General features: G+C 45.2%; 12 protein-coding genes, 1 long non-coding RNA gene, 3 other non-coding genes and 2 pseudogenes across 61 annotated transcripts; 12 read left to right on the top strand and 6 right to left on the bottom strand.

Annotated features, from left to right (window-relative positions):
* The first annotated feature begins 11,826 nt into the window (after window positions 1-11,826).
* Window positions 11,827-147,704, top strand: PTK2B (protein tyrosine kinase 2 beta). Of its 4 annotated transcripts, XM_050802426.1 has the most exons (33): window positions 11,827-11,909; window positions 12,041-12,159; window positions 84,139-84,379; window positions 106,353-106,531; window positions 107,112-107,199; window positions 108,753-108,832; window positions 116,520-116,582; window positions 116,792-116,846; window positions 117,298-117,438; window positions 117,816-117,890; window positions 118,710-118,811; window positions 120,107-120,224; window positions 120,775-120,814; window positions 121,192-121,238; window positions 122,433-122,483; window positions 122,936-123,033; window positions 123,828-123,912; window positions 124,099-124,199; window positions 124,482-124,597; window positions 126,626-126,726; window positions 126,905-126,994; window positions 127,831-128,035; window positions 130,980-131,088; window positions 132,319-132,384; window positions 133,917-134,042; window positions 138,974-139,120; window positions 139,268-139,303; window positions 139,705-139,729; window positions 141,349-141,395; window positions 142,386-142,523; window positions 142,761-142,841; window positions 146,609-146,788; window positions 147,227-147,704. In XM_050802426.1, the coding sequence occupies exons 3-33, from the start codon at window positions 84,176-84,178 to the stop codon at window positions 147,287-147,289; spliced, it is 3,057 nt and encodes a 1,018-aa protein (XP_050658383.1). In that variant the 5' UTR covers window positions 11,827-11,909; window positions 12,041-12,159; window positions 84,139-84,175; the 3' UTR covers window positions 147,290-147,704. The 4 variants fall into 4 exon arrangements, with proteins under 4 accessions (XP_050658383.1, XP_050658385.1, XP_050658384.1 ...); XM_050802428.1 differs by lacking the exons at window positions 11,827-11,909; window positions 133,917-134,042 and having other exon boundaries at window positions 11,958-12,159; XM_050802427.1 differs by lacking the exon at window positions 11,827-11,909 and having other exon boundaries at window positions 11,958-12,159; window positions 146,609-147,704.
* EPHX2 (epoxide hydrolase 2) lies at window positions 73,239-237,159 on the top strand. 3 transcript variants are annotated; one of them, XM_050802489.1, is made up of 20 exons: window positions 73,239-73,242; window positions 179,822-179,965; window positions 193,033-193,117; window positions 195,697-195,856; window positions 197,018-197,208; window positions 198,905-199,027; window positions 203,730-203,804; window positions 207,759-207,854; window positions 208,370-208,448; window positions 210,054-210,088; window positions 212,796-212,822; window positions 214,311-214,396; window positions 217,194-217,305; window positions 228,889-228,960; window positions 230,745-230,778; window positions 232,789-232,891; window positions 233,704-233,773; window positions 235,986-236,066; window positions 236,426-236,484; window positions 236,681-237,159. In XM_050802489.1, exons 2-20 carry the CDS (start codon window positions 179,865-179,867, stop codon window positions 236,757-236,759), a joined length of 1,668 nt encoding a protein of 555 aa, XP_050658446.1. In that variant the 5' UTR covers window positions 73,239-73,242; window positions 179,822-179,864; the 3' UTR covers window positions 236,760-237,159. The 3 variants fall into 3 exon arrangements, with proteins under 3 accessions (XP_050658446.1, XP_050658445.1, XP_050658447.1); XM_050802488.1 differs by lacking the exon at window positions 73,239-73,242 and having other exon boundaries at window positions 179,449-179,965; XM_050802490.1 differs by lacking the exons at window positions 73,239-73,242; window positions 193,033-193,117 and having other exon boundaries at window positions 179,887-179,965.
* On the bottom strand, window positions 149,528-167,877 carry CHRNA2 (cholinergic receptor nicotinic alpha 2 subunit). Of its 4 annotated transcripts, none has more exons than XM_050802492.1 (9): window positions 167,407-167,877; window positions 163,793-163,852; window positions 163,387-163,504; window positions 159,357-159,544; window positions 158,127-158,350; window positions 157,681-157,725; window positions 155,583-155,692; window positions 151,361-152,375; window positions 149,528-150,041 (listed from the first exon to the last, which is right to left on the bottom strand). In XM_050802492.1, the coding sequence occupies exons 4-9, from the start codon at window positions 159,427-159,429 to the stop codon at window positions 149,916-149,918; spliced, it is 1,593 nt and encodes a 530-aa protein (XP_050658449.1). In that variant the 5' UTR covers window positions 159,430-159,544; window positions 163,387-163,504; window positions 163,793-163,852; window positions 167,407-167,877; the 3' UTR covers window positions 149,528-149,915. The 4 variants fall into 4 exon arrangements, with proteins under 4 accessions (XP_050658449.1, XP_050658450.1, XP_050658451.1 ...); XM_050802493.1 differs by having other exon boundaries at window positions 149,531-150,041; window positions 163,346-163,504; XM_050802494.1 differs by lacking the exons at window positions 157,681-157,725; window positions 158,127-158,350; window positions 159,357-159,544; ... (1 more) ...; window positions 163,793-163,852; window positions 167,407-167,877 and having other exon boundaries at window positions 149,532-150,041; window positions 151,361-152,370; window positions 155,583-155,663.
* A 45,442-nt stretch (window positions 237,160-282,601) lies between the features above and the next one.
* Window positions 282,602-677,586, bottom strand: LOC126961761 (lymphokine-activated killer T-cell-originated protein kinase). Of its 20 annotated transcripts, XM_050802430.1 has the most exons (18): window positions 677,123-677,586; window positions 672,386-672,512; window positions 651,455-651,583; window positions 606,623-607,297; window positions 594,025-594,105; window positions 591,429-591,527; window positions 588,959-589,015; window positions 564,114-564,311; window positions 556,690-556,773; window positions 299,786-299,833; window positions 295,454-295,579; window positions 293,900-294,048; window positions 290,997-291,167; window positions 289,560-289,971; window positions 288,927-289,031; window positions 284,435-284,664; window positions 283,075-283,250; window positions 282,602-282,855 (listed from the first exon to the last, which is right to left on the bottom strand). In XM_050802430.1, the coding sequence occupies exons 2-18, from the start codon at window positions 672,498-672,500 to the stop codon at window positions 282,846-282,848; spliced, it is 2,865 nt and encodes a 954-aa protein (XP_050658387.1). In that variant the 5' UTR covers window positions 672,501-672,512; window positions 677,123-677,586; the 3' UTR covers window positions 282,602-282,845. The 20 variants fall into 20 exon arrangements, with proteins under 20 accessions (XP_050658387.1, XP_050658388.1, XP_050658390.1 ...); XM_050802431.1 differs by lacking the exons at window positions 556,690-556,773; window positions 564,114-564,311; window positions 588,959-589,015; ... (4 more) ...; window positions 672,386-672,512; window positions 677,123-677,586 and adding an exon at window positions 556,480-556,564; XM_050802433.1 differs by lacking the exons at window positions 556,690-556,773; window positions 564,114-564,311; window positions 588,959-589,015; ... (4 more) ...; window positions 672,386-672,512; window positions 677,123-677,586 and adding an exon at window positions 555,643-555,721.
* On the top strand, window positions 318,267-355,024 carry SCARA3 (scavenger receptor class A member 3). The gene is made up of 6 exons (XM_050802483.1): window positions 318,267-318,747; window positions 334,081-334,179; window positions 335,887-336,006; window positions 341,406-341,504; window positions 342,487-343,530; window positions 354,326-355,024. The coding sequence occupies exons 1-6, from the start codon at window positions 318,741-318,743 to the stop codon at window positions 354,775-354,777; spliced, it is 1,821 nt and encodes a 606-aa protein (XP_050658440.1). The 5' UTR covers window positions 318,267-318,740; the 3' UTR covers window positions 354,778-355,024.
* On the top strand, window positions 364,411-364,514 carry LOC126961892 (U6 spliceosomal RNA). The gene has a single exon (XR_007728476.1). It is a non-coding gene; the product is annotated as a U6 spliceosomal RNA (small nuclear RNA).
* CCDC25 (coiled-coil domain containing 25) lies at window positions 421,740-1,035,763 on the bottom strand. Of its 3 annotated transcripts, XM_050802555.1 has the most exons (10): window positions 1,035,760-1,035,763; window positions 460,789-460,928; window positions 453,190-453,237; window positions 448,819-448,858; window positions 443,081-443,132; window positions 438,917-438,992; window positions 434,905-435,008; window positions 434,488-434,690; window positions 426,589-426,634; window positions 421,740-422,428 (listed from the first exon to the last, which is right to left on the bottom strand). In XM_050802555.1, the coding sequence occupies exons 2-10, from the start codon at window positions 460,814-460,816 to the stop codon at window positions 422,399-422,401; spliced, it is 627 nt and encodes a 208-aa protein (XP_050658512.1). In that variant the 5' UTR covers window positions 460,817-460,928; window positions 1,035,760-1,035,763; the 3' UTR covers window positions 421,740-422,398. The 3 variants fall into 3 exon arrangements, with proteins under 3 accessions (XP_050658512.1, XP_050658513.1, XP_050658514.1); XM_050802557.1 differs by lacking the exons at window positions 426,589-426,634; window positions 1,035,760-1,035,763 and having other exon boundaries at window positions 421,767-422,428; XM_050802556.1 differs by lacking the exons at window positions 426,589-426,634; window positions 443,081-443,132; window positions 453,190-453,237; window positions 1,035,760-1,035,763 and having other exon boundaries at window positions 421,741-422,428; window positions 460,789-460,808.
* Window positions 441,401-441,491, bottom strand: LOC126961953 (uncharacterized; annotated as a pseudogene).
* LOC126961871 (U6 spliceosomal RNA) lies at window positions 461,918-462,019 on the top strand. Its single transcript, XR_007728457.1, has one exon. It is a non-coding gene; the product is annotated as a U6 spliceosomal RNA (small nuclear RNA).
* On the top strand, window positions 462,660-493,322 carry ESCO2 (establishment of sister chromatid cohesion N-acetyltransferase 2). 3 transcript variants are annotated; one of them, XM_050802487.1, is made up of 12 exons: window positions 462,660-462,874; window positions 463,761-463,825; window positions 464,620-465,424; window positions 468,418-468,511; window positions 472,232-472,289; window positions 476,063-476,180; window positions 477,329-477,460; window positions 480,448-480,537; window positions 481,147-481,290; window positions 487,965-488,140; window positions 490,097-490,143; window positions 491,723-491,970. In XM_050802487.1, exons 2-12 carry the CDS (start codon window positions 463,773-463,775, stop codon window positions 491,764-491,766), a joined length of 1,761 nt encoding a protein of 586 aa, XP_050658444.1. In that variant the 5' UTR covers window positions 462,660-462,874; window positions 463,761-463,772; the 3' UTR covers window positions 491,767-491,970. The 3 variants fall into 3 exon arrangements, with proteins under 3 accessions (XP_050658444.1, XP_050658443.1, XP_050658441.1); XM_050802486.1 differs by lacking the exon at window positions 490,097-490,143 and having other exon boundaries at window positions 468,418-468,496; window positions 491,723-493,322; XM_050802484.1 differs by lacking the exon at window positions 490,097-490,143 and having other exon boundaries at window positions 491,723-493,322.
* LOC126961807 (NADH dehydrogenase [ubiquinone] 1 alpha subcomplex assembly factor 4) lies at window positions 513,577-514,280 on the top strand. The gene has a single exon (XM_050802581.1). The coding sequence runs from the start codon at window positions 513,661-513,663 to the stop codon at window positions 514,186-514,188; it is 528 nt and encodes a 175-aa protein (XP_050658538.1). The 5' UTR covers window positions 513,577-513,660; the 3' UTR covers window positions 514,189-514,280.
* On the top strand, window positions 586,651-594,653 carry LOC126961823 (uncharacterized). The gene is made up of 4 exons (XR_007728432.1): window positions 586,651-587,099; window positions 588,656-588,824; window positions 593,352-593,420; window positions 594,533-594,653. It is a non-coding gene; the product is annotated as an uncharacterized LOC126961823 (long non-coding RNA).
* NUGGC (nuclear GTPase, germinal center associated) lies at window positions 714,606-779,303 on the bottom strand. Of its 4 annotated transcripts, none has more exons than XM_050802475.1 (19): window positions 779,251-779,303; window positions 763,672-763,760; window positions 759,443-759,547; window positions 758,732-758,840; window positions 757,360-757,582; window positions 756,617-756,847; window positions 753,945-754,154; window positions 749,842-750,017; window positions 747,682-747,700; window positions 745,813-745,902; window positions 740,134-740,239; window positions 737,887-738,020; window positions 733,398-733,562; window positions 725,866-726,023; window positions 723,877-724,015; window positions 722,949-723,057; window positions 721,877-722,013; window positions 719,583-719,673; window positions 714,606-716,100 (listed from the first exon to the last, which is right to left on the bottom strand). In XM_050802475.1, the coding sequence occupies exons 2-19, from the start codon at window positions 763,712-763,714 to the stop codon at window positions 715,955-715,957; spliced, it is 2,391 nt and encodes a 796-aa protein (XP_050658432.1). In that variant the 5' UTR covers window positions 763,715-763,760; window positions 779,251-779,303; the 3' UTR covers window positions 714,606-715,954. The 4 variants fall into 4 exon arrangements, with proteins under 4 accessions (XP_050658432.1, XP_050658431.1, XP_050658430.1 ...); XM_050802474.1 differs by lacking the exon at window positions 779,251-779,303 and adding an exon at window positions 778,939-779,041; XM_050802473.1 differs by lacking the exon at window positions 779,251-779,303 and adding an exon at window positions 773,411-773,715.
* ELP3 (elongator acetyltransferase complex subunit 3) lies at window positions 779,085-883,909 on the top strand. The gene is made up of 15 exons (XM_050802491.1): window positions 779,085-779,481; window positions 783,420-783,519; window positions 785,760-785,898; window positions 792,631-792,701; window positions 793,833-793,896; window positions 796,255-796,323; window positions 799,176-799,330; window positions 815,579-815,740; window positions 818,320-818,446; window positions 823,737-823,930; window positions 848,408-848,498; window positions 851,044-851,109; window positions 852,711-852,938; window positions 854,466-854,547; window positions 882,453-883,909. Exons 1-15 carry the CDS (start codon window positions 779,463-779,465, stop codon window positions 882,527-882,529), a joined length of 1,644 nt encoding a protein of 547 aa, XP_050658448.1. The 5' UTR covers window positions 779,085-779,462; the 3' UTR covers window positions 882,530-883,909.
* LOC126961813 (60S ribosomal protein L5-like) lies at window positions 992,517-993,265 on the top strand (annotated as a pseudogene).
* PNOC (prepronociceptin) lies at window positions 1,009,727-1,036,173 on the top strand. Of its 3 annotated transcripts, XM_050802567.1 has the most exons (4): window positions 1,009,727-1,009,997; window positions 1,021,764-1,021,912; window positions 1,031,842-1,032,235; window positions 1,035,766-1,036,173. In XM_050802567.1, the coding sequence occupies exons 2-4, from the start codon at window positions 1,021,787-1,021,789 to the stop codon at window positions 1,035,849-1,035,851; spliced, it is 606 nt and encodes a 201-aa protein (XP_050658524.1). In that variant the 5' UTR covers window positions 1,009,727-1,009,997; window positions 1,021,764-1,021,786; the 3' UTR covers window positions 1,035,852-1,036,173. The 3 variants fall into 3 exon arrangements, with proteins under 3 accessions (XP_050658524.1, XP_050658525.1, XP_050658526.1); XM_050802568.1 differs by lacking the exon at window positions 1,035,766-1,036,173 and having other exon boundaries at window positions 1,009,880-1,009,997; window positions 1,031,842-1,032,284; XM_050802569.1 differs by lacking the exons at window positions 1,009,727-1,009,997; window positions 1,021,764-1,021,912; window positions 1,035,766-1,036,173 and adding an exon at window positions 1,031,441-1,031,593 and having other exon boundaries at window positions 1,031,842-1,032,246.
* A 2,220-nt stretch (window positions 1,036,174-1,038,393) lies between these two features.
* ZNF395 (zinc finger protein 395) lies at window positions 1,038,394-1,080,070 on the bottom strand. 10 transcript variants are annotated; one of them, XM_050802496.1, is made up of 12 exons: window positions 1,079,819-1,080,070; window positions 1,068,502-1,068,622; window positions 1,058,316-1,059,249; window positions 1,053,636-1,053,893; window positions 1,052,339-1,052,571; window positions 1,049,414-1,049,523; window positions 1,045,943-1,046,178; window positions 1,045,344-1,045,444; window positions 1,044,271-1,044,580; window positions 1,042,843-1,042,935; window positions 1,041,906-1,042,009; window positions 1,038,394-1,041,611 (listed from the first exon to the last, which is right to left on the bottom strand). In XM_050802496.1, the coding sequence occupies exons 3-12, from the start codon at window positions 1,058,331-1,058,333 to the stop codon at window positions 1,041,500-1,041,502; spliced, it is 1,575 nt and encodes a 524-aa protein (XP_050658453.1). In that variant the 5' UTR covers window positions 1,058,334-1,059,249; window positions 1,068,502-1,068,622; window positions 1,079,819-1,080,070; the 3' UTR covers window positions 1,038,394-1,041,499. The 10 variants fall into 10 exon arrangements, with proteins under 10 accessions (XP_050658453.1, XP_050658454.1, XP_050658455.1 ...); XM_050802497.1 differs by lacking the exon at window positions 1,079,819-1,080,070 and adding an exon at window positions 1,079,639-1,079,656; XM_050802498.1 differs by lacking the exon at window positions 1,079,819-1,080,070 and having other exon boundaries at window positions 1,058,316-1,058,462; window positions 1,059,181-1,059,249; window positions 1,068,502-1,078,693.
* A 30,435-nt stretch (window positions 1,080,071-1,110,505) lies between these two features.
* LOC126961874 (U6 spliceosomal RNA) lies at window positions 1,110,506-1,110,609 on the top strand. Its single transcript, XR_007728460.1, has one exon. It is a non-coding gene; the product is annotated as a U6 spliceosomal RNA (small nuclear RNA).
* Window positions 1,110,610-1,111,869: the final 1,260 nt, after the last annotated feature.

The raw sequence follows: 1,111,869 nt of genomic DNA, 5'->3' as shown, positions 1-1,111,869 counted from the left end.
GTACACTTGGAAGAGACCCAAGCAGGCAACTTGAGGGACAAGTGTGGCATTTAACCCTGATCCTGGGACTTCATATGCTGGCCCACTTCTGGGGTCTTGCTGCCCTCTCCCTTCATTCTTCCCTCAGCATGAGCTGCCCGAATGCACAGTGCCCTCCTTAGGCTTGGGAGCTGAGCATGCACCGTGTGCTTTGGAATTTGTACACATGTCCATCTGAGGTTTTCTTCCCTTTTCCAGTGGAATGCCCCCTGAAAGTCATACTCCACTATTTTGTCTCTTAATGTGCATGCCCAAGCTCACTCACCCAATTTCTGAAATTGTATTGGAAGCTGATTACCAATCTCAAGTGTTTTTATCTGTTTGGGAATTGCCTATGTCTGGCACCTGCATTAATATCAATTAATATCAATTAACACTTTAGTGTGACAGCTGTGGACCATCAGGGAATTGTCTGTCTCTGGTCCAGCTGCCAAATTATCCATTTTAGAAAGGCAGTGTGATAACTGCAGAACCATCACCTGGCATTCTTGCTTGAGGGGTTTGGGGCGGGCAGAGCCCTCTCCTGCCCTGCTCATGCCTGTCTAACTACATGTAACATACCCGGAAGGAAGAAATGCATGTTCGTAGAGGCCAAGAAAAATCTAGACAGACAGGCCTAGGTTCCCCACTCAGTTTATTAACATTAGCTCATACTCTTTTGTCCAATCATATTTCTACACAGCTACTCATACTTTGTTGAACCTAAGCATGAAAATGAGCCATTTCCCCTGTATCTTTCGATCTTCATTCTGAAGGCTCCGATGTCACATAAAACTATGATCAGACCAGGCCAGGTGCCGGTGGTGGCTTATACCTGTAACCCCAGCACTTTGGGAGGTCGAAGCAGGCCTTGAGCTCACAAGTTCAAAAGCAGCCTGGGTAACGTAGCAAAACCCCATCTCTACAAAAAATACAACAAGCCAGGTGTGGTGGTGTACACCTATAGTCTGAGGCAGGAAAATAGGGTCTGGAGGCAGGGAACATAAGGGCAATTCACACTTCAGCTGCAACAGGAAATACCCTCTCCATTTACATAGGGCGTACCCCAAGTAACCAATGGAGTCCTCTAGAGGGTATTTAAACTCCCGAAAGTTCTCTAATGGGGCCTTTGAGCCCCTATTCTCAGGCCGGCTCCCACACTGTGCAGTGTACTTTCATTTTCTATAAAACCCTTCATGCCTTCCCTGCTTAGTTTGTGTGTTTTTTCCAATTCTTTGTTCAAGATGCCAAGAACCTGGACACCCTCCACCATTAACAGTCCCAGCTACTCTGGAGGCTGAGGTAGGAGAATCGCTTGAATCCGGGAGGTGGCAGTGAGTCGAGATCGTGCCACTGCACTCCAGCCTGGGTGACAGAGCCAGACCCTGTCTCAAAAATAAATAAATAAATAAATTTCTATCCCTTTCCTCTTCTTAACCTTTTTGTCAGTGATTTGCCATGAAACTTCAAGGGGCGAGGAGACGTTTTCCCTTGGCCCACACATTAGCTTGCAAGTAGGGTAAAATCTCAGACCTTTAAAGTTCTTAACAGTTTCCTTCCACACTTTTCCTCAGAATAGTCCTTTCCTCACAATGACAAGGGATGAATACCACTAATTCTGAATGCCTTCAGTGTTTCTTAACTGTGGTTCATAGTTCTTCTGCAATTACCTGGGGAGTTTTCTAAAAGCAGTTTCCTCGGCCCACTTTAATCTACTCATCTTTGTTGTGGAAAGTGAGGCCCAGGAATCTTCATTTTCACATGCACGCTAGGTGATTCTCAGGTGCAAAAAAGTTTGAGAGCAATTATCCTAGATCTATTCACCCAATAAGTTGTTGGATCTCCAGCTATGGTTAGTGGTTCAAAAATTAACCTTAGAGGCAATATCCAAAAAAGCCACAAGATGGGGCTAACAACGCTACACTCCAGATAGCCCTTTCACCTCCCCCAGCAGAGAATCTTATCTTGTCTCATTCTCTTTCGTTGTGTTCTTATCTATGTGTCCCAGTTGCTATGTGAATTGATATGTGTTGCTGTCTATGTGTTTCATTCTGTTCTTACCTGATCTTCCTTATTTTGTTGGGGTTTTTTCCTCATATTCTGAATGGAGCCACAAATCAAAAACAAGAAGGAAGAGTAGAAACTGTATCTTTTAAACTACAATACAAAGGTTAACATTAAACCAATAAGACTCTTCAGTCATTCTGGAAATCCAGACAGGACTTAGTTCTAGTCCAAGCTCCACCACTACCCAGGGGCAGGACCTGAGGCATATTATTTCACTTTTCTAACTTGCTTTTCCTCCACTGTAAAAGAAAAGATGAAACTAATTGCTCCAAGTTCTTACCAACTCAGATGCTCTGAAATTGTTTTATTCTTTGCATATGGGGGTGGGGGGCAGGGGCAGGGGCGGGGTGGGTGGGTAAGGGTGACTAAGACTTAGCCAGAGACCAGGAAAGAGAAATCTTGGTGACTAGAACCAATCTGTCACCAATTTATGTTTCTCCTTTCAGTAGAAAAGACCTTATTCAAAGGTCCTTATTGATGTTCAAGTCCTGTGTATACTAGCTAATCTTCTGCAAGAGCTTACTCAAAAGTTCTCATAATCTCAAAGTCCTGCATCCCACATCCCAAATGCCCTGCCAAGCACTACCAGATTTCCAAACCCTTTGCCATCACCATGTAAATTTATGTAAGGAATAACTTTTTAAATTGTTAAGAAAATAAATTCCCAGGTACAGAGAGTAAAGGAGAAAATTGTCTTGTTTTTTTTTCTTTTTGAAACAGTGAACTAGAAAGTAGCTACTGCAAATAAAGGCAGAGATTGTTAGATTACATAAAAAGGCAAGACTCAGCTATATGCTGGCTACAAGGAACTTACTTTAAATGTAAGCATACAGATTGAACTAACAGGATGGAAAAAGATATACCACGCTAATGCTAATAAAAAGAAAATTGGTATGGCTATGTTAATATCAGACAAAGCAGATTTCAGATAACAAAATATTGGGATAAGGACAACAGTTGCTAAATAAAGTCAGCCACAGGGCTGGCAGCAGCATCTTCAGAAACAGGCATCCTGGCACTGCAGACATAATAGACCTTGTTCATCAGAGTTACCAAGTAAATCTTTGAGGAAATCACTATAGTCCGATATACCTTTCCTGAGGCCTAAACTACAGAAACAAGGAGGGTGGGAGCTCTCAGTTGATCTGAATAATGCAGGGAGAACTTCTGTGAGAAATAGTGTTCCCAAGTAACTAGGGAAACACTGAGGGTAGCAAACTGCCTACCTCTGGGTCATATTTGACTGCAAACATCTTTTATTTGACCTTTACTTTTTTTCATCTGTATCATTTATGATCTTTTAAGCTACATGTAGATAAAATGTAACAAAAAATGATTTAAGCCATAAGGGGGTGAATTATCTCACATACCAGGAAATCTGGAGGCAAAAGGCATCCACTGGTGGTTATGTCAGTGACTTCAGATTCATCCTCTCTCTCTGGTCAGCCCTATGGCTTCCTTTTGGTTGGAAAATGACTGCAGCAACTCCAGCATCTTATCCTGATGTGAACCAGTGTCTAGAAATGAAATAAGGCCATTTCTCCCTGTGTGTCTCATTTTTAGAGCTAAGAAACCTTTCCTAAAACCTTCCAGAATACTCCCTCGCATCTTATTGGCCAGAACTGGGTCACATGTTCACTTCGAAATTCATCACTGGCAAGGGGAATAAGACCATCATGATTGACTTGAGCTAATCAGAATTTACCTGAATCATGTGATGAAGGTGATTACCTGAGATACATTAGTGGCTCTGCTATTTATTATAAAAGAGGAAAAATTTTTCATTCGATAGGCAGTGACCTAGGCAATATTATGTCTTCCAGTCCATGAACACAGGATGTCTTTTCCATTTCCTTATGCCTTCTATTATTTCTTTCAGCAATATTTTGTAGTTTTCATCATGCAAGACTTTTGCCTCCTTGGTTAAGTTTATTTCCAAGTATCTTATTTTTGATGTCATTGTAAATGGAATTGTTTTTTCTAACTTCCTTTGCAGATAGTTCACTGTCTGCCTTTGCGTTTTGAAAAAAGGAGGATCTGGCTTCATTAAGCTTACTTTTCTGCATGGCAATAGACTTTTGAGCTGAATAGCAGCTGCTCGCTGTAGGAGGGACATTTGTTCTCCCATTTGCCACAGTTCCTATCCAGCCAGCTTCCCTCACATTCCCTGCTTGGCCCCTGTAGGCATTTCAGCTTTCGACCTCTTGTTTAGATCATCCACATGAAGTTACACATTGCTGCAATTCATTATAAAGACACTGGAGTGGTACAGGAATAGACAGTCAACTTGGCAACTGAACACAACACAAAGCTGATTTTCCATGTTCCTGAAATTTATATTGAAGCACTCGATTATTTTATTGGAAACACTTCAGATGGGAATATTTCAGAAATATATCTTGTGGTTTTTTTTTTCTCTAAAGCATGCAGAATATAATATAAATCATACCTCATGATGTACCAAAATAGACAATAATACTCTACTGTGCTGGCTAATAAAGTAATAGGAGTTAATGAAGTATGCAGGGTTGTTTGCCTCTGTCCTGTAAATGGCCACAGATGCCTGTGTTTTGAGGGCTCTTGCACATGCTAGGCATTTTTTTCCTATCTAGAAGTTCTTCTTGCTGCTAACAATGCATTTGCCTGCAGCAACCTGCTTTCACTTCCTAGTTGATGTTTCCTGCACACGGCGGGCTGGGACCAGATCACCATGCTTGTTAGAATTATGGAATTCAACACTGGCAAGCAAGGTTTGGGCAGTCACTCAATGCTTCAGAGCTTATCCATGGGATGTGGGGGACCAGCAGAGCCCACTCACAGATGGGGGTTAGGGGTTCAGAGCCAAGAAGACCAAAGTCACAGAGCTGACTCAGAGTCGGCAGGGCATCAGGGCAGTCTCCTCTTCCAGGCAGCCACTCTTTCTAGGAGTACCCTGCAGGCCAGCCCTGCAGCGACCTGGGGAGTTACGGAAGTCCAGAAGCGTGCCCAATAGCTGCAGAAACCATGTGTCCTCTATGGCGACCAGGTGTCCTCTGTGGCAATGAGGCTTTCTCTGCATGGTTTTTGTTTGTTTTTGAGACAGTATTGTTCTCCAGCCCAGGCTGGAGTATAGTGGCATGACCTCGGCTCACTGCAACCTCTGCTTCCAGGGTTCAAGCAATTCTTCTGCCTCAGCCTCCAGAGTAGCTGGAATTACAGGTATGCACCACTATGCCCGGCTAATTTTTGTATTTTTAGTAGACACGGGGCTTCACCATGTTGGCCAGGCTGGTCTCAAACTCCTGACCTCAAGTGATCTTCCTGCCTCAGCCTCCCAAAGTGCTGGGATTACAGGCATGAACCACTGTGCCTGGCCTTGTGTGTTGTTCTTTAATGGAAGAATTAAAAATGCTCTTCTGTGTTTTCCATCCTTCCCTCCCTCTTTGGGACCGAAATCAATTTTTCAATGGTTTAACTATGTCTTTATTTTTCCCAAAGAGATTCACATTGGATTATTTCCAGGGGCCCTTTTTTTTCTTCTGTGGAAAGATCTTATTTTGTTCATTTATTTTAACTTTTTCATTATGTGCATTTTCAAATACACTCAATATTTTAGAGAGAACAGTATAATTAACCCCCACATACACATCATTCAGCTTGCATTATTATCAACTTTCCTTTTTTCGTTTTATCTCTCCCCTCCACAGATTTTTTTTTTTTTTTGATGGGGGAGGTGGAATATTTTAAAGCAACCTTTTTTTTTTTTTTTTTTTTTTTTCTCTCCAAGAACCCATTTTAAAAAGTTACAACAGGGCCGGGCACGGTGGCTCATGCCTGTAATCCCAGCACTTTGGGAGGCCATGGCGGGTGGATCACGAGGTCAGGAGATCAAGACTGTCCGGGCTAACAGGGTGAAACCCAGTCTCTACTAAAAATACAAAGAAATTATCTGGGCGTGCTGGTGGGCGCCTGTAGTCCCAGCTACTCCAGAGGCTGAGGCAGGAGAATGGCATGAACCCAGGAGGTGGAGCTTGCAGTGAGCCGAGATTGCGCCACTGCACTCTAGCCTGGGTGACAGAGCAAGACTATAAAAAAAAAAAAAAAAGTTACAACAGGACATAATATCCATTAATGGTCAGTTATGAGCTATAGCAATAGCGAGGAAATGCACATGAATTTCTAGTTTCTCTAACAATCGCATAAGGTAAATTAATCCCATTTTATAGATGAGGAAATTGAGGTTCTGCCTTAATTTGTATCTAAAAGACAATAGGCTAAATGGTGGTGTATTAGCTAGGATGCTCTGAAGAAAAGAAAAGCACTGCTTATTTCTCTGTATTCTCATGTACCACTCAACAGTCATGTCTGATGCTGGATGCACAGGAGTCTCTCCCCACCAACAGCTGATTCGCCAGTGAACACCAGCTGGTGAGACAACCAGGTGGGAAGGGTCCCTAGAGAAACTCCAGTCAGCCTGTGTGCTGGGAGGAGTGCACTGGGGTGGAGCCACAGAAGTTTCTGCTGTTTGCAGTGGGGAGGAGCCTGGGCCCTCCTTTTCCTGGGTGGTACCTGTGATTCAAACCATGAGGTAGGAAGCACATAGGGACTCTGGCTTTGTGAAGGGTCTCTGTTGCCATTTTTTTCCCTTTTCACCCAATAAAACCCTGCCTTACTCACCGTTCAAATTGTCTGTGAGCCTAATCTTTCATGGCCATGAGACAAGGACCCCGTCTTTAGCTAACCTAAGGAAAAGTCCCACAACACTGAGGCTCAATTCAGACAACATCTACCTGGAGATAGCATCAGATAACACAGGTTACGGGCTCAGTCCCACAAGACTGCCCCAACTCCCCCACCCTGCCACCGCGCTCCAGCTTCAGATACCAGTAGCAAGTCCCGGGTTGTGGCCTGTGCTTCCGCCTGACTGGCTATACATCAGGGTTCCCATGACCCCCTCTAAGGAGGTTTGATTAATCTGCTAGAGTGGCTCACAAAGCTCAGAGAAACACTTTTCTTTCTTTTGTCCTTTATTAAAAAGGATATTGTGAAGGATACAGATGAGCAGCCAAAGGGAAGAGATGCACAGGGTGAGGTCTGTGGGAAGGGGCGTGGAGCTTCATGCCTTCCCTTAAAGTGCCACCCTTTGAGAACCTCTGCAAGTTCAGCTCTGAACCCTGCTCTTTTGGGTTTTTAGGGAGGCTTCTTTATGTAGGCATGACCGATTACAGTATTGGCCATGGGTGATCAACTCAACCTTCAGCCCCTTTCCTTCCCCGAGTTTTGGGGGTAGGGCTGAAAGTTCAGCCTTCTCATCATGCCTCAGTCTTTCTGATGACCAGCCCTCATCCTGAAGCTATCTAAGGGATCTAAGATATCTAAGCCACCAGGCATCTCATTGGCACACAAAAGGCACTTTTTTTTTGAGAGAGAGGGTGTTGCTCTGTTGCCCAGGCTAAATTCATCCAGTGGTGCAATCATAGCTCATTGCATCCTCAATCTGCTGGGCTCAAGCAATCCTCTTGCCTCAGCCTCCCAAGTAGCTAAAACAACAGGTGCATACTACCATGCCCAGCTAATTTTTGTATTTTTTTGTACAGATGAAGTCTTGCCACGTTGGCCAGGCTGGTCTCGAACTCCTGACCTCAAGCAGTCCTCCCGCCTCAGCCTCCCAAAGTGTTTGGATTACAGGCATGAGCCACCATGCCTGGCCTCAAAAAAACATTCTTAACACCCCAGAAATTCCAAGGGTTTTAGAAGTTGTGTGCAGGGTCAGAGACCAAATATATATTTCTTATTATGTCATATATCAGTGATGCAGTTCAGGCTGTGGTAACAAAGGCCAAAATGAAGTAACCCAAGCACCTTAAATTTCTTTCTCATGTAAAAGTTAAACTAGGTTCAGACTATGTCCAGGGTAAGCATGGTGGCTGGATGGCATTAGGTACCCAGATTCTTAACATCATAGACTGGATGGCTGCTCCAGGTTTCATTGTCAGATGGAGGTGGAAAAGATAGAGTGGAAAATATCGGAGGATGTGCTCATTCCCTTAAAGGGCATGATTCTGGAGTTTTGTGCATAGCTTCTACTCTTCAACCATTGCTGAGAACTTAATCACAGGGTCGTACCTGGTCACAGCTGCAAGGGAGACTGGGAAATGTAGTCTTTATTTTGGGCAGCCTGTGACCATCCAAAAGTCAGGGACTCCATTATTAAGGAAAGAAAAGAGAAGGTTCTTTTTAAGTTGAGGGCATGATTTTGAGTTCCATTCAAGCCATACTCTCAACTTATTTTGGCCTCAACTGTGGCCCACTTGTTAAACATAGTAATGTCTGGTTAAATGAGAGGTAGACATCCCTTGGTGATGAAGTACTTTTTCTAGTACTTGTACCCATAAGTTTTTCTTTGTCCTTTTTTTTTTTTTTTTTTTAAATGGAATCTCACTCTGTCACCCAGGCTGGAGTGCAGTGGCACGATTACAGCTCACTGTAACCTCCGCCTCCTGGGTTCCAGTGATTCTCCTGTCTCAGCCCCACCAAGGAGCTGGGACTCCTGGCATATGCCACTATGCCCAGCTAGTTTTTGTATTTGTCCATTTTTTTTGTTGGACTACTTATAACCATACTATTCTTTTAAAATAAAATGTATTCTACATAATAGTAAATTTACATGATGTAATTTAAATTCCATCATTTACAATGGAGAGATGTCAATTACGTAATATCGCAGCCCTGCCAATGATGGGTTTTGATTCAGTCCTGCTACCACTTGTGAGGCTGTGACTAATTTATTTACCTTCTCCAAGCTTCCTTTTCCTTTCCTCAACCAGGAATAGGACTAGCTACATCATAGATGGTTGTGAAGACAAGCTAGACGACAGATGAAAGTTCTTGGCACAGAGTGAACACTTGATAAATTATATGGCAGATATGTATGTACTATCTACCCATGAAGCTTACTTTAATTGCTATCATTTCTAAAAATTAAAGCCATAGAATTTTTCATAGCATTTGTACACCTATCACTTAATTTGGGCTTCACAATACCCTGGGAAACAGGTAGAGCCGATAATACTTATTTTTCTGTTTTTCTACATTACGAAATACAAGCTCAGAAAGATGGATTCGCATGTCTGAAGTCACAACATCTTCCCTCTTGCCTGGACTCCTCCTATGAGCATTGAAACCTGCTCTACTGGCTACCATCCTGAATGACAAATCAGTCCTCTTTCAACCCACGAGACCCTCCAATACTCCCTGGTCTCAATTGTCCTTGGTAGCCAAGCTTTCCAGGACTCATCAGCACGTGCTGCCTCCGTGTTTACTTTCAGTTTACTTATCAGCCCACCCCACTTGACCTGTGGCTCTTCATTCATTTGCTCCTGGTAAGAGCTTGACTTGAAGTCCTCTGCTGTCTCTGACTCTTGCCTTAGACAAGCTTATCCATTCTCGTGGTTTCAAATGCCATCCCAAAAGTTAATCACCAGCTTAACCACCTTTGTGATCTGCAGTTAGTGAAAAGATAAGAGAGAGAACCTGAACCGGGGTGGGTCAATAGGACAGGAAAGAAAACAAGGAATAGGAAAAATGTTTGTGGGGACTCCCAGGACTTAGAGATTGGAGACTGTATGGCTGCGGGGTAAGGTGGGAGAGGGAGCGTCAAAGGTGACTCCTCTTTTGTTGACATTCACGGGGAGGGCTGGAACAGGGCTTGTTTGAAGAGCAAGATGAATCAGGGTTATAGACCTGAGTTTGGGGTAAGAGTGGAACATCCAAATGGAAAAAAGCAGCTGAAAGGACATTTGTTCAAAGGCCTTTTTCATCACAGTTTTCTCCTTCTGCTGATCCAGGTACACATCCTCCTGACACCCCCGCAATTAGGGCCTCCCACATGACACTTGGTCAGCCTGAGATACAGAAGTAGAAGGGAAGTACTTTTCTTTTCTAACTGGGGTGGATCATTATTGCAACCTATGCCATATGGACAGCATCACCATGGATAGCGTTTTTTAGGGATTTCAGTGGAATCTGAGGGCTCCTGAGGCATTTCCAATGGGTTTTTTAAAAGGTGATAACAGGCAGAAATGCATGATGCTGTCACCTGGGTTGCTTGTACATGACACTGGACAGAACCTAGGGAGACCTAATCGTGGAGTTGGTCACCCCGGAGAGTTTCTCAATGTCTTTTTCATTTAAAAACCTATGGTTTTATGATTCTATGAGGTAGATTTGGGAGATTTTTTGTAAAGTGCTGAAGAATTCAACCTCTGAAAACTTACCTTTCCCGGAATTTGTCCCATCAAGATAAGATTGTAGTTCATTTATGTGGCCACACAGGGGCAGCACACACAAACTCACGTTTTCTTGAACAGGTCTTGATTGTCTTTGCTTTTAGTTCCCACTGCCACCTCCTAGTACAGACTCTTAACAGCTCACCCAGGTATCTAACTTTCGTGCCACTTGGCCTTCATCACTTCATTTCCAAGGGCAAGAATACAGAAGGGACACCGACTGCCGGATGCCCTCTGACCATGTCCTTGCCATGTTGTCAATTGCCTGCCGCCTCATCCCCACACCTTCCCTGCTAACTTCAGTTTCTCCCATCCGTGGCCAAGTTCTCCCACCTGGCCACCTTCTGACGTGCTGACCACTGTGTAGTCACCAAGATTACCTCCAAGACACTGAGTGCTGGGAATGTGGCAAATCTGTGAATAGCATGAATGGGAAAGGGTTGGGGGCTCCAGCTGTCAAGGCTGGCAGTGACCATCAATAGGTTGTGAGCGCTGTGCTGGGCAGGTGGGCCTCAGCTGCAGAGAGTCTGATCTTCAGTGGACCCAGAGTGGCATCCAGCCAATAGCTATAGGTAGTCCACCAATTACACTTTGTGAAACATTGACTTCCTAGCTTCATTAATTAATCTAAGTCTCCAGCTTCTTTTCAGAAATGGGAAGGAGTCAGTGCATTCTTGGAAACTGCTTCCTCAGCACAACTCCAGGGGGCGCCATTCTCGGAAAGTACATTGTGAATAGCATCCTCTAGAATTGTGCAAGAGAGCAGCCCTGGGAATCAGATTCCAGTCCTGCACAGGACACAGAATAAAGAAGCTTGGGACAGGGGCTCTGGAGAGGACATTGTAGGATGAGGGTGATGCTGAGTACCCTCCACTTTTTTGACCTTATGCCAAGTCCAGGTAACTTCTTCCTCCTACTCAAGAGCAAGTCTGGAGTTTTTCTAGGGATAGGGAAGAAGTGTTGCTAAGTGCCCTTGAGTGCCTGCTCACATCTCACTGACCCGAAGGAAGAGGGGACCAGCCTCTGGGCAGCCAGGTGGACTGATGTGGAGACAGGGCCCTGGAAGGGGCTGTCCAGATTCTCTAACTATTTTTGTGCTGTCCTCAGACCCTACTTGGTCACAGCTCAGGGACCTGGTCTTCGGTGTTCAGGGACCTGGACCAGTTCTGCCCAAATCCCTGGTGATATTTATGATTTTTCATGCCTGCAAAGGGACTGGGGCCACTTTAGGACATGGAGAGATTAGGACACAGGTGCTCAGAGTACCATGTAGGTAACATCTCCCACTGCGGGGGAATTGGGGGAGAATCAGCCTGAGAAGTTGGTTTCCCCTACCCGCCCTGCCCCCACCTCCCTACACACACCTTTTGGCCTCCAAAAGGCTGCAGGTGGAGTGGGCAGAGGATGGAGGGGTGTTAGGAATTGGGGAATCAGCTGCTCACAAGGGGCACATAACATCTGAGGATCCCATTTGCGGCCGGGGGGATGGCAGAGATCGCCCCTCCGGTCTGCCTGGCGCTCAGGGAATTGGTGGCAGCTTCTATTTCAGAGTTTATGGTAAGAGGCTGTAGCCGGCACACACAGACAACACACCCCACCCTTTAAGGAAGTGGGGAGGAGAGCAGCAGGGGTGTGGTTAACAACTCAGAGGAGGAGGGGGAATCTAACCTGTCAGCCCTTTTACTCAGCCACAGCCTCCGGAGCCGCTGCACACCTACCTGCCCGGCCGACTTACCTGTACCTGCCGCCGTCCCGGCTCACCTGGCGGGGCCAGAGGGAGCAATCGCCGGAGTCCGCGCCTCCCTGGGTGAGTCCCTCCCGCGAGCCAGGGCTGAGCGCTGTGCCCGGCAGAAGTTGGAGGCTTGACCGAATGGCAGGGGTTGGGGACGACAATTCCGGGATCCTGGGCACCTGAGCTGGGAGTTCCCGGAAAAACAGCCAGACCCAGGAAATCGGAACCGTGGGTGCTGTGCACACTCCCGGAGCTCGCCAGCCTTCCGCGGGGAAGAGGGGTTCTATTTTAGGAGTAAATTTGACACTATAGGGTGTTTCTCCCTCTTTGTCCTCTCAACATATTCAGACAGGGGAGGCTGGGGGACGCTAGGGGTGACAGTGTGAGGGCACAGGCAGGCTGCTGCCTCTAAAGGTCAGGTTAGGGAGCCACGGGGTTTCAGATCCTGCCTCAGACCTCTGCCTGCTCCCGCCCCGCTCCCCGCTCCTCCTGGGCCCTTCTGCAGCCCCTGGGGTCATAGTCTCACCCACAGCCCACCCCAACTCTCCTGCAGCCACTCCTTGCCCCTGAGAGGTCATCTTCTGAATCAAGCCCTGGCTGGAGGAAGCAGGGGTGTTCTGGGGGGCAGGGGAGCTCTTGTGTGTGTGTGTGTGTGTGTGTATGTGTGTGTGTAGTCAACACTGGCCACTCTGGTTCCTTGAGAAGCCGCCTCCTGAGTGCCACTCAAGGGTTAAGTTTGGAGCTGCCTCTGCCTGCTGTCAGGCTGAGCGTGGGCACCGCTTTGGGTGGGTGAGCGTGGAGCGGCATATGGGTGATGTTCTGCAAGCCCTGCCACCTGCCCTAAGCCTCGACCACATGATACCGGCATCTCCCTATACCCCAAACTGGGAGCAAAACCCAAGTCCGCTCATTTAAGGGCCCAGCGGGAGGACAAGAGCAGAAAGTTGTGCCTAGAGGTGGCGTTAGCCAAGAGGGACTCGGAAGCTGCGCTGTGGTTGGGTCTGAGCCCACTGGGGCCGTGCACCTGGTGTGACCCGGTGGTGGGTGCTGGGAGGCCCCTCCACGTAGGATGCTCTCTGTTCACCCCTAGTGCTGTTACTGACGGCCCTGTCTTTCACAACCACTCTAGGGGAGGGGGAGGAGGACACTGATGAAAAAGTGACTAAAGACAGAAGGGAGGAAGGAAGTAGTCACACTGGAGAGCCCCAGCATTGGCGAGACAGTCTGCAGTCATTCATTCAGGAGGCACTCACTGGCTTCCCGCCTGTGGCCCGGTGCAGGTGCAAGGTGTGGGGACAAGGTGAGTGTGGCATGGCCTCTGCTCACCAGGGCAGTGTGGGATAGGGGGTGGTTGAGGGAGGCTGCCAGGGGAAGGTACAGGGTACTATCCAACCGTGCACTAGAGGGCTGTGGGGGGAGCCAATCAGCAATGGCCAGGTGGGTTTCCTGGCAGAAGTGACTCCAAGTTGAGAGCTGAAGGATGACTAGAAATTAGCCAGGCAAGAGAAGAGGGGAAAGAACAGCAAGTGCAGAGACCAGAGGCTAAAAGCAGCAGGAGGCTGGAAGCAGCGGGAGGCATCCAGGAAAATGAAAGTAGCTGGACTTGTTGGGAGCCTAGAACATGCAGGGGCGAGGGGAAGCTGCAGGGGTGAGTGGAGACCGCTCTAGAAGGCTTTGGAAGGCCTGCCAGGCTGCCATGGCAACTTCTGTTGGAGCAACACTTGGGACCTGGAGCCAGGCAGGAGACTTCCCAGCAGAAAGGGGTTGCCAGATTTAGCCAATAAAAGCACAGGACACTCAGATTTGAATTTCAGATAAGCACTCAAGGTTTTTTTTTTCCAATACAAATATGTCTCATGAACTATGTGGAACATACTTATACTCAAACATTATTCACTGTTTCTCTGAAATTCACATGTAACTGGGTGTCCTGTATTTGGCAACCCTACTCTAGGAGAAGCTAAGGTTGGCGCAATGCTGGGAAGTAAGGGCTGGAAACTGCCCAGGCACTCTGAGAACAGTCTCAGGTTTATCTTGTAACCATTCCTCCTGGATTTTATTTTTGAGCTCATTCACTGATTGATGCTATTATTTAAAAGACAAAAAAGATCAATTCCTTGGTCAGTTTACTCATCTATACAGGTGAAAGGAGTATGGTACCTCAGAAAGAAACAGCATTAAATCCAGACAGATCTGGGTTCAAATCCGTGTAGACTGGTGAGCTTCTCTGACCTTCAGAATCCTCTTTTCTGAAACGAGGGCAGGAATATCTGTGCAGGTGGTTGGGAGGATCCCTGATAATGTATGTAAATTGCCTAGTGAGTACTAAAGGAAACACGGTGCATATTGAATTTTGCAACACCTTCACAGGGGTGAGCAAAACAACAGCCACAGAGTGTTTGGGTTCATTTACTTCCACAAGTGAGCACTTGGAGGTCTCAGGCAAAATACAGGGTAGGGTTTCTGCGTCCAGTGAGAACACCTGGGGTTAGCCCTTGGGTTGGGGGCAGAGTCTACATTATGTTTTTAGCTTTGCTACTCGCTTCCCATATGACCTGCTTCAAGGGGTGGAGATATAACGCTCTTCTTGAGGGATGGTGGGTGGGCAGAGAGTGACTCAAAGTAGAATTAACTGAAGGGAAATGTGAATGAATTAAAGTAGAGAATCCACATAAAATATTCAGTGCAGACAAATGGGCCATGAAATTTGGCTGTCATGAGTCCCAGTTTTAGGATGAGTTCCTTATTAGAAAAGTAGTGCTAAGAGATAGAGCAAGCGAGGGTGCCTTGTGAACTGGATTTTGACTTTAATGGGAGCATTTGTAACAACAAATTAGGGCCCTCCTAAAAGGGAACCTAGAGGAAGTTAGAATTCGTTAGGAGAAAGAGGAAATGGAAAGTGTGTTTCCTTTGCGGGAACGGCTAGGTTAAAAATGGTCCTTCTTTCCAGTGGCTGAACCTCCCCATCCCCCTGTGATAAACATTTTGTCCCCAGGTCCTTAGATGGTTTGCCCAGGTGGTGTTGAGAGAGATCCTATGGCGTGAGATGGATAGAGGTGTTCCACTGAATACCTATGTTCTATGAAAGATCCTATGGTGTGAGATGGATAGAGGTGTTCCACTGAATACCTAACGTTTCTATGAAACGTTCAAATGAGCCTGCACTTGGACTTGTGTCTTGAATATTTGCAAGGTTATGATCAGTCCTGCATAAAAAGACACATGTCATTCCCTAAGTATGGCTATAGAGCCCATGCAGATTCTCAGGGAAACAGCACTCCACGTTGAGTGAACCTTGATTGATGTGAGCGCAGTTTGGGGACCAAGCAGGTCTTTCAGAAGACATAGCCCTTCTCATAACGCTAGCCAGGATGGACCTAATTCATTCTAGACTAGGCAGTGTCCAACTTAGAGAAGATCTTCAAGGAAGGAGCCCTTGTGTGCAACCTTTTTTTTTTTTTTTTTTTTTTTTTTGAGGTGGAGTCTCACTCTCTTGCCCAGGCTGGAGTGCAGTGGTGCAATCTCAGCTCACTGCAACCTCCGCCTCTTGGGTTCAAGTGATTCTCCTGCCTCAGCCTCCCAAGTAGCTGGGACTACAGGCATGCACCACCACGTTCCACTAATTTTTGTATTTTTAGTAGAGACAGGGTTTCACTGTGTTGGCCAGGAGAGTCTCAATCTCTTGACCTCGTGATCCACCCGCCTCAGCCTCCCAAAGTGCTGGGATTACAGGCCTGAGCCACCGCGTCTGGCTATATGCAACCTTTCTAGCATCATGCATCCTTCAGAGACACAAACTCCCACCTGTGTCAGCCTCAGTCTTCCCTTTGCAGCTCTGGCCATGTTTTATCATGCAGAGGACTCTGGAGAAAGTCCAAGTCCCTTGGCACTTAGCTCTGCATAGTGATGACAGTAGCTCCATGTGCCCCAAATACTGCTAGGACAAAGGAAACTGATGGTGAGGCTAGGGAGGGGAGGGAGGCTACCCTGGGGCTACCCTGCATGGTAGATCACTCAGTCTCTAGTTTCCCCTGCCTGGGACCCATATGTCTCAGGACCACGTGACTCTGGCCTCCCAGGTAGATGGCCACATCGGGGGATGGAGTAGAGGTGCAGAGCTGCGACGTGCCTGGGGCTGAAAGTGTGGTAATGAAGATAAGTTTCACTGGCTTGAGGATGAAGAGTTTCTTGTAGAGTATAGGTCAGTTCCAGGGTCGAGGAGAAAGAGCAGGGATAGTGGTGACTCTGCAACACTGATATGCCTTATCTGTCCAAGCAGTCAGATGTTCAAGAGCTCGGGCTCAGAGTCAGTCTGCCTGGGTTCCAGCCCAGGTCTGGGACCCCGTGAGTAGCCTTAGGTAGGTGAGTTAGCCCTAGCTTCCTATCTGCAAGATGGAGACAACAACAGGGCTTCGGGTGAGGGTGGCATGAGGTAGTATACGTTAGAGAGATATTCAAAATACAGCTACTAACGCCTGAGTATAGATCAAACAGAACAGACACCACCTTTACCCTGAGCAGCATCAGAGAAGCCCCCTTCCATGCCAGGCTTACCCCGTCAGTGCATCTTGGGGAGTCTGGGGGTGGAAGAAACAGGCCTTTGGGGGACTGTAGCATGGACATTTCCAACGAGGATGGACTATTTTGATATTTCAACAACCCAGATGCACCCGCTTAATAATAGCGTCTTATGCACCCACTTAATAATAATAGAGTCAAAGTACAATAAAACATTCAGTCCCGTAATTAGGCAGATGATACACATCCAATAAGTGTGAGCTCTCCGGTGTCTTTACACGTATGGCCATATCTGAGCTGGTGGGTCAGCACCATTTATTTTTCCAGAGGTTATAGGGCCTCTTCTGCGAGTCATCAGGCAGTTTCCCCTGAGCACTGTCTCACAAGCATACATCAGGTATTCAATGAGGTTTATTTCTGCCTAGCGCCACTCTCAGTTCACTGTGTTTGGGGAACAGCCAGCCCTAATTAACTCTTTAGACAGCAAAGAGACTGTCTACGAATGCCCATCCAGCACTGAAGTCCAGATGGTCATTTAGTGTTCAGAGAGCTGACAGGCAGGAGGAAATGGTGGCTTCACTTTCTAGGCCTCCTAATACTGTGTACAAAGCTGGGAGCTGTGCGAGGGGGCGGCAGAGGGGGAGGGGACAGCTTTTTGAGTCACTCTGCTGTTTCTCAAGGAATAATTATTACTCATAGTGACAGTTTATTAAGAGAGCAGACTTGAAGCTGCATGTTCCAATGCACTTTTCACCTAGATGCAATGGGCAGGTTGGTGTGAATGCGGAGTTTAATTTTCGGGAGACCCTCCAGGTAGGCTATAGGCAGGCTGCAGGACTGGACACTGCTCTGAGTTTTGTGGTCTTCGTGGACTCTTACCTTTTCCCAGCGCTCAGGTGGTTGCTGCTTTTATGAGGCAGCCAGTCAGTGTGACTAGAACCAAGATCAGCAATGGCCAATACCTGCGGGAGGCAAGCCTTCCTGTTTCCTAGCTTGGCTCTGTTCACTAACATCTTCCCCCTCTCCAGTTCTCTCTCTTCCTTTTATGTTCTGAAATCCACCCACACAGAATCTGGCAAGATCACTCACTAGAGACAGGGGCGCTCAAAGAATCCACCTCGCCTAGGGTTTAGAGCTCGGTACCGGGTTTAATTCGCATCTCCTGCATTTGTCTTCCTTTAAATTCGGCCAATTCTCCCAGTAATTGTGGGGGCAGACCCCCTTTTAATGTGCTTCCTTTCTTGAGGGCCTTGCACCTGATTCTGTGAGAACCTGCCCCCCCACAAGCCATAGCAGTCCCACTGGTGTATATGGGGGTGATTGATGGGGGGTGGTCTACTGGGAATTCTGACCTGAGTTTGGGTTTTGCTTTTCTGGGGGTTCCCTTCTCTCCTGAGACAGAATGGCCCCTGTGGTGGTTCTGGCCACTTGGAGCACCATCATTTTCTGCTTTCTTTCTTTCTTTCTTTGTTTTTTTTTTAGATGAAATCTCACTTGGGCGCAGGGACATGAGCCAAGACTACAGGCACATGCCACCACACCTGGCTTATTTTCTTTCTACAACCTCCACCTCCCGGGTTCAAGAGGTTCTTCTGCCTCAGCCTCCCGAGTAGCTGAGATTACAGGCACCCACCACCATCCCTGGCTAATTCTTTTATTTTTAGTAGAAACGGGGTTTCACCATATTGGCCAGGCTAGTCTCAAACTCCTGACCTCAGGTGATCCACTCCCCTCAGCCTCTCAAAGTGCTAGGATTACTGGCATGAGCCACCACACCCAGCCCATTTTCTGATTTCTCAATTAATGTACTATGTCCATCCCACTGCTCTGGGAACCTCAAGTGCTTTTCTGTGTTCTCTGGGAGCATTTGCAGTCAAAACCCAACCCCTCTCACCCAGCTTGGGTGTACACAGTCCCCGCCCCCAGGTCCCGCCCCAGGTAGGTTATGAGAGATCTGATGCTGCTGCACTTTGCACCTCTGCAGAGGCTCTCGGCAGCATCCGATCACATCCCCTCTGCTATTTAGGCAGATGTTTGGCACCGGCAGACAGCAGTGCCAACTGAGATAGCTGCAAGTGACTCACAGCAAGCTTGAATCCCAGCCCCCAGCTCATTACAGGCAGAAGCTCAGGCAGTTTTTCAGCCTGGGCGAGAGGCAAGAGAGAGGGCAGGAGGCGTGGGCTTTGGTGTAGATCCTCTCACCTGTTAACTGGGGGACATTGGCTAAATCTCTTTCCTCTTCAAGCCTCCCTTTTCTCATTTGAAGGTGAGGAATTAGTACTGCCTCCCTAGTAGGGTCATGGAGAGAAATACTTGACTGTGTGAAAATCCCCCATGAAACATCACAGGCATTGTCCCAGGAAAAGTAATGAATTTGGGATCAGAACGTGGTGGGTTTGACTCTCGACTCTGTCACACTCTGCCTGTCTGACATCGCCAAGTGATAGAACCTCTCTGAGCCTTACTTTGCTCATTTGTAATTTGTTCTAGGCACTTGCTGAATGTTTCTCCCCATCACCCCCTTTACTCTCAAGGTATAGTTTTTCTTCCCCCAATTTTTTAAATCTTATTTTGAGACAGAATCTCACTCTGTTGCTCAGGCTGGAGTACAGTGGTGCAATCACGCCTCACTGCAACCTTGACCTTTCGGACTCAAGCAATCCTCCAGCCTCAGCCTCCTGAGTAGCTGGGACCACAGGCATACACCACTGCACCTGGCTAATTTTTAAAATTTTTTAGAGACGATGTCTTGCTATGTTGCCCAGGCTGGTGTTAACCACCTGGGCTCAAGCAGTTCTGCTTCGGCCTCCCAGAGTGTTGGGATTACAGGCATGAACCACCACTTCTTCCCCAAAATTTGAGGAATTATATCTGTCCTCACAAACTTTATAGTATGGTAGGGGAGGCAATACATGAAGATAAAGAACTGTATGGTATTTATTTAACTCTAAGTTATTTAAAGGTAAATAATGTTGTGCCATAAAAGAGGCATGAAGTGCTATGAGATTGCAGGACAGAGATTCCTTCTGGCTATGGACTCTGGGAATGCTTCCTGGAGGAGACGGCATTTGGCAAAACTCTGAAAGGATAGACAGGATACACTGTGGGAACTTGAGGTGGTGGCTGTAGTCAAAGAAGAGTATAAATAACAGCAGAGAGATGGAGAGGTGTGGTTTGAGTGATTCATTTTGGGTGGAGTCAAGAGTGGCAAAAGGGAATCAGAGATGGGAGTGGAAAGGAAGATAAGGCTTGGACAGGGAGGCCAATGTGTTTGAGAGTTATTCTGGAAGTCCCAGGCAGCTGTGGGGCTTTATTCTGAAGGCAGTAGGGAGCTGTTGACCACACTGACTTGGATGGAGGTGCCAGGGTCAGATTCCGGATTGTAGAGTGGATGAGAGTGAGGAGAGCTCAAACTCCCAGGGGAGCAGATAAGAGAGTGTTGTAATGGTTCAGGCCTCACACATCTGAATAAATTGCATAACTCAGATGCTTTGCGGTCCCATGGAGCATCCAGGCAGCCCCTGGAGGCTTCTTTCTCTGAGTTGAAATTGGTTCTTTGATGAATTTGAGAGATACAGGACTTATGAGAACATCCGTGAGGAACCCACCATTCTTCACCTCTGTCTTCCATATTCTTGATTCTCAGCCCAGCCGCTTCCCCCTGGGCCTCCCCTCTGCTAGGAGTGTGTTAAATGCCAGCCTGTCCCAACCTCTGTCTGGCAGCCCCTTGAAGTATCAAGTCAGGAATATGCACTTAGATCCACAGGCCCCTTCTCCATCATGTCTCCAGTGACCACCCAGATGTGATGATTCCCAGGACCCTCCCTCCCTCCCTTAGGCCTCGCTTCTAAGAGTCTGTAAGATATTCCCACTTGAAGAGCTTGTTTTCTTAAATGCTGTATCTCAGAAATTAAACTCCTCCTTTTCTCACGCCAAACCATCTCTTCCTCCTGGCTTCTTTCCTCTTCATGGGGTTGTTCCTCTCCCACACGCTCAGGTCAGAAACCTTGCTATTGCCTCCCCTTTTTCCACGCCTCCACTTTTCTCTGCTCGTATCTTGCCCATCACTCAATCCTGCAGATTCTTTCTTCATGCCTTTCATTCCTTCCTTCCCATTTCTGTGGCCCCTACTCCGACCCAAATCATATTACCTAATATTGCTTCATATTTTTACCCAAGAGCCTCGTCCTATCCCTGGTTCCTTTGGAAACTCTCCAATGCCCCCAAGCAAATCCAGCCCCCTTAAATTTACCATTCAGTGCTTCCCGTAATCCAACCTTGATCTGCTCTTCTAACTGAACTTTCCCCATACCTTCCAAATGAAGCCCCAGCCAGCCTGGTGTGCGCCCCAGTCTCTGGTAAGCCTCTACTCAAGTCCTGTGTCCTGTTTGGAATGCCAGCCCCATGCACTTCACCAGTCCTACTTACTCCTTTAAGGTTCAGTTGGTGACCCACCCTTTTGGAGGACATCTGAGCTCCCCATGGCAACTTCTGGGCTTCTTTGCATCCTGGGATCTCCCAGAATCTATTTCTCAACCTGATGCTACATTCCTCCAGAGCAGGGAGATGCCTTTTATTTTGTTCTTCTTCCTTATACCCTCAAATTCCAAGGATAGAAAATTGTATTTCCCTGGGCCTGTGAAAAGGGATCCCTCCTTCCCTGTACACTCACGCCTGGCTCACAGGCAGTGAGCCAGACAGCGCTTCCTCATTCCCCACAGTGGGTGTCGCAACAGCCAGTTGCAACTAGAATAGGGGCCACATCCCAAGCCTCTTGAATTCTTGCCCTGTGGTTAGCATGCCCTTCTTGCCTGTCCTGAAGGTGGAGATTTCCTACAGCCCAGAAAGAGGGAGTCAGCAATGTAGGGCAGGAGCTCCATCATTTCTTTACTAAACCACTCCTAACTCTCTCTAATCTCTACGAGTCTTACCTTTCCCTTGTCTCTCCTCCTCCTGCTGTTGAGTCTAACTAGGTAGGCCAGGCTGAATGAGAGGAGAAAGAAGGGGAGGAGGAAAGAAGTTAGGCATCCTCGGCAGAGGGTACAATGCTCTGGGAAAATGGGAAAGATTTACAAGGCACAGATTGACAGTTTTTAGTAACTTGGACTTTGACCTCCAGTGTACACAAACATAGCACCTGCCATGGCTGCTGGACTTTGAGCTTTCTGGCCCTGGGAAGCTCAAGATTTGCAAACACTTGGTCGACAATCACCTCATTTATCTGCATTATCACCAGTGTAGCCTCTGAGCCCTCTCCCCCTCTTTACTTGACCCTGTATAGAAAAACGCTTTCTGGGCCAAGCGTGGTGGCTCACGCCTATAATCCCAGTGCTTTGGGAGGCCAAGGTGGGCAGATCACTTGAGGTTGGGAGTTTGAGACCAGCCTGACCAACATGGAGAAACCCCGTCTCTACTAAAAATGCAAAATTAGCCAGGCGTGGTGGTGCATGCCTGTATTCCCAGCTACCCAGGAAGCTGAGGCAGGAGAATCGCTTGAACCTGGAAGGCAGAGGTTGCAGTGAGCCAAGATCATGCCATTGCACTCCAGCCTGGCTGGGCAAAACAGCAAAACACTGTCTCAAAAAAAAAAAAAAAAAAAAAAAAAAAAAAAGAGAAAAGAAAAATGCTTTCTGCACCCAACACTGAACACTCAGTCCCCGCCTGTATTCATGCCCTCGGGGACCCCAGAAGAGGGCACAGGAGCTGCCTTGAGCCTAGGAGCCCTGGGCTAGTCACTGCCTCCTTCATATCCCATCACATGCTATGGGGTGAGTCCCCTGGGTAAGCCTGTTCAAGCCTCCTGTTTTTTTATTTGTATGTGCAATCAGGGGGTGTGGGGACTTTTTAGCAAGTGGAAAGCTTTCTTCAAAGCAGATCTTAGGTAAGTGCCCGATATAAACCAGGGAGAAATATTCCTGTCCAAGGTTGGAGTGAGAAGGCGAGGTACCTACCAGGCCCAGATCCCTTCCATGGACCTCCTGGGGTGCAGGTCATCTGGAATTCTTTCCGGGTTTCAGGCTCTTGAGGTGCTCATTGTGTATGTGTCATGGGAGCTGGAGAATGGCTGTAGGTGCAAATGGATTTGGAAAAGAACAATCTCAAAGTTGGAAGTCCAGCCTGGGGCATGGCAGGTTTATGTATGTGTGAGTGGCAGGAGGGGCTGTAGACTTGAACCCTCTGAAAGATGTGTAATTCTCACCACGGAGCAAATGCGTATGTTTATGAAAGAAAGTTCATTGCTATCATCTGACTCTCCAAGGCACCTGTGACCCCAAAAGATTAAGAACATCTCTTGTAAGATATTATCATCCATTCTACAAACCTTTCATAAAAATGACCTCAAACTTGAGCTCCTTTTTAATTCAGACAAACTAGGCCATAAGCCCTGTTGAGGAAAGAACCATATCTGTGTGGAGAGTCACTGTTATATCCCAAGGACACAGCCTGGTGCCTGACACACAACTGGCATTGGGTACATATTATGTGTGCCTGACATAAGGCGGCTCTGTTCTCCCAATAAGGAGGGTTGCTAAAAAAAAAAATTAAAAAGCTGATTTTCATATGTAAACTTTGTAGGATAATGTTGAAAAATTATTTTAGCGATACATTTTCAATCACACGCTAATAACATAATACATTAACTTAAATACTGCTTTTCCCCAACTCTCCCAGTTTAGGAAACATTGTAACTGTTCACTCCCGTCTCTGACATCAGTGTCCTCCTTGTCACCAGAACACTTTTTGCATCAGCTCTTCATGTTCTGCATTCATCATAGTCCCTATGGTCTGAAGAGAGTTGGCTGTTTCATATTGATGCAAAAGGAGTTTATTTACCTCTTTCTTTCTTTCTTTCTTTTTCATTTTTGAGATAGAGTCTTACTCTGTCACCCAGGCTGGAGTGCAGTGGCACAATCTCAGCTTGCTGCATCCTCTGCCTCCTGGATTCAAGTGATTCTCCTGCCTCAGCCCAGCTCCCCCTCCCCCAGTTTATTTTTTAATAATCGCTAATTGATTTTTACTGATGAGTAATATTTTTTGAGATACAATTCACATACCATAAAATTCACCTTTTTAAAACGTGCAGTTCAACAGTTTTTAGTACATTCACAGAGCTGTGCAACCATCACTGCTTCTTTTTTTTTTAAGACAGTCTTGTTCTGTTGCCCAGGCTGAAGTGAATGGCACGATATCTGCTCACTGCAACCTCTCCCTCCTGGTTCAAGCGATTCTCCTGCCTCAGCCTCCCAAGTAGCTGGGATTACAGGTACCTGCCATTATGCCCGGCTAGTTTTTGTATTTTTTAGTAGAGACAGGGTTTCACCATGTTGGCCAGGCTGGTCTTGAACTCCTAGCTCAAGTGATCCGCCCGCTTTGGGCTCCTAAAGTGCTGAGATTACAGGCGTGAGCCACCGCGCCTGGCCCTCCGTCACTGCTATCTAATTGCAGAACATTCTCGTCACTCCAAAAAGAAACCCCCGTACCATCAACAGTCACACCCTGTTCTCCACTCCCCCGTACCCTGGCAAGACTATCTACTTTCTATTTTTATGGATCTGCCTTTTCTGGTCATTCCATATAAATGGAATCATACAACACTGTGGCCTTTCGTGACTGGCTGCTTTCACTTAGCACAGTGTTTTGAAACTTCATCCATGTTGTAACATCTATTAGTGCTTCGTTTCATTTTGATTGATATTTATTGATGAGTAATATTTTGTTGTATGGATATGCCATATTTTGTTTATCTCTTCATTAGTTAATAAACATTTGGGTTGTTTCCACTTTTTGACCATTGTAAATAATGCTGCTATACGCATTCACGTACAAGTTTTTTTGTGGACATATGTTTTCATTTCTCTGAGCTACAAACTTAAGAGTGGAGTTGCTAGGTCCTGTGATAACTCTGTTTAACATTTTGAGGAACTGCTGAATGGTTTTTCACAGCAACTGCCTCATTTTTTATTCCCATCAGCAGTACTTGTTGGTTCTAACACCTCCATGTTCTTGCCAACACTTGTTGTTGTCTGTAATTTTGATGTTAGCCATTCCAGTGGGGATTAAGTAGTATCTTACTATGGTTTTTGGTTGCATTTCCCTGATAATTAATGATGGTGAACATCTTTTCATGTTCTTATTGGCCATTTGTATGTCTTCTTGGGAAAAAATGTCTGTTCAAATCCTTTATAAAGTATTTATTTTTTATGTCAACAGTATAACGACTCAGTACACTGCTTTTTAGACAATGATCTTTTAAAGGTTTGTTTACAACATTTAGCACTTGAAATTTTGAGGTTATGCCCTCAAGAAAAATTGCTGAGGGAGCTAAGCTATGAGGATGCAAAGGCATAAGAATTATACAATGAACTTTGGGGAATCAAGGGGAAGCGTGGGAGGGGGGTGAGGGATAAAAGACAAATTGGATACAGTATATACTGCTCCAGTGGCATAAGTCCATCAAAATCTCAGAAATCACCACTAAAGAACTTATTTATGTAACCAAACACCACCTGTTCCCCAAAAACCTATGGAAAGAAAGAAAAAAATTTTAAAAAGCAAAATTGCTGAATCTATATTATAGTATGGTGGGTTTTTTTTTTTTCATAAAAACCAATTCTTTTAAGTAACCTTCGTAAGCATCCCAAACTAGCCTTGATTGGAGTGCTAATACTTTTCCCAAACAGTATATTGTTGTTCAAAATAAGATAATTGAGAAAGCAACCCATAATATGAAAGATTCTGTAAGGGCTTGGATATAAACTTTCTCTTTTCTGGCAGATAATTTGGGAAGGTAGAGAGCTTTACCTCCTATTCAAGCAAACGTGATATTTAAAAATAAGTGGATGGATGGATGGACAGTGGACTCATGAATGAATGAACAAAAGAAGAAATGCAAGCAAGTAAACCAATCAAGCAACCAGACCAATCTTTCCCTCTTTGTTTAGGATTTTCTAATCCCCACTTAGTAAATCAGCCTTGGTCTTTAATTTACATTTTATGGAACCATATATAAAATTGTTTAAAGAACAAGTTTGCAGTTACAGATTGGAAACAAGACACTATTTTCTGTCGCCTGGAGTATCTTTATCATCTTCCTTAAAAATGGGAAGGAACTAAGGCTGCGCAGGGTCCTGGAGGCAGCCGAGAAACTCAGACATCAAGTGATGTGATTGTAGGCCTTGGTCCAGAGTTGTAAGTCACCAGAGTGGGACCTGTGGGCACGTGACCTGATAACAAGGGTTTTCTTGGGTGGGCCCACCAGCTCTTCATTGCTCTTTCCATCAGCACAAAGGCTTCTGGGTTGCTGGTGTTGTGTGTGGTGGCTCTGGAGGTCTCTCCTTCTACCTTCTCTGCGATGAAACAGTCTGATCCATCTCAGAAGCCACACTCACCACAATTCGCCACCAACTGCAGAGAGTAACAGCCCCCTCCCCATCCTTTACCATTGGTCCTTTCTTAAGAAAATGTGTGAGCTGGCAAATGGTACTCTAGAGTTTGGGGTAAGAGAGAGAAAGAGGAAGAATATTGGGCAAGAAGATAAGAAAGGAAGCTGTGGCCTGACATGGGCACGGAGACATGGGCAAAAGCTTGAGAGATGACCTTTAAAGGCTCAGACCCTGGAAAGGGAAGAAGTTGGGACAATGGAAAGACCAGCAGGGTGGTAACATAGCGGGCAGGCTCCGGCGTAGTTGACTCTGGAGTGTATGTGGTTGGAGTTGGGGATCAGGGGACCAGGGACAGTACATAGCAGTGTGGACATATATGGCCTGGACTCCTTTCCTTTACTGATGGTGGTTGGCAGGTTCAGAATTAGGAGTTCAGGTCACTGTCTATCAGAGAAGCATCCAGATCCCTTCCATAGAATTTTAGTCCATTCCTGGGCAGGATCCCAGTGTTCCCAGTGACAGCGACACCTAGTCCTTTCTTCTGTGCCTGTTGGTCAGGACGGAGTCTCACCTGTCCTAGCAGGTGGCTGTTTTCCTTTCAGCTTTAAACATCTGCAAGGAACGAGTCTATGTGCCTCCTTGAAGCCATATTTCCTATTTTTGAGAATGTAGAATTGGTGGCTTTGACATGGTGAATCTAAAGCCTAGCTCCACATCACTTAGCACCTGCTATGGACCAGGTACCATGCAAGGCATTAGTGGTTTCGGAGGTGAACAAGGAGTGTTATTCTCAAGATGAAAAGTAATGCAGGCAGCCACAGTGAGAACAGATGTTCTGCATGACAGTAGAACAGATGCCATGGAGGCAGGAAGGCCAGAGCTACCAACTTTACCAAGGGGAGGCCCAAAAGGCTTCATAGTTAGGTGGTGCTGGGAAGGGTTTTGAAGAATAGATAGGAGTGTGCCAGACAGAAAAAGGGTGGTGAGGTGAGGTGCTTTACCGGGTGAGAGCACAACATATGCAAAGATAAGAAGGCACTGAATAAATGGGGCCTGTTTGGGAAGCTGGGAACATCTGAGGGTGGCTGGGTCTAGCAGGAGCACAGTGGAGATAAGGCGGGAATGCTATAGAGACCCTTGATCCTGGTGGCTTAGCGTTGGACATCATTCTCCAGTGACAGGAAGCAATAGGATAGATGGGATAGGATAGACAGTTGCAGGAATTTTTAAGCAGGGAAGAGAGGCAGATTTTTGTTTAAAGAGGACTTTGGCCCCAGGCTGCAGGAGCTCTTGCACCAAGCATGGAGAAGCCTTGGCTGGGCATGGGCAGACAGGCATGTCTGGGGAGTGGCCAGGGCTGCTGGCAGGGCTGAGCTGGTGCAGCAAGCGGGAGGTGCCAGCCCTCTAGGGGCATGGCCCAGGCTGCTGACTGCTGCTCAGGCATTGAAGCTGCCACACTGGCCGCTGGCCAGCAGGGCTGGTGAAGGAAGAACCCACTTCCTGCCTCTTGCTGCTGGTTGCATATGTGCAGTGGGGAGGGGGGCAGACAGAGCAGACAGGGCTTGGCCAGATGGGTAAGAACCAGCCAGCTGTCAGCAAGAGGTGCAGAGGGAGAGACAGATGAAGGGGATACCTACCTGGAGAGCAAGGGGATGGCCTGGCAGCTATTTTTGCCCCAACAGTTGGGCTCAGCTATTCCATCGGGATGATGGCACATAGAGGATGTTCAGGACTAGAAGGCACTGTGGTGGAGGGAAGGGCGTCCTCACGTTCTACCTCCCCCAGTGCCCCTCCTCCCAGAGCTCTTGGCTGTACCATCCGTTTATGCCTGGCACATGTTTTCTTGAGATAAAATTATTTTTCACAAGTACATGTGTTGCTAAATGGGATGAAGGAAAGACGGGCCCCCGTCTTGTGCCCCTTTGTCTCCCAATCATAATCTAGCAAATGTCAGGATATGGAGCTCACACTGTGGAAACATTTGTTCAGATGCGGAGAACTTTTAGGGGAAAGATTCGAGGAAAAAGTGCTTGTTTTGGGATGATCTCTGATACCTGTGGAAATGAGGGGCATCAGAGAGATTCAGACAAGAACAAGACCCACAAAAGCTCATCTACTCCCAAAAGAGCTGAGTGAGTGGAGGACTCCCTGGCCCCAGGATGTGGCCACCTCAGTGGAGAATGTTCCAAGGGGAGGTGTGTGTCATGACCAAGGCGGACAGTCCTTGGACTCACTGCAGTCCTTCAGCACAGCATGGAGTCAGTGGCATCAGAATCACTTGCGGTGCTGTGGGGGTGTTTTGTGCGTTTTTCGTTTGTTTTTCACAGGGTCTTGTTCTGTTGCCCAGCCTCCAGTACAATGGTGCAGTCATACCTCAATGCAGCTTCTACCTCCCAGGCTCAAGCAATCTCCTCCACCTCAGCCTCCCTAGTAGCTGGGACTACAGGCACCCACCATCACACTCAGCTAATTTTTTTGTACAGATAGTCTTGCTCTGTTGCCAGGTCTTGAACCCCTGGGGTCAAGTGATCCTCCTGTCTTAGCCTCCCAAAGTGCTGGGATTACACAGGTATGATCCACCCCACCTGGCTGCACTGCTTTTAAACTGGGCTTCAACTCCATAGTTTCTGCCACAGCGCATCTGGGGAGAGCAAGAATTGTACTTCCCACAGGATTGCAAGTGATGTGGACACTGCTAGCCTGGGGACCCCACTTTGAGAACCACTGCAGTGGAGGTTCCCCCACAGGGACGTACCCTCAAGCACCTTTGCAATTCTGTTCCTTAGGGGTGTGTATCAGAACCCCCTACCTCACAGGTGAGATTTTAAGACACTTCTGTGCCTGTCTGCTGTTGTGCCCAGGCAGTCATTTCTTATTCTCTTTGGTTTTGCTTTACTTTGTTCTTTTCCGCACCCCCCCCCGCCGAACCCCTTGAGACAGGGTCTCACTCTGTTGCCCATGCTGGAGTGCAGCAGTGTAATTACAGCTCACTGCAGTCTCAACCTCCCGGCTCAAGTGATCCTCCCACCTCAGCCTCCTGAGAAGCCACTGAGCCCAGCCTGCTTTGTTCTTAATGCTTCAAAAATAGTTTTGGTGCCCACCCTGGTTGAAACAACGACTATGTTTCCTTTCCTGCCCACGGCGCCCTGATGACTTGGTTGGCTTCCCCAGATTTTTGTCCTCGTTCCCGGTGTTCTCAAAGGCAAGACTGCCTCTCCCAGGCTTTCTAAATTCCCACCTCTCAGATTCCTTCAAACCCTCCCCCTGTGCCACCTCTGCTGTGCCCTTCTCCCAGCGCCCCGGGTTCATCCCATCTGTGCTCCTCTGATCTCACACTCTTCTTCCTGACTCAGTTAGGACTTTCCTTCTGCCTTATTTTAGCTTTCATTGGACGTGTGCCTTCCCCATTTAGACTATAGTCCTGAGGATGGAGTCCTGGCACCTGTGTCCCCCCTCAGTGGGTCACATAGAAGACGTGTTCCATCCATGTCTGCTGAATTGCAGTGAGAAGGGCCTGAAAAACAAGAGACCTGTTTACATTGGCCCTTGCTGGCCACCAGCTCTCGAAACACACCTACCAAGGCCTGGGTAGCAGAGAAGAGGAGGCGTTTGTGAAGCCACCCCTGAGCTGATGTCGCTGAGTGCCAGGGTCCAATGTGCTCATCAGCCTTGAAAATAATTTGATTACTAATCAGCATCGCTCAGGGAACTACCACCCCCAGAGCTGCATTAAGAATGTTTTCCTCAGGCAAAAAAATGTGCAGACTTTGACATCCAAGTCAGCCTCAGGAATTTCATTTTATGATTGATCCTTCTTTGTTTGTTTGTTTGTTTGTTTGTTTTTTGCTTGTTCTTGTACATCTTCCAGATCCACCTTCTTCTTTTGGATCTCTCAGCTGACATACAGCCAAGCCCTCCCATTGCTCCCTTCCCCTCTCAAGTCACTTCCAAACGTGGTTCCTCTCCCTCAAGCCTGGCTCAAGGTCTTGCTCTTTTACTTTGTTGTGAAAATCACAAATGACTTTGAAATGAAGCCACTGGTGTTTTCCAGGCACATGGAGTCCCCTGACCTGGGGACCCCATGTAGTCCCCAAAGCCCTGGAGTGTTCCAGATACCTGTCTGGGAATGACTGCCCTTTGTTGCTTTTTTACATCTGTCTAATGACCCGTCACCCCGGAAGGGATGCCCAGCTCACAGAATGCACATTCAGCCAGTCTCAGCCCAATGCCACAGAAGTGCTCTTGACAACCCCATTCAACCTTTACCTTATTCATTCACTGTTACCATGTCGCCTGCCTTCTGTCCTTTCTCCTTTAAAAAAATTTTTTTCGCCAGACGTGGTGGCTCACGCCTGTAATCCCAGCACTTTGGGAGCTGAGGCGGGCGGATCATGAAGTCAGGAGATTGAGAGCATCCTGGCTAACATGGTGAAACCCTGTCTCTACTAAAAATACAAAAAAATTAGCCGGGCGTGGTGGTGGCGCCTGTAGTCCCAGCTACTTGGGAGGCTGAGGCAGGAGAATGGCGTGAACCCAGGAGGCGGAGCTTGCAGTGAGCCGAGATTGCGCCACTGCACTCCAGCCTGGGTGACAGAGTGAGACTCTGTCTCAAAAAAATAAATAAATAAAAAATAAAAAAATTTTTTTCATCAGTGCTGTAACTAGAGGAAAATGCACTAAGTTTGGAGAAAGGACTCCTAGACTCAGTTCCTGCCCGTATTTTACTCTTCAGGGAAATGGCACACACCTCAGCCCATGTATTTGTGCGCCCTCTCCCACTTCTCTCTCCCCAAGACCTCCCCTCCCCAGCATGAGGTTGGAACTGATATTATTGCTCTTTTAAATTTGGAGCAATATGTCTCCCTGTGGAGAAGGACAAACATCCGGTTTGCACACAATTTACACTCTGTCAGCAAGGCAGGTCCCAAGGGTTAGGAGCGAGGGCTTCTCAAGGTGTGGCCCCTCTACTTCCCAGCCACGTGACCTCAGCACGTTCTGACCCCTCCCATCCTCAGCTTTCCTGCATGCTGAAGGGTGACAACCCCGGTGTTTTCCTTAAGGGATATTACAAAGGTTAAAAGGGGATCATACACATACCTATATAAAGCACTTAGCATTCATTGGTGTGCTACATGTAATAAGTATTCAATCCATGTAGCTGTTACTTGTATTGATGGCGTATATTACTAGAAGACAGAAATACAGATAACTAAGGTCACCCAGGGCCCCATCCCTCATCCATTCTATGGAACTTGGCAGAAACTTCAGTCCCTCAGCCCAGGGTTCCCTTGGTCTGTCTAAGCGTCTGTCCAGGTGTAAACTCACTTCCTCATGCTTCTGCCACCTCTGTACTGTTGCATCTTGTTTAGCCACGTCACTCCAGGACACACACCTCAGCCCCTTCACCAATGACCCCAAGAAGTCTCAGACCATACATAACACTTACGATTTTTCCTGGAGGAAGGAAGGAGGGAGGAAGAGTATTAGGGAAAGAGGCCAGGCGCAGTGGCTCATACCTGTAATCCTAGCACTTTGGGAGGCCAAGAGAGGCGGATCACTTAAGGTCAGGAGTTTATGGCCAGTATGGCAAAACCTCGTCTCTACTAAAGATATAAAAATTAGCCAGCCATGGTGGTGGGCACCTGTAATCCCAGTTACTCGGGAGGCTGAGGCAGGAGAATCACTTGAACCTAGGAGCTGGATGTTGCACTAAGCCAAGATGGCACCACTGCACTGCAGCCTGGGAGACAGTGAGACTGTGTCTCAAAAAGTGTTATGGAGAGGGTCAGATCATGGGGTGTTCCCATTCCACTACTACTTTGGCCACCTCTTTGCTTTTATTTCTCCCTCTTTTCCCACAGCAATGAACGAATTATACTACCCCAGCTTCCTCGGGCCTCATCTTCTAACTGCAATGATTTAGCAGGTGCATGTTTCTAAATGGTTTTCTTCTTAGGAGGACTTCTGCTACCATCTCCTCTTCATCTTTTATATGTGTTTAAACACATGCCACATCCTTGGGGCCGAGCTTCCCATGTTGACATCTGGGCCACAGTGAGGACCTGCCTGTCCCTGGGGAATGGTGGGGCTGCTTTGAGTGAGGGGCTTAGTGGCCTGGAGAACAGCCTTTATTGGAGAATCCTCCTGATTCCCCTGCAAAGGAGTGGGGTGTGGATGATTCTGACTGTGAATGAATTCTGGGAAGTATTTGCTTTCCCCAGCCTGCAGATGTGACATTTTGATGATGGGACCCAGCAACCTATCTGTGCAGAACTTCTATGCTGACTTTCTGATCAAAGGAGGAAATGAGAGGCAGGCAGCTTCTATGACATATGGGTGATTCCAGGCATGGAAAACACATAAAACCTATGACATTAATGGGAAGGCAAGTCAGGTAAAAATGTGTATACAAGCCCCAGATCCAGCAGCCACATGGAAACCGGGACCTCGTGATCCTGGAGGCCACAGTGAGGGGTTGGGGCCATGGTGAGGAACTTAGAGGAGCAGGAGATGCTCACACCACTGGCTACAAAGTGACTGAGCCTGTCTGAGACACCAGATCACAGGTGTCTAAACTCCTTGTTCCCCAAAGAAGATTCATGTCTCACCCCTCTGCCAGAAGAGCTGTTTCTCCTACCCCAATGTTCCTCATTCCCTCTTGCAATTTTGAAGTTGAAGTTAAGACTTCAACTACAAGTCTGGTTGCTCAGGACTATGGCATATGTTACAGGTAGTTTGCCCTCTTTGAGCTAGTTTTCTGTTTGCAGATGGGGAAGAGCTCATAAAAGAGGTTATGTGGATCTGTGTTTTCACTCTGTTTTCTTAAAGGTATTTGCTTTCTTTGTGGGGTGCTGTGGCTCTTGCCTGTAATGCTAGCACTTGGGAGACTGAGGTAGGCAGATCGTTTGAACCAGGAGTTCAAGACTAGCCTGGGCAACATGACGAGACCCTGTCTCCACACAAAAAAAGTACAAAACACAAAAATTAGCCTGGTCTGGTGGCACACGCCTGTAGTCCCAACTACTCAGGGGGCTGAGGTGGGAAGATTTCTTGAGCCCAGGAGGTTGAGGCTACAGTGAGCCATGATTGTGCCACTACCCTCCAGCCTGGGCAACAGAGCCAGACACTGTCTCAGAAGGGGAAAAAAAAAAAAAAGGTTGCTTTCTGCTCTTCATGCTGCTGAGAGCGATGGAGAAAGTGACGAGCAGTCTCCTTTCATCAGAGAAAAACGGAACATCGTGAAGGACCAGAAATATCCCCATTGAACAACAAATTATTTGGGGGGAAAGTGGGGATAGACCACTAAAAGTCATCCAGCCCAAACTCCTCCTCATGGAGAGAGGTCGTCTTTTCCTTGAGCACCTGTTGAGAATGTTTCATCCCAACACCTCATTCCAGTTGTTGGATAATGCATGGCTGAAAGGTTCTTTCTTTCACTGAGCCAAACTTTCTGAAACTCATGCTCCTTTGGTGCTGAACTGCACTTGGCAATAGCCCAGAATGATGACTGTTTTGCAATTTGACAGCCCTCAATGATAGGGAGCTACCCACCCCATTATCCCCTGCTCTAGGCTTAACATCAAGAGTTACTTCCCCTCTTCTTTGCATGAGATGGGTTTTCGGATGTCGTGCCTTTCTGGCTCTCCACTTCTAGATCAGTTATTCTGTTGCCATCTTAAAACGTCATGGCTGAGCTGGACACTGTGGCTCATGCCTGTAATCCAAGCACTTTGGGAGGCTGAAGCGGGTGAATCACTTGAGGTCAGGAATTCGAGACCAGCCTGGCCAACGTGGTGAAACCCCGTCTTTACTAAAAATAAAAAATTAGCTGAGCATGGTGGCATGCACCTGTAATCCCAGCTACTTGGGAGGCTGAAGGAGGAGAATCACTTGAATCCCAGAGGCAGAGGTTGCAGTGAGCCGAGATCCACCCACCTCGGCCTCCCAAAATGTTGGGATTACAGGCATGAGCTACCATGTGCCCAGCCATTCTTATGTTAGTTTGTTCAACTGTCATCAGAAAGTACCATGGACTGGGCAGCTTCAACAACAGAAATTTATTTTCTCCCAGTTCTGGAGGCTGGAAGTCCAACATCAAGGTGTCAGCATGGCTGGTTTCTTCTGAGGCCTCTCTTTGGCTTGCAAATGCCGTCTGTTGCCTGTGTCCTCACATGATCATCCCTCTGTGTGTGTGTCTTAATCTCCTCCTTTTATAAAGACACCAGCCATACTGGATTAGGGCCAATCCTAATGGTCCCATTATAATCACCACTTTAAAGACCCATCTCTAAATACAGTCCCATTGTGAAGTACTGTGAGTTAGGACCTCAACATAGGAATTTTGGGGGACACAATTCAGCCAGAACATTCTGCCTTGCCATCATCTAGTCAGCTGACTTTACCTAGTCTCTGCAATCACTGTATCTCTACCTCTCATGCATTTGGCCCCACTACCTCTTGCCTTCCTCCCCTGCTTCTCTTTCAAAGCTGCTCTTCCAAGAAGCTCTCATGCCAAGCGGGTGTCCAGTCTGTTTAAACACCCACAGAGATGGGGAGCTCCTTCTCTCTGCAGCAGCCCATTCTTCTGGCTTCAACAGCATCACACCCTAGCAATGTGGACCTGGAGAGGTCTCACATTTCACAAACCCAAGGTGCTTTTCAATTCAGATAAAACAATCTCCAGATAAATAAAACGACCTCTAGATAAAATGAGAACCGAGTAGCATATGGGAAAAAACAGAAATATCCCCAAAGTTGAAAGCCAGTGAAACTGGATGTCTAAAGTCTGTCTACTCTGAGAGACTCTTCCTGGGGAGCAGCTTCAAGCCAGATCTGGCCCTTTTCCTATGTTACGAATATTCAGATGTTTCTTTGCTTGTTTCCAGCCGTGCGGGAGTAGCGTGATCTCTGCCCTGTTTCCTCTGCATGGCAGGACTCTCCTAAATTTCGCTTGCCGAGACCCCTCAGTCAAAGCAAAATCAATAGAACCCCCTTTTCTTCCCACTCCACTTTCCAGCTCTTCCTGGCGTGCACACACTCCAGCACACACACCTCCTGGAACTCCAGCCTTGTGCATCATCTTGATGCCGTCGCCTAGTAACGATATGCTTAGCAACCAGTAAGAGAAGTGCGATCGCACCTCCCAGCACTGTATGTGAAGCACTGCAGACAATACAAACAGTTCCCTGGTTCTCTTTGCAGCTAGAGGAAAGTAATTGTCAGAGGTGGCCAGCATTATGCTCCAGAGATAGTGGCTCATCATCCGGGGGCCCAAATTGGTTGTTGCTTGGCTTCTACTTGGCATTGGGCAATATCTTTGTGGGGGTGGCTGGGTAGGTGGTTCTTGAAGGGCCGGATCTCTCTGCTTGCACTTGTTCTCAGGATGCCAGTGATGCAGGCTGGGCAGCTTGCAGAATCCTCTCTGCTCCCACGCAGCCCTGCCCTGTACCAAGCCACATCCCCCCACATCCCAAGCCATTCACCACTGCCTCTTCCATTTGGAGGCTGTTCTTCCATGCCCTGACACTGTATGGACCTCCACCTTGCAGCTAACCTGTCCTCCCAGTACCTATGCCTCTGTCTTTCCAACACCCCATCAGGCATGTTTCTCCCTCATTACTATTTCTCATGTTCCTGTGCATCCCAGCCTCAGACAACTGGGTCTGATGCCAAACAGAGGGGACTGAGGCCTGCCTCCTGCTCTCTTCTGGTGTCCTTATTAGAAATTGGATCATTGTGACTTAACTGAAGTTTCCAGGGTGTCATGTTGCACCCAGAAAACAACAGAGAAGGCCAGAGAGTCTAGAGTCTAAAAGTGTATTTCCAATCCCAGATCCCTTTTTCTGTTTGTTTTTTGGTCTTAATTGTATGACTTAGGTCAAGTTTCTTTAACCTCTTTAAGTCTTAATTTTCGAGAGGGGTTGGAATATTTGCCTCACAGGGCAAAGATGGCAATTACATAAAGTACAAATAGAACTCTGTAATAAACCACATGGCATACAGTCAGAGAACCCGTTAAATATCCTCTTCCTGTCCTTCCATCTCTGCCTCTTTGTTCTTCCTTTCAAACCTCAAGCTAAAGCCAGTTTTGGAGTTGGATTCTTAGAAGGCAGCACAGTGCATTGGCAGGAACGCGGGGCAGGGTTGAAGACCTCAGCTCTGATCCTGGGCCCCACACCCAACAGCCCCGAGATTCCTTTCATTCCCCTGTAAAATGGAGCGAAGAGCACCTGGCATGTCTCATGCAGAGTTGCTAAAAAGCTCAAAGGAAATAATATGCATCGATATCCTGTACACATTTCAAGATGTTTTACAAATTTTAGAATAATTTTCTCGGACAAACCTGGTCCCATTTTTGTACCTGTAAAATGAAATGAGATTCCAAAATGTCTAAAACCCCCTTAAATCCTAATATTGTGACAAACTGAGAGGTGATGGTTGCTTGCCCATCAAGGGCCACCCTAGACAGAACAGACTCCTTCATCACAGGCAGTCTTTGTCCTAAAGTTGTCAGGATAGATTGCAGCAATACTTCTACTCTCTGTTCACAGTGGCCCCTTGACCGAGGTGGCTGGTTATCACCCAGTCAAGACCTCAGCCCAGTAACATTCTGCAGTCTTCTCATCCTAGCACGGAAATGTATATAACTCTGTTCTTTCAGTAAGGAAAACAAATGAGTCAGAGCATACTCAAAGCATGATAAAGGTACAGGGAAGCAATCGCTGGTGTAGGTGTTTGAAGTTTATGTCATGGTTACTTCCATGGTGGCTGTGTGTTTGGTAGCAGCCTAAAAGACAGTAGAATTTGCAAATGGAGGATACATTAAGCAATACATTGAAAAATGCATAACGTCAGTCACAGTAAGTCAAATAGCAGAGGGATGAACAAATAGAATTCGCATGTTATTGAGACCTTGTAGATTGGGAGTCTGGCCAAGGATGAGCAAACATTCAGAGACATTTGCATTCTCTTCTGAGAGACTTCCCCCAGGCAATGATAGGGTCTCCAAATAACAGCATCTCAGCAGATAAGATAGGAGACTCAGAGCTCTCAAAGCTCTGGATGTGTCTGGAAGATCCATTTCAATGCCCTTTGGGGAGAGGGGTGCAACCCCACTCAGGGACCTTGCTGTTACACATTCTCCAGTCCCGTGACTTCAGGGCAAAGATCAGTAGAGCCTCCTGTTAATAAGCGGGGGAACTCCTGCTTCATAATAAAGTTGCAAGAGGTCAGACATAACACAAGTGCGAACTATTAACCCCAGTTGTAACTAACTTTTAAAAAATATAAGTATTTGGGGCTGGGCAAGGTGGCTCGTGCCTGTAATCCCAGCACTTTGGGAGGCCAAGGCAGGTGGATCACCTGAGGTTAAGAGTTCGAGACCACTCTGGCCAACATGGTGAAACCCCGTCTCTACTAAAAATACAAAAATTAGGGTGTTGGTGGCACATGCCTATAATCCCAGCCACTCGAGAGGCTGAGGCAGGAGAATTGCTTGAACCGGGAGGCAGAGGTTGCAGTGAGCCGAGATCACACCAGTGCATTCCAGCCTGGGGGAGAGAGAAAGGCTCCGTCTCAAAAAAAAAAAAAAAATATATATACACACACACACACACACACACACACACGTACATACTTGGAGCAGGCACAGTGATGCACACCTGTAGTCTGTAGTCCCAGCTACTCAGGATGCTAAGGTAGAAGGATCACTTGAGCCCAGAAGTTCCAGGCAGCAATGAGCTATAATTATTGCACTCAGTCTGGGTGGCAGAGCAAGACCGTGTGTCTAAAAATGATATAGATAGATAGATAGATAGATAGATAGATAGATAGATAGATAGATATTTCACAAGGAGCAGTGGGATTTAATCTATGTTCTTCCTGGACCCATAGAATAGAAAGTCATGGAATCAAAGAATATTAAGCCGATAGGAACCATAATAATCACCTGGTCCAACCCCTTTAATCACGGGTGAGAAAATGGTCTCCAAGATGTTAGAAGTGATTAATTTGGGATTGTAGAAATGTTTCATTTACCTTTAAAATAAAAATACAAAAATAAGAATGCATAAAAGTGACTTGCCTAAGGTTCCACAGCCACACAGACAAAGAATTTGTCTAGACCCTGAATCTGTTGACTTCTATCCCTCTACTGGTCCCAGTGGATTCCATCTGAGGCTAGAACTGAGTTTCCAAACATATCCTTTGCCAAAAAAAAAAAAAAAAAAAAAAAAAAAAAAGTGTACTAATGCCTCCAACTAGTCTTTGCAATGTAAAACTTTCCATTTTCAACATTTCATAATCTCCAGGATAATTTCATCAACATTATCTTTTGAATAAAACATAGACTTATCTATGGGGAAACGTTACACCTAAAATGTCAGCAGTCAGCAAATCTCTCAAAACACACCTGGTTATGTAGGGTTAAAACCGCCCATTGAAGGGCAATGTGAAAATGGAACCTCTGTTTGATATTTGTAACCCACTTCCCACGTAGCCCATCCACTCAAGGGAAAGAGAAACTGCTAATGGGATGGTAAAAGCAGTTTGAATGCCATCCCCCGCAGAAGCTCCTGTCTACAGCTTTTGTTCTCGTAGTCTCTTCAATAAATATGACTCAGTCTGCTGTTTGGGCTTCACTTCCTCTGGGCTGGGAGCTGACAGCAGCGGCTCTGCTGTGCGCATCATGGTTGACTCAGGGGCCCCACGGAAGGGGGGGCTGCCTGTCCTCTCCCCAGCCAACCAACACCCTTCTGCTCTTCCAAGCACTGCTGTCCCTGACTCTCTCAGCTTTCAAAGTTCTCACCAATTCATAAGGCTGGTGGCTCCCCCTCACCCCATTACTTTTTCTAAAGCAGTGCTGTGCACGTATCTTGATAAGCTGCCAAAGTGCTTTTTTACCCACCTACTCACCTATAGAATTCATAGTCTCCAGTGTAGGCATGACGCATGGAAGGCCAAGGAAAGGCCAACATGTGTTCCTGCAAAAAACAAAAGCAAAAGACAGGAAAAGCCTCCCAACCATCTCACCTCTTCTAAATGCTTGTTGGAGCAAGACCACGATCTATTTAATGTCTTCAGGGTTGGAGGGGAGTGGTCATCTGGGCCAGCCCACGGTTGTAAACTTCTTTTTGCTATAGAATCAGCTATGAAAGGAGCTTTTACTTATTTGGATGCACATTATTTGATATGGTTTGGCTGTGTCCCCACCCAAATCTCATCTTGAATTCTCACGTGATGTGGGAGGGACCCAGTGGGAGGTAATTGAATCATGGGGGTAGGTCTTTCCCACACTGTTCTGATGATGGTGGATATGTCTCATGAGATCTGATGGTTTTGAAAAACGGAAGTCTCCCTGCACAAGCTCTTTTTGCCTGCTGCCATCCATGTAAGATGTGACTTGCTCCTCCTTGCCTGCTGCCATAATTGTGAGGCTTCCCTAGCCACGTGGAACTTTAAGTTCAATTAAACCCCTTTCTTTTGTAAATTGCCCAGTCTCAGTTATGTCTTTATCAGCAGTGTGAAAACGGACTAATACATTATTATTCTGAACTCAAGGGGATGGATTCTAGAAGAAGTACCATAGCATTTTGCATAACAAGAACAGTTACAAAGGATTGACTAAGAAGTATGGGGGTCTCCTTCACCTAAGCCAGCCCAGGCTACAGTCACCTAAAGGATACAGAGAAGTGGAGAGCCACATTTTCACAGGACTGCTCATCTAGTCTTGGGATTAAAGGGGATTAATTGCAAAAATATTTAGTTAGCAATCCAAAAATATTTATTTAGCATCCACTCCAGAAGGGACCCGGAAGATTTATGGTGTAAGTTTGCCATGAGCTACATATCAGTTGGGCTGTTAATGTTGGGGGCTGTGTTTTTCTCCAATACTCAAGGGCAGTAGGGGGTGGATAGGGAGATACTACATCAGGCTAGTCCATCACCCTCGGCTTTGGGGATGGCACTCCTTGTCCAAGAAAGTGCTGGTTTTTGCTAGGACATCTCAGATGCAGGGTATGTTGCTTACCAATCTGTTGTGGAATTTTCTTCTCCTTGTCCTTTCTTCATATGGGATAGGAAAGGCCCAGCTTGGCCTAACTGCCCTCACATGCTGATCTGTGAGTATGAGTAAACACAGCTCCTAACTCATTCACTTATGCGTGCTCACTCTCTCTTTAACACACACACACACACACACACACACACATTGATCCTGTGGTCACCATAACACAGCCCTATATCTACCTAGTAATGGCAGACCAAGACAGCACTTGAACAGATGAGGCAACTAGGGTAGGGCTGTTCCCAGGGGAGGCTGCTCAGGAGGCACAATTTCCACTGCTCAGCTGCATGAAGTTAATAGCCTGGAGCGCCAACTCCATAAACCTTATCAGTCACTTAGATCTGACTACGGGTGGCTTTGTAAGATGTTTCCCAAGAGCAGAGGAAAAAGAGCATCAGCAGAAATGGGCCTGCTATTGAAGATGAAGCAGGGAAAGGCAGGCCTCACACCCCTGTTTATTGCCCCAGCACTCTCTTAGTTGCAGATGACAGAAACCCAAAAGAGAGGATTCACCTTGGCTCACATACTCAAATTAAGTGAAGATCCAGGAAGCAGCTGAACTCAGGCATGGTGGGAACCAGGACCTCATTCCAGAACCTCAGGCATCTCTGGGTCTGCCCCTCTGCCTCTGCTTCTGTCTCTCACATCTCTGACTGTCATGACATGTTGGCTTAATTCTTTCAGAACAACTTGTGCCAAAAGCAAGGAACTTGGTGGCTAATGGTGTCTGAGCTCCCAGCCATAGCCCCATCACCCAGAGAAAAGCCCTTTTCCCCAAGCTAAAGTTTAAAAAATGCCAAAGAAGAACTCTGATTAGTTTGGCTAAGATCATGTGTCCATTTCTGGACTAACCTCCACAGCCAAAAGGGTGGGGTATTGTGTTTACTTCCTCTTGATTAATGTGCCCCATCCTGTGGTCCAGGCCAGGACGGGGAGGAAAAGGAGATGGTGCTCTGTGATGAGCCATCTCCACTAGCAGCAGAAGGATGGCCTGGGAGGAGGAATAGTCTCACACAGAAAGCCAGTGAAATTCTTCCAAGCAGGGAAAGAACGTTGCAGACAGATGAAACAATTGAAGTCCCCTGCAATCTATGTGCAAGCAGTTTGTGATTTGTGGCCAGCAGGTACGTTGACTGTTGGGAGGACTGATAAACTTGGAAAACAGAGGAAAACAGTGACATCCGAAGTGCTTGAAAATTGGCAGTGTGTAATTATGTTATTGCTGGGAACAAAATAAAACTTTGCAGAAAGAACAGGTAGTGAGGGTGTGAAGTATACGTCAATAAATCATTTACATACCGCTGGGCTTTTTGACGATTGTTATTCTATGAAGGTAACTGAACTTGCCTTCCTTGTCTTGTTGGCCTGCTTGTAGGATCTCACCAACCAATTTGTGTGTTTGCTTCTTGTTCTGTCTCTCCGGGGCTGGAACCCAATGTCAGTATTAGGGGATGGTCTTTCCACAGAATCATCCCTGATTTTCAAGAATGATATTTTTATTATACTGCTTATGTCTATAGCTGAAAACCACCTTGCACTTCAGTCTTGAGGGAATGATGTTCTTACAGTAAGCAGCAATTTTTGATTCTGCCTCTGAACTCCCTAGACTATACTTTGTTCTCGTTCAAAAGGAGCATTAGCTCTAATATTCTGCTACAGGCTGTCTAATAACAGCCTCCCAAAGATGTCTGCATCCTAATCCCAGAACTTGTGTGTGTGCTACCTTACATGCCAAAGAGACTTTGCAGATGCAATTAAGTTAAGGATAGTGGGATGGGGAGATTATCTTGGATTATCCGGTTGGATTTAATGTTATCACAAGGGTCCTTTTAAGAGAAAGGCAGGAAGGTCAGAGTAAGAGAAGGCAGTGCAACTACAGAAGCAGAAGTCAGAAAGAGAGAGGAAAGAAGAGAGAAAAGAGAGAGATCGGAAGGACTATGCTGCTGGTTTTGAAGATGGAGGAAGGAACGGCGAGCCAAGTAATGTTGTAGCCTCTAGGAGCTGGAAAAGACAAGAAGGATTCTCCCCTAGCACCCCAGAAAGAAGTCAACCCTGCTAGCACCTTGGTTTTAGGACTTCTGACCACCAGAATGGTAAGATAAATTAGTGTTATTTTAAGCCACTAAATCGGTGGTAATTTGTTACAGCAATAGTAGGCAACCAATACAGCTACCTTTCTGGAGAGCAACTTGGCAGCATGTACTAAGAAATATAAGAGCGTATTCCTTCTGACTGAGCAATTCTAGCTCTAGGCTTCTCTCCTAGCGAAATAATCAGATCTGTAGAAATACACTTATATATTAAGAAGTTTGAGGCCGCGCATGGTGGCTCATGCCTGTAATCCCAGCACTTTGGGAGGCCAAGGCTGGCGAATCACGAGATCAGGAGTTTGAGACCAGCCTGGCCAACATAGTGAAACCCTGTCTCTACTAAAAATACAAACAATTAGCTGGGCATGGTGGCAGGCACCTGTAATCTCAGCTACTTGGGAGGCTGAGGCAGGAGAATCACTTGAACCCAGGAGGCAGAGGTTGCAGTGAGCCGAGATCACACCATTGCACTCCAGCCTGGGTGACAGTGCAAGACTGTCTCAAAAAAAAACAACAAAAAAAAAAGTTCCAGTATTATATAGAATAGTAACACCTTGGAACCATCTGAAAGTCCTACTGGTGGCCCTATCTATATTGTAATTATAACATTGTTCAAGTAAGAAAACGTGGCCCCCTTAGTGATGACAGTCCCTCTCTATGTGGCTTCCAGCAATGTGTTATGATCACAGGTGGGGGTGGCCTGTATTAGGAAAAGACTGTGATGACAGCTTTGCTGTTGATCTCTTGATTCAACAAATGCTCACTGACCGTGTTGGGCCCTGGGCCAGAGCTGAGGGCAAAGAGTAAAGGACATCTATGGGATTATAAGGAAGCTGCAAGAGTCTGGCCACGGAGATGGTTATCAACGCAAAGACGTCGCAGAAAAGTTGATGTTTTACTTAAAACTTGAAGGATTGATAAGAATGAACTGCAGCTGAAAAGCCAATGAATTCATGGAATGCAGTATAGATCCTCACTGCTCACCAGGAATTCTGAAGGCTCTGCAACCTGAAGCAGGACTGACCCTTTTGTCAAAGAGCTGCAGTCAATAGTGGAAAAATGTAAACAATACAAATGTCCTTCAATGGGGGACTGGTATATTCATACCATGAAATAATACTCAGCAATGAAAGTGAAACTATTGACATGGGCAACAACCTGGATAGATCTCAAGGGTATTATGCTGAATGAAGAAAATGTTCATCTCAAAAAGTCACTTGCTGTATGATTCCATTGACATCACATCCTTTAAGAGATAAAACTGTAGAGATGGAGAACAAACTAGGGGTTGTGGAGATGGATGGCAGCATGAGTGTGTCTAAAAGGGGTAACCCAAGGAAGTCTTTTCAGGGTGATGAAACAGTTCTGTATCTTGATTGTGGTGATGGTCTCATGAGTGTGTTCACAGGATGAAATTGCATAGAGCTACATATATACCACGCACAACCACACATACAAATGAATCCATGTAAAAAAATAGTGAAAGTGGGATCAGGTCTGTAGTTCAGTCAAGTATTATACAAATGTCAGTTTCCTGGTGTTGGTATTAATATTATTCTACAAGGTGTTCCCATTAGGGGAAGATGAGTCAAGGGTACTCAGGACTCTGTGTGCTATTTGTACAACTTCCTATGAGTCTATAATTATTTCAAAATAAAAAGTACAAAAAAATAGTGACAAATTAAAATTCCTCTGGCACTTCTTCTGTCTCCAAGAATTTTCTCACCACTTGTATGGTTCCAGAGCCACTTCAGTTGGTGTTTAAATATTAATCTGTTATGGTCCTCACATCATTTCCAGGGGTCTTCTCATGATCTTGTAGGATAGGGAGGTAACCAGCAACCGACAGCAGAGGAGAATGGGAAATTCTTTTTCTTGCAAATGTCCAGTGCAGGGGGCCACCCCTTGCCTGCTGTCTCCCTTAACCGCTATCAGGAGCATCATTTGCCAACCACCAGCTTTGAAGGAAATTGGGTCTGTTGTTGTTAAACTGGGCTTTCTTCTCTCTCCTTTATCAACTCTGAATGAGAGAGGGGAAATGGGTCAGGCTAGAGCGAGGAGATGCCTTTTTTGAAGAGGAGATCTGAGTGAGATAAAGATATAGATAGCCAAGAGTAAGTGAGATAACAGAGTCGGTGCTCTGGCATAATAGAAAATGCACAGGCTTGGAATTACAGCTGCATTCATCCATTCATCTGATATTTATCAAGTGCCTGATCTGTGCCAGGCATAGTTTTACATACTAGGGATATGGAGTGAAAATATGGTCCCTGGCCTCATGGAGATTATGTCAGATGACTACAATGTAAACTCTATTGTTCCCCAGTCATGTGACCTCTGAAAGGTTACTTAATGTCTTTGAAACTGGGTTTCTACTCTGTAAATTGGGGTTACTAGTAGTAACTGGGGTAACCAATCCAACCTCACTGGATTTCTGTGAGGTTGAATAAGAAGGTTTACTTAGTTCTTAGCATAATATCTTAAGCATAGTAGATGTTCCCTTTTTCTCATTAGTTATCTCACTCTTTGCTCCTCTTCTCCTTGGTAGATTTGTTAGAACCATCTAAATTCCCCTAGGGCAGCACAGGGCTGTGGACATAGCTCTGCTGTAGGTTTAGCTGAGTTAAGCCATCCTCAGTTGAGTTGACTGCTACACAGTTTTGTAGCACTCAGGCCAAATGAAACCATGAAGAAGAAAAGAAGCAATTCTTTTTGCATTTCTATCCATTTTTGCTTTATATTTTTAATTCTTTGTGTTTTGGTGCATATAAGCTTATGATTGTAACTTCTTGGCAAATTTTTCCTTTTTAACATGATTCCTCATAATCATATTTTTAATGTTTTTCTTCAAATCTTATTTGCTATTTTATATATCAATATCAACTTTCACTTAGTAACTGGTTTATATTTTTCTGTCTCTTTATTTTTAACTTTTGATATCTTAATGTTTTTAGGTTTGCTTCTTGTAAACTACAGATAGCCGGCTTTTTAAAAAATTAAGTCTAAGCATCTTTGTCTTTTAACAGGCAATTTAAGCTTCTTTATTTATTAAGATTTCTAATATATTTAGTATATGTATACTACATTATTTTGTTTGCCATGCTTCATCTTTGCCTTTTCTCACCTCTTGCCTTTCACTGTATCGATTATGTGCTTATTATTTTCTCGTCTTGTAGCCTATTGGTTTAGAAGTTATATATTAGGTTTCTATTATTTTAATGGAAATAATTGGTTAAAAATAAAACCTAATAATGGGTTTCTATTATTTTAATTTTTTAACACATACTTGAATTTAAGGTCTAAGATTAATCAATATCATTATCCTCCTCACCAGATTGGAAGGATTTTATGACATTTTGACTCTGATCTTTCTCTTCTCATGTCCTAAACTGTTGTCCATTGGGATTATAGCGTTATCTTCTTTTCAACATCTCCCCTCCCCATTTTAGCCATTAGGATTATCATCTTGGACTTTGCATACCTTTTTTTTTCTATTTAGATATTGCAAATATATATATTTTTGAAATATAGTCTTGCTCTGTCACCCAGGCTGTAGTGCAGTGGCGTGATCTCAGCTCACTGAAACCTCCACCTCCCAGGTCCAAGTGATTCTCCTGCGACAGCCTCCCAAGTAGCTGGGACTACAGGCATGGCGCCACAATGCCTGGTTAACTTTTTTGTATTTTTAGTAGAGAAAGGGTTTCAGCATGTTGGCCAGGCTGGTCTCAAACTCCTGACCTCAAGCAATCTGCCCGCCTCTGCCTCCCAAAGTGCTGGGATTACAGGTGTGAGCCACTGCTCCTGGCCTCGCAAATATACTTTTAATTGTCCTAAGTTATTTCACGTACTTCAGTTCTTGATTTTCTGATCTACAATGTACATCTGCTGCCACTTTCTCAAGGTGGGTTGTTTGGTTGTATGGATCGTGACTGTGGACTGGGGCAGGAGGAGCAGGGTATTTATGTGCTTTTGCTTTATGGAAATGCCCTCCAGAGTTCTGCTTTTTCCTCTGCTTTAATCACTTGTCACCATCTCTGGATTTGTTTTTATTTTAATTACTTGGATTAGAATTCCCACTGCATGTAAGTAGAATGACACAGGTTTTGGGTTTTACTTTCTCTCTCTCTCTCTCTCTCTCTCTCTTTCTTTCTTTCGTAGGACCCAGACAGAGATCAAGCTTCTTCATGCCCAGGGCTGGCGAACAGTGTTTCTAGTGCCCACCTCGTAGTCAGGATGGTATTTGCTGTGTTAATCCCTGCCTCACAAGGGTCTGGAGCCTGAAGAAATCACCCTGCATGAACGTTAAACCCCCGGCCCCAGCTCCTGGGCCAACATCCTCTGATACCTGGGTGGCCTCCATAGCTTTAGTGCCCACACACTGCTTTAGATTTTTCCGGATATTTCTGACACCTGAGAATTTCTTCTTTACCACTCGGATGTGATTAAGGTGTCTTTGTTATGGTTTATTCAGCATACCATGCATGGGAAGGGGGAAGGGCCCAGTCAACATTAGGTCTGTCTATTACAGCGACTGAAAAATCATACATCTGCATGCTCTCACATTGGCAAAAGCTCACTTTCATTTATTCAGTCAACAAATGTCACTGAGCCAACTAGAAATCTAGGGCTAGGGTGACATATAAAGAGACACAGTCCTCCCTGACCTCCCAGAACTTAACATCCAGAATGGGAGATGGGCTGGCATCAGACAACCCAAGGAATCCATGTGTGATGCTGGCAAGCGCCGCAGAGAAGGAAGGGCATGCTGATGGGAGACGGCTGATGCTCACAGGAGGCCTGGCCCGGGCAGGGATCAGGGAGGGATAGAGACAGGGAGCTGTCACAGAGGCCAGAGGACAGCCCAAGAACAGTCAGTGTTTCTGGTGCCCTGCCTCCTTCCAGGTCCCTCCCTTCTTCCAGCCCCGTTCCTTCACCGTGGAAGCCAGTGTGACCTGTGAGCTAGCTGACATCTGATCCCGTGGCAGAACCCCATGGCGATGCAATCACAAAGGGGTGGCCGTAGGTGAGAGGGTAGGATGTCCCTGGGTACGATGCCCCAAAACACTGTGAACTATCAAATGACACGTATATTCTGTGAACTTTCAGAAAAGGATGTGAAAGAGTTCTGTGCAAATGTTGCACCTGGGATCTTTTCACTTGCAAGATGGGGAGAAAGACCCAAAACTGCATTTCTCTGGCCCTCTAGGTCTACATGTGGAGATTTCTTCTCCTTCCAGATGACAGCCAGGAAGGGCCCCCAATTATTCTCTAAATAAAATGTGTTGGTCTTTCAAATGGTCAGTGGGGTGATGTAGGGAAGGGTGGGTAGGATTTGTGCTTTTTGTTGGTATAAAGTTAAGGGGTACAAGTGAGTGTGATTTTGTTACATGGATACATTGCATAGTGGTAAAGTCTGGGCTTGTAGTGCAGCCATCACCCGAATACTGTATATTGTACCCATTAAGTAATTTCTTATTCCTCACCCTCTTCCCACCCTCCTGAGTCTCCAGTGTCTATTATTCCACACTCTATGTCCATATGTGCAAATTATTTAGCTCCGGATTTAGCTTTTTATTTCTTTTTTGTTTCCTTTTTGTTTGTTTATTTGATATAGGGTCTTGCTCTGTTGCCCAGGCTGGAATTCAGTGGTACAATCATAGCTCACTACAGCCTCAAACTCCTGGGCTCAGGTGATCCTCCCATCTTAGCCTCCCGAGTAGCTGGGACCACAGGCACGTACCACCATGCCTGGCTAATTTTTTATTTTACTTTTTGTACAGATAGGGGTCTCCCTTTTGTTGCTCCAGCTGTTCTTGAACTCCTGGCCTCAAGCGATGCTCCCACTTTCGCCTCCCAAAGTGCTGGGATTACAGGCATGAGCCACCGCACCTGGCCCGGATTTGGCTTTTTAAAGGAAAGAGCGAGCCCTGGACTGGGCAGGGTGGGAAAATGGCCCAGCTCTCCCTCTGACTTCAGGGAGGGACCTTGGGTAGGGGGCTCATGGACTCCAGGCACCTTCTCTGTAAAATTAGGTCATACTAAGGGAGCTGGAGGGCCCTTCTGTCTCTGGTATCCAAGGTGGTCTCCCCAGGGGTGTGGGTGTGGCTGAGGCCCACTGCCTGCTTTTCTGGTGCTCTCAATGAAGTACGGTCCTGGGGTCCTCTGTATGTGGATGGACTGGGCTGTGGAGTCTATCAGCCCTCCTGCTCCCCTCCACACCCACACACTGCTCTTCACTGATAATCCCAATGATGCAGACGGCGTCCCTCAGGAATTTTTCTCATCCTCCTATTCATCATTGCAGTCAGCCCTGCCCCGTGTGCCAGGCAAGCACACTCTATGTGTTTGGAGGTGACGCGCTGAGCGTGCCCTGTCTGATGTTTACTAACCAACCTGACTGGGTCTGTGGGTGAGAAGGGCAGGCCTCGTTTCCCTTGGATCTTCCTTTTATGGACACAAATCGCTGACCTGTCTGGGCAGGCCTGTCCTAATCCAGGTCTGGCCCTGAACCTCCTGTCATTTTGCTGACCCAGTTTGTCATCCTGGAGGCAGGGCTTGAGTTGAAAAGTTAGAGCCTCCGGGCAGCACCAGGAGCCTGCACTTTCCGGGGCCTCCCCTTCTCCCTCCCCTAGGCTGACCTGTCCTCCCCTCTCCACTTCCTGGGCGTGACTCACAGGCAGGCCCTATCAGCATGGCAGGTATGTGTCATTTCCTTATGCTGGTGAGACCCAGACTTGCAGTGGTAGCACCCCCCACACTGTGGCTCTTCTAGCCCGATGGAGAAGGGCTAAGGGTTTCCAAAGTTGTTGACCTAGGGATTTAGTGTTAGGATGAATTTCTCATGGCCGGGGGGAGGTGTTCTGTTTTTGCTGAGAGATGACCGTGGGGAGCAGGGTTCTCTGTTCCTCTGAGAACTACTCATCTTCCTTCCCAACACCTGTGGGCCTTTGGCAAAGCAACACCCCACCCCCACCCTCACCCTGACCCCAGCAGTGTTTTGTTTCCCCCCCACCAAGTCTTCCTTGGGACCCTCTGGCCTTGCCAAACCCCCTGTGTAGCAGCCTCCCCTTCCAGCAGAGACAGGAGGGACCCAGCCTCGGGAGCCTGTCTCTGAGACAGAGACAGGGGCAGGCAAAGAGCTGTTACCATGCAAAATCTAGAACTGTTCCCACGTGAAATCTAGAACTTCTACCACGCAAAATCTAGAACTGCTCCCATGCAAAATCTAGAACTGCTCCCATGCGAAATCTAGCATTGCTCCCACACGAAATCTAGAACTGCTCCCACGCAGAATCTAGAACTGCTCCCACGCAAAATCTAGCACTGCTCCCACATGAAATCTAGAACTGCTGGATGGAAATGAGGTTCAGTAGGTGTGGCAGTGTCACCTCTCTGGAGCATCTTCCCAAGTCTTTATGACGAACAGGGATACCCTCATGGCCAGAGACAGCTGGGAATTTTTGTGGAAGCAGCTCGTTGGATAGCATCCCTCCTGTTCTCGTCATGGTGGAAAATGAGTAAAAACTCAAGCTATCCCACTGGCCCTGGGCAAATTCCCTCATTGAAGTAGGGACTAGGACAAGGGGCAGCCCATCCCGTCAGGCCAGGGCACTTCTGTGGTCTTCAGCCCAGTTCTGAGGGCCCCTCTTGAACCAGCTTTTGCGAAGCTTTGAGGGAGAGAGGGGAGTCAGAGATGACATCTTGTGAGAAGTGTTTGGAGGAACTGAGGCAGGTCAGACTGGAGAAGGCCTGGGAGAGCAGAGGAGCTGATTTCCACTAGTGAAAGGTCACGAGGTGGAAGTGAGATGGGTTTTGCTCTGTGCATCTCCACAAGCAGGCCCAGGAAGTTACAGAAAAGTAGATTTGGGATGAATATAAAGGAAGGCTTTTTAATAATTAGAGCTCTGAGCAATGGGACAGGTTGCAGAAATGTTGAGGTAGTGAGTTCCTTATCACTAGAAGAAATCAAGCAAGAAGTGGCCAAGAGGGAGTGCCCGCATGGTCTGGGATGCAGTGCATGGGTTCTGACTGCTCTTGCTGCTCTGAGCCTCTGTGATTCTGATTTGGGTCTAACCCTGCCCTTCTTGCAAGTCTTTCTTTTTTTCATCATGGACCTCCTCCTCTGAGCCAGGCAGAGACTCAGGGGCTCACCCATGTCCTGTCTGGGTAGCTGCATGATGACTATTGACTGGCTGAAGCCCCAGAAATACCTGCCATGTGCTGGGCTGTGACAGTCACTTGGCGTTCCGGGGATATGTTCATGTGAATTCTCACCGGCGGCTTCACCCACCCCCAGTCCTGTGGGCCACGATTACCCTCCCATGCGCTGGAGATGAGGAAGTGAGGAAATACCCAGGGCGCTGCAGGGCTAAGATTAGACCAGGGCCCGGCCTCCTGTCTTGACACATGCGCACAAGCAGCTCCCCCCAGTTAAGATCCTGTGTACCAGCTGAGTCCCAGGGCCCGGGGCTCTCCACACATTCTACATACAAACACCTGGCAAGGAGTCCTCACCACAGTGCTGAAACAGCTGCATCAGCATCCCCGTTTTACAGAGGAAGAAGCCAGGGCTCAGGATAGTTGGAAATAAGTCTGTGCATGACTAGCAAGGGATAGAGCTGTGGCTTGTGCTCAGCTCTGCCCTCTGTGCCACTGACTGCCACCAGAGGCTTTAAGGTGCCTTCCATGCGATGCACCCCAGGCAGCTCAGAGAATGCACCTCAGGGGCTTCAGCCAGGGCAGTTCGGTTCCATACTCCTGGGTGAATGATGGAGGCGTGAATTCCAGGGCCTATGCTAAATACAACTGGGAAAACAGTGCTTAACACACTATTGCCAGCTTACCAGAAACCTGGAGCCCCAAAGGGTAAACATAGCACATTTACAGTAACCAAGATGTGCTGAAAAGGGAAAAGCAGCCATGAAGAAAAGCTTTCAGAAGGTGAAATTTGACGTGGGCTTTACCAAGAGGAGCCTTAGACAGGCAGAGATATGGAGATGTGGGGCAGGGAGACATTAGGCTCAGCACCGCAGGGACTGAACAGAATTTTACCATGAATTCTTGAGCTACAGTTAAGCAAGCATTATTGACCTTCCCACTTTGACTACCTGCATATGGATGATCCCAGAACCTTCCAACCCCATCTTCTCATCCTGACTTGATGAGTGGCCTCACCAACGTCCCATTGACAGGAGAAGACTGTAGGCAATATTTGCTGTTCTTCTAACTGGCTATCGATTCCTGTGGATTCCACCTTGGGACATCTTCCTTCATCTACTTCTTTTTCCTCATTATCGCCCCCATCCTGAGTAAGACACTACTTCTTCTTGCCAAAATCAATGCATTGGTCACTCGATTGCTGCCCCAGGGTTTCTTCCTGCAAATCTGTCCTATGCATAGCTGTGGGTAGTCACCTCTGTAAACCTTGACACTTCTGATGACATCTTCAGCAAGCCTCAGGCTTTCCTGCAATTTTGCCCATATGCATTCTAAGTTTTGCTAACAGCTTTCAACCCACCTCTTCTTGTTTACAAACCTAGCCAGCCTAGAAGGTCCAACTCATATCCTGCCTTTCCCATGAGGTGAAATTAACTTCCTTCACCCGTGCTACTCCCCAGACAAAATTTCATGTCCCCTTCTCTTACACTGACCACACTGTGCTGTGTGGTATTATTTGGTGGCGATATCTTTCTCTCCAACTTGGCTGTCAGTCCCTGGATCACTAATTTCTCCTTTTGTACTCTCTCTCGTCTGCCCACTGGGTCGGTACTCAAAGGTGTTTGTTGAATTGATTGTAGTCACAATTCCCGCAGTTCATCCCTAGCCCGAGAGAAGGCAGTAGACCCATGACACCTTAACCTTGGCCTCTTTCTTCGGAAAAAGAAAGAATTTAGCAAGACAGGGACCTGCCTAAGCCTTGGTTCCTTTACTCTGCAATATGGCAAAGTCCCGTATGTTTCCTTGAGGGACAGTGTGGTATACTGGTTAAGGAAATAGGGAACAGATCTGCCATTTCTTACCTCTGTGCCACTGAGAGAGTTCCTTTAATCTCCTATGCCTCAGTTTCCCCATATGTAACATGGTAGGAGAATGACAATACCAACTTCTTTGTTTTGAGGATTAAATGAGTAAACATTTGTCACCGCTCATTAAAAATACCCCAAAGATATTTATTATTTTAAAGTTATTATGAGTAGTAGCCTGTGTTCCCTCCTAGAAGGCAAAATGCACACACCTTAAAGCTAGGAGGGCCTGAGATGACCCTGGTGATGGGGACTGTTCCAGCCAGACATTGCTGGTAATTTACCTTCCTTTCAAAGGCTGTAAAACTGCTCCTCAGTATGAAATAAAGCAATGAAGGACTTCGGACTTAGCCAGTCCTGACAGAAGCATTTCAAACAAAACCACTAATTATACCTGATGTTTTTACTGTTTTCTGTTGACACTGCCCCAGAAACAGGAGGCCTCTGGCAGCCAGCCCTGGCACACCTGCCTCATCTCTTCTTGACATCACCTTTCAAAGAAGCTTCCATGTCAAATAGGAGAAGGACCCACCTGCGCTACTTCCTGTGATTGACAGGAAATTCTGAAACCCAAAGAAGCAAATCATGGCTCTTGGGTCTTGGGGTGGCACAAGTCACTAGAAAATCTCACTTCAGTGCTGATCCTAGAATTAGTTCAGCCTCCCTGAGGACAGATCCACCCCAGTACCTCCCACCCCTTCCATTTCTCTATCCCCCAGGGGGCGGCTGTCTACTTCTTTTAGGGCTTTGGACTAATGCCCCCAGTTCCCATCTTCTGAGGTTTTGTGCTAATCTTGTTTGTCTCCTATGTGTACAAAGCAATCACCAGGCAACATCCAGCTTCTAGATGTGGATGCCCAGGGTTCTTGTGGTGCTGTGTTGTCCTTTGCCTAATTAATTTAGGAAGTCTTTCCACCAGCCAGACCATTATCTGCCCAAAATCCTATGGAGTCAGTTCTAGGCAGAAGCTGAGCAGGCATCTGGGCATGGCAACAACTTCTAGCCTCTTCCTCTCACCATCTGGCCTCTTGCTCCCAGGAAGGTATTTCCTGAGCCAGGGTTCCTGTGCAGGTCAGTCTTTACAGTATGCAAATTTCTTGTGACCCAGCCCATTTCCCCCCGGAGGCAGGAAGTCCCTTTTGAAATTTCTGAGCACACACAATAGAGGCTGGGAGAGGACCAGCTCTGAGGCTCCCACTCAAGCATGTCAAGGGGTGTTTGTGGCTGAGTGGCTGTGTGTGGAGAGCAAAGGGCAATGCTGGGCTGGGGCAGGAGAGGGTGCAGAGGAGAGGGTGCAGGGGGAGGGAGGAGCTGCAGCCTGACACAGAATTGGACTGAGAAAAGAGGATGCGGCAGAGGAGGAGGCCGAGTGTGGTGGCTCAGCTGGCACTGGAATGCTCAATGTGAGGAGGTAGAAGGTGCCTGAGACCAGGGTCACTAGAGTTCTAGAAAAGCCTGGGCCTCTTCCATGTTTGGAGTCTCTCTGGATTAAGAAAGAAGAAGGAGAGAGAGAAATAGCCAAATAGGGCAGCAAACATTATGATGTCATTTAAATGTTTACTTTCACCAATTAATAGTTTTAAACACACATGCACACATGCCACACACACACTGACTACGTGAATGGACTCATTTGGAAATAATGTCAAGGGTTCTTTGTCCTGTGAGGCCTGAGCCAAGTGGCCATCCTGGTTTTTGGGGCAGCCCAGCCCTGCCGGAGAGACCCTCCAGTGGGCACAGTGGCAGCTGGAGGGTATTCCGGGCTGTTGAACAAAAAGTCCAGAAAGTCCATGTGGATTGGGTCCATTTGGTCCTGCTGAGGATAGTGAGGGACTGAACAGCCCAGGTGCGGGGTCTGGGCTTGCCCACCTGTCCATGTTTAGCCAAGTGTCCATTTCAATAGGGAGGAAGGTGACAGGCCCCCAGGACGATGGCCTCTCTTCTCAGTCACCCCAGGTTAGTCCCCGGCAAATGCAGTGGGGCCTTGTGGGGAAAGTCCTTTCAGGGTTTGTATCAGTTTGTTGGCATTGTTGTAACAGAATATCCGGGCTGGGTGATTCATAAAGAAAAGAGGCTTGATCAACTCATGGTTCTGCAGGCTGAACAAGCATGGCACCAACATCAGTTTGGCTTCTGGTGAGGCCTCAGGAAGCTTCCAATCATGGCGGAAGGGAAGAGGAGCTGTGTCTCACATGGCAAGAGAGAAGCAGGGGAGGTGCCAGCCTCCTTTTTAAACAACAGATCTCGCATGAACTCATTAAACTCATTACGTGGGGAAGGCACCATGCCATTCATAAAGGATCCACCACATGACACAAACACCTCCCACAAGGCCCCACCTCCAACACTGGGAATCACATTTCAACATAAAATTGGAGGGGATAAACATCTAAACTGTATCAGGGTCTCTTTGATTCCATAAGAGCCAGGGGACAAAGCAGGCCCCACGGAATAGGGGGCTGTGCGGTCAGGCCCAGGCTGGCCTGCTTTGGGGATGGGATGGGCCTCTATGGGCCCAAACTCACGCTGCCCTTGTTAGCAGATGCCAGATGGCCTAGGACCATCCTTTCTCTCTGCCATGGAGTGAGTACGTGACGGATGGGTGGCTCCTATTAGAACTGATGTTCACATGGGTGAGGGAGGGGAACAGCTATGTCCCTAAATATCCTGTTCTCTTTGCTTTCCTTCCCTTCCTTGACTGAACTTTAGGCAGGCTCTTCTGAGCCCTCTTTTTGGCTCCCCAGCCCTGCTCCTTGGCCTGCTAAGCGCCAGAAAGTCCAGCAAGAACCACCCCCTGACCCCCTACCCCGCCACCATCGCTACCTAACCAAATTCCCCTTAGTATTCGTCCCTCCACTGACTCCCTCACCCTGCCCACTGGCTGTGAATCGCCAGCTGTTCCCCTAGTGGTCGGAAGTGAGTTCAGTCTGCCTCCCCTATTGCAATAGTCTTGGCCCTATTGCAATAACCTGGAAACAAGGCTTCCTGCCTGATTAACTTCACCTGGTGTGATTTTGCTCCTGCTTACATGTGCAAGCACACACAAGCTCTTAACACAGACACTTAGCAAACCCGCTGGTTCCATCCCATTGTCTCATTATCTCTCCTGCTCCCAGCAACATTGCTTGAAAAGGATATTCGGGTCCAGGGAGAAGGAAGCCATCTGTGCCACTTGGCCATGGAGCTTCTGTCCAGGAACACTGACCACTCTTGCTGGGGCCTGGAGTGACGGCAGGGCCGCACTCTGCTCTGTCATGTGCCAGCCCTGGGTCCTGGAGATCCTGGAAAGAAGAGCTAGGGCTGCCTTGGGCTAGGAAGGAGGAAGCAGGGGCAGGCGGGGCAGAAGTGGAAAGAGATCCAGGAATGTGTCCCCTCTCGGGGCCTTTCTCACTCCAGCCCTTGCGAAGGGCTGTTCTAACCTTGTTCCCTCAGCAGCAGTCTCTGTCATCAGAGGCGTTTCTCGGCATCACTATTTTGGAGCTGCAGCTGGTTGCTTCTCAGAATAAACAGAGCTGTGATATTGTGTTGAAAGCAGAATGGAATAACATCTCTTCCTTATGCCCTCCCTCTTCCCCATGTTTTCCAACCTCCGCTTCCCTCTTCTTAAAGGCCTTGCCCTAAGACCTCGACCTCCACACCCGCTGCCCTACAGCTTACCTTCTACCCTCTTAGAATCACAGGATCCCTTCACTGGCACATAGGGGGACCTGAGATGACCGGGCCCTGTGCTGGGCTTGGGGGCTCCAGGGGCTTCTATCTGCAAAGAACCCAATGCCAAGTGACACAGGAGTTCATGTATTAAGAACTTAAGGCTGAGTGTGGTGACTCACGCCTGTAATTCCATCACTTTGGGAGGCCGAGGCGGGTGGATCACCTGAGGTCAGGAGTTCGAGACCAGCCTGGCCAACATGGCAAAACCCCATCTCTACTAAAAATACAAAAATTAGCCTGGTGTGGTGGTGGATGCCTGTTGTCCCAGCTACTGGGGAGGCTGAGGCAGGAGAATTGCTTGAATCAGGAGGCAGAGGCTGTGGTGAGCCGAGATCATGCCACTGTACTTCAGCCTGGGTGACAGAATGAGACTCCATCTCAAAAACAAAAGAACTGAAGTCAAGGCTGAGTGTGGTAGCTCATGCCTGAAATCCCAGCACTTTGAGAGACCAAGGATCACCTGAGGGCAGGAGTTTGAGACCAGCCTGGCCAACATGGTAAAACCCCCTCTCTACTAAAAATATAGAAAAACTAGCCAAAAATGGTGGTATGTGCCTGTAATCCCAACTACTTGGGAGGCTGAGGCAGGAGAATAGCTTGAGCTTGGGAGGCGGAGGTTGCAGTGAGCCGAGATCATGCCACTGCACTTCAGCCTGGGTGACAGAGTGAGACTCCATCTCAAAAAAGAAAGAAAGAACTTAAGTCAGAGATTATCAGAGCTGGTCCAGCATTCTGCTTCAGTGAGGCAACAGAGGTCTCCATTGAGGATGTGTTGGGCTCAGGGTCTCAGAGCTCCTGGGAGTTCAGGCAGGAGCCATAACATTCTATGCAGTTTTCCTCGTACCTGGCTATATCATTATCAGAACAGCTGTGTTGTATTGAAATCAGTGAAAGGGAGCTCGATGCTGCAAGAGAGAGAAATCAGACCATTGTTTGTCTTGGACAAAGCAGATGTGCACTACCCGGTGGATTTATGGACTGAGATGGCTTTTAGGAAGAACAGGGCAATCAGGGATGCTTTCCAGATACCAGTGGGTGGGAAGGTTTAATCACTAAGGAGCAAATGAAGAGACTTGTATATATGGCCACATTCAAGGCCAAGTGATTAGCTTACTGTTTTGTAAACCAGTAAGTCTGACAGTGTGCGAAGGCCCATGCATATCACTCACCTCCTCTGTGGTCTATCCAGCGCCCTTCCATTACGGCCTTCATCCTTTCCCTCTCTTGTCCCTTACCTGTGGTTGGTATGATTTCCCTTTTGTGAAATGTGCCTAACTCCACTCACCACCCATCCTCTCTCTGCCGATCTGCTGTGTGGCTTCACCCACATGAGGCTCAAGAGCAATGCAGAATGCAAGGACAGGGAGTTCCTGGAAACTGGATATGTTGCCTCACGACCTTCCTCTACCCAGGTCAAAGTGTGGTCAGCCTCATCTTGCTCTGTGGTCTCACGTCTCAGCCTGTGCATCAGACCTTTTCCCCGTGTTACCTGAAAGCAACTCTATGAAAAGAGGATGATCTGAGACTTCAGTGGGTTTCCTCTCTTGATTTTCTCCTATTTTTAAAGAGAAAACTGTGGTGAGACTCTCGAGTTAGTCTTTTTAGTTTATTTTTGTTTTTTGTTTTTTGTTTTTTGTTTTTTGAGGCAGAGTTGCCCAGGCTGGAGGGCAGTAGTGCAGTCTTGGCTTACTGCAGCCTCTGCCTCCCGGGTTCAAATGATCCTTCCACCTCAGCCTCCCAAGCAGATGGGGCTACAGGTGCTCACCACCACACCCAGCTATTTTTTATATTTTTAGTAGAGACCGGGTTTTGCTATGTTGGCCACACTGTTCTCAAAGTCCTGGCCTCAAGTGATCCACCTGCCTCAGCCTCCCAAATGCTGGGATTACAAGCATGAGCCACCACACCTGGCCCCAGGTTAGTCTTTATAAGCCCTGGTGGACTGTCCAGGAGTAAAACTGTCAGCCTGGGGGTAGCTCGGGCTTGCTGAGCATTGAGGGAGCTACACAGAGGGCATTCTTGCCGACTGAGAGAGTTGTAGTTGTGAATGCCAAGGTCGGGGGCTGGAGGCGGACCTGGTTCTTCCATGCACACTGGGAGTGGGCATAGGGTGAAGAATGTGAGTTTTGAACTCAAGGGACTTGGAGGTATGTCTCAGCTCTACCATTTCTTAGCTCTATTACCTTGGGCTGGTTATTTATTGTCCTTGAGATTCCATTTTCTCATCTGTAATATGGGAATATAAACAGAATCTCTTTTTATTTTTTATATATATATATATTTTTTTTTTGAGACAGAGTCTCACTCTGACATCCAGGCTGGAGTGCAGTGGCACAATCTTGGCTCACTGCAACCTCCGCCTCCTGAGTTCAAGCAATTCTCCTGCCTCAGCATCCCGAGTAGCTGGAATTACAGGCATGCACCACCATGCCTGGCTAATTTTTGTATTTTTAGTAGAGATGGGATTTCACCATGTTGGCCATGCTGGTCTCGAACTCCTGACCTCAGGTGATCTGCCCACCTTGGCCCTTCAAAGTGCTGAGATTACAGGCATGAGCCACTGTGCCCGGCCAACAGAATCTTTTTTAAAGAAGAGTTCATTTCTTGATTTCAGGAATAATCTACTGAGCACCTCGTCTGTGCCAGGCACCGATCTAGGCAGAGGCGCGTGTCCTGGGAAGGACCAATATGATGCTTGAGCTAGGGATACTCATATGTTCTGCAAGGGGAACAGGGTATTATGTGGATTGCATAAGAAAGCACATATGCATTGCTTGACCCCATGCCTGATACATACAAAGCACTCGATAAATAGTAGTTGCTATTGTTGTTATATTCTACGCTAGAAATATGATATAAATGTGGTCAGTGAGCCAGAAGAGGAACTTTCGTTTGATAAAATGTTCAGTTTCTTCCTCAAAGATGTAACTATCTTTTGATTAAAGTGAGTGTATTAGTCCAAGTTCCCCTGAGAAACAGAATAAACAAGATGTAGAGATGTCTATAAAGAGATTTATTATAAGGAATTGGCACATAGGAGTATGGAGACTGGCTAGTCCCAAGATCTACAGTCGGTAGGCTCAAGACCCAGGAAGAGTTAATGTTTCAGTTTGATTCTGAAGGCAAGAAAAAGCTGGTGTCCCAGTTGGAGGGCCCTGAGGCAGCAGGAATTCCCTCTTACTCAGCAGGGGGGTCAGCCTTTTGTTCTATTTAGGCCTTCAACTGATTGAATGAGGCCCATTCTTGTTAGGGAGGTCGATCCACTTTACTCAGTTTACCAACTCAAAAGCTAATCTCATGCAAAAGCCCCCTCACAGACTCACTCAGAATAATGTTCGACCAAATATCTGGGTACTCCATAGCCCAGTCAAGTTGACACAGAAAATTAACCACCACAGGGAGCAATGGCCAGAGGACATCATAGCTGAGACAGCCTAGAGGAGAGCTGAGGACACCTGGGCTGTGCTGGCAACCACCCTGTTCTGGAGGGGAGGGTAACCCCAGCTGAGGTTGGGACAGAGGATGCAAACTAGTGGTCCTGGAACTTGATCCAATCCAAAGATGTGTTTTTGTTAGCTTATACTGTTTTGTAAATCTGCATTATCATTTAAAGATTAGAGAGTTTATATACAAAGTCTAAATTTCCAGCTTCTCTTGAAAGACTAGAAGTGGCCCCATAGAGATCAAGCATCCATTCTCACAAGGCAAGCATCAGCTGAACCAAAGCCACAGTTGCCCCCTTAGCCCAGATACCCACTGTCGTATTGGCTTAGGCTCCACCAGCCACGCCTGATGGGCTTCACTCATGCACGTTACCACTGCTGCTGCTTTAGGAGAAAAGACACCCAGGCCCAAACATCAGGGCCCTGCCCCTGCCACAGTGGGGAGCCCATGGCAGCAGCATGCTGTGTTGTCTCTGTGGGAGCACAGCAGGGAGGCAGCATGATCCTGTGTTCAAAGCACATATCAGACATCTTACTCCCTAGTCCCCGCACAGACTTCTCCAACAAGCTGCTGTCTAAAGTGTTCTCTGTGACCAGAGTCTTCGCATAGTTCTTTGCCTGGGGAGGGGACTTGGGCAGTGGTGGGAAAACTCTGTCCCCTCCAACTAGAAAGTAGCTAAACAACTGGAGAGAATTGGCCTTGGGCAAGCAGCTGGGAGAGGACCCGTTGCTCCTCCCTGCCTCTATATTGTGTAAGTTTATCCCAACATTTCAAACATAGAGCTGGGTGTGGTGGCACACACCTATAGCTCTAGCTACTTGGGAGGCTGAGGCAGGAGAATCACTTGAGGCCAGAAGTTGGAGGTTACAATGAGCTATGATCACACTACTGCACTCTAGCCTGGGTGACACAGCGAGACTCTGTCTCTAAAATAATTTTTTTTTAAATTGGAGATTTCACATTAAAACTCTCATGAAAAACCAGCAGTGATCATATGGAGGTCAGGCATCTTTTCAGGGCAGGGTGTCTTCTCCTTCTGGTTTAAAGCAGGAGAGGCCCTGAGAGAAGAGCCTTGGTATGGGATCTTCGAGAGCCACAGAATAGTGAAAAATATGCCTCTTGAACAAGAGGTGTTTAGGTGGGAGAAGAAAAGCCTCTAGGGAACCTAGAGCTGCTGCTTATAAAAAGCTGAGGAGACATCACAAGGAGGAGGTATTGAACCAACCCTGCATGACCCCAGAGGGCAGAAGTCCAAGCAGGGACCAACAGCAGTGAGAAAGCAGGCTTGCGGTGAGTATAATGCAGGCTTTTCCACCAAAGAGAGCTCCTTGGAAGTGGGAACGCCCATACATAGGGGGTAAATCGCCAGGCTGAGGGGCAGCAGGGGCTGCACATTGGGGCTTCTAAGCCTTTTGCATTTGCAGTGCACATAGACAATAGAAGTGTTTGCAGGGCACACAAAAAGTAGACTGGCAGGGATTGGAAACCCTAAAGGGGACTGCATTTAAGCCTAAAGGTTCCAACCATGGACCTAACAGGTCCAACCATGGCTGGCCTGTTTTGAGTATACTTGGGATTTGTTTTAATCCAGTATGGTAAGACATGCAGATGCAGAGATGACTGTCATGAAGGAAGAAGTTCACATTCACAGACCCCTCACAACAGGAGTCCCAGCACACCATACAGGGCCCCGTGGGGCAGTACAGGTAGGTCAGGAGGCAGAGAGAGTGAGAAAAAATGTAAGCAAGAGCATTTATTGTGATTTCCATGGGAAGGAACATGAAACAGCATAGCAGGTTTAGGATTGGCTCATCTGAATAATTTCAGCAGGCTCTGGGCTCTCGCATAGACACTGTCCCCAGTTACCTGGTACCTACCCTGGGGTGATTAGGACAGATGGATAGTGACCTCCAGTGTGAGTGTGACAAGAGGCGGTTGCAAGTGTGGGCTGTGGATGGGTTGGTTTACATATATATGAAAGGCAGCTGTCAGAAACTGGCTGACCCTGGGAGAAGCAGTCCCTCCAGGGTCAGTGGGGCCCCACGTCAAAGCATCAAATGTAGAAACCAGAAAGCGTGGTTATTACAAAGCCTGGCCCACATGCCCTTGAGGGCTGAGGGGATGATTTTGTCCAGGTGCGCCAGACATGAAGCACTGCACTACGTGATGTCTGCGATTCCTTTCAGCCCTGAGACACTGTAAATCTAATAGCACAGTGAGCTGGAAATGACTTGAGAGTCCAGCCTTATCTCCTCTTTGAACAGAGGGGACCTGAGTCCAAAGAGCTGAATCAACTTGATTAGTCTCATGATGGATTATAAAATGGGGACTGGAACTCAAGGTTTTCCCACCATCCTGTGAGGCTGGAAGGGGCTGATGGGTGTGGCACGACATCTTCATCCATGTGATCTCACAATCACGAGGGGGACATGGGCTCAGGAGTGCCCAGGCTGCAGCATAGGGCATTTCTGGGGCAGAAGGAAGATGTGGGCAGTAGCACAGTCCCTGCCAGACCAGTGAGGCCCTCTCGAGTCCCCTTACCCTGTCCTGGACATGTAGGGAACTCAGAGCCTAAGGTCTTAGAGCCAGGATGTAGCCTGGGATGAGGAGACTACAATCTGGTCTCAGCTTTGCCCTGAACCAAGTGTCTGACTTGGGCAGTTGAGTTTTCCTCTCTGGTGTCACCCTTCCCAATGGTCATCCAGTCATTTCCAAAGCATGCCATCATCATTTCTGTTCAAATAAAGATCCCTTTGCCCCACCCCCTAGTTCTGACCTGTAGGTCCAGGGCAGAACACATGTGTTTCTAATGATTTCCCTTGAGGAGCATCCAGGTCCTAGAATCCACTGGACCCTTCCAGTGTTAAATCCTACAATGCTCTGATTGACTGCCTCCCGGTCATAAGCTACTAGGTAGTGAAGGGCTGGGAACCAGACCCCACATTTCCTGCCTCCAGGGGGCTGTGTTCTTTCCTGTCCCATGTGCCTCTCCCCAGCGGGCACCTCCCTCCTCCCCAGTTATGCACGGGTGCACCCAGCTATATAGAAGTGTGTCGTGTCCACTCATGTCTGGTTTAGTATTCTGCCTGTACGACCTGTTTGTTCTCAGAAGGGTCGTGGGCTGCACTGGTGAGCAGGGTACCCTGTGTTCTGGAGCCTTCATTCCCCTCACCAGGCTCACGGCCATGCAATTAGGCACTTGACACATGATGCCAATGTTGACAGCCAAGAATAGAACCCAAGAGTGGGAGGTTAGTCTGCTCAGCAGTGCTGTGGGACGAAGAGGTTTGTGGTTGCCACCTCAGCTCGAGGCTGAGCAGAGACCAGAGCTCAGAATGTACCAAGCATCAGACAGGAGCCCCAGGTGTGGGCTGCAAAGCCGTGGGAGAGAGTCCAGGGGTGTGTTACCTTCAAAGCCCATTCAGGTCTAAAGTCCTCAGAACCCAAGACCTAGACCCAGATAGCAGGGAGCTGCAGAGTGGGTTCAGGCCAGGCCAATCTGGGCAGAAGCAATAGGCTTGGCTGCCCCCACCCCAACTAGTGCCATTGGCCCTTCTCAGAGGGAGCAGTCTTTGGAGACTTCTGGTGATCATTACTGGTGTCAGCAGATCTTGTCCAAATTGATTCCTGTGGGCTTCTCGAGGTTGGGACTGAAATGTGTCTGAGCAGCAGGTGGACCTGGACTGGGAATGATCTTGAACCATGCAAACCCTCATGTTTCTTTTTGTCAGAGGCATGTGAACCAGAGCAACTCCATCTTAAAGGAGCTAGGTAAAATGAGGCTGAGACCTATTGTGTTGCATTCCCAGACGGTTAAGGCATTCTAAGTCACAGGGTGAGATAGGAAGTCAGCACACGATACAGGTCATAAAGACCTTGCTGATAAAACAGGTTGCAGTAAAAAGTCAGCCAAAACCCACCAAAACCAAGATGGCGACAAGAATGTCCTCTGGTCATCCTCACTGCTACACTCCCACCAGTGCCATGACAGTTTACAAATGCCATGGAAATGTCAGGAAATTACCCTGGTCTAAAATTTCTGGTCTAAAAAGGGGAGGCATGAATAATCCACCCTTTGTTTAGCAAATATTCAAGAAATAACTATAAAAATGGGTAAACAGCAGCCTTCAGGACTGCTCTGTCTATGGAGTAGCCATTCTCTTATTCCTTTACTTTCTTAATAAAGTTGCTTTCACTTTATGGACTCGCCTTGAATTCTTTCTTGCGTGAGATCCAAGAAACCTCTCTTGGGGTCTGAATCGGGACCCCTTTCCTATAACATTTTCACTTCTGTGTTTAGAACCAGAGACTTGCTGTTGTAAAGTGGGAGGGAGAAGGGTGCAACTCATGTCTCACAGCTCCAGAGGCAGAGCTGACCCCTGCGGGTAAAAAGTGTAGAAAAACTCCTTTAACATATCCTCGGAAAGACCTCTCTGGTACTGAAAACCATCCAGAAATGGAATAGATAGGTTGTTTTTGCCAAAAGGGGCCCCTGTCACTGAAATATGCAGATGCTTGAAGGAACCAGAGGAACTCAGGTGATCTGTGATTACGGCCAACACTCAGAGTTGGGGATGTGTAGTTTACCACGTACATTACAGATATTATTTTCATTAATGTTCACAACAGTTCTGGGAAAGATAGTGCTAACATGCCCAACTTTTATGGGTGAGTACACTGAGGTTCAGGGAGGTAATGGGATTTGTCCCAGATGATTTGACTGGGCCAGGACAGAGCTCCAAAAATGTGCTTGTTTCATGCCAGTGTGATAAGAACTTTGCGCACCTGGCATCCTTCTTTGGCTGCCATGGGGAGGTCTTAGTTCTGGGCCTGATTCTGTCTCCAGCTGAGTGTGGTCTTAACCCTTTCTGAGCCAATGTCTCCTTCCTGTAAAGGGGCCAGGACCACCTCTGGAGGGAGGAGAGAAGACAGAGAGCTAGTGCTCTGTGAGCTCTCTGTCACATGCACTGCCTGTGTCACAGGAGGGTATTTTTACTGAAGGGTGCCATTACATTAAAATGGAGACTCCATTTCTAAACAGGTGGGCACATTAGCTCTAGCTGGAAAGATTCTCTCCCATTACACAGTTCACAGGTAAAGATCAGGAGGTGTTGGGTGCAAGAGGAGAAGGTTCTGGAAAATGTAAACCTTCTCCTCTACTTAATACTATTCCTGGCGTCACCTGCGTAGTCAGTCCTCGAGGGATTACTTGAAAGCTAGCACCCCCGAGGGCATTTACTTTGGGGAAGGTAACATCCCTACCTTCAGTTCCCTCACTTGTAAAACCAAGGGAAGTAAAAACAAATTATCTGACATACCCTTTAGCTCTGGTTCCTACCATTGGTGAGTTTACAATCTTAGTTGTTACTTTTCTCTTTTATCAATATCTCCTCCTATCTTTTTCTTTCTTTTCTGCTTTTCTCTCCCTCACCTTTTTTTCCCTCCACTGTTTCATATCTCCCTCAACAACCAAGGTCTCTCCTTGTAGCTAATGAGTTTAGCTCCCAGAATTACAGACCAAGACAACGATCCTGGAAGCATCAAGTCTAGTCCAGGGGCTTTAGCCCAGACTTTAAGGAATCCAGGGCTACGGTGAGGGATTCAAGGGGGTTCTGCAATTATGGAAGTATTTTCAGCCAAACAATGAAGAAATAAACCACTTCAGGAGCTGAACGATCACTTTAAACGGTACGAAATATTCATATGTGCAACACTTTGTTGGAAGAACATCCCTCTCACCTAATCCCCTCACTTTTTAGATGAGAAAAGCTGAGTTCAGATATATAAGGTGATGGATCCAAGTTACCCGAGTGTCGCTCTGGGGTTTAAGTTGCATGTGATTCAAAAGAGTGTAAAATCTTACAGCTTATCCGTGTGTGTGTGTGTGTGTGTGTGTACACAAGGCAATCAGAACATTCTGTCAATAGAAGCAGAAAAGTAGAAGTTGGTTCCTTCTGGGGCTCCTGAAAACTGGGGTGTAGACATAACCCGCACACTCCCCTCCTACCGGCTTCGTCTTGCTCCCTTTCCCCTGGAGGAGCTGGGGGAGAGCAGCACACAGTTCCCCTCCTCACTGGCTGTCTTCTCTTCTCCCTGCTGCTTCTGTCTGCGGTGAGGCTGTGGAGAAGTGGGTTGCTGTTCTTTTTTCTGACTTCCTGTGTGCTTCAGAAACCTCAATGAACAAAGAGCTAAAGGAAGAAAGGGCCCCGGAACCGTTATGCCAAACATAGACTCACATCCGACATGGGGGAGCTGGATGCCTGATTTTTATAGAGATGAAACCCAGGATTCAGGATTCCGACTGCCCTGTTCCCAACGTGGCTGCATGGGGTATGTCAGTGCTTGGGAGCTGGAAGTAGGTCGCAGGTTTCTCATTCTTTTCAGGCTTAGGTCTAATGTATTTAAAGAGGTAGCCGAAGTGAGTCTTTAGAGTATGTATCATTGAAATCAAACCAACATTAAAAGGAAACACTTAATTTCCTGTCTACAACCACCGTTTTTTGTTTGGTTTTGCAGACAGGGTCTCATTCTGTCGCCCAGGCTGGAGTGCAATGGCACGGTCATAGCTCACTGAGCTTTGAACTCCTGGGCCACCTCACCTACCTGGGTAGCTGGGACTACAGGCACATGCCACCATGCTGGGGTCTTTTTAAAAAATTTTTGTAGAGATAGGAGTCTTGCCTGTGGCCCAGGCTGGTCTCAAACTTCTGGGCTCAAGTGATCCACCCACCTCGGCCTCCCGAAGTGCTGGGATTACAGGCGTGAGCCACCACACCCGGCCTACCACAACTGTTTTAATTTCTCTGTTTTCCCTCAGTGTACAACTCAGCTGTAACCATAGGAGCATATTTCCATAGATAATTTGCATATAATCTTTGAAGTTTTCATAATCCCTTAATTGAATTTACCTAAGTAGTCTCCTTATTACTTACCTTTTAGCACACACAAGTTAATTTACGAGTGAGTCTCTGCATCCAGGTGAGAACAGCATCGGAGGGAAAACCTGTGCCCTTTTTTTTTTTTTTTTTTTGAGATGGAGTCTAAAAAAACTGGACTGCAATGGCACGATCTTGGCTCACTGCAATCTCCGCCTCCTGGGCTCAAGTGATTCTCCCCCCTCAGCCTCTCGAGCTGGGATTACAGGCACATGTCACCATGCCCGGCTAATTTTTTTGTATTTTAATAGAGACAGGGTTTCGCCACGTTGTCCAGGGTGGTTTCAAACTCCTGAGCTCAGGCAATCCACCTGCCTCGGCCTCCCAAAGTGCTGGTATTACAGGTGTAAGCCACCACACCTGGCCCTGTGCTTTTTTGATGTTGTTTTTGTTTTTGTTGTTTGTTGTTGTTTCGACGGCACATTGCTGAGCTTTCTGTCTATAAGCTCCTGTTCTCAGGGCCTTGCTACTCATATTATGATCCACAGGAGACTCTCAGGGTCAGGTCTTTCTCTGCCCAGCCCTGGCTTCCTGGTGCTGTGTTCATGTCTGATTTTGGATCCCTGAGACCTTTTTCTCCTACCGTTCTTCTAAAAGGGTAACAGTCATTTTGGGACCTTGCTCAGGAAATTTTCAGCTGGGTTTTCCCTTTGTATTTTATTGGATGCTTTTAACCAGGCAGGAAAACTCCTGCTACCATGTGAGTTGTGCTGGGGAGACTTGCCAGAGAAGAGCTGCCCACAGGGGGATTTCTCGCTACCGCATTCAGGGTTTCCCTACTTTGGAGGCCTCGTGGCTGGAGTTTTAAAGGCCAAAGTTCCCCTGAATTTTCTGAACTCTGAATGATTGAAACCACCTATTTTATTTTTTTCTCTTTTTACCCAAGCGCCCATTTCCCAATAAAGGGCTTGGGTAATGACAAGAAACTAAAACTGAAACCACAACTCTGCTCTAAAATAAGAGACTCTGAGACACCCAGGAAGGGCCTGCCTTTAAGACTTGTCACTCCCTGAGATCCATCGCGGCACCAAATGTTTGCTGAGCTCCATCCTGGGAGGGAGGCCTGCAGCCTGGGAACTGGGAGACCTGTGTCCCAGTGGAGAGACCTCACCATGTCATGAGTCTCTCTTGATTCAGTTCTCACAGTGAGTTGAGGGCCAAGCCAGCGATTCTTCAACCTCACCACGTGGGTACCAGGATCACCTGAGATGTTAGGAGGGTGGGGAAAGAGGGAGGTGTTGGTCAAAGGGGACAAAGTTTTATTTATGTAGAATGAATAAGTCCCAGAGATCTAATGTACAGCATGGTGACTGTACCTAAGCATGCTGAATTACATACTTCAGATTGGCTAAGAGAGTCGATTTTTTAAATTTTAGTAATTTTTTAAATTGATGCATAATAACTGTACGTATTATGGGGTACAGAGTGATATTTGAATACATGTATACTCTGTGTAATAATCAAATCAGAGTAATTACTATATTCATCATGGAAAACATTTTATTTCTTTGTGTTGGGGACATCCAAAATTCTCTGTTCTATTTTAAAATATACAATAAATTATTGACTCTAGTCACCCTACAGGGCTACAGAACATTAGCACTTATTCCTCCTGTCTAGCTTTAATTTGGTATCCATTAACCAACCTCTCTCCATCTACGTTCCACCCTGCCCTTCCCAGCCTCTAATAACCACAATTCTCTCTACTTCTGTGAACTCAACTTTTTTAGCTCCTACCTATGGGTGAGAAAATATAGTATTTCTCTTTCTGTGCTTGACTTATTTCACTTAACATAACGTCCTCCAGGTTCATCTATGTTGTTGTGAATGACAATATTTCGTTCTTTGTCATGGCTAAATAGCACTCCGTCCGTTGATGGGCACTTCAGTTGATTTCCCATTTTGGCTATTGTGAGTAGTGCTGCAATCAATATGGACGTACAGATATCTCTTCAACACATTGATTTTAATTTCCTTTGGAAAAATCCCTAGTAGTGGGATTGCTAGATCATATGGTAGTTCTATTTGTAGTTTTTTGAGGAATCTCCATACGGTTCTTCATAATGGTTATACTAATTTACATTCCCACCAACAGTGTTTAGGAGTTCTCTTTTCTCAACATCCTCACCAGCATTTGTTATTTTTTGTCTTTTTGATAATAGCCATTCTAACTGGGTGAGATGCTATCTCATTGTAGTTTTGATTCATATTTCTCTTATGATTAGTGATATTGAACATATTTTCATTTATCTGTTGGTCATTTCTATGTCTTTGTTTTTCTGAGATGGAGTCTCGCTCTGTTGCCCAGGCTGGAGTGCAGTGGTGCGATCTCAGCTCACTGAAACCTTTGCCTTCCGGGTTCCAACGATTCTCGTGCCTCAGCCATTGGAGTAGCTGGGATTACGGGTGTGCCACCACGCCCAGCTAATTTTTGAATTTTTAGTAGAGAGGGGCTTTCCCCATGTTGACCAGGCTGGTCTCAAACTCCTGACCTCAAGTGATCCATCCACCTTGACCTTCCAAAGTGCTGGGATTACAGGTGTGAACCATCACGCCTGGTTGTATGTCTTCTTTTGAGAAATGTCCTTTCAGATACTTTGCTCATTAAAAAAAAAATTATTTTTTTTTTTTTTTACCATTGAGTTGTTTGAGTTCCTCATGTATCCTAGATATCAGTCCCTTGTTGGATAAACAGTGTGCCCATATTTTCTCCCGTTCTACAGGTTGCCTGGTCCACTCTGTCAATTGTTTCCTTTGCTGTGCAGAAGCTTTTAGCTTGATAAAATCCGATTTGTCATTGGGAGGTCAAGACAAGAGAATTGCTTGAGGCCAGGAGTTTGAGATAAGCCTGGGCAACATAGTGAGACGCTGTCTCTGTTTTTTTTTTTTAAATCCCATTTGCCTAGTTTTACTTTTGTTACCTGCAAAATTTTTTGTTTTCCCTGCAAAATCTTTGCCCAGAACAATGTCCTGAAGGATTTACCCTGCTTTCTTCTAGTGGTTTTATAGTTTTGAATCTCACATTTTCGTCCTTATTCTGAGTTGATTTCGTGTACAGTGACAGATAGGGATCTAGTTTCATTCTTCTGCATATGGTTATTCAGATTTTTCAGCACCATTTATTGAAAACGCTGTCTTTTTCCCAATGTATGTTCTTGGCATCTTTGTTGAAAATCAGTTAGCTATAAATATGTGGATTTATTTCTGGGTTCTTTATTCTGTTTCATTTGTCTATGTGTCTGTTTTTATATCAGTACCATGCTATTTTGGTTACTTTAGCTTTGTAGTATTTTTGAAGTCAGGTAGTGTGATGCCTCCAGCTTTGCTCTTTTTGCTCAGAATTGCTTTGGCTATTTGGGGTCTTTTGTGATTCTACATGAACTTTAAGATTGTGTTTTCTATTATATTTCTGTGAAGAATGTCATTGGTCTTTTGATGGGGGTTGCATGGAATTTGTAGAGCGCTTTGGGTAGTATGGTTATTTTAACAATATTAATTCTTCCAATCCATGAACATGGAACATTTTTCATTTTGTGTGTGTGTCCTCTTCTAATTCTTCCCCCCTACCCCCCACCCAAGATGGAGTCTTGTTCTGTCACCCAGGCTGGAATGCTGTGGTGCCATCTTAGCTCACTGCAACTTCCACCTCCTGGGTTCAAGCAATTCTCCTGCCTCAGCCTCCCGAGTAGTAGGGATTACGGGCGCATGCCACCACGCCTGGATAATTTTTGTATTTTTAGTAGAGATGGGGTGTCACCATGTTGGCCAGGCTGGTCTCAAAATGGCTGGTCTCGAGCTCCTGACCTCGTGATCTGCCCAACTCGACCTCCCAAAGTGCTGGGATTACAGGCGTGAGCCTCCACGCCCAGCCTCTTCTATTTCTTTCATCAGTGTTTTATAGTTTTCATCATAAAGGTCTTTCTTGGTTAAAAACTATCCTGTCTTATTAAATTTATTCCTATTTTATTACGATTTTTGTAGCTATTATAAATGAGATTGTTTAGTTTTGTTTTAGATAAAGTCTTATGCTATTGCCTGGGCTGGAGTACATTGGCACCATCATAGCTCACTGCAGCCTTGACCTCCTGGGCTCAACTGATCCTCCCACCTCAACCTCCTGAGTAGCTGGGGCCACAGGTGCGCATCACCACACCTGGCTAATTTTTTTTTTTTTTTTTTTTTTTTTTTGAGATGGAGTTTCACTCTTGTTGCCCAGGCTGGAGTGCAATGGTATGATCTCGACTCACCGCGACCTTCGCCTCCCAGGTTCAAGTGATTCTCCTGCCTCTGCCTCCCGAGTAGCTGGGATTACAGGCATGAGCCACCATGCCCAGCTAGTTTTTTGTATTTTTAGTAGAGACGGGATTTCTCACGTTGGTCAGGCTGATCTTAAACTCCGGACCTCAGGTGATCTGCCTGCCTCGGCCTCCCAAAGTGCTGGGATTACAGGTGTGAGCCACCGCGCCTGGCCGAACACCTGGCTAATTTTTAAATGTTTTGTAGAAACAGGGTCTCCCTATTTGTCCAGGCTGGTCTCAAACTCCTGGACTCAAGCAATCCTCCTGCCTCAGCCTCCCAAAATGTTGGGATGACAGGCATGAGCCACTGTGCCAAGCCAAGATTACTTTTTCTGTTTCTTTTTTAGCTAGTTGGTTATAGGTATACAGAAACACTACTGGTTTTTATATGTTGATTTTATACCCTGCAACTTTACCGAATTTGTTTATTAGCTCTAACCATTTTTGGTGGAGTATTTAGGTGTTTATATAAAATCATGTCATCTGCAAAGAGGAACAATTTGACTTCCTCTTTTCCAACTTGAATGCCTTTCATTTCTTTCTCTTGCCTAATTACACTGATCAGTACTTCCTAGAGAATAGATCTTAAGTGTTTTCAGTACACACACAAGAAAAGGTAACTGTGGAGATGAATATGCTAATTAGCTTGACTGTAATAATCAACTTGCTATACAACTCAAATATATACAATTTCAGTTAAAAATATTTTTATAAAGAATCACCTGAGATGTTATTGAGAAATACAGATGGCTAGGCCCCAACCCCCAAGGTCTCCATGCACTAGGTCAGGTTAAGTCTTAGAGATATTTACACTATATATTCCAGCAATGCCGACATGCAGGTAGACAGGGTGAAGAACGCAGGGACCAAGTGCTGTCTGAGGTTGTTGCTCATCTAACAGCAACGTTTTACCATTAGAATCCAGAGCCCCAGAGGACCTTACTGTGGGAGTGTCTATGGAATGAGGCCTCCTTCTTGGGTAGGTCTGTACTGTGAATTATAACCAGAGTCTTCATCACTGCAGGATGCAGTGAGAAAGAGCCCACACCTGCAGCCCCTTCTGACTCCACTCAAATCACAGTTCTGCTCTCTACTTGCTGGTGGCCTTTGGGAAGTTACTTTGCTCAGCCTCAGAGACTTCATCCATGAGATGGGGGATAACGGTACCTACCTTTTGGGTTTTTCTTAGAATGCACTGGGCTCATTGTGCATGGAAAGTGCTAGCCCAGGGTTGGGCTGGAGAAGCACTCTGTTACCTCTGCTGTTTCTCAGAAATGAGCCCTTTGGCGGTCATGGAGAGCTGGAGGAATAAGACGTGTGCTCAAGGTCTCAGGGCTGAAGAGGAAATCAAGATTGTGGGGTGGCAAAGAACCTCAAGGCACTGCCAGACACTCTGGGCTCTTGGAGAACTGTTCAGAGTTGGAGATAACTTTCTGTAATCCTAGGCATCTCTTCTCTTGTCATTTCATTGAGATATCTGTCTATCCTATTTAATCCAAGCCTAATTTTGGATAGGATCCAGAAATCTAGGTGAATTTCAGGGACCTATTTGCTTCCTTATCTAGCTTGGTGGGGAGAAGATCAGCCCCTCTGTGTGGGCCACGTGGAGTACAGAAAATAAAACTGTATCACGACCGGGCACAGTGGCTTACACCTGTAATCCCAGCACTTTGAGAGGCTGAGGTGGGCTGATCACTTGAGGCCAGGAGTTCAAGATCAGCCTGGTCAACATGGTGAAACCCCCTCTCTACTAAAAATACAAAAATTAGCTGCGTATGGGGGCGGGCGCCTGTAATCCCAGCTACTCAGGAGGCTGAGGCATGAGAATCACTTGAACCCAGGAGGAGAGGTTGCAGTGAGCCAAGATCATGTCACTGTACTCTAGCCTGGGCAACAAAGTGAGATTCCATCACACACACACACACACACACAAAAAAAACTGTGTCTGAGGAGGAGCTAGAGATTGATGCATAGGAGAGAGGTCCAGTTTTTATCCTTGTGCAACAGACTTTACACATTTCTAAAATATATTTAACCAAAATAACAATATTATAACCGATGTAACTTAAGATCTCTAACTGCATGCAGTTCTAAATGTGGACTGTGTTTTTATGTAGTTCTAATCAGTATGTAAATTTCATTCTCTGTCACTTAACATTTTTATATAAATCTTTTCATGCACTACTCATATTTTTATCATAGTTTATCATTATTGCTAGCGCTCAAACTTCCCCCTGAGCATTTTGTTTTGATTCTCATTATTTCACTACTATAAATAGTACAGCTAGGAACATCTTTGTGCAAATGCTTCACACCCCTCGCCTTGGATAGATGCGGTATGTTTCCCAACGTTGGGTAGCAAGATCAACACATGTGAGTTATTTTGTATTTAACTTCCTTGCTTCAGAAAGCCAATTCTGAGTAATTGGCAATTGTACTAGTTCATTTCAAGTCAATGAACATAAGTTTTTCTTTTTTTTCCCTAGGTAACTTGGCTTGTTTAGTAGGTTTATGGTGGTTCCTTAAAGTTGTTTTTATTAGCATTTTCAACTGCTGAGGGCTTTTCCATCTATTTTTAATTTTCTCAAGTCTTTTTCACACACAGGTGGCATCCTGTTTGCTTGAAGGGGCATTAAAATTGCTGTTTTATCCAATTCGCATTAAAATGAAAGCTGAATACGTCTACAGGTGGGGGCTTGGTCATGTTTAATGGTTTTGAGATCTGTTTACATAAAGCAAATGTTTGGTGTATACTAGGTTTGCAGATAGTGGCAGACTAGGGGGTTGGCAGGTGGAGAAGATTGTTCAAGAGGATGGTTTTGTTGCTTTTAAGGTGGTGAGAGACAGGGGTGCTACATCTGTACAGTTAGACTTGGGTTTATACTTTCTAGTTAAAAAAAAAGTACCTGAGTTTTTTTTTTTTAATCACCAACTTTTTTTTTTCTGTTTATTACATGTATCATAAAACATACCTTAGTCAAGTCCTACGTAGCCATGACTATATACATATTAACATGTCAAAAGTCTGCATTCGTTTCCATGCATGTATGAGGAATTTGTGTTTGAGCAGAATTCTGGGGGCTACCTCAGAAAAGCAGGTTCATCTGGACTGTACTCTTTGACGCAGAAATAAGCTTGAGGTGTGGAGACCAAGCTCAGAGCAGGGGCGGAGGGAAGGTTGGGGGGCACTTAGTGCTGGGATGTAGGCCGTGGACTGTGTTTGTTGGGGTACAGTGGGAAATCTGAGCTCTGGTCTTATCTCTGCTACTGAAGAAAGGGGACCCCAGGAAAGCTGCTCAGTCAGTCACTTTTCCTCGTCCTCAAAATGGGAGAGCAGCCTGCCTTGGGAGGTATCAGTGAGGTAGCAAGGGTGCAAACGCTATGAAGGGAGATTCAGCGAGTGATATGCAAATGTGAAGCTCCTCTTCCTCTGGCTGTTACATTTCTTCTTAACGTTGACTTGGAGGAAGGAGTCAGATCCATCTTTCACTGGGCAGTCCTACAACTGTTCAAAACCAGCAATCCATCCTGCATTCCCATGACTCTCTCTTTGGTTTTAGGGGTCTGCACCAGGTGATAGGGCTTTGTTGAATGCCCTTGCGCTAGCAGACGGCCTGTAGACGGCCTGTCAAACCCCAGGCCCTCAGCTTGCACCGCTGAGGTGGGATCGTGTGTGCAGAGCCCGGAGGGAAATCACCGTCGTTTCTTAGGGGTTTTCTGGTAATCCCAACACTACATTAACTTTTCTTGGCAGCCACATCGTAGTGACTAACAGTGAATTTACAGTTAGCCTAAATCCTATTTTTTAATCCATCGCTGCTAAACCGCTTCTTTCTCATCCTAGACTGGGGAAGACTTTTTTTCTTTTTTTTTTTTTTAATCTACATGAAGAATGGCTCATTTATCCCACTTCACAAGTTGCATTTTGTTAAACTTGGCATGACTTACCAGCCTGCGAGGATTTCAGGAACTTTTTTTGATCCTATGTTAAAGCCATAATCTCTCCCAATCCTGTGCTCAACTTGATGCTTCTTGTTTAATAACCACAAGCTCCTTCATACCCAATTAAAAGGTGTGAACAGAAGCAATTAAAGTAACAGTCTTCCATCCAGGTTAATGTAGACATTTGATTAGCAGTCTTTAGAAAAAACCATTTGACCAGCTAGGAATTCACCTGCTATCATCTGACCTCCTTATTAACTTCTCAAGAAAATGGGGAAGAACTCAGACAAACTGAAGCATTGATTTGTCATGGTACCAAATTTCCTTGCTCAGCAGCCAACTTTGTAACCCACCTGGAGAGGGACATGAGATTTGCAGGAGTTGGAGGTTGAGAGGGAAGGAAAAAGCTGAGATCATGATTTGAAGAGGAGAAGTTGTTGGATAACTTAGTCTGGGATTAAAGATGACAAATCTTAAGAGGAGAAGTTGTTGGATAACTTAGTTTGAGATTAAAGATGACAAAGAGTGTGGTTTTGAAAATAACAACTTTCAGAGGACTGGAGAGTAAGAGAAAAGAAGCTCTTGGGAGGAAGGGGTACATGGTAAGATGTTATGCCTCCATGCACCTTGTACATTGTTATCTTGAAGTGCTGGGTGGTGCAACCACTACAGGCAACAAGTGGGACATCAAGGGTCAGAGGTGGCTTGAGGCCAGGGACCCTGAGATCTGCCCTCTTTGCCTAGAGTCTGTCACTGTTCAGGCAGTGGTGTGCTGGAACCAACTCTCACAAGCCAATGGCATCCATTTCTCCCCAACTCCCCTTTCAGTACCATCATGCTGGTGGCTTGGAATCAACCACAATGGAAGTATTTACACCAGAGAAATTGGCAAGTGCTACAAATCAAGGCATCCTTCTCTTGGATTGCCAGTGGCCAAACACACACCAGGCACTTATTCTCGCTGCCCCTGCAGCCTCCCAGCTCACACCTGTGCTGTATCCTTGTGCCATGTTTATATTTTTAAAATGAAAATCTGCTTTTCCATGGATGATATTCAAAAATTTCTTAGCAGATTGCCACCTTCTGGTCTCATTTCCCAATGACCCCTCGCCCACCCTCTTCACCAGCCCTATAGGCAGCATGTCATGGGGTGTCCTGATCTTTCTGGGTCACTTTTTCCTAAGATCCTGAGGCCCAGTAGGCAGGTTCTCTTCTGTGATCCTCTGGTCACATGCTTAGATTTCTATTAGAGACCGTAGCAGGCTGTGGCTGTTTTTGTGTGTTTTGTTCTGTTTTACCTTTTTTCTTTTTACTGGATTATGATCTAATAGATGGGGACCTTCTTCCCTCTTCTGTTTATCTTCATAGCTACAGGTCCGTTATAGCTCCTGAAACATAGGAAGGCAGAGAGAGGAGGGAAGGAAGGAAAGAAGAAAGGAGGGAGGGAGGGAAGGAAAGAAGGAAGACAGGAGGGAAGACAGGAAGACACTCCACCAAAAGGCATTCATGACCTGGCCAATAAGGAGCAAGATGAGTGTGATTTTTGAAGAACTGAGAGAAGAGTGGAGCCCGGAAGTCAAATAGGAGATAAGAAAAATCTGGCTAGCTGCAGGGATCAAAGGCTTTGAGGGGAGAAGAGGTTCCCTTAGCAAGAAAGCATAGGGTAATGCATCCCTGTTGCTCCCCTCCTGCCCTGCAAGACCCCCCAGGTCAGCTGGCCTCTGGGCTGGCAGGAGCTGGCAACAGAGGGACTCCCGGTGGGTAATGGGTGCGGGGGTGGGGAGCTGAAAATGTGGTAAAGTTTTAACAAATGCTTTTTGAATTACATTCAATTATAGCTGGCAATAATCACAACCTTTCTGGTTCTCTCTTTCACAAGGTAATAGGAGAAAGGCTTGGAGAGGAGGGAGGTGATTTAGCAAATGCTGGACTGGAGGGCCCTGGAGCAGGCAGAATGCTGGCCCTGCGGGAACTGAGGGCTGAGAGGGCTCCAGCTGCGGAGGGGGCGCTGTGAGGAGCCAGCAGGACCCAGCCTTGCCCAGAAACCTAGGACCAGTTCCCTGAGACTGCAAGGTCGTTGCAATTAGTTAAGTGCCTGCACTCAGCAGGCCTTTGGGATAGGAAAGGGCTGTGTTCTCCATCTTGTTGATGTGGAAACAGCAAAGGGAAGTGACTCAGAGGTGGAGTGGAAAGGCGGAGTGTGTCTCGTGACATTCTGACTTCTACTAGATCCAAAGGGCTGTGCTTGACTGTCTCCTGGGAGGCTTCCTTCCATGGCCAGGCGCCTGTGGTGCTCTGAGGACAGGCAATGGGGCTGTGCAGGAGCAGAGGAAAGGGAAGTGTGATCTGTGGAGGTGGGGCAGGTGCATGGAGGGAGGCGGGGCTCGGTGAAAAGGCAGCCTTGGTGCACCGAGCACTGGAGGTAGAAGGGGCTGCCACAGTCACCTGATCCTGCACTTAGGAGGTCAGTTTAGACTTTTTTAAAGTAAGGTTTAAAGGCCAGGCATGGTGGCTCATACCTGTAATCCCAGCACTTTGGGAGGTTGAGGAGGAAGGATCACTTGAGGCCAGGAGTTCAAGACCAGCCTAGGCAACACAGAGAAACCCTATCTCTATCCAAAATAAAAATAAAAAATTGAACTAGGCATGGTGGCAGGTACCTGTAGTCCCAGCTACTTGGGAGGCCGAGGCAGGAGGATCACCTGAGTCCAGGAGTTTGAGGCTGTAGTGAGCTATGATCACATCCCTGCACTCCAGCCTGAACAACAGAGCAAGCCCCTATCTCTAAAAAATAATAATAATTAAAATTAAATTTCAAAATTAAAAGGTGGGTCTTAGTATTATATTTCCAATTCTTTCTTCTGCCAAGTCACAGACACTTAAAAAATGAATGTGCCAAGGAGTTTACAGAAGTAACCTCTGATCCTCCAGAAAATTCTGCAGGATAAGTAATAGTAACCTCATGCCCCAGTGAAGGAAACTGAGGCCTGCAGAGATTGTCTTGTCCAAATCACACAACAGGTCCATGGCAGAGACTTAAGGCTGCCATGTTGCCACACTCGAGTAATGGCCCAGTTGTGTGGTTTGCCAGCCCCGAAGAAAGTGGTTTAAATCCAGGTTTGAATGAGTTAGATGTATGCGCCTTCTCCCTGAGATCATACACCCTTTCTGACTAATGGTCCCCTTTCCACACTCTCTCAAATCAGGAATATAACTGTTTTTTTTTCCTTCTTGAGGTGGAGTTTCACTCTTTTCCCCCAGGCTAGAGTACAACGGTGCAGTCTCGGCTCACTGCAACCTCCATCTCCTGGGTTCAAGGGATTCTTTTGTCTCAGCCTCCCAAGTAGCTGGGATTACAGGCACGCGTCACCACACGCAGCTAATTTTTGTACTTTTAGGAGAGATGGGGTTTCACCATGTCGGTCAGACTGGTCTTGAACTCCTGACTTCAAGTGATCTGCCTGCCTCAACCTCCCACAGTGCTAGGATTACAGTCATGAGCCACCACACCTGGCCAGGAACAGAACTTTCAGTCCTCAAGACCATGCATTTTACATTTGGGACTCCCAGCATCCCCTTTGGTGTCTGCCTCCCCAAGAGGCTAAGCTATTTATTGAACACAACGTGTGTAACATTACCCTACGATGTCTTCAAGGGCCAGAGTTAAGTTTTCCTGTGATATTTATTCCTGTAACCCTAGCATCTCCCCTGTGCCAGAAGCACAGTCCTAGGTACAGTTACAGCCTGGTGCATCTGGAAGGGACTGAAATGCTGCTTCAGTTCCCCCTCCTGCAGGCAGGTCAATGTCTTGCCATTCAGGAAGAGCATAATTTATTTTCTTCCTGAAGATCTTAAGAACTCAGAGACTGTCCATCCTCCTATAGTACCCTTTGCAGATTTTGGCCAAGAAGTTCTTACAGCCAATCAGAACTTTTCCTGTTTTAATTTGAGCCCATTTCCTTGTGTTTGTTATTCTTTGACTTTGACTGTGGCAGATTTGGGGGCCAGGAGGCAAACCGAAGCCCAGAATGGCTCAGAGCCAGGGTTTTCACTAGTGCCATGGGATGTAGTCTCCTCTGACTCTGCTCTGAGGGTCTGGGGCAGACCAGGAAGCAGGGAGGATGGAATGCCAGGGCTTGGAGAGCCAGGAAGGAGGTCTGGAGAAAGGGGCAGTTTTTGGCTCATGAGTTGAACATCAGAGGATTTTGTGATCGTTAAAGGCCAGAGATACGCTATTGACGAGTAGTTCAAATAATCAGACAATATTTAGAGGCGTGAACAAGTTCTGTCATCAAGAAGAGGAGGTGGAGTCAGCAGATTGTTGTCATCTCTTCCTAACTCAGCATTCAGCAGTGATGTGCGTTGGTACCTGAAGGTCAGTCACAGTGGGAATTTTTACACTACAGAAATTGGCAAGGTCTGCAAAGTAGAGCTTTTTTTTTTTTTTTTTTTTTTTTTTTTTTTTTTTTTTTCCTGGAGCACTACTGACAGGAGGAGCAAGATACAGGGAATACAGGTCATCAGACAAGATTTTGGAAAAAAGACAAGTGAAAATAGTCATGATGATAGAGCCTTTCACTGGTGTCCCGCTTTATTGTTTACGATGAACTCTCACTTCTGTTTTCTCACTTCATCCTCACCACCCTTCTATGAGGAAAACAGGGTAGGCAGCATTACCCTACTTTATAGGGGAGGAAAATGAGGCCAGGAGAGGTAAAGTTACTTGCACAAGATTTTAGAGCCAGTCAGAAAATGAGCTGGGAGCAGAACACAGGCAGGGTGAGCATGAGGGAAGATGGCATGGAATTGAGAGCTATGTTCTCCCAAGACCCTGAAGAGGGGTGGCGGATGCCTTCCTTTCATGGAACCGTTCATTTGCTTTGCTTCAAATAGTTCTGAGTGTTCATTACAGATCTGTGTCTACAGATCAGAGTTTTGTGTGCACTTGGGGAAGTTGCCATGTGTCAATAGAGACATGGGCACCACCTACCTGGGCCTGAGGCTTTTGATCAAACCTGTGTTCTAGTGTTGAGTCCATCTAGGACCTCTCAAGACAAAGTCCTGGCACAAGAAGGGTGATTATCTCTAAGCCAGGAGGGGTTCAGGATTCTTCACTGACCAGGGATATTCGATGCTAATTGTCACTTTTATCTTTCATGGAGTTTGTGCTGCCTTTAGGGGATTCCACCTTCCTCCAGGGCAGCTGAGGAAGTGGGACAAATTGGAATTCAAACCTGTTTTTGGGATCTAAGTTTGCTACTTAGCAGGCATGAATCCTTGACCAAATTGGCTTAGACCTTTTTGAGTGTGTTACCATCTGTAAAATGATCATCTTCACTTCTGCCCACCTCCCAGGATTGTTGCACAAAGCACTTGTGTTTCTTTATAGGTTTTTAAATTGCAATTACTTTTGGAATGAGCATCCACATCAGAAGTTTCTGCTGCAGAGGGCTAAAGGGAGAACTGAGGAACTTGCATCAGGCTGAAGGTAGAGGTAGATTCTGGGTGACAGAAATGACTTTGCTGAAATATTTCTCCTTGAGCTATGTTGGTGACTGCAGTTGGTGGCTCTTGAACCAGGGGCCAAGGGAGTCTGATGAAGATAAGACACCAGGGTCCTCCAAGCACGCTGATAATGGTGTCTGGGTGGGCTGCACTGTGTCTGATGTACGGTGTGACTCTTTCTCTTTGGTTGAGACTGATATGGGAGTTGGCTCCTGAGTGGGCTAGACCCTGCCTAGCCAGGCTGGGGGATGGAAGGACAACTATCAGGCTGTGGTTTCTCATTGCTACATTGTTTTCTTAATAGACTTTCTTTTTAGAGAAGTTTTTGGTTTACAGCAAAATTGAGTCGAAAGTGCAGAGAGTTCCCACATGCACCCTGCCCTGACACAGGCACCGCTTCCCCTACTATCAACATCCCACACCCCCCAGAGTGGAGCATTTGTCACAGTCCATGAACCTGTGTGGACACATCATGATCACCAAAGATGTCCAGGGTCCTCAGGGCCATAGGCTCACTAGATACAGTAGATCCTGAAGCTGGGACCTGCTGCATGTGTGGTGCCTCCATAGCTGCATGTGCAGTCACCTGTCACTTAAGGATGAGGATACATTCTCAGAAATGCATCATTAGGCAGTTGTGTGAATATCAGAGTGCTTACAGAAACCTAGATGCTACAGCCTACTACGTACCTGGACTATATAGTATCACCTATTGCTCCTACAGACCTGTACAGCAGATTACTGTACCGAATACTGCAGGTAACTGTAACACAATGGAGGGTATAAATACCCCAGATCCCTCACTCTCTGGGTGGGGTACATTCTGTCCTGGCTCCTAGAGTTCCCAGCAGGGTTAAATGGCAGTTAACCAAGTGATCACTTACTTGATCACTCTTTTTGACTGTTTTCCCTTCCCTATCATCATTTCTCTGGTTTACTTACGCAAACCTAGATGGTACGGCCTAGACTATATGGTATAGTGCATGGCTCCTACAACCCTGTGCAGCAAGTTACTGTACTGAATGCTGTAGGCAATTGTAACACAATGGTAGGTATTTATGTATCTAAACATAGAAAAGGTACAGTAAAAATACAGTGTAAAAGATAAAAAATGGTTCACCTGTCTAGGGTACTTACAATGAATGGAGCTTGCAGGATTGAAAGTTGCTCTTGGAATCTGCGAGTGAGTGTGAGTGAATGTGAAGGCCCAGGACGTTGCTATACACTACCATAGACTTTATAAACATGGTGTACTTAGGCTACACTAAATTTATTTTTTTAAATTGTATTTCTTCAGTAATAGAATAACCTTAGCTTACTGTAATGTTTTTACTTTATAAACTTTTTTTAAAGCTTGTTGGCTTTTTTGTAAAAATACTTAGCTTAAAACACATGTGCATTGTACAACTGTACAGAAATATTTTTTCTTTATATCTTTATTCTATAAGCTTTCCATTTCTAAAGTTTTAAATTTTTTATTTTTTTACTTTTTAAACTTTTTTGTTAAAAATGAAGACACAAGCGCACACATTAACATAACCCTACACAAGATCAGGACCATCAATATCACTGTCTTCCACCTCTGCATCTCGTCTCACTGGAAGCTCTTCAGGGGCAGTAACAGGCATGGAGCTGTCATTGCCTGTGAGAGTAATGTCTTCTTCTGGATACCTCCTGAAGGACCTGGCTGAGGCTGTTTTACAGTTAACTTTTTCTTATAAGTAGAAGGAGTAGACTCTAAAATAATGATAAAAAGTATAGTAGAGTAAGTACATAAACCAGTCACATAATCTTTATTATCATTATCAAGTATTATGTACCACCCATAATTGTGTGTGCTAGACTTCTCTATTCCTGGCAGTGTAGTGGGTTTGTTTATGCCAGCGTCACCATAAACACATGAGTCATGCATTGCGCTGTGACCTTACCACAGTTATGATGTCACTAGGTGAGAGAAATTTTTCAGCTCCGTTCCACTCTTCGGGGACCACCATCGTATATGCGGTCCACCATTGCCTGAAACATTATTAGATATGCCGTATTGTGCTATGTGAGTGTATTTGCCTGTTGTCTCTCTGACTAGAGTGTGTGCTCTTTAGGGAAAGACCTGCTTCTCTCATCTTCATACCCTGTAACAGGGCTGGCACTGTTCCCTCCTGTGTCCCCTGCGCCCTGCCATTTCAGTACAATCCTCTCTTCTACCCGCCTGCCACCAGCTCTGCACCTCTGTGCCTGAGGACTTTCTCAGCAGAACTGACTGGATGTGCTAGAACAATGACTGTAAGAGTGGTGTATAAATACCCCAGATCCCTCCCTCTCTGGGTGGGGTACATTCTGTCCTGGCTCCTAGAGTTCCCAGCAGGATTAAACTGTGGTTGTCCAAGTGATAACTCACTTGATCACTCTTTTTAGCTGTTTTCCCCTCCCTGTCATTTCTCTGATGTTTCCTGGGGTTACCTCTCAAACGACTTCCCCCTGGATTCCTTGTTGAAGGTCAGGGGATCTGGGATACATCTTCACTACATAACAGAGTATTGGCATGCAGGACATGTCCAGCAGATGTTTGTTGGAAAATGGTATGGATACCTCTAGAATAGACAGTTACTTCTAGAACATACATATCTTTTAGATAAGAATATATATATATATATCTTAAAGCAGATTGCATATTCTTCTCTCCATAGGTCTCATGCCATGTTTTGCTGCCCTTGTGGACTCTGAGCTTGGTGCTGCGTGTTGTCTGCCTGCCCCTGACCTGAAGGACATGCCCAGCTCCTTCTCTCATCCTTGCCTCTCTTTTGCATCTTCATAATACACATTCACTTTTTAAAAAAGGAATGGCTTTTTGAAGCTAATGGCCATCTAAATCTTTCTTTTCTATTGTCCAGCACAGTGTGAATAAATAAATATAGGCTATGATTCCACTTTTCAAATATATGACTCCACATTGGTGTTTTAACTTTGCCAACTCCATCATTTTACCCCCAACTCCTGGTCAAGGAATTTCCGTCCCTCTAAAATCACAGTCTCTTCTTAGAAAGGAGATATTTTTCTTTAAGAAGGGGTTTCAGGATAAGAGCTAAGCTCATTGTAGAACAGTGGTTTCCAACCCAGGCCAAACGTTAGAAAAATCCTAGGGAATGAGTATGTCAATGCTCAGCCCAGACCAGTTTGACAGCAGTCTCTGAGGATAGGGCTTGGTTTAGGGTTCTGAAAGCATCCCAAGTGATGATGTGGAGCCAAGGCTGATGCCATCCATCTAGAACCCATCCACTTCTTCCTTTGGGCATTCCCTGCTTTAGATCAGTGGGAGATAAACCCTACTCTACTGAGTCGTGTTGGATCCAGAGGCCGGGACCAATGTTGCTGAGATTCAAGGTGAACTGCAGATTCCTAGGATTCTTATCGTCTACATCTGTTTCAACCCAGGCTGTCAGCAGAACTGGGCTGGGTTTTCTAGGGTCCCAGCTCAGCTCCCTCCCACGTGCAGAATGCTCTTCCCTGTGGGGCTGCTGGGCAGAGCACTGTTCCTCTTGAATCCTCCTGCGTGTGATGAGTGATGTCTATGTGATGAGCTCCTGTCGGACGGAGGCCTTCCCACCCTGAAAGTTTTTGCTGGCAGCTGAGGATGGGGACAGACAGCATCAGTTGACAGCCTGGCCCTCCACCTGGGCCCTTTCCTGCCTTCTCCATTCCTGTTCCCTTGGGGCCACTTGTTCTCCAGTTCTCTTTCTTCTCAGATTTTCCCTCTGGTCCCTGTTCCTCTCCTGCTATTTTCTACTGTCTCGCTCTTTGCTTTTTCTGTTCAGCTGTGCCTTGGAACCAAGCTGTGACCGCCTCCTCTCACAGCTGCCTTTGCTAAGGGTGGGCCCCTTGCCTGGGTGCCAGGGTGGAGGGAGGAATGGGTCGGAGAGAGGGGCTTCCAGGAGACAGAGCTCATACCCCTGGGAGCCCCAAGTCTGGATTTCATACCTGAAGCTTTCCCAGTCAAGAGAGCCAGGTGCCTTGCAGGGGAGCTTTTGGGAATGGGAGAATATATAGCATTTGTGTCTGTCTTGGAGCTTGGTGGGTGCTGTCCCTGGGGCATGAGGTGTGTGGGCCTGTGTGGGGCTCTTTCAGGGCTGACCCTCTGCTGTCTCTGCAGGACTGCGATGTGCTGGTCTTAGCTGCTGTTTGAGAGGATGTCTGGGGTGTCCGAGCCCCTGAGCCGAGTAAAGGTGGGCACATTACGCCGGCCTGAAGGCCCCACAGAGCCCATGGTGGTGGTACCAGTAGATGTGGAAAAGGAAGACGTGCGTATCCTGAAGGTCTGCTTCTATAGCAACAGCTTCAATCCTGGGAAGAACTTCAAACTGGTCAAATGCACTGTCCAGACGGAGATCCGGGTAAGTGTGAAGGCATCTGCTCTGTCCATCTGTCTGTCCCTCTGTCTTCTTCCTGGGCAGCTGAGCAGCTCTCCTGCAGCCTTGCAGCTCTCCCTGGGTGGAACAGGTGAGGTGGCATCAGAGACATGTGCTCAGCCTGCATCACCAGGCCTTCTCTCCAGGTGTGCACATACTACTTCTCTAGGAGCCTGGGAAACACATGTTGTAGACTTTGCTTGAACCCCAGATCATTTGTTTGGCCTCTGATTCAATTCATTTCAACTTATTAAGTATTTATGATACTTGAAGCTCTGCAAGGGACTTAAAATCTCCTATCCTCAAAGAGTTCACACTCTGATGAAATAGGAATTAGAGATACACAAGTGATTGCATTAAAAATAGAACAAAACTGGTATGACTTGTGTGCTGTGCATGTAGAGGAAGGCGCTGGTGGGGCACTTAGAGGATGATAATGAAGTAGAGGTGCTTTGGGCCAGGTGGAGGGTTAACAGGCCCTACCTGGCAACACATCCTTTTGCTCACTCCTACCCAGAATCACAACATCTGTTTTGCAGGTCCAGGTATCCACCTTCATCAGGGCACCTGGACACCAGTATGCCAGTTCACCTTAACCAAATGTATATGAGATTGTCATCATAAGCAGAGTTCCAACATGCTGAACTAATTTCAGTCACCTACATTTATTGAACAATTGCTATGTGGAGCCTGGGCCAATCCCTCTATACACATTATTCCATTAAATCTTCCCAGCATTCCCATGAGTAGATACACTGAGGACATACCTTTCCGCTGCCCAGAGCACCCCTTTCTGATGATGGGAGGGAAAGCCAGATTGGTTCTGGGAAGGTTGCTTAGTGGGTAATTTGAACAATGGAAGCAGGAACTTTTGGGAAAGCTAATCAGGTCTGAGGACATGGGATGAGCCAACTCCAGCTCATAGCCAACCCTTCCCATGTCCTGAAAGCCAGTGTCCCTAAACTCCATGAATGTTTCCTTTGGTTAGTGCTGCTGTGCCCTGGCCACATCATCCTGGCTGCCTTCCGTCTGCTATAGCACACGCTGTGCTTCCACATACCAGAGCACAGTGTAATTGATTACGTCACTGTCATGGCCAGTTATCACCATTGATTACGGTTTGATTGGCTCTCTCTGTTTCCTGTAACTGATTCGATTAGGGCCTTGTTTGCTCATCTTATGGTTTCTGATATAGAGGCACAATTGTGTCCTGAGAGTAAGCCCTGGTCATCTTCCTCCAGGAGGATGTTTTCCTATCTCTTTATCCACTTCGTGAGTCTTCCTTTGGGTATATCATTTTTGCAAAGAGCTGATGCCATCCACTGTGAATTTTACTAGTTTAATTTTCAGAAGTTAACCTGATTTCCAAGTTTAGGGAGGAGCACCTCATTGTTATTTTGTGCTGAAAAACAGAGAGCAGCTGGTTAGTTCAGATTAGGACAGGTTCCATGGAGTCAGCAGTGAAAAGGTCCTGAAAAAGAGGCAGGATTTAAAGCAGTGACACTGGGGACAGGAAGAGACTTTCCAAGAGGATAGAACAGCATGTCAAAAGGCAGGGAGGCCTCTGAACAGTAAGTAGTTCAGTTTGACTGGAGTATGGATTATATTTAGAAAAGTATCTAAAGTCAAGATCAAAAAGGAAAGTTGACAGCAGAGAATGAAGGGCCTAGAATATCAGGCAGAGAAATCTGGAAATGGACAGGCATTAGGGAAGAACACATATTTTTAAGCAGGGGCAAGATGTTCCTGGAGTTGTATGATATACCCTGCTGGGTGTTTAACGGATGAAAGTACACAATGGGCCTATGGAGAAGGCAGTGAGACCCAGGCTTAAGAAGAATGGCTTGAGGCATTATCTGGGGTTGGTGGGGAACAGAGGTGGAGAACAGAAGTGACTGACTTCTAGGAATATGTCCAAGCCTTCTGATTTTTCCTGCTTCCAGTGTCTCCTGCAGGCAAAATGTCACCTGCTTATTGCAAACAGCTGAGGCTTTAAAGCCATACCTAGACTTCTAGCCAAGTCCTGCTCCATGCTTACTGGTTGTGTGGCCTGGTACCTAATGATTAACTGATCTAGGCTTCAGTCTCCTCACCCGGGGATCATGCTGTAAAGACTGGAGATGATGGAGGAGAAGCACAAAGCACATAGCAGTGTCCATAACTGGAGGCTATTGATTGTGTGGGTATTAGGTTATTACCGAGCTGAGGAATCTCCAAAGGCCTCTAATTGCCCAGAGAAGAAAGTGCAAATTGTCTTCCTTTGGTGTCTATCCAGGTGTCTGTCTTATGTTCAAATAAAGAAATAATATGATCAAATTTGTGTTTTAAAACAGCAACATGGTGTTCTGCAAGATGTTAAGAAGTGTGCCCTCAGGAAGTGAATGTGTGTCAAAAAGATTGGGAAATGTTTGGTTAAACAATTCTGAACAGATTCTTTTGCAGTAAGACTTCTCAGAACCTTAAATAGGCTGATATACCTGATAAATCACTAAGAACGGCCACAGAGGTGATATTTTCTTAAATAAACAATTTCTTATTTGCCTAAAAAAAAAACCCTTCTTTTAAACCACTAGATCTCTGGACAATCATTTAGGGAACTTTTCCCCCTAAACTCTGACAGCAGAGAGAAGAGGACTGTATTAAAAAAAAAAAAAAAAAAAAAAAAAAAAAAAAAAGACTGGTGAATGGGAGATGGGTTAGGAGGCTGTGGTCATACTGCAAAAGCAAAATGATGAGGACCTGGACTAAGGGAATGGCATTAGGAATAGAGATAAATCAACATAATTGAGTATATCTAAGGAGGCAGAGTCAATAGAATTTGATGATTAACTAGATATAGGGAGGGAAAGAAAGGAAGGAGAGAAGGATGACTCAAGTTTTTGCTTGGGCGACTGAATGGGTGTTGGTACCATTCATTGAAATCCAAACAGAGAAAGGGAGGGCGTTCTGAGATTTCAACTTTACATGTGTTGTGTTTAAAGTGTTTATGAAACACCCCCATGAAGGAACGTGGGTCTGGAGCTCAGGAGGGAGAAAGAATCTAGAGACAAATTTGGGTGTCATTATGCAATTGATGTCACGCAAATGGGTAGGATCACCCACAAGGAATGAGTGTAACAGAAGAAAAACAGATCCAGCACGAGGTCAGGCATTCAAGACCAGCCTGGCCAACATGGTGAAACCCCATCTCTACTAAAAATACAAAAAATTAGCTGGGTGTGGTGGCATGGACCTGGAATCCCAGCTACTCTACTCAGGAGGCCGAGGCAAGACAATCACTTGAACCTGGGAGGCGGAGGTTGCAGTGAACCAAGATTGCGCCACTGCACTCCAGCCCAGGCGACAATGTGAGACTCCATCTCAAAAAATAAAGAGATCCAGGTGGGAAACCTGGGAAAATCAACTTCTAAAAGGCTGATAAAGAGCAGCAAATGAAGGAAAAACAAGAATCAGTCAAAGAAGGAGCAAGAGAACCAGGAGGACAGAATCTGAGGAGCCCGAGGCAGAGGGGGCTTTAAGGAAATAGTGACTGGTAGTGTCAGATGCTCAGAAAGGACAGCAGATAAGGTTAGAAATAAGTGCATGGCTTTAGCAGCAGGTGCCAGGAATCATCTTTGTTTGGGCAATTTTAGTGGAGAGATGGAGGCAGAACACATTGTACAATGAATTATAGTGGAGACAGTGAGTATAAGTAACATGTAAGAGAGGTTTTGACCAAGAAGAAAAAGAAAGAAGGGAAGGCTAAAGGAACAGTGTTCACTGCAGAGGGAACAGCATGTGTAAAGGTCCTGAAGTGGGAAGGCACATAGCAGGTTTGAGACTAAGGATTGCTTAAGTTTGGCTATTTAAACCATGTTAACCATTTTGGTTTTTATTCCATTTCTTGTGGGAAGCCACTGATATAATTTATACCTATGGGTGACATGAAATTGTGCTTTTTAAAGACCACTTGGGTTACATAATGGAAAATGCCTTGGAGGAAGGCAGGAATGGATGTGGGGAAATGTTATGTGGCTATTACAGTGAATCAAATGAGAGATGACAGTAGCTTAAGTTAAGATTATAGCCATGGAGATAGTGATGGTGATGGTGGTGATGATGATGATGATGATGGTAACAGTAGTGGTGATGTTAGTGATGATGATGGCAGTAGTGGTGATGGCAGCTAGCACTTTGGAAAGCAATAATATGCACCATCATATTGACTTCTCAAAAGAACCCAGTAAAGAACAAACTATGATTATTTCCACTTCATATATAAGGAAACTAAGCACAGAGGATTTAAGCAAATTGACAGTAAGGGGTGAAGCCTATTTTTAAACCTAAACGATGCACTTCCAAAGCCTGCACTCTTAACCACTGTCATCAATGGAGAGAAGTGATTATAATCCACAGAATTGAGGAGATGAAAGGCTTTTGTGATGACAGGAGATTCACAAATGAGGAAGAGGGAGGTGTGAAGAATGGCAGCCCTGGTCTGGGTGGCCAGGGTCCCGTTCCCTAAGATGAAAAACACTGGAGGAGAAATCCACTGGAGAGTGAGGAGTTCACATGCCCAGTTTTGGCCCTGTGGAGTACAATTGAGACACATTAACATCTTCACATGGAAATGCTAAGTAGATCCTTGGATACGTAATTCTGGAGGAGGGAACCAGGTTGGTCATAGACATTTGAGTGAGGTCAATCCAACCATCTGGTGGTTGAAGCATGGCTGTGAATGAGATCATTCGGGAAAGGGTTCTGAATTACTCCATCGTCCACTCCACAAATGTTTGTTGGATCCTCCCATGTGCCTGGCACTATGCTGGTATGACCTAGGGTATTAGCATATCCCAAAACACATTGCTCTCCCTGCTTTCATAGGGCTTCCTGGCCAAGAGTGAGACTGACATGGACTCACACTAATGAATGAACCTTCTCAATCTGAAGCACATGGTCCTACAGGAAACCATAGGTCTTGTGAGAACAGGTCACCATCATCATCTCCATGGCTACAACCTTAATTTAAGCTACTGTCATCTCTCATTTGATTCACTGTAATAGCCACGTAACATCTCCCCACATCCATTCTTGCCTTTCTCCAGTGTATTTTCCATTATGTATCCCAAGTTATCTTTAAGAAGCACAATCTTATGTCACTCATAGGTTGTGAGAGTGGGACTGGATTTATATGCAGAGGAATAGCTTTGCTGTGCAGTGCCTGTTTGGGATGCAGTGTCCAGGTGGGAGTCCAAGCCCAACTTCCTTGTCTGGGACTCTCCTGGAGCAGCCCTTCTCTCTGCTTCCTGACTTCTTTTTGCGGTCTCCTTTCCTAGCTTGGCTTTATCCTTTGATGGATTTTTCTACTTCCATCCTTGTATCTTCCTCTCCTCATTTTCCCAGTACTCAGAATGCTGCCAGCCCTTTCAAATTTGCCAAGCACATGTCCTTCCCCAAGAACGCTCCTGAGATCCTGACACCCCCACATAGCAGTGTCTGATCAAATGGAAGCAGTCGCAAATCGCCCTGACACAATCCACATGGCAACACATTTCCAAAACATAGTTACTCCATGCATATTTGCTGATTTCATGTTTTGGTCTTTATTCTCTACCTTTTTTTTTTTTTTCCTTCAGATGTAGTAGCTTCATGGTGATTTCTCCATGTTATAAAAAGATTTGTGAATAAGCGCTGGCCCCTGTGCCTAGGACCTAAAAGAAATTAGGCAGGTGTTGCAGAGAACAATGAGAAATTGATTTTGCTCTTCTGGATTTTCTATTTCCTTTTTGTTTGATATTTATAGGAAATTGTGTTTGTTTAGGAACTCTGAATTTCTGGAGCAAACAGAGGCTCATATCATTATATTTTTCTCTAACGTGCTAATTTGCTTGTCTGGGAAAAGGGGTAAGATGACACTCTGAAAAGAACTGGCAGAGCGGCACCCAGACGTGCCCACACAGGGCGGCTCTCTGGCTCTCACTGCTGCTGCTGCTGCTGCTCCTCCTCCTTCTCTTTTTCTTCTTTCTTCTTTGTTCTTCTTTCTTCTCTCTTTCTTTTTTCTTCTTTCTCCCTTCTTTCTTTCTTCCTTTTCTTCTTCTTGTCCTCGTCCTCTTTTTCCTTCTCCTTCTCTCTCCTCTTCCTCCTATGTCTCTTCCTCCTCTCTCTCTCTCTGTCTCTCCTTCCTTTCCCTCTGCTCTCTCTTCTTCTCAAGTCATATGTCCTGATTTGTCTCAGCCCCAGTTTCCTTACATTGTCCAGGGATGACTATCTTCAGTGCCCCTGCCAGTCTCAAATGTATCATGATATGGGTGACAATGACATGATAATGACATGGCTCTGCTCTCTCCTCTCCCTGCCTGGCACACTGACCGGCTGGCTCGTGGTGTTTTCTCCCTCCAGCTTCCTCTAGTTGACCCACTCTCTTCATGTGCTCATCTCTTCCTGTCACGAGACCATCTTTTCTCACCCAGGAAGGCATTAAGCAGAAGAAGAGGTATTCATCTGGGGTATGGTGTTGTTCAGAGGTGCCGATGGGGTCCTACATCCAAAACCTTCTCCCTCAGCCAGTTTCTACCAAGCTGGAAACCTGGGTTCAAGATTCATCCTTGTTTTGTCCTGAAGTATCACCCCACTCAGAATTCACATTCACATCCCCAGGAAGGGCAGAGGCTGCAGCTATCCTGTGCCCTTCCCACCCAGTCTGGATGCATCCCTCCTGCCCGCAGCAGGGATTCCAGGTTGCAGGGGTGTCCTTGGGCATTGCATGAGGAGAGCTGTCCAGTTCCAAATGCAGCCTGGTCTACACGTGCCTGTCCTCACCACCACCCGCGTGCATTCAGTGATCATACATTCCTTTCCAGAAATCCCCAGAGGCAGACTGCAGATGTCAGAACCCATTGACTTTGCCCTTCGCTCCCTACACCCATCACACACTTATCCCAGTTAGCTTTGAGTTTAATCAATTGTTACTCAACCAGACACAGGGTGCACAGGGTGTTATGGACTGGATGTTTAGGTCCCCTCACCCCCAAATCCATATGTTGATGCCCTAACCCCCAATGTAATGGTATTTGAAGGTAGGGGTATTGGAAGGTAATTGGGCTTAGGTGAGGTCATGAGAGTGGGGGCCCTATAATGGGATTAGTGTCCTTAAAAGAGAGGAAGAGGCTAGGTTCCTCTCTCTCTCTCTCTCTCTCTCTCTCTCTCTCTGTGTGTGTGTGTGTGTGTGTGTGTGTGTGTGTGTGTGTCTGTCTGTCTGTCTGTCTCTCAGCCACGTGAGGACACAAGGAGAGGGCTTTCCTCTGTAAATGAGGAAGCTCGCACCAGGAACCAAATCTGCTGTACCTAGATCTTAGACTCCCAGCTCCAGAGCTATTTAGACATAAATGCTTGTTGTTTAAGGCACCCAGTCAGGGTGATTTGTTAGAGCAGCTCAAGATGACCGGGACATAGGCCGGCAGTTCCCTGTGCCTGGAAGAGCAGTCTCTGGCCCACAGTCCATTGGCTCAGGTTCTCTGTATCTGGAACAATATCTGTCACCCTCCTTCAGATGCTGCTAGAGTAGGGCCCAAGGTCTCAGTGCAAGAGGTAGGGAGGAGGAGGTTACTTGTCCTGCTAAGTTGCCATTTTTGAAACAAAGACTACCCTAGAGAGAATAAATGGAAGCACACAAGGCTAGTCTCCCATGCATGAAAACAGTCCCTGAAAAAGAGGAAAGAGTTCAACCAGGAAACCACAACCCAGTGCCACGATATTTAAAAAGGTATATTCACAAGGACCTCCTGCTTCTGCACCCCCTCCCTGTTTCCTGTGTGTGCTCTGCAGTCCGGCCCACCCCCACACAGACACCTACAGAGGCCAGCACAAGGCAGACACGCAGGTTCTGGGCCTCTGTGGATCTCCACGCTCACATTCATTGCATCCACAAATTGGTAGTCAGGTGCCTGGGCTTTCGTTTCTATTTTTAATCTGGTAGTTGCATTGCTGAATGTCCTTGTTAGAGACTTTTATCATCTCAAAATGAATGCTTTCAGGGTGTTAAGTTATGCTCACTTGTATTATTTTGTTCTTCAATCACTTTTTTTAGAATGATCCCTTACATGTGTTGCGAACTCAGAATGTATATAACCAGTGTATCGGTTTTCTATGGCTGCCTTTGCAAATTATCACAAACCTGGTGGCTTACAATAGAAATGATTCTCTCACAGTTCTGGAGGCCAGAAGTCCCCAAATCAAGGTGTCAGCAGGGACTCAGTTCTCCTGAAGGCTCTAGGGGAGGATCTCTCCCTGCCTCTCCCTGCTTTTGGTGGCTCTAGGCTTTTGGTGGCTCTAGGCTTTGCAAATGCCCCCCATTTTTTTTCCAGATGAGATCACATTCACAGATTCTGGGGTTAGGACCTGGACATATCTTTTGGGGGCCACCATTCGACCCATTATGACCATCAGTTCAGATCATAGTATCTGTTGCTGGTACCCCCATTCAGGCACACACAGACCAGTGTACCCAGATGTATAGCAATGAGTGGACCCTTTGTCCCTTTAAAAGCTTTTATTATGTCATTAGGGGGTATGTGCAGAAGAAAATAGAGGCTCACTGAATATGTGAGTCAGCACTTCTCCCTGGGAACCGTTCCACACCTCCTGGAAGTCAGCGTTGGGAAATGTGTAGGGCCCATTATAGTTGGCACATTGTCATGATTCTCACAATGATTGGGGCTGGGGCTTGGGATTTGGTGGGTGGGCTCTTGCCGTGGGTGAACGGTCCCATACAACAAAGAATCCTCCTGCCCCAAGTGCCAGTGGGACCCTGCTGAAATTCACTGATGTGAATTAGGAAGCATTACGGTACAACGAATGCTCTGAACCCAGACCCCACGCGAAAAATAAAACTTTACTTGTCATGTTGGAGTGACACCTGCCCCTCCTGCTCTGAGGCAAACACTGCAGGTCACCCGAAAGAACTGTATAGTAACTGCTTTAAAAGATATTTTAGTAGGGGGCTTTGAGGGGGAAAAAATCTACGAAAGCCACCTGGTATTCTCCCAACTGATCTTTATTGTTTTTCATCCCTCCTCAATCTCAGCGTGGCGTCAAGAGCCCTTTCTACAGTTTATGGGTAAATCAGAATTTTTGACCGAATGGTCTCATTTTTAACAGAACATTTTTATTTTTCAGAGACACTTATATTCTGCTCAAGTTGATTAAAGAAAAGGCCATTTGTTACCTTTTCAGCCTTTTTTCTACCTTCTCAGAGCTCTACTTCCCGTCTTCACACATAGCAGAAGGTGCAAGGGAAGAGCCTGCTATCTAGCTCTTGCCCTGGGAACATAAAATCCTTCATGATTCTCTTGCTCCAAGCAGAAGGAAGTTGTTTTTCTTTGCATTGTTCACCCCGGGTCACTGGCATGGCCGGATCGGGCGTGGTCATGACCTGATCGTCCTATGAGGCTCCTTGATTGCACTTCACCCACCGGCTGCTGGTGCTGGTTCCAGCTCACAAAGGGCCTCAGATCCCTTTCTTCAGGGATTTCTTCCTTCAACTGCCTGTACCCCTCTACAGGGCTCAGCCTTTGGAAGCCTTTAGAGCCACTACTGTACAGTTGCTCCCAGGAGGTGGGTCTTCCCAGGCGTCAGTTCCCACCCAGTCAAGGGAGGTGCCTCTGGCCCAAGGACCCCAGGCTCCATTTCCGGCTCCCATCTTCATGTCTTAATTCTAGACTTCTTGGGTTAATCATCTCCTCAGGTTGACTTGACCCTTGAGCCGTGTTCATCCTTCCCCCTTTGCCCATCACAGTGCTAGCTACCATTTTTTGAGCACCTGCTCTGCACCTACCATTGTGCTAGGCTCTTATGTGTCTGTAACCCACATAAAGGCAGTCAGTTGTTCTGACCTTGAAGCCAGTCTCAGTATAGCATCACATTCCAACATATATTAGTCTGTCCTCTAAAAATAACTGGAAATCCATTTAAATCTTTACTATAATCTCTTTGAGGAGAGAGAACTGTTGGGGCTCAGAAAACAATACCCCCAAATGAAGGCCTCAGCAGCAAAAGCTTTTCTGTTACTTTCTCCTGCCCCCTGTCTCTCAGCCCCACTCTGCCCCGAGGCGCCATAGAAACTAGGATTGACTAGGATTGTCTTCCCGAGGTGGGTCACAGAAACCAGAACCTCTTTTCCCTAACAGAAAGCCAGCCATAAAACCTAAAAATATTCTGTGTAGAAACAGGCCATAAAGAAATTATCTGACCTACATTGTTTGACTATAGGTCATAAGACCTTGATTCCAGAGAGGGCCTGCCCTGCACCCAGCAGGAAGGAACACTGCTCAGAGAGGCCAAGAAGAATCTAGACAGACAGGCCTGTCTGGGTTTCCCCACTCAGCCTGTTAACATTAGATCAGACCCTTCTCCTCCGATCATATTTCTACATGACTATCCATTGTTTGCTAAACCTAAGCATAAAAATGGACAGTTTCTCCTCTGTTTTTGGGTCTTCATTCTGAAGGGACCTGTGTATGCATATTGAGTAAATTTGTATGCCTTTTCTCCTTTTAATCAATCTGCCTCATTTCAGTGATTTTTCAGTGAACCTTTAGGAAGCCAAAAGCCTGGGCCCCCACAGGGGATATCATTGGGGAATCGCTGTCCAGATAGGTAGTAAAATTTATTAAAATTCTCATAACCATATACCAGTTAAAAGTAAAACAGCTGTCTGTGTCTGTCTACCCCAAGGTCAGACATGGAGAGTTGTTTTAGCTCTAATTGGTCCATGTCTGTATTGGTCTCCTAGGGCTGCTGCAACAAAGCACCACAAACAGAGTGATGTGAAACCACAGAAAGGTATTGTCTCACAGTTCTGGAGGCTAGAAATTCAAGATCAAGGTGTTAGCAGGACCGTGCTCCCTCTGAAGCCCATAGGGGAACCCGTCCTTGCCCTTCCCTGGCTGGGGATTCGCCAGTGGTCTTTGACACTCCTTGGCCTGCAGCTGCATCACTCAAATCTTACATCATCTCCCTGTGTGCACGTCTCTGTCTGCATTCACACTTCCCCCTTTTTATAAGGACACCAGTCATTTTAGATTACAGCCCACTCAAATGACCTCATTTTAACTTGATGAGTCTGTAAAGACCCTATAAAGTCCCGTGCTAAGGCACTAGAGGTTAAGACTTCAACATATCTTTTTTGGGGAGCCACAGTTCAACCCATAATGGTATCTTACTAGATAGGCGTGTAAAGTTTTTGGAATCCAGGGGAAGAAACAAAAACCTTATCACGGGGAGTCAGGGAAGGCTTCCCAGGGGCCATCATAGTGCTCACTGGGCCTGAAAGGATAACTGGGAGTTCACCAGGAGGAGAGGACAAGGGGGAGAGGGAAGCCAGGGGTCCCCCAGGCAGGAAGAATTGAATGTGTTCGGCACAGAGGAAAGCAAGAGCATGCTGTGTTGGGGGAAGAAAGAGAGCAACTTTGGAGACCAGGCACGGAGCACACTGTGGGTTCAGAGGGGATGGGACTGGAAAGAACGTGTGGGAAAAAAACCCCAAAGGGAGGTTTATGCCTCGTGTTCATTAATTTGGGTCTTATCTGATTGTACAGAAAATGAGGAACCAATGAGGGACTTTCCACCAGAATCACCTGCATTGATTTTGTCCTCAACCTCAGAGTGACACCTTCTTAAATAAAATTTAAGCAAGACTTGTTTTTATTTTTAATACAGAGTTTTGCTCTTGTGGCCCAGGCTGAAGTGCAGTGGTGCGATCTTGGCTCACTGCAACGTCCACCTCCCGGGTTCAAGTGGTTCTCCTTCCTCAGCCTCCTAAGTGGCTGGAATTATAGGCATGCACCACCATGCCAGGCTAATTTTTGTATTTTTAGTAGAGGCAGGTTTTCACCATGTTGGCCAGGCCAGTCTCGAACTCCTGACCTCAGGTGATCCTCCTGCCTCAGCCTCCCAAAGGGCTGGAATTACAAGGGTGAGCCACCACTCCTGGCCTAAGACATTTTTCAACAAAAGCTTAAGTGTAGTTTATTTATTAAAATGTTAAGTATAGTCATCTTACTAAAACAAACAAACAAACAAAAAAGAATACTTTGGAAAGAGTAAGGAGGGTGAATTGAATTAAGCCTGGGAAGCAGTTTGCAGGCCACTGTCCCAGGTCGGGTTCCTGGGAAGCAGACCTGGGTGGGAGGCTTGCATGAAGGAAGCATGTTGATGGGAGCTCCCAAGGCACATAGCTAGTAGGCGGGAAGAAAGCAGGACAGGGCAGAGGGAAAAGTTGGGCTGGGATGCAGCCAGAGCAAAGGCCTCAGCCCATTCCACATGGAGCCCTGGAGCCCAGAAGAGCTATCCCAAATCAGGATGAAAGGACATAGGTATTATGACCTTGAGTTGACCAGTCACTGGATATGGACGGCCCCCAGGAAGGGTGTGACCTTAGGCAAGGGCCACTCTTTGAGTGAGAGCAATCCTGGTGGAGGACAGTAAGGGACCCAGCTGTCATATTGTTTCCAAAAACCCAGCCACTGACATCAAACATGTTTAATAAGCTTATTAAGAAAAAAGCCAAAAAGGCGAGTTATTTTATTAGAAATAGGTGAGCCTGAGAAAATAGTGAGACAATAGAGATCACTGAAGAAAGTTATAAATGGATGAGCACTGACAAAAGAGAAGGAAAGTGAGTTGAGTAATTAATTCCTTCAACCATCTTTTCCTTTTTGGAAGTAGATTATCCAGAGTGCAGAGACAAGACATCCGGTCTCATTGCTTCTTTGTTTCTGACCTACAGGAAGAAAGGCCAGAGAATAGGGAGAGAGACAAAGGTAGTTTGAAGTCTTTACACTATTTGATAAAGCAACTAAATCAGTGTTAGCCAAGCAGGAGGAAAAGCTATAGACATTTTAATGTTTGCCAGAAAGCATTCAAAGACTCTTAATAACCAGGCTGTGAGCCATGGGCAGTCGGAGAGCCTGGAAGCCCTCCTGTGGGAAGAAGCAAAGGTCTTCCTGTAGCAAAAAGAGTCCTGGGCTTACCTAAATAGCAACTGATAAAATTAAGACAGTTTTTAAAAATCATGGCATATATGGCAATCTAGTGAGTAATCATTGTATACTGTCATTTTTTTAAAGTGATCTATTAATAGAGAAAGCATTGACTCAGTGGTAGCAGTTGAGGAGCTCTGGGTAGAGTGCTGATCTTGCTGCCCCCACTGTTTGCTGAGAAGCTGTGTACATATTAGAATAATAGAGAAGAGGATTCAGGCTGAGGAAGGCAGTGCTTGTGCAAGAGCCAGTGCAGGTGAGAACATTTCAAATCTCAGCACTGACCCTTCTGTTACCCCAATCTGGCCACCCCCACTGCATTTACACCATACCTTTCCTCCTACCTACAAAATGTAAGAAGCTCCTTGGGGCAAGGGTCTATGTGTGTGCACGAGAGCCCCTAGCTCTGTTTTGTGTAGTGAGTGTGTCATAGACAGTTGCTGATGTTTTAAATGAAGAAGCCATTCTGCAGCTTGGCATGATAAGGCTGGAGGGCTGCAGGGAGGGGACTGTGGCTCAGGGAGCTTGTCATCCTGTTGGAAGTACGTGTCAAAGTTGGGTTCTCACCCTCATTTGTATGACTCCAAAGTTAGAGCTCTTTCTGTGTCACTCATGGTCAAACACCTTGTTTCCCCTCGCCTCTGTGTGCCTAAAGGATTGGCACACTTTGCAATGCAGTCCTGCCACAATGCACTTCTGGAGTTAGCTCAGACTTCACAGGCTGAGGGTGCATCCTCCACAAGACCCCCTCCCCTCACACCCCAGTTGGAAGCTCCAGGATTCCCAGGCCATTCACACTTCTGATCAACTGGCTACAAATTTGGGGGTTTCCACTATCCCAGCAGTTTCAATGGTTTCCTAAAAGAGCTCACAGAATGCAGGAAAGTGCTATCCTTACAGTTTTATCATATAAATTAGAGCCAGCCAAATGAAGAAACAGAGAGGACAGGTCTGAGGGACCCCCACCAGGAAGGTTTCATATCCTCAGAAGGCTTTGCCCTCCAGACAAACCAACAAGATGTTCATCACCAACCAGGAAGCTCACCTGAGCTTTGGTATCTGGGAATTTATTAGGCCTTATTTTACAGGCATGGTTGATTGATTGGTTGGTTGATTGAATCATTGGCCACATCATTGAACTCAATATCCAGCTCCCCTTCCCTCTCTGGAGGTCAGGCTAAACCATGTGGCTCAGAGCTTCAACTCTCTAATTACCCAGTTGGTCTTTCCAGCACTGCAGTCCCCATCCTGAGGCTAGCAGGGATGCACCATGAATCACCTCATTAGTGTAGATCCAGGTGTGGTCTGAGGAACCTACAGTGAAATACAAAGGCCATCCTAACTCTTAGGAAATTCCAAGGGTTTAAACACCTCCTCTGCAGAACCAAGGACAAAGACTCATCAGATTCTTTATGATACACCATCAGTAACCAGCAGTGGTGACATTGGTGGCAGGTGCAAGTGCCATCTGATAAAGCTCCCTCTCTCCCAAGAACTTCGGGTTCCCCCCCCCCAGGAAAGAATGCACCACTGATAAGAATCTGCCCAGCACCAGGCACCTCCCAAATAGTGCATTTCATGCTTAGAAAGCTCCCAAGGTCTTCCTTACCTGAAGCTGAAATCTGTCTTCCTATGAGGATACATTGGGTAAAGAGTCTCTTAATGAATTTCAACCCCAAGGACCTCGATTTAAACTTTTCTCCACCATGTCTACAACAGAAATTGGTTGCTTCTTAGAAGGAAATCTGAAAAAAAAATTGTGCAAGCAGTGTCCTGGAGAATTTCATCACTAGAACCATTAGCTGGATTCAGTCTGACACCTCTTAGAAACTATGGGTGGGAGAGAAGCTGCAAGGCCATGTCTGGCCTGATACAAGTCTTATTCAACCCCTTGATATGGTGCCTTTACTTCTCATGTGGCTGGGAATCTCCCTCACCAGAGTCTCTTCTCTCTTTTTGATTTGAAATTATTTCAAACTTTTTAAGAAGTTGGAAAAAAACAGGGCTAAGGACTCCCATATTGCTTTCTCCCAGAATCCTCAATGGTTTAAATTTATCATTTTCTGTATTACCAGCTGTATCTCTTCATAAGCAGACATACATGCATACACATACACAAATATGCCCATTATTGTTATTCTTTTTTCTGAACTATTTGAGAGCAACTTGGAGCAGTGCTGCCCCATCACCAGAATGCTCCAGGGTTTATCTCCCCAAACAGGGACATGCTCCTACAGAAGATATGCTGCATGCATCTAAATCAGGAAGTCAGCATTGCTATAACACTACCATCTACACCATAGATGCCATCCAGATTTTACCAACTGTCCCAGCAGTGTCTGTTTTTCCTGTCTGATCCAGGAGCGCACATTGCACTCAGCTGTCATATCCCTTTAGTCTCCTCCAATCTGGGAGAGTTTCTCAATCCAAAAGAGTACAGTCCTTTTGTTCTATAGGTCCCCGAGGAGGCTCCTCATCCTGGGTCTCTGGTCTCATGACGAGATCAGGCCACAGACTCATGGCAGGAAGATCTAAGCAACCTTGCTGCTCTCTTCTTGGTGCATCGAGGCAGGAAGCCCACTGTGCTTACCTGTTCCACCACTCGGGATGTAAACCGTGATGATCTGGTTGTTTGTGTCTGCCAGGTTTTTTATGTGTGTGTGCATTTGATTAGTACATTCTGTGACTGAAAGCACTGAGACCATGTCAATGTCCTATTCATCATCAAACCTCCACCCTCCAGCTTCATCACCCATTGATGAATCCTGCCTGAATCAACCAACACTAAGTTTGTGGCCAAATGGTGACTTTCTATTTCCATCCTTCTTCTACATTTATTACTTGGCATTCTACACATGGAAGAGTATTTTCTTCTTCCCCAATTATTTATCTGTCTTAGATTCTATTTTTTTTTTGGCAGGATGTAACTCATTCCTATCATATATTTTAATACTTAAGTTATCCTAGATGTGCCCCATGTGAGTTCCTTCAGGCTAATCCTGATTTGTTGTTATGAGTCCCCAATTTTCCCTAAACACTTTGTTTTCATATGACACAAAATAACATTCTCATCTTGTCCTTTTGCCCCTGGCCCTGGAATCAGCCATTTCTACAAGGAGCTTTGGATTCTTTAAAAGGAGAAGGATATTTGAAAACTGCAACTTGGTGCTGGGTGTGCAATCACTATGGGCTGTCACTGCTTCTAAGTCCTTTCTATAAATGAAGCTCAGTCTCTCTCTCTCTCTCTCTCTCTTTCTCTCTCTCTCTCTCTCTCTCTCTCTGTGTGTGTGTGTGTGTGTGTGTATCTCTTTCTATCTATAAAACCATGAGTCACACCAGTACTTCCAATTCCAATCCCTCACCTCCAAAGATTTCAAAAGTGATGAGATAGGTTGGCTAGACTCTCTAGGCTCCCCATCTCCTTAAGAGTCTTCCATTATCCTCAATACATTTACTTCTTTGCTCACTCCCCCTGTTTGGTTACTTCTTTGCTCCCTCCCCCTGTTTGGTTCTTTGCTTACTCCCCCTGTTTGCTTACAATCTCCTAATCACTCCAATCATCTCTCTTGGCCTTTGACCCCCAATCCTGCCACCACCTCCAAAGGAAGGAAAAAGAGGATAGAAAGGTAGAGAGAGAGAAAAATAGGATGAATTTTGCTTTGTTTTCCCAGTCTGGTTTACAGAGCACCAGCCTGTGTAGGAGATTGCTGTGTCAAAATAAGGCTAATATTTTGTCGTTTGGGGGGCTATTTTTTGTTTGTTTGTTTGTTTTTTGAGTATTTACCTTGGCCCAAGCACCGTTCTATAGAGTTTTATCTAATTTAATCCTCACAAAAGCATTCCAAATTGGTACTATTATTTTGTCCATATTCTAGATGAGAAAACCAAATCCAGAGAACTTTAATATATATCCAAGCATATCCAGCTGGGTGATGGTGGTGGGTAGATGGGGCACTGCTGCAGCCTGGCACCAGGGCTTGTGCTCCTGGCTATTGCTAGTCTGCATTTCAGTTATCCATGACTTAAAAGGAGCTCTCTGATCCCCAACCCTCTCCCATTTGCAGAGAACACAGATTTGTTAATAAAATAGCACAAAGATTTCAAAAATGATGGGATAGCTTGGCTAAACTCATCTTTCTCCAGATAACAATGAGGAAATCTGGACGAAATATAAAAGTGAACTCTCTGCAGGCATTGGTGAGTGCCCATAGCAAGCATAAACTAAAAGGAAACCTACTCTTGAGAGCTAAACTGTGATGAATGAGATCTGCAAGTTTATTGCTTTTTGCCTGAGAGAGCTTTCCAGTCTGGAAGAGGGCTCCAGGGACAAAAATCTGCAGCCTTACTAGCTTAAAGGGTCAGAGGATACAATTTGGGATTGGCAGAGCAGCAAGAAGATTAGCAGAAAATCATGGAGACAGTAAGCCCCAAAATAAAACATTAATTTTTAAAAATAATTTATAGAAGCAAATTTCTAAAATTTATAAATTTGAAATTTACAAACTACTTAGAAATGAATTTAACAAAAGACCTGCACAATATATATGTGTTGAAAACAATAAAACATTACTAAAAGAAAATAAAGAAGACCTAAATAAATAGGGAGATATACCATGTTCATGTATTATGGGCATCAATGCTGTTAAGATGCCAATTCTGGCCAGGTGCAGTGGCTCATGCCTATAATCCCAACACTTTGCGAAGCCAAGGTGGGAGGATCACTTGAGGTGCAAGAGTTCAAGTCCAGCCTGGTCAACATAGCATGACCCAAACTCTATAAAAATTTCAACATTAAAAGAAATGCCAATTCTCTCCCATTAAGCTATAGATTTAACACAGTCCCACTCATAATGCAGCAGACTTTTTAAAAAGAAAGTGGCCAGCTGATTCTAACATTTATGTAGACATGCAAAGACCTAGCCCAATAATCTGGGGGATGGAGAACAGCAGAAGATTTAACCCTATTTGACTTCAAGATCTCATGTAAAGCTACAGTAATGCAGACAGTGTGGTTGATATTGGTACAGTATAGACAAAGATCAATAGAAAAGAAATGAGAGTTCAGAAATAAACCTAGATGGCCAAATGATTTTTGACAAAAGCAATTCATTTGGGAAAGGAAAGTCAACAACCAGTGCTGAACAACCATAGATCTATATTTTTGAAAATGAATACCATATACAAAAATTCACGATAGATCACAAAACTAAAAATTAAAACTATGAAGCTTATAAAAGAAAACATAGAATATCTTCATGGCCTGGAGGCAGGCAAAGATTTCTTAGGATACAGAAAGCACTAACCATGAAAGAAAATTTTGACAAGTTAGATGCTGTCAGAAGACATAGATTAGGCAATGCAGAATAAGCACACTACAGACCTGGAAAAAATATTCATAAAATACATCATACAAAATACTTCTATCTAGAATGTATAAAAGTCTCCTACAACTCTCCTACAAATGAAAACACAACAGAAAAAATGGGGAAAAGATTCAAACAACCACTTTCCAAAGGAAGGTATATGAATGGCCTATAAACACAAGAAAATATGTTCAGTATCATTAGTCATCAGAGAGATGCAAATTAAAAACACAATGAGACACCACGCACCCACTGAGATGGCTAATATTAAAAAGACTGACAACACCAAATGTTAGTGAAGATGTGGTGTAACAGAAGTCTCATGACACAGGAGAAATATAAAATGGAATAATCCTGACAGCTGCTTATCAAGTCAGACATACATCTATCTTTGATCCAGTAATTCCTCTTCTCAGCATTTATCCACAGGAAATGACAATGTGTATTCACAAAAATACTTGTACATTAATGTTCATAGTAGTTTAATTCACAATAGCCAAAAATTAGAAATAGTCCAGGTGTCCAGAAGCAGAGGACTGAATCAACATATTGTGATTCATTTACAGAGCAGAATATTACCAATCAATAAATAGGAAAGAATTTCTGATATATGCAACAACATGATGGATCTCAGACATTATGCTGAGTGGAAAAAGACACAAAAAAATTGTATGCTAAATGATTTCATGTATATGATGTTCTAGAACAGGTGAAACCAATTGAAAGTGGTGGGGCTAGGGTAAGGTTGCCTGGAGAGGTGGGAGGGAGTGGGCCATGAGGGTGGACTGCGAAGGGATATAGGGGAGTTTTCTGGGGATCTGGAAAGTTCTATACCTTAATTGGTATGTGGGTTACACAGTTGTATTCATGTGTCAAAATTTTATAGCTACAATTTATGCATTTTAATATATATAAATTTTACATTTAAATAAGAACTGGAAACAAGTAATAATTGAGTCACAGTTGGGGAGTGAGTGGTGATATCGATGAAGCAAGAAGGCAGAAGGTTGGTAATTGTTGAGGCTGGGTGATGCGTACATGGGGGTTTATTATACTCTTCTGTTTACTTTGTATATGTTTGAGATTTTTGATCATCAACAGCACAGGGGTTCTAGCCCTGAGGAAATTAGATATTAGCCAAGTAGGTTTCAGCTGGAGCAGGAGAGGACTATAAGTTCAAAAGCACCAGAGGTGGGGGCTCCAGGAGGGACTTGGGAGTGACGTGGGGGCTCTTAGTAATGCATTATTCAGGATGACAGTGGACAGAGCAGGGCAGAAGGTCAGGGACAGGAGAAATGGGTAGAGAGGATGACAAAATGGTTGACTTCACAGGCTGGCACTCCTCCCCCAACCAGATGCCTCTCACTGTAGGAGTGCCACTGATCCCAGTCTTCTTCCCCTCCAGGGCCTCAATTCTGATTCCTGCACTGGTTAGTTACAACTGTTCACAAGTGCATTCTGTGCCTCCGTTTCCCCATCTATCTCACAGAGCAGTCATCACCCTCTGTGACGGGCATTTTCTTTCCTAAAGGGGAAGGGATTTTTCAGGCTGAGGGTCTTCTAGTTTCACAACTCCCTGGAGTCCAGAAGGGCTAGCAAGAGGCAGCTGGCCCGAAACACATGGGTGTCCAGCCAAGCAAATAACTGGACATTCCTTCAAACCAGGATTATCTAAATATTAGCATGACATTTTCCTAGTGGAGAGAGAAATAAATTTATTTCCTTCTGAGAAATATAATATGCCTCCTTTTCATTCCAATTAAGGAACTGATTATAGTTGATTTACCAAATTAGAAACTGTCTTGGGAGGCATGTTAAGAAAATGTAAAATCTAATCAAGTGTTCCTCCTCTTTTTGGTCTGACAGCAACCTATTATGCATTATTCAGTCTTTAGGCTGATGTAGGCTTGGTGGCATGCACATTGCAGACATATCCAACAGAGATAGGTCAGTACTTCAGGTTTTTAAATTTATATCCCATAGGACTCTCAGCTCTGTCAGGAGTGAGTTCAATTCACCAACAATATGTGGAACTATGTGAGAAACTTGAGTTAAAATGGCACCAAAGTCCAGGCGCGGTGGCTCATGCCTGGAATCCCAGCACTTTGGGAGGCCGAGGTGGGCAGATCACTTGAGGTCAGAAGTTTGAGACCAGCCTGACCAACATGATAAAACCTCATCTCTACTAAAAATACAAAAATTATCGGCCAGGCGCAGTGGCTCAAGGGCCGGGCGCGGTGGCTCAAGCCTGTAATTCCAGCACTTTGGGAGGCTGAGACGGGTGGATCACAAGGTCAGGAGATCGAGACCATCCTGGCTAACACGGTGAAACCCCGTCTCTACTAAAAAATACAAAAAACTAGCCGGGCGAGGTGGCGGGCGCCTGTAGTCCCAGCTACTCGGGAGGCTGAGGCAGGAGAATGGCGTGAACCCGGGAGGCGGAGCTTGCAGTGAGCTGAGATCCAACCACTGCACTCCAGCCTGGGCAACAGAGCAAGACTCTGTCTCAAAAAAAAAAAAAAATTATCCAGGCGTGGTGGTGCATACCTGTAGTCCCAGCTACTCAGGAGGATGAGGCAGGAGAATGGCTTGAACCTGGGAGGCGGAGGTTGCAGTGAGCCGAGATCGCATCACTGCACTCCAGCCTGGGTGACAGAGCGAGACTCCATCTCAAGAAAAAAAAAAATGGCACCAAAGTGATTTCAGAACTAGGCAGGGCCTTACAGATGGACTTCCAGGCAGCTGCCCAGTTGGCCCACCTGTTAATCCATATCTGGCTCTAGGCCAGGAAGCTGTGGCATCAGGCTGGGAGACAGGCAGTCTATTAACCTCTGGTTAACAAGAAAGCAGGAACAAGAGGGCACCGGTTTCTTGCCAGCACTCATTTCTTGTGTCCCTGCTCATGTGGGGATTGTGGCACTTAATCCTTCCAAGTGAATCTTGTCCTTATCTTGTCCAGCCTCACCACTCCATGAATCAGCTTGGCCTAGAAGAAATCCTCAGATTCTAGTGTCCCAGGATTCCAAATCCTAGTTTAATTCCGTGGATTGTGGGACCTATATTAGTTTCTCCATCAGCCACACGGGGATGGTAACACCTGCTGCCCTGTGTTGTGTGGATTCAATGAAATCATGTCTACAAAGGGCCTAGCAGTGCCTGGTATAGGAACTCAGTGATGCTGGCTGAATTGCAAGCCACTCAGAAGATGCTGTTCACATGGTGGATGCTATTATTAATTGGTAATTGGTAATTTTGGTAATTACTAATTGGTAATTATTAATTGGTTAGATTGTAATGAGGTGCAGAAGCAAATTTCTGGTATTCGTTGCCTCTCTGCATTTTCTCCTTCACTTCTGCTCTCTCAGTTCGTCTATCTCTGCCTCATTTCACCCATTTGTCAATTTATCAGCTAGAGCCCATTGTGTACAAATCTTCCCCTAAGTGCTAGAGAATGAGAGACAAATTGAACATGAAGACAGAATCCCACCCTAGAGAATCACGCTTTTCAGGTCTGTGTGAGAATTGTGGGAGCCCAAAGGAGGGCACCCCTGAGTCGAGCCTCTCTCTTCTCTTCTGCAGGAGATTATCACCTCCATCCTGCTGAGCGGACGGATTGGGCCCAACATCCAGCTGGCTGAGTGCTATGGGCTGAGGTTGAAGCACATGAAGTCCGATGAGATCCACTGGCTGCACCCGCAGATGACGGTGGGTGAGGTGCAGGACAAGTATGAGTGTCTGCACGTGGAAGCCGAGTGGAGGTAGGAGTGGACTCCTGGGCTCGAAAGTGGGGAGGAGAGGAATTTAGGGTGGGGAGGCCCTGGGAGTTCCTCCCTTAAAGCACTCCCCTGCCTCAGAAACTTCTAGCAAAACCTGAGTGGCATTCTAGGCTTAGTCTTCCTCCAGTATCAAATGCGTGTATTTTCCAAGACCTAACCTGGGCTTCAAAGACTATCCCCATCCCAGAGCAGACACCTAAAGATAACCCTAAACAGGATGCTGACAGTGCTAGGGTAGAAGAGAGACAGAAGGGTGGGGCAGATGGAAAGCCCAGGTCCAGGGCTAGCCTATGCACCTAAGAGAAACAGCTGCCATGAAGGAGAAAGGTGGAGAGTCAGGGCTAGCTCTGACCACCTGCCAGTCACCTCCCCGTTTATGGTCCCCTGCCCAACCACGGAGGAGGGAAAGAGCAAAACCAGCCCTGAATGGGTGGCCACGAGACCCATAGGCAGCCCTTCCTTTTGCACTGGGGGATGGACTTGCTTCTGCCCTTGGGGTCTTACTCCTTTCTTCAGACACCAGCTTCTCTGTGTCAACCAGAGCCTGAATGTCCTGTTGCAGGTATGACCTTCAAATCCGCTACTTGCCGGAAGACTTCATGGAGAGTCTGAAGGAGGACAGGACCACGCTGCTTTATTTTTACCAACAGGTAAAAAGTACTTTATCTTCTTGCCCTGAGGCTCCCATTGCACCTTAAATGCCAAGCATGAACCATTCTGTCCTAGGGAGATGGAAAGACAAAGCCCAGATTATGGAGGGCCCAGGCTAGGAAGCTTCTCTTAAAGAAGGTCCTTGGTCTATGGTCAGCGGCTCCAACCCCGCTTCTCTCTCAGTATTTAAGCACTGGCTAAACTGCCCCGTGTGCTCCCAACTCCTCTTGGACTTTTCTGGTGGCCCAGGAGACCTGACTAGTGAAGCAGCAAGAGCAGGTCCAAGGTGAATCCTGCAGTGCTTACTACACAGCTCTGCAGTCTGTTGTCCACTAATCCAGCTCTGCCATTCACTAATTTGATAGCCCTGGGGGACCTCATTTACTTGCATGAAGCTGTTTCCTCTGCTATAAAATTATTATGGGGATCATAATAATAACACCTACTTTATAGGGTTGTTGTAGGTACCAGATGATATCATTGGCTGCTAAATTGACTCTCCAAAGAAAAATTCCGTTATGTGTAGCACTTGCCTATTTATTTGTTTATTTATTTACTTACTTATTTCAATGGGTTTTTGGAGGGAACGGGTGGTGTTGGTTACATGAACAATTTCTTTAGTGGTGATTTCTGAGATGTTGGTGCACCCATCACCCAAGCAGTGTACATTGTACCCAGTGTGTAGTCTTTTATCCCTCACTCCTCTCTCACCCTTTCCCCTGAGTCCCCAAAGTCCGTTGTATCATTCTTATGCCTTTGCATCATCATGGTTAGCTCCCACTTATGAGTGAGAACATACAATGTTGGTTTTCCATTCTGAAGTTACTTCACTTAGAATAATGGTCTCCAACTCCATCCAGGTTGCTGCAAATGCCGTTATTTCATTCATTTTTATGGCACTTGCCAGTTTCTATGGTGTAAATACCACCCACATACTTGGCCTGTTTCAAGCTACCAGTAGGATACCTACTTGCTCACAAAACTTCTGAAAACTTAATAACCGGCTCTCAGGAGCTGTTTTGAGCATCTCAGACTTTCCGGACAGAATGCATATGCAGAGCGAAGCCCAGCACCAGGTGCAGAACAAAGCACAGCATCAACATGAGTGGCCATTGTTGTTTTCTGTCTGGTCCTAGGTCCCTCCAAGATCTCCCTCCTGGTTTGCTAGAGACTGAGCTAGATTTTTCTTGGCCTGTTAATGACATTTATCACTACTTACCAACAGGCCTTTGGATAAATTACTGACTCCTTGCAAAATCTCAGTTTCCTTCTATCCAAAATGGTGGGCAGGGGAGGGAAATCTGAACTTCTTGCCTATGGAGCAGGGAGAGAATGCCTGTAAAAGCATCTCAAAAACCTCACAGCCTCGGCCTGTGGAGGCACAGGCACCTCTTCCCCGTGTGCTCTCCATCCCTGCTCCATGCTTGTTTGTAGTCGGGTGGGTGGCTGTCGCTCAGGGAGGCAGAATGAGGCCCTTCCTCTTCTGAGGCCTCTGTCCTGGGAAGTCGGGGGTGAGGGTGCAAGTCTAATGCTTGACCTTTCTCCCCACCAGCTCCGGAACGACTATATGCAGCGCTACGCCAGCAAGGTCAGCGAGGGCATGGCCCTGCAGCTGGGCTGCCTGGAGCTCAGGTATGTGGCCTTGAGGTCTCTGCTGGGAGGGCACTGTGCTGAGCTCTGGGCCAGCCCGGCCTTTCCCTATGTCCAAGATGGGAAGCAAGACTGAGTGTGTGGGAGCCAGGAAGGGGAGAGGTGGTGACCAGCAGCAGGTGAGGCTCTGAGGGGCTGGGTGTTGGGTCCTCGGGATGGTAGGGGTAGGGGGACCAGCCCCCTCCCTAGTCTCACTCTCCTGGCTTCCGTTGCTACCACTGCTCTTGCCGGCAGGCTGCTGGCTTCTTCCATCTGTCAACCACCTCTCCTGCTGTTCAAGCGATTCAGCAAATGTTTCTTGAGCACCAGACTAGGATTTGGAGGACATTTGAGCCTAGAGATGTCTATCTGTGTTGTCCACTGCTGTATCCCCATCTCCAGTAGGCAGTTAATCAATATGTGTGAAATTAGTACATCATCCAGAGAGGCCCTCACGCTTCCATGTTGGGGAGGTGACAGATGTGTATACAATTAATCACAATACAAGGCAGAACGAGGATGGCACCAACTTCCATGTGGGAGCCATCCATCCTGCCTGAGAGCACCAGCAAGAGGGTATCTGAATTGCTCCTGAAAGGAGGAGAAAGATTTCAATCAGCAGAGAACAAGGGTCAGGGGAGATACACTCCAGGGATCAGTGGAAGGAAAAGCATAGACTGGCAAATCGTGAGTTTGGAGGGGTAAGTTGGGGCTGATGGTGGAAGACACCATCCAGACAATGGCAGTCCAATGTTATCATTAGAATGATATTGTTAGAATGGCACAATTAGAATGACAGTCTAAAAAATTAGGCCTTATTCTTGGCTGCCAGGGGGTCATTGCCATTCGGGACTGAGGAGGGTGATGTGATTGACCTGTGCTCTAGCCCTGTCTTGACCAGGGCAGCGCCATTGAGTTTCACCATCCCCCACCTTTTCACCTTCTCCTTCCCTTCTCTCTACCCCTTCTCTGTCTTAGAGCAGTGGTTTTAACATCTGCTTGCAAATCATAATCACCTGGGAGCTTAATAAACTGGAGGCATCCTGGCCCTACCCTTGGGAGATTTGATTTGGCAGGCCTGGGTGGGACCTTGTCGTAGGCATTTTCGACCAGCCCCCTAGGTGACTTGAATACCATTAGTCATATGGGTTGATGGAAGGACTTTCAGGATGACTGCCAGGGAAATCACTGGCCAAGGATTACTTCCTGTTTTCTAGAACTGCATTTCCGGAGCCTTATCTGTGACCTCATGGTTAATAGAGAGTAGAACTCTGCTGCCACTTCTACAGAACGGGGGTCACTGGGGAGTTCTGGCTCCGTTGTTAGTCTCAGTCAAAGAGAATGCTCTGGGGTCCTCTGGTGGGGGCAGTGGGGTGGCAAAGGGAGAGTCCCACTTTGATTTCAGCATCTGAGGCTGTTGGCATTAGTGACAGAATAGGTCAAGGGCAGCTTCGAGGGCTTCACATTTGGTGACTTTGTCTCAAGAAGCAAGGGAGCATTTGAGTCTTCTGCACAGAGGAGGCCTGCCATCCCTGCAGCTGCTTAGAAGGCATCCTAGCTCGCTGCCATTAATAATAATCTTGGGAGCTCAGTGCTGGCAGACCAGGGACAGTCTGCAAAGTTTATTTTATTATCTATGCCTTTTATCCCTTCTCAGACTTCTTGGCTCCTGTGACCTGCATTACATCCTCCTATACAGTCTCATCTTCCCCTATAAAATTAGAAAAGTCGAAAAAGCTTATCTTTACCTTTTTATTTATGGATCTAGTGTCACTTTGAGACAGGATGCTAGTGTCACTTTGAGACATCTATCACTTGTCACCTGTCAAGCAGTCATCACTTAGTTGTAAAACAGCATCACGAAGACCCATTAACATTCTATCTTACTTTATTATATCCTCCAATCATCCCCAGACTATTACTGGTGGTGGCCTAAGCTCCAGGCACTGCACTGATGTTTTGGAGGACAGGGCGAGGCATCCGACATGACACCTGTAGGTAGTATTGTCAAGAGTGTGACTGCTGATATCTGCTAGAACCAGTGCAGGATGATTCTAAAAGCCATGCTTGTTTTGTGCAAGAGACGTATTGTTTCATATCTCCTGAGTGTGAGGAACAGAGTCGGAGAGATGTTCCTATTCTTACTGGTTGACCATTGAAATGTGGGGTATATGATATTAGGGAGAGAATATGGAAAACACCTATTTTGTAAACCGAATAGAAGATTTGCAGGTCTAATAATTTTTAAAGTTGAATGCAGTTATTTGTTATGATGAGCCATTTTAAAGTCAAGTTAGAACTATTTCTCACCCAGAGAGAATTGGACACATTTCAGAAAATCAGGCCATTAGGCAGAATTTTCTACGGCTGTGGCTCTTGCCTAAAATTGTCCCAGAGTGTGGGGCTACCTACAAATCATGGGCAATAATCCCATGTCCTATTAACATCATTGATTATGCCACCTGCCTATAGATATACAGCATCTCCAGGAAAAAAAAATTGTATTATTTCAGCTTATAAAAGAGGTATGATGTATGCCTGGATACGAGATTAGTGAAATGAATCCTCCATGGAGTCCTGTGTTTCCTGAGTTATTCTGGGCAAGTTGATTACCCTCTTTCTGCCTGGATTCCTTCATCTGTGAAATAGGAATGATAATAGTAACATTATAGTAACATTGTGTTACTATAAAACATGTTATGTTATCATATAACATTTGTTATACTATATAACATAGAACAATGTTATGTTACTATATAACATATATGTGTTGCTATGTAACACATATATGCTACTATATAACATATATGCTACTATATAATATGTATGTTATGTTACTATTGTATAGTATTGCATAGTATACTATAGTATAGTATTGTATAGTATTGCATACTATACAATAGTAACATAACAAACCTGCAAGGTTGTTATGAATAATAAATGAGTTAATGTATTTAAAGTAATTAGAGCAATGGCAGGGACCAAAGTATTCAATAAGTATTTATTTTATTTTAGTTACTTTTTTCTCTTTACCCTTCTTTCATTTATTTATTTTGAATAGGCTTTATTCTTTAGAGAAGTTACAGGTTCACATCAAAATTGAGCAGAAGGTACAGAGTTCCTATATACCCTCTTCCCCACACATGCACAGCCTCCCCTACTATCGACATTCTCCATCAGAGTTCCCCACCAAAGTGGTGCATTTGTTACAATTGATGAGCCTACATTGACACATCATTATTACCTAAAACCTGTAGTTTACATTAGGGTTCACTCTTGGTATTGTATGTTCTATGGGTTGGCTAAATGAATAATGACCTATAGCCACCATTATAGTATTGCACAGAGTAGTTTCACTGCCCTGAAATTTCTCCATACTCCACCTGTCCATCCCTCCTTCCCTCTAACCCTGGCAACCATTGATCATTTTATTGTTGCCATAATTTTGCCTTTTCCAGAATCTCATATAGCGGGAATGATGCCTAGTTAATTTTATTCATTTATTGGAGGTGCTTTATAAATGCCAAATGTTTGATCTAAATAATGCCTCTAAATGAAAGTTTGAAATTCAGGGCCTCTATGCTAGAAATCAGTACCTGCCCAGTTTGAGGAACCAAATAACTTCTCCCCCTTGACCTGAGATACCTAGGACTATTGTCCACCCCCAGCAGAGCCCTAAAACAACAACAACAACAACACAGAGTGAATGTTTAACCCCAGATTAATTAAGTAACTGATAATAAATAAAGATTAGAGAAACAACAGACAGCTTGCTTTGCATCAAAAGGTATCTTGGTTTGTAGTTAATTTCTATTGATGTTTAGAAGAAAAAAAGAAACCAACTGGATTTGATTTGGTTGTTTCCTTATTTTCTGCTGTCCTTACCAGGGTATCAGTCATAGGCCTGTATCTGATTATAGACTCCACCGCTGTCCACCTGTTGTTAGCTACTCAAAATTGCAGTCTTGAGCTGGAAGGACCAGTCAGGCACTAGAGGGCACTCCAGGTAGGCACGGCCTCACTGAGTGATGGCAGTTCAGGCATATTGGGGAGACCTGGGTGCCCCTGGAGAGCAGCTGAGATGGGACTCAGCACAGAAGATTGGGAAGCTACCTTGCTGGGGAGAGCAGCGTCTCCCTTGAGTGATGGTTACTAGTTCTCCCAGACGTTCCCAAGATGTTCAGTTGCTACAAATGTTAGAAACACCCAGATTGTGGCACATCTGAGTGAATGGACACTTTTGTCGATGGTGACTATGTAAATGATCTTCTATGCCTGAGAGAAGGGCCATCTGGGACACAGGGAGTGGGCTAAGCAAGCTGGATTCAGGAGTTTGGGGCGACCTCGATGTGCTAGCTGAGCTTCCTTTATCCTAATAAAACATTTTTCCATTCACTACCACCTTGATCATGCTAAAATGTTGGGGGTTTTTTGTGCCTTAATTGCTCAGTGTTAATTTCAAAATGTGTTTACCCTTTCATTTAGCTAACTCTGTTTTTAAAAATGTAATATTTAAATATCCCAGCCTTCCAAATTCTTTCTTCACAAGTCTCAAAGTTCATTTATTCATTCAACAACAGATCGTAAGCCTGGAGTGGCTTTAGGAAACCACTCTCCTTTGTGGCTGGGAAGCAGATCTCACCCCATGGGTGGGCAATGCATCCCTCCTGCCTGGCACAGTCTTCTCATTTCCCTTTCCAGCCTAGTAAACTCTTCTATCTTCTGGCACCTTTAGAAAATGTACTGAGCCCATGTTACCTGCCTGTCCTCTACATACACAGGAAACCTCAGCGTGAGCCTATGAGGTGTCAATTACAAGCAGTGTGACCATCTGCTCTTCTCATCAAGCCAGCCTAAGGGTCTCTTCATCTTGAAGCCTTTTCTGCCCCATCCTGACCTCCTCCATCCTCCTTTGCAATACCACTGTACTTGCGCAGAGCTCTGTGAGGCAATGACATGTCCCCGTGCACCAGATTGTGAAATTCTGTCAAATCCTTAGAGTCAGAATGGGTGCTGCCTTTGCCTGGCACATAAGAACTCAATACATAGTTGAATAAATGGATAACTCTGAAAGAACTGAAATCTTCTTCCTCAGTGGACCTTTGCCAACATTTATTCTGTTAGAATTAAATAGCTGTGTACAGCAAGCCAATGTGTTCAGTTACCTAGGTGTATATTTTATGGCTCACTCAACCCAGGGGAACTACAGATGACCAAGCTACCTATAATCACCCTGAGGTTTCTTATTACTGTGGAGGTCGAGCAGGTAACACTGGCTTGAAACGTTTTCTAAAGCTGCCATGGTCAATCGTATGGAATTTGGGGATCTTAACTGCAGGCACTCTTCAAGTGGGAGGCAGAAGAGGAGGAGGAGCTTCCATCCAGGGGAGAATCCTGGGTAGGCTTCTCATGTCCTATACCTCAGAGGCCCCCAACCTTTTGGGCACCAGGGACCAGTTTTGTGGAAGACAGTTTTTCCATGGACTGGGGTTGGGGTGGGGGATGGTTTCGGGATGATTCAAGCACATTATATTTATTGTGTACTTTATTTCTGTTATTATTACATTGTAATATATAATAAAATAAATGTACAACTCACCATAATGTAGAATCAGTGCAAGCCCTAAGCTTGTTTTCCTGCAACTAAATGGTCCATCTGGATGTGATAGGAGGCAGTGACAGATCACTGAGCATTAGATTCTCATAAGGAGCGTGAAACCCAGATCCCTTTCATACACAGTTCACAATAGGGTTCACACTCCTATGAGAATCCAATGTCGCCACTGATCTGACAGGAGATGGAACTCAGGCAATATAGCAAGTGATGGGGGACAGCTGTAAATACAGATGAAACGTCGGTCACTCACCCACTGCTCACATCCTGCTCTGCGGCCAGCTTCCTAACAGGCCACGGACCAGTACCGGTCCATGGCCTGGGGGCTGGGGACCTTCGCTACATCTGAATGTCATTCCTATCTGCCAGTTCTTCTGGTTTCCAATTCTGTACATCTGCCCTTAGCAAGAACATCCCATCTCAGGCACCATTGCTTACCTCGCTCTGTCAGATACCCAGTACAGAGAAGTAAGGGTAGGGAAGGACCCATCTTCTTAGTTTTCTAAGGTCTTTTCTTGGATCAAATTCCCAGGGTTTTCTAGCCTCACTACTAGTGACATTTGGGGCTGGATGCTTCTTTGTTAGGGGTGTTGGGGGTTGGCTTCCTGTGCATTGAAGGATGTTTAGCAGTATCCCTGGTCTCTACCCACTTGAGGCTGGTAGCACTACCAGCCCCCTACTCCAACTAGGTATGATAACCAGAACTATCTCCAGACATTGCCCAGTGTCTCAGGCTAGGGCACAGAGTGCAAAATTGGGACCATATTTCTTGGTAACTACTTATTTTGCTTGACAATATATTCAAAGACACCATTTATTAAAAATTGTTAAGGATATAGCATTTTATGTTTTACATTTTTATTGGGTATTTCCTCTATGATTTCATGCCATGAGTGTCTTCTTTTCCATTTTTTTGAGACAGAGTTTCACTCCCATGCTGGAGTGCAATGGCGCAATCTTGGCTCACTGCAACCTCCGCCTCCTGGGTTCAAGTGATTCTCCTGCAGCCTCCCGAGTAGCTAGGACTACAGGCATGCGCCACCACGCCCAGCTAATTTTTGTGTTTTTAGTAGAGACAAGGTTTCACCATGTTGGCCAGGATGGTCTCAATCTCTTGACCTTGTGATCCGCCTGCCTTGGCCTCCTTAAGTGCTGGGATTACAGTTGTGAGCCACCACGCCTGACCTAACCTTACTATTTTCTAAACACAGTGAACTGTCTAAAAGGCATTGCTTTTGAATCATAAGTTACTTCCCTCACTCTGCTTATAGTATTAGTTGCACAAAAGTTTTACCAGATATTTATAAGGATGGCTGAATTAAAGGAACACTGAATGACTTTAATATAAGATCAGGAGTAGGATAATGTCTGCAGCAGTCAATGAAATTACTAGACACAGTGACCCAGACAGGGAAGGGAGGCTGGCACATGTGAGGACATTAGCTATTTGGTCTCAGCTTAAGCCACAATTACATAAAAGTATTTATCAAAGCATACATTTTTAGGGGAAATGAGACTTAAAGAATATGAGTAAAGTATAATAGCTGTCTCCTCTGGTTAGACTATGAATAATTTTATTTTCTTCTTCTATAAGTCCTCAAGTTTGTATATATACAGTGCTACATTTAGCAAGTATCTAAATGAACACACAAACATACACACATATAATATCTCAGAGATAGCAAATAAGTGAAAAGGAAATCACAAGAGTCCCCCAGGACCTGCAGGTGAAGGTCGGTGTTCCTAGGCTGATCATTCAAGCCTTGGCTGCCTTGGGCCTTTGTTCTGAGAGGCCACAGATGGAGCCACCATCTTCCTCCTCAGCCCAGTATCTGCCCATTCCTAGCGTGAGTTTCCTAGGATCCAAGGCTGGAGTCTTTTCTTGGAATGAAATTTGTGGGAGTTTCCTTTTCCTCACAGGTCAAAATACTAAATTTTATGACTTTCCTAACTTCCTTTCTCCTGGTGATTCCCATATATGGCAGGGGAAGGGGGCTTCTAGTGGCCTGAGGTGCCCTGGGTCTGACTCCCTCATTCTCCAGCCTTCAGCCCCCCCTCCACCACCTCTTTCTCCAGGCGGTTCTTCAAGGATATGCCCCACAATGCCCTTGACAAGAAGTCCAACTTCGAGCTCCTAGAGTAAGTTCTGGGGTCGCCCACCTCCCCTCCCTTCCTGTCCTTCCATGCGTACTTTTCCTCCTCACCCTCTCCTCCACCCCTCCCCAGACCAGAGCCCCACAGGGCCCGTCTCCAGGTCCCAAAGCCTTCTCACCTCTTCCTGATTGGCCCGCAGTCCTGGGATGGGGGTCAGGGGGAGTCACATGCTGCCTTTTTCTTCCTTTTTGCAGAAAGGAAGTGGGGCTGGACTTGTTTTTCCCAAAGCAGATGCAGGAGAACTTAAAGGTGAGGAAACCAATGGGCGAGGACCTCTTTGTGCTGATTCCCAAGACTAGAGTGGAAGGGATGAGACTGGGGATACTCAGAGAAGCCAGGGCATCTGCATGGCCTTGGGCATTTGGACACAGGACTATTAAATGCACCCAGGGGTCCTCTCTGGGGCTGGGGATCCAACTGTGACATGCCTGGGCTCCCGCTCCGCATCCAGGCCTGATCAGCTCTCTGGCCCCAGTACTGGGAAGCTACCCCTTGCCCCCTCCACTTCCTTCATAGGGGTATGGGGAGTCTCCCTTGAGACAATGGGTGTGTGTTTTAGGTCATAGATCACAGCTGCTTTGGGGGCAAAGGCGCTGGGGATCATTTTCGAGCAGCGGGCAGTCTCTCAGTGAGACCCTAAGGGAAGGAGTGAGACCTGGGAGGAGCTGGCCTTGCTCACACTGCCCATCCCCTCCCCCAGCCCAAACAGTTCCGGAAGATGATCCAGCAGACCTTCCAGCAGTACGCCTCGCTCAGGGAGGAGGAGTGCGTCATGAAGTTCTTCAACACTCTCGCGGGCTTCGCCAACATCGACCGGGAGACCTACCGCTGTGAACTCATTGTAATGGCAGGCTCTCTTGAGCCTCTCCCTGACCTGGATCCCAGGCCTCTCGGGAAAGGGGGCCAGGAGGGGGCAGGGAGACGCTGCAGTTGCTGCAGATTCTCAGGCAGCAGAGCCTCGCTGACCTGCTGACAGTGGAAGTCACGAACATCCCCTTGCCTGAAGCAGGCACTGAAATTTTGGCCTCCAGCTCTGGGAGGTGGGCAGGACAGGAAAGGTGTCAGGAGGGGAAAATCCATATGGCCAGGGTTTCGGCAGGAAGGAGCTGGAGACCCAGGAAACGGTGGCCTGTGTCTAGCTTAGGGAGCTTTTCTTCAAGTTTCTGAAGAATGGGGAGGGCAGCTCTAGGACAACAGTCCCCTCTCCTTTTATTCCAGCAAGGATGGAACATTACTGTGGACCTGGTCATTGGCCCTAAAGGGATCCGCCAGCTGACCAGTCAGGATGCAAAGGTAGAAAGACTGGGGGCGGCCCCACCCAGCCCCAGGTGGGGAGGCCTTCCTCTCTCTGCTGCCTCCTGCTCTGTCTGCCACTTCAGTTCTTCTTGCCCCCGTTGCTGAGAGCAGAGTCCTTTCTAAGGCCATGCCCTGGTGTGAGCAGCAGTGGAGAGCGTTTGGAGATGGCATCGTGGGGCAGATGGCCCTTTACATCCCCGTGGCTGTCATCTACACAGAGGTGGCGGGGGGGAGACAGGGCCGCTATGATTACTCACAGAGCTCAGCAGTCTTGCCCTTTCAGCAACAATATGAGGCATGATTCCCTTGGAAGCCAGGGGACCTGGGTCCAGTCCTGGCTCCACTGCCAGCTTGGCACATGACCTTGAGCAAGTCCTGGCTTTCTCTAGACCTCATTTTCTCCTTGGCATAGGGAGGGACTTGGTCTAGATCAAGCTTGTGGTCCCAGGACGGCTTTGAATGCAGCCCAACACAAATTTGTAAACTTTCTTAAAACATGATAAGATTTTTTGTGCGATTTTTTTTTTACACTCAAGTAGTGTTAGTGTATTTTATGTGTGGCCCAAGACAATTCTTCTTCCAATGTGACCCAGGGAAGCCAAAAGATTGGACACCTCTGAACTAGAGGATCCGTCTAGCCTTAATAGTCTTTGATTCCTCACCCCAGCTCCCCCATACTGACCAGTCTTTGATTCTCTCTTCATCTCCCAGAGAAACTCCCAGTTCCTCCTCACCCCAGCTCCCCCATACTGACCAATCTGCATGGCCCAGTCCTGGTAGTGGGATGGTCTGAAGCTCCCCCTTCTTTTCCCGCAGCCCACCTGCCTGGCCGAGTTCAAGCAGATCAGGTCCATCAGGTGCCTGCCACTGGAGGAGGGCCAGGCGGTACTGCAGCTGGGCATTGAAGGTGCCCCCCAGGTGAGTGTCTCTGGGCACCTGGCAGCTCTGCAGGGGATATAATGGCAAGTTGGGAGCTCTTGCTCAGAGCAAAAGTCCATGGCACGCAGGAGGCCAGGAGCTTCCTGGCTTTGGGGATCGTGTTAAGAAAACTGCACCAAGTTGTTAGACAAAAGGTACCAGGATGATGATAAATTGTAGGAAAATTCGGGAAACAATTTGTTTAATGTCAGGAAAGAAATTGGGAAGGTTTTCAGGTAGAGGAATGTTCAAGGTGAGCAGAAGTCAGGTATAAATCACAGGCCTAAGTTTTACGAAGAGAACAATGATGTGGACATCAAGACCTCAAAAACATGGGGTTTTTTTGTTTGTTTTGTTTTGTTTTGCTTTGTTTTGTTTTGTTTTGTGGTAAAACACCCAGAGAGACCTCAGGCTGCAGAGTGTTCATCTCTCTCTCCTTTCACCCATCTGTGCCCTGCCCCATTGCCTCCCCTTCTTCCTTCCTTCCTTCCTTCCTTTCCTCTCCTTTCCTTTCCTTTTCTTTCCTTTCTTGACAAAGTCTTACTCTGTCGCCCAGGCCAGAGCGCAGTGGTACTGAACTTCTCTCCCCCTCTGTTTGAACTGCTGGCTCTCCTCTCCTCCCTCTCACTGCTGACCTATCCCTCCCTCTCTCTGCTCCCCTGCTCTCTTGCTCCTCTCCCTCTGGAATTCTCCTCTTCTTCCTCCCCTGCTTGCTGACTCCCTCATGACCTGCTTCTTTGACTGCTGAACAATCTCAACTCACTGTAACCGCCGCCTCCTGAGTTCAACAGATTCTCCTGCCTCAGCCTCCTGAATAGCTAGGACTGCAGATGCATGCCACAAGACCCAACTAATTTTTTTACTTTTAGTAGACACAGGGTTTCACCATGTTGGCCAGGCTGGTCTCAAGCTCCTGACCTCAGGTGATCTGCCTGCCTCAGCCTTCTAAAGTGCTGGGATTATAGGTGTGAGCCACTGCGCCCAGCCCCCTCTTCCATTTTCTCAGTTTCTGCTTCTATTTATTGAGCACCGACTAGATACCAGGCATTGTGCTGTGTGCTCAGAGGCCAAAATAAGTGAGGCCTGGGACTGGCCTTTGGAGAGCATGGACGTACAGGTGAAAGGGGTGACAGAATGCAGTCTGGACTCCAGGGTAGGGCCCCAGGACAGGTGCAGACAACATTGGCATCCAGGCAAGGGTTGTGGCAGGGGTCCTGCCATCTGTTCGCCAGCCCTGGGGGTGGTCTCTAGCTAACGCTCTGGGGTTTCACCCTTGGCTGGTCTCTGCTCCTCAGGCCTTGTCCATCAAAACCTCATCCCTGGCAGAGGCTGAGAACATGGCTGACCTCATAGATGGCTACTGCCGGCTGCAGGGGGAGCACCAAGGCTCTCTCATCGTCCATCCTAGGAAAGGTGGGTTCCATTTAAAGGTAAAGTGGCTGGACCACGGGTGGCAGCACACCCAAGTCCCCAGAGGCAGAGTGGCAGAAGCTAAGTGGCTGATGGATAAGTGAATGAGGAGGCTTCCCCCACAGCCCAGCGGGAAGCTTCCAGTGGGCCCATCTTGGGCTTTAAGCCCTGGCTGGTCCACCTACCCACAGCCCTGCTAGTCAACGTCCACAGAGAGGCACCTTCTGGAGGAGAAGCGTTTTAGCCCCAGCAAGCTCAAAGCCATCGCTAGAACAAGGCTGGTCCCGCCTGTGTGTGTCTCCATCTTGGGTCTTGGGTCTTCCTTAATCAGGAAGCAGGGGTCCCAGCTGGAGCAGGCGAAATCTGGCCTGAGGCAGCCTCCAAGGAGATTCCAGTTCTGGCCCAAGGCCTCCCTCGCTCCCAGGCTGGAAGAGAATGGAATCAGGGGCTGGGGTGGGAGGAGAGTCCCTTTTAGGAATAGTGAGGAGGTCAGTCACCCACTTAGGCCCCTGTGTCCCCAGCTCCAACCTCCTCCTTCTTCCTCTCTTCCTAGATGGCGAGAAGCGGAACAGCCTGCCCCAGATCCCCATGCTGTGAGTACAGTGGGGTACAGAGGACAGGGCCCTGAGCTTAGCCTGTGCTACTAAGAGGAAGAAGAAACTGGGAGTCCCCACCTCCATAGTTTCTGGTTTTCAGGCCCAGGAGAACCCTGAAAAAAGATGATCTTTCCCTCCCAGTAAATACCTGCAGGAATATTTCTTTGCCTTCAGGCCACCTGGTGTTGTGCTGGGGGGTTGCTGCTGTCCCCCAACTCCAGCCCCTGGCAGCCTTGGCTGTGCTCCCAGGTCATTGCTAATCTGGACAGACTACTTCTCCCCAGGGGGCAGGAGGAGAGGGCGGGCTGAGGCTACCCAGGGGAGCATTACTGGACTCTGAGCTCACCTGGCTTCTGCCCTCTCACCTCCTACAGAAACCTGGAGGCCCGGCGGTCCCACTTCTCAGAGAGCTGCAGCATAGGTGAGCTGCCTGCTGCATCCTCCACCTGCTCCAGTTGCCTCCCGTCTGCTTGCTCCCCGCTGCCTGCTCTCATGACATTGCCGAGGGTGTCCTCCAAGTTACAGGAAAACGATCCTCCCCCGTAACTTCTCAATGATGGCTTTAAAATATCATGAATTGTGGCTGGGTGCAGTGGCTCACGCCTGTAATCCCAGCACTTTGGGAGGCCAAGGTGGGTGGAGCATGATGTCAAAAAATCGAGACCATCCTGACCAACATGGTGACACCCCATCTCTACTAAATATACAAAAATTGTATGGGCATGGTGGCATGTGCCTGTAGTCCCAGCTACTTGGGCGACTGAGACAGGAAAATAGCTTGAACCTAGGAGGCAGAGGTTACAGTGAGCTGAGATCGCACCACTGCACTCCAGCGTGTCAACCCAGCAAGATTACATCTCAAAAAAAAAATTCATGAATAGTAATCACTAGTGTGTACTGAGTACTTAGTACATGGCACCATGTTTATCTTAGGCAGCTTGGCCTGCCGTAACAAAATACCGTAGACTGTGTGGCTTAAAACCAGATACTTTATTGCTCACAGTTCTAGAGGCTGGAAGTCCAAGATCAAGGTGCTGGCTGAGTCTGCATCTGGTGAGGGCTTTAATCCTCATTTGCAGATAACTGTCCTTTCACTGTGGGCTCACGTGATGAAGAGAGAGTTCTGGCCTCTCTTCTTCTGCTTATAAGGGCACGGATCCCATTATGCGGGCCTCACACTCAGGACTGCACCGCCTCCCAAAGGCCCCACCTCCTAATCCCATCGCATTGGGAGTTAGGGCTTCAACAAAGGAGTTTGAGAGGTACACAAACATCTAGTCCTTAGTGGTATTAAACATGCAACAGGTATTATTTGATTCAATCTTTACAGCATCCCCCAGTATTCATTTCATAGAAGGGGAAACTGAGATTAAGGGAGATTAACCAACTTGCCCTAAACAATGCAAGTTGGGAAGCAGAGAGCAGGGAGTTCAGCCAAGGTGCCCTCGGCTCTGTGGCCACTCTAAAACCTGGGTTGGGAGCCCGGGACCTGCCTGGCTTTTCCTCCTATCCCCTTGGTCTCCACTGGTCTCCACCGGGGAGCCTCACACCTGATTCCTGGCAGTGCCCACCAAGGGCATCTTGTCCACGTCTGCGCTTCTTCCTGTCATTCCAGAGTCAGACATCTACGCAGAGATTCCCGACGAAACCCTGCGAAGGCCTGGAGGTAGGTTGTCAACCCCGCCACAGCGACTGCAGTCAAGGCCCTGTGAAATGACACGGCAAGGACTCTGGTGACACCACAGGGAATGTTCTTTTCCTCCTTTATCCTCCCTTCGTGCTAGGCTTAGACAGTGGCAAACCTGAGATGCCGTGGATTTGAAAGCTGAGATGTTTTTTTTTTCTCCCTATACTGATTGCCCTTTTGTGTGCCCATGGAGCTGCGTGGGGATTCTAATAACTTGGATCTGGGACCCAGCCTTCAGAGGGAGCAGCGGGATGGCTCTTCCCTGAGACAGTGGAACACTCTAGACCCCCATTTCCCCAGCCCAGCCCCTGGATCTTGGCTGAGGTGTTACAGATCTGGTGACGCCTGCCTTTGGAGCCTGCAGACACTCAGGTTCCCTGCGGGGCACCACCGATCTCTGTGATCTGCGACTGTTTTCTCCATCTGTGCAGGTTCACAGTATGGCATTGCCCGTGAAGATGTGGTCCTGAATCGTATTCTTGGGGAAGGCTTTTTTGGGGAGGTCTATGAAGGTGTCTACACAAATCACGTGAGTTCCAGGATCTTCCCTGACACTCCTTTTCCATGTGTCGGTAGGGTGAGACAGAGCTTGAATCTGAGCAGGTTGGAGTTGGCACAGCCTTCATCCACTTGGGGCCCCTTGTCTCTAAGGGCCCCTTGTCCACTGGGCACGATGGTATTTATTAAATACTCAAAGAATGATGGAGTCAAGAGTCATTTTCAAGAAGGGTAGCAAAATACCAGGGATGGAGATACAGGGAGAACCTGGAGAAGGGTCACTGATTCTTGGTGGGAGAATACAAAGGGGGCGGCAGGATAAAGACAGTTCTGAGAAAAGGCGAGGCAGGATCTGGAGTTAGTGTCAAGGCCAGTGACGGGGGAGGGCAAGGCTGACCACTGTGGTCACGATTCTAGCAGGCCCAGGGGAAAAAAGAAAGAGGCAGCAAGAATGTAAAATCCAACGATAAAGAGAGAGAAAGAAAACGGCCCAGCCTCCACGCCTGATAATTGCCTGCAGGTGCTTCTGGCTTTGGGTAGGTCACACAGCCCCTCAGTCTCAGTGTCCTCATCTGGATGGATGAGTCAAGAGCGGCTTGACTCATCTGACCACTAAAGCCCTTTTCAGTTCTAACAGACCCTGATCAAGAAGAAGGGGAGTGGGGAAGGAGAGGAGAGGAAGACAAAGGGGAGAAGAAGAGAGACGTAGGAGAAAAGGACCTTGGCTGGTGGCAAAGTCTGCAGGAGGCCATGGGGAGGCCAGGAGGGAACATTCTGCTGAGCGCTGGGCTGGACCAAGGGGTCCTGAACACACTCTTGTTACAGAAAGGGGAGAAAATCAACGTAGCTGTCAAGACCTGCAAGAAAGACTGCACTCTGGACAACAAGGAGAAGTTCATGAGCGAGGCAGGTAGGGACCCCTGAGACCAACCAGGCCTCCAAGATGGGAGGGGCTTGGACCTGGGAAGGGAGGGGTGAGCAGTGCAGGGACCATGTTGGAGGAGGGGTCCCCGTTCCCCTTGCTGGAAGAGCAAAGGCCTTTTCTGAATTGGACCTCTGAGCCGCCCCGCCCGTCCGTCTTGCCCCCCGACTGCAGTGATCATGAAGAACCTCGACCACCCGCACATCGTGAGGCTGATCGGCATCATTGAAGAGGAGCCCACCTGGATCATCATGGAATTGTATCCCTACGGGGAGGTGAGCTGGAGGTGGTAGAAGAGGGACTCTGCGGTGACCCCTGAGCTGCAGCATTGGGGGGCATTCAGAGCACAGCCCATGCCTCCCAGCTTCCTGGCTTCTGTATTCAGCTGGAACAAGCCAGAGGCCCTGTTTGTCAAGGAAATTGCTGGAACATTTTGCCAGCTTTGGGTTTGTCTCCTGCCACCCCCAGGGAAGGGTCAGGAGCTGCCAGCACCCTGGCCCCCTGGCTCCGTGCCGGGACCAACCAGGGGTCTTGATGGCACCTCCCCATTCCCGCAGCTGGGCCACTACCTGGAGCGGAACAAGAATTCCCTGAAGGTGCTCACCCTCGTGCTATACTCGCTGCAGATTTGCAAAGCCATGGCCTACCTGGAGAGCATCAACTGCGTGCACAGGTAGGGGTGGAGGGGGTGGCCAGCGGTGTGGAAGCCAGGCCTTCACCGGATCCTCAAGGCATCTGGGTAGAAGCAGGGTTTGTGGGTGACACAGAGCAGTGTTGGAATCCCAGCATTGGCCCTGCCTGTGCCAGCAGCTTCGAGCACTTGAGCAACCTCTCTGACTCTGTCTCCTAATCTGTAAAGTTGCAGGTACTGTATGTACCTCATGGGGTTGTTAGGAGTAACTCTGAAGTCTGAGGTGTCTGTCTATAGCTCAAGACCTTCTAGCCCCTCCCCTGGGAGTGCCAGGAAATGGCCCCCAACCTTCCTTAGAGCTCACTCACCTCCAGCTCACCGGCTTGGTGGCACGTGGCCCAGGAAGAAGGGACTGGGCTGGAGCAGGGCCAGAAAAATCCTGAGGTCCTGACCTGAACACCATCCTGGTTCCTGGCACCCCTGGCCTGCCGAGTCCAAGCCTCCCTGTGGCTGTGGCAGAGTTGGCCCCTGTTTTTTTTTTTTTTTTTTTTTTTTGAGACGGAGTCTTGCTCTGTCGCCCGGGCTGGAGTGCAGTGGCCGGATCTCAGCTCACTGCATTACGCCATTCTCCTGCCTCAGCGTCCCATGTAGCTGGGACTACAGGTGCCCGCCACCTCGCCCGGCTAATTTTCTTGTATTTTTAGTAGAGATGGGGTTTCACCATGTTAGCCAGGATGGTCTCGATCTCCTGACCTCGTGATCCGCCCGTCTCGGCCTCCCAAAGTGCTGGGATTACAGGCTTGAGCCACCGCGCCCAGGAGTTGGCCGCTGTTCTACCTGGCTTTGTTCCCATTCCCTGCCATGAGAGCCTGACCCCCGAGAGAGTTAGTGGTTGGACATTACCAACCATTGACATTGGCTCTGTGGCCTTGTGCCTGATTCTATGGAAAGCCACATCAGGGGATAAAAACGTGCATTCATTCATTTGTTCGTTCGTTTGTTCATTCATTTATCCGTCCAACAAGCACTATGGAACACCTCTCAGTGCCAGGCACTGACCTAGGCTCTGGGACAAAGTCGCATTGAAAACAAGCAAAACTCCTTTTCCTTGTGAAGCTTACCTTCTAGCATGAGGGTCAAACTAGAGAAATCAATTGTCAGGACAAAGGTGGTGGGAGGATAGATTCGTTTCTTTGGTTTGTTCATTTGAAGTTGCCGTGCTTTTAAGTCATCATTTCAACTATAAAACAAACACTAGAAAGTGGAGCCTGCCTGTGAGAAGCAAGCAGGCAAACTAGTTTGGGGTTGGGAGTGATGGCAAGAACACAGGGTAAACTGAGTCAGTGGTGCGTCTCCTGGGAGGAGAGAGAGCTCAGCTCTGGAGTAGCCTACCTGGGCAACACCCTTTTCCACCGGTGACCTGCTTGGGCAAGTTCCTTCAGCTCCCTGGGTCCGGTCTCCTCCCCTGCACCAGGGGGGTCTGAGGGTCTCTATGTCATGACTCATGGTGTGTGAAGCTCTCGTGCGATCCTAGTATCCTAAGTGCCCCATCAGAGTTAGCTGTGCCGCCGCTGCCACTCCTGCTATACCAAAGGCCTAACCCGTACTGTGGAAACGCAGATGAGAGAGAATACCTGTGTTCAGGGAAGTGGTTGGAGTTTATCCTTAAAGAATCACCAGGTGACAGCCTCCCTGGCATGGGGGACAGTGTAGGCAACAGCACAGAAGTGGAGTATAGCTGATGCCAGGAATCTGAGCCAGGCTTCAAGCTGGAGATGCATGAAGGGGTGATGGGAGACAGAACCCGACAGCAAGAGGGAAGGAGATGGCAAAGCACCTGTGCATGTTGGGGTGCAGAGGGGCCAGCTGGGCTCGTACCTGAGCTGTGCTATAGCAAGACCACTCGGGGGAGACAGTGACCCACAGAAGCTGCCCAGTTCTGCTCTGGAGGCTGAGTCCCTGGCTTACACTCTTGGTCTCTTTTTCAATCTGTCTGTCCGTCTCTCTGAGTGTTCCTGCTCCCATGGGGGTGGGCAGTGACTCATCCTGGTTTTGATGCCCTATTTCCAGGGACATTGCTGTCCGGAACATCCTGGTGGCCTCCCCTGAGTGTGTGAAGCTGGGGGACTTTGGTCTTTCCCGGTACATTGAGGATGAGGACTATTACAAAGGTGAGGAGGACTTCCCAGCCTCTGCTTTGGCCTTGGAGGGGTCGCTGAAGCCAAAAATTCTAGAAGAAGGAAGTCTACAGTTGGACAGCCCAGCCTAAGGGTCTTCAGAAAGTAGGATGTATTTCTGGATAATTCTGATCTTTCTTCCCTAAAAATTAACCTCTTTGCCCACCCAAAGCCTCTGTGACTCGTCTCCCCATCAAATGGATGTCCCCAGAGTCCATTAACTTCCGACGCTTCACGACAGCCAGTGATGTCTGGATGTTTGGTGAGTGCTGATTTGGGAGGGTATGAAAAAGAGTTCAGATTCTCACCTCTGAACCAAGCTAAGGGGGTGGGTGCAGGGAGCAGGGTCTGACCTCCACCTCCCGTTCCCAGGGTTCAATTTTGCTGTGGCCCCTGAGAAGTCTCAGAGTGAGGGAGGCCAGTAGGGGTAGGAAGGGGGGTGACCCAGGCTAAGGACTGGCCTGGGCTGTGCAGGCTCATCCTCCTGGAAGAGGTTCTTGTGACGTGTGTGCTCCACCTACCAGCCCCAGAAACTAAGATGGAACTCTGTGACTGGTTCTGAGAGAGGTGCAGGAAGGGGAGAGAGCAAAGGCAGGTGTAGAGAGACAGCTCCTTAGGGAACACCTCCTGCCGACCATCTCACTTAGTTCTCCCGCAGTCAGCCCTGTAGAATATTATTATTACTCTCATTTTCCGGTTAAGAAAACTGAGGTTCAGGTGAGTCAGGAGCCTGCCCACAATCACACAGGCACCAAGCGTTGGTGCGAGGCTTCCAATTCCAGCTTTACTAAGCAGTGGCTCCCCTCCCTCCTAAGAGAAGACACTTGTGGTCCCAATGACATGCCATGACTGCCACCTGTTGATCCTGCAGTACCCTGACAGGGGTCTAGGGAGCAAAGTCTTAGGTCATTTACTGCAGATGTAGGTCACTTGTCCCTCCAGCGGACCACCATGGTGGGCAGGACCCCACGGTGCTGGAGGGGGAGGAAGGACCACAGGAGCTGCTTCTGGTCAAGACCGAGCACTAATGGTGACAGTGCTCCTGGGTGGGAGGGACTGGTCTCCCCACCCGGGACCTGACGCTCCCTTCCACCCCAGCCGTGTGCATGTGGGAGATCCTGAGCTTTGGGAAGCAGCCGTTCTTCTGGCTGGAGAACAAGGATGTCATCGGGGTGCTGGAGAAAGGGGACCGGCTGCCCAAGCCCGACCTCTGTCCACCAGTCCTTTATACCCTCATGACCCGCTGCTGGGACTACGACCCCAGTGACCGGCCCCGCTTCACCGAGCTAGTGTGCAGCCTCAGGTAAGCATGGAGTGTGGGCTGGGGGCTGGGGGCTGGGGGCCCACCCGGCTGCACCAGGGAGCAAGACCAGCAGACAGAGACATTTGCACGACATCTCCCTAAATGAGACAGGCCAGGGTCAAGGACGGGAGGCTGAAGCCAGGTTCACTGTCAGATATGAGCTTAGAGATAAGGCGGCCCTGGGGAAGCCTGGCTTATCTGGGCATCTGTCAACACAGAGCACAGAGCCTTGTTCATAGGATGTGCTCAGAAAATATTTTCTAGGTTAGACTTAGAAGCCTGAGCCAGACTCTCATTGAAGTGCCTGTGCTCTTTGTGGTATTGAGGCATCCCACCTGCTTTCCTCTCGCCTCGTCTCTCCACTTTGATCTTTCCTCCCAGATAGCAAGGAAGGGAGTGATCTTTGACCTGTTATTCAAGACTATGACCCAGGGGCCACCTCTCCCTTCTGAATGGGGGATAAGGGACCTGACGACCCGTCGGTGCCTAGGAGCCATGATTCCCTAGGTCTGGGGAGGTCACTGGGGAAGAAGGTCATCTGTTTCGGAGGTTCAGGGTCCTCCAGTTTTCTTGGTGGCAAGCCTGCCATTAGCCCTCCTGCGGGAGATCTGACTTCTTTTGGCTTCCTCTGGGGTAGGAGTCAGTAAGCATTTTCTATAAAGGGCCAAATAGTAAATATTTGGGGCTTTGCAGTTTATGCAAGTCTCTGCCAGAACTGCTAACTCTCTTAACTATGGCTGCTCAAAAACAGCCATAGACAATACATCAATGAATGAGTGTAGCTGAGCTCCAGTGAAATGTCATTTCGGATGCTGAAATTTGAATTTCAAATAATTTTCATGTGTCATAAAATATTTTTTGTCTTTTAGTTTTTTCAGTCATTGAAACCATGTGAAAATCATTCTTCATTTGGGGTCATACAAAAATGGATGAGAGGCCAGATTTGCCCTCTGGGCTCATTTGCTGAACCCAACTTTAGGGAGTCTGGAACTCAATTGACTTGAGATATTGTGATTTTTAAATACTGTAGTCAACATGTTGTCTTGTTCAATTTTAGGGCAAGAAAACAGCCCCTGAAAACTGCCTGGTGGGGAGGCACCCCAGGGGATGCCAGCAATGCCCAGGCCAGGGGCACTGGGGGTGACCCTGCATGTTTTCTGTAGGGCAGGGCCTTCAACATCATCTGCAAAACCTCTGGCTTAAAAGGCCTCTCTGTTCCTGTCTATCCCTTCAGTGAGCCTCCCAGTTAATTCTAGACTCCTCTGTTGGTCCCTTGTATGGGAGGTTTGAGAAGCCAAAGGGCTGCAGGATAAAAGTATTTGAAAGATGTAATTTGGGAGGGTAAAAGCCCTGGGGGGATGGAGCTGGGGGTTCTGATTCACTCTGAGGCCTTGAGAGCCACAGGGAGCTGTGCAGGCGCCTCTCCTGGGCTGAGAGGTGTTCCCATCATCCCCTGGGCTGAGAGGGGTTCCCTTCATCCCCTGGGCTGAGAGGGGTTCCCGTCATCCCCTGGGCTGAGAGGGGTTCCCGTCATCCCCTGGGCTGAGAGGTGTTCCCTTCATCCCCTGGGCTGAGAGGTGTTCCCTTCATCCCCTGGGCTGAGAGGTGTTCCCGTCATCCCCTGGGCTGAGAGGTGTTCCCGTCATCCCCTGGGCTGAGAGGTGTTCCCGTCATCCCCTGGGCTGAGAGGTGTTCCCGTCATCCCCTGGGCTGAGAGGTGTTCCCGTCATCCCCTGGGCTGAGAGGTGTTCCCGTCATCCCCTGGGCTGAGAGGTGTTCCCGTCATCCCCTGGGCTGAGAGGTGTTCCCGTCATCCCCTGGGCTGAGAGGTGTTCCCGTCATCCCCTGGGCTGAGAGGTGTTCCCGTCATCCCCTGGGCTGAGAGGTGTTCCCGTCATCCCCTGGGCTGAGAGGTGTTCCCGTCATCCCCTGGGCTGAGAGGTGTTCCCGTCATCTCCTGAACTGAGAGGTGTTCCCATGATCTCCTGGGCTGAGAGATGTTCCCATCAAAGGCACCGGCCAGGCCCCCGCCACAAGTGGAGGTGGGAGCTGGTTTCTGGTGTGGTCTGGAAAACACCAAAAAACTCAGAAGACCCCAGGTTGCTTCCTCAGGCCACCACCTGACACTTCCTCCTTAGAGTTCAGAAGGGATTTGATCAGTGTTTGCTAATCGTTCCAGGGAGGAAAGACCCTTCTAATTCAAATTTTGAGTGTCTCTGTGTAACAATAATTATATTTTTAAAATCTTTTGCTGAACAAAATATAGTGGGCTATATAATGTACTTTAAAATACATACACACTTGAAAATATAGTATTAAGTGTCACACATTCAGTAGTATATAATACTTGCTACCCATATGAACATGTGGATTCATGGGCAGTAATAATTCCAGAGTCCTCTGGGGTCTGTGATTCCAGGTTAGGAACACTGGATTGGGTAAGAAAGGTTAGAGGCATGCACATGGCTAGCCTGGGAGTGAACCCACATGCCTCATTAGCACACACCAGGGATGCGTTGGAGGATGTTTCATGAGAAACAGGAGATGTAGATTCTAGGCCAGGGCCATGAAGTTGGCTGGGACTTTGGAAATCTACATAAGGGTTTGGTGCCAATCACAAGCCCAGGAGGGCACAAGGCCTGGGGAATGGGGCTGCAGTCAGGCTCCTACTGCATGTTTGGACTGGGACTGGCTCAACAAGGATGCTTTTCCACCTTGGATCTATTCCTGTGATCCTCCCAACTTCAGTGTGGCCTCAGGGCCCATATCCAAGCCTGTCTCAGGGGGCTCTCCCCAGGCCACTCTGCAGTGGAGATGGAAACAGAAATGGGACCTAGCAGCCTTGCCCAGGCCTCTCTGGGCTTCCACGGAGTACAAAGAGGAGCCCCAAGGAGCGTCTCACTTTGACCTTGTTTCTCTCCTTATCTGACCTGACTCACTGCAGTGACATTTATCAGATGGAGAAGGACATTGCCATGGAGCAAGAGAGGAATGCTCGCTACCGAACCCCTAAAATCTTGGAGCCCACAGCCTTCCAGGAACCCCCACCCAAGGTAAGCCAAGCCGTGGCCTCATTGATCCTGTGAGTCAAAGCAGACCCAGGTCCCTGGCTGATCCTTGCCCCCCTTACTGCACAGGCAGAATGCCCCCTACAGCCCTCTCTCAGTCCTTCACCCGGCATCCACCATCACTATCAGTGTGTCACATCAGTGCTCTGGCAGGTGGACTTAGAGATAGCAGCCACCTTGTGGGTCAAGAATCATTCCTCAAAAGTGTTCCCTGAGAGGCTGGGCTTGTCTTCTAGGTGTTTTCTTAGGAACAAATGAGATCCCCATGAGGACACATGGATGGGAAGTATCCTGGGTCTTTTAGGTCCAGTCCCTACATCTATATCCCCCATGGCCACCCTGAGCTCAGGAACCAGGGCCCTGCTGCCATTAGGTGGGTAAGTCTGAGAGGCCATGCCTGTCCTAGTCAACTGGAGCTGCTGCAACAAAAGGACCACAGACCAAGTGGCTTAAACAACAGATGTTTATCTCTCACAGTTCTGGAGGCTGGGAAGTCCAAGATCAAGGCGTTGGTTTCTTGTGAGGGCTCTCTGCCTGGCTTACAGACAACCACCTTCTCACTATGTTTTCACCTGGCAGACACAGAGTCATCTTTCTTTTTCTTCTTATGAGGGCACTAATCCTATCATGGGCTCCATCATCATAACCTCATCGAACCCTAATTACCTCCAAAAACCTGCACTTCCTTAATGCTATCACATTGGGGGTTCAGGCTTCAACATGCAGATCGAAAAGGAGGACAAATATTCAGTCCATAACAATGTCTGATCCCATCTAAGGCCTTTTCTCACTTGTCCCTCTTACCTGGCGTGTCCCACCCCTCCCCTCAGGCCTGGCTCAGTGTTCATCTCCTCCATGTGGCTTCTGTGAGTGCCCAAGCCCCTGGTGAGCTCCTACCTCTGCATGCCTGTGCTCTGGAGCTCTGACTTGGCGGGTGCTCCCACATATAGGGAGGCAACAATGTACCGATCATTAACCCTCCAATTAGCCATAGCCCCAGGAGGGCAGCGAGGTGGCTTCTTTGTACCCTCCACCACTCAGTAGATAATCAGTGCTCAATAAATGGATGCAAAAGGAGTTTTATGACAGCTTTGTCCCTCAACTTTCCTTCCTTCAGAACAAGTCTGAGGTGTCTTTGACCTGATGTTCCCCTTAGTGAGTTGTGTTCACTCAAGGAGAGGGACAGAGACTGACCCATCTGTGTTCTCTCTCCAGCCCAGCCGACCTAAGTACAGACTCCCTCAGCAAACCAACCTCCTGGCTCCGAAGCTGCAGTTCCAGGTAAAGATAGAACCAGATGATGGGAACTTCAGGTCTGCCTCTCATCCAGGTCCTTCCTGAAACTCCATTCTTGTGCCTTAGAGGAGCAGCTGTCACTCACTTGGGTGATGGAGATTGCCTAGGTTTACTTTTCTTTGGCATCCAGAACAGAATGCAGACTCAGATCACAAGAATTAAAATACTGGTCTCCCAGGCTGTGCTCAGCTGAGACCTGCCTTAAGCCCCATCCCTCTGTCTACAGCGTCTGCTGCTTTGTGTGCCTGCCTGCTGCTCTCTCCCCACATATAAGGCCTCCCAGGCCTCCTTCCCAAAAGGAATCCCCGGGAATATTCCCCAGCAAATGGAGTGGCTCCATGGGTCTCCCCAAAGAGGCCCCATCCAGAACCTGGGTGGCCACTGAAGAGACAGCAGGGTTTTACCTGAGCTTTCTCCCAGCTCCATTATCCCCAACCATGACTCTTTCCCAGGCTATGGGTCCCTGACCCTGAACGTCTCTGTTCTGTGTCTCTCTTGCCTCTAGGAGAGAGGGAGTACAGTCTCCTCTTATTTCTTCTCTTGCATCCCCCAGCTGAGAGTCACTGCTCAAAAACCAATCCCCTCAACCACTAGAAATAATGTCCATTTAGTTGGTGCCCTTTATAGAAAGGTGGTGTCCCATGGTCCTGTATCTGTTCTCAAGGAAATGCCTGAGTGCCGAAACAAGACCATCTAAGGACTAATAGATAAATCCTCTTCATGTGAAGAGAAAGCTTGATTCAGAAGATGGAAACATGTTCTGGAAAAAAAAAAAAAAAAGAAATATACCCATATGTGATATTTAAAACAGAGAGTTAGGTGGGGTGGCACACACCTGTAGTCCTGGCTACTAAGGAGGGTGAGATGGGAGGATTGATTGAGCTCAGGAGTTTGGGACCAGCCTGGGCAATATAGTGAGACCCCATCTCTAAAAGCAAAGAATAATAAAATTGTGATATAATTATTTTTTAATTAAAAAAAAATTCAAGGCAGCCATGGTGGCATGCATCTGTAGTCCCAGCTATGTGGGAGGCTGAGGCAGGAGGATCGCTTGAGGCCAAGAGTTTAAGGCTGCAGTGAGCTATGATCATACCACCGTATCCCAGCCTGAGCAACAGAGCAAGAGCCTGTCTGAATTTTTTAAAAATAATTCATACATATCTCTATAAATCGGTGTGTTAACCACATCAGTCAGTTTGTCATGCAACTGAAACATAACTGTTTTTGAAAGAGTCCTGAGGGAGGAACCCTGGTCTCAGTGGGTCAGTAACCAGCGTGGACCCCACTGTGTGCAGAGCATCATAGGGGAATGTTGGATGAATGAGAGGCCACGCTGCTCCACCATCTCTCTCGGAGCAATGGAAGGCCCACGTCATGTTCTTTATTAACTCCTGGAGAGCAAGCCCTATCCCCCATGGTGCTCATGTGTGGTTTCTTTGTGCTCATGTTTGTAGCAGCTAATTGTCCACCTTCTCGCTTTGTCCCGTGCCTTGTGCTTCTTTGCTTTTCCTGAATAGGTCCCTGAGGGTCTGTGTGCCAGCTCTCCTACGCTCACCAGCCCTATGGAGTATCCATCTCCCGTTAACTCACTGCACACCCCACCTCTCCACCGGCACAATGTCTTCAAACGCCACAGCATGCGGGTAAGAGGGCTCTGCATGCTGGTCCCTGCCCGGACTGAGGAGGCTGCTGGAGGGAGGTGGCCGGGGACACTGGAAACCCCACGTCCTCAGCTCAGGAGGGCCCTCCCTGCTCCCCTGCACCAGTCAGGCCACCAAGCAGGAACTCTCTGACTTCCTTCCTTTTGCAAACACATCAGAGGCTGGCGGCCACACCAGGCCCTGCTCTGGAGGACACCAGCTGGACCTAACCTGCCCTTGGCCATGCTGGTGCTATGGCTAGAGATATACAAATCTCTCCCTCTCCTGAGCCCCAGGGGTAGGGAGATCCGTGGCAGCATGGAGGCTCCTAGGCAGGGCACAGCACAGCTTAGTGGTGCTTGAGTAAAGGATCCTTCCTACCTGATGGCTTTGGGTATGAAATCTCTCCTCAGTCAAAGGAAAGGCTTCCTTGTGGCTTTTTTCCCTTCTGCTTTCGTTCAGGTTGCTGCTGGGTGAGGAGTTTAGGGTTAGTGGGAATACAGGCTCATTAACTGGCTAAAGCAGGGGCCTAAGCCACCTCTCTTGTTAGCTCTTTGTCACTGGGTGTTGTTAACTGCTGGTGAAGCCCCGAGTGCTTCATGGCTGGCTTCTGATTGTCAAGTCTTGTGTGAAAAAGACACTTTTGCTTATAACCAGATGCCCACTGGTCACCAACCACCTTCTTCCATACAAATGGCCCCTGGTGGTCAGTTGTCATGAACACTTAATCTATGTTACTAAACCAACTAAAACACTTATTTTAGCTCTAACTCTGCATACATGCATAGTATTTCAGGCTCACTGAACATGACTAAACTTTTTTTTTGAAAAAATTAGACGTTTATCATAACATATTTGGAAGATACAGGCAAGTATGCTGATATTACTTTCGTGCCATTATGCTTAATTTAGTAGAATTTTGAAATGAGCATGATAACTTAGAATTCCAGGCACTAAGATTTTTTGTGAAATAAATTTTCCTCTGACCTACCTCGTGTTTCTCTTTTATATTAACTTAACCAATTTCTGTCTTTGCATGTGCTTAACAATAATAAAACTGCATTTTTAAGCATGTGCTATAATTTAGGCCGTGTTCAGTTCCTCCACCCGCCTGCCTTTGACTCTCTATTCATAATTGATTGTTTTAGTAAGTTTTGCTTTAAATTGTGTTATTTTAGAATGAAGCTATTTGCACATTTGATGGGTAGCATTGCCTTTATCCAATTTCTGCTTCTCCACAAGGACCTTGTTCAGTTCCATAAAGAGATTATGTAGTAGGAAAAAAGACCTTTTGTATCAGGGCTTTAGAAGTAATTGCCATAAGGAAAATCTGCCGAAAAGAACATAATGAGCATGTCTTTAAATAAACAAACCCAAAAAAGTTAAAAATATAAGCTCCATTTTATGACACAGATGAGAAACACTGAGAAAGTCTCTTCCAGGTAGAATGCTGAGAAGGTATAATAGGCTCCTCACAAAGCATTTGGAAGCATTTAACAAAAATTCAGAGGTGGTTTTCCCAGAAAAACAACTTTTCTACTGAGTGGCTCTATAGCCTGACTCATCAGGGAGTCTGTGGGATGCCATACCAGCATTGGGATGGCAGCAGTCTCTCTCTTGAAGACCTCACAAAAATTATACAATTCAAGGCTGGGCACGGTGGCTCATGCCTGTAATCCCAGCATTTTGGGAGGCCAAGGTGGGTGGATCACTTGATGTCGGGAGTTTGAGGCCAGCCTGACCATCATGGTGAAACCCCGTCTCTACTAAAAATACAAAAAATTAGTCAGGTGTGGTAGTGTGCACCTGTAATCCTAGCTACTCGGGAGACTGAGGCAGGAGAACACTTGAACCCGGGAGGCAGAGGTTGCAGTGAGCTGAGATCACACCACTGCACTCCAGCCTGGGCAACAGAGCAAAACTCTGTCTCAAAAAAATAAATAAAATAAAATAAAAATAAAAATAAAAATAATACAATTCAATAAACAGTACGGCTTGCTGTGACTGGTGGACGCTGTCCTCGGTGCTGAAGGAGGGAGGCTCTGCTTTCAAAGCGCTTACAGTCGACCAGAAGGATCAGGCCAGGTACACACTTACCTGTGATGCAAGCCAGAAGGTCGTGGGTATCACAAAGTGGGAGTTCAGAGAGGAGGATAACCCTTTCCAGCTTCTATTTAAAAGCTGGGCCTTGAAAGATGGGAAAGATGTGGACAGGAGGAAACTGAGATTCAGGAAATAGAAGAGGCAGAGGCTTCAGTAGGAGCCAAGACTGAGTGGTGGGAAACCACAGGACAAGTGCAAGAACTGTTGGACTACAACAGGAAGGGTACTTGTGGATGTTGAAATAAGGCCAACAGATGGGTCATAGCCAAATTATGGAAGGTGTCACGACTTACAAGAGTCATTTTAAAACACCATGAGTACCCAATTCCTTTTAGGAATAGAATGTAATTAGCAATGTAAGTATCCATTATCTAATAAGAATATTGGAGACGCATTTCGGCAAAACCAGCCTCAAAGAGATTCCATTTTTTAAGTGTTCATTTTTCTCCTTGAGTTTTATTATGAAATTGGAAGGCATCAGGATGTCTCCTAATCTGTGTTTGTTAAAATACATGGTATGATCAGGCCTGGGGCATGCTAGGCATTTTAGTGGTGGAATCTTCTCTCAACACTTATAAACTTACAAATACTTATAAATGCTTGTAGAATTTTCTTGATTCTAGTAACGCATCCCACTGGTACTTAACCAGTATATTAAGTACCATACTGATATGAAGAGTACTGGTACCATATTCTTCCTTAACCCATACATTTTTCTCACATCCAGAAATCCCTAGCTCTATATTTGGAACTTTTGACACTGAGTTCCTGTTTGTCACTATTTGTCAACAGCCTGGGGCAGCCATGCCATTGTGTCTGCAGGTGTTGACATTTAACTGGGGATTTTTATGGCCTTAAAATGTCCTCATTTTGGAGTATCAGCCTCTGATCAACAAAACCTATTTCATTTTTATCAATTCCATGATTATAAAATACTCTTAAATGCTGGAATCTGTTTTCCTAAAATAAAGTCTAGCTCAGTGGTTCTCAGCTAAGTTGTTTTCCCTCTCAGAGGACATTTGACAATGTCTGGAGGCATTTTTGTTACAACTGGGGAGGTGCTATAGGCATATATTGTGGGGAGACCAGAGATGCTGCTCAGCATCCTACAATGTACAGGAAATTGTCCTGGAAATAAAGACTTGTCTGGTTCCAAATGTCAACAGTGCTTACGTTGAGGAGCCCTGGTCTTACTAGTATTTACTTAACCTCATGAGAACAAGAATATTGCACAGTTTAAAATCACTGTCCTCCCAGCACCCAGCCCTGCCACATAGTAGTTGCTTAATAAATAATTGTTGAATAGATTAATGAATAAAGAATATTTCAGCAAGGAACCTAACTTGTGGGGAAACGTGTGATTAGAAATTGAGGTTAGTAATTGAGGCTCAGTGTGCACTAAGTAAAACATCCCAATATAACCACTTTTAAACCATATTGTAATATTCAAGTGTGTTTTGTAGAGCTTAGTGAGGAAAGTCTTTTAAGAGGCTTGGTAGGGATTATTGCTTGCTAAAAGTAGATAGAGATCATTGTTAGCATCTTCTGCAAGTGACTTGTATGCAAATGGCCACTTCAAAGGCAAGGAACTGAGAGACCTGCCAGCTTAGATGTCACAGAAAAATCCTGCCCTAGCAAAGGCAACTCCTGGGTTTTGTGCAATGAAAAGGATGCCAATAATATTCCTCCTCCATCTGTCCAGGAGGTCAGGGTCACCATGTGCTGCACAACAAGAGAAAAATAGTTTAGAGGCACTGAGCAGATATTTATACAAATGAACCATGGGGGAAGATTGAAGGAAAATAGGAAGACATGGAATACTTTCTATTTAGGAACTAGCAGCTAAAACTATGAATAGGTCCAATGCCCTAGAGGTAAGTTAAGGCAAGAGTTAGATTACTAGATCTAGGGAGAGGAAACATTTATCTTATCTCTATCAAACTATATTTCTTTGAATTTTGTTTTTCATGTTATCTATTAGTTCATGCATTTCTTCTAATCATTGGTTAAATAACTCAAGCTATGATTGCATTTATCTTATCTCTGTAGTGCTGTATTTCATGAAATTTTGTTCCTATTTTATCCCTTAGCTCATGCATTTCTCCTAACATTTAGTTAAATAACCCAAGCTATTATCTTAATAAAGAGTATGTCTTAATAGGAAGGCATGATTGGTGGGTGCATGCTGTTGCTTGTTCTCTCAGGCTCTGCTCATTCATGGACACACGTGGGACTGAACACCGTGAGGCTAGAGGCAGCACCCCTGTCTCTCAAAGCTTCCAGACCTGCCACCTTGGTCCTTAGGTGGAGATAGCATCAGAACGGTGTGATGCTCTCCAACTAAGCAAAGCCAGCCCCTTGGAAACCCTTTGGATGCTTTTAGTAGATTTTAAAGTAGATTTTAATAGACTTTAATAGGTTTTCTTTTTTAAATCTATTAAATGACAACAACCATCACAAACATTGAGATAATAGTTTTCTTTTTTAAATCTATTAAATGAGAGCAACCATCACAAATACTGAGATAATGGTAGAGCAGTCACTTGATAAAATATCATGAGCAGATCATGTAATCATTTGAATACAGCGCACGTTGAGCAATATGGGTTCTTGGGTTTGGTATCACATTGCAACACAGGCGTATGCTTCGGGTTGATACCCGGTAACCATCTGCACATATAGCTCTGGGTTTAAGAACAAACTTATGAGAAAAAAGCAGCTGGCCGGGCCAAGGCTTGCTGCTGCCATGAGGTTCTTCAGAGGACTGTCCCTGCCTGAGTCTGAGAGCAGGGCTCATTGCATCCTTTCCCTTCTCTCTGTCGTCCTCCTAGGAGGAGGACTTCATCCGACCCAGCAGCCGAGAAGAGGCCCAGCAGCTGTGGGAGGCCGAGAAGATCAAGATGCGACAAATCCTGGACAAGCAGCAGAAGCAGATGGTGGAGGACTACCAGTGGCTCAGGCAGGAGGAGAAGTCCCTGGTGAGCACCCCAGGAAGGATGTCGGTGCCCTGCACCCATCTGTGTCCTCTTCCACCTCCCCAGGTGGCTGGGGCAAGGGTCCCCTGCATTCTTGGTGCTTTCAGCTCCAGAATTCTAAGTCCTTTGCTCTTGTTTCTTCCTCTGCAGGACCCCATGGTTTATATGAATGATAAGTCCCCGTTGGTGAGTCACCAGTAGAGGCCTCTTCCTTCATGCCAAGGCCTGGGAAGGCCTCGTCCACCATAGGACCCCACCCTTGCTCCTACCCCCGGGCCTGCCCAGCTCCTCCTCAGTGGCTTCCCGTGTTGGGAGGGTGTCTTTTCCTTTTCCGCCAACCCCTACGTGGCCCTTTTCCTGAAGTCTCCTGTGATTGCACCCTTAATGCTGTCTGTGGCCCTCCCCAAGGCCCCTCGGCCTCCCAGAATGGTAGCTTTGGGTCACAAGCTGCTCCCAGAAGCACCCCTGACCCCACGGCTGTAATCTCTAAACACACAGTGGAGGGACTGGGGAATGGGTAACGGGGGAGGGGGTTGTCTCCAGAGCCGCATGAGTGACGTTCACGCTCTCTTTCCTCCTTCCTCCAGACGCCAGAGAAGGAGGTCGGCTACAGTGAGTGTTCCCGCCCTTCTTCGGGGGTTTCCGCTTGGCACCTTGCTCAGAACCGCCATCCTTGCCCACCGCCCAGGGCAGGGAGCAGAAGAGTCTGTCTGCGTTTCCTGTAGCATCAGCTGTGATTTAATTCAGAGCACGTGGGGCGGGCCAGCTTCTCCTCCGCTCCCTCCACCCCATTCCTCTCCCTGTCCAGCGCCCTGCCCATCTCTCTCTCAGCGGCCACATCCTCAGGCCCCTCCTCAAGTCATCCCCCTCCTGCATTAGTTTTGAGGAGTTGGGAATTCTCTCTTCCTTATTTCCTGCTCTGTCAGAGGCTCCTGCGGGGAAAGTTAAGCAGTGCCACCTGCCTCTCCCAGTTCAGATTCATCTTCTGTAGGCCTGAGGGACAGAGGAGAGAAAGTGGGAGGGGCAGCTGAGCCCTCAGGCTCTCTCCGGAAGACCCTGTTGAAGGCAGGGAGGGAAGAGCCAGCAGTAAGCCCGGGGCCTGGAGGGGTGGCACTGAGGAGGAGCAGGATGACAGCAGTCACAGAACTGGACACAAGTCAGACATGGGCCTGGGACCATTTATTATCTTCTGAGGTACAAGGTGGTTAAGTAACTTGTCCAAAGTCACACAGTTAATAGTTAGCAAAGCTCAGATTTGAACCCAAGTCTTCTGACTTTAGGGTCCCTTCTGAGCTCACTCTCTTATCTTACAAATGAAAATTAAGGCCCTGGGAGTGTGAGCTGCCTGGGGTGGTCGCAGAGCTCTTTGGTGGCAGAGGTGAGAATAGAAGGCCAGGTGTGATGGCTCACACCTGTAATCCCAGCACTTTGGGAGGCTGAGGTGGGAGGATCACTTGAGCACAGGAGTTTGAGATGGCTTGGGCAACATAGCAAGACCTCATCTCTACAAAAGATTAAGAATATTAGGCATGGTGATGCATGCCTGCAAGCCCAGCTGCTCAGGAGGCTGAGGCAGGAGGATTGCCTGAGCCTAGAAGGTTGAGGCTACAGTGAGCTGTGATCACGCCACTGTGCTCCAGCCGCGATGACAGAGCAAGCCCTGTCTCAAAAAAAAAAAAAAAAAAAAAAAAAAAATGGAACAAAGTGTGCTGAGTGGACTTGTGTATGTCTTTGCTCTTCAAAGTGGGAGTGAATAGCATGCTTCTGCTGCAATTTTGCTTCCTTCAGCCCCAAACACTCCGGGAAAACCATTAGAGAATCCACACAAATTTACTCCATGAGCTGCTGTCTCCCCAGGACGGGGGCACCACAGGCACCTGCTGGCTTCAGAGAGAGGTTTCTTCCCTTCAGATTACCCAGCACTGTCCCTCAGGCCTTGTGTCCATCAGGCAGGAACCCCAAGCCAGAGCTGGGGCACCACTGCAATCCCCCCATCTTGCTGGGACTTTGCCTTTTTCTTCCTATAAAAGGGACAACAGTGCTGTCCCTGACGACTGTGAAACCAGAGAGACCAGGAGGTTCTTTCTCCTTCCTGCTTCCTGGATTCAGAGTTAATTTCCCTGAGGTCTCCTGGTGGTAGAGGGGAGGGGGTTCATTTGATGTCAGCAGGTACGAAGGGAAGGGTTGGAGTGCTGAGAACTGCCCCCCACTTGCTGTTCTTTTTGTTGCAGTGGAGTTCACAGGGCCCCCACAGAAGCCCCCAAGGCTGGGCGCGCAGGTATGTGTTGGCTCCGCTGAAACTGATAAGAAATGAGAGTGAGAGTTGCACAAGACTGAAGACCATGGACTATGAAAGCTTCACAGTTCTCAGAATGCAGTGCAGTGTCCTCATTATACAGATGAAGCCCGGGGCAGGGGGAGTGGGGTGGGGTGCCTTGCCTAAGGCCACACAGCTAATTCATGAAAAAGCAAGAGGAAGAACCAATCTCCCACCCTTCATCCCCCTACCAGACTTGGAGTAGAACTCCCTGGTCCAGCCTCAGGGAAAGGGATGTGGGTTCCCTCCCTCTTCTGAGCTTCCTCACTTGGTTTCCAGCATCCATTTTTCTTACATCCATCTGGGGTGGTGCTGGCTTTCTTTCCTCTGGAACAGTGATTCTCAGCCTTGGCTGTCCATTACAATCACCCAAGGAACTTTGAAACCCTCTGCACAGGCCAGGTGCAGTGGCTCATACCTTTAATCCCAGCACTCTGGGAGGCCATGGCAGGAGGATTGCTTGAGCCCAGGAATTCAAGACCAGCCTGGGCAATATAGCAAGAACCCGTCTTTACTAAAAATTGTTTTTAAAAATTAACTGGACTTGGTGGCATGCCTGCTACTCAGGAGACTGAGGCGGGAGGATTGCTTGAGCCCAGAAGATCAAGGCAGCAGTGAGCTATGACTGTGCCATTATACTCCAGGCTGGGCAACAGAGTGAGACCCTGTCTCTTCAAAGAAAAAAAGCCTACCTGCACCCTATGTCCAGGCGGTGGTTCTATTAGTCTGTTGTGAGGCTACCACTAGTATTTTGTTAAGGTTCCTTGGCTGGAAACTGCCCCAGAAGTGGACAGGGGCATTGCATCATGGGACAGGGCATGATTGTTCTAGAGAATAGTCCTTTCAAATCGGGCTGGTGGTGGAGGTGGCCGCAGTAGTGCCTGCCCAGGAGAGAATGGTGCCACGCTCTGGCTCTCCTCCACTCACTGGCCACCTGTGTTTTCCCCTTAGTCCATCCAGCCCACAGCTAACCTGGACCGGACCGATGACCTGGTGTACCTCAATGTCATGGAGCTGGTGCGGGCTGTGCTGGAGCTCAAGAATGAGCTCTGTCAGCTGCCTCCCGAGGGCTATGTGGTGGTGGTGAAGGTGAGAGCAGGGCCGGGTCGGGGAGGTGGAGGCAGCTCAACTCTGCCCTGAAGGAAGGAGAACTGCGCTTCCTGTTGGCTGGCCCAGCAGATCCTGTTAGAGCAAGCTGGGCCAGGGGAATTGAGTCCCAGGCCACTCATGGGGCCAAGCACCACCCCAGGAGAGCTCTCCCCAGGGGAAACCTGGCTGTCTCCAAAAGCCACGAGTGGCAGCCATCCTGCCCCTTTCTCTCCTCAGAACGTGGGGCTTACCCTGCGGAAGCTCATCGGGAGCGTGGACGATCTCCTGCCTTCCTTGCCGTCGTCTTCACGGACAGAGGTGAGTGTCCTATCCCAGACAGCGCCAAAGGCTGTTGCTTTGCTCCTGCACCCCCACCTGTTCCTGCTTATGCTTCCATCAGAGGCTCACAAGGGCTGCCTGGGCAACGTCATGTCTGTCCACGGAGTCCCCACCAGGTGGGTTCTGTGTGGCTCATCCCATCAGCTACCACCAGAGGGCTAAGAGGGCACCCAGGGACCTGGCCAGATGCTAGCGGGGATTTCCTAGTTCAGGTCTCCAGATGTGGCAGTGAATTCTTACTGAGGTTATGCTAAAGGGGACACACCTTCCTTTCCCCCCTCCTATTATCATTTGTCTGGTTGCCTTGCCGTCTGTGTTAAGATTAACATGGATGAGTCATAGAAATAGCACTTAAGGTTTCTTTAATTATTTAATCTGATTTTCTTTATTTAAATGAGAAACAATCACTGAAAATCAAAACAAGAGTCTTGGTGCTCCAAGAGATGGTACCTGCGGTAGGGAGAGTAAAGGCCCCCAAAGATGTCCACATCCTAAGCCCTGGCACCTGGAAACATGCCCCCTTCCATGGCAAAAGAGACTTTGCAAATGTGATAAAGTTAAGAACCTTGAGATTAGGAGATTGTGCTCAGTTATCAGACTGGGCCCAGTGTTGTCACAGAGATCCCGGGGTCAGGGGTCCTGATCTTACCGGGATCTCTGTGACAACACTGGCTGGGTGTGGCAACTCACATCTAGAATGCCAACCCTTTGGGAAGCCAAGGCAAGTGAATTGCTTGAGCTCAGGAGTTTGAGACCAGCCTGGTCATCATGGCAAAACCATACAAAAATTAGCTGGATGTGGTGGCCTGTGCCTGTAGTCCCAGCTGCTCAGAAGGCTGAGGTGGGAGGATAGACTGAGCCTAGGAGGTGGAGGCTGCAGTGAGCCATGGTCACACCACTGCACTCCAGCCTGGGCAGCAGCGACACCCTATCTCAAAACAATAAATAAATAAAACAAGAGGGAGGCAGTGTGTGACAAGAGACACACGGTCAGAGTGACAGATGTGATGGATGAAGGAGGTCGCAGGCCAAGGAAGGCTGCAGCCTCTTGGAGCTGGAGAAGGCAAGGAACAGGTTCTCCTCTGGAGCCTCCAGGGAGAACCAGCCCTGTGGCCACTTTGACTTTAGCCCAGTTGGACCCACTTCAGACTTCTGCCCTTCAGAACTATAAGACAATAAATCTGTGTTGTTTTGCGCCACTAAATTTCTGGTAATTAGTTGCCAAAGCCATAGGCACACAATACAGTGCCATGGGACGTTTGTTGGTTGTCCGCCTGGAGCCCTTTGATCCCCTGCTTCCCAGCGGCCAGCCCTGCGGCACAGATGACTACCACATCCCGCCACTGTCCCTACTGTCAGTGGCTGCCCAAGGCAGGAGAAGGCAGGAGAGTTTGGGCCAATTCCTGGCCTCTCTCTCAGGGGCAGTGACAACCCATGCAGGAGCCCTAGGTGGGGCTGTGGGGCTGTCTTATCTCAGTTAAGAGCTCCTTACCCTTGGGATGCCAACCCATTCATTCATTCATCTACTTCATTTGTAAATACCTCTTGGGCACCAGCTACAAACAGGCACACCTCATTTTATTGCACTTTGCTTTCATTGCACTTCCCAGATATCTCATTTTTCACAAATTGAACATCTGTGGCAACCGTACAATGAGCAAGCATATTGGTGCCATTTTTCCAACAGCACGTGCTCACTTTGTGTCTCTTCACATTTTGGTAATTCTCACAATATTTCAAACGTTTTCAGTATGATTATAACTGTTATGGTTGGTGACTGGTGATCGGTGATCAGCGATGTTAGTATTGTAATCATTTTGAGGGGCCATCATAAACTGTGCCCACAGAAGACTTATCAATAAATGTTGTGTGTGTTCTGACTGCTCCTCCGACCATCCATTCCCCTATCCTCTCCTTGGGCCTCCCTTTTCCCTGGGACACAACAATATTGAAATTAGGCCAGTTAATAACCCTACAGTGGTCTCTGCATGTTCTAGTAAAAGGAAGAGTCGCCCACCTCTCACTTTAAATCAAAAACTAGAAATGATTAAGCTGCGTGAGGAAGGCATGTTGAAAACCAAGATAGGCCAAAAAACAGGCCTCTTGTCCCAGTTAGCCATGTTGTGAATGCAAAGGAAAAGTTAGCTACTCCAGTGAACACATGAATGATAAGAAAGTGAAACAACCTTATTGCTGATATGGAGAAAGTTGGAGTGGTCTGGATAGAAGATCAAGCCAGCCACAACATCCCCTTTTCCCAAAGCCTAATCCAGAGCAAGGCCTTCAATTCTATGAAGGCTGAGAGAGGTTCAGGGAGTTGCAGAAGAAAAGTTGGAAGCTAGCAGAGGTTGGTTCATGAGGTTTAAGGAAATAAACCACCTCTGTAATATAAAAGTGCAAGGTGAGGCAGCCAGTGCTGATGGAGAAGCCGCAGCAAGTTCTCCAGAAGATCTAGCTAAGATCATTGATGAAGATGGCTCCACTAAACCACAGATTTTTCAGTGTAGATGAACGACTTTCTATTGGAAGCAGATGCCATCTAGGACTTTCATAGCTAGAAGAGAAGTCAATGCCTGGCTTCAAAGCTTCAAAGGACAGGCTGACTCTCTTGTTAGGGGCTAATGCCGATTGAAGCCAGCGCTCATTGGCCATTCTGAAAACCTTAGGGCCCTTAAGAATTAACCTAAATCTACTTTTCTTATGCTCTATAAATGGAACAATGAACCCTCGATGACCACACATCTGTTTACAGCATGTTTTACTGAATATCATAAGCCCACTGTTGAGGATTAATGCTCAGAAAAAAAAAAAAGAGATTATCTTCAAGTATTACTACTCATTGACAATGCCTCTACTCAAGAGCTCAGATGGAGATATAGAAGAAGATTAATGTTTTCACTGCATCCATTCTGCAGCCCATGGATCAAGGAGTAATTTCTACTTTCAACTTCTATTATTTAAGAAATACATTTCTAAGGCCATGGCTGCCATAGATAGTGATTTCTCTTATGGATCTGACTAAAGTTCATTGAAAATATTTTGGAAAGGATTTACCATTCTAGATAATATTAGGAACATTTGTGATTCATGGGAAGAGGTCAAAATATCATTAACCATTTGGAAGAAGTTGATTCCAACCCTCATGGATGATTTTGAGAGGTTCAAGGCTTCAGTGGATGGCTGAGCAGTGCCTCACGCCTATAATCTCAGCATTATGGGAGGCCGAGGTGGGAGGATCAGCTGAGGTCAGGAGTTTGAGACCAGCCTGGCCAACATGGTGAAACCCCATCTCTACTAAAAATACAAAAATTAGCCAGGCATAGTGGCAAGTGCCTGTAATCCCAGCTACTCAGGAGACTGAGGCAGGAGAATTGTTTGAACCCAGGAGGCGGACGTTGCAGTGAGTTGAAATTGCACCACTGCACTCCAGCCTGGGCGACAGGAGCAAAACTCAGTCTCAAAAAAAAGATCAGATTCGCATTTTAGAAAGCATGAGAGGATGTTTCCATGAAGGGATGGTCAGGCTGGGCCTACACAGGGTCGGCTGGGGTCTGAGATGTCAGTCCTTGTAGACCTGACTCCACCCTGCACCAGGTGTTGCATTCAGCCCACTCCTAAGTCTGATTTGCTTCCAGGGAACTTCTGATTGCCTTGGCCAGCACGCAGGTGGACACCTCTGTGGCTTCCCTATCCTCCAGGCATAGATTTTGTGGCCCCTCAACCTGTCCTGTGTGATCTTCCTACAGATCGAGGGCACCCAGAAACTGCTCAACAAAGACCTGGCAGAGCTCATCAACAAGATGCGGCTGGCCCAGCAGAACGCCGTGACCTCCCTGAGTGAGGAGTGCAAGAGGCAGATGCTGACGGCTTCACACACCCTGGCCGTGGACGCCAAGAACCTGCTCGACGCTGTGGACCAGGCCAAGGTTCTGGCCAATCTGGCCCACCCGCCTGCAGAGTGACGGAGGGTGGGGGCCACCTGCCTGCATCTTCCGCCCCTGCCTGCCATGTACCTCCCCTGCCTTGCTGTTGGTCATGTGGGTCTTCCAGGGGGAAGGCCGAGGGGAGTCACCTTCCCTTGCCACTTTGCACGACCCCCTCTCCCCACCCCTACCCCAGGCTGTACTGCTCAGGCTGCAGCTGGACAGAGGGGACTCTGGGCTATGGACACAGGGTGAGGGTGACAAAGATGGCTCGGAGGGGGCACTGCTGCTGCCTGGCCACTCCTCCCTACGCCAGCCTGGTCCATGCAGAGGGCTCCTGGGGGTGGGGGAGTGTCACGCGGTGCCCCTAGCTTTATATATGGACATGGCAGGCCGATTTGGGAACCAAGCTATTCCTTTTCCTTCCTCTTCGGCCCTCAGATGTCCCCTGATGCACAGAGAAGCTGGGGAGAAGCTTTGTTTTGGGGGTCAAGCAGCCAGTGAGATGAGGGATGGGCCTGGCATTCTTGTACAGTGTATATTGGAATTTATTTAATGTGAGTTTGGTCTGGACTGACAGCATGTGCCCTCCTGAGGGAGGACCTGGGGCATAGTCCAGGAACAACCTAATTGGGAGTCCAGGCACAGGACGCTGTGTTGTCAGCAAACCAAGCATCAGAGGGAAGAAGCAGAGAGATGCGGCCAAGATAGGACCTTGGACCAAATCTACTCTCTTCCTGCCCCTCTTTCTCTCTCTTCCTTTACTTTCCCTTTCTTCTTTTCCCTCTTTTCTTACTCCTCCTTTTTCTCCCCCCGAGCCCCGTTCTCATCTGCACCCCATTTTCTCGCGTGTTTGCATAAACATTCTTTTAACTTCTTTCTATTTGACTTGTGGTTGAATTAAAATTGTCCCATTTGCTTTGCGGTTTGTTTTGTTTGTTTGACCCGCCCTTTGTGGGAGAATGGGGACTGTAAGCCAAGCCTTGGAAGAAACCGATTGTGTTCATGTTGGACGGAGATCAAGGGCCGTCCAGTGCTGGGCATCGGCCAAGGAGGGACAAACGGCGATGCCCGGCAGTGGGTCAGGGGTGTGCGCTGGCCTCTTTGCCCTTGCAGGGGCCGTGGGGGGCGACTTTCCAGGAGGGACCCAGAGCAGTCCCCTCCATGGCCACATGAGGAATGCCATGTCATTTCTCTCCCAGTGGGCCCCCAAACCACCCAGGTTCCGGAGGGGCTTGGGTGACACTGGTGATGTTGAAGTGTGGCTGGCAGGGAGGGGGCCACACAGTTGAGTGAGCAGTAGGTGCAGCTTTATTTAATCTCTTTATTCACATGCAAGACGGATGGGAGATGTGGACAACAGGAGTGAACATCACTGTCTCAGGAGAGTGGGTCTGGGAGCCTGAGGCCTCCGGAGAGCAAGCGGGAGGAGAGGGGAGGCTGGGGGCTGCATGCATAGGAGTAGACAGGAGACAGAAACCAGATGGGCCATGAGCAGGGGATAGTGGGAGAGGAATGAGGCGTGGCAGGGCGTGGGCCAGGGTGTCACAGGCAGGCTGGGAGTGTCAGGGAGAGATATTTCGGGGTTTGGAAGGAGGGGACCCCTAGGACCAAAAGGAAACTGGAAGCTCGCCCTGGTCGGCTTCCTGCCTGGAGCCTCCACACTGTCCCAAGAAGCCAGTGCCCACATCTGTTAGCTACCAAGGTCCCACCCTCTGGTCTGGACAGAGCTGGGGAGAGGTTTGCTGCCCGATCCCAGGAGCAGCAGCTAGGCCTGGGATCCCGGGTGCAGCCTCAGGCTTTGGGGTGGTGCCTTCCAAAGTGCACACACAGGCGGCTCTGAGGGGTTCAGAGCAGGTCAACACACCCTGGGGCTCTGGGAGAGACGGGCCAGGCTGATAAGGGATGGGATCACAGCTTTGCCATCTACATAGCAGTCCTGGGGCCCAAACAATCCAGCTTGCTCCCCTCAGCCACTCAGAACAAACGCCTTAAGTGCTGACCCACTCACCCGGTGCTGTGCTAGGTGCTGGGGATGGGAAAAATAACAGGCAGAGGTCCTGCCCTTGAGAAGTTCAGAATCAAAGGAACTAAAGGCAAAGATCTTCAACTCCCAAGTGAGGCCTCATGCTGATGGAGCCAGGCACAGGGAACAGGGTTCCTGGGGAGGAAGGAGGGCGGAGGGAGGGAGGGAGGACAGGCCGAACGAGATGAGTTTGAGTTGGGTCAGGAGCAGCTCAGGATGGGCTTTCACGTTTGCCCGCTGCGCGTGTACAGACATATGGAGGCCCTGCAGGCCATGGCTCAGCTCTGCCAGACCTCCTGGGGGCCGGCTGGTGCAGAGCCATTTTGCAGCAAGGAAGGGAGAGGAATGACATCAAGGAGAAGCCTGGAGGCTCAAATGTGCTTCCAGATGGATGGAATAGCCCAGCCACCTGTATCCAACAATCCGTCCCTCCCCAGTAGGGAAGATCTGCCCTGCACCTCCACCTCAGGTGCAGGCCCTGCCTCCCACTTCCTCCCCTTCCGGAAGAGCCCTTATTACTCCCCTGCTGGATCGTACAGCTCAGCACCCTGCAACTCGGACAGACTCCGAACTTCATCCCCAGCCTGGCTGAGAGAGACCCCACCTGGCTCTCCAACCTCCTACCTCACCTGGCTGTTCTCCCTGGCACTTCGGGCTCATTCCCAAGTCTAAACATTGTTCAGAGCCCTTCCACCCCCAAGGAACCCTCCCCTTTGCCCCCATGGCCCCTCCTTTGAGGTCTGCATTCCCTTCCTTGTCACCCTGGCCCCACTGTCCCCCTGGTTGACCCTTCTGTCACTTAGGGTCTGCACTGCTCCTCCAGGAGAATCTTACTCTGCCCCACTTGGTCACCACACTATTGTGACCTTCTGCAGAGCTTCCCTAGCTCCTCAGTATCCAAAACAGGAGTCTGCACCCAGCAGGCTCTCAGCCCTGGTACAATAATGTTAAGCTGGATGGAAGCCTGCAATGCCTGGGTCAGTGTCCAGACTCCGCAGAGAGACACCTGCTCACCCCAAAGAGGACACTAGAAGCAGCTGCAGCAGAGATGGTCAAAAGATGGCCAGCGGGGGTGCCCTGGGAGCCAACTTGAGGGAGGTGCAGTCAGATCATTCCAGCTAAGAATGGAGGCAGAAAGAGGCCGATGGTCCCCAGGAAGCAGACGATGATAAACAGCCAGAGGAAGATCCTGTCAATGACCATGGCGACGTACTTCCAGTCCTCCTTCACCTGTGGGGAAGACAGCACACAGTGACGGGGGCCAGGCCCAGGAAAAGGGATGGGTTCCCCCCATGCACAGCCCCTGCACAGATGGCCACTGGGGGCAGCAGTAACTGCCCCACAGAGACCTTGGGGAGCAAAGGTCAGCGCACGGAGCAGGGTGGGTGGAGGGGAGGGACGGGCAGTTTCAAGGCTCCCCCTCCCATCCCAGCCCCTCCACATGTCCATGTTTTGCTCCCAGACTATAGGTAAAGGAGGCTAGAGGGACGCAAGGAGGCGGCAGGACCACCCAGGGGCATGGGCCCTTCTAGGGAGTCTGCAGTGACTTCAATGCAACACCGGACTTTGCTGCCCACAGGTTGCCTCCTCACCCACTTGCTGGAGCTGGGGAGAGGGAAACAGGCGAAGGTGGCTGGGACCCCTGGCAGGCTGGGGGTGGAGCAGGGGCTTTGTAGAACTTGGGCTCACAACCCAGACAATGGAGCCTGGATTCTTCACTGCTCCTGGATGACATCATGATTAATTTCCTTATCTATTCACCAAGGCCACTCATAATAACCTCCCAGCCTTTCATCCTTCCCTAGGCTGATAAGAGTAGTGGTAGAGTAGTGGCCCTGACCCAACTCAAACTCATCTGGTTCAGCCTGTCCTCCCTCCCTCCCTCCCTCCGCCCTCCTTCCTCCCCAGGAACCCTGTTCCCTGTGCCTGTCTCCATCAGGAGGAGGCCTGTGCTACAGTAGTGGCCTGCTCATGTAACAATGGCAGACAGGGGCTGGGGCAGGGGTTAGGGTGTGGCCAATGCCATGGCAGGGGCGGGGGAGTGGAGTCCACCTGGCACAACCAAGAATCTGCAGGGTTTGTGGTTGAAGAGTGAAGTTTGCAAGATCCTCAAGAGTCCATAAACAAGAAAGCAGAGGAAGAGACCATCCAAGACAAAAGACAAAGGCTGACGCTGCAGCAGCTGACTTTCTAGGTCTCTCCTGAAATGCTCCCCCTGCTTCCCGCCACCTCCAAGGCAATGGTGGGAGGAAGGCATGGGGTTCAGCAGCAGGGTCCTCCCTCTCTGGCTCTCAGGCTCCCTATTAGGCTGAGCTGCTCATGCCTGACCCCATGGTGTGTAAACTGCCACCTGCCAATAAATGTCCTCAGAGGGGCCAGCTACATGTGCTCTCTCACTATTTATTCCATACTTCTAAGGACCATGACTGAGGGAAGTGGGTCCTCACGGGAGGGGCCTGGGCTGCCCAAGCTCACACTCTGTGGTAAGGTGGTTCCCCGCTAAGTTGGTGGGGTCACCTAGGCTGGCCCCTCTCCCAACCCCAACGCACCGAAGAGTCGGCATCCTCAGACCGCAGGTGGTCGGCAATGTAGTGCACGCCTTCCAGTGCCTTCTGCATGCGGGGTGACAGCAGCAGCTCACCCTCCTGCAGCACAGCCTCAGCCTTGGGACCTGAGGCTCCGGAGTGCAGGTGGCCGTGGCTGCAGAGGGTGCCCACAGAGGGGGCCACGTGACCTGCACATGCCCATCTGTCCTCCTCCTCCACCACCACCTCCCTCTCCTCAGCATCCACGTTGGTCTCCAGCCAGTGATAAGAGGGGCTGAGTTTCAGGCCTGGGGGGTGGCAGAGCTCCAAGGGTGGCGGGGGCCGGTTCATCAGAAGCCACCTGGGCACACAGCCCAGAAGGGCCCCCCGCACCCAGCGGGGCATGGTGTGGGTGCTGGGGGAGCGGTGGTGCACATTGAGCACGAAGACGGTGATGACGATGGACAGCGTGACGAAGATCATGGTGAACAGCAGGTACTCGCCGATGAGCGGGATGACCAGCGAGGTGGACGGGATGATCTCGGTGATGAGCAGCAGGAAGACGGTGAGCGACAGCAGCACCGAGATGCACAGCGTGATCTTCTCGCCGCAGTCGGAGGGCAGGTAGAAGACCAGCACGGTGAGGCAGGAGATGAGCAGACAGGGGATGATGAGATTGATGGTGTAGAAGAGTGGCAGCCGCCGGATGACAAAGGCGTAGGTGACATCAGGGTAGATCTCGGCACAGCAATCGTACTTCTTGCTGTTGTAGGTGCCCGTGGCATTGACAATGGCCCACTCGCCGCTCTCCCAGTAGTCCTTCAGGTCCACCGTCTGCTCCATCTGCTCCAGGTCGATCTTGGCCTTGTCATAAGTCCAGGAGCCGAACTTCATCTTGCAGTTCTGCTGGTCGAAGGGGAAGAAGGTGACGTCGATGCTGCAGGAGCTCTTGTAGATGGCCGGGGGCACCCAGTGCACAGTGCCCGTGGAGAAGAGGTGGGCCTTGGTCATGTGGGTCACTGCAAACTCCCCATCTGCACTGGGGAGAGGAGAGGAGCTGGGGAGACCCCTGCACACCCACCTGCCTGAGCCAAGCTACTCAGAGAGCTGGCAACAGGGGAACCCCAAGAACCAAGTCAGACCCGGCCACCCTGGTGGGGTTTATTTATACAAGTGTGTAAGTCTCCCCCGGCACACACATTTATAGCCACTGAGCTGTCTTGTCAATTACTACCTTCTTAAATACAAAAGGAGGAATTGTGAGGAATAGAGTGAAGTACCAAGAATTCTAAAAACAACCACTAATAACATTTTGATGATAAATATGTGTATATAAAATGTAAAACGATTATATATACATTATCAATATATGACAATCATATATATTTGTGATCATGGGGTATATGCCATTTGATTGCCTATTTTTAGTCATTTAATATTTTATTTCATTTGCAGTAAGGAAAGAGTTGAATAGACACAAGGCCAGCCACACCACAGGGGAGATGGAGATAGCGTTCAAAGCATCTCTTCCAAACTTCACAGGTTAGGGGTTTTTCAAAGGCAGTTTTGGGGAAGGGGGGGTGTGGCCAGGTGCTTGCTGCTGATTGGCTGGGCGGAGATGATATCGCAGTGGGTCAAAGCTGTCCTCCTGTGCGCTGAACATTTAATATTTTAGAGTGATATCTATGAGTCTAGCAGATGATGAGTCAGCCCCTCAGGAGGGCGATCCCTTTCCACCTGGGATCATCCTTGCTCAGAAGAGACCTAACATCTTTGCGGGTGAAGATACTCCCTTGAATGTATCCATTTAACATGCGTTTTTGAGCCCCTCATCCACTAGGGCCGGTACCAGAGCTGTGCAGAAGAGGAATATGAGAAAGGTCCCTGCCCTTAAGGAGCCATGAGGAGATGAGACGTCTCCAGGAACCACTGCAACATCAGGGAGGCAGCTGGCAACACTAGGAGGGCGGACTGGGTGCTCCTCGGGCCCTTTGGGGGAAATCTGGGAGGTGAGCAGGGTCATCGAGAACCCTGCCATTTGGAAAAGGCCTTGACTGATGGCAGCATTTGGCTGAGACATGGGCAGAGAGCTTTCCGGTAGAGGCTCGCACAGGGACAGAGAGTGTGAATCAGGGGTATCGTGGGACTAGGCATTCAAGGGCCCACAAGGAGTCTGGGGACACTGGAATAGTGGTGACCAGTCAGGCAGCACTTCCTGGAAGCCTCAGTCCCTGATTCCACCAGGAGGTGGCTCAGTGGACTCCTGCTCTAGTCTTTAACCATCCTCCCTCCCCCTCTAATTCCCACAGCCAATTCTAAAATCCAAGAAATCAGAAGAGTGCTTGGGAACAGGGGGCCTTAATCCCCCATGGAGTAGTTCCATGGTAGAGATATAGGCAGGCTGGAAATAGGAACTTTGTAAGAGAGTAACAAATACCTTGAGACAAAAGTTTTAAAAAAAAAAATTCTTTTTTGAGGCGGAGTCTCACTCTGTCATCAGGTTGGAGTGCAGGAGTGTGATCTCGGCTCACGGCAACCTCCATCTCTCGGGTTCAAGCGATTCTCCTGCCTCAGCCTCCCGAGTAGCTGGGACTACAGGCACACACCACCATGCCCGGCTAATTTTTGTATTTTTAGTAGAGGCGGGGTTTCACCATGTTAGCCAGGATGGTCTCAGTCTCTTGACCTCGTAATCCGCCCGCCTCGGCCTCGAAAGTACTGGGATTAGTACTGGGTGAGCCACCGCGCCCAGGCAAAAACAAAATTGTTTTAAAGCATTGTGTCACACACAATGACCACTAGATGGCAACATGTGCTCATTTGGGGGAAGGAACCTGGCAAACTCTTTGACGCCTTCCTGTTAACCTTGAGTGGGGTATCTGGGTGGAGGGGAGCCTTTTCTAAATGTCAGCAGGACTTTGGCTTGGAATTTTGTACCCCCCCAAAAAAATTTCTTGTAATTAATCAAGTAACACTAGCTGAAGTCTTATTGGGTAATCCTCAAACTCAAAGTCATAGTTGATGTAGGACTTTGCTCCTGACCTCTGCCACCCCTAAAGAAAACAGAAACCAGAGGATCCTGGGTGCCAGCTATGGGGCACAGAGATATGACAGGGTGGGGAGTTCGTGAGTCCCGCAGCAGCTGCAAACACTAGGCACCTGAGATGTGAGAGCTGCCAGTGTGAGAACTCAGGATGAACACGTGTTCACCAAAGTGACTTAGGTGAAAGGGCTTAGTTCTGACCAGAACTGGACAGTGTAAAAAAACCATCTGACCCGTCTGAAGACAAACAATCCAGAAATGGGTCATTTTTCCTTTTATTTCTTTCTTTAAAAATAGCATTTCCAAAGTAGGATCAAATGAATTGGGAAATGCTGGGCTGGGTGGATGTCTTTGCTGCAGGACTTCTAATAACATTTTTAAAACGCTATTGTGCTCTGCCATTTTCCAAAAGACTTGGGTGGGGATGGGGGTGGGTGTTACATGCAATGTTATCCAAAATTACTTGACCACAGAACCCTTTTTCATACCTATTTATAACTCAAAGAAGCCATGCTCTATAGCCACACCTTAGAAAACATTTTTAGATGAACGTAACACCAAACATCTTTTCATTTTAACTTCTTAACTTCTAAGGGAAGAATTGCCTGATACCAAATACAGAAATGAAATTATAGATGTCTATTTATTCCATCAAAATATTTTTTGTTGATTTTTCTTTTGTCCACTGGGGCTCTCTTTAGACTCCTCTGCCTTCAATTAACTTCTTGACATTGCAGTCAAAGATTACTCCTTTTTAGTCTTGAAGACAACTACAAAATAACGTGATTGGGAAAAAGGAAACTGCACACCAAGGAAGTGCATGGCCTTTGAAGGTGTTGGCCGATGCTGCCTGCCTGTCTGACCAACACTGCCACCCCTCACAACTTCAACCCCAAGGCATTGTTTTTAGAGCCTGCACCACATTTCTCAAAGAATACTCCGTATTGACAAATCTCTGTTCCTCTAGCACAGTGCCAGGCATCGATACCTAACAGGTGCTCATCTGCCATTCATTTTGGTGTAGAGTGAGAACAAAAGAAAAGAAATGAAAGAATAAAGAGAGAGGTGGGGGAGACATGCTCAGCAAAGCAGTTGAGAAGGAGGCGAGGAAGCTGACACCAGGGGTGCCCCTCCCAAGGCCATGGACCCGGCCCCTGCCAGTTGGCCTCCCCTCATCCCCCCAGGACCCCAATGGCTTCCTACTTGTTGTAGAGGACAATGTCGGGGATCCAGATCATCTCAGAAGGGACCCGGAGAGATGTGATATTGCCGAAATCGGCGGGGTTCCAGCGCAGTTTGTAGTCGCTCCACTCCTGTGCGTGGGGAGGAAGTTGTGTCAACCTCGCTTTCAGGGAGCAGCCTAGGGCAAAGCTAGCACACCCCAGGGATGCCCAGAATTGGGCCAAGCAGCCCCCTTGGAGCAGCCAGGGCTCCCCACCCAGCCCAGAATAGTGGAGGGAGCTGCGGTGCTGGGAACGGGCTCTTAGCAAGTAACCAACCTTCTCGCTTTGCCTGGACTTTAGTAGTCAAGGTCCTGGGCACATGAAGTTCACCCTTGTCCTGCCTCTAGTCCTCGTTCTGCCAATCCCTGGCTGGATGACCTTGGTGGGCCACCTCACTCATCTCTAGTGAAGTCTCTCATTTTTAGTGCATCACAGTTTATGGTTTGTTTTATACTCTCCATCTAGCAAAAGCCTCCATGGGACAGCTAAGCAGGGAATGCAGAGCAAGTGAAAGCATCTCCCCCATTTAGCAGATGAGCAAACTGAGGACCAGAGACAGGAAAATCAACCTGCCAGAGGCATACAGTGAGGCAGGGGAGTTACCCTGGGACCTTCCAACTGCACTCCCAAGTGCCCCACAGGAGTTCCACCAGAGATGGGATCGGAGCCCTGCCTCCAAGGCCTCCACCAAGGCAGGTCCAAGTCAGTCCCCCTGCCTCCATCAGGTTTGTATTCTCTCTGTATTCCATCTGTCAAGTTTTCAGGTCCAACCAACATTTTGAGGCACCCACACCAAATTGGGGTACATTAATCCTCCCAGGCATGTGGTAGTAGACTGCGTTATCCTCATTTTGCAGATGAGGAAACTGAGGCTCTGAGGGGTTACGTAGCTCACCCAGTATCACAAGCTAATCAGAGGCATTGCTGACTGGCCTGACTCATACTCCAGTACTCCTTCCTTGCCCTGCCACCCCAACCCTGAAGCCCAGGTGACCAGCCCATGGGGACAATTGGGTCAACCCAAGTTCTAGTCTTGCCTCCCTGCACACACACACACCACATGACTGGGTAGCTTCCAAGTTCCTGCTTCCCTCTGGCCCTCAGTTGTCACATCCGTAAAGATGAGCCAAGTGACCCCTAACAGCTCCTGGATTATGGCATCAGAGGGAGGGAAGATTCTGACCTGAGCGGGATTTGTGCGTCCTTTCCTGAGTCTAACTGGGTTCTATGACTGTCTTGACCAGTAGTATACAACAAGATCAATGCTGGCCCAGTTTCTTTTACTCCCTGTCTCTTGGGACCCTCACTCTGGATTCCCTGAACCACTAGGCAAGAAATCTGACTCCCCTGCTGGAGAGACCCTGAGGGTGCCTGAAGGGGACGAGGGGCCCATCTGAGTCCAGCCTTCCAGCACCTTCCAGAGCCTTCCGGACATCCCCGCTAAGGGACATATGTGTCAATTAAGCTGTCTTAGACCCTCCAGACCAGATGAACCCTCACTCAAATACCACCAAGTAACCCTAGTGGTCACCATGTGAAGCAGAAGAAACCACCCAAACTCCTGGCCATAAAGCCATAAGATACAGTGAGCTAGGAGCTGCTGTGAGCCTGTAAGTTTGGGGGTATTTGGGTGGCAGCATAGACATTAAGCACTCAGCGTTCTCTCGTAGGAGCCTGGGGCTCGGAGTCAGGCACTGCTGGGCCCCCTTTTCCAGGCCAGCTGCTCTCTGCTTCCTGCTCTCCTGAGCTGTAAAATGGACAGAATGAACCCCTCCTCGGGCTTTGGGGAGGATTCCGAAGTAGCAGGGATGAATGGATGCTTGCTCCCAGGAGAGCACCACGTGGCTTTCTAGTGCCTGAGGCAACCTTCTCAGGCACTAGACTCAAGTCTAGCCACCAAGAACACAGGCCCTGTGGAAAAAGTCAGCTTTGGGAACATCCCATGTGGCATCTGCTTGGTAAACTAAGTTCAGGGTCTTGCTGTTCCTTGGTCTTTCACTAGCGAAGAAGTCCTAGGGGGGTCTGGGGTCCATGGATTCCCAGTAGGCTCCTGCCTGGACGGGAGGAGGGGCCCTCACCTGTTTTAGCCAGACGTTGGTGGTCATCATTTGGTTCTTCTCATCCTGGCCCAGAGATAGACAGGAGCAATTAGAGGGGTTGGCCCAGTCCCAGAAGACAGGGTGGAGTGGGATGGGCTGTTTCAGACCCTCTGATAGGACACCCCAAGCCCATCCCGCCCACCATCCGCTCTGAAACCCCACCCTGACTCAGATTCTCCAGGATCGCACAGGCACTGCTGCCAATCAATGCCCTCCTAGGAGGGAGCTCCAGAGCTGGGAGAGGGAAGGGTGTAGCAGCCCCGGGAAGAGCCGTCCCCGCCGCCACCCCAGGTCACTGCTGTGCGTGAGGGCTGGGCCGGGGTAGAGGAAGGGGGAGGGGGGCGGGAAGCGGTTGGGGGTGGCGGGAAGTGGTGGGTGGTCTGGGATCTCCTTCCCCGGGGCCAGGGGTGGGAGGACAGGCGCACCACGTCGATGAGCTGAGCGATGGACAGTCCGAAGCGCACAATCACCACATCTGAAGTGTTGGGCACCGGGCGCGCCCAGCGGTTGTAGCCCCGGAAGAGGTGTTTGAAGAGCCGGTCCTCAGCCTGGGTATGGGATCCTCCCTGCGGCAACGCCGTGGGACTGGGAGAGGAGAGGGGGTCTCCAGGAGCCCTGGGAGGTGGGCGCTTGGCTTCCTCTCCACCTGCTATCAAATCAGAGCCACTCAGCCTCATTGAGCCTCAGTTTGCTCATCTGTAAAATGGGGATACTTATCCAGAACCTATCTCAAAACACCGTTGAAGATGGCAGATGATAATGTCTATCAGAGCTGAGCACAGCATGAGTAGGCTGTGGGGTCGTGGGAGCTCAGGAAAGGTCAACTGCTTTGTGATGTTAGAGAAGAAAGGAGTGGGAACTAGTGCTGCAGGGGTCGAGGGGAAGGGGCAGAGGCAGGGAAGTAGGGAAACCTGAATCTACAGACAAGATTCAGCCCCATATGGAGGAGCCCCTGCGGGGACAGGGAAGTGAAAGAGATGCCTGGTCTAAGTCGGGGGCTGCAGGGAGAAGGGCTCCGGCATTGCAGTGAGCCTGGCCAGGGTCAGCGGTCTCCCGTTCCCACCCGCTTGTTGGATGAACCATTAATGCTAACAGGGAAATAGACCGCTTTGGGATCCTCCCCAATTTTTTCTTAAACCATGGGCATGTGCCACTTCCTATCAGATAAACAAAGCTTTTCAAAATGTTTCTATGACATCACTCATGTCAGTTTTCACTGTGTTCAGCAAACAGCTTCACCCCTTCAGGGCTCTGCTGTCCAAGCAAGTCGAGAACTACAGCTCCAAATCCCAGAAAAACGTGTCAGCACCATCTGGGACAGAAAGCGCTGCATCCCGGGTGCCTCCTGTATCCCGGATTCTGGTCACAAACTTTCGTTTAATCCTCACAATAGGCCTGGGAGGTACACAATACTATTTGCATTTTGCAGCTGAGGACATTGAAGCTTGGGGACATTTAAGGTGACACAGATGCTAACGTCAGAGCTGTGACCGCCCCTCCACCTCTCCCAGTGGAACCAGCCACCCGGCTGATGGCCTCTGAAGTCCCCTGCAGCTTTGACGGTTGCAACGAGTCCACCTGCAGACTCCTTCCTACAGTTTGTGAGCCAACAGGCGTGAGATGAAGTCTTACAATGACAGGTGACAAGCACTCACCTGCTGGGGTCAGAAGGAGCCACCACAGACTGAGCTTTGTGAAGGACAGGAACGCAGGACGGGAGGGGCCCATGGCTTCCCCTGAGCATCAGGAGGTCAGGTCAGGGCTTCACTGTGGGTTGCACCTCAGACCATGTCTCCAGCAGAGCTGCTGCTGGATTCTGCGAGGCTTCCTCTCACCACCAAACCTGAGCAAGCCCAAGAAAGGGCTCTTAGGGTCGTGTATCCTTGACACAGGCATATTTCTGTTTCTCACGTTCTACACAGGCATGAAATGTGAGCAAAAGGCCCTCAGCAGGCTTCTCAGCAGTTAAGCGCTCCTGGGCTCTCCCTGGCTTATTGAGGAATCAGCCTCTTCCTCTTTCTCCAGTCAGCCAGCGACTCTGCCCTAAGACCAGCCCTGACCTGCTGGACAAAGGAGGGCACAAGATGGGACCGAGGTCCCCATTGCTTTGCCTCAGTGGTCATCTGTAAAATGGGGATAATCATACTGCAAAGAGTGATCGATAAAAGAATCAGGGTACTATTCACAAGATCCAAAGGGCGGAAACAGCCTTTTGTCCAAACAAATGTCCATTAGCTGATGAATGGATGGACAAAAGGCAGTAAATCCTTACAACGGAACATGATTCCACCATAAAAAGGACTGAGGTGCTGACACTTGCTACACCATGGAGGAACCTAGAAAGCATTCTGCAAAGTACCAGAAGCCAGTGGTAAAAAGCCACGTACTGAAGATGATATGTAAAATATGTATTTGGTCTTCAATCCTATTTCCTGGAATACAACTCCTAAGATACTTGGAATCTGCAAAATGATGACTTTTTGCATGACCGGTGGCTGGCAGCCCCTAGGCAGCTGCAAGATGGGGCTGGTCACAGGAAGACAAAGGCAGGCTTTATAGGGTTAGGACTTTCAGCCCCGCCCCTCAAACCTCCAGGGACAGGAGAGGAGCTAAAGGTTAAGTTGATCGCCAATGACCACTGGATTAATCAATCATGCTGCATGATGAAGCCTCCATAGAAACCTGAAAGAACAGGTTTTAAAGAGTTTCTAAGTAGCAGAACATTGGAGGTTCCTGAGGGGTGATGAGCCCAGGGAGGGTATGGAAGCTCTGTGCCCCTTGCCAAACCTTGCTGTATGCATCTTGTCACCTGTATCTTACACTATCTCTTATAAGCTAGTAAACCAGTGTTTCCCTGAGTTCTGTGAGCCATTCTAGCAAGTTAGTCGAACCCAAGGAGGGGGTCATGGGAACCCCAATTTATAGCCAGTGGGTTGGAAGCACAGGTAAAACAACCCAGGACTTGTGATCGGCATTGACATTGGGGGGCAGTGTTGGGAACTGAGCCCTCGACGTGTGGGATCTGAGCTGTCTCCAGGTGGATGGTGTCTGAATTGAATTAGAAGGCACCCAGCTGATCTCTGCTGCAGAACTGACTGCTTGCTTGTGGGTGGGGAGAAGTCACAGAAGTTTTCCGTGTTGATTGTTGTGGAGTGAGAGCAGAGAAAAACAGTTTGTGGTTTTTCCTACACAATGTATGATCCCATTGATATGGAATATGTAGAACAGGCAAATCTATAGAGACAGACGTAGATTAGTGGTTGTGGGGTGGCAGGAGGGAGGGATGGGAAGTGACTGCTTAATGATCACTGAGTTTCCCTTAGAGGGGATAAGAGAGCTCTGGAACTAGATGGTGTGGTATTGCACAGATGTGTGAATATACTAAAATTCACCAAATTGCACACTTTAAATGGGTGAATTTTATGGTATTTTAATTATATCTCAAAAAAACTTATTAAAAAATAAACAAACACCTCGTGGATTAAGAAGCAGCAGCTAGGCCGGCGCGCAGTGGCTCACGCCTGTAATCGCAGCACTTTGGGAGACCGAGGCGGGTGGATCACGAGGTCAGGAGATCGAGACCATCCTGGTTAACATGGTGAAACCCTGTCTCTACTAAAAATACAAAAAAATAGCCGGCGTAATGGCGGGCGCCTGTAGTCCCAGCTACTTGGCAGGCTGAGGCAGGAAAACGGCATGAACCCGGGAGCGGAGCTTGCAGTGAACCGAGACCGTGCCACTGCACTCCAGCCTGGGTGACAGAGCAATACTCCATCTCAAAAAAAAAAAAAAAAAAAAAAAAAAAAAAAGCAGCAGCAGCTACCTCTCTTGACTGTGGTGACAATGATATTTGCCAAACATGAAGAATCAATACACAAAGGGTTCTGGTGACCAGAAGGACACGGATGTCAAAGATCGGGGTAAACATAATGTTTCATGTGAAATGAATGTTTCATAATTGGGAAAGTCGGGAAAAGCAGTATTTTAAAATATTATTTTATATAGTGTGTGATTTAAATCATATATATATATCACTAAAATAACATTATTGCCTTACAAGCTTACACATTCAAATTAGCATTTTTTGAAACAGCCCCCCATGGGGAGAAGAGCGAGGCCTTGTGTTCAGGGACACATCGTGTGTGCGGTCTAGGGAGATAACAATGGCTCTTGGTACAACTAGTGAGTGCAGGATTTCCTTTGGGAGGGTGAGAATGTTCTGGAACTAGATAGTGCTGATGGCTGCACACTGTTCCAATTGTACTGAATGCCAATAATGATCAATTTTATGTTATGTGTACTGAATCACAACTTTAAAAAAAGAATAAGGGTAAAAGTGGCTTTAAAAATATAAACCAAGGACTGGGCACAGTAGCTCATGCCTGTAATTCCAGCTCTTTTGGAGCAAGACAGAAGGAGTGTTTGAGCTCAGCAGTTCAAAACCAGCCTGGGCAACATAGTGAGATCCCCTGTCTCTGCAAAAAAAATTAAAAATTAGCTGGGCATAGTGGCGTGTGTCTATGACCTCAGCTACTGGGGAGGCTAAGAAGGGAGGGTCGCGTGAGCCTGGGAAAATCAAGGCTGCAATGAGCTATGATCATGCCACTGCACTCCAGCCTGGGCAACAGAGCAAAATCTCATCTCAAAAAGAAAGTAAAAATCAAAGTAAACCACCAGGTATGAGAGAATCAGAATTATTATTCATGGAGTTGTGAAACCACTTTTATCTGGTCATTCTCATCCTCCCACCCACCCTGACCCAGCCTCTCAACAGTGTTTCTGGCGTCACTAATCCTCCATCTCTTCCAGGGCCTCTTGCACCAACCCATCCTACCCTCCTGGCAGGAGATGAGAGCAGGGCTGGTGCTGGCAAACGTGGCTTCGAGTCCTGGCCCCACCACTGGCTGGTGGTGATCTGTGAAAGGTCACTCAATCCCCCTGGGATTTTGTCTTAAGATAAAGATCGAACACTTTCTGCCCTGTGGGAGGAGTGACGGGAGCAAACGGGGTCATTTGTGTCCATGAAAGTCCCTGGGGAACTGCAGAGGGCTGATCAGGGAACAGGTTGCTCTTGTGGTTGTCAGGGCCCATGATCCAGTGGCATCGCACAATGACAGTTTGTGTCAAGTAGGAGAAGAGGAATGTGGGAAGGATTTCATGTGTTGGAATTGCTGTCGTATACTGACTATAGCACAGACACCAGAGTGTTTGGGGGGAAAAGGGCCCTCCTGCATCAATTTCCCCAGAAGGTTTCAATTCAAAGACTTGTTGGAAATAGAGGATTACATTTTTCTTCTGTTCCCTTGGGAGAATATTGCCCCTGTCCACCCGCTGCCCTTATCTTCCATGCCACCCTACACCCCACCCTGCCCTGGGATTCCTCACTTTGTCTCAGTCTTAGAGGTTCCTGGTTCCTACCTGGCTCTGAAAATCCCCAGCTGGCAAGTGGAAAAGGCTGGTGGTTCCCAGCATATGGAATAAGCTGCCCGAGAGAGCCTCCCAAAGCTCTCCCAGAACGGTGCCTCCGTGGGGAAGAAGCAGGGAGTCCTGGCAGTGGGAAGTTTCTCCACAGATAGGCCTGATATACACAGCCCCACAAGAGCTCTCATTCAGGAGTGCAGCTTTATATAATGTTTAAACTCACATCGCCCTGCAAATTATGCAGAATGCTTGTACAGCACCCACCCCAGCCTGGGCATCAGCAGCTTCTGTGGCTCGAGTGAACCGCAGTGGCAGGGTCTGGGATCTCTGGCCCTCGAAGGTGCAGGGGCTTGTCCCCAAGGGACTTCCCCCAAGCAGACCACTGCAAAGGAAACAGCACAGCTACCTGATTACCAGAGAGGGCTAGCATTACCATCTTGCTCTTTTCTCTTTTAATCTCTTTTCTACATATAAATAGATCACCTGTGTTATCTCTGGGCACAGGAATTAGAGGCGAATATTATTCTTTTTGACAGTTTTCTGCATTTTCCAAATTTCCCACTATCAGCAGGTATCGGTTACTTAATATCAGAATAATTTTCAAGTGGACAGCAATACCTGTGGTGTGTTTTACGCACCCTCCCCTCATCTCACAGCAGCAGGAGCTCACCGAAACTGTGTAGATTTGACTCCACTCTTCCGTCGGAATGCAGTGCAGTTCATCAATCAGCTGTGTAAAAAGTGGAAGCAACTCCGGTATCCAGCGACAGATGAATGGTTAAACAAATGTGGTCTATCCATACAATGGAATATTATTTATCCTCAAAAAGGACAGAAATTCTGATCCATGCTACAACACGGATGAACCTTGAGGACATTATGCTAAGTAAAATAAGCCAGTTACAAAAAGACAAAGACATTGTGATTCCGTTTATAGGAGGTTCCTAGAATAGTCAAATTCATAGAGACAGAAAGTAGCATGGGGGGGTGCCAGGAGCTAGGGCGAGGGGAGTGAGGGGCTGTTGTTCAATGGGTGCAGAATTTCAGTTTGGGATGATGAAAAAATCTGCAGATGGGCAGTGGTGATGTCTGCACAACAATGTGAATGTTCTTAACACGAGGAACTATATACACTTAATAATGGTTACACTGGTAAATTGTGTTATGTATATTTTACCACAATAATAATTTTTTTAAAAGTCAGCTGTGTTCATCTGGAATCACCTCAGGGCTGAGGCCCGGGAAATGGGATCGCCACATTGATCTCAAAGGTCAAATGGGGGCTTTCAGAGAAAAGTGGAACTTCCTGTCGTGAGGTCGCTCCTTAAGGGTGACCACTGTATCTTATTCACCTCTTCCCTCCAGCCCCAAGCAAAGCCCCAGCCCACTTTGTGGGTTCCACGTATTCAGAGCCACCTGCAAAAGGTACCCAGGGCGGGAGGAGAGCTCCGAGAGCCTGAAGAAGGAGACCAAGGCTTGTCACTTAATTTGGGGAGCAGCACGGCTTCAAACATTTGCACTCATAGTGTGATTGTTGACTTTTCTTTGTTTATCTTTCCACTATCTCATTCATTTTGTGTTGTTGTTGTTTCACGCTTGGACTGTAAGAGAATGTACTGCCTCATTCTTCATCAGGGCCAACAGTGTGCCAGGCACCAGGGACAGGGAACTGAGTGAACTTGAATAGAGAAGAACCAAAAGGAAGGAAAATGCTAGAGTCTCATCCACTCATCCACCCCTAATGTGGGGCATGATTTTATTCATTTAGCCCCATTGCTTCCAAAGCCATCCAGGGAGGTCCCAAGTTCCCCAAGGCATCCTTTCCAGGCTTTTTACAACTCTCCACATTGGGAAGCTCTTCCCGGAGTCTGAATCTGCATAAGCGTCTGAGAGATGCTTGAGTTGGGTTGACTTGAGTTTAGAGACCCTAATGTTGTCATCAAAGATTAAATTTCATTAATACCCAGGGGAAACTGCAGAGGAGGTGAGGTTTTTTCTCTGCTCTCCACAATCATTCAAACACCTGATAATCACAAAGCTGCCATTCTGGTTCCTTGTCTCTTGTCTCTTTCATCCTTTCTACCCTGGAGGATTTAAGATCCTCAAAGATCTCATGCCCATTTACATGTGACTCAGTGCCATCTAGAAGTTTCATTTGCTAGTTAAAATAAAGAAGAGTTGTGAAATTCCATGGCTTATGTCTACTTTCATACAGGCATAAAGTTTTTGCTAGATATTAGAACACAGGGCTGATTTGGTGCAGGGAATGAGGATTTCAGAATCCCCCCTGATGTTAATTCCTAAAAGGTCTTCCTAAGAACACCATGCATTTATGTTTTTTTCAGATTTACAAAGTACTTTTGCAGCTTTGACCTATTTGGCCCTCACATGACCCCTAGGAGGGTGTGGGGAAGAGATATTATTATCTCTTTCATGTAAGTTAAAAAGAAAAAAACTGATATTCAGAGAAGTTGACCAAAGCCACATAGATAAAAAGTGATGAAGCTGAGATTCAAGCTAAGATCTTTAGCTTCGAAACTAGAATGTGATAAATTATAATGTGGTGTTAACTAGGGGGGCAATTTCATATAAGCAACTCAGCCAGTACTCACCTGTGTTCTGTAGACCCTAGCACTGTGTCTGTCATTGTTAAGCCACCATCAGGACTGAGGTCTGTTGAGGACAAGTGAGGAGAGGGAACAGGCACCTCACCCCAAAGCTAGGTCCACCTGGATCCCAGATTCTAGGAGGTTCCTCTAGTGCAGATTCACTTTCTTATCCAGCCAATCAATATCGTTGCAAATTCCAAAGCTATCATGTGTTTCACCTTTTAACCAAGTGCATTTTTTAAAAAGGAGATTTTTTTTCTCCATTAGTGAGGATAGGAATCCAGGCATACTAAAATTGCATCATGTAGAGATCCAAGGAGAGCCACCCTGGACCCCCCAGAAGAATGTGCAAATAAGATGCGGTGACTCTAGAGGATGTATTCCCAGCAAGATGCCTCAAATCTGCACCCCCTGTGATGAGCCCACTATATCATTTCATTTAACTTATCACTGGAAACCAAAGGAGGAATTGTTCCAGGTGATTGACAGTAATTAGAGGGAACTTCCACCTCTGGTTAGGAAGATGTCAAAAGAAAAAGAGCTGCACACTTTGACCCTCTAAGTGGCTGGATTGGCAGATTTGGGGAAGAGGAGAGAATGGAATGAGGTCCCTGGTTGTAAAGTGGGTCTAGGTGAATGGGGTGTACAGAGAAGCCTATGTAAAAGAGATTGCATATGTAAAGTGCTCGGACATCAGTGTCCCCATTGGGCTTGTGTCGCTGCTCATGTACACCAGTGCCAGCCACCCCCACCCCACCCCCACACTCACTGCAGCATCTCTAGCCTGCTTGAATCCTGGTTCTATGGAAGTCAAGGTGATTTGAGCTCACTTCCCTGCCCATGGTTCTACTACTGCTGTTTTCAACTTCCCACCCACCAGCCCACATTCTCCTCTTTTTACTAATACTTCCTTCTCCCGAAAAGGCTGCTTCCATCCCATCTGGTTCCTTTCTACCGTCCAGAACCTCCCCAAGCATACGGGTCTCAGCTTTTTCACAACTGGCAACACTACACTCCCAAAGAAGCCCCTCCATTAGAGAAACTGGTACTGTTTCTTCTTCCCAATAAATTCACTAGAGGTGCTTAGGGGCTAGAGGGTATATTTCTAGCTTTTATATCTGCTTTGCTCAATCACAGAAGTTTAACATCTCAAGGTTGGGTGGGATCTGGAAGGTCATCTGAACTACCACACCAGCTGATGGAGGAATCCACTTCACAAACGCCAGCCTTGGAACAAGCCCAGCTGTAAAGAACTTGAAGAACCTTGGAAGGTATTTGCCTTCTAAGTGAGTAAATAGCATTGGTGTCTTTTAGCCCTTTTAAAGCACATAGACAATTTACTGAATGAATAAATAAATGAACAAAAGAACAGACAGCAGTAATAAAGACATAGGAGCAGATACAGTATAATAAAGCCACTATTCCTGAGACTGGGCTAGCCATCCTAGCCAGGAGGTGTTCATCGTCACCTGGCTGTGGACAGCCTCAGCAGGGACAACCAGGAGACTAAAATATTTCTAGGAGCAGGTGACATCCAGCATTCCGACATAAGTACCCAGAAACTGCTAGTATTTCTCCTGAGTACCCAGAAACTGCTAGTATTTCTTTGACCCCACATCCACAATCTCTCCACATGCATGCCACCCGCAACATAAGCCTTGGGCACCTTTCTTACCTGTGGTTACAGAAGAAGACAGGTCATTCAAAGGATGCAGAGAACCAGCCTGGCTTGGACATTCTGGGCAGCTGACAAAGTCACCCCAGAAATAGAGTGGCAGGTACAGAATAGAGCTCAGTCACTTCATTTCATGGTCAAACAGAGGCTGAAGAGTGAGGGTTTAGAGACACCCCGTCGAGCGGAGGACTTACGTGAGAGGCAGCTGGCTTCCCAGGGACGGCTGGGCAAGCTCTGCAGAGAGGTGGGTTTTCCTGGGGCTGTCCAGCTCTGGCAGCCAGAGCAGCTTCATGCAGGCACCACTGACAGCCCAGGCAGCCCAGCACAAGCGATTCAGCAGGTGAAACGCAAGCCTGGCCCCAGGAGGGGATGAGGGCTCAGCACTCAGCACACAAGCACACAGGCTCACACCGCTCTCTCTGTCACACACACACACACACACACATACACACACACACACACACACACAGCCTCTCTGGAGGGGAAGGAGGAGGAGCCTGTGACTTTCCAGCCTGTGTCTGGTGGGGACAGTGGCAGCTCTGCCCTCCCTCTGTCCAGTCACCACGACGCTCCCTTCCCTGCTCTCTGGACCCCTAGAGACAGCCTGCTAAGGAAGAGAGGAGCAGCTGGGCCAAAGGCTGCTGATAGATCAGGTGCCACGAGGACTTCCATTGTCCTGTGGATTTAGCCATGTAGAGTTTTTTGGGGGATGTTGGCAAGACGACTTTCAGCAAGGAGTAAAGACAAAAGTATGATTTCAATGAGTTCAGGGGCGAATGGGCCAAGAAGGCTAAGTGATAAAAAGTAGAAACAATTCTCTCACAGACTTTCCCTTTAAAAGAGAGAAATATGAGGGTAACTGGAGGGAAATGTGGGCTCAATATGTTATTGAGTCAGGATCACTGCCTGGGGCCCCTGAATGCAAACACAGGTTCTGGGTCCTGGGTCCTGGGTCTGTCTGTCAATATAGCAGTAGAGTTTTGAAATGAGGAATCCACTTCACAAATTCCAGCCTTGGAACAAGCCCAGCTGTAAAGAACTTGAAGAACCTTGGAAAGTATTTACCTGCTAAGTCAGTAAATAGCATCGGAAAAATTGGAGTAAGGACAGAGCTGCTGGCCAGTCAGCCCACGGTTCTCTCCTTGCCCTCCTCCCCTGTGAGACCCCTCCCCCCACCACCCTAGAGGACCACCAGTCACTCGCGTGGCCACCCAGTGTGGCTGCTTCCCTCTCACCCCCTCAGCCTCCTTGCAGGTGACCTTGCCTTTGATTTTCCAGAGAAGTCTCCTTTTCTCCAGCATCAGATCGGGACTCCCGTCTCCTCCCGTGCATGGCGAATCCTGGCCCGCTGTGATCTTGACATCACCCCATCTATTAACAGCCCGGGTTTTCTCAGACCCTCCCTCTCCTCCCCACTTGTTCGTTCCCTTCAGCGCCTAACTAAGCTTATCCCCAATCCTAAAAACGCTATTTGGTTTCGGCCTTTCCCTCAAGCTACTTGCTAGCTCTTCTCCCTTATTTTGTTAAAAGCAAAGGCCCTGGACCTGCCCCGGCCACGAACTGCTGAGATTGAATTTCTAGCTCTGCTCTTAAACAGCTGCATAATCCTGGACAGGCCTCTTCAGCCTCCTATGCCTCAGTTTCCTCAGATGTAAAAAGAAGATGTGAACAATGGCTCCCGCCTCATAGGTTCACTATGAGGAGTCAATTAGCACAAATAAACACAAACACACACATGCATTGTGTGTACACATGTGCATGCGATTGTTAGCATCATCTTTTGAGACAATTAAAAGACGTAAAATACCAAAAAAACATAAACACTCATATTTCCACTATTCGTAATTAATAAATGTTAATATTTCACCATATTTACATATATAAAGTTAGATGTATACATTTTCCATCTGGAGACTGGAAGAATGAAGGAGGGAAAGAAAGGAAGCAAGGAAGGAAGGAAGGAAGGAAGGAAGGAGGGAGGGAGGGAGGGAGGAAGGGAGGGAGGGAGGAAGGGAGGGAGGGGGAGGGAAGGGAGGAAGAAAGGAGGGAAGGGAGGGAGGGAAGAAAAGAAAAGAAAAAAGAAAAGAAAAGAAAATCACAGATCGTATCCATCAGGATTCTTGGTTGCAAGCAATAAAACCTACCAATTACTTTAAGTGGAGAATGGGTTTTATTGAGGGAAAACGGGTGGTCCACAGAAGCACCTAGAAAGCTGGAGGGGCTGCTTGGAGAGCAGGAAGAAGAGGGAAGCCTTTGCCCCCCGGCCAGCGTGGTGGGTCCTGCTGCTACAGAGCTGCATGAGAACCTGGCACCATCACGGGTGCCGTTGTCACCGCTGTCCCTGGAAGCAGCCGTCCCTGCTGCTGCCGCTGCTGCCACAGTTAATTCTCCTCCAGCCCTGCTCCTTTGTGTCACTAGCTCTGCATACAAAAGTCGAAACAGATGCATCTGATTAAAGCATGTGCTCCCAAACCAGATGCCAGGAAGGCCAAGGAAGCAGGAATCTGGGGTTTTGAGCTTCTATGTGGAAGGTGGGCTCTGCCCACTTCAAGAGGGGGGACATTCCTGAAATATTTGAAAGTTGTTTCAATGCTGGAAAGCCCCCCTCCCCGACACCCGAAATCTAGCTCTTTGGCTCCTAATATCAGTGCACACTCAACTTTCCATCATCACACCTTGAAAAAAATTGTTTAATCAGGTATGGTAAGATTTGCAGACACATAAGTGACTGTCATAAAGGAAGGAGTTTATACTCACAGATCCCTAGAAACAGGAGGAGTGGCACATCCCCACAGGGCCACACAGAGCAGCACCAGGGAGTGTCAGGAGGTGGAGGGCACAATGCGGGAAGCCTGGCCCCGAGCCTTCGTGAGGTTTCCCGGGAAAGCCAGGGCAGTGCAAGGAAGCAGCTTGCGATGAGATAGTTTGAATAATCTTGGTGGGCTCTGGGCTATAGGGGTGGTCTGTGATTGCCCATTACCTGGCTCTGAGGTGATTTGGGGTAGGAGGAATATTGGCTCAGTGTGTGAGAGTTAGACAAACGGGGTTGTTGGTGATACTGAGTCAAGATTAGGCAGAGGGCCTGTACTCTAACTTTAGTGCACCTGCAAAAGCTGGTTGCAGGGGAGATATAAACAATGCTGGCTGTTAGTTTGGCTCTGCACATAGTGGATGCCAAATAGACAAATACAGAACCTAACAGAATGTAACCATTCCTCATACAAGCAAAAAGGCTCCCCCTAACCCCATCCTAATTCCACAGGGATAGAATCCCAGGTCTCACCAGTGACCATCCAGCTCCAAGTCCAGCCTCCTGCTCTAATTCTATTCTTGCTCTAGTCCTGACACTGGAGCCATCTTGAAATTTTGTTTTCTGTGGAGTAAATGATAACGTTCACCCAACACACACACATAGAAAGTAATGGGGTGGGCAGAAAATGAAATAAATTAGCAAAGTCAGTAAGAAAATACAGACAGGTACAGTGCTCATTGTAGTAATAGGTCATGAGGTTAGGGTCGGGATGTATTGCTTTCCTCTCCAGCCATTCTCCAGAATAAGCATCTATGGTATTCCATAAAAGCCAGATTGCTGCCTTCTCAAGCATGTAAGGCATTCACTACAATCAGCTTGCCACCAAGTGAATAATTTGAACCTCTAGGCTCTGCCAGCACATCTAGAAACCAGGGTTTGCCACTGCTGCTGGGAAAATGAGCATTCGGGCCACATTGGGAACAGCTTCTGTAATCGGAATCACTTAAGTTTACAATGAACCACTGACGGTCTGAGACCCATCTACCTAAGGTAGCATTTGGTGATCATCAAAATTACCACTTCTGCATCCTTAAGGTGTTTGCTGGTGGCCCTAATTCTTGGGATTCCTCTGGAGACATTGTATTAATTGCATTTATGGTTTTGTCAGGTAGGAGGCACTACACAGCTTCCTCTTGTTTCCTCCTTCAGCAGATGGATGATAGACGTGTGCCATTGATAGGTTTGGATTTGTGTTGTCACCCAAATCTCATGTCAAATTGTAATGTTGGAGGTTGGGCGTGGTGGGAGGTGATTGGATCATGAGGGTGGATTTCTCCCTTGCTGTTCTCATGATAGTGAATGAGTTCTCACAAGATCTGGTGTTTAAAAGAGTGTTTAATCTCCCCCTTCTCTCTTCCTCCTTCTGCTCTAGCAATGTGAAGACGTGCCTGCTTTCCCTTTGCTTTCTGCCATAACTGTAAGTTTCCTGAGGCCTCCCCAGCCACGCTTCCTGTACAGTCTGCAAACTGTGAGCCAATTAAGCCTCCTTTCTTTATAAATTACCCAGTCTCAGGTATTCACAGCAGTGTGAGGAGGGACTAATACAGCCATGTACTGAGAAGTTTCCCTAACTCTAAGCTTGGGACCGAAGGTCCAAACCACTTCCTGCACTTTCCAGTAATTGAGATGATGGTTCTTCCTCACCAATGTACCTCTCATGGTCTTGGAAAAAGAAGTCTCTGATGAGTCCTTCCATATCAGGAGGAAGGCGAGCAGATCATATATTAAGCAATCCATTCCAATATTCCTGTTCCTCCAAGTCTTCCATTACATTGAACTAATTTCTGGTATCTCATCTTCACTTTGCATGGACTATCAGTTGAGCAAACTGTGAGTACTTCCTTCAGCTGTTCGACTTTACAGACTAAACCCAAATCTTAAGAAAGCACACCCCTGTTAGCCAAACTCTACTTCAACTTTCTGTCCTTGGTCTAGGACCTCAAGAGTCCATTCCTGTGTATGTTCATCAGATTGTGACCACAAACAAGCAGCATCTTTCAGACTTGGGGTGTGTTTTATGTTTCTTCTGAGGTTTTCCCATGCCCCACCTGCCAGGACATGTGGGGATCTGACTCTAGTTCAAGTCCAGAGGCAGGGAGGGGTGGACCGTGAAGAAAATGGGTTTACCTGGGGTGTGTGGTGTATCCTTCAGGCAAGGATGTGACAGGATTTTCAGCTTAGGCAGGAACGGGCTCATGAGGCAGAGAAAGAGAAACATTTTTCATTGATAAGGAAGGCTCCATGGCTTTTATCATGGAAACCTTCCCAATTCTTTTGTTGTTGTTGTTGTTGCTGCTGCTATTGAGACGGAGTTTCGCTCTTGTTGCCCAGGCTGGAGTGCCATGGTGCGATCTCGGCTCAGCACAACCTCCACCTCCCGAGTTCAAGTGATTCTCCTGCCTCAGCCTCCCGAGTAGCTGGGATTACAGGCATGCGCCACAATGTCCGGCTAATTTTGTATTTTTAGTAGAGATGGGATTTCTCCATGTTGGTCAGGCTGTCCCCTTTCTGAGGCCCTCTTGACATGGAAACCAGAGACCCACGTGATCTGCCTGCAGTTGACTGTGGCCAGAGGACACGCATGAGGAAGACTACAAAAGAACTCATTTAGGAAGAAGAGACTGGCCAAGATCACCAAAAGGGTGACTGTAGATAAGAAGAGGAAGAGATCCAAGGATGAACTTTTTATTTAGAGATCGGTACAATGACGAGCCTGCAAAAGAAATCAGGCAGGAGCAGCCCGGGGGAGAGGAGGAAAGGATCTCAGAAGCAGGAAAGACAGCCTGCTAAGGAAGAGAAAGGAGCAGCTGGGCCAAAGGCTGCTGATAGGCCAGGTGCCATGAGGACTTCCATTGTCCTGTGGATTTAGCCATGTAGAGGTTTTTTTGGGACATTGGCAAGATGACTTTCAGCTAGGAGTAAAGACAAAAGCATGATTTCCATGAGTTCAGGGGCGAATGGGCCAAGAAGGCTAAGTGATAAAAAGCAGAAACAATTCTCTCACAGACTTTCCCTTTAAAAGAGAGAAATACGATGGTAACTGGAGGGAAGTGTGGGCTCAATATGTTATTTTTGTTGGTATGAGAATGAGATGATCCCGTAGAGGAGATAACCAACAATGTGGGAGATGGGGATTGTCCTCTTGCCTACAGGCACACCAAATCTACTGCCTCAGTAGAAAGCTGGCCTCGGCTAAGACTGGTGGGGCCTGGACATTGTGGCAGCAGGGAATCTGCCTAGGTGCAGGTAGGTGGGTTGACAGGGGGCTGCGATACAGTGGGTTTTCTGATTGTTCCAATTTTCTCAAAGAAATAGGAAGAAAAGGTATTGGCTGAGAGTAAGGATAAGGGAGAGAGTATTGGAGATGCAAGCAGAGAAGGGAGCTTACATAGTCTTCTAGGAGATTAGGAGAGAAAACAGATTAGAGAAGAATAGTAGAATTAGTGGGTCTTCAGGGACAATTCAGGAGCTGTGATGAGGGCCAAGAAGCATAGCTTCCTGTCCTTGCCCAGTGGCACAGGGGAGGAGAGGAGAGAACACTGAGCATTTGCAAAGACTGCTGTGGGGGCCAGGTGTGCCGTGGGGGTCAGGCATGGTGGTTCACACCTGTCATCCCAACACTTTAGGAAGCCGAGGCAGGAGCTTGAAGCCAGGAGTTTGAAACCAGCCTGAGCAACACAACAAGACCCCATCTCTACAAAAAATTTAAAAATTAGCCAAGCACAATGGCTAATGCTTGTAGTCTGAGCTATTCAGGAGGCTACAGTGGGAGGATCGCTTAAGTTCAGGAGTTTGAGGTTACAGTGATGTAGGATTTTTCTTCTTGATCACTTTGCAAGCTGGGGACTTCCTGCCAGTGACACCCCACCCAGGCCCCGCTGGCTAAGCTGGCGTGCCCCAGCTTGCCTGTGTTATAGCTTGTACCCATGTTTGGTGGTTCCCAAGCTCTTGTACTGCACCCAAAAAGAATGAGGATATGCTGGACATTGAGGGGTGAGAAGGGTGGAGAAGAATCTTATTGAGTGATGAAACAGCTTTCAGGAGAGAGGGGACACAGGGGTGGTCCCCCTACCCAAAGGTGGGAAAGTCCCTCGTGTGGCTGGGTCTGGGGCCTTTTATGGACTCAGAATGGGGAGTGCATGCTGATTGGTTTGTGAGTATACAAAAAAGGGTAAAGTGAAGACACCACTCAAAGGTGGGCATGACAGTGTAGAAAACAAATTAGGAAAGGGTAGGTATATGTCTAATAGATGCAGGGTGGGAACAGTCAGAGGAAGGTGTGCCTAACAGGAAGACAAATCCGGTCTGGGGATTTAACTTGTAGTTTGGTGCTGAGGCTTTAAACTGTCTTCGGCTTGGAGTTGGGGCTTCACCAGGGACCCGCTCCTATCTGCCCAGGCGTTTGGCTGCCTCCTGCTGCTCTCTACAGTGAGCTAGGATCATGCCAGTGCACTCCAGCCTGGGTAACACACTGATACTCCATCTCAAAAAAAAAAAAAAAAAGACAAGTGGAAGCAGGTTCCTCAGGGCAGAGCCAGATTTCAGGTACAGCAGGAGGGGAAGAGAATGTAAAAGAAGTTGAGGAAATGGTGAATTTTGCTGATGATATTCCCAAGTTCCAGAAAGTTCCAGATGGCACAGTAGAAGAGTTTTTGGAGTTGGCGAAGAGTGAGAAGTGTCTACTCTGACTGATGTAAGCACAGCATCTAAGGACAGGATATCGGTGAGGGCCCTTGGGAGCTTGGAGAACTAAGCCTGGAAAACAAGAGCAAGGCCATTGCCAAATTCATAGCACAGAAATGGACTTGTGAAGACACCACTGCTGTAGCTGGGTGCTGAGGACCTCAGGGCCTGCACCATCCCTGCCAGCCGGGGACCCTGGCCGCTGCTGCTGCTGCCCTTCAAACCGCCGACCAACACCCTTCTCACCCGCTCCCACTGTAAAAGGCTGGGCTGGTGCGCCTGAGTTGCTGAGTCGAACTCACAGGCCTTCATCCTCACTTCCAAGCAGGCTGGGGAGTGGGCACACGGCATTTCCAAATTCTACAGTGCATGCAGTTCTTCCTTCTACCAACATTCATGAGACGGGCATGCGTTATCGGGTTTTTATTACAACCACAGAGCTTCCTCTGGGTCATATAAGCAGAAAGGGGCTTATTATAGGACATTAACAGCTCACAGAATCTCAGGGAGGACAAGAGATGCAGTTTTGGAAACTATATAGCCAAGAACAGCACAGTGACCGCAGGCCACCCTTAGTGCAATTTTAAGAAAGCTACCGCTGTGCCCCAGCGCGGGCACCAAGTACACTCAGGACCAGAGTGGAGAAGCTCCATCACAGCCTCCCCAGAAAAACTAGAGGCTGCTGCTTCTGCCTTTGCTGAAAGTTCCCGCGCACACAGCTGTGGCTTTGGGCTGCCCATCTCCATCTCCAAATCCCTGGCGACTGTGTGCCCCAATTGGCAGAGCCCGAGCACCTGGCCAGCATTCAGGGTGCCTGGACAACATGTTGTTTGTGGATTCTACTGTGAGAGGGTAGAACTCAAAACAGTAGTAGCTCTCAAACACTGAGAACTATCAAAATAGAAGATGTTCAAAGGATGTTGTGTATCTCTGAAGCAGAACTTCATCACTGCCAGGTGGAATTTTCTCTTTTCTCTTCCTTCCTTCCTTCCTTCCTTCCTTCCTTCCTTCCTTCCTTCCTTCCCTCCTTCCTTCCTTCCTTCCCTCCTTCCTTTCTTTTTCTTTCTTTCTCTCTCTCTCTTTCTCTCTTTCTCTTCTCTCTTCTCTTCTTTTCTTTTGTTTTCTTTTCTTTTCTGAGACAGAATCTTGCTCTGTTTCCCAGGCTGGAGTGTAGTGGCATGATCTTGGCTCACTGCAACCTCTGCCTCCTGGGTTCAAGCAATTCTCCTGCCTCAGTCTCCCAAGTAGCTGGGATTACAGGTGTGTGCCACCATGCCCAGATAATTTTTGTGTTTTTAGTAGGGATGGGGTTTCCCCATGTTGGCCAGGCTGGTCTCCAACTCTTGACCTTGGGTGACCCATCCGCCTCAGTCTCCCAAAGTGCTGGGATTACAGGCGTGAGCCACCATGCCCAGGTGGAATTTTCTGTATGTAAGAAAATGTTATAGATGTTGGGAAGCTGGAAAATGACAAATAAGAAAAATGACAAGTAGCCGCCACCACTATTCCCAATCTCATTCTTTTCACTGCCCCAGAAGCCACGAGCCACTACTATTTGAATTCATTATTCCACTAAAATGGAAGATCCTTGACGGCCCCTATATTTGTCTGATCTATTTAACAATTGATTCCAAGTGCCTAGAACAGTGCCTGGCACATAGAATGTGCTTGATACATATTTGTTGATGGAATTAAAGACACTCGTTCATTTACTGCATTGAAAAAAGGACAAAATTTCAAGTGCTTTGTAGTTTTAGAAAACTGCCAGAGGTAGCTTTACTTTGAATTTGATTAAAGTATCTACAGTAGAGAGAAGCAGCAGTGTAAATTCTTCCCTCTCAAACCCTAGTGGTTAAATAGATTTTACAAAACAGGGTTGGACAATCAAGGACTAGCAGGAAGCGAGGGAAGGCATAGGAATGGCAGGAAACCCAAAATAAACCTTAACGAGGTCACTGTACGTTCATTATGAATTTAGTGATTGAAATCAGGTGCAATTTATAATTTTTCACTACTACATTAGCTATCTTTTATGATTCATGCTATCACCTAAAACATATTTCATAAATATTAAAATTAGAAGACACAGGGGTTAGGATTTACATTTCAAAAAGCCACCCAGTTCCCATAGCCCTGCTGGGTAAGCACTTATCTCTCTACCTTAGTAGCAGAAAACACAGGAAAAGCACGACCCATGAAAAAGGGCAAAGGGCAGTGAAATGCAATCAAAACCTTTAATCTTTGCCTAAGCAATTCATCCAGAAAGTTCTATAACTCACAAGGCATTATAAAACATTCCACACTAGAGCTATTTACAGGTTAATCGCTCCTGAATAAATAAAAGTTCATGTGATAGCTTCATGGCTTTCTCTTAACCAAAGAGGGAAGTAAAACTCATATTTCTACGTTTTTAAATTTTTTGTCTCAAAGGGGGGCTTTATGAAATCTAGTTCCGTAGGTATGTTGTTCCTCTACACTTTATTGCTTGTATAAATATACTTATGTATTCATAAGCAATACTGTGCTAGATGCAGAATTCAGATGCAGGCTACAGAAATCACTGTAGCTATTTTAAACAGAAAGAGAAGAAAGGGATTTAAGATGAGAGACTACAAACCTACAAAATCTTTGAACAGAATGGAGGAGTGAGCTCCAGACTGGGCCTTTAGGAAGGACTCCCAGAAAACATCACCATAGAACCATATCTCTGCCTCAATCAGCGGCCCACCACTAGAAACACGAACATATGGTTTGGCTGGGAGCCAGGGATCTGGAAGCAACTCTGTGGTCTCGGGACTGAGCCACTGAGTCAATGGGGATGCCAGTTTGTAAGATAGGGAGTACACTAGGAGGAACAGACGTGGGAAGTAGAAATGGAGCAAGAGTTCCGTTTTAGCCATGATAAATTTGAGATGCCTGTTAGACACTCAAGAGAAGATACTGAGTAAGAAGTTGGATTGACGTTGAGTAAGATGTTGAGTAAGAAATTGGCAAGTCTGGAGCCCAAAGGAAACTCCAAGCTGGAGATTTAATTTTTTTTTCTCTTTTTTGGAGGTAGAGTCTTGCTCTGTCACTCAGGCTGGAGTGCAGTGGCACAGTCATGGCTCACTGCAGCCTCCACTTTCTGGGCTAAAGTGATCTTCCCACCTCAGCCTCCTGAATAGCAGAGACTACTGGCATTCATCACCATGCGTAGCTAATATTTTATTTTTATTTTTTATAGAAAGGAGGTCTTGTCTTGTTGCCCAGGCTTGTCTCTAACTCCTGGCCTCAAGCAATTCTCCCACCTCAGCCTCCCAAAGTGCTGGGATTACAGGTGTGTGCCACCATGCCCAATCTGGAGATTTAAGAGTTTTCATACTATATAGGTCAGGCTGCAATTTGCTTTCTATTTTTTAAATTCAATTATACCTTTGAGATCAACTAACTTCATGAGAACTAGCTTACTGTATTCCATTCTCTGCCAATCTTTCAGTCTTCAAATCCAGAGTAATCTAGCTCCTACCACAAAGGGCCCACAAAAATTGTTCTGAAACATCCAGTGTCATCCAAATTCAAAATTGGACAGTTTTTTTTTTTTCAGTTCTTCCTGTAACATTTGGCAGTGTTGGCCACTCTCTGCTTCTTTGACAAGAATCTCAGAACACACTAATAACTGCTCCAGGCAGGAGCCTAGAAGAGGTTACCAAGCTAGAGAAGGAAGCAACAGCATAGCTTGCCAAGAGCAAACAGCCCAGAGGAAACCCACGGCTCTGGTCAATCCTGTTGTTGATTGCTAGATCCAGAGACTGTTGTAGACCTCCCAGTTACAGTGACGTATCTGACAACCTCTCACGAGGTTCTTGAAGCTCCGTGGTAGAGGGTATGTTGGATAAATCCACAGAGACACATTCAAGAGTAAATTCTCCGCTGTTGGAGACCTCACTCACTCTGTTTGGTCTTCACCAAAGACATGGTTTTTAATTCATGGAGCTGCACTACAACAGCTCAAGGACTCCCAGCCAAAGTTCTAGTTTTTCTAGGAATATAAATGAGCCAGTAGTGTGGAAATCGGTGATTAAAAACAAACCTCGCACATTTTTAGACAGAATTATTACAAGTAGCATGTACAAAAGGAAAATAATAGCATACAGTTAGTCCTTCTAAGCCTCATTCCACAAGAGGTTGAAATCGAAGTATTCTGGCCTGGCACACCATAGCTGGAACATCACATTTTATTCTAGAAACACATTTGCCTTGGCAAAGAAGAGCGTGCCTAGAGGAGTGGTCAGGATAGTGAGGGATCTGTGATCCTTTGTTCTGAATCTAGGAAAGTCACTGGATATGCCCCCTCCCTGCCACCCCAACAGGGTCTTATGTTTTGAATCTGGAAGTCACTGGATATGCCGACACACACACACATACACACACACACGGTCTTATGTTCTGACACACACACACACACACACACACACACACGGTCTGTGGCCTCTTTTCCAGGCCACACACACACACACACACACACACACACACACACACGGTCTGTGGCCTCTTTTCCAGGCATTCCAAGTCTGGCAACTTCGCAGGGAGATGTCAGCCCGTCCAGGAAGGCCCGGGCCTGGGTTTGCCTCTTCAAGCAGTTACTGCAGGGGCGTGGGGAGGGGGCATATGAGACTTTGGACTTTCCTTTGGGACAGTAGAAGGTATTACAACCGGAGGCGAGATTCTAGCCTGGGGTCCCCGCCTTCCTGGTCTCCTCTACCTCTCCCTCTGACTCCCTTTCCCATGCCCCTCCCCCTGCCTCTTTCTCGGCCGGACAGAATCCAGCCTTAACCCGGGCAGGGGGCGGAGCCAGGTTAAGGCGGCTTGGGGAGGAGACGGGGCCAGGGCAGGGGCGGGGCAGAGCCGGGCCAAGTTGGGCGGGTCCTGCGCTCCGGACCCGGGTGAGCTGCGTGTCCGGGTGCGAGGCTGCGTACCCGCCGCCATGGCGCTGCGCGCGGCGGTGTTCGACCTTGACGGGGTGCTGGCGCTGCCAGCGGTCTTCGGCGTCCTCGGCCGAACGGAGGAGGCCCTGGCGCTGCCCAGGTAAGGGGGCCCAGCGCCACCGCCGCAATGGGTCGGGGCCTCAGGAGGCAGGCCGGGCTGGGCTTGCAGCCCTGCTTTCAGATGGCTCCTGTACCGGAGCCCTGCGATTCATGCGAATCATGAAACTGAAGACCTGGCCCTGAAGTCCCAGTGCGGATGAGGCGATCCGTTGTCTTTCTAAACGTTCATAATTAAACCTTGCTAAGGACTCCAAAATTGCTCTCTGTGAACTTTTCCAAAAGGGAGAGGAGTTACGGAGCTTTCTGCTGCTGCTGCGTCCTGTCTAATGGTGAGGCGCTTAAACATGCGCGCTGAGATTCAGGAGAGAAGAAAGTTCTCTCCCCAGGTGTGGGTTGCAGGTTTACTTGTGTAATAGCAAACTGCAGCAACTGCCCAAAGCCACATCACTGGGAAATGGTAGATGGGGTGTGCAGAGTGAGAGTTCAGGGACTTGGGAAAATACTTGTTCTACTACATGAAAAAAGCCCACCAGAATCTGAAGCTGTTTATACAATATGGTTTCAACTATGGAAAAAAGGTACATGCAGAAAAATGCGTGGAAGAAGTAGGCCAAAGTACATCAAATGGGATGAGGAATAATGTAATGATTTTCTTTCTCTCTCTCTTTTTTTTTTTGTAGTTTCCAACTTTTAAATTAACAAACAATGTATTATTCCTACATTCAGAAAGAAGTACACTTATTTATAAAGTGAAAAAAGAAGACCAGGCATGGAAGCCATTGTTCATATCCTCCTTTTACATATGAGGAAACTGAGGCACAGAAAGAAACCAGCTTTCCAGATCGCATAGCTGTTAAAGAGCAGAGCCAGAAATCCAACCTCAGCAGTCCGTGTCTGGAGCCTTTGCTTTTAATATAGTAAGGAAGATGAGATGGCAAGTAGCTTGAGGGAAAGGCCTGTAATCTCTGTGCTTTGGGAGGCTAAGGCAGGAGGATCACTTGAGGCTGAGAGTTCAAGACCAGCCTGGGCAAAATAGCAAGACCATGTCTTTCCAAAAATAAAAATAAAATTAGCTAGACATTAGTGCATGCATGTAGCCCCAGCTACTTGGGAGGCTAAGGCAGGAGGATTGCTTGAGCCCAGGAGTTCGAGGCTGTAGTTGTGTCCAGAGTTAGTTCCTACCGGTGGGTTCGTGGTCTCGCTGACTTCAGGAATGGAGCCATGGACCTTCGTGGTGAGTGTTACAGCTTTTAAAGATGGCACGGATCCAAAGAGTGAGTGGTAGCAAGGTTTATTGTGAAGAGGGAAAGGACAAAGCTTCCACAGCATGGAAGGGGACCTGAGCAGGCTGCCTCTACTGGCTGGGGTGGCCAGCTTTTATTCCCTTATTCTCCCCGCCCATGTTCCATTTGTGTCCTATCAGAGTGCCCTTTTTTCAATCCTCCCTGTGATTAGCTACTTTTAGAATCCTGCTGATTGGTGCGTTTTACAGAGCACTGATTGGTGCATTTTACAGAGCACTGATTGGTGCATTTTATAATCCTCTTGTAAGACAGGAAATTTCCCCAAGTCCCCACTCAACCAAGGAAGTCCAGCTGGCCTCACCTCTCAATCCCCCCTCCTTACAGGACACGCCACCTGCTATTGGGAACTGGGTGACTGCTCTAACTACTTCCTGCTGAATAGGGGCAAAGAAGGGGCCCTGCAGTTGTAGTGTCCTGCAGAGGGGAATTCTCTAGGCCAGCCAAAGGGCCAGTGGGTTGGTCCAGGGTCCTTGGTAAAAGTTGTGAGTTGAGCTCATTTGGGATTCCGTTTGTAAGACCATCTGTAGCTTGATGGTCTCGATCCTGGAAGAAACAAATTTGACAAGGAGGTTAAAAATGCAGGGACTGAAGGCGAGTAATAGCAAGATGGCTGTCACGGGACCTAGAAAGGGAAGAAGCCATGTCACCCAACTCCAGAAGTTGGTATAAGAGTTTGAAAGGCCTTGTCTGATTTCAGAAGCCTTTTCCTGTAAATGCCAAGGGGTGTCTTCTACTATCCCTGACTGGTTAGTGTGAAAACAACACTCTTCCCCTAAGAAGGTGCAAAGTCCTACTTTCTCAGCAGTGAGGAGGTCTAGGCCTCCGTGGTTTTGGAGAGTCACTGCTGCCAAAGAGTCTATTTGGGATTGTAGAGTAAGGATAGATTTATTTCTTGCAAACTGCCTGAGGAATCCTTTCAGAGTGTGTGGTATTAGGATAATGAAATAAACTGGCTATACTGGTTCCTGTAGCAGTGGCCATTCCTAGCCCTATAAGTAGGGGTATTAGTTGTATGGCCCTGTGCTGACAGACTTGAGCTTTGAGGGGTACTGATAGGGTCTGATTTCCTGGGGCAATGTCAGTGTTGGGACTTAGGAAGACTAAGGTGCAGGTGCCTGTCCAGTTGGTGGGGAGGCAGATATAGGTTGAAGTTCCACATAAGAATATGCCTTGGCTGGGTAGACACTGGTTGTGTATGTTAAAAAGGTAGGTGAGTTTGTTGTTTTCGTTTTCCTACACTCCTAGAGTACTTGCCAAGGTAGCTCCCCGTGAGCGGCTAGAAAGGGGTGTTGGGAGCAAACTGAGTGGCTCCCTGTGTTCTGTTTTCCCATTGGAGAAAAAAACGTTTTGTGTCTACTAGGAACCATTCAAGAGAGTATTTGAAAGAGGGATACGAAGGCATTCACTAGTGGTGGGGGCGCTGCTGCAGGGGGTCCAGGGGTGAATGGTCATGCAGGGAGTATGTTTGCCATTACAAAACCTGGACTGTTTGTTAAGCAGGGAGGAGGTGATGATTTTTGGGGGCCCTGAGAAGCAGACAAGCCATCTGAATGGAGCTGTTTGGGTGACTCGGGAGTTGGTATGATCAGTTGGGGCTTGAAGTTATAGGGTGTAATTACACTGATGGGATAGTAGGTGCCCCAGGGGCAGGCCTGGTAACAGGTTGCATTGGATGCATAAAGGGGCTTGGAAAGTTAAGATGGTATTCATGGTGACAGGGTCTTGTGTGGGCTTTTCCTGAAGATTGTGGCCTCCTGGCACAGTGAAGGTGATATTGTCTCCCTAGCACCCTGGAAATTCCCTGAGTTACCGTGGCTTTAAAAGCCGGACCATTGTCGCTTTGTAAGCTTTGGGGAAGCCCAAATCTAGGAATTATTTCATGAATTAGGACTTTAACTACTTCTTGAGCCTTCTCTGTCTTTCAGGGGAAGGCTTCTATCCAATTTGTAAAGGTATCAACACAGACCAACAAGTATTGAAATCCCCTTGACTTAGGCATATGGGTGAAGTCTAACTGCTAGTCCTCGAGGGGCCTTATGATGGACCAAGGGATTATTCCTTTGGCACACCTCACAGGTTTTGACTACTTGTTGGACAGTCTGGAGGAGATTTGGCCCTGTAAATAGGGATTTGACCTTTTGATGAGTGTTCTCAATACCCATATGAAAAGTTTGATGGAGGTTCATAAGTATTTTCCACTGGCTGGCTTCGGGTATGAGTACCTTTCCCTCTTCTGTCGTTAACCACCTAGAGGGGAGAAAACTATGCCCCCGTGAAAGTCCTCATTCTGTTTTGGTTGGGGAATAATGGGGCTTAATCTTTTGGAGAGCCTTGTTCCATACCAAGGGTCCTTCCTAGGTATTTCTAATGGGAGGTTCCACCTGGCAGCAGTTTTGGCCTCAGTGTCTGCCTGTTTCCTTCTGCCTTTTCTCCTTCACCTTTTTGATGGCTTTGGCAGTGTAAGACTGCCACCTCCTTGGGTTTTTGCACTACATGCAATAACTCCATGATTTCCTTGTGGTATTTAATGGGGGTTCCCCCAGAGGTTAGGAACTCCCTTTCTTTCCATATTGCAGCATGGGCATGTAGGATTAGATAAGCATACTTGCTATCTGTATACACATTTATTTTTTTTTCTTTCCCAGTTCTAAGGCTCGGGTAAGTGCCATGAGTTCTGCTAACTGGGCACTGGTCCCTGGGGGAAGAGGCTTACTTTCAAGTACTGTTACATCACTAACTATGGCATAACCTGCCCTTCGTATCTCATTCTCCACAAATGGACTTCCATCAGTATATAGGTTAAGGTCAGGATTAGCTAAGGGGACTTCTAAGAGATCCTCTTCGCTGGCATAAGTCTGGGCTACAATTTGTTGGCAGTCATGCTTGATTGGTTCCCCATCCTCTGGGAGAAAAGTAGCAGGGTTCAGGGTCACACACGTGCATATTTGAAGCACCAGTCCCTCAAGGAGTAGCGCCTGGTATCTAAGCAGGCAGTTGTCTGATAGCGATAAATTTCCTTTGGCACCTAGTATGCCATTTACATCATGAGTAGTCCAGACGGTGAGATCCTTTCTTTGTATTATTTTGATAGCTTCTGATACTAAGATGGCCACTGCCACAACTACCCATAAACAGTGAGGCCAGCCTTTTGCCACTACATCAATTTCCTTACTTACGTATGCCACTGGTTGTGGAGTTGTCCCATGAGTCTGAGTAAGGACTCTAAGAGCTATTCCCACTCTCTCTGTGATATATAAAGAGAAGTCTTGTCCTTTGGGAAGGCTTAAATCTGGAGCTTGTGACTAGGGCCTGTTTTAAGGTTTTGAAGGCTGTTTCTGCTTCTGGTTCCCATTCTACTAGATGAGTACTTGCCCTCTGGGTCTCCTTGATTAAAGAGTGACCTGGCCATCTCGCTGTATCCAGGAATCCATAGTCGGCACAAGGTGGTGATCCCAAGGAACCCCCGCAACTGTTTTAATGTCTTAGGGCAAGGACAAGGCAGTATAGGCTGTATTCGCTCTTTGCTGAGAGCACTGGTTCCTCTGGCTAAGATTAGGCCTAGATATTTGATTTGTTGTAGGCAGAGCTGGGCCTTCAATTTAGATGCCATGTACCCTTGATTAGCTAGAAAGTTCAAGAGATCTAGAGTAGCCTGCTGGCATGAGGCTTCCAAACTGGTAACCGTAAGTAAATCATCCACATACTGAAGGACCAGAGTGCCTCAACTTGAGAAGTGGCCTAGATCTTGGGCCAGTGCCTGACCAAACAGATGAGGACTGTCCCTAAACCCTTGAGGCAAGACTGCCCATGTAAGTTGGGATGTGTGGTCTGTGGGATCTTCAAAGGCAAAGAGAAACTGGGAGTCAGAGTGCAGGGGAATACAGAAGAAGGCATCCTTGAGGTCCAGAACAATGAACCATTCTGCTTCCTCTGGTATTTAAGAGAGCAGGGTATAGGGGTTGGGTACAGCTGGATATAGAGGAATTACTGCCTCATTGATGAGTCTAAGATCTTGTACTAGTCTCCACTGAACATTTGGTTTTTGTACTCCTAGAATTGGCGTGTTGCAGGGACTGCGGCATTTTCTTACTAAGCCTTGAACTTTTAAATGTCTAAAAACATCCTGTAATCCTTTATGAGCTTCATGCCTTAAGGGATATTGCCTTTGATAAGGAAAAGCGATGGGGTCTTTTAGTCTGATTTGAACTGGGCGGGCATTTTCTGCCCTTCCAAATTGTCCTTCCAATGCCCAGACTTCAGGGTTGATTCCCTCCTCATGCAGGGGACAACAAATGGGTAACTTGTTCCCCATATTTATATAGATAATACATCTAGCTTTGGTTAATATGTCCCTCCCTAATAAGGGTGTGGGACTTTCAGGCATAATAAGAAAGGCGTGTGAAAAGAGAAAAGTCTCCCAATTACAACTGAGAAGGTGGGAGAAATACTTGGTTACAGGCTGTGCCATGATTCCTTGGATGGTAAAGGACCTTGAGGACAGCCATCTGGGGCAGGAGATTAACACTGAGAAGGCTGCACCTGTGTCCAGGAGGAAGTCAATTTCCTGGCCCTCAATGGTTAAACTTACCCGGGACTCAGTGAGGGTGATGACATGAGCTGGTGCTTGCCCCAGGCACCCTCAGTCCTGTTGTTGGATCATCTGGTTGGGGGCTTCTGGCCCTGAGAACCTTTGTCCTCTGGGGCAGTGTGCCTTCCAGTGATTGCCTTGGCATAGTGGACGTGGGTGAGGGAGCAGCTTGTTTCTTGTTGGACAATATTTTTTAAAGTGTCCTTGCAAACCACACTGATAACAAGCCCTACTGGGTGATTGGCCTGCTCCATTTTCTGTCTTCTCTGAACCACCAAGGTTTGTGTGTCTGAGGGCCATGACTAAGGCTGCAGCCTTTCTCTCATCTCACTTTTCCTTTTCGGCCTGTTCCTCTTGGTCCCTATTATAGAACACTGGGGGTGCCAGTTTAATAATGCCTCCAAATTTTGTTCAGGGCCCAAGGGTAGCTTTTGGAGCTTTCTCCTGATATCTGCGGCTGAGTGGGCAATAAACTTATCTTTTAGGATCAATTGACCCTCAAGGGGGTCGGGTGACAGGGGAGTATATTTTCTTAAGGCCTCCCCTAGCTGCTCAAGGAAGGTAGGATTTGCTTCCTTTCCCTGAGTTATGGTGGACATCATTTAATAATTCATAGGCTTTTTCCTAATTCTCCTTAGTCCTCTTAGAACACAGGTTAACAGATGTTTGCAACTCCAGTCCCCATGATCTGAGTCTAGGACCCAGTGGGGATCCATACTGGGGACGGCTTACTGACCGGTAGGGAATTTGTCCCTTTCTTCAGCTGTCATTCTGTCATTTACTTGACTAAGATATCAGGTATCTTCAAACTCTCAGGCTGCAGCTAAAACTGCATTCTTTTCATTAAAGGGCAGGGTTTGATCTAACAATAGCATGACATCTCTCCAAGTGAGGTCAAAGGTTTGCCCTAGTCCCTGTAGGACATCTGTATACCTATCAGGATCATCTGAAAACTTCCCCAGGTCTACCTTGATCTGCTTTAAATCAGAGAGGGAGAAGGGGACATGTACCCAGGTTGGGCCAAATTCCCCTCCCCCTACAGCTTGAAGAGGACATAACCGATAGCCCGGCGGTTTTATGGTCCCTTGGAGATTTCTTTGCTTGTTTCCTTCTGGGTGGGGGAGATTAGAGGAGGCTTATCATTAACAGGAAGAGGAGCTGTAGGGAGGCTAGGATATGGAGGTAAGCTGAGAGCTCCTCCTGTGGAATGTAAATTGCAAGTTTTGCGTAGTTGTGGATTATCCTTTAATGAAAAGAAAGCCTGGACATAAGGTATTTAACTCCATTTGCCTTCCTCTTACAGAAAAGGTCAAGCCCCAGGATAGTATTGTAATTTATACTTCCCTCAGGTGAACAATTTTCCCCATCAGAGAGAGAATATTGGGGCCAGGCCATAGTGCAGAAAAAAAATAAGCTGCTTCTTTTTCAGAGTTTGCAGGTCAAATTAGTCCCAATGGCTTAGGATGTATTTCAAGGGTGAGCTTGTTGATGCCTGAGTGTTTCTCATCTGAAAGTAAAATACCGCCTGCAGTTTTGGTCTGCTCCCCATGCCCACCCCACCCAAGAACCTGCAATGGTCCCTGAGCCCTGCTCTTCCAAATAGTTGCACTCACCGAAGCAGCAGCAGAAGCACTTGTTTTCCTTCCAGACCACAAAGAGGACCGAGGAAGGTCGGATTTAGTGAAAGTCAGATTTAGTGGCCCTCACCAATGCATTCTCGAAAACCTGCACCCTTGCCTTTCCCAGAAAGCCTGTCACCCATGTCTTTAGTCTGACAGCCACGCTGCTTGCTTTTAACTGGATGACAGGTGCCTGGTGTTTAGCCCCTGAATTCTAAGGAAAAATAGGACAGAATAGCAAGCAAAAGAGGTCTGATGGTACTTACTGCATGGTGATATCCTAGACGAGCCACCAAGATACGTCGGGAGTTGGTTCCTGCTGGTGGGTTCGTGATCTTGCTGACTTCAAGAATGAAGCCGCGGACATTTGCGGTGAGTGTTACCACTCTTAAAGATGGCACAAACCCAAAGAGTGAGCGGTAGCAAGGTTTATTGTGAAGAGCAAAAGGACAAAACTTCCACAGTGTAGAAGGGGACCCAAGCAGGTTGCCACTGTTGGCTGGGGTTGCCAGCTTTTATTCTCTTATTGTCCCCTCCCATGTCCGTTTCTGTCCTATCAGAGTGCCCTTTTTTCAATCTTCCCCGCTACTTTTAGAATCCTGCTGATTGGTGCATTGTACAGAGCACTGATTGGTGCGTTTTACAGAGCACTGATTGGTGCATTTTACAGAGTGCTGATTGGTACATTTTACAATCCTCTTGTAAGACAGGAAAGTTCCCCGTGTCCCCAGAAGTCCAGCTGGCCTCAGGTCTCACAATGAATGATTTGCGAGTTGGGCAGCCGCCAGAATTACAGCAGATTCACAGAGACTTCCACGCAGCCAGGTGGTAGAAGAAGATTTACAGACAAAAAACGGGAATGACCTACGGAAACTGGAAGTGAGGTACAGAATAGCTGGATTAGTTACAGCTCAGCATTTGCCTTATTTGAATACAGTTTGAACACTCAGCAGTGTATGAATGGTTGACGTACAGCCACTCGGATTGGCCAAGATTCAGCTGTTGTTACAGGTGCTACTCCTAAGTTAGGGTTTCAGTCTTGTCTACCTATTAAGTTAGGTTGCAGTTCGTCTACAAGGATTCAAATATAGAAGTACAGAGTCCTTCTCAGGCCATATTTAGTTTGCTTTACACAGCTCACTCTCTGCCTTTAGCTAATTACTTCTTGAAGTCATTGGCTAGGTAGGCTGTAGACTAACTGAAGCCAAGTAGCCATAAAATGCCATACACTGGACACCATAACTCACACCCTATAATTCAACAGTGTGTCAAAGTCAAAATAGAGATGTAGAGATTAACCTCTAAATTTAATGTTTTATTTGGGAAGAAAGAGTTGCAATATGGGGCACACATGCAGATCCGGTGGTCTTTGCTATGTCCCAAGAACAAAGACAAAGTTAGAGGTTTTATGAAAAAGGAGAAATGGTGTGAATTGCTCTTTGAGAAAGTTCATTGGCACTCTAAGAGTTTGGGGAGCTGCCAAGCTCTGATTGGTGAGCAACAGCCATGGGAAAAATTGGTCCTAGAGTTGTAGCAAATTATCTGAGAAGCTAGAGTTAAAACTGGTTTCCAGTTAGAACAAGCAGTTCTAGTAGTTGGGCTTGCAGAGAATTGTTACAGTCTCACCAGTGCATCACAATGTAGCGATCTTCTTGTTAGCTGAGGTGGTACCCTGAGTCCTTTGTCTGACAACCAAAGTTAAGGAATATGGACACCAAGGATGAGGTTAGAGCCAAAGTTTAACAAAGGAAAGAAGTTTAGTAAGTGAAAGAAGAAAGCTGTCTGCCACAGAGAGGGGTCCTGGAAAAATGGGTTGCTGATTCACAGTTTGGATAGAGAGGTTTTTGTAAGAAATCCACATGGGGCTGGGCGTCTCATTTGCATAAGGTGTGCATTTCTGGTAGTTCCACCCCATCCTCCTAGTACAGCTGCGGGCTCTGAGTTACTCCATTTTGCTTTGTTGCCTTTACTGTGCATGTGTCAGGGGATGGAATTTTCCATTGCGGGGATATCTGGCCAAGTCACCTGTATAACCTTTCTTATCTGCGCGGCTGTGGGTATGTCTTAGGCAAGTTCCGTTATCTGTGCTTACAACTTTATTTCACTGGCTGCACTTTTGTTTGAAATAATTTAACGGAGGACTCACCCTAACTGTCTGCCTGACTGGTTTCTTCCTTTCTCTTTTTCTCAGAATTACATTCTTGGAACAATGTTTTGAACCTTGGATGTTTTTTCCCCTTGGCTTCTCCACTCTGTTTTAGTTGAGTATAGAATCAATTCAGATGATCAACTTCCACAAATGTGTAGCTGTTCCTGAACAGAATGAGGTCCAGCTGCTTGTTCCCATTGTCCAATAACAAGATGCAGACAAGACTGGGAAAGAAGGGAGTTTATTTCTGCAACCTGTTATGGGAGAAGGTTGGAGTAACTCACCAGGCTCAAAGTTGCAAGTTTTTTTCTAGTGCTTATATACATTTTAAGCTCCATGCTATGTGTGGGATTGTACCTACAAGCAGGAGTGTTTCATTCAATCGCTATCTAATTTTTAGGATGTAGGGTCTGGAAAGCTTTCCCGAGAGTCTTGGACAGTTTCTTAATCTTAGTGGACCCTGATAGGAGGTGTATGTGTAAGAATGCTATTATTATTCAGTCAGACTTTGGGGTCTGAAAAAATCCTGGCGGGATCTTTATGGGTTTCTTTTCACAACCTACCCCTCATACTCAGGCACTAGTTTCTCCAATTCTTTGTTTAACTTATGCATTCATCAAAATTATAGTAAAGGGTTCAAGGAAACTGACTGTTCTGGTTGCTAATGGAAACGTGGCCTGCCACCTAGCCAATCACTAACCAATATTGTTTCTGTAAACCAGCGAGAATTCCTGTCAGATAACTTTCCATCCACCCCTTCCTAGTTCCCTTTTTTTTAAAGCCTGCTTGTAACAAAGGCCAAAGAGAGCATTCCTTGTCCTTTGATTCAACAATTTCATTTTCTATGAAAGCCATTTTACTGTTCACTGCCTTCATTAAGCATCCTTAAAATTGGGAATTTATGTTTTCCAATACCAAGAATGTTCTTGTTGTATCAGGTTGCTTTTTTTTTAATGACCACCTGCCCTTGTTTTATAGATTCAGTGGTATCGTCTTGCTTGTAGTTATATTCTTTCCTTAGTTCCTCTTCTTTTATCATCTGCCATTCTACAGGAAGAAGGAATAATTTTCCCCTTCTTTTCCCACTCACCTAGTGTGTTGTAGTTATTTGTTTATACTTTGCCTCCCTTGTTCTTCTGTGAGCTTCCTATGAATAGCATCATATTTTTCCACTTTTGCATCACAGCACGTAGTACAATGCCTCGCATACCTAAGATGCTCAATAGGATTGTTAAGTTGACTATTTCATTGCTTCTTAATACTGAGGAGCAGATACTGAAAGGGACCAGGAGTCTTTTGGAGAAGGTGGAAATGTTCTAAAATTGGAATGTGGTGATGCTTACACAACTGTAAATTTACTGCAAATCATTGAATCATCATAATATATAAATTTAATGCTATGTAATTGTCTTAGTCCATTTTCTGTTGCTTACAACACGATATCTGAAACTGGGTAATTTATAAAGAAAAGGAATTTATTTCTTACAGTTATGGAGGCTGAGAATTCCAAGGTTGAGGGGTTGCATCTAGTGAGGGCATTCTTGCTGGTAGGGACTCTCTGCAGAGTCTCAAGGTAGCACAGGGCATCATATGGTGAGGGGGCTCACTGTGCTAGCTCAGGCCTTACTTCCACTTCTTGTGAAGCCACTAGTCCCAATCCCATGATAACCCATTAACTCATTAACCCATTATCCCATGGATGAATTAATCCATCCATGAACGTGGAGCCCTCATGACCCAGTCACTTCTTAAAGGCCCACCTCTCAATATTGCCACATTGGGGATTAAATTTCAACATGAGCTTCAGAGGAGACAAATGTTCAAACCATAGCAGTAATTATACCTTAAGAAAGCTGTTTTAAAAAACCAAAAACTGTTGGCAAAGGTATGGGCAAACCATTGCTGACATTGAAAAGTTGAGCAAGGCCACAGATATTAGGTATACGTCTCCTTATAGTTGGTCCAGAGCTGACCACTGTTAGCTGCAAGAGGCTGTCTGATAAAGGGTATACTTGACTATTATCAAAAATAAAGCTCCCGGGATGGGGATATTTGTTCTGTTACTCAGGGCTGGTAATTTTAACTGGCTTGCCAATTCAACTGGAATTCATCTGGAATTGGCAAGCCAGTTAAAATTACTTTCCAGACATGAGTAACAGAACAAATGCATTTGTACACATAAATACATTTGTTCTGTTACTCAGTGTATTTATTTACGGGAGCTGCTATAACAGCAAACATAGACTGCATGGCAACAATAGAAATGTTTTCTCTCACAGCTCTAGAGGCTGGAAGTCCAAGATCAAGATGTCAGCAGGGTTGGTTCCTTCTGAGGCCTCTCTCCTTGGCTTGTTAACAGTGTTCTTCTCCCTGTGTCCTCACATGGTTGACCCTCTGTGTGTGTCTGTGTCCTAATCTTCTTATAAGGGCACCAGTCCTGTTGTTGGATTAGAGCCCACCTGTATGATCTTATTTAACTTAAATTACCCCTTAAAGACCCACTCTTCAAATACAGTCACATCCTGAGGTATTGGAAGTTAGAACTTCAATGTATGTATTTGGGATGGGGGCACACAACTTAACACATTGATATGGTTTGAATTTGTGTCCCCACGCCAATCTCATGTCCAGCTGTAATCCCTAATGTTGGAGGAGGGAGTTGGTGGGAGGTGATTGGATCATGGGGGTGGATTTCCTCCTTGCTGTTCTCATGATGGTGAGTTCTCATGAGATCTAGTTTATAAAAGCGTGTAGCACTTCTCCCCTCTCTCTCTTCCTCCTGCTCCAAGCATGTAAGACGTGCCTTGCTTCCCCTTCACCTTCCACCATGATTGTGAGTTCCCTGAGGCCTCCCCAGCCATGCTTCCTCTACAGCCTTCAGAACCATGAACCAATTAAATCTCTTTTCTTTATAAATTACCTGATCTGAGGTACTTCTTTATAGCAGTGTGAGAACAGACTAATACAGGAAACTTTTTAAAGGTTAGAAGATGAGATTAAGATAAAATAGAAACTAGACAGGCAGAATCAAAACCAGAAAAAAACATATTCCATTCTTTTTGAAGAAGGTGAACTCATGAAAAAGTTCTTCCAGACCATGCCTGGTGCACACGAGGACAGTAATGGCCATGTGCCCACTCTTGGTTCTGACCCTTAAATGGTAAAGTAGGAAGCACCTCTGGTTGAAGCTGCTATCAGGTGGTTTCCCATGAGCAGCTTCTCCGTGGAACACATTGTGATTTACTGTATGGTCTCATATCCTCAGCTGATTGGGTCCTTGTGGACAAAGATCCCAATTTGAACTGCGTTTGCATTTTCCGGTTCCTGGCAGTATGCCTTTCTAGTGGCCCAGCCTATATTTTCTCAATGAATATGAACAGCGTCTGTTTCCATGTGCTGCCATGACGAAATCCACAGAACGTTCCTGATGTTCTTTGTGTTTTCCAGAGGCCTTCTGAATGATGCTTTCCATAAAGGGGGCCCGGAGGGTGCCACTACCCGGCTCATGAGAGGAGAGATCACACTTTCCCAGGTGAGGGGACATCACCACACAGAGCCCTTTGGATGGACATTCTCTGCCTATGTGCCTATCTCCCCGAACTTAGGGCCCACCATAATAGCAAACACCCACCTTTTCTGTGAAGGTAAATGTTGTATTAATGGTATTAATGGGAATATTGCAGTCACCTTAAAACATACGTGATAATATATTGTGGCAACCGGTGAATGAAAACTGTGATGAAACTATTGGGAAGAACATTATTGAATTATTGACTTTATTTAATCCATAAAAAAACCTCAGTAATATTGTTGGAAGGTAAGAAAGAGGGAAATGCTATATATTTTCTTCTCCTTCTTTCTTCTTTTTCTGAGACAGGGTCTTACTCTATTGCCTAGGCTGCAGTGGAGTAGCACAATCATGGCTCACTGCAGCCTTTACCTCCTGGGCTCAGATGATCCTCCCACCTCAGCCTCCCAAGTAGCTGGGACTACAGGCACACATCACCATGCCCAGCTCTGTTTTGTATTATTATTATTATTGCTAGAAATGGGATTTCACCATGTTACCCAGACTGGTCTTGAACTCCTGGTTTCAAACAATCCGCTCACCTTGGTGTTCCAAAATGCTAGGATTACAGGTATGAACCACCATGCCCGGCCTATATTTTCAATGAATATACAGAATTTAGAGTGAATTTCTAGTAATTGCTATGAAAATCCTGTGTTTCATTTAGACTCCTTTAGTGGTTTCTGATAGTCTGTGTGTAACTTCTAGGAAACCGGCATGGCTAGAGGGAAGAAGCCTGGAAGACTAAATTATATCATGCTAAAGTCTATTTACACTTGACTTGTCTTAAAAAAAAAAGTCTTATCTTGGGAATGAATGTCATCTTTTAACTTTTCATGTATATACATATACATGTATATACTATACAGACAGAAAAGTATATACTATACAGACAGAAAAGTACACATAGCGTATAGCTTGATGACTTTCCACACATTGAGTATACCGCTGTCACCAGCACCCAGATCAAGAAACAAAACATTCTCAGTGCTGTAGGCAACACATATCCCCGCTCTGGACACCATCCCTCCAAGAGTAGTACCTTTCTGACTTCTATCCCAACAGAACATTTTACCTGTTTTGGACTTTATGTAAATGGCATGGTGCAGATCAGCCCTTTTGTGTCTGTCATCTTTTGCTCAACATTGTGTGAGTGAGACTCATAGTTGTTGCATGCTGCCATTGATCATTTTATTCTCATTGCTGCATGGCATTCCATCACTTTGATATACCCCAATCTATCCATTCTTCTATTGATGGGGGCCTGGGTAGTTTTCAGTTTGGGACTATTACAAATAGTGCTGCTATGATGATGTATAGATATCACAATCCATTCTGCTATTAGTGAGCGTATTAGTTTGCTAATACGATTGTATTTGTGTCTTATATAGCACCTTCAGCTGCCACCTACAGCAAACATGCCATAGACTGTGTGGCTTAAACAACAAACGTGTATAGCTCACAGTTCTGGAGGCTGGGAGGTCCAAGATGAAGGCACTGGCAGGTTCAGTGTCTGGTGAGGGCTCTGTTCTTGGTTTGCAGATGGCCACCTTCTTACTGTATCCTCACATGGTAGAAAGCAGAGAAAGAGGGGAAAAAAGCAAGTTCTTGGCTATCTTCTCCCTGTGTCCTCACATGGTCATCCCTCTGTGTGTGTCTATGTCCTCATCTCCTCTTCTTATGTGGGCACCAGTCATACTGGGTTAAGATTCATCGTAATGACTTCATTTTACCTTAAATACCTCTTTAAAGGTCTGGTTTCAAAATATAGTCACATCATGAGGCTCTGGGGGTTAGGACTTCAACACAGGAATTTTTAGACGACACAGTTTAGCCCATAACAGTGTACATTTGGGTAGTTTCCAGTTTGGGGCTTGCTATGGTCCAAGTGTTTGTGTCCCCCCCAAAATCCCTATGTTGAAATCCTAAAACCCAAGGTGATGTAATTAAGAGGTGGGGCCTTCAGGATGTAATTGGGTCATGAGGGTGGAACCCTCAGGAGTGAGATCGGTGCACTTTTAAAAGAGATCCCAGAGAGCTATCGAGCCCCTTCTGCCATGTGAAGACAGCAAGAAGGTGCCATCTGTGAAAGAGAAGGCAGGCCCTAACCAGACACCAAATCTGCTGGAGCCTTGATCTTGGACTTCCCAGCCTTCAGAACTGTGAGAAATAAATTTCTGCTGTTTATGAGCCACCCAGACTCTGGTCTTTTGTTATAGCGGCTGAGATGGGCTAAGAGTATAGCAGCTGAGATGGGCTCTTAGGGATAGCACTGCTATGACTGTGGGTGAATATAATACAGTCTATCCATTCGGTTGTTAGTGGGCGTTTGGGTGGTTTCTGGTTTGGGACTCCTAGGAAGAGTACAGCTATGAACATTTTTGGCCATGTCTCTTGGAGAATATATGTTGGCATTTCCAGTGGGTATGTGTCCAGGAATGGAATTGCTTGGTCACAGGGAATGCATATGTTTAGATATAGTAGATCCTGCCAGAGCTTATCTGAATGGCTGTACAAATTGTCCCCTCACTTCACTTTGACAGTGGATACCACTCATGGAAGAAAACTGCAGGAAGTGCTCCGAGACCTCTGAAGTCAGCCTCCCCAAGAATTTCTCTGTAAATGAAATCTTTGGCAAGGCGATTTCAGCCAGAAAGATCAACCGCCCCATGCTCCAGGCAGCTCTCATGCTCAGGAAGAAAGGTAAGGATCTGATACTGGCCATTCTCAGACCTGACCACACAGAACCCTTGGGAGCATTAGGTCAGAATCCATAGAAGTGAGTTTTAAGATCACAGATCTTCTGAGCTATGATGGAAAGCCTCTTTAAACATGGCCCCAGAGCAAGTTTTATCCAATGGCAAAAGCAGCACCATTAGAATAGCTGGAAAAATGGCAGAATTTTATTTAATAAAGCAACTGATGCCCATGACTGCCTCGTGAGCATCATTCTCCCCTTCAATGGCACTTTAGTAATGACCCAAATGACACGATCTTTTGTTACAGTGATTAAAAAACAAGGCCTTTTTAGCAACTGTGATTTTCTCAGCCTCTGGGTATCAGACTGCCCGAGCTGTGAGTTCGCTGACATGGGCTCAGATTATGTCACATAGTCTAAGACATGAGGTCAGGTTCATCCGTAGGCGTTGACTTGGTGTGAGCACCTGACTCTTGTCATAGGCATACTTGAAACCATTCCACCCCCTTATCAGTAGACTTACCTGGTTGTGGCTGAGCCATCCTGTGTCTGCAATTCCTCCCTCCTATTGCGTCTTCTTTCCAGCATTGCCTAGTTCTCACCCTCGCTGGTTAGGCACATAAAGCCAGAGGATAATCCTATCTCTACGTACAGTTCTCTAGTTTTGAAATAGGAACCTAGTCCCTGATTGCCAAGGCAGGTATTCTGGAATTTAGTCAAGCAGAGTTTTCGGTAGCATGGACTAGAAAGAACGCTGGACCTTCGCCGTGTGGCTCTGGGCGGCTCCTAACTTGCCTGAGCTTGTTTGCTGATCTGTGAATCTGGGAGGGGAAGATCGGCCCTGTCCACCCCTGAGGTGGTAGAGATCAAACGAGCTGATGAATGTAAGAGTGCTGCTCCACTGTTGTCAAGGAGGAAGGAGGGTAGTGTCTCCATCTGGGCTTCTGAAGGCCTTGAATGAATGCAGCTCATGCTTGTGTCTGGGTCAGAGGTGTTCATGGGTCAAAATGATTATTTTCCAATTTGTCGGTTGAAAGCTGGGCATAAGAGATTGATAAAAGTGAGCACAACCTGCTTGGCCCATCATTGGGGTCCCCTGGGGGCATCTGGAGCATCTCAGGGCAAAGGTCTATAGCTGGTCCATCTACTGGTGGCTTTTTGCTCAGGATTCACAACTGCCATCCTCACCAACACCTGGCTGGATGACCGTGCTGAGAGAGATGGCCTGGCCCAACTGATGTGTGAGCTGAAGACGCACTTTGACTTCCTGATAGAGTCGTGTCAGGTGGGAATGGTCAAACCTGAACCTCAGATCTACAGGTTTCTACTGGACACCCTGAAGGCCAGCCCCAGTGAGGTATGGAGACACTTCCTTACAGTGGAGAAGGGTGTTCAGAGATATTGCAACCAGAGAAAAACTGAGGAGTGAGCAGGTGGGATACATCTCGGGCCTGGCAGGACAGCTCTGAGTCCACTTCTCCCAGACCATGGCTTCTCCTAAAAGACTGTTACCCATTCTTTGATCTAGAAAGTTCTCCCAGAGGTGGGCATTTGGCTCCACTGTATAGCTCTTACAGAACTTTGGTCAAAATAGGCATCAGTAAAAGCTGTTTTAGCCCAGTTGCCTCAGTTTACTTACAAAGAAATGGAGATCCTAGGAGACTTGCAAGGCCACAAGACTAGTAGTAGGTTCATCCCCACAAAGGGTGAGTGGGGATGGGCTCTGGTATAGCCACGGTCTGCCACCAGACACCCTGTGCCCTGAGCCTGTCTCCAGAGATCACCTATCCTAAAGCTCTCTTCTCTTTGGGTGTCCCTACTTTAATCTGCAAAAGGTGATTGGATGGAGATTAAGTTCTTTTCCCTCACATTTCCAACCCTCCACCTCCCCACAAGCTGATCAGAGCAAACCTTGGAGTCCTCGTCATGCTCCATCCTGGGACCTCCCCTTTCTCCTCCTGGACTTTGCTTCTGCTCTTCTCAGTGCCTGCAGTCAGCCTCAGAGCAGGGCTATGAATCTATGCCTGCACAGGAATATATCAGTCTTCCTATCGATGGCTTCCAGGTTGGATGAGCTGCTTGGAATTCTAGACTTCCCTTGTCCAAGATGGTAAATGCATGCATCCATGCTTTCTATGACTTCCAGGATTTTCCTCTCTTTTTATTGATTAACTAATTAATTTATTTTTTCCTAGAGACGGAGTCTTACTCTGTCACCTAGGCTGGAGTGCAGTGGTGCGATCATAGCTCACTGCAGCCGCAAACTCCTGAGCTCAAGTGATCCTCCTGCCTCAGCCTCCCAAGTGGCTGTGACCACAGGTTCATGCCACCATGCATGGCTAATTTTTTACTTTTTGTTGTAACGAGGGGTCTCACTATATTGTCTATGCTAGTCTTGAACTCCTGGTTTCAACCAATCCTTCCAGTCTCCTAAAGTGCTGGGATTACAGGTGTGAGCCACCAAGCCTAGCACTTTCTTACTACATACAAATTTTTGATTCATTAAAAATCTATCTGGGGGTAAGATGTAAAGTAGGGATCTACTTTATTCCCCTGAACAGTTAACCAGTCATACCAAGGCCATTAAACAATCTTCCTTACCAATTGGACATGACACTTTTCTTAGAAACTAAATTCTTATGTGTATTTGAGTCTATTTCATACGTATGTCTGTTTCTTTTCTAGTGCCAAATTTCTACCTTTTGTAACTTCATCAATTGTTTGACTCTAAGCCCTCACTACAGTTCTTTTCCAGACACATTTTTTGGTCTACTGATGCCTGTTCATTTTCCCAGATGAATTTTAATGTCACCTTGATAAGTGTGTATCCTCTCCTAATCCTCTTGCAATTTCAGAAGTGGCTGAAGCCAGTAGGTCTGTGTGGGGTCGTATGTACCTGTGTTTTCATGCGTATGTGATGTCATTAAATGCTTTCCATTTTTGCAGTAGATGGTTACAAAAGAAAAAGAGTTTTTAATCTCATCATAAAATAGCCCCTGTTTGCATTCTGGTGAGTTTCTTTCTGGGATTCTTCCATGCTGTTTTGGGCTTAGGTTGTCTTCTTGGATGACGTGGGGTCTAATCTGAAGCCAGCCCGTGACTTGGGAATGGTCACCATCCTGGTCCAGGACACTGACACAGCCCTGAGGGAACTGGAAAAAGTAACTGGAATCCAGGTAATTTGACTTCCGAGCGAGCCAAGCTTCCTGCAATTGTCTGTGGTTTCTGGACTCAGGAGAAAACCACGAGCAGGGAAACTGCTGTCCATGGAGTCCATGTATGACTCTCGGGTGCTGCTAGTTGGAAGTCCGTCACTCGCCGTGCAGTCAGCATGATGTCCCTAAGGAGCATCTTGTCTCTTTCTCTGCAGTCAGTGAACAGGGAGACAAGAATTTATACTAGTGCTAGTGCCAGGGCCAGATAACTGGCAGCAAGAGTGGGATGTTCAAGGCCATCCTGACTTCACTTTTGAGAGTAAGTGTGGAGAACGTTTACCCTAAGCTTCAGGGCCCCTACCTGGCATGCCCGAGTGTGCTGCTGGCACTCAGGTGCAGCCCTTTAGTTCCACCCAGCTCAGAACGAAGCCTCTTAAGAAAAGCCTGTCCCTCCCTGAGGTGGATGGGACAGCCGTCATGATGTCCCTGGGGTTGCCTGGGTATTAGCCTGCTCCTCCAGGTCTGAGGCACCTTTCTTTGTTTGGGTTGACCTAAAATCGCTGATCTCACCTAGTCCACAGCCTCCTGCAGAAGTACAGCACCCTCGTCCTGTGAGCACAGGGAGGAAGAGGCAGGAGAGAGCTGGCACTCAGCTGAGCCTGCCACACGTCCAAGGATGCACAGCCATTGCCTCAAAGGAAACTGAGTTAGTTTGCTCAGGCTGCCATAACAAAGTACTACAGACTGTGTGGCTTCAACAATAGACACGTATTTGCTCACTGTTCTGGAGGCTGGAAGTCCAAGATCAAGGTGCCAGCAGGGTTGGTTTCTCCTGAGGCCTCTCTCCTTGGTTTGCAGATGACCGCCTTCTCCCTGTGTCCTCACTTTGTTTTTCCCTGTGTCTTTCTGCTTCCGAACTTCCTCTGTTTATGAGGATACCAGTCTGATTGCACTAGGGCCCACCCTAATGACCTCCTTTAACCTTAGTTACTTCTGTAAAGGCCTCATCTCCAAATACAGTCGCATTCTAAAGTATTGGGGGCTAAGGCTGGGTGCAGTGGCTCACTCCTGTAATCACAGCACTTTGGGAGGCCGAGGTGGGCAGATCAGTTGATGTCCGGAGTTCGAGACCAACCTGGCCAACATGGCTACACCCCGTCTCTACTAAAAATATAAAAATTTAGCCAAGCATAGTGGTGGGCACCTGTAATCCCAGCTACTCTGGAGTCTGAGGCACAAGAATAGCTTGAACCCAGGAGGTGGAGGTTGCAATGATTCAAGATTGTGCCACTGCACTCCGACCTGGATAACAAGAGCGAGACTCTGTCTCCAAAAACAAACAAACAAAAAAGTATTGGACACTAAGACTTTAACATGTGAATTTTGAGAGTGATACAGTTCAGCCCATGATAAGATTGATTTTTTTGTCTTTAATGAATAAATTAAAATGTACACCCAATGACTCCATAACCTTAAAGTATCTTGCCCAAGCTTTGTTCATTTCTCCTTCTATAAACCTACAAGTCTCAGGCAACAGAGAAGAAAGCGCATCAGACTTGGGGTCAGGGAACCCATGTGCCTGTGTCACTTGCTAGGTCTGTCCCTTCAGCATACCTGAGCCACAGATACCTGTCTTGTGAAACTGGGAAAGTAAATCATATCTCACTTCTCTTTGTCTCAGGGTAGGAGGAAGAGGAAGATAGAAGGAAAAATGAACATCATCCCCCTTCTATTTTTTTCATTGTGGAAAAATACATATAATATAAAATTTACCACCTGTGTGTGTGTGTGTGTGTGTGTGTGGACAGTTCAGTGATGTTAAGAATATGCACATTGTTGTGCAGTCATCACCACCTTTCACCTCCAGAACTTTTTCATCTTCCCCACATGAAACTCTGCACCATCAAACACGAACTCTCCATTCCCCCTGCCCCGGCCCCTGGCACCTGCCATCCTGCTTTTTTCTTCTGTGAATTGGATTCCTGTAGGGACCTAATGTAAGTAGAATCACAATATCTGTCTTTTTGTAACCAGCTTACTTCATTTAGCATAATGTCTCCAAGGTTGACCCATGTCCTGGCATGGGTCTGAATTTCCTTTTTAGGATAGAATACTAACTACTCCACTGTATTGATAGACCACATTGGGTTTATCCCCTCAGCTATTCAAGGACGCCTGACTTGCTTTTGCCTCTTGGCTATTGAGAATAGCGCTGCTATGAACGTGGGTGTGCATGTCTCTCTTTGAGGCCCTGTTTTCAATGCTTCTGGGTGTATACCTAGGATTGGAATTGCTGGATCATATGGAAATTCTATTTTTCTTTTATTTATTATTATCATTTCTTTTTTCAGATGGAGTCTTGCTCTGTTGGCCAGGCTGGAGTGTAGTGGCACAATATTGGCTCACTGCAACCTCCGCCTCCCGGGATCAAGTGATTTCTGGCTAATTTCTGTATTTTTAATAGACACAGGGTTTCCCCATGTTGGTCAGGCTGGTCTTGAACTCCTGACCTCATGTGATCCACCCACCTCAGCCTCCCAAAGCATGAAGATTACAGGCGTGAGCCACTGTGCCTGGCCAAAATTCTATTTTTGAATTTTTGAGGAAATGCTGTGCTGTTTTTCACAGCAGCTATACCCTTTTATATCCCCACAGAAAAATCACCCCTTTTTAAACAGGGGAGACTATGTCTCTCTCTCAGAGGAAGGCAGTGGGCATCAGTCATGAACAGGCTTTGTAAATTGCACAAACATACAAGAGGATCATTAAAGTAGGAATCCCCCACTTTTCCCACCCCCAAAAGCAGAGGTATCCCCTGGTGTGTGATCTAGCTAACTGAGGACACATGGCAGGAGGGGCCCTAAGGGGCACCAGCCCTGCTCACGGGCCTTGGCTCCCCCTGACTATGGACTCATGACCATCAGGGGACACCAGGATGCCCTCCCCCATCACGCTGAGTACCTCCCTGCCCCCAGGTCTTCTCCAGATGCCACAGAGGTGGGGAGACTCATCTCCTGTGTCCCCCTCTGCAGACACCCAGGCAGAGTCTCCTATGGTTATACAGAAGGTAGGTTTCTTAGCTTATGTCCCCATTTTAGAGGTAACAAAACCGAGTCACTGAGGAGAATGAATTTTTTCTTGGGTTATACCTTTAGGACTAAAAGTGACCATTCCAGCAATAGGATTGACAGCGTGTCTGGCAGCAGAGTTCACATGTAAGGTGATATTCACACACGTGTGCTCAGTAGCAGGCTCCTTGTTATTTCTGCCTCAGGGAAACTGATTCCAGTAAGGTACAAAAGCTACCATAAGGACTGCTTGTTCAGGAATTTCCTATTTACTGAGACGGGTTAGTCTAAGCCCTCAAGGACTCCTGAGAACAGGCCTGGGACCTGCTGGTGGAAAGCTATTAGGGGCTAGACTGTGTCCCCCAAAATTAATACAGTGAATTCCTAACCGCTAATACCTCAGGATGTGACTGGGTCTGAAAAAAGGGCATTCAAGGAGGTAATGAAGTTAAAATGAGGTCACAAGGCTGAGCCCTAATCTCATCTGACTGGTCTCTTTAGAAATAGCAGAGATTAAGGACAGGAGCTGTGGCTCACTCCTGCATTCCCAGCACTTGAGGCCAGGAGTTCAAGGCCAACCTGGGCGTCATAGTAAGATCCTGTCTTTAAAAAAAAATAAATAAATAACTGGCCATAGTGGTGCACACCTATAGTTCCAGATACTTAGGAGGCTGAGGTGGGAGGATCCCTTGAGCCAAGCAGGTCAAGGCTGCAGTGAGCTGTGATCACATCAGTGCATGCCAGCCTGGATGACAGAGCAGAGACTCCCAAAAAAGGGATAAGAGGCAGAGATTAGGACACACACAGAGAGGTGCCAGGAGCATGAGGACACAAGGGAAAGTCCATGTGAAGACACAAGGAGAAGACGGCTGTCTGCCAGCCAAGGAGAGAGGCCTCAGGAGAAACCAGCCCCGCCAGCACCTTGATCTTGGACTTCCAGCCTCCAGAACTGTGAGGAAATAAATATTTGTTCTTGAAACCACATACACTGGTATTTAGTCATGGCAGCCGGAGCAAACTAATACAAAGGCCCAGAAAGTTTGATTTTGGCCAACTTGAAGGAGAGACCTTTCGACAGAGGGGAGCGGTCATGGAGTGACTGCTCTGTGAGCTTTGCATGGTGTCCCACATGAGCCTGGGCGACCATCTGAGGAGCTGCCACAGAAGCGAATAATATTAATTAAAGTCCAAACTCTCTGGCTTAGAGCAAGTGATTTTTGCTTCTTGCTTATATGAAGTTCAGTGGGCAGTGGCCAGGGGCTTTGCCTCACACAGTCATTTGGGGATCAGGGTGATGGAGGATGCACTGTCTTCTACGTGTGGTTTTCGAGGTCACACTGGACACCTGGCCGGAAGATGGGGAGTTAGGAATGTAGAGAATTGTGTGGGGGTTTTAATGTGCCAGGCTGCACTCTTCCATCTGCGTCCATTGGCCAGGACTCAGTCCTGGGGCTCCACTTAACCCGAAGGCAGGAGGGATAATGGAGTCTGGCTGTGCTGGCAGGAGAGGGAGATGGGCTGGTCAGTCGCCAGCTGGGCTCAGGATGGAGCGGCAAAGGTGATCTCTGAGGCCTCCCCTGGCACCAGTACTCGGGAGAGCCTCTCATGGAAGGAGGCTGCGGCAGTCTCTCTCACTGTACCTTTCCTGCTTACAGCTTCTCAATACCCCGGCCCCTCTGCCGACCTGTTGCAATCCAAGTGACATGAGCCATGGGTACGTGACAATAAAGGTGAGTCAGTTTTGTCTTTCAGTCAGCTGAGTGCTGTCCCACCAGGTCACCTAAAGCAACCAGCAGAGACACCCAGGAGACTGAGCTGGGAAGATCACCGGAACCTAAGCCTGGGAGGTGGAGGTTGCAGTGAGCCATGATCACACCACTGTATTCCAGCCTGGGTGATGGAGTGAGACCCTGTCTCAAGAAAAAAAAAAAGAAAAAGTGACCAGCAGTGACATTTGTTAAATATCGAGGGTGGTTGAACATCCGCTATTTATAAGGAGATGATATTTCCTGCAAATCTCATTCCTCAGATATCAACGAAAGACAGACCCTGCCTCAGATTCTGTAAAGCAGTGTGACTGATGTGGCCAAACCCCCGCAGAACAGCAGGCTAGGGGGCTTGGGCAGCCTGGGGGGCTAAAGCACACACACAGCTGGCCTGTGTTGGGGGAGAACATGTTTTCATTCAACAGGCATTTATCAAGCACTTCCTTTGTGTCAGGCACAGGCGGGATACAAGGGATGCAGTGATGATCAAGACAGACCTGTCCTCAAGGAGCCCACATTGAGGGCAAAGAGAGGGAAAGGGTCATTAAAATGTTCTTTTTGTTTTAAAGGGTTATTGTAAGGCCAAGGCCACACACAGAGGGTCCTGGCTTATGACCTGGCTGGGAGATCTAACTTGGCTTTCTGACACAGAGCAGGGGTTTAGTATATCCTCATGGATTCACTTTGGGATTTTTCCTCATTTGTCATTGGCCTCATTTAAATGTGAAAGGACCTAAATCTGTGGGTCCAACTCATCAGCAAAAAAGGCCAGACAGCTACTGTGCAGCCAGGTAGACCCAGCTGGAATCTACGTTTTGCCATTTAACTGAGATTGCAGCCTTGGACAAACGTCTTATCCCTCTGAGCATCAGTATCCACACCTTTATAATGAAATGACAATATCTCTCCATGCTGTTTCTGTGAAAATTAAATGAAATGTTATATGCAGACCACAGGGCATAGTATCCAACAGCCATGTGCTCCATAAACTGCAGCTGACAAACAGGAGAGCTGGAGGCTATGGCTGTGCTGGCCTTGGAGACCTTGGGGACCTTTGCTGTCCTGGAGGAGAACCTCAGAGAGAAATTCTGAGATGAATGGAGGATCTTCCGTGGCCCTAGGGATTTTACATTCACAGCCTCCGTGGTTTGGTTACAGCAAGGATGAGGTGTCTGCTCAGCATGGGATCTGTGCTCAGAATGGGTTCTGCAAGGGTGGAGGCAGCCACCATAAACGTAAAGTGGGCATCCAAGCATGAGTGGGTTTGCATAGTAAGAAAAGGCTTTTCTGGGACTTAAAGCTACTGCTCAGCATCACTGACGTCCCTTCTATAATTCTGGGTTCTCCTGAAGGGGTGAATGTTTAATCAGGGTCTTCAGGTCTCATCTCTCTGGTGCTAAAAAGGAGTGAGGGGCTTTTCGCCCAGAGTTGGGGGCTGGGTTGTAACCGTGGACAGGGTTATTCTTGTAATTCCCTTAGGGTTTGCATATCCAGCCAGTTTCAAGAGATTATTTGACCTTGAAGGAGTGTGATCAGAATCGCTTTACCCCGCCTTGTCTTTCCCCCACCCCATATTTAAGAGCAGGCAGTGAATTTCTGGGGAGTCCCAGCTGCGCCAGGCTCTCAGGGGGCTGGTACATTGATAGCCACTGAATCCTAAACTGGGTTGATAATAGATGTTTTTGTGTTCTGGCTTTATGGACATTTTTCTTAACACAGAAAAAAAATGAGATGAGAAAGGACATGTGTTTGCTGGGCTCCTCGGCTGAGTCAGTATGAAGCTGTGAGCCTCAGTATCCACAGCTTCCTAATGAGATGATAAAGCTCAAGAGTGAGCTGTTTAGCTGGGATCTGTGCTAGAACACAGGCGAACTAGGATCGTTTGATCCTAGAACGTGAAACATTTCTCAGTGTAAGGTAGATCAAATTTAAAGTCAACTTTTGCCAAGTGCTGAAGGAAAGACTATGGAACCAACTCTGATAAACACTCTAGTTTGTGAGAGGGACTGCCAGATGCCCACCTAATGTTTTCTTGGGCAAAATAGCTTGTTGGGAATTATGAATGAAACGTCGTGTGGGGCCAGGTGTGATGGCTCATACCTGTAATCCCAGCACTTTGGAAGGCCAGGGCAGGAGGATCACTTAATGCCAGGAGTTTGAGACCAGCCTGGGCAACATAGTGAGACCCCCCCATCTCTACAAAAAAATGTAAAAATTAGCTGGGGTGGTGGTGCGCATCTGTGGTCTCAGCTACTTGGGAGACTGAGGTGGGAGGATCGCTAGAGCCCAGGAGTTTGAGGCTGCAGTGAGCTATGATCATGCCCCTGCCTTCCAGCCTGGGCCACAAAGTGAGACCATGTCCCTGCACTGTCCAAAAAAGAAACTTCCAGTGTAGGGCACAGCTTGGAGTCATCTGAGATACAGCCAAGTGAAATTGTTCCCCGTGAATTTCTACAATGTGGCTCTGATTGTTCTCCTGCGTTTCCTTTAGGATAGTGGAGATATGTAATTGGGGTAAGAACAGGGCACTTTGATTATTTGGTTCATTTGGCTGGCTCCCACCATACTAGTCAGGGCTGGTTAGTGGCTGTTCAAACACCCTGTCCCTTTCAGTGGCTTCACACCAAGTGTGTTTCTGGCCTACAGCACAGTGCAGTGCGGTGGGCTCTGTCCATGCAGCCATTCAAATCACCAGGCTCCTTCTCTCTGCTGCCTCCACCTTCCTCAAGGCCCATGTCATTCAGGCGAAGGGAGAGAGGCCACGCACAGGAGGTTCCTGTGAGCCCTGGATGCAGCACCTTCTGGATCAAACCTCCTGGATGCAGGGTGTTTGTTACAGCCACTAACCAGCCTTGACTATTATGGTGGGATCCAGCCAAATGAACCAAATAATCAAAGTGCCCTGTTCTTACCCCAATTACATATCTCCACTATCCTAAAGGAAATGCAGGAGAACAATCAGAGTCACATTTCCTCTGGGAGACACTGGCCGGAGCTCAGTTGTATGGCCACAGCGACTGTAGGAGGGGGAGGTGCTCTGCAAGATGCTACCATGTGCCTGAAAGAAGAGGGAACACAGACCTTTTCAAGCCCTCGCAGTCTCTGCCACACCCATAGCCCCCAAAAAGACTGTGGGTGTGGCAAAGCTTGAACAGATTTCATATTTAAGAAGTAAACAGCTCTTAATGAAACACTCATGGTATTGAGATAGCCAGGTGGGAGGGGGTCCCCAGAGAAACTCCAAACAGCCTGCGCACTGGGGTGGAGCCTCAGGAAGTTCTTGCCCTTTGCAGCAGGGAGGAGCCTGGCCCCTCCTCTTCCTGTGTGGAAACTGGGATTCCAACAGTGAGGCGGGAAGTGCTCTGGCAGGGAACTCTGGCTTTGCAGAGTCCCTGTTCCCCCTTTTTCACCTTTTCACCCAATAAAACCCTGCTGTTGACTCACGCTTCAAATTGTCTGCAAGCCTATATTTTCATGACCGTGGGACAAGGACCCCGTCTTTAGCTGAACTAAGGAAAAGTCTTGCAATGGTATTCTGCACATGACCATGAATATTATGCTCTGCACAATATCAGCCCCCTGTTTAATATACTGAAAACGCATCACAACAGCACCAGAAATTCTGAGAGTATGGGGGCTTGTAGAGAGGAAAGGGAAGTGTGTTGTTTTGTTTTCCAACATCATAATCTTTGCAGAGTTCTTAGGTTGTAGTGAGAGCCACCTGTTTTTATTGAGTAGGTTGACCAGGGCCTCTTCTCAGCCATTTTCATCTAACACTGGGGTCCTTCACTGAGAAATCTGGGTCATACGCGATCCAGCAATGGACTGAAATGGCCCTGGCATTCTGTAGACGCTGTGGGGCCTGGGTCCACTGGGCCTGGTGCTTCGTCACTGCCCGCTCCTCTTTCCCTTCCACAGCCTGGGGTCCGTCTGCATTTTGTGGAGCTGGGCTCCGGCCCTGCTGTGTGCCTCTGCCATGGATTTCCCGAGAGCTGGTATTCTTGGAGGTACCAGGTGAGGAAAGCTGGGGGAAGGTGCAGCCGGTCACGGTGAGATGGAGGGGGTCTAGATGGTGTGGCCTGATGTGGACTGTCGTGAGGAAGCTGAAACCTTACAGTGGAGCATTGTCTCCAAAGTGTGACCAGGTCGGGGCAGGAGGGTGACTCCAGACCTCAGGGCTGTGCTAGGCCACGAGGCACCTTTGCAGATTAGAAAAGGGCAGACTTCTTTAAGACATTCCATGCCCCCTGCTGGCAACTCTCTGTAATGAGTATAGAAAGCTGCAAGAGCTTTGCCAGGAAAGATGCTCTCTTAGATGTGGCATTTCTCCGGTGCACAAGCCCCGCCACCACCCACAGTAGCCCTGTATAAATGGGCTCATTGCAGCCCCATGGCAAATATACTAGGTAGTGCCTTGTGGCTCTTTCGTTTGAGCCATTTACAGGAAGAAGGGGATGGAGGGAAGCAAAGAGGGAGTATCCGCCTAGAACTAATGGGACTGTGCTGGAGTGTGCCTGTTTGTTTTCTAGATCCCTGCTCTGGCCCAGGCAGGTTACCGGGTCATAGCTATGGACATGAAAGGCTATGGAGAGTCGTCTGCTCCTCCTGGTGGGTGCGCTGTCTTGCAGCTGTCTTGTGCTGGTCTTGCCTTCTACCTGCCTGAGCGCTCCACGCCTCAGTGCTTTCCCTGGTCCCAGATCAGAGTAGCCTTCCCCTTAAGGGAGTCTGACTTCACCTCTTTCCTCTCCTACAGTGCCCTGTGTCTCTGCACTTTGGGCCTCAGATGCCCCTGCCCCCACACTCTGAATGAATACAGCAGCCCCAAAGACCCACGCTCCAAGGGATCTCCCACTGATCATGGAGGATGGCGGACATAGAATGTACCATCCATCTCCAGAACATTCTTCATCTTGCAAAACTGAAAGGCTATATTCAGTCCTCAGTTCTCCCTCTTTCCAGCCCCTGGCAACCCCTTTCTACTTTTTGTCTCTATGAATCTAACTCCTCTAAAGACCTCATATAAGTGGAATCATACAGTATTTCTGCTCTTGTGCCCGGCTTCTTTCACTTAGCGTAATGTCCTGAAGTTTCCTCCATGTTACAGATGGCACCACAATTTCCTTTCTTTTTTTTTTTTTTTTGAGACGGAGTCTCACTCTGTCACCCAGGCCGGAGTGCAATGGCGTGATCTTGGCTCACTGCAACCTCTGCCTCCCAGGTTCAAGTGATTCTCCTGCCTCAGCCTCCCAAGTAGCTGGGATAACACATGTGTGCCACCACACCCAGCTAATTTTTGGATTTTTAGTAGAGACCTACTTTGCTGGGTACATTTATCTTTCAGTTCTTGTAACTTTTCATGAATTAGTTCTTTGATATTTTTTTCTCTTGGATTTTCTCTATTTTTGTTCTTTTTCTTTTTGCTTTCTGGAATTGCTATTGTTAAAATACTGTTATTGTTAAAATTGCTATTATTTAAAAATCATACTACCCATTGATTTGGGTACTCATATGACCCAAAGCAATCTACAGATGCAATGCAATTCCTGTCAAAATCTCAATGGCATTTTTTACAAAGATAGAGACAGCAATTCTACAGTTCTTATGGACCCACGAAAGACCGCAAATAGACAAAGCAACCTTTAGAAAGAATAAAAAAGCTGGAGGCATTTGAAGCACACTTCCTGATTTCAAACTATATTACAAGTCTATAGTATGATACAAACAGTGCGATACAAACATAAAGACAGACGTAGTTCAGTGGAACAGAATGGAAAGCCCAGCAGTCGATCCACATATATGTGGTCAACTGATCTTTGATAAAGGTACGAAGAATACACAGTGGAGAAAGGACACTCTCTTCAAACGAATGGTGGTGGGGAAACATGAAAAAGAATGAAATTGGACCTTTATCTTACACCACACACAAAAGTCAACTCAAAATGGATGAAAGGCTTAGATGTATGACCTGAAACTGTACAGCTTCTAGAAGAAAACACAGGGGGAAAGCTTGACATTGGTCTTGGCAGTGATTTCACGGAGGGATATGACATCAAAAGCAAAAATAAACACTAAGGCTTTAGTAAGTTTTTGTGGGTTTTTTGTTGTTGTTGTTGTTGTTTGGTTTTTGGTTTTCTTTGCAAAACGGCCCTTTTGATGTGTTGATATATTTTAAGTAATGTGAATTAAATATGTTTCTTTTATTTTTAATTGCAGAAATAGAAGAATATTGCATGGAAGTGTTATGTAAGGTAAGAAGGATCTTGGGTAACATCTTCCCCATCCTGCTTTTTTTTGTTGCTATAAACCCAAAGCTGGGGTATCCATTCAAATTTTAGGGAAGCATCATTTCACAGCCTCTGGGTAAAAATTCCTACTGAAAGTAGAACAGTATTTCCGATTGAGAGCCAATATGTATGCAGCATTGACTGTGTGCCAGGTCTTCCTTCAAGCAATTGACAGAAGAGAAAACTGAGTCAGGGGAAGTTAAAGGTAGTTGCCTGAGGTCAACAGCCAGTAGAGCCATTTTGGAAGCCTGCAGTACTGCATTCGATTGCCTCACCATCTAGAGCATTGAAAAAAGTCACTTTATTCTGGTAAACACGTTGTTGGCCAGACCTAGGCCAGACCTCTGCAGACTGGTGACCAGCATGGAGTTCCTGCTCTAAGACGGGTGTAAGCACCATCCTGTAGAGGGGCCCCTCACTTCAGTACTGGCAGGGAGGCCAAGGCTAAGGCCAAGGTGAGGAGAGACTGGGTCCCAAACCTCCATGCAGCTCAGGAGCAAAAGCAAAGGCTGGGGGAGCCCAGGGGAGGAAACAGTCCCCAGGTTGGCTGGGGAACTAGTAATGCTTCTGGTGACACGGGGATTACAAAAGCCTCCATCTCTGAGTCACAGCCCTGGGGGGGGGCTCCTCCCCCTCATGTGTGTCCCCCAGCTTCATGTGCTGGCTTTGGCATCTCAGAAGCAATCATGAGTAAAAGTTCCGTTTCCAGGCAGGGCTGCTCCTCCTTCCTCAGTTTCCCAGTCTTTGCCTCTTGCACTCTGCTGCTCCTGATCCCAAGTGTCTCCCCCAAAGTCCTACCAAGGTCTCACCAGTGACCCCAGGAGCCCCTATCCTGCTGTTGTCCTCTAACCTGGACCTTGCTTATTTCCATCAAAATCCATTCTTGAGACAGGCACATTGGGTCACTTAGGAGAACTAGTCTCTTGAAGAAAGTCCTTTTACCAAAAACAAACAAGATGGTGCTCCCATCCTCCTGTTCCAACTTTGAAAAATCATGAGTACATCCACAGCTAGGTATTTACCCAAGAAAATCGATGATATATGTCCACAAAAAAAACCCCAGATACAAATGTTCACAGCAGCATTATTCCCAACAGCCAGAAATGGAGACAACCCACATGTCCATCAGCTGATGAATGGATAAATAAAATGTGGCCTATCCCTACAGTGGGACACTCTTCAGTTGGGTACAGAGGAATGATGTGCTGGTGCAAGCTTCAGCAGGAATGAACCCTCAAAAGATGATGCTCAACAAAAGAAGCCAGTTTCTGTGTCAGGACCGTGGGTGGTGGGGGCAGGAATGTGTTGTCCCCGGGATGGAACAAGCCTCTCACTGCTCCCCTGCAGCAGCACGGGCGCAAGCTCTACAGGGCAGCTGTCTTCCATCCCCCTCCAGGGAAGAGCCCAGGCTTGCTGTCTTACAGTGGTGATGGGATAGTTAGGGATATGTATTGGTGTACACTGAATAATTCACTGTGCATGTTTGGAGTCAGCTTGGTTCCTGAGAGGATGCTAGGAAGGAAGGGAAGGGTGATGTCATGAAGGCTGCTGAATGATGGATGGCTGCACTACTCAGCCTGGCTGCTATAACAAAGTGTCACAGACCAGGCAGCTTCAAAAATAGATGTTTGTTTTCTCACAGTTTTGGAGGCTGGAAGTCCAAAATCAAGGTGTCAGCAGGGTTGGTTCTCCTGAGGCCTCTCCTGGACTTGTAGATGCTGCCTTCTTCCTGTGTCTTCATATGCTCGTCCCTTCGTGGGTGTCTGTGTCCTAATCTCCTCCTCTTCTCTTTTCATTTCTTTTTTTCTTTCTTTTTTTTTTTTAAATATGAGACAGGGTCTCCCTGTATTTCCCAGGCTGGTCTCCAACTTCTGGGCTCAAGGGATCCTCCTGCCTCGGCCTTCCAAAGTGCTAGGATTATAGGTGTGAGCCACTGCGCCCAGCCTAATCTCTTCCTCTTCTTCTTTTTTTTTTTTGAGACAGAGTCTTGATCTATCACCCAGGTTAGAGTATGGTGGCATGATCTTGGCTCACTGCAACCTCCTCCTCCTGGGTTCAAGTGATTCTTCTGCCTCAGCCTCCTGAGGAGCTGGGATTACAGGCGCCTGCCACCGTGCCTGGCTAATTTTTGGGTTTTTGTTTGTTTGTTTGTTTGTTTGTTTTTTGAGATGGAGTATCACTCTGTCGCCAGGCTGGTGCGATCTCGGCTCACTGCAACCTCCGCCTCCCAGGTTCAAGTGATTCTCCTGCCTCAGCGTCCCGAGTATCTGGGACTATAGGCATGCACCACCACACCCAGCTAATTTTTGTATTTTTAGTAGAGGTGAGGTTTCACCATGTTGGCCAGGATGGTCTCGATCTCTTGACCTTGTGATCCGCCCACCTCGGCCTCCCGAAGTGCTGGGATTACAGCCTTGAGCCACTGTGCCCGGCCTAATCTCCTCTTCTTATAAGGACTCCAGACACGTTGGATTAGGGCCCACCCATATAATCTCATTTTACCTTAATCACCCCTTTAAAGGCTGTATCTTCAAAAACAATCCCATTCTGAGGCCCTGGGGCTTAGGACTTCAACACAGCAGTTTTGGGGAGGACACAGTTCAGCCCATCATAAAGGCTGAGGCAGGCGGGTGCGGTTGCTGATTTTGCCTATGTGTGTCTTCTTTCTTAGGAGATGGTAACCTTCCTGGATAAATTGGTAAGTCATTATTTTGAACTGATATCTTTGGAGAATTCCTTTGGGACCTGGGTATTTAAAGAAAAGGCATCAGCCTCAAGCAGAGGTGCACGGGCAGGGAGGGCACATTTGGGGGCAGTCGAGGGCAGAGTGGACATGGGCAGAGAAAATCACAGAAACAGATGGCAAAGAGCAAGGAGGAGATTAGCTTGTTTCTTTGTCCTTTAATGAAGGGCAGGTTCCAGGGAATGGGACCAGGGAGGACAGCCTTGAGTATCAGGTAGAGAAGTTTGGAAAATACCCCATAGGCTAATATTTCCCATCTCTTTAAACTTTCATCCCTTCTGAAACTCCTAGAACCTACTGCTTGCATTTGACATTGTCGGGAATGTCAAACTCAATGATACCAAATGAAAGCAAATCAGCAGTAGTGAGCTGAGAATGTGCTTTTGCTGAGTACACTTCCCACTCCCAAGACTGCATGGTATAACAGCCTCCCCTTCCCCAAGTGAGGTCAGCGGGGCGGAATGGACGGAGGGGTCAGGCTCAGCCAGGACAGCAGCAGTGGAGGACAGGGAAGGACTGTGGAGCTGTGGGACTTAGGGCCTCTTAATTGGATGTGGGAGTCAGAGAGGATCTAGGACGCTGACCTCTGGTTCACCAGCGGGGCGCTGTGCCTGACACAGCAGGGAAGAGACTGTGAGGATATCATGGTCCCTGCCCTCTGCGGATTCTCAGTTTCCTGGGATTAGGTTTGGAACTCTTGTGTGTGATGGGGACAGGGAACAGGGCATGGCCCAGAGTGGCCATCCAGTCCTGACTCTGTACAGTCTTCTGTCTAGAAGGGTGCCCCTTATTGTTAAGAGAGTGACTCTGTGGTTGCTGCCGGCGGAGTCAGTGTGGAGGGAGGTGTGGATAGGCTCTGCTAGCTAGGTTTTGCTCTGTGACGAAAGCACCTGACACATTTCTGAGAATGTGTCTCCCTTGTTAAGCGACACGTGGCTATAGCTGCTCCATGAAGAGGCGTTGACATTGTCATTGTCAGTACTTGCAGCAGAAAAAGAGAGATTAAAGATGCTTTGGGACTTTTAATGGTTGTTTAAGGGAGGAGAGCTTCCAAAAAAAGTAGAGTTTTGGGGGGTAGAAGCATAATCATTTGATAAAAGATGTACTTGGAACATGAAGAGGTAAGTTATAGTTCTTTTAAGATAGAAGAGACGAAAAAGGAGAAAAGAGCGAAGGAAAATTTGATTTGAGAGAAGGTAGAGAGGGAGAAGGAACCCATGGCCTGTGGCCTCGGTCTCCTAAGCAGATGTAAAAGGCTGGCTATTTGTGTTGAGGGTCTGCGGCTGGTGGAGGGAGGAGAGGTTTGAAGGGTGGGCATTTGGAGAGCTGCTGTGGGTCGGGGGAGGAGGCCCTGGTGTCAAGGGGCTGGCTGAGGGCTGAACCTCTCAGTACCCCATTCCAGAAACCTCCTCACATTCGCCTCCCTTCTTTTTCCTTCTCTAGGGCCTCTCTCAAGCAGTGTTCATTGGCCATGACTGGGGAGGTGTGCTGGTGTGGTACATGGCTCTCTTCTACCCCGAGAGAGTGAGGTAATTGGGCCTCGGGCAATAAGGATTTGGGGGAGGCTGGACTTGGGCTCCTGTGAGAATTGTTCCTCAGATCTTTAACCCCAGAAAACTTCTCAAAAACAAGTAGGTAATCTGGGAAGGTGATGTCTTCACTCTTTAGTATCTGGTGACACATTGAAAAGAGGGCCTAGCCAGGCGTGGTGGCTCATGCCTGTAATCCCAGCACTTTGGGAAGCTGAGGTGGGTGGATCACCTGAGGTCAGGAGTTCGAGACCAACCTGGTCAACATGGTGAAACCCCGTCTCTACTAAAAATACAAAAAGTAGCCAGTCATGGTGGTGGGTGCCTGTAATCCCAGCTACTCTGGAGGCTGAGACAGGAGAATCGCTTGAACCCAGGAGGTGGAGGTTGCAGTGAGCCGAGATCGTGCCATTGCACTCCAGCCTGGGCGACAAGAGTGAAACTCTGTTTCAAAAAAAAAAAAAGGGGCCTAATGAGCTAATGTGTTAGGAAGCAGCACCTGTTCCACTTACAGGCCATGGGACAGATAATTCAGGGCCCGAGTGGCCAGTGGGAATGCAGGAGGATAATAGCTGAGCTTGAGGGGTGCAACAGGTGTGCCTTCAGTCCCGGACTGAGAATCAGTAAGTGTGGCCTTCAATCTGCCCTGATTGGCTGTGTGACACGTCACTGCGCTTCTTAGGCTTGGGCTTTCTCAACCACAAAGTGGTAATGGTAACTCCTGCCTGACTCCACAACCAGAAAATGCTGTGCAAATGTCCAGTGAGCCCAGCATGTCATGGTCCCCACCATTTCATTCATAATCATTCTTAGACCAGCATTTCATGGCTTGAGTGAGAGCTATCAGATGGCAGGTTTTGGGCCCAGAGACTCTGTAGTCTCTTTGGCCGTTTGAGCTGGTGAGCTGCAGTTAAACCTGACTTCCCATTTCAGCCTCTGATCTTAGCAAGTTAAAGAAACATCATCCTCAGCTGCCATCTGAATTTCTCTAACTAACCCAGTTATTTTGTATTTGTCTAAGTTTCTGAGATTGGAACTACCAGGAAACTTTGTTCTGCTTCTCTCCTGGCTCAAATGATAGGATTATATCAAAGAATAAAAAGAATCAAATGTTTCCTAAAATATTGTTAAAGTTTTCATGTTGTTGTTATGTTCATCTCTCCAGCTTTTTAAATGTTTTTAAAAAATTTCTTGTGGGTACATGGCATATTCTAGCTTCTCCCTCTCTCTTTCTCTGTCCCCTCTCTCATTCAAAGTGGAAATAAGAGCTTGATTCTTAAGAATTGGGTTCACTAAAAAGTTACCCTACAGACTGCACGACATACTGGTTAAAGTGAACAAAAGGAAAGATAGCAATGAGCTGTGTTTGCCCCTCAAATTCACCCCCTTTTCTATTCCTTTTTTTTTTTTTTTTTTTTTTTTTGGGACAGAGTCTCACTCTATTGCCCAGGCTAGAGTGTAGCTGCAAGCTCTGCCTCCTGGGTTCAAGTGATTCTCCTGCCTCAGCCTCCCGAGTAGCTGGGACCACAGGCGTGCACCAACATGCCTGGCTAAATTTTGTATTTTTAGTAGAGATAAGGCTTCATCACGTTGGCCAGGCTGGTCTAGAACTCCTGGCCTCAAGCGATCCACCCAAAGTGCTGGGATTACAGGCATGAGACAACTACGCCCGTCCATGTTTTCTTTTCCTTTTGTTAGCATTCTATTCCATCTTCGGGTGATAAGTCAGTGGTCTACTGGCTAGATTCCTGGCTTCTGGCCTCTCTGTGTGCATCCATATGGTCTATCAGTGCTTGATTAATCTTCCTGACTGCTCCCTCTGTGTCCACGTTGTCTCTAAGGGCTGGATTAATCATCCTGACTGCAACTCGAATCCACCCTCCCTTCTTCTGAGAAGCCCTCATGGTTTTCTTGGTTCTTACAGCATCAAATTCAGACTCAGGGCCCTTCATGTCTAGGCTCCCTACTGCCTTTCTGTTGTTATTTTCCAACATATCCCATTCCACGCTTGGCTTCTAACCATTCTGACTCTGCTCCATTGAACACAGCTGCAAGCTTTGCCCCCTTCTAGAATTTGCTTAGGCTACCTCATGTTGTTCCCCTCCCAGGCCTTGTTCCCCTCCCCAACTCTCCCCATTCTGAAAAGCCAAGTTCAAATGCTCCCTTTTCCACAGGGTCCTCCATGGCGCCCAGTTCAGGAATTTCTTATCTCCTTCCAACTCCCATGCTATTTTGTGCTGTTCTATGGCTCATGTCACAGTCATTTCATAAGGTCATTGTGTGTTTTTCTATTTCTCCTTATTAAATTATAATGAGCTCCTTGAGGATAGAAACGATATTTTTATTCATTTTACATTTTCTCTCCTCTAGTATATACCATAGAATTATGCTCAATCCAGAGGAGACACAATGAGTGAATAAAGGGAGGAAAAAAATGAATGCATATTTTAAAACTAGAGAGAGATTCATGTCTCCATATTCTATTCAGGGTTGCTACAGTATGTGTAGTGGGTGGGTGTGTGTGTGGGTGTGTGTGTGTGTGCATGTTCCTATGTGTCTAAGGCAAGTTGGTGAGAAATACTACAGTTTAGTGGGGGGAAAAAAAAGCACTGAACTAGGAATCGAAAATCCTGAGTTCTGATGTTCTGATCCCATTCTCCCATTCACTGCTAGTGTGTGACCTTGTGCATAGAATGTTCCCACTCTGAGCTTCAGTTTTGAACTTCAAAGTCCTTTCTGGCTTTTGTAAGACTGTCTTCTTACAGGGGCTATATCTTGCTGCCTCTTATTTCTGTAGGGCGGTGGCCAGTTTGAATACTCCCTTCATACCGGCAAATCCCAACGTGCCCCCTTTGGAGAGTATCAAAGCCAACCCGGTATTCGATTACCAGCTCTACTTCCAAGAACCAGTAAGTGTGGCACCAAGGGCAACAACGGGAGCATTCGTGTTTGCCTTTCCCCTGCCTATCTCCTTCGCGTTTGCTTTATCTCTGTCCCCTTCAATTTTATGTGGCATTAGTCAGAAACAATTTTACAAATGGGCTCAGGTGAAACTGGCTGCCGTGCCCAGCTGGTCCTTCCCAGGCAATGGCACATTTCCGTGTGTGTTTGGGTGGTGAAGGGCCGGGGGATGTTGTACCCTGGGGGGATGGCTTCTCCGGTGTCTCTGCAATTGCAGAGTTTGGGGGCTCAGTGCTCAGGTAGAGCCACCGCTCCTGGTTCTCTGGCTGAAAGGCTGGTGATGATGGCACCAGGGTCAAAGAGTCCTGCAGCAGGCCCCACGTGTGCTCTGAAGAATCTGAGAAGTTTCTTGGTATTAATATATGTGCCACGAAGATGCCTTTCAGAGATGCCCCTGGACGTGGCTGATATGTGTATTGGGGCATCCCTGCCACCGTTAACTGGAATTCACTGAGAGCAGCATCAGGAGTCAACGTCACCTGGCCTGGTGCCCCCGCTGCAGCTGCCCTCTTCTGTGGTCATCCACTTGCGGGAATTATCCAGAGAGAATAAAAGATGTTTCCTGCACACTCCAGAGAGAGAGGAATGGAAGTAATTAATTAATCAGTTCCTCTCCCAGCCTCCACCTCTTATCCTCTTAGAAGGGACCATTTCCAGCAAGACCACAACCATCCCAGTTGTGATTCAATGAGTAACTCTTCTCCAACAATTATTTTCATTAATGAGACAGCATCTGTGTGAAAGGAGCTTTGCGATTCAGGCAATAACTGAACTCATTCACCAAAAGCTCCCAGCAGCATTTTGAAGAGACCTCAACATATGGCATCCCACATGGCCGCATCCTGCGGGGAGGCCTGGGCCCTGATGTGCCACAGCCTGGGGTGTGGGAATCCACGAGCTTCCTTTGGCCTGAATGAAAGCACCATGTCCTTCATTAGTGTAAGACAGTCTCGATGGTGAGACTATGGGTATGGTGTGTGGTGTAGAGGGCATATTACTTTACTGGGGCTGCCATAACAAAGGCTAGGTAGCTCAACAGACTGGGCAGCTTCAACAACAGAAATTCATAGTCTTCAGTTTTAGAGGCTAGAAGTTCAAGGTCAGGGTATTTGTAGAGTTGGTTTCTCTTGAGGCCTCTCTCCTTGGTTTGTGGGTAGTCCTTGTGTCCTCGTACAGTATTTAGCCATTAAAAAAAATTTTTTTTTTTTTTTTGAGACAGGGTCTCGCTGTGTCACTCAGGCTGGAGTGCAGTGGTGTGATCATAGCTCACTGCAGCCTCGACCTCTCCAGGCCCAGATGGTCCTCCTGTATCAGCCTACTGAGTAGCTGAGACTACGGGTGCATGCCACCATACCTGGCTAACTTTTTGTGTGTGTATTTTTTATTTTTATTTTATTTTATATTTTATTTTATTTGAGACGGAGTCTCCCTCTGTTGCCCAGGCTGAAGTACAGTGGCGCAATCTCGGTTCACTGCAACCTCCACCTCCTAGGTTCAAGCGATTCTCCTGCCTCAGCCTCCCAAGTAGCTGGGACTAAGGTGCATGCCACCACGCCTGACTAGTTTTTTGTTTTTGGTTGTTGTTTGTTTATTTATTTATTTATTTATTTATTTATTTATTTTCAGTAGAGACAGGGTTTCACCATATTGGCCAGACTGGTCTCGAACTCCTGACCTTGTGATCTGCCCGCCTCGGCCTCCCAAAGTGCTGGGATTACAGGCGTAAATATATAGAGATGGGGTTTCACCATGTTAACCAGGCTGGTTTCAAACACCTGGGTTCGGGTGATCCACATGCCTTGGCCTCCCAAAGTGGTGGGATTACAGGTGTGAGCTACTGCACATGGCCTAAAATACTTTTAATTGTGGTAAAATACATGTAATGTAAAACTGACCATGTTACCTATTTGTAAGTGTGCAGTTCTGTGGCATTAAGCACATGTACGTTGTTGTGCAGCCATCACCACATCCACCTCCAGAACTTTTTCATCTTCCCAACTGAAGCTCTTCACCCATTAAACACTAACTCCTCATCTCCCCTCCTCCCAGCCCTGGCAGCCACCATTCTACTTTCTGTCTGTATGATTTTGACTCCTCTAGGAACCTCGTATAAGTGGAAGCATGCCGTATTTGTCCTTTTGTGACTAGTTTCTTTCGCTTAGCATCATGCCTTCAAGGTTCACCCATGTTGTAGCAGGGGCCAGAACTGCCTTCCTTTTTAAGGCTGAATACTATTCCATGGTGTGTAGAGACCACCTTCTCTTAATCCAGTCATCTGTCAGTGGGTTACAGCTACAGCTGGTTTTGAGCTCTCATATGCCACATGGTTCTCATCTTCACAGAAACACAAAGAATCCTCTCCTATCTTCTCAGCCAAGCAAACAGAGGCTCAGAGGGCTTAACTCCAACTGGCCCAAGACCAGGTGCATAACTGGGTCGGGATATCGACCTAGGCTTGTTTGACTCCCAAGCCCATGCCTCCAACTAAGCCGTGCTGGCGGGGAGCTTGGGCTTTGTTCTGTGTGCTCTGGGGAGTCAAGCAGAGAGAGGAGGGATAAATCGGGATAAGCTCAAAATCCTGATGGCAAAAGTGACCTTAGGAGAAAGATGCTTAGTAATTACAGCCTTCGTCAAGGCACAGTTTTTTGTTTCAAAGGTTGTTAACAGTTATTGTGGAAAAATCAGTACCTCTATTCTGTTGTAGCAGCTGGGTTTAAAATCTGCAGTGAGAGTTTCGGGGACAGTTTTGTTCTTAAGAACAAAGCGCCTTGGCAGGGAAATGTTAGATATTCAAATTGTGATCTGGCCACAGAAAGACACCCAGCAACCAGGTTGGGCTGCATCCAGCCACTGGAACCACTCAACAGGCACAGAACTGGGACTGGAGGAGAAATCACTCTCAGGGGTTCCTGCCAGCCTGCCTGGTACCTACTCCCTAAGGAATGACTAGGCAAAGGTACTTCCCATCTCTGACCCTCAGTTTCCTCATCTGCAAAAGGTTGGTTTTGGGTGGTTTTCAAACAAGTAATAGCTTCAAACTTAAGCTGACTCCAGCAAATAAAGCCGATAACGTGGAGAACAGCTCTTGGATGCATAGTGGGTGCTGGGAGTTACTCCTTCCTGCTACCTCCTAACCCACTCCCTCCCTGGCCAGAAGGAGGCATTTCTGACATCTCCTTCTCCCTAGGAGCACTGAGGCTGCTCCAGACCCAGGCAGCCTAAGGAAGACTCCTTCTGTGCCGTGGGTACACCCGTCTCCCCCACTTATTTTTTTATTATTATTATTTTTTGAGACCGAGTCTCACTGTATCACCCAGGCTGGAGTGCAGTGGCACGATCTCAGCTCGCTGCAACCTCCAACTCCCGGGTTCAAGCGATTCTCCTGCCTCAGCCTCCCAAGTAGCTGGGATTACAGGTACCCACCACCATGCCTGGCTAATTTTTGCATTTTTAATAGAGACAGGGTTTCACCATGTTGGCCAGGCTGGTCTTGAACTCCTGACCTCAGGTGATCCGCCCACCTCAGCTTCCCAAAGTGCTGGGTGAGCCACTGCATCCAGCCCTGTCTTCCCCACTTCTGGCTCAACTCTGCTGAGCACTGCAGGGTGAGGCTTAGATTAACTCCCAAGTTTAGAGTCAGCTCCAATATAGCTCTTTGAACCCTTAGCCAATGTGCTGAGTCTTGGCCTGGGAATCTGCCAAGTCTGCTGGAAACAAAGAAGGCGTGTTTTTCTTTCCTTCTCAGAGAAGAGGTGACAGCTTTCCATGTGTATAGTGAGAAAGCATGAAGACCAGGCAGCTCTGACAGCGAAGGCCAGTGGAATCGGCTGGGTCATTTCAGCTGAGTTGTTCCATGTTTTAATTCTAAGGATTCCCAAAGTCCTCACTTGGCCTGGGGGATACTTACGCCCCCTCAGCCCCCCATACCAGAATGTGCCTAGGATATCCTGTGAACCCTGCTCTCTCCCTCCTGAAACCGCACGTGTGTATTTGTATTTCTTTGAGGAAGACTGGGTGGCAGGCACCTATGTATGTGTCTGGAACCATATAGCAAGCTAGAGGCAGATTTCAGGCAAAAGAAATGCCCTTTTGGGCTGGGCGTGGTGACTCACATCTGTAATCTCAGCAGGCAGACGGATCACCTGAGGTCAGGAATTCAAGACCAGCCTGGCCGACAAGGTGAAACCCCGTCTCTACTAAAAATACGAAAGTTAGCTGGGCGTGGTGGTGCGTGCCTGTAATCCCAGTTGCTCGGGAGGCTGAGGCAGGAGAATCTCTTGAACCTGGGAGACGGAGGTTGCAGTGAGCCGAGATCGCGCTACTGCACTCCAACCTGAGCAAAAAAAAAAAAAAAAAGGAAGAAAAAAACCCAGCCCTTTTGTTTAAGTATTTAACCAGATGAGAAACTAAGGATCAGAGAGAAAATGTGGGAAAAGAAAAATTACAGGCAGAAAGTTTTACCTGGCTGAAAATCATCCACAAATGATTTTGTTTCCCCTCAAAACATTGAGTCTCTCTCTCTCTCTTTTTTTTTTTTTTTCTGCTGTGTTGCCCAGGCTGGTCTCCAAGTCCTGGTGTCAACTGATCCTCCCACCTCAGCCTCCCAAACTGCTGAGATTACAGGTGTGACAGCCGCCATGCCAGCCTAATTGTTGAGTCTTTCTTAATCTCTAGAACACAGTAGCTCCTTCAGGCCATGGGGACAGCTGGTGATTAATTACAGAGTTTAATTTTTAGGTTTTGTTTTTGTTTTGAAATTATGAAGTAATTCATGCTTGCTATTAAAAAAAAAGTCCTGAGTTGTGTAAAGGAAAAAGCTGAATCCCCCTTTGCCCACCGACAACCTACTAGTAGCTACTACTAATAGTCTGGTATTTCCCAGACATTTTTTGAAATATTTTAAAACTATTTTTGAATATTTTTAAGCAAATACATGTGTGTATGAGCGCACACACACATATGATTTTTCATATAAATGGAATCATGCTGCTTTTTCCTTTAGTACATATTGCACAGATTTTTTTTTTGTCAGCACATATAGATTTATCTCATTCTTTTTAATGACTGCATGGGGTTTTGTAACAGGTAGACTATGGATTATGTAATCCTCTGTTAAGGGACATTATTGTGATTTTTTTTTTTTACAGCCAAATAATTATAGTTTAAAAGAAAGTGCCACTGTTTGCTACCTTACACACCAAGCTTTAATTATTGTTATTTTAACTTTTTTTTTTTTTTTTGAGATGGAGTTTCGCTCTTGTTGCCCAGGCTGGAGTGCAATGGCATGATCTCAGAGCTCACCACAACCTCCACCTCCTGGGTTCAAGTGATTCTCCTGTCTCAGCCTCCCAAGTAGCTGGGATTACAGAGATGCACCACCACGCCCAGCTAGTTTTGTATTTTTAGTAGAGACAGGATTTCTCCATGTTGGTCAGGCTGGTCTCGAACTCCCAACCTCAGGTGATTTGCCCGCCTCGGCCTCCGAAAGCGCTGGGATTACAGGCATGAGCCATCATGCCTGGCCATTATTTTAATTTTTATGCCCTTTATGGAGGAAACCCTTGGCAGGGTTATTTTCATTGTCTTAAATCGGCAGTGTTGTGTTAGGTTGTGGTGAAAAGAACCAAGTATGGAGGGGTTTGGAGTCCGATGTTCTCATTTATAATCTGTCTGACCTTCAACGAGGCACTTAAGGCCCCTGAGCTGAGCGTCTTCCTCTGTGAAATGGGCTGCCCAGCTCAGTGCTGTTATGGACAGAAAGAGCTGGCACCATCAGCACGTGGCAGGCGGCCCCCAGTGCCCTGGGTCCCTGTAGAGCCCCCCAAGTCTTTACTGTACACCTCTCTCTCATCTGGCCAGCCACACCGCAGAGAGTCAAAGGTCCACCGTTTGCTGTCTGCCCAGATTTCGGATGCTTCCAGCCACTGGCGTTTTTGACCTCAGGGACAACCACCCCACTGTTTCTCCTGGCCTGTCTTGGAGAACACTGGCGCAGACTTCCAGAGGAACTGGAGTCATTTTTGGCAAGGTAGACGGAGCATGAAACAGAATCACTGGCCCAGCCCGCTGACCAGCGGAGGGTTCACCTCCCCTCCTGGATGGCGTCCTTTGACATTAATTATAAAGGGCAGGAGGGCTGAGCGGGGGCTTCGTGGACCTGCAGTTTGGCTTCAACAGCTGCCTCCGTTGTCTCACCCACGAAACAATAGCCACAATTAAGTGCAGTCTCTCAGCAGACCTGTTCTCTACCTTGGAAAGGACACAAGAGAAGATTAAAGAGGAGAAACTCCTGGGATGGTGGAGGGGAGCGCTCCCTGTTAGGAGGGCTGAGCACAGGAGGCAATCCTGTGCCCCCCACCGATGTGGGGGCACCTCCCTAGCAAATTAGGTGACTGACAGCGCCGCCCCTACCAGCGCTGAGTGGAAAGTCTAGACAAAGCTCCATCTTCTTGGTGGCGCCCTGCATTTCTGGGGGCTCCTCTGACAGCGAGCTGCATACGCACATGGAAAGTAAATTGAGGGGATGAGGAAGTCCAGGGCATCTTGGATCCTGGGACCCTCCAGACCCCACCCTGTGGTTGGCACACCTGCTGCCTGTTGCTGCTGGGGACAGTGCCTGGCCCCTCTGAGCCCAGGGTAATGAAGACCCTGGCCCCTTTCCCTCCTCACCCTCTCCCCTCAGCCCCCACATCAAGATACTCCCTGGAGACATGCTTTAGTGTAAGCTGGGGGCCAGGAATGGGAGGAAAATAACAGAAGATAACATTTGTCCTCTGCTTACGTGCTTAGCTGAGACCTTCTGACTCTTTTTAATTTACAAAAGGTAAGACCATATCTTTAAATCCTACAGACCAATGACAAATTTCCTGTGTGCTCTGGATAGGGGCTCCTCCTTTTGTGTTCCCACTCCCGAGGCTGCCATAACAAAGTACCACAAGCTGGGTGAGTTAGAACCACAGAAGTGAATTCTCGACAGTTCTTGAGGCTAGATGTCCAAACTCAGGGTCTTGGCAGGGTTGGTCCCTTCTAGGGGCTCCTGAGAGAGAGTCCGTTTCATGCCTGTCTCCCAGCCCCTGGCAGTTGCTGGCAATTCCTGGTGTTCCTCAGCTTGTAGACGCATCCCTCCCGTCCCTGCCTCCGTCTTTGTGTGGCATCCTCCTTTCTGTGTCTCTGTATGTCTCAGTTTCCCTCTTTCTCTCATAAGGACACGGGTCATTAGATCTAGGGCCCAATCTAAAGCCAAGATGATATCATTTAAAGAGCCCTAATTAGATATTAATTTAAAATTTTTAAAAATCAGCTAGGTGCAGTGACTCACGCCTATAATTCCAGCATTTTGGGAGGCCAAGGTGGGAGGATGACTTGGCCAGGAGTTTGAGACCAGCCTGGGCAACATAGCCAGACCCCATCTCTACAAAAATTTTTTAAAAGTTACCCAGGCATGGTGGTACGCACATGTAATCCCAGCTCCTCAGCATACTGAAGCAGGAGTGTCACTTGAGTCCAGGAGTTTGAGGTTGCACTCCAGCCTGGGCAACAGAGCAAGACCCTGTCTCTAAACAAATAATAATAATAATGGAGGTAGTGATATTAATATTTATTGGCATGCCTCCTGCGTGTCAGGCATTGTAAGATATGGGCATTATCTCATTTAATCCTTACAAAATCCCCATTTTACAGATGAGGAAACTGAGGCTCTAGGGAAAGAAATTCCCCAGCTCGTAACTATCAGTACTCGGGCTTGAAACCGTGTTTATTGGATTCTAAAGTCCATCCTTTAACTTCTGTGCACAGGAACATAAAAGAGGAGCCCCTATCCAGGGCAGACAGGAAATTTGTCATTGGTCTGTAGGATTTAAAGATATAGTCTTACCTTTGTAGATTAAAGAGAGTCGGAAGGTCTCAGCTAAGTTCATAAGCAGAGGACAAACGTTATCTTCTGTCATCTTCTCTCCTTTCTGGCTCCCAGCTTCATCTTATTCTTTCCATTGCTCTGCTGCACTTTCATGTGAGTGAACAGATTTATTTACCTTTTTTCTCTCTGACTATTTTTAAGAGACAGGGTCTCATTCTGTTGCCCAGGTTGAAGTGCAGTGGCACAATCATAGCTCACTGTGTTCTTGACTTCCTGGGCTGAATCAGTCCTCCTGCCTCACTCTCACCAGTAGCTGGGACTACAGTCATGCACCACCATGCCCAGCTGATTTTTGAAATTTTTCTTGTAGAGACAGGGTCTCTATTGTTGCTCAGGCTGGTCTCGAACTCCTGGCCTCAAGCAGTCCTCCTGCCTGGACCTCCCAAAGTGCTGGGATTACAGGCTCGTGCCACCCCACCCAGCCTCTCTTTGATTTTCTTTACTGACTTTTTGACATCGTTTGCCCTTTTAAGGGTCATTTGAGGCAAAGCCCTCTCTAGGCTTCCATGGGTTCCTTCAAACACTGAAATGCACCCCTGAGCTCATGAACAGCAGCTGTTTCTGTGATGAGGACTGCTCTCAGTAAATAGGAATGATGACCGACAGCCACACACACAGAGCTGACCTGGGCTTCCATCCATCACTTAAATGTGCTTCTTCCCATGGCTATTTCTCACTGTGGCATTCATCATCATGTTGCAGAAGGCCGCCATTGACACCATTATAATTGAATCTGACAAAACGGAGGGAACTGTCATTAACAGGCAGACATGGCTTTCATCAGAAAATCTCCAACCCTAGATCCAGCACCGCCAGATGATCAATGTCTCCGTTTCTTCTGTGCTGCCACTGTACAGATCCAGAGCTCTCGTGAGAAGTAATGAGCAGAACAAAAAAGAGTAATGTCTCACCGGGCGTGGTGGCTCACACTTGTAATACCAGCACTTTGGGAGGCCAAGGCAGGCGGATCACTTGAGGTCAGAAGTTCGAGACTAGCCTGACCAGCACAGGTGAAACCCTGTCTCTACTAAAAATACAAAAAAATTAACTGGGCATGGTAGCGGGCCCCTGTAATCCCAGCTACTTGGGAGGCTGAGGCAAGAGAATCTCTTGAACCCATCTTGGCAGTGAGCTGAGATTGCGCCACTGCACTCCAACCTGGGCAACAGAGCAAGACTCCATCTAAAAAAAAAAAAAAACTAAAAAAAGTAACCTCTCGGCCGGGCGCGGTGGCTCATGCCTGTAATCCCAGCACTTTGGGAGGCCGAGGCAGGCGGATCACAAGGTCAGGAGATCGAGACCATGGTGAAACCCCGTCTCTACTAAAAATACAAAAAATTAGCCGGGCATGGTGGCGGGCACCTATAGTCCCAGCTACTCAGGAGGCTGAGGCAGGAGAATGGCGTGAACCCGGGAGGCGGAGCTTGCAGTGAGCCAAGGTCGCGCCACTGCACTCCAGCCTGGCAACAGAGCGAGACTCCGTCTCAAAAAAAAAAAAAAAAAAAAAGTAACCTCTCAACATGTGCAAGCACTGAGGACTGCAGGTCGCTGGAACGAATGCTTCGTGTATGTGGCCTTAGGATCTTCCTCTCCTCTGACTCTATCTCAAGGGTAGCCACAGATGCTGCTGAGAACAGGATGAGTCCCTGCCCCTAAGGGGATCCCAGGAGAGCACACTCAAGGCTCTGCAGGATCCAAGAAAAGCAGAGTTACCCCTTGGTGGTGGGAAAGGTGGAACCTCATGGAGAAGGCAGCGTTTGGGTCTGGTGTCGAAGGCCAAACTGATAGAAGTCCATGCTGTTGGTGAAGGTCACAATGTGTTAAACCAGGGAGGCCAGCAAGTAGGAAGCCTGCCCAGAAAACACCTGCAGACCAGTTCAGCTGGTGTTTGGGTGCGTGCAGGTGGGTGGTTAGAAGGAAGGAGAGGAGAGTCAGTTGGCATTACCACACTTAACTCAGTTCCCTCCTGTAGCACTAGTCCCTCAGCAGCAGCTGTGTTGCAGAAATTAGTTTAGTTTAGTTTAGTTTAGTTTTTTGAGATGGAGTTTTGCTCTTTTTGCCCAGGCTGGAGTGCAATGGTGAGATCTTGGCTTACTGTGACCTCTGCCTCCTGGGTTCAAGTGATTCTCCTGCCTCAGCCTTTGAGTAGCTGGGATTACAGGCGTGCACCACCATGCCTGACCAGTTTTGTTTTTTTGGTAGAGATGGGGTTTTACCGTATCGGCCAGGCCAGTCTCGAACTCCTGACCTCAGGTGATCTGCCTGTCGCGGCCTCCCAAAGTGCTGGGATTACAGCGTGAACCACTGCGCCCGGCCAAGATTTTTATTATTTCTGAATGGTTGCCCCTAGTGGATCTCTGCCTCCAGGAAAGCTGTTTTCTCCTAAAGTGCATCTGGAATAGCTTTCAGGTTCACCGTCTTTCAACTTCCGGAAAAGACAGATTGAATTAACATTGTCCTCTTATGCTCTATGAACCAGGCTACCCCTACTAGGAGAGTAGGATCCATGGATGGAGCTCTCATCACCTTCCAGCCATGCCCCTGTTCTTGGTGTCTGCTTTGCTGAAGTGTTCCTGGAGGGGGTTGGGGTAGGAAGGAGAGGGGAAGCAGGAGAGGAAGACTCCACACCCTGAGTCTCCAGTAGGAATCTCCTCTCTAGCCCTCAGCACATGACATTCAGTGACCTGGACACTTCACTTTAGTCCTCATCCAAGCCCCTCCCCCATCCTCTGGTCCACCAAGAAGGTTCTGAAGCGTATTTTGTACATTGGCATCTCTTGGTCCAGTTTGCCAGAGAAGGAGCTCAGTGTCTGTGGAACTGATGAAGCAAGTTCAGGTCAGAGAACTCCCCCCATGCACAAACCAGAGACCTGGAAACAGCCAGAGAACTGTGTGTCGACTGGGTAATTCAATGCCATACCGCTCCCAAGAACTGGAAGAACCTGGTCATTTGTCACCAGAAAGGCTACGTGTCCCAGCTCTTTAACAGTGGAAACCTCGCTGTCCTGTTTGTGGAATATAATCCATCGGCAATCTAATGGTCTGTAACAATTAAGACCCAAATCAAAGGAGTTGGTTTTGAAGTTTCTAGAGCAGAAAAAAATTCTTTAAATTTCTTTGTAAAGATGGGGTTTCCCTATGTTTCCCAGGCTGGTCTTAAACTCCTGGCCTCAATATAGCGAAATTTAGATGCCTGGATGGAAGAGCATTTGGCTTATAGTTTTTGGCTTTTCCCCTTGGTTTCTCAGAATCCTTGGAGCCCCGCTCTTCTTCTTACCACCAGTCAGCCTCCAACCCGTTCCTCTACCAGCCCCCTCCCAATTCCTTTTGAGAGATTATTATAAGTAGTACCTTCTCATTATAGGAATATTGAAAAACACAAAGAAAGCAGCATCTATGAATCTGCCTCCCATGGGAAACTACAGTTAGCATCTTGTATTTTATGTTAACCTTTTAAAAAATGTTTTAAGATGAAAATTCAAATGGATGCTATTCTGATGAGACTTGGGCTAGATGGGGCACAAGTAGGGGCTTCTTGCTTTCAGTCAGATGAAGGAGGGGAACAGTTTCCACAATTTCTAGAGGGTCCTTCATTTTGCTTTCTTGATTGTTTTAGGGAGTGGCTGAGGCTGAACTGGAACAGAACCTGAGTCGGACTTTCAAAAGCCTCTTCAGAGCAAGCGATGAGGTGAGGGGTGGGGACGGGGGCAGAAAAACAGGAGGGGGCAGTTGTGAAGGAAGTAGGGTACCTAGTGTGTGGCAGGGACCAGGAGTAGCAATCTGGCCTCCTTTTCTTTCGTTTCTGTAGTCAGGGTAATTGAGGTCCCCACTCTCCTGGTCCGTCCTTAGTGGGAAAATTTATATCCCCACTGACACACAAGGTCAGAGAATGATTATAATAATGATAGCTTAGAAATTATGCTATTACCATTACCATTTTAACATGCATAATTGGTTTATCCAAGTCCAAAATTAATTGCTGTCCCCAACTCTCTTCTTGAAGCAGAGGAGTTTAAAAACCTTTAACTCTGTAACCTGCACCCTCCTGTCTTACGTGTTAGGAGTCATCATCATTATTGTTGTTTTATATACAGTCAATTCCTGCTCCCTGTCCCATATTTTCCACTTTCTTTACTGATTACTTCTTGCATCTCACTCATTTGCATTGAGTTCAGTTTCTTTCTTCCTGAAGCATCCCCTTTAGTAGTTCTCTCAATAAGAGTCTGTTGGTAGTAAATTCAGATTGTGGTGCCTGAAGACATCTTAATTTTAATCTTAAAGAATCATTTATCTGAGTATAGAATTTTAGGGTGTTTTCTTTTAGAAAATTCTGTCTTTGCTTGTGAGTCAGCCTCGGGTCTAACCCCCTGTATGTTATTTGTCTAAGCCAATTAATTATCCTGGACACTGCAGGTCTGATCTGCAGTTTAACCCATCTTTGAAGTATTAATTTCAATAAATAGTTTTTTTTAATTTGTGAAAGTTTTATTTGGTTCTTTTTCAAATCATTCTGATCTCTTTTGATAGAGTCTTGTATTCTTATTTTTCAGTTCCTTTTATGTCTTCAATTATTTGAAGTATATTCATTTCTAATTCTTTTTTTTCTCTCTCTCTCTCTGTCTCTCTCTCCCTCTTGCAAGCTCTATTATTTGATGTTTTTGGAGAGTCATATTTCACTGTTTGCTCCTTTTGCTGCCTTTTGCTGTGGGGCCTTGTTATGTGAGTGTGGGTTTTGTAAATTTGGTTTATAAACTCATCTTCAGCAGTACTTAATCTGTACCTGTCTGCTTCAGTTGGGCTTGAGGAAATGACTCCTTGAGTGGTTAAGGATTTCTTCTGCCAAGCATCCTGGGAGCATTACCAGCCTAGGCTCACTTTGTTGTTGTTGTTGTTGTTGTTCTTGTTTACTTCACACCTTGGGGGTTTCCAGATCATGCAGAGAATGCAAACTCAAATCCAAGCAGTTGGGAAGGCAGGCCTAGAGCTATGAATTCCCAAGGGGGTGTCTTTTGGTTTCCTCTTAGTACCAAGCTGAAACAGACGAATTCCTTTAACATCTTTATCATCATGAGGGGATTTTTTTTCTCATCAATTTTTTCACTGAAGGTATAGCATGTCAGAGACCCCAGATTTACTGGCTTTACCATGGAGTGGCATGGAATATCACATCTCCGACTTCTCATCATAGGCCTAAGGTCTCTTTTCTTGTTCCTATTGGTTGATAAACCTAGGTCTTCACATTACCAAGGTCTGCAAGGGCCCTGGGGCAGTCTCAGCCCAGAGCTTTGGTTGTGAGCTCCCTCTTTACTTGACTCCTGTGAGGGGGTCCCTGGCTCTCTTGGGAGTTCCATGTGTTTGTTACAGTCTGCATGGTACTTAGAGGTCATTTGTCGTAACAGGGTTTTCAGATGAGCATATTTCCTTTGCATCACCCATGACGTCATTTGTAACTCTTCTCTTTTCTTCCTACAGAGTGTTTTATCCATGCATAAAGTCTGTGAAATGGGTAAGAAACATGCTTGGGAGAGCCACATTGGGAACCAGCTGAATGTTAAATGGATGTTTCTGCCTGTAACTGCTATGGGCAGAAGCCCTGAGCCCTCCAGCTCTGAACTTAAAGTTGCCCAACCAGGGTCTCCTTGGCCTGCATAGGGCTGACTCTAACCCCAGGCCTGAGCACACAGCCTGGAGTTCCTACTCTTGAGGGAGCTGTGGCTTCAAGATCTTAAACAGTAAGAGCTTGGAGGAGTCTTAGAGCTTGTCCAGGGCAAAATCCACCCTCTGCTGATAAGGACCCCATGATTGAGATCTTACCTCTACGGGGGTCACCCGGTGTATGCAGGTGGAGTGGGTGGGTCCCATGCCCAGGTCTCCTCCATTGCAGTCCACTGGCCCCTCTCCATCCAGGTGCCACGTTTCCAGTTCCCCCACATGGAGCCCATCCTTGTCTCCCTCCTGGGTTGGGTATGAGTGAAGGGTCAGAGTTGAGATTTGACTGGAGCTCATCCCCATGGCCCCTAGATCCAGCACTCTTCCCACAAGACCTTATTTTTGCTGCAGCACTGTGGCCTTGACATCATTCACTTGTATTTTTGTGAATAATGATGACCACTGTCACTTGTCTGGGCACGTGCTGACCATCTGTATAAAACTCTGGACTAACCCCCTTTAGATAAATTATTTATGATCCTCAAAGCTTTCCGAAAAGTGCTACTATTTTTAATTTCCAAAGAGGAAAACAGGTCTCAGAGGGTTAAGTAACTTGTCCAAAGTGGCTGGGCTGGGATTAAACTCCTCTGACCCTGCAGGCCATGCTCTTGTCACTGCTCAAAGAACATCTCCCTTCCCTCCCCCACACCCACATTCCTTTATTCCTTCACCCTGTCTGTCACTCATTCATTCACCCATTCATTCATTCCTCAAATGCTGTGAGCACACGCTGGGTATGAGGCCAGGGCTGCATGCTCAGACACCCAGACACATGAAGCAGCGTGGCCACCCTGGGTGAGCCCACTGTCTCATGGGAGGCAGAGCAGCTGGGATGCACGCAGAGGGGCCCTGAGGTACAGTGAGCCTGGGGCACCCGCCTAGTGGGGAGGCTTAGGGTGGTTTCATCACAGGGTGACACACTGGTCACATACCCCTTTGATATGTCTCACAAAAGCCTGGAATGGCCAGCTGCTCTGCCTCTGGGTCTTCGTGAATCTGAAAATGCCGACTGGCCCTGTTCAGGCACCAGCACTGAGGCTGTGCCCTGTGAAATTGCAGTGGTCCCTGGGCTGCCAAGGGTCATCACAGGCCATCCTCTGGGGGGACTGTGCAGCACCTTGAAGACAAGATAGGGGTCCACAGTGGGATACCATAGAGGGTCTGTGCAGCGCGCGGGAGGCCACAGGATCCAGCCTCCTGGCCTGGGTTCTCTTCCTGCCTAAGAGGAAACACAGAGCAAGCCCGTAGGAAAATTCCAAGAATCTCTGGCAATATCTCCGAAGGGTCACAGTTAAGCTGGCTGGGAAAGGTTTAGACGGGGGGAGAGCAGGATCTGGGGGCTGGCAGGGTCTGGGATATAGCTGCTGTGTGCCTGAAAAAGCCGGCGACTGTGGTTGGTCCAGGAGCTGTGATAATAGCCGGTGATGTCATGGCTAGGTGGGAGGGAACATCAGCCTGCAGTGTGACCGTGAGATCACAGCTTGGAGCTTTCGAGGAGGTGGGCTCACTCTGGCAAAGGATAAGGGAACAAAAGATGGAGGCGCTCACAAGGCCTTGCGCAAGTTCAGATGGTCTGTGAGAGGCAGTGAGGTACCCAGCCTCCGTTAGAGGCCTTAAAACGCAGAACCCTGGCCCGGGGACGGGAGAGTCAACAGGTGGCTTTTTTTTTTTTTTTTTGAGACGGAGTCTCGCTCTGTCGCCCAGGCTGGAGTGCAGTGGCCGGATCTCGGCTCACTGCAAGCTCCGCCTCCCGGGTTTATGCCATTCTCCTGCCTCAGCCTCCCCATTCAGGTGGCTTTTTTTGCAGGAGGACTTTTTGTAAGGACCCCAGAAGAGCCCAGCCTCAGCAGGATGGTCACCGAGGAGGAAATCCAGTTCTATGTGCAGCAGTTCAAGAAGTCTGGTTTCAGGTAAAGAGAGCGCAGGGCCCAGACACAGATGAAAGACGATCGACAGAGAGTGATCTTCAGCCCTCAGGGTGGAGGGTGAGGCCCAGTTCTCCTCCACCACAGCCCTCATGGGTGCCAGGCTGGCCTCTGCTTGAATGCCTCCAGTGTCAGGAGGCTCACTACTTTATGGCGCTCAGCCTGCTCTAGTTTGGGACACTCAGCTTGTTCTTCCTTATGCTTGCGGAGCCCCCATAGGGCAGAGGTTTTCAACTACTTTTCAGTCATGGCTCTCACAGAATCAGATGGCAACTTGGCTCTTTCTTCAGAAAAACATAAAAATCCACATAAACTCAAAAAGTGCATACATTTTGGTGCATTTGCCCTACTTCCCGATGTCATATTAGGAGGGGGCATCTTTGCTCCACCTCCCTGTGTCCCTCTCAAGTGGGCTCCCTGGGGCAGGCGAGCGGCCTCTGGATGGTGAGGCTGCTCAACCAAGGTCCCCAGCATCAGCAACCTCCCCAGCCTCCAAGGCGACACGATGACATTCCCTGGACAGTCCTGTAGGGCCGGCTTCTGTGTGTCCCAGAAGACCACCCAGAGGCTGCCAGTTCACTCAGTGGAGTCCTGTGTCCTTGCATAAGGCCTCGCTGCTAGAGCCTGGCAACTGCGCCTGACAGCACGGCGTGGGTCCTGGGCTCTATTCTCTTGCCCCTGCAGGAGGCTTTGCTCTTCCCAGGATGACTGGCCGTGCAGAGCAGGTTTCTGTTGGTGTGTGTAGCAGAGCCGTCTACTTACCGCCTCCCTCTTTTTACTTTCTGATCTCTCCCCAGAGGTCCTCTAAACTGGTACCGAAACATGGAAAGGAACTGGAAGTGGGCCTGCAAAAGCTTGGGGCGGAAGGTGAGTGCCAGGTTCAGTGTGGTCTCCTCTGCACCCCAGAACCCACCCATGGGGCTTCCCATTGGCCTGAGCTGATATGACCTGGGCCACAGCTGGTCATGGACAGAACTGCTGGCTACCTCCTTTCCCTTTGGGGTTTGGGAAGTGACTCCCTTCAGGGGTTTCCCATTAGGATCTTTCTTGCTGGTATTTCCCTTGGGATGGTAGAGGGTGACGTTGGGTATGGAGGTGGGGTGTGTCCAGGTTACTGCAGCATCCATCCGGAATCCCCAGGTCCCCTGGTGATACCCCAAGCCAGGGCTGCAGATGGCCCAGGGCGCCTCCCAGAAGCGACGTGGATACTGGAGCTCCCAGCCCCAGAGGAGCATTAGGCGCTCTCAGAGATGTGACTTTAGCCTCTGGTTGAGTCACCTTGCACAAGCGAATCTCTGAGTCTCAGTTTCCTCATTTGTCAAGCAGAAGATGGGTTTCCAATCTCTGGGTCTGCAGAAGGAGTAATAGAGGTCCCCAGTTTACATTCAAAATGTTTAAAAATCTAAGGGAAATCAAATTATTCCCCAGTGTGATTGCGCAGGTCACCAGGCCTTCATCAGCTCACTCAGTAACCCTGGTTACCTTGTTGGTTCACTCTGTAAGTGAACACACTGCTACGTGCCAGGCTTCCTGCGAGACCCTGGGATACCATGGTGTGTAAACAGACCAGGTCTTGACCTCCCGAAGTTAGGTCTTGAGGCACTAGAGTAGATAACATCGTGGTTAAGAGCAGGCTGGGAAGCACATGGGCTGAGTCTAATCCCTGTGTGACCCTGGGAAAGGTACTTAACCCCTCTGATCCACTGTTGCTTCTTCTGCAATATGGAAGTGGCAAGAACAGTGCCTCCCTCATAGAGCTGTGTAAGGATGAAATGGGTGAAGGCACATGACCTGTTACAAGCAGTACTGGGAACCTAGTAGCTCCATTAGTGTTCCTTGTCATTGTCATCATATGACTGACGAAAATGACCAAACTGCAGTTGGACAGACAAAATCTCTCAAAGCGTGGAGGAAAATATTGACAAAGGCACTGGGAAGGTGAATGCCAATGGTGCTAAGGTCAGAAACCCTCCTCTTCCGCAATTTCTTTTTTTCTAGAAACAGTCTTGCTCAGTTGCCCAGGCTAGAGTGCAGTGGCGTGATCTCGGCTCACTGCAACCTCTGACCCTGGGTTCAAGCAGTTCTCCTGCCTCAGCCTCCCAAGCAGCTGGAATTACAGGAGTGTACCACCACAACCTGCTAATTTTCTGTGTTTCAGTAGAGACAGGGTTTCACCATGTTGGGCAGGGTGGTCTCAAACTCCTGAGCTCAGGTGATCCACCCACCTCGGCCTTCCAAAGTGCTGGGATGACAGGCCTGAGCCACTGCGCCCAGCCTCTCTTCCGCAGTTTCCGGTCGGATCTTCCTCTCTCCTCCCCCACCTCCTCCCATCCCGCCCCCCTGCCACCCCCTACCCAGTTCACATTTTAGCTTGGAACATTCTAGAGTTTACAAACCTCATAGAAGCCTCAGTATTCATTGTAGCCACAAAATCATTTTTGATCTTCTCCTGGCTCCTGGTTATGGGAGGAGGGAGGGGTGCGGAGAGACGCCCATCAGTCCATGTGTAAATGAAAATAGTGCAAGTTCCTCAACCAGGGATGGGTCAAAGGTGCTTGGAAACTAGGGTAATGGTGGAGCGAGAACAAATAAAAAAACACAGAGGTTTCCTGGCCTTCCTGTGCCTGCCTCCCTGCGTTCAACTCATTTGCCTGCAGTTAAAAGGGAAGTCATTTTGCTGCTGTTCATGTCACATTGATAACTATTGTGACTGCCCCCATTCTCTCTGGAACCTTGGCCGCCCCTTTTAAGCGTCTGTTTAATTCAGAGAAGAGGAATCTTGATCTTCATTCAAGGGTGTCTTCCCTCTTGGTGCGGTCGATTCAGTTCTCCCAGTTACACGCAGCTCTGCACACGTTCTCACTCACATACGTCTGCACACACCAGACCCATGTTGGCCTCTGCACTGCTGAAGCTGTCATTTTAAAGATCTCCAGTAATAACCACGAGTCTGTTGTGCAAAGTTTGGCAGATACAATGTCAGGACCACAGCAGGGCGGTGGGCAGGGGTCTTTCAGGGGAGAAGGGAGGGCTTCCCTTGTGGAGTGCCAGCCACTCCTGTTTCCTGTTCTCTCCCCAGATCCTGATTCCGGCCCTGATGGTCACGGCGGAGAAGGACTTCGTGCTCGTTCCTCAGATGTCCAAGCACATGGAGGACTGGGTGAGGGAATGGCCCTGCACAGGGGTCATCAGTGCCTCCCGGGAGAGGGCACGGGCAAGGGTGCTCAGAGGGAAGATGGCAGCAGAGGATACACCTTGTCATGTGGATGGGACCGCAGTTGAAGCACTTCAGTAACATCACTGTCCCCCGCTTGCAAGCAGCAACCGTGACTGTGCCTTCCTTTCCCCTGCATGGATGTGGGGTTTCGTTCACTCATTATTCCCTTCCTAAGTCATGCAGGGTTCGGGCAGGGTGGCCTGCGGGGAGCAGAGAGAAGGCGTCCATTTCCCGTTGCTCTAACCTGAGACACACCCATCTGCATTCTTCCATTTACCTTCCTGCATGGGGTTTCCTTTCAGATTCCCCACCTGAAAAGGGGACACATTGAGGACTGTGGGCACTGGACACAGATGGACAAGTAAGGAGGTTGGGGGCTCCTGGGGTCAGGGAGAGCAGGGCCCCCTGTTCACCTTCCATAAAAGCTTTCCTGGTTTCATTGTGGTGGCTTTGGCCTGGCTTAGCCACTCATATCACTTACCTCTGCCTTCGAGTTGCGTGGGTAGGCACAGACAAGTGTGAATGGCTTTGTTTTTTTTCTTCTCCCTTTCCTCCAGGCCCGCCGAGGTGAATCAGATCCTCATTAAGTGGCTGGAGTCTGATGCCCGGAACCCACCGGTGGTCTCAAAGATGTAGCACGCAGCGTGCATCCACGCTCAGCAGGTGTGCCGTCCTTCCGCCTGCTGGGGCATCATTCTTAGTATACAGAGGTGGCCTTACACACATCTCTCATGGATGGCAGCATTGCTTTGAAGGGGTTTGCAAAAAAAAAGATTTTCATTACCTAAAGTGAATCAAATTTGACATTATTTTAGATCCCAGAGAAATCAGGTGTGATTAGTTCTCCAAGCATGAATGCATCGTCCCTTTATCTCTAAGAACCCTTAGTGTCCTGTTGGGGGACAGAATGGGGTGGCGAGGTGGTGATTTCTCTTTAACTGACCAATCCATAGTTTTGCAGAAAAATCAGCCATTCACTGAGAAGAATCTTAGTAGAGATTGGGATGCGTTACTCAATAAAGCTAAGATGACTATGCTGCTGGTCGCTGTTCTTGGAGAGGTGGAGTGACTGTTCAAGGAGAATGCATGGCGTTGGGATGAGCCCTTTCTCTCTGCTTTTGAGCCCTGTTCTGGGCTCCGAGGTGCTGCATGATCTAGGCCTTGCTGGCCAGGAGACACTTCTACGGGGATGGCAGTGTCTCTTGTGCTCTGTCCCCTAAAGCAGCCACTGGCTACAGGTAGCCACCTGCCTTTCTCCCAGCTTCCCTAGCAGATTTTGCTCAGGCACAAATGCGCACCTTGAGCATGCGAAATGTGCTAGTGAGGCTGAGGAAGCGCACTTGAGCCGTTTCAAGACAAACAGGGAAGCCAGCACCCTTGCGGAAGACCGAGCGCGAACACAGGCGAATTTTAAATTCCATTGAATTTTAATCAGTTTAAAGTTAAATAGCAGCAGCTGCCATGAGGCTCAGGCAGATCCAGCCCGTCTTCCCCTCTGCCCTCTCCTCCCTCCTGTCACATCCAGTTAGGTGCCTGTCTCACTGATGTGTCTCCTGCAGTGGTCTCTCCCCTGCCCTGCTTCTGGCCCCAGAGTGCTGGAGCAGCAGCCTCTTCATGGGTCTTGCCGCCCACGTGGTTGGATCCTGAACCTTGCAGGGCCTCCCCCACTGCCCCTGCCCACCCCAAGCCCGGCCCCATCACCCTCCAATTCCTAACTGCCCTCCAGCAGCACACTCGCAGGTGCTGGTCCTCCTTAACCCTCTGCCCGACTTACTCATTCTTTGCCTGGAATGTTCCTCCTGCCACCTCCTCCAAGCCCATAAGCTGGGTCCCGAGCCCTTTCTCCCTGCCCGCCTTGCATGGTTATCGGGCTCACAGATGCACACACAATGGCCTCGCTGCACTTGCGAGGGGAAGCTTGCTGAAGAAATGGCCCCTCCAAGCTGAATTCGGCATGCTGACGGGCATAAGTTGGCCAGGCCACAAGGGCCTGAGTGTCTGTGTATGGGGAGAAAGCCAGGGGAGGTTTGAAATGGAGACTGCTGGCGTTTCTTCACTGCCCTAGCACACCTGGAGTCTTCCATGCACCACCTCCGATCCTTCCAGAGAGTCCTTCCCATTTAACAGAAAGGGAAACTGAGGTTCAGATAACTTGCCCAGGACTACTTGGCTACATGGAGGCAGAGCCTGGATTCAGAAGCAGGCTCTCTGGCTCCTAAGGCTGAGCTTTCTTTACGAAAAAAAAGTTATCCTTTCTAAATCTGGAGGCAGACCACCTAGGTTAGGTCTCTGGTCTGCTGCATACTCACTGTGTGACCTTGAAAAAGGAGGTCTGTGCCCCAGTTCCCTCATCTATAAAAAAGGGGATGTTAATAGGACCTAATTCATGGGTGGTTGTATCGAGTATGTTAATATACACAGAGTTCTAGAACAGTGCTTGGCATGGAGGAAGTGCTATAGAAGTATCAGCTGTAAGATTTCCAGCTTCTCTTAGGACAAGACCTATAAGGGCTTTCCATTTCGAGCCAAGCCACCACCATCTCAGTCTTTTGCATCTGAGAATTTAAAGGCAAGCATGGGGCCTGGGGGAAAGGCTTACACCAGATCACATGATTTTCCTAACTGGGTGTATTCAAGCTCATTTGTAAGGGAGCAGTTGGGGGAAAGGAAATAATCAAAACCTAAGAGTGTCCTTTACTAGAAGGAGCACAAACAGCAAACCTGTCTTCCCAAAAGTCTCGCTTTTAATGTTCTATCCAGTCATCTCCATCAGCCATCAAAAAAGCCTCAGAAATTCTGCTCCTTTAGCAGATAAGAGTTGAATAACTCCAGTCCATAGCATTGTCACAAAAATATAACTAGTTATACCAGATTGAGGGCTGTATCAGTCTGTTCTCCCATTGCCATAACGAACTACCAGAGACTGGCTACTTTATAAAGAAAGGAGATTTAATTGGCTCACGGTTCTGCAGGCTTTACAGAAAGCATGGCTGGGGAGGCTCCAGGAAACACAATCATGGCAGACGGTGAAGGGGAAGCAGGCACATCCTACGTGTCTAGAACAGGAGGAAGAGAGAGAAGGGGAAGGTGCTACACACTTTTATAAACAGCCAGATCTCGTGGGAACTCACCATCATGAGAACAGCAAGGGGGAAATCCGCCCCCACCATCCAGTCACCGCCCACCAGGCCCCTCTTCCAACATCGTGGATTACAATTTGAGTGGGGACACAAATCCAAACCATATCAAGGGCCATAAAGGACACTGGACTGGAAGAGGAGGTCTTTAGGTTTTTCAAGAAGATACTGGAATGTCCAGGGCTATGTTTCCTGGTCTGCTTTGAGGACCTTTGGGCCACACATCACCTGCAGCAGTGGTGGTATCGGGGCATTCCCTGGAACAAGCAGGGAAGATTTTCAGATGCCATTTTAAGTACAAATGGCAAGGAGTGTGTTCAAAATGATTTAATTATAAAATGCTATATTTTGGGATTGAATTTAAATTTTTAATTAACATACTAGTTGCACATATTCATGGAGTACATAGTGATGTTTTGATACACATAATATGTAGCAATCAGATCAGGGTAATTACACCTGTCATCTCAAATGTTTATCATTTTTGTGTTGACATTTAATAACCTCCTTCTGGCTATTTGAAACGATGTATCATTGTTGACTGTAGTCATTGCTCAGTGCTATACAACGCTAGGATTTACTCCTCCCACCGAGCTGGAATTGACATTCCTTAACAAATCCCTCCCTATCCCCCACCTCTTCCCCCAGCCCTTCCCAGCCTCCTGTCCTCTGTTCCACTTTTTACTTCTAGGAAATGAACTTTTTTTTAGCTTCTGCATATGTGTGAGAACATGTGGTGTTTCACTTTCTGTTCCTGGCTTATTTCACTTAACAGAATGCTCTCCATTTCCATCCATGTTGCTGCGAGAGACAAGATTTCATTCTTTTTTTGTGGCTGAATAGTAAAAAACATGTTATTTTTATGTCATGATTACAAAGGGAATAGATTACAAGTATATTCACCTCTGCTAAAAGAAATCGGCGCTTTAAAAAGAGGTCCAACAGTCTTCATATTCTCTCTCACACCCTCCATCAGTGGGTTGTGCTGCTCCCAGGAGGCTGAGATCACTCATATAGTCTGTCAAGGAAGGACCACTTAGTGGCTGTCAATTAGCAACATCTAAGGTTTCCAGGAGACCCGTTTTCTAAAAAGTGAGTCTATTAGACTAGGCAGGACAAAAAGCTATTTCCATCTCTCTTGGGGTATAGGGAATCCATGGTTTTAGGCCTCGACATGACTGTCCGCCAGTTTCCATATCGTTCACAGCCACATTACCATCAACACAAATTAAAAGCAAACAATGGTTAAAATATCTAGGTCAGAGGCTCAAAGGGTTTTTTCCAACAGGAATTGGGTGACAAATACTATGCCTCACTGTTCAGAGGAATCCATCTGGCCACAAATGATAAAATACTTTCTTGCCTGAGAAATTGTGGAGTATCAACTCCTGCACCCAAATGTGTAACTGTCTGTCTCCCTGTTAGACTGTGAGGGCCCTGAGATCGGAGGCTGCCTGTCTTAAGTAATTCGTCTTTGAACCCAACTCAGCACTGGCCTGGCATATTGAAAATGCTCATTAGACATTTGCTGAATAAATTGGAGAGTAAATGCATAAATGGATGAATGGACAAATGCATTAGTTTCAAGTTAAAATAATTAAAATTTGGTCAGCCATGGTGGCTCACACCTGTAATCCCAGCACCTTGGGAGGCCGAGGCGGGCAGATCACCTGAGGTCAGGGGTTCGAGATCAGCCCAGCTAATATGGCAAAACCCCATCTCTACTAAAAATACAAAAATCAGCTAGGTGTGGTGGCGGGCGCCTGTAATCCCTGCTACTTGGGAGGCTGAGGCAGGAGAATCACTTGAACCCAGAGGCGGAAGTTGCAGTGAACCAAGATCATGCCATTGCACTCCAGCCTGGGTGACAAGAGGGAAATTCCATCTCTATAAATAGCCTGATGTCCTCAAGGTTCATTCATGTTGTCACATGTGCATGTGTGGGAATTTTCTTTCTTTTTAAGGCCAAATAATATTACATTGTATGTATAGACCACATTGTGTTTATCTACTCATTGGCAGGAGAAGGTCCAATAGCCCATGCTCTAAGGCCCTTCCAATGTGACGGGCTTATGTCAGAGTTTCAAAGACAGAAACAATTTTTTTTTTTTTTTTGAGATGGAGTCTCACTCGGTTGCCCAGGCTGGAGTGCAGTGGCATGATCTCGGCTTACTGCAACCTTCACCTCCCGAGCAATTCTCCTGCCTCAGCCGCCCGAGTAGCTGGGATTACAGGTGTCCACCACCATGCCCAGCTAATTTTTGTATTTTTAGTAGAGACAGGATTTCACCATGTTAGCCAGGCTGGTCTCGAACTCCTGACCTCAGGTGATGTACCCGCCTCGGCCTCCCAAAGTGTTGGGATTACAGGCGTGAGCCACCACGCCCAGCCCAACAGAAACAACTTTTTATTTATGCAACTCAAAGTAAGAGAATTCCTGAGAAAGCCCCAAGCAGTGATAATCATTTTCATTTGAATGTATTAAAGGATAAATATGTATTTATCATCTTTATCAATTATCTTGGACTCAGATGGAAAAAGAAGTCCGAAGTACTTTAGGCAGCCTCGTCTACTTTGTCTCATGTGCTGAAGGAATGTTATGCCCTACGTTGTATTTTAAAGAGAACATGCTGCTGGAATGAGGCAGGGAAGGGAGACCTGCAGACCAGAAATGGTTAAACACCCTTCATGATGTCCACAGTAAGGACACGGGTGTTCACAGAAATATGTTAGGTTCCCAGGTACAAATGGTGTATTAAGGAGGCATTCTCAATGATTAACAAGTCTGGCAGGGGAAAAGATCTAAAAACAAGCCCTTCGGTGACCACTAAGGCAGTAACATTCATTTTCCTTGCCAAGAAATGTTTGTAAAAGTTAAGACTCAGCAAGCCCAGAACAGGCTGAGTCCTTTAGACGAGAAATAAATAACCCCTCAACCACAATCATGGGAGGGTGGCAACACAGATCCAATGAACTGATTCACGCTATTTTTGCTGAGTTTCATATTCTCATGTAATTTTATTTTTTTCAATAAAGGCAGTTTATAAAATTGATGTGCTTGGCTTAGGGTGGGGGTAGAAGCGTTCCATCCAAGGGCAGTAATGCCGGGGGAAGAAAGGAAACCTGCGTGGATCCAGGCTCTGGAAGTTTCAGGGGAGGTGGGCAGGGAGTCCACAAGGGTCCCAGGGCTGTGGAATAGACCAGGCCCACCCACACCCCCAAGCACTAGGCTCAAAATGTAGTCACAAAAAGAGGAGCGCTTTGACTGGACTACAGCTGAAAGCAGAATTTGTGGGTGGAGAGGAGGATGTACTTGCCTTGAAATTATGAGGACAGGGTTTGAGAAGGAAGAGGGGAGTTAGAAAAGAAAAGAACTTTTATCTGAGGAACACAATCCTTTTAATGACCAGGCCCAAAGACGCATTAAAACGATACAGCAATCATGCCCTCCTCCCGGCTTTGAGCTCTGTCTCCATCTCTTGAAGCTGCTTGCTTCTGCCACAGGTACCTATAAATTAACCTAACAGTGCCATCCTGGACACTCGGACCCATACCCTATAGCTTAACAATGTCTAGCTGTTAGCGAACTCATCAATGTTATTTCTGTAAAGCAATGAGAAATGCTGACAAACAATTTTGTATCAGTCCACTCCCTGTCCCCCTTTTTTGCCTTTAAAAGTCCATGTGTAACTGCTGCTAATCAGAGCGTCTATTCAGGGCAACTTGAATCTATGCTCCCAGGTTGCAATCTGCAAGCTTGACCCAAATAAACCCTCTACTCAGGTTAATTTCGCTGCAGCTTCTTTCCTTTAGGGTCTGCAGAAGCAAGTTCTTGGTTTGGGGTGATACCAGGCTACACCTCTAACATGCCCTCCCCCCTTACCAGGCGCCTCTCTGTCCCCAGGACTTGATGCCAGTCAGTCCTTGTGTTGGCCACAGCCCCTGGGCCCCTTGCAGAACTTTGGAACAGTGAGTGTGGAGAAGGGACAGCTGCCAACCTAACAACTGCTTTCTCCAGTCTCAGCCCCAAGGCCTCTGCACCCCAAGTCCTGCCTTTTCCAGCGGGGAGTCTGCGGTCTACCCCTGGGCCGTGGAGCTGGCAGTTCTGGGGCCCCGCAAGCCCTGCCCCTCCCTCAGGGATAGCCCCAAGTGTGCATATGCAAAGGGAAGAGGCCCGGCCTTGCCCTTTTCTCTCCTGAGGCCCTGACCCCAGGCTCTCTGGCATGCAGACACGATCTGCTACGGCTGCCATAACAAAGGCCGGGCGCGGTGGCTCAAGCCTGTAATCCCAGCACTTTGGGAGGCCGAGACGGGCGGATCACGAGGTCAGGAGATCGAGACCATCCTGGCTAACACAGTGAAACCCTGTCTCTACTAAAAAATACAAAAAACTAGCCCGGCGCGGTGGCGGGTGCCTATAGTCCCAGCTACTCGGGAGGCTGAGGCAGGAGAATGGCGTGAACCCGGGAGGCGGAGCTTGCAGTGAGCCGAGATCCGGCCACTGCACACCAGCCTGGGTGGCAGAGCGAGACTCCGTCTCAAAAAAAAAAAAAAAAAAAAAAAAAACAAAGTCCCCCAGATCAGGTAACAAACAGAGACATTTGTGTTCTCACAGTTCTGGAGGTTGGAAGGCTGGGATCAAGGTGTCGGCAGGGCTGGTTCCTTCTGAGGCCTCTCTCCTTGGTTTGTAGGCAGCCACCTTCTCCCTGAGTCTTTTTCTCATGGTCTTCCTCCGTGTGTGTGTCCTAAGCTCTTCTTATGAGGAGACCAGTCATGTTGGACGAGGGCCCTACCTCCACATATTGGCGCTACAGCCACCAATATCCTGTCCTGTCTCCCTAACAGTGGGGGGTGCTGGCCTTGGTCACCCCCCGGGTCTGGCAAGGGAATGAACACACGCAGGGACCCAGGTTTCAGCTGCACAGGCCTGCGCCCTCCTCCAGCCCAGGGTGCCTTGGCAGCCCCACATCAAGACCCCCCAGCAGCCCCAACATCACAGCCTCCCCTGATCTGTGGTGTTAAGCACCTAGTTAGAGGCTGGGGGTGTCCTTTGGCTCCAGAATCCCTAGGGTTGGGGTCAGAGTTCAGAGAGCTAAACCCTGCCCTCCCACCTTCCCTCAGAGAGGGAGCCCAGGGCGGGGGTCAGGCCTGAGCAGCTGTTTGTTTATGGCCTTCATCCTGCCTAAGTGGAGCCTGTCTCAATGCTGCTCACCTGCCTCTCCTGCCAGAGACCCCTCCCCGCTTCTCAGGAGCAAGAGCAGTGAGCAAGGCCCAAAAAACAGACTCACATTGACAGATGCAGAAAGGCACAAAGTGGCATTTAGCTGGCTTTACAGATGAGGAACTAAGGATCAAAGAGGGTGAGCGATTTGCCTGGGGTCACAGAGCCAATCAGCAGTAGGGCTGGGCACAGACTCAGGACTGATGCCAGCTCTGTGCTCAGTTACTGTCCATGCAATTGAACCAGTACCTGGTGAGTGCCCCCAGGTGCCTGCCAGCGTGTCAGCGTGCCGAGCAGGGGTGCTGCATGTTAGGGCTCCCGTTCTCACCTGCTGGGGCCAGCTCCCCTCAGCTGTAATTTTTGCCAGATAATCTCCCCTTCTCCTATGCCTGCCAGCAAGGCTCTGGGATTCTCTCTGCTATTTCCTTATTTGCTCAGGCTGATGGTCTCTAACTTGTAGAAAACGTCCCGGCCGAGACATCAGTCATGGTGGCAATGAACTCTGATTGCTCATTAGTGAGAATTGGGCTCCAGCAATCGATTTCACTAAGCTCTGTGACCCGGGTCCGTGGAATGCGCTGGTGCTTTAGAGTAAGACAGATGTGCCTTCTTATCTCAGTTCCACCACTGATGTTTGTGTGACCTTGGGCAAGTGACTTCAAGTCCCAGACCTCAGTCCCCTCCCTGTAAAGTGAAGAGACCATTCCCACAGCCCAGGGCTGCCATGGGGATCTCATGACATAGTACCCTAGTCCACATGGCAGGCACCAAACAGACATTACGTCTCCTCCTCTCCCTTCCAGCTCTTAGTCTTTGCCTAGGTCCTCACACCTCCCAGGGTGAGAATAAGTGGAGAATTTGAAGTCCATCTAGCAAAGTCAACACCCTCCAGGAGTATGCCCTCTTTGGTTGGTGACTGTGCAACTACACAAAGCAATCCTGGCTTCCCAGTCTGAGTGGTGGTGGGAGCACAGGGGTGGAGGAATGCTAGACCCAGCTCAGCCCAGTGAACTTGGGCCAATCTCTCCTCCACCCGGTGCCTCATCTTCACCTTCGAACAGAACGCATTACCCAGAATATTCCTAAAGCTCCAGCATTCTCAGACTCCCACAGAGGACGTGGCTCAAGCTGACCCCAGGCTGGGACAGACCCACTTATGCTCCCAAGAAGCCTGGCAGCAGGAGTGAGGGCTGGGCAACCACCTGGCTCTTCCCGGCCTGCACTGGTCTCTTACAGGTGGATGAGGAGAAGCAGGTGACCATGGAGGCTGGCATCCTCCTGGCCAACCTGCACCCACAGCTGGATGAGCATGGCCTGGCCCTGTCCAGGTAAGAGCCCGTGCTCCCATTCCTGGGTGGGCCAACACAGCCTGCCCATCCCCCACCCTGGCCTGGCTGGACACTCAAGGATCTGGCAGGAGCCACAGAGGAGTGCCTCCCAATGTGCACCCCTTTCTCTAGGCTCCTGTTCTTCCCCCTTGGGGTGCCTGTCTTCCCATCCCCTATGGGTTCAGGGGCTGTTGTGTTGGGAATAGAAAGAAATGGGCCAGAAATTAGATGAGCATTAAATAACAGTCTCAGAGATGGGACAACCCTGGATTAAGTCATTCTGAAAACTTGCAACAAACAACTCCAGGGATCCAAACACAAGAAAATGCAAATAAACTCTCAGAGGAACAGAAGACCCTGATGACTGAGCCACAGGGTTTCCTGGCATGCCTATCCATGGCTTCACTTGTCCCTCCATCCAAACATGGTATCAGTGATGGCTCAGGTTTAATATCAGGGGATTTCCTTTGAAATAGGAGCCAAACACAGCCAAAGGAGTGAATCTCTAACTGTGGAATTTCTACCATTAAAAACAGGGTGACAGGTGTTTGGAACAGTGGTGTAAGCATTGTCTTTGCAGCTGGAAATCATAGCCATGGAAACCTGTGGTTGGTTTTCACGTGGGGGTGGTCTGCACACCTTAGCTTTCTTATCACAGGGCCTGGGGCATCATGATTCCTCTGCACTCTGGAAACCCTCTGTTCTGGCTTCTCTAAGGGCCATGGCAATGCAAACATTTATAGAATATCTGCCTGTTCAGGCCTTGGAGAGGCAAAGATGAACAAATCCCAGACCCCACAAGCAAGGAGCTCCCAGCAAGGGGCCACATAGACGAGGAACTGGCAGGCATCACACAGAGCAATAGGTTCGATGTCAGTGGAGCATTCAGGGCAGCCTGGGGCCCAAGTTCAGCTTTGGCAGGCAGGGGAATGTGTGAGACGGTGAGCATAGGAACAGGATCCCTTCGGGGGGACCCCCGGGTTGAGGCCCAAAAGATGATTAGGTATTAACCAGCAAGAGGAGAGGAGGGAGGAATCCCAGGCAGAGGAAGCCACAGTAGCAAAGCCCAGGAGAGGGACAGAGTGTGAGGTGTGCGGAGCCTGGAAGCAGACAGTGGAAACAGCCCGTGACCAATGACTAACAGGAGGAAATGTGTTCTTCTTAATTACAGACATCAGCTTCTGGGCCCTGAAGCATCCTTGCCTGTCTATGATGTGTCCCTGTCCTCCCCTAGGGGCCCCGTCCTCCTCAAGTGGCTCCTGGGATGGGGCCCATCTGCTTCTCCAAAGGCAGCTGGGGTGTCCCATCCTGTATGTCCTAGGGGGCTGCCTGGGACTGTAGTTCCAAGGATGCTGGGGCGCTGTCAGGAAGAGGAAGGCTGCATGTGGAGTCTGGATGCCCTCTTTGGTTTCACTGTCACACCAGCCTTGTAGGGAAAGCATGAGAGTCTCACTTACAGACACAGAAGCCAGAGTCTTACCCAAAGATGTTATAGGAAAGGGGTCCTGATCCAGACCCCAAGAGAGGGTTCCTGGATCTCGCACAAGAAAGAATTCAGGGTGAGTCCATAGAATAAAGCAAAAACAAGTTTATTAGGAAAATAAAGCAATAAAAGAATGGGTACTCCACAGACGGAGCAGCCCCGAGGGCTGCTGGTTGCCTATGTTTATGGTTATTTCTTGATGATATGCTAAACAAGGGGTGGATGATTCATGCCTCCCCTTTTTAGACCATATAGGGTAATTTCCTGACATTGTCATGGCATTTGTAACTTTTGTGGCACTGGTGGGATGTAGCAGTGAGGACGACCAGAGGTCACTCTCGTGGCCATCTTGGTTTTGGTGGGATTTAGCTGGCTTCTTTACTGCAAACTGTTTTATCAACAAGGTCTTTATGACCTGTATCTTGTGCCAACCTCCCATCTCATTCTGTGATTTAGAATGCCTTAACTCCCTGGGAAGGCAACCCAGTAGGTTTCAGCCTCATTTTACCTAGCTCCTATTCAAAATGGAGTCGTTCTGGTTCACATGCCTCTGACAAAGTCATGCAGCTGGAAGGCTCTGAGACTCCGTGTGTTTGGTGCCAGGTGGGGCAGGGCAGCATGATGGTGAAGCCCAGCTCTGGGAGCAGTCTGCCTGGGCGCGAGCCTGCCTCTACCTTGCACCAGCTGTTAGGCAAGTGCTTGTGCGTCGGGGCCACAGAGTCCTGCCTTAGAAAACAGGTCTCTAAAATAGGGGTATTCGGAGGGCTGGTTGAGTTAGAGATGCCCCTCGTAGTATGGTTCGGTAAACGTTAGCCTCCTTCATTCTGGTTCTGTCAAGGCCTCAATCCGGGGACTCCGGACATGGGCTTTCTTCTCCCACTGTTATCTCCACCCTCTCAGGGACCGAAGTCCAATTTTCCTTCCAATTGACCCCTTTTTGCTGAAAGCCTCGCTTTTATCTCTGTCTTTTAACAGGGTCCTAAGCATCTTCCCTCTTCCTTTTTAGTCTTCATACACTTCATGGAGAAGAGAAGCTCCCACTGTCCCTTCGTTGGCATTTGGGTCACTCTCATTCTTCACTGTTATAAACAATGCTGTGAGGGACATCCTCACATGTGTGCCCGCCATGTACTGGAGTATTTTCCTAGGGCAGAATTTCTAGGGTCCTCTTCTATTTAATCATTGTTTAAAATTTGGATTCAGGAGCACATGTGCTTGTTTTGTTACATAAGTATATTGTGTAATGGTGGGGATTGGGCTTCTTGTGTACCCATCACCCAAATACTGAACATTGGACCCAGTAGATCATTTTTCAACTCTCCCCCTTCCCCATCCCTCCCCATTTTTGGAGTTCCAGGTGTCTATTATCTTCATCCTTATGTCCATGTGTACCCACTGTTTAGCTTCTACTTATAAGCAAGAATATGCAATGTTTGATTTTCTGCTTCTGAGTTAGTTCACTTAGGATAGTGGCCTCCAGCTGCATCCATGTTGCTGCAAAGGACATGATTTTATTCTTTTTTATAGCTGCATAGTATTCCATAGTATATATGTACCACATTTACTTTATCCAATCAACCATTGATAGACACTTAGCTTGGTTCCATGACTTTGCAATTGTGAATTGTGCTGCAACAAGTATACAAGTGCAGGTGTCTTTTTAATATACTGACTTTACCCTTAGGTAATCCCCAGTAGTGGGATTGCTGGGTGGAATGGTAGTTCTATTTTCAGTTCTTGGAGAACTCCCCATACTGCGTTCCATAGAGGTTATGCTAATTTACGTTCCTACCAGTATTGCATAAGCATTCTCTTTTCTCTGCATCATTGTCAACATCTACTGTTTGGGACTTTTTATTTTTATTTTATTTTTATTTATTTATTTATTTGAGACAGTCTTGCTCTGTCACCCAGGCTGGAGTGCAGTGGTGTGATCTCGGCTCACTGCAACCTCCTTCTCCTGGGCTCAAGCGATTCTCTTGCCTCAGCCTCCTGAGTAGTTGGGACTACATATGTGCACCACCACACCTGGCTAATTTTTTTATTTTTAGTGTAGACAGGTTTTTGCCATGTTGGCCAGGCTAGTCTCAGACTCCTGACCCCCTGATCCGCCTGCCTCGGCCTCCCAAAGTGCTGAAATTACAGGTGTGAGCCACTGCACCCAGCCAGGACTTTTAAGTAATAGCCATTCCAACTGGGGTGAAATGATATCTCACTGTGGCTTTGATTTGCATTTCTCTGATAATTAGTGATGTTGAGCATTTTTTGTATATTTGTTGGCCGTGTGTGTCTTCTTTTCAGAAATATCTGAGATCTTCTTTTCACATTCTGCCATTTTCAGAAGAGGCATTATCACCCACTAACCCCACCAATATGGACGAAGAGATGAGAGTAGCCAGGAGGGTGAGCGGGTGGGTGAGGGAAGGCTAGAAGAGGCTTGTGTGTCTTTCACCCTCTCCTCATTCAGCCAGGGCAGCCCCAGGTCTCATCTTCTCTCTCTGGGAAGGCATGAGGTGATATTTCCTAATCACTGTCATGTTGGGTTGAAAGTGGGAGATGTGGAGCCTCTGGTGTCCTCCAGCCTCCCTCAAGGGGCCTTGGTCTGCACTGGAGGAACCTGCCACATCCCTGCCCTCCCATCTTTTACCTGTAGAGCACTGTGTGTGAGCTGAGGACAGCTGGGCTCTCGAGAAGCTGTCTCCCAGCTTGTGAAGCTCCAGGTGCCTGAGCCCTTGGAGGTCTTCAGAAAATACCTGTTTCCTTCTCCTTTAAGTTAGGGCTGAGGTGACTCAGAAAGTTCCTGGGAAGTAAGATTTTTTAAACTCTGGATCCGCTCTTCATCCTTGACCTTAAGATTGGCAGCTCTTTCTAATTCCCGCCCCCGTGGTGCATGCCTCCTAAGGGGTACTGTGATCCTTTCATGATCTCATCCTCCTGTGCACATGGAAGCCTCCCGTTATTCCTTCTAGGGCCTGGAACGCCAGGCTGAGGCATGAGGCCTTTCTCCTGGAGCCCCTGAAGGTTTCTGAGCAGGAGAGGTGACAGGACCTCCTCCTCCTTTCTTATCTCCCCAAACCTTTCCGTGTTATTTATTTGTGAGATTTGAACCAGGTTGGTTCCATGAGGATGTTGCAGGCCTTGGTAGGCTGGGTACCTAAGAGAAGCCTCAGCAGGAGCATTTTGGCCTTTGGTTGGTGGAGAGCGTATTTATTGTTGGCAGATGGAGGTTGGAGGAAAGGAAGAAAGGGGTGTTGTGGGCTGCAGAGACCCCCAAAGCCAGGCAGGCAGGCCTCCCCTCAGCCCTGAACCATGTCGCCACTGGCTCATCTAACAAGCCACTTAGATGAAGAAACTGAGACCCTGAGAGAAGACGGGCAGGCCACGTCACACAAGCTAAGTTGTGGCAGATCTGGGATGAGAACCCAGACAGGCGCCGAATAAACTTCTCTGCCCTAAGGGGCCTCGCACCTCAATCTGATGGGCCTGGGAGTGTGCCTGCTGTCCTGGAAAGCCTAACTGGTCTCTTGTGTCCTTTTTGCTGCTTCTTGCTGAGCCCAGCCTGGGCATGGTGTTAGACGTGACGGCAGCTGGCGTCGTTGGGTCTGGAATGCAAAACACGGGAATCAGGCCTGGCACCCTGGCCACCCACGTGAGTCCACCTGCTTCCCCTGCAGTGCTGGCCCAGCTCTGTGGGGGCCTCACACCCAGTCCGTCTGGCCCCCTTTGGCAGAGATGAGACAGGTGCCCTCCAGGTGCATCACTGCCTTCTCCGGCTGACAGTCACGATGAGGAAGGGGCCCTCCTGCATGTCGGTGCTCTGCCAGTTGCACAGTGCCCTCCCACCTTCGCTTCTTAGGATCCTCACAGCCACCCTGTGGGAAGGGATGGGCAGGGATGGGGTGCAGGGAAGGGGTGCCGTCTCCACTGAAGATCTGAGCCAGAGCTGCACAGGGGATGGGGCTGTCCAGGTTACCAGGTGCAGGGAGGGGTCAGGATAGGAGTCCGGTGCTTGTGGACCTGGAACCCCTGCCGTATAGTCATTGAAAAGCATTTCTTACACTTCACAAGAGACCATTTGGGGAACTGGTTAAGAGCACAAGTCTGAGACTCAGCCCTGGGTTCAAAGCCTGGCTCCACCACCCACTGGGTGTGGAATGCACATTTGGTTGCTTAGCTTCTCTGGACATCTCTGTAAAAAAGAATCACCCCCAATGGGGAGAGTAATCCTCAGCTCTTCGAAGAGGAACTGAGATAGCACATGTTACACGTGTGGCCGACCAGAGGACACTTCAGAGGATGCCTGTGTCAGGAGCCACCTTTGGAGGGCAATCACCTTGAGCTTTGAATGTTAGGTGGGGCTTCCTCTCTGCCAGGCTGGGCCTCCCTGGAGCAGGGTGCTGGGGTGCTTGCAGAGGCTGGCTGCTCATTCATCGGGGATGTGCGAGACACTCCTGTGCCGGTGCAGCGGTGCACACACTCAGCTGTGCTTTCTTTCTCCTGCGTGAGCGCATTTGCACTAGGGGCTGTGTGTCTCTGGCCCCTGGAGCATCATGGCTAAGCACTGGGGCTCCACCACTATTGTCTATGTGACCTGGGGCAGGTCTCTTTGCCTCTGGCTACCTCAGTTTGCTTACCTGGAAAATGGGAATGCTTAGGATAGCCATGCATGTGAGGGACTTAGAAGAGTGTATACTGTTAGTGCCCAATAAATGTTTGTGACGGTTTTGCTTGTAAGACAAGGCCTTTTCCAGAGCCCACACTCGGTGCTGTCTTAGAAGCTTCAGCATTGCCAGGGATTAGACCACATGGGTCATCTAAGTTTTCTCTCGACTACACAAATTTCCTCTTGACTCTGCATATGTTTCCTCCCAACCAAGCACACCCTGCCTTGTGCAGGGGTTCTGATGAAGGCAAGTAGCCAAGCAAGCACTGTTTGACTGACTTCTAGGAGTCTGACTCAGGTAGTCCAGGCTCAGAGCAGCACTGAGACCAAAAGCAAACAGCCCAAGGCTGGGCGTGGTGGCTCATGCATGTAATCCCAGGACTTTGGGAGGCCAAGGTGGGCAGATCACTTGAGCCCAGGAGTTCGAGATCAGTCTGGCCAATATGGCAAAACCCCATCTCTACAAAAAAACAATTTAAAAATTAGCCAGGTGTGATGGCGCATGCCTGTAGTCCCAGTGTAGTCCCAGCTACTTGGGAGGCTGAGGTGGGAGGATCACTTGAGCCCAGGAGAGTGAGTGCAATGAGATGAGATCATGCCACTACACTCCTGGGCGACGGAATGAGACCCTGTCTCTAGTAAATAAATAAAAACAGCCCAAAAGCAATTTCTAGGGGACGCACTTTGTTTTTATTTATATTTCTTGAATTCTGTGAAGGGAAACCTAATTCCCAGTGACTGCTCCTTAAAACTCACTCTGCTTTCTCTTGGGCCTCGCATACACACCCTGGTTGCTCCTTGCCCTTCTCCTCCTCCCTCTTTCACCACAAAGTCCTCAAAAAATCACCAGGCAGAAGGGGAGCATCTGAGGGGATGGGGCTGGGGAAGGGGAAGGACCGAGGCCATTCACATCCATCATTCTTGCGCCCTCCCAGGTAAGAGGCTTTGCAGCAAAGCATAGAGGGATGCGTAGGTCCTGATTCGCCAGAGTCCGGCATGGACATTCTCATTTCCTCGTCAAAGCTGGGTTCACTGCCCAAGGGAGCCCAGTGGTAGCTGAGGGTGAAGGATGACATGAGAGCCACCCCCTTCCTCAAGATTTGGCCCCAGTCCTAGTCCACTATCCAGGACTTATGTCAAACCGGTTGCCTCAGTTTCTACAAATGATCAGCAAAGTATGAACGTCACTGAGGCCAGGCGCAGTGGCTCACCTGTAATCCCAGCACTTTGGGAGGCCGAGGCGGGCGATCACCTGCAGTTAGAAGTTTGAAGCCAGTCTGGCCAACATGGTGAAACCCAGACTCTACTAAAAATACAAAAAAAATTAGCTGGGTGTGGTGGCGGGCACCTGTAATCCTAGCTACTTGGGAGCCTGAGGCACGAGACTTGCTTGAACCTGGGAGATGGTGGTTGCAGTGAGCCGAGATCTTACCACTGCACCCTAGCCTGGGCAACAAGAGCAAAACTCTGTCTCAAAAAATAAAATAAAAATAAAAATAAAAAAGAAAAAGAAAGTCATTGAGTGGCCGCAGATCGAAATGCACACAAGAGTTACTGGCTTTTCTTAGGCGCCCAGCTGAGCAGGCCTGGAAGCCAGTGGAAGGGGCTGCTGTTTTCTTTCACACTTTATCCTGATATTCCCTCATTTTATCCTTACCTCAGTAGTTATAACTGTTATCTCCATTTTACAAACAAGGAAACAGAGGGGCTGAGTAACACACCCGAGGTCATACAGCTAGCAAAGACAGTCCCTGCTGTGGATTGGTTCCTGGATCTTATGGAAGTGTTTTGCAGGCCAGCTCTCATTCGCTTCTCTGCATCTTAGACAAAAGCTAGCTTTTGTAAAACTCATTCTGATGCCCTCACCCCGCTCCCCAGGTGGCCACCATGCCCCATTTCTGCCAATTTCCCATCTCTGGTCTTTGCTCACTGTTAATGAGAATTAGTTCAGCTTTATCTATTCTCTCGCCCCAAGCTCCTGGCCACCAACTGCACATGTCAAAAGCAATTTCCATCCAAATTAGCAGGTAGCGGACTGTGAAGTGTTTAAACAGCATCAAGAGAGGTTTTCTCTGGAGATGCCAGGGGAAGGTGTGGAAGTCAGTCATTAGATTTCTACTGGGCACCCTGGTCTTTGCAGAAACCCAAAGGCATCTGGCTGGGTGTGGCTGAGTGGGAGGATCTAGTTCCCCAGGTGGATGGGTCCGTGGATGAGGGGAGGGACAGCTTGGCCAACACGTTGCCCAGGAAGAGCAATAGGCAGAGAAGTGCCTGGGACCCTGGCTCCTGGGCTGGCCTGACGCCAGATGCACACACATTCCAGTTTGTCTTCCCAAGGCCCTTCCCCCAGGAACCCATGGCTCCTTGAAGCCTAGTCTCCTCTTAGAGCTGCCCTGGGCAGAGGAGGCCTCGCTGCATCCTGACTGTGAGGCCCACAGGATGTGTGGGCAGCAGTTCTGGGAGGACAATCCAGGTCCCCTCATGCAGTGTTGGGCCCACCCCCTGCAGGGGACTGATGCCCACTTAAACACAGCCTCCCTTTCCCCATCTCCACTCCTCTTTCTCATGACAATAAGACCCCTCGGGATGTGACAGTAGACCCTGGCTCTTCAGGTCCCCTGAATTGGGGCAAAGGAGATGACCTCACCACCCCTTCTTTGGCCCTAGGGACACTGTGGCCAGGACTCTTCTGAGCAACTCAGTGAACCTGGAGGAACTGCAGGAGGTGGCAGAGGTATGGGCAGGAAAAGGGGTTGAGTAGAGACTTGCCACAGGAGACATGGGGCTGGTGTGAGCTGCCGCTCCTGGGAGGGCATTAACCGTCAGCTGCACTGAGCCCCAGAGGATATGCCTGGGATTCCCTTTATAATGGTTTCTTCGCAGCAAGATGGGTGGAGTCACTTTCAGGCTTATTTGGCTGCTTAAGGTTACATGCAGGGTATTTGGATCTGGATAATGGGGGGCTTGTAATTTATAGCAGTGCTTTTTGAATGAATGAAAAACAGTGTTGTATGGACAAATGGATGGATGGCTACATGGATGGATGGATGGATGAAGGACTAGATGGGTGGAGAGATAGATAAAGGGATGGATGAAGGGAAGGATAGATGGATTGATGGATGGATGATTGAATGGATGAAGGGATGGATGGATGGATGGATGGATGGGTGTTTGGTTGGAGGGATGGATGATGGGATGGATGGATGAATGTATGGATGGATGGATCAATGGAGGGATGGATGAATGGATGGACAGATGGATGGATGGTTGGATGGATGGATGAAGGGATGGATGGATGGATGGTTGGTTGGAGGGATGGGCGAAGGGATGGATGGATTAATAGATGGATGGATGAAGGGATGGATGGATGAATGGATAGCTGGATGGATGGATGGTTGGATGGATAAAGGGGTGGATGGATAACTGGATAGCTGGATGGTTGGATGAAGGGATGGATGGATGATGGATGTATCATTGGATGGATGAAGGGATGGATGGATGGAAGGATGGTTGGTTGGAGGGATGGATGAAGGGATGGATGGATGGATGGATGGTTGGTTGGAGGGATGGATGAAGGGATAGATGGATGGATGGATGGATGGATGGATAGCTGGATGGATGGATAAGGGGAAGGATGGATGATGGATGGATGGATGAATGCATGAATGGATGGATGGATGGATAGATGAAGAGATGAATGGATGGGTGGGTGGTATGCAGCATACCTGAAGTGCCTGGAATCTTAGATCCATTCTTCATATTCACTAAGCTATAGGATTCGAATCTATGATTTCAAGTTCCTTGAAGTTTGGGCTCTTCTCTAATCACCTTGTTCAATATGAGCCGATCCTCTGTGCAGATGGAGTTGGCAATAATGTAAGCAGTACTGACTCAACATGATGAAGATCATGGGCTTTGAAATCAAATGAACCCAATCTTGAATGCTGGCTCTGCAACTTCTAAGCTGTGAGCATGTGCCAGTCATTTAATCCTGCTGAGCCTTAGTTTCCTCATCTATGGAGACTGTTAATAATCTCTACCTTAAAGTATTAAATCTGAGGATTAAGCCAGATAATACATGTAAAGCATCTAGTTTAGTGTTAAAACATGCCCCCCATGGCACTCAGTAGGTGATAAATAGAAACTTGTTTTCTGGCCCCCAATCTAAAATCCTTCCCACTGGAATTTCTAATACTTTAAGACTTGGGGCAAATACCTTCACTCCAGAAGCCCCCTCCTCAGATGCATGACTTTGGGGAAAATCTTTACCCAGAACTCCCAACTGGTGGCTGAAAAAGTGATTCCACAATTCCCGGGGTACAGCATGGATCCCTGAGGTGCCAATGCAAAGCCTGCAGAAATCGTTTAGCAAATGAGATGCCTGATGTCTTAGCCCAAGAGAGTGGGGCAAGTTCAGGACAAGAGCATTCCATAGAACTGTTGGGCTGTGAAAAGGCATGCCTGAGTCACGGAGCCCTGTGAGGAAAGGGGCAGGGAGGAGGACACTGGAATGAGGAAGGGAGGCTGGATGTTCACTGGCCCACATGGCTCTACCTGGAGCCATCCCAGACTCTGAGCATCAGTCAATGCTGCAGGGAATCAGGGACCTGCACCCGGAGCTGATTATTCGCAGCTATTGCTGACCTTTCTCTGCGAGAACAGCTGGAGTGGGGCACTGGGCAGGGTGAGGGGTGAATGACCATCACAAGCCAGGAAAAGACGGGTGGCAGAACCTCTTTCAACCAGAAAGGTGCCAAAACCCTGCCTAGTTATAGAATCAATTTTCCTACCTCACACTCAGATCAGAATGTATTAATCTTTAAGCTAAATGTTTTGACTCAGAGATAAAGGGATGTTTCTTTTTGCCAGAGGATTGGCTTTGGCCCCCACTCTCCCGCTAGGATATTAGAAGTGGGTGGAAGATGGACTGTCTCCTGGTACCTGCCCACCCTCTCTCCACCCTCTCTTTGACCTGGCTGAGATGGGCTGACTGATTACAGCCAAATCCTGTATCTATCAGAGCCTAAGCTTCGGCTGCCATGCATACACACACACACACACACGTGCGTGTGCACACACACACCCACACACCTGCACGCATGCATGCACACACGCACATACACCACACACACGCACACACACCACACATGCACACGTGCACACGCACACACAGGCACTCACACACGCACGCACACACACGCACACACCACACACGCACACTCTGCACACACACACCACACAGGCACACATGCACACGAGCATACATGCACACACTACCCACGTACACACGCATGCATGCACATGCATGCACACACCACACACGCACACACACACACATGCACGCACACACGCGCGCACACACACACATGCATGCACACACCACAGGGCACACACACACCACACACACGCAGACACGTGCACACACGCACACACGCACATGCGCACGTGCACACATGCACACACACCACGCACACACGCACACATGCATGCACACGCACATGCACACGCACACACAGCACACACGTACACACGTGTGCACACACACGCGCGCACACACGCACACACACGTGCGCACACACACGCACACACACAACTGACCTTTCTGTCTGTTCAGAGCTCAAGATTGTGCCCTCCAGGTCACCTCGACATGGAGGCTTCTCAAACATGACATCCTTGAAAACTCAAAGTGACTCTTAGGCAATAGATTGCCTTTTCAAAATTACCAATTTCTTTAACTTTAGAAGGCTGTGATGCATGAGAAATAGCAATTATAATCTCCTCCCCTAAAAGACAAAATACACACTTGCATGCATGTGTGCACCCACACACAATTGCACAAGCAAAAACTCTCAGCAAGGTGCGACAGCAGGGACTCTGGGAAGGGAGGCAGGTCCCCAAGCCCTGCTGTGCCGCTGACTCTGTGTGACCTTGATCAAGTTCCTCCAATTTTGGGGCACTCGGTTTCTGTGTCTTTTAACAGTGAAGTTGGATTGGATAATCCCTAAGGTCACTTTCAGCTCTGACATTCTGTAAACCAGCACAGCGCAAGGATGCAAAACTATCCCCCCAACCTTATTGCTCCACCCTGGAGACGAGGCCATCTCTTGCATTACTGTTTCTCTTCCTTAGAAGATCTGGTGAAAGTTCTTGGGCTATCCTTGAGGAGGACGTGAACCCTGTTGGGAATGTCCCTGCAGTCCCCACTGCTGACCTCAGCTCATCCCAAAGGGCTTATGGAGCAGGACATTGCTCTCCTGCTCACTCATCTGTGCTCACTCATCCATCCACTCTGGATGGATTCTCTTCCCTGCACCTGAAGTGGCAGCTGCTGCCGTACCCTGCTTTGCAGACCCAGCACTAGTCTTAGAAGCCATCCTTAGTTTCTGTCACTCCCCCCTGCCCTCCCCACCTCCACTGGCAGGCCATAAACAAGGACTGCCACGGAGGGTGGGTGGCAATTTCAGCCCTGTGACTCACTGCAAGGGGTGTGTGCAATAAATAGCTCTGTAGTTAATTGCCTTTTGCTTGCCACTCAGAGCAGCCTGTAAAGGGCATCTGCGAGAAGCTAAGAGTGCTTGGGATGCACCAGGGAGGGGGCGGGGTGGGAGGGGGGAGAGCTAAGCTGAAGATGGGCAAACACAGCACAGGCCTTGCTCCTACAAAGGAAACAACCCCATAGAGGAGAGGGAAGGATAGATTTCTAAGTCAGGAATCAGAAAATTCCCATGTGGGCTCTATCTAGGTAGCTGTATGCTACCACGGGAAGCATACAGCTCCCCAGCCCCAGGTCCTCTCTTTAGCATAGAGCTGCTGTCTTGACAGCCAAGCTCTCCGGGCAGGCGGGTTCTGAGTCACGGGAGGAAGTTGTGAGGGGCACAGACGCCTGGACAGGGAGGCATGATGATTGCTTCCTGCTCATGTAGTTAGGGTTGAAGATTCAGCTCTGCAGCCATTTCTTCTTCCCTTATATTCCCTTCCTTTCCTTTTCCATTTCCTTCCTTCCATCTAACACATGTCTATGGAATCACTACAGTGGATCTTCTGCCCCAAGTTCTGGAAGAGCCCCAGGAGACCCATCAGGAGGGGTCTCTCCCTCAGTGTAGCAGTCGAGGCAGGGGGAGGATCGCATCTCCAGAGTCAGGCCATCTGGTCCCCACCAACCTGCTGTCACTCTGCACAAGTCCACCAGCCTCTCTGGGGCCTGGATTCCTCACCCACGTGGTGAATGAGAGCTCCGCTGTCCTCCTGGGACTCTGGTCAGGCTGAGAGCGAGGACGGCACAGGGATCCGCTGTCTTGCTGCCCTTTACAGACAGCCTCAGAGAGAGAAACCCGCAATTCTACCTCTGACTTTTTCGGGAGATAATGCCGGACACCTGGCCCAGGCTCTGTGGGGTTGTGTGGATTCTAGGATCAGAGTCAATGCTGGACTTTCCTGGCTGGATGTGCTGGTCGTGTCCATTTTGCTCAAGAACGTTGTCACCTCCTCCTGGCATTTGTTCCTCCGTCTTCCTGCTGGATGGTCAGTTTCTGGGGGGCGGAAGTCTTCTCTGAGGCAGTTTTAACTCCTCAGGATCCACTAAGTACTCTCAATCTAAGAAGACTCAATGGTCAGTTGATCAATAATTGAGTAAAAATCCATGGTTTTCTGGGACAGTCCCCATGTACTCCCACCCATGCTGTCTGTGGTCCACGTTCCCCTGTACTGAGTCTATTAAACGCATCTCAGTATGACTGTGAGTGCTACTCAAAGCCCTGTTAAGGAAAAGGATCATTCTCAGACCCCAGAGAGAGCTGGGATTCATGCTTCAAGATGTAGGGCAGTGGGGTGAAGACAGACGTCTAGTTCAGTTTTGTGAAGGTGGTGCTGAGATCGAGGCTGCCTTGTGGCTTTTTGTGACAGATTCTCAGCATTACCAATTCTTGGTGGTCTGGTCAGTATGGAATCACAGCTGGAAGATGGGGATTTTAGAAATCGTTGTCAACCTTTATGCCACCCAAACCATGACATGATGCAGCGAGTGTAGCTGGCTGCCTGCATCACCCCGGCCCCCCCACCCCAGAAGTAGGATTGGAGCTGGGGACACGCCAGCTTTGTTGGTTCATTCCTCTAGGAATCTCCCTTGATTGTGTCCCCAGGAGATACAAGTCAGATCCAGGGAACTCCATGAGCCCAGGGAATGCCCTTCCCCAGACAAGACAGTTTGCGAACCCCGATGAGAGGGGGTTAAATTCACAATGGGATGGGCCTTAGCAACCATTCGGTGCTAAGTCAGGGGCCGTGGAGGGCACTGTGCCTAATCTAGCTCTAAGTGCTTATCACATAGTAGAACTACCCAAGTACGAAGCTGAACTGCAGCTGAGAAGGGGGCGCCCCTACGGTTACTGCTGGGATCCTAGACTTGATTCTAGGAGTTATTCCAAGAACAGTGCTCTTCTCCAACCCCACAGCTGCCTGACAAACCCTAAATCTATACTTGGGCTCCACACTCATCCTGTAACAGATTGCTGGGCTTCAGGGAGGCATGATTTGCTTTGTGATATTACGTGGATGTGTGCAGTGATTAGCTCTAACACAGCAAGACTCTCCTGTTCATTTTATTAAGGACTCACTATCGGTCAGGGGATACGAGATGATGATGACAACAACTTAAGAGGGATAGGACTAGAGAACTGGGTACGGTGGCTCACACCAGCAGTCCTAGCATTTGGGGTGGCAGAGGTGGGAGGCTCACTTGAGCCCAGGAGTTTGAGACCAACCTGGGCAGCATAGCAAGACCCCATCTCTACAAAATAAAAATAAGAATAGTTGGGCATGGTACTGTGCACCTATAGTTCCAGCTACTCAGAAGGCTGGAGCAGGAGGATTGCTTGAGACCTGAAGGAGCCCAGGAGTTTGAAGCTGCAGTGAGCTATGATTGCGCCACTGCACTCCAGCCTGGGTGACAGAGCAAGACAGCCCTTTCAAAGAAAAAGAATAATAGCACTGGAAGCAGTAGCTGATGCCTATATATTGCTTACCATGTGCCTGACCATTTTAAACACCTTCTAGGCATTAGCTCATTTACTCTCCATAACAATCCTGAAATGGGTACTGTTATTAACCCCATTTTACAGATGAGGCACTTGAGGCCCAGAGACATTAGATAACTTGCCCAGACTCATACAGCTAGTACTTGCTCAAGCCAGGACAAAGAAGAAATCACTTCTGTCCTCTAAGCTACTCGGGAAAGTCCTCATGTAAGTGGACCATTTGAATGCCCAGCATCTTATAAGACTCATTCCATGCTATTTGCAATGTTATGACATCTTTAAGTATTTCCTTTTGATGAAGAGAAACTGAGGCACACCCAGGCCCTGGCTGCCATTACTCCCACCACCTTCCTATGGCCAATGCAGGCTCTCCCTTTTCCTCCTGCTGAGGTCAGGTCCTCCATAGCCTGGACAGCATTGGAAGAAATCTGAGGGCTCCCACACAGCGAGAACGTCAGTGCCATCCACCAGGACCACACCAGCAAGGTAGCTGCAGAGCCTGCCTGCACCTGTTTGTATTCTAGTATTATGAATCCCCAAATAACAAATGTGTTGGCTTGGCTTTGTGAGTGAGTTTTATCCATGTTGCTGAGAGGGAAGACTGCATGGTTCTAATTATTTATTTTTCACTGTAAATATTTACCATGGCGTATTTGTGATGGACAGTGGGGATGCTTCAGGATTTTTTTTCTTTTTGCCATTGTATATAATGTCACTGTGAGCATTCTTGGGAACTGTATGGCACGTTCTCTGTCTCAAGGACATATTCAGAGGGCATCCCTGGGCCCTCTGAATATGAATCAGGAGCATCTTCAGTTTTATCAGAAACCAAATTGTTTTCCAAAGTGTTTACAACAAATTGACCCCCAACACTACAAGCTTCCCACACTTGTCAAAATTGGAGTTGTCAGACTTTCAGATTTTCATCTGATGAATTTTAAACAATATCTCATTCTGGTTTTTCACTCTTTTTTTTTTTTTTTGAGACGGAGTCTCGCTCTGTCGCCGGGGCTGGAGCGCAGTGGCCGGATCTCAGCTCACTGCAAGCTCCGCCTCCCGGGTTTACGCCATTCTCCTGCCTCAGCCTCCTGTGTAGCTGGGACTACAGGCGCCCGCCGCCACCTCGCCCGGCTAGTTTTTTGTATTTTTTTAGTAGAGACGGGGTTTCACCGTGTTCGCCAGGATGGTCTCGATCTCCTGACCTCGTGATCCGCCCGTCTCGGCCTCCCAAAGTGCTGGGATTACAGGCTTGAGCCACCGCGCCCGGCTGGTTTTTCACTCTTATCTCCCTGGTGATGAACAAGGTATCATATCTTTTCAGTTTATTGATCATTCAAGTTTCCTCTCCCGTGCAGTGTCTATTTATGTATTTTGCCCTGTTAAAATTTGGGTTGTTTTTCTCGTTCTTACTGTTTTACAGGGTTTTATTTACATATATTTTGAACACTAGTTGTTTGTTGGTTGTAGGTATTACAGCATCTTCTTTCTGTTTGTGTTTCGCCTTTCATCTTTATGGTGTCTTTTGGTGTGCAGATGTATTTTATTTTAATACAGTTCAAATCTACCCATCTAATATGTTATCTTTGGAAATTTGGGGTCTTATTGAGAAATTCTTCTCTAACCTAAGGTCATAAAATATTGTATTTCTCCCTAAAGTTTTAATTGTGCCTTTTCATGTAAGTCTCCTGGAGTTGGTGTATGCCTATAGTTTAAAGTAGCAAAGCAATTTCAGTTTTTCCAAGTGGCTAACCTATTGTCCTGACACTGTCTATTTAACAGTTAATTTTTTTTTTTTTTTTTTTTTTTGAGACGGAGTCTTTCTCTGTCGCCCAGGCTGGAGTGCTGTGGCACGGTCTCAGCTCACTGCCAGCCCCGCCTCCTGGGTTCACACCATTCTCCTGCCTCAGCCTCCCGAGTAGCTGGGACTACAGGTGCCCACCACCACGCCCAGTGATTTTTTTGTATTTTTAGTAGAGGCGGGGTTTCACTGTGTTTGCCAGGATGGTCTCAATCTCCTGACCTCGTGATCCACCCGCCTCGGCCTCCTAAAGTGCTGGAACTACAGGCGTGAGTCACTGCGCCTGGCCAACACTTAATTTTTACATGAGTGAACTGCCATCCCTCCTGTCACATACAACATGTCTTTGTATATGTCAGATGGTTACTGGGCTCTCTATCTCTGTCTTTAGTTTGTTCTCTCCTTCTCTCTCTCTCCCAACACCACACTGTCATCATCACTACAGTAATCCCTCAATATCCATGTAGATTGGTTCTAGGACCAATACCCACAAATACCAAAATCTATGGATGCTCAAGTCCCTGATATAGAATAAGTAGTATTTGCATATAAGTTACACATATCCTCCCATATGCTTTTTGTTGTTGTTGTTGTTGAGATGGAGTCTCACTCTTATTGTTGCCCAGGCTGGAGTGCAATGGTGCAATCTTGGCTCACTGCAACCTCCGCCTCCCGGGTTCAAGTGATTCTCCTGCCTCAGCCTCCTGAGTAGCTGGGATTACAGGTGCGTGCCATCACGCTTGGCTATTTTATGTATTTTTAGTAGAGACAGGGTTTTACCATGTTGGTCAGACTAGTCTCAAATTCCTGACCTCATGATCCGCCCCTCTTGGCCTTCCAAAGTGCTGGGATTACAGGTGTGAGCCACTGTGCCTGGCCCTCCCATATACTTTAAATCATCTCTAGATGACTCAGGGTGCCTAACACAATACTTACACATCACTTCATGTGCGTGGCTTCAATGTAGGAGTTGGTGCATGGTGAATTCAAGCTCTGCTTTTTGGACATTTGTGGAATTTTTTTCTGAATATTTTCTATCTGTGGTTGGTTGAACCCATGGATTCAGAACCTGCAGATACAGAAGGCAGACTAAATGTATAAGAAGGCTTAAAATCTGCTAGAACAAGTCCCCCACCTTGTTGACTTTCAGAAGCATCTTGGTTGCTCTTAACCCATTGCTGGAACTTTACCTTGAGTTTACATCCCTGCCTGGCCCTCACCTCTCAGTTTCCAGCAAATTCTCCAAGCATCACAGTTAAGTCCTTTCTGGCAGGTGTTTGCTGCAGCTCTGGGAACTACTGTGTGGGTCCTTGTGTTGTAAGAGAAGATCCACCTCTGAGGGCTGAGCCTACATTCTCCCACCGTGGGCATCTCAGAACCTTCCGCCATGGAGAGCCAAGTCCTAACCCCACTCTGACCTCTCTCATTCCCAGCACCTTTCCAGCCAGTCCAACTCACTGGCTTCAGGTTCCTGCTCTACCACCTGGGAGGACTGGGGCAAGCTGTATAATCTCTCCATGCCTAAGTTTCCTCCTCTGTGAAACAAATCATAAGATTATCAGCCTGATAGGGTTGCAAGGACTCAGTGACATCAGATGGAGCTCTTAGCACAGCACCTGGTGCATGGAGGGTATCATCTATGCTTTGCCACAAGTGTAGCCATTTGCATTTCTTCCATTTCTCTCAGCTCTTGCCTCCCCTGTGTCTCCTTTGCTAGAGGAAAGCTCTCGTAGGACCCTGCAGAGCCAGGTCAGCTGTGCAGGAGGACACCTGCAATTGAATGGTTCTCAAGTCAGATCCAGCCCATCTGCCACGTGGATCTGAAATGCATGCATTTCTCATCTCTGCTGCACACTGGCTATGTTCTCTTTTGGCTCCCTGTGGCCTCCCACAGGGAGGCTCCTTCCCCGCCTCCCACCTCCACTCCTGCACTCTCCACGGAGCAGCCAAGGTAATCATTCCGAAAGACAGATCAGATCATGTCATCTCCTGACTAAAGACAAACAGATGCTTTATTAAGGTATAATTTACATACCTTATGTTCACCCTTGTAAATATACAATTCAGTGGTTCTTCTTATATTCACAGTGTTGTACAACCATTTCTGCAATCTAATTTTAGAGCGTTTACATCACTCCAAAAAGAAAGCCCTAGCCCATTAGCAATCATTCCCCATCCTCCTACCCTAGCCCCTGGCAACTGCTAATCTGGTTTCTGTCTCTATGGATTTGTCTGTTCTGTACATTTCATAAAAATAGAATTAGGCAATATGTTGTCTTTTGTGACTGGTTTCTTTTGCTTTGCATAACGTCTTCAAGATTCATCATGTTGTAGCTTGCGTGAGTATTTCATGCCTTTTAATGGCTGAATAGTATTCCATTATATGGATAGATCACATTTTGTTTATTCATTCAGCAATTGATGGGCATTTGGGTTGCTTCTACTTTTTGGCAATACTGAATAATGCTGCTGTGAACATTCACAAATAAGTTTGTATATGGGCATGTTTTCAATTCTTTGGGTATATACCTAGAAGTGGAATTGCTAAGTCACACGGTAACTATGCTTAACATTTTGAGAAACTGTCAGACAGTTTTCTAAAGGGGCTATACCACTTTACAACCCCACTAGCAATGTATGAGGGTTCCAATTTCTCCACAACTTCACAACACTTATTGCTCTTTTTTTGTTTTGTTTTGAAGCCATCCTAATGAGTGTGAATTGTGGTTTTGATTAGAATTCTGCTAATGACTAATGACGTTGAGCACTTCTTCATGAGCTTATTGGCCATTTGTCAGTCTCTTTGGGGGAAAAAATGTCCATTCAGTTTTTTTGCCATTTAAAATATTGGGTTGTCTTTTTATTACTGAGTTGTAAGAGTTATTTATACATTCTGGATACCAATCCCTTATCAGAGATAGGAGTTGCAAATATTTTCTCCCATTCTGTGAGCTGGCTTTTCACTTTCTTGATGGTGTCCTTTGAAGCACAATGAAATTTAATTTTGATGAAGTCTTATTCTCTTTTTCTTTTGTCTCTCGTGCTTTGGGTATCAGTTCTCAGAAACCATTGCCCAGCCTGAGATCATGAAGATTTGCACTTGTGTTTTCTTCTAAGAGATTAATAGTTTTAGCTCTTACATTGTTTTTATTGTACATGGTGTGAGGTAGGGATCCCACTTCATTCTTTTGCATGTGAATATCCAGTTGTCCTAGCACCTTTGTTGAAAAGACTTCTTTCCTCATTTATTTGTCTTGCTACCCTTGTCAAAAATCAACTGCCACAAATGTAAGGGTGTATTTCTGGGCTCCTAATTTCATTCCATTGACCTATATGTAAGTCTTTAGCACACTACCCCGCCATCTTGATTCCTGTAGCTTTGCAGTAAGTTTTTACATCAGGGAGTGAGTCAATCTGAGCCCACACTCTCTCCATCCGTTTCCCCTCTTGCTCTGCGAGCCTTGGGACAAAATCAACATTTACTGCTGTGTTTCCTTCTGCCTGGAAGGCCTTCCATTCTTGACCTGATGAATTCTCAGTTATCCCAAAATGCCCAGCTAAAACTTCCCAACTTCTTGGAGCCTCTCAAGTCATATGGTTATCCCTCTTCTGTGTTTCCCACCTTTGTAGTAAACCACAAAGCCACCCACTGCACCAAAGTTGTAGGCCTTTCCTTCCTGCTCCTTAAGGTCAGTGAGGTAGCCTACTTCATCTTGGTATTGCCAGCACCCAGCACAAGGCCTGGCACCAAAGGACCACTCAGAGAAATGGAAGCATAAACAGGTGAAATATCTGGGACCCATGGAAGAAATGGATGTGCAATGGGGAAGACTCCAGGGGGACTCAACTTAGGAGGAACTTCCAGATTTCACCAAATAGTCAGTGTCAGCTCAACAGGTTGAATCTTAGCTCTGGAATTTAGAATGATGATTAGAAAAATATACAGACAACCACTTCTTTGTGGCATTGTCACAAGTGCCACCCTGTGAATTTAGAAAGCCAGGGTGTGACAAAACAAGAGAAGGTTCTGTTGGGGGTGGCAGGCAATGGTATGCAGTTGTGTCATCTTCAGAGACACCACAGCCCTGCTTTGAGAGGCCTCTGCCTTCAGGTTCAGTCCCAGATGCTACTTGGCCAACATGAATTTAACCCGAAGGTCCTCCCAATGTTTTTTTTTGCATAAATCCAACAGATGACAATGGACCTGCACCCTTGTGGTGAAACAGAGCTAGTACACCCTCCCCCAGGGGCCTGGTCTACTCCATGATACTGTGCTTCTTCATGTTGCTACAGCCTCAAAGAAATGTGGAATCGAAGGGGATAAGCCAAAGGCCAAGGTCTGGGCTCTGATCTAGGAATTCTCCAGCCAGAGTAGAGCCAGAGTAGAGCCCCTTTTCCTTTCTCCTTTACTGAGACCCAGACACTGCCAACCATTGCTTCCCTGAAGCAGAAGCCCAGTCCAGCCCTGAGGCACTGAGCCTGGTGGAGAAGAACGCACATTGTAGTTTCCTTTTCACAAGATCAACTGAGGCTGCAAACATCTATTAACGCCTGTTCTTGTCCCCGCCCCTGTCCCCCACACTCTACCAGTGGGCAGCAGCCATCAGCAGCAGTAAAGAGTTTCTTGTTTTCTTTTTATGTTGTTATTTTTAAAGACAGGGTCTCACTCTGTCACCCAGGCTGCAGTGTAGTGGTGCAATCACAGCTCACTGCAGCCTTGAACTCCTGGGCTCGAGCGATCCTTCCACCTTGGCCTCCCCTGGGTAGCTGGGACCACAGGCACATGCCACCATGCCTGGCTAATTTTTTTTATTATTTATTTATTTATGTATTTATTTTCTTAGTAGAGACAAGGTCTGTGTTGCCCAGGCTGATCTTGAACTCCTGGCTTCAAGCAATCCTCCCGCCTCGGCCTCCCAGAGTGCTGGGATTCCAGGTGTGAGCTACTGCACCCAGCCAGCAGCTAAGGGTTTACATGTACCGAGTGTTCTTTGTATGCCAGGCCTGCACTGGGTGTTTCACTCCTTTTAATTTTTGCAGCATCCCTAGAAAGTGGCACATTGCCCTTGCTTTACAGATGAGGAAACTGAGGCTCACAGAGGTATCACCAGAGGGTCCTTGATGAGCAGCCAGGATGAGACCACGGGCCTCGCTGGCTCCAGCTGAGCCCTGGGCTGGGCTGTAGTGTTTTCTCCCAAGCCAGGCAGCCTGACAGAGTCTGCACCAACAGCAGAACCTCGGGGACCTGCTGGAAGTTCATGGCATTTCTGGGTGTGGCTGAAATTGTTTCGCTTTAGGTCTGAACCAGGAATCAAGGGACAAGTCAGCCTCTTTCCTTCAGAGGATCGGCCTCTCCCCAAGGGAGGGGGACAACAGGTGGCACCAGAGGGACCCCCCACTAAACAAACCACGAGAAAGACTAACTGCCTGAAAGGTGTTGGGAAGTGAAACAGAAGAAGCCACATAACGGATCCGGGCAGGGAAGGGCCAAAGAGCAGCGAGGGAGACCAGCCCAAAGGCCCTTGCTCTGTCTGGGTTACAGATTTGGGGTGAGAATGGAAAGTGCCCCGCAGGCTTTCTCTCTGCAGCCTCAGCTCCGTCACAGCAGCTGACAGATTTATGTGCCTGTGTCTGTGGAGCCGGAGCTGAGCCAGGGAGCGTCCCAATAAATTAAACTCTAAATCACAGCTGCCACCTTCCGGCGAACAGCCAGAAGCTCCCAGAGAGCTCCAGGGCATCTGAGCTCAGCCCACATGGCTCCGGCCTAGCAGCTTCAGCGAATTGTCTCTGGGAAGTGAGCCAAGGCCACAGACACACTCAGCGCCTGTGGTTAGAATAACCCTGTGCCGTGGGGCCTGTGGAAGCTCTGCCATGGCCAAGCTTGTCCCCAGGACACCAGAGAGCGTCTGCCTAGAGAGAGACAAGTGCCCTTCCCCAGCATGTACTCTGCATCTACCCAGACCTGATGCCTGGAATCTCCGGCCCCTTGGGACAGTGGAAGATGCCCAGGCTGTGGATTCAAGTGGACCTAACCTATGATCCTCGCCCCTCACTTACCTGCTGTGTGACTCTGGGTAAATCACTCTGCCTCTCTGAGCTGTGGTTTGCCCATATGTAAAGTAGAGCTGGTAGCAACAATTGAGGTTGGGAGGATTCAGTGTCCAGTTCTCATGAAGGGTGCTCACCAGATGTGCCCTCCCTTCTCACGATGGCAAACAAAGATTCCTCATTCCCCACACAAGACTCCCACCTCTGGTGTCATCCGAAACCCCACAGGAGGTGCCCTGGGCATCTGGTTTATGGCACACAGTGAGATGGCAGGGATGAGACAGCGGGACAGGCCTGTGGGGTGGGAGGTGATGAACGACCTCGCCAGTGAATCCAGAGGAGGGGTTGGACACTGGCAATGCAGGCCCAGATGAGGCAGCAACGCATTCACATATTAACCAAGCCACGGAGGCCACCAGCTCCAGTCCCAGTCCTATTGCACAAGGTCGTCAGTGGCTCCAGGAGAGGCAGGAGCCACGATGGGAGGGGATTAGCCCCAGCTCCACTCAGCAGGCCTGAGCTGGCCTTTGTCCCTCTGGACTTCCCCAGGGCCGAGTGGACAGGAGCTGAGTTCATGAATGGGATGGCTGGATGGGCCTCCTATCAGTTGTCCCTTCACCCAAACATCCCCACAACAAGCCACTGGACTTTGTCCCCTCTGTCCCCTGACCCTAGAGTTCCTGGCTGCAAATCTGAGGCTGACCTTCTCTGAGGCTGCCTTTTAGCCTCTCTGTTCACAGCCTCAGCTCTCCGCCCTTAATATGCAGAAGACGTTACATTTTCAAGGACACAGCTGTGAATTGCTCACTTCCCTGGATGATCCTTACCATGTTTCCCATGTCGCTGTTCCCCGAGTGCATGTACAATAGTGTGAGAGCCTGGACTTCTGGGTGTCAGGCAGACCTGGCTGGGATCGATGCCCTAGTTACTCCATCCATCAAAAATGCAGATACAAATGCTAGGTCTGACATTGCACTGGCATTGAGAATGTTGACTTTGTGGTCTTGGCTTTTCAAAATATCTATAATGAACATTTAGTTCTTTTATTAAGGGGGTAGTGGGAGGAGAGCTTCAGTGTGTGTGTGTAGGTGTAGATTTGGATGGTCGTGCCTTGGTAGGTGAGTTTCTTCCTGGCCCAAGAAGCATGGAGCCCTCCCTTTGCAATTACTGGGGCAGTTCTGCCATCATTTCTAAGGATAAGAATCTGTGACCACAGACCCCAACCCAGAACTCTGGTCCCCATTGGCCGCTCAACCCTTAAAACAATCAAGGCTTCCCAAGATGTAGAAGGAGATGCATTAGCACTGTCTGTAAGGAAATTAATCTGGCAAGAACCTGCTGAAGTTAAAACTCCACTTTCCCTTTGCCCCAACAATCTGGAGAGGCTTTGGGATTAAGACATTTGCTATAGTGTGGCGTGTGGTGGCGCGACACTGAAAACATCCCGCATAAACACCGAGAGGAAAACGGTGGAATAGCCTGTGGGCCTTCCCCAGCCTGGACTTCCACGCAGCCACTGAAAGAATGACCTCCAGCAATGTCTGCATGGCCCGGAGGGACTCCCAAGCTACAGGGAAGCCACAAAGGCGAGCTAAGGGGCACAGCCTGCTGAGAATGAGGCCCTGGTTTGTAAAGAACTCTGCTCAGAGCCTGCACTCAATCAATGTCAGGTATCAAGATGACTGTGTCCCCCACCCCCACCCTGCCTGGCCCCACACCCTCCTCCACCCTGTCCCCTGCAGCATCTTCTTGCAGTGCCTCGTGGGCTGGATCAATGGCTTTTCGTTTCTGACTCCTGTTTGCCTGCCAGGAGAACAGCAACCTCAATCCCAAGATCTTCACCCACATGTGGCGCTTCAAGCAGCACGTCTAGCACTGGCTCATCCCCAGGGGTGCTCTGCCCTGAGGCTGGACTGCAGGGAGTCAGAACCTGATGCCTTAACCATCCCTCCCTGTGGACCCACTTTACGGGGTCAGTTTGGGCGGTCCCCAATGTGGCCCTAGCAGGCAGAACACCAGGTCTCATTTGCAAACCCGGCTCCAAGTCCTGCCCACTCTTTGTGGGTGACCAGGGGCCCTGAGTCCTCTCGCAGAGCTCCTGGGACCACACCTCTTGGCATCATGAGGAAAATAGACACAGAACCCATCCCTCTCCCCACCCTGCGTGCTGGGGACCGGGTACTCTGTGTTGGGAGGGACTCCCCAGCAAAGACTTAAGGATAGGCTCAGAGCCTGGTTCCCTGTGGCTTTCTCTCTCAATTCTCCTCTCCTTGTCTCTTTCTCCGTGGGAGGAGAGGGTGGTGCCTGGGACTCTCAGGGGAATGCCTCTGTCACTGTGTTCAAGGATGAGGCCCTCCAGATCTTCAGGTGGGAATATTAGGAAGAAGGAGGATTAGAACAGAGGGACTCTCCTCTGAAGAGGAGGATGCCTAGTGATAGGAGACAACTGTGGCCAGAGATCCGAAGGGAGCCCCGGATTCCATGGGGCCCCGGGGGCCAGATGAGCAACAGGTAGATCTTCAGGGAGACACCCCCACAGGCTCTGCTGCTATGAGGAAGGGGCCTCGGAAGAGCTGGGAGCCCCTGTCACAGCCACGTCCAAGGGCGGCTGAGGCCTTCCGAAGCTGGGAACCTGCGCAGAGTCTTGAGGGAAGGCTCCCAGAGATCCCTTCCCACCCTGAGTTCTGGATTCTGTCCCCTTGGGCTGAATGCAGAAAGAAGACCACAGGGGCCCTGCTGGAGATGAAGGCCATGCTGGAGGCCCACCCTGAGGTGGTGTCCCACTAACTGGTGGGGGTGCGCTTCACCCAAGGGATGACATCATACTGAGCCCCTGCTTCCAGCAGGACAGCTGCTACCTGAACATCAACCTGTACAGGTGACAGCTCACTGGGAAGTGGAGATAGGCCTGGGAGTCAGCCCTCAGAGTTGAACGGACCCCTCTCCTTCTCCAATTTTTCTGTATCACTTCTTTTTCTCTTTTGAGACAGTCTTGCTTTGTCACCCAGGCTGAAGTGCAGTGGTGCGATCTCGGCTCACTGCAACCTCTGCCTCCTGGGTTCAAGCAACTCTCCTGCCTCAGCCTCCCTAGTAGCTGAGATTACAGGAGTGCACCACCCCACCTGGCTAACGTTTTGTATTTTTAGCAGAGGTGGGTTTTCGCCATGTTGCCCAGGCTGGTTTCGAACTCCTAAGCTCAGGCAATTCACCCACCTCGGCCTCCCAAAGTGCTGGGATTACAGGCATGAACCACTGCGCCTGGCCTCAATGTCACTTCTAATGTCACCTTCTCTAGGGGAACTTCCCTGATCCTGGCAGCTGGGAACAGTCTCTCTCTCTTCTGAGTTTCTATAGCTCTTCTGCTCCATAGACCTTTCCTTCACATACCATTTCCAGACTGTATTGTGTTAATATAAAAATCGTATGAATTCATAGATAATAGGAATAGCTACCATTTATGAAGCTGATATGCTGGAATGACAAATGTACTCTATCTCATGTACCTCCTCTAGTCAGTGATCCTGACAGCCTGGAATGCTGTGTTGAGAAGGATTCTGGGGCCAGATTGAAGTTCAGCAGAAGAGACCATCACATTCAATGCCAGGTGCCCATCACGGACTCATTTGCCCATCAGCCAGCCCTGCCTGCACCTGTGCTATGCCCATGCCCTTGACTGTGTTCTTTTCCCAGTTGTTTAGGCAGTGTTCTCCCAGATGAGGCTTATGTGCCCGGGTCATTTAAGAAGTTGATCTTGGCTGGGCACCGTGGCTCACACCTATGATCCCAGCACCTTGGGAGGTAAAGGCAGAAGTATTGCTTGAGCCCAGGAGTTCGAGACCAGCCTGGGCAACATAGTAAGACCCTGTCTCTAGCTAGGCACAGTGACTTGCACCTGTAGTCCCAGCTACTAAGGAGGCTGACGTGGATCGCTTGAGCCCAGGAGGTCAAGGCTGCAGTGAGCCATGATTGTGCCAGTGCACTCCAGTCTGGGAGAAAGAGCAAGACCCTTTTTCAAAAAAAGAAGTTGATCATGAAAAAGGCAGGGTTAAGGGGCCAGCCCCACTGCACCCAGGTAGGACTGCAGGTGAGAGCCTCGCGGAGCAGCGGGGCAGCTGCGGTGCACCATGCACTGCCATGTCCAGCAGAGGGCACTGCTCTTCTCTGAGCCTCTGCCTTACCCACTACCTGGGAGATACGGGGCTGAGCCCCAGCTACCCATCTCCCCTCTCTTGCGTTCTTGTTCCAACAGCGCAGTGACTGCGATGCACTCAGAGTTTTCAGAGAAATTTCTCATCTTTCAGTCTATTTGATTCTCATAGAAACCCAATGAGCAGGATAAGGCATCATGAGCCCATTGAACAGATAGGAAAGTGAAGGTCTCTCAGAGGGGACAGGACTTATGTATTAATTAGCAGTGGAACTGGGGCCAGAACCTCCGCCACTATGTATCACACTGCTGGTTACAATGGAAATAGGGAGGTCAATACTGCATTTTAACATCCCCCTTCTTTACTGTCAAAAATGCTCCTCCGTTCTATTGGGATCTCTACATTGTGTGTGCGTGTGGTGCACACATGTTTGTCTCAGGGTACTAGTGTCGCACATGGAGGGTCCTGGACGCATACGTGCCTGGCTTGCAGCCCTGCTGACATGCCAGCCCTGGGACCAGGCCCGTTGCACCTGGTTGCTTCTACAGGTGCCACACTGTACCCCAAACAACTCTGAGAAAATGCATCCTGCCTTCCCAAAGTTCTGTGCCATCTGAGAAAAGCTAGACCCCACTGGGATGTTCCTTAATTTGCATCTGGATAAGGTGTTCTACTGAAGTCAGAGCAGAAAACAAGCCACCCCCACGCCTCTCCCCAGGCCCCCCTTGATGAGGCTGGAGCCCCAGCGTACCATTGGCCCAATGATGGGGGAACAGATGTCCCGTCCCAACCCCACAGTGATGAACTAGGTCCTGGATAGGGGCCCCCTTCATCCTCCCAATCCCCGCAGCTGGAGGTGGCCTGGCACCCACATCCCTGTTTACATCTTCAACAGGCACCCCATTCTGCAGTCACCTGCAATCGCCACATCCTCCTGTTTTCCCAGGAGAAAGAGGAGCCCTGATGTGTTATGTTTGACTAGGAGGTCAGGGGTTCAGTCACTCACAGATTCCACCCGGGTGTGGAAGTAAAATTCGCAGGGTCTGTAGCCTTGGGGGTTCCCTCTCCAGCCCTCTTTGGAAGGAGGCTTCTTGGCAAATGTTGGGGCACAGGGGTGGTGTGCACCCTGCTCTGATTTCTCTCACCCTTGAGGGTCTCTCAGGTGCTCAGGTGAAAGTCCACCTACCCGGGGCTGCCCTCTGCCAGCGGGGTCTGCCTGGACATCAGCTCTCCCATAGCCTGACCAGCAGCATGTCTATTTCAGGGGTGTTTGGGGAATGGGACTTTTCTCACCTTCTTCTTAATAAAGACCAAGAATTGATTCCCTTCCTGTCTCCTCCTCTGCACCTCCAAGGTCATTCTTTGGAAGCAGGAGGCTCACTGATTACCCCAGGAGGTTTCCCTCCTAGGGTAACCAGTCTTGGACTTGCCTAGAAAATGCTTTGCATATCCCTTTTTTTCAAACCTCATTTCAATTTGCCTCTGATCTACCATGCCTTGCAGACTTCATGGAGCGCATTCCTTGATCACAGGCCATGCAGCAAGTGCTTGAGGGGAATAAAAAGAACCTTAAGGTAGGCTCCTACCCTCAAGCAATGCATATTCTAATCATTTATCTCATGAGAGATTAATATCCAAAATAAATTGAGAATTCCAATTCACCAGTGAAAATACAAATGATCCAATCAAAAAAAAGTGGGGAAAAGATTCAAAATAGACATTTCTCCAAAGAAGATAAACAAATAATATTTAAAAAGCACATGAAAAGATGCTCAACATCATTGAGCATCTTAGGGAAATGCAAATAAAACTACAATGAGAGACCACACTCCTTAGAATAAAAAAAAAAAAAAAAAAAAAAAAAAAAAAAAAAAACCAGAAAATAACAAGTGTCTGGTGAGGATATGGAGAAACTGGAACTCTTCTGCCTTGGGGGTTCCCTCAAAGCACAAATGTAGCAGAAATGTAAAATGGGGCAGCCACTGTAGAAAATGGCACAGTGGTTTCTCAAAAAATTAAACAGAATTCCCATATGATCCAGAAATTCTACTTCTGGATATATATTCAAAATAACTCAAAGCAGGATCTCAAAGAGGTGTTTGTACCCCCATCTTTATAACAGCATTATTTACAACAGTCAAATGTCTATCAACAGACAAATGGAGGAACAACATGAGGTATATTCATACAATAGTATTATTCAGGCTTTAGAAGGAGGGAAATTCTGACACATGCAACAACAAAATGAACTTTGAGGACATTGTGCAGACTGAAATAAACAAGACACAAAAAGATAAATACTGTGTGATTCCATTTATACGGGGTATCTAGAAGAGTCCAATTCAGAAGCAAAGTAAACAGTGGTTCCCACAGGCTGGGGGTGTTGGGGAAAGAGCCGTTAGTGTTTAATGGGTACAGAGCTTCAGTTAGGGAAGATGAAAACGTTTTCTGGAGAGGGATGGGGGTGATGGTTGTGCAATAGTTCTAAGGAACTTAAAGTCCTTGAACTGTACACTTAGAGTGCTCACAATGGTAAAATTTAGGTTCTCTGTATTTCTATATATTTCTCTATTTCTATCGGGGCAGTAGGACCGGCTACATAATTTGCAGGCCTACCCAGTGCAAAATGAAAATGGAGGAGCCCTTGTTCCAAAATGTTTAAGAATTTCAAGAGGGTGACAGCAGTGCATTAAACTGAGTGCAGGGTCCTTTGGAGCACTACCCAGGTCATCCCCCATGAAACCGAGCGCAGGGTCCTTTGGAGCATCCCCCATGAGCACAGGGTCCTTTGGAGCACTCCCCAGGCCATCCCCCATGAGACCGAGTACAGGGTCCTTTGGAGCACTTACCCAGGTCATCCCTCATGAAGCCAGCCTGGCTGGGAGGTTTGTAACAGTTAGTTTTCTGTGTCAACTTACCAGGCTACAGTACCAAGTTATTTAATCAAACACACATCTCCGTGTTGCTGTGAAGATATTTTGTAGATGTGGTTAACAATCAGTTGACTTTAAGTAAAATAAATTACCCTTGATACTGTGAGTGGATCCCATGAAATCAGTTAAAAGGCCTTAAAAGCAAAAATCTAGGTTTTCAGGAGAAGATGAAATTCTGCCTCAAGACCAGAGCACTAACTCAGCCTGAGTTTCCAGTCTTTGGGGCTGCCCTACGGATTTCAGGCTTGCAAGATTATGCGAGCTAATTCCCTGAAATAACTCTCTTAATAGAAATATATATAGGTTCCATTTCTCTGAAGAACCCTGACTGATACATAAGAAAAGAAAGAAAAATGGATTGGTGAAGTTAATTAAAACAAAAGCACAGCAGGTTTTGAAAATCATCAAGTCCAAATCACCCGGATATTCTGCATATGAGGAAACCAAGGTTCAGAGAAGTGATGAAACTTGTCCAGTGTCACACAGCAAGTTAGGAAAGGCAGTGTCTTCACACTTCTCCACCAAAGAGTGTCTGGTAGCCGTGTGTTTTCTATAGCTTATATTTTAATTTCTAAACGTCTATGAATTTTGCATTCTATTCCATTATATTATTGCGTTTTCCATTTTTAAGTAGTGTTTTATTTTCCAAATCGTTTTCCCTAACATTTCTGCTCTAGGAAGGAGTGCCACACCTGTTCCGCGGCCTTCTGACCCCGCACGCCAACCCGATGGAAGTAGTGAAGACAGCAGGGACGCACAGCACAGTGGCTTAAGCCTGAAACCCTGAGGCTCAGTAAAACTTCAATTCCTAGAAGCCTAAGGCAATCGAATGTTCTGGAAATAGACTTTCCAGAACCAATGCACTTTCGGTTCAGCTTTTAGAGGCATATAAGACACTCTTTCTTTGATGTGGGATTTTTTTGGTGCTTGAGATCGTCTTTCCAGAGAGTTCTCCTTGCAGAGATCTTTTGATATAGAGCGGCGTGAATAGAGACCCTAAGTTGGGCGCTGAGGGGCATAGCTGATTCGATCCACCTGCCTCCCCGTCCTCAGGCCGCTTCCTTTCCGGGTTTCCAGGCCCTCGCTTCTCCCAGCGCTGCTGTCCCCATCTAAGCCCAAGGCGCCGTGAGCCCGTGCTGCCCCCTTGTGGCCAAAGCCCTTCCCAGTTCAGGAAACGGGAACGCGTGGCGGCCAGGCTGGGAGGGGGTCCGTGCGCATAACCCGGCTTCTGCGGGTAGCATCCAAGAAGTTGCAATCGCTTGGAAGGATGGGGAACGGCGCCTCCCTGGCTAGCGTGGAACTCAACCACAGCACAGCATTGAGACTGTTGGCCGTGAGCGGCTCTCAAAGCTGAATTTGAGGTGAGAGGTCGCCTGCCAACAGGACATGCGCAAATCTCACCATGTAGAGTGAGTGGCCTCTCCCCTCCAGGCGGCCACCTGGCCCCGCACTCCTCAGGTGCAGGGCAGAGAAAGGGAGGGGTCCAGGTGAGCTCTGAGCGTCCCGGGGTATACAGCACCTGACCACCACTCAGAAAGCCCCCCCACGAAAATACAAAGACTGGGAATTGGAGACAGACGCCACCTCACTTCGCTAGTGGGGGTTGGGTGGGGATAGCCGGACTTCGGCAGAGCCAACCTGGCCACCTGCATGGGAGGGGCCCCGGGGTAAGATGAGGCTTTGTGACCTAAGGAAGGCGGGTAGGTCGGGCTGACGGGGGAGAGGGGCCAGTGAAGCCCCCATCCCTAGGGTCACCGCTCAGCTGAAGGAATCTCACTCTGGGCCTTCACAGGGGTAGCATCCTGTTGGCCCCTGCCCGGGGGGATTCAGGTGGCCCCTGGTGGCAGCTGCCTGAACCCAGGCGAGGCACACAGGAGGACACCAAGCCCCGGCCTCCGACCTCAACCCTGCACAGCCTGCTAGCCCCACGCTAAAGTGATTGAGGAATGGCACAGAGACGGGAGCGGACCCCCAGGCAGGCACCAGGGGAATTGCCGAAAAGGAAGAGTTCGCTACAGGACAGTTGGTTTCAAACTGGAAGGGATGTCTCCGAGTCCCCTGCGAGAAAGGTCTTATCCTTAGGTCTGCGGTTACTATTTTATTTAGTTTAGTTTAGTTTTTTGAGACCAAGTCTCGCTCTGTCGCCCAGGCTGGAGTGCAATGGCGCGATCTCGGCTCGCTGCAACCTCCGCCTCCTGGATTCAAGCGATTTTCCTGCCTCAGCCTCCCAAGCAGCCGGGATCACAGGCTCCCGCCACCATGCTCAGTTAATTTTTGTATTTTTAGTACAGACAGGGTTTCACATGTTGGTCAGGTTGGTCTCGAATTCCTGACTTCAAGTGATCCACCCGCCTCAGCCTCCCAAAGTGCTGGGATTACAGTCGTGAGCCCCCGTGCCCGGCCAGGTCTGCGGTTACTAGAATGAGGCCAAAGTTGGGAGCTATTCCCAAAATGGAAGAATGGAAGACAGAAGAATAGCTGAGTACCCTCACCACAAAGTCCAGGGTGGGGCCTTGAGTCAGTAAAAAGGAAGAACTTCAAGGCAGTATCTCAGCAAAGACGCAATAAATATCTGAGCCTGGTGGTGTATCTTAGTTTCCACCCTGGTTTTCTTCCCCATGTGGCAGGGGTTTTCAGAGATTAAGAGAAGTCCAGACATTTCCAGAAAATTCTAAAACAGACTTACTGACATTTTGGTTGAAAATTTCTGACGCACACAGAGTGAGATGATTTTGTGCTGTGCTCGAGGTAATTGCAATTACAGTTTTAAAAACCAGTACCACCAGGCGTGGTGGTGTGCACCTGTAGTCCCAGCTACTAGGGAGGCCGAGGCAGGAGGATCACTTGAGCTCAGGAGTTGGAGGCTGCAGTGAGCTATGATTCCACCACAGCACTCCAGCCTAGACAACAGGGCAAGAACTCATCTCTATTTAAAAACAAACAAACAAAAATACCTCGTGTTCTCTAAGCATGTGGGCTAGTGAAGGGCACAGGTTTCAATGTGGAAAACAAATGCCTTCCTTTGACGGTGTCAGTGCATCTCTGTGGTTTTATACTCATGAAGTCATTTGTAAATACGTCAATGTCTTCTTATGAATGTGAGGCTGGAGTAAGTGTCCCCCTGCCACCCCCTCCTCATGATTAACCTGAAGGATGGGGGCTAGTCGTTATAGTATTGGGCATCTGAGTAGGACTAGGGGTGAAGGTGGGGTTCTGGGAGAATGTCTGGTACCAGTTCAAGGCCATGGTCTTTGTTCCTCTGGGTGTTGATGGCAACAAATGAGGACAGGCAGGTAGTATTGCTATACCTCTCCCTGTCCCCTGTCCTACCCTGAGGAGGTCCCCACCCTGCCTTGGGCTGGACCAGAGCTAGCTAGTGGCAGCTGTTGGAGCCCCAGTGAGCTAGCCCTCAGCGTGGCATGGTGGGGGCCGGGGCAGGAGGAGCTGTCCACACTGCGACGTGGCCCCAGCCAACACTGAGAGATGCTGTCATCTAGGAGGATTAGAACCAAGGAGCTGGGATTACAGATTAACCAGATCAGCATAGGAGAAGAGCAAACAAAGCGTTCATTATTAACCTTGTAAATGTGTCCCCAGGCTTGGCCTTCGTTGCTATCACATCGGCTGACTTAGTAATCATTGGTTCTTTAATAAACCCTGGAGACCCAAGCCCTCTGCATTGTCTCTAGAACTACTGTGTACTTCCTGGGTTTGCCACTATCCTATTTTCTAATGAGGCCCTGTGACCTCAGAGTCAGACCTGGGTTCATTACTAGCTTCAGCACTTACCAGTGGCACAACTGCAAAAACGTGGTCCCTGTTATTCCCACAGCCCAGCCTCTCTCACAGTGACCTCGCCCTGTGATGCGTCATGTCTCAGCCTCATGTTTCATTGTGGATAACAGCTCCTGGAACCGGTTTATTGTGGAGGCTCAGCTCATTTGAAGACACAAATGTGAACCTTTTATTCACTTTAAACAGTGTTCCATCACCTGGTAACATCTCAAGCAGACTCTATGACTTCCAGATAACTCCACAGTTAACAGAACAAGCCGTTTACTTGAGACTGTCAGGCATTTCCACATCAAAGCGCTTTGCCTCCCACTCTGCTGCCTCCGATTCTACACCAGAGCTCTGCTCTGCACACCTGGGTGGCTTCCCGGCTCTCACCCCTTTCCTACTCTGGGCCACTTCACAGTGAGGGGCGGGCAACCCCAAAGTCCCTTCAGCAGCCTTTGTGGGCCACAGAGGCTTGGGGTGGCACTCCCACATTCTGGCCTTACTAGCCACAAGACACTTATCTGATGCAGGTTATTCTGGGAAGCCTTTGTAATGTGGGAAAAATAACCCCTGCCTTGGAGAGAATTATGGGAACCTAGTGAAATTACGTGAAGTAATTGGCCCAGGGCCACTGTTACAGTTGTGCACACCGTGCACTGCACAAGTCCAGCGCCGTTTCACCTTGTATCCATGCGAGATTGTATCTTATTACGATTTTCTGGCAGATGACAGTCAAGTGTCAACATAGGGGCTCAGCAGGGTTGGTGCTGCTTCCCTTTCCAGACAGATGTCAGATCCCTCTCTTCTCAGCACATCAAGCCCTGCTCCCGCTTTGCCACAAGAGTCCTAGAAGCCAGACACTGAGGGCTCAGAGTCCGCAGTCCCCCAGCCAGAATGAGCCTCATCTCATCCCCACACCTTGGTGAAGTCATGTCGTGACTCAGTCTTCCCAGTGCCTCAGGTTGGAACGTCTGTCAGGGACGGAGAGACATCTAAGGACCCCCAAGCCCAGGTCACTGTGCAGAGGGAGGAGGTGCAGAGAAGGGGTCTCAGGAAGCCTCAGAACCAGCTCTAGGATCTTTCAGGGTGCTAGTATATAAGAGTGTAAAACAAACAAACAAACAAAATCCAAAACACTGGATATAAAAGCTGGGCATGGTGGCTGATGCCTATAATCCCAGCACTTTGGGAGGCCGAGGCGGGTGGATCACTTGAGGTCAGGAGATCGAGGCCAGTCTGGCCAACATGGTGAAACCCCGTCTCTACTAAAAATACAAAAATTAGCTGGGTGTGGTGTTATGTGCCTGTAATCCCAGCTACTCAGGAGGCTGAGGCAGGAGAACTGCTTGAACCTTGGAGTTGGAGGTTGTAGTGAGCCAAGATCACATGCTGCACTCCAACCTGGGCAACAGAGTGAGATTCCGTCTCGAAAAAAAAAAAAAAAAAAAAAAAAGCAGCAACCAAAACCCCACTGAATATAGTGACTGCCAGAGTCTAGTAACATAAAAATGGAAGAGAGAAAGTAACTTTTGAACCAGTGTGACATTAATGTGACATATACTTTACAATTATGATCACTTAAACAAATACTTCTGACCCCATAATCCTAATTAACGTATATCAATAAGTGAATCACACTGACTTTACTCTGAATTTCCTCAACAGCCATACTAAAATACTTACCTTGGACATAAGCTAAGCTTTAAGTTTGTTGTTTATAACTTCAAAGAGAGACAAGGGACAGTGACTTAAGAATATTCTAAGCTATAAATTTACATGTGGACTTTGCTACACACCTGGGATGCAGACAGATGAGTTTTGTTCCATTGCAGTACGTCTGATGACCAGAATTCTATAGAGAACATTAATGAACGAAAAGCCTGAGCTTTAAGACTGAGATTGGTACCATGAGTAGTCATGGCCTCATGGCCACCTGCTGGCAGCATAGGGTGCTGCAGCCCAGCTATGGTTCAGACTAAAAGCAGAGAAACTGCTGTGGTCCAGGGAAAGATAGGAAGACCATATAAACTGGCAGTGGACAGGAAATGCCAGTCAAGAAGGTGCCCCTGGGATGCTGAGCTCTTACAACTCGCAGTCAACAGCTCTTATAAATAAAACTGCTGCAGAAGTAACAGCTCTTACAAATAAAACTGGTCATTTGGACTTCTGGGCACCAAATGTTTTCACAAGGAAAACATCAATTTTGCATTATAATACCAAGTATACCTTACTGTTACTGCTTCTTCGCCTTAACTTTCAGCATATTCCTTTAGGAGATTGCCACGCCTTGGTCAGAATACATCGACAGTTTTTTTTTTTTTTTTTTTTTTTTGAGACGGAGTCTTGCTCTGTCACCCGGGCAGGAGTGCAGTAGCTGGATCTCAGCTCACTGCAAGCTCCGCCTCCCAGGTTTACGCCATTCTCCTGCCTCAGCCTCCCGTGTAGCTAGGACTACAGGCGCCTGCCACCTCGCCCAGCTAGTTTTTTGTATTTTTTAGTAGAGATGGGGTTTCACCGTATTACCCAGGATGGTCTCGATCTCCTGACCTCATGATCCGCCCGTCTCGGCCTCCCAAAGTGCTGGGGTTACAGGCTTGAGCCACCGCGCCCGGCCGACAGTTTTATAATAGAACAGAAAAGCTTCAGTTTTCAGGAATATATTTTAGTCGGCTTGTTGAAACACATCTCTCTTCCTGAAAGCAAGCAATTCTTGAAGTGGATCAACCTTGTCATCATATCCCTTTTATTCTCCACCGTATGACAGTCCCTGTAGCATCTTAGCCACTGCTTTTTTGTTTTTACTTATTTTCCACCCCAACCCCCCCACCCCACCGCCCACCCCCAGTAGCAAAATGAAGGCATGCCGGGAAGCAGCAACTCAACATAAAAAGAGGACCCTCCATGCACTCAGCTCACAAGACAGTTTTATTGAATTAGTTGCATGCAGGAGCAGTTCTGTTCTTCCCATGAGCAGCAGATTCGAGTGTTATCGTGCAGGATCCAGAGCGGGGAGTGGCTGGGCGAAGTTGGGGGCCTGGAGGCTGGGGCCTGGTCACTTGGTGACATGCAGAGCTCTCTCTGGGGGGCTGCAGCTCATCTCGGGGGAGGTGGACTCAGATGCCCCCGTAGGTCCAAAAGCAACATTTACATCTCACTTCTCCCTGAAATAAAAAAGAGTTATCCACCAAATAAAACATCCTCCAAAGGAAAAATAAAATTCCCAGTAACTTCCTGGCTTTGTTCTTGGGCTCTGGCTCCAGGTGGAGTCATTCCCACCAGGCTATGGAGTCTGCACTTCGTCTGGTTTTTTGTTTTTGTTTTTTTGGCTCCCAGAGACTCACTGGGCCCTGCAGGCTGGCAGGAAAGGCCCGCCTGCTCACCTTTGCTTTTTGCGGTATTCCTGCAGCGCTTTCTCCACCACAGTCTCCATAAATTTAGGGTTCTTCCTGGAGACCTCTACAGGGACCGTCACAGTGATGGGATCAGAGTCAAAGAGCTTCACGACCACCTCAGTGACACCGGAAGGAACACCTGAGTCAGAAGTGTGGGAAGCCACCTAAATTGAACAAAAGAAAAGAGCTGAAACACTGTGGTCAAAATGTGTGCATTTTGCAACAGAAGTCAGGCTTCTGATAGGAAAGTCCTCCCGCTCCTCTGAGAAAACCCAGAGCGCTGACCCCAGTGCTTCTTACGCATCTAGACATCACTACAGCTCAGTGGACAAGTGAGCTGGTTCCCAGACACTCATGTGTTGGGGCAAATGCCATCTGCAAATGACCAGCCCAGGGAGCACCCCAAAGAATAAAAGTGGTTTCCAAACATTTGCTCTGGGCAGCCATTGACTAGAGTAGATGTCTACTCTAGAGTAGGTCAGACTAGAGTAGAAAAGGAATCCAGGGGACCTGGAGGGAAGAAAGAAAAGAAAAAGAAGGGTGCCCAGTACTAGAAATAAGTGTTTTTTATTTGATTTTTTTATTTTATATTTTATTTTGGTTTTTTCTTTTGGTTTGTTTGTTTGTTTTAAGAGACAGAGTCTCACTCTTCACCCAGGCTGGAGTGCCATGGTGTGATCACAGCTCACCGCAGCCTCCACCTCTGGGCTCAGGCAATCCTCCCACCTCAGCCTCCTGAATAGCTGGGACTACAAGTGTGTGCCACCACACCTGGCTGATTTTTGTATTTTTTGTAGAGAGGGAATCTTGCTATGTTGCCCAGACTGGTCTCAAATTCCTAGCCTCAAGTAATCCTCTTGCCTCGGCCTCCCAAAGTGCTGGGATTGCAGGCATGAGCCACCATATCTGGCCGAGAGAGAAGTTTTTATCACTGGCAGAGAATGATGTACTAATTCACAAGCCATTTTACATGCCAGAGGGCAGCCATGTAGCTTTGAGGAAAGAACAGAGGCTTCTGGTTTATTCATAGGTCTGTGCACCAAAACAAAAACAACAACAAAATACAGGCTTGGCAGTCAGGCAGTCAGGTTCGAACACCCACCCAAGTCACCCATCAGCTATCACACCTTGGACCTGGGCCAAGCTGTGGAACCTCTCTTAATTTGCTCCTCTGTAAAATAGAGTTATATTTTCCCTGAGTGGGTGATGAGGCTTCAAGGCAACAAGGGCACCTAACGTTTTCTATTTCCTGCCGTGTGAGAAATGCTTGGTCAAAAGCACACGTGCCCCTGCTCCCGATCACAGCTCAGGGTCCCCAACCACAGCATGTGGCTGGGACACAGCTCACCGTGGTGACCCGCAGATAGTACTGGTCTTCGCCTTGCGTGAGGTTTGCCAGCTGGGACACCCAGTTAAACTGCTCGTTCAGCTGCTCCAGCAAGGAGGAGGTGTTGAGCATCTTCCACTGGTAGGACTGCAGCAGCTCGTTGTATTTCCTGGTCAACCTCTCAGCGACCTGGAGGGACTCACTGAGCTCCCGCCGCAGCTGAGCCTGGGCGGGGTTGTTGGCCGAACAGTCTGCCCAGAGATGGAAGAAATGAAAGGCAGAGGTGTGAAGGAAAGGCTACAAAGGGATAGAAGCATGAATGAATGGAAGTCAGGACATGCAGCCGGGAACAAAAGCAGTGCTTCCCTAAGGGAAGGGCCACAAACTGGAATTGTCCACAACAAAATAAAGGTTTTGCCTCAGACTATGAATCTAGATGCTGCTTCCATCATCCAGAAAGTCTTTTGGGTTTTTTGTTTTTGTTTTTGTTTTTTTGAGACAGAGTTTTGCTCTGTTGCCTAGGCTGGAGTACAGTGGCGAGATCTTGGCTCACTGCAGCCTCGACTTCCCACACTCAGGCTATCCTCCAACCTCAGCCTCCTGAGTAGCTGGGGCTATAGGCACATGCCACCATGCCCAGTTAATTTTTGCATTTTTTGTAGAGATGGGGTTTCTCTATGTTTCCCAGGCTGGTCTCAAACTCCTGGGCTCAACCAATCTGCCGAAAGTGCTGGGATTACAGGTGTGAGCCACCACGCCCAGCCTGAGAAGCCTTGCTCTGGAAAAATATGTCAACTGACCTAAACAGTGTGCTTCATGACATCATTGATTTATCTTTGGGTGCCAGACCTTTATCTCTTTGGTGACAAACTGTGTTGACCACACTTCCAAAAGCACTGATCTCAAGTTCTCCATGTTCTCAGATCTGGAGTGGCTCTCACTGCCCTAGTCCCTCCCAGGAATCATTTCCAAAGAGGAGGAATATTACTCACAGCTGCCATTTGTGTGGTACCACCTGTGTCCCAGACACCACAGAAAGTTCTCTCTGGATATCCTTTTTCCCTAAGAATTGGATCTGTTCTGACTTAAGGATTAGCACTCCTATTTGACCAATAATGAAACTGAGGCCCACAGAAGTAGTAATAAGTAGCTTACCTACAGCCATAGAAGAAATGATCTCTGGGCCCAGGATCGAACCAGGGTCTTCAGCTCCAAAGCCTGGGCTCTTCCTACCCTGGGTCTGTGGTTCTGGACAATCCTCTAAGCTTGTCTTTTTTTTTTTTTTTTTTTTTTTTTTTTTTTTTGAGATAGTTTCACTCTTGTTGCCCAGGCTGGAGTGCAATGGCATGACCTGGCTCACTGCAACCTCCACCTCCCGGGTTCAAGCAATTCTCCTGCCTCAGCCTCCAGAGTAGCTGGGATTACAGGTGCCTGCCACCACCCCCGGGTGATTTTTTTGTATTTTTAGGAGAGACGAGGTTTCACCATGTTGGCTAGGCTGGTCTCAAACTCCTGACCTCAGGGGACCCGCCCACCTCGGCCTCTCAAAGCGCTGGGATTACAGGCATGAGCCAATGCACCCAGTCCAAGTTTGTCTTTTGAGCATGTCTGCAGAGGTGGCAGTTCCGGTGCCAAGAGTTCATGCAGCTGACACACTGGCACCTGGTGGCCAGGGGTCCTTGCCCGCCCACCTGCCCGCCCATGGCTGGTCACTGAGTTCATCAAGAGGGCAGGGAAAAGAGAATTCATTCCTCTTGGCCCTGAGCTGCAGGTTGCCAGATTCATTAAGAGCTGGAAACTGCCCACTAGCTCTTAAAACTACTATTTTTCTCCCCCGAAGTTATTTCAAAAATATCCAGAGGCAGGTATATCAGATGTGAGTTAGGGGAAGGGAGATTGTGCCTATGCTTTAGGATGATGACTGCAATTATTTATAGTAAAATAAAATGTTAGGTGGGGAAAGAAACAGAATTACTAACAAGATGCCAGGTTGAAAATAAACATGTAATGAATAATCTTCACTATTTTACCAAAAAATAATTTAAAAATAAAAAAAAATCAGCCAGGCGTGGTGGCTCACACCTGTAATCCCAGCACTTTGGGAGGCTGAGGCAGGCTGATCACTTGAGGTCACGAGTTTGAGACCAGCCTGGCCAATATGGTGAAACCCTGTCTCTATTAAAAATACAAAAATTAGCCAGGCGTGGTGGCGCACACCTGTAATCCCAGCTACTCAGGAGGCTGGGGCAGGAGAATCGCTTGAACCCAGGAAGCAGAGGTTGCAGTGAGTGAAGACTGTGCTGCCGCATTCCAGCCTGGGTGATAGAGTGAGACTCTGTCTTAAAAATAAATAAATAAATAAAATAAAATAAGAAAAATCCTTGAGAGCCGAGGATTAGTCTAGAATAGAGGTTCTCTACTGGGGTGACGCTGTCGCCCAGGGAGATTTAGTAAGTTCTGAAGTTAGTTGTCACAACGAAGGGAAGGGAGCTGCTGCCCTCTAGTGGGTAGAGGCCAGGAGTGCTGCCAAACACCCGTGACTGCTCAGGACAGGCCCCCACGACAAAGAATGACCTGGCCCAAAATGTGGGCACTGCTCACACCTGTAATCCCAGCACTCTGGGAGGCCGAGGTAGGAGGCTCACTTGAGCCCAGGAGTTGGAGACCAGCTTGGGCAACATAGCAAGACCCCATCTCTACTAAAAATAAAAAAATTAGCCAAGCATGGTGGCGCACCCGTGTAGTCTGTTACTCAGGAGGCTGAGGCAGGTGGATCAGGCTGCAGCCACTGGGTGATAGAGAGACACCCTGTCTCAAAAAAAAAAAAAAAAAAAAAAAAAAAATCAATAGCACTGAAATTGAGAAATCCTGATCTAGAGGTCCCAGGCAGTACATGCTTATATGGTTGCAAGCACCTTAAATAACAGTAGGCAGTCCTCTTCAGTATGGACTATTTAGCTCAGCTTACAGAATTACTCTTACCAATAATCCTCTAAGAATCTATCTCAGGCCAGGCACGGTGGCTCACACCTGTAATCCCAGAACTTTGGGAGGCTGAGGCGGGCAGATTACTTGAGGTCAGGAATTCAAGACCAGCCTGGCCAGCAAAGTGAAACCCTGTCTCTACTAAAAATACAAAAATTAGCTAGGTGTGGTGGTGCACACCTGCACTCCCAGCTACTGGGGAGGCTGAGGCAGGAGAATCACTTGAACCCAGGAGGCAGAGGTTGCAGTGAGCCAAGATAGAACCACTGTACTCCAGCTATAATCAATGACTGGTAAGACTGGCACCAGCTGCACTCTCAGCTGTAATCAATGACGATTAAGATTGGCGCCAGACCTGAGCCCAGCCTGCAACAACAGAGTAAAAATCAGCACAAGAGGTCCAACCTGGGCCCAGGCATCTGGACATCTTTTCTTCAGGCCCTAACGTGACTAACTTTCTTGTGGTGAGGTACCATGTAATTGATGCCACTCTATGATATTTTTATAGAAAAAACCCCAAGGCCTGGTTGTGCACTCATCTGCAGCGACTTACACTTCAGCCTCTTAAAGCACGACTGTTTATTTTGCAGTGGCTTCTAAAATTACAGGAGTGAGGCTAGGAATGTTTAACTAGACCCTGGCGGCCTGCCATGGGAAACTCAAACTAAGCATTAAGTAAGAGCAAAGCCACCAGACCGATGAGCTGTTTACAAGGGGAAACAATTAACTCTTTCTGAGTATGAACTGCTGTGTACTAGGAACTAGTCCGAACACTGTCACAGCTGTTATCTCTAAGTGGAAAGAAGTTAACCCATAAAGAGAGCTGATGAAACGGAGGGAGACAGTTGAAGGGAAATATTCCCTTTGCCTAGGGGACCAACCAGCCAACCAAAGGGACTGTTGCTTGGATTCCCAGGTACTGAGATCTGTGACTTCTGTGGCCAGAGGCTGCGAGGGGCCCTGGGAGAGAACACAGTGCCCTAAGATTGAAGCCCAGCTCACCCATGTCGGGGTCAATCTTGGATAAGTTATTAACCTTTTTACGGCTCAGTTTCCTCAGAGGGTCATTCTGAGGAAATGTATGTCGAGTGTTTAGAACAGTGCCTGGCCTCTGGTCAGTTTTGTTAAACAAAATACATACTGTCTGCAATTTCATAATCTGCAGAGGAAAATGAAGATGCCTACAATGCTTGGCACTTGGGAACAGAATCACTGGGGAGTCCCAGGGGGATGACTTTTTTCGACAAGCTTTTTTCAACACGGGCCCGATGGGGTGGAGGGCACTTTTACATCTCTATCGACGTCTCACCGACTTCAGGGACAGCCTCGCATCATCCTCTCATTCTAAGATGAGGAACCCAAGCCGCGTGAAGCTCAGGACCTGCCCCAGGTCACAGCTCAAAGGCGGCAGAGCTGGAATCCAAACGCTTATCTGTCTGACACCATAAAGGCAGTACCAGTGAGGCCCCAGTGACCCCAGGACAAAAGGTATAGGAAGGGGCAGCTTGTGGTCTGGACCCCGACTCACCCACAGACAAGATCTCCCGGCACTTGTCACACTGGTCCTTCATCCGCAGGCAGCCCGTGGAGTTGTGGCGGATCTCCCGGCACACAGTCCGGTCGTCGTCACCTTCTGGGGACACACGAGGGAAGAAGAGTCAGTCATCCAGCCATGCAGAGATGGAACCCACTGATTCCTATTGTTATTTTTATTTATTTTTTATTTAGAGACAGAGTCTCACTCTGTTGCCCAGGCTGGAGTGCAATGGTGCAATCATAGATCACTGCAGCCTCCAACTTCTAGGCTCAGGTGACTCTCTTGCCCCAGCCTCCCAAGTAGCTGGGACTACAGGTGTGCACTACCACACTCGGTTAATTTTTTTAAGTTTTTATTTTTGTAGAGAGAGGATCTCACTGTCTTGGCCAGGCTGGTCTCAAATTCCTGGCCTCAAGTGATCCTCCCGCCTTGGCCGCCCAAAGTGCTGGCATCACAGGCATGAGCCACCATGCCCAGCTCACTTTTCTTCCTCTTTAAATAAGGATAATATCACCCTTGTGATATTGCTGGGGAAAAATCGAGATGACACCCACTGAGCCCTCGGCATGGTTCTCAGCATCTAACGGGTTACTCAAAAGGCCGTGAGCTTCCACCCCTTCTCACCTCGTATGAATTCCGTGGGCGGGTGCTGGAAGGCCGGGCTGTGGAAGTGGATGTCCATGGCCTGCTGAGCCTCGTGTATCATCTCAAGGAAGGGCTGGAACATGGCATGGAAGTTCAGGGGCTCATAGGGAGAAAAGGGCATCAAGCTGCGGACGATGCGGGACTTGGGAAAGAAGAAGTGAGGCCTCCGGTGGGGCAGGCTGAAGGGCAGGAAGTGGTAGGAGTCCTGGGGCTCCCGGGCGAAGAACCTGTCCTGGAAGAGCTCGTCCATGATGCTGGATGCGCGGCTGAAGCGGTCCTGCATGACATCCATCATGTGTGTCTGCTGCCGGTCGTTCTCCAGCAGGGAGTCTATGCGGTCGCCGTTTATCCAGAAGTAGAAGGGTGAGCTCTGGTTCAGGAACTCCTCGAGCTGGGACAGCCAGCATGGGCACAATTAGGAGAAGCTCACCAAGGCCATGGCCTTCTGGCCTCCCACTCCCTCGGGAGCCAGGCCAGGCCCTGCCCATGGCTGTAACAGTCACACAGCAAGTGACCAACAGCCCAGCGGGACCAGCCCCCAGCACCCCAACTGTCAGGTCCACGCCCTTTCCTTTTACCTCCCTCCATGGGGGACAGTTTTGAGACACCTGGGAGGCCATAAGAGTCACAAGGCCCAACATTTCAGGTTCATCCACGGTCATCTTTGGCCACCAATGATATCCACCCCCTGCTCAGCTAAGGGCCAACTGATGTGACTTCAGGGACTGGAGCAATTCACTGAGTCCCAATCAAAAAAGCCCTGCAGCAGAGGACAGGAGCAATACTAATACACTAAAAAAATCTTACATTGGCTGGGCACAGTGGCACACATCTGTAATCCCAACAATTTGGGAGGCTGAGGTCGGAGGATTACTTGAGCTTAGGAGTTTGAGACCAGCCGGGGCAACTTGGCCAAACCCCATGTTTACAAAAAAAATACAAAACTTAGCTGGGTATGGTGGTGTGTGCCTCTGGTCCCAGCTACTTAGGAGGCTGAGGTGGGAGGATCACCTGAACCCAGGAGGTCAAAGCTGCAGTGAAACATGATCACACCACTGCACCCTAGCCTGGGTGACAGAGTGAGACCCTGTCTCAAAAAAAAAAAAAAAAAAAAAAATTCTTAAATCCTTCCACATAAGTGGACACAGGGCTCTGCCATCCCATAAAGCGGTTATGTCATCCAGCTAAGCACTGCTGCATGAGTTTTCTAAGAGAAGGTAGATACCTGGCCTACATCCTTTTGATGACTCCACTCTCACTACTCATGCCAGACATCACCAATGGAGCATGGCACTCTGGGACCCAATGCAGCCAGCCAATACTAATCAATTGCATCTGGCATGTGGAATGAAGCATATTTCACTAGGCTCCCGTCCTTCCCCACTCAGCCTTGGCCACTGATGTGTCCCTTTTCACCTGGCGGCCAACCAGGCCCGAGCCACTTCTGCAGACACGTGCGTAGAACTTCATGCAGGTCTGTTTCAGGCAGGGCTTACACTCTTCCCAGAGGGCCATCATGGTCTCATTGCACACTCCTGGGAACTCCTTCAGCTTTGTCTCTGATTCCCTGGTCTCATTTAGGGCATCCTACAGGAAGACACGAGGCTGGCTGAGCCACACAGAGACCACAGGCTCACACACTCAAGGAGGTGCTGGGTGCCAGGCCCTCTGCCCAGGGCAGGCCTTCCCACAGGATGGCCACCCAGCATGCAAGTGTGCACCCCTGCTCCAGTTCAGGCTTCCCTTCATTCACCCACCTGGAATCCCCTTCCCACCGGCTTGAAGAATCCACTCACCCTTTAAGATCCAACTGTTCCCTAACTCCTAGAAGCTTCCCAGCTCCTGGAACCCATGTGGACAGCACCTCTCTCTGATTTAGTGCGCTGATCATCTACTCAGTGACTACCCTCTCACTGAAGCCTCATTTTCTATTCTCTGCTTCTGGTATTTAAATTTCATCTTCCAAAGCAGGCTGCAGACTCCCTGAATCTTATCTTTCTATTGCAACCATGCCCCCTGGCATGCAAAGGGAATGGCAGGCTTTCAACACCAAAGCCACACCAGCTGTCAAAATTCTCTGATGGGTCCTTGCCATTTGACCCAATAATTCTCTAAGAATCTATCTCAGGCCAGGTGCAGCGGCTCACACCTGTAATCCCAGCACTTTGGGAGGCCAAGGCGGGCATATTACTTGAGGTCAGAAGTTCGAGACCAGCCTGGCCAACATGGTGAAACCCCGTCTCTACTAAAAATACAAAAATTAGCTGGTGTGGTGGTGCGCACCTGCACTCCCAGCTACTTGGGATGCTGAGGCAGGAGAATCGCTTGAACCCGCAAGGCGGAGGTTGCAGTGAACCGAGATCAAACCACTACACTCCAGCCTGGGTGACAGAGCGAGACTCTATCTCAAAAAACAAAACAAAACGAAACAAAGACTCTATCTCAAAGGAATCCCCTGACAAAGAAAAAGATGCTTAAAAATATTCGGTACAGTATTAACTTATGGCAAAAAAAATAAAATCAGAATCACTCAGATGCTTAAAAGAGACAGGTTAAACAAACTGTGGTTCCTACAAAGAGTAAATGGTACATCATTACAAAGGATGTTTATAGTCCATTTTGAATATTATCATATGTACTGTTTATGTGAAAAATTCATAATTTTGTGCATAGCCACTGTCAAAAAAGCACAGAGGAAAAGAATAGGAAGAAATAGATCAAATGTTAACAGTGACTTGTCCTTGGGCAAAAGGATTATGGAAAAACTTTTCCTCTTCTACTTTTCTATATTAAAGTCTCTATAAATAAGTGTGTTAGTCTTCAAAAAAAAATTAGCCTATCCACACCCCAGAGTTACGTGAGGTCTTTGTCCTGCTCCATCATCCCCTGTTCCCTGCTGGGCAAAGACAGCCCACCTCCCTCTGAGCCAAGACACAAGTGCCACCCATGCTGCCTACTTCCTTTCCTTCTGGCTCACCTACTCCTCAACTAAGAAGTAGCTCTTAGTTGTAGCTCTTTGAGACACGCTCTTTTCTCCAAATGTGATGTGCTTTATTATAAAACCAGAATTGTTGAAGGTCAAACTCCAGTGATAACCACAAAAGTGTGAGCATGAGACATGCTCCTTCCCCAGGAGCTATTTGAGGATTCTCACAGAATGGTGAGAACTGGCCTGTTAATCCCAGCACTGTGGGAGGCCAAGGCAGGCAGACCAAGAGGCCAAAGTTAAGAGTTCGAGACCAGCCTGGCCAATATGGTGAAACCCCACCTCTACTAAAAATACAAAAAATTAGCTGGGTGTGGTGGCGCGTGCCTGTAATCCCAGCTACTCAGGATGCTGAGGCGGGGAATCACTTGAACCCTGGAGGTGGAGGTTGCAGTGAGCTGAGATTGTGCCATTGCACTCCAGCCTGGGCAACAGAGCAAGACTCCATCTCAAAAAAAAAAAAAAAAAAGAACGGTGAGAACTGATACTGAGGCCAAGAAAGGGCATGAAGCTTGAAAAAAAGGTAGAGCTGCATCCAGGCCAGCATTCCCTGAAGTGGCTTCCATGGAGCTGTGCTCAAAGCAGCCAGAAAAAAAAAAAAATGAATTCCCTGGTCAATTTGGAAAACTCTGGGTTTCATGGAGTTACACAGGTTTCTTTACTGCACAACTTCTCAGAGCCTTTGAAATGCTTTTAACATGCATGATGGATCATGAAGCTGGCAGGTAGCTACATCTTAGCATCTGAAGTAGGGCGACCGTGAGAGGAGGTTTGTAGGATACTCTTAAGGAGACTTGATTTCTTAAATAAGTTGTTCATTGAATTATAGTGTTTTAGTTTTGTCGAATCATTAAGCACAGGCTAGACCTGCTATATCCACTACTGGGCTTAAGATGTTTCTTCATGAAGTAGTCCAGAACTCTAGGAAGACGTGGGGTGCAGTGTGCCTGCCTTAACCCTAACCGTATCAACCCGACTAGATAAGCTTCCTGAAGGTTGGACACCACCCCCGTCTGGGCCCCCGCCGCCACCCCATCCAGAGCCTGCTTGGAACTACTACGTGGTCAGGGTTTAGAAGCATCTATTGAAATGAATCTGGGCATTAGGCCCTGGGCCAGGCTTATAACAAAACCTGATCCAAGATCTCACTCCCTGATGCTTTCAAAAGCGAATGAACCTTTCCTACTTCTTAACTACAGCCCCAGCATCAGCTGACACAGCCTGGGAGGACTGCGGGTCACCATGGCAACCCAGCAAGGCACCGTGCAGTGACCCCCTCCCTCCTTTCCAGTGGGATGGTCGAGGCAGGGCGGCGTTCGTGGCTTCTCCTGACCTCTTTCTTCTTCTTGGCTTCCTCTAGGTTGCTGAGCAGTGTCTTGCGCTCTTCATTTGTCTTTTCTATGAGAGTCTTTATCTCTTTCACCCCGTTGACAGCATTTTGAATTTCCTTATTGAGGTACTTACTTCCCTGATCAGACATTTCTGCAAGAGAAGTGCAAGAGGTAGCATGAGGCAAGAGGAAGACGTGGCCTCGGGATGTAACCCTGGAATGAGCTGGAATGGCCAGAAAGGCCCGTTCAGTTCAGGGGCTGTCAAGGCTGGGACCCCCACCCCTGCCGGCAGGCAGCAGCATGGCCCCAGCCTTTCCCTGGCACAGGCTCCCATCACAGGCTCCTTGCTGACTACACCCTACTGCTCAGAAATGCAGACCATGGGAGCTGGCACACCCAGAGCTATGCCCAACCACTGCCATGAGCCCCTGGAGAATGAGCCGGGTGCAGAAGAAACTTGTCAAGGAAAAAAAAAAAAAAAAAAAAAAAAAAAACCCAGAAGTGTCAGCTCTGAAGCATCAAAATATAAAATTTGTCATTTTGGACACAAATCTTTCTAGAGTTCAGTTTAACCAGACATGTGTATTTCTTTGTTCCAATGCAGTGCCAGGTGACAGGAATAAGATGAGTAAATAAGGCGTAGCACTGATAACAAATGCAGTGAAACACTGTGTCACGTAAGTGCTACTTCACTGGTATTTATCCCATGCCAAGCACTGCGCCAAACACTTCATGTGCAGTTTACATAATGCTCCAGCCCCCTACCATGCCCACTTCGCAGAGGGAGACATGGGAAGTGTGATATGATAGGTAGGGTCAAAGTGTCAATCAGGTAGGAGGAGTACATTGTGGAGGTCTAACATACAGGTGGTGCTTATAGTTAATAACACCATATTATAACTGGAAATTTGCTAAGAGAGTAGATTTTAAGTCTTCCCACCATCCCACCATACAAAGTGGTCATCATTTCAATGTATGTGCATTTCAAAACATCATGTCATATACCTTAAATACACACAATTTTTATTTGTTAATTGTATCTCAATAAAACGGGGGGTGGGGGAAGTGTCATGAGATCAAGATAGTGGCCCAAAGTCACCCAGCTGAGAAGAGGTGAAACAGACTCACACCCATGTCTGATCTGGGTTTTTAACAATGATCCTGCAGAAGCAGTCAGCTCACAGGAGGGACAAGCTCTGGGCACTCCAAAGGGGAGAGGGATAAGAGCTCCAGTGGTCCAGACACAGCTTCGTGGAGGAGGCCTGGGAGCTGGGCCAAGGGGCCTGGGAAGGGAACAGCTGAATGAAATGCAGCAGCTGAAAGTGCTTGGGAAATGCCTGCAAATGCCGGCAGTCTAATGCACGCAGAGCCTGAACCAGGGGCCTGGGAGCAGAGGCTCAGAGGGGGCCCAGACACAGGCACCCAGACCCAGTGCAAAAGATAAAAACAGTCTGTAACACTGGGGCCTGATAGAGAGGCACTGAGCGGAGTTGGCTACCCTGCCCTCTGACCTCATCACCCTGTGGCCAGAGGAACGTCACGCTTGGTGTACTCACCCTGGAGCTCATTGTCCGAGACCGTCTGGTCCCCCAGGACCTGCCCACTCTCCCAGGTCAGCAGTAGCCCCACAAACAGCAGCAGAGTCTTCATCGTGCCTCCAATTCTGGAGTCCTCGCACGCCTCTGTTTGCAGAGAACAGGAGACCATCATGGGAACAGCTTAGACAGCCTGCTGGCGTCCCGCCCACCTGCCGCCTGCAGCAGCTCCCCAGGGCCTCACTGCCCTCGGCTGTCCCCACAGCAGGCACTGCTGCACTTTTATTCCTGAGGAAATGGGGGAAAGAACCAGACTTGCCAGGGACACCTCAAAGGAAAGCGAAGGCAGGAGGTGCAGAGAGGGAGGGACTGCGGGACAGCAACGCTGAGTGGCCAAAACAAGAACCCTGGCATGGGAGGAGCCAGGCTCTTGTCCAAGCCACATCCTCCCCCGCAATCAGCGAGGCACACAGGCTTTCTGCATCCTGGCCTCCTTGCCCAGAGTGGTATCGATCATGTCAGACACTGAAAATACCCGCCTTAGGTCACGCATCCGTCCCTCCCCATGCCACCTCCACAGAGGGACTGCATCCCACAGACCAGCCACGTCCTCTGCAGTGTGCATCTAAATCTTCACCCCAGCAGACACTCCCCATCCACCACAGCGCTGCAGCCCCCAGGGGGTCTCAGCACCACCTGAACTTGATTTTCAAGAGCCGGAGGCAGCAGCAGCCATTCCTTCACACCGAATCCATCTGCATCCCTAGTGGGAGGCTTGGACCTGGCTGCCTGTGCTTTCAGGGGTGGAAGTAGTGGAAGCCAGGAAGGACAATTCCCTTCAGAGAGTAGAGCGAGTTCGCAGTGGCCCGAGGAGCAACCTTCCCAGAGAAAAGTCCCTTTGGAAGGATGAGTCCTTTTGCTCTGCCAGGCCCTCCACACGGCCCATCCCCTCTAAGCCCACAGCAGGCTGCCCTGCCAGTGTTCCTGCCACCACTGGGCTGGCTGCCCTGAGCCAGGGGGCACAGGCCACAGCCCCGGTCTTACACAATGGACCCTTTCCCAGAAGCTGAGGCTGTTGCATAAAACAGAAACCCCTCCCCCTGCACCCCGCCCCTACCATCTCCCCTCCTAAGAACTGCTTATCTGAGCTCACCCATTTCCCATAACAAAACCAACAGGAAGGTAGGGTTCCCCTTCCTGCAATGGTTCACATCCAAAGCCCGCTCAACTCAGCAGGCCCATCTGGACACTCAGTAGCACATTAACAAGGAGTGCCTCTCACGAGAAGTAATCAGACACACAGAGCCAGGGAGCAGCGTGGGAGAAGAGATGGGGTCAGCGCCTTCCCCACAGACGGGGTGGGTGGTGGAGACCGGGCTCACCAGGAAGGCTGTGGTCTCACGGGCTCTGCCCCAGCTGCCCACTGAGCCCTGAAATGCCTCCAGCAGGAACAGAGCCTTTGTCATGCCGGAGAGAAAAAGCCAGCCAGAAACATCTCGGCCAGGGGCTCCTGAAAGCAACAACTTCTGGAAAAACCCATTCAGAACTAGGTTCTGACCAGAAGACAGGGTATTGGGCCCTGAAGAATGGGGCAGCCAAAGGCAAGATACAGGAAAGGAATTCCAGACTCAGCAGCGGGCATAGAGAGCCTGGGGTCCCTGGTGAGCCATCCAGCTCAGAGCTGGGAAGGGGGTCGTTCTCTCACCCAACCCCTCCACCTTAGCAGTGAGGCTGAAGCCCAGAGAGGGCATGGGACTCCATAGGGCCCACAGCATGCTCATGGTAACCCCAGGATGAGCTCCCAGCCCTCCCGACCCCTAGTCCAGTGTTCTTTCCTTGATTCCAAGTCACTTAAATATCTAAGCCTCAGTTTCTTCATCTGTAAAATGGATCTAATCCACACCTCAGAGAGGAGAATGTGTTCTGTAAACAAGAGGGTCTTATGTAATCATAGTAAATTCTGACTACTTCAAAATTAGACTGAGGTCTGAGGCTGGGCATTGGCAGTGTCTAATCAACATGTCTGGAGAGGGGCAGGAAAACCGAGACAAGCACACAGAGGCCACCTGTGGTCCCCCGGACTGTGTGGCTCTGCTTTGGTGAAATGATTGACCACTTTTTAACATACTTATGAATCACTGCAGGGCTGGTTATAATGTTGGTTCTGAGTCAGAATTGGCTTTTTCAGCCAGTCTGCAGGTGATGTGGATGCTGCTGATCCGAGGAATGTTCTAGAACCATGACTACAGAGCCGACCTCCTTTCCTTTGCTCAGACTCACCTCCCCCCTCATCTCCTCTGCCTCCTGGGAGCCTGGCTGCCAGCTGCTCTGGGTGGAAGAGCCATGTCAAGGCCAAGGCCCTCGAGTCCCCAGCACTCCCACACAGCCTTATTCCCCCTAAGAAGGCTTAAACCACCTGGCCTTGCTCCTTCTACCAGAAAAGGCCAGTTCTGTGGACAAAGGGGCTGTGCAGGTGAAGAGGAGGAGGAGATGGGGTGGGGAGCAGGCTGACTTTGAGAGCAACTCTGCTCCAGGCACACTCTCCTGGGAGCTTTGAACTGAGCAACTTCCCAAAACATTTCCAAGCAGGGCAGGGCTGGAGGCTTAAGAAAATCAATGACCTGGTGGGGCGCAGTGATTCACGCCTGTCATCCCGGCACTTTGGGAGGCCAAGGCAGGCAGATTACTTAAGGAGTTCGAGACCAGCCTGGCTAAGGTGGTGAAACCCTGTCTCTACTAAAAATACAAAAATAAGCCGGGTGTAGCAGCTTGTGTTTGTAGTCCCAGCTACTCAGAGGCTGAGACACGAGAATTGCTTGAATCTGGATGGCGGAGGTTGCAGTGAGCCGAGATCGTGCTACTGCACTCCAGCCTGGGCAACAGAGTGTGATTTGATCTCAGAAATAATAATGATAATAATAATAATAATAGAAAGAAATGAAGAAAGAAGAAAGAAAGAGAAAGAAAGAAAGAAAAAGAGAGAGAGAAAGAAGGAAAGAAAGAAAGAGAAAGAAAGAAAGAAAGAAAGAAAGAAAGAAAGAAAGAAAGAAAGAAAGAAAGAAAAAGAAAGAAAGGAAGAATGAAAGAAAGAGAAAGAAAGAAAATCAATGACCATGAACAGGGAGCTGTGGGGAGGACGGGAAGACAGCGAAGAGGGCAACGGCTGGTGAGGGTTTTAATCCCAAAGCCCCGGCTCCTATCTGCCTCTTCAAATGGAGAAAACTAAACCAAAAGGAAAATAAGAAAAATAGTCACCTGTAATTCATACCACCCAGAGGCAAATGTTAGCACCGTGGTATATTTCCTTCTGTCTTCCATGCAGTTTATACAATCAGATCCTTCACATTCACCATCTTCAAATATTCTTTAACAACATACTTTTGTGGCTATGTAATACTCCACTTTCTCACGGACCCAAGTTTATTTTACTATTCTCACAAGATTGGCCGTTTCAGTTGTGCCCAATGCCCCACTACTATTATAACTTACATTCTCATGGGCATCTTTTTTTTTTTTTTGTATCTGTACTTACCTTTAAATTCCTAACCTCTCCCTTTAAAAAATAAAAATAAAAATCAGCTTCTTTTTCTTTTTTTTTTTTTTTTTTTTTAACTAGGTCCAGAAATTCTGGAAGGTCAGGAGGCTTTGGCTGTAATCCCAATTCTGATACTTATTTGCTGTTTAGTGTTGGCACCAGTCCTAAACCTCTCCAGGTCTCAGATTATCATCTGTAAAATGAAACCGTGGAATCAGAGGTCTGAGGCCTGGTGGAGCTTGTGTGACTTTTCTCTGATGCACCTCAGATGCATTAGGAGGCAGAAAAAGTAGGATTTCGGTGGTTGCAGCATATACTTAAATCCGCAGGCTCATACTTACAGGCACAGTGTCCAGAGAGCTAGAGAACTTAGAAGAAGACTGGATGACTCATGCATGCAAGCCGAGAGCCACAACTGAGAGATCCGCATCTTCGCAGGGGACATGCTGCAGGAAGGAGCTCCGTGCAGGCCAGCTCCGTCACCTGCTAGCCTGGGTCTCCCGCAACGCGGCAGGTCTCCAAGTCTCAGTTTCCCCATCTTTGCGAAAGGATGATCATTATATCCGCTCTATTTATCCCCCACAGAATTGTGGTTGGAGCTCGTGCGCTCAGGCAGCGGTTGCGCCGGGGCCCCTGGTTCAGCTGCCTGGTGATGGGGCTTCGGCCACCTCCCCTCCCTGGCTTCCTGGGCTCCGTCGAAAGCGCAAGGGTTGTGACTGCGAGCTCTGTCATCCCTCTCTGCCTGGCTACCAAACCCTGCCCGCCCCTCCGTCCCGGTGTAGCTCTGCGCAAGGGTAGGGAAGATGGGGACATCTCACCGGTCAGCGGCACCCGGTGCCCGCGCGCTCCTCCTGGCGACGCCGCGTGGTGAGCACTGGGAGGCGCCGTATTTATAGCGGTCGGCTGGCACACACCCCCTTTGGGGCTGGCTGCAAACCTGCATGACTCACGCCCAAAGAATGCCGCGGAACGCAAGGGGAGCTTTCTGGAAGCCGGGAGGTGGGGGCCGGTGCAGCACCGGGCTAGGGGCGCCGGGGGGCGCATCATCACCGCGAATGGCTGTGCTGGCTCCAGGGGAGACCCTGAGGTGCGGCCGCTTGGTGCTCCCGGGAGGGAAGAGCCTGAACTCGCTTGCCCAGCTGGGCGCCCCTCTCACGCGGTTAGCCCGGCCCTCTGTCCCAGTCCAAAACACAGTCTCACAGTTCCCTGGCCCCACTGAACTTAACCTTCACATTACACACGCGCCACTTGGCCCATTTAAATAGTAAAGAGTCAGACATAAAGAGGGTGGGATGGAGAGGGGCCTTGTGCTGGAGAAGAGGGCACAGGAGGTATTGAAACGCCTTCTCCTGGAAACATCACACTGATGAGGTCCCTGGACTGAGCCGCCAGGCCTGGAAGAAACAGAATTGTGTTTAGGAGTGATCAGAGCAGATACGTGGAGAGCCTGAAGGCCTCTCTGGGCTCCTTGATCCACGGAGCTTAAGCAATCATTGTCCCCATCCTCTTGGAACCCAGCCAAGCAGGGTGGGCTTCATGGGTGTGGGACCCTCGCAGATCCACGTTTGGTTTAAGGGGCTACTGTGACAGTCTTGAAATTCTTCATAGTTTTTGAACCAGTGGCCCTGAATTTTTATTTTGCACTGAGCCTTCCCAATTAAGAAATCAGATCTGTGTCCAGAGGGGTTTGCTGGTCTCCAACTGCTGAAGTTCCTTCTGCTGAGAGCAGGGAGAATCCTGTGGCAGCCACCCCAACCCCTGACAAGGAGGGGGAAATCCAGGAACCCTGGAGGTGCAGCTAATTCTTGGGGAAGAAACTGAGCCGTCCATTTTGGAGCCAGGGATGTTTGAGCCCCAGGAGAGAAGTCAAGGGGCTGACAGTTGGGGCAATGGGTCGACAGGGTGGGCACAGGCAGCCCCACTGGGGGTGGCAGACTTTGAAAACCGTGTGAAACAAAGGGGCTTAAAGGAGAGCTGTGTGGTCAGGGGCTGAGTTTTCCCGTTCAGGATCAGGACTATGGAAGCACAACATGGAGGCCCAGCGCCTTGTTTGCCCAATGTCCTAGGGCCGCTAGGACCCCAGCCCTTTTCAGGAGGCAGCCTGGGGGAATCTTCGAGGTCCATGAAAAAGTGGGAGAACCCGGACCAGGTCCATGAAAGCCTGATTACAGTCCTAGGTGTGCCCCGAGACACTGGGTGACCTTGGACCAATCACTTTGCCCCTGGGCCTTGGTTTCTTCCATCTGGACAATGAAGAATCGGGAATGGATCATCTCCATGGCTCCCTGCAACCTAACCTAGTGCCAAACCAAGTATAAGAACATTAGCCCAGAAGAAAAAAACAATGCCCCAGAAGAAGCTTCACTTTATTTTTCTTTAAAAAAAAAAAAAAGGAAGTCTAATTATCAGTAACAGCTACATTTTCTGTGGACAGCGCCTCCTCCTTATCAATGCCTGAGGTTAGCAGAATTGTTTTTGAGCTCGCTCCTTGTAACTTTTCTGTTCTGTAGCTCCCCCAGCATCCGGAACAGGAGGCATAAATCTAGTTATATTTTTAAAAATTAGACTTTGGAGGTCAGTCAGTGAGATCTGCCTTAGCCATCTGAATTAGGGGAAGGGAGGAGAGGAAGAAAGGATTTGGGAGAACATAGCATGATTCACAGATTCACAGTTGATCCCTTGGGAATAACTACTTGATTATTCCCACTACTAATCAAACAAGGTTCAGAAGATCAAACTTTGAGGGAAAAAAAGGGTGAATTTTGAAAGCGCCATAAATGCATCACCAGATGTTTAATATTCTAAGTAGATCATAGAGATTGATTGGTTCAGGACTTGCACGCTGCCTGATTCCTACTCCATCCCCAACATCTGCACCAGGTGGTCATCCTGCCCGTGTTTGAACACCACCAATAACAGGCAGCTCACTACCTTCCGTGCAATCATTTATCTAGTAAAGCTTTTGATAAAGTTGGGGCCTTTTTTGATTGAGTCACAGTCTGGCTCATGTATGGGCCAATCCCGAGCCCAGTTCTGCCCTCTGGAGCCACAGAGAGAAAATCCAGCTTCTCTCTCCCATAGTGCCCCTTCTGATATTTGAAGGCAACTTAGTCTGCTTTTCCCAGTGACCTCCAGGCTTGCAGCTCCTTGCCTTGCCATGGTTTGCAGACTTTTCCCCAGCCCTTTGGCATTCTGGACCTCATCTCTCTTGAAACTCTTGGCCCAGCCCTGGGCCAGCCAATGTCAGCGGGGAGCCTTGGGCCAGCCAATGCCCGGGGGCCTGAGCACACAAAGCAGAGCAGAATCACTCCTTCCCTTGCCCTAAACACTCCAAATAAGCTTTATCAGATGCTGAGTCACTGGGCTGATTCATACAGAATGCATCATCTTCTTGGCAGGTGCTGCTGCTTTATCCTCTGTCTCCCATCATAGCTTTAGCTTGATTTCCTTTATTGGAGAGTCGGGGCCATGGGGAGGGCCAGGGAGCGACATGTAAAGACCCTTGCATTTATCTGTTTATCTCTTTATGCTTTGTGCGCCATCTCTGGCTGCCTGGATGTCTCTGGGGCTGCTTCGCTACGCAGTGTCCTTATTACACATCCCCAACCAGGCTTTGTCTGGCTCAGCACCACGAGCAGCACAGCTCAGCCAACAGTTTGATACAGCTGGAACAAACTAGGAATGGGCAAGAGCAGTATCCTGTGGCCTGTGATTAAGAATCACTCTCAAATTGGCGTGGTGACTCATGCCTGTAATCCCAGAACTTTGGGAGGCTAAGGTGAGAGGATTGCTTGAGCCCAGGAGTTCAAGACCAGCCAGGGCAACGTCGCGAGACCCCGTTTCTACAAAAAATAAAAATAAAAAATTAGCTAAGCATGGTGGTGCACGCCTGCAATCTCAGCTACTCAGGAAGCTGAGATGGAGGATCGCTTGGGCCCATGAGGTCAAGGCTGCAGTGAGCAATGATCGCACCACTGCACTACAGCCTGGGCAGTAAAGTGAGACCCTGTCTCTGAAAAATAAAATAAAATAAAAAGGGAATCACTCTCTAAGGGGAGTGGGGAGGGAGGATGATGAGAGATTGGTCAACCAGTACACAGTTAAAGTCAGATGGGAGGGATAAGTTCTGGTATTCTGTTGCACAGCAGAGTTGACTATAGTTAACAATAATGTATTGTGTATTTCTTTTTATTTAACTTTTATTTTAGGTTCAGGGGTAAACGTGCAGGTTTGTTATAGAGGTAAACTTGTGTCATGAGGGTTCGTTGTACAGATTATTTCCTCACCCAGCTACTAAGCCTAGTGTCCAAAAGGTATTTCTTCTGATTCTCTCCCTCCTCCCACCCTCCACCTTTATCTAGGCCCCAGTGTCTATTGCTCCCCTCTATGTGTCCATGTGTTCTCATCATTCAGCTCCCACTTATAACTGAGAACATGCGGAATGTTGTTTTCTATTCCTGTGCTACTTCACTTAGAATAACAGCCTCCAGCTCCATCCATGTTCCTGCAGAAGACATGATCTCGTTCTTTTTTATGGCTGCATAGCATTCCATGGTGTATATGTACCACATTTTCCTTATCCATCTGCCACTGATGGGCATTTAGGTTGATTCCATGTCTCTGCTATTGAGAATAGCACTGCAATGAACATATGAGTGCATGTGTCTTTATGGCAGAACAATTTATATTCCTATATATACCCAGTAATGAGATTGCTGGGTCAAATGTTAATTCTGTTTTTAGCTCTTTGAGGAATCGCCACACTGCTTTCCCAAATGGTTGAACTAATTTACATTCCCACCAACAGTGTACATTAGCCTTCCCTTTTATCCACAACCTCACCAGCATCTGTTATTTTTTGAATAATGTATTGTATATTTCAACATAGGTAGAAGAGAGAACTTACAATGTTCTTGCCACAAAGAAACATTTGAGATGGATTTGCTAATTACCCTAATTTGATCATTACACAATGTGTATACGTATCAAAACATCACATTGTACCCCACAAATATGTACCATTCTTGTGTCAATTTTATTTTTTTTTAAGACTTAGTAAAAGGCTGGGCACAGTGGCTCACACCTGTAATCCAAACACTTTAGGAGGCCAACGTGGGGGGATCACGAGGTCAAGAGACCATCCTGGCCAACGTGGTGAAACCCCGTCGCTACTAAAAATACAAAAATTAGCTGGGCATGGTGGCGTGCGCCTGTAGTCCCAGATACTTGGGAGGCTGAGGCAGGAGAATCACTTGAACCCGGGATCTGGAGGTTGCAGTGAGCTGAGATCGCGCCACTGCACTCCAGCCTGGCAACAGAGAGACACTCTGTCTCAAAACAACAACAAAAACAAACAAACAAACAAAAAACCTTAGTAAAAAAGAAACACTTTCCAAGCTGTAATTATTTAATGGGTATATACATTTATTTAATCAATTACAGGCCCATGATAAACTGGTGGCTAATAAAATCATATCCAGTGAAATCAGCCCACAGACGATACAGAGGTATTCTGAGTGATTTTCCCCCGACCTCCATAAAGTCCAGAAACTTTCACTCCATCAGTGGGTGTGTCTCATCTTCCCATTCAGGAGCTTCTTGGGGAAAGTTCTGAGGCCAGCCAATCCTGAACTGCTTAGCATGTGCCTACAAGTAGACAAAGGTTGCTTATGCTACCTTCACTATCCCTCATGCTATTGACTGGCTATGTGGTCTGTATTTCACTCCAGAGTTGCTTTACCGTGACCTTTAGCTCCAATTATTAGGTGAGTGATCCCTTAAAAAAAAAATGGTGCCAGATCTGCCTTAAGTCAAACCTGCTTTTTCCACAACTACCCAGATGTCAATTAATAATTATTTTAGACCAATGGTTCTCAGCTACACAATGGCTATACAATGGAATCACCTGGGAGCTTTAAAAATTATCAGTGCCTGAGTCCCACCTCCAGAGGTTATGAATGAATTAACTGTGGGTGGAGCCAGAGCATCAGGATTTTAAAACTCTCCAAGTCATTTTAATGAGCACCTAAAGTCAAGGACCACTTCTGAATTTAACCCATCTTCTCACTGCACCTCTCTGTCATTATTAGAGCATCTGATATGGTTCTCATTTTACAGAAAATGTAAAGGGGTGCAAAGGAATCTTAGCAGGTTTTGTTTACATAGAGCTGAAGTCTGCCTCTTTATAACTTTTTTTTTTGTTTTTTATTTTGTTTTATTTTGTTTTTTGATATGGAGTCTCACCCTGTTGGCCAGCCTGGAGTGCAGTGGCGTGATCTTGGCTCACTGTGACCTCTGCCTCCTGGGATCAAGCGACTCTTGTGCCTTAGCTTACTGAGTAGCTGGGATTACAGGTGTGCGCCACCACGCCCAGCTAATTTTGTATTTTTAATAAAGACAGTGTTTCACCATGTTGGCCAGGCTTGTCTTGAACTCCTGACCTCAAGTGATCTGCCCCTCTTGGACTCCCAAAGTGCTAGGATTACGGGTGTGAGCCACTGCACCCGGCCACCTCCTTATAACTTCTTTGCCCCATATCTTATTTCTAAGGCAATACATAAGTTGACCCCTCCCCCACAAGAAAGCCCTTCAAACATTTGAAAACCAATATTGTATCTCAACTTAAATGTATTTCCTTATAGCATAAGGTCCCTCAACCTCCTCGCATTGAGTGGAGTTGCCAGATAACCTCACTCTCCTCATCCCTGCCCCCAAGGATGCTGCATTTCTTCATTGTCCCTCTGTGTGGCTTTTACACCAAACACGGGAGAACTGTTTTGACTGGCCAGGGGAGAGAGTGGCAGGACACTTTCTACCTGTGATTTGAGAGGTGTCACTCCCTGTGGTCCCAAGGCACTCTCTGCTTCCTTTTGTATTATCTTATAATACATTGTGCTTCTCAGATTGGCTCAAGCTGACTTCTGGGGAGGCTGTACTGCATGCAGAGACAAGGAGGCCACTGGCTCTGGTATTATTCAGAGATTTCGGGGGGAAAGTCAATGTTTGGTGAGTAAACTTCCCTTTCCCTTCCCTTTCTCCCTCTGGCTCTCCATTCCTTTCTTCCCTCCTTCCTCCCTTCCCTTCTCTTCCCTTCCCTTCCTTCCTTTCTCTCTGCCTTATTTTCAATTCCTCGCTAAATCTCCTGCTTCTAAAGTAAAGTGGTTGTCTATTTATATACATACATATACATATATTTATATTTAGAATATATGTGTGCATGTGTGTATATATGTGTGTATGTATATATCTATCTAGATATTGATATCTACTAAATGGATTTTGCCTTTTTATCTTTTCCAAAAAATAAATACAAAATTATATGATACATATTGCTTGGCTATCTACTCTTTTCCACTTAGTAAAATATTATGAACATCCCTCTGAGCTAATGCACAGACAGATCTAACTCATATTTTTAATAGCTATATAATATTCCATGGTGAGGCTGAGCATATGTTCTTCAGCCATTCCCCTTGTCCAAGTTTTTCCTGTCACTCTGAGCACTACCACAATAAACAGCCTTCTGCATGCATCCTAATTTGTTAGAGCCTTTATGGCTCTATATGAGGTAGAGAGTCCCACTGAGACGCCTGGATGAAAGAGAACATGTATTCCTAATGTTCATATATCTTACCTGATGACTTTCCCCAAAAGCTGCTGTGGCTTCCACCCTGTCTGAGAATGTCCATTACCCTATGTTGATCAGGCTGGTGTTGATCCTTTGAATTTTTGCCAATCTTGTGGGTGAAAAATGACATTTTTACCACCTTAATAATCTCTTTGTATATTTTTTGTTTTCAACTATTTATTTTTAAATAAAATTTCCCCTCTGTCACTTGTCTATCCATATTGTTTGCTCATTTTATCAAGTTATTCATCTTTTTTTCTATCAATTTATAGGTGCTCTTTAAATAAATAGAGAAAGTGACCCTTTGTGCGTTGTCAATGTTTTTCCAACCAGATTACCATTTTTTAATCCTTGATTACCAAGGACTTTTTAAACTTTTTATGCAAGTGATTTTTGTTCATCTTTTTCTTTATAGTTTCTAAATCTCATGTCTTGTTTAAGAATGTCTTCTGCTGGCTAGAAGACAGCTATTCTAATTTTCTTCTAACTTTCTATTGCGTCAATTTCTTATTAGATATGTAATCAAAATGGAATTGATATGTTTATGGTGTATGCGTGTAGGACTGTGTGTATGTGTGTAAGACTGTGTGTATGCATGTGTAAGAGAAGGATGAGGTAGGATCTAACTTCATTTTCTTCCAGATGTATAGCCAATTATGTCAACATAATATATCAAATAAATCACCCTAATCACACTGAGTTGAAATACCATTTTTTCACACATAAATTTTCCCAAATAAACTTGGATCTGTATCAGGACTTTCTAGTTTATTCCTCGGATTCCTCTCTTCTTGCATAATATACTGTTCTAATGACATAGCTTTTAAAAATATTATTTTATTTATTTTTGAGACAGGGTGTCACTCTGTCACCCAGGCTGGAGTGCAGTGTCATGATCACGGCTCACTGCAGCTTCGACCTCCCTAGCTCAAGCAATCCTCCCATCTCAGCCTCCCAAGTAGCTGAGACTATAGGTGCACACCATCAGGCCCAGTTAATTAAAAAAAAATTTTTTTATGAGACAGGATGTCAGCATATTACCCTCCTCAGCCTCCCAAAGTGCTGGGATTACAGGTGTGAGCCGCCACTCCCAGCTGTAACTACCTAGCTTAAAAATAATATTTAATATTGAGAAAGTCATCTTCTTCACTCTTCCTTTTCAAATTTTCTTGACTTTTCTTGGACATTAATTCTTCTATATAAACTTTAAATTAATTTTGCCCCATTGAAAAGACATGGCATTAGGCCTGGTGCATTGGCTCTTGCCTGTAATCACAGCAATTGTGGAGGCTGGGGCAAGAGGATCACTTGAGGCCAGGAGTTCAAGACCAGCCAGGGCAACATAGCGATAATCCCATCTCTACAAAAAATAAATTAAGAAATGAGCAGGGCATGGTGGTGTGTGCCTGTGGTCCTAGCTAGTTAAGAAGCTGAGGCAGGAGGATTTCTTGACCCCAGGAATTTGAGCCTGCAGTAAGCTATGACTGTACCACTACACTCCAGCCTGGGCAACAGAGGGCGACTCTGTCTCTAAAAAGAAAAAAATAATTAAAAGAAAAAACATGGCATTGTAATTATAATTGCATTAAATGTACATATTAGTTTTAGAAGAATTCACGTTTGTATTCTTTCTTCCTGTGTAGGACAATAACATATGTCTAGAGTTAATTCAAACTATTATTTTTATTTGTAAATGCATTTTCATACAATTTAAAAATATCAGCTCCTACCCTCAATTCAGTAAAACCATTATTATTGAATATTAAAAAATATATTTTTTCATTGTGGTATGGCATGTAACTCTTATACAGTTTTTAAAAATAAAATGAAAGACTTCAAAGATATGTTTGCTACTTCTTTTCCATCATTATGGCAATGGAAAAATTAAAGAAATCCTGACTAAGCATTTTATATTGAAATTTATCAGATGATTGTTCACACCTTTTTCTGTCATTCAGCATTCAACTCCTGTCTTAGTCTGTTTTTTGTTGTCTACAATAGAATACAGAAAACTGGGTAATATATAAAGAATGAGAATTTACTTTTTACAATTATGGAAGAGGAGAAGTCCAGGTTGAGGGACTGCATCTGGTGAGGGCCTTCTTGCTGGTTGGGACTCTCTGCAGAGTCCCAAGGCAATGCAGGGCATCACATGATAAGGGGGCTGAGTGTGCCAGTTCAGGTCTCTCTTCCTCTTCTTATAAAGCCATCAGTCCCACTCCCATGATAATTCATTCATCCATTACCCCACTTATCCATTAATCCATGAATGGATTAGTCCATTTATGAGGGCAGAGACCTCATGACCCAATCACCTGGTAAAAGTCCCACCTCTCAACACTGCCACATTGAGGATTAAGTTTCAATGTGGATTCTGGAGGGGATAAATATTCAAACCACAGCAGCTCCCCTTCTTTAAGACACAGTTTAGCATGCAGTAGGTGCTTAATGAATGCTTGTTAAATTACCTGAAATAACTTTTCCATTAGTGCAATCTAAGATCCTATTTATTTTTGATTCATATCAAAGCTATACTATCCATGAGGATAGGAAACGTATCTCTGGTTCATAGTACTTGGCTACACAAGCAAAATATATTAATTTAATAAATGAACAAAAGTCATGCATGACCAAATATCAACTAGATCTTTTGCTCTGAATTACTAAGCTTCATCCTTTACTAGTGAAAATGATGTGATACTAAATGTGGGGTTTTATCTCTCTTGAATTGTATCTTATCAGTGCACTATAGCCCTCTGTCAAGATTGTTCTGAATTTTGTTCTTCCAGTTTTGAGTAAGAAACAAACAGGTAAGCTGGACTTCTGGGTCTCCATCCAGAACACGGATAGAAATGTCCATCATGTCCTTCTTATCATGTTAAAAGCCCAACCTGCTACAGGGCTCCCATGAAGACATTTCTGTGTACCAAATGCTTTGGAGAATACCTTCCCCAAAGCAGTCCCATCTCTCCAGCTCTGATCCTTCTATTTTAATATGTCTAATTCCTCAACACCTGAAGACAGAGATGTTTCCAGTCCTATTTGCAGTAACCTAAATCGTAGGACTTCCTGCAGGGATCCCTTTTCATTGTCCAGTGGATCATTCAATTAAAAGACGCTTCCCATTCCCACATACCCTCAAGCCTCTTTCTTTTTTCATCTACATCCAGCCCCAAATGAAGTCAGCCACTTTCTTGCTGAATTTATAATTGATTCAGATGAAGAACCTAGGTAGTTTGTCTTTGCTGTTATTATATTAATCTGTGAGGGTTAAGCGCTGAAATATCCTTTGTAATTAAGCGACTTTTCTCAGAACTGTATCCTTACAGAGTTCATGAAATAAGGTTCATGAACCTAATTAATGAACCCAATTAATACCTAAGGTTCATAGGTATTAACTTGACCCTATTAAACCCTCTGAAGATTTATCAAGCTACAAGAGGCCATGTTATATAGCATCACCCACTGGTTTGAGAGTGGTATTGCAATACACCTCTTGGCCATTATAATACTCAAAAATTCCAGTACTGGTAAATGTACAGTGAGGCAAGAATCCATAGACATGGGAGATATCATAGGGGAAGTTCTGGGAGGAAGTAAGAAAAGAAAGGAGACTCTTGAATTGTGAAAATATCACATAGTTCAGAGGATGGCCTTTAAAAAGTAAATTTAACACTTAATCTGGACAAGTCTTCAATAGAGTATGTTGATGGACTTTTTTTTTTTTTTCAGGGCATTCTATTTCTTATTGTAAATTGAAGTCAATATTAGAACTAAATTGAAGTTTTCACTTGATAGCCAACTTTGCTAGAACACAGTTATGACATTCCCTTGACTAGTCCTCTGTGTTCTCTCAAAAATATTTCGTTCTTCAACTTCCAAAGGATTGATTTTTGGGGGAGAAACCAAGGCAGCAACACTGCATGAAGCTCCAATTCATGACATTAGAAAGCTCATTAGGGAGAAAAGGTAAAAATTCTGCAGAGGTCTGGGTTGGAGAGGGGTTCGTTAATGAGTTAGGGTTCACCAACATCTTTGTTTCCCTTTTCTTCAGAGAAACAGAGCTAGGGGATTTTTTTCCCAGCCCCCTTAACCTCTAGTTGGAGCCATATGACCGAACTAAGGTCAATGGAACAAACGTGCCTGATAGCAACTGTGTGACTCCTCCAGGCCTATTGCATGATTTTCTACACTGCACACTCCTCCTATCTCTCTCCTTTCTACCAAATCTTAGAGGCTACATATTGAAGATGGCAGCATCGCAAGATGGAAGGACACTGGATCCTTGAGTCAACATTTATAAGACAGACACTGAACTTGCCATGGATTGTGATGTGAATGAGAAGTAAACGATTATTGTGCTGTCACTAAAATCTCACAGTTATTTGTCAGAGCCAGGTATGACCATGTATGGTGCTACTTGCTCTAACAACTCTAGAAATTGATAGCTTGAAATGACATGCTGCTATACTAAAAATGGAAATATGGAAATACTGCATAGCAGGTGAGGACCCTGACATTAGGAGGCTGAAGATGATCCTTGGTGTTATGATAATTGGTAAACTGGGCCTATGATATTGAGGATAGCAGGCCCCATGCTATCTACCATGGAGTCAGCGTGCCTAGGGGCATCTGTTAGAAATAAGCAAAGTAGTGGTGTGTTCTCTGCTATTGCCTGTATTTAACGAAGGAACACAAGGAAGAGAAAAGTGAAATAATTGACTGGTTTGCAAAAGAAGTGAATGGGAACAAAGTTCGGAAAATTTAAGCCTAAAGGGAAGGAAAACACCAACTGCCTGTAGATCCCAGATAACAGAAGTAAATTGCAAAACTTTCCAGTAGCCAAGGCCCTCTTAGACTTAGCCAGGTGGAATGATTAGATTAAGGATGTGGCTTTTCCAATCAACTCTTGTAGCATCAAGGTAGCTGACTGCCCTTAGGGAGAGAGGCCTGGGGTAGAGGAAACAAATGAAAATAGTAGGTTTGGAAACTACAGCTAGGAAAAAACTCTGGGTGTGGTCACCAGCCCATGGAATGGACTAGAAGCAAATAGATGAGATTTTGCTAAGTGTTGAGGGACTATCATTGCCCAAAACCCCTACACGTCCAGACCTTCACCTGTACCTTTGAGGTAGAAAGTGGGACTTGACTCCAGAGATGGGGCTTGAACACCAGACCAAACTGAGGACTAGCTAAAACAGGGGCATGGCAGAAGGAACTTCCCATAAGACATGCCCATCAGGATGCCATGTCAATTTACCACTGTCATGCCAGCACCCAGATGTTACCACCCCTTTCCATGCAACGACCTGCAACCCAGAAGTCACCATCCTTTTCCTAGAAATGTCTGTATAAACCACTCCTTAATTTGCATATAATTAAAAGTGGGTATACATATGACTGCAGAACTGCCTCTGAGCGGCTAATCTGGGCACACTGCCTGTGGGGTGGCCCTGCTCTGCAAGGAGCAGTCCCTCTGTTGCCGATGTGCACTGCCATTTCAATACAAGTTACTGTCTAACACCACCAGCTCTCCCTTGATTCTTTCCCAGGTGAAGCCAACAACCCTCCCAGGCTAAGCCCCAATTTGAGGGCTCACCTGTCCTGCATCATCCTGACTTGTGGAGCTAAAAAACAACCTTGCTCCAAGAAGAAGTGGGCTGTGAGAAGTGAACAGCCCTCAGGAATGACTCATTCCCCAACATCCACTTTAGATGTGCATAAAGAGGGTGATACACCAGGAAGCACCTTCCAGAGGGCACATCTAAGGTGTCATGGACAAGAGAATTCTTCCAGAGATCTGCATCAGGGCCTAAACAAGCAATTTTCCCCACCCCAGGGTTAGAGATCTTTAGAACATCTGAGGGATCTCAACATTTCTGTAGATCAGTAGCAACTCTGTGTCTTTCATTCTTCCATTTTCTAAATGGGCATTTTGATTGTGATTATCAGATCCATATTCCTCCCATTTTTTATGGGAGCTACAGGCTGACCTGATGAATAAGGATTACACAGAGAGCCTGGACTTTGATCTCAATGCAATGACCAGATGGGACTTTGAGTTGCCTCCATGGTGAGGGGTGAATGTGTTGTATATGTGAAAACAAAGGAGTGAACAGGTATTTGGTGACCAGGAAGGTGAACTATGTGGAGAATGCTGGTACCCCCTGATCTGTGTTTCTTCTCTCCTTCCAGGGCATATGGCTGCCTCTGTTTTAAAGCCCTCTTGCTGTTAGGTTGAGCCCAGTTTAGTGGGCTCTGGCCAATGGAATGTGGGTAAAAGTGCTGTATCCCACTTCCAGCCCAGTCCATAAAATTCTCCTATGCATGATCCTCCATTCTCTCTTCCATTTTGTAGCAACCTTAGGGGCCATTTGTTACAGATAATGGTATTACAAGATGGAAGAACCCTGGGTCCCTGAGTCATCATTTGGAAGAGAACTGCCTAACCCATATTGAATTGCAATGTGAGTGAGGAATAAGTTTTCATTGTATTAAAGATAATGGGGTGTGGGGATGGTTGCTACAGCAGCGATTGTTACTTACACTGACTAACATAAGGGTAGGGAATGCCTGTATTTAGAAAATACACCAGCTGGGCATGGTGGCTCATGCCTGTAATCCCAGCACTTTTAAGGTGGGCGGATCACCTGAGGTCAGGAGTTCTAGACCAGCTTGGCCAACATGGTGAAACCCTATCTCTACTACAAATACAAAAATTAGCTGGGCATGGTGGTGCACGCCTGTAGTCCCAGCTGCTCGGGAGGCTGAGGCAGGTGAATCACTTGAACTGGGGGGCAGAGGTTGCAGTGAGCCAAGACTGTGCCACTGTACTCCAGCCTGAGTGACAGAGTGAGACCCTGTCTCAAAAGAAAAGAAAAGGAAAAAGAAAAGAAGGCCAGGTATGGTGGCTCACACCGGTAATCTCAGCACTTTGGGAGGCTGAGGCAGGCTGATCTTGAGGTCAGGAGATTGAGACCATCCTTGCTAACAAGGTGAAACCTGGTCTCTACTAAAAATACAAAAAATTAGCCAGGTGTGGTGGCAGGCACCTGTAGTCCCAGCTATTCAGGAGGCTGAGGCAGGAGAATGGCGTGAACCCAGGAGGCGGAGCTTGCAGTGAGCCGAGATAGCACCACTGCACTCCAGCCTGGGTGACAGAGCAAGACTCCATTCCAAAAAAAAACAAAAAAAACAAAAAACAAAAAACAAAAAAGGAAGGAAGGGAGGGAGGAAAGAGAGGGAGGGAGGGAGGGAGGGAGGATGGAAGGAAGGAAGGAAGGAAGGAAGGAAGGAAGGAAGGAAGGAAGGAAGGAAGGAAGGAAGGAAGGAAGGAGAAAGAAAGAAGGAAAGAAAGAAAGAGAAATAAAAAATATGCCAATAGGAGAAGCTAACAGCGAAAGTCAAAGAAGTTTAGAAGGAGGACCAGAAGTATGTAGGATCAGATAAGCCAGAAAAGCGTCAAGAAGGAGCTGTCAATGGAGTTTGTGATGGGTGATTTTGTGTGTGAACTTAGGCCACAGTTCCCAGATAGCTGGTCAAGCACTATTCTAGATGTTTCTAAGATGAAGGTATTTTTTAGATGAGATTAACATTTACATCAGCAAACTTTGAATAAAGTGAATTACCTTCCATAATGTGATGGGTCTCATCCAATCAGTTGAGGGACTTAAGAGAAAAAAGATGTGGTGCCCTGAGAAAGAGAGAATTCTGCTTCCAGATTGCCATTAAACTTGAGCTGCAACATCACCTCTTTCCTGGGTCTCCAGCCTGTCAGTCTGCCCTGCAAATTTTGGACTTGCCAGCCTCCGTAATTGCATGAGCCAATTTCTTAAAATATTTATTTCTCTCTTTATCTATATAATATTTCTCTATACACCTATGTCTATGGATATGGATATATATATAAAGAGATGCATACATAGCTATATACATATGTCCTATTGGTTCTGTTTCTTTGGAGAACCCTCACTAATGGTGTTAAATGCTACAAAATGGTTGAAGAAGTTGCGGATTTTTGAGAAGGGTATTATATTTGGCAACTACGAGGAAGAGATCCCACCACCACGCCCGGCTAATTTTTTTTTTTTGTATTTTTAGTAGAGACAGGGTTTCACCTTATTAGCCAGGATGGTCTCGATCTCCTGACCTCATGATCCACACCCGCCTCGGCCTCCCAAAGTGCTGGGATTACAGGTGTGAACCATCTCTTTGCTGATGCGTTTGAGTTATCATAGCAACAGCTCAGGATGCCCACACCCTTTAACACCACAGGGGCAGGGTTAGGCCATTTTTCCCACCAACTAAAGAAAGCTTGGATAAAAACCAGGGTCATTTTTTGTTATTTCCTTTTTTTTTTTTTTTTTAATGATGTAAGCTCTAATTTTATTTACTTTTTTTCTTTTTGATATGTCATAGTTGTATATATTTAGGGATACATGTGATATTTTGAGGCGTGTATGCAATGTGTAATGGCCAGACCAGGGTAACTGGGACATCCATCACCTCAAACATTTATCTTTTCTTTGTGTTGGGAACACTCCAATTTTTCTCTTTCAGCTATTTTTGAAATACACAATTGATTGTTGTTAACTCTAATTTCCCTACTGTAGTATCAAATACCTGTTCCTTCTATTTAGCTGTATTTCTGTACCCCTTAACCAACTTCTCTCCCTCTCCCCACCCACCTTCCTTCCCGGCCTCTGGTAACCACCGTTCTATGCTTTACCTCCATGATGTCCGTTTTTGTAGCTCCCTTATGTGAATGAAATCATGCAGCATTTGTCTTTCTATACCTGGCTAATTTCACTTAACATAATGACCTCCAGTTCCATCCATGTTGTTGCAGATGACGGGGTTTCATTCTTCTTTATGGCTGAATAGTATTCCATTGTGTACACATGCCACATTTTCTTTATCCATTCATCTGCTGATGGACACTTAGGTGGATTCCATATCTTGGCTATTCTGAATAGTGCTGCAATAAACATGGCAGTGTGCAGACGTCTCTTGGATATGCTGATTTCCTTTCCTTCGGGTATGTACCCAGCAGTGGTTGCTGGATCATTCAGTAGTCTATTTTTAGTTTTTTGAAGAACCTCCATACTGTTTTCCACAATGGCTGTACTACTTTACATTCCCACACTTTTTGGACTTTTCGTCAACAAATATTTGAGCACCCTCTGAGAGGCAGTGTGGTGGACCATGTCTTAGCATACAGGCATTGGGTTCAGCCTGCCTAGGTTCATATTCCAAAGGTCTCCACTTACTAGCTCCGTGGTGCTAAGGACATTATTTACCCTCTTCATACCTCAGTTTCCTCATCTGAAAAATGAAGGCAATAATACTGCTTACTTCATAGAGCGGACATGAAGATTAAATAAGTTAGCATACAGGTAACCTCCAAGGTAAATAAGTTAGCATACAGGTAACCTCCAAGGTGAGTATCTCCCTGGTGTTTACAAAACACTCTCCTGATCCATGCCCTAGTCCTGGGAGACTCAGATCGTGCGGCAAACTCGGAATCTAGATACAGGTAACAGGAGCACATGACTGTCACCAGGCAGGCAATGCCCTCTCTAAACCTCAGTCTCCTCGTCTGTAAAATGGGCAGCACAGTCCCTGGGATACCTCCCTCAGGTGAGGTGTTGTGAAGTTCTGCTGAGATCATGAAGAGAAGGGACTTTGCAATCTGTAAACTTGCCATGGCAAAATGGAGATTAGAGAAAACACAGCATTACCCTTGCTGATCTGATGGGATCTACAGACAGGGGTGGCTGTCCTTGTCCTCTTCTCTACTCCAGGCTTAGGAGACACTTTCTCTTCCCCTTGGGTCTCACCTACTTCACATCAGCATTAAATAGGGTTTGGGGATGGGGAGGTGGTGCCGACTGTGGCATCAGGAGAGACCAGGCTGGACTGTGCCACTTTGTGGTCCCGTTTCTCCCAGAACTTTTCTTCTTATAACATTCATCCCACTTCTGCACTGCTACTTGTTTCATTATCGGCTTTCCTAACCAGACTGGCCATGTGACATGTTCTGACACTTCCGGAGCTTGGGGCAGAGGCTGGTCCCTTGTAGTGAAACCGATTTGATATGGTCTGGCTGCCCTGTTTGCTTTTGGTTGCTTGCTTTTTGTTTTTTTGGTGTTTTCTTTTTCTTTTCTTTTCTTTTTTTTTCCTTTTTCCATGAAGCTGAAGGCTACACCACTGAACACTGAAACTTAAAACTTAACCTTCATTCGCTACTTGATAGGTAACATTCATAGGTCACCATGGTAATGATCTCTTCAGTTGTTTTTTAGGAAATTGGACCAGCTCCTGCCCATCTCAAACTGGTGAGACCACTGGCCCTTCAACTGGGCAAGTGCCCCAAGAGGTGGCCTTTCAATGTCGGAGAGCCAAAAAACTCCACCCGTGGATCATGCTAACACTGCCATTTTCTGCACACATGTCCTATAAAATACCATGAGCTCAGACTACACTGGCATGGAATGAACCTGTTTCTTCATTTGTCTCCACTGCCAATCGCCTTTCCCCATGGCTTAGACCACTCTACTTCCCTAACCCATAAATATCCTTAAGTCTTACCTTCTGGGAGGTGGATTTCAGAGCTGTTCTCCTACCTCCTCTCTTGGTGCCCTTGCCAATGAGTCTTTTCTCTTTTCTAAAATCCATGTCACCTGATTGATTTCCTGCAGAGGCAGCTTGTGGGGTGGGCAGAGCAGACCTAGACCTGGCCAGCAGCTGGGAGTTCAGTAAATGTTTGTTCAATCAATGAAAAATGACACGTGAGAATCCAGAGGGGCACGTATGACCAGTCTCAATTCCCTGCCTGCAGTCACTTTCCTTGGGTGTCACTGATTACCCCAGAGGCCCCTCCAACAACAAAATCACAGAATTTGATGGCCAGGTGCAGTGGCTCAGGCCTATAGTCCCAGCACTTTGTGAGGCTGAGGTGGGTGGACCACCTGAGGTCAGGAGTTCCAGACCAGCCTGCCCAACATTTTTAGTCTCTACTAAAAATACAAAAAAACAAAAAAAAAAATTAGCCAGGCGGGGTGGTGCATGCCTGTAATCCCAGCTACTCAGGAGGCTGAGGCAGGAGAATCACTTGAACCCGGGAGGGGGAGGTTGCTGTGAGCCGAGATTGAGCCACTGCACTCCAGCCTGGACGGCTAGAGCCTCAAACAAATAAAAATGAAAAATAAATCACAGAATGTGGCACACTCCAGGTCCCGTTCTCTCATGTAGAAAGCGGAAGCTTGGAGATGTGAACTGGATGCCCAAAGTCACTCAGCTAGGCAGGGGCAGAGCCAGGGTGCTCACAGGGTGGCCAACCTTCCACGTCTGCCCTGGACACGCGACTTTCAGCACTAAAATGTGCGGTCCCAGACGTCCTTCTCCCAGGTCCTCTACACCATAGATGGGTGAGGAAAAAACATGCAGGGCTAAAATCTGGGGGGTCCCCACCCCTGCCCCAGCCACGTGGCGGTCCCGATTGTGAAACTGACTAAGATCAAAGAGCTCTCCCAGTAAGTGCCCCATTGCAGCCACAGCGCGGGCAGGGAAGACGCAGCGGGGCCCCGGTTCGAGGCCGGGCTCTGGGGCTGCGGGGGCGCATGGGCGAGGCGGGGCGGGGTGGGGTGCGGGGGGGGGCCGGTGCCCGTGGCTGCACAAAGAGGTCGGCCGCGGCAGTTTTGAAAATACCAAGGAAGTTGATCTGGGCCAGGGCCCAAGAAGTGACGAGGAGGGAGGGAGGCTTGCGAGCGAGGGAGGGAAGGAGGGAGAGGGAGAGGAGCAGGCGGGAGGGAGGAAGGGAGGACGCGCGGGGCGAGGGGCGGCGGCAGACCTCGCCGGGCCCCAGCGGGAAGCGCGGGCGGCGGCGGGATGAGCGCTCTGGGCGGCGGGGCGCGGCGCTAGGCGCCCGGCGGGGCGTCCCCAGGCTGCGACCCCGCGGGACCCTCCACTCCGCCCGCCGCCTCCGCAGCCCGCGCGCCGGAGCATGAGTCCGGGCGGGAGCCCCACGGCCGCGGGCGGCGCCTAGGACGGCGATCCGCGCCCTGGAGAACCCGCTGGCCGCCCGGCTCCACTACAGCTCCAGCCGCCTGCAGCGGGGCCCTCCTGAGGCCCCGAAGGAAGGGACCATGAAAGGTAAGCGCGGCCGTTGGGGGGCAGGTCCGAGGGGGGCCGCCTGCCCCCCGCTCCACCCAGGGCTTGGGGGCGCCTTTTCTGCAGTCGAGGCTGAGAGGAGGGCAGGGCGCCTCTGGCTTTTCCCCTGCCTTTTTGGGCATCCTGCGAGACAGGACGGATCCCTGAAGACCGGAGGAAGCAAAGAGGAGAGGGGGGGATGGGGACACTCACACACGCCCCTTGCAGTCCTGTTCTCATCGGCCGTTGCTCTAACCTCACAAATAATTTTAAAGTCCAGAGAAGTTTCTGATCCCTTTAACCAATAGGCGCAGAAAGGTATCACCAACCCAAATTTCCAGCAGTGTAAATTTCGACCCTGGGGACCCATCAGAGAGGCCCCTGCAGCACCCTCCCGCCCAACGGAGCTTTCAACCGGCGCCGGGCTTAGGATTCTCCCCTAGGACCTCCAGCCCTTCCCCAAAAGAGACCTGCAGTGTCAGAGCCCCTCAGCCCAGGCCCTGCCCTTCCCAACCCCTGAACCTTGCCTGACCCATCCTCTGACCTCCTGGTGAGGAAGCCGCTGGGGAAGCCTCATGGCCCAGGACTGAGCTCTCGCCAGGGTGGTGAGCCAGCACCAGGGTGGCCCTTGCAGCCAGTTCTTGGGATAGAAATAAGAACCAGACATGATCCCAAGTGGCCATTTCCAGGGCCTGGGTGTCTTTAGGCCCCTACTTGGTCTTCGAGGTCATTTTGAGGCTAGAGGAGAAGCAGGCTTTGGAGTCATGAGGCAGGGAACCTTTGAGGTTTTTAAGGCCATTCCGGGTGTCTTTCAGTAATCCTCCTGTAACACCCCTGGCAGATGCTTGTGTTCCTAGCAGTGAGAACCTCACCACCTCATCCACTTACGGAAAGTAGAAACTGAAAAGGGCCTTTGCGATCATCTGCAGGGCTCTCAGCCACACTGTCAGGTGCCACTGACAGGTATGGAGGTGGGGTCAGAGCTCTCAGCCTACTTCAATCAGACCAGCTGTTTGTCTCTTGTATGTAGAACGGCCTGAGGGTTCATTGGAAGAAAGGGCTCCACCGACAAACTTCTGACCAGATGCAGCCTCCACATTGCATAGTTAGGGAAACTGAGGCCCAAGCAGGTAGGGTTGGCTTCATGGATTCCGCAACCAGTGCCATCCTACAAGGTCCCACACTTGGTTTAATGCTCTGCAGGTGCTATCTTGAACTTTTTAAAAATGTATTTTATTTTATTTTATTTTATTTTATTTTAGCAACAGGGACTCACTCTGTTGCCCAGGCTGGAGTGCAGTGGCATGATCATAGCTCACTACAGCCTCAAACTTCTGGGCTTAAGTGATCCTCCCACCTCAGCCTCTCATGTAGCTGGGACTACAGGTGTGCACCACCATGCCTGGATTTTTTTTTTTTTTTTTTTTTTTTTTTTGGTAGAGACGGGGCCTTATTATGTTGCCCAGGTTGGTCTAAAACTTCTGCCCTCAAATGATCCTACCACCTCGGCCTCCTAAAGTGCTGGGATTACAGACTTGATCCACCATGCGGCCTGAAATTCTTACAATTTTTTAACAAGTCATCCCGTCCCACCAACACACAAACACACACACTTGCATTTTACACTGGGCCCCACAAATTATGTAGCTGGTCCTGTGGACAGAAGTGAGTTGTTACGAATCACAGTTAGTCGGGGTGACTAGAGACCAGGACTCCTGACTTCTAGTCTAGAATCCACTCTGCCTCTCTGTGGTTTCCTTCCCTCTGCCTCTGGCACCTTTCTGTGCTTCCCGCTGGCCTCTCCAAGTCCTAGGCTGTGCGGGATGAGCCAAGCAAGTTATAATCAGCCCTAGGGAGCACCTGGCAGGCAGCGAGGGGAGCCTCGCCCCAAGTCCTGCTCCTCACTGAGACACCTTTGCAGCTGAACCCTCTGCAGTCAGCTGGCCCAGGGCAGACCATTACTGGAAGCCTGTAGAAAGGTCTTGGACCACATCTAACAAGGGGCCACACAGCCCTGAACCTTGATGATAGTGGTAAGATGTTTCACATTCTCAGAGTGGCTCCACCCCAATTCCAGACAAGCACTATAAGAGAACCAGCCGGGCATGGTGACAGATACCTGTAATCCCAGCTACTCCGGAGCCTGAGGAGGGAGGATCACTTGAGCCTGGGAGTTTGAAGTATAATGAGCCATGATTGCACCACTGCATTCCAGCCTGGGCAACAGAGTGAGACCCTATCTGTAAAAAAATAAAATTTATTAAAAAAAAAAAAAGAGGCAGGGCCAAAATCCTGTGAAATAGGGAAGAAAAGAGCTGGTGTGAATGAATATTTAAAAGAAGGTGCCTGAGGAGGACCCGCTGACACCACGCTGCCAAGTTCCAGGCTGTCCTTGTGCTGTGGGTTCCTATACAGGAAGCCAAGCCCTACCTCTCTCCTCCTTTCCCTTGGATCCCACAGCCTCTTCATGTGTGGGGCGGGATTCCTGTCTACGGAGGCCCTGAGGGCAGCGCTGGTGTGTTTTTCCTCCAGCCTTCGGAAACCCCTCAGTGGTCTCCCCTAACATCCCAGGGGCTGCCCGGGCTGCAGGACTGGGGACTGACTTCCAGCAATTCCCTCCCTGGCAGCCGGGAAGAGCCGCCGCCTCTACCTGAGATGGAAACGGCAGGGCAGACAGCAAATATTTGTCTTTTGGGATCTGTGGGGTGTAAAGAACCAACATTTTTCCCACCCGAGTGGAAAAAGTAAAGTGCCTGGCAGAGCAGGGCAGGCAGCCCCTTCCAGAGAACCCTTTCCGTGCTCCTCCAAAGGCCACATCAATCTTCGAATTACATCTGTTGGCAAAGGATCATGCCCTGCTCACAATAAACACGTGATGTGATGTGATGTGATGTCGTATGGAGAACAGGTGATGGTGGGGATGGTGATTAAGAAAACACACTCGTTGGGCTGCCCAGCCCAGCAGTGGCTGAGCGCCAGGGCCCACTCTGCCGGCCAAGCCATTTCCACCTCCAGGCCCCTCCTGCCCCATGGCCAGCTGACTGGGCCTCCTAGGCCACCGCCTCTTTTGATCCAAGCTGGCACCTGGCCCTTCTCGCACGTGGCCCTAAGGGGACACTCAGATGCCACCAGCCCCTTGGTGACAGGCCCACCTTGGAGCTTCCCACTGGCTTGTCCAAGCCACTAGCAGCCACCTGTGGAGCTGTTTCCACACCTCCAGTGAGAAGGACCCGCCCCCAAGATGCCCAAGACACAGGCTGGTGCATTGTGAAGACTGATTTAAGAGTCAAAAACATGTCTAGTCCTGGCACCATCATCTGCCCTCTTCAGCCCCGTTGTCCTCCTGGGTGGTCCCTGAGGCCCAAGAGCTCTGCGCCTGAGCACCACTTGGGGAGCGGAAGTGACTCAGTGGTGAGATGGCTGGAAGCGGGCCCACCATGTGGCCCCTTTGCCCCGAGAGACTTGTGCTTGGCTGCGGTGGCCAGGGCAGGGGGCAGCCCTGTGTTCCTCAGGCGTGGGAGGAACAGCCCCTCCCTGCAGAATCAGAGAGCAGTGCCCACTTCATGTGGGCAAAGGGTGGAGGTGGGGAGAGGAGGGGCTGTGAAAATACAGAGAAGCAATCCCGGGAGGAATCCACCCTGCACCGTTCCTCTGGCAGAGAGGAGAGGATCTCCACTCACGAGCGGCCAGGCTGGGGGTCCCAGAAAGCCTGACCTCCTTCCCCAGGGGCACCGGAAGGAGCCAGGGCTAGAAGAAAAGGAACTGATGTGGTGAAGGTGAAAAGAGCCACCAGACGGCCTGACTGAGGGGTCCAGGGAGCCCCGCAGCTCAGATGTTGGAGTTTAGCTCGAAACCCTTAAACATCCGCCCCACCCCCAGCCCCGGCCAAAACAGTCATCTTGCCCTCTAGCTGGGGGTAAGCCTGGTAACTGAAGACTCAGGTCCCAAGGCTCATTTGAGACGAGGAAAAAGCCTTCTGTTTCTCAGTAGGCTAGGTTGATGGATAGTTTGGCAGTTTCCGTGAAGGACAGGCAGCTGTTCTGGGTGTTAGAATTGGTGCACAGTGTGGCCTAGCTGGGCATGCCTCTCATACATGCACTGCCCATGTTTGATCATGTTTAATTTAGTGATATGTGTGTGTGTGTGTGTGTGTGTGTGTGCTCGCTTGTGTAGAGTACTGAGTCCCAGGGTCAGGCCCAGCCCTGTCGCAGGCCAACTTTATCACTGGGATGAAGTCTGTGGTACTCCCTGGGGTCAGTCCCCTCATCCAGGTGGACCAGGTGATCCCACAGGATGGTATCAGAGTGTAAGTTTCATGAGAGTGGGGTCTCTGTCTGTTCCTAGCACTTAGGGGTGTCCACTACATCTGTTCAGTGTGCACATCTATACTGTACCATGGTATCCTCAGAACCTCACACAGGCATTTCGTAAAGATGCAGAAAGATGCCTGTATTCAACAAACATCCATGGGGCGACTGCCAGGTGCCAGGTCTGTATGTCTATATATGTCTAAGGACTGAGGAAGCTACAAAGAGCTCAGATGCTGTCCCTTCTCTCAAGGAGCTTACTCTTTACTAGGACACGTAGGATTTGTGTCCAAGTCACTTAAAAAAACACTAACAGTGATAAGTGTCTTAAGGGAGGTCCCAGCAAGGGAGTTTGGGGGTGGGCTGGGCTCCTTTCCTGGCTTTCCTTCTTTGCTGCTGTTCTTCGAGATGCGTCCTCGGTTTCAGCCACAGACAGGCTCCTGGTTCTTGCTGGCACCTGTTCCCTGAACAATCTCTCCCAGCCTTGAAGATGTGACACGTGGAAGTCGGCAAATCTGACGGCACCAGATTTGCTTCTCTGGGCTTCACAGCCGTATTTCCATCAGTGTCCTCAACGTCTCCAGGTAGAGACCTGCAGGCATCTTCTTCATGGTTCAGATGAGATACCTTCCCTCCACCTGAACCCAAGCTAAAAAATGGGTTATTCTGGGATGTTGCCCCAGCCCACACTTTTCAGTCAGCCGACAAGCATGGAGTTCCTGCTTTCAGGGAGGAAGCACACTAGTTGGAAGGCAACCCTGGGTGCTTTTTGCCCTTCCAGCAGAAACAAGATGTGCACACCTGAGAGGAGAACCGAATCATCCAGGCAGATGCCACAAAAGAACAAATGCATGGCATATACGGGAGATTGGATGAGAATCCTGGGAGAGAAAGGGAGCATTTCAAGTTGGGCAGTTCAGAAAGGCTTCAGAGAGGAGCTGAAGGCTGGGGGAAGACTTGGATGGGGACAGTGAAGAAGGCAGGAAGGAGTGCTGGGAAAAGCTGGATAGCAGGACTGGGGGGAAGAGTGGTGGTGGGGGAGAGAGATGGCCTGCAGTTGAGGGAGCCCTAAGCCAGAGAGCACCTGAGTGCTCCATGAAGGACATGCGGTTGTGTCTGGTTGACATTGGAGAGCCCTGGGAGGGTTTGTCAGGAGAAGGCCTGTTTGCCACTTGCCCCTGGAGATATTCTCTCGGCCTTAGCCCATGTTGGGAAACCTCTACTTTTAGAGAGTGGGAGGAAGAAAATGAGCTTGTAAAGCAGCCAAGAGGAACAGTCAAGGGCACAGGCAGAAAACCATGATGGTAATGTCATGGGAATTGAGAGGAGAGAGTTCCAAGGGGGAGGAAATGAACCCCAGCGTTGACTGCTGATCAGTAGAGTTAGCTCAGGATTTGTGGATCAGAGAAGGCCAGGTTGCAAGGGCCAGAGGGGCAGGGTAGATCAGAAGCAAAGGCGCGGGAGGAGCTATGTCCTTAGAGTGGGAGGCAGGGCCCAGCTCAAAGGGTTTTCAAGGCAAGGATGACCCGTGCTCATTGGAAGGTGGAGGGACAGAAGAGCAGGCATAGGGGGACTTGGAGACAGAGCAGTGGAATTGGGGGAGACTTGCTTTGAGAAGAAAGAATCTCTTTATCGGGAGGCAAGGGAAGGAGAAAAGATGGTTACAGGCAAACTGCATTACTAGCAGCTGCATTTAACCTTTTTATAACACATTTATTATTTTTTTAAAAAACCAAAACATTCTGAAAAGGAGAAACATTCACTCACTTGAACTCCTACCCTTTAGAGATAATAAATGACAAAATGTAGACGAACATTCTTCAGAATTCATTCTGTGTATGTTTGCACAGACTTTTTTCATGTAGATAAGATTATACTATCCATGTTATTTTTGTTTTTATTTTATTTTGTTTTGAGACAGTCTAACTCTGTGCCCAGGCTGGACTGCAATGGTACCATCGTAGCTTACTGCAGCCTTGACCTCCTGGGCTCAAGGATCCTCCCACCTCAGCCTCCCAAGTACCTGGGACTACAAGCAGGTGCCACCATGCCCAGCTAATTTTTGTATTTTTTGTAGAGATGAAGTCTAGCTATGTTGCCCAGGCTGGTCTCAAGTTCCTGACCTCAAGCAATCCTCCCTCCTCAGCCTCCCGATTACTTGGGGTTTTTATTGGTGGTGATGGTTTTTAGTTGTTGCTTGTGTTTTTGTTTGTTTGTTTCTTTGCTTGAGACAGGGTCTTGCTCTGTTGCCCAAGCTGGAGGGTAGTGGCACTATCATTGGCTCACTGCAGCCTCGACCTCTTGGGCTCAAGCAATTGTCCTACCTCAACCTCCCAAGTAACTGGGACTACAGGTGTATGCCACCATGCCCAGCTAATTTTTGTATTTTTTGGAGAGATGAGATTTCACCTTGTTGCCCAGGCTGATCTCAAACTCTTGGGTTCAAGTGATCCTCCTGCCTTAGCCTCCCAAAATGTTGGGATTACAGGCATGAGGCACTGCACCCACCTTGCAGTATTTTTAAAAAATGGTTTCATAACATCCCATAGTAAGACTCTGTGATAATTTATGTAACCAATCTCCTAGAGATGGACACTTTAGCTATTTGCCTTTTCCCCCAGGTGTATCATAGCATGCAGTGATCACCTTTACACGTACACCTTGGCCTAGTCGTATAATTATTCTCTTAACATGAAGTTCCTAGAAGAAAGATTACTGAGTCAAAGGGCACTCGCCCTTGCAGTATTGACAGAGGGTGTCAGACTACTCAGAATACACAAGAAGGCCTCTTTCCCCATCCCTCTCCCAGGCTGAGTTTGAAGTGTAGGCATCTGTACAGAGTTAGTGGATCATAAAGAAAGGAGTTGGAATCTCATGGTCTTGATCCTTTCAGAAAAGGAGGGGATGAGCTCATCTTTAGAGAATGAGGTGGGCTGACCCCCGAGGAACCCAGGAATAGGAAGTGAGGCTCCAGACGGCAGGACTTGGTTGAAGCCAAATGTGTGCCACCCTCTGACACTCTCCTGCAGCTCTGGGCTTCCCTAGTTCAGTGCTAAGAAAGCAGGCTGAGGATGGAAGTGACAGTGCCCAGGAGAGAGAACTATGGGCTCCAGGGGGCAGAAGCCAACCCTGGGGACTGGGCTGGTCTTGGAGCTCAGGGCGAATGAGAGCCTGGAGGAAGGAGAGTGAGGAAAGGCTTAGTGCACTGGGGATAAAGAAGGGAAGGGGCTGGAGATCAAGCAGATGGAACAGCGATAAGCCTTAAGCTCCAGAGGGCAGGCAAGATGTGTAGAGATGAGACAGTAAGTCCCATGTCCAGGAGCCCTGAGTTTCAACAGAAAAGCTGCCTCCATTCAAGCTGATGGCAGGAGACAGAATGAAGAAATGATCCAATCCAGGTGATGTCATTATCCAGAACAGTGTTCCCTAAAGTCAGAGTCCCTCTGCCTCTAAACATAGGTCCCAGAATGAAAAGATATATTTATTTTTCAAGATCTGCAGGAAGTTCCATGGCCAAATAAGTCTGAGAAACATGGAATTAAACACAGATTTAAATGGGCTTATTATTATTTTTCCAGCACTTTTCAAAATGTTTGCTATGTGAATGTGAATCTCTAAGATGGCGATAGAGTATGCCATGTTTTCCACACTTACTTGATCAAATAATCCTTTTTCACAAAGAATAATTTGGGACTAGTGTCCCATAGGATATGTTTTGAAAAACTGATTTCTTGTAAGTTGGAAATTGGTCCTGGGAGTGATAGGGGTTGGGAGATGACCATAAATGAGAGCTTCATTGGAATAGTATAGAAAAATAATCCTAATAAAAGTGACTACTACTATTTATTAAGCATTTACTATGTGCCAGGTACTTTTCATATATATCTCATTGGATTTTCACAGCAGCTCATTGAAGCAGACCATCTCCCCACCATTTACACTTAAGGAACATGAAGCTCAGAGGAGGGAAGTGGGGTGCCCCTGCGAGACAGACTAGGGTTTGCAGGATCAGAGGTGACAAGAGGGATCAAGACAACGGGTGATTCCCAGCCAGGCACGTTGGCTCACGCCTATAATCCCAGCACTTTGGGAGACCCAGGGAGGAGGATCACTTGAGGCCAGGAATTTGAGACCAGCCTGGGCAACATAGTGAGACCTTGTCTCTACAAAAAATAAGCAAGATTAGCTGGGTGTGATGGTGCACACGTGTAGCCTCAGCTACTTGGGAGGCTGAGGTGGGAGGATCATTCGAACCCGGGAGGTCCAGGCAGCACTGAGCCGTGATCACACCACCGCACTCCAGCCTGGCCAACAGAGCAGGACCTTGTCTATAAAAAAAAAAAGAAAAAAGAAAAAAAAAGAAAAGAAAGCCGGTGATTCCCACCCCTCCCATCCCTCTGAATTCATGGGGTTCAGGGGAGTCGGGGGGAGTGCTGTGTACACAGAGGAGACCAATGTGTAAGTAATGGGGGGAGAGTGCCTGTTGTGTTGGGTGAGTAGCCTGGGTTCTTGTCTCAACTAGAGGCAGCACCAGGCTGCGAGCAGGTATTTAGAAATGGGTGGGCATTCGGGGTTGTCACAATGACCAGGGATTGCTACTGGCCTTTAGTGGGCAAGGCCAGGATGCTGAATGTCTGTGCAGAGTGGGCCATGCCCATCTAATGAAGAATTGCACCACCTGGAATAGGGTCCCAGTTAGAGGAGTGGAGGGCAAAAAAGGGGAGGAAAGTTGTTTAGGTTAAAGAGGGTTTAGGATAAAGCAGGGATTTACCCACAACCTCTGTGGTTACCAAGAACAGACTGGGAGGCAGCCGAAGGGATTCAGGTGGAGGTAGCAGGAAGCGAGAGAGAAGCCTGTCTCAGAGCAGCAGATGTGGTTTTAGGGATGCAGAAGCTTGAGGATGGGGACCAACAAAGGGGCAAGTGCTGGAGGAGAGAAACTGGCGGAACCATGGAAGCAGAAAAGGACAACTTGTTGAGCAGGAAGATCTGAAGGGAAAGGACTCGCGTCTTGAGACCTGAGTGGGCAGGCGGATTCCCAACCGATTACAGACAAACCCACAAAGGAAGCCTGTGGAGAGGGGGTAGTGGCGGAAGGGCTCTAATGAAAACAATTTTGCAGCCTTACTTATAGCATTCTCCAACCTTAAACTATAGCTATTCTGCACTTTAAATACAGCATTGGCTCCAGAGAAGACTCTTAAATCTTTATTTTTACTGATCCAATTGGCTGTTTTGAAAACCCACTCTGTGAACCCTGCAGAAGATAATTATCAAAATATGTTCCTTGAAGTGCCCAAAGAAAGACCTTTTATTCAATTCCTCGAATCTCTCCCCCTTGTTGACTCAGATGGAAGAATGCAGTCCCAGAAAGGCGAAAGAGGGAACCAAGGACACATCTGTGGGCACCAAAAGAAAGCTGGCATCGGTGACCACAGTTGAGTTAGCAGTTGGTTAACAGGTCTGGGCTGTTTTCTACCCGCAAAGGGAGAGCTAAACCAAGCTCAACCCCAGTGGAATCAGTGGCCGTGCTTAGCAATGTGCCAAGACATGCACCCTCCATCAAACTTGCTACGTGGCTCTGTGGGAGCAGAGACTTAAAAAAAAATAAAATAAAATAAGGAATTTCTCCTCTTATGGCTGTCCTTCTTTCTGGAGTTTGAGATGGATATTGTGACCTAAGGGGTGACAGGAAGAGAGGCCCTTTCAAATCTCTAGTGGTTGCCACTATTTTATGGGTCTGGGCTTGCAGCCTTGGCCTTGGCCTTCCCAGGCTATTTAACTTTTTTTCTAAGCACCCTGCCTGTGATTCGGATAGTAATCGCTGCAATAAGATTGGGACCTGGCTGTGCCTTTCACTAGGAAATCCATGGGGCTGGCTTCTTTGTGACAGGGACCAGGGCCCTCCCTCACAGCAGCTGTGGTCCCTTGGGGCCTTGGGAACAGGGCAGGCAGAAACTGGCTCACCGAGTCTCAGATGTTCATTCTTCCATGATTCCCATGCTGTCCCAAGTTTGTCCCCAGAGAGGAGTTTCCCCGTAGGTTTTTAGGTCCCAGCATCACCTTGCCTTCTCCAGTGTCCTCTTCCAAGCCCACCCGCTCCTGCTAAAATAACCTTGCTCCTGGAAGATGAAGAAAGGAAGAGGAGAGAGAGAGAGAGAAAGAGAGAAGAGACAGAAGGCAACCAATGCTATTTCTGCCTTCCTACAAATGGAGCCTCTCTCCAGACACCTAGAGCCTATCATAACATGAAGATTTCATTACCCCTTCCAGACACCCAGCATGCTTCACACTCAGGCACTCCTCCATTTGCAGCATGGCAAGAGTCCTCCATTTCTTTATACATGACACAGACAAGAACCAGTGCCTTACTTTGGAGAGTTATAGACATGTTACATACAGGTGGTATTGTAAGGTGATTAACTGGGACCACAATGGAAAAACATGAGCCCCACAAACAAGAGCCCTTGGAGCTTTAGGAGGAGAGTATGATGTCCTTTGTTCTGTTCTGAGAAGGGGAGGAGAAGCAGAGCCAACGTTTTGCTCCTACCCATTCCTCCACCAGCTCATTCTTTTGCAGTTCAAACATCAGCCCTTGGTCTATGAATTTCACCTTCATTGCTTTAAGCCTTGCACCCCAAATGCATCCGTTGTCTCCAGCACTCCCTAGTCATGGAGAATCCTAAGAATAAACCAGATTTCAACCCTATTTTAAGTCATCAATCTTCATTTTTTAAAGACACATGAGCTCCTGATTAAAACAGCAGAGGATAACAGTTAACTGAAGACATAGGCCTTTGCAGAGGGTCAGAAAACCCATCTTTATGAAACATCCACTATGTGATCAACCCGGTGCTGAAAGCAGCTGAGGGGAGCTTTCCTGATTGCAGGGATGTAGCAATTGCTAGGAGTGTGACCTGTCAACTGATATCAGGCTTGTATGGAAAGGCCTTGTGCCAGTTCTGAGATGGGCATGCGCAACTCTGCAGACACTCGAATGCGTGTTTGGATCCTGCCTCAGATTCTTGGATATTTAGGAGCCACTAACCAGCTTCCAGGTCACTTAACGTATCTGAGCCTTTGTAACATGATGGAGGTGAATTTGCAAATTCCCTTCCCACCCTCTCAGGCTGTGGTTCTCTATCCCTGAAACACCTTTGGAGAGCTGGTGCACCTAACACTAAGTCGGTTTGCCCTTGATGGCAGGAGAATAGGCGTAGAAGACGGAGAGGGGAAGGAAATTATTTTGCCATCTCTATTAACTCCGCTTGGCCTAGTTCAAGGAGGGACTACGGATGCCTGCCTAATCAGTCATCCTCTAATCAATCACTACTCTGGGGCCTCAGCCAGGGCTTTTTCATTCTTGATGTCTGTTTCTTCATCCATACATACTCTGATCAGAACAGTCTTGGTATAACGTGAACATAATGAGCTTGTGCTTGCAAAGGGCTCGGCTTATAAGAGCCTCACAAATGCTTTGGATTATGTTCTTATTAAGTGAACGAGGCTACAGTGGTGAGTTACTACAACATTCCAGACATAGATGAGTCAGGGGTCCCCATGGTCCGGGGCTTAGTGCTGGAAGACAGGAAATCCAAGGGATTAGAGAGAGAAGAACTCTTTGTGGATTGGGGAGGGCTGTGAGTTATGGAGCTGAGATGTCAATGGAGGGAAGATGGCCAAACATCCGTGGTCTCCCTCGTCTAGAGAGATCCAAGATCCTGGCTGGAAGCTGCCACTTCCCTTCCCATGGGTCACTTGGTGCAGTACTGGAACGTCTTGTTAGCAATTTCCACTGGCTAACAGTTGCTAATTTGGGGGGCTATCCACTGGGAAAGCTGGTTATAACAAAGCTCTGTGTTTTTTGAGAGGGTGTTTGCTGAAGCCTGGTGTCAGCCTTGCTTGATTTAAGTCATCCCAGATTCCCTGCAAAGGCTATAAACAGTGAAGTGATGAAATTGGCCCTAGAGCCAGAACAGGGAGGAGGCCCAGTCACGGGGGAGGGCAGAGGAGCTCATCAAGGATGGGGAGAGATGAGGAACTGGGCCGAGGAGGCAGCTCTGCTCTAAGGGATGGAAGGAATACTACCCCACGGTAGCTCCGGGGCGGTGGTGAATACATCCCACAGCCCACAGCGTGGTTCTGACTGGGCTCTCCGAAGGTGAGAGGCCATGGCTAGTAGGGGGAGGTTTTGGTCAGACAAACAGAAAGTACCAAGGAATTCCCCTGCCTTGCCCCAGACATTCATTTATGGGAAAGAGATCGTAATCCTGGTGACCGCCCAGGCCAGGCTTCCTTGTAAACTGTTGGCAGATTGATGACGGTACAGCTGCCCAAGGAGAGCTGAAAGTGATGCTTCTTAGGATATGCATGAAAAGGAACTTCTCATGCTTCCTTCCTTCTCCTGCTTTACCCTCCAAAGCGCTTGCCTGCACCCCCGCCGCCCCCACACACGCACGAGTGCCCCAGTAAGCAAATCTACCTGGAATCTCCTATTGTGGAGAGGAAAACCAGGCTTCAGGAAGCTTTGCCACTGCCCAACTCTGTGACTTAAGCCAGGCATTAAAAACCTCACACCACACATACACAGGTACACACACATGCACACTCATGGGCAAAAATGCACGTGCACACATGTGCAAGCACAGCATGCACGTATACTCACACATGCATCACACACACCCTCACACACGTGCCCACATACACAAAATTTACTTTCCTCACCTGTCAAATCAGGAGAAAATGTGCTCACTCTGTCTCTCGGGCTACTTGTAGGGATCAAATGGGGTAATAGATGTGAGAGCGCTTTCAAAGTCCTAAACCCCAGGTCTCCTTTGTCTCTCCAAATTAATTCAATCTCTGGGGGTGGAGCTCTGACTGACATTGGTCCCTTGAAAGCTCCCCAAAGAGCTCCAAGGCAGGCGTAGAATGGCTGGAAAGCGTAATACCAAATCCTTCGTTGGTTTATTTGAAATTGTGTTTGTTGAGCCTTTCTCTGTGCCAACCACTGTGCTTGGGGTGTTGGATAAAGCAGAGAACAAAACAGATGGTCTCTGCCCTTGGAGCTGAAGTGCTGGGGAAGAGAGCCACCGCATGGACAGGAGAGGTGCATTCTTCCACAGGAGAGCACAGAGCATGTGAGGTGTGGGCAACAGGGCCTTACACTAGTCTGGGAGCTCAAGAAAGTCTGCTGGGGAAGTGATGTTTAAGCCATGCATGAAGGCCAAGCAGAGGACGTTCATGGCTGTGATGGTAGCATCCGTAATTTGGGGTCACCCTCAGTCCTCTCCCTACTGAGTCCATTCAGAGCTGCCTTTGCTTACCAATGGCGCCTTGCCGACTGCATCTCAGCTCCTATGTTGATCACAATGGCTGTGGCATGGCATTTGGGCCCCAGGTGCTCACAGGTCTAGGATTCGACTCAAGATGCCCATCAGTCATGGTCAGGAGCCCCCAGGGCTCCGCAGCTCATTCATGTGCCACCCTCTTCTTGTCTACCCGCTGACCTTGCTGTTGCAGGAGCAAGATCTCTTAGCACTTTGTGGAACCTTTGCTCATTACCTCAAGGTGGTTGTAGGTATGATAGAAAAGATTTCCGAGTTCACATCGTGGCTTCACCACTTCTATTCTGTGGGCTGCTAAGCAACATTCTGAACTTCCCTGAACCTCAGTCTTTTTGTCCATAAATGTGATTCTCTGGACTGTAAAGTTTATAAGGTGTTGTGAAGATTGCCTTGAGGCAAAACCCAGCACTTTATTGCATTAAAAACAAAAAGGAAAAAAGCAAAACTTGAAGCTTCTACTTCTAGCATTACCAACTTAAAATATTCTCGGGCTATAAAATGTAGGCATTAAATAAACTACAGACATTCTGCTAAGTGCATAGCTAAAGGTGAAAGAAGCAGGGAATCCTTAAGGACCCCAAAAAACAAGCAAATAAAGAGAGAAAGAGAAAGAGAGAGAGAGGGAAGAGAGAGAGAGAGAGAGACAGAGAGAAAGATAGGAGGGAGGGAGGGATAGAAAGAAAGTGAGGGAGAGGGAAGACAGAAGGAGGGAGGGAGAGAAAGAAAGTGAGAGGGAGGAGAGAGTAAAAGGAAGAGAGGAGGGAGGGAGAGAGAATGAAAGGAAGGAGAAAAGTAGGGAAGGAAGGAAAAAAGGAAAGAAAGGGAAGGAAAGGAAGGAAGAAAGGGAAGCAAAGAAGTAAGGAAAGGAGGGAGGATAGTAGGGAGGGAAGGAAGGAAGGAAGGAAGGAAGGAAGGAAGGAAGGAAGGAAGGAAGGAAGGAAGGAAGGAAGGAAAAGGCCAGGTCTTACTTACAAGGAGTGGGAGGTGAAGGGTGTCTGAGGAACTAGAGGAATCTTCTGAGTGAGGGATACATCATTTAGGTCTTAGTTAGGGACCATATTGTCCCAGGGAATAAGAACCAAATCAGCCTCTGACAGGAGACCTGCTCCGCCCAAGGCCCCTTGACACTTGGTGGGTCCTGGGTGAGATTGTGTGAGGCAGGGATCTGCACCCATCCTGTCTCCTCCTCCCTCTGACTGCCTCCTTCCTCTGGCCTCCTCCTCTTCACAGCCTTCCAGCTATACTGGAGGCAGAGTCTTGGTGGGGACTATGCTGGAGCCAGATTCAGCCTTGTCCTGGAGAAGAGGAATTCTGCTTCGGTGACCAAGTGTTGGGGAATAGAAGGACACTAAGCCGTAGCAAGCAGCCAGCTCTTATTTCTCCTTACTCCACCTCCAGGGGTTTCAACAAGCTGTAGAGAGAGCAGGCGCTGGGCTGGCCCATGTGTCTTTCCCAGCGTTTGGGAAATGGGGAGCTCTCCTTATCCAGAGGGGCAGGACATCCCAGCTCCTCAGCCACCTGATTCCTACATCTACCCCCTTTTTGCGCTTACATCAGGCCACCTGGAGCTCAGTGAGCTGGCTCAGGGGTAGAGGTGGGCACGGGATGTGGGGACTGGTAAATAAAAGGGGCTGCTGGAGAGGGCTGGGATGGCTCTGGATCTGACGGCACTGGTTCCATTATAGTGAGGTCAGCTGGCGGCGATGGAGATGCCTTGTGCGTTACGGAAGAGGACCTGGTGGGTGATGACGAGGACATGCCGAGCTTCCCGTGCACCCAGAAGGGTAAGGACTCTGGGCTGCCCCTGATCTCCACTCCGGGCTGAGAGATCCCTGTCTCCATCCCCAAGCCAGTGAGAGATGTGTCTGTTTAGGTGGTTTCAAAAGCCTGGGTGTCCTTTCCGCACTGCTTCCTGGATGGTTAAAGGGCAGAGTTCATGGCCCTGGGCGTGCAGTACCAATGATGTCAAAGGAGTTTAGAATTTTTTTTCTTAAAGACATGGTTTTGCTGTGTCGCCCAGACTGGTATGAGTGGTACAACCATAGATCACTGCAGCCTCAAATTCCTGGGCTCAAGTGTTCCTCCCATCTCAGCCTCCCAAATAGCTGTGACTATAGGCGCACGCCACCATGCCTGGATGATTTTTTTTATTTTTTGTAGATACAGCGGTCTTGCTATGTTGCCCAGACTGGTCTCAAACTCCTGGTCTCAAGTGATCCACCTGTCTCAGCCTCCCAAATTGCTGGGTTTCCAGGTGTGAGCCACTGCGCTTGGCCTGAAATCAAAGCTTCGCACAAGTGCCACCTGTCTCCTGGGCTCTTCCTGAGACCCATCAGGGATGTCTGCCATCTCCCAGAGCTACATACTCTGTCCCTGGGGCCCATCTTCTAGCTAGCCCAGAGTTGTCTCCTTCATTGTGTCCCATGCTACCTGAACCGCTGTTTGGAGTGGGGCCCGTCAGTGCTTTGGTGCAGGTTAGAGCAGTTGTTCTCAACCTTAGCTCTTCATTACAGTCACCTGTGGATGCATGAGACCAACCCTTGGAAATTCCTATTTGTTTGGCCTGGAGTGGGATCTGGGCTTCAGGATTTTTAAGCATCCTAGTACTCAGAATGTGTGGCTACAGTTGAATTCACCTTAGGAATTTGCAGCTGGGCCATCACTGCATTCCCACTGGGTGATGGCCGCCTGCCTGCATATTCAGGAACATCTGGCTCGCTCCTTCCTCCATACCAGTAACTCCACTGGTGGACTGTGACTATTTGTTTGGTTTCCAGTAGAACTTCTGGTTCCCTGAAAAGTTTGGGGACTGGTAACCAACATTCTGGTTTGCCAGAGACTGAGGGGATTCCCAGGGTTTGGGGCTTTCCATTTTCTTTTTTATTTTTTAAAATAGAGATGGGATCTTGCTATGTTGCCCAGGCTGGCCTCAAACTCCTGGGCTCAAGTGATCCCTCTGTCTCAGCCTCCTAAAGTGCTGGGATTACAGGCATGAGCCATTGCACCCTGAAGACTCAGTTTTAAAACCTAGACAATCTTAGCAAACCAGGATGATTTGCACCATGCTGAGGAGCTCCCGTGACAGGAGACTTTCAGTGCTAAAACCCAGAAGGTCCTGGGCAAGCCCAGACAAGTTGGTCACTCAGTGGGGTCTCAGGCTGGCTGCTCATCTTGTGGGTCATCAGTAGGACCAATGGAGAGGGAAGAGGTGTTGCCCCTCCCCATGGGCCAAATGAAGATGCCATAGAGAGAGGATGATGGTAGTGATGGGAGCTGTTCTTTGAAGTCCTGACTCCGTCTCCTGCATTCCAGAAAGCGCCAGCACCTAGAGAAAGGTGGTAGGACAGGTAGAGAATGAGGGTCGAGAACAGCTCCCCTTCTGAGCCTGGTTTAAATGTGATGAGACAGGCCAGAGCAGGAATATGGAACTGACCCTTCAGCTCCGGCCTGGGCCACTGGCCTAAGCCATTGTCTCCTTGTATGCCCTACAGGTCGGCCAGGGCCCCGCTGCAGCCGCTGCCAGAAGAACCTGTCTTTGCACACATCAGTGAGGATTCTTTACCTCTTCCTGGCCCTGCTCCTGGTGGCTGTGGCTGTGTTGGCCTCTCTGGGTGAGTCCAGGGCTTGCCCACCCCGGGCTGTAGTGGGGTGTCTGGTCAGGGATCCGGCACCAAAAGCTCCCCTGCAAAGACAAACACTTGATATCTGTATCCCAGGGCCCAGAGCCAGCATCTTCCTGGCTAGGGGATCTCTATGCCTAATCCAAACTGCAGATACTGACAACTGATGAGCTCTGTGGCCTTGAGGAAGGCACCCGCCTCCGGGGACCCTTGCTGTCCCCTTGGTGTAATGAGATGATACAACCAGGTCAGTGCTTCTCAGTTTCAGCTCCATGTTACAGCCACCTTGGAGCTTTAAAGAATATCGATGTAAGCCAGGCGCGGTGGCTCACGCCTGTAATCCCAGCACTTTGGGAGGCCAAGACGGGTGAATCACGAGGTCAGGAGATCGAGACTATCCTGGCTAACACGGTGAAACCCCGTCTCTACTAAAAAATACAAAAAACTAGCCAGGCGAGGTGGCGGGCGCCTGTAGTCCCAGCTACTCGGGAGACTGAGGCAGGAGAATGGCGTAAACCCGGGAGGCGGAGCTTGCAGTGAGCTGAGATCCGGCCACTGCACTCCAGCCCGGGCGACAGAGCGAGACTCCGTCTCAAAAAAAAAAAAAAAAAAAAAAAAATGGGCCCCACCCCAGTTGTGGAATTAATTCAGTATCTTTCAACTCTCCCGATGGTTCCGTTGTTCACCCAGGATTGAGATCACTGGATTGAGTGACTTCTAAGCCCCCTTTCATGGTCTATGTGAGTGTTTCTCAAAGTGAGGCTGGATGCCTACCTGCAGCAATTTCACCTCCAGTATTTGTTAAAATGCAAATTCCTGGGTCTCCCTCAGCCAGACCTGCTGAGACCAAGGAATCTGGGGGGTCCTGCAGGTAAGACCCAGGGATCTGAGGTTTGATTCTTCTCATACACATTAGGGTTTGTAGTAGTTGACCTAGGTCACAGCACACAGCCAGAGGTAGGTCACTTCTGCCTTCCAGATGCTGACAGATTGTGGTAAACTGGTTACAACAAATTTGGTGTTTGTAATCCCATTTCACTAAGAGTGCTAGGAGTGCAATCCCATTCCACACTTAGCTTCAAACTTTGAAAACCCACGCTCTGGTAAATGTATTTATTCCAATCTACTAGATTTTAGAAACAAGGCCGGGAGTAGGGAGAGGCAGTCGAGGCTCCGAGGGGGCGCCCCCTGCTCTCATGCAGACCCTGAGCCTGAGCGCATCCCTAAGGAGAGGCGCCTCGTCCTGGCCCTGGCTGGAGATATTCAGTTACCAGCCTTCTTAGCTTGAAGGCAAGAGGCCAGCATACTAATGATTTGAATAGACACAAGTCGTCTTCCAGTAATCCGAAGGCATTCATTAATCCAACACAAGCCGAGCACCTGCTCTGTGCCAGGCACTGGGAACACTGAGTTGTGTCAATTACATTTCACCATCAAGGGGTGTGGTTCTTCCCTCTTGTCAGGGGATATTGGAATCCCTTGGAAAGCATTTAAAAATACTAGTGCCAGTACCCCCATCCCCTCACTCCAGATGAATTAAATCAAAATCTCTGGGTAGGACCCAGGCCTTAGTCATTTATAAATCTCCTCGAGGGTTCCAATGTACAGCTAGATTCAAGGACCAAGGGTTTCAGAACTTCCCAAGCCCCTCACCACCTGTCTCTGCTAAATCAATTTGCAGGGTTTGGCCTTTCAGAAAGTGGCCAAAATCCCAGGCCAGAGGAGGGAAGGAGCCACGGTCTGCCTATCAGAGGCCGCAAACTTGCTGTCAGAGAACTTGTCAAGATTTCTGGCCACCCCTTTTAGGGCCTCAGCTCACAGCACCCAAGGGACCTGGAGCCATTATCAAAGCTCCAAGAACCATAGGATCAGGCCCAGAGAAGAGCGTAGGCACTAAAGAGTTCCCGAGAGGACGACAGAATGTGAGACACTGTTACATGCATAACGTCCATGAGTCAGCCTGGCAGGCTGGAGCGGGAGGCTGGCCCTACTCCTCGAGGGAGGGAACAGTCCTGGGGAGGGGACAGGATTTGCCCCAAGATCCAGAGTGACTGGACAGAGGATCAGAAGAACTGGGGTGAGGAGTGCGTGTTTGTGAACCATGGGAGAACTTTGGGTTTCCTTTTTTGTTTTTGCCTCCAGCTTGAGGATCCCAAGTCCCTAGATCAGTGTTGGCACCATCCTGGCCTAAATGGCAGGTGCCCAATAATATCTGTTGAAAGAATGACTATAGATGGGTAAAGCATGTGTGTGTGTGTGTATGGTGTGTGTGTGAGTGTGTGAATAGACTGGTCAATGCTTTACAACCAGGATTGTGATCAAAGTCCAGAGGGTTGGGAAAATCAGTCAGCAGACATTATAAACCAACTCTGTTCATTTTAATCAAGTATTTTTTTTTTTTTAATCAAGAGCATACAGGGGGCCAAGAACTATATTCTATACTAGGCAGTATACTGCTTAGTAAAACACAGATCCTGCCTTCATGGAGTTTATAATCTAGAGCTGATTATGGCCATATTTTTCTGTAAAAGGCTATATAGTAAATATTTTAGGCTTTTCAGGTTACATACGATCTTTGTCACAACCAGACTCATTGCAAAGCAAAAGCAGCCACAAGCAGTCTAAATGAATAGGGGAGGCAACTCCTGTAAATCAGGCATTGGGCTGGATTTCACCTGCAGGCCGTAATTTGCCATCCCCTGGTTTAGATCACTGATCTCTAAACTTTCTTGACCGTGCATCCCATCAGTAAAAAATTCATTTGAAATGCATCCAAAAATTTACATGGATTGATGAATGGGTGAAAGAGATGGATGAATATAAAATAAATACAGAAACATGCTACTTGTAGAATCTAGGTGATAGGCACATAGGTCTTCACTGTACAAGTCCTTCTATTGTTTGAGAAATTTTTAAATTAAATGTTGGAAAAGAAAAATTTGATAGAGTCACACCTCCAAAATATACCTATTTATTTATAAGTGATACATAAGTACTATTTGCCATATTGTCTGCATTATAAATATAATTTTATAAGGATGAAGAAAATCATGTCTAGAAAGTAAGTAAAATGGCTTATAAAGAAATTTATAATTATTAAGCGTGAAATGCACAATGAAAAAATAAGCAAGGCCAGGTGCAGTGGCTCATGTCTGTAACCCCAGCACCTTGGGAGGCCACGGTGGGAGGATCACTTGAGCTCAGGATTTCGAGGCCAGCCTGGGCAACACAGTGAGACCCCACTCATTTCAATTTAAAAAAAATTGAAAATTGACTGGGCATGGTGGCCTATGCCAGTAGTCCCGACCACTTAGGAGGCTGGGCTGGGATGATCACTTGAGCCCAGGAGATTGAGGCTGCAGTGAGCCCTTTTCACACCACTGCACTCCAGCCTGGGTGACAGAGCAAGACTCCGTCTCACAAAAAAAAAAAAGAAAAAAGAAATGAACAGGTGAATGAATTACACGGAGTGGAGTGAGCCTTGGCTGTTGGCTTGGAAGTAGACTTAATGAAGCATAGGAATAGGAATCAAAGTCACCTAATCTCTCTGTATCTTTGTTCATCTATGCATGAAATCTTAATTGTAGGGAGGCTCAAATGGAATAATAACTACTGTAAACTGTAAAGTGCTTGTCTCATGTAACAGCATGTGCTTATTCCCAAACTCTCTCAACGTGTTGCTGTTACTAATTAAGTAAATCTCCTGACAGCTCTGAGGTGTACAGTATTAACTGGAACCTGGAGATTCCAAATAATTTGAAAGCATAGAATTTTGGCGCTGAGGAGAGCCTCAGCGTCATCAAACTCCACATTTTTGTTTTACGTGTGATTGAGTTGAGCTCAGGAAAGGGTAACTGACTTGACCAAAGTCACCCGACAAATTGTGATGTAAACTAGGACTAGAAGCTGTGTTACTCAGTGCTCTTGGTGGTGCTAATTCTTTCCCCTTGTACTTGATCTTAAGAGGATCTGTGGGAAACATCTTGCTGAACCTCAGAACAACCCATGCCCTTCCTCACTACCAGGCCCATTCAGGCACCCACTGGAAAAAGCCAGGCGTCCTGCTACTGCCAAGATGTGCTCTAACCACCGGCCAACATGGCCCCCTTAGTAGAGTGCAAGGCTGCCCGTGGGCTATAAATTGGTATAACCTTTTCTGGGCAGCAGTTTGGCAGCTTGTATTAAGGACTTCAAAAATGTTAATACCCTTGGGTCCCATAATTCTACTTTAAGCAATTTATCCCAAGAGAATTATCATATACATACAACCATCATATATAAGGATTATTTCTAGAATTAAGTGTTACTTATATTTATATATCAAGTTTTATTTATGAGCTCAGAAGAGGAGGTACTTTAAGTGTCCCCAACAGTAGGGGATTCATACATAATTGCTGTATTATTTATATAGAGTGCCATGCAGATACCAAAAGTAATGATGTTAAAGTGATTTAACCCTGGATGGAAAAATATCCATGACATGATACCGATAAAGCAACATCAAAGAAAGCAGATGAGATGTTCAGAGCATCCCAGTTTTGCTTTTGTTGCCTAAGAAAGTACAACAGTCCCTGCTTATCCACAGTTTCAGTTACCCGAGGTCAATCGGCCACATCACAGCTTGATGATCCCCCTTCTGACATACGGTCAAGGTCAGTAGTAGCCCAACACTAAGTCACGATGCCTATGTCATTCACCTCACTGCATCTCTTCACATAGGCATGGTGTCATCTCATGTCAGCACAAGAACAAGGGTGAATACGGTACAATAAGATATTCTCAGAGACACAGAGACCATATTTACGTAACTTTTATTATAGCATATTGTTCTAATAGTTCTATTTTATTATTAGCTGTTGTTAATCTCTTACTAGGCCTAATATATAAATTAAACTTTATCTGAGGTATGTATGTATAGGAAAACACATAGTATATATAGGGTTCCATACTCTGAGGTTTCGGGCATCCACTGGGGGTCTTGGAATGTATCCCCTGCAGGTAAGGGGAGAACACTGCATATATCTGTGTAGCTGAAGAATGGTTATCAATGTAAACAAAACTAGAATAAATACATGAAGACACTGATGGTAGCAATCTTTGGGTGGTAGGAATAAGAATAATTTTTTAAAAAATTTTTTTTTCTGAATTTCCCCTGTTCCATTCTATGATCAGGTCCTATTTCTAAAATGTGGGGTGTGGGGTGAGTGATTATGTCTCTACAGGGCCTTGTGGCAAACTCTGGCCATAAGAAGTGTCCTCCCTAACCACCATGAAGAAGCCTGAGAGGAGTTTTGGTTGCAGAGGGGCTGATAAAGATGGCTTCTCAAGGAATGACTGCTGTTTCTCTGAGCTTAGACCCTGCCCCAGCTTCTCATCTGTTTTCCCTACAGTTTTTAGAAAAGTGGACTCTCTCTCCGAAGACATCTCCTTGACCCAGTCTATTTATGACAAGAAACTTGTGTTAATGCAGAAAAATCTCCAGGGCCTGGGTAAGTAGATGGACTGATGACTGTGATGCAGTGATCATCAAGGTAGGGCAAGGGTACCCTCCCCACACCACAGTGCCCCAGCACCAAGCAACCTTCATCAGCCTTCTAGGCACAGAGGACATCCCCGGCTCCCTGCTCCCTCCCTAGCTGGTTCTCCATCCCCTGGATGTATTTTTAGTAGAGACGGGGTTTCGCCATGTTAGCCAGGATGGTCTCGATCTCCTGACCTCGTGATCTGCCCTCCTCGGCCTCCCAAAGTGCTGGGATTAGAGGTGTGAGCCACCACGCCCAGGGTCTACATATATTCAATCTTGCTCCCACTTATAAGTGAGAGCATGTGGTCTTTGGTTTTCTGTTCTTCCATTAATTTGCTTAGGTCATGCCACAATTCTTGATGTTGTTTATCCCCTGCTTTAATCTGGAACAATCTAAGAGAGAATGAGACAGAAGGAGCAATGATAGAAGGGTTTACAGGGGTATTCTTCTCTGACTCAAATAGAAGATTCTGGTCTGGCACCAATATACGTGGCTATTTGCCAAGCCACTTCTCTGTGCCTCGTTCCTCTTGAGTCACAAGTCAAAAATCCCTGTGCCACCTTCTCTGCAAATTTATTATTGTAAGAGGATTGAATAAGATAACAGATATACAAATATTGGGAGAAATTTTTAAATCAAGTTTAAGTGGGAAGTTCCTGGTCACCTAAGAAAAATTAAGAAGATATGTTCTTGAGAATTTGGTGGTGAGAAGGAGAAAATGTCCTAAATGCTACATTTCAGATCAGAGTCAAGACAGTTGGTAAACATGAGATTCCATAGAGGTGGCAAGGCTTTTCCAAGAAGGGATTCATAACAGGACTTCAGGAAGGAAGCAGGTTTGGGAAGCTACTTACCAATTCCTTATGCTCTGAAATATTTAATTTAAAGAGGAAGCGTCGTACCGTGGCCCTTCAGCAACTCAAACTGTTGTCCCTTTCCCCTAAAGATCCAAAAGCCCTGAACAACTGCTCTTTCTGCCATGAAGCTGGGCAGCTGGGGCCAGAGGTCCGAAAACTGCAGGAGGAGCTGGAGGGAATTCAGAAGCTGCTTCTGGCTCAGGAGGTGCAGCTGGACCAGACCTTGCAGGCCCAGGAGGTGCTCTCCACCACCAGCAGGCAGATCTCCCAGGAGATGGGCAGTTGCTCCTTCTCCATCCACCAGGTTAACCAGTCTCTGGGGCTCTTCCTGGCCCAGGTGAGAGGCTGGCAGGCCACCACAGCTGGCCTGGACCTCTCTCTGAAGGACCTCACCCAGGAGTGCTACGATGTCAAGGCTGCAATGCACCAGATCAACTTCACCGTGGGGCAGACTTCCGAGTGGATCCATGGGATCCAGCGGAAGACGGACGAGGAGACCCTGACCCTCCAGAAGATTGTCACCGACTGGCAGAACTACACCCGGCTCTTCAGTGGCCTGCGTACCACCTCCACCAAGACCGGAGAGGCAGTCAAGAACATCCAGGCCACCCTGGGGGCCTCCTCACAGCGCATCAGCCAGAACTCCGAGAGCATGCATGACTTGGTACTCCAGGTCATGGGCTTGCAGCTGCAGCTGGATAACATCTCGTCCTTCCTGGACGACCACGAGGAGAACATGCATGATCTTCAGTACCACACCCACTATGCCCAGAACCGCACCGTGGAGAGGTTTGAGTCTCTGGAAGGACGCATGGCTTCTCACGAGATTGAAATTGGCACCATCTTCACCAACATCAATGCCACTGACAGCCACGTGCACAGCATGCTCAAGTACCTGGATGACGTGCGGCTCTCCTGCACGCTGGGCTTCCACACCCATGCCGAGGAGCTCTACTACCTGAACAAGTCTGTCTCCATCATGCTGGGCACCACAGACCTGCTCCGGGAGCGCTTCAGCCTGCTCAGTGCCCGGCTGGACCTCAACGTCCGGAACCTCTCCATGATCGTGGAGGAGATGAAGGCGGTGGACACGCAGCATGGAGAAATCCTTCGCAACGTCACCATCCTACGAGGTAAGAGCTGGGTCCAGGTAGGGCTGCTACAAAGCTTCCACTGAGGCTTGGTGATCTTGCTGGACACAGAAGTACCTGGTTTTAGGCAAAGTACTAGTGGGCTAACACAATCCTATAGCAAATGCCTAGAGCAATAGGCAGCTTTAAGAAATGTACTTGCATTAGCCAGGCATGGTGGTGTGTACCTATACTCCTAGCTGCTTGGGAAGCTGAGGCAGAAGGATCACTTGAGCCCAGGAGGTCAAGGCTACAGTGAGCTATGATTGCACCACTGCAGCCTGGGAGACAGAGTGAGTCCTCGTCTGGAAAAAAAAAAAAAAGAGAAAAGAAAAAAAAAGGAAGAGAACATCCTTGCGAACCTCTTTTGTAAAGGTATTATGGCTTCTAACTTTGCCTATTACACAAATCTGAACTTTTATATTTAGATTTGTTTAACCATGTCCTAATAGAGAAACAAGCAGATCTTGTGTTTTGAAAACTGTCTCCTCTTTTTTTCTCCCTTCCCACCCCCTCATTAATGCTCCCAACCACCCAACCCTCTGCCCGGGAGGCTGTCACTCTGACACACTCTTCTACTCTCATCCACCTCATGTCTTCCGTATTTATCAAGGTTCTCCAGAGAAACAGAATCAATACTGTATGAGAGAGAAAGAGAGAGAGAGAGAGAGATCCACAGAAACAGAATCAATAGTGTAGAGAGAGAGAGATAGACCCAGAGAAACAGAATCAATAGTGTATAGAGATAGATAGATAGATAGATAGATAGATAGATAGATAGATAGATAGATAGATGATAGATAGATAGATCCAGAGAAAGAGAATCAATAGTGTATAGATAGATGGATAGATATATAGATTGATTGATTGATTGATCCAGAGAAACAGAATCAATAGTGTATAGAGATAGATGACAGACAGATATGATAGAGATAGATAGATAGATAGATAGATAGATAGATAGATAGATAGATAGATAGATAGGATAAAGAGATAGACATGAGATAGATAGATAGATAGATAGATAGATAGATAGATAGATAGATAGATGATAGATAGATCCAGAGAAGTAATCAATAGCATATAGAGATAGATGATAGGTAGACAGATCCAGAGAAACAGAATCAATAGTAGAGAGAGAGAGAGAGGTGATAGAAATAGAGATGATAGATAGAGATGAGTTAGATAGATGATAGATATAGATGGGTAGATAGATAGATAGATAGATAGATAGATAGATAGATAGATAGATAGATAATGATAGAGATAGATGGATAGATGGATATTATAAGGAATTGGCTCCTGTAATTAGAAAGGCTGGCAAGTCCAAAATCTGCAGAGCTGATGTTCCAGTTTGAAGACCATGAGGCAGGAAGAATTCCCTCTTACTTGGGGGAGGCTCAGCTCTTTGTTCTATTCAGGCCTTCAGCTGATTAGATGAGCCCGCCTACATGAGGGAGGGCAATCTGCTTGATGCAGGCTACCTATTTAAATGTTAATCTTATCCTAAACACCCTCACAAGGAAGACCCCAGAATTATATTTGACCAAGCATCTGACCTAGTCAAAGTGACACATAAAATTAACCATCACAAGCCCACCCCTTGTCAACTTGGCACCTGTACACATCTCCTTAAACCACACTTAATCTCCAAATAAAGACAACAGTAAGGTCATAATTCCACCTAATGTGATACAACTCTCCTGTGTACAACCAAAAACACACACACACTTTCCCCTGAAGAGGAGTTAAAGTCCTTGAGTGAATTTTATTCTTTTGCTGATACCCTGTAACTTAAATAATATGATGTAAAGTTAACAATATTTAACTATGCTATAAAGTAGATACATGTTATTTTACACAATAAGGGAATAAGAGAAGACAGAAAACAAAATTGTTGGCTATGCACACACATATTTTTTAATATATTCATTAAAAAAATAAGGAGGATTGATTATATTCAGAATGTCCAAATGGAGAAATAAAATAAAATATAAGGAGGACGTACCATAACCATGACAGTCCTTGTTGCTGTCATTGGTCATATGGTTGTAGCTGGTATTCATCACCACCTTCTTCCACTCCCCATTCTGTATTCCCTTTGTCTTCAGCAAGCCCCTCATCTGGTCCTGGCTCTTTATCTGCTGGGGTGATCTAAACCTTCCCCCCTGAAGAGTCTGGGCTATAGTATTTCTTCCTGGGTGGGATTATTGAATACTCCATTCACCTTAATCTCAGGGCTTGGTAATACTATGGGACACCCCGCGGGATCTCCTGTATTCCAGACATCCCCTTCCTTACTTCCATTGTGGAGTAGTAGTCCAATTTCCCCTTGGCAGTCAGGATCCAGTCACCCACACCAGCACAGAAACTCTCTATTTTGCTTGTTGATTCAGAGGCATGAGGAGCCCAAAGTGGCCAGGTGGCAGTCTTAACTTCCTGTTCAATGGAATCATGGTTGTGTCTCCTGGTGGCAGCATTCCTCCGTTTGGAACTAGATCTCTATCTCAGCAGAACATAAGATCATAGGAACAGGAAGCAAAAATTTTCTGGTGGGTCACCAGTATGAGAATAAGAGTGCCACTGCCATTAACTCACCTTGATTTCTGGACCTGTGAGTCTGACTTTGGGAGAAACACCACTACGTATTGGATGCTGATTGAGAGCATATACAGCCTCCTGGAGAACCATTCCTAAGCCCCGCAAGGTACTGCCACCTAGCTGGTGCTGTAACTGAGTCTTCAAAAGGCCATTCCACTGTTTTATCAAGCCAGCTGCCTCAGGATGGTGGGAACATGATAAGACCAGTGCATTCCATGCCACATTGCCACACTTCGTCTGCTGTGAAGTGAGCTCCTCAGTCAGGAGCAATGCTGTGTGAATACCGTGACTGTGGATAAGGCATTCTGTGAGTCTACGGAGGGTAGTTTTGACAGAAGAATTGTGTACAGGGAAGGCAAATCTATATCCAGGGCAAGCATCTATTCTGGTAAAAATATTGCCCTTTCCATGATGGAAATGATCCAGTGTAATCAACCTGCCACCAGGTAGCTGGCAGATTACCCTGGGGAATGGTGCCATGTCAGAGACTCAGTGTTGGTTTCTGCTGCAGCAGAGTGGGCATTAGCAGTGGCTGTAGCTGGGTCAGCCTTGGTGAGTGGAAGTCCATGTTGCTAAGCCCATGGATAACCTCCATCCCTGCCACCATGCACACTTTGTTCATGAGCCCATTGGGCAATGACAGTGGTGGTGGAGAAGGAGGCTGACTGGTATCCACAGAATAGGTCATGCTATCCACCCGATTATTAAATCCTCTCCTGCCGGGGTCACCCTTTGGTGAGGATTCACGTAGGATGCAAATAGCTTCAGTATTTTTGCCTCTTCGGAGAGGCCCGTCCACAGACCTCTTCCGTAAATCTTCTTGTCACCAGTTTTTCAATTGTGTTCCTTCCATGTCCCTGACCATCCAGCCAAACAATTGGCCGCAGCCCATGGATCAGTACATAGTCACACATCTGACCATTTCTCCTTCCAAGTAAAATGAACAATCAGGTTCACAGCCCAAAGATCTACCTACTGGGAGGCTTTCCCTTTCCCACTCTCCTTCAAGGATGTCTCAGGAAGGGGCTGCAGGGCTGCAGTTGTCCATTTTCAGGTGGTACCTACATATCCTGCAGAACCATCTGTAAATCAGGCCTGAATCTTCTCTTCCTCCACCAACTGATCATATAGAACTCCCCATGAGGCCACAGGTGCAGGCTGGGAGAGAAAAGATAGGATAGCAGGAGCGGGACCTCAGGGCATTTGGGCCACTTCTTTATGTAACTTACGTGTGCCTTCAGGGCCTGCTCAGGCCAGATCACATGTATATACCACTTATGATGATAGAGTATTGCTCTGCACACCCAACTTTATGAATTAGTGGATCAGCTACCACCCAGTTTATGATTGGTGACTCAGACCACTGGTCACTTGGTGGCCCATGGTTAAGTGTTTAGTCTCCACCAAGGCCGAGTAGAAGGTCAAGAGCTGTTTCCCAAAAGGAGAGTGGTTATCTGTGGAGAATGGGAGGGCTGCTTCAAAATCCTAAGGGATCGTGCTTTGATTCACCTACAGGGGACTGCCAAGGGCTCCACACAGCATCCTTATCTGCCACTGACTCCTCAAGCACCACTGGATCTGCTGGGTCCTATGGCCCAGGCAGCAAAGCAGCTTGCATGGCAGCCTGGACCTGTGGCAGAGCCTTCCCCTGTTCTGGGCCCCACTCAAACAAGAAGCTTTCCAGGTCACTTGGCAAATGAGTAGAAATACACACTCCAATGATGAATATGTTACCTCCAAAGTCCAAATCAGCCCATTAGGCATTGTGCCTTCTTTTTAGTTTTAGGAGGGGCCTGATGCAACAACTCATCCTTCACCTTAGAAGGGATATCTGTCTCCACATACCCATACCACCCAACCTCTGGAAATTTCACTGAGATGGAAGGCTCTCGAATTCTCGTCAAATTTATTTCCTGTCCCCTGACATGGTAACGGAAATCTTCCCAGAGTATTTCACCTAAAATATGTATGTGCATGACCTCTAGGGCACAATGTTCCAGGGAAGGGCATTAGTAAATAGTTCTTATGGTTCAGCCCCTGGCAGATGTGTGGTTTCATTGAGTTCAACCTAAGAACAAAGGCAATTTAAAGCTTTCCTGATTACAATGTCCATTTACAAGCTTTGTTTTATTTCAGCCTCATGACAACCCTTGCATGGTAAACAAAGCAGATGTTGGTGACTCTATTTATAGAAAAGTAATCTGAGGATAGGGTAGGGAGTTCAAAGGAATAAGCACAGGGTCACTCTGATTTAAAATCCTGACCGCTCCCCAATGCTCTGAAATGGACACAATCCAGTGCCCATCCAGGAAAGGAGATGCCCAGAGCATGAGTTTGTAGATGCCAACAAGACATTTCTGCTCAGGTCCTGCTAAGCTATAGGGTGTTGGGCAGGGAGTGGGGAAGAGGGAGATGGTACCAAAAGTGTTGACAGAGGAACCGTTCTAAGTGTAACCAATAGTACTCTTGGAAATTTACATTTGCTGCTGTCCTAGTCATGCATAGAGTTTTCATGCATGGAGTTGCATGACTAGGAGTCCTAGTCATGCATGGAGAACAAAACGGGGCATCTGTTTGAGCTACACCTGGGTCTTGGTTCGACGTCTGCACATTTGTTTAAATTGTGCAGCCTCTCTCCTGGTTGTTAAAGTCACCACATGTAAAATCTCTCACATCTGAAAGCAAATTTCAGGGACACAATGCACATCCCTTTCTCTGGGGACCTGGTCACTCATTCATTCATCCAGAGACAGGCACAGACAGGCTGGGACACAGGAGCTGGCGATGAGGTCTCTACTGGGCCGGAGCTGAGCGGCTATCTGGAATAAAGGGAGGGATTGCAGTGGCGGGGGCTGTGTGGAAGGTGCCAGGTCCTGATGGAAGAGTTGGAACTCTGAGACTGCACAGGCAAGAAGCCTGGCTTCTGATGTGCTCTGGATCTTTAGGCAGAATCGCTTCATCCCTCCAGGGCTCTGCTTCATTCATTTATAAATGAAGGGGTAAGACCAGCTGATCTCTGAGATTCCAGCTCTAATTAATTCTAAGCCCCCATTTACTCAACAGAAAGACTGTGGTAGTTTCATAGTGTTTGTGCCTCTCATAAAATATTTATCTCCTCCTACTCTGTAGGGTAATTTCAGTGTCTGTGCTAGACAGTGTCCGTGCTAGGACTATCATTTGGGAATTGTAGACTAAAACCATCTTATCCTTATAGAGACAGGATCTCACTTTGTTGCCTAGACTGGTCTCAAACTCTTGGGCTCAAGCAATCCTCCCACCTTTGGCCTCCCAAAGTGCTGGGATTATAGGCATGAGCCATCACACCCAGCCACACTTTGAACTCAGTTTCTTCATCTGCAAATAGAAATATTAATGCCTTTCCTGCCTGTATCCCATAGGGTAATTGTGAGGATCAGTGTTCACAATGGGTGTGAACAAGTTCCTGTAAAATATGAAAGGGTGCCCTGCATAAAGGATTATTATGCTGATAAATTGCTTGGAGACCTGGGCTCCCTGTGTTACTCATCGAGGACCCAGCAGAGTGCTTGGCTCTTGGAAAGTACAAGAAATGTTTGCTTGGTGAACAAATAAGTGAAAGTGTGAACAAAAGGTAGAAGCCCAAGATGGGCAAGACACAAAGGGATTCAATCTGCAAATGTGTTCTATCATCACCACCCTCCATCCTTCTTCCACACTGAAGTGTTCAGGAGTTTACATGTGAAGGAGGAAAAAGCAGACTGTCACATCATTCTGCTGGTCAGGCCCAAGGAGCAACCTGCGGAGGTGACAAAGAAGAGGGCTTGGTGGCCCTGCCCCAGTTTTTGTTCTCTCAGCCCTGTGGTACTGCTGAAAACTCCACTCAGCTTCTCAGCCTAATAGCTGCAGCCTTTTGTTGGTTTCTAAGCCTCTCTGCCCAAACCAATCACAAATCCACAAATGCCTGGAGAGGAAAAGATGTCAGGCTGACTTCAACGAGGCCTCTCTTCTCCGGGACCTTGGCCCTTGGTATCCCTCCAAAGCCTCCAGAAGGATGTTTTGGTCTTTCTCTAACCGCTCTGTTTGTTCTCCGTGGGAGGTTGAATCTGTCATAAACTAGTCCATCGTAAGCTGAAGTAGAAGCCCATGGGCATGTTTTTAACAGCCCTCAGTTGGCAACAAGCAGGTTTGAGAGTCCCTGAGCCAGGCCAGTATTCTCATGGAGCATAGGGGAGCCTGAGCCCAAGCCACCCGCTTTGCTAATATGAGAGCTGGGACTCAAACACTGGGCACCCGATGTCCACGCCAATGTGCCTCCCACAACACCAGGCCAGTCCCTCCAGAGGCACCCCTTTGTTTTATGTTCTTCTGTCCTTGTAAGCCGGCCAGTTGCCTCTGACCATAAGATGTACTGTGGGTTCCTCCTGGGCCATGCACTGCCCCTCCCATGGGTGGGCAGTGCTGATGCCCCGAGACACTGGGCACTCTGCTCAGCCCACCCCCTCCTCCCTATCCCAAGCGCAGACCACAGAGCCAGCCACTCCATGGTCCCAGACGTGAGGTCAGCTGTGGCTGGACCCTAATGAGCCTGGAGAGCCTGATTACAGTCTGTGGCTTCCTGAGTAATCATGGCCGCCCCCCTCCACCGGACTCCAGGGTGCGCCGGTCCCTCTCCTTCCCACGCACCTCAGCCACTGCTGCCCGTCTTCCCTGGTGGCCTGAAGTGCCTTCCCTCAGCTCAGAGCAGCCACTAGCCCTCCTCTAGCCTTTCTCTCCTCTGCCCCTCACCCCTGCCTTGTTACTGGCAAGATCAGTGGCACCCCGGCCTGGAGGGTCCTTGGTCAGTCTCTGTCCACATTCCTTGCCCCCACACTAACTACTAAACTACAGTTGTTGACTTCCTCCCTAGCCAGACCAGGTCACGCCTGCTGTCAGTCCTCTGCCTGCATGACTCATGGCTGGCCTGGAGGGCAGGTGGGGCCCTGCTCACCTAAGGAAGGCAGCCTTCTGAGTCCCCTTCTCAGTCAGTGGGGACCCCGAAGCACTCTTTAGAAAAAGGCTCTGGGGTCCTCTTCCTCCAGGCAGTGCCTAGGATTGCAGCCTCTCCCTCCTCCAGGCAGCACCCAGGCCTGGAGGCCCCGGCAGTGCTGGGAGTGACACAGGAGCCAAGGTAGCAGCATGGGGGAAGGAGCTTGGGTCTCAGAGCCTCTCGGGCCTGGACTAGAATCCTGATCCCAGCGCTGTGGTCTTCAGCACGTGGCCAACTGCTGCACCTGCCCTGTCATCTGTAAAATGGAGCAACAGCCTCCTGCCTGGGACATAGCAGACACTCAGTTGATGAAGTTGGCAAATGTCAGTGCTCTCATGTCCCTCCCTTCTCCACCCTGTGGGAGATTCGAGAAGGCACGGAGCAGGCAGAGAGTGAGCAGGGCTGACTATGGCACACCAGCACCGAGCAGCTCCGTCCACCAGCCGTGACACAGGCGGCAAGGGAGGCTTCTGTCGGCACCACAGGCACCTGTCAGTAGCCCACGCGGAGGCCCACAAGATGTAGACAGGCCCCCAGTAACATCATCCACTCTATCTTCTCACAGCCACTGCCTGGAACACCTCCCACCCACATCTGGGTTCCCAGAGATGGCGTCAGCAGCAGCAGCTGTGGCTTAGGGGTGCATATAGAGAGGGAGGGAACCCTTCTCCCTGCATTCTCCCTCCACTCACGCTAGGCTGCAGCTCCTGGGCAATGAAGGGAATGATATGACTGAGGCTTCTGCACAGACATCCACCAGCAGCATGTGGACGCTTGGGCCTCCACACCTAGGGAAAGACTCCCCAGAGCTTCCCAGGAAAGAGGAGCTGGAGGGGGCTGCTGGGGAGGAGGGAGTGTTTTTTCTCCTTTGCTGCTGGCATAGAATCCCTTAGAAATCACAGATATAGGCCAGGTGGGATGGCTCATGCCTGCAATCCCAAAACTTTGGGAGGCCAAGGCAGAAGAATCACTTGAGCCCAGGAGTTCGAGACCAGCCTGGGCAACATAGTGAAACCCCATCTCTGCCAAAAAAATAAAAAAATCAGTTGGCCTGGTGGCATGTGCCTGTTGGAGGATCATTTGGGCCCAGGAGTTCAAGGGTGCAGTGAGCTGTGATTGTGCCACTGCATTCCAGCCACAACAGAGCAAGACCCTGTCTCTGAAAAAGGAAGAAATCCTCACAGCTGGCTGCTGTGTTCTTAGGGACCAGGGAGGCTAGGTTGTCCACCAAAGATGGTGGCATAGAAAGGAATGGAGTTCCGGAAGAAGGTGAGGGGGCCCCAGCTGTGTGTGGGTGCAGGGCAGGGTGTCCTTGTCCCAACAAGTCTTCTCAGGCTTTTCCTGAGCCAAGGCTGGAGATGGGGATTGTGAACTTGTCCACCCAGAAGGTGAGAGTGGAGAGAGTGGAGTACCAGGGAGCAGGGGACCAGCCCTGGGGGAGAAGTGAGCCCAGGAGGAGTCAGGGCAGAGGGAGGAGGCAAGTGCCCACCCCGACAGAGAGGAGGGAGTGGCAGGAGAAGGGGTCACGGAGCTGCAGGGCCCTTGGAAGCTCAGTGAGCACACGATCTTGTGGATGAAATCTGAGTTTTGGAACAGGACAGTGCTGCCAGTGTTGCCACACCACCGACAGCTTCGGGGGGCCTCTCCGCCTCTGTATGGCTCTCTGCTTTTCCAAACCGCAGCTGGCCCAGGCACCAGGAGCAGAGGTAGGGTGAAGACAGACGCTATGGCTCTGCTGGTTCCCTGCAGGTCCTGCCAGGGTGGGGAGGTGGCTCCTGTGCAGGCATCAGCCTGGGCCCGTGGCACTCTGGCTGCCAAGCTGCCAGGGGCTCCTGCAGGCTAAGGGCAGCTCCTGCAGGCCAAGGGCAGCTCCTGCCTCCTGGCTTCTCTGAGGCCAGGCTGCTGCCACTGCTGCTGGTCACCCTTCATCATTGGCTAACTCAACAATGGAATCTCAGCCTTGCTGCTGGCAGGCCACGTGAGCCATGCAGGGCCACATCCCCATGGTGGGAAGTGGGCAAGGGCAGGTGGTGTCAGGGAACTGACTGGAAGGTTTTATTGGCTCTGGTGGGGCTGGCTCTGTCTGGGCTTTGGTTTCCAGTTTAGGTCATAATAGAGGACGTATTCACTGACTCTGCTCCACTTAGAAACACTCTGGGAAGAAAACGGAGAGGGGCACAGAAGAGGGCTCAGGTAGCATCAGCCAGGATGAAGGGGCCTGTGCCACAGAACTGGATATGGCAATGGAGGGCTCCCAGCTCCCAGCATGCAGAATCCCTTCCCCCGAGAGGCCCACTTTCTGCTTTGTGTCCTCAGGGTTGGCACAGCTCTGAGGGGTGGAGACTCTCAGACCCACACAGCCAGAAGGACGTGAGGTCATCAGACCCCTGTCCTGGGCGCTAGACAGGGCTTTTTAAGGAAGGGCTGTATCTTCATCTTGGCATCTCCCACAGGCTCTCATGCAGAGCCAGGCTCGAAGGAGGGTCCACGGCTGCTTGATGAATCACCCTCTTCAAGCACATACTGAGTTTTCCTGACTGCATGCCAGGCTCTCTGTGTCCAGGGCTGGGATGTGAGCCGTGGCTCCTGCCATCTTCCTGGGGCTGCACAGTCTAGCAGGGCCCGCCAGATAGTATCCAGTGTTCGCTTTCAGTGTGCGGTGACTTCTCTTTCTATGTGTCAATGAAAAGACTCACAACGTAGTAGCCTTAAGAGCTCAGCGAAGAGGCTGGGTGATCAGGGTGGGCTTCCTGGAGGTACTCACCTTTCTCTGGGCTGTCACTGTGCCTGCTTACTCACATTGGGACACACCTATTTCTCATGTCGCACTTTCTTGGTTTTCTCCTCCATGTGACCTGACTCCAACCCTGTTCCCAAATGTCTGAGAAGTCATGGGGGTGGGGTAGGGGTGAATACAGTGGTCAAAGACCATGCGTGAGAAGGAGGTCAGACCGGCCTCAGAGCAGGACAGGCAATCCTGGATAACCTTGGCCCCTTCTTGAAGCTGACCAGCCCCTCGGTCCCTAACCTCATTGTGTGTGTGGAGCTATCGGCAAGCCTTGCAGTGAGAAATGAGTGTCTGCTGGGCTTGTCCAGCCCTCAGGCTGTCGCCGTGCCCGCTCTGCTCGTGGGCGAGCCTCGGGCGGGGAGCCCCTCAAAGACTGACCTCTCCCATCTTCTCTCCAACCTCAGGTGCCCCCGGCCCTCCAGGACCAAGAGGACTCAAAGGAGATATGGGCGTGAAAGGGCCTGTTGGCAGCAGAGGCCCAAAAGGAGACCCCGGCAGCTTGGGCCCCCCGGGATCCCAGGGTCCTCAGGGGCAACCTGGAGAAGCCGGGCCTGTGGGAGAGAGGGGCCCTGTTGGCCCTCGAGGGTTCCCAGGCCTCAAAGGCTCAAAGGGCAGCTTTGGAACAGGAGGGCCAAGAGGACAGCCAGGCCCAAAAGGGGACATAGGGCCCCCAGGGCCAGAAGGGCCCCCAGGGTCTCCAGGGCCCTCAGGGCCTCAGGGAAAACCGGGGATCGCAGGGAAGACAGGCTCACCAGGCCAGCGGGGAGCCATGGGGCCTAAGGGTGAACCAGGGATCCAGGGTCCCCCTGGTCTCCCCGGGCCTCCAGGCCCACCAGGAAGCCAGAGCTTCTACTGAGGAGGGCTGGGGCGGAGACACTGTCACACAGAATGCCGGAGGGGCACAGAGCAGATCCAGGCCCCAGAAAGGCTCACCTACAGACAGTTGTGGTCCTCTGATTCCAACGAGGGGGTTCCCCAGGGCTGACCCTGCAGCTTTGGGCTCCCCCTTAGTAACTGTACCATAGGAAAGCAGCCCCTACTCACACATTCATGCACACATGCACACAAACGCATGCACACACACGCATGCACACATACACACATGCATGCACACATACACACATACACATGCATGCACACGCACACATGCACACAAACGCATGCACACACACATGCACACATACACACACGCATGCACACATACACACATACACATGCATGCACACATACACACATGCATGCACACATACACACATACACATGCATGCACACATACACACATACACACGCATGCACACATACACACATACACATGCATGCACATGCACACATGCAGAACATCCAGGCACACACGCATGCACGCATACACATGCATGCACACACACATGCACACATAAACACACGTGCACAGTACACATGCAGGCACACATGCACACATATGTGTACAGGCACACATGCACACACACACACACATATGCGCACGCACAAACACACATATACATATGCACATACACAGATTTTTCTGCTGGCCAGGTGGGCCAACTGGGTTTCCCTGGCTGGGCAGGAGGAGAGGGCAGAGGAAGACCCCCCTCTCCTGTGACTGAGCCTGCCAGGGAGGCAGCTACCTCGGGAGGAAGATCTCACATCTGTCTCTGGGCACCCGTGCTGACCAGCAGTTTCCCAGGGCTCCCCGGGGTTAAAAAGCCCCAAGGAAACCTTTGCGGGTGGACGTTACTGCCAAAACTCCAGAGGCAAAGTGGACCTGGCAACCCCAGACCCTCCCCACAAGCAAGGGAACAGCATACCCAGGAGCTGTCCCTGTCTGTCACAGCACAGTGGGGCCACGAGGCTGACATTCTCTGGCCTTGCACACAGCGCCCCCTGAGAAGTTCAACATTTATTTCTTTACATGTCCAGAAAATTCCTCAGTTCATCCTTGCCTCTGCCCTTCAGGAGCAGCCCGGAAGGAATCCAAGCAGGAGTTTCATCTGTACGGTGGCACTCTGTAGGCCCTGAAACACTGGGCCTGAGTGGAGATGGGAGACAGAGGCAGGCCAGAAGGTTCTCTCTGCACAGCTGCCTCTTGCTGTCCCTGAGGCTGGCCTGCCCCATTCCCCAAGGAAGTTCCTCTGGAGTGGTGGGGAGGAACAAGCTGCAGAAGGGCCAACCCCTTGCAACAGGGCAGCTCTCACCTCCTGCACCCAGCTCTCCTGATCACAGCTGCATGCCGACATTGTCCCACCAGGACCCACAATGGCCCGAGCCCTCTTTTCATGGGCAGCCAGCTGGGCTAGGAGTGGGAAGGGCCTGGACACCCACAGAGGCCCCCCGTGTCATCACTCCTTGGCACCCACCAACTTCCGGCACACACTGGCAGAGCGGGGCGCTGGGAAGTCACCCCGCAGGGTGGAGGTCTCCTGTTGGCTGCACTTGCTCTAAAGCTGCTTTGCCTTTATGTTCAAACAGATTCAGACCCCCTGTCCCACCCAGGGTGAGGGCATAGAGTTTCTCCTTCCCAACACAGACCCAGAGAACAGCCCTTCCCTGCCCAAAAGCCTTTCTGCACCTTCCTGACTGTCCTGGATGTGCAACTGGTTTGCACCACACACCCCATGGCCATGTAACTCTCCTGTCCACATATGATAATACCATGCTGCATAGTATTACTGACTCAGTAAACAGCTATTTCCAGGAGTGAGGTGTCTTTGAGTCCTTTCTGCCTGACTTGGGGGCATGATGCCTTCAGGGCTGCACTCCAGGTGAGCCTCTGAAGGAGAACCAGTGACAAGGGTCCCCCAGAAATTCGATCTCACTGTGGAGTTGGGTCTAACCTCGTTTTAGAAACACTGAGTTCGGCCAGGGACCAAGAGCGTCTGAGGGAATTACCTGGAGCGAGCAGGAACAGAGCGGGAAATGGTAAGCCCCGTGCATCTTGCAGCTTGGCCCTGGAGCTCTTTGGTTAAAACAAGATTAGAAAACAGGGCAGGCCTGGACATGTGAGTGACACCTCCTGCTTCTGGCTTTTGTCTCCAAGACAAGGAGATAGAACAGGAAAGGAGGCAGAGACCAGGCCAGACCTGCCCCAAGGGGCCTGGCTTGGCAGGGTCTGCGGATTACGGAAGAGGACAGCTGGATCCTCTGTGAGTCGGCACAGCAGCTTCACTTACTGGCAAGACAGATGTGACCTAGTGCAAGCCTGGGGCCCTGTTTTTTGTTTTTGGGGTTTTTTGTTTGTTTGTTTGTTTTTTGGTGGGTTGGTGCTTAGTTGAGGAAGTGAGCAAAAGGGCATGGGAGTGAGGATGGGGCCAAACATGGCTGCCTCACATGGACCTCACCGCTTCCTCTGTAGTGTGTAGCATGAGGTCCCTCCTCCCTACTGACACCTGAGATGTCCGCAGCACCTGACAATATTCAACACACCATAAACGTCAGCCATTGTCACGGTGGTCCTTATTATATGGGTGAAGAGCCTCCTGGGCCACGGTGGGTGTGCTCCGTGCTCCTCTGCAGTTGAGTGGCCAGCACACCAGCCCCTGCAAGTCTCATTTCACACTCCCTGAACTGTGAGAGCTGGGAGGGATCGGGGGCGGGGGGGTCTGAGGCTCAAGTCTTACTTCTCATGGGACAAACCAAGGACTGAGAGCAGTGGAGGGGTTTGCTACACATCTGAGGCTGGAACTCTGGTCTGGTGTCTCTGGCTAGGGGTAGATCCAGTTCTCAGGCTACTTTCCTATTGGTGAGGGTCCTCAGGAGGCCTCTTACCACATATTTCTTGGGAAGTGTTCCTGCCCCAGTGAAGTCTGAACCCACATTGAGTGGTAATAGCCAGTAGAATTTCAGTCCCCAGATTAGAAGTCGAGCCTTCACCATTGGGATGATTTTAATCCCCACCAGACTTGCAAATCCCTGAAGTCACTCCTGGGCCCCCCTTTTTTTTTTTTTTTTGAGATGGAGTCTTGTTGTGTCATCAGGCTGGAGTGCAGTGGTGTGATCTTGGCTCTCTGCCTCCTGGGTTCAAGCGATTCTCCTGCCTCAGCCTCCTGAGTAGCTGAGACTACAGGCATGTGCCACTATGCCCAGCTAATTTTTGTGTTTTTAGTAGAGACAGGGTTTCACCGTGTTGGCCAGGATGGTCTTGATCTCTTGACCTCATGATCCACCCACCTTGGCCTCCTAAAGTACTGGGATTACAGGAGTGAGCCACCACGCCAGGCTGCCTGGGCTCCTTCTAAGGAGAGCAGGGGCTTTTTGGAAACCACAGACCTGGCCCATGTCCTTTGAGTGCCTCTAAAAACCCCAGGTCGGCTCACTCATTTCACCCCGGCGACCTCACTACCTCTCCAACCCAGGCAGGACAAGGGGGCTGGGCAAGCCTTCTGCCCTCCCTCCAACTCGTCCCTAGCCAGGGCTGAACTGACAACTTCTGCTGCGCCAGCCCTGGATACACCTGTCAAAACAGAGCCACGGGAGAGGAGAGCAGAGAGCTGAAAAACATGGTCTGACCACAGCGAACTTTCCAGCAGGGCTGGGCTAGGCTGGGCTGGCAAGCCTTGACTTGTGGGTGGTGTGCTGAGTAGCCTGGCTGGGGATTGTTTGACCTGCAGGAGCACAGGCCCTTTGTTTTGCTTGCTTTCTCCTGTCTTGCCCTTTTGTTTTCTTTTGAACACTTCCAAGTGCAAGACTCTGTACTTGGTGTGGCAGGTGGTATACACAGACTGGTGCAGTGCAAGCAGGCAGGAGTCCCTCAAAATGTAGATTGCCGGGCTGGGTGTGATGGCTCATGCCTGTAATCCCAGGACTTTGCGAGGCCATGGCGGGTGGATCACTTGAGGTCAGGAGTTCAAGACCAGCTTGGCCAACATGGTGAAACCCCATCTCTACTAAAAATACAAAAATTAGCTGGGCAGGGTGGTGTGCACCTGTAATCCCAGCTACTCAGGAGGCTAAGGCAGGAGAATTGCTTGAACCCGGGAAGCAGAGGTTGCAGTAAGCTGAGATTGTACCACTGTACTCCAGCCTGGGCAACACAGTGAGATGCCATCTCTAAATAAATGAATAAATAAATAAATGTAGATTGTGGGCCTCCACCCCAGAAACTCTGATTCAGAATCAGGGATGCAGTGGGATGGGAGGAATGGGGCGGTACGGGGTGTGGGAAGGTTGGGGCAGAACGTTTATTTCACCCAGTTTCCCACGGATTCTGATGCCCCATATAAAACTTGAGAGCCACAGGTGCAGGAGATATAGAAAAATACTGTTTTTTTGATTTATGTATATAATCTCAATTAATCTTCACAAGCAAAGTGTGTTTGCATTTTATAGATCGGAAAACAAGGCTCAGAAAAGCTAACTCATTCACTCAAGGCCACATAGATGTTAAGTGGTTTTGAACCCAGGATTTTTAGAAGCCGCTCTACTGAGCCACTTCTTACAGAAAGATGGGATTGGAAATTAGGTGAGACCTGTGTTTGCATCTGAGATTGCTGAGATCCACAGAATCAACTTGCTGAAGGTCCCAGAGCCAGCCAGTGACAAAGCTGTGACAAGGTTTCACACTGAGGGCTGCTGGGTTTCCCTGTTCCAGCTGCCCTAACACTACCAGTGAGAGCAGTGCAGGAGATGGCAGCAGGAGCGTGTTTCTGGCTGGGAGAGTTGGCAGCTTCTCAAAGGAAGCCAGGTGCTGACCTCAGCCAGGCCCCCTGACTTCCCTAAGGCCTTTTCCCTAAGCCAAAGGTCTCCAACATAGGTGTCCAATGAAATCCCCTAAAGTGAGAAACAAACTATTAAATATTAGAACATCTCAAGGTGTTTCATCTATTCTAAGTCACACTTTGTTTTCACATAATCGGATATGATATAAAGCCAGCCATAAAGCCCAGGATGACCAAGAATATAATTTGAGAATGAATTTGTTTACTATCCTTAATGGTAAGCATCATCTTAAGTGCATATTCTGCCTTGAGACACTAGCCAATTATGATACCTGAAAATAATTTATAAATAAATAAATGTACCTATATCAGGAAGATGATTTAAATTTCTATTTTACTAATGGGGGATGTGATTAAAATATTTGGACACCACTGCTCAAACCCAACTCTGTTGCTTCCAACACTCTGCCTTTTGATAAAACAGAGCTCCCCATAGGAAAAGGGAGAAAGGGAATATCCACATGATTTTACCCAGATGTGTAATATGATGGTTTCTTCTTCTTCTGAACCGCCAGACAAGCTTGTTCCCCAAGTTTACAACTTGGGACTTGCTTGTTCCCCATCATCCATCATCGTCATTATTTCAGCTTCACAGGCTTCCCTTCTTCCAGACGTAGATACATTTAAAACCTTAATAGGCAGTGTGCGGATCCCACTGAATTCCTTCACTCATTCAACAAATAGCTATTGAGTTGTAACTAGCTGCCCCATACTGTACTACCTACAGAAAAGGCTAGTTCCAGATTCACCTTAGCTTCCTGTTCGGGGCCACTTTCCAAACTACCACACAGAGAAGTGGAACCCAAACAGAGCTATGGTCTCATGGGAAGAAGAAACGGTGCCTGCAGTTTGGGGCTGCCAAGGCAGCTGGAATTGGATGGGGTACTGTGCTGTGCACAGAAGGAGCTCAGATATCTGCACAGACTTCCCCTTGAGTGATGTATCAGCTCAAATCTGTGGGGCAAAAATCTGTGAGCTGACTAGAGATGCTGACGGGTATACAGCAGTGGGGAATTGTGGAGGTCTGACCAGCTAGGCCTTACTAAACAGCACCATGCATTCAGTTGAGACACCAGAAAATCCATAGCTTAAAAGTAAAACCACTGTAGTTCTAGAGTAAGAGCTATTCTAGACTACAGTAACAAAGACAAAAAACAGCATCTCTCTCTCAATAACTGATAGAATAAATAAACAGAAAATCAGTAAGGATATAGAAGACATAACTGTCGGCCAATCTGACCTAATAATATGGGAAAAATACTGCACCAGCTGTGGGTGAAGATCATTCTTTCAAGGGCAGATAAAATATTTACCAAGTTAGAACATGATGTGAGTCATGAAACAAGCCTCAACAAATGTAAAAGAATTCAGATCATGGAGAGTATGTTTTATGACCACGTGGCATTTAATTAGAAATAAGCACAGAAAGATACCACTGTTTTCAAATAATTGGAAATGAAATAGCACACTTCTAGTTGCTCATGAGTCAAATAAAAAAACCACAAGTGAAATTAGAAAATATTTTGAACTTCATGAAAATGAAGACATAACATATGAAATTTCTGTGATACAGCTAAAGTAGAATATGGAGGGAAAATTATGACATTAAACATTTGTATTAGAAAACAAGAAAGTTCTCAAATCAATGACCTAAACTTTAACCTTAAAGTTTAATACAAGAAGGACAAATTAAACCCAAAATAAACAGAAGAAAAGATATAATAAAGATAAGAATTTAAAGAAAAAGCAAACAGAAAAATATAGAGAAAAACTCATGAAACCAAATACTGATTCATTGGGATCAACAAATGAGTAAGTCTTTAGTCAGACTAATCAGAAATAAAAGAGGGAAGACAGAGATTATCAAGAGTGAGACCATCACCACAAATCCTAGATATTAAAAGGATAGTAACAGAATATTATGAACAACTTTATGTCAATAAAGTTGACAACTTACATGCAAATGGACAAAGTTCTTAAAGAACACAAACTACCACAGCTCACTCAAGAAGAAATAATGTGGATAGCGCCATTGCTATTAATATAACTACGAAATAAATGAACTTTATAGGTAAAAGCCTTCCCACAAAACAACTCCACACCCAAATAGGCTCACTGATGAATTCTGCCAAACATTTAAGGAACAAATAATACAAATTCTACACAAAGTCTTCCAGAAAATAGAAGAGGAGGAAACACTTCCAAACTTCTTCTGAGTCTAGCATTGCCCTAATAGCAAAACCTGATACAAATTGCAATAAAATAAAGCCATTATAAGAAAAGGAAATTATAAACCAATATCCTTCATAAATATAGAAGTAAAAGCTTTAAACAAAATTTTAGCCAATCAAATGCAGCAATACTTAAGATGGATAATATATCGTAAGTGGGATTTATCTCAGGATAAGCCTTGTAGTTGTTTTAATGCTCAAAAATCAATGTAGGCCGGATGTGGCGGCTCACACCTGTAATCCCAGCACTTTGGGAGGCTGAGGCAGGCAGATCGCCTGAGCTCAGGAGTTCGAGACCACCCTGGGCAACATGGTGAAACCCCGTCTCTACTAAAATACAAAAAATTAGCAGGTGTGGTGGCTCACAGCTATAGTTCCAGCTACTTGGGAGGCTGAGGCATGAGAATCACTTGAGCCCAGGAGGCAGAGATTGCAGTAAGCTGAGATCGTACCACTGCACTCCAGCTTGGGCTACAGAGTGAGACTCTATCTCAAAAAATAAATAAATAAAAATGTAATTCATCACATTAGTAAAAATAAACTAATACAATCATCTCTGTATATACAGAAAAAGCATTTGAAAAAAAATTCAAAATTTATTTACATGAAAGAAAAAACTCACAGAGAAACAAGAATAGGATGAACTTTTCTGATGAAGGGCATCCCCCAAAACTGTTATAGTTAATATTATACTTAATGGTGAAAGACTTAATGTTTTTCCCTAAGATCAGAAAGGAGGTAACATGTATGCTTCTACCACTTTTATTTAACCATGCTTTGGTGATCCTAACCATTGCAATAAAGAAAGTAAAAGAAAAATGGAAGGTATCTAGATTGAAAATGAAGAAAGAAATCGAAGTATCTTTGAAGACAGCTTGATTATCTGTGTAAAAATTCCCCAAAACTTACTAAAAAAGCTACTAGCAGTAATGAGTGAGTAAGCAAGGCTGCAGAACACAAGGTCAATATACAAATATTAATTTCCATATACTAGCAAGGCAGAATTTGAAATTGAAATTAAAAAGCAATAACACAATGGTATAAAAAATGTGGAATGGTAATAAATTTGAAAAAGATGTATAACTTCAAATTTAGAAGACTGAAAATTATAAAACTATTACTATAAGATTTTAGGGAAGATCCAAATAAATGTAGATATATACCGTGTTTATGAACCAAAGACTCAAGATTGTTACAATCTGAATTTTCTCCATAGCAATATATATATATATTCAATGTAATTCTAAGAAAAATTCCATCCAGATTTTTTTTTGTAGAAATTGATTAGCTGATTCTAAAGTTTGTTTGGAAATGCGAAGGACCTAGGAGAGCCAAAACAATTCTTTAAAAGACGAACCAACTTGGAAGACTAACACTACCCAATTTCAAGACTTCTTATAAAGCTGTAATAATCAAGACAGTGTACTGTTATTACAGAGAGATACTTATAGGACAATGAAACAGATTGGAGAATTTAGAAATGGATCTGCATACATATTGTCAATCAGTTTTCAACAAGGGTTCCAAAGTAATTTGATGGGGAAAGGATAATCTTCACAACAAATGGTGCTGGAACAACTGTATAGAAATGATATGAACCTTGATTCTTACCTCACAACATACATAAAATTAACTAAAAATGGATACACCTAAATGTAAAAGGCAACACCATAAAAATTCTAAAATAAACAACAGAAAAAAACCTATTCAGTTAGGCAAATATTTCTTAAATATGACATGGAAAGCACAAAGATGGACTATAAAAGATTTTTATATAGGTAAAAGCTGAGCAAGTTCATCAACAGTAGACCTGCACACACACAGACAATAAAAAGAAGTGCTAAGGGAAGATCTTCAGGCTGAAAGGAAATAGGGAATTATATCGGTTAGAAAGTTGGGTTCTGCACCCCCTTCCCCCATGAAAGATGCCAGAAATGGTAAGTATATGAATATAAAATACTTTTTCTTTCCTCATTAGTGTAGTGGTGAAAATAAAGACACTTTTTTATTTCTTAATTTCTCTAAAACATGTGTTGTTAAAGGGAGAATCATCATTGTGGGGTTTATGACATATGAAGGTAAAATGAGCAGTAACAGTAGCACAATGAAAGGGAAGTGGATAAGTGGAATATCTTGTATCATATTCACTTCTGATAAGTCAAAAATATTAATGCAAGGTAGGCTATGATAAATTAAGAATGTATATTATAGTTTTTAGAGCAACCCTGTATCAACAACAACAACAAAATTTACCCTCTCAGGAAATGATAGGTCAAATAGACTAAAAAAAATCTATTAGATTTGAAAAGATATGATTTAGGTTAACTATGTTAACATTATTGACATTTACAGAACACAATAACCAACAACTCCAGAACATACATTATTTTCAAGGGCACATCAGATATTAACCAAAATAGACCATATGCTGAGCCATAATGTAAGTCTCAATGCATTTCAAAAAGACTTAAATTGCACAGATAATACTCTCTCCACATGGAAATAAATTAGAAATCAGTAAATGAGAGATACATGTAAAATCCACAAGTACTTGTTACAGCAGCACATAGACTAATACTGGAATGATGCAGAGATTAGCCTGACCCTTGTACAAGGATGACATGCAAACTCATGAAGTCTCCCTTTTTTTTTTAATCCACAAGTTCTTAGCAATTAAAAATAAAAACCTCTAAATAACCATAGATCAGAAAGAAAAAATATCACAGAGAAAATTAGAAAATATTTTGAACTGGATAGTATTGCAAACATAACATACCAAAATATGTTGGATGCAGATAAAGCAATGCTTAGGAAATTTAGAGTTTTAAATGAGTAAGAAGAAAATAAAGATTTAAAACTTACTGATATGTGTTTCCACTTTAATAAGATAGAAAGAGAAAAGAAATTTAAACCCAAAATAAATTGAAGGTAGAAAACAATATTAAAGCCAGAATCAATAAAACAGAAAAAAGAAAATAAGGGAAACCAACACGATCAAAAGTTACTTCTTTGAAAAGATAAATAAAATTAAGAAACCCCTAGATAAACTGATCAAGACAAAAAGGGAAGAAATAACAATATTAGTAATGAAAAAGGGAACATCACTATAGAATCAACAGACAGTGAAGGATAACAAAGAAACATTTTGAACAAGGTTATATCATCAAACTCAATAACCTAGATGAGATGGGCAAATTCTTTGAAAGATAAAAATTACAGAAACTAATACAAAAAGAAAAACTCCATTAATATTTAAAAAATTGAATTCGTAGTTTAAAACTTTTTCCTAAAGAAAACTCCAAGTCCAGTTGGTTTTATTACTGATTTATTTCAAACATTTAAGAAATAAATAATGCCAACAGTAAACAAACTCTTTCAAAAGAGTATGAAACCAGTAAGGTACAAGAAAATAAAATCATAGACAAATAATTCTCAGGATTATAAATGCAAAAATTCTTAACAAATTGAATTAGCAGCCACCAAATCAAATTTAGTCATCATAAAAAAGATAATGTACCATGGCTAAGTGGGGCTTACCACAAGAATGCTAGGTTAGTTTAACATTTTGAAAATCAATCAATATAGTTTATCATATGTACAGCGTTAAGGAGAAAAATAATTTTATCATCTCAATAACTACAGAAAAAATAATTGTTAAAATTTAATATTTTATAATTAAAACTCTCAGCAACCTAGGAATCAAAGGAAACTTTAAACTTAGACAAAGCCCTTTTAAAAATCCTTTAATTAACATCACATTTAAAGGTGAAAGACCAAATGCTTTCTCTCCAAAATCAAGAACAAAGCAAGAGTATTGACTCTCACCACTTACAGCCAGCATTGTACTGGAGGCCCTATCCTGTGAAATAAGGCAAGTAAAGTAAAGATAACTTATAAATATTGGAAAAGAAGAAGTAAAATTTTCTCTACTTACAAATAAAGAAATTCCTGAGGAACTTACAAAAAAACTCACTGTTAATAAAATATAAACTTTGATCAAAGCCTACAAGGTCAATATATAACAGTTAATTGTATATATACTAGCTAAAAAAAAAATTTAAAAATTAAATTCAAGAACTGTCACTTACATGATCAGCAAAGAACATAAAATACTTGGTAACAAATTTGACAAAATTTGTTTAATATCTCTACATATGGACTGGGTGCAGTGGCTCAATCCCATAATCCCAAAATTTTGGAAAGCTGAGGCAGGAGGCTCACTTGAGGCCAGGAGTTTACAACCTGCCTGACAACATAGCGAGACTTCATCTCTTAAAAAAAAAAAAAAAGAAAAAATAGCCAGGTGTGGTGGCATGCACCTGTAGCCCCAGCTATTCTGGAGGCTGAGACAAGAGGACTGCTTGAGCCAGAATGTCAAGGCTCCAGTAAGCCAAAATCATGCCACTTCATTCCAGCCTGGACAACAGGCTGAGATCCTGTCTTAAAAAATAAAATAAACAAATCTCTACATATAAACTTGAAAAGCATTGCTGAAAGAAATTTTTAAAAGCCAGACCAAATGGAGAGATATACCATGTTCATGGATGATATATCTCTATACCCAAATTGATCTATAGTCAATGTAATCCCAAACAAAATTCCAGCATGTGTTGTTTTGATTTTTGTTTTTTTGGTAGAAATTGAGAAGCTGATGATAAAATGTACATGAAAATGCAAAGGACATATAATAGTAACAGCAAAATAAAACAAAAATATCTTGAAAAAAAGAACCAATTTGGAGGACTTACATTGCTGGTTACTATAAAGATATTATAATCAAGACAGTGTGGTATTGATGTCAAGATAGGCAGATAGTCAAATGGAACAGAACAGAGTCAGAAATGAATTTAATAATAAATAGTCAATTACATTTTTACAAAGGCACCAGAAGAAATGAATGGAGAAAAAATTCTTAAAAAAAGGTGCTGGAACAATTGGATATCCATATGGGAAAAAATGCATCTTGATGTTTACCTCATCACATACACAAAAATTAATTTGAGGTGGATCACGACCTAAATATAAAAGTTAAAACTATAGAGTCTCTAGATAAAGGAAAATACTATCATGAACTTGGAATGACAAAGATTTCTTAGCTAAAACAAGAAAAGCCTTAACCATAAAAAATTGATAAGTTGTATTTTATCAAAATTAAAATCTGCTTATTAATAGGTCTATTTAAGTAAATGATAAGGAATGTTACACGTTAGGAGAATATATTTGACAAATAATTTATAAATACAATATGTAAATATCTCTTGCATCTCAATAAGAAGAAGATAGTCCACATAAACAGGTGAAAGGTTTAAACAGATACTTCGCAGAAGGATACGTAGCATGTGTAAGGATGGTCAACATTAACACCTATCGGCCGGGCGCCATGGCTCAAGCCTGTAATCCCAGCACTTTGGGAGGCCGAGATGGGCGGATCACAAGGTCAGGAGATCGAGACCACTCTGGCTAACACGGTGAAACCTCGTCTCTACTAAAAAATACAAAAAACTAGCTGGACGAGGTGGCGGGCGCCTGTAGTCCCAGCTACTCGGGAGGCTGAGGCAGGAGAATGGCGTGAACCCGGGAGGCGGAGCTTGCAGTGAGCCGAGATGGCGCCACTGCACTCCAGCCTGGGCGACAGAGCGAGACTCCGTCTCAAAAAAAAAAAAATTAACGCCTATCAAGTGATCAAGGAAATGCAAATTAAAACCACTACACTCATAATAGAAGAGTTAAAATTAAGAAAACCATACCAAGTGTTGGCAAGGATGTAACTCTCATACACTGTTATAGGGAATGTAAAATTATGTAACCACTTTGTTTTTTTCCTTTGGTTTTCCTCTTCCCTTCTTTTCACAGGTATTGATAGATAACCACTTTGAAAAACAGTCTGATCGTCTCTTGAAAAGTTAAACAAACACCTTCATATAGTCTAGCCATTCTACTCCTAGGAATTTACACAAGAGAAATAAAAACGTAGATCCAAAAAATTATTGTACAAGAATATTCATAGATTTGTTTATAATTAGCCAGAAATGAAAAAAAAACAAATGTCGATCATCAGAAGAATGGATAAACAAGTTGTGGCACACCCACAGTCAAAAGGAATAAATAACATTAGACTCAAAAATATGGATGAATCTCAAAAAAAAATTGTGCTGAGAGAAGCCATACAAAAAAAGGGTACAACATGTGTAATTCCATTTATGTAAAATTCTAGAACAGGCAAAACCAAAATAGAGTGGTAGAAATGAGATTGTAACCTGGGGCAGAACTGGGTATAATTGACTGTAAAGAAGCATAAGGAAATCTTCTGAGGTGAGAGAAATGTTCTATATCTTGATTAGGGTGGTGGTTACACACACAGGTGTGTGCATTTGTCAAGACTTGCCAAATTATGCCCAACAATATGTGTGTCTTTTTTGTATGTAAACTATACATTATAAAATCATAAAACTAATTTAAAAACAACTAGAATATATTTTACTCACTAGAATAATTAAAATTAAAGATATAAAATGTCAAATATTAGGATTTTCCTGGTAGGAGTATGAAATGGTAGAACTTCTTTGGAAAACTGTTTGGCTTCTTATGAAGGTAAACACCCATCTACCAGATGACTCAGCATTTCCACTTCTAAGTATTTGCCCAAGAGAAAGAAAAACATAGTCTACAAAAACACTTGTACAAAAACACTCATACCAACTTCACTCGTATTTGCCCCAAACTGGAAACAGCCCATATATCCATCAACAGGAGAATGGGTAAGTAAATTGTGGTATTTTCATGAAATGTGACACTATGAAGAAAGAGGAGGAGGAGAACAAGGAAGAGGAGGAAGAAGAAGAAAAACAGGAAGGAGGAGAATGACAATAAAATATAAGCAACGACATGAAAAAAGCTCAAAAACAATGTAATGAAGAAAAGAACCTAGACGTAAAGAGAATCATATAGTATGATTCCATTTATGTTAAATTTTATAAAAGGCAAAGCTATTCTGTGATGCTAAAAATAAAAATAGTCCTTGCTTCACGTCGTGCAGGGAAAAGAAAGAACTGATAGAAAAAGCATACGTTTTTGCTGTCATGAAAATGGTCTCTATGTTAATAGATGTGTGATTTAGACAGGTATCTACATTTGGTAAAACTTTTCAAACAACACACATGATCTGTGCATTTCACTGAATATAAAGTAAAACTCAACTTTTAAAAAAGTCATAAAAATAGAAATTAACTTCCTAATGCTCATGAGCCAAAAAAAGAAGCAATAAAAATTAGTTTAAATAAATATAGAAAACATTTTCAAACTATTTTATAACGAAAATAAGTACAGGAATGTGACTGAGGCAGCAACTGGAGAGAAAATTAATAACCTTGAACATCTATATTAGAAACAAAAGTCTGGGTACTGTGGCCCATGCCTGTAATCCCAGCACTCTGGAAGGCTAAGGCAGGAGGATCACTTGAGGCCAGAGTTCTAGACCAGCCTGTGCAACATAGGGAGATCCCATCTCTACAAAAAATAATAATAATTAGCTAGGCATGGCGGTACATACCCATAGTCCCAGCTACTTGGGAGGCTGAGGGAGGAGTTCAAGGTTACAGTGGGCTATGATTGTGCCACTGCACTCCAGCCTGGGCAACAGAGCAAGGCTGTGTCTTAAAAAAAAAAAAGTAAAATGAACTAAGTATTCAACTTAAGAAGTTTGGCTGGATGCAATGTCATCTATAGTCCCAGCTACTCAAGAGGTTGAAGCGGGAGGATCTGCTTGAGCCCAGGAATTTGAGGCTGCAGTGAGTTCTGATAGCATCTGTGAATAGTAACTACACCCCAGCCTGGGCAACATAGTGAGACCCTTCTCTAAAAAAAAAAAAATTAATTAATGTAAAGAAAAAAAGTTTAAAGAAGTGTACCAGAACACATACAAAGAAAGTAGAAAGGAAATAATAAAGGGTAGAAATCAGTGAAAAGGAAAGTTTAGAATGGAGAAGACGATGAAAACCAAAAGTTCCACACGCTCTTCTTTAGGAAACAACAACAAACCCTATGCAATATTGATCAAGAAAATGAAAAAATGCGTAAGTACAGAATATTAGCAATGGAAAAGGTGACATTAAAAGGAAATATTATGAAAATTTGATGCCAATAATTTTGAAAACTTAGATGAAACAAACTAATTCATAGGAAAACATAACTCACTGAAACTGACTTAAGAAGTAAAAAACCTGAATAGGTCTGAAACCATTCAAGAAATTGAATCAGTGGCTTTAAATATTCCCACAAGGAAAACACCAGGCCCACATAGTAAGACCTACAAGCAAATTCTACCAAAACACTCAAAGAAGTCAAAATTCCAATCCAACACAAACTCTTCCTGAGAACTGAAAAAACAGAGCTCATCCCCTAACTTAATTTATGAGGACAGAAAATCCTGTTATCCAAAGCGGAAAAGAAAATACCTAAATAGATGCAGAAAGGGCATTTAGTAAATTAAGCATCCATTTACAGTTTTTGAAAAGTCTTATCAAACTAGGAATAAAAGGGAACTTTTAGATCTAATAAATAGTATGTACCCAAAATGCCCACATCTTTCAGAAAGCTGAAGCAGTGGAAGTATTCCATTTAAAAGAACCAGACATGGCCAGGCACGGTGGCTCACGCCTGTAATCCCAGCACTTTGGGAGGCAGAGGCAGGTGGATCACGAGGTCAGGAGATCGAGACCATCCTGGCTAACATGGTGAAACCCTGTCTCTACCAAAAATCAAAAAATTAGCCAGGCGTGGTGGCAAGCGCCTGTAGTCCTAGATACTCGGGAGGCTGAGGCAGCAGAATGGTGTGAACCCAGGAGGCAGAGCTTGCAGTGAGCCGAGATCATGCCACTGTGCTCCAGCCTGGGCAACGGAACGACACTCCGTCTCAAAAAGAAAACAAACAAACCAACAAACAAAAAGAGAACCAGACATGACGTGCCCCCTGATATGATGCAACGGAAAGTACACACCACCACCTATGAAGTTGACTTGTCAAAAAAAGAAAGAAAACAAAAGAAAATTACCCAAAGTGTAATCAAGCCTCTAGAACTATCTTCAGTTTAGAGGCAAGAGCTCCAAAGAAAGAAACATGTTAAACAACTCAATTTTTATGACTGGGGAGGTGCTGCCCAGTCAAACCCTGTAAAATCCAGTTTCTTCAACAAATAAACACATGAGAAATGAGAACAGAGGCTGTTAAAGATTAAAAGAGACTTAAAGTTAATCCTCAAAAGTTTATTGAAAAAAGAGGACTTAAGAGATACATAACCATATGCAATGTGTGAACTGTGTTTAAATCTTAAACAAACCAACTTATAAATAAAAGTGGGGTTTTTTTTGAGAAAATCATAGAAATTTGAATGCAGATTTTATTACTAGATTATGTTAAGAAATTATTGTTGCTGGGTGTGGTGGCTCATGCCTGTAACCCCAGCACTTTGAGAGGCTGAGGTGGGAGGATTCCTTGACCCCAGGAGTTAGAGATTAGCCTGGGCAACATAGGGAGACCCCTTCTCTACAAAAAAGGAAAAAATTAGCCAGGTGTGGAGGCGCACACCTGTACTAGTCCCAGCTACTTAGGAGGCTGAGGTGGGAGGACTGCTTGAGCCTGGGAGGTCGAGGCTGCAGTGAGCTGTGATTGTGCCACTGCACTCCAGCTTGAGCGACAGGTGAGACTCTGTCTCTTAAAAAAAATACATACATACATACACACATATATATGTATACATAGGCAAACTTTAAAGACAAAAAATAATAATAATACAAACAAGTATTTTAGTAAGAAACAAGGAGGACACAAGGCTTCTTTGTTCACTATCATGGGGCCTCCTGGGGGACCAGGCTGCTGGTTCAAACGTCTACACTGCACCTCCCTGGCTTCCACATGTACCATTTATTTTTCCCTTGTTCTTTATTGCTCTGGGCTTAAATCCTGTCCATCCTGCAAACCCAGCTCAGACGCTGCCTATAGCAGGTAGCTGTTGTGTTAGTTTACGAATATCCACACCCTCTTCTTCAGGTAACAACATGCCTATTTTCTGTTTATCTTCAACTTTTATTTTAAGTTCAGGGTACATGTGCAGGATGTACAGGTTTGTTACATAGGGAAACATGTGCCGTGGTGGTTTGCTGCACAGATCAACCCATCACCTAGGTATTAAGCCCAGTATCCATTAGCTGTTCTTCCTGAGGCTCTCCCTCTCCCCACCCACCCCTTGACAGGCCCCAGTGTGAACAACAATCCTATTTTCTTTAGGATAAACACCTTTAATAACTTCATGCGGTTCAAATGGGGCTGACCTCACCAACCACTTTCCCCCAGGAGTGGGCAGGTGACTCAGGTCTGACCAGTGATAATATCACCTTGATCGCAGGAACAGGCTTTTTACCCAGGCTGAACCAATTAGCCAAAGAGTGTTCACTCCCAGAATTTTGCTGGAAGTATTAGAAAAGAGGCACTTTGTCTTCTCTGGGTTGATAATTTAGAAGACTGAAAGCCTGGAGTTGTTGTGGCCATCTGTCTGAATAGGAGAGAAGACCCTACCTCAGAAAGAAGCCACCATAAGAAAAGTAGAGAAACAGAGCCTGATGCCAATATTAGAGTTTCTGAATACAGCCATACTTCCCCTGCGCTAGCCAGTCTCCTTCCTCAATCGTGCAGGATATTCATTAATAAAAGGCCCTGGGTGAAGGGAGAGATAGAAAGAGAGAATAAGAAAGAGAGGGAGGAGAGAGAGAGGAGGAGAGAGAGAGAATGAGAGTAAGAAAGAGAGAAAGGCAGAGAGAAAAACAAGGAAGGCAGGAAGAGAATGCATTGTCTTTAGAATCAAGAACAAGACAAAAGTCTACCTGCATTCACCACTTATTCAATACCGAACTGGAGATCTTATAAATTTCAATAAAGAAACATAAATGGTAAAAGGTTCAGAGGGACTGACTCTATGGTATCTGGCCCCAGAGGGGCAGAGGATGCTTAACTTAGAAAAAGAAAAGTAGGCCAGGCATGGTGGCCAATGCCTGTACTCCTAGCACTTTGGGAGGCCAAGGCAGGTGGATCACCTAAGGTCAGGTGGCTGGCTAACATAGCAAAACCCGTTTCTACTAAAAATACAAAAATTAGCTGGGTGTGGTGGCAGGCACCTGTAATCCCAGCTACTTGGGAGGCTGAGGTGGGAGAATTGCTTGAACCCGAGAGGCGGAGGTTGCAGTGAGCTGAAATCGTGCCACTGCACTCTAGCCCGAGTGACGAGAGTGAAACTCCACCTCAAAAAAGAAAATGAAGGAAGAACTAGGAATCTGATGGCTTCTTTAGTAACCAAGAGGAAGAACATTCTGGACAGGAATAGTAGGAGCTATTCCAAGAAACTTTCAACTATTCAAAAATATTTATTAAATGTCTCCTGTATTTCGAGTATTCTAATGAAAAATGATAAACAGAACTGGATTATGCAACCAGTCTGTCCCTGTAATTAGTGGCCTGTGTATGGTTTGTACTCTACAATTATTTCCATCTTTGGGAAGGAATGATTTGTTGTATTCATGAAAGATGGTCAGTGATGACTTATGATGGGGAAGGAGGGGAAAAGTGAATAGAAAGCAACAGATAAATATAAAGGAAAAAAGCTAGAAGTCCTTGACATTAGCAATAAAAAAAAAAAAAAATCCGCCAGATGCAGTGATTCACACCTGTAATCTCAGCACTTTGGGAGGCTGAGGTAGGAGGATTATTTGGGTGCAGGAGTTCAAGGCTAGCCTGGGCAACACAGTGAGATTCTGTCTCTACAGAAAATCAAAAAGTGAGCTAGGCATGGTGGCGTGTGCCTATAGTCCCAGCTAAAGGCAAAAGGATTACTTGAGTCTGGGAGGTAGAGGTCAGGGGTAGGGAGAGAGCAAAATTTCGGAGCCTCTGAGACCTGGAGAGATAACGCGAACATACAAGATTTAACAGTGAATATGGCTATAGGGGCATTCAGGAAAGAATCCCTTAACCCAGTATTTTTCAGACTTGCTTAGGAAGGGAGCTCTTAGCTGCAACTTTAAACATCTAAAGTAGATTAGGGAGGGCCACACAGGGGGCTTTTAGGGTTCTGACAATATTTTATTTCTTGACCTGGGTGAAAGTTACACAGGTATTGGCTTAATAATTATTTTTCAACTGTACATACATGCGTATGTTTTTGTTATTTTCCAAAAGTATGATATATTTCACAGTGTTTTATAAGAAGGGGCTGGGGAGCTCTGTGTTTAAAGAGGCTCTCTGTAGCAGCCCCCAAGGCACCTACTTAGAACCTGGAATTCCATGGGAAATATCCTGAAAATGTTAGTGACCACAGCAAGTCAATCAGAACAGGTCTGAAAATGCAAAGCGGAGTCTGGGAGGAGTGTGTGTGTCGAGGCAGCCTAAAAGCATCCTGAGAAGTGAGATGTGATAAACCAGTTCCGGAAGTGTCCATAGGAAATGGAGCCACTGTCTGGGTCCAGGGTCTAAGGACCCCCAGTTCCGACGGAAGGGCGGGCTTGTGGAGGCAGTGGGAACTAGTTTTGTTTTTCGAGAACCTGGAACGCTGAGAGCGAAAGGGCTTTATTCCAGGCTGGGGGTGGAAGTTCACACGGAAGAGGAATGAGGAAGGGAAACAGGGGCGGCTGATGAAAAGCGTGATTATCCTGAGCCGGTTCCAAGCTAAGCCAGTGACCCAACGCAATGCTGGGAATGCACTGAGCTGTGACCCACTCATATCTCATAACCTCCCCACAGCACAGAGGGCAGATCTGGGTGGGAGGACAGGATTACCAAGGTCCTGTCTTTGAAAACACAAGTGCTGTTGTGTTTGGATGTGGGTGTGTGAGCATCAAGAAAACACCTAATTGCTCTAGAATCTGGGAACCGCATGTTTGGGCATGGCCCCCCTGGGTCCTCGAAGGGCCCCAGGTCCTCGCAGAATCTAGTGGGATGGGAGACCTGGTGCTCTCTCAGCTGTGCTTACCCTGGGCCGGACCTAGCAGAGGATCCTGGGCCCATCCCAAAGACCAGTGTGGACCAGAGAGGCGGTTTATGTATTTATCATGAGCACAACTTCCTTCTAGGCTGGGCACAGTGGCTCGAGCTGGTAATTAATCTTAGCACTTTCGGAAGCTGACCCAGGAGGACTACCTGAGGCCAGGAATTCAAGACCAGCCTGGACAACATAGCAAGACCTCATTTCTACCAAAATAAATAAATACAATAAAGATTTTTTTAAATGACTTAAACTTCTAGAGACCAAATATCTGTATCTGTTATCCAGAGAGGCTACCTTTTCCAATATTAGAGTGCCCAAGAGACTGATCAGAAGTCACTGTGTTACTTTGGAATTTCTAGCCCCTTCTGATCTTGACACTCTGTGATAAAATACAGGAATTACTCACCTCCATGCCTCACCATGTTGTCGCAAGAACTGAGACAAACAGCATGTATCTTGGTATTTCTGACGGTTTCTTCCCATCAGACAGGGAGTCCACAGGCCAGCTCCACCTAGTCAGCACATGAGTAGCCTGTGTGCATTTAAAGAAGGGGGGCAAACATTGTCCATATCTCAAAACGCTCGTGCCCTTGACTGCATCTTCACGTCTTCTCTCTCTTATTCTCTCCTTCTGTATCTCTCTGTCTCCCTCTTTCTCTCACACACATGACGTGATGTATGTTCAATGATATTTATTGAAGCAGTCTGTAATAGCAAAAGATTGTAAATTAACCTAAATTTCCATTAACAGGAGGCTACCTAAATTATGATACATCTCTCTAAGATGGAAAATTATGTGGCTGTTAAAACGTAATAAGGCGAGCCGGGCGCGGTGGCTCAAGCCTGTAATCCCAGCACTTTGGGAGGCCGAGGCGGGTGGATCACGAGGTCAGGAGATCGAGACCATCCTGGCTAACATGGTGAAACCCCGTCTCTACTAAAAATACAAAAAACTAGCCGGGCGTGGTGGCGGGTGCCTGTAGTCCCAGCTACTAGGAGGCTGAGGCAGGAGAATGGCGTGAACCCGGGAGGCGGAGCTTGCAGTTAGCCGAGATCGCCACTGCACTCCAGCCTGGGCCACACAGCGAGACTCCGTCTCAAAAAAAAAAAAAAAGTAATAAGGCAACTCTTTATGTGCTGATAAGGAATAATTTCAAAAATACATTTAAAAAGTTAAAAAGTTTTAAAAAGCAATGTGCAGAAGAGCTATCATTTGTGTGAAAAGTATAAATATATGCAGTTTAAAAAATTAATGTACAAGCCATGCTCTCGTTCTGTCACCCAGGCTATAGTGCAGTGGCAAGATCATAGCTCACTGCAGCCTCAAATTCCTGGGCTCAAGGGATCCTCCCACCTTCGCCTGGCTATTGGCACACACCACCATGCCTGGCTAATTTTTTAATTTTCCGTGGAGACGAGGTCTCTGTATATTGCTCAGGCTAGTTCCAACCTCCCAGCATCAAGTGATCCTTCCTCCTTGGACTCCCAATGTGCTGGGATTACAGGCATAAGCCACCACGCCAGGCCATATGCATAGATGTTTTTAAATGCTGACACTACCTTTGAAAAGATCCATAGAAGCCTGGTAATAGCAGCTGCCTTCGGAAAAGGGAACTGAAGATCAGATGAAGAAGGGAGAACAACTTTTCCCTGTATACTCTTCTGCCCCTTTTGAATTTTGTGAAATTTAAGCAATCTTTTATATTTTAAAATATAAAAAAGTAAAGAAGGCAGGCTGCTTTCCAAAGCAAGGAGTATTTACATTTAATCCAGTTTGGGGAAAGCCTAGGAATTCATCAGTCCTCATTAGAAAGTACAGCTTTCTAGGGATCATGCATCTGTACCCCACCCCAACTCCAGTCTTACTTCCTTGGCCAGAGCAGCAGAATCTCAGAGAGATTCTTACTTCCTTTTACTTTCTTCTCTTTTTCAAACTGATTCCCTTCTTTTTGTGCTTGTCATGACATCGTGTTCATTTCAATATACTTTCCCAATATGCTAACGTTTCCAGCCTGACTGCTTGTTTCATCCTGATTATAGTTCACGTTGGCAGCCCCTGTGGAGCCAAGGGCAGGCTGGTTGTACCCACTGAACCGCTGTCTCTTTTGGGAAGTCCCTCCCTCTGCTGCTTTAATTCTACCTCTGGTGATTCCTGTAAATTTCAGTGCATAAATAGCCCTTTTGTCATGTAAGGGTTCTGTTCTTCCTGTTGACTTCATCCTCAATCCCTTTTTCTTCTAGACCTTGGGCTCATTTCCTTGTGTGTCCTATGATTCCCTTTCTGCACTTCTTAGTTACTCAAATCTCTGACCCTTTCAGCTAAGTTCTCCCACCCTTATCATTCACCAGTGCCTGATCACAAAGCCTCCCAGATCACTCAGGTTTCAGGTAGGAGGTTATCATAAAAGACCCCTAAGATCCAGCAATTCCAATAAGACAATGCCAGACCATGAGTCTACTTTCCTATGTATCTCCCGTCCTTCATTCTGTAAACCAAAAATAAACTTCCAAACCCCCTAAACAAAGGAATGGACCCCTCCTCTCAGCCAAGGACATTCCAAAATTAACCTGAAAAACGAGTTCAGACATGATGGGAAGGGGGAGTTGGACATACCTCATCATACCCTCCTCTCTTTGAAATTCAAGCACAACCACCAGCATTCACATTAAAACAGAGATCTTAAAACTGATAGAACAGGCCACGTCAGATGGCTCACACCTGTAATCCCAGCACTTTGGGTGGACCACCTGAGGTCAGGAGTTCGAGACCAGCCTGACCAACATGGAGAAACCCCCGTCTCTACTAAAATTACAAAATTAGCCGGGTATGGCGGTGCATGCCTGTAATCCCAGCTACTCGGGAGGCTGAGGCAGGAGAATTGCTTGAACCTGGGACGTGAAGATTGTGCTGAGCTGAGATCATGTCATTGCATTCTAGCTTGGGCAACAAGAGTGAAACTCTGTCTCAAAAAAATAATAAAAAAAAAAAACTGATAGAACAGACTATTTGTAGCAATAAGATACATCATGTGACAGCAGGTTCTGAAAGAAATCAATGTATTTTACGCTAAACATATATATCTGTTATGAATTTTGAAATGGTCCTGCAAAGCTGTCTCTTGTGGGGAAAATCTACATTCTGTAGAGAATCCTCTTTCCTTTCCAGATCTTTCCCTGATCCCGGAGAGAATTAACTAAGTGTCTGGTATCTTTTTAAGTCTGATTAAAAAAAAAAAAATTACAGTGTATTCTCTCTGAAGCCTGCTGCCTGGAAGCTTCATCTACATAATAAGAACGTCAGCCTGCACAATCCCTTATCTTAACCCAGACACTCCTTTCTATTGATTCCAGGTCTTTAGATAATAACTTAACTCTTCCAATCAGAAAACATTAATCTAGGCTGGGTATAGTGGCTCACACCTGTAATCCCAGCACCTTGAGAGGCTTAGGCATGTAGATCACTTGAGGTCAGGAGCTCGAGACCAGCTCAGCCAACATGGCGAAACACTGTCTCTACAAAAAAATACAAAAATTAGCCAAGTGTGGTGGTGTGCACTTGTAGTCCCAGCAACTTGGGAGGCTGAGGCAGAGAATCACTTAAACCCAGGAGGCAGAGGCTGTAGTGAGCCAAGATCACGCCACTGCACTCCAGCTTGGGGAACAGAGAGAGATTCTGTATCAAAAAAAAAAAGAAAAAGAAAGAAAAGAAAATCTTTACCCACCTATGACCTGAAACCCTCCCCAACTTTAGGTTGTCCTGCCTTTCTGGATCAAACCAATGTATACCTTATATGTATTGATTAATGTCTTAAGTCCTCCTAAAATGTATGAAACCAAACTGTAGCCTGACAACATCGGGCACATGTTCTTAGGACCTCTTGAGACTGTGCCTCCGGCCATAATTACTCATATTTGGCTCAGAATAAATATCTTCAAATATTTTACAGAGTTTAAAATTCCAACTTCATGAGTCAGGGAACTACTTACCTTTTGGTCACATTTCTTAACTGACTCTTTCTGGGGAGAGACTGTTATAGAGTGGAAAGAGTTCTGATTTGAGCTGGAGAGATGTTGGTTTTGTAAAAAAATATATATAAAATTCTAAGGCTCCCCGAACTATCTGAATGGATCACTCCTCTCAGCCAAAGGCATTCCAGAATTACATAAAAATCTTGGTCAGGCCATAATGGAAGTGGGGGTTGGACATGCCTCATTATATCCCTCACCATTAATATCAACACAGATCTTAAGTCTGATAAGAAACATTTACAGTAAATTCTGTCTAAAGCCTGCTACTTGAAGGCTTGATCTGCATGATAAAAACCAGATCTCCACAACCCCTTCTTGTAATCCAGACATTCCTTTCTACTGACAATAACTCTTTCAACCAATTGCCAGTCAGAAAGTGTTTAAATCTACCTTTAAGACCTGGAAGCCCCTCCTTCAAGTTGTTCCACCCTTCCAGATAGAACAAATGTATATCTTACAGGTATTGATTGAAGAATTATGTCTCCCTAAAAGGTATAAAAGCCAGCTGTATCCGACTACAAGTGGTCAGGACCTCCTGAGGCTATGTCATGGGTGCATGCTTAACCTTGACAAAATAAACTTTCTAAATTAACTGAGACCTGTCTCAGTTATTTTGGGTTCACAATTTGAATCCTTGCTCTGTTGCTTACCAGGTGTGTGGTCTTGGACATGTTACCTCTGCCTCATTGAACTCCGTTTTCTTTCTGAAAAACGAAAGTAAGAATCCTTACTTCATAGGGGAATAATGAGGATTAAATCAGATTTCTACGTAAAGAGTATATTTTATGCCTGGACTCAGAGTCAATGCTTAGCAAAGGTAGTTCTCTCCCACTGAATATCCTCCAGCCTTATTCTTCCAACTTCATTCTACGGAAAATATGCCACATACAGTCTTACCAGCATATGCAGGAACGCCTGCCATGTGCTCATGTATATACAAACTGATCTACACAGAGATATAGAGATACATATTTATATGGCCCAAGAAACAAGAAATTTAAAAAATAATAATTTTAAAAATACAGTAATGACATATGTTATCCTATTTTAATATCCTAGGAAAAAAGTTAAGGTGAGGAAAACCATGTGTTGAAGAAGAAAGGAATGAGCCGGAGTTGAGGAAATGGACAGTTGAGAAGCAGAATTAGGGGAGTGTATGGGAGTAAGAAGTACACGGAACTCTGATCAGCAAGAAGCTTACCTCCATAATAATTTGGTATGTACAGGTGGTTTATGACCTAATTTGTGAACTTGGCCCATCCAGGATAGCAGAAGACATGGAGGAGGAATGAAAGTTGACCACAGAAAGACAGAGATTTGTGCCTATAGATGGCCTACTAGGAGATGACCCCTTGCTGAGCTGGGGAGTCAAGAATTCAGAGTTTGGGGTAGCTGAAGCAACTGGAATCTGAAGGGCAAGGCATTGTGAAGAAGAGAGAGACGTGTAGGGAAGGGACCCTACAGTTGTAGGTTTGGGTCACCCATGGGGTCTTAGATGAGGGTTTGGCTGCACATGCACAATGTATGACCGTGTAGGATTATCAGAGAGGCTGATAAGGAGTTAGAAATTGAATAGAATATAAGAGATAAAGAAGCCCTGGGGATATTGGAGATCCAGACCAGCCAGAATGGAGAGATGCCATTAACACCTTGTTATATCTCAAGCATCAAACTGAGACATCACAGAAGCTGTGCTTTAGGAGTAAGGACTACACCCTAGAGTATGGCCTATTATAGATCCACCCTAAAAACAAACTAACTAACTAAAGCCAAGCCCTGAAATAAATCTGAGTTTGGAGGTTGAGTGCTATGAAGTCAGAAGGTCTGGGTTTTTCACAGATTTGCCATAACAAAGCATGAAATACAGTCAAGACAAGTTCAGGGGGATCAGCTAGTGACTGAAGTGTATGCAAGACCAAAAATTAATGTTCTTCATGAGTAAATAACAGACTCCATAGTTTCTAAAGCATGTCCTTGACACACTTAGAGAATTGACACACAATAGAAAATAAAAAATTTGTAACTATAGGGAAAAAAACCAGAAAAATGTGACCCATTGTCAAGAAAAAAGTTAGGCAATAGAAATGAATCCAGAGGTGACCTAAATATTAGCAGACAAACACTAAAATATAATATGTTCAAAGAACTAAAGGAAAATGTGGTCATAATGAGTGACAAAATAGGGAATCTCAGCAGAGAATTGGGAGTTATGAAAAAGAACAAATGGAAATTCTAAAATTGAAAATTACAATAAATAAAACATTTACTGAATGAGTTTAATGGCACATTGGAAATGAAAAAAAAAGTCAGTAAACTTGAAGACAAATCAAGAGAATCTATCCACACTAAAGAATGAAGAAAAAATACAGTAGAAAAATAAACAGAACTTCATGGGCATATGGGAAAATATCAAATATTCTAACATACATGAAATTGGACACTCAAACAAAACTTTGAGGAGAAATACAAACAAAAATCACGCTTATGCACCTACTACTCAAAACCAGGAATAAAGATTTTTTTTTAATTGAATTTTTTTTTTTTTTGAGACAAGATTTTGCCCAGGCTGGAGTGCAGTGGCATGATCATAGCTCACTGTGGCCTTGAACTCCTGGGCTCAAGCAATCCTCCTGCCTCAGCCTCCCAAGTAGCTGGGACTAAAGGCACATGCCACTATGCCTGGTTAATTTTAATTTTTTTTGTAGAGACAAGGTTTTGCTGTTTTTGTAGAGACAAGGTTGCTGAGGCTGGTCTTGAGCTCCTGGCCTCAAGCAATCCTCCCACCTTGGCCTCCCAAAATGCTGGGATTACAAGCATGAGCCATCATGCCTGGCCAAGAGAAAATATTTAAAACAGCTAGAAAATGAAAGCACATACAGAGGAACACTGTTATTAAAAACCACTGAATCTCATCAGAAATAGTAGAAATCTTTGAATCAGTATTTTTTGTTTTGTTTTGCTTTGCTTTTAAATTTTTTTGGAGACAGAGTCTCACTCTGTCGCCCAGGCTGGAGTGCTGCAGCAAGGCTCACTGCAGCCTCAAACTTCCGAGCTCAGGCAATCCTCTTGTGTCTGCCTCCCAAGTAGCTAGGACTACAGGTGCCTACCAACACACCTGGCTAATTTTTTTTTTTTTTTTTTCCTGTAGAGACAGGTTCTCACTCTTGCCCAGGCTGGTCTCAAACTGCTGATCTCAAACTATTGGCCTCAAGTGATCCTCCTGCCTCAGCCTCCCAAAGTGCTGAGATTATAGGCCCTTTGAGATTGTAGGTGAACCACTGAGCCCAGCCAGTTTGTTTCTGTTTTACATATATTTTATGATTCTATTTATATGAATTGTCCAGAAAAGGCAAATCTAGAAAGACAGAAAGTAGATTAGTTATTGCCAGGGGTGGGGATGGGAATGGAGAATGACTATCATTGGGCATGAGGTTTCTTTTTGAGGTGATGAAAATGTTCTAAAATGATATTATGGTGATGGTTGCACAGTTGTATAAATGAACTAAAAATCATGGAATTATACACTTAAAATGGGTGAATTTTATGGTATGTAAGTTGTATCCTGAATAAACCTGATTTAAAAAAAGAAAAAAGAAAGAACAACCCTGAGATAACCATCAGAGGATTTCTTCATGGTGGACACTCAGTGTCTATAAAAGGCATCCTTTCTTCCAGTATGTTCTAAGGCAGTTCACTTCCCAGAGCGAATGGAAGATGGTGGATTGGGGCCTCAGCAGATGCAGCTTGCAGCTGCTCAGTGAGAGCATGCATGATGACATCGTTCTCCAGTTTATAGCCCATGTCATCTAAATTCTCCTTATCAAGCATCACTGAGGCCTCTGAGCAGGAATCCCACGCCTGTATTTCCTGAGATGCTCTGTAACTCATGTTGCAGATGTGGTCTGAGGCATCAACACTACTGAGAAGCCTGCAGACTTAGGGGAAATGGAGCTGAACAGTTGCTGTTTTTGTTTCTCTAGTACTTCATTTGGACCCAATTCTAGCAACAGGACTTTCTTGTCATGAAAGTAAATATCATATCCCACTCTGCCCTACTCAGAGCCCCACTAGGCCTGCATTGGGCAGTGCTTCCAGAGAGAACCCTCCTGATATGGTTTGGCTGTGCCTCCACCCAAATCTCATCTTGAATTATAGATCCCATAATTCCTATGTGTTGTGGGAGGGACCCGGTGGGAGATACTTGAATCATGGGTGTGGTTTCCTCATACTGTTCTCCTGGTAGTGAATAAGTCTCACAAGATCTGATGGTTTTACAAGGGGAAACCCCTTTCTCTTGGTTCTCACTCTTTGCCTGCCATCATCCGTGTAAGACGTGCCTTTGCTACTTGTTTGCCTTCCACCATGATTGTGAGGCCTCCCCAGCCATACAGACCTGTGAGTCCATTAAACCTCTTTCCTTTATAAATTACCCAGTCTCGGGTATGTCTCTATTAGCAGTGAGAGAACAGACTAATATACCTCAAACCCCACATCACCTCTGCTATATCCTCAGAACTGGAAATCTGAAATATTTGATATTTTAAAAAGAAAATACTGTTAACAACAAAATTTTATATACAGTGAAAACAGTCTTCAGTAATGAGAGGAAAACAAAGACATTTTCAGATCAATGAAAGCTTACAGAATTCATAGCCAGTATATCTGTGCTATAAAAACTGCTAAAGGGTATTATTTATGTTAAGAGGAAACAGAAACTTGGATCTGCAAGGAGTAGAGAGCAGCAGAAGTGGTAAATTAGCACATAAATATTAAAATGCATGAACTTTTTTCTCTCTGAATTTTCTTGAGAGACAACTGACTACTGTAAGGCAAGATTATTTTAAGACTATTTTAAGATAAGACTGGAGATTGGATTTATAATGTGTCAAGTTGATATGACAACAAGAGCACTAGGGATGGCTAATTGCAAATTTAATGGTGGAAGACTAAATGTTTTCCCTTATAAACCAGAAATAAGGCAAGGATCTCATCTCCTACCACTTTTATTCTATTTGACTGGAGGTCCTCCCCAGTGAAATAAGACAAACAAAGAAATAAATATTGGAAGGAAAAATATAAAGCTGTCTTTATTCCCAGACAGCATAGTTGTTTATATAGAAAATCCTAGGGAATTTACAAGAAAGTAACAATTATTAAAAAGTGAATTTACCAATGTCATAATATAGAAGGCCAATATACAAAAACCCATTGCATCTCTATACACTAGGAGCAAAATTTAGAAAATTAAAATTAAGTAACCATTTAGCAATAGCATAAAAATATAAAATACATAGGAATTAAGTAAAGGATGGGCATGACCTTTATAGTAAAAACTACAGAATATTGCTGAAATTTTTAAAGATCTTTATAAATGTGTATATATACACATCTAGATATAGATGTGTATATATATGTATTTCATTATATATAGATATAGATGTGTATATATATGTATTTCATGTTCATGTATACGAAAACTCACAATAATAAGACGTTCATTTTCCTATATTCTTCTACAGATTCTACATATTTCCAATAAAAATCCCAGTAGCCTTCTTTCTCTTTCTTTCTTTCTTTTTTTTTAAGTGACAAGGTCTTGCTCTGTCACCCAGGTTGGAGTGCAGTGGCGTGATCATAGCCCACTGCAGCCTCGACTTCCTGGGCTCAAGTGACCCTCCCACCTCAGCTTCATGAGTTGTTGGGATAACAGGAGTAAGCCACTGTGCCAGGCCTCAGCAGCCTTCTTTTTAAAGAAACTGACAAAACTGATTCTAAAAATGTATATAAAAGTGCAAAGGATCTAGAAAATCCACAGAATTTTGAAGCTTTCAGTTGGAGGGCCTATACTACATGATATAAGACGTTCTCTAGGTCAGTCATGGAGGCTCACACTTGCAATCCCAGCACTTTAGGAGGCTCAGGCAGGAGGATCACTTGATCCCAAAAGTTCCAGACCAGCCTGGGCAATACAGTGAGACCCCAACTCTACAAAAAATAAAAATTTTAAATTTCAGAAAATAAGAAAAGACTTACTCTAAAGCAGCAGTAATTAAGACAATGAGATAATGGTGTAAGGACAGACATATAGATCAATTTAACCACACTGAGATCCAGAAATAGATTTACACATATAAATCAACTGATTTTCCCCAAAGACACCAATGATTTCAATAAGGAAAGAAAAGTCTTTTCAACAAACGATTTTTATATGCAAAAAACAAACTTTGATACTACCTCATATAATACACAAAAATTCATCTGATATGGACCACAAACCTAAATGTAAAAACTAAATCTATAAAACTTATTAAAAAATACGTAAGATGGCCAGGCGCGGTGGCTCACGTCTGTAATCCCAGTATTTTGGGAGGCCAAGGTGGGCGGATCACGAGGTCAGGAGATCGAGACCATAGTGAAACCCCGTCTCTACTACAAATACAAAAAAAATTAGCCGGGCATGGTGGTAGGAGCCTGTAGTCCCAGCTGCTCAGGAGGCTGAGGCAGGAGTATGGCATGAACCCCGGAGGCGGAGCTTGCAGTGAGCCAAGATCGTGCCACTGCACTCCAGCCTGGGCGACAGAGCGAGACACCGCCTCAAAAAAAAAAAAAAAAAAAGTAAGATAATTTTCATGACTTTATAAAATATGGTCATGAAAGTCACAAGCCATAAGAGAAAAACCTTGATAAACTGGATTGTATCAAAATTAAAACTCTCTGTTCTTCAAAATATTCCTTTAAGAACATGAAAAGAAAAAAAATCCCAGAATAAGAGAAAATATTTGCAATACATATATGAGACAAAGGACTTGCTTTCAGGATACATAAAGAACTCATACACCTCAATAAGAAAAAGACACGCAGCTCAAATTAAAGATGGTCAAAAGTCCCAGCACTTTGGGAGGCCAAGGTGGGCAAATCACTTGAGGCCAGGAGTTCAAGAACAGCCTGGCCAACATGGTGAAACCCTGTCTCTACTAAAATTACAAAAATTAGCTGGGCATGATGGTGGGTGCCTGTAGTCCCAGCTACTCAGAAGGCTGAGGCAGGAGAATCGCTGGGACCTAGGAGGCAGAAGTTGCAGTGAGCTGAGATCGTACCACTGCACTCCAGCCTGAGCAACAGAGCAAAACTCCACCTCAAAAAAAAAAAAAAAAAAAAAAAAAAAAAAGGATGAAAGACATGAACAGACATTTTGCAAAAGAAAGTATATGAATGACCATGTAAGCACATGAAAAAGTGTTCCAGCTTCATTAATCATCAGGGAAATGCAAATGAAACCACTCTGAGATACCACTAGAATGGCTAAAATTTCAAAAACCAACAACACCAAATTTGTGAGGATGTGGAGCAACCAGAACTCTCATGCATTAACGGTGAAATTGTAAAGTGGTACAACCCTTTTGGAAAAGTTAGGTGATTTCCTATAAATCTGAACACATACTTAATCTATGATCCAGCAATTTCACTTGAGTGTTTACCCAAGAGAAATGAAAACATTTATCTATACCAAAATTTGTACATAATATTCATAACAGCCTTGTCCATAATAGCAAAAACTGGAAACAAGTCAAATGTTCATCAATAAGCAAATGCATGGAAAAATTATGATAAATCCATACTAACCAGTTAAAAAAAAAAAAAAGAACAAACTAGTGATATGCAAACGAACTTGGATAAATCTCAAAAGCACGTTGAGCAGAGGAAGTCACACTCAAAAGAGTACAGACTGTATTATTCCATTGAGATAACATTCTAGAACAGCTAAAATGAATCTATAGTTACAGAAATCAGATAAATGGTTACCTGGGATGGGATGGTTAGGATGAGATTGACTACTACAAAAGAGAAACAGGGAAGTTTCTGGGGTGCTATAAATATTTTGATTGATGTTAACAGTTACATGAGTGTATACATTTGTCATTCATCAAAGTCTACATTGAAGTGTATGCATTGTCTTATATGTAAATTATGCCTCAGTACAGTAGAATTTTTAAAATTTTTTCTCATAGCTCCCCATTGAACACAGGTGTCATCATGGCAAGACATTTCCTAGCTGAGAGATGCTTTTTCATTTTTTCATTCAAAAAGTAGCTTTTTCCCTCCTTCCTTCCTTCCTTCCTTCCTTCCTTTCTCTATTTCCTTCCCTTCCTTCCTTTCTTCCCTCTCTCCCTCCTTCCCTCCCTCCTTTCTTTCCTTCCTTGCTTCCTTCCTTCCTTCTTTCCTTCTTTCCTTCTTTCCTTCCTTCCTTCCTTCCTTTCCTTCTTTCTTTCCTTCCTTCCTTTCCTTCCTTCCTTCCTTCCTTCCTTCCTTCCTTCCTTCCTTCCTTTCTTTCTTTCTTTCTTTCTTTCTTTCTTTCTTTCTTTCTTTCTTTCTTTCTTTCTTTCTTTCTTTCTTTCTTTCTTTCTTTCTTTCTTTCTTCCTTCCTTCCTTCCTTCCTTCCTTCCTTCCTTCCTTCCTTCCTTCCTTCCTTCCTTCTTTCTTTCCTTCTTTCATGGCATGGTCTTGCTCTGTCACCCAGGCTGGAGTGCAGTGGTGTGATCATAGCCCATAGAGGGTGCACAGGCATGGGAGCTCAGGTGAGGCAGAGAGCTGAGCTCACCTGAGCTCCCATGCCTGTGCACCCTCTATTACACCACTCATATGTCTACCATTGTTTGCAGATCATGAGCTGCTTGATGACTGATGCTAAGATGACCAGCCAACAAGGGGTTTCCTGGGCTTCCTGAGCTAAAGGATGTTCAGTGCTAAAGCTAGGAGGCCCAGGCAAATGGGGATGATGGTCACCTTATCTGAGACCTTGTGCTACTCATCTCTGAAACCATTCCCAGGCTTAGCCCCCTATCAGGTGGGTGATGTATGCTCAGTAAATGTTTCCTGAAAGCCTAGAATATGTGTGAGTAGGACATTTGAAATTCTCCTTTGGTTTCCCCATGCAAACTGAGGCCTAGAGTGAGAAAGCCAAGTGTAGTGGCAGATCCTGCCCCAGACACCAGGCTCACTTGCGTCCTACCTAGGGCGCCAGCCTCTCTCCCATGCCATTGGGTGTTCCGGAAGGCAGATAAACAACTGACTTCAAGTCCTATTTAAGTTTTATGGAGTAGCCAAGGTCTTCCAGGGCTCCATCTCCAGGAAGCCCCCTCCCTGCTGCCTGGCCGGCTCTTCTTCTGGTGAAGTCATCTGACCCCAAGTGGTCCACAGTTTCCTTTCTCTCCACACCTCCCAAACCCGCTGCCCAGTGCTGGCACTGCCTGGGATTACTGCTGACCTTTCAGGGCTGTTTGCTCAGAAAGTGCCTTTATGTCAACACAAACAGCCTTCAGTTTTGCCAGGACCTGGCTCCTTTTCTCCCTGGGGTCTAGGGTAGAAAAATAATAACCAGTGGGAAGGAGAGTGAGCCACAGGGGAGTGACCCTGCATCCCTGGACCTTGGGTCTCTGTCCTTTCAGGCCTGTCCCTCAGGGCCTCCTTTGTCAGAACTCAGTTCAGTGGGGAGAGGGTACGGGGAGGCAGCGGCTTTAAACAATGCCACAGTGTCTGGCAGGGAGCTGCGTGCTTGACCTGATTAGGCTCAGTGAGCCCGGGGGAGGGAGGGAGTGAAGGCAGGCTTGGGAAAGTGTTTCCATCCCCACCCAACAGACTTTGCTTCCTTGTGTCTCTGCCAAGACCTCTTTTTGGGGAGGAAAGGCCGAATCGCCTCATTTCTGAAGGGGCACTGTGGCCTCACTCCTCTAAGCCTGGGTAAGCTCTTTGACCTGCCTGTCCCCCTCCCTCTTGTCTTTCCTTCCCACCAACCAGCTCCCAAACAGAGAGTGTTTTTCACACTCGCAGCTCTCCCTCCTCAGGCCCTGCCAGGCCCGAAGCTGGGCCCAGAGGCCAGCTGGCACCCACATGAAAGGCCTTCCTGTCGAGAACCGGCATGGAACCCAGAGCCTCAAGGCTGCCCATACCGCAGCCCTGGCCCAGGGTCCTGAGCACAGGGCCACGGAAACTTGGCCACAAGGCTCTGGGGAAAAAAACAGCCTGAGCCGAACAGGAGAGGAGCCTCCCATCCCCGCAGCCTCGCTGGGCACATCAAGGGAGAAAGCGCCCTGCCCAGAATCCTTTGAACATGAAGCCGCAGCACCTGCACCTGGCAGAGGACCCGGGAACCAGGGAATCGTGCTGGGGGCAGCACTTGGGGTTTGTTAGTGCAGATGGAGAAAAAACAGGAGTGTAGCAATTTCCAATCCATCAGCAGAAAAAAGTGAAAGCTGAGAAGTCAGGGTGAGGCTGGAGGGGACAGGAGGGGATGGCTGGGTGGGCCCAGAATCAAGGTCTGATTTGCAAAATGGTGGCAAAAGGCAACAGGCTGGGGCTCCCTTGAGAGAAAAACCTGGTCTCCCAACCTGCAATGGGTGTGGTTATCGAATGCACAGCCAGGCCTGTTCCCAGGATGCAGGTGCAGTCTGGGGAAACTGAGACCAGGGTTGGGGGTGATCTGTTCAAGGTCACACAGCACATTCAAGATGGGGCTTGAACTACAAACCCAGGACTCCTGACCTGGAAAGAATTTCCTAGTAGGTTCTTGAGGGTTCATTCTTGGACAGAAATCTGGGAGAAACTACAGCAAAATGGTAACAATGTGATTGTGGGTAACTTAAAGTTTGTGGTTTTGTGTGTGGTGTTTTGTTTTTTGCTTACCTGTGCTTTCTACTTTTTCTTTTCTTTTTTTTTTTTTACAGTGAGAAAAAAATACCTGTGGAAAAAAAACATATTATAAAGGAAAATAAGAGTTTTGATGAAATGATACACTACACATAAGGTGTTAAGCAGGATGACGGGCTGGCATTTAATAATGGATAAATAAAGGTTAAAAGTAATTAGCTTAAGGGGAGAGAGGGCAAGGAAGAGGAAGCAGAAGGAAGGGAGAAAGGGGAAAGAGGAACATCCAAAGTGAAGAAGAAGTCAAAGCTAAAGGAAAGGAGTGAAAGAGGAAAAGGAGAAAGAATATTAACAAGAAAAGTGAATATTCTTGGCCAGGTGCAGTAGCTTGCATCTGTAATCCCAGTGCTTTGGGAGGCAGAGGCAGGAGGATCACTTGAGCCCAGGAGTTTGAGACCAGTGTGGGCAACACAGCACGACCTTGTCTCTACAAAAAATGAAAAAATTAACCAGGCTTAGTGGCATGCATCTGTAGTCTCAGGTACTTAGGAGGCTTAGGAGGAAGGATTGCTTGAGCCCAGGAGGCTGAGGCTGCAATGAGCTAGGATTATGCCACTGCACTCCAGCCTGGGTGACAGAGCAATACTCCACCTCAAAATGTATAATAATAATTTTAAAGAATAAATTTAATTTTCTTAAAAAGTGAATATTTTCATGGATTCCTGGATCTCAGTGCTGCCTCGCAAAGACAAAATAAGTATCAAAGTATCAGTCATCAAATTAGCACACCCCTCACCTTCCTTCAGGTCCATGTGAAAGACCCTGGGTTGGGCTGGACTAGAGGGAAGCTTCCGGAACTAGCTGTGGTTCCAGATGTGAAGATAGTTAGATGGTTACTAACAGCATTCACAGAGCGTCTGCAATGGAGGTTGTTTCGTATGTCTAGTTTCTAGGATTCCATCACACACACACACAAACCCACACCCAGAAGACACTGGGCACCTCGTTTCGGAAGCGTCGTGGCTCCTGTTTGGAAATGAGTGTTCTACGTATCCTCTCTGGAGGGAGGCTGAGCTGGAGATGGGAGGGCGTCTTTGCTGCCAGCGCCCTGCAGGGTAATCCAACCATCCTTGATGACATCATGTTTTCTGAGTGGATGTTTGCTTCAGAAGCTGCAAAATAACCTCAACTTTCAGCCCCAACTTCTCCCCAGGAGGGCAGCATCCTGTGCATTTGGCCAAAACGGAACTCACACTGCAGCTCATTAAGGGAGCGATCAGCGAGGGCACCAAAATGCTGCCTCCCTCACACTTTCCACCCTGCATCCCCCATCAAAACCCTCACAGCCTGTGTCTCTCTGGGTTTCCGAGGTAGAGAAAATGCATGTTCCAATGGGGTATTGAGGAAGGGAGAGGAGAAAGAGGGGCAGGTCGAAGGAGCCTGGTAGAGAAAGGGGGTGACCCCACCTGACTCCCTCCAGGGCTGGGGTCTCCTATGACAGGCACTGGGCTGATGGAAAGCAGCTGCAAGACCTTGGCAGACCCAAGTGGGGCCAGCTGGAGATAAAAACCACCACTGAGCGTCCTAGGAATTTAATGCCCACTGAGCCAGGGGAGCCAGTGTCAGCATTCTCTGAGCCAGAGGCCAGGGATGAGCAAAGCAAATGCAGCTCAAAAGATGAGGTGCTCCATCACCCGACAGGGGCTCCTTGACTGTGAAGCCAGAAGTAACTTAGTTCAGATCCCGGCTGGGTGATCTTGAGTAATTTACTTGGCCCTTCCAAACCTCACCTTTTGCACCTGACGTGGGGCTCCAGTCATTTCTTTATGTATTCATTTGTTCAATAAGTATTCACTTAGTGCCTACCATGTGCCATGCACCGTGCATACAACAGTAATCAAACTATTGTTCCTATTGTCCCTGCTCCAAAGGAAATTGTAGCTAGCGAAAACAAGTAAAAAGGTTCTTCTAAAACAGAATGAGAGTTGCAACCCTAGCGATATATACCAGGCAGGATAGGAGTATAACTAGTCTTGAGACCAAAAAATCTTTCTGTAAGAAGGAACATCTAAGTCGAGACTTGCAAGATAAGTAGGAGTTCTTGAAAAAAGAAAGAAAAAGCAATGTGTGCACAGAGCTGGTGGTGAGAGAGAGCATGGCTTCATGGAGAACAGAAATAGTTCAGCATGGCTGCAGATGGAATATGTTTGGTGAAAAGGGGCTCAGGGAGGGTGAGGCTGAAGAGGGAAGTGGAGGTCTGACTGTGGAGGCCTTGTATACCATGCTTGAGTTTGTTTGTTTGGTTTTGGTTTTGTTTTGAGACAGTCTTGCTCTGTCACCCAAGCTGGAGTGCAGTGGCATGATCTTGGCTCATTCACTGCAAACTCCGCCTCCCGGGTTCAACAATTGTCCTGCCTCAGCCTCCTGAGTAGCTGGGATTACAGGCATGCACCACCATGCCCGGCTAATTTTGTATTTTTGGTAGAGACAGGTTTTCGCCATGTTGGCCAGACTGGTTTTGAACTCCTGACCTCAAGTGATCTGCCTGCCTCGGCCTCCCAAAGTGCTGGGATTACAGGCATGAGCCACTGTGCCCAGCCTCATGCTTGGGTTTAGATTTCATCCTGAGTCTACACTTGAATGAAGGTTTCCAGTAGGGGAATGAGATAATCAGATTTCTGTGGTTAGAGGTTGCAGAACCGATTGGAGGAGAGAAGGACACAAGATGGGGAAGAGACTATTAGAGGGAAGCTGTTGGAAGGATCCAGGCAAGAGGCAGCAGTGGTCTGAGCTGTGGAGGTGAAGAGAAGGCAGAGAAGACAAAAGCAGGTAAATGTGTGATGTGTTGGAGAGGGAGAATGGATGAAACTTGGGGACTGAGTGGATGTTGCAGTGGAAGAAGAGGAGGCTTGGAGGTGGGAGGAGTAGGGACTATTTTTGGACTGAGGAGGAGAAATGTTCTAGTTAGGAGTGATACCTATGAGAAAAGAATCAGTCACCCCCACAGAGCTCTGAAGTAGCTCAGAACGTGAAGGCACCAGGTAGGGAGGAGGGCAAGGTGAGATATAGGAGGAAAATGAGGGCATAGGATGGAAAGCCACCTATCTTCAGAATGCTAGCAGTCAAATACCTACTCCTTAGGCAAGAGACGGGGTTATTCTTAGGAGAAAAAGAACAGAAGAGGTCATGGACTTGGGGCTCCAAGCACCAAATAGTGAGGGTGAGATTTAGGGCTGAAAAGGAGGTATCAATTGAAAGTCTAACCATGGGGTAGTCAGTTCTCCAGCCCCTTCCTCTTGTCCTACCAGCTGATGGGTATCTTTCCCTCAGGTTGGAAAATATGATTCTTTAGAGAAACTGAAGAGTCTACAAGGTTTTATTCTACAAGGAATAAAACCTCCAGATACTAATTGTTTTGAGTGGGGTTGAAGTCCCCCAAAGGAATGGCAACATCTCTTCCCTGTCACCCCAAAGTGATAAGCTACACGGACCTTCCAATGAACTTTTGTAGTTTCTCGTTCTTAAGTATGAACACGACAACCAGTCTGATATGCTCAGAGAAATATGAGACCATAAAACAAGAACTAGCTGCTATGAAAAAAGGAACAATCATTTAATAAGAGAGAGATTTTGAAAATTGGTAAGTAATAAAAACAAAAACATTCAATAGAAAGGCCAGAATATGTTCTTGAGGACATCTCCCAAAAAGTAGAAGAAAAAAAATGAGGACTAACAGAGAAAAGATAAGAACATTAGGGAATAAAACAAGAAGCTCAATAACTTATTAGCAGAAATTCCAGAAAGAGAGAGAAAATGTAAAGAAATTATCAAATAAATGAGAAAAATTTCCAGAACTAAAAAGTGCATGTCACTGAATTAAAAGAACCTGCCAAGAACCTGCCAGAAAAAATTTTAAAAGGCCTAAAATGTAGGAGTTTGATCTTACAAATTTGAGAACATCGAGCATAAAGAACTGAAAAACTTCCAAAAAAATAAGAAGAATGGCACTGAATGTCTCCAGAGCAAATGCATCTTAAAATGATGGGAGAAAAGTATCTTCAATCTGCATTTCTGTACCCAGTTAATCTATCAGCCAAATGTCAGAGCAGGAGAAATGTTTGCCGGACATGCAAAGATTCAGAAAATTTACTTCCCATCCACACTGTCTTGGGAAACTATAAGAGATTAGGCCAGCAAAGCAAAAGCATCAGCCCAGATGGAAAAAGTCATATATTCCAGGAAATGGGGTTGCAACTCAGAGGCACAGTAAAGAGAAGTCTCAGAGGACACTTTGCACAGACCTAAGGAATAACCATTTCAAACTAGAGAAGAATAGAGGGCTCTGAAAGGGAGATCTTTAGGAATAACATAAATGATATGATAAGTTATACAATGGGCCTTTGAAAAGAAGTATAGAACATCATGCAGGTAAAAATATGGGCAATTAATAACTCAAGGAAAAACAAAAAGCTACAAAGGAAAGATAATGTAATCATAGCAGACTACTTGACTCTGCCACAATGTTTAAAAAGTCTTAATGATGTAAACCCTGATTGCTAACTTAAAATAAAAAGCAGTGATTCAACTATATTGAGAGGATGGGGTGGGGGAGATAATAACGGCTACACAATCTCATAACTCTATCATAACAAGAAATTTGTCTAAATATGTCTATAAATGTCCAAAATGACATATCAAGAAAAATAATAAGCATACTATTTTAATATTATAGAGATAACTACCAAAAGAAAGGGTGAAAGTAATTGTCTTGGTGGTGGGTTGGGGGACAGTTTTGTAATGTGGAGAGATACAAGACAGGTAATAACTTTAAAAAATTTCAATTTTTATTTTACGTTCAGGGGTACACGTGGAGGTTTGTTACATGGGTGTATTGTGTGATGCTGAGGTTTGGGGGATAATAACTTGTTCATTACAGATTTTAAAAACCACATATGGATGTTTCTTTTATACAACTTTTTTAGTTAAAAAAATTAAATGTAAATAAAATAGCAAAAAAGAAATGTGAGTTTCTATTCCCACTTTCCCTCCCTTAGAGTGTGCGGAAATCTCAAGCAGAGTAGCTTTTTTTGGTTTCAAAGTCAAGAAAACGGAGAAAGGCAAGTTGCTGAAACACATCTACAGTCTATGACTGTCTTCTGGGTAGGAAGCACAGAGATGAAGTTGGTAAAGTACCCAGCACAGAATATGTCCTCAAGAAATGTTGACTTTCCTTTTCTCTCCACCTGAAGAAGCACTTCTCATATTTATTTATTTAATTAAATGAACATAGTCTTCAGAGAAAGGCAAGGAATCAGGCAGGAGCATTCTCCAGAAGCCCAAGTTAAAAGAAGATTTAGTGACCATCTTGTCGGGTGCAGGTTTCTAACCTGTGAGTGATCATCAGAATTACCTGAGGGATTTTTACAAGAAAAGATTTCTGGGTCTGACCCAGGTTCTGGGGTAACTTGGGCCCAAGGAGGAGAAGTCGATGACCAGGCCAGGAAGAGGCAAGCCTTCTGCCCACAGCACTATAGCCTCCACGCACTCACCTGGGTTTCCATACCACCCTGGTTTTCTCTTTAACAGATACCATTGGGTTCTGGAGGCTCCAACCATGCACATCTTTGGATAGTAGTGTTGAGACTCAGCACTGAGGCGGGGGAGGGGTTTGGGGGCTGTTTGTGTGCAAGTCCCAGTGGAAGCCAGCTCAGATTCAACTGCTCACCCTCAAATTCCCTAAATCTGGAGGGGCAGTGGTGCTTCTTTGTCCTGCGTACTCAGAGACACGGGATGCTGGCCGGGGCTGGAGCCAGGAAATCCAGCTGTGTCATTTGCCAGGCCCCACCCAGTGCTGATGCCTGGTTCCAGCCAACTGTGATTCACCTACTTCATCACTTGGCCAGATGCCACCCACTATGCCCACTTCCTTTCCCTCCCTCCAGATCACCCTCCCTGCAGGTGGTTGAAGGAGTGGTCCAGGCAGTTCTGCCTTAGGACCCAGGTGTCAGGATCCCCAGGTCAGCAGATTCAGTGGTATTTGATTACAGAAAATCAAAGAGAGACGCTGACGCCTGTAATCTCAGTACTTCGGGAGGCCGAGGCGGGCAGATCATGAGGTCAGGAAATGAAGACCATCCTGGCCAACATGGTGAAATCCCATCTCTACTAAAAATACAGAAAAATTAGTAGGGTGTGACAGTGCACGCCTGTAGTCCCAGCTACTCAGGAGGTTGAGGCAGAAGAATTGCTTGAACCTGGGAGGCAGAGGCTGCAGTTAGCTGAGATGGCGCCACTGCACTCCAGCCTGGGCAACAGAGCAAGATTCCGTCTCAAAAAAAAAAAAAAGAGAGACTTCTCTTATGCTTGAAGAATTCCCCCATGCTCCATTTCCCAATATCTTTATAGTGTGGGACCAAGAAAAATCCTCTTCAGGAGAAGGAATTGAAAATAAAAACAATATTGTCTTACATTCGCATATTATTTTATACATACAGGCTCTTTTGCATACATTACCTCAGATATGTGACCCTCACAACCACTCCTTAAGTTTGTTATTGAAAAAATTTAAAGCATAATGAAAGTAAAGATCAATGAACCATTAGGTACCGATTAAGTACCCGGATCAAAGAAAACCATCAACTCATGGCCGCATGTCTTTCAACTGCGTCATTGCCACTCCACTTTCCAAAACAAATGGATTGGTTTGCAGCAAATCCATAATACCATCAAATATCCAGTGAGTGTTCAAATTTCCCAAATCTACATATCACCTTTACGTGATGTCTCTCAAGTCTCTTTAAATCTGTAGGTTTCCACTCCCTCTTTTTTCTTTTTCCTTGTAAAGATTATTTGTTGAAGAAACCAGGCCATTTTTCCTACAGAGTTTCTCAGATTCGGAGTTGTGCGGATGGTATTTCTAAAACATGTTCTGCTGTTCCAGATCTTTCCTGTAAACTGAGAGTTAGATCTATAGATGTGAGATACGATTTTGAGCAAGAATCCCTCATAGGTGATTTTTTTTTTTTTTTTTTTTTTTTTTTTTTTGAGAGGGAGTTTCCTCTTGTTGCCCAGGCTGGAGTGCGGTGGCACAATCTCGGCTCACTGCAACCTCTGCCTCCCGGGTTCAAGCGATTCTCCTGCCTCAGCCTCCCAAGTAGCTGGGATTACAGGCACGCACCACCACGCCCAACTAATTGTGTATTTTTAGTAGAGATGGGGTTTCTCCATGTTGGTCAGGCTGGTCTCGAATTCCTGACCTCAGGTGATCTGCCCGCCCCAGCCTCCCAAGGTGCTGGGATTACAGGCGTGAGCCACTGCACCCGGCCCTGCGCTCTCTTTTTATGACGTTAGTAGACATTGATGATCATTGTTTAGTGAGCCATTAGCTCATAAGGGTTTGCAAAATGGTGATTCTGCTATTGCATGTTCACTTACTAGCTGAAACTCTTCCAGAGAGAAGCATTTCAATCCATTGCACTTATTTTTCTTATTGTACTCAAATAGTCCCATCTTTGGCCTCCTCAAGTTGGTTCCTGAATTCCTCTGAACCAACCTCAGTAGTCTTCTGTAGTTCCCTGGCTTTCTGGAATGATAAAATCTTCTTGGCCTTTCTTGTATATCTTCTGTCTTACATCTGGAATCCAAAATTCTTTAAAGAACCTTAATTCCTTTTGGTGGAAAATGGTATTTAGAATTTATAATCTAGGTATAGGAAGTACTCATTGCTACTGGTTAGTCATTGTTTCTAAACCTCTTTGATGGACAGAGCTAGGAAATATATATTTTTGTATTTATTAATGTATTTAAAACAGCAATGAAAACATATCATAATTTAAATTATTATATATATTTAAAATAGACTTTTTTTAGAGCAGTTTTAAATTCACAGCAAAATTTAGAGGAAAGTACAGAGTTCCCATATACTCCCTGCCCCCACATATGCACAGCTTCCCCTATTATTAACCTCCCCCACCACAGTGGTGTGTTTGTTATAATTAATAAACCAATACTGACACACATTATTACCCAAAGTCCATAGTTTACAGTAGGGTTCACTCTTGGTGTTGCACAGTCCATAAGTTTGGGCAAACGTATAATGATGGGTATCCACCATTATAGTATCATACAGAGTAGTTTCATTTTCCTAAAAATCCTGTGTTCCACCTCTTCAGCCCTCCCTCCATCCTAACCCCTGGCAACCAGTGATCTTTTAACTGTCTTCATAGTCTTGCCTCTTTCAGAATGTCACATAGTTGGAATCATACAGTATGTATGCTTTTCAGGCTGGCTTCTTTCTGTTAGTAATATGTATTTAAGATTCTTCAATGTCTTTTCATGGCTTGATACCTCTTCCTTTTTAGCACTGAATGGTATTCCATTGTCTGGATGTACCACAGTTTATTTATCCATTCATCTGTGAAGAACATCTTGGTGGCTTCCAAGTTTTGGCACCGATGAATAAAGCTGCTATAAACATCCATGTGCAGGCTTCTGTGTAGACTTAAGTTTTCAGCTCCTTTGGGTAAATACCAAGGAGTATGATTGTTAGGACTTATGGTAAAAATATTAAAATATACATTTTAAAATGCTATTTTTTTTTTTTAGTTTTGGAAAAAAAAAATCTCAAACTCATGAAAAAGTTCCAAGTAAAGTACAAAGTACTGTTTCCCCTAACCATCTGAGTGTAAGTTGTTAATACAATGTCCTATGATTCCCAAATAATTTAATTGTATTTCACCGAACAAGGATATTTTCCTTCAAGCACAATACCACCATCAAAATCAGGAAATTAGCATTGATACTTTTACTAACTTCTAGTAATCATACTCCATTTAGGTTTTGTTGTGATCTCAATAACAGCTTTTATAGCAAAAGATCCAATTCAGAATCCTGGGTTGTATTTTACCATCTTGTTTCCTTTATTAAAGTTTATATCCTTGACATTGTTGAAGATCACAGGGCAGCCACTTTGTGGAATGTCCCACAGTTTGTGTTTGATATTTTCTTATTATGAGATTCAAGTTGTACCTCTAGGGCAAGAATGTCATGGAAGTGATGTGTTCTCATTGCATCTTATTAGGTGACACACGAGTTCATTTGTTAGATTACAAATGATTAAGGTGGTGACCGCCAGGTGTTTCCTTTGTGGAGTAACTCTTTCCTCTTGTAATCAATAAGCATTTTATGGAGAGGTACTTTGAAACTGTGTAAATACTGTATTCCTTGTCAAACTTTCAAGCTGTTCATTTACAGATTTTCATCGGTATGTACTCATGGTTCCCTATTTTATCAAATGGATTATAATCCATTGGGATCCTTATTTGCCTTGATGCTCAGATTATCTTAGATGTGGTCATCAGAGGCCCCTTCAGACCAGGTTCTGTGTCTGTCTGAGTTGTCCCCATTGTTCCTGGACAGTTCCTTACTTTCTGTTGCTACAAAAAGATATTCCAGGCTCATCTTGTACTTTGCCTGCCCCAGCTGTGGAATCAGCCATTTCTCCAAGGAAACCAGTTCCTTTTTGTGAAGAATGGGATTTAGAAACCAAACTCAGGATGTGATAGAGTTTGGATATTTGTCTCCACCCAATTCTTGCGTTGAATTTTAAGCTCCAATGCTGGAGGTAGGGCCTGGTGGGAGGCGTTGGGATCACGGGGGCAGCTCCCCCATGGCTTGGTGCTGTCTTCGCCATCGCGAGCTCTTGTGAGATCCAGTCATTTAAAAGTGTGTGACACTTCCCCTCTTCACTCTCTCTTGCTCTGCTTTTACCATGTGATGTGCCTGCTTCCCCTTTGCCTTCTGCCATGATTAGAAGAAGCTTTCTGAGGCCTCCTCCCCAGAAGGAGATGCCAGTGCCATGCTTCCTGTACAACCTGCAGGACCATGAGCCAATTAAACCTCCTTTCTTTAGAAATTACCCAGTCTCGGGTATTTCTTTTTTCTTTTCTTTTTTCTTTTTTTTTCTTTTTGAGATGGAGTCTTGCTCTGTCTCCTAGGCTGGAGTGCAGTGGTATGATCTTGGCTCACTGCAGCCTCCGCCTCCTGGGTTCAAGCAAGTCTTTGCCTCCACCTCCCGAGTAGCTGGGATTACAGACACCCGCCACCACACCTAGCTAATTTTTGTATTTTTAGTAGAGATGGGGTTTCACCATCTTGGCCAGGCTGGTCTTGAACTCCTGACCTTGTGATCCACCCCCCCCCCCCCTTGGCCTCCCAAAGTGCTGGGATTACAGGCGTCAGCCACCATGCCAGGCCTCAGGTATTTCCTTATAGCCACACAAGAATGGCCTAATAGCATGCCAGCTGGGCTTACGGCTTTATCAAGTGTCTTGGTTCTCAGGCTTTCTCAAAGGACACAGTTAGGGGAGATAAAAACATACACACACACCCATCTATATTTATATTTATTTCAATTTCCATATCTATATCTATTTATAAGAAACCATGAGTTCACTTCCAGTCCAATACCACAGGACCCATTTTGTTTTCTGCCTTTCTGTATTTGTAATACTTTTCTCCAATGCTTGGAGCCAAGAAAAATCCTCTTCAGAAGAAGGAATTGAAAATAAAAACAGTATTGCCTGACATTTACATATCATTTTATACGTACAGGCTCTTTTGTATACGTTACCTCAGATATTTGGCCCTCACAACCACTCTTTAGGTTTCTTTTTCTTTCTTTCTTTCTTTCTTTCAGACAGGATCTTGCTCTGTTGCCCAGGCTGGAGTGCAGTAGCATGATCATGACTCACTGCAGCCTCAAACTCCTGGGCTCAAGCGATCCTCACACCTGAGCCTCCTGAGTAGCTGGGACTATAGACACATGCCACCATGGCTGGCTAATTTTTTTTTTTTAATTTTTGGTACGGATGAGATCTCTCTATGTTGTTCAGGCTGATGTCAAACTCCTGGGCTCAAACGATCCTCCCATCTTGGCCTCCCAGAGTGTTGGGATTACCGGCATGAGCCGCCCTGCTCAGCCCAGGTTTCTTATTGAAGGCTCTAAGTCCAAAAGCCTACAATGCCCGCTTCATTAACTTCATCTTTAAATTACTCTGGCTTTTATTCTCCTTAATATATTTATTCACTGGACCAACTCCCACTCAATCTCCCATAGCTGCTGCCACCTCCCGTCCTATGAGGTTCCCACTACTCACCCTATCGGGGTTCTGATACCCTGCACTGGGCTGCCACCACCAATGCTCCATGTGGATATCCTCCCCGCCCCACCCATGCTCCAGCACTCAGCAGCAGCTACTTCTCCACACAGGCACTCTCCTTACCCTGCTCAGGCTCTGACACCTGTGCCCACCCTTCCCACCTCACACCTAGATAGATAGATAGATAGATAGATAGATAGATAGATAGATAGATACAAATAGACAGAAATAGATAGATAGTGATAGATAGATAGATACATACATACATACAGATAGACAGAGATAGATAGATAGATAGACAGATACAGACAGATAGAGACAGATAGATGATAGATACAGACAGATAGACAGAGATAGACAGATACAGACAGACAGACAGAAATAGATAGATGATAGATAGATATAGATAGATGATAGATAGATACAGACAGATATAGATAGATAGATAGATAGATAGATAGATAGATAGATACAGAGATAGAGATAGATAGATAGATAGATAGATAGATAGATAGATAGATAGATAGACAGATAGATAGATAGAGACACACACAGACCGATAGACACAGACAGACACAGACAGACTGACAGATAGATGATTGATAGACACAGGCCGAAAGATAGGTAGGCAGACACAGACGGACAAACACAGACAGACAGATAGTAGACAGACACTGACAGAGATGAAAGAAAGAAAGAAAGAAAGAAAGAAAGAAAGAAAGAAAGAAAGAAAGAAAGAAAGAAAGAAAGAAAGAAAGAAAGATAGAAAGAAAGAAAGAAAAAAGAAAAGGAAAGAAAAGAAAGAAAGACACATAGAAAAATAGAAATGCAAAGGGGTATATGAGTATATCTCTACTGAGGGGGCCTGAGAGCAGCAACACTGCAGTAGAAATGAACACGCCTGGCCCTGACATCTTGGTCATTTGATATCACTCTCAGGCTGGGTGCAGTGGCTCATGCCTGTAATCCCAAAACTTTGAGAGGCTGAGGCAGGAGGATCACTTGGGACAAGGAGTTCAAGACCAGCCTGAGTAACAGAGTAAGACCCACTCTCTACAAGAAAAAAAAAATGTTTTTAATTAGCTGGGTGTGGTGGTGCATGTCTGTAGTCCTAGTTACTCGGGAGGCTGAGGCAGGAGGATCACTTGAGCCCAGGAAGTCGAGGCTGCAGTGAGCTGTGATTGGCTCCAGCCTGGGTGACAGAGCAAGATCTCTCTATATAAAGATCTCCATATATATATATATATATATATATATATATATATATATATATATGTACACACACACACACACACACACACACACACACACACACACACACAAAGAACAAGGAATCCATGAAGAAATGACTGGTCCCAGAGCTGGGCAGGGGAAGTACAAGAAGAGCCTGGAACTTTTTCTTTTAAACCAGAAAGTAAGGAAATGCTCAAAGAATGATGGGAACATGTCAAAAGGACATAAAAGTTAGCTTCAAGGGCCTCCTGCTACTCAAATCTGGAACAATTTGAGCATCACAAATTCATTGGATGAAATCGGAAATCTACTCTAATCTAAGTAAAGAAACAAGCAAATACATGGAAAAAGTTATTTCTGATAATGAAATGCCAATTAATAAATGAAGACGGAATGGCAAAGTTAGAAGGTCATCACTTTATAGTCATCATAGTATTAATTAATTCAGGCAGAAAAATCAATGGATGCTAAAACTAGTAGGTGAAAGTGGGATAAGAAATAGGATAATAACATAGTCTTAAAGTATCACCATGCCAAATAGCACTTCAGTACAAAATGGGATACAGAAATGTACAGTGGAGAAATCTGGCAGACATCTTAATTGATTAAAACAAACACCACCAGGAATTGAACAAATCCACATCATGTGAAATCTCATAGGGCATGGTAAGAAGAACACGGCATCACCTTTGTGATTTCCCTGCCAAAGAAATGTATAATCTGCGTCTAATCACCAGAAAATAGTGCATGAATCTAAATTGCAGGATCTTCTACAAAAACTGGGCTGTAATCCAAAAAAAAAAAAGCCAAGGGCCTGAAATTCAAGGACTCCCCAAGGACCTGCTCCAGAGTGAAAGAGACTAGAGAAATGGGACAGCTGGGTGTGACATGGAACCTGGCTGGGATTGGGTCCTTTGCTATAATCTCATTTGGACAATTGGTGAAACAGAAACGCAGTCTCTAGGTGAAGTTCTTTGCAAATTTTCTGGAAGATGAAAATTGCTCCGCAATAAAATTTCATAGCTAGATATAGATACAGATGCAGATGCAGGTATAGCTATAGATGTTGATGCTGATATCAATAAACATCAGAATGACACCAACAAACAACATAATACAAGTGGTAACCTACAGCAGCAGAGTGGGAGAATGGAAGGAGTCAGGCGTGGGGCCCAGACTTCTCAATGTATGTCTTATCATGTAATTTTTATTTTGAACTATGTGATTGTATTAACTGTTCAAAAAAGAGGCCAGTCTCGGTGGCCCCCGCCTGTAATCCCAGCACTTTGGGAAGCCGAGGCGAGCAGATCACTTGAGGTCAGGGGTTCAAGACCAACCTGGCCAACATGGTGAAACCCTGTCTCTACTAAAAATACAAAAATTACTCAGGTGTGGTGACACGTGCCTGTAGTCCCAGCGACTCAGGAGGCTGAGGCAGGAGAATTGCTTGAACCCAGGAGGCAGAGGTTACAGTGAGCCAAGATTGCACCACTGCACCACTGCACTCTGGCCTGGGAGACAGAGCGAGACTCCATCTCAAAAAAAAAGAAGAAGAAAAAGAAAGAAACCAATTTTAAGAAGTATAAAACACAGTTCTTACCATGCCCCTCCTCTTCCTAACGTCTTAGCATGGTGTTAAGTAAGTCAGTCAGTCAGTCTGTCTGTCTGAAACCCTCCTTGCTGTTCTCATTCCCAACCATATCCTCTCAGTCCTACCTCCCCAGACTCCCAGGTGGTATAACTACCCCCAAACATTTAGGGACGCTTACTGTTTCTCCACGGTGTGCTGAGCAGCCTGCACATGCATGGCCTTATCTCATTTCATGCTTTTCCAGCCTATGGCCTCTGTTCTCTGCCAGACTCTGCCCAGCATGCTTCTCCACAGCCTGGTGAGTTCTGAGCCATCCTTCAAATCCAGACCAGAAGCTACCTTCTCTGTGGAAAACTCCCTGGCCCAGGCCAGCGAACTGCCCCCTCCTCTGTGCCCGCAAAGCACTCTGTCATCTGGTCACTGGACTACTGTGGATGTATCTGCCTCCAGCGACCTGAGGATGTCTTTGGGGAAAGTTATTAACTGGGTGCTTAGGCAAGGCCTGAAATGGTCAGGTGTCTCATGAACGTTTGCCTAATTTATTTGGATTGAAAAAAACATTCCCAAAACATTAGGCCAGCAGTGAAGACCCTTCCTGGAAAAAGAATGCATTTCAAACGAATTTGGGAGTCCTGTGACTCTCAAAACTTCACAGACTCCCAGCGTTCAGAAATGTGAAGACCTCGCACTCCAGCTCCATGGTTTTCAGAAGGCAAGCTGGACCAATGGAAAAACTGCAGGCTCTTTGGGGATGGGGAAGTATTTATTGGGAAAACTATTTAAAAACAGTGGAATAATTCGTTTGGGCCACAAAAGATGCAATAGCAGATATGGAGATGTAGCTTTACCAGCTGAAGACACAACAGGGGTGAACGCTTTATGTATTTCCATTAGGACTAATCAGAATTTCAAAATACCCAGATGACTGCATAAAAGCAAAACTTGCATGCTTTTATCTTCCCTCCTCTTCTTGGAGGTAATGTATGTGTCTGTATTCTTATAACTAATTTCAGAAACACAGAATATAATTCCTGTGTGCTTCTTTTGAAAGTGAAAAAACAATGATCACTCTCTTTCCCTCTAAATCACTTAAGCTCCAGGAAATCCAACAGTCTCAAGACATAAATTGAGGATATGTTTAGAATGTTAGACCTTAGCAGACATTTCGATGCAAAAACAAGCTACTCCGCCTGCAAGAAGAAATGCAAGTTCTTCTATTTTGGGAGACTTTAAGAACGTGGAGGTTTTAACAAAAGATAAATAGCAGCAAGCTTGGTCCTATTCACACAAGGAGAGAGAAGGTGGCACAATAAAGATTACCCTTTGTCAGAATGAAGGTAAGAATGGAATATTATGCAGCCACAAAAAAAAGAATGAGATTATGTCCTTTGCAGGGACATGGATGGAGCTGGAGGCCATTATCCTTAGCAAACTAACACAGAAGCAGAACACCAAATACTGTATGTTCTCACATGTAAGTGGGAGCTAAATAATGAGAACATGTGGACACATGGAAAGGAACACACACACTGGGGCCTTTCAGAGGGTGAAGTGTGGGAGGAGGGAGAGGATCAGGAAAAATAACTAATGGGTTAATGGCTTAATATCTGGGTGATAAAATAATCTGTACAACAAACCTCCATGACACAAGTTTACCTATGTAACAAACCTATACTTGTACCCCTGAATTCAAAATAAAAGTTAAAAAAAAAAAAAAAAAGAAATGAAGGTAAGGTCTAGGCTGTGTGACCTTGACCAAGCCATCTTAGTTCTCAGGGTCTCTGAGTTCTCATCCATTCAATTCTGACAATAGCAAAGGAGTTGAAAAGACTAAACAACACTGTCTCTGACACAGAAGAGGTGCTTGGTAAACATCCTATTATTTATTCCCCTACACTGTTGATTTTTTTTGCAATTGAAGAAGCAGATGTAGTAACTGGCAAACTAATTGTCTCCCTTCCCAATTGTCTTTAAAGACCCAATCCTCCTCACTTCTTTGAGACCTCTGTCACTAAAATGTCGTGGGGTCTAAAATAGAAAAGATGCAGCTCTAGAGCCCTGGGAATGACTCATTGATTATAATTTACTCTGAGAAGTGCTAATGTAGAGGAATTACAGAGAGCCAAGAAACACAGAGAAAAAGCCCATGACTCACCCTGCAGCTGATCAGGGAGCACTTCCTGAAGATGTTGGAGCTTAGTCTTCAAGGACAAACAGGAGATGGCCAGGTCAGAGGACGGGGAGGGATGAGGGCTTTTCCCCATAAAAGAACTGCAGTTGGAGAGGTTATGGAGATTATAGGAGATGTGGGGTGCTTCAAAGCTGGGTGCTCAAAAGCTGGGTGAGGAAGGATACCTCACCCTCTCTGGCAAGTAAGACACAGGAGGGTGCTGAGCAAGTCAGCAGATGGATGTGTGTATGGGGGGAGGGGGTTGGTAGTGGTGAGGGGAGGCCATTCTGTCTTTGCCCAAGATCAGGTGAATCCTGATTTTGGGAAGCTTGAAGCTAATATACTCTGGCAAGAGTCTTTCTTCAAGAGGACTCTTAGGGAATGTAACATTACAGACATGAAATTAGAGATCAGCCTGGGAACGGGCAGTGTAGGTCAGGTGACCCTACCACTTAAGCTTGATCAGTTTCATAATAAACTCATCTCTGATAACTAAGACCCTTACCCCATCTATTACCCACTATGTGTGTGGGGCTTCAAAAAAAGTACTGGCTTAGGAATCAGGATCCTGGTTCTAGTCGAGTCTCCATCACCACCTGGATGATCAAATTAGGGTATATTTCTGTTCCAGCTGATCTCTAAGGTCCTTTCCATCTCCATCCATCCATCACCCATTCATCCATCCATGCATCCATCCATCCATCTACCTATTTATCCACTCACCCATCCATTCGCCCACCCAGTCATCCAACCATTCATCCAACCACCTGTTTATCCACTCATCCATCTATTCATCCATCCATTCATCTATCCATTCATTCATCCACCTATTTATCCATCCATCTATCCATTCATTCACCTACCCATCCATTCACCCACCTATTCACCCAATCTGCCAATTCATCCATTCATCCACCTATGATCCATCTACTCACCTATTCATCCATCCATCCATCCATCCATCCCTCCTTCCCTTCCTCCCCCCTCCCTCATTTCATGAGTAAGGCCATTTTAAGAACATCCAAGCTTCTTACTTTTTTGGAAGCTCTATTCCACCTCACATCAAATGCAATAAAATTTACTCATACTATGCATTAAATATATATATGTGTATTTGCTGTAAAATTTTGAAGTTTTTAAAAACTTTGCTTTCAAAAATTTTATTTACTCAACCAATATTATTGAGTGCCCACTATGAACCAGGCACTGTTCTAGGCATTGGGGACACAGAAGGAACAAAAATTTCAGGTCTTATGGAACTTATTTGGGGTTGAGTCCAACAAATAAATACAAAATATATACAGTGTGGCAGAAAAATGTCATGGATAAAAATAAAGCAAGAAATACAAAGAACAAAAGATTGAGGCAAGATTGGTTTATTGTCCATGAACAAGGGTTTTTAAATGGTTAGTTCTGGCCTTTAGAGTAATAAAAGACAATTGAGATGCATCCCAATGGCCTCAAGTTTGATGGTGTTGGTAAGACTGAGGTGGAATGGGGGTCTTGCCAGGAACACTCAGGGCCCTGGAACTCGCCCTTAACTCAGGGATAATTCTGAGGTTTGGCTTTGAGCAATTCAGTTTACAAATGACCATGATTCCTCAGTAATCAAAGTGCACTCCTAATTTACAAGTTTAAAATGAAATAAGGTCAGGTGCAGCGGCTCTTGCCTGTAATCCCAGCACCTTGGGAGGCCAAGGCAGGTGGATCACTTGGCCGAGGAGTTTGAGACCAGCCTGGGCAACATAGCGAGACGCCATTGCTACAAAAAAGAAAAAATACAAAAATTAACCAGGAGTGGTGGCATGCACCTGTGGTCCCAGCTACTCAAGAAGTGGAAGTGGGAGGATTGCTTGAGCCTGGGAGGTCGAGGCTGCAGTAAGCTATGACAGTATCACTGTGCTCCAGCCTGGGCAACAGAGTGAGATCCTGTCTCTAAATGAAATGAAATATTTATGAATGCTAAATCTAGACATAAGGATGATATGGTAGCATGACATTTGTAGACATTAATTAAATATGTATTTGATTGTGGTTTCTATTTGAATCTAGAAGCCAGTACACTTTTCCAAGGAAGGTCTCATACACTTTTTGCCTGCTCCTGAAAAGCTTGCAGGTATTGTGCAAATGGACAAACTGTCCTTCTGCACAAACTCCCACACTTGGGACAGGTACTCCTGTAGAACTGAAGATGCATGAAGACACAGGCAGCCCTGCCCACAGAAAGCTCATGGTTCATGTTCATAGCTACTCTGGGCTTCTGCATCTACAAAAAAGAGGTCAGATTCACCCCATCGAAGGGTTGTGAGGCTTCAACAGGATCACCCCTCGCTCTCACACAGACCTCCAAACCCTCATGCCTCCATCCATATTATCCACAGTATGTCTTCTCCAAAAGCCACCCACAGTTCCCTGCTGTGCTCTGTCCCTGGCCATTGGCCTCAGACCCATTCTCTAAAGGCTGATTCTTGAGCTGCTGTCAGAAAGCCCTGCTCTCCCTAGCTTTATCACTGCAAATTTCCATTCATTTTCAAGTCCTTTTCTCCTTAGCCTTTCTCCTTAACCAAAGCAGTCTTCTCCTATCCATCTCCCCTCAGCATAACATTCTATGGCCAAGTAGGAAACCACGCTTTGTTTTCTGCTGCTTCCCCAGACTGTTACCTGCCATCGTCCCCCACTGAAGGTCACAGCATCTGGTCCTGTTACTTTCTCCAACAGGGTATCCCTTTACTCCTACTGACCCTGGCACCAGGTCAACTTGTCCCTGACTTCAGGTGATATGGCTGCCCCACCTGAAGCCATCTCTCCCTCCCACCAGCACACTGGGCTCCCTCTTCAGCAGCAGGTTGCATCGCTTCCCCAGAACACATCCCAGCATCAACCACTCTGCACATCCACTGCTCAGTTTCACACTTGATGGTGCCTTCCCTTTCCTTCCATAATCCACTCATCTCTTGGACAGACCCCCAGTCATGTTACCTGTCCCATTTTCACCTGTCCACACACACACACATATATATGTGATTTCCTTCTGGTGGGGCCTGGAGCCCCTCAGCCCCTCTGATGCTGCCCCACAAATGACCTAAACTCCTTGAAGTTCACCCCTGAGCTGATGCATCCACAGCCCTGGGCTATCCTGTTTTCTTTCTTCTCTCCTTGTTCCTTGGCTCAGAATTGGCAGGTGGAGAAAGTTATCATTCCATGCTAAATGGACCGACTACAAAATTGTTCTAACTCTACCACTTCCTTTTGGCAATCTTCTGATTCATTTCTCGTAAGAGTGTGCTTTTCATCACGCACCGATTGTCTCAACCTTTCCCCTTCATCCTCAGAGTCTTAATCTCATGCCAACTGCTGATTTTCTTACAAATTACTTCACCTACCACGTTCTGGAAGCTGATCATTAAGAGCTTTGTCCAGTCAGTCCATTCTCTGTACTAAAAATACCTCTTGTCCTCTCCAACTCCTAACTTCCTGGACCAGATGACAGACACCCCAGATGCTGAAAAATTGTCAGTGGAGATCTCTCAAGTGTTATTTGTGAACTTTGAGCAATCATGGAAAGCAAGACTAGAGATCAAAAAGTGTAGTTCTTTTTCTTTGTTTGTTTCAGAGACAGGATCTTGCTCTGACACCCAGGCTGGAGTGCAATGGTGCTATCTCAGCTCACTGCAACCTCTGCCTCCCAGGTTCAAATGGTCTCTGACCTCAGCCTTCCAAGTAGCTGGGAGTACAGGTGTGTGCCACTATGCCCAGCTAATTTTTGCATTTTCAGTAGAGACAGGGTTTCACCATGTTGGCCAGGCTGGTCTCGAATGCCTGGCCTCAAGTGATCCACCCGCCTCAGCCTCTCAAAGTGCTGGGATTACAAGCGTGAGGCACCATGCCTGACCTGGAAAGGGTAGTTCTTATTTTCCAGAGGTCAACGGTGAATTCCCACAACTCTCGGCTTGATGACTTGTTGTCAATCACAGACAAAATTATAGAAATCAAAGGGCTGCTTTATGTTATTTAGAAAATAGTACAGCAATCACTAGGAGTCAATACAAGTTCTCTAAACCTATTCCTTTTTTTTTTTTTGACAAGGTTGCTAGACTGGTAGGTCAGGAAGACACCATAAATATATTTTATCTGGCTCTAAAGCAAGGTGTTTTTTGACAACCATGTGAGCAAGTAGGAAAACATAGTCCAGATTAAAGTAAAATCAGGAGGATTAAAACTAGTTAAGTGTGGCCTGGCACAGTGGCTCATGCCTGTAATCCCAGCACTTTGGGATGCCGAGGCAGGCAGATCACAAGGTTGGGAGTTCGAGACCAACCTGGCCAACATGGTGAAATCCTGTCTCTACTAAAAATACAAAAATTAGCTGGGCGTGGTGGCGGGTGCCTGCAATCCCAGCTACTTCGGATGCTGAGGCAGGACAACCGTTTGAACCCGGGAGGTGGAGTTTGCAGTGAGCCAAGATCACACCATTGCACTCCAGCCCAGACGACAGGGCGAGACTCCTTCTCAAAACAAAACAAAACAAAAAACTGGTTAAGTGTGCCCAAAGAGTGCTAAGTAATGGATTAACCTCAGTCAGAAGGGATGTTTTCCCAAAGGCACTATTCTGAGACCTATCCCATTCTTCCAAATTTTGAGGGGTAACAATGTAGAAGGAATATTTACAAACATGTAGATATATTTGTAAAAGGAATTATGTTCGAGGAAATAATGAGAACCATATGTAACTCAATAGGCAGATTCCAACTAGATGTCTTTTAACAGAGAAAATTCACCAAAACGTAATATTGAGTGAAAGCAGCGAGTCATAGAAAAAACATTACAATAAGATTCCATGAATGAGTTTCAAAATAGGAAGAATCGGTGGTGGCTCACACCTGTAAACCTAACACTCCGGGAGGCCAAGGCAGGAGGATCGCTTGAGCCTAGAAGCTCGAGACTGCAGTGAGCTGTGATTGCACCACTGCACTCCGAGAAAGACCCTGTCTCTAAAACAAACAAACAAACAAATGAAAACAGGTCGAACTGAACAGTGTATTGTTTACAGAAATACACATCAGAGATAAAAGATATGAAGAGGAAGCAGATGATTGTCACAAAGTTCAGGAGCGCTGGGGGGAAGCCAGGCATGCGATTAGGAAAGGGTACAAACGGGGCTTTGAGGAAGGATGGGTGAGTACTGTTCTATTTCCTAACCTCAGAAATATAATATAGGATTTATATTAATATTATCCTTGAAAATGAACATATCTTTTCATACACTCTTTTTTATGTTTGTCACATTATATAATAAAAAGAATTTTAAGGAATAAATCTAAAGTCCTATACCATGGTCCAAACCACTGCCTTCTCCAAAAAAAAAAAAGAAAAAAAAACCCTAGAATAATCTAATCAATATAACGTGTGGAAAAGACAGGGGATTTAATGGGTGGTGTAAGTCAGAGTCAGGTGTCTAGGCTACATTTGGAGAATTGTCTCTACCCTATTTCTGTGCAGGCCAGCTGGGATCATGATTGGGTTCATGACTGGAGTCATGGCTGGAGACCATGCACAGCTCAAGAGCTGCTCCTTCCCTGGGAGTCAGGCAAACAGGGAAGAGCTGGGGGTCTTGCCCCATGGGATGTCAGAAGCCATCCTCTGTTCTGAGATGCCTGCTTTTCCTGCTGTGTCTCATTGGATCACAGAGAATGGGATGTTTAGGGACAGTCACAGGTGGCAGCTGACAGCTGTCTTGAAACCTTTTAAACTGTCACATGAAAGAGGAATTCAACTTGTACTGTGTGGCTCCAGAAGACAGAGCGGCAGGTAGAATCGCTGTGAGTCATGAACTCCCATCTCTGGATGCATTCATGCCCCGGCTTAGGTCTTCTTTTAGGGATGTCGCAGAGGTCACAGAAGAGTTAGGTCAGCTAAGATGACCCTTAAAGTCCCTTCCAACCTCGACAGGCTGTGAGTCTATGAAACGTGTGCATGATATGCACAAAGGAAAGAGAGAAGCTGACTACCGGCCAGGCGTGGTAGCTCACGCCTGTAATCCCAGCACTTTGGGAGCCCACGGCAGGAGGATTACTTGAGCCCAGGAGTTTGAGACCAGCCTGGGTAACATAGCAAGACCCTGCATCTATAAAATTTTTAAAAAGTAGCTGGGTGTGGTGGTGTGCACCTGTGGTCACAGCTACTCAGAAGGCTGAGGTGGGAGGATTGTTTGAGCCCAGGAGTTCAAAGCTACAGTGAGCTATGATTGTGCCACTGCACTCCAGCCTGGGCAACAGAGCAAGACAGTGTCTGTTAAAAACAACAACAACCAGGAGCGGTAGCTCCTGCCTGTGATCCCAGCACTTTGGGAGGCCGAGGCGGGTGGATCACGAGGTCAGCAGTTCGAGACCAGCCTGACCAACATGGTGAAACCCCATGTCTACTAAAAATACAAAAAAATTAGCTGGGCGTGGTGGCAGACACCTGTAATCCCAGCGACTCAGGAGGCTGAGGCAGGAGAATTGCTTGAAACTGGAAGGTGGAGGTCACAGTGAGCCGAGATTGTGCCACTGCACTCTAGCCTGGGCAATAAGAGCAAAACTCCGTCTCAAAACAAAACAAAACAAAACAAAAAAAAACAAAAAATGGTTTATTCTGAAACCAAAGAAATTTGATTTTAAATATAAGCATTATGCTTTGACAGTATTTATTTATTTATTTATTTATTTATTTTTTGAGATGCAGTCTCGCTCTGTCACCCAGGCTGGAGTACAGTGGTGTGATCTTGGCTCACTGCAACCTCTGCCTCCCAGGTTCAAGCAATTCTCCTACTTCAGCTTCCTGAGTAGCTGGGATTACAGGTGTGTGCCACAACACCTGGCTAATTTTTGTATTTTTAGTAGAGATGGGGTTTCACCATGTTGGTTAGGCTGGTCTTGAACTCCTGACCTCCAGTGATCTGCACCCACCTCGGCATCCCAAAGTGCTGAGATTACAGGCATTAAGCCACCGCGCCCAGCCAACAGCATTTATTTTAAAATGAAATGGGCTCTCCTTATGTTGCCCAGGCTGGTCTCAAACTCCTGGGCTCAAATGATCCTCTTAAGTAGCTGGGATTACAAGTGTGAGCCACAGCACCTGGCTCAGTTTGCCTCTGAGATCAACACGTAGTATTGGTTTTGAAGAAGATTCAGGCACCTTCCACCCACATTTCTAAGATTTCAAAGGCAAAGAACTTTGAAATCCGCCTGGAAGCACAGCTTTTTGTGAGGTGCAGCACTTCCTGTGTCCAGCCTCCTCAAGGATTGCTGAACCTCCGCGGGATGGGCGCTGAGACCAGGGTTTACTCTCTCCTGCCACCTGCTGGTCCTTTGCTGCATCTCTTCTTTCTCTAGGACACTGGTGGTATCCACACCGGATAATACTCTGTCACCTAGAATTCCTTCCAGTGGCTCATACTAAATCCAGGAAAATCAGAAATTCACAGATGATGAATTCACAGAAAGTCACAGAGAAGACCCAGAGCTCTTTCTAAACTGGACTCAGAGCCAGAGCTCTCCAGAGCCCTTAAAACCTGACAGCTCCTGGGCAATGGACACGCCCACAGACAAACCTTGTTTGGCCCATACAGTATTAAATAATTTTGAGCCAATATATAAAAATTTGGAAACTTTACCTAAAAACTCTAGATTTGTAATGTTATGTTACTGGGTATTCATGAAGTCTCAAAGCAGAGAGCAAGAAGGGATTTTGGTTGAAAGACACACGATGCATGATATACGGAAAGAGAGCCAAACCAATTACCCCAACAGCTCTACAAGAAATGACAATTTAAAGGGCACCGAAGGGAATCCATGGGCCCAGGAAGGGAGAGCTCCACTCTTGCAATCCTACTACCCAAAGCCAAATGAGGAGGCTTCTGGAACTTGCAGATGGGCCGGAGTTGAACAGATCCTTTCTCACCTGGAGAATTCTTAAGGCAGGACACAAGCTAGAGATACCCACAACAGCAGGATGGCGAGACAGTGGTAGCCGCTGGTCAAACTGGACTTGCTTCGTTTAGCAAGTGGTTTCCCTCGATCACAGGAAAGCAATAGGAGAAAGCTGGGTTCCAGGTGAGAGCTACATTGTTGAGACTTCACCGACGAGGGCTGCTGTCCAAGTGGACTCAAGTCTCAGAGGTGGCTGCAGGTGTGCCCTTTGTGACTGGGGAAGGGAGATTGTAAAGAAATGAGATTGTAAAGACAGCTGGGAAGTGCATTCCAGGATCAGACAACTATGGCACTGACAATCCTTACAGTGAGCCTGAAGAACCCACAAATGGGTAGAAAAGAACCAGCACTGGGGCCCCTGCTGCAGTGGGGCCACCAACAGTCAGGTTATAAGAATGCCTGCCATGAAGACTCTCGTCTTTTTCTCTGACTCCTGCCATCTGCCCCTGTCCTGGAGGATCCAGGGGCTAATGCTCCCTAAACCCACCTTCTCCAGCCTCCACCCCCATTCTGGAGGGGCCGTCGCTGGGGAAGAGGGGGACTATGGGGTCATCTTGGAAGAGGCAGGGTGAAGTATCAGACATGAACCAGGAGGTGAGCTGAAGTTCTGAATTATATGTGAGACTGAAGTTCTGATTTAAATGAGAAGAATTTTTCATATCTAAAAGGAAAGTATCATTGTAAAACAGAACAGTTCTTGGCTGGGTGGGATGGCTCATGCCTGTAATCCCAACACTTTGGGAGGCCGAGGTGGGAGGATTACTTGAATCCAGGAGTTTGAGGCCAGCTTGGGCAACATAGAGGGGGACCCACCGTAAACAAAATTAAAAACTTAGCTGGGCGTGCTGTTTAGTTAAGCGGTTACTAAAGGTGGTTTGTAAAGGCGTGGTGGCATGCGCTTTTAGTCCCAGGTATTTGACAGCTTGAAGCAGGAGGATTTTGAGTCTAGAAGGTTGAGGCTACAATGAGCTGTGATTGCACCACTGCACTCCAGCCTAGGCAACAGAGCAAGACCCTGTCTCAAATATATATAACAATTCCCATATTGGAAAGTGATCAGGAAATCATGGAATCTGATCTGTTTGTCCAAGATGGCATCTAAGAGCGGGGAAGAGAATTCAGAGCATTGTTGAAGAAAGTGGGAGAAACAAGTAACTCCTTTTTTCAGTCCTACCAAGTTCAGCTCTTTCACTGCACTTTACTCATTGACTTCCCTTATAAAATTCCATTTCCCCACAACTGAAGCAGCTGCCCTAAAGGAAGAGCTATGTGCTCTCTGGCTCATCGCAGCCCCCACAGCTCACAGGATGTGAGCCACTGGCCTCACCTTCCCACAGGTGTTACCTGCCCCTGCTTTAGCTCTATTCCTCATCTCCCAGTGGGCAAATGGAGGCCCAGGGAGGACAAGTCATGCATCTAAAGTCACATAGAAAAGGAGCAGAGGCCAGGCACGGTGGCTCACGCCTGTAATCCCAGCAGTTTGGGAGGCCGAAGCAGGCGGATTGCCTGAGCCCCGGAGTTCGAGACCAGCCCGGCCAATGTGGTGAAACCCCGTCTCTAATAAAAATTTAAAAATCAGCCGGACGTGGTGGTGGGCGCCTGTAGTCCCAACTATTCAGGAGCCTGAGGCAGGAGAATCGCGTGAACCCGGGAGGCAGAGGTTACAGTGAGCCGAGATCATGCCACAGCTCTCCAGTCCATGACAGAGCAAGACTCCATCTCTAATTAAAAACAAAAAACAAATTTAAAAATTTAAAATATAAGTAAGTAAATAAATAAAAGGAGCAGAGCTGTATCCTAAATGCACACTGCGGAAGGTCTAGGAGTGGAAATGGTGTGTGCCCCCTTTCCTTCAGTAGACAGTGCATTCAATATCCTCACCCACACATGAGCTCTTCTCCCATCCTTTCTGATGGGGTAAGAAGAGGCAGCAGGGCACCGAGAAGCTCTGGCAGGCTGGGCGTGGGGAGATGATCAAAGGGGAGCTGGAGGTGCCTGGGGCCAGTCCTGTTCCCACCCCCTTACACCTGCAGACACTCCCACTTCTGTCCTACCCTCAAGCACCGGGATGAAAGCAAATGGCTTTCTTCTTTGGGTCATTCTACATGGAGCTCAGATTTTAATTGGATCAGAGGAGCTTATTAAGAAACGATTCACCCTGTAACTCTGTGTCCAAATAGAGGCCCACTCAATGGTAGGGACACCAAGGGGCTCCTAATCTTGTTCTTCTTCATTTCTCAACTCATTATCTTCCCCTCAGCCCCATAGTGCGGGAATGTGGTATTCTCTCTCGGATTACGAGCCCCAGGATGCAAAGGCAGAGAGAAGCCCCAGCCCCTTCCCTCTAGCTAAGCCACTGCTTCTGCCAGGCCTAGAAGCAGGCAGAATTCCCAAGTTCAGCTGAATCCAGAACAAGAGCTTCTGCCTTTGATTTTTTTTTTTTTTTTTTTTTTGAAACCGGGTCTCACTCTCGCTCATGCTGGAGTGCACTGGTGAGATAACGGCTCACTGCAGCCTTGATCTCCCAGGCTCAAGCAATCCTCCCACCTCAGCCTCTTGAGTAGGTGAGACTATAAGGCAAGTGCCCACAACCTGGACTTTTTTTATTGTATTTTTTTGTAGAGATGGGGTTTTGCCATGTTGCCCAGGCTGGTCTTGAATTCCTGGACTCAAGTGATCAGCCCCTCTTGGCCTCCCAAAGTGCTGGGATTACAGGCATGAGTCCACTGCGCCTGGCTGCCTTTGATTTTTAAAAAGGTAACACTGATTGTCCCCAAGCAGGGGAACTGGAAACACTTTCACCCTATACCCTTTTATACCTTTTGATTTGCACCCTAAGTACCTATGCTTGTAGATTTTAAAAAATTAATTTTCGGAAAAGAAAAATTCTTCCTGACCTCAAAGCCCAGGAGATCCTTGGGGGCCACTCCTCCAGGACCTCCTGGGCTTAGGGGGCGTTAACAGAGGGCCTGAAGGGAGGTGGCAGCAGCTAAAATGAGGGGAGATTTGTGTGTTTTGTTTACCCGCTTTTATCTTTTTTTTTATTTTTATTTTTTTAAATAGGGACAGGGTCTCCCTGTACCCCAGGCTGGAGTGCAGTGGTGCTATCACAGCTCACTGCAGAATCAAACTCCTGGGCTCAAGCAATCCTCCCACCTTGGCCTCCTGAGTAGCTAGGACTATAGGAATGCCTAGCTAATTTTTATACTATTATTATTTTGTAGATAGAGGGTCTCAACATCTTGCCCAAGCTGGTCTTGAACTCCTGTGTTCAAGTAATCCTTCCGCCTCGGCCTCCCAGTGTTGGGATTACAGGAGTGAGCCACTGCACTCTTCCACCTCAGCTGCTGATGTACTGTTTCCACAGAAGTAAGGGAGACAAAAATTCCAAGTAATTGATGTTATTATTCTGTTTTTGTTTTGTTTTGTTTTTTTAAACTATACCCCATTTCAGCAGTAATTGTTCTATTAACTGAGGTTTTACTATGTTGCAAAGCCCATAGTTTAAAAATGGCTGGTTTTAAACATAGCAGGTAATTCTTTACCTTGGCAGAAAAGGACCCTGTGCCTCCTGCCCCCTTCTTGTTGAAAACACAAAACATTTTCTAAGAATAGGCACCAGTAAAGGTTTTTTGGGGGCTGGGCGCAATGGCTCACGCCTGTAATCCCAGCACTTTTGGGAGGTCGAGGCGGGTGGATCACCTGAGGTCAGGAGTTCGAGACCAGCCTGGCCAACGTGGCAAAACCCTGTCTCCACTAAAAATAAAAAAATTAGCCAGGTGTGATGGTGTGCACTTGTAGTCCCAGCTACTCGGGAGGCTGAGGCGGCAGAATCGCCTGGCGGGCAGAGATTGCAGTGAGCCAAGATCACACCATTGCACTCCAGCCTGGGCGACAGAGCAAGACTCTGTATTTAAAAAAAAAAAAAAGGCCGTTTGGTAACCAGATTTAAGCTTTGTCTATTTCAGACCTTCCAACTGATTCCAAAGACTCTCCTAAAAGCAATTCCAGTTTTGAAATGTTATGTAAGTCTCACGGATGCAGAGTACATAAAATAAAATACAAACTTCAGAGTTTGGAAGGGCTATTACATGAAAATCAGGGCTTCACAGTGGAAGACGATTTTGGCAAGGCTAGGCTGGTTCCAGGGCACTGCACGGTGCCCCAAATATTTTCTCTTTTTCAGTCTGTGGTTTTAATCTGTTGACCCTGCACTGTGTCTTCACCAAGGGTCAAAAAGCTTCAAGTCTGACAGATCAGCCTTCACCACCTGAAAGATCCCAGTTCTCTTCTGAAATCATAAGCAAATGTTAGCCTTGTCTATGGAAAGCAAACTGCTGATGCAGAAACCAAAACACCAGCAGGAGCCCAGGCAGCTAAGGCCTCATTCAGACAGGATGTGAAATGTCAGGCCATTTGTCTAATATTTTCACTGCAGTGGTTACTTGATGTTGGAACAAAGCACAACACTGACTTTGGAGAATTCCTTGGTTTTTTTTTTTTCAGCTTTAAATATTGGCATCCACTCACCAGGCTTGAGAACTAGAAAAGCTACATGGATTTCTAGAGTGAGCAACAATTTCCTCTGGCTGCCATTTCTTGCCAGGTTGGTGCCACTCAGCACACGCCAAGGGCAGAGACCAGCTTCTTATTTCATCTGGCTATGGTGTAGACCTATAGTCACACCACTAAGGTAGAAAGCTCATAGCCCCTCCAATAACTGACACAATAATGAAATCAGAAAGATAAAACTAAACAATCCATTTAAGACAGAAAAAGAGGTATGTATAATCTAACAATAGACCCCGGTTAAAAGATGGCATTAGGTAGGTATTTGTATTGTCACTGCACTGCTAAGTCACCTAGTATATACACACATCTCTAAATTTTTCTGTATAAAAATTCTGGTTTCAAACTACATTCCTTATATAGACTAATTTACTTAAACATTTAAACCCCAGAACGCTAGCAGCTAAGGAAGTTAAAATCAATGGATGCCCTGACTAGAAATGTAAACCAAATGTGCTCTAGTAAACATTTAAGGATTCAAATATGCTTTTACAGCTGGGAGAAAAACTTATATGTTTGTGTGGCTTCTCTGAGCCTAAAACCTCCCTGCAAGCATTCTCACAATAGCGTAAGCTCCATCAAAAAAGAGGTGAAAATCTATCAACAGAACACAATCCACAGCCCTACAGTCATCCATGAAACCGTCCAGGAAGTCTTCACATTTGCAGGCTCGCCTTGGCCAAAATGTCAGGCAGACCCCCCGGAATTTGGGGAGAGCAGAGGGTCAAGCTGTAAACTCCAAGTGCTAGTGTTCAAACACCGAGGTCTTTCAGCTCTTTCAATCCTCTTCCTGGAATTCTTGGGCGACCTTCCCTTTACTATGATTTGCTCCTCTCCTCCTGCTGTGACTGTGTGAAGGGCATCATCACATGGGGAGCAAGTACCTCTGTCTCCCCACTTGCCTGAAATAAGCAGGCACATCCCATCCGTGAGACTGGAACTTGCAGGAGAAAATGAGAAGTGAAATCTTTCACACACACACACAGTTGTACTCAAACTATAAGCTTTTATTATTGTATTTTACAGATCATTCATTCAGGACATGCTGCGTCTGGGGTTGGTATCGTCTCCCTTTTGAACGACAGAATGTGCATAAAAGTCTCTTGCCCACACTGAACTCACACGTGCCTGGCAGGAAGGAGCTCTCACGAAGTGCCAGCTGGATGTGAGCTTGCCCGGGCAGCAGCAGTGCCGTCCTTGTTTCTGAGCTGCCACCTATTCACTGGAGTTAGGTGGGTCAAAGCTGAAATTTAGCTTGGAATTTAAGTTTCTAATTGTATACTTTTGGTTGTAGTCTGATTAGGTTTTAGTCTGCTTTAAAATCAAAAGGTCATCCAGTCACTCTAATATGATCATTTTGAATATGGAAATTTGTTATTCACATGCTGTACCTCAAATCAAAGAAAAAGCAGGCCTCAGTATCACGTGTCAGGAAAAATTAGAAAATTGTTCCTTTTCCATTTTGCCACTCTGCTCCGTTTTCCTCATAAACAGTTCCAGCTTGGAAAACAAGAACTTCCCCCTCTCAGACAGATGCAATAGTGGGAGGAAGGGCTTTGGTCTTAAACTAGAAGCTGCAGCTGAAACTCTCCCCGTCTAATCCTGCCGGCTGTGTGCATGGCTCACACCATCTTTTCTGAGTGGGGAAAACCGCTGGCACTGAACAGCTGAAAGGCTCGCTGCAATCTATGCTTCAAGAACAAGTGAAAGACAATACAACAAAACACATAGACACTGAAGAGATTCAACTAATGTCCATCACCTATTCTGCTAACGTCAGTGCTTTTCGATAAACTTCTCAACATCTGTGTTGGTAAACTTCTTAAGATTTGTTGTAGCCCAACCACGGTGACAAAGTTCCCCTGCCCATAAAGCCTAGACAAAAGTCGATAAGAAATATGAAGTCCAAAGCTATAGAAGACAGCAGTTAGGGAAGTAAACTAAACATGCCCCTCGCCTGCATGCTGATCAGAGTGGTGAAACTGAAGACAGTGTTGGCAAAGTGACTCAGACCCACAGCACAGATTTGATCAAGGGCACAGCTCATAAAAATAGCAACAATTTCGAATTCCCCTATCCAACGTTTAGGAAACAATCCAATAGCAAGAAATGAGAGCGGTTCAATGCCAACGGTTTGACCTGTGGGCGATCAACCTATAAGTCCTCAAAAGAAAACGTCCTTGCTTTCCCTGGGACCAGCAGAGATGGGGAAAAAAATAAAACACAGAGGCTGGGGAGTGGGGGCGTAGGAATCAACATAGATGAGGTTGGACAGTTACGAATTCAACAAGAGAATTCAGCAGAGAGACCTGGACATTTTAAACCAGTGTAAGCTGAGAGTTAGGAAATGTTTAAAATTTGAGCCCCAGGACTTCTCATACTATAGTAAAAATATAGGTATTCTTCAAAGGCGCTATCTACACGTGTTGCAGTGTGAGGTACAGAGGAATTCTGCAGAAGCCGGACTCCTTGGAAGTATGGAAGGAGCACAGCTATGAATTCACAGTCAATCAAGAGTGTATCTGAGAAAGGACATCCCTTTGACCCAGTGAGCAGCTGGAAGAAAGAGGCATTTAGCAGAGGAGGAGAAAGATGATAGCCCCCTACAGAATCTGTCAGACTAAGCCTATGATGAATGAGGTTTTTTACAGTAAGATCACCCTCAAAATCAGCTTGTGGAATGGGGGCTACCCTTTTTATAGCAAATTCTAAGAATACATATATCAATGTCCTTCCAGATAAAAAAAATGATACTTTATTATAACTTTTAAAATTGCAGAACGTCAGACTGAATATCATTAGACACATAAACAAAACCACTCATCTCTGAAGTCATCTTCTACACCCTCTCAAAATTCGGCCAGTGAGTTATGCCTCCGTGAATTTTCCAGTTCAACCCCATTCACCAACGTGAAATAAATGGAAACACTAGCCTTTTGGTTTTGCCCACAGTTCCAAAGTGCTATTACAGGTGGAATATCTGCTGCAGAAGGTCATTCTTGCTGCTGTGGGTGTGAGTAAAATATCCATCTCTTCGCCTCTGGTCCGGCAGGCTTTGTTCTCTTTCTCCTTGTTTTGCCTCCTTCCACAGGGGTTGCCTTACATACTGCAATCAAAAGACATCCTCTGCTCAGAACCACAACAGATAGCGAGTGGTTCACGTGAAAAGTAATGTTACATACTAAGTTACTGAATCTACAATGAGAAATTAACTCTGGGGTTACAACTCAAATATGACTTCAAGGTAAAGAAAATAATTACTTGGCTGGCTAGTGAAACGCTTAGTTCCTTCTAAAATCATAATTGCAATATGGACTTCTGCTTCACGCTGCATCCCAAGGCACAAATCAGGTAGCCTACATCTCCCAAATGATCAACAGAGCACTCCATCCTATTTTACCCTCAATGCTGAGAAATTACTCCTGGGCCCAGAAGTGGTCACATAGGTGGCTTGGGTTACTCGGTGCTCAGGCAACAACTGCCACAGGCCCCACCTTGATGAACACCATCGATTTCTTTAAATATGATGATACTAAGATGGAGGCCCCTGCTCAGAGGAAGCAAGGATATAAAAGCTGGGACAGACTGTTGAGGGTCACTACACTATAGACCCAGATGACACGATGGAACGTGAATACTGAAGCTTACAATCTTCTGAAAAATCTCTTTTTCAAAACCCATACGCCCTTTTTTCTAATCGGGAAATCAGGGACAGGGAAACATTCGCATAATTACCCACCAACATGTTCTTCTTAACAGAAGTGAAGATTATTTTAAGAATATGAAAAGTGTTTCAAGACATCTGTTTTCAGGGATAGACCAGAGCAACAGAAGTACTTTTCAGAGTTGTTTCACTTTAAAGTCTATCTCAAGAACAAGGGCAGCCTGCTTTCACAAGGTACCAAGACATGTTCTGGGAAAAACATTTTCACGTTAGGTTATATGCTGTCAAGTTCAACTATTTTATACATATCTGATCCTTTTCTGTCAGCAAAAAAGGTACAATTTTTTTAAAACTCGAAAATCAATAATTTCTGGGTAGGATGAAGGTAGAATTTTGGTTGTATTTTATACTTCAGAACACAGATGAAACCAAAAGGTCTGCAATTGTCTCTACATTCACATCTTTCAAAGGTCCTTTTCTCCTTTTACATGAATTCATCTGAATCATTGCCATCCTGTAGGAAACAAAAAAATGAGACCATAAAAGCCTTGAAAATAATTCAATATTTAAAATTTACAATTATCTTAATTAGCAAGCTGCCTTCTCATCTCAGTTGCTGAGTTCAGAAAGTAAAATAATTAAATTCACTCATCACTTCTCCATCTTAAGTTGTCAGTTTCCTGAGATAGCTGAATTAACAGCTGTATTCTGTGAGGTGTCATTACATGGCCTGATTACACAGCAATAAGTGACCACTGATTTCTAAATAATGAAGTAAGTCCCACCTGACCTAGTACAGTGCAAAACAAATGTGACTGTAAGAAAACATGACAGGTCCTTCAACAAATGTACCAAGCAAACACTACCTCAATATCCTCATGCCAGCAATTCTGCCAATATGCAAACTATTTCTGGCCTAAGTTCCAGTAATCTGAGCCTCAACATTGTCACAGATTTGGGACTTCACAACATGGCTCTGATTTCTTCTTCTTCGTTAATAGGAAAGGCCATTAGGAAGTCAAACATGGGCTAGTTTACCAAGTTAGCTGGTTTGTGACATTTTTTAATTTAAAAAACCTTTATAACGGTATACAGCACAAAGGGACTGATTGCATTGCGTGGCTTATGAGCAAGTCCTGAAGGCCACACACAAAGGTAGAGCCCTGACTCCTTTTTGGACAACATTCACTAAGAGTGTGCATTCTGATTTGCTTGCCAACGTCACAACCTGAACACTCCACTTGTTTTATCTTCTTTCTCTTTCCCATTGCTTGACACCAGCATTGTTAGAGAAAGGGATCAGACTAAGGCTTATCTAAATGGCCCTTATTAAAGGTGGTAGAGAAATACGATACGGGTAGAAAACATTAGTTCCTGTGAAGTCTGGTTTTAGCTCCAGCTTCACTTAGTGGTTTTCTCTGTGCTTCTCTTCCATTAGCATAATGAACAGAAGCCACGGTAAAAATGTCTTCGATAATTGTACAAAGAGCAGACTAATGACTGTGTTATATCCAGGCGCCAAGAGTATGATTGCCCTAGAGTCTTAATCTGAAATAAAAGCAGTAGCAATGTTTGAAAGAGTCATTTAGTATCTTCAAATGCCAGCTTTAGATCCCAAACACTGAAGATGAACAACTCAGTAAGACAGTCTGGGTTGTTATCAACGAGAGTTTAAGCCATTCCCTGTAAAGGCTGTGGGTTAGATGTGCAGAATTCCCACTTGTCTGGGGCTATGTTTTGGAATTACAGTAATTACTCTTCTTGATGAACCTGTATAAGCTAAATTAAAACTTAAGTCCTCTATTACATAAACACTTGCCTTTAACTGAAAAATCAACTGATCACGTTCTAAATTGGATCATAAAACATCTGTATTGCTTACACTTCTACACTGCTGGTGGGAATGTAAACTAGTACAGCCACTATGGAAAACAGCGTGGAGATTCCTTAAAGAACTAAAGTAGAACTACCATTTGATCCAGCAATCCCACTACTGGGTATCTACCCAGAGGAAAAGAAGTCATTATTCAAAAAAGATACTTGCACACACGTTTATAGTGGCACAATTCACAATTGCAAAATCGTGGAACCAACCCAAATGCCCATCAATGAATGAGTGGATAAAGAAACTGTGGTATATATGTACAAAGGAATACTATGCAGCCATAAAAAGGAATATATTAACAGCATCTGCAGTGACCTGGATGAGACTGGAGACTATTATTGTAAGTGAAGTAACTCAGGAATGGAAAACCAAACATTGTATGTTCTCACTGATATGTGGGAGCTAAGCTATGAGGATGCAAAGGCATAAGAATGATACAATGGACTTCGGGGAAGAGTGGGAGGGGGTAAGGGATAAAAGACTACAAATATGGTACAGTGTATACTGCTCGGGTGATGGATGCACCAAAATCTCACAAATCACCACTAAAGAACTTACTCATGTAGCCAAATACCACCTGTACTCCAATAACTTATGAAAAACAAAACAAAACAAAACAAAACACAAACATCTGTATCCCTTAACAGAAGATGGTTACAAGGAGAATTAGTCTATTCTTTTAAAGTATGGAGAAAAACTATAAAAACATTTTCACTGAAAGAGAGAATAAAAACACCCAGTGCAAAACTTCCTTGGAATCTTGAACCTGATTCATACTTGGAGCTCAGGAGCAGGGGTTGCAAGCAACAGAGGGAGAGTAAGGGTAGAAAGGTTAGCAATCTTTTGGGCTACAAATTCAATTTCCTAGTCTTGGGACTTTTAACATCCATCACTGATCAGATGGTGTTTGTATATGTACGTATGTAGGTGGGTAGGTAGGTATGTATATGTGTGTGTGTATTTATTTCTCAACTCTAGAATGATATACAAACTTTACAAATCCATAATGAGAATGAAATGACTAAGGTCATGAAATAATATGGGGGCTAGATTTCTGGTGGAAAGTAGCCTCTAAAATACAGAAAAGTTCAAAAAGCAAAATAAGCCCAACAATGACATCTGAGCTGTGGTATGTTCAAGACTACTGTTTAGTGATAAAGTGTTCCAATAGTTTCAAGAAATCTGAAATTAGCTTCCAGAAAGGATTAAACACATCTCATCTTTTCATAATGATACTCTGGAAAAATAGCAACCAAAGACTATATGAACAAGGGATTAAAATATGACTATTTACAGAGTAGGTCAAGGAAGACTTTCACATCGATGTGTCTTTGCTTCAATTCTGAAGCAGCCCTGTGGAATAATATGTCTCCAGTTTACTGATGATCAATACTCCCTCAGAGAGTTTAAATGACCCAACCACTGTGACAAAGCTCCCTTGTCCAAGGGATTTTTAATCCCTCACGATTAGCAAATGACAGTTAAGTCTCTAAACTTCAAATTCAAAGCTCTATTTAATTTAATAATGCTATTCTGGAATTTTTCAGGAATAAATTATAAAGAAACGTCTCCGATTCATAAAGGAGCCTCATAAATTTAGTTCTTCATAGATATGGGATTAAGAATGTTGTTCTTACAAATTTTTAGAAGCATATGTAGATATAAACAAGATGTAAAATCCTATTACTTCTAATTCATGCATTAAATCTGGGGTTTGACTAGATGACTTATAAGGGATCTTAAATTCTGTTACAGTTGGCCCTTGATTTCTTTATCTGTGAATTCAACCAACCTCAGCTCAAAAATATTTAGAGGAAAAAAACAATTTAAAAAATACAATTAAAATAATATAAATTTTAAAAATACAGTATAAGAACTATTTACATAGCATTTACACTATTTAGGTATTATAAGTAATCTAGAGATAAAGTATATGGAAGGATGTGCATAGGTTATATGCAAATACTACTCCATTTTACACAAGCGACTCAAGCATCCTAGGATTTTGGTAGCTTCAGGAAGTCCTGGAACCAATCCCCCACAAATACTGAGGGATGACTAAATTTTTTAACTATACTATAAAACATGCAAAATCCCAAATATATCCACCCCGTTTCCATTTTCTGCAGACTGCTCAATAGCAGCTAAATTGTGCTATCTCTAGGTACTTCAAGACAAATTTTGGGAAAGACAGCCTCAAGGACAATAATTCTCTGACACAGTTCCAATCAAATAATTAGATGTGATGTTAAGAAGATCCTTTCAGTACTGTGTCATAGGTCATCATCCGTTTTTATCCCAGGTCCTAAGGAACATGAAAACAACCAATTTTGTCACTTAGGCTTCACTTAGTCACATAAGATCTTAGGGTAAGTACTTTTATTTTAATTGAAGGTGATAATTTTGTTCTCACTCAATTATAATATGGACTCTACAGTCACAGTGATATAGAACACTAATAAATGAAGGCACTTTTGCATGCCTGCAACCAGAAAAGAGGGGAAATTGAATAAAGTCCTGTAAATATAAAATGAATAGACCTGTATTCCACAGTAGACAAGCTCTGACAATCACCTTCCCTGAGATGAGCTACTTAACAACACACATGAGGAAGTCCACAGGGAAGGAGGCGCAATGCCTAACAGACTCCAGCCTGAGTGGTGTCCTCGTTGCCAAATCACAGTCACCTATTTGCAACATGTAAGGCAATAATGGCCAGTAACACAATTATTAAAAACCCTTAGTGAATTATTTCAAGGCAAACATTCATGCAAACCACCTGAACGTACCTGATTTGAAGACATATTTTCAACTTTCATTAGTGATGAATAGCTCCTAGAAGGAAAAAAAAAAACACACACACATACATTTAAAATATGGTGATCCAGTCAACAAATATTTGATGAACATTTCCTGTGTATCCAGCACTGCTCAGGGGCTTTAGAAGAACCGCAAGAGCTATTAGATATAATCTCTGAGCTCAAGGAGATTGTAACGTTCAAAGGATACATATTTATAAACAATAAAAAAGATGTGCACAGCACTTAATAGTTTACAAAGTGCTTTCTCCCACTTGTTTCATGTCACCACCTCCACAATAACTTGGCGAGACAGGTGGCATTATTCCTACTTTTTAGATGGGGAAATTCACCTATGGCCAAGATCTGATATGATTCACTGCTTAGGTATATAGCTCAGACTGTAAATGCTACAGGAATTCAAAGGAGGAAACACATCAGTGTGGGCAGGAGCTGTCAGGGCACCCTTCACAGAAAAGGGAGAACCCAAATCAAGCCAATCAAGTGGGCAGGATGAGTGAGGGGGCATTTCAGATCCAGAGAGTGGGATGAGCAAAGAGACAGAGATGGTATCTATATGACTTGCTGAAGATCCAGCTAACTCGGGCAGGTTCTCAAAGTAAAGTAATGGGAAATCAGGCTGGATGTGGGGTCCAATTATGTTGTCTTGACTGCATGACCGAACACAATGTGTTCAGCAAGAAGCCATAATACACAACTGTGTAAAGCCATAATGAGGTTCGATGGGTATTTATTAAATATCCATGATGCATAAGACCCTGTGCTAAGCCTGGGTGGAGAATCGGATGAGAAGAAAACAGAAAATGATGACTAACACAAAGCCTGGACCCACAGAACTTACTAGGAGGGGAAATAAGACTTATTCATCAATAACTACAGTGAAAAGTACTATTAAAAAATACACGGCTGGGGGCAGTGGCTCACGCCTGTAATCCAGGCACTTTGGGAGGCTGACACGGGAAGATCACGAAGTCAGGAGTTTGAAAGCAGCCTGACCAACATGGTGAAACCCCATCTCTACTAAAAATACAAAAATCAGCCAAGTGTGGTGGCGTGCGCCTGTAATCCCAGCTACTCAGGAGGCTGAGGCAGGAGAATCACTTGAACCCGGAAGGCAGAGGTTGCAGTGAGCTGAGATCGCACCACTGCACTCCAGAATGAGCAATAGAGCAAGACTCCATCTCAAAAACAACAACAACAACAACAAATACACAAAGAGACAAAGGAAAGTGAGACTACATAATACCAATGTTTTGAAAAGAATAGTCTGTAGCAAACAAGAGTAGAGAGAGGAGAGAAGTGGTCAAGGCAAGAAGGTCCATTCAAAATAACAGTATTTACCATTTACTAGGTGTCCTTTATTTGGTAAGAACTGTAGAAAGCGCTTTCTACATAAATTACTGCTAACCTCTACAACCACCTAATAGGTCAAGGAGTATTTTAAGCCCACTGTACAAAATAAGAAAGCAGAGTCAGGGTGGTTAAGTACATTGTCCAAGGTCTTAGAGATAAGAAGATATATGCCAGCTTTTGAACCCAGGTCTGACTCCTAAGCCCACACTCTTACCAGGCCACAGCTTACTGCAATACCCCAATTTGAGGGCATGAATCCCTGGAGTCAACAGCTGTAATGGTAAGAAGGAATACAGAGAAGAAACAACAATGACATCAAGGTTTGTTGCTTGGGTGATTTGAAAAAATTAAGAGAAATGGGAAAATGTTGCAAAGAAGATGTGCCTGGTTTGAGACGCGCTGCATCTGAAGTCACAGTGAGACACCCAAGTAAATATGAACTGTAGAAACTGAAAACTGAAGACCAGTGGGAAGGAGAAATGTCACAGTCAAAGATAATGAGTTGGGAGACACCCGGAGGGAGAGACCAGGAAGACTTTCCCTCTGGAGAGACCTGCAAGCTTGTAAGAGTAAGTGGTATCCCCAAGGAATTAAAAACAAAAAGAAAAACAACAACAACAAAAAAACACCAGACAAGATCAACGGGTTGCATGAGCGGGAGGAGAAAGACATGTTAATGAAACAAAAGTGGTGAGAGCAGAGAATGTCAATCCTGACTGCATCTGAAAATCACTCGTGAAGATTTAAATGGATCCATATGCCCAGTTGTGGGGATCTACCCAGGCTGAAGAATCACTGGGTCAGAATTGCCATCTATGCGATAATGAGGCACAAATTCACTTTTCTTGGGCCAGGAGCGGTGGCTCACGCCTGTAATCCCAGCACTTTGGGAGGCCGAGGCATGCGGATCACTTGAGGTCAGGAGTTCAAGGCCAGCCTGGCCAACATGGTGAAACCCTGTCTTTACTAAAAATATAAAAATTAGCTGGGCATGGTGGTGCATGCCTGTAATCTCAGCTATCCGGGAAACTGGAGCAGGAGAATCACTTGAACCCAGGAGGTGGAGGTTGCAGTGAGCCGAGATGGTGCCACTGCACTCCAGCCTAAGTCACAGAGTGAGACTCAGTCTCAAAAACAAAACAAAACAAAACAAACAAAAAAAACAAACAAAAACAAATTTACCTTTTTTTTAGTTTCCTCTGAGCTCCATTTCCATTAGTCCAACTACCTCCCTGACATCTTTTTGGAGATCTCAAGGGTATTTTCAGATTCCTATGTCCCTATCCAACTCATGGTCTTCCCCCTACCAAACCAGTTTAGTTCTTTTCCAGTGTTCCCCAGCTCAAAGAATGGCATCACTATCCATTTCATTTCCAACTGGAAACCTAGGAGTTCCATTCTTAGCCCCCTTTTCCCTGCCCTTCACCTCAATCCAAACTATCACCAAATCCTAATGTTTTACCTAGAAAATTATCTCTCATTGATCCACTTCTCTCCACCCCAAGTCACCACCATATTCTAAGCTACCATCATCTGTGATGTGGAATGCTCTTAACCTGGTCACACCCACTCCGGTTCCCTTTACAATCAGGTCAGCAAAGTGACCTTCTCAAAACACAAGCTTCATTGTATTAACCCTTGCTTAAAACCTTTTGATGGCTTCACAGTGCTCTTAGGATGAAGACAAACACGGCCAGCAAGGCCTGCGTAGACTGGCCCCTTGATCCAAGTGCCCTCTCATCCCTGCTGCTTTAGACATTTGGGACTTTAGTCCTGCATTTTGCCTTGCTGCTCCCATACAAGGTCTTTGCATAGATAGTTCCCTCTGCTTTAGAGCACTCCTTCCAACTCTTTAGCTATCAGAGTTTTGATCTTAACTTCAAGACCACCATATCAGGGGACAAGTGTGGTGGCTCATGCCTTTAATCCCAGCACTTTGGAAGGCTGAGGCAGGAGGATCACTTGAGCTCAGGAGTTTGAGATCAGCCTGGGCAACATTGCAAGACCCCATCTCTACAAAAAAATAAGGATATTAGCTGGGCATGGTGGTGTGAGCCTGTAGTCCCAGCTACCAAGGAGGCTGAGGTGGGAGGATCACTTGAGCTCAGGAGTTTGAGATCAGCCTGGGCAACATAGCAAGACCCCACCTCTACAAAAAATAAGGATATTAGCTGGGCATGGTGGTGTGAGCCTGTAGTCTCAGCTACTAAGGAGGCTGAGGTAGGAGGATCACTTGAGCCCAGGAATTGGAGGCTGTAGTGAGCTACAATGGCACCCTGGCATTTCAGCCTGGGATACGTTTGGCATGTGTTTAACAGAAAGAGACATACCAATTGTTTCTAGTTTTCTGAATCCATGGAGATTATTAAAAAATACAAGTGATTAGCAACCACTTAGAAAGTGGGACTAATTAAACTTTTGAAGCAAAAATTGTATTCAATGAGACTGAGAATTATTTCCCCTCAGTTAAATACAAATATTTTATATGTTGAGGATGCTATGGAAGAAAGCCCAGAAGATACAAAAACTGTGTTTTGCTTTTTAAGTTTTGTTTAAATACAATTTCTGAAACTCATAAAATCATACGAATGCCCTAAATTTTAGTAGCATGCAGTTTAACATGAATTATGCCATATATAAGTTACTTGGTTTTTATTGAATAAAAATTACTTTAAAATTGAAACATAAAAGGAATCACCATACCAGGGAAGCTAATCTTAGTACATTCACGATGTACGACTAGTCACTCACTGCATAGACAAAGCACTCTGTCACCTGTAAGGGGACGCAAGGATGCACGAATGTTTCCCTGAAGGAGCTCACAGGTAACACGAGGAGGCACAGCACACAGTGTTATTTACAGTAGAAGGCAGTGGCAATGTGTATAAGATAAACAAAAAGAGGTACAAAGAAGTCGGTTCTTCATGAGACTGTCACCCATTTAATTAGTTAATGGTTTCACCATTTCCTCTCCTACATGTTACTTCATTCATCCTGTAAGTCTACCTTTTCCCAATATTCCACAAAACCTATAAAGGCTCTTTATCACTTACAACATGAAATTCTGGACCAAAGGAAACCTTTAAGTCACTCTACAATGTACCGAATTTTTCATTCTTTCACTTGCCTACGTGTGACCTTGACTCTGGCCTTGCCGGTTTGTTCATTCCTTGCCTCAAAGGAAGCATGATACAGACTATCGGCTTCAGGATTAGACTTGAGTTTGGATTCCTGCTTTGTCAGTTACGGGCTAAAATCTTTCCACATTATCCTCCATGCTGAAGTAAGCTTTGCCTGAAAATCAAGTTCATGTCAATGTTCAAACTGATGATACATTTTCTGACTTACCATTTCACCTGGGTCTTGTACTTCTCTCAATCCAATTACCTGAGCTGTGGGTTCCAATTCTGATCTCCTAGTCTCTATCACAACTTTTTATTTTTATTTTTTGAGACAGAATCTAGCTCTGTCACCCAGGATGGAATGCAGTAAGCTCACTGCAGCTTCAGCCAACAAGTCTCAAGCAATCCTCCCACCTCTGCCTCCAGAGTAGCTGCGACTATAGGCTTGTACCACCACGCCTGGCTAATTATTTTATTTTTTGTAGAGACAGAGTCTAATTTTGTTGCCCAGGCTGATCTCAAACTCCCAGACTCAAGCAATCCTTCTGCGTCAGCCTCCCAAAGTGCTGGGATTATAGGCATAAAACACTTTGCCCGGCCCCATCTGAACTTTTAAATATCCCTCTCTCAGGTAGCCATAGTCCTTACTCTTTGTTTTGACTGCCTCAACCTCTCATCTGTTACTCACCCATCCTCTATTTATGATGTTTCCCTGACTATTGCTTATTTCTTCTGGTTTCGACATCTACATGGGTTGACTTAATTTTGATGTAATAAATGTTTGGTTCAGTAACACAAAAAGCCAAATAAAAGAATGCAAAATTAAAAGACAGTAATAGACATACATTTCTATATCTTGGGTGGAAGATTCAAAGACAGAAATTAAAACGATGCTAGCACTGCAAAATGTAAAAACAGATTACAAAACAAGTCAGAAGCATAGAGCCTATTGCTGGAATTTCACAGATGCTGCAGAACACAGCAAACAGTAGCTCCGGATGTGCCAAGCAAACCCTTGCAATGTCACCGCGTCCCATTCCCGGCACTGCAGCCCTGTGCCACGTTCTTCTATCTTCTGCAGCATGTGACAGAAAGTTGTCTGGGTGGCATATGGTTAATGGAAATAAACATAGCGATTGTTTTCGGTTTTCTGAGATCCATGGAGATTATTAAAAAATACAAATGACTAGTGACAACTTAGAAAGTGGGACTGATTAAATTTTTGAAGCAAAAATCTTATATTCAGTAAGATTGAGTTTTCCCTTCAGTTAAAAGGAGTGTTTTATATGTCGATGACACTATGGAAGAAAACCCAGAAGATCTGAAACTGTGTTTTGGTGGACAAATTTTGTTTAAATGCTTGTAATTTTTGAAACTCATAAAATCACATAAATGTCCTAAATTTTAGTAGCATGCAGTTTAATTTGAATTATGACATCTATAAATTACTTGATTTAAATTGAATAAAAATTACTTTAAAATTGAATAAATTGAACAGAGGGCAGAAGAGTATAGTAAGTAATATGTGTAGGTTTGAGAATCAGACTGAGACTAAGTAGCCACATGAGCTTGTAGCAAGTTTCTTGATTGCTTCTCAGGCTCAGTTTCCTCTTCTATAAGACGCAGATAAAAATCTGCTATGGCTATTGTTGGCATTAAATGAGAGAATGCAGTAAACCACTTCGCAGTGCAGTGTTTGGCAGAGGGAAAACGTTCAGAAGGGTTAGCTATTCTTCCTTATTCAATGTTATAAGTAAATTAGGTGATCTTATGTTCCTAATATGATGTTCCATCATGTTTCTAAACAAAATTATGTTCGATTCATACAAAGGGCACTAAAAGGCATGTTTTCAATTTCCCCCCACTCCAAACTCAAAACAAAAAAGAATTAACTACTCTAAATCCTGCATCACTCAGAATTCCACACATTTTACCTCACTGATGGCGTTAATACCGTTTCTTTCACTTCAAACACAAAGCAGATTCACAATTCTAGGCCATATCAAATATTTAAACATATATGTTAGTTAGCCTCATATTAGCAGATTGTAATTCAGGGTAACGTTTCTGAAGTTCTCCATATGAACACTGTATTTTAAATGAAGCTACTAAGCCTGTTTTAGCAGAACCCCAACCAGAAACACGTGCATGTGAATAATAAATAACAGTATGTGTTCATTATACCTACATTCTGACCCAACAATCTTTCTAAGAATCCAGGGCATTCCAACGAAACTGGGTTAGGACGTGCCTACACAACATGTTTCTGATTCCACACCATTTCCAAAGGCAATATATGTTATCAGTAACCCTTTTTTCTTTTTGGTATATGTCTTGCAAATAAAAAATCATGGAAAAATCTAGGAGTTCTGTGATGAGAATTTGCAGGATTAATTTCGTTTAATTAGAACAACTAGGGGCCCTTCGGGTACAGCACTGTATGGCAGAACATCCACATTCTAGTCTCTAGAACCTATAAATATGTTATCTTCTATGGCAAAGTAGACTTTGCCAATGTCATTAGTTAAGGACCTTAAAATGGAGATATCATCCTGAATTATCTGGATTAACCCAATCTAATCACACTGTTCCTTAAAAGCAGAGAAGGCAGTGGTCAGACAGGGGACTGTGACTATGGAAAGCTTTGGAGAAGGAGCCACAAGCCAAGAAATGTGGGTGCCTCTCAAAGTTGAAAGGAAAGATTCTCCCCTAGTGCCTCCAGACACTTTGATTTTAGCCCAGTGAGAATACTACTGGACTTCCAATCTTCAGACAATAAATCTGTGTTGTTTTAAGCTACTACATTTGTGGCAATTGGTTTCAATGGCAATAGAAGACTAACAATCATTATTGTCATGGCTTCATTAGAATTCATGTCTTCATTAGAATTTCAGGAGCCAAATTGTACTTGAAATATTTAGCTGTTTAAAAAGGTAGTGCTTTGAAACAGGCCTTACCACATTACTTTAAACTTTCAAAACGTAGAAAAAGAGTTTTAAAAACAGCTTTGAGAATTACTAGCATTGGTTTTTAGAGCCAACACAACTTTATTTAAATAGCACAGCTAGTCAATAGTAAACCCCTCCCAAAGCACCTTTTCCTTTCCAGAAGAACTTTACAAACCAAACCAAACTAGGGATAACCTATGAAGGTTTCTCTATGAATAAAATTAGTTATTTTATTTCATCCACTTTCATATCCTGCCGCCATAAACAAGCAATTCTTTTAACCAACACATTAATATAAATGCCTTTTTTAAAAAACTGATTCAAGGTTCTGAGCTTGTTACATGTCCCTCCTTCTACCAATATATCATTTTTAATGGCTAATACATGATTAAAATCATCAGGGAATAATCTTTGAGGCCAGTCTCAATGCCACAGCTCCGACATACCTAAGTTCATCCATTTCCCTCTTCTTCTTCATTTCTTCTTTTTCTCTCCTTTTCATTTCCTGAATTTGGGCTTTTTTCTCATTCCTCTCTTCACGATCTCTGCATTCTTTCTCTGCTGCTAGGTCTGGGAACCGCTCCACTTTGGTCTTTTCTAATCGGTTCAGGATCTCATTTACTTTCTTCTCCACTGTCACAATTTTTACCTTTAAGGGAGATAGGAGAAAAGATATTGCATCTTTTTGTTTTTTTCTCCCAGAAGAGGGGTGAGGCTTTCCAGGGGTTTAGCAACCCAGTTTAATTCCCTTTAGAAAACACACATCATGCTCAGCCCTCAACAACAATGGTGTCAGACAGAAAAGATAGGATACTCCACTCAGTATCAGGGCTCCGCCTCCTTCAGTGGCACAAAACACTTACATCCTTCTGCCTGTGAAAGCCTATCTGCCCCACATCCATGTCAGCTGTTTTCTTCAGGTTAGACCACGGCGTATATACCACATTAACGTTGTTCATCTTGCAGCCTGCCAAGAGAGACTGTCTTCAACATGCAGGCAGGATGAGACTGAGCAATGTGTTCCCTTACCCACTGGCAAACTGCCATAAGCCGACAAGGGAAACGGCTTAGAATGAACAGGCCACCCATTGTTTTAAACCACCAATACTTTTTCAAAACCACCCACAAAAGGCAAATGGTAAAGCTGACAAAATTCAGACGGAAGTATTACTATGGCAAGTAGGGGTCCATGGATTAGCTTCAGGGACTTCTGAGGACTCTCTAACATTGGATGCAAAATGTATCATTGTGGTTTTTTTTGAGAGAAAAGGATTGAATACGTTTCCTCAGATTCTCAAAGGACTCCTTGACTCTGAAGGTTAAGCAGCACTGGAAAGCCATAGCCTGGGACTCGCAAGCCCTGGACTCTAGCCGGGACTACCACGAGCTACCCAAGTCCCTCTGGAGAAGTCCCCTGGCCCTCTGAATCGCATATGAAATGTGAGGAAATTGGACTAGTTGAATAGATTTTTTGCTTATATTTTCTTTCAGCAGTGGAACCCTTTTACTAAAGAAAATACAGAAGTCATCAGAGCAGAGGCGCTCTGGATAGAAGGAGTGCCAGGTGCCCTGTTCACTCCTCCTCCTACCCCTTGCACCACCTCCTCCACCACTCATGCCCTCTACCCCCAATACCCTCCCTGGCAGCTCTGGAAATCGCAGTTTAATCATTAGTCTGATGCTCTCTCTGTCCTTTCAAATTAGATGGCAAGAGATTTCAATGCTTATTAAATCCCCATGTACACTGTAAAAAGCTGGAAGACGACTTTACCCAAGTGTTCAAGGTTAACACCACCAAAAATGGCACAAAATGACATCATGTGCTGCCTGACTATAATGTGCAAAACTTCACTTATGTAATATTCCTGCCCCAAAGTGCATGATGGGATTCTAATCCAGAGGAAGCGTCAGACAAACCCCAACTGTGGGTTAGTAATCCCATTACTACAACTGGTCTGCACTCTTCGAAAAACAAAGCAGCATTTCTGGATTAAAGGAGACTAAATACAGCACAAGTAAATACAGCACATGGCCCTGGATCCAAAAAAAAAAAAAGCTATAAAGAAACAGTAGTGGGACAAGTGGCAAAACTTAAATATGGACTGTATATCAGAACACGGTATTCTATCCATGTTAAACTTCCTGAATTTTACCACTGTAATGCAGTTATTTAAGACAATGTCTGTGTTCTCCAGAGAAACATGTTCAAGGGTCATGATATCTACAATTTCCCTTCAGATGGTTCGGCTAAAAAGGTTAATGAGTATGCTATATATAAAGCAAATAAATATGGAAAAATTTAAAAATTGATGAATCTAAGTGAATGGTATATGGTAGCTGTACTATTCTTGCAACTTTTCTGTATATCTGAAAGTTTTTTCAAAATAAAGTTTCTTTAGAAAATCTCCATGTGCAAGGCACTGTGGGGGATACAAACATGATTAGACAATGACTCCTGCTCTCCACGACTCTAACGGAGCAGGGCAAGCACATAAATAACTTGGATTAAAAGAAGAACTGATCAAATGCTGTTGGAAAGGTAGAGGAAAGTGCTGAGACAGCACAGAGAAAGTGGGGCCACTCACAGCTGAAGAAGGAAAAGCCTTCATCGAGGAGGCTCACAGAGCTCAGGGGTTACGCCAGAAGACTTGAGTCAAATGGGGTGACATCAAATCCAGTCTCTACTGCACTTTAGACCTCTAAGACCTTGAAGAAGTTCCTTAATTCTCTTTAAGATCAGTGTCCTCCTCTATAAAATGAAAATAATATCTAACTCAACAGGGTGGATAATTTGTGAAGTACTTAGCACATGGCCAGGCATGTAATTAACGTTCCATCAATGTTAGCAATTACTACCACCACTATACCTACTATGTGGACCTTAGCTTAAATCTGGACTCTGATGACTGACAAGGACAAACCTGAAGGCAGAAGAAACAATACAAGCCGGGTGCAAGGTCAGAAAACAGCAAATATTGGCTTTGGCTGTAGGGTGAAATACGTGAAGGAAAAGAAGTCCGCAGTCAAATCAGAGATGCTTAAATACCGACTTCAGAAGTCTGGACTGAACAGTTTAGGCCGAGGGGAGTCAAGAAAGTTTCTAAACTTTTAAAAGTTTAATCTGGAAAGATTCATTGGGTGAACAAAGAACAGGCTGACCTAAGATTCTAGATCTATGACCCAGAACAGGCTGATTCTACAGCAACGAACAAGTTTATCCCCAATGTCCTTGGTTCTGATCACTGCAGGTGGTCAACCGGGGGAAAACTTTGTTCCTACAAAGTGCCTACAAGCGGAGTGTCCTCTAGAAATCTCAGAGCAAAGACCGTTTTCTCCACTCCTTGGCACAGTATCTTCTACTGACTCACAAGAGCAAGACCCTTGGGCTTAGCTCCTTATTTGCTAGCTGAGCTATCGTTGCAGAAGGCTGAAGAGGAGAGAAAGAGTAATTCAGGGTCATGACTCTTTGCTCCTCTTTGTTTTCTCTAGAACTAGTAAACTAAGAAGAGATTAAGAAGAAAGCAGCTGGGCCAAGAATAAGGCCTCCAAAGCTCTTTTAACAAAGGCATGTCTGCTAGCCAGGGGCATGGGAAGGCATAAGGACATGTAAGGAAATTGGAACACAGAAGAAAAGAATATAATGACTGTTTCAATTCTTATTATTTCAGTAACTGAAGATCTTCGCTGAAAATCTTAGAAAATTCTGTTCTACTCATAAAATGGAATGTCCCAAAATGTATTACAATTTGTTGACTTATAGAGTTGAAAATCAGTGGCTCTGTAAAGCAAGAGTTCTACCTTCTCTGGCTAGGTGCTGACTCATCATTCAAGTGAAGGTGTGGGAAGCACAGTCTGAGTGATGGGGAAAGGGGAATGCTGCGCTGCTCTTGTCCTGTAATTGCCAACCCCTGGTACCTGTTATCAGCTGTGGGTTTGCCCCATGTTTATCTTCTACCCAAACCATGATTGCGTTCCAACCCTCTGGAGCATCCTTCCACTCCATCTCAAGCCACAATAACCTCTACCTGATCTAGACCTATGTTCTATACCCTAAAATCGGATCTACTGGCTCATCCTTAGCAGAGCACCACCTCCTAGTTTCCCTTCTTAAACCCCACCTCTAACCTAATAATCATCCTTCTTAACCCTTCATGACGAGTAGATGAAATCTTGCAGGGCATAAATAAATACCAGGTAATCACCAAGCACAGTATGCCAGGCCCCACCTAAAACACTTAGGCTAATTGTTCTCAACCCACACTGCACAGGAGAATCACACAGAGGACTTTTAAAAGCAGTGATACTTGGGAATCACCCCAGACCAACTAAATAAGATTCTCTTCAGTGGGGAGGGGAAGTAACAAGATCAACTGACTTGACAACTTCACAATTTAAGAGGGAAAAAGTACGTAAGAGGAGGAGAGAAAGAAAAAGTAGAAAAGCATGATTTGGGGACTTTTCTAGAATCTAATGACAAATAATAGAAATAAAGATATCAAACAACATTAAAAATAAAGCCACAAAACACATTGTTCTTGCTTAGCTATCAACATCACCAAATTTCCCAAAGTCTTTTTATAATAACACTAAGTACAGACAGATCTAGACAACCTTCTATTCAAGGTAAGGAAACAGTAAAAAGAGCTGAGACTCAGATAGGACCATCAAAATGACAGGGGTGGGGAGATCAGTTTTTAGTTATTTGACAGGTAGCAAAATTGCCATCCATCTTAAAGAACAAAACATGGCAAAGGCACAGCACATGTTATTCCTTTGATGGAGGCCAAAGTCAAGAGCATGCTCACTAAAATGTAATCCACTTCAGACACAGAGAAAGTTAATGCTAATTCTAAAAACACCACTAGGAAAACTGACCTTGAATGCTATTGGCCTTCACAAGGTGGGCACAGTCCATCAGCACTTCCTTTGGGATGTCTTCTATATTCTCTCCCTGAAATACAAAAATAAACCAATTGGTCCACTACCTCATTATCCATTGACACCGGAGCACTCAAAGGGCATTTGCTGCCTTATCTACCAGGTATGACTTTATTATAAGCAGAGGTTCTTCAACTGTTACAGAACACTGAAAAGTAAATTTACTATGTGCATTATGAGAATGTTTAAAATAAGAGAACGCTGTAATATGAAAAATACTGACACTTAATAAGTAAAAACAAAACAAAACAGGAAATGAAAAAAACTGCCAGAATATTAATTATAATTATGTCTGAGTAATTTTTATTCTCTTTCTTCTCATTCTGACTTCTAGAAACCTTGTGGGAAAATGGTGCCTATTTTTGACAACTGGATGTCTTCCTGGCCGAGGTCCCTATGACCTTCCTCTCAAAAGAAAATGTGTAGTTTTAGTTCTCAGACAACTGGTAGGTCATCTGTCCTCAGCTTTAATCAGGAAAAAAGTTCTTGTTGTGTAGATCTCAACCATTCATTATAAGGAAGAAATAACAGAAATGACACTGATCCTTTTTCTCTACAGAAATTTGTATCAAAATCAAAGATGAATAAGTGAGGTGATGCCCCTTTTACAGATGCAGAAATAGGCCAGTTAAGTAACTTGCTCAGAGTCACATGGTGAGTAAGCAGCAGAACCAGAATTCAAAGCCAGCAGTCTGCCCCCAGAGTCTGAATGAACCCCTTAGTCTTTCTGCATTTCCAACACTTCCTTCGTACCTACTAAGTACAACGGCTATGTCATTTACTGCAGGAAATTAATCAGGTAAAAGTTCTCAAGGAGCACACACTTTCAAACTGGGCACATTAGGCTGGGTTTAGGGGCTCACGTCGGTAATCCCAGCACTTTGGGAAGCCAAGGCAGAAGGATAGCTTGAGCCCAGGTGTTCGAGACCAGCATGGGCCACACAGTGAGACCCCATATCTACCAAAAAAAAATTAAACTGGGCTCATTATGTGCTTCCAAAAGAAAGTGAAATTGAACTTCAATTCAAACAAGTAATAATTGGTGATAATGTGAACTTGGGACTACCACCAGTATTTTCCATCTTCTGACACAGCAGATTCCCCAAAGAAGACATTAATCTGACCCAAAATGAAACTTGGTAATGCCATAATTTATTTCCTCTAAATCTAATAGTTCCAAAATGGCAAGAAGTTGCCTAAAAGAACTCAGAATTTTGCTCCAGCATAGAGTTTATAATCCTCTTTTCCTTCACCATATAGTCCTCAAAAACATAAATAGTATGAGATGGGGCAAAATGTTTAACCTTGCTAGTAAACTAAAAAGTGAGTATTATCGCCATAATGAAGTAGCATCTTATATTCATCAAAACGGCCAAAAGTTTTTTTTTTTTTTTAAGTTATAAAACCCAAAAAGATTTTGGAAAACTTATAAATAGTAGAGAGCATTTTAAACAAGCACTGTACTTTCAGAGGGCAATCTGGCAACAAAGCAGTTACCAAACTATGTACATCTTTTGACCCAGGAAATCCATTCCTAAGAATTATTCTAAAAGAATAATGAAAAACAAAAAAACAAAACACAGAACCAGAAGGTAGATCATGAAAAGTTATTTCTTGGGATTCATAATGCTGGAAAATTGTAAATAACCTATATTCTGACAAGGGAGTTTCATATTAATTGCAGCATATTATTAACTCAATGCAGTCAGTCAAAATAACAAATATGAAAATTATATAGCAACATAAAAAAGTTCACAAAATGTCACGTTAAAAAGTAATCAACCAAGGGATGTCAAGCTGAAATGTGGACAAAAGAATTTAACTGTATTACAAACACAGGACATCACATCACTGAAAGGGGTGGGAAAAAAAAGTAGCTTACAGCTAACTTTGGAAAATGATGTGTTTTTGTTGTTGTTGTTCTTGAGACAGGGTCTTGCTCTGTTGCCCAGGCTGGAGTGCAGTAGTGTGATCATGGCTTACTGAGCCTCCCGGCCTCAAGTGAGCCTCCTACCTCAGCCTCCCGAGTAACTGGGACCACAGGTGGGTATCCCACAACCAGCTAAATTTTCTTTATTTTTTGTAGAGACAGGGTCTCCCTATGATGCCCAGGCTGGTCTTGAACTCCTTGGGCTCAAGTGATCCTCCTGGCTCAGCCTCCCCAAGTGCTAGCATGGAAAACAATGTTTTGACTGGAAATGCTTTAAGGCAAAAAGCAAAGGATGACAATCAGAGCCATCCCCATGAGCTCATGTTTAGCTTAGTATAAATACAGATGGAGAGATACAGAAACAATTACGGATATGTGCATATGCATGGGTTAGTACACATGTATCTCCTTCTCTGTCACCTCAGAGGGCCGAAAAGCAATGACACTCCAGTAGTAACAGGCACACCCAGAGTCTAGATCTTTTTAAATTTTTTCACATCAGACATGACAAGGTTCAAGGGTGGCACATCTCATACACGCACATGAACAGCCAATCACCACACTCATAAACTACAAAAGGATCTGTCTAGATCTTGATTTCAAAACACCATTACCACTGAAAAGAACCAAGGTTCCTTGGAGAAATGCCTGATTTTGGAGCTGGGACAGGGAAAACACAAGACGAGCCTGGAACTCTCCGTAGTGCCAGAAAGCAAGGATGTGCTCAAAGAACAAAAGGATGGGAGCAAGTCAGAGGACACGGGAGCACACGGAAGCCCACTGAAAGAGTTCCAGCTGAAGCTGCAACGATATCAGAGTAAAATAACCCGGTTCCAGAACATACCTCAAAGGATAAAATAAACACAGGAGTCTAGGCTGATGCAAATAAATGACTGAATACATAAATAGGAGAAAAGAGAAAAATGTTCCTTCCAGAATTCCAAATAATGTATATGACACTCCCATATCCAGGAAGTAGTGCTTAATTCCATCCTCCACCTCCTTGAGTATGGGCTGGACTTAGTGACTTGCTTTCAAATAAGAGTACAGAAAGGGGGAGAAAAGCGACCTTGTAGTAGAGAAACCTCCAAACGCTACACTGGCCAGGCCATCAAGGCTCACGTCATCAATGATAAGTCACGGTAATGCACGCACCCGATACGCTGTGATGAGACAGGCACTTCACTCTGTGATATTCTCTCCCTAAACCCATAACCCATCTAGTCACGAGAAAATATATCAGATAAATGCAAACTGAGCTATAGTCTACAAAATACCTGATCAGTACTTCTCAAACTGTCAAGGTCATAAAAAACAGAGAAAGAATGGAGAAATTGTCAAAGACTAGAGGAGAGTAGGCAGACACAACTAAATGTAATATGGTACTCTAGACTGGCTACTAGAACAAAAAGAGGGCATTAATAGAAAATTGGTGAAATCCAAATAAAGTCCAGAGTTTAGGTGACAGCAACATGCCAAGGTTTGTTTCTCCATCTTGACAAATCTGCCATAGTAATGTCAGATTTGGAAGAAACTAGGTGAAGGGTAGATGAGAACTCTGTATGACTCCTGCCACTTTTCTGTAAATCTAATATTTTTCCAAAGTTAAAAGTTTATCAAAAAGAAAGCAGTACACTCACAAGCATATATACCCTATGATTCAACTATATAAAATATACGAATAGAGACAGATTGGAAAAATAGTGGTATTGCATTACTATGGGCCATTAAATATTTTTTCCTTTATTACTAGCATGTTCTTTTAAACTTCCTAAAGAAGCCCAGGATAGCTGGGAACACAGGCCCTTCACTGAGGCAGGAGAATCACATGAGCCACACATGATATCCACTGGAGGAGACACAAAGTCTGGGAGTGTCAACTGAATCGAAAGAAAAGGAAAGCAGAGATGACAGACAGCACACCAGAAGTGGCAGAATAAGCAGTGCGTCTAGCTGGGAAATATGTACACTACCTCCTTCTACATCTCAAAAATCATCTAGAATGTTACAGAGTGATTTTCTAGGTCAGAGGGAAGACATGTCTTCATTTGTTAACTTCTAGATTTGCATACCGACTTATTACTTTAAGCAATTTAATTGCAAAAGATAAAGAACAAGATATGACGCATCATCAGGAGAAAAGTCATGAATCCATGTTTAAATTCAGTTACCTTATGTAATCGAAGGTATACATGAGCCGAAGAGAGTTTGTCCACATGAAACCTACAAAGAATGAAAACCACTTTTAGCAAGAGGTACAAGACAATTATCTCCTCAGGCCACATGCCATTTAAAGTATTCTGTTCTAAAAAGTGTTCACTCCATGCCTGCCACATGTGAAGCATCATGAGGAGTATACAGCAGAGTCACCACCTCCAAAGGGCTCCCCATCACCATGAAAAGGTACGAGAAACACTGAGTTATGGAGCTGTGAGTAAGTGCCAAGATGAGCAGAGATACTAAATATTAACTTGCTGGGAAGGGTGATTTTTCAAGATATAAAAAGAACTATCAGTGACCAAAGGCTTCATGATTAAAAAGGAGACAGTGAGATTTGCTTGACCCCTGACTGAAGCATAGGACTTAGAGCAAAACCAAAGAAAGGAATTTCAGGTGAAAAGAGTGGGGAATGAAAGAAGTCAGTGAGTCTCCAATGCTGCCAGCCTGGGAGATGAGCAGAACCACAGTGTGGGGCAAACAGACGACAGTTTTGTTTGTGACATCCCAAATTTCAAGTGATAGCAAAACAATCCAAAAGAATGTTGAATAGAGAGCTGGAAGAGTGAGGTGGGGCCTAAAGATGCTAAGCAGAACACATCATTAAATGGGTTACAATTCAATCATGTAACCCAGTAATTCACAAGCCCAGTAGTTCATCCAGCCCTACGTTCTGACAGTGATACTAATATATGTCTCTTGGGTGAGCACTGTCCTTTATTGACATTGTCCTAAAAACATTCAGAATGTCCCCTGCCCCTTAAATTTACCTTTCATTATGACTCTATCATCTATCAATTTTATTAAACCTTTTAAAATCTATGCAACATTCAGGATATGAGATTTTTATGTTTTCAGTTCACCAAATGAACTTGACTTTCTCTTTCCAATACCCGGAAATGCCCCCTCAGAATCCCAGCATCACACAACAAACAAGGTAACGCGACTGTCACTTCGTGATTCTGTTAACTTTAGTTGATATGGTTTGGATTTGCGTCCCCACCAAATCTCATGTCAAATTGTAATCCCCAGTGTTGGAAGTGGGGCCTGGTGGGAGGTGACTGGATCATGGGGGTGGATTCTTCATGGTTTAGCACCATGCCCTTGGTGCTATTCTTGTGACAGAGTTCTCACGAGATCTGTTTAAAAGTGCGTGGCCCCAGCACCCTGCTCCTGCCATGTAAGACGCCTCGCTTCCCCTTTGCCTTCCACCATGATTAAAAGTTCCCTGAGGCCTCCCAGAAACAGACACTGCCATGCTTCCTGTATAGCCTGCCAAACCACGGCCAATTAAACCTCTTTTCTTTACAAATTACCCAGTCTCAGGTACTTCTCTATAGCAGTGTAAGACGGACTAATATATTAGTCATACTGCTTCCTTGGTCCTTACCTTTCCAGACTGAAGAATGTTCAGAAAATCCTAAAGAGGCACCATTACATCCCACTAAGTTTCTCTAGCCATTTTCTTAAGCACTAATAAATGTTTTAGAGGTGAAAATGGTCACCTTCACACCTAGTACAAGATGTAGACTGTAAGATTCTATATAAAAGTGCCCTCTTTAAAGAGGTTAGTCATCCTGCTATTCACTATGAACACAGAAAAATATTAGGCACTTTTGGCACAGAGTCTGTGATGACTCTAGGTTTTACTCTTAATCATTAGTAATAGCCAGAAATGGACATAACATCTTAGTTCACTTATATTTCTCCAAGCGGTTCACTTACTCATTTGCATTCCCATGTGAGAGATTCAAACTAATTATCACCTTCAGCTGGATATTTTCCAGCCAGAAAAACCTGTGTTTTTTGCAAATCTAAAAATTACATATCTCATTACCGTCTTTCAAAATCTTAGGAAAATATCACACTAGTAACCAAGATAACTGAGAAGTAACTTCTCCCATTCCAACTTTTATTTGCCTTAAGCCAGTTCTCTATTTACAACATCTCCTTCCCCATGGGCCTACAGTAGATTACATTCTGATTTTTTTCTTAAAGGTCTCTGATGTAGATTTTGTCAAAAGAAACACCCAAATAATTCAATATATATTTAATGATATTCATACATAAGGAGAGAAAGAACCAAAACATACACAGGAATATCACTGCCAAAATACAGCAACTTTACCAATATACACCAGTTTCAGGTTTGTATATGATAGATACACCTCTACAAAGGGCAGGGGAGAATGGATGAAACTATAAGAGAAAAAAAAAAATCCAGCTCTATAAACAATCTTGAGCAAGTTTCCTTAAAAAAGAAACAAACGATTTCTCAAATCTTTCTAAACATTTACTCAAAGTTTAAATTATAACCATAGTTCCCTCTTATCCTTGTTACCTTCCTCTCCCTGTTACCCTTTTCTGAATGCAGAGACCAGAAACCTCACTAAATGAGCATAAACTGTCTGAGGATACACGTTCAGGGCCCTGGAGCTGGGCTGTCCAACTACTTAAAGCGGAGTCTGTGGAAATACTAATCATTAGGAGGTCTGGACACAGTAAATGCACATTATTTCTATTTTCCTACATTTAAAGATGAATTTAGGGCCAAGCACGGTGGCTCACGCCTGTAATGCCAGCACTTTGGGAGGCCAAGGTGGGCAGATCACTTCAGTTCAGGGGTTGGAGACCAGCTTGGCCAACATGGTGAAATCCCATCTCTACTAAAAATACAAAAAAATTAGCCAGGCATAGTAGTGGGTGCCTATAGTCCCAGCTACTTGGGAGGCTGAAGCAGGAGAATCACTTGAACCCGGGAGGTGGAGGTTGCAGTGAGCTGAGATGGTACCACTGCACTCTAGCATGGGTGACAGAGCGAAACTCTATCTCAAAAAATAAATAAATAAATAAATAAATAAATAAAATAAGCCTGTTGTGGTGGTGCATGCCTGTAATCCCAGCTACTTGGGAGGCTGAGGCAGGAGAATAGCTTGAACCTAGGAGGTGGAGGTTACAGTGAGCCAAGACTGCACCACTGCACTCCAGCCTTGGTGACAGAGCAAGACTCTGTCTCAAAAAAAAAAAAAAAAGAAAAGATGAATTTAGTTCCATTCTCACTGATTCCTAGGAAAACCCTTTGCTTAAAAGAGCCTCAGGAGGTTTTCCGGGATAAATTCAGATGCTGACATTCACAGAGGTAATGAATGATTCAAAAGCTCCACAAAGTGAAGCAGGCAAACACCCCACGCTGGAATGGTGATCAACTCAGGATCATTCTTAGCACTCCCTGGAATATGTCCAAAATTGACAGCTGGAATATGTCCAAAATTGACAGCTGGAATGGGTTTTGAGGTCTACACCTACTCACATCACACCTCAAGTGTAGCTTCTGAAGGTAAAAGCCAATCACATCCAACAAGAGTCATTCATCTCAAGACTATTAAAGGGGGTCAAAATGGGCCTCTCAGTATCTGTAGACCAATTTGGGAAGTACTAACCTTAATGAAATGAAAAACTGAGGTCATAATTTATTGGATGTGGGTTGTAAACTGGAAATTTCTCTTCCATTTATTTAATTAAACAAATGAAAGTCAGGTAGAAGACTGTGGTACACTGATTTTCAGGCTGCATCTGATTATGTAGCCTTCTCTATGCAGGTATTTATGCCTCAAACCTGATAGGTTAAAAATTTCCATCAGCTAACTGCCTAACAGGTGCAGCCATTCTTATTTCCATGAGAGTCTAGAGATAGCTGGTCTTTAAAAACAACTGAAAATCATCCAGCTGCAGGTGGCAGGAGCTCAAAATGAAGATAACTGTGAAGTGGCCATTGTAGGGAAGTGTTCATGGGGACTATTTCTACGCTGGCAGAGAGTCAATTAGGAAATCAACAAATATTTACTGAATACCTACTATGTGCCAGGACCTATGCTCGGTACTGGGAACATAGTAGTTAATGAAATAGGTGGTCATTGTCCTCATACAGCTTACTGTCTCAGGCCCCAGGAAGGCGGGCAGCCCCAGTCTGGCTGTTTTCAGCATTGCACACTGCCCACTTGAGGCAAGAGAGCACCAAGCAGGGTTTAACTTGAGGACATATTTGGATTTAGAAGACAGGCTATTGTGCTGGAATAGGGACCAGATTTTAAAAAGCCTTTAAAATTCCTTTGTTCCAGCCGGGCGTGGTGGCTCATGCCTGTAATCCCAGCACTTTGGGAGGATGAGGCAGGTGGATCATCTGAGGTTAGGAGTTCGAGACCAGCCTGGCCAACACAGTGATACCCCAGTCTCTACTAAAAATACAAAAAAATTAGCCAGGCATGGTGATAGGCACCTGTAGTCCCAGCTACTTGGGAGGCTGAGGCAGGAGACTCTCTTGAACCCAGGAAGCAGAGGTTACAGTGAGCCGAGATCGCGCCATTGCACTCCAGCCTGGGCAACAAGGGCAAAACTCTGTCTCAAAAAAAAAAAAAGAAAATTAAATCAACTCTACTAAAAAGCAGCAGCCTCAGCTCCATCACTAGAGGGAATTAAGTGAGGGGTCTGTGTCCACATTTGGAGAAAAGAGGTCCAGAGAGAGCTGCAGCAACAGCCTGGGAGAAGAAAGGAGTTGAAGCCAAAAGAGTAGCAGTCTGGAGGAGACAGAAGCAGTGACTTAGAACCAGAGCCGGAGCCAGTAGCAGACAGAGCAGACCTGGTCAGTTTCTCTTAACCTTAATTTCCTCATCTGAAAAAATGGGCATAATATTAATATCTATTTCACAGGGTTGTTGTGAAATTAAATGTACTACTGGAGGTAAACACTTAGTAGTATTTGGCATATAGTTAAGTGCTTGATAGATGTTCACTATCATAATAAAGCAAACGGGACCCAGGTGCCTTTATCTTCAGGGATAACATTTGGTAGGAGGTATGAGGAGTCAGGAAGATGATATCTCACTCCATAGGCAGGACTGTGCTCCAGAAGAGAGACAACACTAGGGTCAGAGTCAGTGGTGGAAGCTGAAGATGAAGACAAATAAAGTAAACTGGGTGTGAGAGTGTTATAGGACAGAAGCCCACGTGTTCATAAACGGTCCCAGGTCTGAATGGTAGAAGTCTAAATGGTGTTCTAAGACAGAGAAAAGAATTCAGCTTAAATGAAGTCTTTTTGTTTGTTTGGTATTCTTTTTTTTGGACTGGGTTTTGTGAGCAAAATAAATCATCTCAAAGGGAGACTAAGAAAGTATATGTTATTATTTAAAACAGTTTGCATACATTGTTTTAGAGAGAAGGCGTTGGGATTGGATCAAGACAGAGCTAAACTCATCGGGGAGTTTAGAAAACAAAGGGGAACAAGTGTGCTTCCTTTAAAGTTGGACTGGTCAGAACCTCCATCTATTCCATCTACATGGATGCCTGTATCTATTTTCTTCCTTGCTTCATGTGGAGTCTTCATTTTACCACTCAAGAACAGTGGCCTGAATATTTAAGTGAGGTGTGGTCTCAGTAACTTACTACGGCGTGGAGACAAAAGGAGGAAAAAGAAGGCCTGTGTTCTAGAGGCCTTTGCTCTCAAGCCTGAGATCAAACTCAAAAACATCATTTCCAACTTGCAAGGTAATTAGAAATGAAGGGAACTGGCAGTCAGCTGTTTACCCCTGAAGACCCATAAACCACAGTACAAAGCACGATTCTAGTTTGAATGCTTGGCCAAGTCTAAGAAAGGAAACGATGATCTACAGAGAGCAGAAACGAAATTGTTACTTACCAGATATCTTCAGGCCAGCCATGCTTGATCAGATCTTCATCTGCAATGAGACATGAGAAAACAAAGAAGCAAAAACTGTCAAATGAAGATATGCCAGCGTTTATAAGTTAAGAATGGGAGAAATGTCAGGTCCTCCCACAAATTTCTCTCTCCCTCAATGAAGAAGAGTAATTCAGAGGCCTTGATGCTTGAAAATACAGAAAAAAAAATAATTTTCAAAATTGGACAATATAGACCTATAATTTTTATAAATTTATATAATACTTCTAATCTAAGGCTCAGATATTTCTATATGAAGATAATAAAACTAACACTGACAAAACAATGCAGCCACATTAGATGTTTCAGAAAATCAGCTCACCTAATAATACTTAAACATTAAAATGATCTTGCTGAAACTTTAAAGCACTATTTTACTTAAGAAAAATAACTTGATTATAAAATTATAGAAAATTTAAAACAAAACAAACAATAGAAGTATAAAAAGAAAATAAAAATCACCTAAAATTCTATCACATATGGAAATAAAATACCAGAAGAAATAGCTAACAGAGTGAAAAGTAATTATCTGGGGAGGTACAGGGTGGGGTGGAACATGGGTATTAAGAAGGATTTTTTTTTTTTTTTTTTGAGACGGAGTTTTGCTCAGTCACCCAGGCTGGAGTGCAGTGGCGCGATCTCCGCTCACTGCAAGCTCTGCCTCCTGGGTTCACGCCATTCTTCTGCCTCAGCCTCCCGAGTAGCTGGGACTGTAGGCACCCGCCACCACGCCTAGCTAATTTTTTAATATTTTTAGTAGAGACAGGGTTTCACCATGTTAGCCAGGAAGGTCTCGATCTCCTGACCTTGTGATCCACCCACCTCGGCCTCCCAAAGTGCTGGGATTACAGGAGTGAGCCACCGTGCCCAGCCGGATTTTTTTTTTTTAATTCTAAGCATTCTATTACTACTTAACTTTTTAAACTATGTATTTATTAGATAAAAATAAAAATAAAGTTCTTTGGGAACAATGACCACCTAATTCTCTTATATGAATACACTTTTCTATTGTTGGCCTTTGGGTTGTTTCTAATTATAAATGCTTCAATAAATGTTTTAAATCAAGTTGTCCATATTTCTGATTATTTCCTTAAGGTATATTTCTAAAAGCTAAAGTATTCGCTCAAAGTGAATGCACATTTTTTAAGGCTAATGTATATCACTACATAAAGGTTATATCAATAAATATTTCATATAGCCATAATAATTGGTAATAATTCTGTTTAATACAGAAGTATTTAAGTATTAAATGCCAATTTAAAAATTGTAAACGAGGCTGGGCACAGTGGCTCACGCCTGTAATCCCAGCACTTTGGGAGGCTGAGGTAAGCAGATCACCTAAGGTCAGGAGTTGGAGACCAGCCTGGCCAACACCGCGAAACCCCGTCTCCACTAAAATTACACAAATTAGCCAGGCATGGTTAGCACGTGCCTGTGGCCCCAGCCACTTGGGAGGCTGAGGTGGGAGAATTGTTTGAACCCAGGAGGTGGAGGTTGCAGTGAGCTGAAATCACGCCACTGCACTCCAGCCTGGGTAACAGAGTGAGAGACTGTCTCAAAAAAAAAATTGTGAATGATTCATATGTGATGATTTAAAATGTACCCAAGAAAGTATGGTCTATATAATTTGAATGGGGTATTTACTGTCCAGAAAAGGAAAAGCAAAAGGAAGACTCATCTTGGGTGAAGGCACTCATAACAACTGTAGACACCATCAGTATTCTGAAAGGCTTTCGAATGCTTTAAGTAGGACTGAGCAAATAGCCAAAAGGTAAGCAGAAAAAGGAAAGAGAAATTTAAAAAATCTCTTTCCCTCAGTCAGGCAAAGTTTGGCTCCCTGATGACACCTGCTGGCTGATAAAAAGAACAGACCTGAAAGCTTTTCAGTGAAAGTAAATCATTCCACTTAAATTGATGGTTCTAATGAGTTCTTGGTCTGAAGTCATAAAGACTATTAGAAATAAATGCAATGGGCTAGGAATGCCAGACAATGGGGTGATTTAGAGAAGTAATGTCCATTCTTACAAGGCAGCCTAGGAAAAGTTGATACCTCCAAATGACTCTAAGAGTTCCTAGAGAAAAAGTGTTCCATACATACATACACTATTTCAGACAACAGATTCTCGCTCTGTCACTCAAGCTGGAATGCAGTGGCACGATCACGGCTCACTGCAGCCTACCTCCCAGGCTCAAGCCATCTTCCTGCCTTAGCCTCCTGAGTAGCTAGGACAACAAGTGTGTGTCACTATGCCCAGCTAATATTTTCTTTTATTGTTGTTTTTTGTAGAGACAGGGTCTCCCTATGTTGCCCAGCAGGGCTCGAACTCCTGGGCTCAAGTGATCCTCTCGCCTCCGCCTGTCAAAGTGTTGGGATTACAGGCTCACGTGAGCCACCATGCCTGGCCTCTTAAATTTTTTTCTACATAGGTTTTAATGACAGCAAAATGCCACTCCAGAGAGCTCTAAAAATATCATCTAAATTTATATCTGTGACATAAATTATGTATCTAGATTTGTATCTATATATTCCTACAACAGACATTCAAAGGATTCCACAATCTAGTCCATCCTAACCCACTCCTCCACAAAGCCTTCTCAGCTTTCAATCACATTTACTATCTCTCATCTGTCTACTTCTACAGCATTTACTATTCATGTTACTGCATTTTGTCTATAGTTTTTAAAAAATAGACCTTACTTTTTGGAGTACATTCACAATAAAATTGGGCCATACTTATTTTTGTGTGTAAGTCCACCTGAATGCTGTGAAAGCGCAAACTAAATCTTCCTCTTCGGATACCTGGCACAGGCTGGAACATGGTCCCATAAAGACAAGCCCCCAGCAAACAGTAAATGAACAGAGAAGGACACAAGAGACACAGTGGGAATGTCACTGGCACAGCTGCCTTAGGCTGGCACCACTGCTAGCCCATCCGTGTGAACCAGAATCAAGGCAGCCCTTCACACCCCACCCACTAGGTCGCGCAGTGCAAAACTCGCACAAGCATATGTGGCAACTAACTCTGCTTTAGTGCTTCTCAGTAATCTAAGCCTCAGGTTCCCACTCTTGATATGGTACAAAGAAAAACATATTTGGATTTGTATTCACGATAGATAATCATGATTCCTGCTACTCCGCCTTATTGTTCAACAACATAACATAGGGAGACAGCAGCACCTCCTCAGCTACATAAGAAAAATGCTTTAATAGTCAATGTTACTTGTGATGATTTATGGGTAAGAGAAATATAAAACTCAAGTATTAATATGCTGCAGACTACTTCACCATTAAGTCACACCCAAAGTTAATGTCATAACTTTATTATCATGAAAACCTACTCTTTTTTTAAACTTTAGTTCAAATTTATTAGTGGGCCAAAAAATTTATTTAGCCGATTGAGATTAGCTTTCAAAAATGAAATAGAAATAGTAAAAAGAGGGAATAGCAAGTAGTATGAGTAATTTCTGTAAGTTTTTGTTTTAGCGATATGAACGTGTACATCAAAACATAATGTACTTCATACTAAGAAAAGCGGTCAACGAAGTTTGAAAAATACTAGTATTTCTTAACTCAAAAAGAGCATTTTCAGCCTCAAAAGCCCCAGTAAGTATATTTTCACTAATTTCACTAATTTAACCATTTTAAAATGGTTGTAAAAAATAGATGGGTCAGGCTCAGTGGCTCGCACCTGTAATCCCAGCACTTTGGGAGGCTGAGGCAGGTGGATCACTTGAGGTCAGGAGTTCGAGACCAGCCTGGCCAACATGGTGAAACCCTGTCTCTACTAAAAATTAGCCAGATGTGGTGGCACATGCCTATAGTCCTAGCTACTCGGGAGGCTGAGGTGGAAGAATTGCTTGAACCCAGGAGGCAGAGGTTGCAGTGAGCTGAGATCGTGCCATTGCACTCCAGCCTGGGCAATGGAGCAAAACTCCCTCCCAAAAAAAAAAAAAAAAAAGACAGAAAATGATCTCCAAAGTTCAAACCACAGAGGATTTTTTTTAATTTGAAGTAAACAGCAAAGGTTAATCTGTGATTCATATTACTGTAAGTCAAATAACAACACAATACTTCTTGTAAAGTGTAAGTTTCTAATCAGCAACGGATGGACCAATTAGTTCAAATATTATTTTATACAATTAAATTCTAGGAAAGTTAATCCTTTGGAGTTCCTTATAATGGATGAGCTTGTTTTGTTTCTCATAAGCTAGTTTATCAAAGTAGGTGAAAACTTAGAACCAACAAACCGGGTCGGGGGCATGGAAGGTGGTGAGAGAGACATAACACTTACCTGCTGAAAATTTTAAAATCAAATGCTTTTGAAAACTTACTTTCATATTTATCTTTTCCCATGTAAATAGTGTAGGCAGATGAATTAACTAAGATAAAACAAAAATAAAAAACAATTAGTAACTTCATTACCAACAAAATTGTTCCATGTGAAAAACAAGTGACAATGCTTACATTAGGGGTTGGCAAACCATGGCTCATGACCCAAGTCCAGCCTACCACCTGTTTTTGAACAGCCCTTGAGCTAAGAATGGTTTTTACATTTTCAAAGGGTTGGAAGAAAAAGCAAAACAAAGAAAAATAAGCCACAGAGATTGTAGGTGACTCACAAAGCCTAAAATATTTACTATCTGGCCCCAAAAGAAAAAGTTTACCATCCCTATCAATAGCTATTTTCCTACTTTCTCAGGGTTACAGTTCAATGGTATCACCAGTCCAGTCCTATACTTTTCCCTTCAAGATTAAAAAAAAAGAAAACTAAACCCCACAACTAAGTTCCTATGTTCATGAAAGTTTTATTTTGCATAATTTTTTTAGCCAATATTACCCATCATATTCCAGGTGTGCTGCAAATTCTAACAGGCTCTCTATTGCATTCAGGGAGACCATGATTCTCCAACTTCTAAACCAGTGACTCTGACCCCTGATCTACATTAGAATCATCTAATTATGCCCCAGCTTCACCTCAGATCAACTAAATCCAAATCTACGGTGGGCAAGAGTGATTTGTGTTTTCTAAAAGCCTTCCAAGTAATTCTAATGTAAGGTCAGGGTTAGAAACAACTGTCCTAAATCAAGTAGAATCTTCTGGGTATGACTTATCCTAGAAATGACATTTGCTTTACCAAGGTAGTGTTTTATTGCAGACATCCCTGATCTTGGATTAAAGTTTCCTACTGAAATTATAACTGAGTGCCAGGTTTCAAAGCTAGTCTACCAAAACTTGTTTGATCCAATTAGACTAAACTCCTGAATTTACAGACACTGGGCCCTCAGGCTACAACGCCTGCGATGAAGAAGTACTGAAGCGTAAATACACACTGAAGCAAAGTACGGATAAGTGCAGGGTTGGGCTGGACAGTCTGTTGGCTATGATACCACAGCACAGAACACACACATGTACCTGGAGCCCTGAAGGACAAAGAGCAATGCGCTCTCCTAAATTAAAAAGTCTTGTATCAGAGAGATTTCCTGTACTTTCAGTAATGAAAAGTTTCTTAAGTGATCAATCCTAGTTGCCTTTCTTGGGGGAAAAAAACCTAATTCCTTTGTTTGACATTTATAGTAACTAAGTACAGAAGTAGTTGAGAAAGGTACCTTGAAAGAATGTGTGCATTGCCAAGTTTACAGAAATGCTTGTCTATTACTGACCACTGTAGTACCTTGATCAGGCCTTAGTGTAGCACGTAACAAATGCCAAAAGGGTGGGAATAAAACTAAAAAGCATTTCAGATTCTCTCTGAATGGCCTGGCAATAGTTCAAGTGTATACCCTTTCAATCCTATAATGTCACTACCTATAATGTCACCATAATAGAGTACCAAAATATTCCACCAAGCAATAATCTTTTTACAATCTAAACACCCCTTAATAGAGACTCTTTAGATATATTACAGATTTGAACATCCATAAACAAAATACCATGTACCCATTAAAAAGAAATGGCAGGTGAAGAAATTAAGTACCAGAACAGTATTTTTGTGTATCTATATATAAGAAGATTCAATTTATAAAAAATAAATTATAATGGTATGTGTGTGTGGTATACACACACACGTTTTATTTTTACATAAGCACATACTTATTTATATGTATGGAAGCATAAACATTTTTTAACAACAGTTACCTTGGTTAGCCTGCTATAAAATGTACAGATGGCTTTTGCAATTAGAACAGAATTTTCAAAATAACGATATAGGCCAGGTGCAGTGGCTCACACCTGTAATCCCAGCACTTCAGGAGGCTAGGGTGGGCCAATCACTTGAGGCCAGAAGTTTGAGACCAGCCTGGTCAACATGTTGAAACCCCATCTCTACTAAAAATACAAAAATTACTGTCGGGCGTGGTGGCTCACGCCTGTAATCCCAGCACTTTGGGAGGCTGAGGCAGGTGGATCACAAGGTCAGGAGGTCGAGACCATCCTGGCTAACACGGTGAAACCCTGTCTCTACTAAAAATACAAAAAATTAGCCGGGTGTGGTGGCGGGCGCCTGTAGTCCCAGCTACTCGGGAGACCGAGGCAGGAGAATGGTGTGAACCCGGGAGGGGGAGCTTGCAGTGAGCCGAGATCTCACCACTGCACTCCAGCCTGGGCGACAGAGCAAGACTCCGTCTCAAAAAAAAAAAAAAAAAAAAAAAAAAATTAGGTGTGGTGGCACACGCCAGTGATTCCAGCTATTGGAGAGGCTGAGGCATGAGGATTGCTTGAACCTGGGAGGCAGAGGCTGCAGTGAGCCAAGATTGTACCACTGCACTCCAGCCTGGGCGACAGCAAGACTGTCTCAAGAAAGAAAAAATAACAACTGACATAAAATATTAATAAAGTTATCTCTGCAGGCCAAGCTCTCTAAGCTACAGTCAAAAGAATAACAGAGGAATGTTTTGATGGTTGACTTATTAAATGAGGTGATTAAGAAAATGACCATAAGAAACCTAAAGTGAGGGGCATTCTACAAAGTAATTCAACTAACAATGCCATGAAAGACAAAGACTGAGCAACTGCTCCCAATTAGAGGAGGCTACAGAGTAATGACACCTAAAGAATGCAACAATGATTTGTATGGTATATTTGTTACAAATACATCATTACAACACTAATAGGAACTGGATAAAGCCTGTTCATTAGATAATAGCCATGCTGCAATGTTAATTTCCTAATTTTGATAATGAAAAATGTCTTTTGAGAAGAGAATGCCCTTGATTTTAGAAAAACAAATCTGAAGCATTCAGGGGTTAACTGCAACTTACTAACAAATGGTTCAGGAAAAAGGTGTGTGGGAGAGAAAAAAATACAGAAAAAGAGAAAGGGAAAAAGAAAGACAAGGCGTGTGGTAAAATGCCAGAATTTGTAGTCACAGTGGCTCACGTCTGTAATCCCACCACTTTGGGAGGCTGAGGCAGGCGGATTACTTGGGCCCAGGAGCTCGGGACCAGCCTGGGCAAAATGAGGAAACCCTGTCTCTATAAAAAAAAAAATTAAAAATTAGCTGGCTATGGTGGCTAAAGTGGGAGGATCACTTGAGCCCAAGAAGTTGAGGCTGCAATGAGCTGTGACTGCACCACTACACTTGCCACTATACTTCAGCCTGGGTGACAGAGTGAGACTGTCTCAAAAAAAAAAAAAAAAAAAAAAAAATTGGGAGTACTCTGGGAGAATATACATGAAATCTTTTACTAGTAACTTCTCTGAAAGACTGAAATTATGTCATAATAGAAAATTGGTCTGCCACAGTGGCTTACGCATGTAATCCCAACACTTTAGGAGGCTGAAGCAGGAGGATCACTTGAGGCCAAGAGTTCAAGAACAGCCTGGCCAATATGGCGAAACCGTCCCCACTAAAAATATAAAAATTAGCCAGCCATAGTAGCGCATGCCTGTAATCCCAGCTACTCAGGAGGCTGAGGCAAGAGAATCGCTTGAACCTAGGAGGCAGAGGTTGCAGTGAGTCGAGATCATGCCACTGCACTCCAGCCTGGGCAACAGAGCAAGACTCCATCTCAAAAAAAAAAAAAGAAGATGAAAAATATAAAGGAACATCATTGTTGCGCAACAAGTCTGAATTAAGTTCCTTTCCATGTTAAGAAGGAAAAGTAAACTGAATTATTCTAGTTCATTTGTTATTCTCATCTAAATAATACGGCTGACTAGTACTGGAACTCATTATTTGGAAGATACTTGACTTACGGGTAGCAACCAATCCAACTTCAGAGGTGATCTGATTATTTCACAATTTATAGAACAACCTACTTTTAGGTAGATGACATTAACAGGTATTAAAAGTACAAGTGGACTTTGAGCCAAGTATCTACAATCAGATGGTCTTGAATTTGACATATTAGACTAATGTTCAATTATTCCCTTATGAGACAGCATGAAAGAATGAAAATGGAACACATTTTAGTCAGATATTAATCTTAAAACGTAAAAGAACAACTTCCTATGAAGATTTTCTTCCCATTTTAAAAAAGTTTTTATGCAGTAAAAACCATCAGTTAGTTGAAAACTTGGCAAGCCATACAAATTCATTTCCTGAAGATTCTATATATTAGTTGTTTCTATACTGCCAATGTGTAAAGTTTTATTACTATTTTACTGAGAAAGTTATGATTTTTCCATTAACTTTGCGGTTGTAAAAGATCAGCTGCACAAGTGCAGTTTTATTAGGCTTAGAGGCCAAATATTTTTCTAACAGGAAACAGTTCTGATATTATAATGGAAGTCAATGAAAAAAAACAGGACCCACAAATCTAGTGAAGCATTTTGTTCTATTAAGGGCAGCTGTGTATGTGTGACTAGCACTTAAAGAATTTAGAGTAACTTTAAGGGGAATAGAATAGCATAACATATATTCAGTACCTACACACCCTGCCTGTATATGTTTTTCCGTTGTTGGGTTTATATGGATATCTATGTTGTTGAAGATTCACGAGTGGAGAAGCTATAAAGAGATGCCTGAGTTGCCAAGAATGAAAATGCTTAGAGGCCTATAAGGGTATATGATTTTTCAGGCTGGTTTTGAATTTTGTTTCTAGTAATTTTAATAATATGGGTAAAACAAACCACAGGTACAGAAACAGAGAAATAGCTCACGGCGCACACTGTGGAAACCTAAACTACTGAGAAAAATAAGGAGATGTCAGTGTGATGACGGTGGAAGAGTAGGGTCTGTGAGTTACAAGTTACCTGGGCCTCCATCTTATTTCTAAAGAGAAAGTTATCACCTTATTCAAACCCACACAAACAATGTGGAACTAGTTTCACTTAAATCTTACCTTTTGGCCGAGCGTGGTGATTCACGCCTTTAATTCTAGCACTTTCGAAGTCCGAGGCGGGTGGATCACCTGAGGTAAGGAGTTTGAGACTAGCCTGGCCAACATGGTGAAACCCCATCTCTCCTAACAAAATACAAAACTTAGCCGGGCATGGTGGCGTGTGCCTGTAATCCCAGCTACTTGGGAGACTGAGGCAGGATAATTGCTTGAACCCAGGAGGTGGAGGTTGCAGTAAACTGAGATCACACCACTGTACTCTAGCCTGGGTGACAGAGGGAGAAGTCATCTCAAAAAAACAAAAAACAGAACAAAACAAAAACTCAACCTTTTGTAATTCCAGAACTTTGGGAGGTCGTCGAAGTGGGCAGTTCACTTGAGCTCAGGAGTTCAAGACCAGCTTGGGCAACATGAAATCCCATCTTTACTAAAAATACAAAAATTAGCCAAGCATGTTGGCTGGTGCCTGTAATCCCAGCTGCACCAGAATCACTTGAACCCAGGAGGTGGAGGCTGCAGTGAGCCGAGATCGTGCCACTGCACTCTAGCCTGGGTGACAAAGCAAGACTCTGTCTCAAAAATAAATACATAAAATAAATCTCACCTTTAGGCCAGGCGCAGTGGCTCACGCCCGTAATCCCAGCACTCTGGGAGGCCAAGGTGGGGGGGCGAATCACTTGAGGTCAGGAGTTCGAGACCAGCCTGACCAACATGGAGAAACCCCGTCTGTACTAAAAAAAATATAAAACTAGTCAGGCTTGGTGGCACATTCCTGTAATTCCAGCTACACAGGGGGCTGAGGCAGGAGAATTGCTTGAACCCAGGAGGTGGAGGCTGCAGTGAGCCGAGATCGTGCCATGGCATTCCAGCCTGGGCAACAAGAGCAAACCTCCGTCTCAAAAAAAAAAACAAAAAAACCTCACCTTTAGCATATAGAGTAGCAACAGAATAGACCGTGCTATGAGTAAGAAAAAAATGGCATTCATTTATTCAACAAGCATTTATTGAGAACTACTAGCCAGCCACTAAGTTAGGGAAACAAGTACAGTAGTCCCCCCTTATCTGTGGGGGATGCCTTCCAAGATCTCCAGTAGATGCCTGAAACCGAGGACAATACTGAATTCCATATATAAAAGGGATTTGCCACATAATGATGCTTTGGTCAGCAACAGACCACACATACTATGGTGGTCCCATAACATTATAACGAAGCTGAAAAATTCTGATCACTATTGCCTGATGACCTGGTAGCCATCATAACACCGTGGTGCAACTCACTTTTTCTAAGTTGAACCCCGTTTAAATACACAAATACCATTGTGTTACAATTGCCTACAGCCATTCAGCACAGCAACGTGCTGTACAAGTTTGTAGCCTAGGAGCAACACGGTATACCGTACAGCCCACGTTTGTGGTAGGCTATACCACAGGTTTAAGTATACTGTACCGTGTTACTACAACAATGAAACCGCCTAATGGAGCATTTCTCAGAATGTCTTCTTGTCATTAAGGGAGGCATGGTACTGGTATTCCCTATACATATATACCTATGATAAAGTTAATGTATCAGTTCGGTGGAGTAAGAGATTATCGACAACTAATAATAAAATAGAACAATTATAACAACGTACTGTAATAAAAGTTATGTGACTCTGCTCTCTCTCTCCCTCTCAAAATATCTTATTTTACTGTACTCACTCTTTTTCTTCTTGTGATGATGTGACCACGGAAAGCGAAACACAGGACAAGCAGGGACTACTGTAAAGAGATCCTGTCCACGCCCTCAAGGAGCTTACACTCTAGCTCAAGCAGACACCATTTAATACCACGTGATAAGTGCAATGCCAAAGGCATACTTGGAACGTTAAGTGGGTCCCAGAAAAGGAACAGCTAAGCAATCTTGGGGTGGGAGCTAGGATCAGGAAAGGCATCTTGGAAAAGATGGGCCAAAACTGTCTTAAGGGAATTAGCTGGGGGTTGATTTTAGGAAAGGGGAATAACAGGAACAGAATGAAACCAATTCGGAACATGGCATTTCCTGGGAACGAAAAGCACCCTTTCCTTATCTGTCAAAGATAAGTCAGAGCATTATCACAGGTCACTTCTGAGATCTGGGACATCAACTGCCCAGGGAGTGGCTGGGTGGACATTCCAGGGTCTTTTTATTGTTTTCTGTTGCATCTCAGACCCTACAACCCCTTCCTGAAAGGGTAAAGCGCACTTCCTTAAGAAAAAGTTGTTAGCAGGTGTGTCCTTTCTCACGGGGGATAATTATCAGGGTGCAGCCACAATAAAGGCCGCAGACGGAAGGTGGGAAGAAGACTTGGGATAAGGTGTGTGGAGGAGCCCACAGGCTCTGGCCCAATTCCAGGGAGTGACGGGACGTCTTTCCGATTGGAGGAGAACTCCCCGATACAAATACAGCAGTGGCATCGCCCCTCCGCGCCCCCCACGCCATGACGAGGAGACGCCGGGGGAAACCCTGCAGTTGTGGGAGGGACAGACGTGCTGGGGGAACGAGAGGCCGCGGGAAGAGGCACTCGCATCAAGGAGGCATTTTAGAGCGAGGATCAGGCGCAGCTGCGGACTGGGGGTCCCGGCTTCGGAACCCGCTGTCCAGCAGGGTCCCGGAAGGCGCGGCGCCCACTCACCGCTGCTGCTGGTGAAGTAGAACACCATGATCACGGGAGCGATGCGGTGACTCCACCGCGGAGCAGCAGCGCTCAACTCACGAAGCTCAGGATACCAGACTCTCGGCGGCCGCCTGGTTCTCGGAACTCCTCCGTGCACTTCCGGCGGACGTCGGGGCGCGTCATAACGCCGGCCGTGGGCGCCATCTTTAGTCCTGGCGAGGCGAAGGGTATTGGCAAGGAGTTTGGTTCAATGATTTGTGGGTTAAGGGAAAGAGGCATCTTGGGCACATTAGTTAACCTATCTGTGCTTCACTTTCCTCAGCAGCGAAATGAAGATGATACTAGAGCAGCTAAGTCACAGGATATTTTTTAGGGTTAATTAAGTTAATGGGCGCCAAGGGTTTAGAACATAGCACACAAGCGAGTTGTTTCTGATACTCACCTGGAGAATATGCCTCTTGGGGATTGGACTGTGTTCTGGCTCAAATCGAAGGCCTGCCATCCCAAACCTCTGAACCTCAGAGGTACTCCTGCTGTAAAGTAGGAATAATCATACTCATGTAAGGCTCCTACAGCACTTGGTTTTGCCCTGATTATTTCTCTTTTGAGAAAGCACATTTATCTGAGGAATGTGAGTCCTTTTAAATTACTAGGTCTGGAGAGGCATTAAAATGAGACCCCATCATGTTCTACTATCCCCTTGAGCTATGTATTCATCTCCTGAAACTACCTGCTTCTGCCACAAGTAGCTATCTACTAACCTCACACTGCCACACAAGACACTATGACCCACACCCTACAGCTTAACAATGTCTAGCCAATCACTGATGCATGTAGTTTCTATAAATGAAAATGCTTGACAGTTGTGTATCGGCCCACTTCCTGTCCTCCTTTTTCGTCTTTAAAAACCTGCTTGTAGCAAAGGCCGGACAGAGCTCATATCCAAAGCTACTGGTGGAGGGTGGGCTGTCGGGGGGGGGGGGGGGGGGGAAGGAATCTTCTGGGCAGCTGTCTCCACTTTAACTCAAGCAAACTCTACATTCTTATTTTTTTGCCTCAGCCTTTCCTTTTAAACTGACACTCTTAAATCACTCTCACTGACTTCATTCTATGACATTGAGGGCATCACTTAACGAAATTTATTTATGTGCTCGCTTTGACAGCATGTGTACTAAAATTGGAATGATACAGAGAACATTAACATGGCCCCTGCTCAAGGATGACATGCAAATTTGTGAAAATTAAATTTGAAAAAATAAACATAAAACCCTAAACTTATTTGAAACTAAAAATGTGCCAGAAACACTGTACCAGGAGCTGGTGACACAAAGATAGTAACAATAGCTAACAATAAACGTTTTAGGAACTTTCTGGTTTTCCAAAGTAAGAATTTAACTCTGTTCTGTAAATAGCAATTGTTTTGGGGTTCTCAGTTGTATTATTTGTAAAATGGGAATGGCAATAGATATTAATACCTTATGGATTGTGGTGAGAAGTAAAAGAAACAAAACATGTAAAGCATCTAAGAATGCCTGGCACATAGCAGGTGTTAAGTTTTATATTTTAATTTTAAAAATAAAATAGTGAATAGAAACCTAAAGTTACTGATAAAAATGAAACTAACAAGCTTCAAATGTGAAAAATAAGTGCATTCAGAATCTTGGAGAGGCCTGTATTTATTTATTTATTTTCGAGACGGAGTCTTGCTCTGTCGCCACGTTGGAGAGGCCATTTTACAAAAATTTCTTACCCCAAGTGACCCCAGAATGTACATCGACTTCAACCGGGCCGAGAACTACAATTCCCAGAATGACCTAAACAAGGCCCCGGGAACGCAGCCCGGCGTTGCTGCAGGGAATTGTGGGTGGCGTGGTTTCCCTCAGAGCTTTTCACCTCACCAGGGCGCGAGAATCTTGGACACAGCCACCAGGGTAGGCGGGGTAAGGGCTGGTGCTCCACCAATCACCGAGCCAGCCCCTGGAAGCGTTGAGCCGTGGCCAATCGGAACGCAGCGGCTTCCTCCTAGCCTGGCGCGCGATAATTTGAAGACGCTCACGGAGCGGCTGTCTGGGCTGAGGAGAGCTTGCCGGGTTCTGAGGCGCAGGTAACCTCTGGAGTAGGCCGAGGCAGGGCTGTGGAAGGCTGAGGCGAGCGGGAGACCTTGTGGGACGTGGGGACGAATGTCACGGGAAAAGAGCTTTTGCTTGGCGCTCGGCAGGTCCGCGACCCCGAGACCGAAGAAGCCACTAACCCGTTCTCCGCGCTCACAGGCGCTGGGTTTCCATCTTCCCGACGTCGGCGTTTCCTTGTTTTGGATTTAGGGTTGGTTGGTTTGTTTCCCTGACCGGGTTCAGGGTCGGGACGCTTTCCTCTCCTACCTTTCCTCGCTTAGCCCCAGAGGGGCCATCCCTTAAGCCGCAGCTCGACCTGAATTCCCAGAGACCCTGGCCTTTCAGTTTGTTCATTTATTAATGGCTTTGAAATAACGCTTGTGTGCTGCTTTGGGGGGAATTTTCCTGATGCCACGGAAGGGGAAGGAAATGAACTCTGACGAGCCACATAGCCGCCTGCTCGTGCATTCTTGCATTTGTTTTCAGCAGCTTCACGACTTTAAGGGATTTTTATAAAAAGGGAAGCAAACGGCTTGCTCCAGGCTCCTCAGCTAGGAAAATGGCAGAGGACTGTGCTTCACCCATTTTCTTGCTGGGCTCTGATGAAAAGTTACAGACGGTCTCTGCCTTCATTGAAGGCTGTTGAGATGGGGAAACAAGAAAATGTCTTAAATGGACTATTAGGGAAATACAGGGTGCCATGGAGGCAGAACAAGCGCGTGTAACCCTGGGAGGGGGTGGAAGGAGAGCAGTGTCGAGGAAGGCCTCCCGGAAAATAGGGTTTTAACTTGGTGTGAAATAGACTAATTAAAGGGGGTATAATTTTGATAAAGCGACTTTTAATATTTTGATGAATGTGGTTATTGTCATTTCTTTTAGGAATTCAATAAAATGGCAGCTCTTACTCCAAGGAAGAGGAAACAGGATTCTTTGAACTGTGACAGGTGAATCTCAGCCTACGAATAGAAACTCTTAGAAAAATCCACCTTGTCTCTCTTGTTCTCTCCCATTTTCTAAAATTTTTGTTCTTCCACTAGCCTACTCCTTGTGGCTACAGTGATAACCTGATAACCTATATTTTAATTCTAGCTAGGAAATACATTAAGTTTTCATAACGAATTATTTAGTCCTTTTCAAGGGAATCAAAGAAGGCTGTTTTTTGGTTTTTGGTTTTTTCTTTTGACATAGAAGCAGCCTATTGAAGAAAGCTATTTTCTATGGCTAGGAAATATACCAGATCGGCTATTACCTTGTTCCTTTCTGTTCCCCTACAATATTTTATATAGTGTCTTGCATACAGTAGATGCTTGTCTGGAAACAATTCTAGAAAGTTTGTGTACTCAGATATTAATTACTCTACCCAGGAAAAGCCCCAGGGGGTCAGTTCATTACAGACAATTATTATAGGGGACTTGTAGACAATAGAGCAAAATATATGAGCTATCATTTATATATGGCCAACACATAGAAATAGATTTTAAAACACATGCATATATGTCTAGCAAAGCTTCTTTGTGTATGGTGTTTGTTTTCATGAACATTGGGCTCTTTGGGAAGATATTTGAATGTTTTATTTGATAAAGACAATTTGAGAATCCTACTGTTAAACTAATAGAAAATTGTGTGTATGTTTGGGGGTACATGTATTAATATGACCTATAAGTTGAGCTTATTACTTAGCAGTAGATTTATGTAAATTTTGACACAAAATAATCTTAATGGACTTTTTTTTTTATAGCCTTTTACACTTCACTGAAAATCTGTTTCCATCACCTAATAAAAAGCACTGTTTTAATCAAAACGGTGATAAAAATGAAGAAAACCTGCATTGCTCTCAACAAGGGCATTTTGTTTTAAGTGCACTCAAAACAACTGAAATAAATAGACTGCCATCAGCAAATCAAGGCTCACAATTTAAATCTTCTGTGTCCACTGTATCTTTCTACAACCAAAATAAGTGGTACCTCAATCCACTGGAGAGAAAGCTGATAAAAGAGAGTAGATCTACTTGTCTAAAAACTAATGATGAAGATATATCTTTTCCCATTGTGACAGAAAAAATGCAGGGAAAACCAGTCTGTTCCAAGAAGAACAACAAAAAACCACAGAAGAGTTTAACTGCTAAGTATCAACCAAGGTATAGACACATCAAGCCTGTATCAAGGAATTCTAGAAATCCCAAGCAAAATCGAGTGATCTATAAGCCAATTATGGAGAAAGAAAATAATTGTCACTCAGCTGAAAATAATCCCAGTGCTCCTCGGGTTCTAAGCCAAAAAATAAAACCACAAGTTACGCTCCAGGGTGGAGCAGCATTTTTTGTTAGTAGAAAAAAATCCTCTCTTAGAAAATGGTCCCTGGAAAATGAGCTGTCACGGGGCACCCAAAAGAATAAATCAGCAGTGATTGAAGATTCTGATGTACAGACTGTCAGTGAAAAAAAAGCTTTTGAGACAAGGCAGGTGCCAAAGTGCTTAATCCTAGAAGAGAAATTGAACATTGGACTAAGTGCAAGCAGTAAAAATCAAGAGGAATTAATAAAGGTAAAGCTAAATATATCACTTTAAAAATGGCTATATAATAAAACTTTAGTATGACATAGTTGAATAAAATTTTATTTTCTGGACTGCTTTTATAAAGCCAGATAGCATAGTGTTTAGTTATTGTAAGGAGTTTATTTATTTATTTATTTTGAGATGGGGTCTTTCTTTGTGACCCAGGCTGGAGAGCAGTGGCACAAACACTGCTCACTACAGCCTCAACCTCCTAGACCCAAGCAATCCTACCAAGTAACTGGTACTATAGGTGCACACCACCTCACCTGGCTAATTCTTGCATTTTTTATAGAGGCTGGGATTTCACCATGTTGCCCAGGCTGGTCTCGCACTACTGGGCTACAGTGATCCACCTGCCTCACCCTCCCAAATTGCTGGGATTATGGGTGTGAACCAGTGCACCTGGCCCGGCCACATTTTAAGTTCTCAATAGGTACATGTAGCTGGTGGCTACCATGTTAGACCATGCTGGTGTAGAACTTCTGTTGCTGATCTTCTGTCTATAACCTTCGTCAGAAAAAAAGTTGGGTTTTGTGGGGCAGCTAGGGACAGAAAGCCAATGAAGCAGCCTTAAGAAAGGTTGTCTCCCAGATCAGGGCTTCCATGTCTATGGTGGCTTGTTTATATTCATCACAACCCTTGTAGCTGGAGAAATGGTAGGCGTATGTGATACCCAGTATACTCAGGCTTATAGTCATGTCTTTCCTAACCCACCTCTCATCGTTGCCGTCCTCACTCACTTCTCTCAAATTCAACCCCAGTTCATATCTCTTGTAATCACCTAAATTTCAAACCTCAGTGGCAAAGATTATAAACTGGTGGCCAGTAAACCAAATCTCCCCCATAAATGTTTTGCTTGGCCTACATAATTTTAAAATTGGAGCCAAAATTATTTTTAAGTACAAGAAATTTCTGGTGTCTCATGAAATATTGAAAACTGAGCCTTCATTTCTACATGGCAATAATCAGCTGAATATCAGGCTGAGTATCATACCATTTGACAAGTATGGGCTGGCTCTTCATTTCTCTAAGTCAGTGTATATCTATTTAGATCAGTTTAGTTTTGATAATTTTACTTACTGCTGCCCTTGTAAGGCATTTAAGTTTTTAGTCCTCACTGTAAATATTTTTTTTCCTGTTTATCAAGTATGGCCAAGTAGATTGTTAAATGAGATAGGTTCTTGCTGGCTAAGCCATGACAGTCTAATTTTACTAATTCATTTTCTGTTTATATCAACAAAACACTTCTGTGTCTTGATAGGGATTTTGATTACAAGAGTAAGCTTCGTCAAAATTTATTAAACTGTGCTTTATACCTATACATTTATATGAAAATTAAGTTTTTTGAAATGTTGGGGCATAACTCAAGCTAAAATTGTCTCAATCCAGTAAAACAAAGAAAGAATCTGCAGTTTCCCTATACATCTCCTAATGATGATGATGATCTATTTGGTACAGCCTGGTGGTGTACCAAATGAATGGTGACCTGATGAGTTCTCTGTAAGCAGTGTAACAGAGAATTCTGTAATTCTCTTTTCTGTCTTATTTTCATTTTCTTAGCTTCACTTTATGGGTTTGGTATTGAGTTAGTTTTCAGTAGTTTGGGAGGCTGGGCTTTTGTCATTTTAAATTTGTGGAAAGGGACTATACTTTCTCAGGATATTGCTAAATACCCATGTCTAGAATTCATCTCTGCTAGCTAAGGGCGAATCTGATTTTCTGTTTTTTTATTTTGAGATGGAGTCTCACTCTGTCGCCCAGGCTGGAGTGCAGTGGCGCAATCTCAGCTCACTGCAACCTCCGCCTCCTGAGTTCAAGCAATTCTCTACCTCAGCCTCCCAAGTAGCTGGGATTACAGGCACCCGCCAACATGCCTGTTTAATTTTTGTATTTTTAGTAGGGACGGGGTTTCACCTTCTTGGCCAGGCTGGTCTTGAACTCCTGACTTCGTGATCCACCTGCCTTGGTCTCCCAAAGTGCTGGGATTACAGGTGTGAACCACCACGCCCGGCCGGTGAATCTGATTTTCATGAGGATACCCTTTCCCCAACTCATGGAGCCCTGAAAAGTGTTAAACTGATGGGTTATCCCACCTCTGCTGGGATATTATGGTTTTGAGTAGTAGAAGTTGTATTTTAACCAAGAGGTTTTTCCTTTTTCCCCAAGCCGTATATTCCCTAGTAATTCCCAAATTAGTATGAGGGAAATCTGTCAGAATTTTTTCTACTTTGCTTTTCCCACATTCCTGCTACTCTCCAGTGACTCTAGAAAGTTATTCTTTCCTTAGCTGCTCATTTTAAAAGTTCATGGCAAAAAGTTGTCCCTTTCCAGTTTGGTGGCTGCTGGGGAAATTTTTGCCATTTTTACTGACGTTTTTGTTCATTTCATTATGAAAGTGATGGTCTGCAATCATTCTGCCGTCTCTATCAGGAAGTATAACACATTTTTGAGAGGATGACAGATTACAACATGTGTACTCTGGCTTTTTTTTCTTTTGAGATGGAGTGTTGCTATGTCGCCAGGCTGGAGTGCAGTGACATGATCTTGGCTCATTGCAACCTCCACCTCCTGGGTTCAAGCGATTCTCCTGCCTCAGCCTCCGAAGTAGCTGGGACTACAGGTGTGTGCCACCAAGCCCAGCTAATTTTTGTATTTTTAGTAGAGATGGTTTCACCGTGTTAGCCAGGATGGTCTCAATCCCTTGACCTCGTGATCTACCCACCTCAGTCTCCCAAAGTGCTGGGATTACAGGCATGAGCCACCGCACCCTGCCATACTCTGGCTTTTAAAAGATAATGTACACTTGGTGAATACAGGGGAAGTTTTCCTAAAAATAGTTTGACGATTGAAAATCACATTATGAAATGTAATTCATAATAAACCAAATCCTTTGTTTTAGAAATAGATCTGGGATTCATTCACTAGAAAACAGTTAAAAATTAGATTTGTTCCTTTTTTTTTTTTTTTTAACCTATTTTCAGGATTCATCAGATGACAGAGTTTTGTCAAAGGAACATAAAGTTGATAAAAATGAAGCTTTTCCTTCAGAGGATTCTCTTGGTGAGAATAAGACAAGTAAGAGAAAACTAGCATGAATTTAACTGCTTAATGCTTTATTACATATGTTATATAATAATTCTTATAATAATTTTTGGGTCTTTCTGTTTTCAGTCGTGTGCCTGTAGTTAGTATCTTTGTTTTTATCTCTGTGACACCGTTTTCTGTAGTAAAGCAGTGCATTGCGTTTTGAAAAACAAGAAACAAGAAGATCCTAGGTTAAAATTTTAGACAAAATGGTAGTCTTAATTGGTCTATGGCTGTGGCCAAGTTACTTAAGCTCTCTAGAGTTGAGTGTTCTCATTATAAAATCATATCTACCCTATCTTTCTCCCAAAACAATGTAAGTTAAAACTATTATGTATATTTGTGATCAAAGCCCAGTTGTGAGCAGAACTTACCAAGTCTTATAAATGACACTGAAATGTCAGGAACCATGAGATTTTTGTCTAGGTTTACTGCTAATTAGCTGTATGATCTAGGAAGAGATCTCTAAAGAGTTAAAGTTAATTTTTAAATTTCTGTCACTTCTGAAATCGTATTCCTAATTTATGCTATCAGTGTTAAATAGCTTAATAAATTATGAATACATAAAGCTTTTTTAATGATTCTGAGATATGCTAATAACTAGTATTTACTGAGTGCTGAATATATATATCAGGCAGTGCTAAGTATTTAGTATAAGTTATGTTTTTCATAGATTGTGCTCAAAGCACTGATACAATAGAACATATAACAGAAAAACAATGCCATCTACTTACAATAGTTATAAATTTTTCTTTCAAAATATATTTTAGTACATTGTCTATTTAAAGAAAGATAGTGAATAAAAATAATACAATGGTATAAGGATATGGCAGAAATCATGAAAGTTATTAAAAAGACCAAAATTTTATTACTTAATAACTACAGTGTATCATTTAATTCTCCCAACTACTGTAGGTCCTGATATGCCCATTTATAGATGAGGAAATGGACTTGTGTTAAGTAACTTACCCATAGCAGCTCAGACTCTCACCTGCCTTGGCCTTATTTCTAGAGGATGAGCTCTAATTATTTTTCAGTGCAGAGTTAGTTTGTTTTTTTAGCCCACTCTTAACTTACTATTTTCCTCAAATCAGTCGCTGTTTTAACTTTGGTCTTTTCTTTTAATACTGTTTGTTTTGCCATAATTTTAGATTTACAGAAAAGTTAAAGTACAGAGAATAGCAGTGTATCTCTTACCCTGTTACCTCAATTCTTAACATCTTATGTTATAATACCTTTGTCAAAACTAAGAAACTGGTATTGGTATAGAATTTTTTTTTTTTTTTTTTTGAGATGGAGTTTTGCTGTGTTGCTCAGGCTGGAGTGCAGTGGCACCATCTCGGCTCACTGCAGCCTCTGCCTCCAGGGTTCAAGCATTTCTCCCACCTCAGCCTCCCAAGTAGCTGGGATTATAGAGCGTCCGCCACCATGCCCGGCTAATTTTTGTTAAGATGGGGTTTCACCATGTTGGCCATGCTGGTTTCAAACTCCTGACCTCAAGTAATCCACCCGCCTCAGCCTCCCAGAGGGCTGGGATTACAGGCGTGAGCCACTGTGCCTGGCCATAAACACTAGACTTTATTTGGAGTTTACCAAATATTGGTAGTAGTATATTACTATTAACTAAACTTCATTTGGAATCTTCTATTAATGTTTTCTTTCTGTCCCAGCATCCAATCCAAGGTACTGAATTATGTTTAATTGTAATGTGTCTTTAGTCTTGTCTGTGACATTTCCTGTCTTATTTCTTTGTTTGCATATTGCCAGTTGGACGTTGATATCTCCAACTGTAATCCAGTACTCCAGGATTTATTCTATCCTTTTTTCATCTGCAACTTCCCTCTCAGACAGTGAGAAACTTAGTTCCTACTATTCACTATTCACCTACTTATTTGTTCTGTCCCAGTAAACATGTAAAACATTTCATAATTGTTAATTCATACCCCTGTGAGAAATATATTAACCAATTAGAGTGCAATTTTTTTTTCTCTTTGAGACAGTCTCACTCTGTCACCCAGGCTGTAGTGCAGTGGTGCAATCTCAGCTCACTGCAACCTCTGCCCCCAGGGTTCTAGCGATTCTCCTACCTCAGCCTCCTGAGTACCTGGCATTACAGGTGTCTACCACCATGCCCGGCTAATTTTTTTGTATTTTTAGTAGAGATGGTGTTTCGCCATGTTGGGCAGGCTCATCTCGAACTCCTGACTTCAGGTGATCCACGTGCCTCGGCCTCCCTTACCTTTCATCTCATTGTTCATGTTGAGGTTGAGATGAATCTTATCTAATTCAGTGTCTTTTTCTGTATGTAATTATTGCCGAAGTAAGCTTTTGTGGAATCCTGTATCAACTCATGCCATTCTTTTCTAAATGTGATATATTTTCAATGTTTTCCCTTTGTAGAATTCCATATATAGTTTTATATATATATATTAAATAATATACGTATTTTCTAGGATTATAGGCGTGAGCCACTGCACTCAGCCTAGAGTACAATTTTAAGTAGTGTCTTTTTGTCTTTATCCTTATAACTTCTAGTTAAAACACCATTTGCTGAAGTTACTTAGGCCAGCTTCTCTTTTTCCCCCTACCTCCTTCGGTGTCGTTATGCTGTACAGTTCTAATATAGTTAGGTTCATTTCTCACAGTATGCATTCCATCTTAGGCTACCTCAGTAGCCTGGTTGATATTTATACATATTTTTTTCTCATTTGATGTACATTGAAGTTCATTCTTTGTGATTTTTACAGTTCTGTGGGTTTTATCAAATGTATAGAATTATGTATTAGCCATTACAGTACCACACAGAACAGTTCCTTCACCCTAAAATTTCCCTATGCCTACATTTTGTTGTTACTGTCCTTCCCCGCAGTCCGGTGGCAACCATTCATCTGCCTTTTATTTCTATAGTTTTACCTTTTCCAGGAAAAACATTACACATATGTATCCTTTGGGGTCTGGCTTATTTCACTTAGTAATACATTTAAAGTTCATCCATGATGTTGGATGTATCAGTAGTAATTCTCATTTATCACTGAACTGTCGGCATACCATAAGAATTCTTTATATATTCTGGATACAAGTTTTTGATCAGATACATGATTGCAAATATTTTCTCCCCTCAATCTGTGGCTTGTCTTTTCATTCTCTTTATTTTTTGTAGAGCACAATTTTTAAATTTGATAAAGTCTAAATTAATTTTTTATAAATGTATTATGCTTTTGGTGTTGTGTGTAAAAACTTATTACCCAATCCAAGTTCATGAAGATTATTCCCTAATAGTTTTTCTAGAAGTTTTGTAGTTTTATGTTTTTACCTTATTATTATTTTTTTTGTAGAAACACAGTCTCACTAAGTTGCTCAGACTTGTCTTGAACTCCTGGCCTAGGCAATCCTCCCGTTTTTGGTCTCCTAAAGTGTTGGGATTACAGGCATGAGCCACCATGCCTGATCATAGTTTTACATTTAGATCTGTGATCCATTTGAGTTAAGTTTACATAAGGTTTGAATAGGTGTAATTTTTTTTGCATGTGGACGTTTAATTGGTCCAGCACCATTTGTTGAGGACTGTTTTTCCTCCATGGGATTACCTTTGCCTCTTTGTTAAATCTCGATCTTGAGTAGTATTTTGTCTTAATTAACCTTTGAAATCTTATGAATTAAAGCTTTGATTTTATTTGGTAATACACATTATCACAATTTTTCCCCTACCAGTTTCTCCTAAGTCCACTGTCTATCCAATCTTCAGTGCATCTTCAGTCAATTCAAAAAGGTGAGAATTGTTACTGTTTTAAAGTTCAAGCCTTATAAATTACACAGGTCCTCTGGGTCTCTTTTTCAGTCTCGTGCTACTTAATTTGGGGAGTTTTTTTTCTTCCTCACTAAGGGGAATAGGAGAATAATATTGAGAATAGGGTGATGAAATCAGTCCCTCATGGAAACATAAGAACTTAAGAGTTGAGAGATGGAAAAGATCTTTATATGCTTGAGTAAGAGTAATTGCTAACATATAATACCTTACCTGTAATAAGTAGCTTTTGTATCTATTATCTTAATTTTCACAACAAATTAGAAGGTAGATACTATTATTCTATTTTTAGCCTAAGAAACTGTTAGTAATTTAGCCACAGTTGCACAGCTATTAGGTACTAGGACCAGGACTAGAATCTGTATCTGAACCAAATGCCCATTAAGTTATATTTCCTTCCCTGGGTGATAGTATAGTAGCTACAATTTAATAAGCATTTACAGCTTCATGATGTAGGTACCATTGTTACCCATTTTGTAGATGAGAAAGCTGGCTGGAGGAGTAAGTAACTTGCAGCAGCTTAATGTTATCATAAAGTATAGCTGAAGACTGCATTGGGGGAGGCACGGATGGGTAGAGAGCATGATAGGCAGCAGAGCTCTGAAAAAGTAGTTTCTTATAGTCTAAACATCTTCTTCCTAAGTAGCTTTGATCCTTCTCTCTCCATTTGATTATAAATAACTCCAGATATTAACTAAGGAACTTCCCGGCTACATTTTCCTTACTCTCAGAGCACCTCATCTTAAATTGCCTCAGTGACTAGGTTGAGTGGGCAGCTTTTCCTCTTCAAAGGTTTGTTTCTAGTTTTTCTCACCTTTCCCATTTTTCACCTGTGTTGTCATCTTTCATGACCTTTTATTGAAGATGCGAGCTGTCTTAGTTCATTTTGTGTTGCTATCACAGAATACCATGGACTAAGTAATTTATAATGGACAGAAATTTATTTGGCTCACAGTTCTGGAGGCTGAGAAGTCCAAGATCAAGCAGCCACATCTGGTGGGTGCCTTCTTGCTGCATGATCCCATGGCAGAAGGCAGAACAAGAGAGTGTACATGAGAGAACAAGAGAGCTTGGCTTGCAGCCTCACGTCCTTCAATAATCAACATTAATTCATTCATGAAGGTGGAGCTATCATGAGCTAAACACCTCTTAAGTTTTCACACATGAATTTTGGGGGACATGCTCAAACCATAGCAGAAGCCTACCACAATTAACTGATAAAAGTGTATACTAATTTAGTCTAGTATAAAGAGACAGGCCAGGCTCTGTGGCTCACGCCTGTAATCCCAGCACTTTGGGAGGCCAAGGTGGGTGGATCACCTGAGATCAGGAGTTTGAGACTAGGCCAACATGGTGAAACCCCATCTTTACTAAAAATACAGAAATTAGCTGGGCATGATGGGGCATGCCTATAATCCCAGCTACTCAGGAAGCTGAGACAGGAGACTAGCTTGAACCCAGGAGGTAGAGGTTGCAGTGAGCCAAGATTGCACCACTGCACTCCAGCTTGGGCGACAGAGCAAGACTCTGTCTCAAAAAAAAAAAAAAAAAAAAGACAGTGGGATACTATTTGTTAAATAATATGATATTACTCTTTTTGTAGACTCCAAAATGTCAGTTATCAGCAATTTGAGATTTAATCTGTTACTTCAGATAGATTACAGATTCTCAAAGTGCTTAGTCTCACATTTGTTTTTTGGTTTTTAAAATTCATTCAGTGAACATTTAGAGAGTATCACATGCTATTGAGCTATACTGAGTTCTAGAGATGTGAAGATAATTAACGTGGTCTTGCTATCAAGGTTATGGTTAGAGGAGGGTAGACATTTAAACTAGTATAGTGTTACAATTGCTAAAATGGAAGCAAAGAGATGGCTATCACACATGCAGGGTCAGGGAGAGCTGAGTTAGCAAAGGCTGCATAAGGTGAAAAGGGTCAGTAACTTGGACAAATGTTTTTTCATACTGTAGGTAGCAGCCCATTAGTAGTTCATCAGACCAGTTTAGGGTGTCATATCTAGTGACAGTTACTATGGGACTGAACGAAGGTGGACGAACACAAAAATGAAGACAAAGACAAAAGGATCTTTTTAAAGAAGGGGTTGGGAGCTTCTCGCTTCTAGTGAGCAAGGGCCCTGAGCTTCTACAGCCTTTTGTATTTATTGGGTAGAAACAGCAGAGGGGAGCAGGTAAAGGTCAGCTGCATGATTTATCACAGGTTCACTTGATTGTTAACAAGCTTCAAATGTGCCTGTAGATAATGGCAAGAAACACTGTGCCTGGGCATGACTGCCCTCAGCATTCCTTCTGGGTGGCAGACGCAGTTGGTCAGTTTGCCAGCAACCTGCATTCATGAGAACAGTTTGCTGTTTGCTTATATGGCCTCCAGTGGTATACTGAATTGGTCACAACTCCCATTCTTTTGGCCTCCAACAATAGCATTTATTTTTAGTGGAGTAGTGTATCTCACACAGCAAGTATATTTAGTGAAACTTTGGTTTTATGTCTATACTAGTCATGTGAAATGTATTTCTTAGCATAGATTTGTCAAGTCAATTTGAAAACTACTTTTCAGACAAATGGTAAGAAGACAGCTTGACTTAGCTTAATGCAGTAGAGCTAATGCTCCACTTTCTTCTTTTCTACTCTGTCAGGTTTTTTTTTTTTCCCCCTGTTGTTTGAACCTCTTACTTTGGGCACTGGGCGGGGGGGTTCTTATTTACTTCTACTCTTTAGGGATTTCTACTCCTTTCATTACAAGGCAAGGGTTACAAACTCAGTACCTACAGAGCCAGCAGGCTGGGTGGAAACTAGGGCCAGCTGAAGAATTGTCCACTTAAAAGGGCATGTGCTATTCCAAGTTCGAACTTGTAGATTCTTTGATGGAATAGAGGTTTAGTGATCTTACAGTCTGTTTTAATATTGGAAATACACATTTTTAAGTGAAATCTCTAAATTTTAAAATATTGGAGGCTAATCCAAAGTTTTAAATAACATATGGGTCAACCAAAACATGTCTGCTAGCTAGATTTGGCCTGAGGGGCTCCGGTTTGCAACCTCTGTAAGTCAATCTCAGCATTCTTTCCTAATAGGTAAAGATTGTCTCAACTACATCTGTCCAGCCTAAATTTTTTTTTTTCCTTAAGAATTTCAGAGTAGTGAGATGCTGCTTTTGGTATAAGGAAAGGCAAATTTAATAGCTTCATTGCCCAGGTAAAACGTTGCTGGGTCATAATATGATGGTGACTCTGATTTCCTGTGGATCTGTGGTTCAGTATTATACTTATTTCCTCCAGTACCCCAGGAATTTCTTTATAACTGTATAGGTAAATATTATCCTAAGATTTGATAAAGCAAAAAAATCTTTTTTTAAAGGGTGAAGTCAGTTTCCAAAGTGTGCATCTTTGTGCATCTGATATTGTAGAAAGAAGTCCCTGGGACTTGGAGTCAGAGGACCAGGATTTGAGTGTTAATGCTGCCATTTACTAGTTACTTTACCTTGAGTAAATTACTGACCCTCTCTGAGTGGGCCTCCGATTTCTCATTATTCCTGTCCCTATTATCTCATCAAGTTAATGTCAGAAAGCACTAAAAATTGCAAGGTACTCTGTTAAATGTCTGCTTTCTTTCCCTTGTAATTCCGCAAAAATTACGAATTTATATATTTATCAACTTATAATAAATATCAAATTGTGATATTTATCAAATTTATGTATTTATCAACTTTCTGTGTCAAGATCTTTAGGTGAAGAACAGCTTTCTGTGGGATCTATCAACTTCTTGAAACAGACCAATATCCAGAAAAATACTAATACCAGAGATACAAGTAAAAAAACAAAAGACCAGCTCATCATTGTGAGTAAATGCAAAACAAAGCTTCTCCTATCTAGCCCTTTACAGAAAAACCCCTGTATTAGACAGTTCAGAACTTGGTATTTTCAATGGCATTAAGCAATGTTTTATGTGACAGAATGGGAGTTATAGGTGGTGACACTGAATATTCTTGAATTTATCTGTGCTTTTCCTGAACTTTATTTTTTGTCAATTCTTGTCAAATAATTTCAATATTAAGAATAATTTAATATTCTTAGCCACTTAAGGAAAAATATTGTATAATTAATACAGAAGTCCTAAAATTTTTGCTCTTCTCTTTGAAAGAAGGCTTTTTCAGGTCTTTAAGAGTTTCATTAGGCCGGGTGCGGTGGCTCAAGCCTGTAATTCCAGCACTTTGAGAGGCCGAGACGGGCGGATCACGAGGTCAGGAGATCGAGACCATCCTGGCGAACACGGTGAAACCCCATCTCTACTAAAAAATTACAAAAAAAACCTAGCCGGGCGAGGTGGCGGGCGCCTGTAGTCCCAGCTGCTCGGGAGGCTGAGGCAGGAGAATGGTGTAAACCCGGGAGGCGGAGCTTGCAGTGAGCTGAGATCCGGCCACTGCACTCCAGCCTGGGCGACAGAGCGAGACTCCGTCTCAAAAAAAAAAAAAAAAAAAAAGTTTCATTAAAAAGTTCTGTTGTTCGTTTTAGCTATAATTTCCACAGTTTAGTCTTATTGCTTCTTAGAACCATGGGTCTAGTAAGGAATCTTGTAAAAATAAAAGAATCTTTGGTTTTTACACTGTGCATTCAAATAAACAATTCCCTTCCATCAATTTATTGCATTTTTAGGTCTCTTCTACCCCGCCGCCCCGGCCAAAGAGATGGAGTCTCACCATGTTGCCCAGGCTGGTCACTAACTCCTTGGCTGAAGTGATCCACCCACCTCAGCCTCCCAAAGTGCCGGGATTATAGGCATGAGCCACTGTGCCCGGCATGATCTCATTTCATTTTGTTTTGGGGCAGGGAAGGAGGATATAGTAACCAGACTTTCATTTAGTTTTTCTCTTGTGTCAGCAGAAAAAAAAAAATTAGGTGAAATTTGAATGAATGGTTATAGGTACGTAATTTAGAGCTATTTGTGCTATATTTAAGTGGGCTTCTTTTTATACCCCCCAATTATAGGACGCTGGTCAGAAACATTTTGGGGCTACTGTGTGCAAGTCTTGTGGTATGATATATACTGCTTCCAACCCTGAAGATGAAATGCAGCATGTACAGCATCACCACAGGTTTCTGGAAGGAATCAAATATGTGGTGAGCCAAAAGATAGTCTTTCAGTTTGCTCTAGAAGTAAAACTGCTTTAAAAAAGACATTTCTTTTCCACCATCCAGCCTGAAAAGTTAACTTTTAATGATGATGTTTCAAGATTATCTTCTCAATATAAGATAAATATTTTGTAAACACTGCATTCTGAGCAGAGCTGAACAGTCAAGATATACAAAATTCAAAGACCTGAAGAGATACCCTCTTCCCACTATAGTGTTGTCTTTATGGATAGCCTTAGAAAAAATAGCCTTTCCATGACTTCTACAGGTTTTTTCTGAGAGGTGAGGTCCCACCCATTCATTAAACACCTTTCAAGTCCCAACACATCCTATCATTGGCCCTATCTTTATGATTGTACCTGCTACTCATTCCTTTTCCCCTATTTTTATTGCCATAGTTAATACCTTCACAATGTTTTTAGCCTGTTTATTGAAACAGCTTGCTTTCTGGGTTCCCATAGTGCTACCAGAAATAATGTTTTAAAACATAAGTCTAGGCTGGGCGCGGTGACTCACACCTGTAATCCCAGCATTTTGGGAGGCTGAGGTGGGTGGTTCACCTGAGGTGAGGAGTTTGAGACCAGCCTGCCCAACATGGCGAAACCCCGTTTCTACTAAAAATACAAAAAATTAGCCCGGCGTGGTGGCAGCCGCCTGTAATCCCAGCTACTCAGGAGACTGAGGCAGGAGAATCGCTTGAACCCAGGAGGCGGAGGTTGCCGTGAGCCGAGATTGCGCCATTGCACTCTAGCCTGGGTGACGAGCTAAACTCTATCTCAAAAAAAAAAAAAAAAAAGCCACAAATAAAACATAAGTCTAGTATAATTCTACATACTTCTAGAAAGAAAAAGTTCCCACCAGCAGTTTGGTGCTCTTTAATCTGGCCTTAACCTTTTCTATATATGTGCATATAAAATATATACAAAAGAGAAAGTATATATGTGTATAATTTAAATTCTTGCCCTCTCTGATATCTCTACATCAGCCAGAAAGTTCTAAAACATAGGTTCTGACATTGTCTGCTTCACACTTGGCAGCTTTCTGTTGCACTAGGGAATAAAACCGAGACTCCTTACCTTGGCCAGCAGATCTCTTCAAATCTGGCCCCTGCTCACCTTGTCGCATGATACATTCCCTCTCCAGCTCTAAGCTCCTGCCGCTGGAATAAGCCACATTCTCTGATGAAGCCAGACTATACTATATTGGATTTCTTTCTTTAATTTGTGGAAACATACTGGACATGTTATCCTTTATATATTTTGTATATTATTCCTGTGTTACAAATACATTCTCCCTGTCCCTTTTTTTAAGGTTTGAATTTATATTTTTGATATAGTAATACTTTCACATGATTCGAAATTCACAGAATGCAAAAGTATATCCAGTGAAGTGTTTCTCCATACCCCTTCCAGAAACCTTGTTCCCCTATCTATAGGCATCCAGCATTCACAGGTTCATCTATATATCTTTCAGAGATATTTTCTGCATATACAAGCAAATACCATTACTTGGATTTTCTTTAACCTTTTTATGGTGTATATTGCTACAAAGAAAACAAAATTTTTATTTAGCTAATTTGTGACCTTTGGTTTCTTAAGTCAGGAACATCATCTCAGTCCCAAAATTAGTAAGAAGTTTTTCCTACATTTAAAAAAAATACATAGCTATAAATTTTATATTTAGACCTTTAATCCACTGGAAGTTTTTCAAGACATAGTGTCAGAGATGGATCTTAACTTTGTATTTTTCCTAAAGGACTGCAAAGTGTGCCAGCATTATTGTTTGACTGGTTTATCTTCCACATTGATTAGCAATGCCACCTTTAATGCATACTAAATTCCCACATATAAATGGGCTTGTTATTGGACACTTATGCACCATCCATTATTTCCTGGCCAGTGCCATACTTTTACAAACGTAGCTCCATACTGTATTTGGATGTATAGTTAGGTAAGTTCCCTTTCATCCTTCTCTGTAAAAAATGTCTTGACTTTTTCTGCACATTTACTCTTTCAAATTAAAAAAGGAGCCTATCACATTCCCCCCAAATAAAAAACCTATTCTAATTTTTATTGAAAGTAGTCAAACTAATGCCATTTATTTCTAGGGAAAAAAAATCTTAGTATAACTTAGAAACTTAGTATAGTACATACTATAATATAAACTTAGTATATACTATAATATAAACCTAGTGTATACTTAGAAACTTAGTATACCTCTGATTGATTCATATCTTTGATGTCTTTCAGGAACATTTTATAGTTTTGTCAATGTGGATCTTATTAAATTTATTTCTAATATTTCAACCTCATTTTTTCCAGTCAGTTACACCACATTTTTTTTTGCCATTCTCTACACCTGTGCTTATTCAGTTAGTTGCCTTAGCCTGAAGGCAAGTTAACCACTTTCCCCATTATGCTCATTGACATCTTACCAAGGTTTTTAAACCCTTTTCAAGTACCATAATACTTTAGTATCATTCAAACACTAGGGCCACATGCCAAAGCACTATGCTGGGGATTGAGATTAAAATAGTTATAAGACTGTGCCCTTCCATGGTCTTGTTAAACATAAGGGACAAACATATAAGGACTTTTATTTAGCCTTTTCTTGGAATTTGGCTTATTCTTCTACCCCTCCCCTACCTGCCCGCTCGTCTCAAACTCCTGACCTCGAGTGATCCACCCGCCTCAGCCCTCCCAAAGTGCTAGGATTACAGGTGTGAGCCACCGCACCGTTACCTCTTTACCTTGCTTTATAATCATATACATGTCTCCAGATAGGATATAAGCTTGTTGAGGCCAGGTACCTGTTTTAGGCATCTTTTATGTCTCTTCCCACATTACTTTTAGTTGGATTTCGTCTTTTTTAAATATCTGTTACTGTTTAGCCTTTTGTCTTCTGCACATCAAATTATTTAGTGTTGGTTTTTTTCTCTTCACAAATTAAACTGTGACCTTTTTTTCCTTTGGCAGGGTTGGAAGAAAGAACGTGTAGTAGCAGAGTTTTGGGATGGGAAAATTGTGTTGGTTCTGCCACATGATCCAAGCTTCGCTATCAAAAAGGTATGGAACATTATCTTTTTAACTCGCATTTCCCCACCCCCAAGAAATCAACCTATGTTGAAGTGCACACTGCCTTTGCTGACATAATTCACTTGGGTACCTGCTTAATGATTACTTTCGTAGCAATTTATACAAAACTAAGAATTGTAGGACAAAGGAGTAAAGAAGGCAGATAAGGCTCCACAGCTTATCTTTTATGTTCATCTTTCCCTTGTGAAAGATAAACTAAGCTTTCAGTTTGAGAAATTAATGGCCCCAGGGTCTATTTCTTATATTGGTGTTGCCTGTGTTTCTGAGGTTGGATGTCTAGCCACCGTGAATAATGAATAAAGCTAAAACAAATCTGTTTTAATGCTTTCTATTCCTTATCCCTCCCAGGTGTCTGAATTTCTACTGAAAGTGATCTTTAAAATAGGTTCTTAAAACCTTGTTTCCACAGTAGCAGCTACATGCATCAATACTGAAATAATTTTGGAGGTGTGTCAATTTAAGAAATAGAAATTAAAGACACTAAAGTAACAGTAATCATACATTTTGTGTATATAAATATGTATAGTTTCTATTGTACTTTTTAAAACATTCACCTGTCTTGGTTTTTAAAATCATTAGGTAGAAGATGTCCAAGAACTTGTTGATAATGAATTGGGCTTCCAGCAAGTTGTTCCTAAGTGTCCAAACAAAATAAAAACTTTTCTTTTTATATCTGATGAAAAGAGAGTAGTTGGGTGTTTAATTGCAGAACCCATCAAACAGGTATGGTATATTTATTTTAAATTATTGGCATAATTTGCGGGCAAAATAAAGAGAAAAGTTGGGAGAAGTCTCAGCATTTAAGATTGCTACCATTAATGACATTCTGCTGGAATATCTTGACCTTGTGGATAATTGAAGTTATTTATTTCCATTAATATTTGGAATTTTGCTTTATGTAAACAGGACAGGTAAGCCAGTCTTATGTTCATGTAATCATTTCCACAGCTGGACTATAAAGTATATTGATTTTAAGTAAGCAGATCTATAAACCGAAGTTTTTAAACATGTGGCTTAGTGAAGGTTAATATTTTTGGCAAAATAGTCATTATCCCTTAATTAGAATCTAATTTGGGTACTAATTAGCAATGTTCTAGAAGACATAGTTTCTCCTTGTGTTATTAGAAGTTGGAGAGAAAAGCAGCTTGTTTGTATTTTTGCCAGTATAAGTGATCAGTTTGGCCTTTCCCTTCTCCCTCAGCTTTATTAAGGTATAACTCACAAATAAAAATTGCAAATATTTATAGTGTACAATGTGATATTTTGATATAGGTATACATTGTAAAATGACTAAGTCAAGCTAATATATCTTTCACCTCACATACTTATCAACTTACTGTGATGAAAACATTTAGATCTACTCCCCTTGCAATTTTCATTTTCTTCGTTTTCTTTCTTTCTTTTTTTGAGACGGAGTCTTGCTCTGTTGCGCAGGCTGGAGTGCAGTGGTGCGATCTCGGCTCACCACAACCTCTGCCTCCTAGGTTCAGGCTATTCTCCTGCCTCGGCCTCCCAAGTAGCTGGGACTACAGCTGCGTGCCACCATGCCTGGCTAATTTTTGTATTTTTAGTAGTAACGGGGTTTCCTATGTTGTCCAGGCTGATCTTGAACTCCTGACCTCGTGATCTGCCCGCCTCGGCCTCCCAAATTGCTGGGATTACAGGCATGAGCCACCGTGCCCGGCTTCTAGCAATTTTCAAGTATACATTAGCTATAGTCATGCCGTACAATAGATCTGCAGAATTTATCCTAACTTAAACTTTGTACCCTTTACCAACGTTTCCCCATTTCTCCTATCTCTCACTCCCCCAGCCTCTGGCAACCACCATTCTACTCTGCTTCTATGAAGTCAACTTCTTTAGATTACCTGTGGGAGATGTTGCACTATTTTTCTTTTTTGCTTGGCTGATTTCACTTAACATAATGTCCTCCAGGTTCATTCACGTTGTTGCAAACATCAGGATTGCCTTTTTAAAGGCTGAATAGTATTCCACGTGTATATGTACCACATTTTCTTTATTTATTCATCCATTGATGGACACTTACGTTGATTACATATCTTGGCTACGAATAATGCTGCCTTGAACATGAGAGTACAGATTTCTATTCAACATACTTTTTCAGTTCCTTTGGATATACACTCAGGAGTGGGATTGCTGCATATGGTGATTGTATTTTTATAGTACTCATCCTGACAGGTGTGAGGTGATCTTGTTTTAATTTGCATTTCCTTCATGAATAGTAATGTTGAATGAGCATTTTTCATATGCCTGTTCCTGATTTGTATGTCTTTTGAGAAATATCTATTCTGGTTCTTTGTCCATTTTTTAATCCGAGTATTTGTTTTCTTGCTATAGAGTTATTTATATATTTTGGCTATTATCCACTATTGTATATGCAAAATTTTTTTCCAATCAATCAGTAGGTTGGTTGGTTTGTGTTTATCCACTCTGCTATGCAGAAACTTCAGTTTGATTTTACATTTCTTTCTTTTATTGCCCACACTTTGGGAGTCATAGCCAGAAAATTATTGCCCAGACCTATGTCAAGCTTTTTTCTCATTTTTTTTCTTATAGTTTTACAGCTTCAGGTCCGTCATTTTAAGTCCTCAATCCATTTTGAGTTGATTTTTGTATGTGGTTTGAGATAAGGCTCCAATTTTATTCTTATTTTGTGCATATTCATTTTTCCCAACATCATTTATTGAAGAGACTGTGTCCTTGCCCCATTGTTTGTTCTTGATGTGTTTGTCAGATACCAGTTGACTCTAAATGCCTGGATTTATTTTATCTGTTCTGTTCCTTTAGTTGCTTTGTTTTGTTTTAATGCCAGTAGGAGTGCAGTGCCCCTCAGCTTTACTCTTTGGTCTAGATTGCTTTGGCCGTTTGGAATCGCTTATGGTTCCATAGGATTTTAGGACTTTTTTATATTTTTGTGGCAAATGCCATTGGAATTTTGATAGGGATTGCATTGTATTTGTAGATTGCTTTGGGTAGTATTGACATTTTAACAATATTAATTCTTCCAAGCCATGAACACTGGGTATCCTTCCATTTATGTGAATATTCTTCAGCTTCTTTCATCAGTGTTTTCCGGTGTTCAGTGTATGGATCTTTCACCTCCTCGGTTAAATTTATTCATAAGTGGGTTTTTTTTATGCTATTGTAAATGGATTGTCTTCTTGATTTCTTTTTTAGATAGTTTGTAGTTCATTGTTCCTATATAGAAAAGGTACTTTTGTATGTTGATTCTGTATCCTGCGCCTTTTCTGAATTTAATAGTTTTTTTGGTGGAGTCTTTAGAGTTTTCTGTGCATAAGTTCATATCATGTGCAAACAGATGATTTAACTTCTTCCTTTAAATTTGAATGCCTTTCTTTTTTCTTCCTAATTGCTCTGGTGAGGAATTCTAGAACTATGTAGAATAGAAATGATGAGAGTTAGCATCCTTGTCTTATTCCTGATCTAAGAGGAAAAGCTTTCAATTTTTCATTGCTGAGTATGATGTTAGTTGTGGGCTTGTGATATATGGCCTTTAGTATACTGAGGTACATTCCTTCTGTGTCTAATTTGTTGGGAGTTCTTATCATGAAAGGATGTCAGATGCCTTTTCTGTATTGAGATGATCATATAGTTTTGTTCTTCATTCTGTTAATATGGTGTAACACATTGATGTGCGTGTATTGAGCCATCCTTGCATCCAGGGATAAAGTCCACTGGATCATTGTGTACTATTCTTTTAATGTGTCAGTTTGCATCTGTTTATCAGGAATATTGGCCGGTCTTGTAGTGTCCTTTTCTGGCTTTGGTATCAGGTTAATTCTGGCCTTGTAAAATGACTTTGGGGGTATTCTTCCTCTTCAGTTTTTTGGAAGAGTTTGAGGATTAGTATTCTTTAAATGTCTGGTAGAATTTAGCAGTGACGTCATTACAGATGGGCCTTCTTATGATGCAAGTTGTTGTTTTTTTTTTTTAACTAATTGAATCTCCTTTCTATTGGTTTAGATTTTCTGTTTCTTCATGATTTGGTGTAGGCAGGTTGTATGCCTCTCGGAATTTGTTTCCTATAGGTTACTTGATTTGTTGGTATATAATTATCCATAGTCTCTTACGATCCTTTGTACTTCTGTGATAATCAGTTGTAATAGCTCCTCTTTTTGTTTGTGATTCTGTTTAGTTGAGTCTTCTTTTTTCTTCTTCTAGCTAAAGGTTTGTCAATTTTATTATCTTTCAAAAAACCAATTCTTCATTTTGTTGATCTTTTCTATTTTTCGAGTCCCCATTTAATTTATCTCTACTATCTTTATTTTCTTCCTTCTACTAACTTTGGGCTTTATTCTTTTTCTAATTCTTTGAGGTGTAACGTTAGGTTACTTGAGATCTTTCTTCTTTTTTATGTAGAACTGCTTTTGCTGCATTCCATAGGTTTTGGTATGCTGTGTTTCCATTTTCATTTGTCTCAAGAAATTTGTCAATTTCCCTTTTAATTTCTTTGATCTGTTGGTTGTTCAGGAGCATGTGGTTTAATTTTCACATATTTGTCAGTTTTCCACTTTTCCTCCTGTCATTGATCTATAATTTTATACTGTATGAATGTTCTGTGTGCACTTGAAAAGAATGTGCATTCATTCTGCTGCTATTGGATGGAATACTATGTGTGTTTCTGTTAGGTCCATTAGGTCTGAAGTGTAGTTCAGTGTTTACTGGCTGAACTCAGTGGCTTACAGCTATAATCCCAACACTTTGGGAGGCTGAGGCAGGAGGATAGCTTGAGGCTAGAAGTTCAAGAACAGTCTGGGCAACATAGTGAGACCCTGTCTTTACAAAAATTTGCCAGGCATGGTAGTGCATGCTTATAGTCACAGGTACTTGGGAGGCTGAGGCAGGAAGATCACCTGAGCCCAGGTGTTCAAGGCTGCAGTGTGCTGTGATCGCACCAGTGCACTCCAGTCAGGGCAATAGTGAGACCCTGTCTCTTAAGAAAGAAAAAAAATGTTCAGCATTTCCTTATCTATTTTCTGTCTGGATGATGTATCCATTGTTGAAAGTGGGATCTTGAAGTCCTCTTCAATTTTGTATTCCTATCTATTTCTCCTTTCAGAATCCTAAATATATATTTAGGTGCTCCAATGTTAGGCGCATATATATTTACAACTGTTTTAATGAATTGACCTTTTTATTATATAATTACCTTCTTTGTCTCTTTTGATGGTTTTTGACTTGAAATCTGTTTTTTATGATGTAAGTGTAGGTACTTCCTGTTGTCTTTCGGTTTCCATTTGCATGGAGTATGTTTTTCTGACCCTTCACTTGCCGTCTGTGTGAATCTTTTGTAGGCAATATTTAGTTGAGTCTTGTGTTTTTATCCATTTAGCCACTCTGTGTGTCTTTTGATTGTCAAATGTATTCTATTTACATTTAAAGTAATTATTGATAAATAAGGATTTACTATTGCCATTTTGTTTTGTTTTCTGGTTGTTTTATATATATTCCTTTCTTCCTCTCTTGCTGTCTTCCTTGGGATTTGATGATTTTCTGTAGTGGTATGCTTTGATTTCTTTATCTTTTATGTATCTACTATAGGTTTTCGCTTTTTGGTCATGAGGCTTACATAAAATATCCTTTAATATAGCAGTCTATTTTAAGCTGATAACAATTTATATCACCTACAAAAGCTCTGTACTTTTTCTCCCTTCAACATTACTAATTTTACAGTTTACATCTTTTTATGTTGTGTATTTATTTAAAAGGCCTTTTCCTTCTTTGATCTCAAAGAAGTAGACTCTTATGTCCTGATAATAGGCAAGATGTAGCCAACTATTCTCTTCTACTCTCAGGTCAGAAACAATGTTTTGTTTTTGGTAATTAAAAACTAAATACACACCTGTCAGAAGAGGTAACAGTATGTAAAAAATTGAGACAATACCAAATGCTAGTGAGGATATGGAGAAACTAGATCTCTCACACATTGTCGGTAGGAATGTAAAATATTACAGCCACTCTGGAAAAAGTTTTGAAGTTTCTTTAAAAACTAAACAGGCTGAGCGCAGTGGCTCACACCTGTAATCCTAGCACTTAGGCTGAGGCAGGCGGATCACCTGAGGTCAGGAGTTCGAGATCAGCCTGACCAACATGGCGAAACCCCACCTCTACTAAAAATACAAAAATTAACTGGGTGTGGTGGTGCATGCTTGTAATCCCAGCTATTCGGGAGGCTGAGGCAGGAGAATCACTTGAACCCAGGAGGTGGAGGGTTGCAGTGAGCAAGATTGTGCCACTGCACTCCAGCCTGGGCAACAGTGAGACTTTGTCTCTTTAAAAAATAATAATAATAAAAAAACTAAACATGTATTTACCATATGATCCAGCCAAAACAAAGGAAAACTGATGTACACACAAAAACCTGTACAAGAATGTTAATAGCGGCCTTATTTGTAATAGCCAAAACCTGGTAACAACCAAAGTGTCCTTAAATGCTTTAAGTGAATGATAAGCTATGATACATCCATATGATGGAATACTACTTAGCGATATAAGGAACAAAGAATTGATACCCTTAACAACTTGGATGAGTCTCAGGGGCATTATGCTGAGTGGAAAAAAGCTAATCTTAAAAGGTCATATGGTGTGTGATTTCATTTATATAATATATAACATTCTCATAGCCATGGAGAATAAATTGGTGGTTGTCAGGGATTGAGGTTGGGAGACGGGGTAGTGTGGATGTGACTATAATGAGCAAGAAGATCTTTGTGGTGACTCAATAGTTCTGTATTTGATTGTGATGGTAGTTAAATGAATATACAGGTATGATTAAGTGTCCTGAAACTATACACACACATTTTACCAATGGTAATTTCATAGTTTTGGTATTATACCAGTTATGGAAGATGTAATCATTGGGGAAAACTCAGGAAAGGACACATGGTCCTCTGTAGTGGTTTTTTCAACTTCTCATGAATCTATTTCAAAATAAAAATGTTTTTTAAGAAACTTGCAATGCCAACCAAATTTCATAGTTAATAGATATAAATCTTTAGTGTTACTGGTTTCTTTAGGTGGTCATATATACATTTTAGGATGGAGAGAATGCTAGAGGTTGATATACTTTATTGAAAGGAAGAGTCTAATGTCTACAATTGTTTTAATTAAAGAGGAAAGTTTCATAATGCTATGGGACGCACTAGAATGTGTGAATGTCTCAACACCATTAGTTTTTTTTAAAGCATTGTGTGACTAAATGGATAAGAATTTAAGAAATAGAAAATATTTTTAACATATTTGGTGGAGATATAAGTTAAATTTTTGATACTTGTTTTATTTAAGGAATATTTTTTTAAAAGCAGTGTGAACTCATCTGTGTTGTTAGCTATAGATGCTTCTATATATCATTGCAGGCCTTTCGTGTCCTGTCTGAACCAGCTGGTCCAGGATCCCCAACCTCTACAGAATGTTCTAGGGCTTGGCAATGTTCAGATGTACCAGAATCTGCAGTCTGTGGGATAAGTAGAATCTGGGTTTTCAGACTGAAGAGAAGAAAGCGCATTGCAAGACGACTGGTTGATACCCTCAGGTAAGAAATAAAATGGATCTAGATCCAGAACCTTAGGTTCATAGCTTTCCCAGTACCTCTCGGCTTCTGAGCTAAAGAGAAGGATATTGGTAAGATACTTCTGTATAAATACTATCAAAGTCAGACTAAGGAAGGTATTGGCACTAGAAAAACCATACTAGATGTACTCAGTCTAGGGCACAATATTCCAGGTCTGAAACATACTAGCCCACTGCTTTTCAAACTACCTGTGCTAAAGGACTAGTTTAATTTGTCACAGATCAACACTAATAAAATAAAAATGGATTGCTAGAAAAAAATAGAAAAAACAAAAATACAATCTCAAATTGTTATTAGACTTAGCAGATGTGAAATTATGCTTCAATAAATCTATACAAAGTAAAGGTTTGAAAAATTACAGAAGCTGTACATGTTCATTGACAGTGACTAGATAATGAAGACTTGCTATAACTCATAAGCATAACTTAAAAAGTGGATTTGCGAGACAGGCCATAGAACGAGAGAAAATAGTTGCAAATCATTTGTCTAAGGAGGGTCTAATACCCATAAAATTCTTAGAACACAATAAAAAGACAACCCAATTTAAAAATGGACAAAGAATTTCAGTAGATATTTCTTCAAAGATGAATTGCAAATGGTTAATTCAACATAACAAGATGCTCAACATCTTTATCAGAGAAATCACAAAACCATAGTGAGGTCCCACTTTATACCCAGTAGGATGACTGTAATCAAAAAACAGACAAGTGTCCGTGAGGATGTAGAGGAAACTGAAACTCTTGTACATTGCTGGTAGGAATGTAAACTGGTACAGTTGGTGTGGAATACAATCTGATGGTTTCTCAGAGTTAAACTGTTATGTGACCTAGCAATTTGACTCCTAGGTTATATATTCAAGAAAAGAAAACATGTCCACTCAAAACCTTGTACATGAAGGTTCATAGCAGGATTATTTATAAAGGCCAAAAAAGTATAATCCAATCTGTGATTAATGGATAAATATGGTATATTGATACAATAATAACAATGGGATGTTATTCAGCCATAAAGGAAATTCTGTCACACGCTGCATCATGGAGGAACCTTGAAAACATTATGCTAATTGAAATAAGTCAGTTGCAGAAGATCGCACATTGTGTGATTACATTTATATAAAATGTCCATAAGAGGCAGGCAGATCCAGAGGCAGAAAGTAGATGTGCAGTTTCCAGGGACTGAGGAAAGATGGAGAGCAACTAATGAGTGCTGGGTTTGGGATAATAAAAATGTTCTAGAATTAGATAGTGGTGGTGATTGGACAATATTTGTTAATATACACAAAACCACTCAGTTGTACACTTCTAAAGGGTGAGTCTTACGGTATATGAGTATATATATCTCAACCAAAAAAATTAGTCTCCATTTTTAATTCCCATGTACACACTTTGAACTAACACTATGTATTGCTGTTTAAAGTTTCCAATGTCGCAAAAAAACTTGTTTGCTAATTTACCTAATCTAGCTAGGTTATGTGGATGAATTTCACAACACTTACTCTCTCAATTTCTACACATATTTCATTGTCTAGATAATAGGTTACAAACCAATAAGCACACTTTGACCAAACCAGAGACCACACTTTGGAATACTGTTATTCAAGCCTTTTGCATTCTATGCCACTTTTAAAAAATAAATACCAACACCATTATGGGGACCCAATCTTGGGCCATAAATCCTAGTCAATTACACATACTTACAAAAGGGATCAGTAGGAAAAATTGATATCTTAAAGATTTTTGATTAGTTATGAAATACTTTTCTATGTTTTATATTAGATATATAAATTTGGTATGAGGAATACCAGTATCTAACCTAGTTCTACCATATTATGTATTTAATTATAGTATTTAATATATTAGAAGCTTATGTCTTCTAATTGAATCAAATTCTAATTTTTTATTCTGAAATAATTTCAAGCTTACAAAAGAGCAGCAAGAGTAGTAAGAAGCCTTTGTCAAGACCTAGTAAGTTCAACGTTTACCTCATTTGCTTTACCATTCTATGTTTAGATAAACTTCCTGAATTATTTTGTTACATATATTACGCTCCTTTACCCCTTCATGCATTGGTGTGTTTTTCTTAAGAACAAGAATATTCTCTTATATAACCATGATACAATTATCAAATTTGGGAAATTTAATATTGATACAATGCTTTTATCTGACAGTCCATATTTCACTTTTGTCTGTTGTCTCAAATGTCCTTCATGGCTTTTTTTTTTTTTTTTCTGCCCAGTATCACATACTGCATTTAGTGTCTTTAATCTTCATCTTCCCTAATCTGGAACAGTTTCTCAGTCTTTTGACATTGAAGAATTTGAAGAGTGCAAGCCAGTTATTTTATAGAATATCCCTCAATTTTGATTAATTCTGTTTTTTTCTTTCACAAACAAGTTGTGGGAGATGTTGAATTCTTTTAACCACTTCCTTATTACTTTTAATCCTAAGGTAAGCAAGATCAAGGAGAGTTGTAGTCAAAATGCAGATTAGTTTTTCCCTTCTTAAAGCTCTCAGTGGATGTCTTCGTTGAAAAAAGTATATAGGCTGGGCAGTGGCTAATGCCTGTAATCCCTGCACTTTGGGAGGCCAAGGAGGGCGGATTACCTGAGGTTGGAAGTTCAAGACCATCCTGGCTGACATGGAGAAACCCTGTCTCTACTAAAAAAAAAAAAAAAAAAATTAGCTGAGTGTGGTGACACATGCCTGTAATCCCAGCTACTTGGGAGGCTAAGGCAGGAAAATCACGTTAACCTAGGAGGCGGAGGTTGTAGTGAGCCAAGATCGCACCACTGCACTCCAGCCTGGGTGACAGAGTGAGACTCTGTCTCAAAAAAAAAAAAAAAAAAAAAAAATATATATATATATATATGTGTGTGTGTGTGTGTGTGTGTGTGTGTGTGTATATGGTTACTGCTTAAAATTGGTGATTTTTTTTGTTTGTTCTAATTATCTGTTGCTTTTAATTAGCAATATGATGTGTTGTTTTTTGGTTGAGTTGGAGTCTCACTCTGTTAACCAGGCTGTAGTGCAGTGGCGCAGTCTGGGCTCACTGCAACTTCCGCCTCCCGGGTTCAAGTGATTCTCCTGCCTCAGCTTCCCAAGTAGCTGGGACTACAGGCATGTGCCACCACGCCCGGCTAATTTTTGTATTTTTAGTAGAGACTGGGTTTCACTGTGTTAGCCAGGATAGTCTCAGTCTCCTGACCTCGTGATCCTCCTGCCTCAGCCCCCAAAGTGCTGGGATTACAGGCGTGATCCACTGCACCTGGCCTAGCAGTATGATCTTATATTAGTTGCTCTTTACCGTGGATATACTAGAGTTAGGTGGATGGTTCCCTTTGCCCCTCAGCAGAATTTTTTCTGGATCTTAGTTTTCTCATCTGTGAAATGATATCATTAGACTTCTTTCTCTAAAATATAAGGCATTTTTTCACTTACTAAAAATAAAGTTGATTTAAGTCAAGAATATTTACTTAAGTTGTGCTCATGTTAATTAGAATGTTAAGTTGCTTCCATTACTAAATCATCTTTTCTTCTCTTTTAGGAATTGCTTCATGTTTGGCTGTTTTCTCAGCACTGATGAAATAGCATTTTCTGACCCAACACCAGATGGCAAGTTATTTGCAACCAAGTACTGCAACACTCCTAATTTCCTTGTATATAATTTTAATAGTTAAAGTTGATTTCAGTTATAAAGGAGTTACTGTCTGGATAAGTTGAGAGAGCTCCTTATTATAAAATAGAGACTATTTAATAAATATCAAAATAAAAAAGACCAACACTCTCATACACACACACGTACGTCACAGTTTTTGTTCCTTATGAGTTGAAAAGTCAGGAATAAATTTGTTGAAAATTATCTGGGGATTCAAAGAAAGGAAAAACCTTTGAGTGATTCACTGATTAGCACTCTGAATTTTTAATTATGAAACTTTGTAGCTATAACTGGAAAATTACCTGACTCTTATGTAAGAGTATTGACAAAGTGGTTTTTCTCTAGAAATGTGACCTGGTGTTTTGTAAAGTACATTCTTGGACCAGGATTATCTAATGCCACATCAGAAGCAAAGAGGCAAATTTAAACTTGGGCAAGTAATTTCTATGCCCAATTTGTAAAGGGAATTCCTGAATTTTTTTTTTTTTTTTTTAAATTGAGGCATGGTTCTCACTATATTGTCCAGGCTTCTCTGGAACTTTTGGGCTCAAGCGATCCTCCCAAAGTGCTGGGATTACAGTCATAGCCACTGTGCCCAGCCTAATTCCTGACTTCTCTATAAAAGTCTTCACTTGATAGGCACTCATCTGTTGTAACTCAGTTTGAATATCTTTAGAAAATGTTTAGAATTTCTTACTTGTAACAAGATGGTAAGGAATAAGATTATCCCATATGCATTTCTGTAGAGCAGAATTCTATAGCTTAATGTTTAATCTTTTTGAAAATAAAATTAAATGTTTACCTGTCATCAGATTTAATTAAAATTATACTTGGTAATTGCACTATTATCACTTAGTTAATTTTTGTTGTATGGAAATGTTGGTAGTACTACTTTAGGAACCTGTTACTGACAATTGATGTCATTAACAAAATGCCTAGTTGGATTAGATGTTTCATTTTCTAGTTTTTTGCTTGTTTAAAATGCACCTTACTTGTTCTGAGATACCTGGCAAAAGTCTTTACAAAATGTATGGTAATAGAACCAAGGTTAGTAAATATACATAGGCTGGTGGATCAGAGACCATGGAACTGTGTAAATACACTTAAATGTTCACACATTTTTCTAGTGTAATTCTTGGATACTTTAAAAAGCAAAACATTGTTCAAATTATTTTGATTCTAAAAAATCATTCAACTGCTAACTGGCAGAAGGATTATAGGCAAGTCGTTTTCCAGATTGTAATTATATGTAGAAACTATTCATCTGCATTCACTTTATTTGCCAGTGAGTTAACATGTTTCCAAAATTTAAAAGCCTGGGTTCCCAAAAGAATGTGGAAGTATTAAAATGTATGTAATTATGCAAACATTTTAATGCTTTTTTCTGCACTTGTTTATTTCTTTTAATTTATTTAAAATTTTTAATTAACATTGTTTAATGCTTTTGTGATGAATCAATTAAAATTCTTTAATATTTTATACAACTAAATCTGATTTTAATTATATTTTATTATGAAAATTGTATATGTAACATAAAATTCAGATAATACATAGAGATGACCAAAAGGCTTCCCATAATCCTACTTTTAGTGCCTATTACTTTAGATAAACTAAATACATATGCAGTTATTTTGCATCTTGCTTCAATTCAGTATGTCTTAGATATGTTGTATTTCAAGAACTATTTCTATTTTAAATATTTAGCATGATTTGCTGTTGATACTCTTGGCTTGGTTGGGTGTTTTTTTGTTTTATTTTTAAGTGTAACACAAGAAGCAAGTGCACTGACAAGGTCTCAAAGCAATGATACCCCAGTGGCAATGAGCACACCTACCATCCAAATCTTGGTTGGTTTCTTTCTTTTTTTCCCACCCTGGGCTGAAGTGCAGTGGTACAAACATGCCTCACTGCAGCCTCGACCTCCCAGGTTCAAGTGATCTTCCCGCCTGAGCTCCCTAAGTAACTGGGACTACAGGTGCGTGTCACCATGCCTGTTTAATTTTTGTATTGTATTTTTAGTAGAGACAGAGTTTCACCAACGTGCCCAGCCAGTCCTTAAGCTCCTGAGGCCCTTGAGCTCCTGAGCTCAAGTGATCCTCCCACTTCAGCTTCCCAAAGTGCTGGATTATAGATGTGAGCCACTGCACCCAGCCAGATCTTGCTTACTAATACCTTCCTCCACCAAAGGACCTGGGGCTCTTGGGAGAAATGGCTCATTCTAGGGATAGGGCAATGAACGTACAAGATGAGCCTAGATCACCTCGTACAGCAATCCCCCCTTATCTGTAATCTCGCTTCCCACAGTTTGTTACCAAAAATATTACATGGAAATTTCTAGAAGTAAGGAATTCATAAGTTTTACTTACCCACTATTCAGAGTAGCCACAGTGGGTGATGAGTGCTCAATTAAGATGGAAAAGGCATCAAATTTGTCAGCAGAAGACACACACAGACATATATTCCAATTGGGGGCAATCAGGTTCAGTACTGTCCATGGTTTCAGGCATCCTCCTGGCGGTCTTTGTCATAAATTGTGCCCATATATGTGTATGTCTATTTCTGCCTGTTTATTCTTACTAATCTTATATAGTTTATATTTATGCCAATACCAGACTGTGTTAATTATAATATTAATGTTTGCTATAGTATTAGTACATGGTCCCACCTTTTTTTCTTCAGGAATAGTTTGTCTATTCTTGGTCTTTGCATTTCTGTATACATTTTGGAATCAATTTATTCCACAAAAAGCTACCAACAACAAAAAAGCCTGTTGGGATTTTACTGGAACTGTGTCAGATATATAGATCAATTTGGGAGGATTATTTGATAGTTTTTTTTTTTTTAGACGGAGTTTTGCTCTTTTTGCCCAGGCTGGAGTGCAATGGCGTGATCTCAGCTCACTGCAACGTCCACCTCCCGGGTTCAAGCGATTGTCCTGCCTCAGCCTCCAGTAGCTGGGATTATAGGTGCATGCCACCACGCCCAGCTAATTTTGTATTTTTAGTAGAGACGGGGTTTCACCATGTTGGCCAGGCTGGTCTTGAACTCCTGACCTCCAGTAATCCACCCACTTCGGCCTCCCAAAGTGCTGGGATTATAGGCATGAGCCAGTGTGCCCAGCTGATACTTTTTTTTTAAGCCATTGGGAAAAGTGTTTTAAGTTACATCTTGTTTGCTGATACATAAAATACAAGTTTTCTGTTTTGACTTTGTATTCAGCAATCTTTCTAAACTTATTTAATTCTAATTTATTTTTATCTACATAATGTCTATGAATGAGTTTTATTTCTTTTAGAAACTTACAGCTTTTATTTTTTGTTCTTACAATATTGCATTTCTAAGATCGCCAGTCTAGTACAGTGTTGAATAAAAGCAATGGTAGGGGACATATTTGTTTCATTGCTGATATAGGTAAAGTTTTCAACATTTTACTATTAAATATAAGGTTTACTATAGTTTCTTTGTAGATAAATTTCTAATATTAAGGAAGTTCCTCTGTCTACTCCTAGTTTTCTAAGAGGCTCTCAAACATCTTGAACAGATACTCAGATTTTATAAAAAGTCTTTCTTCTATCTTTGGAGATGATTTTGATTTTTCTTCATTGTTAATATGGCAGTTACATTGTTATTTGAATGTTAAAGTAATCTAGCTTTCCTGAACTAAATAAACCAAACCCAATTTGGTCTTGATGTCTTTCTTTTTTATGTTACTGGCTTCAGTTAACTACTTTTTTTTTTTTGGACTTTTCATGTGTTCATAAATAAGATCGGTATCTGTAGGATCTGTAGTAAAGTTTTTTCACTCATGACATGTCTTTTTTCTCCATAGATTAGTTTTGCCTAGGAGTTTATCAATTTTGTTAGTATTTTTAAAGATTGGCATTGTTGATCCTATCTATCATAGATTTGTTTTCTGTTTCCTATAAGTTTTAATTTTTTTCCCCTCATTGGAAGGGAGGTACTATGGTCTGAATGTGTTCCACCAAAAATCATGTTGAAACCCTAACCCCCAAGATGATGTAATACCATCGTAAGTAGTGCCTTATGAAGGTGAATGGGTCATGATGGTGGAAGGAACCCTTAGGGATTAATGGCCTTATAAAAGAGGGTGGGGGAGCTCCCTTGCCCCATCCACCATGTAAGGACACAGCCAGAAGGTGCCTTCTATGAGGATGCCCTCACCAGATACCATCTTGATCTTGGACTTCCTAGTCTCCAGAACTATGAGAAATTTCTGTGGTTTGAGGCACCTCGTTTATGGTATTTTTGTTATAGTAACCTAAGATGGGAGGCTTGTTTTGTTTTTCCTAAATTTTTAGCTGATATATGCAGCATTTTTTATATATAGTTTTTATGTGTAGCATTTGTTTCATTTAAAATCGTTTCTAATTTTTATTCTAATCAACAGATTGTAGAAGATTAAATAGGTACCAGGAGACATGAAAGAATGATCTTCAACATTTCTCAAGCAGCTGCTGATTATCTCCTTTTATGGAGGTATAACAAGCTCCTGGAGGCCTTCTACAGATTTTAAAGGGAAAGATTTTCTGGGAGGTGAGAAAGCCACTTGAGAGAAGGTTATTTTGATTTACTAATTAATTCAGTGTAAAGGTAGTATTGGGCACGGTGGCTCACGCCTGTAATCCCAGCAGTTTGAGGCCTAGACGGAGGGTTGCTCAGGAGTTCCAGACCAGCCTGAGAAACTTGGTGAAACCCTGTCTCTACAAAAAATACAAAAAAATAATTAGCCAGGTGTGGTGGCATACACCTGTGGTCCCAGCTACTCAGGGTGGGAGGCAGAGGTGCGAGGGTCACTTGAACCTGGGAGGTCAAGACTGCAGTGAGCCATGATTGTCCCACTGTACTCCAGCCTGACAGAGCAAGACCCTGTCTCAAAAAACAAAAACCCTTAGCCAGCCAAGTCACATGTTGCTCTTTTGAGAATGAGACAAATGTCCAAAAAGATAACATCTGAGATTTAAAGAGCAAGTTCTAGAAAAAGAATACAAAAATTTCTCCCAGTTGGTAGCAGATTATCTGCAATCTTGTGTTGAGGATTTCTAGGACCTCACCAGACTCAAGGGGCAGTGCATGCTGGGAGTATTTTATAATGTCTACCATAGATAAGGGCTGTGAATTTGCTGGCCTTGTCCTTGCTATTACTTTATTCCTATTAGATACCCCAACTGTAGGAACTAAAAACAAATTTCTCAAAAGCAATGGCTTATGTGTTAAAGAGCCAATTCAAGAAAGATCCAGTTCCTGCTTTGTCTTATAAGCAGGAACTGCTATTACTGCTAGGAAAAGAATGGCCTGGAGAAGCTGCTCTGTTGGCTTGGCAAAGAAGAGTGACACGTCAGAGTGAGGATAAGAGACCCTATTGAATATCAGGATGCAAAATTATACATATGTTTTTCTACAGATTAAGACAACTTCCAGTTTACTTGTCACATTAATATTTTGATGGAATATATGCAAATTAATGATCTGTGTCCTATTGCTTGGTACAATCTTATACCAAAAGGCCTTCAGTGATTTCTAGGCATTTTTAAAGTTCAGAGTGCAGTTGTTCCTAATGTTTCTAAGAACCCCCTGTGTCGGTAATTTTTAAAATTCTGTCTACACCCAAATCTAGGTATACCACCTACATTGGCAATTCAGTAATTTAGAAAATTCCCAGGGGACTGTGGCTTACAGAAACTACTGATCCAAAACACTTTACAGATTAGCAAAATAAGGCCAAGAGAAGGAAAGAAACCTACTCACATTATTCACTCAACAAGTTTAATGACAACACTCAAATCAAGTATAAAATAATGTTGAGACACCTTATGGTACCCAAAGTGTCCTTTATTCTGTATCATTCTATTTGAGTTTTATTGCTTTTATACAGCTGGGAAATGCTTAAGGTACAAATTAATAAATTTTAAACTCAGTATGGAAAATATATTTAATAAATTAAAGCAAAAAAGATCTGAGGAGATCCAAGAGCTCAAGATAAGCTGTAACCAGAGTCTGAAGTATCCAAGGAGCTATTCTTTTTGAGGCATGTTCTCCTCAGCTTCCAGTTATCATTTGATAAACACATCAGCAAAAGGGTCAGTGTTTTAAACAAATGTAGACTTTATTTTGTACTGTACAAAGTGCTAATTTCAGTAGATCCATTAAAATAGAGAATAAGCAAGATCATTAATAAAAGTAATGGTCGTTAAATTAATGTTAGACACAGTTTACAGCGTTTTACTGCTAGTGTTTTAAGTTACCATGAGCAGTATCAAAGTACTTATGTAGCTAGTTTCTAATACTTTATAGAAAACCCAGTACAATTCCAAGTGCTTATAGCCAACATAAGCATATTTCATATTGGAAATAGTTATCCACATGTTAACAAGAAACTATGGTCCTCAAATATGCCAATTTTAGAGAATCTAACAACTACTGATAGTAACTATATAAATGTTTTGGAATAAGTTATTTACGCAAGCCACACTTCAGCTGAGGTGATCACTAGACATCTGTTTCCAGAGCTCCAACAATGTGTGCAGCAGAAGGACGATCTTTAGGGTCTTCATTAGTGCATACAGAAAAGAGTTCAATTACTTTCTGGTATGATTCATTGAGTTCTTCCATATTAATAGGTGGCCTAGTTCCCAGGGCTGCATAGTATGCTTCATCATCAAAATCACTTTCATCAAAAGTTTTATCTTGAAGGAGTTAGAGATTGAAACAATAAACAAAATCACTTTATGTCATGGAAAAGTTTAATAGTTCACCCTTCTCCTGAAACAAGAATTTATGGTCCAGTATGCTTTCCATTCTGCCATAGACAGAATGGAAATGTCTTCAATTGTCTTGCTATCAAGTAGATTGGCTTTAGTCTTGGATTTATAGGTTATCGACCCCTACTACCACCCTTCCTATGATAGCTTTCCAGTCATTTTCTCAGGTAAGGAGAGTTTTTAAGGCAATTTTTTGCTTCTCTGGATAGCCTCAATTTTTCCCCCTATTCTCAATCTATGTCTCATTTTTGTGAGATTAAACCTTGGTGGTACCAAATCAGTCATCAGTACTAATACATATCTTAGAAATTACACAACTAAAGATCTTATAACTTGCTATTTTAAGTTTTAACAGAAAGATAAAAATTATATAAACCAATCTTTAGTGTGAATGAAGAGACTGGGATTTATGTTAGAAATTGTATTCATACCTTCATCATCATCATCATCATTTGAAAGATTAACGTGTGGAATCGATAAAGTCATCATTTCCCACAGAGTAAGGCCAAAGGCAAATATGTCTGCCTTGTCAGTGATAACACCATTCTCCTCCAAAGCTTCTTTGGGTTTCCATGGCTCTGTGCCAATGTAACAAGCCTCAGGGTCAGTCACTGAAACAAGCAAGATGGTTATGAAGGCAGGCACTACAAATCACAAAAAGGCGAGCAACTCAAAGGAAAATGGGCAAATGATTTGAACCAGTAGTTCACAGGTTAATCAGTATAACCAGTAAATGTGAAAATACACTCAACCTCAATAAGGATTACTTTCTACCTTTCAGGTTGGTAAATATTCAAGAAGCTGGTCAGTTGGCAGGTATGTAGAGAAACAGCAATTCTCTTAGAAATTAGTAGGAATATAGAATGTGGATGTTGAGATTACAGACTCTGGAGCCAGACTGCCTTGCTTGGGTTGGTTCAAAGACATGTGCAAACTGCGTGACCTTGAGCAGATCACTTCTAGACCTGAATTTCTTCAGTTTGTGAACAATATTAGGCTGAGAGAAGTACCATTTCTATGCTTCCATGATTGCTATGTCAAGGAAAAGGGAAGGGGAGAAATCACACACTGGCTCTTTTTTAAAGCCCAAGAAAAATAGGTCCACTCACATTTCCATTTAAATTTTAGTCAACTTGTCAATTTCAATGAAAAAGCCAGCTAGAATTCTCATTAGGATTGGACTGACTCTAGATCAATTTGGTAAGCATTAATATCTTAATAGTATTGAGTCTTCCAAACCACAGTCATATATTTCTCCACTTAGTTATATCTTACTGAATTTTCTCAGTGATACTTTATAATATTCATTACAGAAGACTTAGACTTTTTTGGTTAGATTTATTCTGAAATATTTTGGGTTTTGGTACTTGTAAATAGATTTTAAACAATTCCATTTTCAATTATTATTGCTAATACACAGAAATGTAATCACTAACTTCACTATAGCTGTTTTATAGATTCCTTGAGATTTTCTACCTAAACAACATATCAACTGGAAACAAGGACAGTTTTGTTTCCTTTCCAATTTTGCCTTCTCCATTTTCTTGCCTTATTTTAGTGGCTAGGGCTATAGGACTGTTAAATAACACTGGCAAGAGCAGGCATCCTGGCCTTGTTCCCTACTTCAGTATGACACCTGCAGGTTTTTCTTGTAGACAGCCTTTCTCAAGCTAAGATCCCTTCTATTTCTAGTTAGCTGAGAGGTTAATCTTTTTTTAAATCAAAAATGGATGTTGAGTTTTGCAAACACTTTTTCTGCATCTATTGAGACGATATGTAGTTTTCATATTTGATTAAAGACTTAAATGTTAGACCTAAAACCATAAAAACCCTAGAAGAAAACCTAGGCAATACCATTGAGGACATAGGCATGGGAAAGGACTTAATGACTAAAACACCAAAAGCAATGGCAACAAAAGCCAAAATAGGCAAATGGGATCTAATTAAAGAGCTTCTGTACAGCAAAAGAAACTACCATCAAAGTGAACAGGCAGCCTACAGAATGGGAGAATGTTTTTGCAATCTATGCATCTGACAAAGGGCTAATATCCAGAATCTACAAAGAAACAAATTTACAAGAAAAAAAACCATCAAAAAGGCAAAGGATATGAACAGACACTTCTCAAAAGAAGACATGTATGCAGCCAACAGACACATGAAAAAATGCTCATCACTGGCCATAAGAGAAATGCAAATCAAAACGACAATGAGACACCATCTCACACCAGTTAGAACGGCAATCATTAAAAAGTCAAGAAACAACAGATGCTGGAGAGGATGTGGAGAAATAGGAACGTTTTTACACTGTTGGTGGGAGTGTAAACTAGTTCAACCATTGTGTAAGACAGTGTGGCGATACCTCAAGGATCTAGAACTAGAAATACCATTTGACCCAGCAATCCCATTACTGGGTATATACCCAAAGGATTATAAATCATGCTGTTTATTGTGGCACTATTCACAATAGCAAAGACTTGGAACTAACCCAAATGTCCATCAATGATAGACTGGATTAAGAAAATGTGGCACATATACACCATGGAATACTATACAGCCATAAAAAAGGATGAGTTCATGTCCTTTGCAGGGACATGGATGCAGCTGGAAACCATCATTCTCAGCAAACTATCAGAAGGACAGAAAACCAAACACTGCAAGTTCTCATTCATAGGTGGGAACTGAACAATGAGAACACTTGGACACAGGGCAGGCAACATCACACCCTAGGGCCTGTCATGGGGTGGGGGGCAGGGGGAGGGATAGCATTAGGAGAAATACCTAATGTAAATGACAAGTTAATGGGTGTAGCAAACCAACATGGTACACGTATACTTATGTAACCTGCACATTGTGCACATGTACCCTAGAACTTAAAGTATAATAAAATCTGTTAATATGGTGAATTATATTGACTCCCCCCTCCCAGCTTTGAGGTATAATTAACAAAAATTATATGTTTAAGGTGTACAACTTGATATTTGATATACGTAAACACTGTGACCTGACGGCCACGATCAAGCTAATTAACATATCTATCACCTCATATAGTTACCATTTTCCTTTTTGTGTGTAAGAATATTCAAGATCTACTCTCAGCAAATCTCAAGTATACAGTATTATTAACAAAGGGCACGAGCTTCCATTAGGCAGGATGGGTAAGTTCTGATGACCTAACATACAGCACAGTGAGGACATTCATTCTTGAATGTTACAACTTTTCCTTCCTGGAATAAGTCCTAGTTGGTCAAGATGTAGTGTCTTTATGTAGTATTAGACTGAATTTACTAATATTTTGTTAAGGATTTTGGTATCTATGTTTGTGAAGGATATTGGACTATGAATTTTTTTTTAATGTCAGTTTATGTTTCTGGGTACATAGCAGATGTATATGTTTATGTGTTGAGATATTTTGATACCAGCATGCAGTTCATAATAATCACATCAGGATCAATGGGATGTCCCACAATGTGTCAGGTTTTGATATCAGAGTTATGCTCTGATATCAAAGTAGTTATATGTTCTAAACAGCATTTATTAACCATTTGTTTAACTTCTGTTCATATAAAGAGACACATTTAAGTATTGTTTACTAAATAATATGTTGCAAGCAGAGGCTTTCTCTTGAGGCTGGCTGGCTCTTGTTTCTCACCAAGAACATATCTTAAATTCCCTGCGAAGCCAGTGATCAGTAGTATATATAATAGAGAAGAAAGGGCAAAGAGCCAAAGACCAGCCTTCATTAGCATGCCTCTTTTCTGCTTCATTCCAGTTTCTTCTACCAGTTTCCTAAATCTTGTCACTTTATTGATGCTAAATAAACCGCTTTACACAACCTTACTAAATTTTACTTTCTATTCCCAGATGCTTTCCTGCTTAAAGATCCCAATCCAGTTACAAATCTTTCCCAAAGATAACTCTAGTTAAAATATATACTACTACTACTACAACTACTAATACAGTAATTTATACTGTACATGTGGCAAGGGAGAAGACTGCAGGCTGACTGGGAGAGAGAAAAAAGGGGACTTTTTACCATATACTTTTTAAAAATAGTTTTTGATTTTTGATCCATGTGGACTTACATATTTAAAAATGTAAACACTGTATTAAAAACAAAATTTTAAAACTTGAGTACAACTTACCAGTCATATTTTCATCCAGTGGTAGAGAGACTCCTACATCACAGATTTTAATTGTTTCAAAATCTCCTTTAATTACAACATTTGAAGACTTTATGTCTCCATGAAGCAATTTCTTTTCTTGGTGCAGATACTAAAATAGTAAAATATTTAACACATATGAGCAGAAACACAAACTAATAAAAAAATGTGATAACCTCCAAATATAACTACTTGAGCTCCCTTCCTAAACTCTAGGCTTACATTTGTCCAGCATTTCAACCTTTTTTTTTTTTTTTTTTTTTTTTTTGAGATGGAGTCTCACTCTGTTGCCCAGGCTGGAGTGCAGTGGCACGATCTTGGCTCACTGCAACCTCTGCCTCCCAGGTTCAAGCGATTTTCCTGCCTCAGCCTCCCAAGTAGCTGGGACTACAGGTGGGTGCCACCAAGCCCGGCTAATTTTTGTATTTTATTAAAGACAAGGTTTCACCATGTTGACCAGGCTGGTCTGTCTCGAACTCCTGGCTAAAAGTAATCCACCCGCCTCAGTCTCCCAAAGGGCTGGGATTACAGGTGTGACCCACTGTGCCTGGCCCAGCATTTCAGATTATTTGAAACAAGAGAAGGGAACATACCGTGTTATCTCAGTCTGCCGTACTGACCAGAAGTCTAAAAGTTTCTTTAGAAATAGATACTCCCACTAACCTTTTATACTTATAAAATAAATAATTATAAGTTAACTTTTTTCCCAAGACGACAGAGTCTTGCTCTTGTTGCCCAGGCTGGACTGCAGTGACGTGATCTCGGCTCACTGCAACATCTGCCTCCCAAGTTCAAGTGATTCTCCTACCTCAGCCTCCAGAGTAGCTAGGATTACAGGCGCCCGCCACCATGCCCGGCTCGTTTTTGTATTTTTAGTACAGATGGGGTTTCACTGTGTTGGCCAGGCTGGTCTCGAATTCCTGCCCTCGTGATCTGCCCGACTTGGCCTCCCAAAGTGCTGGGATTACAGGCGTGAGCCACCACGCCCAGCCAAGTTAACTATAAGTATGTATATATACTTATAAGTTTACTTATTAATTAGTTAACTTGGTAAGTTGTATCAGAAGATACAACTGCAGATTTCAAAAGATATCACAATTTTGAGGCTAGTCTAGTAATTTTTAGAAATAATTTTGGAATCTTCAGTGAAGCATACATAAATTGTTGAAACCATGTGGGACAATGAATGACTAGGGCCACATGTACATATAAGGATGTTTTGGTTGATGATGGACAACATATACAACAGTGGTCCCACAAGATTACAATATCTTATTTTGATTTTACCTTTTCTATGTTTTGATATGTTTAGTCACACAGTACTTACCACTGTGTTACAGTTGCCTACAGTATTCAGTAGAGCATCATTCTATACAGGTTTGCTGCCTAGGAGAACTGGGCTATATATACCACATAGCTCAGGTGTGTAACTGGCTCTACCATCTAGGTATATGCAAGTATATTCTATGATGTCCACACACACAGTGATGAAACTGCCAAATGACACATTTCTCAGAACATATTAAGCTACACATGAATGTAATTCGGAAGCAGAAATGTAAGCCTCCATTTTGTACTGACCCCTTTTTGGAACTGACAAGTAACAATATCCATCCACATTCAAAGATGTCCTGCAAAGTGATTATTTGTTCATTTAAAATATGAACAAAAACAAGTCATTTAAAATATAATGGCATAGTTACCTTTAACCCTCTTGCCATATTCAAAGCAACTTTTAAAATTATGGCTGCTGGAAAAGGATCTCGGCTGGCTTTATATCGTTCTTCTATTAAGTCATTTAGAGACTTTTCACCTCCATATTCCATAGCAAGACACAGACTGCCATCACTGGCTTCAGTAAAAGCACGATAACCTTAAAGAAAACATGACATTTCTTCACTAATATAGAGAACAATAATATTTAAGTTCTTTATAGTAATGTGATTGAAAACATGGATCTGGACTAACACAAATATACAATTAAACAGCTACTATATACAAGACTAATTCCGTAGATCTCATTTAAAACGCCTTCAGTGTTTGCCAGTAGTACCACAAATTAAAATACTTTTACTTTCCTTTGCTTCCCTAAATATAATGGTTTCGCCAGCCCTACTTGTATTAAAAATGAAAAAATCCAAGAAATTACCTAAATGGATTTAAATTATCTAAATGACGATCATTTTATATTCCTAAAATCTTCATAGAACTAGCAACACAATTTTATCTATTCCCATGAAGTTTAAATATATACTTAGGCATCAAAAAATATTATATGCAAATTTTTATTTTAGACCAATCACATTAATTTGATTCCCATTAAACATCCAGCCCCTTCCTCTTCATTTCTATTAGTGAGACCAGTTAAGAGAGCATATAACCTTTTTCTGAATAAACAAAATAATATACCAGACACTACTACCAAATTTAAACTTACCAACAATGTTTGGATGATGAAGGCTTTTCAAAATCTTAGCTTCATCCATTAGTCTCTTTTGATACACACTTCGATAATGATCATTACATATAGGATTAATCTTTTTTACAGCCCAAGGAGAATGAGACAAACCTCTTGGAGATCTAAGAAAAAAATTCATTTAAAAAGGATAGAAAACAATACAACCACAATACTTTTTAAAATGACTTCCAAATTTTTGGGAAAAAACTTGAAAGAAATTTGTTTTAAAAAACAGTATTTAAGATGTTTTGGACTATGAACACCTCTGCTACATTTCCATTTCAATTGGGAGATAAGATCTAATAGACAAGTCTTACTATCTATACAGTGGAAGGGAGAGGATAAAAAGAACTTGAAGGGTAAAGATGGAATGTTACAAACTTTAAACCTGAAAATTGTTACTTTCCAATTTTTCCATTTGAGCATGTCGGACTACTACTTATTAAATATTATATGTATCAGAGATGAGTTGTAGGAGGCTAAAGAAAAAAAATTAGAGAATTTAAAGAAGAGATAATCAAGAACATTTTGCCCATATATCATCATCCAAAGAACAGCATGCTGTTCTTGCTTCACTACACACTGACCAATTCACCTTATACCTTTTACCACATATTCAAAGATATGTGCTTAAGGAGATAATGATGAACATACAAATGAGAAAAATTTAAACTTTCTATTTTCTAGGAAGATTCAGCCATTTTAGAAATATCTAAGGTATAAATGTTTTAAGGCCTCAATAAACAGGTAAAATAAAGTCAGGGAAAGATTTACCTGAGGTGGTAGATATTTATGAGTACAGCAAATCACAAAATACTTAAGTATATGCAGCATAACAGCACAAAACCTAGTGAAAGAGCCTCAGAAGTTTAAGACAGAAAGTTTAATGGTAAGAACACAAAACAAGAGATTGAACCAAAGATCTATTTAGCTTTGCACTCTCTCACAGGCATAGCTCTATGACTGCAGAACATTTTTTGTTTAATCAAAAAACCTATACTAAAAGGATCACAAGATTTCTTAATTCATGCACATCTATTATCCGTAAGTTGATCTAAACTATTCTTAAATCTCCAGTTTTAGATAACAGCAGCATTTGAGGATAATGATGAGCATCTACATACCATTTTATTATGAAAAATATATTTTTCAAGTTTTAAGGGTTGAAAGTTTAGCTCTTGAAAGTTTAGAATTTAGTAAACAAGTCAATCTTCACCTTTTCCATAACATATTCTAATCTATAGAATAAGAATAGATTTATGAAATCTGAATACTCGACCATGCAAAAAGCTGGTTCATTAAAAAGACTAATAGAAAAAAAGGCAAATTTCTGATGAGATTACACAAGAAAAAATAAAGACAATATCACAAATAAAAATGGAAACAAAACTACAGATACAAGAAAGAAAATATATAAGTAAATAATAAAAGCTTTATGCAATCATTTAAGACAAAATGGACAAAGACTTAGAGAAATCTAAGAAAACTGATGAATAAATTTAATCACCAGTTTAAAATGTTCCTACTAGAAATACAAAGTATAGATGATTTTACAGGTGAGTTTACTAAGCTTTCAAAGAATTTACCATTCAGTCTTATACAAACTGTTTCCACAGGGAACAGAAAAGGGACTATGAGTCTCATATAACTTCAATTTCAAAAAATAAAAAGGGACAGTAGAAAAAGGGAAACCACAAGCCAACCTCACTTAGATATAAAAATTGAAACAAACTTTAATATTAGCAAACTGAATCCATCAGTTTATTTAAAAATACTACTACATCAAAACTATGTTGGATTTAACCAAGGAATGCAAACTTGATTTAACAAAAAAATATAGACTTCTGGGTTAAAATTGTAGCTTAAACATACACATTGTTTTTATCCTTTCCAAACCCACTAAAATAATAGCAAATGGATATTTTAAGACATACTAGCCAGCAAGAATGGAAATAACAGCAGAGGAGACAACAGCAACAAAATTTCAGAAGCTGGAAAGCAGATGAAAGTAACTGGCTTAGCCCCAATTAACTGCTTGCAAGTTATTTAAAAAGCAAGTAGGGCTGGAAGGGGTAGCACACAACTGTAATCACAACACTTTGGGAGGCCAAGTCAGGAGGATGACTTGAGGCCACGAGTTTGAGACCAGCATAGGCAATACAGTGAGACCCCTTCTCTACAAAAAACTTTTAAAAGCCACATGTGGCGGCCCACACCTGTAGTCCAGCTACTTGGGAGGCTGAGGAAGGAGGATTGCTCAAACCAAGGAGTTTGAGGCTGCAGTGAGCTATAATGGCACCACTGTACTCCAGCCTGGGCAACAAAATGAGACCCTGTCTCTAAATAATAATGGTAAAAAACCAGTGGACTCCTAGATACCCTCCTTAATTCTGCACTAGCTGCCCATCCCCCATCCCCAGCTTCTAAAGATGATAAACTAGCTTTGGAAGGTATAAAACAAGTCTTCAGCCTGAGGTTTACTGTCAGTTGAGAACCTGTAATACAGAAGCAGGGTAATAATTAATCACCATATGCATACTAAGTGCTCAGTGAATTTTTACATGTGCATATACCTGTGTTATCAACACCTAGATACTGAACATTTCTAGCACTCCAAAAGACTAAACATGCTTTTTTTCTAAAAAGGACAATTAATTTAAAACAAGATAAAAACTCAGAAGTGTTGAAAGATAAAGCTGGGGAAATCTCAGAAAACCAAGAAGATAGCAAATAAGAAAACCAAGAGGTAGATGAAGAAATCAGTAAGTTCAAAATTCAAATGATAGGATTCCAGATGGAGAACAGAGAAAAACAGGGTGAAAATCATCAACAAAGTAATTTTTAAAATAATGTCTCAAAAATTGAAGAACAGGAACTATTCAGATTCCAAGAGCCCCATATCCACTAATGTCATTGTGAAATTTCAAAATGCTAGCAACATACAGAAGATCATACCAGGATCCAGGACAGTGGGAGGGACAGATAACATAAAACGGATTACATATGAAGAATCAGCAGTCAAAAAGGCTTCATAATTGTCAACAACAACAATGTAAGCTAAAAAAAAACTGTCAGTGACTGATATTCTCAAAATTCTGGAGGGAAATTGTTTTCAAATGAAAATTGTAACCCAGAAAACCAAAAAGGGCCATTCGAGTATGAGTAAAATGAAAAAATTTTTGGAAATGCAAATTCTCAAAAAGTATATCTTCTGTGCACTAATTCATGGGGAGCTACAAGATGTCCTAAATGAAAACAGGATGTAAATCAAGAAACAGTAAGACACAAGATAGAGAAAAACACAGGATCTAATTCAGCAGAGAAGCGCAGGAAATTTGCAGGTTATGGATAAAAGACATCCCAGGTTGACAGGGCTGAATCATGAGGAGTGGTAGGGTCAGGCAGGCACTGCTGTTCTTCAAGATCAGCTATTTGAAGCTTTTTGACTAAACCACATACAGTGTAACTTTGTTAAAAACACTTTACATTTTAAACGTTTTTTTAAAAAGGGGAAAAAAATGAAACTAGCCATAAATCTATGAGAATTTCTTTCAAAATAGGAGTTAACACTAAAAAACAAATTAGAAAACAAATTAATACCACACATACAAAAAAAGTGTTTAAACTGCAAAAATGCTTCAGGAATACCCATTGTATATAATTACTAAATTAGTCTTAATTAGCCTCTTATTAAAGAAAGCATTTCTATCTGGAAACAATGTAAACCTGGATGAAGCTAAGATACGGAGGGTTGGACTAGTCAGACTGATTCCAAGAATGCATTAAGTAAGGAATATATATTAACTTAGTTTTTTGCCACTTAATAAACATGAAACTAGGTACAGTGTAATGATTAAAAGGAGTAATTTTGGGCTGGGCATGGTGGCTCACACCTGTAATCCCAGCATTTTGGGAGGCCAAGGTGGGCAGATCGCTTGAGGCCAGGTGTTCGAGACCAGCCTGTCCAACATGGCAAAACCCCATCTCTACTAAAAATACAAAAATTAGCTAGGTGTGATAGTGCACACCTGTAATCCCAGCCATTCAGGAGGCTGAGGCAGGAGAATTGCTTGAACCTGGGAGGTCGTGCCACTGCACTCCAGCCTGGGCAACAGAGACTCTGTTTCAAAAAAATATATGAATAATAAAAAAGTAATTAAAAAAAACACTTTATTGACAGCTATATTGGCACCACACTTGTTCAATTATTTCATTTTTCTTTTAACTCAATATTCGTACTTTAAAATCATGTATTTACCCTTCTTAATAACAATGCTATAAACCTTTTACTTCTTTTAGAAGAGAATATCTTAGGAGGGCAATGCTGCAGAAGAGACAGCAGTTACTGACATCACCCAACACTGGCTTCCTCTTTGAGGTTTTGTCATGAAGAATCTGGTTTACCACAAAGGTACCCTTTCCCCTGCCACTTCCTCTTCTTATGGAAGCCAATGAAAAATTAAAAAGTAAATGACTTCCCCTTTAATAACGCATCAGGAGGAAGCTAGGAGAAAAGCAGAGGCAGAGCTACTGGCAAAGTTATGAAAGGGTCTAGGGACTGGAATACAGCCGTCAGCCAGGATCAGGAACAGACACTGAATCTAAATACTGGAATTTTCATACTACTTTTTTGTCTCCAAGTACAGTAGAATTATAGTTACATGTAAAAAGGTTAATCTGAAATCTTATACTTACCTTTTCATAAGGTAAACATTTACCCCAGTACCAAAGCCAAGCTTCTGCATAAATGGAGAGGCAGGGATATTTATAGTTGGAGTTGAATTTAATACTAAATGTCAGAGAAATAAAAAATAAAATTAATAAAAAATAAAAAATAAAATAACAAAACCTCTTAACATTCTCAATATACTACTGCCAAGAGTATTAATTGGCACAGTCTTTTTGGAGAGCAATTTGACAACATATATCCTAATTTTAAATGGGTACCCTTTGACCAAGTCAACTTTTAGAGTTTCATCCTACAGTAACTCTGAAGCAGAGGTTGGGAAATGCCCTGTTTTTGTATGGTCTACAAGCTACGAACTGTTTTCACATTTTTAAAACATTGTTAAAAGATAAAGGGATTGGATGTGGTGGCTCATGCCTATAATCTCAACACTTTTGGAGTCCAGGGTAGGAGGATTACTTGAGTCCAGTAGTTGGAGACCAGCTGGGGCAACATAAAGAGACTCCATCTCTACAAAAAAAAATTTTTTTTAAATTAGCCAGGCATGATGGCATACACCTGTGGTCTCAGCTACTTGGGAGAAACGCTTGCGCGCAGGAGGTTAAGGGTACAGTGAGCTGTGTTCATGCCACTATATTCCAGCCTGGGTGACAGAGCAAGACACAGTCTCAAAAAAAAAAAAAGAAAGATGAAAAGATGGAGTTCTGCTTCTACTCATGAAAAATAATTAAATACCCCCGACAATTAACTGTTCCTAGAGTTACCATCTCGCCATGAACTAGAAAACTAGACAAAATATAATTGTTTTCAGACACGTGACAACAGGCAGAGCAGCGCTGTGATCCCCGAGAGAAGAGAAACAAATGAGGTGAGCCCTATCACTGCCCTAACTTACTGCTTGAAGGCAGTTTCCAGACTGCAGGACAGAGGTTACATAATCCAGCAGTCCTGTCACATTGAGAGAGAGATCAGAGGTCAAGAAGGACTAGGTGGCTAGAATTTGTGGAGCAGAGAACTAAAGAGAGCTCCAAAGAGAGCACTTCAAAGATCTGAACAGTCTCCCTTTGAGTGTTTGGCCAAGTACTTATCCGCACATAACAATGTGTAGATGCCCCAAAGCTGGGAAAGCACCAGAGGAAAGCAATTGGCTCAACAATTACCAGAGATCATACAGGTCTGGGAACACTTCATGTCACCATGAGCCAGAGGATGGTAACCGTGTAACACATAGTAAAGTCCTCTAAAGGGTCACAACTAGATAGTACAGCTAGATTTTAGCCCCAGATAAACATTCATAACAAAGCTTAAAAGCCAGTCTCAAAAGAAACGAGCTAATGTGCAGGTAACTTAACCTCAGACCATAACTAAATCAAACCCTCTTTAAAGAAATAACAAAATCCAGTATTAGACAATGCAGAATATCTACCACCCAATCAAAAAGTACCAGGCGTGAAAGCAGCAAGAAAATATGACCCATACAAGGAGAAAAAGAAATCAATAGAGGCCCAGCATGGTGGCTCACGCCTGTAATCCCAGCACTTTGGGAGGCCGAGGCAGGCAGATCACCAGGTGAGGAGTTTGAGACTAGCCTGGCCAACATGGTGAAACCCCGTCTCTACTAAAGATGCAAAAAATTAGCCAGGAATGGTGGCGGGCACATGTAGTCCCAGCTACTCAGGAGGCTGAGGCAGGAGAATGGCGTGAACCCAGGAGGCAGAGGTTGCAGTGAGCCGAGATCGTGCCATTGCACTCCAGCCTGGGCCACAGGGTAAGATTCCGTCTCAAAAAAAAAAAAATCAATAGAAACATACCGTAAGATAACAGGAGGCCAAGCATGGTGGCTCACACCTGTAATCCCAGCAATTTGGGAGGCCAAGGCAGGCGGATCACTTGAGGCCAGGAGTTCAAGACCAGCCTGGTCAACATGGTAAAACTCTGTCTCTACTAAAAATACAAAAAGTAGCTAGGTGTGGTAGCACATGCCTGTGATCCCAGCTACTCGGGAGGCTGAGGCAGGAGAATCACTTGAACCCAGGAAGTGGAGGTTGCAGTGATCTGAGATTGCACCATTGTACTCCAGCCTGGGCAACAGAGCAAGATTCTATCTCAAGAAAAAAAAAAAATTACAGGGATGGCAAAATTAGTAGATAAGAACCTTAAGACAAATATTAAAAATATGCTCAATGATATAAAGGAAAGTCTGAGCATAACAAGGAAGAAAAAGACAAAATAGAAGCTTAGGAATGAAAAATACAATGGATAAGAATTATATCATCTTAGAGCAGAAGAAAGAATAACTAAATCTTAAGACAGAACAACAAAAACTATCAAAAAATGAAGCAAAGAGAGAAAAAGATTTTAAAAAATCATCAATGAGCTATGGAACAACAGCAAAACAGCAGATTTACATCCAACAATAGACAATTACATTGAGTATAAATGGTCTAAACAGCTGTCCAATACATCATGCTGCTATGTGGAAATGTCTACATCTGTGCTGTCCAGTAAGGTAGTCAGTTGCTACTGAGCACTTAAAATGTGGCTAATACAACTGAGGAACTCAATTTGTAATTTTATTTAATTCTAATTAATGTGTATCCAAATTTAAATAGCCACATGTAGCTAATGGCAAAACAGTCAAATTAAAGGAAATTAAAGTTGTCAGAATGGATAAAAACAACTCAAGACATGCCATTTATAATAAACTCAATTTAAATATAAAGACACAAATAGGGCAAGAGTAAAGGGTTGAAAAACATCATTAAAACACAAAATAAATCTGGAGTGGCTCCATTACTACCACATAAAGTGGACTTCAGAACAAAGAGTACCACTGAGGATTAAGAAGGGTATTTCATAATAGTTAAGGTATAAATTCATCAAAAAGAAATAACCATCCTAGGCCAGACAAGGTAATCCCAACACTTTGGGATCTGACTTATGGTTTATGTATCTTGGTGAACGTTGCATGCACTTGAAAGGGAGGCCAAGGCGGGTGGATCAGTTGGGACCAGGAGTTTGAGACCAGCCTGCCCAACATGGCGAAAACCTGTCTCTACTGAAAATACAAAAATTAGCCAGCCATGGTGGTGCATGCCTGTAATCCCAGCTACTTCAGAGGCCAAGGCACCAGAATCGCTTGAGCCCAGGAGGCAGAGGTTGCAGTGAGCCGAGATCGCACTGTTGCACTCCAGTATGGGTGACAAAGGGTAACTCGGAAAAAAAAAAAAAAAGAAAGAAAAGAAATAACCATCCTAAATGTGTATGTACCTAATAACAAAGCACAAACCTTCAAAATACATGAAGCAACAACTGATAGAAATTGAGGGTGGGGGAAGCAGACAAATCCACATTGTAGTTGGAAACTTCAACTCTCTTCTCTCGTAATTAATATAAAAAGTACACAGAATATCAGTAGGGATATAGAAGACCTGAAGAAAATAACACAGACAGGTCAATCAGCTTGACCTATTGACATTTGTAGAACACCGTGCCCAACAAGAGTAGAAAAAAATGCCCTTTTCAAGTGCATGCAACATTCACCAAGATATATAAACCTCAAGTCATACTGATTAAGGAAAAAAATTAAGAAAATATAAAATACTAGTACCAGATATAAAAAAGGACACTAGAAGGTTAATAAGAGTATATCGACATGTGCGCATCCTCCGGTCGTCCCGGAGGTTTCCTGAGCCGGTGTTCCCACGTGCAGCCTGAACCTGCGGACATAATGCTATGAGGAGATGGGGGCCCTAGTGATTCGCGGTATCAGAAATTTCAACGTAGAGAACCGAGCGGAAAGGGAAATCAGCAAGATAAAGCCCTCTCTCGCTCCCAGGCACCCCTCTACCAGCAACCTCCTGCAAGAGCAGATTAGTCACTATCCAGAAATCAAGGGAGAGATTGCTCGTAAAGATGACAAGCTGCTGTCATTTCTAAAAGATGTGTATGTTGATTCCAAAGATCCTGTGTCTTCCTTGCAGGTAAAAGCTGCTGAAACATGTCAAGAGCCAAAGGAATTCAGATTGCCGAAAGGCCATCAGTTTGATATGATAAATATGAAGAGCATTCCCAAAGGCAAAATTTCCGTTGTAGAAGCATTGACACTTCTCAATAATCATAAACTTTATCCAGAAACCTGGACTGCTGAGAAAATAGTGCAAGAATACCAGTTAGAAAAGAAAGATGTGAATTCTCTTCTTAAGTATTTTGTTACTTTTGAAGTCAAAATCTTCACTCCTGAAGACAAGAAGGCAATACAATCAAAATGAAGAAAATCACAAAAATTTCCTATGTGTACTCCTCATCCCTCATCCTGTATATTTTCTCGTTTTTTGCATATTAAATTATGTTAATTACCAAATAAAAAAAAACAAAAAACAAACAAACAAAAAAAAATAAGAGTATATCAAGAATAAATTTACAGCAGTACATTTGACAGTTTAGAAGTGATGGACAAATTCCTTGAAAAACACTAACAAAATTCACAAAGAAAATAAGAGATCACTTGAATAGCCCTATATCTATTAACTGTGAAATCACAGTTAAAATCTTCCTACTAAGAAAACTCCAGGCCCAGATAGCTTTACTAGTGAATTCCACCAGTTTAAGGAGGAATAATAACAATTCCACATAAAGTTAAACAAAAAGATATTTCTATTAAAAAAATAGAAACATTTCTCACCTTACTTTATGAATACAGAATAACCTAATACTAAAACTAGACAGATATCCCAAAAAGACAACTGCAGTCCAATATCCCTCATGAATATAGACAATATGAGCAAATCAAGCAATACATAAAATATATCGTAACCAAACTGGCTTTACACAAGGAATGGTCAGTTTAACACTTGAAAATTAACACAATTTACCACATTAAGAGATTTTAAAAGGAAATGTAATCGATTCAGAAAAAGCGCTCTACAAAGTTCAATACCCACTCATGATAATAACTAGAAATAGAAGAAAACTTCCTCAAACTAATAAAGGGCATTTGTGAAAAACCTACATCTAACATAATACACTGGGAACAAGGCAAGTATTATCCACTAACGTTTCTATTCAAAAACATACTGAAGGCAGTGCAATTAAAAAAAAGTAAAAGAAACAAAGCCATACAGACTGGGGAACAAAGTAAAACTGTCTTTATTTATCCACAAATGACCAACCATATACAATATCCTAAGCAATCTATTAAAAAGCTAATGGAATAAGTGAGTTTAGGATGGTTGCAGGATACAAGGTCAATATGAAAAATCTGTCACTAGAAATGGACAACAGAATATTTTCTCATGTTATTTTCTAGAAATTTAACTTTAGCTATTTTTTATATAATGGGAGTTAAGGGTCAAGGCTTATTTTTTGCACATGGATATCCAGGTGTTTGTTGAAAAGATTGTCCTTTGTCCATTGAGTTGCCTTGGAAAATATCTTTCCCTCATAAGAGCGATGTATGGATGAGAGGGAGAAAGGTAAAGCAGTTCTTTAATGGGTCAAGCTAAGTTGATTATTGAGCAGGGAGAGCCTCCAAACCTGTTAGATAGTCAATAAAATTAGTCCAGATATGATCAAACCCTGACCTATAAAATGTCTTATTTGTTAATATTAACATCATAAAGGGGATTTACGCTAAAGTTTCTAAGTGACCGATAATAAAGAATCAAACTAAATATTACTAGGACATTTCTAAGAGAAACAACAATAGTAATAGTAAAAAAAAAAAAAAAGTCTTACATCTGCTATCTTACCAGATTTCTTTTTTTCTGATAATTTGCATGGTGTCTTGAAATTACTGATCCCTTCCATTGTGACAACCACTCTCAGTCCTATGATGAAAACAAATTGTAAGTTACACAGCAGATACAAAGAATACAACTCTCATTCATGAAGAAAAATGCCTATAGCTGGGCACAGTGGCTCATGCCTGTAATCCCGGCACTTTGGGAGGCTGAGGTGAGTGGATCATCTGAGGTTGGGAGTTCGAGATCAGCCTGACCAATATGGAGAAACCCTGTCTCTACTAAAAATACAAAATCAGCCAAGCGTGGTGGCGCATGCCTGTAATCCCAGCTGCTCGGGAGGCTGAGGCAGGAGAGAATCGCTTGAACCCGGGAGGCAGGGGTTGCGGTGAGCCGAGTTCGTGCCATTGCATTCCAGCCTGGGCAATAAGAGTGAAACTCTGTCTCACCAAAAAAAAAAAAACACAAACAAAAAAAAAAATGCCTATAACATTATCACTCATTTTATCACAAACAAAATTTGAGAACTAAAAAAGACCTCAACAAACATTTCGTCCAATTTTACTTAAAATGAGGAAACTAAAACCAAAAAGTATAATTACTTACCCCTGTCATAATATTAGTGATTGGGTATTTTTAATTATAAAGTAATATATGCACTTAGCTAAAAAAAAAAAAAAAAATCACCTAGTACAACAAGGTAATCAGTATGTCTCCCTCTCACACTTCCCAGGAGTAGTTGTTAACAGGTCTCTTATATCCTTTAAGGAAACTGTGCAAGCAGCATTTTTCATAACAGTCAAAAGGCAGAAACAACAGAACTCTCCATCAGATGATGAATGGATAAACAAAATATGTGACACAGCTATACAATGGAATATTCAGTCATAAAAAGGAATAAAGTGCCAATATATACAAGAATGAACCTTGAAAACATTATACTAAAGAAGCCAGACACATAAAGGCTACATATATGATGATACCATTTTTTTCTTGAGACCGAGTCTGGCTCTGTCACCCAGACTGTAGTGCAGTGGCGTGATCTAGACTCGCTGCAACCTCTGCCTCCCAGGTTCAAGCGATTCTCCTGCCTCAGCCTCCTGAGTATCTGGGACTACCGGCACCCACCACCACGCCTGGCTAATTTTTATATTTTTGGTAGAGATGGAGTTTCACCATATTGGCCAGGCTGGTCTTGAACTCCTGACCTTGTGATCCACCCACCTGGGCCTCCCAAAGTGCTGGGATTACAGGCATAAGCCACCGTGCCCATCCAATGATCCCATTTTTAGGAAATGTCCAGAACAGGCAAATCATGGAGACCAAAAATAGCTGAATAGTTGCTAGGGGCGGGGAGACAAAGAATGTGGAATGACTGCCAGTGGGTATGGGGATTCTTTCTGGGGTGATGAAAAGGTTCTAAAACCAGATAATGGTTTGATATATTAATCTCTGAGTATACTAGAAACTACTGAATTTTACACTTTCAAAAGATGCATTTTTATGATACATCAATTATCTCAATAAATGGTTATAAAAATTGTCTGTGAAAATAAAATGAGGCCGGGTATGGTGGCTCACACCTGTAATCCCAGCACTTTGGGAGGCCAAGGCAGGCGGATCAGTTGAGGTCAGGAGTTCGAAACCAGCCTAGCCAACATGGCGAAACCTCGTCTCTACTAAAAATACAAAAAAATTAGCCGGGCATGGTGGCCTGTACCTGTCATCCCAGCTACTTGGGAGGCTGAGGCAGGAGAATCGCTTGAACCTGGAAGGTGGAGGTTGCAGTTTGCCAAGATCACGCCACTGCACTCCAGCCTGGGCAACAGAGCGAGATTCCATCTCAAAAAAAAAAAAGAACGAAAGAAAAGAAAATGTACATACCACATATATAAACAAAGCAACTCAATGTGTTTCTTCCTTCTATAACATATTTAAGAATTTTTTTATTTTAAAAATTATATTTCTTTTTAAAAAATCAGGTTTCCTATTAGATTTATTTATTATAAAGCAAAACTGTTCCTACATGTCTATAAGCTCATTTATCTATATAAAAAGTTGGGAAGAAGGGGGATTTGCTTAAATTTTTTATGGAGCCCTTAATAATAGCATCTTTAAAAACTGCGTAGTAAGGGGAAGAAAATCATCTCGAAGGCCTAGCTTTAACTGTCTATTAATGACAAGTTTGTTCATCTTGTTTAAAATGTAGCTACAATCACTATTGTCTTTAGATTTACCTGTACTGAGAACACTGAAGAGCCCCTTTACATGTATTTGTCAAGAATATAATAATTTTATGAAGTGATGCATTTAACTTGAAGGCAGGACAGCAGAATTTCTGAAACCAGTTTCAGAACTTTGGGGAAGGATAAACTATTTAGCAGAGTGGTTGCAGGAGGTATTTCTATTCGGAAATAATTTCCCCATGTCATTCTGACTCCCCTTCTTCCATCTGTGTTATCTTTCCCCACAGGACGCTGTGATGTGGCACCTCAAAGATCTTCTAAGACTTTTTTTTTTTTTTTTTTTTTGGAGACAGTTTCACTCTTGTTGCCCAGGCTGGAGTGAAATGGTGCAATCTCGGCTCACTGCAACCTCTGCCTCCCAGGTTCAAGCAATTCTCCTGCTTTAGCCTCTCAAGTAGCTGGGATTACAGGCATGTACCACCATGCCCAGCTAATTTTTTGTATTTAGTAGAGACGGGGTTTCACCATGTTGATCAGGCTGGTCTCAAACGCCTGACCCTTAGGTGATCCACCTGCCTCAGCCTCCCAAAGTGCTGGGATTATAGGCATGAGCCACCGCACCCAGCTTTCTCTAAGATTTCTATCTACCTGTGTGAAGCTACTCTTCATTCACTCAATCAATATGCACACACTGAGCACATACTATGTGCTCTAACAGTGCACTGTTCTACACTTTGGAAACAGAGCAGCAAACTAGACCCAAACAAGTATGAAGATAAACGTACACTATTTCAGGGGAAATATATATCAGTGAAGGGAGCAGAAGGCCTTGGGAAGGGGCTTAATATTTGAGTTTAAAGTGGTCAAGAAAGGTCTCCTTGAGAAACTCATTTGAAGGAAGTGAGGGAGCAGGGCCAAGCAAATATCTAGTGGAAGTCTTCCAGAAAGAGGACAAGAAATACAAAGACCTGAGGCAGAAATCTTCACGAAGAGGCAAGCTAGCAAGGGGGAGAAAGAGACAAAGTCAGGGAGGCTGGGGGTAGGAAGTGGCAAGTCAAGTAGAGCATTGTAGCCACAGGACTCTGACTTCTACTCAACTGTAGTCACAGTCAAGATTTCAGCTTGTACTGAGAGACAGAAAGCTGTTGGAGAGTTTTGTGGAGAGGAGTCAAATAGGTGGGTGGATACGGGTCTAGAATGCAAGCTGAAGATTTAAGTTTGTGGGATGGCAGCACGCAGACGTTATTAAAGCCAAGAGACTAGGTAAGATCATCTAGGGAGTAAACCGTAGAGAGAAGAGGGGTGAGCCCTAGGGCATCCAAGCATGAGAAAGGAAAAACAAAGCAACCAAGGAGGTGCCAACAAAGTAGGATGCAGAAAACCCGGGCGCATAGTGTCCTGGAAATCTTATAATGAGCCTTATAAGTCTCACTGCCTTTTCCCGCTCAGTCTGCGGAGGATTTGATATTCGGAAGCAGCATGTTTTAAAAAAAGAAAACCTATCTCTAAAAACAACTAGGTTTAAACAGAAGTCTTAACATTTCATTATATTCTCTTAGGACTGAGTCCCACCTTCTACTCCAAGCTATGTGCACCTCAATATACCATGTCCTATCCATTTCACAGTTGTCTGAGGGCCACTTTTTTCCCGACTGCACACTCAGGTTTAGGCATTAACTACTGACAGATGGCTTTTGGCCAGTAGCCCAAACTCTGCCTCAGATTATGTATGTATTGTATATGCATTCTTAACATTAATTGTTAAATAACCATACTAATTCTAAATCACAAGGTTCTCATGAAGATGACAGCTAAAAAAAACAGTGAATATTTAGATGAAGATATATTAGAAATGGCAGCAGGATGACCGTGAGCAGAATCTCATACTCTGTGGATTACTTAAGATATTTTTAACAATCAAGTACTGTTTAAGCAGCAGCATTGGCCGGGCGCGGTGGCTCAAGCCTGTAACCCCAGCACTTTGGGAAGCCGAGACGGGCGGATCACGAGGTCAGGAGATCAAGACCATCCTGGCTAACACGGTGAAACCCCGTCTCTACTAAAAAATACAAAAAACTAGCCGGGCGAGGTGGCGGGCGCCTGTAGTCCCAGCTACTCGGGAGGCTGAGGCAGGAGAATGGCGTAAACCCGGGCGGCGGAGCTTGCAGTGAGCTGAGATCCGGCCACTGCACTCCAGCCTGGGCGACAAAGCGAGACTCCGTCTCAAAAAAGAAACAAAAAAAAAAAGAAGCAGCATTAAGGTGAGCAGCACTCAAGCAAGCTGATCTACAGATCTATCAGGTCAAAACGTCAGTGACCTTTGGGACCTAAGCCTGGGATCCCGGGACTTGACAAAAACCTGGATACTACTGACAAAGCTAAGGCGCGGACGGGCAGCAGAAAACGGAAAAATAAAAGAATGAGAGGAAAAAGTAAAGGAGAAAAGAGAAAGTAGATGTAGAACGTCCAAGGGAAAGCAAAGGGCAAGTGTGGACCGCATGACTCTCAGCTCCTCTGCATCTCACACGCTCAGCAGGGTTCGGGAGTGGAGGTCAGACTGTCTACCCCGATCCAGGGACTCACAAGGGGCTGGCTGCCAAAATCCTTCTTCGGCTATAACCAGATCCTACCCTGTCACGAAAGCCCCAGCAGAGGCCTCGGCTCCGGGCTCGGCCCCCGCCAGGGCTCGCAAAAAATTTCCCCTTACCAGAGTCTCAGCCCCGGGAAGGAAAGGTCGGAGGTGAAGAGAAGTCGTGGCCAAGTACCTCTTCAAAATTGGTCCCGAGAAGCCCCCAGCGAGAGACCCTGTATCTGCCTCTAGCACCAACACGTACGCCCGACAGCGGCAGTGGCCGTTGCGATTCGAGACCTCCTGGCTTTCAAAACGTCGCGCGCTGCGCCAGCGCCAGCGCCAGCAGCCGGAGCTACGGGGCGGCGTGAAGGACATGCCCCGCCGATTCGCCATTCCTACTCCCTCTCCCAAGCCTCCCAATGACCGCAGGCGCCAAAGACAAGGGAAGGAAGGAAAGGCGCGGGGAACACAAACATTTACAGGAACCATCAGCCCTTCCGAGGAGCACGGACCCATGAATAGAACACACGTGCCTGTGCTGAAGGCTGAAGCGCTCTCCAAACGCTCATATCCGTGCTGAGTGTGTCGTGATTATGATGTCAATTTTATTTTAGGTTTATGAGGCCTTGAAACACTATCAGGACAAATGTGTGGCTTAAGAAACAATCATCTTTAGCCGAGAAAAAAAAGTTATTTAGAAATGTTGCTAACTCATGTAATTGCCACATTCAGTTCAATATTCTTTATTCAACGATTATTTAGGAACATCTGCTCCCCAGAAGGGGATGGGCCATGGGGCAGACCAGGGGGCCCAGTGCTCCGGGCAGGGGGTACCCCTTGTGGGGCCGCTCATTTCTGTTTTAAGGTACACCAAGGGTTGGAAAAACCACACCAAGCAAAGAACTTGCATCAAGATCGCGACTGGAATCCATTAATGTAGGTGGCAAAGCCCCACAAGTCTGATCACCGCCTGGTGAGAAGGCTTCTCCCCAGGACACGTGGAAGATGTGCCCTGAGGCATCCACCAAGGATGGCGCAGGTCCTGAGGATCGAGGAGATCAAAGAATATGAGCCAAGAGGTACAAATCACATGTTGGAGTTTACCTTCCCCTATGTGACCACAGTTCTAGATGATGCAAAAATTTATTCAAGCCATGCTAAGAAAGCTACTGATGTGCAATTGCAATGCAGTGTGCGCCGACCAGCTTTTATACCTCTCCACCCCAAGAGATTTTTATTAGATATTGCAAGGCAAAGAAATCAAACCCCTTCACCATTGATCAAGCCCTATTCAAGCCCTAGATTGCCACCCAATAGATATTGCTTAACAGCTCCAAACTATATGTTGCAGGGAAAACCCCAAAACTAGGGTACAGCCACAGAGGCTACCTGACTTGGAGTAGGAAGGAATTGAGAGCAGGCCCTTAGAGTAAAATGAGAGCAAATTTAATTAAGAAAGTAAAGGAATAAAGGGGTGGCTACTCCATAAGCAGAGCAGCCTGGAGTGTTGCAGGTTGGCTATTTTTATGGTTATTTCTTGATTATATGCTAAATAGAGGGTGGATTATTCATGAGTTTTACAAGAAGGCCCTGGGGATTTTCTGGAACTGAGGGTTCCTCCTCCTTTTAGACCAGAGAGGGCAATAACTTCCCGGGTTGCCATAGCATTTGTAAACTGTCATGGCACTCAGGGGAGTGTCTTTCGGCAGCTAAATCATTATAATTATCCTACAATGAGAAGTGAGGATGACCAGAGGTCATCCACTAATGGATTTCCGTTGCAATCTTTATCCAGGTTATTTGCCTGGAGTGGTTTTTCCAACCCTGGTATACCAGGAAAGGAAACGCTGAGTGGCTCCCCATGGGGTGCCCTCTTGGTTTTGGTGGGTTTGGGCCGCCCTCTTTACTGCGTCTGTTTTATCAGTAGGGGTCTTTGTGACCTCTATCTTGTGAAATCAGTCCTGTCAAACTCCTGTCTCATACATACAGGCTTAAGTCTTTAGAGAAAAAGGCATCAACTTCTGAGGGAAGAATAACAGTCCCCATGATATCAGTGGGCCAGGGGAGGTCCTCAAATGCCGGTGGGCCCTGAACCCCGCTCTTGACACCGTCTTGAGAATGAATTCAAAGATGAGTTGGAAAATGGTGAAAGTATGGAGATTTATTGCAAAGGGAAAAAGTACACACTTAAAAACAGGGATTGTGGGTGTACTAAAGAGAATCACACAGTGGGGTTTGCGGTTTCTCTCTATAGAGGTTTCTTTAACCAAGGGGTGGAATATTGATAAAAATTCTTGGAACAAGATGGAGATTTCTTGAACTGTGGTGCCACTCATTTTTACACCAATATGGGTGTTCCCAGAACTGTCACTGCACTGGTGGGTGTGATTTAGTGTGTTAATGAGCATATAATGAGGTCCTAGGTGAAACCTAGGTCAAATCCAGTGCACTGCGTCTAGTTGGTCTTAGCTAGCTTGGTCCACACCCTGTTTTTCAGGGGTTCATCAGCCCATAGCCCCTACTCAAGGGAAACTTCTGTTTGGAGTTTTTATTCTCCTGTGAACACCCTGCATTATTTCTGTCTCACCCAGGTTAAATGTTGGGTCAGTTACTAGCCCACCAGGTGCTCACACACTGGGCATACCACCCCCACAAACCATGTTTGTGGCAAGGACTTGAAACCATGTTTGTGTAAAGACTCAAATGTCCCTCACAAGGCAAAGGTTTACAGTGCAGATGTCTGCTTCACATTGCCCTGTGAAGCATTAATTCCTGTAACACCAGCAATTCAGAATGTTCTGGTTAATCCTCCACGAATGGTCCAGAGACATTCTTATTACACTAATATGGTGTCATCACAAACTACCGCCAATGAAAAGAAAACATGAAGAAGGTGATGATGATGATAATTTGTAATCTAGCTTTGATGTATGTAACATGTATACTTGATTTTGAATTCACTATACTGAAATTAATCATGCATGCTAGATGCTTTCAAGTTGTGTTTTAGACAACTTAATTAATATTTCATGAGTATAGTTACTATATTTTCAACTGAAATATTAGATTTTCTTTAATAGGATAAGTAATGGTTTTTCATCAGCCTTTAAGTGTAGATAATAAAGTTGTCCTTCATCAGTTAAAAAAAACACATTTATAGAGCACGTACTTCTACCCTTCAAAGTCCAATCTTTCAGCATCCCTAAGCTTCCTTCCCATCTCAGGAGGAGGCAGGGGATGGGGGCTAAGGAAACTTAACCAAATCACTCCTCCTCTCCTAAGTCTTTACTTTCACCCCCTCTAATAGTCATTTTTCTTCAACATCAAACAATAACAATAATAGCAAACACGTATTTAGTATTTATTGTATGTCAGGTCTTGTTTCATGCATTAGCTCATTTAATCTTCAGAACTCTATGATGTAGGTTACTATGATTGTAAACTCCATTTTTCAAATGAGGAAACTGAGGCACAGAAAGGTTAATTTGCCTAAAGTCACAGGCTTTAGCAATTGGTAGAACCTCAATTCGAAACCATGTTGCCCTCTTTAAAGACTTCCTCTTTAACAAATGTGCTTAAAATCTCTTCCACATTACACATGTGTGCACACACACATACACCCCTCCACCTCTGGGGCCTTTCCATTTTTGGTCACCCTCTTTCAAGCACAGAAGCATAGTGTCTCAGCTCTCCTTCTCTCAACTCTTATTCTAATTTTCTTGTGCAGGCATTATATTATAGACCTCATCACCTTTTCTTTAAGGATCTGTAGTGTTCTATACTTTTTATGAAGTCCTACATTTTTACAAGCCGATTTTCTACTCTTACTGGCTAATAAAATCCTGCCTAAAGCCAGAGCCTGAAAGCTTCATAATTAACCATTGCTAGTGAAAAGAAACTCCAGGGAGATCGACGCAGATGTAAAATGAGGCCAAAAGCATGCACCAGAGCAAAGGCCCTGGTGTAAAGCCTTACTCATAACCATCCTGTTCCCCATCTTGCAACCATAAAACTACCTCCAGAGATGAGCCGTAGAAACATCTGAACTTCACAAGTGCAGTGTTATCATTTGTGAAATGTAACCATGAACTCAAAATCTTGTATACTAGTCAGTTGTCATGGAAAACAGCTTGCAACCCAGATCATTATTTATTTCAGTGTATAAGTGACCTGGTTTCCTTGGTTTAGCAAAAGAGCCCACAACTCTGACATTTGGCTGCCTGAGCCCAAAGAAACATCGGCACTGTCATCTTTTTACGGCATAAACTCTAACTTCTGGTCCATGCAGGACCTCACCTTTTGATTTTCAAGGGCCTAGTTTGAAAATGAAAAAGAAAGTTAACTTTTTTTTCTCTTTTTTTTTTTTTTTTTTTTTTTTGAGACGGAGTCTGGCTCTGTCGCCCAGGCTGGAGTGCAGTGGCCGGATCTCAGCTCACTGCAAGCTCCGCCTCCCGGGTTTACGCCATTCTCCTGCCTCAGCCTCCCGAGTAGCTGGGACTACAGGCGCCCGCCAAGTCGCCCGGCTAGTTTTTTGTACTTTTTTTTAGTAGAGACAGGGTTTCACTGTGTTAGCCAGGATGGTCTCGATCTCCTGACCTCGTGATCCGCCCCTCTGGGCCTCCCAAAGTGCTGGGATTACAGGCTTGAGCCACCGCGCCCGGCCCTTTTCTCTCTTTTTTACTGCTATTGCATTCTAATTACTTCAAAGCTAAGTAAATTGCTGCCGATTGTGATATAGGAGTTAAGAAGAAATTAGGCAGATAGTGAGGGTAAGGAAGTCCTCAGTAAGGTTTCCTTTTAATGAAAAGCAGCCCGCAAATCATCTTCTCTTCTAACAAAGAGCAGCCTGTAAAATCAATCTGCGGACATAGACATGCAAGCTTCCAGCTGTGAATGCTGTCAGCTGTGCCAGTAGGAAAAGGCTGCCTGGGGCTAGGCATGTTCAACATGGCGGTTCCATCTATCCCTTTCCCTGTCAACCATGTGCACAGTAAGGAGCAGGCAACACACACTGGCCAAGTAGAAACCACATTTGCATAATAAAAGATTAGGGTAGGTGGCCAGCTATGTAAACGTCCCACCTGGTCCAACCAATCTTGGGCCGTATGTAAATCAGACACTGCCTCAAGCCTGTCTATAAAACCCTGTGTGCTCCACCAAGGGACAGAAGTCCCACTGGGTTGCCCCTCTTTCTTGCAGGAGAGAGAGCTGTTCTCCTTTCTCTTTCTTTTGCCTATTAAATCTCTACTCCTAAAGCCACTTCTTGTGTGTCCACATACTCCATTTCCTTGCGTAAAATGAGGAACCTCTGGTATTTACCCCAGACAACGACACTACTTCAATTGGTTAGGTGTGAACTTTTAGGAAAGAAGAGGAAAAATATCGAAACGTTAAGGTTTTGTCTTGTTACATCTGTATATCCAACCAATCAACTTAACACATCCCTAGGGTGCTTCTCAGGTGTCCCAAAGCCATTAGGTCCTCAGATGAGGCCAACGAGCAACAGACTTGGATTAACCTCGAAATGTTCAGCAAAGAAGCTAAATGCAAACGAATACACGATTGCATAATGCTATTCATATGAAGCTCAAAACAGGCAAAACAAAGCCATAGTATTTAGGAGTGCATGCTTAACCGAGAAAAACATTACAAGGTAACACCACCAAAGTGACTACCATCAAAATCAGGTTCATGATCACTTTGGAGGAAGAAAATAGGAAGGATCAGGAGGAGAAAGAGAGGGGCTCCTGGGGTGCTGACATTCTAGCTCCCCACCTGGGTGATGCGACACATCATTTTGATAAATCATTGTGCTGGACATTTTGTTTTGGGTACTTTTCTGCAGTGTTAAGTCCACAGGGGAAGAGCTTTTTAAAAGCAAAGGGACATGTACTCCATAAATATATACACCTACTGTGTACCCCTAAAAAGTTAAAAATTTAAATTTAAAAAAAAAAGCAAAGGGAGAAGAAAAAAAGTGTGATGGAAGGTGAGCCCAGGAAGGTCTGTCACCCACATAGGGACACAGCAAACAGGTTCCGTTTATGAATTTGATCTTGTCAATAAGATGTACCTGGTGCAACCTGGAAGGCAGAAATGAGATGGAATCCCCTGCCTGCCCCTTGCCTGTTTCCCCTGGCAAGTACAGCTCGGTGGGGGCAGAGCGGGGTTGGGGGGGTGGTTTGAGGGTTTCAGCAACCACATTCCAGTATCTAGTCACTTACTTCATGGGTCTTGAAAGACACCTGCAGTGGCAGTGGTGGTCTCCCAATCTGTAGATCACAGCTACAATGGGTGTCCTTGAATCTAACATGAACCCAGCACCCCCAGTCCCAGTCTCCCGCCTGGCAATGGGCAGGTGCATAGTGGAAAAACAGTTTTTCTCTACACTCACACTCAACACTTCTGTGACCAGATGTGCACACTTTTTCCCATGCCAGCCACTTCTCCCACACCAGCTGGGTGTCATACAATTCAATTCAATTCTGACACAGAGCAGAATTACCACAGACCTCACAGGTTAAGGGCTCAGTCCCAAACACTAGCCCCCACTTCAGATGCCAATCACAAGTAGTAAGTCCCCAGGTTACCCACAACTTCTGTCTGATTTGGCTACAAACTGGAGCTTCCCATGAACCCCACCTGGGGTTCAATGGTTTGCTAGAGCAGCAACCAGAACCCAGGAAGACAGTTTACTTACTGTTGTCAATTTATTACTGAGGATATTTCAGTCAGATGAAGAGGTACAGCATAGGGCAAGGTCTAGAAGAGTCCCCCCAGCATAGGTCCTCATAGAGTTAGAGTGTACTACCGTCCTGGCACGTGGATGCATTCACCAACCGAGAATTTCCCTGAACTCTATCTTTTAGGGATGTTAATGGAGGCTTCATCACAAAGGCATGATTGATTATTAACTCAATCGCTAGACCCTCTTCCCTCCCTGGAGAATGAGGGGTAGGGGTGAAAGTTCTAGGCTTCTGATCATGGCTTGGTCGTTCTGGTGACAAGCTCCCATTCAGCAGCCCAGCAAAAGTCACCTACAGATAGTATAACAGATGCTCCTATCACCCAGGTCATTCCAAGGGATGAGGAGCTCCGAGTCCAAACTCTGGCATCTGGGAGAGGTGCAGCTGCAGCTGTGGAGCAAGGTGGGTGCTTGCAGGGAAGAACCCTTTGCACAGTCACCTTGGGAGGGCTGGTCTCCACCAGCTTTGTTCATCCTCAATGGCTAAAGGTTTTCATTTGCAGTTTTCTGACTTTTCCTACCTCCCAATAAGAAGTGAAATTAGCTGGTTCTGGGAACATGGGGCTTGAAAAACAAGAAGTGCTTTGGAAAATGTGCTGGGATCCGAGTCGCCTGTAATTGATGAGTTCCTGCCTCCATTGTGGTCCAGTGAACTGGGAAGATGTGGCAGGGAACTCAAACCCTCCCTAAGGGAAGACGCCTACTTAATGCCTAAGGAAGATGAGTTTTCCATCCTCTGTGATTGTGTAAGATTTCTGGGCTGACCCTGACATCTGGCCACAATCTCAGTACCCAGTCATTGTTTTTGTTCCACAATATTCTTTGCTTTTTAACTCCATCAGAAAAAAAAAAATTGTCTTGATTCTCAACATGTTAGGGTGAATCAATACAGTGATTAATAGGAAATAATTTTTGGTGGTTTATACTTTAAGTACTAAGTACCCACCTAGAATGTAAAGGGGGGCCAGGAACTTAGAGGGAATGTAAATCCTCCTGCACACTGGATGCTGTTTGAAATTATCCTGCCACTAAGGCAACAGCAGCATAAACATACTGGGTGAAGAAAAATAAGCCGGATGTTCTCAGGACATCTGAAAATCATTGGTTCAGACCCTTTCCTCAAGGAAGATAGTTAAATGGAGAAGTTGGTCGCTTTAGAACACATGAAGCTAAGGCATGAGAACAAGCCCAGAGCTTTTTCAGCAACATGACACACTGTTTGTTTGTTTGTTTGTTTTAATTAAAAAAAAAAAAAAATTGGCCAGGCAGAGTGGCTCATGCCTGTAATCCCAGCAGTTTGGGAGGGTGGGTGGGAGGATTACTTGAGGCCAGGAATTAGAGATGAGCCTAGGCAACATAGCCAGATCCTGTCTCTCCAAAAAAAAAAAAAAAAAAAAAAGGAGAAAAATTAGAAAAAGCAATTAGCTGAGCATGGTGACTCATGCTTGCAGTCCCAGAGCCTTGGTAGGCCAAGGCAGGAGGATCGCTTGAGGCCAGGAGTTCAAGATCAGCCTGGGCAACATGGTGAGACCCTGTCTCTACAAAAAAATAAAATAGCCAGGCATGATGGCGTATGCTTGTAGCCCCAGCTGCTTGGAAGGCTGAGGTGGGAGGACTGTTTGAGCCAGGGAGTTTGAGGCTACTGTGAGCTATGACTGTACCATTGCACTTCACCTTGGGTGATAGAATGAGACCCTGTGAAAAACAAAAAAGCAAACCAAAAGAAACCTGTTCCTCAGGCACAACAAAGGGGTAGGTGGATATCAGAAGGGAAAGGCCTCCTAAGGCCTTAATACCTATGCCCCTTCATGCACCTATTAATATTCTCAGCATAAATTTAGCAGCCCTCAATCAGAGAACAGTCCCAAGCTAGGCATATAGCTCATTAAATAGCTGCTATGGTGAATGAGACTTACATGTTTGTTTTTTTAAATTGTAAGCCTGAGCTAGGAGGACTTTGATGAGTCTCTTCCCTGTGTGTGGGAGGAGAGATTGCATTTTAAGGGATGCTCATGAAAACTTCAAAAGTGGGAAAACTCATTCAATTCCCTCCCTCATTCTCTTATTTATTTCTTGAAAAAATGAACCTGAGCCAAGTGTTGAATGTTAAAAAAAAATGAAAAGACTAAGAAAAAATAAAAACAAAACCCTGCTTTCAGGGAGCATTCAGACTACTTAGCAAATAGAGGTAATACAATGTGTCAAAGAGATAATGGATGATAGTGAGCCTGACTGTGCTGGGGGTGTCCTGCAAGATTTCATTGACTTGGGTCTTGAAGAATGACAAGTTTGCATGATGATCCCGATTCGTGGGCACAAGGGTAGGGCAGGGCTCACCAGGCAAGAGGATAGGATGAGTAGAGACATGACAAAAGATGCATAATCTTTGAACAATGAAGAGCAAGGAAGGCTGGGTGTGGTGGCTCACTGCTGTAATCCCAGCCCTTTGAGAAGCTGAAATGGGAGGATCACTTGAGCTCAGAAGTTCAAGATCAGCCTGGGCAACATGGGGAGACCCCATCTCTACAAAAAATATTTAAGAAATTAGGTGGGTATGGGGGCACATACCCTTAGTCCCAGCTACTCCTCAGGAGGCTGAGGTAGGAGGATCACTTGGGCTGAGAAGGTTGAGGCTGCAGAGAGCCGTGACCATGCCACTGCACTCCAGCCTGGGTTGCAGAGCAAGATCCTGTCTCAAGGAAAACAATAATAATAATAAGGCAAGGAAAAGTAATTGGGGAAATAGAAAGAGGCCAGACCGTGGCCTTTTCTGGTGTAGAAATTTGAACTTTGTTTTGTAGGTCTTAGGGAGTCACAGTAGGATTTAAAGCAGGACAGTGATGTGATCAGAATCATGTGTTAGATGGAGAAATCTCCCTGAGATTATTGGAGGGAGCAGGTAATGGGAAATAGTGATAATCCAGGTGACAGATCAAGAAGGATGACACTGGCCAGTCACAGTGGACTGTAAAGAACAAAACCAATTCTACCCCAGCATTTATGGGGTAGAATCAATTGCAGAGCTTGTGAAGTCATTAGAAGCCTCTTGCCAAAACAAAAGTTTGGTCCCTCAAGAAGAGTACTGCAACATGGTCAAAAGAGAAAGGCCAAAAGGGCTTTCCTAGATATTGCTCCTCTGTGTCAGAAATAGGCAGAGAACCAAAAAGAAAGGAAGCTAGGAAGAGTATTTACCAACCTATACCATGCCTCTGAGTTCACATTGTGGTTAGGCTAAAACTCTAAGAGAATAATAGAATATAGTTGAAAATTCCAGGTTGGATCAAGACTTAAGGCATATCCTTTTGCAAAAAAATAGCATTAAAAAATACTATTTTGGGCCGGGTGCAGTGGCTCACGCCTGTAATCCCAGCACTTTGGGAGGCCGAGGCGGGCAGATCATGTGGTCAGGAGATGGAGACCGTCCTGGCTAACTTGGTGAAACCCTATCTCTACTAAAAATACAAAAAATTACCTGGGCGTAGTGGCATGTGCCTGTAGTCCCAGCTACTCGGGAGGCTGAGGCAGGAGAATTGCTTGAACCCGGGAGGCGGAGGTTGCAGTGAGCCGAGATCACGACATTGCACTCCAGCCTGGGCAACAAGAGCAAGACTCCATAAAAAAAAAAAAAAAAAATATATATATATATATATATATATATACTGTTTTGAAAAATGTAATACATTTAATTTGTATTGAGTCAAAATTCACATGCAACGAAATGCATAGATTTTATGTGTATAATTGATAAGTACACACACAATACATTACTGTGTACACTACTCTTTTGTATGTGATTGGAAATAGTTTCTCCCAGTCTGTAGCTTGCCTTTTGATTTTCTTGACATCTTTTGATGAACAGAAGACTTTTTTTTTTTTTTTTTTTTGAGACAGAGTCTCGCTCTGTCACCCAGGCTAGAGTCTGGAGTGCAGTGGCACGATCTCAGCTCACTCCAACCTCCTGGGTTCATGCGATTCTCTTGCCTCAGCCTCCTGAGTAGCCGGGATTATAGGCATGTGCCACCACGCCTGGCTAATTTTTATAATTTTGGTAGAGATGGGGTTTTGCCATGTTGGCTAGGCTGATCTTGAACTCCTGACCTCAGGTGATCCACCTGCCTCGCCCTCCCAAAGCACTGGGCCACTGCGTTAAAAGAATATTTGATTTTAATGAAATCCAATTTAACATTTTTAATGGTTAGTTTCTTTTTTTAACACTTTATTTTCTTAGAGCAGTTTTAAGTTTACAGCAAGATTGAGCAGAAAAGATGGTATTTCCATATACTTTCTGCCCTCCACATGCACAGCCTTCCCCATTATCAACATCCCCCACCAGAGTGGTGCATTTGTTGTAACTGATAAACCTACATTGATATATTAGTATTACCCAAAGTCTATAGTTTACCTTAGGGTTCACTCTTGGTGGTGTACATTGTGTGCATTTGGATAAATGTATAACAGCATGTATTCAACATTATGGTATCACCCAGAGTAGTTTCACTGCCCTAAAAATCCTCTGTGCTCCACCCATTCATCTCTGTCTCCCCAGTGTGCCCTGGCAACTACTGACCTTTTTACTGTCTCCATAGTTTTCCTTTTTCCAGAGTGTCATATAGTTGCAGTCATATAGTATGTAGCCTTTTCAGATTGTCCTTTTTCACTTAGTGCTATATATTTAAGGTTCTTCCATGTCTTTCCAAGGCTCAATAACTAATTTCTTCTTAGCACTGGATAATAGTCCATCGTCTGGATGTAACATTCACCTACTGAAGAACATCTTAGTTGCTTTCAAGTTTTGGTAGTTATGAATGAATAAAGCTGCTATAAACATTCATGTGTAGATTTGTGTGTTGACATAAGTTTTCAACTCTTTCGGGTAAATATCAAGGATCTAAAAGGTTAATGTTATACCCAATGTCATCTAAGTTTTCTCCTGAGTTATCTTCTATGAGTTTCAGTTTTACATCTTACATTTAGGTTTGTGATCCATTTTGAGATAATTTTTGTGAAGGATGTAAGGCCTGTGTCTAGATTCATATTTTTTTGCATATGAGTGTCCAGTTATTCCAGCACCACTTACTGAAAAGACTGTCCTTGCTCCATTGTATCACCTTTGCTCCTTTGGAAAAAATCAGTTGACTATATCTGTGTGGTTCTACATCTGGGTTCTCTATTTTGTTCCATTGATCAATTTATCTATTATTTCACCAGTATCACACTGTCTTGATTATTGTAGCTTTATAATAAGTATCAAAGTTAGGTGGTGTTGGCCAGGCATGCTGGCTCACTCCTGTAATCCCAGCACTTTGGGAGGCTGAGGCAGGCAGATCACCTGAGGTCAGGAGTTCAAGACCAGCCTGGCCAACATGACAAAACCCCCTCTCTACTAAAAATGTAAAAATTAGCTGGGTGTGGTGGCATGTGCCATAATTCCAGCTACTCAGGAGGCTGAGGCAGGAGAATTGCTTGAACCCAGGAGGTGGTGGTTGCAGTGAGCCGAAATTGCGCCACTGCACTCCAGCCTGGGTGACAGAGTGAGACTCTGTCTCAAAAAAAAAAAAAAAAAAAAAAAAAAAGTATTGTCAGTCTTCCAACTTTGTTGTTTTCAGTCTATTGTGTTGACTATTCTGGTCTTTTGCCTCTCCATGTAAATTTTAGAATAAGTTTGTTGAGATCTACAATATAACTTGCTAAAATTGTGATTGAGATTGTACTGATTTATAGTTGGGAAGAACTGACATCTTGACAACATTGAGTCTTCCTTTCCATGAACATGGAATATCTCTCCATTTATTTAGTTCTTTGATTTATTTAATCTGTGTTGTAGTTTTCCCCATATAGATTTTGTATATATTTTTTATACAGAATTTATTTCATTTGGGAGAGTGCTAATGTAAATGATACTGTGTTTTTAAATTCAAATTCCACTTGTTCATTGCTGGTATATATGAAAGCAATTGATTTTTGTATATTAACTTTGTATCTTGCAATCTTGCTTCTGGTTCCAGGAGTTTGGTTTTTTTTTTATTTTTATTTTTTTTTTGAGATGGAGCTTCACTCTTTTTGCCCAGGCTGGAGTGCAATCTCAGCTCACTGCAACCGCCACCTCCCGGGTTCAAGCAATTCTCCTGCCTCAGCCTCCTGAGTAGCTGGGATTACAGGCACCTGCCACCATGCCTGGCTAATTTTGTATTTTTAGTAGAGACAGGGTTTCTCCATGTTGGCCAGGCTGGTCTTGAACTCCTGACCTCAGGCAATCCACCCACCTCAGCCTCCCAAAGTGCTGGGATTACAGGTGTGAGCCACCATGCCCAGCCTTTCTTTTTTTTTTTTTTTTTTTTTTTTAGGATTTTTATAGATTTTCTACATAGACAACTATGTCATCTGTGACCAAAGATAGTTTTATCCTTATTATTTTCTTCCTTCTATTTGTTTTGGATTTAATTTGCTTCCCCTCCTTCTGCCACCAGCTTCTTACAGTGGAGATTTGGAAAATTGATTTAAACCTGTTTTCTTTTATAATATGAGCATTTAAAGCTATAGATTCCTTTGAAGTATTGCTTTAACGGCAGTACACAAATTTTGGCATATTGCATTTTCATCTAGTTCAAATTATTTTCTAACTTCTCTTGTGATTTTTTGATGCAGAGTTACTTATAAACATAATTTTAAAATTAATATTTTAAATTGACATCATAATTGTATATATTTATGGGATACAAAGTGATGTTTTGATATATGTATGTATACAACATGGAATATATTAATAAACATATGCAGCACCTCACTTATCGTTTTTTGTGACGAAACATCTGAAGTTCACTCTTTTAGAGGGTACTATACATTAATATTGACTACAGTCACCCTGCTGTGCATTAGATCTCAAAATGTATTTCTCTTGTCTAACTGAAACTTTATACCTTTTGGCCAACAACTTCCCATTCCTTCTCTCCCACCCCCACCCTCTCAGCCTCTCATAACCATCATTCTACTCTCTACTTCTAGGAGTTCAACTTTTTTAGCTTCAATATGTAAGTGACATCATACAGTATTAGTCTTTTTTCTCCTGGCTTATCTCACTTAGCATAACCTCTTCTAGGTTCATCCATATTGCTGCAAATGACAGGATTTCCTTCTTTTCTATGTCTGAATAGATATTCAGTTGTGTATATATTTCCACCTTTTCTTTATCCATTCATTCATCAGTGGACCCTTAGGTTGATTCCATATCTTGGCTGTTATGAATAATGCTGCAATCAACATTGGAGTGCAGATATCACCTCATTGACTTTAATTCCTTTGGATACATACTCAAAGTAGGTTTGCTAGAACGTAAGTATAATTTTTAATTTCCAAATATTTGAGGGCATTTTTTCAGTATCTTAGAATTAGTGATTTATAATTTAATCTCATTTGGCCAGAGATCATAATATCAGGCTTGGAGTCATGCTTTGTTAGGGCAGGCCTGTTTGGTTCTGAGCATTGCCTCTATTCTTGGTCATTGCTATTTTCCTAAAAATATCTGGAAAATAGAGTTCGGGAAGGGTGCATATGTATATTAGGGTGATAGAGGAAAGTAATAACTCCTTCTCTTCCTTGTGGGAAGTTTCAATAGAAAATACCTAAAACTAAAAAATCAGTATATAACCATAGGAGATGAAATAGATAAGGTACTTGATGTATCTGAATGCTTGAATGAAGATTTAGATAATGGTAAAGCATTTCGGGTTGAATTAAGTAAGTCTGCAGAAAATGAAACAAAATTTGACAACTATTAACTCAATGGTGAGTAAAAGAATGTGCAAGAAATGAAAAGTAATTATACTCACTACATAGTTCACCTGTGAATAGTATTGACATAATAATATAAAGAAGTTGAATGAATATACAGTGAATACTTTTTTAATATATTTCACCTGGATTCATGAACTAAACAATAGATGGTAGTACACTTTTTATCATCAAGGTGTACAGAATGTCTGGTTGTCTGTCTTTTTATATTAGTAGTTATTGATGCTTAAATTCTAGATCCATTAATTTATTGAAGGCTAAAAAATGATATGTTAATTCTGTCAATTCCCTTTTGTTGATTTGTTCCCTTTCTACTACTATTTTGTGACACAGTTATACCATTTATATACTTTTATTTTTTTGAGACAGGGTCTCACTCTGTCACTTAGGCTAGAGTGCAGTGGCATGATCCGGGCTCACTGCACCCTCCATCTCCTGGGTTTAAGCGATCCTCGTGCCTCAGCCTCTGGAGTAGCTGGGATTACAGGCTCCCGCCACCACACTTATCTAACGCTTCAATTTTTTTCCTTGTATTTACTAGTTTTCAAAATAATGAATTAGTTCCAAATCATCCTCTAAAGGAGATCACTTAGGTTTTAAAAACTACATCATTTTGAATATATGGATTTCAATAGATTTACTGGATTTTAATTCATTGCAATTCTTATCCTCACTGACATTCACTGTAACATCTTTGGCCATGGGAACCTTTCCAAGCTGGCCCCTGATCTTGTTCACATGGCCTTCACAGTTTTTCATAGCTTCCTTTTTAACTCATATGACAACATGTTCCAGGCTCATCATGGGTATTTTTCACTGCAGACTTGGTATCAGCCATTTCTTCAAGAAGCCCTCATGTCTTTCTTTTGAAAGTAGAAAACGGTATTTCAAGAACATAATCTGAGTGCTAGGGATAATCATTGCTTCAGATGTGGTCACTGTTTCTAGGCCTGTTTCTTAAATTGAATTTTAACCAATTGCCTAGTTTTAACCACATGTTCACCTCCACTTCCAAAAGTAGCTCCTGCCACTGAGTCCTAAGCTTTTTGGGAATCCTGTGGCCTTCCTGCTTCCTGCTTAACACTCAGCCTTCTCGTGTCTGCTAAGTCATTCACTGTTGTGCGTCAGCTTTCCAGTTTCAAAAATGCTGTTGGGTCGGGCATGGTGGCTCACACCTGTGATCCCAGCACTTTGGGAGGCTGAAGCGAGAAACCCAGTTGAGCCCAGAAGTTTGAGACAAGCCTGGGTAACATAACACAACTCCCTCTCTACAAAAAATTTAAAAATCAGCCAGGACTGGAGGTACATGCCTGTAGTCCCAGCTACTCAAGAGGCTGAGGTGGGAGGATTGCTTGAGTCTGGGAGGTTGAGTTGGCAGTGAGCTATGATCGCACCACTGCACTCCAGCCTGGGCAAGAGAACGAGACCCGGTCTCTAAAAAGAAAAAAAAAGAAGTTTACTTTTACTTATGCTTCTGATAGCCCATTGTTGTAGGTTTATGTCCATAAGAGACAAAATGGTTTTATTCTTGTTTTACTAAGAATGTCTTAGGAGGGAGTGAAAGAAGGTATTTTTGTCCAATCTACCATTTTTAGCTTTAAAAGTCTCTCATTTATCTTTGTATTCCTGGTATCCTTTTTTTTTTTTTTTTTTTTTTTTTTTGAGACGGAGTCTTGCTCTGTCACCCAGGCTGGAGTGCAGTGGCCGGATCTCGGCTCACTGCAAGCTCCGCCTCCCGGGTTCACGCCATTCTCCTGCCTCAGCCTCCCGAGTAGCTGGGACTACAGGCACCCGCCACCTCGCCCGGCTAGTTTTTTTTGTAATTTTTAGTAGAGACAGGGTTTCACCGTGTTAGCCAGGATGGTCTTGATCTCCTGACCTCGTGATCCGCCCGTCTCGGCCTCCCAAAGTGCTGGGATTACAGGCTTGAGCCACCGCGCCCGGCCTCCTGGTATCCTTATAGGTTTTGTTAGTCCATAGTAAATATTTTTGAAATATAAAGAGAGAGTATATCAAGAGAGTTACCCTCTCTTGGCCTTGCTTGTGACAAGATGGATCAGACCAGGAGATGCTGGGATAAGTTGTTCCAAGACACGTTTCTTTTCACTTCTGACTTCGCCTTGCATATTCCCTGGCAATCACTTCGTCACTTAGATCTGAGATCCCAAGGCTATGCTCCCATGAAGATCTCTAGATTCAGCAGATGTCTGGCTGATCTGGGCTTTCTGACTCCGTTCTTGGTTATTAACCTTGCTACGGACTGACTAGTTGCCAAAACTACACCCAGAGTTCTGGTTCCCAGGTGAAGTTACCAGTCAGGTGTCAGCTGCAACTGAAACCCTCACAGCTGATCCAGCTCTGAACGTGCTGACTGCTGAGGCCAGTGGGTCTTCTCAAACAGGAAGAAAATCTTAGGAAATGACTATTTCCATCCGTCTGTGAATATCAGACACAGAATATCAACAACACGGATCTCCTTTTGGCTTGACGGAATCTGACCTCTACTCCTCACTCTAAAGTCCAGGGGAGAAGACTTTGCCAGAATTATAATGTATCAAAACATGTTCTATTCTAAAGGGAAAAGGGACGTTGACAGTATTTGTTTGGAAAACATTTTGCTTTGCATCACTGATTCTTCATATTCCAAATAATTTGTGAGGTGAGTGAGTTACTTGATTTTTCTTGTAAAGGGAGAAAAATAAAAACTCTTACAGTTCTCTAGAGGAGCAGCATAAATAAAAAATGGAAAACGAGGCAGTAGTGATACATTCCATTTACCTTCAGCAAACACTGCACAGGGGACGCCCTGGCTGCAGAATCCGCAATGCCAGAAATCAGTGCCGACTCTTTTTTCAGATGTGACATATTTTCCACAGAACTTGATTCTCATCTTTGCTATGACTGCCTGTGGCCACTCAGTTACTGGAAACCTACCATGCCAGTTCTTTGCTAAGTGGCTTTGGCAAGGTCTTTGCTAGCATTTAATCACAGTGAGAAAACTCCAGAGACTTTATTAGCCGTATAAAGAATTATAGAGATATTAGCTTAAGTTGGATGAAATCCAGAGCAGCTGTACTGCTCTTCAAGTGCCTGAGAATTTCTAAGAGATATATTATGCTAACAGAAAAGTATCCTGGGATTTTAACCCTAAATTATGTTAATACTGAATATAGGTATTCCTTATTTTACAAAGTAGCTATATTCCTGAAAACTGTTGTGTAAATCCGACTTCTAATACCCAATCCTACTTCCTCATTCATATATTTTGAAAGTGCTTAATCTTCATTTATGGCTAAATATCAATGTGTGTATATATATATATACTTTTTTGTTTTTTAATTTTTTTTTAGAGATAATTTCTTGCTCTGTCACCCAGTCTGAAGTGCAGTGGTATGACCGTAGCTCACTGCAGCCTTGAACTCCTGGGCTCAAGCAATCTTCCCACCTCAGCTTCTCAAGTAGCTAGGACTACAAGTATGTACCACCATGCTCAGCTTGCCCAGCTAATTTTTAAATTTTTTTTGTAGAGACAGGGTCTCCCTATGTTGCCCAGGCTGGTCTCAAACTCCCAGGCTCAAGTGATCCTCCCACTTTGACCTCCCAAAGTGCTGGAATTATAGGTGTGAGCCATTGCACCCAACCTCAATGTATGTACTTTTTTTTTTTTAATTTTTGAGACAGGGTCTCTCTCACTTCCCTAAGCTGGAGTGCAGTGGCATGATTACGGCTCACTGCGGCCTTAACCACCCAGGCTCAAACAATTCTTCTTCCTCAGCCTCCAAAGTGGCTGGGGCTTTAGGCACACACTACCATGCCAGGCTTATATATATATGTATATATATATGTTGTAGAGACAGGGTTTCGCCATGTTGCCCAGACTGATCTCAAACTCCTCGGCTCAAGTTATCTGCCCTCGTCAGCCTCCCAAAGTGTTGAGATTACAGGCATGAGCCACCACACCCAGCTGATTCAATGTACATACCTTTACTTCTCCAAGTTTCTTTGACAAGTACTTAAATACAAAAAGAGTAAATATACTAGTATAGCTATCTATTTAAAGGGACGTTTATTAAATATTTTGGTAATGAGTATTTGCTTATTATTTTGATTTTTATATATTAATAGAAATTAAGTCTCAGCTTCATCCAAAATGTGCAGTCTGGCTCACTTAACCTGGCTTAACCTTCCAAAATATATTTGCTTGTAATTCATAGATGCTGCCACTAGGTGGTGGTGGTGCTTTGGCCACTGGATGAGATTCGTATGCTCTTTCAAAATAATATGTAGGGCCTGGAGTGGCGGCTCATGCATGTAATCCCAGCACTTTGGGAGGCCGAGGTGGGTGGATCACCTGAGGTCAGCAGTTCAAGACCAGCCTGACCAACATGGTGAAACCTCGTCTCTATTAAAAATACAAAATTAGCCGGGCGTGGTGGGTGCGTGCCTGTAATCCCAGCTACTCGAGAAGCTGAGGCAGGAGAATTGCTTGAACGTGGGAGGTGGAGGTTGCAGTAAGCCAAGGGTGCCGCTGCACTCCAGCCTGGGTGACAAAAGTGAAAACTCCGTCTAAAAAAAAAAAAAAAAACGCATATCTAAAAATACTTCACTGTTGAAATAAGTGCAATCAGTATATTTTCCATTAATCATTCAATATGATCATTTTAAATTAATTTAATTCTCAACTTATTTCAGTGCTTAATTAGCTTATATCAGTGTTTCTTAAAGTAAATTTTGTGGAGCACTAGTTCCCCACACAATACTTTTCTATGCCACATAAGAAATTACCACAATCTTAGCAGCTTAAAACAACAAACATTTACATTTCCACTTCCAGAATGGCCACATGAGGTGCTCCACAGTCTCCAGAAAAGCCAGCATAACTAGTGAAAAATATATTTCAAACCTCAGTGTTTAAAGTCTCTGGAAATTGTCCTAAGAGTATATAGCAAATAAATAAACATTTATTCAAGAAAATGGAGTAAAATTTGGTGAGAACAGTGAGAGTCCATGGCATTTGAACCATAACTCCTTCCTTACCCAGAGTTGACTGTGGCAGAAACTCCAGTCTAGGCAGGTGAAGCCAAGAACACAAGGCTCCCTCTCCCCTCGGCTCCCACTTTTGGGTATGGTACGTTCCTGGGAGGGGCAAGTCACAGAATTTTTCATCAGCTGTGTGTTGTAAATTCCAGGGCTAAATTCCAGGTGAGTCCAGCCAAGAGGTCTGATGTTCTCGTCTTCCACCCAGCCCCCAATGGCAGGTGAAGGTTCTCCACCAGGCGCATCACACTGAGAACACGGAGGCTGTGCTCATCCTTGTTTGCAGGGTGGAGACTCCACGCTGAGAGGGATGGATGATGCCATCCTTTACTATCACGAAGTGTGGAGTAGGGGATAACAAAATGGGTTAATGTGGGAGGTGAAAAGGTTTTACATTTCTGCTAAAAGGAGGTCAGTTCTAAATTACTTTTATTGCACACTGGTATAATATCCATGAAGCCGACTTCTACAGTAATGATTGCTTACACATGTTGAAAGCTTGGTGCAACAGATAGGGTGCTAGACTAGAGGCTGGATATCTTTTACCTTAATTTTGTCATTTACCAGCTGTGTGACTTGAGAAAATTTACCTAACCTCCTGAATGTCAGTTTTTTCACTACATAATGGGGATAACAATGACTGCCTTAATGATCTCACAGAGCAAATATGCAAACCAAATCAGGTAACTTGTAAAGCTGCCTTAAATTGATTACCCTATATGAATGTAAGTGTTTATTTTTATTGTTGATGATGACAATGTAGATGGTTAATCACTAATTGACTGAAAATAATTGGCTTAAAGAAGCATAGTTATTCAATTAAGTTATCCTTGATTGATTAAACAGGTTTAAACCCAGTTCTTGTGGTTGTTCATTACCATGGACATAGAACGATCAGTTATATACTAGGATGGTTGTTCTTCACCACTTTCAGAGTGTTTTAGAATCATCTAAAGACCTTGTTGAAATGCAGACTTCAGGAACCCCTCCCCACCGTTTCTGATTCAGAAAGTTTGGATTGGGGTCTGAAGTTGTGCATTTCTAACAAGTTCCCAGGAGACACTGATGCTGTTACTCTAGAGACCACAATTTGAGAACTACTGTCTTAGATGGACAGGACATTTTCAGTCTTGTTACAAATTGCTATAAGGGCCCTGAAAAAAAATTCCAGGTAATATGAAAACATTTTTTTAAAAAAGGCACCTGCCCTAGCCTGGGAACTGCTAGAAATCGCAAGAAGGAAAGAACACTGGAGCTGAAATCTGGCAGAAAAGTGGTAGTTAATCAACACAGCAGGGTGGCAGAAGAGAAGAACTGCTAGACCAAAAAAGGAACATGTCAAAGGCTCTGGGGCTGGATGGAGCGTGACACTTGATGCTTCTGAGGAAATGAAAGGCCAGCATGCTAGGGTGAAGATGAGTGCAGTGGAGGCACCGGAGAGGCCAGAGTGAGAAGCAGGAGACAGGCCCTAAAGACTCTGAATTTCATCCTGAGAGCAATGGGAATTTGCTGAAAAGTTTTCAGCAAAAGAATGCAATGACCTAATTTGTGTTTTTAAAAGTCCTCTCTGGCTGCTACATGGAACATTGGCTGAAAGCAGGCAAGGGTAGAAATGATGAGACTAGCTAGGAAGGTACAGAAGTCCAAGAGAACTGCTATCAAGGGCTGGCTGAGAAAGTATAAGTGAGGTGGGGAGCTGCAAATGGGAAGAGTGAGGCACTTCCTGGAGTGGTGAGAGAGGGAGCTGTCACCTCCCAGCTGGGCGAAGTGAGCTGGAGGGTGGAGGACCACAGTGTGATGGTGGGGATGGGTGGAGGGACATCCTGATTTCACTGGGGACTTACTGTATTTTAATTTTTTTAACTCACAGTAGAATTCAGGGTGTTTTTTTGTTTGTTTGTTTGTTTGAGACAGAGTCTTGCTCTATTGCCCAGGCTGGAGTGCAGTGGCGAGATCTCGGCTCACTGCAAGCTCCGCCTCCCGGGTTCATGCCATTCTCCTGCCTCAGCCTCTTGAGTAGCTGGGACTACAGGCGCCCGCCATCACACCCGGCTAATTTTTTGTATTTTTAGTAGAGACAGGGTTTCACCGTGTTAGCCAGGATGGTCTCGATCTCCTGACCTGTGATGCGCCCGCCTTGGCCTCCCAAAGTGCTGGGATTACAGGCGTGAGCCACTGCGCCTGGCGTTTTTTTTCTTTTCTTTTCTTTTCTTTTGAGACAGACTCTTGCTCTATTGCCCAGGCTGGAGTACAGTGGTGTGATCTTGGCTCGCTGCAACCTCTGCCTCCCAGGTGCAAACAATTCTTTTGCCTCAGTGATCCAAGCAGCTAGGAGTACAGGTGTGAGCCTGCCCAGCTAATTTTTGTATTTTCAATAGAGATGAGGTTTTTCTATGCTGGCCAGGCTGGTCTTGAACTCCTGACCTCAGGTGATCCACCCTCCTTGGCCTCCCAAAGTGCTGGGATTACAGGCATTAGCCACTGTGCCCGGCCAGAACTCAGAATTTTTTTTTTTTTTAATTTGGAGAATATACATTTCTAATAATTTTGAACAATACATAGATCCACATCATCACTACTACTATTAGGACACATGATAATTTCATCTTCCAAAAACTTCCCCAGGTTGTCCTTGGTAGTCAGATCTTCTCCTTACTCCTAAAACTTGGCAACACTGGTATCATCTTGGCCTCTATACTCTTACCTTTTCAAGAATGTCCCAATGTGGAATCATACAGTGGGTAATCCTTGGGGCCTGGCTTCTTTCACTTAGCACAGCGTATTTAAGATTCATCTGTGTTCTTGTGTGTGTCAATAGTTCATTTCTTTTTATTCCTAAGCAGTAATATGTTGTTTGGGTGTACCCCTTTGTTGTGGCATTTATGAATAACACTGCTATAAAGTTTCATGGACAGGCTTTTATGTGAACTGAGATTTTCATTCCTCCAGGGTAAATGCCTACAGTTGGGGTGCTGGCTCATATAAGCTTATGTTTAACTATATTTTTTATTTTATCTTATTTATTTATTATTTATTTATTTTATATCTTTTTTAACTTTTTATTTATTTATTTTTTTTGAGACACCCAGGCTGGAGTACAGTGGCTCGATCTCAGCTCACTGCAACCTCTGCCTCCCGGGTTCAAGCAATTCTCATGTCTCAGCCTCCTGAGTAGCTTGGAATATAGGCACACGCCACCACACTTGGCTAATTTTGGTACAGTAGAGATGGGTTTCGCCATGTTAATCAGGCTGGTCTCGAACTCCTGGCCTCAAGTAATTTACCTGCCTCGGCCTCCCAAAATGCTGGAATTACAGGTGTGAGCCACCATGCCAGGCCTATCTTATTTTTTTTAGAGACAGGGTCTCGGTCATTTCACCCAGGTTGGAGTGCGGTGGCTCAGTCATAGCTCACTGCAGCCTTGAACTCCTAGGCTCAAAGGATCCACCCAACTCAGCCTCCCAAGTAGCTGGAGTCCTGGGCACATGCCACCATGCGTGGCTAATTTTTATTCTTATTTTTTTGTAGAGGTAGGGTTTCACTCTGTTGCCCAGTCTGGTCTCAAACTCCTGGCTTCAAGCGATGCTCCTGCCTTGGCCTTCCAAAGTGCTAGGATTGGGATGTGAGCCACCTCACCTGGCCTTTTTATAAAAAACAGCTCAACTATTTTCCAAAATGGCTAAGCCATTTCACATTCCCCCCCAGCAGAGTATAAGAGTTCCAGTTGCTCTGTACCTGCATCATAGTTGGTATTGCCAGGTTTTGTTTTTGTGTGTGTGTGTGGAAATTTTGACCATCCTATTGGGTGTGGTTTGACAGTGTGGAGTATCTTTTCATGCACTTATTTGATATAAGTATATCTCCTTTGCTGAACTGTCTTCGCAAATGCTTTGCCTGGTTTTTCACTGGGTTGTTTGTTTCCTTATGAGTGAGCTGGCCAGATTGCGTTTGAGAGGCCTTTGTGGTATCTGGGGGATAATGGAGGCCTTTGGAGACATGTGCTTGGTGTTCAGAGATGTCTCATCTGGAGATGTTCACTTGCAAGTCAGTGACACATAGATGCATGAAATAGTCCAAGGAGTCCTTATAGAACAGAGCTTTGAGGCATTCCAGCACTTGGTGGCCAGAGAGGAAGGTGAGCCTGTGAAGGATGCTGAGGACGGGCAGTAGCAGAGGTCAGAGGGAAACCTTAAACATGTGGTTTCAGCAAAGCCACAGATGAGGCTTTGCTTTTTTTTTTTTTTTTTTTTTTTTTTTTTTTTAATTGAGATAGAGTTTCACTCTTGTCTCCCAGGCTAGAGTGCAATGGCATGATCCCTGCTCACTGCAACCTCTGCCCCCGGGTTCAAGAGATCCTTCTGCCTCAGCCTCCCGAGTAGCTGGGGTTAGAGGCACCTGCCACCACACCTGGCTAATTTTTTTATTTTTAGTAGAAATGAGGTTTCGCCTTGTTTGGCCAGGCTAGTCTCAAACTCCTGAACTCAGGTGATCTGCCCGCCTTGGCCTCCCAAAGTGCTGGGATTACAGGCGTGAGCTGCTGCGCTTGGCCAAGGCTTTGCCTCTTCTACAAACAGAAGAAGGCAGACAACAGAGTTGAATGCTGATCAGATATGATAAAGGCTACAAAAGACGTGTTTGGTGTACCAAGGAAGATGTCATTGGTAAGCCTAGGACTGTTTCAGTGGCTCTAAATAGGGGGATGGATTGGATCATGCTGAGGAGGGAGTGGAAGTGAGGAAATGGAGTCAGCAGGTCAACTCTTTTCATTTTCTAATTTTTAAAATTAATTTATTTTTTAGAGACAGGGCATTGCTCTATGGCCCATGCTGGAGGGCAGTGGTGTGATCATAGTTCACTGTAGCCTCGAACTCCTGGACTCAAGTGATCCTCCCATCTCAGCCTCCTGAGTAGCTGGGACTGCAGGTGTGCTCCACTATGCTCAGCTAATTTTTTAAATATTTTTTTTTTGTAGAGACGGGGTTGCACTATGTTGCCCAGGCTCAAGTGATGCTCCTGTCTCAGCCTCCGAAAGTGCTGGGATTACAGGCCTGAGCCACAGTGCCTGATCCAGATAATCTCCTTTGAGATGTGGCTTTAAAGAGGAGACAGATAGGCCGGGCGCGGTGGCTCAAGCCTGTAATCCCAGCACTTTGGGAGGCCGAGACGGGCGGATCACGAGGTCAGGAGATCGAGACCATCCTGGCTAACACGGTGAAACCCCATCTCTACTAAAAAATACAAAAAACTAGCCGGGCGAAGTGGCGGGCGCCTGTGGTCCCAGCTACTCGGGAGGCTGAGGCAGGAGAATGGCGTAAACCCGGGAGGTAGAGCTTGCAGTGAGCTGAGATCCGGCCACTGCACTCCAGCCTGGGCGACAGAGCCAGACTCAGTCTCAAAAAAAAAAAAAAAAAAAAAAGAGGAGACAGATAGATTAGTAAATGGAAGTAGGATCAAGGAAATTGCATTCTTAGGCTTTGCCAAAATTTGAGAATTTCTACATTAAGACATGACTCTTTTCATTTACTCATGAACTCAACATTTGAGGTCCCACTATGTGCCAAGTACTATGCTCCTTGCTGAGGAAAAAAAGCTGACTACAATGAAGGCCCCAGATGATAGGCCACTAACTATGTAGACGGCACCCCCATCTATCAACTCGAGCAGAACAGACAGTTCTGTTTATGGCATTAAGATGCAAGAGCGTTCTTACTGGTAACATCTTTCTGTAGAAATTGTGAGTTTTATCTTAGGCTACATAGGTTTTGAGGTTATAAGATATCAGATCTGGGAGGGAACTGAGAGATCATCTAATTCAAAGGTAGGAATTTGAGTCCCAGAGAGGCTAAGCAGCTTGCCCAAGGACGTACATCTCCTAAGTGGCAGATTTAGTGACAGAGCCCTTATCTTCTGCTTCCCAGTTCAGGGAATTTTCCACTACTCCATGCCAGATGATACACATAAGTGTCACTTTCTGCATTTCCAAATTTGTATAGCTTAACCATTCCTTTAAGTGGTAATGTTAATGAATTCCATGAGTTAGTGCTTATTTTCCATATTCTGCCAATTAGTTGTGGGTTGGGGGTGATCCATTCCAAGGCCCTGGATTATTAAGTGCAGTGTCAGCTGTTTTTTGAAGGTAATTCATTCCAAAGCTTGGACCAATTACACCTAACAGAATTGAGAGTTGGTTGAATTTGCCTCTAAATGTCTTTGAATTGAAAATCAATAGTCCTGTCTGCTCCCCCAATAGCATGGCTACAGGGAGCAACTGGGGCATGGGGGACGTGGTGTCTCCACACACTGGGGAGGTGGGTATCCTGAGGGGGCACAGGGGTCAGGCTCAAAGCAACACCCCTCTTACCTGGTGGATAACAGGCTGGAGCGGTCTGTTTTGGGAGTTGGCCTTTTTATGCTATTCCATCTAGAAACAATAGTAAGAAGAATTTATGATTATTTCTAACCTTCCCTCCCTCTGTCATTCTCCCAGCCCTGTGCAATCTGGATTGGACTCCTACCATCTGGGAAATATCAATTTCACTTGGAAACCAGGAGCATCTCCTACCTCATCTAGAACTAGTTACTTCCCCAGCCAGCAGCACGTCAAGGAGAAACAGAAAAAGTGTATATTATCTATCATGCAAAACAGCCATTTTCATGCCCATGGCTTCTGGTGATCACATTAATCTTTGGTGGCCTCTGCCATCAACCTAATCATTTGAGGAGGCAAAGGCTTGTCCTGCACTGATCTGTCTAGCAGTGTGGCTCTGGGCAAGTGATGGCATCATTAAATATTACAGCTGGAAACTGCAGGGGAGGAAAAAATAATTTCCCCTCTCTACTCTTCTAAGTTCTTGGCTGGAACCCCTGTAACAAAAGACAGATTAGTAAGAGAAAAATGAAGAGAAGTTTATTAACACACATTTCTCATATGTGCATGGGAGAAAACTCAGGGAAGGAGTAACTCTCAAAGAGGTAGCTTAGAACTCCTGCTTATATGGCATCTTTAACAAAGAACAATACATTTTTAGAAAAGTGAAAAGGGCCAGGCACGGTGGCTCATGCCTGTAATCCCAGCACTTTGGGAAGCTGATGCAGGCGGATCATCTGAGTCAGGAGTTCAAGACCAACCTGGCCAATATGGTGAAACCCCCGTCTCTACTGAAAATACAAAAATTAGTTGGGTGTGGTGGTGTGTGCCTGTAATCCCAGCTACTTGGGAGGCTGAGGCAGGAGGACTGCTTGAACCCGGGACATGGGGATTGCAGTGAGCTGAGATCCCGCCATCCCACTCCAGCCTGGGTAACAGCGAAACATCATCAAAAAAAAAAAAAAAAAAAAAAAAAAAAAAGTGACAAGACAAAGGAGAAGGATCCTGAGTCTCTAGGGGTGGCAAATTGTGGCAAGTCAAATATAGATGCAGGCTAGTTAATAGAGATTGTTATGTGGATTCCCCTTGTGTGGTCTTCAGGCTGTTAAGAGTCAAAAGTCATCTCCAGGGATCAACTTAGTCTTTCCTGGTTGGAGCAGGGAGGAGGGGCACCTTTGCAAATTTACGTCCTGCTTTTAGGCATAGCAGGGAGGGCAGAGAGCTTTCCTTGTATTTGCTTCCTCTCAATTGCCTTCAGCTCAAAATAATTCTTATGTCAAAGTGGTATATTTTGAAGTGCTATATTCTGCTACCCTTTGAAAGACTTTCCAAGCTCACATATTTAGATATTACCAACAAGGAAACCAGGCTTAGGAAAATGAAATTTCTCATGTTCTATACATTTGTGGTGGTGCCTGCCTGCTCTCTCTGCTCTGTTTCTTCACCTGCAAAAAGGGAGATTGAGCACTTCTAACGCCCTTTCCACCTCTGGCATTCAATGCCCTGAAAGTCCCTTTGAGCCTTCCTACTCAACACATGGGTATGGACAGCAGCCTTGCAGCATCACTGAGAGTTTATTAGGAATGCAGAATCTTGGGCCCCACCCCAGACCTGCTGAATGAGGATCTGCGTTTCAACAATGTGCATATAAGATTTAGAAGACTCATACAAGCACAACTCATATAAGACGGCTTTAGAAATCCAGTTGCCCTTGGCCCTAAACATCCTGCATTTTTTCCCTAAAGCTTACAGTTGTCTTTCTCTCATCAACCTGCAGAGGTCAGGAGAGAGCCGATGGCGGTCTTAATGAAGAGGGAGGGAAGGACACAGCTTTTTTTCCCTCCCGCCCCCGCCACCCCCGACTTAATTTACTGCCTATTCGGCTTAACTTACTCCCTATCCTACCCTCCGGTCTTCAAGTTCCCTTAAGCTCGTTGGCCTGTTACCCAGTAAAATTACAAGGAAATGGACTGTGTGGTGTGTTTTGAAGCTGTCCACGGTACAGATACTCCAGTGTCTGCCCTTCCAGAAAAGAGCTGGACCCAAGGGGTCCTCCTGTCTCACGTGCAGACTCCCAGAGTGGGATTAAAAATGCAAAAATCAGGGCTGGGCGCGGTGGCTCAAGCCTGTAATCCCAGCACTTTGGGAGGCCGAGACGGGCGGATCACGAGGTCAGGAGATCGAGACCATCCTGGCTAACACGGTGAAACCCCGTCTCTACTAAAAAAATACAAAACACTAGCCGGGCAAGGTGGCGGGCGCCTGTAGTCCCAGCTACTCGGGAGGCTGAGGCAGGAGAAGGGCGTGAACCTGGGAGGCGGAGCTTGCAGTGAGCTGAGATCCAGCCACTGCACTCCAGCCTGGGCCACAGAGCGAGACTCTGTCTCAAAAAAAAAAAAAAAAAAAAAAAAAGGCAAAAATCCCATGTTTCCTTGCAAATCCATGTAAATCTGTGGCTGATCTATGTGATGGAATAAAGCATAATTTATTTTGGTTCTATAATGTATTTATTTATCAAGGCATTTGTATTCTATTTTATTGTTGATCAATTCCCTATAATTTAAAATTCTAATGACCACCTCTCCAATAAACCAAAGGCCAATGTATTCCCTGTTGTTATACAAGTAATATTCTTTGTATAATGCTTTAGAATTTGTAAAACACTGTTTCACTTTTTAAAAAATCTTCATAACACAAGATACATTGAATACCTCCATTTATAATGATGATGCTGCAGCCCAAGGTTTATCCAGTAGGTTGTGGAACTAAGACTTGAATCCAGGTCTTCTAATTCTATATTCCATAAATCTTTCTATTTTACTAAACGGCCTCCACTAATTGTAATAAAGTTTCCCCTCAATGAATGACATCAAGGTGTAGTTACCCACTGCTGAGATGTTTTATTTGGGGATTTAACATTTTTATCTGGTAATATTTTTTCCAGCAGTGCAATTTACCAGCAATAACCAATCAGATATTATAATTTCCAAAGAAGATTTCCCTCTATGATTAGAAAGAGGCTACTGGGAAAAAATGAACTTTAAAAGTAATAATTCAAAATACCACAGGATAGGGATATTTCCTCAGAATGCAAAGTCAACACCCCCTTCCCTCTGTCCATCCCTGTAATGCCTAGCCCCCTTCCCACCATATAAATTCTCTTTTCTGTCTCTCTAGTACAGAAAGGAGAGGATGTTTCTTTCTCCTTTTGGATCTTCCTTCTTTTCTCAAACATTAAATACCTAGTGTCTCAGTCGTTTGGGGCTGCCATAACAAGCTACCAGAGAGACTAGGTGGTTTATCAACAATGGAAATTTATTTCTCACAGGTCTGGGGGCTGGGAAGTCCAAGATCAAGGTGCTGGCAGATTCATTGTCTGGTGAGGGCCACTTCCTGGCTCATAAATGGTGCCTGCATACTGTGCCCTCACATGGCAGAAGAGGGGAGGGCAATCTCCTGGATCTCAAGATTTAGATGTTCTATTTATTGAATGTATGCTAGAGCTTACCTTTTAAAGCATCTGATCCTAGTGTTTTCTTTGTGGGAAGATTTTTAATTACAGAGTCTATTTCCTTATGTGTTATTGCACTATTCAAGTTTTTTTTTCTTGATTCTGTTTTGATATTTAAAATATATTTGTAGTTTAAATTTTCCCAACAAATACATTGGCATCAAGTTTTATATATATATATATATATATATATATATATATATATATATATTTTTTTTTTTTTTTTTTTTTTTTTTAGACGGATTTTTACTCTTTTCCCCCAGGCTGGAGTGCAGTGGCATGATCTCAGCTCACTGCAACCTCTGCCTCCTGGGTTCAAGCAATTCTCCTGCCTCAGCCTCCCAAGTAGCTGGGATTACAGACACGCACCACCACACCTGGCTAATTTTTCTAGTTTTAGTAGAGACAGGGTTTCACCATATTGGCCAGGCTGGTCTTGAACTACTGATCTCAAGTGATCTGCCCACCTTGGCCTCCCAAAAAGTTATTTACAATACTATCTTAATTTTCTTTTTCTTCTCTGCAATGCCTCTACTTTGTCCTCATTTATATTCCTACTGCTTTTAATATGTGTCTTCTGTTTTTCTTTTTTGATCAGTTTTGCTTCAGGTCTGTCAATATCATTTGTCTTTTTAAAGTTCCAACTTTTGGCTTTGTTCATCCATGATTCTGCCTGTTGTATGGATATGGCACAATTTGTCTGTTCATTCACCTGCTGGTGAATGTTTACGTTGTCCCATTCTTATTACAGCTTTATCTGAACATCTGTATACAAGTCTTTGTGTGAACACCTGCTTTCATTTCTCTTGGGTGTAAATACCTAGTATTGCAGTGGCTAAGCTGTATGGTAGGTATATGTTTAACTCTTTAAGAAAGTTGCCAAATTGTTTTCCAAAGTAGTTGTATCATTTTACATTCCTACCAGCCATGTATGAGAGTTCCAGTTGCTCCACATCCTTTCCAATACAAGATATTGTTATTACTTCGGCTTGGGCCAATTTATTATTTTTCGAAGAGATTTAAATGCCAAAAAAATATTGGTTCTATTTACCCATGTAGTGACCATTTCCAGTGCTGTTGATCTTGGTGTAGTTCCATATTCCCATCTAGTATCATTATTCTTCTGCATGAAGGATTTCCTTTCATATTTTTTGTAGTGCATCTGAGCTTTGTCAGTGACAAATTAAACAACATATTTCTTGTAGTGCCTGCAGGTGTGCTGGTGATGAATTCTTTCAGCTCTTATACGTCTGAAAAAACTATATTTCACGTTTGTGTTTGAAAGATATATTTACTAGGTTAAGAATTCTAGGTTGACAGTTTTTTTTTCTCTCTCTGTGATTTAAAGATGTTACAACTGTCTTTTAGCTTGTATTTTTTCCCCCAAAGAGACATCTGTTGTTATTGTTATCTTTGCACCCCTCTACATAATGTTTTCCCCAACTCTGGTTTTTAAGTTTTTTTTATCAGTGGTTTCAAGCAGTTTAGTTATAATGTCACTTCACGTAGAATTTCATCATTTTTCTTGTGCTCAGGGTTGAGTTCTGTGGATCTATGGGTCTACGGATTTCACCAAATTTAAGAAAAGTTCAGCCATTACTTAAAATATTTTTTTCTGACCTCCTCTGTTTCATGGGCTCCAATTATACATATACTTGCCACTTGAGGTTTTTCCACAATTCACTGATATTCTACTAAGTTTTTTCCAGTTTTTTTCTGTGTGTTTCATTTTGAACTATTGTTTCTTCAAGCTCCCTAATCCTTTCTTCTGTGGCCTCGAATCTGCTGTTAATACCAACCAATATATTTTTCAACCCAGACATCATAGTTTCACCTTGAGATGTTTGATATAGGTCTTTTTACACCTTTCAAACACTTAACATTATTTTTATTTGATGTAAAACAAGACTTCTGTTTTCTCAAATGAAAAGACCAAAAGAAGAGATATCATGGGATATCACACCTTTCATATGTCTATTTAACATCTTTTCTCTAGTGTCCTTGGATACATTTCACATACCTGTTTCCATGTCCAGGCCATTGCCTTATGATTCTCTTCAACCAGAAAGTACCCACAGGGAAGACTTCAGCTTTTGGCCATGAAAGGGTACTCATTACCAGAATTGCCCTCCTTCTGTCATAATCAGAAAACAGCATGAAATACTTGTAACTGATCATTTCAGACAAGGGATAATGGGTGGCACAGGGAGGGGAGCCCGGAGCCAGGCAATCTTGCTGAGGTGAGGGGACAAGACTGGTGACAGGAGGCCATGGCAGCTAGAATTTGCAGGGCACAGTCCCTGAGAGAAGGAAACTACACAGAGAAAGTTCCAGAAAAGTGCATACATTTCTCTTGAGTCTTTGGTTGAAACCAATCCAAACATGTAGAAACCCTGGGGGCACGAGGACAACTTCTGAGGGAAGAACTATGACCAGAGCTCACACAACCCCTCTCCAGGGAGCCACTCAAGTTCCCTCAGTCAGAGAGGAAAAATTACCCAGGGTACAGAAAGTCCTTCTTCCTGAGGGCTCTTTAGCCTGTTCTAGTTGGGGAAGATGGTGGAGAGGAATAAATAACAAAGCTCCGGTCAGTCAGGAACCCCCTCAGCTCTAAAAAGCTACAGGTTAGGGTAAGGAGAGGAAAGGGGTTAAGGCAAGGCGTGCTCTCCAGAGGGCTAAAGAAGAGCTATTCTAAGAAGACAAGTGACTTACACATTTGACATTTTATAGAAATGTTAGATTAACTGTTGGGCTGGGCGCAGTGGCTCACTCCTGTAATTCCAGCACTTTGGAAGGCCAAGGTGGGTAGGTCACTTGAGGTAAGGCATTCAAGACCAGTGTGGCCAACATGGCAAAACACTGGCTCCACTAAAAATACAAAAATTAGCTGGGCATGGTGGCTCATGCCTATAATCCCAACTATTTGGGAAGCTGAGGCACATGAATTACTTGAACCCAGGAGGTAGAGGTTACAGTGAGCCAAGATCACGCCACTGCACTCTAGCTTGGGAGACAGAGGGAGCCCCTTTCTCAAAAAAAGAAAAAAAAAAAAGCCAGGTGCAGTGGCTCACGCCTGTAATCCCAGCAGTTTGGGAGGCTGAGGCGGGCAGATCACCTGAGGCCAGGAGTTCGAGACTAGCCTGGCCAACATGGTGAAACCCCATCTCTACTAAAAATACAAAAATTAGCCGGGTGTGGTGGCATATGCCTGTAATCCCAAATGCTCAGGAGGCTGAGGCATGTGAATCGCTTGAATTCAGGAAGCGGAGGTTGCAGTGAGCTGAGATTCAGCCACTGCACTTCAACCTGGGCGACAGGTCAAGACTCTGTCTCAAAAAAATAAAATAAAATAAAATAAAATAAAGAATGACTATCATCACACAATGTCACTGAAGAGACTCTAGGGTTCCTACGGGTGACAAAGTGGTATCTCCTTAGAGATGTGTCCAGGGCACAAGAGTGGGTGCATTTAACTATGACACACTTAAGCCCCAAATCAGGCACTCAAGACAGTCAGTCATCGTGTCTTTTAGATATTAAAGAGGGCGGAAAAAGGTATCACTGCTCTTCTCCATGTAACCTGTTTACAGAATGGGAAATGTCAGGCCTCTGAGCCCAAACCAAGCCATCGCATCCCCTGTGACTTGCACGTATCCCAGATGGCCTGAAGTAACTGAAGAATCACAAAAGAAGTGAAAATGCCCTGCCCCTGCCTTAACTGATGACATTCCACCACAAAAGAAGTGAAAATGGCCGGTCCTTGCCTTAAGTGATGACATTACCTTGTGAAATTCCTTTTCCTGGCTCATCCTGGCTCAAAAATCTCCCCCACTGAGCACCTTGTGACCCCTACTCCCGCCCGCCAAAGAACAACCCCCCTTCGACTATAATTTTCCTTTACCTACCCAAATCCTATAAAACGGCTCCACCCTTTCCTCCCTTTGCTGACTCTCTTTTCGGACTCAGCCCGCCTACACCCAGGTGATTAAAAAGCTTTATTGCTCACACAAAGCCTGTTTGGTGGTCTCTTCACACGGACATGCATGACAGGAACCACAAAGATTTGGGAGGGTGGGGGCACCACCAGGACTTTTAGAGGAGAAAGGAAAGGGTATTTCCTTTGTGGAAAGTCAACTTTTCTCTGTTGACTTAGCAAATTATCATGTAGCAATCTCAGCATATTATTCCCAGAGGTGCCACTTTAAGCATGTGACCAGGACTATGCAGTGACCTGGGCCATCCCCACACACTGTTCAGGTCCTGTACCTGGAATTCCTGCCTGTCCTAAGACGATGGGGCCAGTGACTTCACAGACCCAGTATGTAACTCTGGACGATTTTCTGGAACTCCGGAGGGAAGCACACCCCCAACTGAGGACTCTGGAGATGTGAGAAGGAAACAGACAGGTGTTCTTTTCTCTATTGAATGCAAAAGCAGTTTTCTTGTAAGATGGGCCTTGGTGATTGTTCTGTTGCTTGGGACCTACTTCCTTTGGTTACCAAATAAGGCTTGAGCCATCACGTTCCTTGTTGTTCTTGGACAAGACTGTGTTATCATCCAGAAGTATTAGGGTGACTTTTCCTATAAGCTGCCGACACTACCAATCCCCACTGAAAAATGATCACATCATGCAATTTCACCAGCCCTCCCCACACTCACCAGGTTTTCAGGAGAAGGAATGTATGTCATGGAAAGCTTGTTAGTGACATGTTTTTGCTTTATTGAAATTCTTTCTTACAAAAGGTCTGATGTATTTTAGGCTAGGCCTAATTTCCTTTAGTCCCTGAAATGCAGGCCCATGGTCATTTCCATGTTCTCTGAAGTAGGAATGTAAACTAGTAGACTTCCATTTTTAAGGTTCACACAGTTTTTAACATTGTTTTTATTTGATGTAAAACAAGACTTATATTTTCCCTAATGAAAAGACCAAGTAAGAGAGTATGTGCGTCTTCATGGAAGCGATAACTGGATTCTTTGCCAGAACCGGGTTGGGAATTTAGTTTGTTCAGTGTGGCATCTTTTATCTTTAGGTTTTTTTTTTTGTTTAGTTTTTTTGTTTTTAATTTAAATGCAAACCTTGCAATGTGCTGAAATATGTAGTAAAAAGTGCTATGTTTATATATGCATACATATATTGGCTCTGACAAGGGATGCATGACTACATGCGTGTTATGTAAACATAGCAATTGGTCAGAAGGAGAGTTTCTCATCATTAGGACATTTAAGGATTAGCAAGCATATTGGAAGCAAGAATGACCTAGGGCCACATTGACTTAGTTGTCAGCCAGGAGTGTTGCTGATCCTATACCTGGAGGGGCCCAGGTCTCTCCCCAAGCAGGCCGGTGCTCACCTGATATGACAGGTGATCATGTATCTGAGGCCTATAAGTTTGAGATTCCCCCAGGTGCGGTGGGTCTATACTCACTTGCTACCAGGTAGCTCCCCTAGTTCTCGAACACGTGTATGGCCCAGTTCTGCTCCTCATGTAAAAAGCAGAGCATGATCTCCCTATCTCTAGGAGGAGGCTGCAGATTGCAGACTTGTGGAGGCCCAAGACCCCTTATTCCTACTCCCCACCCCCAGAGGTTATAGGGAATCTTCATTTCCTTCCACCCGTAGGGTTTCCATTAGGACTTGTGTTTTCCTGACCACAGATCACACCTGAAGAGGCTTGGAAGATGCAAAATCATCACCTCCAAACAGCTGAGACACACATGACTTGGCTTTAACCGTGACTGCCCAGTGCCGGAGCACTGGACTCAGGTTTAACATGGGCAGCCCCCATGTCACCCTCCACATCAGCTTTCCTCCTACACTGACGGTCGGCCTGGAAGCCAATCATGTTTGACCTTGCATTCACACCCTGGAGGTTCTGAAGTATGCAACTTTCTAGTTACATGCCACACTTTCTAGTTACACAAGCTTTTTGCTCAGGCCAAGTAAAGACCATAAGTTCAGGTGGGAACATGGTCTCAGTCATTCTGTCTTCTGACTTGCAGGCTAGGTGAATGGACCAGTTAAGTGCTACCTGGAGGTAAGGTCGTATCCAGACTCACATGCCCTGGACCAATGCAGCTAAGTGGATACATAAATTTAGCACCCAAGATACTATTTAGCCTGCCATGGTAGTCATTCAATGTTAGTCTCATTCCCTTCTCCAAATCTAGCTGGATTCCTGCAGGTGACTTGCATTTCCCTCTTGCCCCTACAGCTGGCTTCTCCTCTATGTCACTTCCTCAAACTAGCAAATGGGGAGCAGAGGCAGAGTAAAGGGGGGAAATTCATCACTTGACATTGCCTCTTGCTTGGGAGGAAGATGTTGAAACTCTTGGACTAATGGAGGTTTGGGAATTGTCTGAAGAGTAAATGATCTGTACTACCACCCATCCCTGCTGCTGCACTTGTCTCTGACACATTCTCAGCATTCACCTGTAACTAAAAGGCCAAAGGGAACTGGGATATTGAGGCCTGGTGCATGGTATTCAGAGGCTGGGCAAAGTGGTGATCCAGTTGACCAGGGCTCCTCATGCAGGAACCTGGTGGAAGAGAGAGATGGGCAGTAGGTCCCAGAGTTACACTTTGGAGCACACGTTCAAGAGGAAAATGACGACTGGCCCCCACGGTCCTGGGATGTGGGATGCAGGTGTGAGGACTGGGAGTGCTGGATGGGGTGTGGCCGAGGCATGGTCAGGGTGGCCCTGAGCCGTGCCCCACCCCAGGGATGCAGGAAGGATGCTCTGTGCGGGACCCCGAGCTTGGGCTCTGCCCACTTTCAGTGTCTGTTGCATGTCACACTGGCATCTTCAGCATGCCCACAGTTTGTTACCCCCCATTTGGAGAAGCTGCAGCGGAAGATAGTTTCCTCTGTGCCCTTGCAGGCGACGTCATCCATCCAGATCCTCCCAGTGCCTGTGGAGACAGGGAAACACAGCTTCTAAGCAGATACACAGGAGGGCAAGAAGGAGAAGAGAGAGTATGACTGTGTCTGCCCTTGACTTGGCTCTGCTGCACACTCAAATCTAGGGGCTTCCAGCTGCCCTCTCCACCTCCCCACAAGACCTCATACTTATTTTCTGGGATTAGTTTCTTGAGGGCAGAATCACAATAATTGATGGTGATGATGGTAGTAGCTATGAATATCGGCTATGTGTCAGGAGCCAGACAACCTCTCTTTTTTAGTGGAAGTGTTAGGACTGACTATTAAAGTCTTAAACTCTGTCATTCACTCTTGAAGTACATGGGTAAAATCCCTTTACAAAGAATGTCAAGAGAACATTTAAACCACTCCCCTGTTGTTTGGTTATAACACATGAACTAAGTGGCTTGAACATATTTTTGTGATGTAGACATTTTCAGCCCCTGTTGTCAAGGGATTGCCATGCAGTGAATCCAGGGCTGGAGCAGGGAGGAGAGGCCCCTTCCACCACCTCCTTGGATGTTGTCTCTTCTCCAGAGCCTCTTCCTGGCCTGGATAGCTGTGGCTCTTACACAATAAGCCCTTTGAGGCAGAGAATGATTTTCAGATTAAACGTCTCCTGGAAGACACATCGGTTTGCAAATTACCCAGGAAAAGGCTGCAAGCTCCAGGGCTCTGTGGGATTAGTCACACCCAAAGCAAATAAAGACTAACAAATAAAGAACAGTTCCAAGGTGACCCAGCCCAAATGCATATATAGGATCTTGAAACTCTAGCTGGTGTTTCACCAGGGGTTCTGGCTCACGTCCAGTCATGGGAGGACCCATACAATGGGAACAGGGTCATCGAGGGAGGAGCAGTGCGTATCTGCAGTGACATCAACACTGCGGGGGATCATTCCCAGAGGAATTTGCCAGCAAACCCTCTCTGCTCCTCGCACCACCAGGCAGAGGCTAGAACTCCCGTCGGCTCTGGCTACCAATCATTGCTTGAGCTTTAGAACTGATAGCTGATTACTCAAGGTGCAGTCTGAGGACCAGTGCTGTCAACATCACCAGAGAGCTTGTTAGAAAAGCAGACACACAAAATCTTCCCTCAGCTTAATCTCTCCCACTCTAGGTTCCCACACTGCCCCTAACCCCGCTCGAAGCAGCCCTGAGAAACATCGCCCATTATCTTTCCATACCATCTCCCAAAATTTTTGCTGCCCCAACACTTCAACACTATTTTATGTTATTTTTCTTATTAATGTAAGAAGACAGGAATGTCAAGCCTCTGAGCCCGAGCTAAGCCATCATATCCCCTGTGACCTGTACATATACATCCAGATGACCTGAAGTAACTGAAGAATCACAAAAGAAGTGAAAATGGTCTGTTCCTGCCTTAACTGATGACATTACCTTGTGAAATTCCTTCTCCTGGCTCACAAGCTCCCCCACTGAGCACCTTGTGACCCCTGCCCCTGCCCGCCAGAGAACAACCCCCTTTGACTGTAATTTTCCACTACCTACCCAAATCCTATAAAACGGCCCCACCCCATCTCCCTGTGCTGACTCTCTTTTTGGACTTAGCCTGCCTGCACCCAGGTGAAATAAACAGCCTTGTTGCGCGCACGCACACACACACACACACACACACACACACACACACACACACAAAAGCAGACTCTTGGCCAGGTGCCGTGGCTCACGCCTGTAATCCCAGCACTTTGGGAGGCTGAGGAGGACAGATCGTTGAGATCAGGAGTTCAAGACCAGCCTGGTCAACATGACAAAACCCCGTCTCTACTAAAAACACAAAAATTGGGTGGGCGTGGTGGCACATGCCTGCAATCTCCGCTACGCAGGAGGCTGAGGCAGGAGAATCACTTGAACCTGTGAGGCGGAGGTTACAGCGAGCCGAGATCATGCCACTGTACTCCAGCTTGGGTGACAGAGCAAGCCTCAGTTTCAAAGACAAAACAAACAAACAAACAAACAAACAAAAAACCAAATTATTGAGTCCTCTGTGTGCTCAGTACCATTCTGATGAACAGAAAGACAGACAAAACAACAGACGCAAAGGATTTCTGCCTTATGGAGCTAACGTTCGAGCTTCTATGTGTTCATTTATTCATAGTAGGAAAAAGTTACACTGAATCCTACAGGCTTCCATCTGTACCTCACACATAGAAGGCAGGAGGGCTATTTAACAGGTATTTAAGAGAGGGAAACTGAGGCCCCAGAAAGATTGAGTGACATCTCTAAGTATGTAACTATTGAGGGGAAGAGGCCCTGATCTGGCCTCTCATGTTTGGCCAGTGCAGTCTTTTCTCCTCATACAGCCACAGTGCACAGCCCGTAACACTCAGCCAGGGGACGGCAAACCATGAGCCAGGTCTGGCCAATGCCTGCTTTTATAAATAAAGTTGTATTGGAACACAGCCCCACCCATTTGATTGCATATTGGCTAAGGTTGTTTTCCCACTCCAACTGCAGAACTGAGTAGCTGTGACAGAGACTACCTGGCCCACAAAGCTTAAAATATTTGCTATCCAGCACTTTATGGAAAATGTTGGCTGATCCTTGCACTAAAGCTATTTCCCAATATTTGAATCTTATCTTAGATAAAAGGACAAGAGGAGGTAATAATGCTATAATTAGAAGTGAACACTCCTAATTTTGTCTGCCTGTTCCCACCTACAAATCTATCTGATGTGCACCCATCCTTACCTCCTTTTCCATCTGTCTGTCTCCCTGGGAGATGCTCCCAGCTGCGCTAGGTCACACTCCCTTCCGCGGCCTCCCAGGCCTCCCTCCAGTCATCACCCTTCCACCTCTCCATTTGCATCACTCCAACACCTCCTGGACCAATTTAAAATTTAGAACATCTTCAAGGCCCTCCCATTTGGGTCTTTCCTTGGCTTCCCCCATGCAAACAGAAAATCTGATTACTATGCCCTGTCCAGGAGAAATTTTATGGTGCCAGACCCCTGGGAGAACTGTCAGAGCTTGGAGACACGGAGGACTCAGGTTTGGCAGGCACTGGAATTCCTTCCTTCCTTCTATTCTTCCTTCCTGGCTCCCTTCATTCTTCCTTCTTCCCTCCCTCTGTTCCTCCCTGCCTCCCTTCCTTCCTTCACTCCTCCCTCCCTTTCTTCCTACCTTCTCTCCCTCCTTCCTTTCTTCCCTTCCACATTTATCCAGCTCCTCTTATGCCCCAGGTAGTTTTGGGATTTGGAACTATAAAGGTGAAGCCCTCAAGATGTTTCCATATATCGCAGGGATCAGGAGAGTATAAGAAGTGCTGTGATAGAGAAAAATGTGATGGGAGCATAGAGGAGGGTTATTCCCATCTTGGGGGTGAGGGAGCATGGAAGGAGCCAGTGTGGAGAGGTATGGGTTGGGCAGGAGGCGGATGAAGAAGATCCTTGGGTGCTGAGCTAGGGAAACCCAGCTTGATTCTGAGAGCGATAAAAATCCTTTGAGGACCCAGGCAGGGAGTGAGGTGACCAGGCACTCATTTTAGAAAGATCCCTAACAGTTTGAGACCAGCCTGGGCAATATAGCGAGACCCCATTTCTCCAAAATAATAAAATGAAATAATTAGCTTGGCGTAGTGGCATGCGCCCGTGGTCCCAGCTACTCTGAAGGCTGAGGCAGGAGGATTGCTTGAGCCTGGGAGGTCGAGGCTGCAGCAAGCTATGACTGCACCACTGCACTCCAGAGGGTACACTCCATGGGTGACAGAGGGAGACTTCATCTCTTAAAAAGAGAAAAAAAGAAAGAAAGATCCCCAGCATCCACAAGAAGGAAGGTCACAGGAGCTAGCCTGCAGGTGTGGTGGCCGTGAGGAGTGGCTCCTGGAGGATTACAGCCTCTACTGCCCCCATCTCCACCCCACACCTGTAGATAAGTGTGCACAATGGAGCCTGTGCGTGCTAACTGCTTGACATGCAGGAACTCCTTTAGCATTTATAGTAATTCTTCAACAGTGGAAGAACTGAAGCTTAGAGAGGGTACGGAATCTCGTCAAGGTCTCCAGCTACAAGTGGCAGATCCGGGATTCTGACGTGGGTGGTTTGATTCCAGGGCTGGGGTGCCAACCACTGCTCTACCTGCTAATCTCCTAAGGGGAGGACAGCAAGAATGACGAGGTGGGGACAGGTTCAAGGAACTCCAGAGGGGTGAATACTGGTGGGATCTGCAGGACTTTGGGACCAACCTGATGCGGGGAGAGGGAGTGGTGACAGGGAAGAGGTGGCCATGGTTCTGGCTGGGATGGGGTCTGACTGGTAGGATGGCTCTGGTGATGGTGATGAGTGATGCACAGGATCTGGTGGGAAGGAGATGTGTGCAATTGTGACAGCTGCTGTTGGAGGAGCCCATGGGGTTGTGCAGCTGTCAGGAAGGTCACTGGACACTCGGGTCTGGAGCTCCACTGAGCACTATGACAGAGGGAAGAGCTGGGGGTGACTGAAGCTCCAGGTGTGGAGGCAGCCTCCAGAGAGAGTGTGCAGAACCCAAGGACAGTGGAGGTGGGGCGTTGGGGGTGCTGGGGAGAGGAAACTGACAGGAGGGGCGTGAGAAGAAGGCTAGGAGGCAGAGTAAGAGAGACCTGGGAGGCTCCTTCAGGCTCAACAGCGGACGAGCTGGGAGTGGGGTTGGGGCACCAGTGGGTAGGATGCTGGCAGGGTGGCTCTGCCTGCCGCCAGGAGTGACAGCCTTCCCTCCTCTCGGTCCCATGGCTACAACAGCATTAGAACCCTTGGCACTTGGTTTAGAATCCCCCTCTACACTACTCGTGCTGTGGCCAGGGCTGGGCTTGGTCAGCTCTGCCCCTCAGCCCTGTACCTAGCCTGGTCCATGGCAGGTGCCTGGAAACTGCTTGTAGAGAGGAGGAGGAGAACATGGGTGGAGTCTGTGCTGGCAGAAAGCCTCAGTTATGCCAGCGCTCCCCTGCCCAGGCCCCTACGGCCCCCTGTATACCACTAGTGACACCTGGCCTGCAATCAGCCAAGGTCTTGAATAGCACCTGAGACCCATTAGGGCCCCGTGATAGGGAAATAATGGTGCAAAAAATAGGGCATTCGTGAAACCAAGTCCAGCTTCCCATTGACCAGTTTAAAGAATCAAGTGGCAAGCTTAGAGCTTCCCCACATGTGTCAGGAGGAACAGAGATCAGGGGAATGAAAGAAGCCACAAAGTCTACAGGATCGCTGGCCTGGCACTCTAAGCCCACCCACTGCCTTTTCACCAACTGGCAGAGTCAGGCTAACATGACCTGTGATCTTCAAAATACCTATTCTGACTCCTTGAAAATAATTTATAATGTTTTTCCTCAAAAGGTTTTACTGTCACTTATTAGGAAGAAGCCTTCTTTGGAGTTCGAAATGGGAATTTGAGGACTGTTCCTATTCTACCCAACAACAGCGGTGGTTTTCCTTAACCAAAACCAGCCGGAATCCAGCCCCCAGCCTTAGGTGGGAGAACAGTATTCTTTCCTGGTGAGCTGCCCTTCGTGGTACCAGACCCCTTTGAACTCGCCCAGCAAATTCTGGCCCTTAAGACTGCACTCCCTGCCAGCTGGCTTGACAGATTTCACCAAGGGTCACTTTCAGTCAATTACCTATGAGATCTATGGGATGAGATTTGGACCAAGAACTGCAGCAACCCCTGGTGGGGATGAAGAGAAAGGTGGCGGGAAGAATGCAAGCTTCCACCTCCAGTCTGGATATGACCTGGCTCTGAGTCCCCATCTGGAAGGGACATGCCACTTTCTCCCCTCACCCTGTGCCATGGGTCCCTGTAGCCATTTAGCACAGCGGGTTGGACAGCGATGACCTCAGGCAAGACAGCAGGTACGCCGGGCTCCGCTCTGTGGCGTGGGGAGCCCTGCCGTCAGCGGGCTGCCGTCCACGGGTCACCAGGGCGCCTGGTAACTGGGTGTGAGAGGATCAGCCCCAATCCCTCCCCACACCCACCTGGTCTTCTCCACAGGTGAGCAGCAGCATCTTAAATCCCAGGGGGCCCAGGCTGGGAGACCCATCCCAGAGCCTGCAGGCCCTTTGGTTACAGACAGGACACCAAGACCCAGAGTGCAGAAGCGACAGGGCCAGGACACGCCGTTGAGGGACAGCTCACTACTGAATGAGTGTGGGGAGTACCAGGTTTGTGCACGTGGGACCATTGTTTTAGTTGTGCGTCAACACAAGAGTCTCTGATTCTTTCCATCAGGAAACGAATGCAGGGTTCGAATCAGCCATCTACCTAAGAAGGGTCTGTGCCCCTTCCTCAGAGTCTGTTGTGCCATCTGTAGGAAGGTCAATGTGCTTAAGCATGTCAAAAGGAAAGCAACCAAAATGATGAAGGCTTTCCAAATCTTGTCATATGGGGACAAGATGAATACTGGGGATTTTCACCTGGAGAAGAAAAGACTCAGAGAGGCAGAGACAGCTCAGCAGAGTGGTTCAAATACAGACTCCTAAGATACCTGCTTGAGTCTAAATTCTGGGTCTGACATTTGCTAGCTGTGTGACCTTGGGCAAGTCACTCAACCTCTCTGTGTTTTTATTTCCTCATTTGAAAAACTGGGATGGCTGCGCACGGTGGCTCATGCCTGTAATCCCAGCACTTTGGGAGGCGAAGGTGGGTGGACTGCTTGAGCCCAAGAGTTTGAGACCGGTCTGGGCAACATAGTGAGACCTCATCTCTATTAAAAGTAAAAAGTTAGCTGGGGATGGTCAGTAGTCCCAGCTAGTCAGGAGGCTGAGGTAGGAGGATCGCTTGAGCCCGGGTGATCAAGGCTGCAGTGAGCCATGACTGCACCATTGCACTCCAAACTAGATCCTGTTCCCCTCCTCAAAAAAAGAAAGAAAAAAGAAAAACAGCAATGATACCTGTATACTTCATAGTGCTGTAAAGATGAAATGGGTGAATATTTGTTACATGTTGAGAACATAGCCTGGCACAGAGTGAGTATCATATCAGTGTTAATGATAAAAGCATAACAGAGCCATGAGAACAAGTTATAAAGGTCTGAGGAGCTAGCCAGGGGCAGAGAGACCACAGCAGCTGTGCCTGGGACACAGGACTGGGGAAGGCTGGTATGGGACACCACCAGGAGACCGGACTTAGATTCGGGGAAAGGAAGAATGTTCTAATCATCAGAACTGTCTGATGACCACCGGAGGTGGTTGCCTGGGGCAGAGCAGTGAGTTCTCATTGCAGCAAGCATTCAGGGAGAGGCTGGGGACCTTGCAGAATTGCAGTGGAAGGGACTCCAGCTTTGGAGGGGTCCCAGTCCTAGGATGTGCAGGCCCTCTCCCATGTCCTTTACCGTCAGAGTGCCTTACCTTGCCCGAATCGAGCTGTGCGGTACACCTCCTCCACGCCGCGGAAGCCGAGCATGCGGCACACCACATCTCCGTCCTTCTTGTCCCAGCCATCGTCACACACGGTGCCCCAGCGCCGGTCGTGGTACACTTCCACGCGGCCCTCGTGCGGGCCTGAACCGTTCACCAGACGGATCATCATCGGGGCCTCCACGCCACCTGCCAGAGCAGCCGACTGTCACTACCCAGCTCTGGACACACCAGGACCCGCCCCCAGGGGCCTTCTGTGACTCCCCATATCCCCAGGTAGGAGGAAGAGAGGGCTGGGGCCCCGCTATATCAAGACTTCAGCCCCCAAATCTCCCTGTGCCTCGCCTGCCCTTTGCCAGCCTTCTCTCCACCTAAAAAAAAAAAAATAGCTTTTTAACAGTACGGTGCTGATACAAAAACAGACACACAGACCAATGGAACAAAATAGCCCAGAAATAAAGCTACACACCTACAGCCATCTGATCTTCGACAAAGTTGAAAAAATAAGCAGTGGGGAAAGGACTCCCTATTTAATAAATGGCGCTGGGATAGTTGGCTAGCCGTATGCAGAAGAATAAAACTGGACCCTTACCTTTCACCTTATACAAAATTATATAAGTCAAGATGGATTAAAGGTTTAAATTTAAGACCTCAAACTGTAAGGATCCTAGAAGAAAACCTGGGAAACATTATTCTGGACATTGGCCTTGAAAAAGAATTTATGATTAAGTCCTCAAAAGCAAGTGCAACAAAAACCAAAATTGACAAGTGGACAAGTGGGACCTAATTAAACTAAAGAGCTTCTGTACAGGAGGAAAAAAAACCCAAAAAACTATCAACAAAGTGAACAGACAACCTACAGAATGGAAGAAAATACTATCTGCAAACTATGCATCCAACAAAGGTCTAATATCTGGAATCTATAAGGAACTTAATTCAACAAGCAAAAAACAAATAACCCCATCAGAAAATGGGCAAAGGAGGGGCCAGGCTTGGTGGCTTATACTTATAATCCCAGCGCGTTCGGAGACCAAGGCAGGAGGATCACTTGAGGCTAGGGCTTCAAGACTAGCCTCAGACTGGGCAGCATGGGGAAACCCTGTCTCTACAAAATAATAATAAATTAGCCAGGCACAGTGGCCCATGCCTGTGGTCCTAGCTCCTCAGGAGGCTGAGGTGGGAGGATCACTTAAGCCTGGGAGGTTAAGGCTGAGTGAGCCAGGTTTGTGCCACTGCACTCCAGCATGCATGACAAAGGAAGACCCTGTCTCAGGAAAAAAAAAAGAAGTGGGCAGGAGACATGAACAGATATTTCTCAAAAGAAGATATACAAGCAGCCAACAAACATGAAAAAATGCTCATCATCACTAATCATCAGAGAAATGCAACTCAAAACGACGATGAGATACTGTCTCATACCAGTCAGAATGGCTATTATTAAAAAGTCAAAAAACAACAGATGCTGATGAGCCTGTGGAGAAAAGGGAATGCTTATACTGTTGGTGGGAATGTAAATTAGTTCAGCCACTGTGGAAAGCAATTTGGAGATTTCTCAAAGAACTTAGAACTATCATTTGACACAACAATCCCATTACTGGGTATACATCTGAAGGAAAATAAGTCATTCTACCAAAAAGACACATCACTCATAAGTTCATTGCAGAACTATTCACAATAGCAAAGACATGGAATCAAGCTAAGTGCCCATCAGCAGTGGATTGAATAAAGAAAATGTGGTACATATACACCATAGAATACTATGCAGCCATAAAAAAGAACAAAATAATGTCCTATGCAGCAACATGGATGCAGCTGGAGGCTGTTATCCTAAATGAATTAACACAGGAACAGAACACCATACCTCATATTCTCACTTTTAAGTGGGAGCTAAACACAGGGGTGGGGGCAGGAATACAAGATGGGGGAGGGTAGAAGAGGGGTAAGGGTTGAAAAACTAACTACTGGGCACTATGCTCACTACCTGGGTGACAGGATCATCTATACTCCAAGCTTCAGGATCACGCAATATACCCAGGTAACAAACCTGCACAGGAACCCCCTGAATTCAAAATAAAAGTTGGAATAATAAACAATAAAATAAAATAGCCTTTTTTAAAGAGTAGTTTTAGGTTCACAGAAAAATTGATTGAAAGGTACAGAAAATTCCTGTATACACCACCCCTCCCCCTACACACAGCCTCCCCCAGTATCAACATCCCCCGAGAGTGGTGCATTTGTAACACTCAATGAACCTACACTGATGCATCATCATCACCCAGAGTCCACAGTTTACATTTGGGTTCACTCGTGGTGCTGTGCATGTGATGGGTTTGGACAAATGTATAAAAACATGTATTCGCCATTACGATATCATACGGAATCTTTTCACTGCCCTAAAAGTCTCCTGTGCTCTACCTATTCAGTGGGACTATTCATGTCTCCCTCCTCCCTACCTCTGGCAACCACTGATCTTTTTACTGTCTCCATAGTTTTGCCTTTTCCAGAATGTCATAGTTGGAATCATACAGTATGCAGCGTTTTCAGATTGGCATCTTTCACTTAGTGATAAGTAAGTGAACCTTCATGGAAGGTTCCTTCATGTCTTTTCGTGGCTTGATAGCTCCTTTCTTTTTAGAACTGAATGATATTTCATTTTCTATGTGCACCATAGTTTACTCATCTATTTACCTACTGAAAAACATCTTGGTTGCTTCAAAGTTTTTGCCTGGATGAATAAAGCTGCTGTAAATATCCATGTGCAGGTTTTCATGTGGATGTCAGTTTCAGCTCATCTGGGTAAATATCAAGGAGTGTGATTACCAGATTTATCTCCACTGTTTGAGACCCGGTGACCAGCAGCCTTGCCTGCCAGGGAGGAGGGTGTAGGAGAAATAGGAAGCCAAGGATGGTTAAGGCTTTGTGGGCAGGTAGCCTTGCTGTGTCCCGGGAAATGTCTTAGCCCTGATTTGGTCGTTCATGTTCACTTTCCCACTAGGTTGTGAGTGTGAAAGTGCTTTAAGCCAGAGAGAGCCAGTTGTGAATTTTGGTTCTGCCACTTACTATCTGCAACTGTGAGACACATTGGTTCATCAAATCTGAGATGCCACCTGTTGTAACGGGCACCTCACTGTTTTATATGCCACTAAGAAGGAAAAAACTCTGGTGTAGGTGGCAAATTATGTCAAGTGCCGGATGCTTCCTGATTTCACAGATATGCAAATGTGTGTCACAGAATCAATGAAACATGGCAATAGATGTGAAGAGCTCAGAATAGCACCTGGCACATAGTAGGCCCTTTCAACCTGAATGACTTTAAGTTAGCCTCACAACCTCTCTAAGGGCATTTCCCCAACTTGCGACATGGGAACAACATCCACACTGCAGGACTGTCATGCAAACACAACGCAACAAAGTTAAAGGGCTCTGGGCACACTCCTGGCCCATGGAAGCATCAGCAATGCCGGTCTCTTCCCCCTTCTCTGAGGGCTGAGCCCCTGCCACATTGATCTCTAAACTCAGTGCTTAGCACACAGCCTGGCTGGAGGAAATGAAAAATCAAAGTTTGCAGAATGGAGTAGAAAGTCATTTCTGAGCATTACAATGCATTTGTTCTCCAAGGGGAAATGTTGGTGACTCAAAGAACACCAGAGCAACTGAAAGAAGCCTTTGGATCATCACAAAGCCAGGGTTTGGCTGGGAAGTCATGGTCTCAGGGCGATACACATGGTCAGTGCCAGAGCTGGGATCACAGCTTGGGTTTCCTGATGCGTCTTCCCATATCCTTTTCACCATCCTGCCTGCCCCACTACTCTTGGGGGCTATTTCCCCTGCTGGCACCTGACCTGAGCGTCCTCACTTGATAAGATACTGGAGCGGTCAGTGGGTCTTTTCAAGATCATTAGGAACACCAGATTCCACAGCCAATCCAGACCTACTGAAAGAGAATCTTGGTGGCAACAGTGAGGGATCTATGTTTTTCCAAGTGTCCCAAATAATTCAGAGATAATTGGTTCGTGGGCTGTGGATTGGCATTTGGATTAGACGATCCATCAGCAAGGTTCCTTCTAGCTCCAACCCTCAGTAATCCAAGGTCAGAGAAGAAATCAAGGTCATCTCTTTTTAAAGCCAGAAACCACTGGTGTCATGTGGGTGGGGGTGGACATTGTACTGGAACCCAGTGACAAGTGGGTGACACAATGCAGGAAAATGCCTATGTGAACTACCAGAGAAAATAACAAACCTACTCAAGCCCTGCTACCAATAAACGCGGCACTCTTGGACTTTTGTTTTTCCTTTATCTTTTATTTGGCCAAGTGGGCTGGAAGGAACGTCCTTTTAATGACTGTGATTTGGCAAAGACCTTCATAGGTCCTGAAGGAGATGGCAGAATTCACATCTGTGCCCCATGAGAAAGGAGAGAACTCAGAACTGGCCACAGAAAACCCTAGAAAATTCTGCAGAGGCACCAAAGAAGCCACCAGGAAGCGACCCCAGTCCCAGGAAGGATGCTAAAGACTACAGCGAGAGCACCAGGGATGCCTCCTCTCGATATTGGATGTATTTGCTGTGGATCCTGCATCCCTGGCCAGGTGACCGTTCTCTCCATACAGACTGCAAATACAAACTCATGCAGGCTGTCCCCAAACAGGCTGAGGCTGCGCGAGAGAAGAGAGATCCTGGAGAAGAAAAACATGGAGAGGAGCTGGAATTCAGAGGCTGGGTCTGACACCAAGAAACTCCCTGGGAGCGGTAAGGACAGGCTAACCTGTAGCCAGCAGCACCAAGGGGGACCTGGCTGCTGCGTAGGGGCTTGGCCCTGGGTTGGCTGAGGCCAGGCTGTCAGCCCTGGTTTCTCACAGACTTGCCTCACCTCTGGCTGCACCAGGGGGCCTACAACAGAAGCCACAGCATGGAGTCAGCAAGTAGGGCAAGAAGTGGCAGGAGGATGCTGTGAGTCCCAGAGCAGGCCAGGCAGAGGTCATGTGTGGGGTCAAAAAAACAAGAAGAGGCTGGGTGTGACTAGGCAGCCAAGGCAGACGGTTGGAGACTCCCTGACTTAGCCTCTCTGTTCTGGCCAGCCTGAACTCACTTTGTGCACCTACTTGTTTAGCCAAGTAAGTGACTAAGAGTCTATTAGACAGCTATGGATATGCCCATGAACAGAGTCCCTGCCCTCATGGAGCCGACATTCTAGGGAGAGTCTGGCAATACAGCTAGTCAACAAAAACAGAACCATAATCATAGCCAAGCGGTGATAAGAGCATAGATGGGAACAGAAGCACAGGAAGGAAGTACAGAGTGAGGCAGGCACTATTGTGGGCAAATGAACAAAGGAGTGGAGAGTGACGGCAGGTGCCATCTTGGCCGAGTGGAGGAGGTAGGGAATGAGAGAGAGGGCAGGCACCATCTTGGCCGAATGGACAAGGAAGGAAATGAGAGCGAGGGCAGCCACTATCTTGGACAGGTGGACAAGGGAGGGACTGAGAGGGCAAGTACTATCTTGGACAAGTGAACAAGGAAGAGGGTGGAGAGTGAGGAGTGACAGCAGGTGCCATTTTGGACAGGTAGAGAAGGAAGGCCTTGAATGGAGACCTGAATGAACTGAGGAAGGACATGGACTCCCCCACCTCGGAAAACCCCTTTCTATACTCTGGCCTAAGCTTTCCTTGTCTTTTAGATCTCAGCTTAGATGCCTCTTCTCCTTTTCTGGTCCCCACACCCAACAGGGCCCCTGCTAGGTGCATGCTTATAGCTTTGTATCATAATTGCTACTGCTATTTACTTTCTTAGGACACTGTGAGCCTTCTGAGGATCACGTGACCTGGTACAGGGCCCAGTGCACTGAGATGCCCAGCCTGTGCAAAGGGAAGGTGTGCATGAATGGATTAATACATTAATACTCATTAATACAGACCCAGATGGGCAGGTGCTGTGTGGAGGGCATGGCTCCCCAGAGTCCAGGGTTTTGGTGGCAACCTGAATGCAGAATCCACCATCAGGGCCCCAAATCTTCAGCATCCTCTTTATTACATCACAACCCTTCTAATCACACACTTGCTGCCTTCTCTACTTGAGATGGCTCTGGATTCTGGACCTGGAGCTCAGGCTATTACAATGACTGTACATCTCAAGTGAGAGAATGGGGACATGGCTGTCAAATGATCATGGTGGTTGCAAGGGGAAGTCTGGAAAATGTCATTTGGATGCTGAAATACTGAAATTCCCAAGAGGTCTCAATGTATATAGAAGTGATAGAAGAATATTTGGAAATAAGACATCTTCAAAAAATTGAAAACATATGATAACCATAATTATGGGATGCACAGCATCGATTTCAAGGATGCCTCTGGCCCATGGCCTATGCTTACCATGCACCAAGCAAAGTCATGGCCTGCAGGGCTCCTCATGGTCTCCTCAGTAGGGACCACATTGATCTCAGGAACTGAAAAGTGCCCTCAAGGGAGAAAAAGAACTAGAGAGCACCTGGGTGAGGCTGGACAAGGCACCACTCCACCCAGACCCCAGTGTCAGTTCATCAAGCACGGAGGCCTGCTCCTCACCACCTGTCCCCAGACCCCCAGACCCAGGGCTTCCCCCCATGGTGGAGGGCCGCCTGCCCACAGGGTCGACAGATGCTGCCTGCCCCAGCAGGGTCAACACAAATCTGAAAGCCACACCTTCTCCCCTGGACTCACCCAAATCAGAGGTCACATTTTGTTCTAGCTCCACTTCACAGAGCATGGCCCCAAGCTGTGGATTTTGCATCCTTTTCTCCCCACCCACAAAATCTCAACTCTGTGACCACCTCTCTGGGAAACCACAGGCTGGGGTTTGACTTGCTTATGATGTAGGCTGCCCCGATTCAGGAACTTGGAGTCTAAATTCAGAAACTCGTGTCTCTGGCCTCCTTTGTCCCTGAAGAGGTATAGGGGAGGCCGGCAGGCAGCCAGGAGCCTTTCCCAGAGCTGAGCAATGAGGTCACCTCCAGCAACACACTTGGGGAATCACCAATGCCCTCCAGCAGCGACTACCCTCTAGCCTGAGAAGGACGTCATGATTTAAGAGGTTTGGGTTTCTGTGGGCAGAGGGTTTAAACTCTGCTTTTTCCCGGCAGTTTCTGCCCCAGGTCAAAGCTTTCCCATCAAGCAACCAACCGCCACTGGGAAATGCTCTTGCCCCACAATGTGTCAGCCCCCACTTAATCAGACACAGTGACTGACAGACAGCCTCAGCCTGGTCCGTGACTTCCCCAAGACTCTTCCTGTCAGTCCAGGGAGCTTCCTTCTCAGATGCCCCCCAAGAGGGTCCCTGCAGGGGGAACGGGGCTACTGGAGTCAGGGAGAAGCCTCTCTCTGCACATGGCAGTGGAGGAAAATGGGAGACAGGGATTCTTGATTGTGGGAAATTCAGACACTCCTAGGCTCCAAAGAAAGAGCAGATGCTCCAGGTAGAGAGCAAAGGGCAAGAGAGCTGATGATGAGCAATGGAACCCCAGGCTTTTGAGGTTGCAGCCACGTCCCCTAGTAACTGCCCTTCAATGACTACAAGGCCCCTTCACCTCCTCCTTGGCATCACACCGCATTGAGCCCTTGAAAATCCTTCCTGTGCAATGAGGATCAGCACCCCGGAAGAAAACCCTGCCCCATACCACTCCTGTGTGGATATCTGATTTGCACCCCTCAGGTGAGGGCGTTAGGTGCAAGAGGGAAAGAGACTATCATGCTTTTCCTCTTGTTCTGAATCCCTAACCTGCAGACTGGGGTCTGCCCGTCCATGCCTTTGCGGTTTGCAAGTTGAGAGGATGGTACTGGTTACAAGGCTGGTCCTCACCAGCTCTGTGCAGGAATGGCACCGGTACATAGCATCACTTGGCAGGGAAACCCAAGCTTAAGGGAAACACCAAGAGCTGTTCCTTACTAAAAACAAGGGGAGGCTGTTCTTGACAGCTTGTTCCAATCCCCATCCCACAAGGCTTTGGCAGAGCTTTTTCTTGTAATGCCCACCCCTGCCCCCATAGCAGAGACACCCAGATGTCCACAGGGCTCATCTCTGTTCCTCTTTTCCCTGCTGCCCCAGAATTGGGGACCATGAGCCTGAGATGGAGCAGGGACCCCTCTTAGGAGCTGCCAGGCCCCCAAACATGGAAATAAAAGAACATCTTGAGTTTCTTCAAGGGAAATTCTAGGCACCTAGCTAGCCCCAAGAAGTAAATGAGCAACTTGATAAGAAAGAAAGTAATAGTAGCTTAAAATAATAGTCAAAGAAGTTAGAGTCATCAGATGTTTGGCTTTCTGTAGAAACCAAAGAGAACATCTTATCATATGTCCCTGAGGTGCTTTTCAGAAACCCAGCTAGATGTTTTTCAGAAACCTAGAACCAAATGGATTTGCTGGCATGTGGACCTCGAATGAGGAGAAACTGAGGCCTGAACTCTGATTGACGGACTTGTTGTTTTTTTTTGAGACAAGGTCTGGCTCTGTCACCCAGATTGGAGTGCAGTGGTGTGATCTCAGCTCACTACAACCTCCGTCCACCAGGCTCAAGCCATCCTCCCCCGCCTCAGCCTCCCAAGTAGCTGGGACTACAGGGTGCGTGCTGCCATGCCCAGCTAATGACTATGTTCTTTATTCTTTATTCTCCACTGCCATAGAATAAAGGGAAATTCCAGGCACCTAGCTATCTCTGAGGACCTGGAGGAAGTCACGTCCACTGGTCAGACCTTAACATTTCTTTCTGCTGAACCCAAGATTTTAGACAAAATTTCCCTTCCCTAACCGATTGCAAATCAGAAAGTCTTTGAAGCCATGTATGACCTGTAAGCCCTTGCTTCCAGATTTCCCACCTTTTTAGGCCAAACCAATGTATAACATCCATGTATTGATTTACAAATTTGCCTGTAACTTCTGCTTTCCTGAAATTTACCCCTGCCTTTAAACAGCCTTGCTTGTAAGCCATCCAGGAAGTTGAGTCTTAAGCGTGAGCTACCAGATTCTCTTTGCTTGGTGCCCTGCAAATAAACACCATGCTTCCTCCCACTGCACAATTTCAGTACGGATGTTTGGCTTTACCACTCCAGGCAAGAAGATCCCACTTCGGTTTGGTTACAAGCCCCATCAACACCTTGTGACCAAGGTTCTCCCCTTTGATACGGAGAAGCGGAAAGAGAAAAGTGCTGTCACCTCAAAGCCCAGACCAGAGCGTCCCTGCCTGGTTTCACTGTGTAACCCTAGGGGAGGAAAGTGGTTTGAGGGAACATAGGGCAGGAGACTGGCTCCTGGCTGGGTAGCCTCCTTGCTGTCTCCCAGATCAAGGGGCTCATTGTTTCACCCCACAAGTTTTCTGGAGTGTCAGTTCCAGCCTCGGCTTGGAGCTCTCTGCCTCACTGCAGCCCCAGACCACAGCACCTGCCTCCCCATTCCTTGGCCTGTTGTACTGAGCCTGCCCTTCACCCAGGTCACCCCTGGGACCAACCCCATGGTCCTCAGCCACGCTCCTGCTACAGGCCCCAAATCTCTCAAAGCTTGAGCTTGTTCCCCAGTAAAGAGGGTACAGCTGAGGCACAGATGAGGCCAGGTCATGGAGAAGATCAAGGCATGGGTCTGGACAAGGAATCTTAGCATTTTCTCAGGATATCACTAGGAACAACTTCCATTAGCTTAGTTGTCAGCAACAGATGTCCCATTACTTAGTGCTTGGGGCGATTTTTAGGTAATTGTGACACCATCTTTGGGCTTTTCCAATAATCACAAATGATGGTGAAGCATAGCATTTGCCAGCTGGTAGAGATTTGAAGATGACGTCGTCCACACTCTTCGCATGACACACGTGGGAGCAGAGGCCCAGAGAGGTGAAGTGCCTTACCCAAGTCATCCCACAGCTAGCAGAAGAGCCGGGGCCTGAACTTGAGACTTAATCCTCAGGCCAATTCTCCGTCTATACCCTCCTTTCTTTCCCAGAATTGTTTTTTCAGAAAATCCCTGGGCATGATCCATCAATTTGCATCACGACTTTGATGCAAGATGCCTTTTGATGGAGCAGTTATGTGAAGAAAACAATTACTTTAACCCTGGAACTGCAATGCTTCTAACTAGAATTCATAGAAACAGCTTGGTTTCTCCTGAGTCTTATGGGAGAACCCAGAAGGCAGGGTTGCCTTTGTGAAGCACAGTCATGGCTGAGTTTGCATTTGAAAATGAACATGCCAACGATTGCAGGCAGGGTAGGATAAACCAACCTTAGCTTTTGAGGAAAGTGATACTATTCACTGAAGTCCAGGGTGATTCTACTTCCTGTGCCCAGATTTGCGGCACCAAAAATGCGTTATCTGTATTAATTCTTTATGCATATTTTATCAATGTCTATGTTTATTTTTTCAATTGCACATTTCTTTATCCATCCAGTTACAGGTACAGAATTACCAGCACATTCCAGGATTCTGCTAGGCGCTAAGGATGCAAGGAGAAATAAGTGTTGTCTTTGCCCTGGACTCACTCAAATGAACTCACAGTTTAAAAGAGATCAGAAAGGCCACAGAATGTCAAAGCTGGCAGAGAACTCAGGGGCTCCCTAGGCCAAAACCCTCAGTTAGAATTGAGGAAACTGAGGTTGAGAGAGAAGTCACCAGCCATTACTGAGATGCCAGATCCTTCTCTTTTGGGACCACTTCTCTTTCCGATGCTGACTACTTTCAGTAACAAACCATAATACCGAGAGAAGACAGTTTGAGGTTAAACCAGCAGGGCCCAGGGTGGAGCGGGCTGGCACTTCTAGAACCAGGTGACACCGCTCTCCATCTGTGAAGGTTACAAGCACATATACTATTTTCCCTTGGAAATAGAGACCATGTCTTGTTTGTCCATGGCCCCTTAACACTTAACATGACACGTGGCTGGCTGAGGGCCCTGAGTGCTGAATAGATGGCGTGGAGGGCAACGGGTAGATGCGTGCATGACTTTATGAGCAAGCACGATTGGAATCCCCTTCTGAATGCCTCCGGATCCCCGTACCTCCCTGGTTCCAGTCTTAACCTCCGGTGCTTCCGTGTTCAGAATGGGTGCTGTTCTCACCCACAGATCCCACCTGCTCAGGGTGGGAGGGGTGGGAAAAGTGCTGCCCCAGCACAGAGGCCACAGCTCGCTGTGCACACGGTGACTTGGGGCCTGACCCTGGATTGCATTGATTTGTGCTGCCCTTCTGTAGATCATTCTAGATCGCCGCCTTGCTAATTGATCTCTAAACGTGTATCAATCTATCCTTGGGGACGCAGAGGTATTTCACCCTGTCTCTTCTTTGGATGCGAAATGCCCCGAGGAAGTTCCAGGCTGTGCCAGCAGGTGTGGGTCTGAAGCAGGCAGCATGGTGGGTGAGGGGAGCCCAGGGTAGAGACGGGATGGGCAGGGCCAGTCCAGGCATGCTACGAGTGCTCTTGAAAGTCTGAGAGGCATCAGGACACGCTCTTCCTCATTTCCTCACTGTCACATGGGCCTCTCAGGGTTGTTGAGCGGATCAGTGACAAAGGCTCTGTAGCCAGGCTCTCCTGAACCTCAATCTCCCCTCTATAAAGACACGAGACATGTCTATATACATGTGAACAGACACTACTATAGGTTTTTGTTTTTTTTTTTTTTTTAGATGGAGGACTCTTGCTCTGTCATCCAGACTGGAGCGCAGTGGCACAATCTCGCCTCACTGCAACGTTCATGTCCAGAGTTCAAGTGATTCTCCTGCCCCAGCCTCCTGAGTAGCTGGGACTACGGGTGCGCACCACCATGCCTGGCTACTTTTTGTATTTTTAGTAGAGACAGGGTCTCACCATGTTGGCCAGGTTGGTCTCGATCTCTTGACCTCATGATCTGCCCGCCTCAGCCTCCCAAAGTGCTGGGATTACAGGCGTGAGCCACCACGCCCAGCCCACTAATATAGTTTCTAACAGCTCAAGATTCCACCCCTAGGATGATCTGGCCCCCCTTAAAGTGCCTGCCTGAGAAAATGCAAGACTACCAAGAGTTTCCTGTATGTTCCAGCCAACACCTGAAGACGGGGCCCCTGTCCTCCGGCCACTGCGGGAGTGCAGAAGCCTCACTGTGATAAGCCCCAGCTATCAAACTCAGATGGGTTTTACGTGAACTAGCTCCTTTCTGCTTTTTGTAAATTTTCACTTCCCTGACTCTACTGAGTCCTCACTCTTCCCTCTCCCTAATCCCTCCTTTTCCCTTAAAATACCCGTCACCTCTGTACACATCAAGGTTGCATTCAGTTCACGCTGGACTCTTCCCTGCTGCAATAGTTATCACTGATGACAACCTGTTCTTATCGCTGTAACTAGGGTCCAGCTTTGTCCGTCTTAGACATCAGATGTGGTTAGAGCGTGGCTCTCGACAGGCTGGTCGGGTGTGTGCCATGCTCACGGCCTGTGGGCATTGCCTTCCACGTGGGAAAGACCATAAATCATTGGCCCGACTCAGAAGTTCTGTCCAAGCCTCTCTGATGAAGATTAGCAGGGCCACCTCTCCCAGGAGGCCCAACTGGGGAATACGGAGAGAGCCGAGCAGACACAGAGAGACCGCGAGGCGGGGATGGTGGAATCAGTAAGCCGTGTTGGAGAAGAGGCCTCCCAGTGAAAAGCTGAGCCGAAGGGCAGTGGCCCCCAGAACGGCCTTGGATTCCGAGTGACCTTCTCAGGCCAGGATCCACAAGGCCCACCTGAACTATGGGTCCTGGTCATCCCAAATCTCCTTGCATATCCTCATTACTTGAAGTGACCCAGATGAGTCTCTGGTCCTTGGGAATGGAAAAGCTTGAGGAGGGCACCTGCGAATCCCACGCACCCATCTGAGAACTGATCAGCCGCTTGCCGCTGTGGGTCCTGGGGAAATTAGGAATTTGCACAGCGTCAAACACTGTCATGGTGATTCCTGTGGGGAGACAACTCAGGAGGGTGGGAAGAGGCAGGCTGGACTCAGGAGCAGGCTTGGAATCTGGCTCCACCATGGGCCAGAAGTGACCTCTCCACACCTCACCTCCTAAAAATGGGCATCACGGTGGCGGCTGGGAGCAACAGGGCATGTCAAGGACTTGGCACCTAGTGTGAGCTCCCACCCCTGGCCAGCTGGCAGTCCTCCCAGGAGCATGTGGGTCAGCTCCGAGGGTCCCCATGCTTGGGATGGCTTAGACACCCATGGGATGTATCCTTGAAAGACTTTTTGCACCCGTAGGAAGCAGGAACAAAAAGGCTCATCCCCTGAATTGAATGAGTCTCCTCCTAACTTCCTCTGTTCTCCCCAGGGCTCGGTTTCTGGCTTCTTAGCATATTAGAGGAGGCAGGACCAGGCCATCCGTGAGGCAGAAGACCAGCTCCTGCTGTCAGCAACTTTCTGTACATTGATGCAAACTGGATGTTATTCGTTAAGCAAGGCAGCTCTGGAATGGCCCAGGAGTGCAACGCTAGGGCTGCGACCACGCTTGAGCTCCTAGTGCAGACCTTAGGAATCTACTATGCGGGGATTCTCCTCTCAAAACAAACATTTCTTTGCTCTCTTTGCTTTGTAAATGTATATGTCAGACAAGCAGGGTCCCAGGCAAAGCAGGCTGGGTCTCACCCCAGATGCCCCTGAACCCCGGAGCTGGAAGGGGCCTTGGACACTGGCCTTGAACCCCTCCCTTCTACTTCAAACACACAGATCCTCTCCTCTCTGTAGCACGCCAGACAGCTGCTCATCCTGCTTCTGGGAATGGAAGGGAACCCGACAGCATCTCTGGGGAATGCATTACAGGATTTTAAAGCCAGGATCTCGTTTCACTTACTCGCCATGGCATCTCTGGACATCCCAGGGTTTTGCATCCGATTATTCCCACCTTATTTTACACTGTGTGCTTGGGGATTCATGGCTATCACTGGGGTATGAGATGGGGAATAGCCTTTTCCTTCTTTCAGTGCAACTGAGCAAGCAGTTTCATTCCTCCGCCCCCAGCAGGTTTAGGAGGACTATGTAATGGCCAGTGGCTGCCATCTCTCAGAACTGGCTTCCAGGGCTGGGGTAACCTCAGAGCTATCTACTGCCAGCAGGGCTTGGCCACACCTGGCTCAGAGCCATCTCCAAACCCAGCGACAACACAGCCAAGTTCTGGGTACTACCCAGGACGGAGTTCAAGTCGGGCATGAACAGAGGAGAGAATGATTGTCTACTGAGGTCCCACCGTGCACAGGCTGGGCACTGCGCAAAGTTCTTCGTACGTGCATTTGCTCATTTCTTCTTCACAGCAGCTCCACGAGTTAGTTATTGCAGCTCATTTAACAGAAGAGAAAACAGGCTCAGAAAGGTCAAGTAAAAATTTGCTCAGGGTCACACAGCTGCCACACGGCAGCGTCAGAGAGAAGGGCAAAGGCTTGTTATTTTCAATCCACAGAGGCGACTCTCAGGCTGAATACTTAAGACAAATATTTAATAACAGCCCTCTCCAAACATAAAGTGCTTTTCATCCATCTCACAACAGCCCTATGGGGTCTGCCGGATCCACTATTCTCAGGCTTAAGGGAATGAGTCTTAGACTGAAAGCAGTAGCTCTAGTCTTGACTGTATCTAGGAAGCACCTGGGAAGCTCTGAAACCCACCAGTGTGAGGGGCCAGTTTTGAACAATTCGTAGGTGATTTTGGTGCACAGCCAAGGCTGAGTAGCTCTGTGGGAGAGCATGGATCTGGGATCAAGCCCCGGCTACACAACTCCCTAGTTGTGGGGTCTTGTAAGGCAGAGAGACATCACCTCCTCCGGGAAGGCTTCCCTGATTGTGGCCTCAGTATGTGCTCCCCACTAATGAGAAATCCCGCACTGTGATTCCCTCTTCCGTGTCTCTCTGCACTCCCCATGGGAAGGTGCGTGAAGGCAGCCACCGTTCTACATCCTTGTGGTTCCAAATCACATCCCTGCAGCAAACAGAGAGCCTGGCACATTCCAGTGCTCAACAGATGGTGTGGAATGAATGAGCGGGGCAATGAATGGATGAATGGGACTCACAGCATTTGAGGGGCTCTAAGAAAGGAGCTGGTCACTAACAATCCCAGAACCTGCTTGGCTGTGCACCAGAAGGGACCTAAAGTCCAGGGAACTGTGCCTCTACAGAAAAGCAGAGGGAAAGCCCACCCTAAGCCTGGAAGATTGCAGCTCCTTTATGTTTGTTTTTCCTGCCTTCCAGTCCCCCTGCCAGAGCAAAACAAGAGGAAAGAAAGGAGGTCGTGGAGAATAGAAATAAACACATGGGGCTGGGAAAATAGGCTCTGATTTTCTGCAGCTGCAGAGTAGAGCCCTAGGGATAATTCGGACCATCTGCCCATTAAGGAAGTTGAACTTTCATTCTCTTGTAAAGAAAGAACTCCGCGTGCCCCCAGCCGGCCTGCGGCACAGGGGCTCTGCTGAGGCTGAGGTGACACTGCTCGGCAGGAAATGTGATCCATATGGGAAGGACGGGGGCCATCCCAAAAGCAAAAGGACTTTCTGATCAGGCTCTCCTGGAGGACATCGCTTTCAAAACGTGGTCTGGCCTGTGGGTGTGCTTTATACAATGCCATTTCCTAATGGGAATCCGCTCTTAATATGTTCCTTTACGACTCTTCAAAGCACTTTTATTAGCAGGTCTCATGGGGTCTTCGCCATCCTCCCCTAAGGTAGGTGGTGTTAGCCCCATTTTACAGGTGAGAAAGCTGAGACTCAGAGAAGGGGAGTGAGTGACTCTCTCCAGGCCACAGGACAAGGCGGTCACGCCAAGACCACACCTGGGTTTCCAGAGTGCTGTGTCTCCACTTAGGGGTCACACGGAGTACTTGGGACTTTGGGTAGAAGGAGCCCCAGAACTATCTCCCGCGTTGTCACTGCCCTGAGGATGGCACTGGACTTTTAAAAACCGTGGCCTCCCCTCCTTGTCTCCCCAGCTGTGCTTCATATTCTCTGGAAACTGGGAGTTTGCTCTGATTTTGCTATTCCTGGCTACCCGGTGCTCAATAAAAAGTGTGTCTGATCAAATAATAAATGAAGAACTTTTCCTGCCCAGTCCTGAACCGGGAGCTCACCCCATCACAGTGGGAGGATGCCGTTAAGGCCCAGAAGCTCTGCTTAGAGCTGGATTTGTAGGAATTTCCTGGGTGGCGTGGGTGGACAAGTGAGTCCTATTCTTTCTGAAGCTCCTGAACCTCTCACAGGGCAGTGAGAGGTCAGAGTCAACAAGCATTTAAAACCAGAAAGAAATGCTGGAGAGCCAGCAGAAAACAGTGATGCTCTGCGCCTGTTTCATCAGGCCTGCAGCCCTCCTAGCTGCACACCCTGTGGGGAGGTGCTTCACCCTTCTTGAAGGCTCAGGTTCACGTGCCCAGGGCTAGTGGACCTTCCTGGGAGGGTTCTGCCATCCCCTCCCTGCCCTAGTTCCTATCCCGGTTCTCCTCCTCCTCTAGGTTCTAGGTCTGAGTCCCCTTACTGGGATGATTCTCCACCTCTGCACTGTAAATCCTCAAAGGTTGGGACTGCCTTGAGAACCAGGTTTACCCCTCTCTAACTCTAGGACCTTGGGCGAGGAATGTAACCTCTCAGCATGGTTCCCTCCTCAGTTAGATGGGATGACGACATATCCTAGAGTTATTCTGAAACATGCAGGAGCTCAGTGACTGGGTAGTCGCCTCTCAATAGGGTTGAACTCAATACAACCCCTGAAGGTCATCGTGGGGGACCCAGGCACCATGGCAAGTGACTTTTCAAGCCTCTGAGTCAGCGAGAAAGCCAGCCGTATACCCCTCCTGCCACCATGGCCCCAAGACCTCCCAGGGAGGTTTACTATGGCTTCGCCTGTCTCTTTCTTCCATCTGAATTCAATAAACGTCTCCCTAAAGAAAAGAGGCTGAGATCGGGCACAGTGGCTCACGCCGGTAATGCCAGCACTTTCAGAGGCTGAGGCAGGTGGATCATGAGGTCAGGAGTTTGAGACCAGCCTGACCAACATGGTGAAACCCTGTCTCTACTAAAAGTACAAAAATTAGCCGGGCATGGTAGTGTGCACCTGTAATCCCAGCTACTCAGGAAGCTGAGGCAGGAGAATCGCTTGAACCTGGGAGTAGGAGGTTGCAGTGAACTGAGTTCGCACCACTGCACTCCAGCTTGGGTGACAGAGTGAGACTCGGTCTCAAAAAAAAAAAAAGAAAAAAGAAGAGGCTGAAATCCTGCCCCAGGGGAAGTAAGTCCAACTAGATAGCTGGTCCCAAGCACCCTCCAAGGGTGGCTTCCATGTCAAAGGACAGAGGGTACCTAGGGCTGAAGTTCATGTGGTGGCAATGAGAGTTGATCCAGTGACATCAAAGGCTCCCGGGGACCTCCCGGACTCAATCCGCAGAGCCTGCAGCTGCCTTCACTCCCAGCATAACGGGAGCTCGGGGTCATGGAGATTAAGGACAATTCCTAAGTTTGTTTGAAATGTTTTCTAAATAAACAGTCAAACCACTCTTGGTTTTCATGTGCATCTCAACATAAAAACTGTTCTTTGTTCAAAACCCACATCAAAGATCTCAGCGTCATTTCTTTCACTGGTTTTCGTAGATGATTCCGTGTTCACCTTCGTCTGATGTTGGTATTACTAAGACAGTTTTCTTGCAGGGCAAATCCCCAAAACCACTGCATGTCTGCCAGGGGATTGGGGATGCCAGTCCCTAGTGGGGAGGGAAGGGCAGCACCACAGGCTCGGCTGCCTGTGTAAGCAGAGAAGTGGAGACAGAGCAGGCAACGCACATACAAAGGATAGGGATTAGGCAGCAGTCAGACTGGCCACCTCAACTTATGCGTGAAATGCCCCCACTAGATAAGGTGTCACAGCAGCCAAGCCTCCCAAGTCTCATGCACTCACCTGCCTGCTAAATCTGAACATAAACTCCACACTGCCTTGTTTATTTTCTTCCAACTAGCAGTTCTTCCCAGGCTTTGGCCCTGGTTCCTGCCTTCGGTTAGCATATATCCAGAGTACAAATATTAGTGGCCCTGTTAATGACCTCTTAGGATTCCCAGGAGGGGGATTTCATTTCTCCTTGCCTAAGCATTTTTTCCCTGCCAGGGCACGGGCCCAGCTCTCCTCTCTCTCTCTCTGGCCAGGGATGCTGAAAATACCTTTTAAAGAGATGAACCTAATGCAACAAGCTCAGCTGTCCCTGACTCGCAGGCACCTCTGCACATCCTTATTTTACCACCTGACTTCTTAAAGGGGCCAAGCCTTTAATTTTTCCAGGTCCTCTTGAATGTATGTGAAGTCATCAAATCACTCACAGCATGGATGAATCAGAATTGAACTGTTTTCTGCACACAGCAGGGCAGAAGCTCCCATGGAAGGGGTCACTGGGAGCTTTCAGGAAGAGTCACTTGATGTGTTTTTGGAAGGCTTAAGATGGGATCTTGGCAAACCAGAATGCCTGGAAGGCCAGATCTCATCCTCTGCACAGAACAGGGGAAAAAAGAGGAAATTGTGGCTGGAGAGGCTAAGCGACTAGCCTCAGGGCCACATAGCCAGTGAGGTGAAAAAAGGACTTGGATTTAAGGTTTGCTACTGTGACACTGATATAATAAGAAGTATTTGGTCTTCATCTCCAGCTCCCAGCCAGAGCTCCTAGAACTCTTGTAACTTCTTAAGTGATAAGAGTGACATAAGCGTCTCTTGTGACAATCTGCTTTTTGTCCCTACTCCTGAAATAGCTCTGGAGCATCTTTTTAAAATTCATAATAAACCCCTTCCAACCATACCTGAGTTTGGGTGGGATCGAAGGATAGGGGTGCTGGTTGCCAGGGAAATCAACCACGTGACTAGAAGGTTGGCCCATTCAGCCCTACTTGGAAGTGGAGAGGGGCTGAAGATTGAATTCAAGTAACAATGGCCAGTGATTTAATCAGTCATGCTTATGTAATGAAACCCCCATAAAACCCAAAAGGACAGGGTTCAGAGAGGTGCGGTGGGAACACATCGAGGTACCTGGAGGGCGGCATGCCCAGGGAGGGCAGGGAAGCTCTGCGCCCCATCCCCATACCTTGCCCTCTGCATCTCTCCCATCCCTCTGTTCCTGAATTGTGTCCTTTATAATAAACTGATGAACCTAACTTTTCCTGAGTTCTGTGAGTTGGGTTCTAGCAAATAATCAAACCAAAGGAGGGGGTCTAAAGGGAATCTCCGACTTCCAGTCGATTGCTTAGAACTTCTGGAAGCTTGGATGTGAGATTTCATCTGAAGTCAGGGGCAGCCTGTGGGACTGAGCCCTTACCCTGTGGGGGTCTTCGCTAACTCCAGGTAGACTATGTCAGAATGGAATTGAATGGCGGGACACCCAGCTGGGGTTGGGGCATTGGTCAGTGTGCAAAACGCCTGCACAGTTGGGGTCAACCGCTTGGGAGTGAGCAGGGGAAATGAATCTTCCTTTTCGTTGCTCCACACCAGCGCTGCTCCTACAGAACTGCATACAGTTGGGGTCGCATCTCCTCAAGAAATGTTTCTGAAAAACAGGATTTGCTCAAAGTGGAAGCACAGATGAGAAGGAGCAGGAGCAGAAGAGAAACTTGGATTTGGAATGTGGCCTTTCCAGGGAGGAAGGGTCTGTCTACCACGCACCAGGGATTGGTCCCGTGCAAAGGGCCATCAGGGACAGCCGAGGCTCTGCCATTACAATCCTGTGGATGGCTTGCTAGTGCCCAGAAGCTCAAGCCTAAACTCCTGACCACTGCGAGGCCCTTGGTTATCCCCACGTTCCTTTCCAGCCTTATTTTTTTGTCTCTTACATCCCAAACCCTTGCCATGCTGTACTATTCGGGAGGATCAGACAATGCTATGCTGTTTCAAGCATGGTTCTCTTTACCTGGGACACCTTCAACTTCCACATCCACTTGGTGGACAGGAACTTACTCTTTAAGACTTGGGTCAGCTGGGCACGGTGGCTCATGCCTGTAATCCCAGTACTTTGAGAGGCCGAGGCAGGCGGATCGCCTGCAGTCAGGAGTTTAAGACCAGCCTGGCCAACATGGTAAAAACCCATTTCTACTAAAAATACAAAAATTAGCCAGGCGTGGTGGCATGTGCCTGTAATCCCAGCTACTCTGGAGGCTGAGGTAGGAGGGTCGCTTGAACGCAGGAGGCGGAGGTTGCAGTGAGCCGAGATCATGCCACTGCATTCCAGCCTGGGTGACAAACCGAGACTCCATCTAAAAAAAAAAAACCCCAAAAATGAAAAACAAGGTGCAGTCACTGTGCCTCTCCATGCCTGAGATAAGGCGAACTTTTGGTGCTCCCTTGTCCTAAACAGATTCCCCTGGGCACCTGGTACAGCAAACTCTAGGCACAGGGATGGGAGAAGGGACTCCAAGGACTCCAGAGGACTCTTCCTCTTTGATTGTAAAACAGGAACAGAAACATCTCAGCAGCTCTGGTGAAAACTGTTCAGAAACTTCCTCCTCCGATCATTTATTTTGAGTTTACACTGCATGCTGGGGTGCCCACTGCTCCCCTCTTCTCCAAACTCACTTCCCTGAATACTGACAACACGCACAAAGTGTTAAACATTTTTCGAGTGCTCTAAGCCATGAATGATAACCATCAACAAACTCTGGTTTAGAATTCACCCTGGTGTCATCTGCATATTTTGTTTCCATGTGAAACCAAACTGAGAAAGGTTTTTTAAACAATCCGAACTTATATCCTGCTTTAAATTCATGCTGTGGGACTTAAAAAGACTGAATTCTTCACCCACCCCTTAGTTGCGAAAATACTATTTATTTTTCCTGCAAATGGACCATCTACTCGGGTAAAACAAATGTATTTCTCTCTTGAGATGTGTATACGTAGCATTTCTTTCTTTTTTTTTTTTCCTGGCCAAACTCGCAAAAGCCAAACATGTCACGGAATGACTGATATCGTCCTTGACTGAAAAAAACCTTTATCTCTCATCAAGCAGAAATCAGGACATCTGGATTCTAGACCCAATTTGGCCATGACCTAGGCTGGGTGACTTTGGGGATCCCTCCCATCTCTCTGTTGCTGGTCTCTGTTCTGAAAACTGGTGGGGTGGGGTTGGGCGAGAGAGAGGAATGGGTCTGAAACCCATCCAACCCTAAAATCCTATGACTTCAGATCAAAACATGGGTAAACAATGGCAAGATTTTTGTTCTGAAAAATATTTTAATGTGGACTCAGATGGGTCCTGAGAAGCCTTCTGTGTCATGCCGTCTCCCAGGGAAAACCCCCAACTTCCACGTTCCAAGTGAGGGGTGTCTGTCGTGTTTTCTCACCAGTCCCTTTTGCCCTGTCCATCCCCATCTGCTGGAACTTCAGGTCTTTGCTGCTAATGGCATGGGCTTTGGAGGTGTTTGGGAGGGTTTAAAGGCCTGGGGGTTACCAGAGGCCACCCTGGTTAGTGGCTCTTCCCGCAGGATGCTGGCTTGTGGGGGAGGGTAGCTCTCTGGTGCTGCAAACGCCTTTTTCCCACCCCGTAGATCCTACAGTGGGGCTTCCCAGGGTGCAGGGAATGACTAAGAAACCCTCAGACACGGGCACCATGTCCGTCAGAATTTCCACACTTTTCTGAAAGCTGAGCCTTGACTCTCCCCCCCAGAGTCAAGGTCTCAGGGATATGGTTAATGCCTCTGGGACTGGAATTCCCTGGAAACATAAGCAGGAGGCTGAATACAGCTTGATGTTGGTGTGGTCAGAGCAAGCTGGCAGGCGCAGGCTGTGGGAAGACACCCCGCAATGGGACAGGCACAGAGCTCAGCCCCCAATCGCGACGACTGTTCCCCTTCAGCCCCAGGTTCCTTAAATCTGCATCTGGAGCTACCAGTGAAAGAGGGGATTACTTGGGGGTTTAAGGAGCCCGGCCCTACTGCCCAAGACCAGGGGCCGTAGCTCCCATCCCAGGGTCGGGAAGTCAGGGACTGGGGATTGTGTTCAGCCTCGGCCCCGGCCTAAGGACGTTAGGAAGTCCGTCCTTCCCTACAGGCCTCTGAAAATGGAACATGGAGGCTGGCCTGCCAGTGTCTTTGTTCTACGAATCCTCTGGGTCTCCCAGGGTCCTCTGCATGTTGTGTAGAGCTTCCTGTCCACGGAGCTGTCTCTGCTCAGCCCCTTCGCCTCCCAGTTTCACTGTCCCTGGAGACCACTGGGGTTGGGGGTCTTGTCAGAGAGCAGGGAAGAAAAGCTCAGCACTTCGTGCAAGCTTAGGCTCTGGGTTCTGTCTGAGTGCTGGGCGGCAGCGAGGGTGTAGCTCTTCAAGGCAGGAAAGAAAGCCTCAGTCCCTGAGGGGAGGCCGTCCAGAGCTGATGTCACCTCTTGCTGTGCAGTCAAGAGGCTCCAGGGCCAAGTGGATGGAGTGCCCTCCCCCTACACCTCCCCACCCATTGCCAGGGAGCCCTGCACCCCTGTGGCTCTGGCTCTCACCTCCCCGCACCGTGCTCTGACCTCAGGGCCCAATGCCAGTGCAGAGCCCACCAGCCTGGCCCACAGGAGCAAGGTGAATAGAGACCACACATCCTCCACAGCACGGGAACGCCCTGCTGGCTCCACCTCCTCGCTGCTCTCTCAAGTCTGCTGCAAGAAGAGCCGCCAGAGAATTCCTGACAAGAGCCCCTCTGGCATGCGGGCAGCGTTTCTGATCTCAAAGGCCATCTTTCCACACAGTTCCTCCCTTCCTGCCCACCCCCATCAGGAGTTGTTTATTTCTCAGAACTAAATGCCACGATCCTTCTCAGCTACCTTGGCAGCATTCTGTCAGAAACCAGTCAACAAACAGAGCAGGGAAAAACAGCACCCCGAAGATGATATTCAGGACCCAGCCCTTTAGACAAAAGGGATCAGATCGGGTCTACTAGATGGCCCCATTCAGTCAGACACACCCAGTTAAGCAGCCCTTGAAAGGGACTCTAGAGAATGCTAGAAGAACTGTGAAGCTCACAGATGGCCTCATGGACTTTAGCACTTCAGGTGGGGTGAGTGTGGGAGGTCCAGAATCAGCCTGGGCACTCGCTTTACTGCGGGCAAGTCCATCACTTTCGAGGACAAGGTGCTGTCACCTGCCTTGCTCCTATTTGATCCTGAATCATGCCTCAGGGAGGGGAGGGCAGAGAGGAAGCAGGGGCAAGTTTAAGTGTCGGGGGCATTGGGGAGGCCTCTTTTTGGGAGTGAGGTCTCCTTCTGGTCCTGCACAGCTGCGACGAAAGGGCCTGCTGCGCCATACCACCCTGAATGTGCTTGATCTCATCTGAAGGACCTACCGAGGCCAAGGAAGCATGAAAATGACAGACCATTCAGCTGTAGTTTACATCTCAGCTGACAGGAGCAACTGAAGAGACGGCAGTTGAAGTGTCTGATGTGTACTGCATGGCCAGGAATAATCCTGCAATGATCTGGAGGATGAGGCAGGCACCAAGAAGTGAGCCAAAGTTTCATCATATAAAAATGTTAGATGGTGTGGGAAGATCAATGAATGAGTAATTAATAATTTTTATTAGCGGGTGTGTTTTGCGGGTCTTGGCCATTAGTGTTCTTACAGTTGAAGTATAACAATAATTTTTCATGTCATTAGTCATGGTTATAGTCCTTGTGGGAATAATGGCACATGCTATATTTTTATTAAGTGTCCTTTTGGTTGTAGGGTTTGTAGGTTTCTCTTCGAAACCTTCTCCTATTTATGGAGGCCTATGGCTAATGATTAGTGGTGCTGTGGGTTGTGGTGCTGTGGGTTGTGGTGCTGTGGGTTGTGGTATTGTGTTGAATTTCGATGGGGCTTTCGTGGGGCTGACAGTCTTCTTGATTTATTTGGGTGTCATGAGACCCCTTTCTATGCCCAGCTTGTGACTCTGCAGTGGCCCCAGTCCCTGAGTTTCCGGGGGGGAAGCTAGAACACAGAGACTCTTCCCCAGGCCCCATCCTCCCAGAGCCAAGACCGGAGCCCAGATGCCAGAGGCAGTGATACTCTGCTCGCGCCCTCGCATGGGACAGAGCCAACTTACACCACATGCTGGGTTTGGGGATTTTTCTTTTGCTCCTTTTTCAACTTGGCTGGGAGACTGCTCATTCTTCTCTGGCAAGTCTCCAAGATTCTACATGTAGCACTTTGTGGGGAAAAGTAAACCCTAGAAGAGTGGCACAACTAAATAAGCTGATTCCCTTGTCAACATTCTAGCAAGGACTGCATCAGAAAGAACCGGGTGGTCTGCCAGATCGTGAGCTCTCCAGCGTCACTCCTCCATCAGTGGCAAACGGGGAAAACAAAGGCGATGCCACTTTGTCTCTGCACCTTTCCCTGTGTAACACCCAGGGAGGGGAGGCCTTTAACAAGGTCAATAGCTGAATTTGTGCAAGCACCTCCGATGATTTCGGGAAGCGTGTCTGAGTGGGTGTATTACACAGAATAATAATCACAAACAGGTACTGAGTCCTCGTCAGGTGTCCAGCACGATCATAAGCACTGTACACAGATTAACTCATTCAATTCTCACAACGACCTTATGAAGTAAGGACTCCTGTTATCACCATTTTACAGATGAGAACACTGAGGCACAGAGATTATACCCAGCTGGGCTAGTGAGCGGCCAGGGGACGCCTCCAGATCCATGCACACAATCACCAGGTTTATGACACCTCGAGAAATGAGGCCAGTGCCCCTGGGGTCTATCAGCATCTCTTGCTAGACCAACAGAGCCCTAAAAAAGGTAGGGAGCCTCCTTTAACACTTGAACCCCAGCCATGGCTCCAGCCTCTGAACCTCCAAACTCATAGAGCTGCTCGGGAGACAGCTAGCCCTGTGCCAACACCGTATCCCAGGACCCCAACAACATGTCCTTACTGGCATCCCCGGCTCTGTCTCCTTTCTCTCCTTTCTCTCCTTTTGGGCCTCGCTCACCTAAAACAGAGAAGGAAAACTGGCATTAGAAATGGAAACAAATCCTAATTGTGAATAAAATGTTACCTGCAGGAGACTGATGAACTCGAGACCAGAGAAACCCTCAGGCGGGAGCCAGCAGCCACTGGAGAGCCCAGCAGGCAGGAGAAGAGGGCAGCCAATTCTGCCATCTGCCCTGGGTACCCCGAGAAGGACGAGGCACGGGTGAGAAAATCCCGCCCCTTCGTAAAGAACCAAAGAGCAGCCTCTACCAGCACAGCCTCAAAGAGCACATGGAATTTTGCAGGAAGAAGACAAGTCAAAGATACTCCTATTAAACACCCAGGGTTTTAGAAGTCCACATCCAAGTTTGTTCTAATGAGCCCAGGGGAAAACAAGGGAGAGGGGGCTTTAGTTAAATAAGGGGAGAGGCGGGTTCTATGTCAAGCAGGTTTTCTTGTGGGAGACACCATAAAACGTTAAGTGTGAGATACCAGGGAACTGTGGCATTTCCTTCCCAGGATATGGCTAAAGGAGATAGATAAAAGAGGATATGACCTCTTTGGCCAGCTGGCATCTCCCTCTACAAAGAAGTAGAAAATCCTGGCACCACTCGCTGGACATTAAAATGACAAGGGACTTCAATTCCAAGGACCTCCAGAAAGACATCTGCAAATCAAAAGCCCATGGGCATGCTGTCTGGTGAAAAAAGAAAGCCAGCAAATTCCAGGGGAGAATGCCCAGGATGATCTAAGGCTTGGAAAAAAAAAAAAAAAAAAAAAAAAAAAAAAAAAGGCAGCCATATACATATATAGGAATGTGCTCAGAAAACTATCTGGCAGGGTATGCTCCAAAGCATTGACAGTAGTTATTCTAAAGAATAAGGGCTGGGGGAACTGAGGGGTGGAGACTTTTTGCTTTATGAACTTCTGTGTTGTCTAATTTGTTTTGTTTTTTTAATTTTTAATTTATTTATTTTTGAGACAAGGTCTCACTCTGTTACCCAGGCCCAGCCTGGAGTACAGTGGTGCAATCTGAGCTCACTGCAACCTCCACTTCCCGGGTTCAAGTGATTCTCCTGCCTCAGTTTCCCAAGTAGCTGGGATCACAGGTGTGCACCGCCATGCCCAGTTAATTTTTGTATTTTTGGTAGAGACAGGGTTTCGCCATATTGGCCAGGATGGTCTTGAACTCCTGGTCTCAAGTGATCCGCCTGCCTTAGCCTCCCAAAGCGCTGGGATTACAGGCATGAGTCACCTTGCCCAGTCTCTAATTTTATTTTCAACAAGCATGTGCTGCTTTTACAATCTGTTTTAAAATCAACTTTTTAAAATGGGATCATAAAAGAAAGGAAAACCTCAGCCTGTTTCATCACCGACCAGAAAGTAAAATAAAATTTATCAGTGATCCAAGATCAAGAGATCACCCTAGACACGGGGTGGGAATGATTAGTAGTACTTTTTTCTTAGTTTTCATTTTAACAAGTGAGGAGTAGAAAGCCTGGGGAAAGAGCATCAGATGTCCTCATCTTCCGCAGTGATGCTAGGAGGTTTAGACAATCTTGAAGCGAGCATGAAAAGACATGTAAAAGTAGGTTCCCCTAAAAATAAACAAGGGGACTGCCTACAGGAAGAAGGGCAAATCAGAAAGAACATTTTTGGCACTGTAAATCTGAGAACTGAATTAAAGTTGTAAATCCTGGGGGAATAGAAGAGTATAGAGAAGCTCAGGAGTCTGGCAGGACTGGGGGAGGAGGGCTGTCCTGGGCCTGCAGCCCTGGTGTCTGCCCTGCGGGTCACCTTGCTGGCTTTCTTTGATTACATCTCTGGGCTGCAACCTATCATAACACTCCCTTGCATTTCTACAAGGACTTTAGCATTTGCACACATACATGCTTGCTCACTCCTCCTGACAGACCTGTGAAATATAGTACCATGAGGATTTCTAGATTTGTGTGTGTGTTTTGTTTTATTTTGTTTTAGAGATGAGCTCTTGCTCTGTCACCCAGGGTGGTGGCACAGTCATAGCTCACTACAGCCTCCAACTCCTGGACTCAAGAGATCCTTCCCACTCAGCCTCCCAAGTAGCTGGGACTACAGGTACGTGCCACTACACTCAGCTAATTATTTTATATTTTCTAGAGATGGAGTCTTGCTGTGTTGCCCAGGCTGATCTCAAACTCTTGGGCTCAAGCAATCCTCCTGCCTGGTCCTCTCAAAATGCTGGGACTACAGGCATGAGTCACCACGCCTGGCTGAGAGTTTCTAGTTTTTAGAAGAAAAACTAAATGCTTTAACAAAATGAAGTGACTTGCACAAGGTTGCCCCACTGGTCCGTGGCACAGTGAAGATGAGAGTCCTGGTCCTCCATGCCAATGAGCACGTGCTACCTGGGACTGGTGGTGAGGCTCAGGGAAAACTGAGATTGTTATTACCTTTAAACCCACGCATGCCCATTGGTCCTGTGGCCCCCAGCTTCCCATCATCGCCCTTGGGCCCGGGCAATCCTGGGGTACCTCTTTCCCCGGGCAGACCTGGGGAGAAAACAGACAAATGGCAGAGCCTCAGATGCAGAACAGGAAGGATCCTCAGAGGTCATCGTCAGGTTCAAGGCTCAGCCTCCCCCACACATCCTCTCTTAGCCTTTGTGTCTGGTTTTTTTCTGTTAATCTAAAGATGCCGCCACAGCAGAGTCCAACAGGTCCACACGGACCCACCCCACGCACACCCTGTATCCGTCAGGCTCGGGATCCTCCCGCTAGAAAGGTCCAGTGCTGTTGTGAGTGACGGTAGGGGTGCCTATCCCTTTGGGGGTGTTCCTTTGCCCTTCAGCATGCTGGAGATTTAGAATCAGCAACACTTTTTTTTTTTTTTTTTTTTTTTTTTTGAGACAAAATCTCGCTCTGTCACCCAGGCTGGAGTGCAGTGGCACCATCTCAGCTCACTACAACCTTCGCCTCCCAGGTTCAGGCAATCCTCCCACCTCACCCCCCTGAGTAGCTTGGGATTACAGGCGCACGCCAGCATGCCCAGCTAATATTTGTGTTTTTAGTAGAGACAGGGTTTCACCATGTTGGCCAGGCTGGTCTCAAACTCCTGACCTCAAGTGATCTGCCTGCCTTGGCCTCCCAAAGTGTTGGAATTACAGGTGTGAGCCATCGCACCCGGTCTAGAATCAGTAAACACTTTTTTGAGCGCTTTCTGTGTGCCAGGCCCTGCTCTGGATGCTTTTCATAAAGTATCTCATTTAATCATCACAACACTGGGAGGGATTATTCTGCCTGTGTTACAAACGAGCCAATCAGAGCTCAGAGAGAGTAAGTAAACTGCCCAAGGTCACACAGCAGTGTTGGAGGCAGGATCTGAGCCCTGTTCTTGCTGAAATAAAAGTTCATGGTCAGTCAGCATCACTTCATGCTGGATCAACAGGGCTTACAGGTACTTAGGGAGGGGGGGGGGTGGGTGGAAGAAAAAATAGCTTCTCATTTTATTTAAGGAAAAAAAAGAAAAAACACAAAAAGATCCCTTCCCTTGCATACACACAGGGAGGTATAGCAAAAGGGATTGGAGGCGAAGTCAGTAAATGGATGGCCTGCTGCCGATCAAACCCCAGGGCTCTTGGCCATGAGGCCCCTTGGCCACCTCCTGCAGTGACAGCACCATGCAGAGCCAGCATAAACAAGTGCTTGACGGAGTGAGAGCCCTGGCCCCCATGAGGCCTGGCCTAAGGCGCAGTTATCTCTGCAAAGCAGAGCACTCTTAATTAACTGACTAATTGTTCTTTCCTGCTTGGAATGTTAGTTGGTTTGCTTTGGGCGTTTTCTGGGACTTGGAGAAATCTGTCTCCCAGTAATGAATTATTCCTCTAGTCCTAAGGTCCAATGGCTGGAAGAAGACGGGTTTCTCAGAGAGAGCTGATTGGGTTTCCTCCCCTTCCCTCCTAATACAACATATCTGTTCCCAGAGTCCAATAGCAGCTCCACTGCCACAGAATTCTTGATTTAGCACAAGCTATGCCCCTGGCTCCCTATCTTACGATTCCCTAGGGCAGAAAATGCAGTTCCAGAGCCCCATGAGCCCCCGAGCAGCCTCAGTGCTGACTGTAGGGAGGTTCCCTGAGAGGGGAGGGCCAGGAGTGGAGACTGGGCTGGGATCTCTCCTTCCTCCAGGCACTGTCTCCTCTACTGTGTTTGCAACGTCTTAGAGATTTAGGAAGCAGAAGGTTTGGGGGTATAATTCCTAAAATAAATAACCGGGCACCTTTCTCCCGGTTATTTATTTCTCCCGGTTATTTATATTATTTCTCCCGGTTATTTATACTCCAACCTCTCTCTATTTCCTTTTCTTCCATCACTCAGAAGACCACAGTCTCCCAGCAAAATGTTGCCCACAGCACAGGCTGAGGAATGGACGGACTGGAGGGCAAGGTACAATGGAGGAACTCAACAGGAGCTTTGGAGACAGTGAGTCTAAGAAGCACCTTGTCTTTCTAGAAGGCCCAAAGTACCCTCCCCACCAGCCACTGGCTCTTCAGGGCTGTTGCTGTGTGCAGCAGGATGGGGAGGGGGGGATCAAAAGGGGAAGGGATAGGCATTCATGACCCATTCGTAGACCTGGGCAGGGTCGGCAGGAGCCATGGTGGGGCGGGAGGGTGGCAGGTGGATGCTGATCAGGAAACACTGATGGGACAGCATCTTTGAAGGGTTGGTCTGAATCTCAAAACATGTCCAACGCCTTCTGCACGCTCTGCTCACACAGACCCTGACTCCTGGGCTGGGAAGGGGCTTCAGGGAGCTTCGGGCCTGTACTGTACCCTTTTCCTTCAGATTGTGGCACTTGCTAAGAAAAAGTATGTGCTGCATCCCATCGTGACACCAGCAACCTCTTAGTCTCTTGTTGGAACAGAGCGTTTGAGGCGGAGTTGACTGGGTGCTCCCCTGGGCAGCCCTGGCATTTATACCATCAAGAAAGTAGGTAGTAGAGATGGATTGGGGGTCTCTCCCAGATCCCTCCCAGGGGCATGCCCATTACCTCGAAGCCCAGGCAATCCAGGGATGCCAGGCCTGCCTTCCTTTCCTTCATCCCCCTGATCACCTTTGGGTCCCGGTGGCCCTGGAAAGGCAAAAACAGCACTGAGGTTAGGGAGTTGCCTTCTGGAACAGGACCAGGTCATCTGGAGAGGAAACAAAATGCCGTCTCTGAGGAGAGGAAGGGACAGCATTAGCTCTGGAAACTCACAGGGAACCCTCAGCCCAGTCTCAGGGGGCATGAGAAAGGCTTCCTGGAAGAAGTAATATCCAAAGTGAAATCTCAAAGAGAAAGAGGAGTGAGCTAAGTAAATAGAGGGTTGGGAGAGTGTGCTATGGACCGAATATGTGTGTCCCCTCCCAAAACCATATGTTGAATCCCTAATCCCCAATATGACAGTTTTAGGAGGTGGGGTCTTTGGGAGGTGATGAGGTTTTGATGAAGTCACGGGGGTAAGCCCACATGATGGTTTTATAAGAAAAGACACCAGGGAGTTCTCTCTCTCAAATAGACACAGCAAGAAGGCAGCAGTCTGCACACCAGGAGGAGAGTCCTCACCAGAACCCGGCCCTGCCACACCCTGATCCTGGACTTTCAGCCTCCAGAGCTGTGAGAAATAAATGCCTGTTGTTTAAGCAGCTCAGTCTATGGTATTTTGTTGTGGCAGCCTGGGCTGACTAAGAGTAAAAAGGGATAATTCCAGGCAGAGGGAATAATCCCTACAAAGGTTGAAAGTGAAGACAGAGATATGTAAGCCACAGCGGGGTAAGAGGTGGGGGACACACTGGGATGAGAAAGTGGAGCTTTTAGAGACCCGGCCTGAGTGTTGGACTCAGCTTCTCCTGAGGGCACCAGAGGCCACAGAGGGGCCTGAGAGAAGAGCTCAACCAGATTTGCACATGAGGAAGATGACTCAGGCTGCAGTGTGGCAAATGGGTGGGAACACGAGGGAGGCTGAGGCAGAGCTTTCAGTCCAGCCAGGTGGGATGTGAGACCCCTGGATGAGGAGCACGGCCATCAGAGGGTTGTCAGGGACATGAACAAGAGCTGCTTAGGAAGTGGAAGAGACTGACTTTGGTGAAAGTTGGGGAGGAAGAGGCTGGAGTCATGCTCAGATGTCTGGCTTTTGCACTTGGATGGAAGAGAGGTTTCTAATCTTTCCTGAGTGGGGCTGCCCTCCAGGCTGGGGCTCCTGCGTGCCAGGGATTCTGTCATATGTGATTGGATCCAGTCCCCACGACAATGCTGTGTGCTGCAGTTACTCATCTAAGACCACACAGCCGGTGAGTGAGTGAGGCAGCTGTGGTTTCAACCCACATGTGACCTGCCTGTGTCCACTTTGCAATACCCACAGGGCTAGACGTCTCACCAGTTATAGAATCTTCTTGCCAGCCATGGTTGCACCTGCTGTTCCCAAGCCAGTGAGCCCATGAGCCCTCCCTGCCACCCTCCTCCAGTCACTACCAGCTCTCAGGTGACTCACTGCCCCTTCCTCACAAAACCCTCTCTGACCCAGTGTGCTGAAAGTTGGTGTGAGTTGCTTGAATGCGTGTGCTTGGTGCCATTTGACAAGTAATCTCACCCTGCCTTGTCCTCTTGTCATAGTGATTGTGTCCCATCTTTCCTAAGAAAATTGCCAACTCCCCGAGACAGGACCATACCCTTTACATCCCTGTACCTGCTGTGAAGACCCAGACTCCAAGCTCTCACCTCCTGCTGCTTTTCAAGAGAAAATGAGGACCATGGGGCCTGGCATGGTAGTTCATGCCCGTAATCCAGCACTTTGGGAGGCTGAGGAGGGTGGATCACCTGAGGTCAGGAGTTTGAGGCCAGCCTGGCCAACATGGTGAAATCCCATATCTGCTAAAAATACAAAAATTAGCCAGGTGTGATGGTGGATGCCTGTAATCCCAGTTACACTGGAGGCTGAGCAGCAGAATTGCCTGAATCTGGGAGGCAGAGGCTGTAGTGAGCCGAGATCGTGCCATTGCACTCCAGCCTGGGTGACAAGAGTGAAACTCTGTCTCCAAAAAAAAAAAAAAAAGAAGAAGAAGAAAAGAAAAGAAAAAAAGAAAAAAGAAAAAAGAAAAAAAAGAGGGGGACCATGAAAAAAAGCCTTTATAGTGTCTTTACCCCCTTAAATTCATGTCTACCAGGAACCTCAGAATATGACTTTATTTGGAAACAGGGTCTTTGCAGACATAATTAGTTAAGATGAGGTAATACTGGGGTAGGGCAGGCCTCAGTGCAATGGCTGGTGTCCTTGTAAGAAGGGAAAAGAGAGACACAGAGATATGAGAGCACATGTGGCAACAGAGACAGAGATTGGAGTGATGTATTCCCAAGCCAGGAAACACCAAGAATTGCCAGCAAGTACCAGCGGCTAGAAAGGGCCAAGGAAGGGTCCTCCCCCTGAGCTTTCAGAGGGAATGTGGCCCTGTGGACACCTTGATTTCAGACTTTGAGCCTCCAGAACTGTGAGAAAATAAGCTTCTGTTAAACCACCAAGTTTATAATGTTTTGTTATGGCAGCCCCGGGAAACTGAAACACACAGACTCGCAGCCCAGCAGTAACGTCTTGCACAATAAATATTTGATGAATGAGTGAGTATATGAGATCAGAAGGTGTTAATAATACATAGAAAACAACCAGCCAGCCAAGATCGAGATGTACTGATACCTTCCTCACGCTGGCACTGTCCTCAGAACCTAACCAAACTTGACAGCTGTTTAATAATTCCATGGCACGCACGCAGGGAAAAAAGCAGTCAACAATTCTTCAATTCACAAGTAATACAAATGATTTAAGAAGGACTAGGTTTTGTGATCCCAGTTTTCAGACCACAGGACTGAGTCAGAGAACCTGTTGGGAATAGATCAAAGATGGCGCAGAAATTAAGGGCTGAGTCAGGAAGCAAATGTGCTCCACTACCCCTTCCCAGTGATCTCCCCTTAAGGCCAAGGCCAAGGCTGCAGCAAAGGGAACCGGGAGAGGGTGCCTGGATCTCTGCTGCTGGGCTGGATGCCCACCCCTTTCTCTCTTCTCTGCCTCCACCACCCTGGGTGCTCCAGCAACCGAGCTGGTCACAGACGCAAGGGACTGCACCCTCCAATTTCAGCTGTCCCTCAGATGCAGGTGCAACCTGCAGGGGGGTCTTCCAGGCGTCCCTCTTGCCAAGGGAGGATGCTGCCCGAAGACCCTGATTTGGGGCCTCGGGGTGGTAGACATCATCTGAAAGGTGGGCATTGAGTATGGATATCGAGTCTTGGGTTCAAGTCCTGATTCTATTAAATGTGGGTAAAAAAAATTCCTTTCTCGTGCAGTTGTAGTGAGGACTGAGTGGATTCAGTGGCATGATGACTAGAGAAGGGCTTCAAAGCCTTGAGTGAGGGGAGCCATCCCGATCACCTCACTTTGCATAATGCCTCCTCACTGCAAAAAAAATAAAATAAAATAACGCCTCCTCAGAGCCATTATAGGATGACAACTTCCAGGTATTCCTGGTGCACCTGAAATCACCCTGTGGAGTTTGGCTGGCTCATCCAGGGAGAGGCAGGTCTCAAGAACGTGCTACAGAGATTTTTTTGTTTTGTTTTTGAGACAGAGTCTGGCTCTGTTGTCCAGGCTGGAGTACAGTGGTGCAGTCTCGGCTCACTGCAAACTCCGCCTCCCGGGTTCACACCATTCTCCTGCCTCAGCCTCCCGAGTAGCTGGGACTCCAGGCGCCCACCCCCACACCTGGCTAATTTTTGTATTTTTAGTAGAGATGGGGTTTCACCGTGTTAGCCAGGATGGTCTCCATCTCCTGACCTCGTGATCCGCCCGCCTCAGCCTCCCAAAGTGCTAGGATTATAGGCGTGAGCCAATGCGCCCAGTCGGATTTTTTTTAAACATAACTATGTGGTTATCAGGGTCTTTACTAGAGATTAACTGGGAAGAAGGTGGGGTGGGCAGTAAAGGTGGGCACCAATTCCCAGCACCATCCTCAGATGGTACTGGCCTGGCTGACTCAGAAGGGCTGATGATTTGGCCAGAGCCTCGAGGGGCCAACCCGCCAGGTGCTCCGAGGACCAAGTGTGTCTTTAAATTACTGATGCTGCCCATAAGTGAAGCAATCCCGGGATCTGACTTTTTAGTGTGTTTACTGACACTATCCTTTCTTCAGAAACCCAAGCTGGAAATCTTGAGCCTGCTCTGATTCCTCTTTCCTGTCTCCCTTTTGCATCCCTTTCTAGCCACACGCATCTGTGATTTGAGGCTTCTCATAAAGGAGGGTACTTCTCATGTCTCCACCTCCTTCCTCACTGCTTCCACCCTCGTCAGGTCCTTATGGCCTGGCTCTGGCCTTTATAAGAACCTCCCTGTCTTGTTCTCTCTCCAGCCCATGTGAGCCTTGCTGTCTGATCAATCTCTCCGAAAAAACAAAGCAACCAAAGGGACTCAGAGCACGGGGAGGCCCCTCACTGCACCACAGGCGCAGCTTCCCCCGTCAAGGCCCCTGCAGATCACTCATGATCTGACCCTTCTGCTGCAAACTTACAGCTCAGTGCTCATGGTCACCAACTTTCCTCCACCTCTGCATAAATGCTGTACTCATGGTGTCCCTGAACATTAGCCAAATCCTAAGAGTCCAGTCCCTCTTAGTCCTGAGTCTGCCTTCATGCCCACTGACCTGGTTTGGCTGTGTCCCCACCCAAATCTCGTCTTGAATTGTAGCTCCCACAATTCCCATGTGTTGTGGGAGGGACTCAGTGGGTGGCAACTGAATCATGGGGGTGGGTCTTTCCCTTGCTGTTCTCGTGAGAGTGAACAAGTCTCATGAAGTCTGTTGGTTTTATAAAGGGGAGTTCTGCACACATTCTCTTGCTGCTGCCATGTAAGATGTGCCTTTGCTCCTCCTTCACCTCCTGTCATGATTATGAGGACTCCCCAGCCATGTGGACTGTGAGTCCATTAAACCTCTTTTTCTTTATAAATTACCCAATCTCAGGTATGTCTTTATTAACAGTGTGAGAACAGATGAATATACCCACCTTCTGATCTCTTAGTGTTGCACGGGCAGAGCCCCCAAATCTCAGAGCTGGAAGGAGGTGGACAGTGCTCCTGTGGGAGCACCTGGAGCCTGGTCAGGCGGCTGCTGCCCACTCCCTGGGCACTATCCCCCACCTTGAACTGTGGTTCCCAAGGAGGACAGAATCTTCTACAGGGCACTGTCTGTGGCCTATGCCTTGCACACACCTGGCACACAATCGGGATCTGAAGAATGACTAATGCGTAGTAGCAGAAGTGCCATGACATCTGTTGTTCCAAGAGGTACCCAGGAGAGCTTTTTCACTTCTCAACTTTCTATACCATCCCATTTCTCATCTCTTCTGTCACCAGTGCAGACCAGGGCACAGAGGTGGCTGGGACAAGGAGGAGCAGGGTCCTGGGGTCTCTGCTCAGACTCTGCCCACCCATCTAGCCCACTCCCCTCACGCTCCCCCCAGTGCAATTGCTCCCACCAGAAGCATCTTCCCAATGGGACGAAGGATCTGAGGCCAGGCATTCAGGAGAAGCACCAGGGTTTTCCTGGGGATCAGCCAATGGGAGGAAACCCATGCCTTCTCCCTTCCCTGATCCCAGAATACATGATGGGATAGGGGACTTGCATGGGCTGGAATCTGGGAACTGATGTGCCAAGAGCAAATTATGAGGATAGCTGATGAGCCTGGCCTGGAGCCAGCAGTACAGTCAAAACCACCCCCAGAACCACGCCAACCACAGGGCTGCTGACAGGGTGGAGTGGCTCAGCAAACAGCTCCACTTCCAGTACCCTCAAGTCACCAGGGGCTGGATTCTCAGCCCCTATCACCTTTATACTTTTGAGTGTTCTCTCTTTTTCATCACTTAAGGCATCTCTCTGGGACCCTGAGAAGTGGATGAGGCAGGCACTGTTGGTCCCATTTCACAGCCAAGGACACTCAGGCCTAGAAAGGTGCTGGGACTGCCCCTGCTATGGTCCTCAGGGCCCCCAGGGAGGGTGGTGGGTGGGGCTGGGGGCAACTCCACCCCCTTCCCAGCAGAGTCCATGTGGAAGGAGAGATGACAGCTTGGCTCACCACACAATGTCCCAGGGACCTCGGCCCAGGCCATGCTCCCCAGTCCTCAGTAGGGCAGAAAGGCCACTTTACCTGTCACTCCACTCAGAGATGTTCCCCACTTTCAGCAGGTCCCTACTACCCAGAAGCCAGAGTCCCAGTGTTAGCCTGGAATCCAAAGCCCTGCTCTGTTACGCCATCCCTTTATAAATATTTGCTGATCTGGACTCTTTAATAGATTTGTGTTTTTTCTCAAAAAATCAGCCTGCAGATAAATCTACTTTGCAAACTTGTTTTCATGAATCCAGAGATGTATTTTTTCATCCCAGCCGGGTCACTGGATGGTTTTGTGACTTTGGCCAATCATCTCCCCTCTCTGGCCTCAGGATCCTCAAATACAAAACAAAAAGAGTGGACTGGATGATTTCAGATCTATTACCACTCCATCCAAATGCTGTGATTCCAGAAAACCTGCATCCTTGCCAAAGAGAGCCATCTCATGTGACGTTGCTCATGTTTCCCCTCCCGGGCTGCCTCCCCTCTCTGGTTGACTTTCCCCTCCTGGGCTGCCTCCCCTCTCTGGTTACCTTTCCCCTCCTGGGCTGCCTCCCCTCTGTGGTTACCTTTCCTCTCCCGGGCTGCCTCCCCTCTCTGGTTGACTTTCCCCTCCTGGGCTGCCTCCCCTCTCTGGTTACCTTTCCCCTCTTGGGCTGCCTCCCCTCTGTGGTTACCTTTCCTCTCCTGGGCTGCCTCCCCTCTCTGGTTACCTTTCCTCTCTTGGGCTGCCTCCCCTCTGTGGTTACCTTTCCTCTCCTGGGCTGCCTCAACTCTCTGGTTACCTTTTCCCCTCCTGGGCTGCTTCTCCTCTATGATGATCTAAGTTCTCTGCTTCTTTCAAACCCACAGGCAGATTTCAACAGATCTGATTAATGCTAAAAATCCAAAACAGAAAATAGAACCCCCACTGCAGATATTCACAAGAGAGAAACTGGAGACAAAGCTCATCAAAAACTGTATAACAAAGTAAGAGCATAAAAACAATTCGGGTCAAGCTCAGGAATAATGTAAATAAGCTCATATTTGAAAAAATACACATAGTTGAGTATTTGTGACTTCTCAGCCAGGAAAGGGCAAAGTGTGGGAATGCGGTGAGTGTACGTGTATATGTATGTGTATATATGTGTATGTGTATATGTGTTCATATGTATGTATATACACGTGCATGTGTATGTACGTGCATGTCTGTATGTGCATATGTATACGTGTATGTGCAAACAAGGGTACACATGGGTATGTGTGTTTATGTCTATATGTACAGGTATGTGTATATATATGTGTGTGTAGGTTTATGTATGTATGTAGGTGTGGATGTGTGTGTGTGTTTAAAAACCTTAATAGAGGAACTAGACAAAGCTAGGACAGAAAGCCCACTGCAGACAGCAGTACGGGAATGCCTGCAAGATTTTCTAGTGACCTAGCCCTTGTTCAAAAGCCAGGGTAGAGTTGGGTCTTGTTAGGGCTGCATGGTAAATACATTCAGATATACCAGCAGTAATCTTTTAAATAATAACCACCAGGCACCTGGCAACAGAGACAGGGAGGCAGGAAAGACCCTAGATGCAGTGGCGATAATGAGAGCTGGAGGCCCAAGTGCTGTACAACTGTGAAGAGCCAGGAGCTCCAGTGCAGTGATCTGAATGTTTGCACCCCACCCCCAAATTCATAGGTTGCAACCTAATCACCAAGGCGATGGTATCAGGAGGCAGGGCCTTTGAGAAGTGATGAGTCATGAGGATGAGGCCCTTGTGAACGGGATCAGCATCCTTATAAAGAGGACTCCAGGGAGCTGCTCCATCTCTTCCACCAAGTGAGGACACAGCAAGAAGTCGCCATCTATGAACCAGAAAGCAGGCCCCAAACAGGCCCCAAACAGGCCCCAACTCTGCCAGCCCCTGGATTTTGGACTTCCCAGTCCTAGAACTGTGAGCAATAAACATCTGTTGCTTGTAAATGGCCCAGTCTATGGTATTCTGTTATGGCAGCCTCAACAGAGAGATACACCCCACAAGAATCCAAAGCTTAAAGACAAGAAAGCAGGACTGAGATGAAACTTTCAGTTCAAGAGAACTGAGTGTAAAACTTAGTGTGAGGACCAAGGAAAGACTACATGGAGGATCCCACTGGCAGAACCCCGGCAAATGAGTGACCCAGGGCGGTTTCAGTTTGAACCAAGGAGATTGGACTTAGAAACGAAAGAACCCAGATATGAAGTGCCTGGGGAGGCCTGAGAGGGTACATTAGCAGGAGGCATGGTGACATCTCTAGCTTGGAAGAGGAAGGGACTGGAAAGTGCCCCGAATACAGGGAACGTGCTCTCCTCTCTTCACTGCTTACAGCTGGGAAGCAACATGCTTCTGTCCCAACAACCAGGGTTTCTGGGCCAGGCAGAGCCAATTTAGACCTCAGCTTTACCACTCGCCAGCTGTCTAAGAAACAGTGGGAAGGTTATTCAGGCTTCTCATCTATAAAGTGGGCAATAAGACCTTTTTGCAGGATGTGAGGATTTGTGGTCTTGAATGTCTATTTGAGAATTCATGTCGACAAAATGCCTGCCTCATTATAGGTGACAATTCACTGCAATTGCTATTTAATACTATTAGTTAGTTCCTGAACACTAATCCCTGTGAGGGGCAAGGGAGGTCAAGGAAAAAAGAAGACAGGAAAAGCTAAGATCCCAGGGGCACGGATTTGGAAGAAGAAATTCTATCTCCTTCCCTCCTTTGATTTCTAGGATGTGAAGGTCCAAAGAGACCCAGAACCAGGAAACCAAACTGGATAGGGGAAGCCTCTGATTGCCCAGTGTCAAGATTTAATAGTTGCTTTTACAAATATTGAGTCTCAGTTATGTGCATTGCACTCTTAATGCTGGGGGACACAGAGGCACCCAGATCCAGGTGGACTATGGGGTAACAGAATGAGAACCGGGCAATGGGCTTAAATGTCCTGATCATTGAACTGTACACCTAAAATGGGGGAATTTCATGGCACGTAAATTACACCTTATTAAAGCTGGATCATTACCAGCCATGAGGACTTGAGTAAGGCAGGGACTTCCTTCCTGAGCCTCAGTTGTTTTCCTGCCAAAATCCTACCCCGCCCTCTACAACATCTGCCTTAAACGCCCTCATAGATTCTCCTCAGGTCCCATTTTAAAACAAAAGAGGGTACAAAAAAGGGCTATGCAAACTGGAAAGGATGCAGAGGGCCCCATCATTACACTTTTGCTCTGATAAATGCAGAAACTCAAAAGAGGGAGACTCCAGGGAGCTGGAAAGGTTGGGAGGTTCTTGGAGGAGGTGGGTTTGAGTGACATCCTGGAGTATCAGCAGGATTTGGGTGGGCAAGGAGGAGGAAGAAGAGGATAAGGCAGAGGAGGAAGAAGAGGAAAAGGCAGAGGAAGAAGAAGAAAAGGAGGAGAAGAAGAAGGAAGACGAGGAGAAAAGGAAGAAGAGGAGGAGAAGGAGGAGGAAGAGGAGGGGGAGCAGGAGGAGAAAGAGAAGAAGGAAGAGGAGGAAGAGGAGGAGGAGAAAGAGGAGCAGGGAAAGGAAGAGGAGAAGGAGGAGGAGGAAGACAAGGAAGAGAAGGAAGAAAGGGTGGAGGAGAAGGAGGAAGAAGATAAAGAGGAGGAGGAGGGGAAGGAAGAGGATAAGGAAGAAAGGGAAGAGGAGAGGGAAGAAGAAGAAAAGGAAGAGGAAGGGAAGAAAGAGGAGGAGGGGGAGGAGGAGGAAGAGGAGGAGGAGGAGAAAAGGAGGAGGAGGGGAAGGAAGAGGAGGAGGAGGAAGAGAAAAGAAGGAAGAGAAAAGGAGGAGGAGAAAAGGAGGAGGGGAAGGAAGAGGAGGAAAGGGAGGAAGAGAAGAGAATAGAGGAGGAGGAGAGAATGGAAGAGGAGGAGAGAAGGGAGGAGGAAGAGAGAAGGGAGGAGGAAGAGAGAAGGGAGGAGGAGGAGAGAATGGAGGAGGAGGAAAAGGAGGAGAAGAAAGAAGAGGAGGAGAAGGAAGAAGGGGATGGGAAGAGGAAGAAGGGGAAGCGGAGGAGGAGGGAATGGAGAAGGAAGAGGAGGAGGAGGAGGAAGAGAAGGAGGCGAAGGAAGAGGAGGAGGAGGAGGAGGTGAAGGAGGGGGAGGAGGGCACTGCAGGTGGAGGAGCCTCTGGAGCACAGCTGTGACAGTAGGGAAGGTGAGCTGTGCTTCCAGGGCAGTGACGAGATGTGCCTCACTAGTCTGGATGCTTCACCCACGGCAAGACCATGTATGGCCCTTGAGTTAAACAATTAAACATTACCAGAACGTCACATGTTTCTGGTTTCTCTTGAAACACAGGCAGACCTTGCCAACCTGGGCCCACCTTCCAGCCTGGCAAAAATGGGCTAGACCTGTCGTAACCCCTAACACTCCCCTGACATTGCAGTCTCTGCTCCTTGACATTGCTCACTGGCCCCTGAAGCAGTTCTCTCTGTGCCCCCTGGCATGAGCGGCAGTGGAGGAGAAGGCAGGCAGGACAGGATAGGAAAGCAGTGGGAAGTACACTCGCTCTGGGATCAGAAAGGCCGGCGTGTACATGCTGGTCCATCACCTCCTGGCCCTGTGGCTGTGGGCAAGCTATGGAAGCTTCCTAAATCTCAGTGTGCTTGTCAATAAAATAGGGAAAACATCACTCCCTTGGAGAGCCATTGTTTTCAAAAGATGCGCACACGAGATACACCTGGCATAGTAGGTAACACATACTAGGCGCTCACAATGGTATTATTTGTGCTGATGGCAGACTAAGGAATTTCTAAGGAACCCAGTGGGCCTTGGGGAGCCACAGTGGGCTTTGAGCAGGGGGGCGATGTGGGAGAAGTGCATTTCATGAAAGGTGTTTCCGATGGTGCGTGCAGCAAGAAGGAATGGGTGGAGGGAAGGGAACCAGTTTGTCAGGAGTGAAGAAAGGGAGTTGGGTCTCTAGGCTCTATCATTTGTGGGCCCACGGCACGAGTACAATAGAGGCCCATACATTTTTGCATTTTTGCCATTATAGTTAAGATTACAAATGGGCTGGCATGCCATAGTCCCAGCACTTTGGGAAACCAAGACGGGAGGATCACTTGAGGCCAGGAGTTCCAGACCAGCCTAGGCAACATAGCAAGACCTTGTCTCTAAAAAGTAATAATTTTTAAAAACTGGCCAGGTGTGGTGGCTCATGCCTGTAATCCCAGCACTTTGGGAGGCTGAAGCAGGGGGATCATGTGAGGTCAGGCGTTCGAGACCAGCCTGGCCAACATGGCAAGACTCTGTCTTCTACTAAATATACAAAAATTAGCCAGGCATGTTGGTACACACCTGTAATCCCAGCTACTCAGAAGTCTGAGGCAGGAGAATCATTTGAACTTGGGAGGTGGAGGTTGTAGTGAGCCAAGATCATGTCACTGAACTCTAGCCTGACTGACAGAGTGAGACTCCGTCTCAAAAAAACAAAACAAAACAAAACAAAACAAAACAAAACAACAACAACAACAAAAGGTAGCGCAGCATGGCAGCATGCACCTGTAGTCCTAACTACTTGGGAGGCTGAGGCTAGGGGATCACTTAAGCCCAGGAGTTCAAGGCTGCCGTGATCACACCATTGCCCTCCAGCCTGGGCAACAGAGCCAGAGCCCAACTTGAAAACAAAAAAACAAAACAACAACAAAAAAACCAGTTACAGGGCACCTGTAGTCCCACCTACTTCAGAGGCTGAGGCAGGAGAATGGCACGAACCCGGGAGGCGCAGCTTGCAGTGAGCTGAGATTGCGCCACTGCACTCCAGCCTGGGCGACAGAGTGAGACTCCATCTCAAAAAACAAAAATAAAAACAATAACAAAAACAAAAACAAAAACAAAACAAAACAAAAACAAAAAACAGTTACAAATGAAGCCAACAGATCATTCAATGAAATACATTCTTTTGCCTAAATGAGTAAGTCTTTGTAAGAGCCTAGAAGGCCAGGTTCAAGTTTGGAATTCTCCAACTCCAGAACTCCACCATGGGAATGACACTAGAGGAGCCCTTCTCTACTCCCGGCCTGAGCCCCTTGTTCTGCCCCCAGCCTCAAGCTCTTGGAGGCTCCAGCGCAGCTATGCCAGCTCTGACCACCAGGCTCCCATTAGCCACCACTGGGGCAAACTCTCACACCTAGAAGAGTGGCCACTGAGTTTGCTCTCTACCCGAGGGAAGTTTATCTGGGAAGAGATCTGTGCAAGCCCTGGAAGTGAGTACATGCCATCTGGACAGAAAATTCCAGAGTCCTGTAGGGCAAGACTTAAAAGAGACAGTATGCGCTAAAAGAGAGAGTATAGGCTAAAAGAGAGTATGGGCTGGGAATGGCAAGTGCACTTGGGGATGGGGTGGGGGTGGGGTACTCCTGGGTCCTTGGGGAGGGGCATGCAGGAGGAAGACCCCATCAGGAGGGGCCCTGGATGGAGGCAGCAAGGGCCTGGCGGTACCTTTGGCAAGGGAGATGTTCCTCAGCGCGATGGAGTGCTCCCAGTCCTTTAGGCGCAGGTCCTCGGTGACCGCGTTGAGCATGGCCAGCTCCTGTTTCAGCTGCAGCTCCATGCCCACGTGCGCCAGGCGCAGGCGGCGCGTGTCCTCGCTGGCGTTGCTCACCAGCACCCGCAGGTCCTGCAGCCGCGTGCGGTGGAGGGCCACGTCATAGGACAGGCTGTGGTTGAGGCCGCGCAGCACGCCGCCCACGTCAGCCAGCTCCTCGCCCAGTACGCCCACCCTGCGCGCCAGCCCGTCCAGCAGGCCTGCGTGGCGCCGCAGCAGCAGCTGGCTACTGTTGCTCTCCACCTGCAGCTGGTACAGCTCTCCCTGCGCCGCGTCGCTCTGCTGGCCCGTGCGGTCCCGCAGCAGGGCCACTGCCTGCTCTGTCTGCACCGCCTGCGCCTGCAGCCCCCACAGCGCGCCCTCCAGCCTCTGCACTGCGCCCGCCAGCGCCAGCAGCGAGTCCGACTGGTTCTGCAGTGCGTCCTGCACCTTCCACACCTGCTCCGTCAGGTCTGCTTGCAGCGGAGCCTGCAGCAGCCGCAGCTGCAAGTCCCGGAAGCTCTCATTCAGCCGGTTCACATTGCGAGTCAGGGCCTTCAGGTCGTCAGGGGAGCTGCGCGGCCTGGACACTGCGGAGTAGGAGGAGGGGAGACGTGAGCACCGCTGGGGAGGAAGGCCCAGGTGACAAGAGGTGAACCCAGCCAGAGCCTGGCATGCAGTAGGTGCTCAATAAATGATAGATGAATCAAAAGCAGACGTGTTGGCTGAGCGCTTTACTAGATCCCAGGCCTTGTGCTAAACCAGTGGTCCCCAAACCTGCCTGTACATTAGATCACCTGGCTAGGTGTCTCACCTGCAGAAATTGTGATTGCATTGGTGTGGGGTGTGACCTGGGCTTTGGAATTTTTCGAAGATCCAGAAGTAATTCTAAGTTGCAGACAAGTTTGTGAGTTGCTGTTCTAGTGTAACTATCATGGGTTAATTCAGTGGGCCCCTATGAAACTGCCAGTTGTGAATGTTGAAAAGCAGTTGCATATCAGCAGTTTCATGCAGGTCAGCTTAAGATGTTGGGTGGTGTTATCCTCTCAACTTTAGGGGGTGGGTACCTGCTGCAATCTGAATATGCCCCCCAAAATTCGTATGTGGAAACTTAATCACCAAAGTCATAATAAGAGAGGGGGTCTTTAGGAGGTGATTGAGTCACGAGGGCAGAGCCCTTACGTATTAGATTAGCAACTTTATAAAAGACGTTCGAGGGAGCTGTTTGCCCTTCCTGCCATGTGAGGACACACAGAAGGCACCATCCATGAGAAACAGGCCCTTACCAGACATGAATCTGCTGGTGCCTTTATCTTGGACTTCCCAGCCTCCAGAACCATAAGCAATACATTTGTTGTTTATAAATTACCCAGCCTACAGTATTTTGTTACAGCAGCCTGAACAGACAAAGACAGTACCATCTTATCCCTTTTTACAGTTACAGCTATTAGCATTGCCCAGGGTAACAATTCACAGCAAGTAAACTCTAACTAAGATGGCTTGCTCCAGGACTGCCTAAAGGAAGAGCACCCCAGCAGCAGACTCAGCCAGGCTCAAGGCCACCGTGTCTATTTTCTGGCCTGCTGAGTTCAGGGCCCTTTCCCTTCTGCTCATGTGCTGTGCCAACAGCCTGTCTGGGTGTTCTCGGAGTGTTCTCATGACTTCTGATAAGCCATGGTGTCTCTTGGAGCCCCATCATGAGAAGAAACTGACATGAAATTATCAAGCTTTCCATTCTACAACAGCCCTATCTCAATACTTGTCACCCAATCAGAGTCCATGATTGGACAGACACAATCCAATGAAGACTGCTTTTATATTGATATGCTCCTTCTCTGTATCTTCTACTTCTTTGTGTTGTTTGTTTGTTTTGAGACAGAGTCTCACTTTGTCACCAGGCTGGAGTGCAGTGGTTCGATCTTGGCTCACTGCAACCTCCGCCTCCCAGGTTCAAGCAATTCTTCTGCTTCAACCTCCCAAGTAGCTGGGACTACAGGTACATGCTACCACGCCCAACTAATTTTTGTATTTTTAGTAGGGATGGGGTTTCACCATGTTGGCCAGGATGGTCTCGATCTCTTGTCCTTGTGATCTGCCCACCTTGGCCTCCCAAAGTGTTGGGATTACAGGTATGAGCCACTGCACCCAACCCTGCTTCTTCTTCTAGATCCCCTAGTTCCTCTTCAGCAAGAAACCCATCCCAGTGATCCCCTACCCCTTCCTCTTGGAGGGATCCCTTTTCTTGGTTACAAGCAGCTATTGCACAATACTAAGAAGAGTGATGTGTGTCTTCATCATTAGAATCTAGCATCCTTGTATCTCCTGGGAGGTCGTGGACTGTGCTGACTCAGGTATGGTACAAATCCTGAGTAGGGATGTCTAGGGATGCTCGTTGTCTGTTAGCTGTGTCCTGTCCACAGCTGTTCCCCACTCTTCTCTGCATACCAGAGAAAGGGAAATAAGACCTGGTGGTGGGATAGGTAGGAGTTGGGGCAGATGAGGCACAGAACAAATTCCGCCTTGAACATCTTGGAGGTAACCGGGTAACCTGGTACACAGCTTGTTCAAACAATGAGAAAAATCAGATGGAATAAGTTCTCATTCAGAACTTCACATTGAGAATGGGAGATATAGCTTGTGAGGGCTCTCGAGCTATGGAAAGACCAGCTGTTACAATCTTTCAGTGATGCTTCTGGAAGCACATGGCATTTGTGGCCACCCTGGAGGAGATAAGTCATTCCAGCTTAGGCTTAGAGGCTCACAGGGCTGAAGGGGTCTTGGAGCCTTGCCTCGACTTCTCTCCTACCCAGCACTTTAAGAAGGTCACATTGCAAAGGGGTCCTGGCGCCCCTGCTTATACCAGTCTCTCCATCATCAGTTAGTACTGACTGTCAGAATTTTCTGTATTCTGTTTGGACTTAAAATTTGCCTCCCTGTATTCAACTAGGAAAAGAGGAAGTCAAATTGTCCCTGTTTGCAGATGACATGATTGTATATTTAGAAAACCCCATCATCTCAGCCCAAAATCTCCTTAAACTGATAAGCAACTTCAGCAAAGTCTCAGGATACAAAATCAATGTGCAATAATCACAAGCATTCCTATACACCAATAACAGACAAATAGAGAGCCAAATCATGAATGAACTCCTATTCACAATTGCTACAAAGAGAATAAAATACCTAGGAATCCATCTTACAAGGGATGCGAAGGACCTCTTCAAGGAGAACTACAAATCACTGCTCAACAAAATAAAAGAGGACACAAACAAATGGAAGAACATTCCATGCTCATGGATAGGAAGAATCAATATCATGAAAATGGCCACACTGCCCGAGGTAATTTATAGATTTGATGCTATCCCCATCAAGCTACCAATGACTTTCTTCACAGAATTGGAAAAAATAACTTTAAAGTTCATATGGAAACAAAAAAGAGCCTGCATTACCAAGACAATCCTAAGCAAAAAGAACAAAGCTGGAGGCATCACGCTACCTGACTTCAAACTACACTACAAGGCTACAGTAACCAAAACAGCATGGTACTGGTACCAAAACAGATATGTAGACCAATGGAACAGAACAGACACCTCAGAAATAACACTGCACATCTACAACCAACATATCTTTGACAAACCTGACAAAAACAATAAATAGGGAAAGGATTTCCTATTTAATAAATGGTGCTGGGAAAACTGGCTAGCCATATGTGAAAAGCTGAAACTGGATCCCTTCCTTACACCTTATACAAAAATCAATTCAAGATGGATTAAAGACTTAAATGTTACCTAAAATCATAAAAACCCTAGAAGAAAACCTAGGCAATACCATTCAGGACATAGGCATGGGCAAGGACTTCATGACTAAAACACCAAAAGCAATGGTAAAAAAGCCAAAATAGACAAATGGGATCTAATTAAACTAAAGAGCTTCTGCCTGGCAAAAGAAACGACCATCAGAATGAACAGGCAAACTACAGAATGGGAGAAAATTTTTGCAATTTACCCATCTGACAAATGGCTAATATCCAGAATCTACAAAGAACTCAAACAAATTTACAACAAAAAAGCAAACCACCCCATCAAAAAGCAAAGGATATGAACAGACACTTCTCAAAAGAAGACATCTATGAAGCCAACAGACACATGAAAAAATGCCCATCATCACTGGTCATCAGAGAAATGTAAATCAAAACCACAATGAGATACCATCTCACGGCAGTTAGAATGGCTATCATTAAAAAGTCAGGAAACAGCAGATGCTGGAGAGGATGTGGAGAAATAAGAATGCTTTTACACTGTTGGTGGGAGTGTAAATTAGTTCAACCATTGCGTAAGACTGTGGCGATCCCTCAAGGATCTAGAACTAGAAATACCATTTGACCCAGCAATCCCATTACTGGGTATATACCCAAAGGATTATAAATTATGCTACTATAAAGACACATGCACATGTATGTTTATTGCAGCACTATTCACAATAGCAAAGACTTGGAACCAACCCAAATGTCCATCAATGACAGACTGGATTAAGAAAATGTGGCACATATACACCATGGAATACTATGCAGCCATAAAAAAAGGATGAGTTCACATCCTTTGCAAGGAAGAGCTCTGGGGGAAATGAATCCATAACCCAGTCACAGCCCAGGTAACCACAGGAATTGCCCGCTGGAGAAATCATCATCAGCCAGGATCTGATTCTAGAACCAGTGTGTCTGTCCAATCATGGAACCCGATTGGGTGACAAGTATTAAGACAGGGCTGTTGGAGAATAAAAAGCCTGATAATTTCATGTCAGTCTCTTCTCATGATGCCCCTGGAGCTCCAAGAGACACCATGGCTTATCAGAAGTTGTGAGAACACTTTGAGTTTTGGTTCTCAAACTGGGACCTTGAGTTCTGGTTTTCAAACTGGGACCTTGAGTGGCTAAGAGTAACAGTGCAACCTCCCAGATTGAAGCCCCAGGGCTGATTCAAGGCCACATCTGCCCAGGGCCGAGATCCTGAAGTGGACAGTTTTCTTCCTTGCCTCTGTCTTCCCCAGCTCTCCTAGCCCCTCCGTCCCTCTGTGGGGGTCCCTAAGTCCAGCTAGTCCTTTGCACCCTGGGAGGTCCCAAGCCCTGCCCATCAGCTGCCTCCTCACCTACCAGCTCTGGGCCCTGCTCCCTGAGCAGGAAACTGGACTGAAACTTGGTCCATATGGGGACAGCTGACAATCAGCCACCCCTTCCCAGAGAGATCATTTGGGTCTTTTATTGCTGTTCATTGCACAACAAATAGTCACATAAACCTAAACAAGGGAAAATTCCTCCATTGTCCCACAACAGAGCACACTGGTTTCATTTTGTTTTTCTAACTCTGTTCATATGCATGTTCAATCTTTATAATTTCATTTCTGGGTTTTTTCCCCACCCACTATTATTATTATTCTACTGTAATCATTTTATAAGCATTTTTTATCCTCTTTTGTAATTGTGATTTTGATGAATGCCTATGAGTTCCTCAAGGGGACAAATTTAATTTACCCATTCTCTTACTGTTGAATCCTTTTTTTCAATCATGTTGAATAAATGCAGAAAGATTCCTCCCCTTCCCTTTGAAATTTTCCTAATAATACATTTCCAGAAGCTGGATGAGTAGGTCAAAAGGCATGGACATTTTTATGACTCTTAAAAATTCCAGCCAAACTGTTTCTCAAAAAAAGTTACACTAATTTATATTTACATTACAGATTTTAAAATGTGCTGAGTTCAGTGCAATCGCACTGAATTATCACAATTTTCATGTTGTGAATTTCATAGATACAAAATGGTCATGTTATTTTTATGTGAGTCTATTTGTATTTTAGAAGCGGCCTTTTCAAGGTGATGCATCAGCTCATAGGAATAAGATACTTCAGGTACCTGGGATAGTCAGCACAAAAATTATTTGGGGATAAATATTCTTTGGGCATCAACTTGCTTAGGGCAGCCTCCTTTTTTGGGATCATTTGCACATCCCAGAAATGAATTATGTCCTTCCAACAGTCACAGCGTGTTCTCTGCTCACACGCCACCACCATCCAGCCTCTTTCCTCATTTAATTTCTTCCAGATGTTTGCTGTCCTCAACAGGGGATAATTCTCAGTTGAGTGTGACTCTCTTAATTCATGTTGATGCAAACAGTTCATTTATCTCTCTGCCTGGCCTATCTACTTTTAATGTGTTTTAATTATTCTTCAACTTTATACTTTCACAAATGGGAAAGCAAATCATAGAATAGTGTAATACCAAGCAACTTTCTCTGAGTATGTGCCAAGCACTGTTCTAAGTGCTTCCCATATTACTACACTTAATCCTATTATAACCCTATAAGTATTCTTAGGAACCTCATAGTTCAAATGAGGAAACTGAGGCACACAGAGGTTCAGTAACTCACAAGGTCTCATTGACAGTAGATAGTGGTGACTGACCATGGGCTCGGCAGCTTGGTTCCAGAGTCCCCAGCTCTTGCCCCACTTTGCCAAACTGCTGAAAGGGTGGACGTACAGAACACACTTGTCTTTCTCTCTCTTTCTTTTCTTTTTTTCTTTCTTTATTGAGACAGAGTTTTGCTCTGTTGCTCAGGCTGGAATGCAGTGGCACGATCTTGGCTCACCGCAACCTCTACCTCCTGGGTTCAAGCCATTCTCCTACCTCAGCCTCCTGAGTAGTTAGGACTACAGGCACCCACCACCACACCTGGCTAATTTTTGTATTTTTAGTAGGGATGGGGTGTCGTCATGTTGGCCAAGCTGGTCTCAAACTCCTGACCCACCTAGGCCTCCCAAAGTGCTGGGATTATAGGCGTGAGCCACCATGTCTGGCCAAGAACACACTTTTGAATGGTCAGAGACACAATAAGATAAAATAAGCTTTTAAGGGAGTGAGTTCCTCATGATAAACCCAGGCTGGGGTCAGGCTGTGTGTCAGAAACCATGTAGAGATTCAAATTAAGACTCTGACTCAGTATTGATTACTGAATACTAATGAATGTTATTAGCATAGTAGTGTAATCATCTGTGATTAATGTATTAATGTCTGTTGCAGGCCCTGGCCTGAGCTAGGTGGCTTTCTCCTGCACATCCCCTATGACCTTCTCATCTGCACAGCACTGCCTCCCTACCCACAGCCCGCCCCAAGCCTGCTCCCTCTTCTCTAATTGTCCTTTATGTCCATGAAAAAAATGGCATAAGATCAGGATGGTCCATATGTGATCCAACCAGATAGGCTGCCTTCCTTCAATACATCAGGTGTCCCTACAGTGCCAGCTGGGTAGGTGCATGTGTGTGGGAGGGAAGATGGAAGCTAAGGGTCCTATTTGAGGTTTAGTGACCTAAACCTTGGGCACTGGTGTGAATCATAACACTTTATCTTTGCAAAGAATTCTGCATCCATTGCCTCACTTAATTTTCAAGCTGACTAACCTGGCAGGTAGGGGAGCAGGTATGCTGAATCTCATTTAAGAATGAGAAAAGAGAGGCTCAGGAAGTCAGGAGATTGCCTGAAGCATGAAATTGGGGTGAATTTGCGCCATCTGTCCCTTACCCTGTCCTCCAAACCTACTGCTGGGATGGTCAGTCACATGGCAAACTCCAAGCAGGGGGAGCAGGAAAGGAGATGACATTTATTAATCACCTACTGTATGCCAAACTTGGCTATAGTCTCTTACTAGAAGTTGCTTCCTCTACTCTTCCCAGCACACTTAAAATGTAGAAATTGTTATGCCTGTTTTCAGGTGGAGAAACTCAAGAAGGCGGCAGAGCTCAGGCAGGCTCAGACTGCTCCATCTCCAAAAGCCCTGCTGCCCACCACTTTCCTCCCTCACACAAAACAGCATGGAGCTCTTTCTCCCCTCTTTCTCTCTAGGAAGCAATGGCGGAGTGCACATTGCCAAATGCCTTACAATCCCATGGTATGGTCCGCCCAATCCTGCAGGCAGATGGTGTCACCACTTCACAGGTGAAATAACCCAAACCAGAGCAATTCAGTAACTAGCTTGATATGGTTTGCCTGTGTCCCCATCCAAATCTCATCTTGAATTGTATCTCCCACAATTCCCATGTGTTGTGGGAGGGACACAGTGCGAGGTAATTGAATCATGGGGGCAGGTCTTTCTCACGCTATTCTCATGACAGTGAATAAGTCTCACGAGATCTGGTGGTTTTATAAAGGGGAGTTTCCCTGCACAACTTCTCTTGTCTGCCGCCATGTGAGACGTGCCTTTCACCTTCCGCCATGATTGTGAAGCCTCCCCAGCCATGTGGAACTGTGAGTCTATTAAACTTCTTTCTTTTGTAAATTGCCCAGTCTTGGGTATATCTTCATGTGCAGCATGAAAATGGACTAATACATAGCTCAAGGCCACCCTACTAGTAGGAAGCAGCTCCAAGCCCATGTCTCTTCTGTTGCCCCATGCTCAAATCCTTTCTTCTCTTTAGGCTAATGACATGGAAAGAAGGAAGGAAGGCGAGTATCAGACTTCACAGAGCATCACATCTAGGGCAGAGTGTCAGAAAGGATGGGGCGGAATGCCACTGCAGAGCAAGCATATCAATACAAGTGCCAAGAAAAAGGGAGGGGCCTTCTTTCAGGTGGCAGGCAAAACTGGGTTGTATTTACTGAGGTCTGGATTCACGTGACTTTAATGGAAAATTCACTTAAAAGCAGAACATAATATTCATTCAGAATCTGCAAGAAAGAAGTTATCGGTAGAGCTCTAGGACTTCAAGTGATGTGCACAGGAAACAATTAGGGTTTCCCTGACCCCGGGATGCCGGAGAAAACCAGGGCCTGCACTCAGGGTGTGTAACCAGTGCAGTCACACGGGGTCCCCACGCTGGGGGTTTAATTCTCCGCTGTCGCCCTCCTGAAACTGGTGATGAATTTATCTCTGAATTTGTGTTTTCTCAATGAAGTCCTAAGGCACAATGGAGCCTGTGCTGGGGATGTGGACCCCTGGCTTAGGTGCAGTCCCACCTCCCACCGCCCCCTCACCACCCCAGAATGGGGTCCAGCCACCCAGTGCCTCACCCCTCTTCTCTATCCCCAGTGACAACGATCAAGGTCAGGCCTGGTGTGTGTGATGAGTCGTAGGGTAGGGCTCCAGTCACCTATCAGTGTCTTGACTCTGACTCATGAGTGTCCCTATACCTGGGACACAGCAACAGTGACTGGTTGAAAGAGACCATGGCAGCAAGGAAACAGCTTTTTTCCTGCTTTTTGGACAAAGAACCCTGCATTTTTATTTATTTAATTATTTTACACAGAGTCTCGCTCTGTCACCCAGGCAGTGCAATGGTGCAGTCTCGGCTCACTGCAACCTCTGCCTCCCAGGTTCAAGCAATTCTACTGCCTCAGCCTCCCGAGTAGCTGGGACTACAGGCACGTGCCACCACACCTGGCTAATTTTTGTATTTTTAGTAGAGACGGGTTCACCATGCTGGCCAGGCTGGTCTCGAACTTAAGTGATCCACTCGCCTCAGCCTCCCAAAGTGCTGGGATTACAGGCATGAGCCACTGTGCCTCAGTCAAAGAACTCTGCATTTTTAGTTCTTTAAATTTTTTTTTTTTTTTTTTTTTTTTGTGCAATGGACTCTCACTCTGTCACCCAGGCTGGAGTTCAGTGGCATCATCTCGGCTCACTGCAACCTCAGCCTTCCTGGGCTCAAGAGCTCCTCCTACCTCAGACTTCTTAGTAGCTGGGACTACAAGTGTGCACCACCACATCCAGCTAAATTTTGTATTTTGTATTTTGTATTTTGTGTAGAGATGGGGTTTCACCATATTGCTCAGGCTTGTCTTGAACTCCTGGACTCAAGCAATCTGCCCACATTGTCCTCCCAAAGTGCTGAGATTACAGGTATGAGCCACCATGCCAGCCTGAGAACCCTGCATTTTTGCTGTGCATGGAGCCCTGCAAATTACGAAGCTGGTCCTGAACAAAAACTAACTATTGTCGGTCTTCTGTGACTCAGATAGCAACTCTGAATAAGCAAATAAGCAATTCCAGGGGGAGCCTGTATTAGTCCTCTCTGGCTGCTGTAAGAGGATACCACAGACTGGGTGGCTTAAACAACAAACGTTTATTGTTTTGCAGTTACAGAGGCTGAAAGTCTGACATCAAGGTGCCACCAGGCTGGTGTCTCCCGAGGCCTCTCCTCCTGGCTCACAGGACACCTTCTTGCTGTATCCTCCCATAACCTTTCCTCTTGGTGTCCCTTCTGATTCTTTTTTTTTTTTTTTTTTTTTTTAAGAGATGGAGTTTCACTCTTGTTGCCCAGGCTGGAGTGCAGTGGTGCAATCTCAGCTCACTGCAACCTCCGCCTCCTGGGTTCAAGTGATTCTCCTGCCTCAGCCTCCCTAGTAGCTGGGATTATAGGCACCTGCCACCACACTCAGCTAATTTATTTGTATTTTTAGTAGAGACGGGGTTCCACCATATTGGCCAGGCTGGTCTCGAACTCCTGACCTCAGATGATCCGTCCGCCTCGGCCTCCTAAAGTGCTGGGATTACAGGCGTCAGCCACTGCGCTTAGCTGTCCCTTCTGATTCTTATAAGGACACCAGTCCAGTGGGATCGGGGCCCTCCCTTATGACCTAATTTAACCTTAGAAACCTCCTTAAAGGCCCTGCCTCCAAGTACAGTCACATTAGGGGTTAGGGCTTCAACATGTGAATTTTAGTGGGATACCATTCAGCCCATAGCAGGGTCCTTTAACATCCCTGGTTAGCAGGATGGGTTCCTGCTGCCCTGCCGGAGTGCAGGGGTTGATTTTTAGGACTAGCAGATGTAATCTACTCTTTCAAAATATTAGACAGTGACAAGTGGTGAGAACAGGGCAGATATGGCTGGGCACGGTGGCTCATGCCTGTAATCCCAGCACTTTAGGAGGCTGAGGTGGGTGGATCACCTAAGGTCAGGAGTTTGAGACCAGTCTGACTAACATTGTGAAGCCCCACCTCTACAAAAGATACAAAAGACAACAAAAGTTAGCCAGATGTGGTGGTGCACACCTGTGGTCCCAGCTACTCAGGAGGCTGAGGCAGGAGAATTGCTTGAACTTGGGAGGCAGAGGTTGCAGTGAGCCAAGATCATGCCACTGCACTGCAGCCTGGGTGACAGAGCGAGACTCCATCTTTAAAAAAAAAAAAAAAAGAGACAACAGGGCAGATTCATAAGATGCATGTAGTGAGTGCACTGTAGGGCCCATTTTTAAATCTGTAACATAAATATAATAAGTAATTTGGCTGAAATATTTAAGTCATAAAATGTTCATGCTTTTTGACCTAATTCAGGTTGTGGAAGTGTATTATTAGGAAAATTTTCAAAACAGGGGAAACCTTTCTGTGTTTATTACCATGATTGAAAAAAGATTCAGGAATAAGAGAATGGGTAAATTAAATGTGTCCCCTTGAGGGACTCTTAGGCAGTCATTAACATCATAATTATGAAAGACAGGGAGAAGATGGGAAGATGCTTATGAAATAATAAGTAGGGGAAAAAACCCAGAAATCAAATGATAAGAATTGAATATGCATATGGATGGAGCTAGCAGAAGAAAATGAAGAGGAAGCCAGTGCACTCTGTTGTGGGATGGTGGAAGAATTTTCTCGTTTATTTGGATTTATGTGAATATTGGTTGTGTAATAAACAGCAATAAAATGAACTTTCTGGGAAAGGGCAGCTGATTGTGAGCCGTCTCCATATGGAACCAAATTTCGGTCCAGTTTCCTGCACAGGAAGCAGGGCCTAGAGCTGGTAGGTGCTGAGGAGGTGGCTGATGGGCAGGCCTGGGACCTCCCAGGGTGCAGAGGACCAGCTGGGGATAGCTGAGGAAAGGAGGGGCTAGGAGAGCTGGGAAGACAGAGGCAAGGAAAAAATTGCCCACTTCAGGGTCCTGACCCCAGGCAAATGTGGCCTTGAATCATCCCTGGGATTTCGACCTGGGAGGTCACACTGTTTCACTCAAGATCCCAGTTTGAAAACCAGAACTTACAAAACTCTAAGTGTTCTCACATGTGGTAAAAAGCTGTGGTGTCTCTTGGAGCTTCAGGGGCATCATGAGAAGAGACTGACACGAAATTATCAGGCTTTCCATTCCCCAATAGCCCTGTCTCAATACTTGTCACCCAATCGGGGTCCATGATTGGACAGACACACTGGTTCTAGAATCAGATCCTAGCTGATGATGATTTCTTCAGCGGGCAATTCCTGTGGTTACCTGGGCTGTGACTGGGTTATGGATTCATTTCCCCCAGAGCTCTTCCTTGCATTGACCACTCTCCACTTAACCTTCCAGAGTGGAGCAGTGGCATGAACCCCTGAAGGAGGGGGCAGGAGGCATGGCATTAGGCAGGTCACTTATACTCCTCTGGCCTCAGTCTTTTCATCTCTCAAATGGGAGAGATATCCAGTTTACCAAAGACTGCATAGATCCAAGTCAATGGCTAAAGTCTGCAAAGCCTTGATGAAGCTGCCCAGGGCCCAGTTCGGGCCGTCTTACTAGAAGTCTCATGGCCAGCATGAAGGAGATGACCCTTCCATCATATTTTGTCCAGTCTGTTCACACCTTGGAAAACTTCATTTTGATCAAGCACCACCTCTTAAGGGAATGTTGACAACTGGAGTCTCTACTGACAGATTGCCAGCAACCTCCAGAAGCTAGCTGGGACTCAGGAAATCGATTCTCCCGGAGCCTCCAGAAGCAACCAAGGCTGCTGACATCCAAGTTCTGATTTCTAGCATTCTGACCTGGGAGACAGTACAATTCTATTGCTGTAAGCTGTCTCATTGGTGGTCATTTGTTAGGCAGCCTTGGGAAAGTAAAACAGGTATCCACAGCTTGGCAGTTTCTTTTGACTCAAGGAACAGGCCTGGGCAGGAGACCAGTGTCATTAAAGAAGAGGTCACAGCATCGCAACCCAGGCTGCTTAGTGGAGATGGAGAAATGGCCGACGGGGTTTAGCAAGAGAAGAGAATGGGGTCTCAATGAGTGGTTGGAGCACAAGAGTCTGAGCCAGGTAGGTGTCACCCATAAAGACCATCTGTGGAGTGAGAACATCCCAGCCTCTAGTCTGGAGTCCGGGAGCAGGTCTTTACGGTCTAGGCTCTCAGAAAAGAGCTGCTAAGAGCAAGCAGGGTAATAGCACCAAAGCAGAAAAGTCAATCCTGGGGCCAGAGGCACAAAGGAATGGGAAGGCTGAGACCCAGGGAGCGGGAGAGGGCTCAGGATCCCAGCACTGCCCAGCCAGGCCAGAGGACCCGGGAGCACTCCCAGATGCCTGCGCCAACAATGACACGTCTGGATTCTAGAACCAGGCTGTTGGCCCCACCCATTCCCAGCAGATAGGGGGAGAGAAGGGTAAGTGGGTCATTCAAACAAATACTGCCTGCTCTGGGCTGCATGGAGCCATGGGGAAGGGCCAAGGCAGGAGAAATGAAGAGCCAAGAGGGGGAGGTCCTGGGGACATTCATTAGCACCCAGAGAGGAGGGCAGCACATTGGTAATTTTTCAATAAGCCTCCCCCCACCTTTTTTTTTTTTCTATCTAAAGAACCACATGCCCTGGTTTCTAGCTCAGCAGGAAACATAAGATAAATATTTACAGGCTGAAGGCTGACTTCTCCCGGATGCCTATGCCCCACCAGCCCCTGCCCAGAATTAGGAGGAGCCCAGAGCTTTCAGCTGCAGCTTGGAGCAGCAGGAGACCCCTTTGAGAAAGAGCCAGAGACACTTTCACTCTCTGCACAGGTGACCCATGAGGTTCATTGCAGGCGCCATCTGGAGACTCATCTGCTGGGGGCTCTAGGGCAACATGGTTGCCTACATAGCTATGGTACCCTGAATGCCTCCCTGGGCTGGCCCTGGTCACTTCAGAGACCAGTAGGACAAGGAATGTGGCCCATTCTAGGTCTTATAGGCAGGGTCCAACAAACAAAGCAAAGGATGAAGCAGGCAGATCACTTGAGGTCAGGAGTTTGAGACCAGCCTGGTCAACATGGCGAAAACCCATCTCTACTAAAAATACAAAAATTAACCGGGCATGGTGGCACACACCTGTAATTCCAGCTATTCGGGAGGCTGAGGCAGGAGAATCGCTTGAACCCGGAAGGCAGAGGTTGCAGTGAGCTGAGATCACGCCACTGTACTGCAGCTTGGGTGACACAGAGAGACTCTGTCTCCAAAAAAAAAAAAAAAAATGATGGGGATGCTTCACCCACTGGAATGGTGGATTGGCTGCAACCCAGATGCCCATCATCTGCAAATAAACCCTGTCTCTGGCACACCGGTGAGCACAAACTGTGAATCCGTGGAAGCACAGAACACACACTGTGCAGTGGCCAGCTGATGGTCACGGATTTCCATATTAGGATGGCCTGTCAGAACTTCAAAGGAAGAAAAAACCCACCAATGTATTTATTACTGTGCCCAGAGGCGGGGCTGACTACTTTGTGCCCTGGCCCTAGCATTCCCTATCGGTAGTCTAGACACCTTACTGCTGTTTACTGTGCAAATGGGATCCAAGATGAATTCTAAATCAAAAGCCTCCTATTGAGAATATTCCCGGATTCCCATTTTGGAGGCCAGAGTGTCTGAAATCATTACCAGCACTGCCAGAAAACCAAGAGTTTCAATGAAACTCAGTCTTTGTGAATTTATAAGTAGCATTCGAGACTTGCTGTTTTGAGTAACATAGCAGCTAATACAGAACCTTGAACCTGGCAGGTGATCAGTAAATAGTAGTGAAATACTGTAGTAGTATAAAGTGAATGGTTGCAAAGGAAAAACCAGGTTCAAGGAGGTGTAACTCGGTAGCGCTCACCCCAGCTACACCTCCAACCTCCTGCTTTCTGCCCCCAGCACGTGTGGGACTTCTCAGAATCCTGGGACCAACCTGGGACTCACCTATGCATGACCTTCACCCTCTGGGAAGTCCCGACCCCCAGGGAAGGAGTGGGCAGGTGATCACTCTCCCCAGACAACTCAGGCCCCTGCTGCACAGTTCCCGGGTCCTGGGGGGATGAGGCCCCGGTTGCCACAGTGGGGACCAACTCCAGGACACATGCTGGCATTTGCTTTTCCTCCTTCCTGATTTCACTCTCTCCAAGTCCCTGACTCCTGCTGCTCCGGACTCTGTCTCACCAAGAACTTCCAAGGCCATGGCTCTGGCTCTGATTTCCATAGAAATCCCAGGCTGCCATCACAAAATATCACAGACTGGGTGGCTTCCACTGGAGACATTTATGTTCTCACAGTTCTGGAGGCTGGCAGTCCGAGCTCCAGGGGTCGGCAGGGCTGGCTTCTCCCGAGGCCCCTCTCCTTGGCTCGTAGATGGCTGCCTTGTCTCTTGCCCTCCCTCTGTGCAAACACATCCCTGGCATTTTCCTGTGTGTCCTCATCTCCTCTTCCTATAAGGACACTGGTCATATTGGATCAGGGCTCACCCTAATGGCCTCATTTAGAGTTAGTCACCTCTTCAAAGTTCCTATCTCCAAATACAGTCACATGCTGAGGTACGGGGAATAGGGCTTCCACGTGTGAATTTGAAGACGACACAATTCAGTCCATAACTAGCGGTTAGGGAGGGATCTTCCTTTTTTTTTTTTTTTTTTTTTTTTTTTTTTTGAGACGGAGTTTCACTCTGTGGCCCAGGCTGGAGTGCAGTGGTGCGATCTCAGCTCACTGCAAGCTCCACCTCCTGGGTTTACGCCATTCTCCTGCCTCAGCCTCCCGAGTAGCTGGGACTACAGGGGTCCGCCACCCCACCCGGCTAATTTTTTGTATTTTTAGTAGAGACAGGGTTTCAGTGTATTAGCCAGGATGGTCTCGATCTCCTGACCTCGTGATCCACCCACCTTGGCCTCCCAAAGAAGGGAGGGCTCTTCCTAAAGAAGAACTGGAAAGAAGTTGGGGTGGACAGTAACGGCGGATGCCGATTTCCAAGCTGTAGTCATATCATTATACTGTCCCAGCCCACTCAGAAGAGCCTACAATGAGCCCAGGCCATGGGGTTCTTCTAGAACCAAGCACTTCCTCAAATCACTGATGCTACCCTTGGCTAACACATGTGCAGGCACTGATGATTCAATTTAGAAACTTAAAATGTCCCGTGGGGCACAGCAATGTGAATATACTTATCACTTCTGAACAGTGTACTTAAAAATGTTTGAGGGTGAATTTCTTGGTGTGGGATTGTAACTATAAATTTTTTTAAATCTTGTGGGGAATCTTCTCCATACTTTCATGGGGTTTGTTGATGTTTTCTTGCAGTTATTTCTAGAAAGGGGCCCTCAAAGACTCACTAATCGAATATGTCTGTGAAGAAATAAAACCCTGTCTGACAAATTTAGACTCTGTTCTCAAACCTCACATGCCTGTTTAGAGAGAAATGATTTGCCCTGTAGTAGATGTTCACTGACTTTCCCAGATCCCTTTCTTTGCATTTAAGGGAAAATCCTCATTGACAGGCAATGCAGAAAAGTCCCTGCCTACAATGAATCCGTACATGGAGAGGGATGGGTGTGAAGCTGCTCTTCTACAGCCCAAAGTTGACCTTATCTCCAGCAGTTTTTAATCTATGTGAAAATTAAAGGGGAAAAAATTCCAGCTTGCTGGATTTCACTTTGTACACACCCTTTTGTATAAATGTAGCACCCGCCCATCGTAAACCAGTAACTCCTTTCTGGAACCTCATTTCATCACTGAGCCAGCAAACTGGAGATATATATATATATATATATATAAAAAACACAAATAAGTGGTCTAAACTTTATTAAAAAAAAAAAAACCATGAGATCGTTTCAACGCTTCTTGCAGAGATATTCTCTGTTCACGGAATAAGCGGGTCCTGCCTGATTAATGGCAGAGGGGGCTTTCATTCATTCAGCACCTACTGATTGTCAGGCACTATGTTGAACACTTTATGCCATATACAGAATGTCTGATACATGCCTGATTTTTAAATTTTTATAGCAGTCTTCAGAGACAGATGTTGTGGGGAAACTTAGGGTTTTGGATCTGCAGGCAAGATCCTTGCATCAAAGTGAACATTAAATGTATATGACAGGGACTTCTTGTGTTCCACCACCCCAAACACCATGCCCCTTCTCCATGCTCATGAATGTCTGGGCCCTGTGGTTGGGGATATTGGGACATTAACTGGTAGGCTCTAAAGAGATGACCAGTGCAAGTGGCTGGGTCAGAGCTGGGGGCTGCGTTCACATCATGTTGACAACCTGGCTCTCAGTCCAGCATCACGGTTTCAACCTCCAAGTCAATGAGTGAGCTCTGACTTTTGCATGTCCCCCACTGTGGACTCTTGTCCCTGCTCTTCCAGGCCACAGATGTGTACTGCCAGTCTCAGCAGGAATTAGACCAGAGAGTGGCAATGTCAGGCCTGCAAGAGGCCCTGGCAACCACTGTGATGCCCCTCCATATTTTATAGGTGAGGAAACAAGAAGCCTCTTGTCCCGGGTCACGCGGCTGGACAGAGGTACAGATGAGACGACTAACCCAATCGCCCATCCACCTAACTGGATGGAAGAAGAAAGGAAGCTAATATTCGTGGGAGTCTACTCAGTGCCAGGCAATGGGCTGAGGACTGCATGTATTATGTTTCATGGGATCCTCTGAGGTCACTGTTCATATGTCCAGTTTTACAGATGAAGCTGAGAGAGATCGGGTGGCTTATTTAAGACAACACTACTAGTGAATGTTAAATCCAGAATCTGAGCCCCAGACTAGCTGCCTCTTTCTACTCCACCACAATCTGTCCCTCTTGCCCTAGCAAGAGCCTCCCTAGGTTGCGTTAGAGGCCCCTCCTGTATTTTTCTCCAGTCTGCCTCCTGGCCACAGTCCCATGAAGCTGTAATCTGAAATCAGTGAGGGCAGCAAGCATGTTTCTCTGCTTCTATCTTTCTGGACAATTTGTTCCATAAGTGCTTGTTTTCAAACAGCTCACCATCATTCCCCAAGGGGCTCCACACAGCTTTCAGTTGGAGCAGCATACGCTCTCCCCATTGGTGATTTTCTCAGATCCGTCTTTCTTCACTTGTTGAGCCGGTCGTAAAGTATTTTAAGGAGGCTGGAAATTATTCTCACGAGTAAGCATGTAAGGAATCTGAGTCTGACTTGCCAGGAATCTAAGCCTTTATTGGGTTTCCTATCTCAGAACATAAGGTTTAGAGCCCAAGTATCAAATTTCTCATGTCACTGTTCTTCAAGAAGTGGACTCATAGTGCAGTAAGATCGTGGACACTTTGAACTGAAAGTGACCTTAATAATAATTTACTTACCACTCTCAGGTGAGGAAACAAAGGCTGGAAAATGTGATGTGAAATGTCTCAGATCACCTAGATCATTGGTGGCAAAACCAGGGCTAGTACGCATATTTCTCAAAACCCAGTACACATCTTTTTCTACTATACCTACTTCGGTGTAGAGGAAGTCAGAATTAGGTATCCACTCATCCATCCATCCATCCATCCATCCATCCATCCATCCATCCATCCATCCATCCACCCACCCACCCACCCATTCGTCCATCCATCCATTTGTCCACCCACCTGTCTATCTATCCATCCATTCATCTACCCACCTACCTGCCCATCTACCCACCCATCCATCTGTCCACCCATCCACCCACCCACCCATCCATCCATCCATCCATCCATCCATCCATCCATCCATCCAAATCATCACTGACCATAATGCAAAAGGCATTTCACCGAAACAGGGAGGGTTTTCACAATTAAAAACACTAACACTGAAGTAAGAGTAACTTTGAAGGATTAATTGGTCCCTAGAGTATGTTGCATTATTAGGTTGGTTGGATATCTTCAGGACTGCAAAAATATTTAATATTGCAAAAGAGTCATATGAAATTGTGCCAGTGACAATCATCAATCACAATATGATGTTATGGGGATTCAGAGTCTTTTCTACAAAAGAGAAAAATTCTGATGACAACTTTTAAGATCATGTAGTTAAAAAAAAACCCACAATACATCTTATGTTTACCATGTTTCAAAAGCTTGCAGCTTTGTGTGAAGTGTAGATTATACAGAGGAAGCAGATTTTATAATTCAGAATAGATTCTAAATAGAATGGAATCAATTTAGATTTAGAATAGACTCGGAGAATTGGTTGGGTCCTTAGACACAGATTAGAAAGAAAGGAATGTTGACCTTGGAGTCCAGAGGCCTGGGTTTGAGTCCTGACCACTACCTGCTAAGCTGATACATACTCTTGGACACAGGAATTTGTCTGAGTCTCTCACTTTTGACGTTAAAATGGAATTAACAACATCTACCTCATGGGGTTGTGTGAGGACTCAAGAAAAGAATGAGCTCTAATTCAGCACTTACTACACGCCAAGCACTGTGCTTTGTGTTATGCGGATGTTATCTCATTTGAGAAAATCAAATAGATGGGAAGAAAGCCCCACATATACTGCAAAGCCCTATTCAAATTCAAACTCTTGGTGTTGTTATTAACATCTTTTCCATGCACACCCTGCACCTCCCCTTCCTACACTCATTCTCAGATTTGTAGGCATTAATATTTATAGTGGAACTCCAAACAGATGTATAGAGCTTTACATTTCACAAAGCACTGCTGTGGACATCATTTCATTTTGTACTCTTGACCAACATTTAGTCCCCATTGACATTATTATTATTATTGTTTTTTTGAGACAACATCTTACTTTGTCACCCAGGCTGGAGTGCAGTGACGTGATCTTGGCTCACTGCAGCCTCTGCCTCCTGGATTCAAGTGATTCTCCTGGCTCAGCCTCCTGAGTAGCTGGAATTACAGGCGTGCACCATCACACTCTGCTAATTTTTTTGTATTTTTAGTAGAGACAGGTTTTCGCCATGTTGGCCAGGCTGGTCTTGAACTTCTGACCTCAGGTGATCCACTCGCCTTGGCCTCCCAGAGTGCCGGGATTACAGGTGTGAGCCACCGCGCCCAGCCCCCATTCACATGAGATGAAGAACTGAGGCCAGCGAGAAATAGCTTTTCCACCATTAGCCAGTGACAGCCAGGCCTCGGAGACTGAGTCTTGCAGTCCCAAGTCAGAGTATGTTCCACGTGCCTTTATCCCACCTCTTCCCCATGATAGTGACTTTCTGGCTGCCTGAACACACAGCTCTTCACCCTCTTCACGCCGATGGCCCCCACTACTGCCCTCCCTAGAACCAGGTAGTTGCTTGATACCTTCCAAAGAGATCCAGATCACCATTCTCTCACTTTCCAACCACCACCGCCAACTCTGCCAGCTCTCTCACTGTTAGGGAAGCTGCTCATTGCTTCAACTGGCAGGTTGATCCCAGCCCCTTGACCTTCTCCACCTGCCCTCCTCTGGCCATGCCCAGATCACTGCCATACCTGGATTCAGAGCTGCCTTCCGATGCCCTGGCCTCTGGGAGAACTTATCAACTTTTGTATACATCAGTGGTGAACTCTGGGCACCTGTGTCCACCTCCTTCCCCATTTCAACTCTCGGGCTGCACAGTACTGTGGAAGTGTTATGCTGACTTGGCCCTTTCTTGCACTGCTTGAACATCCTGGAGTTGGGCTGCCTTGAGTGGGTTGGTGAGCTGGACAAAAAAAATGGCCTTCACTGCTATCTCAAAGCATCTTCATGCTTCTTAATGCCGAAGACTGCTTTGCCTCTCTCATTCTTGGAAGTAACTGTATCCACTTTACCAAGAACATGAAAGCCATTTGGCAAGAACACCATCTCCTCTGCATCATTTAGCGTGAATGCCACCTCCTCTGCACCTCGCCATTGTTCTGCAAACACACTGCTTCTTTCAGGATGAGAGTAAGAAGCATCCCTCTTCCTGCTCAAGGTGACATGCACCCTCTTGTTCTATTCTGTCCCCTGCTGGCTCCTTGATAGGAAGGCAGTGGTGGGAGAGGTGCAGTCCTGTGATGCCTTGAAGGACCCATGCATCACTGGAGCACCAACAGGGAGGAAGGGTGGGGTGTATTAGGAGGTTGCATCCTAACTAATGAGGGTACCCCAGAAGATAGCCCTTTAAATATTTGAAGATGGGTCCTCTTTCCTTAAGGTTTCCTTTGCCAACATGGCAAAACCCTGTCTCTACTAAAAATACAAAAAGCTTGTATTTTTACAAACCAGGCATGGTGGTGTGAGCCTGTAGTCCCAGCTACTTGGGAGGCTGAGGTGGGAGGATCACCTGAGCCTGGGAAATGGAGGCTGCAGTGAGCACTGCATTCTAGCCTGGGTGACAGGAGTGAGACTCTGACTAAAAATAATTATAAAGTCCCTTTATTGCCAAAGTCATTCTTTCCTGAATGTGTTTTAACTTAAATGCCTCCAGTGGTATGCTGATAAATGTTCAACAACTGGTTCTCCAAGGGGTTGGGGAGAAGCCTAAGCTGTGGCACTTGCCAATGTCTTAAGTGTAAATATCCCACTATGACTGACTTCAGGCTACCAACATGACATCACTGAATACGGAGTTAAGAAAAATGCATGTAATCAGAGCTGACCAGCACACCACTGTCTGCAGCCACCTTACAGTGCAGTGGTGAGAGAGGAAAACAGCAATGAGGAGGGTTAGAAAAGCCACATTTGATGACCACTTTTGTAATAACTGACTCAGGCAAGAATTGTAAGTGGATGCTAAAATCATGGAGTGAAAGATTGCTGGGAATCAGTGTATTTACACAGCCTCAGAGTGTCTCCCCACAGATGACTTCTTAATTAGAGGGCATAAAAGATAGCTTTACAGTAGATAATTCTGACCAAAGTTACCTTAACCAAATTTACCATTACCAATACAGGAACAAATTGACGCAATCTGCCTCCTCAAAGGATTTATCAAGTGTTACTGCCAAGAAGGTTTAACCTACATCAATTGTGGGGAAACAATTAAACAAACCCAAGTTAAAGGACAGGATAGCAAGCAACTGGCCTTCATTCTTTAAAATGTCCATGTCATGAAATACAGTGAAAGGCAAGGAGCCCATCTAGAAAAGACGATGGAGCCATGGAAACCACATGCATGATTCTGGATTGGATCCTACATCAGGAGTTTTAAAAATTGCTCTAAAGGACATTCTTGGAGTAACAGAAGAAAATTAAATATGGATGATATACTGTATTTATAATCAGCATTAGATTTCTTGAATTCAGTAATTGTATAGTGGTGATATAAGACAATGTCCTTGTTCTTGTAAATACACACTAACATATTTAGGGGTGAAGTTTGCCACTCACTGTCAAATGGTTCCACAAAAATTAAAAATAGTAATAACAAACTGGGGCGGGAAGAGAGAGCAGGTACATGCAAATGGCATAAATGTTAACAATGTTAAAATGAAGGGTATATAGCACTCTTTATAGCTTCCAACTTCTCTGTAGGTTTAACACTTTTTAAAAAATAAAAAATTGAGGCCAGGCATGGTGGCTCACACCTGTAATCCTAGCACTTTGGAAGGCCAAGGTGGATGGATCACCTGAGGTCAGGAATTTGAGACCAGCCTGGCCAACATGGTGAAACTCCATTGTGTAAAAAAAAAAAAAAAAAAAAAAAAAGTAGCTGGGCATGGTGACAGCTACTTGGAAGGCTGAGGTGGGAGACTCATTTGAACCTGGGAGGCAGAGGTTTCAGTGAGCTGAGATCGTGTCATTGCACTCCAGCCTGAGTGACAGAGCGAGAGCCTGTCTCAAAATAAATAAATAAATAATTGAGGTCAGGCACCGTGGCTTATGCCTATAATCCCAGTACTTTGGGAAACTGAGGCAGGTGGATGACTTGAGCCCAGGAGTTCAAGACCAGCCTGGGCAACATGGCAAAACCCTGTCTCTACTAAAAATACAAAAAATTAGCCAGGTGTGGTGGTATAAGCCTGTAGTCCCAGCTACTCAGGAGGCTAAGATGGGAGGATCACCTGAGCTCAGGAAGTAGAGGCTGCAGTGAACCGTGATTGTGCCCACTGCACTCCAGCCTGGGTGATGGGAGTGAGAATCTAAAAAAGATAATAAATTGAAAAAAAAAAAAAAAAGAAACACTGAGGAGTTGTCTAATGTGCATGCAGCCAAACAAGACTGGTGCCTCCCTTAGTCTCTACGAACATAACTTTGATCGCAATAGCTTCTGGTGGCAGGCATGCCACATGCAGACTCATAGACCACATCCCGCCAAGTTCAAACCCTCAACCTTGCTTTAAAAACCGATGTCAACCCGTGGCTTCCCCATTTTGTGGGGCACTACTTCATGTGAGTCCATATTAATTGACCATGTCTAAGCTGTCTCTCTGGGTTTCAGCCTCATTTTGGATTCTGATTCTGCATTACTTTGAATTGAGTGCTGATCTCTGTGAACCACAAAGACGACGAACAGGTCATCTGGGATTTAACTACATAAAACAAAGATTTACGAAGCGTACAGGTTGTACAAAGCAGCAGGTTGGGTACAAAGAAATCAACAACAAGTAAGTAAGACGTGAGTGTCAATCATAGCCTTCTGGAAGATAAGAACCAGGTCTTACACTTCCTTGGTCCCCCTATAGCACCCCATGGTAGTGAGTATGTATTAGATACTTTATAAATGCCTGATTTGACCTCACATAGTAACCAGGCAAAAGGCTTAAACAGCCAGTTTCCTTAAGAGACAACACAATTAATAATCAAATGTATGGAAAGCTTGATGAGATTATTAGCTATCAAAGAAATGCAAATTTTAGAAAAGGAAATCTCGAAAAGTAATGGAACAGTGCTACATCATGCTGGCAAGACCGTGGTGAACGCTAGTGTGTTTATACATTGCTGATGACTGTGCAAATATTTTTGGAAGGCAATTTGGCAAAAAGTATCAAGAGCCATAAAAATGTTCACATCCTTTGCAAAATAGTCTCGCTCCTGGGAATTTAAGAAGTAACCCAAAAGAAGCGAATGCTAGAGCAGTGAGAAATTTATCACTCTCTTATTTGTAGCAGTGAAACCCTAGAGAAGTCGTGGATGAGCAATTAGGAACAATTAAATCATGGTACGTTAACCAGATGAACTTTAATGAAGCTCTAAAAATGACAACCATGAAGTCGGTCATGTAACAATGTGGGAAATGCAGACGCTATCACAGGAAGCAAGCACATACACACATAGGATTAAAAGAAAACCAGGATTCGTGAAAACAACTGACTTTAGAGGAGTGGAATTATGAGTGCAGCCTTCTTGGCTGAAGGGGATTGGCTCCAGGACCCCCCACAGAAAATCCTCAGATGCACAGTTCCCTTCATTGGACCTCCTGTATTTGCTGGTTTCACATTCTCAAATTCAATCAACCACCGATAGAGAGAGGCCCCAAAGGAAACCAGCCCTTTCAGCACCTTGATCTTGGACTTGCAGCCTTCCTGAGAGAAAGTAACTACGTCTATTGTTTAAGCCATGCAGGCTGCGGTATTTTGTTATGGCAGCCTCAGCAAACTAATACAAACTATAAGAGACAACCCAGACAGGCAGGGCTAATTTGGCTCTATCTAAGGGTAGGACCAGGACCCCCAGGCACAGTGGATTGTGGGTCATTGTAGGCACCACCAAGTGTGCCCAGGGCCAGAGAGAATCTGACAAGTCCTCCTTTGCCCTCTTCATCCCAGTGAGTTGAATGCCCCCCTGATTTAGGAAGGGGTGGGTCTTGGGAATCTGCATTTCAAATAACAACCCACCCCTCCCCGATTTCTGTTTTAGCAACCTCGTTGAACTGAGATCCTGTAGAATGACTGAATTCATGATCCCCTCAGCTTTTGGGTTTTTTCACAGTTCTCCTTTAGTTTCTTCTGTCTCTCCTAGAAAACAGAGGTCCCAGGTGGTCAGAATATCCTGTTGGGCCTTTTTTTTTTTTTTTGAGAGGGAGTCTCGCTCTGTCACCCAGGCTGGAGTGCAGTGGTACGGCCTTGGCTCACTGCAACCTCTGCTTCCCGGGTTCAAGTGATTCTCCCACCTCAGCCTCCTGAGTAGCTGGGATTACTGGTACGCACTACCACATCCGGCTACTTTTTGTATTTTTAGTAGAGACAAGGTTTTGCCATGTTGGCCAGGCTGGTCTCGAACTCCTGACCTCAGGTGATCCACGTGCCTCAGGCTCCCAAAGTGCTGGGATTACAGGCGTGAGCCACCGCACCCGGCCTCTGTTGGACTTCCAAGGGCAAATTGGCTTAAAAATCCAAAGGGCAAGAGATTGCACTTCTGGGTGCATGCCCAAAAGAACTGAAAGCAAGGGCTTGAACAGATATCTGAACACCCATGTTCATAGCATTATTGTTCACAGCGGCCGAAAGATGGGAGCAACCCAAGTGTCCACTGACGGATGGATGGATAAGGCAAATGTGGTCTAGCCAAGCAATGAAATAGTATTCAGCCCTACAAAGGAAGGAAATTCTGACCCCTGCTTCAACCTGGATGAACCTTGAGAACATTACGCTAAGTGAAACAAACCAGTCATAAACGCTCACGCCTGTAATCCCAGTACTTTGGGAGGCCCAAGTCTGAGACCAGCCTGAACATGGCGAAACTGTGTCTCTACTAAAAAAAAAAAAAAAAAAAAAAAAAAAAAAAAAAAAAAATACAAAAATTAGTCAGGCATGGTGGCGCATGCCTGTGACCCCAGCTACTTGGGAGGCTGAGGCAGAATTGCTTGAACCCGGGAGGCGGAGGTTATAGTGAGCCGAGATCACGCCACTGTACTCCAGTCTAGGTGACAGAGCGAAAAAATAAAATAAATAAATGATAGACACTATCTGATTCCACTGATATGGGGTCCCCAAGAGAAGCCAAATCCATAGAGACAGAAAGTAGAATGGGGGTTGTCAGGGGCTGGGGGAATGAGGAGTTCCTGTCTAGTGGGTGCAGTTTCAGCCTGGAGATATGAAGAGTTCGGCGGGTGGATGGTGGTGATGGTTGCACAGCATTGTAAACATGCTTAATGTCACTGAACCTTACACTTAAAAATGGTTAAAATGATAAATATTATGTTCTGTGTATTTCACCAGAATAAAGAAAATTCTAAAAGGTAACTGAGGAGGGGAGCTGGGTGGGGTCAGGGGTGGAGGACAGATTTGGCCTCGGGCTGGGTCGCAGGCCTCCTCCCCAGGGTGAGGGTGGTGACTTAAGGGAGGGTCTGGCTGCATCCAAGCAGGCGCTCCAGGCAAGCAATTACTCAGACTCAGCCGGTCCCACCCAAGGCCACAAGATAGATGGGCCCGCTGGGAGGGAGGCAGCGAGGCCCCAGCTCAGCTTTCACAAGTGAAGTCTCAGGACCTGGCTGGGAGCCATGAGCTGGAGCCTTCCTTCCCCTTCCCCCATCTTCTCTTCCATCAAATACAAAGGCAGCAGGACCTGGGGCTGGGCCGTTCCACCGGCAGGTCGGGACTGCCAGGCCAGCCTTTCTGTCCACTGGGTGGAAGGGTGTGGCCCAGTTCCATGTGTTTGGGGTTTGAGCAGCTAGGAGCCTGGAGAGCTCTTCAAACTGGCCAGTCCCACATGGCCTGGTGGCTAACATTCCCCAGTCCCTCTCCAAGGAAGAAAAACAAACAGCTGAGCGCAGGCAGCCTAGCTGTGGGACTCGCTCCAAGACCTAAAGGGGAGGAAAAAAATGATTCCAGCCCCAAACGCCTAGTTAAATTGAAAGCAATGGACTACAGACGGGAATGGGCACTTTTCCATAAGCCCCAGCTTTATCAAGGAAATTCAAAAATCCATCCTTGAGAGTTCATGCGTTTTGCTTTGTAATTTGCAATGTGGTATTATGGCCATTTGTGTATATCTGTGTGTACAGTTTATATGGTAAAAGCAGATATTATAAAAACCCACATGGCCAGGCTGAATGAACGAAGCACAAACGGGTGGAGCCCAGAATTGGCTTGGTCCTAGTATTCTTTGCGGGAAGCCATCCTCCTTGTCCCTCACTTCAGGGTGCCTCAGTTTCCCTATCTACTTCTTGCTCAGAGGCTGGTGGTGTGGTGGACAGAATAGTGAGCTTCAGGGGACCTGAGGCCCAGGCCTGTCTTGATCACACATGAGCAGAGCCCACCTGACTCAGAGCTCGGCTTTCCAGCTAATCTGTATTCCCTCGGTGGGAGCCAGGTGGCAATCACAGGGGGACAGCAGGGATGAGTGAGACCGAGCTCTTGACTAGGAAACCAGAGTCAGCCCAGCTTTGACCTTAACCACCAGTGCCCTTTAAATTTAATCAGCACCTATTTATTTTCTCCTATGAGAACTATCAACCTCGTTGGACCTCAGTCTTCTCATCTGTGAATGGGGATAATGCTGTCGTTCCCTCAGAGCAGTGGGTGAGGCTCAAGTAAGCTATTGGATAGGAAATATGATTACTACTGTAATTGAAAGGGTGGCGTTGCGTGAGGCATGGGGGTCTTTAGGACACTATGGATTGAGCAGCTCAGGAATCGGGCCACTGTTGCCGCATAACTCAGCCTGGAAGCAGGACAGGCAGAGTGGAGAGCAGCAGCAGTGCCTGACTCACCTCCCATCCTCCTTCCACCTCGACCGCATCCCAACAAGAGGGTTTTTCCCCACGGAAACTCACGCCCATGGTACCTGAAGCCAGATGGGAAAAGCCCCTGCTTGGCAGAGTCTCAGGTCTGAGTCCTCCCCCACAGCCTGCCCAGGTGCAGAAGGGGCCAGGGATGTGGGTCTGGCTCCTGAAGAGGCCCTGCGGGTTGCAGTGGGGTGGGACCTAAGGGGAGCCACTGCCCACCCACAGAAAGAAGGGCTATTGCAGAAAGTTCTGGAGCTGGACTAAGCTGGCCTTGCTGACGGTGCTCAAGCATGAACAAGCAGGCTGGCCTTGGGCAGGTCCACCAGGGCCTGAGCAGAGACCCAGGGAGGCGCAGTAATGTGGCCAGCCCACCGTGGCTCTTTGTGGTGAGAAAGGGGCTGAGAGCCTGGAAACGCTGGGGGAATGCCACCCACTGGCCGCCCGGGAGTGAGTCCTTGCAGCCAGGGGAGATGCAGAGCCACCAAGGAGGGGAAGCAGTCTAGCACATCCTCTTGCCAACCGCATGCCAGCACCAGGGGCTGAGGCAGGGACACCGACACGCTCTTTACCATTAAACCACCTATGTCTGCGCTTTGACGCGAGCCAGATCTCGGGGTTGGCAGGAATATGCAAGACTACCTGGAACCTGGTCCAGATCCCCGCCTTGTAAGGAGACCCCCACCCCATACACACCCCCAATCCCATCCTCGAGCAGACCCTTACCACACAGGCCTCATGCCCATGCTTGGGGGACATCCTAGCCTGTATGGCCAACTCCAATCCCCACCTAATGCCAGCAAGCAGCCCTACCTTTGTCACCCTCTGGCCAACACCCTGGTTTCCCTTCCTGGGATGGTCCAAAGGCCCTGGAAGAAAGCTGAGGCTTTGGGGAAGGGAATTCAGGTCTCAGGTCCCCAGAGCATGACCCAGAAGGAGGGACATGTGAGCTCCAGGTGACACGTTCTCTTAGCCCTGAGGACATCTCACCTTGTGGGTTGGGAAGCAGCCAGAGGGACAGAGTGGGGCCCTCTAACACATGGGGACCAGGGCAGGTGCCTTGGTCTCAGGGTGACACTGACTGAGACACTTAGCAATGCCTGGGAATCCAGTGCCAGCATTGTCCTTGAGTGTATATTAACATACAGCACCTTTGTACCCATTCAACTGATCAGAACGAGCTCTGTGACAAAACTCCTATTTCAGCACTCAGCTTTATGGAGAAGAAAAAAAAAAAAAGGTGAGTGTGGACTAAGCCATTATGCCATAGACCTCACCAATAACTGCTGTTGCATTCCCAGACACTGGGACTCACCCCTTCCCAAGGGGAACGGTGGGTACTCTATACATCATCTGGTCTAAGGGTTGCCATGTTACTCAGGATGGCCTTAGGATCCCCACTTTACAGATAAGAAAACTGGTGCTTAAAGAGGTTTAGAAATTTGCCCCAAGTCATGGAATTTTTAAAAAGAGCAGAATGGGATTGAAATGCAAGTCTATGTAATTCTAAAATTTAGGCTAGTGAATGATACAGAGGGATTCACATATCTGCCCCCAGAAAGGTCACAGTTTAGTGTGGAGTCAGACACAGAAAACCGGTGTCAATGCCTGAGCAGGACAAGAGTGGAGCAGGAGAGCACTGTGTGAGCTGGAGCCAGAGCCGGAGCCAGAGCCGTGGTTACTCCCGAGGTCCGAGAACTGATCAGTGCCAATGGAGCTCTGAAGGTCCAGCCCAGAAATTCTCAACACAGGTCCGAGAACTGATCAGTGCCAATGGAGCTCTGAAGGTCCAGCCCAGAAATTCTCAACACAGAGCCCCCAACAGAACCTCTAAAGAGCCCCAAAGTAGACATGGGTTTTCTTGGTGACGAGCGAATGACTGGTGACCATTGATGTGTCAAAGTGCTCAGGCCCCTGAGGCTCACAGGGGCAAGGCCTCCTGCTCAAGGTCACACAGCCTCTGGCAGTACCGGGGTCAGGAGACTGAGGGTGGACCTCTGGTGTGGAGATCCTGTCCCGTCCTGCATGGTGCCATCAGTGATTGCCCATGGCCACACAGTAAGGCGGAAGGCAGAGGCCCACCTAAAATTGCAAGCGTGTTCCACGCCAGGGAATGTGCCTCCTGTACCCAGAGGAGGAAGCCAAATCCTTCCTCTTCCTCTTCCTCTTCCTCTTCCTGATGCAAGGGAAGTTCCCTGAGACATGGCTGGAGAAGAGGAGGCCTAGAATGCCTTCTTCCTTCCAACATTTTTCACTGGGAATGACTTCGAGTGAACTCAAATACACCAGGGAATTCCAGTCCCAGGTCCTCAGAGCATGACCCAGAAGGAGGGACATGTGAGCTCCAGGTGACATGCTCTCTTAGCCCTGAGTGCACAGGGCGTTGCTTAGAGCAGGTCACTTTGCAGGATAGTGTCCCCTGCAAACTCATGTCCACCCCGAATCTATTTGGAAATAAACTCTTGGCAGGTGTAATCAAACTAAGATGAGGTTGGATTGGGTTGGGGTGGTCCTAAACCCAGTATGATTAGTGTCCTTAGAAGAAGAGGGACATCTGGACACAGACATATAGGGAATAAGGCTGGGTGTCAGTGGGAGCGTAGATTTTAGCAATGCGCCTGCAAGCCAAGAAACACAGGGGTGGCTGGCACCCTCGGAAGCTGGAAGAGGTGAAGAAGGATCCTTTTCCACAGCCTCCAGAGGGAGTGCAGCCTTTGATCGTGCCTTGATTTTGGACTTCCAGCCTGTGTGAGAAAATAAATTGTTTCTTAAAGCCACCCAGTTTGAGGTATTTTGAGCAGTCCTAGGAGATGGACACAGCTGGGCAGTTGCTTTCTGACCATCTGGCACTTGGAGATCAAGGGTTGGGGTGGAGATCCTAGTCTTTATGGACCAAGTCCTTGCACAGGGAGTGATCGGGGGCTTTCTGCCTTTGCTGCCATCGCCCAGGGGGCACAGGCTGCAGACCCTGCAGAGCTACTTCCCTTAGCCCTATATTCTTCGCTCCTCACAGCCAGCAAGACCTTCCTGGGGGCCTGAGAGTGACAAACCATGCAGAGAGGCAAAATAATGAAAAATCCTGTCATTCCCTGCAAATTGGTGCAGTCTTTCCATTAACCCTTAAACATATACCCAACTTTGACAGCAATACCCCCAGTAGGGACCTATCGTAAGGAAAATCATTGGCCATGTGGACAATGGATTATGTGCGAGCATTATTTATGGTAGTGAAACACTGTGAGACAGAGCAGATTTTTTTCCCACTCTCTCTTCACCCCTTTTCTGGTCATAATACATACCCAGTTCCTTTTGGAACCAAGCACAGGCCAAGCCAGGATAACAGAAGGGAGCCTTTTGTCAAAAGCCACAAAGAGAAAGAGAGACAGGAACTCCTTTTTATCACAAGAGTGCACGGGGTATTGCTTAGAGCAGGTCACTTTTGCAGGATAAATGTCAGATGCATGTGGATGTCAGACCCTGAAGCAGAGCTGGGGAGGGCTGCTCTGCATCCTTGCTCTCTTCCTACAGCCCAATCCAGAGGGAAAGCAGACAGCCCGAAGGCTGACAACCGGGGCTAAAGGCTAAGAGGAAGTCATGGGATGGGAGCACGAGGGAACCCAGGGGGCCAGGACATTGAAGAAACAAGGAAGCTCTCAAAAGATCAGGAAAAGTGGCCTCTTGGGCCTTCTTGAGAGTCCGAAGCCCAGAGGCATGGGTGGGTCTGCTGCGGGAGCCCTTTGCTCTTCCTGCCCACAGAGGATGCGGTGGGCCACTCACTGGGGCCCCAGCTAAGGAGCAGTCCTACATCTCCTGCACTTGCCAGCTGTGGATTTTCATTGACCCACTGCTCTGTCCAGCCCCTCAGTTAGAGAGCTGGTGAGAGTGTCCGACAGTGGAGATTCACTTTAAACAATGATGGTGACTCCATAAAGTGGATCTTATACCTTAGACGGTTATGTTATTAATTGAAGGGAGAAAGAAGGGAGGCTGCGATGAGAGGGGACAGTAAGTTTGGGTTTGGGCCTGTTGAATTGGAAGCCCCCAGTGCCCTTCACATGGAGCTCTCTAGACGGCAGTTGCTGGCACACAAAGAAATCAGGACTCAGAGTTATGAGAACATGCATGAGATGCGTGAAGAAGCCCAAAGGCAGACGCAAGCTGCAAGACTCAGATCAAAACCCTGGGGTGTGCCCCTGACGGGAAGGAGGGTCGGGCCCACTGGGGGAGTCACCTTAGAAAAAACATTGTAAGGGGAAATTTGGAGCATCTGAATAATGAGTTTACACCCAAAGAAGGTTGATGATTTTTCTTTTCTTTCTTTTTTTTTTTAATTGGCAAAGCTAAGCAATAGTCGTCGAGAGCCCAGGGGGGCTCCAGAAAGTCTGGGTCTGCATCTGAGGAGCAGCTGGGACCCCAGAGGAGGGAGGCAGGGATTCCTGGGGAATTGGAGCCTCCGATGCGGGTCCCACTCTGCCACCCTGAGCAGGTCGCTTCCCCTCCCTGGGCCTCCATCCCATTTACAAAGCTGAGGGCAGAACTCATCGTCCCCAGCTCTGACTGTATCGTCACCCTGCCTCTCCTTTGCTTGTGTCCTCGGGGCACTTCCCCAGCTTCTGTCCCTGGCTCTTCCCAGACACCAGGATCCTCTGCTGGCAGGGACCTGAAACCAGGAAAAGACTAGAAGAGGCCGGCTGGCCCCTCCACCAGGGCAATCAACACCATGCTGGGAGCTGTATTCTCGGGGCGACAGAAGATTCCTGTGGCCTTTTAAAAGGGTGGTCTTATGAAGAACCCCCGACAACATTGAGGGAATTGAAAGAATGGGTACCGGTAAGCCTCCCACCCACCCCGCCAGTTTTCATTTCTCCGAATTCCCCTCCATCCTTTGCCCTTTTGTAATATATGCTTGTTTGCATAACAGCATTCACAGTGTATACACACCAAGGGGTGCTCTTTTTTTCCCTTAACGCAATTTCATAAACGCCCTCTCACGTATGTCATAGCTATCATTTGAAATAGCTGCATAATACTCCCTTGTGTTAACTGTCTTTTAGTTAAACAACCCTCTAAGACTGCACACTTGGGTTCTTTCCAGCTTTGAGTGATTATGAAGAATGTGGTTGAGTTTTATACATATGCCATTTTCTTTCTTTGTACTCATTTCCTGGAGACAAATAGAAGAGGATTTCTGAGTGAAAGCATATAAACCACTTTTATAGATCCTGAAAGGTCATTGACTTCCTCAAGGAACTGGCTTGTTTAGATGTGCTAAATGGCCGCAGCCAATGGTCAGGGGACAAGTGTTAATTGGTAAATAAGCAATGCCTTTCTTTCCTTGACTCCTCCCAGAAAGATACCATTTTTCCAAAACTCTGGCAGACAATAGACTGAAAATGTCTCACAGAAGACAGTGGGCCAGACTCTGTTTTTGACAATAAGCAGGAGAAACAAAGTGCTTTGCAGAAGGACTCCATCCAGCGTGACTCAGTATGGTGGGGACTCTGTAGGATCCGCCGCTTCCCACCCTCAGAGGTGGCACCTTGGCGTCCTACAAGTCACTTCTGACATCATTGTCACTGCCCACCCCATGTTCATCCAGGGGTTCCAGAGACCCCCCCAGAGATGGGGATCCCTGTGACGAGTGTCACTGGCACCTCCCCGGCTGACAGCTGAACTCGGATTGGAACTCTTGCCAGACAGAAACACAGCGAGGGACCTTGGGAGAGGTCCTCTCATGCTCCCAGAGCTGGTTCTCTTCCAGGGTTTCCCAGCAGGGCGAGACAGGAACAGAACAAGGGGCCATCCTACCCCCAGTTCCCTGCATCCCTTGGATTGCTCCAAAAAGGGTCTCAGAGAATATGAGGTTCTCTAGAAGGAGCATAGAGAAAGGCAAGCTCCCAGGGATGCTGCCAGCTGCCGGGCCACTCTGGGCTGCACACAGGAAGGCCACATGGGCAAAGGAAGACTTGGGATTTCCGACTCTGAGCTGGAAGCATGGGGTGAAGCTGAACATTATCCTAACAAAACCAAATACACCATCTGTCTGGAGGTTCCAGCGAGGGGCCAGCAGGCTCTGCTAAAACCGGAGACAGACCAGGGACGGCCACTGCCCACCATTCCACCCTCCACCTCCTGAAGACTGGAGACTGGACAGGAATGTGAGAGCCCTTCTGCCGCCCCGTCTTCCCTCCTGGGCACTTACACCAAGTATTTGGTACCTACTTATTCTAGAAAATTACCCATTACTTATCTAAAATTCAAGTTACTGGGCTCCTGTATTTTTATTGGCTAACACTGGCAACTCTACGTGTCGACGACTGGAGGGGTGCAGGTCAGGGTGCTGGGAGCTCATCAGGGCTTCTGATGCATGAACATGGCGGGCAGGTGAAATACAGCTGGCAGCATGCCCTGGTTCCAGGTAGATCATGGTGTCATTTACAGAGATGGAAAGGACTGGAGAAGCAGGTTTGGGAGAGAAAAGTCAAGACTTCTGATTACACATTGGGTTTGAGATGGTGTTTGTTAAATAACCAAGTGGGGAGGCCACAAGAAGGTGGAGTTCAGGTGAAGACAGACGGAATCTGATGGAAGCTGATGGCAGTCACTAGAAAGACAGTTTAGTTAAAGAGAAGAGGAGGAGGGTAAGGGTTGGAAAACTACCTATAGGGTGCAACGTTCAGTACTTGAGTGATGCTATTTGCACTAGAAGTCACATCACACCATTACGGAATATACACATGTAACAAACCTGTACACACATCCTCGAATCTGTAATAATATACATATGCATATATAAAAGGAGAGAAGAGGGACAAGGCCTGAGATTTACAAGTAAAGCAGGTAGAGATGGGCAGCAAAGGACACCTATGATTGCCTCCCTGAATTAAACTGGGACTTCTCAGAAACCTCTGAGATTTACAGGGAAATGGTTATTGAGGCCCTAGTATAAGCCAGGCATTGTACAAAAGCACTTCATGTGTTATCTCACTGAATTTTCATCATACTGATGATTACTCATTACTATCCCCATTTTACTGGTTTTTAAAAATGAGGTCCAGAGAGGCTGAAACAATTTCCCCAGATCACAGCTCGTAAATGATCAAATACTTGACCTCAGGTTTTCCTAGTTCTCAAGCTTCTGATCTGCCCTGTGCTTGATAGCATATTTTATGCATATCTGCTCTGCCAGTCACTATGATCCTCACAGCAGGGGCCTCTCGTTATTTCTCTTCCCATCTCCCTGTGTCTCAATCGGTGCCAGGCTCGTTGTTGGCACCCGGTAAGTGTTTGTTTTTTTGGGATTTGATGGGAGAGGGCCCCAAGCCTTGGGCGAGGTCAGCCAAGACACGACGCCTGCAGGACTGTCACAGAAATTCCCAGAACTTATAACTTCTCTCCAAAAGGGTGGAGGACAGGAGCTCATTAGTTGCTCGGCTTCCATCCCAGACCAAATTCAAAGCCCCCTGGTGAATGGCAAAATCTGCCTGGTAGTTCTGGGCACACCCGGCCAAAGATAGTTCCAGGAAGCAACAGGAGAGGTGGGTTTAGGAGGCACAGAGGCCCAGCCACCAACAGGGAGGTGCAAAGCTGCAGAAGGAAGTGAGGGGTGGACTCAAGACCACTCCCATTCTCTTTTTGCTTAAATAGAAAAGCTCCTTTTCTTAGCAAGGGCTGGTCACTGTATGACGACTCTCAAGTTTCCTCCAATCCTGGCTCCTGGAATAGATATCAAAGCACTTGACACGTTTATCTTGATATTCCTGTACAGCGTGGTGAAACGAAGCTGGATTACTGCGCAATCTGTGGCGCTTACACGCGTTTATAAATCACTTAACAAACACCAATGATACATCCCACCTGCTGAGCGCTGTTCCAGGCGGTTAACACGGATGAATTAATTTCATCCTCACCACAACACTTCAAAGCGGGCAGAGTAATCCCTTCTGCTCTGCTCTACAGATGAGGACATTAAGGATCAGGTAGGTTGAAAAACTTGCCTGAAGTCACATAGCAATTGGCAAAGTCATGGTTTGTACCCTGGCAGTCTGACTCCGGTGCCATGCACTTCACCACTGGGTGGTGAAGCCTGAATTCACGCCATTCCCGGCGGCAGGAGAAGCCCTGAATTCACGCCATTCCCGGCTGCAGTCCAGGTGCCCATTCCCCAGCTATGGGGCCGCGGGCCAGAGCAGGCAATGCGTCTAAGTCTCAGTTTCCTCATTTATAAACTGAGCTATTTTCTGAATTCCTTAGGATTGTTATAAGAATTAGATGACACAATGTATGCAAAAATCTCTGCAAACTGTAACTTGCAATCCAGGGAGGAAGCATGAAAGGGCTAATTAGTGATCAGTGAAGCCTAGCATGGGGTTGGCAAACGGTTTTCTTGTGAAGGGCCAGGTAGTAAATATTGGAGGCTCTGCAGGCACACCGACTACTGAGCCCTGCTATTGCAGCACGAAAGCAGCCAGGCATTACATACATGGATGAGCACGTCTGTGTTCCAGTAAAACTTTATAAAAACAGGTGGTGGCTGGATTTGGCTCTTTGCCTAGAAGGATTGCAGTGGGATGGAGCTGAGAGATGGATGCTCTTCAGTGTCCTGAGTGCTATAGGTAGGGCTTTGGCTAAAGCTCCAGAGAACAGGGAGTACTTGTCAGATTTGCAGGCAGTGTTTCAGCTGTCTGTGCCCCCAACTTCTACCTGGCTCAGGCGTGGTCAGAGGTATCACCCTGGGCAGTGGAATCTTCCATGGGGAACTCAGGGCGTCAACTGGCTCTTGATCCCTTCTCCTACCCCTCCTCTGGGGTCTGAGGTGAGTTAGAGGTGCCGTCTGCAGGAGAAGCTCTGATGGCTAGGGCGGCCCAACAGAGCTGAGGTAGGTGCAGGGAAAGTGCAGTAACCTGCTCAGGTGTGTGTGGTCTGAGTCTAAGGAAGAGGCTGGGGGGACTTCAAATGACCCTGACTCACCTCCCAGGACACAAGGGGTGAAATGCGTGCGTGGGCTGGCCAGCCCTTGGTCATGTCCTCTGGGGAACTGCATGCGTGGCAGCAGGCTACGGAATGGGGACTATAGGGACATAGTTGGGACACTGGCTCCAACATGATTGATGGCACAGGCTGATTGGTAAAAATAAATGACAGATGTCCAAGTCCAGAGCCAAACAGATCCAGCAGACTGCAATACCTGGCAGAAACCAGTGTGCTGACATCTAACTGGGATCACTGACAAGATCTGCCTTTAACTTGAAACAAGACCAACAAAGCCAGTGACACTGACACGCAATGGGGGAGCCCCTACTAGGCAATGGTTTCCTTTGAAAGAGATCTGGGGTTGGGTGAGGAGGAGATCTGACCTGATCGTTGAGGGCTGCATGGTATTCTATCATTTGGATATAGGGTCCTGTATTATGAGTCTCACTAGAAAGTCTCATGAGAGGCTGGGTGCTGTGGGTCATGCCTGCAATCCCAGCACTTTGGGAGGCCGAGGCAGGCGGATCACTTGAAGCCAGGAGTTTAAGACCAGCCTGGCCAACATGGCAAAATCCCATCTCTACTAAAAATACAAAAATTAGCCAGGCTTGGTGGAGTGCACCTGTAATACCAGCTACTCGGGAGGCTGAGTCAGGAGAATCTCTTGAACCTGGGAGGCAGAGGTTGCAGTGAGCCAAGATTGTGCCACTGCACACCAGCCTGGGTGACAGAGTGAGACTCCATCTCAAAAAGAAAAAGAGGCCGGGCGCGGTGGCTCACACCTGTAATCCCAGCATTTTGGGAGGCTGAGGTGGGCAGATCATGAGGTCAGGAGATCGAGCCCATCCTGGCTAACACGGTGAAACCCCGTCTCTACTAAAAATACAAAAAAATTAGCCGGATGTGGTGGTGGGCATCTGTAGTCCCAGCCACTCGGGAGGCTGAGGCAGGAGAATGGTGTGAACCCGGGAGGCAGAGCTTGCAGTGAGCCAAGATCACACCACTGCACTCCAGCCTGGGCAACAGAGCCAGACTCTGTCAAAAAAAAAAAAAAAAGGAAAAGGAAAAGAAAGTCTCGTGAGAATTTAAGCTAAAATCAGCATCCATGGTGACAGGCCGGCACACTCCCCCTTGGCTAGGCCACCCCAGGAGTGGTGTCTAATTCTGTTGACGACTCACACTTGGAGCCTGTCGGGAGGATGGCCATTCTGTTGAGGCATTCAGTTTAGTCCTTCCATTAATTGAGTACCTGCTATAAGCAGCACATGATGGTAGACAGTGGGAGGACAGCGGTGAACAAGGTGCGGTGCCCTATTATGAAAGAGTTCTCCTTGACTAGAAGGAGAGCCGGCACAGAAACCAATCATTGCAATACAGCATGGCGAGTGTGAAGACCAGGGCACAAAGACACAAAGGTGGAGGAACTGGGTTCGCTTTCCTTGGTGTTTCCAACTCGCTGATGAGCAATCGTGAGAATGAGAACACCTTGTTATGATTCATTCCTGAAAGAAGAACTAGAAATTGTGTGGGAAAGTCAAGGTGGACAAGGAAGAGGTTTCTGTGACTCTTGTTTTTTGGGAAAAGCACAACACCATGTCTGTCTGGGAAGTCGGGGGGGAGGTTGTAGGAGACACCCACTGAAGCTAAGCATCTGAGGGCCATGGGTGGGGCCATTGCTGGCTCCATCGCTCCCTCCCCTAAAGAGCTACAATCCTGGAAATGCTGTTCTGTTCCTGTTTCTTGGCTTACTGAGCCCTGTGCTGTCACGGTACCTCAAGGACCTCTCCAACAATGTCTCCAGGCTTCCCTGCGTGTTTATTGGAAACATGTGCATATGGACACGTACTGCACTGAGCCCAGTTCTGTTTATAGACAAAGTTACTGGGTGCTCAGGCTAAACAAGTAGGTCTCTAATCCGTTGCTATTCTGAAAGCAAACTGTCTCTGATTGTGGGAATAATATCATCAAATATTTCTGGAGCACTTTTTTTTTTTTTTTTAAAGACAGGATCTTGCTGTTACCGAGGCTGGAGTGCAATGATGCAATCATGGCTCACTGCAACCTTGAACTCCTGGGCTCAAGTGATCCTCCTCCCTCAGCCTCCTGAGTAGCTGGGACTACAGGTGTATATCGCTATACCTGGCTCATTTTTTAATTATTTGTAGAGAAGAGGTCTCACTATGTTGCCCAAACTCATCTCAAACTTTTAGGCTCAAGCAATCCTCCTGCCTCAGCCTCCCAAGAGCTGCGATGATAGGCATGAGCCACTGTCCCAAGCCTACTGAGTACTTATGTGCCGGGCACTAAGAGAGTTTTAATTTTCATGTATTATTTAATTAAATCCTCACAACAGCCCCCATAGGGTAGGCACCACAATCACCCCATTGTATAGATGAAAAAAACCAAGTCCCTTGGAGGTTAAATTATTTGCCTCAAAATGATAGAGCCATTCCATAGCACAGCCTGGATTTGAACCCAGAAGTCTGGCCTCAAAGTCCATATCCTGAAGAGAATATGGCTACTCCCAGAATGCTTGAAAGACACAGAGAACAATAGAAGTATCATTAAGCCCATTGTTTTTCAGACTACAGCTTTTATCCTATTCATGAATTATGAAATAAATGAATGAGTTGTGATCGTTTAAAAAAAAAACAAATAGAGTAGAAAGGCATTACAAATGTAAGTATTATCTCAGCTATGCTTATATGTGTGTACTGGTTGTGTAGGTCATGGTAAAAAACGTTTGAGACCACCGATCTTGCCCAATTTGCTCACTTTACAAATGGGTAAACTCCCATTCAGACAGCAAAGTGATGTTTCCAAGGTTACAGAGCATTCATAGATAACCTGGGGCTAAACCCCAGGTTATGCTATCAAGGTTAATTGACTGCAAAGAAAACAAAGAAAAAGTAAGAGTGATGATGCTATAATAGTGGTAATACTAGTGCCAGCAGTAACAATAACAATAACTACTACTCCAAATCTCATGTGGAAATCGGATCCCCAATGTTGGAGGTGGGCCTAGTGGGAGGTCTTTGGATCATGGGGGTGGATCCCTCATGAATGTCTTGGCATCCCCCTCATGGTAATGAGTGAGTTTTTGCTCCATTAGTTCATGCGAGAGCTGGTTGTTTAAAGGGGATGGACCTCCCCCTTTCTCTCTCTTGCCACGCGACATGCCTACTCCCCATTTGTCTTCTGCCATGACTGGAAGCTTCCTGAGGCCTTACCAGAGACCAAGGAGATGCTGGTACCGTGCTTGTATGGCCTGCAAAACTGTCAGCCAAATAAACCTCTTTTCTTTATAAGTTATCCCATCTTAGGCATTCCTTTGTAGCAATGCAAAACAGACTAATATAGGGAGTACACTGATTTCCCCCATTTTCAGAGAAGGGAGCTCTTGGCCAAGTGCCTCAGCCAATGTCTCATAGCTGGTGATAGAGAAGCCAGGGTTCAAGCTCAGACAGGCTGGCTCCAAAGTCCCTACTTGTAACCAGCATGAAGTCTACATGGTCCTGCCTGTCTCAATATTCTTCTTAAATGCTATGATGTCAATGCAGTACATAACATGCTAGATATGTGTTAATATAGTTAATCACACACCTGCCACTTCTACTAGCTAAATGTCCCTGGGTAGCAATTCCATATTCATCTCAAATAAGTACTTAGTAAAACTGAAATACTCATCTTTCTTTTTCTACAAATATTTTCTAGATTCCCTGGTCTCTGTCATTCATTCACATATTAAAAACATCACACATTTGAAGAATGAAATAGAAAAGGCGGAAATTTTGTAAAGATAAAACTGTATATAACACCCTTCCTTGTTCCATAAAGAATTAAGGCAATTCACAAGGATACATTAACTACACTAAGATGAAAGTAGATGAGATCCAGGTAAAGAAGATCAAGCAGAGAGACCCCGAATGAAGCCAGGAATAGAGACTAACACAAAAATGCTTTCCTTAAAGTCTCTACACTTGCTGCGGGTGGACCACAATTCTGTCCCCAGGTTTTTGTTTTAATGACCTTCAAATTCACATATCACCATACAAGGGATGACAGCTGACTCTTAAGTTTGTGTTAGTTACCTCCTTGAAAGTAATTTTAAAGACTTTCAGATTGACAGTCTCCATAAGGTGAAAACAAATTCCTCAAGGAACACATAACTCCTTCTGTGACTGAGACAGAAAATAATTGGTGCATGCATCCTCTGAGGACAGCATTGTGTAATGCAAGAAATAACATCCTCAACATCATTTTTACAATAAGCACAAGGGATGAAATTTCACAGGGTTGTTTCTGACAAAGTGTCCCAATAAAGGATGATGGCATTGCGCTCCTATTCCCAAGATGCGTGATAGAATCAGGAAGCTACAGTGTAGATGGACACAGGCTCTGAGCATATTACTCTTTCCTGCAAAGTCCAGGGACAGACTTGCTTGAAACAAGGTGATCCAAAAAAGGGATACTCTGTTCAAAGCCAGGTGGATAACTCTCCCCAGGCCCAGGCCTTCCCCGACCATTCCAGCCCTCAGGGATTGGGCTCTCCTTTGTATAATTTGGCAACAGCAGAAACTACGTCACATTGCCCTACAGTGGGTGTATGTGTTTATGATTTTAAACCCTCCTGTGCAGGGACTACATCTCATGAAATTTTATTCCTAGGGCTTATCCCTTTGCCCTGCACCCACTGAACACTCATGCACAAATTCAATGCTTGTTGAAGATGCTGATGACAATGACCGACTGGTACTGTTAGAAAATAACTAAGTTAAGGTGCAGGAGGAGCCCATATCTCCCCAGGGACTCTCCCTGTAGACCAGTGGTCTTGCTACATTGCTGCGATGCTACAGCCTCACCTCACATTCAAATCCCAGATCTTTTCACTTCCCCTTTCTGCTGTTTCATTTCCACAGTGAGAATTCAGACTTATCTACGGAAATGTCTCAGGAAAGAGAAGAAGAGATCGTTCCTAATGAACACACCCAGTCACCACAGTGACTGCCCAGAAGAGTCATGGATAAGACTGAACTCTCTCCGACTCTTTAATTCCATCGCAAAGGACATCTTGCCTGAAGTGCTGGATTGAGGACCCCCTGGCCACATGACTAGGCAATCTCAATTCTTTAGTTCATAAACTTAAACCTGATTGTATTGTCCAGAAATGAATTGGGAACAGAATGAAAACATAATAGGGAACTGTCAGCCAAGGTAATAATCAAAATATGTTGAAGAGATAGGAAAGCTTAGAGGAACTGGGGGTAGGAGGAGTCTCTTGCCATCTCCTTGGGAGATGATGAAAGGCTGTGAGCTTAGGGAACAGAACCCAGTGACAGCATGGGATTATCGGAGTAAAGCTCCCAGGAGGACACTGGTCAGGTTGGATGGTGGGCAGAATCCAATTGATAGAATAATTTGGGTGGTGGTTGGATTAACCTTCAAACAGGTAAACTTAGATAATGCATAAATGTGAGGTACATGTTTGCCTTTTACTTTCAATATTTGGGCAAGAAGATGAATTGAGAGAAGTCCTATGTGGGGCTTATAAGATTCATATTTGGTGTAGTTTGATTACAAATTTGTCACACTGGGAAACAGTAAGAGTAAGCATTTGCATGCTGAGATGTTGCCAATCCAGTATTCAGATATGGCGCTGGGTTGCAGTGGATAATTTTGTCATCCAGTTGTAGGAGCTATGAGATTTGCATTGACAAGGAGGTTTTAAGAATGGTTTAAATGGATCTCCTGTGCAAGGTGACCTCTCTGGGCACAGACAGTGAGTTCTACCCAAGAAGGAGAAGCCCTCTCCCATGGCAGGTCACCCAACAGAAGGCCAGGCAAGCTCTTTTTTACACTGGACCATGGATCTCCCCACACCCCTGATCTTGGTATCTCTGAGAAGGAGCATCGCTGAGGTCTTCAATCAGGCAATCTAAAGAAATCTCCCTAAGATCAGATAGAGCCTCCTTAAAGAACTTCAGACTTGTCCACCACCTTGCCAAGTCCCCTTCCTATGCCACCCTCACCAAATCTCCCCCAGAGGCCAACATGATTCTCCAGACAAGAATCTGGGGAGGTAACAGCGGCCACACACCCAGGGCCAAGAGATCAGGTATGACACTGTTGCACCAGCTCTGTCCCAATCTACCCCAAATTTTTGTTCAACACAGGCCATGTGGCATCCAGAAACTTCAGGTTCAAAGATAATTATAATGATCAGAAAAATGCTGGAACAATTGAGGTATGGCAACATTTTTATTAGATTGGGAAACCATGTTCCACCCTCCTTTCTGAAGCTTCCAGGACATCATTATAAACCTCATCCAATCTCCAAGCCAGGAGAAAGCCTTTTTTTCATCATACTGGACAGCACTACTTGTTAGCAAACTGTCCTTTATTTTGAATGGAAATTTGTCTCCTAATAACATCCACCCGTTTGTCCTAGCGCTGCCTTCTAGGGTCACATAGAGCATGTCTACCCTTTCCACATGGCAGCCATCCAGACACCAGAAGAGAACCGTCACTCCACTGCAAGTCTTCTCTTCCCCAAGAGATGATGCCCTTCCAGGACCTCCAGAGGCTGGCCCCAGACCCCCCCACCAATCTGGTCCCTCTCCTCCAGACCCCCATCTGTCACCTAAAAGTTCCTGTTCTGCAGAGCTTTTCTGCATCTGTCACCCAAAAGTCCCTGTTCTGGTTTCCTGTTGGGCTGGAATGCTTCCTAAACATTCCAGAATTTTATTATGGTCCTGGCAGCCAAACCCACCAAACCAAGATCCCAAGCTCTCACCAAGCAGCCTGACAACATGTTCAAATCCTCCTCTGGCCCACTTGGCCTGCGAGGGACCCTGCTGGCCCCTGTCCTCTGGTCCCAGGGATGAATCATGAGGTTCTCTCATTGTTGCTGTTGGCCGCCCCTCAGGTTGCTCATTGGTGGGACAGACTCCACCCCAATGTCTTTGCCCTGAGTGTGGAAACCTGAAGGCGCAGGCAGCATTGAACACCCCATTACAACACCCAAGTGACTAGTTCCGCTTGACAGAAAGTGAGTCAAGACCGGGGAGGTCCTGGCCATTTGCCTCGAAATTTCCAGCAAAAGGTCAGGTCATCCATCCGTAAGGGCTGGACCTCCAGATTCCTGCCCTGGGCTTCACCCGAGGTCCCCTCCCTCAGTGCTCCAAGTCAGCTTGGCCTGGCCAGCAGCCTCGCTCCCACCATCCCCACCTGCTCCATGCAGCAGCCGCACCTCCCTATATGTGCCTGCTCTGTCACCATCACATTGGGCTACACCCCATCACAGTGCCCGCTGCATTCTGCCTTGAGGCGGGGCTCTAACTGCATGACCCTGTCTTGGTTCCTGGGTTGGAAGCCCCTTGAGAGAAGCCCCTGGGTCCTATTTAGCTGTGCCCCCAATCTTAGCATGGAGCCTGCTGCAAGGCAGGTACTCACGTGAGACATGTCGGGTGGAAATAAACTGATCCCTCAGCCTTACTTGTGTCCAGTCCTACCTAACTCCATTGAGAAAGGTGGGAACTGAGCAGCCCTTCCTTTGAAAGGGAGTCAGGAGAAGACCACCACAGCCATCTGCTTCACCATCTCTCTTCATAGGGACGACCTATAGATGATGAGCTGGGGTGCTCACAGACTGGGGCCAACAGGCCCCTGTTCCATCCCTTCCTAAGTCCATGAGCTGTCCTTCTCCCTGGCTGAGAAAATGCTAGCCCTAGCCCATCACCTGCCCATCTCAAAAGATAGAAATTGGTAAGGAGAGCCTGGCTGAATTGGGGCAAACCTATTCTGCCTACAGTAACTGCAAAGGGCAGCAGGTTTACCAGGAAGGAAAGTGCCTCGCAACTATTTTCATGGCACCCCAGGACCAGAAGCTAAGACAATGCCCAGCCTTCTCAGTGCAAACCATATCTCAGAGGCCCAGGGAGGCCCAGTGTAATGCACAATGTCCCACAATGATGCAGGAAAAGTCAGAAGCCACTCCCAGCAGCTAGGTCTCTACTGCTAGACTCTTCAATTCCGCAAGCTCACATAGCCCCTGCCGGCTACTCCCACGCAAAATAAGCAATACTACTGAAGAGCTTCTTCCTTCTTCCTCTGTGGTTTGCATGGTGACAAGGGCAGTGTTTGGGCTCATGACAGTGGGAATGAAGAATGGAAACTCCAGGTCTTCCTTCCTCATCCCAAAGACCAGGACAAAAACAAACTGCTCTTACCTGCTAAGATGAAGATGCCCACAAGAATCAGGAAGACCAGCAGGTAGAGCCCCAGGACAGCATGCTTCAGCGCCGACAGGGACCCCAGCTGGGTACAGCAGCTGCTCGCCCGCCGTTTGTGACATGGACCTGGACAATAAGGGTAAGAAAAGGAAGGAAAGAAGACACTTAAAAACCCCATAAGCTCTTTTCTTTTTTGGTCTCATCTCTCCCTGATGCATGCAGATGTTCATGTTGAACTTCTCACATCCCTTTTGCATGTCTAGAATGCAACCACCTGATGGGGAGCCTTCCAGGACCATCACATTCAGCCTCTACCTCTCCTCCCACTCTCTGTGTTCATGACCAAGCCAGATCACATGTCCACAGCTCACATGCTCACACAAACCAACTCTTCTTGAGCTAGTTCAAGCAGCAGAAAGACCTTGGATTAGTCTTGGATATGTGGCCTTTACAAAGTGTCATCGTCCCATGGGATCCAGGGAGCATGAAGAGAAATTAAAACAGAAGTTGCAAACTCCAAACTTCTACAGTGGCTGGGGAGGTATGGGAAAGAGGGAAATGGGCCCAGCGGGACTATGGGGAGGCCAATAGCACGTGCCTGCTCTGGCAGAGGCTACTATGCAGGGATGAGGGGTGGGTGTGGCCAGATACAGAATTTTCTACATCTATTTTTAAGTATTGGCAACTAATTCATCAAACACAAAACACTGGGGAGTGTAAACAAAACACATTTGTAAGCCAGCTCTGACCAGCTTGCAACCTTGCATTTAGATTTGCTGGAGAACACAGTAACCTCATCCTGTGACACTCCTCAAATTCTGCTCAAAATGGAATAGGGAAATATCATTGCTGCAGTGGCCTTTTGGGCCATGTAATTCAACCCCTTTGGTGTACAGATAAAGAATGTCAAATGTTAGCGGCAAATCCGGCCCCAGGACCCACGTTGATCTTTTATCTGAACTTGTCCTTCAAGGCAGCCTTCTCAGACGACCCATGCAGAGGCTTACTGACCTCCACCTGCTCTGTTGACTGAAAGTGGAAAGAAGGGATCCCCTCCCCGATGTCAGCAGGGCATGTAGGAATCACCAGGGTGGGGTGGGGGGGGCATTAAAAAATGCATATCCCTTTAATGCTTGTTCCTTACCCCCTGTGGATGAGACCCCTCTCCAGAAGGACTGTCCCCACTTCAAGAGTGTCACTAACTAAGGCCAGGCGCAGTGGCTCACACCTGTAATCCCAGCACTGTGGGAGGCCAAGGCAGGTGGATCACTTGAGGTCAGGAGTTCAAGACCAGCCTGGCCAATATGGTGAAACCCCATCTCTACTAAAAATACAAAAATTAGCTGTGCGTGGTGTAGTGTGCTTGTAATCCCAGCCACTTGGGAGGCTGAGGCAGGACAATCACTTGAACCTGGGAAGCAGAGGCTGCAGTGACCTGAGATCACACCACTGCACTCCAGCCTGGGCATCACAGTGAGACTGTCAAAGGAAAGGAAAGGAAAAGGAAAGGAAAAAGGAAAGGAATGGAAAGGAGAGGAGTGTCACTAACTGGACTGGGCAGCAAAAGGTTGTTGAGAGGCTAAAATTGATATTTAGAAAACATCTTGAAGGATGGTGCCATGTTTGCAGTTCCTTCGTAGGTTTCCATTTGCAAGGAGGTACCTCAAAGGTTATATATCACCTCCCAGGTATCATTACTACCTCCTTGGCCTCAGGAGGTTTTATGACCACAAGGGAAATGGTGGTGACTATTGGTACCGTAGGATCCACACAGCCCTGGTTCCCCAGAGGTATTGTTATATAAGGAACATTTTCCCACTCATTGACTTCGTTTTATTACAAATACTGCTGTTAAACCAGCTAAACAGAGCTATTACATAATATTTCTATAAGACATTGGGTGCAGTGTCAAGCAAGTTGTCAAGTACAAATCCAATGACCATTCTCATTCGTCCTTACATTAGCAAGTTTTGAAGAGTTGAGCTGATTTTCTGCTAAGACAAAATAGAGCACATCTTTCTAACTCACCCTAAACCTTTCCTGGGATTTTCCATCCCTTACCATACACTAGGCTCTACAAAGGGTTTTGCTCCTAAATATGTAGGCTCCTGGTAGCATTTCTTTTTTTTTCCTTCTGATGAGAGCCACTAGCTGTCTGGTTGCAACTTACCAGAGGAAAGTCTGTTCCTCTCAAGAGTCAGAGTGGGAGGAATAGAAAAATATTATACAAATACTGGTTTCGTTCTCATGGTGGTAGTTTCAGCTCTCCTGCTTTGAGCCCTGCTTCCTCCTTAGCCTCATGACAGAATAGGAGGAGGAAAATCACACAGCCATGAAAACAGTTAACTTGAAGTTTGCCTTTGTCATCTGCATATGTGTTGCTGGTTCACTGTAGGAGTGCGTCAACGTGCAATGATGTCACTCTATTTTTTTTCCCATAAAAAAGAATAGTTCCCTTGCCCTCTACCTGAGGCTATTTAATAGCAAGCACCTGCTTGTGACAGGTGCCTTAGTCAACCAACATGCAGAACACAGACCTTCCTCTGAGACAGCTTAGTTCTTTCAGCAAGACTTTGTTACTTTGTGCGTTAAACCAAGTCTATTTTAAATAGGACATAATGAGGGTTTCAAATAGAGGTTTCCCACGAATGGTTAGACAAGCAGAACATGAATGGTCTGGCAAGACCCTTAGAGAATCTGATTGCAAGGGAAAGACGACAATTTAAGACAAGTCGCAAAGGCTGCTCAAAACACATTTATGGACTTTTTTTTTTTCCAGGTGGCAGAAGCGTGTTAGCTGGGTAAACCCTTCAAATTATTTAAACTTAGCGGAAGGTTACAAACACTCCAAAATGATCCTAACAGCAAAGTCAGGGCAAAAAGTATGTCTACTTTTTTGTTAAAAAAATTTAAAAAATTTACTATCAAGCCATGACAAGACATGGAGGAATCTTAAATGCATAATTAACTCAGTAAAATAAGCCAGCCTAAAAAAGCTACACACTGTATGATTCTAACTATGTGATAGATATTCTGGGAAAAACAAAAGTATGGAGGCGGTAAGAAGATCAGTGGCTGCCAGGGATTGGGAGGGCAGGAGGGATGAGCAGGCAGAGCACAGGGGATTTTCAGGGAAGTGAAACTCCTCTGTATGATACTGCAATGGCAGATGCATGCCATTAGACATTTGGCCAAACCCACAGAATGTTCAACACCAAGAGGGAACCCTAATGTAAACGATGGGCTCTGGGTGATAACGATGTGTCAACATAGGCTCACTGATTGTAACAAATGCACCATGCTGGTGGGGACGTTGACATCGGGGGAGGCTGTGCACGGGGAGGGTGACAGGCAGGATATATGGGAATGTTCTGTACTTTCCATTTGCCTTTGCTATAAACCTGACACTACTATTAAAAAACACAGTCTATTAAAAATAAAAGTAGAGCTTTTGACTTAAGGATTGTAGGGGTAAAAACTTTAACAGGTATTTATGGAACACCCACTGTGGAAAGCCCCACTCTGGTAGCCAGCCTTCAAAATAGACCCCACGATCCCAGCACCTTCTGCAATCAACCCCCTTCCACGTTGTACCAGGGTTGGTCTGTGTGACCAGTAGAATATGGCAGAAGTAATGGTGTGTCACTTCTGAACTGAGACAAAAGACACACAGCTTCCTTCTGGCTCAGTCTTTCTCTCTTGGAATGTTTGTTTGAGGGGAAGCCAGCTGCCATGTCATGAGCGCCCACAGAGAGGGCTTTGGCTGACAGCCATGTAGGTGAGTGAGCCTCTAAGCAGATCCTCCCAGCATGTCAAGCCTTCAGATGATGGCAGCCTGGACAATATCTTTACCGCAACCGAGGCAGGAGGCAAGATTCGACTTTAGAGGCAGAGCTCAGAAACCAGACCAAACTGAGGACTAGCTAAAAAAAAGGAATGGGGCAGGAGCAGCTTTTCATAAGACACACCCACCAAAGTGCCATGTTGTTTACCATTGCCATGGCAACACCCAGATGTTACCACCCCTTTCTACGGCAACATGACAACCCAGAAGTTGCCACCATTTTTCTAGAAGTTTCTGCATAAACTGCCCAAAATTTAACTATAATTAAAAATGGGCATAAATAGGACTGCAGAACTGCCTCTCAGCTGCTGTTCTGGCCACACTGCCTATGGGGTAGCCCTGCTCTGCAGGGAGCAGCACCTCTGCTACTGCCATGCACTGCCCCTTCAATAAAAGTTACTAACACCACTGGCTCACCCTGGAATTCTTTCCTGGGCAAAGCCAAGAACCCTCCAATTTTGGGGCTTGCTCCTCCTGCATCACAACCTCTTGAGAAAGCCTGAGCCAGGGCTACTCTGCTAAATTGCTCCCAGATTCCTCCCAGATTATATCGACATATGTGCATACAACATTTTTAATCTGAAAAAATTAACAAAATTTTGGCTTAAAAAAAAAAAAAAACACCCGTGACTTCCTCAGAAACTGCATGAGGAATACATTTGTTTTATGCTGCTCAGTATTGGGGTAATTTGTTACGCAGCAATAGATAACTAATACACTTCTGATAGGTGCTGGGAAATACAAAGATGACACACTGTGGGAGGGAGAGACTTTGTCAGCGTCATTCACTTCCAACTGCCTAGCTCCCAGGCCAGTGCCTGGCACATAGCAGATGCTCAAGATATTTGTTGAGAGATTAAGATGCGGCCACTGCCTTTCAGACGCAGCCACGGGAGGGGAAGACGACGCGTAAAGGGTAACTGCAACACAGGGAAGAATGAGGTCGGTGCAGAAGGGAGCGGTGACACAAGCAAAGTGCTGCCTGCACAGGTGGCGATGCATTCGGTGCCACAGGTAGTCACAGAATCTGCATGGAGGAGGCCGCAATTCACCAGTGCGTGAAAGACAGCCCTTTCTAGATGGGCTGAATTCTGTTCTCTTTCTCTTCACTTCATAGTGCAATGTACAACACATATAAATTTGAAAACAGTGACTTTAAGGAACAAACAGTCTTCCTCTGTGTGAACCATCTACAGGAAGTACCAGACAAAGCTGTTCATGATTAACAGGTTGTCTGCAGACACAGGCACACACAAGACCAGAGCGCTGGAGAAAATGGTCGACAACCACCACGACAACAGGAAGAAGAAAAACTATCCCAAGCTCAAACAGAATCCCGAGAAAGATTTTTCCATTTTGCAGTGGCCTCCAGAAGTGAGGGTGGCATCTGGAGGTCAGGAAGCCAAGAGGTCTGGAGAGGGCAAGGCCAGTGGCTCTGAGCAAATAAATAGAAACAAACAGTGACTTGCCAGAAGAATCCAGAATGCCAGGCTGGGAGACGTTGTTCATCTCAGTGTGGAGCACGTGGCTGCTTGATGATTGCTAGGAGCAGCAGAGATGGTCTCCTCTCTGTAGGCATCCTCCCCTGCATACAGCCTGCACAATCTTGCCATAGCTGCGTGTCCCTGGGCTATTACTTTCTTAACATCACTCGACTTAAATATATTTAAACTTAAATTTCTTTGGAAGGAAACTTCATCACCATAAGTGGAAAATTAGTAGCTTCCTATTATAAATTAAAATAGATACCTGGCTGGGCCCGGTGGCTCATGCCTGTAATTCTAGCACTTTGGGAGGCCGAGGCAGGTGGATGACCTGAGGCCAGGAGTTCGAAACCAGCCTGTCCAACATGGTGAAACCCCATCTCTACTAAAAATACAAAAATTAGCCAGGCATGGTGGCAGGTACCTGTAACCCCAGCTACCCAGGAGGCCAAAGCAGGAGAATCATTGGAACCTGGGAGGCAGAGGCTGCAGTGAGCCAAGATCCTGCCACTATACTCCAGCCTGAGTGACCAAGTGAGACTGTCTCAAAAAAAAAAAAAAAAAGACACCTAACTATTAAAATAACAGATTCATACCTGTGTATCAAAGGTATCTTGAACACCACTATGCTGTATGTTGCCACATCCTAGGAAACACTGACTTTAATGAAAGTAACTAAGTCACAGTTCAGTGACATGTTACAAGAAGTTGATACACACCAAGGAAATTTCATTTATAGAGAAGCAAAACCAAATTTTAGATGTTCAAGTTTTAAAATGGTCCAGGCCAGGCACACTGGCTCATGACTTAATCCCAGCGCTTCAGGAGGCTGAGGTGGGAGGATTGCTTGAGCTCAGGAATCTAAAACCAGCCTGGGCGGATTAATGAGACTCTCTCTCTACAAATTTTTAATTAGCCAGGGATCGTGGTTTGTGCCTGTATCCCAGCTACTCAAGAGACTGAGGTGGGAGGATCACTTGAGCCCAGGAATTCAAGGTTGTAATGAGCTATGATGTCACCACTGCACTCCAGCCTGGGTGGCAGAGCAAGACCCTGACTCCAAAAAGAGAAAAAAGTTCTAGAAGGTAGTATGTTAAGAATTAAGTACCACTGAAAGAACCATGTCAGAACCTTGCACGCATCTTTCACTCCATCCTCATTAGCATCCATTACCTCTTTACCTCTCTGGTGATCCCACTAGTCTCTAAGGTTCTTTGAGGCGAGGTGTGTCTCCCCATCAGCCAGTGAAGAGCAAAGCAAACACATGTAAACAAGAGTTATTTTTGTGGCAAAGACTGTCTCTTACATTTGTCATATGCAAATAATTGATAAATTCTAATTGGCTAGAAAAACACATTTTTGGAGCAAACTTTTGGTCTGAAAAAATAAAAGCTGGGGCCGGGTGCAGGGCTCATGCCTGTAATCCCAGCACTTTGGGAGGTTGAGGTGGGCAGATCACTTGAGGTCAGGAGTTCGAGACCAGCCTGGCCAACATGACGAAACCCCATCTCTACTAAAAATATAAAAATTAGCCAGGCTTGGTGGTGCAGGCCTGTAATCCCAGCTACCCGGGAGGCTGAGGCAGGAAAATCACCTGAACCAAGGAGGCGGAGGTTGCAGTGAGCCAAGATCGCGCCACTGCACTCCAGCCTGGGCGACAGAGTGAGACTCTGTCTCAAATAAATACACTAATTAATTAAAAGTTGGGCTTTCTTTGCGTACCCAGGGCCTCTGATTGCTTCTTTGTGCCCATGCAGGTAAACTGTAGAAGGTAATCACCGGAACGGAATTGCTACTTTACTTCTGGCTGAGAGTCAAAATCACACGTGGAGCTTCTTAGTCATACCAAGGCCTGAGCCTGCCCCAGATGCTCACTCTCTGATTTAGTGGTGAAATCACAGATCCGTGGCACGGAGGCCGCAGCTCTTCAGCAAGGCATTTGTCATATCAAAAGGGAAGGTGAAGACACATTCTTGGCAAGCAAATGAAAAGTCTTACTAAGAGCTTGACTTTTGGGGAGAAAAAAATTCCTTGATTTCTTTTCAATAGGACACGTTGAAAATGGGGTTGTATCAAATGATTGTATTATTCCTAGAGGTAAACATTGTGAAGAGTTCCTCCTAAAACTGGGAACAAGAATACCCCAAAGAGTTTTTGCTAAAACACTGCATCCTGGGGGTAGGGAGATGTTTGGCAGCGGAGATTAAAGAACAGAGAAGTTTATATAAAAACAACGCAACCTTGGCACGCTGAGCTGAGGATGAGCAGGGAGAGGGTCCCCAATGTCAGGCTACATTGTGGAGAGAACCTTGAACCTCTAGAGCCCCCTTTCCCTGTATTAAGCAGGTAGCATCTCTCACAGCGCTTTGGGGGAACAGCATGGGTTTGGGGCTCTGTGGAGGTCAATGCAAAGCCTGCCTCTGTCATGCATTAACTGTGAGACCATGAGCAAGTATTCCGGCAGTTCCCTTCATCAAAATATCCTTTCCTTGAAAAACTAATATTTCAGTTTCTTAGTCATAATTTTAGAGCATTTTGGAGTTATCCAAATTTATTTCTCCTCTCCCATTTTAAAAGAAACTCACACATTGGATCTGATCAAAATGAGTGTTTATTTCCAAAGAAACTGGCTCTAAACATAAAAAAAAAAAAAAAAAAAGAGGGCAATGATTCCATTGTTACCTACTTGAGTTTTAACAGCAGCAAACAGTTTCTTCTTCTTGTCTTTGGTCCCACAGCTCATAAACAGCAGGTGGAGATAGGGTTTTATTGCTGGGAGGAACCTCAGAGCTCAGCTCATCCAAGGAGCTTCGTGAAACCCACCCAAGTCTGACTTCACGATGGTTACTCATCACTCACATTGCTCACTGTAACAGGCAGCCACAAATAACCTCTGTCTTTGAAGCTGCCACCACTCTCTGGCTTTCATGGGGACTCCATAAGACAGGGAAGGAAAGTATGAAGCAGGGGCACTGCCACCGAGAGCCACCCCCCCGAGTCCTGCCCGAAGTCACAGCGGACCCAGGGAGACAAGTGTCCCTGGAGCCTGGGAGGGTCCTCAACAACCGTGATGTTGTGAAGTCTATATCATCCTAGTCATCACCCTGAATCCTGGCACAAAAAAAAAAAAATCTTCTAAAGCTCTTGGGATTTCCAGAGTCATAAGAGTGATTTTTGTATATTCATGAGCTGAGTGGGTCTGGGGACCCCCTAGATCGCCTCAGGATGGGGACTGGCCCCTGGAACGACCAAGGCAGGATGAGAGAGTTGGGACCTTCAGCCTTACCCCCCCAACCTCCAGGAAAAGAGAGGCTGAAGGTTGAGTTGATTATCCATAGCCAATGATTTAATCAATCATGCCTACATAATGAAGCTTCCATATAAAACCCAAAAGGGCTGGGTTTGGAGAGCTGGACGTGCAGAGGTTCCTGGAGGGCAGAACAGCTGGGGAAGGCATGGAAGGTCTGCACCCCTCCTCCCAGACCCACCCTGCGCACCTCTTCCCTCTGTTGTTCATCTACACATCCTTTGTAATATCCTTTTCAATAAACCTGTAAATGTGAGTAAAGTGTTTCCCCGAGTTCCAGGAACCACTCTAGCAAATTAATCAAACCCAAGGTGGGGGTCCTGGGAACACCGATTTATAGCCAGTCAATCAAAGGAAGTGGGTGCAGGGTGGGAGCAGTCTTGTGGGACTGGGCCTTCAACCTGTGGATCGCAGGCTACCACCAGGTGCATCATATCAGGATTGAATTGAACCAGAGGACACCCAGCTGGCGTCCGTAGGAGAACCCACTTCAGAACTGGCTGTTGATGGAGAGAAATCCTCATCCATTTTGGTAACCTGAAGTGAAGCATTCTGTGTTGAGTAAGAGAACAGAAAAAACCATTTTGGCTTGTTTTTTTCCTCTCCAGAACAACCAACTAGGGTAGAGTGAACACCAGTGACCTCTGCCCTGCTGCATACCAGGCCTGAGTCCTCAGGGCAGACGGCCCAGCGAGGGCACCCGGGGTAGGAGCCTGGTCGTCCGCAGAGTCAGATGCTCCCAAGCCTTCTAAGTACGGGACAGCAGGGGAAGGAGAGACAGCCAGGGCTAATTCCATGCAGATTTCACAATGGTCTGGGACAGTTTCTCTTAGTACTTTCAGAGATCTGTCCATCTTGTCACTTTCACATAATGTTTGTTATTTTCCCTCCATCCCTATCCATGTCCCAAGTTACTCCGCATAAAAATTCTTGAGAACAATCAAGGGTGTGTGTGCTTGTTTTCGGGAAGGGATGCTGGTGTGTGTCTTCTTCTGCAGCGGGAGCTGAGGGGTAGAGAGAGGAAGCTGGGGGAGGGGAGGGCAGGGTGGCCAAGGTGAGCTGGTACACCACTGCAGCCACGTGGGAGAGAGCCTGAGAGCCCCCCAGGAAGAACAAGGGGTTCCTGGGGCTGGTGGAAGGTGCCACTATTCACGCCTCAAATGCACAGCACACAGATTAGAAGGAAAGCGGCATCAATGCACTGAGACTCAAGCAAGCAGCAGGCTCAGGGTTCTGCCTAATTTCAGGCCAAAAGACCCTCCCCTTATAGAGTGGCCCCAGCTCCTTGTTCAGAAGATTCCCAGTTCCCCTCCTGGCGCTTTTGTCAATGACAGTAAGTCACTTAAGATGTCTGCAAGTTGGAAGCCAGGTCTCAGCTAGTTCCATTTTTAAATCACTCCTCTTTCTGGGATGCTAATGCAACCTTCCGCCCACCTCCTGGTCCACTTTGGTTTGATGAACTGGTTTCATCTCTGGGCAGAAACAAGTAAGTTGAATACACCTGTCTCACTCTCCCAGTGCCTACCGCCATTCAGTTGGAAGGGTGTCTGGCTTGGGAGACAGAAATGCTGAGAGCCTCCCCTGCCACTTGTAGGGGACTGAGTCGTCCGTGTCCCTGAAGCCTCCAGCTCTGCTACCTATGCACGAAAAGCACAACAGGCCATGGCAGAGGAGGGAGCTCAGCAGATCCGGGCAAAGAGGATGGAGATGAGGTGCCCTAGGACTTTGGGTGCTCCTCAAAAAACTCCTCCCCACAAAACCTCACAGCCTCACCAGCAGTTTCTGCCCTGAGGCCACCCAGTAGGATCACTTGAGCCCTCAGTCCTGGCTTAGCAAGCCCCCCTGCCTTAGTCCAGGCTGCCACAGCAAAGTACCACAGCCAAGGCAGCTCATAAACACAAAGGTACTGCTCACAGTTCTGGAGGCTGGAAGTCCATGATCAAGGCACCGGCAGACCTGGTGTCTACACAGCCGCCCCACCCCTCACGGTATCCTCCCACGGTGGCAAGAGAGCGAGGGAGCCGCTGGGGTCCCTTTTATAAGGGCACTTATCCCACCCACGTGGGCTCCACCCCCATGACCTAATCACCTCCCAGAGGCCCCACCTCCTAATCCCATCACTTTGGGGGTTAGGATTTCAACATAGGAATTTGGAGGGGACACAAACATTCAGTCCATTGCACCTACAGAAAACCAGGACTCCCGAGGCCCCCCATCACCCACTGTTAACCCCAAACAGCTGTGTTTATCCTCCTTTCATGCCATCTCCCTCCCTGACTCCTGAAACCTTCCTGCATCGGCCCCTGGACTCCCAGCCGGTCAGCCGTGAAACCTCTCATTCCCTCAGTCTCTGCTGTAGGCATTTCTTCTACTTTCTTGTTCTAAATGAGACCTGCTTCCTGCCTGCCTGACCTTTCCCATGAGGACTTTTCTTTTCCCATTCTCCTCATACACCAGTCATATGCCAGGGCGGTAGATGTTTCTCTTTGCTTCCTTCTAGAACTTTCCCTCTCCCTCCTCCCTAAAAACCCCCAGCACTTGTGTTCACTGTCGTAAGACTTGACAGCGCACCTCACCATTAAGAGCCACCTGCTCCTCCCCTCCCGGGGTCCCTGTCGCTGCCCTGGCTCTCCTGATGCCCAGGTATCACAGGTATCACTCCTTGTGGCCTCCTTACCTAATTTCAGCCTGCCAGCCTGGGCCATTCGCTTCGCGCACTGGAAACATGGCTGGCCCAAGCAGGGATGGACTCTGACTGTAAAAGACGCACTGGATTTTGAAGACTCAGCACGAGAGAAAAAAGTACATAAATACCTCAATAAACTTTATAGTAATTACACGTCAAAATGATAATATATTGGATATGCTGGATTCACTAAAGTGCACTACTGTATTTCAGTTAGTTTCTTGTGTTTTCCTTTTTTTTTTTTAGGAGAGACAAAGTTTCACCATGTTGGCCAGGTTGGTCTCCAACTCCTGACCTCAGGTGATCCGCCCACCTCAGCTTCCCAAAGTGCTGGGATTACAGGTGTGAGCCACCGCGCCTGGCCAGATTCTTGTATCTTTTCACCTTTTAAGCTGGCTGCTAAGAACTTTAAAATTGCATGTGTGGCTCACCTTTCGTTTCTAGTGGATTCTGCTGCTCTAGAAAGGCTTTTCACCAATCACTGAAATCTAAATCCCACATTCAAATGTCCCACTTTATAAATGCTATGGCTCATCTTATTTATTTATTTATTTACTTATTTATTTTGAGACAGGCTCTCACTCTGTCACCCAGGCTGGAGTGCAGTGGTGTGATCACAGCTCACTGCAGCCTCGACCGCCTGGGCTCAAGAGATCCTCTGGCCTCAGCCTCCCAAGTAGCTAGGGCTACAGGCACGCACCACCACATCTGGCTAATTTTTAAAATTTTTTGTAGGTTGGGGGATCTCTCTGGGTTGCTCAGAGCTGGTCTTGAACTCCTGGCCTCCAGCAATCCTCCCATATCGGCCTCCCAAAGCACTGGGATTACCGACTTAGCTACGGTGCCTGCCCTCATCTTCTTAGTGCAGTCCCTCAGGTCTCTGACTCTGGGGTGCCCCAGCCTCCCACAGACCATGCATCCCACTGTCTTTCCACCCTCTCACACCCTCCTATCCTTGCTGGCCCTCTTATCCTACTCCACCCCAGGATCCACGTTATCAGGTCACACACTTCCACTCCTCGCTCTTGTCTTGCTTCCTCACACTTGCACAGGGAAACTCCAACCCTGGTCAGGTCTGACTCCACCCACACAGCTGAGCACAGATGGAAAAAGCAAACAAACAAAAAAAAACCACACCCCTAAGCCAATGGGGCTGATTTAAACTCAGAGCCTAAAGACCCAGGGGCGCTGGCTGTCCCTGGGCTCCTGCCTTTCCCTCATCCCATCATCTCTCTCTCCCTCTCCCAGACGTGACTTCCCACTCGCTCCTCCTCTTCTCTCTAGGTTTCCTATTTGACAGAGAAAACAGAAGTACTGCTTAGAGCCCCATGGGCAGGCCCAGGAGCAGAAGCAGACACACTGAACGGACACAAGGGTACTCACACTAGGACCTCACATCTTTGGGGTGTGCTCTATGTACCCGTTTGGAAGGACTCAATGTGGAATAACTCACATAGCCCTTACAAAAGCGTATGAGACAGGGGCTATTGGGTTTCCCATTTCTTAGAGGAGGGGAAGCTGAGGATAAGAGCTTGTTCAGGTTTTCCCAGCCAGCACTCAGCAGAGATGGGGTCTGAGCCCAGCCTGTTCAGCTGCAGAGCCTGTCTTTTTTTTTTTTTTTTTTTTTTTTTTGAGATGGAGTCACACTCTGTCGCCCAGGCTGGAGTGCAATGGCGTGATCTTGGCTCACTGCAACCTCTGCCTCCCGGGTTCAAGAAATTCTCCTACCTCAGCCTCCCAAGTAGCTGGGATTACAGGCGCACACGGCCACGCCACGCCTGGCTAATTTTTCTGTGTTTTAGTAGAGACGGGGTTCCACCATGTTGCCCAGGCTGGTCTCGAACTCCTGAGCTCAGGCAATCCACCCGCCTTAGCCTCCCAAAGTGCTAGGATTACAGGCGTGAGCCACCATGCCTGGCCTCAGAGCCTGTCTTTTTAAGCACCGCACAAAGCCATCCCCACAACAGAGAAGGACTTTAGACTTCAGCACTTTAGACTCAGGCATCAGAGCCGAGTGAGGCTGTGTGCGGGTCTGCACCAATAACGTGTCCACACCCTGAATTTCCTTCCCACTGAGTCACCTTTAGGTAACCTTGTACTTGAGCTAGCCTTGTGCTGGTCTGCAGTGGGAGGGAGGAGAGACGGGAGGACAGACCAGCCAGAGCAATGGTAAATTACAGAAGTCATGGGGCCCCGTCTCATGCCTCTTTGTGCCCCTTGCTGCACACAGCACCTGCAGAGTCCCTGAATATATTTTGCTGCAAGATGAAGATGAAGAAGCGAATGAATGAGCAAGCAAGGAAGCAGAGGCCAGGAGCTATGAGAGCAAGGTCTGTGGGCAGGAGAACTGGGGGATGCCACGAGGAAAACTGCCCTGGCCACTCATCATCCCCTCTATTCCAGGGATCACCAGAAGCCCACCTGCCCACCCAGGGCTCTGACCTCACTGCAGGTCTCCTTCAAGCCCATCCACTCCAGACTGTACCAGGCTAGTGGGACAGGCCGGTGGCACCCCCCTCAGACCCTCCTCACTGCCCCCATCCCTGGAGTAATGCCACGGAGGAGATGGCGTGGCCCGGGGCTGGGGCTTTGGCTGAAGACGGGGAGGGGCAGCTCCAGTCCATGCCCATCTGCGTGGGAAGGAGCCCCGGTGCCTCTGTGCCCCTCCTTCCCTCTTCCTGACGTCTCTGGAAACAGCAGCCTCCACCTGAGACAAGGACACTCATCCCTTGGCTCTTCTGGTAGAAAACTTCAGGGGGCCCCAGGGAGCAAAGTGCCTCCAATCAGGATGACGAAGGGACAGACACACATAAGCCATAGAACCAGGAGCCCTTAGGACCCAGTATTTCTTATAGATTCTAATATTTGAGAAATAGGACTAAAGGAACTTGCTCAATTTCCTGGAGTATCTAGGCCTCATGAGAATCCCACTAGTAACCAGAACGCTGCTTTCTTCAGCAGAAGGCCAGGATCAGCCCGAAAACACTCTCCAGGCCAGGGTCCCTGAGAAGGGGCATGGGTGTTTCCTGGGAGGCCCGAGGTGGCAGCAGCTCCTTCCACCTCCTCATCTCTCCCTCTCTTTCTTCCCCACCTCCGCAAGCTTTGCAGGGGACTCCCAAAGACCAAGGAGGGAAATAAACGTGGATGGAGGGGCTACTGCGTGCAAGGCGCTTTACCCGGGTTATAGCACGTCATCCTCCCACAATGCCTGTGGGGTTAGTAACCTTATTCTCACTTTGCAGACAAGGACACTCAAGATTAGGGGGTCGGGGCCCTGGCAGAAACAGAAGGCTCCCTCAGATTAGGACACATCACAGGGTTTCATAAAAGGAATGTCTCAAAGGTGTGGCCAGGATGTGACCCGCACAAGGACAGAGCAGCATTCGTGGGCTGTAACCACCGTTGGGCCCAAAGGGTCAGGGATGGGAGCAGTTGCCAGACCTGGAACAGGAAAGCCCAGGTAGACAAGGCAGCTTTCAAGGAGCTGTGGTCTTTGGTGGAGGGACAGGAGCAGCCCTGGATGACTCCATAGGGCAGAAGCTGGAGGAGTAAGTGCTCTAGCTTCCCTGTCTCCCCTCACCCACCTCCTGCCGGGGCTCCCCAGTGAGTTAGAGCAAAGAACAGTGTACGGCACGTGGGGATGGCAGGACAAACAGAACCCTCTGTACTGGGTCTGAGTTCACATGTGCAAGGACAACACAACTAGTGTGTGCACTATGGGTTCACACCCAGCCCTGACACACTGCAATGTAGGTCACCAAGCCACGCCCATCTTATAGAGGGACAGCCCACTGGGCAAGAGAGACCTGGAGCACGCCTGGCCACTGGCTCCCCTGGGGACCACAGACCTGTCTAATAGAGCCGTGCTCTCTGCTCTGCATGGCCTGTAGCTCTGAACTGGGTTCATAGCCCCCTCTCCTGCACCAGAGCCTGATGCTGCAACCTGTAAAGAGTGGTGACTCTTCCAGAGGCCCCAGCCAGCCCCTCCCAGGAAATCCATTCCCATCTTTGGGCAGCAGCCCAGCAGCCCTCAGCTGAGCCAAGTGAACCAGGGAGATCTGACGGATGAGAAGGTAGATGAGGAGGATAATTTCATTTTATGGGGGAGGAACACAGGAATTGGGAGGCCGGGCCTTGGGGCAGCGAGTGGCCCGGCTGCAGGACTCGGCAGCCGCCAGGAGCATGTGTAACTCATTACCCCCAGGTCCCATTTGCGGACACGGATGACGCCATGAGTGGAGGGGGCTGGGGCTGCGGGGGCGAGTGGGACTGCAGTATTTTTCTGACACTAACACCTCTCTCTGGCCCTCGGAAAGTGCTGTGGAGGAACCAGGCCCAGCCAGTCCCCACCCACTCCCAGCTCGGCCTCCTCCTCCACCTCCTGGCGCCAGACTGGAGAGGCCCCGGCTGCATATCAGGGAAACCAAGGCGGGAAAGAGGAAGGCGGGAGGGGAGGGAGAAGGGAGGCCAGACCACCGGTGTCTGGGGGTTCTGTTGAGAGGGTGGTGCGAGTGAGCATCCATCAGAGGCCGCCAGAGGCAGCTTGGCTCAGGAACCTTCCAGGTCCTATTTGGGCTTGGCCCTTCCAAGCAGTTCCAGTCCCTCAGGAGGACCCTCGGCTATTGCCCAGGATCCATGAGGTGAGGAGGACGGGGCCTTCCATCAACAGTGGGCCCCGAGGAGGACAGCAGTGACCAAGACTAAAGGGAGGAGGTAGATTCCAGAGGTGACCCCGCCCAGGCATGCAGAGAGCGGAGGCCCCAAAGGCATCAGAGAACAAGGGGTGCCTGGGGCACCTTGAAGGATGCAGGGACAGGACGAGCTGGAGGAGCTGGGCAAGGTGGCTGCTCAGGGAGGGGATAGAGGAACGAAGGCACCCAACAGTCCCTCCTCTTCCCATATCACCTGGCAAGTGAAGAAAGGGAAGGGATAAAGGCAGGGAGGGTGAAGAGAGATGAGGGGTGAGAAGGAAAGAGTGAAAAGAGCGGGTCCTGTGCAGAAGTGGAACGGCGCCTGCAGGAGCTGCTCTGCTTGGGGAGGGTCCCTTCCTCTGCGCTGAGGAAGCTCCCTGGGCATCGAGCCCCCGCCCAGCGCATTCCCCACGGGTGTCCCCTCACCTCCTCTCTTGCTTTTCCTGCCCTTGCCTCTGGTGGGTGGCTGCAGGGAGCTCCTTTCATCTCCGGGCTGACCACCTGCCCAAGCCCATAAAAGAGGGACTCCTCAGCACTTCTGCCTCCAGGCAGTGCCTCCTTGTCCAATGGGTGAGCTGTTTGTAACCTGGCACTTCTTGTCCCTGTTTCTCAGACGGATGGGCAGGAGGGCGTGCGTGGGCGAACCAGGTGAAGGCTAGCACCTGGACAGGGGCGCTCACGCTTGCTGGCTGGGTGAGTGTCTGTTGGGGGTGCCAGCAGCCACATCGTGAACAGAGCTTTTCCAGGCTTAAGGCAGATTCTGCACTTGGATTCCCACGTGCCTCCTTGTCTATTTCCCCACTGGTTCCGAATCCAGAGGTGAGGGAGTCACTCCGTGGCACCATCAGCCCTACCCCGTGAAATCCCCATCCTGGGAAGGAGCCTGCATCCCAGGTAAGGAGACTCAGAGTCTGGTTCCAGCTCCACCACTGACGACTTGAGTGGACTTACCATGTCATTTACCAACAATCACAAAGACTTCCTGGACACCTGCCACCTACAAGGTCCCAAAAGAATTCCAAGAGGAGCAAAACATAGTCCTGACCTCACAGGTCTCAGTGAAGATGAGACCTGCACTCCACAGCACATGGGCCATGTGAGCGGGACAGCTCATCACATCCCAGCAGGAACACCGGGGAGCCTGTGGGAGAGTGGACCTGGGGCCCATTAGGTCCCACTGCCAGGGAAGGCTGCATCTTACCTTCATGTCGGGCTGTACTTTTGCAATTTTGCCTCCGCTGATCCCACTATCCCCACGGCCAGCCTCCAACAAGAAGTGCCGTCTCTCCTCCCCTCCTCCCACCTCTCACCCTCCATTGAAGGAGGAAGTTCTGTAAGGGTCTTGGAGCTTGTCCTGGGCCTCACACTTCACTGTCTTCATTTACTCAATAAGGGCTCAAGGGCAGCCCTGACTGGGTTCAGGGGTGCTGGCTCTCCCTTCCTTTCTCATCTCTTCCCACCTTCCCCCTCCTCCCTGCCTGGCCCCAACCCTCCCTCTTCCTCTCCCATTTCACTCTGCAGAGAGGAGAATCAAAGATGCAGCAAAACCCTTTAGAAACAGATCAAATATGGCTTGAATTTCCCCAAGTCAAGCTCATCATTTTCCTCTCTGAAATGAAGGAAAGAGGGGAAAAAATCAAATTGGAAGCCCGCAAGCTTTGAAATCCCTGGCTTCATCTCAACACTCTACTCTGCCTGGGTTCCTCATGTTCCAGCCCCCAATCTGGCAGCCAGGAATGAAGACGGACCCAGAGAACTCGGCAATCAGGTGTAGATGGTGAATGCTTTGCCACATTTAGACTTCAAGAACCCCTCTGTTCATCCATCCATCCATTCATTCATTCATCCATTTATTCATTCATCTATCCATCCATTAATCCATCCATTCATCCATCCATTCATCCATCCATGCATCCATCCATTCATCCCTTCATCCATCCATCCATTCATCAATCCATTTATTCATTCATTCATCTATCCATTCATTCATTCATCCATCCATTCATCCATCCCTTCATTCGTTCATCCATTCATCCACCCATCCATCCATCCATTCATTCATCCATTTATTCATTCATTCATCCGTTCATCCATCCATCCATCCATCCATCATCCATCCATCCCTTCATTCACTCATCCATCCATCCATCCCTTCATTCATTCATTCATCCATCCATTCACCCATCCATCCATTCATGTATCCCTCCCTTCATCCATCCATCCATTCATCCATTTATTCATTCATTCATCTATCCATTCATTCATTCATTCATCCATTCATCCATCAATTCATCCATCCCTTCATTCATCCATCCATCCATTCATCCATTTATTCATCCATCCATCCATTTATCCATCCATCCATCCATCCCTTCATTCATCCATCCATTCACTCATCCATCCGTCCCTTCATTCATCCATCCATTCATTCATCCATTCATCCATTCATTCATCCATTCATCCATTCTTCCATTCATTCAAAAAATCCCTAGTGAGCACCTACTGCGTAGTGGGTTTGGGAGACATCAATAAACAAAATAGAGATGCCTGCTGTGGTCCAGCCTATATTCTTGCCATGGGGAACAGATAATGAATGATACATGTAAATAAGGAGACTACTGAGTCAAGAGGAAGTCAGACCATGGAAGAAAGGAAAAAAGAGTCAGGGAAAGGGGGATGGAAACTCAGGCCTTCGAGAAGGTGAGAGCTGAGCAAAGTCCTGGGGGAGGAGAGCATGGACCAAGCGGGACAGGGCAGTGATGCACGCTGGGGGACGCCAGGGGAGCACCCTTTTAAGGGGAGAAGCCCCAGGTGAGTGAACCAGAGGTTCCCTGCCAAGGTTGGGGCAGCGAAGAGGGGAGAGGCACGGGACCTCCTGGGCACATTGTCAGCACCCAAGTTTTCACTCCTGCTGAAGTGGGAGCCACAGCCATGCTTTGCCCAGCATAGCGTCATATTCTGACTTGGGGTTGAAAAGGGCCACATCCCTAATGCAATGGCCAGGTCCGATTTTACACACAGAATTTTAGAAGCAGATAGGACCTCAGAGATACCCCCCTGCATCCTCATTTGGCAGACGAGTACACTGAGGCCCACAGAGGGTCACATGCCCAGGAGGCGCGAGTCAGCCTGGACTCCACACCTCTCAACCTCTGCTGCCTGCCCTGTACCTGGGCCCTAGCATCAGGGAACCCTGGGACAGGACATGGGTAGCATGGCTCTCAAAGTGCCCTCTGACAGAGCTCCCCACACCAGAGGGGCCCAGAAGGCGTAGTGGCTAGGGTTGCTGTTAATTTTCAGTCCTTCTGGTCCAAATGAACTTTTCTTTAAAAAAAATCTGGGGTTCAGAAAAAGGGAGAGTAAGATGAGGTACTGGGAAGAGGGTATGGTGGTCCCAGGGATATCTGACCCCTCCCACCCCTGAGGGCCCCCAGGCTGGCCCTGATGGTCCTCTCCAATCACCCAGTCTGTACCCAGTCTTTCTTGCCAAATCAAGCCCCTTTGCTGATGTGCCAGTGAGTACGGATGCCACCTTCCCCTTTGCTGATGGACTGATGGGAGCTCTGCATGGGGCCAGCACCCCAGGCCTTCTCTGCCCAAGTGGCATGAGCCTTACAGAAACCCTGACTCAACTTGGTGTCACACAACTAGGAATACCTTTCCCACCTCTTCTCTTAGACAATCTTATTCAGTCTTCCAGCCCTTTTCCAGAAGGCCCTCTGCCCGCCTGACTTCATTATTCACACACATTTGAGCCTACTTTATATTTTAGGCAGTTGTTCCCATGCCAGCCCCTTCTACTGGGATCATAAGCCCTTTGAGGAAAGAGACTGTTTTAATTTCTCTTTGGAGCATTCCTGGCTGCTCACCCTGGCCTGACACATCATGGACCCTCAGAGTATGTTTGTTGATTGGAATCTGGAAGAAGAGCCACCATGGTGGACAATCCTAGGGTGCGGTGAACAAGGGCATTGGTCAGAAGCCCAGATCTCCTCGTCTTCTCTGCCTGCAGAGACCCTCCCCGCTCCCTGCCTCTCTGAGCCACCATAGTTCTTTCCCTACGCTCAGTGCCTGGTGGGAGGAATACAGGGTTGGAGGAAGAGAGGAGTGGAGTCATTACTCTTCAGTAATTTCAACAGGCAGTTGGCAGAGTGGAGCGAAACGAGAGAGGGAAAAGGCCTGTCTCTGCTTGGCCAGAAGTCTTTTTAAGGCTTTTCAGTAAGCTTCATTTTATTTCTCTTTGATGTGGGGGCAACGTTCTCCTCTCTGACATGTGCTGCGTGCAGCAAGAATTTATCAGTCATCTACTGGGTGCACAGGAGCCGGACTGATGGAAAAGCGCTCTGGGCTTCTCCAAAGGAAGCTGCATCACTCGGATCTCCAGGGTTTTAGCAAATAAGCAGCCCCTGAGATGCAGGGCCTTCTGAGTCACTGGCGTGGGGAGCCCTTTCTGTGGCAAGACCAGGGCCTTGCACCCACTGGCAGAATGAGCACCTTGGAGAGCGGTTTGCCCCTCACGAGTGCTTCAGGAAGTGGGTAGGAGGCCCCTCTCCTCACCTGAGAGGGTCTGCACTGACTGCCTCAGAGGCCCCTGCCTGACCCCAGTCTCACTCTCTCAGGAATAGAAGCATGGCCCTTGGAGTCAGGAGGCTCCGTGCTGGACCACCCTATGACTGATGGGCCGTGTAATCTGTCCATCTGTAAAATGAGTACTCATCTTACTGACAGGTTTGTTGAAGTGAATGAATGAGAAAACCCATGGAAAAGACCTTTTAAAGCATAAAGTTCAATATATGCACTATTACATGAGGAGGTCACAAACACTCAAAGGCAATGCCAAGGTTGGGTGGGGGCAGGGCTCCCTCCCCACCCCCGGGCCAGATCTTGTGCCCCAAGTCTGAGCCAGCTGCACTCACCATCCTCACACAAGTTCAGCTTGGACAGGCTCCTGCCATCAAAGGAATCCTCACAGATGGAGCTGGTGTCACAGTCGCTGACGGTGTGCAGGTACATGGCTTTGTTCTCCATCATGTCCTGCAACAGCTGCAGAGAAGGCAAGAGGGGAGGAGAGGGAAGACGAAGGCAGGGAGAGAGACACAATCAACTGTAAGTGGAAACAGAAGCAAATGGACAGAACAAGGCACCCACCCCTGACCCTAAGCCTGAACACGGGAACCTCTGCTCATCACCAGGACCCAGGTGCCATCCTCCAGGTCCTTGGGACCATGATGCCCCCACCCCCAGTTTCCTCAGGACTTCAGAAGACCAAGGCCCTTGGGCCTTTCTGATGGTAGGAGGTGTCCGTTCCTTTCAACAACTCTCAGGGAGGCTGGAATCCTGAGCTGGGGCCACTGTGGGTCACACTGGGTGGGGCCAGGAGGAGGGAACCCTGCCAACTCAAAATGTGACCTGCGAGCAGGTTCTGAGCCTTCAAAACCCGGGGCATGCCAGACAGACATGAGCTTCTGTTTTGTGTTGGAAATGAAGGAAGGAAAGGAAGACACGAAGGGGCATTCAGAGCGGGTACCGAGACCACTTGCAAACAAAGCTGAGTAGACCAGGACTGCTAACAAATCCAATGGGGCTGGCATGTTGGAAGGAGCTTGGCTCAGTAGGACCACAGCAGGGATTCATCTACTGTGGTGGGGCCCGAGGAGCAGGGAGCCTCTGCGGGGACCCGCAGGCGCTAAGCATCTGGGCAGCTTTAGGCCAAGGGAGGGCTTCTGTCTGCATGGCCCCAGAGGCTGACTCACTGGGTCTCTGGGTCTACACCATGACGTTCCAGGGGCATATACATTGACTTAGGAGAATCCTATGCTCTTTGAAAGGAAACAGCCTGTTGACGCAACAATGTGTACAACCCGATCCCATTTTGTAAGAGATGCGCACATAAGGCGCGTGTGGAGGTAAGACGCTATGATGGCTCCGGGTGAGAAATGTATTACAGGACTCTGGCTGGAAGGGATTGTGGGGATTTAATATTTCTTTTTGCTTTCAGATTTTCTGGGTTTTCTGTGACGCATTTGCATTCCTTGTGTAATAAGAAGAATCTGTTTTTTAAGCCAAATTACAAAGTATTTACATCAATTACTTGATATTGTTTTTGTCACATAAATGCTCAGTGACTTCACAAATTATTCTCTACTTTCATCAAGGTTCCAGGCATGAGTTTATCTTGACCTTTGCCTCTGATGCTCTTTAACTATCTGGACATTTAAGCAAAAAAACAGCTTTTTTTTTTTTGTTTAAATAATAAATCCTTTGGAAGATAAAAGCCCCATGAGGATGGGTCCCAGGCCCAGTATGGAGCAAACTCAACCCTTCGACCCAGAGGAGACTGGGAGGAGAGGATGCAGGGCTGGCAGGTGGCAGTGCGGGGACAATGCCTGTTGATTGAGAGATCAGTCAATCAGTTTCTCTTCAGAGGGAGGGTGGGCAAGGAGGTGTGGCAACTTTCATAAATAGACATAATCACGGAAGGAGGCTGGCTGGGTCGCCATGTAGCAGAGCAAAACATGAATTCCATATTTTGTTTCTTCCTTTTTTTTTCCGTTTTTTTTTTTTTCTTTTTCTTTCTTTCTTTCTTTTTTTCTTTTGAGACAGGGTCTCACTCTGTTGCCCAGGCTGGATGGCAGTGGTGCAATCTTGGCTCACTGCAACCTCCACCTCCCAGGCTCAAGCGCTCCTCCCAACTCAGCCTCCTGAGTAGCTGGGATTACAGACACATGCCACCATGTCCAGCTAATTTTTTGCAGAGATGGGGTTTCACCATGTTGGCCAAGCTGGTCTGGAACTCCTGGACTCAAGCAATCCACTGGCCTCAGCCTCCCAAAGTGCTGAGATTACAGATGTGAGCCACTGCACCCAGCTGAACCCTTTATTTTCATGACTTGAACTTGGCCGCCAGAGAGCTCTGACATTTGGGCTAAGAAGAGACCAGAACTGACCAGTCACTGTATACATGTCCTTCCAATGACCCAGGAGGGCTGGAGGCCTCTGCTCTTAGCCCTTCTCTACATCCCCCACAATGGGCACACACATGCATGTGCACACACACAGCTATGGGGCTCCCAGTATCTGCAGGCCTCTCCTCCAGCCTATGGGAGGGATGGAACAGGGGGTGGTCCGCAGTTCTGCCAGGATCTCTCCTCCCTGCCCCAGACTCCACCCACTCTGGCTTCCCTGTGCTGCAGTGGTGTCCAGTTCATTGGGCTCCCAATTCCGGCCCTCCACCCAATGTCTCCACCCAGGGAGGGCCTCTAGGTGAGGCCCCGGGCAGCTCCAGCACTGCTAAGCTGCAAGGCACTCTCCCTCATTTCATGAGCACTCTGTGCGGCACCCCTCCCTCTGGCGTCGCTCCTTGAGGGGCTGTGAAGCAGGAGGCTAAAGTCTCTTTTGCCTACAATAACCCTCCCTCTGCCAAAGGCAATAGCCTCTACTGCCCAGAGGCCACACAGAGCCAGACAGGGCGCTGCCCCTGGGGAGTGGAGGTGTGAGGCCCCACTGTCATTTCCACCTTCCTCCTTTTCTGGTTAGCTCCTGGGACGGGGCTGGAATGCACAGCTTGTTAGCCAGAATGTGTTTGAAGGGTGGCCTGTCTCATTCCTCCTCCCCACCCCTCAGCTGGTCCAGCAGGAGCCCCGGGGAGCTGCTGGGGAGAGGGGCCGGGGCCAATCGGGGCCAGATGTGAGTGCACAGGCTTGGAAAACCTCAGACAACTCTACTCATGTTTGTTACTTGGAAATGAAACCTACGCATGTTCTGTCTGCCCAGGTTTTCTTGGGGGCTGTTTTTCTTTCTTGGGGGAGGGAGCAGACATTGGGACCCTCAGATCGCGGATCTTATTGTCTTTGGACCAAGTCTGTGCTCTAGAAGATGAAACTGACGGCAACTGCTCCTCCCAGGAGCACTGTGATGGGGGCAGGCTGATGGCATTTGCATTCCGTCACTCCCATTTTAAAGATAAGCCACCCCAAACCAAAGAGGCAAAAGAAGGAATGGATATCAGAGCGGGAAGAGGCCCTGGGCACAGTTTTCCCACACAGGGCACTGGCTCAGCTGTAGGGTTGCTTTGTCTGGGGATTGCATGTCAGGCTTTTTTGGTGACCCCTTTCTGGGCCCCAGATCAGGCAGAGAAGAGAATCCCACCTCACACTGCCAAACAGTGTGCTCCAGTAGATGGGGATCCTGGGACTGAGGCGGGGCTCTGAGAGCTTGAAGCACATGAGCAAGATGTGGAAGCCACAGTGACCCGTGGATGAAGCCCAAGGAGCCTGGACCTCAACTGGCAACTCAAAGAGGGAGGTCTTGCTCTAACAGGGAGGGGACACCCTCTCCACTAACCTCTTGGCTGTCATGATTTACTTCCAGACAATTTCACCCAAGGCACTTAGAAGGGCAGGTTCAGGGCCAGGGATCTGCTTCTAGATTCTGCATTTTAGAGCTGGAAAAGACCTCATCCATCTGTGCCCTGCGGCCCTGTGCCCTGGGGCCATCTGTGCCCTGCAGGCCTGGCTCTCTGCAGGAACGCGGGGAGCACAGAAGCCAAGGGCTCCTATCCTAGCTCCTCTGTTTATTGGTTTCTTGGGGAACTTGGCTGAATCACCTGACCTTATTCAGCCTCAGGTGCATCACCTATAAAATGGGAAGGTTGGTATATGCTGGTCTCCCAGGGTCACTGTGAGCCTCCCATGAGATAATGCAGGTGGCATGACTTTATGAACAAGGTCACTCAGGGGAGCTGGTGGCAGAGTCTGATGAGAACAAGCACCCCCCATCATCTTCTGACCCTGTCTGGCAGCCAGGTAGGGGGGTGTCCAGGTTCCCAAGGCCTCCCTCCTACCTAGCCAGTCCCAGAAACAAAGATGTTTGAAGTTCCCTTTGAAAAAGGCAATTGCAAATGCACTCCAGGGCTGATATCTGGACCCTGGCTCTTCAATCCTTCTCTGGACCTCAGAAGGACTCCGTTAATTTCTCCTCTGGGTAGCGCGAGCCTCACTTGCTGCTCCCAAGTCAGTTTCCCTGGGTACCAGCATCGAACTCTGCAGGCTTTACGGCTTTTCTTTGGATTACCTCACTTTAAACTCATCAAAACCAAGGAAAAAAATCACATGAGTGTGGCCCTTCTCCAGAGAGAGAACTGCTAAGTAGGTTTTAAATGTTTTCCTCCTCTAACTGTACTTAGTTAAGCTAAATCATAACCCAAAGCTGGACAGAGACAGATGTTTTAGAAATAACTTCTCCCCACATATATCCAACCACTGGCACATGCACACGCACAGACATGCACACACACACATGCGCGCACACACACGCACACACACGAAGCCACGGAGAGGAGCTGTCACCTGAGCCATCTGCACCCTGAGTAGGCTCTGGGACTGTGACGTGAGTCAGGTGGAGTTGTCACCAAGGCAATAGCTTCCCTCTGGCACCCCAAATGCAGGTTCACACTCTCTCCGGCCCAGGCAGTTGGATGAGGGCCCAGCGGATATCTGCGGGCCCAGCTAGCAGGGACCTTCCCACCTGGAGAAGGCACCTTCAGGGTCTACGTCTGAAGTTTCCCAAACTCCATCCAGCTCATTCCAGTCTCCTGCAGCTGCCTTTGAGACAGCGTGCCCAGATGATAGGACAAAATTAGTGCCAAGACTCACCTGAGTGCCTCTGGCTGAGGCTGTAGAGCCTTGTCCCCTCAGATCCTGGCATTCGCCATGGTGGCCGGAGAGCTGGCTGCCACCACGCTGAGACCCAGGCCGCCCCTCGGACCGCGTCCCCACAGCCAGTCAAATCCAGATGGAGTCATAGAAAGCGGCTGCAGGGGCGCCCAGGGACGAGTCTCAGAGCAGGACACAGGGGCCACTTCTGCAGGAGGACCAGGTTAAGATGCAACCTGTGGCAGAGTGGGGGTCTGGGCCTGGGGGACCCCGAATGGGGGTGTGCGCCTGGGACTCCCTGTCCTTGGTGCCTGGCCCTGGGTAGCGACCAGGAGATGTCCTGAGGAGGCACCGGCAGCTCCTCTAGGTACTGCCTGAGATGCGAACTGCAGCTGCTCTCGCCGCCAGTCTGTATAAAACAAAGTTCTTGGAGCAGTTGCGGAGGCTTCTGCAGTGGGGTCTGGAATACGGCCCCCCTCCTGCGGCCAATCGTGGCATTACAGCCCCATGTTGGAACGTCCGCCGGGCCCAGAGCAGCGCGGTCAGCCTTGGCCTTGGGACTCCACCACCCCGGCCTAAAGGCCCTGCTCAAAATACTTTTTGGAAGGCTTCCGGGGGAGTGGCAGCTAGACCTGGCTTATGAACCACGCAAGAAAACCAGTCTTGTAAACTTATTTATAGGACAGAATTGGCATGGCTCAATTCATTCACCAAACTTGGCACAGAGTTACTTTATGTATTTTCCTGGAGTCACGTTCGTCCCCAAAGGACACGGATTGGCCACACTGGGGGTAGTCAGGAAAATGCCCCAGGGGATTCCACGGAACTCAGCAGCAAACAGCGTTTCTGGCTCGTTAACGCTGCACAGGGGCTGCGGGATGCAGGATGTAGACTAGCTGGCTGTCCATAGCAACTAGGTCTGGGAGGGGGACCCAGGCACGAATAACCCTGAACCGGAGCATAATTGCTTACGCTTGAAAAAGGAGATCTAGGCCGGGTGCAGTGACTCACACCTGTGATCCCAGCACTTTGGGAGGCTGAGGTGGGAGGATCGCTTGAGCCCACCTGCAAGTTCAAGACCAGCCTGGGCAACACAGTGAGACCCCATCTCTAAAAAAAAAAAAAAAAAATTCTTTTTAAAGACGATCTAACCAGATGTGAAGGGAGCTGCTAAATTCAAATTGGGGTGGTAGTATCAGGGACATCAGAGAAATCCCCATAATGGTCCAGCCCGGGTGGCATAGTTAGGCTATGCAGATGGCCTCCAGAGGACAGCACTCTGAGGTAATGTTCATGAATGTGTTCCTGTTTGTTGGTGAAAAGTTCAGCCTCAAGACTCCAGGGTCAGACTTCGTACATGAGAAGTGTTTGCCAAAACTCGACTGTGTCACTGCAGCTGCCCGCCCACAGCTGAGTCAGAAACGCCTTCCTCATTCTCAGTGACTGCCCCGCCTGACTGCCTGGGAAGCAGCTCCAACATCAAACTCCATTTTACAGAAAGAACAAATGAGAATTGTATCATTATGATAATAATACCAGGGAGCGGAGGAGGAGAAGCAAAAGAAGAAGAAAACACTTTATAGCATATACCATGTGCTTCTTATATATTAGCTCATTGAACTTATTCAACAACCCCGTGAGGCAGGTACTGCTATTATGCTCATGTACAGAGACAGAGGACGTGACTTGTCCAGGGTCTTGTAGCCAGTGAGTGGCAGAGCCAGGATTCAACCCTAGGCAGTGTGACTCTAGGGTCTATGCCCTTAACCTCTCTCCTGTACCACTGCCTCTCAAGGGGAAACAAACGTTTTTGTCCCCCATCAATTCACCAACATTTCTAGGAATGTAATCTTAAAAACTGCCAGAAATGTGATCAAAACATGATGTCCAACCAGCCTGGGCAACAGGACAAAACCCTGTCTCTAAAAAAAAAAAAAAAAAAAAAAAAAAAATACAAACAATAGCTGGGTGTGGTGATGCACACCTGTAGTCCCAGGTGCTTGGGAGGCTGAGACGGGAGGATCAATTGAGCCCAGGAGTTTGAGGCTGCAGTGAGCTGTGATCACATCACTGCACTCCAGACTGGGTGACAGAACAAGACCCTGTCTTTAAAAAAAAAAAAAAAAAAAAAAAGGTGATGTCCAAAGATCTTCCCTAAAAGGATGTGTATATTAGCAAGAAATGTGGTAGTTAGTGCTACGGACTAAATGTGTCACCCAAAATTCAGGCATTGGAAACGTAATCTCCATTGCAACAATGTTGGGAGGTGGGGCCTTTATGAGGGTATTTGAGTCATGAATGTATTCGGGATGCTGTAGAAAGGGCTTGCAGGAGTGGGCTTGTTTGATCCTCTGCCTTTCTGCCATGTGGGGACTCCACGCTTGTCCTCGCTTGTCCTCCCACCTCCCGCCCTGTTAGAAGCACTGAGTCGTATTGCATGATAAGCACATACCACACACAATGTGTATATCGGTCTCCTGCTGACGGGGATTTGGGATGTTTCCAATCTTTACCTATTATGAATAAAGCTGCTGGAACAGGCAAAGGGAGATTTGACAGTGAAGTATTGGAATGACCTGGAGGGCTAGTTTTCTCGTGGGTGAGAGTCCTCCTGGCAGCTCTTAGCTCAGATACCTCCTTGCCACTAAAATCAGAATTGTCCCCAAAATGATTTGCTTCCATTCAATCACAGATGGCATTTGTAGTAGGCATTTCCACCCCCCAACGAGCTATCATGAAAATGTGATTGCCTTGATAGAGGAGGGCTGAATAGACTTCTAAAGTAGTTTCATCGATGACATCTCAGTGTTTAAAATGGAGGGACCAAGCTTTTTCAATTTGTTTTTTCTAGAGGTAGGATGTCGTTTTGTCACCCAGGTCGGAGTACAGAGGCACAATCATAGCTCACTGCAGTCTCAACCTCCCAGACTCAAGAGATCCTCCCACCTCAACCTCCTAAGTAGCTGGGGCTACAGGCATGTGCCACCACACCCAGCCAATTTTTTAAAATCCTTTGTAGAGATGAGGTCTCGCTATCTTGCCCAGGCTGGTCTCAAACTTCTGACCTCGAGTGATCCTCCCCGCTCCACCTGCCAAAGTGCTGGGATTACAGGTGTGAGCCACCATGCCCAGCCTCCATTTTTGAGTCTTATAAATGGTGCTGCTATGAACATTCATGTGCATGTCTTCTGGGGAACATATGGATGCCATTCTCTTGGGCGTATTCCTGGGCATGGAATCGCTAGGGCATAGGGTGGCCCTGTGTTCAGCTTCAGTGGACATTGCCAAAGAGTCTCCCATGGTGGTTTATACCAGTTTATATCCAGCAGGGGCTGAAACTACACTTATTCCTTGTCCTCGTCAGTGTCAGTGATGTTTATTCCATTTTCCCTGCTCTGGTGCATTGTAGAGGTGCCATATTGTGGTTTTAATTTGCATATTCCTGATGACTCATGAAGTTGAGCACCTTTAATTATTTCATTAGGTCTGATTGTTGACTTGAACTCTGGGCTGGTTACACAGCAGGTCCTGCCCTATGGCTTGGGGTTGATGGTTCCATCTGCCTGGAGTGGTTCCCCCAGATGTTTGCACAACTAACTTCTTTGCCTGCTTCCCATCTCAAAGGTCACCTTCTTCATGCTGCTGAGCCCAATGATTCTATTTTAAAATGCTACCCACAGGCCAGGCATGGTGGCTCATGCCTGCAATCCCAGCACTTTGGGAGGTCAAGGTGGGAGGATCACTTAAGGTCAGGAGTTTAAGACCAGCCTGGCCAACATAGTGAAACCCCATCTCTACTGAAAATATAAAAATTAGCTGGGTGCGGTAGCAGGCGCCTGTAGTCTCAGCTACTTGGGAGGCTGAGGTGGGAGAATCACTTGAACCAGGGAGGCAGAGGCTGCAGTGAGCCGAGATGGCGCCACTGCACTCCAGCCTGGGTGACAGAGAGAGACCCCATCTCAAACAAATAAATAAAATTGCTACGCACCCCTTGCCACTCTCAGTCCCCCTCACCCTGCTTGGTTTTGCTTACTGTCTGCTAGAACAGCAGCTCCAAAAAGGCAGCTCACTTGAGTGCTTCAAAATGCCTAGCAGGGTGCCTGGCGCACAGTACACGCTCAAGAAATATTGGTTGTGTGACAATCTGAGGAAGCAGCATCAGGTACAGGGAATAGAAGGCTCAGAGGCCTCAGTATGGAAATACACTGCCCCGGAGGGGCAGAGAAAGGCCCGGTGGCCGGAGCACGGAGGATGCAGCGCCCAGAGACAGGAGGTAAGGGGAGAGGGAGGCCTGGGTCTCACCCTGAGCACAGAGTGTGGCTGAGGCCATGCCCTTCTTTTTTGTCTCTCTCTTCTCCCAGGGAGCACAACAATCCTGTACTGTTTATATTTTTATTTGTTTCTTCTTCTTTTTTTTATTTTTTAAACATATTTCTTCATGCTATTTCTTGTTTAAACTTTTAAAAAATTTTAATTGTGGTAAAATGCACATTGCAAAAAATTTGCCATCCTAACTTTTATTTATTTATTTATTTATTTATTTATTTATTTATTGAGACAGGGTCTTACTCTGTGGCCCAGGCTGGAGTGCGGTGGTGTGATCTCGGCTCACTGCAACCTCCACCTCCTGGGCTTAAGCAATTCTTCTGCCTCAGCCTCCCAAGTAGCTGGGCTTACAGGGGTGCACCACCACGCCCAGCTAAGTTTTGTATTTTTAGTAGAGACGGGAGGTTCGCCATGTTGGCCAGGCTGATCTCAAACTCAAATGATCCACCTGCCTCAGCCTCCCAAAGAGCTGGGATCACAGGTATGAGCCACCATGCTCAGCCCTAACTGCTTTAAAATACATAGTTCAGTAGTGTTAAGTACATTTGCATTGATGTTCAACCAGTCTCCAGAACTCTTTTCATCTTTCAATACTGAAACTCTACTCATTCAACAACTCCCCGTCAGCTGTCCTCCAGCCCCTGGCAGCACTCATTCTCCTTTCTGTCTCTTTGAATTTGACTACCCCAGGGACCTTGCTATTTCTATATCTGTGGCCACCTCTACAAAAATAAACTCTAAAATGTTTACCTTTAGGATTTTCTTTTCAGTTAGTTTTTAACCTGGTTCACATGAAATATAAGTGCTTTTCAAAAGCAATTTTTGTCCATTGTTTACAAACCAGTGCTTATCTTTTATTATTGTTCAGCTTTGTAAAAATATCTTGGTGAGAAGTATGTAATCAGCTGGGTGTGGTGGCTTATGCCTGTAATCCCAGCACTTTGGGAGGCCAAAGCAAGCGGATCACTTGAGGCCAGGAGTTGGAGACCAGCCATGGCCAACATGATGAAACCCTGACTCTACTAAAAATACAAAAATTAGCTGAGCATGGTGGCTCACGCCTGTAATCCCAGCTACTTGGTAGGCTGAGGCAGGAGAATCACTTGAACCCTGGAAGCGGAGGTTGCAGTGAGCTGAGATTATGCCACTGCACTCCAGCTTGGGCAACAGAGTGAGACTCTGTCTTAAAAAACAAGTATGTAATCTTTCAAAACTCAGAATTTGTATTTATCATTTTTTAAAAGTAACACTTCATTGTATAATGAACATGATCTTGTTTAGGAGTTCATTTTGGTGAAAATGATTGTACATATGAAATAAGAATTTAGCATTTGTAAAATTGTATTCAATCAATAACATAAACGCTTTCTGATTTGTCATCTTATTGTTTATCTCAAAGCATCCATCCAGTCTGAACTGAAGTCTGTCCATCCAGTCTGAACTGAAATCCGTCAACCACCCTGACCCACAACGTCCCTAACCCCAGTCAGCAGTAGCTAGATCTCAGGGAGGAAAACAGATCTGAGAAAAGTGACCTCCGAGTTAGAAAGCAGCCCAGCTTTTAACATTTTTATCTGGATTTCCTCCTCTATAATTTTCTGTATTCCACCCCCCCAAAATTATGAGTACTTTATTAATTAGAAAAAATGGCCAGGCACGGCGGCTCATGCCTGTAATCCCGACACTTTGAGAGGCCGAGGCGGGAGGATTGCTTGAGGCCAGGAGTTCGAGACCAGCCTGGCCAACATGGCAAAACCCCATCTCTACTAAAAATACAAAAATTAGCTGGGCATAGTGGTGGGCACCTGTAATCCCGCTACTCAGGAGGCTGAGGCAGGAGAATTGCTTGAATCTGGGAGGCAGAGATTGAAGTGAGCCGAGATCGCACCATTGCACTCCAATTTGGGCGACAGAGTGAGATCTGTCTCAAAAAAAAAAAAAAAAAAAAGAAAAGAAAAAAGAAAAAAAAATACAGTAACCCCATAAAAAGGTATCTCAGAGATTATTTATCCTCAGCACACTAATTTATATGCTTAGCTAGGAAAGCAGGCATGTCAGCAATAAATGCCACTGTCACAAAGTGCTGAATTGGGGGTAAATCCCTACACTTACAGTGTCAAGTCTTGGACTTCAATCTGACCATTCCTAGATGCACGTCATCGGGCAATCACTAAGCTTCTTGGTCTCTGTGTTGTCATGGGACATACAAATAATAACTCCATGTCACAGAATAGACAGTGGAATTAGAGAGTGGCTAAGAGGCCACTGAGAAACCTCATGTGATGATCCTAGGAGTCCGTTGAAAAAGGATTCTCTGGTGAAAACCAAAAGCATGCCTTTATTGCAGGACTTATCAGAGCCTTTAAGGTGCTCTTGAGCCTGGTAATCCTCCAAGAGGGGAATGTAGTGTTAAGGCTTCTCCATTCTCACTTGAACACAGAGAATAAGGCTAGTGTTCCACAGCCCTGAGCTGAAATCGGTAGTAGAGATGACTTTCTCAATCATTGAAAATAATTTTAGGAAAATGTTAAGGCTTACCGCTGCAAGTGCCACATCATAAAAGACGCCCACACTAGTGGAGTGCAAAGAGGAGCCATCAGTCCTGAGAGGACAGTAAGACCATCTTACCTGTCCACTTCCTGAGGAAGGGGCCATGTCCCGTTTGTCATTGTCTCCCATCCTGCAGCTCAGCCCTATAAATGCGAGTGACCTGAACACCTTGCTCAAGGCCAGGGGCCACCCCTGCCCGCTAGCCCCCTCCATCCTGTCCTCTGCCACCATGACACCCACACTCCTTCTTTTGTCCCTCTCACCGCCACGCCCATCTGCTGAGCCTCTGCCACTACCTGCCCTTCAACACGTTCCAGACTCCCCAGCACAGCTCACCCTTCAAGGCCAGCTCAGACTCTGCCTCTCCTCTGGAGCCTCCTCTGCCAGCTGGGCCTCAGCTTCCCTAGATAATTCCAGCACTAAGGGCTGACCACCTGCTCAAGGGCCTGAACAACACGCCTCTGGTTGCGCTGAGCTCATTAAGGGCCTGGTCCATATGTTCTACCCTTGTGGGTCCTTCTTCAGCATCTAGCCCAGTGACAGGCCCACAGCAGATAATGAGCCCATTCTGACCAGTTGGTGTGGCGGCTGAAGCAACTCCATCTTGACCCGCCATGTTGACTTCTGATTCACCCCAGTTCCAGGAATGCCTCTAAGATTTCTACTTTCACATACTTACCGTGAATCCTGCCCTTGGGTCAAAACAACCTTGACGTAAATCCTGCCCTTAGCAAATCCACATTATACCCCTTCCCTATGGCGTATAAGCCCTGGGATAAGGGGTGTTGGTGTGGGGTTCCACCATCTCATCTTGTGGCCACCTAGGACATGGCAGTAGGTTTGCATAGACCTGCTTACCACAGAATAGTTGGTGACATGGATGGTAGACCTCAGAGAAGCTTCGTGGAACAAACACTAGATTCTGAGCCATGAGGCAGGGTCTTGACTCCCATATCCACCCTCCTCAGCCCTGTGAGGTAGGTAAGTCACAAAACTTCTTTGAACCTGAGTTTTCACGTCTGCAATACAGGGTTACTATTTCCCGGCCTTACCATCCATCCCAAGGGTGGTTATGAGGGAAAGGCGCTTTGAAAATGCTGAAGCACTTCTCCAATGTCAGCCTTCCTATTATTTTTCAGAGTTAGCAGCCCCTGACAAATGGAGTATTAATCACGATGATGGAGCTCTCTCTCCAGAGTCCAGCTGCTGACAGCTGGCGCTGAGTCCAAGACAGCGGGAACAAGGTTCTCTGCCTTGTGGAGTTCCCTGCGCAGTCATGGAATCCACCCAACCATCTGCTTCGTCTCGATGTGCTTGGCTCATTTTAATTCTTTTCCCAGAGTGTGGAGATGATGGATTCCATGAGACAGCCCAGGTTTTCTGACACTGGTCCAGGGTTGTACACAGCAAAGACAATGAGCTTCTCCCATGTCACATTCATAGCGCAGAGACCCAAGAGCCAGCCTTACCTGGAGCTGCTTATTTTGTCAGACTCAATGACCCAGGGTACCCTTTAAGGGATCTCTCTTGGAGCTGAGATGATGTAAAATTTGAGAATTAGATTATGATATCATTTTAATGGGGGTAATTTGTAATTGGTAGCCAAACATGTTTATTCAAGTGAATCATATGAAACTTCTCGAAACAGGGTAAGATTTGGGGCCAAAACTTGTAAGAAGGAATTTAGTGGGACAGGGCAAAATAGACAACTATGTTGGAAAAATGCACCTCTCACATACAGGATATGGAACACCAGGCTTCTCCAGGCACATAAGAAAAAAATCTTATATTGGAGATGGCTTTGAGATTGATGGAAGTCAGAAACAGTTGGGGAAAACAGCTACCAGCTGAGTAACCTTTATCTAAAATGCTTGGGACCAGAAGTGTTTTAGATTTCAGGGTGTTTGTGTGTTTGTTTGTTTGTTTGTTTTTCTGAGACGGGGTCTTGCTCTGTTGCCCAGGCTAGAATACAGTGGACTTGATCACAGTTCCCTGAAGCCTTGACCTCTCGGGCTTAAGCAATCCACTCACCGCAGCCTGGGAAAACAGGCACGCAACACCACGCCCAACTAATTATTTTATCTTTTGTAGAGACAGGGTCTTGCTATGATGCTTAGGCTGGTCTCAGACTCCTGGGCTCAAACAATCCTTCTGCCTCAGCCTCCCAAAGTGCTGGGATTGCAGGCCTGGACCACTGTGCCTGGCCTGGATTTCAGATTTTTTTGGATTCCAGCTCAACATCCCTAATTTGAAAATTCTAAATCCTACATGCTGCAGTGAGCATTTCATTTAAGTGTCATGTTGACACTCAAAAAGTGTCGAATTTTGGAGCATTTCAGATTTTGGATTTTCAGATTTGGATACTCAACTTGCATTTCAAAACTTAAGCTGCATTAGTAAAAGCAGGATGAGCAGAAAGATTGAGGATACAGAGCCTTTGAGCCCTGCATTAATGAGCCCACAGTTGGTGTAGTATGCTTCTGAAAGATTTAGTCAAAACTTAGAGGGCACCCACTAGGGTGACTAGGGTGGTGAAGAGTCTAGAGACCAAAAGCAAAGTGCAGTGCTTAACCCAGAGAAGAATCTATGCAAGGGGGCATGACTGTGTTCTCAGATACATGAAGAGCTGTCATGCAGAGATGTAAGTGTTCTCGGAACTATCCTAGAGGGAGAGGGGGAATGCCACCAAATGTACAGAAATTCTTGTTTACCACGGAGCTGTCTGGACCCCAGAACCCTGGCTGATGCCTGGAAATTCCCCACCAACGGCATTGCTTAATCAGAGCTTGGGTAATCTGTACTGCATGGAAGTCTCACAGAGGAGTTTCCCGCACTGGATGGCTGCCTGCACCCAGTAACCCCTGATACCTCTCCCAGGTCAAAGAAGGCCGTTAGAAGAAAACTTTTTCCACCTTGATAAAAAGTAGCTTACAACTGACTTTGTGTTTAGTTTGCTTAGGTTGGGGAAAAGAAAGAACATTCCATGCATGTTTTTAATAGTAAGAACTAAAACCGGAAACATCATATTCAATAAACATAATAAGTAATACTAATAAATGTATTTTGGTTGCATATTATGCCAGAAAGAGAGAAATGAGAAAAAAAAGAAATAAAGATGAAGAAAAATTGAAAAGGAATGATGGAGATAAAAGAGAGGAAAATAAGGCAAATAAATGGAAAAACAGACAAAGAGGGAGAGGGAGAGAGGAAAGAAGAAATGGAGGAAAAGAGTGAGGAATTAGAATATAAAGTGATATAATTTATTTCCTTCTCTTCCTTCCTGAAACATGACACATATCATGGCTAGTGCAAAGTGAAGGTTTTCTTTGTTTAATTTAGATCTTATGTTTATCAAAGATATGCATGTACTTTTAATAATTTAAAAAATAACCATAGCTGGGTGGGGTGGTTTGTGCCTGTAGTCCCAGCTACTAGGAAGGCTGAAGCAGCAGGATCACTTGAGCCCAGGAGTTCAAGGCTGCAATGAGCTATGATTGCACCACTGCACTCCAGCAAGATCTCATCTCTAATCATCATCGCCATCGTCGTCATCATCATCACCATCGTATAGTTCCACGAGGCATATCATGAAAGCAACAGCTCCCCAGTCTCTCAAACCCATATCCTGTTTCCCATAGGCACCAATTTCCAGGCCTTCAAATCTTACTTTTTATATTTATCTCCACTTTTCTAAATAACACAATTATAGTGCTATTCTTTCTCTTTTTTTCAGTCTTGTGATTATCCATTCCAACTGTAAGGAAAAGAGTTCTCTCTCTTTTACTCTATCTCGCACCCATACACACACCTTCCCCCATCCTCCTCATAGAGTTAGATCATCCTTTTGTTTAGATCATTTTTCAGCTATGATGTGAAGGCTGGACTCAACTGGGACTGTCTACTGGAGCACCTGCACATGGGCTTTCCGTGTGGCTGGATTTCTCCCAGCAGGATGACTGGGATCTGAGAGGAAGCATCCTCAGAGCAAGCATTTCTGGACCACTGGGCAGAGGATGTGTGGTCTCTTCTGAACTAGCTCTGGAAGTTCTACAGCATCCTTCCCACTGCACTCTATGGATGGAGGAAGTCCCAGGATGCCCACATCCAAGGGGAGAGGACATAGATGTCACCTATTACGTGGCGGGGGGGGGGGTGTCAAAGAATTCGGGGGCTATGTTTTACAACTGTCAGGTTAGTTTTCAAATTAGATTGTTCTCCAATCTCTCCGCTTTGCCAGCTCCCAAATTAGGATTCAATTTTTCTTGAGTCTGTCAAGTCAGTTAGCACTTGTTTTTCTGCTTTTCAGCATCTAGAATTTTGTTGCCTTGTCTCACCCGTTCTCTTTGACCAAGTTTACAGTTGTTTTAGTGGGGTTCTAAAGGCAGAAGAGATAACTGGCTGTATTTGATTTTCACATTTAACCCAAAGTTCCATTTACTTCCTTCATTTTAAAAATGTTTTGGTCATATAATTTTACACTAATTTGTTACTATGATTGTGTCATCCGTGATTGTTTTAAATTAATTTTTATATCATTCTGTATATGACTGTATCTAGACCCTTCACCAGGCTGGCCACCCTTTTCTGGACAGTCTATTCTCTTTCAAAAAACTTGTTAAAATGGACCACTTGACATTGAACCCAGGTCTATGGATATATGGCACTGTGAGGCAATTGCCCCCTTGTTCTGAAGGAAATTCTTTGCTGTCACAGCCTGAGGCTGAATGGCATTGCTAACTGCATCTCTACACTGTTGACACACTGAGCCCGTTACCCAAGCCACCTTTACTCACCGGCTACTAGTAAACCAGTTGGATTTTTGTTGTTGTTATTCCAATCTTGTTCTTGTGCAGGGAGCTTGTGGACCCTGAATGGAATACTTTACATTTATCCCCAGCTACATTTCATCTTGTTAGCTTCTGATACACTTAGGCTTTGTATCCCCAACCAAATCTTATCTTCAATTGTAATCCCCATAATCCCCACGTATCAAGGGAGAGACCAGGTGGAGGTAATTGAATCATGGGGGCAGTTGCCCCCATGCTGGTCTCATGATAGCGAGTTGGTTCTCATGAGATGTGATGGTTTTATAAGAGGCTCTTCCCCCTTTGCTCGGCACTCCTCCTTCCTGCCGCCTTGTGAGGAAGTTGCCTTGCTTCCCCTTCACCTTCTGCCATGATTGTAAGTTTCCTGAGGCCTCCCCAGCCACGCTGAGCTATGAGTCAATTAAAACTCTTTCCTTTATAACTTACCCAATCTCAGGCAGTTCTTCATAGCAGTATGAAAACACACTAATACGGCTTCCATTCATGATTCCAGCTCGTTGATATCATTTGAATTCTGATTGTGCTTTCTTAGTACTAGCTAATCCCAGCTTTGTGTCATTTATAATTCTGATCAGCCAGCCATCTGCTACAACCAAGCCACTGGTGATACTCTGTAAAGCTCAGGACTGAAGATCTGGGCAACCTCATCAGCCGCCTCTCCCCAGCTAGGTGCTGATTCCCTGGGCACTGTGCCCAGTTCTTATAATCCCACTTGTAGCTACTTGGCATTCAGCCTGTATTTCTTCATCATGACCACAGGAATGGCATGAGTCTTGTTGCTTCTCTGTGTGTATGGAAATTGTTTCAAAACATACTACATTAATAGAAAATGTGATCTATGGTAAAGCCAATAGAGCAGGAGACAACTTCCATTGAAAAGGTGGTTTGTTACTCACAGTTCCCTAGAGAAGGGAGCATGTCACACCACAGGGGACCACACGGGAAAGCACCAGAGGTGGTCAGGAGGCAGAGGGAGATGGGGGAGCTACAGTCAAGAGCCAGAAAGAGTGGGTGAGGCAGGGTGAGCAACTTTGGAGTTGACTGGTATTAAATGAAGTTCAGCCTAATGCTGCCTCCTTACATATTTTAAGTTTAGCCTAAAGCTTTCTCTGTACAAAGCAAACTATAACCTAAATAGAGATGTAAACAGATTGTAACCAACTCTTACGCCAATCACTGAGTTTTGGCCAATCAAAGGGGGCCAACTGCTCAAACCATGTTCAAATAAGGCAAGTTACTTACTATCTCTAGGAACTGGTTAGCCCTATCAGGAGCAGTCCTTTCAGGGTAGTCCTTTCAAGGCATCAAAACACATAAGATAAAAGACATGGTTAAAACACAAATATAGCATACTTATCCTTCAGCTAATGTTGATTCAAGGCAGGCCTGTGAGACTCTCAGAGAAATTCTGCCTCACTGTTCGTGACACTGCAGGTCTGATCTCTCGCTCACCCAAAAGAAGAAGAGAAGAAAGTGTCAGAATAATCTGGCCTTGCCCAGGCATGGTGACTCACACCTGTAACCCCAGAACATTGGGAGGCTGAAGTGAAACAGTTGCTTGAGCCCAGGAGTTGCAGATCAGCCTGGGCAATATAGACAAAATACAAAAATAAATTAGCCAGGCATGGTGGCACACACCTGTGGTTGCAGCTACTGGGGAGGCTGAGGTGGGAGGATCACTTGAGCCCAGGAGGTTGAAGCTGCAATGAGCCATGATTGCATCACTATACTCCAGCCTGGGTGACAGAGGGAGACTCTGTTTCAAAAAAAAAAAAAAAAAGAAAGGAAAAGCATGGCTACTATTTTCACAGGCCATTCCTATAAGCCCTCTCTGCTCATGAGCACTGGAGGTTCCCCTGGGGAGGCAGTAGAGATTTAGCACAGAAGGGATGGTCAGCATTCAATTATTGCATCCCTATATTCCTCGGTATGTTCCTTGGGAAGTGTGTGCATGTGTGTATACTTCTCAGGGTAGATCCGTTCCTAGAACAATAGTTTCCTATTCTCCTAATTCCTATTGCAACTTCTTATGCATGAAAACCCCAAATCAAAATTCAAGACTGAGTTAGAATGAAGAACTGCTGGAATTAAGTGTCTGTTTCCTACGAACCACTGAGATAAGCTAAAAGGGGCCACTGGCAAGAGTGAGTGACCATCCTGTGCTGTAGGTCACATTTCTCTCTCTCTGGGTGGGTACATTTGGCCACCTCCTCAGCAGGCACTGGCTGTCTGCCACACACATGCCAACATGTGCCTGACAGAGCAGGCTGCATGCACCGGGATTTTAGCACGTGTCAGGAGCAGGCTCGTGAATCTCAATGTCTCCACCTGGAAACTGCCAGTTCCTTGAATGAGTACAGAGCAGCTGCCAGGGACCCAGCAACCAGTTCTCAGCTGGAGGCAGGGGCTGAGTCCCAAAAACTGCACCTGAGTAACAATGGCCCTTCCGCCCTGGTGTCCCCACGTCCCCATGTGTCACCAATGCAGCCAGCAGGTGCCATGAGCATGGGAGCATTGCTGAATCTCCAGTTGGTCCCCTTCCTTGGATGGCCATCCGCTGCCACAGCAGATGGAAAGAGAAAGCCTCTCCAGGCTCCTCTCCCTCCATAGCCCTCCACACGTGCTGTGATCCCAGCATGCGCGTTCTGGATCAGTAAGAGCCAGTAAGAAAAACTCGCCAGTCCCTTCCAACTCTTATGTGTCCCCGCCCGCAGGTTGGGGATGGACCCCTCCTTTGGAAACCATCCTCCCTGGAAGCAAGGGCTGTTTTCCTGTTTTCTTCTCTGAGGGACTCTCTCCCTACCACATCTCCTAAAATTGGGTGTGCACAGTTCCAGGGCACGGTTGATCTGCAGGCTGGCGGCAGAATCTTGGGAGACCATAGGCCTGTCGCTGAGGGTTGAACCCAAGCATCCAGGTGCCAACATGCCAAGCCCACACCCTTGGCTTCCCTGAGCCCTGCAGGCTTCCCAAGCCCCTTTGGAGCTAATGTTCCAGCATTCAGACCAGCACACCCGAGCCTGCAGTCTCATGTTACTAAAATAGCTTGGCACACAAGCAAAGACCGCATGGGGGCTCCCCTTCCAGGCACCAGGCCTTCTTTACACCTCACGCTTCCTGATGAAGCAGAGAGAGCACTTCCCAGGGAGTCAGGAGACCTGCCACTAGCAGGATGTTAGAGGAATAGTGATCCTTCAAGTATACAGCAGTTTTCCTAAGAGTTGTCACTGTATTCTACATGGAAAGGAGCTTTTGCAGGAAGTCAAGAGGTAAAGGAATGAACAGAGTTAAGAAGGTTTGTCCGATAACCCAGGAACGCTCCATCACACAAATCCAGGGGGCGCCAGTCATACTGTGTTTGCTGGGAACTGCTCCCCCTGGGGCTGCGCAGCTTTCTACCTGCTCTTTCCTTCCCATTTCTTCATCCAGTCCGTGGTCATTTGGGACACAGTGCCCTACACTTTTGGCAAATTTCAAGTTAGTCTCTTAGAATGTGAGAGCCAGAGGGACCATTGGGTTTATGGCATCCATTCCTCCACTTTGGAGATAGGGAGGCTCTGGCCTGAAGAGGTAACTTGTCCAGGCATCCTAGGCAGAGGCAAGGCCCAGATCCAGCGCTCCTGACTTCCTCTTCTGCAGCACTACCCTGTGTGTGGCTGCAGACCTGGGAGCCTGTTGGAAACACAGCTCCCCCAGCTCCAGCCCCAGACCTGCTGAATCAGAACCAGCCTTTGATCAAGACACCCTGGTGACTAGCACATGCATGTAAAAGTTCTAGAAGGACCGATCCTTACCCACACCCAGGAAGAAAGGATAGAGCCCTCTAAACACACTCTTGTTTCCAAAATAACCCGCATTTCCTGCACTCTGGAAGGAAAAGGACATATCAAGTATGGAAAAGAGAGGGAGGGACTAAGGTGTGTTCATTTTGCAAAGCTGCTCATGTGGAGAACCCTGCCCTCCAGGTGGATGGGCTCAGAAGGAACGTCTGTGGTACGGGCTCACGAAAGTCTGGGGAAATGTGACTCTGCAGTTCCCTCTCTGACTTATGCAATTGTTTGTTTGGACTCTTGACTGACACAAACATAGCCTCTTCACTTTTCACCCTATTGACGTCAAGAATACAACCCTTTGCAGAGAGAGGAGACCTCAGAAGAGTCTTGAAGAGGCCTTGAACTTGAATCCCACAGAGCCAACAGCTGGACTCACTCCTTGCCTCCCAGAGGCATCGTTCTGCAGGAAGAGGCTCAGCTCCTGGGCAACCAGACCCTCTCCCCACAGATGCCCCTTTGCTCTTCGTGCCGCTCTTGGTTTGGCTTTGGTTGACAGATGTCATTTCCTCATCCCTGCTAGAGTGCAGGCTGCTGCTTCTTCCCAGGGGCCAGGTCCTTGTTCACCTCTGCCCTAGGCCTCCCCTGGTTCTAGGAACAGCAAGCGGTTGTTAGGGGCTGAATTTTGTACCCCCAAAAGTCATATGTTGAAATTCCCCCCAGTTCCTCAGAATGTGACTGTATTTGGAAACAGTGTCTTTAAAGAGGTAATTAGGGTAAAATGAAGCCATTTGGGTAGACCTTAATCAATAGGATTGGTGTCCTCATGACAAGAGATTAGGACACACAGAAGGTCACCAGGCGCGTGTGCGCATTCGCGTGCACACACACACACACACACATACATGTAGAGGGACGACCGTGTGAGGACAGGGAGAAGGCGGCCGTCCACAAGTCAAGGATAGAGGCCGCAGGAGAAACCAATGCTGCCAACACTTGGACCTCATACTTCCAGCCTCCAGAACTGTGAGAAAACAAATTTCTGTTACTGAAGCCTCCCAGCCTGTGGCACTTGGTCACGGCAGCCGAGCTGACTAAAGCACTCATGAGTAAGCAAGATGAACCCAATTCCGACTTCACAGCAACTCCTTCTCTGGGAGTTACCCATTGTTATCCGTTCCTGTGAGGAACTGGATGGAAAGACTTCTTTTGATTTATTATAAACACATGATAGAAAGATGTAGGAGTTTGTGCACAAAACCTAAGTAGTTTTTTTCCCCACTGGAAAAGAATCTGCAATGCATCCAATTGTCTTATGATTGAGGTCTTTTTTTTTTTATTATTTTACTTTGAGTTCTGGGATACATGTGCAGAACGTGCAGGTTTGTTACATAGGTATACATGTGTCATGGTGGTTTGCTGCACCTATCAATTCATCATCTAGGTTTTAAGCCCCACATGCATTAGGTATTTGTCCTAATGCTGTCTCTCCCCTTGTGCCCCACCCCCTGGCATGCCCTGGTATGTGATGTTCCCCTCCCTGTGTCCATGTGTTGAGCTCTTTATTAGCATGTTTTTCAATCAGCAGTATTGTAAACTCCTTCTCTCAGGCATAATTAGATTTCCTTTACAGCTAGAGAACCTAGTCTAAGGTTCTGATTTGGTCTGTTGCCCATCAGCCCACTGCCAATAGAAGAAGAACAGTACTTTTCACAAAACAAACAAACAAACAAACAAAATGGCGATCATGGTGCCTATAATCACCACGTGCATGGCTACATGGCTACACTCAACCATAAGGGTCTTGTTTGTATTACCAAGTTATTACTCTGTTTTGTGGCTCCTTCTTATTTCTCTGCATTCCCCTCCCTAGTTTTGTTTTTGTTTTTTCAATCACGATCCATGTTAGTCAAGGGATGGCCTGTCCCTGTCCTGGGCAATCTGCCCCTGCTCCCCTGTAGCTGGTGGTAAGCACATTCATGGCCCCTCCTTAACTATCTCTTTTAGAGATCAGGTGTGATTCTAAGGAAATGGGGGGTTACCTTTAGTTTCTTTCCAGACCTGAGGTTATAAGTTTCCCCTCTTCTCCTCCCAATGTCCCCAAATGGGACAGGCTCAAACTGAGCCTCTGCCTTCATCACTGAGGAGGAGAACCCTCACCCACACACATGGGTAAGCAGGATGAAAACTGCCTTTGCAAAATTACGTCCGTGAGAAAATTATAGCAGTGAGGGAAATCTGATCTAGGCAACCCCCACTCTCTTGCCTTTAGCTTTCAAGCTGCCTTCATTACTCCTGGGCTTAGGCCAAGCTAACTTTGGAAGACATTTAGGTTATAGTTTAAATAATAGCCCTAAATAATAGCCCTCCTCCCAAACTCGACAGCCTTTGAAAAGCTAATGAGAGACCACCAAGCTAGGGCGAGGAGAGGAGCCTGAATTCTGCCAAGGCATAGACATAAATGATTGCCAGCCATTATTCCGGAGGTGCTACAGATAGTGTCACTCCTGTAGATTGGCCTTTTGAGATATCTTTTCAGGTTTTTTACATGTCTGACACCCATGGCTCTATTTGGACCCACCAACCAATGGCTCCTGTGACCCCACCCAGGAGCAATTCAGCTCAAGAGGACAGCTTCAACCCTCTATGATTTCATCTCTGTCCCAACCAATCAGCAGTAAGCACCTATTGCCTAGCCACCCCCACTCCTTCCCTCAAACCGTCCTTAACTCCTAAATTACAAGCCTTCCATGAGATGAGATTGATTTGAGTAATAACGCCATCTCCCGTGTGGCATGCCCAGACTCATGTCAATTAACTCTTTCTCTACTGTAATGCTGTGGTCTTTGTTTGCACAGCAGGCAGGAAGAACCCACCAGGCAGTTACAGGGTGTCTTCCCATCAGGCCATGGGGGCAGGGTCCACACCCAGCAACCTCCCTCATATGCCAAATCTCCTACATGCCCCAGTTACCCAAGGAATCAGTCAGTGTCCCTGGGGAGCCATAAATCTCACCAGTTATTTTAACAGAGAGAATTTAAATTAAAGGTTTGCTGACTAGGTATGAAGTTGGTAACGAGGTAAAAGGAAGGGAAAAGAGGAGACCTCTTGCCAGTGGCTAGTGATGGAAGAGGGATGTGCCCCACTTCTCTGAAGGTCTGTGGGGCAGAGCAAAGGCCTCCCTGTCCCCTCTCTCTGCTTCCACTTCAATCTCTAAGAAAGCGTGAGCCAAGCCTGGCCTCTGCCCCCATCACTGGAAACTGCTTCAGGGTTAACCTTTGAGGAGAGATTTTGAACTGTAACCACCAAATGGGTTCACCTTGCCCGCTGCCTAGACAGAACCAATTTATCAAGACAGGGGAACTGCAATGAAGAAAGAGTAATTCACACGGAGCCGGTTGTGTGAGAGATTGAAGTTTTATTATTACTCAAATCAGTCTCCCTGAGCATTCAGGGGTCAGAGTTTTTAAAGATAATTTAGTGGGTAGGGGCTTGGGAAGTGGGGAGTGCTGATTGGTCAGGTTGGAGATGAAATCATAGGCGTCGAAGTGAGGTTTACTTAATGTCTTCTGTTCCTGGGTGCAATGGCAGAACTGGTTGGGCCAGATTACTGGTCTGGGTGGTGTCAACTGATCCATCCAGTGCAGGGTCTGTCAAATATCTCAGGCACTCATCTCAGGTTTTTGCAATAGTGATGTTATCCCCAGGAGCAATTTGGGGAGGTTCAGACTCTTGGAGCCAGAGGCTGCATGACCCCTAAATTGTAATTTCTAATCTTGTAGCTAATTTGTGAGTCCTGCAAAGGCAGACTGGACCCCAGGCAAGAAGAGGGTCTTTTCAGGAAACGGTTGTTATCAATTTTGTTCCACAGTCAAACCATGAACTAAATTCCTTCCCAAAGTTATGGTTCAGCTTCTGCCCAGGAATGAACAAGGAGAGCTTAAGAGCTAGAAGCAAGAAAGAGTTGGTTAGGTCTGATCTCTTTCACTGTCATAATTTCCTCAGTTATAATTTTGCAAAGGCAGTTTCAGAACCAGTGAAAGGTGAGCGCTGGGTTAAGGGGGCTTGAGGGAAATTCTCCAGCTGGGGTTTCTCTTTTGTCCCATTTTCCTTCTTCCCACCTCTCCATTCTCTCTGCTTTTATGCCCCTGCCCTGCCTGGGCACCAACCGCTCTCTCTTCTCTCATGGCCTGAAAGGTTGCCCGTAAGGATGGAAGTGCTCAGTGTCTCTCTGTTCTCAGTGGGCCGTTAAAAACGTAACTGCACATCCCTGATCCACATACACAGTCTGCTGCTTACAGGAGAACTTCTCAAGTTTTAGGGTACTGAATTATAATGTCTCCAAAGCATAGAGCCCATGGAGTTCAAGAACTTGAATTTATGTTACCACAAAGCAGTGATTAAAAAAAAAAATGCTCCGAGTCTGAGCTCTACTCCCAGACATTCTGATGTTGGTGTCTGGAGTGGGAACCACTTGGGCATGAGGATTTCAAAAAGCTTCCCAACCACTTTAAAAGTGCAACCAAGGTTGAGAACTATGCCCTAAGATACACACAAATACAGCAAATAAATGCCATTGTCAAAATTTTAAGAATGGAGCAGTCTCGGGGAGGTGTAAAGAAACGTGTGGCTAAGCACAATCCTCCATTGTCATCAATCCCCGCTTTCTGATGTTGGCTCCACCCAACTGGGCTTGAGTAGGAATCTTTGACTCATCTTGAACTCTTTCTAAGACACTGGTAGTTCCAGAGTTTTCAACAATTCTGCCAGGTTTTTGTAAACTTCTTTCTCTTCTCACAGGTTTTGATTGATCTGAGAGAGTGAGAGACAGAGAAAGTGAGAGAGGGAGGGAGGAATGGAGAAGGAAAAGAGAAAGGGGGAAGGGGAGAGAAAGGGCACAGAGAGAGACGGGAGAGATGGGGAGAGAAAGAGAAAGGATGGGGGAGAGAGAGAAGAAAGAAAAGAGAAAGGAGGGAGAGAGGGGGAAGAGAGAGGACAAAGAGGGAAGAGAGAGGGAGAGAAAGGGAGAGATGGGGAAGAGAGAGGGGGAGGGAGAATGAGAAGGAAGGAAAAAATGGGAGGGGGAAAGGGGCAAGGAGAGAGAGAGAGAGAGTGAGAGAGAGAGAGTAAGCAGTTGCCTTGGACCCTAAATCTCAGGCAGCAGTGACAGCTTCCTCCCCACCAGCTAAACAGGGCCTTTACTTGTCTTCTAGCTCGAGGCAACATCTGCCTTTCCTCCGCAGTGGTGCCATAAGAAAAGCTCTTGGTCACATAACCTGTCAACTTGTCTGTCCTCTTTCTAGCATCAAGAATTCACATGTTTCTTCCAGAGGGAAAAATAAAAGAAAGAACTTTTATAGACACTATGCAGCAAGATTTGAAAATATAGACTTAACATGGTTTTGATCATAGAGGGTATCTAGAATGCAGTCCCATCCAGACTTCAGGGATCACTATCAATTTTCTTTGTCCCTGATCAGATCACAGTATGTGGTTGAGATAAGGGGGTTATATTGAGTTATGGGGTGGTATTCAGACAGAAGAAAATAAACAGACACAGACTCATCTTATTCTGGGTAATTCAATTGGAATGGAAAGAAAGGGAAAAGGAATGAAGAATGAACCCATGGTCAGCTGATAGCGCTGCCTGCACACGGTGTGATGTTATGCCCAGACCGTTTATTCCCCGAAGAAGACCACCAGAGTCCAGAGTCAAAGCTAAGCAGCAAGGATCTTTATTACAGGTTCGAACCTGGAACTCTCCCTCGCTAGTGAAACGAGACGGGCAGGAGAGCTCCCCCACTGAGCTCCGAACAATGTTATATAGTCTAAGAAAAGTGGGCATAGAGTTATTATACAAATCAGATATATGATTGGCTAGTGTTTGAACAAGGCGATTTGGCTAACTATGATTGGTTCCTGCCATTTCTGATATTTTGGTTCAAACTTTGAGGCGGGAGAGCAGGTTTATGGCAGCAAGAGTTTATCTTACTTAAACACGTCTTGTGACCTTGCCTCAGAACTTACAAAATCTCTGGTATGTGCAAAACAAAATCTCTGGTACGTGCAGAAAACCAGGTACTCACAGAACTTACGAAATCTCTGGTATGTGCAAAGATTAGAGAGCAGAACAAGGGTGTAGCGGGTGGGGGGCGGGTACACATCTATCTTTGTGTCCTTTCATTCCCCCCTTCTCATAAGTAACTGGCTGTCCAATCTTGGATTTCCAGAGTCTTATAATATAGCCTCACTTTCTGGGTGCAGGAGAGGCTGGTGATGGCTACGGAGGACCATTAGTTGGATGGTATCAAACCTTTCTCTGACAAATTGTAAAATTTTATTTACCACACAGGGGCCTATAGTGAATAGAAGTAGTAAAGACATTAGGGGGCCTAAAAGGGGTGCCAGAAGGGAAAACATTGAAGAGCTCCACCAATTGTTAGCGGCTGTAGTGAATTGTTGCTTTTTCATTTCTAAGCTTAGTTCGTGTAGGCGTTGGACTCTTTCCTCAACTAACCCTGACTCATTTATATAGAAACAGCATTCTTCTTTGAGGAACATACAGGTACCTCCTTTCTCAGCCGTGAGTAAGTCTAAGGCTCTGCGGTTTTGAAGGGTGACCTGTGCTAGGGAGGTGAGCTGCAGCTGAAGGGAGGCTAGGGAATAGGCGGAGTCTTCCATAGCAACAGAGAATTGTTGTAACAGCTTGTCGTTTTCTATCATGGAGTGTTGTAGGGCCCCTCCTGCTAACCCCGCTGCGACGACAGAGGTGGTTAAGGATATTCCGGCAATTAGTGGTAGAAAAACTGCTCGTCTATGTCGCGCAGTTTTAGTTGGGGCGGTCCCTGCCCAGCCTATGAACTCTGCCGGGGTTAGCAGTGTCAGTCGGGAAACTAGGGTAACAGGGATACACAACTGTCCGTCAGAGATGCTTTTGGTCAGAGTTTTTAACAGAGTCATATTACACCAGAAGAACACACCAGGGGGAGCATATATGGGACTATTAGGGTATGTAGCCGATTGGTTACAGAGGCTGTTGCTAAATGCCGAATAACAATAGGGGTATTTCTCTTGGTATGGGTCACGGTACAGGGCCACATTGGGTATCGTGACTATCGATGAGTTAAAACCTGTATAGTTTGTGGGAGGGGAGGATAGAGGAACAGCCGTTAATGGTGGTCTTCCTAGGGTTGCACACATAAAGCAAGAGGACAGGTCGCCTAAACCAGTGAGGTTGGCGAATGCTAGCCCTTCCCGTAATAGAGTTAGCCAGGAGAAGGGCTGCAAGTCTTGTGATAGCTTGGTTTCTTGCCTGTGGATTTGTGTGTGGATTAAGGGTTGAATCTGGACTAGACTTCTCCACAGATATAAATGGCTACTGGGCCAGGTACTAGTTGATGAGTAATATACTCCCCCATGTTGTGGGGTTGTCCACCGAGAGTCCCATGGGTCTCTAATTATCCAAGTGTAAGTGACGGGAGACTCAGTTTTGTAAAAATACCACCCTTGTCGTTCTCTCCAGTATCGGACAGAGTGCGTCTTACAGTAGCTATATGGGCAACCTGCACTCTGGTGCCACCAATAATTTTTACAATTATATTCAGTTTGATCATATTCAAAACAGATCATGGGTATTGCTGGTTGGGCAATCTGGAACCTAGTGAAATTGAGGTAAACTATAGTATTACACCCTGAGGGGGGGGCAGTCTGCGCTAGCTAGCAGTTTACCCGCTTGGGGGGTTTCCCCGGGGTGAGTTTTGTTCTCATAGAGCCAGAACCTCCAGACATAGGGATTAGATGGCGCAGCAGTGAGGAGAGTCAGATGCATAAGGCATAAAAGCATAGGTAAGCTAGACATGGTTACGGCTATGGGGATGACGGCGCAGGGTTAGCTTTAAGGGATTGTTCTTAGCTTTGTCTATAGTCCATGTAACCGGTGCTCCAGACGGCTCGAGAAGGTCGGATGTTGGGTCCACTGGTTTGACGTGTGTGTAGTGGATCCACGAAGTGATGCCTTCTACTTTGAGAGCGGTGGGAGTAGTCAGGAGTACTTGCAGTGGTCCTTTCCACCTGGGTTGAAGAGTTTCTTGCCGGTGGCGCTTGACTAGGACCCAGTCTCCCGGCTGGAACGGATGAGGCGTCGGCGGAGGTCCTGCCTCGTACAGTTCTCGTAGTCTGGGCCAAATTTCCTGGTGAATTTTCTGTAAGGCTTGTAAGGAGAACAGGAGCTCAGAGACATTTTCAGTTTCAGGTTTGAGTAAGTCATCTTTTAGACTGGGGACCAGGGGTGGGGGTCTGCCATACATGATTTCATATGGTGTGAGGCCCAGTCTGTAAGGGGTATTTCGGGCCCGGAACAGAGTGTAGGGGAGAAGTACTACCCAATTAGCGCCAGTCTCCATGGTCAATTTAGTTAAGGTCTCCTTTAGAGTCCGATTCATCCTTTCTACCTGTCCTGAGCTTTGGGGCCTATAAGCACAATGTAATTTCCAATTTGCCCCAAGAATGGAAGCCAAATCCTGACTTACCTTAGCAACGAAGGCTGGTCCATTGTCTGACCTTATTTGGACGGAAAAGCCATACCTGGGGAGGATTTCTTCCAAAATTTTCTTTGCTACAACCTGAGCAGTTTCTCTCTTAGTTGGGAACGCTTCTGTCCATCCTGAAAAAGTATCTACAAAGACAAGTAAGTACTGATACCCATATTTTCCAGGCTTTATCTCAGTAAAGTCTATTTCCCAATAGATACCAGGCCTAGTTCCTCTACACCTAATTCCTGCGGTGGTCTGGGTTTGGGGGCAAGCGTTGTTTAGTTGGCAGGCTTTGCAATTTGTTGTGACATCGCTGGCCAGTTCAGCTATGCGCCTGATTCTAAACTTGGCGTGCCTGATTAAGTCCATCATTCGCCGGGCACCCAGGTGGGTTGTCCGGTGGATATGTTCCAACACCTGCCGTCCTAATTTTTCTGGTAGGATGGTTTGGTCATTTATATCAGTCCACCACCCATTTTTAACCTGTTTTAGGGGAAGCGTGTTCATCCATTCGCGATCCTGTTCGGTATAGTCGGGAAAACATGGCAAATTTCGCGGGCCAGGATCGGGGAGCTGGAGCGCGAGGAGCTGACTGGGAGCTTTTGCTATGCTCCTTGCGGTTTGGTCGGCTAAGAAGTTGCCTCGAGCAATTGGCGTAGTTGGTTTCTGATGCCCAGGGCAATGTACGATAGCCAATTTCTTTGGTTTCCACAAAGCAGTTAATAGAGCTAGGATCTCTTGCTTGTTTTTTATTTCTTTGCCTTCGGCTGTTAATAGTCCCCTTTCTCTGTAGATGGCCCCATGTATGTGCGCAGTAGCGAAAGCATAGCGGCTATCGGTGTATACTGTTAGTTTTTTCTCTGCCCCTAGGGTGAGGGCCTGTGTAAGGGCTATCAGTTCGGCTCTTTGGGCCGATGTCCCTGGAGGCAAGGGTTCCGCCCAGATTACCTCAGTCTCTGACGTTACAGCCGCTCCTGCATACCGCTGGCCTTGGTGGACGTAGCTGCTGCCATCAGTGAAACAGGTGAGTTCTGTGTCGGGGAGCGGACGATCTTGCAGGTCCTCCCGCACCCCATGCACCTGAGCCAGTATCTCAGTGCACTCATGGGACGGGGCGTCCAAGTCTGGATTTGGCAGCAGTGAAGCAGGGTTTAAAGAGGTTGGGGGCAGAAAAGTTATTCTGAGGGGGTTTAACAGCAGTCCTTGATAGTGGGTGAGCCGGGCGTTACTCATCCATCGGTCCGGCGGCTGCCGGAGGACGCCTTCAATGGCATGCGGGGTTATAACGCGCAACTCTTGCCCCATGATAAGTTTATCAGCGTCTCGGACCATTAGGGCGGTCGCCGCGATTATCCGGAGGCAGGGTGGCCAGCCAGCAGCCACTGAATCTAATTTTTTTGACAAATAGGCAACTGGCCTCTGCCAGGGGCCTAGGTACTGTGTTAACACGGCTTTTGCAACACCCTTACTTTCATCCACCTATAAGTGGAAGGGCTTGGAGACATCAGGGAGCCCCAGCGCGGGGGCTGATAACAAGGCAGTTTTGATTTGCTGAAAGGCCAGCTCAGCCTCTTCCGTCCAATTGAAGGGCTGCCGTTCCTTTGTTGCCTGGTATAGGGGCTTGGCTAACTCAGCAAATCCGGGTATCCATAACCTACAGAACCCTGCCGACCCCAGGAATTCTCTCACTTGCCGTGTTGACTGGGGTCTAGGGATGCGTAGGACTGTTTCCTTTCGGGCTTTGGTTAGCCAGCGTTGCCCCCCTTTTAATAGGTACCCCAGATAAGTTACCTCCGACTTGCAGATCTGAGCCTTTGTTGCTGAGGCTCGGTAGCCTAGCTCCCCCAGAGTCTTCAGGAGGTCCTCAGTCCCTTGAACACAAGTTTCCGGGGACTTGGCCGCTATTAAGAGATCATCAACATATTGCAAAAGAGTTATTTCAGGGTGTTGCCGCCGGTACTCACCCAGATCTTCATGAAGGGCTTCATCGAACAGGGTTGGCGAGTTCTTGAACCCTTGTGGCAGTCTGGTCCATGTTAGCTGACCGTTGATGCCCCTCTCAGGATCCGTCCATTGAAATGCAAAGAGTTCTTGACTTTTGGGAGCCAGAGGAAGGCTGAAGAAAGCGTCTTTTAGATCAAGAACGGTATACCACTGTTTTTTGGGATGTAAGGCACTCAGAAGGGTGTATGGATTGGGCACAGTGGGATGTATGTCCATGACCCTTTTATTAACTTCTCTTAAATCCTGTACTGGCCTGTAGTCCGTACTGTTGGGTTTACGAACAGGTAACAGTGGAGTATTCCAGGATGAGTGGCAAGCCCGTAGGACTCCCTGGTCTAGGAGTCGGCGGATATGGGGCATAATTCCTTCTCTTGCCTCCAGGGGCATAGGATATTGCCGAACCCGAACCGGGTCCGTCCCTGGCTTAACTTCCACAAATATGGCAGGTCGATGTTTAGCTAGCCCCAAGCCCCCAGTTTCTGCCCACGCTTCAGGGAAACGCTGGAGCCAAGAGTCAATTCCCTGATCGGGGGGCTTTTGCTCTTGATGGAGTCGGTACTCATCTTCTAAGGTGACAGTCAGGATAGATATTGGCCTGTTTTGGGAATCAGTTATCTTGGGCCCTTCTGGCTCAAAGTGGATTTGGGCCCCCATCTTTGTCAGCAAGTCCCTCCCTAGTAGAGGGCAGGGGCTCTCTGGGATAACTAGGAAGGAATGGGAGACTTTTCCCGTTCCTAAGTCTACAGTCCTCTGGGTTGTCCAGGGGTATTTTTTGATGCCTGTGGCCCCGTGCACCCAGGATGTTTTCTTAGACATTTTTCCAATTGGTTTGGTTAGGACTGAGCGTTCCGCCCCAGTATCGACCAAGAAGCGAACTGGGGACCCCTCCACTTGCAAAGTTACCCTGCGTTCGGGGAGGGGGTCCGAACCCCGTCCTCCCTAGTCAGAGCCCTGGGTAACGAGTACGGAGGTAGGGTTAGCTGGTCTCCGTTTCTTTGGGCAGTCTTTAATCCAGTGGCCACGTTCCTTGCAATAAGCACACTGATCTTTTTCTAATCCTTGCCTAGGGCCTTGCTTTTTCTGCTTTCTGTTTTGGCCATTTCCTGCCTGGGGGAAAGCTGCTACTAAGACTTTGGTCATTTCGTTGGTTGCCTTGAACTGTTTTTCTTCTGGAGTATCCCTATTATTATAAATTCGCTGGGCCATCTGAAGGAGGTCCTGAATCTGCTTTCCCTCTAAACCTTCTAATTTCTGGAGTTTTCTTTTAATATCTGGTGTTGCCTGGTTTACAAAGGACATTACTACCGTGCCTGATTTTCCGGTGCTTCCGGGTCCATAGGGGTAAACTGTCTGAAGGCTTCCATTAATCTCTCTAAATACACAGCGGGGCTTTCTGTCTTACCTTGTAACACAGAATATACTTTAGCCAAATTGGTGGGCTTGCGAGCTGCAGCCCGGAGACCCGCCATTAGAGTCTGGCGATAAATGAGCAGTCGTCCCCTACCTTCTGCCGTGTTGTAGTCCCATCTGGGCCGGGTCAAAGGGAAAGCCGCATTAATGAGGTCAGGATTTGCAGTTGGCTGGCCGTCATCTCCTGGAACCAGTTTTCTGGCCTCAACTTGGATTCTTTCCCGCTCCTCCGTTGTGAACAGGATTCGGAGGAGCTGTTGACAGTCATCCCAGGTCGGCTGGTGAGTAAACATGACACTGTCTAACAACGAGGTTAGATCTTTGGGATTATCTGAGAACCGAGCATTTTGGGACTTCCAATTGTATAAATCACTGGTGGAAAAAGGTCAATACATGAGACGGGAGAGCCCGGTATCATCGAGCGATCCTATTTCTCTGAGAGGCAGGGCTACAGTGGAGTCAGGGAGTCGGGAAGCTTGGTCCCGCTGTACGCGGCCTCGTGTTCGGCCGGCCGGCCCCCCCAGGTTACTTTCGCTCTCGGCTGCTTCCGCTTCTCGGTTTCCCTCTACGGAAGCACCACCCTGGGGGACTGGGTCCTGCGGGATAAGGTGCGGATATGGTGGGCGAAATGTGTGTTCTAACATTAGGGGGTCCTGGCTGTCCGGCAGCACAGGGGCCGAGGGAGCAGAGGGAGTCTTTTGTCTTGTAGGTCGCGTTACTAGGACTTTGCAGGGCTCAGGGATGAATGGAGTTATCCAAGGTGGTGGGTTTTCCACAAGATCCTGCCACACTAGAATATAAGGAATTTGATCAGGATGTCCTGACTGCCCTGGCAGGAAAATCTTAGTTTTTACCTTAGTAATAATAGAGAGACAGAAAGTTCCTTCGGAGGGCCACCCTACGCCGAAAGAGGGCCACTCCGAACGGCAGAAAGTAACTAGCTTTCCCTTCGTTAGTTCTACGCTTAAGTTACGCCCCCAAGCCTTCACATCCTTAAAATTGGTAACAGGGAGTGAGAGCGGCGTGCTCTGGCTGTTGCCCATCTTTGGACTGCTCCTACAAAGAGAAGGGGGGACGAAAATGAGTGTGAAGCAGAGGGGAGTATCCGACAGGTCCGGTCCTGGAAGGGGAAGAAAAGGTTTTATGTTTCGTTTTGGGCTTACACTTAACACTTAACAATAACGGACAGACAGTAATAACGATGAGCATTCGCGAGCGCGTGTCGGACTTCCGACCTGAGTCAGACGGGGCAACCAAGGATGGAGGCCCCCAGATGGGCACTGGGGAACGTCTCCCACCAGTCCCGAGTGGCTGTCTTCTAGCGCGTCCGCCAAGACCGTGCCACTTACAGAACAGACCCATTACAGATTACGGATTTCGCGAAATTTCAGGGAGACAGACAGAGACAAAGACAGAGACAGTGACAAAGCCGGCTTACCTACAGATTAAGATCCGTTGACTTGGGGGTCTGGTGGGCTTGGGGGAAATCCCGGACGAGCCCCCATTTGTTATGCCCAGACCGTTTATTCCCCGAAGAAGACCACCAGAGTCCAGAGTCAAAGCTAAGCAGCAAGGATCTTTATTACAGGTTCGAACCTGGAACTCTCCCTCGCCGTGAAACGAGACGGGCAGGAGAGCTCCCCCACTGAGCTCCGAACAATGTTATATAGTCTAAGAAAAGTGGGCATAGAGTTATTATACAAATCAGATATATGATTGGCTAGTGTTTGAACAAGGCGATTTGGCTAACTATGATTGGTTCCTGCCATTTCTGATATTTTGGTTCAAACTTTGAGGCGGGAGAGCAGGTTTATGGCAGCAAGAGTTTATCTTACTTAAACACATCTTGTGACCTTGCCTCAGAACTTACAAAATCTCTGGTATGTGCAAAACAAAATCTCTGGTACGTGCAGAAAACCAGGTACTCACAGAACTTACGAAATCTCTGGTATGTGCAAAGATTAGAGAGCAGAACAAGGGTGTAGCGGGTGGGGGGCGGGTACACATCTATCTTTGTGTCCTTTCAGTGACGCCTTCAGAGCAAATGAAAACACGGCTCCCTTTTCAATGCTCTCCCTGGTATGGAGATGCTGATGTTGTATTTTAATAATATAATAACATTTCAATTAACCAGCCTTGCAGCTGTGCTCCACAGACAACACATTCCTTTATGTCATCTGGTGCTTTTTATTATTACAGTTTGGATGATGTATCCTCAACAAGGATCATTTCTCTCCTTTCTTAAGCAGAGCTTATTGGTTATAATTTAACATTGGAAATGAGCAAGAGTCACCGTTTATGATGATTGTAAGGTACTTGTGCAGGAAGAAAGTGGCATCTCCCAAGGGAGAGACTGGGGGTCAGAAAGGAGCCACTCTAAGCTGTTCTTTATCTAAGCCGCACCACCCCATGGAGATGGATAAGACAGGATCCGTCTCTGTTTAAGTGGTGGCTTTGGTGATATCAGCCCGGAACAGGGTGGAGAAGAGGCCCCTTAGCAGGATCATGCTGAGAAACAGGGTCCAAGAGTAAGCCCTCCTCATACAGGACAAGGCAGTGTTGTGTCCTAAATGATAATAGGAATCGCTTTGGAGAGATGTGCTTGCCCACAGATAATCTGCAAAGCCACAGTTTCTGTTGAAGACGCTGAAGCCATGGGATTAGAATCCATTTCTCCCATGTCAGAGTTGACAAACCCGGACAGAGGAGGGTCTCCATTGACTTTTGGCCAAAGTCTGAGCTCTGGAGTTTTCCACTGAGAGGTGGAAAAGGGTAGAGTTCCCAAAGGAAGGGGCATAGGGGTCCTGGGCAGGAGACCCGCAGAGGGGCTCTTAGGAGCAGAGACAGTGAGAGATCGGGAGAAAGGTAGCCTTGGAAGGTCTCAGCCTGGGAGACTCCTCTCCTTAGCCACAAAGGCTCAGGCTCTTGTCCTCCCCTGCTGTGCAGAGAAACAGCCACCTGGCCCTCCGGTGGTTCAGCCAGACTAGGGAGACAGAGAAGCTTGAGATGGGAAGGTATTTGCCTCCTGATTGCCGCAGGCTGAAATGCAGTTAAGGGTCAACCCCCATTTCTCCCCTCCTCCACCCACACTTAAAAAATATCTCTGGTCGTGCCACCTGATCCCTGGCAGCCATAAATAGGCGATATTCCAGGCCAAATGGCGGAGAGACTTGTCACTGATGGTCCTCAACCTCCCTGCCCTGCATACTCACCTCCCGGGCTACAAAAGATTGCCCCTCAGAGTAGAAAGTGAGGGACCCTTCTCTGCACCCACACTAGACTGTGTCGGTCTTTAGTTTCTAGTTTCCTCTCTCATTGTCAAGCTGTCAGTGTTGTTTTTATTATTATTATTATTAAAAAGGGACAGGGGGCACTGATGTGGTTGTTTTAGCCAAAGATGCATATTCTAAACCCAATCACGAAGAGACATCAGACAAACCCACATATTATGAAACAGCTGGCCTGTACCTCTCAAAAATGTCCATGTTGTGAAAGGTAAGGAAAGGCTGAGGAAATGTTCCAGATTAAAGGAATAAAAGAGACGTGATAAATACATGTAACACAGCATTCTGGGCTGGATACTCTACTGGAAAATGTTGGCATACCGGCTATAACTAGGACAACTGATGAGATTTGAATACAGATTACAGATAAAATGATAGTATCTTACCCATCATCCACGTTCAATTTTCTGAATTTGATCATCATACTGGGGTTATGTGAGAAAGTGTACTTGTTTTTGGGAAATACCCAAAAATGTTAACGGATAAGGGAACATGACATATGCAACCTACTTTGAAATCATTCAGAAAAAGTATGCACAAATAGACACATACAGACAGGCAAAGAATGATATAGCAAAGCAAATGTAGCAAAATGTCAACAAGTTGATACAGTGTATATAGGAGTTCTTTGTACTATTATTGCAACTTTTCTGTAAGTTTGAAATTCTTTTGAAGAAAAAAGAAAAATATCAAAAGAAAGTGATGGGGAACTCCAAAAGAAAAGAGCATGGAAAGACTGTTTAAATAGAAGCAATTCATATAGAAACTAGAGGAGTTCGCCTATCATGGGGAGGGGGGAGGGGGGAGGGATTGCATTGGGAGTTATACCTGATGTAAATGACGAGTTGAAGGGTGCTGACGAGTTGATGGGTGCAGCACAGCAACATGGCACAAGTATACATATGTAACAAACCTGCACATTATGCACATGTACCCTAGAACTTAAAGCATAATAATAAAAAATAATTAAAAAAAAAGAAAAAGAAATAAGTAAATGGAAGCAATTCGAATACATATGAAAAATGTTCAACGACACTAACAACCCGAGCAGTGCAAGGTGGTACTTTTTAAAATCTCATCCCATTAACCTGCTGCAGAAAAGGGTAACAACCACTTTTGGTGAGGGATCAGTGACACAGCAACTCTCATCCCTGCTCGTTAACGGACAGTGTTTCTGAAAAAGAACTCGAGACTTTAAAACGCTTTTAGACTCAGACCTTGAATAGAATTCTTAAAAACGTATCCAAAAGAAAAAAAAAGTCATTGATAGGGACAGAGATTTGTATCTAAGCATATTCTCTGTGATGTTATTTACAACGGAGAAAAACAGTATGATTTAAGTGTCCAAAAACAGCACAAAGGATAAACAAATAATACGTGTATATAGGAAAATACTGTGTAGTCATTTAGAGCTGTGTTTCAAAAAAAAACATTGTTTTCCCTGGCACAATCCTGCCACCTCCCAGCCTTCTCTCACTCTAGCCAGACTCCTCTTTCCTGGGGAGATGAACCTGCTAGGATTTCAAACTCACCACGGAGCCCTTGGAGCACACTAAGAATCACAACAAAAGACTTTTGCTTGTAATTTTAACCTATTGATCCAGCAGCCCTTTTTCCTGAATCTCCTGCTTCTGGTTCCTGAATCCTCTTGATTCTACCTTTGGCTTTTAAGGTTTTTCTTCTTTTATTGCATCGGTCTGAATTTCTGTCCTGGATTTATGTCAGTTCTTCCCCTTTTGTTCCACTCTGCCAGTGCAGCCTTCCCGACTAACAGCTCTTGGTTGCATTCTTCAGGCAGTTAACACATAGCCCCACTGCCAGTGCCAGCTCTGACTTTCTAAGCTCTGGCTGGAGTTAACTCCTTGGCTTCTGATACCAAGGAGTTAATTTTATTTGGTGAAAACTAAGATTTGGAGCAGAGAGATGTAAATCTAACACGATCTTAGTCCACAGCCCTCACTTGTCTCACGGATTATTTAGAAGTGTGTTGTTTGGTTTCCAAATATTTGAAGACTTTTCCAGATTTCTTTTTGTTATTGACTTCTAATTTAATTCCACTGTGGTCAGAGAACATACTCTGTATGAGTTCCATATTTTAAAATTTACTGAGACTTATTTTATGACTCAGGATAGGGTCTATCTTGGTAAATGTTCCATGTACCCTAGAAATCAATGTGCACTCTGATGTTGATTACAGAGTATTCTATAAATCTCAATTAGGTAAAGTTGGTTCATATGCTGTTCAAGTCTTTAATATCCTTACTGAGTTTTTCTACTTGTTCTATCAGTTATCAAGAGGGAGTATTGAGATTTCCCACTATAATTGTGGATTTGGCTATTTCTCCTTTGAGTTTTATTAGTTTTTGCTTTGTGCATTTTGAAACTTTGTTATTAGGTGCATAACTAGGATTATTATGTCCTCTTGATGAATTAACCACTTTATCACTATGCAATGATGATCCTCCTTATCATTAGTAATATTCCTTGCTCTGAAATGTACTTTGCCTAATATTGATGTAGAAATTCTGTCTTTAGATTAGTATTTGCAAATATCTATCTTCCATCCTTTTACTTTTAACATATTTATGTCTTTATATTTAAAGTGGGTTTCCACTAGACAACATATACTGAGGGCTTCTTTTTTAAAAATCTAACTTGGTAACTTCTGCCTTATTTACTTAGTGTTTTAGACCAATTACATTTAATGTGTTTATTTATATGATTGGGCTTAAATCTACTATCTGGCTATTTGTTTTCTATTTGTACCTTCCATCATTTTTTAATTTCCTATTCTTTCCTCTCTTTTCTTGGATTATTTGATCATTTTAAATATACATATTTATCTCTTTAAGTTGTTTGCTAGATATAACTCTCTTGTTTTTCTAATGGTGGCTCTAGGGTTTCTAGTATATATCTTTAGCTTATCACAGTTTACCTTATACATTATATAACTGTGTATATTGTATAAAAATCTTGCAACAACATACTTCCATTTCTCCCTTCTTGCCCTTTGTGCTTTTGTCACACATTTAAATTCTACATGTTATAAACTCCACAATGCATTGTTATTGGTTTTGTTTTAAACAATCTTTTAAATAGATTTGAGAAAAATAAGAAAAAGTATTTTATATTTGCCCACATATTTACTATTTTTGGTACTTGCTTCGGTATGTCTGAAAAGTCTATTTCACTTCATTTTTGAAAAATGTTTTTTGCTAGATGAACATTTTTTTCCTTCAATTTTTAAAGAGGTTACTCCACTGACTTTTGGCTTACATTGTTTCTGAGGAAAAGTCTGCTGTCATTGTTTTTATTCTTTTGGATGTATTATCCATCACTGCCTTTGCAGCCTCCCCTTCACCCCCACCTCCACACACCCAGCTGGTTTTAAGATTTTCTCTTCACCACTGGTTTTCAGCAATTTGATTATGATATGTCTTGGTGTAATTTTTCTTATTTTTCTTTTGCTTCAGAGTCATTGAGCATTTTGGATCTATAGGTTTATAATTTTTATCAAGTTTGGGAAAACCTCAGACATTATTCCCTTAAATATCTTTTCTTATATCCCCACCTCTTTACTGTTCTTCTGTGGTTCTAGTAACATATTTTAGGGTGCTTGATGTTTTATTGATGCACTGTTCATTTTTTTCCTCCTTGTGTTTCATTTTGGATAAGTTCTATTGCTCTGTCTTCAAGTTTACTTATCCTTTCTTCTACCCTACCTAGTCTGCTGTTAATCCCATATAGACACTGAGACTTTTTAAATCTCTCCAAGTTCTATTTGAGTCTTATATTTCTTCCATTTCTCTTCTCATCGTGTTTACGCTTTATTCTATCTTCTTGTCTTCTTGAGCATCTGGAGTAAATTTCTTATAGCAATTTTAATAACCTTGTCTAGTAATTCTATCACCTGAGTTATTTCTGGGTCTCTTTCTATTGACTTTTTGCATCATTGTTCATATTTTCCTGCTTCTTCATATGCCTGGAAGTTTTTGTTTTGATGCCATACCTTGTCAGTTTTCCATTGTTGAGTGCTGGAATTTTTTATTCCTAAATGTTTTCATATTCTGTTCTGGGATGCAGTTAAGTTACTTGGAAACAGTATGATTCTTCTGAAGTTTTTTGAAACCGTTATTAGGTGGATGCATAACAGTCTTTCATCTAGGACTATTTTGTCCCCACTACTAAGGCAATACTCTTCTGATCAGTCTACTTGATGTCTCACATGTAAGGTCTTCCACTATGGCTAATCTAGCTTGAACTGAGCTTTGGGGACTTTTCTGCCTGCTTCATTCCAGTGGCTCTTTCCTCATTTTTGATAGTTTCCTCACGGGCATATGCTAATCAGTACTCAGATAAAGAATCAAAGGAGACCCACTTCACTTCTCTGTAGCTCTCTGTCCAGCTCTCTTCTCCATGGTAATCTTCCCTGTGAATTCTAATCGCCTGACTCTTCAAACTCTGATGTCTGTCCGCTAAACTCAGGGAGACCACTCAGTTCCTTTGGGGTTTCCCCTCCCTATGCTGTGGCCTGGAAACTTAACCAAGGCATAAGATAGGGCATTGTAGGTGTCACCTTATCTCTCTCTCTTCTTTCAGGGATGACTGTGTTGCGCTATTTTCCCATATCTAAAAATTGTTGTTTCATAATTTTCGTTTGTGAGTCGTCGTTGTTGTTTAGCCAGAGGGTAAATCTGGTCCTGTTACTCCACCATGGCGGGAGGTGGAAGTCCTCTACATCCCTCTCGTGAAATATGAAAAGTGAACTATACAAACTGCAATAGAACGCTATGTGTTTAGAAGTTTAACATGAAAAGGAACCACTGAGACCTAACTACACGGCTAAATCCCTTTTTCTCCTACTTAGGCAAAAGATACTACAACCAAAAGAAAATAACTTAAAATCCTAGAATTTCAAAGGAGCAAAAGATGTTTTAATCATCCAGTTCATCTCTCTCCTTTTGCATATGAGGAAATAAAATCTCAGAGGTGTTAAGGAATTGCCATATTAGTATTGGTCAGAGCTGAGATCAGAACCCAAGTTTCCCAACAGACAAACCACTAAACCATGTTATTTCCATTCTGCCCATAAACAATACTGACCATTTATCAAGTACTATTAAGTACAATGTGTCCATATTTTGTAAGCATTATCCTAAACTTCCTGACAACCTTAGTACTATCAGGGTAGGTACTACCATTGTCACCATTTTACAGATAAATTACCTGAAGCTCAGGGGGTTTAAATGATTTGTCTAAGACAGCTGTTCTCAAAGTATGGTCCCTGAAACTCTTCTGTGGGGTCTGCTGGGTTAAACTATCTTTATAATAATACTAAGATGTTATTTGCCTTTTCTACCATGTTGACACTTGTACTAAAGGTGTAAAAGCAAAGGTGGGTAAAACCACTTGCACCTTGGCATGAACCAAAGCAGTGGCACCAAACTACATTCAAAACTCTTGTATTTTTCACCATCATGAACTTGTAGGGCTTTTAAAAAGCCAGTTGGAACTTTACAATGTTCTAAATGAAACAGTATGTTATTAATTATATTAATTATGGACACCTATGTAGCTATCATTTTATTATTCTGTGGGACAAAATGGGAAATACACTGAAAGCACTTCTGCAAAGAAAAGCATTTCCTTGAGTGTTTGAGTTTCAGGATGAACTTGACACTTTTTTCTTGGAACATCATTTTTATTTGAAAAATGACTGACAAACTATGGTTCGTCATATGCAGTTACATAGTAAACACTTTCCCAAAAATGAGGAAAGTGAATCTATCACCTCAAACAAAACAACTGACAATATTTGTCATCAATGATAAGATGAGCTTTTGGGGGGGAAATGGAATTTTGTAAAACTTATATTTTTCACTGTGAGCTTGACAGCTTCCCAATACTTCAAGACTTTCCTGATGAGATTGGTGAAGACACTAACAAAATGATTTCGTGGTGTTATACAATAAAATGCACCAACATTTGGAATATCTGCTTAACTCAGTGAATAAATATTTTCAAGATGAGCAATGCCTGATACCCCAAAATCATGCATTAGTAAAAAATTCATTCAAAGTACAAAATCAACCAATGCATTTTAATGTAATAGCATTTGAAAAATGTTCACTGATAATGCTTTCAGACTCCACACTGCAAATAACTTTTAAGAAACTGCCATCTGCCTTTGTAGAATCAAAAAAATCCCAAAATTACCTGAAAAAGCTATTAAAATACTTCCTTGTATTCCAACTGTATATCTGTGTGAGACTGAATTTTTTTCATATACATCAACCAAAATGACATATTGCACCAGAGTGGATGAAGAAACTGATGTGAGAATCCAGCTGTGTTCTGTTAAGCCAGGGAATAAAGAGATTTGCAAAAGTGTAAAACAATGTTACTCTTCTCAGTACATTTTTTTTTTTTTTGAAAATAGCTTTTTACATAACAATGTGTTATTTTTTGTTAACAGGTAATGGGTTTTATTATTATTACTCCTAAAAAACTTAGTAAATAATTACTTACATTTTCTCCTATTTAATTTTGAATAGTCGATATCAACAGACATAACCCACATAAACAAACGCTCCTTGGGTCCTTTAAAAGTGAAGGGTCCTGAGATCAACACGTTTAGGAAGTGCTGGTCTTAGATAACACATCTGAGAAGTGGTGAAGCCGGGTCTATGTTCATCTGGCTCCCAAACCCATTTTGTTTCCAGGATACAATGTTGTCTGCCTCCTTACCCAAAGTCTCATCAGTATTAAAATGAAAAACAGAATTGGATTCCTAAAAGCTTTATTTTGCAATGTTTTCCATAATACTTAAGTTTTTCAATGTTTAGATATTTTTCTTCTTTGAAGGATGAATTTCTTTTTATGGCTTGTTTTATATCTAGAAATGTTTTTTCTATAATGCTTAAGTTTTTATGTGTGTGTATGTATGTGCGTATATATATACACATATATATATATTTTTTGTTTGTTTGTTTGTTTGTTTGAGTTGTAGTCTCGCTCTGTCGTCCAGGCTGGAGTGCTGTGGTGCTACCTTGGCTCACTGCAACCTCCACCTCCTGGGTTCAAGCAATTCTCCTGCCTCAGCCTCCCAAGTAGCTGGGACTACAGGCACATGCTACCAAGCCTGGCTAATTTTTTGTATTTTTAGTAGAAATGGAGTTTCACTGTGTTAGCCAGGATGGTCTCATCTCTTGACCTCATGATCTGCCTGCCTCGGCCTCCCAAAGTGCTGGGATTATGGGAGTGAGCCACCGTGCCCAGCGATGTTTAGATATTTTTGAGGAAGCAAAAGTTTCTTGTCCTAAAGCTTTAGAACTCCATTAGGTATTGAAGATGACTCTTTTTGGGCTATAAAATAGAATGTAGTAAACATACTAGTTTTATATTGCATACAAAGTCCAAATAGTTGACAGAAGTCCTCTATTAGATTTCACAAAACAGAAAAAATTCTAAGCCAGGCACGATGGCTCATGCCTGCAATCCTAGTGCAAGAGACTGAGGTGGGAGAATCACTTGAGGCCAGGAGTTTGAGACCAGCCTGGGCAACAGAGCAAGATGCCATCTCCACAAAAAATTAAAAAATTACTTAGGTGTGGGCCGGGCACGGTGGCTCACGCCTGTAATCCCAGCACTTTGAGAGGCCAAGGCAGGTGGATCACGAGGTCGAAAGTTCAAGACCAGCCTGGCCAAGATGGTAAAACCCCGTCTCTACTAAAAATACAAAAATTAGCCAGGTGTGGTGGTGCACGCCTGTAATCCCAGTTACTTGGGAGGCTGAGGCAGAGAACTGCTTGAACCTGGGAGGCGGAGGTTGCAGTGAGCCGAGATCATGCCACTGCACTCCAGCCTGTGTGACAGAGCAAGACTCTGTCTCAGAAAAAAAAAAAAAAAATTACCAGGCTGGTGGCCTGTACCTGTAGCCCCAGCTGCTCTGGAGGCTGAGGCTGGAGGATTGCTTGAGCCCAGGAGTTCAAGGCTGCAGTGAGCTGTGATGGTGCCACTGCACTCCAGCCTGGGCAACAGAGGTAGACCCTGTCTCTTAAGAACAAAAAAAGTAATTCTAATTCTCTGGCTCTGGGCTTATTTTTCATCCATTGAGACTAAGCCCCAGGAGTTACAGTGATGTCCCAGGGGGGCCAGCCTTGCTGGGGGATGCCCTTAGGAGGAACTCTTGCATGCCCTTCCTCAGCCGTGCATTCTCCGCAACCTCCCTCAGGCTTCTGTGCAGCTTCTCCATCTCCTTGTATTCACTCCCGACATCTACAGGAGAGCAGAAAGCTCACATCAGGACTTGGCGTCCGTTGCAGAAACATCTCCAAAAAGCAAATCCCCCAACAATCCTGTCACTTGTCCCAGAATATGGATCTGGTGTAGTGCTTACAGATCAGACATCAAAGCAGGTATTCCTCCTCTTACCAAAATGCTGTCTCAGCATGGGGTCACCCTCAAAAGAAATACAAACCTACCCATAAGAAAAACCCTGAGAAGTCACTGAGTCTGTATTAAGGCCTCACAGGCGCGTGATATACAAAGCACATTGCACAATAACACCTCCCCTAACTCCTCTCCAGGTGGCTCCCCCTCTTCCCCCCACCCCAATCCCTATCCTCCCAGCACAACCCATTCTCAGTGAATGTTCTCTCTCTGGCATCTCAGGTTTTCACCCCATGATCTTCAATCAGCTCATGTTCTCACAATGGTTAGTTTATGTGTCAACTTGCCCAGGTCACAGGGCCCAGATACCAGGTTAAATGTGAGTCTGGATGCCTCTGGGAGGGTGTTTTTGGATGAGATTTACATTTAACTCAGTAGACCTCAAGTAAAGCAGATGGCCCTCCCCAGTGTGGGTGGACCTCAAACAGCCAGCTGAAGGCATGCATGGAGCCAAAGGCCAGCCTCCCCCAAGCAGGAAGGGATGATCCAGTGACAGCCTTGGGCCTTTGAGATGGAGTTTTGCTCTTGTCACCAAGCCTGCAGTGCAATGGCATGATCTTGAATCACTGCAACCTCTGCCTCCCGGACTCAAGTGCTTCTCCTGCCTCAGACTCCCAACTAGCTGGGATTACACGCACCCACCAGCTCGCCTAGCTAATTTTTTTTTTTTTTTTTTTTTTTTTTTTTTTTTGGTATTTTTAGTAGAGACAGGGTTTCACCATGTTGGCCAGGCTGGTCTTGAACTCCTAACCTCAGGTGACCCACCCGCCTCAGCCTCCCAAAGTGTCGGGATTACAGGCGTGAGCCACTGCACCTGGCCAAGCCTTGGTTGGGCCTTTGTCTGCAACATCGGCTCTGCCTGGTTCTGCAGGGATGGCCTCCGGACTTGAACTGCCTCTCTTTCTGGAGTCTCCGTCCTGTGGGCCTCCCTGTATCAGATTTTGGGCTCACCAAGCCTCCACCATTGTGTGAGCCAACTTCTTAAAATAAATCTCTTCCTTCATCTATCCACGCATCCTACTGGTTCTGTTTATCTGGAGGACGCTGACTAATGCAGTCCCCTTTGAAGGGACACTTCAGACTGAGCCCTGAATGCCCTTCTAATCCCCCCTGGCTTTCTGTACCCCAGAGGGTGACTCAGGCTGACTGGCCCTGAGCCTGGCCAGGGATGGGCCTCATGAGAAGAGGGGAGTTAGGACCTGGAGTCTTTTTGTTCTGTCCCATATTTGGAAGGCCTCCCTTCTCCCTGCTGCCTCTGAAATCAACCTAACCTTTGAGGTTTCCCCCAGGACCCAGCTTCACTGAAGTTTCCCCGTGTCCCAGCCCTGAATAACCACTCTGTCTCTGAACTTCAAGAATAACGATCTGAAGTCTGACTGGGTTCCCTCCCTCAGGGCTTTGCTTAAGTGTCACATTCCCAGGGAGACCTTCCTTTACCACCCTGTCTCCTACCCCAGCATCCCTTCTTCCGTTTCTCTGTTTCGCCTCCCTGCCACATATCTCACTTATTAGTTTGCTTACTGCCTGCCTTCCACCACTGGGCTGTGAACTCCATGAGGGTGGGGACTCTTGCCTGTATTGGTCACCACTGTGTCCTCAGCACCCAGAACACTGCCTGGCACCCAGGAGGTGATCAGAATTGTTTGCTGAGCGAATGCAAACTCCCCAGTCCAATGATCACATTCTTACACATCTTGTCTTACCAACCAGGTAAAGCCCTGACAACAGGGACTGCCTTTTAGATTTCTTTATAAAGCATGACCCCCACCCTCGACATGATGTATTTGTTGTCAATGGTGAAGAGAAGGAAATAGGCTTAAATTATAGCAGGTGCAATTGACATCAAACTGAAGGGAGCACCTGGTCAAGGTCTCTGTGAGACCTGGTCAAGATCTCTGGCAAGCGGGAGTTCTTTAAAGAAGGCACATTGGAATGACTAGCATCTTAAAACTTAGATTCCTATAGAGGCCTGGACAGAAGGTCGTGAGAGTCCACTACATTATAGTGTGAGGGTGTTGTATCTCCTTCCCTGGAGTCCGTTAGGATCAGGTTACAGGTCCATCTAACCAGCCATAAATGGAGATGGAGAAGTGCAGAACAGATCTTTAGAAGCAGCCATTGTGGCTTTGATTTTGGGAACAGCTCTGTCTACTTTCACCCTGGCAAACTCAGTGGTATCAGATCTATTCATTTCAGCAGGCAACTATGGATGTGGTATAAAATATAAAAGGCACAATATATACAGGGTGCAGAGCAAGGCTCCCACCCTCTCCTACCCTCCAGCCTTCCAGTTCCCCTCTTTAGAGGCAACGAGTACTGTCAGTGTTCTCTGTAGCCCATGGAGATTTTTATGCACATACAAACATATACATATGTATTTCCTTTTTTCCCCACTCACAAATGGCAACATATCGTGCACATTTACTCACTTTACTATTTTCCACTTTGTAATATCTTTGGAGATCATTTCATACCACTACCTACAGAGCTGCTTTATTTTTTCTAACAGTTGCACAGTCCTCCACTCGTTGTGTATTTAATTTAATTTAAGCAGTGCTTTACTTACAGATATTTGAGTTGTCCCCATTTTTGACATTAGAATGTTACCCCGAATAACCTTGTCTATATGCCACTCTACCCCCATATAAGGATATCTGTAGGGTTGCTGCGCCAAATGATATGTGCATTTTAAATTTGGCTAGAAATTACTTAATTGCTTTTTCTGCCAGTTTACCCCCTCCAGTTTATACCGGGGGCCTGATGGAGCCCATGGCCAGAAAGGGACATGGTTGCCTACACCAAGGTCCACAGCTGGGGCCGCATCCCCAGGCTGCAGGTGGATTGAGAGAAGTCTTTCTCCACCATCACCAGACCATGAAGTTCTTCATAAGGAGGCATCAACTTAAAAGAAAGGCCTTATGGAGACGGCAGGGCACAGCTGTGGATTTAAATTCGCCGCTTTCCAGCTATGGGACCCTGGGCGCATTTCCTAATGTGAGTCTCTATTTCTGCCTCTGCAAAATGGAGCAACAACATCCATCCCTGGGAGCTAATGTGAGAATTGAGTGAAACCATGAGCACAAAGCGTGAGTATAATGCCTGCTCTCAGTTGGGTGCTGGGCAAAGGGTGGGGCTGTCGTTATCATTATCATCATCATCATCATCATCATCATCTCCATCATCATCATCATCTCCATTCCTTGCCCTGCTAATTCTTCCTAACTTAATACCTTTAAATTCAGGAAGAAGCAACCACAGCCAGGGCTGCCTGCACAATCACCCTGTATGCAAAGCTTTGGCGTATTTACCTGCAAGCTCCTTGTAGAGGCCATCCCCCTGGGACGAAGCAAGGGTTAGCATGGTGGTGATGCTGCCCTTCACCTTCTCCACGATCCCAGTCTACGTGACAAGGACATTCAGTATGTTAGGACGGTGCAGCCCAAGGAAAAGTGAATCTTATAAAAGGGACCCCACCCAGTCCCCCAGCCACAGAAGGTACAGACTGGGGCTGTCAAAGTAAGGCTTTGCAACCCAGTTGCAAAATGGTGAAACACTTTCGAGGACATTAAATGGCCCAGGAGGCAGCAAGACAATATTTCTGTGGGCTCCCATCTGTATAGCATCTCCCTCCCCACCTACAGACTCATGGGGGGCTGAAGCTTTGGTGCCAGCGGATCAAATCAGGAGCTAATGGGGAAGCATGAAGGCATGGGGGAGAGAACGGCAATTGCAGAGATGGGAAAAGAGGGAAAGAGCTGGTCGCTCTCCCGCTGTCCTCTCCTCCATGCATCTGCTCACTGGGGAGATGTTTGCTGGACACTTGCTCTGTGCCACTCACCTTACCGTACATGTCTGATTCTTCCCAACTGCCTGAGAACTGTCTTCTTGCTACTCTTAGTCCTCTTATCAACTAAAACTCCTTTCTTCCCTCTTCTGTTTCTTGTCTTCCTTTGAAAAAATATCAGGCTCCTTCCTCTAGCCTGGCAGAGCCTAGTTTTGAAGTTGGATCTCCTATGCTTTTTCTTTAACATTCTAGATTCTAGATCAAGAGCCCCAAGTGTACATCTCAGCTGTAGGCATGGGCCTGGAACCTGTAACTCAAGGCCTCTAGGTTCCCACTTCCTTTAAGATCAGAGAATGAGGGATTCACAGCTCCTAAACCAGGAGAAGCAGTCACCTCACACTAGAGTGAAAGCAAAGCAGCAAGCCACATTACTGAACAATATATCAGAGACTAATCTGTATATTCAACAAAATACTATTCCATTGTTTAATTTACAGGACTATTGCAAAGAGGTAATTTAAAAAAACAGTAAATCTTCAAACATTATGTATAAAAAGAAATTTCATCCACTATATAGAACTAAAATATTTTAAACAATTAAAAGTTAACTGGCATTCTGAAAAAAAAAATCACAGAATGGCAACACTCTATGGTCCTGCCCAGTTTTAACTTCCTATGTTTCTGTAATTTCAGATACATTTGTACATGGTCAATATACACGTTTTTTAAGCGACATTGTTTCCTGGGTGTCTTAAGATCCAGTGTCTATGTACGCAATGGGGAAATGGGAATCGGCTTTGTGGAGTTCGGCCAAGTTCTTGTCCATGAATTTGTAGACTGTGATAACATGTTAAAGGATTGAAACTAAACTGCTGCTGGTGAACAAGATGCCTCTTAGCCTACTCCAAGGGAAATTACATGTGTTGAATTGTAAAGAATATTTTCCAAAACTGCAGAAGTGATGGAGGAGAGGAGATTGGGCAGAAACAGGTTGGAGATGTTTCCAGAAGGCTGGTTCTGAGGTGGACCGAGATAGAAATGGGCCAGCTTCCTTGAGGGCTTGGGAGACAGGATCAGCCAGCCTGGGTTGAGGCAGAAAACCTGGAGCCTCACATGGCCAGGGAGGAAGCCCACAGTGGTATGGACTTCAAGGATCTCTACTACTTGGGGGAGAGGGGGTGGCAAGCCATGAGGCCCAGAGCAGAGGCAAGATGGTCCAGGTAGGCTTGGCAGAAGCATTTAGGTCCAAGGAAACCATCAGGAACTGTCTTTGGGGGTAGATAAAATTAAAGTTGCATGTGTGCTAGGTACCATAACTGACTGGCCTTGAGTAGTGTGTCAATATTTACTTATTGACATTTTATGTAGACAAGACATTTCCCTATTTAAACAATCTGTTTTGAGATCATGCTATTGTTGGACATGCTGGAGCCAGGCTTCCTTATCCCAAATCCAGCTGTGCATCTCCCTGGCTGTGTGGCTGGTTGATACAACTCTCGCTGCTGGAATTTTCTTCTCTATAAAATGGGAACAATGATAGTACCTACCTCACAGACTTGCTGGGGAGTAAATGAGCTAACGTCTATAAATAGCTGAGCACATATCTAGCTATTACAGTGGCTGTGCTACTGGTGACTCAGGAAAGAGGAGGGGCGCAAGAGAGTGCTGGAAGAGCTGCAGCTCTCAGGTCGAAGCCCCAGAAACCATCTGTTCCATTTGGGCCCAAATGCCTACTACGTCTTCCACCTTCTGCGCCCGCTTCCTGTCCTCTCCCAGGGCCTCTCGGGGTCTAGGATCTAGGCTGTGGGCGTAGAGTACCTTCAGCTGCTGAAACTGGTGCTGCATCCTTTCCTGGGCCCTTTCAAACATGCCCTCAGCCACCTGCCGGTCCACTCCTCTTCTGATGGCATCTTTCATCCGCTCACACGCTTTTTTGCCCGTGATCTGAGCTGCCTCTGGCAAAAATGATAGCCACAGTCACACCACGACAAGGACCTGCTTAGAAATCTTTGGCATCGTGGCTGGGCATGGTGGCTCACACCAGTAATCCCAGCACTGTGGGAGGCTGAGGTGGGCAGATCACCTGAGGTCAGGAGTTCAAGACCAGCCTGCCCAACATAGTGAAACACCCGTCTCTACTAAAAATACAAAAATTAGCTGGGTGCTACGTGCACATCTGCAATCCCATCTACTTGGGAGGCTGAGGCACAAGAATTGCTTCAACCCAGTAGGCAGAGGTTGGAGTGAGTTGAGATCACTGCCACTGCACTCCAGCCTGGGCAACAGAGCGAGACTCCATCTCAAAAAAAAAAAAAAGAAACAGAAAGAAAGAAATCTTTGGCATTAGAAAGAAAAGCAAGCCAAGCAAACAAACAAACAACAAAAAAGCATATATATATATATGTATGTATATATATGCACTTATATAAAAATAATACTTTCAATATTTAGATAATAACCAGCATTCAGAAAACCTAATGACTGAATTCAGCTGAAACTTGCAAAATCACTCCCTACGCCCAAACAATGGAGTCACCAAAACAGGAAAGAGTCTGAAAGTGAGTTCACAAGTGAGTGAGTTCAAGTATTTGTGAATACTTGCAAACAAGAATGAGAACCTGGACACTGGATTCTACAGCTAAATCAGCTGGGATGTTGTATGGAAAAAAGCAGGGTGTCTGGACCAAGGGTGGACAGAAAGAGCTGGAAAACACACAGAGAAGGGTCCTCACGCCCTGCAGTCATGTGGTTGCAATGTGTGGACTGAGAGAGCTGCAAAGACTTAGGGTGCAAGAGAACAGGGCCTTTGAGGGAGCTGCAGAAAAGGATGTGAAAGGTGCTGACAGGAAGTCCCAGTGCAGGCGGCAATGCTGTCCCCCGCGGCCCCTACCTTCGTAACACAGCTTCAGGTCGCTCTGGACAGAGGCGGTGAGGGACTCATAGACCCTCCTCTTCCTTCTGAGGATGTGGTCCTCCAGGCCCCCGAGGATGGCGCTTATCTGGGAAGACGTGGCAAAAGAGGCCGTTGGTGACAATTCCTTCAATGAAAGCAGGTCAGGTATCCCAGTGCGTGGCCACCATTCCCTCCACCTTATATGATGCCTGGCTGTTTGTCTGCCATCTCCACAATTAGGCTGTGAGCTTCTCGTAGGCAGGAACTTTGTTCTAAGCATCTTTATACCCCAACTGCTTCCCTTGGTGCCTGGCACCTACAAACTACTCAATAAATATTTGCTGAGTTGAACTCAGGCACAGGCAAGGTCCTGGAATGGGCCCTCCCTGAGGGGCAGAGGAGATGCAAGCTCTTTCCCTAGCATCGCCATGTAATTGGGGGTGGCACTGGAAGAAAGTGAGTCACAGACAAGAGTCTTGAGGCCTCAAAACTAAAAACTGACCTAAAATTGAACAACAACAACAAAAAGATTGACTTCTTTAAGTTTCAATGCATTGGATGCTACTTTATAACACTGGCAAAAATGATAGATTAGTGAAAACGGTTCCAGTTGATGCAAATTTTCATACAATTAAGGCTTCTTTAAAGATTCTTCCTGGAAACTGAGTCAACTTTGCAACCTTGGCATGTGCTTTCAGTTACTTCACAGTGGAACAAACTGTCCCACACCTCCTCTGAGGCAGTCATGCCCGCTGCTCTCCCCACATCCCATTGGGTTCTGTATTTCACAGCGCCTCCGAGGAGGTACTCCCAGACCCTGGACACTCGAGGGAACAAGCGGGAACAGACAGGCAACCTACAAAACCGGCCTGGGAAGAAAGCCATGCCCAACCTCACTGCTGTCCCCACTTTATATGGAACTTACCTCCTGGATCAGGAAATTTTTTTTGCAGCTATCATATTTCCAGCCACTTCTTATCCCAATTTCTGTCATTTTCTCCTGCAGGGAGTGCTTAAAAGCATCAATGTGAGGCATCAGAGCCGAACCGGTGGGCTTCCCCGTCCTACAGAAGAAAGTGACAAAAAAGTTTAAGAGAATGGTGGCTGTGGTGAGGCTGAAACAAACATGAAACTAGCTGGTGTCCTTTTATTCATTTAGGAGAAGGAAGATGAGATCTAACAGTTATCATATTCCTATAATGTGCCAGGCACTGTGCTGTGCCAGGCCTTTGACATAAAAACCTATGAAGTTTGTGAGATAATGCCCATTTAACAGGTAAGAAAATTGAGGTTCAGAGAGGATTGCTGATGTGTCCAAGGTCACACGGCTAGCAAGAGGCAGAGCCAGGCTTGGAACACTGCTTTAGACTGCAGGACGCACAGTCTTTCCACTGCCAACGTGTGGCCACTTGAAAGGGTGGAACTTGAACTATACCTAAAAGTTGGGTAAGATCTGAGGAAGTGGAAAGAAGGGATTACTCCCCATGGGACAACATGGTAAGCACAGTGGTTTCAGAATAGCTCAGAAATAGGAAGTGAGAGGTTGCAGAGGAGAGAGCACAAGCTTTAAATCCTAGCTCTCTGCTCATGAGCTGGGTGCCATTGGGAAAGATGCACAATTTTCTGAATCTCAGTTTGTTCAGATGTAAAAAGACAGAAGCTACTCCTTAGAGTTGCTGGGAACATCCAATGAGCTAATGCATGCCAAGTGCTTAGCACTGATGCCCGGGACAGGTAGCTGCTCTCTCTTTGCCACCTGCTGGGTGGGCTACAGCGGAAGGCTGCAACCAGGCAGCGGTGCAGGCAGAGGTTGGAAAGGCAAGCTGGAGGCAGGTGGAATGTCTTGAATGCATTCTAAGGAATTTGAAGTTTAGCCCACAGAATTGTAAACAGGGCAGGGGTGCAACTGGTGGAATGACACAATCCAAGACGTGCTTAAAGAAAGGTGGGGCAGGGACAGGGGCTCTGAGTAAGACACAAGCAAAGGCTGGAGAATGGTTCGAGCAGCCACCAATGGGCAACCACATGAGATGCCAGTGGGAACGACAGAGACTAGGGATGGGCAGCTGTACTTGGGGACTGGGAGATTCTGTTTCTGTCGATGGAGTAAAGAATTAGAGGTCAAGGAAGGAGGGAAGGAGGAAGCACCAAGGAGGTACGGTCCCCAAACCCACACCATGTATGTGAGCAGGCAGAGTGTGTGAGAAACAGACACAGCATCTTCAGTGCATTCAGGGAAAGCTCCGAGGCTGGGTGTGGTGGCTCACGCCAGTAATCCCAGCACTTTGGGAGGACGATGGGGGAGGATCACTTAAGGTCAGGATTTCAAGACCAAACTGGTCAACACAGAGAGACTCTGTCTCTACAAAAAATATTTTTTAAAAGTTAGCCAGGCATGGTGGCATATGCCTGTGGTCTCAGCTACTTGGCAGGCTGAGATGGGAGGATTGCCTGAGTCCAGGAATCTGAGGCTGCAGTGAGCTAGGATTGTGCCATTGTACTCCAGCCTGGGCAACAGAGCAAGACCCTATCTCATTTTTTAAAAAAAAGGAAGAAAGAAAGTTCTGAAGGCCATGTGTTTGCTTAATTCCACTCTCTCCAATCAAAATACCCTGTCCTGGGCTCAGACTCCTAAGAAAATGTATCCCTTGCTGCATGTATGAGATATTTGAAAAATAATGGGAACCATAATATTAGTTTGAAAGCAGCATCTTAATCTGTGTCCAGGTCATCATGGGAAATTTTTAAGTAAACCAAACCAAGAAGGCGTTTGTGTTTTGCCGAAGACTAAGCTTTCCTTCTCCAGTTACAAGCTACTCTTTACACTTACAGATCCAAAGTCTAAATTCTTAAAGACTGGCTCAACGTTCTTCTGATGTTTGTTCCCGAAGGGGCAAGATGAAAGATCCTTTACCTAAAAATGCTTCCAAAAACAGGGTCGATCTGGTCATAGATGGGCTGAGTGAGGGCTTCGTTTAGATCAATTCTTGCCAGAGTCCTGGAGGCATAGATGCCATTTTTCAGGCAAACAGCTTTCAGGGTCTGATGAAAACCTTGGTTTCCTTTACTCCTCTAGATAATCAACAGTAAATTAGCAGAGTTAGCAGGCATTAACTGGAAGGTCACTGGATTAGAATTGCATTGCCCTGGCCAAAGATCATTACCAAGAATCACAGGAAAGGGTTGAGACAACATGCTCTTTAAACATATGATTAAACTAAATGAGGGAGGACAGTGGTCACGCCTCTAGGTTGTCTGCGTGCCCCTGCCATGGGCTTCCTAAGGTCCCTGTGCTCACTTTGATCACAACCGTTCTCAAGCGATTCTGTTTGTGTTAGTTTACTCATTTGTCCGGCTCCTGTGCTTAGCCATCAGCTCACTGAGATTAGGCACAGTGTCTCATCCATCTTTACGTCCTCAACTTCTGGCAATAACATAAGTAGTGTTTGAGAAATATTTGCTAAATGAGCAATTATCGAATGAATAAATAAACGAATGAATGCCAATGTGCTATGACCCGACAATAAGTGCATGTCTTGAATTTTCTAAGGAGAGTCCAGATTTCATAAACTTTTTGTTAAACTTTTAATGAAATACAATTTGATTTGTATGTCTTGGCGATATTTTTTTTCCCAGGGAAATAAATACACAAATGAGAGGAAAGAAAAATATAAAGCTAGACCTATGACAGACATTAATCAATTTCAGCCAGATGGTAATCATTAGTAAAGAGAGTAAAAATGTGTTTGCTAAAATTTCAGTAGAGAGCTCTGTGATTTTTAATCAATGATATATGTTTTAAGGGAATGACCACATAGCATTGTATAATTGATATAATTCTTTTTTTTTTCTCTGCTCTTTTTACTTAGTATTACAATATGAGAATATGCCCAAATCATTGTAAATATGTTCCAGGCTAGGTGCAGTGGCTCACACCGGTAATCTCAGCAATTCGGGAGGTCAAGGCAGGTGGATCATCTGAGGTTAGGAGTTCAAGATCATCCTGGCCAACATGGTGAAACTCCGCCTCTACTAAAAATACAAAAATTAGCCAGGCAAGGTGGCGCATGCCTGTAGTCCCAGCTACTCAGGAGGCTGCGGCAGGAGAATCGCTTGAACCTGGGAGACAGAGGTTGCAGTGAGCCAAGATCGCGCCACTGCACTCCAGTCTGGGCAACAAGAGCGAAACTCCATCTCAAAAAAAAAAAAAGGTTCCAAAAATGGCACTAATAACCATTTAATATAGTATCGTATGGATGAAAAATAATTCATTTTACCTCTCTCTTGTTCTTAGACATTACGGTTATTTTCCTATGTTAAATAATGATATGGTGTTAGTATATAAATGTCTTCCCAAATTTCTGATCTCAAAGAAACATTGTTTATCTGATAGGAGCACCTTGGGAATGTTTGTAGTCACAGAGGAAGAAGTCATTAAAAGGGTGATGAGAGGGGACAGTTGGGGGGTAAAGTCCTGGAGATGCCCGAAAATGTCTGCAGTGGCTTCTTCCGCTCACAGCAAACTCTCAACAGGGTGGTCTCTGCCTCAGGCCTTCGTCCTCTCAGCTCCCACTCACTCATTCACTTTCTGTGATCTGCGTTCTTCAACTATGGGATAGAAACAGCTCTATCCAAGGTAATTTCGTTATCTATTGCTCTGAAACAAATTACCCCGGACATAGCGGTGCAGTGGTTTAAAAACAAACACAAACACCTGTCATCTCTCGGGGATTCTGTGGGTCAGGACTGGGATGGCTGGGCTGGCCACTCTGGCTCAGGATTCTCCTGAGGTTTGGTCAGGTGTGGCTGGGGGCATAGTCATCTGGGTGAGGCTGGCGGATCTGCTTCCAAAGATACCCGGCTGCATGCTGGTGCTGGCTCCTGGCCTCAGGTGGGGGCCTTAGTTGCTCTCCATGTGACCTCTGCACACAGTGGCTCAATTTCAGTACACAAAGGCGTCGCCCTGAGAAAGTGACCCAAGAGCCACCATGGAAGCTTCCATGGCCCTTGATGGCCTAGCCTCAGAAGCCACACACCGTCACCTCTGCAGCATTCTCCTGCTCAGAAATCAGCCCTGATTCAATGTGGGGGAGACTCCATGAGGGCATAAATACCCAGAGGTGAGGACCCTTGGGGCCACTGGTGAGGACCCTTGGTGGCTGCCTAGCACAGTCACCAGTGAAACCCTCAGTGGCCCAATCCAATGGCCCTGGTGGGTTGGTTGGTTTGTTTTTACCCCTCAGGAGCATGTGATGTTCTTCTTAACAAACTTTTTTTTTTCTCTTTTAAGAGACAGGGCCTCTCTCTGTTACCCAGGCTAGAGTGCAGTGGCACGACCATAGCTCACACCTGGGCTCAGGTGATCCTCCTGCCTCAGCTTCCTGAGAAGCTGGGACTACAGAGGCATGCCACCATGCCCAACTTTTTTTCTTTTTCCTTTTTGAGATAGGTTCTTGCTATGTTGCCTGGGTGGTCTTGAACTCCTGGCCTCAAGCAATCCTTCTGCCTCAGCCTCCCAAAGTGCTGGGATGACAGGCAGGCATAAGCCATTGCACTCAGCCTTAACAAACTTTATTACTTCAGTTTTCTGATTGGAAAATAAGAAATTAGGCATTACACTAAAAATAAGCATAAAAATAAGAAAATAGGCATTACACGATTTCCTTCTGCTACCTCTCAGGCTTTTCCGTCTCTGCCCCTCCCCTGCCCCTCTTTATTCTTTTGCTTCCTTAACGTGGCCTTTGTGTGAGGCAATGTCCTATCACTGTCCTTCCCTCCACTCCTCCTCAATCCCATTCACTGGTATACGTGCATCAACTCCATGCAAGTGACAGCTACATCCTCCAGCCCCACCTCTCTCCAGGCTTCAGTTCCACATTTCCATCATTGCATTAGACATTCCACCTCCATGAAACACTAAATACATGATCTTCAGTAGTGATCATATTGCTTCCCCAACCAACGGATAAGTTCCTCCCTACCATATCTCCTTAGATCTTCTTTAAATTGAGGTGATTTGCTTTCTCTTGGGTGCAAATCTTCCCCAAAATGTTGCCACCTTGCTTTCCCATACACACCCATGTCTGAACTATTGACAATCCTGATTGAGATGTCCTTCAGATTTGCTCTCCCAGTCACCTCTTCCTTCCTACTCCGTCTGCCACAACCTTTGTTGAGACTTTACTGTGTCTCATCTCAACGAAGCAGCCACTGTAAGGGAAATGGCTGCACTTTAGTCAGGAGCAGGCCGAGGCAGTCTTCTGGCACAGCATGACTCAGCAGGTTTGGAGTACAGGTGCACAGCCCTGTACATGATGTAACCACGCCACATGAGGCGCATTAGATGATCACCCACATGAGCTCGTGCTTGGCTCAGAATCACTATTGTCTATAAAAGATATAATTACCCTGCTAATGCTGTACATGCAACTTGCTCATGCCCAGAGAAAGCGTAAAGCCATGTCAAAACTGTCTATGATTCCTCATTTTTCCAGCTATCTGCCACTTGCCCACTGACTCCCCTCAGACCTCAGTTAGACCCTGACACTTCCTAACCAGGCTTTCTGCCTCCAGCTTTTCCCCAAGCATTACGCTTCCCAAAGCATTAGTTCTGATGAAGCTATTCTTCTGCTCAAAACTTCACTATGTTCCAACTCTTCAACCTGGTCTAAAGTCTGCAGCAAACTGACTGTCAGCCTAATGCCCCAAAACCCTGCCCTGTGTACTTACGCTGCAGTTAGGTGGTACCTTCTGGCTCCCACATGAGCTCCGGCCTTCCTCCCCTGAAATGCCTTCCCTGCCCCTCCACTCCTCTGCCCAAAGACACACCACCATCCTCCAGGGCCAAGTTCCAACAACCTCCTCTCTAGAAGGTTTATTGAACTGTCCTCTAACCTGGCCTGCGATTTCTTTTCCAATGTCCACCCCTCCTTCTCCAGTGTCACCTCCCTAGTCCTTCTGTTATGGAGAAAATGAACTCTATTCCTGCCCCCAGGATGGGACACACACACAGGCCTGAGCTATTCAGCACAAGACATTCCCTTTTTTCAGGGGTCATTTTATAAATAGGTATGTGACCCATTTAGAGCCAAAGAAACACAGTAAGAGCTTTGCTGAGGTTTCTCAAAAAGGTTCTCCACTCTTCTGAAAGTGGGCCCGGAAACGGCCATTCCCTTGTTCCTCTAGACCAGTGATTCTCAACCAGGACTGATTTTGTCACAGCTGAAGAATGGGGGCTGTTACCAGCACCTAGGGGGTAGAGTCCAGGGACGAAACAACCTGCAATTCACAGGACAGCCCCTCACAACAAAGCATGATCCGGTCCCAGCTGTCAATCATGCTGAGGTTAACAAACCCTGCTCCAGAGCTCATGGTGTTCAGATGTGGGTGCAAGAACAGCTGCAGCCATTTTGCCATCATGAGAGAAGCAGCCTGAGAATGGGGCCCACAGAGGCACTGGATTCAGCTCATCCCCCAGGCCCTCTCTTCCCGTGGCTTTTGGGCACGTGGGCCAATACACTTCCTCATGGCTAAGAATGGTTTCAGTTAGGGACTCTGATTTGCAGCCAAAAGATTCCAGACTGCCATAGCCCCCACCAGAATGCTCTCCCTTCTCTAAACATTTGGAGAACTTTCTGACTGTCCTGTGGTCCTTACCAGCATGCTCCTTTTTATTATAGTTCCCCAAATGCTCTCTTAACTATTTTAAGCAGGGATGTATCCTTCTATCCCTGAAACCTAATAAGAAAAACAGTTGACTTGTTAGACACTCTCTTTACGCTGAGTGCATTGGTCAACCCAGCATTATCCCGCTATGGTCATTCTTTCAAGTTATCTTTACAGCAACCCTATAACATAGGTACCATGGTCCTCAACTTACATAGAGTAACCTGAGGCACAGAGAGGTTGAGTAACTTGTCCCCGGTCACACACCTGGCAGATGGGGAAACTGAGGTACGAACCAGGGCCCATGTGGGATACGAAGCCTCTTGGCAACCGTGCCTTGTATTCCAAAGTCCTTGTTACTTGCAGAAATGAATGAATGAATGAATGAATGCAGCAAAGTGTACTTTTACGGGGATTTATGGATGTTAAACTACATAACTGGTTGGCAACTACAAGTTGCTGCAATCGTTTGCAGAGTAGTTTAGGAGACGCAACAGGCGAGTGCAGCAAGGGTTGGGTGTCCAATTATGAAGTTAGGCAGGCCTGGGTTAGATGTGGAGTCCATGCATGGCCGTGGAGAAGGTATTTAGTCTCTCTAAGGCTGTAAAATTAAAATAATAATAAGGGCATCTGCCTCAGAGAATGGTTGTGAGGATCAGATAAGGTAACTTGCAGTATCTGGTTCCACAGTCAGCATTTTGCTCACATTTGCTGACTGAGTGCACGCACGCGTACATATTATACGCACGGATACTTGGCTATCCATGCCCTACTGCATGGAAGACACTCCAGCTGTCATCCTCCTGTGTCCACACACTGACACTCTCCCCAGTGACCCCAGAATCACCCCAATTTATCTCCTCCTTTACTCTTGGTTCTTTCAGCATTTATTCTTTGTCTTGTGCTAGAGGAATCTCCTCCTTTCCTTTCATCCAAATTGCAGCACATGCACCTACTTATCTAGATTTTTCTTTTTTTTTTTTTTTTTTTTTTTTTGAGATGGAGTCTCTCTCACCTAGGCTGGACTGCAATAGCGCCATCTCAGCTCACTGCAACTTCTGCCTCTCAGGTTCAAGCGATTTTCCTATCTCAGCCTCCCCAGTAGCTGCAATTATAGGTGCTACCACCACACCCGGCTAGTTTTTATATTTTTAGCAGAGACCAGGTTTCACCATGTTGGCCAGGCTGGTCTCGAACTCCTGACCTCAGGTGATCCACCCACCTTAGCTTCCCAAAGTGCTGGGAATACAGGCATGATCCACCACACTCAGGCTCATGTAGACATTTAAACAAGCTTTTACACAAAGCACACAGATAACAACACCCAGAAGAGGCCAGGTGCTAGAAAGCCGGTATCATTGGTGCACATGGAAAAGCCTCCAGGAAGCTAACCACCCCATCACACTCACCTTTTCACACATTTTCTACTGCTTACATTCCAACTTTCCAAGGCCCATTAAAAACTACAACCACACACCATCCATGCCCTTCTCCCAGCACAGGGGACACCAAGTCATCTTTGTTACATGAGCAGTGTTGTCCATCACATCTTCCCCTTAATGGGTGCCACGGACAAAAGTGTGACCCTTGAGGTTCATATGCGAAGCCCTAACCCCCAGGGTGACTGTGTTTGGAGACACAGCTGGTAATGAGGTAATTAAGGTTAAATGGGGTCATAAAGGTGGGCCCCTGATCTGACAGGTGTGGTGTCCCTCTGAGAAGAGAAAGAGATCTCAGGAGTGTGCGTGCACAGTGAAGAGGCCATGTGAGGACGCAGCAAGAAGGTGGCCATCTACTATCTCCAGAAGAGGAGAGAGGCCTCAGAACTCACCCTGCTGACGCCTTGATCTTGGACTTCCAGCCTTCAGAACTATGGGAAAATCAATGTCTGTGGTTCAGGCCACCCAGTCTATAGGATTTTGTTATGGCAGCCCAAGCAGACTAATACAATGGGCCTCTTTTTTCACCCCTTAGTCTTAGATAAATACTGCCTTGCACTTATATTTTCATCCTTCAGAAACTCTATACAACTAATTGAGAAATAAAACAATTTGAATGCCAAGTGAGAGGTTACAAGATGTTTCCTTATTGTGTAAGCTAATTGATAGACATCAACGCTACCAGATAGGTAGGGCAAGCATTGAGCATCCTCATTTTACAGAAGAAAACCAAGAAATTTTTAAAATGGGTCTAGGGCTTTGCCCGGAGCTACAGGGTGGATGTTTGGTGGAGCTGGTACTCCAACCAAGACCCTCAGATCCTCAGATCCCAGATTCCCACTCTGTCTTTGCTGAACTGTGCACCTTCGTTGGTCCTTTCGAGACACAGATGAACAACTGTTATTTACAATTTTCACTCTCCGCTACCCTCCTCTAGCCTTTTTTTTTTTTTTTTTTGAGATGGAGTCTCACTCTCTCACCAGGCTGGAGCATAGTAGTGCGATCTCGGCTCACGGCAACCTCTGCCTCCCTGGTTCAAGCAATTCTTCTGCCTCAGCCTCCCGAGCAGCTGGGATGACAGGCACATGCCACCACGCCTGGCTAATTTTTGTATTTTTAGTAGAAATGGGGTTTCACCATGTTGGCCAGGATGGTCTTGATCTCCTGACCTTGTGATCTGCCCAGCTCGGCCTCCCAAAGTGCTGGGATTACAGGCGTGAGCCACCGTGCCTGGCCCTCTAGCTCTTTATCTCTTTTGAAGGGAATGGGATGATGCAAAAGGAGCTTGGGGATTGGGCAGGCCTCCCGGAATATCCGAGTTTTTCCTGGAGGGGTCACTCACCACCAAGCATGCCCTGAGGATGCAGCGGTAAGAAGTCCTGGCGGTCCTGACCCCTTCTTGTAGAGGTTGCTCCATGCAGGCGAAGCAGTGCCCGATGGCCTTCTCCAGCAGCTCAACCTTCTCTTCCGCAAATCTCCGCAGGACACTCATGTGCAAGTGTTCATTCTAGGGACAAGGACCATAAAAGCATCAGGCCACCCCCTCCCTAAGGGCACCTTCTCCTCCAGCTTTGCTTACTTTAAGCTTGTCACCAGCTCAAGATTCAGCTTATCACTCAGAGCTGACTTCTCTTTACTGTCCCCATAAGACCTTACTCAGTGCACAGACCCCTTTGTGGGGTTAGAGGATAGAACAAATACCTGCCTGGTGCAACTTATTTCATTTCTTAAAAATCACAGTCTCTGCTTATTCAGCAACTTATTTCAGATGTATAATCCATCAAGCTATTTGGGGAAGTAGCTATCCACATATAAATCCAATTGTTATTAAAACAGGTTTTTCCAATGACATCTGATTCAACAAACATTTCACAAGCTTTGACTCTGCACCAAGCAGTTTTTAAGGATAATACTTCTCAAATTTTAATGTGCATACAAATCAACAGGAGATCTTAAAATCCGAAATCCAAGACCCTGGGATTCTGCATTTCTAGCCAGTCCTCAGGTAATGCTGGTCTTCTGAGCTATGGACCACACTTTGCATAGCAAAGCTACAGGACCACAAAAATAAATCCATGCTTCCTTCTTCAAAGAATACAGTCTAATCAGGGCGAAAACATATATTCAAATAATACAAGGAAGTGACCACCAGAGAAAGCCTTGACTCCTAGGTGCCTGATATGGTTTGCTGTATACCCACCCAAATATCATTTTGAATTGTAGCTCCCATAATTCCACGTGTTGTGGGAGGGACCTGGTGGGAGATAACTGAATCATGGGGTTGGCTTCCCCCATACTGTTCTCATGGTAGTCAATGAGTCTCATGAGATCTTATGGTTTTATAAGGGGAAACACTCTTTGCTTGGCTCTCATTTCTCTCATCTGCCGCCATGTAAGACATGCATTTTGCCTTCCACCTTATTGTGAGGCCTCCCCAGCCACGTGGAATTATGAGTTCATTAAACCTCTTTTTCTCCATAAATTACCCAGTCTCAGGTATGTCTTTATCAGCAGCATGAAAACGTACTAATACAGTGCCAAACTGGTAACCCATAGTGTTGTTCCCTGCATGGGAACCTTGGTGGGCCCCACAGTGCCTGCAGCAGACAGAGCCACACTCCCCAGCTTGGTCCTTAAGGCACTTCACAGCCAGAACTCACCCCACCTCTCTAGCACCACCATCCCTGTTTGCCCGACATGTCCTGCCAAGTAGCTACCCCCGGACTTGCTGCTATTCCGCAAGTGTGCTGTTCATCTTGTGCCCTGTGGGCCTTGCTGATTTCATCTTTGTTTCTTCCCGAGACAAAGCTCAAAGGTCCTTCCCATGAGGCACCTTCCCTGAGTGCCCAGGTAGAGGTGGGGCTCTCTGTCCTGTTCTCCCACTGCACTTCCCACAGTCCTGCACCATAGCACGTCTCCTGTCATATGACTTCTCTCTCATTCCCTGTGTCTCCTTCCCTGGATAGAAACTTGCCAAAGGAACAGGCTCTTAGTCATGTTCTTTTATTCTAGGGCACAGCACAGACAGCAAAACCTACAGACATTTCTGGATTAAATGCAGGGCCCAGAGAAACTGCGAGATAATTTGGGCTTTTAAATTCTATTCCAAATAGACAGAAATAGCTCTCGAATCGATGTGTGACATGATATAGGTAATTTAACTTCTCTGGTTCTCAACGGTATCATCTTTAAAGTAAGTGAACTGGGTTGAATGATCTTGAAAACAACCTCACACTCTAAAACTTGGTGAATCTTGGAGTAAATACGTTTTAGAGTTTATGGAGACTGTTTAGAATTCGGTGCACCCCAGGAATTTTCCTCATTTTCACCATTAAGAATTCTACAAAGCATTTTTCCCAGGACATCCTTTAGATTCTTTTGAATTTGTGTTGTCACCAGTGATGAAAATGAAAGAAGAAAGAAGTCATGAAAACAAAAACTATGGGCATGATTCTCACAATGCCTCACTGTCAATAAATCTCTCTTGAATAAACAAAAGAATGATAAGAAAGGGAAGAGTGGAGAACAAAAGAACAATAAGAAACAGAGAAGCTGGCCCTTAGTGTGAATAAACGCAGACTTCATTTGACATTGAGATGTGATCATCAACTTCCTATGAATTCTTAAAAATAATGATTGCTTATTTAAAATCACTACTCAAACTCTAAATTTTTGGTTTCAGTGATCATCTTTGAAAAAAAAATCAATCACACACATATTTAGATTTGATTTTTCAAAATTCAAAGGAACTGACAAATTCTTGCCTTCCAACTTTCTATCAAAGAGCTAAGAGTAAGACCAATATCTAAGGCCAAGGAATTTTGAGCAAAGTTGCCAGCAACTCCCTAACATAGCTATTGCAGAATTGCCAGTCAGCCCCCTTCTCCTCTGTGTTTTCTGCTGCTTAGAGTCTGGCTGCAAGGGTGAATCTGAGCCCCTCTGAGCACTGCACTTCCATATTAGCAAAGAAAAGCATGTGGGGTGGGCACTTCCGGCCTTGATGGCAAAATGCCTTGTCCTTATGTTTGTAAAATACACCAACCACACACAGCCCACCTCGGATTCATTTTCCATCAGCACTTCCAAAAGCAATCTTGTGCTGGGCTGAGAGACAAATTTCACCCTGAAGAACTGCTTTGGGAAATTGGAAGGTCAAATCCTTCCCCAACGATTTCAGCAGACAAAAGTCAAATGAGAAAATATCACATTCCAAGAGTTTGGTTTTGTTTCTGTCTTGTATAACTAGACCAAAACAAGCCATAAGAAATATGATTAAAAAAAGATTGAATTTTGCTCTATATGCCCCTTTTATGCAGAAGAAAGATCCCACACCACTAAAGCCTTTTTACAAGCCTTTATACACAACCAAAGGCTCCAGGTGGCACTGCTTACTCCCACGTGGAAGTCAAGTCTCGAGTGTCTGCCTCCCCTTGCCACCCCACAGGGTCACCATTGGCCCACCTTCCCCATCCTCAGGATCAGCTCCTCGACCCCTCACAGAGCCCTATTCATGTACTTCCTCTGCCTCTTCCCTGTTCCGGCATAACAAGAAGACAAACACCTTGACTGTGCACATCTGACGGGTGAAGGCAAGCGTGGAAGTAAGTGAGGACCAACCAAATAAGAACAGGCAGAGGCTGTTTATTCAGAGCTCACTACAGCAATGGAGTCGGCACCATTATTTGAGTTTAGCAGAGACTCAAAAGCAGGCAGGGGAGTGGAAAAGCTTCATGGTGGACAAAAGGAAAGGCTTCAGGGGTGCCCTGATTGGAGGTTGTTGGCCTGGGGACACTAGAGACGGGCTAGCTAAAAGCAGAGCAGCCAATGTGGTTGGTTAGCTATAGACATTTGACTTTTCCGGTTGGTAGTAAGTTGGAAGCAGGGAAAGAGATTAGGGAAGTTATTCATCAAGTCCTGGCCATCTAGTGCTGATTGTTAACAGAGTTATTCTTCAACCTCCTGGATTGTTATTAGAGATAGCAGTTTGACTTCCTGCAAGTCTGACTTACAGACAGAAGGCTTCCTGGGCTGTTTATTGTAGATAAGAGGTTGGTTTCTGGGCAGATTGCTGCAGGTTGTGGGTCAGAGATCTACTTTTACACATGGTCCAGCCACTGTCTTTGTATATTCCATCTCTCATAAGGAGACAACACAGCTGGTGACTGATGACGGTAAGAGGTTTTTCTCCAAAACCCCCCAAGTCTCTAATCTAGTAGCTTATCCCTCTTATTTTAGGGTTAAAAAGAAATCATCCATGAAGAGATAAATATGTCAATTACTATGAGAAAAGTAATTTTAACTAGTTTTTCAGAAGGCCTGCATTCTTGCCAGTGAAGATAACTATCAAAACTCTACTGAAATTCCCTCCGAGCTTCCATCCTCTCACATTATTTTCCTACGCTCCTCTGAGCTTGAGATTCTGACAGCACCAGAAACAGATGAAATATTTTTGGACTGTGTACATAAGCACGCCTCTCCAGGATAACCAAGAAGAGTCTGTATTTCACTAGAAGCAAGCCAAATCACGCCTGCCATCGCTTAAACATGCATGCTCCACCTTGTTCGAGTCTCAGGAGAGATGGAAAATAGCTACTATTTTGACATTTTTCTCTCAGCCCATCTGTCCCAGGTAAAATATTATTCCTTTATCTTTTACCCAAACGTTATGATTTTAACCTTCTAATTATCTTTTTGTCCTTTTAGACTCTCTGAACTTCGTATCTTCCTTTAATATGAAAAGAAAAAATATCATAAGTTAATTTTCTAACTTGGTAAAAGGAAATGTCCTGCCCAGGTACAGGGAGAATATGAAAACCCAATGTCTTCCATACCGGCAGGTTTTGTGTGGAGCTGAAACTATCTGTGAGGAGCAACAGGCCAAAGGCTTCAGTCACATACTTGGTCACCGTCCTCCTCTTCTTGTCCAAGAGCCTCTTCCTGACGTATTCTCTTAACTTAGGGATTTCTGGAATTCACAGACAGTACAAATAATTGTAAAAGGCCACAAGTTTGTGGTCAATAGAATTCATAAAAGTTGAAAGACCAAGATGGCGGTCTGAATGAACTAGAGTTGAGATCCCGAGTGGGCTGGATGCCTACAGAATCAACCTTTCTGAAAAGCACTTTTCCCGTGTCTAGGATCAATGACAGTGATGAATCGTAGATCAGCAATACTGCATATTCATTTTACTTAGCCGTATAAAAAAAACCACATGGAAAAGAATAGGCTGGTTGAAAACATGGGGTCTTTCCTCTGGACAGCTATCACTTACAGAGGTAAAGCAAAGTGCTCACAAGTCTAGAGTCTCGGCCCTTCAGTCCCCCTAGACTTTTCTATGTCAACTAGCTCTTAACACAGGAATAGCCCATGCTTGCTGTAGAAAGGAAGAAGAACCTCTGACATGCAGGATTCTAGATGTGACAGGATTCCTGTCCTTTTTCCCATTATTCCCATATGTAGCAATTTCTCTATATTATTCCTTCCATATACCATGCTAATTTTGTCTTTTATACCCTTAATCAAGCAGTTCCCCCATCTCTGGGAACACTTCACACCTTCTACTCCTTAACCTCCATGCACATACTTACACGTTTACTAAAATGCATGCATGTCGCAAGCCTTGTCAAGTTCAGATGACAATGCAGTCCTGACCCTGCCTGCCCACCCACTTTCCACTGAGTGTCTAATGCACACAGAGCTCTAGATTCCCCGGGCTGCTGTTGCACTCAACCGTCAGCAGCAACTAACGAAGCCTCAGTTTTACTTCAATTTCTGCACTTGGGTTAGTATTAGCTCCTCATCCATATTTCAAGTTCTGTGAAGAAAGAGCCATGCCTTATGCTTTCCCTCCCTCGCAGACAAAATATACAATAGTCCCTCACAAAATAATTCTAAAAATGCCCATAGCTGGGTGGGAGGGGACTAAGGAAATAACCCAGTTTTTTTTTTTTTTGAGATGGAGTTCTGCTCTTGTCACCCAGGCTGGAGTGCAATGGCGCGATCTCAGCTCACTGCAACCTCCGCCTCCCAGGTTCAAGCAATTCTCCTGCCTCAGCCTCCTGAGTAGCTGGGATTACAGGTGCCCGCCACCACGCCTGGCTAATTTTTTATATTTTTTAGTAGAAACAGGGTTTCACCATGTTGGCCAGGTTGGTCTTGAACTCCTGACCTTAGGTGATCCACCTGCCTCAGTCTCCCAAAGTGCTGTGACTACAGGCATGAGCCACTGCCCCTGGCTTTTTGTTGTTTTTTTGAGACAGAGTTTTGCTCTTGTTGCCCAGGCTGGAGTGTAATGGCGCAATCTCAGCTCACTGCAACCTCTGCCTCCTGGGTTCAAGCAATTCTCCTGCCTCAGCCTTCCAAGTAGATGAGATTATAGGCATGCACCACCACGCCAGGCTAATTTTCTATTTTTAGTATAGATGGGGTTTCACCATGTTGGTCAGGCTGATCTCAAACTCCTGACCTCAGGTGATCTACCCACCTTGGCCTCCCAAAGTGCTGGGATTACAGGGGTGAGCCACCACATCCGGCAACCCAATTATTTGACCTTTACCAACCCATGGTAAGATTTGGAGGCCAGAGGAATTGTGGTCTCTGACACCATAACAATGCAAAGAAAGGCCAGGCACGGTGGCTCAAGCCTGTAATCCCAGCACTTTGGGAGGCCGAGACGGGCGGATCACGGGGTCAGGAGATCGAGACCATCCTGGCTAACACGGTGAAACTCCGTCTCTACTAAAAAATACAAAGAACTAGCCAGGCGTGGTGGCGGGCGCCTGTAGTCCCAGCTACTCGGGAGGCTGAGGCAGGAGAATGGCGTAAACCCGGGATGCAGAGCTTGCAGTGAGCTGAGATCCGGCCACTGCACTCCAGCCTGGGTGACAGAGCGAGACTGTCTCAAAAAAAAAAAAAAAAAAAAATGCAAACAAGAAAATATCTTTATTTGCAATTGATATTGAAACCGTGGCAAGCTGGAAAAAATTGTGTTGCACAAAAAGTTCTAGAACAGGAAATTTTAAGTGCCACTTGATCTTGAGAATTTTAGTGCTGGAGATTAAAAAAAATCATAAATTACCCGTTTCCTCCTCGGTGAGGAGAGCCTGCTGCCAGTACTCCTGGGCGCTGACTGTATACACCAGATCTGAGGCTTCCAGAACCTTGAAGTCAGCTGGCAGTTTTCTCTGAAGTGAAAGAGTCACACAGAAAACAGAATAACTCAAACCACAGCAAAGGCAATCATGCACAGGACCCACAAGAGCCTTCAGCCAATTTCAGCTCACTCACTTTCAGTTCTCCATGGCCCCCTCTGGGAATAGACAATGTTCTCAAGGTCTGGTGTTGCCATCTGTCCAGTCCTAACAAGGTCAGAAGTTATGAGGGAACTGCTGCATAGAAACTATTGTCTTGGGAGTTAAATATCAATTCTAGAAGAAAATGTGTAGAGATAATAGTTCAAAGGTGTATTTAAATGTTCAGAGGGGTAATAATACCAGGATCCTTTCTCAAAAAAGAAGCACATGTCTGGAATGGGCAGTGGCGTGCTGCAGCCAGCTCGTACCAGTTCCTGAAAGCCAACAGCACACATCACTTTCCTACTCTGCATTCTGTGACATCACACTGGTAGTTTGAAATTGACAATAGTGGGACTGTTTCAATCCTGAATCTCAAACTGATCACCCAAATCTGTAACCACATTGTGATCCCCAAATTTCAATCAAGTAATTTCAGCTGACATGTGACCATAGCTTATCAATACTAAGAGGCACATTGTTTCCCTGTTTAATATTTCTGAAATTGAGATGCATCTTGCAACTGCTGTAGGCCAGGTAGCAGTCACAAGGTGGTTGTCACTGCCTGCATGTTATGAGCTGAAATGTATCCCCCTCCAAAATTCACATGTTGAGGTCCTAATCTCCACTAACTCCTATTTACACCACAGGAATTGGCAAATGGTACACATCAGCCCTTTGTTTTTTTATCATTTGTTTGTTTTGAGGGATTTTTTTTAAACAAAGAGCTAGTTGTTAAATATTTCCAAGTGCAACACAACACAAACCTGACTAAAGTCCTATAAAAGCAACAATTTCTTAGGTAGTGAGTGATCATACACATTTTAATGCAGACTAATGTTGAAACAAATTATGATGTTAAATGTCAAGCAATTGGCTGGGCGTGGTGGTTCACACCTGTAATCCTAGCACTTTGGGAGGCCGAGGTGGGCGGATCACAAGGTCAGGAGTTCGAGACCAGCCTGGCCAATAGGTGAAACCCCACCTCTACTAAAAAATACAAAAATTAGCCAGGTGTGGTGGTGTGCACCTGTAGTCGCAGCTACTCGAAAGGCTGAGGCAAGATAATTGTTTGAACCCGAGAGGTGGAGGTTGCAGTGAGCTGAGATCGTGTCACTGCACTCCAGCCTGGGTGACAGAGAGAGACTCCATCTCGGGGAAAAAAAAAAAAAAGTCAAGCAATTAAGAATTATTTGAGAAAGTCTTTTTTTATGCTTAGAAAAACATTGTTATGGAGAAGTCATGCTAGAATCATACATAAATAGCATTCCATATTCTTTCATTCTTCTCACTTAAAAAAAAAGAGAAAAACATTCACCTATAGAATGTATATGTGTGGGTGTGGGTATTTGAGGGAGGTAGAAACCAGTGGAGAGTTGTCAATCTCTTTCTGATGTAAAGATATAAAAGAGCTGAGTGAGTAGACGCCCTGCAGTCCACTGAGACGGGTGAGAAGCCGTGTCCCTGGCAACCTGGAAGCACATGTAGTTAAGGCTGGAACACAGATATCTGTGTAGACTGCCAGAGGCCCACCCCCACCAACCCTCTTATGGAGTCAGCTGAAGTTGCATAAAGAATCTATCTGCTGAGAATTTGCTTTGATAGAGTTTTCACTCTAGGAAAAAGTTTAGGGAAAGCTGAAACTATTTTCTACTGGGAGATGAAATTAATGTAGAATTAAGTTTAAGTAGGGTTTTAAAACAGTTCCAAGAAAGGCATGTGCTTAGCTGTGCCCAGATGTTTGCATTATTTAAAATCTGGACGTAAACCTTGTATAACTTTTCTAAAAATTATTGAAGATTAGTTAACATTTATGCTTTTTATTGTAGCAAAAAGAAATGTTTTTATAGTGTCAATGAAGTGACTCTAGTATAAAGTGTTCATATTATTGTAAAAGATAAGTAGAAACAGCTATAGTTGGAGGTAGGATCCAAGATGTTAGTAGATATTTATTAAATTACACCACAGAAACATTAGACACTGCTCTAATTTAAACACATGGCTTATCATAATAAAACGTAACACAATATATTAAAGTTTGTAGAAAGATATTGTATGTGAAAGAGGAGAAAATGGGGAAACTCAAACCAAAAGGGAGGCCAGGCACGGTGCCTCACACCTGTAATCCCAGCACTTTGGGAGGCCGAGGCAGGCAGATTGCATAAGCTCAGGAATTCAGGACCAGCCTGGCCAACATGGTGAAACCCCATCTCTACTAAAAATACAAAAAATTAGCCGGGCATGGAGGCACACACTTGTAGTCCCAACTACTCAGGAGGCTGAGGTAGGAGAATCACTTTAGCCTGGGAGCTGGAGGCTGCAGTGAGCCAAGATTGTGCCATTGAACTGTAGCCGGGACAACAGAGGAAGATGCTGGAAAGGAAGGAAGGAAGGAAAGAAGGAAGGAAGGAAGGAAGGAAAGAAGGAAGGAAGGAAGGAAGGAAGGAAGGAAGGAAGGAAGGAAGGGAGGGAGGAAGGGAGGGAGGGAGGGAGGAAGGGCGGGCGGGCACAGTGGCTCATACCACAGTAATCCCAGCACTTTGGCAGGCCAAGGTGGGCAAATCACCTAAGGTCAGGAGTTCCAGACCAACCTGACCAACCTGGAGAAACCCTGTCTCTACTACTAAAAGTACAAAATTAGCCAGGTGTGGTGGCACATGCCTATAATCCTAGCTACTCGGGAGGCTGAGGCAAGAGAATTGCTTGAACCCGGGAGTTGGAAGTTGTGGTGAGCCAAGATCGCACCATCGCACTCCAGCTTGGGCAACGGGAACAAAACAAAAAAACAAAACAAACAAAAAACTGGGTCAAGGCAAAATTTAAGGGGAGGTCAAGTGACCCGTAACATACCAGGTAATAAGAAAAGATGTGGAGCTGAAAAGTTGCATTACTATAGGATGGGGCCCAAATCACACATCTTGGAAGGATCTATGTGCCTGTGTCTCAGTCTTGAATCTCAAACTAATAACCCAAATCCATAACTACATTGTGATCCCCAATCTTCAACCACATAATTTCAGCTGACATGTGACCACAGCTTATCAATACTAAGAGGCACATTGTTTCCCGTTTAATATTTTTGAAATTGAGATGCATGTTGCAACTGCCGTAGGGCAGGTGGCAGTCACAAGGTGGTTGTCACTGCCTGGGTGTTATGGGTTGAAATATATTCCCCTCCAAAATTCACATGTTGAGGTCCTAGTCTCCATTACCTAAAAATGTGACCTTATATGGAAATTGGGTCATTGAGGATAAAATGTATTAAGATGAAGTCATACTGGAGTAGGGTGGACCCCTAATCCAATGACTGGTGTATTTAAAAAAAGAGGAAATTTGGATAAAGAGACACACACATAAGAAGAATGGCACATGAAGACTGGAGTTGTGCTGCCACAAGCCAGGAATTACCAGAAGCAGAGAGAGAACTGGACCAGATCCTTCCCACAGCTTCAGAGGGAGCATGGTGCTGCTAACACCTTGATTTTGGACTTCCAGCCTCCAGAACTGGGAGAGAATAATTTTCTGTTGTTCCAAGCCACCTAGCTGTGGTGCTTAGGAGGCTCATACACTGCACATGGCAAACTTGGTCACAGCTGTTCACATTGCCCTTCCTTCTAATGAGTTGTGTGCATTACTTAACTGCCATTTAATATGCCTTTTAAAAGATTATGTTATGATTCAGCATTGAAAGGTCAGCATTTTCCGGGCCTTTACATCAAAAGGCCTGGAAATGGAAACGTGGGGCATATATTTGATGTTAGTAGAAAAAATGCTCGTGGTTGGTGGAGTAGACAGTAATTCCAGATTTTCTTGCAAAGCAACACTTAAGTGCTTCATGGGACCTAGGAAAGGGAGACATCCACATGTAGATGAAGGTGGGTTGTGTTTTGATACTGAGGTATGTGCAAAGTGACTGCCTATCTCAAATGCATCCAAAAAAAAAAGAAAAAAAGTGACGGAAACTCAAGGAACGCCTTATAAAGAACTTCCATCTCATGTTTCCTGTGATTAAAACTAAATTTGCTCCAAGGCCAGGCACTGTGGCTCACACCTGTAATCCCAGTGCTTTGGGAGGCCCAAGCAGAACTGTTTGAGCCCAAGAATTAGAGACCAGCCTGGGCAACATACCCTGTCTCTACAAAAAATTTAAAAATTAGCTGGATGTGGTGGTGCATACTGGTATACCGGTAGTCCTAACCCCTTGGGAGGCTGGTGGGGGTCGGGGGGAGTGGAGGGCAGGCAGAAAGATAGCTTGAGCCCAGGAATTCAAGGTTGCAGTGAGCTATGATTGTGCCACTATACTCCAGCCTGGGTGACAGAGTGAGACCCGTCTGGGGAAAAAAAAAAAAGTTCCAAACGATGGCATGTAGCACAAGTCAAGGTTTCACAATATTTCAAACTGAAATAAAGTGGTTGGAGAATGAAGGTATCACCTTGCCATCAGAGGTGTGTGTTGGAGGCCTCAGAAGAACTTGCACCATAGCAGTGACAGCTATAGTCACCCTGCAAGCTGATGTACTGCCGCCCAGGCCCTAACTTATACAAACCAATTCGGCATGTTTACTGGCATAGTTGTAAATTGTGTATTGAAGTATTCCATGTTTGCGTTTCCAGGGATAACATGATCAGGCACTCATACAATGCATATTTCTTTAATACCAACAAGAACAATTCAGGAGACCACAACCAGCTTTACTAAGTTTTGCCTCATTAAAACTGGCATTCAAGAATTGCCTGGTACAATATTCTGGCTTAAGCATGAGACCTAATGATACTGCGCTAGAAACAAAAGCTTTGAAATTTTCAGTTCCATGTTGTACAGCAAATGTTTTCTGTATCAACATCATTGAAGACAAAATACAGAAAGAAATTGAATATAGAGCTGGACATTGGCCAGATGTTTTTACTACTGAATCCAATACCGAAGATTTTGTTTCAGCCAAACATATCATCTGTCACATTGTACTTACTCTGATATATCCCTTATGTTATTTTGTTTATATTTTATCTTAAACTTGGTTTTAGTTTTATAGTTGTATAAGACTGTTATAGGCCAGACGTGGTGGCTCATGCCTGTAATTCCAGCACTTTGGGAGGCCGAGGCAGGCAGATCACCTGAGGTCAGGAGTTCGAGACCAGCCTGGCCAACATGGTGAAACCCCATCTCTACAAAAACTACAAAAATTGACCAGACATGGTGGTGCATGCCTATAGTCCCAGCTACTTGAGAGGCTGAGGTGGGAGGATCTCTTGCACCTGGGAGGCAGAGGTTGCAGCGAGCCGAGATCACCTCCAGCCTGGCCAACAGAGTGAGACCCTGTCTCAAAAACAAAACAAACCAAACGAACAAACTGTCTATTCCAAAGCTTTTGCCCTTGCAACTACATAATACCAGGTATACATTTGTGTCTCAAAATCTAGTCGCTGGGATACAGAAAAACACATAGGGAAACCTGTTAACTCACCTTCAGTTTTTCCTTGAGAATTCTAGTCCTTTGTAGTTTTATCATTTCATTTCTTTCTAAAACAGCCTCTCGCTGACTCTGAATAGCTTGCTAGGTTGTGAAAGGAAATAGAAGCATGCAGAGAGCAGTGTTATCAACAGTAATGAGGTGGCAAGATGCACATTTTTTTGGCAGATCTTCATTTGGTCCAGACAGTCAAATATGCATGCACTGTATTAGAATTAAACACAGTTGCCGGGCATGTTGGCTCATGCCTATAATCCCAGCACTTCGGGAGGCCAAGGTAGGTGGATCACAAGGTCAGGAGATCGAGACTATCCTGGCTAATCCAGTGAAACTCCATCTCTACTAAGAATACAAAAAATTAGCCAGGTATGGTGGCACATGCCTATAGTCCCAGCTACTCAGGAGGCTGAGGCAGGAGAATCGCTTGAACCCAGGAGGCAGAGGTTGCAGTGAGTCGAGATTGTGTCACTGCACTACAGCCTGGGCGACAGAGTGAGAGACTCCGTTTCAAAAGGAAAAAAACCACAGTTGACCCTTGGACAACATGGGTTTGAACTGTGTGGGTCCATTTATACGTGGATTCTTTTTCAATAATTGAAAAACATTTTGAAGATTTGCGACAATCTGAAAAAACTCACAGACAAACCCTGTAGCCTAGAAATAACAAAAAGAAAAAGGTATGTCATGAATGTATAAAATAGATGTAGATCCCAGTTTATATTTGATCATGTACTACCATGAAATGAACGATTCTATTATGAAAAGTTAAAATTTATCGAAACTTCTATAAACACCTATAGACTGTACATGGCACCATTTGCAGTCAAGAGAAATGTAAACAAGCATTAAGATGCAGTATTAAATCATAACTGTGTAAAATTAACTGTAGTACACACTATACTACTGTAATAACTTCAGAGCCACCTCCTGTTGCTGTTGTGGTAGCTCAAGTGTTGCAACTATCTACTTAAAACGCCAAACGCCACGTGATGTTAATCATCTCCACGAAAGCAGTTCATCACTCCAGTAAATTGCATATGGCAATAAAAAGTGATCTCTTGCAGTTCTCATGTATTTTGCAGCCTGTTTAGTGCAATACCCTAAATATTGAATAACACCATGGGACCCATCTGAAGTCCAATGATCCTGGAGCAGCTCCCAAGTAGCAGAGAAAAGTCATGACATTGCAAGAAAAAGTTGAACCGCTTCATATGTGCCGTAGATTGAGGTCTGCAGCTGCTGTTGCCTGTCATTTCAGATGTACAATTCATCTTGTAAACAGATGAAGTAAACTTACTCTACTGATAAATACAGTGCCGTATTGTAAATGTATTTTCTCTTCCTTATGATTTTCTTTCTTTTTTTTCTTTTTGAGACAGAGTCTCACTGTTGCCCAGGCTGGAGTGAAATGGCACCATCTCGGCTCACTGCAACCTCCGCCTCCCAGGTTCAAGTGATTATCCTGCCTCAGCCTACTGAGCAGCTGGGATTACAGGTGCGCACCACCACGCCCAGCTTATTTTTGTGTTTTTAGTAGAGACGGGGTTTCACCATGTTGGTCTTGAACTCCTGACCTCGTGATCTGCCCACCTCGGCCTTCCAAAGCGCTGGGATTACAGGCATAAGCCACCACTCCCAGCCATGATTTTTTTAATGACGTTTTCTTTTCTCTAGTTTACTTTATTGTAAGAATACAGAACATAATACATATACAAAATACGTATTAACTGACTGTTTATGCTAACGGTAAGACTTCCAATCAACTGTGGTTATTAGTAGTTAAGTTTTTGGGGAAGCAAAAATTATGTGTGGATTTTCGACTGAGCAGGGGTAATAAAAAATTAAAAACTAGTTCATACTTACATTTCCCGCCTTTCTTTCTCTGAAATGAAATTAGGAAAATGTAACAATTACTTAACTTTTACGATGTGTCACTGCAGTCTTTGACTTTCCCTAAAAGCAGCACATACTGCTCTGTGTCGTGCCTTTTCATAAGCTCTTTCTTTGACCCGATGCTCTCTCCTCTGACCCACCTCCAGCGTCCACTTGAAAAAAGTGCCTTCATTTCTCAATGGCCAGCTGGAACATTTTCTGTGACCTCATTCCCTGTCCCAGTCAAAAATGCAGCCCTCTCACCCTGGGTTCCCATAGCACCTGGCTTGTTCCTTCATGTATAACCTTCAACCCTCTTTTAGATGGTGAGCTCAAAGACTGGGCAATGTGCCTCTGAATCCACAGCCCCTACCCATGTTCGATAAATGCTTATTATTAATAAATTAGATTTTATTATTATTATTATTATTTTGAGATGGAATCTCGCTCTGTCACCCAGGCTGGAGTGCAGTGGTACGATCTCAGCTCACTGCAACCTCCGCATCCCGGGTCCAAGCGATTCCCCTGCCTCAGCCTCCTGAGTAGCTGGGACTACAGGCACATACCACCACGCCCGGCTAATTTAGTTTGTATTTTTTAGTAGAGATGGGGTTTCACCATGTTGGCCAGGATGGTCTTGATCTCCTGACCTTGTGATCTGCCCACCTCAGCCTCCCAAAGTGCTAGGATTACAGGTGTGAGCCACCACACCCAGCCTAATTGTGTTAATTTTAATGTTGGCATTGGAAAGGGAGGGCTAGAGATATTCTCTGGTGGGGTGAGATGAGGAGAAATGCAGGAGAAAAAAATGAAGCTGCAATTCCAACCCAGACCATGACAGCAAGTGAATTCCTGAGGACGGCAGTCAGACCTAAGCTTCAGTGAGTGTGGAGGAAATGGTGGAGGGGTGGTAAAGGAGCTCCTGTTGGAGGTGAGACGCATCCGTGACATTACATCCCGTGAGCACACACCCCATGGATACAGGAAACCCCAGTTTATGCCCGCTGATCCCCTCTAAGGACTAATCACACCCCCTCTCACTCTCAAAATTGTCCCAATATAGAAGGTTAGTTATAGTCTTCCTAGCTATAGCGACAGCAGAGCTCTCCATGGAAATCAACATCTATTAAGCCCACAAATGCTTACCTTTTATTTGTTAGAATACAGCTCTTAGAAAACGCATCTACCTTCGCCTAAAGTTCTAAAACTTTGAGGACTTGTTCCAAGTGAGTTAAAAAGCTCAGGAGTCTCTGGGTGGGGATGCTGGGCTTAATACCTAGGTGATGGGTTGATCTGTGCAGCAAACCTCCACGGCACACATTTACCTAGGTAACAAACCTGCGGATCCTGCACATGTACCCTGGCACTTAAAATAAAAATAAAAATAATTTTTAATGATTTTTAAAAAGCTCAGGAGTACAAAAACCTGAAACATCAAAGCTGTACCCTGGGTTGGGTGCAGTAGCTCACTCCTGTAATCCCAGCACTTTCGGAGGCCAAGGCACGCAGATCCCCTGAGGTCTGGAGTTCAAGACCACCCCGGCCAACATGGTGAAACCCCATCTCTACTAAAAATACAAAACTTAGCCAGGTATACTGGCCGGCATCTGTAATCCCAGCTATTCGGGAGGCTGAGGCAGGAGAATCGCTTGAACCCGGGAAATGGAGGTTGCAGTGAGCTGAGATCGTGCCACTGTACTCTAGCCTGGGCGGCACAGCAAGACTCCGTCTCAAAAAAAGAAAAAAGAAAAAAAAAAAAGCTGTACCCTGCCAGGTAGGATTATGGGGCTGTACCTCTTAGTCACAGGGGTGTCTACACTTTCTACATCTGTGGAGCAGGTGGGATCATCAAATCGCACAGTGCAGGAGGTACCATCTGCATCTGGTACATGTGAGTAGCACCCCCAGAGCTGTGTAGGGGACACCAGCTTGGCACTAAGCAGCTACCCTGGAAAGTTCAGATTCCCAAGACAACCCAACCAAGGGTCCTGATGTCCCAGGAAGTCACCCAGTCTTTTGTTTCCTCCCCAACAGTCACTTCCTGAAGCCCCGTAACCACGTTACACAGTCAAGCTCCATGCTACTGTAGTCGGGACCCACAGAGGAAAGCCCCTGACTGAAGCCCACATCCCTGTGAACCCAGAACAATACCGTAGGTATTCTGGCAAGTGGAGTTTGTCCGCCTTGGTGACCACAAGGGCCACGTCCCTACAGAAGCCCCGCTGGCAGGCTTTGATGCTCTCATTCAGAAGGTCTTCGTGGGCTCGTCCCCCAGAAACTCGCTCTATGTCGCTGATCACCCAGATCACTGAGCACTTGTCAATAGTCTGCAAAACATGACCACAGCATGTGTCAGCACAGGAATGGAGTCACAGTTCCTGAGGACCGATTCCCTAATGTATCCCTTAAGCCTCTCCCTCACCGCTCCCCACCACACTCTGTGCACTAGCTGGACTGAGCTACGTGCCATTTCTCATATGTGCCTTGTTCTGTTAATTACCTGGCCACAGTCTCTGCCTAGCCCCCACCTGTCCCTCAAGACTGTGAAGGACCCCTCAAGCATGGGCTGGTCTCTGCATCCTATAACACCTGGACTTACCTCCCGCATCGCCTCTGAGACACAGTGACTGCACCAGGTCTGCTCTCTGCCCCCTGATGGGAAGTGACTATCTGCAACTTTCCTCTTGGGATCCACCTCACCTCAAGCCCAGTGCTTAGCACATAGGAGAGGCTTCATAGTAGTTTATGCCATTAGAGATTGACAGAATTCCCTAAATCAGTCCTCCAGTCCCAGTCCCAGATCCATCACTGGCTTGCTTTATCTCAGTTGTCCCCTGGGGAAAATTCTTGTTTTTCCAGAGCTAAGTTTGGTGGCGCACATACCCCCAAGCTGTCACCTGACGGCATCATTTTGATGTTTGACTGCCCCTGCATGTTTAGTACAATGCCACCAGATGGCAGCAGGGAGCCAGAAACCATATGACAAGTTGCAAAGAACATGAAATAACAACATATTAATGACATAAATGTTGCTTTATTAAATATGCAACTTTCACGTGATAATCATGCATAGCCTTGTGACATTTCTCTAATTGCATTGTTATTCTTGTCTTACCTCTACATAAATGAAAATGTGGTTCAACTCAGGGATTGAGTTCATTTGTGGTTCCTCAGTGCTTTGCATACGAAGGGGTGACAAGTTTGTGACTTGATAATTAAATCATCATTTTGCTTTATACCAGTAGTATTTAACTGGTAGAGTTTTTGTGCCCCAGAAGATATAAACAGTCTCCAACTTATGATGATTCAGCGTACAATTTTTCTTTTCAACTTTACAATGAGTTTACTGAACGATTGGTAAGTCCAGGACAATCGGGACTAATGATGGTTATGATTCCAGCTTACAGTGGGCTTATCAGGATGCAATTCTATGGTATGTCAATGAGTATCTGTATTTGGCAATGTCTGGAGACATTTTTACTAGTGACAACTTGGGGGGTACTTACACGTAAAGGCCGAGGATGCTGCTAAACACTCTTCAATGCCCAGGACAGTCCCACTCCCGCCCCCATCCCACAGAGAATTATCTGGCAGCCCAAAATGTCAAGAGGTTGAGAAACCTTGATCCAGGGCAGTGGGTTTCAGCTTGCTTTTGGCAGGGGAGACTTTTTCAAATGAAATCTTAGTTAGAATTCCAACACATAAACTTGATTTTTAAAAAGCAGAACTGTTGTGGTTGAATTGGGAGTGGAGGACCCAGAACCACCATCTGCATAATACCCTCTACCCTCTGTCCATGAACCTTTTGGCTCCATAAATCATTGCTTAAAAAGCATCAGTTTCTCGAGTTAGGCAAATCCCTTGGATTATAGGGAAGTAAATGAGGCCCAAGTGGTAAAGAGACTCGTATAGGGCCACACGACGATGGATCCTGTCTCTCCTTTATACGTGAATGGACTTTGACTTAGGCAAGAAAATAAAAACCATTACAGTCCTTTTGCTTCCCAAACTATAATCAACTTAGAAAAGCTTTGGGCTCTGGGCCAGATGTGGTGCTCACATCTGTAATCCCAACACTTCAGGAGGCTAAAGCAGGCAGATCACTTGAGCTCAGGAGTTCAAGGCCAACCTGGGCAATATGGTAAAATCTCATCTCTACCAAAAAAAAAAAAAAAAAAAAAAAAAAAATAGCCAAGTGTGGTGGTGGGCACCTGTAGCCCAGATCCTCGGGAGGCTGGGACAGCAGGATTGTTCAAGCCCAGGAAGTCGAGGTGGCAGTGAACCATGATTGTGCCACTGCACTTCAGTCTGGGCAACAGAGCAAGATGCTGTCACAAACAAAACAAAACAAAACAAAACAAAAGTAGAAGCAGGTTCCAGCTCTGCAGTGTCAACAGTGGGCAGAGAACGGTCCAGCCAGTGGAAGGCCATAAGGATGCCAGGCTGGGTGCTCCTCAAGGGCAGGGCCCCCATCACCTTCATATTCCCCTTGGTTCTGGTAAGCCACAGGTGCTTAGTGTTCACTAACATGAGAAAAGGACAGCAACCATAAAGGGTGGAGTGGTTAAATTTCAGACCCCACACAAAGCTCCCCACTGCCAGGGTTTGGTAAAGTTAGTGTCGCAGAAGATACAAAAAAGTTTTTCTATAAAACCAGAACTGCCAGACGTAGGAGTAGATGAGATGGCACCCCACCACCGCCACCTGCATCTCCCCAGGCCCCCGCGATGAGAATGGGACTCAGAGGGCTTCAGAGACATGCCTCAAGTCACATGACTTCTAAGTGTCAGATCAGATTCAGGGACATCTGAATTCATAATGGGTTTTAGGGAAGGCAAGGCTGGCAGCCTGACAGACATAGGGAGGGCGACTGTCTTGTTCTCCCTGCAAAGAGTGGGGTCTTGAGTAACTTCTTGTGAGAGGAGGTCAAAAAAACCCACAAGAATGCAGGAGAGCCGGGCCAGGCAGAGCACGCTGGGAACCATCCCTCGCTTCAGCCTGACCTCTTCAGAGCACATTTTCTGAGCCAGAGCTGCCGGCTTTGATAAGCTGCCCAGTGTATCTGAACTGGCTGCAGCCGCGGCTCCGTCCAGGGAGAGGCCCTGGCAGCCTTCCTGGGCTGTTGCTCTCTTGGCCAGGCCTGGAACTAGCCAAGGTTCACGACTTCCACCCCAGGACCCGAGGTCTTACAGAAACTAAGGCTCACAAGGCCAGGCCTGAGCCACCGACCAAGGGGAAGGACACAGGGACTGCCTTCTTCCTACAGGAGGTGGATAAAGTACAGTGTGCCCTGGGGGAGGTGGGGTAGACAGAGCCCCAGCAGGGAAGTTAAGAAACCTGCTCTCCAGTTCAAGGCTGTGTGGTCCTGGACAAGTGACTTCTCCTCTCTGAGCCTTCATGTCTTCATCTGTACAATCAGGGCAGAGGCTAGAGCTTGCTCTAGATTGTGACTGGAAGCCATGGTCAGCAAGCTCCCCTGGCGCATAGTCATTCATCTAAACAAACCTGTGGAGTTTAAAGAACTGAATTCTTCAGCAGCCGCTGTGCTGCTCACAACTCACTGATGCGGGTCCTCGCTCCCAGTCCCCTTCCAGCTCCTGGGCTTCTGTGTTCCTCCCACCCTCTGCTCCAGAGTGCCTCTGTTACCGTGCCCTTTCTCAATCACATGCTCCAGTTCCTCTCTTCCTGCAAGTTTTCCCAGGAAGCCAAACTCTGGAGCAGTAATACTAAAGACCTGGAACTTCTCCAGGCATGTCTTCCATAGTCTCCCTCCTCCACCGACCCCATGCTCCTTCTCCCATTCACCCAGGAAGACTCACCCTGCCCCGGCCACACCAGCTTCCTCAGCCCTCCAGCTCTGTGCTGATGCTGCTTACAGTCAACACAGTTGCAGTCTCTTGGGTTCTGGGTGACTGGCTGCAGCTTCTCTGCTTTGTCCCCAACACTTGGCCTCCCAGTTCCACTCTGTCCTTGGTCACTCTGATTCCTCTTAAGCCACTCTATTGCTGATCTTTCTCATACATCACACACACTTGTCCCGGCTCCAACAGTCACGTCCTATAATTCCTCCCTCCCTACTTTCTCTGGCCACCATATCCTGCCAGGGCCCTGAGACTTAGAACATAGAAATTAGAAGAATTTAATTCCAATGAGCTCATAAAATCCCTGAAGTTGAAAGCAGAGCATTCTTTGTCGCTTGAGAAAGGGTAGAGGAGTTGAGGGAAGAGAGAACTAAGCCTATGAAAGACAGTCACCTTTTTCCACATCTCATCCCTCTTGCTGTTGAAGTCGCCTGTGCCTGGGATGTCCACCAGCACGACCCCTTCTGGGATCAGGTCGGATTTGGGAAGAGTCACTTCCACATGTTTGATCAAGGGCCAGATGTGCATCTCAGTGGCCTCTCCATCCCAGTCTCTCCTCTGTGTGCGGATGTAGGGGTCCAGCTTGATGGACAGCTCTTCTGCCTGAAGAAGAAGGACAGAATCACACACGCCAGCCATGTTCCCAGCTCTGTTCATCCTGGTTGGCTGTGATGCAGGTTCATGGTAAGTATGCTTAGTAAGGGTAAGAAGTGCATCCGACAGAAGGCCTGAAATCAGGTCTGTAGGACCTAGAACCTGAGAGCCAGGAAGGACCCTGGAGATGAGGAAGTTCAAGCTCCTTACCTTACAGATGAAAAAAAAAAAACAAAGTCAGCTAAAATGTGATGTTAGGGAAGTTATAGCATTGCTGAATAATAGGTTTATCTTCTAAACTGCATTCAATTCTGAAATTAAGGTAATATGTAATTAACATTTTCATTATCAGAAAGCTAGCAATGACTATAGAAAATTAACAGTGATACGGTAACCATATTTTCCAAATTGAAAATTGACCTGAAAATGGATCTTAAAAACAGTTTTTAAAATTTATCTTCCCATTACAAAAAATACCTTGATATGTGGGCATTTCTAGGATATTTTAATGATGGTGGGTGAGAGAGGAAATAGTTCTTAAACCACAGTTTCTGCTTAAACATGTCTTGGGACAATGACACATCCATGCCAGCAACTATGACAGTAAATCTCAACTGGGGTACTTCAGAGGACAGAGGATTTGGGATGTATGGTGGTCATTGTTAAACAAATTTCTATAGAATAGTCCTGAAAGAAAGATAAGAATGTCAATTCTTAAGAGAGTTTAAATTAAATCGCTGGATTTGTTGCAGTCTGGGTAAGGAGTAAGAGATTTCATCAATTTCAACCAAATGATAAACAGCGAAAGAGGAGATAATAAAAGTTCTTTAAGATATTGTGATTTCAAAATAGAGCAGATACCGTAAGAGAGAAGTCCAGGAAAAGGCATGGGCTTGAAAAGTCTCTTTCTACTAGAGGGCTAAGCCCAATAAACTGGTTCTGGGCAAACATCATTATAGAAGGCAAACTTGGATTCTAGGATCTCCAGTGGAAAGCCTGAATTTGTAAGCTCACTCATTGAGATGGTAATTCTGTTCACCTTGTTTCCGTGGGTAAATGTATGATGCTGGGAAGGAGTATTTCTAAATATAGAGTTGGTGAAGACATTGATATCCTTGTGTAAGCTGTGTGTATTCAGATAAAGTCACTAGTTTTGTAATCATTGTGTTTCTCAGACATGCTCAGTTTACGTTTTAGATATTAGAAGTATAATCATTTTAATAGTAATATTCATCTTAAAACTATAAGAAATGGGCACTATGTCTGATTTTCCAGATATACAAGAGATAGCAAAGTGCTTTGAAAAGGTTTCATTCATTTGATTTTTAAGTGTGCCTAGTCAAGTATTTAAACATTTTAAGAGACTCAAATATACTGAACTTTAACCGTATGCAAAAAGCCTAAGGAAATGTGATTAATTATGTAAGTATCATGGAATATTTAAGGAAGGTTTGCTTTGTTAATCAGGAGATAATTGAACATTAAACTTTAGGACACGTATAAAAATTGTACCCATTTTACCAACAGTCACTAGATTTATAAATAGAATAGCAATATTTTAAAGGTGTATTTAAAGGTGAGAGATACAAGAAAAACTAGGTTTTTAAATGGATAGCTTTCCTAAATTGAATGTTGATTCCACAAATATTTTATTTTAATTTAGAAATTGAATTTTAACTTAAAATAAACATTGTTTATAAAAGCAAGAATACTACTAGTTGCCTATCCAATGTCCATCCTGTTCCTCCTTTATGCCAGCAGAATCCTGATTTTCTGTCTGATTGGAAAGGCAGTGGAGTGAGACTGGTCTAAGCAAATCATGACAAGTCTGCTTTTCACTTTCTCTGGACCCCCTTTCAGCCAAGAAGGGCCATGTGGCTCAGTTCTGAACTCTGAAATCTACACAGAAATTTGTCAGAGGTATTTCTGGGAAAGTTTTTACTTTCTCATGAAAGGGGAGATGTGGCTGATGCCAACTTTTTCTCCACTTCTTCCTTCCAGGAGGCTGGCATGAAGTCTAGCACCTCGGGAGCCATCTCATGACAATGGGGTCGACGGAAGGCCAAGGGAACCAGAGATGCTGATCTTGACATTGCTGAGCCACTAAACCAACCCCACCCCTATTGCCCCCAAACCTCTTACATGAGAAAAAGAATAAATCCCTGTTTGTTTAAGCCACTATAAGTCTTCTTCAAAAATCACTGGCAGCCCAAACTATCCCTAATTATTCTCAAATAACTGTAAATAGTCTTCTTTTGTGCACAAGAGCTCCTCTATTCACATACTAAAAATTCCCATTTGATAGCCATAAATAATGAGGATAACTTGGGCTATGGATACTTCTGACTTGGGTAGCAACTTATTTCTTATTTCACACAAACACTGTACCACGAGCCCGTCCCCTGAAACAGATTCAACTGTTAGACAGCAGACCCAGAATGAAATGAAGGAAAAAACGAACTTGACGCTACCTCTTCCGCCTTGAGGGTGATGACTCTGGAGGTGGGGATCTTCCTTTTGGGCTTTGCCCTCAGTAACTCCTCATAGTTCTTACTTTCTGCCCCATTTCCATAAATCATTTGTAGCTTCCAGGTGGCTTCCTCCACTGCCTCATCCCTGTTCCATGCATCTGCCTCTTCTCTGCCCAGCTCCTCCGTCCTGTGCAGGAGTTTAGTCAGGTTCTTCAGCTCCTCCCTCCACTCCTGCCAAGGCAGAGTAGGGCCAAGCCCCTCTTGACACAGACACAGAGAACACCGACAAACAGAGGCGCCCACTGCCCCCTGTGAAGGGCCAGGGGGCTGCATATTCAGAAAATCTAGGTCATCTATCTGGGGTCTCGAAGAGGGAAATGGCTTGCCCAAAGTCTCATAACAATGCAAGGACCAGGCTAGACACCCCCAGCTCACTTGATTGAACTTTCTCCTGGGATGGGCTCTTTTCATTAAACAAAGGCACGAGCTATATTTGCAAGGAATATAATGTTATCTCTGAGAGATAGTGAGAAGGAAAGAAAGAAAAGGAAGAACAAAAGGAAGGGAAACAAGAAAGAAAGGAGGGAAAGATGGAGGGAAGAGGAAGGAAGGAAGGAAAAAAGGAAGGAAGGAAGAAAGGAAGGAAGGAAGGAAGGAAGGAAGGAAGGAAGGAAAAGAGGGAGGGAGGGAGGGAGGGAGAAAAAGAAGGAAGGAACGGAAGGAGGGAGGAAGGGAACACTTACCTGGTCAGACAGAAGGTGGATTTTGGCCTCAAACTGCGCACAGCAGCCGGAGCTCACTTGTACAATGCAGGAAGTACATATGCTTTCTCCAGACACCGGTAGAAACATGGCTTGCTGGATGATGGCATTGATCAGGGAGCTCTTCCCAGCCCCGGTGCTTCCAAATAATCCAATGTAGATTGGGTCTACTGTCGGCTTTTCAATCAAGACAAGGAGCCTATTTCTGGGTGAATTTTAAAATGTACATTGTCATGATCATCAAAGTTTAGAGTGAAGAGCATTGAAACAGAATGCAAAGGAACTGAATTCTAATCCTGGGCACGTCACTAAAATCTTCTGAGTCTCTGTTCTCTCTTCTGTCAATGGAGAATATCAATCTCTATTTGCTACACAGAGCTGGCCTGGGGATCAAATGAGATTATGCAAAAATATTTGGTAATGATAATGCCACGCAATCCCAATAATGTCTATATAGATGTGAGGCATGTTTATTTGTATTAACTGGAAATCGCATATTCTTTGTTTGTTTGTTTATGTGTCTGAGACAGGGTCTCGCTTTGTCACCTAGACTGGAGTGCAGTGATGCAATCATGGCTCACAGAAGCCTCAATCTCCTGGGCTCAAGAAACTCTCTCGCCTCAGCCTCTGAAGTAGCCGGAACTACAGGCGTGCCCCATGACACCTGACTAATTTTTTTGTATTTTGTGTAGAGACAGGGTTTTGCCATATTGCTCAGGCTGGTCTCAAGTGGTCCACCTGCCTCAGCCTCCCAAAGTGCTGAGATTACAGGTGTCAGCCACTGCACCTGGACAGAAATTTCATATTCTTGACCCTGGAAATACAGTGTATACAGAGGTGAAGTATTAATAGTGTTAGGAGCAACACAGAGTCTTATTGAACAGGAGAAGTTAACAGCCTCGGCACCACTCAAGTCCTTCAAGTCAGCAGAGTACAAATAGTTGGGGACATGAGCTCAGAGCCACACAGCCTGGGGTGAACTCTGGACCCTCTCACTGACCACTGGTGTGACTTTGTTCAAGTCTGGGCCTCTCTGAGCCTTACTTTCAGTAAAATGGAAGTAATCATAATAGTTCCTACTTTATAGGAGTGTTGGATGGATTAAATTATATTTCATATATATATATACACACACACACACACACACACACATATGTATATATATAAAGCACTTAGCAGATTACCTAACAGTGACAGCTCAATGAATGGCAACTATCCCATAGTAACAGAAATTTGTATCCTTCTTTCTTAGTTTCTAATTAAATAGTCCCTTTCCTCGTTGGGGGAAAGCACCTATAATAGCCTAAGGAAAGACACTGACATAAGATTTCAGGGTTGCAGATTTCAGACTCACATGAGATATTTGACTCCATTAGGGATGCTATCGTCCAGGAAGACAGACTGAATAAGTTTCTGATAAGTGTTGCTCAAAACTCTTCTGGTCCGTGATTCCAATTTTTCATCTGGAATTAACAGAGAGAGGTCACCTGTAGGTACCTGGCAGGGATAAAGTACTAGGTCTCCAAAGGAGGTGTCTCCTGAACATCGCAGAGAAGGAAAAAAAAAAATGAAATGAAAAGCCGATTAAACAAGATAGCAGGTTATCTCACACTAGGGATGGTGGCTCACTGGAGATAGCGATCATTGGTTCTGAAAATCTCCAAAGAGCCAGGCTGCTCTGAAACTCTGGTAACAGAAGTTATGGTATGCTTTGCCATGGGCTTCAGCCCATTCTAGATTCTTCCCTCCTGTGGTCATAAAAAGAAAAAAAAAGTGCAAGGACACCATGTTGACACCCACTGAAGCACCAACCTAATCATCTTCACAGGCTTTGTTCTAAGCAGGAAGAAGTTATTTTGATAACAACCCTCCTGTCCAGAGATGCCTGGAGACAAATTGCCTAACTGCATACTGCTGCAGAAACTTCCAGCCCTCTCTTTCCAAAACAGGTTCATTTCAAGATGTTTCATCCAGCTTCAGAATTTAACTTCCTCTTCCTTTGACCATTTTAACATACTTGGAACAGAACAGAACCATGTTAAAACAACAGTTTCAGGACACTCACATTCCTTAAGAGCGCTCTGCTCCACAGAGGGAAATGCTCGGAAACGCTGGTCTCGATCTGATTTCTTTCTTTTTCTCATTGGTTCTTTATATAAATCATCTTCAACTAGAGATAAACAGAGGATATATAAGATTATAGGTGTTGGGGCATGGTATTCACCTCAGCCTCTAGAGTAGCTGGGACTATAGGCACATACCATCACACCTGGCAAATTTTTGTAGAGACAGTGTTTCACCATGTTGCCCAGGCTGGTCTCGAACTTACCAAAAACACAAAATTTTTTGGATTAGCCAGGTGTGGTGGTGCACACCTGTAGTCCTAGCTACTCAGGAGGCTGAGGTGGGAGGGTCACTTGAGCCCAGGAGTTGTAGGCTGCAGTGGGCTATGATTTTGCCACTGCACTCCAACCTGGGTGACACAGCAAGACCCTGTCTCAAATATATATGTGTGTGTGTGTGCGTGTGTGTGTGTGTGTGTGTGTATGTGTGTGTGTGTGTATATATATATATATATATAAAAAGAGGAACTGCTTCCAGCTCTGTCTGCCCATAAACTTATTTGGGAAAAAACACTGTTGGATCATTCCAGTTTGGTTCCTACTTCCCAGAGTCACAAGACTGTCTGCATTTAGTTCCAAAATGTAGAGTCCAATCTATCTCCCCAGATAAAAAGTTTCTATTTGCAACTCCTCAGAAGCCAAAGTGGCTAGACATTCTTCACCAAATGCCAAGTTTTAGGAAATCAACCAACTGTGTAGAGAAAAGTTGAAGACAGGGTTAAGTGTGCGGTGAGGAAAGGCCTCTGGGAGGTCTTTTCAGACTAGGAAAGAAATCGGCCTGGTGCAGTGGCTCACGCCTGTAATCCCAGGTCTTTGGGAGGCTGAGGCAGGTGGATCACGAGGTCAGGAGATGGAGACCATCCTGGCTAACAAGGTGAAACCCCATCTCTACTAAAAATACAAAAAATTACCCGGGCATGGTGGCGGGCACCTGTAATCCCAGCTACTCAGGAGACTGAGGCAGGAGAATGGCATGAATCCCGGAGGCGGAGTTTGTAGTGAGCCGAGATCGCGCCACCGCACTCCAGCCTGGGCGACAGAGCAAGACTCCGTCTCAAAAAAAAAAAAAAAAAAAGAAAAGAAAAGAGAAGAAAAAGAAATCAACTAGAAGCAGAATGCAAAGGAAAACAGGGGCCATGTGACCAGGAAAAATCACATCTTCTTGAGCCTGAATTTATTCATCTGGAAAATGAGAGAACTGACAACAACAACAACAACAAAATACACATGCATTACAAGAGTTTGGATGGATGCCCTTCAGAGATCCTTAAAAATTTGGGGAATTTTTTTCCCTTCTTCGCTTGAAGACATCAGCAGCTGCTTCCTTATATAAGCAAGAACAGAAATCACCTAGAAGCAGATCTTTGTAGCTCTGTGGAGATTCATGCACTTAAGTGGTTTCCCTTGGTTATGAAGTGAAGGGCTGGTTCGGCCCATAATCCTAAAGAAGGGGTATAACCAAAATGTTGTGTTTTAGATAGATTTTAGAAAACACCCCTTGGTCATGTTTACCTGGCTAGAAAGGGGCAAGAGGTGGATCTTTGGGGTGAAGGTTGTTGAAAATGGTTCTAACCCAGGGCTCCTGGGGCTGGCCCATGCCTTAGAAAATGGCCATGAGGTGAACCGAAAGAGTTGATCCCCAAGAATCACAGGGAGGACATGAGGCTCCAAAACTGAGTATGGCATTCTGAGGTCATTCCCTGAAGAACCACAGAGAAGAAATGTCACATGGCACCCGAGAATGGCAGCCCACACAGAAGGCCCAGTCTCTGCCCCTGGGCTCCAGACACAGAACTCCCCGACAATTCAGGCAGCCTTCCCTCTCTGTTCAACCTTGCATCTTCCAGCACAAATGGAAGCCAACGCACACCCCGTAGAATATTCTAGTGCAAGTCATGCTATTTGCCAAGGCCTGAATCTCTGCCACCTCATGCTCCACACTCATGCCGCAACTGAGAGTTGAGAGAGGTTACACTTCAACCCTTCCATCTCAGACATTCTAACTGATGATTGAGCTCAAATTCAAGAATTCGCCCTGGCTCAGTTTGAGGACTGCCTTAGAACAAAATACCAAGTGGTTGCTGGCTCCGTGGCTGGAGCTGGAGAGGAAGGGGCAAAGAAAGAAGAGTCTGCTGGTCAGGCCCCAGGCCAGTTACCGACTGAAGAACACTTTAATCTGTGCTCCAAAAAGCATCTCAGAACTCCAGGATGTGTCCACGACCTGTCTGTGGAAAGAGTGGAAAGGGATGTAGACTTTGTAACTCAGGAACTCTTTTGGGTAAACAATGTTTGCCTAATCTCTTAGCCATGTGTATAAAACAAGGGCCAAGTCCACACATCCAGGGCCCTTATTTCAACATTGTAAGGACTGGCAAGGAATCTGATAAGAGTTTGGAAGTTTATTTCTCAACTAAAGCAAAGACTAGGAAGTCCAATACAGCAGGGTTTAAAACTGTTTCTTCAATTTCTAAAATGCAAAACTATCCGGAAAGGAGAAAATATTCCATCTTGGATTTATACCATGTAAGGGTAGTATTTTTATATTAGATTGTAACAAAAATAAACTAGTCTGAACTTAGATCACAGATCTTATTATTCTTGTTCATCACTCAAGCCCTTCCTTGCCCTTTCCAGCACTCCCCATCAAATCCTCCTAGGAGCCAGCGGTTGCGGTGGATAGCAGCAGTCCAAAAAGCGTAGTATACCGCTGCTGTTCCTTCCTGCTGCCACAAGGTGTCACTTTTGAAAACTGATCCCCTCACAGCCTGAGCTGAGAAGCGGTTTCATTATTGACTGTTGAACTTTTTTTTTTTTTGAGACGGGGTCTCCACTGTCGCCCAGGCTGGAGTGCAGTGGCAGGGTCACAGCTCACTGCAGCCTCAACCTCCTTGGCTCAAGCAATCCTCCGACCTCAGCTCCCAGGTAGCTAGAACTACAAGCACTCACCACCACACCTGGCTAATTTTTTTTTTCTTTTGCAGCGATGAGGTCTTGCTGTGTTGCCTAGGCTGGTCTTGAACTCCTGGGCTCAAGAGATCCTCCTACCTTGGCCTCCCAGAGTCCTGGGATTACAGACATGATTCAGACCATTGCCAGAAACTGCCAGAAATCTTCCGAGCAAAACGATCCCATTCCTCAAGGCTAAGCTCAACTGAGGGAACCCCAAAGTGGCAGTTCTTCCTATATGCCTGTTCAGGCTTGCTTCAGATGCTAGTATCACCCCACTAGCCCAGAAACACTGCTTCACCTTGCCCCTAAGGAAATCCATCCCCTCGGAGTGAGGAAACGTTCCCTCTTCAGTCCTCAAAACACAAAGGATATGATACACGACTGTTTTCTGCAACTGGGGGTTACATCCCTGTCATCGTCCTATAGGGAAGGCTCCCTCATTGGCTCCAGGGGCCCTGTATCTGCCTTCTGAGGAAGGGAAGCCACCCATACTGACTCCAATGTGAGTCACCCTTCCAGGAGCCACTCCAAGGCACCTACATCTCTCCTTCTAAGGAAAGCCGCCTAATGTCGTTCCAGGGGTCTTGCAAGAGAGGCTACCTTCAGAGCGTTCAAGGTGACTTTCTGGAACATTATTATTATCATCGAGATGGAGTCTCACTCTGTCGCCCAGGCTGGAGTGTAGTGGCACAATCTTGGCTCACTGCGACCTCCACTCCCGGGTTCAAGCGATTCTCCTGCCTCAGCCTCCCAAGTAGCCGGTATTACAGGCACGCACCACCACACCCAACTAATTTTTGTATTTTTAGTAGAGACAGGATTTCGCCATGTTGGTCAGGCTGGTCACGAACTCCTGACCTCAGGTGATCCACCCACCTCGGCCTCCCAAATTGCTGGGATTACAGGCGTGAGCCACCGTGCCCAGCCTGGAACATTAATTTTTTTAAAGAAAAAAGCCCCACTTATTTAACTACTGGCCAAACAGTTCACTTCATTATGAATAGGCTATTTCAGTTACTGTTGAAATATCTGATCTTCATTCACTATTTAAACTTGTCATGAGAAAGCACCTTCTGAATAAAGAGTAAGGAGAAAGCACCTTCTGAAAAAAGAGTAAGGAACAATGACAACAGTTAAATATAGTCCCAACCTATTTGCCTTTTATCCTATAACAGTAATCAGTTGCTATATCCTCCATTAGAAGATACTGCAGAGGTGTTACCTGGATGTGGTTGCTGGCCAAAAACATCCTTCATTTCTGCCATTCCTTTTTACGTGAACTCCTGCTCTTCTCCGCTTAGGAGAATCAGCCTATGAAGACAAAGTACAAAGACAGATGGGGCAGCAGAATTTGAAAATACAGAAAGCAAAACCTAAGGATGTGTCAATCTGCTTGTGCGGTGTTTCTGCCCATTCCAACTTATCTCTGAATCCCTCACAACATCTAGTACAGTACTTGATGGAAATATAACAAGATTAGTGTTTGAACACTGATTTCCAATAATATTTAGGCCAGGTACGGTGGCTCACACCTGTAATCTCAGCTCTTTGGGAGGCCAAGGGGAGGCAAATCACTTGAGGTCAGGAGTTCAAGACCAGCCTGACCAACACGGTGAAACCCCATCTCTATCAAAAATACAAAAATTAGCTGGTGTGGTGGTGGGTGCCTGTAATCCCAGCTACTCGGGAGGCTGAGGCAGGAGAATCGCTTGAACCTTGGAGGCAGAGGTTGCAGTGAGCCAAGATGGAACCACCGCACTCCAGCCTGGATGACAAAGTGAGACTCTGTCTTGAGGGGAAAAAAAAAAGTCTAAACCAATAGTACCTGAGAGCTTTAGGATAACTCATGCTGAAATGAGAATAAGCCTCTGGTGACCAGAGCTGTGAAGGTGAGTTTATATAGCTTCGCTGCTTTGGGTGGCATCGGTGCTCCACTGGGGCAAGCCTTGAACCCTGTGCCAGTGATATTTAGTTCCAGTAAGTCTCAGCAGGAATCTGGGAGGTGGATGGAACATTAGATATTCCTAGAGTTCCCTTGAGTTGCTTTGGGGTGCTGCTGACTGGGGAAGGAGATGCAGTGACTTGGTTCCCTGGACCTTCCTCACCAAGCGCAACTTCCACCAAGAGGACACCCCTCCTGGGCTCTCCTTGCAGCTTGCAGCATAGAGGGTCTGCAGGAGGGAGAGGAGAGGCACATCCGAAAGAAGAAGGGACAGATTCAGCTGGTCTCCAGTCCACTGGCAGATAGGGCTTGGACACAGAGGGAGAACTCGACCCATGGAGGCTCAGAACAGAGGGCACTGCCCAGATAGGGTAGAATCTGCTAGCCTGGAGCTGCTTCATCTCCACCCATAGAGAAGAATTAGAAGAACGTGAGTGGGAAACACCCAACGTGCTTACTTGCCGTTATCTGATGTTTCTGTTTGGATCACTCAGCCGTGTATTTCCAAAGCAGAGTCACCAGCCCTTCTGAAATATGCAAAATCACCCCTGATCTGTCCTACTAGACCTACAGGCTGTTATTTAGGGAAACTATGTCTCATTTACACATTAACCCCAAATTAAAATCACCATCATCAGTTACTCTTAGTTTGGTTTGCAGATATTAACTGACTAAACGGCTTCTGTATTTGGCGGGTGCTGGGTGAATGGGGTGAGAGCCCCTATTAAGTGTGAGATTCTGAGTCTTAGGTAGACCTCTTTCCCTCTCCCTTCCTCCTCTCTGCAGCCCACTTTCACACCATCTCACACTCTTTACAGTTCTCCAAAGCAGGGTATCCTATTGAACTCTTGAGCATTTTAGCACATGTGGGATGCCCTTCCCTTCTTCTCCCAGGTGAATTCCTGCTCTTGCTTCAAAATCCTGTTTTAGTGTTTCCTCTATGAAACGGTGTCTGATACTCACTCATTCCCCTCCTGTGTCCCCGCTGCTCCATACACACCTGTGTTATAACACTGATTGTACTGTGCTTACATCTCTTCCTCCTGGTTGAACCACTCGAGGTCAGAGGACTGCATTTTTTTCAGTGCTGCATTTCTATCAAGAAGGGCAATGACTAAATGTTAGCTGAATGAATGGATAACATAATGGATGGGAAGCTTTTGATGAGATTCCACACCAAAGGATGTTTAAAAGCTAAATTTGTTGTTTTTGTCTGGTGGTTTGTTTGCTTGTGACAGAGTCTTGCTCTGTTGTCTAGGCTGGAGTGCAGTGGCATGATCTCAGTTTACTGCAACCTCCACCTCTTGGGTTCAAGCAATTTTCCTGCCTCAGCCTCCAGAGTAGCTGGGATTAGAGGCATTGCACCATCGTGCCTGGCTAATTTTTGTAATTTTAGTAGAGATGGGATTTCGCCATGTTGGCCAGGCTGGTCTTGAACTCCTGGACTCAAGTGATCCACCCGCCTCAGCCTCCCAAAGTGATGGGATTACAGGTGTGAGCCACCATGCCTGGCCCTGAATTCATTTTTGATATGTTAAAGTCCTTGCTTAAAGAATAAAGCAAAGAGTAGAAATCAATAGTCAAGTATGCAAATGAAGCAGCACTCACAGTGAGGACTGCTCCACGGGGATGAGGAATATTTGATGTGAGGAAGGGAAGACACAGGTAAAGGCAGATGATGGTGGTGGGGGGCTTCATGGTGGTCTTCAAATGCATTACCTTACAGCTGCAAATAAAAGAGACATCCTGCATATTTTCTAGGGTTCCCAGAGGGTAGGAATAGATCCACTAGGTGGAAGGCACAAGAAAGATTTTGGCTTAACATTCTCAAGTAATCAGAGTCGTCCAAAATAGAACGAGCTCCCTTAGGAATAAGTGAGTTTTCTGCCTCTAGAGGTGTCTAAACCTATATTGATATGACCACCTAATAATGACATTGGGATAGATAAATTTTAAACCTTCTTCAAATCCCAAGATTCTACGTTCTTACTTGAAATTTTCACCAGGAAAGCTGGTAGAAGTGTGCTAATGAGGTCACCAAATTTCACAAGAGGCACAAGCAATTTCTGGTTTGGAATACTGAGTCAGAAATGCTGACACACATCAAAACCTAGGTGCGTTACGAGAAAAAAAGACAGATGGGCTATAACATGGGTAAACATACCATAATGCATGTCAATAATTTTAGGAAGGGTGTGATGTCTCACATCTATAATCCCAGCACTTTGAGAGGCTGAGGAGGGAGGATCGACTGAGCCCTGGAGTTTGAGACCAGCCTGGGCAACCAAGTGAGACCGTGACACTACCAAAAAAAATTAGCCGGTTGGGGTGACACACACCTGTAGCACCTACTATTTGGGAGGCTGAGGTGGGAGGATCCCTTGAGCCCTGGAGGTCAAGGTTGCAGTGAGCTATGATTGCGCCACTGCACTCCAGCCTGTGTGACAGCAAGACCCTGTCTCAAAGGAAAAAAAAAAAAAGCTGGATACAGAACTAGGATTACCCCTAGGAAAAATATCTGTTGTTTTCTGAAGAGAGCAGCTCAAGGAGCAAATCATATGAAAGGTTAGGCATCATATTATCACAGTGAGCACTGGAAGCAAAACAAAATGTATGATCCAACCAGTGGATAAATCCATGGTCGACCTCCAGGACAGCTGGTGTGCTGGAATTCAAATTCTCGGAGGAAACTGTGGAGCCAGATAAAGTACAAAAGAACTGACAGGCCAAGTTGATAAGAGGCGTGGTCATACAGACACTAAGATTAGGGTCCTTCAGTTGAGAGAGCTGTGGATTAAAGGGCAAAAAATCAAAGGGCTTTGAGTTTAGAGCAGAAGCAGTTGTGGTCACTGAATTCTGGAATACGGGTGGTGGTTCTGGCTTCTTTTGGAATCACAGGAACTTTAGTTCATTTGACTTTATTTACTAAATCAACAGTACACAAAGTCCGGCAAGGGCCGTTAGCATGTAACTAGCTGGGGTTGGGTTGGGTTTAGCTGCATGCAACGAAGACAGAAAACCACACACCTTCCTCCGTAGCAGCATCTATGGTTTCCGTATACAAGTGATTTGTGAACTCTAACTGAAATTTGGAATAACTGGAAATTATGTGGATTTGGTTGTAGTGGACTGGGCTTCAAATTCCTTTGGCCAATGTTCAAAGACTAGCGTGAAGGGATCATTTGATGACCAAACAAAAACACTGGCAAGTGGAAAGGGATCATTTGCAAAAAGGCTAAGTGGACAGAAGAAAATAAACACCAAGTACTTAAAAAGGAAAAGCGATAAACAAATGGGGGTAGTTTGGTACAGACGTTCAGTATATAGTTGTTGGGTTGAACTAAATGATGAGGTGGGAAAAACATTAGGCTGGAAATCAGGTGTGGAAGTTTCCAGCTCCGGCTTTGCCGCCAATCAATAAAGCTGGAGAATTTCAGACAAGTCGTTTTATCACCCTGACCTCAGGTTTCCCACGTGTAAGGCAAAGACTGAACTAGTCCTTAAAGTGTGAGTGTTCTCTGATTTAGATGAGTGGTAAAAAGATGAAAATTCTCATTTTGAAAATGTCACTTGTCATTGAAACCAAGACCATACCAATAATTAGGGCTTCCATGTGGCCAAAGGCAGTACACCGAGAGCACTGTGATTGCAAGTGCATTGTACTAAGGAGAAAATGAGCCATGGGAGTATAATCCTTCTTCAAATCATCCTGCAGTCTGTTTCCCCGCAAAGGGAAGGAATGGTGGTGTTCACTGTGAAAATTTGGTTTCTGTGGAGAAGCAATTGATAACAGTCCAAATGTATTGCTCAGATAGGCAAAGTTCTGCCTGTGTGGTTTATTTTGCTTGTATTTCAGCTATGTGGTTAGCACTGAAGTTTTGCTTTTAGTGCTTATTTACATTCCTGTGCACTGAACCTAAGAATAGCATCTTTTAAATAAGATTGTGGACATTCAGCTAGATATAGGAAGGTCGCATAGAACTGGTTTCCTGATAAATAACTGTAACTTTTTACAATTACTCTTGCTTCTCTCCCTCTCCTTTTCTTCTGTTTGTGTTTGCTTATTGTCTTTTTCTTACAGGAAAATCACAGAGGCAACACAAATGCAGGTCATTCCTGTACTAGAACAGCTGCATATCATGGCATTGAATAAAGAATGCGGGCTGGGTGCAGTGGCTCACGCCGGTAATCCCAGCACTTTGGGAGGCTGAGGCAGGTGGATCATGAGGTCAGGAGTTTGAGACCAGCATGACCAGCATGGTGAAACCCCGTCTCTACTAAAAATACAAAAATTAGCCAGGTGTGATGGCACGTGCCTGTAATCCCAGCTACTCAGGAGGCTGATGCAGGAGAATTGCTTGAATCCGGGAAGCAGAGGTTGCTGTGAGCTGAGATCAAGCCACTGCCAGCCTGGGCAACAAAGTGAGACTCTGTATCAAAAAAAAAAAAAAAAAAAAAAAAAAAAAGAATGCGAGGGCCCCTTCTTCTACAGATCCAGACCCTGAGGACCAGGAAGGGGAAGAAACTTGTCCAAGGTCACATAGTAAGGTTATGGCAACGAGGACTGAAACTCAGGTTTCCTGACTCCAAGTTCAATGTTCTTTTCATCACATTCAGCAACCTCTAATAGGCACTATTTAAACAAGCCCCCTGGAGCTCAGGCATAGGGGAATGGAGGCAGTGGTGCCTACAAAGGAGGGTTCCCTCAAACGCATGGCAAAGGCATTTCATGGCAAAGGCATTTCATGTTGAGTGGGGAGAGAGAGTAGCAACTTGATAGAACTGTAAGCAGGAACTCAAGCTGAAGCCACTGCCTGCAAACTGCTTTTTTGTTTTTTGTTTGTTTTGTTCTTTGGGTTTTTTTTTGTTTTTTGTTTTGAGATGGAGTTTTTGCTCTATCGCCCAGGCTAGAGTATAGTGACACATGATCTCAGCTCACTGCAACCTCCACCTCCCAGGTTCAAGCGATTCTCCTGCCTCAGCCTCCTGAGTAGCTGGGATTACAGGCAACTGCCATCATGCCTGGCTAATTTTTGTATCTTTAGTAGAGACGAGGTTTCACCATGTTGGCCAGGTTGGTCTCGAACTCCTGACCTCAGGTGATCTGCCCACCTTGGCCTCCCAAAGTGCTGTGATTACAGGCGTGAGCCACCACATCCAGTCTTACTGCCTGCAAACTCAAAGACACCCTCAGAAGTAAAACAAGCCAGAGAGAGACAGACAGACAGAGAGAGAGAGAGAGAGAGAGAGAGACAATCAGAGGAGTACATTTTCACTGCATTTTTTCTGTGTTCAATGCAAAATTCAATGTGTTTATTACAAATGACAAATGTCCTTTTCTTTTCCCCTAGTTATTCTCCTTAGGCAGAATCTCATTTCACCCTACCTTGCCTCGCATCATTAACCCTTGCCAAAACTATTTACTTACTTAAATTTAAATACTTAAATTAGCACAGTTTCTCAAAGGGGCATTTTGGTCATTAACATTGGTTTACTCTCTACTTTTAATAAATATGGGAAGTGCTTGGTACATAGCAAGCACTAAATAAATTGTTGAATGAATGATGGTAGATATAATTTTTTGAGATCTGTCTATATCTAGATATAGATATATATCTTAGATGGTAAGATTAAGAATAGCAGGAATTATATTTATTATTTTATTTATTCATCCATTCATTCAACAAATATTTGTGAGTACCTATGGTGCACCAGGCATCGTTCTAGATACTGGGGATATAGCAGGGAACAATATGGGCACGGTATCTGCAAACAAAGTGCTTCCATATTCCAGATGTGAATGGTGGAGTGAAAATTACTAGGGATTTGGAGTCAGAATGCCTGGATTTTTGCTCCTGCTCCCAAACTTCAGTACAACACAGAGCAAATCAGCTGATGTCTCTGAGCCTCTATTTCTCCACATATAGGATAGAATTGGTTAAAAAAAAAATACCTTTATCAAGAGTTAATTGGCCGGGCGCGGTAGCTCATGCCTGTAATCCCAGCACCTTGGGAGGCCAAGGTGGGCAGCTCACTTGAGGTCAGGAGTTTGAGACCAGCCTGGCCAACATGATGAAACCCTGTCTCTACTAAAAATACAAAAATTAGGGCCGGGCACAGTGGCTCACGCCTGTAATTCCAGCACTTTGGGAGGCCAAGGCAGGCGGATCATGAGGTCAGGAGATTGAGACCATCCTGGCTAACACGGTGAAACCCCATCTCTACTAAAAATACAAAAAATTAGCCAGGCATGGTGTGGTGGTGGGCGCCTGTAGTCCCAGTTACTTGGGAGGCTGAGGTGGGAGAATGGCATGAACCCAGGAGGCGGAGCTTGCAGCGAGCCGAGATCACGCCACTGCACTCCAGCCTGGGCAACAGAGCCAGACTCCATCTCAAAAATAAATATATATATACATATATTTATAAATTAGCCGAGTATGGTGCTGCATGCCTGTAATCCCGTAATCCCAGTTACTTGGGAGGCTGAGGCTGGAGAGTTGCTTGAAGCCAGGAAACAGAGGTTGCAGTGAGTCAAGATAGCACCACTGCACTCTAGCCTAGGCAATAGAGCAAGACTCCATCTCAAAAATAAAAATAAAAAGAGTTTGTTGTGAGAATCAAATGTGATAATGAATGCAAAATTGCTCTACAGGCACTTATGCATCTGTAAAAATGTTATTTTTTAAATATTTTGTGAAAGTAGTTAAACTAGAAATCAGTACCAGTATCATCCAGGCCACATCTGTTAGTCTTTGGGGAACAAATGCCACCTTAGCTGAGATCCTGACTCTCATTCTTGTTGCCACTGATCAAGCACATTGAGGATGCTCTACCATCTTCCTTAAAGAATCTTTGATTAGCTGGGTGCAGTGGCTCACGCCTGTAATCCCAACAGTTTGGGAGGCCAAGTCAGGCAGATTGCAAAGTCAGGAGTTCGAGACCATCCTAGCTAACACGATGAAACGCCGTCTTTACTAAAAATACAAAAAATTAGCCAGGCGTTGTGGCACACACCTGTAGTCCCTGCTACTCTGGAGGCTAAGGCAGAGGAGTAGCTTGAACCCGGGAGGCAGAGGTTGCAATAAGCCGAGATCATGCCACTGCACTCCAGCCTGGGCGACCGAGTGAGACTCTGTCTCAAAAAAAAAAAAAAAGAATCTTCCGTCAAGTTTTTTCGTGCTCTCACAAGAAAGCAAGCTAAAGAATGAAAGAATGAAGAGGAGGAGACTATTAATGAAATGATAGAATGTTGATGAAATTTAGAATTTATTTCCTTTCTCTTTGAGTTTGAGTTTAGGTTTAAGTAACTTTGGTGTTGGCAAGATTTCCTAACCACCTTGTTGGCCACTGCACTGCTCTTCCAAATAGGGATGTCCCAGGGGAGCAATTTAAACACATTAGCTCAGAAGCAAAAGTGAAACAAGGGCCTCCAAATCTCTAAAGGAAAAGAGACATGTTTTCAGCATTAACACATCGGCTAATGTGTTCAGCATTAGAAGTGTGGCCACCAGAAGCAGTCATAGTAGAAGGGAGGCTTTGGGATGACATGTTTTTCTCCATCTTTCTTCCCTAGGTAAAGAGGTAAGCAAAATAAGCAGATATTTTCATAACGTATTTTAGCAGATTCTAGCGAAACGAATTTGAATCTTCTCATATTGCTCTCCCAAGCTTGTTAAAGCTAATGAGGCATAAGATGACACTTCCCTCCTTATCAGGAATTCATACACCTGCCAGTAATTTCTGCAATAGCTGTTTTCTTTTGGGAGGAATGATTAATGACTTGCCTAAGATCACACTGTTCAGTAAAATTCAAACTAAAACCTGATTCCCCCATTTCTAGCCCACTGGCCTTTTTACATAGCCTTAAAATTCACTTAAACAGCCTGGGCATGGTGGCTCATGCCTGTAATCCTAGCACTTTGGGAGGCTGAGATGAGAGGATCCCTTGGGACCAGAAGTTTGAGATCAGCCTTGGCAAAAAAGCGAGACCCTCATCTCTACAACATTTTTTTAAAAAAATTAGCTGGGCATGGTAGCATGCATCTGTAGTCCCAGCTATTCAGGAGGCTGAGGCAGAAGGATTACTTGAGCCAGAAGGTCAAGATTGCAGTGAGCCATGTTCACACCACTGCACTCCAGCCTGGGTAACAGAGCGAGGCCTTAAAAACAAACAAACAAAACCCCCAAAATTCACTTAAGCAAACAGAAAAGTAGAATTTATTTTCCCTCAAGAAATAACTTGCTTTAAGAAAATCAAATGAGAGAGAAGAGATAAATGTCCCATACAGAAGAATTCCAAATAATTTACATAGCTACTCCATCCTCAAGGAGGTAGAACAAAACTCCCTGCTCCTTAAGTACGTGCTGTGCATAGCAACTTCTTTCCAAAGAGAACAGGGCAGAGATTAGAGCAGGGAAAGGGTCACTTTATAGCAGAGAAACCAGACAAGCACTGCCTCCACCAGGTGGTCAAGGTCAACACCAACAGTCCTAAATCATGTTGACTATATTGTCCCTTGATATGATGTGATGAGAACAGCACTTAAACCCTGTGACTCCTTCCCCAAAACCCGTAACTCCAGTCTAATCATGAGAATAACCTCAGACAAATGTCAATAAGAGAAGCCTACAAAATACCCAACGAGTACTCCTCAAAACTGCCAAAAAGTCTGAGAAACAACATTACAGCTAAGAGAAGCCTAAGGGAACATAACTAAATGTAATGTGCTATCCTGAATAGGATTCTACAGTAGAAAGCAGACGTTAGATAAAAACCAAGAATCTGAATTAAGTACAGACTTTAATTTAACAATAACATATCAGTATGTGTTCATCAGTTGTAACAAATGTACCACACTAATATAAGATAATAGGGGAAGTTGGGTGGGAATTACATACGAATGCTCTAAACTATCTTCTCAATATTTCTGTAAACTCAAAACTCTTCTAAAAATTAAGGTCCATTTTTAAAAAATCAACCACAAGTTACAGTATAAATTACATAAAAGAAACAACTTACCAGATGTCACCGAAAACAAAAACAAAAACAAAGTTCTGCTTTGGTTATAGGAGTCCACAGAGGAGATGGTGGCAGCTTCTCCTTGGTTCAGGTATTTGGAACCAGCTGGGGTACGCAGCCCTTTGGGCCACAATCGCAAAGCCACGTTTACACAGCAGAAGTGAAACTGACTTGCCAACAGGGAGCTATTTACCACGGTCTCCTCCCACAGATACTGATTTATGCTGTCTTCTTTCACTGAAATCTACATTTGCCAGGGGCGGTGGCTCACTCCTGTAATCCCAGCACTTTGGGAGGCCAAGGCAGGCAGATCACTTGAGGTCAGGAGTACAAGAGCAGCCTGGCCAACATGGTGAAACCCCATCTCTACTAAAAATACAAACAAACAAACAAAAAATTAGCCAGGTGTGGTGGTGGGACCCTGTAATCCCAGCTACTCAGGAGACTGAGGCGAGAGAATCACTTGAGCCTGGGAGGTAGAGGTTGCAGTAAGCCGAGATTGCGCCACTGCACTCCAGCCTGGGTGACCGAGCAAGACTCCATCTCAAAAAAAAAAAAAAAAAATCTAAATGGTACATGAAATGGGGATCTTGCATCCTTCTCTGCCATGTTCCTACAAGTAGGCAGATCTGTCTTTTTTCCTTTCCAGATGCATCGCTGCGTCCCTCCACAGCATCCTTTCTCTGAGGGTGAACACTATTCAGATGACTGGCTCACTGGAGCAGATAGGAAAAATGCCCCAGTTCCGAGAGAGACAAAGCACTGGCTCCCAGACACCCAACTATAAGACATGACTGGGAGAGATGGAGGATATGAGATAATAAATATAAACTTATTCTTGACCCAAAGTCTTAAAATTCACCAAAAATAACATCTGCCAGAAATAAAACAACACTGGATTATTTGAGTGTAGAAATGAGTGATATACTGCTTTACATCTCTTTCTGGAACTTAAATTTTAAATCCGTATATTTTTATTTTATTTCTTTATTTACTTAGGGACAAGGTCTTGCTCTGTCACCCCCAGGCTGGAGTGCAGTGGCGCGATCATAGCTCACTGCAGCCTCAACCTCCCAGGCTCAAGCCATCCTCCCACTTCAACCTCCTGGGCAGCTGGGACCACAGCCATGTGCCAGCATGCCCGTCTAATTTTAAATTCATATTTTTAATAAACCCAGAAAACAAAAATTTTAAAGTACTGTCCAGGAGAGAAGAAACTAAAACCCACTCCAAATACAGAGAAAAAGCTGTTCCTTGAACCCTCAGCTTCAGGGTGTAACTTTTTTCTTTTTTTTGGTGAGACAAAGTCTCGCTCTGTCACCCAGGCTAGAGTGCAGTGGCATGATCTCAGCTTACTGCAACCTCTGCCTTCTGGGTTCAAGAGATTCTCCTGTCTCACCCTCCTGAGTAGCTGGGATTACAGAGGTGCGCCACCATGCCTGGCTAATTTTTTTTTTTTTTTTTTAATTTTAGTAGAGACAGGGTTTCACCATGTTGGCCAGACTGGTCTTGAACTCCTGACCTCATGTGATCCGCCCACCTTGGCCTCCCAAAGTGCTGGGATCACAGGCGTGAGCTACTGTGCTGGGCCAAGGGTGTATGGTACCTTTAAAAGCCAACTCAGTCATTACCAAGAAAACCCTCAGTACTCTAGCTATGTATTTAGTCCAAAGAGGGGATTCAGAATGTAAAGAGGTCAGAACAGGGAAAGAATTGAAGATAAATGTTTAGACTGTGGTCTTAAAAACTGCTTTGAACTTTTGGCAAGATGACGTCCCTCCTCCATAAGAAAACCACAGAAACAGCAAGCTAAAGTTCAGAGCAAAGAAAGTCAGCACAAACGCCACCCTGGGTGCTGAGTCTTATACTGATCTCTAGGCAAAATCACACCTTACACTTAACATTCATGTCACGCGTGCTCAGCTCTCCCTCTACTGGCTATTTCTTAGCTTCAACAGTTCACCACAAATGCTACTAAATTACTTAATTACTAAAATTAATTTTGAGCATGTTTAAAGCTTCCTGGGGCCAGGCACAGGGGCTCACGCCTGTAATCTCAACATTTTGGGAGGCCGAGGTGGACGGATCACCTGAGGTGAGGAGCTCAAGACCAGCCTAGCCAACGGGGTGAAACCCCATCTCTACTAAAAATACAAAAATTAACCAGGCATGGCGGCACACACCTGTAGTCCCAGCTACTCAGGAGGCTGAGGCAGGAGAGTTGCTTGAACCCAGGAAGCAGAGGTTGCAGTGAGCGAAGATCAGACCACTGCACTCCAGCCTGGGTGACAGAGCGAGACTCCATCTCAAAAAATAAAAATTAAAGCTTCCTGGGTTCCTTTGTTTGTTTGCTTGTTTGTTTGTTTTAGACAGGATCTCACTCTGTCACCCAGACTGAAGTGTAGTGGCGTGATCACGGCTCACTGCAACCTTGACCTCCTGGGCTCAAGTGATCCTCCCGCCTCAGCCTCCCAAGCAGCTGGGACTACAGGCATATGCCACCACACTTGGCTTAAAAAAACAAAACAAAACAAAAAACCTTTAGTAGAGATGAGGTCTCCTTATGTTATCCACGCTGGTCTCAAACTCCTGAGCTCAAGCGATCCTCCCATCTCAGCCTCCCAAAGTGTTGGGATTACAGGTGTAAGCCACCAGGCCCAGCCTCTGGGGTTCTTTATGGTAGTCCTTGGCACCTGCTATTGGACACCTGAATGCTAGGCCTGTTAGATGTTTCTCTATTCTCTCAGGCTGAATTTCCATTGAACTCACAGAAGCAATGAGAATGTCCACAGAGCCTCATCATCACACCCAACCACCTATCCAGTGCTCTGCCCTCCAGCCTGTTACTAGATGAACTATCCATGCACCCATTAAAGGCCAATCCCTTCTCTGTGCACCAAATTCCATTCCTCTCTCTAACTGAAGAACCACGTAGAGTACCTCCTCCTCTTCTCTAATTCACCAAACTTTCACTCTCCACTGGATTATTCCCATCTGTGAACAGACTTGATGTCATTTATTCCACCTTAATAAACACTCCCCTGAACCTCCATTTCCCTGCCAGGTATTAGTACATTTCTCTGCACTTCTTTATGACAAAACTCCTAGCCAGGCATGGTGTCAGCACTTTGGGAGGCTGAGGCGGGAGGATCACTTGAACCCAGGAGTTCAAGACCAGTCTGGGCAACATAAGGAGACCCCCATCTCTACAAAAAATAAAAATAAAAATTAGCCAGGCATGGTGGCATATGCCTGTAGTTCCAGTTACTTGCGGGGCTGAGATGGAAGGATCACTTGAGCCTAGGAGGTCGAGGCTGCAATAAGCTGTGATTGCACCACTGCACTCCAGCCTGGGTGACAGAGCAAGACCTTGTCTCCAAAAACAAACAAACAAACAAAACCCCACAACTCTTCAAAAGAGTTGTCTCTACTTACTGTCTCAAATTCTTTTCCTCTCAAGCTAATATAAACCTACTCCAGCCAATCCTTCACCCTTCCCATTCCATTAAAACTGTTCTTGTCAAAGTCCACAATGATCCTGGTCAATTTTCAACCTTTATCTTCCTTGAGCCATCAGAAGCATTTGACCTGGTTGATCATCCCCTCCTGTTTGACAAACTTCCTACACTTGGCTTTCAGATAACCACTGCCCTAGTTTCCATCCCATCTTCCTGGAAGTGCCCCTCAGTCTCCTTCGTTGGTTATTCCCCTGCTCCTCAACCTGTTAATAATAAAATACCCCAAGGCTTCATCGTTGGTCTCTTTCCTTTCCACAGCCACCTGTTTCATAGCTTTCCATTTTGCTCACACGCTGATGGCTCTCGACTGATATCCAGTGTCAACCTCTTTCATGTCTTCCTGTTCACTAGTCATCAGAAAATACAACAGGTTCAAACCAATCCCCGCCAGTCCCTTGAAACACCTCTCCACCTAATCTTCTCCATTTCAGCTAATTCTAACCACATTGTTCCAGTCCCTTGGTCCAAAAGCTTTGGTGTCACACTTGATGTTGCTGTCTGCCTTTCATATGCCACATCTGATCTGTCAGAAAGTCTTGTTGAAATCTTCAAATTATATTCAGAATCTGAACAGTTCTCACCACTTTCACTGCTGACTACCCCGATTTGAGTCACAATAATCTCTGGCCTCGTTCAGTGGTTCCTAAACGTTGATGCACGTTGGAATAACCCAGGATCTTTTAAACGAGCTAATGCCTGATTCCCACCCCTTGATATTCTGATTTAATAGGTGTGGGATGGGATCTGGGCACTGGGATTTTTCACTGTTCTCCAGGTGATTCCAATTGCAGCAAAGTTTGGGAATCATTGGCCTGGCTATGGTAACCACCACCCACCTGATCTCCCCACTTCTACACCAACCCCCTCCCGCAGTCTATTCTTAATGCAGCAAATAGACATGCTCTACATGCAATTCTAGTAGGGTATATGTTCCTGTCTTTATTAACGGGAGAGGTTCTTAATCTCCAGCCCATGGACAAGGGAGATTATAGATGGATTTCAGGAAAACATCCCAAGTCCTGCCTCCAAATTTTGCAAAATTTTGTGCCTGTTTTTCTGGAGAACGTAAACCAGTGGAGGTTTATTCTGCCAAGGTTGAGGACACACCCAGGAAAAAGAGACATAAGTTATGGTGGAATCTGTGGCCTGTGGTTTTTCCAAAGGGAGTTTTGAGGACTTCAATATATAAAGGGGAAAGAGCAGGCAGGAGGGGAAAGAGAAACAATAACGCATTCATTTCACACTCAGTAAATCTGCCTTTTACAGAAGACAAAGTAAACATAGAGGAAGGAGTCAAATATGCATTTTTCTTGGGGTGGGCTAAAGGGTGATTTCTAGTCTTGTCTTTGTCCCCTACCTGTTAATTTACACGTCAAGGTTGAATTCAACAGAACTGTTGTAAGGTGAAGTTCTTGCCGCTTACAAGGAATTTCCCTGTGAACAACTCCTCTGGGAGGATACCTGGGGAGATATGTGGGCTTCTGCCTGTGCAGCTGTTTAGGAACAGAAGAAAAGCAGTTTTTGCGTGACTCAGTTCCCAAACTTAACTTTTTGTTATCGTTGAGACAGGGTCTCACTCTACTGTCCAGGCTGCAGTGCACTGGACAACAGAGCACAATCTCCACTCACTGCAACCTCCACTTCTGGGTTCAAGAGATTCTCCTGCCTCAGCCTCCCAAGTAGCTGGGATTACAGGCGCGCACCACCACGCGTGGCTAATTTTTGTACTTTTAGTAGAGACACGGTTTCACCATGTTGGCCAGGGTGGTCTTGAATGCCTGACCTCAGGTGATCTGCTGGCCTCGGCCTCCCGAGGTGGGCATAGCGCTGGTATTACAGGCGTGAGCCACTGCGCCCGATCCCAAGCTTAACTTTTTTCTTTGGCAGAGTTTAGGGTCCCGAGATGTTATTTTCCTTCCACAAGAGACATTCACAGCATTCATGATGGTTACCGATCATATGTGCCATTCATCTAAGACCAAGGTGACCACGTGGTCCCAAAGCCTGCACCTTGGATCGTTACTCGATTCCGGCCGGGTCTCTTCCAGGCCCTCGGTTAGTTTCCACAAGTTCCTCCTCCGTGGTCTCGCCCATTCACGTTCCCACCCCCTCCCCCGCCCCGGATGTGACGACCCTGGGCTCCCACTCCCCCTCATGAGAGACTACCCACTTCCACCCTTTTACTTAGACTTCCTGACGTAGCCTCTATCCAAGAGCTCTGTCTCACATTTGTACTGCCCAGGTCGAGCTTTCTAACCCCAAGATACCACTCTGTTCAGACGCTCCCATCCTCCATCCCTGAGACCCGGGTGAGGATCGCACCTGAGAGGCCTCTGGTGCCGCAAGCTACCCCGCTAGTTGCAACAAGGGGCGGGGCGTGGCTTTCTGCACGTCGGCTTTTCGGCAAGAGCTTTACGATACATTGACCGACATTTTACGACAGGCGGGGTTGCTTTGTGGCTGTGAGCTTTTCCAGAGGTCTGAGTTTGTGGCTGCATTTTTATACCTGGTGGCTCTGCTACGGCGGCGCAGAAATGAGGCAGAAGCGGAAAGGTGCGAAAGGGAAGGATATGGGGAAAAGGGGTGGTCCGAAAGGGGCGAACGCCCAGGCAATCAAATGCTGAACCAGACTTCTCCCGCGAGAATCCGCTACCCAGTCCAGTCGCCCCGCCACCTAGGGTCAGTCTCTCCATTCCAGCCCCAGAGCCTTCTCGTTTCTTCTGTTTTGCTTTTGGAAGCACCCTACCTTTCCTCTTTTCCTCTTTGGCAGTCACTTGGTGTCTTTTGTTTGAATGGCAGGGAAACCTTTATTCCAAGATATGTCCTCCGAGGAGTTAACGTCGATTTAACGGGTTGTGGGACTTTTCATTTGTTAAGACTTGTTTCACGACACATTTGACGTGTTAGTTTGAGAGTTTCTTTTAAAGCCTTATGTTAAGATATGAAAAAAAGCCTTAATTATCCTTGGATTCAGTGTAACAGTTGTGCATGCAATTATTCTCATTTTTATTACCTCCTGAGTTAGCATGGAACAATTCCACCTTTGGTTTTTCAACAGAACGGATTCAAATTTGAAATATTCTCTCACAGGTTCTGTTTCTATTTCTATACACTCGTTTGACCAGCTGGTCTAATCATGGTAATGGTTGTCAGAATAATAGCTACCATTTATTGAGCCTGTATTTTGAAGTCGGTATCATTTCCGTTTCACAGATGAAGCTGAGATTCAAAGAGTTAAGTAACTTTCCCAGACCAAAATTGTACTTAGGTATGGAGCTGGTTGGCCAGGCTGTATCTATGACCTCAAAAAACATAAAATGAAAAATAAATACATCGTTAGTCACTATGCTTCTTGACATTAACTGCTATTTTTCTTTATTGCAAGCAACAATTCTAAGTGTCCAAGTTACCTTCGTTTGGGTCTTGTCATATTTGCATGCCCTAAATTATTTGTTATCTCACTCTAACTTGCTCCTTCTCAATCTGTCAGGATTCTTTTAGCGTCTTCTGTCACCAAGTCATGTTGGTTCTTACTTAGAAATTACCTCTTGAAATAGTTTATTCCTCTACATTTTGACCGCCAACCTCCTAACCCACCTTCATCACTAACTAATATTTGAATGGTATTTTAGCTTTCATATACATTATTTATGTGAATCTTAGAATGGTTTTGTGACATTTGGATGTATTATCCTAATTTTACAGACAAGGAAATGGGCGCTCAAAAGTTGATCTCGGCCAGGCGCTGTGGCTCATGCCAGTAATCCCAGCACTTTGGGAGGCCAAGGCGGGTGGATCACTTGAGGTCAGGAATTGGAGACCAGCCTGGCCAACATGGTGAAACCCCGTCTCTACTAAAAATACAAAAATTAGCCGGGCGTGATGGCAGGCGCCTGTAATTCCAGCTACTTGGGAGGCTGAGGCTGAGGCAGGAGAATCGCTTGAACCTGGGAGGTGGAGGTTGCAGTGAGCCGAGATCGCACCCACTTCAGCCTGGGTGACCGAGCAAGACTCTGTCTCAAAAAAAAAAAAAAAAAAAAAGGTCGATCTTTTCCTTTACCACACACCTAGTAGGGATTGGGACTGGATTCTGTTTTAGATTTTGTGGGTTTTTTAAAACAATGTTGCCTTTCAAGAGCCATTTGCATAGTACCCAGATTATATGTGTTCTTTTTTACTTTCTGAATCATTCTTTGTACCAATACATATTCTTACCTTCCTTAAACATTACTTTTATCTTTTTATTTCCAAAGTTGAGAATATGTAATTCTTCACTGTCTACTGCATTCCATTTCAATGCCTTTGCCTAGTGGCCAGGGTCCCCTGTAATCTGTTCTTTACTAAACCCTGTTAGAAAGGTGGATTCTAGTTAGACTGTGCTCTTTCACACAAAGATAGATAATTCCTATGCCTGACATTATTTGTTCTGGATTGCCTTCTGTTTTGCATGTCCAAATCTTGCCCTATCTTTAAAGATCCCTGTGCCATTTCCTCCATGAAGCCTTTTCCTACTCATTTACTCTTCCAGTTCTTGATACACTCAAGAGCTATACAAGTGGTTTCCAAATATTTTTCTCTTCTTATCGGCCGATCCCCTTTTACCCTCCAAATAAATTCTTCTACAGAACCTCAATATATAAACAGCTGAAAGCAGAGCTGCTGTGGTGAAAGTAAAGAGACCCCCTCTTTTTTTTCCCCCCTGCCTTATTTTTCTCTTCCCTTCTCCCTTCCTCTGCCATGACCACCTCTGTTACATGGCCCCTGAGGCACCTTTGTAGAACTCTGAAAGTGCTGAGTTACATGGTTTGGAAAACATTTAGCCTTTGATTATAGATGGACTTTATTTCTCTCAAAAATTGTGTATATGTTAGCCTTGCCTCATTAAATTAGATGCAGTGTGCTACAGTGAAAAAAAGCATGGAAGTTGTGGTGAAAAGAGCTGGATTTGAGTCTTGGCTCTGCTATTTACGATGGCTTGTTAACTTGCCTTAGCCTCATTTTTCACATCTATAAAATGGGATAACAGTACCTACCTTCCGTGTTATTCTAAGGGTTCAAATGAGATAAAGTAAATGTGAGGCCTCCATAACTGCCCGGGCCTTCCATCCACACTTTTCATTATCTTTTAGCTTTCTCTACAATATGAGTTCTCAACCCCCTGGGCTGCGGACCAGTACCAATTTGTGGCCAGTTAGGAGCTGAGCCACACAGAAGAAGGTGAGCAGCAGGCGAGCAAGTGAAGCTCCATCAGTATTTGCAGCCACTTCCCATCACTCACGTTACTGCCTAAGCTCTGCCTCCTGTCACATCAGCAGTGGCATTAGATTCTCAAAGGAGCCTGAACCCTGTTGTGAACCGGGCCTGCAGTGGATCTGTGTTGTGTGCTCCTTATAAGAATCTAATGCCTCATGATCTGTCACTGTCTCCCATCACCCCCAGATGGGACTGTCTATTGCAGGAAAACAAGCTCAGGGTTCCCACTGATTCTATGGGAATAGACTTTATTATGGTGAATTGTATAATTATTTCATTATATATAACAATGCAGTAATAATAATAATAAAGTGCACAATAAGTATAATACGCTTGAATCATCCCAGAACCACCCTGCTCCCCTGGCCTGTGGAAAAATTGTCTTCCACAAAACCATTCCCTTTGATCAAAAAGGTTGGGAACCACTGCTCTACAGGCAAGAAGCTTGCTTGCCAACAGCTTCCAAGGTGATATCCCACAACTTTTGTCCCTGGAAAACGACTGGCATTTTTTACCTTGAAGAAAAGAGCTCAGATTGGCCTGGCTTAGAGATATGCCCATCCTTGAACCAATTTTTGAACTGTGCTTGAGTAGATGAAGTCGTACAAGAACCTGTCAGCTTCTGCTGTTGCCTTTGGATGAGAGCGGGAGCTCCAGTTGCCAGAAGCTCATGATGGTGGGCAGACAATATTTTAGAAATGCATTAAGATTCTTAGGCAGATACCTGGGTTTGAGTTTCAGCTTTACTCCTTGATAGCATCTTTATGTAATAGGCACATATTCTTGTTCTGTCTGCCTCTGTTCTGAGAATCACCTGAATTCACGCATCTAAATGTTCTTTATGAACGCTAAAGTATTATGCAAATATTAGTAATTACAACTCTGGAGATAAAGGGAAGAGAATTACTTTGGTCCTTTCGTGTGTGATTAGGTTCTTTCTCCTCACATTGTTTCTACTCCTTCTTGTATCCTTTCCTGTATTTATTTGTAATCATCTCATAGAGTATGTGCTTCTAAAGGGAGCTTTTCCCATATCTATATAAAGCCAGGTTTGTTTTAAATTAAAGATACAAAAGATATGATCAAATCATAAACAATAGAGGTTTAGCATCTTCTGAATTTGAGCTATTCATTTGGCATATTTGTATGGTTTTGGAAGGAAAACTGCTACTAAATCAGATTTTAAAATCTTGATTGAATGATACGATTTTTGACATTGTTGAATATTAACTTTCCAGGAGATCTCAGCCCTGCTGAGCTGATGATGCTGACTATAGGAGATGTTATTAAACAACTGATTGAAGCCCACGAGCAGGGGAAAGACATCGATCTAAATAAGTAAGTGGATATAAAAAGACAGCAAGCTTGTTCTTAGGTAGCAGATCTCTTTTATGAAATTATCTAGTACTACTTGTTTTCCAGCTCAAGTTTTGTTTTAGTTGAGAATTTTAGCTTTCTGCCTTGCCTTGTCATTCATTTCTTAATGGCAAAATTGTCTCAGCTTAAGAATACTAATAGCTTCTAACATTTATTGGGCACTTACTGTATTCCAGACACTGTTGCTAGTGCATTATATGTATTAGCTCAGTTAATCCTCTCAAAATTCTATGAGTACTAATATCAGCCACACTTGACAGGTGGGTAATCTGAGCCAGAGAGTGGTTAAATAATTTGTCCATGGGTAAGTAACTAGTAATTGGCAGAGCTAGGATTTGGAATTAGGTCAGCCATCTCCAGAGCCCATGTTCTTCTGTGCTGCATTGCTGCACATCCTACTTTCCTTCCCTACTGTCTCAGCTGAAGCAGCAGCTTTCTGTCAGGAAAACCCTCGCTTTGGGGCCCCTGATCTAATCCAACCCTCCCCTGCTGTGGAACCTCTTTGACACATTCATCCACTTCCTCTCCATAATCATATTCAGCTTGGACTTTCCTACAGTCTCAAATAAGAGTTGTCTTTCATCTCTGCATCTATTTTTTTTAAAAACTATAATATATATTCGCTCTGTGTAGATCTTCCCGAATGAAAGGGTTCTCTCCCCAACCCTAGGTCATCTAATCACCACGTACAGGAATGACCTTTTTTGAGATGCTATTCTCTGATACTTGAGATGCTGCAATATTTTACCCCTTCCTTGAATCCTCATGCTTGGTAAATATTTGCTACAGGAATAAATAAGTAAATAATTATCCTCTTCTGACTATACAGTTATTATATTTTACTGATTTTTCTACCATGTCTTTAGCAGTTTTTCTTCCTTTTTTTGTTATACCCCGATTATACAAATCTTTAATTTCTAGTGAACATTTCTACATCTTACATATATTTGTTGTTCTCTTTAATTTAGCACATCTAAAGCTAAAGCTGCCATCTTCCTTAAAACTCGCCCCTCCTCAGATATCACCAGCCTATTATTGGAAGGTCTCTCAGTCTGGCTTCAACCTGCTTTTCCAAGTTTTTAAACTTCTGTACCTTTACATTGAAAATCTGCTTTCTGTCAAGTTGGTCTACTTGTATTTCTTAAAATATATGCATTCCTGTTTTTGCATCTGCACATAAATCAGCCTCTCTGCCCTCCATTCATCTTTGTGTCTTTACTGACTGAGACCTACTCTTTGTTCTGTGCTCATTTTCCATAAATATCTCCCCGGCACACATCAGATTCCCTGAATTCTGGAAACACTCATTGTTGGTATGTGTGTGTGTTTTATGACGTATGTTTTAATCATTTATACATTAATTTTTTCGGCATGCCTGTCTGCAAACATGTAAACATAGAACATGAAAGGACTGTGCCTTGCACATTTGAACATACCAAGTATTCAATATTCAGGCAACCTCTTGTACACGTTAGGTACTCAGTATTTGTTGACAATGATATGAGCACTTCACAGATATTTCTAGATGGATTAAAGTTAGAAGACAGGGTGACTGTTAGAGTTTGGCTAGCAGGCACAAGGAAAAGCTGGTAAAAGTTTTTTTAAACTTTCAAAAATATGTACTTTATTTCCTATTTGGTTCTGTGTAGCCATCCTTGATTTTTTTTTTTTTTTAATTGTTTTGCCTAAGACAGTAGTTGTCAACCAGGGGTGATTTCCTCCTCAGGACATTTGGCAATGTCTAGGGACATTTTTGAGTGTTACAACAGGAAGACAGGAAGAAGGCTGGTAATGCGTAGAGGCCAAGGATGCTGCTGAACATCCCTCAATTCACTGGCCACCTGCCACAGCAAAGAACTGTGTGGTCCCAAACATCAGTAGTGCTGAGGTTGAGAAAGGTGGAGTCAGAATAGTCATTTGAAGCTGCAGCACTATTCTGAACTAGATCTGTATTGTGTCATTGTCGTCCTCCCTCCATAGTCCTGGTTTTCTTTCTGGTACTCGATGGTGGGAAGTAGTCATTCACTCGTGAATTTTGTTCTTCTATTTCCCTGATAGTCACAGATCTTAAAACTATTCTTGTCACATGATGAAGGGATTAGAGAGTGACAGTTGTTAATGATATTGTTTATAGATCATCCTCTTGATAGCATGTCCTTAAAATACCGTGATCTTGATAATGTGAGATGCTTTACTTTCAGGGTGAAAACCAAGACAGCTGCCAAATATGGCCTTTCTGCCCAGCCCCGGCTGGTGGATATCATTGCTGCCGTCCCTCCTCAATATCACAAGGTCTTGATTCCCAAGTTAAAGGCGAAACCCATCAGAACTGCCAGTGGGGTGAGTGATTCTACTCATGAAGTGTCGACACACTGGGTATCTGTTCTGGCAGAAGTCCCTGCCTCATGTAACACCCGTGTAGTGAGGTGGAGGTTGGGGATTCTGACTAATGAAGTCCCCGTATTAGGATATGTGCTGGAATGGAGACCTGTGCTGAATGCAAGGAGAGCAGAAAGAGGAGAAAAGTATAATTTTGATTAAAGGAGTAGAAGACGTTTTGACTTCTTTAAAATTATGGATTCAGGCTTGGTGACAATCACAATAGGATAAATGTTGGTCATCTTAAGCGGGTAGCTTTCAGTATAATTGATGCTTATGAAAGGTACTTTTGAAAGGCAGTTAATGGTGCAAAGTAGTTCTATATATGGTCATTATGAGTACTGTGGAAGTCCAGAGGACAGCGATGTCCCTGCAGCAAAAGGGGCTGGGGAAGGCCCAGTAGAAAGCGCAGAGCTTGCTTGACCCATAAGCCAAGAAGAGCAGGCTCGAAGCATCATGGAATCTAGGACAGAGGGGCTAAAGCACAGAGGTAGAGAATGACAGGAAGGGTGTAGTGCACGCAGGGAATAGCGAGTATGCCAGACCGAAGGGCGTTAACAGTTCAGGAGAGTAGGACTGTGCATTGAACAGGTAGTTTGGGATCAGCTTATAAAAATCTTAAATGTCTGGCAAAGCAGCTAGATAATAGGAAACAAAAGTTTTGAAAAAGGGAGTAATATGAACAAAGCAGATTTTCAGAAAATTTATTTGGATACAACGTGCAGGGTAGTTCGGAGACAAAAAGACTAGTTTAGAAGCTCTTGGTATGATCTCAGTATGCAGTGTTAAGGACTTGATTTAGGAGGGAGACTCTAGGATGAAAAAAGATGAGTGTGAGATACATGCGTGGAAATTGATAGAATTAAGACCCTCTTAACATATGGTCCCCAGAACCAAATTTTTCCTGATATGATCCCACAAGTTCATTCTGTTATTTGAACTGGGATATTATATTCCAAGCAGCTTGTGTTGACTTAGTGACCATGTCTCCTGGATCACGTTACGTTTGTGGCTAATTAAACCCTAAGACTTTAACATACAATGTACCACCAAACCTCATATCTTCTTCTTTGTACTTAAATGTTTTTGTTTTGTTTCGTTTGTTTGCATCTAGTGTAAAAAGTTTGTTGACCGGGCACAGTGGCTCACGCCTGTAATCCCAGCATTTTGGGAGGCCGAGGTGGGCGGATCACGAGGTCAGATCGAGACCATCCTGGCTAACATGAAACCCCATCTTTACTAAAAATACAAAAAAAAAAAACAATTAGCTGGGCGTGGTGGCGGGCGCCTGTAGTCCCAGCTACTCTGGAGACTGAGGCAGGAGAATGGCATGAACCTGGGAGGTGGAGCTTGCAGTGAGCTGAGATTGTGCCACTGCGCTCCAGCCTGGGTGACAGAGCAAGACTCCGTCTCAAAAAAAAAAAAAAAAAAAAGAGCTTGTTAAGAAAAACTAATAGTCCATGCCCCTCTCACCTCCCTTTTTCTACCCTAGGACAACCATTTTTAACTCTTAGCCAATTTCTTTAGCATTAACTTCCATATCCCTAAATAAAATAACATTCTTTTTTTTTTTTTTTTTTTTTTTTGAGACGGAGTCTCGCTCTGCCGCCCAGGCTGGAGTACAGTGGCGGGATCTCAGCTCACTGCAAGCTCCGCCTCCCGGGTTCACGCCATTCTCCTGCCTCAGCCTCCCGAGTAGCTGGGACTACAGGCGCCCGCCACCTCGCCCGGCTAGTTTTTTGTATTTTTTAGTAGAGACGGGGTTTCACCGTGTTAGCCAGGATGGTCTCGATCTCCTGACCTCGTGATCCACCCGTCTCGGCCTCCCAAAGTGCTGGGATTACAGGCTTGAGCCACCGCGCCCGGCCAATAACATTCTTTATATAATAGATAAGTCTTGACTTTCTTTTTTTTCCGTGAGACAGAGACTTGTTCTGTCGCCCAGGCTGGATGGAGTGCAGTGGCACAATCTTGGCTCACTACAACCTCCACCTCCCAGGTTCAAGAGATTCTTGTGCCTCAGCCTCCCAGGGAGCTGGGATTACAGGCATGTGCCACAATGCCCAACTGATTTTTGTATTTTTAGTAGAGACAGGGTTTCACCATGTTGGCCAGGCTGGTCTCGAACTCTTGACTTCAGGTGATCTGCCCGCCTCAGCCTCCCAAAGTGCTGGGATTACAGACATGAGCCACTGTGCCTGGCCGACTTTTTAGGGTTAAGCATTATGTGTGGGCTTGCCACTAAAGAAGACAGAAACTTAGCAACCTTTCAGCCTGCCTGGTAAACCGAGGCTTCTGTGATACCACCCTCTCTGTTTTTCCTTCTATCTCTGATCATTTCTGTCCTTTCTTTGAGGGCTACCCTTGTTGTGCTTGCCTCTAAAAGTTGGTGTTTTCTTTTGTCTTGGGCCCATTGTGTTTGGTACTTTACATGCTTTGGTAACCTCATCCATTTGATGATTTTACTGTTACTGTATGCTGACTCCCAGCATGAACCATTCCCTGAACTTCAGCCTCCTGTCAGATTGTCAGTTAGGTATCTGTCTTTTGACTGCCTAAGAACCTCCTCAAGTATAACATAACCCAAACTAATACCAAACGTGCTTATTCACCTTTCCTGTCCATGTTAGTTCATGGTACCACTGTGCACTCAGTTTCCAAAAAATGTGAAATGCATTTTCCTTTCCTACTGCCACTGGTAGGAATGCTTTGACGTTTATTATTTCTTGTTTAGATTATTTCAGTCATTTCCTTACTTGTCTACTTTGTCCTACCTGCATGAAATTCATCTTTGACAGTGTCACAGAGTGATCTATTGAAAGTATCAGAAACACACAGCTGGTGGCCATTCCTTATCTACTGCCATTCTCACCTCAATGCCTTTATTCTTGCTGTTTCTCTGACGATGTTTTGTTTATTTTATGCAGTAGTTTTAGGTTTACAGAGAAAAAAAAATTATATACTTCCTCTAGTGCCTTCACACCTACTCCAGTTTCCCTATTATTAATATCTTGCATTGTTTGGTACATTTGTTATAATTGATGAACCAATATTGCTGCACTATTATTAACCAAAGCCTGTAGTTACATTAGAATACCCATGGTGTTCTACATTCTGTAGGTTTCACCAATGCATAACGTCATGTATCCACTATTACAGTGTCGTATGAAATAGTTTCACTGCCCTAAAATCTCCTATTTGTGGCCGGGCGCGGTGGCTCATGACTGTAATCCTAGCACTTAGGGAGGCTGAGGTGGGCAGATCAGCTGAAGTCAGGAGTTCAAGAACAGCCTGGCCAACATGGTGAAACCCCATATTTACTAAAAACACAAAAATTAGCCAGGCGTGGTGGCAGGCGCCTGTAATCCCAGCTACTTGGGAGGCTGAGGCAGGAGAATAGTTTGAACCAGGAGGCAGAGGTTGCAGTGAGCTGAGATCATGCCATTGCACTCCAGCCTGGGTGACAGAGTGAGATTCTGTCTCAAAAACAAACAAACAAACACAAAACCAGCTCCTATTTGTCCCTCTCCCTCTGCATGCTCCAGACGTAACTTGACTACCACTGAGTGTTTTACTGTCTTTAATAAAGTTCGCTTTTTCCAGAGTTTCATGTACAGTAATTGGAATCATACAGCCTTTCCACTTAGCAATATGCGTTTAAGTCTGCCATGTCTTTTTGTGGCTTGGCAGGTCATTCCTTCTTTTTAGTTGCTGAATGATATTCCATTGTACGGATGTACCACTATTTGCTTATTCATTCACCTGTTGAAAGACATCTTAGTTGCTTCCAATTTTTGGCAGTTTTAAACAAAGCTGTGTGAAGGTTTTTGTGTCCGCCTGCATTTTCAGCTTACTTGAGTAACTGTCAAGAAGTGCAACTGGTAGATCATATAGTAAGACTGTGTTTCACTTTGTAAAAGACTGCAAACTCTTCCGGTGTGGCTGCACCATTTTGCATTCCCACCAGCCGTGAATGAACGCTGTGATGCTCCACATCCTTGCTAACACTTGAAGATGTCAGTGTTTTGGATTTTATTTAATTAATTTATTTTGAGACAGGGTTTTGTCCTGTCACTGAGGCTAGCGTGTGGTGGCATGATCACAGCTCACTGCAGCCTCAACCTCCCAGGTTCAAGCTATCCTCCCACCTCAGCCTCCCAAGTAGCTGGGACAACAGGCATGCACCACCACACCAGCTAATTTTTGTGGGTTTTTTTGTAGAGACAGGGTTTCACCATGTTACCTAGGATGGTCTTGAACTCCTGGGCTTAAGGGATCCTCCCACCTTGGTCTCCCAAAGTGCTGTGATTATAGGTGTGAATTGTGGTGCCCAGCCAGTGTTTTGGATTTTAGGTATTCTCACAGTTGAACAGTGGTATCTCTTTGTTTAGTTTGTAATTCCCTAATGACATGATATTGAGCATCCTTCCGTACACTTATTTGCTGCTATATATCTTCTTTAGTGAGATATCTATTCACATCTTTTGCCCTGTTCTTAATTGGGTGTTTTTTATTAGGTTTAAGAGTTCTTTGTATATTTTAGCTGGAAATGGTTTATCAGGTACCTATTATGCAGATATTTTCTCGCAGTCTGTGGCTTTTCATTGTCTTTCTTAGAGCACAACTTTTAAATATAGACAAGTAGGTTTGTAACCCATTTTGAGTTTGTATTTGAGTTCGTGTTTGTGTTTTCCTTGAAACACCATGGTTGTTAACTTGGATACATTACTGTCATCTAAGCCTCAGACCTCACATAAGTTTCACCAACTGTTTCCATAACGTCCCACAGAACCTAGTTCAGAATCACCTATTGCTTTTCATTGTCATATCTCTTTAGTCTGGACATTTCCTTTGTCTTTTTTGGACTCTATTACCTTAACACTTTTGAAGATTTCAGGCAAGTTATTTTGTAGCATGTCCTTCAATGTGGGTTCATCAGCTGTTTCCTCATCATGAGATTCAGCTTATGCGTCTTCGGCCTGTGCATCACAGAAGTGGCACTGCGTTCTTCTCATCATCTTCCATCCGGTAGTGCCTAGGTTCAGCTTTCCTATCACTGACATTTCTTATTTTGATGAAGGTGCTATCCACCAGACTTACCCTCTGTCAAATTATTTTTTCCCACTTTGTATGAAGAAGTGCTGTATGGAGAAATACTTAGAAACTAGGTAAATATCTTGTTCCTCATCACATACCCAGTTCACACCTTTATTTGTGGGAAGGAATAAATGGTTTCCTCCTTTGGTGGGTTGTCGTCTGTTACTATTTATTTTGATGCACAAATTATTGCAGACTTGACCAGTGAGAGCCTTTTCAAGGTGATTTCTATGTCTTTTTAAAATGTCCTCATCATTCTTTGAGCAGTTTCTAGCTTTCTGGCATAATAAAATGTTGCAGGCTCAGCCAGACATGGTGGCTCACGCCTGTAATCCCAGCACTTTGGGAGGCTGAGCTGGGTGGATCGCCTAAGGTCAGGAGTTCGCGACCAGTCTGGCCAACAGGGCAAAAATTGTCTCTACTAAAAAAAATACAAAAAATTAGCCAGGCATGGTGGGACATGCCTGTTATCCCAGCTACTTGGGAGACTGAGGCAGGGGAATTGCTTGAACCCAGGAGGTGGAGGTTGCAGTGAGCCAAGATTGCGCCCTTGCACTCCAGCCTGGACAACAGAGTGAGACTCTGTCACCAAAAAAAAAAGAAAAGAAAGGAAAGAAAAATGTCCCAGGCTCATCTTAGACTTTCTTTGTTCCAGCCCTGGAATCAGCCATTTCCCCAAGGAGCCCTGATTTCTTTTAGTGGAGAAGGATATTTAGAAACTAAGACCTGAGTACTAGGTGTGCTTACTGCTATTAGGGTGTTATGCCGCCAGACTCTCTCAGTGAATCAAGCAAGGACATATATATGTATAGCTGCATACATATATGCACACATATATATGTAACACATTTCCATTTGTATTTATTTATTAGTCTACCATATGTTGAACACTCTGATTGACCACAATACCTTTAATTCCACCCAGCCCATAGAGTTCATTCTGCTTTTCTCTCTTTCCATGTTTGTAGCTACTTCTCTGACAGTGAGAAGCCTGGCTTGCATTCACTTTCATAAATGGCCAGATTTGACCAAGTGCCCCGGCTGTAACCAATCTCGCGTCTCTGCCACTGCCTCCTGTCCTCACCTCACTGAGGCTCTGTCAGACCCCTTTGAAGTTATTTACACCCAGACCCTGAAACATGAAGCTGTTAGTTTAATAGTCCCTGCTGCAAATATTGAGATCCAGTGTGTTCATGAGGCATTTGAGTCACAAAGGTTAGGTTTATATATAACTTCATAGAATTGCATAAAGTAATTTTTTTCTTACAGGCTATTTAGTAAGATAATCAGAGAGAGAAAGACTAAGAATCACTGTGGCTTTAACAATTAATTTATTTTGTACTTAATTTATTGTAAAATGGAATATAAATTCACATATATAATACATATGGACAATTTAAAGATAATTAATATTAAATAGAGATCACTCTTGTACCCAGTGCCCAGCTTAAGAAATACAGCCTCGTCAATACCTTTGAAGCCCGGTCTTGCCACTCTCTGGTTGCATTCCTCTCCTTCCTTCCAAGGGATAACCACTCTGTGGCGTTTTGTATTAATTATCCTATAATAGCTTTTTTATTCATCTTTCTTTAATAGATTGCTGTTGTGGCTGTGATGTGCAAACCCCACAGATGTCCACACATCAGTTTTACAGGAAATATATGTGTGTAAGTATGGTGATTTTGTTAAATTGTATGTGTGTGTGTTTTATTTAAACTAAGTATGCCCCCTCGAGCCCTTAGTCAGTACATGCTGGTAATATTTAAAACTTCGACTTAATAGATTTATAGATTACTCCTTTCAAACAAGCAACCATTGGTAGATATTTTGGTGCTTTAAAATTGGAATATATGGGGCCGGGCACAGAGGCTCACGCCTACAGTCCCAGCACTTTGGGAGGCTGAGGCAGGCGGATCACCTGAGGTCAGGAGTTTAAGACCAGCCTGGCCAGCACCGTGAGACCCCATCTCTACTAAAAATACAAAAATTTAGCTGAGCATGGTGGCATGTGCTTCTAGTCCCAGCTACTTGGGAGGCTGAGGCAGGAGAATCCCTTGAACCTGGGAGGTGGAGGTTGCAGTGAGCCGAGATCACACCACTGTACTCCAGCCTGGATGATAGAGTGAGACTGCATATCAAAATAAATAAAATTGGAACATATGAATATTTTAATTTGTTGCAATATACAATTTTAAAAATGTAGGTTATGAAACTCAAAATAGTAGACATTGGGATATGCAACTCAAAACAGCACATTCTGTTTAACTCATAAATGAAACATGGGAATATGAGCTGCCTAAATTCCACGTCAGAAATTTAAAATGAATTTGGATCAGAAACGTATCAAAATAAAAAATTATCCTTATACGTAACCTTTAGATTTCTCAAACTCACCTATTGGAAAGAATTAGCAGAAAAGTTTGCATGATTCTGGGTAGGAAGATAAAAAGGAGGAAAGATTTTCTTGAGTGTGGTTCCCAAGAGAACACTGAGTATTGATTCAAACTTAGGAAAACTTCATTTCTGTTATTTGTCCCTAAAAGCTTAAACCTCTGAAATAACCACAACGGTAGTATTTTGAAAATGGGTGTAATAGTGTCCCTTTACATATTTATCTTATTTACTTGTTGGTAGAAAATGACGTTATTTACAGATACTGCAAAGGTAGATTCTTCTGTTAGGATTTGAAAAGGAAGCTCGTTTGTTATCAGGATTCTATGGAGACGGTAGATGCTTGGAACTAGCTGGTTGAACTCAGTTTTGCATCTGACATTCTTATTCTTTTGTTGTATTGGCAGATACTGCCCTGGTGGACCTGATTCCGATTTTGAGTATTCCACCCAGTCTTACACTGGCTATGAGGTACAGTAACTTTGAGGCCATCCTGATGAAGTGTTGCATCATGCTTTGCTTGTAGTATGGTTTTACCAATACTGGCTTTCTGATAATTTTTTGTTTTTGTTTTTGCTTTTTTTTCTGATTATGAAAGCTGTTCATTCACCAAATATTTGCCAGTGTCTACTAGTGTCCTAAATTGTTCTAGCCACTAGAGAAATACTTACCTAAGCACTTCCTATCCCAAACGCTGTTCTAAGTGCTTTGTAACTGTAAACCTTATTGCAGTGTTTTGAAGATAGACACTATCATTATCCCAGTTTGCCAATCAGTAAACTAGGGCATAGTGGGCTTAAACAGCTGGCCCAGAGACACACTATTAGTAAGAGACAAGCAGGTTTCGAACTCTGCTGCTCACCACTACATTGTACTGTTGCTTTAGCAGTGGAAAATGGAGAGGGTCCCTTTATCTTCCAGAATTTACATGTTTTTTTCTTCTTTTTTTTGAGATGGAGTTTCACTCTGTTACCCAGGCTGGAGTGCAGTAGCACAATCTCCTTCACTGCAACTTCCACCTCCTGGGTTCAAGCGATTCTCCTGCCTCAGCCTCCCAAGTAGCTGGGACTGCAGGCAAGCACCACCACGCCCAGCTAATTTTTGTATTTTTAGTAGAGACAAGGTTTCATCATGTTGGCCAGTCTGGTCTCCAACTGCTGACCTCAAGTGATCCGCCCACCTCGGCCTCCCAAAATGCTGGGATTACAGGCATTAGCCACTGCACCCAGCCTGGAATTTGCATTCTAATAATGGAAGGTAGACAGTAAAGACACAAGAAAAACTATCAGGCACTCAAAAAACACCAAGCAGAGATGTAAAATCGAGTAAGGTGATGGCAGCTGAGATGGTTTAGCTGTGGTGGTTAGGAAGGGATTCTGTGAGGAGGTAAGATTGAAGCAGAGTCTGAATGACAAGGAGCTAGTCCTAAGAATATGTGGAAGGGGCATTTCTAGCACAGAAATCACTAGAATAAGACCCAAGGAAGGAAAGACATGGGGGTGTTGTGCAGTGCAGAGAGTGAGGGAAGCATGAGGCTGGGAGGCAAATGAGCTGGGGTTTGTAAGCAAAGTTAAGGAGTTTCCATATTAGTGTAGGAGTCATGAGAAACTATTAGGATTTAAGGCAGGGGAATGATACAATCCAGTTTAGTTTTTTTTAAAGATCATTTTGATGGCCATGTAGAGAAAGGGTTAGAGTGGGGACCAGAAGGAAGGCAGGAGGCCAGTGAGGCACTTTTGAACGAGTCACCCTCCTCAGAAGAGCTCAGAAGCCAGGAAACCTTGTGACTTTTTCTCATATGTGTTTTCATTTTTTTTTTCTGTTTTCTAGGGTTCAAATTTTTTAAAATACAAGAGGAATGATTTTGTGAAAAGGCTTCCTCTCATTCCTATCCCCTAGCCATTCTTTTTTGCTCCTCCCCCTACCACTTAGTGTTATCTATTATTTCCTCCCCATCCTTCAGGGATATTTTAGGGAATACAGCATACACAGATTGCCTATCCCTTATGTGAAATGCTTGGGACCAGAAATGTTTCGGATTTTGGATTTTTCTGGATTTTGGAATATTTGCATATGCATAATGAGAAATCTTGAGAGTGGAACCCGAGTCGGAACATGAGATTCATTTTTGGTTTATGTACACCTGATACACCTAGTCTGAATTAATTTTATACAGTATTTGTAATAATTTTGTGCATGAAGCAAAGTTTGTATTAAGTTTTAAAAAATTAACTCAAAACATTTTGAGTTTTGGAGCATTTTTGATTTTTGGATTAGGGATGCCCAACCTGGACATATTCTTTGTTCGACTGACTCCATATAAGGTTGCGTATCAGAGTCCTCTTTCACTTTGCCTTTTATTTTACAATATCTTAGTGAACATTTTATGTCAATACATTGTTTTGTGGCTGTAGAGTTTTCCACTGTATGATGGTAGCCATTAAAAATTGTGTGGTATTTTAGAAGCTTATTTAAAAGTTACTTTATTACATGACTCTAGAATATGTATGCACGTCTGTGTCTGTGAGCAGAACACTTTGGCGACCCCGGGATTCCAGAAGTGTTTATACAAAAGACAGATGTGATCCAAGGAGACACCCTGCTGTTGAGGTGCTTATGACAGTGCGGGTGGACACCTGCCGGATGTAATTTAGGACATTGTTTTGAACCCTGACAAGACTGAGAAAAATAATGGGGGTACAAGCCATGTTTCAGTGTTCTGAACCATGGAGAGTTGTTTTTTGTTTTTTGTTTTTTTTAATATAATCCTTTTGAAACTACTTTTTATTTTTAATTCAATGTGAGCATAACAATATTTTTCTCTTCTAGCCAACCTCCATGAGAGCTATCCGTGCCAGATATGACCCTTTCCTACAGACAAGACACCGAATAGAGCAGGTACATTTTTAAAAAACATGTTTTTTTTTTTTTTTTGAGACGGAGTCCCGCTCTGTCGCCCAGGCTGGAGTGCAGTGGCCAGATCTCAGCTCACTGCAAGCTCCGCCTCCCGGGTTCACGCCCGTTCTCCTGCCTCAGCCTCCCGAGTAGCTGGGACTACAGGCGCCCGCCACCTCGCCCGGCTAGTTTTTTGTATTTTTTAGTAGAGACGGGGTTTCACCGTGTTAGCCAGGATGGTCTCGATCTCCTGACCTCGTGATCCGCCCGTCTCGGCCTCCCAAAGTGCTGGGATTACAGGCTTGAGCCACCGCGCCCGGCCTAAAAAACATGTTTTTAAAAAATTAGCTGTTTATACTTACTAAGAAGGCATTGTTGGTTGAGTCAAATTGAACCTGAAATAACGAAAAATGTGTTTTTCCCCTTTGTAAGTTTTCAGTATCCGTCTGAGGGAGGGAGAATTTGCCATGCCTAGCAAGGTGAAAAACACTGCTTTCTTTAAAGACTGTATTTATTGTTTAAGGGTTTTATATTCTCTAAGTTTTTTTGTATTTGTAGAAAGTTAGTAGTAGTATGAAATTTGTGGAATAAAAATGTATGAAAGTTCTTAAGCAATAGGTGGATGTGTTGACTTTTAACTTCCAAAAGTCAGAATAAGAATTTTGACTGGCCAGGCCCAGTGGCTTATGCCTATAATCCCAACACTTTGGAAGGCTGTGACAGCAGATCACTTGAGCCTGAGAGTTTGAGACCAGCCTGGGCAACATAGCAAAACCCCATCTACAAAAAATTAAAAAATTAGCATGGCGTGGTGGTGTGCACCTGAAGTCTTAGCTACCTAGAAGGCTGAGCCCAAAAGGTCAAGGCTGCAGTGAGCTGTGGTCATACCACTGCACTTCAGCCTGGGTGACTGAGCAAGAGCCTGTCTCAAAAAGAAGTATTATTGCAGATTTGTTGGGTGGAAATAGGAAATTTCCTACAAAGGAATACAAAGAAACTTGTGGGGGTATGGCATTATTCTATATCATGATCATGGTGGTGGGTAGATAACTCTAAATGCTCTCATCCATTGTACACTTAAAGTTAGTGGATTTTATCGTATGTAAGTTATACCTTAGTGTAGCTGACCAAAAACAAGTACTACGTACATGACCTTGCACTGTTCAAGAAATCTGAGCATTAATACAGATTTTCTTTATTTACAAGTTTATTTTAAACTTGTCCAATTTAAAGAATGTAAAGCACTGTCCATAGTTGTAACAGTAATGTATAGTAGGCACATCCAAGTCTAAAGTAGATAGTAATACATACTATAGTGGATAAGTTGTGTCTGGGTTTATTTATTGGCTTATTGATGAATACTGTTCAGTTTTCATATCCACTTTGCTGTCACCCAAGCATATGAGGAACAGGATTGTCAGTGACAGGAGAGGACCCCACCTGGGGGAGCCTGCATTTTTCCAAAAAGTGGGTTCTAAACTGACCTTTGCTTCAATTTCTTTTTGAGCTATGATAGTTAATTCATTTAAAATGTAAAACTGTTGAGCATGAAATGTTTATGTTTACCAAAAAAGGAGCATAATTTACAAGATTTAGAAATGAACATAGAGCAGTGATTCTTTTCTTAAATGCACTAGAATTACCTGAGTAACTTCTCCAAAACATGTGTCAGATCTTCGCCTCTGGATGTTCTGATTAAGTCAGCTTTAAGGTTCTAGCAAGATATTTTAAAAAGCTACCAGGGTAATTTTGATGAGTATCTCTTGGAAACAACGATAGATATAGAAATATTCTTTTAGTGTTGATATATGTATACACATGCATATATATAGTTTTTCTGTATAAATTTTTTTGCCATTTTCAGAAATTAGTGTGAATTTCAATACCTATTTTTAAAAATTAGAATCTTGGCTTATTGTAGTCAACAAAATGAAAGATTGGTATCATTCTCTTCCCTAGTAGAGGAGACCTAATATTTATTAATTAATTTATTTTTTTGAAACAGTGTGTCACTCTTATTGCCCAGGCTGGAGTGCAGTGGCACAATTGCAATCTCGGGTCACTGCACCCTCCACCTCCTGGTTCAAACCATTCTCTTGTCTCAGCCTCCAGAGGAGCTGGGATTACAAGCACGTCTGGCTAATTTTTGTATTGTTAGTAGAGATGGGGTTTCACTTTGTTGACTAGGCTGGTCTCAAACTCTGACCTCAGGTGATCTGCCAGCCTGGTCCTCCTAAGTGCTGGGATTACAGGCATGAGCCACTGCACCTGGCCTGAATATTTCATTTTTAATTAGACTTTCACTTTTTTTTTAGAAAGCAGACTTGAAGTGCCTCCTGTGCTCAGAATCATCCATCAATTTTAGACTGCTGTCTTCATTTTTCTTTCTAATTTATTCTTGTTTTCTTCCATTACGTCAAATTCTTATTATGTTACATAATCATTCATGTATCATTGTTGACCATAAATGCCACCTTTTTGTCCCCTAGGCTTACCACCAAGTCTGACATAAAATACATGATCAATAAATACTTATTATTCTGCATTTTGTATTATATTTGTCTTTACTGGTTTCTAGTTTATATTCTTCGTGTTTTTAAATTTCCACTTTGTACATATTAAAGTCACGCCTCTTATTTGTTATTTTATGTTCTCATTCTCCTTATTTGAGTTGTACTCACTTTTTTTCTTTTAGATGAGCCTATTTTTTATCCACAGAATTAGCTGAATGTGTTTCATTACTTCTGATTTTTAAACTACTGATGAAAACACTGCAAAATAAGAGATTTGCAATGCCTTCTTAGGGTAGTTGCTTTTGCTTACATCATTCTAATGCTGATGAATTTGTCTTTCAGTTAAAACAACTTGGTCATAGTGTGGATAAAGTGGAGTTTATTGTGATGGGTGGAACGTTTATGGCCCTTCCAGAAGAATACAGAGATTATTTTATTCGAAATTTACATGATGCCTTATCAGGACATACTTCCAACAATATTTACGAGGCAGTCAAGTAAGAAATTCTTATTTTATCATAGTCTCCAGAGTGATTTTCAGTTTATGCTCCTAGCATTAGCTTACGAGAATGCCTTCTGCCCTGCATCCACATTCTTACTTCTCATAGTCTTTCTCGTTTCATGGAAAGTTCTCATTTTCACGGAAATAATCCTTTCACTGAAATAATCCTTTTAAAGAAAAAATGAATAGAGTTTGTTGACATAGTAGTGTTCTCAGACAGACAGATTCACCAAATATGGTCCATGAAGGTCTTTTCAGCCTTAGGCTCGTCTAAACAACAGTAGTTTTGATTGGCCTAATTAAGTTTTTCAGCCCACCTAAGAAGGGGACTGGGAGTGTGCTTTATTTGAAACATTTAACTGCTGTAAAATCAGCAAAACAAGGTACTGGTAGTTAAAAACTTAATTTAGAGTAAATATTTCATAATTATTAAATAATAACTGTTTGTGATTGGGATTTAGTCTGTCTTGTGCTGCTGTAACAAAATATCTGAGACTGGGTAATTTAATGAACAGAAATTTATTGGCTCACAGCTTTGGAAGTTGGGAAGTCCAATGTCAAGGTCCTGGCGTCTGGCAAGGGTACGTCATCACATGGCAAAAGGCAAGAAAAACAAAAAGCGGGCTAATTCATCCTTTTATAATGGCATTAATCTTACCCACAAGGTCAGATCGCTTCTCAAAGGCCCCACCTGTTAATACTGTTACAATGACAATTTCAACCTGAGTTTTAGAGGGGACAAACTCATGTTTGTCAAATCATGTGTTATTCAAACCACAAGTTAATTTACTCATTTTGAGTTCCAGTTGACAAAATTATGCATTATTTTGACACCTTGATTTTAGCAAGAAGAATACTACAGGTTAGTATGTAGTTCAGTGATTTAAGAAGTGAAAGTCTTAAAATAGTTTTTGTTTTCAGGAGTTGTGGGAACACCTGGATAGTTACTATTTTCCTTATTTAACAGATCCTTCTTGAGGGCCCACTAGATACTGTGTGCTCTTTTAGATCCTGGAAAGTGGTGATATTTAGGCTGAGCCTGAAGCACAAGGAGGAGTTAGGCCAACAGCAGAAAGGATAAGATAAAGGGCCTGAAATGGGAAACAGCTTGGGTGTTCTGGGGACAGAGAGGAAGCCAGCATGGCTAGATCCTGTGTTAATCCATTTGTGTCACTATAAAGGAACACTTAAGACTAGGTAAGTTATAAAGAAAAGAGGTTTAATTGACTCCAGTTCTATAGGCTTCACATGAAGCATAGTGCTGGAATCTGCTTCTGGTGAGGCTTCAGGAAGCTTCCAATCGTGGTGGAAGGTGAAGGAGGAGCCAGTACATCACATCACGGGTGGGGGAGGTGGCACACTCTTTTAAACAACAGATCTCACGTGAAACAACTGAGCGAGAACTCACTTATCACCAGGGAGACAGTGGTAAGCCATTTATTTATGAGGAATCCAGCCCTAGGACCCAAACACCTCCCACAAGGCCATACCTCCGACATTGGGGATCACATTTCAACATGAGATGTGGAGGGGACAAACACTCAAACCATGTCAGATCCCAGTGAACAAGAGAAAGAACATCATGAGATGGGGTTGAAGTGTTAGGTAAGGACCAAGATACATGCTTTTGAGGAGTTGAAATTTTATTTGAAATGCAGTAGGAAGCAGATGAAGGGGAAGTGGCATGTTCTGGTTAACAGGTAGGGTCATTCTGGCTACTGTCTGGCTAATGGATTAGAGGAGTACCAGGGTGAAAGTGGGAAACCAGATAGAAGGCCATCTGATTACATCCATCCCTGCTCAGTTGGGGGCAGCAGCAGTGGTGATGGAGAGGAGATTGAGATAGAGGAAGGGATCAAGCCTGACACTAAGGTTCTGGCTGTCAGAAATGGTAGGAAGGTAGGGTAGGGCTGTATACTGAGGTGGAAAAGATAGCGGGAAAAGCAGAGAAAGTCTCAGTGGGAGAAAAATCAAGAGTTCTGTTTTGGGTGTGTGAAGTTTGAGGTGCCTGTGATACATTCAAGTGGAGATGTCAGTGGGCTCTGAATACAAGAGAAGTCTGAGCTGATGGTACGAAACTGGGGATTATCAGCTCATAGGTAATGTTGCCAACCATGTAAATGGAGGAGACCACCTCATGGGAGAGTTGTGGATCTCCAAAGTATACTAAGTGAAAAGCAATTTTTAGAGCAATTCTTACAGTACAATCCCATTATTTGTGTGTTCATGTACATATACACATACACATCTGTATATAAATGCATAGAAAAGGTGGCAGAATAATGGTCATCATAGATCTTAGAGCTGAGGAGGAAGGGACATGGGAAATGGGAGCAAAGGGGGATATTTCCCTTTGCTGCATGTACAGTGGGCCATGTTGTCATGGTGTTTAATATTCACTTATTTAATACTCATAGTAAGCCTTTGAGTTAAGTGTTCAGATTATCCCTGTTTTTCAGGTGAGGAAGCTGAGGCACAGAGAGATGAAGCAGTTTGCCCAAAGTTGCAGAGGTGGTTGGTGGTAGAGTGGGATGTAAACCCCAGGTAGCTTTGCTTTCAGAGCCTAACTTTGCAAGCTGTGCTAGGTGTCAGAATGTGAGTGTGTCTGTATGTATGTGCACGTGTGTGCACATCGTCAGAGCTTGACAGTCTTGGGAGGAATATGGCCTGTTTTTCCTTGCCCCCCTTCCCTACCACCCTCAGGCTTTTCTCTGGCTTCTCTTTTATATGGGGTGGGGGTTTCATATAGCTAATTATAAGGTTGTTCAAATAGTGCCACCTCTTAAGATTTTTTGTGTAGGACCAAATTTTGAGTAGACTTAAGAGTGGTTTTTATTACCCTGTAAGTAAAGCAGTTCTTGGCACATAGTAAGCACAAGTAAATGCGTGAATGAATTTCAAATGAATGATCAGTTACCTTATGACCTGGGTATGGTTGCCTCTTGGAATTGGGGGCAGTCACATCTTTTTGTGCCCTCCCTACTCCCCTTACCCGCTTAACTTCCTTTGTTCTCCTTGGGTTTGTAAAAGTGAAAAGAAGAGAGGAGCTTTTTCATAAAATTTAATACCAAGGGTAGCTCAAAGAGCCCATGTGAAAGATCTGGCAGCTGAGAGAGTTGTGTGCACAGCATCCCACTTCTGTTCGATTGACTCTAGGGAATGTAACAGGTGAATTCTGTGTCCGTGAACCTGGACCTGTAGCATTATGATCTCTTCCTCCAGCAGTGGCTTTAACAGCAGATGAGATGGTGACTGTGTTGTTACTGCTCATTCAAAACTGATCAAGAGGTCGGGCATGGTGGCTCACGCCTATAATCCCAGCCCTTTGGGAGGCCGAGGCAGGCAGATTGCTTGAGGCCAGGAGTTCGAGACCAGCCTGGCCAACATGGCAAAACTTCCTCTCTACTAAAAATGTAAAAATTAGCCGGGCGTGGAGGCTGGTGCCTCTAGTCCCAGCTACTTGGGAGGCCGAGGCACAGAAACACTTGAACCCAGGAGCTGGAGGTTGCAGCAAGCTGAGATTGCACTACTGCACTCCAGCCTGGGCGACAGAGTGAGACAGTGTCTCAAAAAAAAAAAAAAAAAACTGATCATTAATGAGTCATGCTTAGTAAACGCTGAAGTCTTCAAACTTTAGAGGAGTAATGATATCATCTAGCTAATTACTCTTAATAATACTGAAAAATCAAACTATACCTTAGATAAAATGCAATTGAGGAAAACCAACCTTTATTAGATCAAAGCCAGGAGACGGGAATGGCAGCAGAATGTTCTCTCAGAGGGTTACTGACCACAATTTATTCAGCTCTGAAAATTCCCTGGCAGGGACATCTATCAAGATTAGTTTTTCTATGCACGCTTATATACTTCTATACTCCTTTCTTGGACCTTAATGTGTGAGGTCTTCAAGACCTTAATATGTAAGGTCTTCTTATCTTGAAGACTTCAAGTCTTCTTATCTTGAAGACCTTACATATTAAGTGGAATGGAGCTGTAAATATCTTAGACTTGCCTGTCTCCCCCATACAAATTTGCCACTAAGCTTTTCATCACCTACAGTTTGGGTCTATATGAAGCAGGCCAACTAAGATCTGCATAGTGAACTTTTAGGATGTATCTAGTTTGACATTTTCATCGATTGAAACTAAAAATTTTGCTTTATTCTTGGTGTAACGTTTCATTTTTGCAGAAATGTTCTAGTGCTAGTGGTGCTTGAATGTAAGTTGTCCATCATTGGGTTGAAAATAGGGTTGTCTAGTACAGCGAACTCAGTGTTTGTAGAAAAAAGCCCTGTGAAAGAGAAAGCCTCTTTCAGTAATATTCTAGGCAGTGCCAGTGTTGTTTTGTTTCTGTTCTTGAATTTACCTCAAGAGGGCAACAAACACTTTATTTTCAGATAAAAATTTATATACGATTTGGGTTTTCATTGCAACACATGTCATGAATGGCTCTTGAGAAGTAATAAAAGTACAATCTGGGAGCCATAAAACCATCAATAAATTACACTGAATTCTGCCAACACACACTTTAAATGTTTTGCTCTTTTCTCTTAGTCTCTATATTTTTGGGAGATAATCTGAAAAAAAAAAACCCGATTTGTGGCATTTTGTTTCTTTGTTGGGGTAGAATTTTACTACAGACCCCTCATAATAGAGTTTGTATTTGTTTTGAGGGAGACTTTGTATTTGAAGAAATAATAGTCTCGTTCATGCTATAGAACTAGAGACAGAAAGTATTTTCAAGTGTTGGCATAATCGTGAAATAAAAAGCAGCCCAGAGAAGTTGTGGTTTTGACATAATGTGGCCCTCGGAAATGTTTGGATTTGACCTTGCTCTTCTCTCTTATCCTGCACAGAGCGTATACGTGAAAACTGGTTGGTTTGCACAGCGTAGCCCACCACTCTTAGATGTAAGGTGATGAACTTTGTTTATTTTACTTTGGTTTTTGCTTGCTGGACTACATAGATGTAAACTGACTTTCATTAGCTTAGCAGGGTTTTTTTTAAAGATTAATATTAAATTAGGTTAAAGATGATATATTGAGACCGATGAGTCAGCAAGCAGTGTTTAAGGTTAAGTCTGTTCACATTAGGGTCAAGTTTTACTGCTGTGTTAGCTCAGGTGTCCCTGCTGTGTTTTCATATGTTGAACCTGATTAAAGTTTTGCTTCTTAAAAGAATAGGAGTTAAGGTAAAGAAAAGCTCCAGCAAGCAGAGAGCCTGGTTATTATATATGGCAAGCTAGTAGCAAGCCGTGTGTTACATATTCTTGCGTATGGAAAAATTCGAAAGTTGAGTGAACAGAGAGTTCAAGGACAAAACAGGTATGGCTTTTCTGAAGGCTCATTAAATCAAGCAAAGTGCTAATCACTCAGTACTATCAGCTGGACTGAGATTCTTCAGTAGTCTCCAGAGAGCAACAATTACTGGTGACTGTCATCGTGTAACAATCAGGCTCTAGAGATGAAAAAGACCGGTAGTGGGATCTGAGTCACCCATTCACTAGAATGCAAATGTTGCCAAATAACTCGAACAACCTTTTAAAATGGTTTTATTCCTTTTTAATCAGCTTTGCCCAGAAGCAGTTTTACATTCAACTTTAAGGCTCTTTGGCTGTTTTCACAAGATGCAATTTAAAAGGGTAGTTACCCATTAAAAAGTGGGTGAGTCATACTTTCTCCCTGTGGAATTTTAAATTCATTTCCGTTCCTTCCTCTTTTTCCTCCCCATTAATGACTTTAAATCCTCCAACTGTGTTCTTACCTGTCTTAGAAAAGCTGAAGTGCTAGGTAATGCTAGGTACCAGGCCCAGAAGACAGTTTCATAGATTTGCAGAGCTGCGACAGAAGCAAAAGGAGCCTACAGAGGCCTGAGAGTGACTGACTGTGGCCCTGCTGCCCTGGGCCTCATTTCTGGCAGCCCTCAGGACCTTCTGCATTTCTGGGCTTTGACACTGATACTCCCTACCTCGCACTTATTCTGTTGACCATTTTACTTTCTCTTTTGGTCACCCAGATTTCCATACATGGTGACCAGGATCCTTAACATTGGCCAGAGAACGTAGGATACAATCTTAGTCACTTTAAGGAGTTGATATTGTTTTTCTTTCAGCATTTTATTTGAAACAAATAAAAATTAAACAGTTTTCAATGAACATCCACATACCCATCATCTAGATTCTATAATACTTGCTTTATCACATATCTGTCAGTTCCACTATCCATTCATCAGTCTCTTTCATGCATGCTTGCGCTCTCTTTTTTGATGCATTTCATAGTAAGTTGTATGCTTCAGTATGCTTCTCCCCAGATACTTCATCGTGCATATCACTGACTGGTGTTCACTGTTTGCAGTGTTTTTCTTTTGAAGTAAATTTACATACAGTACAAAACAACGTGTGGCATAATATATATATGAGAAACACATATATTAAGTATACCATTTGATTATGTTTACCTGTACTACAAAGTCATATTAAGATACAGAATGTCACTGTCATTCCAGAATGTTTCGGGAGAAAGTTCTCACATCCCTCTTCCTAGTAAATCCTCCCCTGCGCCTCCCAGAGGCGGCCATTCTTCTGATTTTTTCCCTCATCACAGATTAGTTTTGTCTCTTCTAGAACTTCATATAAATGGAACCATGTAGCATACTCTTGTAGGCCTCTCTCACTGAGCATAATATTTTGAGATTTATCTATGTTGTTGGGTGATTCATTTGTTGTTACCTATTTAATGGTGAGTTATTCTATTGTATGCAGAGATCACAGTTTGTTTACCATCCTTCTATTGATAGATGCCTGAGCTGTTTTGTTTGTGGCCATTATGAATAAAACTTCAGTGTACATTCTTGTATAAGTCTTTTTGTGGCTATATGTATTTATTTTTCTTGGGGAATAAATAGACATGGAATTGCTATATAAGTTTAGTTTTACAAGAAACTGCCAGTCATTTTCCCAAAATGGCTCTACTATTTGTACTCCCACCAATAATGTATGAGCATTTGGTTGTACCACATCTTCACCAACATATGGTGTTGTCAGTCTTTTTAATTTTAGCCATTCTAGTGGGTGTATAATGGTGTCTCGTGGTTTTAGTTTGCTTTTTCCTGATGACTAATGATGTTGAACACTTATGTGCTTATGCTATTTGTATATTTCCTTTGTGAAGTATCTGTTAAAATCTTTTGCCCGTTTTTGATTGGGTGGTTGTATATGCTAGCTGCCAGTCCTTTGTCAGCTCTATATTTTGCAAATATGAAAACCCAGTCTGCAGTTTGGCTATTTGTTATATTAATGATATCTTTTAGCCAGTTTTTAATTTTGATAAAGTAGAATTTAGCAGTTTTTTCTTTCGTGGTTATTGCTTTTCTGTATTGTCTCTAATAAACCATTGCACATTCCCAAGACACAAAGATATTCTCCTGTGTTTTCTTCTAATTACAGTTTGAGCTTTCACTTGCAGGTTTATGTTCCATCTTGAATTAATTCTTATGTGTAGTATGAGGTGGGGATCACAGTTTCTTTTTCCCCATATAGACATCTAGTTGCTTTAACATTACTTCTTTAAAGACTTTCCTTCCCCATTTGGATTATATTTCACTTTTGTTAAAAATCAAAGGACTCAGTAGATGTGGGCTGGACTCTTTTCTGTTTCATCGATCTGTTTTCGATCCTTATGCCAGTGCTACACTGTTTTGATTACTGTGGCTTTTTAGTATGTCTTGAAGTCAAGTAATGTGAGTCTTCTAACTTTGTAATTGTTTTTCAAAATTGCTTTAGAAATTCTAGGTCCTTTGCATTTCTATGTAAAATTTAGAATCAGCTGGCCAAAGTCTATTAAAAAGTATAATGGATTTAGAATTGTGTTAAAACTATAGAACAAATGGAAAGAATTGACAATTTATTGCTTCTTCCAATTACGAACATAGTCTATCTCCTTGTATACTTAGGTTTTTAAATTCTCTTAGCAATCTTCGTTGTTGAGATTTTGTAAGCCTTTTGTAAACAAATTTTTTCAAAATATTTGTATGTGTTTTGGTGCTACAGTAAATGAAATGTAAATTTCATTTTAAAATTTTATTATTATTATTTTTGAGTGGGAGTCTCACTCTGTCACCCAGGCTGGAATGCAGTGACACCATCTCAGCTCACTGCAACCTTCACCTTCTGGGCTCAAGCCATTCTCCTGCCTCAGCCTCCCGAGTAGCTGGGATTACAGGCATCCACCACCATCTCTGGCTAATTTTTGTATTTTTAGTAGAGATGGGGTTTCACCACGTTGGCCAGGCTGGTCTCAAACTCCCAGCCTCAAGTGATCCGCCCACCTTGGCCTCCTAAAGTGCTGGGATTACAGGTGTGAGCCACCATGCCCAGCCATAAATTTCATTTTTTTCAAATTTTTGCTGCTAATATATATATACATACAATTGATTTTTATATGTTAATGTTATATCATAAGACCTTACTAAATTCACTACTTAATTCTAAAAGCTATTTTTGTAAATCCATTAATATTTACTTCCTAAACAATCATGTCATCTGCAAATGTGCCTTTTACTTTTCCCTTTTGGATTTGCATGCTTTTCTTTCTCTTGCCTTACTGTACTGCCTAGGACCTTCGGTACAGTGTTAAACAGAAGTGGTAAGAGTGGGCCTCTCTATCTTGTTCCCAGTGATACAGGGAAAACATTTTTATTTCAGTATTAAGTGCAGCCTGTGGGTTTTTTATAGTTACCTGTATTAGATTGAATACATTTATTGAGAGGGTTTATCATTAACTCATTTGTCTAATGCTTTCTCTGCATCTATTTAAATGGTCATATGATTTTCCTCCTTTATTGTGATAATATGAATTATTTTGATTTTTTTTAACATTAAACCTTACAGTTCTAGGATAAACCCTATTATATCATCATCTTTACATATTGTTGGATTCAACTTACTGATCCTTTGTAGAGGATTTTTGTGTCTACGTTTATACGGGGTGGCAGCCTATAATTTTTATAGTTTTGTTGTCAGGTATTAGTTGTTGGTATTAGTATAATTCTGGCTTCACAAAACAAGTAAGGATGTGTTGTTCCCTTCCCTATTTTCTGAAACTGTTCATGTAACATGAATGTGATTTCTTCCATAAATGTTTGCTAGAACTCACCAGTGAAACTATCTAGGGCTGGAATTTTCTTTATGGGAGGGTTTTAGATAATTAATTCAGTTCGTTTAATAGATATGGAGCTATTCATATTTTCTGTTTCATCTGTGTCCATTTTAATAAGTTATGTTTTTCAAGGAATTTGTTTCATTCATTTTGTCAAATATTTTGGTATTATGTTGCCTTATTAGGCTTTTAATGTCTGTGGAATCTTAGTGATCACCCCTGTTTCAACCCTGATACTCATCATCTGTGTTCTCTCTATTTTTCTTGTTTACCCTAGTTAGGGGCTTATCAATTTTGTTGTTCTTTTCAAAGAAGTAGCTTTTGGTTTTGTTTATTTCCTCTACTCTGTAGACTTCTACTTTTATTTTTATTCTACTTTCTTTTGGTTTAATTACTCTTCTTTCTCTAGTGACTTAAATAAGGTCACTGTGACCGGGCACAGTGGCTTGCGCCTGTAATCCCAGCACTTTGGGAGGTGAGGCGGGCAGATCTGGCCAACATGGCGAAACCCTATCTCTACTAAAAATACAAAAATTAGCCATGTGTGGTGGCACGCACCTGTAATCCCAGCTACTGGGGAAGCTGAGGCAGGAGAATCGCTTGAACCTGGGAGGCGGAGGTTGCAGTGAGCTAAGATCACGCCACTGCCCTCCAGGCTGGGTAACAGAATGAGACTCCTTCTCAAAAAAAACAAAAAGATTGGCCATCATTTTAGACCTTTTCCTCAAATCACTGCTTTAGCTGAATCCCACACATTTTGATGTGTTGTATTTTAATTATTCAATTCAAAATATTTCTTAATACCCTTTATATGTATATATATATATTTTTGATCCATGGAATGTATAGGAATGGGGTGTTTAATTTACAAATTTCCAGACAATGAGGTTTTTCTTGATATCTTATTAATTTCTAATTTATTTTCATTTTGGCCAAAGAACCTACTCTATATAATTTTGGTGTTTTAAAATTTATTGAGACTTGTTTTATGGCCCAGCATATGTGGTCTCTCTTGGTGAACATGCCATGTATGTTTGTAAAGAATGTATATTCTCAGTTGCTGGGTGTCATGTTCTATGAATATCAGTTAAACCAAGATGGTTGGTAGTGGTGTTCAGGTAGATTTTATTTTTTATTCTTTTGTAGTTCTGTCAATTGCTAAGAGATTGAAATCTCCAACAATGATTGAGGAACTGTCTATGTCTCTCTTCAGTTATATTAATTTTTACTTAATGTAATTATTTTGAAAATCTGTTGTTAGGTGCATACACATCTATGATTGCTGTGTTTTCCTGATGTATGAGCTTTTCACCATTATGAAATTACCTCTTTATCATCATGAGATGTCCTTCTGCATCCCTGGTCTTGCAGTTTACTTGGCATTAATTTAGCTGTCACAGCCTCATGTGCTTACTGTTTGCCCTGTGTATTATCCTTTGCCATCCATTTGCTTTCCACCCGTATGTTTCTTTATCTTGAAAATGCATTTCTTTAGACAGAAGTCTACAGTAATTGGGTCTTTTTTTTTTTTAATCCATTTTGCTCATGTCTGCCTTTTAATTGGAGTGTTTAGTCTGTTAACATTTGTTGTAATTATTGATACATCAATTTAAGCTGATGGTTTGATTCCTATCTACCAGTTTAATCATCTCCTCACTTTGGTTTTCAGTAGCCAAGAATAATAGTTTTAATGAATACTATTGTGGTCTAATTCTTTATAATGTATTTTTTCTATATCCTTTAATAGGGAATGTCTTCTTAAGAGAAAGGGAGAAGACTCCTTATATCTAGTACAATGCCTTAAGCATAGAATTCTGGTACTTAGTAAATGCTAAGTGAATGCAGTGGAAAGAACTTTCCATTAAGAATCAGGAGACATAGCCTCCAGACTTATTTATATTATTATTTTGCATTATTATCTAGTTTAATTCACTATTTTGTGTGTGTGATTTAGTTTCCTCATCTATAAAAATGAGGAGGTGTAGGACTGTATTATCTCTAAAATTATATCTGTCATCTATGATTTGAAGCTTTCTAATGGAATGAGAATTTTTATCTAAAAGATATGTTCACAAGTTATTCTTCATTTAGCAACCACTTTCTGACAATCATTTTCTATGTTTTTATGTATATAACCCTTAAATTTCAATGTGGATATAATATTAAAAGAATATAATATCTGTGATTCTTTTTTTCTTTTCTATTACTAATGTGTTGCTGCTCGTTCTTTAGCTAGACGAGGGGACTACAAAATGATAGTTTTTGTCAGCCATGAACAGAATCAAACCTCAAACAAAATGTTATAGGTTGTTTTTATATATCTTAAGCCCTGCCAGCTAATATGATAGGGCACAACGGTCTTTGATTAATCTGTAAGCTACAGTGCCACCAGGTTGGTTTTTCATAGGTAGTACTCATTTTTAAATCAAAATTCTTTTCTTTGTTACTTCATTTTGTGTTGGGCAGTGGTTAATTTATAGAACCTCATGACAAAACCACCAATATCGAGGAAGCAGACTTGACTACCATCTCAAAAAAAGATTGGGCGGAATAGTTATTTTTAAATCCTCAAGCACATCAAACAACTCATTTAAGTCTAGAGTATCACTAACAGAGCATTGGGCAGAACTTCAAATTTTATTGAGATATTTTCAAGATACGGTGATAGTTAAGAAGAGGAATTTGTTCATGGTGCTGCTGCCAAGGAGTTACACCAATAACTCGAGGTGTTATCAACAATTCAAACAAATCTGGCTATTCAAAGAAGTGGGTATACTCCACTGAATTGTTTTGGGACCATAGATGGAGAAGAGATTATATGTTGTGACTAATGAAAATGAATATTTCATCTCTGTACCATTTTTTACTGTGCAGTCTGGTTTGAGCAGGTTGACTATGAGGTTGCAGGATGTCCACAGAGGGAATGTTCTGCAAGCCTTTCAGGAACTTGAGCCTTGAGTTCTTGTGAGAGTTTAAGCAAGACTAGATTCAGGCACATCCAGTTGCAGTAAGGACAGAGGTTTTGAAAGAGGAGCTGCCACGAATTATTCGTAATGAGAGGTGCCCTGTCTGATAACACAGCTTCTTGGAGTGAAACAAAAGATAGTTTCCAGAAGATAATGAAGAGACTTTAAAATCAGTGTGCTATCTTCCTTCCATCAGTGTCCGCCTGGTTGGGCCCTTAGTGCAAGGAGATGGCGATGATAGATAGTGCTTTTGTCAAAAGGTCACTTTCTTCTTTCCAGAAATAGAAATATGCTTCCCAAGAAACAATCTAAATCTATTTATATTTCTGCCACTTCTAGCTTTTTGTTCTGTAGTCGTTTCTCTCTTTCTTTTTTTTTTTTTCTGTAAGTCTTATCCCCCCAGCTAGATCCTTAAGCATGTCTGGGACAAGAACTATTATAGTTTTACTTTCTGAAGAATACCTGGCCTGCTGCTAGGCACCTTCTAAGGTTAACTTTTTGCAAGAGGAAAGATGAACTGTAGATGTATCTGGAGGCTGCTGTTGGAGTGAAGAGAGACCTCCTGTGTTCCCAGTTATGCCTAATTCATTTATTCCTTCCTCAAATTTGTAATTTTTTTTAATTGACGGAGAATTTTTAGTGTTGAAGCCTTTTAGCCTCTAGACGTGTTTGAGACTGCCAGCTTTCAGAGGCTTCCTGTCCAGATGGAGAGACAGACATATCCACACATAACAAGGCAGACTACTTGTAGTGTGGGCAGGGTGCTTTGAGAATGGGAGCGCTGAGATCTCACTGGGGGCGGAGGGGTTCTGGGAAGATGTCATCGGGGGAGAAATGTATTGGAGCTCTGTTTTGAAGGCTGGTAGCTTTTGGTTTTTGTTTGCTTTTAAATTCCTGGGTTATTGTCCCATTTCTCTTCACCCCTGCTCCACAATTTTTAAAAATTCTGTCAGCATAAGGTTTTGGCTTAAGCTATGCTTCACAGAGAACATTAGCATCTTTTATCGCTGGTGCCATTCCTATGGCATACAGAAAAGCGTAGGATTCAACATAGCCCCATATTGTTGGGCTGTACAGGCTTAAAATGAATCTGTAATACCACAAAAAGAGCAGTAGAATTGGAATCAGAGGATCCCTTTTGAGTCTTGGCTTTGTCTCTCAAGAAGTTGACAGAGTTGCTGCATGCGGAAGAACTTGTAGCCCCCAAGAGTATGGGAGTTGGACTGGGTACTGAAGGAGAGCCATGCTTTTGGATGGCTGTCTAAATGGCACATACTGTTGGATAGCTACCTTGGTGATACAGGGGGATCACATTAATAGCAGGCCATAAAATATCAGCTTAGATTGGTTGAAAGCCTGTATGTGCATATTTGCATATTAAAGAATAGTTAGGTTGATATGTTTACATCTCTGTTAAATGAATAATTAGATTTAGTGAGATGTAGGATTAGATATAGTATTATCCAAAAATTTTCATGAGAATACAGTAAGCCTATGGGAAAAATTCATTGTTTTGTCATTCAAATTTGATACAAATTTCTGTTTAATTGCTTTTCGGATGAAACTATAATTCTGGAAAGAGGAAATGTAGTGAAAGCCTTTTTATAAATATAAAATATTGACTTTTTAAAACCTGAGTTGTTTTTTTCTTCCTCTATTTCTGTTACTGCAAAAGGTAATGACATTTCCTGCCTGAGGAAAGACATTTTTGAAATGGAGTTAAATTATTATTTGAGAATAAGGTTTCCTTCTATGGCCTGTACTATATTCTGATGACTTATAAAGAGACCTTGTATAGCAGTGTCCTCTATATGTCCTTGGTGGGGCCTTTGACATTCTGTGCAATAGGAAGACTAGCTAATAAATTTTCTCTTTCCTCTACACAGATTCCCATTTGTGTAATTGCCTGCCCTCTAGTTTTTCCCAGTGATGTAAGCTACTATTATGCCACTACGCTTGCTAACTTAATGGTATCACTGTTAAGAAATAACTGCAAGTTTTTAAAAAATACCAATTGGAATGCCTCATTCTAGGATATTCTCATTTACCTTTAAAAACGTAGTCATTTAGAACTTTTTGCTTTCTGGTTTTTTTTTCTTTTTCCAACCTTTGTATTGTGTGCCTTCTTCATAGTATATGAATATTTATTTTTATTTGAAAAATGTTTTCCCTCAAACCCAATACTTGATGCTAGAGAAAGGTGCGTTACATCTCTTCTGTGGCATCATGTACTCCTGTTACTGCGTGCCTTAGTACCCACCTGTTTAAGAGGCACAGGACCTGATGATTCTATTGTTTCAGAGAAGCCAAATTAGTTTGAATCCTGTCTTAGGCAAGATTTGATAAGGTCTGAGCCTTTTTTCTGTCTCATATTTCATCTTTTAGTGACTTTGAACTACTCGTTTACCTTTAGTCCTGTTGCCTCTGGTAATCCTACCTAAAACCTCGCGGAATACAGAAATAAACAATGCAAAAGAGTTCAGATGTCCAGAATGAAAGACTTGAGAATTTGTTCTCTAGATTGGTGATTCTTAGCTTTCTTAGTTATTATTACCAATAAATAAGCCCGTTTTTATTGACAATTAAGAATGAAACAGTGAACCTCACAGAATTAGTTACAAAAATTACAGAAATGTTATGATTTTTACTTTTCAATAAAGAGCAATGAACTTCTTCAGAAAGAAGGAAAATAAATGGCAATTTTTTTAAGGCTTCTCTCATCCTCCCCCCAAAATTGAGAACATTGTAGAAGGGTGCATTAAGAAAAATGGTTGGGTTCTAAGAATTGAGAGATGTTGGCCGGGCGCAGTGGCTCATGCCCATAATCCCAGCACTTTGGGGGGCTGAGGCAGGCGGATCACTTGAGGTCAGGAGTTCGAGACCAGCCTGGCCAACATAGTGAAACCCCGTGTCTACTAAAAATACAAAAAAATTAGCGGAGTGTGGTGGCACATGCCTGTAATCCTAGTTACTTGGGAGGCTGAAGTACGAGAAATGCTTGAACCCAGGAGGTGGAGGTTGCAGTGAGCCAAGATCGTGCTACTGTACTCCAGCCTGGGCAACACAGTGAAACTCCGAATCAAAAAAAAAAAAAAAAAAATTGAGAGATGTTGAAAAGCAGAGAAGTCTGGGGTCCATGCTGAGTTGTCTAAACAGTGTGGTAACTGGAATACAGAGCAAGGACTTTGAAGTCAGGTGGACCCAACTTCGGATCCTGACTCCAATTTTATTAGCTCTGTGTCCTTGAACGCGCTGTTTACTCCCTTTCAACTTCAGTTTCACCACTTGTGAAATGGAGATAATAGGACCCACTTCATAGAGCTGGTGGGAGGATTCAGTACTAGAGTGTGTGGCACAGAGCTTGGCCCACAAAAGACTGTAAATGTGAGCTCCTATCCCCTCACTTCACTAGCCCTGCTAGCAAGAGACTTACTTCTCTGCCTCTTTGGCCAGCATTAAGGCCACTAACTCAAACAGCATGAATCTAAAGTGGTGCTTGCTACTCTGATACGTGATTTTAGTAAAAGACAAAAGTGATTGGTAATTTTGTAAATCATTGCTAAGATTAATAGACTCGGTGAAAAGACTTTTGTGTATATAGAAGACATTTCATCTAAAATATTCCTGTAATCATTACATATACCCTCCCCCCTTTTTTTCTTTCATTTAAAATGACTCAAAAATATAGAGTGGGAAATAAATAATGCAGATGGTTTTCACTTATGTGAAAAATGGTTGCTAGGAATTGAAAAATAGGTTTTCACAGTTAAAATCACTGCTTTCAAGGAGATTATGGTTGCAGCTTACTGCAGGAGAATAATAATGATAATGATGATAATAACATTACTATGCTAGCTCAGTCACATCAATCCTATGAGGTGTAGATAGTATATTATCCTCATTTTGCAGATAAAGGAACCGAAGCACAAAGAGGTTAATAGCATCCTCATGTGCATAGTTAGGAAGTAGCAGAGCCAGGATTTGAACTTAGACAGCCTGGTTCCAGAGCCTACACTCTTTACCACTATCTCATGCTAGGAGGACAGAGAGAAGGCAGTTTTTTTGAGAGGGAGTAATGTCTTGAAACCTGCAACAGGTTAATTATTTTAGATTCGCTCTACAGGTATTCTGAGAGAAGCCTCACAAAGTGTATTGGAATTACTATAGAGACCAGACCAGATTACTGCATGAAGCGGCATTTAAGTGACATGTTGACCTATGGCTGCACAAGGCTGGAGATTGGGGTGCAGAGCGTTTATGAAGATGTGGCTAGAGACACCAACAGGTAAGATGGTGGCAGGTCATCTTGCACAAGCCTTCCTCCAGCTTCACCAGTTTTCTCTACATTCATACCCAGCCTTTCTTCATTCTGACCAGTCTTAGGGAAAGAAGTATGGGTATTCCTCCTTTTCGAAGTTCTTTCGTCTGTCTATCCTCTTACTTCCATCTCCTCCTTCCCTCATTTTCAGTTTTTCTCTAGTGACTCTTTTCCAGCAGCCTGTAAACATGCTCATCTCTCTCCCTCTTCTTGTCCTACACAGCCTTGTCCATACAGAAAGCAGGGGAGAGGACTCAGGGTTAGTAGTTTAAAGCAGGAGAGAAGGCCAAGAACAAAGAAAAGAGTGAGTAATGTTGAAGAGATTCATTTCTGTGGAGCAGATACCAACTAGCAAAAAGTATGGTGATGCCATGGTTGTAAACTTTGAGAAATTCGGGAATGCAAGGAAAGAAGGAAATAAGAGTTGTTAGAGCTTTATTATGCTCCCTCTAGAAATATGTCTTTTAGTTGAAAAGAAAATGCCCGTGAAAGGTTAACTGTATAAGGAACTTCACAGTTAATTGCTAAATTAGCGGAGTAGGGGAGACAATTGAGAGTTTATTAGGCAGCTGAGATGATTGACTAAGAATTGTAACGGTGGGCTTCGGAGGAAGGATGTGTTGAGTTGGATGTTAAAGGCCCCTTTATTCTGTAGGGTTTCGGTAGATGTGATTGGTGTTGTGCCAGGAGAAGGAAGCAGAGGGGAACTAGGGAGACAAGCACTGATCAGCGTCTTAGAAACAACCAAGAGGAATGCCAGGCCGAGGAGGATGGAATTTTCCCTTAAGGAATAGAGATCTGTTGAATATTTTTTAGCATGGGGAAGAATCTCATGGATATCATGTTTAAGAAAGAGTAACTGAATAGGATGCTTTTATGTGGGAAAAGGCTTCAACCAGGGAAACTGTGGAGTGGTGTAGCCTTCAAGGGCTGTGCTAGAGAGACACCTGGGCAGATGGAGGGGAAGGTGAAGCTTTCTGAAGAATACGACATCTGAGTTGAGACTTCATGGAAGAGTCTGAGTTGGTCAGGTGCAGAAGAGGAAGATTGAGGCAGAAGGAACATATGAGCAAACTCCTGGAGATGGGAGTGTGTGGCACATTTGGGGAATTTGGAGTGGCTTAGTTTGGTTAGAATGTGAGATAGGAGAATGATAAGAGATAAGGCTGAAAAGCAAACAGAGGGCCTGGTTATTAGGGGCCTGAAGAGTCAGCCCAGGGAGGCTGGACATTAATCCAGCGGAGCAAGCCACCAGCAGGCTTAAAGCTACAATGTGATGGAGCATATCTGTGGCTTAGAAAGATGCCTTAGTTACAGTGAAAGGGGCAGGTCAGAGAAGAGCAAGTTGGAAGGGAGATCGGGTACGAGGCTGTTACAGAAATTAAGCAGGAAATACCGATGTCCTGGAAAGAAGTGAGTGGTGGTGCTGGTGACTGACTGGAAGTGAGGATAAGAGAGAATGGGAAGTCAAGGAGGCTTGGAGAGAACATGTGTTTCATTTGGCTACACTAAGTTTCAGGTACCTGTAGAATAGCCAAGTGAAGGTTTGCTTTAGAGCAGGACTAGGCAATAGACAATTCAGCAGTGATCAAAATGTTCTGTGCTTGCAACCAAGTTTTCCATTTTAATTCTTCTAAATATAAATTTTAATAACCACATGTGCCTAGTGGCTGTCATTTTAAATAGTGCTGCTTTAAAGTATTGGTTATTTGGGTTTGGAATTCAGGAGACAGGCCTGGCCTTGTCCTAGGAATTGGGAAGTCATTAGCAAAAAGAGATTAGAAATTGAAGTCATGGAAATGGATGGGAGCATTCTGAGAGAGTGAGATGGAGTCTGTGGTTTTTAGGATCCTTCTGCCGTGAATGGGAACACCTTGGTGGCAGAAGGATTGCCACAAGGCTTCAGTCTAGTTGCCCAAAACTATTATTAGGACTTGTTTCCTGCTGGATGTGGCTCTAGAATGCTAAATTAAGATGATTTATCCACGTGACCCCAAATGACTCTGCCTTCTCACTAAGTCATTCTCTCTTTCTACTGTTTTTTTAAGGCTCCTCCAAACCCACCAGTGAAATCTATTTTGTATTATAGGTTTCAGTCTTCCTCTCTGTCTACAAATAATTTCACAAGATCTTTAAAGGAAAGAACATAGCAGCTTGCTGCTTCTGCATGGTTTTGAGCTTTTAATATTTAATACAGATACTTACATTCATAAGCTTATTTTGACGGGTGATGCTAAACCAAATAATTTTAATACACATTAACTTTTGCTACCCCAATGCTTTACTTTCAAGACTTTGAGTAGATGCGTAAGGGAATTTCTGAGAAATATCTCAGAAATAAAGTTATTTACTTCCAGGCCTCCTGAGAGGTGGGGATGTAAAAAATAACTTTCTGAGGTGTCTTTTCCCCCAGCCATATGATTTTGGTTATGGAATTTCTGTTACCTGTCTCAGAGATTGTTTTCCCCCTGTTCCTTGTGTTAACTTTGTCACCCATTTACACAAATAGGTAGTGATTTTCACAGGTAGTGATTTTCTTTCCTTAGGGGCCACACTGTGAAGGCAGTGTGTGAGTCATTTCACCTGGCCAAAGATTCCGGTTTCAAAGTGGTGGCCCATATGATGCCTGACCTGCCAAATGTGGGACTAGAAAGAGACATTGAACAGTTCACAGTAAGTGTGGCTTCAGCCAGGCGCATTCAGAATGCCTCTGCATGTTTCTTATCCCATCTGCTCTTGTTGCCTGTTTACTGATGTTTTCCATTGTTAAAGAAATGCATCCTTATTATAGAATACTGGAAACACAGTAGGGTAAGGGACATCACCCACAGCCCCATCAGACAAAACTCTTAACATTTTAATGGGTTCTTTCCAAGATTTTTCTATGCTTAGACTTTTTTGAGGGTGAGGTTGTCTCTGCATATATAACACAGACATACAAATATGTATGACATAGGAAATTATTGTAAAAGTTTTTTCACTTAACATTATAACAAATGTTTATCCATGTTGTAGCATGGTCTCTGTTAACATGTTAACATATTTAAATGGCTTTTTAATTTAATATGCTATATCTTGCTTAACCCCTTGCAAGTTTTTCAGAATAAGGTATTACTGGTTTTTTAATATTATTTAAAAAACACTGCAGGTAAATGAGTTTATGTGTATAATTTTTTGTCGTATTTCGGTTTATCTGTTTATGATAAATTCCATGGAGTAGAATTATCAGGTAAAGGTAGAAACATTTTAAGACTGTCACTCTATTAATAAGTTGCTTTGCAGAGAGTTATAACAATTTACACTCATTTCAGCAGAGTTTTTCTTCACAAATAATTCTCTCCTGTTTATTTTCTATGTATGCTTATACATGCACACATACATATGTACATATATTTTACTCTTTGCTAGTCTGATCGAGAAAAGTGCCATTTTAACTTGCATTTTGAAATTGTGATAATACATTTTTCAAGTTTGTATTTACTAATTACATTTCTTTCATCTTTTTGGAGTTGTGTGTTTTTATCCTCTGACTCGTTACTCTATTGGGATAAGAATATTTTTAATAATAGTTTATGTGAACTTTTTAGGTAAGGAGATTATGGACTCATTGTTTTTTATATTTGTTTTAAATATTTTACTTAACCTATTATTAACCTTTTAGTTGTGCTTCCATTAAGTCGATCTTTTTTTTTGTTTTTTCTTCAAATGCTTCTAAGCTTAGAACTGCCTTTCTGTTCTTTGAATTTTCACTCTAGGTTGTTTTATTGTTGTTATTTTAACCCTCACAGTTTCTTGATCCATGTTAACTTTGTTGTGGGAAATGAGATTGGTCAGGCCTTTAGTTTTTCTTCAGATTCTCAGATAGGGCAAGTGTGTTTTAGGGATATCCTTTTATTGAAGGCGATGACAATATTTGTCAAGTTATTTCATCTATAAAAGTACTTTTAATTTGCTCTGTTTAGAAAAATGCAGTTCACCATGTCTTATTTGTGAAGTTAATAATTCTTTCCTCTCAAGAAGTTTACTTTTATTATTTTTTAAGTTGGTGAACTGCACCTGAGGACCTGTTTATGAGATAACATTAATTCAAAGATATCCCTCTTCGTAATTCCCCCACACTGGCTGTGTAATAGATTGTGAGTCTGGTATCCTCCCCTCAGTAACTAATAGCCAGGTGCTCAGACTCCAGGCCAAAAAGGCACCTGAAACACATATTATTATTATTGTTATTATTATTATTATTATACTTTTAAGTTCTATGGTACATGTGCACAACATGCAGGTTTGTTACATATGTATACATGTGCCATGTTGGTGTGCTGCACCCGTCAACTTGTCATTTACATTAGGTATTTCTCCTAATGCTATCCCTCTGCCTGCTACCCATCCCATGACAGGCCCCAGGGTATGATGTTCCCTGCCCTATGTCCAAGTGTGAAACACACTTTTCTTTAGCACAGCTCCTAGGTGGACCAGTAGGATAGCCAGAACTCATAAAGTGTAAGTGCTCCTGAAAAATATAGTATGTTTCATACTGTAGCAAGCCATAGCAAACAGCTGAGTCTTGCTATGTATTTTCCTTGGTGGCTTCAACATAAGGAATAGTTCAGTAATAATATTGCAAGGACTACCCTTCCTGTAAACATTTATTTGCTTGTTTGTAATCTTTGCAGGGAAACACACAGGGAATATGAGTGGATCATATTTCTTTTCTAACTGCGTCCTAGTAAAGAGTAACAGAAGGGAGCTAAAATGAAAAATATGAGTTCTTTCTAGAGAAGAATTCTCTACAAATTAAATTGTTTTAAAATAAATAATTTTTAGAAATTGATAAGAGACAAATAGTAGGAAAATGGGCAAAAAACTTGAACAAGCATTTCACAAAAGAGAATATTCAAATAGCCAATAGACCTGTCAAAAAGTTCTCAAAGTAATTAATCTTCAAAGAAGTGAAATTTAAAACTACAATTGGTTTCTCAGTTTTCTATAGCACCTTGGTCTTGTATTGTGGCTGTAATTTATCTTATCTCTGAAGAAATTTATTACAGATATTTTTTATACATTTTATTTTTCTTTATGCAATGCCTCTGTTTCCTTTTTTCCTTTTTGTTTTGGTTGGCCCCTTAATGTCCTAGGCTTTCCCCAAGTTTATGATGATCTTCAGTCAATTTCTTATGCCCCCCCCTTTTTTTTTTTTTGAGACGGAGTCTTGCACTGTCGCCTGGCTGGAGTACAATGGCGCAATATCAGCTCACTGCAGCCTCTGCCTCCCGGATTCAAGCAATTCTCCTGCCTCAGCCTCCTAAGTAGCTGGGATTACAGGTGACTGCCATCACACCTGGCTAATTTTTTGTATTTTTAGTAGAGACGTGGTTTCACCATGTTGACCAGGCTGGTCTCGAACTCCTGACCTCATTATCCACCCGCCTCAGCCTCCCAAAGCGCCGGGATTACAGGCATGAGCTACTGCGCCTGGCCTAAAGCAATTTCTTATGCTTTTAAGAGTAGGGGATTGAAAAACTGGATGGCAAGGCCTGTGTGCCTAGCTTGCAGGCATGCTTCACTGAAGAACGTTCTTTTAGCAATAAGCTCTCCTTTCTTTAGGTTATTCCTAAATGTCAGTATGGTGAACTCTTATGTAGAGCCATTTGATTCATCCAGAGATGAACTCTCCAACTTCCTGCTTTGGGCTGGGTGGCCTGGGTATATCTCAGGAAGTTGGTTGCTGACATCCAGAGAGTGGGGCGGAGAGTCCACCAGTCTATGTGCTGGCTTTTCCCTGTTTTCAGCCTTGGTCTTCATCTAGACTTTCCTTTGTACTTGGAATCTCAGAGCCCGGAGGCTTTCCAGTTTCTCCAGGGACTAAACGTTCTCATCTCCCTGTTCAGGAAAGGCTAAGGGTTAACAGATAATTCCCTCTATGTACACACTTGATCCAGTACCCCTGTTTTTATTTCCATATCTCTCCTCTGTCCTGCCCAGTTCTTGGTACCTCTGATCCGTGAGCCTTTCTGAGACTCGGCAGTGCAATTGAACAGGGCTTTCGTTTCTGTCTCCTTTTGCTGTTTTCTTTACTTGCAAAGTCATTCACAAGCCTTCCTAGTTTCTGTCTTTGAAGAATTTGTTGCCATCTTGGGTCTCATCCTTGCCTCCTTTCTAGTCCTCTTTGTTATTCTGGGTTTATACTTTTTAAAAAATTCTTTCCTGTTCCTTTTCTTTTTTTTTCTTTTGAGACGGAGTCTCGCTCTGTCACCCAGGCTGGAGTGCAGTGGCAAGATCTTGGCTCACTGCAACCTCCGCCTCCTGTGTTCAAGCGATTCTTGTGCCTCAGCCTCCTGAATAGCTGGGATTATAGGCCCGCACCACCACATCCAGCTAATTTTTGTATTTTTGGTAGAGACGGGGTTTCACCATGTTGGCCAGGCTGGTCTCGAACTCCTGACCTCAGGTGATTCGCCTGCCCCAGCCTCCCAAAGTGCTGGGATTACAGGTGTGAGCCACCGCGCCTGGCCCCTGTTACTTTAGTGTGGTTTTGGAGGGAAAGAAAAGAAACACTTGTTTTAATTCTCTAGTGTAACCAAAAATTGAGAACCAATCAATTTTCATTCTTTCCAAAGGAATGTATCAGTCCATATGTCTCCGAAACTTATTATACAAGCACCAGAAGTACCTTTCTAAATCCCATGTTCAAATGTGGATTCAGACTGGGTGGACAATGGCTTCCATATGTGCTCTTTGTGGAAAGGCTGCAGAATATTTATTAAAGACCTGATGATTCTTTAAAATACAAATATTATAGGAAAATCACACAATTACAGAAGAAGATCTCTGAAACTGAATAGTACATAAAGAATACAGCATTTAAGAACATGATAGATGTCAATGAGAGATGGAAGGGTCTATCGTTACATTTCTTTGTAAAGCAAGTTTAACAATGAAGAGCTTTGTAAGAATGATGTGGCAAAGATAAAAAGGATTTTTCCCAGTTTACAAGATAGAGCTCTGCCAGCTGAGTAGATACTCCTGCAAAGGTGGGAGTGAGAGGGGACTGTGTTGAGTCCACTTTCATTTCTCCAAAATATATTATGCAAAACAAGATTAGAACAAATTATCATTGCCAAGTCATGGAAAGGAGAATGCCTGGTGTCTCATTGCTACATCCCAAAATAAAGAAAGAAAGCAGCCAGCTGGGGTGATACAATATAAGAAATGAATGTGGCAAAAGTAGATGAGTTAGATGTATTGCTCCGTGTCCGGATAACAAATGGACGACGTGTAGGCCAGGATAGGACTGGTGCCAGTTGGCTTAGGGACAAAGTAGTCATATTCAGGGATCAGCAAACTTTTCCTCTAAAGGACCCTATAGTAAACATTTTAAATTTTGTAAGCCAGATGATCTCTGTCACAACTTTTGAAATGTTTAAACAATTAAGTATATTCCATTATTAAAGGAAGATATACTCTAGAAGTGAAGGCAGACATTGAATAAATTGTCATGTGGTGATAAGAAGGAGGTAATACTGGGTTCAATGGGATTTTTTTTTTTTTTTTGAGTGGGACAGCTAGTATTTGAAGGTCAGAAGGGCCTCTCTGAAGAAGTGGTGTTCAAACTGAGACCTGAAGATTCGCTAGATAAAGAAAAATTGATGAATTTTCCAGACAAAGGAAATTGCCTCTGCAGGGCTGGAAAGGCAAGATGGTGAGGGGTGGCATGAGATGAGATTGTGCAGGAGACAGGCTGGAATCGTGAGGGCCTGGTGCAGTCCAGCACACACTTGCTTTGCCCCAGTGAGGCTACAGAAACAAGGAGTTTCTGTTCTGTCTTATGCCCTACCTGGTCAGAAGCAAAGGCTGCCCCAGGGCCTACAGGGTTTGCCAGAGAAGCTGTCCAAGGGTTGAGATTTCACCCTGGGTGATCTCTGCATAACTAATGGAGAAGTCATTTTCTGTTCTCTATTCACAGGAGTTTTTTGAGAACCCTGCTTTTCGTCCCGATGGTCTGAAACTCTATCCTACCCTGGTGATTCGTGGGACCGGGCTTTATGAGCTTTGGAAATCAGGAAGATATAAGAGTTACTCTCCTAGTGACCTGGTCGAATTGGTGGCTCGGATCCTAGCCCTCGTGCCTCCATGGACTCGAGTGTACCGAGTGCAGAGGTAGTGTGTTATCTTTTATTCCTAAAATAGTTGGTGACTAGTCTGTTCACCATTTCTCATGGAAATAGTCTGATTTCATATTAAGGGTTTTGGATTTTTTAATGGAAATAAGGTAACTGGAATGCTATCTGTAAATAGAGAGGGATGGAAATCATAGCATGTCTAAGCCACTTTGCCAATATCATATTTATTTATCTACCCATTCATTCATGAGCCTGGAGATGGAGCCATGACGGTCAGTCGGCATGGTGCTTGCTTCCCAGCAGCTTATGGTCTAGTTCAGTGTTTCCTCTTCCAGGTCTGCTTCTGTCTAGATGCAGTAATGGGTGTGAGCATAAGAAGTGTGGCCATGTGTGCAATCTGTGTTCTAGAGCCTCTGAAAGAAAAAGAGTAGCAACGATCACTCTTTACAGATATTAATGTAAATATAGAGGAAAAGCGACGTATTTCTGATGGCATGAAGAAAATAAAATAATCTGAACTGCCTTCTTCCTAGGAAAGAGAAAGTAAGATCTCATTTACAATCAGGAACCTTATTTGCCTATTTATACATACATACATACGTACATACTAGAAACATAACATAACTTCACAGAAAAATTTTAGAAGCCGTAAAATTTTCTGTGTACCTACAATCCTAACAAAGCCGATTCCCACACACACGTTCTCACCACCCTGCCAAAAGCTACCCAGGCTCCAGTATGACAAATGCAAGGCCAGAAGGAGACTGCAAATGCATTACAGTCAGCTGCTAGAGCAGGACTTCACTGAGCACAGAAACTGTGTGACTGATCATGTAAAGCAGTGAACACTGGAAACAAGCAGAATTAACTACTTAAGGAAAATTATCAAGGATATAAAGTAACAGACTTACTTGCAGGTCAAAGGACATTTACATGATACTTCTGCTGCATACTGATTTCTCAGTTTTAAAATCATTGGCCAAACTCCAGGATCTAAATTGCCTATATGATCTTTATTTTTAAAAATACACCTAAGAATACTAAGGAGATTTTAATAGAAAAATCAACTGTTGAAATTGCTTGCGTGGCCCTTCCCCTTGTTGTTCAACCCTTCTGAAGCAATTGAGTCCAAAAGACATTAGGTGGCGCAGAGCAGTGTAGGTGTCCACGTACAGGAGGCAGGGAGCCACAGCGGTCCAGAGCAGGGTGAGAAGGTCACTCATTCACATGCAGGAGGCAGAGGCGTGGTGCAGGCTGTTGAAGTCAGAATGTGACGAAAAGGGCGTTCATTCCCACCAAGGGCAGATCTGGTACAGGATGTCAGAGCTGTACATCCTCTAGGGGTGGGTTGGGGGTATATGCAGAAGAGGAGACAGCAAGAAAAGGCCAGTTACTTATGGGGAGTTAATCTATTTGGCAGATATATTAATGATAATGGGTGCTAGGTTTTTTTGTTATCTTAGAAGTCAATTACAAATGTTGAAAAAGGGGAAAATTACTGTGAGCATTGTGGTGTTTTGGAATAGAAGATATTGGTGTGAACTCATAGTTTCCAACGTTTAGGTAGTTGTAGAAATAAGTGTAAATGTAATGAATAACAATACAGTCAGCCCTCCATATCCTCAGATTCTGCATTCTTCATATTCAACCAACTGCAGATGGAAAATACTCAGAAAAAACAGTGAGTGGTTGTTGCATCTGTACTGAACATGTACAGATTTTTTTTCTGGTCATTACTCCCTAAACAATACAGTATAACAACTAGTTATAGTACTTACAGTGTATTAGATATCAGTAAGTAATCTAGAGGCCAGGCGCGATGGCTCACACCTGCAATGACAGCATTTTGGGAGGCCAAGGTGGGTGGATTACCTGAGGTCAAGAGTTCGAGACCAGCCTGGCCAAGATGGTGAAACCCTGTCTCTACTAAAAATACCAAAATTAGCTGGGCGTGGTGGCAGGTGCCTGTAATCCCAGCTACTCGGGAGGCTGAGGCAGGAGAATCACTTGAACTCGGGAGGCGGAGGTTGCAATGAGCAGAGATCATGCCATTGCACTCCAACCTGGGTGACAAGAGTGAAACTCCATCTCAAAAAAAAAGTAATCTAGAAGTGATTTAAAGTATACAGGAGGATGTGCATAGGTTATATGCAAATACTACACCATTTTATATGAGGGACTTGAGCATCCATGGGTTTTGGTATCTTTGGGAGTCCTGGAACCAATCTCCTTTGGATACTGAGGGACAACTGTAAATATAGAGTGTGTGTGTGTGTGTGTGTGTGTTTGTGTTTATAGCAGTGAGTGCACCTAGTTTCGAGTGAGCACAGCTGATTTCCAGATCTTGGTCTCTAAATGCTCTCCATTACTAAAAGGAGCATCTTGTGCCAAAAAGTAAGGAAATGTTCAAAGAAGAAAGGGGAAGCTGGCTTAAAGGGCTCCCATTGGCCAAATCTGGGACAATTTGAGCATCAAAATAAATATTGATACTAACAGATTGTAACCAGCTGAATAAAATAGGAATCCACAAGTTTATACCAATATACATAATTAATAAATTGTGTGATTCAGAAACATAATATTTGCAGTCAGTCTTCATCATTCTCAGATTCCTTATTTGCAAATTTTCCTACTCACTAAAATTCATTTGTGACTCAACTCCAATACTGGCATTTTCACAGTCATTCTTGGGCATGCTTAGCATGAAAAATTTGAGTTGCCCAGCATATCACCAGCTGAGGTCAAACAGGTGGCGCTCTGCCTTCTCATTTCAGCGCTCACACTGAGAGCCAGTGTCCTTTTTGCAGTCTGTTTCATGCCATGTTTTTCAAAGTTTTATGCAGTTTGTTGAGGATTTGCTGTTTAGTGTGGCCCCCAAGCATAGTACTGAAGTGCTGGCTATTGCTCCTGAGTGCAAGAAGGCCGTGACGTGCCTTCTGGTGAGAATACATGTTATGTAAGCTTTGTTCAGGCATGAGTGATGTGCTGTTGGCCATGAGTTCAGTGTTCATGAATCAACAGTATATGTAAGTTGTGTTTAAACAGAAACACACATACAACAAGGTTATGTATTAATGAGTCGACAAAAATATTGTGACCAGGACCTCACAGGAACCTAACCTGGTATTTTCCCTAGGAGCAATTGCTCAGTGTTCAATTGTAAAGTGTGTTGGTGACACTTTGTAGAATGTAACTACTTACTGCCTGCTAACAGAACTAGAACCGACTACCGACTGTACATAGTTTGAGAGTATCTGCCCCACCATACGTAACAATTACAGAGTGAAAGAAAATAACCTAATAGTGGGAAAACCTGGCAGCTGATCAAAGTGAACATTATCAGTAATAGGACAAATCTCAATTCTGGGCCGCCTGATAGAGGGTATGAGAACATAGCATCACTTCTCTGTTACTCAGCCAGAACTTCACGATCTGAATCCAATAGTCAGGAAACCTTAGACAAAACAAAATTGAGGAACATTCTAAAACATAACTGGCCCGTAATCTTCAAAAGTATCAGGATCAAGAAAAGAGTTCCAACCTGAAGGAGACTATGCAGACATGACAATTAAATACAAGGTTCTGAACTGGGTCCTTTGACTGTAAAGGACTTTATTGGGACACTGGTGAAACTCACATGGGGTCTAGGATTAGACACTGGTGAAGTATCCATGTTAACTTCCTCATTTTGATGGTTCTTTTGTAGTTGTATAAGAGAATATCCTTGTAGGAAATATTTAAAGTATTCTCAGGGCGTTGGGACATCTTATTTGCAAATTAACTTTCAAATAGTTCAGGAAAATAATTATTTGTACTGCACTTGGGACTTTTTGTGTAACTTTGTGATTGTTTCAGAATCCAAATTAATACAATAGACAACAAAGATGCAGTAAATAGCATTCACAGAGACAAAAGAAAGATGATTTGCATGTGTTATAACTGACTCAAGCAACCAGAGAGCAGTAAAGCTGCGGCTTCTCAGCCGCAGAGCATGGCAACAGATAGCACAAAATAGTTAGCAATTTCACATCCAGAAATACCAAAAGTAACAAGGCATGGATCTCACAGGCAATCAGATGAAGAATTTGCATTTTCTCCCTTCATTTTCAGCTTAAATTTCTTTCTGCTGTAACCAGTAAGTCAAAAGCAGCGGAGACATTGCTATACCATTAAAAGCTTAATTTTATAGACTTTTAAATACCACTATGGGACATTATCCTGGCCTACCAACAACTGAGAAAATAAAGACTTGAAGAAAACGAGGGCAGCAGATATAGTCTCTATAGGAAAAATGTAAAGGAGTGATGACAGGAAGAGTGGAGAACACTTACATGATACAACCAAAAGGTCATATGATAAGAAAGCCATGACATTATTAATAAGCAACATATAAGGCCTGTTAAGGAAACCTGGCTGTTCTCAGTTCTTCTGATACGACCCCGTTACACTTCTCCTAGGGAGAATTGGCCCATAGGAGAGTCCACAAGCTCTGATTTCAGGAGGCCCAACTGTCACATATATTCCTCTATCAATACATCACTTACGGAGCTTATGAGTGAGGAGTGGCACAGGTGGATGTAGGCTTACAATTTCGAAGTGACACTCTTACTTCACACATAGGTGGGTGGATTAAAATATAATGGAATAATGTAAAACAAGAGGCAGTAGTGCAATCTCTTTCAAAATGTGGAATTAGTAATGTCCTCAATGAGTCTGAGGGCAGTTTATTGTTTGAAGATTGTGGTGACTCAGCTCCTAACATAGTAATGCCATTGGTGAAGAGAGTCATCCAGAGTCTAGCTGTGATGTCAGGTTTTTATGCTTTAGGACTGATAATGTAGTTAACTGTGAATATGATCGTTTGCTAGATTTTTTTTAGCACAAAGACTAATATCTTCATAATATTTTCCATTTTGTTTTATTCTTATTTGTTATGTAGTTTTGGTGCTTTTGATATGTAACTATGATACTTGTTGTTAAACATGTTTCTGTTAGAATTCATTTTTTTTTTAAATGCAGCTTACTGTGGACTGAGGTTCAATAAAGCATTTACTTTTTTGTAAGCATGGGGAGAATTCCTTGAGATGCATTATGTTACTTTATGTTTTGCATTGAGTGTTTACTAAACTATTACTGTGACTGCCTGCATAAGACCTCATTCATATTTATTATATTTTGCTACTTCCTTTTTACCCATTTTTATCTCCACATTTTCTTTGTATATACCACATTGAAAAATGATTCAGATTTATTTTGTATTGGAACTTGCTTTTTATTCTCAACAGCCACTGAAACTACTGAAATTTTAGACTAGGCTTATGCAGTGCTGAGGTAGCATATGAGATTTCACGTTCTAGTCAATGTATTACATCTTGTGTTTCTGCTGTGTACCACCACTCCATGATCTCATACACTTCCCTTTTGATCATGTGATTTTATACTCCCCCCCCCACCAACGGTCTGTAGAATATTACTAATTATCCAGATCTTATGTTTCTTCCTGATTTCTAGCCATAAAATATTCTATTTACATGAGCAAAATAATGTTTTCTCTGTAGAACTAAACCACTTTCAATATATGTATTAATAACAAGTTAACATTATTTTTCCAGAAATTTCCTTACAAAGTTGGAGTGCATCTTTACATACCAGTATATTTTATACACTGGCAAATTTGCCATTGGCACTTTCGTGTTGCATTTCTTAAGGATTTAGAATAATCTTCATGGTTATAAACTTAATGGCAGAATAGTACTCTGCAATTTTAATTTGTATTTTTCAGTAAACTGTTCGCCTTGTTAGACGTTTAGATTGCTTCCAGGTTTCTTTGATTTCTTCTTCCTTTTTTAAATGTAATTATCCTGGCCTCCACTACAGCTAAAATTCACGTACATAGAATTTTCTACTGCTGGTGAAGTAATCTCTTAGAGTAGTATAATCTGGGCGAAGGATTTCCCGTGGTAAAGGATCTAAGCATTTTTTTCATTATTATTATACTTCCTAAATCCTTTCTGGAACAAGGGGAAAATAAATAAATGTTACAGCTTTTGCTGTGAATATTGATATGGCTTTCCAAAGGGATTATACCAGTTTAGAGTAAACATTTACTGGTTTTATCACAACCTCTACAGAATTGGGTGCTTTGTAGTATTTTTATTTTATTTAATTAAGGGTATTAATTTGCATTTTCCTAGTTTCCCTTGTAACTGGTTATTATTTGTGTTTCTTCTTACGTCAGTTGTCTGTTTATATTTAATTTGCCAGTCATGAAATTTGGATTATAAATATTGTCTTTTTATTGAGAAAGCTCAAAAAAGTTCATAAATGTTGCCTCATTTTGAATTCTTTCCTCTCACCCAGATGAATGGGAGACCGGGAAACCAAGAGGCCACATTTATGTTCGTATAGGACACTTAGCACATAACAACAGTCTAATAGCTGTGTTCTAGTAAAACAGCTTCATATATTTATTCGAAAACCTTTAATTCAGCCAGCACAGTGGCTCACGTGTATAATCCCAGCACTTTGGGAGGCCATGGCAGGTAGATTGCTTGAACCTAGGAGTTCAAGACCAGCCTGGGAAACATGGTGAAACCCCCATCTCTACCAAAAAATAAAAACACTTTAAAAATTAGCCAGGCAAAGTGGCACATGCCTATAGTCCCAGCTGCTCAGGAGTCTGAGGTGGGAGAATCACTTGAGCCTGGGAGGTCGTGGCTGCAGTAAGATGTAATTGCTCCATTGTGCTCCAGCCTAGGCAACAGAGTAAGACCCTGTCTCCAAAAAAAAAAAAAAAAAAAAAAAAAAAAACCTGAAATTCATTTCAAAGGGTTTTAAATTTTATATTCAGATTTAACTAGAATTTGCTATGTCTGGACTTTTAGAAAGAAACTTGTATCAGGCTGGGCGCAGTGGCTCACGCCTGTCTTCCCAGCACTCTGGGAGGCTGAGGCGGGCAGATCACCTGAAGTCAGGAGTTCAAGACCAGCCTGGCCAACATGGCAAAACCCTGTCTCTACTAAAAATACAAAAAAATTAGCCGAGCGTGGTGGCGGGCACCTATAATCCCAGCTACTTGGGAGGCTGAGGCAGGAGAATTGCCTGAACCTGGGAGGTGGAAGTTGCAGTGAGCTGAGATGATGCCACTGCACTCAGCCTGGGTGACAGAGTGAGACTCCATCTCAAAAAAGAAAAGAAAAAAATAAAAAAGAAACCTGTATCAAAAGCTAGATAGTAAAATTTTGATATAAAAGTGCTCAGAAAAATGTTAATTGCTAACTTAAACATTATAGCCAAATGTGTATGAGAAGGCTAAGTGTTTATACAGCATCAAGTGGCTGAGAAACTTTCTGATTTTGGAAGAGAGATTCATGGGGATTTTACTCAGCAGTGTTTTTTGTCTAGCTTCAGCCTTAAAGTTTTAGAGCAATTCTGAGACTGTAGAAAATTGGTGTTAGTCTAAGACTGCAGTTAAGCACCCTGACTCAACGTGTTTAATTTGATATTAGTGATGTCTTGCTAGGAAGAAACCATTGGCAAAGGAGAAAAGTCTCCCAGGATATTTAGTTCAGATGATTTTTAATAATTATAGATTATTTATTTTTGTTTTAAACCATAGTAAAGGAAAATCATTTGTGTCTTTCTGTTCTGTGCCTTTAGAAAATATGCCTAGCCTCTTTGGAGGTTCACCTAGTGGCAGCTTCCACCAATTACAGGCAACACACTGTTGACTGGTGAAGCTGAACTTACAAGGTTTATGTGGAGAAGGAACTTTTTTTTTTTCTGAGATGGAGTCTAACCCTTGTCACCCAGGCTGGCGTGCAGTGGCGCAATCTCAGCTCACTGCAACCTCCGCCTCACAGGTTCAAGCGATCCTCCTGCCTCAGCCTCTTGAGTAGCTGGGATTACAGGCTCCCATCACCGTGCCCGGCTAATTTTTGTACTTTTAGTAGACACAGGGTTTCGCCATGTTGGCCAGGCTGGTTTCGAACTCCTGACCTCAGGTGATCCGCCTGCCTCGGCCTCCCAAAATGCTGGGATTACAGGTGTGAGCCACCATGCCCAGCCGAGAAGGAACTCTTTTTAGGCAGGTATCAGAAGGGAGAATGGTGGAAAGGAAGATAATTTAAGTGAGAACACAATGTTTCACACTTTTAAAATTGTACTGTATTTTACTGATACATTACTTGATGTTTTTAATTGGTTATTTTCCCCACCCCTCCCTACCCATTACCTTTTTAAAAAAAAAAAAACTATTTATACTTTTTAGTTTTATGACAGTTGAGTCAGTAACATCTTCCAGGGGGTTTTTATGAAGCAGCATCCTAATAGAAGATTCTGTTCTAGCCCTGAAGGGTGCAGTCAATGATTAAATGTAAAATTCTGTCCAGACACATGATGAAGCCACATTAAACTGTTGCTGCCCTCAGGCTATTTGACAGCTGTCTGCTGATGTGATATTTAAATCATGATGAAACAGTAGAATAGGAATACCAATTCACAAGCCAAACATGTTTCTGAAATATGAGCAACTGCAGACAAAAAAAGGCCTAGACATCACTTGAAAGGTTTTTGATGAGCAAATTGCAAGTATCAGCACCTCTAATCTTGAAATCTTACCTGTTGAAATAGAACAGTGAATATTCTTGTATGTAATCAGTCTTCAGGCCAAGAAAGTGGAACTCGATTGAATCAAATTGGAGAAACCTAAAAATAATTTTAACTCCTACCTAGATGAATGTAGCAAGCTCTGATGGTCAGTAATCTCATCTAGGTTTTCAACTCCTAGAAGACTGTAACAATGCCTGCTTATATAGTCCAGATTGCTAACTGCAGTACTCTGTCCATTGAACATGCTCAGCATACATAGAATTACCTCTTTTCATTTTCAGTGAAAAAGACTTTGTCACTGAAACTGGCAATTACCACATTTCTGTTCCTTAATGAGGAAGAACTTACATCTGGTATACTCCCGGCACGATACTACCGAAGACCATTGAATCCATGTTGCATTCCTGTAGTGGCAGACATAAATTTAAGGACATTTGTGAATTGTTAGCATCAGCATAAATGCTTGTGTTACCAGGTCCTCACTGATGTGTGCTCTCTGGTAATCAGGGCCAGCTTCAAGGATATGTGACCCATGCAGTCTCATAGGGTCTTGCACTTGGCTTAATGCTCTGCTCTCACCATCTTGAAATTATTAATAATTTTTTTCACAAGGACTCTCGTGTTCTCATTTTGCACCGGGCCCCACAGATTGTGTAGCAGCCTCCTGGGTCTTTTTATCATGCACTTCTGCCTACCAACACTGTATGTAAAACCTTCCCTAGATAGTTTACATCTATTGAAATTTTAATGTCTTTTAAAAGTACCAGTTTGTTATTAAAAGTATTTGTAGAGATCATCTCCCCTTGCCTTCCCATCTCCCCTTCCCACTGCCTGTGGAGACAGTGCCCCCGAAGTATGGCCAGAAGCATGTCTGGCACCTGACTGATGCAAAGGTAAGGGGAGGGAGTGCAGAGATGGCAGCTGCAGTTTTTGGGAGATTAGTTACATTGAGCAAAGAAGTTACATGGTTTAGCAAATGGGTAGATGTCCTAAAGATAAGGAGAGGCAGTTTTTTCACTCCCTGAAGGGATTTACAAACATTTAAAAGGTGAAAACTGAAAAGAACACCAAGGTACCATGTTAGTATTGGAATTATCAGTATGAACTTACGGGTTTAAAAATGTATTATATACACACACACATATATATATAGAGAGAGAGAGTTATAGCATGTATGTCTATATATATAAATATCTGTGAGTGTGTATATGTGTGTATGCATGCATATTTTTCTTAGTAGTGTATACTGAGAGGTTCTAGAGGCAATGACACCCCAGCAGTAATGAACACAGTGAGTTCCAAGACCATAGTTTTTTTTTTTTTTTTTTTTATACTTTAAGTTCTAGGGTACACGTGCACAACGTGCAGGTTTGTTACATATGTATACCTGTGCCATGTTGGTGTGCTGCACCCATCAACTCGTCAGCACCCATCAACTCGTCAGCACCCATCAACTCGTCATTTACATCAGGTATAACTCCCAATGCCATTCATCCCCCCTCCCCCTTCCCCCTCCCCATGACAGGCCCTGGTGTGTGATGTTCCCCTTCCAGAGTCCAAGTGATCTCATTGTTCAATTCCCACCTATGAGTGAGAACATGCAGTGTTTGGTTTTCTGTTCTTGTGATAGTTTGCTAAGAATGATGGTTTCCAGCTGCATCCATGTCCCTACAAAAGACACAAACTCATCCTTTTTTATGGCTGCATAGTATTCCATGGTGTATATGTGCCACATTTTCTTAATCCAGTCTGTCACTGATGGACATTTGGGTTGATTCCAAGTCTTTGCTATTGTGAATAGTGCCGCAATAAACATACGTGTGCATGTGTCTTTATAGCAGCATGATTTATAATCCTTTGGGTATATACCCAGTAATGGGATGGCTGGGTCATATGGTACTTCTAGTTCTAGATCCTTGAGGAATTGCCATACTGTTTTCCACAATGGTTGAACCAGTTTACAATCCCACCAACAGTGTAAAAGTGTTCCTGTTTCTCCACATCCTCTCCAGCACCTGTTGTTTCCTGACTTTTTAATGATTGCCATTCTAACTGGTGTGAGATGGTATCTCATTGTGGTTTTGATTTGCATGTCTCTGATGGCCAGTGATGATGAGCATTTTTTCATGTGTCTGTTGGCTGTATGCATGTCTTCTTTTGAGAAATGTCGGTTCATATCCTTTACCCACTTTTTGATGGGGTTGTTTGTTTTTTTCTTGTAAATTTGTTTGAGTTCTTTGTAGGTTCTGGATATTAGCCCTTTGTCAGATGAGTAGATTGCAAAAAATTTTTCCCATTCTGTAGGTTGCCTGTTCACTCTGATGGTAGTTTCTTTTGCTGTGCAGAAGCTCTTTAGTTTAATGAGATCCCATTTGTCAATTTTGGCTTTTGCTGCCATTGCTTTTGGTGTTTTAGACATGAAGTCCCTGCCCATGCTTATGTCCTGAATGGTATTACCTAGGTTTTCTTCTAGGGTTTTTATGGTTTTAGGTCTAACATTTAAGTCTCTAATCCATCTTGAATTAATTTTCGTATAAGGAGTAAGGAAAGGATCCAGTTTCAGCTTTCTACTTATGGCTATTTTCCCAGCACCATTTATTAAATAGGGAATCCTTTCCCTATTTATTGTTTTTGTCAGGTTTGTCAAAGATCAGATGGCTGTAGATGTGTGGGATTATTTCTGAGGGCTCTGTTCTGTTCCATTGGTCTATATCTGTTTTGGTACCAGTACCATGCTGTTTTGGTTACTGTAGCCTTGTAGTACAGTTTGAAGTCAGGTAGCGTGATGCCTCCAGCTTTGTTCTTTTGACTTAGGATTGTCTTGGCAATGCGGGCTCTTTTTTGGTTCCATATGAACTTTAAAGCAGTTTTTTCCAATTCTGTGAAGAAACTCATTGGTAGCTTGATGGGAATGGCATTGAATCTATAAATTACCTTGGGCAGTATGGCCATTTTCACGATACTGATTCTTCCTATCCATGAGCATGGTATGTTCTTCCATTTGTTTGCGTCCTCTTTTATTTCACAGAGCAGTGGTTTGTAGTTCTCCTTGAAGAGGTCCTTTACATCCTTTGTAAGTTGGATTCCTAGGTATTTTATTCTCTTTGAAGCAATTGTGAATGGAAGTTCATTCATGATTTGGCGCTCTGTTTGTCTGTTACTGGTATATAAGAATGCTTGTGATTTTTGCACATTGATTTTGTATCCTGAGACTTTGCTGAAGTTGCTTATCAGCTTAAGGAGATTTTGGGCTGAGATGATGGGGTTTTCTAAATATACAATCATGTCTTCTGCAAACAGGGACTTGACTTCTTCTTTTCCTAACTGAATACCCTTTATTTCTTTCTCTTGCCTGATTGCCCTAGCCAGAACTTCCAACACTATGTTGAATAGGAGTGGTGAGAGAGGGCATCCCTGTCTTGTGCCAGTTTTCAAAGGGAATGCTTCCAGTTTTTGCCCATTCAGTATGATATTGGCTGTGGGTTTGTCATAAATAGCTCTTATTATTTTGAGATACGTTCCATCAATACCGAATTTATTGAGAGTTTTTAGCATGAAGGGCTGCTGAATTTTGTCAAAGGCCTTTTCTGCATCTATTGAGATAATCATGTGGTTTTTGTCTTTGGTTCTCTTTATATGCTGGATTACGTTTATTGATTTGCATATGTTGAACCAGCCGTGCGTCCCAGGGATGAAGCCCACTTGATTATGATGGATAAGCTTTTTGATGTGCTGCTGGATTCGATTTGCCAGTATTTTATTGAGGATTTTTGCATCGATGTTCATCAGGGATATTGGTCTAAAATTCTCTTTTTTTGTTGTGTCTCTGCCAGGCTTTGGTATCAGGATGATGTTGGCCTCATAAAATGAGTTAGGGAGGATTCCCTCTTTTTCTATTGATTGGAATAGTTTCAGAAGGAATGGTACCAGCTCCTCCTTGTACCTCTGGTAGAATTCGACTGTGAATCTGTCTGGTCCTGGACTTTTTTTGGTTGGTAGGCTGTTAATTATTGCCTCAATTTCAGAACCTGCTATTGGTCTATTCAGGGATTCAACTTCTTCCTGGTTTAGTCTTGGGAGAGTGTAAGTGTCCAGGAAATTATCCATTTCTTCTAGGTTTTCTAGTTTATTTGCATAGAGGTGTTTATAGTATTCTTTGATGGTAGTCTGTATTTCTGTGGGGTCGGTGGTGATATCCCCTTTATCATTTTTTATTGCATCTATTTGATTCTTCTCTCTTTTCTTCTTTATTAGTCTTGCTAGTGGTCTGTCAATTTTGTTATCTTTTCAAAAAACCAGCCCCTGGATTCATTGATTTTTTGAAGGGTTTTTTGTGTCTCTATCTCCTTCAGTTCTGCTCTGATCTTAGTTATTTGTTGCCTTCTGCTAGCTTTTGAATGTGTTTGCTCTTGATTCTCTAGTTCTTTTAATTGTGATGTTAGGTGTCAATTTTAGATCTTTCCTGCTTTCTCTTGTGGGCATTTAGTGCTATAAATTTCCCTCTACACACTGCTTTAAATGTGTCCCAGAGATTCTGGTATGTTGTATCTTTGTTCTCATTGGTTTCAAATAACATCTTTATTTCTGCCTTCATTTCATTATGTACCCAGTAGTCATTCAGGAGCAGGTTATTCAGTTTCCATGTAGTTGAGCGGTTTTGATTGATTTTCTTAGTACTGAGTTCTAGTTTGATTGCACTGTGGTCTGAGAGACAGTTTGTTATAGTTTCTGTTCTTTTACATTTGCTGAGGAGTGCTTTACTTCCAACTAGGTGGTCAATTTTCGAATAAGTGCGATGTGGTGCTGAGAAGAATGTATATTCTGTTGATTTGGGGTGGAGAGTTCTGTAGATGTCTATTAGGTCCGTTTGGTGCAGAGTTGAGTTCAATTCCTGGATATCCTTGTTAACTTTCTGTCTCGTTGATCTGTCTAATGTTGACAGTGGGGTGTTGAAGTCTCCCATTATTATTGTATGGGAGTCTAAGTCTCTTTGTAAGTCTCTAAGGACTTGCTTTATGAATCTGGGTGCTCCTGTATTGGGCGCATATATATTTAGGATAGTTAGCTCTTCCTCTTGAATTGATCCCTTTACCATTATGTAATGGCCTTCTTTGTCTCTTTTGATCTTTGATGGTTTAAAGTCTGTTTTATCAGAGACTAGGATTGCAACCCCAGCTTTTTTTTGTTCTCCATTTGCTTGGTAGATCTTCCTCCATCCCTCTATTTTGAGCCTATGTGTGTCTCTGCATGTGAGATGGGTCTCCTGAATACAGCAAACTGATGGGTCTTGACTCTTTATCCGATTTGCCAGTCTGTGTCTTTTAATTGGACCATTTAGCCCATTTACATTTAAGGTTAATATTGGTATGTGTGAACTTGATCCTGTCATTGTGATATTAGCTGGTTATTTTGCTCATTAGTTGATGCAGTTTCTTCCTAGCATCGATGGTCTTTACATTTTGTCATGTTTTTGCAATGGCTGATACCGGTTGTTCCTTTCCATGTTTAGTGCTTCCTTCAGGATCTCTTGTAGGGCAGGCCTGGTGGTGACAAAATCTCTAAGCATTTGCTTGTCTGTAAAGGATTTTATTTCTCCTTCACTGGTGAAACTTAGTTTGGCTGGATATGAAATTCTGGGTTGAAAGTTCTTTTCTTTAAGAATGTTGAATATTGGCCCCCACTCTCTTCTGGCTTGGAGAGTTTCTGCCAAGAGATCTGCTGTTAGTCTGATGGGCTTCCCTTTGTAGGTAACCCGACCTTTCTCTCTGGCTGCCCTTAACATTTTTTCCTTCATTTCAACTTTGGTGAATCTGACAATTATGTGTCTTGGAGTTGCTCTTCTCGAGGAGTATCTTTGTGGTGTTCTTTGTATTTCCTGAATTTGAATGTTGGTTTAATGATGGTTGGGGAAGTTCTCCTGGATGATATGCTGAAGAGTGTTTTCCAACTTGGTTCCATTTTCCCTGTCACTTTCAGGCACACCAATCAGATGTAGATTTGGTCTTTTCACATAATCCCATACTTCTTGGAGGCTTTGTTCATTTCTTTTTCCTTTTTTTTCTCTAGACTTCTCTTCTCGCTTCATTTCATTCATTTGATCTTCAGTCATTGATACTCTTTCTTCTAGTTGATCGAGTCAGTTACTGAAGCTTGTGCATTTGTCACGTATTTCTCATGTCATGGTTTTTATCTCTGTCAGTTCATTTATGGCCTTCTCTGCATTGATTATTCTAGTTTTCCTTTCTTCCATTCTTTTTTCAAGATTTTTAGTTTCTTTGCACTGGGTACGTAGTTCCTCCATTAGCTCTGAGAAGTTTGATCAACTGAAGCCTTCTTCTCTCAACTTGTCAAAGTCATTCTCTGTCCAGCTTTGATCCGTTGCTGGCGATGAGCTGCGTTACTTTGGAGGGGGAGATGCGCTCTGATTTTTTGAATTTCCATCTTTTCTGCCCTGCTTTTTCCCATCTTTGTGGTTTTATCTGCCTTTGGTCTTTGATAATGGTGACGTACTGATGGGGTTTTGGTGTGGGTGTCCTTTCTGTTTGTTAGTTGTCCTTCTAACAGTCAGGACCCTCAGCTGTAGGTCTGTTGGAGATTGCTTGAGGTCTACTCCAGACCCTGTTTGCCTGAGTATCAGCAGCAGAGGCTGCAGAAGATAGAATATTGCTGAACAGCGAGTGCTGCTGTCTGATTCTTGCTCTGGAAGCTTCGTCTCAGGGGTGTACCCTGCCATGTGAGGTGTGAGGTGTCGGTCTGCATCTACTGGGGGATGTACCCCAGTTAGGCTATTCAGGGGTCAGGGACCCATTTGAGCAGGCAGTCTGTCCGTTCTCAGATCTCAGCCTCCGTGCTGGGAGATCCACTGCTGTCTTCAAAGCTGTCAGACAGGGTCATTAACATCTGCAGAGGTTTCTGCTGCTTTTTGTTTAGCTGTGCCCTGTCCCCAGAGGTGGAGTCTACAGAGACAGGCAGGCCTCCTTGAGCTGTGGTGGGCTCTACCCAGTTCAAGCTTCCCGGAGGTTTTGTTTACTTACTTAAGTCTCAGCAATGGCGGGTGCCCCTCCCCCAGCCTCGCTGCTGCCTTGCAGTTAGATCTCAGACTGCTGTGCTAGGAATGAGGGAGGCTCCATGGGCGTGGGACCCTCCCAGCCAGGTGTGGTATATAATCTCCTGGTGTGCCGTTTGCTAAGACCCTTGGTAAAGTACAGTATTAGGGTGGGAGTTACCCAATTTTCCAGGTGTTGTGTGTCTCAGTTTCTAAAGGGATTCCCTTACCCCTTGTGCTTCCCAGGTGAGGCAATGCCTTGCCCTGCTTCAGCTGTCGCTGGTCAGGCTGCACCAGCTGACCAGCACCAATTGTCCGGCACTCCCCAGTGAGATGAACCTGGTACCTCAGTTGAAAATGCAGAAATCACCCGTCTTCTGTGTCCCTCGCACTGGGAGCTGGAGACTGGAGTTGTTCCTATTCGGCCATCTTGCTCCAGATCTGATCATAGTTTCTAAATACCACTCTCCACTAAAAGAAATCGGGGCTTGGAAAAATGACCATTTCCAGGGCTGGGGCAGCAAACATACAGGATGAACATAGAACATCTTGTTGTTCCAGAGAGTAAGTAAATAACCAAAGAATGATGGGGTCATTCAGAAGGACCCAGAAACCAGCCTGAATAGGTACCCACTGGCAAAATCTAATGTCAGCAACAAAATAAATAATGTTATTATTAGTTAAAAACTTGTATAAAATAGGAATCTATAAGTTTATACTGATATACATAAATGAATAGATAAATAGGAAAGATATATACATACGAAAGATACATACATACAAAAATACATACAAGGTCAACTAGTAAATACAGGAGGGATGGTAGAAATAGTCACTATTTGGCACCCATTATAGGAAAGGTGATAGAAACAGGAGTCATCAGTCAATGTGAGACTAGTAGTTGTAGGTTTGATGAGGAACAGGGTGTTGTCATGACATTGACATTTCTCCCCATGAAATATTACTCAGATGTAAAGGGGGAAATGGTGACCATGGTGGAGATAACCAGCAGACACAGTCTTGATCAGGGCATCCTGTGATGAAACAGGTCAATATAGCATGCCTATGTGATTCACTGAGACGGGGCATCATTTCTGTGGTATTCCTGCCAAGAATTCCATGGACTCTGGTCATAAGGAAACACTGGACACTTCCAGTGAGAATAAAGACTTTCTCACTGGATACCATTAAGTATGGTGTTAGCGATAGGCATTTTTAGATACTGTTTATCAAGTTGTGGAAGTTCCCTTTTATTCCTAGTTTACTGAGAGCTTTTATCATGAATGGGTGTTGGATTTTGTCACATGCACTTTCTGCATCGACTAATATCGTGAGATTTTCTACTTTAGCTCATTGTTGTGATGAATTATGATAAATTACACTTGGTTTCAACATATTCTTTTTATGCATTTGATACATTGGATTTAATTTGCTAATATTTTGTTGAGAATTTTTCCATCTATGTTCATGACAGATGTTGTCTGTAGTTGCTGTGATCTGAGTGTTCCTCCTCCACGAAAAAATAAAAATTCATGTGTTGAAATCCTTACCATCAGGAGGTGGGACCTTCTGGGATGTGATTAGGTTAATAAGGCAGAGCCCTCATGAATAGGATTAGTTACTCAAGAAAAGAGGCCCCAGAGAACTGCCTCATTCCTTCCATCATATGAAACACAGCAAGAAGGCACCATCTGTGAGAAAGTGGGCCCTCACCAGACACTGAATATGCCAGTACCTTGATCTTGGCCACCAGAACTGAAAGAAATAAATTTCTGTTGTTCATAAGCTAAACAGTTTATGGTGTTTTGTTAGAGCAGCTCAAACAGACTCAGACAGTAGTTTTCTTGTAAGTTCTTTGTCTGGTTTTGGTATTAAGGATGCTGGCCTCATAGAATGAGTTAAGAAGTGCTAAGAAGTATTCCCTCTGCTTCTGTCCTCTGAAAGAGATTGTAGAGAATTGGTATAATCTTGCTTAAATGTTTGGTAGAATTCAGTAGTGATATAGTCTTATTCAGATTGTGTATTTCTTCTTGTGAGTTTTGGCAGATTGTATCTTTCAATGACTTTGTCCATTTCATCTAGGTTATCAAATTTGTGGGCATAGAGTTGTTCATAGTCTGCCGTTGTTATCCTTTTAATGTTCATGGGCTCTGTAGTGATGTCTCCTCTTTCACTTCTGGTACTAGGCATTTCCGTCCTCTCTTTTTTGTTAGCTTGGCTGGGGCTAATCAACTCTTTATTGGTCTTTTTTTTTTTTTTTTTTTTTTTTTTTTTTTTTTTTTGAGACAGAGTGTCACTCTGTCGCCCAGGCTGGAGTGCAGTGGCTGGATCTCAGCTCACTGCAAGCTCTGCCTCCCAGGTTTAGGCCATTCTCCTGCCTCAGCCTCCCCAGTAGCTGGGACTGCAGGCGCCCGCCACCTCATCCGGCTAGTTTTTTGTATTTTTTAGTAGAGACGGGGTTTCACCGTGTTAGTCAGGATGGTCTCGATCTCCTGACCTCGTGATCCGCCTATCTCGGCCTCCCAAAGTGCTGGGATTACAGGCTTGAGCCACCGCGCCCGGCCTATTGGTCTTTTCAAAGAACCAGTTTTTGGTGTCATTGATTTGTTTCTCTGTTGATTTCCTGTTTCAATTCATTAATTTCCACTCTAATTCTTATTATTTATGTTCTCCTGCTTACTTTGGATTTAATTCACTCATTTTATAGTTTCCTAAGATGGAAATTTGGATTTTTTTTAGTTTAGATTTTTCTGCTAATATAGGCATTCAGTGCTATAAATTTTCCTCTAAGCACTGCTTTTGTTGCCCTTGTTCTTTGTTTCTATTTTTGTTTTCCATTCTTTTTCTGCTCTTTGTGGTTTTAATTAAGCATTATATATTATTCAGTTTTCTCTCCTTTCTTAGCATATCAGTTATTCTTCTTTTTTTACTTTTTTTTTTCCAGTGGTTGCCCTAGAATTTGCAATGTGCATTTACTACTAATCTAAATTCACTTTCAAATAACACTGTACCACTTCACAGGTAATGTGATACCTTATAATAACAAAATAATCCTAATTCCTCCTTCCTGTCCCATGTATCATTGCTGTCATTCATTTCACTTAAATACATGCATAAGTAAGCATTTGTATATATGTGTGTATATACACACACATAAGCTATCTATAGCAGCATACATAATTGAATACCTTGCTATTATATTGAATGAACTCTGTTGGATCATTTTAAAATAAGAAAAATGAAAGGTTTTATTTTGCCTTTATTTTTGTTCAACATTTTTCTTTATGTAGGTCTGAGTTTCTGACCTGTATCATTTTCCTTCTCTCTAAAGAATTTCCTTTAACGTTTCTTGCAAGGCAGATCTATTAGCAACTAATACCCTCAATTTTTGTCTGAGAAAGCCTTTTTTTCTCCTTTATTATCCTTTGAAAGAATACTGTCATAGGATACAGCATTCTAGGTTGGTGGCGGGTGTTTTTTTTCCTATCAGCACTTTAAATACTTCACTGTACTCTCTTCTTGCTTACATGGTTTCTTAGGGGAAGTTGGATATAATTTTTATTTTTCTCTGTACATAAGGTGTTTCCCCCATCCCCAGCTTCTTTCAGGAATGTTCTTTATCTTTTTATATTCTGTAGTTTGAAAATGAAATGCCTACGTGTAGGTTTTGGGGGCATTCACTCTGTTTGGTGTTCTCTGAGCTTCCTGGATCTGTGGTTTGATGTCTGATATTAATTCTGGGAATTTCTCAGTTACTGTTGTTTCAAATATTTCCTATGTTATTTTGTTTCTTCTCTTTCTGATGTTCTTATTATACATACGTTACACCTTTTATTTATTTTAGAGACAGGGTCTCACTCTTGCCCAAGCCATTCTACCACCTCAGCCTCCCACATAATCGGGACTACAGGCGTGTGCCTCCATTTTTTGAAGGTATGTGGTCTTATTATGTTGCCTAGGCTGTTCACGAACTTCTGGGCCTCGGCCTTCCAGAGTACTGAGATTATAGGCGTGAGCCACCGTACCCGGCCTGTGTGACACATTTTGTAATTGTCCCACAGTTCTTGGAAATTCTGTTCTATTTCTTTCAGTCTTTGTTGTCTGCTTTTCCATTTTCGAAGTTTCTCTTGATAATATCTCAAGCCTAGAGATTCTTTTCTCAGCTGTGTCTATCTACTAATAAGTCCATCACAGGCATTCTTTATTTCTGTTTCAGTGATTTTTTGATCTCTAGCATTTCTTTTTAGTTTTTCTTTGGATTTCCATCTTTCTGCTTACATTCCCCTCTGTCCTTAAATGCTAGTTACCTTTCTATTGAGCCTTCGGCGTGTTAATTATAGTTGTTTTAACTTCCTGGTCTGATCATTCCAACATCCCTGCCATGTCTGTTCCTTATTCTTGCTCTGTCTCTTCAAGTTGTCTTTTGCCTTTTGGTATGCCGTCTAATTTTTTCTTCATAGTCGGACATGTAATGTTCTAGGTAAAAGGAATTGCTGTAAATAGGCTTATAGTAACCTGATGGTAAGATGACAGGGGAGGAGAAGTGTTCGCTAGTCCTGTGATTAGGTCTTAGTCTTTCAATGAGCCTATGCCCCTGGACTGTGAACTTCACAAGGGTTTCTCGTTTTTTCCTTCCCTGTTAGATGGGACAGGATGACTAGAGTGGGCAGGAGTTGGATATTTCCTTCCCCCAGGTCAGTTAGGCTCTGGTTAACTAGTTTCTCCTACGGGAAGGCCTTGTTAAGAAAAGTAGTGCTAGGTCATTTTTCAAAATGGTTTCTTTTCTCCTCTGCCAGCCAGAAGCAGAAGGGTTTATTTCTCTGATATTTAATGTGGGGACCTGGCCAAGCTACTGGAGGTAAATCTCACAATATTGTAGGAGTTGGCCTGTGACTGGGTCCATCTGGAGTTTTTAACTCTCAGACTTGTCTGAGCCTCCAGCAGTTCATCAGTTAGAGTTCAGGTTTTCTTACTTTAGAGTTGGTTTCTCACAGCAGTTTCCACTCAGGAGTCTCTGCTCTGTTAAGCCATGCCTTCAAGTAGGGAGTCTGTGGTCTCTGCTCTGGGAAGCCACAGCTCCCTCTTTTTTCCTGTCTGTCTCTCCAGCCCTGGGGCAGTAGTTTACCTTGTATCTTCCCCTCTTATAGGTCCAATAAGAGTTGTTGACTTTTCAGACTGTTGACCTTTTACTTGTTCAAGTGGAGTAGCAACTTTCAAGCTCCTTAAATGCAGAACCAGAAACTGGAAGTTTCTCCTCTGCCTGCTTTTCACTTAGGTTTTTTTGTTGCTGAGTTGTAAGAGTTCGTTATATATGCTAGATACAAGTCCCTTATCAGATATATGATGTGCGTATATTTTCTCTCATTCTGTGAGTTTTTTCACTTTTTTATTGGTATGATTTGCAGCACAGACGTCTTTAATTTTGATGTAGTCTATCTTTTTCCTTTGTCACTTGTGCTTTGACGTCATGTGTAAGAAGCTCAGCAGTGGCTGGGCACAGTGGCTCATGCCTGTAATCCCAGCACTTTGGGAGGCCAAGGCGGGCAGATCACCTGAGGTCAGGAGTTCAAGACTAGCCTGGCCAACATCACAAAACTATCTCTCTACTAAAAATACAAAAATTAGCCGGTTGTGGTGGCAGGCACCTGTAATCCCAGCTACTCGGGAGGCTGAGGTAGGAGAATCACTTGAATCTGGGAGGTGGAGGTTGCAGTGAGCCGAGATCATGCCACTGCACTCCAGCCTGGGTGACAGAGCGAGACTCCATCTAAAAAAAAAAAAAAAAAAAAAAAGCTCAGCAGCATGAAGTTTACTTCTGTGTTTTATTCTAACAGTTGTGTAGTTTTAGCTCTTACTACATTTAGGTCTGTGATCCATTTTGAATAAATTTTGTATATGGTATGAGGTAGGGGTCCAGTTTCATTCTTTTGCCTATTTGTTGAAAATACCATTATTTTCTCACAGAATTGTCTTGGCACCATAAATGATTTTTGATGTGTAGGTCTTAGATCCTAGTTTTGAAACCATTACTGAACATCCAGGTAGCTCCAACTATGGTGATTTACCAGATGTCATATCCTAGAAAATCCTTGTGGAGTTCACATGTCATTTGCAAGCTTTAGTTATTTCCATAATGAGGCATACTCAGGGTCTGCCTAACCAAATTGTCATTTGCCAGCAGAGAACTTAAAGTACCAAAGAAGGGCCTAATTTTTTTCCCTGATGTCAAATTAAAGCTCCAAAGTGCCTCATCTTTTTATGATTGTAAATTATCGTCTATCTAGATGAATTTTAATTAACGTTTTCTACCTTTGCCACTTATCAGATTAATGAATTCTGTGTGTTTAATACCTGTCCACATTTGTCCCTATCAAGTTTCAAAGTATGCTTTTTAGAAATTAGAACAGTTCTTTGAATTCTGTGTGCTAGTGCAAAGAGCAAGCATAAAGTTGTGCATATGGATTAATAAGCAAATCAGTTTCTTTATAGGTAGGGAGGGAAGTTTAATTTGGATGTAGGGAAACGGCAATAGGATAAGAGCAGGACAACAGAGCATCGTTTATGATTGGGGAAATAATGGAGGGAAGTTGTCCTGTTGGTTGAGAGATGGGTTCTGCAGCCCCTTCTGTGGGCTGGGTAGACTCCATGGGCAAGTCTCTTACACATCGTTGTCCTGGATTATCTCCTCTGAGTCCGTTCTACAAAGGAGACTCTTTAAAACCATGTTTTCTACCTACGGTAACAGAGCTGATGAGAGTTTAATCGATGCTTCTTTTAAGGGTTTGAGATTTTTTAATTGGTTTTTGGTGCATTGGGTAATTAACTTCTCAGTGATCAGTTTTCTGCATACAGTCATCCTTCAACCCACAGAGGCCCTACCTTAGGCCTCTGCTCTCTTCCCATGTCCAGCCATCCATGGTATCCCACACCTCTTCATTCATTTTCTTCTTAATTAACTAAGGACATAGAGAGGAGCACTGCCCCAGGTGTAGTCCTGAGATGCTATCTCATGTTCCTAAATGCAAGAAGGCTGTTGTGTGCCTTAAACAAATTGCATGTGTTAAGCTGCTTTGAGTTATGGCGCTGTCCATGAGTTATAGTGCTGTGGCCATGAGTTTAATGTTAATGAATCAGCTATATGTTAAATAAGGTGCCTTTAAACAGAAACGTGCATTAAACCATGTTATGCATTGATCAGTTGAAGATGTTTTAGGGGCTCACAGGAACCTAACCCTGTATATCCCCTGTGGACAATGCTTTAGTATTCACTAATTCAGTATTCACAACAGCATAACTATCATGGATAACAAGAATTAAATGTATTTGTCATGTAATGGGCACTAACACTGGTTGCCAGTGACTTTATCAGATTAATTTTGTGCCATGTATGATAATGTTTTAAATTTTAAGTTTTATGTATTTCTTATATGTGTATATATATAATGTATAGCCATATATCTAATAATTTATATATTTGTGAGTTCTTTATAAATTGTTTTAGGGTAAAAAAGGGCATTTGGAAGACTTTATGTTTGGCTTGTACAATCTGAAACAGTAAAATTTTTAAAATATACATACGTTCCTTGCCAAAATCAACCATATTTTTTCCTTTAATAGCCTTCATTTAGCGTCACCTGATTACTAATTTTAAAATGTATTTGGTTTTAAGAAAATTATAGTTCCAAAGATAGAAATTTATTTGACCAAAAACTGTAAGTAAGCCATATATGCAAACTCTGGTCACTGTAATATATACATTTTATGTCACTCTCACTTTGAACCCTCCAGTGTGTCTTTGCCTTAAAGAATTTTGACTTATCTTTGATTTATATTTATGGCAACTCTCCTGGCTTCCAGAGCCTAACAGACTTATTTGTATAGCTTTTAAAGCTAATTGATTGGCTTTTGATACTTTTGCTGGAGGAATATCTTATTAAAATCAAATGGATGAATTAGCTAATTGCATTTAACATTTGAAGGGATAAGTGAAAAGAGGAGGAAAAGACTCAAGTTGATTCAAAAGCAGACTGAGAAGAAAAAATAATTGGCATATTCTCCACATCTTTCCTCTGATCAACCACATAGGAGACAAAACAAATTAGAGACTTGTCTTTGAATAGGAAGCAGATGTGCGGAGCATATTCTTACTTCAGATTTTGTTAACTGTTTTATCTTTAGATACTGATTTTTGTCTAGAGGAGAGTGTTGGAGCAACTAAAATGGAACTCATAACTTCAGCTCTTGATGGAAGTTTCCTTGATGCCTGGCACTTTATGCTGTATTAATGCCAGGAAACAAATTTTATTTCCTCCTATCTTTAGGCAAGCTGTTATTCCTCTAATACATAGTCACTTTTAACTTAGATTTTTGAGAAACAAGGAAAAAAGATTTCTTCTTTGAGACCAGTTGTTGGCTAAGGCAGGCTTTTGAGCATCCCAGTTACTTGTCATTCAGCAGCTGTGTGGGAAAGTGTAAGCTACATTGTTGAACAAATTTCATAAAGGAAAAAATTTGTCTTGATTTATTTGGTACAAATGTCTCTTTACTCAAAAAATCTTTACAAATGGTTATTGGGCATTCAGACATTTGTTTAGCACTCTGTAGTCTTATAAAGTGATTTCAATCAGGTGCCTTTCACAGAAACCCTGAAGGTCAGGGGAAATCATAATTTCCTTGATGAGAAGGCTGAGGCGTAGAGAAGCTCCTTGTTCGGAGGCGTTGCCTCTGATTTCCTGGTCAGATTCATAAGTTTCTTGCTTTTTTGTTTTTGTTCTTTTTTATTTTTTTAATATCCTTGCCTTACTGCTGTGGAGAATGATTTCTATTTTGCAACAGCTTATGTTTTTCTCCTGTGTACAGGGATATTCCAATGCCTTTAGTCAGCTCAGGAGTAGAGCATGGTAACCTGAGAGAGCTGGCACTTGCAAGAATGAAAGACCTCGGAATACAGGTAAGAGCAAATATGGTGGTCAGGCCACAGCTGTTGAGAAAAAGAGGAATCTGAAACGCAGACGACTTTGCTGCTATCACCCCTAAAACCAGACATGCGGGTCAGGTCAGAAAGTCCCCAGATGTTGAAGGCATAGTCACTGGACCATGTCGGAGCTGAAGCCAGTGGTGCAGAGGCTGCCTCCTGTTCCTTCATTCCCTTCTGCTCTCTTCTGCCTGCTCAGATTGCCAACTGCGTGCTCCATTCCAGTTTTTAAAAACAGTTTTTCTTTTGAAGTATTAGGAATTCAGTTATAGACTGAAGAAAAAGATGTGATTCCTGAGAAGAAAGTATAATCATTTGAAAAGACAAGGATTATGGGCATGAAATAATTGCCAAAACTGCTATTGCCCCACATATACCAGTCTCCCATCCCTCTGGCCATTGAAATCCCTTCTTTGGTCACAGGTATTTACTAAGCATCCCCTCTGTGCTGGCCCAGGATGTAAAAAGAGCCCAAGAACCTGCAACTTAACAGTCTCTGTGGGAAATTCTTAAGTCACAGGAAGGTTTGAAACTCCAGTACTCAGGAACTTCTTAGAGCTGCTAAAGCAATAAACCAGGAGTGGTGTTGAGACCAAGGGCCGACTCCTGGGCTCTGCCTTCAGAGATTCTGGATCAGTAGGTTGGGATGGGACCAATCTGTTATCCAGCACTAGGTGCATGGTTCTCATGCACAGTTCAGATGTGGGCCACACTTTGAAAGACATTATTCCAAGGATTGCCTATGGTGTTTGTGGACTTACCTAAGCCATTTCACTCAAATTATTATGGAGAAAATTTTTCAGATTGTTCAAGGGAGAGTTTGTGAACATTATTGGCATATTCTACCAAAAAAAAAAAAAGTGAAGAATTTTATGTTCCAGAAAAATAGCAAATGCATTTATAGTAATTAATGGCACCAAACAAAATTGTGTGCCTGCTTTGCCTCCCAGACTCCAGCTGTTCATGTTCTCCATCTCTTCTCGCCTCCAAGAAGGCCACTGACCTTCAAGAAGGTCAAGATGACTGACCTGGCCTGGTTATCCCAACAATCTCGTTGTCCATCCATCTTCTTTAACCCTCACCCCTCATAAGCCTTGTTAGCCTCTGTTAAAGTAAGCTAGGATTGAGTCCAAAGGCTGGAATTCAGTCATAGCCAAAATATATCTAGTTCCTAGAGGCAACATCTTGAGCAGAAAATAAGCACACACCAAACTCTGCCTTTAAAAAAGCATGCCAAAAAAAAATAAAGAAACAGCACGCAGGTGTTCATTAAGAACATGGAACAGTAATACATTCCCATGCTAGCTACTATATAGAACTACTGTAGTGAAAGGACAGCAGCTACATTCAGTAGATTAATAATTATAGAGATCGATCATCTTCGTCTGCTATACAGTTTTTGTTTACTGGAATTCGTGGACTCCACATCAGCAAAGTATTATCTTGAGCTAGTTCCTGGGTTGTGGAAGTAGCTTTAATTTTCTACAACTGAATAATGAGCTCTTATTTTTCTCTTGGAATTATATACATGTATAGCAGTCCTTCATAAATATACTATTAGTAGAAAAGCTTACGTGACATCATCAAATTTCCCACAGTGATCTTTTCTCACTGGAAGAAAATGTTTATGGTTTGTTCTGTAAGGGGGAAATACACCATAGGATATATAATTGAATAATTACAAGGATTTATAATAATGAAAAGGACTGTGTAATTGTAAATGTCTGGTAGCGTAGCATGCACTGTGGGTCGTAGAATAGAAGTGAGAGCCACATCACAGATGCTTGGCCATGCAGACCAGGCATTGCATTGGCATTGTCTGTAGGCAGCTCCATGCCTCCTCAGATATTCAAAGAGCCATTTGTGATTGTGCTTCAGAGTATGTAATACACGACTCTAGGTTCCTTCTCCCTCCCTCCCTTCCTTCCTTCCTTCATTCCTTCCTTCCCTCCGTCTCTCCCTCCCTCCTTCCCTTTCTTCTTCTTTCCCTGCCTTTCTTCCACAGCGCCCTTCTTACAAAAAAAAAAAAAAAAGCCATCTTCAACATGTACTTTTTGGATATTCCTAAAATGATACAAATACGGTGATGCTAAAAATGTTAACTGCCATAAAATGGAGAAGGTTTTAAACATTTAGGAATTTACTTTTTACTCTTTATATACATACTTCTGGATTGTACTTTCAGATAGTTATATCCCCCAGGCAAACCTGTTTCTTACTCTTATGACTTACATTCTTTACTGCTAAGATTATATTGTATACTGATCTTTTTTGAATTCTAAATTTATTTTAAAAGCAATACTGTACTACTTCATACATTCCTACTCTGGTTTCCCCTATCCTCAGATTGATTAAAGGTGGTTTTATTTTGAAATTCAGCTCTTTTATCTCATTATAAGTTATGTACAAACTTAATTTCGAGCCCAGGGTTTGGTGGAGAGGTTTAAATAAAAATAAAGATTGAATGAGTTACCAGTTTTATATTTGTGCCCTCCCCCTGCCCCGCCACTTTTCTTGACAGTGTCGAGATGTGAGAACCAGAGAAGTTGGAATCCAAGAAATTCATCACAAAGTACGGCCATACCAGGTTAGTCTCTTCATGTCGCAGAGGGCCTAGGTACTGTCCTTAGATCTTTGCCAACCCTGCGCCCACATGTTCTTAACCAAGGACAGAGCCCCAGAAGTGAATAACTAAGAGCAGAGACTAATCAAGGATTAGATACCGGTGTCAAACCATGAAAGCCAAATAGGAGAATTCTAGAAGAGGCAGGTTAGGAAAACGAAGTCTGAACCTCATTCTAGATTAGCACTGTTCAATGGAACTTTCTGCAGTGTTGGAAATGTTCTATGATCTGGGCTATCCAATATCCCATATGGTGATGACTGTTGAGCCCTTGAAATGTGGCTTGTACAAATGAGAAACTAAATTTTTAATTTTATTTAATTTTGATTAATTCAATTGTAAATAGTCCCCTGTGACTACAAGCTACATTTGGGAAGAATGTAGTATGATCTGCTTCTCTCTTTGTGTGTAACTATTCAGCTGTTGCCCAATGGTGATAAGCAAATGAATAGATCAGCCCTTATCCACAGGCTCCACAAAAATTAAGCATAATGCCTTAAGGCATTCATGGTATGTAATGAATTAACTTCTCTCTTATACTTGTATAATGTCTAACTGTATGCCAACTTTTCTGTAGGATTTGATTCTCTTGTGGAGCCCCATTTGTGAAAGGCTGGAATAGATGATCTCTGCATTGATGTTTCTGTTCTCAGCATGAATTAGTTAATTGACATTTTTCACATGTAGGACCTTTTGAGAGAAAAAGCAGACCCAACACAATTTGCCAAATTCTTGTGCAGTTCAGTTATTTAGCAAACATTGTTGAGAAGGAATATGTGTTAGTCTGAATTGTTCACCTTGCTCTGGGTACAATCTGCTCATCTACCGAGTGTTTCTGCATGTGGCCATGTCCATGTGTATACTTTTCTCTGTGCATGCATATTGTTACATATGGCTTCTATTTAGGAAAAGTACAAGAGCCATTTGTACAATGAGCTGAAGAGCCAAAAGCCTGTGCAGACTGCTACCACAAAGCTTCCCCCCAAAAGCTACCCTCCGTGATTGAATTTTCTTTAACATTTTTATCCCATAAATTATGCATAATATTTTAAGTGCCCTGTGGGAGGCCATACTTCCTTGAAATTTCATCACGGTGCCAGTGACCAGCATCACATTTTTCTTCCCCAAAGGTAGGTTTCAGTGGAGGCGATAAGATTAGAAGGTGAAACCCAAACCATTGAGCACCTGACAGTTCTGAGACAAAGGGGTGCTCCTGAGAGCTACGCATGTGACGGATTTTGAAATTTTACATTAGAGACTCTTCATGGGGAGTCAAATGCGTGGAAGCCTTTACTGAGCTGGATCTCTGTAAGAGTCTCAAGGTTAATGAAGTTCAAGTATTTGCGAAATTATACAGTTGTTTTCCTTTTATAATAGTCCATGAACAAGGTATGAACTTTAATCTTGGTGCTATTTGAGAGTAGACAAGTAAAAAGAAATGTAATTAGTGATTATTCATTCCTTATCCCTAACTAGATATTAACCTAAATAAATACATACAATTACAAAAATGAATTTGGTTCTTTAATTTTGAATAATATTTTTTGTGGCTTTTTACTAAACAGGTTGAACTGGTAAGGAGAGATTATGTTGCAAATGGTGGCTGGGAAACATTCTTGTCATACGAAGACCCAGATCAAGACATTTTGATTGGCCTCCTACGATTACGCAAGTGTTCAGAAGAAACTTTCCGTTTCGAATTGGGTGGAGGTGTCTCCATAGTACGAGAGCTGCATGTGTATGGAAGTGTGGTCCCTGTGAGCAGCCGGGATCCTACCAAATTTCAGCATCAGGTATCCTGTATTCCATTTCTATTTGGCTTGTAAGAAACTGCCTAAGTAGGAAAAGAGAAAAGGAATGGGGTGAAGAGAGGAGGAAGAGCCAGAGGAGGAGGAGAGGGGAAAGAAAAGCATAGAAACAGACGAGCCAGTGTTTTAGTTGTTCAGAGATGTTTTCTCCCCAGATTGTATCCTTTTGGGAGGAAAGGACAAACTGAGATTCAGTCAGTTGGAACATAACAAATTGAACCACATGGAATTGGTATTTTTTTGAGATAGAGTCTCACTTTGTCAGCCATGCTGGAGTGCAGTGGCATGATCTTGGCTCACTGCAACCTCCGCCTCCCTGGTTCAAGTGATTCTCCTGCCTCAGCCTCCCTAGTAGCTGCGATTACAGGTGTGCACCACCATACCTGACTAATTTTTATATTTTTAGTAGAGACGGGGTTTCACCATGTTGGCCAGGCTGGTCTTGAACTCCTGACCTCAGGGGATCCACCCACTTTGACCTCCCAAAGTGCTGAGATTACAGGCATGAGCTACTGTGCCCGGCCTGCAGTTAGTATTTTTGAAAGTAAGAAATTGTCTAATACTGGCAGTCTCATATGGGTCAACTTATTGTGGAATCAGGTTAGATGGTGATGGGAAAGCACTTATGAAACACTTCCTAAGGTTAAGCCATATTATACATAGGGGAACCCTATTCTAACCCCAGACAACCTACCTTAATAACTCAGTTCTTAAAATTTCCAGAAAATGTGTTAAAATCTAATGGTGGATATGATATAAGCTCCAAAATTGATGATTTAAGAATTTTGCCTGGTTTCTCAACTCTTAGAAAGTAGAGAGGTGGCCGGGAGTGGTGGCTCACACCTGTAATTCCAGTACTTTGGGAGGCTGAGGCAGGTGGATCACCTGAGGTCAAGTTCAAGACCAGTCTGGCCAACATGGTGAAACCCCGTCTCTACTAAAAATACAAAAATTAGCTGGGCATGGTGGCACGTGCCTGTAGTCGCAGCTACTCGGGAGGCTGAGGCAGGAGAATCGCTTGAACCTGGGAGGCGGAGGTTGCAGTAAGCCAAGATTGAGTCAGAGTGATCTTGCCCAGTGCAGTGAGCCACTGCACTCCAGGCTGGACAACAGCGGGAGATTCCATCTTAAAAAAAAAAAGTAGAAAGGTGACTAAGAAATTAAAGACATATTGCCCCAGACTTCCATCATTTAGAGATTGCCTAGAACTTACCTAAAAAGAGACAGAATTTGAGAGGGAATTACTGTCTTCCTGTGAATAGATTACATCATTCACAAAATGCCTTTTGGTAGCTCTTGTTCAAAAGTTACACCTTTTTCAATTGTCTACTACAGTATACCTTTGGTATGAGTGAATGGTTTCTTATTCCTTACTCCCATAAGTGGGCTTTTTCACTCTTATTTTAACAGATTTTAGCAACTACTGAAGTATATAGCCTTCTTGTTTCATGGACCCCTCTTAATGAACTGCCTTCCTTTTTAATTCCCACTCCTCTTTGTTGCTCTGTGCAGGGATTTGGCATGCTGCTGATGGAGGAAGCAGAAAGAATAGCTAGAGAAGAACATGGATCTGGGAAAATCGCTGTGATATCAGGTAACTGGGGGAGGGTGAAGTTCATGATTCCTTCCCATTTTGAACTTGGCACCACAGTGAAAACTATGTTGGTACCCTCTTGCCCCTGTTGATGGTTATTACATTCAAAATTGAGCTGAGCTGACTGGCGAAGGACTTGTGCTCAAACAAAATTTACAAAAGCAGTTTAGTGGAATAGAGCTTTCCGAGCACTCTGAGAGTCAGGACCTGTGACCCATAACCCCTCTTCTGCACTCTGTCACACTGGTCAGCATGGTTGCCTCCTCCCTGTGCTGTGCCTAGTTACTCTATCTAAGGAAATGGAATTTGAGTGTTTTTCACTATTGTGGAGATTATCACTATTGTTCAGAAATTAAAATAGAACCTCAGTTGCCAGTACAAGCTGTTTAAAGGCCAAATTCTTGCTCTTTCAATTTTCTTCTCAGTAACTTCGATCCTGGGGAACAGCTTTCCCCTGTTTGGGAGTAAAAAAATTTTCCCCAGCCCTCTTAGGGTCCCTGGCTGGGTCTGAAAATTAAACTGACAAAGGCAGATTAACAGGGGAAAAGCATACACATTTATTGCATATAAATTTTATGGAACAGGAAAGCCTTCATAAGGAAATAAAGACCCTAAGAAATGGCTGAACCTGAGTGTTTTTATACGAGTGCGAAGTCATGAAAAAATATGACAGGACACAGGAGTAAGAGCTAAGGGTGAGAAATGGGGATGTTTAGCAAGGCCTGTACATTTAGATTCCTCAAGGTACCCCCGCTGCCTTCAGCGGTGAAGATGTTTGTTTGCTCCAGGTGGTATGAGGGCACCTCCCTCATAAGCATCTCATGACCTGTGTCGGGAGAAGAAAGGGGAAAGCCAGAGGGTCCTTCCTGCATACGCCATTTTCTGATTCCTTCACCTTAAGATACTCAGTATGCCAAGGCACCGTCTTTTGGGGTAGTGTGTTCTGAACCCCATCAGGAGCTTCCCCATTTCTTATCTAGGACAGCAGGTCACTGGGGAAGTGGGCATGAAAAGGAAAACCCAGTACAGCGTGTGTGAGTGGAGCAAGAAATGACGTAGACCCCTTTCACATCTGCTGTTCCGTAGTGAACCCTTACAGAAATCACTGTTCCCAGTAGAAGCTAACAGGGTAAGAGCCATGATCAAAATGTAGGTTATTTTTCACCCAGCATGTTTGTTTTCCCACTCGAATACTACAACGTTCCTAAAGCTCAAATACGCCTTCTGAGAACATCATCTCTTCTGAAAATGAAAGTTGAAATGAGGTTTTTTTTAAAAAATAATAATAAGTCATTGCCAATCAGTAAATCAATACCCATGCTCGGGTTTTAATGATTTTAATTATGAAAATGTAGTAACTCAGGCTCACTTATAATCATTTAGTGTGGTTGAGGTTTTTGGCATTATCCAGACAGATTCCTAAAAGCTTTTTTTTTTTTTTTTTTTAACATGTCCAGCTTTATTTATTTATTTATTTATTTATTTTCTGTTATCTTTCACAGAAAGAAGAGGTAACTAAACCAGGCTCACTTGATTGGTACTGTTACCTGTAATAAAAAAAGGTTTACTTCTCAACTGTTTAACCTGTGGTTGATCAGATGTAGCAGGCAAGGGCCAGACTGACTTGGAACCCCTCTGCACATGCATCTGTGTAGAGTTGATAACACCTGAAATTTCCATGGCCCCTTTTGTCAGAGCACTGTCAGTGTTCTAGTAAAGTGCTTAAACTTCAGTGTGCTTACAAATCACCTGGAGATCTTGCTAAAATGCAGACTCTGACTCAGTGGGCCTGGGTGGGGCCTGTGCTCCCAGGTGATACCTACGCCGTCTTCAGACCACACTTTATACACAAGCAAGGCTTTAGTATTCTCTTTCAAGTGTATTCTCTTTTCAGTCACTGAGATAATCATAACGCTCTGCGATTCTGGCAGTGCTGCACTCCTGGAGTCTGATAATAGTCATGCAACTTTCTGGTGTCTGTGGGAACCTAATCAACGTTAAAACTGAAGAGCAGGCATATTCTATCACTGCTCTGCATTATTTCATCTGCCTTCATGACATCTGTGTCTTTTTACAATGTTGCATGCAGAGAGGACCCCTGACTTGCCTGAGGTCATATCCAATTGTTCATAAGAGCCTCAGTTTCTGCTTTTTATGAGCAGGGTGATTTCCATTTTCTAAGTGGAAATCGGCATCTGTCCTCTTTCTGGCATATCTATCTCCCTAGCTTTTTATCATAGTCTAAATAATAGCTCAATTTCAGATCATCTGCATGTAGAGTTTCTCAAATAACAAGAAGAGACTTGCTCAAATTAACAGGGAAGAACCTTTCTCTTGTTGGCTGGTATGATCGATCTACTTCATTTCTATACAAGGGGTTTCTTTTGGCCAGTGGGTTTCTGTAGGAACAGTTCTGGAATGCCTTCTTGGGACTCTAGTGAGTTCAGGAGGAAGGATGCCATAAGCATTACTTCCTGTCACCCTGCCTGGAAGCCCCACCATTGCTCTCTATAGGGAAAACTATGTAAGCCTGGACTTTCTGTTTGACTTAAGCACTGGTCACCCTTCAAATGAAAGAACTAAGAACACTTGCTGTCTGGATGATGCATTTTTATTTCTCCAATTGAGTAATCTATTACTGTTCTGTGTAAGTTTCTGAATCAGATGCTGGAGAAGTTAGTCCATTATTCAGAACTTCAAGGAGGGCAGATGTGAAGAGCTTGTTATTATATCATGCTTTTAATGTTGTGTTTTTCCGGTTTTTGCATTTTGACTTTGGTTTCTCTGATATGAGTACAGTGTTGTGTGTACATGTGTTTTAGTTTTTTGTAAATAGTCAGTTATTCTCCATAAATTAATCCTTAGAATGAAAATCTCTTTATGATAGTGCTGGTGTCTGTGGGCTGCATTTTGTCAATGTTACCTCATTGGATTAGCTGAGAAGAGGCACTGATTTGGGTGGGGGGATGGGGGTGGGGAGGACAGGTGGCCAGGATTCCATTCCTGCTTTGCCAGTAGCTCTTCTTGTGATCTAGGATAATTTTACTTGCTCTCCATGGGCCTTTATTTCCTTATTTTAAAAAAATGGATGTGGTTATCTTTTACAGTTCTGACTCTAGAATTCTACCCCTTAGTATCTTCTTTAGTTCTCAACATGACCAATTATGTTTTCCTGATTAAATTGTAGGTAGGACCTTTTCTGTGCCATATTAAGAGACTCTAATTTCATCAGTAATAGATATCAGTCTCATTGTAAGTTGGGTGTTTGCTGATAAAGATGTTGATAGTTTCCCATAGGTAATTAATCCTAGGCTTTGTGAATGCCTATTAACTTAGGTCACAACTGGCAATACTGTTTGACCTAAGTGTTTACTTTTTTCCCAACCTTGTCCTCAGTTTGTAAATCCATCCTTGTTCCAGGTATGTAGGCTTTTGTATAAGTTGTACACAGTGGTGGCCTAGATGTTCTGTCCTGGCATAAATAGTAAGCTAGAGTAAGGGAAAGACAGAATCATTTATCATTTTGGTTATTCTTGTGTAAGAGTAACGCATTTAGGTAGAATTTTTTTTAATTGCATTTTGATTCATTATGACTTCCCTTCATCTTGCCAGCAGATTTTCTCTGTAACTTGGGTTTATAATCTTGGATTCAGCCTCTAAACAATATTATGAGCTACACAGTAGATCTGATTTGAGTCACTATAGAAAGACTCTGGGTATTCTTTTTTCTGTATTTAAAAACAAATTGGTTTTTTATCTGTGCTACTTCAATAGACTTTGTTTATAGGTATACACTGTGTATTTTATAGCAGATTATCTTTTTAAAAAGATGACTACCTTTATGGCTACATGAGAAAATGGAAAACTTTCTCGTGTATCAAAATCAAACAAAGCAATTTCTTGAAAGAGAGGCCTTTAGGTTTATTCTGTTTTTTTCTTAGTGAACTGTGTTTTAAAGTGAACCATCAACTCTAAATGTGAAAATTAAAGTAAAAATGAAATGTTCAGTTTCATCAGCATCAAAATCACCGTGTGTTGAGGGGTCACGTATGAAATGAAGAGACATATGAAAAAAGAAGACGTGTGAAATGTCACCCTGCCCTGTGTGAATGTTCGTGTTGGGCTGTAGGAAACTCACCCACCTTCCCCTCATTGATTGTCTTTGACTGCAGAGGAAGATAAGTTTTCTCCTTACTTAGACTGCAGATTAGTTCGTAACTAAGAATAATTACTTCACAGTAAGAAAATATTCTTTTTTTACATATTAAAATGGACAAATCAGTGTTATGAGAACCACCAGTTTATAAAATAATGTGTAGGCAAAAAATAACAGCTAATTGCTGCCAAATATCTAAGCAATTAATTAGTCCCTATTAATTCCAAGTGATATCATTTGCCAGCTTAACCCCTATATCTTCTGTCAACACACATCTGTTCAAGGTTAACAAATTATATTTACTCAGAAACCATGATGTTTATCTACTTGGATGATCAGTATTCTTTCCTTTAAAAATGTTAACATGAGCAGTTTTTGTGTCTCCTCTCTTACGATGTAAAGTACAAGGAATTATACTAGAGAAGCTAACCACAACATCTGAAATGCCATCACTAATAATCACCATGGAAACGGAGATCTCTGATGTCACACTGCCTGTACCATTTCCAAAAGGGCAAATATAACTGTGATAGTCACTATTTAAAAAGCCATTTAACACCCCCAACAGAATGAGTTTTTTTCTTCTGGCAATTTTGGCTAGGTATCAGATCCAATCGTGTGACTCTTTCAGTTTGCCAAGCTAATTGCTATGCAGCAAGATGACCAACTATTCCCCAAGCTCCTCTGACTACCTTCATCATAAGCACTATTCTATTTGTGTCCTTTCAAGTAGAAAATTAATATGGCCATTGGCCAAGAATCGTACAAGGCCAATGGATCGCACAGTGATGGTGAGAAATGAGGAAAATGTCTGAATGGTCGATGACAGAAATCACTGAAGTCAGAGACTGATAGCCATTTTGTTTAAATCTATTAAAAAGCCAGAGAAGGGGAGAGGAGAGAAGAATTTAAATATAGAGTGATTAAACGAGTCACTATGGAGATGAAATCATCCTTAATCATGAAGGTCTTAGTTATATCATCCTAAAACTACATCACAGTGCCTCCTGGTCAGAAAATAAATGTACTTGTGCCTTATACAATCCAATATGGCTTTCTAGGGCTGCAGTTAATGGTCTTGTTTGCCAGAGCCACTGATTAATAAAATCATATGTGGGCAGAAAATAGCAGTTGTTTTGTTGAAACATTTAAACTATAAATGGTTGAGATCTACTTATTAGATCTTCACCTGTCTCCCAGGCTACTACACATCTCCCTCAGTTTCAGGTGAAGGTAGTTTTATTCCTTGCATTATAATCTGGTTGACAAGAAGGGTGCATTTGTAACTAGGTTTGTCTGAAAATGGACTCATAATCCTTACCAAAATGCCCGGAAAAGCATTTCTTCATTGTAGTGTATCTATTTGCTAATGGACGCAGGAAGCCGGCCAAATGCAGACCAGTTTGTGGCACCTGCACGTGTTAGTCTAGGGCTTCTCAGAAAGGAAGGGAAAGAGTGTTTGCCCTTTTGTACTCTGTGCTTTAGTCCTTTACATCATTTATCTTTGTGACAAATTATCCCCTAAATGTCCCCTAATTAAATGTACATTTTCTGGGTTTTGTATATTCCTCCGTTCCATTTCGGTATTCTAACAATGATCATATGTTTCTTTTTTGGTGTACGTTCCAGTAGTATTTTTAAAATCATTATTAATATCTTTTTAAAGACAATAGATACAATATAAAGTCTTTCTTTACTATAATAACTCAATTTCAGCATCATTATTAATCAGACTGGAATTGATGACATGGAATGCTATTTTGCTAGATAATGAATTAGCTAGATGTTTGCTAGTTGGTGTCTTGCAGCCACACTGTGGCAGCATTGTTGCGTAGCTCCGCCCAGGAATCTGTATTCCATGACTTGACATTTACTCATTTGAAGGTGAGTCAGGTACCAGTTTGTAGTACACCACACATCAAGTGCATCAGACCATCTCTCACTTGGCATCACAGACTATGTTAATTAGTACACATGTTTTGAATATTATTGACTAGGCCACTAATGAGTTTCTACTGTTTGGATCTTGGAGGCAACTGAATTTTTGTGACGTTTCCCAGGCAGAAGCTAGTGATACTGATTTGGGGTGGCTGATTGGCATTTGAAGAACAGCATTTGGCAAATGCCGTTGCTAATCCCAGGTTCATGCAGTCCATCCTCTTACATTTCAGAGTGTGTACATTGAGATCTTGTAGTCCAGCCTTGCCAGTGTAGACACACAACACATTTGTAGACTTTCTCCCCATTCTTGTTCCTCTTAGTTTATGGATATAGGGAATGACGGTCTTATGCTTTTGCTTAGGAGGAATAGGGTTATATCATGTGATTCCTAATAACATTCCTGAAAGGTCTGGGAGCTTTGAGATGAATGACTACCTTTATTTAAAATTAGACACTTCACAGGCTTTTTTCTGAGGAAGCAAGCCCTCTCCAAAAGCGGCCTACCCTACACTACTCACTACCAGCTGTCTCTCAGAAAGTCTGTTTTAATATTTTGTTGCAATGTTGATTTCTTATCAATGTAACTTTAATATGAATAGTACTGTTCTTTTCTCTAAATATTTGACATTGTCTTAATTCATTCAGTTTGATAAAGCTTTTCTATTTTAGATCTGTTAGAGGCAGGGATTTGGCAGGTTCTTCTTTGGGTGAACAGGTATTATTGAATAATGCTGGAAAGTATTGGTGCTGCCTTCCTTAGCAGTAACCAAGATACTAGTTTTGTGGAGCCTTTTAGTTTAGAGATTTCTGATTCCAACAGAACACATGCAAGGAATTTCTTATTCTTTAGTTGGCCTGGCTTAAGCTGTTGTCTCTGACCAACAACTCACATTTCTAAGACAGTGCCTGTTAGACTTCGAATGGTAGTTTGTGGCCATGGGATCATTTCCTTATGCACCCCATCCTCTAGTCCCTAAGCAGACCACTGTCCACTTGTCCACTATTCATGAATAAATTGCTGGGGTTCAGTAAAGCAGTCCACATGCCCCAGATCTCTACATGTATGATCTGTTGCCTCACTGCAAATCCTAATAATTAGTGTTTGTTCTGATTATTATTATATAACATACCACCCCAAATTTTAGTGGCTTCAAACAACAGCCATTTTATTTGCTTAATGATTCTGTGGGTCAGAAATTCAGCAGGGCATAGAGGGGATCTCTGTTCTGTGATGTCAGGGGCCTCAGTTGGGGTGGCTTAAATGGCAGTCAGTTGGCTGGGATGGTGTGTCTGAAGTTTCCGTTCTGACTGAGGCTGTCCACATGAGCAGCTTGGTTCTTGTCCACGTGTCTGCTCCATGTGGCTTGGGCTTCTTAATAGCACAATAGCTTGGGTTCTAAGAGGAAGGAGCAAAGGCCTGGTCTTAGAAGTCCTAGAGTGTCTATATTAGTTATCTATCATTGTGTAATAAATTACCCAAAAACTTAGTGGCTGAAACAACAAGCATTTCTTATCTCATGGTTTCTGTAGATCAGGAATCTGAGAGTGACTGAGCTGGGTGCCTCTGGCTCAACATCTCTCACAAGGCTGCAGTCAAGGTGTCAGCTGGGGCCATAATCATCTCAAGAGTCCATTGCAGCTGAAGGATCCCCTCCCAAGTTCACTGTGCAGTTTTTGGCAGGCATCGGTTCCTCACAAGCTGTTTGTCTTGGGGCTGTGGTTCCTCGCCATGCTTCGTGGGTCCCTTTGTAGGGCTGCTTATCGCATGATGTGACAGCTTGCTCTCTCAGTGGGAGTGATCAGAGAGAGAGCCCATTCAAGATGGCAGCCATGGTATTTTTATAACCTAATCTCAGAAGAGTGTTAATGAGTCCAGCTCACCCTCAGGGGGAAGGGATTACACAAGTCTGTGAATACCCTAGGGGGTGAACTTTGGGAGTCATTTTAGAGACCGCCTACCACAGTGTATCTTCTGCCCTGTTCTGTTGGTTGGAATCACTGGGCCAGGCCAGATTTAAGGGGAAAGGAAGTGAATTCTATCTCTGTAAGGGAGAAGGCAGCCATCTTTGGATGCTGTCAACTGTAGTGGTGGAATACATCTCCATTGCTTTGTGATTAGTAGGCATCCAGTACCTCTAATGCCTTCTCCAAAGACAGACCCTTTGGGTAGACCTAAATTCAAGAGTTCTTGTCCCAACCCTAGTATCAGATTTTCATATAGTCAGGCATGGCAACACAATCACACCTCACACTTTCCTAGGCAGAGCTTGGCAGGCCCAACAAAACTCAGCCTGCACCTGACCCTTTGTGTGCCATCTCTCTTCCATGAGGACATGCCTCTCTGTTTCCCCTTGCAACCCTATTTTATACCTGATGCTTTAGGTGCACATGCTGGCCATTTATATTTTTGTTCCAGATGATGGAACATAGAAGCCTGTTTTTGGGCTGAGGATACATGGTTTCCCTCTGGAGCTTTCCTACCCTTAGATATTGATTCTCCCCCTACAAACACATGGAGAAATTTTATGCACTGTAAGAAAACTTTTTTTCATTTGGGGAGTTGATAAATCATATGTAAAGCAGAATTTGCCATTTTAACCATTTTTAAGTGTATAAATCAGTGGCATTATTTACATTTGCAATGTTGTATGACCATCACCATTATTTCTAAAATTTTTAACACCCTAAACAAACTGTGAATCCATTAAGCAGTAACTCCCAGTTCCCCCCACAGTCCTCTAATCTATTTTCTGTCTCTGTGAAATGGAATCATAGAATATCTGTTCTTTTATGTCTGGGTTATTTCACTTACCATGATGTCTTCAGTGCTCATCCGTGCTGTAGCATGTCTCAGAATTTGCTTCCTTGTTATGGCACAGTAATATTCCGTTACATGTATATACCACATTTTGCTTATCATCCATCAGTCCGATAGACATTTCGGTTGTTTCCACCTTTTGGCTATTGTCAATAATATTGCAGGGTGGACAAATACCTGTTTGAGTTCTACTTTCATTTCTTTTGCACATATACCCAGAAGTGTAATTGCTAAGTCAAATTGTAACTCTATGTTTAACTTTTTGAGGAAACACCAAACTATTTTCCACAGTAACTGCCCTGTTTTTCATTTCCACGGTGGCCACAGTGCACAAGGATTTCAGTTTCTCTACATCTTTGCCAGCACTTAAGATTTTTCCTTTTTTTTTTTTTTATAGCCAGCCTAGTGGCATTCTGTAGGAGGTTTGACTTATATTTCTGTAATGATTACTGATGTTGAATGTCTTTGTCATTTTTATCTTCTTTAGAGAGATATCTATTCGGGTCTGTTGCCCATTTTTTAACTGGATTGTTTGTCTTTTTGTTGTTGAGTTGTAGGGGTTCTTCATATTTTCTGAATATTAGACCTTCATAAAATATGTGATTTGCAAATGTTTTCTTCCATTCTGTGGGTTGCCTTTTCACTTTCTTGCTACTTTCCTTTGATGCACAAAAGTTTGTAATTTTAATGAAGTCCAGTTTATCTATCTTACTTTTGTTATTTGTGTCTTTGGTGTTATATTTAAAAAACCATTGCCAAAGTCAAGGACATGAAGATTTTCCTCTATGTTTTCTTCTAAGGGCTTTATATAAAGTTGTAGCTCTCAAATTTAGATCTTTGACCTATTTTGAGTTCATTTTTGTATACGATATAAGGTAAGAGTCTAATTTAATTCTTTTGCATGTGGATATCCAGTTTTTCTAGCACCACTTGTGAGAGAGACTTTTCTTTCTCCATTGAATGCTCTTGACACCCTTATCAGAAATCAGTCGAAAAGAGAAGTGAAAGTTTATTTCTGGGCTCTCAGTTCTATTTTGCTGGCCTATATGTCCATCTTTACATCAGTACTGTACTGTTTGAATCACTGTAGCTTTGTAGTAATTGGGAAGTATGAGTCTCCACCTTTGTGCTTCTTTTTCAAGATTGTTTTTGACAATCCTGGGTTCCTTGAAATTCCATATTATTTTTCACATGGCTGTTTTTATTTCAGCAAAAGTCACCATTGGGATTTTGATAAGGATTGCATTGAATCGTTATATGGCTTTGGATGGTATCATCATCTAACAACGTTAAGTTTTCCAGGCCATGAACACAGGATAGCCTTCCATTTATTTAGTCTTTTTAAATTTCTTTTAGCAATGTTTTGTAGTTTTCAATGTGCCAGTCTTGCACCTCCTTGCTTAAACTTATTCCTAGATATTTTATTCTTTTGATGCTATTGTGAGATTTTTAAATTTTTGTTTTTGAATTGTTCATTATTAGCATATAGAAATAAACTGATTTTTCTTCCATATTGATTTTGTGTTATGCAATTTTGCTAGATTAGCTCCAGTAATTTTGTATGTGTGTGGATTCTTTAGCATTGTCTACATATAAGATCATGTCATCTTGAATAGAGATAGTTTTACTTATTCCTATCCAATTTGGGTGCCTTTTATTTCTTATTCTTGCCTAATTTCTCTGACTAGAACCTTTAAGTACTGTGGTGAAAAAGGGCAACCTTATCTGGCTTCTGATCTTAGGGGGAGAGGTTTCTGTTTTTCACCATTGAGCATATTATTATCTGTGAGTTTTTCACATATGACCTTTACAATGTTAAGGAAGTTCCCTTCTATGCTAATTTATTGGGTGTTTTTATCATGAATGGGTTGTGGGTTTTGTCAAAGGCTTTTTCTGCATTTGAGCTGATTGTATGATTTTTTTTCCCCCACTTAATTCTGTTATGGTGTATTACATTGATTTTTGTGTGTTGAACTATCTTGGCATTCCAGGGATAAATCCCACTTGGTTTTGGTATATAATCCTTTTAATATGCTGCTGAATTCAGTTTGCTAGTATTTTGTTGAGGAGTTTGGCATCTGTATTCTTAAGGGGATGATGGTCTAAAGTTTTCTTTGTAGTGTCTTTATCTGGCCTTGCTAACAGAGTAATGCTGGCTTTATAAAATGAATTATAAGTGTCCTTCCTCTTCAGTTTTTTGCAAGTATTTGAGAAGGGTCAGTATTAATTCTTCAATTTTTGATAGAATTTACCAGTAAAGCCATCTGATTTTGGGCTTTCTCTTATTGGGACATTTTTTATTACTGATTCAGTTTCTTGTTACAGATTTATGTAGACTTTCTGTTTATGAGTCAGTTTTTATATGTTTCTAGAAATTTGTTTCATCTAGGTTATCCAACATGTTGGCATACAGTTGTTCACAGTATTTTCTTATAGAATTCTTATTTCTGTACAGTGAGTAGTTATGCCCCCTCTTTATTTCTGTTTTTGTGATTTGAGTCTTCTCTTTTTTAACCCAAACAAAGGTAAACATTGCTAGTTGAGCTTTTCGAAGAATGAACTTTTGGTTTTTACTTTTTTTTTTTTTTATTCTTTTTTTTTCTCTTTTTTTTTTCTCTTTTTTTTTTTTACTGAGATGGAGTCTTGCTTTGTCACCCAGGTTGGAGTGCAGTGGTGCGATCTCAGCTCACTGCAAGCTCCGCCTCCCGGGTTCATGCCATTCTCCTGCCTCAGCCTTTGGAGTAGCTGGAACTACAGGCACCTGCCACCACGCCTGGCTAATTTTTTTTTTTTTTTTTGTATTTTTAGTAGAGACAGGGTTTCACCTTGTTAGCCAGGATTGTCTCGATCTGACCTCGTGATCCGCCTACCTCAGCCTCCCAAAGTGCTGGGATTGCAGGCATGAGCCACCAAGCCTGGATCTTTTTTTTTAAATTCTCTATCTTCACTCTATTCTTTTCTTCCTTCTGCTAGCATTGGGTTTTGTTTGCTCTTTTTTTTTTCCCCCTAGTTCCTTAAGGTGTAGAGTAGGTTACTGATTTCAGATATATCTGCTTTTAAAATCCCAAATGTGATCATATGTATCTGCTTTTTTAATGTGAGCATTTACAGCTATAAGTTTCCCTCTGAGCACTGTTTTTGCTGCATCCTATAAGTTTTGGAATGTTGCATTTTGTCTTTCATTTGCTAAAGGTGTTTTCCAATTTTCCTTGTGATTTCTTCTTTAGCCCATTGGTTGTGTAAGAATGTGTTAATTTCTGCATATTTATGAGTTTTCCAGTTTCCATCTGTTATTCTAGTTTCATTTCTTTGTGATCAGAAAAGGCATTTTGTATAATTTCAGTTCTTTTTAAATTTATTAAGACATGTTTTCTTGACCTGACATATGATCTATCCTGGAAAATGTTCCATGTGCACTTGTGGAAAATGTGCATTCTGCTATTAGTGGTAGCATGTTCTATATATGTCTGTTAGATTTAAGTGGTTTAAAGTGTTGTTCTAGTTCTCTCTTTCCTTATTGATCTTTTATCTTAAATTTTAAATTAATTGTTGAAAGTGGATATTGAAGTATCCAAGTCTTAATGTAGAACTATTTATTTCTCCCTTAAGTCCTGTCAAGTTTTGCTTCATATATTTTAGAGCTCTGTTGTTAGGTGCATATATGTTGGTAATTGTATAAATCTTCCTGATAATTGAACATTTATCACCATATAATGGTCTTCTGTCTCTTGTAACTCGTTTTGACTTAAAATTTGTTTTGTCTGTTAATGTAGTCACTCTATGATTCTTTTGGTTATTAGTTGTTTTCTTAGTGGTTACCTTGGGGATCATAATTAACATTTTAAGCCTCCAGTCACTCAGTTTGAATAATACCAACTTAGTTTTAATAATATGCAAACACTCTGCTCCTATACATCTCTGTCCCTCCCCTTTGTATTGTTATTGTCACAGATTACATCTTTATACTTAGGTATCCATTAACCTAGACTTAAAATTATTATTTAATGAATTTTCCTTTTAAATAATATAGGAAGAAAAGAGGAGTTACAAACCAAAAGTGCAATAATGCTAGCTTTTATGTTTACCTATGTAATTATCTTTATTAGTGTTCTTTATTTCTTCATATGGTTCCAAGTTACTGCCTATTCTTTCATTTCAGGTTGAAGACTTCCTTTAGCATTTCTTATAGGGCAGCTCTAGTAGTAATAAGCTTCTTTAGCTTTTCTTAATCTGGGAATGTACTAATTTCTGTTTTATCCTTGAAGGATAGTTTTGTTGAATATAGAATTTATGATTGACAGGTTTACTTTTTTCTTTCAGCCAGTACTTTAAATGTGCCATCCCATTGCCTTCTGACCTCCATAGTTTCTAGTCTAATTGAGAATTCCTTGTATGTGATGACTCATTTCCCTCTTGCTGCTTTCAAGATTCTCTCAGGTTTTCAACAGTTTGACTCATATTGTGATCATTGTGGATCTCTTTGAGTCTATCCTGCTTGGAATTTGCTGAGCTTCTTGAATGTATAGATTCATGTCTTTCGTCAAATTTGGGAAGCATTCAGCCATTTTTAATTATTTTTACCCTTTATGTATCTCATCTCCCTCTGAGACTCCAGTGAGGCATATATTGGTATGTTTGATGGTATCCCCCAGGTCTTTTATTTTTCTACATTTTTTCTTTCTGCTCCTCAGACTAGATAAATTCAATTGCGTTATCTTAAAGTTCACTGATTCTGTCTGCTGTCTCCTCATAACTGCCATTGAACACCTCTAGTGAATTTTTTATTTTTACTATCATACATCTCTGTACCAGAATTTCTATTTTTTAATATAATTCCTGTCTATTGACATTCCTTCTTTTTAATAGTATCCTCCTGATATCCTTTCTTTTTCCATGGTTTCTTGTAACTCCTTAGGCATATTTAATGCAGTTGATTTAATGTCTTTGAGTAGTAATCTCAATATCTGGATTTCCTCAGGAATAATTCCTGTTAAATTCTTTTTTTCTGTGAATGAGCCATTCTTCCCTGTTCTTTGTATGCTTTAGAATTTTATATTGAACTACTGAGAACTACACAATTAGTGTAATGTGGTAACTCTGGAAATCATCCTTCTCTTTCTGAGGAATTGCTTTTGAGGTCTGTAATCATGCATTTGTCTAGTGACTTTTTTTTTTTTTTTTTTTTTTTCCTCCTTGAGATGGAGTCAATCTTGCTCTGTTACCCAGGCTGGAGTACAGTGGCATGATCTCAGCTCACTGCAACCTCCGCCTCCTGGGTTCAAGCTATTCTCCTGCATCAGCCTCCTGAGTAGCTGGGATTACAGGCACGTGCCACCACGTCTGGCTAATTTTTTTGTATTTTCATTAGAGACGGGGTTTCATCTTGTTGACCAAGCTAGTCTCAAACTCCTGACCTCAAGTGATCTACCCGCCTCAGCCTCCCAAAGTGCTAGGATTACAGGCAGGAGCCACTGCACCCGGCCCTGTCTAGTGACTTTTCCAAACTATTTTTGCAAAGTCTGTATTCTTCATTGTGTGTGTAGTCACTGAAATTTCTGTCCTTATCTCTATGATCAGCCTGTGACCTGAGAGGGATTTTCTTAAATGTCTGGTTCAAAAAAAAAGGATATGTATCTCTTCAAATCTTTTGATACACTCCATGAAGGAAGCGAGATGGGGTCAAAACAAAGACAAGGGTCTGCACTGGTCCTTCCAGGAACCTCCAAAGTGAACACAATACACAGCCCCAAATTTTTGGAGGACTAGGTCCTTATTGCCCACTCCAGTTCCAGCCAGCTGCTCCAGGAAAATAAGTTACCGTTCCTGTGGCTACGGTGGAGCTAAGGAATGGGGGGATGGTTGATGGCTTGAGCATGCTGTTCCCTGAGTGAAGTTTTATATCCTCTCCCCTCACCTCCCCTAGTTGCTATAAATATCTTACCAAATTCCAGCATTCCAAAACAGTTGGTTCCAATTATTTTTTTCCAGCTTAATCGTCTAATTAGCAGAAGGATGAATCTCTGAAAATTCCTACCTTGCCATTTTCCCTTTTGAAGTCTGTATTTAAAGAGACTATAAATTGAAGGGGTCCCTCTTCCTACCAGGTTATAAGATGGTACAGTCTGACATGAGTAAAGAAGTGAGAATGATGTGTGACATAGCAAACATCCTGCACTGATAGGAACAGAGACACTCTATTTTTGAATCAGATGATTGTGGGCCATCCTATGTCACATCATGGGCCAGACTCCCTGAAAGAAAAAAACTTTCTAAAGCTGTGAGATGACCCATCAGCATCACCCAACTGTAAGTTACCATGGTAGTATCTATTTAGATTCTGTAAATAAATTACAGTTTGTAATTTAAAAAGTTTGTGTATTAAAAAAAACCTTTGTAAATTACCTGTTTTTTTTCTTTGTTCTTATCTTGGTAGTCTTTTCAAAATGTGTAGAAGAACCTTTAGGCTGCTGGGTAGGAGACTCTCTTGAGATACTCTGTATTTCCACAGTGATGGAGAATAATGTGTACTATGTTAGCTGCAATAACCAATTTGAAGAACTAAGATTATTCATGGGTAACCTTTGTATGATTTTTTTTAATAGAATGGGGGGAAAATTCTGAAAGGTTTAGGGTTGTATAGTTAATTGGTTCATTTTCAAACATTCAGGATAAAAACCTTTTCCCAACTTTCATATCAGTGTGCATTGTTGAGTAAAATATTGCCATCTTGGCAGGAGATCAATGAGAAATAATAAAGTCTCATTTCAATAACAAGTGAATGAAACTAATGAATATATTTCCTGGTATTAATGTTGGTAGACATATCAAGTAGGCAATAGTTGATTAATTGAACCCAAAAGCAATTAAAACAGTTTAATTTGTTTTTATTTCACTGATTTCTTATAATTAAACTATCATAAATCAACTGAATGTTTTGCATCTAATCAAAGCAGAAATTTAAACTTTAAAGGATAGATTTACAAGTTTGGCTATGAGAATATGATGTGGCCACAATTTTAATTCCATCTAAGAACACATTACTAGCAGTGAAGGGTGGCCTGTGTCCTAACAAGTAAGCATCAGAAAACAAGAATGCGCCTGTAATAACTGATTCATTTTCCTGCTTCAGACATGAAAACATGTAAATTATTAAGCCAAGGTTTTTCTTAAGGAATTCCAAGAGATAAAACTCTTCAATTTCCAGGCTCCTAGTACATACTAAGCAAATACTTGATCAATTAAACTTCATTATTTCTTCTTCTATTAAATCACATTAATAATTCCATGTTCATTCTTTGTCCAGTTGGAATCACAACCCTGGCTCACTTGTTTTTCTATAGACGTGAAGAATTTATTTCATTCCCCATTTAAGCAGTCACATAGTTGAGATTATTTAATCTTGCCTTCTTTTTCGTTTTAAAAGTTTACTGGAAGCTGTAACAAATAGCAGAGTTTATAAAATGTCAAATAACACCTATATGTCTTAGCTCACTCAGGCTACTATAACAAAACTGGGTAATTTATAAATGAGAAACTTCTCATAGTTCTAGAGGCCTCGTGACCTAATTGTCACCCAAAGACCTCACCTCTTAATACTATTGCATTGGGGATTAAGTTTCAACATACGAATTTTGTGGGGGATACACATTCAGACCATAGCACTCTATAACCCCCACTCAGGTCAATAACTAGCATCCAAGAAGTGCCTCTGTTGGCCCCTCCCTCTTCCTTCCCAGTATCCTAACTTTTTTGGTATTTTCTTCCTAAGTATGTATCCCTTAACTACATAGTCTAGTTTTGTTGTTGCATATTTTTGTTCTGGTTACTTTTGCTCAACATTGCTGTGAGATTGAGCCAACGTTGTAGTAGCAGCATTTCATTCCTTTTCATTGATATATGGGATTCCATTATGCTGATAGTTCACAATTTATCTGTCTTAACTCTTGCTGGGTTTCCAGGTTAGACTTATGAATATTCTTGTATATGTATTTTGGGACACATAAGGACATATTTCTGTAGAATGTACACCTAAGAGTTGCTAGGTTGTAGAGAGTACATAGATTTAGCTGAGGATTCTGCCAAGTGGCTTTCTAAAGTGCTTCTACAATTTTTCACTATTACAGGAAATGTATGAGTTTCAGTTGTTCCATGCTGATAAATGAGTGGCATTTCTTTGTGGTTTTAATTTGCATTACCTGATAACTGATGATTTTGACTACCTTTTCATGTGTTTACTGGCCATTTGGAGATCCTCTTTCTGAAGTTGCTGTGTGCACATGTCTGTGCAAGTTTTTCTAAAATCCCCAAGATATTATTATTATGTACAGTTAGTATTCACTTAGATTTACTGATAAAAGTGACCCTTAAACAACACAGGTCCACTTATACTCGAATTTCTTTCAACCAAACACAGATTGAAAACACAGTATTTGTGGGCTGTGAAACCTGCGTATACAGAAGGCTGACTTTTCATAGATGCAGCTTCTGCAGGGCCAACTGCAAGACATGTGCAGAGTTTGGTAGGTGGTCCTGGAACCAGCCCCCCACATATACCAAGGGCAACTGTATATTTACCACTTTCTTTGCTCTTCTATCTTTTCTATATCTTTAAAGTATTTTCTTCATTTTCATTGACATGTAGGATTCCATGATGTACTACAGCTTATCTGTTTTACTGTTGATGGATATTTCGGTAGTTTGCACACATTTTCTTTATACCTTTATTATGAATTTATTATCTGTTGGTAGCAAGTTGTTCCAGTTTTGATTGTATACAAATGTCTTTATTTTGCATTATTATTAAAGCAGTGGTCCCCAACCTTTTCGGCACCAGGGACTGGTTTTGTGGAAGACAGTTTTTCCACTGATAGTAAAGGGGTTGGGGTGATGGTTTCAGGATTCAAGTGTGTTACATTTATTATGCACTTTATTTCTATTATTACATTGTAATATATAATGAAATAATTATATGAATCAGTGGGAGCTCCAAGCTTATTTTCCTGCAACTCAGCAGTCCCATCTGGGGATGGTGGGAGGCAGTGAGAGATCATCAGGCATTAGATTCTTAAAAGGAGCACACAACCTAGGTCCCTCGCATGCATAGTTCACAATAGGATTTGTGCTCCTTTGAGAATCTAATGCCACTGCTGATCTGACGGGAGGTGGTTACTGCCCGTCAGGCAGTAACGCGAGCAATGGGGTGTGGCTGTAAATGTTGTGTGGCCTGGCGGTGGGGGACCCTTGTCTTAAAGGTCGTCTTTACTAGGTATAGAATTCTGGGTTTGCAGGTATTTTCTTTCAGTACTTTGTATCTATCTTTCCCTTATTTTCTGGCTTTTAATGTTGCAGGTAAGAAATCAGCTGTCTTTGAGGATATTCCCTCAGGCTACTTCTGTAGTTTTTTTTTTTAATATATATTATTTTTATTCTTTCAGACTGTCTTCACTGTCTTGGTTTTTCTCTAGTTTTACTAGGATATTTCTAGGTATGGATTTCCCGTTTGGGCTTCCTTGGGCTTCTTTAATCAGTGAACTGGGTTTTAAAATCAGTTCTGTGTGATTTGCAGCCTCTAACACATGCATATTGATTCTTTCCCATTCTCCCTCACCTCTCTTCCTAGGACTCCAGTTAAACATATTTTAGACCTATTTATTGTATCCACTATGTCTAATACCCTCTTCCCCACCAATGTTGCTTTGTTGTCCATAATTTCTTCTGACTTAATCTTTCAGGTTACTGATTTAGCTCTGTCTGATCTGCTAGACCCATCCATTGATGCATTGGTCCCACACTTTAACATTTCCTAAATTTCTGGTATCTTTTTCCATTCTGTGATGTCATGTTTTAATGTTTCCAGTTGTTTTCAGACATTGAACATAGTAAGCATACCTGTTTGCAGTCTGTGTCTAGTGATGTTACATCTGGAGTTTCTGCTGTTGTCATGTCCTGTCTCAAAGTGCACTTCATCATTTGCTGGGCATTTTATATGAGAATTTGCTTTCGGGAATACTCGAAGACCTAGGTGATGCTCGCTTCCTCCAAGGAAGACCTGTTTCCTTTAGCCAGGCATCTCAGAGTCATAGTTGTCTAGGACCAAGACTGTAGTTTATCTAGAAGATTCCTATCCCCACCACACCAGTCCCTCCTCCCAATTCAGAGCCTTTCAGAATACAATCCAGAAGAGAGGGTGCTATGCTTGGGTCCCTGTCTGTGCCAGGCTCTGAATTCAGACCCATGTTCCATCTCTTCAAGCCTCCTCGAGGTGTGGAAGCAACTGAGAGGCAGAGTTGCTTCCACACCTCCTAAACAGCAGGGCGCTGGGGGAGTGTTATGACTGCTTCTCTGTTTCTGGTGGCCACGAGACACCGCCCCCGCGCCCCCGGTATCTCAGCTGCCCTTCCTAGATCACACACCCTGAGACACAAACACTTCTACTCCCTTCTAGAAGCTCACATTTTCTCCTTATTCTTGACCTGACAATTAAGAGCTCTTAATAGTCTCTGATATTTTCCTAGCAGAAACATTTTAAATTTTGTCACAATATTTTCATTGTCTTTGGCTGGAGTATTATTCTTAATTTTGTCTGCCATAATCAAGCCTGAAGTCATCTGTTCGCTAAGCTTAAATACTCCTGACTCTTCTGCCCTGCTCTAGCTTCCATCATTGAGCCTTCTTTGTTGTTTTCCTCCAAACTCTGTGTTGTAGTGCTTATCATTTTAGAAATGGTGACTGCAATTTACCAAGTTGTTACTGAAAAGTTTCCCCCTTCCCATTCTCACATTTGTAAGCTGAGTCTGTGTACAAAGTTTCTTATTGCCTGTTATCAGACCCTTTTCTGTGATTTATTCTTCAGTTTCTTACTAAGCCATATTGTTAAAAATGGAAATAGCCACCATGTTTGTTTCATCTCATGAGTTATAAAAGGACATTGAAAAACTGGACACAGATACAGGAGGTGAGGTGATTAAGACAAATGGCAAGTCCTTTCTTTACCAGAAAAGAAGGGATGTGCTTACCCACTCTGACTCAAGGTCCAAGACCAGAGTCGGGGGATTTGGGTGGGCCTACCCCATCACATAGGTGCCAGGCGCATTAGAAACGCTCTGGGCCATGGGGTCGGGCAGGCTGGGTCTCGGTTACAGTTCTACTTCCCTATCCTGTGGCCTTGAGTTATGACCCATTCTGAAACTCACCTTTCTCCTAAGACAATAATTGCAATCTTGTTACATTTTAAAGAACTTAGTGCATGGAGAGCCTCTAGCAATCCAATGCCTGGCAGGTATTTAAATCTCCCTCTAACTTCTACCAAGTGGTTTTGTTTGTTTGTTTGTTTTGAGATGGAATTAGAATCACAAGCTAGGTAGCACTTAAGTTCATTTCCTACTCTTGATTTGTGATTTATTTTCCCTTTTAGAGGAAAGGTGTACTTATTTTTAGTGTCCAAAGACATTACTCTGGTATTGCATTTATCCCCTTAGAACAAAAGGCTGCAGTAACTTGGAGGAACAAAGAGTTGGTTTTCAACAAACTCAAGTACCACACAGACTGGCTTACTCCATCTCCCCACTCTTTCCCCTACAATTTCTCTCTAAAATAGAATCACAGCAGAATTTAAGTAAACATCTGGGTTTGTGGCCAGGCCTGTAATCCCAGCATGTTGGGAGGCCGAGGTGCGTGAATCACCTGAGGTCAGGAGATCGAGACCAGCCTGGCCAACATGTTGAAACCCCGTCTTCACTAAAAATACAAAAATTAGCTGGGCGTGGTGGCAGGTGTCTGTAATCCCAGGTACTCTGGAGGCTGAGGCAGGAGAATCCTTTGAACCTGGGAGGCAGAGGTTGCAGTGAGCTGAGATTGTGCCATTGCACTCCAGCCTGGGCGACAAGAGTGAGACTTTGTCTCAAAAACAAAGAAACAAGAAAAACACATCTGGGTTTGTTGCCCCCCACCCCCGCATTTTTTTTTTCTTTTCTTTCTTTTTTTTTTTGGCCTTTGGTTAGTCTAAGGTGGTGTGGTTTGATTTCCCATTTTTACTAAAGAGCATTGAGCAGCCCAGGATGAGCGTGCTCCTGTAGCCAGGGGCCCAGGCTCCAGCATAGGCATTGCCTGTGATTCCCCCTTTTCCCAAATCCTTCGAGTTAGCAGATTAAGCCACATGGTGCGTATCTTTTGGAGAGGGACATGGAATCAAAGCAGAGGATTTCTTTCTCATCATCAGGGGCTTGAGGACATTTGGTTCAGAAAAGGATCAGAGAGACGTGGTACCCCTGGGTCTCCTCCGGGTTGGAGATTCACAGGGAGGCCAGGGGCTCTTGCCAGCCCACCTTGGAGCAGTAGCCAGAGGTCATCCTTGGGAGAGGGGCTTTCCCACTGAGTGCTGAAATGACTCTACTCCTCTCAGCCCATCCCAGAGCAAGCAGTGTCCTCTGCCTTTAATGTAACCCCTTTCCATGGGTCTATCTGTAATTGATCTGAAGTGTGCAGTGGAAGTCATTTTAATAACTTATATATAGTAAAACTCATGTACAAATAAGCAGGCTGCTTTTCTTCTCCCAAAGGGGGTGGATGTCCTGGGGCAGAGGCAGAGGGGAGGCCACCACAGAAGCTGTTCACTCTAGGCACTTTGCAAGGTATTCTTTTTTCACCTAACTCATCTCATCATCATTGCTGGTAGAGTGGGGAAGATAAAAATATTTATCCTGCCTACAGAGTAAGAAAAAGGTCATGTAGTAAAGCTCAGGGTGTAGATGAGAGAACTTGGGAGGATAAAACAAAGCCAGTGTTTGGACTCCCCCAACTCCTGCCATTCTTTCTTGAGATAGAATCTCACTGTGTCCCCCAGGCTGGAGTACAGTGGCGCGATCTCAGCTCACTGCAACCTCTGCCTCCTAGGTTCAAGCAATTCTCACACCTCAGCCTCCTAAGTAGCTGGGATTACAGGCACTCACCACCACACCCAGCTAATTTTTTGTATTTTTAGTAGAGACAGGGTTTTGCCATGTTGCCCAGGCTGGTCTCGAACTCCTGAGCTCAGGTGATCTACCCTGCTCGGCCTTCCGAAGTGCTACAAAACAAAGCCTGCATTTGGACTCTCCCCACTCCTGCTGTTCTTAATGCTGGCTCTGTAGCAGGGCACCCTGAGGCTGCTGCATGGAGTGAGTTCCTGCTCATTCCCCATCCCAGGGATTTGGCAGAACCCCACGCAGGCCATCGGGTGGAGCACTTGGCTCCTCATACAGCCTGTGGGCGCCTCTTCTCTAGGGGAGGCAGAGCAGTTAGGCTGAGGACTCGGAGACGGTCCAGGCAGCCTGCACGTCAGTCCAGGAGGGTGGCTGACGTCAGCTCTGAAGGATGATTGCTTTTTCTTGGCTGGCTAACAAAAGGAAAGTTACTATGACAGAGGACTTTCTGGGAGCCCTGCTGAACATGGAGAGGGGATCAGAGCAGAGCAAGGCCCTCACCCCAACCCTGGTAGTTAAGTGCAGGGCTAATGCCTTTCCCAACCTGTTCTGCAGGTTATAGAAACAGGAGGAAATTTTTCTTTCAAAAAACAAGAGGCAGAAAGAAATTTAGCTCTTTAGGTGAGCAGAGGTTAGAGTCCAGACTGGCTAGAGGTGAAGCTCCCTCCCCTGGATGCCAGCACTTCTCAGAAGACCCGGAACCAGTGTTCCATCTCAGGGCTGAGCTCGCCATCTCAGGCCTGCCGCGTCTTATTGAAAATAAGGACAAGAGCTTCAATACACAGCTTTCCTCCAAAAGGCCCATCGTGAGGCCTGAGTGCCCCTGCCCAAGGTGGTAATCATTTCTAGGGCACACCTCCTGTTGAAAGGAAAAAGTAGAAGGCCCAAGGAGCCTGTAGCTCCGTGGGAATCATGATGAGAAATGCTTAGATGTACCCCAGTAAAGCAGCTCTTTCAACCAGCATGCCTAAGAAATCAGGGCACTCTTGATTGTTGAACTTTCTGGTTATCCAAGGACTGTCTGGTCCTGTGTTAGATGTAAGGAACTCTTCTCTCTCACCTCTGCAGCCATTTATGGTAGAAAAATATAGGTTGATGCATATTTTTGGAAGTGAAGCTCTTGGACCAACAATTACACATCTTTCTTCTGAAAATTAGGCCATCATTTTCATTTGACAGAGGACATATAAAAGAGCAAAACTAAACATGTCTCCAGGAACTGAGCTGAGCAGAACCAAAAGGAAATGTTAGAGATGTTTTCTAAGTTCACCTGAGTAGAAAGCTCGAAGCTTAGAAGTCTCCTGGGTGGGAGGCGGAGGTTGCAGTGAGCCAAGACCGTGCCATTGCACTCCAGCCTGGGTGACAAGAGTCCATCTCAAAAAAAAAAAAAAAGAGGTCTCGTAGGTGAATTGTCCCTGCTACAGCTGAGTGATAGGTGCAGGGAGGTTCAGTGCACTGTCTTCTGCACTTTTGTGTGTTTGACATTCTCCATTGTTTTAAGTCCATGGAAAACAGTATGTGTTTTGTAAAAGTAAAATAGAAATATAAAAAGCCAGAAATATTTCTGAAAGATTTGGGGCAGTTTTTGTTAGATAGAGATAATAATATAAGTCAGGAAGGTGCCTCTTAATCTCTCAGCCAACAAGGTAGGAAATTTGTACCTAGGTTAAGAAGTTGTCCTGCCCTTCAGCTCTTGTATATTGAATCATTCCATTACCCAACACCCAACATAGAGCCATTTTTTTTTTCACGTACATCCTCCAGGAACACATTTCTTTGTATATACACAACATAAGAAGAGCTGACCAGCATATGAGAGATCTGCAAACATTTATTGCATCTTGCTTATATGCTAGACACTGATGATAGAAGCCATTGACTTTAAAGAGCTGACATCCTAGGGAGGGAGACAGACCTGTGCAGTGTGATTAGTAAAACAATGGAACTCTAATTAAGGCACACAGCCAGCCTGGAGAGAGGGTGCTGTGAATTCTGGCTTTGTAGATAGGGGAAGTATCTGCAAAGGTCTCCTGGTGGGACCTCGGGGATGAGTGGGAGGGTGGCTGAGAGTGCCCTTGTAGGCGGCTGCTGAGGGAAGCGCCCAGAGGCAGTGGCTGAGCCCGGGTGGTGATGCCAGGCCTGGTTTGCTGATTCTGGACCTAGTCAACTGTGCCAGGAACTAAAGTTGAAGAGTCTGGGCAGGAAAGACTTTGTGGGTCAGGCTAAGGAATTTGAACTTTATCTTGGGACCCATCATTAGTGATTCTAAGCAGGAGAGCAGTGTGTTCAGAATTACTCTGAATTCTGATTTTAAATAGTGGCTTGACCTCGTTTGTTTTTCTCTTCCTGTCCTCAAGCTTACTTGTCAGTTATGATATTTTTAGTTATAAGTCACAGAAAACTCAACTCAGTGGCTTGTACCCAACATGCATGAACCTTGAAGACACTGTGCTAAGTGAAATAAGCCAGTTATAAAAGGACAAACACTGCATAATTCCACTTCCATGTGGTATCTACAGGAGTCAAATTCATGCAGACAGAAAGTAGAATGGGGGTTGTCAGGGGCTGGAAGAGGGGGAGTAGGGTTGATGTTTAGTGAGTACGGAGTTTCAGCTTTACAAGATAAAGAGTTCTGGAGATGGATGGGTGATGGTTTTACCACAATGTGAATGTATTTAGCAACACTGAGCTGTATACCTAAAATCAAAAATATCCTCAAAATGGCTTAAACCAAATGGAAAATATTTCATAAGAAATATATAGAGAAGCTTTGGGACTGGTTAATTTAGGGTTCAACAGTTTCCAAAAGAAGCTAGGTGGCTATGCCTTCTCACTCTGCATCAGCCACTTCAGCCCCTTGCAAGACAACTGCCCCACTCCGAAATTACCTTGCAAAGCAACATCCAGGAAAAGAGACCATCCCTCTCTAAGTCCATTTTCAATTGCTTTTCACAGAATACCTGAAAAGGAATTTATTTCTTACAGTTTTGGAGGCTGAAAAGTCCAAGGTTGAAGGGCTGGATCTTGTGAGGGCCTTCCTGAGGGTGGGGACTTTCTTTGGAGTCCTGCGGTGGCACAGGGTAGCACATGGCATCACACAGTGGCAGGGCTGCACATGCCAGCTCAGCACCCTGTTCCTCTTGTTGTAAAACCACCAGAACTCATTATCCTATTAGTCCATGAATAGATTAATCCTTTCATGAGAGCAGAGCCCTCACACTCTAGTCACCTCTTCATAGCCTCACCTCTCAGTAATAGGGATTAAGTTTCAACATGAGTTTCAGAGCAGACAAATACCTAACCCATAGCACTCCCTGTGTCTCTTTAAGAACAAGAAACACTTCCAAAATCAGTGTTCAGCATCTTGGCATGAATGTCTAGCAGCCATTCCACATGCAGCCTGACTGGAGCCCCACTCCTGATGCCCCTTGCAGCTCTTCCCACCATCTCCTCACTCCCAGGCAACAGTGGCTCCTATTTCTCCAGACTTTTCCTTTACTCAGGCTAAAGGTGACCTTGGCGTCACCTTGGCCCCTGTCACACCCCACATCCATCGGCAGATTCTTTTCGCTCTGCCTTCCACATGTGCCCAGGCTCCGGCTACTTTTCACCACTGTGACTCAGCCTGAGCCACCACCATCTCCCACCTGGATTATTGTCATCGATTCCTATCTGGTCTCCCTGTTTCTGCCCTTGGTCACATATCCATTCAGTGAGCAAATATTGACCATGTACCTCACATGTGCCAGGCATCGCTCTGGGTGCTCGCAGCTCTACAGTGAACAAAACAAAACCCCTGCCCTCCTGGAGCCTTCATTCTGTTCTCAAAACAGCAATCAGATCGTGTCCCTCCTTTGACCAGCATCCTCTCGTTCTTCCATCCCACTCAGAATAAAAGCCAGATTCCTTAGGAGACCTGCATGATGGTGCCTCTTTGTTCCTTGAGTAAGGACGAACGCACGCCCATCTCAGGGCTTTCACATTTGTTTTTCCTGCTCCCTAGAATCCTGTCCCCACCCCTGTAGCCTCAGGGCTTCCTCTTTCATTTTCTTCAAGTCTCTTGATGTGGAATTTGACGGAAAGATGGCAATCAGTTGGCCTGAACAACTGGCAGTGGAGTGGCCATTTACAGAGAGGGAGCTTCCTGAGGGAGGGAGCTTGTGGGGGCAGGGCACCAGGAGTTGGGTTTTTGACTTGCTACACCTCCCATGCCGATTTAGACATTCAAGTGGGTCGTGCAGCACCTGTGGACGAATCTGAGGCTCTGAGTGACAGATTCAGGGGTCGCCAGTATATACGCAGGTTTACGCTGTGTCACAGGAAGCACGTGCACAGAAGAGCTGCATATTGCAGTGATTTCAGTTAGGGATACGAGGAGGAACCAGCAAAGGAGACTGAGGAAGAGCAGCCAGCGAGCTAGAGAAGAATCAGGAGATGCACTTCTCCAAAGCCCAGTGCAGGGACATGCAGAGAGGGAGTGAGGGAGTGCCTGCGGCAGGTGCTGCTGATAGCTCTCCCCGCCCAGCCTCAGCTGTCTCACTCCCAGATACAGACAGCCGTGCTCTTTGAGGAATGCGTCCAATATGCAGGGGTAATGGACCTTTCGTACCAACTTCAACTAGTTCATGTTCCTTGAATGCTGAGACATCATAAAAAATATAATTTGGTCTCTGTTCCTGGTTCCTGACATAGAGCTTCTAAAACCCTTGTAATTTCCTGAGCTGTAGGGGTTCAGGGGGCATCTTTTGTTCTAATATGGTGACTCTTGGTGGGGACCTGTCACCAGAAAGATCAAGCTATGATGAGAGGGTTGGACTTTCAGCCCCACCCTTCATCCTCCAGGGAGGGAAGGGGGCTGGAAATGGAGTTAGTAATTGATCATACCTACACGGTGAAACTCCATAAAAATCCCTAAAAGATGGCGTTCAGAGAACTTTTCATTTTGGCAAACACATCCACTTTCTGGGAGCATGGTGCACCCCAGCACAGTGGGGACAGACAGTCCTGTGCTCAGGACCCTCCCAGACCTCACCCTGTGTGCCTCTTCACCTGGCCGTTCACGTGTGTCTTTTATCATATCCTGGAATAAACTGGTAAACGTAAGTAAATGTTACCCTGAGCTCTATGAGCCATTATGACAAATTATCAAATCTGAAGAGGGGCTTGTAGGAACCCTCCATTTGTAGCCCAGTCGGACAGCAGTTGTAGGCAACCTGCAGACCCTCTGCTTGCAATTGGTGTCTGAAGTTGCGGGGCAGTATCTGGACTGAGCTCGGAACTAGGGGGCCTTGTGCTCATCAGAGTAGGTCGTGTTCAAATTGAGTTAAATTGTAGAACACCCAGTTGGTGTCAACAGAGAACTGGACAGTTGCTTGGTGTGAAAAAGCTACACTTCTCTTCACAAACCACACTTCATGAGCCAGGGCCATTCCAGCAAACCTGCTTCTTTGACACCAACTAATGAGGAAAACACTTTTTCCTGTTAAGCCTTGTATACTCCCAACACTTCTGACAGTAGCCACAAGTGTACCTTCGCTACTGGGGGAAGATACCTTCGCTACTTGAGTGGAGATTCCATTTTCCCCCCCACTCTTCTCTCTTTAAAACTTCTGGGAAACCATCCATCGTTTGGCCTCATCTGAAGCATAGGCAGCTCAGACAGTAAATCTACCTCTTCCCGTTCACCTGTAGCACCTAAGGTAGTGCTTGGAGCTGCCTGTAGGATAGTGAATACACAGGCTCCAACATATGGGTGAGCACATTTGCTGTTGCCTGTGAGTGTGTGTGTCACATATCCTGAGCTTATGTTAAAAATCAGGGAAAGAGTAACTTCTCTCCACTTAGCAGTTTCTGTATTTTAATGCAGCCTGAATTCAAAGTAATAATGTTCTAAACTTATTAAACTGAGATTTTATGTGGGAGAGAATTTGGTCTCTGGGTGGGGGAAGGGTATAAGGCTGAGGGAAGCACATGCCGACTTTTGAGAATTACTAAAGTGAATGCTCCTTTTTTTACTTCAATTTTTCTGCAGGGGTCGGCACCAGGAATTATTATAGAAAGATCGGCTACAGATTACAAGGCCCGTACATGGTGAAGATGCTGAAATAATGGCCACACCAGTCCACCTTTCTGCAGTATCCTCCCTGGCAGAACACGGAGAATCAGGATTTCTTAAATACTCAACAGAGAGGCTGAGCAGAGCAAATAGGGGACTTCACCCTCATCCCGCAGCTGCAGAGACCTTCAAGGCCACGGCTGGTCATCTGCTGACCACACCCCAGATCCGTCCTCTCCTGTGTGCACCCAAAAAAAATCATTGCATTTTTGAGGCTTAAATCGTCTATCCAGTTTCTAAATTTTGCATGAGGCCTGCAGGTGGCCTATTTTGACTCAGACGGTGACAAAAGCAAATTAACTCATTTGGACACCATAACTCATGAAATAAAACTGATTGTCATTCGAGGAGCAAACTTAGGAGTAGGTTATTTATATACCCTAGGGACAGAAAGTCAGGTTGAAACAGGAAAACCACCAGACTCTGATCTCAGGCCTCTAACGACGTACGCATTGGAGCGCAAGTTAGGAAAATGAGCTTTTGTTTTCATGGAAATCATTCTGATTACAGTGCCGATGTTTAGAAATAGCAGTGTGACCGGGAAAGAGGAATTGCAGTTGTGGGGGAGTGAGCTGGCAGCAGCCGGCCACCAGCCTCTCCCAGGCGGGAGTCCACCATCCGAGACGGCAATGACAAAGAGCTTCATTTCATGTTCTTTGTTGTCTCGACTTCCCACCCTCTTGGCAACTACAGAGCAGTGTGGGCAGCCACAAGTGTGGTCCCCAGAGAGCGTCTGGCTTTCCTGTTTGTCTATCCCGAGCGTCTGAGATTGTGTGCCCCTAAATCAAGATTTGCTTCCACAGAAGCCATTACTTGCAATTTTTTTTTTTTTTTTTTTTGATAGAGTCTCGCCCTGTCACCCAAGCTGGAGTACAGTGGTGTGATCTCACTGCATCCTCAGCCTCCCAAGTAGCTGGGATTACAGGCACCCGCCACTGCACCTGGCTAATTTTTCTATTTTTAGTAGAGATGGGGTTTCACCATATTGGTCAGGCTGGTCTCAAACTCCTGACCTCAGGTGATCCATCCACCTCGGCCTCCCTAAATGCTGGGATTACAGGCATGAGCCACTGCACCCAGCCTTTAATTTTTTAAGGTGGATTTTGGTTGTTATAAATGGAGAAAGGTAAGAGTTCAAGTTCAACTTGTGTGAAAGCAAAACAATGGAAAACAGGATTGGCTTCTTCAAAGGCTCCTCTTGTAGAACTACCTTTTTGAGATTTCGAGGTAATCTACTTTGGAGACTGCCTGGAGAGGGTCAGTTCCTAAGTTAAGAGCATTGCTTAACCTTGGCTCCTGTGGCATTTTACAAAAGTTTAAAGGAATTGATTCCTCTGAAAGGGCCTGAAAATAAAAAGTCCTTAACATACAAAGAAGAGTCATGTGGTTTTTTTTTTTTTTTTTTTCTCTCCCTGTAAATGCAGTGACATTTGCCACGAATGTGCAGGTTTCAGTTTCCAACCTATGGCACTGTTCATTTCCTCCTGGGTGCTGTTTGCCATTTCATTAAACTGCTACGAGGCAAATGGCAGTGGCTTTGTTATGGGCTCACTGTGGAACTACCATGGCTTTCCATGAGTGTCGTTTAGGGACTTAGCTACTTCTCAATTATGCTTTTTTACCCTATAAAAATAAAACTAATAAAGCATACTCCCGCTGGCTGTCAGAGCTGCGTTGCTGGAGACAGAACCAGCCGCACAGCCCTGGAGCACAAAGTCTGCGGGCCTCGACCTTCTCATCTGTGCTAGGTGCCCAAATGGACACACATAACTTACAAGAAGGGCTTTTGTGAAATGGTAAAAAGGCCTGCACATGGAAAGTTCACTGCAAAAGATGACAATTTAGGGAATTTGAAACGAAATGACAGGAACTTGCACCTTTCTGATGGCTGTCAGCCTTTGCTCAGGATTCACGAGAATCCCTCTTTCTAGCTCATCCCTGGCCTTCCTTGCCGTATCTTGTGGCCTGTGCAAAATGGCAGCAGTTGGGGAGCTTCCCCCGGGTGTCAGGGCTCCTGCCTCCTCCCTCTGCCACCAGAAGCTTCCGCTTCTCTTGTGACTGCCAGGGCTTGTTCCGGCATGGATGGTGCTTGGCGCCTCCACTGTCCGGCTGGTCTGGCTGCTCTGAGGCCTGTGGGGCCACTTCATAAGAAAGCTCAGTTGGACACGATCCTGCTGGCCTCGGTGTGAAACCATCACAGCTGCAGCCTGATCCCACCTGAACGGAAGGACTCCTTAGCAACCACCTCCAACCCAGAAAGCTCTGCATTTAGCTCCACTTCTGGGACATCACCTGAAGAGTTTTTTTTTTTCTTCTTCTTTTAATTCAAGTCATATCAAAAACAGACTAAAATAAATTTGAACGGAAAATGAGATTTTTAAAATACATTATCACCAAGCGAAAGGGCCTGGTAAAACTCATTGTTCCATTTGGGAACAAGCAAACCCCTTTTCCATTTTCCATCTCTGCAGACCCAAAAGTACCACAAAGACAACTCAAAAACCAACGCCTGTTCCCCTAAAACGTCTTTCAGATGGCAAATTTTCATTGCCAGTGCGTTTTTTGCTTTTTTGTTTTCAAGATTATCACATTGAAAACAGAAAATCTTGTTCCTAAAGAACTCACAGACCCCTGAGTTTACAAAGAAAAAAAAAAAAAAAGCACAAGATCTGGCATCTGAAAACCTGGTTTCCTCATTAACCATGAAGCTTTGAGCAAGGCCCCTCCCTGTTTCTGAGCTACCATTTCCCTATTTGTAAACGTGTATCGCTCGGGGCAAGCGTAGGAATCAGATGTGGCATTTGAGAGACACTGCATAAACCAGGACATACACCGATAGTTGTTGCTGCCCCCAGTGAAGTGGCTTCTCTGCTGATGTGTAACCTTGGGCAAGTCAACCCTGCAAAGTTTCATCTGTAAAATGGGAGTGAGGTGTAGGCAGGGTTCTTAGAACAGGAAGCGTACTATAGAAGCACTAGCTCTGATTACTAATACCTAACAAGTGCAATCATCTGCCCATTTTTTTCTTCAATGAGGGAGCTTCTCTGCTGACAATAGAATTTCTGATTCTTTGCTACAATCTAAGTTTTTCTTAGAAGCCCATGTCAGAAGAATAGTATCTCTACTGCTCTAAGACTCTATCTCCTTCTCCTCTGGTCTATTTTATTCACACAAGTCTAGGGTTGCACATTGTCAAATCCATTCCTTGAGGGCCAAGATCCTAGCTGAGATTGCAACAGCAAAAAGCATTTTGAAATGCTGCTGTCTTTGGAGTGGCTTCCTGGAAAGGTGTCCAGTATCAGCACACATTGCCGACCCCTGTGTGAGCTGGTGGCTGTGTCCACCTAGGGAGTCTGGCAGCCATTTGTGGCAGGGGTTGGGACGGGGAGGGGACACCTTTCTATATATTGGAGTTGTGTACACCAGCAATACGTTTGTGTTTCGTTCTGTGAAGGCATTTCCAAAAATGATGTTTCAAGAAACCTATTTTAATGTAGACAAATCCATGCCTGTGAAAAAGTTGCCACTCGGCTGCTTTTCTCTATCCTGCCTTCATTGCCGTTACCCAGATGTGCAGCTTTATCTCCTTTGTCTCTACACGCCTGATTCCCACCTTGTCCACCTGGAAAATTTCTCATCATTCAGGGGAACAAACGACTATTTGTTGAGCCTCCACCAGGCCCTGGACTCTGCCTCAGGTCCTTTCACCTTCTTCGCCTTGGGAAATCCCTCCAACCCCCGCCGTCCTCAAGGTTAATAAGGTAAGGTGAAGAGTCTCCACTACCTTTTTTTTGTTTTTGAAACAGGATCTCACTCCATTGTCCAGGCTGGAGTGCAGTGGCGTAGTCATGGCTCACTGTAGCCGTGCAAACTCCCAGGCCCAAGCACTCCTCCCATTTCAGTCTCTCAAGTAGCTGGGACTACAGGCATGCACCACCACTACATGGGATTACAGGCGTGAGCCACCGCGTCTGACCTTGTCTCCATTACTTAAGTAAGGAAGGCAGGCTGGTGTCTTCACCTCTGAGCCTGGCATCACAGGAAGCCACTGTGGCACCCAGGTGCAGTCACAGTGCCATCCCCCAAATGTCTGGGGATCGCGTATACTATACTCTGAATGGGACCCTGGCGTGGCCCAGTGCAGCGGCCCTGGTCTCAGCCACTAAATACTAAGATGCAGGCTTCGAGACCGAGCAAGTGACTCAGCCCTCCCCACCCCACCCAGCCCCACTCTTCCTCTTTTAGAGGAAAGCGTTGCCAGTCAGCTTATGTTAGACCTGGGCACCGAGCCTGTGCCTTCAGATGTGAATTTCACCCTCACGGCAGCCTGTGAGAGAAGCCCTATTATCAGCATCCCAGCAGTTCCAACTGGCGGGAGTGGAAGTGGATGATTTCCTTAAGAGATAATGCAAAGTACAGAAAGAGTCTGCTCTTTTCATTTAAATGAAAATAGCGCTTGGGGGCTCTAAAAATTATATATGCTCATTATAACAAATGGAAATGAGACAGAAAAGCACAAAATAACCTGAAATCCCACCATCAGTGCCAGCCGTGGCTAACGTTGTGATGAATGTCCTTCCAGCCACCTCTCTGCACACACACACACAGACACACACAGACACGCAATCAGTTTTACATAAAAGAGTCATATTGTACATGTTGCTTCTTTTTTACTCTACAAGATGTAAAGTAAGCATCTTTCCATTTCAATATGGATCTACTTGAATTTTTTTTTTTTTTTTTTTTTTTTTTTTTTTTTGCTTTTGAGACAAGGTCTCCCTCTGTCACCCAAGCTGGAGTGCAGTGGTACTATCTCGGCTCACTGCAACCTCCAACTTTTGGGTTCATATGATCCTCCTGCCTCAGCCTCCCAAGTAGCTGGAACTACAGGTGCACACCATCACACCCAGCTGATTTATTTTTTTGTAGAGCCAAGGTCTCCCTGTGTTGCCCATGCTGGTTCTCAAACCCCTGGCTCAAGCTACTCTATCCTTTGCAGTGAGTACCTAGTGGTCCCCTGTCTGCAGATGCACGGTTGATTTCAGCGGGCCTTTCTAATCTCACACTCTCATCATCACAGTACCTAGAAGCACCAATCTGTTGACTCAATACCAAGATTTACTTCTTTATTTTCTACAAACACTCACTCATTCATGGCTGGCCCCCTTTGTGCCCCCACCCCCCGCCACTTTGGTTGTCCTGCCACCAAGCCTTTCAGTCCTTCACTCACAATGGGGAAGGCCTCCCTGGCTGGCGTGTGGCCTTTCTCATCCAGAGGGCAGCAGCACATTCCATCAAGAACAAGTCCCATCACACGAAATGTCAAGATGCCTGCTCACTGGAAGGCACTGGAGCGTGACACCCTTTACTGAAGTGAGAGGTGACTGTACCTTATCTTTTTTCCCCTGATGTAAGGGACTGCGTCAAGTCAGATCCCTGCACCAGCTGTAGCCCTGCAGAGATGCTCGTCATCTTGTCTGCAAGGCTAGAAAATGTGACCACCAGAGAGACTTGACGGTACCTGCTGTCACCATCAGGGCAGGCAGCAGAGGGGCTCTCAGCGCTTGGACCCCCCCGCAAAAAGAATGGCAGGACATTCAGATGCCTGGGTGCCAGGCTTGCTTCCGCCTCTGTCCAGCTCTGCAGGGACAGGGTCTGGGTCACCATATATCTAGGGTGCTGAGGCAGCAAGCAAAGATCACCTGCATCTACCTGAAGGAAAGAAAGTACAGGAACATTTTGGCGAGAGGAAGAAAGGGAAGTAATGTGTTGAGCAGTCATGCCTGGTATTGCCCCACAGTGGTCCTCTGAGGGTGGAATTAAGGTCCCCATTTTACAAATGAGAAACTCAGGCTCAAAACAGCTCAGTAAATTAACCAAGGCCACAGAGCTAGTCAGAGAAATGAGTGTGAAGATGACAGACTGGCCCAATACAGTGGCTCGTGCCTGTAATCCCTGCAATTTGATTCTCTATAAAAAATCAGCCAGGTGTAGTGGTGCACACCTACAGTTCTACCTGCTACAGAGGCTGAGGCAGGAGGATCGCTTGAGCCCAGGCGTTGGAGGCTGCAGTGAGCCATGATTGTGCCACTGTACTCCAGCCTGGGTGACAGCAAGACACTGTCTCAAAAAAAAAAAAAAAAAAAAAAAAAAAAACAAAAAAAAAAAAAACACACACACACAACAAATTGACATTTGCAGACTTGCAGAGATTCATACTTACGAGCAGTGGTTCCTCTAGAATTTCTAAAACAAAGTTTCTGGCTGGCAGTTGGGTTGGAGAAGGGTTTATTTTGAAGCTACGTGGCCTGGCAGACATCGTTTGCCCCCCACCCCCTGTTCCAAGCCACTTCTTAGCACAACAACTGCCAATGGGCTCTTGAAAGACCCCCTTGATTGAAATATACAGACAACAGATACATCCAAATAAAAACTGGTAAATAGGGACAATATGGAAAGAATGAACTAGTAGCAGGAAATCAATCTGCTTAAATAGAAAATTGAAACTAAGTAACTCTGGGAGTTACTGTTACAGAAAAGAATGGAAGTTTCTGGGTTAAAATGGAGGATGGAACACACACATCTAGTATTACTTCCACCTGGAGCTAGATGTGTGCATTCCATCCTCCCTTTTAACTGATGTTAAAGAGAGGTGAGGGCCTAGCACGGTGACTCACAGTGACTCCCTACACTTGGGGAAGCCAAGATGGGAGGATTGCTTGAACCCAGGAGTTTGAGACCAGCCTGGGCAACATAGCAAGACCCTATCGCTACAAAAAGTTTTTAAAAATCAGACAGGTTCACACCTGGCTGTGATGGCACACACCTGTAGTCCCAGTGATTTGGGAGAGGTTGAGGCAGGAGAACCACTGGAGCCCAGAAGTTTGAGGCTGCAGTGAGCTATGATTGAGCCACTGCATTCCAACCTGGGTGACAAAGTGAGATCTGTCACCAAAACAAAACAAACAAACAAAGACTAAGTTTGCCTGATGCTTACAGATGTGGAAAAAGAGACAAGTGAGCCATGCAGGAGAGGAAGCCAGAATGGGGTGTCTAGGGTTTGTCCAAAAGGCCTTGACAGAGGGGCAGAGAGGTCCCAGCACAGAGAAACTGAAAGTCCCCTCTTACCCCACATCCCTAGGGCTGCAGAGGAATAAGTGGCCAAGACTACAGGTGGGAGCAGTCTCCTTCCCCACTCAACCCTGTGGGGACCCAGAGGGCACAGAGCCAATGTAGGCTCATAAGGCCCCTGCCTCCCTTATTTCACCTCTGCCCCCAGCACCCCAGCCCTTCCTCCTCCAGGAAATAGGGAAGAAGTGCTGGTGCCCCTGTGGCAGGCCCTCCCTGGAAGAATGGAAGTTCCACCCTGGAAATGTGGATGTCATATGGCCTGGGCCATTCTCATTGTTGAACTGAGGTCGTGTTGAGAGGCTCAGAGAGAAGGAAGGACACCTGTTACCTAAGACAAGTCATAAAAGTCAGGGTAGGCTGAGGTTTTCATCCCAGGGCTGGGGAAATAAAATAATAGTTGGCCTTTGAGAACCTCCCATCAGCTGGGCTTGTTCAAATAACAGCAACATTCTGATTGTGTTCCCAGCTCAGTCTGTTCAATTAGCAGGCACGTGGACAACACTGGATTTCCATTTTAAATTGAAACAAAACAAAACAAATATTTAATGATCGCTTTTGTTTTAATAAGTTATTACCCCCTTGGAAAACAGAAACTTTTTCTTCTGTACCAAGATGTCGGCGCCACAGGTGGAATTTGACCTTTCTCTGGAACTAAAGGATTTAGCCTTGAATTTTCTGCCTGGGATTATTTACAGGGTGAGGCCGTTTTCAGCCACAGGTGAGTTTATAGTGAAATGAAACCCATAGTGTCAGTACTCTGGGGTTAAGATTAGAGATCCTTTCTGTATTTGGAGTTTAAAGTGTCACTTTTCAGAGAATTTGACGTTTCAGATTATTTGACAGATCAGCTGTGATTCCAACCTAAAACAGGCAGTTGATTTTTAGACTTAGGATTTTAAATGGAAAGATGTGAGAGAATTTGAATAAATTTGCAAACAATGCTAGAATGTTTAAGAAATCTTGAGATTTGCTATATTTAAATTTTTAATGTGTTAGATTTGTAAGACTTTTGTAAAGTTACTTGGGGCTGGGCACCGTAGCTCACACCTGTAATCCCACACTTGAGGAGGTCAAGGAGGGCAGATCATTTGAGCTTAGGAGTTCAAGACCAGCCTGGGCAACATGGTGAAACCCTATCTCTGCAAAAAATACAAAATGTAGCTGGGTGTGGTGGCGTGCACCTGTAGTCCCGGCTACTCAGGAAGCTGAGGTGGGAGGATAGCTTGAGCCCAGCAGGAGGTTGAGGCTGCTGTGAGCCATGATCATGCCACTGCACTTCAGCCTAGATGACAGAATGAGACCCTGTCTCAGGAAGAAAAAAAAAAAATTTACTTGGAAGGGTTTTTGCTTGCTGAAGTCATAAATTGCCTAGCCGGGCACTTAAAGTACATAAAAAGAAAATAAAGATATTGAATTTATATAAATTTATTAATGTGGTTTTAAAACATTGAAGAAAATTTTATTTTTAAAAGCTTTTTTTTAAAAAAGAAAAAAATATATATATATGTATATATATAATAGAGACAGGGTCTCACCATGTTGCCCAGGCTGGTGTCAAATTCTTGGCCTCAAATGATCCTCCCACCTCGGCCTCCCAAAGTGCTGGGATGACAGGCGTGAACCACCACACCCGAACTCAAAAAATCTTAACCGACTTGAAAATAGGACTGATTTGGAAGATGCATGCTTAACTCACACCAGGCATGGAGAAGGGCAGTGAATCACACATGGCACATCCTGAAATCTCAATCCTCTTGTCACTCATGGACTCTGGAAGTTGCACAGCAAGTTCAGCCACATTCTGTAACTGTGTGAGCTGGTTCATTGACTCTATTCATTTATCACCAAGAATCCACAATAGTAGGGAAATCCACAGAGTGCTAGTGGAGCCTGCTCAGTGAGAAGAATCCAGGAAACTTCCTAGGGGAAGGGCTGTGAGGGATGAGTGGGAGTGGAACAGGGGAGCAGGCATGGAAAGAGAATTTCAGGCAGAGTAGCAGGGAGGCCCCAGCCTGGGAAGGTGTCTCAACATCAGGTTGGAAAGACCAGTTCTAGAAAGAAATAGGCTAAATAAGAGTGAAGTCAAGTCAGGCACAGTGACTCATGCTTGTAATCCAAAACTTTAGCAGGCTGACACAGGAGGATTGCTTGAGCCCAGGAATTCCAGATTAGCCTGGCCAACATAGCAAGACCCTGTGTCTACAAAAAATTTTAAAATTAGCTGGGTGTGGTGGTACATGCCTTCAGTCCCAGCTACTTGGGAGGCTGAGGCAGGAGGATCACTTGAGCTTGGGAGGTTGAGGCAGTGAGCTGTGATTGCACCACTGCACCCCAGCCTGGGCAACAGAGCAAGACCCTATCTCAAAAAAAAAAAAAAAGAGTGAAGGCAAGAGAACATCTGAGAACTCAGTATCAGGATTCAAACTATAGCAGCAAGTGGACTGGAAGGGTGGGGGAGTGGGGAACAGCAACAAACGCAATATCCTTTAAACAAAGATAGTATCCCACAGTGACACAGTGGCATAAAGAGGTAGGGTCCTGGGACTCTCCTCCTGTGAGCTGCCCCAGGCCTGGGACCTCACCTGTTCTTGTGTTCCCAGAGCCTGGCACCCAGAAGGTGTTCCATAAATCTTTGTTGGAAGAATGACAAGAAGGGAAGGATGGGAAGAAAATGTCTAAGATGGGGGAACTATTGGAATGAAGTTGAGAGACACTGACTCAGCACATACTGTGGTTCAACTGATGTTTTCTTTTCCTTTTTCTTTTTTTGAGACAGAGTCTTGCACTGTCACCAGGGCTAGAGTGCAATGGCACGATCTCGGCTCACTGCAACCTCCACTTCCGCCTCCTGGGTTCACGTGATTCTCCTGCCTCAGCCTCCTGAGTAGCTGGGATTACAGATGCACACCACCACACCTGGCTAATTTTTTGTATTTTTAGTAGAGATGGGGTTTCACTATGCTGGCCAGACTGGTCTTGAACTTCTGACCTTGTGATCTGCCCTCCTCGGCCTCCCAAAGTTCTGGGATTACAGGCGTGAGCCGCCACTCCCGGCCTGTTGTTTTCTTGTGTGTTGTTTCTCTTTATGATTTATCCTGCCCAACACAAAAGTAAGCAAAGCAGCTTCATATTGTCTAACTTGCTTTTAATATTTTACTTGAAATGTCATAACTAGAAAGTTTTCTGTGCTTTAAAATGTCAATATCGACCTCCTGCTTCACCCTCCAGGTCTTGTTCCCAGTGCTTATTCTCCTGGGCCCCTTTGCCCAGGGGTGTGACGGCGCCTCCCTCCCTTTGGCTTGTATAACATTACGCAGTCCAGCCTCCCTCCCCGTCTCCCCTTCCTACATAGACACACTCCACTCTGAGTTGTGACAACCGTATCCCCTCTGCATGGGCACCAGTCACCCATTTCCACTTGCGCTGTTGACATTTCTGCTGTCATGTCCCACTGTTGCCTCAAAGTCATCTAAAATTAAACTCCTCTCTCTCCACCCCCACAAAACCACTGCCCTTCTTGACTTGGACCACTGTTAATGGCATCAGCATCCTCCTAATCACCCAGACTCCAAGCTTTTAGTTACTTTGGACTTTGCTCCCTTCCTCACCCTGCATATGTAGCTAATTACTAAGCTCTTTCCTCAATTTTTCTCTAGCATTCATCTGAGTTTTCACTGCCTTGATCACTTTGACACACAATAGTCAAAATATTTAGAGGTACACAGTGATGCTTCCATACGTACAATGTAAGTGATCAGATGAGGGTAATTAGCATATTCATCATCACAAACATCTATCATTTCTTTGTGTTGGGAGTGTTGAATATCCTCCTCCTAGCTACTTCAAACTATATATTATTGTTAACTAAGTCATCCCACAGTGCTACAGAACAATACGCCATTCCTCCTATCTAGCTGGATTCTGTATGCTTTAACAAATAACTCCCTGCTCTTCCTAACTGATCTGTCTGCCTCTATTTTCTCCCTTCTTTAATCCGACTTGTCAGATTAACCTTCCTGTAACAATCATAAAAGCAACAAGAGCTAGCATTTATCAAAACTTGCTACGAGCCAGTTCTAAGAGCTCTACATATAGGCATACGTTCAAAACTCACATCAATCTCATCGTGTTACTTTTTTTTTTTTTTTTTTTGAGACAAAGTCTTGCTCTGTCACCTAGGCTAGAGTGCGGTGGTACAATCCCAGCTCACTGCAACCTCCGCCTCCCCAGTTCAAGTGATTCTCCTGCCTCAGCCTCCCGAGTCTCTGGGATTACAGGAGCACGCCACCACGCCTGGCTAATTTTTATATTTTTAGTAAAGACGGGGTTTCCCCATGTTGGCCAGGCTGGTCTCAAACTCGTGACCTCAAGCGATCCGCCTGCCTTGGCCTCCCAAAGTGCTGGGATTACAAGCCTGAGACACCACACCTGGCCTACTCTTATTTTATAGATAAGAAAACGTGAGGTACAGATAGGTTAAGTAGCTTGCTCAACAACACACAGCTAGGATGTGGCATCGGAGGATGACCCAGGAGGTCCGCATTGCCTACAAAATGAACTGCATCTTCCCATGTCCCCACCTCCCTCTCTCTGCTCAGCTACACTGAGGTCAGCAAGATGCCCAGTGCACGCCTCTTCTGTGCCCCAAAACACAACTCAGTTACCCCCTTCCCACCTCCCTTCCGGGGCCATCTGAGCTCACCATGGTCTTGTGAGCATTGCCGACGCTACCCCTTAGCACCACAGGGGTACCTGTTTTTGGGGGGGTGTATGTGCTGACATAGGACATGGACTTGATGGGACTATTTCGGCATGGAAGACGTTTTAAGGTGGCAGGATCCAAACAGTCATATCAAAATGTAAATGCACTACTGCCTTTTAGGTTTTATTTTATGTTTAATTGTCATAAAATGTCCATAATAGACTTCCTTAACCCTCACCCTATCCCTCAAGTGCTCTCAGCCCCGCAGATGCTCAGGGGATAGAGGAGCAGTCTGTGTTGTGCATCGCTTGATCTTTTCTCTCTCTATTCTGGTTTTTCAACTAGGATATGCATCCATGTGGGACAAAATTCTGAAGGGACAAAGGGTATATCATGAAAAATAAGTCTCCTTTATACCCATCCCCTGCCACCCAGCCCCTCCCAAAGGCAACCACTCATGTTTTCAGAGAGTACATATCCAGTGAATGTCAGGCATATCAGTACAGATGCCTGATACTTTTAAAGGTGAAAGTGCACTCGTGTTTTCTGACATGATGATGATCGAGACACAAATATTAAAAAGTATCCTGGCCGGGCGCGGTGGCTCAAGCCTGTAATCCCAGCACTTTGGGAGGCCGAGGTGGGTGGATCACAAGGTCAGGAGATCGAGACCATCCTGGCTAACACGGTGAAACCCCGTCTCTACCAAAAAATACAAAAAAAAAACTAGCCGGGCGAGGTGGCGGCGCCTGTAGTCCCAGCTACTCGGGAGGCTGAGGCAGGAGAATGGCGTGAACCCGGGAGGCGGAGCTTGCAGTGAGCCGAGATCCGGCCACTGCACTCCAGCCTGGGCGGCAGAGCGAGACTCCGTCTCAAAAAAAAAAAAAAAAAAAAAAAAAAAAAAAAAGTATCCTGATGTTAACATGGCGACATTGACGTGTCCTGCGCTTCCCCTCCAGCTCTTTGTAAAAGGGATGAAGTCTTACACATCCTGTGCCTCTGCTCTCCAATCTCTCCATGCCCCCCGGGCCCAGTACTGGTCCAGGGTCTGGGCTCAGAGCAGACACTCAATGATATGATTTGAAGAAAGCTCAGACAAAACCCTGGTCTAGAACGAGGGCAGGAACCAAGTGAGTGGTGGAGAGGGAAGAGCTGGGAGTAGAGAGGGGAGACATGGAGTGAGCCCAGGAGGGAAAAGTGGAAGCAATGGGGAAGAGGGAATGGCAATGCTTACCTGGCACTCTCCTCCCCTATCCACCAAGGCACTGATCAGCCCTTGACAGCCCACTGTGGGGAAAGTCCCCAATCCACCTGCTGCTGGGGTACCCATTCATCCAAGCCTGACCACCCAAGGCCAAGGGGCTGCAGCTTAGCTCACTTTCCCTGTGGTTTATTCACTTTACAGAATTAGACTCAGCTCGACTTACCAGGCCCGGGTCTCTAACCGTCCTTACAATCCCTGAGAGAAAATTGCTTCTCTGATGACTCACAGGGAAGGAGCCATAAAGCACTGAATCACCGATGCCCCCTCCTACCCCGCTTAGTAGTTTCAGCTTGTGTTTTCCCTTCCAGAGACAATTTTGGATCTGTTTCTGTGGCCGTGGCCCCATACGATGGCTGCCGGCTAAACCGAAGTTGGCAGTAACCTTTTCCCCAACTCATTGTTTACCTGAGACTGGCTGTCACTGATAAATGCCTTGCCTTGCCTGGCTACTAACCACGGTGAAAAAGAAAAGAAAATCAGATCAACAAGAGAACAGATTTGTGCTTGGCTGAAGCCCACGCTGTTTCCAAATGATAAGAAGTTCATGCCCCTGACTGAGGCTGTGAGGAAACCTTTCTCTAATGGGTTTTGAAAATTGTTTAAGAATAATTATGAATAGTGTGACTTTGAAAAGGCCACCACAAAGGGAAAATGCAACACTCCTTTAAGACATATGAATGTTTTTGTCTGAAAGAAATGCCCAGCAATTGACATGCAAAAAAAAAAAGAAAGAAAGAAAGAAAGAAATTGAAACTAGAAACTAGAGACAGACCTTACACCTGTCACAAAAATTAACTCAAAATAGATCACAGACCTAAATGTAAAACACAACTGTAAACCTCCTAGAAGATGACACAGGAGAACATTTTGATGACTGAGAATGGCAAAGACTTTTTAGACACAATACCAAAGACAAAGATCCATGAAAGAACCCATTGATTAACTGAACTTGATTAAAATAAAAAACTTGAGCTCTGTGAAAGACACTATCAAGAGAGTAAGAAGAAAAGCCACAGACTGGAAGAAAATATTGCAAAAGACATACCTGATAAAAGATGTATATTCAAAACATACAAAGAGCTCTTAAAACTCAACGATAAGAAAATAAACAACCTGATTTTTAAAATGGGCCAGGCTGCACATGGTGGCTTACACCTGTAATCCCAGTACTTTAATAGGCCAAGGTAGGTGAATCACTTGAGCCCAGGAGTTTGAGACCAGCCTGGGCAATACGGTGAAACCCCATCTCTACAAAAAATTACGAAAAACTAGCCAGGTATAATGGCACATGCCTGTAGTCCCAGTTACTCAGGAGGCTGAGGTGGGAGGATCACCTGAGCCTGGAAGGTCAAGGTTGCAATGAGCCATGATCACACCACTGCACTCCAGCATGGGTGACAGTGAGACCCTGTCTTGAATAAAAGGGGGCCAAAAACCTAAACAGACACGTCATTAAAGAAGAGATATACATGATAAGCAAGCATGTGGAAAGACGCTCCACATGACGTCTTTAGAGAAATGAAATTTACAGCCATAAGATCTCTACCTATTAGAATGGCTGAAGTCCAGGACGTGAACAGCACCGAATGCTGATAAGGATGTGGAGCAGCGGGAACTCCCATTCATTGCTGGTGGGAATGCAAAACCAAACATCATTCTGACCATACCTTCCCCGCAGTCGTACCCTTGGTATTTACCCAAATGAGATGAAAACTTATGTCCATACAAAAGTCTGCTCATGAATACTTATAGCACCTTTCTTTATTGTTGCCAAAAACTGGAAGCTACCAAAATGTCCTTCAGTAGGTGAATGGATAAATAAACTGCAGTATATCTGACAGTGGAATATTATTCAGTGCTAAAAAGAAATGAGCTATCAAGCGATGAGAAGACATGGAGGAAACTTCAATGCATATTGCTGAGTAGAAGAAGCCAATCTGAAAAGGCTACATAGTATTATTCCAACTGTATGATATTCTGGAGAAAGCAAAAGTATGGAGACAGTGAAAAGATCAGTGGTTGCCAAAAGTTACCAGGAAGAGAGGGATGAACAGGTGGAGCACAGAGGCTTTTTAAGGTAGGGAAACTCCTCTGTATGATACTGCAGTGGTGGAAACAGGTCATTATATATTTGTCTAAACTCATAGAACCTGCAACACCACGTGTGATTCCTAATGTAAACCATGGACTCTGGTGATAATGTGTCAATGTAGATTCATCATTTACAGCAAATGCACCACTCTGGTGCGGGATGCTGATAATGCGGAAGGCTGCCGGGGTGTAGGGCTGGGGAAACATGGAAACTCTCTGTACTTTCTGCTCAATTTTGCTGTGAACCTAAAGCTGCTCTAAAAAATGAAATCTATTTTTAAAATCCTAAGGGAAAATATTTTAGGAATAAATTAGGCTGGGTACAGTGGCTTACACCTGTAATCCCAGCACTTTGGGGGCCCCAAGTGGGAGGATCACTTGAGCTCAGGAGTTTGGGACCAGCCTGAGCAACATAAGGAGATCTCATCTTTACTAAAAGTCAAAACAATTAGCCCGGTGTGGTGGCACACGCACCTGTAGTCCCAGGTACTCAGGAGGCTGAGGTGGGAGGATGACTTGAGCCCAGTAGACAGAGGCTGTGGTGAGTTAGAAATCCTATTCCCTTTTGTCATCACCCCCTTATGCTTGCCCCCTTATCTGTGCATCACTACATTCCAGTCTGAGTAACAGAGCAAGATCCTGTCTCAAAAAAAAAAAAAAAAAAAAAAAAAAAAAAAAAGAATAAAAGCTGGGCGCAGTGGCTTATGCCTATAATTCCAGCAATTTGGGAGGCCGAGGAGGGCAGATGACCTGAGGTCAGGAGTTCGAGACCAACCGGACCAACATGGAGAAACCCTGTCTCTACTAAAAATACAAAATTAGCCAGGTGTGGTGGTGCATGCCAGTAATCCCAGTTACTCAGGAAGGCTGAGGCAGAAGAATCACGTGAACCCAGGAGGCAGAGGTTGCACTAAGCCGAAATCACGCCATTGTACTTCGGCCTGGGCAATAAGAGCAAAACTCCATCTCCAAAAAAAAAAAAAAAAAAAAAAGAATAAATTAATACTCAAGGTCATGTGGGAAAAAAAAAATAAGATACTCAGTGGATAAAGGAGTTGGAAAGGGGAGGGGCTGATACAGGTGCAGGAGGGGCTGATCAAGATTCCTGTTTGCTTTACCATGTTCAATTAATTTAACAGCAAAATTGCCAGGTTTATGAGAATGAGAGTTCCTGAGCAGTCCTTGGTATTTCCAACAAAACCCCAAATGCACATCCCAGCAATAGATGACCACAGGGCTCCCTCAGGCCCAGGTCCAGGCCCAGTGAAGCCATCCCCCATGCAGACCAGGCTCTAGTCTGGACTCTGTCTTTGCCCCTGTTGGAATGTACATATGTTCTGCCTCAGCCTTTGAGACCAAACCATCAACATGTAGCACAGTCAGTGCTTTTTTAAAAAAATGGGCCATCTGCTTGTATTTTTCCCTTGTTCTTTCCCCATTCTAATAGGCTCCATGCTTAGTCTCAGGATGTAAACTTTTATCACAAGTTTTTTTTGCTTGAATTAACAAGTGGATTGGCTAGACTGTAAAAGACATCAGGGAGACAGAAGATGAAACCCAGGAGTTAGATGCTGAGCCGAAGAAGGCTCCGCACCAGGTCCATCAGTTGCTCATGTCTTGATGGGCACCCGGGGTCAGAGGCTGCCAACTCCAGCTGCACATTTGAATCACCTGGGCAGCCACACATCTCGACAGGATCAGGCACAGATTACTCACACATCCAAGGCTAAGTGAAGAGAGCAAGTGCAGCCATCACAGAATGAACAAGGACCTGACCAGCAACTTGCACAGATCTCTGCATGTGAATAACTAAAATATGCAGTCAAACATGTGTGTACATATTTGCATGCATCTCAGGTATTTATTATGCATAAAGTATATGCATAATACATGTAGATACATACTCATGGACACACATGTATACAGGAAATGATCAGAAAAAGGCCTCTAGGGTATGTACCTTTAGCCAAAATGCAAAATAAAATTTTAAGTTTTCATCATTATCATATTAATATTAATAAGAAAAATGATTGCAATGTAATGCCAGGTGGTATGCTTTTTTGGATGACAAGTTGTGAACATAACTTTTTGTTCTGTTTCCTTATTGTTGTTACTTATTCTTGTAAAATTATACACAGAGTTCCACACTAATAATTATCCTGGATTTGTTCTAGACATCTGAATCTGGAATGTAAGCTATAAATATATTTATACTAACTTTGTCTTTTTTAAAAAAAAAACAGCTTTATTGGGATATAATCCAAACACCATACAATTCATCCATTTAAAGTACACAATTCAATGGTTTTCAGTATCTTCATAGGCTTGTGCAACCATCACAAGTTTTAAAATTTTTCACCTCCACAAACAAAAACCCTTTAGCCATCATCCCCTTATCCCTGCCAGCCATAAGCAATCACTAATCTACTTTCTGTCTCTATAGATTTGAATGTCCTGGACATTTCATATAATGGAATCATGTAATACATGGTCTTTTATTATTGGCTTCTTTCACTCAGCATGTTTCTGAGGCTCATCCACCTTTGTAGCATGTGCCAGTACTTCATTCCTTTTTAAGGCTGAATAATATTCCCCTCTAGGAATATACCACATTGTTTATACATTTATAGTTTGATGGACACTTGAGTTGTTTTTCCTTTTGGCTATCATGAATAATGCCACAATGAATATTGGTGTACAAGTATCTGCTAGAATCTACGCTTTCAATTCTTTGAGGTATGTACCTAGAAGTTGAATTGCTAGGTTCTCTGGTAACTCTATGCTTAGCTTTCTGGGGAACCACCAAACTGTTTTCCACAGTGGCTGAACTATTTTATATTCCTACTAGCAATGGGTTCCATTTCTCCACATCCTCACCAATACTTGTTAATATCCTTCATTATTATGATGTTTATTATAGCCACCTTAGTCGGTATAAACTGGTATCTCATTTTGATTTTGATCTGTATTTCCCTGATGTCTAATGATGTTGAGCATCTTTTCATATGCCTGTTGGCTTCTTTAGAAAAATGCCTCTTCAAGTTCTTTGCCTATTTTTTAACTGAGTTGCTTGTGGTTGAGTCCATTTTTTCTTAATGGTTATTGTTTTTAGTCCAATTGGCCACATCAGTTAGTAAGACCCAGAGGTTCCTTAAATTTTATGTCCCCCACTACAGTGACTTCAGCAAGAAGACATGCCTATTTTGGACTGTGCTGCTGCCTTGCATTGCTCTGTTGTCCTTAACTACAAGTTCTGTCGTTCTTATGTCATTTGAAGACTCAGAGTAAAGACTGAGATTCCAGAACCTGAACTCAGCTCTGGATCCAGCAGACCTGATAGACATCTATAGAATGCTCCACCCCAAAACAACAGAATATACATTCTTCTCATCACCACATGACACTTACTCTAATATTGAATCACATAATCAGAAGTAAAACACTCAGCAAATGCAAAGGAACTGAAATCATAACCGTCTTTCAGACCACAGCACAATCAAATTAGAACTCAAGATTAAGAAACTCACTCAAAGTCACACAACTATGTGGAAATTGAACAACCTGCTCCTGAATGACTCCTGGGTAAATAATGAAATTAACACATAAATCGAGAAGTTCTTTGAAACTAATGAGAACAAAGAGACAATGTACCAGAATCTCTGGGATGCAGCTAAAGCAGTGTTAAGAGGGAAATTTATAGCACTAAGTGCCCACATGAAAAAGCTAGAAAGATCTCAAATCAACAACCTAACATAGTGTTGGAAGTTCCAGCCAGAGCAATCAGGCAAGAGAAAGAAATAAAGGATATTCAAATAGGAAGAGAGGAAGTCAAATTATTGTTGTTTGCAGATGACATGATCCTGTAACTAGAAAACCCCATTGTCTCAGTTCAAAAGCTTCTTAAGCTGGTAAGCAATTTCAGCAGTCTCAGGATACCAAATCAATGTGCAAAAATCGCCAGCATTCCTACAAACAAACAACAAGCAAGCAGAGAGCCAAATTATGAATGAACTCCCATTCACAATCGCTACAAAGAGAATAAAATACCTAGGAATACAGCTAACAAGGGAAGAGAAGGACGTCTTTAAGGAGAACTACAAACCACTTCTCAAGAAAATCAGAGAGGACACAAACAAATGGAAAAGCATTTCATGCTCATGAATAGGAAAATGGTCATACTGCCCAAAGTAATTTATAGATTCAATGCTATTCCCATTAAACTACCATTGACATTCTTCACAGAACTAGAAAAAAAATTTTTAATTCATATGGAAGCAAAAAAGAACCTGAATAGCCAAGGTGATCCTAAACCAAAAGAACAAAGCTGGAGGCATCATGCTATGTTGACTTTAAACTATAATCTACTATAAGCCTACGGTAACCAAAACAGCACAGTACTGGTACAAAAGCAGACACACAGACCAATGGAACAGAATAGAGAACTCAGAAATAAGACTACACACCTACAACCATCTGATCTTTGACAAATATAACAAAAACAAGCAATGGAAAAAGGATTCCCTACTTAATAAATGGTGCTGGAAGAACTGGCCAGTCATATGCAGGAAATTGAAACTGGACCCCTTCCTTACACCTTATACAAAAACTAATCCAAGATGGATTAAATACTTAAATGTAAAACCCCCAACTATAAAAACCCTAGAAGAAAATCTAGGCAATATCATTCAGGACATAGGCATGGGCAAACATTTTATGATGAAAACACCAAAAGCTATTGCAACAAAAGCAAAAATTGACAAATGGGATCTGATTAAACTTAAGAGCCTCTGCACAGCAAAAGAAACAACCTACAGAAAATGTTTGCAACCTATCCATCTGACAAAGGTCTAATATCCAAAGTTGACAAGGAACTTAAATATACAAGAAAAAAAATTAAGAAGTAGGCAAAGGACATGAACGCATGAACAGACACTTCTCAGAAGATGACATTCATGCAGTCAACAAACATATGAAAAGAAGCTCAACATTACTGATTAAAGAAATGCAAATCAAAACCACAATGAGATACCATCCCACACCAGTCAGAATGGTGATTATTAAAAAGTCAAGAAACAACAGATGCTAGCAAGGTTTCAGAGAAAAAGGAACACTTTTACACTGTTGGTGGGAGTGTAAATTAGTTCAGCCGTTGTGGAAGGCAGTGTGGTGAGTCCTCAAAGATCTAGAGGCAGAAATACCATTCAACCAGCAAACCCATTACTGGGTATGTACCCAAAGGAATAGAAATCATTCTATTAGAGATGCACGTGTATGTTCATTGCAGGACTATCCACAACAACAAAGTGGAAACAACCCAAATGTCCATCAATGATAGACCAGATAAAGCAAATGTGGTACATATATACCATGGAATACTATGCAGCCATAAAAAGGAATGAGATCATGTTTTTGCTGGGACATGGCCGTTATCCTCAGCAAACTTATATAGGAACAGAAACCCAAATACTGCATGTTCTCACTTATAAGTGGGAACTAAATGATGCGAACACATGGTGGGGAACAACACACACTGGGGCCAGTTGTGGGAGGGCAGGGGGAGAGAGAGCAACAGGAAGAATAGCTAATGGATGCTGGGCTTAATACCTAGGTGATGCATTGATCTGTGTAGCAAACCACCACGGTACACGTTTACCTATGAACAAACCTACGTATCCTGCACAGGGACCCCAGAATGTAAAATAAAAGTTGAAAAAGTAAGATTAAGAAAAAAACAAAGAACAAACTCCAGGTAGCCGCTGGTCCAAGGAAGATGAAAATACACATGGAGCAGAACTGATTCCAACCGACAGTCCAGAGCCCAGTTCAACACCTGCAGACCTGAAGCACAGCTACCCAAGCTGATTCACAGACCCAGAAGGGAGAAAAAGTAATGTTTGTTGTTGTATACCATGGAGATTCTGGGTTTGCTATGAAGCAACAGCCAACTAGAAACATTCTTCACTTAAAAAAAAAAGACTGAGATTCTCTCTGGGCACCACTGTCAGACATCCAGTCAAAGCATCATCGTGTCTTTAATAGAGTTTGATGCAAGGAGGATTGTTCTTTTTGTGACTTAAAGGGTTCAATCCTTCCCTTTCAATAAAGCAATGGACAGTGGCCATCTTCGCATAATACAACTATGAATAGTTTCTCTTCCTACTGTTCAAAATGTCCAGCTTTAAAGACTATATATTACTTTCATAATGTAAAACCTTTTTTTTAATAAAAGAGACATTTCATTGCCGTGAATAATTATAACTTCTCCGTTCAATTTCTCTAAATATTGGTTTAGCAGCAACCAGCTATCTTGCCTGATGAGGATAGCTCACCTCATCAAAAAGTCAAAGAAATTGCGGGCTCAAATTGTTCTCTTTCATCTATCACTGGGCTGACTTCAGAGGGGCAAAAATGCTACCAGCATTTACTGTCAACTTTCACCAAACTGAAGGATATTACCTGGGCAGGGTGTAATGCTTTCTTGAGATAAAATCAGCAATTAAATAAAGTGGAATCTATTCATCTGAAAGCACAGTCATGAGTGCTAGGTTCTCAGCCTTGATCTGCTCTCAATTGGCTAAGTTGGGAAAATTACTTTCCCTCTCCTGCCTGCATTTATGTGTAGAATGATGAGATTTGATTAGAACCTTAGTCTTTCCAGCTTTAGCAATCCAGGAACCCCACTTACAGAGGCTAACAGCCCAAGGAAATTACTGTTTTGTGGAAAATATCTTTTGTGTGTAGGAGAGTGAGAGATTGTATGAGGGAGGCAGAACTTATCTCCATGAAACAATTGACACAGGCACAAAGACGTGGGCTAGGATGTTCTTTGTAGCATTGCTTACAATCATGAAATACAGAAACAATGTGATTTTCCAACAGTAGGGGAAGGATTATACAAATTATGGCATAATCAAAGGATGTAATATTTGGTAGTCATTTAAAATTATGCAGATCTGGCCAGGCGCAGTGGCTCATGCCTGGAATCTCAGCACTGTGGGACGTCAAAGCAGGAGGATTGCTTGAGCCCAAACTCATCTCTACAAAAAATACAAAAATCAGCCCGACATGATGGCATGCACCTGTAGTCCCAGCTACTTGGGAGGCTGAGGCGGGAGGATCCCTTGAGCCCATGAATTCGAGGCTACGGTGAGCCATGATCATGACGCCACTGCACTCCAGCCTGGGCAACAGAATGAAACACTGTCTCAAAAAAAAAAGAAAAAAAAGAAAAGGGTAAAATTATGCAGATCTGTTCTGACTGACACAGCTATTAATAACACCTTAAGTGGAACATCTACTTACAAAAACATTTGAGTGTATCTTTTTGAAATATATATACCTACACACACCTCTTGAAAGGTTAATAGTGATTATTTTATGGTGGTGAAATTGCTCTTAAGATTTTTCTTTTGGCTGGCAATTTCTAATTTTCTATAATATGCATGCCTTATTTGTATAATTCAAACAAATATATAGGATATGTAAGTCAAGGTTCTCCAGAGAAACAGAGCCAGTAAGAGATAGACAGACACACACACACACACACACACACAGACACACACACTTACACAGAGAGACAATGGGATATACAGGTTGGATACCTCTTGCCTGAAATGCTTGGGACCAGAAGTGTTTTGGATTTCATATTTTGGGGAATTTTGCAATATTTGCATATACATAACAAGTAGATAAGTTGGGAGTGGGACCCAAGTCTAAATGGAAAATTCATTTATGTTTCATATACATCTTATACACATAGCCTGAAGGTAATTTTATACAATATTTTAAATAATTTTGTGCATATCCAGCCTGCACATGGGCCATTGTATTGCCCTTTGTGGGTGTGCTTGCGTCACTGAGCCTGGGCATTTGAGGAAAAGACAAAGCTCAGATGAAGGGGGCTGGAAGGGCCTTTATTCCCTTGGGGACTGTGGGTTGTACCCCCGCATTTTTGACGGTGATGCACCACATGAGGTCAGGTGTGAAATGTTCCACTTGTGGCATGTTAATGCTCAGAAAGCTTCAGGTTTTGAAGCATTGCAGTTTTCAGATTAGAGATACTCAACCTGTGTAGATATATATAAACAGAACCAACAGGATATATACCTGTATATTTATATGTGTATTATGTGTATATATACATGTGAGTATGTGTGTGTGCGTGCGTGTGTGTATATATATGTGCAGATATATATCAGGCTAAACTGATTGCGGGGCTAGCCAATCTGCAATTCACATAACAAGACAGCAGCCTGGAAGCTCAGGCAGTCTTGAGGCAGAATTTCTTCTGCCCAGAGGAACCTGTTTCTCATCTTAAGGCCTTCAACTGAATGGATAAGACCCCCCCCCAACCCCTGGGATTATCTAAGGTAATTTCGTTTACTTATAAAGTCACCTGACTGTAGGTGTTAACTACATCTACAAAGTACCCTCCCAGCAACACCTAAATTCATAGCTGATCAAATAACTGGGTGCCACAGCTTGCCAAGCTGAAATACAGAAGAAACCATCACTCAGGTGATTTCTGATCAAATAATGAGGTACAATAACAAGATGGAGACTTTAACTTTTAAGTTCAAGGGTACATTTGCAGGTTATATAGGTAAATTTGTGTCATGCATGTTTTGTTGTACAGATTATTTCATCACCCAGGTATGAAGCCTAGTACCCATTAGTTATTTCTCCTGATCCTCTCCCTCCTCCCACCCTCCACCCTGACAGGCCCCAGTGTGTGTTGTTCCCTTCTATGTGTCCATGTTCTCAGCATTTAGCTCTCACTCATAAGTGAGAACATGCAGGATTTTATTTTCTGTTCCTGCATTAGTTTGCTAAAAATAATGGCCTCTAGTTTCGTCTATGTTGCTGCAAAGGACATGCTCCCTTTCTTTTATATGGCTGCATAGTATTCCGTAGTGTAAATGTACCACACTTTCTTTATCCATTCTACCACTGATGGGCATTTAGGTTGATTCTATGACTTTGCTATTGTGAATAGTGCTGCAGTGAACATATGTGTGCAAGTGTCTTTATGATAGAACAATTTGTATTCCTTTGGGTATATACCCCAGTAATAGGATTGCTGGGTCAAATGGTAGTTCTGGTTTTAGGTTTTTGAGGAATTGCCACACTGTTTTCCACAATGGTTGAACTAATTTCCACTCCTACCAACAATGTGTAAGCTTTCCTTTTTCTCTGCAACCTCACCAACATCTGTTCTTTTGTGACTTTTTATTAATAGCCATTCTGACTGGTGGGAGACGGTATCTCATTGTGGTTTTAATTTGCATTTCTCTAATGATCAGCGATGTTGAGATTTCTTTTCATACCCTTTTTGGCCACATGTATATCTTCTTTTGAAAAGTGTTCATGTCCTTTGCCTACTTTTTAATGAGGTTGTTTGGTTTTTTTCTTGTAAATGTTTACATTCCTTATAGATGCTAGGTATTAGACCTTTGTCAGATACATAGTTTGAAAAAGTTTTTTCCCATTCTGTAGGTTGTCTGTTTACCCTGTTGGTAGTTTCTTGTGCTGCGCAGAAGCTCTTTAATTTAATTAGATTGCATTTGTCAATTCCTGCTTTTGTTGCAATTGCTTTTGGCATCTTCGTCATGAAATCTTTGCCTGTTCCTGTGTCCAGGATGGTATTGTCTAGGTGATCATCCAGGGTTTTTATAGTTTTGGGTTTTACATTTAAGTCTTTAATCCAAGATGGAGACATTGTAATCCACCAGGATCTCGGCAAGGTTGGGATAGGCAGACTGATAGAATGAAGGGTTGTTCCTGGCAAGAGATCCTGCAAGAGCCTGGAGGGGGTGCCCTTTCCAAGCCCTGATGATGGGGGATCACTTGTGTGAGCGGGAGAAGGTGGCAGGAAGTAGAAGAGACAACAGCCAGGTCAGAAAGCGAGCCAGGGCCTGAGATGATTGCTCCCTATGAATTTTTAGTCACCAAATTGACCAGAGGCCTGTGGATCAGAGCTGCTGATATGGAAGTAGGAACATGGGAGAAAGACCAGAAAAGCCAGGGCAGCCAGAATGAGGAAGCTTAATGTCTCAGGCGGTGGAAAGGAGTTTGGGTTAAGTTCAGCCAGACTTCCAGGGGTGCCGGAGCCCCTGGTGATATCCGGTGTTGACGTGTCAAGCCTAGATCTAAATGGCTTTACAGAGTTCCTTTTTTCCCCATGCTGGGGGCAATCGGGTAGCATAGACTGATGGAGCATACGTTTCATATAGATTTTTAAGTCATTAACAGTTCTAAATTAACCAGCTGAATGCTCTCACTGCATGAAGGAACAGGCACGGCCAGTGGGGGTTCTGGGTTATCGACTGATTGTTCAGCAAAAGTGAGGCTAAAGAAAGATGTTAAAGTGAAATTTAAGAGCATCAATGACAACACAAAAATATCCAAACAAAACCTTGCTGCTTCATTTGGGAACATTACAAAGCAAATAAGGATGATCCTTGTCTCTTAATATATTTGGCAAACAAGGAGAAAGGGGTTATTTCATTTCTGTTTCTCAGTCCTGGCAGATGAGTTTCCAAAAGGCTCCTAACTTACTCTCTATAGGGCAGGCTGCTCGGGTTGGGATTTTCATATCTCTGTGCCTTTTTGAAAGCTGTATAAAGATATATGTTATGATGATGGTTGTATGTTCATGTTTTTATATTTTCAAGGCTTATTAAATTTCACCTCTGTCCTTCAACTAAATGTTTTCCACTCATATGATCACTCTGAAATTTAAAACCAATAGAAAATATTTTATTACTTTGACTATGCAAATAGTATTCCATGCTGGGCTGCATAATGTATTGGAATTACATTTCTCTATGGATTCAATTACACAACACTAGACCACTTTAAAGAGAATATCTCTAGCATCAAGGACAAACATATTCTCTGCTTTGACATCCCATCAGCTCCTTAAAATGCCACCTTATAAGGCTCCTTATAAAAAGTCACATTTTATGTTGGCTTATATGTTTCTTGTGTAGTTTTTTTTCCCTGAAATTTCTGATTTCCTTTCCTTTCTTTAATTATTTGTCTTTATAGTCTCAATTATTTCCCAACCTTGTAGTCATACTCTCATTCTACCTCTGGTTGTCTTCTGCCTTGTCAGCTGGGACTTTCAAAGTCTCCCACACAGTTGTCTCTCAGAACTTTCCTGCCCTGTCTTCTAGAGCTGAAATCTATGATTTCCATGTTTTCCCCTTTCCTGGCTTACCCTCTGGATTTGCTGGAAAACATCCTCAAGTAACTTCCTAAGAAAGGTAGATAATATTAGAAACAAAAAAGGGAACATAACTGCCAATGCAGAAATAAAAAAGATACGGGGACTATATTATAAATAAGTTTGCTAAATTTGAAAACTTACTTGAAATGGATCAATTTCCTTAAAAAGTGGAGTCTACCAAAATGAAAATAAATAGAACAGCTGAATCATCTCATAACTGCTGAACAAACTGAATCAACGGTTAAAAATCTTTCCACGAAGAAGCAGTCATACAACTTTAATGGAAAAATCTACTCATCATTTCAGGAATAAATTTCAGTCTTACCCAAACACTTCCAAGAAGGTAAAAGGAGAAATACTCCCCAATTTATATCTTTTTGTAACTAGCGTAACCGAGTTTAACGTTAATATCAAACATCAGACAAGAAATGTATTCAAAAGGAAAGTTACAGGCCAATCCCACTCAAATATTGATATTAATATTAATACAAACTATGGCAGGGGCTGGGCGCAGTAGCTCATGGCTATAATCCCAACACATTGGGAGGCTGAGATGGGTGGAACGCAAGGTCAGGAGATTGAGACCATTCTGGCTAACACGGTGAAACCCCATCTCTACTAAAAAAAAATACAAAAAAAATAACTGGGTGTGGTGGCGGGCGCCTGCAGTCCCAGCTACTCAGGAGGCTGAGGCAGGAGAATGGTGTGAACCAGAGAGGCAGAGCTTACGGTGAGCCGAGATTGCGCCACTGCACTCCAGCCTGGGCGACGACAGAGTGAGACTCCGTCTAAAAAAAAAAAAAAAAATATATATATATATATATATATATATATATATATATATATATATGGTAGGAATGTGTGCTGCTCAACAAAATTCATACTCCCCTTTTTTCCTGGGCACATAAATTATATTTCTCAGCCCTGCTTGTGGTTTGTGTGACCGGAGGACCACATCTAACTAATGAAATGTGAGCAGAGGTGATGTGTGCAAGTTCAGTCCAATGCTTTTTTAATGAGCCCTCAAATTTCCCTTACACTCTTTTTCCCTGTCCACTGGCTGGATGCAGAGGGTTGCAAGATCCACAAGACAGAAGGAACCTGATCACCACCAACTGGATTATTTGATGGGCAGAAAATAAACTCCAGTTGTGGAAAACCATGGAAATTTGGAGGGTTTATTTTGTTACGGAAGCTAGGATTATCCTTCATCAGAGACTGATATTTTGAAGTGTGTTGCTGCCATAAGAAAATCCAAAAAGTGACCATAGCTTGGCAATGGCAAGCTGTAAGAAAATAGATTTTTGTAGGCGAAACCAGCATGTGGCAAATCGTTAGGTAAAACTGTCACACGTGATAACTTGGCAGGAAGACTTGCTTGACCCCATAGTTCTAAGGAAAATGGGGGGCTAGCCAGAGTGTTAGTGTGTGTCAGTTTTGATTTGCAGCATCTAGCAGGTATTACACAGAACTGGGCACAGACAAAAACGCCTGGTTTGAAAACAGAGACAAGGAAATAGAGCATAAAAGTTGGGGATAGGAGTTTAAACGATCCATCAGTTTCTTAATTACTCAGGGATTCAGCACTGCAACAAGGATGGGATGAGAATGCTGTTCACAAGGTAGCTCTCATTCAATTGAAAAAGAAACCCTTGAGTGTGAGGAAGGAAACAAAGAAGGCAGGTTTGAGAATTATGTCCAGAACTACGCCGTCCAATTCAGGTGGTGGTTGAGCAGCAGAGCTGCGGCTAGCCTGAATTTCAACGTGCTCTAAGAGTAAAATCAACACCAGGTTTCAAAGACTTGGTATGAAACGAATGTAAAATAGCTCATCAATAATTTTGGATTGTATTGCCACCAGGAGAAAAAAAATTCAGGCCTAGCCTTAAGAGCCTATGACTGTAAAAACAAATTTAGACTCCCAAACCTGAGTCTGCAAGAAATTTCCACACATATGTGGTTCAGATTCTGGGCTCTCAAAATTTCTTAAGAAGGCAAACTTCAAAACCAAATACTTGGGCCAGGCATGGTGACTCATGCTTGTAATCCCAACACTTTGGGAGGCTGAGGTGGGAGGCTCACTTGAGGCCAGGAGTTTGAGACCAGCCTGGGAAGCATGGCGAGATCCTACATCTGTAAAAACAAAAAATAAAAAGTTCATTGGGCACAGTGGTGCACACCTGTAGTCCTAGCTTCTTGGGAGGCTGAGGCAGGAGGATCGCTTGAGCCCAGGAGTTCAGGCTACAGTGAACTGTGATCGTGCCTCTGCACTACAGCCTGGGCCACAGAGCGAGACCTTATGTATTTAAAAAACCAACACATTCTGTACTAAATATTTATGATAAATCACCTTCAATTCAGACATAAAGCATGTAAAACATAAGACATTAGGAACGTGACAGAGAAAAATGAGATACCCAAAACACATTTCGTTTTTACTAATCAAATTCAAAACAATAGACTTAAGAATACTTTAAGATAATTCCTTATACTTTTGAATCTATAAGGAGCTTAAAGTTTAAACAAAGAGCATGTAGATATGTTTGTTGTAGAATGCTGTTTGCAGCAATTAAAAGATTGCTGAAAGGGCTTTCAGATCTGCCCAGGCTTTGAAACCTTGGTACCCAGGTACATCTAGAATACATGCTAGTTAAAATACTATTTTGTGCTCTGCACAGAGAATTAATTATATTTCTTTAGTGTACCATTAAAAGCAAGCACTATTTGGTATTGCACATGTACAATATAGCAATAGCAAGAACAATCTAATTGCTGAGCATGTGGCAATATTATTCCTTTATGAAAGTGGCATACTCGTAAAATGTTCTAAATTTTCTTTTCTTTCTTTCATTTTAGGTTTAGGGGTACATGTGCAGGCTTGTTATATGGGTAAATTGGATGTCACAGGGGTTTGGTGCACAGATTATTTTGTCACCTAGGTAATAAGCATGGCACCCAATAGGTAGTTTTGTTTTTTTTTTTGTTTGTTTTTTTTTTTTTGAGACAGAGTCTTGCTCTGTCACCCAGGCTAGAGTGCAATGGCGCAATCTCTACTCACTGCAACCTCTGCCTCCCAAGTTCAAGCGATTCTCCTGCCTCAGCCTCTCAAGTAGCTGGGACTACAGGCGTGAGCCGCCACACCTGGGCAATTTTTGTATTTTTAGTAGAGACGGGGTTACGCCACGTTGGCCAGCCTGATCTTGAACTCCTAACCTCTTGGCCTCCCGAAGTGCTGGGATTACAGCCATGAGCCACTGCACCCTGCCCCAGTAGGTAGTATTTTTGATCCTCTCCTTTCTCCCAACCTCCATCCTTCAGTAAGCCCCATTGTCTATTGTTCCCTTCTTTGTGTCCATGTGTACTCAATGTTTAGCTCCCACTTATAAGTTAGAACTTGCAGTATTTGATTTTCTGTTCCTTTGTCAGGTCGCTTGGGATTATGGCTTCCAGCCCCATCCATGTCCCTGCAAAGGACAGAATTTCATTCTTTTTAATGGCTCCATAATATTCCATGGTGTGTATGTACCACATTTTCTTCATCCAGTCTCCCATAGATGGCTTTTGGGTTGATTCCATGTCTTTGCTATTGTGAATAGTTCTGCAATGAACAGACGTGTGTATGTAACTTTATGATAGAATGACTTCTATTCCTTTGGGTATATACCCAGTAATGGGATTGCTGGGTCAAATAGCAGTTCTGTTTTTAAGTCTTTGAGAAATTGCCACGCTGTCTTCCACAATGGTGAATGATTTACACTCCCACCAACAGTGTATAGGCATTCCTTTTTCTCCACAACCTCGCCAGCATCTGTTCTTCACTTTTTAGTAATAATCATCCCGACTGGTGTGAGATGGTATCTCATTGTGGCTTTGATTTGCATTTCTCTGATGATTAGCGATACTGAGCATTTTTTCATATGCTTGTTAGTAACATGTATGTCTTCTTTTGAGAAGTGTCTATTTATGTCCTTTGCCCACTTTTTAATAGGGTTGTTTTTTGCTTGTTAATTTAAGTTCCTTATAGATTCTGAATATTAGGACTTTGTCAGATGCGTAGTTTGAAAAATTTTCTCCCATTCTGTAGGTCATCTGTTTACTCTGTTGATAGTTTCTTTTGCTGTGCAGAAGCTCTTTAGTTTAATTAGGTTCCATTTGTCAATTTTTGCTTTTGTTGCAATTGCTTTTGGCGTCTTCATCATGAAGCTTTTGCCAGTTCCTATGTCCAGAATGATATTTCCTAGGTTATCTTCTAGGGTTTTTATAGCTTTAGGTTTTACGTTTAAGTCTGTAATCCATCCTGCATTGATTTTTGTATATGGTATAAGGAAGGGATCCATCTTCAGTCTTCTGCATGTGACTAGTTAGTTATCTCAGCACCATTTATTGAATAGGAAGTTCTTTCCCCATTGCTTGTTTTTGTCAACTTTGTCAAAGATCAGATGGTTGTAGGTGTATGGCTTTATTTCTGGGCTCTCTATTCTGTTCCATTGGTCTATATGCCTGTTTTTGTGCCAGTCCCATGCTGCTTTTGTTACTGTAGCCTTGTATAGTTTGAAGTTAGGTAACGTTATGCCTCTAGCTTTGTTCTTTTTTGCTTAGGATTGCCTTGGCTATCTGAACTCCTTTTTGCTTCCATATGAATTTTAAAATAGTTTTTTCTAATTCTGTGAAGAATGTCACTGGTAGTTCGATAGTAATAGCACTGAATCTGTAGACTGCTTTGGGAAGTACGGGCATTTTAACAATACTGATTCTTCCTATTGATTTATGTCATCTTTGATTTCTTTGAGCAGTGTTTTGTAATTGTCATTGTAGAGATCTTTCACCTGCTTGGTTAGCTCTATTCCTAGGTATTTTATTTTTTGTGTATGACTATGGTAAATGGGATTGTGTTCTTGATTTGACTCTCAGCTTGGATGTTAATGGTGTATAGAAATGCTACTGATTTCCATACATTGATTTTGTATCTTGAAACTTTGCTGAAGTTGTTCATTAGTTCTAGGAGCTTTTGGGCAGAGTTTATGGGGTTTTCTAGGTATAAAATCATCTACAAAGAGAGATAGTTTGACTTCTCTTCCTGTTTGAATGCCTTTTATTTCTTTCTCTTGCCTGATTGGTCTGGCTAGGACTTCCAATACAATGTTGAATAGGAGTGGCGAGAGTGGGCATCCTCATCTTACTCTGGTTCTCAAGGGGAATGTTTCCAGTTTTTGTACATTCAGTATGATGTTGGCCATGGGTTTGTCATAGGCGCTATTATTTTGAGGTATGTTCCTTCAATGCCTAGTTTTTTGAGGGCTAACGTGAAAAGATACTGAATTTTATCAAAGTATTTTTGGCATCGAGATGATTATATGCTTTTTTGTTTTAGTTCTGTTTATGTAGTGAATTACAATTATTGATATGAGTATGTGGAACCAACCTTGCATTCCAGGAATAACCTACTTGATTGTGGTAGATTAGATTTTTGATGCACTGCTGGATATGATTTGTTAGTATTTTACTGAGGATTTTTTGCATCTACGTTCATCAAGGATATTGGCCTTAAGCCTTCTTTAAATTTTGTCTCTGCCAGGTTTTGGTATCAGGATAATTCTGGCCTCATAGAATGAGTTAGGGAGGAGTACCTCCTTCTCAATGTTTTGGAATAGTTTCAATAGGAATGATATCAGCTCTTTTTTACACAACTGGTGGAATTCAACTGTGAATTGTCCAGTCCTAGACTTTTTCTGGTTGGTAGGCTTTTTGTTACTGATTCCATTTCAGAAGTCATTATTGGTCTGTTCAGGGATAAAATTTGCCCCTGGCTCAATCTTGGGAGATTGTATGTTTCTAGGAATTTGTCCATTTCTTCTAGGTTTTCTAGTTTGCAGGCATAGAAGTGTCTGTAGTAGTCTCTGAGGGTTTTTTGTATTTCTGAGGAGTCAGTGGTAATGTCCCCTTTGTCATTTCTGATTGTGTTTATTTGGGTCTTTTTATTAGTCTAGCAGTCTATCAATCTTATTTTTTCTCTCAAACTCCTGGATTTGTTGATCTTTTGCATGGTTTTTTGCATTTCAATTTCCTCTAGTTCAGCTCTGATTTTGGTTATTTCTTGTCTTCTAGCTTTGAGGTTGATTTGCATTTGTTTCTATAGTTCCTCTAGGTGTTTTGTTTGGTTGTTAATTTGATATATTTCTAACTTTTTGATGTGGGTATTTAGTGCTATAAACTTTCCTCTTAACACTGCTTTAGCTGTGTCACAGAGATTCTAGTATGTTGTATCTTTGTTCTCATTCATTTCAAAGAATGTCTTGATTTCTGCCTTAATTTCATTGTTTACCCAAAAGTCATTCAGGAGCAGGTTATTTAATTACCATGTAACTGTATGATTTTGAATGATTTTCTTAGTATTAATTTATATTTTTATTATGCTGTGGTCTGAGAGTATGTTTGACATGATTTCAGGTTCTTTGAATTAGTTGAGAAATGTTTTACGGACAATTGTGTGGTTGATTTTATAATATGTGCCATGTGCAGATAAGAAGAATGTATATTCTATTGTTTTGGGACACACACAGAGGGAAGATCATATGAGGACCCAGGGAGAAAGTGGCTGTCTACAAGTCAAGGAGAGGCTTCAGAAGAAATCTGACACCTTGATCTTGGACTTCTAGCCTTTAGGATGTGAAACAATACATTCTGTTGTTTAAAATCTCTGTATTTGTTACAATCTCTGTACTTTGTTATGGCAACCCTAGCAGATTAACACACTAGTCATTTGGGTCTCTGTGGGAATCCTTCTCTCATCAGAACAAGAAAAAGTCCTCAGCCCATGGGGAACATTCTGACAGTGCTGACGCAGGAAACAAAAACAATGTTGTGGCCCAACTCCAGCCTCGTGGGGAACAGGATTACAGCTAGCAAACATTGTCTGACCTTCAGAGGTTGGTCAACTTATTTCCCTTTAAAATATTTATTTGGGAATATAGTTTGATTGTTTTTCTTTGCCCTCCAGATATTTTCATAGGAATAACTTTCATTTGTATTATATAGTTTACTCAGATAATTGAAAGAGGTGTTTCAATCAGGTATTTAGCTGCAGGAGTATAGTTCATTTTACTACTAAGTATAATTTAAAGCTGCAGTCACATAAAATCTCTCTGGGGTTACTTTTGTTTTTGTTTTCGTGACAAGGTCTCACTCTGTCACACAGGCTGGAGTGCAGTGGCCAGATCATAGCTCACTGCAGCCTCCATCTCTCAGGCTCAAGTGATCTTCCTGCCTCAGCTTCCTGAGTAGCTGGGACTACAAATATGCACCACACCCCACTAATTTTCTTTTTTTTTTAGTAGAGACAAGGTCTCACTATGTTGCTCAGACTGGTCTTGAACTCCTGAGTTCAAGCCATCCTTCCACCTCGGTCTCCCAAATTGCTGGGAATACAGGTGTGAGCTACCCGCGCCCGGCCAAAATCTCTTTTTGGAATGAAATGTAGCCAAAAATGTGTTTGTAAATGCCTAGTAGAGCTTGCATAGAAGACCTTGATCAGAGCACACAAATGTGTTTTGCACAAAGATCCATGCTGTTGCCACCACACGTAGCCTGAACCAGCACCCACGAGGATCAAATATCACCTGGAGCCAGTAAATGGGAAGCTCTGTTTATTTTGGGGCTTTCTGAAATTATCATCATTAGGGAGAACAGGCAAAATAATTTAGTGATTTTCCTCATATGAAACTCACAAAGAAAAACAAATATACTCAGCAGGGATCTTTCTCCTTTCTGTTCCCAAGGCTGGAAAATTCTGTATTGAGGCGTATTTTGGAACACTTACAGGTTTTTTGTACTATAGTGGTATTACACATTTGATTCAGCAGCTAAATGAATGTGACCTGGCCTTTACTTCCTAAATTTCAGTGTCTTAACGGCTTTGTAGGTGTCAAAGTAGAAGATGGAACCACTGTACAAAATCCAGAATTTCAGCAACGGTTCTAACACCTTTTACTAAAGCCCATCTTGGCATCATCAGCTCGGCTGTGTACAGGGACATTGTACATCTCAAGTGTTGGGTTTGAAAATGCATGCTTATGTTTAATAGAACTCATGATGCATCTAAACAACATCTAATCAGAAGCTGTGAGCCACCACTCTTATGGGGAACCAGGTCACACAGAAGACTTCTATAGGGACTATCTATACCCACAGCCCACATTAATTGGTCCTGGCAAGGTACCCAGAGATAAAATCCTAAATGAAACCTGATCCCAACCTGGTGTGAACTGTAATTACGATGGTTCTCACCCAGCTGGTTGTGTTTTATTTAATAAAAAACTTGGACTGGAAATGGGTCATATTTTGGGCAAATGCCTTTGATAGCTACATTAACCACTCTATGACTCTGGCTATTCATGAGGTTTCCCAAAATAACACCTTTGGCTACTACAAAGCTATGTGGAATTACGGTTTAAAATGTTTGCCAGTCTTCCTCTTGGGGTTCTACATTTGATTTCCATTAAGAGGTATCACATGGAACAATCACTGATAGCTCAGAGGTGATGGCATTCATGTAAATATTCCTACTGATTTTGAGGTCTGGCCATTTGTACCATTTTCAGAGAGTTAATATGGGTTATTTTTCAGCCTCTCTTTTATGCCTTTCAACCTCTGCTCATGAACCCCAAACCAATCTCTTATCTAAAAATTATCAATACTGTGACCCAAGTCACTTTTGACACAACTTACTATGTTTGGAAATTCAATCTTTAGTTTACACATTACTAGTATCCTTACCTGTTCTAGATTTGCATCCGATTTCTGGACATCTTATAGTTGAACTTTACATGCTCTTAAAGGGACATTGGGAGTGACAGGAGGTAGCCAAATGCCTAGGCAGATGGGGCAGGTCCCCGGTGAAACCCCAGGTCCAAAGCTGAAGACAACTTAAAGCCTGAAAATCAAGCTACAAGTCAAATCCATGGACCAGATTGAGAACCTGTCTTCACATTTGGCATGCTTTCCTCCAACTGATCCCTACCCTTTCCTAATTGGTTTTCTACACTGCTATGCCCACCTTTGAGTGGTGCCTTTGCTTCAGCCTTTCTTTGCACACTCACAAACCAATTAGCATGCAATCCCCTATTCTGAGCCCGTAAAAGCCCCAGACTCAGTCACACTGAGGAAGAAACCACCTGATTGTGGGGATAGGGGACCACCCCTACATCCCCTCTCTGCTGAGAACTGTTCCATTGTTCAATAAAATTCTTCTCCACCCTCCTCATCCTTCAGTTGTTGGCATATCCTCTCCTCCTTCTTGGATGTGGGACAAGAGCTCAGGAACTCCCGAATGCAGGTACAAGCTATAACACAGATGGTCTAGGGCACCACACCCAGCCCGGCCAAGGGCTGAGCCAGTGCACAAGCCAGAGCCAGCCTGGGTGAGCTGAGTCGGGTTGGGGATGCCTCCTATAGCAGGGAGCATGCCCCAGCAAGGCCCAGGTAGGGGCATTGCCAGCCAGAGGTCCCCAGCTGAGAAAGTGACCAAGAAAATTTCTGTATTAACATGAAACATACTGGTATTGTGGGCCCCTGAATTTACTTACCCTCGATGTGGTTTCTCAGAATGAACATCAAGATTTCCCCAACATTCCTGGGAAGAGCCTTTTACTAGTGAGGAAGATGACAACTTCCTCCATGACAATTATTGGATAAAAGAACTGTGTGATTTTACATTGGGTGATACAATAAGACCTTCCTTGAGAAAGAAGGTCCATCAGAAAGGGGAGGTAGTACTAGAGTCAATGCCATTAGAACCAAAGGAATTTTTCTCAGAAACTTTAAAAGAGCTGATAAGGTGAAATTTTTACATTATTAAACTAAGACCAGTGATACTTAGAAACCACCTTGGTACAATCTCCAAGTAGGATTTCCATGGTATTAAGAAACTAATTTGACTTTAAGCAGCCAGCCTGTCTCTGTAGTGTTCAGCTTTGCTCCCAGGAGACTGGTTCATTATATTGTCATTGCTGAAGTTTTTTTTCACCTACATCTGTCATTTTGTAAGCATACCATTAAAAATGCTTTTTAAAAGCTACTTCCAGCCGGGCATGATGGCCCATGCCTGTAATCCCAGAACTTTGGGAGGCCAAGGCGGGCAGATCATGAGGTCAAGAGATTGAGACCATCCTGGCCAACATGGTGAAACCCTGTATCCACTAAAAATACAAAAATTCTGGGCATGGTGGTGTGTGCCTGTGGTCCCAGCTACTTGGGAGGCTGAGGCAGGAGAATCGCTTGAACCCAGGAGGCAGAGGTTGCAGTGAGCTGAGATCGCACCACCATACTCCAGCCTGGCAACAGGGCAAGACTCCGTCTCAAAAAATAAAAAGCTATTTCCAGTATATTATTTTCACTATAAAGTATGTTCTTAAAACAGCTAATAAACTAAGCCATTAATCACACTGATAGTATTTATCATGTTTTTGTTTTTCATTGTCTTTATATCAGGAGATACCTGGGTACTGAGGTGAGCTTGCTTTAAAATTTCACCATCAAAAAAAGCAGCCCTGGGTGATCACAGTATAAAAGGATGAAATAGAACTATCACTACAAGCTGGATTACTCATTTTTAATTTTTACTGTTGTACCTAAATTAGGTACTGTTTTACCTGAATTAGACAGTGCTGAATCCTATACAGTCTTACTCATACTTGTTGAATTTTTAAAAATGTACTCTCAAAAGCTAAATTATGTTATACACAATTATAATTGTGTAGAAAGTATACACATGTCTAACCAAGATGCCAAGACTTTTTATATGGCTGTGTTGGAGGCCATACATAGTAAAGGTGTGTTTTCCACTGTAAGTAACAGCAACAAATTTAGTTCTTAATAAAATGTCAGATTCATTCTTGTACCTGTTTTTCCTTTGATGGTGATAATTGACCTTCAATTCAGCTTCAGCTGAATGTTAAATGTTAACATTTTGCCATTTGGAGATCAACCGCAATAAATATTCAGCGTACCTCAGTGGAGACCACTTAACCCAAGTCCCCACACGCCTCCAAAGTTAATTTAGAGCAGCTGAGACCTTCCTTCCTAAGTCAGACACTACAGAGCTAGATGCTGAAAGGGGTCTAAATCCCCGAGTTCTTGCCTCCACTTTCCCCAGGGTGCCCACAGCGAACAGGATTTATGGGGACCCTGCAGGGAGAGACCATGTTTCTCTCCCTGCCGCCACCCCCGCAACCAGCAAGGCGTGTCGGCCAAGAACCTGCGCTAGTGCAGAGACGGAGGCTTGGCTTTAGAGACCCAGATGCACCAGCGAAAGCAAAGTCCATCAACATTAAAGCGAGCAGAAATGGATCTTAGCCACCGTGGGGAGAAGTCTGTGGGGCACACTGGGCTTGACTTAAGCTGCTTTTAAAGTTTCTGAAATGGGGCACTTTTGTTTTTCAGAGGACTCATGTGCTTAGGTGGGCAATTTCCCCACAAAATAAAATCAAGAATAAACTTCAGACACCAACAGAACCTTCTGTGTTTCTTCCTCAGTCAAGACAATAAAACTTGATCAGGGTGAAAGAAATGGTATGACTTGCAATGTTGGCAGAACGAAAGGGACATTGCGAAGGAATATTTATTTTTGGTTTTGCTTTTCCTGTCGTTACTTCAACCTGTGACCCTTTGCTTTTCAGGCCAGGAAGTTCCAGGCTGTCATTGCCCCAAAAGGAAAGAGGTCAGGGAGAAACTGAAGGAGGAGAAAAAAAAAAATTACCTTTAGGTTTCAAAAGCCCCAGCACAAATGCTGCTTTGCCACAGGGATTTACCCTCTATGCTGAAAGAATCAACGACTGGACAAAATATATGGGAAGTGGTTTTCAGGAGACTGGCAGTAAAGTGGTGAAGGACTTGATCCCTGAGAGATGAGAAGCAAACAGAGCCAGCCTGTGCTGGCCTCAGGCAAGGCCTGGGGAGGGTGTCTAGGAGAGTCGCATGGCAACAGAAGGAACCTGGTAAACCCCTTAAGTTGGGGAGATAAATCCCAGACTTTGGAGGGACCAAGGCGGCTGGGGTTTGAAGGAGAACTGCACAGCAGGAGAACTCTGGATTTCAGTATTCAGCACGCATTAGTCAATACACACCTGTGATAAAACTATCCAGGGCTAGGGGAAGACCCACGGAGAGGATTAAAGGGAACACAGGCCAGGATCACACAGGGCTGGGAATAGCGCCAGGATCAATAACAACTAAGACATCAAAGCTTGACAGTAATCCTTTCAGATGATGGGTACCCCAGTGCATTTCCATTTTGAATGGAAACTGTTATATGGTGCTAGACCAGAAGGGAAGGATTCATGACCTGGAGCCAAGGGGTGTCCCATGTGCCATCCCTCTCAGCGGCCAATGGGGAATTTATGTTTTCTGTTATCACAGCTCTGGGCTCTGCAACTCATGGCTCCCAGATGAAGAACCCTTCTTCCAGTGGACACAGCAACTTCCATTGAAGTTTAAGCTGTGACTGCCTCCTGGGTACTTTAGCATCTCGTGCCAAGGGACCAGGAGGCAACAAGGAGAGATACCAACCCAGCAGGGCCAACTGACCTGGGTCATCAGGAGGAGGTAGGGCTGCTGTGACAAAATGGGGATAGGACGGGTCCACTTGGTCACCTCTCGGCACTCCCTTATCCAGTTTGACAGCAAATGGACCAGGAATGGCAGGAGTGTCAGCCTGAGCAGGGGGTGGTGCTCAGGATTCAGACCGCCTCAGAGGTGACAGCCTGTGTTAGGCCACGTTAGCCACCGGGACCAGCAAAGGTGCTAGCCGAGGCGGAAAGAGATCCTGAATGGGGACTGGAAGAGGAAGATGAGTCCTCGGGTAGCCAGGAGACCAGCTGCAGAAGTGAGCACTGCAGCTCATCCCACAAACCCTCCTCTTCCACATTTCCCCGCGGAAGAACAGGGGCACTGGCCTGTTCTACAAAAATCCTGGAGTCGCTGCTCCCAGAACATAAGATGAAGAAGCGAATCCAAACAGCGTGACGGTACAGTGTAGTGGACACAGGGATGCACCACCCAGATCCACTGCTGCCAGGGGCTATTAGCAGATGGCCTCCAGCTGTCAGTCCCTTAAGGGATTGCCTCAAGGCAGAGAACTGCCTTGCCAAGATCACATCAGTTCTCAGGGCAACCCAACGTGGGACAACTCCGAAGGGTCATCCTAGCTCCAGAGCTCCTGTCGGGTGGGCCAAGGCTGTCACTGGACCTGCATCACAGTTGGACGCCTTCCTGCTCCTTCTGCAGGAGCTGATCCCAAGGACACTCCTTGGCCAACATGCTGCATTTCATACTCTGCTTCCTAAGAAGGCAACCTGCAATGCTAAGATCACCCATTAGGAAGTAAAAAGTAGAGGAGGTGGTTTTCAATGCAAGCCACGTAGGTTGGAGGGCTCACTTGTAACCATTGCACTATGCAGTCCACTTAAACCGGGAGCTTAGAACTCCATGAAAAGGTTGAGGCATAGGGGAAATCTCTGACCCTAAACCTAAAAAAAAAAAAAAAAAAAAAAAATTTTTTTTTTTTTTTTTTTGAGACGGAATCTCACTCTGTTGCCCAGGCTGGAGTGCAGTGACGTGATCTCAGCTCACTGTAACCTCCACCTCCTAGGTTCAAGCAATTCCCCTGCCTCAGCCTCCTGAGTAGCTGGGATTACAGGTGCCTGCCACCACACCCAGCTAATTTTTCATATTTTTAGTAGAGATGGGGTTTCACCATATTAGCCAGGACAGTCTCGATCTCCTGACCTTGTGATCCAACAGCCTTGGCCTCCCAAAGTGCTGGGATTTCAGGCGTGAGCCACCGCGCCAGGCCCAGGACTCGAATTATTGAAGACTGCTTAAAAGTGACTTGAGGCCAGGCACAGTGGCTCACACCTGTAATCCCAGCATTTTGGAAGGCTGAGGCGGGTGGATCACCTGACATCAGGAGTTCGAGACTAGCCTGGGCAACATGGTGAAACCCCGTCTCTACTAGAAATACAAAAATTAGCTGGTGGTGGTACATGCCTGTAATCTCCACTTGGGAGGCTGAAGCAGGAGAATCGCTTGAACCCAGGAGGCAGAGGTTGCATTGAGCTGAGATCATGCCACTGTACTCCAGCCTGGGCAACAGAGTGAACTCTGTCCCCCACTCAAAAAAAAAAAAAAGTGACTTTTTTTACTCATTTTTTTTTTCACTTACTCAAGCAAATGAAGCCTGAGATAGAAATTATAGGGACACAATTAAGGGTTTTGTTTTTGCGTATCTGAGTCTTAGAAATCACATCCACTGCAAAATATCTAAAATCAGTGAGATTTCATTATTGGAATTAAATCATCAGAATTATAGCACCCATATAGGCACATAACCATTTCTATGTTGTTCCCTAGAACCATTTAATATGCCAGTCTACAAAAATCTTTCTGTGTTTCCAACCATCGAGGCATGGAACCAGAGAGAACATATCTGCAAGTCATCCCATTAGAAGTCATTCTTATTCCTCTAGTAGTAGACCAAAAGGCACCCTCCCCAAAAATGATATCCACATCAAATCTCTGGAACCTGCAGATGTGACCTTATTTGGAAAAGGCTTTTTGCAGATGTGACTGAGTTAAAGTTCTTGAGAGGAGGATTATCCAGGTCAGCCCTAAATTCAGTGACAAATGTCCTTGTAAGAGAGAGGTGAGGGAGATTTGAGACAGAAGAGAAGACACCCACATACAGGAGAGGAGGCGATGTGAAGAGGTAGAGAGTGGAGCCATGCAGCCTTAGGCCCAGGAATGCCAGGAGAAGACGCTGGGAGAGGCAGGGAAGGGGTTCTCCCCTAACGCCCCCACAGGGACTGCAGGTCACTGGATCTCAGACCTCTGGCCTCCAGAACTGTGAAAGGATAAACTTCTGTAGTGTTAAACCACCAAGTTTATGATAATTTGTTGCAGCAGTCACGGAACACTAATATGTCATCACACCTTCAGCATCAGAACACATCCAGGACCGTTTTGAAAGTATACAGCTTTACAATCCTCAACTAGCCAAAGAGACAGTGGCAATAACCAGACTTCCCCGTGTATAAGCACTGCGGGTACCATGTTGCGGAAACATTGCCCGCGGCTGTGGACACAGGAGTATTGATCTGCCTGTGGATATGAATTACAGCTTCTCTCCTGAGAGAGCGCAGAGGCAGCGGGTGTGTGGATATTTACATCTCGAGCCTATTTCAGCCAGAGCTATGCTCAAGGTCAAACAACTTAAAATCCAATAGACAGTCTTAGAGCAAAGAATTGATCTCACTTGCATTTTGCTAATAAAATAAAAAGTAACCCATTTATCAGGATGACATGCAACTGGTTAGCACCAAGCTGGGAATCAAATCCTCTAAAGAGAAGAAATCCTGTTTTCCACTGTAAAAAAATGTGCTGTCGGAATAGGGAAGGGGACACTTAGAAAGTCAAGGAGAGGCACTGTTCCTTCTCTTAGAGTAACAAGGAAATCCATTTCACAACACACCGTTTTGACAGTAGCATTGTGAACAGAGCCATTGTTATCTCTGCCCTCTGGGAATATACAGAAAGACTCTGCCTTATCTGTCGAGGCTCAGGAACCTCATGGGGGCTATTTAGGAGCCCCAAATCTCACCATCTCCTCTCTGGGGAGTTTGGGGGAAAGTGGAAGAAATGAATAAAGAATTAGTTTTTTAAAGTCTTCCAGAAATCTCCCAAGTGATGGCAAAGTATTCAGTGTGAAGGTTGAAAAGTGAACAGGCAGAAAGGAATAAATGATATACCACTTAACCCTCTGAACAATCCTGAGGGTTGAGTGTTATTGTTCCCATTTTATAGATGAGGCAGGTGAGGTTCCAAGAAGTTGAAGGACTTGAGGTCACAGTAAGACACAAAGCGAGGACTAGAACACAAACCTGACTCCTAATGTCCTGCCCCTTGAACTCTACCATATTTCCCCAAAGTCAAATAGATATGTAAATAATAAGGAGTGTGTAGGCACCCCCTTGGGAGAGAAAGCCGTATACCTCACAACCCGTGAGATACGGGGGGCAGTCAAATAAAATAATTAATTTGTTCATATATCAGGTTAGGCCGGGAGTAGTGGCTCACACTTGTAATCTCAGCACTTTGGGAGGCCAAGGCAGGTGGATCACCTGAGATCAGGAGTTCGAGACCAGCCTGACCAACATGGCAAAACCCCGTCTCTACTAAAAATACAAAAATTTGCCAGGCATGGTGGCGGGTGCCTGTAATCCCAGCTACTTGGGAGGCTGAGGCAGGAGAATCGCTTGAACCTGGGAGACAGAGGTTGCAGTGAGCCGAGAGTGCATACTGCTCTCCAGCCTAGCTGGCAGAGTGAGAATTCATCTCAAAAAAAAAAAAATCAGGTTATGTCTATGTTTAACCAGTAATATATATGGGGCACAGGGAGACAAATAGGGCACAGTTGTCTCTACCTTGAAGGGGCATGAAGTCTAGAAGGAGAAATGTGAATTACAGAAATGACAAAGCAGGAACAGTGGGCGCAACAGGACACAGATGCAGACCCACATGGCAGCCCAGCAGGAAGAGGCGACTGCCAGGGACAGGTGGCAGGAGAAACTTTAACCCAATTGTGAGAAAGAAACTTTCATGCTAAAGAAAGCATATACAAAGAGAGGCGAGATGGGATATAAAAATGCTTGTAAAATGTATAAAATGTAAAGAATTATTTGAGGAGAAGTCCGTACGGAAATTCACACTGGACAGACTTCAGCTTTTGTAACATCCAGGGTCAGTCCCCAGAACAGAATTAACTTATCTCAGCTCCTCAGACCATTATAAATCTGAAGTTGAAAAGGATTCTTTAGAACCATAACTATGTTATAACTAAGTTTTCATTACAGCAGTCCCCCTTATCCATAGGTGATACATGCTAAGACTTCTAGCGGGTGCCTGAAACTGCAGATAGCACCAAACCCTCATATATCCTACTTTTTTCCTATATATACACATCTGGATAACGTTTAATTTATAAACTAGGCACAGTAAGAGATAAACAATACTAATAATAAAATAAGACAATTATAACGATATACTGTAATAAAATTTATATGAATGTGGTCTCTATCTCTTCTCCCCCTCTCAAACTATCTTATTGTATGATAGTCACCCTTCTTTCTGTGAGGAAGAAGGGGTAGAGCAGGATGGCATGGATTTCATCATGCTACTCAGAACAGTGTGCAACATAAAACTTGTGAATTATTTCTAGAATTTTCCACTTATGCTTTCAGACTGAAGTTGACTATGAATAACTGAAACCACAAAGACCAAAACTGAAGATAAGGGGGGACTACTGTAATATGTAATGCCTTAGTTTAGTATATTGAAACAATTACAGTGAAATAAGTATAATCAGAACTGAAAATTAGGGAATAGATAAGTTCAGGTTATGAAGACACATAGAAAGATAAACTATTGTGTGATATAATGCGCAGTGAGCACCTCTACTTCTGTGCTGATGGAGTAGACACACTTTTCCTTATCCCTCTGCTAGGTACTACTAAACTCTGGACAGTGAAGGTAAAATAAACAGAAGACACTAGGAGGTGGAGAAAAGAAGACCAACTAGGGACTGTGGTTTCCAAGTAACCTGGTGGTGAGCTCCCTGGGTTTTTTTTTGCTCCACACGTTGCTGACTTGGGACTGAAGAAGCTGCCAACCCAGAAACACAAATGGATGTCAACCAAGAAAGCCCCAACCAAAGCCTGCTCTGGGGCAAAACGACAGGAACGGGATAGCCAAGAAGACAGTAACCACTCTACTCCAGTCAAACACCAAAGAAAGACACTATGACTCCAACCTCACCCATGACAGCAAGGGCCAAGTGGAGAGCTCATCAAGCTACCACAACGTGCCCCCAATGCCCTCCAAACCAGATGGTGTCAGAGAAAGCTGAGGACAGATCAAGATTTTAAGCACCTTCCAGGTGATAATGATTTTTTATCACCACCACCTCCCTGTAGTGTCAGTGGAGACCACATGGGGAGCCTGGACTTCTACCCCCACCTGCGGTAGTCATGAGGTAGCCTTTCCTCACCCCAGTGGGGTGGTGTCAGAGGTTGCCTGATGAAAAGTCTTTCACCACCAAGCAGCAGTAACAAAACCAGCTTCCCCTCCCCCAGAAAATAAAAAGTATTAGTGGCGACTACATGAGGAGCAACAACAGGCTACTCAATCCCCTCCCAGTCAAGTTGGCATTAGTGGAAGCTTAGTAATTCTTACATCTATCCAGCAGTAACAAGGAACCCCTTCCACTCCCCACTGAGGTACCAACAGAGGCTGAGAGAGGAACCTGGACCTTTACCTTCACCTGGCAATAGCAACACAGTATCCTCCCTTCTTCTGCTGTGGGGGTGTCAGACAAAGCCAGCTAAAACAGAAGGTTTACAAAAATTCAGAGTCTCATAACATAATGTCCAAAATGTCCAGCTTTCAGCTAAAAAAGCCATTCATCATACCAAGAACCATGAAGATCTCAAACTGACTTTAAAAAGAAAATAGATGACAACACTGAGATAACAGGGATGTTACAATTACCTGACAAAGATTTTGAAACAATCATGGTGAAAATGATTCAACTAGTGATTATGAATACACATTAGAAAAATGAAAATATAGAAAATCTCAGCAAAAAATAGGAGATATAAAGAAGAATAAAAACAAAACTTCTAGAATTGAAAATGAAATAACCAAATTTAAAACTCAATGGATGGGCTCAACAACAGAAGAGAGGGGACAGAGGAAAGAATCTGTGAACTTGAAGATAGGACAATAGAAGCTACCCAGTCTGAACAACAAAGAGAAATTCAACTGAAAATAAAAATGAACAGAGCCTCAGGAACCTATGGTACTAAAACAAATTAACCATTTGTATCACTGGGGTCTCAGAAGGAGAAGAGAAAAAGGATTGGATTTAAAAACTACTTGAATAATAGCTGAAAACTTTCCAAATTTGGCAAAAGACGGCCTACAGATACAAGAACCTAAGAAACCCCAAATAGGATAAACTCAGAAGAATCCTCACCAAGGAGTATCATAGCCAAATTTCTAAGAACTTAAAATCTAGAAAGCAACAAGAAAAATATGACACCTTACTTTAATGAGAAACAATTCAAATTACAAGGGATTTCTCATAGCTAAATGAAGTTCTCTAGACAGAAAGGAAACAAATTTCGGAACACCAGGAAGTAAAGAACATGATAAACAAAAATAGGGTTAAATATAATAGACTTTACTTAAGTTTTCTAAATTACATTCAATGGGGTTGAAGCAAAAATAACACCATCTCAGCCTGGGAGACAGAGCGAGACTCCATCTCAAAAAAAAAAAAAAAAAAAAAAAACCATCTGCTGTGGTTCTACATGTATGTAGAGGAAATATTAAAGAATTATATTGTAAACAGAGAGTAAAGGACTGTAAAGGGAGATCATTTCTACAATTCATGAACTGGTAAAATGTGGATGGCAAAAGACTGCAGTAAGTTGTATATATACAATATAATAGTTAAGCAATCACTAAAGAAATGATATAAATGTACTCCAAATGATATAGATAAATCAAAATGAAATTCTAAAAAATGTTCAAGTGACCCACATGAAGGAAGGAAAAATAACAGAGAAACCGAAAACAGAAAACAAAAAATAAAATGAAAGATGTAAGCCCTAATTAATGCAATAATTACATTAAATATAAATGATCTAGATACACCAATCAAAAGACAGGGATTGTCAGAGTTAATTAAAAAATGATCCAATTATATGATGTCTACAGGATACTCACATCAAATATAACGATGTAATGGTGAAACCCTGGGTCTACTAAAAATACAAAAACTAGCCAGGCATGGTGGCAGGCCCCTGTAATCCCAGTTATTCAGGAGGCTGAGGCAGGGAGAATTGCTTGAACCCAAGAGGCAGAGGTTGCAGTGAGCCAAGATCACACCACTGTACTCCAGCCTGGGAGACAGAGCGAGACTCCGTCTCAAAAAAAAAAAAAAAAAATTATATCCATCTATATATATATAATAATGTAACCAGGTTGAAAGTAAAAAGATGAAAAACAATATATGATACAAATATTAATCAAAAGAAAGCAGGATTTCCTGTATTAACATCAGATAAAATAGGTTTTAGAGCAAGAAAATTATTAGATGCAGAGAGAAACATTACATATTAAATGTGAATCTACCAAGAAGACATAGCACCTTGAATGTGAATGCACCAAATAGAGCTTCAAAATGTATGAAGTAAAAACTGAAAATTGAAATAGATAAATTCATAATTACACTCTTCTCTCAAAAATTGATAGAACTACACAGAAAATCAGGAAGGAGATAGAAATATCAGACAATACAGGATCTAACATTTGTAGAGCATTATATTCAATAGAATACACATTCTTTTCATGTGCCCATAGAACATATACCAAGATAGATCATATCATGGGCCATAAAACAAACTTCAGCAAATCTAAAATAATTTAAGAACATGGTAGCCAATCCTGATGCGGCTCCCTGGAGCCTGATGCCAAGCAGCTCCCCAGTGGGCTAAGCAGGGGCTGGCATCATGGATTTCTTCAAAGCACTGCTGGAGAGGTCAGCACCTTGAGGCTTCCAGCGCAAGGGGGCAAGGACCTCAATGTGCCCTTCTCCATTTCCTGGCTCACTCCTGGAGGCGAATGATCTGAACCTGCATAAAGTGCCTCAGCTGAGTCTCAGCAGGTCTCAGCCAGTTCACAGCAAACCACAGGAGGTTCTGGCTCCTGCCACAAACCCCCTGCAGTTCACGCTTGCACCCAGCACCTTCCTCAACAAGACAGCCTGGCCCTTCAGGTCACCCCCACCTGCTGGCAGTGCACCACAGCAGAATGGACAGCTGCTCCAACTGCTGGTCCCAGATGCCACCAAGCAGTGGCTGATGGAGAACACCAAGGACTGGCCACCACAGCTTGGGACAGGCCAGTCACGTTCCTTCAGCATCCTTGTCCACCTCATAGACACCGAGTTCATACAAGACCTGGATGAGGAGCACCTGAAGAAATCAAGGGAAAAGTATGTCCTAGGGCTATAGAGTCCACGCTAACCTGCCTCCAGGATTGGCACCACCAGAACTCTGCCCACATGCACAATGTATAGTTGTAGCTTAGCCCTCTCCAACTGCCTGCCCTCTGTCTACCTCTTTCTATTCCTTCTGTCCATGGCAATCAACAAACACAGCGTCACAAAAATTTAAATTACAATACCATTGCAATCACTCACAAAAAAAAAAAGGAAATGCTTAGGTATAGATTTAACAAAACACATTCAGGTTTTATATGCTGAAAATTCCAAAATGCCGAAAAAAGAAATCAAAGATCTAAATAAATGAAGATACATACCAATAATCCAAGAATACTATGTTTGTGGATTGGAAGACTCAACATAATGAAATTATCAATTATCCCCAAATTAATATGCAGGTTTAATGTACTTCCTATTAAAATCCCAGTAAGACTTTTTTAGAGAACAATCTAAAATTTATATATAAAAGGCAAAGGAACTAAAACAGCTAAAACAATTTTGGAAAAAAAGAATAAATTTGAAGGAGTCAGATTATTATTCAGCAACTGTAATCAAGACTGTATGGTATTAGTGGAGGAATAGACACACAGATGACTAAAACAGAGAACTCAGAAATAAACCCACATATGCCCAACTATTTTTTGACAAAAATGCAAAAGCAATATAATGGAGAAAAGACAGCTTTTCAACAAATGGTGCTGGAGCAATTGGACAACCATAGGTTAAAAAAAAAAAAAAAGAACCTTGACCAAAGCCTCACATTTCATACAAAGTTTATTTAAAGTGGATCACGGACTTAAATATAAGACACAAAATGATTAAACTTTTAGAAAAATATAAGAAAATCATCAGGATCTAGACAAAGATTTTAGGCTTGACACCAAAACCACAATCTATTTACAAAAATTGTAAATTGAACTTCATCAAAATGTAAAACTTGCACTCTGCAAAAGATCCCATTAAGAGGATGGGAGAAAATGTTTGCAAACCATATATCCAACAAAGAACTAGTAACTAGAATACATAAAGAATTATTAAAACTCAACGGTAAAAACCAAGCAATCCAATTAGAAAATGGGTAAAAGACATAAAAAGACATTTCACTGAAGAGGATGTACACATGGCAAATATGCACATGAAAAGATGTTCATCAACATTAGTCATTAGGGAAATGCAAACTAAAACCACAGTGAGATATCCCTACATACCTATGAGAATGACTTAAAAATAATAGTCACAATACCAAATGCTAATAAGGATGTAGAGAAATTGGATCATTCATACATTACTGGTGGGAATGTAAAGTAACACAGCTATTCTAGCAGACAGCTTGGTAGTTTCTTAAAAAACTAAACACACGACCACCATACAACTCAACAACTACATTCCTGGGCACTTACCCCAGGGAAATGAAACATATGTGCACAAAAATTTGCACGCAATGTTTATAAGCAGCTTTATTTGTAACAGCACAAAATTTCAAACAACTCAGATGTCTTTCAGGAGGCGAATGGTTAAACACACTGTGGTACATCTACACAATGGAATTCTACTCAACAATGAAAAGGAACAAACTATTAATAACAATTGATAGATATCAATAACAATCTGGATAAATCATCAGAGCATGATGCTGAGTGGAAGAAGCTAACTCAAAGGCTTATGTACTGTATAGTTCTATTTATATAATATTCTTGAAATCATAAAAACTATAGAAATGGAGATTAGTGAGGATGGGGGTGGTTATAAAAGGGGTACATGAGGGATCCTTGTAGTGATGGAAATGTTCTGTATCTGGACTATTTCAGTGTCAATATTCTGGTTGTAATATTGCACTTCTAATATTGTACTGTAATATTGCAGTTTCATAAAATGTGACCATTGGGGAAAACTAAGTAAAGGGAACATGGGATCCTTCTGTATTATTTACAACTGCCTGTCAATCACAATTATCTCAAAATAAAAAAAATACAGTGGAAACGGATTACAAGAGGATATATACAATAATTGCAACTATGTAAAAATATGGGCACAGTAGGGAAAGAGCATACAAACTGAAAATTCTTTGGAGTATAATTATAGAGAATTTAGTTTCCTAAAATTTAAAACCATTATTCTTTCACTGCGTCTTTTATAATTTGTCTAAGGTCTTTGGGACAGCATTGTGCCGACTGTTTCAATATTTTTTACCAACATGTACAAATACCAGGTTTCAATTTTTGTTGCCAAGGGAACAAAAAGTACACCCAACTTAATCTGTCCATCAATGAGTCATATAAAATCTCTAAGCCTTGGTTTCTTTGGAAGATCAATAACATCTCTTCCATCTGCCTCACCGCATTGTTAAATGAGGCTCAAAATGGTAAGGTGCTTCCAATCTGAAAAGCCATTGTAAAGCCAAGGTAGTACGCAACTGCAAAGTGGTCCCCCGTGTTAGATAGCCAATGTGCAGTTTCATCAACTAAAATTGACTGAAGCAAGGAATTAAATTTATCTAGTGTTATGGGCCAAGTTGCGTCTCCCTGAAATTCATGTGTTTAAGCCCTGACCTTTAGTTCCTCAGAATGGGATTGTGCTTGAACACAGGGTTCTTAAAGAGGTAACTGAGGTTAAACAAATTTACTAGTCCAATATGACTGGTGTCCTTATAGGAAGATTACAACATAGACATGCACAACCATGTAAGGACACAGGGAGGAGATGGCCATCTCCAAGCCAAGGAGAGAGGCCTCAGGAGAAACCAACCCTGATGGCTCATTGGTCTTGGACTTCAGTCTCCAGAGCTGTGCAAGGATAAGTATCTATTGTCGAAGCCATCCAGTACGTGGTACTTTGTGATGGCAGCCAAGCAAACTAATACATCGACCTTGAATCCTCCATTAAAGGTTTGACTGTTAGCGAGCTATGTCCAACAAAGGGTCCCACAGCATACTAACATGGATGTAACCTGGCCTTGGAATCAAATCACCCTTGGCTACAATTCTGTGTCTGCCACTTGTGAGCTGTGTGACTTGGGGAAATGACTTCCGCCTCTGGACTTTAGGTTCATCACGTATTAAAGGTGGTTCCTTCCTCCCAGGGTTAAATAAGGATGCAGTGAGACTGGATTAAATGAGGGGATGCTTATGAAGGCCTTACCCATACAAGGCACTGTGTGTATTAGCTTTCCTTCCTTATCTTAAGGATTGTGTATCCCCAGATAAATCGATACCATCTTCACTCATAGAGTCCCTGGTACTTTTACACATGTTCACATTTTCATATGATTTTCAACTTAACCAGTCTTTGGTTTAGATAAGAAGAGTGGGCTGAGTGCTGTGGTTCATGCCTGCAATCCCAGCACATTGGGAAACTAAGGCAGGAGGATTGCTTGAGCCCAGGAGCTCAAGACCAGCCTGGACAACATAGTGAGACTCCTTCTCTACAAAAAAATAAAATTAACCAGGCATGGTGGCACATGCCTGTAGCCCTAGCTACTTGGGGAGCTTAGCTGGGAGGACAGCTTGGGCCTGGGAGGTCAAGGCTTCAGTGAGCTGTGATTGTGACACTGTACTCCAGCCTGAGCAACAGAGCCAGACCCTGTCTCAAAAAAAAACCAACCAAACAAAAAAACTGGTAAACAGAGAAACCTAAATGATTTGGACAAAATACAGAGCTAAATGGTAGAAGAGTCCAAAATCCAGGCTTCCTGGCTTTTCTTTGACCAGAAGTATGGAAACTCCTAGAGTGGAAAGAGGCTAACCCCATGCAGGATAAGAACTTCTCTTGTTGGAGGCTGTGTCACAGGCCATGGTCACTCATATTTGGCTAATAAATCTCTCCAAGTATTTTACAGAGTGTGGCTCTTTTCATCAACAATGTGTATGCAAGGGACAGAAGTAATTTTTCTAATTTAAATAAAGGGTATCCCTGCCCCCCATATCCATCCAGATTCGTTCTTCCCAAACACAAACTTCATTCTGTTTCTTTGCTATCTAAGATCCTTCTCTTACTCTTCTTCCCTGATGTTGGAAAGAAATTGCATCCAACTTGTTCCGTCTGACCATCACCTCCCCACGTGGTCAGCCTCCAGCTCCTTGTCCAGCCCTTCTAACAACCCCCCTCCACCTTGCGGGGCTCACCTCCCAGCTCACCCTTTGGCCACACTCACTTTCACCTTCAGGCCTCTGCTCTAGCCCTCCCTCCCTCCTCTCCTCTCCATGCAAACTAAGCTTGAGACCAGCAGGGACTGCCCAACCCCCTCTTTATTTTTTTTTTTTGAGGAAGTTTTCGCTCTTGTTACCCAGGCTGGAATGCAATGGCATGATCTTGGCTCATCACAACCTCCGCCTCCCAGGTTCAAACAATTCTCCTGCCTCAGCCTCCTGAGTAGCTGGGATTACAGGCACGCACCACCACACCTGGCTACTTTTTGTATTTTTAGTAGAGATGAGGTTTCACTATCTTGGCCAGGCTGGTCTCAAACTCCTGACCTCGTGATCTACCCACCTCACCCAAAGTGCTGGGATTACAGGTGTGAGCCACTGTGCCCAGCCAAGGACCCCCTTTTTTAGGGCCCATGCCCCGACCTCTATTGCCCCAACCATGGGAAAAAAAGGAAAATTCTAAGTTCCTTCAAAGGGAAGCTCCAAGCAGCTCACTAGCCCAGAGGCAAATATGCAACTTTATAAGAAGATCATAGTAGCCTAAAATTATAGGCAAGGGAATTTGGAATTCAGAGATGTTTGGTTTCCCTAGATGAACCAAGATATATCTTAACAAATGTCCCTGGATCCCCCCACCAAGGAACCCCATGTATGTACAGACCCGCTGACATGTAGACCTCAGATACAGGGAAACTGAGGACTCAACTCTGACCGTCATTCTTTGCTCTAATTTCTTCCTGAGGGGCTTGGAGGGAGTCACATCCGGAGCCAGTTAACATTTTTTTAATCTGGCCACAAATTTTTAAACAAAGCTTCTCTTCCTTAACCAATTGTAAATCAGATAATCTTTGACTCTACGACCTGAAAGCCCCCACTTAAAGACATCTCACCCATTTAGGCCAAATCCAACGTGTAAACTCCAGGTATTGATTTGCAATTTTGCCTGTAGCTTTTGTTTTCCTGAAATTAAACCCTGAATTTTCCTGAAATTAAGCCCTAGGTCAGGGTTTAAGCAATAGCTCCCTGGTCTGCCTTGCTTGGCGCCCCGCAAATAAACGCCTTCCTTTCTATCCCTACGACCTCAGTGGGGATTTCTGGACTTTCTGCACGGGGCAAGCGGACCCCAGTTCAGTTCTATAACCACCTTGCCTATTCAAGGCCAATTTTATTCCACTCCGAAGCCTCCCAGACAACAGCAACTCCCCCATTTCCCAACCCTCTGTGCCCCTATTTCATTAATCAATTGACCTCAACTGGTCCCCCGCCCTGCCCCCACCCCCAGGACTCAGCAGCTCCCACCCTGCCACAATCACTTCCCCCTGGAAAACTTTCCAAATAAATCAGTAAGCCAGGACCTGGGGCTTTTGCTGGAAAGTCAAATGACAGAATATGTTTGAAGACTCTTTTTCAAAAATAAGCAGGGATGTTAGCTCAAGACACACACACACACACACACACACAAATTCCTTCTTACAAGGCAAACATTCCGTTTTATTGGATCTAATCAGATCCTCAGGATGTAGACCTAAGAATAGACATCTGTACTTCTCTCTCAACACCAGAGGTAACTGGGTGCCACCCTCCAGCAACACTGGGGCACAGCTGAGCAAAAGGCGGAGGGGAGGGGAAAGGTCAGGGGTCAAAGGTCACTAGGCACCTTCACACTGGCCAAGATGAACTCTGGAGAACTATTTCATAAAAGCAGATCATAAAACAGCCTTTGGTTCCCTCATGGAAATAATATTGTAACTGGAAACCGATTCAGCACCATAAATATACTGAAAGCAAAGACATCCTATCTGTATTAGTCTATTTTCCCACTGCTATAAACGACTACCTGAGACTGGGTAATTTATAAAGAAAAGAGGTTTAATTGACTCACAGTTCTGCAGGCTCAACAGAAAGTATGACTAGGAGGTCTCAGGAAACTCACAATCATGGCAGAAGGCAGAGGGGAAGCGAGCACATCTTCCCATGGCAGCAGAAGAGCGAAGCGGGAGGCGCCACACATTGTTAAATGTGCAGATCTCGTGAGAGCTCACTCATTATCGTGAGAACAGCAAGGGGGAAATCCGTTCCCATGATCCAATCACCTCCCACTGAGGCAGGAGAATAGGGAATTAGGGTAACCATGTGTTAAGGCAGACGCAGGTGCAGCCAGTTCCAGGCAAGATTGGGCAGCACACAGGCCACATCCTGGCTCCTATGATAACAAGACAGGAGTTTCCACTTCAGCCTCTGATTGATCATGGGCCAATCCTTCATAGGGTGTAACCAATTGAAGGCCTCTCAAGGGCACCTCGGAGTGTTACCAAATTCTTTTAGCCTAATACAAACCCTAAACAACAATGCAACTCGGGGGCTCTTCATCTGCTTGCTCCAGCCTGTTCCCACTCTGTGGAGTGCACTTGTACTTCATAAATCTGTGCTTTCTTTGCTTTATTCTTTTGTTGCTCTGTTTGTGCTTTTTGTTCGATTATTTGTTCAACACGCCAAGAACCTGGACAACTCACAGTCAAGACCTTCCATCTGGTAACACCACCAGGCCCCTCCTCCAATTCAACAGGAGATTTGGGTGGGGACACAAATCCAAACCATATCACCATCTATAAATCAGTTCTTAAATTACTTACAAGAAAAACCTATGCAAGAATTGGCATAAATACACCATACATGTTAATTAAAAGAGAGGTTCCATTGTATACTAATAAACACATGAATGTACAATTCTACTATCAAATGTACTATCATAAATGTTATCTACTATGAACACATTAGCTATCATTGTAAACATTGAGTGAATACTTATTTTCCTTGCCTTCTTGGCATTTGGACAAGTTTTGTGAAGATGATTTGCAAGGTCCAGGTTTTCTAAAAACGTCCATAGAGAAAGTTTGAACAGATGTAGCAAAGAGAGTGATTCATCTTAGAATACTTGGTCCAACTTAGAACAGCCTCGGAGCCTCATAGGTGACAGGTGGGCAAGTAGAGGTGGCAAGAAAAGCATGGAAGCCTGAGACAGTGCCCAGAATTATTCTGGAAGGAGAAGAGAAAGTAAAGAGTCATCCAAACATTAGTGAATTTTTTGGCAGGTGGCAGGGGGAGAGGAGGACCAACATGGGTGGTGGCCACAGATACTGAGGTGGCTGAGTCCCACGTTCGCTGTGAGATGGTTAATGTGACACGTCAACCTGGCTGGGTCCCAGTGCCCAGTTGTTTGACCAAACACCAGTCTAGATGTTGCCATGAAGTTATTTCTTAGATATGATTACATTTAAGTCAGTAAACTTCCAGTAAAGCAGACAACCTGTCACGATGTGGGTGGGTCTCATCCAATCACTTGGAGACCTTAAGTGCAAAGATCAAGGTTTCCCAGAGAAGAAGAAATTCTCCTGAAGATTGCAGCAGAGAAACCTTACCTGAGTTGCCAACCTGTTTTGCAGAATTCACGCTCAGGACTGCAACATCAACTCTTATCTGAATTTGCAGCCTGTCAATCTCCCCTGCCGGCTTCAGACTTGCCAGCATCACAACTGTGGGAGCCAATTCCTTAAAATAAATGTAGGCAGGTAGATAGGTAGGCAGGTAGAGAGATAGGTGATAGATATATAGATAGACGGATGATAGATGATAGACGGATAGATGAAAAGAGGATAGAGGAAAAGAGAGAGAAAGATAAGTATCTTTTGTTGGTTGTTTCTTTAGAGAACCCTGACTGATACAATCTTCTAGCATCTTGAGCCAAGAAGGAAACAGTTGTGCATAGAGTGGCCTGGACAGCAGAGAAGCTGCAACAGATGAGGAAAACTGTGGCCGAGAACTCCAGTTCACTCCATCCCTGCCTCACTTTCCCAAAGGCAATAGGAGCCTTCTGAGTTCATGGGATGGCCCTGAACACCAGGCTTTTCAGAAGTAGGAGCCATCCACCAGAATCACTGCCCAAGCAAACTATCAGAAAAAAATCAGGCAGGGCATCAAAAGTCCAGAATGAAACCATGGACGCTTTTTGTGGGTCAATCAATGAATTTGGAATGAGGCCAGTTCACCTTTGTGAGCCCCAGGGGTCATCAGGCCAATGTTTCACGATCAATGAAACACTGTTTAGCGTAGAGCCAGGGCTTTGGGGGCAGAAGGCCTGGTTCCCTCGATTTCTGGCCTCTGGAAAGAACAAGGACAACATATGTTCTCATTTGTAAAATGAAGATAATTTTGACCCGAGGCTCACAGGGTGAATGTGAGCACTACATCGACCGCCACGTGCTTCCTGAGCCAGAATACTAAATGAATAAATACTGAAGCCAGTGGCTCTTTATAGCTCAGAGCTATTTTCTGATTTTCTTTTTTCTTTTCTTTTTTTTTTTTGAGACAGAGTCTCGCTCTGTCACCCAGGCTGCAGTGCAGTGGCATGATCTCGGCTCACTGCAACCTCTGCCCTCAGGGTTCAAGCGATTCTCCTGCCTCGGCCTCACGAGTAGCTGGGATTACAGGCCCACGCCACCATGCCCAGTTAATTTTTGTATTTTTAGTAGAGACAGCGTTTCGCCATTTTGGCCAGGCTGGTCTCAAACTCCTGACCTCAAGGGATCCACCTGTCTCAGCCTCCCAAAGTGCTGGGATTACAGGCATGAGCCACCGTGCCCAACTAGCTCAGTGCTATTTTCAAGGCAGCTCCTAGGACACCTCGCACAGGGAAAATAATCCTCTTTGGTTGTGAAAACACAGGACTTCATGTAGGGGTCGCCCAAATCGTAGGGAAGTAATTTTCACGTCTTTGAAAGATATGAAAATTAGACCCCTCAGGGGAAAATACGGGCTGAGAGACAGTGGCCAATCGTGAGGTCCCTGATGAAGAAGGAATTGGATTCTGGCAGGTGACGCCTCTCTGCAGGACGAGGACAGGAGTATTGCTATTACACCCTCCAAACAAGGAGCCCCACAAACCTTAAGATGGGAGAAGGAGAGCCTCGGCTGCTGCAAGACAATGAAAGCAACCATGCACTTCAAAATTACTAACATGCTTCATTCCCACATTGATGCCCCAAAGCATCATTAGACTATCTTTATTTTTTACACATAAAGAAACTAAGGCTCCAAGAGACTCGGCCAAGGTCCCCCCCATTGTGAGAGGGGGAGCTGAGACCCACGCACAGGCACATGAGTCCCTCACCTGCCCCTTCCATGACACCTGTGCCCTTGTTCACAAGGTCATGAGGTGACGACTCCATGCTGGGGTCTGAAGATCAGTGAGACAGACAAGGCTCTAAGACAATACACAAAGATAAAGGTAAACAGGTCAATACTTTTGTTTTAGGAAAGGGCACCTTCAGAGAATGATCAAGATGAACAAAACTTCCCGCCCTCCCGGAGCTTTTCCTAGTGAGGAAGACAGACATTATATCAGCACAATTTCCATCTACTGTCAATCCCTGAAAAAATAGTAAGATAAAATAGAATAGAATAAGATAAACCAGCAGGACTGTGTCGTCTTATGAAGGAGAAGTGCAGGAGATCCCAGGAACTTGTGAGAGGCAGGAGTGGGTTGGGGTGAAGCAAAGGCTTCAGGGAAGATGTGAGGTTAAGCCGAGAACCGACAGAAGTCCAGGCCGGGGCATACACGACCCTGAGTCCATGTACACAAAGCCAAAGGCCAACAGGACCAATTGTACTCCAGAGACCCGGCTTAAACCATGCTGATATTAAAACATGGACACGCTATGGCTCAAAGTGTGGAAATCTGTACATATTTGGAATTCAATAGGAGCCCTCCAAGAAATCCCCTGCTTGGGACTGGCCCCATTATGACCTGTTCACCTTCATCCGCCACAAATCCTGTCGGTCTGATCCCAACGCAGCCCTCAAAGCAAATGTGTAGGATCCAGGCACACGGACTTCAGTCTGCTTGATTTCAAAGCATGAAATCATTGGCTGTTTTCCCCAGAGGCTACCTGCTCAATACAGCTTTCAAGCTGAATGCCATCTCCCGTTCCCTTGGGTGAAGGCTGCATACCGTGAGGAAGTTCAAACTGCTGCCACTTCCTTCCCTTTTCTTTCCATCCTAAAGGAAGCTGCAGCCCCACATTGGCTGGGGTCTTTGCACCTCTCTGAACCAACTAGAGGGAGTGCACATAAGTGCCAAGAAGAGAGCAGAGGGAGATAACTAAAAGTGAAGTGCTTGTATGAGAAGCTACAGACAAACCCGTGATAACATTTAAAAGTCAGTTTTAATTCTGAGAATGTGGAAGTCAAAGCCCATCTGACGTCAGATTGAATGAATAGATTAAAAATTCAATCAGCAACAGTAGAGACTTGTCAATGATTTCAAACGCCCCTCCAATCCCTTCTGCGTGGGCAGCAAAGTGAGCCTGGCAAAAATGCAAATCAGATTGTTATCAGTCCCCTGTGTAAAACCCTTCCATACCCACTCACAATAAACCTCAGACTGCTCACCATGGCTTCTGGGCCTCAAGCCTCTTTTTACCCCAGCTTGCTGCTTTCCAGACCCATCAGCCTTTCAGCTCCCACACACACCACACTTCCTGTGCCTTTGAACAGCTGCGGGCGGTTCCCACTGCCTGAGGCATGCTTCTGCCTGCTGGTAACTTTTGCTTACCTCTCCACTGAGAGAGGCCTCACTCAACCATCCCATCTCAGTCATGTTTTCCTGGATTAGTCTCACCTTGATGCTTGTGTATCTCCTTCAGTGCACCAAAGACAGTTTTGGTACATATTTTGAGTTCAATGGGAGCCCTCCAAGAAATTCCCAGCTTGAGAGTGGCCCCATCATGACCTGTTGACCTTCATCCGCCACAAAACCTATAGGCCTGATCCAAACCAAACCCTCAAAGCAAATGTGTTTGTTTATGCAAAATCCTGTCTCCCCAACGAAAATGTCACGTTGCAGAGAGCAGAAGAGGTCGGGCCTTTGTAGCTCGCTGATGAATTCCTGTTGAGAGACACTTACCCATGAGCTGCTCAAGTTCCTGCACATCTTGAGAAAGAGCTGTTACTTCTGGGGTATCTTTTCAAGGATGTCTGTATGGTGAAAACCTGTGGTAGACAGAGTATCTCCTTCCAGAGCAAGTCAGGTGCACGTGCTGTCCACTATCATGAAAACCACATCTCCTGGAACGAAGGACAGGCAGGCTTGCTGCCTGTGATTTATGAAACTTAAAATAGCAAATATAAATATCAACCGAGCAAAATGGTATTTAGGATGCCTGTACATAGGGAGTAACAAACACAAAATTCACAATGACGTCAGCCTCTTGCAGGGAGGCCAGGGGATGGAATCTGTGAGAAGCCGCTGAAAGTTTCCATGCCATTGGGTATGCTTCTGCCAGCTGATACCCGTGGACTCTCAACTGAGAGACGCCACACTTGACCATCTTATGTTGGTAGCATCTTTCTGGGTTAGTCCCACCTCGACACCTGTATATGCATAAAAGACAATCTACTGTATATACCATGTATTATGTAATATATACATAGTATATGTAATATAGGAATATGATAACATAGTAATATATAATCTACATATCCATTGTAGATAATATATACATATTATATGTCATCTATATTATTAATATATATCACACATATGTTTATACACATATAATATACACAAGTGGTCCCCAAACTTTTTGGCACCAGTGACCAGTTTCATGGAAGACAATTTTTCTTTTCTTTTTTTTTCTTTTCTTTTTTTGAGATAGAGTTTTGCTCCTGTGGCCCAGACTGGAATGCAATGATGCGATCTCGACTCACTGCAACCTCTGCCTCCCGAGTTCAAGGGATTCTCCTGCCTCAGCCTCCTGAGTAACTGAGATTACAGGCACCCGCCACCATGCCTGGCTAATGTTTTATACTTTTAGTAGAGACAGGGTTTCACCGTGTTGGCCAGGCTGATCTCGAGCTCCTGACCTCAGGTGATCCAACTGCCTTACCCTCCGAAAGTGCTGGGATTACAGGCGTGAGCCACCGTGCCCGGCAGAAAGACAATTTTTCTATGGACAGCGGAGTGTGATGGTTTCCAGATGATTCAAGCACATTACATTTATTATGCACTTTATTTCTGTTCTTATTACATTGTGATATGTAATGAAATAATTATATAACTCATCATAATATAGAATCAGTGGGAGCCCTGAGCTTGTTTTCCTGCAGCTAGACGGTCCCATCTGGGAGTGATGAGAGACAGTGACAGATCAACAGTCATTAGTTAGATTCTTAGAAGGAGTATGCAAGCTAGATGACTCGCACACACAGTTCACAACAGGGTTTTCGCTCCTATGAGAATCTGACCCCACCACTGATCTGACAGGAGGCGGAGCTTGGGCAGTAATACAAGCGATGGGGAGTGGCTGTAAATGCCAAAAAGTTGTGCTCACACGCTTACCTCTTTCTGTGTAGCCTGGTAACTAACAGGCCACAGACCAATACCGGTCTGTGGCCCGGGGCTGGGGACTCCTAATACAGAGCACATAATATGTAACAATGTCCTAGTTGTTAAGTTGGGTGGTAGTCTCACAAGTGTTTGTTTTATTATGTGTCATAGCCAATATGTAGTTTAAAATATCACTTCCTGTTATCTAATATTCCATCTGATAGTTTCAATAGTAACAGTGGCCATTTCAAGGTAGTAAGATTTAGGCATGATTTCCTTCTCCCATATAAGTTTCTGAATGTTCTAAGTTCTTTTCAAACAATAACAGATTATTTCTGGAATCAGAAAACATAAACTTTGTAAAATATATGAGAAAAATGTATATTGGCAAATTAAAAATGGAAATGTGAAGACCTTTCCCATTTAAGGAGAAGAAGAGTCATGGATGATTTTTCTACTGATGTGTTTAGAGACCTGAAGATCCTCTGTAGTTTTGGCTTTCGAATCTCTCCGCCTGCTGTGTTTCATGTACTTGGAGCACTTTTCTCATTTCCAGTCTCAGACTGGAAGGAAGTTAGCGTTGAACTACACCCCAGTGAATACCTCAATTCTCTGGGAAATTGAATTTTTACCTGGATGGAGAGAGGCGGTCCATGGAGACTGATAATGCATGGCCCCAACCCTGTGCCCTAGCCCATCCACAGGGGACTCAGGCTGGCTGTGGTGCAGGCATGGAGCCCAGAAAGGCTGGGTGTTTTAGGGCAGGGAGACTTGCCCAGAGAGGGCAGGGTCAGGGACCTAAAAGAACCCTGGGAATGTCATTGGGATGTTTGGTAGATTAGAAATCATGGCTACAACATTCTCAAGCATCTCCTGCCAGGAGGAGGTATCTAGTTCTCTGCCTCTTTAGTCTGGGTGGGTCTTGATACTCGCTGTGGTCTCCTGAATGTGGTACAAGCAGCATTGTGTGTGTTCCAGAACTAAGAGGACTGCAGCTTCCATTTCCTCATCCTTTTTTCCCAACTACCATGTAAAGAGGTCCAGGCTCTCCTGCTGGAGGGAAGAGCCGCACGGAGAGTGAGACCTGAAGGATGAGAGACCGTAGGGAGGAAGATGCCATAGGAAAGAGACCCATGCATGACGCCGCAGCGGACAGTCAGTACCAAGGCTCCATCTATGTGAGGGAGGTCATACTAGGTCCTCCGACCCAGTTGATCCTGCTGATAACACTTGGAGCGGAGAGCTGAACCCACTGAGCCCTGCCTAAATGCCTGACCCATAGAGTCATAAGCCATAAAATAGTTCTGATTAGCTAGAGTTCCAGGTGCTTTGGACCCAGCAACAGATAACTGATACAGGCTGATAGAACAAGGAAACAAAAATACATCTCAATTAATTGAAAAGTTTGCAGGACCCACTATTAAAAATTAGACAGGAAGTCAGACTATAATTGGGCCATCTGACTCTGTCTGTCAACTCATCCAAAAAAAAAAGCAAAATCCGGCTGGGCATGGTGGCTCACACCTGTAATCTCAGCACTTTGGGAGGCCGAGGCAGGCAGATCACAAGGTCAAGAGATCGAGACCATCCTGGTGAACATGGTGAAACCCAGTCTCTACTAAAAATACAAAAAAAAAATTTAGTTGGGCATGGTGGTATGTGTCTGCGGTCCCAGCTACTTGGGAGGCTGAGGCAGGAGAATTGCTTGAACCCAGGAGGCAGAGGTTGCAGTAAGCCGAGATCACACCACTGCACTCCAGCCTGGTGACAGAGTGAGACTCCATCTCAAAAAAAAAAAAAAAAGCAAAATCCAACAGCAAATTCTTGAAGGATAATCTTAAAGATGAGAGAGAACGGCTTATGAATTTTACAAGGTGTGTCATACAAAGGGCTTTCTAGAATCCTCTTTGCACTCTCTCTTTATCAATTACTTGTCAGTAACAGCAACTTCCAAAAGTCAGTCTCTCCCCTTCTCTGTCTTCACACATATACACATATGCACACATGCATGAGCACACAGACACACACAGGTGCACATGTACACACATCATATTAGGCTGTTCTTGCACTGCTATACAGAAATACCTGAGCCTGGTTAATGTATAAAGAAAAGAGGTTAAATTGGCTCATGGTTCTGCAGGCTGTACAGCCAGCATGGTACAGGCATCTGCTTAGCTTTTGGGGAGGCCTCAGGGAGATTTTACTTGTGGTGGAAGGTGAAACGGGAGCAGGCACTTCACATGACCAGAGCAAGAGCAAGAGGTTGGGCGGGGGGCATGCTACACACTTTTAAACTACCAGATCTCATAACAATTCACTCACTATCACAAAGGCAGCACCAAGGACATAGTGCTAAGACATTCATGAGAAATCCACCCCTATGATCCAATCACCTCCCACCAGGCCCCACCTCCAACACTGGAGATTACATTTCAACATGAGATTTACGGGAATAGATATCCAAATCATATCACACATATACAAATGCACTTGCACACACACACAGACATGCATATACACATGTTCACATATATACAAATGCACACATACACACACGCACGCACATACACTCACATACGTGCATCCACATGCACACACGTACACTCATGTACATGCATCCACACACATACATGCATCCACACGTACTCATGTGCCTATGCACATACACATGGATGCATGCACACACACAATTCCCTACCTCCCTGCCATGTTGCTCTACTCACACTTCCTCTTCCATCACTGACTGTCATCTGTGTTGCAGTGACCCTCCTTATTTCCTAAAGCCCCCTCTTCTTCTCCAAGTCCTCTTCCTTTGTGGAGAGCAGCTACTTGGAATTCTGATGAATCAATTCTCCATTTATTACATATTCAAACCACAATAGCCACCCTTGCCAAGTTCCATGTATTTCCCCTCTTCATTTTTTTTCCCTGCAGATTCTACGGTCCAGCGCCAAGGAGCCCTTTCTGTTCCAGCTCAAATGCCACATTCTCAAAACATTTTTTTCATGCTTCTCACTCCCACCCTCCATATCAACAGCCCATGGAATGAGCTTCTGTCTTTGCTGACCTTGGGGTTATCCTCCTATCTTGTTCTACACAGGTCTGCCTCTCTTACTAGTTTATAAACTGCTCGCGTCAAGTGCTGGGTCTTATTAATCTTTGTAACCACCACAGGCTCTAACTCAGCACCACGCACATGGCAGGCATTCAATGATATTTGTCAAATTGAATGTAATTTAAACTAGGTCATTCATTCAGGTCTGTGCCAGGAAAAAAAAAAAAAGTCACCTTTTCTGAGATAAGCTGGGGTCACTTGCATATCAAGTCAGTCCAAACTGAAAGTAACATCAAATGACAAATAATTTTCTATTTCAAAACTAGAAAAGTAATGGATTTTGTCTGGAAAATAAGGATAGGAATGATGTTTTTCCTTCTACTCTTCAGTGTTTTCCTATATTTTGTAAATAAATGTGTGCTCATTTTACAATAACAATAAATTTTTACATGAGTAACTCAGAAAACAGAAATCATATTATCATTTATGACATTATGTCCACTGGATACTTTCTTTCAAAGTGCTCTGAAAGCAGATATACTTGTTTCTTCAGCCTGAATCATTTACCAGTTTCCTGATGCTATCAGCTAAGTATTCCGCCGAAGAGGGAAAAATGATGCTTGGTCCAGCTCTGTGATAGATGGAAGTTAAGCATCTGAAAGCCCATCAACCCACACGCCCAGCTGACCAGCTTCCTTGTCTCCAGCTGATCCTTGGAATTTAATCTCAGTCCCAAATTTATAGATGAAATTCTCCCATCACATCCCATCTAGTTGAATTGTCAAAATGACTCTAATTTTGTTCTCTTTGACAGGGTCTTGCTCTGTCGCCCAGTCTGTAGTGCAGTGGCACAATCATAGCTCATTGCATCATCGAATGCCTGGGCTCAAGCAATCTTCCTGCCTCAGCCCCTCAAGTAGCTGGGACCACAGGTGTGTGCCACCACACCCGGCTTTTTTTTTTTTTTTTTTTTTTTTTTGTATTTTTTGTATAGATGGAATTTTATCATGCTGCCCAGGCTTGTGTCAAACTCCTGGGCTCAGGCGATCCAGCTAAAATCGCTCTAATTTCATTATTTGAAATCTTTTCAAAGTTAAACTTCCAGAAACACCTCTATTTCTATTTTGGGAGACTATGTCTTGACCTTTCCTTAAGAGAGTCTAAGGTTGTCTTTAAGTTAAAATAAGATCATAACTCCTCAACCGAGCATACAAACCGTTCCCCTCGTCTAGCCTGCACTTTCAGCTTCTTCTCTGGGTGTTCCCTGGAAGCCTGTTTCTCAGAGTTGTCGGTAGAGCACCTGCATCAGAATCACCTGAGGGCCGGGTGCGGTGGCTCACACCTGTAATCCCAGCATTTTGAGAGGCGAAGGCGGAAAGACTACTTGAGCCCAGGAGTTCATAGGCCAGCCTGCACAACATGGCAAAACCCCATCTCTACCAAAAATACAAAAATTCGGCAGGCATGATGGTGTGAGCCTGTAGTCCCAGCTACCCAGGGGGCTAAGGCGGGAGGATCAACTGAGCCCAGGTTGAGGCTTCAGTGAGCCATGTTCATGCCACTGCACTCCAGCCTGGGCAACAGAATGAGGGCCTGCCTCAGAAAAAAATGGGGGTGGGGAGAAAGAGAGGAAAGAGAGGAGAGAGAGGAAAGAGAGGAGAGAGAGGAAAGAGAGGAGAGAGAGAGAGGAAAGAGAGGGGAAGAGAGGGGAGGGGAGAGGAGAGGAAGAGGAGAGGGGGAAGTAGGGAGGAAAAGGAAGGAAGGGAGGAAGGAAGGGAGGAAGGGAGGGAGGGAGGGAGGGAGGAAGGAAGGAAGGAAGGAAGGAAGGAAGGAAGGAAGGAAGGAAGGAAGGAAGGAAGGAAGGGAGGGAGGGAGGGAGGGAGGGAGGGAGGAGAGAGGGAGGGAGGGAGGGAAGGAAGGAAAAGAGAGAAACAGACAATGAAGATCACCCTGCACACTGCTTTAAGTGTAAACTCCCGAACCCACACACAGATCTAGACAGAATTGAAAACACATTCACCAGGTGATGTTCAGGTTCACAAAAGCCTGAGCACCACAGCTTCAGAGCCCCCGGAGGCTCACCACTCCTCAACGGAGCACGTCATTTCCTGCCCTCTGCCTGGAACAAGCCTGCTGATGCCTGCGTGTTTTCCTAGACCTAGCTCGACCGTCAGCTGCCCCATGAGGCATCGCCAGCCCTCGCAGGAAGAGTCAATTATTTCCTCAACTCCCCACACTTATCACTTGATATATATACAACTATAATAACTTGCATACCTGTCTGATCTCTATTGAACAGGACCTTGTGCTTTTTTAATGAAAAGTAGATTTTTAATTTCTTAAGGTGATCTGGAGGTCAGGAGTGATGGGAATAGGAAGCTCAAGCCCAGTGTCTCTGGCCTGTGGGACAGCACCAGCCACACCCTTCTCCAAAGCCCTGAATTTGAACATAAGGTCAGACCATGGGTACTAGGGATCCATTGAGTGTTCTTGAGCAGGGCATGCCTATGTGAGAGCAGGATGGTGGGTGGCTGGAAGAAGGCACTGTGTCCTGGGGCAGTTGCCCCTCTTCCTCTCTCAGGTTTAGAGTGGGGTTCTCTGCCTTGCACGAACAACATCTGGGACTGGATTATTCTCTGTAGTGGGGGCCATTCCAGGCATTATAGTATATTAAACAGCATTCCTGGCTGCCACACACTAGATGCCAGTAGCACCTCCCGGTTTGGAACACCAAACATATCTTGAGACATTACCAAGGATCCCCTTCTGGTGAGAGCACTGTTTTGGAGTGGGAGGTGTGAAATCAAACAGAGCTAAGGCCAAATCCAGCAGGTTGGACTTGCTGCTACACCCATCCATTCCATTTTCTCTGCTGCAAAACGGGTACGTGAGTGTCACGTATAAGAGTGTCTGGAGCCACGAAAATGCTCCATAAACATGAGCCAGGCACCTCATTACCATGAGTTCAGCCCCCTTATTCTATAGAGGATAATGCTGAGGTCCAGAGGCCTCAAGGGCAGGAATGCAGGATTTTCTACCAGCTTGGGTCACCTGTGGGCCATCCGTCTGATTCTGCCAGACTCAATCAGTTCCTCCTCCTGAGCAATCAGCCACGAACCCCGATGCGTGCAGGCCGGTAGGGAACTTATGATTTTCCTATGACTCATTAAGACAAACACACTGCTATTTTAAGAACATTCAACCTTGTTCTACCTAAAATTTTTGCATCACTTGCTGGTAGCCAGATATCACGTGGCAAAGGCTGAGCTGGCTGTAAGTATACAGCAGGCACTCGGCAAGTCTTAGTTTTGGTGAATGGTGTTTCCACATTGGGTCAGCACATATGGACCCAAAGTGTGGGTCAGAAGCTTCTTGAGAATCAGAACGCCACCTTCACTGCCAGCAAAGCGTCCTGGATGAGGTGAGCAGAGCAAAGGAGAGGAAACTGGGGAGGCATGTTAGGGCCAGGTCAGGAGGGTTGAGAAGCGCAGGCTGCAGACGATGGTATGGTCTGCACATGCCACTGAGTGGCAGCACAGTATGCTGGCAAGACCACGGCCTTCCAAAGCCAAAAGACCATGTTTCACCCTGCTGTGCCATTACTGGCTGCATGACCCCAGGTAAGACTCCCTGACTCTCCATTTCCTCGTCTGAAAAACGCGGATGGTACCACCTACTTCCCAGGTAGGGGTGCCAGATGAAATGCAGGATACCCAGATGGGTCTGAATTTCAGACAAATAATTTTTTTTAGCCCAAGTAAGTCCAGTGCAATATTCAGGACATACTTTTACTTTTTGTTGTTGTTTCTTTAGAGAAACAGAGTCTCACTCTGATGCCCAGGCTGGAGTACAGTGGCATGATCACAGCTCACTGCAGCCTCGACCTCCTGGGCTTACAAGATCCTCCCTGCTCAGCCTCCTGAGTAGCTGGGACTACAGGTGCCTGCCATCATGCCTGGCTTTTATTTATTTTATTTTATTTTATTTTATTTTATTTTATTTTATTTTATTGTTGTAGAGATGGGGTCTTGCTGTGATGCCCAGGCAGGTCTCAAACTCCTAGCCTCAAGTGATCCTCCTTCCTCAGCCTCCCAAAGCACTGGGATTACTTTTACTTTACAAGTGTATTGTTTATATGAAATTCAAATGTAATGGAGCATCCTGTATTTTATTTGCTAAATCTGACAGCCTTATCTGAGGGTATCACGGGGATTAAAGAAAATGATTCCAAGGGCCTGTCAGAGGCATGCACACAGTAGGTGCCATGTTTTCTAAGCGACAGCACTTAGGAAACAACAGGAAACCATTAACATTCCTTGAGCAAGAGCACGACACAGCCATCCATCTCAGAGGGTCTAAATTTAGCTGTGGCCAAAAACAATTATTTGAGATTTCTTAACATGCCTAGAAGTAGAAAGTCGAAGTCATTTAAAATATATCATGTAAGTAGCTTTCAATTATAACTTTATCTTTTCCAGGTTCCGCCCCAGCAACTTTGTAATCTAGCGTGTTTGAAGTGTCTAAAGACTCCCAGCATAATGAATGGAGGTAATCATAGTCTTTCCCAGAATGCCTCGGCTTTGATGATATAGTGTGGCCGCCGCGTGGTCTGACTCGAATGACAATTGACTAACTCATGTTTCTGCTCAATTAACTTCCAGCCCTCTGTAGCAGAGCCGGGGTTTTCAGCTCTGTCTCCTGGCAAGTCCCCTCCCACCGATAGCCTCAATCTCCAACCAAGGCTCTCCTCGAAGAATGGGATACATTTATCTTTCATAGCTGACTCCTGGGAGCAAATGAAAAAGTTAATAAATTAGTAGAGGAAATCATATGAAACTTAACCAAGGTGTACTTTTCTCTAGGATTGCTAAAGAATCAGATGGGGGCCGGACACGGTGGCTCACCCCTGTAATCCCAGCACTTTGGGAGGCCGAGGTGGGTGGATCACAAGGTCAGGAGATCCAGACCAGCCTGGCCAACACGGTGAAACCCTGTCTCTACTAAAAATACAAAAATTAGCCGGGCATGGTGGCACGTGTCTGTAATCCCAGCTACTCAGGGCAGACTCTGCCAAGTCAGATGGACTCCAGTTTCTTCTTCCTGCTTTTTGGATGCAGGATTGAACAACTAGAGGCAAAATCTCTCAAATTTTCCTACAGCCAGGTGTGTCTGTGGGACTCAGCTCTAACCTATGGGTTGTAGTTGAAAGTGACATGTGCAACTCTCAGGTCACTTGTTGAGGATGGCACCCACTAGTCCGGGTTCCTGGGTGAGGTCATAAGACAGAAGCCTGGAAATAAATTTGAGAGAATAAACTTCTGGCCAGGCACAGTGGCTCACACCTGTAATCCTAACACTTCCGGCCAGGCACAGTGGCTCACACCTGTAATCCTAGCACTGAGATGCCAAAGCGGATCACTTGAGCTCAGGAGTTTGAGACTAGCCTGGGCAATATGGTGAAACCCTGTCTGTACAAAACAAAACAAAAAAAAATTAGTCAGGCGTGGTGGTGTGCACCTGTAATCCCAGGCACTCAGGAGGCTGAGGTGGGAGGATTACTTGAATCTGGGAAGTGGAGGCTGCAGTGAGTTATAACGGCACCACTATACTCTAGCCTGGACAACAGAGCAAGACCATGTCTCAAAAAAAAAAAAAAAAGAATAAACTTCTGTGTTCTTAAAGTCACTAAATGTCATTGGGTCACCTTGTTACATTGGCCTAGCCTTTACTCCTCATAGCTCAGTTAATCTACAGAGCTCAATTTTCTCAGATCAGTTACGCTTAGGATGAACTCCAGCACCATCTAGACCAAGCCCTACAGGGCTGTTATAGGAGGAATTGTGTTTTCTGGAATATTCCTATGGTGAAGCCCTAACCCCCAGGACCTCAGGATAGGACAGTATTTGTGTTGCCAGTGGGTCGGTACAGATTCTTGACTTCACCTCACAAAAGAATTTGAGAACAAGACCAAAGTCAAAGTCGGCAAGAGAGTTTCTTGCAATGTGAAAGTTCCCTCTGACAGCTGATGAGAGTGGGCCCCGCAAAGGCGAGACAACACTGACTGACATGGGGAAATCCCTTCATGGGAGGCTTACAAGGTTATTCATGAAGGGGCAGGAACAGGCATTGCCGTGAAGCATGTTTTAGGTGGTCCCCTGGATGCACATGTGCTATTGTTGTACATGCTAGTACATACATCACGTCTCATTTGCATCTTAACTCTCCATCTGGGGCGTGTTTGTTGCTATTATAACAAGCATAGATCAGCCCAAGGACACTGAGCATGGGTTTCTGTGCTTGCGTGAATTTGGGGATTTTCAGCCCGGCTCAGTGGCTCATTCCTATAATCCCAGCATTTTGGGAGGCTGAGGCAGGTGGATCACCTGAGGTCAGGCGTTCAAGACCAGCCTGGCCAACATAATGAGACCCCATCACTACTCAAAATATAAAAATTAGCCAGGCGTGATGGTGAATGCCTGTAATCCCAGCTACTTGGGAGACTGAGGTGGGAGAATAATTTGAACCCAAGAGGTGGAGGTTGCAGTGAGCTGAGATCACGCCATTGCAATCCAGTCTGGGCAGCAGAGCGAGACTCTGTCCCTAAATAAATAAATAAATAAATAAATAAATAAATAAATAAATAAATTCGAGGATTTTCCCCTCTGTCCTTCTCCCTCCTTGTTGCAGGATGTTCTAGCTATCACCCCTTGAGATCCCAACATTGCTGGGATCTGAGCCCAGGCTGCAGTTTGCACACTGTCAGGTGGTTTGTTCCCTCCTTCTATTTGGCAAGTTTTTTTTCTCCTTTAAGGGAGTCTATCGCCAGTCTATCTAACCTATCTCATTTGGATACAGGCTCTTTAAAGAGGTGATTAAGTTAAAAGGAGGCTGTTAGGGTGGATCTTTACCCAAGAGGACTGGTGTCCTCCTACGAAGACACAGACACACATAGAGGAAAGGCCAGGTGAGGACATGCGGAGAAGACAGCCATCCACAAGCCAGGCAGAGAGGCCTCAGGAGAAACCAGCCCTGCTGGCACCTTGATCTTGAACTTCCAGCCTCCAGAACAGTGAGAAAGTAAATTGTTGGTGAAGCTGCCCAGGCTGTGGTACTTTGTGATGGCAGCCAAGTGGATGAATACAAGGATACCGTATGACGCAGTTTCTGCGAGTGGGGCACCCCTGCTGTCCCTGCAGCTGCCTGCTTTCCAGAAGGTCCCACCTGGCCCACAGCTCTATAGTGAGTGCCCCACCACCACTCCCCTTCTACCTCTGTTTATTTCCTTCCTGGCATCAGTCACACTCTGTGATTCTATTATTATTTATCCTTGTACTCACTCACTGGTGGCCTCTGTCATGAGGGTCTCCTGGCAGCAGCAGAGTTCACTCCCTTCATCCCCATCCTATCACCAGCACATGGCATCAGGCGTGACGCAGAGGGGTGCTCAAGGACAGGTGTCAAGATAACGAGTTACTGGTGATTTAGATTCAAATATGTATAAATATGTCTAGAGAACTACAATGGCTCAACTGAAGGCAACTTTTGGGGGAGCAGAGAGATTTCAGGGCCAGACAGAAATGTCGTCCCTGAAGAAGAGCTGTGTGGTGGTTAATTCTATGTGTCAACTTGACTGGGCCACAGGACAGACAGATATTTGGTTAAATATTACTCTGGGTGTTTCTGTGAAGATGTTTCTGGAAGAGATGAACATTTGAGTCAGGAGACCGAGTGAAGTGGACAGCCCTCCCCGGTGTGGATGGCATCATCCAATCCACCGAGGGTCTCAGTGGAACACAAAGTAGGAAACAGAGAATCTCTCTCTCTCTCTCTCTCTCTCTCTGTCTCTGTCTCTCTCTCTCTCTCTCTCGCTTGCTTTCGCTCTCTCTGCCTGACCACTTGAGCTGGAACATGAGTCTTCTCCAGCCACTGGACTAAAGTTTACAGGATTTACACCATCAGCTCTCCTGCTTCTCAAACCTTCAGACTTGTACTAGAACTAAACCATCAGCTCTCCTGGGTCTTTATCTTGCCAACCACAGATCCTGTGACTTCTTAGTTTCCCTAGTTGCGTAAGCTAATTCCAATCAATCAATCTCTGACTCCTCAGAAACTTCATTCCGTTGCTCTGGAGAAACTAGCGAATACAAGTTTAGACAAGATGAGTAGAACTTGGCACAGGTACAGAACTAAAGGGTGGAGAGGAGTGGTGGGACTTCTCCTCAAGTCCAGCTGAAGTGGGCCACCTGGGAGAAAGGGGTATGGGTGAACTGCAGGATTGCAGTTGCAATTGCTGTCACCCCTTGAGATCCCAACAGCATTGCTAGGAGACCTTCCTGTTAGTCTTCTTTCACAGACAACACAAGGCACGTGTAAAACTGAGGCCTGGGAGAAGTACTGCTTTGATCTGAGAAAGACGGCGGAACAGCCAGCCAGGCAGAGCTCTGAGCGGCAGGCTCCAGCCCAGGGCTACAGGACTGGAAGCCACAGTCCAGCACAGGCGGGAAGCCTCTCCACTCATGTGAGAGCCCCAAGACACTCACTGGGAATTCCCAGAAAGACCTGAAGGAAAGGGGACTTATGAAGGGGAAGCCAACAAGTGGAGGTTAATGAGGTGTAAGTATTTTTTTTTTTTAAGATGGACTCTCGCTCTGTTGCCCAGTCTAGAGTACAGTGGTGAGATCTCAGCTCACTGCAACTTCTGCCTCCCAGGTTCAAGCAATTCTCCTGCCTCAGCCTCCGGAGTAGCTGGGACTACAGGCATGCACCACCATGCCCAGCTAATTTTTGTATTTTCAGTGGAGATGAGCTTTCACCATGTTGGCCAGGCTGGTCTTAAACTGACCTCAGGTGATCCGCCCACCTCGGCCTCCCAGAGTGCTGGGATTACAGGTGTGAGCCACTGCAGCTGATCGAGGTGTAGGTATTAATGCTAATGAGATCCCCTGGAGTTTGGAGGCTGGTGAGCTTCTGTATGTGTTTGCATGATATTGGTGATGTAAAATTTCACAGTCACTTGAATGCATACCCACAAGGGTGATGGTGTAGAATCCTAAACCTAAGAGCTGGAATCCTTGGGGAAGAAAAAGGGAGAGAAGAAACATTCGCTGAGAATCTTCTACAGAGTGTCCTGATGGAAAGAGATGTGTTGACCTTTAGGTGGTGATAATTCATATCAGCTGCCACCGTCACATCATGGGTAATGTCATGCCGGTGGTACATATTTTGAACTGTTGATGCCTTAAGGTAATCAAAGCAAGCATTAGGACAGGGCATAGTGGCTTGTGTCTGTAATTCCAACGCTTTGGGAAGCTAAGGTAGAAGAATCACGTGAGGCCAGGAGTCTGAGACCAGCCTGGGCAACATAGCAAGACCCCATCTCTACAAAAAAAAATAAAATATTGGCCAGGCATGGTAGCACACACCTATAGTCCCAGCTACTCCAGAAGCTGAAGCAGGAGGATGTTTTGAGCCCAGGAGTTCCAGGTTATAGTGAATTATGACTGGGCCACTGCACTACAGCCTGGTTGACAGAGCAAGATACTGTCTCAAAAAAAAAAAAAAAAGAAAAACAAAACAAACAAAATAAACAAGCACTAGTTAGCATTAGCACACTCTGGTCAAAATATTTTTTAAGTTATGAATTTGTGTGTCTTTAAATTGCTTATTTAGATATTATTAGGACCATTTGTATAATTCAAGAAATGGATATTTAATCCTCACACTAAACCTGTTTGGTTCCTTGGTCCCAATTAAGAGACGAAGCAACTGAGACTCGGGAAAAGGAATGTTTACCCAAAGCCACGTTGCCGGTGAGGGCAGAACGGAGATTAAACCAGGACTGGCTGACTCCGGAAGTCTTTCCACTCCACCACGCAGCTTCCTTAAAGATCACCCAGCCCCACCTTCTCATTCTACTGATGACAAAACTAAGATCCCAAAAAGTAGGTGACTCCGTTGTATAACATGGCCAGTGAGTGCCGAAGCTAGTTGTAAAGCTCAAATCACCAGTTCAATTATTTGTCTCCCGGGGCCTGCGGTACCCACCTTGTAGGATGTCCTCATCCTCCAGTCAGAGACCACAGGAACACACCTGCAGCTGGACAAGTCCGGTTTATCACGCATTGCAGCCAAGGAAAGCACACTCCATCGGGGAGCGTGGAGTGTCCCAGTAAGAAGGTGTTCTAAAGGACTTAGTCAAGGGTTTGGGCATGTGTTAGGTGGTTTGAGGAAGGCGATGCTCCAGATTGGATGCTGTCAGGAAGCAAGGGGAACACTGTGACTCGCTATCTTAATACCTCTTACCTAGGAGGAGAGAAACTGCACTCAGGCTAAAGCTGTAAGTGGCCAAGACACAGCCCCGTTGTCTGGGAGAAAGCTGATTCGTCCTCTATTGCTTTGTAGCAAATGACCACAAACTTAGTGCCATAAAACACCACCGAAGCGTTCGCTCCATTTCTGAAGATACTACAGGACTGAAGTCTAGCAGTGGCATGGCTGGATTCTCTCTCAGGCTCTCACTGGGCTGGGGCTGCCATTGTCTTCTGGGCCCTGGATCCTTTTCCAGGCACACTGGCTGCTGGCAGAATTCATTTCCTAGCAGCTATGGGACTGATGATGTCCCCATTTTCCTTCTAGCTGAAGGCCAGGGCCTGCTGTCAGCTCCTAGAAGCTCCCTGCAGTTGTTGCTGCTTGGCCCCCGTTAACAGTTCCCAGGATGGAGTTTGCTTTCTTTCGGGCCAGCCCGCGTGTGTCTCTCTAACTTCCTCTTCTGTGGCCAGCTGGAGAAAACTGTGTTTTTAAAGGGCTCATATAATTAGGTCAGGCCCACCTGGATAATTTCTTTTTTTTTTTTTTTTTTTTTTTTTTTTTTTGCTGCCGCCCAGTGGCTCATTACAGCTCACTGAAGCCTCAACCTTGCTGGACTCAGGTGATCCTCCCACTTCAGCCTACCCAGTAGCTGGGACTACAGGCAAGTGCCACCATGCCTGGCTTTTTTTTTTTTTTTTTTTTTGTATTCTTTTGCTGCTCAGGCTGGTCTCGGACTCCTGGGCTCAAGCAATCCTCCCGCTCAGCCTCCCAACATGCTAGGATTACAGGCATGGGCCACCATACCTGGCCTAATTTCCCTGTGTTAAGGTCAATTGATTTGGGATGTTAATTATATCTGTCAATTCCCTTCACAGCAGCAGCTAGAGTAATGTTTGCTAAGTAACTAGGGGTAGGTGCGGGTACACCAGGGGCCAGGAATCTTGCGGGCAGCTTACAATTCTACCTACCACAGGGGTATGCCTGGTATTCTGTGACTTGGGCAATGTTCCTGTATCATCTATGTTCCAGCATGATTAGGGAGGGGTCTTGTTTTTGTCTTAATCTGTAGTGGTCCTAGCGTGACCTTATCTGATGTTGATGCTGTATGAAATTTGTTGTTCAACAGGCCTTGCTGACAGTCCCAAGCCAGCTCTCGGATGTCAGGGACTGCTCTCTCCTTCTCACGGGAAAGATGCCAGTGACATTTGTAGGAAAAATGGGCAGAGACAGTGTTGCAGGACTTTTCCTTAGTTCAGCTAAAGATGGGGTTCTTTGTCCCATGGCCATGAAAATTCAGGCTTGCAGACAATTTGAATGGTGAGTAAGGCAGGGTTTTATTGGGTGAAAAGGAGAAAAAAAAAAGGGGTGGGGAACAGGGACTGTGCAAGGCCAGAGTCCCTGCTAGAACACTTCCTGATGCAGCTTGAATTCCAGGTTCTACACAGGAAGAGGAGGGACCAGGCTTCTCCCTGCTGCAAATGGATCAAACTTCCCAAATCTCCACCCCAGTGGGCAGGCTGGTTGGATTTTCTCCAGGAACCGTCTCCCACCTGGCTGTCTCAACAGGAAGAGCAGTTCCCAGGAGAGAAAACGCAGGTAGCTAACAGACACATGAAAAGATGTGCAATGTCTCTGGCAATGAGCAAAATACAAAGTAAAACAACAATGAGATGTTCTTATGAGAGGTGAGGCCAATTGGACGTCCTGGGTTGAGTGGGGACTTTGAGAACTTTTCTACCTTACAAGAGGATTGTAAAATGCACCAATCAGTGCTCTGTAAAAATGCAGCAATCATCACTCTGTAGCTAGCAAGGGCATCGTAAAATGCACCAATCAGCGCTCCGTAAAACATACCCATCAGTAGGATCCTAAAAGTAGCCAATCGCAGGGAGGATTGAAAAAATCGCACTCTGATAGGACAAAAATGGAACATGAGTGGGTACAAATAAGGGGAATAAAAGCTGGCAACCCCAGCCAGCAGCAGCAACCTTCGTGGGTCCCCTTCCACGCTGTGGAAGTTTTGTTCTTTCACTCTTCACAATAAACCTTGCTACTGCTCGCTCTATGGGTCTGTGACATCTTTAAGGGATGTAATATTCACTGTGAAGGTCCACGGCTTCATTCTTGAAGTCAGCGAGACCACCGGAAGGAACCAGCTCTGGACACACTCAGACCCATCAGATTGGCAAAACATCAAAACACTCATCAGGCAAAGATTGGGAAAGATGAAGAGAAACAGGAAATCCCATACTGCATATCAGAGTATAAATTTGTAGGACTTTGCAAAGCAAGTTGGCAACATCCAGTTCAGCTGCAAATGTGCATACTCTGATCTGCCAGTTTAAAATCTGTAAATGGCCAGAAGAAATTATTACATGTAAGCCTAAAAAGACATGTACAAGAATGTTGATTGTACATAACAGAAACAGAACAAAACAAGTCCCCCCAAATGGAAATAACCTAATGCCCACCTCAGAAGAATGGATAAGTCAACTGTGTTATATTCAGACACTGGAACACCATATGGCATTTTAAAATGAAAGAACGAGAGCTACATCTATCAACTTTGAATAAATCCCAGAAAGAATGGTGAGAAAAAAACCCAAAAAACAAAAACAAAAAAACACCAAGATACAGTGGGACATATTTACAACAAAGATACCATTTATATAAATTTTTTAAACAGGCAAAACACTGCTTTATAATTTTTACGGATATACAGCCTATGTGGCAAAAATATAAAAATGTGAATGGAAATGATGAAGGCTGAATTTATGAGACTGATCCCCTCTGGCGGGAGAGGGAGGGAGAGGAAAAGATCCAAGAAGGGTATACAGGAGGCCTCAATTGTATCTGTCATGTGTAATTTCTTTTCAAGAATTCTCTGGCAAATATGGCTTAATATTAAGATTTGATGAAGCTGGATAATGGGTATGTGAGTTTTTATTCTTTATTCTTATCTGTTTGTTTCAAACATTTATTGCTTTATTCTTTACTTTTATCTGTATGTTTCAAACATTTATTGCTTCAAGCAATAAATTTCCTCTTTGATTTGAGTGGGAAAAGGCAAGTTCATTTTTCTAAGCAGGGACAATAGAAACAGCAATGAGGGAACCAGAATAACTAGGCTGGAAACTGCAGAACTGGGATGCAGCCTGGGCAACATAGCAAGACCCCACCTCTACAGATAATTTTAAAAATTAGCTGGATGTGGTGGTGTGTGCCTGTGATCCCAGCTACTCTAGAGGCCGAGGCAGGAGGATCACCTGAGCCCAGGACATCAAGATCATGCCACTGCACTCAAGCCAGGGTGACAGAGTGACATCCTGTCTCAAAAAAAGAAAAAAAGAAAAAAGCACTGGGATGGCAGAAAGAGGGAAGAAAAAGGATCTAGAATGTTTTCAGATTCTGAAAGGACACATCCCACCCCCAATCTAATTCTGGACTCCCATAATACCCTATGTTTTTATCTATCACTACTCTTTCCATATCCAATAGAAATCTTCTGTTTTCAGTACTCACAGCATCACCCCATCATTTTGCTTATATCTATTTTGTCATATGTTTATATAATTGATACATGTTTTAAATGCTTGTTCCCCAGTGCTGCAAAGAAATAGCACTTGAACATAAATTTAATTTTCTCAGCAAGGCCATCTTTACTTTCTGCAGAAAGGGTACACTCACCAGCAGTTTTGCCATGAGAGTACACTGAACAAAGGAGACAGGGTTATTTATAACCTGACACATCCACCCTACTGCTGTGTCCGGCTTCCACGGGCTAGAATGGGACCTCACATTCTGTATTTGTCCTGACTGGCTAGCAATTGGAACTTTTTAAAAGAGGCAAAAGTAGAGGAGAACAAAGGGAGGAGGGTGTTGGGAACAGGCTCCCCAAAATCTGGCCATAAACTGGCCCCAAAACTGGCCATAAACAAAATCTCTGCAGCACTGTGACATGTTCGTGATGGCCATAATGCCCACACTGGAAGGTTGTGGGTTTACCGGAATGAGGGCAAGGAACACCTGGCCCGCCCAGGATGGAAAACCGCTTAAAGGCATTCTTAAACCATAAACAATAGCATGAGCGATCTGTGCCTTAAGGACATTCTGCTGCTGCAGATAACTAGCCAGATCCATCCCTTGATTTTGGCCCATCCCTTCGTTTCCCATAACGGATACTTTTAGTTAATCTAATATCTATAGAAACAATACATGGGTAAATCTCTGTTCAGGGCTCTCAGCTCTGAAGTCTGTGAGACCCCTGATTTCTCACTTCACACCTCTATATTTCCATGTGTGTGTCTTTAATTCCTCTAGCACCACTGGGTTAGGGTCTCCCCGACCAAGCTGGTCTTGGCAGGAGGGAGTAACTTGTGGAATGCTGAGGAAGATAAAAAGGTAAAAACACCTTCAAATAAGGAAGAGGAATAGGCTATGACCTAATGCTTGCTTGGACCAGTAAAAGCATGCCAGGGCAAATATTTAGGCTACATTGTGGGAGCTAAGAACACAAAGCACATTGATTTTTTTATTATGGCTAGCAGATATCTAAGAATGTTAGCACAGGTCTCTGAATAAATTTTGCTTCTAAGAGAAGTTACTATTTATTCCTAATTAGACGGGAGGAAAGTCTCTTTGAAGAGGAACCTCTACTTTACTTTTTATGTACACAAAGTTGGTTATCTCAGAGTGGCCAGGATTTCAGATGATGTCTACTTTCTTTATTAGGTACTTTTAATAGCATTTGAATGCTTACAAATTAAGAAAATTAAATTTCCAAACAAAGAATGAATTCTTTTACAGACGAAATTCTTTTCTCTGTTCTGTGTGTCTGTCTGCCTATCCCAGAATGAAATATCCTTGAAGGCAGGAAGCACATCTCATCCAGATTATTTCCTCCTCTGAGCCTAGCCCTGCCCTGACTCACAGCAGATGATTGGTGTCTGCTGAATGAATGATGGGTGAATGAATGATGGGTCCTTCAGAAGAAAGGCTAATGTAGTGAGGAAGGAGGTAATCAGGCAGGAGGGAGGGACCAAGAATCAGAATCCTCACTGGGCTTTGCTGCCATAAAACTCAAATGTGCTCAGGGGTCTCACAGACTTCAGAGCTGAGAGCCCTGAACAGAGATTTACCCATGTGTTTATTAACAGCAAACCAGTCATTAGCATTGTTTCTATAGATATTAGATTAACTAAAAGTATCTGTTATGGGAAAAGAAGGAATGGGCCAAAATAAAGGGATGGGTCTGGCTAGTTATCTGCAGCAGGAGAATGTCCTTAAGGCACAGATTGCTCATGCTATTGTTTGTGGTTTTGTGCTCTAAGATGGGAAAAGACTACTATAACTTATTTAAAGGTGTAAAAAACAAGTAAACGAAATAAACAATGGTGCCCCACTGAGCCACATGGCTTTCACAGACACAGAGTCTTAGAATAGAATGCAATCTTAAAGACACCTTGCCCTATTGTTTACTTAATGCCAGAGTCCTTCCAACAACTTTCCCAATGAACTCTTGCCCCTTGCCAACATTAGCCTCCCTCAGGTGTGGCCATTCTATCTTTGGCTGGCTCTGTTGGAAATTTCTTTTTGATAAGGTGAAATCCTGTACTGTCCATCCAGATCCTACTTCTTGGGGCCATTGAATGGAAGATGAACATCTTTGGAGCTTTCATTCAGATCTAAGATGGGACAAGGCACATTCCTGTAAACCCCTGTGCTTTCCAGTTTAATAAAATAGCCCCGGTCCCCAGCATGGAGAGGGTGTCTGAGGCCAAGGAGCTAATGGAGGAGACTCCCTGGGCCTGGAGATGCAAGGCCTGGAGGGGCCAGGGCAGAGCCTTCCATCTGGAGAGCTGAGCACCTCTCCCCCTCTGCAGGCCCCAACCGAAGATTCCAGAGGTCCAAGGAGAGAGGGTAAACAAAGGAGGCTGACCTGGCTCTCCGACAATTCTAAGTCTTTGAGCTTCCAGGTCCTCCTCTAAGTGCTTTCATTTAGTCTTCACTGAACTCTACGAGGTAAGGACTATTATCCCTCTTGAAGGGATGAGGAGGCAGACACAGAGGTTGCAGCCTGTGCTCTGAGCCACTCAGCCATGCAGCCTCCCTTCATGTCCTGATGACCAGAAGAAGGAAGACAGCTGTGGCCCAGGGCTGGAAGGCAGGGTACAGGACCGTACCACACCTTTCCAGTGTGGTGGGACAGAGCCCCGGAGGAGGTGTGAACCACACACTTGGCAGTGCTAGACCTGCTGGTGAGAAGCAACAAGCGCCCATCAAAGCCTGTAGGACATGCATCGGGGGCAGGGTCACCTCCAAAGGGAAGGGGGAAATCTGTCTACACTCTGGATAGGCTGCATCTACACGATGCACACATGAGTAGGAGGGTTTGTGTGTGCATTGTATAGATGTACTCTTAATCCAGATTAACTCTGGCATTAACACTTAACTGGAACAAGGAGGATCGCTTGAGGCCAGGAGTTCAAGACCAGCCTGGTCAACAAAGAAGACCCCCATCTCTGCAAAAAGTGTAAAAATCAACCAGGTGAGGTGGTACACACCTGTAGTCCCAGCTACTTGGGAGGCTGAGGCAGGAGGATCGCTTGAGCCCAGGAGGTCGATGCTGCAATGAGTTGTGATCGTGCCACTGCACTCCAGCCTGGGTGATAGAGTGACACCGTGTCTCAAAAAAACAAAAGAAAAGAAAAGAAAAAACTAGAGAAACATATCTAGTTGTGAACTAGCAGCCAAACCTTCTGAGCCTGAGTGCTTGTCATCACTGACCCAAAAAATTAAAAATTTTCTGAAACCCAGATAAGAAGCTGGAACTCTTCCTTGCTACCTTGAACTCGCGCTGTCTGCTCACTTCAAACGGCCTTACAACCCCACTATTTCACCGTTCAATGCCTCGGTCTACACCTTTGTCGGTTTAGAGGTGCAGATTAATTCCACAAGCTTGAGTAAATTCAGTCCTCGTTCCACAACCCCAATGTAGCGAGTACAGGCCAGACGAGGGGCCACACAGATCTTGAACCATTTTTTTTCTGTTATTTTTCTTTTTGATACCATCTGCAGGGACATGAGAAAAGCTATAACTGCTTGAGTGAGGATTTTTCTGTCTACTGAACTGCTCTCTGAAATCCCAAAGGATAGCCATCTCTGAACAGCAATGTCATATTGCGCCCCCTCCTTGGGATTTACTTCCCTGAAAGTAACTGTCTCAACCACAGCCTAGCATCATCTCAAAGGCAAAGATAATTCAGCATAGTCCCGGCCTCATCTCCCTCTAGGTGTCTGGTAGAAGTGAGAGAACCATCCCGCATGCAGAAGAAAATGGATGGCCACTCCCCTTCACTTTCTCCTGGCAAGCTCTACTCAAGACAAAGTGGGTTCCTGCAGAAAAACAGGGAAGAAGTCATAGCTTGAGTCCAAGTGACCATTTCAACAGAGAGAGGCTTCCTATTGGTCCCCAACCAATGGGCCCCAGAAAACATTCAAAGAAACATCAGAGGGCTACCCTCTTTGGTACAAATGGAATTTTTAAAAGGCCACCACTTTAGTCATCGCCCTCAGGCAAGCAGATGTTGGAGGCTCTGGAAAAGGGAAAAGCTGGGCAAATCGAATGCCTAATAGGGCTTGCTTCCAGTGCGGTCTACAAGGTCACTTTAAAAAAGATTGTCCAAGTAGAAATAAGCCACCCCCTAGTCCATGCCTCTTATGTCAAGCGAACCACTGGAAGGCCCACTGCCCCAGGGGACAAAGGTCCTCTGAGTCAGAAGCCACTAACCAGATGATCCCGCAGCAGGACTGAGGGTGCCCAGGGCAAGCGCCAGCCCATGCCATCACCCTCACAGAGCCCCGGGTATGCTTGACCATTGAGACCCAGGAGGTTAACTATCTCCTGGACACTGGTGCGGCCTTCTCAGTCTTACTCTCCTGTCCCGGACAACTGTCCTCCAGATCTGTCACTATCCGAGGGGTCCTAGGACAGCCAGTCACTAGATACTTCTCCCAGCCACAAAGCTGTGACTGGGGAACATTACTCTTTTCATATGCTTTTCTAATTATGCCTGAAAGCCCCACTCCCTTGTTAGGGAGAGACATTCTAGCAAAAGCAGGGGCCATTATACACCTGAACATAGGAGAAGGAACACCCGTTTGTTGTCCCCTGCTTGAGGAAGGAATTAATCCTGAAGTCTGGGCAACAGAAGGACAATATGGACGAGCAAAGAATGCCCATCCTGTTCAAGTTAAACTAAAGGATTCCACCTCCTTTCCCTACTAAATGCAGTACCCCCTTAGACCCGAGGCCCAACAAGGACTCCAAAAGATTGTTAAGGACCTAAAAGCCCAAGGCCTAGTAAAACCATGCAATAGCCCCTGCAATACTCCAATTTTAGGAGTACAGAAACCCGACGGACATTGGAGGTTAGTTAGTGCAAGATCTCAGGATTATCAGTGAGACTGTTGTTCCTCTATACCCAGCTGTACCTAACCCTTATACTCTGCTTTCCCAAATCCCAGAGGAAGCAGAGTGGTTTACAGTCCTGGACCTTAAGGATGCCTTTTTCTGTATCCCTGTACATCTTGACTCTCAATTCTTGTTTGCCTTTGAAGATCCTTTGAACCCAACGTCTCAACTCACCTGGGCTGTTTTACCACAAGGGTTCAGGGATAGCCCCCATCTATTTGGCCAGGCATCAGCCCAAGACTTGAGCCAGTTCTCATACCTGGACACTCTTGTCCTTCAGTATGTGGATGATTTACTTTTAACTGCCCGTTCAGAAACCTTGTGCCATCAAGCCACCCTAGCGCTCTTAAATTTCCTTGCTACCTGTGACTACAAGGTTTCCAAACCAAAGGCTCAGCTCTACTTACAGCAGGTTAAATACTTAGGGCTAAAATTATCCAAAGGCACCAGGGCCCTCAGTGAGGAAAGTATCCAGCCTATACTGGCTTATCCTCATCCCAAAACCCTAAAGCAACTAAGAGGGTTCCTTGGCATAACGGGTTTCTGCCAAATATGGATTCCCAGGTATGGCGAAATAGCCAGACCATTATACACACTAATTAAGGAAACTCAGAAAGCTAATACCCATTTAGTGAGATGGACACCTGAAGCAGAAGCGGCTTTCCAGGCCCTAAAGTAGGTCCTAACCCAAGCCCCAGTGTTAAGCTTGCCAACGGGGCAAGACTGTTTTTTATGTGTCACAGAAAAAAACAGGAATAGCTCTAGGAGTCCTTACACAGGTCCGAGGGACGAGCTTGCAGCCCATGGCACAACTGAGTAAGGAAATTGATGTAGTGGCAAAGGGTTGGCCTCATTGTTTACAGGTAGTGGCGGCAGTAGCAGGCTTAGTATCTGAAGCAGTTAAAATAATACAGGGACAAGATCTTACTGTGTGGACATTTCATGATGTGAACGGCATACTCACTGCTAAAGGAGACTTGTGGCTGTCAGACAACCATTTACTTAAATATCAGGCTCTATTGCTTGAAGGATCAGTGCTGCAACTGCACACTTGTGCAACTCTTAACCCAGCCACATTTCTTCCAGACAATGAAGAAAAGATAGAACATAACTGTCAACAAGTAATTACTCAAACCTACGCCACTTGAAGGGACCTTTTCGAGGTTCCCTTGACAGATCCCGACCTCAACTTGTATTTTGATGGAAGTTCCTTTGTAGAAAAAGGACTTCAAAAAGCGGGGTATGCAGTGGTCAGCGATAATGGAATACTTGAAAGTAATCCCCTCACTCCAGGAACTAGTGTTCAGCTGGCAAAACTAATAGCCCTCACTTGGGCACTAGAACTAGAAGAAGGAAAAAGGGTAAATATATATACAGACTCTAAGTATGCTTGCCCAGTCCTCCATGCCCATGCAGCAACGTGGAGAGAAAGGGAATTCCCAACTTCTGAGGGAACGCCTATGAAACATCAGGAAGCCATTAGGAGATTCTTATTGGCTGTACAGAAACCTAAAGAAGTGGCAGTCTTACACTGCCAGGTCATCAGAAAGGAAAGCAAAGGGAAATAGAAGGGAACTGCCAAGTGGATATTGAAGCCAAAAGAGCCGCAAGGCAGGACCCTCCATTAGAAATGCTTATAGAAGGACCCCTAGTATGGGGTAATCCCCTCCAGGAAACCAAGCCCCAGTACTCAGAAGAAGAAATAGAATGGGGAACCTCACGAGGACATAGTTTCCTCCCCTCAGGATGGCTAGCCACCGAAGAAGGAAATGTGGTACATATACACCCTGGAATACTATGCAGCCATAAAAAAGAACAAGAACATGTCCTTTGCAGCAACATGGTTGGAGCTAGAGGGCATTATTTTTAGCAAACTAACGCAGGAAGAGAAAACCAAATGCCCCATGTTCTCACTTATAAGTGAGAGCTAAATGCTGAGAATACATGGACACATAGAAGGGATCAACACACACTGGGCCCTGTCAGAGGGTGGAGGGTGGGAGGAGGGAGAGGATCAGGAAAAATAACTAATGGGTACTAGGCTTAATACCTGGGTGACAAAATAATCTGTACAACAAACCCCCATGACACAAGCTTACCTGTATAACAAACCTGCAAATGTACGCCTGAACTTAAAATAAAAGTTAAATAAAATAAAATCACCCAAACAATTAGTCAAAATTTGGGGCGGTAAGTATGGGGTTCATTGAAGGGATCGTCTTTTGAGGGGAGACTGCAGGCGAGGATCTCCAGGATATAACTGCATCCACTCTATGTCCCCAGTAAGATAAAAATCCCCTGTGTAAAAGCCTGAATATAGAGCCCCCAGGCTCATGCATGCAAATGAATCTTGTACAATTTGTGCCCTTGAGGAAGAGCAGACTTATTTGTTACAGGTAGGTAATGTCAGATGTTTTTTCCCATTCACCTTCTTTTCCTCCTACCCGGTGAGCCTGTACACAGAACAGTCTGGAAGCTCTCAACAGGTACTGTCAGACATGGAGCCATCCCTAAAGGTGAGGAATGTGGAATAGCCTTAGGAACATTTTTCTCTACAATTGCCAGGTATTTCCTCATATTTTTTTGGAATGATTTTGTTTTCCACATCTAAGCTCTGTAGTGCTGTTGGATACAGAGGTCCGTTGCTGGAAGCATCTCACGCTTTTCCCAGCTTGACCATACCTGCTGAAAAGCTCTCATGGGTTGCTAAAAATCCTCTCCCTCAAGGGTCTTCATATATTTATGTACATATATTTATGTACATCGAGGAAGGGTTTTCACAGAAACACTCTGAGGAAGCAGGGCCAATATGAGTTTCTCCATTCTACAAAAGGAAGTGCAGAAATGATTGCCAAAAACTCACTCAAGGTCCTCACAACCCAGCCACAGCACAAACAATACGTGGACTGAGGTCTCCCATCCAGTTCCATCTACTCCTGGCTATATCACCTTGGCTGTATCCCTGGGGTGGCAAAGCTCCTGTCCTCACACACGTTCCCTCCTTTTGCTTCAGCTCTTTCTTGTCTTTAATTGAAGCATTGCAACATTCGAGTCCCCAGGTAGCTTCCACATCCTTCCTTCCTCCCTAGAGATAACCACTATACTGAGTTCAGAACCTGTCGTGCCCATGTATATTTAATAGCTTTTTTTTTTTTTTTTTTTTTTTTTTTTGAGACCGAGTTTTTGCTCTTGTCACCCAGGCTAGAGTGCAATGGCACAGTCTCAGCTCTCTGCAGCCTCCACCTCCGGGTTCAAGCAATTCTCCTGCCTCAGCCTCCCAAGTAGCTGGGACTACAGGGGTGTGCCACCACACCTGGCTAATTTTTGTATTTTTAGTAGAGGCGGGGTTTCCCCATGTTGGCCAGGCTGGTGTCGAACTCCTGACCTCAGGTGATCCACCTGCCTTGGCCTCCCAAAGTGCTGGCATGACTGGCGTGAGCCACTGAGTCCGGCCTATTTAATAGTTTTTTATTTAAGTATGCACATATAAATACCATAAAGAGCTGTTTTGTAGATTTCAAAACCTTTTATATCATTCGGCAACTTTTTTTTTTCTTTCCACGATGGTTTAGAACTTTGTCCATACATTAGCCCTGATTCATTCATTTCAACTGTTACTGTACTCTACACTGTGACCTCTTCTCAACAGCTTTGCTGAAGTCTGCGCTTCCTGTCTTTCCTCCCTTCCTCCACAGGATTGAGTGTCAGAATTTGGAGCCAGATGGGCTCAGCAGTCCGTCCTGTGCTTCCGGTGAGCCAATCCCCTGCTACATTACAGCCACTATTAATTTCCACCAGGGTTTATCCCAAGTGATTGGATTAATGAGAATGTTGATACAGTAATTTCACTGCCGCTTCATAATTAGTTCTCAGTGGCAGTTGTTGTAGTCATGATCCTTCTCAGTAGGAAGAGGTAGAGATAAAACTGGAAATAGAGCTTTTTGAAACTACGTGAAGCAGGAAATTTAAAATGGGACCTGGGTAATTCCTACCCAAAAGACCACTAAGACTTGGTAAATAAAACTAAAGTAAAAGTTGTGCTTTGGGCATGTTGGGAGACATATGTAGGAATGTCATTTTCTCAAAATATTCTGATAAGATAATTAAACTAAACCATAATCAACTGAAAACTCTTTCTTTAATATGGAGAATTATATGGCATAAGAGCAGAATAAAGCTGCATATGTTGAACTGCTGGGTTAGGTGGCCATGAGAGCTGCGCATTGTCTGAGCTCACCATTCTAGGGGAGACAGATTGTCAAGCCCGTCCCTCTGATTGCAGCTGCCAGTTTCGTAGCAGTGAGATCCATGTCATTTACCCCTGGAGCCAAGCACATATCTAGTTTTTCCATTTGTAAAATGAATTGTTTAGCGAAGGAAGAAAAGTAGCAACAGTGAAGTTGTATTGGCACATAAGAATTTCCTAAAGGCTGCCCATGAAAAAAAGAATTATACCAAGCTGCCAGAAGGGCTATAGAGAAGCTCACACATGGCAGCTACAAACAGGAAGGGAGGAAGCATGTCTACAAATGTTATAACGAAGCCAAGTTCATTCAGCAAACACCAGCCAAGGGCTTTCTAAGCCCAATGCTACAGCCTGAAGAGAAACAGAAAGGGCCTAAAGATAAGGGAAAGGAGGAAATATTTACTGAACATCTACTCTCTAATCTTATTCATGTTGAATTTCATTTTTACCACACAGAGAAGTGGATGCAAGCTCCATTTTGCTCATGAAGATGTTACAGGACCAACAGGTTGGTATACCCATTGCACAGTAACAGACCAACTACACTGAGACAGCAGAGTTTGCAGCAGAGAAAGAGTTTAATGATCACAAGGCTCCAAGAAAGGAGATGGAAGGAGACCCTCAAATCCATCACCCTGAGGAGCTCTAGGCTGGAGTTTTTAAGGGGATCATGGAGGGCAAAGGGGTTGGAAAATTGAGGTCCTTCATTGGTTAGAGGAAAGGGGATGAAATCATCAGAATATGGAAACTACATTCTTTGGTGAGTCAGTTCCTGTGAGGTCCTTCAGACCAGCTGACGTCAATAGCTTCATTGGTATGCAGAACCTGAAAGAATATCTCAAATGGAAAATGTAACACTTTATAACATTCAAGCTGTTATCTATAGAGCAGTTAAGGGGAACTATAATCTTGCAGGGTCTACGTGATTCTGAGGCAACAGGCACCAAACAGCTATGAGGAAGCAGGTCAGAGAGCAGGCTGTCCTCATGATTAATACTGAGTGTGCTGCAAGCTTGGTTTCTCTTCCTTTCTTCCCCTTCCTTCTTCCATGACTAATTTTATAAAGTGTACAGGGATGGCTTCAAAGATGCCAAGACTGAGAAAGGCTGTCTAATGGAGCCACTGCGATTCAGCTAAGCAGCAGCAGACCCAGGATTCATGCCCAGTTCTCTCTGACCTGAATGCCACCGGCTTCCCAAAGCAAACACGGCATCTCTCCAAAGGAATGGTCCTAGACTTTGAAGAGCTTACAGCCTAACAAAGGAGATCACTTCAGTTTAATTTAAAAAATAACTCATTAGAAAACAACCATGGACAGAGAGATTGAGACTTCAGTACTCCTCATAACCAGGTAAAGTTCAGCCTATGAAATTTTATCTGTTTTCTTCCTACATTCTAGAAAAATACCACCTGAATGTTGTCATTTCTTCTATTTCTGTTTCCTAGGTTGATTTCTTTACACAATCCACCTGACCACATGGATTGAAGTTTGTCATGAACATTGTCACTTTTTGGATCACCCAGGGTCTGAACCTCCTTCCAACGTTTGGGGTGTTCATAATCTTATGAATTTTAGTGAGAGGCAGAGGCTACCTCCCACTACAGGGGCCAAAAATGCCAACTGATTACCTTCTCAGTCCCCTTGCTGCTAGAGCATGATCACATGGCCGAGGCTTTGAAACAGGAGTGAGTGAGGCAAGGAAGCAAAGACCACAGATGATTCTGAAGTTTAACCAGATTGAGCCCCTGGAGGAAGAGTGGTATAGTGCTGCGGCGGCAACCTGTGTCCAGAGCCAGGGCTCCTGGTGCTGGTACCGAGGGTGTAGTCTTCAGCAGGACAACAGTTGTGTCCTCCCCAGACCAGTTCTGTACTGGAATGTGCTGGGATTACATCCCTTGGTCCTGGCTTAGTGGCCTCTGAGCCCAGGTCTGCACATCTCTACCCTTCTACTGAGCTAACCAACATTATTTCTTAGACTATTTTAATCAATAATGAAGCTTAACTATAAAACTTGGACAAATCAGTTAAATCCTGCTTGCCTCCCCACAGAGAGACAACACACTGCTTGGAATTGGTGTCACCATTTGCATGCATCTTTAATACTTTATATTAGGGAACCCTGAGCACTACACGGCAATCATCCTGTATATTCTTAAACTTCATACAAATGGTGTCATACTCTATGTATCCTTCTGAAATTGGCTTTATCTCACTCAACACTATGATTATGGATTATCCCAGGATGATACATGTGGCTGTTAGTTCACTCATTTTTACTGCTGTGGCTCTAATAGAATTCCACTGAAAGAATGTATCACAATTTGTACATTCCCTTATGGGCAGACATATGAGTTATTTCTAATGTTATGTTAATATAAATAATACTGCTGTAGACCCTCTGGTACATAGCTCCTGGTCTTTGTGTGCCAGGGTTCTTAGAGGGTATATTCCTAGGAGTAGAATTGATAGGTCCTACCACATGAGCCTCCCCAGGCTTACTAGATACTGCCATATATCTAGTTCTCTAAAGTGGTTGTATCTTATATTGGCTTAACAAATTCCTTCTGCCTAAATGAGCCAGAGTTCATTTCTATTACTTTTTGTTTGTTTGTTTGTTTGTTTGTTTGAGACAGTCTCTCACTGTCACCCAGGCTGGAGTGCAGTGGCGCGATCTCCGCTCACTGTAAGCTCTGCCTCCCGGGTTCACGCCATTCTCCTGCCTCAGCCTCCCGAGTAGCTGGGACTACAAGCACCCGCCACCACACCCGGCTAGTTTGGTGTATTTTTAGTAGAGACGGGGTTTCACTGTGTTAGCCAGAATGGTCTCCATCTCCTGACCTCGTGATCCGCCCGCCTTGGCCTCCCAAAGTGCTAGGATTACAGGCGTGAGCCACCGCGCCTGGCCCATTTCTATTACTTTTAACTAAGAATACAGTCTGATATTGGGAGACAATTTCCATGGGTTTCTCACCTTTCTACATGTCTTAGAGCTGAGGTTATTACTGTCTTTGTTCCAGGTCATCTTTCCAAGAATTTTGGAGAATGAAAAGCTTTGGAAAACAGAGGTAGGTCCTCAGAAGCAGAAGGCAAGGCATATATATTCTCTGTGCAGAATAACAAAGATAATGTCTCCTTCCAGGGCAAAAGTCAAGTAGGCTTAAAGTCGTCATAAAAGATTCAGGTTACTTAGGCTTGGGATTCCTTTCTTGAAATGAACCCCACTGTGTATGCAGGTATCATCTAAATATCTTCACATCCCTGGGGCTCAAGGAAGCAGTATAAATGATGGTATTCTGGCTATAGTCATTGCAATAAGTAACTGAGTCCTTTGTCTCTGACTCAGGAGCCTCATGCCTTCTGCCAGCATCCATGAAACTCTGGCAAGCTGACTTATTAGCTTTCGAGCAGGATAAAATCTCAGACCCTTCACAGTCCTTGAAAAATGACACAGAAAGTAGGGTAGTTTGCGCAATCAACCCTCAGGGAAACTAGGAGGGGGACCTGAGATTGGTTGTCTGAACTGATCAGAGCTTATGACACTTAAAAAAATTAATATTAAAAAATGAGACTTTCGCCATTCATGTGTACACATTAGGAATTCTCCCAGCTCTAAGCAATGGAATATTGATGTTAATAGTGGCTTAAGCAATAAAGACTTAATTATATCATGTAACAAGAACTCTGGAAATAAGAATTGCAGAGCTGGTACAGAAGCCCAGTGAGGCCAAAGGCCCAGGCTCCTTTTTCCTGTTCTGCCCTATCATCCTTAGTTGTCGCCTCATTGTTACAGCTCCAGGCAGCTTGCCTGCATCAAGGTAGGAAGATGAGAGAAAAGCTGGCACCAGTTGCATCTATTCTTTTAACCAGAAAAACAAACCATTGCCCTAAAGGTTTCTGGACTGGGATAAATCCATCACTACTCATGACTTTCAGCTGGGCAAATGCTACCTGCACCCAACACAACCAGTAAACAAGGAAGAAGAGGCCAAAGGAAAGTGGGATGAATGTTCAACAAGGATCCAACAGTGTCTGCCACAGTCTACCCAGAGATCCCCCAACATCCCAATATCTGACCCAGGTGCCATATCCAGCTCAAAGTCCAGGATCTTAGGTCCAAATGTGTCTTCTCAAGGTCTAATTACCTGTAAGCTAAAAGAAAAAACAAAAAACAAAAACAAAACAAAACAAAAAAAACATTATTTAATTCACCTGCTCAACAGTATTAAGGAAGTAATAGAATAAGTGAAGCAACATTTTTCAGAAAAGAGAAAAATACAAGGCAGTCACCCATCCACAACTCGCATGCCATATCCCACCAAAAGTGAACAGAGCAGACACTCTGGTTGGCAGTCTTGAGCTCTTCACTGTGCCAGGCCAGCAACACCTGGTTCTGCCTTTGAAATGACCCTCTCTGTCCATTGGCCTCTTTGCCCCCTTGTCCTGGACCCTGGAGGCGCTGCCTTGCCCACTGCCCTCCACAGCCCCTCTGAGATAGGAACTGAGGAGGATGCCCTGGAGTTACATGATTTTCACAGTCTTTTTTATTTTTTAGAGGTGGGATCTCACTGTGTTGCCCAGTCTAGTCTCAAACTCCTGGGCTTAAGCCATTCTTCCACCTCAGCCTCCCGAGTAACTGGGGTTACAGGCACACACCACTATTCTTGGCACAGCCTTTTTTTTTCCCCTGGTACATTGTTTCTTATACACTTTTATAAGGCTATTATGTACATTCTTAGACAAGTCTTTCTTTGGATACCAGGAACCAATTTTTCACCTATCCAATTAGAAAAGGTCAAAATCTTGGATAATACATTGTGTTGGCAAGGTCATGTAGGCAGCCACTCTCATACTGCTGATGGGAGCATAAACTGGAACTACTTCCATGGAGGGCAATTTGGCTAAATATATTACTCACATATATATGAGTAATTCTGAGATAAATATAGATATCTATCTATATACATTTGACTCTATACATATACATTACTCATGCAATGTCTTTTGACTAATTCCATTTCCAGGAATGTATCAAACAAATGTATTTACGCATAAAAACGACAGTTCTACAGGATTATTCATTGCAGCTGTGTTTCTAAAGCACAGGCTTGGAAAGAACCTAAATGCCAATCAACCAGGGATGGCTGAATAAAATATGGTACATCCATACAATGATATTCTATGCAGAACTCATTGTATATTGTATACCGAGAATGCTCTTAACTTAGATCTCCAAGAAACGTTGTTAAAAACAAATTCCAGAAATTCACTTCCTGGGTTCTCCAGCACGTCAGTCATGGGCACATGATCTAGACTCCACCAATAAGAAACACCTGGGCTGGGCCAGGCACGGTGGCTCACGCCTGTAATCCCAGCACTTTGGGAGGCCGAGAAGGGCGGATCACGAGGTCAGGAGATGAAGACCATCCTGGCTAACATGGTGAAACCCCGTCTCTACTAAAAAATACAAAAAAAAAAAAAAAAAAAAAAAAATTAGCCGGGCGTGGTGGCGGGTGCCTGTAGTCCCAGCTACTTGGAGGCTGAGGCAGGAGAATGGCGTGAACCCGGGAGGCAGAGCTTGCAGTGAGCCGAGATTGCGCCACTGCACTCCAGCCTGGGAGACAGAGCAAGACTCCCCCTCAAAAAAAAAAAAAAAAAGAAAGAAAGAAAGAAAGAAAAAGAAACACCTGCGCTGGGTACGGTGGCTCATACCTGTAATCCCAGCACTCTGGGAGGTCAAGGCAGGAGGATCACTTGAGGTCAGGAGTTCAAGACTAACCTGGCTAACATGGCAAAACCCTGTCTCTACTAAAAATTAGAAAAAATTAGTCGAGTATGGTGGCACATGCCTGTAGTCCCAGTTACTCAGGAGGCTGAGGCAGGAGAATCCCTTGAACCAGGGAGATGGAGGTTGCAGTGAGCCAAGATCACGCCACTGCACTCTAGCCTGGGCGACAGAGGCAGGCTCCATCTCAACAACAACAACAAAACACCTGCTGCAAATTTTGAGCCAGGAGGCACTTATGCAAAGAAGTGAAAGCCGCAGATAATTCTATCTGGCAGCATTGTACCAAGAATGAGCTCCAGGACCACAATGGCTATTGCTCGTCCAGAGCCAGAAGTGTCTGCGGTACTATACACTTCTGTATATACAGTGGCAGAGGCAGTAGTGATAGTCACATAGAAATAGAACCAATCCTATAAAAGTAATTTTGATCATGGCTCCTGGTTACGTAGCCTTCAAGTCTAGTTTTCCAAGGCCTTTCACTGAGTGGGTGTGAACTACCCAACATCCTTTTAATAAATCGCTTTGCTACTAATGTCCATCAGAATCAGTGTTTGTTACTTGCAATTAAGGACCCTGATATATGAGTCGTTTTCTGAGGATAAGTGATTCAGAAACATCGAGGTTCCAGGCACACCCAGAAAATTGATGGTACAGTCACACTAGAAGCATATCAACATGATTGTGTGGGCTGTGGTGCTTCTTAGAAAAACAACTTAAGCTCTATTCTTTTCTGGAGTTCATCCACATCTTGCATAGATACTGTTGGAATGGCATATATAGTCCTTCGTTCAGGAGGGCTGAGGACCCTACAATGATTAATTTTACATGTCAACCTCACTACTCCATGGGGTGCCCAAATGTTTGGTTAAATATTATTCTGGGTATGTCTATAAGGGTGTTTCTGGATAAGATTAACATTTGAATCAGTAGACTGAGTCAAGCAGATTGCCCTCCCCAGTGTGGGCAGACCTCATCCTATCAATTGAAGGCCTGAATTTTAAAAAGGCTGAGTAAGAGGGAATTTATTCTCTCTGTCTACCTGATGGCCTTGGAGCTGGAGTATTGATCATCTCCTGCCTTGGAACTTGGACTGGAGCTTGTACCATTGGCTCTCCTGGTTCTCAGTCTTTGAATTCCAGATCTTGGTACTTTTCAACCTCTGTAATTACATGAGACAATTCCTTATATCTCTTCATCCATATCCATCCATACATAAGATATATAAGACATACACACACATACACACACACACATATATACACATACATAGAGGTATATCTCATTTCATTGAGCTTTGCTTTATTGCACTTGGCAGACACTGTGTTTTTTACAAATTGAAGGTTTGTGTTAACCCCATGTTGAGCAATTCTATCATTAAGATTTTTCCAACAGTGGGTACTCACATTGTGTCTCTGTGTCACATTTTGGTAATTCTCACAATGTTTTAAACATTATTCTTATGATTATATTTGTTATGGTGATCTGCGATCAGTGATCTTTGATGTTACTATTGTACTTGTTTTGGTGGGCCACAAACTGTGCCCATGGAAGATGGTGAACTTTATCAATAAATGTGGGTGTTCTGATTACCCCACCAACTGGCTGTTTCCTCATCTCTCTTTATTTCCCTGGGTTTTCAGATTCCCTGAGATACAATATTATTGAAATTAAGCCATTGAAGAACCCTACAATGGTCTGTAAGTATTCAAGTAGAAGGAAGAATTGCATGTCTCTCACTTAAAAGCTACAGGCCGGACACAGTGGCTCATGCCTATTATCCCCGCACTCTGTGAGGTCAAGGTGGGCAAATCACTTGAGGTCAGGAGTTCAAAACCAGCCTGGCCAACATGGCGAAACCCCATCTCTGCTAAAAATACAAAAATTAGCCAGGCATGGTGGTGTATACCTGTAATCCCAGCTACTCCGGAGGCTGAGGCAGGAGAATCATTTGAACCAGGGAGGCAGAGGTTGCAGTGAGCCGACATCATGCCACTGCACTCCAGCCTGGGTGACAAAGCAAGACTCTATCTCAAAAAAAAAAGTTAGAAATGATTAAACTTAGTGAGGAAGGCATGTCTAAAGCCAAGATAGGTGAAAAGCTAGGCCTCTTGTGCCAAACAATTAGCCAAGCTATGAATGCAAAGAAAAAGTTTTTGAAGGAAATTAAGAGCTACTCCAGTGAACACACTGATGATAAGGAAGGGAAACAGTCTTATTGCTGATACGGTGAAAGTTTGAGTAGTCTGGATAGAAGATCAAACCAGCCACAACATTCCCTTAAGCCAAAGCCTAATCCAGAGCAAGACACTAACTCTATTCAATTCTATGAAGTCTAAGAGAGGTAAGGAAACAACAGAAGAACAGTTGGAAGCTAGCAGAGGTTGACTCATGAGGTTTAAGGGGAAAAGGGATTTTCATTACATAAAAGTGCAAGGTGAAGCAGCAAGTGCTGATGTAGAAGCTGCAGCAAGTTCTCCAGAAGATCTAGCTAAGATCATTGATGAAGATGGCTTCACTAAACAACAGATTTTCAGTGTAGGCAAAATAGTCTTGTATTGAAAGAAGATGCCATCTAGGATTTTCATAGCTAGAGAGAAATAAATGCCTGGTTTCAAAGCCTCAAAAGACAGGTTGACTCTCTCGTTAGGGGCTAATAAAGCTGGTGATTTTAAATTGAAGCCAATGTACTATCCATTCTGAAAATCCTAGGGCTCTTGAGAATTATGCTAAATCTACTCTTCCTGTACTCTATAAATGAAATAACAAAGCCAGGATGACAGTGCATCGGTTTACAACGTGGTTTACTGAATATTTTAAGCCCACTGTTGAGACCTACTTCTCAGAAAAGAAAAATTCCTTTCAAAATATTACCATTCATTGATAATATACCAAGTCACCCAAGAACTCTGATGGAGATGTATAAGGAGATTAAGGTTTTCATGCCTGCTAATACAACATCCACTCTGTAGTCCATGGATCAAGAAGTCATTCTGATTTTCAAGTCTTATTATTTAAGCAATACATTTCATAAGGCTATAGCTACCATAGATAATGATTCCCCTGAAGGATCTGGGAAAAGTAAGTTAAAAACTTTCTGGAAAGGATTTACCACTCTAGATGCCATTAAGAACATTTGTGATTCATAGGAGAAGGTCAAAATATCCACATTAGTAGGAGTTTGGAAGAAATTTATTCCAACTTTCATGAATGACTTTAAGGAGTTTAAGTTTTCAGTGGAGGAAGGAACCGCAGGTGTGGTGGAAACAGCAAGAGAACTAGAATTGGAAGTGGAGCCTGAGGATGTGACTGAATTGCTGCAACCTCATGATAAAACTTGAACAGATGAGGAGTTGCTTCCTATGGATGAGCAAAGAAAGTCATTTCTTAAGATAGAATCTATTCCTGGTGAAAATGCCGTGAACATTTTTGAAATGACAACAAAGGTTTAGAACATTCCATAAACTTAATTGATAAAGCAGAAGTAGGATTTGAGAGGATTGACTCCAATTTTGAAAGAAATGCTACTGTGAGTAAAATGCTATCAAACATCATCCCATGCTACAGCAAAATCTTTCCTGAAAGGAAGAGTCAATCAATGTGAGAAACTTCATTGTTGTCTTATTTTAAGAAATTAACACAGCCACTCCAACCCTCAGCAATCACCAACCTGATGAGTCAGCAGCCATCAACATCAAGGCAAGACTTTCCACCAGCAAAAACATTATGATATGCTGAAGGCTCAGATGATCATTAACATTTTTTGGCAGTAAAATATTTTTAATTAAGGTATGTACATTGTTTTTGGACATACTGCTATTGCATACTTAATAGACTACAATATAGTGCAGACATAACTTTTATATGCACTGAGAAAACAAAAAATTCATGTGACTCACTTTATAGCAATATTCACTGAACCAGCAATGTCTCCAAGGTATGTCTGTGTGTATACATACATACATATATATCTCCTATCTGGAGATATTTTCCAGAGATATATTTTCTCTGGAAAAACGCTAATAGAGACCCTCTCAGGAAAGAAATGTTCCTAGAGGAATAAGGAAATGTACTTCGCCCAGTAAGGAAGGGAAGGCATTTATTTAACAAGGTCTGTTAGGTTAAACCAAGATTTCTCTAACTTTGGCTATCCATTCACAGGCCACTTAATGGACATTTGGAGCACAAATTTTAGGTCATTTCTAAAGAGATTCATTGTCAAATTTATGATAAAAATAAAAATACATAAAATCAATACAACTCATTTCAGATCAACGGAAAAAATGACAGTTTGAACTCTTTCACTCTTTGGACAGATGACATAGTTTGCATCACAGGATTCCACATCTGACTGGTTTCTTCTATATTTACCTAAACTTACCAGTTGCAAGTTATTGAGCAGGGCAGCAAGAGTTTGGCTCTGTGGGAGAGTGCTAGATATTTGGGTTGAACAGGGACACGAAAACCCTGGAGAATGACTCACTGAAGACTCCTTTCAACTCTCTGTCAGATGCTAAGTCAATAAGCACATCACACTGAAAAGCTGGAGGGATGACTCTGGGCTTGGCATCAGTGCTGAATGGATTCCTAATCTACTCTTTGGAAAGTAGCTTTTCATGCTCCATTGCAGCCCCTGGAGGTAATTTTAAAATATGCCCATAATACATCATTGATTTATTTCTCCCTGAGAAGAAAATCATCAAATGTTAGAGAAAAGACAAATTTTCTGCAACTGTCCTATTTGTACCATGGGCAGTCTGGTATCTTATCCTCAGTATTAAAATTCATGGTCACTAAGCCCTGAGGCAATAGGTTCGGGCTCTAAAGACTATAAACACGTGGCTGAGATAACACTAGTTGAGCAAAGCACTTGAAGTCTCAGAAGTAATTTATGACATTATCAGTGCCATGAAGAAATGTTTCCATTTCATTCCTGATTTCAAAAATTCTTGAGCACTGCTTTCTCTTTGACAGGGTGCTTCAGTGTTGAAAATGTATTGTACTAGGTGCCCAGTGGGTATAACTTGGATAGACTCACAATTTTCATTATTTTTGTCAACCTTGAATCAAGATCAAGATAAATCAAGATCAAGATCAGCATAAATACCATTGGCTACCAATTGTTCTCAGGGAATAGAGTCATGTGTGGATCAACATTGCAGAGGAGGCTGGGCACAGTGGCTCACACCTGTAATCTTGAGCCCAGGAGTTTGAAATCAGCCTGGGCAACATGGTGAAATCCCATCCCTACAAAAAAACACAAAAATTAGCCATGCGTGGTGGCTTGCGCCTGTAGTCCCAGCTACCCAGGAGACTGAAGTGGGAGGATCCCTTGAGCCCAGAAAGTTGAGTGAGCCATGATCTCACCACTGCCTCTAGCCTGGGCAACAGAGTAAGATGCTGTCTCAAAAAAACAAAACAAAACAAAAAACCTTGCAGAGCAAACCTTTATCAATCAGTGCACTGCCTTGCTATACACATAGGTAAGTATACTCAGAGAAGATACCAACACATATTTATTAATCTATACCACAGCTCATGACCTAATCAGCAACTAAATGAATAACCTTTTCGATAGCGCAAACTTTTTAGTGACAAACAAAGACAAAAAGTTTTCTAAGCTCTTTTCCCTCATGTATGTTTCCCATGCATCACACCTGTGCCACAAGCCAATTCACACTCTACCTACACATCAGGGGTTTTCCTCCAACCACGCATGATTGCAATTGCTCTTTCATATTGCCTGTGATATCCAAGGGCACCATTTTTTAAATGAATTTCTCAATAACTCATTTTGCTTAGCTCCATGTATATTTATCATCAGTTTTTGGTTGGTTTTACAAGCTTCCTATCAACAGTGTTACTAATACCTTTTTCTGTTTTGAGGACTCTGGAATTCTAAATGATATCACTGTAGTTTCAGTCTTGGCTCTGCCATTAGCAACAAGATTAATCAGTTGGACATTTACTAAAGAGGTCTGTGTGCTTTGGGAACAACACAAGAACTTTGAAGGCTCCCTATTATACTTGACAAAGTTTCATAGCAAACAACTTATTAGGGACCAGGTGGAAAATAGATTGCTTCCATTAAAATCCAATTTCTCATTTATTTACTCTCATACTTCTTATTTGCACTCCTCTTTTGACAAATTGTGCGGTTTTACTTGTTCCAGCACAGAGTCACATTCTGTGGTGTTTACATTATTGTTTTCATCTCCATTTTGATGCTTCTATGAACCACTTATGAGCCATCTATCCTTTTTAAGCAAGAGAAATGCTGCAACACATTTCAAGCTATAAATGTTCCCTTAACTGCTGCTTTCAGTGTTTGCAATGGGTTTCGATATAAAGAGTTCTCCTGTTCTTCATGTCAATGCTTTTCTAGATATTACAGTACAAAAGTGATAATAGATGCCAAATTCAATCCATGTAAATGACATTGACCTAGAAGAACTGAGTCTGTTCAGTGAAATGTTGCAGAAGATGATACTGTGAAAATGCAAAACATACACAACCTTTGAGAAGATGAACACCATGACTTCATTGGTTGTCTTTTTTTTTTTTTAAATATCTGTGAATCATTTAATTGCTGAGCTGGGACCACAAGTAATCAGTGATCTGGTCACCCTTTTGATTGTCCAAATTACTAAATCAATGTTTGTTTCATTTTTTGTTGTTGTTGTTAACCTATTTCATTTTTTGAATTTAGAAATAATTTTTTTATTTCCAGAAACTTTTTGGTTTTTTGCTCTTTGACAATTCCTTTGCAATATAGTCTAATATTTCAGTAAGGTTTACACAATGTCTTTGAATCTCTTGTTTCTTCTCAAGTCTCAATCAGCACTCCCTAGCCTGGCTTTGGCTAGGTTTCGCTTCAAGCCACTGAGCCTGCTAAATGGTTCAGGGCCTTTCTTTGCCTACTTGCAAAGAAAGTAGGCAAAGACTTAATGCAGGTCAGGATGTTGAGTTCTTGCAAGCCCCATGGAGCTGGCCACTTGGGAAGGAACTGTTTCTCCTATGAGTCAGGGCCCAGTGGCCTGGCAAATGGGGGCCTCTTGACTGAAACCCCTGAGGAGACACTCAGGATCTCAGGAACTTTGGGAAGACCAGTCCTCTCCCAACCACATGGAAAGAGAGCAGCTCAACCCAGCAGGGCAGTTCCTCTTGAGGGGGACCAAGACCTGTGCAATCAGCAGCCCATGCCCTCTGGATCAGTGGGCTCTGGCTTAGGCTTTGCCAGAAAGTTTGGCTTCCTCCCAGGTCCTTGGGTGTTCTCTCGGTATTGCAAATAATGGTGCACCAATGCAACCCTCTACTGGCCTTTGCCTGCACTTCTTCTCATGCTCAAAGCTCCAGATGTGTTTGGGATCCCTCTCTAGCCTCCAACAGGGAGCCACACTTGTCTTACTGGTCAAGGAACCCAGCAGAGAGAAAAGGACAGGGGGTCATGACAGTGCTCGCCAACCAACATCGTTCCAGAATCCCCAGTATCCAATCTCTCTCCCATTGAACTCCTCCTTCAGGTGGTCACCAGTGAGATTTATCTAAAACACGAAAATGTCAGGCTCTGATGAGAACCGTTTGTGATTCTCCATCACCCGAAGTCGAAGTGCAAGCTCTGGAGCACGGTTTACTAGTTTTATTCCACCACTTTTTACCTCTGAATAGGACAGAACTGCTTGTGGTTCTAACATCGTTGCTGCGTTCCTGTGTGTTCCTATCAATGCGGCTACATCTCACTTCCAGTGTTTCTTTTATCTTGAGATTTAGCCCAGGTGTCACCTCCTCCAGGAAGTTGTCCCTTAACCCCCAGGTTCGGTTAAATACCTCTACTCTGTGCTGCCATAGCACTTTGCGAATGCCTCTCTTCTAATGTTTACCTAATGCTGTCACTGTTTCCAGTGGGTTTTGATGCAAAGTTCCCCTGTTCTTCATTTCACTGGTTTTCTAGATATTATAATACAAAAGTCACCATAATAGATGCAAAATTCAAGCAATGTAAAGAACACATAAATGACCTGTAAACACATCGACCTGGAAGAACTGAATCAACACATTATGTTGAACTTCTGTTATGCTGTCTCCTTTGAAGCCATTAAACCCTCAAAGTTGACAACTTTGTCTTACTCATTTCTGTATCCCCGGAGCCTAGCACAGTACCAGCCACGTGGCATGTCCACAAAATATTATTTGTTGAGTTAAATTGAACATATGTCACAGTTTCCAACCAGACTGAAATTTCTACTCTTTTTACAGTCCCCCCACCAATGCCCCAGGAGTACTTAATGAGTTAAATTTGAGCATTTAATGTACAACTCCCATAACAAAGAATGTTGCATCCTTGAAAGGAAATATTGCATTTCAGAAGCCATCTGAGATTACAATATCACCTGGCCTCAGATTTCTATAGATGGATATTTTTACCCAAATAATACCACCCTCCTTATTTGATATCTGAAACTCTTATTCATCTAGAGCAGGAGAACTCATTCCTATTGTCAAGGCTGCAAAATTCTATAATGCACCATGTGAAATAGGCCAAGGTGTTGCTATCAGCAGTGAGAGATTCTTATGCCGGCTGAGGACTTGGCTGCTTTGCCAGAAAGTTTCCTTCAACCAGACCACAGTGTCCGTTTCTCCCTGAATAATCCACATTTTCCAGTCTGTTATGATGCATTCCTTTCCCAGCTCCTTTTTATCTGGCCTGATTCCGCCACATCACCACATTATTCCCACAGCCCACTTCCTGTGGGGGACTAGATTTGGCATCAGTTCTTATTTTTCCCCAAAGCTCAGGTAACAACAGCTTGGGGAAAAAATCTTTGAGAGTACCCATCTCCTAAGTTTAATAGAAAGGAGAGAAAACTGGCGGGCCAGGAGGGGCGAGGGCGGGGATCTCTGCATAGAGTACATTTTTAAGCTAACAAAGAAGATAGATTTTATATGAGCGTGATGAAGAACCACCATACATCACCCATTTTCCTATAAAGTGAGGATTTGTTCTTAATCAGCAATACAGATACCATCCCTTCAGGCCATTGTCAGAGAATGTAACCCTGAACTACCTACTCCCACCTCTTTTAGAAAGCCTTGCTAAGAGAAATGATGCTTAAGAAGGAAGGCCTAGAGTCATCCACTTCTGACTTCAATCCTATCTACTGTTGAAGTTAAATCACCAAAAAGCCCCCAATGGCCCCGTCTACAAAATCATCTTTCACTGAAATGGCCTGGAATGTTTAATATCAACTTTCACTGAATATCACAAGAGATGGAGCACAAAATGTGACTCTTCTTTTGTTATAAATCTTGCCATTAAAGAGATTACTCAACATTCCCAGCAAGAACAAGAAGGACAGCAATAAAAACCCTGTGCGCAGAAAAACCTGAAAAACTCGCAAATCAGAGGAGAACAGGCAGACCAGATGACTAAAGTTAACGTGATATCCTGGATTGAATCTTGGAACAGAAAAAGGAAATTAGTGGGGAAACTGCTGAAATCGAAATAAAGTCTGGTGTTTACCTAACAGTTATGTACCAGTATCAGTTCCTTAGTTTTGGCAAATGTATCATGGTTCTAGAAGATGTTGACATTAGGAGGAATTGGATGAGGAGTATACAGGAATTTGATATTATCTTTGCAACTTTTCAGTACATCTAAAATTATTCCAAGATTAAAAGTTTATTTTTTAAAAAGACTTGCAGGGCCGGGTGCAGTAGCTCATGCCTGTAATCCCAGCACTTTGGGAGGCTGAGGCAGTTGGATCACTTGAGGCCAGGAGTTTGAGACCAGCCTGACCAACACAGCCAAACCCCGTCCCTAATAAAAATACAAAAATTCGCTGGGCATGGTGGTATGCACCTGTAGTCCCGGCTACTTGGGAGGCTGAGGCACTAGAATTGCTTGAACCTAGGAGGCAGAGGTTGCAGTGAGCCAAGATCATGCCACTGGACTCCAGCCTGGGTGACAGAGAGAGACTCTGTCTCAAAATAAATAAATTTTAAAATAAATAAATAAATAAATGACTTGCAAGAGAAGCTTAGAGTCAAGAAAAAACACATCTCCCACGAGAGTCTCGTACGCATTCTTCTTTTTAACCACAAATACCCATAACTATTGTTCATTTATTTTCACTTTTGCTGTTTAGATGCTCAGAGCCAAACTCTACGCGGATTATATCAATTTTATTAATCCTTACGGTTATCATATTTGCTTCCTCATTTTTCCTGATCCTAATTTCCCTTTTCTATCAGGAATAAAGATAAATGCAGCAATAAACCTTGCTGCATTTTTGCTCTTGTCGTCATAAACCAACTGTAATCTTTTCAAGAAGGAGGCTCTGCATTCATTATAAACCTGAAAACTGTCCAAAGGCAGGGGAGCAAGATTGGGAAGGTTTAGGAAATCACGGGTCACGATGTACAACTGAAGGAATCGGGTTTCTTAGGCAGAGAGATGACTCAGGAGACAAATGATGGTTATCTTCAAATGACTGAGCAATTGCCCTTGAGAAAGCAGGAAAGACTGGCTCTGTGTTGCACCAAAAGGCCGAATCCCAACCAAGGGATGTATATCATGAGAGGAAGACCTCAACTCAGCACATGGAGTAACTAACAAAGCTTTCCAACGAGGGAGTGGTTAGAACCCCTTTCCATAGAGAAACCTGAGCAGCATTTAGATCGTTTTAACAGCATCCCAGGTATGCACATTACACTGATGCAGCTGGCCTGCAGCCCACGCCTTGAGTAGCAAGCCTCTACTCTAGACCATCCATCAGGCATCCCTCATTGAGGAGGTTAAACTAGAAGATCTCTACAGCTTCTTCCAGATGCAAGTTCCAAGATTATATAAAAGTAGTTTAGATCAGCCTGGGCAACACAGAAAGACCCTGTCTCTAAATAATTTTTTGTTTAAATTAGCTGGGCATGGTGGCACATGCCTATAGTCCCAGCTACTTGGGAGGCTGAGGTGGGAGGATCCCTTGAGCCCAGGAATTCAAGGCCACAGTGACCTATAATCATGCCACTGCACTCCAGCTTGGGCAACAAAGCAAGACTTCGTTTCTAAAAAAAAAAAAAAAAAGAGAGTAGTTCATATGGGTGCTCATAATTAAATGTTTAGTCAGGAGCTATAGGGTGCCCCTCTGCAGCCACTGTCTTTTAATCCTCTGAACAACTCTTCAAGTTGGCCTAGAAGGAGCATTTCTGCCCCACTGGCCAGGTCTTTTCACACTGCCTTTGTCTATAGTGGCAGTGCTTGCAAGCTGACTCTGGCGTGATGTCCCAAAGGCAGAGTCTGAGACAGTTACATATATTGTTTTGGGAAAAGGTTATGGGTGACTAAGTTAGGTGACCAATTTAGTCAATCATTGTGGCTGTGGCAACCAACTCAATAATATGTTGAGAAGAGGCCAAGTCTATCTGTTTTGGAAGGAAATCTACATGCCCTCAGTATCCCTAGCTTCAAGCAGAAGTTCCTCTTCTGTCTATAGTTGGGTTAATGCTGTATCATATACACAATGTGGCACCCACTAGCTATGTGGCCTTGGGCCAATCACTTACCTTCTGTCTATTCCTCACACTCTCCAGGGAGTTAGATAAGTATTTCTGAGAACCCTTAGAACTAATATTATAGATTATAAGTAGAGGTAAAGTGACACTTTTTAAAGCATCTAACAATCATATAACAAGTCAAGGATCATCTAAATGTTACATCTCAAGCTTTCAACAAAAGTCTTCATTGTAGAGCCCTAATAATGGAAAAAGAGTAAGGCTGGTGGGAGCAGAGGACAGCAAAAAGAGAAGGCAGATAAGCTACAAGTCTGCCTTTCTTCATGGTCCAGGACACATAGCCCTCCTGCACAAATAACTCACAATCATTCTGTGCCCAGTTATCATCAGACCTTCGGCTGAGAGAAAATTGCAAGTTAACTCACTGCAACCTTGGCATTATTAGTACTGCACGTAACTTTCTCCAACACAAGCACCATCCTATAAAACCCCCTTGTAGCTTTCTCCAACACAAGCACCATCCTATAAAACCCCCTTGCAGTCAGCTCCTCTCTTGCTGACTTGCCCATTGCTTTCTTGCAACAAATTTTCTTACTTTCTTTAATAAATCTGCCTTTCTTTACCTACAGTTGTTTACCACCTGCACAATACCAGCCCCAGATAGTCATTACCCATGACACTCATTCACCAGCAGTTTGATTTTTTTATCTTTTTTTTTTTTTTAGACGGAGTCTTGCTCTGTCAACAGGCTGGAGTGCAGTGGCGTGATCTTGGCTCACTGCAACCTCTGCCTCCTGGGTTCGAGCAATTCTTCTGCCTCAGCCTCCTGGGTAGCTGGGATTATAAGCATGTACCACCATGCCCAGCTAATTTTTGTATTTTTAGAGAGATGGGGTTTAACCATGTTGGTCAGGCTGATCTCAAACTCCTGACCTCGTGATCCACCTGCCTCGGCCTCCCAAAGTGCTGGGATTACAGGTGTGAGCCACCAGGCCCAGCTGATTTTTTTTTTTTTTTTTTTTTTTTTTTTTTTTGAGACGGAGTCTCGCGCTGTCACCCAGGCTGGAGTGCAGTGGCCGGATCTCAGCTCACTGCAAGCTCCGCCTCCCGGGTTCACGCCATTCTCCTGCCTCCACCTCCCGAGTAGCTGGGACTACAGGCGTCCGCCACCTTGGCCGGCTAGTTTTTTGTATTTTTTAGTAGAGACGGGGTTTCACCGTGTTAACCAGGATGGTCTCGATCTCCTGACCTCGTGATCCGCCCGTCTCGGCCTCCCAAAGTGCTGGGATTACAGGCTTGAGCCACCGCGCCCGGCCATGATTTTTTTTATCTTTAACATCCCCTGAGAAGTAGTCATTGACCTCCATTTCTCACATCTGCAAAATGGGGCTATGGGACTTTTCCCAGGATTCAGCCCTCCTCACCTTAATGAGTTACCACACTGAGTTTTAGGACAGAGAAAAATGGAACTTGTGTGATCACAGCTTCTGCTGCAGGAAAAAGGTTGGTGAGATTACTTGTTATTACTATCTTTCAGAGGAAGATTTGGAAGCAGAATAGCATTGGCTCTCCAGAAAATCAAAATCAGGACTTTTGGTCCAAGATCACCAAGAGGAGTAGCACATAGGAAGAGAAAAATAAATGATGTCCGAGTTTCAGGAGACAGAGTAGTAAGACAAGGGGTAGAACAACTTGTCTCTGAATGCCAAGGTACAGAGCAATCAGACACCTTCTCTGCCCTTCAATTACCAGCAGATCATGGGGAGGATAGGAAAAAACAATGATCAAAACAAACTGAGTTACATGTAGTCACAGTGCTATGGCAGCAGAGAAGAGGAAAAGACAGATTCCGCTCAGAGAAATCTTGGGAAACTTTATGAACCCAGCTACATTTGGACTAGGCCTTAGAGATGGTAGAGTTCTATAGATGAGGTCACAGGGGAAGGAAGAAAAAAGGAGATTCAAATCCAGAGGACTAGTGATAAAGATGAAAACAGTGGTGAAATTAAAACTGTGACTTTCTATTAGATTGAAGGGAGGGGGGATCCTGGAGATGAGAAAAGGAAAGCAAGCTGAGGCGCTTGCTGAGGAGTCTCAGCCTCACCTGGAGGCAACGGGGTGACTCAGAGGGTGTGTGAGCAGGAGCAGAGGCTCCTAGCCATGTTTTGATAAGATGACTCTGGAAGCAGTGAAGGTGCTGTAATCAGAAGAGGAGATTGAGCCAAGAAGTCTTGGTAAGCTCTTTATAACAGTCCAAGTTTACAATGTTAGGGGCTCAACTAGGGGCAGGGCAGTGACATTGGAAATGATGCATTGTGGAGCTGTTTGGGATATTACCAGGGTCAGAGGTCCAGGTTCCTGGAAGGGATTGATGACATTAAGCAAGAAATGTACAGCACTTTGGCGTTTCCACAACAGCTTCCCCTCCCTTTCCTCATACCTGGGCTACCATGGTCTCCTTAAGGGGGCTGCTCCCCTACCATGCAGTCTCTTCCCCACTCTGATCCATTCTCCAAAGCTTCCAAATGCTCCAAATGCATTTCCCCACTAGCTCAAGAACATGTAGTGATTCCAGTCCAACTCATAGGATTCCTGGCAGAAAACAGAGAGGAAGCACTTCTGATCACTAACAGTCATTCTGCTGCATCTGCCTTCCAACCCCATTCGGGCCCTGGTGGCAGCCAAGCTCTATCTCCCAGCATATGTGAGTCCTGCGCTGTTATGGTGCCCTACTCCCCTCCATTCCTCAAGATCCCTTGCTTTCCTCAAAACCCACCTTGGAAGTCACCTCTAGAAAACTCTGCCCCTTCAGGGGCTGCCTCAACTGTAGCCCAGAAATGACCATTGCCAACTGGACAAGCCCCCCTACTTTGGCTCCCTGTCCCCTCCTCACCACTGAAGACTAGCAGCACAGAGTTGGCCCCGTTGCCCAAAGGGGCTGCATCTGGGCTCCCCCACCTGGCAGAAATGATGGCTCCCTGAATCTCTCTCCAGCAGATGACAAGAAGACAGAACTCTGCATCGAGAGACTCCTGCCTCCCCAAGTCCCTGGCTTTCACTCTACATCCCACCCATTCCGCAAGGAGTCAGGGGGTGGAATGTTCTAAGATGCCAACCTATCACTGAAGCTCCCACTCCACCCTGCTGACACCTGACTGCCCAGCGGCCTCAGGGGGCCAGGATGACCTGCCATCCTGGTGTCAGCAATCTACCAAAGAAGTGAAACCTCCAAGATGTATTCGACCAGGAGAGAAGAAGGTATTCAGCAATGCAGAGAAGATAAACACTGCAGATTAGATAACTGGACAAAACGCTTGAAATTACTCAATGGCACAGGCATCTTTTAATTACCTTGGAACAGGAGATAAGAGTAATGGAAAGCTACAGATAATTCATTAGTTTCTAAAAACCTTTCACATCCAATGTGCCATTTGAAGCTGATGCTTACAAGACACCGAAGAGGCTGGTGAAGGGTTCTCAGGAAGGAAGTAAAATCCAAAGAACAGGAAAAACACAATTCGTTCCTCATAAATGCTAAGTGCGGCACAATGCAGTTATTAGCCACAACTCTACACACTCTTTCCCATTAATGGATAGGTTAAATCTTTTCCGAGTGTGACAAGTGGCATGTGATCACTCCCTAGGGATTTTCTGTTCTTTAGCCACTTACCAGTCACAATAAATTTTTCTGCAGTTCCCTTTAAAACGTTATTCTCTGGGGAGTATTCTAGTTTACTTTGAATAGCCTGTAACAAATATTCCCAACCAAGAGCAGAAAGCCTTGCTCCAACCCGCTCTAACAGAGAGAGAAGTCTGCCCAGCCCAGGTATTAAATGATTTCATGGCTACAAAACAGCAGGGTGGAGCCGGGCCAGCTCCAACGCTAATTCAGCTCTCTCACTTTTATAGATGAGGACAGTGAGTTCCAGGAAGGGTAAAGGACACATCCAGGGTCACACGAACTAACAAGTGGTAGAATCTACACCAGATCTGGGTCCCTTAAATTCTGAGACCATATCTAATTTTAAATAGACATTCATTTTCTTTCTATTTTGTGGTTTTTTCTACAACCTGATGGGGCATGAGATGCTCCACCCAGGTCCGCCTTGAAGGAAAGCCTTAGGGCCTGACTGTGGGAAGCATGATCAGCACAAAGCCGCCAGCTCTCAGCTCCTTCGGGATCTGCCTCGACTAGAGAGGTCTGTGCCACTGGAGGCTGCATCCTTCCTGGGACACCCAGCACCCAGTGACTGAGGTGGGTGGGGTACAAAGGCTCAGCAATTTCTGCTCAGCAAGGTCTACACCGATGCCCAGTATTCACTCCATGGCTCCCCAATGCCACTCTCTCCAGAATGTGGTCTTACTGCCTCCCCAACCAGTGATGCAGCAGGAGAGGGAAATGAGATGCCTGGGGTGGCTGGACCATCTCCTTGCAGGCCTCTGCCCAGCAACCCCAAACCTTTTAGTTCACATGGAATGGAGCAGGTTCCAGGACCCGGCCAAGCAATTGCATGTGAACACATAGATGCCCTCATGCCTTCTCCTAGGGAGCTATGGGTCACTCATATCCTTGTGGCATTGATAGAATTTGTTGGTTTTGCTTAAAGAGGTAGGAAGTTTAAAAAAAAAAATAAGGCATGATTTGGCAGAAAAGCACAAGACACTTGGGTTGTAGTTATTTGAGCATTTGTGGGTGAAGTGACCCTGTGTCCAGTATGCCTGGTTTGTGCCTGTCACCCCAGGGTCATTATTAATAGCACTGCCTTTCACCCTCAAATGCCTCGAATACCTCACATGTGGTCACCCAGTGCAAAAGCCATAGTACCTCAGAGCAAGTCTCTCTGGCTGTGTATCCTCCTCTCCAGTCTTGGATATTTTGAGAGAGAGAGGAAGACGGTGTTCTGGGTGGTGAGTGGAAAGAATGCCCTTCCAGGACAGACTTGGGTTTGAATGACCTCTGGACCAGACACCGGCTCAGAGACTTTGGATGAGTTTCCCAGCCTCTTACTGCCTCATCTGAAAAGTGGAAGTAATTAAACACACCTAGCCTTTCATGCATGGTTGTTGAGAACACCGAGTCCAATACCGGATTTGAAGTTTCTCTGGAAATTCTGAAGCCCTATTCAGATGTAAGTCTGGACGAAATGCCTAACAAAAAGTATTTGCTAAATGATTGAATGATTGACTCATTGAATGGGTGGAATGGGGGGAATGTTAGGTATAATTATTATCAATGTGTGACAATGATAAAATGACAACCAGGTTTTTTTTTTTCAAGTTGATGGGTCACCCCTCAAGAGGTGAAGTCTATTCCTCTAGTCTTGAATATAGGCTGGACTTAGGGACACATTTCTACGGAAGACAACAGAAAACAGCACAAGTGACACTGTGTGTGTTCCAAGGCTAGACTATGAAAGCTACTTTAGCCTGGCTCTCTCTTGGGACACTTGCTCTTCAATCCTTGCTGCATGTTGTGAAGAAACCCAGGCAACAGTGGAGAGGCTGAGCATATGCGTTCTAGTCCTCAGTCCCAGTGGAGGTCCTAGCAAACAGACAGCATCAACAGACAGCCTTTGCGATGACTGCAGCTCCCATCAATGTCTTATTGCAACCTCACAAGAGATCCCCAGTGAGAACCACCTCCTGAGCCCAGTCAACAATAAACGATTGTTTTGTGTTTAAAAAAAAAAAAAAAAAAAAAAGTCAATGGGAATGTGTTCTGAAAGCAAGATGCATCTCTTGGAGCAAACTGCCTTCCAAGGATACAAGAAGGGCCACGCTAGGTATGACTCCCTGCCTCTGCAGCTGGAAATGTACAGCCCTGACAGCAGCCTCTGGGGTGCGCCACCCAAAGCACTCCATTTTCTCTAATAGCCAATTATAACTCTCATCTCCGCAAGTATCTTAATCTTTGAAATTACTTTTGCAGGCACTACCACCTCTTGGGATAATGGTTCCATAAGCTTCTTCCCTATGAAACTCCTCCAGCATTTGAAAAATAAATACATGTACACTTTATCCACTGCTCTTACCATTTTAGAGATTATGATCACGTTCAGTCTTCATCTTCCCCCTCCCAGAATGAGTCGTCTGGTGTTTTCGTCACAACCCCTAATGGCATGCCAGTGTGGCACCTAAAACATTCAAGACCTGGGGAGTCAGTGTCAACTTCCAATGAAACAGAGTTGAACTAAATAGCTTATTTGTTAACAGGTGTATAGTTTTAATAGGCTTTGAAAACAGCATGTGGGTTTTAATTTGTGTTAATGAATGCAGTCCCTACTGAAGTACTTGAAAATAAATGCACAATGATCTGAATTCAATGTTAAGATTCTTGCCCTTTCTGCCCCCTAGCGCTGCTGGGCCTGCAGGTCTCTGTTGAGTCACGGATGTGGGTCTCTGTTCCGCAGGATAGGGTTTGTTAAAGTTATTAAGAATAAGGCCTACTTTAAGAGGTAGCAAGTGAAATTTAGAAGATGCCGAGAGGGTAAAACTGATTACTATGCTCAGAAATGTTTGGTGATACAGGATAAAAATAAATATAACACACCCAAATACAGGATGATCGTTCATGTAACAAGCAGAGATATCATTTATCAGATTGCTTATGCCCGTATAGAGGGGGATATGATAGTCTGTGTGGCATACGCACACGAGCTGCCAAATATGATGTGAAGGCTGGCCTAACAAATTACGCTGCAGTGTATTGTACTGGCCTGCTGCTGGCCCGCAGGCTTCTCAATAGGTTTGGCATGGACAAGATCTATGAAGGCCAAGTGGAGGTGACTGGTGATAAATACAATGTGGAAAGCATTGATGGTCAGCCAAGTGCCTTTACCTGCTATTTGGAGGCAGGCCTTGCCAGAACTATTACTGGCAATAAAGTTTTTGGCACCCTGAAGGGAGCTGTGGATGGAAGCTTGTCTATCTCTCACTGTACCAAACGATTCCCTGGTTATGATTCTGAAAGCAAGGAATTTAAACACCGGAAGCACATCCTGGGCCAAAATGTTGCAGATTACATGCGCTACTTAATGGAACAAGATGAAGATGCTTACAAGAAACAGTTCTCTCAATACATAAAGAACAGTGTAACTCCAGACATGATGGAGGAGATGTATAAGAAAGCTCACACTGCTATACGAGAGAATCCAGTCTATGAAAAGAAGTCCAAGAAAGAAGTTAAAAAGAAGAGGTGGAACCGTCCCAAAATGTCCCTTGCTCAGAAGAAAGATCAGGTAGCTCAAAAGAAGGTAAGCTTCCTCAGAGCTTAGGAGCAGGCTGCTGAGAGCTAAACCAAACAATCTTCTATGAGGATTTTTCAGATAAAGACAATAAACTTACGGGCAGCAACTAAAAAAGATTCTTATGTATGGTTTTTATTACATGTTAAAAGCTATAATTTTTCCTTGGGAATAAAGCTCCACAATCCTAGTTAAAAAAAAAAAAAAAAAAAAAAAGCCAAGAAAATGTTTGCATGCCTCATGCCACCCTGCTCAAAACCCTCCAGACTCAGTGCTTCTTGCCGCAGAATAGCATCCACGCAGCTCAAATTGATGAGCAGCCATCATTGGTCTTCCAACCTGATGCCTCTCTCCCCAGCAAAGCATCAGCAATGGTGGATCTGATTTACTCACTGACTCCCACACCTGTATTGCCTCCCTCTGTTGTGCTTGTCTGCCAATCCTGCCTCCCATAGCGGGAGTGCCTATCTATCTACACCCAACGTTCCCAATTCCCCGTTGTTTCTTTTTTTAAGCTCTAACGCTTTATAAAGATTGCTTTATGCCTTTTCTTCTTAGAGGTCTTGCAAAGAACGAAGAGGGAATTTACATATTTTTAATTAAATAAAACGTATTTTATTTTGCGATTACCATATGGGTCCACTGGGATCCTTTTTATCTAATGGCAATGTGTATAAGAGACATTACAGGATCTAGGTGACATTATTTTTCTTATATCTTGAGATACTTTACTATTTTATTATCCTGGGAATTATTGTTATTCAATTATTATTATCCTGACAATTCCATCATTCTTCCATCTAAAAATTATTTTCACCATTTTTGCCATCGTTGGGAACAACTGATAAGTAACCCAACTGTTAAGTAACAATTGCTCCCAACCATGCCAAAAATGATGAAAATAATTTTTCTTTTTTTTTTTTTTTTTTTTTGAGACGGAGTCTTGCTCTGTTATCCAGGCTGGAGTGCATCGGCATGATTTCGGCTCACTGCAACCTCCGCCTCCCGGGTTCAAGGAATTTTTCCTGCCTGAGTCTCCCAGGTAGCTGGGACTACAGGCATGTGCCACCATGCCCTTCTAATTTTTTGTATTTTCTGTATTTTTTTTTTTTTTTTTTTTACTAGAGAAGGGGTTTCACCATATTAGCCAAGATGGTCTCGATCTCCCGACCTCGTGATCCACCCACCTTGGCCTCCCAAAGTGCTGGGATTACAGGCGTGAGCCACCACGCTCGGCCTGAAAAAAATTTTTAAATGGAAGAATGATGGAATTGCCTAGAAGGATGGTGTAATACTGAAGCAAATCATCATCCTTCCTTTTTTTAAAAAAAAATTAAATTGTTTTTTAAACTTTTTGTGAGTATCTACTAAGTGTATATATTTAGGCGGCACATGAGATGTTTTGATACAAGCATGCAATGCAAAATAAGCACGTCATGAAGAACGGGGCATCCATCCACTCAAGCATTTATCCTTTGAGTTACAAATAATCCAATGACATTCTTTATTTTAAAATATACAATGAAATTATTATTGACTATAGTCACCCTACTATGCTATCAAATAATAGGCCTTATTCATTCTTTCTAACTTTTTTGTGCCGATGAACCATCCCCACCTCCCTCCCAATTACCCTTCCCAGCCTCTGGTAAACATCTTTCTGCTCTCTATGTCCATGAGTTCAATTGATTTGATTTTTAGGTCCTAGAGAGAAGTAAGAACATTCGATGTCTTTCTGTGCCTGGCTTATTTCACTTAACATAATGATCTCCAGTTCCATCCATGTTGTTGCAAATGACTGGCTCTCATGCTTTTGGTGGCTGAATAGTACTCCATTGTGCACGCATATCACATTTTCTTTATGCATTCATCAGTCGATGGACACAGGTTGCTTCCAAATCTTAGCTATCTTAAATGGTACTGCAACAGACATGGAGTGAGGACACGTCTTTGATATACTGAGTTCCTGTATTTTGGGTTTATACCCAGCAGTGGGATTGCTGGATCATCTGGTAACTCAATTTTTAGTTTTTTTGAGGAATCTCCCAACTGTTCCTTTCATTTTCTTATTACCCAAAGAATGACACACCGTCTCTCAGGAAGGTACAAAGGAAGACAGGAGACACCATCTTTGTAGGCTGCTTTTTGCCTTCATTGAACACACTTGACAAATCAGAATTTTTCATTTTCCACCCATAAAGGTAAAGAAAATAAGATGGACAGAAAAAGGCATTCCATATTATTAGATGAACCAGAAAATGAAGCGAAAAGAGACAGAGAGTGGCACTGTCGACATGAATAATGATGGTAAAATATATCCTTAAAGTGAAATCTCAGGCTCTCAGGCCTCAGATGACACCATCCTAAGTGAGTGTCCTCAAACGTAAGAATCAATGCGTGAACCACGTCTTAAGAATCAATGCGTGAACCACAAAAAGGAAATGTAACATTTTTGCCCTGCTAATCAACAGAAAGGACTTCATCATGCAATAATTTGTGACAAGAACCTGGAACATCTCCTTTTGTTAAAAGGACATGTGGCCCGGGCGCAGTGGCTCACGCCTATTATCCCAGCACTTTGAGAGGCCAAAGCGGGTGGATCACCTGATGGCAGGAGTTCAAGACCAGCCTGACCAACATGGTGAAACTATCTCTACTAAAAATTAAAAAAAAAAAAAAAATTAGCTGGACATTGTGGCACACATCTGTAATCCCAGCTACCTGGGAGGCTGAGGCAGGAGAATCACTTGAACCCAGGAGGCAGAGGTTGCAGTGAGCTGAGATTGCACCATTGCACTCCAGCCTGGGCAACAAGAGCGAAACTCCGTCTCAAAAAACAAAGGACACGTTACTGCAGTGTTTCATTTTTAATTGTTTGTGGCTCAAAATTTATTTGATGCAAAGAGGTCTGCTATGTTTGCATTCTCATTAAAATTTTTAGTAAAGTTGTTTTTTACTGTACATTTATTCTCACTTCTGTAAAGTATTCACAGGATGACTTACGATATGAAAGTAAATTAATAATCCATTGGACGTGGATGGTAAATCGTGATGACCATTTGTCCTGGCGTCCTGAGAACTGAGGTCCAGGCAGGGTCCTGTCTACCTTCTAAAACTTTCTCTTGCTGTTCCAGTCCACCCAGAACATTCTCTTCCCTGAATTATTATTCCAAGAACTTCCACCAAAACAGTTTGGATGTTAATGGAGGTTAGTACTTGCTTGGTTTCTTACCTAACCCGAATCATAAAGCTCTTTGAGGCAAAGACATTCATCCAACAAACATTCAAGTGCTGACGGGGACTGTGGCTGGCCATGGGAACACAATAGTAGGCAAATTAGACCTCATCCCTGCCCTCATGGCATTTACCCAGGACCTCGGCTGTGCCAGTGCCAGAACTAGATCAAAGGAGAGTGCAGTGGAAAAGCTTTAGTGTAGACAGACCTGGGTTTGAATTCCGCCATCACCACTTCCCATCTGGGGGACCTTGGGAAAACGTCTTCACCTCTCTGAACTATGTTCTCTTTTATCTGAGAAGTCAAGATCCTATTTCCTTTCTTGAAAAGATGAGTATTAATTTGCTAGGATTGCCGTAGCACAATGCTACAGACTGGGTGGCTTAAACAACTGATATTTATTTTCTCACCATTCAGGAGGCAGGAGGTCCAAGATCAAGGTGGCACCAGGTTTGGTTGTTCCTACGGTCTCTCTCTTGGACTTGCAGACAACCACCTTCTTGCTGTGTCCTCATGGCCTGCCCTCTGTGTGTGTGTCTCTTTCTCTTCGTGTTTTATGCCACCAGTCATCATGGACTAGGGTGCACCTACATGACTGTTTGGTTTTTTTTTTTTACCTTAATTGCCTCTTCAAAGGCCCTGACTCCAAACACAGTCACACTAGGGGTTAGGGCTTCAGCATGTGAATTTAAGGTAGACACAATTCAGTCCACAACAGAGTGTTATCAAGATTAAAACATATACTTTGTTGTTGTTGTTGTTGTTGTTGTTTTTAAGAGACAGTCTCACTCTGTTGCCTAGACTGGAGTACAATAGTGCAATCATATCTCACTGCAGCCTCAACCTCCTGGGCTCAAGCAATCCTCCCACCTCAGCCTCTCAAGTAGCTTAGAGACTACAGGCACACATCACCACACTTGACTACTTTTCTCATTTTTTGTAGAGACAGGGGTCTCACTTTGTTGCCCAGGCTGGTTTCAAACTCCTGGCCTCAAGTGATTCTCCCACCTCAACTTCCCAAAGTGCTGGGATTATAGGCATGAGCCACAGCATCCTGCCAGAGCATATGCCTTATGTATATATCTGGTATTCCTCAGATGCGCAATATAAAAGTTATCTAATTGTCAGTTAAGGTATCTTGACACCCAAGTCAATATCCTTTTGGCAGAACTCTTTAAACAAGTTGATATGGTTTGGCTGTGTCCCCACCCAAATCTCATCTTGAATTGTAGCTCCCATAATTCCCACGTGTTGTGGGAGAGAACCAGTGGGAGGTAATTGAATCATAAGGGCGGGTCTTTCTCATGTTGTTCTCATGATAATGAGTAAGTCTGAGGGTTTTATAAAGGGGAGTTCCCCTGCACACACTCTCTTACCTGCGCCATGTAAGACGAGACTTTGCTCCTCATTCACCTTCAGCCGTGGTTGTGAGGCCTCCCTGGCCATGTGGAACTGTGAGTTCATTAAACCTCTTTCTGTTATAAATTAGTCAGTGGGTAATTTATAAATTACCCAGTCAGTGCTTAATAAATGATGTATCCTTGGACATGCCTAGTACAGTGGTGAGCATGTAGTAAGTAATCAGGGCACATTCGGTGATTGACTCTATCAGGGAACTGGGTTGTTTTTACACACAGGCTGTAAGGAATAGGAGAGAAAGTACCACATCTGAGGTCTGAAGAACTGAATTCAAGTGTAGATTCTGCTCCTTCGCAGCACGTGAGCTTGAGATGTTACTTCATCTAAAACCCATTTCCTCACTTGTCAGATGAGAATAATAGCACCTCTTCTGCACAGTTGCTTTGAAGCCTAAGTGAGATAATGTCTGTGAAATCATCTCTCCTGGCACATAGTAGGAGATCAGTACATATTAGCTGAGTTTATCAGGGTTTATCTGACTGTGCATCTCTAGGGAGGTAAATAACACTGTCATGCCCCCACCAGCATTTTCATACAGGTAAAACTGGGTTCAAATGAACACAGAGATAAGTGTGACATGGAAACATGCAACGGATATGTCCCAGGAAGACAACATAGGAAAGGATTAGAATAAGCACGCTGGTCCCAATCTTGAAGTCCTGGGGTGTTCAGCCTTCCAGATTTTTCCACCACCCAAGGGACTCCCCTTCCACCTGCCCTCTGCCCCCCACTCCCCCCTCCACACACACAAACATCGGCAGGAATATCTGTTTTATGGGGCCCTTTCCTTACCCCACTCTCCTCTTTCGCCAGTGGGATAAAGGGTGAGGGGTAAGAGATTCTCCTCTGGCCATTCAGATTCTCTCTTTTGGGTTGATTGGAGATTTGGGGCAAAGAAAGTGCAAGGTAATTCCAGAAAACACTGTGCCAGCAAACAGTGTTCAAAAACTAATGGGGTCAGGCCGGAGCACAGAAGCCATGGGCCAAATTTGGGGCAATTTGAACATCAGAAAAGAATCACACAGTAAGTGTTTGTGGTACCTTGATTATTTTTTTTAAGATCTATACATCCACAGTGCTCCTAAAGAGAAAGAATGAGAGAAGCAAAATGGGGAAAAGCTCTTCTTTATAAGAAAACCATGAATAAATGAGGACGGAGCCATAGAAAATTATCATTGTGCAATCCCCAACATAATCACTGATTCCAGCAAGAATCATCAAAAAATATATTGGATAAAGAGTTATAGAGAAACAGAATAATCACCCAGTCTCAAGGTTATCACCTCACAGATTCCTTGTTGACTAGAAAGGCAAAATTATCATTACAATGGAAGACTGTTCAGTTACTATATCGACTAATTAATCAAATTTAGTTTCCTCCTAATGAATCTAATCATGAAGAAACACCAGACAAATCCAGAATGGGGACATTCCAAAAGACAACTGGCCAGAACACTCCAAAAAATCAATGTCAAGAAACAGAAGAAGTGCTACTGCGCTCCAGCCTGGGCACCACAGCAAGCGAGACTCTGCCTCTAAATTAAAAAAAAATAAAAAGACCAAAAAATGTAATATATAAGCTTAACTGGATTCTTTTCCTTTTTTTTTTTTTTTTTTTTTTTTTTATTTCTTTCTTGAGTCAGAGTCTCACTCTGTCATCCAGGCTGGAATGCAGTGGCGCAATCTCAGCTCACTGCAACCTCCGCCTTCCGGGTTCAAGCCATTCTCCTGCCTCAGCCTCAGCCTCCCTAGTAGCTGGGACTACAGAATCGCTTGAACCCAGGAGGCGGAGGTTGCAGTGAGCTGAGATTGTTTTCATTTTTATAGTTTTTTGTATAGTCTGAAATTTTTACACTGAGCATGTATTGCTCATATAATCAGAAAAATAAAAATTAAAACTCTCTTTTGTGGGGAAAATACCATTTCCTATTCCGTAAGTAAACTTTCCAGCTCGGGAAATTATTGGGACAATTGTTTTGTGGTAGAATGTTTATTCATTCAGCAAATAGTTCAGTATAAAATATTGTATTGCTTGCAAAGACTCTAGATATGTAAGGTCCTCTCATCTAACCTTAAAATTTTTCTCCCTACTTTACCGTATATATAAGAACATAAAATAAAATCTTGACCAGGCACAGTGGCTCACACCTGTAATCCCAGCACTTTGGGAGGCCAAGGCAGGTGGATCACCTGTGTCAGGAGTTTGAGACCAGCCTGACCAACATAGTGAAATCCCATCTCTACTAAATACAAAAAAGTAGCCAGGAGGTCGGGCGCGGTGGCTCACACCTGTAATCCCAGCACTTTGGGAGGCTGAGGCGGGTGGATAACGAGGTCAGGAGATCGAGACCATCCTGGCTAACACGGTGAAACCCTGTCTCTACTAAAAATGTAAAAAATTAGCCGGGCGTGGCGGCGGGCGCCTGTAGTCCCAGCTACTTGGGAGGCTGAGGCAGGAGAATGGCGTGAACCCGGGAGGTGGAGCTTGCAGTGAGCTGAGATAGCGCCACTGCACTCCAGCCTGTGTGACAGAGCGACACTCCGTCTCAAAAAAAAAAAAAGTAGCCAGGCATAGTGGAGCATGCCTGTAATCCCAGCTACTTGGGAGGCTGAGGCAGGAGAATCACTTGAACCCAGGAGGTGGAGGTTGCAGTGAGCTAAGATTGTGCCATTGTACTCCAGCCTGGGCAACAAGAGTGAAACTCTGAGAAGAAAGAAAGAGAGAAAGAGGAAAGAAGGAAGGAAGGGAGGGAGGGAGGGAGGGAGGAAGGGAGGAAGGAAAGAAGGGAGGAAGGGAGGAAAGGAGGGAGGGAGGGATGAAAAGGAGGAAAAATCACTACATCAACGCTTGCTTTCTTGTCTCCCACCAATCCACGTCTGTATTTATTTTACGCAGCACGATCATCTGACCTTCCTTTTACTACCTTCTTCTGAGTCTGTTGTTCATTAACACCTTCCAGAACCTATTCACATTTGGGACATGTACTGCTTTGTGTAGGTACCAAATGCAGTTTTTAAGCTTCGAGGGCTCCGGTGCGTTTCAGCTGGGATTCGGTCTCATTCTTGTTTGTGCCCAGCCCCTAGCGTGGTGCCTGGCACTAATAGGCCCTCCATGCATGTGTGTCAAATGAATGAACACCAATATGTACAGTTAGCTTAGGGGGAGGGGTGGCTTGGTCTTGTTTAGAGTATGCACATGCACAGAGCTATGGAATGCAAATAAGAACATTTCCACCCAAACCCTGAGCCCTGACTCAGGGCCCTCTGGTGCCTTTTGTCTCCAAGCAGCAGGGAATTCAAGCAGAAAATTCACTATTAATGGTTCAATAAAACATTCAGGTCCTGGATGTGGCCCCAGGGAAAGCCTGCAGCAGCATGAAATACAGATGTGTTTTCCCAGGAGGGCGCCCCATGCTCATTTAGCCTTATCTGTCAGGAGGATAGGAGCCTGGACTCCTGGAGCCAGGCCTGGGTACCTCCTCAACACTGGGGCACAAGCCACAGGGAAAGGCGCAGCAAAGTTTCAGCAGGTGCCCGTCAGTCACTCTGAAAAAGTTCCTCTCCTGGGGATTTGCAGCACTCAGTTTGTTACACACGACACCAGAGGTTAATCACATACCTTATCCTCGGTGAAACAATTATATTATCTTAACTGACCATGTGGCTTCACGTTTTTTTAGGCGCTGTGTTCATGTGTTTCAGCGAGATACATTTGGCAAATAATTCTAACAGCGCCAGCTCACGTGGATGTTTGGTAAACGCTCTTTGATTGTAATGATGGCAGACAGAGCTGGAACTACCAGCTGTGTGTACGTGTGTGCACGTGTGGGTGTGTGTGTTTCTGTGTCTTCATGTAGCCAGCAGAAGCCTAGGCAGGGTGGGGAAAGCCATGGTGGAGGGAGAAGGTTACAACAAGGTGTTCTGGCAATGTCTTTTAATTAATATCGAAAACCTGAACTTAGAAATCTTAGAGACCTATTATTCTATTTTGCAAAGGACTAAAACTATTTTCTTTCTCAAAAAAAAAAAAAAAATCTATCTCGTATCTTCCTTTTCCAGAACCACGAAATAGCTTTGGGAAGATAGTCATCTTGCGTGAACAAAAACACAATTTTGTGAAATGGCATTTCACCAGTTTTACACCAACACTCTTTGATGAGGAGCAGGGGAGAAGCAGAAAGAAGGGACTCTCTTCCATTTAAGCACGGGTTCGGACCATGGCAGGCTGTCACGCCTCTGATGGTGGTAGTGAAGGAAAGATTTGAGATTTGAGATTTCCTTTTCTAGAAACAGGAAACATCTAGGGATTAGGAGATTTTCATGTGACACTATTTGCTGAAAAAATAAAAAGCTTTCAGTGTAGTTGTTGGACCATTTGTATGTCTATTTCTAGCTGGCTTTTGAGGCTGCAGTCATCCATACAGAACCAGCCACATAAAGACAGATGAACGCCTACAGAGGCCCTCCCACTCTCCCAATCAATAAGTATTTAGTGTCGGCCCTTGATGACCACTCCTAAAATACTGCCATAACATCACTCCCCATACACAGAAACATTCAATGTCTTCCCAGTGCCCTACTAATCCCCACTGGGTAAAGTGTAAGCTATTGAGGCCACTTTTCAAGGCCTTTTACAGTCTCACCCTACATGCATTTCCAGCGTCTGCTGCTGCTCCCTTCTACAAAGCCTCCTCTAGGCCAGCTCACCTGGCCTGCTGGCTCTCACCCTTTCCCCATCTCTGCCTGTCCAATCTCGCCCGTCCTTCAAGACCCTGCTCAAATCTCCCCTGTTGGCCAAACCTTTTCCACCATCCCAGCTGGAGGAGATGCATTTCCCTTAAGTAGCCAGGTGTCTTTTGCTAACACTAGAAATGCCATCTGTACCTTTTTTAGTTCTTGCAGCTCACCCTCCAAGCCAGACTGTGAGCTCTTTGAGTGCAGAAATTTTTATTATATGGTATTGAATCCCCTGCCCATTAATACATGCCTTCTGCATATCAACAAGCATTGGGTGCCCAATGCATGCATTTGAAATTGATTGACTTCAATGTGCCTGGCACTGTGCTCAGTTGCATAGAAATAAGAAAGAATGTAAGTTGCTTCCCTCCAGCAGTTTCCAGTTTTTCAAGAGAAGCAAAATATAGTACCAGCAGAGAACAGTACGAGGTGCATTCTGCAATGCAAACTGCAAATCTGGAAATAACAATTGTCCAGACATATCATCCAGAAAAATTATGTAAGCTTATAAAAGGAAAAGGCCACCATTTAATTAGGCATAAGAGTTGGTTGTACTTGAGATGGCCTTGAGCAATAATCATTATATTTTGTATTTGTCTGCTATTTTATAGTTTTCAAAGCTCCTTCATTTACATAACTGAATAAATTATCGCACCACCATTGTTAGGTATTATTATGCCTATTATTTTTCTGTTTTCATAGAGCCAGGGTCTCGCTATGTTGCCCAGGCTGGTTCCAAACTCCTGGCCTCAAGCGATCCTCCCACTTTGGCCTCCCAAACTGCTGGGATTACAGGCGTGAGCCACTGCACCTGGTACCTATGCCCATTTTAAAGAATAAGAATTCAAGGCTGTGGTTGTGCTGTGGCTCATGCCTGTAATCTCAACATTTTGGGAGGCCTAGGCAGGAGGATTGCTGAGGCCAGGAGTCTGAGACCAGCCTCATCAACATAGTGAGACCCCCATCTCTACAAAAAGGCCCTGGTAGCAGGAGTGGTTTGGCTCAAGTCATACAGCAATGTGGGGGCTAAGCCAGGACTCAACCACTGGCATTTGGAGTTCAGGTTCACTACCTTTTACTACTATCTTTCTTTGCCTTTAAATCAGAATTCTGGAACAAGGTATTGAAACAAAATGAAAATACCATTTTAAAAATATTAAGCAGGCTGCTGTGTATAGGATAGATTGAAGAAAGAGAGTGGGGAGAGAGAATGTGCACCCTAGGAACTCTGACAAACGGCGATAGAGATGAATTGATTACATTTGGTAACACCTGAATACAAAGATGAGGGAAGGAGTGAGAAGAAAGATGGCTGAGGTTATAAAACAGAGTGGCTGGGGGACTGTCATCACTGACACTGAAAATGTGGATGGGGGTTTTAGCTAGCAAGGATATCACAACATCCTTGTGAGCATCAAGGTGACATCTGAGTGAGAACATCTCAAAGGTGCTGGAATTATGGTACCCAAATCTAAGGGGAGATCTGGGCTGGAGGGAGCCCCAAGAGGCTCCCACAAAGAGTGGAGTTGTGAGAGCAAATGAGCTAACCTACGAAACCTGTGACTAATTTAACAGGTGACAAGCTGAAGAGGGGGTTGGCTCTCCAACATGGAACATACACCTGTTTCTGAAAAATTATTAAACAAAAGGGTATCAGACCCCCTCCACAGCACTCAAATCAACTGCACTATCCTACAAAGCTTTTCGGGGACTGTGATCAGGCTTCTGAAGTGCCTGGATGCCAGGACACCTGGACACCTGGACGCCTGGATGCCTTCTTATTCTGAGCATGGCATTTTTTAGGTTTCTATGATCTTAACATTCAAGTTTCAGGACAGAGCTTCTAGCCGTATTGATGGGGCTCTGAAGATGTAGCCATGGGACCTGCATGGGATGTTCCCAGGACATTGTGACATGGCAATGATGGGCACATTGTCAGCTTAGTGTCCAGGGATTCCAGCTCCTGGGTTCAGGGCTGAGGGTGGAAAGGATGCCCTGTGCACATTATTCACTCATGTCCTGCGGTGACCTTTAGTTCCCTTTCTGGGATTGTATCTCCATTATGTGATGAGCAGAGTTTCATTATCCCCCTGTTATGGGCTGAACTGTACACCCCTCCCCCAGATTCCTATGCTGAAGTCTTAATCCCAGCCCCTCAGAGGGTGACTGCATTTGGAGGTAGGGCCTTTAAAGAGGTGATTTAGGGTAAAGGAAGCCATTAGGGTGGGCCCTAATCCAATAGGCCTGGTGTTCCTAAAAGAAGAGGAGATGAAGACACAGATACACACAGAGGGGCGGCCACGTGAGGACACAGGGAGAAGACGTCCATCTCCAAGCCAAGAAGCGAGGCCGCAGAAGAAATTAACCTTGCCGACACCTTGATTTCAGATTCCCAGCCTCCAGAAATGTGAGGAAATTCCCTTCTGTTGTTGAAGCCCCCCCTGTCTGTGGCACTGGGTTATAACAGCCCAAGCAGACTAATACACCCGCTAATCCTTCTACTTGCCTGTACTAAAGCCCAGTGGCCACTTCCCTGCCCACACAGAACGTGCAATTTGTCCTCAGTATCTTAACACATCATTCAAAAAATAAGATAAACATCACTTGAACATCACTCTCCTCTCTTGAACTTCTCTTTCACTTCCAGTCTGATCCACAATTAGCACCTTATCATGTACCCCCTAATTCTTGAATAGTCTGAGTCACTATAGCAAATGCTGTTGTGCTGGTCACCATTCATCGATCTAACTTGTCCCCTGGGCCGGCTTCTTGAGGGTGAAGATATCTTTCGTTCTCACATCACCTAGCCCAGCACAAGGCTGGATACTCTGGTAGTAAAACCTGTACTTGCAAAGGCAATCATTGGCTATTTGCATTGAAACTGTATTCACCCAACTCTTCCTTTAAACCTAGCTCTTACTGATTACTAAAATGCAACTTGCCCTCAGTAGTTCAAAAGTCCATCCGTATTTTGATGCAAAGTTGTGAAGAAATGTGTGTGTCCCTCTATTTTTAACATTCATTGTGTTCTGACTTAAAAGTGTTTTACAATGTGAAGAGAGTTTGCCCTCATTGAGTAAGAAGTAGCTTTTCCAGTGGGACCCTGCTAATGTGGTTACTAAGGAGACCAATTGGAGGTAGGCGCCATAATTAATCAGTAAATTCCAAGCAGTCAAATACCTGGCCGGGAGAGGCTCTTTACTCTGAGAGGGGAAAATTGGCAGGTGGGTGGAGGTGTGTTGAGCTCAACATTGGGCCCAGCTGCAGCTGCCTCCTTCCCCTGTACTTCCTCTACTGAGATATTCTGATGACAATTTTAAGAGTTTTCTCGGGAGGCCGAGACGGGCAGATCACGAGGTCAGGAGATCGAGACCATCCTGGCTAACACGGTGAAACCCCGTCTCTACTAAAAAATACAAAAAAAAAAAAAAAAAAAAAAACTAGCCAGGTGAGGTGGCGGGTGCCTGTAGTCCCAGCTACTGGGGAGGCTGAGGCAGGAGAATGGCATAAACCCGGGAGGCGGAGCTTGCAGTGAGCTGAAATCCAGCTACTCACTCCAGCCCGAGCGAGACTCCGTCTCAAAAAAAAAAAAAAAAAGGGTTTTCTCAATCTGCCTCAAAACTTACCTGTCAGTACAGAGTGGATTCTAATATTTGTAGCCTCCCTGGTTGGGCCTCTATTGCAAAGATGCCAAGCTGGTGTGGGCAGGAGTGAACTTCCACCACCTCATAAGCAGAAGAAATAAGAATTTTATTTTATTTTATTTTATTTTATTTTATTTTATTTTAATGAGACAGGGCCTTACTCTGTTACCCAGGCTGGAGTGCAGTGGCTCAATCATGCCTCACTGCAGCCTCAACTTCCCAGGCTCAAGTGATCCTCCCTTCTCAGCCTCCCAAGTAGCTGAAACTACAGGTGCTTACCACCACACCTGGCTAGTTTTTCATATTTTATAGAGACAGGGTCTTGCCGTGTTACCCAGACTGGTCTTGAACTCCATTCTCCCACCTTGCCCTCCTAAAGTGCTGGGATTACAGGCATGAACCACCATGCCCAGCCAAGAATTTTATTAATTCCAAGTTCTTGCACACACACACACACACACATACACACAAAGCAGTAGAAATAAGAACATGTGACCTTTCCTTTCCAACTATTTTAATAAATGTATCCTGCCAATCAGAAAAGCAGGGGGCAGCTGGAGAAGCCCATGGCTCTCAAGGTGCCATGTCTCAGTGGCTCTGTGGCAAGGGGGAGGCCCTGAAGCCATCACAAATGCCACACAGTCTGAACCCTTTCTAGTCTACTTGTGCTTTTCTGAGGGGCAAGGTTCTTCTACTCCCCCACCCAACACTGGTTTTAAACTCCCTCCTGGGTTCATCCTGCCCTTCTCCATCGATCACAGGAGACAGCCTGCCACCACATGCAGCTTCATTCAATCCACCAAGAATATCCAGGTCATTGGGTTCAACTCTTCTATCTGGTAAATGAGGAAAGAAAAGTCCAGAGAAGCTAAGTGACTTTTCACTCTTGCTCTTTCTCTTCCTCAACTGCAAGGGAAGAAAAGCATTTAGCTGCCTGAACATCCTGGGAATGACAAGGTGCTCAAAGGCAGGTGTGTTGTTTAAGGTAATTTTCCACTGGATGTAATAGAAAACCCAACTAAATGGCTTAAACCTTGGGAAGTTAACGTTTCCAATGCCTCCAATGAATGGCTTCTGCATAGCCACCCTCTATTATCCTGGGACTTCGTAGTCTCCACCCAGCCTGGCTCTGGACAGCCTTGCAACTGGCCTTAGCCAACAAATGTAGCAAAAGCAATGGACTGCCAACTCCATGCTTAGGTCTCAAGAGGTTCCATGTGCTTGTGTTTGTTCCCTTGCTTGATTGTATTTGCTTGTGCTTTCACCTCAGGTTTGCCATGAGGCCATGCCAGGCTAATATGCTGAAGGGATGTGAGAGACCCATGAAGGATAAGACACGTGCAAGAGAACCAAGGTCCCCAGCTGACACCCAGCCAACCTTCTGAGTCCAACTGCAGGTGCAGAAGAGAGTCAGGCTGAGACCAGAAGAACTGCCCTGCTGAGCCTAGCCAAAATTCCCAATCTGTAGAATCATGAGTCAAATATGTGGTCTGTTGTTTTAAGCCTCTGGCCTTGATGTGGCTTGTTATGCAGCAACAGGTAACTGAATCCTGACTGACATTTGAAATAAAGGTTTGGGTTTTTTTTTTTTTTTTTAAAAAAAAAGGTTAAAGTTTGGAAGTCCAACATTGATATGGCCACTCCATTAGTCATGAGGGACCCAAAATCCTTCCATCTTTATGTTCCATCATATTTACTCATTGCTTCCATCCTCAAAGTTGTCTCATCTCGTAATCCAAGATAGCTGCTAGAGCTCCAGCCATCACATTTGTGTCCCAGGCAGGATGGAGGGAGGGCAAAGAAGAGAGAGAGGCCTTTAGCGAGTTGACCCCCTTTAAAAGAGCTTTCCTGGAAGCCCCACCCAAGGACCTGAAGCTTAATGCTCATTGGCAACCCTTGACCAATGGGAAATGTAGTCTTTTAGCTCAGTGCATTGATGCCTAGATTAAAATCAAGGGTACCGTTTAGTAAGGAAGAACAGGGGAATGGGGATTGAGTAGGCAGCCACCAATATCTGCCACATCATGTATGAAATCAGGATCCAGGTCTGAGACCCTGAAGTACATCAGGATGCAAAAGTGACCCCGTGTCATTCAGTGAACATGCTAGTTTCCCAAAGGGTCCATAATGTTAGCTGTGACCTGCAGTGTAAGGTTTGGGCAACAGAGATCTAAGTGAAGAATTGTGAGTATGCTGGTCTCCTGAGCCCTTTTGCTGTGAACACAGATGGAAGGACATTTTATTCTCAGAACCTGTTGCTCTTAACCTGAGCAGATGTTTGCTGTCTTTCTACCTATTTTCTTTTTATTGAGATGTAATTCCCAGAACATAAAATGCACCATTTTAAAGCATATAATTTGGTGGGTTTTAGTATTCTTGCTATGTTGTGCAACCATCACCACAATCTAATTCCAGAACATTACCATTACCCCAAAAAGAAACCCTATACCCTTCACAGTCAGGGCAGATGCTTCCCTCAATCCTTCTCCACCCAGTCATGGGTAGACAAGAGAGCTGGACTCACCATATGAGAGTGCTTGAGCTCCTTGGACGACACAGGTTCAAACCCTGGGATTCTAGAGTATTTTAGACCCTCTTTGGAAAACTAAGGACAGGGTCATGGTGCAATTCACCTAAGGTAAGGAAAGGTGGGGTCCCCAAGGATGCTAAACCCTTGAGCCTGTGCCTTCAGCCTGTGAGCTCCCTTCCTGCAGCCCACAACCTCCAGCGGCTGCAGAAGACAAGGAGGCTCTGCAGTAAGGGACAGGGAAGCTTCCAGAGCTTCTGAGCCTCCAGGGCACTCGGTAGTGGCACCCTAAAGTGCAGAAGCTTTAAAAGCTCTCTGTTGTGACACCAGACACTGATACGGGATTTCTAGATCCAGGTGGTACTAATTAGTGTGAAAAGGGGGCTGAGAGGAGAGGGAGGATGCAGCACATTCATTAAGGGCCTCGTGTGTTGCAGATTCAAACAGAATCTCCTTTTTCTACTCACAACCATCCTGGGCAGTGTTAGACTCGTTTTCCAGAAGGAGGACTTGAGGTTCACAAAGAGATGTGCCTTGCTCTGACTGTACAGCCGAATTTCAGACATTTCCATCTGAGCCTTGAGTCTCAGCGCTCTCCATCGCACCATGCTGTGGGCACCTGTGGAAATGCCTCCTGACCTGGCCCAGGGCAGGTAGAGCCACCCCTTGAGTGGCCTAGTTAGGGGCAGTGACATTAGGTGGGGGCTTGGCTTAGCTCAGCCCTTGGCTCCTCCGTGCCGGTGGGAGCCTGGCGTGAGCTCCCCTGCCTTCTGCCTGCCTCCTATTCTTCACTCCTCAGGCAAAAAGGTTGCTCAAGGAGAGTCCAGGATTTGGGGTCTGCCTCGTCACTGTCACCAGGAGGCTTTCTTTCTGACTTGCCAGAGCTCCCCGTCAGTCCTCGCAGAGCCTCTGGAAGCACAGGGAAGGCAGCTGTGGGATCCTGGCTGAACAGAGTCCAGGTGAAGCAGGCTTGAGAATGGATTGATGGGGAGGTGGGGATGTCACAGGTCTGATGGCAGAGCCGGGGAAAGGGAGCAGCCAGAAGGCTTGCAGGTTCTGCTCTTTGGTTGCTGAAGGGGGTCAGTGTGTGTATGTGTCATGGAGGTGGGCAGGGAAGGGGAGGGCTGTGCGTGGGGGAGAGGATATATATGCTGGTGTGGCTGAGACAGCGGAACCGAGCCTCACATCCATCGGAGGGAGCCGGGGACTGACAGCTCTCAGGTAGGCAACTGCACGGGGCCCCCAGCCCGACCGCGACTAACTGGACTAACTGCGTGGAGCTCCGGGAGGGCAGGGCCACCGGGGTCTGGCTCCTCGGCCTCTCTCCTTTGTCCAGTGTGGATGCTGCTGGCCTCTTGCGAGATGGTTTCTTCATTCATCTCCTTTGCAGCGCTTGGATGGTGGGGAACGGGGGAGGGCTAAGGCTCTTTCTTAACCGCAGACAGATGCAGAAACAGAAAGAGGGGAACTTGGAAATGAGGAAAAGTTTTGCTTCCCCAGTTGTGGCCCCTACGTGGTTGTTGCTCTGTGTCGAAAGGAGGCTGCTGGAGGAGTGAGGTCAGGGGAGGGGCAGGCACTTGGGAGGGGGTTTGCCTTCCACGGGGCGGCCTCCAGGAAGCCCCTGGCCCCCTCATGAGGGTTTTCTCTCCGTGGCTTCCTTTCCTCTCCGATGCGGTGTGCAGGCTGCTTCTCCGCCTATCACTGAACTTCATGCCATCCAGATGGGAGTTTTTAATCCGCAGGGAGCCCTTCTCCCTTCTGCCCCCAACAGAAATTGCTACAAATAATGGGGAAGCGCCAGACCTGGGGAGTGTGCTTCACCTGTGTACACACACTGCTGAGTGCCACGGCGTGTGAATTCCAGAGGGCATTTCTACGGGCGTGACCTTGGTCTCCCAGAACCTGATTCATTTAGAGGGCTCTTCTCTTGCTTGGCATCTCTCTCCCCCTGCCCATGTCCCCCACCTAAAGGTCTTTGCCCAGGTCATACAGAATACTCCGTTCATAGTCACCGCATCCCAACTCTCGAGGCTCTCTCGGCCACCTTCTTTCTTCCTCCTCTCTTTGTGCATCTCTCTCCCTCGGTCTTGCTTCCCCAGGCTTCACTACCCAGCCCCTCCTCCCCCAGTCTCGCTCTGAACATGGGCAAGTTCTGGGGGAATTTCAAGTAAGGCAGGATGATTCGGGAAATGGACTATTTAAAGCAAACTGCTTTGGACTTGAATACCCTGATCCTGCGCTTAAACATCTGTGTTTAGCTTCCTCAAGCAGCCCATAATTGCCCCAATTATAACCAATAACATTGTTCGGCAGACTAACAAAAGATGAGCTTTGCACGGCATTCGCCAGCAAGCCCAAACCAGAGTTTTCAACATAGATGGGAAAAGTAACTGCCTGGCTTCTTATCAAAACCTCCCAAAGCAAATACTGCTCTTTTTCGCTGCTTGTGGGTGGCTACAGCCTGCACCCTCTTTTTTTCTCATTTGTAAAGTGTGGCAGAGAAATATTCTATAAGCTTCCACTGAGGCTGTGTTACCTTTAACAAAAAGGATTCGTGCTCCTTTGGGCTTGCTGAGTCTTCTGCAGAGGAGGGTCCCTGGAAAACCCATCCCCAACCATCCTCACCTCAGTAAAAGCAGCAGCTTTTATATCTCCATGTGCCACCAGTGCTGCCTGTCAAGGGTGCTGTGGTGCAGCCTCGGGTTGTTTTGAGGGCACGGTTTTGTTGCCCACAGGGCGGCAGCCCTTGCTTTATCCGCTGAAGGCTGAGAGTACTTAGTGATTTGTAAAATGCAGGCGAGTTTGCATTGTCAATGAAGGGAGTGATTGCAGGATTAGGCTCAAACCTGTGCTCCCTGGCGCCTATGACAGGAGCTGTCACAAAGCTGTTCTGTATTCAATCAATCAGGTAGTTATCGTCTACACTCCACCAGGCAGGGAGGCTTGCAGGGGCTCTACTAGATTCAGCGGAGGTGATAATAACAGCACTTTACATTTGTACAACGATTTAGGCGCTTTCACAACTATTATCCCAGCAACAGCCCTGTGAGGTGGTGCCATTATCTCTGTGTTGCAGCTGGGGAAACTGAACCTGAGAGATTAAATGATTTATTCAGTACATGGCAGGGTCAGGACTGAGCCAAGCCATTCTGGCTCCAGTTCATCTCCCCGTTATGGTCAGGGGTGCTTGTGAACTCCTAGTGGGGTCGGGGGTAGAGGAGAGACATGACACAAACATGAGAAACAATTAGAGGACCATGCAAAGCTGGGTGTAATTCAGTCCTAAATCGCATAATCCAGAGAGCAAGTGCTAGAAGAATTTGGGAGAAGGAGCACTTCCTCCCGGGATTCCTGGGATTCTACCAAGTGGGAAGGCAGGTGGAATCTGGATGGGTCAAGAGCTTTGAAGAGGGAGGCAGCAGCCAGGTCAAACACACAAAAGGAGGGCCACGGAATTAACATTTCTTGAAACCCACTCTGCACCAGGCAGTGAGCTAAGCTTGTCTGCATGCTTATTTTGTGCTAATACGCACACGCACATATGCACACGGGTAGGAATGGGAAGTTTCAGGTGAGCGTTCTTTACTTGCACTGACATGGTTCAGCGATCCCTCATTTCCCCATCCAGCTCCACAGCTCCCAAAGCCCACGAAGGAAGCTTTGAAATCTCTTGCGTTCCGGGTCTGGGTGGAGCTACTCCTCAGATGTCTTAGGAAGGGACGGACCCTTCTCAGAAAACAGGAGCCGTCCTGACAATGAATGACTGGTAGTGGCTTGAATTGCTGGGCTATCATGAAGCAAACTGAATTTTCTAAACGCCTTTATTTAAATCCCACAATCGAACATAAAGCTTTCCATCTAATCACAAACTAGTCGTGAGATTTGGAGCACATCAATTTCAGGGACAAGCCAGTTTTCTGGGCATCTCCCTGGATAGGCTACAATTAGTTTCAGTCTCAATTTTCCATGATCCTGTGGGTTTTTTTTTTTTCCCCAAAATACTGGCAGCTGCTTCAACATTGCAGAAGCACAAAATCATCAGCCCGCGGGCCCAGCCTAGCAGGTGGAGTAGATAGCATGCCTCACCGTGCACCCAGCTCTGCCATCCCACAATGGCTCAGATCCAACCTCCCCTCTTTCCACATTGGCCTGCAATCTTCCCCCGACCCTCCATCTCCATTCATTCTTTCATTCATTTGGCCAAGGAACGTGTGTGGAGTTCCTGATAGGAGCTGCACAGAGCAAGTGCCAGGAGCACAGGGCGGCCAGAGCTCTGGCTTCCTCCAAACTCACAACGGGCTTCAGGAAATTGAGACTTTTTTTTTTATCTTACCTTTCTTAATTTGCATTTTAGTGGATTTTATAAAGTATGTAACTTATAAATAAATTAGGAATGTGTACTCAAAATCGACTGCTAGGGGTACAAATTTAAAGAAGTTTGACTGGGCGCGGAGGCTCACACCTGTAATCCCAGCACTTTGGGAGGCCAAGGCGGGCAGATCACCAGGTCAGGAGATCGAGACCATCCTGGCTAACATGGTGAAACCCCGTCTCTACTAAAAATACAAAAAAATTAGCCGGGCGTGGTGATGGGTGCCTGTAGTCCCAGCTACTCGGGAGGCCGAGGCAGGAGAATGACGTGAACCCAGGAGGCGGAGGTTGCAGTGAGCCGAGATCGCACCACTGCACTCCAGCCTGGGCGACAGAGTGAGACTCCATCTCAAAAAAAAAAAAAAAAAAAAAGAAGTTTGAAGATTGTTGTTCTAGATTCATTGCTGTTTATCTGTGTTTTCCAATATTCCAATATTTTAGAAAAGAACATTGAATGATTTTATTACATAAAAGTAAATAAAAGCTTTTCTTTCTTTCTTTCTTTTTGAGTTGGAGGGCTTGCTGTGTTGCCCAGGCTGGTCTTTTGTTGTTGTTGTTACTGTTGTTTACAGACAGGGTCTCACTCTGTCACCCAGGCTGGAGTACAGTGGCACAATCACAGCTCACTTCAGACTCAACCTCCTGGGCTCAAGCTATCCTCCTGCCTTAGCCTCCTGAATAGCTAAGACTACAGATTTGCACCACCACACGTACCTAATTTTTTTTCTTTTTTTCTTTTTCTTTTTTTTGTAGAGATAGGGGTCTCACTATGTTCCCCAAGCTGGTCTCAAACTCCTGGGCTCAAGCATTCTAAGTTGCTGGGATTGCAGATGCATCCTAATACACCCAGCTAAAAGTGAATAAAAGCTTTCCAAAATCTATTTAAATTATGTTGCCAGTATATGTGGGAGTGTGGCCCAGAACCAGGAGGATGGGAGTTGAGGGCTACCTTCCCACCTGCAGCAGCCCTGAACATGTGTCTTTTGCCCCCTCCACATCCTTTCTATGGCTTTCCTCCCATGCTGCCCAGAAGCTACTTCCCCATGAAGCCTTCATCTCCTTTTCCTCTTCCCTTCTTCCCTCCCTTCTCACTTCCTGGAAAGTACAAATATCTGGCCATTCATAAAATCAAAGAATATTAACCATCTCATCTAACTGCCTCTTCTTATAGAGGGAAAAGCTGAGGCCCAGAGAGAGAAAAGATCTTGCTTAAAATCCCACAGGTAACGACAGAGCCGGACTAGAAGCCAGGACTCTTGTTTCTGAGCACAGCTCTCGCTCATTCATTTCTCCCCAGCCTAGGGAATGCTTGACCTGTGCTGGGCTGGGCAATTGTTCTTTCCTCCACCTCCTCTATGCCGTCCCCCTCTTTCCAGGTGGAAATTTAGATCAGAGGAGAGACACTTGAAGTGTAATGGTATCAGCCAGAAGAGGAAAAGAAACCAAAGTAGCCTCTCTCCATAATAGCTGGTAAATAAGCACAAGCTCTATTGTAGGAGTCTTGTCTGCAATGGGTCTAAGAAATGGGGCATGGGGAAGACCAACCTATCTTCCAATGGACATGCAGCTGGTGCGCAATGAAGGATCCCTCCGTGAACCGGGGAGAAGCAACAATAAAGAGGTTGTCATCAGCCCGGGCACAGTGGCTCATGCCTGTAATCCCAGCACCTTAGGAGGCTGAGGTGGGAGGATAATTTGAGGTCAGGAGTTCGAGACCAGTCCGACCAACATGGTGAAACCCCGTCTCTACTAAAAATACAAAAAAATTAGCCAGGCATGGTGGCGGGCACCTGTAATCCCAGCTACTCAGGAGGCTGAGGCAGGAGAATCGTTTGAACCCGGGAGGCAGAGGTTGCAGTGAGCCGAGATAGCACCACTAAACTCCAGCCTGGGCAACAGAGCAAGACTCTATCTCAAAAAAAAAAAAACAAAAAAACAAAGGGTTGTCATCAGAGAGGGAGTGCAGAGTTCAGAACAAGAGGAAGTCCCTGAATGAGTTCTCCTACACAAAGACAGCTGCAGGGATCACTGACAGGCAGGATCAGACATGAGTCCCAGCTCTGCCACTTCAAGTTATGTCGACTCCTTAAGCCTCAATCTGCTCAACTATAAAACGGGGATGATAACAATTAGCGCAGAGCCTCGCTCATAGTGCTCTAAAGTCATAGTAATATGATTGCTATGAAATGCAAATAGATTCCACCACAATGAGATTCCGTCAGAATTTGGCAACCTTCCAAAAGCAGAAACAGTGTGTAAAGTTTATGGTTTCCCAGAGCACACGATTTGGAGTCAACACACCTGAGTTTAAGTCCTGGCTCTGCTACTTATAAACTGGATGATCCTAGTCAAATTGCTTAACCTCTAAGAGTTTATGTTCATCTTAAAAAGGTGGGTTGATATTAACCCTAGATTATAGGGTTGTATAATATATGAATATAAAATTTTTTGGTAACCTGTCAAGAATGTTCTGTACATGTGGTTGATGAAAAGTGATGAAAAGGATGGAGGTGTATCTGCCTCTAGCAAGACCAGTCCCCTCTTCTCTTCTCTGCTGGCAGCATCAAAATTACAGGCCTTCGCATAGGTCATAAGACAAAACTTAATTAGGGTTGAGCTTCGGCTAAAGCTGCATATGTGATTCTCCAAACAGATAAGCAACTAATTATATTGCCCTTGGAAGCAAGATTACACGCAAATCGATTAAGGCCAAACCATACCAGTATTTTATTTTTATAAACAGCAAGGCACAATTAAATTTATGAGGTGTCATTGCCAAAAGAAAAGGCAATTCAATATTTCTTTATTCAATATGAGATGCCCAGAATATAGTATTGCCACATAGAAGTATTAGCTGAGCTTGGCTCACCAAGTGAAATACAACCATATAAAATTCAACCTACACAGGTAACTTTTTATTTACTGATGTCTGCTATGGTTGTATAAAAATAGCAACAACCTGTCACTATTCCCATTTCACAGTTGAGAAGACTGAGGCTCACAGAAGTGAAATAATTTGCACACAGTCCCATCGTTACAAAGTATAAAATTGCAGCATCAATGTAACAACAAACCTGTTATTATCCCCACTTTGCAGCTGAAAAGACTGAGGATCTCAGGACTTGTCCGCAGTCACACAGGTCCACAGTGTAAGGTTTAAACACAAATACAACTCGTGATTTAACTAAGTACTCATCTCCATTTAAATACAGAGCATCATCCAGCATATAGATATAGTCAAGACTTCTTACAAATGAAAAACATCGGCTGAGTTTTCAAAGTCCAAAATCTGATTTAACCTAGAACACAATTGTAGTAGGTGTTGGGAGGTGTATGAGAAAATACAGAATGCTGTCTCTTTTATAATGATATTTACATAATTTTGAGTTTTCACTGACATTCATCTCATTTTAAAGCTTGCAAGCCACCTGCGGGGTGGAGGGAACTATGTGGCCATCTCCATTTTGCGGATTCTGTGAATTGCAGGGGGCAATGGATAGCGTTGAGTGTGGATGACTCCTCGAATAATCAGTGGAGTCAATTGTTAAAACTGAGGGGAGACAGAGAAGGGCCGGGAGGTTGGAGTCCGGAAGGTACATGTGCCTCTGACCCACAGGGAGGGCTTGGCTAGAGCCAAGGACACTCAACAACGTCTCCCCAAATGCCAAGGTGTAGGGCCCCACATTTCACCTGCAAATGGAGCATGCACTATGTGTCCCAGAAGCTCATCTACCTTTTACACCTCGCCTCTAAATCCCATTTACCCAGAATTTGAGATGGCAAACATCAGTCAAACCAGCCAACATTTCCTGAATGTGCAAATTGCCCCGGTTAATGAAGTTCACAAAAAACCTCAGCCAGAGAGCATTTCGCTAACATCTGTCACAGCTTGTCAGCTCAGCTGATGCACACATTCTGTATTACAACCTCATATTAGGAAGGAAAGGAAACAGCTCCTTTTCTCCTACCTTCCATTTCTTCTGCGACGTATAGCCACTGCCACCATGTGGTTGCAGAGGGCACAACCACGCTGTTTGGAACACTACAAAAATATCTAGAAAGACAGAAATTTCGTAGAATGAGAAACGTAAGGCTAGACACGGTGGCACATTTCTGTAATCCCAGCACTTTGGGAGGCCGAAGTGGGTGGATCACCTGAGGTCAGGAGTTCGAGACCAGCTTGGCCAACATGGTGAACCCCACCTCTACTAATGTTACACAAATTAACTGGGCGTGGTGGTGAACTCCTGTAGTCCCAGCTACTCAGGAGGCTGAGGCAAGACAATTGCTTGAACCTGGGAGGTGGAGGTTGCGGTGAGCCAAGGTTGTGCCACTGCACTCCAGCCTGGGCAACTGAGTGAAACACCATCTCCAAAAAAACCAAAAAAACAGTGTTAGAGTGAATGCTGCATGCCGGGTTCTTTCCTTCTCGTATATATGCTTATTGCCTTTCAGTGCTATTTTAATTGCTTACAAACATTAACCCACTAATCATCCTCTGAGACAGGTACTAATTTCATCCCATTTGTGCAGATGAGGAAATGAGAGGTCAAATACAGCTAGCAAGCCGCAGAGCTGCGGTGGGAAGCAGGCAGTCTGTAGTCATTAGCAGATGAGAAAGCACACATCACCGCCACTCTGCAGCCTGCGTCTGTTGCGCCGGTGTTGATGGATGGAGCCCCTGAGGCTCGCTGACCTCCCACTATGATGTGCTCTTCCAGATGCCAGGGCAGCAGAGGAGACTGATCTAACTCAGACCATGGGGTGGACATGGCTTCCCAGAAGGGATGATGCTAGAGGTGTGTGTGAAGGATGAGTTGGAGAAGGATATTCCGGGCAGAGGGAAGAGCAAGTGCCAAGATAAAAAGACATTAAGAAGCCAGGCATGGTGGCTCATGTCTGCAACCCCAGCACTTTGGGAGGCCAAGGCAGGCAGATCACTTGAGGTGAGGAGTTCAAGACCAGACTGGCCAACATGGTGAAGCCCCGTCTCTACTAAAAACACAAAAATTAGCCGGATGTGGTGGTGGGCACCTGTAATCCTGCTACTCAGGAGGCTGAGGCATGAGAATCACTTGAACTTAGGAGGCAGAGGTTGCAGTTAGCCGAGATAGCACCAGTGCACTCCAGCCTGGGTGACAGAGTAAGACTCTGTCTCAAAAAAAAAAATGAAGAGCCTGATACAGTTCGGAGCTATACATGATTGGCGGAGACTAGAGGCTATGCGAGGTTAGGTGCTAGGAGATGAGGCAAGAATCGGTCGGTGCTAAGTCCTTGGAGCTCCTCCTGACAGCAATGAGGTTATAAAATTAGTTTAAATAAATGGTGACATCATCAGATTGAAGATGGCTTGGGGGGAAGCCAGAACATTAGGTGGACTAATTAGGAGGCTATTACAATAACCCAGGCAATAAATCTCAACTAAAGCCCTGGTCCTTGGGATAAAGAAGAAAAATTAATCTCAAATGCATTTGCGATACAGTCATTTATTATATAGGCACTGTGTTCATTATTTGTTTCAAAACCCATCTCAAATGTGAATTAATTGGTCAGGTGCAGTGACTTATGCCTGTAATCCCAACACTTTGGGAGGCTAAGGTGGGAGGAACACTTGAGGTCAGGAGTTCAAGACTAGCCTGGACAACATGGCGAGACCTCATTTCTGCTAAAAATTTAAAAACTAACCAGGCATCCTGGGCTCAAACAATCCTCCCAGCTACTTGGGAGGCTGAGGTGGGAGGATCACTTGAGTCCAGGAGTTCAAGGCTGCAGTGAGCCGTGATTGCACCACTGCATACCAGCCTGGACAACAGAGCGAGACCATCTCAAACAAACAAAAATTCAACTCATTGATTTAACAAACACTTATTGAGCATCCCATACTTACCGTCATCCTCTGGGTATGAAATGCTTTGATGATGCACAAGAAGAAGAACTGGGGTGGGCTCAGTTGCAGGTCCCTCCTTTGTTCACATCCTTTTCATACCAGCACTTCCCAAACTTTGGCACGGATATAAGTCACCTGGGAATCTTGCTAAAAATGCGGATCCTTCCAAAAAATTAGTGGGACCTGGTAGTGCGTGCCTGTAATCCTAGCACTTTGGGAGGCCGAGGCGGGCAGATCACGAGGTCAGGAATTCGAGACCAGCCTGGCCAACATGGTGAAACCCCATCTCTACTAAAAATACAAAAATTAGTCAGGCATTGTGGCATGTGCCTGTAATCCCAGCTACTCAGGAGGCTGTGGCACGAGAACCTCTTGAACTGGGGAGGTGGTGGTTGCAGTGAGCTGAGATTGTGTAGCCTGGGTGACAGAGCAAGACTGTCTCAAAACAAAAACAAAAAGACACGCAGATCCTGATTCAGTGGTTCTGGGGTGAGGCCCAAGAATCTGCATTTCTAACAAGATTCCAGCTGGTCTGCAGGGTGCATTGGAGTAGCAAGACCTTCTACAGTTCCTCAATATCAACTGAAGAAAGAGCAATAAAGGCAGTCATTTTTGGCTTTCTGCACTGAACTCTTCATTAAGGGAACTGCATACAGTGAAATGCACAGAATATAAATCTGCAACTCAATGGGTTTTGGCAAATGGATACACTCCTGCGACTTCAATCAAGAACATTTACATTTCTAGAAAGTTCTTTGTTCCCTTTCCATTTAATCCTACACCTAAAGATGGTTCTACAGGGACCCAAAACGATACAGTCCAGGAAAGCATCTTTCAGATTCAGAAGGCTTGATCAAAAGATAAGTTTCAAGGAGAAACAGTGAAAACTGCACACCTTTCAGGCAATCCTACATAAGATTGCAAACCACTGATCCAATCGACCAATCCTTGGAGCTACTATCTTAGAATAGTTTCTTTGTTCAATTTTAAATAGCGAGTTCCACATGCCAGGACCTGTGCTTGGCCTGGAATGCCAAGGTGAATAACATGGCCCTGTGCTCAGAAAGCCAACTGTCTTAGTCTGTCCAGGTGACTGTAACAAAAGAGCGTAGATTGGGTGGCTTATAAACAACAGAAATTACTGGTTTTTTTTTTTTTTTTTTTTTTTTTTTTTGAGATGGAGTCTTGCTCTGTCACCCAGGCTGGAGTGCAGTGGCGTGATCTTGGCCCACTGCAACCTCCGCCTCCTGGGTTCAAGCAATTTCTGGCTACTTTTTGTATTTTTAGTAGAGATGGGGTTTCTCCATGTTGGCCAGGCTGGTATCGAACTCCTGACCTCTAGTGATCCACCTGCCTCGGCCTCCCAGAGTGCTGGGATTACAGGCATGAGCCACTGTGCCCTGCCAATAACAGAAACTTCTTTTTCACAGTACTGGAGGCTGGGAAGTTTGAGATCAAGATGTCTGCAGATTTACTGTCTGGTGAGGGTCTATTTCCTGGTTCTTAGTTGTTGCCTTCTTGCTGTGTCCTCAAGTGGTGGATGGGACTAGCTAGTTCGCTGGGGCCTCTTTTACAAGGGCACTAATCCCATTCATATGGGCTCTAGTCTTATGATCTCATCACCTCCCAAAAGCTCCATCTCTCTCTCTCTTTTTTTTTTTTTTTTTTTTTTTTTTTTTGAGACAGTCTCACTCTGTCAACCAGGTGGGCATGCAATGGCACGATCTCGGCTCACTGCAACCTCCACCTCCCGGGTTCAAGCAATCCTCTCACCTCAGCCTCCCAAGTAGCTAGGATTACAGGTGTGTACCACCACACCTGGATATATATGTATATATGTTTGTATTTTTAGTAAAGACAGGGTTTTGCCATGATGTTGGCCAGGCTGGCCTTGAACTTCTGACCTCTAGTGATCCACCTGCCCTGGCCTCCCAAAGTTCTGGGATTATAAGCGTGAGCCACTGTGGCTGGCCCAAAGATCCCATCTCTTAATACTATCACCTTGGAGGTTAGGATTTCAACATAGGAATTTTAGGGAGACAGAGATAGACCATAGCACTAGCTCACATCTAGCAGGGATAAGAGGCAAGTACCTGGAAGAGAGATTTCAGGGTATGGGGGTTGGGGGCATTCCTGGCTGCAGCAGGGAAGGTCAGGAGGATGAAAGGAAGCACTTGAGTCATTAATAAATCTCGTATTTTACTCATCTTACTTTTGCACAGCACTTTGCAAAACTCCCCTTACAGATCTCACTTCATCTTCACAATAGGCCTGTGATAAGGCAGGTGCCACTGTGCCCCTTTTATGGGCTATGAAAACTGAGGCTCGAAGAGGTTGATTTAATGTCACATGCTGGTAAGCTGCAAAGCGATGCCTTCAGCTTCCAAGAAAGCTCTCTCTGCCACCACACAGCTGCTCCCAAAAGTGCCTGTGTGGTGTCAAGGCCAGGCAGGTGGCAGGAATCACAGGGGTGTCCTGACACCCAGGACCAACCCAAGAACCCAGACACTAGCAAGCCTGTGCGTGAACACTGAGTCTAGGGGATCGGGCCGGGTTGCCTATGACCTTGACAATTTACACCCCTGGAAAGTGAATCTCAGGCCCCTAGTGCTGTCCTGCCACAGACAGCAGAGGAGTGTCTTTCCTGCATCCTCTGGGTTAGGGTCTCCGGCCCTAAGCAGCCCCCCGAGAATGGCTGTACTCACTGCCATGCTTCCTGTATGTTCCAGCACCTGCTTCCTGCTCCTGCACCATGAAAGTCCTGGTTTGTGACCTGCTGCTGCTCAGCCTCTTCTCCAGTGTGTTCAGCAGTTGTCAGAGGGACTGTCTCACATGCCAGGAGAAGCTCCGCCCAGCCCTGGACAGCTTCAACCTGGAGGTAGGTCCCCAAGGCAAGGCAGAGAGGCTGTCCCCCTCCCTGACTACCTCCTCCCTCCCTACTCCGGAGCAGACTCTGAGTGAGAAGCCAAGGCCTCTCCCACAGCTCACAGCACTTGCCCAGCATCACATGGCCCATAGGAAACAGATGCAGACAGGAGCTGCTCTTCCGACCCAGAACCTTGCGATCTTTCCACCATACCAGCTGCAGGAAGAGCCCTGCCTGTGATGCCAGGTCGTTCCCAGGATTAAAATAACGTTACTTATTTCAGAGAGTGTGGCAAATTCAGAAAAGTATAAAAAAAGAGAAATTTAAATCACCCTTAATTACACCAGTCAGAGAAAGTCAGAGAAAGAGAAATTACACCTGTCTTTACTTTTTTCCACTTATTATATTATACCAGAATAAATTTCCCATGTTATTATTTCTTTCCATGAATATAGTCTACAGTTGGCCCTCGGTATCTACAGGTTTCACATTCAAGGATTCAACTAACCATGGATAGAAAATATTCAGAAAAAATAATAATAATATATCAATAAAAATAATACAAATAAAGTAATACAGCATAACAACTATTTACACAGCATTTACATTATATTAAGTAATATAAGTAATCCAGAGATGATTTAAAGTATACAGGAGGATGTGCATAGCCATTTTATTTATTTTTTATTTTTATTTTGGTTTTTTGAGACAGAGTCTCACTCTGTCACCCAGGCTGGAGTGCAGTGGCACGATCTCAGCTCACTGCAAGCTCCACCTCCCAGGTTCAAGCAATTCTTCTGCCTCAGCCTCCCAAGTAGCTGGGATTATAGGCACCCACCACCACGCCCCACTATTTTTTGTATTTTAAGTAGAGATGAGTTTCACCATGTTGGCCAGGCTGGTCTTGAACTCCTGACCTCAAGTGATCCACCTACCTCGTCCTCCCAAAGTGCTGGGATTACAGGCATGAGCCACCGTGCCCGGCCGCATAGTCATTTTATATAAGGGACTTGAGCATCTGTAGATTTAGTATCCTGAAACCAATCCCCTGTGGATACAGAAGGACCGTGTAATTTGTCTAACGATTGAACATGTATGTGCCTTTTATTTTAGATATTGCAGATAATTCAACAGTGAACCCCTTAGTACCAAAATGCTGTCTTATATTTTAAATTTCCAACTTCAGGTGCAAATCCAGTATTAAATTTTTCTTCATTAAATAAACTGCTTTGTCAACTATCTACATTTCAGTCCACATAGTTACTCCTCTCCTATTAAATCCAGCATAGCTCAATTGTTTTTTACTTTATAGTCAAATAACTTCCTTCAAAAGATGCCATCTTTTAAACCCCTTAGCCTTTCAAAACAACCGGAAGCACCACAGTTCCTTAAGGCAAACGTACAAATGTAGAACCGAGTATTTGCAGGGGGGCTAACACACCCTGGTGTCTCCCACCTCCAGATAACAGAGGAGGAGATAAAAATCCAGCAGACCCAAAGCACCAAGCTCTTGGGCTCAGTGGTTTTCAAGCCCATTTTCCAACCAGTCATAACTACCCAGGGCATCTCCAGTTAACCAATTCACTTACTATATTACACCAGGATCAATTTCCCATGCTATTAATATTATTACTTTCCATAAATATAGTCTACAGTTGGCCCTCAGTTACGTGGTTACAGTAAATGTCTCCTCTTATTCATCCACCATGTTTCTCTCTGAGCTCCTATCCTGCTGACGATTCCCTCTTTCAGGAACCCCAGCCCTCCCTCCGTCCATGTGCCTCATTCTCTTCCCCACTCTGGCTACTGTGTTGGTTCCTTGTCCTCTCCCCACCCCCTACACATAAAGGATCACCAAGATTCTCTGCTTTTCACCTCCCTCTGAGAACCCACCCATACATCCCAGGCCTTCTGCTCCTCCTAGGCTGCAGAAAACTCCTAGAGGCACCCTCCTGACCTCCTCTCTCCTGGGCTCCAGACCCGATCACTTTCCATAGTTCCCAGAAATCCTGCCTTCTCTTCCTGCCCTGCCATCGTGCCTGCCTCGGCCTCCTCCCCCATCCATAAATCCCACTTGCACTTCAAATCCCAGATTAAGTGTCCCCTGGTAAGAGAACACTGCACTGATTCTCCGCCCACCCCAGTGGAGTGGGCCCTCCTTCCTCGTGTTCTGATTGTTAGTTGTATCTGCAGGACTCTCTCTCCCCATATGGAGTGAGCTTTCTTTACTGATGGAGCTGGGTATCCCAGCATGCAGCACAGTGTGTGGCACAGAGCATAGCTCAATAAACACATCCCATCCCGCGGAAACTGGAAGATTCTAAGACCATTAGTCTTCTAATACGCACATCTGCTGCAGTCTCTGTAAAGGTTTTACGTTTGCATCTTTCAGAGAGTCAAAAATTTGGAGCATGTCTGCATCTCTCCATAGCATCTTAAATATCTGGGGTCTAGACAACATTCTCAGCTTTACTTCTTTGAAACAAGTCAGAAAATGGACCGTAAAAGCCTCACAATGGAGGACTAACACCTTCACAGTGCTTGCTAACCCCCCGGAGGATGCGGCTGCCTGCTTGTTTTTGTTTCTAGTTTGTATTCACTTTTAACCTATGTTTAAGTTTAACAAAATGCCTAGAAAGTAGATACTCAAATCCCATTTCCAAATCTGGCAGGCCTTGGCTATGTCCATCCTGTGAATGACAGGGGGACTCATATTTCAGCAAGGGTCCCTTCCCCAGTCCCTCCACCAAGCTCTTCCCAGGGTCCTCTGGATCCTCAGCTTCATCAAGAAACTTTTTATTTCTGCTCCTAGTAGACTATTGAAGTATGGCTGCTTGTTGTTAGACTATAATTTTGGTTGGTAAATGACTCACACCCAAACCCACTGCAACGTCCTGGCCTTTAACCTAATTGTGAATGGTACTTACTTTATCAGCTCAAGGAGAAAAGACTGGATTCACTGAGTTGTTTTAGAGACAAAAACTAAGGCAACCAGTCCCCAAGAAAGAGTGTGGGGAAATTTATTTTAAACTCCCTAAAATTTGGCCTGGTGCAGTGGCTCACACCTGTAATCCCAGCATTTTGGGAGGCGAGGCAGGTGGATCACTTGAGGCCAGGAGTTCGAGACCAGTCTGGCCAAAAAGGCGAAAAGCTGTCTCTACTAAAAATACAAAAATTGGCTGGGCATGGTGGTGCATGCCTGTAATACCAGCTACTCAGGAGGCTGAGGCAGAAGAATCACTTAAACCCGAGAGGCAGAGGTTGCAGTGAGCTGAGATCATGCTACTGCACTCCAGCCTGGGGGACAAAGTGAGATTCTGTCTCAATCAATCAATAAAATTCCCTAAAATCTATTTCTAAACAAACTACCTTTTGGTAGTTCTTTCTATCTTCATGGAATGAAAATTCTAATGAGGTGACTTGCAGTAGGAGTTCCTTATATGTTTGTCTTCTGTGCTGTTCATCTTCTGTATTTGTCCTCAGATATTCTAGCAGGACCTTAGAAAGCAAATAGCTCCCAAATGTCTCTTGGTCAGAAGTGGTGTGACTCTCTAGTGGCAGAAACTTGACCGCCTTTGTGAGCTGCTCCTTTTATCCCCAATGGGTTCATGTGCCTGTTTCCCACTTTGTACCCTAATCTTTGAGCCCAGACACCCAAATGGCCATTTGCTCACTTTCCCCATAAGCCCAGCTTTATGGATCAATTTGGCAGCCATATGAGACTCCAGATGCCCATATGCATTCTGGCTTAATATAGTAATGCCATCAGCGTGGGCTGCCAACACGTGTCCAGCTCACTTAATAAGCCATTAACCCATCTCTGGAAAAAGGCTGGTGAGTTTCCCACACCAGAGGGTCGGGAATTAAGTTCCTATGCCCATCTGGTGCTACAAATGCTGTTGTGAATTTGCCTTCCTCCTATTTGCCCAAAACCCTCTCCTAAATCAAGAGTTGAGATGATTTTGTTAGCATCTAATTTATCTAACAGTGCATCAAGTCTGGGTTTGGACTGTGGCATCTGGTTTGATCACAGAATTTCATTTTCCCTGACTGACACAAAATCTAATTACCATCTGGGCTTAGAAACCCAGGGGCTCACAGAAGATCTAAGTACCTCCAGGTTTAACAACTCTTCCACCTGTTTCTGTAAACTGACAGAGCAGAACAATTCAACAAGCAGTTTGGGGCTCCTATTCTGCAAGGATTGGACCAAGCATGCTGAAAGGTCAGATCCAGCTCCCCCACTCTACCCTTCGATGGCTTTCCCAGTGCTAGCCACACTTCTCTGCATCCCTGTTGACTTTGCAGAGCAGAGTTTCTCAAACTTGCCACTATGGGCACTTTTGCTGGGGAATTATTTGTTGTGGGGGATGTCCTGGGCACTTTAGGATGTTTACTGGCATCCCTGGCCTCTAGGTGCCAGTAACACACAGACACACACACACACACACACACACACACACACCCCAGTTCTGACAACCAACAATGTCTCCAGAGATTGCCAAATGGCCCCTTGGCAGGCAAAATCACTCCCAGTTGAGATCCACTCCTGTAGAGTACTAACTCAACAGGATTCTGATCTGAAAGAATATACTACACATTGATTCTAGCTGCTTTTCTTCCAAGTATTTCAGGAGCAGGCTAAGTACAGACCCAAGTGACTCTCTCTCTGTAGGAGTCTTTTTTTTTTTTTTTTTTTTTTTTTTTTTGAGACGGAGTCTCGCTCTGTCGCCCGGGCTGGAGTGCAGTGGCCGGATCTCAGCTCACTGCAAGCTCCGCCTCCCGGGTTTACGCCATTCTCCTGCCTCAGCCTTCCCGAGTAGCTGGGACTACAGGCGCCCGCCACCTCGCCTGGCAATTTTTTTGTATTTTTTAGTAGAGACGGGGTTTCACGGTGTTCGCCAGGATGGTCTCGATCTCCTGACCTCGTGATCCGCCCGTCTCGGCCTCCCAAAGTGCTGGGTTTACAGGCTTGAGCCACCCTCTGTAGGAGTCTTTAACCACCATGTTCTGTAATGGTTTCTTCCTCCTCAGAGCAAGTTTCAAAGCAGGATTTCTCCAGATATCATCCAGCCTCAGAATCACCTGGGCTGTTGCTAAAAATACAAGTTTATGGGCCCCACCTCAGCCTCCCAAAGTGCTGGGATTACAGGTGTGAGCCACTGCACCAGGCCAAATTTTAGGGAGTTTAAATTAAATTTCCCCACGCTCTTTCTTGGGGACTGGTTGCCTTAATTTTTGTCTCTAAATCTCTTAATGCAATTTAAGACAAGGTCACCCTTCTGACCTTGACTTAGTGGGTCAGAATATCCAATGCTGTAGGTTACAAATTTGCATTCTAACAAGCTCCAGTAGCATTTTTTTTTCTTTGAGACAGAGTCCCGCTCTGTCACCAAGGCTGGAGTGCAGTAGAGCAATCTCAGCTCATTGCGGCCTTGACCTCCCAGGCCCAAGCAATCCTCCCACCTCGGCCTCCCAAGTAGCTGGAACTGCAGGCATGTACCACACCCCACTAACATTTTTATTTTTGTAGAGATGAGGTCTCCCTATGTTGCCCAGGCTGCTCTCAAACTCCTGGGCTCAAAGGAGCTTCCCTCCTTGGCCTCCTAAAGTACTGGGATTATAGGCGGGAGCCACCATGCCCAGCACAGTAACAATTCTTATAGAATACTCCAGAAGTTTGCAATTCCATTGTTCTTAAGGCAGCCCTCCCTATCTATGGAAGGGAGGGCTGCCTTAATTTTTTATAATCAGTTACATTGCAAGTGTGAAAAAGTAGTTCCCTGCATCTCCCTACTGAGGTCATTCTGTCAGCAACTAGGTTGCATGTGTTAAGTATCTCTGAGTAAAAGCTAAATGAAAAAGGCATGCTCAGAAAAACCATGGCTTGAGCATCACTAGGGGCCAATGTCACCTCCTGTGACTAATAGGTGGACTTGGACAGGTTGCTTCTTGGAAACCCTACCAGGGAAGGAAAGGAACACTCCCGTCAGACCCATTCCCTGTCTGTCCCCTCCAGTCCATTGGAATACGGGCAATACTTCCATCCAAACCTCAGCTCTTGGTCTCATCGAATCCTTTTTCTTGCATTGATTGCCACAATTCATATTGCAAGCACACAGAGGTAGCTGAGTAGATGTCTCGGACTGGGCCGCAAGGCATCCTTGAGTTCTTGTTCAGGTTATACTGTTATCTAACCGTGTTGTTTTGGACACATTACTGAACCGCATCATAAAATGCAAAGATCGAATTATATTCATGATTTGCAAACCCAGGCAAATATTGGAATTACCTGACCTTTGTAAAATTAAGTTTTTAATTCCTTTGTAAAGATAAGTTTTAATCCCTGGTTCTGTTCTTCAGAGATTGAGTTGAGTCTTGAAGTTCTGTTTTTTTGTTTTCTCAGTCAGAGTTTCACTTTTATTGCCCAGGCTGGAGTGCAGTGGCACAATCTCGGCTCACCACAACTTCCGCCTCCCAGGTTGAAGCGATTCTCCTGCCTCAGCCTCCCGAGTAGCCGGGATTACAGGCATGCGCCACCATGCCTGGCTAATTTTTTGTATTTTTAGTACAGATGGGGTCTCTCCATGTTGGTCTGGCTGGTCTCAAACTCCCAACCTCAGATGCTCCGCCCGCCTCAGCCTCCCAAAGTGCTGGGATTACAGGCATGAGCCATCACGCCCAGCCAAAATTCTGTTTTTAAAAGCTCTGCAGATGATTGGGACTCACATCCAGGTGTGGGACCCTTTAGACCAGGTGTGGGCTCTGTCTCCAAAAGAAAAAAAAAAAAAAAGAATAAAAGAATCCTGGAGTCCTGGACTAATGGGACAGATGAGGAATCAGATAAGCAAAGGGTGGCAGCAGGGTGACAGGTGCTGCTGTACCAGTGTGCATGCTAAGCACTAGGGGCATTCCAGTCCTGGTTGCAACTAGCTGCGACCCCTGTTCTTCCAGGGACTCTTTCTCACCTCTTTTCATTCCCTTCTTTTATACTCTTACCTAAATATAAAGTGACTTCTTGATTAATTCAGCCCAGTTCGACAAACCTCTACCGAAACCCTAGTCTTTACCGGAAGGAGAAGATTCCTCCAAGGGATTCAAACATGAGTAAGATGTGGTCCCTAACTTGTCATATTCTGCCTTAGAAGGTATTGCAATTTGATGACGTAAAGCATTAAGATTTCCACAAGAGGAATACAAAGTTCTGTGGGAAGACAGAGGCAGGAGAGAGCAATTCTTGCCAGAGAACTAGAAGGTATCAGACAGGGGCAGCACTGGAGCTTGTCTGGGTCCCAAAGAATGGATGGAAGGATTCAACGAGGTCATTGCATTCGAGGGACAGAGAGAAAGGCATGCGGCTGTGAGGAGCTTTGAGGGGTTTAAGGCACTAGGAACAGCCTTACAGGCCTCAAGGGGCATGTGATGAAGACTCGGAAATAAGACCTAGATGGTGGGCTGGACCAGGTGGTAGAGGGATTTGAATGCTCTGCTCAAGAGTTTGGAGCTGTTTTATGGACACAATAAACAATTAGACAGCTGTGGGCAAGGTAATGACATGATTAGTCACTCTTCAGGAAGGGTATCCTGAGAGAGGTACCACATTGATGACAGTGGCAAAGACCAGAGATGCGGAGATCAGTTAGGGACCCACTTCACCTAACAGGCACTTAGGCGGTGGTAGAGGGAGTGGGAGGAGGGGCAGAACTGTAGACTGGCAGGATGGGGGCGGTGAGAGGGGAGGAAAAGATATGCCCAGAGTTTGAAATCTGAGTCAGCTGGGAAGTGAGGTGCCACTCAGAGACAGGGACCGAGAGGCCAAGCAGAAGGACAACTGCATCAGATAAGAATGAAATTCACCCACTAGTAACAAACACCTAAAGTGACAGTGGCTGAAATCAATAGATTCAGTTCCTCACAAGGAGTGAGGAGGGGACAGCCCAGGGCTGCAGTGGCAGCTCCAGTCTCCTCTCTTTTCTCTGCCAGTCGGCAGCTTCTAGCCCATGACTCCCATCCTCTGAGTCGCTGCATGGTTTCTAGATTGCAAACACAATATGAGCCCAAATGTCCACATTCCAAGCAGAAAGTTGGAGGAAGAGGAAAACGGGATGTTCTTCCCACTTAAGTCAGCCTCCTACTTTCTTGAAAACCCCACCTGATGCCTGATCACTTCCTTTTTTTTTTTTTCTTTTTATTTCTTTATTTTATTTTATTTTTTGGCAGAGTCTCACGCTGTCACCCAGGCTGAAGTGCAGTGACGTGATAGCTCACCGCGACCTCCGCCTCCCAGGTTCAAGCAACTCTTTTGCTTCAGCCTCCCCAGTAGCTGGGATTATAGGCACCCACCACCACACCCATCTAATTTTTGTATTTTTTAGCAGAGATTGGTTTTTGCTATGTTGACCAGGCTGGTCTCAAACTCCTGGCCTCAAGTGATCCGCCCGCTTCAGCCTCCCAAAGTGCTGGGATTACACTTCCTTTTTTTTTTTTTTTTTTTTTTTTTTGAGATGGAGTCTCGCTCTGTCACCCACAGTGGAGTGCAGTGGCACAATCTCCACTCACTGCAAGCTCCGCCTCCCAGGTTCACGCCACTCTCCTGCCTCAGCATCCCGAGTAGCTGGGACTACAGGTGCGTGCCACCACACCTGGCTAATTTTTTTGTTTGTTTGTTTGTTTTGTATTTTTAGTAGAGACAGGGTTTCACCATGTTAGCCAGGATGGTCTTGATCTCCTGACCTCGTGATCCACCCACCTCAGCCTCCCAAAATGCTGGGATTACAGGCGTGTGCCACTGCGCCCGGCCTACACTTCCATTTTTATGTCGTCAGCTACTTATCACTCCAAGGAAGCTTGGGAAACATATATGTTGCCTTTAGGAATAAAACAGTGTTCTGTGCATAAGGAGAAGGGGAGGTGAATACAGGCCAGACAGTTGCAGCCTCTGCCCCAGAAGGTGCCCTGGAAGCCAGGCAGGAGCTCCATGCTATGATGAGAGGCTCTGCCTACTGACTCACAGCAGCAAGGTCAGGGGTTTCCAGTAGGCTAAGGCCAGAAACCTGGACTGAAATTAGGGGTGAAGCCAAAACAGTAAATAGGAAGAAAAGCCGGGGGCAGAGGCTTCCAGGAGACCCAATCAGAACCAAGAACTTGGGGGGGGGGGCGGGGACGGGGGGGCCAAGGTCAGAACCAGCCAAGAGGGGGCCGGTCCAGCTGGTGGCTAGAAGTCAGGGTTGGCAGGAGAGGCAGAGCAGAGTGTTCCCAGGGACGGGGCAGGTCTGCTGGGCTCACATCTGATGATGGCATCTCTCCTCCAACCTGAAACTGGATCACAGGTTCGGCCTCGCACGTACAGTCTGCCTACACCCCACAGGGTCTTGACCCCCATTTGCTATAAATGATACACAGATAGTGACGACTGCTGTACGAGGGATGAAAAATTAACAACATCCGGGTAGATCTTTACACAGTGACCTTAAAATAAACCTGCAGATTTGACTACATACTTTCACATCCCCAATTTCTTTAACCCATCTGACCTTCCACAAGCCTGAGGAGAGAACAAAATAAAAGTCTTTATGGGTGACAGTCATGAGTTGTGCTTGGCTCCAAAAACTCGACTAAAGATGTAACAGGGTGTGGTGTTGGGCGCATTCATCCTGTCTTAACTTCCTATGTTAACGTGCTGTGACACCAGAGGTAAGTTACGCTCACCTCTCTGAGCCCTGATTTCTTTGTAAAATGATGGAGCTGGGTCAGATGATTCTCTGTTTCCAATTCTGAAATTCTACGAACCTAAAAACCTGTGTAAAACTGCTGCACGTTACTTGATAAACTAGATGCTTCAGAAGCACTTGCACTGGTGCATTGGGCCGGATCTCCTCCCTCGCCCTGGATTAACAGAGGTTCTTGTTCCTTCTCCCCTCCTCCCACCCGTATCTTTGCAGGTGTGCATCCTCGAGTGTGAAGAGAAGGTCTTCCCCAGCCCCCTCTGGACTCCATGCACCAAGGTCATGGCTAGGAGCTCTTGGCAGCTCAGCCCTGCCGCCCCAGAGCATGTGGCGGCTGCTCTCTACCAGCCGAGAGCTTCAGAGATGCAGCATCTGCGGCGAATGCCCCGAGTCCGGAGCCTGTTCCAGGAGCAGGAGGAGCCTGAGCCTGGCATGGAGGAGGCTGGTGAGATGGAGCAGAAGCAGCTGCAGAAGAGATTTGGGGGCTTCACTGGGGCCCGGAAGTCGGCCCGGAAGTTGGCCAATCAGAAGCGGTTCAGTGAGTTTATGAGGCAGTACTTGGTCCTGAGCATGCAGTCCAGCCAGCGCCGGCGCACCCTGCACCAGAATGGTAATGTGTAGCCTGGAAGGGGCGTTCTTCCCAGCTGTACCGGCCACTGCAACCCATGAGTGAGTTGGGCACCAATAAGCTGGGGGCAAGGAGAGACCTCACACACCAACTGTCTTAGCCTTGCTCCCAGGCCTAGAAGCACATTCATCCCCAAACACACACACACACACACACACACACACACACACACACACACACACACACACACACACACCCCTCAAGGAGTCCAGCCCACCCTTTCTCTAGGCAGCAAATATTTTCCTATGATTGCACCTTGAAGCTGACCACTTCTGGCTAGAGACTGGTTACCATGGGGATAATAGTAGTATGTTAAGATAACTAATTCCTCTATCACTCCCCAGGAGCTTAGTTACTATGGGGACAGTTAAGTGGACCAATATGCCCATCCGGTTGCCATAGCAACCAGTCAGCTCACCTTTCCTCGAGATTGTGTCTCTAAACACCGAGAGCAGGACCTATTCTTAGCCATTAGCAGAGTCCGATTACCACAGCTATGGTGGTGTTATTTCATCTTCAAAGACAGCTTACCTATCCCCTCTCCTTTCCCCAGGTCTCAGGGTGCCTGGCTCCGTGGAAACATTAAAGTTTCCCATTTTACCTGGCCAAAGAGGTCTTGTTAAGATCAGGAGTTGTGGTTTCTGCTCTTCCTCCTTCCACAAGCCATTTGTCCATCCTGCTACCTTGCCAGAGAGGGACTGATTCCTTGTGGTCAATGGTATCATTACTGAGCAAGACGTGGAGAATTTGGCCCAATGGACCTAGTAGCTACTAGAATATGGACTAAAGGGGTTCATCTTCTTTCCTCCATTTCGATTCTTTCCAGCGTGCCATTTTTGTTTTGTTTTGTTTTTTTGCTTGCTTTTATTCCTCTCTTCTTTCTTCCTTGTTCTTTCTTCTGCTCTGTTCCTACCCCCACAGGCAACTTATACGAATTCACATGTCTAATAATATACATCAAAGACTCTAACTGATTACCTGGTCATTCAAAACCCAACTTTCCTTAGGCCATCAACCAATACATCACTTTGAGTGGCATTGGCAACCTAGCACAGTAGAATTTTCTGAAAATTGAGGAAAATCCCAACCATCAAGGCTATGTGCCTTAATTAGTATATGGGAATATGATCATCTGCAGAGTCTCATACGTCTCCTTAAATAGCTAAGAAACTTGCCTGTATTCATCCATTTTGCATTGCTATGAAGGAATACCTGAGGCTGGGTACTTTATAAACAAAGTGTATTTGGCTCACGTTCTGCAGTCTATACAAGAAGCACAGCACCCGCATCTGCTTCCGGTGAGGCCCTCAGGGAGCTTTTACTCATGGCAGAAGGCAAGGGGAGATGGCGTGCCACATGGCAAGAGGGGGCAAGAGAGAGAAAAGAGGAGGTCCCAGCCTCTTTAACAACCAGATCTCCCACGAACTCATTACCACGGGGTGGGCACCAAGGCATTCCTGAAGGATCCACCCCCATGACCCAAACACCGCCCACTAGGCCCACCTCCAACATTGGGGATCACATCTCAACATGAAATTGGAAGAGGACAAACTTCCAAATTTTATCATTGCCCTAACACAACCAGTCAGTTCCTCACAATCACCCCAAAACATTACCCAAGTGGGGCTTTTCCCTGAGTCCGAGCATAAGAGAAAAAATATCTGCATGTGCTGTTTTATGTTGCGTCCCATACTGTCAGAGGTAGCGGTGTCACTAATAACCTTCCTTGATGATATATTAGTGCATATGCTAATGTTTGGTGCCCACACTTTAGCATGGAGACGGCCCCTTTCCAGGTAGGCCGGCATGTTCACCACAGGCCTGCTACCAAATATGGACACATGTATTAAGTTGTGAAGAGAAAGCTGATGTGTTTATTTTAGCAGGATGACTCATCTCCAAAGGCCCCAAATTAACCTGCACTGCTTCTGAAGTCATACTCTTGGATCCTTCACAAGCCTCCTATTTCTTTCTAACACATATCTGCACAGCACCTAACAGCAAATCATTCAGAAGTAGCATGGGTTGAATTCTTTCAAATCTTAAAGGCATTCTTCTTTCAAGTGGCTCTTCAGGGACACTGAAGCTCATGTCTAATTCTGAACGATGGCAATGTTCTTTACCTAAACCCAGTTGAAAATCAGGCCCATTAACAGGAATCCATTTATTTTTTAAAAAATGATTCGAGCCTGTATCCGGGCAATTGGTTTTTCTAATCTTCTGTTATGCTTCCAACTGAGAGGCACTGAAACAAAGCCGGTAAGGAACTTCAGTCTGTGGCTCTGCTCAGATGTCAAGTTCTGGATGGAAACCGGAAACATTAACCAGCACATTTGGGTATTATTGATGACTCTCCTTTCTCCTTCTGCAACCATCTCTCTGTTTCTTTTCCCCCAACATGCACAGTTGGTGAGTTCCAATATGGGTATTTATGAGTCTATAACAGCTGACTTCAACCCTATTTTCATCCACATACACACACCCCAACCTGCCCTACACGATGGAGATGTCTCCATCTTGGGGGACTCGTTACCAATGCTGTCCTTGACTTCTAAGATATCTAATACTAATCGACATGGAGAAGGCTGGGAAGAAGTGGGGCTACCTTACACTGGAATGGGATAAAGAACCCTATTCAGGGCCGGGCGTGGTAGCTCTTGCCTGTAATCCCAACACTTTAGGAGGCTGAGGCTGGTGGATCACCTGAGGTCAGAAGTTTGAGACCAGCCTGGCCAACATGGTGAAACCCCGTCTCTACTAAAACTACAAAACTTAGCCGGGCGTCATGGTGGGCGCCTGTAGTCCCAGCTACTTGGGAGACTGAGGCAGGAGAATCACTTGAACCCAGGAGGCGGAGGTTGCAGTGAGCTGAGATAGTGTACGTTATACTCCAGCCTGGACAAGAGCGAAACTCCATCTCAAAAAAACAAACAAACAACAACAACAAAAAACCCTATTCAGAAAGTGTAATGATGTCCTAGGAAGGAAAGCTGTCGGGGTGCAGGCCCACCTCTAGACAGAACTTGTCACAGCTGGTCTTGGGGGTCTGCCTGCCTTTCCTCTGACCCTATACTGCCTTCCTCTTTTCTGCTACCCTCAGGCTTTGACCCTTCTAGGCAATGGAAACTGAGCACATTCATTCTTGGTCAGGTATCAGTGCCTTCCGGCTCAAAGAGCACTTGCAAACAAAAGAACTGTAAAACAAGGGCACTATTTCACATGGGCTCCAAATACCAGGGAGAACTGTTCCCCAGGAGGCGGCTTGCCGCTGTGCCTATCAAGTCACAGCCCACAGACCTCCCCTTTAGTCTATTAGTCTGGCCAGTAGACCCGGGTCTGGGGGAGCAGATATGTGGAGGAGCTGAGGACCCCTCGGGCTACGCTAGGAACGATTTCTTTGGGTTGATAGCTTTTCCTTGCCTCCCTTTCACTGCTTCCGTCTCTAGGGGGAATAGAAAAGGGTGAGAAAAACCATCAGGTTTGCCATTTTTTAATCATTTCTGTCTCCCCAGGCGTCCAGGTGATCCCCCAAACAGCATGTGTCCAGCCCCAGACCTGCCGCCTGGGAATCAGGATTCCTTCTTCCCCAAGGCACTGAGCGTCTGTCTGCAGATCTTGCAGGCTTCGTGGCCTCCAGAACCTCCCCGATTGTTCCTCCCCAGCCCCCGGCATGTTTCACCACAACCCTGTTGCTACATCAGAGTGTATTTTTGTAATTCCTCTAGCTACCATTTCAATGGCCCCATCTCTCCTGCTCACCTGCCTCTTCCCCCTTCTAGGGGCAGGTGAAAGGAACAGGAAATTGAACCTGGGGTTTTGACTCGCCACTGCCATAACTTGTTTGTAAAAGAGCTGTTCTTTCCGACTGATTGTTTTAAACAACGATTTCTCCATTAAACTTCTACTGAGCAAATGGTTAATAAATTGGTTTGCCGTTTTTAAGTGAAGTGACAGAAGCAGACTCTGCACACAAACCAGCGCTGCGGCTCCCAGGAGGCAGAGGTAAAAAGTGCATGGCTCTGCTGTGTAGAAAGGAGGATGGGCAGGCTGGGCGCAGTGGCTCACGCCTGTAATCCCAGCACTTTCGGAGGCTGAGGTGGGTGGATCATGAGGTCAGGAGTTCAAGACCAGCCTGGCCAACATGGCGAAATTAGCCAAGCATGGTGGCACTTGTCTGTAATCCCAGCTACTCAGGAGGCTGAGGCAGAAGAATCGCTTGAACCTGGGAGGCAGAGGTTGCAGTGAGCCAAGATCGCGTCATTGCACTCCAGCCTGGGAGACAGAGCGAGACTCCTGTCTCAAAAAAAAAAAAAAAAAAAAAAAAAAAAAGAATGGGCAAGGTGCACCCCGATGGCACAGTGCCCAGATCCAAGTGCAGCCGGTGGGCGAATGAATGCACATGGCTGTGTGAATAGACGGGCCAGAGAGAGGGCGGGGCTCTCCAAACCCCTGCGGGCATCAGCACCGCAGAGGCAGGCTGCTGGCGCCACCCCGTTTCAGATGGTAGAAATCTGCCTTTTTACCAAGCTCCAGGTGGTACAGATCCTGCTGGTTTGGGTCCAGTGGACTGGGACACACAGCAAGGAGGAGGGCAGAGAAAAACCTGCTGATGCCACTTTTATCTCCAGCTTCACACGTTAGGGTATGTCACTGTCAGAGTCCAGCCGAGAAACACAAGGCAACCCAAACCGAGTCTGTCAGGGAGAGTTAACCGTCTACATGAGTGGGCAGGTATAGTAGATCAGCAAGGGATGGAAAGGCGCTCTGTTGGGAGCCGGAGAGCCCTGGTAGGGGTAAGGGAGTTCCTGGACCCACAAGGACTCTAGCTCTCCATTGCTTTCAGCAGAGAAATACAGCCATTTACTCATACACTGTGGGAGCCAGGATTCAATACCCCCACTTCTCTCTGCTCCCCGCTTTCAAACTCCAGCCTGGTGTCTGCCAGCCAAATCCAACCAGAAGCCGGAAAATTGGGGGGTCGACCCACTGATGCAGCTGCAAAGGTAGGGGTCGGGGGGCAAGCTACAGATGGAAAAGGCAGGTAGCTAACTTGGTGGGGGACTTGACAAAAGCAGTAGAACAGGTAACTCTATTCAAGGTGTTCTTAGAGGGATGAGCTGGAACAAGGACACAGAGAAAGGGAGAAGGAAGTCCCTGACTGCACTTCCAAGATACAAAAAATGGCAAAAAGGGGGTAAAAAGAAACTGCTTTGTGGGCTGCTGGGCGTGGCTGACTCAGGCCATAATGAAGTGCCGGAGTGGGATACCCCCACCGGCCAGTAATGTGAAGGAAGGGTCCCTGCAACCCGCCCCAAGAGACACTTCACAATCTCCAAAGCTCCTCACTGCCTCTTTGCCTTCCCTATTCCACAGAGCCTCTTCCTATAGCTCCTGCTTCTCCCCACCAGAAGGATGACTCAGTGCAGAAAGGATCCTGCTGGGTCTCCCACCTGCCCCACCACCACCTTGAACTCTTATTTTAAATATACCTTGAATGTTTAAACACATTTCCACAACTTCTTCAAGCAAGCCTGGTTTATTTGACTTGGTCTTGGAATCTATCATTGCTTCACCAAGTGGTTCTTAAAGTTCAGCAAACCTGAAATTGCACAAACCAGCCCCTGGGTGGAATGATACCTTCTGCTTCCAACAGCCTTCCCACCTAGGCCAGCTCTGCCAGCCACTTGGGCCATCGCAGCACCTGCAACTGATGTCCGTACAGAGCAGACCATGTTCAGAAGCCATTCGAGAGGTAGCGTGTGACGTATTTTCTCCCATGTCACTTGCTTGCTCCTCAAAAGACTCAGGAATGCAGTCAAGAAAAGCAGCAGAAAATACTGCCTGGAGTGCCATTATTTCCCAGTTTATAACCTTGGGAAAGTTCCTGAACCTCTGCCTCACTCTTCTCATCTGCAAAATGGGAACAGTAACAGCACTCTCTCATAGCGTTATTTATAATAGGGAACCCATGTACACACTTGGCCTAGTTACTGGGAAGTGTTACCGACTGTTAGTATAAGCGAATCAACGTCATGCTTTGCTACAGTGTGATATGCTACCATTTGTGTAACACCAAGGACAAGGACAGTGATAATCTTATTTGTTGCAGGAGAAGGGGCAATGGACAGGCACACATTAAATCAGACAAGGTACCATTTTATTCCTTATAAAATATATTTCATATTGTTGCTGTAAAAACATTACATTTCACATTTTTTTAAAAATTTTTTAACAGTAAAAATAATACTTGGAAGACAGCTGAGGGAAAAGGCGCCAATAAGACAAATTCACAGATGGGATTTATCTCCTTTTTTTTTTTTTTTTTTTGCCCCTGGTAAAAGTCAGAACCTGGGATGACCAGAAAGTAACAGGACAGATTTCTCCCAGCAAATCAGAGTTTCCACATCCAAATGAATATTGTTCTCCAAGGAGTCAAGCTATAGACTCACAACAACGTGGCCGCGGCTCAAAACACTCTCTGAAATCACACAATTGCTTTCTGAGCCAATTTAAAAGTCACACGATTGAATCCAAGCTATTTTACTTTAAATGGTCCTTTTGCTTTGTACCTGAGACCTCGCTTGGCCACAGATGCCATTCGCTGGACTCCCTGGGCACTAAATGAGTGTCGAGCATCCTTAAGGTTGCTTAACACACAGCCCCAGACTCTGAAGGTGATTCCAAGAAATATTCTGAAAAAAGTCACATCGCTGGAATAAACAGTTTCCCAAGATAACTGCTTTGGAAATCAGTCCGTTAGTTTCTAAAAGCCCACCTGCGGCACCTTCCTTCCATCAGAGTCTGCAGCCCGGGTGGGCTGGGAAGGAGGGAGATAGAAAGATGCAGAAAGTAGGTGTGATCACTGGGTCAGTTCCCAAGCCACCCTCACCCTCCAAGAAGACATGAATGGAGCAACCGCGAGAACAGAGCACGTGTGAAGAACCAACACGACAGCCACAGGATGGCAGCGTGGGTGAAAGGGAGGCAAGGAGGCCGCCAGCGCCGAGGAGGAGAGGGGGCACGAGCACAGGCAGGGAAGGCGGCACCAAAACCAAATAACAAGAACAAAGCAAAACCACCGTGGTTTCCAAACTGCTCCTCCCTTTATTCCTCCTTGCTTTCCTGCCCTGTATACCAATGGCATAAGAAGCCTGCCACACAAAGAGAAAAATCCGTATATCCAGTTATATCTACACGGTCCAAACTGGGGGCGGAGGGAATTCAAACAGCTTTCTCAAGAAGAGACGGCAGTGAAAACTCTGACAGAGAGGGGAAGGGAAGGCCCTCCTGTGCCCACGTGTAAGAACACGCCCTCCCCTCCCCATGAGGATCTGAAGCTGGGGATCGTCATGGGAAGCGAGGGGGTCAGGAAACACCATCGGCAGCTGCCAGCTTTTAATTCTCAAGGAGGTCGAAGGGACAGGAAGGAGAGCCCTGTGCCAACTCAGGCTAGCCTGGCTTTGAGCTTTACCAAGAGACAGAATTCCATATACATTTTTTTTACGCAGTTATAAAAATATACCCCATCACCAAAGACACCTGTGCATAAGTGTCTGTCCCTTCTGTCACCAACCTAGGGCACTATACCCTTCCCAAAATCATGCCCCTACTGCCAGATCTACAGATTTTATAACACTCAAAGTGTCCTGCATTAAAAAGCACATGTCTATTTCCTGCGTGAAGGGGCCAAGGGAGCCCTGGTTGCCCAGGTACCTTCACCCAGGACTGGGAGGACGGCCTCGATGATGACCAAGGGGTGGGTGCTGACACTCCATCCCAGGACAGGTGGCTGGGTAGGATTTCCTGAGCCCCTGACGGCTGGGACATAGAGCCAGGACTTGTACCCAAGGCAGCTGGGCAGCGGGCGGTCACATTCCAGCAGGCCCTGAGGAATCCCCACGTAAGTCATGCTGGGAGGAAAGCAAGACGCCGAAACAGAAACATGCGCTGCCGTCCGGGCGTGGCTCACTCTGTCATCGCGCACGGCTGGTTGGCATGGCGCTAAACTCCCTAGACCTCCCTCCTTCTCCACAAGAACAGCTCTGCTTATCGACCTGCACGCAGCCCAGGCTCTCCTAGATCCGCAGAGGCTCCAGAAACACCAAGGGCCGAAACGCCAGCAGCCACTAACCCAAACCCACGTCTTCCTTCTGTCATTTCCTCATCCTGATGCTCACGGGTGCAAGGACTCTCCTTGGCCTTCCTCATCCTGCTTTCAGGCAGCAAACAGAAATGGAGAAATCCCTGGTGGGGCCAGGAAACAGAAAGGAACCTCCAAGAACCTCCCTGGGTCTCTCCCGGCCACCCAAATAAAAGGAAACTTCAATCAGCAAAGGCTTCTGAATACATCATAAAAGAAAACAAAACATATCTGAGGCGTCCGTTCCATAACCGGCAGGAGGAGGCATCAGGAGGGCGCTTTCTCAGGTCAGAGCCGAGCTCCAGATGCTCAAACCCTCCAGGAGTTCCTCCAGGAAAGAGAATGGTCAAGGTAGTGTTTAACTGCCACATTCCAAAAAGTGAATTCTGATCAGCCTTTTGGCTCAGCTTTTTGGCAAGTCTTTTAAAAAACCTCTTTCTCTGGGCTTTAAGAAGCCATTTAATATTCGTTGGGGTGCAACCCAATGTCTGAGGGAACCCAGATTTACGTTGTTGTCACCAAGAAAGGGCTTTCCTTTGACTTCCATGCCGGGTGCTCAGACAGGGAACAGGAGGTACCCTCCGAGAAGGGCAAACCCCTCTTCCCAGCCGGGCAGTGCTGCGCTCTGAGTCACCCATCAGCCAGAAACTCTTTTTTTTTTTTTTTTTTTTTTTTAAGAAAAGTAAATTCATCTTGCTTACAGTCCTTTCTGGAAGAGTTGAGAAAGCAAAGAAGTCACCGACTCAGCAGGAAGCAGAACGAGCTGTTCCTTCTTTTGATACACACAAGCTAATCCCCTAAAGAGCGGGGATGTGGGAAACGGAAGGTAATTAATTCTTTGGTCACTGGTTCACTGCTGAATACCCTTGGTCAGTTCTGGCTCTCTCCTATTTTAGGGGGAAAAATATTTTTGTTTCTTTTTTTAAAAAATAAAATGTTCCCACAATGGGAGAAAACTGCTTTAAGTGTTACACCTTAGCCAACAGAGCCCGAACTCCATGTTTCCGCTCTTTCTCTTTCGGTTTCTGCTGAGGACTGGTGACACGTCGGCCTCTTTTCAGCGGCTGCTGGCAGGGCCAGGAGCAGAGTAGAACCTGCAGCAAGGCTCAGTCCAGGAAGCGCTGGCAGGCCTTCTTCCACCGGCAGGCTGTGCACCACTGGTCCCGGTGCTCGATGCCATACACCTTACGGCACTTCTTAGCCTCCCCTCGGGCTTTCCTGCAGAAAGAGAGGAATGCAAATCGAGTCCCACACAGGTGGTGGGCCCGGGAGAGCAGCCAAGTGGGATTAGGAGAACAAGCAGAGGCCGAAGGGGCAGCTCCCAGCAAAAGCCAGCAGGACCAGGGGCCATAGGCTCTGAGGACCAAACAGTCATCCCATCTGGTGTGTCCACCATCTGAGCTCCTCTCAGGGGACTAACCCTGGTGACTTCATCTGGGCGGGGTCGGCGTCCACACCACCGGAGACAGGGCACAGAAACCAGAAGGCAGGGGATGACAGCGGACATCTCACCTGGCACCACTCTGGGCCCGGGGTGGAGAAGTGACGATCAGGTGAGATTTCATCACAGGTGCTGGCTGCTGGGGCTCGCTGAAGCTTAGCGACCGGCTCCGGACCTGGGCGTGGGGAGAGGGGCCATGAGCAGAGGGACAGTCAGTAAAGGTGAGGGAGCCATCCTAAAAGACAGGCAGCCACCCATCCCCAGCTCCTTCTGGTGCAGGCGGCCTTGCGCCTTCTCAGGGAGAACACGCTAGCCAAGGGGAGCTCTTGGCAGGAGAGTGAGGAAGGAGCAGGCCTTCATGCCATACTCAGGACCCAGCCGAGGACAAGGACAGGGGGCCACTGGACCTGGCCCCCTCTGAGGTTCTCCCTGCAGGGGACTTGGACAGAGCCGCCATGCCTGGAAGCCTCGCACTGCCTCAGTGGCATCACTGGCAATCTGATTTACAATGTGACACCGCCCTGCAGGAGGTAACTCAAGACCAGCGCCTGCTAGGTAGAGTTCCAAATGACTTCCCGCTGACTTGAGTTTGGGGTCCACCTATGGCCCTTGTCCCCAGTGGCCTTGAGACTTCTGACCCAGCCCACACAGCCTCCACATTCTCCCCCTTCCTCTCCTCTCAGCATTAAAATCCTAAAAACACCCACGGGCACTAGGGGCTGATGGAGCACTGACCCCAGCCTCGCCTGGCGATTTTCTTGGCAAGAAACCTGCTTGCTCTGGACATCCTCTACAAGCGCCCCCTTCCACCTCCGCGAGGGGCTGTGGCCAGATGGGGAGTGCCAGGGCGGCACAAGGAGACCTTCAACACGTTTAGGGGATGGAGGCAAGATGGCCACATCGACCTGTGGCCAGGTGCCCTGTGCCCAAGGGATGGCCTCCAGCCCTGGGATGTGTGGGAGAGCCCTCGGCCATAACAGGCCCCGGCCGTGCTACCAGCACACTCACCGGAGAGAGGGAGCAGGCAGTGGAGGGGGCGGCAGCCCAGCTGACACTGGTGTAGATGTGTGGTGAGACAGGGATCTGGAAGGACGGCAGAGCCTGCGGAAGATGAGGGTGTCAGCCTGGATTCTAGCTCAGGAAGTGTTCAGGGTCTACCCACAATCCCCACAGCCTCATGACGGCAGCAGCAGGTGCATCTCTGCATGAGTGCAATGACCAGCAAGAGCTGGGACACGCTCGGCTTTCCCGAGGACAACACTGGAGTATCATCCAGTGCTTTGAAGTAGTCTCCTTATTGCGAGGCTCCGATCTCATCTTGGAACCCTTCCCTCAGAGCTGGTCTACATGCCAGCCTCATGACTTAATCACTGCAGAAGATTTAACTTCTCAACTGGATCACCTACCAAGAACATGCCACAGCAGGTGCCAAAAGAGGCCCCAAGCCTTCTGCGTCTTGGGGGCATGGCTGGGATAAGATATGGGATCCCCCAGCACCTGCTTGAGAGTGGCAGTGTGCTCACGGGTATCCAGGTTCAGGGCTATTTGTGAAAACATCAGTCACATGTCCGGGCCCCGTAGGTCAGCCGGCGCTGCAAGCGGGTCAAGCACGAAATCACTAAGCGGCCACTCATTCTAACAAAGAGGAGGGCTGGCTCGTTTTGTAAAGGCTTCCTCACTGAAAGCGATACCTTTTAATAACTAATTTGCAAATTGGCCCAGGGACTGGTAAAATCGGCACAAAAGAATTTTAAGAAATATCAGCACACAGCAAGCTGCGTGTTCCCTGAGTACCTACTACACGCTGGGAAGACTGTCCTAAATGTCACCCTCTGTGGTAAGTTTCTCATCCACACGGGCATAATAGGTTGGTCCCTCTGGTACCTGCAACATCTTCTCATGCCTCTAGTAATCAGTATTTTCACTAGTTATTATAATTAACCATAGTTACATCTTCATTTCTCTCTCGATCGGAACCATGCCCTCCACAAGGGCAGGGACTAAGTCCTCTTCTACCAGAAAATCTTACTTAGCCCAATTCTTGGCCCATAGTTAAGTATTCGAAACATGCATGCTGGACTGTTTCTCCATGGAACACAATTCTAGGACCTAGACATCACTGTAGGAAGCCCAACGACACAACTCCATCCTCTCTTAGAAGCAGAGGTGTGACAATGTCCCCGCCCAAATCCATCGCCCAGTTACTTAGGGATTCAGCTAGATTTCTAGTAACCACTCATGACAGCTGCCAATGTAGATAACTCCAGGAATTCCCACATTTACTAAGCAGTGAATTCGGTTTCGTTTCTTTGTAGAAGAGATTAGCAATTTGGCCACAGGCCTTAGCCTTCCATCAGGGTGGTCGGTAGCCTGTGATCAAGCTGGCCCGCGATGAGTCAGCAAGAGCCTGAGCCTCCAGCGTGCCCCGCCCCATACCTGGTAGGCATGATCAGCCTGAATGTGCCAGAAGGACCCAGGAGCTGACTTGCTGAGAGCCCCTGAGGGCAGGGAGGACTCCTGGCCAGGATGTTCTGGGCCGGAGGACTGGGCTTTGTGCAGAGGTGGTGGAAGAGCGGACAGAGGCATGCCGGTCATGCTGGGGGTGGGAGTTGGCTCGGTGGTGGGAGTCCCAGGGACCAGGGTGCCCACAGCAGCAGCAGCAGCGGTGGCAGATTCCTCCTTCATCTGCATCTCTGTGTAGTAGAAATCCTCCTCCCGCTTGAACTGATCAGAGTCCACCGTGTCCCTGTGTGAGAGGGAGATGCGGCATAATCAGGGGTGCGCTGCCCCCTTCAAACCTAGCGGGGACCGCGGTGGGGGAGGGAAGTGATTGCTTGAGGCCACCCAGCAAGTCAGGGACAGAGCCCAAGAGAACACCCAGGAGCCTCGCTCCTGACGGGTGTCACCAGGATTATGTGCTGCACATCGATGGGAATTACTTTTCCTGGCACCTAAGGCTCATCCTCTCTCGGAACATGTACCAGCCTCTCCTCTGACAGGAAGCATCCCACGCTGAGCACGACCGAGAGCCCTCTCTGGCCCCACCTGCCTGCAGTCACACTTTCTCCCCAGGGCGGTGAGTCAGCTCCTACCACTAGCAGCCTGCAAAGTCGCTCTGCACAGAACACGACCCAGGCACCAGGGTGGGGCTAGCAGAGACCCACTCCCAAGGAGGAGTCGGTGGTGCAGTGCTCGGCCACTAAACATCTTGGAAACGGGGTCTCACCAGCAACTGAACCAAACGACCCCATTTCTACCCAGAACTAAAACATCTTGCTTCCTGCAGTGAGGCAAGAAGACACATCCCCAAGATGGACAGAACTCCCTTCCCACCAACAGCAACAATGTTCACCAGGATGTCTTTCTCAGGCGGCCAGGAAGAGACGCCGGGGGGGTTTCCAGCAAGCCACGTTCCTGAAAGCACTGTGGGCTGCGGGTCACAGGGACTTGGCAGGGTGGAGGGACACCTGCATGCGACCCTAGGCTAGAGGCCCTGGGCTCGCACCTACCCCAGGTGGAGGGCTTTGATGTGTCGTTTGATGCCCACAATGGAGCGCAGCACTTTGCCACAGTTTGGCCACAGGCACTTGTACATCACCTTCACAGAGTTCTAGAGGAAAGGAAGATGGGGTGAGTGGATATGTTTTTCTCCTTATCCCTCGCTCATCCTTACCCAGTGGGGACTCAAAGTGGCTGCTGTCCCCGGCCTGACTCAACAAAAACCTCCAGGAAAGGGGTTCTCTGGGACCAGAGAAACTTACAGCCAGGGGCTAGAAAGCCCCAACCTAAGAGATGGTCCTAGTGGCCAAGAGCGGTGCTCGGTGCTATGGCTAAGACCCCACTGGAGGCCTCTCCCACGCAGACCTCTGCAGGAGCACAGGAAAGAAGGCAGGGATTGGGGTGGAGACTAAAAGGGAAGAGGCTTTAAACAGGAGGAGTAGAATCCTGGGAATATCACCAGGTAACAGAAGCAGCAATCGAAAACCGAAATGGGAGTGAACCCAAGACTATGTAAGGCCTGCAGGGTCCCCTCCCTCCATGGCTGGCTGTCCCCACAGAGACCTCATCCACTCAAGCCTGGGCTCCCACTCACACCATAATCACATACCTTTCTTTTTCGTGGAGCTGGTTCATCCAACAGGAAAGGGTCAGGATCGGTCTCAAAGCCATGATCAGTTTGGGGAGAACCAAAAGCATCCCCCAAATACTTGGGGCTGGCCTGGGGGTGGGGGGGCGAGGGGGTGGAGACACCACTGCTCCCACTCCAGTGACCGCTGGTAGTGCTGCTGCCGCTGTCCGAGACGTCACCGCTCTCCTTCCACGGGTCACAGGCCGCACGGGAAGCTGGCCAGACGAAGAGAAGATGAGAGGACGCTCACAGGCTTGTCCCTGGGCGAACTCTCCCTTCTGAGCTTCGGTAAACACGGAGAGGGGTTCATTCACGGCAGCAATTTCTCTTGGTAGAACTGCTCTGCCCTCACAGACATTTCCTACCATAGCCACCTGGTCACCACTGACCAACAGATACACACTGCAAGTTCACTTTGTATAGGATTCATACGTAGAGAACCTAATTGAAATTTATTTCTCTTTTTAAACAAAAAATTTTTTATATATGGGGTCTTGCTATGTTGCCCAGGCCAGTCTCAAACTCCTGTCCTCAAGCGATCCTCTGGCCTCAGCCTCCCAAAGTGCTGCCTGTTTCTCACTTTATACATTAAATAAAGGGGGGATGGGGAGGGAGAGGGGCAAAGCCTCTGCAGCCTCCAGGCCTGGTTGAGAACAGGCACACCCAGTGTTGGGTACCACCCAGAGCATTTTCCTACAGCTGAGGCCAGCTTAAAGGTCTTCTTGATCAGCTTTCCTGAAAAATGCTTTTCAATCATCTAAACCCAGACCAGTCCATAGAAACCTAGGGGTGGAACAAACCACTCAGCCTCTGCAACTCTCAAGAGGGTGCACAACATCTCCCAGTGCCAGCTTCAGCCCAGGTGGAACCTGCTTTAATCAGGAAGTAACATGTCTAGAGGAGGAAAGACAAGCTCTGCGAGCAATTCTGATCATTGCAAGGTGGCAGGGGGCTTTTGTGCCTGACATGGCCCTGAAGCAGCTGCCGGGCTCCTGAATGCCTCTGAGCAGGAGGATGAGCATCAGCAGACATGGGGAATCTTTCGTCTTTAAACAGCACATCTGCAGGCTGCACGGGCCCAACCCACACTCTCTCACTCCTTGGCCCAAAATCCAGGTAAATTTATAATATAGGAGAATCTGAAATTCTGGTATGTGGAAATACCAAGAGAGAGGGAAAAAAGCTACCTGTCCTCAAAAGCCCCAACTCCCAACAGGGGCATTCCACAGAGCCCCCTAACTCTGCATTCCAAGGTCTACTAGCACATTCCTTGCAGCCAGGATAAAATCCTGCTTTCTCTCCTCCTGCTCATAGTCCAGACTCCTTCAATGCTAATCAGGGATCTACCTGGCACAGGCTCCCATCTTCCCTTGTTTCCAGTCCAGACTCTCCTTACATCTCACATCCTAGAAGCAGCCTACCCAAAAAGAACGAGATGGAGGAAGAACTCTTCCCTCCCCAGATACTGCTGTCATGTCTCACAGCTATCACTGTCCCTTCCTGGGAACCAAGAGATTACTACATCTACATGTGTGCTTTAAAAAGGGTACATATTCAGGGCAGTACACAAGAATCATTAAACAGGCCAACAGGTGAAAGACCCACACATGTCCACTGATAGGAAAACAATCAGGGAGAGAAGGGCAGAGAGCGGAACACTACATGGCTACGTCTAGGATGCTCAGTACTCGGGGACAAAGGGCAGGTCAAGCGGCAGGCACACCCTACAAATGCGGCAGTCCTTCCCTCCAGGAACCACTCACAATGGCTCAAACGCATGAAATCTGTATGGCAGATTTTGACTGGCACACAAAGGAAGCAAAACATAAAGCAAAAAGTTATCTGTAAGTATAAGTGACTCCATCTTTGATCATAAGTTTTTCTAGGACACAGGCAATAAATACTCATTTTATAGCATGAAAATAAAGTACTGCTCTACAAATGCATGGCACTGAGACCTTACAAGTGAACTTTTAAGAAATATTTATAATCCTGTTTTCTACACACAGACATACAGACAAACATGCCATCTTAACCACACAGAAACCAAAGGGACTAGGTGGCGTTTGTGCAAATAGTATCCATGACTCTCTTAGTCAAGGTTTTGGTCATTGCATAGACCACACTTTGCAGAACACTTCAAGATAATTAGGCCAAAGAAGTCTTATATTTCCACTGACTTCAGCTATAAGATAAAAAATATACTGTCATCAAAAAAATCTTTAATAGACAATAAATTTGTGTTTTTTGGTTTTTTTTACAAAGGGACTTAAAATTATCAGGATGATGGCCTATCAGTGAGATGCTTCTACGCTGATGTGCACTTGTATATGCATGTATTATACATACCCTCCTGATGGGAACTGGAGTCAATAATTTTCTTTTCTTTCCCTTTAGGACACTTTCTTGATCTTTCCACTGTTGACCCAACCATCCAGATCTCCTAAACTCTCCTGAGAACTTAGAAATTAACTCCTTTCCTCTTTCCTATTTGGCTGTGCTAATAGAGCAGGCATGCAATACTAGGCTTCACAGCTAGGTGTCCTCATAGTAAAATGACTTCCTTTGGCAGCCAACTTTGAGTCACAAAAGTAAGTTTTCTCTCTCCCTTATGTTTAATTTCTATTTAGGGAGATTCCTTATGAGGGATACTTATGAAGGCCACTTTCCTCCTGCTATGTACTCAGAGCTAACTCCATATTTTCCTGTAAGCTTATAAGTAGCTTGCAATTCAGTTAGGCGTCCACCAATGAACAAGTTCTTCCCTGGGAGTAAGGGAGGCCAGCCCTGCCATGAGTTTCCCAAAAAACTTCAGGTTCACTACCAGTCTTGCCAAACTCTGACAAATACCCAGCAACCCTTTTTTCCCTCATATTATTGATAAAGTATTTTGGGGTTGCAACTATATAAATTTTGTTTTAATAAATTTGCCTTGAAGTCGAACCTCTGGTTTTTATTAAGCAATTAGACTTACTTTAGAATTTAGCTCATTTATTCCGGGTCCTTGTCCCGTAGGCTCACACTAATTTATGAGGCTGAATTAGGCATGTGGAACGAGGGCATGAATTTTCTCAGGCCACTAGGAGACCATTTAGCATATTTCTACTCTGCGAACTAAATATTCCTCTATTGGTCTCATTCAGGCCCCACCAAAGTGCTGGGCTCAGCCACTCCCATGGAAGAATTTACTCCGCGGGCCACTGCGGCTCAGTCCCATGCTCAACCATCTTCACAATGCACCAGGAAACTCCTCCCCAGGTGAGGAAACTGAGGAAAAATAACGGATGCGTCTAACTCCATGGCACGCAGCCGGTCGGAGGTGCCACTGGGAGGAGTCCCTGGAAATTCTGTTGCCAGGCCGGTGACATAGGCAACTAGCTGCTCTACACAGAGGATGTCTGTCGTGGGCCTCTGTCATGCCCAGAACTCAGCTGGGCCCCGCTTGCTCACCAGAGAAGTTGGCCTCGGTCCCGGGAGGACTCTGCACAACAGGGCTGCAGGACAGGGACGTCAGCACCATGGCCGCCATCATCTCATCCATTTCCACTGCGTCCGACTTCCTGGATTCACATGCATGAGTGGAAAAGGTTACTTCCTGGCACGGCGGGCCCATGGTCCTTGCAAAACGAGACACTGCTTCTGGCTGGTTTCACATGATCGTCTTACACTTCTGGACTGACCCCTCCAAGTCCCCCCAACTCCAATCAGCCAGTGTGTGCTCAGATCATATAAACTAAGTGAAACATGAAGGTCTCCCCTTCTCCCTGGGAAGTACCCATTCTGAGTGATGCTTATAATATTAGGCAGCCCCGGTGTAAGCCACTGGGTCTCATCCCACTGTGATGCCCCGAGACAGCCCCATTCTCCCGTGACTTTGCTGCCAAACTCTGCAGCTTAAAAAGGAGAATTGTATTTAGGGGAAAGAGGATAGACTCAAAATGAAATGAACACGGGGACAAAAGACACCCACTGGAATTCAAAAGCACAACAATTACCTCCTTTCCTTGTCCCACATTTAAAATGAACAGGGAACAATTATATACTAACCACCTTCTCCCACCCCTCCCCCAAGAAAAATGGTAAGGCATTCTGACAGCTTCTGAATGTCAACAGAACCTACCACCCAAGCCAACGTGCAAATAAACCAGAAGCACTAAAATAAATCTCCCAACACAAATGTCCATGCTTTCTACAGCCGAGTTCTATAAAATGTTACACATAATTTTTTAAAAATCCATATATCACTACATTATTTGGAAGTAAAATTCGAGCTGTCTAGAAGTTAATGCTAAAGTATTAGGAAAAGTTAGTCTGAAATAAACTTCTAAGTGGTCTGTTTCAAAGGGCTGTCTTAATTTATTCCTTACAATTCAGGTCCACTAAAATATGACTTGGGTTTGAAGCAGCAAAACCAAGACTATTAATACATCAAACATTAAAGACTATCAATACATTAAACAAATTAGCATCTCTGTTTTTGTATGATCTTTGAATTTTCATTTCCATATAACAGAAAAATAAATTCTTTGCCTGCATTTCACTGAATACACCATCGCAAATATTGCTGCTCTGATCTGGTTTTAAAATACTGGGTCTACTGTGTTTTGTAGCATTCATAGACAAACACAGAGAGGTGAGTAGGGTGTGACTGCTTGCACATCTTATATATAAGACAATTTCAGTTGGCAGATTTTCTTTTTAAATCTTAAAAGATCAATGTACATAGAGCATATAACATAGAAATTAAGATATATATTCTTAGAAAAAAGTCGTATCACAAAATTCTAAAGCAAAATACATTCTTCATTCAACACCAATGGTTCTGAATATCTAAGCATGCTGCGGGTTGTGGACCAAACGTAGTCTGCTGCTTGTTTCTGTAGGGTTTCAAGCCAAGAATGGTTTTACATTTTTAAATGGTTTGGTTTTGTGGGTTTTTTTTCTTTTCTTTTTTCTTTTTTTTGAGATGGAGTCTTACTCTGTCACCCAGGTTGGCTTCAAGCAATTCTCATACCTCAGCCTCTGAAGTAGCTGGGATTACAGGCATGCGCCACCATGCCCAGCTAATTTTTGTCTTTTCAGTAGAGACGGGGTTTCATCATGTTGGCCAGGCTGGTCTCAAACTCCTGACCTCACGTGATCCACCCACCTTGGTCTCCCAAAGGGCTGGGACTACAGGCGTGAGCCACCACATCCAGCCTGTTTGTTTTTTGGTTTGGTTTGGTTTGGTTTTTGTTTTTAGAGCAGAGTCTTGCTCTGTCTCCCAGGCTGGAGTGCAGTGGTGCCATCATTGCTCACTGTAGCCTCAACCACCTGGGCTCTAGCAATCCTCCTGCCTCAGTCCCCTAAGGAGCTGGGACTACAGGCAAAAGCCACCAGGCCTGACTAATTTTTTTTTTTTTTTTTGTAGAGTAAAAGTCTTGCTATTTTGCCCAGGCTGGTCTCAAACTCCCAGCCTCAAGCAATCTTACCAAAATGGTGGAGTTACAGGTGTGAACCACTGTGCCTGGCCTAAATAGTTTTAAAAATCAAAAGAAGGATACAATTTATGGACATGTGACACAAGAAAAGTATATAAAACTGAAATCTGAGGGTCCACGAATGAGGTTTTATTGGAGGACAGCCATACCCGTTTGTTTCTGCATCGCCCCTGGCTGTTTGGACACCACAGCAGAGCTGAGCAGTGGGGACAGAGGCTGTTTAGTCCAAGAAGCCTAAATTATTTACTATCTGGCCCATTCAAAACAAGTTTGTTGACTCCCGATTTAAGCCAGTTCTTCCCTGTCTCTCATCATAAACCATGACCTGATGTAGTTTAAGCACGAGAGGGGAAAAAATAGCCCTTTGCCCAGCCAAAGGTACATTGCCCATATAGAGCTATGGAAAAGAAAAGATGCCATTCTGGGCCAGGCAAGGTGGCTCACACCTGTAATCCCAGTACGTTGGGAGGCCGAGGCAGGTGGATCACTAGAGGTCAGGAGTTCGAGACTAGCCTGACCAATATGGTGAAACCTTGTCTCTACCAAAAAATACCAAAAATTAGCCAGGCGTGGTGGTGCACGCCTATAATCCCAGTTACTCGAGAGGCTGAAGTGGGAGAATCGCTTGAACCCAGGAGATAGAGGTTGCAGTGAGCCGAGATCATGCCACTGAACTCCAGCCTAGGTGACAGAGTGAGGCTGTCTCCAAAAAAAAAAAGAAAAAGAAAAAAGAAAAGATGCCAAAGATTCCCCTTTTCTGTGTCCCATGCGTCCCAATATCTTGGCACCCAGATGCCAATGACACCACATTTCTTCCACACCGAAAGGCAGCCCACACCCTCACACCACACTACCCATGTGACTCTTAAAACCCAATTTCTTCTCCCACACAAACCTCTTTGGGACATCAATGTTCCTGGAGACAGGCCTGTAGGCCAGGGCCTGGGCTCCGGGCTCTAGGGGTAGTGCCTGGGGACAGGGGCCCTGCAGCTCCGCCAGCCACACTTCCTCCACCCTGCAGGAGACCTGCAGCTTCTGCTCCAGCAGCCAGACGGTCACCTGACCCTCCATCCAGCTGTGCTGCTCCACCAGTCCTGTGCACTCTTGACCCCGATACCACACATAAACCTGCGGAAAGAGGGACAGCAGCCAGCGGTCAGTCCTGGATGGGTCTCACCCTGAAGTTCTCAAGCACCCCACGTCCCAGGAGCCAGGGTCTGCCTGCCACGAACCATGTTCTCTGCCTCACTCATCTTTTATTCAAGTAGATGTTCCCAGGTACTCGCTTCCCACCTGAGTACCCACACAGGCCTGATTCCTCCCAAGGCAGATCCTTATCAGCTCTCTAGACTGGCAGACAGCAAACATGTCAATTTCTGCGACTTTCTCTGAATCTAGAATCTGTACTCATGTTCCCGCCTTCCTTGCCCCAGATGCACTGCCTGTCTGCTGGTGCCCAACTGGCACTCCGAACTGCTCATTATCCTGCACTCAGAGGATGCTGAGTCCACCTGGGGACAACGTGGCAGGAGTACAGAGGCAGGTCAACCTCTCACCAGGAGGACCTGGAAGTTGGCAGGCCACCTTCCCTCACAGGCAGGGAGGCCTGGTGCGCACAAGCCTTGGCAAGGAGACAGAGGTAGAGTCCTTATTTAGGAGGCCTCGGGAGGGCAACAAAAGAGAACCCCAGGCACCTGGACCTCATGATAACATCAGACCCAGGGCCCTGGCACAGGGGCAGAGACGCTGGAAAAGGAAATCCACACCGAATCCAACTATACAAACATCTCTGACTCCTCAAAGTGTCTAAAGGGAATTCAAAGACGCAATGTTCTTTGACTCTCATAAGCCTGAGATGCTTTCCTTTGGTAAAGTTGTAAACTGAGGCAGGTTAAGAGAAACGTGGCTATGGCCATCCTTCAAACTGAGGTTTTGAACAAGCCAAAGCCCACAGCATCAGATGCTAGATCTTGCCACCTTCTACAGACAACACTGTGGTAGAGAAGCCCTGGGTCTCCTAACAATATCATATTCTTTTGGGCGATCTGCTGCCCAGACACCCTGTGGCTGGAGGGCAAAGCTCTGCACTCAAAACGGTGCCCAGAGAGTTTCCGGCCTGTCACTGGGGCACCCCAGCCCACCACCGCAAGACTCGCAAGATGGGACACCTGTCCATGTTGGGATCAACCTACCTTCTGCCCAGGCTGAAAGGCCACCTGCTGAAGGCCCGAGGTGCTGGGAGCCTTAAGGACTTCCTTGGGCTGCTCCTGGCAGGGGGTGTCATCGGAGGCGATGAAAGGCTGGGGAGCAGCCCCTTCCAGCAGTGGCTCCGAGGGTGGAGCGGCCGAGGGCCCCTCTGAGGCACTGGGTCCCAACACCCGGGCTCCCAGGAGGGACCGCTTTCCAAGGCGCCGGGACAGGACACTCGCCATGCTGCTGCCTCTCCTCTCCTGCGGAGGCGAAGGGGACACTGAGGCCTCTGCCCATCACCTGGGGGAATCAGGAAGCTTTCAGGAGGGAGCCCCACACAGCAGGAGCCAGGAAGGGTCTGCTAAAGTAAGTGAACCCTTTAAAGTCAACTTTTACCATCCCTCCTTTTCACAAAAGTGATATCCATTCCTAGTAGAACAATCAGAAAATACTCTGTGTACACAGAAAAATAAACCACTCAGAAACCTGCCTCCCCGGGAGGCCCACTCTTCCTATACAGCAGGCCAGGCTTCCTTCTGTGCGTGTATTTACACTTTTATTTCTGTAAAAATGGGACTGCTGTTTGGTAAACTGTATTTTTACTTAACTGTGAAAGTTTTGCAATATCATTCAATATTATTTTATAAAAACATGTTCAGAAGCCACTCAGCATTTTCCTAGGTGGACACATCATTCCTATTCTAATCTCTTATTATTTATTGTACCCAAAGGCTGCACCCAATGGTCTGCCGTCTAAACTTCTCTGCCTGCAGGGAGCATCCTCTGAGCTAAACCTCAGCACACACACATCAACCACGGCTTCCGTAGGGCAACTTCCAGGATACGATATTGCTGGGTCAAAGCCTGAGGACATCTGATGCACACAGATTCTCAAGTTCAGCTAGCTCAAAGCTGCAAAGAGCCATAGAAACTTACCGAGCTTGGCCAGGTGCGGTGGCTCACGCCCGTAATCCCAGCACTTTGGGAGGCTGAGGTAGGTGGATCACTTGAGGTCAGGAGTTCAAGACCAGCCTGGCCAACATCATGAAACCCTGTCTCTACTAAAAATACAGAATTAGCCAGACATGGTGGCGCATGCCTGTAATCCCAGCTACTCAGGATGCTGAGGCAGGAGAATCGCTTGAACCCAGGAGGCAGGAAGCTGCAGTGAGCCGAAATCACACCACTGCACTCCAGCCTGGACAACAGAATGAGATTCAGACTCCAAAAAAAAAAAAAAAAAAAAGAAAGAAATGACCCAGGCTCCTCTCATCTTACACTTGAAGAAACTAATGTTGAGCACGTGACTTGTTCAGGTGGCAAAGGTAGTTGGTGCAAGAATCTGAACAGGCCTCTCGAAGTGGGTCCCTACCAGGGGACCGGCTGACCCACAGTGCTCCCTGGCCTGACACTGCTGGCAGAAGGGGACGAGTCAGACCCAGTGCTTTGCAAATTCAGGTTGCCCTCCTCCTACAGAGCACACGCAGCTCCTCAGTTCCTAATCTCTGCTGTTCCAGTCCTCTGTTCCCTCCTATTCGCTTATTATGTGCAAAGCATATCCCAGGTGCTGTGGGGTCACAGCAGGTATAAAACACCAGGGTTTCCAGAGACCTCAGCATCAATGCTGACTGCCCCCCACCCCTCTACCACCACCACCACCACCACCCCCCCCCCCCCCCCCTCCGCCTATGGGGCTAATTCCACTCAGGTGTGCCTTTCCCACCCCACCCACATCAAGAGGACACCTGTGGCACAGCTCTTAGCTCAAGCTATCTTTGAACAGTTCCATAAGCCTTCTTTCCTTTTCACCCTTGTCCAGAAGCCCCCCAGGCTCTTTCTGTAGGTACCACACCATCTCCACACCTCCCAAATCCTGGCCTCTTTCCAAACCATTCCAGCAAGGTATGTTCGTGAACATCCCCACAGTAACAAAACAGAAACGGCAAAAGAATTCTAAAGGATAATAATAAAATGGCAAATACTGAGTAAAGGGGCAAAATGCTGGTTTTCATGAGCATTTTACGCAGAAACTCAAGGGCTAGAATCTGCTGGCATAGTATCTCCACCATGAATTTTCCAGAAAGCAAAGAAAATATGAGGAAAAGGTTGGAGTCACAGCACGCAGACAGAAATTCCTAGTTAGGTGTCTGGTAACTACATCCAATGACTCTCTCTCTGAAAGCTTCATTGTAACAATAAAAAGGAAGACAAATGCAAAGAGTAGATTCTTTGCCACTACAAAAAAAAAAAAAAAAAAATGTATACCTAAGCTAAATTGGTTGTTTTTTTGGTTTGGGTATTTTTTTTTTTTTTTTTTTTTTTTTTTGAGATGGAGTCTCATTTTGTTGCCCAGGCTGGAGTGCAGTGGCATGATCTCAGCTCACTGCAACCTCTGCCTCCTGGGTTCAAGTGATTCTCCTGCCTCAGCCTCCCAAGTAGCTGGAACTACAGGTGTGCACCACTACGCCTGGCTAATATTCTGTATTTTAGTAGAGACAGATTTTCATCATGTTACCCAGGGTAGTCTCAAACTCCTGAGCTCAGGCCATCTGCCTGCCTTGGCCTCCCAAAGTGCTGGAATTATAGGCATGAGGCATCGTGCCTGGCCTAAACTGGTTTTTAAAACACTGTCACCTACATACCTTCGTCTTTGGAGCCTCAGGCTAAAATGGAGCACCTCTAACTCTCAGTTCAGTTTCACTGGGCTGACAGGATCCAGAGGCGAAGCCGCAACGCCACGCAGAGACATGAGATGGCAGCATCAACCCAGAGAAAGAAACTACACCACTTTCTTAGCCAAAAAAAAAAAAAAAACAACCTAATGGCCTCCCCACTTTCTAGAGCAGGAAGTTTGGGGTTTCTACCACTGAAAATAAAGAAAGGGTAGTATTTCCCAAATTCCTGGGCTCCCAGTCTTCAGACGGCGCCTGAAATGTTTGGCCAACAAATTCGGTCGATGTTTTTTCTAAGCCTTTTTCTTTTTTTAATTTAAAGACTGCTTTCTACTGCCTGTTTTGTTTGTGCCTGCCGGATCTGCATGGAGTTGGTGAACCTGCTGCTTCTGACTGGATCCCTCCTGTCCCCTTTCTCCTTTAACTGGCCAGAATTTCACACCAAAATACATTTTCTCATTGGCTTTATTTTAGTACTGCCAAATCTTAAGTTTTAAAAGCAGAAGAGAAAGAAGGAAGGGAAACTGTCTTTATTAAGTGCCTAAGAGGTACTAGCTTTCATAAATTGTATCTAATTTAATCCTCAAAAGGATCTGAGATGAACCAATGGTCTATCATTTCTGATGAGGTGACAACCTCAGAGGGTCATGGTACCAAAGCTGCACACTTAGGAACTGCAGCCTTGGGTATGAACTCATGTCCATCTGGTGTCAGAGGTCACAATCCTGCCATGATTCTAGTAGGTGTGGAATCTCTCAAAATAAACCACTCAATTAAGTTGATTTTCATCAACTTGGTGTTTTTTTCCCTATGTTAGTGAACCGTGATGGGAAAAATAGCTCCTGGCCAGGTGCAACGGCTCATGCCTATAATCCCAAACACTTTGGGAGGCCGAGGCAGGCAGATCACTCGAGGTTAGGAGTTCAAGATCGGCCTGGCTAACATGGTGAAATCCCATCTCTACTAAAAATACAAAAAATTAGCCAGGTGTGGTAGCGTGCACTTGTAATCCCAGCTACTTGGGAGGCTGAAGCACAAGAATCGCTTGAACCCGAGAGGCAGAGGTTGCAGTGAGCTGAGATCGCACCACTGCACTCCAGCCTGGGGGACAGAGTGAGACTCCGTCTCAAAAAAAAAAAAGAGGCCGGGCGCAGTGGCTCAAGCCTGTAATCCCAGCACTTTGGGAGGCCGAGACGGGCGGATCACAAGGTCAGGAGATCGAGACCATCCTGGCTAACCCGGTGAAACCCCGTCTCTACTAAAAAATACAAAAAAAACTAGCTGGGCAAGGTGGCGGGTGCCTGTAGTCCCAGCTACTCGGGAGGCTGAGGCAGGAGAATGGCGTGAACCCGAAAGGCGGAGCTTGCAGTGAGCTGAGATTCGGCCACTGCACTCCAGCCTGGGAGACAGAGCGAGACTCCATCTCAAAAAAAGAAAAAGAAAAAATAGCTCCTGATCTAAAAGTCTACACATCCATTTTCTCACGTACTTTCATTCCTTGAAAAAATCTCTTCTCCACTTGCATCTTGGCCTCTTACCTACAGAATAAAGGTCAACGCTTTAGTCTGACCCTGCTAAGCAGACCAAGCCACTGTTAATCATTTAGCAGTTCGAGTTTGGGAAGACCTTTATACACATATTGCCCTCTGGCAGGGCATGCAAAGGGATAATGGGATCAACCCAAAAAGTCAAGGAAAACCTTAGCCAAGTTTATACTGGGGATTAATAGCATGGAAGTGGGAGAAATGCAAATCTAGACTAATCCAGGCTGGGCAGCATCACCAGGCGTCACTTGATGCCTCACCTGTGTTAATCAGCACACTCATGACATTTACAGACGTGGCTCGAGAGACAGCACAAGTAACCAAGAGTCTTTGGGGACTCAGAGCGAATGACAGCATCAGCGAAGGTCTGCCAACAGGTGGGTCGAGGAGCAAGGTTAACTCTGGGCCGCCTGTGACTTTTCAGGACCTCCTGCTATCTCACAAGCACTCCTGGGGTCCTGCCCACCTGGTGCACTTCCACCATTCCAGCGGTGGCCTCCTTCCAACCTCTCTCCTCCAGGATCTCCACTTCATTCGCTCCTCTGGTGAGGTCTTTCTTGGGAGCTATCAATGGTCCCTATAAACCAGCCATCCCCTAGTTCGCCATATGGTTCTGGAGCAGCCAAGAGAAATCAAGAAACACCTATTTCAGGGTAACAGTAACAGTAGTGCAACACACAGCCAAATCCCACTTTATGATTTTACATTCTCCTCTTACGGAATTCCCTGACCGAAACATAAACTTGTGCTGAAGGCTTCTTGGGAAAGTTTTAACGGGATACCAAGCCCTCTTGTGTTCCTCCCTCCCCGCTGCCATCACCAACAGGAGGGATTGGCTACCCTAGATAACATCTTTCAGTCCATGTCCAAAAGGAGTTAGCTCTTTTCAGGGCTCAGCAAACACATTCTGATGTGCTAATAGCCCTTAATGAGGACATCTGCCATCAGTTAAGGAACTGGAACAGGCAGAACAGTAAAACAAACTCTCTCTGTGGTTCAGGGTTGCAAACTGCTATTTGTCATGTAACTGTTGCTGGACAACCACATGTCTCAGCACACGTAGGCACGTCCCCACACTTGTGTGCGTGCACACACTCACGCGGTGGCTGCGCTCTCCTACCACCCAGGGACACTGCAGCGAGCCATGATATCACCTAGCGGCACTTCCAGAAGACAGATCATAAGTCAAAGTGATTCACTGCACAACTCATGGGGTTTCTTTTAACTTAAGAAGGGTGAAGTTTGGAGTAAGACTCCTATTTGCAAAAGCTTGGGTGCTTGCTACTTCTCTAATGAATAATTTATAGGTCAACTGAGGGATATAAACCCACCTGCCAAGAGCTTCAGATTCTCTGCTAAACTCTGCTCTCTGTATATTTTATTATCTCCATTGGGTATCACTGCAGGAACAACAGTTTCAGTTTTTAGATGTTTGGTTAATATTTAGCATATCATTCTTTATCTTTTATCAGAAAAGTGCCCATTTTTCCTTTAAATCTGTAACATTTTTATTTAAAATTTTCAGTGTGATGTCCTACACTTTGCAGGGCATAGGGGTACATGCCTATAGTCCCACTACTCAGGAGGCTAAGGCAGGAGGATCGTCTGAGCTCTAAATAAATAAATAAATACACAAAGGCCAAAATGTTTGCAGTGAATGTTTGCATCTCTTATTTTACAACAGAACTCCATGGAGAATAAGATTCCCAAACAACTCATTTTCAGCAATTCTTAGCCAACATCTTTGCTGACAAATGCCATGAGTACTTGCAAGCATATTTATAAGTATATGCAAATATGTTTATGGTCCTCCTGGTTTGCAGGTCACCATTTGAACCTTGGCAGAAGCAAACTGTCCCATTCCATACCCAACTGCTACCCGGTGGCTGGTTCTCAAGCCTTTTTTTTCTGGTATGTCTTCCCCAAAGAAAGCAAAAAAAAAAAAAGACCCTTCGCTAAGCATACACGGACCTTTTCTTTGAAGAGACAGGAAAAAACTCCTCCTGGCTTTCAACAGAAAGCCCTGATCTAAAACTTCTGGCTCTCTGAAATTATCAGGTCCTGTGATCCTATTTTTAAGAGGGGTGTGGTGTGTACTTAGGATTTTCACAGTACAAGCTTCAGACACATGGCACTGAGCATATTGGTGATTGATTCAAGTTCTAAATCAGCTGGTCAGAGTGTGACAATTTGGATTCTCAGGGCATTCTAATTATTGTCTTTTTCTGAAGGTTTTAAAAAACTGGACTACATTGCATCAGTGTAGAATAGTTTAGACTACCAGTAAAATTAAAATGATAGAGTATCAAGATTGATAGGGACCAGAATAACTGTCCAACTCCCATTCAGGGCTGGAATGTTCTCGATGGCATACCCTATAACTGAGCATCCAGCCTTCCTATTACTCTAAGCAATAGATGTAATACAGTAATGGAAAGGAAAAAGAAGGAACCCCCAAATAACACTGCTATTTTCATATTCCAGCAGATGGGCCATAGAATCAGGTCATCTGATCTGCTTACAGCGAATTCTCTCCAGCAAATAATAAACGATCCTGATCAACAAATATTTCTGCTGGTCTGACTGCACAACAGTCATTCAGTCAAGTAAAAGAGACGGTTTCTGTTTGCGCTGCTGGCAGGAAAGCGTTTTCACAGCTCTACCCAGGAAAAAATACACTTCCCCTTCCTTCACACCTACCTCCCCATTTGCTCTCAGAAATGCAGTGCCTTTGTTCACGACTCTCTGGAGTTCACACTACCCTATTACACAAGACAGCTCTTAGGACACTCCTTGGCACACAGTGAGGGCTCAGGAATCCACAACCCTCTCTATCGGCACCGATGGGACTGCAGCCTCCTTAGACTGATCTTAAACAGCTGATCTTCCCAGGGGTAAGAAGAGGCCCAGATTCAAGAAAAATGTGTTATAAGAAGGAATACCTGCTGCTGGCCCTAAAATGAAGGCAAAGGTGTCAAGAGCATTCGAACTTGCTTCCGAGACAGGGTTTCCTTAAAAACAGGTAGACAGAAGGAAGCAGGTATTAGCAGGACTATGCTGACAGATGTCTGGGTGAGGGGACACAGTTGTCCCGCAGCGTTTTTGTAAATGCGTGGGGCGCTGGGGCGTGCATGTATGTGGCGGGGGAGGGGCGCCGTGCAGTGTGGTTAAACCTGATTTAAACTGTTCTCAAACCACATGACACTTCCAGAAGGAGGTGGGGAGATGGATGATTGCTGACTTGGCATTTTACCCAGAGCCAGGACTGGAGGGAGGGAACCAGGAGCCGAGTATCCCCAGGGAGAACAAGCCTCACAGAACTAGCAGTTGTCTCTAGCAGTCTTCAGGGTAAACTTCTAAGAGACCTGCACACGACCTCGAAACCACTGACAAATGCTTGAATGGCACTTAGGTTTATACTCTCTTGAATGCACACATTGGGGACTTCTTTTCTTTCCTGACTTCTCAGCAACTCAATAAAATATGGAGGAACAAGATCACCCTTGTTTTAGAGCTGAGAACACAGGTTCAAGAAGGTCACCTATTTGTCCAAAATCCCAAAGCTAGCAAGCAGTGGCATTGTCAGTTTCCTGCGCCGTCCTGGTCCAGTTCTCTCTTCCCCGGAAGTGGAGACCCAGCAGCAAGACGTGGCTCAGGCCTGGGGAGGGTGAGCTGGGATCCAGAGGACGAGAGTGAGTTTCATGGAGAAGGGATTTACTGGAAGCACTTGCAGTAACAACAGGCAAAAGCTGGCAATTTAAAAACAAAAAAAACAAAAAAAAAAAACCTGCCATTCCAAAAATATAAAACACAGACGTGAGAGTTTTAAAAGCCTAATAGTCAAGGAAGGCCTTAGCACTGAGGCTCTGAGTGGGCACTCACTGGAAAGGGAAGCTTGAGAGGTAACGACGCCCCAGGTACCAATTCCAAGATGACAAAAAGGGTTCCTGTGTTCTCGCTCCTTGAAGAAAGCAGATGAACACAGGAACACGGACTCTACTTTTTTTTTTTTTTTTTTTTTTGAGACAGAGTCTCGCTTTGTCAACCAGGTTGGGGTGCAATGGCGCCATGTTGGCTCACTGCAGCCTCCTCCTCCCAGGTCCAAGCAATTCTCCTGCCTCAGCCTCCCAAGTAGCTAGGATTACAGGTGTACGCCACCATGCTGGGCTAATTTTTGCATTTTTGGTAGAGATGGGGTTTCACCATGTTGGCCAGGCTGGTCTCGAACTCCTGGCTTCAAGTGATCAGCCCACCTCAGCCTCCCAAAGTGCTGGGATTACAGGTGTGAGCCACTGTGCCTGGTCATTTTTTTTTTTTTCTATTTAGGAAGTTAAAGTAGAAACACTATTTGGAACTCAAAAGTCATTTGAATGGATCATCACAGTTCCTGACAATGCCAAACAAAGGAGAATCACTCCTGAGGGTGAAATGGTTAAAGGAGAAAACTGGTTTGGAACTCAAATGTCACCTCGATGAATGATCACACTCTCTGACAATGCCAAACCGACAGGCAGGGGAGCCTGGCAGGAGCATGAGAGCTACCTGGTGACTCACCTGGCTGGAATCAACATGTCATAAAAAGGCAACCGCTCTCTCCTTGTGGTGGGTAATCGAGGCACCCATATTTAGAGGCTTGCCGGTCAAAATGAACCAACTCCAGCGTTCCATGGTTGGAGCTCAACACCAAGTCAGATGGCTGTGGCCCTGGAGCCCGAAGCCAGTGACCAGCCCCTGCCCATCGCCCATGTGACTAGGTGCCTGCCCCGCTCACTTTCGGTACCGGGTCTCATTCCTGCTCTGTTCCCCCAAGCCTGAATCTCAGCCCTGGGGCCCGGCCCCCAAGCCTCCCCCAGGTGGGGCCTGGCCAGCCTCTGGGAGCTAATCCCACCCACAAGGGTGGGGCAGACCCAGCTGGGGAGGGACTCACCGGAACCCCTGGGAAAGGGCCCTGGAGCAGAAAAAGCCCAGCATCTTTAAACGTATCAGCCCTGCTGATATGCAACATGTGGGCCCAGCTCTTGACCATGCACCAAGCCAAATATTAAGAAGCCTAAGAGTCAGACCCTGCCCTTCATGAATTTGGGGCCTAAATGAGCTACCACCTGGTCCACACAGCCAGCACTTGTGTTTAAAAGCACTTAATACGCTCCGAAGCTACATTTATGTACTTGTGTTGTATAATGAGATGAATGAATGAACATTTGCTTCTCTCAGGAAAATGAAAAAAACATTCAGCAATCTGACACTGAAGCCTGATTTTTAAAAAGGGGGTTTTTAGAATGGAGCCCATGAGTTAGATGAATATCCATGTGAAAATTTTCCGTTTTTGACATCAGTTAGATAAGTCAAAATAAAATATGTTATGAATCTAAAAAAAAAAAAATCCGCTGAGTGACTGGAGGTTGAAGGAGACACAAGTTTCACCCCAAAAACAGAAAGTCAGCCTTAGTGAAAAGAAGACAGGCACCATCGGGGAAGATTTAAATACACAGTGGAAAATAAACGGAGCGGAGGAGGGGCTCGCCCAGGGCTCAAACCACTAAGGAAGTGCCTTAAACGTATTTTTCTCTGGAGGAAGCCATTTAAGGAATCTTTATGCCCCAATAACTGTGGGCATGAGAATGAGTTTCGAGATGAAAGAGAGTTGGAGAAACAGGATGAATAAGAGTTCACCCCCACCCCAGCTTAGGATGTTGGGGTGCCACTCTCTGATGCTTTTCCTGAAATGGATGGGGTGGCGGCATTAATCAGAAGGTGCTCACTAGTGAGGATGTTCTGAGCCCAAGTGACAAAATAAATGTGCATCAATCGCAGACAGCAGCTGGCCCACACTCTCCAAATTTTCAGAAAAGGAAGGGATAAAATCAGCACCGGGTGCTCGTGAGCTCTGCCTGCCCCAGGAACACAACCAAGGGGGTTGACACACATGGCCCCACCACCTCAGGCCGGCAGGTAGACTGGACTTAGTTCAAGGCCAGCAGAAGAGGAGAATCTTTTGAAGAAAAGGCAGTAGGATGTTTCCAAGAAATAAAATCACATATAAGTGGCAAGAGAATAACAGGAACCCTTATATGTAATCCGTGGCCTTTCAAAAGTTGATATTCATTCAGGAATGTTCTAACAGCTATCACTTATCAAAGACTTAAGTGCCAGTCAACTTGCTGAGCATTTTGCTGACCGTGTCTCATTTAATCCCCCACAAATAACCCATGAGATTATAAATACCATCATCATTCCCATTTTACAGATGAGCAAACTGAGTCTCAGAGAAGTTTGAGTAAATTTTCCCAAGGCCACGAAGCTAGAAAATGACAGAAGCCAGAATGTGAGCCCAAATGTGTCTGATTCCAAAAGCTATGTTTGTTTTGAGACAGGGTCTCCCTCTGTCGCCCAGGCTTGAGTGCAGTGGCACAATTACAGCTCACTGCAGCCTTGACCTCCCAGGTTCAAGCAATCCTGCCACCTCAGCCTCCCAAATAGCTGTGACTAGATGTGCATGTCACCACACCTGGCTCATTTTTGTATTTTTTGTAGAGATGGGATTTCACCATGTTGCCAAGGCTTTTCTCAAATTCCTCGGCTCAATTGATCCTCCTGCCTCAGCCTTCTAAAGTGCTGGGATTACAGGTGTGAGCCACCAGACCCAGACAAGCTATGTTCTTTCTACTATGTTGTACAGCCAGGAAAACTATGCATCAAGTGACAGATTAAACTAGATGACCTTGTAGGCTTCCTTGTTTTTAAAAACTTGAGTCACCAAGAGGTTAATGTGGTGTTAGTGGTTGTGGCATGGAACGGGAGATGTGCATTATGACAGCAAAGTATCAAGCATGGGATCACCAGGATCAGGGCTACAATTCTTCTTATTTCACCTTTTACAAATATCCCAAAGAGAATGCACAGTGAAACAGTCAGGGATGCCTTAAGCTCAGACTTCCAGCTGGGCGCAGTGGCTCACGCCTGTAATCCCAGCACTTTGAGAGGCCAAGGCAGAGAATGGCTTGAGCTCAGGCGTTCAAGACTAGCCTGGCCAACATGGCAAAACCTCATCTCTACTAAAAATACAAAAATTAGCCAGGTATGGTGGTGGGTACCTGTAATCCCAGCTACTGGGGAGGCTGAGGCATGAGAATCGCTTGAACCTGGGAGGTTGCAGTGAGTCAAAATCGTGCCACTGCACTCTAGCCTGGATGACAGAGTGAGACCCTATCTCGAAAAAAAAAAAGAAAAAAAAAAGGCTCAAACTTCCCCATTGTGACCTTGGCCAAACAAACTCACTTCTCTGACCCGCAGTTTCCTCACGTGCAAAATGAGAAAAAGTACAGATCATATCCTAGAGGATAATTTGGACCTTTAATGAGGGAATGCATTTTTTTTCCAGAAGTGCCTTGATTTTTTTAAGAGTCGCCAAGCTCCTCTTTCCTAGAGATTCTGATTCCCCAGGTCTGAGAGAGGAAACAGTGAGAAAATGCATGTTGGATACTAAGCACTGTGCCTAGCAAAAGTGCACAATAAATGCTGACCTGAAAAAAAAGTAGACACCAAATCCCGGGCAGTGAAGAGCCAAATCTATAGGAAAATTATAGGGAAGAGTTTATGCAAATGTGGGGGGAATACAGTAAATTTTAACATCAACAAGGGCAGTGTAAGAGATGTAAGAAAAAAATCAAAACCATGCAAGAGCTCTATGGAAACAGTCACACCCGGTAAAGAGAACTGATGTCACTGTGGAACGCACTGTCATCTACAGCGGCCATGAAGGCCAAAAAGGAAAAAGACATTTTGTCCAGTGCCACTGCAAAAGCACTAAAACAAAAAGAAGCACACTGCCCACCCCCATCCTATAAAACCAACCGCATTGGGAACACTGGTTATTGCCCATCAAGAAAGATGAGGCCAGGTATGGAGGCTCACACCTGTAACCCCAGCACTTTGGGAGGCTGAGGCAGAGGATGGCTTGAGCTCAGGAGTTCAAGACCAGCCTGGGCAACACAGGCAGACCCCATCTCTACAAAAAATACAAACATTAGCCAGGCGTGGTAGCATGTGCCTGTAGTTCCAGTTACTCAGGAGGCTAAGGTGGGAGGATCACTTGAGACTGGGAGGTAGAGGCTGCAGTGAGTTGTGATCGCGCCATGCATTCCAGCCTGGACAACAGAGTAAGACCCTGTCTTACTCGGGGTGGGAGGCGGGAAAAAAAAGATGACTGATAAGGCCAGAGGACCGCTAACCTAAATGTGCTGTGTGACAGGGAGGGCAAGCTAAGAAGGCAGTGCTCTTCAGGACAAAGGATCAAGTACAGGAGGGCCCCAAGAGAATCTACCAAGTAGGAGAGAGGAGTAGAATGCCAACTTGGTCACCAAATACTGAAATGACAGAAAAGGGAGGCCCCGCTAACATCAGCTGGAAACCAGAGAGGGAATGCTAGAATACCCCAATGAAGGCAAATAAAGTGCATACTGTGTTTGGACAGTGAATGAATGCACGAGTGGGGTCGCCCTAGGGTCCAACTAGCACTGCTTCATAACAGACTGCATGGAGATCTGAGGTTGAATGCATGTAAAACCGTGAAGGCTGCAAAGGGGCCTCTGCCTCTCCTCACCCAGGTGGCAGGGACACCGGCCCACAACTGGCCGCAAAGCTGTCTTCAGGAGGGCCACAGCCACTCCCTCCCTTGCCACACTGGCTCCTAAATGCATGGGTTTGATCTGATAGGATTAACTCTCATGTTTTCCACGAGTTCTGTAGAGAGCTAGAGATGAAGGCCAGAAATGTAAATAACAGAGGCACACGCCATTCTTCTGTAATTAACATAAACTGCTAATAACGGCCACGTGGCAGCATTCTAGATGCCTTTAAAGAACATGCTTCCAAATGCCTCACACTTTGCTTGAGTGTTTAGGCCACACTGGATTACAAAGGCAGCCTGGAGAAGAACCGCAGGTGCGGTGAAGGTCTCCAGGCCAAATGAACTGAGTTTAGAATTTCCCATCCAGAGTCCACAATGGGCTGCCTGTTCAGCCTGTGATTCTTTTCCACACAACCACTATCAATATACGGGTCAAAGTCCTCAGGGGTTGGGGGGCGGGGACCAGGCAGAATTAACTAGGAGGCCCAGAAGAGCCTTTCCCAACACCAACCCTTCCCACAGACCAGCAACGGTATGTGCGACCTGTGAGGCCAGTGAGCACTCACCTAACACACTCTAAATTCTGCCCCCTCGTCTTCAAATAACTGCTTAATGTCTGAGCACAGGGCAGGCATTCCTCAGTCTACAGTAACTCTAAGCGAGGAACTGACCCCACGATGCATCTTTGTTAGAATGTACAATTCAAGAACCCTATGGCCCAGCAGTTCCACTTTCTCGGTACCTACCCTACAGAAAACTCACAGGTGCTATAGAGGTCTGTGCAGCAGTGTTTTTTGGTAACAGCGTTTTTAACAGTAAAGGATCTGGAAATGACTGAAGTGCCCATGAATTAGGGAAAGGTGAAGTAATTGTGTAGCCTTCTAATTGTAAGGGAGACCGGGCAGGAGTTAAACAAAATCAAGACTTTTGTGTAGCGGCCGAGAACTATCGCCAACCACCCTGTTGAGGGAGGGAGAGGCAATTCAGTAAAGAGACCTTATGTAATCCGCAGCCAATGCACTTAACTTTCTGTAAGTCCTAGAGGTATAGATGTACGTGAGGCATCTGAAGAACAGCAAGTCCATGAAAGTGCTCGACCTCTGGGGAAGGGACTGGGATTAGAAACAGTCATCAAGAAAGACTTTCTGCTTGCTCGAGAAGTTTTGCATTCTTCCCCTACGGAGAATGTGTTCATGTACTAACTTGCACAACGAAAATTTCATTTAAAATTTTTTTTAAAAAAAGAAAAGAAACAGGCCCTGTTCAATGCATTTCAATAATATGTTAGGGGGCAATTTCACCCTGAATCTGGCCCACGCTTCCCAGGGGCTGTGAGCTCGGCAGTGCACATCTGCGTTTCCAGTCAGCAGTGGGCTTTGCAGCACAGATCCTGTTTCAATATTATAAGCCCAACTCTGCAACTCTGTGGATTGTTAAATTTATATGCTAGTTCAAGGAAAAGGCAGGGAAAAAAGAGAAAGTATGTCAATGGGACTTCTGGTCATTAAAAGGGGTGTCCTAGGAGTAATTCCAGTTCTTCTAACCCAGCACTGCAGCACTCCAACACAACACACATGTTTCCTAATAAGCCAGCCCTTGCCCAATCACGCTTCCTCCACACCAGGCCTAGCTGCCTGTGGTTTTGACTCTTTCAGCTGGGAATCAGGATTCCTAACATAAATCCAAATCCCCTGAGCTAATGAGAAAAAAGAATCTGAACATCCCATTGCACAAAGTCTAATAAAACATTATTATTCACTCACTGGGGACTCCTAACTATATAGGATACTGCTTTTTAAACACAGACACGCACCCCCTCCCCCTCCTCAAAGCACCACCTATACAGTAATTAGAAACACAAAATTGGCTGTGCACAGGTAGCTCATGCCTGTAATCCCAGCACTTTGGGAGCCCAAGGTAGGAGAATCACTTAAGGCCAGGAGTTCGAGACCAGACTGAGCAACATAGTGAGACTCTGTCTCTACAAAAAATTTAAAAATTAGCCGGGTGTGGTGGTGCCTACCTGTGGTCCCAGCTGCTTGGGAGGCTGAGGTGGGAGAATGGCTTGAGCCTGGGGAGGTCAAGGCTGCAGTGAGCCGTGATTGTGCCACTGCACTCCAGCCTAGGAAACAGAGCAAGACTGTCTAAAAAAAAGAGAGACAGAGAGAGAGAGACAAATTATAATATTTAGAACCTACCGAGCAAAACTAACTTATGGCAATAGAAATCAGATTTGTGGTACTTCTGGTTGGGGGTGGGGCTTATCTGGAAATGGTCATGAGGAACTCATCTGGGGTGATGGAAATGTTCTGTCTCCGTATGTATGTGTCGAAACTGATTAAACAGCACACTTAAGATCTGTGCTGTATGTAAATTACACCTCAATTAAAAAAATAACTCCTCACACACAGTTTCTCTCCGGCTGCAGCAGAACTCTGAGCTGTCCTATCAGACGTCGGAAATCTCTGTTGTGCTATGCAAGGAGCATGAGTACCATGGCGACAGTCACCATAAAAATAGATAACAAGATTAAAATGGACGCAGGACACATGAATTTAAGAACAGCACACCAAGAGCAATTCATTTTCAGCAGAAGAAAAATAGAGGAGAGGGAGTTTGCAATTCCTCCGGCACGCTGACAAGCAGCCACTGACTGAATGTGGTTGTTTTTACTAAGAGAGTTGTATATATGGCTTCCTGATACTCAAAGGACAAAAAAGCTGACAACTGGGTTTTTTTGTTTTGTTTTTCTTTTTCCTTTTCTTTTTGTTGCCCAGGCTGGAGTGAAGTAGCACCAGCACAGCTCACTGTAGCCTTCACCTCCCCGGGTTCAGGTGATCCTCCTCCCTCAGCCTCCCAAGTAGCTACAGGTGCACGCCACCACGCCCAGCTCATTTTTGCATTTTTTATAGAGATGGGGTTTCACCATGTTGCCCAGGCTGGTCTCAAACTGCTGGGCTCAATTAATCCTCCTACCTCAGCCTCTCAAAGCAGCTGACACCACAGGTAGTCTCAAAGTGCTTGGATTACAAGAGTGCACCACCATGCCCAGCTGAGAACTATTATTTCTTATCATATTTTGCTTTGTCTAAAAAAAAAAGGCCGGGCTCACACATGTAATCCCAGCACTTTGGGAGGCTGAGGTGGGAGGATCACCTGAGGTCAGGAGTTCAAGACCAGCCTGGCCATCATGGTGAAACCCTGTCTCTACTAAAAAATACAAAAATTAGCTGGGCATGGTGGCGGGAGCCTATAATCCCAGCTACTCGGGAGGCTGAGGCAGGGAGAATTGCTTGAACCCAGGAGGCAAAGGTTGCAGTGAGCTGAGATCACACCACTGCACTCCAGCCTGGGCAACAGAGCAAGACTCAGTCTCAAAAAACTGTCTCAAAAAAAAAAAAAGGACTTCTTAGCCTAACTTTCCCCAAAACCCACTATGTAGCCCAGGGAACCAAATTACAGCAATTCAACAAGCACAGGTGATGTGACAGACACCATGTGGGGCACAAATGATACAGAGACAAAGGAGACTCAGGCCTGTCATTAAGTGTACAAAAATTTTCAACTCTAGTTCTAAAGAATTAGGTCCTGCCTATGCTTTTCACATACATCTAAAACTGCCATTTGTTAAGTCAGCGCACCCCAAAATTGGTTCATCCCATATAAAGAGAGCACTTTCTTGCCAAATACTGATTTCTCAAATGCCAAAATGCAAGCATAAATCACGTGGAGACAAAAATCATCTTACGATATTCTCCAAAGATGAGATAAACCTCTATTCTCTTTGCAGAGCTAAGAAACTTTTGCTAAGTGATTTAGCCCTAGCAGTAACCTGCACAACAACAAAAGTAATCCAAAAATATCAGGAAGAGGAATCTAAAAGTTTTAAATAATCAGGGCAGATTCTAAATAAAGCATATATTTCAGTGAAAGTTAAGCAGAATTAAACTAAAAAAAAAAAATTCATATGTAAGCTATAAGTAATACATACGCAACATTTTTTAAAAAAATTTAAGCCAGGAGCAGTGGCTCATGCCTGTAATCCCAACACTTTGGGAGGCTAAGGTGGGAGGATCCCTTGAGCCCAGTGGGTCGAGGCTGCAGTGAACCATGATTGCGCCACTGCATTCCAGCCTGGCAACAGAGTAAGATCCTGTCTCATAAAAAAATGTTTTTAATTCAAATTACAAATGTATTGTCTGATATAAACTAAACATATGCTTTCCTGGAAAATCCCACTTTAAAACATCTTTAACTTGATCTGCCCTGTATTCTCTTTATCGCTAAACTGCAGAGCAATCAGAGGGCTCCGTCTCATCACTGGTGTCAGGATGGTGTTGAGCAAGGTGCTCCTGGGGATACAAATCCACAGTGCGGGACATGAAGTGGGAAGAGACATTCAAGGTCACTCCATGTCCTCCACGGCCAAGCAGAGGACCCAGCACCCACTAACAGCCCCCTCTTGATTTAGTCATCATCCCAAATAGAAGTGGCGTGATGATGATCCCACTATTCTTTTTTTTTTTTTTTTTTGAGAGCTGGAGTCTCATTCTGTTGCCCAGGCTGGGGTGCAGTGGCGTGATCTCGGCTCACTGTAACCTTTGCCTCCTGGGTTCAAGCCATTCTCCTGCCTCAGCCTCCTGAGTAGCTGGGATTACAGGCAAGCAACACTACGCCCAGCTACTTTTTGTATTTTTAGTAGAGATGGGGTTTCAACATGTTGGCCAGGCTGGTCTTGAACTCCTGGCCTCCAGCGATCCACCCGCCTCTGCCTCCCAAAGTGCTAGGATTACAGGCGTGTGCCACCGCACCCAGCATGATCCCACTAACCTTCTACATGTCAATCTGTGTTGTTCATTATTATTGGCCATTTCCCCTCCTCCACCTTCTCGTTTTTCCTAAGGACAAAATTTAATTTGCAGCAGCCCTAGGGTCACAAACTGAGTTCTGACCTGACTTAAAATAGTTCTCATCCTTTCTTTGTTTCCTTTTTTTGAGTCAAGGTCTCGCTCTGTCACCGAGGCTGGAGTGCAGTGGTGCCACGATCATGGCTCACTGCTCCTGGCTCACTGCAGCCTCAAACTCCTAGGCCCAAGTGAGCCTCCGACCTCAGCCTCCTAAGTAGCTGGGATCACGGGCAGGTGTGCCATTATGCTTGACTAGTTTTTCTATTTTTTCACAGACAAGTTCTCTCTCTGTTGCCCAAGCCAGTCTTGAATTCCTGGGCTCCAGCAATCCACCCACCTCAGTCTCTCAAAGTGCTGAGGTTACAGGCATGAGTCAATGCACTTCGCCTGTTTTTTGTTTTGTTTTTTCCATCCTTTCTAAAATGATACCAGAAGGGTCTCTCAAAGATGCTGGGACCTATTTATAAACATTTTTTAAAGAACACACTTGATGATATTGACTCAAATAGTTGCCACTGGAGGGTAAAGCCCCTATTCTATCTGTCTTTCAGCTTTGACAAGTCACATACTAAGTAACTGACCCTAGAAATTGGAAGAGACTTTGGAGGTCAGCCTAATTCCTGTCCTCCTCTTCTACCGCATTCCTAATCAACAGCATTCGGCCCCACTTGAATACCGCCAACAGCGGCAAGCTCACTACTTCCTGGGCAGACATTTCCTCTGTTGGACAGATCTGCCAGTTAGAAAATCCTTTTTCATATTGAACTGAAATCTGCTGTCCCGGTCTTTCGGATTAAAGGAGACCTCAAAGTCTATGAACTTCAGCATGATCACTGATCATTCTACAGACAAGGAATCACGTAATCATGCCATAAATGAGAAATCTGCAGCTACAGAGAATAAAGTGACTGTTCCATCTACTGGTTGCATTCCAACACCAGGAGCAAAAATGAACGTCTCCTCCTTCCTGTGTCTGATAACCAGGAAAATATGTGAAGGTGCTACTGTGTACCCAAAGCATAAATGTAGTTCAGTTATTCCCTATCCTACAGCATCCCAGACTCCTTTCCAGGATCAAGTCTTGCTTGCTCATGTCCCTATTAACTCTTGGCTCTCCGGTGTCCAAATGTCACCTGACCAGCCAACGTCATTAAGACTAGATCTTATGATTAGATCGCTGAATTTCTGATCCCATTATAAACTGCATTCAATTTTTTTAAAGCTGTATCTTAGAGCTAAGCTCAGTGGCCCATGTTGGTAGACCCAGCCACTTGGGAGGCTGAGGCAGGAAGATCGCTTCAGCCTAGGAGTTCGAATCCAGCCAGGACAACATGGCAAGACTCATGACTCTCTGAAAAAAATAAAAATAAAAACAAATAAAAATATAAACCAATAAAAATAAAAGCCTCACCCACTCAAGGCTCACAGTGAACTGACGAACAACAGAAAAATCCCGATGCTTTTTCTTCTCCATGCCCTGCCCCTCCTCAGTGGACCTGCGCCAACCAGCGGTCAAGGACTCTGTCTTCAACTGTGACTCTAGTTCCTAACCTTGAGCTTGACACACAGCGAGCAGGCACTCGAGATTAATCACTGAATGAATCATCTTCTTTACCCTATCTTGTCCTTGAATCATAAAAAGTTTTAAAAATTGCAGATGTCCCCACTGTGGAATATATACACAACTACAGAAAAGACAAATAATACAAACGTTTAAAAAAAAAAAAAAAAGAGTTGCATGCCTCAATCCATCCAGAAGCAACCGGTATTTGTATTTTGATATTACTATTATTGGTGTATTTCCTTCCAATTATTTTCTAAACACGTTGCTTTCTTAACATTTGAAAATGTAGATGTAGATGTCCCTTAACTTCTGGCGAAACATTTTTCCCTGTTATTTGAAAGCTATTCCTAAACGTTATTTTTCATAACTTCATAACATTCTATTTTAAAGACATCAGAATTCACTTATGTATTACCTCTAGCCCACACCATTGGATATTTAGGTTATTCCCAAGTTTTTACTATAGTTTTTTTAAAAATCTCTGAATAATCTCTGTGCATAATTCATCATCAACATTGTGGATATGGTCTCAGGTACATCCCCAGAAGTGGTATTATCTTATCAGGATATACGAACATCTCAGAACGCCACAATTCAAATTTGTAAACCTAAATAAGACTTTAAATTCATCCCTCACTGAGTTTTTTCCTGTTTTCTTTTTAATGAGTACCCCTAATTCTAGACGACTCTGAACCTTGATTTGTCTGCAAAACCAGCAATCCCTCCCACTTCTGCGCCACTAACAAATCTGATGAACGTGCCTTCTGTGTCTTCACTGCCAACACTGGGAAAATGTTGAACAGATCAAGGCCAAGAATAGAACCCTACTGTACTCATTTTCAGATCTCCTTCCAGGCTGCCTCAGTGCCAATAATTAACAGTTTCACATAGGATTGTTAAATTAAATTAATAACACCATCCAGCCCACATCTTACCACTTATGATTTAATATGGACCACCATACCTCAAGAAACTGTTAAATACTTTACTAAAGCCAAAATGTACCATAGTCGCTGCACTATTCTCTGGCCTAGTAAACAAACCACCATATAAGACAGGAAATAGATTTAATTCTATATGATTCAGCTGGCTTCTGGTTATCCTTGCATCCTATAGCCACACATTGTTAAACAAAATGCACTTCAGTTTCATTTTGTTAATGTTTCAAAAGCAGTATACTTTTTCTTTGAGACAGGGTCTCACTCTATTGCCCAGGCTGGAGTGCAATGACATGATCTCAGCTCAATGCAGCCTCCAGTTTCTGCAGGGCTCAAGCAAGCCTCCTGCCTCAGCCTCCTGAGCAGCTGGGAGTACAGGCATGCACCACCACACTCTGCTAGTCTGTTGTTTTGTTTTTTTGTTTTTGATTGAGTCTCGCTCTGTCGCCCAGAGTGGGGTGCAGTGGTGCGATCTTGGCTCACTGCAACCTCAGCCTTCTGGGTTCACGCAATTCTCCTGCCTCAGCCTCCCGAGTAGCTTGGACTACAGGCGCCCACCACCATGCCTGGCTAATTTTTTGTATTTTTAGTAGAGACGGGGTTTCAACCTGTTAGCCAGGATGGTCTCGATCTCCTGACCTCGTGATCTGCCCACCTCAGCCTCCCAAAGTGCTGGGATTACAGGCGTGAGCCACTGCGCCCGGCCCCAGCTAGATTTTTTTCTTTTGTAGAGACAGGATCTCAACTATGTTGCCCGGGCTGGCCTCAAACTCCAGGGCCCAAGCAATCCTCCTGCCTCAGCCTCCCAAACTGCTGGGATTACAGGCATGAGCCACTACAGCTGGATCAGTATTTTTAAATAATTGAATTTAGTCCCACCTGTAAACAACAGGGTGACTATTGGACAGTCTCTCTCACCAGTGGCTCATCTGGGGCAAGCGCTCAGTCTTGGGTGGTAAATCAGACTATTCTAGGTCACAGAGTCCTGAACTTACTCACTTCAGCTAGACCCCAAATCAGCCTCGTTTGCTGGGAGCCATTTGGATCGATACCAGGCTCCTGAGAATTGTACATCATATGGCACTTGATGGCTGTGACTCACAACTCACCAAGGTAGGACCTCAACATCACTCTCAGAGATCCCTGCCAGTCAGAAGTGGAAAATGGGAAGGCTGGAGAAATCTTGGGGTCACTTGAAACTTGCCTTACTATGAAGAACACAGGTCAAAGCCCTTTATAATTCCATTCCCATCATCATAAAAATATTTCAAAGTCCCAGCCAGCAGCTCCTCAAAAAGTGCTGTTGACTTGCCTAAAACCAATCCGGTGCACAGAAATATCTCGGATTCCATAATGCCACACTCCTACCCAGAATCCTCAATGGCCACCCAGAGCCCATGACAGCAATCCTGAATTTCCTGGCCCGGCATTCGAGTCTCTTGAAAACTGAGGTCGCAGAGCAAAACGCCTACAGGACTAAGTGGAGAATGGAAAGTGACTGGACTGTGGCAAAAAGCAGCCCGGGGAACATGAGCCTGTCTCCTGTCCATAGGGGACAGCCTTCTCAGCTTGAGATGAACACCAGATCTGACTCTTTAAAAGAGCTGCAAATCCAGAGATTTTTCTGGATTTTTTCCCAATTTTTAAACAACTTTATGTAGTCCAAACTAGAACACATCCGTATGCTTAAAACACTCCCTGGCCACCGGTTTACAACCTTTGCCCTATATATGACCCCAGCCCACTTTAACAACTTGATTTCTCCCTCATCTCTAACAAGAACCCTCTGTTCTTCTCTCTTACACAATCTTAGACTTTACACATTCCTAACTCCAAGGCTTTGCCCACTCTATACCTCCCCACATCTGTAGCACCCTGAGACACCAAAAACAGTTCAGCCTAGACTTCCTTCCTTGTCCCCAGGTGTTTTTCCAAGCCACACCAGCACAGAACATGCCCCCCTCCTCTGAACCCCACAGGTAGTTATTCTTCACGTTGGCATTTAATCATCTTGGCTTGCTCCTTAATCAAGGTGTCTCTCATCTTTCCAAAGAGACTGTAAATCTTCCACCCTTCCTCATGCTTTCTTCCACCTTCAGTACTACAGTAGCTCTTCAAAAGGCTTAATAAATACTCACTGAATGCGAAAACTCTCTGTATTTTTCAAACTGTGGGTTATCATCCATTAGAGAACAATTAGATCAACTTACTGGGAGACAATAGGTTTTTAAATGAAAAATAATAGACTAGAAAATAGAAACGTCAGAGGAGATGACACCAAGCAAAGGGAGGTAGGTATTTTAGGAACCTACATCAGATTTTTATATACATGATTGTATGTACCAAGTCACATGTAAATTTCATTTCTTAATGTAAGTCACAGTCAAAACAGTAGACACTGCTTTACAATGAGTAAATTAGCTTGACCACTGCTTCATGCAATTACTCTTTGGACAGTCAGATACACTCTATAAAGAAAAATATCTGATTCCCAAGTCCTCTTCTACTAGTTCACTGATCCTGCATCTCAGAGAAACAAGGAGGCTAAGTAACAGTAATTACATTCTCAGCTCATTCCACAACTTTCTGCAATCATCATTCAAATTCAGATGTTGCAAGTCGAGGCTTGGGGAATTTGTTCAGCAAATCACCCTGTGTCACCCTTGCAACATGAACAGAGCTCAGGAAAAAAGGCACCAGCTCCCCTCTACCTGCAAGGTGCCAGGCTCTGGTTGGAACAGCCCTGGGAATCACAATATCCTTGGGGCTAATGTCCTCCTCCCCTACTCTCTCACTCCTATCCCCCACCCTCCACCCTCCACCCCAGAGAAGTTCAAAATGTTTCAAAGCCCAGCAATTTACTGTCTTTAGCAAATCCCATTCTACTCCCTTCTAACCTCCAATCCACACTCACCATTAGAAAAATCAACAGCCCCATCCTGCTCAGGGCCCAAGTGCCCACAGTTGCTTTTCCAACTTCAGGTTCAGAATCGAGCAATGTCATGGGAATGGCAGTGCAGCAGAGGGAAACAGAAGCCCCTGGGTTCAGGCCTTGAGTACCACTCAGGGGCATCCTCCGCTGCCCCCGTATTACCAGCAGCCTCCCAACTTCTCCTCTGAGCCCCTTCCCTCTCCCAGCTTCTGCAGCCTCTGCAACACTGTCCCCTTGGGCTCCTCCCATCTCAGAGCCATAGCTGCTTGCAGGACACTAACATCTGGATATCTTAGCAGCCACAAGAAACTTCTCCATAGCCTGAGTAGTCAATTCCTTCTCTCCAAAATACACATTTCCGATTTCTCAAGTTACCAACTACAGCAGCTCCAAGGCCCTGGCGTAGAATCAGTTTCCACCAAGAATTAATTTCCATTCCTCTCATCCCTTCACCCTGCCCTGTAAACAGATTATTTCAACAGTAATATTTCTCAAACCCACCTTTTTCACTTCCAATGATCCAGTGCAAACTCTGGCCACCCTACAACTGCAACAGCCTGCTCACTGATGTGTCCCCCTAACATGACTTTCCAAAACCCTTCCATTACAGTTGTTCATTACACCATTCCCTCACTCGAAAACCTCAAATGTCTCCTTAGGACACACACAGTGGCATGCAATCACCAAAAGGGCTTTCTAAGTCTTTCACAATCTCAACCATTGTTCCTCTCCATCTCTATCTCCTACTGTTCGGGATACATTCCCTGGTCTGGCCAAGGACATCTCCTTGTCTCTCAGGAAAGCCATGTTCATTCCCACCTCACAGCCTATCTCAAGAGCATCAGCCTCCAGTCCTGGTGACTGATCCCTGCCCACAACTCCCTTCTCTGACTCCAACAGAACTATTTCTGCACCTCGCACTTTGACAGTCACCCTTCCCTCTCTGGGCGTCTGATTTCACATGCTCACATCCTTCTGTCCCCTCTACGAGGGTAGAAGCCCCGGAGGGAGGGAATCATCTCTTACACCTTCTGTCTCCTCCCTCCCGGAGACAGGTATGAGCCTCTGCTCCTCTGCCCCGCTTTGCAAATTATCCCACCTGTTACTTACTTCTCTTCTTGTCTTTGGGCCCTACGGGTGAGTTACTCTCCACTGGCATAATTTATTTCAAAACTTAGTACTCCAAGTCCCCTCCCCAATCTCCTCTTTCCTTTATCTGATATGCTCCCTCTCCAGCATCTCCACTAACTCAGGCAGCCACTGCACATTAACTTGAACGTAGACTCAGAAATCACTTCCACCTAGTCCTAGGCTTCCTGAAGCCTGGGGTCTCTTCGGTGCCTCCCCCACCTCCCAGACGGCCTGGCACCGTGCTGAGAGCACAGCAGCTCCCCAAAAGGACCTGTGGAGTTGAACTTAATGGCTATGTTCCCTTGTGTTTCGAGGTATTTGAGACCAGGCGCTTCTGTTTACACAACGCCTAGGGAGGGTGTCAAGAAAGCCTTAGATACCTGTGGATCACTCACTTTGAAGCAAAACCCCCAGGTGTACCTTTCTAGAAAGGGGGTTCTAAGGAAAGCAGCGCCGGCCTGCAGGAATCCCCCGCGCCTGGCAGCCTGGCATCATGGGAACGCCTGCCCGGTGGAAGTCCTCCAAGGCCACCGGGAACTGGCCAGGGCTGCGCAAAACCGGGAGGCGGCGGCTACCCCTTCCCGCTGGCCAGGTGGGCTTCTTTAGGTCTCTGAGTCAGTTCCAAAGTGAAGGCGCTGAGCCCTGCACTCCCAGGCAGGGAAGAAAACGCTGCCTTGGAAATTGTTTGCACAAGACAAACTCCCTGTGCAGGCCCCCCCACCCCGGGCACCCGCGTGAGCCCATGGTGCCACCGCCGGGGAGGGCCAGGGGCGCGGGGGGAGGCGAGACCGGGCGAGAGCGCGCGGGCAGAGGGGGCGGTGGCCGCCAGGGCGGGAGGGGCGCGGGTCGCCCGCGGGCGGAGGGTGTGTCCCCCTGTCCCGCCCGTCCCGCAGCCTGGCCTCGCGCGCCGGCCGGAGTGGGCAGCAACCGGCAGGAACGCGCGGGGCGCGGGAGGGCCGGGCGGGCGGCCCCGCCGGAAAAGGCCGGGGAGGGGCAACTGGGCCGGTCCGTGTCCCTCCGAGGGGCAAGTCCCGACCGCCCGAAGTCGGGAGGGGGCTCCGAGGGGGGGCGCCAGCGGCGGGCGAGGTAAACAAGGCGACGCGCGGGAGCGGCAGCCACCCCCACCCGCCACCCCGGCCCTGCTGCAGCGCCCCGCGCCCCGCCCGCCGCGGCCCCGGCCTCCCAGACCCCCGGACCCCCCAGGCCGCTGGCCCGACAGCCGCGGGCGCGCGGGGCGTGGGAAGTTCGCGGCCGTCTCCGTCCCCGGCTGCCTCGCTGCTAGGTCCCCGCGTAGCTCACCTCAGCCCGCCACGAGCGGCAGCGCGCGCCCTGCTTCCCCGGCTCGGACGGCTCGGCTCGGACGGCTAGCTCAGCTCCGGGCTGCAGCGGCCGCGGCCCTGCCCGCCCTCCCGGCGCGGCCCGCGGCCCGGCTCCGCTCCGGCCGCCCGCCGAGGCTCGGTTGGCGCCCACCTGGCCGGCCTGCCCTCCTCCCCGGGACACTGCGCTCACGTACGCGGCCGCGGCCACAACCCGGCCCGGATTCCCGCCCGGGAAGGGAGCGGAGCAGCACGCCCGCCTGCCAGCCGGCGCCTAGCAGCTACACTTGGGACACACCCCCGCCCGCCCCCCCCGCGCCTCGGCGCCCCCGCACCCGCCCAGCACACCCCCCGCGCTACTGGGCTACACACCCCCGGCCGCTCGTAGACAGTCGGCGCTCAATAAGTGCCCGAGCGACTCCTCTTGCACATGCGCACTTGAACCTGACCGAGTGGTGACCCCCCCCCACACACACACACACCCCGCCCCGCCCCCCGATCGGAACCGGCAGCTGCAGCCCCGAGCCAAACTTGAGGCTTGGCTTTTCGCACCGAGCCAAAGTTTCTCTCGCTGTTGTTTTTCCAGGCCTGACTCTGGGACAGGCTTCCCCGAGAGGGGCCGGACTCGACCCAGGGCGGGAAGGGAGCCAGAGAGCTGGGGCGCCGCGGATGGGAGCTCAACTGGGGCCGGGGGGACCCAGGCGGCGCAGCCCCGGCCGCCCCAAGCGCCCATGCCCGCGCCAAGGGGAGGAAGCTGGAAAGCGCCTTCCCATTTTCCTTTGGACTCAATGTTTTCTTCCCTATTTCATGACATCTCACTCCTCTGTGTAAAGTGAGGCGTTATTTACTGTTGCTGGAATTAAATGGGAGAAAGTTAACTATTAGCCTTCAAGCCTTACGTAAACAAGACCGGTTGCTTTTGGCACCGTTAGGCTCTGGCTTTTGAATAATTTGTAACAAGGAGAATTGAAGTTGTTTCATTGTGTTGTTCTGTGTTTTTCAGAGATAAGACCAGCGCCACAACGGTGGTGAGGGGGCCCCGTGTCTATATTATGTGTGGGCATGCATATTTATATTCAAGCAAATTTAATGAATCCAAAGGCATAATTTTTGAAATTGCAGTTCACCTTGGGTTTGAGGTGTCCTGTTTTTCTGGCAAAGAGGCAGTGGGAGTGTCCAGGAAAAGGGCTAAAGTCTTTGTAGTCAGACAAACCGGCTTGTAGTCCTGACTGAACTAAATTCGCTTTATGATCTCCAGCAGGTTCTTCCACTCTCTGTACCCCAGCTTCTTCATCTGCAAGATGGAATAACATAGATAAGAGTGTCTAGCTCATAGCAAATAAGTATGCTTTCCCTTCCTCCATCTCCCACCATTTGTGAAATAAGAAAATTATCTAACTAGAACCAAAATTCCTATAGGACACTGGTTCTCAGTTGGGGGTGATGAGCCAGCAATGTCTGGAGACGTTTTTGATTGTCACAATTAGGAGAGGGGTGCTACTGGCATCTAGGCCAAGGAGGCTGCTAAACATCCTACTGTGCACAAGACAGCAAGACAGCCCCCACAACAAAGAATTGTATAGTCCCAAAAAAATGCTGATATTGTCATTAAATCCCGCTATAGAATAATCCTGCTACCCTGTAATTCAGCAAAGACTGGTTCTACCCTTTAACTCTCACCCTCAAGGAAACATTTCTGGTTTGCACTAAGAAGAAGAATAAAACATTGAGGGGATCACCGCAATTACATTAATATGAAAATGCAGATTGAAATTTTGTATTTAATTATTCAAGGAATATTTAGGCCATGCAAGGTGGCTCATGCCTGTAATCCTATCACTTTGGGAGGCCGATGTGGGAGGTTCACTGGAGGCCAGGAGTTCGAGACCAGCCTGGGCAACAGCAAGACCTCTTCTCTCCAAAAAAAAAAAAAAGGAATAGTTTCGTTAGTTAACAATGTATCCTCTCTCATTTTTAAGGTATTTTTGTATGTCACATGTTACTACAGTTCATGAATAGTTTTATATTCTTGTTTCCATTTTTCTTCAAACAGTGGGTGTTTACTTACTTCTATATATTTACCTCTCTGCTAAATTCCTCACCTATCCTGAGGTTTATAATATAGTCCCTGCCCCCAAGGACTATACAGCCTCCGAGGAAGTGGATTAACGCACATGCAACAATTAGGGAACAATACAAGATAACATATAATTAAGCTCTAATTGCAACACCCAGAGTAAAGCGGTTCAGAGGAAAGGGAAATGAGTTCAGCAGCAACAACCCAGGGCTTGCCTTTGGGACTAAGGTGTTCAGGAAATGTTTATTGAGTGAAATGAAATAGTTAATGTTTCTTACACCAGGTCGGACTGGTATGTAAACTCCATAACAGGATTTAAAGTGCTAGGATTCATCAATGGATGTTGGTGCCTGGTTGTGAATTTATTCTTTAGTTTTTGTTTCTTTGTTTTTGAGACAGGGCCTCACTCTGTCACTGAGGCTGGAGTTCGGTGGTGGATTACAGATCACTACAGCCTTAATGTCCCGGGCTCAAACGATCCTCCCACCTCAGCCTCCTAAGTAGGTGGGACCATAAGCATGGACCACCATGCCCAGCTAACTTTATTTTTTGAGAGACAGTCTGACTATGTTGCCCAGGCTGGTTTCTAACTCCTGGGTTCAAGCAATCCTCTGGCCTCAGCCTCCCAAAATGCTGGGATTATAGACATAAGCCACTGTGCCCAGCCAATTTATTCTTCCTAAAACATCTAGTTTAAGCTTTTAACTAAACCTATATATTTCTTTAAATGATTGCACTTTAATAAAACCAAAACACTCATTCGTTTGACAAATACATGAGTGTGTGTTACGTGCAAAGTGAGCCAAAATAGTCTCTACATTTCAACAGAATTGTTCTGTTTGAGAACTTGTTATGTTTAAGACTGTGTCTTGCAAACACAGGCCTTCAAAGGACATATGCTCTCTCCCTTTGCATAAATTGGATGCATATCTCTTTACTGCAGGTAGGTACTTGCACAGTATGCATTCCAGAGTTTTGCACATTAACACAGATGCAGAGAAATCATCCCAATACAAACATCCATTCCCAAGACACACACATCCAGCTCTCAGCACCTTCCCACAGAATCTGGGCCCTCACCTAAATACACACTGCACAAAACTCACATTACACAAAGCAAGACGTACTTAACAAAGACAATCACTTTTTGGTGTCCAGTCTCATCCCCTCTTCTTCTCCCTTCCCCTATAAATGACTAAGGCTTTCCCTTTCTGGGGGGCTGTCCTATCTCAGAACTGCCCTTCACCCTGCTTTCTCCCACACCCTGGCCCCCCTATTAAAATGTAGGCAGGCTGGGTATATTGGCTCATGCCCATAATCCCAGCACTGTAGGAGGTTGAGGCAGTAGGATCACTTGAGGCCAGGAGTTCAAGACCAGCCTGGGAAACATAGGGAGACCCTGTCTCTACAAAAATAAAATATTTTACAAATTAGCTAGGCATGGTGGCACATGCCTCTAGTCCCAGCTACCTGGAGGCTGAGGTGGAAGGATCACTTGAGCCCAGGAGTTGAAGACTGCAGTGGGCTATGACTGAAACCACTGTACTCCAGCCTGGGTGACAGAATGAGACCCTGTCTCTCTTTCTCTCTTTTTTTTTTTCTTTTTTTAGATGGATTCTTGTTCTTGTTACCCAGGCTGGAGTGCAATGATGCAATCTTGGCTCAGTGCAACCTCTGCCTCCCGGATTCAAGCCATTCTCCTGCCTCAGCCTCCTGAGTAGCTGGGATTACAGGCACGTGCCACCATGCCTGGTTTATTTTTGTATTTTTAGTAGAGACAGGGTTTCACCATGTTGGCCAGGCTGGTCTTGAACTCCTGACTTCAGGTGATCCACCCACCCCAGCCTCTCAAAGTGCTGGGATTACAGGCACGAGCCACCATGTCCGGCTGACCCTGTCTCTTAAAAAAAAAAAAAAAAAAAAAAAAAAATGTAGTTATCTTCTGCCTAGTTCCATTAAGTAATTAGCTCTTTGGAGAGTATCTTCCATTAACTGAGATTAAGCACAGCAGACCCAGGCCCGACCTCCCTTCCCTGCTTCATATGCTAAGGACTCATTTATAGGTGCTATTTTAGAGCAGTGAGAGTCTGAGATTGCCACCCTCCCAACTCCGGGATGTAACTGCTTCCAGGCTTGCCTCCCTCCAATCCACTCTATTTCCTCAACTTCTTGCCTCTGCTTAAAACTCCTCAAAATCTTTCAATGGCTTTGATAATAAAGTCCCAACATTGCGCATTAAGGTCCTTCATGGTGTGCCTTCCAGTGACATCTCCAGCTTCCACCTGCCCCTCTGCCCCTACGTCTCACATGGCACTCCAGACGCCCAACTGATCTCTGTTCTTTGCCTGAACAGACTTCTTCTGCTTGTTACATGCTGTTTTCTCTGCCTAGAACACTCTCTACCCTACCCTCTGACCTCCTTACTTGGCTATCTCTGCTCATCCTTCAGGGGTCAACCTAGATAGCATTTTCTCTGAAATGCTTTCATGGGCCTCCAAGACTGAAACTAGGTGCCCCTCCCATGTGTCCAAAGCACTGTGACTCATTGCACTGAAATCTCCATTTTCTTGTCCTAATGCCTCAAAAGACTAAATATTTTGTGAGTACAGGGAGTATGTCCTGTTTTCCATTGTATACCCAACACCTAGTACAGTGGCTGGCTTGTAGTAGGCACTTTTCTTTGAGTGTGAAACAGGGTTTCACTCTGTCACCAGGCCTGGAGTGCAGTGGGCACCATCATAGCTCACTGCAGCCTCCAAATTCTGGGCTCAACCAATCCTCCCGCCTCAGCCTCTCGGTAGCGGGGACTACAGGTACATGCCAGCACACCCAGCTAATGTTTTAGAAAAATTTTTGTAGAGACGGTATCACTATGTTGCCCAGGTCTTGAACTGCTGGGCTCAAGTGTTCCTCCCACCTTGGCCTCCCAAAGTGTTGGGATTACAGTCATGAGCCACCACACCTGGCCTGTAGTAGGTACTAAATAAGCATTTGTTAAAAATGAATCACCGGTTGCATATGCAGGACAGATTAGAGTTATTCCATGGTGCAGGTGATCCCTGGTTCAAAGCATGCCTCAGATGCTCAGTAGATTCCTGGGATACTGAAGACCTCTTGCCCATATATTTAGAGCAGATGAGGCCAGCAGAATGAACTGAGGCTTCAGTCTCCACCAGAGGCTTGATTTATACCTAACTTGGTTTCCTGAGCTCCAGACTCTTAACACCAGTTACCTAATTGGCATCTCCACTTGGATGTCTAATCAGATCTCAAATGCACCATGTCCAAAACCAGACTTCTGATTTCCCTTTAAAATCTGCTCCTTCCCATATCAGTAGATTGCAGTTCCCTTCTTCTAGTTGCTCAGGAAACAAACAAAAACTTGGAATCATCCTTAACTCCTTTTTTAAATTATTTTTTTATTTTCTTATACTCCATATCTAATCCATCAGAAAATCCTATTGGTTCTAGTGAAATACATCCAGAATTAATGAATGTTCCAGCATTTCCAGCACAACTTCCCTGGTCCAGCCACCATCTCTCTAGCCTGGCCTTCCACAATGGGCTCCCCCTGGTCTCCCTGCTTTCTCTATTGCCTTCCTACAGTCTATTCAACATCCCAGCAGCCACAAAGATTCTTTTGAAACCTGAGTCAGGCTGGGCACAGTGGCTCACGCCAGTAATCCTAGTATTTTGGGAGGCCGAGGCGGGCGAATCACTTGAGGCCAGGAGTTTGAGACCAGCCTGGCCAACAAGGTGAAACCCCACTTCTAGTAAAAATACAAAAATTAGCTGGGCGTGGTGGTGCACGCCTGTAATCCCAGCTACTCAGGAGGCTGAGGCAGGAGAATTGCTTGAAACCGGGAGGCAGAAGTTGCAGTGAGCCAAGATCATGCACTGCACTCCAGCCTGGGTGACAGTGAGACTCTGTCTCAAAAAAAAAAAAAAAAAATTAAAAATTAAAAATTAAAAAAAAACCCTAAATCAGATTATATCACTCTTCTGCTCAAAACTCCAACAGCTTCCCATCTCACTCACTGCAAGACCCTACGTGATCTTTGTCCCAGTCAGTCCTCCAGTCCTACCACCCCACCGCTCTTCCCTGGCTCCTGAAGCTCCAGCCACACTGGCCCCCTTACTCTTCCTCAGCTCCACCCCTAACTCAGCCTTTCCAGGGCTGTTCCTTGGGCTGGAATGATCTTCCCCCAGATACCCATGGAACTTGTTCCATCATTTGATTCAAGTCCCTGCTCCAATGCACTCATTGTAAGATACATAACTATAACACCACCACTGAGCTGCCCCTTTGCCTGGCCTTTTTTCTCTTCTTTGTACTCATCACGGCCTGACAGTCTGTCTCATTCAGTCAACTACAAATTCAATAAGAGTAGAGACTTTGCTTTTACTTACTGCTATATCTGCAGCTTCTAGAATAGTGTCTGGCATATACTAGACACTCAGTAAATAATCATGAATCAAGGGTCTGGTTAGACTTCCAAAAAGTTGCCCATCAGGATGCCAGATACTAAATTCTTCGCTGCTATGCTTCTCATTCACTTAGACTAGGGACCACATTACCTCTGTGATCCACAGTTCTTTTATGAAACAGTCTCGCTCTGTCTAAACTGCAGAGTCTCACTGCAGACTGGAGTGTGCAGTGACATGATCTCAGCTCACTGCAGCCTCTACTCCCCGGTTCAAGCAATTCTCCTGCCTCAGCCTCCCAAGTAGCTGGGATTACAGGCATGCACCCCAAGTGCCTGGCTAATTTTTATATTTTTTAGTAGAGATGGGTTTTCACCTTGTTGGCCAGGCTGGTCTCGAACTCCTGGCCTCAAGTGATCCACCTGCCTCTGCCCCTGCAAAGTACTGAGATTACAGTCTGAGCCACCACACCTGGCTTGTGATCCACAGTTTTAAACGAAGCTTTCATACCACAATCTCAAACCAGGCTGTGAGTTTCAAGTGAAAAGAATAATACTGTTAATGTCGTATCTGTGGCATACTTTGTGCTTTTCTTTTGATTGAGGAAATTACAATGTATCTTAGTGGACAAAAACAGGCCTAGCACCCACTGGAAGTATTTTCACTGTAAGAAGCACAAGAGCCAGGAATTTTAAGAGAAAGTGGTGGGGTGAGTGTGCCCTGGGGTCAATGGCATCTTCTCTCTGATCTGCTCAATCTGTAAGGCTTTTCTGGAAGAAGTGGGCTTTGCATTCCATTGAAGAGAAAGGATGGATAGGTAGCAAATAGGTGTTCAAAGGTTAAGGGTATCCCTGAGGTTTCTTGCTTTGATCTGCACAATGACATTTTCACACTAAGCCCCCATATGTGTAAAGATGGCCACGGGTACACCCCAACACATAAACACCCAGATCTGTGTCTCCTTCCTCCTAGCTCTGAAACTCAGTGAATTTGAGCAAATGTCCACATTCAAAAAGGGGGAAAATGAGCTGGCTTTGGGAACAGGGAACATAAGGCCCTACGACTCTTGGTATGAAGGAATGTGTAAGCCTGGGCAGGCTCAGTGTACACATCTGGTTTTTCCCTTTTATGCTTCTGTGGTTTCTATGACACAGGAAATCCATTCTGGAACAACCCTGTCTGCTTTCTAGTGAGTGCATTAAAAGTGGGGATTAAAATTATGTTTATCTCACTGCTCAGGCCATGATGATAAAATCCAGAACAGAACCATTTTGAGGGTGAATCAGCTGAGGCTTCATCCTACCTTGTGCCCCCAGGGAGGAGCTCGTAACTAAGACAGGAGGAGTGGGAACCCAAGGAAAAGATTTATGCACAGGTTAAAGAATATCTAGACATGGCCAGCCATGGTGGCTCATGCCCATAATCCCAGCACTTTGGGAGGTTGAGGCGGGCAGATCACTTGAGGTCAGGAGTTTGAGACCATCCTAGTCAACCTGACAAAACCTCGTGTCTACCAAAAATACAAAAATTAGCCAGGCGTGATGGTGCATGCCTGTAGTCCCATCTACTCAGGAGGCTGAGGCAGGAGAATGGCTTGAACCCAGGAGGCAGAGGCTGCAGTGAGCTGAGATCGTGGCACTGTACTCTAGCCTGGGCAATAGAGAGAGATTCTATCTCAAAAAAAAAGAAGAAGAAAAGAAAAGAAAAAAGAAAAAACAAAAAATCTAGACATGGCTGTCCCTCCGAAGCAGACCAGGTCCAGGAACATCCCACGTGGTGAAAACACAAATTCATCTCAACAGATAGAATTTGAGTAGTCCCCAATCTCACTGGGAGACCCTCTCGCTTAGGGTGCCACACTACAGCCTCTGCAGGAATACTCTTCTCATAGAAGGTTCTTAACAGAGGCTAAATTCAGTGGCCAGTTTTTCCCACTTATAAGGGAGATAACAGAGCTGTGAAAGAAATAAATAACATTAAATGGCTGGGCACGGTGGTTCACACCTGTAATCCCAGCACTTTGGGAGGCTGAGGTGGGTGGATCACCTGAGATCAGGAATTTGAGACCTGCCTGGCCAACATGGTGAAACCCCGTCTCTACTAAAAATACAAAAACTTAACTGGGCATGGTAGCAGACACCTGTAATCCCAGCTACGCGGGAGGCTGAGGCAGGAGAATCGCTTGAACCTGGAAGGTGAAGGTTATAGTGAGCCAAGATAGCACCATTGCACTCCAGCCTGGGCAACAAGAGTAAAATTTCATCTCGAAAAAAAAATAATAGTAATAATAACAACAATAATAATAATATTAAACAATATGGCAGAGCACTGAGAACCTTAGACTTACAAGATGACCCCGAGGAGAAGCCTGAAGTTATCTGGCCCCTTAGATAACAAATGGTACCAGAGAAACTGACTAGGGGCTCCCAAAAGAGGAGGAGGAGAGATAGAGCAGAAGTAAAATAGCCAATAAGAAGCAAAGAATTGGGCCGGGTGTGGTGGCTCACACCTGTAATCCCAGCACTTTGGGAGGCCAGGCGGGCAGAACGCTTGAGATGAGGAGTTGGAGACCAGCTTGACCAACATGGTGAAACTCTGTCTCTACTAAAAACACAAAACTTATCTGGGCATGGTGGCTCACATCTGTAATCCCAGCTACTTGGGAGGCTGAGGCAGGAGAATCACTTGAATCCATGAGGCAGAGGTTGCAGTGAGCCAAGCTTGTACCACTGCACTCCAGCCTGGGCAACAGAGTGAGATTGTCTCAAAAAAAAAAAAAAAAGAAAAAAAAAAAAAAAAAAAAAAAAAAAAGAAAAGAAAGAAAAGAAGAAGAAAAAAAAGAAGAAGAGAAGAATTGGCAGGAAAGTGCACATTGGGAATACTCACCCCTGACACTCCTCTTTGGTCCCAATCAACATGTAATAGTTATTTTACTGGGTCGGGTGCAGCGGCTCATGTCTGTAATCCCAGCACTTTGGGAGGCCAAGGTGGGAGGATCACTTGAGCCCAGGAGTTTGGGATCAGCCTGGGTAACATAAGGGGACCGTGTCTCTACAAAATAAAAAATAAAGCCTAGCTGGGTGTGGTGGCACAGGCCTGTGGTCCCAGCTACTCGGGAGGCTGAGGGAGGAGGATTGCTCGGGCCTGGGAGGTTGATGCTGCAGTGAGCCATGATTGCACCATCACACTCCAGCCTGGGAAACAGAGTGAGACCCTGTCTCAAAAAGAAAAAAGAAAAATTAGCTGGACATGGTCATGTATGCCTGTGGTCCCAGCTACTTGGGAGGCTGAGGTGGGAAACTGAGGTGGGAGGATCACTTGAGCCCAGGAGGTCGAAGCTGCAGTGAACCATGATCATGCCACTGCACTCCAGCCTAGATGACAGAGTGAGACCCTGTCATACACACACACACAGGTTATTTTTCTGCAGTGTGTTTACTGTCATGACTTTGCTCTTAAGGACCACTTTCGTCCCTTGGCAGTATCACCCCTAGCCCTCCACAGAAGGGGGCTGGTGGCCTTTTCTTTAGTGAACTTACCAGAGTTTCATTTTGGTTCAGCTGTTAAACGTCATCATCTCTCAAATGTATTCCATTCTGGTCGCCAGCCCCACATGACCATTCCAGCCTTCTTCCTTATCCTTCTGTAGCAGCAAACTGCTGCCCAAGGCAGATGTGCCTTCTGCAACCCAGCCTGCCCAGATGGTCAAAAATGGCCCAGATCTTGAGACAATGATCACGCAGAAATATCACAGATCTTGACAAAGCGCACAGGGTGATCTTGCATACTGTGGAATGGCAAAGCCCATGAAGCACTGGGAAACAATTATTGTTATTATTATTATTATATAATATTATATATAATTATTGTATTATTTCCACAGGACCACAACAGCAATGTGCTAACTAACAATTGCCCAGGATGTGGGGTTGATCAACTGAACAACATCTTGACAAGCAAAATGAAAAGATTAAAAAACAAAAGTCCATAACCCCATTTGCCAATCAGATAAAACTCCAAATATAAAAGGCTGTTTCTAAAAGCATTTTAAATGGTGTCAATCATTTTATAACAACTTCTGGCCCTTCAGAATTGAATAGCGGATGCTGTTTGTACCAGATATCTTATTGTATTCACAGTCAGCACAGTTTCTTACATCCATCAGAGATCAGCCTCCATCACTCCCCAGTGGGATAACCAACTTCACAAGACTGGTCTGTAAGACACTGAGAGCACAAGTGGGTTGACACACAGCATGAAATTCCCTCTTGAGCCAGACAAGGTGGCTCACGCCTATAATCCTAGCACTTTGGGAGGCCAAGGTGGGCAGATCACTTGAGGTCAGGAATTCGAGACCAGCCCGGCCAACATGGTGAAACCCTGTCTCTATCAAAAAATACAAAAATTAGCCAGGTGTGGTGACAGAGACATATAACCCCAGTTACTCGGGAGGCTGAGGCAGGAGAATCGCTTGAACCTGGGAGGTTGAGGTTTCAGTGAGCCGAGATCATGTCACCGCACTCCAACCTGAGCAACAGGGCAAAACTCCATCTCAAAAAGAAAAAAAAAAAAAGAAAAATTCCCTCTTGAATTTCAGTATAGATAGCAAGGTCTGACACCTAGATTCTCCTTCAAGTTTAATTTTTCTAAGTGCTATGTTTTGAATGTGTCCCCCAAAGTTCACTTGATCACCAGTGCAGCAGTGTAGGGAGGTGGGGGCTAAAGGAAGATGTTTGGGTCATAGTGTACCATCCTCCTGAATGGATTAATGCCCTTATTATGACAGTGGGTTCCTTATAAAAAGATGAGTTTGGCCTCTCTTTCTCTCTTGCCCTCTCTTTGCCCTTCCACCATATTGTGACATAGCAAGAAGGTCCTTGCAAGATGCCTATACCTTGATTTTGGACTTCCCAACCTCCAGAACTGTGAGGAAATAAATTTCTGTTCATTATAAATCACCCAGTCTGTGGTATTCCTTTACAACAACATAAAACAGACTAAGACACCAAGTTTAAATCATTTATTTACTAGCAAAAAGTGTCTCCTCGTTTCATAGGCCTACCTAAATTCATTTAGGTGAGGAAGAATGACACTTTTTTTTTTTTTTTCTTGAGATGAAATCTCTGTCTCCCACGCTGGATGCAATGGCGCAATCTCGGCTAACTGCAACCACTGCTTCCCAGGTTCGAGCGATTCTCCTGTCTTAGCCTCCTGAGTAGCTGGGATTACAGGCATATGCCTCCATGCCCAGCTAATTTTTTTTGTATTTTTAGTACAGACAGGGTTTCACCATGTTGGCCAGGCTGGTCTCAAACTCCTGACCTCAAGTGATCCACCTGCCTTGGCCTCCCAAAGTGCTGGGATTACAGGCATAAGCCACCTCACCCAGCCAAGAATGAGACTTATCTTTAGTTTTTTTGGAGAGAATCAATACAATATTTGCCCATAAAACCCAGAGTCTTACCTTGATAAGATATATAGTTAATGATTCTTCTAACCTGCAATTCATCTGATGTTAGGCCACATCTTGCCCTAGTAATCCTTATAACACATTGGAGCAGAAGTCTTGTGAATTATTAAAATCCTGTTCAATTACCCTTTTATATTATCCACCTGGGAGCACTCTGATTTTCCAATGCTTGTCTTAGAGATGGCCCATCTCACAATCTTCTCACTTATAAGCTGTTGATTTACAAATCCCAGCCTTCTCCCTCTTATACTGCAATTGATTGCTTCTCAAATCACCGCTGACAAACTGTCAGTGATTCCTGAAGGCACAAGAAATGACTAGCATCTGGGTGTTTGGTAATTCAGCACCCAAGGTAGGAGTGAAGATCTGTCCTATGTAGAAACAAGATCTCAATCCACTTATAGACCATTCTAGGTTGTTGTTCCTCTGATATTTCCCTTCTTTCTTTGTGGCTTATCTCTTGATCCAAACTAATCACCTCAAAAGAGACACTTTGAAATTCACTAGTCAATGAGTTGCCAGGCTCCTTCAAATGAATAATAACAGCCAAATGACCGGAAAATTATTCCTATCATGTATTTTAGCATCCACCCACTCCATTCCCAATGTGCTAACCCACCATTTGATAAATAGAAGTATTCATTGTCCTGTATATATTGGGGAAAGGCACAGGAGATAAGATGCTATAGCACCTTTGGTTAGCTGGAAAGGTTGTGAAATACTGAGGACAGATTTGTGACGTCTGGATGACACAGCCAGGAGAAAAAACAAATCCAATCAAAAAAAAGCCTTTAAAGCCGGGTGCGGTGGCTCACGCCTGTAATCCCAGCTCTCAGGGAGGCAGAGGCGGGAGGATAGCTTGAGCCCAGGAGTTCGAGACCTGCCTGGGTGATATAGCGAGACCCCGTTCTCCACAAAAAGGAAAAAAAAAAAAAAAAGACAAGAAAAAAGCCTTTAAAATAGTATGTCTTTGTTGACATTCTTATAGGAGGAAGCCAAGGAGGAATTTAATTGCACAACACACAAGAAGCTTTCAAAAATCCTCTTTCTAAATTTCTCCCCCCAAAATCCTACTGCCCATAGCTGCTGTTTCTCTCTCCTCCTCCTTCTCTCTTCTCCTGTCCTCAACCTTGTTCTCATTTCCTAACTACTCCTTTCCTTTCCTTTCCTTTCTTCATCAAGTAGAGAAATACAGCCTGCTCCTGACTTCCCAACTCTCCACTTTGTCAAAGGCCTAGCAGCTGACAGAGCCAGCAAGGAATCTGTCCCCTGTCTGTCGTGGGAAAATATCTAATTTTTTTCTTTTCATGGTGACAATATCAGACTAGTCTCAGTTTACCTGATGTGTTCCCAAGAATATGTATAGGGTCTCTATAATTTTATCCCCAGACCCCTAGAATGGCCATGACTGGCAAAGGATATGAAAAGACCATCTCTCCCTGCTCTCCATGGACCACTGACCACCTTTTGCTTGGTGACCTACCCAGCTGTCCATCACTGGAATTGTTCAGGAGGAAGGAGAATGATTTGTCAGGGACTCTGTCTCTAAGATTCTGTGACTCCCAAATGCCCCCGCTCCTTGCAATTCATGTTCTGTCTTCTAATTGCTTCTTTAAAACTGACCCTCTCACCTTTTCCATCCTTCAGCTTTAACCAACTGATAGGTGATTATTATTATTATTATTATTATTATTATTATTATTATTTGAGAGGGAGTCTTGCTATATTGCCCAGGCTGGAGTGCTGTGGCATGATCTCGGCTCACTGCAACCTTGGCCTCCCGGGTCCAAGCCATTCTCCTGCCTCAGCCTCCCAAGTAGCTGGGACTATAGGCACCCACCACCACGCACGCTAATTTTTGTATTTCTAGTACAGATGGGGTTTCACCATGTTGGCCAGCTGGTCTCAAACTCCTGACCTCAAGTGATCTGCCCTTCTCCGCCTCCCAAAGTGCCGGATTACAGGTGTGAGCCACCACGCCTGGCGAGAATAGTTATGATTCTATCAGTCTTTCTTTCTTCCTTTCCTTCCTTCCTTCCTTCCCTCCCCCTTTATTCTTTTATTTTCTTTCTCTCTCTCCTTCTTTGTCTTTCCCCATGTTGCTAAAAACCTTCTAGTAATCTCACCTCAACAATCTCAGTCTTAGCCTTTGCACGATCCAGACCATCATCATATACCAAGGTCAAGTGTTATCTGTCCAATCTCTAACTCGGACCTGTTGAATTGTTTTCTGTGTAGAAAAGCAATAATACTGAGGAAGAATTAGATTTTCACAGGACTCGCACTTGCTATGACTCATTCTGGGAAGTGGAACACTTAAGAAGTGATAGCTGTGGCCAGCACCCAATTTCCATTATTCTTTGAGGGATAAATAAATACCACTGTGCCAAACTTATTAGTCAGGCCTCTTTTTGGAGACAAGTGACAGGAACTCAATTCATGCTAGCTTAAGCAAAAAAAATGAACTTGTTAGCTTCCTTAACTGGGAAACTCAGGAGTATAACTAGCCCCAGGCATAGCGAGACCCTGGGTTTAAACAAAGTTGGTAGGGTCTGTTCTCTAAATATCTCATTTCTGGTTTGCTCCTTCATATTAGTCCCGTTATTTCCTACTTCAAAAGAGCCCCCAGCCCTCAAAAATGAGCTTCCCTCGCGTACTTGGGAACATGGCTGCTGGCAGCTCCCAGTTATGACATCCTAATTTAGCAACACCAGCAGAAAACAAATTTTTCTCTCGCATATTCATATATTAGTTCCAGGGAAAGACTGTAATTGATTCTGTTCAGAGAAAATGCTCACCCTTTAGACCGCTGTTGCCAGAGAGATGGAATCCTAAGGTGGTCAGCCCAAATAAAACCACAGGGAATAGAGGAGTGAGGTCCCATAGAAAGGGACGTGGTACGCAGAAAATCACATATGTCCATTATACGAGGGGTAAGGGACACCTTTGAGAGTCAAAGCACATGTGCACTTTCACTAGCTGTGCGACCTCGGACAAACCGCTTTGCCTTTGTCAGCCTCCGTTCCTCAGGTGCAAAACAGTTACCTGGGTAGTAGTTAGGACATTACCAAATTACGTGTCACAGCGCCTCTCTACTCTGGATTTCTCAGACAGTGGAAAACTGACTTCGTGGAAGAAGGCACTTCAACAGAGCCTGCTGTCCTCAGTGTTCATGCAGATACCCTCGTGGAGCGGTCCACGGTTTACGGAAAACTCTTGCATCGATTGCATAAATTAGAAAATAAAGCATAGGAGGCGGCCGGGCGCGGTGGCTCAAGCCTGTAATCCCAGCACTTTGGGAGGCCGAGACGGGCGGATCACGAGGTCAGGAGATCGAGACCATGCTGGTTAACACGGTGAAACCCCGTCTCTACTAAAAAATACAAAAAATTAGCCGGGTGAGGTGGCGGGCGCCTGTAGTCCCAGCTACTCGGGAGGCTGAGGCAGGAGAATGGCGTGAACCCGGGAGGCGGAGCTTGCAGTGAGCTGAGATCCGGCCACTGCACTCCAGCCTGGGCTACAAAGCGAGACTCCGTCTCAAAAAAAAAAAAAAAAAAAAAAAGAAAAGAAAAGAAAGCATAGGAGGCCGGACTGCCTAGAGTACAGACTCAGATCAGCTCAGTGCGTGACTGGAGTCTCGTGCAGGCACACAAACCATAGGGCGATGCTGCCACCGAGTCATTTCCTGGATTAGGAGAAGTGGCAGAGACGCCCTCAGGGACCACACGTGTCAGATCTCCACCTCCCAAGCGGCGATGCCCGGACGCGCTGCTCGGGGCCCAGAGCGCTGCGTGCACGCAGCCTCCAGCAATCACTTACCGCGTGTGCGCGCGTGTGTGTGTGCGCATGTGTGTACGTGTGTGTGCACGCGTGTCTATGAGTGGGTGCACTCAGTTATGTGCGCAAGTGTGTACGTGTGTGACGCGTGTGTACGTGTGTGACGCGTGTGTACATGTGCACGCGTGTATGCGCACGTGAGTGCACTCGAGTGTGTGTGCTTGTGTGTGCGCGCGCGCGCGTATCCATGTGCGCGTCTATTTGTGCATGTTTGAGTGCGCCTGTGTGTGCACGCGTGTGTGTACGTATGTGTCGTGTGTGCGTGCGTGTATATGTGCGTGTGTGCGCACTCGGAAGTGTATGTGAGAGTGCGCGCGCACGCACGCGTGTCTGTGTGTGTGGCGAGGGGGGCGGCAAGGAAAGCAGGCTAGACATCTTTTAAATAAAATAAGAAAAATAAAAGCCCAGCAGTCCAGGGTGTCTTCAGCCAGCCCCTCCCTCCCGCCCCACCTCCGGCTCCCGCCCCACCTCCGGCTCCCGGGCCCCGGCTCCGGCGCCGCGTTTTCCTGGCCGCCCCGCGCCCGCGGGTTAAAGCTCCCCCGCCAGGAGTAAACAGCGCCCCAGCCGGCAGTCGGCAGCCCCGCCCCTCGGCCCGTTTCCTGCGCCAGCCCTGGCAACAGGCCCCGCCCTTCGCGACAGGCCCCGCCCCGTGCCGTCCGTCTAGCCCTTCCCGGCGTCCGCCTACTCGCGGCGAGGTCCCGGCACGGGCCCGTGCCGAGTGCCCAGCCAGCCCCGACCCTCCTCCCGCGGGACTCCACGGCCAGAGCCCGAGCCGAGGGAGGGTGCGTGCCGCGCACGTGACTCGTGTTGTGGGCGGGGCCTTCACGGCGATGGCGAAGAGGGGAGGAGGAGGTGGGAAGGAGGAGGGAGGGAGGAGGAGGAGGGGCGGGGAAGGAGGGAAAGGGAGTGGGGAGGAGAAGGGAGAAGGAGGAGAGAAGGAGGGCAGGGGAAAGGAGGAGGGGAGAGGAAAGCAGCGGAGGGGGGAGGGGAAAGCAGGGGAAGGGGCGGGGCGAGGGTCCGGCTTAGCCTCCTCCAGCTGCCTGGAGCTTGCCTGGGGCCCCGTTCTCCCGCCCCCGCCCCTGCCCCTCCTCGGGTCCAGCTGGGAACTGGCTCTGGCCTCTCCGCCCGGCGAGGGCCTCAATGGGCTCCCCGACGACTTTGCCGCGGTTGCTGCTTCTGCAAGCACAGCCTCCGGGCGCTGTCCGGCTGCAGGGCTCCCACCTCTTCCCCAGGTCCGTGCTCAGCAGAGCCTCTTAAGTTTCCTGCCTATGTCCACAGAACCCGACATTTCAAGCCCCCTGAACGCACAGGCTCCTGCTGCATAAACACCCCGCCCTCTTGCCTCCTGCACACACAGGCCTACATTGTAGGGCCTCCCACGCCTCTCCGTTCCTGGAATGGAGCTCACCTAACCCTGTGCTCGTCCTGCTGTCTTCTCTAAGGGTGGGGAAACTTGAGGTTCAGAAAGCTGGAAGGATTTCAGTGTGCACCATACGTCGACCACACAACAGTCCCACTCCTAGGTATTATCCAAGAGAAATTAAAACATGCCCACACTAAGACTTCTGCTTGCGTCACAGCCAACCAGAAAGTAATCACAATATCCATGAACAGAGTGAATAAACAAATTGCAATATATCCATGAAATGGGACGCTACTCAATAAAAAGAAATAAACTTTTTTATTTCTTTATTAGTGCAGACACTACCTGGGAGGAACCTCAGAAGTATTCGCTCTGGCGGACCCGGCACAGTGGCCCACCATTGTAATCCCAGCACGTGGGGAGGCCAAGGTAGAAGATCACTTGAGGCCAGGAGTTTGAGACCAGCCTGGGCAACACAGTGAGACCCGTCCCCCCCAACCCGCATCTCTTCACAAATAAAAAACATTAGCCAGGCATGGTGGTGCAGTCCTGTAGTTCCATCTGGAGAGGCTGAGGGAGGATCACTTGAACACAGAAGTTCAAAGCTGCAGTGAGCTGTGATCTCACCACTGCACTTCAACCTCGGTGACAGAGTGAGACCCTGTCTCTCACATAAATTTAAAATAAAAATACATAAACTATTAGCTATGTGAAAAAAGCCAGACATACTGTAATGATTCCATTTCTGTGAAATTCTGGAAATGACAAAACTAACGGTGGTGAGCAGATCAGAGATTACCAGGGGTCAGGTAAGGGGATTGACTGGAAAGGGGCAAGAGGAAATTCGGGGGATGATAGAACTGTTTTATATTTTGATTGTTGTGGTGGTCACAGGGCTAGATACAGTTGTCAACAATCATTGAAATGTGCACTTGAAGTTGGTAAATTGTGTTTTATCTAAATTATTCCTGAATAAAACTGATATTTTAAGAAAGGAAAGGTGGAAAAATTTCCCAGATCTGAACTAAGACTGGAACTCAGAACTCCTGTTGCCAAGGGCTTCTTTCTACCCTGATCTCTGTGTGTAATTCAGGGGCAAATGGAGGTAGAAAGCAGGACTCAGCTCCAGAGGCTGGGTTTGGAGACTGAACCAAACTGAGCACTAACTAAAACAGGGACAGAGAAGAAGCAGCTTTCCCACCAGTGAAGTGGGAAAGACACGCCCACCATGTCAATGTATCATTGCCATGGCAACACCCCAGAATGACTGCCCCTTTCCATGGCAATGACCCAACGACCCAAAAGTTACCACCCTTCTCCTAGACATTTCTGCATAAACCACCCCTTAATCTGTTACATGTAATTGAAAGTAGGTGTAAATCTGCAGCCTGAGCTGCTACTCTCTGCACACTGCCTACGGGGTAGCCCTGCTCTGCAGGAGCAGTTGAGGGGCTGTAACGCTGCTGGAGTTGTAACACTGCCACCTCAGTAAAGCTGAGGTGCTTTATCTTCTGCTCTACTACCAGCTCACTGTTGAGTTCTTTCCTGAGCAAAGCCAAGAACCCTCACGGGCTAAGCCCCTCTTTGGGGTTCACCTGCCTTGCATCAAGATGACTACCCAGAAACTGGCAGTATCCAGCTATTGTCATCCAGTTAACACCCTCCAGATCTTCCCTCCCAGGGAAAATGCCCATTACCTTCTATCTGTCTCAAGGTAGCTCCAGGAAATAGATCAGAGCTGGTGGAAAAGGAAACTGGAGAACCTTCACTAAACCTTCACTGCAAGAGAAGCAGTCATTTCAGGGAGGCATTGAGAGAGAGTGAACTATGGAGCCAGACTACCTGGATTCCGAACCAGCTCCTCCACCTACTTGCTCTCTTGGACAAGTCGTTTGACTTCTCTCTGCCTCCGGTTCCTCATTCGTAAACCTGGGATGGTGATAGTAACTACGGCTTAGATATGTTGTTGGGATTGAATGAGCAAATGTAGGTAAAGTGTGCAGGCAGCATTTGGCCTCTAATAAAGCCATCAAAGCAATCATTCTGTGCTATGTACTTAGTGTCCCTACCACTCTTCCTGATCCCTCCCTCACCTCAGCTTTAGGACTGACTTGAAGATTAGCAGCACAGTGAATGGAGGGTTGGAGGGCAGGGTAGCTCTACTGACACAGGTGTGCATGATGTGGTGCTGGAATGGGGAAATATGGGGTTCAGAGAAGGAAGTCATGGGTCCAGGCAGTGGAGTGAGGAGACAAAGTAACTCGCAGATACAATGTGGACGGGTACTCTGCCATCTCCTGGTCTCTGAGCTCCTGATCCACAAGTGAGTATGTGTGTCTAGTCTTCCCTTGCACTATATGTTTCCTGAGAGCAGACACCATGTTGTGTTTACCATTATTCATCCTTTAGCACCTAGCTCAGTGCTTGGGATGTAAGTGATCAACAAATGTTTGAATATTTGTTCAATGAGATTTTATTTTATTGATTTATTGGTTTTTGAGACAGGTTCTTGCTCTGCCAACCAGGCTGGAGTGCAGTGGTGCAATTATAGCTCACTGCAGCCTCAACCTCCTGGGCTCAAGCGATCCTCCCACCTCAGCCTCCCACGTAGCTAGGACTATAGGCATGAGCCACTACATCCGGCTAATTAAAAATTTTTTTTTTGTAGAGACAGGGTCTCTCTGTGTTGCGCAGGCTGAGCTTTTATATGTATCACCACACTGAGCCCTGTGAAGAGGTTCCTAATTTTAATGAATTTTAGAGTTCCCTTATCCAACTCTTTCACTTCAGAGTTAAAGGAATCAAGGAAAGATATTTGCCTGGGGTTATACGACAAGTTAGAAACAGAGGCCAAGTCTCTGCTTTCAACCTGATGTTATTTCCTTGACACCGCTCTGTACTTACAATGCAATTGGAAGGAAAAACAAACTCCCTAAAACTTACAGAACTAAATGCGGCAGTGTGTGGTTAAGATTCGAATGCATGGTATATATGGTAGGTGTGGCTCAAGTTGAGAGCACTGGATTCCCCAGGGGCTGGGATTGGGCAGAAAATGCTCACTGCAAAAGAGAACTTGAACTTACCCTGAAGGATGGGTAGAATTTGGGATTCAGGAAACAGAAGTCCAGGGAATGGAGGTAGCTTTCTGCTGAGGCCATGGTGAATGGGTAAGGGTCAATCGGAAAACAAGAGGGGTTTGCACTGGACCATAGTAAGACAAAATGTTGGAGGATTAAGTTGAGGCCAGATTATGGGAAATTTCAAATGCCAGGATAAGGAGTTTCTACCTTCGTCTATGGGCAGTGAGGAACCCCTGTATATAGACACAGCTAGGCACTGAACCAAGACAAGACACCAGGCAAAGGTCTGCCAATGTGATCTGATTTGCATCTTTTGCAGACAGTTGCTTGCCATATATATGCATTTACTGAATTTACCCCCACACAAAGGAAACTCTACCAGCTAGCTTGTCTATATTTATTTTGCCTCCATATACACATGATACTTGTTGGGAGCAGAGGAAGGGGAGGGAAATTAACATGGTGTGTCTGTAGACACTTTCACCTGCAGTAGTCTCTCATTTAATCCTGACAATCTTGTGGGGAGTGGGTGGTATTGCCTCAATAACCCCCAGAAAGGGTTGGTAACTTTCCCAGCACACACAGTTAGGAAGTGGTGGAGCCAGAATTCAAACAAACTCAGCTTTGACACCAAAGCCCTCTCCAATCGCTTCTCGAAACCTTCCCATGAGAAGACACAGGAATTGGGGTCTCAATGCCAGGTTCCTTGAAGTCAGACAAATCTGGGTTTGAATTTCCATTTCCACTACTTACTAGCTGGTAGCAGAGGCTCATGACTCTGATGGACCTGAAGCTTCAAGGCCCCCTCACTTTACACAGGCCCCTTGCAAGCCTGCTGCCCAATTTTCAATTCCCAAATTTTGCATTATTGTCCTGAAAGAGGGCTCCAATGATTGCGTAAGCGTTGGGCCTCATGAAACATGAATCTGCTGAAGGTAGATGACCTCTATCAAGTTACTTGCTGAGACTTAGTTTCTGTATCTGGATAAAATCATCCTGGACTCTGGTCTACCAGCTTAACATCCAGTTGACACATAACACTAGAGATGCTGCAGTAACTTGAACCTGATCTCACCTAGCCTTACTCCAAAGGCAAAGGTTCACAGAGCCTCTAGGTTAAAAGAAATACCTAATGGATTGTTAAGTACGTAGGTCCAAACAACTTAATAGGTATTCATGTCTTAACAATTTAGTAATTATTTGCAAAGACAATACATAGAAATTGAAGGAAATTAATGTTTTTATTATTTTTTATTTTTTTAATTGTTTTGAGACGGAGTCTCGCTCTGCCATCCAGGCTGGAGGTGCAGTGGCGTGATCTCAGCCAACAGCAAGCTCTACCTCCCAGGTTCACGCCATTCTCCTGCCTCAGCCTCCCCAGTAGCTGGGACTACAGGCGCCTGCCACCACGCCCGGCTAATTTTTTGTATTTTTTAGTAGAGATGGGGTTTCACCATGTTAGCCAGGATGGTCTCGATCTCCTGACCACGTGATCTGCCCTCCTTGGCCTCCCAAAGTGCTGGGATTACAGGCGTGAGCCACCACGCCCGGCCTGATGTGTGTGTGTATTTATTTATTTATTTATTTATTTATTTATTTATTTATTTTGAGATGGAGTGTTGCTCTTTTTGTCCAGGCTGGAGTGCAATGGCAAGATCTCGGCTCACTGCAACCTCCACCTCCCGGGTTCAAGTGATTCTCCTGTCTCAGCCTCCTGAGTAGCTGGGATTACAGGCACATGCCTTCCCGCCCTGCTAATTTTGTATTTTTAGTAGAGATGAGATTTCACCATGTTGGCCAGGCTAGTCTCGAACTGCTGACCTCAGGTGATCCACCCCCCCCATTCGGCCTCCTAAAGTCCTGGGATGACAGGCGTGAGCCACTGCACCTGGCCTTTATTTTATTCTTTTTATTTTTTTTATTTTTTTATTTTTATATTTTTATTTTTTTTTTGAGACAAAGTTTTGCTCTTGTTCTCCAGGCTGGAGTGCAATGGCACAATCTTGGCTCACTGCAACCTCTGCCTTCTGGGTTCAAGTGATTCTCCTGCCTCAGCCTCCCAAGTAGCTGGTATTATAGGAGTGTGCCACCACGCCCAGCTAATTTTTGTATTTTTAGTAGAGATGGGGTTTCACCATGTTGGCCAGACTGGTCTCAAACTCCTGACCTCAGGTGATACACCCACCTCGGCCTCCCAAAGTGCTGGGATTACAGGCGTGAGCCACCGTGCGCAGCCTATTTTATTCTTAAATGACTGCAATTTCTTTCTAACAGGATGAGTACACCTGTTGAGCACTGCACAATTTCCCAAACCTTAGAATCAGATGCACACAATCACCCTCATTTCCTATTTCCCATCCATTTTCATATGCAGCGCTTGCCTTTTTTTTTTTTTTTTTTTTTTTTTTTGAGACGGAGTCTCCCTGTGTCTCCCAGACTGGAGTGCAGTGGCGCGATCTCGGCTCACTGCAAGCTCCACCTCCCGGGTTCACGCCATTCTCCTGCCTCAGCCTCCCGAGTAGCTGGGACTACAGGCGCCCACTACCACGCCCGGCTAATTTTTTGTATTTTTAGTAGAGACGGGGTTTCACCTTGTTAGCCAGGATGGTCTCGATCTCCTGACCTCGTGATCCGCCCGCCCTGGCCTCCCAAAGTGCTGGGATTACAGGCGTGAGCCACCACGCCCGGCCCAGTGCTTGCTTTTTAACACAGTATCTGACAAAACCCATTCTGTCAAGCCACCGAAAGGAATGTAATGTGATGTAATGTTGTAACTGTGCATTGCCTTTGACTAACAGTTCATGCAGTGTGTGACAGATGGCAGGTATCACTGTGTCCCTCTGCAGCATTTAAAATATCCTGATGAGGCCGGGCGCAGTGGCTCCCGCCTGTAATCCCAGCACTTTGGGAGGCTGAGGTGGGTGGATCACTTGAGGCCAGTAGTTCAGGACCAACCTGGCCAATATGGTGAAACCCCATTGCCACTAAAAATACAAACATTAGCCTGGCATGGTGGTACACTCCTGTAGTTCCAGCTACTTAGGGAGGCTGAAGCAGAAGAATCACTTGAACCCAGGAGGTGGAGGTTGCAGTGAGCTGAGATCACGCCACTGAATGCCAGCCTGGGCGACAGAGCGAGACTCTGTCTCAAAAAAATAAAATATCTTAACGTGCCCCCTGTGAATTTGCGGCAGCACCCTAGGGCACTTCGACACACAATTTGGGATACTGGACTTAAGGAAACTGTTAGAGGCTATATCAGGAAGCAACCAAAAGGCAGCATGGGCTGGGGGTGGTGGTTCACGCCTGTAATCCCAGCACTTCGGGAGGTTGAGATGGGCGGATTGCCTGAGCTCAGGAGTTTGTGACCAGCCTGGACAACACGGTGAAACCCTGTCTCTACTAAAATACAAAAAATTAGCGGGGCGTGGCAGCGTGCACCTGTATCCCAGTTACTTGGGAGGCTGAGGTAGGAGGATTGCTTGAACCTGGGAGGCGGAGGTTGCAGTGAGCTGAGATCGCGCCACTGCACTCCAGCCTGGGCAACAGACTCTGTCTCAAAACAAACAAACAAACAAAAAAAGCAGCATGGTTCTTTCCAGGAGAATGGAAGCAGGGAACAACCTGTATGTATCCTTGTTCACAGCTGGCCACTCTGTCATTGTTCCATGGTCTGCAGGAAATCTTCCTGAAGTCTCTCTTCCTGGTACCTCCTTCCACCCTGGGTTATGGCTATTTACATAACATTAGCAAAGGAGAGAATAATGGTTGGTTGTTAGAAGGCCTGGATTCAAGTCCCAGATCTGCCACTCAGGAGGTACGACACCTTAGTCATAACCTCTTCTTTTTAGAGTCTCTTCCAGCTTTAAATATCTATGAATCTATGCATCTTCCCTCAAGCTTTCTCCTAAGAGGTCAAAATTTTGCACTTAATTTTAACTTAGCCTCATCAGAATAGGAAGGAAAGAAGGAAATGTTTCTTCCGTTGTACACATTCTGCATGCTAGAAGCCTGGGGACTTTAAATCAAACAAAAATCAATTTTCACATCAGGTAAATTTCTGAAAAGAGAGAAGAAAGCAAGAACATAAAGCTCTCTACAAGGTGCCCTTATGTATGGGGTGCTGGAAATGTTTCTTGATCTGAATGCAAATAACTAGGTGTCTTCAGTTTGAAAAAATTCATCAAACTGTACATTGTGATTTGTGTATATTCTACTTTAATTTCTTTTAAGGGCAGGTAAGCAAATTGGAGAATTGAAACAATATAGAAATTACATAAAAATACAACACAAACAATACCATTTTCTTTAAAAACTTGACGATGACTTGTAAAAGTGTGAATATGCTATACGCTTGTGGTAATTTTTAAAATAAATTTTAAGTCATTGAAAAACACAATAGGCCAGGCATGGTGGCCCACATCTGTAATTTCTGCACTTTGGGAGGCCGAGGCAAGAGGATTGTTTGAGCTCAGGAGTTCGAGACCAGCCTGGGCAACATAGCGAAACCTTATCTCTACAAAAAATACAAAAAATTAGCCCAGCATGATGACACATGACTGTAGTCCCAGCGACTCAAGAGAGTGAGGTAGGAGGGTCACCTGAGCCCAGGAGGTCAAGGCTGCAATGAGCCGTGCTTGTGCCACTGTAGTTCAGCCTGGGTAACAGAATGAGACCCTGTCTCAAAAAACAAGAAAAGAAAAAGAAAACAATAAAATAAGGCTTTTGCCAGCTTAATAAGGAAAGTTTGAGACACAGACCAGCAAAGGGAGGCTCATGTCCTCTGCATGGTAGAGTCCGACTTCTTCGAAGGCAGCCTTTTACTGCTCTGTCCCTGTCACACTACAAAGGGTCAGATGTTCAGCCTATGCAAATCCATCAGAAGGACAATTTATCAGGCTGGGTGCAGTGGCTCATGCCTGTATTCCCAACACTTTGGGAGGCTGAGGCAGGAGAATGGCTTCAGTCTTGGAGTTTGAGACCAGCCTGGGCCACATAGTGAGACTCCATCTCTACCATTTTTTTTTTTAATTAGTGTGGTGTGGTGGTGCCTGTGGTCCCAGCTACTTGGGAGGCTGAGGCTGAAGGATCTCTTGAGCCCAGGAGTGCAGTAAGCTGTGATTGTGCCATTGCATTCCAACCTGAGTGACAGAGCAAAACCCTGTCTCAAAACAAAACAAAACGGAGCAACCATTCTGAGAAGCCAAGGGGCAGAAGCCTGGGCTTGGCCTGCAGGCGCTGGTATGTAATCTGCTCCCATCAGCGACAGGAGCTGTCTCTGAAGCTAGAATGGAAGAAACAGCCAGTGACCAGAGGCTGCCTGTTCTACAAGAAAGAGCACTGTCCTAGCTTTGGGGACACAACTAGCAGAGTGACCAGAGCAAATCATCCATAACATTATGACCAGGCCAGGCGCAGTGGCTCACGCCTGTAATCCCAGGCTGAGGCAGGTGGATCACTGGAGGTCAGGAGTTTGGAACCAGCCTGGCCAACATGGTGAAACCCCCTCTCTACTAAAAATACAAAAATTAGCCAGGCATAGTGGCACACGCCTGTAGTCCCAGCTACTTGGGAGGCTGAGACAGGAGAATCACTTGAACTCCAGGGAGGGGGCAGAGATCGGGCCACTACACTCTATCCTGGGTGACAGAGTGAGACTCCGTCTCAAAAAAAAAAATATATATATATATATAAAACTAGATGGTGGACAGGAAACCCTATCTTAAAAAAAAAAAAAAAAAACTTTAAAAGTATTTGTATCATTTGATCCTTCAAAAAAATGAAAATGATTGCATTTTGGTACAGTTGTACAATGTTAACATCGAACCATCAAACATATTTATGATGTGTTTAAGGAAGTGGGAAATGTTGCTAAGATATTAAGTACAAAAAGCAAGACACTAATGACTTGCACAGAACGATCAAGTCTGTAAAGAGAAATAGGGCAAAACGTGAAGAAATAGCCCACTACGTAAAGTATTTGCTTCGGGGTGGTGGAATTATGGGTGCTTTTCTGCAGGGTTTTTTTGGGGGGGGGTCTAATTATTTACAGTTTTCTGTATTTGCCATAGTGTATACACTAAGCACATACTACTTTGATTATAATGCGGCGGGAGGTTGAAAACGATCTCCAATCTCCTCGGTTTCCTTCTCAATCCTTTGCATAAGGTTGATTTCCTCCAGGCCCCTTCCTGAAAATTCTGCAGGTGACGCAGGGCGCTCCAGGCGCGCAGCCCCAGCGCGGGCCGCCGCCGGGAAGATTCGAGAGGCCGCCGGCCAGGGAGCGGAGGCGTCGGGTTTCCGTGCTGCTACCCCTGCGGCGAGTGCCGCCTAGGCTGTCGGGCCGCGTCTGTCCTCGGGCTCGCTGGGGCCCGGCCGCCCCTCGGCGGCGCGGGGCGAGTTCTTGGAAAGGCTGCGTTGGCGCTCCCTGGCCCTGCCCGCGAGGCGGGGACAACCCGCGGCCGCAGCCTGGCGTCCCCCTTCTGCTCGGTCCTCAACCCCGGCTGCGGGCGGCGGAAGCGCCCGGGCCTGGGAGGGAGGGGGAGGCGTCTCCCCGCCGGCTCAACCCCCTGGGCGCGGGGCCGGGAGGGCGCGGCTGAGACGTGCCCGGGCCCACGAAGGCCTCCGCCCCACCCCTGCGCGCCGCCTGCAGGGGAGACGGGGCAGGGCGCCCCCAGCCGCCCAGGCCGCTGGCTGCCGGCCGCCAGCCATGCACAGGGATCAGGCGAGGGGGTGGGTCGTGATCCGGGAGCCCGGCAGGCTGTGCCTGCGGCCCCAACGCTCGGGTCTCGCTCCCGGCTGCTGGACCGTCCCCTTTGTCCCGTAGTCCTGCTCCGCCGGGGATCGTGGGGAGCCAAGCCGAGCGCGCGCGCTGGCGTCGGTGTGGACAGCGGGGGAGGCTGCCCGGCCTGATCCCTTGGCGTGCGCCCTGGCACGGCGTCCCCACGGCCTCTCCGGGGCCCGATCCCTGGGCCGGCCTGAGCGCTGAGCACTGCACCCGGTTTTCTTTGGGCGCGTGGCTCGTCCTTGGCCTGCTGCGGCCTCTTCCTTGCCCCGGCTGTGTTTTCCTTTTTATTTCTTTCGGATTTTTTCTTTTTCTTTCTTTTTTTTTTTTTTTTTTTTTTTTTTGAGACAGGGTGTCGCCCAGGCTGGGGGGCGGTGGCGTGATTACGGCTCACTGCAGCCCTAAGCTCCCAGGTTCAAGCAATCCAGCTGCCCCAACCTCCTGAGTAGCTGGGACTACACATGCGCGCCACCACACCCAACTGATGTTTTCAAAAACTTTTTGTAGAGACAGGTTCCTGCTATGGGGCTTGCCCAAGGTGGTCTTGAACTCCTGGGCTGAAGTGATCCTCCCGCCTCAGCCTCCTAAAGGGCTGGGATTACAGGCATGAGCCACCCCGCCCGGCCAGCACCACTGTTTCTCTACCTCAGCTTCTTTGTCTAAGTCTGATCCACCAAAGGCCTTCTTCGGCCCATCTTTCACCTCTATCTGTAAACCCATTCCTGCCGGCCCTGCACTCTGCCCTGCAGACACACATGCCTGAGGCGAAATCCAAGTTTACTTCCACTTTGACCGTAGGACAAGATCCTGCCCTCTCACTGTCACCACGAAATATCCCCAAAGGCTAGAAGAGTTGACTCTTGCTCTATTACCCTGGGCCCGCTGCTGCGTAATTTGCAGGGCTCAGTGAAAAATGAAATTGAGCAGAGATGGAACCACTGCATTCCAGCCTGGATAGCAGAGGCAGACGCTGTCTCAAATAAATTAATAGAAACAGGGTCTCACTCTGCCGCCCAGGCTGGAGTGTGGTAGCATGATCGTGATTCACCTCAGCGTCGACCTCCCACGCTCAAGAGATTCTCCTCCCTCAGCCTCCTGAGTAGCTGGGATGACAGATGCGTGCCACCACCACCCCTCACCCCGGCTTTTTTTTTTTTTTTTTTTTTTTGTAGAAATTGGGCCCTCCTATGTTGTCCAGGCTGGTCTTGAACTCCTGGACTCAAGTGATCCACTTTGGCTTCCCAAAGTGCTGGATGACAAACATGAGCTACCGTGCCTGACGTTTCGTTCCTTCCCTCCCTTCCTCCCCCGTCCCTCCCTCCCTTCCTTCTTTCCTCCTTCCTTCCTTCCTTCCTCCTTCCCTCTCCTTTCCTTCCTCCTTCCCTCTCCTTTCCTTCCCTCCTTTCTCCTTCCCTCCCTTCATTCTTCCCTTTTTATCAATCTTCTTTCTTTCCTCCCTTCCCTGCCACCTTCCTTCCTGAGCAAAAAGTAAACCGACCCTGGGACCCTGCTAAGTCAGGATGCTTTGCAGCTCTGCAGGTGGAACACTCCCGAAGCCAGGCTTGCCAGCAGCCTTTCAAAGCATCTCCTCACAAAATATTTCAGTAATTAGCCCTTAGAAGTAATTTTACCATGGTGAGACCAGGCACACATCATCCGAATCAAATCATGAACGTGAACCCACAGATAACGAGAGAAGTTGACATTGCGTGCCACCTGGTGAAACCCAATGAGGAGTGGCAGCGTGACTTCTGCCATGCTCCTGTCAAAGATGCAGGACCCAGGTCTTATAAGGAAACGCTGGACAAACCCAATTTGAGGGACAGCCTACAAAACGGCCTGTAATATTCAAAAAAGTCAAGACCTTGAGAGCCAAGGAAACTTGAGGAGCTCCCTAGGTAGAAATAGACTCAGCAGAGCAACTGTGTCCAACGTGTAATTGTTGTGCTGTAAAGAATGTTATTGAAGTCTGGGCGCAGTGGCTCATGTCTGTAATCCCTGCACTTTGGGAGGCCGAGGCGGGCAGATCACTTGAGGTCAGGAGTTCGAGACCAGTCTGGCCAACATGGTGAAACCTCATCTCTACTAAAAATCCAAAAATTAGCCGGATGTGGTGGTGGGTGCCTGTTGTCCCAGCTACTTGGGAGACTGAGGCAGGAGAGTCACTTGAATGTGGGAGGTGGAGATTGCAGTGAGCCGAGATCGCGCCACTGCACTCCAGCCTGGATGACAGTGCGAGACTCCGTCTCAGGAAAAAAAAAAAAAAAAAAAAAGAATGTCATAGAGGCCACAGATGAAAGGCGATGAGTCTCTGGGCAGAGAATAGGGGAGTTATTTTGTTCGACTCTTTCAGCTAATTTCCTGTCAATTTGAAATTATTTCAGAATGAAAAGAAAGAATAAAATTCACCATCACAATCCCCCCCCTCCACACCAGCTTTCCCTCTAGACTTCGGTCAATAGCAGCGACGTTCTCCCAGTCACCAGAGCTTAAACACTTTGGTATCATCTTTGATTCCTCCCCTGCCCACTTCCCCACCACCCTAACACAAAGTCCTGCTAATTCTTTTTAAAATGCCTCTCACATAGCTACTTTTTATATTAAACCTCCAAATTAAAAAAAAAAAAATGACTCTACCTACCTCGTGTAATCATTTTAAGTAGTGTCTGTGAAAATAATTTGTATACCTAGAGTATTGTGTAAACTCAAGATCTTCTTGCACCAACTCAAGCCTGGATTACTGCTGTTTACTGCTGCAATCTCCTAACTGGTCTTCCTGTCTCTCCTTGCTCCCTTTACCAACCCATCCTGTATAGGGTTACCGGAGTAATCTGCCTAAAAGCACATTTTATCCTGTCCAGATCTTCCTTCCCACGGTCCACTGCAGGACTTAATCCATGTTCCCTGGGAAGACTGTCGTCTATGAGCTGAACCAAAACGGTCTGCCCTTGTATCAGATAACCCTGACCTTTCCCCAATTCATAGAGAAAACAAAAGTTAGTGGATAGAACTTTCTCAATTTGTAAATATTTTTCCCCTATATGTACTTGTTTTTCTGTAGTAGTAAATCCAAGCTTTCATCTGCTACTTTTGTAGGGGACAAAATCAATGAATAAGCAGCAAATAAATCATAAAGATTTGGCCATAGGAGATCATACTTACTTTGATAGATTGGTTTTCTCATGGGCACATATGGGTGGTTGTGATTTTTACAATGCACGTCAATCAATTATATAGCCATTTTCTTAAAAAGCGTTTCTGTTTGTTTTGTGATGGAATTCAATATATCAAAATTTTATCATGAATAAGAGAAAACACTGCCCTCCCAAACAAATACTTGGCCTCTTATTCACAGTTTTCCCAGCCAGATCGCAGCGACTCCCCTTGATAGCAAAGTTGTCTAATCTCTGTTCATTTTTGCTTTCTTATTTGTTTGCTTTGCACAAACCACTCCATGTCCCTGGCACTCTCCCCCTATTCCTGTCTGCAGAAACCTCCCCAGCCTTAAAAGACCAAATTAACCCTCTACTTGGTGAAAACTTCAAAAATCATGACGACTCCTTCTAACTCCGAGCATGTCTTGCCTCTGCTAGTCATCTGGCACTTAATCAAGTACTGCCTAGTGGATTCTTACTTTCTTGTGTACACAGCTTAGTTAACTCATTCTTCTGACCAGGCGGGGCGCTGTGCTCACACCTGTAATTCCAGCACTTTCAGAGACAAAGGTGGGTGGATCACCTGAGGCCAAGAGCTTCAGACCAGCCTGACCAACAGGATGAAACCCCTTCTCTGCTGAAAACACAAATCATTAGCTGGGCTGGTGGTGCATGCCTGTCATCCCAGCTACTCTGGAGGCTGAGGCAGGGGAATCGCTTGAACCCGAGGGGCGGAGGTTGCAGTAAGCCGAGATCGCGCCGCTGCACTCCAGCCTGGGCGACAGAGCAAGACTCTGTCTCAAAATAAAATATAAAATAAAATAAAATAAAAAACTCAGTTCTTCTACTTGTCAATGCAAGGATACTTTCCTTTCTGAATTGCACTGGAAGCAGAGTTCAAGTGTTGGAGTAAGATAAAATAAGATTGAAAAGCTGTTAGAGAACTTTGTTAGGAGTTCAGACTTTGTTTTATAGGACAGGGTTTCCTACTTTATAAGCTTTAATGTGCGTACGAATGGAGGGAGAGCTTACTAAACATTCAGATCCTGTGCTTGCCTCAGCAGCACATATACTACAATAGAAATTATACAGAGATTAGCATGGCCCCTGTGGGAGGATGACACGCCAATACATGAAGCATTCCATATCTTTAAAGGAATCGGCCAGGTGCAGTGGTTCACACCTGTAATCCCGGCACTTTGGGAGGCCGAGGCAGGTGGATCACTTGAGGTCAGGAGTTCAAGACCAGCCTGGCCAACATGGTGAAACCCCATCTCTACTAAAAATACAAAAATTAGCTGGGTGTGGTGGCGGGTGCCTGTAGTCTCAGCTACTTGGGAGGCTGAGGCAGGAGAATCGCTTGAACCTGGGAGGCAGAGGTTGCAGTGAGCCGAGATCATGCCACTGCACTCCAGCCTGGGCAACAGAGACAGACTCGGTCTCAAAAAAAAAAAAAAAAAAAAGGTTCACCTTCCTTTTTGTATCTGGCTTATTTCACTCAGTGTAATGTCCTCAAGGTTCATCCATGTTGCAGCATGGGTCAGAATTTCCTTCCTTTTTAAGGCTGAATAACATTCCACGGTGTGGACCACATTTTGCTTCTCCATTCATCTCTCAATGGCCCCTTGGGCTGCTTCCACCTCTGGGCTACTGTGAAGAATGCTGCTGTGAACATGGGTGTACAAATATCTGTTTGAGCCCCTGCTTTCAGTCCTTTTGTGTATTTCCCCAGATGTGTGATGACTGGATCACATGGAAATTCTGTTTAGTTTCTTGAGGAGCATCATATTGTGTTTTGCTTGTTTTTTGAGACAGAGTCTCGCTCTGTCACCCAAGCTGGAGTGCAAGTGGCACGATCTCAGCTCACTGCAACCTCCGCTTCCCAGGTTCAAGCAATTCTCCTGCCTCAGCTTCATGAGTAGCTGGGATTATAGGTACACACCACCACGCTCCGCTGATTTTCTATATTTTTAGTAGAGACGGTGTTTCACCATGTTGGTCAGGCTGGTCTTGAACTCCTGACCTCAAATGATCTGCCTGCCTTGGCCTCCCAAAGTGCTGGGATTACAGGAGTGAGTCACCGCTCTCAGCCCATACTGTTTGTTTGTTTGTTTGTTTTTTTAATTGCAGCTGCACAATTTTACATTCCCACCAGCAATGCACAAAGGTTCTAATTTTTCCACCTCCTTGACAACTTTTCTGTTTTGTTTGTTTGTTGTTGATAACAGCCATCCTAATGGGTGTGAGGTGGTTGGTTACTTTTTTTTTTTGAAATGGAGTCTTGCTCTGTTGCTAGGCTGGAGTGTAGTGGCATGCCTCCCGGGTTTAACCGATTCTCCTGCCTCAGCCTCCTGCGTAGCTGGGACTACTGGGGTGCCACCACTACGCCCAGCTAATTTTTGTATTTTAGTA

The sequence above is a fragment of the Macaca thibetana genome, chromosome 8 (genome assembly GCF_024542745.1).
Source record: "Macaca thibetana thibetana isolate TM-01 chromosome 8, ASM2454274v1, whole genome shotgun sequence".
In the NCBI taxonomy this organism is placed as follows: Eukaryota; Metazoa; Chordata; class Mammalia; order Primates; family Cercopithecidae; genus Macaca; species Macaca thibetana.
The sequence above is the reverse complement of the archived record's forward strand: the minus strand, read 5'-3'. Positions and strand labels throughout refer to the sequence as shown.

Coding starts and splice junctions, on each gene's coding strand:
- PTK2B (XM_050802426.1), top strand. CDS start 84,176: ATGTCTGGGGTGTCCGAGCCCCTGAGCCGAGTAAAGGTGGGCACATTA. Junction 139,121..139,267: donor GGCAGGAGGAGAAGTCCCTG/GTGAGCACCCCA, acceptor CTTCCTCTGCAG/GACCCCATGGTTTATATGAA. Junction 142,524..142,760: donor GCTATGTGGTGGTGGTGAAG/GTGAGAGCAGGG, acceptor TTCTCTCCTCAG/AACGTGGGGCTTACCCTGCG.
- CHRNA2 (XM_050802492.1), bottom strand. CDS start 159,429: ATGGGCCCCTCCCGTCCTGCGTTCCTGTCCTTCACAAAGCTCAGTCTG. Junction 157,726..158,126: donor TCGCTCAGCTCATCGACGTG/GTGCGCCTGTCC, acceptor TCTCTGGGCCAG/GATGAGAAGAACCAAATGAT. Junction 150,042..151,360: donor CTGAGGATGCCGACTCTTCG/GTGCGTTGGGGT, acceptor TCTTCCCCACAG/GTGAAGGAGGACTGGAAGTA.
- EPHX2 (XM_050802489.1), top strand. CDS start 179,865: ATGGCGCTGCGCGCGGCGGTGTTCGACCTTGACGGGGTGCTGGCGCTG. Junction 199,028..203,729: donor AAAAAGTAACTGGAATCCAG/GTAATTTGACTT, acceptor TCCTGCTTACAG/CTTCTCAATACCCCGGCCCC. Junction 236,067..236,425: donor CCAAGCACATGGAGGACTGG/GTGAGGGAATGG, acceptor GTTTCCTTTCAG/ATTCCCCACCTGAAAAGGGG.
- SCARA3 (XM_050802483.1), top strand. Junction 334,180..335,886: donor CTTCCCGTGCACCCAGAAGG/GTAAGGACTCTG, acceptor TATGCCCTACAG/GTCGGCCAGGGCCCCGCTGC. Junction 336,007..341,405: donor GGCTGTGTTGGCCTCTCTGG/GTGAGTCCAGGG, acceptor TTTTCCCTACAG/TTTTTAGAAAAGTGGACTCT.
- CCDC25 (XM_050802557.1), bottom strand. CDS start 460,816: ATGGTGTTCTACTTCACCAGCAGCAGCG. Junction 443,133..448,818: donor GGCTGGCCTGAAGATATCTG/GTAAGTAACAAT, acceptor CATTCTTTGTAG/GTTTCATGTGGACAAACTCT. Junction 438,993..443,080: donor TATACCTTCGATTACATAAG/GTAACTGAATTT, acceptor TTTGTATTTCAG/GGAGAGAATATAGAAGACAT.
- ESCO2 (XM_050802484.1), top strand. CDS start 463,773: ATGGCAGCTCTTACTCCAAGGAAGAGGAAACAGGATTCTTTGAACTGT. Junction 463,826..464,619: donor GATTCTTTGAACTGTGACAG/GTGAATCTCAGC, acceptor TTTTTTTTATAG/CCTTTTACACTTCACTGAAA. Junction 476,181..477,328: donor CAAAAGACCAGCTCATCATT/GTGAGTAAATGC, acceptor CCCCAATTATAG/GACGCTGGTCAGAAACATTT.
- LOC126961807 (XM_050802581.1), top strand. CDS start 513,661: ATGGGGGCCCTAGTGATTCGCGGTATCAGAAATTTCAACGTAGAGAAC.
- LOC126961761 (XM_050802430.1), bottom strand. CDS start 672,500: ATGATGGAGAACAAAGCCATGTACCTGCACACCGTCAGCGACTGTGAC. Junction 591,528..594,024: donor TGGATTGCCTGGGCTTCGAG/GTAATGGGCATG, acceptor TTTTCTCCCCAG/GTCTGCCCGGGGAAAGAGGT. Junction 289,972..290,996: donor CGGGCCTGGTTGGCCGCCAG/GTGAAAAGGGAC, acceptor TGGCTGTCCCAG/CTCGAGGAGTTCCTGAACCA.
- NUGGC (XM_050802475.1), bottom strand. CDS start 763,714: ATGGCAGAAATGAAGGATGTTTTTGGCCAGCAACCACATCCAG. Junction 723,058..723,876: donor AAAATTTCCTGATCCAGGAG/GTAAGTTCCATA, acceptor ACGTCTTCCCAG/ATAAGCGCCATCCTCGGGGG. Junction 719,674..721,876: donor ACCAGTTTCAGCAGCTGAAG/GTACTCTACGCC, acceptor CTTGTCACGTAG/ACTGGGATCGTGGAGAAGGT.
- ELP3 (XM_050802491.1), top strand. Junction 823,931..848,407: donor CGAGTGTACCGAGTGCAGAG/GTAGTGTGTTAT, acceptor TCCTGTGTACAG/GGATATTCCAATGCCTTTAG. Junction 848,499..851,043: donor TGAAAGACCTCGGAATACAG/GTAAGAGCAAAT, acceptor TTTTCTTGACAG/TGTCGAGATGTGAGAACCAG.
- PNOC (XM_050802567.1), top strand. CDS start 1,021,787: ATGAAAGTCCTGGTTTGTGACCTGCTGCTGCTCAGCCTCTTCTCCAGT. Junction 1,021,913..1,031,841: donor TGGACAGCTTCAACCTGGAG/GTAGGTCCCCAA, acceptor GTATCTTTGCAG/GTGTGCATCCTCGAGTGTGA. Junction 1,032,236..1,035,765: donor GCGCACCCTGCACCAGAATG/GTAATGTGTAGC, acceptor CTGTCTCCCCAG/GCGTCCAGGTGATCCCCCAA.
- ZNF395 (XM_050802496.1), bottom strand. Junction 1,049,524..1,052,338: donor AACATTGATGTCCCAAAGAG/GTTTGTGTGGGA, acceptor ATGTGAATCCAG/GAAGTCGGACGCAGTGGAAA. Junction 1,042,010..1,042,842: donor CTGCCTGCTCCCTCTCTCCG/GTGAGTGTGCTG, acceptor CCCCACGCCCAG/GTCCGGAGCCGGTCGCTAAG.